The sequence below is a fragment of the Rhineura floridana genome, chromosome 2 (assembly GCF_030035675.1).
Source record: "Rhineura floridana isolate rRhiFlo1 chromosome 2, rRhiFlo1.hap2, whole genome shotgun sequence".
NCBI lineage: Eukaryota > Metazoa > Chordata > Lepidosauria > Squamata > Rhineuridae > Rhineura > Rhineura floridana.
Genome location: NC_084481.1, coordinates 115,396,039 through 116,549,471, shown reverse-complemented (window position 1 = coordinate 116,549,471; position 1,153,433 = coordinate 115,396,039). Strand labels below are relative to the sequence as shown.

At 41.8% G+C, this 1,153,433-nt stretch overlaps 11 protein-coding genes, 3 long non-coding RNA genes, 1 other non-coding gene and 1 pseudogene across 36 annotated transcripts; 7 read left to right on the top strand and 9 right to left on the bottom strand.

Moving 5' to 3' along the window:
• Positions 1–71,872: 71,872 nt before the first annotated feature.
• On the bottom strand, positions 71,873–79,461 carry RPS13 (ribosomal protein S13). Its single transcript, XM_061610257.1, has 6 exons — positions 79,361–79,461; positions 77,708–77,756; positions 76,083–76,161; positions 75,038–75,207; positions 74,724–74,824; positions 71,873–72,057 (listed from the first exon to the last, which is right to left on the bottom strand). The coding sequence occupies exons 1-6, from the start codon at positions 79,381–79,383 to the stop codon at positions 72,024–72,026; spliced, it is 456 nt and encodes a 151-aa protein (XP_061466241.1). The 5' UTR covers positions 79,384–79,461; the 3' UTR covers positions 71,873–72,023.
• LOC133378636 (small nucleolar RNA SNORD14) lies at positions 72,137–72,228 on the bottom strand. Its single transcript, XR_009761073.1, has one exon. It is a non-coding gene; the product is annotated as a small nucleolar RNA SNORD14 (small nucleolar RNA).
• Positions 79,462–87,933: 8,472 nt separating the features above from the next.
• PIK3C2A (phosphatidylinositol-4-phosphate 3-kinase catalytic subunit type 2 alpha) lies at positions 87,934–177,759 on the bottom strand. Of its 3 annotated transcripts, none has more exons than XM_061610250.1 (33): positions 177,183–177,759; positions 170,621–171,798; positions 144,300–144,400; positions 143,569–143,726; positions 141,545–141,665; positions 137,965–138,076; positions 136,323–136,402; positions 136,154–136,217; positions 130,891–131,034; positions 130,306–130,348; positions 130,015–130,222; positions 129,803–129,925; positions 128,440–128,607; positions 126,761–126,869; positions 125,493–125,635; positions 119,341–119,529; positions 117,522–117,615; positions 116,422–116,516; positions 115,444–115,624; positions 115,236–115,340; positions 111,074–111,166; positions 110,096–110,225; positions 109,363–109,499; positions 104,798–104,967; positions 103,559–103,715; positions 102,786–102,895; positions 101,610–101,817; positions 99,364–99,488; positions 98,080–98,197; positions 97,910–97,991; positions 96,995–97,104; positions 96,700–96,825; positions 87,934–91,304 (listed from the first exon to the last, which is right to left on the bottom strand). In XM_061610250.1, the coding sequence occupies exons 2-33, from the start codon at positions 171,731–171,733 to the stop codon at positions 91,122–91,124; spliced, it is 5,100 nt and encodes a 1,699-aa protein (XP_061466234.1). In that variant the 5' UTR covers positions 171,734–171,798; positions 177,183–177,759; the 3' UTR covers positions 87,934–91,121. The 3 variants fall into 3 exon arrangements, with proteins under 3 accessions (XP_061466234.1, XP_061466233.1, XP_061466235.1); XM_061610249.1 differs by having other exon boundaries at positions 177,224–177,759; XM_061610251.1 differs by lacking the exon at positions 177,183–177,759 and adding an exon at positions 176,509–176,574.
• Positions 150,642–156,247, bottom strand: LOC133377049 (uncharacterized). The gene is made up of 2 exons (XM_061610253.1): positions 152,633–156,247; positions 150,642–151,848 (listed from the first exon to the last, which is right to left on the bottom strand). The coding sequence occupies exon 1, from the start codon at positions 154,535–154,537 to the stop codon at positions 152,804–152,806; it is 1,734 nt and encodes a 577-aa protein (XP_061466237.1). The 5' UTR covers positions 154,538–156,247; the 3' UTR covers positions 150,642–151,848; positions 152,633–152,803.
• Positions 177,760–217,931: 40,172 nt separating the features above from the next.
• On the top strand, positions 217,932–267,804 carry NUCB2 (nucleobindin 2). Of its 2 annotated transcripts, XM_061610254.1 has the most exons (13): positions 217,934–218,320; positions 233,881–234,024; positions 235,286–235,393; positions 237,115–237,241; positions 242,737–242,840; positions 248,389–248,574; positions 249,237–249,327; positions 250,813–250,871; positions 253,869–253,961; positions 257,860–257,949; positions 259,300–259,470; positions 260,042–260,123; positions 267,021–267,804. In XM_061610254.1, exons 1-13 carry the CDS (start codon positions 218,300–218,302, stop codon positions 267,143–267,145), a joined length of 1,401 nt encoding a protein of 466 aa, XP_061466238.1. In that variant the 5' UTR covers positions 217,934–218,299; the 3' UTR covers positions 267,146–267,804. The 2 variants fall into 2 exon arrangements, with proteins under 2 accessions (XP_061466239.1, XP_061466238.1); XM_061610255.1 differs by lacking the exon at positions 267,021–267,804 and having other exon boundaries at positions 217,932–218,320; positions 260,042–260,131.
• A 1,382-nt stretch (positions 267,805–269,186) lies between these two features.
• On the bottom strand, positions 269,187–295,253 carry LOC133377051 (uncharacterized). The gene is made up of 5 exons (XR_009760603.1): positions 294,285–295,253; positions 274,285–274,414; positions 273,733–273,891; positions 271,289–271,395; positions 269,187–269,320 (listed from the first exon to the last, which is right to left on the bottom strand). It is a non-coding gene; the product is annotated as an uncharacterized LOC133377051 (long non-coding RNA).
• NCR3LG1 (natural killer cell cytotoxicity receptor 3 ligand 1) lies at positions 294,346–332,240 on the top strand. Its single transcript, XM_061610252.1, has 11 exons — positions 294,346–294,520; positions 303,234–303,584; positions 305,710–306,033; positions 307,895–307,990; positions 310,212–310,634; positions 313,946–314,257; positions 316,338–316,652; positions 323,419–323,730; positions 326,249–326,560; positions 327,947–328,009; positions 329,952–332,240. The coding sequence occupies exons 1-11, from the start codon at positions 294,436–294,438 to the stop codon at positions 330,266–330,268; spliced, it is 2,910 nt and encodes a 969-aa protein (XP_061466236.1). The 5' UTR covers positions 294,346–294,435; the 3' UTR covers positions 330,269–332,240.
• On the bottom strand, positions 322,087–322,205 carry LOC133378674 (5S ribosomal RNA; annotated as a pseudogene).
• Positions 332,241–345,930: 13,690 nt separating the features above from the next.
• On the bottom strand, positions 345,931–350,283 carry KCNJ11 (potassium inwardly rectifying channel subfamily J member 11). The gene has a single exon (XM_061610248.1). It carries the CDS (start codon positions 349,960–349,962, stop codon positions 348,769–348,771), a length of 1,194 nt encoding a protein of 397 aa, XP_061466232.1. The 5' UTR covers positions 349,963–350,283; the 3' UTR covers positions 345,931–348,768.
• Positions 350,284–354,315: 4,032 nt separating this feature from the next.
• Positions 354,316–511,157, bottom strand: ABCC8 (ATP binding cassette subfamily C member 8). 4 transcript variants are annotated; one of them, XM_061610242.1, is made up of 39 exons: positions 510,563–511,157; positions 507,642–507,783; positions 504,888–505,009; positions 475,278–475,444; positions 473,821–474,063; positions 468,211–468,399; positions 459,078–459,242; positions 455,517–455,672; positions 451,690–451,824; positions 449,426–449,588; positions 434,903–434,943; positions 433,535–433,680; positions 424,049–424,154; positions 423,303–423,413; positions 421,190–421,265; positions 420,758–420,863; positions 417,764–417,799; positions 414,620–414,655; positions 409,546–409,644; positions 407,660–407,744; positions 405,937–406,017; positions 403,611–403,748; positions 401,777–401,902; positions 399,782–399,881; positions 390,586–390,827; positions 388,711–388,877; positions 384,310–384,379; positions 381,555–381,712; positions 380,812–380,904; positions 377,457–377,559; positions 368,507–368,620; positions 367,981–368,101; positions 367,693–367,823; positions 366,192–366,270; positions 364,537–364,645; positions 362,340–362,443; positions 359,090–359,223; positions 358,872–358,934; positions 354,316–354,546 (listed from the first exon to the last, which is right to left on the bottom strand). In XM_061610242.1, exons 1-39 carry the CDS (start codon positions 510,708–510,710, stop codon positions 354,409–354,411), a joined length of 4,743 nt encoding a protein of 1,580 aa, XP_061466226.1. In that variant the 5' UTR covers positions 510,711–511,157; the 3' UTR covers positions 354,316–354,408. The 4 variants fall into 4 exon arrangements, with proteins under 4 accessions (XP_061466226.1, XP_061466227.1, XP_061466228.1 ...); XM_061610243.1 differs by having other exon boundaries at positions 417,764–417,796; XM_061610244.1 differs by lacking the exon at positions 459,078–459,242.
• An 18,345-nt stretch (positions 511,158–529,502) lies between these two features.
• Positions 529,503–650,394, bottom strand: USH1C (USH1 protein network component harmonin). The gene is given in 27 exon segments (XM_061610247.1): positions 529,503–530,961; positions 536,861–536,916; positions 538,146–538,255; positions 540,198–540,297; positions 540,641–540,694; positions 540,951–540,992; positions 543,776–543,838; positions 547,904–548,023; positions 553,077–553,592; positions 554,455–554,598; positions 555,425–555,577; positions 559,341–559,390; positions 567,555–567,679; positions 586,913–586,978; positions 588,071–588,213; positions 589,446–589,502; positions 589,883–589,942; positions 590,424–590,508; positions 591,225–591,328; positions 591,710–591,767; positions 592,484–592,508; positions 592,594–592,702; positions 614,312–614,450; positions 615,746–615,889; positions 619,435–619,502; positions 632,366–632,563; positions 650,259–650,394. Coding segments are annotated over 26 exon segments (2,640 nt in total). The 5' UTR covers positions 632,402–632,563; positions 650,259–650,394; the 3' UTR covers positions 529,503–530,948.
• LOC133377044 (uncharacterized) lies at positions 614,690–619,871 on the top strand. The gene is made up of 3 exons (XR_009760601.1): positions 614,690–614,820; positions 619,341–619,422; positions 619,619–619,871. It is a non-coding gene; the product is annotated as an uncharacterized LOC133377044 (long non-coding RNA).
• On the top strand, positions 649,477–857,874 carry OTOG (otogelin). 12 transcript variants are annotated; one of them, XM_061610231.1, is made up of 56 exons: positions 649,477–649,826; positions 650,028–650,091; positions 651,587–651,641; positions 660,499–660,589; positions 664,620–664,712; positions 665,266–665,420; positions 674,708–674,826; positions 675,549–675,754; positions 676,638–676,771; positions 680,399–680,505; positions 681,606–681,715; positions 681,988–682,113; positions 683,731–683,839; positions 685,243–685,289; positions 687,004–687,149; positions 695,241–695,373; positions 696,137–696,314; positions 697,373–697,497; positions 698,793–699,005; positions 700,701–700,866; positions 702,164–702,238; positions 708,344–708,387; positions 709,731–709,881; positions 724,064–724,171; positions 727,875–728,013; positions 728,959–729,093; positions 729,732–729,878; positions 736,627–736,746; positions 737,556–737,672; positions 740,006–740,162; positions 741,600–741,626; positions 745,118–745,285; positions 758,832–759,110; positions 778,891–779,008; positions 781,060–781,139; positions 791,553–794,881; positions 796,728–796,896; positions 802,942–803,087; positions 803,910–803,999; positions 814,301–814,484; positions 821,071–821,291; positions 822,174–822,312; positions 824,095–824,289; positions 829,245–829,457; positions 830,788–830,892; positions 831,375–831,485; positions 837,111–837,212; positions 837,607–837,705; positions 838,851–838,891; positions 842,724–842,799; positions 844,508–844,686; positions 845,738–845,842; positions 846,957–847,076; positions 847,797–847,842; positions 856,496–856,575; positions 856,714–857,874. In XM_061610231.1, the coding sequence occupies exons 1-56, from the start codon at positions 649,769–649,771 to the stop codon at positions 856,912–856,914; spliced, it is 10,251 nt and encodes a 3,416-aa protein (XP_061466215.1). In that variant the 5' UTR covers positions 649,477–649,768; the 3' UTR covers positions 856,915–857,874. The 12 variants fall into 12 exon arrangements, with proteins under 12 accessions (XP_061466215.1, XP_061466214.1, XP_061466220.1 ...); XM_061610230.1 differs by having other exon boundaries at positions 844,508–844,722; XM_061610236.1 differs by having other exon boundaries at positions 844,508–844,722; positions 856,440–856,575; positions 856,714–856,804.
• A 56,864-nt stretch (positions 857,875–914,738) lies between these two features.
• Positions 914,739–1,007,637, top strand: LOC133378287 (uncharacterized). The gene is made up of 3 exons (XR_009760933.1): positions 914,739–914,811; positions 916,315–916,385; positions 1,007,079–1,007,637. It is a non-coding gene; the product is annotated as an uncharacterized LOC133378287 (long non-coding RNA).
• A 112,496-nt stretch (positions 1,007,638–1,120,133) lies between these two features.
• Positions 1,120,134–1,133,224, top strand: LOC133378286 (ferritin, lower subunit-like). 5 transcript variants are annotated; one of them, XM_061613105.1, is made up of 3 exons: positions 1,120,134–1,120,427; positions 1,130,537–1,130,614; positions 1,132,388–1,132,537. In XM_061613105.1, the coding sequence occupies exons 1-3, from the start codon at positions 1,120,254–1,120,256 to the stop codon at positions 1,132,448–1,132,450; spliced, it is 315 nt and encodes a 104-aa protein (XP_061469089.1). In that variant the 5' UTR covers positions 1,120,134–1,120,253; the 3' UTR covers positions 1,132,451–1,132,537. The 5 variants fall into 5 exon arrangements, with proteins under 5 accessions (XP_061469089.1, XP_061469087.1, XP_061469088.1 ...); XM_061613103.1 differs by having other exon boundaries at positions 1,130,468–1,130,614; XM_061613104.1 differs by lacking the exon at positions 1,132,388–1,132,537 and adding an exon at positions 1,131,345–1,131,911 and having other exon boundaries at positions 1,130,468–1,130,614.
• A 7,636-nt stretch (positions 1,133,225–1,140,860) lies between these two features.
• On the top strand, positions 1,140,861–1,146,695 carry MYOD1 (myogenic differentiation 1). The gene is made up of 3 exons (XM_061610229.1): positions 1,140,861–1,141,813; positions 1,144,624–1,144,702; positions 1,145,632–1,146,695. The coding sequence occupies exons 1-3, from the start codon at positions 1,141,271–1,141,273 to the stop codon at positions 1,145,889–1,145,891; spliced, it is 882 nt and encodes a 293-aa protein (XP_061466213.1). The 5' UTR covers positions 1,140,861–1,141,270; the 3' UTR covers positions 1,145,892–1,146,695.
• Positions 1,146,696–1,153,433: the final 6,738 nt, after the last annotated feature.

The window sequence follows — 1,153,433 nt, the reverse complement described above, 5'->3', positions numbered from 1 at the left end:
AAGACAGACATCCTGGCATTGGTAATCTAATTAGCAAGGTATGTGTGGGGTTGTTGCACACTTCCAGGCCCAGTTTCATTTTGAGTATGGAGGTGGAACCTGTGTAGATGTGGTTGATCAAAGGGAGAAGAAATTTTGAGTTAAGCAAAGCTCTGCTTTTATAAAACCTAAGAAACATACAGATACTTTGAATGTCTGAGTGCCTGCAGCAGTGGAATACTGGAGGAACTTGTAAAGCTTGCTGCAACAGTATTTACAACTGAGCATGTGGTGTGAAAGACTCCTTTTCCTAACGTTTTGGCTTCTTGTTTTTCTCCACCCACCACATCTTTGAAATATATCGTATATGGTTAACCGTACTGTTGCCCTGACTTACTTTATGTTTCTTGCTATTTTGTGTTTTTATTATGTTTTTATATTGATTGCGTATTTTTATTGTTTTTATTATATTTGTAAGCTGTGCTGAGCTCTGTTTTTAACAGCAAAAGGGCAGGATATAAATTCTCTTAATCAATCAATCAATACTCCATAGTGTTGGAGACTAGAGTCTAGGCATTTAAGGCTAAAAATGTTGCTTTTAAAAAAAAGATTTCTCACATCTTTCCCCAGTTTTTGGTGGTAATTCCTAGGCACAAAAACAAAACAACTGGACAATCCAAGTATTAATATGCAAATATTTGCATAATATGCAAATAATATGCAAATAATATGCATAATATGCAAATACTTTACATAATATGCAAATTAACCTGCCCGGATTTGTGGAACTGGAATATGGCAACCCATTATGATCATATCCTAGATTAGCCCCATCCCTATCTGGCAGTGGCATGAAAACTCTCCATGTAAGAGAAGTGAATCACATACATGGCAAACCACTCTACATGATAACCGCATAGTACAGATGGCATGGAAAGGATGTTTCAAGAGTCTGCCACATTGTTGTCATAGTATGTAATCGATCCTAAATCAACTTCAGCTTAGCATTAAATTTAGAACACAAAATCCTTGTATTGTGTGTGTATACTAACATTAATTAGTCAGTCTATTACTAAACAGTCAACTACAGTCTATATTAGTCTGCTACACTTATCTCTTTTCACAGGTTGTCCTGCCTGATCCTCCTCTTCACCTCCTCCTGTATCTTTTTCTTTCCCTCTACATGCCATATTACTTTCTCTTTTAGGGCCATACATGGGGCCTGTTTGTGTGACTTGGTTTTTGTACAGCACCTAGTCAGCATTAGGTAGATAATTCAATAATAAATTGCCAAAACATGCATAGTCCTTTCTGGGACACTCCTACAATTAACAACTGGGATAGGGTAGGGGTTCACACCAGAGTTTTCAGGAAGTGCAAATTATCCATAAGGCAACAGGATCATAACATCTCAGTTCTGTCTTCATGTCCTCCTTTTGGTCCATAAAAATAAAATTGAAATAGGAAAGAAAAGAAAAAATCCACCTTGCATTTCTGCAGAGGAGTGTTTTTCACAAAAGGTTAAATGCAACTTTCAGTAGCTGTGGGCAGACCACCTATAGTTTGCTAGCAATTTTGAGCAGGATAATAGTATTCTTGTGTGGGTAGGAAGGAAAATACAGCAATAAAAGAATAGACAGTGTGTGGATTATTTATCAAGTTAGCTAGTGCATTATTAAAATAGCTTTGCAAAACATTTTGACTCACATCTGGTGACATTTTTAATCTAATAAAAACCGTCTAATTGACATAAATATTTAGCAGCTACTGCCAAGTGATTGCTGCATGAAATTAACATGCAAGGCATACTGCAAAGGACCAATTCAAATAAATCTCTTTGGAATTCCAGGAGGAAGCCAAAGCCACTTAGAGCAAACATTTGCCAGCTTGACAATTTGAAATGCCTTAATACGCATCTCTGAGTAATAACAGACAAAATACAGGACAAAGCAAAGATGCAAGCACATCATGAAAATATAAAGCTATTGAGAAGATTAAACATAATCCTATTTAGTGACTGAAAAGGCATGGAAAAATAGAACTCTAATGGAATGTATTTCCATATTCATAACAACCTTTATGACATATTGACTAACAGTCCTGAGGGAAACATTAGGCATAGATTATAATTAAATTGGCAGTGTTACTAATAATGATGGACCAAGCAAAACAAAATAATTGTCAATTGATAGACAAAGAGTTTGGATTTGAATCAGATACTTTACCACATAAAAACCACAACAGTATTTACTAGTATCTGTATTACACTGAAGGTGATGTGCAGCTAGGTTATCTCAGAAGAATAGGAAACCACAAATGAAAAACATAGAAGAGTCATTCAAAATGCACTTTCAATTGCAAAAACCATTAATATATTGCAGCGCTTTTGCATTTAACTCTATGATCAGTTGAATCAGGAAGTATTTCCAAGCTCCTCGCATGTTGTGAGAAGCCTCTGCCTTCACCCATATCTTGCTTCACATGTGTACTTTTAGCCCAGAGTTTCCCAACTTTTGATTAAAAGTCAGAAGCAAACCTCCCTTTTACATACCCCCCACATATATTTTCTGAGCTCCCAAAACATGGGTAGGTGTCCTTGTGTCTGAGATGTTCCGGGCTTAGAGATGGGCTGCTTTCTGAGGCCATATTGTTACTTCTTGTTACTGTCCCCACTTGTGGGCTATGGCATGGTCTGAATCAAGAAATCTTGCTGTGACCATATTCCCTCCCTTATGATGATGTCACTACCCATATATGGACACATACCCATATATGGACACAAAAAAGTATATCAGTGTTGCATGGAACCTCCCCATTTTGATGGCCACAGACTGGTACATGCACCCAACATAGTGGCTTAACTTTCAAGCCATACTTCATCACTTCTTGTGGCCCAGCTCCACAGTTTGGAAATCGCTTTTAGCCTCATCTGACAAATGTGCTACCTCATATGCATTTATGTATACATGGTACATAGTTAGAAATCTTTTTGTCAGTTCTGGAAGTTTCATTGTTCATGTTGTGAGGAGCACAATACTTCAGGCGCCAGCTTGAATTAATTGTCTTGCCTGGGTTTTGCTTTACCGAAGGCTCTATGTAGCTCAGAAGAAATCCTACTCATGACTGCCGATTACAGCTTCAGTGGTGTAAAGTCAAGCAATAGATAATTTCATACCACTCAGCTGCATCTGCCCAATAGCATTTCCCCCTTTGCTCTGTGCACTTTAGTGCCTGTTACTTCTGTCACCCCATGGCAGTTGAAATGAATGCTACCTCTCTCACTTACTTATCTTACCTACTTACGCTGCTTGTATCATGCATTTAAAGCCACAGATAAAAAGCACAGTATAAAAATGTGATACGTTATTGAAACTAGGACAGATCACTGGCTTCAGATATAATTAGTTAATACCTGAAAAAATTGGCAAGGGGCAGTTTTAATGAAACTTCCTAGTTTAAGATCCCATATCTTGGTAACTGCATACCGTGCCATTTACAAACATCCATATTGCTGAATTCTTATCAATTCAATGCAATTTATTGTGCGGTCACAGACCCAATAAGGCAAATCATCAGATAAAAGAGAACAGTCTATAAAACATTTAAAATATAAATATAAATATGACTTTAAAATGGAACGTTACTGTTTGAAAAAGAGGACCATCTTACGTATTCTTTGAACTGAAAAAAGGAACTTAGCTACTAGCTCTGTGGTCAACTTGTTGGTATCAGCCAAAAGATGTTTCAAATACCAGTCCACAGACCTACCAGGAAATTTTTTCCATAATAGGACCAAGGAATCTAGTATGTTCTCCCTTGTAAAAATTACAAGCAAAAATGACATCTGCATCACTACAGGAGCACCGATTGTCATAAGGCACACCTTGATAACATCCTAGTATTGCTGAGGGGAGACAATTAAATCTGGCTCTGGAAAAAGCATGTCGATATTTTGGGATGGTCAAATTATCCAAATATGTAGCGTGTTTAGGAAATTCAAAGCTCAGATCTAAATACAAAGGTGAACAGGTTTTATAAGCATTTGACAAAGAGTATTGGAAATCAATATCTTTAATCCATTTTTCTATAACCAGTTTTACCGTCTTAAACTCTTGTGTGGAAAGAAAATCCATAGAGAAACCTAACAGATGCAGTTGTTCAAGACAGGTTTTAGACCATGAGCTAATAAAAACATCCTTCTAAAGAAGGTTTAAGTAATCTAGGGGAGGGCCAGCATAAACCACTTTAAGCCAATATCTAAAGGCTAGGGACCAAGCAGTACATTCAGTCGATGTGAGGTCGGCCTCAGGTCAGAGGGCTGCAGCAGAAACACACCTTGGCATTCAGAAAATAGATCTTAAAAAGTTTGAAAGGACATTTTCCATATTTGAATGAAAACCTTGGACCCAAATTGGAACTCCATACAGTAACTGAGACAGGATCTTGGACTTAAATAGCTGGATAGCAGCGGGTATATATTGGCCTCCCTTAATGTAAAAAAATGAAGAATGGCCTTAGTGGTGTTCTCTGCTGTCTGGACGGCAGACTGTATATGGGTAGCCCAAGAAAATGTGGAATAAAACATAACACCCAAATATCTGAACTGCTTGACTTGGTCTATACACTGTCCATTGACTATCCACTTTTTCACTGATGTGCACCAAGAGAAGACCATAATTTTTGTTTTACTAAAATTGATGGTAGGTAGGTTGTCTTTGCAATAGGTCATAAAAGCACGAAGTAGGCGTTTAAGGCCTATTTTTGACAAAGACATGAGAACGGCATCATCAGCATATAACTGTAATGGGCATTTGATCTCAGCCACTTTAGGTGGATAAAAATCTGCAGCTAAACAACTTATGCTCAAATCATTTAAATAAAGATTGAATAATGTACGGGTTAGTATGTAGCCCTGCCGAACCCCTTTGGTGGCAGGAATAGATTTTGTCAGACTTCCATCTGCTCCACATCTTACACGGAGCATAGAGACATTTAATGAGATAAAGCAGTCTCTTATCCATAGAAGAGTGGGATAGCTTAACCCATAATTTGTCTCTCAGGATAGAGTCAAAGGCAGATTTCAGATCTATAAAGGCAACAAACAGGCCATTTCCAAAAGAGCTCGTATATTTCTCAGCTAGATGGTTTAGCACTATACAATGGGCAATCGTAGATCTGCCCTTTCTGAAACCTGCCTGTTCTTTGCCCAAAATGTTTTCCTCCTCTAACCAGGAGACCAATCTTGTATTTAAATAGCTGGCATACAGCTTTCCCACTACTGACAATAAGCTAATAGGTCTATAGTTTGAGGGGTCTACTGGATTCTTATAGAAAAATCCTCTCTGGTGAACCAGAGATCATGGATTTGCCACATGTCAGCAGAGCTGGCTGCAAGACTGTGAAAACGGGATGAGGAAAAGGACCTGATCTTCACAGAGGCCTTCCCACATTTCTCTCTATAATGTGTACAGACAATACAATTTATGCAACAATAAGCCATGTGTGCTTCCTGGCACTCTTGTTAATATTTGTTTTAGCATTTAAATATGTGCGGCATTTGAAAATCAAACTAGCCAGAGCCTTTCACTCTGGTCTGGCTACAGAGAGAAAAGGCAGAGCAGTGCTAGGTAATATTATGCATGGAGATCTTGTAAGGCTACATCATCATTATCAATACTTCTTATATGCTAGAGCATATAAAAACACAATTAAAACAGTAAAAAAACAACCTTACCCTTAACCCAAAAGCAATAATCCATATAATACAATACAGGGAGAACCACAAAATAAATTCTTTAATTTTCAAAGCCAGAGTAAAGAGGTATGTCTTTGGCAATCAGTGAAAGTTGTAAAGAGAGTGTGTGTGTGAGAGAGAGAGAGTGAGAAAGTGAGAGTTGCCTATTCATGGGGCCATCACTGAGAAGGCCCTTTCACGAGCAGCTTAGGCTTGCCAGGTCTCCAGTTTTCACCCAGAGACTCTGGATTTTGGGGAACCTCTCCAGGTCTCTGGGTGAGTCATCTTAATCTCTCAGCTTTCATTTTAAAAAAAAAGGTTCTAGGTGGTCTGGTTCAAGAGATACACACCAAAACGTCAGCTGCCCTACTGCAACTTCTGTTAAATGAGCTCATAGCTGGCTGCTGTAACCCCACCCTTTCAGGTTTGTAGCAAATAAGTGAAGTCAGGGTTGTGATTGACAATGGATTTGTTGACCTCCAGGCAATAGCTAGAACCCACTGCAAGGCCAATCCTGCTTGGATATCAATATCTTTGCAGAGGATCCCTAGTAAAGCCTTACCAACAGCACAATGCTAACTATATCTACTCAAAAGTAAGTCCTGTTGAGTTCTATGGGGCTTAGTCCCTTAGTAAGTGTGCTCAGAATTGCAGCCTTCAGGGGCAACCACCTTTACTCCTGAGTGCTCCTATCTAACAACTCCACAATATGAGGTTCCCTTCTTCTTACAATGGCCTTCTAGTGACTGGCCTGAGAGCACTTAACCCTTCTTGCCAGAAGCAAGTAGGCTAGATTAAGTGTTCCCTACACAGGTTGGCTAAGCAAGTGAGAAGGAATGGTCCCATCATGTCAGGCCCAGGATGTGACTCAGGAACCAGACCAACGGCTGTAGTTAATTCGTGTTTTATTAGGGTAATGTCCAAACAAAGACTGCGTTTTCTCATGAAGAAATACAGGGATACAGGTCCTGCGGCATTGGGAGAAAGTTGACAGAGCAAGGGACTTCTTCCCGCCTGTTCTTTAAGAAGGGGCCAAACGGGCGCGCAATCTTTCGCTCCTCCTTAACTGCCCCTCAGGTACTGCCCGCCTTCCCCCCCTTCTCTCCTGTCTTTTCAGCTGTCTGCGTGTGCGCGGTGAGGGGGGAAGCATCACCCCCTCCTCTTCTGAAGTTTCCGATTCCAGGATGGGGGATAAGGGAGGAGCTGATGGTAAACTGCCTCCCCGCTTTTCGGCTGTGAGCAGCCCTCCCTCTTTCCCCTCTTGCTCTGAGCCTGAAAGAGGGGGAGGCGTGAGAATGTCCAGGGAGGGCTCAGGCTCCCCGTTGCTAAGCGACCTTATCACTGGCAGTTCCTCTGTTTCGTCTTCACTCCAAAGGGGGGAAGTTCCTCCCCCTTCCCTCTGCCATCCATCCGAATACTCTTCTCCCAACTCTCCGGGATCCAGCTCCCCGGGATTGGGACCCCAGCTCTGCCTTCCGACACATCACTTCAACTGGACCTGAGAACACCCTTATTTAGCTGATTTCCATCTTAATTTCCAAGCGGAGAATTTTTTGTTTGAGTGGTATGATCCAAGCAACTGGGGTTAAGGGTTAATGTATCATGCTTAATGACATTACTAGGGCCTGCCCCAAGACATCACTAGGACTCACCCCAAGACATCACTAGGGCCTGCTGTGAGGCGTCCTTCCCTGGCTCTCCCTGTCAGGTTCCTACCTGCGCGTGGTTACTGCCTGTCTCTAGGCACCACCAGGGACTCCACCAGTCCGCACCGCACTCTCTTATGGTTTACCTATCCGCTCTAGCACAGATCTCAACAGATCCCCCTGCTAGGCAACCACCAGTAACGTCCCAATACTAGTATTCCCAGAGACTCTGAATACTGGTATTGTTATTCTCTTCACCGCTGCCACCATTTGTTACAGTTCCCCTTCAGCCTTGGTCATTACCTTACCCTCCCTTCTGGTCTGTGAAACCCCAGCCAAGGATCAGGCCTTTGGTAAACCAAATTAAGTATTTATTAAAGATAACAAAGCTAACAAGATTAACAAGATTTCTTCTTAAGGCACATAAGCATATGGTTTTACTCAATACTAATCCGAACTCCACCTCCCTCCTGGTAAACAACTCTCTAAACCCCACCAAGCAATCCACTCTTTCTCTTCTCCCCCCAGATTCCACAATTCACCACCTCACATTCACCCAGATTTACCTGTCATCCTTTCATTTATACTGTCAGCCATTTTAAACATTCAGCCAATCATCAAGCATTCTATTGCCCATTCACTCCCCCTCCTCTTTCACTACTTACCATGTATACTCTAAACAACCAGCACTTACCATATATACACTAATATATAGGAACATCACATTTCCCCCCCTTAAACAACTGCAGAGTATTATTCCTGTTCCAGGATTTATACGTCGCGTTAACAAATAAAAGTCTCTATGGGGAAAATGTCTTTCTTTGTTCCTCTGTCTGGTCACGTCACTGCAGTCCCAGCCACTTGCCTGGAAAGTCCATCAGCCAGTACATTGTCCTTGCCTTTGATGAACTGGAAGTCCACTTGATAGTCATGTAGGGCCCAGGACCACCTCTGCAGCATAGTGTTATGGTTTTTCATAGTCTGTAACCATAACAAGGCCCGATAATCCGTAGTCACTGTGAATCTTCGTCCCCACACATATGGGCGCAACTTGTTCAGTCCCCACACGACCGCTAGGCACTCCTTCTAGACCGACGAATAGTTTTTCTCCCTCGGCGTCAGCTTGCGACTCAGGTACGCCACTGGATGTCTGGTGCCTTCTCTCTCCTGTAGCAAGACGATTCCCAGCGCCAGGTCCGACGCATCTGTAGCCACGATGAATGGTTTCTCATAGTCTGGTGCTATTAATATGGGTCCTTGGCACAAGGCTTGCTTCAGTAGATCAAAAGCCTTCTGACATTCATCCGTCCATACCACACGCTCAGAATACTTCTTCTTTGTTAATTCATGCAAGGGGGTTGCTATTTCCCCAAAATTTCTCACAAACTTCCTATAAAAACCAGCCACACCCAGAAATGCCCTTACTTGTTTTTTGGTTAAGGGGATCGGCCACGCTTGTACTGCCTCCACCTTGCTCCATAAGGGGGTGATTTTCCCACTCCCCACCTTATGTCCTAAATAGATTACTTCCTTTAGTCCAAACTGGCATTTCTTAGCTTTTATTGTGAGGCCTGCTTTTCTTAAGGCCTCCAATACTGTTGTCAGGTGTTGGACGTGCTCAGGCACCGACTTGCTAAAAATGGCCACGTCATCGATATAGGCCACTGCAAAATCTGACATGCCTCGCAACACAGTATTGATTAGCCTCTGAAATGAACTTGGTGAGTTCCTTAGTCCCATGGGTAAGGTCACAAACTCATATAACCCATCTGGTGTACTGAAGGCAGTTTTGGCTCTGGATTGCTCGTCTAGTTCCATTTGCCAAAATCCTTTACAGAGATCTAGTGTAGAGATAATGGTTGCTGCCCCCAATAACTCTAACATTGCGTCTACCCTAGGCATAGGATAAGCATCTGGGACAGTAATTCTATTGATTAGCTGATAATCAATGCAAAACCTTGTCGTTCCATCTTTTTTCGGAACCAGGACAATACTTGAGGCCCAGGGACTGATGGATTCCCTGATCACTCCTAATTCCAGCATCTCTTCCACCTCCTTTTTGATCTCATTCAAAACTTTCCCATTCACACGGTACGGAACAGATCTGATTGGGGCATGATCTCCAGTATCAATGGAATGTATAACTATACTGGTTCGGCCAGGTTTGTTGCTAAAGAGATTCCTATAGATTTTCAAAACCCTCAGAATCTCCTCTTTTACTTCCTCCTTCACCTCCTCTGACCATTCCACTTGATCTACCCCTCCTTTGTCTTTGCTTTCCTGTACCAAATCTGGAAGTTCAGGCCCACTTCCCTCAGGGAATAGGGTAACTTGCAACACCTTTGCATCCCTGGTATGGTAAGGCTTTAACATATTTACATGAACCACTTTGCTTTTGTTTAATTGGTCTGTGGTGATTACATATGTCACTGTGTCAAGCCTTTCTCTGATGGTATGTGGTCCTTCCCAGTTAGCCTGTAATTTGTCATGTTTCCTGGGTATGAACGCCATAACCATATCTCCCACATCATACACACGTTCTCTGGCTGTTCTGTCATACCAGTAACTTTGCTTCTCCTGTGCATGACTCAAATTCTCTTTCACCACTTCCATCATTTGTTTCACTGGTTCACATTCATCCTTTCTCTCCTCAGGCATCCACAGTCTATATAAAATCCCATTCTCACACACAACTTGATTCCTCAGTTTGTCAGTGAAAGGAATCTGTTGGGTCAGCGCTTGTTCCTTTATCTGCTTCAGACTTATATCTTTATGCAGCTCTTCCCTGAATTGATCTGCTTCTTCCCCAGAGACCACTTGATACAGTTTGTCTTCTTCAGCAGGCCTGCTAGTGGTTGCTATGGTGACCTGAGGCTGGTTAACAGATTCCACCCTGTTTGTTTCAGCCCCCCTTAATATGGCTTCTTTTTTTCTGCCAATTTGCTGTCTGGTCACTACATATATTTTCCCCTGTGCCCCCATAACATCTCTTCCCAGTATTACTGGTTCTTGTTGCTGGGCATTAATACCAACTTTATATTGGCCCTTTCAGCCTCTGCATTCCATTTTCACTAGGGCACAGGCAAACTCTCTGGTTGACCCCTCACTCCTTGGATAGTCACTGTTTCCTGAGGTAATATTACCTCAGATTTTATTAAATCTGGCCTCAATAATGTCTGAGCGGCACCAGTATCAAGCAATGCCCAATAATTTGCCCCTTGTACTCTCACTTCCTCTCTCAGACTTGAATCAAGGTCTGTTACTTCTGTCCAGTTTATCTGGCAAAACTGAACCTTTTTCGCTGTTTCTAAAGCCTTGGGCTCTGTTTTCACTGCCCTTGTCTGAGCAGGATTACTACTGGGGTTGGCAACCTCACATTGAAAACGTAGGTGCCCTGGTCTACCACATTTGTAGCATAATTTCTCCTCACTTTTAGGGTACACAGATCCACTCTGGGGTGTCCTGTGCCCTTCAGATTTTAATGGAGGACTCACTCGCTGTGGTACCACATCCCTTCTGCCAGCACTATATGGTCTGGGTTTAAACTCTCTTGATGTTTTCCCCACCCAGCCAGTTCTATTGGAGGCGAAGTGATCCGCCATCTCTGCGGCCTCCTGCACAGATGTAGGGGAACGGTCTTTGACCAGGAGCCTTATTTCTGGTGGTAACTGATGGTATAATTGATCCAGTATCATGAGGCTTTTCACCTCTTCCACTGACTGAGCTTTGGCACTACTCATCCACTTTCCAAATATATCCATCAAGTTTGCTCCCAGTTCCACAAAAGACCTCCCTGTCTGTATCTGGCAGTTTCTGAAAAGCTTTCTAAAATAATCAGGCCCCAGTCTGAATCTTTTAAACACTGCTTCTTTGAATTCAGCATAGGTGACGGGCCTGTCTGAGGGGAAATATTGGTATACCTCAGCCAATTCCCCTTTAATCAGGTTTGATAAATACTGCATGTGTCATGAACCTGTAATGGTCATGAGTTATTAAAAATCTAATAACAATACTTTGGCTCCAGTAAGGGACTCTGGGAGATGTTACAGTTAGAAAAGACAAGCCTTTGCCAATTTGCAAATTTGAGTTTCACTTCCCAGCTGAAGACCGTTAGAAGAAGCCTTAACAAGCTGCACCTGTTTATCTTTGCTGATTAGCAAGTGCCTGGTACTCAAGGTCATCCTTGGCCTGTACCGTTGGAAAACACAGTTGGGAGGGGGGCCTGAAGGCGCAAAAATGTGAGAAACATCGAGAAGAAAGTTACATCAGCCAATTCCTGATTGGTCAATTAATCTTGGACCGTTAGGATCCTTTTCCCTTAAGTATAGGGCTAGACCCATAGTTTTTGTTCTCTGTTCTCTGCCTATGCTGACTGGCACCAGAGTTCCAAACCTTTCTGCCTTATGGTTCCAGGGGTTGCTTATGGGAAGGCAACCTATGTCTGGTTCCATTGCTTTATGTTGAACATCCATCTCTCTTAGGAGAGGTGCCACGCAACCAACTACCTCGTGTGTAAGTAGTTAGGTGAGTTAGTTTATTATTTTCTTGTTGTGTGTATGAATTCTCTTGTAAGAACCTAAACCCCTGTTGGGTGAATGGTCTTAAAGGATTACTTGCTGCTATATGATATGTGCACTTATATTTCTTAATAAAGCTACTTCTATTTAACCTGGTGTGTTCATTTGAGAGAAGGGGTGGTTCTGAATTCAGTACTTTGACCCATCTCAGTCACTCACTACCAAAGAGGGTTAAGAAGTTAAAAGCTTGGATTTTTAAGTGTTAAACCAGAGGTGCCTGGCAAGGAGTGTAACTGTGACTCTTGCCTTTTAGGACCTTGGTTTTATATATCTTCTGGGCTCAGAGATCCCCTGGCTCTGAGTGGACCAGTATACAGGGGTGGTGGCAGCCTACCTTCTACCTTGCAGGGTTGTTGTGAGTGTACACAGCCTTGGCAAGGGTGAAGTAATAGCTTTTGGTTCCAGTCTCATTTCCCTGAGGGTGGGGGTCTGAGTCTGACGCATGAACCCGGTACCTTGAGGGTCTGGGGGGCATGACATGGCTGGTAGCGGTGAGGATCGAAGCCATTCCTGCTCTTAAGTGAACACGCTGTGTGAGATAAGTGCATTGCAGCAAGTTGTAAATTTGAAAGAGACTTCTGACACAACCGTTTGTTACTTTGGGTAGTAAGGTTAGTGCAGAATGTCGCAAAAGATAAAAACCAGATCTCAAAAGAATGGAGCCGAGGATGTGCACCTGGCAGACACTGCGTTGCCTAGTCAGCTTGTTCAGCTGGAGGAAGGCGCTGCTGCTCTGTTGTTTATACCTCAGCCTTCTGCGGATGACAAGGAGATCGTGTTTAAGCAAACTGAGGAAAGTGAGAAAGATAGCGAAGATGAGGAGGAACAAGATTCGGATGAGGAAGAGCTGCCTAGGAGTATGCAGCGCTACCTAGCTAAGCAAATGAAGTTGTTGTCCCTACAGTTCAAGGCTATGGAGGAAGATCGCCGGAGTAGGGAAAGTTTTGCTCGTGAGTTGCAACAACCGCGAGGAGGAAGACCAGACCTCCATAAAAAATCTTTTCCGACCTTTCGTGAGACAGATGACATCTTTACCTTTTTTCAAGTTTTTGCTCACTCTTGTAGAGACCAAGGTGTGCTTAAAAAGTACTGGATGAGTGCTTTACGCATTAACACTGAAGGTGAGTTGAGAGAACTGTTGAACTCTTTGCCAGTGGAGTATGCAGATAATTTTGATTACTTTTATGCTCTGGCCAGGTCCCACTTTGCTTTAACAGCAGAGGATTGTTTTCGACGTTTAGAGGCAGATCAAAAGAAGCCTCGGGAAAGCTTCTCGGCTTTTTCTGCACGGATGGGCAGGAATGTGGAGCGCTGGGCAGACACGGCTGAAGCTGCAACTCGAGGGGAGCTTTTAGATCTGTTTGCTAAAGAACTGTTTTACAGACGCCTCCCTCGAGATCTGATGGCTCTAGTTAGAGACCAGCAGCCCCGTTCGCTGGCTGAAGCAGGCGTGCTAGCAGATCATATGTTTAAAAACAGAGCTGAAGAAAAGTTTACTTTGTTTCGGAAACCGGAGAACGTTCCTGTGAAACCGCCGGGGCGAGAGACTTCAGGTATGCAGAAACCATGGCAACCACCGAGGGAAGTGAAGGGAGGGCCTGCCGGCTACTTCAAAGTACCTTCCGCCCGGACAGAGGCTGCATTGCAAGAGAAGCCCGTGTAGAAATAACTTGCTTTAAATGTGGGAAAATCGGACATAAGGCTAATTCCTGTTCTGAAACCTTGTTTAAGCCCAATCCTGCTGGGAGGAAGAATCCAAAGGTTGCTCCAGTTGCGCGTGTAAGAGACTTAGCGTCCCCTGGAGCGGAACTCCCTGAACTTTCTTCTTGGTCGTCAGCAGAGGAGAATGAAGGAGCAGAATCGGACTTTGTATTTTCTGCCCCAAAGTCACAAGACCGCCCTGAGACTCCTCGTGGATCTGCAATCAGAGCCTTGCCGGTGAGTGTTGTACAAACTGTGTCAGGGGACAGAGAGGGAGGAGTAAAGAACAGTTTGTTTCCAGAGAAAGACTCCCCAGGACCCCTTTCATCGGAATGTAAAGAATGGGTCCAAACGCAGTTTTCCGAACCCATATATGTTAACTGTATTAAGGTCAAGGGGAGAATAGATTCAGGCTCGGAAATTACCAGTATTGCGGAGCGGCTGGTCAAGCCGGAGCAATATGTTCCAGAGTTACAAGTGGCTGTCACAGCGTATGGACAGCAGACAGTGCAAGTGCCCGTAGCCGATGTGGTGCTTTCATACCAAGGCTGGACTGGACGCCATAGAGTTCTAGTTCATTCAACCAACAGTTTATGGGACGTTTTGATAGGAACAGACCTGCTTTTCCTGCACCATAAAGAGACTGAACGTAGGGCGGAGAGGGATGCTCTTGCTAAGTCTCAAGTTTTGTTAGACACCTTGAAATGTAGTGGGAGAGAAGCCAAGGCTTCAAAGGAACGGGCCGTGCGCTTGCCTGAGCCACAGGAAAAAAGTTCGCCTTTGCAGCCCAGAGGAGGGGGGCTGATGGAATGCAAAGTGCCGCCTGTTGGCTCTCAAGGAACTAAGACAGCTCTAATAAAGAAGGGAAGCCTCCAAAGTTGTAAAAGCAAAACAGAAGCCAACTCGGCTGTTTTGTTACAAGCTGAGAAATCTGATTCTCTTAATGGACATTTAATTATGGCTTGTGTTAAGGTGTGTGACTTTGCAGAGGGGAGAGCTGGGAGCCTGCCCGAACAACAGGGAAAAAACTCCTTGCAACCCAGTGTGGGGGAGACAGAGGAATGTAAATTACCGGCAGCCAGCTCTCAAGCCTTTAAGGCAGCTTTATGGAAGGATGAGAGTTTGCAAAACTGCAGGGAAGAGGCCGGGAGAAGCCCTCCTGCCTTATCAGAGACTGTGAAAGTGAGATTTTATTGGGACAAAGGCTTGCTTTATCGAGAACATGTTCCTGGGGGGAATTTCACGGACTGGCAGCCAGTCAGGCAACTAGTCGTGCCAAAACCTTTTCGCCCGGATGTATTGCGGCTGGTCCATGATGTTGTGACTGCGGGGCACCCAGGTGTGAAACGGACTTTGTTTTTTGTTACCCAACATTTTTATTGGCCCTCAGTGGCTAAGACTGTTAAAGAATATGTAAAATCCTGTAATATTTGTCAACAGCTTGGGTATGCGCGTGATCACCCCAAGGCACCCTTACAAGTGTCCCCGATTTCTAGGAAATACCTGGTTTTGACTTGCACTCCTGTTTTGGAGGTTGCTGAAGACGCTTTATCTCATTTACCTGTTCCAGTTGACTGACATTTGATTCATGCCTATTCCATGGACTGATTTCCCGGCTCTGATGACCTCTGGACTGTTTTGGACTTCGTTTTACTCTTTTATGCTTTTAACATGTTTTTTAGACTTTTATAGGATTTTATGGCTTATGACCTTTTTTGAACCTGGACCAGCTCTTGGATTACCCCATTTTTTATTCTATTTCTTTATTTTTTTTATATATAATAAAGTCTTCTTTTCTTGGGTGTTTCAGGGGTCCCTTAATTTTTTTTTTTTGCTGTTACTTTGTAACTTTGTTGGATTTTATGAATATATCTAGAAGGCATAAGTCAAGAAGTAGCTCACTTGCTTAAAATGTATTAACTTGTTTTTTTTCTTTTTTCTTTTTTATGCTGTATATAGTGCAATGTTGATGGAATTTTTTGATTGTTCCCTTATCCCTGGTTGCTGTGGCGATGACGCAGAACTATCTAGAGTTCTGACATCATCTTCCCAAAAAGGGGCGTGTCATGAACCTGTAATGGTCATGAGTTATTAAAAATCTAATAACAATACTTTGGCTCCAGTAAGGGACTCTGGGAGATGGTTACAGTTAGAAAAGACAAGCCTTTGCCAATTTGCAAATTTGAGTTTCACTTCCCAGCTGAAGACCGTTAGAAGAAGCCTTAACAAGCTGCACCTGTTTATCTTTGCTGATTAGCAAGTGCCTGGTACTCAAGGTCATCCTTGGCCTGTACCGTTGGAAAACACAGTTGGGAGGGGGGCCTGAAGGCGCAAAAATGTGAGAAACATCGAGAAGAAAGTTACATCAGTCAATTCCTGATTGGTCAATTAATCTTGGACCGTTAGGATCCTTTTCCCTTAAGTATAGGGCTAGACCCATAGTTTTTGTTCTCTGTTCTCTGCCTATGCTGACTGGCACCAGAGTTCCAAACCTTTCTGCCTTATGGTTCCAGGGGTTGCTTATGGGAAGGCAACCTATGTCTGGTTCCATTGCTTTATGTTGAACATCCATCTCTCTTAGGAGAGGTGCCACGCAACCAACTACCTCGTGTGTAAGTAGTTAGGTGAGTTAGTTTATTATTTTCTTGTTGTGTGTATGAATTCTCTTGTAAGAACCTAAACCCCTGTTGGGTGAATGGTCTTAAAGGATTACTTGCTGCTATATGATATGTGCACTTATATTTCTTAATAAAGCTACTTCTATTTAACCTGGTGTGTTCATTTGAGAGAAGGGGTGGTTCTGAATTCAGTACTTTGACCCATCTCAGTCACTCACTACCAAAGAGGGTTAAGAAGTTAAAAGCTTGGATTTTTAAGTGTTAAACCAGAGGTGCCTGGCAAGGAGTGTAACTGTGACTCTTGCCTTTTAGGACCTTGGTTTTATATATCTTCTGGGCTCAGAGATCCCCTGGCTCTGAGTGGACCAGTATACAGGGGTGGTGGCAGCCTACCTTCTACCTTGCAGGGTTGTTGTGAGCGTACACAGCCTTGGCAAGGGTGAAGTAATAGCTTTTGGTTCCAGTCTCATTTCCCTGAGGGTGGGGGTCTGAGTCTGACGCATGAACCCGGTACCTTGAGGGTCTGGGGGGCATGACAGCATGTATTTATCTTCAGGTAGCCCCCACAACTGAGCTGCTTTTTCAAAGGTGCTGAGGTAAATTTGAGGATCTTGACCAGGCTCATAGACAGCAAAGTCCTTTGGAGTAATTTTTATTTTTGCTCCATCTCTGTCTTTCCTTGTCTCCTCAGAGTGAAATTTCTCTCTATCAAATTTTAACTTTTCTACTTGTAATTCAGCATCCAATGCTCGTTGCTTCTCCCTCTCCTCAAACCCCAGTCTCATTCTCTCAATTTCCAACTCCCTCTGTTTTTCCTTCTCTGCACCTTCCATCCTCAATCTCTCAGCTTCCAACTCCCGCTGTTTATCTTTTTCCTCAGCCTCCATCCTCAATCTCTCAGCTTCCAACTCTCTCTGTTTTTCCTTCTCTGCACCTTCCATCCTCAACTTCTCTCTCAAGTACTCTATATAAGCGGGATTGCTTAAATATCCTTCTGGGGTCTCTTCTCTGACAGGTTGTTTTTGCTGGGCAGTTGCAAATCCTATAAGTGCTACCCTCAATTCATCTACCCCTTTACCCTCATGAGGTAAATTGAATGTTATGCACTTCTCCACCAGCTCCTCTCTTTTCATTTTTATGTATTCAGCCATGGTATTTGAGCTCACTCACTCTTTGCCACACACTCTTTGCCAGTCACTCTCACAAGAAATCTTGTTTTGTTATTTCTGTTTGCCACACAACTATTAGGGATTGTCTAGTATTCGTATCTCACTGCTACAGCCAACACCTGTGACGTAGTCTCCTTTGTCACCACGTGTCTTTGGGACTCTCTTTGGTTCGTATCTGGATTCTCTGTTGTTCGTATCCCACCGCTACTGACACCACATGTGAGGCATCCTTCCCTGGCTCTCCCTGTCAGGTTCCTACCTGTGCGTGGTTACTGCCTGTCTCTAGGCACCACCAGGGACTCCACCAGTCCGGACCGCACTCTCTTATGGTTTACCTATCCGCTCTAGCACAGATCTCAACAGATCCCCCTGCTGGGCAACCACCAGTAACGTCCCAATACTAGTATTCCCAGAGACTCTGAATACTGGTATTGTTATTCTCTTCACCGCTGCCACCATTTGTTACAGTTCCCCTTCAGCCTTGGTCATTACCTTACCCTCCCTTCTGGTCTGTGAAACCCCAGCCAAGGATCAGGCCTTTGGTAAACCAAATTAAGTATTTATTAAAGATAACAAAGCTAACAAGATTAACAAGATTTCTTCTTAAGGCACATAAGCATATGGTTTTACTCAATACTAATCCGAACTCCACCTCCCTCCTGGTAAACAACTCTCTAAACCCCACCAAGCAATCCACTCTTTCTCTTCTCCCCCCAGATTCCACAATTCACCACCTCACATTCACCCAGATTTACCTGTCATCCTTTCATTTATACTGTCAGCCATTTTAAACATTCAGCCAATCATCAAGCATTCTATTGCCCATTCACTCCCCCTCCTCTTTCACTACTTACCATGTATACTCTAAACAACCAGCACTTACCATATATACACTAATATATAGGAACATCACACCTGCCCCTGAAATCTCAGAGTTTGGGATGCTTCTGACCTGGGAACCCTAGAACAGCTGCCTCCATAACCTCTGAGAGTGGAGGAAAAACCTTGGGGGGGAAGGGCTCCGCCACTGATCTTAGTCCCTGGGTTGGTCTATAAGGAAGGAGGCACTCTTTCAGACATTTCAAGTCATGAGTATACAAATACACAGGGTGAGGGAGGGGCAATGCTTTGTCAATCAATAAGGACCACCAGGATCAGCTTGGACAGCACAACCACCACCACACAAATCCAGTTTCAGTGCTTCCAAACTCCCATAATGACTTCTTTGAGATATTTCTTGTTCACTCCCTAGACTAGCAGTACAGACACTGGGAAATCAGGAAATGTATATGAACATGCCCTCTCGGTGTGATGTGAAAAGCTGCCTGAGAAAGTTATGCTGCAGCAGACAGTATAGAACAGTAGGCGGCTATGGGGAAAGGGCCATACCTCAGTGGTAGAACATCTGCCGTGCATGCAGAAGGTCCCAGGTTAAATCCCCGGCTCCTCCAGTTAGGGCAGGAGAGATATCCTGCTGAAACCCTGGAGAGCTGCTGCCAGTCAGTGTAGACAATATTGAGCTAGATACACCATTGAGTCTGATTCAGTATAAGGCATTTCAATACTGATTCAGTATTTCTGTGTTCCTCGAGTCCTTAGACCAGGGAATACTGGATTCAAGTCCCTAGTTAGCTATGAAACATAATGGGTAACCTTGGGCTAGTCACTATAGTTCTCTCCAGACATTCTGACACCATGTTCAGTGAACACTTGAGAGGGGCCTGTGGAGACAAGCACACTAGCTCCACCACCACCGGTTGTTGTTCCTGTCACTCTCCATAAGTTGGAGAGCGACTGTCTGAAGTGGGGAAAAAATAATGTACCAACTCCTACAAGGCAATATGAAAGATGACAGGGGCAGAGCCAGCATGCTCAGCACCATACATCCTCTTTTGCATGTTTATTAAACCAGCATGAGAACACTTGAAGAGGGCTTTCACCCTAATCTACTGCACAGGGTGAGTGTGATTATTACTTGCAGGCCCATACCTGGGGTGTGTGCCCCCCAATTCCCCCCTTTTTACAAATAATTAAATTTAATACAGAAAATTGTTCTCCCTCCCCTACTTTTTTGGTGTCCCCCTAGAACTCTTAAGCTGGCTATGGGCTTGATTACTTGGGATGGGTGCCTTGAGCCCTTGAAGAAAATATGGCAAACAAATGGGATGCATCAATACATGGGCGTCACTTTCACAGTTTGAAAGTGGGTTGGAAGGGCAACATAATGACAATTCTAGCTGTATATATGGGAAATTGTAAAAGGATTAAATGTACAACCTACTGTAAGTTAAGATAACCATAGAACTGAGTGTTGCAGCCAGACAGTTCTGAGATTCCCGTTGAAACAGTATTTATGCAATTTGATTTTGGGCATCAGCTTACTTTTTGGAGGTAGTTACACAGCTTCCATACTAATCAGCCTCAAGGCTAGCAAAGGATACCACCTGCTGTCTTTACTTAGTCAAGCCAATTTATTGAAATTAAAGTCAGTTTACCTGCAAGAATACACAACGTGAATTCACAGTGAGTTCCTAAAATCTATGCTAAGCAGCCTCCAGGAACACTTTCAACTATAGCATGACAAAAGAATGTGCCTTTTTACAGTTCTCTTCTATGTGCAATTAATGTTGTTCAGATCTTGTCTGTATACATTATACAGACTTTCTATTTAATATCTTGCTAAGAGTATAAGAGAGAGCCACTGTGGTGTAGTAGTTAAGGTGTTGGACTACAACCTGGGAGACCAGGGTTTGAATTCCCACACAGCCATGAAGCTGACTGGGTGACCTTGGGCCAGTCACTGCCTCTCAGCCTCAGAGGGAGGCGATGGTAAACCCCCTCTGAATACCGCTTACCATGAAAACCCTATTCAAAGGGTCACCCATAAGTCAGAATAGACTTGAAGGCAGTCTATTTCCATTTCAAGAGTATAAGAACATAAGAAGAGCCTGCTAGATCAGGCCAGTGGCTCACCTTGTCCAGAATCCTGTTCTCAGAATGGCTAACCAGATGCCTGTGGGAAGACTGCAAGCAGGGCCTGAGTACAACAGCACTCTCTTCTGCAATTTTCAGCAACTGGTATTCAGAAGCATACTGCCTCTGACAGTGGAGGTAGAACATAGACACCATGGTTGCTAGCCACTGGCTGCCTTATCCACTGTGAATTTGTCTAATCATCTTTTAAAGCCATCCAAGTTGATGGCCATCGCTGCCTCTTGTAGCAAATTCCATACTTTAACTATGTGCCATGGGAAGAAGGACTTTTCTCTCTCCTGAATCATCCAACATTCAGCTTCATTGAATGACCCCAAGTTCTAGTGTTATGATAGAGGGAGAAAAAATGGATGATCAATTTTTGAGGCTAGAAACCACCATGTCAACAGAGAGAGAGAGAGAAAGAGAGAGAGAGAGAGAGAAGGAGCAGAAATGTGAAGAGCTGGTAACCGTAGGATCTCCTGGAGCTTCTTCCACTGCCAATTGGGAGGGGAGATACAGGGGACCTAGAGAACAGGCTTCCCTGATCCTCCAAAAACTCAAGGTCAAAGGGCAGGCCTGAGCCATCCTAGAATATCCTGCAAGGGGGATAGCCAGATGACCTCTGGACCTGGACCTTCCCAAGCCCCATACTCCAGAGAAAGGGCCAGTGGAAAGCCCCAGGACTGCAAAGTGAAGCAGAGCCTAGCCCAGAGGTGGCAAACCCTTGGAACTCCAGATGATGCTGAACTATAATTCCCATCATCCCCAGCAAGCATGGTCCATGGGCAGGGATGATGAGAGTTGTGGTTCAGCAACATCTGGAGTGCCAAAGGTTCACCACCCCTGGCCTAGCCCCATCCCACCAAGGACATGGGAAACAGGTGGAACTTTGGGCTTCTACAGCAGCTGTGCCAGGAGAAGACCCCAGTAAAATGAAAGTACAGGTAAAAGGCCTTGAAAAGGAACTTTTGTTGTTGTAGCTTCATTTGTGAGGATTTAGACTCATGGAATCTGGGGGAATGGAGTGAGAGCCTGTAGCAAGGGCTAAAGCCTCAGTAAAGTCAATCCTACTGCTCTCCTGTTGCTTATGGTAATTGGGACTGACATTTGAACCTAATCCTCCCATGGAATCCATGGGTCAAGGGACCTTCAATATATCTCTCCCCCTGTGTCTTCCTGCTCCAAGAAAGCTGATCCTGAAGAGCAAGGGATCCTCAGGAATGGTATGGAGATGGGTGCAGATGGAAGGCAGAATAGGCAAAACTAGTGGACCCTGCTCCACTGATGTTGAATAGAAATTCACTAGCTATCACTGGATCAAAGCCACTGTATTCAAATAATTTTAGCCAAATGGACTTACGGCAGACACTATATATTACCTCTGGTTCTAAGCCTGGCAGTAAATTCCCTAAATAGTTGATATTGACAGGTAAGACTGAGTTATGGATAATGGCTGTAACACTGCATTTACTCAGATAGGTAGGTCATTTAAACATTGGCCACTGCTCAACTCAATCAACTGCAAAATTGATATTCTTGTTTATTCTCAGGCTGCCTGTGCACTGTCATCACACATAAATAACTGAGCTGAGGTCACTTATCAAATAGAGGTAGCATTTCCTATATAGTAATACTTCCATATACCACCTTGGTTCTTTTTTCATTGGTGGTATGTGCCTTGTAAACCTTTCCTCTTGCTTCAAGATACATGAGAACCCTGGGAGATGCAGCCCCACATTCCACATATTGCATAGTCTGGCCCACAAACACAACCTTGCTGTACCAGTAAATTATGACCTCCTAGTGAAATTATGCTATTATTGGACCTTTTAAGTACTGCTCCCAATTATACAAAATGGGTTGAGCTTATAACCTTTCTTACTTATACATTATATTAAGTGTGGTTTAGTAAGTATGTTTACGATTCCAATCTAAGGCTATACAGCCTTGGTAGTAAGTGTCACTGAACTCAATTGGACTTACTTCTGAGTAGCCATGCATAAGATTTCACTGTACGTGACCAATGAGCCTGTGTTAGCAGCAACCTGGGCGGGAGGTTCTGGGCCAGGGTACTCTCCTTGCTCATAGAGGCTGTGATCCAGTGCCTACATGTGTACATCTGTACATGAGTGTGGTTTGCACATCTGATCCATCCACTGGAAAAAGATGTATAAAGTATTGGGGGTCACCAACCCAAAGTCCATGGGTCCCAAAAGATTGGTAACCCCTGGTGTGGAAGGATATAATAATTATCAATAACAAATAAATGTACTCACTTAGGCATCAGGTTGTGCAAATGTGGGACAGAACACGTCTGCAATTCTGAGAGTGGCTACACACACGTAGACACACATATGTATAGAACATCATTCCTCAGATTATTTTTTCTGCATTAAATGCACTTTAACTCAGTTTCCTCACTGATCTGAACATGAGTAGTTTCCAAGTATAGCTTCTTCTGCTCTGTCTCATAGATTCCACCCTTGAAAAAGTAGAATAGCAAGAGAAGCAATTAATCTTTGATCCCAATTCTTTTTCTCTTCCCCTCGTGACCTAATTCAAATTCTTAAGATGTCTGATACAGAAATACCACCAGCGTGATTAAAGAGTTAATAGCAGGGTCTTGTAATGCCAAAGAGGAAGTGTGGAGGTTTTTGCAGAACACCAAATACATGTCATGACTGACTTGCTTGGTGTGACACAGACTACCGGGAAATTCTCCTACACGTGCCATTAATCTGCAGGGCAGTGGCATACAAACCTGGCTTTCATGGTGTATTGTGGGCTAGGAAAATAGGACCTTTTCTTTCAAGAAAAATTACAAGTTTCACAAGACAGAGTGGAGTTGTGATGGCAGGATAGAAAAATGTTATATTAGATACCATGTTGCTTTAGCTTATTGTGTATAATCAGACAAACATCATTCAATCCCTTTATTTTGAAAAAAGGAAAATCAATGTTAAACAAGTTGCAAAACTGCTCAGGAAATGGGGAAGGATTATCATGCACAACCACCAGACAGTTACTGCTTTGCACAGCAGGATTCCACTACACACGAGAAGAACTAGTGTACCGTCTACTCTGCTGCGCTACAACCTCCCTAACCAAGTTGGTGGAGGTAATCTCGGATGTGTTGTTGGAGAACCCTTTCATGGTGGTTTTGGGGGAATCAGTATCCATGTTGAGGCTGCCTCAAATGGGCCAGCTCAGGACTTGATGGCCTCCATGACAACCATAGGGCTGTCTCAGTACATCAATGACCAACACAGGTGGCTGGGGATACCCTTGACCTGGTCTTTGCCACAGAGCTGACTGGTAATACTCGTTGATTGGGGGACTCACTGTGAGTCTGTTGTGATGGATAGACCATTCCATGGTAAGGTTGGGGCTGAATATAGCTACTCAACTCTGCAAGGATGGTGGACCCATTGAGATGGTCTGCCCCCAGAGACTTATGGAATCTGATGGATTCCTGAAAGCTTGGGGGGAATTTTCCGGTGGACATGGCTGGTGCTCCTGTTAAGGCTCTTGTCTTGCTGTGGAATGGTGAGATATGATGAGCCTTTGACACAATCACTCCTGTGGACCACGTAGGTCACGTTGGTATGGCTGGAACACAGGTGGCATAAATCTCCATCCAAGCCTGACTGAACACAGATAAGGTTGCATTATCATGCCTACCACGTGGCAGTGGTGGCAGCGAAGAAAGCCTACTTTTCCATTACCATTGCGTCCACAAGTAGCTATCTGGCAGAGCTTTTCCAAGTGATGAATGGGCTTTTGTCATCTGGCCAAGAAAGCATTGCTCTGACATCCTTGGAGGCCTGCTGTAACAACTTTGCAAGGTACTTTAGGAACAAAATTGCTCAAATTTGGACAGAGTTGGATGTCACAGTTAGAGTAAGTCCAATGGAGGCATCCAGAGCATTGTCTCTTCCATCTGTACTTGATCAGCTTCAGTTATTTTGGCCTGACGATGTGGACAAGCTGTTTGAAGAAGTGTGACCGACCACCTGCCCCCTTGACCCTTGCCCATCCTGGCTTCTTAGAGCGAGCCATACAAGGTTGACTGGGTGGGTCTAGGGAGTGATCAATGCTTCTCTGAATGAGGCAGAGGTGTGTCCCCTCCTCAAGAAAACCTCCCCAGACCCAGAAGTATTAAACAACTATCATCCAGTGGCAAATATCCCGTTTAAGACAAGATGCTTGAGAAGGTGGTGGCAGTCCAGCTTCAAGCATGCTTGGGGGAAAATGATTACTTGGATCCATTCCAGTCTGCCTTCAGGCCTGGTCATGACACTGAAACTGCCTTGGTCTCCCTGGTTGATGACATCTGTTGGGAGAGAGATAAGGGGAGTGTGACTCTGCTTGTTCTCTTTGATCTCTTAGCAGCTTTTGATACTGTTGACTATGGTATCCTAGAGTGGCTCAGGGAAGTAAGAGTGGGAGGCACTGTGCTTTAGTGGTTCCACTCCTACCTCCAGGGCTGCCTCCCAAAAGCAGTTATCGGAGGCTACTGTTCAGCACCATGGGAGCTGTCCTGTGGTGTTCTGCATGGTTCCATCTTGTCCTCCATGCTATTTGACATCTATATGAAACAGATGGGAGCTGTCATCAGGATATTTGGAGTGAGATGTCATCAATATGCTGATGACACCAAACCCAATGCTATCTCTGTTCCATCTGAATTGGGAGAGGCAGTTGAGGTGCAGGACCGGTTCTTGGAGGTGGTGATGGGCTGGATATGGGCCAATAAATTGAGGCTGAATCCTGAAAAGGCAGAGGTGTTATGTGTCCAAAGTTCTCATGTCTGGGAGGTGGGGAGATGGCCTGTTTTGAATGGAGTAGCACTCCCCTGGTAGGAGCAGGTCTGCAGCTTGGGAGTGCTCCTGAATCTAACATTGTCACTGGATGCTCAGGTGACCTCAGTGGCTATGAGTGCCTTTTTCTAGCTCCGGCTGGTTTGCCAGCTTCTGCCCCTTTCAGACAGAGATTATTAGTCCACAGTACTGCATGCTCTGATAACTTCCAGATTGGATTATTGCAATGCACTCTATGTGGAGCTGCCCTTGAAGATGACTCGGAAACTTCAGCTGGCCCAAAATGCAGCAGCCAGATTACTGGCTGGGGTTCCCTTTAGATCTGATATAACCCCTGTTTTAAAACAGCTGCATTGGTTGCCAGTTCATTTCCAGGTTTTTAAGGTGCTCACGCTAGTGTTTTAAGCCCTAATAGTCTTGAGTCCCACAAATCTAAAAGACTGTGTCCTTCCTACAGACCCTCTCGGGTGTTGAGATCAGCAGAGGGGGCTCTTTTGGTCATTCCATCACCCTTGGAAACTCAGGGGGTTGGCCTGGAACAGGGCATTCTCTGTGGTAGCCCCTAAGTTGTGGAACTCCATCCTCACCAAGGTGTGTCTGGCAACTTCATTGCATAGTTGCAGGCAAATGCTGAGACGCACCTCTTTACCTGGCCTTTGACACTTGAGATGTATGTTTTTAGGACTCACCCTATGTTGTGCTTTTTAGTTGTTTTTAATGCTGTATTTTAACATTGTTGTAATAATAATAATAATAATAATAATAATACTTCTTTCTGGGCTTGACCCTAGAGAGTATAGTATCTTTGATGAGAGAGATAGTGAACTTGCTTCTACATATGCTCTCTATGGTTTCACCCATCAAAAATATTTGTCAACATGCAATTCTTGAGAATTAGTGGGAAATTAGCCCCCTCTGTTATTCCTTTTTGCAAGCGATCTGGGAGACCTATCCTACTATGTGCTTTAAAATCAGATGCTCTGATCGGCCTTGTATCCTATGGTCGCAATTCTTGCAAGGCTTTCAACTGGAGCATGTCAAAGTGGGGAAGATAATCCAATCCTGAAGCTGTTTTCCTATCAAAGATCGGACTGAAATTTTCTTCCAAGAAAGTTCTTGTATTTGGCCCGAAAGACCAAGGGGGCTTCCAGACCGGTTGTTTACTGAGCATTCATGCTGATGCATTCGCACAAAACTTGCACAGAGATTATACAGGATCACCTGTTTATTGAGCATTCATTATGTAGTATTTGTGCAGATGTTATATGACATTGCCAGCTAGTGGTTGTTATCCTTCACTTTCCAGTGCAATTTACAATCTCTTTTCTTTTCAGACTTCTTTTGCAGTTGGAAAAGTGGCAGGATTTAGAAAGTGTGGCATAACAACCCCAATTTTGTGGTTAGAAACAGCCTGTCTGGAGGTGATTTGACACATAGGTTGGTGGGGCACATGTGCTTGGAAAATGGAACTGAGGGCAACAGTGGCAGTGGGTAGTAATGGCTGCAGCCACCAAGTGACAGCGAAGAGAAAGGGGAGTGAGGAGACCATGGGCCACTCAGGTGATCAGTTTATGCATCAGGTCCCTAGAGATAAATTCAGCCAAGTCCCACACTGCTTCTTTCTTCCAAAATGCTCCTGGTCTGAGATGGAGGAGTGCTACCTTCTCCAAGTGCTGATGACTGACTTACTCATATACATAGAGAAATTTGCCTTCTGTCAGGAAACTATCTTCTGACATAGCAATTTGCTCCAATTGCTGAGACATCAATCTCACCCAGTGGGGAAGCAGGATGTATTATAATATAATATGCAATCTGATTAACTCATACACAAATATTCAGTAACCGTAACACCATAACAATCACAAAAACCTGATTCAGAACTTTGTTAGACTGTTAAACCCACCATGCTGGATGGAGTTTTATCTCCTGTTAGCAGAAGGCTACAACTGTGTTCTGTTTGAAAATTCTGTCAAAAATCAGACATCACCATGAATGTGTTCATGTGCAAAACAGGGGCAAGGCTCTGCAGTCTTGTGCACAAACACTGTCAGGCAAAGACCCAGCTAGAAGAGGCATCAGCAGAATGTTAAATTAAACCCAGCTTTATTCATAGCTTGGCATATGATATTGCCAGAAAGTTCTTTTCATCTATGACAGCACCTTAGAAGAAATGAAGCACTTGTTATTTTGTGAATAGGAAACCAAACAAATAATCTAGTTGTAATCAGTCTTTGCAGTTTGTGTCACCAGCCTTAATTGCCTCATACAAAAAGTACCTTACAAACTACTAGAATATTAAATCTGATGAGACAGGGAACATTTGAAGTTTTCATGAATATCTTAAACTTTTTTAAAAAAAAAGTTCTGGTAATTAAAAAAATACTGATTGGGATTAAGCTAAATTTTAAAACAGAAGCATTATGTGGAACCCGAAATGGGAAAAAAACTGTTATTATTGAGAATTTTAGCTTTCATTTAAACAAAGAACCCTGTGAGCTCATTGCTGCAACCTAAAAGGTTAGAAAATGTGTAGACTTATTGCCAAATACTCAGAAAACATTGGGCAACCTTGGGAAGAAATCTGGGAAGGAGATGTAGAAAATGGAGACTTTGACAGCAATGTATCCTTCTGATTGGTTCAACATCTATTCATATTAAGTGAGGCATTTACAACAGAGTGAAGGCACATGTTTAGGATTACAATAGCAATGTGAATAGTTGCCCTTCAATATCCTCTAAGCATTCAGGTTTATTGAAGAATGATAGAAAGATGAACTCTGCTCCCTACTTTTTCAGTGAATGCACAGATATGGAAATGAAATTCTAATTCATGGTAGTGTAAGTATGTGTGTGTATATATATATATATATCCTCTCAGTTGAAGCTATTCTAGATTAAATAGCATAAAGTATATGGTGTGCATATACTCTTGGATATATAGTAGGAATTTTCTTGTCTGCGCAAAACTGGATGATTTTTTCCAAATGCAGAACCTTACATATGCAATGTACAAATTGGAGATTTTTGGCACATGGAAGCTTTCTGCTGACTTCTTTTCTTTCTCATTTCACTTTTAGCAGAATATGGGATAGCATGGCACTGTCCACACCTTTGTGAATTTTATGTTTTTATGTTTATGGTATCCCATCAGCACCAGTGGTTGAAACATGCCTGAAATTGTTCATCCATAGACTCTCCTCTGTCTCCATTCTTCCCATCCATCAGCCATTACATTTCACTGAGCCTGAACACAAAGTACCAAGTGGGGTGTGATTTCTTTGTAATTGTCTGGCAACAGGAAGTGGTTGATGAACAGTTGCTTGTGCATCCTGAGTTTAAAAAGCAGTTTGGAATTTGGCATGGTAATAATTTAAAGGAAAAGCACCATCAGTGCATGCACACACTGTATCTCCCTGCCCAACCCCAAAGTGTTCTTTAAATTCAGACATTTGTTGAGATAGGGAACTATTTTGTAAGAGATGAGGAAAAAGCTGCTGAGAAGAGATTATCAGAAAAATGTGGATTTGTGTGCAGGTGCTGCATAAGCACTTTGCTGGAGAATGGCAAATTTTTCAGCATAATAGTCAAATCTATGTTCAAGATGTCCATGCAGTTCCATCAGAATGAACAATTTATAGCAGTAAATGACCAATTAAATCTCTTTATCCGTATAACATATCATGTCATGGCATATAAAATTTATACTATTGAGGAAAGAGACAGATACAGTACATGAAGGGAAATGGCAGAAAACTGCTACCATATTCACTTAAAGCAAAGTGAAGAATTAAATACATAACATAAAGAAAATGTTATCTTTCTCGATCTGTCTAGAAAATCTATGGGACAATAATGAATGAATGAATGAATCTTTATTTTTACCCTGCCCTTTTTCCAAAACTGGAACTCAGGGCGGCTTACAAATAAAAACTACACATAGGTAAAAAACATACAAAAATATACAATTACAATAGAATTAAACTATTCGTAACATTAAAACCATGAAACATACACTTAAGATACTAAGACAATTTAAAACATTAAGAATAGGACCATAGAACAGTACAACAGACCTTATGAGGCCCTATCTTAAACAGCTTCTAATCCAAAAGCCTGTCAGAATAAAAAAGTCTTTGCCTGCAGACGGAAGGATAGCAAGGAAGGGGGCATTCGTGCTTCCCTAGGAAGAGAGTTCCAGAACCTGGGGGCAGCCCCCAAGAAGGCCCTATCTCACGTCCCCACGAATCACGCTTGCGAAAGTGTTGGGACTGAGAGAAGGGCCTCTCCTGAGGATCTCAATGCCTGGGCAGGCTCATATGGGGAGATACGGTCTGACAAATAGCCTGGACCTAGGCCGTATAGAGCTTTATAGGTCAAAACCAGCACTTTGAATTGTGACCGGAAACAAATTGGCAGCCAGTGGAGCTGTTGTAACAAGGGGGTTGTATGGTCCCTGTAACCAGCCCCAGTTAGCATTCTGGCTGCAGCTCTTTGTACCAGTTTAAGTTTCCGAACGGTCTTCAAAGGCAGCCCCACGTAGAGTGCATCACAGTAATCTAAACAGGATGTAACTAAGGCATGCATCACTGTAGTCAAATCAGGCGTCTCCAGGAATGGGCGCAGCTGGCGCACCAGTCTTAGCTGGGCAAAAGCACTCCTGGCCACTGCAGAGACCTGGGCCTCCAAGTTCAAAGCTGAGTCCAGGAGCACACCCAAACTGCAAACCTGTGTCTTCAGGGGGAGTGTAACCCCATCCTGGAGTGTTTGCACCTTGTGTTGGGCCAGAGGGACAGGCTGGGAATCCTTTTGGTGTACCGCCCACCTTGCTGCCCAATGGCTTCCCTAACTGAGCTGGCGGAAGTGGTCTCGGAGATATTGCTGAAATCCCCCAGACTATTAGTACTGGGGGATTTCAACATTCATGCTGAGACTACTTTGTCTGGCACGGCTCAGGATTTCATGGCTTCCATGACAGCCATGGGGCTGTCTCAATATGTTAGTGGTCCAACGCATGCATCGGGGCACATTCTAGACCTTGTTTTTGCTACTGAACATAGGGATAGTGATCTGGATGTGGGGAGTCTTACAACACTCCCTCTGTCATGGACAGATCACTGCTTGCTGAAGTTTAGACTTTCAGTAACCTCTTCCCTCTGCAAGGGTGGGGGACCTATTAAATTGGTCCGCCCCCGGAGACTAATGGATCCTGAAGGTTTTCAAAGGGCTCTGGGGGATTTTCCAGCTGATAGGACTGGCACTCCTGTTGAAGCCTTGTTCACTCTGTGGAATACAGAGATGACCCGGGCTGTTGACACGATCGCTCCTGCACGCCCTCTCCTGTGTAGAGCTCATACAGCTCCATGGTATACTCCGGAGCTGAGAGCGATGAAGCAAGATAGGAGGTGGCTTGAGCAGAAATGGAGGCGAACTCCCGACGGATACAATTATGCGCTGGTTAGTGCTTCGACTAAGCTGTATGTAGGAGCGGTGAAGGCAGCTAAAAAAACATCATTTTGCTGCCACTATTAAATCATCTCTCTGCCGCCCAGCGGAGCTCTTTCGAGTTGTCCGGGGGCTTCTTCATTCAAACCTTCCGGACACGGTGGAATCATTGGAGGCCCGCTGCAATCAGTTTGCTGATCACTTCCAGAATAAGATCTCATGTATCCGCCGGGACTTAGACTCTCAAGTTATAGCAGTTGATCCTAGTGAGGTGTCCGGAGCACAGTCTTGTCATGTTTTGCCGAATGAGTTCCAGTTGGTTCAGCTTGAGGACGTGGACAAGGTGCTTGGACAGGTATGTGCAACCACTTCGGTACTAGATCCTTGCCCCTCTTGGCTAATAAAAACTAGCAGGGATGGAACAGGTAGCTGGGCCAAGGAAGTGATAAATGCCTCTTTACGAGAGGGAGTGGTCCCTGGCTGTCTGAAAGAGGCAGTGGTGAGATCGCTTCTTAAAAAGCCTTCCTTGGACCCAGACAATTTTAACAGCCACAGGCCAGTGGTGAATGTTCCATTCCTGGGCAAAATCTTGGAACGAGTGGTTGCTGGCCAGCTCCAGGCGCTATTGGATGAAACCGATTATCTAGATCCATTTCAATCGGGTTTTAGGCCCGGTTTTGGCACCGAGACAGCCTTGGTCGCCCTGTATGATGACCTATGTCGGGAGAGAGACAGAGGGAGTGTAACTCTGTTGATTCTCCTTGATCTCTCAGTGGCTTTTGATACCATCGACCATGGTATCCTTCTGGAGAGGCTCGCGGAGTTGGGAGTTGGAGGTACTGCTTGGCAGTGGTTCCGCTCCTACTTGGCGGGTCGTCTCCAGAAGGTAGTGCTCGGGGAACATTGCTCGACACCGTGGGTTCTCCAATATGGGGTCCCGCAGGGGTCAGTTTTGTCCCCCCTGCTTTTTAATATCTACATGAAGCTGTTGGGAGAGTCATCAGGAGTTTTGGAGTGCGTGGTCATCAGTATGCTGATGACACGCAGCTCTACTTCTCCTTTTCATCTTCCTCAGGTGAGGCTGTCGATGTGCTGAACCGTTGCCTGGCCGCGACAATGGACTGGATGAGAGTTAACAAACTGAAGCTCAATCCAGACAAGACTGAGATGCTGTTGGTGGACGGGTTCTCTGATCAGATGGTGGATATATACCCTGTCCTGGATGGGGTTACACTCCCCCTAAAGGAGCGGGTTCGTAGTCTGGGATTCTTTTTATACTCTTCCCTCTCACTTGAGGCTCAAGTAGCCTCGGTGGAAAGGAATGCATTTTACCAACTTCGGTTGGTAGCCCAGCTACGTCCCTATTTGAGTAAAGAGGACCTTACATCAGTGGTACATGCTCTGGTAACCTCACGTTTGGATTACTGCAATGCGCTCTACGTAGGGCTACCTCTGAAGACAGTTCGGAAGCTACAGCTAGTGCAAAACGTGGCAGCCAGACTGCTAACAAGGACCAAGCGGTCCGAGCATATAACACTTGTTCTGGCCCGCTTGCACTGGCTGCCAATACGTTTCTGGGCCAGATTCAAAGTGTTGGTATTAACCTATAAAGCCTTATACGGTGCGGGACCACGTTACCTTGCGGAACGCCTCTTCCGATATGAACTGGCCCGTACATTACGTTCTACTACGAAGGCCCTCCTCCGGGTTCCAACTCATAGGGAGGCCCGGAGGGTGGTGACAAGATCTAGGGCCTTCTCAGTGGTGGCCCCCGAACTATGGAATAGTCTCCCCGAGGAAGTGCACCTGGCACCGACTCTGCTTTCATTTCGGCGCCAGGTTAAAACCTTCTTATTCTCTGAAGCATTTTAATTTAATTGATTTAATTTTAAAAAATGTTATTGTATTGATTTTAGATTGCATTATTTTTGTACTATATTGTGTCATTTATTGTATTTCTTATGTTATTGTATTGCCATGTTCACCACCCAGAGAGCTATTGCTAGTCGGGAGGTATATAAATTTAATAAATAATAAATAATAATAATCCAGCACAGGCTGAATCCCTATTCCCTGATTTGCCTTTCAACTAACCAGGAGCACCTCTGTCTTGTCTGGATTTAATTTCAATTTGTTCACCCTCTTCCAGTCCATCACTGATGCCAGGCACCGGTTCAGGACCAGGACAGCTTCCTTGGCTTTAGGTGGAAAGGAAAAATAGAGTTGGGTGTCATCCGCATACTGATGACACCGAACCCCAAACCCCTGGACAACCTCACCCAGCGGTTTCATGTAGATGTTAAATAACATGGGGGACAAAACTGAGCCCTGAGAGACCTCATATGTCAACGGCCAAGGAGTTGAACAGGAATCCCCCAGCACCACCTTCTGGGTTCGTCCCTCCAGGAAGGAGCCGAGCTACCGCAACACAGTGCCCCCAAGTCCCATCCCGGCAAGGTGGCCCAGAAGGATACCATGGTCGATGGTATCGAAAGCTGCTGAGAGGTCCAGTAGAACCAACAGGGATACACTCCCCCTGTCCAGCTCTCTGCATAGGTCATCCACCAAGGCGACCAAAGCCATCTCTGTCCCGTAGCCGGGCCTGAAACCAGACTGAAATGGGTCAAGATAATCCGTTTCATCCAAGAATCTCTGGAGCTGGGCAGCCACCACACGCTCTATTACCTTACCCAGAAATGGAATGTTGGAGACTGGCCGATAATTACCCATTATAGAGGGATCCAGGGAGAGCTTTTTCAACAAAGGTCTTACAACTGCCTCTTTTAGGCACATTGGAATTCTGCCTTGCTGTAAAGAGGCATTTACCACTCCCCTCACCCAGTCGCCCAGTCCCCCTCTGGCACTCTTAATGAGCCAGGAAGGGCAAGGGTCTAGCAAACATGTGGTGGCTCTCGCCTCTCCAAGGATCTTGTCCACATCCTCAGGCTGTACAAATTGAAAAGAATCCATTGTTATTGGACAAGAAGGAGCCAAGGTTACACCCCTTGAGACTGTATCAATTTTAACGTCCAAGTCAGAGCGAATCAGAGAGACTTTATCTGCAAAGTGCCGTGCAAATTCTTGACAGTGGGCTGTTGAGTGGTCTATATTACCCTCTCGGGGGCCTGAATGTAAAAGACCCCTGACCACTCGAAACAGCTCCACTGGACGGCTCCTGGCAGACGCAATGGTGGCAGAAAAGAAAAGCTTCTTTGCCTGCACTGCCACGGAGTAGGCCTTCAAACAGGCTCTAGCCCGTGTTCGGTCAGACTCGTTCCGAGTCTTCCGCCAACATTGCTCTAGTCCCTGTCTTATTCGTTTCATCGCCGCCAGCTCCCTGGTAAACCAAGGAGCTGGTTTGGCTCCACTCCGTGAGAGGGGACGCTCCAGGGCGATCGTGTCCACCGCCCTGGCCATTTCCCCATTCCAGAGGTCAACCAGGGCTTCGACAGAATTGCCTGCCAAGGTGACAGGAAAATCCCCAAGAACCATCAGGAAACCATCCAGATCCATCAGTCTCCTGGGGCGGACCATCCTAATCGGTCCCCCACCCCTGCAGAGGTTCTGAGTCCCAGTGAGTCTAAACCCAACCAGGTAGTGATCTGTCCCTGACAACAGTACTACAGAGAGTTTCTCCACACCAAGATCACCATCATCCCAACCCGCACAGAAAACAAGGTCCAAAGTGTGGCCAGCGGCATGAGTGAGGCCAGATAATACTTGGGACAGACCCATGGTTGTCATGGAGGCCATGAAGTCCTGAGCCACTCCTGACAGAGCAGTCTCGGAGTGGATGTTGAAGTCATCCAATACCACAAGTCGTGGGGAAGACAGGAAGGGAGACTGTTGAGCAGCGGGGTGGGCGGTACACCAACAGAATCCCTATTCTGTCCCGGCCACCCAACTTCAAATATACACATTCAAACCCTGAAGACTGTGAGAGAGGGCACCTGGTCAGGGAGATGGTATCACGATAGATCACTGCAACTGCACCTCCCCGTCCCCCAGGTCTCGCCTGCTGTTGCATGGAGAAACTTGGTGGGCAAAGCTGGGAGAGATTAACCCCCCCAGCTTTATCCAACCAGGTCTCCATGATACAAGCCAGGTCAGCGTGCTCATCCAGGATCAAATCCTGAATGGCCATTGTTTTACCATTCACCGACCTGGCATTCACAAGCAGCATTTTCAACCCAGGGAAACTGTCACCACAGCTGTCCAGACTATTTGAATGGGGAGACAGTTTGAGGGCAACCAACAACCTATTATGCTTCCATCTCCCCCAATGACATAACTGTCTCCCCACTCCGTATCTCCCTTTGCCCTCCAAAACATGAATGGCAGACCCCTGGTTCCCCTCCCCTACCCACTTAAATTGAAAACACATCCTTCCTTAACAGCAGGCAAGACTATACTCTTAAAACCAACACCCTACAACCGACAGGCAAGTATCAATTTTTTTAAAAAAACCCTCAAAATAAAATGGCTGGATAGCAAGTAAGCAAAACAGCTAATTCGGGTCACGATCCTAATCCTGCAAAAAGCAGGGAAACATGGGCCATTATTGTCTCTTCCACAGCTGGAAGGGCTCCTTCTGTTTATGGAAATGTTTTTGGTCCAGCAGAGGCTCCTGCTGGTGGAAGGGAGAGGAAGAAATGATTTTTGCCAAGGTGCATGAAATGGAGAAGGTGTCAAACCAGGCAGTACAACCATGGAGACAGGGGAAAGGTAACTGATTCCATTTGTTTACCAGGTCCTCTGGTACCTCTACCAGTCTGGGCATTGTTGAGATGTAGCAGGCCTGTTGGGAAGAATGAGGAGGTGTACCACCACTGTCAGTTGTTAGACATCTGGTGTATAGGTGATAAAAAGTTATCACCACCTTTGTTTGCCCCTTGGATTGCTACTGATTGTGAGGGCTGAATGGTGGGTACTTCTTAGAGAGAATGAGGTGCCCAAGGGAGAGCATGTGACTGACTGACTGACTGAATAAAATTTATTATGGTCAAAGAGCATGTGGAGTTTATTCCAATCTCTTGGTGAGAGCTTGAGTTTGTGGGAGAGCAGCCTTGGAGGGAGTAGGGCTGCTGCTAACAAATACATACAGTATCTATCATGTGGTGTGTGGGAAATTAGGCATTGGTTATAGTATGGTTTTGCTTGTAGGTATTTTTATTGGATCCTCTTGTGTGTTGGGCAATGAACTGAGTACGGTGAATGATACTGAGGTGGTGTGTGGGATATGCGTGATGAATGTAGTGGTGGAGCGTGGATGAATGTAGTAATGTTTAAACTACTTTTTAGCTGCTGTTTTGCTACTATTGTTTTATAATTGCTTATAATTGTTTCATTGTGAATTTCTTAATATTATATGACTTGATAGGGTCATCTCCTAATGGGCCAGGCATTGTAATTGTGATGCTGTGTGTTGTAACTGTGATGTTATGTTTACTGCTTTGTTGTGGTTTATTGGTGGAAAACTGCTTTGGGATTCACTTATATGGAAAATGGCATAGAAATACAATAAATCAATTCTTCTGCAGCCTCCTGCACCACCTCCCACTGCTTCAGAGGGTCCTCCAACAAAAATTGTCTCTTCCCACCCCCACCCACTTCCTTCAGTGGGAGCACTCCATGAGCAGAGTCCTGCACATGGGAACTCAGAATCAAAGTCTGTATCTTGGATATGGGTTATATTCAACAGTCATACTTCAGTTAGAGTAGACTAACTGAAATTAATTAATGCAGATGACTAGCACAGTCATTAATTTCAATGGGTCTACTCTGAGTATCACTTTATTTGTTGATTCATCTGAGTGCCAGTGACTGAAATACTGTGAAACATTAGAGAACCATAACAAAACAACAAATTTGCGATTTCAGTTATCCGTATATTGACAGGGTATGTTATTCTTGGGCATGATGATCAAGAGACATATAGGATTGGTTTTTACAAGATGGCTGCCATTTGGAAGTTATTTGAAACTGCTTCCATGTGGTGACTTATCCAGTTGGTGAGATTTTCAATTGTGCTTCATAATTCACATTGGTCCCCATGTTTGTCTCCTTGCTACCATCAAACATTTCTGGTGCAGCAGCTTAAGGTAAGAGGGAGGAAACCATGTGGCAAGGCCACTGCTAAACCAAAAGTACGCACAGACATATCTGGAGACAGAATCAGTTTTGGTTTATTGGTTTGTTTTGCTGTGGAGGGAGCTCTCCTACTATTCCCACTTACCCCCACTTCTCAAAAGACAGCTTCCAGATTGAATTTTGTGACTTTCTTCCCCTATGCTCATGCTTAAGGCATTTGTTTTTGTTTTCAAGCATCACATCTGCCATTACAGTAGATCTGGGCACAAAAACCAGTTTCAAGCAATGGAGGCACTAATGTTCACAGAAAAAAAGTAAACCTAAACAACCACAGCAACCAAATGAATTTGGTTTTCCAAGATACCAAACCCCTTCCCCCCAAAATGCATATACATAGATGGCTTGAAAAGGGGTCCTCCAGACTACTCTTGTCCACCAATTTGGTAGTAAGTGAACCTTTTATCAAGTATAATATTTCAGTCTGGAAACAATACTCCAGCTGAAATCTCTGGCCCAAACTTCACAACATACTAGCATATCTGTGTTTTTAGATGCAGGGATAAAAAAAAATCCTCACAAACTGCCAACGAGGAGACTCTTGTCCACATCAGTACCATAGTGGAAGATAGCGGAGCTTTAACCCTTTGCCCCTATTCTGGTCCCAGTTCAGATCAGGCTCATGGGCCAGCAATTTGCTTAAGAAAAAAACCCTCCTGTTTACTGGAGTGCTTTTCCCTATGCAACTAACTGGTGCAGCCCCCCTAATCTGGATCAGAACCATAGCAGACAGCAAAGGGTTAAACCTCCCCTATCTCCCCCTGTCCCCCCAATGCTGGAGACCAGCTTCAGACTGGGCCTCCCGCAGTGATAATTTGTATTTTAAAAGCCCTGCACTGACAGGCACAGATATGGGGCTAACATTTTGTCTAGTTTCGCTGTTCCATTAGTGCCAAGAAATGTAACTTTGCTACTTAACTGAATCATGCAATGAATGTTTGTCTAACACAAAAGCTGGACATTAAAATAGTTACAGACATTGAATAAAGTCTTAGCACATTTTTTTAACAATAAGAACTAGTTATGAATAGTTCTATATTTAGGATGTGTGGCAGTACATTGCACAGCACCAAGAAGGAAATTGAAGGGTTTATTCAACATTTTCCATGTTAAAGATAAAGAAAAAATATTTTCAGTTGGACATCCAAGTCTATTTTAGTGACAGTATCAAGCATACTAATGTAGTTAAGGGCTTCAAACAGTCTTATTCACAAACCTTTATCCACACTTAACAAGGCTCTGTATAAACCTTGTCCCTAGTGACAATGGCTTAATTTAATATTTGCATCTGTGCGATATTTCAATATAAATTAATATAGTAGTGTAAGGCATTGGTAGCAAATCTCCTGATTAGTATACCACAAGTGCAGCCTAAGAGTAGAAGGCACTGCTATTGTAGTGCACATACTGTTTGGACTGTTCTTGGGGGTAGTTTTGCTTTTAGTCCAGGAGTGGGCAGACTCCAGGCCGATGGGATCTCATTTGTTTTTTCACTAGAACCCCAAGATCTACCAACTGGAGCCAAGAGCAAAAGATACACAGTTAAAGAAGGCAAAGGGTCGTAGCTCAGTAGTAAAGCATTTGCTCTGCATGCAGAAGTTCCTAGTTTCAATCCCAGGCAAGTCCTGGAGAGTCACAGCAAGTCAATGTGGACAGTATTGAGCTAGAAAGACCAATGGTCTGAGTTGGTATAAAGCAGCATCCAATGTTCCTAATTCTGAACTCATGGATTTGTTTTTAATACCAGAACTGAACTGAGCTCACAGTTCCTTCACACACAAAAACACTCCTGGTTATCCCCTGCCTGCTTTTTTCATTCAGCGAGTATGAGGGGTCATTTTGTTGTTGCCATTGTTAAACAATTGGCAGTCAGAAATGCTTGCCAATCTTCTTCAGATACCCAGAGATCTACTAGTACAGGCTCAGTTGTCTTCAGCCTTGGGGTCCCAGATGTTGTACTACACCTTCCATCATCCTTGAGTATTGGCTAAGCAAACTAGGGCAGATGGGAGTTGGAGTCCAACATCCAGGAACACTAGGTTAAAGAACTCTGAACTAGTAGATCGCAATCTCCCTCTATTCTAGTCCACTGAGCAAGAGTGTACACAGCAGCACCACTAGGGTTGCCAGGTCTCCAGTTTTCATCTGGGGACTCCAGATATTTGGGGTCTTCTCCGGATCCCTGGGTAAGTTATCCCAACCTCCAGACTCTTAGATTTTATCTAAAAAGAGTATCTAGCTGGTCTGGTTCAAGAGATATACACCAAAACGTCAGCCACTGTCTGCCTCCTGCAACTTCTGTTAAATGAACTCGTAGCTGGGTGCTCTAACCCTGCCTTTCAGGTTTGTAGCCAATAAGTGAAGTCAGGGTTATGATTGGCAAGGGATTTGTTGGCCTCCAGGCAATAGCTAGAACCCATTTGCAAGCCAAGAAAACTGTTGCCTTTTCCTGCTTGTCTGAAAATCTCATAAATTGAGTAAGTTTATAACTTTCAACACTAGCAAAAGTCCATTTCTGTCTGCCTTCAGGAGATCTAGAACAAATAAATCATAGCAGGATCTTGGTAGGCATGCACAGTATACAATTTCAGTTATGATTATAATAAAAGTGTATATGCAGGGTTTTTAATTACTTGTAAAAATAATATATTATACATTTTATCTTTCAAATAATTTTTGAACAGATTTTTTTATAAAGTATATATGCAGCTTATGGTGCCATTATATTGTGTTACATTTTTCTAATTATGAGGAGTCAAGCAAGTTTAAATTTCCCTGGGCTGTTGAAGAGGGCTGTTTATCAAGGTGCTTGAGATGATGGAGCTAGCAGTGTCCTCTTGACTCTTGCCCTTCCCGGCTTATTAAAGCTTTCCAGGTGGGTTTGACTGAGTGGATCCAGGATGTGGTCAATGTGTCATTGCAGGAGGGAGTGGTTCCAGCTGCTCTGAAAGAGGCAATGATAGGACGCTCCTGAAAAAGCCCACCCTAGGTCCACTGGTTTGTGACAACTACTGCCCAGTCGCAAATACCCCCTTTTTAGGGAAGGTGATTGAGAGGGTTGTTGCACAGCAATTGCAAGTACTCTTGGATGAAACAGATTACCTTGACCCCTTTCAATCTGCGTTCAAGCCTCTTGATGGCACTGAATCAGTGTGTGTTGTATGTGTGTGCACAGTTTCCTTTTTCTTCTTATCTCACATCAGGAATTCAGTAAATATATAGCTTTCAGCAGCATAAAGACTACTTTCTCTCTACAGGATTAGGACTTGCTTCTGAGTAAACATGCATAGGATTGCACTACAACAGAAGATCACAACGGAATCTTGGTAGGCATATAAGTGTACATGCAGGTTTTTTTAATTACTTGCCAAAATGGCATATTATACTTTTTATTTTAAGAAGTGTACATACTGCAGTGTTATACTTTTCTAATTACCGAGTCAAACAAGTTTAAATGTTACTGGACTGTTAAAGAGGACAGTTTATTTGTCTTATTCATAACCTGTTTTGAAAACCTTCGCAATATGAAGTTTTTCTGGGAATAAAGCTGCAATGCTAATGCCACATACCTGGGAGTTAACCCCACTGAATTCAGTAGGACTTACTTTTGAGTAGACATGGTTAGGATTCTGCTGAAAATGAATGAGACTTTTGAGTGAACATAGAAAAGGATTGTGTTGTAAATCTTTATCTCCCCTTCTGAACACCTGCACTTGGCTGACTTTCTCTTCTCCTAAAGATACAGGATCAGTCTCAGGCCATGAACCTGGCAAACCTATTTCTCCGTGTCACTGGAATTGGGTTGGCTGTCAAAGTGAGTTTATAGCAGCCCACAGGGTAGGCAGGGTAGGCAGAAAAGGGTAGAGAATCTTCTTACTTTTACTCATTTCTCAAACATCTTTCTGCAGTGAAGGGTCAAGTCTGTAAAGATGTTTGGAGCAGCCATGTTAAAAGGTAGGGGCAGGGCATTCCAGGCAGGGGGTTGCCAACCCTGCTTGGATATGGATATCTCTGCAGAGGATCCCTAGTCAAGCTTTATCAACAGCACAACTGAACAATATCTACTCAGAAGTAAGTCCTGTTGAGTTTTATTTGTTTATTTATTTGATTTATACCCCACCCTTCCTCCCAGCAAGAGCCCAGGGTGGCAAACAAAAGCACTAAAAACACTTTAAAACATCGTAAAAACAGACTTCAAAATATATTAAAACACAACTACCATTAAAAACATATTAAAAGAAAATATCTTTAAAAACATTTTTTAAACCTTTAATTTTTTTAAAAAAAGAATGTTTAAAAATATATTAAAAAGCAATTCCAACACATGCAGACTGGAATAAGGTGTCTACTTAAAAGGCTTGTTGAAAGAGGAAAGTGTTCAGTAGGCAACAAAAAGATAACAGACATGGTGTGTCTCTAATATTTAAAGGGAGGGTATTCCAAAGGGTATGCCCCCCTACACTAAAGATCTGTTTCCTGCGTTGTGCAGAACAGACCTGGTATCTGCATGAGGCCCTCACCTGCAGAGTGCAATGAGGATTGAGTTCTATGTGGCTTAGAGATCTATGTAGCTTAGTCCCTTAGTAAGTGTGCTTAGAACACTAGCCATGGCCAGCTCCAGGCATGCGGGGGCCCTTGGGCATCAGCTTGCCCTGGCTCCCCGGTGGGTTGGTGTGCACGCGTGCCCCCTGCGCACCCCCCACGGTCCCCCTACCTGTCTAGTCTTTACCATTGCCCTTAATGAAGATGGCGGCCGCAGTTTCCCTAAGGGGAATGAAGCCTCTGCCGCCATCTTTGTTGATGGCACACATGTGTGCTACGCATGCACATCTCTACCATCAACTAAGATGGCGGCAGTGGCTTCAGTACCTTAGGGAAGCTGCGGCCACCATCTTCATTAAGGGCAATGCTAAAAAGCCGGCTGACAGGTAAGTGGGGGGCGTGGGGGGCGTGGATCACAGAAGGGGAGTGGAGGGCCCCTCAGGGGCTCCTGTACCTCCGGGGCCCTCGGGCCAGTGCCCAGCCTGGCCACCCTTTAGAACCGGCCCTGACTGCAGCCTTCAGGGGCATCCATCTTTAGTCCTGAGTACTCCCATCTAACATCTCCACATCACTAGACTTTCTTCCTACTGTGGCCTTCTGGTGACTGGGCTGGCCTGAAGGCACTTGAACCCTTCTTGTCAAAAGCAAGTAGGCTAGATTAAATGTTCCTTACTCAGGATCTCTAAGCAGGTAAGAAGGAATGATCCTGTCACTTCAGCTGGACCTGGAAACACCCTCATTTAGCTAAGATTTCAATCTTAATTTCCAATCAGATAATTTTTGTTTGTCTGAGTGGTATGCTCCAAGCAACTGTGGCTGATGCTTAATGACATCACTAGGGCCCGCCCATATGACATCACTAGGGCCTGCCCCTATTGAGTTACATGTGGCTTAGTCCCTTTTTGTTTGGAATTGCAGCCTTCAGGGGCATCCATCTTTACACCTGAGTGGTCCCATCTAACATCTCCACAACACTAGGCTCCCTCTTTCCTACAATGGCCTTCTGGTAACTGGCCTAGTATGACGGCATTTAAACCCTTATTTTGAGGAGCAAGTAGGCTAGATTAAATATTCCCTACCCAGGCTCCTTAAGCAGGTGAGAAGGAATGATTCCGTCTCTTCAGCTGGACCTGGGAACACCATCTTTTAGCTAGGATTTCTATCTTAATTTCCAATCTTTTTTTTTTAATGGTATGCTCCAAGCAACTGTAGTTGATGCTTAATGTATCATGCTAATGACATCTCTAGGACCCACCCCATCACTAGGGACCACCCCCATGACATCACTAAGCCTGCCCCTGAAATCTCAAGGTTTGGGATAATTCTGATCTGGCACACTGGAGAGGCTGGTAGGAATCTTCGCCAGGCTCTGACACACTGGCCCTCAGTTTCCTTCCCAACCTTCTACAGCATCTTATTACTTATATTAGCCATGCTTTAGGGCCTCTGGAAGGCCAATTATTATTATTTATTATATATCATTGTTTATTTAAAATACTTCTATCCCATCTTTCTCCCTGACAACCAGCATCCAAGGCAGCTGACAAGAAGTGAAAAATAATGCATAATAAACATAAGATTCTTTTTAAAAGACAGGGCAAGGGAGTTGAACTAAGCTCTTTGTGGGGTTAAAGTTGTTACTAGGAGGCTAAGACTGGCCTGATTCCAAGCTGCAGCAGACTGCCTGTGATTAACTGAGCATGCTCCAGTTAGTCCTATTTAGAAGCTGCCAGAAGAATGTAGGGCAGGAATTCAATTTCTTTTTCTTTTTTGCCAAACCTTTCCTTTGGAGGTTCAGATTACCATTGAGCTTTCCTCCACTCCCTCCCCAAACCCACTAAAATGCTGTTGTAAGGCTATAAAAGGTTTAAAAAAAGTCCAGAGAGGCTTAACCATTGGTCATGCTGACTGAGGCTGTTGAGACTTGGAATCCAACCACACCTGGACGATCACAGATTCCTCACCTCTGATCTAGGCAGAAGGTCTTCCCTAGCTGTTTTCTGTCTGATAAGTAGACAGGTTGAAATTATTTTTGTCTATTTCATCAACTGTGATTTTGTAGCTGTCACTTATTTATGTATTTATTATCACTTTATTTATATGTTTTGAAGCAGCTGGAAGGACACAGAAGATCCCCACACTTTTCTATTAGTAATTTCAAGAAGAACCAAACTCCAAAACAAGGTCTCAATCATCACAACTTGATTTCCTATTCCATAATACATTATATTAAAACTAATTTTTGGAAACTTTGTGCTTGTTTGGGCTAAAAATAAAATCTACAAATACTATGCAAAACACACTGCCTCAACAACACTGCAAAGATCTTAACACAAAGAGTTCCTGGCTTGTGGTGATGATGATACAAAATAAGGAGATGTCAATAATAACAAACATTTATATAACTAGGGGCCCTGTCCCTGCTTGCTTCGCTCACCAACTCCACCAACCCTACCATCACTGGATCTCTCCCCTTTTCCCATGAAGATCAATGGAGCTCTCCCCTCTTTCCCCCCGGAGTTGCCACATCATTGCCACAGCAGTTTGTCTCATCTCACCTGTAAGAGGTGAACACTTCAGCACAGGCAAATGTCTGTGCAGAAGCGTTCACAGATAATGTGATGCTTACAAAAATATAATATAGTAACATAAGTATCAGGAAACACAGAATCTTTAAGTACATAATTGCAGAAGTCTGAAAAATAATAGAAGATGACCAGGAAACTCTCCAATCCTCTTTGAACTGCCTGGGTCTGCATTTAGCCTTGTCCTGTAGAAATGCCCATTCCAGTGGAAGTTAGTTCACTGGGATTATTGGGGCACAGCTCTCCCAGTGAGAACATCAAGCAATTTAAACAAAACCCCAAATCTCAAAGCTACACATCACATACACATTTTATAATTTCTTGAATTTACAGAGGCTTGTGAAGGCATTTCTGTCAATCTTCTATTCTTTGGCCATTCAGCTCTCTGCACCACTCAGCAATCCTAATCCAAAGTATAGCTATGGCAAAGAGGTCCTTCCCGGGCCTGCTTGCTTGACAACCCTACTAGGAAGGCTCCCACTCCACCTATTGTTATGAGGCTTATCCAGCACACCCAGTATAGCAAATTAGGGAGGAGTCAGGACTGCTTCAAGAACAGCCCTGTGTGGTAGTCTTAACCTATATCAGAATCATATATTGGTTCTCAGCATGCTCAGAGTTGTTTCCATGAAGTCCAGATTTCTTCATAGGTAACGAGAGAAGCAACAGGGAGTGTTCCCTACTTTGTGGAGCTCTTGTTGTTTAGTTTAGTTTTTTGGGGGAGGTAACCTTGCTAGAGAGTGAGAGAGAGAAAGAGCAAGCAAGCAAGCAAACAAATAAACAACAGTGAGTCTCTTTCTGTGATATCTTTCTTTACTTAATAATTTTGCATTAACTTCCTGGTGAAGTTTAAACTTGTAGCTCTGATCCTTCCTTGCAGGGGTGGTGGACAGATTAAGATGGTCCGCCCCTGGAGACTAATGGAATCCACTGGATTCCTGAATGCCCTGGGGGAGTTCCCAGTAGATAGAGCAGGTGACTCTGTTGAAGCCCTTGTCACACTGTGGAACAGTGAGGCAGGTCGGGCTCTTGACACGGTTGCCCCTGAGCACCTTCTCCAGCATTGTGAAGCCCAGTTTGCACCTTGGTACACCAGTGAGCTAAGGGCAATGAAACAGGCTGGACAATGGCTAGAGAGCAAGTGGTGAAAGACGTGCTGTGAGGCTGATTGGGCACGAGTAAAACATCATAACCATGCTTACTGTGTGGCGGTGAGGGTGGTGAAGAAGGGCCACTTCTCTGTCTCCATCACATCCTCAAGTAGCCGTCCAGTGGAGTTTTTCCGTATTGTCAGGGGTCTGTTGACATCAACTCCAGGAAATGGAGTCTTAGACCCTTCAGAGGCGCACTGTGAATTGTTTGCAAGGCACTTTGAGGGTAAAGTTGCTCGCCTCCGTAGCAGTCTTAATGCCCCATCCACATCTACTGTAGTCCCCAATGAGGTGTCGAGTGCAACGTCTGCTGCAACTTCTTGGGGACGGTTTCAGTTGATGTGGCCTGATGATGTAGAAAAGGTGCTTCTGATGATGCGGCCAGCACAGTGTCCTCTCAACCCTTGCCCTTCTTGGCTTATTAAAGCTTGCCAAGGGGGTTTGTCTGAATGGATTCAGGGTGTGGTCAATGATTCATTGCGGGAGGGAGTGGTTCCAGCCACCCTAAAAGAGGCGGTGATCCGACCACTCCTGAAAAAGCCCACCCTGGACCCATTGATTTGTGACAATTACCGACCGGTCGCAAATACCCCCTTCTTAGGGTAGGTGATTGAGAGGGTTGTGGCGCAGCAATTGCAAGTACTCTTGGATGAAACAGATTATCTTGATCCATTCCAGTCTGGGTTCAGGCCTGGTTATGGGACTGAATCGGCTTTGGTCACCCTGATGGATGACCTTTATCGGGAGGATAGGGGGAGTGCGACCCTGTTACTCTTACTTGATCTCTCAGCGGCTTTTGATACCATTGATCATGGTATCCTTCTGGGCTGACTTGGTGAGATGGGTATTGGAGGAACTGTTTTACTGTGGTTCCGATCCTATCTCCAGGGTCGTTTTCAGATAATAGTATTGGGTGATTGTCTTTTGGCCCCCTGGCAGTTGTGCTGTGGGGTGCCACAGGGTACCATCTTGTCCCCCATGCTGTTTCACATCTATATGAAGCCCTTGGGAGCATTCATCAGAAGATTTGGGGTGAGGTGTCAGCAGTACACTGATGATACCCAGCTCTATTTCTCTGTTAAATCTGAATTGGGAGAGGCCATGCAAGCCCTGGACCGCTGCTTGGACTCAGTGATGGGCTGGATGAGGGCCAATATACTGACTCTGAATCCTAGCAAGATGGAGGCACTGTGGGTTGGTGGTTCCCAAGTTCAGATAATTGGTCAGTTGCCTACTTTGGATGGGGTCGTACTCCCTTTGAAAGACCAGGTCCATAGTCTGAGGGTGCTCCTGGATCCATCTTTTTCACTAGAGGCCCAGATGACCTCTGTGGCTAGGGGTGCCTTTTACCAGCTTTCGCTGGTAAGACAGCTGTGGCCGTTTCTGGACCGGGATAGTCTGACCACTGTTGTCCACACACTGGTAACTTCCAGGCTAGATTACTGTAATGCAGTCTATGTGGGGCTGCCCTTGAGGTTGGTCCGGAAGCTGCAGCTGATGCAAAATGTGGCAGCGAGACTGCTCACTGGGGCAGGGTATCGCCAACATGTCACCCCGCTGCTGAAAGAATTGCACTGGCTGCCCATTTGCTACCGGGCCAGGTTCAAGGTTCTAGTTTTGGTGTACAAAGCCCTATACAGCTTGGGACCAGGATACCTGAAAGACCGTCTTACCCCTTATATACCCAGTTGATCACTGCGCTCTGCAGGTGAGGGCCTTCTGCAGATACCATCTTATCAGGAGGTCCATTTTGCATAACATAGGAAACAGACCTTTAGTGTGGCGGCACCTACCCTGTGGAACTCCCTACCCTTAAAGATTAGACAGGCGCCATCTCTGTTATCTTTTTGGTGCCTACTGAAGACCTTCCTCTTTCAATAAGCCTTTTAAGTTGAGATCTTATGCCAGTCTGCTTCTGTGCTGGAATTGCTTTTAAATATGTTTTAAAAGTTTTTTTTTTTTTTTAAATTACCTTTTTTTAAAGATGTCTTCAAAGCTTTTAAAAATGTTTTTAAAGTTGTTTTGTTTTAATGTATTTTAAAGTCCGTTTTTATGATGTTTTAAAGGGTTTTTAGTGCTTTTGTTTGCCACCCTGGGCTCCTGCTGGGAGGAAGGGCGGGATATAAATCAAATAATAAATAAATAAATAAAATACATAATTAATTTTTGTGAATTGGAATTGGGAGGAGAAACAGTGGGTGTGGATGTGTTGCAATAAATTCTGTATTAACCATTTCCCTGAACTCACTTGTTAAAAGCTGGGTAGAGCAGGGCAAGTTGATATGAGCAACTTGCAATTCCAGAATATTTTCCAGAGTATTTCCAGAAAAGGTGTGTGGATCTGCTTCCAATAAACCCCTTCAATGCAGAGGAACAGGAAAATGTTGGTGCTATTTTTTCTAGCACTTTGTTGTGTGTTTTGTCAGTGATTTCTAAAATGAACAGGTTGGGCTCTGTGCTTATCTGGATATGACTTCACATCCTTCTCCAAATTTGGGAGATATTTTCTCTAACCTCAGACATAACAGAGGCTGATTATGATTAGTCTGGTGTGAGGTACTCTGCAGCTGAGCAGAGATTATTACTTCACATTTTCAGAACTGAGCTATTAAATATTTTTTTTGTAAATTGGCTGGAATAGTTTGTTCTTTTAAATTAGAGAAAAAGTGTTTTGTTAATGAAAAGTTAAATTGATATTGGGGGGTAGGAAAACTGCATGCAACTGGAAGCATTTCAAAAGTTTTTGTGTGTTTAGTTTTTTTCTTTGCAACGGATATGCAGGTGTAATCAATACAAGAATTCAAAAAAATGACTGTGGTATGGCTTAATTTCTGTATAAGAGATGTGGAATTATTCTTGTCTGTAAATCATACGTGGCCCTCTTACATGGAAGCTCTTCCACTGTCCGTAGGTGTGCAGAGAACTGAACTTTCCTCCAGAAGTGCTGTACAAGTCCTATTGTGATGAAAACAGCAAGGTTAAAAATTGCAGCCCTACCAAGTCAAAATACTGCCAGCCACCTCTGCTCATTCCTAAAGTTTTCCCACGATATTTCTTCCCAAATACCTTCAACATGATTAAATAATTAAAACACAGTGAGAGAAAGAAAAAGACAGGCAAAAAGAGAGAGTGCACATTTTGGAAGGTTAACTCAAATATAGGCAAGGTAGAAAATATTATACAGGAGAAATCAGTGTATTTATTGATAAATTTGGGAACAGAATTATTTGAAGACTTGCGTTAGTAAAGTGGACTGAGTCAGTGGACTGAGCAGTCTAAAAATTCAACTGCTTGAGGTTGCAGAGGGCACAAAGCCAATGCATAAAGGTACAAGCCAAACCCTTTAAAATACTGTATACTGTGATCAGAGTGACTATTTGAATACATGGAGTGGAAGGTCTGTTGCTGAAGGCTCCTGGTGGCAGCAGAAAGCTCCACCACCACTACTGACTGACCCACCAGCAGTGTTCCATGGCTGGTGGGTGCCAAAAGGGTGCATTCTGGGGATGTGTCAGTTGAGGCTGTGAATCTGCTCCTCCTCCCCAACAAAACAGGCTTCAAAAGTACACCCTGGAGCTGGCATAGTTAATTGCCTCCCACTGCAAGCAATGGGAGTGGAAAAATGGAGGGTGAGGGGAGGAAAGGCCATCTCCTACCTGGCCTCAGCTAGCCAGCAGGGCGCAGGCAGTGGCAGCAGCTCCACTATGGTTTCTTCCACCCACCTCCATAGGCTTGCTCTGTTAGTATGGAAACATCCTAATCCTAAACAGGTGTGCTTAACATATACAGATTGCTGCATGGCACTTGTTATGCCCCAACAAAAACAGAAATACCATCTCTGAAAATAATCTTATTACCAAGATAAGTCTGGAGGAAGGGGTCTGTCTTCCACTATAGTTCTCCCAGCTCATGTTGATTTCATTGTTCTAGACATGCTCCTAAAAGGAGTTACAACCCTAGTGATATTCCACAAGTATTTTAGCTCCAGTTTGTACAGTATACACAAATGCTTGCATTTGCTACAGAAAATAATGTTACACTGGATCAATTGACCTGTTTAAAGATTGCCTTGTTTTCTTTTCCAGGGAGGTTAATGTTTTAAAGGGGTAAACTTGCCAGCATCATCACAACGCACATTGAATAAATGGCTTTTAATCACTTTGATAATGCGATTGGTCCGGCAGGATAGTGGTGCAGAGGCAATTTGCTGAGTTAGACACATGAATACTGATGGCTCTTTCTGATGGATATGGAGCTCTAAAAATATGCACAGGACCAATAAATATATCTCAACTTTTCCAAAAATACCAAACTTATCATTAGAACAGTATTCCTATAAAAGGTCACCCTTGTTCCTAAAGGAGAATGTGCTGGTCCATGTTGCTCTACTACAGTTTGCATGGATTAAGAAAAGCAAGCCTTAAGTCCTGAGAGCTTCCTCTCATTTGCCCACAGCATGTTTTTTTTTTTAAATCAGGTATGCAAAAAGTGAATGGGGACTTCCTTCACTTTACATGTGGTGTTCCCAAAACAGTGGTTGTGAGGGATATAAGTGGGATTCAAATCTCTGCCTGTAGGGATTCCCAGGGACTGACACTATTGGGGTTGTTGCTAGCTGTGAGTGACACTGGGAGTGATGGAGTGGGGCACTGTGGTATTGTGTTGCATATGTGCTGTTGTTGGGGTGCATGTCCTAAACATCATGAGTTTATGGCTGCCCCCATGAGTGGGTAGCATGTTGGCGTTGTCGCCAATTTGTGGGCACTGGAGATGTTTCCATGGACACTGTATGTCTGTCATTTTCCTATTTTCTGTGTTGTGTAGTTTTCCTATGGGATTTGGTAGGCATTTTAGTGGTGTAGCGGCAGCATATCTGCATAGCCAGTTCAGGCTAATAGAGGATTGCTTGGCTCATGCATAGTAAAATAGTGTTGATCCAGTGCTTTCTAAACTTGATCCACTATGATGTTTCTTTATGTTGGCAGATGACAGTGATGATAACAAACATTAATCATTTTATATACGCTTGCTACTTTGGGCATGATCCATTCCAACCAAACTTAGCTCTTTTCCAGTGATTTCTGTGAGAGAGCTAAACATGTACTTCACTTTCCCATTGAGTACAATGGGGTGTAGAATTGCTTGACTCTGATTCGATTGTGCCCTTTATTTGTGCTTTTTAACACTGGTTTATATGGTTTGTTGCTAAAGGTTTTCTCTCTTCTATTTTGGCTCTGCATGTTTTTTAATGTTGCTTTAGAAAATAAAAATACAGTTTTTAAATTGTATTGCTCACATTAATTTCATTGATAAATATCCTAGTTTTTAGAAAGGTGACACCAACAGCAAAGAAAGAATTGGCAATATTTGCAGTGTTGCGTTTTCCACCCTAAAACAGAAGTTCTCACTTTCCTTCCTCCTATCCTCCTTCTCTGTGGAGTAGTTAAGAGTGTCGGAAAAGTGCTTGCAGCATTCTGAACAGAACATGAATGCAAAGGACTATAGCTTGGACTGAATATAATTTGACAGACTTAAGGAGAGGCATTGTTGATACATGGAAGAGTGTAACAAGGGATGTCAATGATATGTGACAGGATAAAAGAAGTGAAGGTGGTAGTATTCAAATGCTCAGCAAGTTGTGCCACTTATTGGTTCCAATCTCAGAAGCATGTGCTGCATCGATGTGAATGCCCATCACTGCCACACCCAAACTGGTGCCATGCCTGCTTTGCCTGACTTATTTATGTGTTTGTATTGCCAGTCACCTCTTGTCTACAAACACACTACATTATTTTTCTTGAAACCCTTGGCTATTTATCCTGTGCCTCATGCAGGCAAGGTGACCTTTACTGACAAATGGCAATAGTTTTTCTTCCTTCTGGGAACCATTGTGAGATTATCACATTCTACCAGCCAAGATGCATAACCAGTTTATTACTTTAATTAACTCCGGGGAGGGGAAAAAACTGCTCTTTTAAACAATGCTTACTGACAAGTAGCAAATGCTTTTGAGAAAATGCATTAGGTCTCCTTTCTTTGTTACAGTAGTCAAATGAAGGACTGCAAACAGCTGAGTTGACATGAAAAGCTCACAAATGCCTTATGAAGCATACTGTACGCAATGGCCTGTGAAACCTAAATGAGTCTAAGTAGATTATCCCATTACTCAAGAACAATGGCAGCAGTAATGCAGAAGAAGTGAGGAGTGGACCAGCACAAGGACAAAAGACATATCATCATGTTTCTTACCTATGTACAAGGATTACTATTTGGGAGCTGTAATGGGTTCCTGCAGACAAGCCTGTGGTTGCTACTGAATATCAGTATCAGATTCTCCCAAGTGATTGGTTTCATGCTCTTGCCCCACGGTTTCCCTCCACCATTCTCTATCAAGATGTTCCCAATTCAGGCAATACAACTATTCAACCAAAATTGTTTGTATTTCCATAATGTTTATAAGATGTATAAAATTTTCCTGCCATTGAGGGCTTCTCCAGATTTATTTATTATTTGATTTATATCCTGCCCTTCCTCCCAACAGGAGCCCAGATGGCCTGTTTGTTCAGCATTCATTTTGATTTGCTTGCACAGAGCTTATGTGGTGATTAGATTATGACCAGTCCTTATTGAGTTCTGATTTGTTTATGGGGCAGCTATATGACAATGAGCATTCATCCTGTATTCTCCCCAGTTTGCTTGCAGACACATCTTCCCATTAATCATTTATTCATCCCACACTTTTCAGTTCATTTCCTCTTTACTTTCTTAACCGCACGATGCCCATTTTTGGTTTTTTTAAAAAGTGGATTTGTTGTGCTAGGGTGACATAGCGCTTTAATTCCTTTTAACTGGGCAAACCTAAAGTTCCGGTATGCACTCGAATCCTCCTGCAAAATAGTGATAGTCTGTAGGTGCCCTGAAAGTATGCTCAAAACTGTTGGGATCAGGGGATGGTAGTCATGAAGAATCCACAAAATAATGTTAGCTTTCTGGGATAACTGGATAAGGAATTTGGCTATAAAGGCAAAATAATTTCTCTCTTGCCCATAGCATTTCTGTACTCAATCAAATATACCAAGGGGGGAGGTTGTTTCTTCTGTCTGTTCTAGTACTTGAAAATTAATAAAAATGATTAAAAATAAATAAAATATTTCAAGAATACTTCATGCAGATTTGTCCTACACTAGACATGGTGTACTTAGACTTTCAAAAAGCTTTTGACAAGGTACCTCACCAAAGACTTCTGAGGAAGCTTAGCAGTCATGGAATAAGAGGAGAGGTCCTCTTGTGGATAAGAAATTGGTTAAGAAGCAGAAAGCAGAGAGTAGGAATAAACGGACAGTTCTCTCAATGGAGGGCTGTAGAAAGTGGAGTCCCTCAAGGATCGGTATTGGGACCTGTACTTTTCAACTTGTTCATTAACGACCTAGAATTAGGAGTGAGCAGTGAAGTGGCCAAGTTTGCTGACAACACTAAATTGTTCAGGGTTGTTAAAACAAAAAGGGATTGCGAAGAGCTCCAAAAAGACCTCTCCAAACTGAGTGAATGGGTGGAAAAATGGCAAATGCAATTCAATATAAACAAGTGTAAAATTATGCATATTGGAGCAAAAAATCTTAATTTCACATATACGCTCATGGGGTCTGAACTGGCGGTGACCGACCAGGAGAGGGACCTCGAGGGTTGTAGCGGACAGCACGATGAAAATGTCGACCCAGTGTGCGGCAGTTGTGAAAAAGGCAAATTCCATGCTAGGGATAATTAGGAAAGGTATTGAAAATAAAACAGCCGATATCATCATGCCGTTGTATAAATCTATGGTGCGGCCGTATTTGGAATACTGTGTACAGTTCTGGTCGCCTCATCTCAAAAAGGATATTATAGAGTTGGAAAAGGTTCAGAAGAGGGCAACCAGAATGATCAAGGGGATGGAGCGACTCCCTTACAAGGAAAGGTTGCAGCATTTGGGGCTTTTTAGTTTAGAGAAAAGGCGGGTCAGAGGAGACATGATAGAAGTGTATAAAATTATGCATGGCATTGAGAAAGTGGATAGAGAAAAGTTCTTCTCCCTCTCTCATAATACTTGAACTCGTGGACATTCAAAGAAGCTGAATGTTGGAAGATTCAGGACAGACAAAAGGAAGTACTTCTTTACTCAGCGCATAGTTAAACTATGGAATTTGCTCCCACAAGATGCAGTAATGGCCACCAGCTTGGATGGCTTTAAAAGAAGATTAGACAAATTCATGGAGGACAGGGCTATCAATGGCTACTAGCCATGATGGCTGTGCTCTGCCAGCCTAGTCAGAGGCAGCATGCTTCTGAAATTAGTTGCCGGAAGCCTCAGGAGGGGAGAGTGTTCTTGCACTCGGGTCCTGCTTGCGGGCTTCCCCCAGGCACCTGGTTGGCCACTGTGAGAACAGGATGCTGGACTAGATGGGCCACTGGCCTGATCCAGCAGGCTCTTCTTATGTTCTTATGTTCTTATGTCCTGCTCGGTGATTAGTTGAAATCTATTACATTTGTTTATGAAGAAACATAAATCAAATGCACCCAGTTCACAATATACATATAGCAAAGACACTTCGGAAAGCTTTTCAGAGGTAGCCTCTTAACCAAGATGATGGCTGAGGTTTCCCTAAGGGGCTGAAGCCTCTGCTGCCATCTTGGCTGATGGCAGGGATGCACTCGGGTAGCACACATGCATGCAATCAACCAAGATTGCAGCAGAGGCTTCAGCCCCTTAGGGAAACCTCAGCTGCCATCTTGGTTAAGGACAGCCCTGCTTGTGCTGTGCGTGTAGCCACAAAACACAGCCGAGAAAGGTAAGTTGAACGAGGGGGAATGGCGGGGGCTCCAAAGCTCCCACTCTGCGATCCGCGGCAGCAATCCTGTCGCAAATCGCAGAAGGGGAGTGGAGGGGGCCCTCGGCCAGGGCCCCACCTGGCCACCCTTTGCAGCTGGCCCTGATTGCACCTTTACTCCAAGAAAAACGAGTATTGGATTAAAGCTTTATATTGAGAAGGTTTTCAAAATACTGCCCTCTTCAACAGCCCAGGAAAATTTAAACTTGCTTGACTCCTGCACACAAGAGAGAAAAAGTCTGAAAGCTATATACTTACTCAATTTATGAGATTTTCAGATAAGCAGGGGGGAAAGTTTTTTTTGCCTTGGAATGAGGTCTAGGTACTGCCTGGAGGTCAATACTTATTGGCTACAAACCTGAAAGGGCAGGGTTAGAGCAGCCAGCTACAAGCTCATTTAACATAAGTTGCGGGGTGTGTGTGTGATGTTTTGGTGTATATCTCGTAAACCAGACCGCCTAGAAACTTACTATTTTTTTTTTACAATAATTTTTATTCAAATTTTCATAAAACATACAAAACAAAATCATAAAACATTCAAAGACAAAAACAAAACAAAACAAAAATGATTAAACAAAAAAATAAAATGTTGACTTCCCATTTGTCACAGATCAAATCAGTTATAGGTCTACAATATATAACAATCCTGTCTCTTAAATTATATTATAAAATCACTTTCCTCCAGTAGTTATCTTAATTAATCATCAAATCTCATAAACATTACTTTATTCTTTCCACAAAAAGTCAAAGAGAGGTTTCAATTCTTTAAGAAATATATCTATCAATTTTTCTCCAAATAAACATGTCGATTAATCCATCTCGTTAATAATAATAATAATCTTATTGTCATAACCATAGTCCAAATAAACATATCGATTAATCCATCTCATCAAAATCTGTTAGGTCCAATAATTTCAATAGCCATTATTCCATTATCCATATTAATTCCATCTTCCATCTTCAATAGTCCTGTTAAGTCCAGTAATTTCAGTGTCCAATCTTCCATTATCAGTATTCCATAATAATCTTGCTGTCATAGCCATAGTCATATAATAAGAGTCTGATGGGAATTTCCTCTATCCCGAATATTTTCTTGCCATCAATTCTGAATAAGTTGCTGAAATATTGTTGTAAAGTCATATCTCTGTTCTTCTTTTTTACAGAATGCACTGGCTCATCTCTTGAGAGTTTTTCCATTGTCACATGGCTGCAGTTAATTCCATAGATTTTCTCTATATCAAGCTCCATCACATCATTCCAGTCCAGAAGATTATCCAAGCCATTGATAACTTTATCTCTAATATCTTCATTAATTTCTTCAGAGATAACGTTAAATTCCAAACAGTAGATTTTATTTCTAATATCCATAAACTCCAGATCTTTTTCCAATTCCACATTTGTTCCAATCTCCAGGGCTTGTATCTTCCCTTTATTTTTTTCTTTTCTCATCTCTGATCTCATTCTCCTCTCTCACAGGATCCCCTATTTCTTTAAGCTCCTGCGTCATTTTGCTCAGTTCCATTTTCAGCTCCTTACTGCCCTGTTGCAGGGTTTGTTTCGTTATCTCAATCTCATCCATTATTTTCTGAAACATAATTACTTCCTGATTCTCAGCCACTTTCTTGATTGCCATTTTTAAAACCACGAAAACAAAACAAAACAAAAATAAAGAAGAACCACTTCTTATTTCAGCAACAATTGGGTTAATATTCCAGGCTTGATGACATCACAGTATAAACAGAGCAGCCTGCCTTATCTCTCTATGTTCAAGAATACAAAACAAATTTAGTTCCCAGCATCAAAACAGTTAGTGGCGTTGTGAAGAAGCAGATTCGTCAAAATAAAATAGACCAAAAAGAGAATAGTCCCAGACAATATAATGTTCCTCGGAATAGAAATCCCTCTTCTGTTTATATCTTTAGAATGCACTTCCAGGACAGCTTTTTGCAATAGAAACAGAGATAAGCTGTTAATTTCGTGAATAACAGAGAAGAGTTATAGCTCACCCAGAAGTTCTTTAAAGCTGATTCATTTGACAAATCTCTTTTTGCTGCAACAATTTAAACCAAGTAAAAAAAATAATAGAAAGAAGGGTGCTTGCCTGTTAGTCCGTTTTCTCTTTGAAGAAAAGATAAACGTATCGCATTAATCAGATAGAGCTTGTTCGGAAGTCTGTCCGGCATTGCTGGCTGGACCTTTTCTCATAAATTAATGAAATCCAGTCCTCCCAACAAAAACAGGCTTTTGAGGTTGATCTCTACGTTTCTCCCTGCCCGGGAGAAATTTCATCAGTCAAAAAAAAAATGTTCTGACTGATTTATATCTGAATAAGCTTCTTCTGCGGCGGGAGCCCGTCTCAAAAGCAGGCACAAGCGAAGTCACCCTTCCCGGAAGTCGAAACTTACTATTTTTTGTAATGAAATGTGAGAGTCTGGAGATTAATGTGATTCATCCAGAGAGGACCCCAAAAATCCAGAGTCTCTGGGTGAAAACCGGAGAGCTGGCAACTCTAGTGCTGGTGGCAGGAGGCATGGCAGTGGCACACAGGGGTAACTTGTGCATCATTGTGATCTCCCTCACTCAGTGTTTCATCCCATGGAGGTGTCATATGAGCCTCCCCATTATAAACAGTGGTCACACTCCAATACAGAGTTATGGGCCAAACTGCACGGGATGTTTATCATATAGTTTGACTCTTGAGTGCAAACTTTTTCTTTCACAAGTTTCTTTCTCATAATGATGAACCATTGTTTCTGTTCTGTCCCAACACAGCCACTGTGTAACTGCAACTATTTTGGGAAATCACCTCATTCCATGGGATTGGGAGACAATTTGAAGAAAAGGGTTCTCGGTTGTTGCATAGGTTATTAACCTTTATGGAACATCACCTTAGGTCCAAACTGCGAGATTGTTTCCTCAGTTCCTGAGGCAACAAAACTCAGTCCCCTCCCACCTCAAATAAGCAGGCTGACAATAATAGTGTACATTCACGGTCTGAAATGCAATTTACCCTCTTTGTAATGGATTTTTCAAAAGGTTTAGATGCTAAGATAAAAGAAGCAATTTTAGATCACCTCGACTCTTACAATTTACAAGTGTAAATAAATAAACATATCACATCCTGGAATAAGAAAATAATGTTGTTTTATAAAAAGCGTTCCTCCTGTCTCCTATTTATACATATATTTAAATGTAAATCTATTTCCAGTGTGAAACATTCTGTCCTTCATAGATGGCTGCGCTACAAGCTAGTTAGGGCTACAGAATCAGGGCAGAACAAAATTACTAGGTGGTAATAAAGGCCTGCCGCCTTCCTTCTAGAAGCACTTTGCAGCTTTTCTTAGCTCACTTCTTATTTCAATTGTTAATAATAATTCCACCCCCAAGAAGGAGTAAGATTAAAAAGGAAAAATCATTGTGAAAGTACTTTGTACCCCAGCAATCAGATGGAAGCTGTAAGCGTAACTCTGTGTGATCAACAGGCCTGTGATTTGCCATGGGAAAATGCCATGGGAAAATGGCCCCCAGAACTCTGGAGCATTCAGTGCTGTAAGAACACGCTGCCTCAGGAAATCTGTGGGAGGATATTGCTGTGTTTGTAAATGCCTGGCCTTTGTGTTGCTCCCATGGTTTCTTTTAGTTCAACTTTAATTTGCACTCTTTGAATAGCTGTTTTCAGGACTCATTAATCTAGCCGCCTAGAAAGCTTTTCAACCACCGTATACTACAGCATATCCAGTTTGCCTGACTTTTAGAGCAACCACAAATCTCACAGAAACCAATGGGAGCTGCAGGCGCCTCCTGTTTTCCTTACAAAGTGGCAACAGCCTTAAGTTTGCATGTGGGAGCTTGGCCCACCAGGGAGTGTGTCATCCTTGATTACCCATGTGCAGCCCTGGCCACCTCCAGCACATTTATTACCCACTCGCTCCCTGTCAAGAGCTGCACTTACAGGCCAACACACCAGAGGTCTGTTGCCTTGCATGCATTTTATTGGTCTGCTTTTTTCAAACACTACTTTTGCCAAGTATTTATATGTCTAGACCTACTTTCACTTGGATTTTTGGCATTTGCATTGGGTGAAACGGTGTAAAAGCCATATCCCATGACTAAGGAGCTCATTATGGAGCCTCACACAAAAGATGACGCTCTCTTTTGAGGGATAAGATGGCAGAGATGTATTGATGGAGATATGCAGCCACATGCAACAGGCCTTCCATACACTGGAACTTTGACCCTAGTGCCAATTTGACAGTCAAGGTAGTATGCAGGGCTATACCTCAGTGGAAGAGCACATGCTTTGCATGCAAAAAGCCTCAGGTCCAATTCTCAGGATTTCTGGGTAGGGCTAGAAAAGACCCCTGTCTTAAACCCTGAAGAGCCACTGTAGACTGTAGACAAGACTGTAGTAGATGGACCAACAGTCTGACTTAGCATACAGCAGTTTTTAATGTAACTTCCTATGGCAGCATTGTAGGGATGAATTCACACAACCAAGCTGACATGGTGAGAAAGGGAGGGAGGCCTAACAGAACTGAGTTGTACTTATATGACCACAGATGTTCAATTGTTTCTCCACAAGCATAACTTGCAAATCAAGTCACATGGGTTAAAATCCAAGCTCAGCAGTCAACTCTCTTTAGGAACCAAATTGCTCTACATCCATCACCTCTAACAGGCAGTGGCTGATAAGGCCATGGGAACATGCCTTCCCTTAGATAAAAAAAGGGTATAAAAAGCCAAGTTCTGCTGGAGTGGTGGTGGTGGGGGGTCAAAGAAAGCAAGAGAATTATCCATCTATTCCAGCCATGACATTTAATGGGTGATGTATCATGACATGTATTTCTGTGTACTTTGTAACTTTGGCTCTGTGATATGACTTAGCGTTTAACTTCCATTTATTGTAACTTGTTTTAACTAAGATGTGCCTTCAGAGTCTTATACTTTGTTGTTAAATGGATATCCAGCAACTTATTTCATGCTGAATATATTTATGTTTTTCTGTTTCTGCAATGATGGCAAAGGCCAACTAGAATGCATTTTATTAGTTGCAGTAGGCATGAATAAATAGCATATATTATAAAGACTGTTCTGTTGCATGAAGTCTGACTCCCAAATAGAAAATTTCTGGTACCTCCCAACACTCAACAATTCTTGAGTGGGGTCTCCTCTATTCTCCACCTACTTTAGACAACTGCTGTTGATAACCTGTGAGCTTAGGTGAGATAATGTTCAACATACAAGGACTCTATGTAGACAAGGAGGAAGGGAGAAAACAAGAACCAGTGCCAGTGCCAAAGGGCGGCCAGGTTGGGCCCTGGCTGAGGGCCCCTGAAGGGCCCCTCTTTAGGGTGGGTGCGTGCCATCAACCAACATGGCAGTGGAGGCATCAGCCCCTTAGGGAAGCCTCGGCCACAATCTTGGTTGATGGCAGGCATGCACGCACAGCGCAGCCAGCATTTACTTCAGGAGAGAGGTAGATGGGGCATGCAGGCAGGTGTCACGGGCCTGCATGGTAGTTGGGGGGGCCTGGCAGCTCCCTCTCTGCAATCCGAGGGAGGGTCGAGAGTTGACGCTGAAGGAGATCACGGAAGGGAGAGCTACCCACCCACCCTAAGGAGGAGCCCTTCAGGGGAAGGTAGATAGGTGAGGCGTGTGTGCGGGTGCGGGGCCTAGGGCAGGCTGGAGCCCAAGGGCCCCAGCATGCCTGGTGCCGGTCTTGGCAAGAGCCCTCAACCCTGTGCATTCACTGGCAAGGGGGTTGGCCTCGCGGATATCAAAGCCCATTGAGAGACATGTTATAGGAAATTAAAACCCACATGGCCTTAAATTAATTCCCTGCTCCATCCTACCTTCCACTTGCTATTTCTTCAAGCCACTTGTGTATTACTTCCCCATTGGTGCAGTGAGGTAATTTTAAACCAGCTTTTCCCAGCCTGGTGGCCTCCAGCTGTTTTGGACTACTTGCACGGCATACTGTTATGTTAAAGTTTCATGGTTTAATATTCTAAAATTTATGGTAAGATGTTATATTAGATTGTTTAAGGTAAGTGGTGAGTGTTGGGAGGGGGGAATGAGTGGGCAGAATGCTGGAGTGTACCTGGATGGTGATTGGCTGAGTGACTGGGAGTGAGAGGTTTATATTTGAGTGTGTGACAGTTGGATTGTTTTGGGATTGATGTGGGGTTTGGGTTGGAGTAGGAATGGTTGATGTGGGGAGAGTAGTAGATAGTGTAGATTTAACATGATTTAGATTATGTAAGGGTAAAGTTAGTGTAGGAATATTTTAGTTTGGGTAGGTTAGATATGAATTTTAAGTGTTTAAAGAACAACCAGTAACTAAAGTAAAAGACCTAAAGACATTAATGAAATCACATGGTTATGAACCCTAAAGTGAACATGTGCTTTTAAAATACACTGTTCTTGAATAAACACTGTTTTGCTTCATACACGCGTGCGCCTTATCATTTGGCTATGCTAAGGTTGGAATCATAGATAATGGTGGTGGTGGCAGCAAGTACCTGAAGGAAATAAACAGTATCAGGTTACAGGGCCTCAACTCATAGCTCTAAGCTTTAAAGAGACAAAGTGTAACAGGGGAGTTTGAGGCTTGCCTGGTTACCCGAGTCATTATAGCAACAGGGCTGGAGGGAATATAGGATGGAATCCCCTGCACAGCATTGCTATTTTTGGTGGTGGTGTATAAGCAGTAAACTGTGTCCCCCTCTGCTAACAAATAAAGTTGGTGAGTGAGGGGACATGACAGGCACCTGGCTGGGAAAGGTTGTTTAGAATGTCGAGTTAATGATATGTGGGGCCCCTCAGTTCACTTTAGTTACTTCACAGTGTAGTAGTCTAGCCCTGCTGTGTTTCAGGCCCTCCTGTTCATTCTTCTGAGTGGAACCCCAGACTTTGCCCAAATGGCATCACTGTGCTAGTCTCTAATTCTCCAACACTGGATCAGAAGATCTAAAGATGTAGTAGTTTACTTATTTAATTACTAGCCCATCCTTTCTCCAAGGAGCTCAGGATCATGAATACATGGCTGCTCCCTTTTATTCTCACGACAAGCCTACAAGCCTGTGAGGTACGTTAGGCTGCCAAAGAGCAGCTGGCTCAAGGTCATCAGCTATGATTTGTAGCAGGGGTTTGGCCCTGGGTTTTCCTGATCTAAATCCCTAACTATTACATGATACTAGCAGATTGTCCATGCCAGCATTGGTAGGGTTGCCATATTGCCCAGATAGCCGGGTTTTACCCGGATTCTATGCATGCCACTGGGCGCCCGGCTAACCCCTTACATGGCCCGGATTCTCAGCTTTAATTTTAAAAAAAATTAAGTTTCTAGGTGGTCCGGTTCTCGAGATATACATAAAAACATCAGCCACCCCCCTTGACTGTTAAATCTTTCTTTAAACAGTACTATAGCACTTTGTAGCTTTAACCCTGCCCGTTCAGCATTGCAGCCAATCAGGGATTGTGTTTCAGTTTCATTGACCTGAGGCAGCGTCTAGAAAACAAAATGGTGGTTTCACCTCCCCCGTTTATCTGAAAATCTCATAAGTTGGGTAAGTATATACATTTCAGTTTTTTTTCCTCTTGTGTGCAGGAGTCAGAGCTTGGGCAGTGTTTTGAAAACCTTCCCAATGCTTGCTTTTTGTAAAAGCAATGCTAATCCCATATGCCCAAAGTAAATCCCATTGAATTCAATAGGACTTACTTTGAGTAGACATGGTTATGAATATGCTGAAAATCAATGGGACTTTGGAGTGAATGTAAAAAAGAATTATGTTTGTGTTCTAACTCTTTCTGTCCCCAGTCCAATTTTAAAGCAAGTAGGCAGGGCTTACTTAGGTATTACAGTTTTTATTCTGTAGGAAAGTAATACTGATTTTTTTAAAACTAATACTGATTTTTCTGCAATGACCAACTGGTTTGACAATAAACTATTATATGGGCTGTATGTATTTATACATCTGCTGTGTGTGTGTGTGCGTGTGCGTGTATGGAGTCTTTCCAACACCCCTGTGAGGTAGGGTTGGAAACCAATGCAGCTCACAACAAGAAATAAAGCCATTTAAAATCCAATGACCATAAAACAAGTATAAACAGTTGCAAAACAGCGTAAAGTGGCATGATTCGGAATTTTGGGTTGTGTGAATGAAGTTGCTTATCACTTGAGGTTGCACTTCTGTCACTATTTGAGTAAGCCCCACTGAATACGCTGGGACTTGCTTCTGAATAAATAAACTTAGGATTGCACTATAAATATCTTTACAGTTTGTGTAAATAATAAATATATTTGATAGTCATGTTTATATACATATTTCTTCATTTATCATATTTTTGGTTTTTGGTTAGGAATCCTGACTGGTTGTGAGATGCTTAGTTTTTTGCCTTACTCATAGGAATCTTGTTGTGGTTGGTATGGTATTACATTTAGGAAAGTGTTACTGACTTCTGTGTTTTTTTTTCCTATTTGCATTTCACTTATCTTTAACCTCACTCCGTTACAGCCATAGAAGCAACAGCAGCATATGCAAGATAATTAACTCCCATTAGTGATAAGAACAAGAATTTATAATTATTATTTCAATTAAAACAAGAGGCTTATCAATACTTTGAAGAGGACCAGATATTTATTTTCTTTCTGAGCCCAGGACTGGGTCTTTCATGATGCCCGGTGTGTGTGGGGGAGCAGGAGAGTAGTCGATAAGACAGACATTCTGGCATTGGTAATCTAATTAGCAAGATATGTGTGGGGTTGTTGCACACTTCCAGGCCCAGTTTCATTTTGAGTATGGAGGTGGAACCTGTGTAGATGTGGTTGAGAAATTTTGAGTTAAGCAAAGCTCTGCCTTTATAAAACCTAAGAAACATACAGATACTTTGAATGTCTGAGTGCCTGCAGCAGTGGAATACTGGAGGAACTTGTAAAACTTGCTGCAACAGTATTTAGAACTGAGTATGTGGTGTGAAAGACTCCTTTTCCTAACATTTTGGCTTGTTTTTCTCCACCCACCACATCTCTGAAATATATTGTATATGTTATGGTTAACCATGCTGCTGTCCTGACTTACTTTATGTTTGTTGCTATTTTGTGTTTTTATTATGTTTTTATATTGATTGTGTATTTTTATTGTTTTTATTATATTTGTAAGCTGTGCTGAGCTCTGTTTTTAACAGCAAAAGGGCAGGATATAAATTCTCTTAATCAATCAATAAATACTCCATAGTGTTGGAAACTAGAGTCTAGGCATTTAAGGCTGAAAATGTTGCTTTAAAAAAAAAGATTTCTCACATTTTTCCCCAGTTTTTGGTGGTAATTCCTAGGCACAAAAACAAAACAACTGGACAATCCAAATATTAATATGCAAATAATTTGCATAATATGCAAATTAACCTGCCCGGATTTGTGGAACTGGAATATGGCAACCCTAAGCATTGGTAGCTCCTACATCACAAACAGGAACTAGGCTGTGTGTGTGTGTGTGTGTGTGTGTGTGTGTGTGTGTGTGTGTGTGTGTGTGTGTGTGTGTGGGTGGGTGGGTGGGTGGGTGGGTGTGAGTGTGAGTGTGAAAGAGAAAGCCCATCTGCACTATACATTTAAAGCAGTATAACACTATAAACAGCCATGGCTTCCCTCAAAGAATACTGAGAACTGTAGAGGGTCCTGAGTTGTTAGGAAGAACCCTAGTCCCCTCACAGAGTTACAATTCTCAGAGTGGTTTAACAATCAATAGGATCCTGCCCTGCTGCTGAAATATCAGGTGGCTACAGTAGCCAAGAGCGCTTTTGGCCATCTCAAAATGGCCTACCAGCTGTGTCCATTCCTGGAAGCAGTTGACTTGGCCACAGTGACACATGCATTGGTGACATTGAGGCTTGATTACTGTAACGCACTCTATGTGGGGCTGCCTTTGAAAACAATTCGGAAACTACAGTTGGTTCAAAATGCAGCAGCCAGAATGTTAACTGGAGCACGGCGCAGGGAGCATATCACCCCTGTGCTTTATCAACTCCACTGGCTCCCAATTTGTTTCCAGGCCCAATTCAAAGTGCTGGTTTTGACCTTTAAAGCCCTAAACGGCCTTGGACCAATGTACTTAAGGGACCGCTTACGTCCATATGTCCTGGATTTAAGATCATCTGCCTCTGGTCTCCTCTACGTGCCTGGAATGAAAGAAGTTAGACTGACAGGAACGCGGGGGAGAGCCTTTTCAATTGTGGCTCCCAGACTTTGGAATTCCCTGCCCCAAGAAGCCCGCTTTGCTCCCTCCCTGATGGTTTTCCAGAAACTTGTAAAAACTATTTTGTTCTGGAGAGCCTTTGGTTGGGACTGACGGGTCAGCCTGACACTGTTTTAAGTTTTTTATCTTTTATTTTTATCTTTTAAGTTCTTTTATTCTCACCTTCTTATATGTGTATGCACATATATACATGTTTTATGTTTGTATGTGTGTGTATGTGTATGTATAATGCATTTTATATATTTAATTGTATTCTGTGCATTTTAATTTACTGAATGTTTGTTTTTATTGTGTATTTTATTATATATGCGTGCAATTTTATTGTAGTAGCCCTGAGTGCCCTATTGTAGGGTAGACGGGCGGGACAGAAATATTTTAAATAAATAAATAAATAAAACCCTCTTCCCAGGGAAGTCTGGGAACTGTAGCTCAGTGAAGGTAATAGGGGTCTCCTAACAACTGTCAGCCCCCCTCAACAAACTATAGTTCCTGTAATTCTTTGGGGGAAGCCATAACTATTTAAAGTATAATATTGCTTTAAATGTATAGTGCAGATGGGGCCAGAGAGAGATGAAGGCCCTGGAAATAGTAAACAGTGCCAGTTCTAAATTTTTGAGGACCCTTGGGCAAGTTGTCCTCAGTGGGTTCTCATCTCATGCCACCCCCCAAGGCACCACTGTCCATTCATTTCCCTTTCCTTCTGGGCTATCCATACAACCACCCAGAGGGAGAGCACAAGTCATGTGGAGGGTGCCGGTCTCACTAGTCATTGCTTGCACACTTGGAGTGACAGTGAACACAGGCAATGACAATGAAAAAGCTGAGGACAAGGATTAGGAGTCTTCAAAGAGTAACAGTAGGCCCCTTATAGGGGTGTGGGCCTTGACAAGTGCCTAATGATTCCTGTGTCTTGTGTTTGTCCTGGCCAGAAAGATACATCCTGGGAATCATCTCCTGCTCTCTTGCAGTCTGTTTACAATACATGGCAATTTTGACCCCTCGGTTTTGTCTTCCCCATGGAGTCTCTATGTTCAGTCAATAAACTCCTGATTAACAAATGCAAGCGCGATTGGTGGGAACGCGAGATAGGGCCTTCTCGGTGGCTGCTCCTAGGTTCTGGAACTCCCTTCCTAGGGAGGCACGAATGGCCCCCTCCTTGCCATCCTTCCGTCGGCAAGTAAAGACTCTTTTATTCTGACAGGCTTTTGGGATAGAAGGTGTTTAGGATTGGGCTCTACAAGGTTTTTATTGTTTTATGCCATTATTTGTATTATTTTAAATTGTTTTTTAGTATTTCAAGTGCCTGTTTCATGGTTTTAAGGATGCATATAGTTTAATTGTATTTTAATTGTATGTTTTTGTATGCTTTTAACTACATGTAGTTTTATTTGTAAGCCGCCCTGAGTTCCAGTTTGGAAAAAGGGCGGGGTAAAAATAAAGTTTCATTCATTCATTCAAATGCTGCAGAAAAACAACAAAAAATGGGGGATGGCTTGTTATCATCCTGCCTTTCCTGCAAGCTCCGCGGAGGCATCTTGTTGACTACTGGAGAGAGCTAGGCTCTGGTTTGATTCCAGCAAGGCTGTTCTTACATTCTTAAGAGACAAAAAGGGATGACATTACAGACAGATAGTCTGGGGGAGGGGAGAGTGAGTGAGAGATCAGGGGTGTCTTACTTTTACTGCTCAAGTAAGTGGAGTATGACAAGCCTTTCTTATGCAATTAGTATCAAGTTAAATAACCTCATATTTATGTAACTAGATAGTGACATCTAAGGGTAAGCTACTTTTTAAAAATCCCAATACAGTAAAAACTTCAGCCTGCTATTGATTACAAGGGTGTTTTTTTTAATTGTGAGTTGCAGAAAAAGCATTACTTTAGGCTTATTCACGTTACACTGAACACAGGTACAATCTGTCACTACACATTTTGTGTGAGTGTACAGTTGCTCATTTATTATATAGAGCAACTATTGTGTACACAGACTGTACAGACTGAACATTACATGTGAATAACCGTACAGCTCAACTATTTGTGGGTACCAATACACACATTGTACATTCATTGAATGTAATGTGGGAACACCCCTAATATATAATTTAAAAAACCTTGTCCAGATCTCATGTTTTGAAAAATCTACAATAAAAATATCGAAGCCAGCACTTTGTGGAAATGCTTGCCCCCAAGTCTACCAGAAGATATACTTGCTGCACCCAGCAGTGCTATAGTAATGCCAATCACAGCAATTATATGGGTCTGTTCGGCAACAGAGAACTACCTTTTTTAAACAAGCATGAATGCTGTTTTAAAAATAAAATCGCGGTAGGTCAGCTAAGCAGCAAAGAAAAACCAGCCACAAGTTTGCCAATGAAGTCCAGCGTTTTGCCATTTAGAGCAAGCGCAAGGACTTTGATCTGGCAAAAAATTACATGCAGTGCTTTCTGAATAGTCTTCTTGGCAGCTTAAGGAGGTAGCATTGGCTACAGAAAAGAAAAAACTGATCACATGGCTTGCATTCTAAAGTGTTGCCAGGCTAGTGCTGGGAGCATAGGGACCTCTGCTGATACTTCCCAGCAACAGCTACATATGGGCCCTTCTTAACCAGGCAATAATCGTGCATTCCTCCTCCCCATGGATCTCTGAAATGATCAGCAATGTTGTTGGTTATTTTTTGCAGATATACCTATTTAAAAGCATGACTGTATTATTGCCATTCATTAACTCCTACAGCTTCTCCAACGGGCAGTTTTGAGGACCGCAGCCAAGTTTCCTCCTCAAGAGAGCTGTGAGGTTACATGAAGCATTTTGCCCAATTTTAATTTATCTCAGGGATCTTGTCCATAGTTTATAAAATATAAAGATGAGAATCCACATAATGCTAAGTACCAATGACTTCAGTGGGAAAAAATTAAGCACATACTCAGCTCTCTTACTGCAACTGATGGTGAGATAATGCCCATTATTCTTTTGAGGCACAAGAACTTGAAGAGCTCCTTAATGGAGTTATTAGATTACCCATTCCCTTGAAATGTCACAAAAAGTGACTTCTTACATAGGATAACTTTTACTAGTTCTTTCTTCTGAGGGATGAAGCCTAAAACCCTGATTTGCCATAGCAGATGCAACATGAATAACTGTCAGTAGGAGAGGATCTTTTAGGAGTGCAAGAAGGGCTGTAGGTCAGTGATAAAGTATGTCTTGCATGCAAAAGGGCCCAGATTGAATACCTTGTATCTACACATACTGAGACAAGACTTGTTTGAAAGGCTGGAGAGCCAGCACCCCTCTGTGTAGTTAAAACAGAGGTAAATGGGCCAGTGGTCAGAGCTGGTCGAAAGCAGCTTCCCATGTTCCTAAAATAGCACTGGCACAAATGTTATTCGTAACTGTTAATAAAGCATTTTGTGCATCTCTGTCCACATATTAACAATGCACACAATGTTTAACATTCCTTCACAATGAGCTTCCCTAACGGGAAAACCTATGCAATCCTCTGCACAGCTACTCGGGATCAAGTCCATGCATGGGATCATGCTGTACAAGCATTGCTGTTGATAGTCTTCTTGATGGAGCTTTGCTCCCAAATGTTCAGTGGCATATACCTTAATGGCACCACATAGTTGAACACATTGCCTCTAGATACTGGAGTCAACCCTTCCCACTCTTGAAGAAGTGCCTCAAGACATACATTTTCCCAAGCAGTCTCTAATTCACCGAGATTTTCACTTCCTCCATTATGTTTCCTTAGCCTTTCTACGTGTCTAATTATAAGTCTGTAGGCAGATTTTATACTGTACATTTTTAAGCACTTGAGACATATTGTAACTAAGACCTACATGAACAGAGAAGCAGACAGCAAGATAGGCATATGGAATTATGTTCACAATATCTTATTGTGCATGGTTTATTGATGTTATGCATAGAATGGTTATTTTCATATTATTTTGCAAGTATCCCAGGGTCACAAACATTAATGTCTATATTCAGCCAGTCACATGATCCACATTAATTATTTATTAAATTTATATACCACCCTTCCTCCCAGCAGGAAGAATGTTATTAGCAGTTACTGAAAGGTAGCACTATTAAAGATAAAACATGGCATGTTGAATTCGTTAGCAGATCACTTTGGGGATAGCTTATTAGACCATCCTGTTTATGCTGCCTTTTGTTCATGAAGCTCAAGGTGTGTTCATGGTCCTCTCTCCCATTTTTTCCTTCTGACAAGCCTATTAGGTTAGGCTGAGTCACTGTCCTAACGTCACCCAGTGAGCTTCATGGCTGAGTATAGTCTCCCCAGTCCTAGCATGACACTCTGATCAGGGCTGTGGCATTGGAGTTGTGGAGTCGGAAGCAATTTTGGGTGGAGTTGGAGTCGGTAGAAATGTACCGACTTCGACTTCAAAATAAAAACTTTCATAGGAATTTAGGAAAGTTTTCTTGTTCAGAAATTTTAATCAAATATATTTTATATTCTATCAATCTAGCCTGATGATTCACATGGTGGTGATGAAATGCCTTGTGCTTCCATTTTACTACAGTAAATTTGTTATTACTAGTTAATATACATTTGCCATTTATGAAGGAGTTGAAGTCGGACAGTAGAAAAATAGAGTCGGAGTCAAAGGTTTGGCATACCGACTCCACAGCCCTCACTCTAATCCAGGGATAGTGAATGTTTTTGACATTTTGACCACCTGCCAATAATCTGATATGTCATTTGATTGAGAAGCAGCTGACCCTGCCCACCTTTCAAGGTAGCCCATGAGGATGATGGGGGTTCAAGCCTGCTTTCCAGCTGCAGGATTGAGCTGTATCTCTAGCTGCCATCACATATGAAGGCAGGTGGGTATTGTTTAGGGGAAGTGGCCCGGCAGGCCAAATTTGGCATGTGGGCTGGAGATTCCTCACTCTGCTCTAACCACTGCCTTTGTATTAGAGTAGCAAGATCAAACCTTTCTGTTAACATCCAGAGCAGTATAAAGTTGAGAAAAATTTAGATGCTATTCTGCAATTGCTTAATCTGCTTTTACTGCTGAGCAATCTACTCCCCATTAATTCTTCTCTACTCAACACTGCAGCCCTAGAGTCTGAAACACTGTAGAGTCCAAATCTACAAAGTAATCCCTGTCCACTAGCACTGTGCCTCTGCTGCTCAGACTCCACCAGTATACCTCATAAAGCTGCCAACAGAAAGCTTCAGAGGAAAAATCAAATCCCTGCCCAAGGACTGGATTAGTGTATTAGGTTATGCTATGTTGACCCATGGAGAAAGATTAATTCCAAATCCATGTCAGCTTCCACTTCCTGTGCATACAAAGTGTTTTGTCCATCCCCAGAAAACACTCCAAATGATAGGGAGACTAAAGCAGATTTTATGGCTTTAACACCACCATACCAGCTTTCCTTCCCCTGCCTCCACTCTCCTTCACATCCAGTCTGATGATGACTTAAGGAGAACTCAAATGTTTGCTCACTTTGGAAGCACCCAGGTCCTGTCTGTCTGATCTGGGATCCTGTTTTCTTTAGGAACATTTGTTTAATGTTGCATGCATCTGCAGCACCATACAACCCCCCCCCGACACTGCAGAACAAGACAACAGGAGAGGCTAAAAAGCATCTTTCACATGTCACTTAACTAGGTGTCCAGAACAAGCTTGTATCATTTGCTGCCTAATGCAAAACATGACTAGAGTGCAGTAAAAATAGCTTAAGGAGGAGTAACATTAAATTTAATGAAGCTTTATCTTCAAGAGATAATGCTTGTCTACACCCGAGTGATGGGAAAGGATTAATGAATGAGATCACTGGCACAGCTGGAGCCCAATTCTATGCTGTACAGGACTGTAGATGTCTATGGGGAGGCCTAGTTTTTTATTACATTTTATCCCATTCTTCCTCCAAGGAGATCAGAGTAACTTATGAATTCCCTCTTCTCATTTTTCCTCCCACCAATCCTGAGGTAGGTTAGGCTGAGTGTGACTGGCTAAGATTACCCAGTGATTTTCATATCCAAGTGGAGTTTTTAACTTGGGTCTTCCCACTCCACGTCCCAATGCAATGTAGTTCCAAGATTCAAGAACTTTGGTGGCAGGAAGAAAACTGTACCAAGGGCAACTCTTACAAAGGCCACATATTCCAAGCTTCCAGTATTGGTAGTGTAGCATTAGCAGCGTAGCACCAACTAGGACTTCTAGCAAGCTGCTTTTCCTCTTGCTCAGCAGCAGGGGCAAGGACAGCTTCCTTTGCACAGGGCATTGCTATGGCATTGCATTGCATGTCTCTCTGCTTATGCTTCTACAGCCAAATGTAGGAACACGTTCCCTGTAGTGTACTATCACCAGTTCTCTTGGCAAAGCGATACAGTATAAACCTGCCTGAGCCAAGAGTACTTTAATATTACTGCAGAACCTTGTTACACTACAAATGTTCATACAGTACTTTGACAAAAGAACTTGCAAGTGGTTCATGCTTCCATAACATGCAGAAACAACAAAAAAGTGGGGAAATGGAAGGGGAAGACTTGGGCATCTTCTAGATGTGCTGGAAAATGCAGGAGGGTAGAGTGCTCTTGTGCTCATGTCCTCCTTGCAGGCTTCCCACAGGTATCTGACTGGCCATTGTGAGAACTGGAGGAGAATGCTGGACATGATGGGCCATTGCCTTGATCCAGCAAATTCTTCTTACATTCTTAACAAATTACGTATTCGGAACCCCTCAGATTTGCCACTGCTCTACTTCATCGCCTCTACCCTAACTTCATTCAAAGTTGAACAAATCCTATACAGAATCTATACTGAAAGATGAATTCCATCTTTCAGTCCATAGAATTCACTCTCCCCCCCCAACTACTCAAATCCTCGATAAAATAGCCTCTAAAGCTTATAAAGGTAGTCCCTTCAACATACTAGGTGATATCCAACATGCCATCATATTCCACTATATGACTTCTCCTTTCCCCTGTAGCCCCCAGTGCCCTCCCCCATCTGCTCCAGAAGGTCCGCCAATCCCCTGGAGATTTGGGGCAAATGGAAGAAAATAGGAAGGGGACATCCCATTGTGTAACTGGTCGGACAACAGTGGTCGTCACCCACTATTTAGACTAGTTACAAATCTCTGTACAATAGGAAGTGGAAGTGGTTCATATTCTCCTCAGTGTAATGTAACTACACAGCCTTTCGAAGCAGGCAATTGCAAGGAGAAAGCGAAATTCCTGATTGTTTTTACATTCATGTATTCAATTTTCATTAATATTCAATTTGCAAACGAGACACTGGTTCTTGAACAGGAAATGCTCCAATTTAGAATTCAATATATTGACAACTTTTGCATACTTCAAATTATAAGCTTACATCAGTAGGAGACAGTATTAAGTGGTACGGAGATGCTTACCTCCTTACTGGGAAGAGAGGTACAGCTGGGAGGGTGGTGTGGTGCAAACACACCATCTGGAGCATTGGTTTGGCTCCATTGGTGCACTTGCACTGCGCTGACCTCCCTGCCACCTTGCTCCTCTGAAAAGCAACAGCAACTCATCTGCTGGGAAGTCAGGTAAGTGCCTCCAAGCTATCTGCTACTGGCTTTCATTGCAATTAAACTGTTAACAAGCTGTATAAAATTCACTTGTAGCAAAAAAGCAGTTTTACATGAAGAACATTACAAATCTGGTGAAAAAAACCAAGTATTTATTGGCATGGTCAAGATAACATCTTATTCCACCAATTTTAAACAAGACATCTCTATGACATCCTTCTCTGAATCAGGCATTGCAGGGACACAAGCTGTGAATGATTTGATCCCTTGGCGAATAGAAGAGCTCTTATGCAACCAAAGCAGATGCTGTGGATGATTCGCTAGGGGGAGAAAAAGAGAAACGTCATCAAGATGTGGCAGTGAAACAGGTGAATTGGATTTTAGGTGAATTGCAGCAGCTCACTCAGACATCCAAGGAAGGGCTAGCCAACACCAAGGAAAAACCTTTCTGGTGGAAACTGCGAATGTTTGGAACACAATCATCACAGTGAGCAACCTGCAAACAAAGCAACTGAATGCGTAAGGAACTCTGTAACAAATCTAGCATATTTGTTAACAGGATTGCATGAATAATTTATTTTGATCAAAGATCAGTACATAAAAAAGCATGAGTAAATAAGATCATATCAAATACATAAAACCATAAATGAGTAAAAAGCACAAAATTAAAATCAGTATAAAGTTTCCTATATAAGGTCATTTATCATTGTTTTCCGACATGCAACGGCAGCAGCACAGAAACTAGCCACTCTTATTGTAACCGGCGGACTCCTGACTACCAATTAGTGCGTTAAGTAAAGCTCACTAGGTAACTCTGGGGTGCTTTGTAAAGTTTGGGTAATAAAAGTGGAGGAGATCCCTATAAAAGGTACAATACAATAAAACGTGACCTACAGTTTCCACTTCCTCCATTCCACATAGACAGACCCATTTGTGGTGTTAACAGGATTAACACATACACTGCCTTGAAAAACTAATTAGACCCCTGACCAATGCTCTCATATTTCTGAATTAAAAATGGTACATTGTAATTTTATTCTGTATGATATTTTATTGTGAAACACTGAAACTCAACATCAATTATTGTAAAGTGACATTGGTTTTAAGTTGGGAAATGTTTGTAGGAAACATAAAAAACTGAAACATGTTGCTTGCATAAGTATTCAACCCACACACATTAATATTTGGCAGAGCCACCTTTTGCTGCAATAACAGCTTTAAGTCTTTTGGGGTAGGTTTGTACCAGCTTTGCACACAGTGTCAGAGAGATTCTGGCCCATTCTGCTTGGCAGATTCGCTCAGGGCATTCACATTGGTTGGACGTCAGTTGTGGACTGCAATTTTCAAAGAGCACCACAGATTCTCAATGGGATGGAGATCAGGACTTTGACTGGGCCACTGTAGGACATTCACCTTTTTGTTCTTGCTTTGTTTGTTTGTTGCTTTGGCCTTGTGCATGGGATCACTGTCCTGCTGAAAAGTGAATTTCCTCCCAAGCTTCAGTTTTTGAGTGGACTGAAGCAGGTTCTCTTGCAGTATTTCCCTGTATTTTGCTCTATCCATTCTTCCTTCAGTTTTAACAAGATGCCCAGTCCCTGCTGATGAGAAGTATCCCCACAGCATGATACTGCCACCACCATACTTAGGGATGGTGTGTCTTGAGGAATGGGCAGTGTTAGGTTTGCGCCACACATAGCACTTTGAGGTTTGGCGAAAAAGCTCTATCTTGGTCTCATCTGACCACAAAACCTTTTCCCACATCGCAGCTGGGGCACTCTCATGCTTTCTGGCAAACTCCAGATGTGCTTTCAGAGGGTACTTTTTGAGTAACGGCTTCTTTCTTGCCACCCTCCCATACAGACCAGTGTTATGCATAGCTTGATATGGTTGAATGGTGCACCATTACTCCACTCCCAACCACTGAACTCTATAGCTTCTTCAAAGCGATTGTTGGCCTCTCTGTGGCTTCTCTCACAAGTCTCCTTGTTTGAATACTGAGTTTTGAGGGATTGCGTTTTCATGGTAGTGCCTGGGTGGTGCGATGCAGCTTCCACTTAACTGATATTAATTCCTAATAATTGATCCAACTATACTCACTGAGATATCCAAACACTTGGATATTATTTTGTACCCTTTTCCTAATCTATGCATTTCTATTACATTATCTCTCACTTCTGTAGAATGCTCTTTGGTCTTCATTTTTCTTCAGATCCACAGCCTTACCAGTGATCCTTCAACAGTGGGGTTTTTATCCTGACAATGTGACAGCAACTTTAATGGTGCACAGGTGGAAGCCAATGGTAAGGTAATTGTGTCCTTGATAGGGCAATTTCTTTCAACTGTGTAAACTGGGAGCTTCCACAGCACAGGGTTGAATACTTACGCAAGCAACGTGTTTCAGTTTATGTTTCTTACAAACATTTCCCAACATAAAACCAATGTCACCTTACAATAATTGATGTTGAGTTTCAGTGTTTCACAATAAAATATCATACAGAACAAAATTACACTGTACCATTTTTAATTCAGAAATATGAGAGCATTGGTCAAGGGTCTGATTACTTTTGCAAGGCACTGTATCTATAACAATTTCTTCTAATATAAAGGTACTTTAGAGCATCTGTAAAGTTTAAGCCAGCAGCAATTGTTTGGGCTGGAAAGAGTTGACTCTTTAACAGACACATGCCACATATGTATTTAATGACTTCACTGTCCTTTAAAATAGAAGAGAGCTGGAAAGTGTTATAGGTAGCCTATTGCCAAATCAGATGTGTAGCAGGGAATTTAGGTCTAGGACATGCTGACATAAGCTGTCCTTGCATGAATGCTACAGGATATTGTAAAGGCGGGTAACTGAAAACTGCTGCCTACTTTTTGTTTTTTAATAAAAAAACTGCTGGGAGGAAGGGTGGGATATAAATCAAATAAATAAATAAATAAATAAAATAAACTCTCCATAACAGGATCAAGAGCAAATGATACATACTACTTCCAATTAGGTGGGAGTACTCTCTTGGTCTTGTAGTAACGAGCCAGCCTATGGATTCTGCTCTCAATCAAAATGAGGCGGAATTTGGCATCTTTATCCTTCAAAGAGAAAAACACATTTATACATATACTTTTTAAAAAAAGAAAGTAACTAGAAAGGGGGAAGGGCCTGCTCAAAGACAGCTTATCTACAGGAATTTCCCTAGCCTAGAGACATCTACTCCTTAATAAAGAATTCTTAGGGAGTATCATCTAAGATAAATTGCAGATCCCATTTTATAACCCTCAGAATGGACATAACCAGCTATTCACCTTCCGGTTCCTCTCAAGATGCTTACGGACAGCCACAGCCTTCTTGATTAAGTGGTAAAGGTCTTCAGGAAGATCAGGGGCAAGTCCCTTGGATTTAAGAATCCTTAGAATTTTGTTGCCTGTCACAAAACGAACCTGGGCAACACCATGGGAATCCCTGAGGATCACACCTGAAACAGAGAAGAAATTACACACATTTAGACAACTCAGCTATGACTAGAAACACTCACCTGGACAGTCAAGGAAAGATTCGTCAACACAAAGGAGTGCCATTCTGGTGGAAATTGAAAACGGTAGCCAACAATTATCACAAGGAGCCATCTGAGCAAAACAGTGTTAAGCACACTCAAAAATACAAGTGTGTGTGTGTGTGTGTGTGTCTGTGTGAAGTATAGCCGTTATCAGGTTGAGTTTATACATCATCTTGGAATTTTAATAAAGCAATACATATTTTATTGTTTGCAACTGAGTTAGTCATTAACAAACTAACACACACTAACATTTAAGGCTCCAATCTGATGTGGTTCCCAAACCTTTCCCCCCATGAACCACTTGAAAATTGCTGAGGGTCTTGGTGGACCATTTGATGATTTTTCTGCCTTTGTACCATAGAATTCAAATTGTGACACAATAAAATACAATATAAAAAAGAATCAACAAAACACAATTAAAAGTAAATATGAATATTCATAGAATCATAGAATAGTAGAGTTGGAAGAGGCCTATAAGGCCATCAAGTCCAACTCACATCAATGAGATGGATGTGCCATCTCCCATCTTCAACTACAAACCCAGATATGATACAGACAACCTGAATGAAGCTCGCAGATCACTGGTGGTCTACGGACCACAGATTGGGAAACCCTGTATTATAAAGATTTACAAGCTTATCTCTGGACAGAATCGCAGCTACATCAATACATCTAAGCACTCAAATACTAACCTTCAAACAACACAACTAGACCTGTGCAAGTTCTATCCAGCCAACAGATCTAATTCATCAAATAAATTACCCCAATGAATAACTGCCAAACATTTGACATACCAATTTGTGAGGGAGTTAGGCCCTTCTTCGCCAGCTTGTAGATCTGCTCTTTGACATCATCAGAAGTAAGTTTGAGCCACTATAATTCAATTATGAGCCAGATTAGTTAAAACATATTTTTGATAGTAGTACACACAAGATCCAGCATCAGACTGAACACAGGAAGCTGTCTTATACCAAACTGGACCATTGGGTCCACCTAGCTGAGTACTGTCCACACTGACTGGTAGCGGCAGTCCAGGGTTTCTGACATGATTCTCTCCCATTCCTACTTGGGAGATCTTCTGCCACTTAGCTATGGTCCTTCCCCCATTGTAGATTGAGATTACATTGACCATACCATACATGAAAATATTTGATATTTCAAACCATAGCATCAGTACAGTTAAACAAAAATGCAAGTATCTAGGATGCAGCTAAACAGTTCCCCAGGCCAAGTCTTTAGGCACATCCTTCTAGCATTTAGTTTCACTAGGAATAAGAAAATAGCAGCAGGATGCCTTATAATCACATAGCAGTTGTTACACTGTTTTATTTTATTGGCCTTAGGTTGTATTTTTGTTTTAATATATAGTTTTTATATTGTATATAGTGTACACTAGTTAGAGATTTTTGAAATGTTAACAAGTTTAGAAATACTTTTAAATAAACATTTCAAGCCACTATTAAAAAACATACAGCAGACAACATTGCCATAAAGCAACTTTAGTGAAACTCTTCAATATCAGAAAGTTGTTCAAGTTGCCAAGCAAACTAAACTGTATAGAATATGCCATATCTGAATATGCATGAAGTAAGAACCTGGGAGATAAAGTTGTGACCTGAGTGTTTGCCAGACTCTGGGAAGAAACATTTTTCAGTAACACTATCTCATTGAGAAGTTCACATGTACAGTACCTATTGTGCTTGTGATCCAGATATCCACAGGAAGGTTCTATAGTTTTGGGGTGTGTAACACTCTTTAGTGTTGGAGAACACTCTGGTGTGCAAAGGTGCTACTAAATCACCAGAATTTTATTTTAAAAGACAAATGTCAAGTGCTTCATACTCATTTCATGATTAGTGTCATATAGGCGCATTTTAAGATGCCTGGTATTTCAAATGCCAGGTATATTTAAGACATTTGTCATTAAGTTCTAAGAGGGCTGACTCAGAAATTAATACCAAGGAGTTCCAGTGACACTTGCTCCCTACTATATATAGTTACAGCCACAGATCTCAACGTGCTTTATTATTAATTACAATACATAAGAGCAAAACTTAATTTCTTTACCAATATGAATGTAAGAGGCTGCTATATCAGACTTATGGCCCATCTAGTCCAGAATCCTGTTCTAACAGAGGTCAACCAGATACCTATGGGAAGCCCACAGGAAAGACCTGAGTGCAAAAGCATTGTTAAACAAAACTATTATAGCACCCTAGAGAGTGGCTCACTGCACTATAAGCTTTTATAAATAAGACACTGTCATATGCAAGACAATATCACACTTAATCTATGCACTGCCTATTAATATAGTTTGCTGCAAAGGCAGTACAGTTGATTACTTGACTGTGTACTGTTAAGTCACTCTCATGCTTCTTCAGCCAAAACAGGGCCATAAACAGCTAAAAATATTACTTACTGTAGGCACACTTCGCCTATAGGGCAAGGCTGACTGGGATAGACCCTTCCTGCAGAAAAAGAAACCAAAGAAAATGAGTGCAGTTTTTAAAACATGCATTTCCAAAAGCATGACAAACATCAACTTGGTAGAGTTAACAACTAGCTATCATGGCCATTCCTGCTCTCTTGCTTCCCTAACAGCAGCTAAAACCATATTAGTGTAGTTACACCAGTGCAAAGGCAAATACAATCTAAAAACATAATTATTTACCACCAGGGCAAAAAACAGATTTTTAACATCTCTTGGGCTACAACAGCCACACAGCTTTCTGGTTTTATGAAAACAAGCAGAAAACATGAAGATTATCCTAAGTGAGAGAACATTAAACAAGGGAAAGCCACCACCGCGGCGATTTCATTCTCACTTCTTCACCAGGTTTGAGGCCGCAACTAGCTCTCCATCCAGGTGTTAGGGATAAATTGAAAACCCCAGTGCTTGTAAAACTATAATTCACTTGTCCTACCTAAACCAGCTTGGGCTTCACGGGAAATAGAACCAAAGTGGCCTTTATTTGACTTTTGATATAAAATGTCGGTTTATTTCCTGGTGACCTGACCCTTACCTACATTCCAGTGGCTCGCATAATAAAAGCCGGTTTAAGCTGGAAACTTCCCTACTATGCATTTCTGTATCACATTTATGCTTATGGCCTTGCTTATTGTTACTGATGTGCCTTGCATAGGAATGTCAAACGCTGTTCCAATGTCCCACAAACCTTGACTTGTAATACTCCTTTGATATGTAAGCAAAGTAATATCATGTCTGTCTCCAGTTTAGGGGGTGCCCGGTTGCAGCTGGGCCTCCCCTCAATAGTTGCCTTTGTCTGCTCCTGCATAGTGCTTATCTCAAGGACATGTGAAATATGCAGACATAGAGTCTAAGAGATAGTCTTGATGTTTCCACTTTGTCCTTCCCCCTGTACCCCTTTACCTCCTTACATATGCCCCAAAGCTATGACAGTTAGCAATTGTTTCTTTTGTATTTTATGACGTAAACCCGATATTGTAAACTTCGGGGTAAGCCTATATAAACCCTAAAACACCAATAAACGAGGTTCCCATGCTGGCCTGCTTCGGCTTGTAAGTATTGGGTCCCCTCTGCAAAGGTTTTTGTCTCCTGTTACTTGATCTCTGATAGTGGGTTCATTTGCACTCAACTCCGCACTCTTCCTGGGTGTAATAAGCGAGTTGGGGTTGACAGGGCGACTTGCGTGTTGGGTTTGGACCTAACACAGGCTTGATTATTCTCTCCTCCCCGCCAACTTGAGGACCCAACAGGGCGATTCCAGAGGCCTTTCCAAGAGATGGTCGGTCGAGAACCCTAGGGCTTCGTTCACAGTGAGCTGCATTTTGTCCCCCAGTATCCTACCCTACGCTAATCGTTAGGCAATTAGTGAGAACGAGACCGGCCAGGAAGACCCAAGAATAAAGGCTCTTCTAGTTAGTTCCTCCCTCCCTCCTCGCGGCCTCTAAGAAAGGACCACGCAACATGGGTCTCGAACCCATAAACCGGTTCCCAACACGCACCACGGCACTAGAATCACCAGATATCACCCTCTTCCTACACGCCCCTCGATTTCCAGGCCTTCTTCCCCGTCCGCAGACTACTCACCCTGGAGCGTGCATACGGCCCATGATGGCGGCTAAAAGAAAGAGCTAAGCGAGGCTGCCGCACAGATCAAACCTTTCCTCAATCGGAAGTGACGTCAACGCGCATGCTGTCACCCGCCGTCGTTCTCGGGCTTCCTGTTTTGTTGGAGTCCTTCATTTTGCTTTTCTAGAAGCATAGAGATCTCTGCAGCTAGAGCGGCAGGAAGCCCGTTGCTCTGCTATTTGTACGCAAGTGAATGAGGAATCTGTAGTCAGTGAGAGGGTGTGGGCGACGGAAACGGTAATTTAACTAGATCCGGCTCCACTGCAACCGGTAATGTGTTTTGTACTCGTATGTCTTGCTGTGCCACTGTTTTTAAACGTTAGTGAACATAAAGAGCTTTCTTGGGTCAAACCAAGGGGTCAGTCTTATTCTTTTAAATACCAGACACCTCCGGCGTTCGCATTGCACCCTCTAAACGGAGGGATACCGTTATGGTTAACAGCCATTAATGATTTAGACCAGGGTTAGGGGAAACGACCTCCAAGTGTTGTTGAACTACAACTTCGATCATCAGTGACCATTGGTCCTGCTAGGTGGGAATGATGGGAGTTTCTGGAGGGTCATAGCTTCCCCACTCCATTTAAATACTGTTGGTATTTCGATAACTTGTGTGTGTGGTGGAGTACCGGTCTCTGAACATCGTATTTCCCCAATAAAGATGACATAGGTGGCCGTTTTTGGCGTCGAATATTTCAGGCCCGGAACTATCGATGCCATTTCCCCATCCCCGTTTTATGATATGTGGCTGTTTGTTGTGAACCTCAGCCTCCATCCGTAGTGTGAATATAATAAAGCTAGAGTAATTGAGTTCCTTGGCTCGATGTGAGCCGGGGGGGATGGTGTTGAAAGTGGGCTGCATTGCATTTTTACACAGCAGAGTTGTCACAAATCCCTCAGCCTCAACCCGTACTGTGGTTTAAAGAGGGGACTTTGTTTTGCGGTGTAAAGCGCACGTGCGTGTGCGTGAGAATAATGCGTCGCTGTCAAATCACTGCAAGGCCCGGAGTTCTCCATTAACTCCCCTGGTAGGCGTTCGTGTTTTCCCCTCTTGACGAGAGGGAAAAATGGCGTCAAGAGCAACTGGCAATCTCGTCTGTAGATAAATGCCAAGAAATACAATTCCCGAAATGCATTGAATCGGAAAGCGGCTAGATGCTAAACCTCCCATCATGCACTGGCGCTGGAGAGAGGGACGTTTCCGAGCGAGCTATTTTGCATTACTAGGGAGATAGGCTGCTGGCCAGCGTTTTGATATACAAGACACTTGGGTTTAATTAAACTAAAGCATTTATGCCCCAGCAATTCTTGTATTTTTTTTGTTTTGACAGTATTGTTTTCAACCCCGCCTGCCCATCCATCTGTCTTGTGCACTCGCTCGTTTTCTTCTCCAAGCAGTGCAAAAAGGGTGGGACCGTTTGTTGAATTATATTTATTTATTTATTAAGTTTATATCCCACCCTTCCTCTCCGTAGGAGCCCAGGGCGGCATGACAGGCAGTGTGACGGAACAATGGCCAAAACTCTTCCCTCCTAAGAGATCTCGAGCTGGTTCTATTTAAGATGCTTCTAAACCAGGCTTTCCGACCCTGCAAGGCTGGTTGCATAACTGTGTCCTTTACTATCTTCTGTCGCTGCCTAGGTGACGCCCAGACCTTCTCTGCCCTGGTTGCAAATCCACCAATTGCAACCCCCTTTCTACTTAAAACTAGTGGAAACATCTAACGACAACAAACGATCATCAAAAGTGGAACTAGGGCTAGGAGTGTCTACATCACTTAAACCGCCCTGCTACTAGGTTCCCTCACCCTTGGATTCAGGATGATTATGCAGTGGGATGGGTTTCTTAAACAAGTTATTAAAAAGAGATACAAGGCAGCTTAACACACACACACACACACCATTATTAGATATGTCATGTCTTCAAAGCACAATAGATAGCTACTATACAGCCACGAGAGTGGCCGTATACTATAGCCAGCATGGATTTTTCACATTCTGCAAATACCCCCATGCCATTCTGCTGACTCCCATAAGCTCATTTCAAAACAAAACATTACAAAACTTAATCCTGAACTCAGAAACGCTTGCTTAACAACCTTCTAAGTTTTCATGATGATACACAAAACAGAGAATCGAGAGTTCAAAGTGTAAAACAAGAGGAAAAAAACCAGACCCTGTTGGACTTTTTTCCATAACGTCTCATACTTTGTTGAAATTAATTAAAAATCAGCCATGTTCCCAGAGTACCTGTAATCCTAGTACTGACCTTGCCCCATACTCTGACTTTCATCATATACAGTTTAAAAGTTAAAAAAAAATGCCTGGCTGATTTTTAATTAAATTTATAATTGGAGGCAATGATAAGCACAGGCATGCTCAGTAAGAACAAACTGTCAGTGTTCCAAAAGCCAGACTCACAGCTGTTTGGCTTGGTTAATTGGGGACACACCCATGCCAGGCATTGATTCCACTTTTGTCAGTCCTGGCTTCCCCCTCAAAAATCCTGGGAAGTGTAGTTTGTGAAGGGTGCTGAGAGTTGTTAGGAGACTCCTATTCCCCTGACAGAGCTTCAGTGGCTAGAGTGGTTTAACAGTCAGCCCCTCTTCTGGGGATTGTAGGTCTGTGAGGAAAATAGGGCATCTCCTAGCAACTCTCAGCACCCTTCACAAACTACACTTCCCAGGATTCTTTGGGAGAAGTCATTTATTTATTATTTATTTATTGGATTTATTAGATGCTCATCTGGCAGGTTGTCCCGCCACTCTGGGTGACGTACAGTAAAAATATATAATACACTCAATATAAAAAATATACACAGAAAAAATCACAACTAATAACTGCAAAACATGTGAAACCTAACCCACCTCAACAGCCTGATTGAAGAGCCAGGTCTTCAAGGCCTGGCGAAAGCCCATCAAGGAGGGGACCTGGCGGAGGTCAATTGGTAAAGAATTCCATAAGGTGTGGGCCACAACTGAGAAGGCTCTTGCCGTAGTCCTCACCAGTCGAGCTGCTTTAACTGGTGGGATATAGAGTAGGCCTTTCGTGGTCAATCTTGTTAAACGGCACCCGTGATGATATTGAAGGCGTTCCTTTAGGTAGACTGGGCTGGCATCATATACGGCATTATGACTGTCTAAAGCGAAATAAAGGCCTGATGTGGATGTGGGCAGGGGCAGCTTTGGTTTAAATTTGGGTGGGAGACTACATGTGCCTGCTATAGAATAAAAAGGTGGGGGGAACCCTGCAAAACAATGATATTGTTAAAAATGTTTTCCTTTTGGAAAGGGGTTTTCCTTCTCCCCAATGCCCCCCCACCCAATCTCCTTCCCACCCCTTCCCTCTCCTCTCCCCCTTCATCCCTCCCCCTTCCCTTCCTCAGATCAGTTTCACCTGTCCTAAACATGATTGTACAGGAGTAAATCCCACAGAACTCAAAAAGCATGAAAAAGCATGATCAAACCTGCCCTCCTGTCCAACCTCCTATCACCTTCCCTCTTCTCTCCTCCCCCTCCCCGGTCAGTTTTACCTATCTGAAGCATGACTGCACAGGAGTAAATCCCATTGAACTCAATAAGCATGCAAATGATCAGACCTGCTTTTCCCTCCCCTGCTCCTTTCCCCTCCCTACTTTCCCTTCCCTTCTTCTCCTCTCCATTCCTCTCCCCCCTCCCGTCTTCCTTCCTCCACATTCTCTGCCCACGGTGGCCAGTTTCACCTATCCTAAGCATGATTTCAGGGGATTAAATCCCACTCAACTCAATAAGCATGCAAATGATCAAATCTGCCATCCTCCTCCCTTCCCTTCCCACCTGCTCCCATTCCCCTTCTCCCCTCTGTCCTTCCTCCTGCTCTGTGGTCAGTTTTACTTATCCTAAGCATAACTGCAGGGGAGTAAATCCCATTGAACTCAATAAGCATGCAAATGATCAATCCATTCCCAGCAAACTTACAGGATCCCATTTCTTACCTCCTGGATTAAAAAGCAGAGAAATTCCCTAATAGGCAAAAACCGTATGGTTTAAGGACTTACCTATGACCAACAGATATTTCTATCAAACTTTAAAAAGCAGGGAAATTGGGCAGCTATAGTGAATGCACAAGGGGAGTAGGAGACCTGACCTCTCTGAGATACTGTACTGCCCTACACATTTGTAAAAATTCAAGCACTTTCACAGTGCAATCCACTTCCTGTGTAGCTTGGAAGAATTTGCTAACGTGCCTCTGAGCCCAAGTTTGATAGAAATATCTGCTGGCTGTAGATACATTCTTAAACTGCAAGGTTTTTCTTTGCCTATTAATGAATTTGTTTTTAGTTGCAGCCCAGCCTTCAGCAAACAGTCCCAGGGTGACTTACAAAAATGCCACAAGTACATGAAATAAAACTACAAAACTACCAATGATAAAGTAACAAAACAGCAGCATAGAAAAATAGCGCATAGCAATTCTGGAGAACGGAAGACACCCAGTCAACCAAAAGCCTGGGTAAAAATATGTGTCTTGACCAATCCTCAAAAAGCATACAACAATCATGCTAGACACCTCAGAGGGAAGGTCAATCCACAACTTGGGGGCCACCACAGAGAAAGGCCTCATGCACCACCACACGTTGAAACATAGAGGGAGGTGGCACTGCCAATGGCCTCCCCAACTAATCTTCCTTAAAAAGTTTTTATTTCCGTTATGAGATAAATACATTAAAAACTATGAAAAAAATTAAAAACAAGCATAGAGAACACTAAGAAAGTACTTCTCTTTGTAGGTGGCAGAACCAAGGGCTTGGTGACGTTCCCAACCTAGGCAGAGGGCTCAACGCAGTGAAACACAAAAAAGATCGATCAAACAATCCATACCATTTTATACCATTCTGGTGTGTCTCATGGCTGTTGGTTGCATTGTATACAAAATAAAAGGGTGCCAGATCGCATTGTTATTTATGGGTTGCAATTTGCCTCTTAGTTCAAATATTGTTCATAACCCTCCCTTTCTAATCTTAACACCCAGGCAGATGTATGTGGGAGGAGGCATGCCTTCAGATATTTAGGGCCCAAGTGTATTTATAAAAGTATTTCTATATTGCCCTCACAAATCATTAGGGTATTGTACAGCAATCTTTAAACGCAGTACAGAATAGTTATTACAATGACTGGGTACCTACATTTTTTAAAACAACACTGCAGAGGCCTGTCAGCATAGTTGTCAAAAGATGCCTGAAAGTCAAAAATGTGAAAGACTGCTGAATCTACAGGAAGACTGCGCCACAACATGGGACCAAGCAATGCTAAGTATCAGACTTTATATATGTCAGTGTTAAACTTTAATTGGGCTCAGTAGCAAACTGACAACTAGTGCAGATCTTTCACGCCCAAAATAAAGTGGGTCTGGCCAGAGATACCCACCCAGTCTCACTGCTGCAGTCGCACTAGTTGCAGGTTCTGAACCATCTTCAAGGGCAGCCCCACACCACATATAGCACATCGTAATAATCCAGTCTACAAGCCATCAAATCATGGACCTCTGTGGCCAACCAATCAATGTCCAGGAAGGGCATGCTTTTTCATTAAAGAACTTAAACAGCAACAAAACAACTGATAAACAATGGTAGGTAAACTGATTTGTTACATAACCCAAAGCCTACTTGAACAAGAAAATTGGGGGCCAATGTCAAACCAACTTTAAAATAAAATCTGTTTTAGCAAACTTGTACAAGTAATGTACTGAACATATCAAGCCAATAAAAATATACGTAGTTTTTAAGATGTTGTTTCCTGTAATGTGATACAGTTGTAATTTGGCAAATAGAAAAAATATGCATTAACAAAATGCATTGTTCCTATTCACTTTCAATAATTCACTTTCAATAATTTTAACTTTCCAGTGACACAGCATATGTAGGTTAGTTAATAACTTTGAAAGGTATAATAAATGTGCATAGGTACAAACATGCCTGCTACTTTTAGTGTAAGATGGTTTTTTATAGTCTTCAGCATCTTAACTTGCACATAAACAAGGGGGAATATCCAAAGGTGTCTGTCCACCAACAGAACAGACATCATTTGCAGAATGAATTCTTCATCCCTGCCTTACAAATCTGCTCCAAACAGTTGGGAGGACCCTCTGGAGCAGATCTGGGAAATGGGAGCTGGGGAGGGGGGAGAAAAGGAAGGCCAAATTCATGTGGGTGTCACTGGATATTGCCCTGTGTTTTTAAAGTATTTTCATTCAGTTTAAAAAGTGGTTTTCCTTCAAAACAAGTTATTTTCAAAAAAGGAACAATACTATTATTTGGTCAATAGCCAACTTAATATATAATATCACATATTCTAGTGATTAAATAATTTACATTTTTTAAAGAATGCACTTCAGTAAATTTTGCTCAAGTGAAAATGCTTTAAACAGATTTTACTGGTGAATAATTGGCATTAAAGCACAAACATAAAATGCAATAATGCAAATACAGCTGTAAAACTTTAAGAACATAAGAACAGCCTGCCGGATCAGGCCAGTTGCCCATCTAGTCCAGCATCCTGTTCTCACAGTGGCCAACCAGGTGCCAGGGGGAAGCCCGCAAGCAGGACCCGAGTGCAAGAACACTCTCCCCTCCTGAGGCTTCCGGCAACTGGTTTTCAGAAGCATGCTGCCTCTGACTAGGGTGGCAGAGCACAGCCATCACGGCTAGTAGCCATTGATATTCCAGTCCTCCATGAATTTGTCTAATCTTCTTTTAAAGCCATCCAAGCTGGTGGCCATTACTGCATCTTGTGGGAGCAAATTCCATAGTTTAACTATGCGCTGAGTAAAGAAGTACTTCCTTTTGTCTGTCCTGAATCTTCCAACATTCAGTTTCTTTGAATGTCCACGAGTTCCAGTATTATGAGAGGGAGAAGAACTTTTCTCTATCCACTTTCTCAATGCCATGCATAATTTTATACACTTCTCTCATGTCTCCTCTGACCCGCCTTTTCTCTAAACTAAAAAGCCCCAAATGCTGCAACCTTTCCTCGTAAGGGAGTCGCTCCATCCCCTTGATCATTCTGGTTGCCCTCTCCTGAACCTTTTCCAACTCTAGAATATCCTTTTTGAGATGAGGCGACCAGAACTGTACACAGTATTCCAAATGCGGCCACACCATAGATTTATACAACGGCATTATGAAATCGGCTGTTTTATTTTCAATACCTTTCCTAATTATCGCTAGCATGGAATTTGCCTTTTTCACAGCTGCCGCACACTGGGTCGACATTTTCATCGTGCTGTCCACTACAACCCCGAGGTCTCTCTCCTGGTCGGTCACCGCCAGTTCAGACCCCATGAGTGTATATGTGAAATTAGATTTTTTGCTCCAATATGCATAATTTTACACTTGTTTATATTGAATTGCATTTGCCATTTTTCCGCCGATTCACTGTTTGGAGAGGTCTTTATTTTTTCTGAACTGGTTTCCTTTTCTGCAGAAAATGGCTGTACTGTTACAACCAATCAGGAGTTTGCTTTTGCACGACAAAGGCACAAGCCATGAGCGGGAATGGTTTTCATCAGGAAAATGACACAAAGGGGAAAGACCAAGAAGTTCCTCTGCTTCTGGGTCTTCCACTTCAAACTGCAGCCTAACGGCAGCATTGTTTTAGATAAAATCCCAATCAATCACAGAACTGCACATGATTGCCATTAGTTTTCCAAGCCCACCTGACACATTCCATAGACCACCCATGTCCAAGCCTCTCACTCTCTGCAAACTGCTGAGAGTTGAAGCTTTGTGCACTGTAGAAGTGTAGTCATCTGGGGTCTCAGACCCCTTACATTTCTGGGATCAGGGTCCCTCTATGTCTCTAGCATCCAGCAAGCTAATCAGCTTGTAAGGGGAGTGTGTTAGGCATTGAGAAGAATCTAACATGCTTCCTTGTCCTTTCCTGCTGATTGGAGCCAATCAGAGTGAAAGGAAGTGAGTCAGCCACTGAGAAGACTGTTCTCAGTAGTCAACACTCTCCCCTTTCATGGTTATTGGCTCCTAGGAACATCTGTTGATTTGGGTGAAGGCATTAACAAGGATCTCATTCTCAATCTAGTAGCAAAGGGGGACATGGCTGTGACTAATATGAAGAGACCCTGCACGTCCGAATTTGCAGTTACACTACTAGTGCACTGTTGCCACAGAATTTAGCCAGGTGTAGAGATAAAGACAATACTAGTTTTAAAATGTGACAAAATACTTTTGTATGGTTAATATGGCAGCTGATGAAATTATAAAGATGCCCTCAGACTGGTTTGCGCTGTAGAAACACCAGCTCTCAAACGTGCAGCGGCCATGAGTTTTGCACTTCAAAATACACACAGAAAATATAAAATAGAGATTTGCTAATAGTGAACAATAAAGAACTTAGGCTTTGCTAAGTCATTGGGCAGTAGAATAGATTTGACTGAGCTTTCTACATTCCTTCTGTAGTTAACGTGTTTTTTTTTGTTTTTTTAATTCCCTACACACACATTCCATAGTGTATTTGGAGAAAAAGCAGCAACACATTCTTTATTCCAGAGTAGTGTTTAATATAATTATAGGACAGTTATGGAGTCACATTTAACCCATATATTATGAGTTAGGATATTGATAGAAATACTGTACATCCTTATTAGCTATCAGTGTAATATAACTGAAGTATTTGGTTTACAGATAAATAGACAATTCAAGGAAAACTTGTACATTTGCTCCCAATGCATTTCATTATCTATTAACCTTTGCCATATTTTTTTTAGTCACAGTATGAGAGTACAAAGCACAGAAGGAAATCAAATTCCTATGATTCATGAGAATGGTGCAATATTGCCTGAATATTTTTCCTCCATGTAACATGCATAGGCTACAATCTAAAACAAACAGACTTACGCCCATCAATGTCAATGAGCTTAAGCATACATAACTCTGCATTATGCTGTGGCCCTATTCTGCAAATACCAGAAATACAATTTCTTCAATTTGAAAGTGGCACTATATAGTGTCCTAGAGCAAACAGGTTTTTAAGGCAAAATTCTATGATTTCTACACAATTTTAATTTTAAAAATAGAGAAATATCAAAGATCACTCATGCTTTCATATATATATGCATAGATAATAAAAAAGCAGTAATATTAATATTAAAAAACTTCAGTGCAAAGTCACAGCCAGGTTATTTAGTATAGAAAATGTGGAGGTCATTTTTCTTACAACAAGATGTTTTCCCCAAAATGTCAAAGGTACATAGCACAAATTTCTTTCTAGCTGCAGTCCATACATGTTGTATAAGATTTATTTGATTATAGTGTAAAAATGCCATGAGACCAAACTTTAAAAACACTAAAATATTAAATTTAACCCAATCATTCCCTCCTTCCCTTTTGTGTATACCGAAGTAAGATTATCATGTTTTGTTTTGTGTATCGCACCACTATAAATAATTCCACAGAGATGCAAAATTAACATTGCTCCTCTACAATCCTTAATGGCAAGTAAAGTTTAAGAATCTACCTGAAGAGCTTTGCCAATGTGACCTTTATTTTGAAAAGTGGTGAAGGTGGGCAAAGGCACAGGCATGGACAATGGAGACTGGCAAAAGCTACCGTAAGGTACCACACATATTCTAACCAGCATCCAGCCAAGAGTTGCAGTTGCAAACCACTATTACCAAAAATCTTTTAAATGTCTTATTTTGTGCTGTAATGTATTGTGCTCTAGTAGCAGACTGCAAAAAAGCAGTACATATTGCTTTTCAGTAATTTAACGGAACGTTTCACAAAAACAGAGTCTACTTTCCTGTGTTTAAATGACATGTGGTTCTATTGATGAAATGGAATGCATCTCAAAAAGCATCAAGTGAGCAGGAAATACAATCTAGTTAGTTTACCCTATTTACATACTGAACACATAGCTAATAAATCCTGGGCTTTAAAAAATATTAAGTAGCTTTTCTTAGGCACAATGCAATTTTAACACTGAGAAATATTCCAAGGTTTTATTGTACAATTGGACCACAAATGTTTCAGGCAGCAAAATGTTATATCCATTTCCCCCCTGCACTTTACTATATTAGGTCTGAAAATGGGGACTTTTGTATACTTTAGGGAAAATAAATTAAATCACATTTTAGTTTAGTTGCCCAGCAATACAGATTGTCATTGTCTACCTTATCCTCATTTATCATTGCATAATTTTATATTAAGCTAATTGTTATGGACAGTTGAGAGACTGCATCTCTATTGCTTCAAACATATTTGGGCTCTAGCTTTAAACATATTAGCCAATATCCAAGTCATACTCAAAGTAGACTCAATGAAATAAAGTATCAGTTCATTGATTTCAATGGGTCCACTCTCAAGCATGTGGGATATCACCCACTGTGCAATTTAAACACCCTTCTTAAATCAGTTTTCTAAAATTATTTTTACTGGTGTTAGTATATATTTCTATTGACGTATCCCTAAATGTCACACAAATGTAAAGCATTAAAATCAGTGGATTCAGAGTGCAGTCCACTAAGAGCTGATGCACAGAATCGTCCACTCATTTCAGTTAGGGCAAGTCAATTTCCACTGGAACGAATAAAGTGCTTGGACTACTCTTAGTGCTCATGGAAATTATGTCTTTGAAATCTAGTTCAAGATATCACTGTGACAATTTCACCACCCAAAGTTTCTAGTGCAACTTATTCTTAACCAGCAACTGATATTGCGGCCTTATTCTCTTTGAAATAAATATTACTGTGAATAGGAATAATGACTTATGTGGGACTGCTGCATGTACCATGGAAACTGAACCCCAAATCTCTACCAAAGAACCCATAATATTTACTTTCTGGGAATATATGTGCTCTGCAGCAGGCTGTGGCACAAAATTGCTTCAATGTGCATGTATATAATACTTGCAGTCCATCAAGTTATTACATAAGGGCACACAAAAAAGGTTAAAATAAACTGGATAAGCATTTAACATTTTGAGTCTGACGTAAGGAAGCTGAATGACCTTAAAAGGGCAGGGGGATGTTAAATGAAGTATTTATATAGCAAACCATGTGAGTAAACAGCATAATTTTTTTTGAAAAAGCTTGATAAAAAGCTTTGCTTTTAAAAACATATCAGAAATGAGGTATAAGCAGCAGCTGAATGACAAAATAAGGCACTATTATTTATAACTTCCATTATTGGCACTCATTCTGATAATAGTCTCAAAGCAATTTAATGAGTCCAAATGCTCACTAAGGATCTTCTCCGTCTGTTCAAGTCTTACTTTTAACAGTTTATTCAGCCACTAAACCTTTCCTGACAAGGAGCAATCTGTTTCTACTTTGATATTTTTGACAGGGTGCTGCGTCCAGTAACAGCAGGAAGTGTAAAACAAGCTTCCAATATATCACCAGGCAAGCGATTCAAATATGACTGAATTGTATCTATTTTAAAAACCCTCAGATTTAATTTGGAACATCTAGTCATGGTTCAAAACTTCATTATCCACAAGTATTAAATTTATACAATTCATTTACAGCAATGCTTGGATATTATTACAGTAAAAGCATAAAGCAGAGATGGTTTTCTAGAAGTCCTCTTTAAACTTTGTAAAGGCTGGTCCAACCAGAATCTGCTGAATTGCAATGTTTTATTAGTTATCTTCAAGTAGGAAAAACATGACCAAATATAAGTGGAGTGGAGTTTATTTGTTTCTGTTCTTATTTTCACCTCTGTGAAGCTGTCAGGTTCACAAATACGGTACAGCAGCAAGCCGATACCAGTTGACAGTCTCCTTGTTCAAGTTAAATTCCTTTAAGGAGAGTGTGACACCACCCAGGAAAAAGTTCTCACGTAGCGATTCAGCACTGAGTACACTTAGCTGAAGCTCCCTTTGTTTTAGTGTCTCTTTGCTATATCCACTGTATACAAGCTATACAAAAGAAAAAGACAGTAATTCATAAAGAATGAAAGCTAAGGTAGTTTATTTACAAAACATGCAGGATTAAGTTGTAAAAACTGGTGGTGAGGAGGACAGATCCCTGTACAGAATACATCACTGTGTTTTCTAGTCCTATGTTTATCACCATTTGAGAATGTGTATGAGGCAACTCTCTGCCTCAATCTACCATATGGAAGATAGATATGATACTTCAACACAAATGGATGGTTTTGTGTAGCTCATTGAGAATATGCTACAACAATGCAAGGTATTTTTGTCCTTAATTCATCCATTTAGAGGGACTCAGGAATGGTGTCAGTTCCAATGAAGCCCTTTTATTAAATACTAGATTGTGCTCATTAACATATGTTTCAAAGGATTTCACTCCCAGAACCAGTATCTGTTCTTTGAGAGGTAATAGTTTAATTAGCGATGAAAAGTTGAAAAGGAACAATGTCAACATATTTCTAAGTCACTACTTTCTGTGCATACACCTGTCTTCTCCATCCCCTGGGATTACAACAGTAAACTTCTGTATTAATTTCCAATCCATGTAGGACAAATGATCTGTAATCATAGGCTTCCACCCAGGTTGGTCCATAGATAAATCTGCTGAACTGGAATATTTCAGTTAGCTGTGAATGAACGAATTTTGAGCTCAGGATATTCACACCTATCTACCACACCCACCTGTCTATATTAGACTAAGAATTCTTTAGCCGGCTATTGGCCAATTTGCTCTGTTGTCAAGGAACGTGCACAAATATTCTAACACCTTAGCATGAATGCATTTGGAACCGTTGCTAGCTATGCTGTTTCCTTTAAGGAAGGAAAGGGACAGTTGGTCTCACCTGAAGGGTACTTTTATATGATGTCATGCTGGACCCAGAAGGGTTTAGCTTCCCCTAGTGCTCAAAGGGAGGAATGTACAGGCAACTTTTCCAGCTCTGTTTCTGGAAGCGACCTCCATAACAGTTAAGGAGTACAGTCCTTGACAAGTTAAGGAGCAAATAAATACAGGGGCCACAAACAAAACACAGAACACAAACGTGGAATGCAGACAACAAAAATAAACACTTCTGAATGCAGCAGAGCCCAGGAACTAGGGCAATTATCCAATTCACACAACCTGAGAACTTAGGCAGCCATGTAAGAAACTAATGTAGGGAGTGGCCCTGGGTCCAGTATAACATCACAATACCCTTTAGATGAGACCTATAGCCCCTTCTCCCATGATGATGTACTGGAGGTTCAAAAGCTGATCAGTGCCAGAAGGGTGGTTACCTCCCCGCTGCCTTAGATGGAGGGAGAACACTTTGTAAAAACTGCTTTCCAAATGCTGCTTCAGCCAAAGCAAATCCAATTTATAATGATGGATGAAAGTACTAAGGTTAGCCAATGCAGCTACTCTGCAAACCTTATGAAGAGGAACATTTGTAGAAGTAGTATCCGTTGCCCTGACTGAAGGAGCAAGTAAGCTCAGCGAATTATAAACCATGGTAATACACACCTGAATCCACTGAGCAAGGGTAGAAAACACTTTCTGGCCCAAATTTGAAGGTAGGGAAGAGACAAAGAGTCAGTCTGCTTAAGTGGGCTAGTCCTAGATATATAAGCTTGTGAACCGCCCAGAGAGCTTCGGCTATGGGGCGGTCTATAAGTTTAATGAAATAAATAAATAAATACATCAAGAGAGTGTCAAGGCTTTTCAGAAGGATGGACAGGGGAAGGGCAAAGAATAGGGAGGAGAAGCTGACAATGAAAGGTAGAGTCGACCTTCAGGATAAATCCTCAAAATCAAATAGATGATTGGCCACTGACAGGACCCTGAGTTCAGACACACTTCTTGTAGACCTGATTGCCACCAAGAGCAAGACTTTAAAGGACAATATATGCAGAGGAATGTTTCAATGGTTGAAACAGGGTTTTTTTTAAGGCAGAGAGAACCTTGTGGAGATTCCATGATAGGAAACAATACTGTGTCAGGGGATTAAAATGTCAAGCCCTGCATAGGAAATCCTTGGACGAAAGGATGGGCACCCAAGCATTTATTTGGATTGAAAATAACACAGACAAAAGAACTGAGACATGACGCTTGAGAATGTTGGTCTTCAGACCATTCTGGTGCAAGCTGAGTAGCTCAGGAAGCTCTGCTCTGCTAGCATGCACTACCAACGTACTGCCCAGGTACTTTGGTACAGTCAGATGGCTGATGGACAATGGTATGGCGTAAGCATGCTGACCACATCTTCTGACAAGCCAGACTTTTGGGATGTGCTTCTACTCAACTTCAATGAAAACAGATGGAGCCAAGCAGGATACAGATGTCTTATGGGGTCTTCGGTGAGGAGCTCTGGAAGTGTTGGCAGATGCTACAGGGGTTCATTCACCAGATGAATTACATCAGAGAACTAGAGCCTCTGTGGCCAGTATGGACTCACTAGGAGAAGTGAGGTCCATTCCTCCTGCATTTTTTTTAGAGTCCTGGCCAGCAATGGAATTGGTGAGAAGGCAAACAATAGCCCCCCTTGGCTAACTTGAATTTGCATCTGTGGCCTTTGCTTGTGGATGGTAATACCTTGAGAAGACCAAGTCATGAACTGAGAAAAACAAACATCAGAAGAAACTACTGTGTGGAACATAAGGCAAGCTTGACTGTCCCACTAAATTCACTGTAGCCTTTCCAAAATTTAGGGCAAAAAATTCTTCCAGGGAAGAGTTGTCCCACCAATATGCCTCCGAAAAAGGGCACTCTGGTTGCCTCCCTTTGGAAATATTGAAACGGAAACATAATCTGGAGTATCTGTCAATATTTACTGTATTGTTATAAACAGCCACTTTACTGTTGAAATTCATTTATCATTGCTTTAATACAGCTTGTGTACTAATTATTGAGACATTTGTTAATGTTTTTCATTCATTGCATATATATTTTCATATCCATGCATCAGTTTGTTTTTCTTGGTTCATGACTTGGTCTTTTTGCAAGTGTTATTGAGGGGCCTCCTCTTTTGGTTTATTAATACATTGAAAAAATGGTCAAGTCTGGTTGTTGAGATGTAACTTGAACAGATCCACCCAAATCAGGCCAAATTTGATGGATCTGATGAAGCATCTTTTGAGACAGATGCCACTCCCCTGGTTGCAGCATTTTCCTACTTGACCAGTCTGCTTCTTTGTTTGCTTCCACATCTGGAGCGGAGGCTATGTGACTCTGCTCAAGACAAGAGGTGGGCAGTTTTGGCCTGCAGGGTCTAGGATAAAATTTCCCTTGCTGGGTAACTTGCTTTCACAGTGTATTGTCCATCTTTAGGAGAACATGCTGCGGTGGCTTCCCAATGCAAAAGGCTGAAAGTCAGTAGCACTCATGTTTCTTCTCCGAGGGGGGGCAGGTGCCCTGCACTAACTCTCTCTCTCTCTATCACAGTGAGCTCCCCATCACTCCAGGCTCACATTTGTGGTGATGCTCACGTTAAGGGTCTCTCAGAAGCACACTTTCTCAGATTCTTTGTTTGAAGCCACCAGCAGAAAGAGGAACAAATAGGCTCTGTTAGATTAACTTGATGATGCCTGCTGTGTGCTATCGAGTCCTGATAAGGAAGAAGATCCCACTGCAAGGGATGAGAATACCATCTGGCCCATGGAGTTATTTGGTGACAGATACCATCATGCCCTGAACATGAGCTAACAGCATCAGATTGGCTGATTGGGCATGGAGGAGTGGCCTGATCACCTCCTGTAGCTTCTGGATCCTGTCCGGAGAATGGCCATGCTCCCTTTGGATGTGTCAATAAGGTCTCCAAGATGTTCTGTGGTCACGAAGGGAAAATGATTACTCTTGGAAACATTGATTAAAAACCAACCCTGTGGGGTCCTTCAGACAAGCCAGTGTTATGTTTAGATCCTGATAGGCACCTTCCTTCAAAGCAGACCTGAATAGCAGGTTGTCCAAATATGGATAAATGTGTACCTCTGACCTGGAGGTAGGCTACCAGAGCCACCATGAGTTTGATGAAGACCCTGGGAGCTGATGCTAGTCCAAAAGGCATTGCTTGGTAGATTGTTGTAATGAAATCTTGGGTAGTATTGCTACATTGGATTATCAGCCCATGGAAGTAGACCTCCTTGAGAATGATTTATTTATTACTGGGGGGGGGGGAATAAATGTCTAAACTTTGAAAATCATGGGGTAAAATTGACTGTGTGCCTAGATTGGGACAGTCACATGGGGAAAGAGACAAATGGAGTTAATTATCGGGAAGACAATCAGAACCAGGAATATAATCAATTAGAGTGAAATACAATTGAAATGGAAATGGACTGCCTTCAAGTTGATTCCAGCTTATGGCGACCCTATGAATAGGGTTTTCATGGTAAGTGGTATTCAGAGGGGGTTTACCATTGCCTTCCTTTGAGAGGCAGTGACTGGCCCAAGATCACCCAGTGAGTGTCATGGCTCTGTGGGGATTCAAACCCTGGTCTCCCAGGTCATAGTTCAACACTCTAACCACTACGCCACACTGGCTCTCATGAAATACAATTAATTACTAGGAAGTAAGTACAGAATAGGGAACATAATGAAGGATGAGAGGCAAGCCCCCTTCACAACAGACAAACACACCAGAAGTTCAAGAGACAAAGCATGAGTTCACAGTAATTTAACCACAGAATAATGAAAAATCACAAACAAATAACAAATAACCTCTTGCACCAACAAAAGGACAAAAAAGGACATTTATAAACATGCCTGAATCATAGCCAAATAGCAGAAATGCAGACAGAATTTCTACTGTTAGTGCCTTGGGCTAAAGGGCAGAGACATTACTGTGATCATTTGTGGGAACAGAGCTGGAAAAATGTTTAATGTGAGGCAACTGCATTCCTGCCTTTGGGCACTAGAGAGGAGCTAAACCCACCTGGGTCCAGTATGTCACCACGGGAGAGGGTCAGGTTCTAAGGATAGGAAGTTATATGCTACTGGACTAGGAGATATGGAAGGTAATTAATAAGGAACCCCAAAATCAATCCATTGTCACTTCTTTCCTTTTGGCTATACTAAGAAGCAGGGCTAGGATGGAAGGCTATATGAAGAAGGCGGAGTTGAAATAAGGAGTAGTCAAGAAGCTACCTGGGAAGAAAAACTTCCCTTAACAGCTGAGAAGCAACTGGGAAGTTGTGTGGCCAGGCCTCTATCTTCTGACCTCAATTCCTGGTCCTCAAGCCATTCTATATAGCATGAGGCATGGTCGCTCCAGCACAACTATGATCTAGAGTAGGTTTCTTCCTCCCTTGGGGGCCCTCAAACTTGTTCCATCTATTCTAACTAAGCAATATGGATCTGCTCTGAAAAGCTACTGAACATTTTACACCGCTTATTTTAGCTTACCATTTCATTGAACGTTGGGTTTCTGGTTTTCCGTGATATTTTGGTTTTCCGTTTAGATGTTTTATGTATGTCTGGAAGCAGGTATGTTTTTACGTATGGATTTGGGTCTGCACCATCGTCAGTCACCTGAAAACAAGAACACATTCATATTCAAACAAAGCAACGAGACATTGGAGTTCCTGTTTAAATTAATCAGGGGTTCGTATTTGAGACTTCTCCTTGGAAATAACTGTTGGAAAAAGAACAACGTATCACCAGAATCTACTATAATCAATCTTTCCAGTGTTGTACTTACCAGATCTTTAATGTGCATCACCATGATAAAAAGAGTGCTGTTTCTATAGGAGACAGACAATTTAACTTCTCCTCCTACTTTGCCTGAGGTAGGACTTGAAGGGCTTACATCTTTAAAAAAAAAAGTGAAATGTTATTTTTCCCCACATTCCATAATAAGAACCTTATCTAACTAGAGCATTTGCTATCCTTCTGTTTCACATAGGCCAGTTAGTTTATGGCAGGAGTGGGGAACCTCCAGCTACGGGCTAAACATGGCCCCACCAGGCTTTCCCATTGGGCCCATGAGGCTGATTTAGGCAAGCCACGCCCACCGTCAACCGGCACTGCCTGCCAAGCCCCCTTGCACAGCTTTCAAAGTGCCCAACAAACAGCTGGTTGTCAAGCGCTTGTGAAGATTTGCGCAAAGCAGGACTGTGCTCTCCTGCACATCAGCTGGTATGTCGGGAGGTCAGTCCTGCTTGGTCCAGGTGCGCAAGAGAGCTCCCTGCAAGGAACTCTCTCACACACTTGAACCCAGCACTAAGCAGAACTACCACTATGCGCATCGCCTGATATGAGGAGAGATCAGTCCAGCCCTGCCCACCTGTCAAATTTGGCCCACAGAGCCAAAACAGTTCCCCAGTCCAGGTTTATGGAGTTTTCACAGAGGACTGTTTATGGAGTTCTATTTTAAGTGACATCATGCACTGTCACATTATCATCAGAGAATAATCCAGTAAACTATAATCAAGGCCACTGTGATAAAATATGGTTAGCTGCATAAAGCACACTGGAGAAATAATGCCCACCCTGTTAGAATACCAAATTTGGCTCTCCAGCATTAATTTCCCCCTCCCCCACTACTTCATACCAGATTTTTGTGGTTTGGACCCAGCAATCCAAGTTGCCCTTCCTTTAAAAACAACTTTCTTACCTGTACACTTAGCTATTCCATCTATCCCTTCAGCCTTTTCATCACGAAGTAAGGGATGGAAGAATGTATAAACAAGATCACACTGGATTTGGAAAGACAAAAGTTGTAAGCTGACTGTACCCAACATAGAGGAATTAAAACAAGGACATTTATATACTTTGCAGAATTACCTCTGATACATCTGTTGATGTATTCATTAAACTTTGAATGTAGCTGTTCAGCTCTACCTTTCTTTTGGCTGCTACATCCTTTATGTGAGTTCTTCCTAGAACCATCTTATTAGGAAAACTGCAATACAGATACAATGAGCTCAACAGTAACAAGAGTTAGTGGCAGCAATCAGTATTTACCTTGTGCTGGAGTAAAAAAAATCAAATACAGTATCTTCAAGTTAGACAAGATAGTGGTATATGAGTTGGCCCCAAAGGTAGGGAGATCTTACAACAGAACTGAAGGAACACTGCCAATCATACTGTTGTCAGTTGCCCAGTATTTGCTGCTATGTAAAGAATACTCCAGTGTAAGATAACATGGCAATGTAAGTGCTCCAAGCAGCCAGGAAGTTTGTTGAGCCTTTTTTGAAATACTTCTCTTCTTTGCCCTCTCCCATTTGTAAAATACTGACAGCAGATGCTCAAGCAACATCAACGGTTACTAGTCCCTTTCAGAAAGGAAATGGCGGGGGGGGGGGAGAAAAGAAATTCCCATGTGCATGTATCTCTCAGGAGATACTACCAAAGTTCTGTGTGCAATATCCAAGTCATATTCAGAACAGACCTACTAAAATCAATTGACTTAAGTACATTGATTTCATTGGGACTACTCTGACTATGAGTAACACTGGATATCACCCTTAGTTTTCACATATTACTACAATGTCTTTGGAGTCAGTTTGATACGGGTTTCATATCTTGACAATTCATACCTGTGACCAGGACTGAAATTTAGGCTAATTTCAAAAGGTATTATTTTCTTGAGCAGTAAAATGAGTGAGGGAGTACTTATTACTTTTTTAAAAAAGTAGAAAGCTCAGCAGCACTAAAGTAGATATTGAAATAATTGAAGGCTTTGGGCCTATGAACTGTAAGTGACTATTCTATCCTGCTTTGGTATCTTCTTCCAGATCCAGTTCCAATGAAATGTTGTATACTCACATCCAAGCTCCTAGAATTTACGAGTGCCGCATACATAAGGAAATATATTTCATAAAATGTTAGCTTTCACACTTCATTTGTGGATCCTGTGAAGCCAGGAAAAGGTATTGCTGAGGGGCAGGCATATTATAAAGGTCCAAGGTTCAACCCTCCAGTTAACAGGCTCTCAGGTTGCAGATGCAAAACATTATGTCCACATACAGAAACAAAATTATTGCTGGGACACAGAAAAATTCAGTGGATTCCAAATTCTTTTCCTCATATTTATTATATATAAGAATAGTGTTTTCAGGAACCTACCCAGGTAATTTCCAAAGAGGAAACAGGATGCCAAGCTTGTTGTGGAATTCTTGGAATTCATCAAATGTCCGAAAAATGAATGTGGGTTCAGTTTGCCCCTCTCTTAAAACTCTGACAACATAGATCTGGCAAATCAGAAAGCAAAACACTGCATTAACTTTTAAAAATATAGAAGCATCAATTCTCTACTGTATCAATTTGCCATCAACTAATGAAAGAAAGCAAAGAGATACTGTCATTATTTCAAAATGGTAAGCACTGAAAATAGTAAGAATTTCAGTATCAGGTGTTGGAATTGCTTTCACAGGTTTTCCTTTCCTCAGAATTACAGCTCTTCTAAGTTCTTGTAGAATGTTTCAGGGAAGGCAAGAAAGCTGAATCCATTGGCAAGAAACGCAGTAGCAGGCTACAAGCTATTTTCAAGGTTACATTGGTTTCATGTTTGCTGTGACATGGCTGTGCTATGTTTCTGAACATGAAACCAAAAAAAAAAGAGCAGACCCACCCAATATTAACATTTCTTTTACTGCTGTATGACATTATCCTGGAAATCTGTTTCCTTTGAAATGATAGATTGTGAAATAAAAGACTGACACTCAAAAGTCCGGGAAAAGGCCATTCAGAATGGTTACAACCTGGGATCCTGAGCTGTTGAAACAGTATTACTAGGCTGTTATATAAACACCGAATGATGCCAGACAGGGATTGGTCATGGCTTTCTGATATGCAGAGGCACACAAGGCGAAAGAACACTTTCAGGATTGGCATTAGACACTGGTAGCAGCATTTCTTGAACTTCAGCTCTCAGACAGAAAGGCTATCCCATCTGACGAGATTTAAAAAACATACTTGTGCACTCAAGCCTTTTATGGTGTTTATTGTTCAGAATTAATGATGCTCTTTTGAGTTATACTACAAATAAAATTCAACTTGTAATTTTATTTTGTTATATCATGTTTATCTTAAGATGGATTGTAATAGGCAGCATATAAATAATTTTATATATAAATAAAACCAATCTCTATCAATCCACGCTAATGGCTAATAACCTATTTCACTACCCCAAGATAAACCACCCAAGTCCTATCTCTAAGCCAAGCAGTACTCTTATCTCACAAACTGTGCCCTATCCACTCACAAACTTTGCCCTGTCTGTCAACTGTCAAAGCTTCAAAATATAAACATTCAATTCTCAGACACTCAGCCAATCACCATACAGCACACACCAACATTCTGCTCACTTATTACCCCTCCAAACACTAACTACTTACAATATATACTCCAATATAAACAACGTACCATATATTCTCTATTACGTAAGCAGAAAACATTAACAATAAAGCATGGAACATCAGAGCCTTCACTGTTGTTGAAGGAAACCTCCTGCTGGAAAATGAGGCAGCTGTTTCTCCACAAATATTGCCAATGTATTATCTTAGATCTTCTCATCAGGTTCAGTAAGGAATTACTATTGGGAGCTAGAAGTAATGTTTGTTACTTTATTAAGAGGGGCTCCAGCAGAGAAGCAGTCTTGGCCATGAAAAAGCTGCCTTCATACCATAATGGGTCAGGAAGAACTCTCCCACTTTTTTTTAATCCCTTCCCCAGATAACCTCCAAGGGATTCTAAGGCTTGTGTTCAGTGCTACTTCTAATCAAAGCGAACCCATTGAAGTTAGTGGACATGACAGGTTCATTAATTTCAAAGGTCTACTGTGAGTAGGGCTTTTGGATGCAACTCTAAGTATGAGGAGGCTCCATGCCTACTGTCTTCCACACAGAAGCCCTCCTAAGATATCAAGTTTACTTGGAGAACAGGGGAGAAGAAATTCTAAATTTCTAAGCCTCAAAATGGTACCAAAATATATAATGATACATATGCCAGAACAGTGGTTCCCCAACTTTTTTTCCAGGCTTGCAAGTAAACCTGGTTGTTGATAGCAAGGGCTGAGGGAATACAGCAGAGTACCGTGCATTGCTACAAGAGTGTGTTGAGTAACCCAAACATGGCCCTGACTGCTTCCAAGAGGTCACGACAAAGGCTAGAGCTGCCTTTGCTCAGTTTTAAGAGTTCACATCCCTACAAAAACATTTCATTAAGTCATGTAGGTTTCAATAAGTCAGACAAGCCTCCAGTTTGAGTGAGCAACAATGATCTGACACGGGGCTCAAAAGTTGCACTAAAACTAAAATGAAAAATAGCAAAACCTGGAAATCTTAAGGCACAGGGTGGATCTACATACTTACATAATATTTATCTGGGTTGTATCGCTTATGGTATGTAAAGACAGAAACTTCTTTGATATGACCATCTTGTTTCAGTGAGTATGTTTTGGGAGAAAAAGAAAGGATGGGCTCATCATTAGAAGGCAGGCCTGAAAAACGCAGCTGAGCAAGGTTGTGAATGAAAAAATTGAACTTTGTGGCAACACTTCCCAGACTTGATTCAATCAATCTAAAAATCGAAGTTGGGGGGGAGGGAGAGAGAGAGAGAGAAATCAGATCAGTTTCTTGGCTTTATTCTCAGAACTACAAACTGAATTTCAACAGTATTTTACCAGGCTGCTGTGAGAAACCCAAGCCCAAAGTACTATCAGGTCATGATTCTAGTTGCTCAATTCCCTGCATTATTATCAGGATTACTCATAGACAAAAAGGGAGACAGGCAAATTTCAGTAATATTAATAACAAAAGTAATAGCTTGTTACCAATAACTAGATATGCCCATTATAAGTTCTTTTTTATGTCAGAAAAACTATTATAGGTATTTAACAAACTGTGCTTATGACTACAATCCTTTGAACCATTACTGGAGAGTAAGACTTATCAAACTCAGTGGGATTTATATCTAAGTAAGCATGCATAAGCATACTTAAGATTACACTACATGTGAAAACAGTTTTAACAGCTTCTGAATAGCTGCTCACAAAAAGGCAGTGGTTACTACCATGCAAAAACAGTCTGAGACTTGGTGTGGGAAATCAAATATAATTCAGCTAATCATTGATGAGTGCAGAGCAGGGACAATACAAGTTCTACCAATAACTTCAAACTTTAATCCTACAATGACCCATTCTGAGTGCAAAAAAAAAAAAAAAGACGACTTCAATCAATTCTGACAAATTAAGTAATGGTTTTACTGGAACTTACCTTGCAGAATTGATTGAAAAAATGTGTGCGTTATAGTGAACAAAACACAACTCCCTAGCTTTATTTGCTTAAGTGCAAATGAAAAAATATGGAATAAATAGAATATTTATTTACTTACCATGTTTATATACTGCTCATAAAGGAAGGTTCTCTGGGCAGATTACATGTTTTGGTTCTATTCTGCTAACAAGAAATGTCTCCACATATACGTCATTAAAAATGATGTGAACACACATGCAGAATGTTATCTTTAAAAAAACAAAACTGTTGTACCTTGTAAAGAAAATAGTAGCTTCAGCATCTGTAGTCTGGGGCTGAAGAGCATCCTGGACATATTTCAAGTCTTGAATTCCAGTAAGTTCTGGTAATCCAGAAGAGATCATCTGCAGAGCAAAAAGATATATCTTAAAAATGGAGATCAACTATTTACTGGTACAATTAAAAAGCTGTATCTTAAAATAGGATCTCTAGATTTAAGGGCCATAATAATTATGATATGAATTTAACCTAGAGTTTTCTGTACTTGAATATAGAGTAGAAACACACTCACTGTTCTGCCAGTTCCAATTCTCTTCTGAAAATGGGGGCACACAACACTAGTCAAACCCTGCGCCTTTTTACCTTAAAACCTGGTGGGAGCAGCCTGAGTGCGTTTTTTAAAAATTCAGTTTCAAAGAGATTTTGCAACTGATCAGGAGATCAACCTGTTCCCCCTCCAGGTGTGGCTCATGGAAATGCTTTGATCTGGCGACTAGTGTGTTTACAGCCTTAGTTGTCTTCAAGCACAAGAACCATCCATTTTAAAATATAGGGTGACAGCCAATGGTGCCAGCCCACTTGTGCAACTGACTTCTGCTCATAGAAACAGGACTTCCCCTTACTCTTCTCTCCCCTACCGCATCTCCCACCCTAACTCCAAACCATGCTCCAGATGTTGGGGGACACTCTGGAGCAGAAGGGGAAGCCCTGTAGTGTCTGCTGATGTGATGCCAGATCTTGCCTGCAGTCCTATTTAGAAAGTCCTATAAAAATACAAAAACTAGTACCAGTGACAGCAGATTAAGAAAAAGGTCAGCTCGTTTCCTTATCAGGTTATAAGCCTGGCAGCAGAGATCTACAAACAACTGGAAGCGGATGGTAGGCTTTTCACCACCGTTGATAACGTAGGCCATATCTGATGTCAATACAAAAGGAGCCCGATCCCTTTTAAAGAAGATGATAATATAAACACAGATTTATAAGAACTGATTTTCACTTTCTAAACTTCCAGCATGTTAGGGCATTTTATTTTTTTCAGAGACTCTGTAAACTGTGCTTGTATGGTAAAATGTATAACTAGTTCCTTCATATATAAGGTAGGAAATCAGCAAAGAATAAGACTTGATCTCTACATGTAGAACAGGTGTGGGGAACATTTGGCCCTCCAGATGTTGCTGAGCAACCATGGCCAATGGCCAGGGATGCTTCTCACACCTGATGTAGAGGCTTTATTATAATTTCTTATTCAGAACTTGAAATCTAAAATAGTAAGTCACTGACCACCACAATGGGAATAGTTAAGCCAACAGGAATTTGCCATGCTCATGTCTACTGAAATAGTACAATTAGATTATCTTCACTGAAATGTTAAAAAAACTTTATAAAACTATGAGAAGTAAAATAAAAATTAAGACAAATCTTAAGTAACATGCCAGTTCAGTAGCTCATTTCTTAAACTTCACCATCCCATCCCATTTCAGCAATTGTTTGGGGGCTTGCGGAACAGGAGAAAAATATCCTCCAATAGGAATGATGAGTTTCCCTCACTCTGATTTGGCTTTGTCATCATCACATAGCCAAATATGATTGACTGTGTGATGGCACATTCCTACAAAGTCCAAGTAATCCCCTGGAATCACCTTTGGAAGGAGTCCTCATTACAAAAAAAGGGGCCTCTAAATTGCAAGATAGTGAATGAACCAGCTGCTGCAAAACAAATGGTTCAGCGTATCAGCCCTTCTCTGTACATTTTCATGGACTAACAACAACAACAACAAAAATATAAGTATAGCCCTAGTTTACTGATTACACTTTCAAGTTTTCAGATGCAGTCTGTATGGCAGCTTTACCTTTCCTTATCTAACATTATTTTAAAAGAAAAGTTATGGCTAGCAAAGTATACTGCCACAGCCACAGGAAGCAATAAATCTTTTCAAGACAGCTTTTTATTATAGATGGAAAGTTAGCTATGTTATTTCCCAAATAATCAAGATATATTAGCCTCACGTTTTACTTTCAAATCATACCTCTTAAAGCTCCCAAACATCTGTGCATGGCCCAAAAACTTTCCAAAATCAATATGGAACGTATGCCCTGTACTTCGAAGCATTATGTTGTCATTATGACGGTCACAGATACCTAGGACATAGGTGGCTACGCAACACCCAGCACAAGAATAGATAAAGTTTTCAGAAGCCTAGAATAAGCAAAAATAAATGTGAAATTAGATTCAATCTAATTTACTACTTGAGAATACTACTTTGACTTATCACATATTATTTATTATTATTTATTTATTATATTTATATCCCACTTTTCCTCCAACGAGCTCAAGGTGGCACATGTTGTTCTCCTCCCTCTCCATTTTATCCTCACAACAACCCTGTGAGGTAGGTTAGGCTGAGAGGCTGTGACTGGCCCAAGGTCACCCAGCAAGCTTCATGGTGGAGTGGGGATTTGAACCCTGGTCTCCCAGGTCCTAGTCCAGCACTCTGACCACTATACCACGCTGGCACATGACTTAGGTATAGTACCAGAATTGTCAGTCACTTGAGAAGAACAACATAATTGAGGAATTTTGAGGATTGATTGAGTTTTATTTCACTCATTTTGGAAACTAAGTTTATACAATAATATGATCAAGCACCCTATTGTGGCAAGAGCTGTAGGTAACTTTCAAAAGTGTTAAGAAGGGTTGGGGGAGGCAGAAACTTAAAAATCAACTGCTTTTTGCTTATTTTTTTAAAATTGAAGGCTTCAACAAGTTAATAGGCAATAAGTGCAATTAGGAAGTGTAAGAAAAAATATCCTATACTAAAGTTAGAGTAAAAAGGAACAAACTAATAAAGTTACTGCAGATCAGCCTTTTCTTTCTCGTGTTGCTGATGAAACTCATCAGCTTGGGTTATACATCCACTTTGTGGTAGCAGGCAGGAAAAACAAGTTGAGGGAAGTAGGTCGCTCCCAGCATCCCTCAGTTCACTTTCCTGCTTCCATTGAACTGGAACCACTCTGTCTTTGCTCCCCTTTTTACCTCAGGTTTTATTATTATTATCTATCACTGTGCCTTTAAAACCCTCTCCTGCTATACTGCTCTGGTGACTGTTTTTCCTTTTTAAAAAAAGTTCTCTAGTTTTCCCACCCTTTTTTCCTTTCTCTGCTTTCTAATATTATCTTGGACCTTTTCAGCGAGCAGGGCGGGGGTGGAGAACGAAGCCATCATATCTCCCCTTCGCTTACAACAAATTCCTTCGGCCGGAGTCCACCGCACCTTCGTGTCGGGCACGTGTATTGCACTCCACTTACCTCTTTACCTCAGCAGGACCACTGAAATGGCATCCAGCAGCCTTTTACCAGAGGCATCTACAGCTCCCACACTCCCTGCAGCCCGCAAGGCCAAGCAGAAGCGCAGACATCTGGAGCCCCCCCATGGCTAAAACAAAGCAAAAAAGCAGCGCACCACAGAGCCGCCGACCTCGCGCCATGAACAGCAAGTATTTTCCTGTGCCTCAGGGCTGCGAAGCAGCAAAAAAGGATGCGTTTCCCACTGCCATGATGATATAGGGGATCAACTTTATCAGCAGTGGGTTCCATCTCTTCATACTTCAGGAGAGGGAGAGTTTCTGGGGTTTCCAGAGTCTCCCCCACTAGCTCAACCCCCCCAACCTTATCCCAAGTCAGTCAGCCTCCATCCCATACTCAGGGCTCTGATGACACTGGCCAAGAATTTCTCCTTACTGCCAACATGCTGAGACAAATTAAAGAATCCTTAATGGGAGAATTATCAGCAGAGTTAAGGACTGCCCCTCCCCGTTCTGCTGCTTGTGAAACCAGAGCACAATATGCATCATGTTTCTGCAGACCCTGGCACGCCTTTCTCATCACACTCCAGGCCTCCTATACCGTTGCTGGCGCATGCTAATTGTTCTAACCATAGTCAAGCCCATACTTTCACAGAACATTGCCTCTACCTCTAATTCTCCCAACCCCTTTATTTTAGATAGGGGTAAATCCAGGATCACCTCCCTCAGGGATGACCAGGCCACCCTTTCCATGAATGCAGGTCCTCATGACCCCTTTATAGATCCCAGGGGCCAGAGGATGGGGAATGGAGGGAGGGCTCCATGGGGAAAGAACACATGCCCTATCTAGTTCAGTATTTTCTACTCCAACTAGGAGCAGTTCTCTAAGATCTCAGGTCAAGATCTTTCCCATCTCTGCTTCCTGCTGTCAGAAGCTGAATTTTATCCAAGCAAAAGATGTGCCCCACCACTGAGCTATGCCCCTTTCTCAAAAGCAATGCTATGCTATGATTTTCAGTCTCATATCATAATCAGTTCGTGTTCCGAAGCCATGCCATATATATGGTATGGCTTCAGAACATGAACAGATTATGAGACTGAAAATCGTGTATGTATATAAACACACACACACATATAGCCCCCCCCCTTTACTGAATGGTCTCAGGATGGGTTACATAAATATCACAACTGGAAATAATCTAAGGTTTATGAAAACCATTACATTAACCCCACAAAACTAAACACAATCTCAAGAGCAGCAATATTAGGAATATACAACAGGGGAGAGCTATTGCCTTCTAAGCCCTGCTGATGAGCTTCCTAGAGGCATCTGGCTATCCCTTGTTGGAAGTGGGATGCTGGACTAGATGTACTTTTTGACTGACGTAGCAGGGCTCTTTTGATCTATAGTTGTTATTAACATTATCATTATAAATAATAACAACAATAACAACAACAACAATTTATATCATACCCTTCCTCCCAAAGGAGCCCAGGCAATAAACACATCAACAAAACAATTTAATAAAACAAAAACAGCATTCTAACAACAGTTACAGTTAAAAACATTCTTTCATCCAGTGATTTCTGGGTTGCCAGGAAGAGTATCCTTCAGCCATCAAATGCCTGGGTAAACAGGAATGTTTTCAAATTCCCCCTAAAAATTAAGGATGATTGAGCCAGGCGCACCTCAGAGGGGATGGCATTTTACAAATGGGACTCACCACTGAAAAGAACCTGTCACAGGTTAATGTCAACTGAGCAGCCCCCAGTGGTGGCACTACCACCTGCCAATTGGAGGGCCCAAGATGGTTGATTTTGGAGGAGGCACTCTTTTAGGTATTTGGGTCCCAAGCCATTTAGGGCTTCATATGCTAGTACTAACACCTTGAATTGGGCCTCGTTGCTCACTGACAGCCAGGCAGCACTTTCAGGACTGGTGATGCATGGCCTCAGCAGGCTGTTCAACTTACCAGCCTAGCAGCTGCATTCTACAGTAGCTGCAGACTGTATTCATGGACAGCCCTACATACAGTGCAATTGAGGCTAGGCTATCCTGGCCAGGAATGGCCATAGCTGGCAAATCAGCCTAAGCTGGGCATAAACGGTCTTTGCCACAGAAGCCACTTGGGACTCTAGTAACAAGTTGGAATCCAGGAGTACTCCTAGACTACGAACCTGTTCCTTCAGAGGGAGTACAAAATCTCCCCAAACAGGTTGTACACCTAATCCCCAGATATGGGAACCATTTACCCACAGTACTTCTGTCTTATCAAAATTCAGCCTTAATTTATGGCCCCAATTCAGTCCATTACTGCCTCTAGACACCTGTTGTCCTGTCCTAGGCTGCTGAAGTCAGACTCAGACACGAAGGCAACTACACAGGCAACCTCAAAAGCTTCCCACAGTCCGTCTAAGGAAGAATGGAGAGTGAGAGAGCTGTGTGTCATCAGCATACTGAGGATACCATGCTCCAAATTCCTAGATGACAGCTCCCAACTTTTTCATATCGATGTTAAACAGCGTAAGAGACGGAATGGATCCTTGTGGGACCCTACAGCTCAAAAGCCATAAGCCGCTTTCTGGTAGCAGCCCTGCAGGTAAGAGCAGAACCATTATAATACAGTACCTCCAACTCCCAACTCCTTCATAAGAAAACGATGGTCAGTGGTGTTAAAAGCAACTGAGAGGTAAACGGGAACCAACAGGGTTGCATTGCCCCTGTCTCTCTCCCAATAAAGGTAATCAATCAGAACCACCAAGGCTGTTTTGGTGCTGAAACTGGGCTAGAAACTAGGCTGTAGTGGATCTACATAATTTGCTTTCTGCAGGCATACTTGCATCTGGCCAGCCACCATCACTCTTGATCATCTTGTCCAGGAAGGGAATATTAGAGACTGGATGGTAGTTTTCTAGAACTACTCCCACAGTGTATGGACCCATGCAGTCTATTCTTTCCTACTAGATTTTAGCAACAACAATGGGCAAGAATCAAGAGGGCACGTAGCTGGCCTCACTGCTGCAAGCGTCCCATCTAAATCCTCGGGCTGCAACAACTGAAGCCAATCCCACAAGTTGTAATTAGACAGTGCTCCAGGGACCTCCAACAAGCCTGAACCAATGTAATAGGGAGCACTGCTCAGGCAATAATCCTTGGTGTGAGAAGAAAATGGGGTGTGTGTGTGCAGGAACAGGATACTGGCCCCATGTGGGTTTCCTCTGGCATCATCTACTCTTTCTTTCCTCATGGATTTCAAATCAGCTTCATACTCACTTCATATCAAAGTTACCTTTTCATATTCTTCTTCTGTAGGGTTGTATTTTCTTAGCCATTCTGCAAGGGGCTTATCTTTAAAGGACCCTGTCACTCCATACTCTACTTGTATTTTCCTAAGTGTATCTGATGCTGGAACAAGCTCCACCATACCTTGAATTCAATAAGCAAAACATATTTATTGTCAAATATTCAGGATTCATATTCTGTTTCTATCAGGGGTCTAATTAAGTCTACTTTCAAACATCTTAAAGTAATATTTCTGTGAATATTCTTTTTGATCTTTAAATCAACTCAATAATTGACTAAAATCAATACTTAGGATAACCAAAAAGACCATTAGCCACATTACAGCTTTAGACTTGCTAGCTACTGGCAACAGAACCCTTACAATTTTGAACCTCCAGCCCTCCTCTTCAATCATATATTTGAGATTTCTTCATATGGCATAGCATTGCCTTTACATCCATGTTGATACTTTCTCTAGCTGGTCTTTGACACAGCAGGAGCTGCAGAAAGTTCAGTGCTAGGAACAACAGAGGTGTTTTTCAGGAATATCAGACAGACTGAGCTATGTTACCCCCCAATGATGCTACTACTACTACACCTGCAGGACACTTCTCTGGCTTGCTTTGCAAATGTAGAGATACTTCAGGGCAGAGGCTTTAGAGCAATTATACTAAAGCTGCTATCACACTGGAAACAGACAAAAAGAAGAACAAAACCTAGATGGCATGGAAAGCTTATACCTCTATCTTTGCCAGTTGAAAGGCACTTGAAGATAACCATCCGCAGGTCCAATCCTTCCTGTAACCAGATCTTATCCATAATTTTTATCATTTGTAATGCTAACATATCTTGACGCAGATCTTCTCCAACCTAAAACAAAATCAAGGATGCAAATAAACAAAAGACTTTCAGCAGCACAAGCATCACAGGCTGGGCTGTGCATATTCCACTATGTGTCTGCACAAGTACAGAAACTGGTGTTTGGCCACAGAACTCAGTGTTTCTCACTTGAAGGTGAATGGGCAATGGTAAAATCTCAAACGCTTATAGAAGAGAATAGCGATTTGCACCTCTCAATCACTACCAGAAGTAAAATTATGCACAGCCCTGCTTGCTCCTAGGTTATACCCACAGTGCAATATAGCAAAAGATTTACTCATTTGTTCTTCTAGTATTTTACAGAGAAATTTAGATCTTACCAAATTGTAAATTTTGCATGTAAAATATGAAATGCTCAGATAGCACAGCACTGAGATGTTTATTGAAGAAGCTGCATCTGGATCAGCCAACTTCTGACTTAAAAAAAAGTGAACAAGCCCTCATACCAGATCACAGTATCTGTTTGAAATGCCAGAATTTCCAAGTGTTTTGCTGTGTGGCATTGGAGGGGGGGAAATTAAGTTTCGCTGCTTGTGAAATATGCACAGAACTTCACTGGGTATGCCAAGATAGGTGTGCCATTCCTAATATTTGCAAATAGTTTTGAACAGATGTGACAGTTAAACACAACTCTATGCATACCTATTCTTAATTGATACTGGTTCCTTCTAGCATAACGTTTCTTTTAAAACGAAATGAAGTCTCATCCTTTGAATACAAGAACTGCACATGTGATGAACATCAAGTACCATAAGACTAACTAGTTCCAAAAGAACAGATTAATCAAATTTCTGTAACCAGAAAAGTATGTCTGTCAAACTCAAACACAAAAAAATTACCTTAAACATTACATTAATTTCTTCTCCCAAGGGGTCTGCATTCACCAGAGCAATCTTAAGAGGTACTGCATTAGAACTGAAATAGGAACATGCCTGGCAAAGACATTTTAAATTCATTACTACACTTGTAGGATGACTAGAAACATCAAGACAAATAAGGAGCTGTAAATAGCCTCACAAAAATATTTAGCAAAATTATTTCTAATATTAACAAAAGATCTAACCATACAGGATACTACATCCCAAATTAAAAGCAATCCCTTCTTTTTTTTATGGCCATGTAGCAATGCAGTAAAGACAGTAGACGATTTATTATACAGCCATGAGAGTGGCTATATACTATAGCCAGCATGAATTTTTCACATTCTGCAATGTTAAATGGAAAATACCCCTCATGCCAATCTGATGCTTTCTATAAGCTCATTTCAAAACAAAACCTAACAAAACTTATAGTCCTGAACTCAGAAACACTTGCTTAACAAACCTCTAAATTTTCAATGGCAATAGACAAAGTCAGAGAGAATCGAGAGTTCAAAGTGTAAAACAAGAGAAAAAATCCTGAGCTCGGACTTTTTTTCTGTAAATTGTCTCATAATTTGTTGAAATTAATTAAAAATCAGCCATGTTCACTAAGTACCTGTAATCCTACTACTGACCTTGCCCCATACTCTGACCATCTTCTGCAGTTTAAAAGTTAAAAAAACGCCTGGCTGATTTTTAATTAATTTAAGAAATTTAGCATTACAGTCAATGATAAGGCTGGGCATGCTCAGTAAGAACCAACTGTCAGTGTTCTAAAAGCCAGACTCACAGCTGCTTGGCTTGGCTAATCAGGGGGTCACACCCATGCCAGACCTTTATTTCACTTTAGACAGTCATGGCTTCCCACAAAGAATCCTGGGCAGTATAGTTTGTGAACGGTGCTGAGAGGAGACTTAACAGTCAGTTTAACAGTCAGCCACTCTGATTGAAGCTCTGTGAGGCGAACAGGGCCTCTCCTAGCAACTCTCAGCACCCTTCAATAACTACACTTCCCAGGATTCTTTGGGGGAAGCCAAGACTGCCTAAAGTGATATAAAGGCCTGGTGTGGATGTGGCCAGGGACAGTTTTGATTTAAATTTGGGTGGGAGGCTACATATGCCTGCTATAGAATAACAAAGTGGGGGAAACACTGAAAAACAGTGATACTGTTCATAATGTTTTCCTTTTGGAAAGAAAAGGGGCTTCCCCTCTGCCCAGTGCCCACCCATCCAATCTCTTCCCCTCCCTGAACTATATCTGCACTGTATTAATTGCCTTAATATTGTTACTTCCTTCCTGCTAAAACAAGATCAGCACAACACGTCTTGTTTCTATTATTTGGGCTGATTGCAGCTGTTGCTACCAATCATATGCTCAGAGGCACATGTTACCAAATTCTTTCATGCTACACAGGAAGTGGATTGGACTGTGAAAGAACAACCCAAATTGTGTTTGCATTTTTCCTGTCCAAATTTGTAGGGCAGTACCATATCTCAGAGAGGAGGTCAGGTCTCCTGCTCCCCTGGTGTATTCACTATAGCTGCCCAATTCCCCTGATTTTTAAAGTTTGATAGAAATATCTGTTGGCCATAGGTACGTTCTTAAACTACAAGGTTTTTTGCCTATTATTGAATACAGATTTGCGTTTACTTGGCTTGCACTATTTAACCCTAGTGCTTCACTGTTAAAAAAATGATTATAATCATTTTTATCACTTATAATACTGTTGGAACATATTTTGTCAGTTTTATAACCTACTTGCATTTACTATAGATATTTATCTGTATTGTTCTTTATTCTTGTTTTCCCCCTTTATACTATATTTTTGATTGGTATGGTACCCTATTGGCAATATAAGATAAAAAGGATTTATCCAGTCCTCAGTAATGCATGGGGAAAAGCTTGCAGAAGAGTGTCATGCCCGAAGTCAAGAGATCCAGCCTCAGACGCGGATGTGATTTTTTCTCTTTTTATTATAGTTACAGTTACATCAAAAGCAATGCGCCTCATTAACCTAACTAAGCTTTCTAGGAACTTTTGCCCTGGCTAACTCTGACTAAGCATAACTTTGCAGTGCTCTGACGTTGACTCAGGAACGAACCCCTTCCCTGCGTCAACTTAAGTAGGCTTGGCTTTCGTACATAAACACTGGCTCCTCCTCAGTGACTGTTGAATCTTGTGCTTCAGCTGCCTCCACGCACACGGCAAAGGAGGCAGTCTCTCAGCTTCCCCCTCTGAGAGTGGTGGGCGGTCAGCTTGCTCGACTGTGGGAAGCTGCGGGGTGCCTGGCTGGGAAATGTCAGGTGAAGCAGGCGGCACCTCCGACGCAGGCGTAGGCACTGGGTGTGCGTGTGTACTGGAGCAGTCTCCAGTGGGGCAATCTCTGCCTGCTCTGGTTGCCCTTCAGCAGGGGGGCCAGATTCAGGGGGAGTCGAGCTGTCAGTGACAGGGATCTGCATGCTTTGTGGTCTAACCCTTCTGCTATTCCCTTCCCCCAGCTCATCTTCCCAATCCTCCAAGTCAGAGTCTGGCATCTCGAAGCCTCCCCTCCCAACCTGTGTCACAACAAAGAGTATACTTTATATAATTTCCTATTTCTTCCTATGAGTGTGTACCTACCCAAACCTATTTGATACTTCAGTACTTGTCTTCAAATTTCATGAAGTTCTTACAAGTATTGAAGCCAAGATGAAATTACATAAAATTAATTTGTATTCATATTTCTACTTCTGATGGTAGTATTCTTTGCTGTTGTTATGTGCCTTCAAGTCGATTATGACTTACGGCGACCCTATGAATCAGTGACCTCCAAGAGCATCTGTCATGAACCACCCTGTTCAGATCTTGTACGTTCAGGTCTGTGGCTTCCTTTATGGAATCAATCCATCTCTTGTTTGGCCTTCCTCTTTTTCTACTCCCTGCTGTTTTTCCCAGCATTATGGTCTTTTCTAGGGAATCATGTCTTCTCATTATGTGTCCAAAGTATGATCACCTCAGTTTCATCATTTTAGCTTCTAGTGACAGTTCTGGTTTAATTTGTTCTAACACCCAAGATCCTCCGTGGCGCAGAGTGGTAAGCGGTGGTAATGCAGCCGAAAGCTCTGCTCACAGCCGGAGTTCGATTCCAACGGAAGGAGGCAGTTGAATCTCCGGTAAAAGGGGTCGAGGTCCACTCAGCCTTCCATCCATCTGTGGTCGGTAAAATGGTACCGGGCATACGCTGGGGGATAAAGAAAGGCCGGGGAACTGGCAATCCCACCCCATATATACGGTCTGCCTAGTAAACATCGCAAGACGTCACCCTAAGGGTTGGAAACGACTAGCACTACAAGTGCGGGGACACCTTTACCTTTACCACCCAATTATTTGTCATTTTCGCAGTCCATGGTATGCGCAAAGCTCTCCTCCAGCACCACATTTCAAATGAGTTGATCTTTCTCTTATCCGCCTCCTTCACTGTCCAGCTTTCACATCCATACATAGAGATTGGGACTACCATGGTCTGAATGATCCTGACTTTAGTGGTCAGTGATACACCTTTGCATTTGAGGACCTTTTCTAGTTCTCTCACAGCTGCCCTCCCCAGTCCTAGCCTTCTTCTGATTTCTTGACTATTGTCTCCATTTTGGTTAATGACTGTGCCGAGGTATTGATAATCCTTGACAAGTTCAATGTCCTCATTGTCAACTTTAAAGTTACATAAATCTTATGTTGTCATTACTTTAGTCTTTTTGACGTTCAGCTGTAGTCCTGCTTTAGCACTCTTAAATACGTACCAAGAATCCGCACACAGAGAATTTTAGGTTACTTTTAGGTATCAGTGGAACTTCCATATTCAGAAGCAACATACTTCTGAATACCATATGCTGGGGATTTATAGGGGAGGGCTCTTGTCTTCATGCCATATTGTGAACTTCCCAGTGACAACTGGCTGGCTACTGTTAGAAATAGAATGCTGAATAGATGGACCTTTGGTCTCATCCAGCAATGGTTTCATTCACTGACAGATCCATATCATCCTTCTCCCCCCCCCCCCAAATCAGTTTCATCCTTCCCACCTTTTGGTCATTCCTGAAGGTATTGCTACATGTAAAAGAGATGTGTATTATACTAGATTAGAAATCTAGACGCACACCATACCTTGACATTCAGTTCTTTAGCTACAAGGCTGGGACTGAGAGGCAAACGGCATTTGTTTTTTAAGAAAAAGGACTGAACACGTTCCATTCCACTTTGCAAGACAATCTGTTGATGAACAATACAGGATTAAAACTTTAACTACATGAAATATTGGGAAGTGTTTTTAATTAAGAATACATATTACACATATCCTCCTAATTTAACAAACCTGTCTGGCAGATCCACTTGCTTGCTTTACTTTTTCTGCTACCATTCCCAGGATTTGTACCAATCTTGTCTGCTTTTCCAGCTCTTCTCTCAGTCTTTTGCCACAGACTGAAAGGAAAGCACCAAGGATACGCTCATACCTTACACCATGTTTGATATCATGCAAGGTATCCTTCAGTAACCTGAAATATTACATAATATTAGACTGGTTTACTTCACAAACTGCACTTATACATGGACTTGTGGTTTACTAAATTTATGCTGTGAGGTGGGGAAGAAAAGGTGAATTTACGTTATGATTTAAGATTTTCTCTCTAGTACTAGCACAGGGTTTTTAGGTTCCACAGAAGACTCATATCCTGGACTGAGAATATGTGGCAATAGATAAATTAATATTTGTATCCAGGTCCATGCCACCTGAAACCATTTCAGCCTTTCCCAACCTTTGGATCCCCAGATGTTGTCATCATTCCTGACCATTGGCCATGCTAACTGGGATGATGGGAATTGTAGTCCAACAACAACCGGGGATCCAAAGGTAGGGAAAGGCTGATTTATACAATATATTAACTCTATTTACTTGTTACATATTTATATCCTGCCCTTCCACCACATTTGCAGTGGAACATTACATTCAGGTAATGGTAAAATGGAGTTATCATTTTGTTACTTTTGTACATGGGGTTTCTTTACTAATCACCATCTTGCTTAAGATACAGTATGATGAACTGCACTAGTTTCACAGAGAATGATATCAACTGTGGTTCTGAAGGTATCAGAAAGAAAGTAAGTGCACTCCAGGTTTTTCAGAACACATAATTAAAAATATTTCCAGTGGTGGCAGCAGATTTTCCTGCACTATAAAGAACGGTGATCCTTAATAATACTGTAGTTTTTATTCCGAAATTAACTTTCCACTGTGGTCTGGGAATATACAGTCTGAGAACAGATGATTAAAAAAGAATGTAAATCTTCTTACCAATATAAATAGTGTCCTATTCGAATATTTCCTAATGCTCGGGCCAAAAGGAATCTGACTAGAGAGTTGTCCAGATAGGTTTCATATTTTAGTGCCTAAATATATAAAAGAGATCATGTTTTACCCAACACAGTTATAAGCTAAGGTTTAAAAGCAGCTTTTTATTTTAGGGCTACAGAGTAGTAGTATAACATATAGGTGTAATACTAACTGAACACAACTTTAGGTGACTTAGCTAAGCCAGATACCTGCAATTTTTACAAATAGTTTAGGGGGAAACTATTCCCAGAACCATATTCCTGGGACTATTCAGCACAGATGCAAGTTACTATTCATTCAGAATAGTTCAGTATATGTGTATACAGAACTCCCACAACAATACGAAAATAGAACTACTTGTAAAACAAAAATGTCAAGCATAAATCTAAGTTTAAGATGGCTTTTACGCAATAGAGCAATCAATGACAAAACTAGCAGAGACAATAAAATATGTAACAACAACTAACCAGCTTAGGTAACATGCTGGAAGGCTTGGGCAAATAAAAAAAGTCTTAATCTGGCATCAAGTTCAGCACCAGGCAAGTTTCCCTGGACATTTCACATGTGGGGCATCACAGCTGGAAAGATCTTCTTTTCAGTCACTGCTTACCTAACGTCAGAAGGTAGGGGGCATTGAGGAGGGCCTCTGGTAATGATCTTAGCATTCAGGCAGACCCATTATCACTATCCTCATATCCTACTGAGTTTTACTGCAGCCTTGGAAATATATCTCCAGTATTGTCTACATACAGCCTTGCACGGCATTAAGCTTTCAGTATTCTCTTTTCTGTGACCCTTGCAAAGAAGGAAGGAGGGTATATATATTCAAAGAGTAGAAAAAGCAACTATGGCTGCATGGAGATGGTAAGCAAGGAGGGAGGTAAGTCGAGTAGATTCAGTTTGCCTTTTTAGAGCAACTGCTATTTGCTCTAGGTAAATTAGAAACTGTAGCTTGGATTTATTAGAATACTACTGCATCTAAATGATCTGTAATTTATGTGTGTGCGTAATCATAGGTGCTAGGGATTTTTTTCCTTTTTAAGATATGTAATTCATATCACCTGCACAAATTGGGGAAGAAAGTCGGCAAGTTCATCATCACTTATTGCCTCGACCCACTGCACAGCCCTTGTTCTTACTTCCTGATCTGCAAAGCTACAAAACATAATATCTATACTGAACAATACTTAATTTAAGATCATATCATATCATAGAATCATAGAACAGTAGAGTTGGGTCTATAAGGCTATCTAAGTTAAACAAGAACATGCTTCCCTGGAGGTTTTTGGAATTAAGACTTTTTATTTGTATTTTGTTATTTTTGTTATTTTTTAAAGAAATCTAAATGAATTTCAGTGGAAACAACTTTGGTTCAAAAACAACCTATAATCAGTCTCATAAGAGACTATAATCAGCAGTAAGAGAATATACATTAAAATTACTACACAGACGGCACTCAACACCAATTAAAATTAAGTTACATAAATCAATCTTTTATAGTAAGATATGCTGGAGGGATTGTGATATACAAAGCATCTTTCTGCATCTTTGGTGGGACTGCCCCAGAATACAGAATTCTGGCAGGAAATATTTTTGGAAAGCAAAATATTATTGGAAAATGTATTAGAGCTACACTCAATCAGCTTTATTAGCTATATTTGATGAAGAAAACACAAGCTTATGAAATGATTTAATAACATTTAATGGGCTTGTCAACTGATAAGCAGGCATTGAAAGGCCTGAACCAGACCAACTCTTAACAGATGGTAAAATTATATGGCAGATTGCATTGGCAGAAATGCTCAATGACAAACTAAAGCATGCCAGAGGATACAAGAGTGGTTATGATGCGACTTGGATCAGTTTCATCTCCTATGTGAATAACTCAAACCTGACTCCAAAACCACCAATGACTCATGGTACATTATGGAAAAACACACTCAACTACTGAAAGCAGATATACAGACGTGACTAACAGATTTGGCACCTCTGTATACATCTATGTATTTGTTATTTTTTTATTGAATGTTACATGCTTAATTATTCTGTAAAAATGAATAAAAACAGTTTTAAAAAACCTCATTAAATTCCCAGAGTGGTATTCAATGCCAGTCCTATTCAGATTAGACCCACTGAAGTTAATAGATATGACTAACTTAGATTTATTAATTTAAATCGGTATACTCTAAGTAGAACTTAATTGACTATAACCCCCAGGCTATACCAAAAAATGTGCTAGCGTCTTTAGAATTCTCAGCCCTGCCTCCTTACTGGGACGGTTAAAAGCATTCCTGACAAGGTACAGGCTAAAAGGGACTCTCCAAAGCACTAGATATATCACAACAGAAAAGACACTGGATTGCACCTAGTAAAATACAGTTAGCAAGTGATTTTATCTCTCTGAAAAAAGATAAGCAATAGAACATGCCATCACACATCTCTACTTTAAAGCTATCTTGATCTGAGAAGTGATATTCCTATTCTTTAGCACTGAAGTTCCCTGGAATAATGTCCTTCCAATGTCAGCATCAACACTGTGATGTTCTGGTGCAGTGGCAAGCATGTTCCATCCCACTTGTTTACTGGCACTTGTTTACATCCCAGTTATTTACTGGCACAAAATTCTCATCATCAGGCTGCAAGCCTTGAAAATAAGTAGCAATTTAAAACTGTAAGCCTTACAATATGAGCATTTAATCATTTGTGGCCTCCACAGACACATTCATGTGGCAGCTAAAACTTCCATTAAGCCAGCAAACTGTCAGTAAGTTAATGAATTATGAATATTGCTTCTGTTTCTAGCTTGAAGAAGCAAGTACTAAATAGCTCAGAATGTGTTACTTTTCAATGCACTTAGTGAAATTAACTTATCTAACTTACCCAGAGTCCAGTAATTCTAATGCAGTCAGAGGAGGCAAAGGAGGCCACTGTTGAAGCAGCAAATATATTTCAGGGAGATTTGTCAAATCCCAGTTTGGGGCACTGGCCAATACCTTTGGAAGGCTGTTTGGATCTGTATGGCAAAAATGCCTTTTCTCCCACAAAAATGTTTTATCCTTTCTAGACAATCTAAAAAAAAGGAATTCAAAACATTCTATTAGTTTATGAGAACATAATTATGACCACCACAGCAGTCAGTAATGCATACCCTTTGGGAACAAAACAGTTCAAAAGTTTAGGACAGACAGAATGTAATATTACAAAAAGATCCACGTAGGGGAAAAAGCCATTACAATCGGAATGGTAAAGAAAAACTTTGAAGCTGCTTCCATACTAGGGAACTTTAGTGTTACAGCAGCATTGCGACAAGTCTGCTACAAGTGGAATTAATGTGGTTGTTCCATATGTCACTTAATAGTACTGTATTCCCCATAAAAATCCAGCATGTAACCCTTATTACAGCCCTGTGTTTACCTAGAGGTAAACTCTATTACAGCAAATGCCTCACTTTTCCCTGCCAATGTATCTTTACACAGTAGCTTTCTACTTGCCTCTTGCTTGAGGTGCCTGCCTCTCTAATTAGTTGTTTTCTGTTCACTCACATAGCTCACTCAGTCCCTGTTCTCAACACTGGGTAGGAGGATTTCCTAATTAAAGCTAAAACAATTGCTTGTTATATTATTGTAGTTACAAAATTAAACATGAAAAAATAAATGAATGAGCAACTGCTCAAGCTGCAAAGAAAAAACTAGTAATTAATAATAAATAATATAATAATAAATTTAATTTTTGTGTCGCCTATCTGGCCGAAACCACTCTAGGCGACGTACAACATTAAATTCAACAATACATAATAATACAATACATAATAAAATACAATGCAGTCAACAATAACCATTTTAAAAAGCGGCAGTACAGGGCCATCAATAGACAATTTTAAAACAATATAAAGAAATTAGCCCATCCCGGGGACCCCAAAGGCCTGTCCAAAGAGCCATGTTTTTAAGTAATTTTAAGTAATTAACCCTCTATGGATGGAAAAACAGACTGTAATAATCTGGTATCAGGGTCAAATGTACCCCAAGAAAGCCACCAAATAAAATACCTGGTGGTTGTTAAACAAAAACAAGTTATTGCAAGCAAAAAACCCATGCATTTATTGAGACATTCCATCGTCCACTAAAACAAAATACTCACACATAATTATTGAGCTCAACTAACTCCACAATGCAAAACAAATAAAGAAATGATACATACATATAACAGAATTATAGGAGTGCAATTATCAATAAAAATTGAAATTAGGCCCTGGATTGAATATAAGGTTAGGAAGACAAAGGTGACTCCCATATTCCTTAGTAACTATACCAAGTATAAATAAGGCAGACGATTTGAAGTTATATTTGCCAGACTGGAGGACACTGTTGATAGGGATGATCCCCCTTCTAGGAGTGACATGCAGGATCTTTACCAATCTTCTGCCTCTTCTCCAGGGGGAGGAGTCATCCCTCTCACCACACTGATCCTGTCTGTGGGTTAGGCAGGATGTGGGTCTGGTTTGCTCTGCAGCCTTTCCAGTCTATTCTTGCTAATCAGCAGGTCAGACTCTAAAGAGACCCTAGCCTCTGGTTTGAGGTTCAGTGCTTTAATTGCCTCCAGGCCTCCCTACCTGGTCAGGACCTGGCAGCATTCTTGGTTCATGATAGTCAACAGGGAATGCTTCCACCTGTAGGGAAGTTCCCCATGTTTTTCTCCTGGCTACATATTTGTGGAAGTGAGGGAAGCCCCAGTCTGCCCCTGCTCATGCAGTTATTGAGCAGGGGTGCACTCCTCTTCTCTTAAAAAGACAAGAAGCACAGTAATCACAGATCCATGAGATGAAGGCCCCATGATTCTGTCTCCAGGGGCGCATCAAGGAGGGTCCTCTTCTTTGTCTTCCTCTGTATTTGCTCATTCTCCTGCCACCAACCCCCAAAGAAAACAACCAGGGATTCGGAGGTCCTGCCTACCACCTAGCAGGCAGCCACTACTACTCCTGAGGAGGCAGTGATGGACCCTACCCTGGGGGGGAAGGCTCCCTTGGGGTCAGTGCATTCGCCCCAGGAGGAGAAGGGTGCTCTCTCTGGAGGAGCTGGAGGTTGTGACCCCCACAGGAATTTGCCAATTATGGCAAAGACACACAAAGTGCTGCAGTTCCCAGATGATGATCCGTTGACTGTCAGCACCAAGCCTCCTCCTCCAACTCCAGGGGCCAAGAAGGCTTTTTATTCTGCTGCCACCAAGCTTAGCCATAGTACTATTCCAGCCTGGCATCAAAAGCTGCCATTCCCTCAGGGTGAGAGGGTGGCCTGAAAGACCCCTGCAACAAACATGTTAAGGGACCCTTTGGCGCAGTTTTGAGGCAGACACTGTGGCCTTCAGAAACACAGCAACTTCCTTTTTGCTCAGGCAGCTTATTATTTATTAGATTTATATCCCACCCTTCCTCCCAGTAGGTGCCCAGGGTGGCAAACAAAAGGGGTAGAGAAATTGGGACCCAGAGATGAGGTCCCCGAACACCTCACAGATATCTTGAAAAAGATTTCATATCCCTCAACCTTCACTGGATCTGCTCTAGTTTTTCTCTAGATCAATGGCGGCCACCATGGTCGTCAGGAGGAACATATCACCTAAGAGAGTGGGAGGTGGACCAGGCTTCCCAGCAAAAATTGGTCAGCCTAGCATTTTCAGGCCCTGAGCTTTTGGGGGAACCCCTGGGAAAGCATTTGGTTGAAATGTAGAACAGGAAAATGGAGCTCCCTTCCATTTAAAAAGGATGAGTGAAAGGGGCACAAAAGCAGTTCTTTTCATAATCACAAAAGCTTCACGAAACCCAGAGGCTGCAGCAATTCAAAGCCCAGTGGGAGGCAGCCTACCTCTAAACAGGCTGCTTGTTCCTCCTCCTCTTCCTTTAAGTCACTCAAAGGTGCCAAGAAGCCCACCTCCATCTGACATGACCAGGGATCTGGCTCAACTTCTGGTGGGGGCTCAGTTTCTGCACTTTGTGGGCAAGGGACACAGTATCACAACGTACAGGTGAGCACTGGGCACCATCACAGCCAGCTATGTCCTGGAATTCTCCCAGCTGCACAGCAAGTTCCTCCCAACTCCAAGGTTTAGGAAACCCAGCAACTCCAGGAAAGCAATCAACCATCTGATTGCCATTTGTGTGATAGAACAGGTGCTTACCTTGCAGGAGTGGTGTGGAGTTTATTAAATCTTTTTCTTGGTGTCCAAAAATATGACAAAATCAGGGCTATCGTGGATCTCCAGTGGCTCAACAAAAGCATGTTCAAAATGAGGCTCAAAGGTGGAAACCCTCTGTTCAATAGTCACGGCACTGTGAAGGAGGATTGGATGACTTCCACTGACATCTTCAAGGTATATCTGCACATTCCAGTTCAACCAAGTCACCACAAATTCCTTTGGTTCTCATACAACAAAGTATTGGGCCATTCCATTTGGCCGATCATCAGCCCTGAAGGTGTTCACCAACGTGCTGATTACCTCAGTAGTTCATCTGCACACCACAGGGATCTGTCTTCATCTCTATCTGTCCGACATTCTGGTCTGGGCTCTGCCCCAGAAGAGGGGTCACCAGGATATGCAGGACCTGTAGGTACCTTTGGTACCTACAGGACCTGGGTTTTGTGGTCAATCTGGAGAAGAGCTCCCTGATTCTCACACACTGGGCATGCTTCTTGACACAGATCGGTTTCAGATTTATCCAACTCCAGAACTGGTTCAGAAGGTGTTGGAGCTAACTGAACAAGCGGTTGCATCACAGTCACTGGACCTCATGATCCTAGCATAGCTGCACTGGATGTTATCCTGTCACAATCCTGGTCACGTGGGCTCATTACCATTCCTGGTTCCTTCAGCAGTTCTCCTTCCCTTCCAGGACCAAACCATGGAAACAGCAAAATTTAGGGTTGCCCTCTCAGACAAGCTACCGGGGGGGGGGGAGAGAGCTATGATGGTGGCTGACTCTATGGCATTTGCCTGACAATCTTCTGCATTGGGCAGAGTGTCACCTCCTGTTCCTTCGGGACGGACATCTGGCCAGGGTGGACAGACTAATGGCGGACTGGCTCAGCAGGATCTCCATCAGAGAGTTGGGAGTGGCAGCTGCATCTTCAGGTCTTCACTCAAGTTGTAGACCAGCTAGACCACTGGCGATGAATCTGTTTGCCACAGATGGCAGCATTCCTTTCCCAGTTCCCGTGCAACAGATGCACTGGAGGTGTCCTGGCCCAAAGGGGCTCTTCTCCCCACACACTGCAGAAGGTGCACCAGTTAAGGGCGTAGGTGATTCTGATAACCTTACTGGCCATGGTATCCGTTGTTTCCAGACCTGCTCAACTCATCTGTGCGAGAACCATGAGGGATTCCAGTGAGGGAGGACCTGCTTTGGCAGGGACCAATAGTGTATCCTAGGCCAGACCTCTTGTAGCTGACAGCCTGAAGGCTAAAAGGGTCTAGCTGATACAGCTGGATTTCTCTGGGAGTGTCCTAGATATCCCACTATCCTCCTACTGGGTATCCACCAATGGAGTTCACTTGATGACATGTTTAGTGTTGCTCTTTTAGTGCTTCTCATCAGGGGTGGATTCTACTTCCTGAGGCATAAAATATCTGTTTGGCTTCTCTAAGCCAGGGTGGAGGGAGGGGCTTGAGCTGCAGCACTACAGAACCCCAGGCAGCAGCGCTCAGCAGCATTCTGGCAAGTCTTGGTGGTTTGGTACTTCACATCCTTTGTACAAGCGCTTCATTAAGGGGGTGGGTCTTAAGTTACCACAGGTGGCCCAAAGGTTTCCTAACTGGAACCTTAATTGGTCCTCACTGTTCTTATGAGTCCACCATAAGTGACTATAACCCCCAGGCTATACCAAAACATGTGCTAGCGACCCGTCTCTCACTTCCTCTGCTTGGCAGGTGCTGTGATGTGTTGTTTATCATTTAGTTGGGGTGGATTATGGCTGGGACGTTACTCAGTCTTATTTAGGCCTGGTTGTTTCAGTGTTTTTTCTTGGGTTGCTCTCCCTTGTATGTTTGGGGTAGTTTGAGTTTGGGGTTCTGTGGGGTCAAGGAGTTGTCTCACTCTGCCAGTTGGTCTGGTGAGAGGGATGACCTCTTATTGGAGAGGAGACAGAAGATTGGTAAGGGCCCTGCCTGTCACTTCCAGAAGGAGGATCATTCCTATCAACAGAGTGTCCTCCACTCCAGTCTGCAAACAGCAATTCACGATTTGAGGTCTGGGATAATCAACAAGAAGGTATTTCCCATGTTGACCTCCAGACAGAGATTGACCACCAGAGATACTGAGAAGACGTCCCACCCTACAATGCTTGGAGTTATACTGTGACCAAATTTTTCATCAACTTCAATTTTTCATTAGATGGGTCTAATCAGGATCGTCACAATCTACACATACTTTACACTATTACACTATTAACTCCCTCCCAGCTTTTACCTACTTATTTCACCCAAATAGGATGGTAATGGGCTGAGATCACATGCAAGACCCCACATTACCAAGAATCCTGTTAAAATCTAAACTGTATCAACAAAAAGAAATGCAGAGTTAATTGTCATACATGACAATATGCAGATTGGTTGGGTGCCTCACTGTATTCTGAAGTGTATTTCCTGTGGGAATGTTAGGTTTCAAGAGAATAACAAAATGTTTAGACCTGAGATCCAGAAGTATGGAAATATGGTATTGTTCTGCATCTGTATGAAGATGCTTTTGTGGGGTACTATATTTAGTCAGGATGTGTAATCTAGAAGACAAAGAAACTCAAAATCCAATACAGTGCAACATTTCAAAAATATATGTTAAATAAAAAGGTAATTATATGCTAATTATATAGAAAGGAAAAGTACCACTTTTAGTACCAGGGATAATCAACATGGTACCCTCCAGTGTTGTGGACTACAACCCCCAAAATCTCTGATCATTGGCTATGCTGGTTGGAGCTGACAATAATTGCAGTTCAAAACATCTGGCGAGCATTATGTTGGCTAACCATGCTTAATGCTAGACAACATACCCAAGTGTACCCTCCTTGGAAAGAATGGAAAGAAGACGCTCTCTTGAATCTTTTTCCAATGTTTCTATGGAATTACATGTGGTACTGTTTGCAGCTTGAGGAATTTTGTATACAATATCAAATGGTAAGGAAGGGAAGTCAATCTGAAAATTTTAAAAAATAAATTAATATCCAAGTGAATTATGACATGGCAACTAAGAGACTGCTTCTACATCCGAACTATAACCTCTTTTTCAGCACCCCATTCCCCCCCCCAGTAAAAAAACAAAAAGCAAAACTTCACCAATGACCAAAGGCACAGTTCATAAACATCAAAAAGAACATGTAGTGTGTGAAGGGGGCTTACAAATAATACATATAGTGGAGTTATATACAAGAATAAGGTTGCATATGCAGTTATTCTAAAATGTGAACTGGACCATACAGTAGAATGCAAAATGGACTAAATGAAGCTGTAGATGGAGAAAGACATTTTTGAATTCTCCCTTGAACTTATCACAAGTAAATAAACTACCTTTCTGGTATTGTTTCCTACATAGGGGTGTATTCAAAAGCATGACCCTCTACCAACAGCCTGCATTTACAGAATACCTTTATACCTTTACATAATACCTTCTTACATACAAAGGTCCATACTCATGTACAAGGATATGTGCGTATTTTCACAGTTATGGCATGCTGAGAAGCCAATCCCAGCACTCATTTCCCAATGTGTCTTAAGATGGTAAAATGGTCTGTACCTCTGGATTAAACACATATCCTTGAACAAAAAATACAGGTTTGTGTGTAAGAACCTATAATGTGTAAATCCCTCAAAAGTACTTAGACATAGAGATCTTTAAGTCTAAACTCTCACAGTGAAGCAATGCCACATAAATTCCTGCACTTCTGCATTACTCTGCAATACTTTACTCCTCTATATATGCACAGACTGCACAGCTATACACAGAACAGTGATAAGAGAAAAAGGGCAGATATATCCTCACATAGTTTTTTGAGAGTCCAAGGACTGACTATCACTGAAATTTCCATTGTGAATAAATAAATGTCTTTTTGCAATCTTTGTTTTTATTGCATTTTTAATGTTTTTATTGCACAATTGGTTTTTTTAACTTGTAAACTGCTTTGATGTTTTTAAATGAAACAGCAAATATATTTATAAATAAATGAAATAAAAATGTTATTGGAAAACTGATTTATTACAATTCATATAACTCTAGATAGGATATAAAAGCTTTTCAAAGCAATTAAGAGGGAAATAGCATTACCTGTAATACTATTCTTTCCATTAAATTTCCTTTTTTATGGGCTGCTCCAGGGATAAGGTTTGTGGAAGGCGTCCAAAGGTGTAAAAGTTTTGTCCCACAAGTCAACATTCTAAGGACACAAAAGCAAGACAAATTTAATGTTACCTGCACACTACAACAGGAAAGCCCAAGCAGAGTCTGGAAAGCAGAAAGACCTATCAGTTATAACAGGATAGCAGTTTGCATCGGAGCACAGCATTTACTTGTTAAATACAATAAAGAACCAGTTTAAGCAGTTATTAGTACGTTCAATGTGAAGGAAGAAAAAGCAAGTTTTCTTCACAGAATCATCTAAAGCCTGGTTCAGATACTTGAGCATCAGCAGACATGCCCTTCCTATATGCTTATACAGATAATTTTGAGAGTTCCATATGCATGAAAGCCCGATATAGCACAATCCCTACCCAGTACCCTTTTAAAAAGGAAGTTTCTCTAAGGCTGCAACACTAAATTCTCTGGGAGTAAGTTCCATTGAACTTAGTGGGACTTACTTCAAAGAAGACATGCACAGGATTCTGCTATAAGTGCTATACAAAAGCTCAATATGTTATTTCCAATGCTCATTCAACAGTTTTATTTGTATGACAGTTTCTTAAAACGCCTATTATACTTAAAAAGAATTCCAGTGCAAGAACACTGCTACATTTTACTACATTCTTTCATATATTAGAAAATAAGTGAAAGCTATTTTTTATGTGAAGTGATTCAAATCAATTCAAATCAAGTGTGTATATTAAAATAAGCTGCCATTGAAAAGCAACAATAAAAAAGTCAAACTAATCTGACGTTCTGTTGGATAGGTAACAAGAATAAGCCCCTACCTACCGCTTTCCTCCAGTTTAGTCTGTGGTAGCTAACTTGTACCATAGCAGAAACATATGGATGGTGACAAGATGGCCACACGTTTGCCTAAAGCAGCCTTTCCCAGTCTTTGTGCCCCCAGATGTTGCTGGACTACAGTTCCCACCATTCCTGACAGTTGCCCATGCTGGATGGGGCTGATGGGAATTGTGGTTCATCAACATCTGGGGGCACAAAGGTTGGGAAAGGCTGGCCTAAAGGGAGAAACGTACTGGGAACCTGCAGTAGTTTGTACTAGGAATGGAATTTCTAGGGTAATAGAACATTAATGATAGTATAGTCAACAGCTGCAACCCATGATTTATTTGTTTGTTTGTTTTGTTTATTGCCTTTGTATACCACCCCATAGCCGAAGCTCTCTGGGCGGTTTACAACAATTAAAAACATTAAAAACAAATATACAAATTTAAAAACACATTTTTAAAAAACAATTTAAAAACACATACTAACATGCCTGGGAGAAGAGGAAAGAGGCTGCTTTAATCCCACTGACTTTAACGGAATTCAAGAAGTCTATTTGCAGGATTGCAGCCAATACTACTTAGTACTATCACAATTCTAAACACGAAGCCAACTTAACCCCCCCCCCCAAAAAAGAATACTTTCAAAATATATATTATGCAAAATAGGAGGTGGCAGGAATCTAGAGTCTCACTTACACAAACCACATGCATTTTCTTTCCATTTTATTTGGTTCAACTCTTTTGTGGATTAAATTTGGAAACCTTCCCCTTAGCAAATCTATACTATTTGCCACAGAATACATTCTGAATACTTACCGCTGAAAATCAAAGAGAGGTAAAGAAACTTGACCCAATATCTCAGGGCCTTTTCTCTGTTTATTTGAATCAGGTGAGCTACCACCATTTTGATTTAATATTCCAAACATAGTAAGGCATAAGATAGATTCTAACGGCAACTGAGAGATCTGGATGGGAAAAATTATTCTGTAAAATAAGGGAAATGGATTGTTAGGGATTTATTAATTAAATTAATATGTAATTTTTCTCCTGTTCAAATACTGCTTTATTCTCCAATGCCAACTACATGTAGACAGTTGCACTGCTGTAATCTCATTAATGCTTACCATACTTCAATATAAACACTCTTACATGGTCAAAATAATATTTCATGCCATATCTATAAACATTAGTGACAAAGAAACTGCATCATGAGGAGAAATGGAACACGGTGCATCAACTGCCTTCTGTAAATCCATGTTTTAATGCAGCAAAATCTGTTTCAAACAGAACCAATTTTCCTACGTATGTGTCACTTCTGTGGAATAAATTGTTTCCCATGTGGGACAAAGCACATGCCTACTATGCTGGATGCACATGTCTCATATGCAACGAACTTCATACAGGATTCCTCATAATTTCCTACATGAATGCAATTTCTGTATAGGATATTCTATTGTGAACATTCATCACTTGAATCCAAGGTAAGATTGGGGATGGAACCTGGACTTGCAGGCTGCTTCCTTTGTTTTCCTCACCAACAGAAGACTTTGATAACCGAACAGTACAGAAACCCCACTTTTATTTCTAATGATCTATATCTTGAAATTCAGTCACAAGGTTCTTTTGTCTGATAGTTAATTTCTTCTTGCAGTGAGGGAAGCAGGTGAGGGAGTCAGCAAGCCAGTGTGGAAGGCAGTGTGCAATGACAAGGTCCACTCCTGATATCACCTTAGGAACAACCAGAGAGCCAAGTAACGAGCAATTATTTGCACTCTGATACTGTAACTCTTAGAATGATTCATATGAGAATCTGCATTTATTTTGCCGGGTGGTGTAAAAGATAACATTATATTTTTCAAAACAACAGAAACCAACAGATACATATTCTTGTGTACGATTCTCCAAGCTCCTACCACCAAAATCTGGTCATATTGATAACTTTATGATGTAAAATAGCAGTACACTTAACAGAGAATTCTCACTCCCTTTACTTTCAAATTATGCTGAAGGACCTGGTAAACTATTCACAGTATCATGCATTCACCAAGAAATGAAAGATATAATTAACTCTGTGATCTGATGGAATAAGTGGTATTAATTAACAGGGGATCCAAATAGTTACTACACAGAGAAATCATAATACTTTTATGAGACAGATAAACTAAAAATCACCACTTACAATTCATCCCATTTAATCAAATAGAAGAAATTCTTATATGTGCCAACCTTCTTGGATTGTACAGGTTTAAATAGATCTTTTCCATTGTGGGTCAGAGAGCAAACCAAATAATATTTTTCATAACTGTAAAAGGGAAATAGACAGTATGGTGAATCAAAACACTGTGACATATATATATTGAGGAAAAGGTGTATTTTGGATTAGTTACTCACACTGAGACCCAGCCACTGAGATTTCCATGAGCAGCAAATATTGTAAACTGGAGGTGCTCTGTGGCTGTCCATGCTTCCTTAGTGCTTCTCTTAGAAGTGTTCAAAGGAGGACTGTTGCATGAATTCAAGTGGAGTTGAAGAAGGGCATATACTGCTGAGGTCAGCTGATCTACGCTAATTTGCAGAGGGTTCTCAGGCTGCAATGAACCTAAATAAAAGATTTTGTTTTAGGAAGGTAACTATTAAAGAAGACATTAAAGACAAAAATGGAAGATTACATTTTGTACCTACCGACTGTATTCCTGCTAGTATCCTCAGAAGATGCTAAAGACACCTGTGCAATAAGATATGAAAAACACAATCCTCACATATGAAAATATTATAAATGCATGAAACATTGTTCCATGTTATTCAGGTATCCAAGAAACTATCCTAGGAACACTTTTAAATACTTCCCCCTTGTAACAAACACTATTTACCTCTGTAGAAGTAAAATATGGCATTCTTAATGCCTACTGCTATTCCGCAGGTCCCTCTGCACTCCCATCTGCAACTGAAAAGGCACAGAAGTGGACTTGGGATCAGGGATGTTCTCACTGTCGCTGTTCCAAGGCCCTTCAAAGGTTATAACTGCAGCAGGACATAGTTTGCCATGCTCCAAAAGTAAGCAGTTCTTACTCTTTTGAGAAGGAGGTAAGGACAAATTTTCCACTGATGACATACCATGTAGTTTGGCAAGTGAAACAGAAAATCTGCCCCGCCTACCCTCATCCTATCAATGTGTCTGTAGTTCACAGGCATGGATGGTGATGGGACTGAATGTTTCTTATAACTCACTATGTACATACATAGCAGAAACCATAGCAAACCAATTACCTCAGGACTCTTACTCCTTGGAAGGTTAACTGCTCTTCTTAGCTTCCTTACAGATGCTGTAATTGCAGGAGTCTCTACTCCATCCAATGTATAACAAATTTTTCTAACAGCTTTAATAATCTGATCTACTGCTTTTGGCTGGTTCTGATGAGAAAAGCACATGACAGAGTAAGTTATACATCTTGCCAAAATTTAAGATTCTTAAAAACTTCACAACAGTATTAGTCATAACAATAAACTGAAAAAGTGCAAGAAAGGTTCAGCCATTATTTGTGGACACAAACAGAAATGTAACATTTCAGAATATTTTTTAGAACAAAAGCTTGGTCAGAGCCAGAGCTTGGAAAAGTTACTTTTTTAAACTACAATTCCCAACAGCCCAATCCAATGGCCATGCTGGCTGGGGCTGATGGGAGTTATAGTTCAAAAAAGTAACTTTTCCAAGCTCTGGCTCAGAGCATGCTAGTCTATTTTTAAAAGGAGCATTTACCAAATGTGGGAGACCTGCAGGAGGCACCTGGCACTTTTGGTAGCCTAGCATTAAAAAACTGCAAGATCAGACCCCTTTCCAGGATGCCCAAATGCTCAGTACTGGTCACAACAATCATTTCAAGATAATGTACACAATTGCTTCTCAACATACCAGGTTAACTGTATGTGGCTTCTACGGCTGACCTTAGCAATGTTGCCACCCAAATCTCAAAGTGGACTGCCCCAACACACACTCATAATCCATCCAAGTGAGATAAGGATGGATTGCACCACAGCAATTTGGGAATAAGTTGGAGATGCATTCTTATGAAATCTGTAAGTATCAAATAATTTGAAAAGGGCTATACCATATTGCTGTTCAATCACTTCTAATAACCAACACTGTGCCAACCAACTCATTTCTTTAGCTGCCAGAGCTCTCAAAAATTCCATCTCAATTCATTGCACTAAATAGAGCTTATCCTAAACTGGCCTGGATGGCTTCAACTGGCAAAGAAATGACCACAGAACCAAAGGGGTTTCTTAGAGTTTGAAGGGATCCTATTAATTACTTCACAAATTATAATATGTAGAATAATTTTTCCTAGAACAGCGGGGAGGAGAGCCTGGCTGGGAGTGCAGAGTCTGTGAGTTCAGATCCCCGCTCGTGCCTCCTGGGTGTCAAGGGCCAGCTAAAGATCACCCCACAGTGAGTGGCTCAGGGGTTACGTGCCCTGCCACCTGTGCAGCTGTGGGCAAGCTGCACAGTCCCAAGGAGCCAGTTGACCCCCAGGTGTCAGTTGTGGACAAGGAAGGGGCTGGCTTGTGCAGCTGTGGCAAGCTGAGCAGGTCCTAGACAGCCAGGGAGGACTAGCCTCAGAGGGAGGCAATGATAAACCCCCTCTGAATACCGCTTACAATGAAAATCCTATTCATAGGGTAGCCATAAGTCGGGATCGACTTGAAGGCAGTCCATTTCCATTTTAAATTTTCCCAGATTCAAATGAAGTATCATAGAATTATAGAACTGCAAGGGGCCTATAAGGCCATCGAGTCCAACCTCCTGCTCAACGCAGGAATCCAAATTAAAGCATGCCCAACAAGTGCCTGTCCAGCTGCCTCCTGAATGCTTCCAGTATCAGAGAGCCCACCACCTCCTTAGGTTATTGGTTCCATTGTCATAACATTCTAACAGTTACGAAGTTTTTCCTCAAGTTCAGTTGAAATCTGGCTCCCTGCAACTTGGGCCCATTATTCTGTGTCCTGCACTATGAGACAATCGAGAAGAGATCCTGGCCCTCCTCTGTGTGGCAACCCTTCAAGTATTTGAAGAATGCTATGATACCTCCCCAGTGTCTTCTCTTCTCCAGGCTAAACATGCCCAGTTCTTTTCTTTCAGTCTCTCCTCATAGGGCTTTGTTTCCAGTCCCCTCATCATCCTTGTTGCACTCCTCTGAATGCATTCCAGTTTGTCCGCATCCTTCTTAAAATGCAGTGTCCAGAACTGGACACAGTACTCAAGATGAGGCCTAACCAGTGCCGAATAGAGGGGAACCAATGCTTCACATGATTTTGAAATTATACTTCAGTTAATGCAGCCCAAAACAGCATTTGCCTTTTTTGCAGCCACAACACACTATTGGCTAATATTCAGCTTGTGATCAACGACAATCCCAAGATCCTTCTTGCATTATAATATTGCTGAGTCGCGTATCTGCCATCTTGTAACTCTGCATTTGGTTTCTTTTTCCTAGGTGTAGAACTTTGCACTTGTCCTTGTTAAATTTCATTCTGTTGTTTTCAGCCCAATGCTCCAGCCTATCAAGATCCCTTTGAATTTTGTTTCTGTCTTCCAAGGTATTAGCTATCCCTCCCAATTTTATATCATCTGCAAATTTGATAAGCATTCCCTGCACCTCCTCATCCAAGTCATTAATAAAAATGTTGAAGAGCACTGGCCCTAGGACTGAGGTCTACGGTAGCCCACTCATTACCTCTCCCCAATTTGACAAGGAACCCTTGATAAGCACTTTTTGCGTATGATTCTGTAGCCAACTGTGGATCAACCTGATAGTTGTTCCATCCAGTTCACATTTAGCTAGCTTGCTATCAGAATATCATGGGGCACCTTGTCAAAAGCTTTGCTGAAATCGAGATATATTATGTCCACAGCATTCCTACAGTCTACGAGGGAGGTTACCCAATCAAAAAATGAGGTAAGATTAGTTTGGCAGGATTTGTTCTTGATAAATCCATGTTGGATTCTATTAATCACTGCATTGTTTTCAAGGTGCTTACAGAACGACCGCTTTACAATCTGCTCCAGAATTTTCCCAGGGATTTCGTCGTCTGTAGTTCCTAGGTTCCTCCCTTTTGCCCTTTTTAAAGATAGGGACATTAGCCCTCCTCCAGTCATCTGGCACTTCACCTATCCTCCATAATTTTGCAAGATAATAGACAGTAGTTTCGAGAGTTCTTCAGCCAGTTCCTTCAATACTCCAGGAAACAATTCATCGGGCCCTGCAGATTTGAACTCATTCAAAGTGATTGGGTATTGCTTCACCATTTGTCTATCAATCTCAAGCTACAATCCTGCCCCTTCAGGTTCACGTTTCCCAGGAAGGTCATAGACTTTCTTTTGGGAGAAGACTGAACCAAATTAGGAACTGAGCACTTCTGCCTTTTGTCATCTGCTATTATTTTGCCATCTTCATTGAGTAGCTGTACCACCATTTCTTTTCTCTATCTTTTACTATGGATGCACCTGAAGAAAACTTTTTTGTTGCTTTTGGCATCTCTCGCTAACCACAGTTCATTCTCAGCTTTAGCCTTCCTGACACCATCCCTGCAATTCCGTGATACCTGTCTGTACTCTTCTTTGTGGTCTGGCCTTCCTTCCACTTTCTGTATGTGTCCTTTTTGTTTTCAGGTCATCTCTAAGGTTTTAAACTGGCTTCTTCTGCTGTCTTCCCCCTTTTTTCCTTGATGGAATTGTTTGCCATCACACCTTTAGAATTTCCTTTCTTAGAAACTCCCACCCATCTTGGACTCCTTTTCCTATTAGGGTCACTTGCCACAGAACCTTACTTACAATTGTTCTGAGTTTTTGTAAATTGGTTTTCCTGAAGTCCAGGGTACACGTATGGCTACTCTCAGCTTTTGCTTCCTTTAAAATCAAGAACTGAAGTATAGTGTGGTCACTTGTCCCCAGAGTTCCCATAACTGCCACTTCATCCACCAAGTCATTTCTATTGGTTAGAATGAAGTCAAGGATAGTTGATCTAGTTGCTTCTTCCACTTTCTGTAGGAGAAAGTTATCTCCAACACAAGTCAGGAATCTCTTGGAGGGGCCGTGTCTGGCAGAATTTGTCTCCCAACAGATATTGGGGTAATTGAAGTCCCCCATTACGACTACATTGTGAATCCTCGAAACATTGGTAATTTGCTTTGCAAAAGTTTCATCTCCGTATTCTCCTTGATTGGTGGTCGGTAGTAGACTCCAACCATCATGTTCCTTTTATTCCTTGCCCCATTTATTTTAATCCAGATACTTTCAGTGGAACTATCAAGCTCATCCTCCTGTTTTTCTGTGCAGGGATATATGTTTTTAACATATAGTGTGACTCTGCCTCCCTTTCTATTCTTTCTCTTCTTTTTGAGGAAGTTTTATTCTTCCATCCCTGTATTCCAGTCATGGGAGTCATCCCACCAAGTTTCAATTATACCTATCAAGTCATATTTACTCTCCTGTATTAAGAGTTCCAGCTTGTTTCCCATACTCTGGGCATTAATATGTAGACATTGAAGACCATATGATTTACAGCCTGGCTTCCTTCCTACATTTTTACGAAGACTATTACTGGGCTCCATTAGAGCCATTCCCTCAGTTCCTCTTACTGTGCACAAGTCTTTGTTAGTATTTACTGCAAAGTTTATGTCTCCCTTTTCCTTAGGATTCAGTGTAAAGCTCTCCTGATGAAGTTCTCCATGCTGTGGCCAAACACTGTCTTCCCAGTCCTTGTGAGGTGCAACCCATCACTTGCCAGCAGTCCATCTTCCAAGAAGTGTAGCCCATAGTCCCAGAATCCAAATCTCTCACGTCAGCACCACCTTCGTACCCGAAGTAATTTTCTTTCTCTTTCCACTCAACAACCTGGCCGTAGCATTCTGCACCAGCTGCAGTTTCCAGACCAATCCCAAGGGAAGTCCTACATTACCATAGTCCAATTGTAAAGTTACCAATGAGTGAATCACAGTGACCAAGCTATCCCTGTCCAAGAAAAGGTGTATAATGCCTATAAAAACCAGTATTAGTTCTCATTTGTACTCTGAAAAGTATGCACAAGAACCATTATTTGTTTTATGTGGGGAAAAAATAACAAAAAGTGTGGACCAGGGTGGGATGATGCAGATCTGGGGGGAAATGCAGCAGTCCCGTTTCCCCTACTGCACCATACTTACCACCACCACCTCCTGAAATGTGGAAGTCCTAGGTAGCTGCCATGTAAAAACAGGAAGAACTTGCAGAAACCGTTGAGCTCAGAGCACACCACAGGGAGCAATACTGGATTCCATATTTCAGCTGCAAGAGCTTCATAAGGAGCTTGGATTTTGGAAGAGAAACTTAGGAGGAAATGTTGGATGCGACTGAACAGCTGGGACTAGCACATCACCCAAACACAAGCAATTACTGACATATCAGCAACTACTATATTAATCCACTTCTGTATATAAAAAATAGTCATATATAAGTTTAGTGAAGTATGAAACATACCAGGAAGGTATTGCTTACCTCATTTTTAAGTAGTTTATCGACTTGATTATGATAAGCTTCTAACAACTCTTCAAGAGAGTGGCTGGAACAAACAATGATTATATTACAAAAGAAAGCATTTGTAAAGGAAATATACTGACTCTAGGAGACAATTCATTTCATTATAAAATGTTATTACAGTGGTTACCTTTGAATACTCTCTCTGAAAAGCTTTTCTACATGATAAAGATGCTTCGTCAAATCTACTGGTGTCCCATCATCATCTTTCTAATAATGAGAAATATGAAAGTTATTTGAAGATTATAACCTTGCTCTTCTAAAGGAAACTCTAAAAAGTAATGTAAACATGAACAATTAGTTGCTTTTTTGATTAATGAAGTTTGGCATTTCTCCACTCTTCCTTTAAAACAAAAAAGTAGAGAAGTATCTACCATCAAACACTCTTGTGATTTCACTGTCCAAATTCTGTTAACTATTCAACATAATTAGTGAACCAAGTAGCAATTTTGATCATAAACTCACTATGCTGTAAAATTCATTTTACATGTCATTTAATGTCTTAGGCAGCAATCCAAAACGTACCTGGGAGTAAGATCCATTGAACTCAACGGGGCTTACTTTTGGGTGGATATGTAAAGGACTGCACCAACGAACCTATTTCACCTCTACAAATACTTTAAAAAACCACAGGCCAGGTTTTAATGAGCTCCATAATATACCGAAAGTGTGTGTGTGTGTGTGTGCGCGCGCGCGCACGCGAGCATGCACACATGCAGGAACTTCCAATGTTCTTTGCTTCCAACTGCAGTCCTTTTCACTGTGACAACTGCCATTCTAAGAGTCCCTTCATCTTTAACATGTTGGGTAAATTTGCAACACTTCATCAGTAAAATCAGAATTCCAGAGAGGTAGGAAAGGCTGCTATTTAGTTGATTAATATATATTAACATGTTGCAGCATATTTCAGTAGAACTAATTTCTAGTAATTATGACAAGAATGGGAAGGAACCTTTCTAACTCAAGAAACAGGATAGAGATAGGCTAAAAATGATTTTATAACACAAATTTAGATGCTCAGCAAAATGTAATGGAAGTGAAAAAATTGTTTTATCTAGTTCCTTTAAAGCTTATAGGAAACAGTGATGAAATATTCTATTATATGTAAAAACTAGACAGGGATGGAATGATCTGTCAATTTCGGTTCTCTCAGTTCCTAATTTTTCTAATCTTAAATTCGCTTGTCTACATTTCTGCAGCAATTTGTGATTTTTTAAAAAAAATCCTCCTGAAAATTCTTCAGCATTTTATTAGAATTTCTCCTAATACATTTTTGTACGCCATTTTGACTAATACATACATTTTTGCAAACAATTTATCTGAATATAACGCATCTGTGTCATTTTCACCAATATATTCATTTTGCGCATATGCTCCCATACTATACGAATTTTGTAAATATTGCTCGGTTGGAGAACCGCATCACAAAATTGAGATAGGTGTGAATTTTGAAGGATGGCTGTTTTGTTTCTCACATTGCTTCGGAAAGTGCAAATTTGATAAACTCGGCTTTAAGTGCGAACTGAATCAAAATTCTCTCCATCACTAGATCACTAGCAACATATATATATTTCTCCTTCCTCCTGTACAATTAAGAGACTGCAATTATTTTTTAAAAAATCCTCCCTAGTATCTATAAAGAGAATAAGTTATATTTTCCCTCACTTCCAGGCCATAAAGAGAGAGTAAGGAATGTGCACAGACTCAATAGTACACATGAAATCAATGAAGTATGGCTGTTTTGAGAATGTGTGTTTTTTCTTTGTACTTACTGTTCGTGCCAAATCTCTGCATATAACATTACGGGTCAAGAGCTGCAGTTTAATATCCGTGTCCCACTTTCGGCAGTTCTGAATATATTCATGGCTTCCTACACTGTGCTTACTGTTTAAGAAATGAATGTGGTAGTTACCTATCATTTCAAATTTGCAATAAACTTTCTCAAAGATTTTCCTGGAAAGTAATAGCGACTAGAATCTAGAAGTCAACACTGTCAAGAGAAGCTGTTTCTGATCTGAAAATATGGCTCCGCCATAGAGCAGTGGTTCCCAGTCCCTGGGGGGCTGCAAAGTAATCCAGAGAGGGCTACAAACAGTAAATAAAATGAATTATTTATTAACTTTTTTTAAAAAGTCTTCACTCCCTGGACTCTGTCTGCTCCCCACTGCTGCAGTAGACAACACCTTCCCCTTGCTTCAAACGAGAGAGGCCTTTTCCTGAAGCACCAGAGTGTCTTTCAGGCATGCTGAGGGCAAGTGTCTAGATACTAGATACGTGGTAGATACCGAAGGAGGCTGAGGCAGGAGCTACCAGGAAGAAGGGATTACTGTCACTGACTCCCGTCTCCTTGCACTGCTGCTGCTGAAGACGCCCTTACTCAGAATGAGAGAAGAGGGCTTTCTTGAAACAAAAAGAAGCAAGGCTGCAAGGAAAGGCTGCTTTCTCCCTTTCTTCTTGGCAGCCAGCCTGCCTGCTTTTCTTGGCTCATGCTTCACTGCCACCTCCTTTTAAAAATTATTCTTATTTGCGAGGCTGCCCAGATCTCACCTTCGGCCCAGATGGAGACAAGGAGCAGTGAGGAAGTTCAGGACTTGCTTGCCCCCCATCTCTGAGGTTAGGTTTGTGTACCAGTGCCCCCTTTCGTCTATCTACACTCTGCCCCCTTATCTTTCTCTTCAAGATGCTATGGCAGTTGAGGGCTTCCCCCCTCCGTGCCCAAATGCATGCACACCTGCAGATGCTTGCAGGAGGGGCAGGTGTGTTTGTGTGTGTGTGTGTGCATGCACTGATCTGTCTTCTGCTTCACTCTCAATTCCCGAAGTGCATGCTAAAAAAGTCATCAGTTCTGAACATCCCAAGGCCTAAAAACACTAACCTCCCTCCTTAATCTATCCACCCTTTTATCTGCAGTGCAAAATCTAGCATCCCCAACACTACCACATTGCTGCTTCTTGATTACTATTAAAAAAAAAAAAGCTCAGCGGGTTGGTTGAGGCTGGGGGCCACATACTGCAGCTGAAATGTATTTATTTATTTAACGATCATTGCATTTATATCCCAACTTTCCTCCAAGACGCTAAAAATGGTGCACATGGTTCCCCCCCCCTCTCCATTTTATCCTTACACCAACCCTGTGAGATAGATCAGGCTGAGAGACTGTGTCTGGTCCAAGGTCACCCAGTGGGCTTCATGGCTGGATGGGGTGTTGAACCTGGAACTTAGTCCAACACTGTAACCCACTGGTGTTGGGAGACAGGACTGTATATCTTCAGACTGTGGGGGGGGGGAGAGAGATACCAATTTAATTGGACCTTTGCATTAAGAACATAAATCAACACCTCTTGTACACAGGGAGCTTTTAATGGAAAGGGATATTTGAAGATGTGATTTTGCCACATACCATTTTTTTAATTAACAGAGACTAAAATTACGATTAGCATGGGGGGGGGCGGTCATGAAATGTTTTAAGCTTACAAAGGGGGTCCCATACTCATAAAGGTTGGGAACCACTACCAGAGAGGATTCTGGTTAACATCTTGTACGAGAAAGGTGAAATCCTTGCTGACAAAGCAGGTGTTCCCACAAACAAGCTAGACACTCATTAATTGGAGACACCTGTGTTGTCTGGCCTTCAAAGTCAATCACCTCAGCTACTGTGAGAATGCATGAAGGAGATGGTTCAGTAATTGTCTGGCCCATTACATCTTCCAGAAGCCTTTTGATTGGCCCAGGCCTAGAAAGTTCTAATCATTTATCTCCTTTGATTGGTCCCAGTATGCCTAGGCCTAGAATGTAATGTTCTTTTGCCCCTTTGATTGGCTAAAGGATCTGCCTCACTGTTGCTAGGCTTCTCCTATAAAAGTATTTTAGAATCCTTTGTTAGTGCCCCTTTTTCCTTCCCTGATGTTTGGTGTTTCTGATGGGGGTCAAGTATCCTTTGCGATCCTAAGCTCTGTTGGTATGTATAGGGTTAGGAATAGTTAGATTTTGTTATTTTGTCCTGTGGTCTTACTTCTCAACTGTACTTTTGATGTTTTAATGTTTTAGGCCTACATTCTGGGGTGATCTGCATTTAAGGAATTTGATGCTGTTTTTCTGATGCAGTTACATATTTTATGCACTTACACTATTTTTAATAAAGCAACCTCATACTGTATTTACTTTGGTGTATGCTCCTTCAGGTAAAACACAGGTACTGAATCCAGCACCTTGGCCTCTGTGGCCACAAGCTACTGAATAGTCTTTTTGGCATTAGGCTCCAGGGGGTAGATATCCTTTTAGTTAAAACACTTATGGCTTTTTAGCTCTTCCCCCCTTGGGATCCCAGGCAGGGCCATTTTATTTTGGGAGCTTGATTTTTTCTTCTTGAAGAGGAATGGTGACAAGGTTAGTTTTTGGTTCTTTTTTTAGCAGCTCTGGCATCTGAGGGTATTTTACAGGGACTGGCGTCTCCAGTGGTTTGAAGCCAGTGACCTTGACAAACACTATGGTTAGTGTAGACATAACATGCTTAGCAAGCTCACGTGCTCTCTCCTCTCCTCTCCTCATTTCTTCTCTTTTCCAGTGTTGATTATGGCTTACCATAATATTCACACAGAGGTTAATGCAGAGCTTGGAAAAGTTACTTTTTTGAACTACAGCTCCCATCAGCCTAATCCAGTGGCCATGTTGCCTAGGGCTGATGGGAGTTGTAGTTCAAAAAAGTAACTTTTCCAAGCTCTGGGTTAATGTTAACCATGGTTTATGTGATGAGTCCAAGAGAGACAGCAGACTCCAGGTCTCCCCCCCCCCAAAAAAAACTGTTTGTTGGGGGATCCTCCAAAACAGATTTTTTGGGGGGTTCCAGGGGCTGCAGGCTGGAGAGGGAATCAGCAAAAATCTCTTCTTCTCTGTTAGTAGACACCCCCTGTTGGATCAAAGGCCCTTGTGCAAGGGCACCAATTGTCTACAGCCCAACAGAAACCACACAAATGTATTTGTTGCTACTATATTATGCCCCACCCCCAATGCCTCCCCCCAAATTAGGAATGAAAATATTGCAAGCTTGCTTTTACACATTTAATACTTCGGGATGATTTTTTTCTGTAGTTATACTCTAAGACTGCTTCCATAAGGGTGTTTATGGCAGGACTGGTTCTGATCATGCATGCATGTTTTTTGGCAGGGTCAATATGACATCACCATCAAAGTGCCAGCCTGCATTTTCTCCTACTTAATCCAGATATACCCTTTTCACAAAAAATCCACTAAGTTAAAAAAAAACCCTGTCGCGAATTTCCCATTTGCAATATTAAGTCTGTCTGAAAGCACCCTAAGCATAGTTAAACATTGAAAGGAAAAATATTAGCTTACTTCTGCAAAACTTCTTCTTGTCCACAGACTTTCAAGATATAACTGCCAATGTCTACATCATTCAAGTCATCGTGTACCCAGCAAAGTGCTTGCATTATTATAAGCTCAACTGGAGAACTTGCTGTTTAAAGATGAAAAGGAACACAGAAGACAATAGAAAGTAGTAAAGACATTACTGTTTTATTCTGTGTTAACTGCTGATGTTTTTCCTGTTTCATAGATCGTAGGCATTTATATAAAATATAATTTATATTTCTAGCTGATTCTAGAGCAGAGGCTCTTTAACAGCATAAAAACCGGCACAAGATTACTTATCGGGGAGGGGTCACTATCAGGATGATCTGGAGACCATGGGTTGTACTCAACATAGCAATAAGTCACAGTTCCATTAGCACAAGGATTTCCACTTGTGCAACAGGACTCCCCCTCCCCCCAAATATGTTCCAGGAGTTCTCCCAATCCTCTGGAGCAGATTTGGGGAGGGTGTGGAGTGTCCACAGAGGAGGAGACAGGGGGAAGTCTCATTGCACAAGTGGAAATACTTGCATTGACTGGATGAGTTAACTGAATACCACCCCATGTCACAATATGCAGCTAATATTCTGAGAGTTCTCTATAAATCATCCATGGCAAGTGTGCAAATGTTCAACTACAAGGGAAATTATTTATTCATTATACTTCAATTTAATTATTTGATTTAAGAGAGTAGTTGCAATAATCTGAATGAAAAATTGGAAATGGACTGCCTTTCAAGTGGATTCCGACTTATGGCGACCCTATGAATAGGGTTTTCATGGTAAGTGGTATTCAGAGGGGGTTTACCATAGCCTTCCTCTGAGGCTGAGAGGCAGTGACTGGCCGAAGGTCACCCAGTGAGCTTCATGGTTGTGTGGGGATTCGAACCCTGGTCTCCCAGGTCGTAGTCCAACACCTTAACCACTACACCACACTGGCTCTCTAATAATCTGAATAATAAAATGTTATAGAACCCAAGATGGCCAACTTCATATGGAGCTGGATTACCCTGTCACGCTACCTGGGGCACAGACACCTATTTGTGCTGTATTGCTGGCCAAGACATTTTGCTGTCTGAAGTAGAGTTGAAATGACATCCTCCCCCCCCCCACCTTGGCTAGGGATCCTGTTTCAAACACTAATTCATGCCTTCATCTGTTTGTCTCTGATGCTGTCCAAAGGTGGTTGTTTCATGCTGATGTGCTACAGAATCAGCCCCACTGTGCAGAGGTCATCGCCAGTCAGCCTCTTGCATGTCAGCTGGGGATAGCATCACACCAATGGTTGTGAGCCAGTGGGTGCCCATCAGGAAACGGAAGAAGCCTCCTGAGAAGATCTTCTATTTCATTATGGGAGAGGATCCTTCCATCTAACTCAACGAGCAGAGCATGCTGTGTATTTTTTTAATGTAAGCTTACAGCACCCTTAATCCTAATGGACACAAAACAGCTTTGTATTTAAGCAGTAGACTAATAGACATGTATGACAAGGAACTGCATGCAGGCAAGTGATTGGGTTGGTGGAAGAAAGATGGACAGCCCTGTCTTTCCTGTGAGTCCAGCACAGAAACCAAGTGGGCTGCCAGAAAAGGAAAGCGCTTCCTCTGCACCTCACATAGAAGTGCAGTGGGTTGTGCAGGATAGATGGAGCTCTGGATACTTATTTATTTTGCAGCCCAGTAACTTCTGTGGGCTTATTAAGAAGGCTGATACATAAATATGGCCAGGCTGTCAAATCAATAGTGTTGAAAAGGTTAAATCAATTCTACTAAAAAACAAAAAAATCCTACAACCTCCAGGCCCTTAATAGCTCCCTAATAATTTCATTATCAATCAGATACATTTTGCTAGATGGGAATCTTGTCTACTGATACTTAGAAGCAGCAAAAACACCGTGGAATAATGACTACCCTCATGTGTGCTAATTATTTAGGATACTACAGGAATTATCATCTTGATGTAGTATTTTGATCTACTGAAACACATTTATAAAAATGAAAACACACATACCATCACATGTAAATGTTACTGGCTGTTGGAAACCTTCAATTTCTATTGAAATCTTGATGCTCAAGTTCTCTCCACTGATGTTTCTTTGCAACATTACTGGACTCAACACAAAGCCTGAGTTTGTATCAGTATTGTCATGGGGAAAGTCGGCCCTCAACCTGTAAGCAACATTTATATAAATTCTTGCTCTGATGAAGATTACATCGATTGCAGTAGTTAAAAAACACACAAAACAAACATCAAGCTGCAATTCTAAATACACTTATATAGAATTATTACTGAAAACAGTAAGACTTCCTTAGTAAACATAGTTAGGATCCAGCAATTAATCAAGTTTTCATAAAAACCGGTTTACTTGTTTTCTCTCTACCCTCAGACCAATCCTTGGCCTCATACTCATAAAATCTATGGTCTCAGTATTCTGCCAATCTTAAATCACCCAATCATAAATCCTTGAATCAATTTTAAAAAGTAAGCAATTTTATGCAAATCTGCCCGCTAGGGAATAAATGATGCAATCACAGAATTTGGGATTTTCCTAGTTCATACATCCCAGTCTCCCCTCTTTCCCTCATCTCCCCATTACACAGTACTGTAATCTCTCAAGAGTAGTGGAACTGTAAAACCAACCACAGACAAATGAATACACAGTTAAAATTCAGAAATCAATCTTAGCACTCTGCTGCCATTTTTAAAAACAAAATAGTAGCTTGCACTCAACAACTGCTTACTTTGCAATGGTGTCACAAAATGCTGCTTGCTCTTGATCTTGCCCATCACCGTTTTTTAGAAGTTTATTTCCTGTTGGCTGACTAATGGTCCCACTGTCTGTCTGAAATTTAAGAATAAAGAAGTCAAGCAGTGATAGACATAACTCCTATAAACCTACATAAAAAGATTACATTGAGAATGCTGACATATAAATTGCAAGCCAGAGTTCTGCTACAGTTTCATCAGATTAATGATAGTGACTTTATGCAGAACTATTACTCATTGAATATCTTGTACTGACAATAAAAATATTGCATTGCACTAATTTGAGTACACAATTGAAATGTATTTCCAATGATTCAGTAACATTTTATATGAAATCGAACCATCAACTTATGTTTATTGCAAAAGATGCTTGTCAAGTAGATATGGATTTTATTTTCTAACATGGCAAGGACCTACCTGATACTAATGTAACATCCAATCTTTGCAAAAGATAACATCCATTTTAAAAGTTTAAGTTCTACTAACTACAATATCTGAATCCATTATTACATAAATCAAGAAAAGTATACTGTGCAGTCTTTTTAACAACAAATGTAACCCCACGCTCTTCATCCATTTTGTCTACACAGTGTTTTGGTAAAATTTTTTTTGTAAACTGTAAAAAAATGAGGTGTCGGTACTCATATCTTGGTAAAAGTGCCATGATGCCTATACAAAATTGCTGCCATCAGCAGCCAAAAAAAGAGAAAAATGTCCTGGTACTCAATACCAGCTCAGTTATTCAGAGTAATGTGCAAACTACTGGTCCAAGTGTCTCCATTCTTCAGAACTACTTCAAAGCAATGGTAGGTGGGCTCAAGAGCTTGCAAAGGCAACTCAAGGACAGTTATCTGACTACCACATTTGCCAGTGAAATGTGGCTAGCCTCACCTGCAATGGGTAAAATTGTGGCAGAGCTGCTCATACGATTTACTGGGGAAAAACGAGGGTATTTAATTGCAAACATGTTCCCTAATAGATAGCAGTCTAACACTGCTTAGAGCAGAGATAGAAAAACTTGTTGGGGTTGAGGTCCACATTCCCTTGGGGAAAGTGGTTGTGGCCACATACTGATGGTTGCAAATGGAGCTAAAGTTAAAAGTGGGTGGGACACCCTGTCTGCTTGTGTCTCTCTGCTGTTCATTCATCATATCACACACCCTTTTATTCACACAAACACAAGAACTCACCCTCTTTTCATACCATTCATCCACCATCTATTCATTCTCTCTCTGTGCTTCGAGTGGAGGACACACCAAAGTAAGTAGTGGAGGGCTGCATGCGGGTTGCCCACTTGTGGCTTAGAGGAAAGCATTAAATACCTACAAACACTGTAGTTCGCTTCCAGATTACTGCTATCACTTGAGCTATAAATGCCTTGAGATCATAGTAAATCTTAATTCTGCTACTACATTAGCAAAAATGCATGCATGCTAAATTGTGGCAACTATTAATATTGGACATGCTGTTTTTTTTAAAAAAAATTGTGCACAGATTACAATGTTTGCCCTAAACCTTTGAATAGTTAGCATGTGTTAAGTGAGAGCACCACATCATTCCTACAGATGGGGGTAGACATTTTCTGGCATACGTCATTTGTTCACACTTCTAGCCCTTAGGTATAACGGATGCAGGGTTGGTAAGAACACTCTTTAATTCTTTAACTTGGGAATGTTCTCTTATTCTTGTCGCCCTATGTTATGATTTTGTTGTTGTATATTGTTGTTCTGGTTTTCTTCTATATTGTACTTTATCTTCTGTTGTATTAACAGGCTACTGATGGGGCCTTTGGGCCAAAACCCAGTATAGAAATAAAATAAGAGATTTGGTTTTAATTATTCTTTAAGCAAGATGATTTGTGATACCACAGTGGCAAACGGAAATCTCGGGGGGAGGGGGGAATAAAACAATTGTGCCTCTGTAAATTTTCACTTCAGTGTGGACAGGCAGAAGTTCATTATCTGCAATCATGTGCTATCCATCTGAGTATGCTATCAATCTGAGTATGCATTCATTTGTTTTCACGCACATAATATAACCAACATTACAAAACATATAGATACAAGATGGAGACATCCACACCACTAGGAAATAATCATACCCCTCCTCCACAGCAATACAATCTTATACATGTTTACTCAGAAATAAGTCCCACTGAGTTTAGTGGAGCTTACTCCCAAGTAAGTGGATACAGGATTGCAACCTGCATCTATTGAGAGTGAGACACACAGTTTCAAACCTAGTTGGTGAAACTGCAATAGGCACACAAAAGACATTTTCTGTTCTCCAACTCTATCTTCAAAGTTAAAGCAAATGGAATGGAATATGATCTGGAATCCCTGGTAAAAGGCCAGATTACACAGAGGTCTTACTTCTAATTATTTTGTCTTAGAATAATCCCAGTTTTTATGGCTTCTACCTCTAATTTCCAATATATAAAATTCAATGGCATTCTTGTAGAACTAAGTTCTGAAATAAGATGTGAGTAGGTTTACTTCAAATGTCTGTGGAACATTTTATTCATGTTATTAAAAGATTTGAACAAACATTTATACAGCTGCTATTAGTCAAGTCAAGATCCAAAATTTAAAGTCAATCTCTAGGAAAAAAATGTAAAAGTAATTCATACACTGTCTTGTATGAACAACTTGAAAATAGGAGTAGCTTTAACTCCATAGTTCCTGCCACCTGTGCCATTTTTGTGCCAACTGCTTAAATCACACATTTGTGATTTAAAGTGCATGTATTCCATGCCCATGCCACTGGAGAAAATGTCCCACTTAAGAGTGCCAAAATACACTTTGAACAGCAGCATATAATTAGGCAAACATCTTCCATTCAATAGCCTACAGTGAAATAATGCAAGTAGGTTGGCCCTGATCTGCCATTTGTCATATAGTGGGAAGTAGGGATGTGCTAGAATTTTGCGCAATTCAGATTCGGTACGAAATTTTTCACTAGTCTGCTTATTCTCTATTGTTGTGGATCAGATTTTTATGTAGCAATTTTCCACAGCTATTTTTGAAAACAGTGTTTTTAAAAAGCCAGTTTTTTTTAAAAAAAACACCATAATTTTATCAATGTTTCCTTTGATATTGCCTTTAAAATTATCTATATTTCATTAAAAATATGAATATTAATATCAATTGTCTTTGCAAGGGAAAAAAGGGATCAGTAAAAGCAGGAGCTAGCAGACAAAGAACTTGAATCAATACCAGCCTGTTAGGTCAATGGAATGCTTTCAAACCAGCAGTGGACAACAGATCCCATCCCTAGAGGGTAGCATCAGTTAAACCAGAAGGTACCAAAAATGTTAGCTTGGGTTGGATCAAGGCTGCAGCACCTCTGCCACACAACATACTATTAGTGCCTTCTGCTGATACATGGGGATCTTTGGATTTAATACACAGAAAGTGACATTTATTCACAAGCAACTGCCGCAAAGAGCACTGATCTTTAATGTTGCGTGTAGACAAGAAACACTAGCCTGGTCTGGATGCAATGCTAAATCACAGTTTAGCACTATACGCAGAAGCCTGCTCCCCATCCCCTCTCCTCCCATGGTGTGGCCAAGAGAAGATTAGAAATATTTGTTTCTGTTTTCAGCTAACCACAGTTTGTCATTCCGTCTGAGCTATAAACTGCAATTAGTTTCAACTACAGTTTATCTACACAAATCAAGAATGTAAACCACAATTTGAAGTTGACTTGTTTATACAAACTAACCACAATTCATCCCAGACATAACAAACTAGCTGTGTTTGAATGTAATGCTAAACCATCGCTTAGCACAATGTGAACGTATTGTAATGAACCTTCAGCATGCACACTACCCTCCCATATGGCCAGGAAGAGGATCTCAGCTATGTTTACTTTTAGTTGCCTTCCCAGCTTGTCATTTTATCCAAAGAGATGACTATGGAGTACAGCAACATACCAGAAGATTTGTAGAGGATCCTGCTTATAATTAAAAAAGCATGATGTTAAGAAAGATTAATCTAGTTATGGTTCTAGATCAGGCATTCCCAAACTGTGGTCCATAGACTACCAGTGGTCTGTGAGCTTCATCCAGGAGGTCCACGGCATGTCAGTATTAAATATTCATGTTGATCTGTAATCATATTTCTATTGCTTCTTTTATTTCTTATACTGTAATTTTATTGTATTTCAATTTGAATTTGATAGAGTGCAAATTGTAACACAATAAAATATAAGAAATAAGTGAAGCAATACAAATACAATTAAAATCACATAGCATCTAGCACAGTGTATTACAATTGCTACAACAGGCAGAAAAACAATTAAGTAATCTGCAAGGATCTTCAGCAATTTTCAGGTGGTCTACAAGAAAAAAAAGTTTGTGAACAACTGTTCTAGATTATGCATTGTCTTTTAATCACATATGAGGCTCAAATCCTCAGGTATTTCACGTCCAGAAAAAAAAATTTTTTAACAATACCAATAATTCAGTACTAATAGTACCTCCTATAATTACCTAGCATAGGCATTCTACCCTCCACCCCCAAAACATTTAGTTATATCAACTGATTATTGCATTACACTCTATGTGGGCTACTCTTGGGCATGGTAGGGAAGCTTAGCTGGTACAAAATGTTGTAGCTCGACTGTTGGTGGGGACAGACTACCATGAATAACCAAAGAAAAGTCATTACACAAAATGTGCAGCTAGAATGCAATTTACTGCTGAAATGATAGCAAACACAAATAACACAAGAGTAGTAAATAAACAATACAAAACCATACAAAATACTGCTGGAATAGTAGTAATAGCAGGAACAAATAACACATGAGTAGAAGATGACAGTTACTCCGGCTTATGGACCTGTTTCAGTACTTCTTCAGATATTGAAGATACTCAAATGTTAGCAGCCAGCCTTGAGTTCCCCATAAATATCTGTTGGGAATGTGACAATAATCACCCACATGTAAAACAGTGGACAATTAAAAATATTCAAAGGATATTTAAAGAACATGTTCATGATGACAGAGCATAATTACTTTCACAGAAGAAAATACAGATTGTATAAGTAGCCAATGTATTAATTCACTAATTACCTTCTTGTGAGGATAGTGTGTCCTAATGATGTACCAATAATAAATTGTAATTAAAAACAATTAATGAACAGGGTTAGCCTCCCTCCTGATAAGAAGTTTCTATTTTGTAAATGAGGTATGTAAAGGTTTTTGGCTTTTTTCTTATTTAAACAATTTTTGTATGTTCATGTCACATTTATAGTTAATTTTGATGTTATACTGTATCCCTTTTGCATCCATCTTGAACACCACTTAAAACTATAGTATTAAGCAGTATATAAATTAAAAATAAATATTTTAAACTAATTGATCTCTCTCCTATTTATTCATCTTTGTGCTGCTTGTTTGCATCTCCATTCTTCCTCCCTCCACTCCTCTGCTTCAGGGAGAGAAGGAAGTAATTCTGCTGGGACACTGCTCTACATTATCTTGCCAAACTGAAGAGGACCAACACTTCCATTGACTGTTTATTTTAAGCAGTATTGTGCAAGTAAAGTTAAATGCTTATCACCAAAGGGGAATGGAAAACACAAGACAGAAGCTCAGTATTGCGGCCTATTGCCGAAATAAAACACAGACACCATTGCTTGGGTAAATGATGGGCCACTTTATTTAAACAGAATCAATTGAATAATGAACCTGCAGAAGGGAGATTAAGGGCGGGGCGTTCTGGAGATCCAGGCAAAGCCTGTTAGCAGCTATCAGGCGATCATGCCCTGCCTGAGCCTGGGGCTGCCCTGTGCCAGCCCCCCAGCTCCAGCCACACCCTGAAGATGTGTAGGGGGTCCAACCCGCATCACCGCCCCTCGGAGCCCTGAAACTCTGAGCGGATGAGGCACGTTGGCCCCAAAGGCGGCCCGTACCCTGTCCCCGGGCCGTGTAGCCCTGAGCTGCAGGCCTCCGGACCGCCTGTCACCCCCAAAGGTGCCTAAAGGTGTCACCTAGCTGCCCTTTCCCTTTAACCTTTCCCCGCACTTCTTCGCTTGCATCCCAAAGTGACCGTTAACAATACAAACTAAACAGCCCAATCAGCCTATTGACCCCAGGGGCACCCGTGCTAACCCTTGACCCCTCCCCCCAACCACAGTGTGGAGTAGGCAAAAGAAACCTGCCAGCAAAGCGAGGCAGGCAGGCCAAAAATTCCTAGTCGGCCCCGTAGCGACCAAATGGATCACACTGCAGCAGAGGGAGGGTCAGGCGGGTGCCGCCGAAATTTGAACTGGATGGCGGGAAGCAGGCGGGGCGGCCTTAAATAGCCTTCAGCCGCCCCGCCTCCCTGCCGCGTCACACGACGGCGCGCCAGCGCGCCGTGTGTGCACGCATCCCATCCAAGATGGCGGCCGGGACATCGACAGCGGCCGCAAGCTCGTCCCTCTGCCCGGTAGGTCCCAGGCACGGAACGGGATTGCGGCCTATTGCCGAAATAAAACACAGACACCATTGCTTGGGTAAATGATGGGCCACTTTATTTAAACAGAATCAATTGAATAATGAACCTGCAGAAGGGAGATTAAGGGCGGGGCGTTCTGGAGATCCAGGCAAAGCCTGTTAGCAGCTATCGGGCGATCATGCCCTGCCTGAGCCTGGGGCTGCCCTGTGCCAGCCCCCCAGCTCCAGCCACACCCTGAAGATGTGTAGGGGGTCCAACCCACATCACCGCCCCTCGGAGCCCTGAAACTCTGAGCGGATGAGGCACGTTGGCCCCAAAGGCGGCCCGTACCCTGTCCCCGGGCCGTGTAGCCCTGAGCTGCAGGCCTCCGGACCGCCTGTCACCCCCAAAGGTGCCTAAAGGTGTCACCTAGCTGCCCTTTCCCTTTAACCTTTCCCCGCACTTCTTCGCCACAGAAGGGGGACAAGCCTCTGCTTAGTCCCCCTTTACCCCACACCCGATAAGAATCTGGTGTAAACCCTTCTGCAGGTCCCTTAGAAAGATGTCGTTGCCCTTGTCCGTCAAATGGACGCCGTCAGGCCGAAACAGCTCAAGCTTGTTGTGGCCCACCTCTGGGTGGTGGATGACAGAACCTCCTAAGTCCCTAAGGGCCCTCTGAATTTGCCTGTTCACCTTTTTCCGTGCCCTGTCCATCCCTCGTGGGTCACCGGCACAATTCCACCTCCTGCGCGGCAGGATGTCTGACCACACTAAGTGCACCCCCGGCCAGCGACGTGCAATGGCCCGGAGGTCACCGCATGCCTGTTCAATTAGGGCCTTGCCCTTTAACAGACCCAAGTCGTTGCCCCCGAGGTGGATCACCAGCACCTGGGGCGCTGCCACTTCCACAGCCGGTTGAAACAAGGCTGGCAGGAGCCCATCCCAACGCATCCCCCGACGACCCAGCCACCGCACTGCGGCCCATTGACTGAGCCCCAGCTGCGTGCCGAAGCGAGACTTCGCCGCCCTGCGGCCTGCCCAGAACATCATACTGTGGCCACATAGGAGGATGCGTGGCTGCTCCGATCTCGTCCAGCGATCTGTTGAAACAACAACGACATTGGGTAACAATGGGGGGGGCCCTGGGGGGGGGCAAAGTCTAGCCGCTGGCGCCGTGTGTGTCAGCAAGTGGTCTAACGTAGGCCTTGTACGCGTCCGAGGACCACCCGCCCACGGCCTGAAGCCTGTCTTTAGTAAAGCCCAATAGGGCCGCCGTGGAGGCCGCGCCTATCCGGAAGGAGTGTGTCCCGAACTTACTGGGGTCCACGCCTAAGTTCCCCAGTGCGGCCTTCGCCACGGACCAGAACTGGTATCTGGTAAGGGGCTGGGAGTTCCTATGTATGAATAGGTACCCTGACTGCGACCCCCTCGCTGCCACAAAACCGCGCAGGGCTGTTACTGGGCAGAGTTCTTGCTGCCGGCATGGGGCTAATACCACCAGGCGCCCCTTACCATGCTGGTCCGTTTTAGACCGCCTGAGCCGCAGGATGGCCCGCTCTGCCCTCCAGCTGAGGTCGGAGACTAGCAGGGCTCGGAGGGAGTTATCCCTCTTGGAAGCTGCCACCACCTCCCCAATTCGGAAGGCCCCAAAAAACAGAGTGAGGGCCGTAGCATGATATAGCAGGGCCTCGAAAGGGGAAGAACACAAGTGCTTCCACTGTCCCTGCAGGACAAACAATAGCTCTGGGGAAAAGGGGAGGCGGGCATCCGGGGGGCAAGGGCGCTCGCGGGACCAACCCTCCAGCATCCGGCGCACCCTAAAGTCACCCGTGTAGTCCTGAAAGCCCCGTGCCTTCGCTAGGAAAGCGAGGCCTGAGAGCTTACCTTTGATGGTCCTGACTGAAAGGCCTCTCCGTTTCCCCTCCACGCAGAACTCCATAAGCTGCTCGACCGGGATGGGCCACTCCTGGACGTAACCCCTGGACTCTCTGAAGTTAGATAGATCCCTACCTGCCCCCTGGTAGCTGGCCAAAGTGCTGGGCGCCACAGAAAGGCTTATGGCCCTTTCTGATTCAATCCTCCAATCTCCCATAGCGCTGGGGGGAACGCCTCCGGCAGAGCCCTTGCCCACGGTGCCAGCTGGCGAAACTTCTCCATCTGGTTCCGTGATAGAGCATCAGCAATACTATTGTCAATACCCGGAACGTGGCGCGCCAGGAACTGAATATTATAGCGAAGACATTGGAGCACGAATGCTCGCACCAGAAGCATAACGTTGGGGTTTCTAGAGGACAGGGTGTTAATAACGTGCACTGTGGGGAGGTTGTCGCACCAAAAGTGGACTGAGGAATTACACAGCTTGTCGGGCCAGAGGTGTACGGCCACGACAATGGGGAAGAACTCCAAGAACGTCAGGTCTCTGGTCAGGCCGGCCAGTGTCCAGCCCTGTGGCCAGCTGCCGTGGCACCATGAGTCATGCAGAATGACCCCAAAACCGAAGGCACCCGAGGCATCGGAGTGCACCTGTAGCTCTGCCTCCAACAGGCGATCCCTTCTCCATAGGGAGACCCCATTAAAGTCCCGCAAGAAGGTGGACCACACTGTCAGGTCAGCCCTAAGAGCGGCTGTCACCCGTGTGCGGTGGTAGGATCGTGATAGGCCAGCCATGGCGTCATATACGCGCCGCAGGAAGGCGCGGCCGGGCGCTACAACCCCGCAGGCAAAGTTCAGCTGGCCTGCCAGCCGTTGGAGAGTGGCTAATGTCACCTTATTAGAACTGACCACCTCTGAGATCTTCTCCCTGAGGGCCCCCAACTTGTCCTGAGGAAGCCTGCAGCATTGGGCCACCGTATCTATCTCGATGCCCAGAAACGTGATAGCAGTGGATGGGCCCTCAGTTTTTTCGGCCGCGAGGGGGACGCCCAGCTCCCCAGCCAGCCCCGCGAAATGTGCCATGAACGCCCTGCAGGTGCCTGAGTCCGCAGGGCCCGCAAACAGGTAGTCATCTAAATAGTGTACCACTGATTGCAAGCCTGCGCGCCTCTTGACCGCCCACTCCAAGAAGGAGCTGAAGCGCTCGAAAACAGAGCATGATATAGAGCAGCCCATAGGCAATGCCCTGTCCACGTAATATTCACCATCAAAAGCCAAGCCCAACAGCTCGAAGTCCTGTGGGTGGACCGGGAGGAGGCGGAAAGCAGACTTGATGTCACACTTTCCCATAAGGGCCCCAACCCCGCAGTCCCTGACCATTCGCACAGCACAGTCGAATGATGTGTAGCGGACTGAGCACAGCTCCGCTGGGATAAAGTCATTGACTGACTCACCCTGTGGAAAGGACAGGTGGTGTATCAGGCGAAATTCACCTGGTGCCCTCTTGGGGACGAGGCCCAACGGGGAAACTCTGAGTGAGGGGATGGGTGGTGCAGCAAAGGGGCCCAAAACCCGGCCGGCTACTACTTCCTTCCTAATTTTTTCTCTCAGAACTGATTCCATGCCTTCCACTGACTTAAGGTTGCAGGACATGAAAGGTCGCCTGGGACCTAAATAGGGGATCCGAAAACCCACTGTGAAGCCTTCTAATAAAAACTGGGCATCTAGGACTAGGGGGTAAAGGTGGAGTAAGTGTCGGAGCTCGGCAATTTTAATTGGGCTGGGGCCCCTTTCCCTGAGCTGCGCCTGCAGCCCCTGTCCTCCTTGCGCCAGCCGAATCCCTGTTTCCACCCCTGAAGGGGCGGCCCCTGGGGCAGCTAGTGCAGGCGTGAGGGCCCCCACATATGGCACATTCATGTCTGAACCTGCACGGGCTCCGACCGCAAAGGCCACGCGAGCTGAACTCCCAGCAAAGCAGGCGGGGTTGAACCCCCTGCCCCGCAGGCCCGCGGGAAGCAGTTGCTGATGCCTGGCGCGCCAAGAGATGGCCGCTGTCCGCCCTATCGCCTGCCATGGGTCTAGAATGCGCCATAAATTGCAGCCACAGGTCAGCCTCCTTCTTGTCCCAGGGGAGGGATGTATCAAAAGCCGCCCTCATACGGAACGCCTGGTCGTAGTCCAGCCATGCCGTCCCTTGAAACTCCGAGTAGCCCCGGTATATGATATCGAGGTATTTGATCAGTACCGAGGCCCTGTGAGGCTGCCTCTGTATTACCACCCCCATGTAGGTAAGGAATGCAGGCAGCCAGTTAGCCCAAGAGCGCTCTACCCGTCGGCGCTTGGGCCTATCGGGCTCTGCATGTTCTCCTTTATCCTTATCCTTCCCAACCGGCTCCCTGTACAGGAGCGAGAATAGGTCCACATACTCTCCCCTCCATATTCTGTCCTTCGTAGCAGGCAGAAGATGAAAACCCAGTGGGGCAGACGTTTCCCCAAAAGGTATGGCCCCCTCTCTGACTGATCCCAGGGGGTCGGATATCTCTGCAGGGGGGTTGGCAGACAGGGCGGGCTGATGTCCTCCTTCCGTCGCCGTCCCAGCGGCGAGGTGCCAGACCTGCTCGCAGGCCTCCCTTAGGGGATGCTGCTGCTGTGGCGTAACCTCCCCCCCGCCGGCGGGGGTCCCTGCCTGCCCATATCCCTCGGTTACCGCTGGTGGGGAAAAGGGCCAGTAGGGGTACCCCCAGGGGGCTCAGCTCCACTGCTGCTGTCCTTGTTGTTGTGGCATGATAGAGGACTCACCCTGTGTGCTTTCCGCCGAAGGTCCTTGTGCGGGCTGCATTGTTGGGGCTGCTTGCAGGGTGGGAGTTGCGCCTGGCTCTATGCTGGGCGTCCTCGCCTCAGCCCTGAGCCCGGCCTCCAGCACATCCAGTCGCGCTAAGATGGAAGCAACAGCCCCTGCATCAGCACTGTTCACTGGCCGCTGTGTTTTCCCCCGAGACCGTTTGGGTGGTGGGTCTTTCTTCTTCCCTGTCACAGGTTGGTCCCGGGGTGCATTAGGGTGGCTTGAGCCATGTTCTAGGGCTTCCAACCTGGCTAATATGGCCGCCCATGGTGGCCCCTCCCCACTCCTTGCCCCCTCCGCCGCTGGGGGTGGGCATCTCCCCCCTGCTCTGGGGGCCTTTCCCTTCCCTTTTGGCCCCCCTTGTCCTTTCTTAGGCATACTAGAGGGAGATAGGGGGCCCCGCTTGCAAAACGACGTGATTACAAAGCGTTGTGAAGGAGCCCGCCTGCTTATTCAATACCCCCACCCGGCACCCAATTATCCTGGAGGGTAGCCTAATTGCCCTGCACGTGGCAAGGATTGATGGTTGGGTCGTGCCCCACCTACCCCCGCGTTAATTAAAATTAACAATTAAATTTAAAAATTGCCGGCCAAAGGCCGCCTAGCCTGTGGTCCTCGCCGTGCTGGATCCGATCCTGCGCTGCCGCCTCGTCGTGACTGCCCCAGGATCCTCGCCGCCTAGGCCTTGTTGCCCGCCGCCACTGCCTCCCTGTCTCTCAATGAGGTTGGGGGGGGGGCTCGCTGCCGCCCAGCCACCCTGGCCACAGGAAGCCTCCGGAGGCCCACGTGCGCCAGCAGAGAAGCCGCCGCCGAAGCTGCTGCTGCCGAAATTGCCGCTGAAGGAAGCCGCGCCTTGCCGAAGCTGCTGCTGCCGCGATCGCTGCCAAAGGAGCCCCGCCGAAGCTGCCGCCAAAAGGAGCCCGGCTGAAGCTGCCGCTGAAGGAAGCCGCGCCGAGCCGAAGCTGCTGCTGCTGCGGCTGCCCCGATTGCCGCCGAAATTTGAACTGGATGGCGGGAAGCAGGCGGGGCGGCCTTAAATAGCCTTCAGCCGCCCCGCCTCCCTGCCGCGTCACACGACGGCGCGCCAGCGCGCCGTGTGTGCACGCATCCCATCCAAGATGGCGGCCGGGACATCGACAGCGGCCGCAAGCTCGTCCCTCTGCCCGGTAGGTCCCAGGCACGGAACGGGATTGTAGAGGACAACCCCTTAAAACTGAAGTACAGAGGGATGAGCACTCATATTGTAGGTTTATTTATTTATTTTATTACATTTCTACCCCGCCTTTCTTTTTCATGATTGAAACCCAAGGCGGCTTACATATGGTTCCCAAGAGGTCTCCCATCCAGGCACTGACCAGACCTGACCCTACTTAGCTTCAGCAGGGAGCTGGCCACATGTGCCTTCAGAGGGTGTCCAGTTATGTGCAGTCTCCTCAACTAAATTAGATAATGGCCCAGTTTGGATATAAAGCTACATCATCACTTAGCTCTACATGATCAAGCCTAGGTGTTCAATTTAGGTTTCTGATCCAGATTTATTTCAATAAACCATGGTATAACTAGTCACAGTTCCCAGCATGGATGCAATGGTAAATGCTTCCAATATCTCCTTGCAACAGCACAGAAAAAGAGTGAACGGGGACCACATGAGCCCAAGGCTCACTCAGGCTCATTCTCAGAGCGCTATACTACTTCCAAACCAGATCAATATTTCCTTTGAGCTATTTACTAGTATCTAATTATTGTGCTAATCTGTTAATGCCACATCAGAGTTCAGTAATAGAAGAAACAATGATCTTGGTGTGAGACAGAGAAGATCCTCCTCCGTGCCTGAGGACTGGAAAGTGGCAAATGTAACGCCAATCTTCAAAAAGGGATCCAGAGGGGATCCCGGAAATTACAGGCCAGTTAGCTTAACTTCTGTCCCTGGAAAACTGGTAGAAAGTATGATTAAAGCTAGATTAACTAAGCACATAGAAGAACAAGCCTTGCTGAAGCAGAGCCAGCATGGCTTCTGCAAGGGAAAGTCCTGTCTCAGTAACCTATTAGAATTCTTTGAGAGTGTCAACAAGCATATAGATAGAGGTGATCCAGTGGACATAGTGTACTTAGACTTTCAAAAAGCGTTTGACAAGGTACCTCACCAAAGGCTTCTGAGGAAGCTTAGCAGTCATGGAATAAGAGGAGAGGTCCTCTTGTGGATAAGGAATTGGTTAAGAAGCAGAAAGCAGAGAGTAGGAATAAACGGACAGTTCTCCCAATGGAGGGCTGTAGAAAGTGGAGTCCCTCAAGGATCAGTATTGGGACCTGTACTTTTCAACTTGTTCATTAATGACCTAGAATTAGGAGTGAGCAGTGAAGTGGCCAAGTTTGCTGACGACACTAAATTGTTCAGGGTTGTTAAAACAAAAAGGGATTGCGAAGAGCTCCAAAAAGACCTCTCCAAACTGAGTGAATGGGCGGAAAAATGGCAAATGCAATTCAATATAAACAAGTGTAAAATTATGCATATTGGAGCAAAAAATCTGAATTTCACATATACGCTCATGGGGTCTGAACTGGCAGTGACCGACCAGGAGAGAGACCTCGGGGTTGTAGTGGGCAGCACGATGAAAATGTCGACCCAGTGTGCGGCAGCTGTGAAAAAGGCAAATTCCATGCTAGCGATAATTAGGAAAGGTATTGAAAATAAAACAGTCGATATCATAATGCCGTTGTATAAATCTATGGTGCGGCCGCATTTGGAATACTGTGTACAGTTCTGGTCGCCTCATCTCAAAAAGGATATTATAGAGTTGGAAAAGGTTCAGAAGAGGGCAACCAGAATGATCAAGGGGATGGAGCGACTCCCTTACAAGGAAAGGTTGCAGCATTTGGGGCTTTTTAGTTTAGAGAAAAGGCGGGTCAGAGGAGACATGATAGAAGTGTATAAAATTATGCATGGCATTGAGAAAGTGGATAGAGAAAAGTTCTTCTCCCTCTCTCATAATACTAGAACTCGTGGACATTCAAAGAAGCTGAATGTTGGAAGATTCAGGACAGACAAAAGGAAGTACTTCTTTACTCAGCGCATAGTTAAACTATGGAATTTGCTCCCACAAGATGCAGTAATGGCCACCGGCTTGGATGGCTTTAAAAGCAGATTAGACAAATTCATGGAGGACAGGGCTATCAATGGCTACTAGCCATGATGGCTGTGCTCTGCCAGCCTAGTCAGAGGCAGCATGCTTCTGAAAACCAGTTGGTGGAAGCCTCAGGAGGGGAGAGTGTTCTTGCACTCGGGTCCTGCTTGCGGGCTTCCCCCAGGCACCTGGTTGGCCGCTGTGAGAACAGGATGCTGGACTAGATGGGCCACTGGCCTGATCCAGCAGGCTCTTCTTATGTTCTTATGTCCTTGTTAGTATCAGAGCTTGGAAAAGTTACTTTTTTGAACTACAACTCCCGTCAGCCCAATCCAGTGGCCATGCTGGCTGGGGCTGACGGGAGTTGTAGTTTTAAAAAGTAAGTTTTCCAAGTTCTGGTTAGTATATAGCTGTGTTTCTCTTTTTAAAGCGTCAACAGGCACTCTTATTTTGCATTGTTAATATGAAAGCATATAAAAGCGAAATTCTAATGTGAAATGAGCTAAAGATAGAGAAACAGCAACTTCTGTAAACAGGAGTAAACAAGTTTAACCAGTTTAAAAAAAAAAAAAGCTAGAAACCACACATATAACTTCCCTCTCCCAAAAACCTTAATCAACAGTAGTTCCAATCTTTCTATTATGCAAGGTATAAATCAAAGGCTCTTACTTTAAGCCTCTTTTATTTTATTTCCAAGTAAACACAATTCTGACTGGGATGAAAATATGATAAAAAATGAGAAGAATTTTTCAATGTGTTAATGTGACTTTTCATTGCAGTACATTTAGTTCTGATAACAAGTATGTTATTTTAAATTTTCCACTCCATCAAAGTTTTCAAGAAACTGTGTTGAAGAGAAAGAAAAATACATGAAAAGTTAAAGACTGAATGCTATATACGTGTGTTTGTTTTTTAAAAAAATGTTATATGACCTCTGACTGCCATGGTGACAGGTTCTGACAGGAAAGAAACACTATTGCTTTAAGATTTTATTAGACAGGGCCTGGATCAGGTAAATTCTTTTTGATTGGCTGAAGGTTCCAGGCAGTTGGAAGTTAACTATCAGGGAGTTAACTGTGAGTTAAGGAGAGCAATTGGATATTTAGAGTTGATTTGAGTTGGAGTGTGGAGTTGGCTGATGAAAGTAGTTGAGGGAAGAACTGAGGCCTATATATTAATACCCAAGTTGTTGTTAATAGTTGTCTGGTGACTTTGGAAACATGATTTGGGTATGACTATTACCAATCGCCAATGGAAAGCTATGTGATCAGCTACACCATACAAGTCTGTTTCAGTTTATGTTTGGGAATATTCTTTAAAACTGTCCCACAGAGGGCATCGTATGCCAATACAACTTTCTTGCATAACTGTTTCTAGCCTAAGTCCTAACCGTTGGCACGGATTCAGGAACTTTCATTTGTGGTGGGATTACCCACCTGTACAAGACTTCTGGAACGTAATTTATTTGGAAATTTCTCATATATTTAATTGCACCATCATCGGGACTCCACATTTTTCATTGTTAAACCTTTGGGATAGACACATAGTGAAGTTTGGTTTTGACATGGATGTTAACAGCTGCGAGGTTCTCAATAGCACAGAAGTGGAAAACCGTGCAAGATCTGCCTTTGCAACTCTGCTATAGGATATTGTGGAATCTGGCTGTTTCTGAAAAAATTACTCATGATATAAGAGTTTCAGCTAGGATGGAGGACCCCGGGAACTATTATGCAGTTTGGTGGGAATTTATTTCTTGTTACAGTTACTAATATTTTGGATTTGCACCCTGCACCAATGCACAAAATATGGATGTCAGGATATTATTAACAGTACTGCCTGTTTCTGTTCTGATATTCTTTTACCTAGCTAATGCAGTCTGATGATTGTATTATCCAGTTAGGATTGTATTTCTGCTCTTTTTGCTTTGTTTTGTTTCTTTGTTATATAATAAAAAAGTTTTAAAAATAGTTGTCTGGTGACAATCAGAAGGGAGCTGATAACTAAGTTGGTCTGAGAGGCTGCCCTGGAAAAAGGTCTTACCAGAGGGAAGTGACATAAGCGGAAGTTTTAACACTGGCTAAACTATCCAAGCAACTGGGAGCGCAATCAGAGGAACTTAGGGTACAGAGTCAGACTACAGAGTCAGACTGACCCCAGTAGCTGGACTGGGTTGTGCGAGTAACTGGCTGGGCTGGGAATTTAGGGAAATTGGCCTAGGAGGGAGGGGAGAGCCACTTAGAGACTGGTGTCAGCAACAGTGTCTCTGGAAGTCTTTAGAACCTGTCAGCAAGCACCTTTAAGGTCCCAAAATAAGTATCTGCATTTCCTTTTGTAAATCGTATCCCCTTAATAAATCTACAAACACTGTTTAAAATTTATCCTGACTCCCAGTGTTGGTATCCATCTCACATGTAAAGCCTTCTATGTACACTACTAGAAGGGTGTTAAAAGTATTTTGTGCAAATTAGTGGCAGCAAAGAGTTAAGGAACCCCATGTTTACATGATACAAGGCTGAGATCCCTGACAGCTCACATACCCATCAGAATTGAATCATGCATACAGTCAGGATTTAATTTATGAAGATATCATACAGAATTTCAACACTACAAGTGAGCATGACATTAATTTAATTTAAACAGTAATAGCTCCTGTACCAGGGATATTGCTATATTTAATGGACAATGATTAAGCAGTTCACCGCCAGGGGACGATGCTGAATTAGACGGATTAATGGTCTGAAACAGCATAACAATTACATTCTGTAGCCCAAAAAAAGATTCAATGCACAAACTTCACACATTCATCTTTCCCAAGTCTATCTTAATTTGTGCATGAAAAATGCCAAATTGTAAGGACAGTCAAAACTATGGCATATTTTTCCTTGTGTTTTAGTGCAAGCCCTAACAAGATGTTTACAATAAAAATGTTAGAAACCAAAACAGAATACAGTAAGAACAACTCCACATATAGGGAGCCCATAATCCATGGGAGGGATAGCAAATGTGGCACCCTCCAGGTGTTGTGGACTACAACTCCCATCATCCCTAACTATTGGCTATCCCTGACCTATCTGAAGTGTGTCCATCTTTGCAAAACAATTTACGACAACGAAAACTATAACCAGGGCAGCCTTAGAAAACAACCAAACCTAAAGCATACAAATGAGCTGACTAATCCAGATTCTTATTGTCTGGCTATCATCTCATGGCATATAAATAATGAACACCGTAACAGGATCAGAGATCCCATATGGACACTCTAAGAAGAGAATGTACATTAAGAGTTACTGTGTCTGCCACTTCTGCACATATTACACTAATAAAAACTCAACCTGATGTGAGCATACTAGATCTCAGGGGTTTGTTTTCTGCTGAAGTGTTATCCTGCTGAGTTGTAAAGCTTTGTTCCTACACCAGATAAAGTTTTGTTCATGCATGGGGCCTAAATATCAAAGACGGATCCTCTTTTGTAAAACATAAACATTAGAGACTTTGGGAACAAGTCAACAATTTTGTCCATGCTGTGGGTACACTACTGATCCCTCCTTTTTTAGACGCCATTTAAACATATATACAGTAATATCTCCATTAACAAATCCTCCAGGAAAGAAGCTCCTTTTAACAAAGTCTTTTTTGGGTGCAGGGGGAAGCACACACACTGACATAGTCAGAATGTGTCTCCATGTCTACTGGATTGTGGTTGCTGCAGGCAGCTCTCTCACATATGGCTGGCATTGCGTTCCTTGCTAAGATGGCACAGGTGCCTCCACAGTAAACAGTGCTGTGGGTGCCCTGGATGCACTGTTTACTACAGATGTGTCTGCTTGAGAATAGGGGAGGATGGCAGAGAGAGAGAGCAATCACAGGGTGGCTGTCCCTTGCCTGCCTGCTTGAGCATATTTGAAGCCTTCAGGTGGTCTGTATGCAAGGCCTATGTGATATTGTTGTTTCATTTCAGACATGCATGTTGTCAGTTTTGAATAAAAAGTATGCTGAAATATGTTGAACTGCTCTTTTTTGTGGTATAGGACCCCATCCCTATTCTCTCCATGTTATTTCTACCTCTGGTACCAAAGTTTCTGTTAAAAAAAGTAATGTCCAGCAGGGCTGTGGAGTTGGTACGCCAAACCTTCGACTCGGACTCCTCTATTTTTCTACTGTCTGACTCCGACTCCACCCAAAATTGCTTCCAACTCCACAGCCCTGGAAAGGGCTGTAAATGTCTTTTTAAATTGGAAGCTCTCATAGGAGCATTTTTATCGCTGCCTGAATATGCGCTGATCTTGGCATCACAGCATTTGTCTTCATATGGGTCCTGTGTCATACACTGACACACAAAATGTTTCCATCTTGAGTTATGGTGAAATGCTCAACTACAGCTGACTTCATGGGAAGCTTCTTTGACATTTTGAATTTATATTTTAAAAAATTTGTCAATCAAAATTTATTTTGAAGCCAGAGTCGAAGTCAGTACATTTCTACCGACTCCGACTCCACCCAAAATTGCTTCCAACTCCGACTCCACAGCCCTGATGTCCTGGAATGCATCTACTTCATTAACTGAGGTATTACTGTATATTAAGCTACTAATTATGTGTATTGTATCCAACATCAGTATGAAAAATTGGATATGAGAGTCCTTAATGCCATGACTCACAATAAAAAGAGTCTGTCCACAAGGGAAAATAATCTTTAAAAAAAATTCAGCAGAAGTATCTGATTACAGCAACTATACTATGGCAGAAATCCTGAAACCGCTTCCTCACAAGTAGCCTATGTGACGTTCATAAGACTTTAATGTAGGAATAATTGATTTCAAGATCCCAGCACAATTAAATTTTCTCATGTGCATAAGAACATAAGAAGAGCCTGCTGGATCAGGCCAGTGGCCCATCTAGTTCAGCATCCTGTTCTCACAGTGGCCAACCAGGTGCCTGGGGGAAGCCTGCAAGCAGGACCCGAGTGCAAGAACACTCTCCCCTCCTGAGGCTTCCAGCAACTGGTTTTCAGAAGCATGCTGCCTCTGACTAGGGTGGCACAGCACAGCCATCATGGCTAGTAGCCATTGATAGTCCTGTCCTCCCATGAATTTGTCTAATCTTCTTTTAAAGCCATCCAAGCTGGTGGCCATTACTGCATCTTGTGGGAGCAAATTCCATAGTTTAACTATGCGCTGAGTGAAGAAGTACTTCCTTTTGTCTGTCCTGAATCTTCCAACATTCAGCTTCTTTGAATGTCCAAGAGTTCTAGTATTATGAGAGAGGGAGAAGAACTTTTCTCTATCCACTTTCTCAATGCCATGCATAATTTTATACACTTCTATCATGTCTCCTCTGACCCGCCTTTCTCTAAACTAAAAAGCCCCAAATGCTGCAACCTTTCCTCGTAAGGGAGTCGCTCCATCCCTTTGATCATTCTGGTTGCCCTCTTCTGAACCTTTTCCAACTCTATAATATCCTTTTTGAGATGAGGCGACCAGAACTGTACACAGTATTCCAAATGCGGCCGCACCATAGATTTATACAACAGCATTATGATATCGACTGTTTTATTTTCAATACCTTTCCTAATTATCCCTAGCATGGAATTTGCCTTTTTCACAGCTGCCGCACACTGGGTCGACATTTTCATCGTGCTGTCCACCACAACCCCAAGGTCTCTCTCCTGGTCGGTCACCGCCAGTTCAGACCCCATGAGCGTATATGTGAAATTCAGATTTTTTGCTGCAATATGCATAATTTCACACTTGTTTATATTGAATTGCATTTGCCATTTTCCCGCCCATTCACTCAGTTTGGAGATATCTTTTTGGAGCTCTTCGCAATCCCTGTTTGTTTTAACAACCCTGAACAATTTAGTGTCGTCAGCAAACTTGGCCACTTCACTGCTCACTCCTAATTCTAGGTCATTAATGAACAAGTTGAAAAGTACAGGTCCCAATACTGATCCTTGAGGGACTCCACTTTCTACAGCCCTCCATTGGGGGAACTGTCCGTTTATTCCTACTCTCTGCTTTCTGCTTCTTAACCAATTCCTTATCCACAAGACCTCTCCTCTTATTCCATGACTGCTAAGCTTCCTCAGAAATCTTTGGTGAGGTACCTTGTCAAACGCTTTTTGAAAGTCAAAGTACACTATGTCCACTGGATCACCTCTATTTATATGCTTGTTGACACTCTCAAAGAATTCTAATAGGTTACTGAGACAGGACTTTCCCTTGCAGAAGCCATGCTGGCTCTGCTTCAGCAAGGCTTGTTCTTCTATGTGCTTAGTTAATCTAGCTTTAATCAGACTTTCTACCAGTTTCCCAGGGACAGAAGTTAAGCTAACTGGCCTGTAATTTCCGGGATCCCCTCTGGATCCCTTTTTGAATATTGGCATTACATTTGCCACTTTCCAGTCCTCAGGCACGGAGGAGGACCTGAGGGACAAGTTACATATTTTAGTTAGCAGATCAGCAATTTCACATTTCAGTTCTTTGAGAACTCTCGGGTAGATGTCATCTGGGCCTGGTGATTTGTCAATTTTTATATTGTCCGTTAAGCCTAGAACTTCCTCTCTCGTTACCACTATTTGTCTCAGTTCCTCAGAATCCCTTCCTGCAAATGTTAGTTCAGGTTCAGGGATCTGCCCTATATCTTCCACTGTGAAGACAGATGCAAAGAATTCATTTAGCTTCTCTGCAATCTCCTTATAGTTCTTTAGTACACCTTTGACTCCCTTATCAACCAAGGGTCCAATCGCCTCCCTAGATGGTCTCCTGCTTTGAATGTATTTATAGAATTTTTTGTTGTTGGTTTTTATGTTCTTAGCAATGTGCTCCTCAAATTCTTTTTTAGCATCCCTTATTGTCTTCTTGCATTTCTTTTGCCAGAGTTTGTGTTCTTTTTTATTTTCTTCATTCGGACAAGACTTCCATTTTCTGAAGGAAGACTTTTTGCCTCTAAGAGCTTCCTTGACTTTGCTCATGCATATTTATTTTTTATTATATTGGCCTTGAAAAACCACAGAACATTAAAGGTGTCAGTTCTGTGATAATAATTTTAAAAAAGGAAAATGGGATGGAGAGAGCACTGATATATTTGAGCGACTAACTTTAAACCTTTTTTTTAAATAACATGTTTAACCTTTTTTTAAAAAAAGTCTTCAAAGCTTTAAAAAATGTTTTTAAAGTTGTTTTAATGTATTTTAATGTCTGTTTTTATGATGTTTTAAAGTATTTTTGGTGCTTTTGTTTGCCACCCTGGGCTTCTGCTGGAAGGGCAGGTTATAAATCAAATAATAAATAAATAAATACTAACTACAGTACTGTGGGGGGATTTACAGTCAGAGGTATACAAACCATGAGAACTCCCCTCACAGCATTATAAGGAGTGCTTTCCCCTTCCAGATTCCTCAGAAAACTCTCCATCCACCCCCCACTATTATATAACAGCTCTTAGATATGAAGCTACCAGTCAGTGCTGAACCTCTTTAGCGCTATACAGCACAGAAAAGGAAGGTTTCTGGAGAAAGCAGGGGCAAGAGAGAGGTGTCCTTTTCCTCCTTCCCCACCACCTCCTGAAACTATCCCTGTTCCATGGGACCAGGCCTTCTCTTTCAGATCAGCTGGAACCCTCTACAGGAGCACTCCTATTAGAGGCTGGGGATACACTGCAACACTTTTTTGGGTCCTCAATTTTTCCTTCTGACTGTTAACTTTGTGTTCCTGTACTTATCAGCAGTGTAGCAAAACAGGGCCACTCACAAACAAAAGTGTCCCAAGAACGTACCTTCCATATAACTGAGGGACCCTATAGATATGAAGAAACATGTTACTTTGATAAAACAAAAAATAAAAAATTGAAGGAAAGAGCTCTAAAACATGAGCATGCTCATTGTCCAATAGGAGACATGCAAAAGAGAGTGAATTGGCCTACTTCAGCCCAAGGATAATTGGCCTACTTCAGCCCAAACAGATTAAAGCAGGGGTCACCGCCTTTTTGTACCTGTGGACACATTTCAAATTTTGAGAAAGTGCAGTTTGTTTCAATCACAAATCAGCTGATGTGGGTAGCATGGCATACCACAAAATGAGAGAGAGTACAGCAATTACTCCCTCCCAGGTCAATCTCATGCTCATCCTTAAAGTCAGCAATGTTCTGCTGGTTCTGATTGAGGAGATCACACAATATTGATTGTTCCCCATGCACAATAATGCAGTTGCTGTCTAACAAAAACAAGGAACATCCCCCAGTCTCAGGAAAAATATACAAGGTGGCCACACCATGCTCAGTATTACACACACAGCAAAATGTGTATTCACTGGACATACAGACCAGACACGCATGCACTTCTCATTTCTCTCCCTCTCACACACAGGCCACACATTCATACATACCCCCCCTCACACACACACAGCATACTTGATCAACAGCACCCCTCCCCAAAAAAGCCCTTCCACAGGTTAAAGAAGTGCCTGCCACCTGCTCCACATGCTGGTGGGCATCAACCAGATGAGTGAATGGGGTGATCCCCATTGCTCCTTCCTCCCCCCACAATTCTGGCATTAGAAAAAAGAGCCTCTCTGCATGGGACAAACCAAAGAGCAAAGCAAGTGCCCACCACCCGCTCTACACCACTGGCGGGCAGCAAACAAGATGGATCACTAGGCATGGGGGGTTATCCCTGCCACTTCTCTACCCCCACCCAATAATTCCAAACCAATTGGAATACAAGGGGGCAGACCTTTCCAGCTCCAGTAACTGCTTTGCCATTTCCACAGCACAATTTATACAAGGGTCATCAATCTGGTGCTCTCAGGCATCAAAGAAGGCCTTTGCAGGCATCACCACGCCTAAAGGAACTGGGTTGCTGATCCCCAGCTGGATAGATGATGTTCAGGGTTTGTGGCTAGAGTCCATGAAGTGTGCATCCCCAGACCCAAACTCAACCCTCCAGTCCAGCCTGAAGTTAGCTTTTAAGAGATCTGACTCCTCTGAAGTTAGAAGAATCCTGAAGGTGGGGTTTATTGGGATTGGAAGAAAAGTGCCTGACCCAATTCTAATTAATCCCCTTCAAAGGTCTCTTTCAGTTTGCAGTAACGGCAGAGCCCTAAAAGCTTAAAGCATCCTGGAGTGGGGAACATGCACTGTGAGGCCTGATGTTCTGAATCAATCCCCCCCCATTATTCACTATAGCACTGCGACTGTATGGGATATTCTTAGCCTTGGATTTCAGCAGTCAGCACTATAATGCAGTTGCCTTGAAGCTGAACAGGATGCTAGTCATCTAGTCTCAGATCTCAGCAGTCTTGAGCTATAGTACTGAAGGGAGGAGGGATTTTTCAGTTGTGTACATCCCTCCTTAATACCTTACAGACCTTCCAGCTAGTAATACTGAGAAGTTCAATTCCCAATTTTTTTTTACTTCATTAAGAACATCAAAGCGATTTACAAGAAGTTAAAAAAACAACCACCATACAATAAAAACATAAAAAAATAAAAACAAAGGTCAACTATTGCAAAAAGACATCATCTTAACTGCCTGAATAAATCTGGCAGAACATAAAGGTTTTCAGCAGGTGTTTAAAAATTAAATCAGAAAGCGCCTGCTGAATCTCTGTTGGCAAACCATTCCAGAGAACTGGGCTGATCACAATGAAGGCTTGATTTCATGTCAGTGTTAAATGAGCCTCACCAACTCAGTAGATCACCAAAGCTGCTCCTGCAGATGATCTCAATAATCGAGCAGGGATACAAGGACTCAGGCCCTAAGATACCCTGGACCTAAGTTGTTCAAGGCTTTGTAAATTAATACAAGGACCTTGAACCTGGCTTAGTAGTGGATGGGCAGCCAGTGCAGATGTTTTAAGAGTGGTGTCACATGTCATCGGCCATGTCCTCCCATCAGCAGTCTTGCTGCTGCATTTTGCACCAGCTGCAACTTCTGAACCAGGGTCAAGGGCAGCCCCACAAAGAGCACATTGCAGTAATCCAGTCTTGAGGTTACCAACACATGGACTACAGAGATCAGGTTATCCCTTTCCAGGAATGGTTGTAGCTGCTAAACCAGACAAAACTGGTAAAAGGCACTCCTAGCCACAGAGGATAATTGAGCTTCTAGTGACAAAGATGAATCCAGGACTTGGCCTTTCAGAGGGAGCGCAACCCCATCCAGAACAGGTAACTTTCCTATCTCTTGGACATGCGAACCACCTATTCAAAAAGTCTCAGTCTTCCCAAGATTCAAGCACAGTTTATTGGCCCTCATACAGTCCACTACAACATTCAGACACTGATCCTGAGGGTTCACAGCTTCTCCTGATTCAGATGTTCTGGAGAAATATTTGTCTGTCAAATGACTCTCATAAAAATTACTTTGACTTATTAAGAAAGCCTCTTTAGCCCTTTGAAGGTGGCATCCTTCCCCCCACCCCCCGATATATGTTGGGAGATAAATTCTGCCAAACATGACCCCTCCAAGAAATTCCTGGCTTGTGTTGCTGATAACTTTCTCCTACAGATAGTGGAGGAAGGAACTAGAGGATCATCTATCCTTGACTTGATTCTAACCAATAGGTCCCTTCCAACTCTACTATTCTATGATTCATAGATTCTCAAACAGGAGACGTTCCATCCGACCTAGTGAAATCCAAAAGACAGCACAAGGCCTAAAAAGTCTGAATTCAGCTGCAGACCTCCTAGATAGCCTTGGACAAGTAATTCTCAGCCTCAGCTTTTTATATGCATAATGCAAGCAAAGGTGACCTATCTGTTTTACACAAAAACAAAAAAGAAAGATTTGTAAAACCTTTTGAATACAATCCCAAAACAGAATCCTTATGTGCATTGCATTGAGCCTATGAAACTCTTACAACTTGGACTTCAGCAATTACTTTTGCTGGTAGGAGAGTTCCATTTGTGCATCGAAGCTGCAAGGATAACTAGATAGGCATATTTTTTTTTATCTCCCAGCATAATACATTCCAAAATGTATTCAACCAGGAAGATTTAAAAAAGTTAGTGGCTATTTAGCATATTAAAACTGAATATTATCTTTGAAAACAACACTTTTAATGTGCGAGCAGAAATATTCTGATTGAACTTTCAGACCAAGTCTATCAAGACCAGGCTGGCTGGCATTAAATGTATTTACTTTGGACCATTTCTATACCACTTCATATATAAAGTATATCTAAGCAGTGTACAGCAAATTGAAAAACACATATCACAAAATTATACAATAAAACCATCAATACAAAAATAAATCAATATAATACTAATAAATATATATTGATGTCAGTACCATAATTGAGTATTGATGGTAATGCCTTCTCCTAACGCACCTCCCAACTCAACACCTCCCGACCTCCTTGCTCTCACCCAGAACTCCAGCCTCACTCAGAGGTCACCCCATGATCTCTCACTAAAAGGGAGTCCCCTGAACCTGCTGACTTCACGCTAGTCTCTCAGTCTAGGATTTATGGGCAGGCACCAAGATTTGATGGAGCTTCCTAAGGCTACTCATACCTATGTGCCATTCAGCAATCAATCAGCTGCACACACCCAGTTCCATGCTACAGCAGATGGAGGCTGCAATCCAATACATGTCTACTCAGAGGTAAGCTCCACTGGGTTCAATGGGACATTCTCCAAGATAAGTATGTATTGGATTGCAACTCTGGTTAGTGTCCAGGGTGGGACTGTGGAGCAAATGATGGCAAATAGGACTCCACTCGTAGTTCCCTCTCTGACCTCTAAACACCTGGAATGCAAGCGTTTGAAGCTATACTGCATTCTTTTGAAAATGTGGCTGCAGTATTTAAAGGGAACAATAAAACTGCCACTGCCAATTTCAAAATCAGTACAAAATACACACACTAGTTACCCAATTCACAATTTTCTTAAAAGTTCCAATAATCAATTATTTAAAGAACTACAGTACGGTGTGGTAAGAGGAAAAAATTCTTCATCTGAGGTAAATGATGTCAATTTTTATAATCAGATATAAATTTCAGTTTCAAAATAATAATAAGTTTTCAGGATATGTTTTTACCTGTGATGTTTGGCCCTGCAACTTAGCAAGCTGAGCAGTTCGAATGTTTAAAGACTGACTTCTTGTAACTGTTGCTCCAGAAGCAGATTTCCCACTAACTTTTCTTTCAAGATGACATTTCCCTGGGGATTTCTCCTCCAGCAGCACAGCATCCCAAGGATCTTCTACAACTGTACTACAAGTCACCTTTGCACCATCTTCGGCTGTATATAATATATCCATGCTGTCTACTTTTGGTTTACTTAAAGGATCCAAATCCAACCAATCAAATTTACTAATATCATTGGAGTTTTCAGAGGTTGACAAATTAACTATAGATTTAGTACCAGTCACTTCTAAGTCTGTGCTTGACCTCCCATTTTTTAGAAATTCTGAAGTGCTTGCTATCTTATCAAATACTTTTGCCATTTCAGGGGTGAGTGTTGGATGATATACGGGCAAACTTCTCTGTGGATGGAAAGCTGAAGTAGCAGGCAGTGCATATGAAATGTACTGGGATCTCTCTGGAAGACTTAGATAAATAGGCTTTGTAGATTGATAAGCAGACATACCTGGATGGAGGCCATTCTGAAAGATACCAACATGTTTATTGTAAGAGGTTGCTGGGTATATAGAAGGTACATGGCAGGTAGATGACCCAGGTAACCCCAGCGTCCACTGTCCTGTTTGAACAGTAGGACCAGCATAAAACTGTGAAGAAAACGATGGCCTTAGCACAGGAGTTGTTGGCAATGTAGGTGATTTGCTGGATTCAAAATTGTCCTCTAGCAGTAGTTTCTCTAGCTCAGCATGGGTAAGTTTTTCTACCTCAATTGTATTTAATTTATCATCCATCTTTTTCTTGGCATCAGACTCTGGAAACACCATAAGATCATGGTCCTGTTTTCTGTGGGATTGTACAGTTGGCCAAGAATTGCTTAAAATGTCAATGCTTTGTCTATTACCAGCCACCACTCTTTCCTTTTGCATCTTAGCTAGAGCCTCAGCTTCCATCTGCAATGCCTCTTCTTTGTCCACATCTTTTGCCCTTGCTGTGCCCAAAGATGGTGATGAACGTTGTTTGACTTCATTGGTGCTAGATATTTGGGCCATGCTGTGAAAACAGATGTCCATTAACAACTCCAGTCACCTCTTCTGAAAATCCTTGGTCCAGAATGTTCAAACCAGTTTCAGTAGCGCTGGAAGGCACAAAAGAAAAAAAACACCTTGTTTAAAAAAACAAAATTTACAAAATCAAATGCAAAATAAATGACTTAAGTTCCTTATTCCCATTCTTGAGTTCAAACTACTAGACACAAGGCTTTATAGCTTTCAGGGAGCAAAAGGAGCCATTGTAAGAATCCAGACAAACTTCCCACAGTTTGTTCAAGATGAAGTAAAGCACCTCTACAAAATTCTAAGCAATAATGAAGTGTGCTGCTTTTACTGGCCAACAGTTGCACTTTGTTGGTATGCTTTGGAACTGATTTCTGGTCTTAATTCATTCCTCTCCAGCTTCCAGATTAAGTTTGCACTGTTTGAGAGGAGATAAACATTTCAACAAGTCTTCCAAGTACCTGATCCTACCTACAACTGCTCTTGTTTGATGAGCAGGTAGTGATGGCAGTTACATTCAAGTTATATCCCCCTGCTCCCAAACCAAGTTTCTAATAATTTCATCTCACAGCACCTGCCCAGTGGTGTTTATATAGAGCTATACACTATTCTATCCACTTTAACTCAAGTGATGTATCAGGGAGAGGGAACCTGCACCCCACAGCACTCACCTAATTTCATGTAGGTGGCAAGGAGAGGGAAACATGGGGAGCACAATAAAACTAATATCCTTAGAAAATCTTCCCACTAATAAATTGAGAAGTACAGAAATACAAATCACTTTCTGGTCTTGAAACATTCAATGAGTTTCTAATGGAAAGAAATCCAATTACCTAAAAGTACAGACAATCCTACCATCTGCTCATTACCACCAGCATTTAATAAACATCTAAACAATTTAGTTATCAAACAAAGTTGCAATATAAATAGCTTTTAAAAATGGATTAAATGAAACTGCTGATTATTTCACTGAGCAAATATGTTAATATTACAGGTAGGTTCCTCTCCCCCTGCAGTCCCCTCCTCATTGCTTCAAAGGATTCCCCAATCCTCTGGAGCATTGAGGGCTTCAGGAATTGCTGAAGATTGCCTCAATCCCTGTTACACTGAGGGAAAGTCCGCTGGCTTAAAGAGCCTTCCATCAGTGGGTGGGCACCAACTGAATACAACCCAAAGCGAGTACTATCACACGAGTTCATACATCTTAGTAAGGACTTTACAAACAATATCAAAACTTTTGTATTTGAATGCATTCTGTATAGTTTTGTTATTAAACTCCTGAACACAGGAACTACCCATAAATAGTGCCTTCACCTTGTCAGAATTCAGCTTCAGTTTATTGGCCCTGATCTAGCCCACAATAGTCTCCACACAACAGTTTCTTTTTGAAAAAAGCAACTGATATAATAATAATAAGTGCAAAACAATGACAAGGTTATTCTTCTGTATAGCCTCCTCCCTCCTTACTCTGCTCCTGCCCTTGGCCTCAAACTACCTTCCTGTCTGAAAATAATAAAAAGGAACAAGTTAAACATAACAAACATTAAGACAAAACTTTAAAAGGGGGGATTAGTATACATAGTGGACGGGGATCTTTATTCCTGTGTTTATGCATAGATGGGAATCTGCCCCTTTCCTAGGATCAAGCAGTTTACAGGAACAAGATCACTGCAAGATGAGAAATGGATGTGAGAGAGACAGTGTATCACACTTTTAAAAAATCTAGCAGGTTTTCTTCTAGTTGAGAAATATGTAGTCTCAGAGGCCTCTGTAATATCACAGGTGTCTTTCCAGAGTCATTACCCAGCAAAGGTGTGCTTGCAGGTAAGACTACAGTGTGCAACTCTCCCTCTACCAGACTGTGGTGGTAACAGAGAAAGTACTCTCTCATGTCACTACACAGTGAACCAAGCCTACCCACAGGGGAAGCAGAGCCTCCCCTGCCAACCACAGGGCCCAGGATGGATATATGAGAGAAGGTGCTTTGACAAATAACTGGGACTCAGGGCATAAACGGCTTTAAAAACCAACACTAATACCTTAAATCAGTCCTGGTAGCATATAGGCAACCATATCTCACAGAATCGTGGTTACATGACTGTCTACGGATGCACCAATAAATTATCTTGTGGCAGCACACTGCTCTAGCTGCAATGTCCAGACTGTCTTCAAGGGTAGCCCAATGCAGCATACATAACAGCAATCTAAACTATGGATCACTGTGGCAAGGCTATCCCGATGCAGGAATGGTCATTGCTGGCATGTCACCCAGAACTGGTAAAAAGCACTCCTTGCCACTGAAGCCAATTGTACCTCAAAGGATAGCACTGGATCCAGGATTATCCTGAGACTACGGACCGCTCATTCAGGGAGAGTGCTGCTTCCTCTAGAGTAGGCTGTACACTCAACTCCTGGATACAGAACCTGTCCATCAATGGTGCCTTCACCTTGTCAGAATTCAACTTCAGTTATTGGCCTTGATCCAACTCATAATTGGCTCCAGACAACAGTTGTGCATTGACACAACTTCATCTAGTTCAGATGCAATAGTGAAAGAGAGCTGGGTGTCATCCATATATTGGTGTCACCAACATGGAGTCCCACTACTACTGGAGGAAGCAGGAGGGACTGGTGATATTCATCAATTCCTCCTTCCCTCTGCAACCCTTGAAACTTTGCTCCAGACCCTCCAGGACAGCACGGGGCAGCATGTGGAGCTGCAAGGGAAAGGAACAAAAATAATCTCCCCACCTTTTCTCCAGTGGAAGCCTTTCCTGGATCTTGAAAGTGGCGCTCTGGAGCCAAGCCACTATCCATTAAATCTTACAAGATGAGAGCCCTAGAATACATTAATGGGACTGCCCAAGGCTTGTACAGTAAAGTTATCAAGATTACACAATACTGCAATCTTTACAAACAACAAAATTACCATAGGATTCAATCTTGAAGTTACCAACATTATCTTGAATCACTCATATTAAAAGAGATATGGTGGGGTGGCCATGGATCAGTGGCAGAGTATATCTTCTGCACATGGAACATCCCAGGTACAATATCCCTGGCACATCCAGGTAAAGCTGGGTAGACTCATTTGAAAATGTGGGTAGCTGCTCCTAGGTGGACCAATCACCTGATATAGTACAAGGCAGCTTTACGTATGATGTGTCAGAATGTTCAAATGAGGAGTTCAATATGCCAACATTGCATGCCGACTTTGTTATAGTAAATAAAATTATGTGAATGGAATCTTTACTTCTGCATCACAAAGCGGCAAGGGCAATATACGCAGAATAACCACCAAAAAAAAGCCTACCACAAAGGACAATGGAATATGGTGGGTGGAGGAGACACATTCCTTAGGGGGAAAGATCCTGTAAAAAGATATGTAGGGGTATGCAGTAAGAAACCATAGAAAAAATATAGGGAAAATGTGAATTTCCCTCAGTTTTCCTTGATGATAGCTTTTATTTCTACTTTCAGGGTTTGCCACCCTCTACTTCTCTTTCTTATGCCCAACTTAACATGCAAAAGCATAAAGGCAAGAAACAGGGAACTCACAAGGAAAAGCAAATTTGTGGATAATTCTCAATTCCTGCAGAATCAAAATTTCAGTTATGGCCTGTTTTAAACTGGTGGCAGAAGCAACAGGTTTTCTAATCATTCACAGTTATATTGAGCTATTCAGTTTATTTTTCTTCTTTGTCTTTCAGTGCATACTAAATATAGAGATTCCATGAATATATTAAACTCCACTGAACGGCTATAAACTAGCACAACCTATACTTATACTCCCACCATATATGTATGTGTCAGTTCTTATCAGCTGTTACTTCAAATAGAACTGTACACAGAATACATTTACATTTCTCATGCTTCTTTGAATCCCAACACCTTTACATTTCTGTGAGATATAAAACTGCCTACTGAGCCCTTTGAAAGACAAACATTTAAGATCAAAAGTAGTATCATATACAAGTGGAGTTTAGCTTGAGTCTAGCAATTTTGCCTTTTCCGTTTACCACAATATCATCTTCCTTAGTTCCGTAGTCTTGAAACTATGTCATGATTCCTCTCCAGAAAACTGGACATGTGAGTTAGAAAAAGGCAGTTGCATAGTAATACAGAATGCAATTTATATGTTCTTCTTACAGCTTCTATATCAAAAATCTAGTAAAGAGTATAAGCACTCAGCAGTTACAAGCTCTCTCACATCAAAGTGACTACACATCTGAAAAGCAGCCTAGAGAAAGCTCAGCATCTAAGCATCAGATTTTCAAAAGCAAACCCACTTTAAACTCTTTAGAATCAAATGCCAATCAACTAAAATCAATGAAGCTCTTCACCCACCCAGGTAAGCCAAGATGCTTATGATATCTTGAGTTAAACGGCCAGTAACAAATACTGCCCCTTATACCTTGTGGGTCCACAAATAAAATCAAATACTACTAGTCTCAGAAAATAAAACCAAGGGGTTCTACTGTAGTTTGTGCAAGCACTCATAGGAACATCATAGCATTATGTTTTGTTGTTTTAGCATCTAGCATTACTGCACACCTGGAATAACACCAATGATAATCAAGTCTTGCTGGTCGTACAAACGTTTTACGACTTGTGGTACCCAAGGGCCTTTGGCCATAGAAACCTACTCTTATGCACCACAGCATCTATTACCATGGTTAATTACTACTTTGAGGATTGATCACATGGATATCGGTGTTACACCAGCAGCATTTACAACTACTGTCAAAACATGCTAGTGTATAAGCGATCATATGTCTCTGTTGCACACCAACCTGCCTAAGGATGTTCAAGCCATCATTATTAGGCCCCACACAAACCAACGCGGTGGAAATTTGCCGCAATAAGTCAGAGTTAGAGCTATTCTGTGTCTTTCAATAACATACGATTAGCAGACGACACAGCCTGTTGTGTGTCAAAAATTCCTGCTCTTCGAGGCCAAGCAGGGGGAGGGGGAAGGAAGAGAGAGACTATTCTTCTGCTGCCCTATTTTCAGTAAGATAGCTTGGAGAAGGCCTCCTTATCTGCTCAAGTGTCTCCTTTCCCGAAATGGAGCCACAGGGAGGAAGGCAGCTCCTCCTCGGCGCCACCTTAATTGGCTGGCCTTGGCGCCCTCGGCATTACAAACCAAGCAGCACAGCCCCCTCATTCATTCCTTCTCCTACAGAGGCTGTGGGGTTTAGCGAAAAAGTCCCCCCTACCAAAGCGGGGGGAGGGGGGACTCGGGCAGACTCTGCCTAGGCTGTTGAGTGCAAGGGATTTCAGGGTGGAAGAGAGGAAGCGAGGCCTCAGCAACGGGAAAGCAGACGACCCAGAGGCTGAGCCAAGCTTACACTGGGATGCACTCAGCCGGAGGAAGCTCTCCGTCAGCCAAGTCCCGTTTCAGTTGCAACAAACGCCTCAGGAATTTCTCTCTCTTCTCATGCACCAGTTGGTCCTCATAGCCGACCTTTCTAATCGAGGAGCTAGCCTTTCTTTTGTCCCGCTCACCTCAGGGCGCCTCCATCCCGAAACACCAGCCGTCGCCGAACCCGTTTTCCCGTCGTCCCCGCCGCGGCGAAAGTTACTGGCGAGATCAATACCAAACCCTCTTCTTCTCCTTCCCCGCCTCTTTTGCTCTCCGCGCTGGGCCGGCTCTTGCTACCGTCGTATGTTCACTTCCGGCTCTGAGCAAGCTTAGGCAAACTGAGGGAAAGGGACTAGGCGGAGCAACAGGAGGACGGGCTGAGTGTGGGAAAGCGACCCGCCTCTGATATGTTGATTGCTCACAGTGCTCTCCTAAAGCAGGCTGATATGACAAGTCTGAATAGTAAACCAACCAATTCGGGTTTTTCAAATTTGGGAAACAAGCTTTCGGGTTATACAGAACGCTTCGTCAGACGTGTAGAATAACAGAAACGCCATTCCTGGACTGCTGTCACATAGAGTTGCTACTTCTTTTCTCCTGTCTGCCTTTAATAGTTGTGCGACACAACAAAAATTCAGCGGGTGAAGCCTTTCTCAGCCTGCAGGAGCAATGAGAGGAGAGTGCTTCACCAGTTGAACTTTATCTTGTCACGTGGCTGTTGCACAGGTGCAGGAGATTTACAACCCTTCTCACACACCACCTTAAGTTGTTACATCATTCTCTGTACATGTACTTTTAATTGCTTTAGGAAGTGCCTGGATACTGACCAAAGTGCGATACATTGTCACCTGAACACTGCCCTCTTCCCATATCCTCCTGCCACGTGGGCAGGGCCAGTGAGTATATAGGAGGTGAGTGTAAGAGGCAAAGTTCTCCATCCAGTGTTTCTTACTAGAAAGAATTGTGGGGTGTTACCTTTTTGTCACAGTGCCTTTTAACAGCTGCAAACACCCAAAAATTCAACAGGTAATGTTCATCTCCATGGTTGTTACATAGCTGCTTAAAGACACAGGATTCCTGAAATTGGGGAGAATGCCATTACTCCTCCCTTGCCAGACAGAATAAATTCCCCACCCCTGAAATAGTAGAACTATTATTAATTGCAACTAACTACTAGAACTTAAAAATTTGGCCAAAAGTGGAGTGGCAACACTAGCATAAGAACTTCCTTAGAAAGCATAGTTCAAACAGTAGTTTTCCACAGAAATCAAAAACCCTCTCACTCCTAATCTCACTGGCTGTCTCCTATCATGGGTGGCGGCAAACAGCAGTGGGGTGACTGAGAGGGGTTGGATTTCATACAAAGTTCCGGACAACGTGACTTTTGTTCTTGCCGACGTGCTGTTTATGGCAGCATCTATGATCAGCACGTCAGGACCAGGCTGGGGATGTCGCCTATTTCGGCATGGGTGACTGCATTTTACAGCAGTAAGGACAACACGGTGATCCTTTATTTTACTCCTTGGCCATCAGTCGGTATTCCGGGCAGAAAATAATATGTTTTAAACACAGAGAGTATACCAGTAGAAAGAATAGTAGGAAGCTGCCTTTTCAAATCTGATTGTTGGACTTGGAACAATCATTTTGCTTTTTAAACTAACACACTTTTCTCTTAAAACAGAACCCAGAAGTAAATGTTTGGTTGGCGCTAGTTAAAGGATTCATTGACAGGTTAGCTTGTACTGAGCATAGGTTTGTATAGCGTCATGATAAAAGTGTCATATCCATAGATTCAAAGAAGAGGGAGAGAATAAGCAATTAATCATCATTTCCTCTTCCTATCATGAGATCTAAGTAAGCAAGTTGTGTGAATTACTGGAAACTTGTGTTAGGTCCAAACCCAACACGCAAGTCGCCCTGTCAACCCCAACTTGCTTATTACACCCGGGAAGAGTGCGGAGTTGAGTGCAAATGAACCCACTATCAGAGATCAAGTAACACGAGACAAAAACCTTTGCAAAGGGGACCCAATACTTACAAGCCGAAGCAGGCCAGCATGGGAACCTCGTTTATTGGTGTCCAAGGGTTTATATAGGCTTACCCCGAAGTTTACAATATCGGGTTCACGTCATAAAATACAAAAGAAGCAATTTCTAACTGTTATAGCTTTGGGGCATATGTAAGGAGGTAAGGGGGTACAGGGGGAAGGACAAAAGAGGAAACATCAAGACTATCTCTCAGACTCTATGTCTGCATACTTCGCATGTCCTTGAGATAAGCACTATGCAACAACAGACAAAGGCAACTATTGAGGGGAGGCTCAGCTGCAACCGGGCGCCCCCTAAACTGGAGACAGACATGATATTACTTTGCTTACATATCAAAGGAGTATTGCAAGTCAAGGTTTGTGGGACATTGGAAAGCATTTGACATTTCTATGCAAGGAGCATTTGTAACAATAAGCAAGGCCATAAGCATAAATGTGATACAGAAATGCATAGTAGGGAAGTTTCCAGCTTAAACCGGCTTTTATTATGCGAGCCACTGGAATGTAGGTAAGGGTCAGGTCACCAGGAAATAAACCGACATTTTATATCAAAAGTCAAATAAAGGCCACTTTGGTTCTATTTCCCGTGAAGCCTAAGCTGGTTTAGGTAGGACAAGTGAACTATAGTTTTACAAGCACTGGGGGTTTCAATTTATCCCTAACAGTCCCCCCTTTCAGCCCTGAGAGACTAACTAGTCTCTCAGGTAGCTGTATTACCTTGCTTGGGTTGCCAAATCGGTCTCAAAGCCATTTCCATGTAAGTCGGTTGCGGTTTTCGGGAAAGGGACAGTGTGAGCTTGCCCAAACAGACCGAGGCCAATTGCATCAAATTAGGAATGCATTGCAAACAACAGCAAACAGAAATTAACAAAGCAAGTACCATAACAATGTAAAATAAAATTTTGTGCCAGTCAGGCCATGCAGAAAACCAGTCAGAAAACCCAGAGAACAAAGAGAAATTCCCAATGCGCTCTACCTCATGATAAATATTACCGATATCATTAATGTGTTTAATGATGTCAGCTTTGCTGTCCGTAATATGGGTACAACATTCGCTCCCTATTAACGAACAGACCCCCCGTGAGAGCTCAATAAAAAATCCAAGGCGAGCCGATTTTGCAAAACTACAGTTCTAATTTGTCCTTGTTCATTTGTAAGGTCTGAAAAGGAAATGGCCGAATCATTCATAAAACGTTCAAAGGCTTGAGAAAGTTCTATGAGTTCCTGGTATGTTTTAGCTGCGCCATACATCGGAAAAAACCCTCTCAGCACTGCCTCCCCTGTGCCTCTCTTGTTACGGCGGCACAGAGTGGGCAGAGTGGGGGAAACCCGAAGCCCTGGCACCACCCTTCCTAAAGTACAGGTCCAAGAGCCTGATACTGGTAGTTTCCTTACCGCTGAGTGTCCACAAAGCCACCAGAGTCCAGCTGGGGTTTGGTGGTCCACTAAGTCCGCGAGGAAAGGCACCAGATGATGGTCTGCAAAAGTCAGCCGCAACAAATGCTGCCAGATGGATAACCAAGTTAAGCCCTCTGCTCTGTGTGTCCCATTTAAAAATGTCCAATTACCCGGGTTTGTAGAGTAAATCAAGCCATCACACATCATCCCTCCCGTCGGCTGGCTGCCGCTGCCTACACAGACTGATCTGGCGATGGGCCCGCTTAGAACCAGCCCCCCTTCTAGTTCCTGTGAGCTGGAATGTGAAGCAAAGGAAAGATATTCTTTTAACAGCAAAGGGGCCCCAGTCAAGGGGACTCCAGCCTGTCCATGTGGTGGTTTGTGTGCACAGACATAACAAGTGCCCTTCTTAGGAGCTGTCTCTTCCATTAAGGCAACAAACGTATTTCCGTCCCACCCATCGCCTATTTTAGTATTTCTTTGTTTAAACCCGCCTAATGTCTTTATGTTATGTGTAGCCTGTGTTACCTGCTTCTGTACGGGTTTCTGAGCGCTCAATTTATCATTCAGCCACGCATAGCAAGATGGTATACCGATACCCACACAAAACTTCTGTTTTTCTGTTGTCCTGAGCTGAAAAGTAATTCTATTATCTTGTGTCTGGAAAGTAAGCATGTTATACTCTGCTCTTATGGACTTTACATCCACATTAGGGGGACAACCATAGTTAGGCATAGGGCGATATTGTCTGCACCGAAGTGCGAGTCTGATGGGCCATTCAATTTCCACACGGATACAATGTACTACCCAGCTGCCTGTATAATTGTGTTGCAATATAACAGCCGCTTTATGACATAACCGTCCCGCAATGTCGGCCTTCACCATCCCTTCCTTTATCTGGTCCACATCATACAGGAAGGGATCTGGACAGTCCTGGGTTTTCGGGATTGTTCGTCCAAAATCTTTCAGATAATAATAGTCATTGTCACTGCATATTTTCACATTTGGGGGGCAACATAAGGGCCAGGCATGGTGAATCAAAACACCCGCGACCCACAAATAGGCAGACATCCTCCATTCGTGTCGGAGCATTCCTGCATTGCTGTTTACTCGATGTCTGCGTCTTGGAAAGGGAGTTGAGCCGCCTGCCACTGACCGGTTTCTTCATTCCTCTGCAAACGTATTTTGGGGACCTGGGGAGGTGGAGGTGCCGCTACCACAGCAGGCTTTACGTGGGAATGATGTATCCACGACTTCCGTCCTTCCAGGAAGATGGCTGCTTGTGTAGTTAAAAGGACTTGATGTGGTCCTGTAAATCTTGGCTGCAAAGAATCGCCCCTCACAAATTTCTTTGCCCAGACAAAGTCCCCAGGACAGTATGGATGCACCTGGTACTCAAGGGGCACCGTCTTGGTGGATCCGGCAGCTTTCCACAGTTCACGGAGTCTATTCTGCAGAGAAAGATACTGGGATACAGTTATGTGATCCCCCCCCCAATAGTGAAACATCCACATTTGGCAAGCTCCCCCCTTTTGTGGGAGGCCTGCCATACATTAATTCAAATGGCGAGAGCCCTAAGGCTCGGGTAGGGCGGGTGCGCAAATGGAAAAGAACGAGAGGGAGTACCTGAGGCCACCTTAAACCTGTTTCCTGAGTATACTTAGCCAATGCAGTCTTAATTTTCCGGTTCTGTCTCTCCGTCGCCCCGGACGATTGTGGATGATAAACAGTGTGGAATAGATGTTTGATTCCCAAACCTTCTTCAACTTTTGTCAAAACCTGTCCTGTAAAGTGTGTTCCTTGGTCTGAGTCTATTACCTCTGGAACCCCGAACCGCGGTATTATTTCTTTCAGTAGCAATTTGGCCACCGTTGTGGCGGTGGCATTTGTGGTTGGGAATGCCTCTACCCATGCTGTTAAAGGACATACCATGACCAAAAGATGTTTCTTTCCTTCTGCTTTAGGGAGATCAACAAAGTCAATTTGAAGATGTAAAAATGGTGCAGCCGGTACGGGTCTGCCCCCTTGCGGGGCCCTGTTTGGTAAAGCTGGGCCGTTTGCTTGGCAAATGTGACATGCTTTCACTATTGCACCACATACTGGTTGAATTCCGGGAGCATACCAGAAGCGTGTGATCGAGTCCACTAGCGGATGTTTACCATAGTGATCCCCGTGGTCGTGGAACCATTTCGCTGCTGTGTGGTACAAAGCTCTGGGAAGGCATGCTCGACCGTCAGGCATAGTCCATAACTGCTGTTTCAAGATCGCTCCTAGCTCGGTCCATCGCTTCAGTTCCTGCGGGGGTATTGAAACAGATACAGGCGGGACAAAAGCAGTGGTTGCCAGCGCCAAAGTCGGCATACTTATAGGAAGCAATGCCGCTTGGCGCGCTGTTTGATCTGCCAGGGCGTTTCCTAATGTCACAGGATCTTGTTCCTTGGTGTGTGCTTTACAATGCACCACTGCTAGCTGTAAAGGTTCAAGAATAGTTTGTAACAACTTTTGTACAAGTTCCAGATGTTGGATTGGTTTGCCCCCCGCAGTAGTAAACCCCCTGTACTTCCACAAATGGATATGACAATGTATGACCCCAAAAGCATACCTGCTATCTGTGAAGATGGTTACCTTTTTACCTGCCGACAACTGGCATGCTCTGGCTAAAGCGTAGATCTCTGCCGCTTGTGCCCCCCATCGTCCTGGGAGCGCCGCTGCCTCTATTACTTCCCATTGTGTTGTGATTGCAAACCCCGTGTATCTTACCCCATCCTGGTAGTAAGAGCTGCCGTCAGTGAAGAGAACGACATCCGAGTCCGGTAGCGGTTCATCAGACAGGTCCGGTCTGATCTGCAAGGTGGATTGCAAAACTTGTACGCAGTCATGGTCCGGGAAAGGCGGAGGCAACTCAGGCAGGAGGGTGGCTGGGTTTAACGGCCCGCAATGTTCAAACCGCACATTAGGATCCTCCAGCAGCTCTGCTTCCAGCTGTTGTTGTCTCTGCGCTGAAAACACTTGTGTGGTACCTTTTCGCAATAAAGCTGAAAGTGCATGCGAAGTCCAGACAGTAGTGGAATGACCGAGGGTCAATCCCTTTACCTTGGTCAAGAGTAAAAGGCGCCGCTGTCAGGGTGCGTGTGCATGTGGGAGTCCCGCGAGCCACATTGTCAATTTGCTGTGAATAAAACACCACCGGAAAGTGACTGGGACCATACAGTTGTGTCAGAACTCCGCTAGCCACCCCCGATCTTTCATGGACAAACAAATGAAAGGGTTTACCATAATTTGGCGGTTTCAGAGACATAGACGTGGCCACACTTTGTTTTAGTAATTCAAACGCCTTTTCATTGTCCCGGCTCCATTGTATCAAATCAGGAGCTTTACTTGCAGTAAACGCGTGTAGCGGTTTGCTCAATTCTCCACAGGATGGCAGCCAGGGTCTGCAAAACCCAATCAGTCCCAGGAACCCTCTTAACTGTCTCTTTGTCTTTGGGAGCGGACAATTCTGTATGGTGGAAACGCGCCCGGGATCCATTTGTCGCCCCTCTGGCGTTAAAATGAACTCCAAATATTTAACTTTCTCTGATAGCCACTGAATTTTCTTCGGGTCGATTTTATGACCCCTTGAATGCAAGTATAGTAGGAAAGCCTTACCGTCTTCTCGCAGCGCCCCCTGGTGTCCATTCGCAATCAAGATGTCATCAACGTACAAAACAAGAACTGAACCCTCTTTTGGGGTGAACCCCTCGAGGTCGTCCCGTAGACACTGGCTAAATACCCCGGGACTATCGCAGTATCCCTGAGGAATTCGGGTCCAAACGAAAGAGCGCTGGTCCCATTCGAACCCGAACAAATGCTGCAAATCTGGGTGGAGAGGGATGCTGAAAAAGGCATTTTTTAGATCAATGACGGTAAACCACTTCGCGTCCCATGGAATCTGACTGATGATTGTTACCGGGTCTGGAACAACAGTGTGTAAAGGGATCACATACCTGTTTACCGCCCTCAAGTTTTGACAAAATCTCCACCGGACTGGATCTCCGGGTTTCTTTGGGGGTTTCTTTATAGGTAGAATAGGCGTGTTGCAGGGAGTTCGCTGTGGCCGGATGACTCCTTTTGCGATAAAACCTTCAATTATAGGGCGTATGCCTTCTCTTGTTTCTAATGACAAAGGATACTGGGCAACATTTGGTGGCGGGAGGAATGGCTTTACCTGAATTCTGACAGGGCTTACCGATTGTAACAATCCCACATCCGTATCCTCTGTGCCCCACAAGTCGGGTGGCAAGTCAACGAGATCTTCTGGTAAGCTGTGACCTATATGTTTGTGTTTAACTGTGTTCCCCACAGGCACCCCCAATACACTCATCAACAAACCCACCCCGTCAGGGGTGCAGGTTAAGGTAGCCTCCAGTTTACATAACATATCACGGCCCATTAAAGAAATAGGGCATGAAGCAGAATAAAGAAAAACATGGTTAAACATTTTATCATTGTATTTTACTTGCAATGGTAACGTTATGCACATTGGTGTGGGGTTTCTGTCTACCCCCATTGTCATTTTCACTTCTTTACTTAACCAACTATCGGATGCAACATTTATCAGGGAGTATGTGGCTCCAGTATCCACCAGAAAAGTCACCGTTTGCCCCTGCACGTTTAAGGACAGTCTGGGTTCTTGGATTGGGAGAGAGAGAGAGAGAAAGAAACCTGCCAGAGACATAAGATTCATTAGCCCCGCTCCCAGCCCCTCCCTATCCACATTTAGTCATTGCTGGTTCATTGGGAGTCCGCCGTACTGGTCCCATGAAGCCGGTGTCTGTTGAGCGGCAGGTGGAGGTGGGGGCGGAAAATCTGCGTTCGCGCCTGTAAAATCTGGGTAAGAAGGGTTGTTAGGGGTGTACTGCGCGTTCCCTGTCCTCCACGGACAGTCTTTCTTGAAATGAGAATAATCACCACATTGAAAACAAGCCCTATCTCCCTGCCACGAATGCCTCATCTGTCCCCTTCCTCTCTGGTCTCCGGCTCTCGGCCCCCTGGGAAAACCTCTTCCCCTGCCTCGAAATCCTCTATTTGGTGGCCGGCCTCTTACTGCAAGAGCCAGCATTTCAAAATCCTCCTTCTTCTCCTTCTTTCTACTTTTCTCCTTGTCTTTGTCCCACACAAAATCCGCTACTTCCAAAATCACAGTCACAGCCTCCCCCCCCCATCCGGGTCTGAAATTCAGAAAATAATCCCTCACCGCTGGCTGCGCTTGATGAACAAAATTGGCAATGAGGGTCGGATGGTCCAGCACATTTTCTGGGTTCAGATTGGTATAACTACGTGCTCCCTCCAACAAGCGCAACCAGAATTTTCTGGGAGGTTCGCTGGCTTCTTGTTTGATCGCCATGAATTTAGCTTGGTTGGGGGGTTTCTGTGACATTCGCTCCAAGTGTGTCAAAATCCTATCCCTATCGGTCTGCAACTGGGCGCGGCGAGGCTGCGTCCAGTCTCCCGCTGCCCAAGCTGCAGCCGTTTGCGCTCGGTCCGACCAAGCTCTATTTGTTGCCGCCTCCGCAGCCCAAGCAGTCTCCATTGTCCACAACCTGCTACGTTCTTCACCTGTCAGTACCCTTCTCAACAAATGCTCCACATCCGAGTACGTCGGATTGTGGCTTTCAAACAACCTGCCTAACAGTTCTCTAATTCTCCTTGGCTGTTCCCCGAAAGTTCCAGCCATTCTACTCCATTCTTTTAAGTCCCATTCCAACCAACTCTTTAATTCAACCACCTCAGTACGCTGGATACCCCCGTGGCCATCCACGTACGGCTGATCATGTACAAGCAAAGGCATCTCCAACGCTTCTGCCTCTTTTCTTTTCTTTTCCTTTTTTCGCTTGCGCGTGTCCATGCCCCCTGAGGCCCCCTTCTCTTTCCCCTTTTCATCTGTCTCATCGTCTGACACAAATGAAAAGGTCCCTTCCTCCGGATTGGGATCTCCACCCCCGGGAGCTGGGAGCGGATCCGGAGCAGAGGGTATTATAGAACGATTCAAGACCGTTCTTTTACTTGACGTGTCGTCATTAAAATAATGAGGAGGGGGTTCCTCAATGGACAAAGTTCTCACTGCCATCAAAGTAAGACTATCCCATTTTTGCGACCCTATTTTCCATAGGAGCCAAAATTCCAATTGATCCGGGTGGGTATCCCCAATCCGTCTCCGCACTCCCAGTAGCGGAGCGGTTTCAAAGGACCCACCCCTCAGCCACCGTTCACCCGGCACCGACACTGCAGTCATTCACGGCCACTCCTCCTCACAGAGCTCTATCATCTTTTTCTTTTTCAGGCCTCTCCTTCGCACAGGCAATTCCTCCTCTTGCCACAGCATACACATGATTCCCAAAGGGCTGTCCTTTACCGGCACACTCCCTTTATTTCCCATGACGTCTGATAACGGGTTTTTCCTCAACTGTGCTTTATCCCCAAAGTGTCAAAGCCGCCCGCTTTTATTGATAACTGAGAAAATTCTCTCGTGGCGCCTGTTATCAAATTAAGGGGTGCAATGGCAAAAAGGGGGTCCGCACAAGGGATCCCAGATGAGCCCCCAATTGTTAGGTCCAAACCCAACACGCAAGTCGCCCTATCAACCCCAACTCGCTTATTACACCCAGGAAGAGTGCGGAGTTGAGTGCAAATGAACCCACTATCAGAGATCAAGTAACACGAGACAAAAACCTTTGCAAAGGGGATCCAATACTTACAAGCCGAAGCAGGCCAGCATGGGAACCTCGTTTATTGGTGTCCAAGGGTTTATATAGGCTTACCCTGAAGTTTACAATATCGGGTTCACGTCATAAAATACAAAAGAAGCAATTTCTAACTGTTATAGCTTTGGGGCATATGTAAGGAGGTAAAGGGGTACAGGGGGAAGGACAAAAGAGGAAACATCAAGACTATCTCTCAGACTCTATGTCTGCATACTTCGCATGTCCTTGAGATAAGCACTATGCAACAACAGACAAAGGCAACTATTGAGGGGAGGCTCAGCTGCAACCGGGCGCCCCCTAAACTGGAGACAGACATGATATTACTTTGCTTACATATCAAAGGAGTATTGCAAGTCAAGGTTTGTGGGACATTGGGAAGCATTTGACATTTCTATGCAAGGAGCATTTGTAACAATAAGCAAGGCCATAAGCATAAATGTGATACAGAAATGCATAGTAGGGAAGTTTCCAGCTTAAACCGGCTTTTATTATGCGAGCCACTGGAATGTAGGTAAGGGTCAGGTCACCAGGAAATAAACCGACATTTTATATCAAAAGTCAAATAAAGGCCACTTTGGTTCTATTTCCCGTGAAGCCTAAGCTGGTTTAGGTAGGACAAGTGAACTATAGTTTTACAAGCACTGGGGTTTCAATTTATCCCTAACACTTGCATAACAAATATGTGAGTTAGTATGCAATCGCAGGAACATTGAACTTTATCATATGGTACAGGGAAAAGACACTGAATGTACCCAAGGGAAAATAAACTAAAGCAAGACGCATGAAGTGACACTAGTAGAAAGAATTGTCAAGTTTTGAAAAATCATTTATATTTTCGGTTAGTCTAAGCAAATGGCGACAGGTGCTACTATTGTATAATATATGTTTAGTATCAACATAAATAGTATTTTAAAGATTCTCAGTGATAAAAATATTAGAGGAAAAAGTAGAAGGAAAAATAAATGTATTGTCACTGAATTTGTCTTTAAGTTTTTGACAGTATTTAAATTCGTTAAAGCCTGAGGTACAATATTTTATCTTATGACAGACTGTGACAAATTCAAAATCAAAAACATTTAATTCCTAGTGATTGTACCACTTAATGCAAAAAAATACTTTTTAACTACTTTTGCTAAATTTAAACTAATGTAGTTAAAATTACACATATCTAAGCCAGGATTTGCCTGGGGATATGGGAAATGGTACATAATTTGTTTGTAGCCCAGTCCTGCTTCCCTAATAAGTTATTCCAGTATCAACCATCCCAGACCCTACAATCGGCAGCCGAGAGCTTGTCAATGGTGCCATCACTGGGCGTTACCTGGCTGGCACTGACCTGTGACAGGGCCTTTTCAGGGTTTGCTCTCTTTTTGTGGAATGGAGGTGCATCTGTCTCCATCACTATTGACTTTCAGGATGAAGTTGAAAACATTCCTGTTTACCCAGGCATTTGATGGCTGAAGGAGACTGTTCCTGCCAATCTGGAGATCACTAGATGGAAGAATGTTTTTAAACTGTAACTGGGTTTTAGAATTTTTTAACTATTTTTAGAATGCTTTTCTTTTTGTTGTAGCTTTGGTCATGCAGCTTTGTTATATTTGCCACCCCAGTCTTCTTTGGGAGGAAGAGCAGGATATAAATTTAATAAATAAATAAAATAAAATTTCCTGAAAATTATTTTGTGTTTGTCTTAAAACTGGCCAAAACTAGGTACAGTATATTAAATCAGGTTTAGACGTTTGGTCCATTGAACACAGTGAAACGTACATCCGAGTAAACATGCATAGGGTTGTGCTGCCTGACTATTTAAATTTATGCCAATAAGACCATAATACTATTTAAGACTATCCTCCGTGGCGCAGAGTGGTAAGCGGCGGTAACGCTGCTGAAGCTCTGCTCATGGCCGGAGTTCGATTCCAATGGAAGGAGGAAGTCGAATCTCCGGTAAAAGGGGTGGAGGTCCACTCAGCCTTCCATCCATCCGTGGTCGGTAAAATGAGTACCCGGCATACGCTGGGGAGTAAAGAAAGGCCGGGGAACTGGCAATCCCACCCCATATATATGGTCTGCCTAGTAAATGTCGCAAGACGTCACCCTAAGTGTTAGAAACGACTCGCACTACAAGTGCGGGGACACCTTTACCTTTTTACTATTTAAGACTTTACTGAGAAGCATGTAACTGCAAGTTTTCTTAGAAACCAGTTGCTTGACTGAAGCTGGGCATCCTGACAGGTCACAATATTTGCAGACAAACAATGTGCATACGGTATGCACAATTCTCCAGATTGTAATAATACTTGATATATACCTAGAGTTGTATTTATTACTTCACATTTTTCAGGGAAAATCCTGATGGTGAAAACAGGGCTAACTCTACCTCAAATTAGGTGGAGGATACAGCTGAATAGAGAGAGAGCAGTAAAGGAAAGATAATTCCTTACATTAATATTACATGCATATCCCACCTTTCTTCCATCATTGAACCCAAGGCAGCTTACATGTAGTTCCCAGGTGGTCACCCATCCAGGCACTGCCCAGACCCAGATCTGCTTAGCTTCAGCAAGGTGGTGGCTTCATGTGCTTTCAGACCATACCATTGGACTTGCAACATTTTGTATAGAGTTGTCTCAAAACAAGGAGCTTCTCATTTCCATAAAATTACTTATTTGTGAAACAGATGTTACATTGTATGAACTAATATTTGACATATACAACCCAATGACCTGATTTGCACATCACTTTAAACCATAGTTAAGCATAACTATGGTCAGTTTAAAGGCAAACATGCAGCATGCTAGCACATAGGGTGAAAACTGTAACCCCTTTGTTCCTACCCCATTCCTGCTACTGTCATACTGCCAGGAGCTAAACCATAGCTTGGCCTAGTGTTATATCAGAACCTGGGATTGTGGGTTGTCTCTCTTCAAGCAAACCATGAGCTGTCTTATTACTTGTGGTTTGTTTGTGTTGAGCCTGGGTTTGGACACAACACTAAGCCAAACCATGACTTAGCAGCATCCGGAGCGGGGGAACAAGTAAAGCAGCCATGATTTTCACCCCATGCACCAGCACACTGCATATTCACCTTTAAACCATTAAACTTAACTGTGGTTTAAATTGATGTGCAAATGCTGCCAGCGCTGGAGAAAGGGAACTAATGGACATGGTTTAATCTTTTTCACATATAGCATATGGAAGAACTTGTGAGGATGAGTTCTCTCCCTTCATTTGTTTAAAACATGTTATTTTTCTATTTTAAAATATTAAAAAGCTGATCTCAGAGGTAATAACAATATGTCCTAAAATATTATTGAGATTTGTTATTACTTAGTCCATCTATAAATAATGGCATAATGAACAATTAACGAGAAGTCTAGCCAGGGTTACCACTCTACCCCTAAATATACTGTAACTCCACCCTTGTGTCTATGTTTACCCTTATCTTTTTCTTTCTTCCCACATTCTGTACATTGTGAAAACTGCAATTGGCCATTCATGTCTCAGCACCTCCTGGCATGCAGCTCTTACGTCAGCAAAAAGACCCATGTTCAATGCCTTCTTTCTTCTGCCCTCAGTGGTGCCTCATAGGCTGGCTGCTGGGAAAAAGATGAAAATGAAAAAGCTTCAGTCTGCTAGGATTTATGCCTGCTTTCTATCCTCTGTCTGGTTCACACAAGCAGCAAACACACACAGTTTCATAATATTCCATGTATGCTGACTGTCATTGTTGGTAGATCTTCCTTGTGGTTGAGCTAAAAACTTACAAACGAGGCTCCAGTGAATTGGATCCAGCCATACAGATCTATCAATGTACTGCCTTCAAGTCGATTCCGACTTATGGCGACCCTATGAATAGGGTTTTCATGGTAAGCGGTATTCAGAGGAGGTTTACCATTGCCTTCCTCTGAGGCTAAGAGGCAGTGACTGGCCCAAGGTCACCCAGTGAGCTTCATGGCTGTGTGGGGAATCAAACCCTGTTCTCCCAGGTCGTAGTCCAGCACCTTAACCACTACACCACACTGGCTCTCCAGATCTATCAAACCGTATCTAAATTCACTAACAAGCAAAAAACCTTGTGGTTTAAGAACGTACCTATAGCCCACAGATATTTCTATCAAACTTTAAACAGCAGGGAAATTGGGCAGCTATAGTGAATGCACCAGGGGAGCAGGAGACCTGACCTTCTCTCTGAGATATTGTACTGCCCTACAAATGTGTCAAAATGCAAACACAATTTGGGTTGGTTTTTCACAGTCCAATCCATTTCCTGTGTAGCTTGGAAGAATTTGGTAAGTTGTGCCTCTGAGCATATGGTGAGTGGTGGCAACACCTTCCATCTCCAAAGATGGAGAATTATATTTTTGTATGTTTGTTGGTGTTCTTCCTTCCTTCCTTCCTTCCTGGGTTACTAATGTTTCTACAGAGAATACAATCTAGAAAATTTTATTTCCCTCATTATTCATCCTAGAAATCTGGGTCAAATTTATTTTTATTAATTTCAAAGCCTTTTTATTGGTCAGTGTCATATGATGGTGAAGACAGCCTTTTGTGTTTCAAATTGGAGGTTATGTTCTGTTTCTATTTTGGGTGCATTAACAGTTGAATCTGAAACTGCAGTTTGATGTAAAAGACCGATTCCAATATGTTGCTACTTCAGCAGTGACTCTAGCTGTTGGAAAAAAGAGGATGCATGTTTTCAGCCTGCTATGTTTAAACCACTTCATTTAAGGCAAGGTGGGCACGGTAAGTTAAAAACATGGAGCACACCTAGAATTTTGCTAGAATATATTTCACCTCTCACTGTTTTATCTTGTGCAAACTGAGACACTCCTGAGGTCCGCTGGAGACTATTCTGCAGAATAGTCAGTGACATTATTCTACAATTATTTTTGGATTTTTTTAGTGTAAATTTTGCAAAGTGTTGCTATACTTTACATATTCACAGAAATAGAAATGATTTCCTAGAGGAAACCACTAAAATTGCAAAGTAAATCAGACATATTTAAAGTGACCATCTGGACTATATCAACTGTATTAATAATGTTGCTTCCTCCCTGCTAAAACAAGATAATCATAACACATATCTTCTTTCTATTATTTGGGCTGATTGCAGGTGTTGCCACCACTCACCAATTCTAATTCTAGAAGGGGCTCCTGCTGGGAGGAAGGGCAGGATATAAATCAAATAATAAATAAAGATCCAACAAAAAAGAAAAAAATAAGTAAAAAAAATATAGGAAAGGGATGTGGGACAAGCAACAGTCAGAGGAATTCCAAAAAGTAGAACGAGTTGAAGGAGATATATCTGTTCAATAAATGTACAAACCCCTAAACGGACCCCAAATATCTGTTTTATGTATGCCCAAGGATTTTGCGTTCTTGGGATAGTTTTTACTTCCTTGTGGATTGCAGACCCCACCCTGTGCCATATAACAAACTGCCTTTGAACCTCTCCCATTTTCAAAAGTGGTTTCTTAGGTGGCATGGGCAGGGGGAGGGACTTCTGTTCAAAAAACACAAGTTCAAATGAGCTTTTTATATATACAAACTCACTGCATGGTTCTTTGGATCTTGAGCAATGTACTTTCTGATAGGTCAGCTATAATTTGGCTGTTTGTTCAAATGTTTTAATCTATGCAGGGTATGGACTTTGTGCTACTGGCAATGAGTGTATAAAAAGTTCCTTGTGGATGCTAGACCTAATTATACCATGTTAGTCACTGATCAATTATTTTGTTGTCCAGCTTTGTAGGGTCTCATTTTATTATTGTTACCCAAAGTCTTGACATTTGACAATTACGTATCCAATTATCTAAACCTTGAAAAATCCGCTCCCCTGTGCTTCTTCATATTTTGCTGGTGATATCATTTCATTCCTTGACACACTGCTGTACAGCTTCAAAGTCTAACTAAGGCTGCAGTTGTTAGAATATTGATTCTGGAGAGCAGTGACAATGAAATTACTCTGCAGTAGCTTAAAAACAGGAGCTAATATGTGCGATTGTCTTTCCGGGGGGTTGGGGGATAACTACAAAAAAAAAATACTAAAACAAATACTGAAACTAGGCAAAATAGATACAGTAATGCCATTTATTGGAATGGCTTCTGCTAGGGTAATATTCTTTTGAATTACATGAAGCCCTTTAGCAAGCAGAATGGAAAGATTATTTGTTTTCCACTTAGGTTGTGACTGCAGTCTGCACCAGTGGTCACTGTTATCCATTGGGACTGGTAGCACAGAAGGCAGAAAACTCAACAGTAGGTGGAGCCAGAGCCAATGACAGGCTGCTGGCTGGCTGGGCTGCGTTCAAGTCGATTCCGACTTATGGGCGACCCTATGAATAGGGTTTTCATGGTAAGCAGTATTCAGAGGGGGGTTACCATTGCCTCCCTCTGAGGCTAAGAGGCAGTGACTGGCCCAAGGTCACCCAGTGAGCTTCATGGCTGTGTGGGGATTCGAACCCTGGCCTCCCAGTTCATAGTCCAACACCTTAACCACTACACCACACTCAGAGCCAACTAATTTTGTCTCCAGCCTCCGTCCTGCTGAGTACTACAATGATTACACAGACTAAGAAGAGGAAGCTGACAGCCAGTGTCACACACAGACAGGGAGTGTTTGTAAGTAAAAAGGCAGGCAGGTGGAGGCAGCTGATTGAGGTTGGTGGGACAGCTCCTCATTTGCCCTAAAGAACTAGCACCCCTCCACTGGCCTGCACCATCAATCCCTCACACACATTTTTCTTTGGTTTATATTTCTATGGGATCTGTTTGTTCTGGACTTTTCTTGTGTTGCTCCTTGCATGCTTGTTGACCATGTTGCAAAAGGTAGCAAGGATATTTGTGAGTAGGTGCCACAGCCTGCTTCTTTCAGGATGCTTAGCAAATAATTCCACGTGTGTAGATGCCATTTCAAGGAGCAAACAAGAACACTCTCCCACAACTGCCCTTCCACAGTAAGCATCCAGACCTTCCATTTCAAGTGTTAAGATTGTCAGTAAAAAAGTTCACAATGTTTGCACAGTCATTAAGAGCATTTTGTGAAAGTTAAGTACTTATTAATAAATACAGATTTCCTACAACACACTCTAGGTGGAACCCTACCATGCTGTTTCCAGAATGACCTGTGGACATGTCCCAATGGGCAGTTGAAGACAAATTCATGTTCTAATTCAGTGGTCCCCAACCTTTATGAGTCCAGGACCCCCTTTATAAGCTCAAAATTTTTTGTGACCCCCCCCATGCTAATTGTAATTTTAGTCTCTGTTAATTGAAAAAATGGTATGTGGCAAAATCACACCTCCAAATATCCCACTCCATAAAAAGCTCCCTGCAGACAGGAGGTGTTGCTTTCTTTTCTTGATGCAAAGGTTCAACAAATTGGTATCCCTCTCCCCCACACACACAGTCTGAAGATATACAGTCCTGTCTCCCAACACCAGTGGGTTACAGTGTTGGACTAAGATCCAGGTTCAGCTCCCCATCCAGCCATGAAGCCCACTGAGTGACCTCAGACCAGACACGGTCTCTCAGCCTGACCTTTCTCACAGGGCTGGGGTGAGGATAAAATGGAAAGGGGGATAACCATGTGTACCACCCTAAGAACTTGGAGGAAAGTTGTGATATAAATGCAATAATAAATAAATAAATACATTTCAGCTGCAGTATGTGAACCCCAGCCTCAGTCAACCTGCTCAATTTTTAATAATCATAATAATAATAAAAGAAGGAGTGTGGTAGTGGTGGGGATGCTAGATTGTGAAGACAAAAGGGTGGATAAATTGAGTAGGGGAGATAGTGCTTTTAGGCCTTGGGATGATCATCAGAACTGATGACTTGGTTAGTGTGCACTTGGGGAATGAGAGTGGAGCAGAAAACAGATCAGTGCATGCACACACGCTAACACACTTGCCTCTCCTGCAAGCATCTTCAGGCATGCATGCATTTGGGCATGTGGGAGGGGGGAGCCCTCAACTGCCGCAGCATCTTGGAGAGAGAGAGATGGGGACGCAGGGTGTAGGTGGAAGAAAGGTGGGAGGCTGGCACAGACACTTAGCCTCAGAGATGGGGGTGAGCAAGTCCTGAGCTTCCTCATTGCTCCTTGGCTCCATTTGGGCCAAAGGCAAGATCTGGGTGGCCTCATAAATAAGAATAATTTTTAAAATGAGATGGCAGGGAATCAGGAGCCAAGAAAGGCAGGCAGGATGGCTGCCAAGAAGGAAGGGGGAAAGCAGCCTTTTCTTGCAGCTTTGCTTCTTTTTGCTTCACGAAAAGCTCTCTCCTCCCATTCTGAGCAATGGTGTCATCAGCAATGGCAGTGTGAGGAGACGGGAGTTGGTGATAGTAATCCCCTTTTCTTCCTGGTAGCTCCACCCTCAGCCTCCTTTGGCATCTGCCACATGTTTTATAGGCAGATGCTTGCCCTCGGCTCACCTGAAAAACGCTCTGGCACTTCAGCAAAACTCCTCCCCTTGCATTTGGAGCAAGGGGGAGGTGTCATCTGCAGTTGCAGTGGGGAGAAGACAGTGTCCAGGGAGTGAAGACTTCAAAATAAATAAATAAATAATTTCTTTACTGTTTGTGGCCTCCTCTGGATTACTTCATGGTCCCCCTGGGGGTCATGGCCCTCAAGTTGGGAACCACTGTTCTAATTCTTTTGACCTTAATTTGAAGCACGGGAGGCCTGTATTGTGTGCCACTTGCTCTGATAATGTAAGTCAGGGGTTTCCAAAGTGTGGTCCACCAGTGGAGACCAACAGTGGAGTTAGGAGTGGGGAAAGCGCGAGGGTGGGAGCCAAAACTGCCAAAAAAGGGAGTCTGATGGGTAGAGGCGTGCACAGAATTATTGTAGGCAAACTCAGCCAGGGCCAGTAAAGACACCCAATTATCCTGCTGGTAATTGACAACAGTGAAGATACAGCTCCATGGTGATATTCACTTTCTCTGTTTGCCCATCTATCTGGGGGTGGTGGGATGAAGAAAGTCGTAGTTTGATCTGTAGCAGCTGTAACAGGGCATGCCAGAATTGGGCTGTGAACTGGGGCCCCTGATCCGAGACCAGGCTGGGTGGGAGCTGAATAAACAACTGCGCAGTCTCTTGGGCTGTTGGTACACCAGCACACGGAATGAAATGGGTCATTTTGCTGAAGGCATCAATGACCACCAGAATAGTAGTTTTTCCCTGAGAGGCGGGTAGGTCTGTAATAAAGTCCAGAGTTATCATCCACCAGAGACCCTCAGGCAGAAGGAGTGGCTCCAGTAGCCAGGCTGGTCACCCAGGGGCGTGCTTGGCTCTCATGCACGTAGGGCAGGTCTGAACATATCTCTCACCATCATGCTTTATTATTGGGCACCAGAAATCATGTGTGATGGCCTGCAGCATTTTGAACACTCCCAAATGCCCCACGGTTAGGGTGTTGTGGCATTGCTGTAGGACTCTGGCTCAAATCTCTTCGGGGGGCATGTACAGGGCCTCATGATGGTAGAGCAACCCCCCCCGGGACAAGCCTGGAGTGGGGTCTTGAGGAGGCTGGTTAAGTTCTTGCACCCACTCCTGAGCAAAAGGGTCTTGTTCCTGAGCAGTGTACAGTTCCTCTATCCATGGATCAGGACAGGCCTCCACCACCAGTTTATCCAGGGGTATGATGTGGCATAGTGGGGGCTCAGGCTTGTGGGACAGTGCATTGGCCCTGTGGTTTTGAGCCTGGGGGACGTAGTTGATGGAAAATGAAACCTAGTGAAGAACTGGGTCTGTCGAGACCCTGGATCAGGACCTTGAATGGGATGTACCGGAGTGTGGGGAGGAGGATCCAGGATTTCAAGAGTTACAGAGCGGGGATGAGGAGGAAGGGAGTTTGAGAGAGAGGCCAGTAAGAGACCTTGAGATTCCAACGGCTGGAGACGCAGCCCGGCCAATTCTCACGCCTCCTTTTACGCTGCAGAGAGAGGAGGGGGAGGGAGAAAGAGGCACTCTAACCCCACCCCAACATGGTAGTCCGGGAAAGAAGTCAGTGCCCAGCTCCCCCCCACTCCCTCCTCCCAGCCGGCTCAAAGATGTCAGTACTTCGGGCGAAGAAGGGGGGGAGCCGCTCTCTCCGCGCGCCCGCCGCAAGCAGAGGAGGGCCGAGCAACGGCGGGAGGAGGGGGGAGGATCGCTCAGGAGAAGCGCTCGGCTTAGAGAACGCCTACCTCCTACTTAAGCAAGGAAGAGGCGGGAAAACTTTGCTCTGTCAACTTTCTTACAACGCTGCAGGATAAGTAAGTTAGGGATGAGAGTAAGTTAGAGTAGTCGTGTGCATGAAGCGTCGTACTTTTAATGTGGAAATCTCCTTAATAAAGAAAGAATTGCTTTCACCCTCGAGTCTCGTTCTTGAACCCCATCCTGGGCCTGACAGATTGACAGAGCCACCTTTACCTCCCGCAAACTTCCCGCAACTTGCCCCGTACAAGATGGACGTGGGAGCAGCAGGAGGGATCACCCTAGAGTCACTGCAGGCAGATTTTCAAGCGCTGCAGCTGAATTTTATCACCTTGCAAGCCGAGAATCAGAACCTGCGAGCCGCAACGCAGGCTCTGCAGGTAGACAATCAAGCTCTGAGGGCGGCGATCGCCCAGCTCCAGGCAGCACCTCCCGGTGCAGCTGCAGCCCCCGCCAAGACTCCAGTTGGACTGCCCGCCAGGTATGCAGGGCAGAGTGATCAATTTGCCACGTTCCTGGCCCAATGCGAGCTCTACATGCAAGTACGCAAGGCAGGATTTCCAACGGACAACGCGAAAGTGGCATTCGTAGTAAGCCTCCTTGAAGGAGAAGCCGCGAAGTGGGCAACCCCTTACCTGATCCATGCAGACCCGTTGTTGAGTGTTTACGCTGGGTTCAAGACGGCCATGGGGGAAATGTTCCAAGACCCCCAGAGGAAAGAGACAGTGGTGAGAAAACTCGGCGCCCTTCGACAGGGGAGGGGGACAGTGGCGAGTTACACCAACACATTCAAACTCCTAGCTCAAGAGACTGATTATAATGATCCAGCGCTCATGTATTTGTACCGAAGTGGATTGGGTTCAGAGATCCTGGATGAACTGGCCCGGATGTCACCCCCAGGCACGTTGAGGGATCTGATCCGTGTGTGTCTGCAGGTAGACCATCGACTGGAAGGCCGCCGACTGGAGAAAAGACAGGAGACGACACGATACCCTGCTCCCACACCCCTGCCCCGAACCCGTCTCCCCCCAAGTTCGACACCTTCCACTAGCAGTGGCGAGGAACCCATGCAGTTGGGGGGCATCAGACCGCGCCTGACGGACGAGGAGAAGGAGAGGCGGCGGAGAGAGAACCTCTGCCTGTACTGCGCCAAACCTGGCCACCTCGCGAGGAATTGTGGAGCTAAGACAGGGAAGCCCGAGCCGTCGGGAAACTAGACGGCCCAGCTCTCATAGAGGCCAGAGGGCTGAGGGCTGTTCTAAATAAAGGGCCTGCAGAGACACAACCCCAGTCGCGGGGAGTTCTAGTATTACCGGTCCGGATTACAATGATGGGGGGACAGAGCTTCGAGACAGAGACAATGATAGACAGAGGAGCCTCCACTTGCTTCATGGATGCAAAGTTAGTGGACCGCTATGCCATTCCCACATGGAAGTTGGAAAAGCCTCTAGCCATGGAGACCATCGACGGACGGCCTTTGAAGTCTGGAGGTGTAACTAGAGCGACTCAAGAAATGGAGATGGAAATCCGGGGCCACTCAGAGACTGTTTCCTTCTACGTCTCACACCTCTCCAGCTTCTCGATGATCCTGGGAATGCCATGGCTAGCGAAGCATGGGCCACGGATTCACTGGGGAGAGGCGATAGTGGTGCTCACCTCCAAATACTGCCATGAGAACTGTCGACCCTCGGAGACAGGGGGCATTCTGGCCGGGACTGAGCCAGGAGCGGCGGAGGTGACACTGCCCGACAAGTATAGAGAGTTTCAGGATGTGTTCAATGAGAAGGAGGCAGAGACCCTACCCCCACATCGACCGTATGACTGCGCCATCGATCTGGTCCCTGGAGCCAGCATCCCAGCAGGGAAAATTTACTCACTCACAGAACAGGAGCGAGAAGCGCAGAGAGAGTTCTTGGAGAAGAATTTGAAAAGAGGGTTTATTCGACCCTCACAGTCCCCAGCGGCAGCTCCCTTGCTATTCGTCAAGAAAAAAGGGGGAGAGTTGCGTCCGTGCCATGACTACCGTGTGCTGAACCAGATTATTATACCGAACAGCTACCCCCTGCCCCTCATAAATGAGCTGCTGGATCGGTTGCGTTCAGCCAAAGTTTTTTCCAAGCTGGACTTGAGGGGGGCGTACAACCTGGTACGAATGAGGGAGGGGGACGAGTGGAAAACGGCTTTTTTGACCCCTCAAGGTCAATTTGAGTACCTCGTAATGCCTTTTGGATTGTCCATCTGTCCCGGAGTGTTCCAGAATTTCATGAACCAGGTGTTTAGAGACCTCCTAGACTCTTACGTTATTATTTATCTGGATGATATCCTGATTTTCTCAGAGAATCCACAGGATCATGAGCAGCACGTGAAGACAGTGCTGCAGAGACTGAGGGAGAACTGGCTGTATGCGAAGTTGGAAAAGTGTGGTTTTGACCTGACTTCCCTGGATTTCTTAGGGTATAGGATCTCTCCAGAGGGAATAGAGATGGACCCGGGCAAAGTGAGCTGTGTATTAGAATGGAATCAGCCCAAGAACAAGAAGGATATCCAGCGCTACTTGGGGTTCGCTAACTACTACCGGAAATTCATTCCGTGCTTTTCCAAGCTGACGGCCCCCCTGACGGAATGTCTACGGGGAAAAGGAGCATTCCGGTGGACCGAAGAGGCAGGGAGAGCCTTCGAGGAGCTAAAGGAGTGTTTCTCAGGGGAGCCGATCTTGAAGTTTGCTGATCCTAGTCTACCCTACATCGTGGAGACAGACGCCTCTGACCTGGCCATTGCAGGGGTTTTGTTACAACCGGGAAAAGAAGGGGAAGGACTGTACCCCTGCGCATACTTTTTGAGGAAGCTGACGGACCCCGAATGCAATTACACTGTCTTGGAGAAGGAACTCCTTGCGATTAAAGAATCCTTCTCACACTGGCGACAGTACCTAGAAGGGACTCAGCACCAGATTGAGGTTAGGTCAGATCATAAGAATCTCAAGAGTTTAAAGACTGCCAAGAAACTGAACCAAAGGCAGATGTGGTGGGCTCAGTTCTTCACTAGGTTTAACTTCCGGATAACTTACTACCCACAAGTAAAAAACCAGAGGGCAGATGCCCTGTCCCGAAAGCCGGAGTACAGAGAAGGGCTCCCACCAGCCACACTCCAACACATCATCCCCCCAGAGAGGATAGTTGCGGGCGTGTGTCAAGAGTCCTGGGAAAAAGAGCTTAAGGAAGCCCAGGCACAAGACCCTTATGCGCTGCAATGCCGGGCAGAATTAGACTCCCCAGCCATGAAAGAAAGCAGATTCCATGAAAGTAAAGGCCTGCTGTGCCGCCGGTCAGCGAGATATGTGCCCCCGGGCGAGATGAGGACCTGAGTGTTAAAACAGTGCCATGACTCCCCGGCGGCAGGACACTTCGGCATTTTCAAGACTATCCAAACAACCTCCAGAGACTTTTGGTGGCCTCAAATGAGGAGAGAGATAGAGACCTATGTACAGACCTGCCCGGTCTGTTTAAGAGCAAAATATGCGCCGGGAAAGCCAGTGGGGCTACTCGAGACTTTACCCACACCGGAGGGCCCTTGGAAGGAACTCTCGATGGACTCTATAACAAATCTCCCTGAATCACAAGGGAAGACGGCCATCCTGGTAGTTATCGACACCCTGACTAAGATGGCTCATTTCCTGCCGTGTGCAGGGATACTCGACGCGGAGGAGACAGCCAAACTGTTCGTGAGGGAAATATATCGCCTGCACGGACTGCCAGACAGCCTGGTCTCGGACCAAGGAACCCAATTCACCGTCAGATTCTGGAGGTCTCTGTGGAGACTACTAGGCACAGAATTAAAAATGTCATCGGCGCATCATCCCCAGATGGACGGGCAGATAGAGCGCATTAACGCAGTGGTAGGGGGCTATCTACGCTGTTACATCTCGTACCAGCAGAGTGATTGGATGTCTTACCTGCACCTAGCGGAGTTCGCCTATAATAATGCCCTGCACACCAGCACACGGCAAACTCCCTTCTTCGCAAATTATGGATTTCATCCCAAGGCTTTTCCTAGCTCCCGAGAGGCACCGATGGTGCCAGCGGCCGAGGAATTCGTCCAAGAACTCCAGGCAATGCAACAACTTTTACGCATACAGTTAGATGAAGCCAAAGAAAATTACAAACGTGTGGCGGATCGGCACCGCCAAGAGGGAACACCAAATCGAGTGGGAGACCAAGTCTGGATTTCCACCCTGTTTCTGCCCATGCCGGGTAAGTCTAAGAAACTGCAGGACCGGAGGATGGGCCCATTCGAGGTGGAGGCGCAACTCAATCCTGTAGCTTACCGGTTGAAACTACCACCCACATTTAAGATGCATCCCGTATTTCACCGCTCCCTGCTCACCAAAGAACAGCCCCCGAGCCCTCTCCGGCCAGAGATACCACCAGGACCCCCTATAGTGATAGATGGGCAAACGGAGTTTGAAGTCGAGAGGATTTTAGACTCCAGGAGGAGAAGGGATCGGCTGCAATATCTGATCCATTGGTTGGGCTATGGCCCAGCGGAAAGGTCGTGGGAAAATGCAGATGACGTTCACGCGCCAGAACTGGTGAGGGACTTCCACCAGAAATTTCCTCAACGCCCTAGACCCGAGGGTTGGAGGGAGGAAGAACTTGGGGAGGGGGATACTGTCAAGACCCTGGATCAGGACCTTGAATGGGATGTACCGGAGTGTGGGGAGGGGGATCCAGGATTTCAAGAGTTACAGAGCGGGGATGAGGAGGAAGGGAGTTTGAGAGAGAGGCCAGTAAGAGACCTTGAGATTCCAATGGCCGGAGACGCAGCCCAGCCAATTCTCACGCCTCCTTTTGCGCTGCAGAGAGAGGAGGCGGAGGGAGAAAGAGGCACTCTAACCCCACCCCAACATGGTAGTCCGGGAAAGAAGTCAGTGCCCAGCTCCCCCCCCACTCCCTCCTCCCAGCCGGCTCAAAGATGTCAGTACTTCAGGCGAAGAAGGGGGGAGCCGCTCTCTCCACGCGCCCGCCACAAGCAGAGGAGGGCCGAGCAACGGCGGGAGGAGGGGGGAGGATCGCTCAGGAGAAGCGCTCGGCTTAGAGAATGCCTACCTCCTACTTAAGCAAGGAAGAGGCGGGAAAACTTTGCTCTGTCAACTTTCTTACAATGCTGCAGGATAAGTAAGTTAGGGATGAGAGTGAGTTAGAGTAGTCGTGTGCATGAAGCGTCGTACTTTTAATGTGGAAATCTCCTTAATAAAGAAAGAATTGCTTTCACCCTCGAGTCTCGTTCTTGAACCCCATCCTGGGCCTGACAGGGTCCAGCGTACTTGCTGCTGGTTCCACTTATGGGCCGTTTGTAGGCCCTCGAGGTTCTGATGGTCGGTGCGGATCTGCACCTCATGCCAGGCCTCCTGCAACAGATGTCGCCAGGTCTTGACTGCGTCGCAGATGGCTAATAGCTCCTTCTCCCAGACAGTATAGTTTTGTTCCGAACTAGTCAGCTTTCAGGAGAAATAGGTGCAAGGGAGCAGCCCTCTTCCGTTTTCAGCGGGTTGTAACAACACTGCTCCGATGGCTACATCCGAGGCATCTGTTTCCACCACAAAAGGCTGGTGGAGGTCAGCATGCTATAGTATTGGTTCTGAGGAGAACAACAACTTTAGTTGTTCAAAAGTCCAATGAAAGGGGCTAGTCCCTTTTAGGCAGTCTGTTAGTGGGGCAGTCATGTTGGAGAAGGCATCAATGCAGTGTCTGTAGTAGTTGGCAAACCCCAGGAATTGCAGTAGGTTCTTTTTGGTTTTGGGGACATATGTCAGGAGACCACACCTTCTCTGGATTCATCTCTACCCTTGTAGGGGTAATACGATATCCCAGAAAGTCTAGGATGGTTAGATTGAATCCACACTTCTCCAACTTGGCATACAGGCGATGCTCTCTCAGTCTCTGCATCACAGCCCTCACATGAGCCTCATGCTGTTCTGGGGAGTCAGAGTAAATAAGGATGTCATCTTAATAGACTATCACGAAGAGATCTAAGTAGTCCTGAAAGATGTCATTCATAAAATTTTGGAAGACAGATGGCACATTCAATAGTCCAAAAGGCATGACCAGATACTCAAAGTGGCCATACCGAGTCTTGAACACAGTTTTCCACTCATCCCCTTCCCTGATCCTGACAAGGTTGTAGGCTCCATGCAAGTCCAGTTTAGTGTAGATCTTGGCCATTTGCAGTCGCTCCAGCATCTCATTGATAAGGGGAAGTGGGTAGCTGTTGGGGATGGTGATTTTATTCACCCCCTGGTAATCATGGCAGGAGTGAAGTTCCCCACTTTTATTTTTGACAAATAGTAAAGGAACCCCGGCAGGTGACTTGGAGGGTTGAATGAAACTCTGCCACAGGTTGACATCCAAGAAGTCTTGTAGTGCAGCCAACTTTAACTTGAACAATGCCCAGAGGGAACTTGGGCCCCTGGAAGCAAGCCTGTGGCACAGTCATAGGGCCTATGTGGTGGCAACTGGTCAGCCTCCTTCTTGTCAAAGGCGTCCTAATAATCTTGGTACTTTGTAGGCAAGAAAGCCTCCTCAGGTGGGGGCAGGGTGGCCACTGATGCTGACGCTGCTATGTCAGTAGGCTGAAAGTGCTGTTTGCAATAGTCCAATTGGAACATCACAGTTGCTTCTCCCCAAGAGATTGTAGGATCATGTAGCATCAACCAGGTCATCTCCAAAACCACCGGGAATCACGGCAGGGCAACTAAGTAGAAAGACAGTCGCTCTACATACTCAGGTAGCTCCACTCGCAACCCAGCAGTTGCCTGCGTGACTACTACTGATGTCAGTGACCACCTGTCTATGGTTTACATGGACAGGGGAGTCTCAGTATGGAGATTGGGGTGTCATCACACCACAGTAGAGACACAACCCTTCCTTCTGATGCTTCTTTTTCTCCACCTCAGTCAGGTGCGGCCATGCCCCCCTAGCTGCATGGGCTCCACCCCCAAATGGGTGGAGGTTCCCATGCTGGGTGAGAAGCGCATTCGAGGGAAGGTTCTAGGTGATGCCCTTCAAGCCTGCTGTCTTTTTGCAGGCACAGCTGGATGAGGACTGATAAGGTGTCCGGTGGAGGGGTTCACACCAATTCATCAAGGATACGGTATAGGTACATCAAAGTGGACTCATTCCAGTCCGTCTCTTGAGCCAGGATATGAAAGGTATGAGTCCCAACAGAGTTCTTGCCCTGCCTCAAGGTCCCTAATTGGCAGGTCATGGTGATTTTCCTCTGGGGGTCCCGAAAGTTTTCTGCCATGGCCTAAACAAAGTTATCATACTGAGCTCGCACAGGGTAGTTCTGAAGCAACAGGGGTGTTGCCCACTGGGCAGCGTCCCCTTCCAGGAGGCTAATGAGGAAGGCCACTTGCAAGGAGTTGTTGGGAAAGTCTGACTGTCACACATGGATGTAAAGCTCACACTTAGTGATGAACGTGGCAAACTGCTCCTTTCCCCCAACTGTAGCACAGAGGCAGCCCCCTGGGCATCTTAACACGAGGCACAGGCACCGGCGGGGCAGTTCTCTGCTGCAAGGTTAACACTTGATTCCCAAGCTGGGTCACCTGCAAGTGCAAGGTCTGATTCTCCATTCGGAGGGTTTGAGTCTCGGCTCAAAGTTTCTGGAGTTTGGCTAGGGTGGTCGTGAGGGCTCTCTGATAGTGCTCCTCTGATAGTCCTTTCCTGTCCCACCGCTAACTTCCATCTTGGTCATGGGGTCTTCAGGTGGAGGAGGTGGTGGCTGAGTCAAGCTGTCTTGCCCGAACTTGAAGAACTCAGACTCAGACACGGCTGTGGTTTATCTTTTATTGTAATAAGAGACAGTTTCAATTCAGTGCGCTTCATGAATCTACCTACGGCTTACTCGGAATGCAGCATCCCTCTAGGACTAAATACGCACTACTTCGTGGCATTAAGACATTGACTCAGCAACTATTCCCCCCTCCCGACTCGGCTTACGACAACCGTGTTGTCCATGCACTGGTAACCTCCAGGCTGGGTTACTGTAATGCGCTTGATGTGGGGCTACCCTTGAGGTTGGTCCAGAAGCTGCAGCAGGTACAAAATGTGGCAGTGAGACTGCTCACTGGGACAGGGCATCACCAACATGTCACCCCTCTGCTGAAAGAATTGTACTACCTATTAGCTACAGGGCTAAGTTCAAGGTTCTAGTTTTGGTATACAAAGCCCTATACAGCCCAATGCAGCCCGTGAAGGGTGCTGCATTGCTAATGTCTATTATATCATTTTTAAACTAGTTTGAACTTTTTTAGCTATGGTTTTAATATTGGAAATAGTTTAATCTTATTTTAATGTAGACTTTGTATGTTTTTAATTATATGTATTTTTTATCTGGAAGCTGCCATGAGTACCAGTTTTGGAAAAATGGCGGGGTATAAATAAAGATAATAATAATAATAATAATATGCAGCTTGGGATCAGGATACCTGAAAGACTGTCTTACCCCTTATATACCCAGTCAATCACTGAGCTTTGCAGGCGACGGCCTCCTGCAGATACCATCTTATCAGGAGGTCCGTTCTGCACAATGTAGGAAATGTACTTTTAGTGTAGTGGCACTTACCCTTTGGAATTCCCTCCCCTTAAATGTTAGACAGGAGCCAACTCTGTTATCTTTTTGGTGCCTATTGAAGACCTTCCTCTTTCAACAAACCTTTTAAGTAGAGACCTTATGCCAGTCTGCATCTGTGTTGGAACTGCTTTTTAATATATTTTTAAACATTTTTTTTAAATTGTTTTTAAAGCTTTTAAAAAAATGTTTTTAAAGATTGTTGTTTTCATGTTTTTCATATGTTTTTAATGAGTGTTTTGTTTCAGTATCTTTTAAAATCTGTTTTTATGATGTTTTAAAGTGTCTTTAGTGCTTTTGTTTGCCACCCTGGGCTCCTACTGGGAGAAAGGGTGGGATATAAATATAATAAATAAATAAATAAACTCAAGATTCTTGATCCTTGATACCTTTTATCAATCCAGCTGCTTTGTCATTATTTTTGTTGGGTTCTTCCACAGGGCTGGTGTCGAGGGCTGGCATGGCTGGACATTTGTTGAGGGCTCATATTCATTGAGGGAGGCATGGAGGGTGGGTTGCTCAAAGGTCCTCCAAAACCTGAAGCTGAACTAGTCTTCCTAATCTTTAAAGGGATCAATCTCTCTGTCTGTGTACGTGTGTGTGAGAGAGACAGTGAAAATTGGTATTGTCTGTTGTGTGTGATAGTGAGTCTTTGAATGTTACTTGTTTGTAGGAATAGGTGAGAATTCGAAGGTGAATCTATCAAATTTGCACTTTCCAAAACAATATGCTAAATGAAACACAGCCATGGACAGCCATCTGTCGGGTTTGCTTTAATCTGAATTCCTGCATTGTGTAGGGCAGTGGTTCTCAAACTTTTTTGGTCCGTGGCGCACTGTAAAACATAAAAATTTTCTGGTGCACTTCGTGTACAAAATTAAAAATATATTAATATATAAAATAAAATTATAACATTTGCACAGCTTTCATGTCCTAATCTAAGGTCTTACTTCTGAATAGATATAGTCAGGATTGCACTGTAAAACATTATCCAAACTCCTGTGCCTGTTTGTGGAGAGATCACCCCTTATAACCCCTTGTGTGCCTTACTACCACCTCGGTCTGGACCTGGACCTTCACCAGTAACACCAAGTATACCCACATAAATTCAGCTTTTTCTGATAATAAGGGGACACACACACACCGAATATTTGGTCACATCCACACCACACATTTCAAGCATATGGCTTTCCTCAAAGAATCTTGAGAAGTCTAGTGTGTCAGTGTCATGGCCCCTTTAGAGGATTTGGAGGAAGAGGAAGAGTTGGCAGACCCAGGAGAAGGAACTAGTGGAACCCCTGATGACACAACTCTGGCTCTTCCCCAGCTGGAGAATGTCCAGGACCTGGCTGAAGCCCCTCAGATTCTGGGTATGAACAGGAGGCTCCCCTCCCCCCCTGCAGAAAGGAGACACCAGCGAGTAGCACAGCAACAAAGGAAGAGGCCGGGTCGTTTAAGAACAAGCAGCTCTGAGCAGCTGGGAGACTAATCACAGGCACCTGGCTTAGGGAGTCTGTTATAAAAGGCAGTTCATGGCTGCAGTAGACTGCTGACTACAACGTTGGTTGTGACCCCTCGTGTGTAATGCCGTTGCTAGCCTCTAGACCTTCGGACTGGACCCCTGGCTTTCTGAACTCTGCTTCCCTACCTGGACAATGCTCTTGGACACTGCTACTGGTTAGTTTTTCAAGCCTTTCTTCTGCCAGCCGGCCTCCATTATCTGCCTGGCCTTGACTGATTTATTGCCCAGCTAACTGCCGGCTGCTTCGTTACTGCCCAGCCCCCAGCCCTGAAGCTGACATTCAGGATGCTGTTAAAAATAAAGGCTGAGCCTTTAAGATAAAATAAAAAATGGAAATGCTTATAATTAAACACTGGCTATGGATCCTATTGTATTTGCCTTTTCAATTATAAGCCTGAGGGCAGGGTGTATCTTTAAGAAAAAAATTTGAACAACACCTCAAGTATTTTAGGCATTACAATAACGACGATGTCCACCACAACCTGAATCCATCCAGAACAAATCATGGGAAAGTAGGGCAAGGGTGTGCGGGGGACACCATATCTATTTCACTAACTTCCCCCACCTCAGAAATAATAGAAACCTGGCGAGCACCCTTAGAAGGGGTGGTCCTGAAGGGACCGAGGCAGACGTGAGAAGGGTTTCTGAGAGGCGTGTAAAAGCAAAGCTCTACCCCCAGCTCTCCTCACACAACACGGCCTGACGAAAAAGACCACAGCACTATGCGAACTTCCCTTCAGCCAATCAACTTCCGAGGTCTAGTGAAGGCTTTCCAGAGCAAACTCCCGCCTTGAGCAAGCCCCTTAAGAGCCAATCACGTTAAGGCGGCTTGAGATGGAAGGTGGGCGGGAACTGTGGGACCGAAAGGAAAGGGCATGGAAATCTTCTCTCCCTAGCTTTGCCGCCTTCTCACGCTTCCTTTCCTGTCCCACCCACCCCCAGCATGCGCGAGTTCCCTCTCAAACGGGTTGCTTCTCATTTTTAAAATATACTTTCATAATATTCGCAGCAAACCTAGCTACCTCTTGTGGCACACCAGTGTGCCGTGGCGCACCATTTGAGAATCACTGGCATAGGGGGTTGGACTCGATGGCCTTATAGGCCCATTCCAACTCTACTATTCCATTATTCTGTCTTTCAAAACTCGCATTAACTAGAATTTTGCAATGCAGTTTGCCAACCAATGTTTACAAAAATGCATATGTTAGGGGAAAGTGTGCATAAAAATGAATATAAGAGTGAAAATAACATACAAAAATACATTATATGACAAGATATGGGTTGCAATGAGCCAAAGCTGCCTACAAAGATGTGTTTATTAGGAGAAATTTGCACTAAAATCCTGGAGAATTTTGATAAGGGATTTTTTAAAAATCACAAACTACTGCAGAAATATGAACTGAATTTAAGACTGGAAAATTTAGAAACTGAGAGAACCGAAATTGACAGATTTTTCCATACCTACTTGTTTGTAATGTATATGTTAAGGGGAATGTAAGCTGAGTGGTTAATGTGCATAATATCTGGCCACAGTGCACATTCACAGGAGAATGTACACATTAACCTTCCATGAGGAAGGAATTGTGCACATTTCCTAGTCAATGTACATAATCTTCAACAGGCCTTGGAGAATATATGGCCTTAATTCTGTACATTCTCCAGACTGCATGCATAATCCCCAACAGGTTTGGGGAATGTACATATCTTGGCTAAACTTTGTACGTTTTGGACCTTCTATCTAAGACATGCTTGAAAATGTAGCCCACAGTATAATGGTGGCTTGCTACCAAAAGTAATTTCACCTATCCTTGAATTATATCCCAGAATGCACAAGGCACTGATCAGAGTCACAGAGAAGAGACAAAACAGGTTTAGAGGTTAGTGGTTTTAGCTATGTTATCTACAATCTGTATTGATGTAAGCACAAAGCATACTATATAGATACTTCTATAAGGAGTATTCATGAGTATATTCTGCAGTTCTGATACACAATGAAGATCATGTTCAGTGAAGTTATATTCGGCTATCCCAGAGCTCTGCAATGTTTTCTAGAGAGGAAGTCATCTTTATCTCTGTGCTTGACAGAAGCATCCTGAGAAGGGAGTAGGATCCACACTGGTAATGTCCACTTGAACAAACGGTTCATGAGTGGAAGCATTATGAGCTTCTCTTTAAAGAGGAATTCACAGTCCTGCTGCCTCCTTGTTTTAACTCCATTTTCAGGTCCAAACACTAGGGCAACAGAATGGCTACCACCAAACATTTCTTCACTTAATGGAAACATTAGAAGCAGTTTCACATATGGGCAGGACTTAATTTGTGCCGCAGCTCACCAAGTCTCAGCCTTGATACCTGTTTTAAATTTCAGAGCCTCAGCCCAGAAACATATGGAATAAACTAAATGATAGTGCAGAATACATCTTCCAGTATCCCTGCAATCATGGATTAGGGAAAAGGCATACCAGAGCTGAATAAAGCTCAGATAGCACCCTGGTATACACCACGGTTGCGGGGTCTGAGACAGGAGGTGAGACGGCTAGAGCGCCGATGGTGGAAATCGTGCTCTGAAAACGATCGGACACTGGTTAGAGCAGCAATAGCTGCCTACCAAGTGGCAACAAGGGCAGCAAAGAGGGAATTCTTTGCTGCCTCTATTGCATCCACAGAGTGTTGCCCCAGGAGGTTGTTCCAAGTGGTCCGAAGCCTGGTCGGTCCAGTTGCTCAGGAACCCATGGAGCACTCTAAAGCCTCCTGTGACATGTTTACTATACACTTTGCTGATAAAATCGAACGTCTGAAGAGCATGATTCTGTACGTCGCGGACACAGGAAGTGAGCCAGAGTTGACCAGTTGCATTCCGATCAAGTGGGATCGGTTTCAGCCTCTTCCCTCTGAGGAAGTGGACAAGGTGCTCTCTACTGTGAAGCCAACCACCTGCTTGTTAGACCCTTGCCCCTCGTGGCTCATTATGAGCTGCAAAGAAAGACTGAGCGAAGGGATAAAGGCAGTGGTAAATGCATCCTTAGAGGAGGGTGCAATGCCACTAGCCCTCAAGGAGGCCGTAATAAAACCCATCTTGAAAAAGCCCTCCTTGGACCCCCAAGAGTTGAACAACTTCCGCCCAGTCTCTAATTTACCATTCTTGGGCAAGGTGATTGAGCGAGTGGTGGCCAAAAAGTTACAGACACACTTGGATGAAGCAGATTATTTAGATCCATTCCAATCGGGCTTCAGGACTGGACATGGAACTGAAACAGCCTTGGTCGCCCTGGTGGATGATATGAGGATATCCATGTTGGATAGGGGAGAATATACCCTCCTCGTCCTCCTGGACCTTTCAGCGGCTTTTGATACCGTCGACCACAGTATCCTTTTAGATCGCTTGGAGGGATTAGGCATAGGGGGCACTGTTTCACGGTGGCTCCGTTCCTATCTCTCAGACAGGCATCAGCGGGTGGCATTGGGGGATGAGTTTTCAGACCCTTGGCCTCTCACTTGTGGAGTGCCACAGGGTTCTATCCTCTCCCCCATGCTATTCAACATCTATGTAAAGCCGCTGGGGACCATCATCAGGAGATTTGGGCTGCAGTGCCACCAATATGCGGATGACACTCAGCTCTATCTCTCGTTTAAGTCCTCACCAGAGTTGGCTGTGGATACCATGTCCAAGTGCCTGGAATCCGTAAGTGGATGGATGGGAAGGAATAGGCTGAAGCTGAACCCCGGTAAGACCAAGGTGTTGCTCGTGGGAGACAAGAGAAGATTAGGAGATATAGACCTGGTGTTTGATGGTGTAAGATTACCCCTGAAAGACCAGGTCCGCAGCCTTGGGGTCATTTTAGACTCCCAGCTGTCCATGGAGGCTCAGATTTCGGCAGTGAGCCGGGCAGCTTGGTACCAACTACATCTGATACGAAGGCTGCAACCCTACCTTCCTGTTCATCTGCTCCCACGGGTGATACATGCCCTGGTCTCCTCTCGCTTAGACTACTATAATGCGCTCTACGTGGGGCTACCCTTGAAAACGGTCCGGAAATTACAATTGGTACAAAATGCGGTGGCACGGCTGATTAAGAACAGCCGTCGTCGTGATCACATCACTCCGGTGTTAGTAGATCTACACTGGTTGCCAATTGTTTACCGGGCCCAATTCAAGGTGTTGGTCTTGACCTTTAAAGCCCTACACGGTTTCGGCCCAGTTTATCTGAAGGAGCGCCTCCAGCATCACCAATTATGCCGCCTGACAAGATCAGCCACACAAGACCTTCTCTCAGTTCCACCAACTAAAACAGCAAGGTTGGTACGGATCAGAGAGAGGGCATTTTCAGTTGTGGCCCCCACCCTCTGGAATTCCCTCCCGTTGGATCTTCGTCATGCCCCCTCCTTAATTGGTTTCTGCCGGGCCTTGAAGACCTGGCTATTCAGGCAGGCCTATGGGATTTCTGGGATGGGTTAGTTGTTAACGTGTTATTAACTGGAAGAGTGGGTTAGATGATGATGGTCTTATCTATTTTATATTGTATTTTATTGTATTAATGTACGTCGCCTAGAGTGGCCATTAATTCGGCCAGATAGGCGACTCAGAAATAATTATTATTATTATTATTATTATTATTATTATTATTATTATTATTATTATTATTATAGAGCTTGGAAAAGTTACTTTTTTGAACTACAACGCCCATCAGCCCAATCCAGTGGCCATGCTGGCTGGGGCTGATGGGAGTTGTAGTTCAAAAAAGTAACTTTTCCAAGCTCTGATTATTATAAGGTGAGGTCCATGAAGAGGCACCACAAAATGAAGACTGGCACAAGACACAACTGTAATCTAAAGTCAGTCAAGAGTTTGCACAGATGTCTGAGGCCTTCCTCTCCTTCTCCAAAAGCCCCATGAGGCATTTGGGCATGTCCAGATATTATGAGTTTTTAAGAAAGGGTTGACTCAGGTCTCTAATTAGGGAATGTCTTTAAGTTATGAACCATCACAACAAATGGTGTTTCTTAACAAAAAAGGGGCCCCTGGCATCTTGTTTTCTAGAAACTAAGCTTTGCATGTGGCAAGGAGGGCCATGTGCTGATGCTGCACATCTCTGGACTATGGGGAAGGGATTTGGGGCAGCAACTACATTATTGGAATTTAAGTGAACTAAATGTTTGGATGAACAGTGATCTGAAAAACCACATATATTTCCCAGGACATATACCTCAAGAATTCATAGCAGAAATGGCACAACTATACTATAAACATGGCATTTTAAGTGTTCTAAATTGGAACTTTGGAATTTTCAGGAACAAATTGTAGATTTCTTAGCAACAGGTATGTGACATGTTTTTGCCAAGTGCTACTTCTTCCTTCCTTGAGAAAAGGAAAACACTTGGCAGTCTGCAGATTCTTTGCTCTCACTGGGAAACAGATCATGTTTGCTGCAGTTGTCTGCTGAGAACTAGAACAGTTAGATTATGAAGATTACTAGCAATGTATATTTCCCCCTCTTCAGTATCATCTCAACTGCAGCCAGTAGTGAAAGTACTGCACTTTGTGTGTGTTGGGGTGGGGGAGGGGAAGCATTTATTGTGGAACAATGCTGATTATAGCAATAAATACCTTTCTTAAAAGTTTAACATGTAGCAGCTCCACATTGGTTTTATATTCAGGTCTATACTGAAGATCTGCCAGCTGAGGAACTCTGAAAATGAAATGGATTGCCTTCAAGTTAATCCCTATTTATGGCTACCCTATGAATAGGGTTTTCATGGTAAGTGGTATTCAGAGGGGGTTTACCACTGTCTCCCTCTAAAGCTAGTCCTCCCCAGTTGGCTAGGGCCTGCTCAGCTTGCCACAGCTGCACAAGCCAGCCCCTTCCTTGTCCGCAACTGCCAGCTGGGGGGCAACTGGGCTCCTTGGGACTCTGCAGCTTGCCCACAGCTACACAGGTGGCAGGGCACGTAACCCCTGAGCCACTCACTGTGGGGTGATCTTTGTCTGGCCCTTGACACCCAGGAGACACAAGTGGGGATTTGAACTCACAGACTCTGGACTCCCAGCCAGGCTCTATAGGATTTGGCATAACCCCAAAGCACAATAGATATGCCACCAGAACTCCCCTAATGCACTGGTGATTCCCTTCCTGAAGCCCTCTCACCTGCATTCATATTAACTGACAGACTCATGTTTAGGTTTGACTATAGAGAACATTTGTTTATGAACTTTAATTTAGCACATTTGTTTACAACCTTTAATTTAGCATTTCCAGGCTGACTTGCAAGATGGGGCACTTTAAATCTAACTTGAAGGCCTTACTTTACCAGAGGCATAAGATTTTGTGTGGTTTCATGACCTGTATTAGACAGTAGGGGCGAGGATACTGTACAATGAAAAGCCCTTCTCTTATAGCTGAGATACATTAATTCTGTTTTGCCTTGATTGCTCCACAGTCAAGTTACTGCTAGATAAACTTTTGAGCAGACCTGCATACAGCCTGGTCCTATGCATGTTTACCCAGAAGAAAATATTGCATAGATTTTGAGGAAATAGAGCAGACCTGGGAAGTTCTCTGCATAAGACCTTGAGAATCATTCTGGTGTGAGTAGATGATAAATGGCCTAATAATTCAGTGTAAGGAAGTTTAATACGTAATCCTATGCACACTTACTTGACATAATTTTTGATGAAGCATGCATAGGATCAGTTGCAGTCAATTTATATATATCCAAATTGTTCCCATGGATTTGTGTTAAGAAACACAATTTTGCCAATAAAAATAAAATAAAGAGGTTTTGAAGTTCATACATTCCAAATGAGAAATGGTCAATAATGGTCTTACTTGAAGTGTAAACAAAATTCACTTTAGTGTTTCAGCAAGGATAGGAACATTACCCTTAGTGTGAATTACCCTTAAATCAAATACAAGCATTTCCCCACTAACCATGGATCAAATCACAAAAGGTACCTTGTCAATGATACTTTAGACATTACAACTCCTGCTTAAAGAATTAGGACCTTTTAAAAATTGCTGTTATCCTCTGCTAGGTTTAACCAAGTTTTAATCTGGCCAATGAAGTAATTTGGTCACCTGACTGCACAATAATTAAAAAGCAAAAACCACAGATGTTACCTTCCCCCAGAAGATACTAACCTGCTTCAGAGCAGAGCTTGGAAAGGTTACTTTTTAAAAACTACAACTCCCATCATCCCCATTCAGCATGGCCACTGGATTGGGCTGATGGGAGTTGTAGTTCAAAAAAGTAACTTTGCCAAGCTCTGCTCCAGAGAGTGATGTAATAATGTATATTTAGAGGTATGTGGCTGTACCAAAAATTTATTGGTTTGTGTAATGTGTGTGGAAATTGCTATAATAAGGGCTGTTGACTTGTTTATTGGTGATGTGTATAAAAATGCATACATTTGCTGTAAACCACCCAGAGAGCTTCAGCTATGAGATGGTATACAAATGTAATAAATAAATAAATAAACATTAGAATTTGACTCAAAATAACAGTGATTGAGCTCATGTTTGAGTTGAAACTGGTTTACAAATCATTGTGCCAGATTCTGCCTGTTCAATCTGAGGTACAGAGTAGAGACTCAGTTTAACTGCCTTACACAAAGCTAGGATAGTAATATAGATACAGATATGGATTTTAAAAAAGAAATCACTTTGGAAAAGATGTGGTGAATTTTGTTATGGCAAGATTTAAAAAAACCCTTATTTTTGAAATGTTTGAAAGCTTTTACAAAAGTTTGACCATATTATTAACAGCCCCTCAGTTGCTAAATGAAAAACAAAGAAAAAGCTAAATGAGAAAAAATACACTACGGTAGATAGTTCACATTTTATAATGTCAGCTTATGAGAGAAAAGCCAAATACCAAAATATAACAAGAACTTTTAGAAAAACATTCTTAAGTAAATAACATTAATACTGAAATAAAACTGAAGCGTTAGTCCCTCCTACAGTAAAAATCGAACTCATTCTTGCCAGATTCTCACAAACATTTTTTGCAACACGCACCAGAAAAGAAACTCTCCCTGCACTCATATTTGGTCAATTACAAGGGATGAAGCTTGCTTTGAGCTGAACTGAGATTTTCAAAATGATCTCTAAGATGTCCCAAGATCAAGTTCAGGGTGTATTGGAGTAAAACACACACTGTCTCTCAATGTTTTAGTATAACATACTTTTAATTAGAGGCAGCTAAAAAACCTATTAAATATTTATATAGAACAATATATAAACTGTTTCAGTTGTCAAAAGATATTCTATATAAATGACTTCTATTCATTCTTAAAAAGAAAAACTGTTTAAAGGTTACAGAGAAAAATATTTATTTTTTTTCTTAAATACTTATTGATTACTTTTTGCCTTAAGGAGTGTCTTTACCTTTTCAGAGAACATTTACAAAGGAAGAAGTATGCATGCATACTCTTGCAGGGTTCTTGCATAACTTCTGCTTCGCAAGCATTCTCTCGAAAGTTAAAGAAACTCAACAGGAGACAAGAAGTGACTAAGATCCCCCCCCCCATATAGGAACTTTATTTTTTTTTATTAAAAACCATTTCCTTCTAATTTTGATGAATAATTTCAGTATCTAAATTGGGTGGGGAACCTCAGGCTTGGGCCCAGGAGATGAATGCGGCCTTCTGAACCTATCTGGACCACACAAGTCTTCCCAGGCCATGCTCCTCACTGCCCTGCTTCACACCCTAAGTAGTTTTCCCAGGCCAGAATGTGTCTTTGAACTCTAAGAATGCCTGCAGCCTGACTGGATGGAGGACAGAGAGGGATATGCAAATATGTGTTGAAAGTAGCTTATTCTACAAAGATACAAATTATTCATTGCTCCACCAGTTTTTTCTTCTGGCCCCACCCACCACTGGCATGTGCCCTTCAGAAGGTTGACCACAAGGGAATATGGTCCTCAGGCTGAAAAAAGCTCCCCACTCCTGATCTAAATAGAGCACCAACACAGTGATATAACAACTTTTGAAAAACCTTCTGCAGAGAATTACTTTTCACGGCTGTCTCTTAAGCCAGTGTGATCTTTTAAACCAATGAGGGTAACCCCTGGTATGGGGGTGTGATACAGTCCTGAGTAATCTTTTTCTGCCACCCCCCCCAGACTACACCCATTTCGGTGACATATATATATATATAAAAGTAGAAGTAGTGCTGGGCAATAAATCTCTGTCCTCAGCTGATCTGCAGAGATCAGTTAAGGAGGGGGTCTGTGTACATTCCATGTATGTATGCATGTGTGTGACAAGTGACCCCCCCCCGCTAGGGTGGCCAAAAAAGGTTTGCCACCCATGTCCTAAACAATTTCCCAAATTTACATCCAATGAAGTTCCCAACTGGTGAACTTTACAGTTTATTATTATTATTTTAATTTATAAAGCACTCTTCTTTACTTTGATCTTATGCTAATCAAAGTCTTAGCAATGAGCAGTGGTAAAAAGCAAGACTCCCCCATTCCAACTGCCTGCCCTTTTGTGGGCGTTCTCATTTTCATAAATCAGCCTTTCTTAACCTGTGGGTTCCCAGATGTCGCTGGACAACAATTCCTATCATTCCAGACCATTGGCCATGTTGGCTGGGGCTGATGGGAGTTGTAGCCCAACAATATCTGGAGATCCAAATGTTGGGAACAGCTGCATTAAATGATAATGTCATACTTGCATGCTTCTCTGTTGGGAGTGCTAAATACCATATCAACTTCCAAACAGACAAGATCAATTGTATCATTGTGTTGGCTCTGCATTAATGCAAGTATTAAGTTAAAAGAGTTGTCCTTTTTTTCCTCCTGGAAAGGCCTCAAGATCTAATTACTTAGGTTTTACAAATGTTTCTGTAATTCCTTGATTCAGTATTGGAAGTGCAGAAGTAACCATGCGCTCAATTGGCTAAACCAGTGTAAGATTATTTATGCTATTTTATCGCATAACTTTCCTCGTATGACAAATCTTATATGCATTTTACAGGGTTCCATATAGCTGCAAACAGAAGTCTGTTCTAGGGGGCTCTAGCTTATTGCCACTTGGTGAGCCTCTTTCCGTGGCAAATTCCAGCTGTTGATCCAGAGACCAAGACCAGTTCAAAATAAGAACTCTCGCGTTTCCTTTCCTCTTACATCAGTAAGCTGCCAGCCAAAGGAGACTCGGGTAAAACCTTCCAAGCTTCTCCTATTGGCTACTCATTCTGTTCAGTCATCGCCCCCTCCCGGCTTTCTTCTTCCTCAACGCAGGGCGTCAATAAGGGAAAATTAAACTAGCACCGCCCACCCTCGCTACTGCCACGTACCTTCACTAGCGCAACGCACCTTCATCCCTCTTTTGCCCCTTGCACAACTTAACTTGGCTGCTTTGCAATCGCCCAATCGTAGCCCTACGCGATGCCCAGAAGGAGAACAGGCTCCGCCAATCCGTGTACTCAAAGAGGTGGTACCTATTGCTATGGGAACGGGAACTAGGTTTCAGGGGGTGTATCAGCGAAGAGAGGCAAGAAAGAAAAAGAGAGGAGCATAAAGGAAGGAAGGAGGAAAAGAAACCACCAGGAGCCAGGCAACTGTGCTGCTATTGCTGGGGGTGCTGAAGGTCTTTCTCCCAGCACACCGGTACACAACAGGGGAAAGGCGCATCTGCTCAAAGGCGCTCAGAATTACTCTGTCCCCATCTCCACAGCTATGAATCATAGCGAGATAAAGGTAAGGTTTCCTCTAAAGCTGGACCAGGAGTAAGCTGGCTGGCCGCTAGGATCATATACATGCTTGGATCCCCGGGTAATGGACAAGCAGAGCAGAGTGGACAATTGTCACTCCAAGTTTCTTCTTTGCCCAACAGGTTATTCTGGCAATATATTTTACCTGTAGGCAAAATGTAAAGTGGTGCCTCATGGATTTATTTGCTTTTGAACGAAGGGGCTGTGATGAGCCATGGTTATTATTGGCATTAGTGATGCTTGTCCCTTGAAAAGTGTGATTGCCAAGGTAGGAGAAGTGTTGTGTTGGCTAAATGGATGGAGTAGAACTGGTCCAAGGTTAGCTGCATCTGGGATATTCATGTTAGCATATGTATTCAAAGCTTCCCTTTGAATGCCAGAATGAACACCAGTGAATAAACTTGCTTGTGGTGATGCTTCACCTGGGAAGAAAGAAATTGACTCAAAAAAATCAGTAGCAGCCTATTTTACCTCTGTTGAATTCATCAACAGAAGTACATAAGCAGGATAGAGTGACAAAAGACATGTGTCCAACTCTTTTTCTCACACATACAAGTCAGCAATAAATAAATTACTACAGAAACTGTTTTCTTAGTGGGGTGCAAAAGTGTTTAAATTAATAGTTTGGTGCTTATTGTGTTACTTCTTGAGATGGGCATCCTGGAACCAAAATCTAGGAGTGAGCTCTCCAAATAATGTATGTTTAAGCATGTCTAATGTCGCATCCTTGTATGTTTCAGAACCTGGAATTTTATTTTCTTATGCAAGGTGTTCCTAATGTGTCAGCCACATCAAAGTTAATTGGTTTGTGGAAAATTATACTTAATCTGGAGGAAGGAGAATCAGCTCTCTTATACAGGCATGTGGGTTGTTTACCTTTTAAATGATCACAATAATGATTCTTTAGTTCTGTAAAAGTCCTGTGACTTTTACAGATGGTTCTTACACAATGAAAGAAAAGAGTGACCTGTTGCTGATTCATCATAGTCTTCTTTTATTTAAAAAAGGGGGAGGGACCAAGCAATGTTTCTTTTTCATTCATAAAAAACTTGATTGGTTTTAATACAGTTTAGGGCTGTCATGTTTTCAGATAAAGTGCTAGGTCTCTCAGGCAAGATATCTTTAGTGGGCTCTGTCCTTGAGTGTGCCTATCTCCTTACTGATGTCCCAACAGCCCATTAACTTGCTGTCTCCCTTTAAGCCTAATCCATACATCTGCCCAGAAAGAGAAAGTTGCTCTTTCTTGTCACTTTTGGTACTGCTTGAATACTCAGAGGAGGCAGGTGAATGAGCAGTGACAGCAAGGGGAGAACTAACAGCAGCAGAGTCAGGAGACTCTGGGAATTGATCATGGGGCCCCTGCAGGTGTGTGGGCCTCGGCAGATGACCAACACTTCCTACCTCTGGCACTGGCCCTGCATGTTACTGACATGGTGGTACATACTGGCATCTCTGAAGATTAAAAGAGGGCTTGCACGATTCTGACTTTTATAGTGTGACATATTACATGATATTACATTATTTTGTCTGCTTTGTTCAATTTAGAAAGATACTAAATTGAAAATAAAGAACAATCTTTATGTTGAGTACAGTATTGTCTTAGACTGAAACGAGCTATCATTGAATTTAGCAGGTTAGTTGATTGCACATGTGTGGGAATCTTTTTCCATTTGTGGTTGACAAGATGCTTCACAAAGAACAAGGGCAAATTAATCTATTTGAAGACCTTTTTGTTGCATTCTTGCCCTTCTTAGTCTTCTGCCTTGCAGGAAACTTGTAAAAAAGCAAATAACCACACTGAAATTGCCGCAAAATCTGTTGGTAGAATGTTTTCCTCCTGATCAGTTGAATATAAAATAATATTTTGTCTACAGTTATGCAGATTTGTTTATTTGTGCAGATTTATTCATTTTTAATGTATTTGTGACCTGCCTTTTAAAGACCCCTTGACCCTTGCAAGGTGGTCTACACAAATGTTTTTAAAATACATAATAAACATCAAAACATGAGAAATACAGATCAATTTTTAAACCATCAGCACAAATCCTGCACAACAGACTATTTATATAGAATGCAGAATAAAAATATAAGATACAGATCAAAGTTGAAAGCTAGCAGCAATTTCAAATGTCAGCACAGCCATCACAGCCTGGAATACTTTTTTTTAAAAAAAGGTCTTTTAAAATCCAGCAACAAAGAGGGATTTCTTGCCTAATCATTCTAAGGTCCTCCTGGCCACCACAGCCACTTGCAATGCCATATATAGTGCTCAGCCCAGAGGAACAGTGGTGGGGCTGCGTAGACATTGCACACCTGCCTTCCCAATGCTGAGTGTTGTTGCCTGGTACCAAGAGGGGGAAGGGCAAGTTGGCAGGGAGCTCAATATGGCATGGCAGTGGAGCCAATCCAATATGCTGAGCTCCTCAAATCTCACTCTCTTGGTAACTGGTAGGGGCCATCTGTGTTGAAAAGCTATGTGAGCAAAACTGCCCTTGCTTACTTACATGCTTACTTGTAAGTTGGCCCCATTGAACATAAGTGGGACTTGTTTCCAAGTCAATATGTGCAGGATTGCACTATTTATCAGGGCATGAGGGGTGTATCCCTGATTAATACGAAGTCTGATTTAGGAGCTTTACTCTTTTAAGTCTATGTTAGGATACCCAGAGTAAATATGTAATTCAAGTATGGGGAACTGTAACTCCCATCATCCCTGACTATTGACCATGCTGGATGGAGCTGATGGGAATTTAAATCCAATGATATCTGGAGTTCTACAGCCTCCTCCCCCTCCCAATCCCTTCATCCCCTTTTTAATATATAAATATTGATTGCTTATTTATTAAGTGCCAAATTTAACAAAGAACAGAAAGGAAAAAATAAAAAGGGAAAATAAGTAAGTCTGAAAATGGTTCAAGAGTGCGCCAGAGAAGGAACTTGGGACTTCATAAACTTGTATGTCTTAGGTACCTGGAGGTTTCCTCCCTTCCTTTCCTTGTGATTGGTGCCTTCTGGGCTGTCTTTCCCTCATGCCCTTTAAAACAACGTTATAGAACACCCGCCCCCCCAATATATTAACATATATTATTGGAAATCAGCAAAAATGGAAAAGAAAAAAATCCCTCTCTGAACGTGTACATGATGTGTCTTTTCTTACAAATTCCTCCACACACTTTTCTTGTGTGGCCTTGGTTTGGCCCTTTAATCCTCGTGACATGAATCCTCATTCCCAGCTGTATGAATTGCATGTAAACGCATTTGATTGCATTCATCCCTTCCTAATCTTGTGTGTCTTTCTCTATTGCATTTCCCATTTTTTATTTTAGAGTGCAACAACTGTGGGTGCAGGGACAACACTGGTCCTGTATATGTTATGTTATGTTATGTTACGTTTTATTTCTAGGCCGCCTTTCGGCCAAATAGGCCCCCAAGGCGGCTTACACACAAATAAAAATACAAATACAAAATGCAAATAAAAAGAATACAATTTACAAAAGAAAAAAAATCAAACTAACCAAGTCCTAACATCTCTAAAAAAACAGGAGCAGCAAACCAAAAGCATTAATCTTCCTGGTAAAGGCCAGTCCCTAAAAAAATGTCACTAAGAGCAGGGGTGGGGGGCAAAGCAGGTGGAAAAGCATTCCCCTTGATGGTCCCAGCACAGTCTCATCCCTGCAGCAGCACATCTCAGTCTGCAGCTCCTCCTGATAAGGCCCACTCAGAGGAGTGGGGCAAGGCTGATGGAAATGCTTGCCCCTTGATGGTCCCAGCAGTCTCACCCCAGCAGCAGTACCTCTCAGTCTGCAGCTCCTCCTGATAAGGCCCAGGCAGAGGAGTGGGGCAAGGCAGATGGAAATGCTTGCCCCGTGATGGTCCCAGCACAGTCTCATCCCTGCAGCAGCACATCTCAGTCTGCAGCTCCTCCTGATAAGGCCCACTCAGAGGAGTGGGGCAAGGCAGATGGAAATGCTTGCCCCTTGATGGTCCCAGCAATCTCACCCCAGCAGCAGTACCTCTCAGTCTGCAGCTCCTCCTGATAAGGTCCAGGCAGAGGGGTGGGGCAAGACAGATAGAAATGCTTGCCCCTTGATGGTCCCAGCAATCTCATCCCTGCAGCAGCATGTCTCAGTCTGCAGCTGTTCCTGATAAGGCCCAGGCAGAGGAGTGGGACAAGACAGATAGAAATGCTTGCCCCTTGATGGTCCCAGCACAGTCTCATCCCTGTTGTATGGTTGAGCAAGTATGGTACAGCGGATCATTCTCCCCCCCCCCCCCTTTAGCCATGAAGCTTTCTGAATGGTTTGGGCCAATCACTATTTAAAAATATTTATACTCCATTATCTCAAAACGTCCAATGTAGGTTAGGCTGAAGATAAAACAAGGATGGAGGAAGTACCACATAAGCTGTCCTGAGCTCGCTGGAGAAACTATAACATCAAAGTGTTTCATTGAGCTGGAAATACATCAACACACTGATATTCTGTTAAATTTGAGGTACAACCACAGACCACATTTTGACTGTTTAATGTTGAAACAATTAATAACAGCTTTAGCAAGCTGTTGCTTCTTTTTTGAGACTTGCATCACTTTTTTCAATGGTCATAATTAACAAAGAGGAAAGAGGCATTAGGTGAAATATTTTGAGAATATCCAAATATCTGAAATCTATCATAACGGCAATAATAGTTCACTATTTCTGTTCACATTTTGACAAGAAGTAATGTTTTTAAACAACTAATAAAGATTTGGTTTAGATTAATACTAGGAAGAATTTCAGAGTATTCAGTTCAGTAAATGAACATTATTCTTAGAAGGATGTAGAAACTTTTTTTCTTTTGTACTTTTTAAAGAAAATTGGGCAGTTGTCTGTCAATGATATTTTAACTATAGGGATATTCTTTAATTGGACAGGATATAGGATTAAAAGATCCAACTCTGGACCAGGTTTCCTGAAAGACTGACTATTCCTCCATTGTCTGGTAAGGGCCTTAAGATTAAACAATGAAAACTGGCTAGACCATGTCACAGTCTAATGATTATTGCCTTCTGATGATGTGGAGGCAGGCTTTTTCACTGGTGGCACTCCCTGCTAAAATAAGAAAGGCCCCATCAATATTGGCATTGTGCCAGTTTTTGAAGATGCATTTGATTACACAATTATTTGCTTGATCTCTTGATAATAGTCTGTTTTAATTGCTGTGTTCTAGAATTATTATTTTATTACATATTTTAATTATTGATGTAAAGGGTGGTATCCAGTGAAGCACTTCTGCTAGCACAAAGATCTCTACTTCTCCTCCCTCTCCTATCCCTGTGCACCCCACACCCTCCCCAAATCTGCTGTGGAGGGTGGAGACATGTGGGGAGGTGAGAGGGAGGAGAAGTTCCATTGTGCAGCCAAAAGTCCTTGCATTAGTGGAACTCCTTTGTTGGATTTATATTTTATATTGTTATATTTTAATTTTTGTGTCATTTGTTTTTATACTTTTGAATGACTTAGGAGCCTCTTCTGGCATTAAGTGGTATATAAATAAAGAATTGGATCTCTCCCATTTCTCTGATTCCTTATTTTATTTCTTTATGTTGCACCTTTCCTCCAAGGAGCTCAAGGTGGCGCACATGGTTCTCCCACTCTCCATGTTATCCTCACAACTACTCTGTGAGGTAGGTTAGGCTGAGAGGCAGTGACTCGTCCAAGGTCACTCAGGGAGCTTCATGGGGATTTGAACCCTAGCCTCCCATCCAGTGGCACCCAAACTTCTCCCCCCCATGTATCATGGGCGCCACAGAGCTGTCCTGGAGTGATGAAGAAAAAGAGGACAAAGATACTGAGTGGGACCTGTGGGAGGGTCTGAGTAACTTGCAGTTAGGAAGTGCTGAGGTAGTAGGGTTTAGTACTTTTGGCAGTGATAGCTCCTCCCCCTTAGCTCCAGTTACAACAGAAAGAACGCTGGCCGATCAGGAGCCTGTCCCTTCTTCTCCCCCCCATCCCCTGTCTCCTCCCAAGGTGCTGCTGCTGCACACACCTCCTCTAAGGGAAGAGGATCTCGATGAAGTGCAACTGCCCGTATATCTCCGGACACGTAGACAACTGAGATGCCAGGCGCAGCTGACCCCCGCTTTCCCACCTCGAAGGAGTGCTCACGTGCTTGCGCACTCCCATTCTGTGACACTTTCCTCATGCATGTAGAAAGAGCCCATCTGAACCTACTTAAGGGTTGTAAGGGGGGGTGTCTAATTGCTGCAACAATGTCTTAGCTTTGAGTAGTCATGTCTAGCTATGTCTTGTAGAGTTGCAGAATCTTGTGTGACCTGTAATCACGAAGCACACTAAACTGAAGTTTTTCATTTCATTTTCCTACTGGGGAAAGTTAAACCAGTGGATCTGAGTCTGATTCCAGTAATTTGAACCAGGACACCATGAATTTTTTGAAAATTGCTGATGGCCTTGGCAGACCAGTTCATGATTTTTCTGCCATTGTAATATGCTGTGATAGCTGCTGTATGATTTTTAATTGCATTTTTATTGCTTGTTTTATTTCTTATATATTTTATTGCATTACAATTTGCAGAATTCAAATGGCAATACAATAAAATACATAATAAGGAGTAAAAGATGCGATAAAAACACAATTAAAAGTAAATATGAATATTTAGGGGAAGGGTTGTAGCTCAGTGGTAGACTATCTGCTTTGTGTGCAGAAGGTCCCTGCCTCCAGGTAGAGCTATGAAAAATTCCCCATCTGAAACCCTGGAGAGCCACTGCCAGTCAGTGCAGACAGTACTGAGCTAGATGGACCAATGGTCTGATTCAGTATAAGGCAGCTTTCTATGTTCCTGTTTAATGAAGCTCATGGCCACAGTTTGGGAACCTCTGACTTAGTCCAGTATTCTAACTACTACACTACATAACAACCATTGCAGTGGCAAGGTGTACAAGAAAATAGGAGGAAGTAATATGTTAGGAGTTTACAGAACGTACTAAAACGTTAAACATTTATGAAAAGCTTAATACAGGGATGGGGAACTTTTGGCTATCCTGATGTTGTTGGACTCCGGCTCTCATTAGCTTCAGCCAGCCTAGCCAGTGGTAGGGGATGATGGGAGTTGGGAGTCCAACAACATTTGGAAGGCTTAAGTTTCCCATTCCTGGCATAATAGAAAGTAATAGTATAAGGTTCTTCTTTTTTTTAGAGTGGTGCATAGAGATGGTTTGCGCAATTCCTCCTTTTTAATGTTTAAAATGTAGACCTTATCTTATTAGGAGACTTCATGAAGATTCAAGTAGCATTTTCTTAAATAGCCAGCATTTCTTTATTGAATTTTTTTTTAAAAAAATGTGTTTACACTCCCATGCATGTTTACATTTATTTATTAATTATTAATTTATGAATCACCTTTCACATAAGTCCCAAGGTGATTTACAATCATACAATAAAAGCAACAAAAACAGATTTAAAAACAGTACAAGAACAACTTGAGATACATAAAGTTGTAAAGAAATTTGATGTACTCTACATATGTTCTCTGATTCTTCAGTAAGTTGTGATGACTTACATAACCTTGAAAAAATACCCAGGATAGGTTTGCTATTTTCTAGTTCCAATTAGTATGGAAAGTAAAAGGGAGAAAAAGTATTTTTTACAGGCCACTCGCCTTCGGAAATTATACTCAGTAATGTCTTAAACCAACAGCAACAATAATACAGAGTCTCATGGCACCTTAAAGACTAACAAATTTGCTGTTGCATGATAAACATGGCATAAGGTGCCAGACGACTCTCTGATGTGTTTGCTGCAAATGACTAGCATGGATACTCCTCTGGAAACCATCTCGCAGGTGAATGCCCTGGGAACATAAGCATCTGGCTTCCCCCAGTGGTTAACCAAAGCTTCTTGGAAGTTCTTAGGAAGGGTCTGGAGGCAATCTCTCTTGCCTTCCGTCATTCCCCAACAGGTGGCATTCAGTGGGCATACTGTCTCTGAACAGTAAATGGTATGGGATTGCTGCCCTGGGCACCTTCTGGGAGGAAGGGCAGGGTATAAATTTAATAAATAAATTAATTAATGGAAGAAAACTTTATTAATAGCTGCTAGTCATGAAAGCTATATGCACTCTCTCTGTTTTATCTCCCTTTAAAAAATGGTAATCAACACTACAAATTCCATAAAATAATAGTTGCTCTGTGGTTGTTCCAGAGGTGAGGCAGCAGGACCATAAACCTTCACTAGAGTTGGTGGGCTATAGCCTTTATCTAAAAAAGTATTTAAGTTCTGCCCCCTCATAAAATATCAGAGCAGTGTACAGCAATATAAAACTTAAAAGCCATTAAAAGGAATGCAGGACAATAATTAACATGACTGACTGCTGAAGAAGATTTTAAACAACTGCTTAGGCCTGCGAGTATAAAAAAGTCTTCAAGAGAAAAAGTCAAAAACGAGGATGCCTGCTGAGTCTCTGCTGGAAGAGTGTTCCACAGCATGGGACTGGTGACAGGCCTTAAATACCCAACATCTGGTACTTTGCTCCCTCCATTATCACGTGGAGGGCCAGGCATGATGGGCTGACACAGTGAGTATGGAAAGATAGTTGGGGGGTGGGGGCAGGTATAGCTTGGCAGGCCCTTGCAAGTATTAAAGGCACAGAAACTTGCAGGTGCAGCTTTTCTCACCTTTGTGTCCCAACGTGTACCTGTCAAAAACTCCATCTTCTGTGCAGCTGTTAAAGGTTCAGCAGTATTGTTCTCCTCTGCATCTGGTCATTCTAACCATTCCTCCAAGCGGGGATGTAGATTGGAAAGGTTACATGCTTGGACATTCCACTTAAAGAAACAAAATGTGCTGGGCAATATCTTGAGTATGGCAGAAGAAACTGTATAAGGCATATTTAATTAAAGTACCATTGCCACTTGATATGCTCCCTCAAAGAGGCGAGTGAATACTATCATAGACAATGTAGATCCTGACACTCCCCTCCCCATATTTTTTTGCTTTGGGATAAAGTCTGCAATCCTAAGCAAACTTGGTAGGGAGTTCCTTTGCACTGGTGAGGCTTACTTCTGAGTAAACATGCTTAGGATTTCATTGTAAACCATGCAAAAATGTTTATCACATTAATATTACAAATATCAAGTAATGACTTGGTTGACCCACATATATATAATGCCTAGAGTTTTCCTATGAAGTGAATGGAGTGCTCATCAATGAATACTACTTTATTAAGTGCTAAAATACTTAAACTGATTGTGTACTCCCAGGGTTGCCTTCCCTTGGATATCTGTGCAAGTTCTAGAATAATTATTAGTCATTGGTCTTACTTGATTTCTTTTGACTACCTTTCAGTCTGGTTTCAGGTGGGGCTTTTGTACAGACCAGAGCTTGGGTTACTCTGATATTATAGGTGAGGTACAGGGACTGTGTGATCCTGCTCATTCTCTTGGACTTCATGGCAGCATTCAAAAACCATCGTGACATCTGCCTAGCTAGCCTTTCTGGGTTGGAAACTGGAGGCACTCTACTTCAGTGATTTCATTCCTATTTGTAGGGTAGTTCTAGAAGATAGTGCTAGGAAACTTCTGTTTAGCTCTGTGGCATTTATCCTGCAGGTTCTTCAAGGTTCCATTTTATCACCATGCTCTGAAGCAGTGTCTAGAATTGGTGATAGACTGGATGAAGGCCGATAAACAAACTGAATCCAGATAATATGGAGGTACTGTTGGTAGGTGGTTCATCTAACCAGAATGGTAGAATGTAACCTATTTTGGATGGGGCTGCACTTACCATAAAAGATCAGTATGAGGGTCTTGCTAGATTGTTTTGTCACTGGAGAGCCAAGTGATTGGCTTGGAGTGCCTTTCATCTGTTGAGGCTACTATGTCAGCTGCAGTCATTTCTGTGATAGAAACAAAGGCCATTCACTCTATGACTAAATGTGAATAAGTGAGCGTGTGGGTTCCCACAGAGGAGACTGCAGCTGCTTCACTCCTCTCTAGTTGTTCTGTTGCTGTGCTGCACTGAGCTAAGCCATAGTTTGGCTTAGTGTGTTGTCCAAACTCAGGCTGTCTTGCAGGGCCAATGCCAGGCATGCCGGGGCCTGTAGGCACGAGCCTGCCCCGGGCACACACTCACACCCCACCTACCTACCTTTCCCTTGGCGAATGCTGCCCACGTTGTGTGTGCATGTCTGCCATCAACCAAGATGGTGGCCGAGGCTTCCCTAAGGGGCTGATGTCTCTGCTGCCATCTTGGTTGATGGCCGGCTTGCACCCGCAGCGTAACCAGCATTTACATCAGGGGAGAGATAGGAGGGGCATGCAGGCGGGTGTTGCGGGCCTGTGCGGCAGTAGGGGTGTGTGCCTGGGAGCTTCCTCTTGCCATCTGTGGCAGGGTCGGGAACCAACATTGCTGCGGATCATGGAAGGGAGCGCTACCCAGCCACCCTAAGGAGGGACCTGGCAAGGGCCCAACCTGGCCGGCCTCTGGTGCCAGCCCTGCTCTCCTGGACAAGCCTTTGTTCCAGCTTGTGCTTTGTCTGAAGAGAGGTAAGCATGAAGCAGTAGCAAAACGACTGGGGAGGAATGAAGCTGCTGTGATCTCCTCTCTGAAACCTGCATGCCTGAACATTTGTGCTAAGCCATGATTTGGCTTTGCAAGATGTACAAGCCGGGCCAGTGTGGCTACATTATCCATGGCCTGGTAGCATTCAGATTAAACTATAGTAATGAATTGTATATGGAACTGCTTTCAACACCATTTTCAAATTTCAGTTAGTGCAAAAGACTAGTCAGTGAGAACGTATTTCCCCAATTCTTAAGCATTTTAGCATTTCCAAGCTTATTTTGAAATGTTGGTGCTTATCTTTAAGGATAAATGTGGTTTGGGACCATGGTATAGCAGCAACACTTCCTTCTATATGTCTGCCTGTGCATCAAGATTATAATCCAAAACTCTTCTCCACATGGTCCTGCTGTCAAGAGGTGAGTCAGGTGATGACAGGGGAAAGGGCCTTTTTAACTGGGGTGCCACATTTATAGAATTCTCCCCCTAGCAAGGCTTGCCTGGTGCCCGTTTTGTCATATTTTCAGTGCCAGGCCAAGACTTTATTAATGTTCCCAAGTGGTTGATTGTTAAGATCTTTTTTCTTTTTGAATTTTCATATTACTGTTATGTTTCCTTCTATTGTGTATCTTTTTTTTTCTTTTGAGATGCAACCATCAATATTTACGCTGAAGGGCGTAGCATAGAAATATTTTAAAATAGACATAATAAATAAATTGAACAAAGAAATGTAGTTAGAATTGGCTCTTGCAGCTGTTTAATTTCTTCAAACTGGTTTACTTTGAAACTTGGACATATGCAGTCTGACTTTTGATCCCTCTATCCTGGCACTGTTACTCTAATTGGCAACTGCTCTGAAGGGTCTGTTTCCCAGACCTAATATACTTTAACTGTAGTAGATTGATATCACAGATAGGAGGTTATCAAAACTTCCTATCTTCATTGCAGTGGGCCAACAAAATTAGTCTGCCCAGTCTTCTGCCAAGCAAAATGACCTTCTCTTATTATGTTGGTTACTGTACTTAAATGCTGGAAGACAACAGTGACTTCCCATTAAGTTCCCACTTAAGTGTGTATAGGATTGCAGTCTTAGTCCTATATAGCTGCAGAGGGTGTTCCTCATTTGCTAGTGTTGTCTGGGAGAATTAAGGGGCTTTGGGAAGCCCTAGAGATCTTCCAGGCAGGGCATTACAAACACATATTCTTCATAGCTACTATTATGCTGCAGTAAGTGTGTGTGTGAATTTAAAAGGCATATTTTACTTTTGCTCACTATAATCACTATAATCTATAAACTTTGCATTAGCTTCACTGTGCTTGTTATGTATTGCAACTCAGAGCTGTGACCCACAACAATACTTGTCTGAATTCAAAGTCTGACTCATCCTATAGGTTTTGATCTGGTAATCTTAGGGCATACCACTTTGCACTTGTTACTCCAGAAAGTGAACTAATTATTTGTACATGGTCATGCTACTGGCTGTGGCTGCTTATTGTATAATATTTAAAACGAAAACAGTAGGATAGCCCACAATACCTATTGATGTTTAGAGTGAAAGTCCCAGTGAAAAGTCCTGTTTAATCCCCATTCATGAAAAATGTTTTGCTGATAGTAGCTCATTGAGCAAGCCAGTGTGGTGTAGTGGTTAAGGTGTTGGACTATGACGTGGGAGACCAGGGTTTGAATCCCCACATAGCCATGAAGCTCACTGGGTGACCTTGGGCCAGTCACTGCCTCTCAGCCTCATGAAAACCCTATTTATAGGGTCGCCATAAGTCGGAATCGACTTGAAAGCAGTACATTTACATTATTTAGCTCATTGATTGCTATGATAGATGGCCCAGTGAGCATGCAGTTCTAAACCATGGTTTAGTACTACATGAAGGAGCCTCAATGAGTATGAGAGAAGTGTTTAGCTTGTGCACTCCCCCTCTCCTCTCCTCCTGCTACAAGACCAGGAGGAATTCTGCTCAGTTTAATTTTACTTGTAAAGAATCTCAGTTTAGTTTTAATATAAAACCAGGGATCTCGGTTTAAAACGCATTCTGGCTGTTAGCCAGGTTCATAATACATGGTTTGAAGTTGACTTATGCAATTGACGAGCTTGTTTTAAATGAAGCTCCCTGGTTTAAAGGTAACCAAGGCAGGATTTTTTTAAAAATATGAAACCAAACTCTCCCAAAGTCCTTCTGGCAGTGTAGAAGAAGGAGGGGGAAGCAGGGAACATGTGAGTCTTGGGCTGATTGAGCCTTATACCTGTAGTGTTAAATCATGGTTTAGCATTGCATGCAAATGCCACTAGTATATTTAATTCTTGTTACAGAAATAATCCTTGTGCTTTTAATAGTTTAATATAACCAAGGATGCTATTCTTTCTCTAATGTAGTTTAATATATACATTGCTTTACTTAATCAATGAATCTAGCTGTTGGAAAAAACAAGCTTGGCCTGCTCAAGATGCATGTGTTCAGCCTGCTATGCTTAAACCATGCCATTTAAGGAAGGGAAGGCATGGTCAATCAAAAACATACAGCACACCTAGAAATTTGCTAGAATATATTTCACCTCCCATTGTTTTATCCTGTGCAAACTGAGACACTTCTCATGTCCCTTAGAGACTATTCTGCGCAATAGTCAGTGCCATTATTCCATAATTGTTTTTGGATTTTTTTTAAGTGTAAATTATGCAAAGTGTTGCTGTACTTCACACATTCACAGAAACGGAAGCAAAAGAAAATGATTTACTATAGGAAACTTCACTAAAATTGCAAAGTAAATCAAACTTATGTAAAATGACTATCAGAACTATATCAACTGTGTTAATATTGTTGCTTCCTCACTGCTAAAACAAGATCAGCACAGCACACGTCTTGTTTCTGTGATTTGGGCTGATTGCAGGTGTTGCCATCACTCACCATATGCTCAGAGGCACGTTACCAAATTCTTCCAAACTACACAGCAAGTGGATTGGACTGTGAAAGACCAACCCAAATTGTGTTTGCATTTTGACAAATTTGTAGGGCGGTATAATATCTCAGAGAGGAGGCCAGTCTCCTGCTCCCCTGGTGCATTCACAATACTGCCCAATTTCCCTGCTTTTTAAAGTTTGATAGAAATATCTGTGGGCTATAGGTACTTCCTTAAACTACAAGGGTGTTTTTTTTTTTTGGTCTATAAGTTAATATGCTTTAAGTTGGAGAAGATTATCCCATATACTAAATTTTCTTCATATAGAGTAGGAATCATGCTTATTTAAAATTCATTTGTCAGGAGATGGGGATGGGTGGGAAAGTATAGTCAGAACAAAGATCAAATTCCAGGGGAGATTAATCAGGATCTTAGGGGCCAGATGTAGGAATGTAGTTAGAGCAAGGCAAGGCACACCAGGAGTCTTCACTTGCACTTAGACTGAGAAGGTAGTTTGGAAGAAATAGTTCTATTGGACCTGGTGGATCATGATCGACCTGTGGGGTCAGTTGACTTAAGTGGCTGTCTTGACCTACAGAGCTTGGTCTGCTGGGCCTGCTGATTGAGCAGGAAGTAAGATGCTGTAGCCTGGTTTCTGAAGGGTGACGTTTCCTACCCTCATTGCCTTTTAAGTGGCTTCTCTTACATTATTAATACTTCTGATCAGAAGCATTAAGATTTACTGCACTGAGCTATTGCATCCACTCATTTGCCACATAACATTAGTAAAGGCCACAGTTCAACAAAAGTTGTCATATCATTGAGAGCTAGAAATCAATATAACTTGGTGGGTTGGTTTGATTAAAACTGGGCTCCTACTGGGAGGAAGGGTGGGATATAAATCAAATCAATAAATATAATTCATCCAAAGTTAACCTGACTGGTCATAAAGGTTCTCGGGGCAGATAACACTGGAAATATCACTCAGCTGTAGCAGCAAAATTGGCTCTAGTGAGATGATGTTGTCAATCAGCTTGACTCTAGGACCTCTTTTAGCCCCTCCCCCAACATTTGCTAGTGCTGAGTGTACTGCCAAGGCAATATCGCAAGACATGGTGCTACATTAAAGACTTGTTTTACTGGAAATGTTTCACAGCATTATTATGATAAAGCAAACTGTGAAGTATGAAATGAAATATTTCACTGCTTAGAAAAGCTAATGATTAAGTGGTATTTAAATGCCTTCAATAATAAATATTTAGAACAAGCAATTAAATCTTTATTAAATAGTATCTGCAGACTTCAGTCATTCATATTTGGTGCAAAATTACTCCAGCTAGAGACTGTTTTTTGTCAATATAAGAACATTATTGCTGCTGCTATTTTTTCTTCCAGGGTTTGAAATAATTGTTTTAAAAGAGTTGTAAATCAGACATATTGTTACTGGTTTTATGGGCATGCAGGATCTAGGTCGCTTTCTTAACATCTCTTTCTTTGCTGTAACTAAGCTAATTCCAGGTGAATACAATTTATATAAATATACTAATCCAGCTGTTGGACTTGGCTTCTGATCAGCCATCAACTTGCTGGGTAGCCTTGGGCCACTTTCAGCATCAGTTCCCCATTTGTAAAAAGAGAGTATGCAAAATTATTGTGGAGATGAATAGAAGGACTGTACAATAAAAGTGGTATGAAAATAATACAGAAGATGATGGTGGATTCCAAGATGTCACTTCTAGACATTTTGCATATGGTCTTGTATGTTCACCTCTTGAATTATGAATCAGAAATATGTAAATATGTGTTGAGAATTAGTAACAGGCTTAAACTATGTTCATATTACTTAATAGTGCTAATTCCGCACTTCCCATGTTTGAATTCATGAGAACAACTATAAGTCACTCCTGTCATGGTGAAAAATATTATACCATAGCTGCCTCTAAGTTGACTTAGGTGTGCTTCTGGGATTCCATATACTTTTAATATGATTACTTTTGCCATAGGAGCAACCTGTGAGTATCCTGGATGAAAAGCGTAATGTTGGAAAGGTGCTTATAGATATATTTTTCTGTTTTATTTCAGATAAGATGGAAAACTGTTTTATTACAACAATATGTTTTGCTGCTGACCTGTCTTGTAATTACACTGGAAGCAGTGCCTATAGACATAGACAAGACTAAAGTACAAGAGAAAGAACAAGTAGAGAATGCAAAAGTAGATAATCCGGTAAGTTAAATAAGTACTTTGTAGCGTTATCAATATCATAAGCATTACCATCGCCTCTGAACTGATAAATATATTATCTTCCTGGCACTTGGTCCTAAATTTAGGTCCTTTGCTTTTTGATTTGTTAGTTTTGGGGAGGTATTGTAGGGAGACAGAGCGAGTGAAAGAGAAGAAAGATTGAAGAAATGCTGTCAATGGAACATTTTTTTTCTTTCCAGAGAAAGCAATTTATATTCAAAGCACTTCCTCTGGCACATTGAGTACAAACTGCTTTCTCAGAAGAGGAAAAAAATGGTCCATTGTTAAACAAATAGATTCCCATATGATTTGGGGAAAGGAATTTTATTTATTTATTAAATTTATATTCCACCATTCCTTCCAGAAGGAGCCCAGGGCAGCAAACGAAAACACTAAAAGTACTCTAAAACATCATAAAAACAGAATATCTCAAAAATATATTAAAACAAAACATCTTTAAAAACATCTTAAAAACCAATTCCAACACAGATGCAAACTGGGGTAAGGTCTTTACTTAAAAGGCTTATTGAAAGAAGAAGGTCTTCAGTAGGCACCAAAAAGGTAACAGATGGTGCCTGTCTAATATTTAAAGGGGAGGGGATTCCAAAGTGTCAGTGCTACAACAATAAAGATCCACTTTCTATGTTGTGCGCAATGACCTCCTGATAAGATGGTATCTGCAGGAGGCCCTCACCTGCAGAGCGCAGTGATTGACTGGATATATAAGGGGTAAGACAATCTTTCAGGTATTCTGGTCCCAAGCTGTATAGGGCTGTGTACACCGAAACCAGGCTCTTGAACTTGACTTGGTAGCTAACGGGCAGCCATTTCTCTCCCTGAATGCCAGGTCCAAATTACTATTTGGACTCACCCTGGCTAATTGTAAGTTGACAATAACAGCAAACAAACCATGGGAATCCAGTCACTAACCTCCCACCATCTCATTTAATCTGGCACTTAAAATTCGCTTTGTCCTTAAAAGCTAGAAAGAAAGTAAGAGGGAGGGAAAGCTATAGGGAAAGCATCACATTTACCTTATTACCTCTGTTGTATTTCTGTTTTGTGCTACAGAGTCTTCTCTTTAGAAATGGCTTCTCTAAAGAGGCCAGTGAAATCCACAGAAGTTGCAATTCCCCATAGGATGTGTGTAATTATGGCTGATTCATTTGAATACTTTTGTTACTCAGTGCTTCTCTTCCTGTACTGTACCTATTTTAATAAATTGATACTTATTTTTCTGAAGGACACAGGGCTTTATTATGATGCATACCTCAGGCAAGTGATAGATGTCCTGGAGACAGACAAACATTTCAGAGAGAAGCTCCAGACAGCAGACATAGAGGCGATAAAGGTATGGACAATGACCATCAAACCTTAATAAAGGGAACAGTTAAGTAGTGAAATTTTAACCAGCAAAATCGTTATTAGGTCCTTACTTACTTCAGTGTGAGATCTAAGTACATGCTTAAATCTCTCCCTTTGAAACCAATGGTTCTTTTATCTGCTAAAGCATGCAGCTTGTTTAGAAAAGACAGGGCTCTGTGGTTTATAAGGAGACAAGAGAAATTCATGGAGTTCAAAGCTATCAATGGCTAATATCTCCAGTGTCTGAGAGGGTATCTCTCTGAGTACCAATTGCTGGGAATCACAAAAAGGGAGAGTGCTGTTGCACTCAGATCCTACTTGAAGGCTTTTCATAGGCACCTGGTTGGCCACTGTGAGAACAGGATGCTGGGCTAGATGAGCCCCTTGCTCTGATCCAGCTGGGCTCTTCTTATGTTCTAATAGAAGCCAGTAGGCCATGCAGGTGCTATGGAGTCAGTTCTAATACAGCAACTTAATCCATGAAAAATACAGATAAGGCATGAACCAAAATTATTAATTTTTGATACAGCTATACAGGAGCAGACAGCTGGGTTAGAGCTGCCTCCTGACACCAGCATTACTACAGCTTACCTGAAAGGGGCTGGCAAGGTCAGGGCTGTGTGGATGCAATGGCAGAAACATGGATTGACTCCACCGGTGTGTCTGCACAGCCCCAACCTTGCTGCTGCCCTGCCCCACTCCAGGTAACTGTTGCGGCGCTAGTGTTGGGAGGGTGGCTTTGCAGTGCACAAACAGCCACAGTGGCTGCTACTGTCAATATATAATTTGTTCATGAAGTATTAATCCTAAAGTGTGTGTTCTGAAATTCAAAACAATGTCCAATTTGCTTAGTCTGCACTGAGACAGATAGTTAATGGCACTGTGGTGCAAATGGCTATATGTTGCCTATTTCTAGACTTACCAGGACAAGTGTGGGTGTTTAGGGGTGCAGAGTGCTAGTGACACATCATGCAAAAGTTCCAGGCAAGACAGGTCGATTTCAGTGGTGATAAAAGTTGACTGCTCCATTCTTGGCTCTGCCCTTGGGTAGTACCTTGAAAACATCTTTCTGGCAGCCCAAACCTGTCCCTAGGTTCTGTTGTACAATTTGGTCATTAGTGAATGCTGCTGAGGCACTTCCTCTGAGGTTTCATAGCTGTCATGCTTCTGCTTTTAGTGGATATACAGTATAGAGCCAACAGCTCTGCGGGTTTGCATCTCTCTTGTTCATGCTAGAAATTATTTTGCCTGATCCAGCTGTTCCTTGAATGTGTGGGAGCTCTAGTGTGCAGAGGTTTCCGTGCAGGGCTTCCTCATTCACTTTAGACAGGGGAAGCACTGCTTGTGCGTCTCCATCACATGCATTGTGTTCCCTGATCCTGAAATGAAAAAGGAAGCCTTCCATTCCAACAGTACTCTATCAACAACACAGTCTTGCAAAGCTTTGTACTGAAGACTGGATTGGAGCATTAGCTTACTTATTCTACTCATTTATTTATTGTATATGAAACATAAGGATGTTAGACTTTGGATTCTATTTCTGTGTTAAAAGTGAATAATATGTCCTTCCAATAGTAACGTATAACTTGTGAAATATTTCATCATCGTCTCTCAGTACATTGAGCACATATTAGAACAGTGACTCTGTAGTTACCTTCTAGAAAAGTTACTGTGATTGATAAAGATAATCATTTGTTTTGTCAACAGAGTGGAAAGTTAAGCAAAGAGCTAGATTTAGTTAGCCATCATGTGAGAACAAGGCTGGATGAACTGAAAAGACAAGAGGTTGCAAGATTAAGGATGTTAATTAAAGCCAAAATTGATTCATTTCAAGGTAAGAACACAAAGCAAAAAGTTGGACAAGAGTTGACTGGGCAGTGGGTAAACATCTGATGTAAACAGTAATGTTTCCCTTGTTTACATCAGTAGCAGAGATTAAAATGAAATAGAATGCTGTAAGAGTTTCTGTGTTTCCCTTGACCTCATTACACATCCCTGTCCTGTTTGGAAATCAGGAAGAACGAGACAGACCGGCTCTGAGGAAACAACACACAGAGATTTGGAATTATGGTTTAGAACAGCGGAGGCAACTAGAGGGGTTCCACTTTCATATCCTCAAATACTCTTGTGGTTTTTTCATTAATTTCTTTCATCTTTGCGAGGATTAACTTTTCTCATTGAGGACTAGTAACATCAAAGTATAGTTCATCAGTTGTCAGTTTGCCAAGTTATGAAAATACAGAACAAAAATAAAATGTTAATATTATCCCTTTAATATTGCAAAATATTTCTACTAGTTTGATATTTTAAAAATATACTAGCATCTTGTTCCTAATTTTTATGAATGAATGAATTGTTTTATTACAGTCACAGACCAGATATTAAAAAGAAAACAGCAAGAAAGATTAAAACATTTAAAAAACAATACTACCGAAATTCCTACAATCCATGAATAATTCTTTAAAAAGACTGACAGCATTTTTTCCTAATTTACATAGTAGTGAGGAGAAACTTTGCAACATTAGTGGTGACATGAGATAATATTTTTTATGTGTGTAAGTAAAACCCTTAACAATATTTTTCAAAATGTTTAAATTGCAGATTGTATAGTAATGAATTTGTTGAAACATTTCTGTTAAAACAGTATTACCTAAAATATGCACTAGTAGATTTTTCCAACGTGCATAACAGAATGGTGAGATTATGTTGTAAGTGGCAAACTGAATGTTGTTTCATGGCTGTGGTGGGGAACCTCCAGACCAGGCCCACTAGGCTTTGGATGTTGGCTGTTTGGGGCAAACCATGCCCATCTTTCCTGGTCCTGACATCATATATGGCATTGCCGCCCTGGGCTCCTACTGGGAGAAAGGGCGGAATATAAATCTGATAAATAAATAAATAATCAGGCACAGGAAAGTTCACACCATGTATTTAAACTTTAAGATTTAGCTAAAAGGAAGAAGAACTGGAAGTACACTCTTCAATGCACTCCTGATTCTTCCTTTGCATCAAAAAGTGGACACTTTTTGAATTGGTGCCTTCTTCTGTTGCCCTGCACTTGCTTTTTAATGCAAAGAAAGAATTGGAAGCACACAGAGTGCATTTCTGGTTGTTTCCTTTGAAGTTGAGTCACCTGACATAATGGTGATGTCATGTGATTGACAGCCCTGCCCACTTGCCAAAATGGCCCATAGGGGATGGGATTCTCAGCATCTGGTCCATTGAACAGATCCTGTTTTATAGGATAACTTTATTATAGAATTGGCTCTGTGTTTAAAAATGTCTGAAAGAAAGATAAATTTCAGAAAATCAGTGGATATTATGTCTAATACAGTTCAATATATATAATATTCAGAGTACCATATAAAATTATTGCTATGCTGCTGCAATACTTATCAAAACAGTGACACATTAAAAAAACACAATTGGTGCAGAAATGTTTTTCTGTTACCGCAGTGCTTGTTTTAGGGTGCAGGAGATAGCAAGAAGAAAATGTTTTGCAAGATGATACATGGATAAATGGGTCTGTTTTACTTTGTGCAGCATTTTAAATGCTTACATTTCATTAAGCAGTAAATTGTGCTTCGGGGGATAGAATGGACGGTCAGACTTTATGAAGACAGATTATCTAGTCCATGTAACAGTTTTAGTCCTTCTCTAAAGCACTTAGGGCCAGTTCACATGATTATCCATTACAAATGTCCCTCCAGAACTGATTTCACTATTTGTGGCAAACAGTTAATCTGAATAGTTCCACATCAGAACAAATCACAATTCTGCCCAGTAAGCATTAGGAAAATTTGGGATGGGAGTGCTGAAAAAAAAGTGCCTTTGCTCTTAAATCCCACACCAAACTGGTGTTGCCTTGCTGAGGCTTGTTTAATTAAATATTGCTACTTTTAAAAAATCATTTTGTACATTTTGAGTTGTATTCTTAGAACCATAGAGTTGGAAGGGGCTTAAAAGGCCAACCTCTGCTCATTGCAGGAATCTATATTAAAGCATACCTGACAGGTGGCTGTCCAGCTGCCTCTTGAATGCTTCCAGTGTTGGAGAGCCCATCACCTCCTTAGGTCATTGGTTCCATTGTCATACCGCTCTAACAGTTAGGAAGGTTTTCCTGATGTTCAGTTGAAATCTGGCTTCCTGTAACTTGAGCCTATGATTCTGTGTCCTGCACTCTGGGATGATCAAGAAGAGATCCTGGCCCTCCTCTGTGTGGCAACCTTTCAAGTACTTGAACAGTGCTGTCATATCTCCCCTCAGTCTTCTCAAAGCTAAACATGCCCAGTTCTTTCAGTCTCTCCTCATAGGGTTTTGTTTCCAGTTCTCTGATCATCCTTGTTGCCCTCCTCTGAACCCATTCCAGTTAGTTTGCATCCTTCTTAAAGTGTGGTGTCCAGAACTGGATGCAGTACTCAAGATGAGGCCTAACCAGTGCCGAACAGAGGGGAACCAATACTTCACGTGATTTGGAAACTATACTTCAGTTAATGCAGCCCAAAATAGTATTTGCCTTTTTTACAGCCACATCGCACTGTTAGTTTATATTCAGCTTGTAATCAACAACAATCTGAAGATTCTTGTCGCATGTAGTATTGCTGAGCCACGTATCCCCTATCTTATGACTGTGCATTTGGTTTCCTTTTCCTAGGTGTAAAACTTTGCACTTATCCTGGTTAAATTTCATTCTGTTGTTTTCAGTTCAATGCTCCAGCCAATCAAGGTCCCTTGGGATTTTGTTCTGTCTTCCAAAGTATTAACTATCCCTCCCAATTTTGTATCATCTGCAAATTTGATAAGCACTCCCTGGACCTCCTTGTCCAAGTCATTAATAAATATGTTGAAGAGTAGTGGACCCAGGACTGAGCCCTGAGCTCGTTACCTTCCACCAGGTTGAGAAGGAACTATTGATAAGCACCCTTTGAGTACAATTTTTTTATTTATTTATTATTTAATTTGTATCCCACCCTTCCTCCCAGCAGGAGCCCAGGGCGGCAAACAAAGTGCTAAAAACACTTTAAAACACCATAAAAACAGATCTTAAAATACATTAAAACAAAACAGTGTTAAAAACATTTTTTAAAAAAAACTTTAAAAAAGGGTTAAGAATATTATTAAAAAAACATATTAAGCATACAATTCTGGAGCCAACTGTGGATCCACCTGATAGTTGTTCAATCTAGCCCACGTTCAGATAGCTTGCTAATCAGAATATCATGGGGCACGTTGTCAAAGCTTTGCTAAAGTTGAGATACATTATGTCCACAGCATTAGTCTACCAGGGAGGTTACCCAATCAAAAAATGTGATTCAGGTAAGAGTTAGAGTAGACCCAATGAAATTAATGAAGCTAAATTAGGCATGTCTATTAACTTCAGTGGGCCTACTCTGAGTAAGACTAGCATTGAATACCACTCCTTGTAAGCAGAATTTCAAGCAGTAAAATCCTTTGAATAGGGATATAATGTTCATTTTCCCGGTAAGCAAAGGCTAGGGCCCTCTTGCTAATCAGCAGTTAGTGAGCTTTAGAACTTATCTCACTTAGAGCCATTTGCAACATGATAAAATTCTTACAGGAAAAAAACATGCAAACAACTCAGTAGATGTGCACACTGTGGGTGGCATCCAGTTATGTAAATCTGTGCATGGAATGGATGTCTGCTGCTGCAGCAGGATTTCCTTTCCTCTTCTCCCACCTGCTATTCCCCACATGCCCCCAAATCTGTTTCAGGGGGTTGTGGCACCCTCTGGAGCAAATGTTGGGGAAAGGGTTGGGGGGGCAGAGGGAGGAGAGGAAGGACAAATCCTGCTGTGCCTGTGAAAATCTGCTTATGTGACAATGGATATTCCCCCACATTGAGAAGCAGCAGAATGTGCATATGATGATCTAAACGAGGGCTGTATGCTACGTAGAAGTCTTTCTTTGTATGAATTGTTTCACATCTCAGAAGGCCATTGAATCTCTTCCCACCCCAAGCTGCCTTTCATTCAACCTTGTAGAATTCCAAACTGGATTGATTTAGAATCTAAAGCGTTGAGGAGTCTGGTGTAGACATAATATTCTTGGTCTTTTACCCGCTTCCTCCCCCTCCAGCCTTCTTCACAGGTGTGAATTTCCTCTTTCTCCTCTTACAATGTAAAGCAGAGTCCCATCTGAATCAGTGTTGCTTGAAGCTGGTTTAACAAAAGGCCAGGCCATTTAGCAGCAAATTGTTCAAACATAGAACGGTTAAGGGAGAAGAAAGGAATTTGCATCTGAAGGCAGAGGCTGGTGGAGGGGAATACGCATTCTCACAGCCTATTCCTGGGTTCTTAATGCTAATTGAGGAACACTGCAACTACCTGGCCCATAGTTGTGTAATCCTTTTCTCATTATCTCCTACAGAAAGCGGCTAATGATTAAGAGGCCAGAAAAGCCAAAGCTGCTGTGTTTTTCTTTTGTCTTCATTCATATGTAACTAAGTAAACACATTTTACTTGTCTGGCCATAAGCCATCATAAAACCAAAAGATCAATACAAAATAAAGTCCTAAAGCAATATTTGACGGAATTGTTGGTCATGACAAGAACCATAATTTGATACATGATTCATGTGAACCAAAATTAAGTGGACACAAGTGGAACCTGCAACCAAACATTGGCATGTTTCCTCACAGAAATGTTCCTATTCAGGGTGCCAGCCAGCTGTTCCCTCCTTCAGGATACTATAAACTGTAAGGGACTTGAAGAAGGCTAACCTCCCACCCCCATTCTCTTTCTTTTCCAAATGACACTCGCCATTCCATGGAAACCACTGAGCATGCTCAGCCATCATTGGCTGTTTGACAGTTTTCTGGTTTTTTTCTTTACTCTTTTTCCTTTTTCTTTTAATGAAAACTTTTATACTGTTGTGTCCCTGGAGAATGTAGAAACCACTACCTTATTTCTAGGTGGCTGTACAGTCTGTTGAGTGCCAATCCACTTCCCTTCCCAACTAGCATGCAACCATCCAAATTTGTTATTGGAAAGAATGATGGATATTGAAATTGATTAAGTACAGAATATTTGTAGTATGTGTCTGCTATAATGTACATTTTAATTTGTCAATTAAAATTACAGTGTAATCCCTATACACTTAACAATTGTATTCTTTTGAATGTCAGTATTCTTTTCACCTCAACTAAAGTGCATCCCTGAGATGCTATTGAGGGCGGCAAGATATTAAATGTGTTTTTAAAGTATGCTTTGTTATCCATACAGTGCTAAAAGCTTAACCTTTTGTTTGGCATATTGTATATATTAATACAAGTAAATAAATAATTTCTGTCTTTGTATGGATTGTTTTTAGATTCTGGCATAGACCACCAATTCCTTCTCAAACAGTTTGAGCATCTGAACCATGACAACCCTCACACTTTTGAAGCTAAAGATTTAGACATGCTAATCAAAGCTGTAAGTGTTGAGCAAATATTTTCAAGATGCTTGTTTGCTGCTACTGCTGTATTTTTCTTGAGTGGAATCTACTTTTTCTCCCTCCTTCCATTCTGAATAACTGTCATAGTTACCTCAGGAGTCATCGTCTGAGAATCCCATTTGATTCCGTAATGTAATATTGTGCCACAGAAAATGTATCTGCATTTGAAAACAGTCTGTTCATTTTTCTCGTAGTGCCTCATGTGACTTGCATTCTTATGCCAATATAAGTAGCCCTTGGAGTTTTTTACAGAGCCTTTAAATTGAATGCTCTTTCATTTATTTATTATTTGATTTGTATCTCACCCTTCCTCAGAGCAGGAGCCCAGGACGGCAAACAAAAGCACAAAAACCCTTTAAAATATCATAAAAACAGACTTTAAAATACATTAAAACAAAACATTTTTAAAAAAGCTTCAAAACATGTTTTAAAAAAAGATTAAAAATATTTTTTAAAAAAGAAGGTTTAAAAGCATATTAAAAAGCAATTCCAACCCAGACGCAGACTGGGATAAGGTTTCAAGTTAAAAGTCTCATTGAAAGAGGAAGGTCTTCAATAGGCACCAAAAAGATAACAGAGATGGCGCCTGCCTAATATTTAAGGGGAGGGAATTCCACAGGGTAGGTGCCGCCACGCTAAAGATGCGTTTTCTATGTTATGTGGAACAGACCTCCTGATAAGATGGTATCTGCAGGAGGCCTTCACCTGCAGAGCACAGTGACTGACTGGTTACATAAGGGATGAGACGGTCTTTCCAGTATCCTGGTCCCAAGCTGTACAGAGCTTTGTATACCAGAACCTAGAACTTGCCCCAGTAGCAAATGGGCAGCCAGTGCAATTCTTTCAGCAGTGGGGTGACATGCTGGCAATACCCTGCCCCAGTGAGCAGTCTCACCACTGCATCTTACACCAGCTGCAGCTTCCGAACCAACCTCAAGGGCAGCCCCACATAGAGAGCATTACAGTACTCCAGCCTGGAGGTTACCAGTGCGTGGACAACAGTGGTCAGGCTATCCTGGTCCAGAAACAGCTGCAGTAGTCTTACAAGCCAAAGCTGGTAAAAGGCACTCCTAGTCACTGAGGTCACCTAGGTCTCTAGTGTCAAAGATGGATCCAGGAGCACCCCCAGACTATAGACCTGCTCTTTCAGAGAGAGTACGACCCCATCCAAAGCAGGCAACTGACCAATTATCTGAACTCAGGAACCACCAACCCACAGATCCTCTGTCTTGCTAGGATTCAGACTCAGTTTATTGGCCCTCATTTAGCCCATCACCGACTCCAGGCAGCGGTCCAGGGCTTGCATGGCCTCTCCCAATTCAGATTTAACAGAGAAATAGAGCTGGGTATCATCAGCATACTGCTCACACCTCGCCCTAAATCTCCTGATGACCGCTCCCAAGGGCTTCATATAGATGTTAAACAATATGGGGGAATAGATGGTAACCTGCACACCCCACAGCACAACTGCCAGGGGGCTGAAAGACAGTCACCCAATGCTGTTCTCTAAAAATGACCTTGGAGATAGGACTGGACTACTGTAAAACCAGTGCCTCCAATACCCATCTCACCAAGTCAGCCCAGAAGGCCAATGGAATCAAAAGCTGCTGAGAGATCAAGTAAGAGTAACAGAGTTGCACTCCCCCTGTCCTTCTCCCAATACAGGTCATCCATCAGGGCAACCAAGGCCGATTCAGTCCCATAACCAGGCCTGAACCCAGACTGGAATGGGTCAAGATAATCTGTTCCAAGAGTACTTGCAATTGCTGCGCCACAACCCTCTCAATCACCCTCCTTAAGAAGGGGGTATCTGCGACCGGTTGGTAATTGTCGCAAGCCAATGGGTCCGGGGTGGCTTTTTCAGGAGTGGTCAGATCACTGCCTCTTTTAGGGTGGCTGAAACCACTCCCTCCCGCAATGATGCATTGACCACACACAGGATCCATTTGGTCAAACCCCCTTGGCAAGCTTTAATAAGCCAAGAAGGGCAAGGGTTGAGAGCACACTGCTGGCCCCATCATCAGAAGCACCTTGTCTACATTATCAGGCTGCATCAACTGAAACCGTCCCCTAGTAGTTGCAGCAGACGTTGCACTGGACACCTCATTGGGGACTACAGTAGATGTGGATGGAGTATCAAGACTGCTACGGAGGTGAGCAACTTTACCCTCAAAGTGCCTTGCAAACAATTCACAGTAGGCCTCTGAAGGGTCTAAAACTATATTCCCTGAAGTTGATGTCAACAGACCCCTGACAATATGGAAAAGCTCCACTGGATGGCTACTTGAGTATGCGATGGAGGCAGTGAAGTGGGCCTTCTTCGCCACCTTGACTGGCACACAGTAGGCACGGTTATGATGTTTTACTCATGCCCAATCAGCCTCACAGCACGTCTTTCGCCACTTGCTCCCTAGCCATTGTCCAGCCTGTTTCATTGCCCTTAGCTCACTGGTATACCAAGGTGCAAACCAGGCTCCACAATGCTGGAGAAGGTGCTCAGGGGCAACTGTGTCAAGAGCCTGACGTGCCTCACTGTTCCACAGCCTGACAAGGGCTTCAACAGAGTCACCTGCTCTATCTACTGGGAACTCCCCCAGGGCATTCAGGAATCCAGTGGATTCCATTAGTCTCCAGGGGCGGACCATCTTAATCTGTCCACCACCCCTGCAGGGAAAGATCAGAGCCATAAGTCAAAACTTCACCATAAGTCTAAACACTCCCTATTTCCAGGCCACCCTTTCCTCCATCTAGAGCAAAAACCAAGTCGAGGGTGTACCCTGCCCTATGTGTTGGGCCAGTGACAACTCTTTTGACCTATGCCAGCTAATACTCCTATACTTTTCTTCTCTGATTTCCTTAACTTTTTAATGTATGTATATATCTAAAGAAAAAAGATTATAACCACTTAAAGAATTTTAATTGATTAATCACCTGTCTTTTAACTAGTTAATTGTTTTACATTTAATTTGATCTGCATATTGCCAAAACCTCAATATAGGTTCTTTGGAAATATTAAAGTATAAGTGAAACTTACAGATAATCAAACAAAACCTGCAACACTGGAGGAGAGGCCATTTTTAATACTTTTTTTCCATGTTAACTCGGAAGAACCAAAAGAGCCTCAAGATATAAACAGGTGTGTTTTTAACCTGATCAAAATTGGCCTTCACAGATCAATCCGCTAAAGCAGGGATGGGGAATCTGTGACTTGGACTGCAACTCTCATCAATATCAGCTGGAAGATCACAGGGTCCCCATCCCTGAACTAAAGCTTTAGCTAATGAATCTGCCAATTAAAGCTTATTGCCCTGTTTTTTAAATAAAAAAATAGATTTATATCCCCACCTCTCCTGAGTATTGTAAACCTGAAAGATAGCAAATAGACCTTTTTCCAGATCAAAAAAATTGGGATGGGCAGCTGAAAGGGAAAAAGAACCCACATAGATAAATCCTTATTAATACTGTAGCACTTTAGAGTGTCAAAATGTGGCAAATTACCTTGGTAATTGTTAACAACCCTTGAAGATAGATTGGTATTATTCCCATATTGCAGATGGGGGCAGACTGAGTATAGTGAGTTCTTAGCTCCCCCTAGTGAGCTCATAGCTGAATGAGATTTCCATTGGGAGACTTTGTGACTTAGCTTGCAATCCAGTACATGCTTACCTGGGAGTAAGTCCCATGGAACTCAATGGAGCTTACTTCTGAATAGGCATGTATTTGATTGCAGCCTTAGAGCTTAGAGCAGCCTTTCCCAACCAGTGTGCCTCCAGATGTTGTTGCACCACAACTCCCATCAGCCTCAGCCAGCATTGCCAATGGTCAGGAAGATGGGAGTTGTGGTCCAACAACATCTGGAGGCACACTGGTTGGGAAAGGCTGGTTTAGAGAATTAATGGCTATGAGTACCAGTGTAGAAAGATAGACAGAAGCAGACTTACAGTGACAGTGTTGGAGCCGTTGGCTGTATTTGCACATTATGCCTCAGCAAGCCTTGGGCTTGCCTGCTCCCTCCTCCTCTTGCTGTTTGGCTGGAAGGAAGACTAACAGACCAATAATAATCCACCTGATGTTGATGGCTTGTGGTTGGGGCGGGTAGGAGAGATTTGGATGGTGAGTAGTTGGAAGAACACAACTTTTGGAAGGGGGAGTTCTGTTATGACGGGAGGTCCCAGCTTTGCCCAAGTGGGCTATTATTATTACTATTATTATTATTATTAATATTATTATTATTAATAATAATAATAATAAAATTCTTTAGTCACTTGTTATCCAAAGAGCTCCAAGCAACTTAGAACACTGTTAAAAATGCAAATATAAAAACAAAACAACTAGGCTCCTCCTCCATAAGCCAGGAGTAGGCCCTGAAATGGAGCATGCTGGGATGGGGACACCAAGGAGCCTGGAGCTGGTGTAGTGAAATATTTTTGCAACCTACCTTGTGCACTAGCTAGCCTTCCCCAATATTCACATGCTTAGAACTGCAACTCCCATCTTCCTTGACCATTAGCTATAGTGGCTGGGACTGTTGGGAGTTGTAGATTGTGATGCGTTGTACTATACATTGACATTGTTGATCAGTTGAGATAATCAGTAAAGGTATGTTTCTCATTAGGTGACACATTTCACAGTTATTAAGCAGTGTAGCTGAGAAAGCATGTTGTTTTTGAGCAGTGCAAACATTAATCCAGAAGAAAAGATTTTAACCTCCAACAGGCAATAGTATCACCTAATAGCAGGGCTGGTTCCCAAAGGGCGGCCAGGTCGGGCCTTGGCTGAGGGCCCCTGGAGCCACAAAGGCCCCTGAGGGGCCCCTCGATAGGGTGGGGGAGGAGTAGCGCTCCTTTTCAGAGATCCGTGGCAGAGTAGCTGCCGTGGCGGATCACAGGGAAGGAGCTTCTTCTGCCCTCCTGTTTGCTGGCTCCATCTCTCCTGTCCTTTGCAGCTGTGCGCGCCGGACTGCTCTTAACCAAGATGGCAGTCAAGGTTTCCCTAAGGGGCTGAAGCCTCCACTGCCATCTTGGCTGATGGCATGCATGTGTGCTATGCGTGTGCATCGCTGCTATCAACCAAGGTGGCAGCGGAGGCTTCACCCCCTTAGGGAAACCTCGGCCGCCATCTTGGTTAAGGGCAATCCTGCGCATGCAGCCCACACAGCTGCAAAAGGCAGGTGAGACGGAGCCAGCAAACAGACGGGCGGAAGAAGCTCCCTTCCTGTGCCCAGGGGCCCCATCTGGAGCCATCTTCAAGGGTTGTTAACAGTTACCAAGATAATGCCTATTAGTGATGTCTGCGTGTGACAGATTGTAACCTTTTCTAAACCACTTCATGCTTGCTTTCCTTTCATAAGGAAATTGGAAGGAAAGTGTGTGAGCTATATCAGCCTTTCAATATGGCCTAGGACATATCTTTGGGAGGGAAAATGGGGCAGACACACACAGAGACTACTCTTGGGTGAAAGGAGTAGTTTGTGCTTCATATCTCAGTGGTCAGAAAGCACCATTTTCTTATTTTGTTTATTTGTAGGCCACACATGACTTGGAAAACTATGACAAGACCCGTCATGAGGAGTTTAAGAAATATGAGATGATGAAAGAACACGAAAGAAGAGAGTATTTAAAAACACTGGATGAAGAAAAGAGACACCTAGAGGAATCCAAGTATGAAGAAATGAAGAAAAAGCATGGCGATCACCCCAAGGTTAACCATCCTGTAAGCACACAGTTTGTGTCTGTACCACATAGTGAAAGTGTATTTGTTGTATGTTAAATGGAGAACAAATAATAACAGTGGAATATTATTTTTAAATGTACTTAAAATTCATTTGGTTATTGAACTTGCAGAGTATATTTGTTTTTAACTTCAGTAAAAACTGAATTTCATTATAGGGTGGGGGAGGAGTAGCGCTCCTTTTCAGAGATCCGTGGCAGAGTAGCTGATCAGATCCAGACGTTTCTTGTTTAATCAACATTTTTCAGAAGGGGCCGAGATTCTGTGTTTCCTTAAAAAAAAAAAAAAAAAGTTTCAGCTGCAGGGAATGGAGGCTGACTAAATCCAACCCACCATCATGCTAGTCTAGAATGATTCAAATTATTCTTGACTATATGTAGCACATTGTTTCAAATGCTTATCATTCTCTGGTGACAATGTAGGAGTTCATCCTGAAGATGCTGACATTAATGGATAATAGACTGTCTCCCAGTTAAGTGGACTTTGGATTTAAAAATGTGTGTTTGTGAGTGTGTGTGTGTGGAAATTAACTAGATTTTGAATCCTTTTTAAGAAAGCTAATAGGTGTTTATTTAGCACAATGTGCTTGCAATAAATTTCTATGTAATCGTTTGTATTATTGCTTTTTACGATCCACTTTACAGGGAAGCAAAGACCAGTTGAAAGAGGTGTGGGAGGAGGCAGATGGGCTGGACCCTAATGACTTTGATCCAAAGACTTTTTTCAAGTTGCATGGTAAGGAGATAATTTTTCTGTACAAATTAACCAACTTGAGTGATGCTCTTGCACTGCCTTCTGCTGAGCAGTATCTTCAGCATGTGACAATAAATAGTCTTAAGTAAATTAACCCCTGTAGTAGGATAAAATCCTATTATGTTGATTAGGGCAGAGGTGCTAGAATATAACTCCCTGATGATAAATTGTAATTCAGCATTTTTGCATTGGAGTGCCCCTTTGAAGTTGCTTTATTCAAGAATAGACAACTGAGTATCTTCATCACATGCATATCTGGAAAGTTCTATAACACAGCACTGAGGAGCCATGATGGAATTGAATTACTAGTGGAGCTTATTTATATGTTTATAGGTACTTGTACCATAACAATTTCTGTGATTGCTGGGCTTGTTGCACTTATTCTGATGTTATTTCTTTCAAAAACCTTGAGTCCATATTGAGGAAAAATAACATTTTGAAGAAGGAAAATAACTTGAATTTATTTTAAGTTGGCATAGAGTTACACCAGCTGCCCTCCAACCACTGGGACAAAAGATCCTGTAAAGTATCAGGAAATGGGGCTGTGAGCCCTTCCCCCGCCTGTTTTCTGTTCCCTGTTTCTTTCTGCTACATGTACCCTAGTGTTGCAGAATGGCTGTGTGGCAGAGTGAATTTATCAAAATCTGACAAGTGTAATTTATGATGTTATAGCGAATATGCAAAACTGAACAGATCTGAGGCTGATACTGGCCTTTATTTGAGACCGATGGTTAATTCCTTTCTAATTAAACAGCAGCTAGACATTGCAATGTTAGAGTATGGATTTCACACCCTTGTATAACAGGCCTTTGCTTCAAAAGTTAATTATTGAAAGTTAAGATGGCATAATTTAATACAAACCCTGGTTTTTAAAGAACTTTCTTTTACCACTGAATATTCAGAAACACCAGCATTTTAGAAAGTAATGGCAATGTTTGCCATGAGGTGTACCTAGCCATTTTTTTCCTTTCCAATTGTTTTAGTACTGACTATGTGGAATCTTATCTGGGGAGGAGGGTAAAGAGAGGCAATGTATCTTAGGGTATGAAGCCTCCCACATCTATCCCCTTGCCCAAACCAGGTCCCACAGAGTACTGTGAATTTTGAATTATATTCAAGTACTATTTACGTATTAAGATTTTATTTTGACTATTTTTACGTTTTCAATTTCATGATGAAAGCATGGAAATTTTCAAATTCTGTGTTTTCTTTGGTAAACAAGATAAAAATGTGTGTGCTTTAACTGGGGTTTCAAACCAAATAGTCAACAGCAAAGGTCAACCAAAAGGTCTTGTCAACTGCTAAAGAGAAAAATCTCTTCTGTGCTTTGCCCACTGTTTTATTAGATATAGATGTTAATCCAAGTTAGGGTTGTGGAATACAATCTGTGGATTAGGCCTGTTTTGCAGGAGCGCACTAGTCTTTCTGTTACCTATATTTATATGCATTATATTTATTTTTTTATAGATGTCAATACTGATGGTTTTCTCGATGAGCAGGAGTTAGAAGCCCTGTTTACTAAAGAGGTAAATATGTGTAAACAACTGGAGTATTTTGGAATCATTTGTCATATGTCATGAGCAGGGATTTCTGGGTATGGGTCGCTGGTGTGGAATGTTGGTGTTCTAAACCTGTTTAGACATATTACACATAATATGATTTAGATTTATTCAGTTTATGTATTGCTTCATGTAAAAGAAGTCTCAAAGCCATTTATGTGGATAACAACTGACAATATACTATAAAAATCTATTAAAATGAAACACATATACTAAAAGTGTTGATCTACAAAAATTACCAAATACATACATTATGTGATACACATCGTATGAAAATTCTTCCTTATGATTCTGTGATATTTAGGTGCTTCCTTATATATAAAAACAGCAACAATAGTAGTATTTCTGTATCCCACCACAGATGTGCTCAAGGCTAAATTATACAGCCACAAGAGTGGCTGTATACTATAGCCATCGTGGATTTTTCACATTCTGCAATGTTAAAATGAAAATATCTCCTATGCTATTCTGATGTTTCCCTTAAGCTAATTTCAGAACAAAACCTTACAAAACTTATAGTCCTGAACTCAGAAACTTGCTTAACAACCCTCTCAATTTTCATGGCAATACACAAAACAGTCAGAGAAAATAGAAAGTTCAAAGTCTAAAAAGAGAGGGGAGAAAACCCAGAGCCCTTTTGGACTTTTTTCTCTGAGAGTTCTCACAATCTGTTGAAATTCATTAAAAATCAGCCATGTTCACAGAGTACCTGTAATCCTGTTACTGACCTTGCCCCATACTCTGACCTTCTTCTTCTGCAGTTTAAAAGTTAAAAAAAATGCCTGGCTGATTTTTAATTAATTTAAGAAATTTTGGCTTGAACCCAATTATAACTTCGGGCATGCTCAGTAAGAACCAATTGTCAGTGTTCTAAGAGCCAGACTCACAGCTATTGGCTAATCAGCTACTTGGCTAATCAGGAGTGATAGTGTGATAGTCATGGCTTCCCTCAGAGAATCCTGGGAAGTGTAGTTTGTGAAGGGTGCTGAGAGGAGACTCCTGTTCCCCTGAGAGAGGTCCAGTGGCCAGACTGGTTTAACAGTCAGCCACTCTGTTTGAAGGTCTGTGAGGGGAACAGGGCATCTCCTAGCAACTCTCAGCACCCTTCACTAACTACACTTCCCAGGATTCTTTGAGAGAAGCCATGACTCTCCAAAGTGAAATAAAGGTCTGGTGTGGATGTGGCCAAGGACAGCTTTGGTTTAAATTTGAGTGGGAGACTACATGTGCCTGCTGTAGAATAAAAAGGTGGGGGAACTGCTGAAAAGCAATGATACTGTTCACAGTGTTTTCCTTTTGGAAGGGAAAGGGGCTTCCCCTCTGCCCAGTGCCCACTCACCCAATCTCCTCCCCTCCTCCTCTTCCCCGGGTCAGTGTTGACTACGAACTGGGAGACCAGGGTTCGAATCTCCACACAGCCATGAAGTTCACTGGGTGACCTTGGGCCAGTCACTGCCTCTCAGCCTCAAAGGAAGGCAATGGTAAAACTACCTCTGAATACTAAAGGGTCGCCATAAGTCCAGTCGACGAAGGCAGTCCATTTCCATTTTCAAACATGATTGCACAGAAATAAATCCCATTTTACTCAAAAAGTATACAAATGAACAAACCACCCTCCCTTCTCCTTTCTCCTCCCCATGGTCAGTCTTACCTATCTTAAGCATGATTGCAGGGAAGTAAATCCCATTGAACTCCATAAGCATGTAAATGATCAAACCTGCCGTCCCCTCCCCCTTCCTTTACACCCCTCCAATCCGGTTCTTCCCCTTTCCCCCTCCTCCTCCCCTATGGTCAGTTTTTCCTATCCTAACCATGATTGTATAGGAGTAAATCCCATTGAACTCAAGAAGCATGAAAATGATCAGACCTGCTTTTCCCCTCCTACCCCTCTCCTCTCCCTTCCTCCTTCCCTCCCCTTTTCCTTCTTCCTTCTCCCCTGCCCACTCCAGCCCTCCCCCTCCCCCCAGTCAGTTTTACCTATCCTAAACATGATTGCATGGGAATAAATCACACTGAACTCAAGAAACATGCAAATGATCAAACCTGTCCTTCTCCTCCCCTCCCCCTCCTGCCTGCTCCCATCCCAGTCCTCCCCTCTGCCTTTCCTCCCCTCCCTTCTCCTTCTCCTCCCCTCCCCATCCCCTGTGGTCAGTTTTACCTATCCTAAGCATAATTGCAGGGGAGTAAATCCCATTGAACTCAATAAGCATGCATTTGATCAATCCATTCTCAGCAAACTTGGACAGGATCCCATTTCTTACCCCCCAGATTAAAAAGCAGGGAAATTCTCTAATAGGCAAAAAATCTTGCGGTTTAAGAAAGTACCTATAGCCCACAGATATTTCTATCCAACTTTAAAAAGCAGGGAAATTGGGCAGCTATAGTGAATGCAGCAGGGGAGCAGGAGACCTGACCTCCTCTCTGAGATATTGGAGTGCCCTACAAATTTGTCAAAATGCAAACACAATTTGGGTTGGTCTTTCACAGTCCAATCCACTTGCTGTGTAGCTTGGAAGAATTTGGTAACGTGCCTGATGTCATTTACTATATTAGCCATTGGTTTCATACCCATGCTGAAATTAGCTATAACATGCATACTTCCTGTGTCTTGGCATGGGAAGGCAAGGAGGCTTTACAATTATGGGGTGCCTCTGTACAGTTAGAGGGGATCAATACCTAAATTTCTTGGTAAGTTCAAAATCTGAAAAGTTGATATTCTAGTTCCATCTGAAGAGGATAAGGCCAAAGACTTCAAACAGTTCAATGCGTGGATGGAAGGGATAACAAACTGGTGGTTGGATACCAATATGTATTGTTAGCATAAAAAAATAATTTCTTGTTTTGTAATATGAAAATAAAAGCCAACTGTATTCATAATATTTATATAGTTTAACAGTAACAGCTATGGATAATCTGTTCCAAACACATTTCTTGGGTTTATTGATGTATTTGGCTCTGTTTTAGTTAGAGAAAGTCTATGATCCCAAAAATGAAGAAGACGACATGGTAGAAATGGAAGAAGAGAGGCTACGAATGAGAGAACATGTCATGAATGAGGTGAGGCTTAAACATTACTATTTTTATAAATCATCCTCTGTTACCACAAGCATTCCAAAATAATATATGGCCAGTTCACACAACCCTTTTTTTTTTTGTACTATGAGCAGTCCCATCCTAGGAATCTGCCTTATATGGAGTCAGTGTTGTCTACACTAACTGGAAGCAGCTCTTCAGGGTTTCAGAAAGGGTATGTTCCCAGCATACCTGGAGATACCAGGATTGAACCTGGGACCTTCTGCATGCAAAGCAGATGCTCTCCCACTGAGCTGCAGTCCTTTTCCTCTGAGCCTACAGGCAAAAGTAATATATGAACAAGGTGATCTCAGGTTTGGCTGGCTGCAATTTTTGTGGCATTTCTTCCAACTGCTGTAATTATGAGAATTGTTGTTGACAAGTCTCCATGTTCCCTACATTCCATTTATCCACAGAGATGTACTGAGAGAGCAGTCAGGATGGTTTGCATGGAAGAAATTAGCAAGATTCTTCACACATGAGGACACAGAGTACATGTATGAACTGTGGAGTGATCCTTGTAGATCATTCCTCCTCCTCTCTTGGGGCACGTGCAAATTACATGATGGGCCTTTGCAAGGAATGAGATGACTGTGCTTGCCTCTTACACCTCATTCAATCCTCTTCATTTGTGTTGTCATGCACACTCTGGAATGAGAAGCCACTTGGAAGGAGGATATGGAAAGCACATGCAGATTTTCCATTACTGGGACTGTTCTATGGCATATATGCAAATATACTAAGAATGGGAAAGGGACCTTTTAAAAACAATATGAGGATCCCACTATCCATAGAAGGATCATACTTGTTTTGTGAATAGGTATGTGGCAATCTTTCAAGATCTATGTATGTAAGTACAATATATACTTTAGTAGTAGTAAGCCAGACTGTATTTCTAGAAATGCCTGCTGGAAAGCTTTTACAAGAAAAGCTACATACCTATCAGTAAATCTCTAGTCCTGTTATGTGAATAGCCTTCTGTATGCATCAGTATATGCCCTTGCTATTGAGTGATACCTTCTACAATAGTGTGGTGAGCAATGCATGTTGAACGAATCATGGAAAAAGTGTGGTTGTGTGAATCCATCCAAGATTTTTCTTTATTTTTTTTTTACAATAATTTTTATTCAAATTTTCATAAAACATACAAAACAAAATCATAAAACATTCAAAGACAAAAAACAAAACAAAACAAAAATAATTAAACAAAAAAAATAAAATATTGACTTCCCATTTGTCACAGATCAAATCAGTTATAGGTCTACAATATATAACAATCCTGTCTCTTAAATCATATTATAAAATCACTTTCCTCCAGTAGTTATCTTAATTAATCATCAAATCTCATAAACATTACTTTATTCTTTCCACAAAAAGTCAAAGAGAGGTTTCAATTCTTTAAGAAATATATCTATCAATTTTTCTCCAAATAAACATGTCAATTAATCCATCTCGTTAATAATTATAATAATCTTATTGTCATAACCATAGTCCAAATAAACATTTCGATTAATCCATCTCATCAGAATCTGTTAGGTCCAATAATTTCAATAGCCATTATTCCATTATCCCTATTAGTTCCATCTTCCATCTTCAATAGTCCTGTTAAGTCCAGTAATTTCAGTGTCCAATCTTCCATTATCAGTATTCCATAATAATCTTGCTGTCGTAGCCATAGTCATATAATAAGAGTCTGATGGGAATTTCCTCTATCCCAAATATTTTCTTGCCATCCATTCTGAATATGTTGCTGAAATACTGTTGTAAAGTCATATCTCTGTTCTTCTTTTTTACAAAATGCACTGGCTCATCTCTTGAGAGTTTTTCCATTGTCACATGGCTGCAGTTAATTCCATAGATTTTCTCTATATCAAACTCCATCACGTCATTCCAGTCCAAAAGATTATCCAAGCCATTGATAACTTTATCTCTAATATCTTCATTAATTTCTTCAGAGATAACGTTAAATTCCAAACAGTAGATTTTATTTCTAAAATCCATAAACTCCAGATCTTTTTCCAGTTCCACATTTGTTCCAATCTCCAGGGCTTGTATCTTCCCTTTATTTTTTCTTTTCTCATCTCTGATCTCATTCTCCTCTCTCACAGGATCCCCTATTTCTTTAAGCTCCTGAGTCATTTTGCTCAGTTCAATTTTCAGCTCCTTACTACCCTGTTGCAGGGTTTGTTTCGTTATCTCAATCTCATCCATTATTTTCTGAAACATAGTTACTTCCAGATTCTCAGCCACTTTCTTGATTGCCATTTTTAAAACCACGAAAACAAAGCAAAACAAAAATAAAGAAGAACCACTTCTTATTTCAGCAACAATTGGGTTAATACTCCAGGCTTGATGACATCACAGTATAAACAGAGCAGCCTGCCTTATCTCTCTGTGTTCAAGAATGCAAAACAAATTTAGTTCCCAGCATCAAAACAGCTAGTGGCGTCGTGAAGAAGCAGATTCGTCAAAATAAAATAGACCAGAAAGAGAATAGTCCCAGACAATATAATATTCCTCGGAATAGAAATCAGGAATAGAAATCCCTCTTCTGTTTATATCTTTAGAATGCACTTCCAGGACAGCTTTTTGCGACAGAAACAGAGATAAGCTGTTAATTTCGTGAATAACAGAGAAGAGTTATAGCTCACCCAGAAGTTGTCCAAAGCCGATCAATCTGACAAATCTCCTTTGGCTGCAACAATTTAAACCAAGTAAAAAAAATAATAGAAAGAAGGGTGCTTGCCTGTTAGTCCGTTCTCTCTTTAAAGAAAATATAAACGTATCGCTTAAACAGATAGAGCTTGTTCGGAAGTCCGTCCGGCATTGTTGGCTGGACCTTATCTCATAAATTAATGAAATCCAGTCCTCCCAACAAAAACAGGCTTTTGAGGTTGATCTCTACATTTCTCCCTGCCCGGGAGAAATTTCATCAGTCAAAAAAAAAATGTTCTGACTGATTTATATCTGAATAAGCTTCTTTTGAGGCGGGAGCCCGTCCCAGAAGCAGGCACAAGCGAAGTCACCCTTCCCGGAAGTCCCAAGATTTTTCTTTATGAAGACACTGCTCTGGCTAAGGTTGGGCCTGTATTATTGATTTTGTACTGCTTTAAAATGCTCTTATCTAAAATCAGAAAATTATAATAGCTTCTTTTTCCAGCAAATATCCTAAGGGGCTTGTTTTGAAGACTGATGAGAATTACATGTTATACTTGCCACAGTGACACCTCCAAAAACTCATTGTGGTGAGCAATCCCAGTCCTAGTTATAATGTTTAGAACTACTTAGCCATGTGTATGGCTATTGTATTGTGACTCTCTATATTCCTGGCCTATGTTCCAGGCAGCTACTGGTAGGAGTTTGTCACCATCCTTATGCAAGAATCCAATCAAAATGATAAGTAGTTGTAAAATGTTATAGCTAGAATGAGGATCACTCACTACAGATATATTATTTTTAGCAGCATCCCTTGTGCTGAGAATAATGTGTAATCTGGCCCTTAGACATTAAAAAATAAGAAATGGGGGGAAATGTGCATAGTTGTCGAGTAACATTTTATAACACTTAACAGTGGGAAATCCAAGCATTTAGAGAATTGTCAAGAATAACTATTACCTATTCAATTATGTGCACACTTATACTTAGGAGTAAGCCCCTTTGAGTATAGTGGAACTTTTGATTAAAAATGCATTGCATTATGCTGTAAGCTGGGAAATTTTTCATTTGGCCAGGTTGAAGACTTTGTTTTTAGTCATTTCCCCCTCAAAATAATACCATGCATGTACTGTAACATGAAAATATGCAACACATCTTTGTAGAAGTTAGATACAAATGCAAATTCAGTGGTCTAAAGTGTGTTTATCCACTTTTATCTTTTTAAAAGGTTGACATCAACAAGGACCGGTTAGTGACTTTGGAAGAGTTCTTGAGAGCTACAGAGAAAAAAGAGTTTTTGGAGCCAGAGAGCTGGGAGGTAATAATGACATTTTAAAATAGAACATGCTGCAACCATCACCCTGACCGAAACATCAAGTAGCCTGTTTGTCTCAAACGTTTGATTCTCTGCCCACTTTCTTTGTTGTATTTTTCTGTGTGTCATTATTAGTGACTTTATCATAGTAAAATCTGAACAGTGAGTCCAAGGACACAGTGTATAATCTACCTTATGGAATAGTGCAGCCATTTGAAATAGAATAAGCACAGATATTTTGACTACAAAATTATTTGAACAGAGGAGTAACTTAGATTGGAAATACAGAGAAAGAATTTTGTTATCTTGGGTTGTATTCAACTAACTTTTTACTCAGAGTAGACCCATTGAAATTAATGACCATGACTAACTTAGGTCTATTACATTCATTGGGTCTACTCTGAATAAAAGTTAGCTGCATACAACCCCTTCTTTCTTTAGTAAGGTTTATACCATTTCTCTCCAGATCCTGAATGTAACTGAGAACAGTTAAGCATTGTAATGTTGCCATGTATGTCTGAAAGGTCTCTTCCATATATAATATCTCTATAAGCACAGAAGGAGGTTTCTGTAGCAAATTTGGTTCTGTTCTAGTTGACATTATGTGAGAAAGAGTATGTGAGGGTAGCGCAGGTGATGCCATTCTTGCAGATAATTGCTCTGTTACAAACTACAAAATTCATATCAGCAGATTTCCATGACTTTCTGGACTTAAGCTTGTTTGTGTAGGAAGATGTGGGAAGAGCAGAGATCTGGCACCTAAAGGGGTGGGCATACTCCTTCATTGTACATGCACTGTTGAGCAACTAATTACTGCTTGAATGCCTGACAGTGTCAACTGTCTTGGAGAAGGGAAGATCCTCCACTACCAATGTTTTCTGCTGGCAGGAGGTCCCCTCTCTTTTGGGAAAAAGCTGGAGTCTGCTATGTGATGCTGCAGGCTGGAGATTTTCCTTATCAGTCCAGTGGGGAGGGTGACTGTACTTCATTTTTTCAAAGCCAAGGTTTTGTCTAGGTGTGTGAATTGTACATGCACAAAGAGGAGGAGCATGGTGAGAAAAGGAGGGCTCTCTTGAAAAACCTTGCTCTTTCTTCTCCTGGTATTTGGCTAGTGTACAGTGTTTCTCTTTATCTAAACCAGATCATCATCAAACATACTGTATTCTGTACACATTTCAATATGTGGGTCTACACAATACTTGATTTTATTTATTTTATTTATTTATTAAATTTATTAGTCGCCCATCTGGCTGGTTGTCCAGCCGCTCTGGGCGACGTACAAGATGATGATTGCTTCTGAAATGTTTTACCCATTCTTTGAGCAGTTTGTGTTTTATTCTTGTTGTTCTTAAGACCCTGGACCAACAGCAGCTCTTCACTGAAGAGGATCTAAAGGAATTTGAAAGTCACATTTCCCAGCAAGAAGATGAACTGCAGAAGCAAGCGCTAGAACTTCAGAAAAAGAAAGAAGAGCTACAAAGGCAACATGACCACCTTCAGGCACAAAGACAAGAACTCCAGCAGGTACTGGTTGGGTAGTTGCAAGATTTCCTATAATTTTAAAAGCGATATTCACTGTATGTTTAGCAAGATAACAAATTATCATTGCTGTTCTGAAAATACTGTGTCTACGGCATGCTTATTAGCTGGGTCTGCTGAGACATACTAGATCAAGGAAGAGGTGAGGCAATCTTTTAGGTATCATGGTCCCAAGCTGTATAGGACTCTGTATACCAGTACTAGGACCTTAAACTTAGCCCAGTAGGTAACTGGCAGCCATTCCGATTATGTTAGCAGCGGTGTAACATGATATTCTGCCCCAGTGAGCAGTCAGGCTGCTGCATTTCACACACTGCTGAGTTAGGAATGACTGTGTTTTGTCAGAGAGAAAAGAAGAATCTATAGATGCAAAATAGAGTTTTTCTGAGGAGGCATTTTGTTACATCCTTAACTGTAATACACACAGTTCTAATGTATTTTCGTATTTAGACATAGCATCTAGTTTGATTGTATGAAATGAAAATTCTGATATACAGTACCTTGGATTACATATTTTCCAACTCATTTCACATTAATTTTTGTGGCTGTCCAACAGGCTGTCCAACAAATGGAACAGAAGAGGTTACAGCAAGGGCATCCTCCCTCGGCACCAGATGGAGAACTGAAATTCCAACCACGTATGTAAATTAACTATTTTCTTGCACATACACACACATAGACACAATTCCTTTTTCAAACATTCCCCAAACGCAGACACGTAAGAAAAAAAAGAAAGAAAAAAATATTCATTTCCATAAAGAAAACCAACTGGATACCATTGAAAATAGAGCCATAAAATCTCATTGCACATAAATGAACAAGAGAATGCTGCAGACGTTTTATTGTTCTTATGAATAGTCACATTTTGGGAGATTACTCTAACGCTATAGATATGTGTTGTGCTCCAATAACTTTTTCTAATGAAAAGGGGCCTTTCCCCCTGCTTGCCAAATATAGGAACTAATTATGGATTCTGGGGGGGAAGCTAATCTTTTTGTTTTAAGTTTATCAGCACTGACAAAACAGAAGAGTCAGTCATATTGACAATTATGTGAATATTATATTAACATTACATCAAATATATTACTGGTCTCACATTTTGCAAAAGCAAAAGGAGATAGAAACACGGTTAGAACCCTAAATGCAATAATACAGCAACTAGTATGTAGGAACTGTTACAATAGTTATTGTATAGAAATAGAAGAGGTTAATAAAAAAGATAAAGCAAGAGTCCTATTCCAAAACATTAGAGAAATTAAAGGGAAACTTAAACCAAGAGTAGGGATGTTAAATAATCAACAGGGGAATACACTGACTGACCGAGATAAAATAAAAGGAAGATGGAAGCAGTACACTGAAGAACTCTATAAAAGAGATGCAAGGATGACAGATTCATTCATGGAGGAACCGTATGATAAAGAACCAGACACTTTAGAATGTGAGGTAGAAGCAGCTCTTAAAATACTTGGAAGAAACAAATCACCAGGAATAGACAGCATACTGATGGAGTTACTAAGAGATACAAGTTACTGAGACCGAATCTGTCCAAATTTTGACAATAATTTGTCAACAAATATGGAAAAGAACACAATGGCCCACAGACTGGAAGCGTTCAATATACATCCCAATTCCAAAGAAAGGGGATCCCGAGGAATGCAGTAATTATCAAACTATTGCCTTAATATCCCATGCAAGTAACACTCAAGATTCTACAACAAAGGCTCTTACCATATATGGAGTGAGAAATGCCAGATGTCCAAATTGGATTTAGAAAGGGAAGAGGTACCAGAGATTATATTGCAAACATACGTTGGATAATGGAACAGTCCAAGGAATTTCAGAAGTAAATCACCTTGTGATTTATAGATTACAGCAAAGCCTTTGATTGTGTAGATCATGAAAAACAATGGAATGCTTCAAAAGAAATGGGGGTGCCACAGCATCCAATTGTCCTGATGCGCAACCTCTACTCTGGACAAGAGGCTACTGTAAGGACAGAATATGGAGAAACCGATTGGTTCCCCATTAGAAAGGATGTGAGACAGGGGTGTATTTTATCACCTATTTGTTTAATCTATATGCAAAACATATACGGAAAGTGGGACTGAACCAAGATGGAGGTGTGAAAATTGAGGGAGAAATATCAATAATTTAAGATATGCAGACGATACCATACTACTAGCAGAAACAAGTAATGATTTGAAATGAATGCTGATGAAAGTTAAAGAGGAAAGCACAAAAGCAGGACTAGAGCTGAACATCAAAAAGACTAAAGTAATGACAACAGAAGATTTATGTAACTTTAAAGTTGACAATGAGGACACTGAACTTGCCAAGAATTATCAATACCTTGGCATAGTCATTAACCAAAATGGAGACAATAGTCAAGAAATCAGAAGAAAGCTAGGACTGGGGAGGGTAACAATGAAAGAACTAGAATAGGTCCTCAAATGCAAAAATATATCACTGAACACCAAATTCAGGATCATTCATACCATGGTATTTCTGGTCTCTAAGTATGGATGTGAAAGTAAGACAGTGAAAAAAGTGGGTAAGAGAACAATCAACTGATTTGAAATGTGGTGTTGGAGGAGAGCTTTGCAGATACCATGGACCATGAAGAAGACAAATAATTGGGTGTTAGAACAAACTAAACCAGAACTATCACTAGAAGCTAAAATGATGAAACTGAGGTATCGTACTTCGGACACATAATGAGAAGACATGATTCACTAGAAAAGACAATAATGTTTGGAAAAACAGAAGGGAGTAGAAAAAGAAGAAGACCAAACAAGAGATGGATTGATTCCGTAAAGGAAGCCACAGACCTGAACTTACAAGATCTGAACAAGGTGGTTTATAACAATTGGAGGTCACTGATTCAGAGGGTCAACATAAGTCGTAATCGACTTGAAGACACATAACACACACAGCTTCTTAGAAGTAATGAAATGTATTTATTGCCAGTTTTTTAATCAATTTAACTGAAATTGCTATGAGCATTATCATTTGGGTGATGTTTCTAGAAATTGTTTATAGTGTGCAAAATGTAGTCGGATAAAGAATCACAGTATGATATAGTAACTGGTCACAAAAATGAAAATGAAAATACATACTGCATAGTATTTTAATTAAAATACAGACACCAGCACTGTTTTTCTTGTCTGATTGAAGTTATTGAGATTTAAGTTATCTTATCTGAAATCAGAATATTTGGACTTAATTGAACTGTGGAATGCAAAAATGGATAATTGCAAAACAAGAAGTTTCAACTAACATTTCCAAATGTTTAGGTATTTATTTATTTATTTACACTTGAGTGCCACCTTTCTACCAAATGGTGGTCAAGGCAGCCTGCAACAGCACAATACAATTAAAATAAAAATGTATTTATTTAGAGAATTTCTATCCTGCTCTTCAGTCAAAAAAGGCTCCTGGAACAGTTTATAGATCAATAAACAGAGACGTGAAACAAAAATCTAAAACTAAAAAGGCATGACACAAAAGAGAGATGGATTTGGAAAAGGAAATAAGTAAACTCAAGTAAAAGTTCTTCGTTAAAAGTTCTAATTACCAAATGGAGTGGAAAATTTCAAAGAGTGGAGGTGCCAAAGTTGCTGGTCTCTCAGCTGCACCAGTGAATTGCCCTGTACCCCTTTTCTTCCGTCCTCTGCTACAGCCTTTTGTAATAGCTGCAGCCAGGTAACAGTTAAATAAACAACACTAATACAAAACCAAAAGAACACCATAGATAAAACATCAATATGACAACCAATTAAAACCAGTTTCAACATCTTTACAAGTCAGCGTATGGGCCCATGTTCTGTCTAAATAAAAATGCCTTTGTGTGCTAGTGAAAGGTCATTAGAAATGGGACTAGCTGGGCTTCTTTGACAAGGACTTCCAGAGCTTGGGAGCAGCCACCAAAAAGTTCCTGCCAAACATGTTTCAGATGTTGCAGAGCACAATGAAGGGACTTCCCTGAGGATCTTAAAAACCTGGGCAGGCTCATATGGGAGAATGTGGTCTTTTGGATAACGAGGTATGAAGTCATGTAGGGCTTTATAGATCATAGGGATACTTGGAATTATCCCTGGAAAAGGGCCAGTAGCCAGTGAAGTAATTGTAACATGGGGATCACATATTCCCTGTATCCAGCCCCAGTCGGGTAGTCTGGTTGTAGCACTCTCAACCAACTGATGTTTCTCGACTCTCTTAAAAGGCAATTTGTGTAGCCCAAATGAGATGTAACTACAGTAGGGCCCTGCTGCCCGGCGCTCTGCTGCCCAGCGTTCCGCTAATGCGGTGGCTTTCCTCCCCTCTTTTAAAGCCGCTTTAGCAGCATTTTCGTGCAGCGCACCCCATTAAAGTCAATGGGGTTCTGCTTTACGGCGGGGGTGCAGAATGGAACCTGCCGTATAAGCGGGGCCCTACTGTAAAGTAATTCATAGCCCTGCCCTGTATAAAAACCACATTGTCACTTAACATGATACAGTTGGCTTTTGCACTGATTGAAAGCTTAGGGCCAAAATACATGAGATTTTATGCATGTAAACTACAGGTTTCTTAAAATGCAAATTGCATCAGTTGGAGAAGGCTGAGCATTTGCACCAATGGAAGATTTCCCTGCAAAGTAAATACTAGTTTAAGACGGATTTTTCTCAGGACTGCATCAGGGGAACAAAAGATTAAATGCCTTTCCTCTGGACCTGCTCTGACCTGCTCTTACTGATGTAATGTACATTTTTTTAAAAGTTGCTTATTTACAGATTTGCAGAAAAACAAAATGAGAGCCAAACATTCCATAAGCACCATCCCACTTAATCTCTAAAAACAATCCCTAATCTAGCCATTAAGCCTGTACAGAGTGTGAACTCCATGGTTGTAATTATAAGAAAGAATATCTGGAACAGCTTAGCCATTCACCTTCTTCCTTCCCAGAGTCTTGGTGTGGGAAAAATAACTGCATGGAAACTGATGTCTTTTGAAACTACTGTAAATTGAGGCATCTGAAACAAATTACCCAAAGGAATCCTCTTTAAAATTGATTAAGAACCTTGTTTACAACCTATTTGAGGTCAATGTATTTTGGAAAAACTGTTATGCACACCTACAAATGTGGTATGTAGTAGCATTACTATTACCATTTGTCACCACTCAAACTTTGTTTGCTTGTGTGCACTCTAAGTTTCTATTATTGTTCTTGCTATATTCTCCAACCACCATATCGAACAATAAGAACATATGGAAAGGTATTTTTAGTGGTTGCTCCATAATTTTGTAATTACCTTGCTGGATGTTTACCAAAGCTTGTTCCTGGCTATTCACCAAGATCCATGTTTGACTCTTCTCTTTGGGTAGCCATTTGTTAGCCATGGTGGTTGTTATATGCTGCTATTTTTATATATTTGTGTTGTTGTTACTGTTTTTGTTAACAATAATAATTATATCCCTCTCTTCCTCCCAATGATTGCCCAAAGCATCAATCAGGAGAGGTTAAGCTGATTGACTTTATTATTATTTTTTATAATCATGGCTCCTCTGTGCTCCCCGGTGGAGACATGAAGCACTTTTATGAAGTAGCTCCATAGCTTTCAGTGTGTGATGCTGCCCTTCCTATTGAAGTAAATAGAGCAACTCTGTGTGTGGTCATTCCTTCTATAAGAAACCAGTGGTTATTGTTATAATTTCTACAGAGATACATTAAAACAAACATTCAGAACTAAAAACATTTTAATTCTTAAAGAAGTACAGCAAAGAATTATATGGTAAATAGAAATTGGTATTTTGTACATGTACAGTGCCTTGCAAAAGTAATTGGACCCCTGACCAATGCTCTCAGATTACTGAAATACAAATGATACATTGTAATTTTGTTCTGTATATTTTATTTTGAAACACTGAAACTCAACATCAGTTGTTGTGAGGTGACATTGGTTTTATATTGGGAAACGTTTGTAAGAAACATAAAAAACTGAAACACGTTTCTTGCATAGGTATTCAACCCTTGTGCTGTGGAAGCTCCCAGTTTACACAGTTGAAAGAAATTGCCCTATCAAGGACACAATTACCTTACCATTGGCTTCCACCTGTGCACCATTAAAGTTGCTGTCACATTGTCAGGATAAAAACCCCACTGTTGAAGGATCACTGGTAAGGCTGTGGATCTGAAGAAAAATGAAGACCAAAGAGCATTCTGCAGAAGTGAGAGATAATGTAATACAAATGTATAGATTAGGAAAAGGGTACAAAATAATATCCAAGTGTTTGGATATCCTAGTGAGCACAGTTGGATGAATAATCAGGAAGTGGAAGCTACATCACACCACCCAGGCACTGCCAAGAAAAGGTCGTCCCTCAAAACTCAGTGTTCAAACGAGACTTGTGAGAGAAGCCACAGAGAGGCCAACAATCACTTTGAAGGAACTACAGAGTTCAGTGGCTGGGAGTGGAGTAATGGTGCACCTGTCAACCATATCAAGAGCTCTGCATAACACTGGTCTGTATGGGAGGGTGGCAAGAAAGAAGCCGTTACTCAAAAAGTACCCTCTGAAAGCACGTCTGGAGTTTGCCAGAAAGCATGAGAGTGCCTCAGCTGTGATGTGGGAAAAGCACTATTTGTGGCTGAAAGCACTATGTGTGGCGCAAACCTAACACTGCCCATGCCTCAAGACACACCATCCTTACAGTGAAGTATGGTGGTGGCAGCATCATGCTGTGGGGATGCTTCTCACCAGCAGGAACTGGGCATCTTGTTAAAAGAGAAGGAAGAATGGATGGAGTAAAAGACAGGGAAATACTGCAAGAGAACCTGCTTCAGTCCACTCAAAAACTGAAGCTTGGGAGGAAATTCACTTTTCAGCAGGACAGTGATCCCAAGCACAAGGCCAAAGCAACATTGGAATGGCTCAAGAACAAAAAGGTGAATGTCCTACAGTGGCCCAATCAAAGTCCTGATCTCCATCCCATTGAGAATCTGTGGCGCTCTTTGAAAATTGTAGTCCACAACTGACGTCCACCCAACCTGAACGATCTGGAGTAAATCTGGCAAGAATGGGCCAAAATTCCTCTGACACTGTGTGCAAAGCTGGTAGAAACCTACCCCAAAAGACTTAAAGCTGTTATTGCAGAGAAAGGTGGCTCTATCAAATATTAATGTGTGTGGGTTGAATACTTATGCAAGCAACACGTTTCAGTTTTTTATGTTTCCTACAAACATATCCTAACATAAAACCAATGTCACCTTACAATAATTGATGTTTCAGTGTTTCAAATAAAATATACAGAACGCAATTACAATGTACCACTGGTAATTTAGTAATATGACAGCATTAGTCAGGGGTCTGATTACTTTTGCAAAGCACTGTATATAGCAAAATGAAGGAGTCTATTCTGCAATACATTATCAGGCTGTATGTGTTCTTCCTCCCATGCAGTTTCCTCAAAAATAAAACATAAAAACAAATATTTTGAGATTTGAATTACTAGATCATTGTTTAACAGAGTTAACACATTTTTTGTATTTTGTGTTACAGATGGGACACATCAAGTTGGAAATGCTCAAAATCATCCAGCAGGAGGCAGTGAGCCTTTACCACCAGGAAATATACCAGCACAAGAAGCAGCTGCTAGATCAGATCATGTCCAGTCTCACGCTTAACAATTTGTGCCTCAATTTTGTACTGTATTTTTGGGAGGGAAGTGGGAGGAGAAGTGGTCATAGAACCAAAAATAAATTGGGGAATGAAATCCCCATTTCAAATCACTGGGATTCATACAGACCTAAAAGTCTAATTCAGTGTGAAGACTTTCAAAGGCGCAAATGATACAATAAAGGATTATAAAGTGTAGGTACGAAAGGTCTACTAAAATCTGATTTTATAGGATATCATCCAGATTTTCTCCTCAGGAAAACATTATTGCTTGACTTCAGTGTAATTTGGCTGTCATTTGTGCTGTGGAAATCTCTCTCTGCTTCATGTATAAATTTACTGCTTCATGATCCACCAGAAGAAAAATTGATGAGGGAAAAGTTAGAGGCACAAATCCTTTGTTTTCTTCTTTTGCAAATGTTCATTATGCTGACAGTCTCGATTGTCAGTGTGTGTAAAGTGGAAGTTTGCTTGATCAGGATGTTCTGAACAGGTCTAGACACAAGACAATATTTTCCTAAAAGTGCCGACAGTGGAGAGCTGGAATTTTAGGACAGTGTAGTGAATGAGTTGTTTGACAATCTCTTTGAAAAATGAAAAGAAATCATCTGTGTTCTGATAACATACAAAAAAGAAAGTATAAAATTGCAGCAGGGAGTAATTTGAATTGGTGAATATGTCTTCTGTTTACAAATCCCTAAAAATGCTAACATAAGAAACCATCAACAGAAATACTGAACTTGAAGTGTATTGATTTAGTTATCTTTATTGTCGCGAACTGAATGCAGTGTGTCAGCTTGGTACATCCCCTGCAAGTCCTCTATAAAGAGAATACTTGTTCTCCTTTCTTTCATAGTATGCCAGTTGCATTTTCCCCCTCTGTAAGCTATGAAAGTGAGCTCTTTTGATGATGAAAAATATTTGCAGAATTAGCAGAGATCTCTTGTTCTTTTCCCTGGGCAAAACAGTCTGCCTTCTGCTGTAAAAGGCTCCTTTCAAAATCATCAGTATGTTCAAAACAGTAATTCTCAGAACCTGTATTCTGAGTTTAAGCTAAAATATTTCTTAATTTTACAACACTGGGTATAAATACATGAACGTAAAAGGCATATATTTTAGATTCAGAGATTTCATGGTAGCCCAAAACTGGAATCTTCAATAATTCAACCTTTTCTACACAATAGCTTTGTTTTTCTGTGAACATGGCTAAGAACAACATGGCTCTAAAGTTCTCTACTATTTAGCTAAAACAAAAAGCAACTAGTTTGTTACAGTTGAAACTCGGTTTATTCTTTGAACATGGCTGCCATATGATTTTTTCCCCTTTCCCATGTTACTGGATTTTGATTCAAAGACTACTGAAGTAAATGGAAAGGTTCCACTGATCTTTGGTGATAGAGGCATTAAGACTCACAGCAAAGCATTTAAAATAAGACCTAAAAGCTACATTTATTTATGACAGTAAAATTTCTGATGGTTGTGTTGATGGGATAGAAAAAAGAGGTGGTTACTAAAATATTAGGACCTCAAAGCTCTTTTTGTCGTTGCATGAAGAACTGTAACAATTTTTGTTTCTGGGAAACTCGGCATTTTTACATAACAAAATTACTTATACAGAAGTATTTTGCATATATAAAATGAAAGGCAGGCCTTCCCTGTACAAAAGTTAGGGAAGCAGTGTGACACACAGTCCCCTTTCTAGTGATTCTGACCTTCAGCTGGAGTAGGTTCTCCTTTTACAGGCTAGTTTTTAAATGACAACTCTCCTCTCTTGAATGACTTTGTTCACACTGTATATTGCACATAATTGGTAGATTATTTTCCTATTTGTCCATTTTAGGAACTATTCGTGTATGACCATCAAGCATGTAGTGGTTGCTTGAAAAGCCCATGCAGGTTTTCTTTGCCCTTGATGAACTACTAGCATGTGATGACTGCCATGTACAGAATTCTCCTTTAATCAAACCATGTCATAATATGAGCAATTGCCAACACATACTAAAAGCTGGATCTTCTATCTAGTTGCAAGTGCTCACAAGTGACTTACCAGAGACTTTTCATCGAACCAGCACATGGCCAGAGAGGCCTGTAGGCCCCATGCTTCTTCAATTTTCTGTTTCTGCTTTCCTCTGTTGTGTCTTGCACTCTTGCCTTGGTGCCAGCACTCTGTCCTTTTTATGATCCTGAAATTAATATGGCAATGCAGTTCTGATCTATAGGCTGAATTGTCTTCCTCTAGCTCTAGGCTTCTATTCCACAACTCAGTACAGTCAGTAGGAGGAACCACAGGCAACTGTAACCATGCCTTTCTAGCTGGATCATAAACAAAGTGTGACCAACAGGAATACTGGACTGATACCCATGGCTTAATTCATATAACCCATAAAGAAGACCCTACCAGAGAAACAACAAAATCTCTGATAGGATCTTTACTCTCTACAGGTTACTTGAAACAGTATAATCCATCTGCACATATTCAGACAGCCGCTTAAATGCACGTTGTGATCCTTGCTTGAGGCTCACTTAATACAAACATTAAAAGGTACCTTCTGTATTTTGTTTGTAACCTCACAAGTATCTGCAGATGAAAAAAGCATGCTGTCCTTTAATTTTATGTGAGAAACATCCTTTGTTTTTAGATTATAAGTAAAATCAGATAATAAAAATTTGGATAGAATTGTGTGCAGTATGATCCCAAAAGCTTACTGTCTTTTTCGGTGAAATAGTTTGTATTACTCACAAAAATGTTCAGGATACAGAATGTCTGGTGTTCCATTTACAGTAGGGCCCCGCTTTACGGTGCTTCGCTAATGCGGGGGTCTCAATTAGACGCAATTAGATTAAAGCCCCAGTCATATGGTGCTTGTTCGGCTTTTACGGCAGTTTTCAGGCATCACGCGCTATTCTATTCAATGAGTTCCGGTTTTCAGCAGTTTTTGCTTTTAGGCAGGGGTCCAGAATGTAACCCGCTGAATACTGTATTACCACCATGAACCAAACCACATTTCACAAAAAAATTTGGTACAGAGTCATGGCTCCACATGGGCTAAGGGTCCACTACTCAGCATAATTAAAAGTGCTGATAAGTGGCAGCAATGCCTGTACTGAATTCAAATGACATCAGGGACAACTAGCATATCTGGAAGAATGACAATAAGGTGACCACTGAATTAACTTTGTTTTAAAATAAATTGGTACTTGGACAAATTCATAGAGGATAGTCTGTCAATGTGTGTTAGCCATGACAGCTGAAACATTCATATTACAGGGTTCCTTTGATTACTAATTGCTGCTGGACAAACAATAGAGGAAAGTTTTTGCCTTCATGTCCCTTTCCCACAAGCATTAAGTTGTTGGAAACAGAATGTTGGATGGAAGTTTTAGCTAAATCTATTCAGACTACACTTGTGCTGTTCTCCTCAGCCCTTAAATACCCGAGTTTACACAGGCCATAATACCTTGTTCAGTATGATTTTCTTAGATCTAGGGGAAAACTTAAGTGACCCTCAATTCAAGATAAGGAAATTAACTAGTTTCCTCCCTGTGCTTCATTTATTGTTGGGCCACATTTGACACACACAATCTAAACATCTTTGGTTTCAAGTGAACTTCTGTCTCAAGTTGTATATGCTGTCCATTAGCTCCTATGGCTCCCAATCTAGCTTAAGTTCATCATGACCAAGTTTGATTTGAAACCAATGAAACAAGTGAGTCATGAATTTCAATGGGCCACAGTTATGACTAATTTTAGTTGGCTCAAGACCATGGTCTTGAATAAGAATCAATAGATTCTCACTTGATCTGAGTTCAGTAGACTTAAGCATGACAGCATGTGACTGCCTCTTCTGTGGCTTAAAATAGTATTCCTCAAGTTTATTTAGTAAACTAAGTATTACTAATCTAACAAAATGAATCTGTGACTGACTGGGTTCAGTTTAATCACCGCTGTTCTATAAACACAACTAGTCTTTGGACTCTTGACTCTGGAGTGTAAAACCATGACACAAAAAGTATTAAGTGGCAATCCTAACCCATTTACCAGGGAATAAGTTCTACTGAATTCAACAAGTTTCATTTCTGAGTAGACGTGGATAGGATTGTGATGCAAGTGATTATTTTTATTTTGGGAAGTAGTGCTTGACAATACTCACTTTCCCTGGGAAAATTGCTCTCCTGCAGTTTTCAGATCATAGCTCCTGTGAATGGAGCATATCACCTGCATGGATAAATTCTCAGGTTCAGTCCTTGCCATCTCCAGCTAAAAGAAATTTAGATACCAGGAATGACCAGATGAAAGACTAGTCCTAATTGGTAGAAGACAAAATTTCCAGAGTTTGGCACTTCACCCTACCTCATATTGAAATGTTTTAGTAAGAGATCATGGGAACATAAGAAGCTGTTTTATACTGAGCCAGATCATTGATCCATCTATGTTGCATATGCCAGGGGTAGAGAACTGTTTTGGCTCCATGGGCTAAATCCTTTTCAGGATCACCCTTGTGGGCCAAATTTGGTAGGTGGGTGGGGCTGCCCACATGTCAAATCATCCAACATCACAATCATGTCAGGTGCAAGGTGATTTAAAGTCCAGAAGTTGGGACTTCAAAGCATCTTGCAAGGCACTGCTAAAGCGAAGATTTTTTCCCCTGTTTTATTGGGGGCTCGGAAGCTGTCTACACTGACAGGCAGTAGATCTCTTACTGTTTCGGAGAGGTGTCTCTTCCAATTCTACTTGAAGATAAGGGGTTTGAAGCTTGGGCCTTCTGCATGTAAAGCAGATGCTCTGCTACAGAGCTCCCCACAAATGTATAACAAAGTTGTACATATCCATTTTCTTTCCAGTGCAATATTTATATGAAGAATGTTGTTTCACCCATACTTTGTTTACATGACATTTAAGGTAGATTAAATTGAACACACATTATGTTTGTCTGATTAAAAAAAACTAGATCATAAAGGGTGCTTGTTATTATTTATTACATTTATTAGTTGCTTACTACATAACATGTCTTAAAGTGACTGACAATTGTAAAAAAAAAAAAACAGGAAAGAGTTTATTTGCTGTCAGCAGTAGACAATAAACCAGGAACCTACATGGGGTAGTGGGCAAGAGATTTAGGGCAGGAACTGAATACTCAGGAATGGAGATGGTTATGGATTAAGATAATCTTACCAAGATTTTGTTGTTGTTATATGCCTTCAAGTCGATTACGACTTATGGCGACCCTATGAATTGGTGACCACCAATAGCATCTGTTATAAACTACCCTGTTCAGATCTTGTAAGTTCAGGACTGTGCATCCTCTGTGAAATTGAGTAAGATTTCTATACAATCTTCCTATATCTGTATTTTTGGATGCCTCTGTCAAGCTGTAGTGCACTTCACCATAGACAGGTGGCTCTGCAAACTGCAGCGTGACTGAGTCACGCTTGGCTCAAGGCCATGTGGTTGTGTGGGAAGGAAGGCTTGCAGGCAGGCAGGCAGCCAGACAAGATCAAGTGGGCAGCGGGAGTGGGTGGTGGGCAGCGGGAGTGGGTGTCGGGCAGCAGCCTGGGTAACCTGCAGAGCCTCTCAATGGGAGAACTCTGAGTCACTACTGTGAGGCTTCCCTTTCTGAGTACACAGCAGTGGGTGGGGGTTTGGGTGACCTGTGGGGCTGCTCCATGGGAGACCTTGCCATTGCTATGGCAAGGTCTCCCTTTGTCCCAGGCTGGGGGGGGGAAGGGTGTTCAAGACCAGGTAAGGAGGGAAGAGGTGCTTTGGCGACCTGGGGGAGGGGTTGGCATGTGAAGTGCACAGGGGCAGAGCCCTTAGTATTATTATATCAGTGGTATCTGACTTCACACAGACTAAACTGCATATACCAGACAGCACAAAATAACTGCCGGAGATGTTACATAGTTTGAGCAGATCTAATGGATATATTTTGGCACTGTCCAGTAATCCAGATTTTCAGAATTACAGTCTGTAATTTTTTCAATGAAATAACTGGATATTTATTATTGCAGGACCCGAAAATAATATTATTAGCCTATTTGAAAAATACAGTATTAGAGGTGGATCTTGAAGTTGTGTTAAATTTATTATTCAGGTAAAATCCGTATTGCTAGAGCTTGGAGGAAAAACACAGCTCCATTAGTTTCAGAATGGTTGGAGAAAATCTAGAACATAATTATGGTTAAATTAACATAGTAAAAAGGGCAAGTAATCAAGTAAACAGCTACTTAGAACTTTGGTTTTTATCACATTCTAGAATGATAAAATGTATATCTGTATACTAGGTTGTATTCAACATAACGCTAAGCAGATAGTTCCATCAGAGCAAGGATTTACCCTTGTGCAATTGAATGCTCTCCTCCCCCTGTGCCCCCTCAAAATCTGTTCTGGGTTTCCCCCCACCCTTCAGAGTAGATTTCAGTATGGCATGACCTATGTGGATGGAGAGAAGAGGGGGAAATCCTGTTGGCTAGGACAACTTTGTTTTTAAAAAACAAATTAAAAAAGATACATATAAAAGAGTTTTAATACAAACGTCAAAAGAAACAAAACAACATTTACTAAAAGCCCTCACATTATAAAAAGGACAACTCCTACCTGAGTACCATATGATCCCAAAAGAACCGAATGCCTGGGTAAGCAGGAACATCTTTGCCTGGCACCTAAAAGTTGATAATGATGGTACCAGGTATATCTCCCTGGGGAAAGCGTTCCACAGTCACTAACGAAAAGGCCTGTTGCCACCCTCCGCACCTCCTTTGAAAAAGACATATGAAGAAGGGCCTCAGATGATGAACACAGGGTCCAGGTAGGATTTTTATATCCAGTATTTTATCAAAAATAGCAAGTCAATACATTTATGTGTTAAGTTTGAATATAGGAAAACCCTGGTCTGTCAAGAAAGCTATTTTAATATACCCAAGGCTGTGCTCGTTACATTTTGGGCACTGTTTTACTTTTCACTAGCAATAGTACTCTCTGACACGGTTAAATTCTACCAGATGTGTAATTTTCTGGTGATCAAAAGGATGATCTCTGTCTGTGTTTATGTAAAGTAACAAAGTATCACAGTTGGGGCATTTCGCCAGAAATCTTGTGATAAGCAAAGGAAAACACAAGATTCTCATGAAATATTTAAATTCAACATACCTTACAATCTTTTGATAGGGCACTTCTGGTGGTTCCCCACACTCCTGAGGTTCAGTTGTCCACCAGGAACTGAAGACACTGAAGTTGGTTCCTAGTTCCCAGTTCCTTATTTACTTGAAAGTTCAAAACACTAAAAGAGAAGTTCACAGCTACAGCAACTCCAAAAGAAAACATGTCACTGAACCCCATAATATATGTTGAGGTACCCCCATATGATATATCACTGTGATTGGGGGACTCTCAGTGTCATGAATAACAATATATTTATTCAATAAAAATCATCAGGCTTCTGATATTGTCATAAATGCATAATGATGTCATAAAATCATAAAAAAATAAGTAACTGAGGGTGCCCACCCCAAAATCTGCTCTGGACAAGGACAAATCATACACTCCAGGCAAGGGGAGTGTGTCCTCTACGAGATGCCAGTGCGTCTCACCAGGCCTAGAGCTTCTGCTGGGTGCAAGGCATGCATAAGTGCATCTACGCAAAACCAAAATAGACAAGAACACGAAGGAAAATTAAGTAACTTGGGGTGCCACTCCAAAATCTGCTCTAGGCTAGGAAAAATCATACACCCCAGGAAAGGGGAGGGTGTCCTCTATAACATACCAGTGCTGGGTGCAGGGCATGTATAAGTGCATCTATGCAAAACCAAAATGGACAAAAACACGCTGAAAAAAATAAGTAACTGGGGGTGCCTGTCCAAAATCTGCTCTGGGCTAGGACAAATCATACACCCCAGGAAAAGGGAGGTTGTCCTCTATGAGATGGCAATGTGTCCCACCTGGTCCAGAGGTTCTGCTGGGCGCTGGGCGCAGATGAGGGCATCTATGCAAAACCAAAATGGACAAAAAGACGCAGGAAAAATTAAGTAACCGGGGGTGCCCACCCCTAAATCTGCTCTGGGCCAGGACAAATCGTACACCCCAGGAAAAAAGTGTGTACTCTATGAGATGCCATTCCTTCCCAGCTAAAATAATGAAAAGTAAATAGGGAAAAATATGTAATTTGGGTAACCACTCCAAAATCTGCTGTGGGCTATGAAAAATCTTTCACTTGAGCAAAGTGGATAGTGTCCTCCCATGAGATGCCATTGCATCCTGCCTGGCATGGTTTTTCTTGTGGACATATTGAACAGATATGGGCATCTATACACAACAACAATAATCAAGCTATGTAGAAATACATAAGGAACTGTGGGTTTCCACCACCAAACATGCTTTGGGCACTGCAGGTCACACACCCATGCATACAGGAGAGGGTTCCCACCCAATTCAGAACTTCATGTGTCTCTATGGCACAGACAAGGGCATATATGTATTAGAAAACATAGCGAATATGTACAGGAAAGAGAATAAGGAAATGGACTGCCCATCACAAAAGATGGTTTGGGGCACCACAAATCATACTTTGTTGCATCTGGGAGAGTGTCTTCTCTGAGATGCCATCCATGAATACTTTAGAGTGTCATCTATGACATTACATCTTCTTCAAGAAATCATTGTTTGTTTAACCTGCCACGTATCCTTCTGTCACCAACACCAATGGCTTTTTAAAATAGCCAGTGTGGTGTAGTGGTTAGAGTGTTGGACTGCAATCTGGGAGACCAGGGTTCAAATCCCCACACAGCCATGAAGCTCACTGGGTGACCTTGGGCCAGTCACTGCCTCTCAGCCTCAGTGGAAGGCAATGGTAAAACCACCTCTGAATACCACTTACCATGAAAACCCTATTCATAGGGTCATCAAAAGTCAGAATTGACTTGAAGGCAGTCCATTTACATTTTTTTATTAAGTGCATGGTATTGCCACATCTGAACAAACCACAAGGTAAAAATCTCTACCTATTCTGGAATTAAATTAATATTTAATTTGCCTGAAGAACGTATGCTCTTAGATACGTTTACCACACTTTCCATAGAGGCACAAGATGAAATTATAACCAATTTGCATATCCTAAGATCTACTCTAATTGATCTGAAATACAAAAAAGAAAACATAGGTAAAACTGAGTTTAACCCAATTGCTGACGCAGAAGACATGACTCTCATGATCTCTAATCCACCAACCAATGCGAATACTGATGAAAGCGCCTTAAAGAACGTGTATCTGCAATCCGAGTCAAACACCGCTTCATTATATACAGTCTCAAATGATAAAAAGGTGTATAAAGATGAACTCAAAGATGAACTGGAAAGGCCTTCAAGTTTATTTCAACCCAACTCTTCTTCGTCAAAATCTACACATGACGTAAAAAAATGACAAAGACCAAGTCTCTCCTTTTATACCCTAAAGTTTCTCTCATGGAACATCGCGAGATGTGTTGATCTGTGCGGTATTTGCGTTATCAGCGCTGTTACATTAGAGTATAAGTGGTCAATAAATCCAAGAACATGACATAGTGTTAAGAGTCCATTTACTCAGGACATTAAGGCATTAAGCAATTTTGTTTTCCCACATAGCAAGAGCTCATACAGAAAGCTGCTGCTCCTTCAAGAACAAAAAACCCCCACAGAACAAAACATAGAGAAGCTGGCGGCTTTCACTCCAGCCCTATCTCCCGGTTGCCAAGGAACCAGTTGACCTTGGCAGCCTGCATGTTTCTAGAAAGACATAACAAAAACTCTTCCTTGTTCTAAGCTTTCAGACTTGATGAAAAACAACCAGAGGTAGTAAGGATCAACAGCCCCCACCTTTTTCATCAAGACTGCATCCATAACATTTGCAACTATAACATTTCAATTTCAGCAATACAGTTCTACAATACATGGTTACACATATGCATCCAGTAATACATTTCAGTACATGGCATCATACATCACAGTTTCCAAGCTCAAACTTTATTAATCAAACTTTGGTTGTACACAAGTCAGATATAACGTTTCTGCATCCATCTCCACTGCTTTGTGCATACCTGGGCTGCTGACCAAACCCACAGTAAATCTGTCAGGAGGTTTCCCCATGTTAGCTCTCTCAGAGCGCCTTAATGGAATTGGAGCTGCTGCTCCTGCTGCACCCCCATCTGAATTTGTTCCTGGCATGGCTTGCTCAGGATATGTCATATTGTCAGCCTTACATTTCTTTGTTTTACGTTTGCCCCAAATCAGTTCATTTAATGCATCCTTCAGTGGAATATCTGTTCCTTCCACTTTCACCCCTTGTGTAGGTGTAGGTGTTGATGTTGGAGTTGTGTCATTTGATCCATTGAGAATAACTGTTTGCTTTTGATCCCAAGGCTTGTCTGAGACTTTAATGCTTCTGCTCAGAACAACCTGCTGCGTTTGTGGAATCCACACTCTGTAATATGCATTCTGAAAACCCAGCACTAACCCTTCCTGTGCTCTAGGTGCCAATTTGCCACGTCTTTTCCCTTGTGGAATGTGGACCCAGCAACGTGCTCCAAACCTTTCAATGTGCTGCACCCTGGGCTTTCTCCCAGTGAGTTTCTTGTAGGGTGACATTCCAATGGCACTATGTAACACCCTATTGTTTATATAATTCGCATACAGAATACATTCTCTCCAAAAAGAGTGTGTGAGACTAGAATCCTCCAACATGGCTCTCAAAGCTTCCTGAAGTACCCTGTTTTTTCTCTCCGCAAGCCCGTTAGAAAACGGAGAAAATGGAGCTGTCAAATGTTGTTCTATACCTTCACTTTCAAGGTATGCATGTAATGCTTTGCTTGTAAACTCTCCCCCCTGGTCTGATCGTATCGCCTTCACAGTGACATTATGCTGCATTTGAATCTTCTTGATGAACAGTCTCAGCTTCTGCTCTGCCTCATCTTTCCTTTTGAGCAAATAAACATGAGTAAACCTGGAGAAATCATCGACCACTACCATAAAGTACCTTGCACCTCCTCGTGAACTGTTTATTGGCCCTGATAAATCAACATGAACGAGCTGGTAGGGAGTGGTTGTCGAGCTTTCCGCCTCCCGGTTTATAGGTGCAATTGTCATTTTTGCTTTATGGCAGGCATCACAATCAATTAACTGACCACACTCTGTCAATTTCATGTTTTCACTCAGACTCGGGGTTTTCTTAATTGTTTCATAATTTGCATGCCCCAGCCTTCTGTGCCAATCATGCACACAGCCTTTATGTGTCTGCGCCTCAGCACCAAACGCAACACACCCTGCTTGAGTGCTCTTTATTACGAACTGTGAATCCTTCAGGCTCCCTTGCATGCACACGTCACCCCCTCTTTTCACAAAACATTTGTCTCTGTCAAACACCACTGAAAACCCAATGCTGGTCAGTTTTCGAACAGACAGAATATTATTAGACAATTCAGGGACATACAATACATCAGAAATTATGCCAATCTTACTCAGTTTCAGGGTCCCTCACGCCTTGACAGTTCGTCTCGATCCATCAGCTAAAATAACAGAGTCCTGCACCCCCTTTGAAGTGTGCAATAAATGTAAGTCCTTTACGAGGATATGGGATGCTCCACTGTCACAAATCCAGTCTGTATCAACTCGAGGCTTTTCTGCGCTGACAAAGTTCACACTGCTCTGCTTCCAGCCTCCATCTCTGTTCCTTTGCTTGACTGCACAGTCTCTTTGAATATGTCCACGTGCTCCACAAAAATAACAAGTTTTCAGCCGTTGCTGCTCCTGGTAGTTTGCCTGCTTGCTTCTGACAGCTTCCTTCGGCTCAGCCTTTTTTGCCTCCTGTCACCGCTGCCACTCCTGGGACAAATCCTGCAACGCGTCCCACATACGTCTGGCTGAGGGTTCATCTCTCACGTACATCAGTTGAGAATTGGATAGAGCCAAGATAATACATGCCTGCACCTTCTCATCTTTCCGCGTCCAGGCCGCTGTTGGTGGTACCAGTGGGGTCCCTTCAATCACATCAAATAACTCCTCTTTTATCAGGAAAGCCTGCATTCTCATCTTCCAGCTGGCGTAATTATTTTCATTAAGTCTCTCCATTGGCATTCCTCCAGACATGTTTACAGCCATCTCTGCTCACCTCTGTCTGGCACAATCAATCACGCTGCTCTCTGGAACTCAGTCTGCAGCTCAGACCACTTACTTCGTTGTAACGTGCGCTGGATCTGGGCCCATAACCCTGTTGATGTGTGCGGTATTTGCGTTATCAGCGCTGTTACATTAGAGTATAAGTAATCAATAAATCCAAGAACACGACATAGTGTTAAGAGTCCATTTACTCAGGACATTAAGGCATTAAGCAATTTTGTTTTCCCACATAGCAAGAGCTCATACAGAAAGCTGCTGCTCCTTCAAGAACAAAAAACCCCCACAGAACAAAACATAGAGAAGCTGGCTGCTTTCACTCCAGCCCTATCTCCCGGTTGCCAAGGAACCAGTTGACCTTGGCAGCCTGCATGTTTCTAGAAAGACATAACAAAAACTATTCCTTGCTCTAAGCTTTCAGACTTGATGAAAAACAACCAGAGGTAGTAAGGATCAACAGGATGGAGAACCAGAATGGTAGACCCTTCCTATGTCTCCTTTTTAAAACAACATCATATCCTATGTCTACAGGAAACTTGGTTAATGAATGATTTGGATCTAGACGGCTTTACGACATACCATATTAAGGCGACTCCTAGTAAAAGGGGTGGCCGCCCGAAGGGAGGTATCTGCACTTTGATCTCTACCGAGTTATATCTCCAAATTATTCCAGTTGAGCCACTAGTGGATTTGGCTCTTACTGTGAGTTTAAAATTAAAGTCACACCATCTATTATTGATCAATAATAGTGAAAGACAAACAATCGGGTGGGAGTAATATTACTAAGCTAAAAAATTATCTATTAAATTTGACTGCCCAATATCCGGAAGCAAACCTCATATTATTAGGAGACTTCAATGCCAGAATGGGTTCATCTGATGAGGCTTTATTTGCAAAATACCGTCTGGTGCCCCCCTCTCTAGATGGATTAAATACCATCCCCATCAGACAATCCAAAGACCAAGGCATAACATATGCAGGCCTTTGTCTCACCAAATTGATTACAGAATTAAATTTAATTCTATTAAATGGTCGCACCAACGATGATAATGAAGGGGAAAATACATTTCTATCAAGCAGAGGAGCCTCAGTCATAGACCTAGCAATTGTCTCTCAGGAACTATATCATCTAATTAATATCTTTAAATGTATTGATAGACCTGAAAGCGATCACTCCCCTATTATGATGACATTGATTCATGACTGCTTCCCAATTCAAATTTATTCCCAAACATTTTCTAGTGATTCATATGAGACCTCTAAAGGCAGAATAAAGTGGGTTCCAAACATTGCGAGTGAGATAAAAGAAAGACTGACTGCCCCTGATTTACTTGCTCTAAAGGATGTAATACAAAACTCCACTCAACCTCTAACAGTCTTAAAATGTTTCCATCAAGTAATGACCTCTCTAAAAACATTAATATTATTAAATGTTAAATTTAAACCTAAATCAAATAATGTAATATCACATTCTAAAACATGGTTTGATAAAGACTGCATCAATAAAAAAAAACTATTGATATTAAAGTACAAGGAGTACAAAGAGAACCAAGATCTAGAGGCCCTACAAGTTTATTGTGAGGAACGAAAGCAATTTAAATATTTAATTAAAGAGAAAAAGAAATTAGGACTTCAGCAAACCTGGCAACGTCTCCTCTATGCCTCTCAACTAAAAAATTCAAATCTGTTTCGGAAAATGGTGACATGTAATTGGCCAAGATCTTGCCCTAATATGGGTTGCTATGTTCCTCCCAAGGAATGGGAGAACTATTTTACTAAAATCTATAAAAAAGATAGTAACTGCAGTGAGATTGATGTATCCCTAAGCGATATCCCTAAATGGGACTCGGTAAATGTAAACGAAATAGTAGAACTTATTAATAAACTAAAAGCTAATAAAGCCCCTGGTTCGGATAACATTCCACCTGAACTATTCAAATCAAACTTAGATTGGTGGGCCCCCTTGCTTGCTGCTCTTTTTACACACATTGATTATTCAATGGAAATACCTAGCGACTGGGGCACAGCAATAATTGTTCCAATTCATAAAAAAGGCTCGAGGTATGATCTGGCGAATTTTCATCCTATTAGCCTTCTAAACATCGTTAGTAAATTATACTCGGCACATCTCTATTATAAGCTAATCTCATGGACGGAGCAAAATGAAATACTGGCCCCAGAACAAGCTGGATTTAGGACAGGCCGCTCAACTATAGACCACGCATTGATTCTCAAACACTTTGTTGATAAATACAAAAGTGAATCTAGGAGAGAGCTGTATACTGCCTTTATAGATCTAAAAACAGCATTTGATTCTATCTCTAGAGAGAGGCTTTGGAACAAGCTTGCTAAATCTAACATCGATACACGCCTACTGACTCTTATACGAGCCCTATATAAAGATACATCCCTTAGAGTCAGATGCAGTAATAATGGGCAGCTAACGAACCCAATCCCCACTTATAAAGGGGTCAAACAGGGATGTATCCTTGCTCCATTACTATTTAATATATATATCAACCCAATAGTTCAAAGATTATCGCAAATATCATCCCACCCGCCCAGTCTAATGGAGACTGCTAGACCTATTTTGTTATACGCGGACGATATTGTCCTGATCTCAAGAACCCAGGTTGGTCTTAGGCGACTACTGTCCTCAGTAGCCCTATTTTGTAAACAAGAAGCCCTTTCGATTAACTACGAAAAATCAAAGGCCCTGATCTTCACTAATAAAAGAATAAAACATACTTGGCGTATAAATGGCTATCAAATTGAACAAGTAAATGCGTACAAATACCTTGGAATGACCTTCCAAGCCTCGGGTTCATGGTCTTTACATGTGAAACAAGTAGTTTCTAATGCCAAAAGAACCATGAAGGCTTTATTATCTTTTTATTATAACAAAGGCGGCCAAATCCCCATCGCAGCCATAAAAATTTTCAAAGCGAAAATAATCCACAGCTATTGTATGGCTCCCAGGTATTAACTAGTGAAAAATTTAGGTCTTTAGAAGTAGTTCAAAATATCTTTCTTAGATCCATACTCGCAGTACCCACATGTGTTCCCAGCTTCATGTTAAGACTAGAAGCTGGACTTCCTTCTATAGAGTCACGTGTATGGATACTCAGGATTAATACATGGCTTAAACTGACGTTCAACCCAATTGGTCTAGCACCCCAGATACTACATGACAAATTTCACTCTCCATGGAATAAAATGATTACTAACAAGCTGAACCACCTAGGCTTCTCAATCCCGGAAATTTTGAAAATGGGTCATATAAAAGCCAAGGAGCACATTCTCCTACGTATTAATGATAGAGATCTCCAACAGCACTGGATGCTTGTTAAAAAACACATCTATAATACTAACCCTCAACTTGCCATGCCATATTTAACAAATTTATCCCTACCGAAACATCGCAAGGCATTCACAATGGCAAGATTCAACTGCCTACCATCTGCAATACTAGAAGGCAGATTTAATAAAATACCTTACTCCGATAGAAAGTGCCCTTGTGATGAGGGGGTGGTAGAGACATTAACCCACGTACTTTTCTATTGCCCATACTATTGTGAACCTAGGCACCAGTTAATTACACCTTTAATCACTCACCTACCGGGAAGAAGCGAAGGTTTCTACGCAAATTACTTACTTGCGGACAACTCACCATACATAACCGAAATGGTGGCCAAATTTTGTGCCATTACTATAAACTTAAGGAAATTACGAACTTCAGAAAACTAATATCGTCTGACAAGCTTTTAATATTTTAATATTTTAATATTTTATCTTTTGTTCTTAGAGATTTTTTTTTTTGTATTTATTTGTGTTTTGGTCAATGACCGCAATAAAGATTGACTGACTGACTGATGGAGAACTGAACTTGGTTAATCACAATTACGTTCATATATATATATTAGGTGATTAACGGAATCCTTATAGGGATCCAGAGCAAGCTTGAGTGAAGTTCTGTTTGCTGCTTTCAAAACTGTCTTATATATATATATGTGTGTGTGTGTGTGTGTATATATATATATATATATAAACGTAATTGTGATTAACCAAACAGAGGTGTTTATTGTATTAACAAAACGTTTCAGCTTCCGCCTTCATCCGCTGCCAACATACAAATGCTGTTCCCAAGGTGGCAGTTATAGAGCTTTGAGGATGGAATGCTCAGAGGGGCTTCATTTGCAGAAGCTAAGTAGTGGTGTTGTCCTCCAGGTTCAGGCCATGTGGGGCCAATGTGTCCAGAGAGTAAATCCAAAAGTTCTCCCTTTGGGTCAATGCTGCTGGAGCTGCTGGCATCTCTATCGCTGTTATGGAAAAGTCCAACAGGCTGTGACCCTCGATGTTAAAATGCTTTGCAACTGGTTGCTCCACTTTTTTTGTCAAGATTGCCGACTTGTGGTTCCTGAAGCGCGTGCGTAGGTCAGTTGTGGTCTTTCCTACGTATTGGATATGACATCTTATATATATTTGTAAGCCGCCTTGAGGGCCTTTGGCCAAAAGGCGGGGTATAAATAAATTTAATTAATAAATAAAATAAAATAAATTAGCATGCAGGGTGCAAAGGTCCATGAGAGATGCATTTAGTCTCCCTTCCCCTCCTAGTGCTGCTGCTCCAATTAAATGGGAACTCCATTCTCTATGGTTGCTTTTAAGTGGGGGGCAATCTAGAAGATCCAATCATGGGCTTTCCTATCTCCAGGGCTGGCCCTGCCCTTAGCCAAAGTGAGGCAACCATCTCAACTGGCAGATGTTGGGGTAGTGTTGGCAGCCACCTTCTAGCCCAGGGGTAGCCAGTGTGGTGCCCTGTAGGTGTTGTTGGACTCCAGCTCTCATCAGCCTCAGCCAGCTTGGCCAGTTTTCAGGGGTAATGAGAGCTGTAATTCAACATCATCTGGGGGAGCCATCATGTTGACTCCCCAGGCTCTGGTCATTCCTCCTGAGATCAGCAACCATTCCTCTCTCTTGTGAGGACATTTATTTTTGTCACATGGCCTGTCCTGTACCCCCTAAGCAGGGGTGTAGTCATTCAGGGTCTTTGAGGGGTGTCTTAGACCCTTTACTTTTTTGGGAGCAGGTCCCAGCAGGGTTCCTACATCTCCAGCACCCTACGAGCCAATCAGCATGAAAGGGGAGTCAATTAGACACCGAGAATAGTCTTCTAACAAGCTTCCTTGTCCTTTTTTGCTGACTGGAGCCAATCAGAGTAAAAGAAGATGAGATATCCACTGAGAAGACTCTTTGTAGTAGCTAACACTCTCCCCTTTCATGCTGATTGGCTCTTAGGGATGTCTGCTGTTGTGGGAGAAGGCTAATCTGCTGCCCTCAAGTGAACTGGAGGATACTGCCCATTGTCAGTGTGGAAGTAAATCTCAGCTACCAGTACATTTAGTAATTCAAGCAATATCTTTGACAGTGAGAAAGGACAGTCAAATGGTGACAGTGGTAGAGAAGCAGATAGCAACAGTCAAGCCTAGCCAGATTATTCTATAAATTTAGGATGGATAATCTGAAAAGGGGGTGTGGCTGTGCCTATCATGAAGGGACCCTGCACTTCTGAATTTGCCACTACACTACTGGGGACACTGGCTTCCCATCCCTGCTGTAGATAGTGTGGTCACTTGCGCATAAAGAGGCCAAAAGGAGACACAGGTCTGCATAGAATTTGCATAGGCTAATAAGAGCATAAGAATCAGGCCAATAGCCCAACTAGTCCAGCATCCTGTTCTCAGAGTGGCCAACCAGAAGCCAATAGGAAGCCCACAAGCAGGACCTGAGTGAAACAACACTCTCCTTGCTTGTGATTCCCAGCAACTGGTATTCAGAGACAAAGTGCCTCTCACAATGGAGGCAGAACATAGCCATTGTGGCTCATAGTAGTTGTATCCCCCAGAAATTTGTCTAATCCTCTTTTGAAGCCAAGTTGGTGGCCATCACTGTCTCCTGTAGGAGTGACTTCCATAGTTCGACTGGGCTGTGCATGAAAAAGAACTTCCTTTTGTCTGTCCTGAATCTTCTGACATTCAGCTTCGTTGGATGTCCATGAGTTTTAGTCTTGTAAGAAAGAGAGAAGTTATCCCTACCTGCTTTTCCATGCATAATCTTATACATTTTTATCATGTCCCCTCTCAGTTGCCTTTTTTCTAAACTGAAAAGCCTCAAATGCTATAGCCTTTTCTGATAAGCAAATTGCTCCAACCGCTTGACCAACATGGTTATCCTTTTCTGATCCCTTTCCAACAATGCAATATCTTTTTTGAGGTGAGGCAGCCAGGACTGTGTACAGTATTCCAAGGGAGGGCTAGGGATGGGTGAGAAATTCAATTCAGATTGCATTTCTAACAAATTCACACCTTCTGAAACAATATGAGGACTGAAATACAGAGTCATCCTTCCAAGTTCATACATTCAAATTTTGCATCACAGTTCACTAACCAAACAATGTTTACCAAAGGGCATATGTTAGGTGAAAGTGTGCATACAAATGAACACAGGAGTGAAAATAACATGCAAATATGCATTATATGACAAGAAACTGGTTCCAGAAATGTGTACATTGGTGAAAAATGCCTACAAAAATATATTTAGTAGGAGAAATTCTCACTAAACTGCTGGAGAATTTTCCTGAAGATTTTAAAAAAACAACCCTGCAAATTGCTGCAGAAATGTGGAGAACTGAATTTAAGATTGGGAAAATGAGAAATGGAGAGAACCGAAAATGACCGATCTTTCCATCCTTTGCGAGGGCTCACCATAGATTCGAATAATGGTATTATGATAGTGGCAGTTTTCTTTTCAGTCCTATTGCTAATGTTCCCTCATGTGGCATTTGTCCTTTTCACACCTGTCACACACTGGGTGGGCATTTTCATCAAGTTATCCACTATGATCCCAAAGTCTAGTTCCTAGTCAGTTGCCTCCAGTTCAGTTGCCATAAGCTCATACTGGAAATTGGGGGGTTTGCCCCAATATACATCATTTTACACTTGCTTACATTGAATGGCCTTTTCTATTTTACTTCCCATTCACCCAGTTTGGTGAAGAATCCTTTTGTGACTTTTCGCATTCCAATTTTGTTTTAAACACCTTGACCAATTTGCTGTCACCAGCAAAGAAAGAAACTTCACTGCTTGCCTCCAAACTCCAGGTGGTTTATGAACAAGTTTAAAAGTGCAGGTGCAAATGCTAATTCTTGGGGGAGGTGCTTTCTACATTCCTTCATTGGGAGAATGGTGCCTTCTACCAACTCCGGTTGGTGGCCCAGCTACATCCCTATCTGGACGGGGATAACCTGGCTTCAGTTGTCCATGCTCTGGTAACCTGCAAGTTAGATTACTGCAATGCGCTTTACGTGGGGCTGCCTTTGAAGACAGTTTGGAAACTGCAGCTTGTGCAAAATGCAGTGGCCAGATTGATAACAGGGACCAGACAGTTGGAACATATAAAACCGATTCTGGACCACTTGCATTGGCTGCCTGTATGTTTCCGAGCCCAATTCAAGGTGCTGGTTTTAACCTATAAAGCCTTACACGGCTTGGGACCACAATACCTGATGGAACGCCTCTCCCGACACGAACCCACCCGTACACTACGCTCCACATCAAATGTCCTCCTCCGGGTGCCTACTCTGAGGGAAGCTGGGAGTCTGGCAACAAGGGAGAGGGCCTTCTCAGTGGTGGCCCCCCAATTATGGAATGATCTTTTTGACGAGGTGCTCCTGGCGCTGAAAAGATAACAGTGTTGGCACCAGGTTAAGACTGTTCTCTTCTCCCAGGCATTTTTAACAGCATTTAAATAGCACGTTTTTAACTTGCCTATCGGTTTTTATGGGTTTTAATTTGGTATGGTTTTAAATTTGTATACTTATCTTTAATGTTTTTAACTGTAAATCGCCCAGAAAGCTTTGGCTATGAGGCGGTATATAAATGCAATAAATAAATAAACCCAGGCTTTGTACAGATCATATAATGAAAAAGGCAAAGGAGTCAAAAAGTATTTATCAATACATTTATTTCCTTTTCAGGTTAATTTAATCCTGGTTATTTTTATTAACATTTTTTGAGGAGATATTTGAGGAGAAAGTGTGTGTGGCTTCTACCTCTTCTGGTTCTCTCTCTATCCTCCTTCTCCCTTCTCAAGAAACAGTAGTCACTTAAGTAGTGCAATAGTACAATTGTTTAGCATTTCTTTTCAAGGTTACTTAAAGAGTCTTGCCTTGGTTCAGAAGGGGTCCCTGCTGTCACAGCTGCTTCTCTGCTGGGAGAAACTGTGTGTGGCCTCCACCTCCCCTTACAGCCACCCCTTTCCTCCAAGTTTTCTACTATTTGGAGCATTGGTTCAGAAGGTTTCCATGCTGTCGCACTTGGCTATTTATTTATTGGTTTGTGACCTCCACCACCCCTTACAGCCACCCCTATCCTCCAATTCTTCAGAAGATTTCTCATAATGTCATATATACAAAGTTTGCTCAGTCATTTCTCAACTGACAGCATTACCAAGGCTGTCATCTGAAACAGCGTTCCTTGAGAATGGCTTCATCCTCTTCAGAGCTTCATCCTCTTCATCCTCTTCAGAGCTTCATCCTCTTCATCCTCTTCATCCTCTTCAGAGCTTCATCCTCTTCATCCTCTTCAGAGCTTCATCCTCTTCATCCTCTTCAGAGCTTCATCCTCTTCATCCTCTTCAGAGCTTCATCTTCTGCTTCTGCTGTTGTCATAGGTATAGTCATGAGGATTCTGAGTAACGTTTGCTCCAATGCTGGCTCCAGATTGTTCTCCAAAAGAAGGTATAGGAGCATGGAAACATCCCTACATTTGTACAGTTCTGTTGTCTGGTGTAGGATGCAGAGCTCTGTCTTCAACCAATCTTTATCCAGCAATAAATGCCTGCTGTGGAAATCTCTGTGTGTTGGAATCAAAGTCCCCTGTATCAGTGATGAACTTGAAAGATGACTGGTGAATACAAATTGTTCATTGGCATGTGCGATGATGATATCACAGGTTTCCGATGCCACACAATGTAGGATCACCTTTGATTTGTTTCAGGGAAGGTGAGATTCCAAAGGTAATTCAGCAAACAAGCTTCAAATGGACTCTCTCACAATATCAGTGGAATCCCCAGACTCTGATAGAGATGTCTTCACTGCTGCAGAATCCATGGCTGTTCTTTGGAATCTATGGTAGAGGACATTGGTGTGATCATTGTAACAATTTTTTTTATCACTTGCAGAAAGTGCAGTGGAACACGTACCCCAAGTAGGAGGACTTTTATTAAGAGAGACCCATGCTTCCTGCTCATCACAGTGGCAATCAAGACAAAACCAACAAATAAGGAACAATTTGATCCTCGTAACTTTTCAGCACAAATTGGTATTAATGACATTACGTAAGTGTACTTCTTTATGACTTACAATTCTTTCCTACCAACCTTCAGGTTGAAGATGCCAAAGGGGACATACAAATTCAAATTAATACTAAAATAATGCACATCAATGTACAAACAGAAGATGCTGTTAGTCTTTATTATGGTATCTTCAACTTTGAGAGCAAACCTAAAGTACCAGGCACTATAAATCACCTTGTTACGAATTTTTCAGTTAGCACACATGTACAGTTCCCACATGCAACCCTGACACCCCTTTTACAATCTTTTGTCATTGACACTTGAATACATTCCAGAATTTTGGCACCCAAGAGTTAGCCAGGAAAGCAAAGATAAATCCAATGTACATTTAATTGTATGAAGAGAGAATTAGCACACTTATATCTGAACATATGTTAATTGACAGACACAGAACTTAATAGTGTTGTGCGCACCCTTAATTTTGGGACTGTGAGAGACTTCCAGGGGTTCCTGCACTTACCCTGGGTTTGTTTTCCTTTGAATGAAGGTCAGCGGAGACTGTGTTGTCTTTAGGAGATATGGTTTTATTTACCATAAAACTGAAAGACTCACAGCATTAACAACCCAACATATCTTGCTACCACATTAGGTGTCTTGGGGAGTCCCACAAAGCCATTGCCTTGGGTTTCAGTATACAGAGCAGAGAAAGCCTTTGTGCCTCTCCAGTTCCCAACTACAGTTCAGACTAAAACAAAAATCTACCTCCAGGGGGGTGAGATCACTCATCCGCCAGAGTCCATATAGCAACAGTACTGCTGTGGACCACATCTGTAGGCATGTACATCGACCACTCAACAGTCCCATTAACTCACAAAGAGAGTGGTTTGGCCAAAACAATTAACTTCTTAAAGGAATTGGTGTAACCTGTTCAGCAGGTATCTCTAATGCAAACTGCATCACTATAGATTCAAAATCACAGGCGGATTAGTATACTAACAAGAGGCAAATTTTATAGAGTTAACGTTAAACATACAGGCTACCAGTTTTAAAAAGCATGCATGAAAACCCATAGAAACTCTAGGATGCAGTCAGGGAAAGAGATTGGGGTGGGGGAAAGGATGTTGGTTGAGATGAAGTGAATAGAGATTTGCATTTAAGAGGTTAAGGTGGTATCAGAAGGGAAATAGATGCTGGCTACAGCTAGTTACTTTAGAAACAGAAGGGGGACTTGTCAGTAGAATAATGGAGATTGGGCTATGTTTTCTGGGGCTTTCTGAAAGTTTGAAGGCAAGATTCAGAATAAAGAATGTTCTGGGTCTGAGTAGTCAGTGAGAAGCAGGGCTGTGGAGTCGGTACACCAAACCTTCGACTCCAACTCCGACTCCTCTATTTTCTACTGTCCGACTCCAACTCCACCCAAAATTGCTTCCAACTCCACAGCCCTGGAAAGGGCTGTAAATGTCTTTTTACATTGGAAGCTCTCATAGGAGCATTTTTATCACTGCCTGAATATGTGCTGATCTTGGCATCACAGCATTTGTCTTCATCTGGGTCCTGTGTGTCATACACTGACACACAAAATGTTTTCCATCTTGAGTTATGGTGAAATGCTCAACTACAGCTGACTTCATGGGAAGCTTCTTTGACATTTTGAATTTATATTTTTAAAAATATGTCAATCAAAATTTATTTTGAAGTCGGAGTCGGTACATTTCTACCGACTCCGACTCCACTCAAAATTGCTTCTGACTCCAACTCCACAGCCCTGGTGAGAAGGTGGGAAACCACAGCATCATTGTGGATCCTTCCTTGGCCACATTAAACCCAAGCCAGGACTCATATCTTGGGCTTCGGACTACTGGATACAAAGTCATTTTATTCCACAGTTGGAGGAAAACTACATTAGCACAGAAATGGAGCTGGAGTATTTCTTTTCCCTCACAATGGAGGTAAAGGGAGAGATTGTGTTTATTCTTTAAAGAAAGAGGTACTGGCAGGGAAAAAGGCGGACAGGGGGAAGAAAGAGTCCCACTGTCCTGTCCAGTGCAAACCCAGCAGGGCTTTGGAAGTGGTGGTTCTTCCACCACAGTCTCTCCTCCTCCAACCTTTTATACTGTTTTCCAATCCAGATGTGCAACATAAACAGAAAAAATGCAATGGTATGTAAATTACTTGTAATGGTATGTAAACTAACTACAAATTAAGCCATAACATCTCAACTGTCTCTATATAGGCTGCTATTGAACATATTTATGTGTATTTTTTAAAACCAGCTGATGGAAAACACATGTGAGGAGAGTGCTGTTGCACTCATAATCTTCTTTGGGTTTCCAATAGGCATCTAGTTGGTCACTCGGAGAATAGGAAGCTGGGCTATATGTGATTTTGTGAACTGCAAAAATGTCCTTAATTTTTAAAATGTTTACTATTTTTTCCAGGTACAAAGTGGTGGGGATAACTTTCAGCACTGGAAATCACTTTGTTTCTTTCCACAATCTGGGAAATGCAAGTGATTGGAACTTCTGCGATTGAATTAGGGGGCTTCAAAACACAGGATGTGGTGATGTTTGTGCAACAGATGAGTTGTTCCAAGACTTCACAAAGAAAAATAGTAGTCTGAGTCATATTGTAGTAATAAGGCTATAAAGGACCAAATAATAACTATCAGAAGATGATATGCAATGTGCAGTTTAGAAGGCGCTCTTCTAAATCTCCTGCTATTAAAGAGAAGATTGAAAACCAGGAGATTACGGGGAATACTATATCTGCCTTTGTCTCCTGCAGAATTGCGTCCTTAAATCTATGTCACTGAGTAAAGTTTATTTGTGGAGCAGGCGGCAGAGAATAAGTGGAATGGAGTCCGCTTGGCAGGGGTAGCTCTGGCAGAAAGTCAAGCACTCGAGAGTGGGATGTGTCTCCGTCCTCCGGTTAGGGCTGCAAGGATGCACACCTTAACATGGTGAGGGGGTTTGAGAGTGTTGAAGAAGCTGAGAGCAATGCCATCAGGAGTCTAGACCAAGACTTAGACTCCTAAGCAGGGGCACCCAAGGTAGAATGGTCAAAGCTGAGACACCAGACTAAGATGCACCCAAACTCAGAGGAAGGCAATGATAAACCACCTCTGAATATCTCTTACCACGAAAACCCTATGAACAGAGTATCCAAAATGCAACATGAGATAGTGCTGGAAGATGAGAACCCCAGGTCAGATGGCACTCACCAAGCTACTGGGGAAGAACAAAGGCCAAGTACGAGTAGCACTGTGACTAATGACGCAGCTGGGTCAAAGCCAAAAGGAAGCCCAGAGGCTGATGCGAAAGAGTCTGGAGTTGTATGACACACACAATAGGAACATGGAATGTGAGAAGCATGAACCAGGGAAAGATAGAAATTGTCAAGGAAGAAATGGGACGCATCAACATTACAATACTTTGTGTGAGTGAACTAAAATGGATGGGAATGGGACATTTTCAATCAGGCAACTACAAAATATTTTATGCAGGAAATGAGAAATTAAGACGAAATGGGGTTGCTTTAGTAGAGAGAAGTGATGTAGCAAATGCAATTAGGAGCTACAACGCAAGGTCTGAGCGAGTTATATCAATGAGATTAAATGGAAAACGTATCAACATAACCATAATCCAAGTCTATACTCCAACAGCAAAAGCAGAAGAGGAATTGGAGAGATTTTACGCAGAAGTACAGGAATAAATTGATCACACACCAAAACAAGATGTGCTGATGATCATGGGGGATTGGAATGCAAAAGTAGGGAACAGAGAAGAATTAGAAATTGTGGGGAAATGGGGCCTAGGAGACAGAAATGAAGCAGGAGAAAGACTTACTGAATTCTGTGAAGCCAATAATTTGTTTCTTGCAAACACATTTTTTGAGCAACCGAAAAGACGACTGTACACATGGACATCACCAAATGGTCAATATAGGAATCAAATTGATTATATAACTGGTAGCAGAAGACGAGAAGTTCCATACTTTCTGTGAAAACAAGACCAGGAGCATTTTGCGGTACAGATCACAAACTGGTCGTATCGAAAATCAGAGTAAAGCTAAAGAAGACCAACAAAGCAATCATAATGCCAAAATACAATTTAAATAACATCCCAGAAACATATAAAGATCAAATAAGGAACAGGTTTGAGGCTTTAAACTTAGTTGACAGAGAACCAGAAGAACTATGGAATGAAGTCAGAGACGTTATCAGGGAAGAATGCAAAAAGACAATACCTCTAGTTAAAAAGAGAGAAAGACCTCAATGGATGACTGAAGAAACTCTTAAAATGGTTAAAGAGAGAAGGAAAGCAAAAGCAAAAGGAGATAGAAACACAGTCAGAACCCTAAATGCAACAATACAGCGACTAGTACGTAGGGACAAAGAGAACTATTAGAATAGCTACTGTATAGAAATAGAAGAGGACAACAAAAAGGGCAGAACAAGAGCCCTGTTCCAAAAGATTAGAGAAATGAAATCCTTTAAACCAAGAGTAGGGATGTTGAATAATCAACAGGGGAACACACTGACTGACCGAGATGAAAGGAAAGGAAAATGGAAGCAATACACTGAAGAACTCTGTAAAAGAGATGCTAGGATGACAGATTCATTCATGGAGGAACTATATGATGAAGAACCAGAAATGTTAGAATGTGAGATGAAAGCTGCTCTTAAAATACTTGGAAGAACCAAATCACCAGGAACAGATGGCATACCAACAGAGTTGCTACAAGTTACTGAGACTGAATCTATCCAATGTCCTCATTATGAACTGTAAAGTTACATAAATCTTATGTTGTAATTACTTTAGTCTTTTTGACGTTCAGCTATAGTCCTGCTTTTTTGTTTTCCTCTTTAACTTGCATCAGCATTCATTTCAAATCATTACTGGTTTCTGCTAGTAGTATGGTATCGTCTACATATCTTAAATTATTGATATTTCTCCCTCCAATTTTCATACCTCCTTCATCTTGGTCCAGTTTCGCTTTCCGTATATGTTCTGTGTACAAATTAAACAAATAGGTGATAAAATACACCCGTCTCACACCCTTTTCTATTGGGAAACAATCGGTTTCTCCATATTCTGTCCTTACAGTAGCCTCTTGTCCAGAGTATAGGTTGCGCATCAGGACAATCAGATGCTGTGGCACCCCATTTGCCTTCTTTTAGACAATGCCTGTAAGCAATATTATTTAGACAAGCTTCACAATATGAATTCCTTTTTTAATCAGCTAGTATCTACTGGTATTTTATTGGCGTTTTTAATTTTTTTAAATGTATGTTTACTTGTACTAATTTTGTTTGTTGTATACTGCCTTGATATATTTTATGAAAGTGCAGATTATAAATATTTCAACAAATAAATGAAATTGGAATAGCAGGTTTGAAACTCAGGCTTTGAAAGGCTGTTTTAGGAGATTATACAGAACCTTCCAGTTTTTTTGAAAAGCTGGTTTTGGTGTAAAATGTTTGTTGTCGTTGAATTAAAATGAGGATTTCTTCTCACACTATTCATATTAATTTTCAAAAATTATTTCCACCTGTTGTGATCCTTTGCTATAGGAGAAATATTAAGGATTTCTTGGTCGAGTTCTTTTTTTAATCCCAATTTAGTTACCAAGTACAACTTTTTACAAAGCGAAGCTTACACGTTATTTTAAGTTTCACCGCTGCCTCCTATAGTCGCAGCCAAGATGACAAGATCGTTAGAAGCGAAAATGAAACCTTGTAGCGGAAATAGCTCCCAGGGAACCAACTTGCTCCTTCTGAAACCAAGGCTGCGCCTCGTAAGCAAGAGGCATGCAAGGGGGAGATGGGCTAACGGTCAGCAGGGGCCTCCTCCTTGGCCTCTTGGTATGTCTTTGTGGCGTCCTCCAACCGGCAGGTAAAGAGTCCGACGGGGACGAGCCCCAAAGTCGCGAGGGGCGATGGCGGCGTTGTCTCTGCGGCAGCAGACACCTGTCGATGTGGCGCGTTGCATTAATTTTAGCTCCACTCGCGGGGCTTCCTCTCCACACGTTTAATGGGAGCAAGGTGAAAGAGAATGCAGAAACACTCCGGAGAAAATTAGCTAAACTCGTGGAAAGTTTGTAGACGAGTTGAGGGGGCAACACAGGGCACTCTCGCTCTCCGAGGAGCAGCGGTTTTCGGTCAATTGGCGAAGTACAGTACCTTAAGTCAAATGTAGTAACTGAGCCTAAGAAGGACGCGATTGTGAATAGAGGAGGGAGGGGGTGCTTAATTGCTTCCTCAACAGCCGGTTAAAATTCCAAGGCTTGCGTCCCCACCTGTTTTCACCAAAGTACGCATATGCAATTAGATGTGCGTTTAAGCGCACGGCGTTTTCTACACACTTTGCCACGGCGGGGGCGAGGTCCGGCTAATATGGATTGGGACTATAGTTTGGGGAGCAGTAGGGTTTTTTAACCCTTTACTGTGGCACAATCAGATCGGGCACTCCACGTCGCGCTTTCGATTTGCGTTGAGGAGGAGGGAGGAAACCCCTCCCATTTGGCGCGTAAGGAGAGGCGTTCTGAATGGGCTGGGCCTATCGCGCTGGCAATGTCGGTAAAAACCCAGACCCTGCTCTCCTGGCTGAACTTTGGCCCTTTAGGCATGCTTTTGGCTTCCCGGAATCTCATACTCAGCAGCAGGAAGTTTTCTGACCACTAGATGGTACTGTAAATCCCAGAAAATTCTGGTTTCAGTTCAAGTTGAGAGAGAGAGAAAACCCTCCTTGTTCAATTCAAACGGGTTGCCAGGCTCAGGGCCTGAGAATGAGCCTGTATCTTTAAGAGAAGAGAAAATACTGCTAAGTACAGGTTTCTTGCAAGTTGCAACATTGTAATGGGAAAAACCACAATGTGAAACAATGTTGCAAGAAAACCTGCACTTGGCCGTATTTTCTTCTCTTAAAGGTCATTCTCAGGCCCTGAGCCTGGCAATCCTAAAAAACGCCCTCAGAACAGACCAATAGCTCAGTATGGGTTAAGAGACAGATCATTAGCTTGACCCATTCTTTCTTAAAATCCACATATTGAGGCTGTTTCTCCAGCAAAGTGACATGGGTTAGTAAACAAAAATGAGATCTAGGAAAGCAAAGAGTTCCCTGCTATCTTTTAAGACAGGTAGTAAACTGGAAATGGACTGCCTTCAAGTCAATCCCAACTTATAGCGACCCTATGAATAGGGTTTTCATGTAAGCGGTATTCAGAGGGGGTTTACCATTGCCTCCATCTGAGGCTAGTCCTCCCAGCTGGCTAGGGCCTGCTCAGCTTGTCTCAGCTGCACAAGCCAGCACCTTCCTTGTCCGCAACTGCCAGCTGGGGGGCAACTGGGCTCCTTGTGACTATGCAGCTTGCCCACAACTGCACAGGTGGCAGGGCCCGTAACACCTGAGCCACTCACAGTGAGGTGATCTTTAGCTGGCCCTTTACATCCAGGAAACATGAGCGGGGATTTGAACTCGCAGACTGTGGACTCCCAGCCAGGCTATCCTCCTCACTGTGCTATACCAGCTGTCCAAGACAGGTAGCAGTGACTTGTTATTGATTGCCCATTCCTTACTTGGCATTTAAGGTCAGAGTTAAGTACAGTTAAGTAAGCACTCGGGTCCTGCTTGCGGGCTTCCCCCAGGCACCTGGTTGGCCACTGTGAAAACAGGATGCTGGACTAGATGGGCCACTGGCCTGATCCAGCAGGCTCTTCTTATGTTCTTATGTACACATGGGAAGTATATCTGTATACACAGTTTTACAAAACATCTTTTTTGCAAGGTGTATGCTGCAAAGCCTCCTCTAGTATGTACACCTTAATGTGGTGGGGGCATTTGAGAGTGTCAAAGAAGCTGGGAGCAATGCCATCAGGAATCTAGACCAAGAGGCTAGACTCCTACCAGGGTCACCCAAGGTGGAATGGTCAGAGCTGAGACATCAGACTAAGATGCATCGAGACTCAGAGGAAGGCAATGGTAAATCATCTCTGAATACCTCTTACCACGAAAACCCTATGAATAGAGTATCCAAAATGCAACACAAGATAGTGCTGGAAGATGAGACCCCCAGGTCAGATGTCACTCAGCGAGCTACTGGGAAAGAACAATGGACAAGCTCGAGCAGCGCAGTGACTAATGATGCAACTGGGTCAAAGCCAAAAGGAAGCCAGGAGGTTGATGTGCACAGATGCGAAAGGAGAGTCTGGAGTTGTACGACGCACACAATAGGAACATGGAATGTGAGAAGTACGAACCAGGGAATGTTAGAAATGGTCAAGCAAGAAATGGAACGCATTAATATTATAATACTTGGCATAAGTGAATTAAAATGGATGGGAATGGGATATTTTCATCAGGCAACTACAAAATATGCAGGAAAATTAAGAAATGGGGTTGCTTTAATAGAAGTGATGTAGCAAAAGCAATTAAGAGCTATAACTCAAGGATTGAGCAAGTGATATCAATGAGATTTAATGGGAAACCTATTAACATAACCATCATCCAAGTCTACGCTCCAACGGTAAACACAGAAGAAGAGGAATTGGAGAGATTTTAAGCATACGTATAGGAAGAAATTGATCACAAACCAAAACAAGATGTCCTGATAATCATGGGGGACTGGAATGCATAAGTAGATAAGAGAGAATTCTTGTAAACACATTTTTTGAGCAACCAGAAATATGACTGTACATGTGGACATCACCAAATGGTCAATATAGGAATCAAATTGATTATATAATTGGTAGCAGAAGACGAGAAGTTCCATACTTTCTGCGAAAACAAGACTAGGAGCAGATTGCGGTACAGATCATGAACTGGTCATATCGAAAAGCAGCGTAAAGCTAAAGAAGAAGAACAAAGCAATCATAATGCCAAAATAAAATTTAAATAACATCCCAGAAGAATATAAAGATCAAATAAGGAACAGATTTGAGCCTTTAAACTTAGTTGATAGACAACCAGAAGAACTATGGAGTAAAGTCAGAGACGTTATCAGGGAAGAAGGCAAAAAGACAATACCTCTAGTTAAAAAGAAAGACCTCAATGGATGACTGACAAAACTCTTAAAATAGTTAAAGAAAGAAGGAAAGCCAAAGCAGAAGGAAATAGAAACATGGTTAGAACCTCAAACGCAATAATACAGCGACTAGTATGTAGGGACAAAGAGAACTATTACAATAGTTATTGTATAGAAATAGAAGAGGACAACAAAAAGGTAGAATAAGAGCCCTATTCCAAAAGATTAGAGAAATGAAAGGAAAATTTAAACCAAGAGTAGGGATGTTGAATAATCAACAGGGGAACACACTGACTGACCGAGATGAAATAAAAGGAAGATGGAAGCAATACACTGAAGAACTCTGTAAAAGAGATGCTAGGATGACAGATTCATTCATGGAGGAACTATATGATGAAGAACCAGAAATTTTAGAATGTGAGTTGAAAGCTGCTCATAAAATACTTGGAAAAACCAAATCACCAGGAACACAGAGTTGCTACAAGTTACTGAGACGGAATCTGTCCAAATTTTGACAAAAAAATTGTCAACAACTACAGAAAACTAAACAATGGCCCACAGACTGGAAGCATTCAATATATATCCCAGTTCCAAAGAAAGGAGATTCCAGGGAATGCAGTAATTATCAAACTATTTCCTTAATATCCCATGCAAGTAAAGTGATGCTCAAGATTCTACAACAAAAGCTCTTACCATATATGGAGTGAGAAATGCGAGACGTCCAAGCTGGATTTAGAAAAGGAAGAGGTACCAGAGATCATATCGCAAACATACATTGGATAATGGAATGAACCAAGGAATTTCAGAAGAAAATCACCTTGTGCTTTATAGATTACAGCAAAGTCTTTGATTGTGTAGATCACAAAAAACTATGGAATGCTTTAAAAGAAATGGGGGTGTCACAACATCTGATTGTCCTGATGTGCAACCTATACTCTGGACAAGAGGCCACTGTAAGGACAGAATATGGAGAAACCAATTGCTTCCCAGTCGGAAAGAGTGTGAGACAGGGGTGTATTTTATCCTATTTGTTTAATCTATGTGCAGAACATATACAGAAAGCAGGATTGGACCAAGATGAAGGAGGTGTGAAAATTGGAGGGGAAATATCAGTAGTTTAAGATATGCAGACAATACCATACTACTAGCAGAAACCAGTAATGATTTGAAATGAATGCTGTTGAAAGTTAAAGAGGAAAACACAAAAGCAGGACTACAGCTGAACGTCAGAAAGACTAATGTAATGACAACACCATTTTTGTAACTCTAAAGTTTGTTATGATGTGTGCTCTTGGGAAGCTGAGTGTGTGAACTTGCCACCCACTCCTATGAAACACCCCTTCTTGAGTGTAGGGGAATCTTTTGCTAAGGATAAAACAAGTGCTTTGCCCTGAAGTGTGCCTAATTGGTGTGTGTGTGAGAGGGAGAGGGAGAGGGAGAAATATGCAGGTCCAAACCAAAATAGAGAGAGAAAAATATGCAGGTCCAAACCAAAATAGTGAGAGAAAGAGAAGAATAGCATTACAAAAATACTGGGTGCGTGGCATCTTAATCATTAATATCCTAACCCATTCATCACTTTAAGCTAAAGAGATCAAAGGACCCTATTATTATGAAGAGTGACAGGTAGGAGAAATTACCTGTCCTAGGCCCTGAGTGGGCAGTGAAATACAGCTGAAGCGATGTGGAAACAGGAAGGGATCTCTTGGTCTCAAGGTTGGCACCGAGACCCAGACTCTCTCCCTGGTTCTTTCCCAGCAGTCCTGCCTTGAGAGTGTTGTTTTTGAGCGTGGCTACACTGGTTGGAGCTCAGATCACCATCTACCCCCCTTCTTCTTCTCACTAGATTCAAGCCTCAGTTTTAAAAAGCCTTTTTCTCTCTCCTCCTCCTGCCAAGGAGGGGTCTGCGCATCTGGTGACTCTCTCTCTCTCTCTGTGTGTGTTCTTGCTGACACTGAAAAAACTCAGACTACTTCTAATGAACAATGGGATTATTCTGTTAGACGGCAGAAAGGATCTCTGCCAAGGAGAAGATAATATGTATTCAGTAGCTTTTAGTTAATTTTGTGTCTCAACAGCTGCCCTTGTTGTCCTTTGCACAATGCCTCAGAAACGCAAATCCAGCCATAAAAAAAGGGAGGGGTGTGGGGTGGGAGTTTTAGTTTCTGGCCTTGCACCTCCTGGATTCCACTTGAACCAAAATGGGGTTAGCCAAGCAGTTGTAACAAGTTGACAATGAGGACACTGAACTTGTTAAGGATGATCAATACCAAAATGGACCAATTAACCGAAATGGGACAATAGTCAAGAAATCAGAAGAAGGCTAGGACTGGGGAGGGCAGCTATGAGAGAACTAGACAAGGTCCTCAAATGCAAAGATGTATCATTGAACACTAAAGTCAGAATCATTCGACCATGGTATTCCTGATCTCTAAGTATTGATGTGAAAGTTGGACAGTGAAAAATGTAGATAAGAGAAAAATCAACTGATTTGAAATGTGGTGTTGGAGGAGAGCTTTGCATGGACCACGAAAAAGACAAATAACTGGGTATTAGAAAAAATTCAACGAGTGCTATCATTAGAAGCTAAAATGCTGAAACTGAGGTATCATACTTTCGACACATAATGAGAAGATACGATTCACTAGAAAAGACAATAATGTTGGGGAAAACAGAAGGGAGTAGAAAAAGAGGAAGACCAAACGAGATAGATTGATTCCATAAAGGAAGTCACAGACCTGAATTTACAAGATCTGAACAGGGTGATTTGTAACAGATGCATTCGGAGTCCTTGATTCATAGGGTTTGACTTGAAGGCACATAACAACAATGCTACAAAAACAACATGTGATCCCTTTTGCTAGGGAAGCTAGAGGTGGGCATTGGGCTCACCTAGCAAAAGGGACACTTGCATGACCATCACAGATGATGGTTGACACCTGTTTAGGGGAAACATTATCCCAAATAATTAACTATTTCTACATATTAACTATTTCTACATATGTGTGACTTGCTTTATAGCATCAGTATGAATAATTTCTTAAGGCCAGTGATAATATTCAGTTCTTCCTCACTGCTACCCTCTGAGGAAGGCCATTGTTCCTGCATTTTAACAGCTGGGATATGAGAGAGTAAAATTGTCAAATGGTGAAAAAATGGTCATCTGAAACACCTTCCTCCTTCCCCAAATATGTCGGGAGAATAGACTGCAGTGATATACAAAATTACTTGGGAGTAAGCCCCATTGCCCATGTACATGATTGTACTGTAAGTCTGTTGTTCTCGCCATATATTGGCATTCACCAACCTGGTGACTTTCAGACATTTTGGACTAAAACTCTCATTGCTCCCCATGTGCTGGCTGGGGCTGATGGGGGCAGGGATTGTAGTCCAAAACATCTGACAGTTATTTCCAGCTGAACAACTCTTTTGTACTGCAGTAATTCATGACCTGTTGAGAGCTGTGGCTGCATTTGTGGCATCAGGCAGCAAAGAAGTGTAGAAATCTGATGAGCAGTTCCAATTGACCTTTTCCTGTGGCAGCCCTGGTTTTTCATCAGATCATGCTTGTATTTAACCATGGTACTGCAGTCTGAGAGCCAAAACCTCTATGCAAACAGCCTAGATCGGCCTGGCTTCTGAAGCTGTCTCCCTACCTGCAGACCTCAGCTCCTTTTTCACATAGGAGGCTAAATATATGTAGCCTGGCAGAGCCACTTAAGTCAAATATGTGTCAAAAGAAAGCCCAGTCTAAGAAAATGGCACGTGGCTGGGATTTCACTCAAAGGATTGACCTAGGCTTGCTTTTAGCTGTACTGCCTTGGGCTGAATATATACTGAATTTTGATGGATTGGGTGTTGGTGCAAGTATTCATTTGACAGACTGCTAAAATCTGGGCTGATGAAATAAACACATGCAGTTGCAGTTGTCACATGCTGAAAAGTTATGCCTTCTGAAATTATGAATATAGAAAATATTAGCCAGTTCTCAATGTTCTGCCTCATTATTGCACTCTGGCTAGCAACATCATGCTCAAAAGGAAATGGTTTTGCAAGGTGGAGGTGGGCTGATATTTTAAATTTATTTAAAATATTTGTGTGTTGCCCTACAAGCATTGCTTAGAAAAGCAAGAGAAAAACTGCATGAGTAAAAGAACAAAAATCTGTGAAAATCAAAGCATCTTCTTGTGGTGCCAAAAAGATTGTAATGTTGGGATTAGACAAACCTTTCTGGGGAGGGAATTCCACAAGTCTTCATAATCTAGTCTAGTCACTACCTGCCTTACTGCTGATGGTGGAGAGGCTCTGAAGATGCCCTCAGTACCTGGGCATGTTGATATTCGTGCAAGCATTCATTCAGGTATCTGCCTCCCAAACCAGGTCTTTTAAGGTAAGCACCAGCTCTTTGAATTTTCATCAGAAAGGAATGGTAGCTAGTGAAATTCGAATGTGTTCAAAATGATCATTCACAGTGGAGACTGACAATTATGTTGAGGGACAGAAGGCTGTATCCTATTACGCTGCCAAACCACTTGGTAGAACATGTCTTTCCTTCCTCCACAACTGATTTGACTGACTGCTGGTATGGAGAGGTTTTCTGCTTTCTTCTGCTTGAGACACCTGAATTGTTTTACTAAAGCAGGGGTAGCCAATATCGTGCCTTCCAGATGTGGTTAGAATCCAGCTTCCATAAGCTACAGCCAGCATGGCCAACGGTCAAGGATGATTGGAGTTGTAGTCCAGAAACTTCTGGAGAGTCCCATGTTGGCTACTGCTGTATTAAAAAACATTTTGAGTCACAAAGCCCCTCTGGCATGGGAGCACCTTGCTTACTCCTGCTTGTTCAGTTGCATTGCTGTAAATTTCAGTTTAGTAAGCTTAATGTATGGATAATCCTTGCTTAGAAAGGATAATGAACTTTAGGTACATTTCAACCATATGATCCCTCCATTATTTATATCATGGGTAGCCAATGTGGTGCCCTCCAGATGTTTTGGACTACAACTCCCATAATCCCTGACTATTGGTTATATCGGCTGAGGCTGATGGGATTTGTAGTCCAGAATATCTGGAAGGCACCACATTGATTACCCCTGATTTATATTATATATTTCAAAAAGCCTCCCTAGGAATTACCTTTAAGAACACAATTCATTTTATTTATATATCTATTTTGCCTCACTTCCTAGTGATGGCTGAGAGGGAGTGCAGTCCCATGTTCTTATAAACAGAAATCACTTGGATGCAATTCTGGTGAATGGCCAGCAGCACCACACATGGACACAGACCACTGATGTCATCAACCATCCTCGGAACTGACCATTCACCGGCAGTGTGCCTGCTAGTGCTGTCAGTGTGTCTCTCTGTTAATCAAGTTATGGTTTCAGAAAGGACAGGGGCCCCTCTCATCCCCAGTCAGCACTCAGCTTTGAGCACCACTCCATCTTAGTGACCCACAGCTGTTCCCTGCCTAGCTCCTGAAGAATATTGGGAAGTTGTTTTGTGTGCAGCGTGGGCGAGAGGTACAAATAACAATTAGAATGTTAAAAAGCCTATTTCCAACAATACTCATTTTTCTTTATGAAGAAACTCTGAAAGTGACAACAAGAAGTCTGATGACAGTGGCCTTGGATACAGATGTGATGATACCATGTGATATCTCTGAATACAGTACTCCACAGCTGGATATCACAAAAACTGCTGTTGAATGGCATTGGAAGACTTCTGTAGAGGAGACGGAAAAAATAGTATACTCTGTTGTTTCTAGAGTGCATTGGTCATCTAGAAACAATGTAAGAATGGATGAAAATAATCTCAAAAAAGGCAATGCTGCACTTTTCCTCCCACAAATACAGCTTAGTGAAGGAGGAACGTACAGGTGTTTTGTGATTGTTACCCCAGATCAAGCTGAAGGAGTCACCGTTATAGAGCTATTTGGTAAGTGGTTTGTAGAGAACAAATTTGTTATTTAAAATTCCCCAGTATTTCTGAGTTCTAAGTAACCACAGTAACTTTACTGTGTGAGCCAGTAATTAGAACAGAGAAACACTGAAAGGGAGCATGTTTTGTCCTTTTCCTCTTTCCAAATTACATTTGAAGCCCCACCAAGGTAAACACAGGTTTCGAACTTTATGAGGACTGGTTTGGAAAAGGCACCTGCTAGGCAACTGTGAGAACAGGATGCTGTACTAGATGGGCTACTGGCCTGATCCAGCAGGCTCTAATTATGTTCTTATGAAAAATGAGAGGTGGAGAAAGCATCGATCTTCTGCATTACTTCTTCACTGTAAATGACCTGCGGTGGAAGAGGTCTCCCCTCTTTGTTTCTTTCTCTTTTATTTTAAAAAAGGTGCTTTGCATTACAGAAAAGTATAGCTGCTGACTCATTCAAAGTTTTGCTACAAATTTCTTACATAACAAGTGGCAGCTGTAATAAATTGTTGCAGCATGGAATGCTTATACTAAGTAGTTAAGGCCTCCAGGGAGCCATACCATATTCCAGGATACTACATTCAATTTCTTTCCCCACATGTTTTCAGGGTTCCCTCCTTCCAACAGACACTCAGTCTTTTGTGACTCAGGCCTTATGTTCTGAGGGGACAGGTTGCCTCCTTAGGTTCTCACCTAATTTTGTTTGTACCAGGTGCAAACTTTCGTGTTCTTCCAAGCATGCTGACACCTCCTTCCTTTTTATTTATTTATTTAAAATATTTCTATCCTGCCCTTCTACCCTACAATACAGCCTTTCCCAACCAGTGTGCCTCCAGATGTTGTTGGACCACAATCCCCATCTTTCCTGACCATTGGCAATGCTGGCTGAGGCTGATGGGAGTTGTGGTCCAACAGCATATGGAGGCACACTGGTTGGGAAAGGCTGCTATAATAGGGCACGTAGGGCGGCTTACAATAAAATCACATACGTAATAAAATTGTACACAATAAAGGTCACAAAAATATTAAATTAAAATACATAAAATACAATTAAAATACATAAAATATAATTAAAATACATAAAATTATACACACACACTCATCTTTTGTCTCGGTAGCCTTGTTTTGGCTACATTGCAATTGTAACTTAGCAGCACCTGAGTTCACTGTTAGAGGGGAATAATATTACCATATATATTTGAAGAAACTTGAAGTAAAAAATTGGTTGGTTAGCTCAAATGACTATTTGAAATTTAGGTCCATATTGATATTTGTTTTGCCTTATTGCCCTTTTAGAATTGCCAGAGCACAAAGATGCATTGATAATAGAAGCTACAGCTGGAATAATTCTCTTCCCACAGTCTAGAGATTCTATATTTTATTAACCCTATGTATGTCCATATTTACATGCATATAAAATTGGAGTCACATCCTTCTGCGGAAAAAGACAGCATTACAATCACGGAAAACAATAGAATGATAAATAAATAGCAACAAAAAAAAGCAAAATGGGAATAAAAAAAGTACATTACCATCAATGATGGATAAAAATAACCCAGCCAGTATTTTAAAAGGCTGGAAAAAAATTAAAAAGCCTCACAAGCTCCGTTATTTACCTTTCTGTTTCTTTCCCTCAAGTTCTGCACATTCTCTGGTATTTTTTGCCCAAATTCTACATTTTCCTGGACTCCTCCTTTCTTCAAGTCTTTGTGTCTACATTATTTTCCTCAAAGGTCCTGCTTTCCAGGTCACTGCTTATTTTGTCCATTTTGATTAGCCACCCTGCCTTTTTTGTAATAACTTTTTATTAGTTTTCATCTTACAGTCAGCCATCCTGCCTCATGACCAGCCTTCCTAGTAGCCTCTGCCCTTCACACCCAGAGCAGGCAGCTCCTCTTCACCTTCAGTGCACTTTCTTCAGGGCTTCTGTTCTGTGCCCCTTACCTCAAGCCTCCTCCAGGCTTCTCTTTTTCAGACCATGTCCTTCTGAGAAACCCAGGGTATCATCTTCATTTGTATTTGCATTAGATTTTATGTGCTGTTTGCTTTTGGGGAGCCAATTGTTGTCTGAAAAATAGTAAAAAAATTAAATAAATACAGAAAATCTGACCCTTTTTCTCTCTCTGCATAGCTGAGCCTGCTGTCAATCTATCTCCCAGAGAAGTTACAATAGAAAAGGACAAGGAGAGGACACTGTCATGTACAGTGAATAAATTCTACCCTGGTTTGATTGAAGTTAACTGGGAAAAAAAATCCATATATACCTCGGATAAAATTGTATCTGCAGAAGATATTTGCATGGGCTCTTCTGTGAAAAATGGTGATGGCACTTTCAGTGTAACCAGTAAATTGAGGCTACAACCATCTTCACAAGATAATGGAAACATCTATCATTGTATTGTGAAACACAAATCATTTTCCATGCAAGTCTTCAATGCCACTTTGATAGTAACAGGTACTCTTTCTGTGGTCTTTTTCTATGCCTGCGTTACATCTAATTGGTGCCTTTCCATAAGTGCAGGGGCTTTTGACCCAGCAGAGGCATGCAGTAGCAAAAGGGAAAGGGATATTTGCCAGCCCCACTCCCTAGCGCCTCCCACAATTTTTTTGGGAGGGTCTCCAGTGCAAGGAGCACTATCAGTTTGATTCCATCCTACTTTCTGAATCATAGCTAGTTTCTCTTTCAAGGATTCATTGACGGGGGATTCTGGGATTTGTTGAACTGTTGGTGCTAGATGAAATTGAAGACACAGGTTTGCAGCAAAGTTAGGTCTTTATTGGTTACGTGCTCATGGTCAGTCTCCCATGATGTTGGTGGAGAGCTGCAACATAGCACTGTTTGCCTGGGTTTTTATACATTCCAGGACAAAGACCATTACCGAATCAGACGGTTAAACATCAGCATTACATAGGCATTACATAGACATTGCATAGGCGTTGCATTATGCTCTAGTCAATTTGGCAATGTTCAGGACTTCACATATCAGTACATTTTCGCTATGAGCTAAGCATTTCAGTTAATGCAATCCTTCCTATGTCTTGGAGAGTACAGGAATGTTCAGTGCCTGTTCAGTGTTATCTTACAGAGTTCAAGCAGTACTATACATCTGTGCGCAGTCAGGGAAGACAGCTCTGAAAAGAAAAAGGTTCTGGCTGCCTACTAAACTATTAAAATATGATAAACCTTTATAGCTTTATAAAAGAATATATTTTGCTTATTGTTTGTATATAAAAAAATCTCCATCATCATATCACGCTTACAGACGCATTTGTGTTAGGGATTCCTTGCTAGGGATCACTAGGAAAGGATAAAAAACAAAACAGCCAATATTGTAATGTCTTTAACAAATGGATGGTGCAGCCACACTTGGAGTACTGTGTACATTTCTGGTCATTGCATCTCAAAAAGGACATTGTAGAGCTGGAAAAGGTGGAGAAAAAGAGCAACCAAAAATGATGTGGTGGTGGAACTGTATTAGGAAAGGTTACAACTAAGAAAGGTTTGTTTACTCACTTTTTTCTAAACTAAAAAATAAAGGGGAACATGCTTGAAGTATATAAAATTAAGCACTATGTGGATGGTAGTGTTTCTCCCTCAACACTAGAATCAATCTGGGATCATCCAATGATGTTTACTGGTGAGAGATCCAGGGCGGACAAATGGAAGTACTTTTTTCACACAGTGCATACTTACAGAATTCACTGCTGTGAGGTGGTATGTTAATGGGCATTAGCTTTGTTGGCTTTAAAATGTGATTAGATAATCACATAAATTAGATAAAGTTATGGAGGTTGTGATCACTGTATGCTGCCTCCAGGAGTACAGGCAGTATGCCTCTGAATACATGTTTCTGGGGAACTGCCACAATGGCTATGTTCTGCCTCTACAGCTGGAGGCAGCATGCTTCTGGATACCAGTTGCTGGAAACCGCTGGAGGGAAGAGTGCTGTTGCACTCGGGTCCTGCTTGCAAGTTTCGCATAGATATCTGGTTAGTCAGTGTGAGAACAGGATGCTGGACTAGATGGGCCTTTGGCCTGATCTAGCAGGTTCCTCTTACGTTCTTAACAACAGTGGGAGAGGCCTATTGCTGTCATGTCCTGCTTTTGGACTTTCCATAGTCATGCTGGACCAGATAGGCCTTTGGTCTGATCCAGTAACTGGGCTTTTCTTATATACAGTTGGAATCAATGAGGCTAAAAAAGAGTTTCATTTTGCCACGATTATGCTGAATAGTTGAATATGAAATATTATCAAAAGGCTGCAAAAAGACTAATCCATTTTGGTATGCTGTGTGAATATTTCTCCTCTTTACAGATCCTCCAGCAAATTTAAACGGGTTAGTTGTTCTGCCTGTTTTATTATTGCTTGGTGTGATCGCTGGAATTGTGTACATTACCTATTTTCAGAAACGTAAGTAATTTAAAATATTTTATGTAGTTATTAAGATGGTACACCAAAGATTGATACAGGGCCATTTACAAAAATAAATTATATAAAACATGATACATCCACTGTGTTCATGATTATTAAAGTAAATAAGGTTTATCCTTGGTAAGCTTAGTTCTGAAATATGTGAAATACCTGTAATGGAGAAACAATAATCCAGGCACCTAAAAGTCTAATTGTCAGTGATGATAAATCATGAGTTTTTTTTTTAAGTGGCTAAGTTTTATTTTCTGAATAAATTGGTTTAATCCCTGGCATCTCCAGGTGGGGCTTGGAGACGCTCTGTCTAAAACCCTGGAGAGCAGCTGCTACTCAGTATGGACAGTATTGAGCTAGATGCACCAATGGTCTGACTCAGGATAAAGCAGCTTCCGAGGTTTCTGTCTGGGCACCTGGGAACTTCAAATGCTTTTCCAGTCTTGATCTCTACACACCTGTGGAAATGTAGTAGAACTTTGCCTTTTCAAAAAGCAATCAAATTCAATTTACACACACAAAAAATATTTATTTATAAATGATATTTATTAGTCATTTTTAAAAAAATGGAACTCAAAGTGACTTACAAAAAAAATTGTGCTCAAAGTTGCTTACCATAGAAGCAAACAACAATTGCAAAAACAATTTCATAATAAAATTATACAAGAGCAGTAATAAAACAATAACAAATGTCACAGCAAACACAAAAACCTTTTCAGTACTATAACATTACATTCTTTAGCAGGCCACATTACACCTCGTGGCAATATGGCAAAAATAAAAGAAAATTAAGACAGTTTCAGCTTTACTCCTAGAAACACCCCACCCATGATGTTACTTGCAGTCCCTGAAAAGTAACTCGCAGTTACTCTGAAAAAAATTCAGTTTTAACATGTTGTGTTATGGGATATTTTCACTCAAGCTCCAGGAAATTCCAGCAGGGAAGGGCCATGTCCTGAACAGATGCATTATATAGGCAATGTTGATATGGTATAGTATTCCATGCTGCAGTTAGTTCTAGCTTCACCACTTCCTTGAAGCTAGATGGCTGTCAGTGGCAGCGAGGTGGACCCAAGTCCCAGATTTGTCTGTTCACTGGAATAGTTGCATGGAGTCTATGCAACAGAGGCAACCATTCCACAATGAAAGTATCAAACTGGCAACCAGTACCATCCACATAGAATGACAGGCCATCTAGTCCAACACCCTGCCACAGGTAAAGCACCCCTTCCCTCTTTTACTCAGCTTTTTTTTCTGATTCTGCACTATAGGAAATATTAAGATACTGGACAAGATTCTTTTTTTGCAGGATTACAAAACCAACCAAATCCTGTGTGGGAGATGTACAAGGGGAGTAAGGAGCCATGCTTCACCTGTGGCTATCCTGCACTAAGCAAAGAGTTGGACTAGATGACCTTTAAGACCCCTTTAAACTCTTGTCATTCTATATGGATGGTATTCTTGGGTACTTGTAACATGTCATGGTAGCTTTGATTGAGCTGGAAGTAACCACAGCATAGGATACCATACCATATATCCACCTGTACTGCCTAAATATTGCCTTAAGTGCTGCAATTTCCCAGCCTTTTGGAGCTTGAGTGAATATGGAAGGCCCCTCATACAACATGTTAAAGCAACCACTTTTGTTCATTGAATTATCATTCTATTCACTGATTATCACAGAGGAAAAATTATCTTCCACATCAGAGTGACGCCTTATTCAAGTTCATCTGCTGTGAATCCCTTACTAAAATCCCTGCTTCTAACTTCTGGCTTTCTGTCATATCATCCCCACACTTTGCCAAACTGGTTTCTTAAACAAGGCTATTCTGATGCCCAGCCTAACCGAACTTCTCAAGTTAAATCTCCCTAGTCTCGCTGTGCCAGCTCTTTATCCAGCCCTCTCCTTTTTTCCCAACTCTCCTTTATCTAATCTGCACTGCAAGCTCTCTGGACAGGGACCGTGTCACTTTATCTTTGGTACAGCATATTGCACATTGCTATTTGCTAGATAGCAGTCACTGGCATTTGTAACGGACAGAATGCGGTAATTTCAAAAGGGAGAAATAATGATGCTTTGTTGTACACTGTGGAAAGAATGTTCCTATTATGGATGACTTGCTATAATATCAACTGAAACATTGCTACAAATTTTTGCACCTGAAATTATTTTTGGAGCACCCATTCATTTTTTTGCTGTTCTTTATAGTTCCACCAGCAATAGTTACAATATTTGGAAATAAGGAATTGAAGCATTTGGAAGAAGCACAGATGGTCTTCTTGTTTTCTGGCTTTCGTCCAAAGACTTTAGAGGTAGCTTTTTTGTTAAAAACCAAAATCTGCAGTGAAAGACAGAAAATATTCTCTTGGAATTCTAAAGCAGCCGGCAATCCTGAACAAGGAGAAGAAATACTCCCTCTCTTCACTAGACAGGGAGAAGAAAATTTTCATCTTCTCAAGACTTTTTACCCAACTTTGAAAGAAACACAAAGGCGCACTTTTGACACTCGCTGCAAAATCTGCATAGTTCCAGATGTAAGGAAGCTGGATGAGTTTGAACTTACACTTGAAGTTAGACATGAAGCCCTTCCCTGTCGTTTTGTTACTGCAACACAATTGTTTAAAGTCATAGGTAAGTAGGAAAGATGGTCTGAAGTGATTACTTGGGATAATACCATGATCTTAATTTCACTGGCTGTTACAAGAATCTGCCAACACATGGAAAGTGGGAGCTGCATGAATGCAGTAGGGTGCTTTCTCCTGCCATCATAGCCAATGACAGTATGCAAAGGGAAGCAATGGAGGATTGCAGCCATGCTGTTTGATCAGTCTACAAAAATTAATGATACGCTTGAAAGGCAGCATATAAAGGTTAAATGTGGACTGTAAGATGGAAAAGTGGAATATACATTCTTAATTATTTATGAACAAACAATAGTACAATCAAGAGACCTTGGAGAGTATGTATCCAGAGCTTGGAAAAGTTACTTTTTTGAACTACAGCTCCCATCAGCCTAATCCAGTGGCCATGTTGCCTAGGGCTGATGGGAGTTGTAGTTCAAAAAAGTAACTTTTCCAAGCTCTGTTTTTGTCAATATGTTATTACTTAAATATCCAGGCGTGGCTTGCCTGGTGGTGTGGAGCTGTAGCAACAGCCTCCTGACAGTACTTTTGCTGCTGCTTTCAGGGAGTGGTGAGGCAGCAGAGGTCAGGGCCGTGTGGGCACAACAGTGGGAGCACCTTATTGGATCTGCTAGTGCACCTCACATTCCCAACCTCACCTGCCTCTCTCGCCATCCAATAAAGTAGCAGCAATGTTGCTGCTGAGAGGCTATTGCTGGGGCTCTGCCCACCTGGGTAAGCCACTCCTGGGAATACCCACACCAATTTTGATCCAAAATGATTTTTACAATATCTATCTCCTGCCTGCTCAGCACATTCAAATAAGAAAAAAAGTATGGAGGGCTAATCTACAGGTGGAAGGATGTTGGTGTTGCCTATCCTAGATGGGTTTACGTTGCCCTAAAAGATAAAGTATGGATACTGGACTAGATCAGCCTTTGGTCTGATCTAGCAGGGCTCTTATTATTATACAGCCACAAGAGTCAGCACTGATTTTTCGCATTCTGCAATGTTAAATTGAAAATACCCTCCATGCCATTCTCGTGCTTCCCATAAGCTCATTTCAAAACAAAACCTTACAAAACTTATAGTCCTGAACTCAGAAACACTTGCTTAACAATCCTGTCAATTTTAATGGTGATAAAACAAAACAGTGGGGAGAATTGAGAGTTCAACGTGTAAAAAGAGAGTGGAAAAACCTGAGAGCCCTTTTCTGTCAGAGTTCTCAATATCTGTTGAAATTAATTAAAAATCAGCCATGTTTGCAGAGTACCTGTAATCCTATTACTGACCTTGCCCCACACTCTGACCTTCATCTTTTGCAGTTTAAAAGTTAAAAAAAAGCCTGGCTGATTTTTAATTAATTTAAGAATTATTGACTTAAACTCAATGATAATGTCGGGCATGCTCAGTAAGAACCAACTGTCAGTGTTCTAAAAGCCAGACTCCCAGCTGCTGGGCTTGCCTAATCGGCGCCACACCCACACCCGACTGATTTCACTTGAGACAGTCATGGCTTCCCCCAAAGAATCCTGGGAAGTGTAGTTTGTGAAGGGTGCTGAGAGGAGACTCCTGTTCCGCTGACAGAGCTCCAGTGGCCAGAGTGGTTTAACAGTCAGCTGCTCTGATTGAAGCTCTGTGAGGGGAACAGGGTGTCTCCTAGCAACTCTCAGCACCCTTCACTAACTACATTTCCCAGGATTCTTTAGGAGAAGCCATGACTGTCTAAAGTGAAATAAAGGATAGGGACAGTTTTGGTTTAAATTTGGGTGGGAGGCTACATGTGTTTGCTGTAGAATAAAAAGGTGGGGAAAATCTTGAAAAAGAATAATACTGTTCACAATGTTTTCCTTTTGGAAAGGAAAGGGGCTTCTCCTCTGCCCAGTGCCCACCCACCCAATCTCCTCCCCCTCCCCTCTCCCCTCCCAGGTCAGTTTCACTTATCCTAAGCATGATTGCACAGGAGTAAATCCCAGTGAACTCAAAAAGCATGCAAATGATAAAACCTGCCCTCCCCTCCTCCTCCCTATCGCCTCCCTCTTGTTCCTTCCTTCACCCCTCCCTTCCCCTCCCCCATCCCCTTCCAATCCCCTTGTTCCCACTCCTCCCCCTCCCCCTCCCCCTCCTCCTACCCAATGGTCAGTTTTACCTATCCTAGGACTATGACCTAGGAGACCAGAGTTGGAATCCCTACACAGCCATGAAGCTCACTGTGTGACCTTGGGCCAGTCACTGCCTCTCAGCCTCAGAGGAAGGCAATGGTAAACCCCCTCTGAATACCGCTTACCCTGAAAACCCTATTCATAGGGTTGCCGTAAGTCGAAATCGACTTGAAGGCAGTCTATTTCATTTTCAAGCATGATTGCATGGGAGTAAATCCCATTGAACTCAAAAAGCATGCAAATGATCAAACCTAGCCTCCCCTCCTCCCCCCTCCCCCTCCCTCCCATCACCTCCCTTTTTTCCATTTCTCCCCTTCCTTCATCCCTTCCTTCATCCCTCCCCTTCCAATCCCCTCCTTCTCCCACTCCACCTTCTTCCTACCCTCTTCTCTCCCCTCCTCCTCCTCCCCCATGATCAGTTTTACCTATCCTAGCCATGATTGCACAGGAGTAAATCCCGTTGAACTCAATAAGCATGCAAATGATCAGACCTGCCCTTTCCCTCTCCTCTCCCTTCCTTCTTCCTCTCCTCCCCTCTTCTTCCTCCTCCCCTGCCCACTCCAGGCTTCCCTCTCTATGGTCAGTTTTACCTATCCTAAGGTTAAGGTGTTGGACTATGGCCTGGGACACCAGGGTTCGAATCCCCACATACCATGAAGCTCACTGGGTGACCTTTGGCAAGTCACTGCCGCCCAGCCTCATGAAAACCCTATTCATAGGGTCGCCATAAGTCGGAATCGACTTGAAGGCAGTACATTTACATTTTTAAGCATATGCTCAGAGGTGCATGTTACCAAATTCTTCCAAGCTACACAGCAAGTGGATTGGACTGTGAAAGACCAACCCAAAGTGTGTTTGCATTTTGACAACTTTGTAGGGCAGTACAATATCTCAGAGAGGAGGTCAGGTCTCCTGCTCCCCTGGTGCATTCACTATAGCTACCCAATTTCCCTGCTTTTTAAAGTTTGATAGAAATATCTGTGGGCTATAGGTACATTCTTAAGCAGCAAGGATTTTTGCCTATTAGTGAATATTAACCCTAGATTTGAATCCAGATCTGTCCAGTCCCCTACTTCTAACAATACTTGGATATACAGTATTACGATAAATTACTCCCTCTTTTCCAATATTAAAACCTTGTGTTTTTTTCCTTTCCTAGCGGCACCATCACTGGATAAAGTTCAGTGCTCCACAGATGTACCAAATCCAGAGGAGCAGCTAACACTTAGTTGCAGAATTCACTCTTTTTTCCCTGAAATGATTGACGTCAAGTGGTATAAAAATGATGATGCAGTTTCAGAAAAACCAATTTTAAGCGAGCCCAAAAAAGACCGTGATGGTCTTTTCTTTTGCAGCAGCAGCATAAAGTATTGCCCCCAAGTATCAGATAGGGGAAAGATATTTGTTTGTAAAGCTAATATTTGTGGTTCACCTCTGTGCAAAGTATCTTTTTGGGAGATGAAAACCATAGGTAAGCTACAGACTTAAATAATAATTTTCATATTATATGTATTCTCTTCCGAAGCTAATCACAGAGCAGATGAGATAGGCATAACTTTTCGGTTAGAATAAAAATTCTGCTAAGGAATATACTTCCTGCAGATGGATAGCTGAACAAAAGTTTAAAATTGTCAGATTTTTTTCCCATTGAGCTGTTGACAAATTTTAGCTTTGAAATCTTTGGTTTTCTAATATATTGGATTTTCATTTTCCTTTCTGTAACCTTTCCACAATTGCTTTTTCTGCATCTGGCCAGATCAAAGTATACAGCTGTTCCTTATTAAGAGAAAAATCTTGACATTCAAACTTGTCCAGAAAATGGCTTCTTGTGCTGTGTAACTTCACCACTGTAGTGTAGAGCTGGGCAGTCTTAGTTTTGTGAAGTCTGCACTGTTTTGTTAGAGATCAGAGGTCCACCAACCAGATCCAGAAACAAAAAAGTGGCTTGAGGGTGGTCGTGGGAAGGGCACATACATTTCGAATGAGGATCAGTGTGGTCTGAGAACATATTCAGCCCAGAAATGTTGTTTTCCATACCAAAACTGAACTGACAAGTCACTTTGCACAAAAATCTACTATTTTCCTGATGGTGAAAGAGGGAGGGAGGCTGCTGCTGGTATTAACACCTGAAAATAAAAAAAACCCTTGTTGGTCTACTGTATATCATCCAGAGATGTACCAATAGATCTACCTCCGTATAGTAGTGTACCAGCAGGAATGCAGGATATATCCCAGGAAAAGAAAGATGCCTGTGATATGTGCAAAAAGGTAGCCATGCAATCTATATAGCGCACCCTACATGCCAGGACCAGTGAGATGGCTGAAACCAGTGAGAGCACATGGGACAACAAAAAGACTGCTCATTTGGCCTTGGAAAGCTTGTTTCAGGATTCCTAATGACCTGTTAAATACGTCATGAGAGCTCAGAATTAACCATTGTCACTCTTTTCCTTCCTTTCATGGCTGTGAGCATAAGTACAATAAACAGTATTAAGCGCAGTAACTGGTACTGCGCACAACATACAGTATCCAGAGTGCTTTACATTTCATTGGCAGCGTTCACACATAACAGAAAGCCAGGTTTCTGATTTATCAGGGTTAAAGCAACTTGCTAGTGTACAATGCCTGAATGCTCTCACTCCCTAGCGCAAGTGGGATAGATAAACCAGGAAGCACTAGCTGTGTGTTACAGCTAAGCTAAGGATCATAGTCTGTTTCTCCCTAATAAACTACAGTAGCCACCCAAACGGAAACCATTGTTTGCGGTTACTGAGCTGATTGTGGCTTGTCAGGAAAAAACAAGCCATGATCCATAATTCAAATGTAACACAAAGCTAAGGATTCCAGGTTTGTTTAACCCATTTGTGCCAAGGTCCGAGTGAAGCAGAAGTAACCAAGCAGCATGCACTAGCACACTGCTCATTCATGGTAAACCAAGATAAGACAGAAATGCTGGCTTGTTACATGGGAACACGGCCATTGAAAAGCTGGGTAGTATTTGACCATTAGGTTATGAAGAGAGAGTTTAAAAGAGAAATGCCTGGTAGAACTTAAGTCAGGGACTGATGGTGTCAAGGCTTTCCAGTGTATATCAAGCAGGGCTGCACTCCCCATGACTAGAAAAAGCTGGGTGTACAAAATTTAGCAAATATATACAAATGGTCTTTTGATTTGCATAGTTTATACAGGTTGCTGAATTTTGTTTTCTACAGCTATCTACTGTTGTGAATATTAGACAATCCCTTAAAAGTCAGCCTAATGTCACATACTAGGGTAAGAATGTATTAACTTTTCACCAAAGTGATTAAGTGGGTGCCTTCCTCTAGTCCTGTTTTATTGCTCATTCATTTTTTACTTTTTTTTTCTCTAGCTCATTTGTATATACATTTTGGTACTTCATTATAATCAGAATTGTGATTTTTGGCACTTCTTTGCCAACGATCATTACAAATTCCTATGTGGACAGAAGAAAGTCCATACTTTTTTCTTCTCAGATTGCATTTCACATACTAATAATTTCACTTTTTTTGTTGTGATTTATTTACTTACAGTATTTACTCCCAAAGTCTCAAAAATTAAATGTGAGCCTGCTGCGCCAGAGTGTGGAAAACCTGTCACATTATCTTGTTTAGTGAAAGATTTCTACCCACCTGAGTGTGACATTTGTTGGAGAAAAGACTTTGAAGAACTGATTTATGCTGGAAATGAAGCAGAGGACCCACAGCTGGACCCAATATCAAAGCTGTACAGCAGGAAAAGCCAAGTATCCTTTATACCTAAACCAGAAGACCATGCAGTAGACTTCATTGTTGAAATCAATCATTGTAACAAAACTCTAAGATTCAGATATCCACTCCTGTTAAAAGGTGATTACTCAACAAGTTCTTGTGCAATGCACAAATACTTGAGTTTCCTGTCAAAACTGTTTATATACAATTCAAGATGCATAATGGAATTGTTTCCTTTGTGTGTATTTCTTGTGGTCTCTGATCACTTATGTTGAAAACCTCCTGATGGTACATGGTGAGGAAATGGCTTCCACTGATGATTCAAGCATGCATTTAACTTTTAGAGGTGTGCATTGACTCTGCATACTTCCTGAATTACAGAGTGGTGGTTCACGTGAAGTTTTCACATGCCCAGATCAGACTGACCTGTTGATAAGGTATCTCAAATCATATCACTGACTTCCTAAAGTCCTGCTTCGTTTGTGGACTTGGGTGCCCAGACAGGCTGCATTTTGAAAGCAATGGCTGCATTAAAACAGAAAAGCAAAGCACAACCAAGTTGACTAGGAAAATGACCTGAACTTGAGTGAGGACAGAGTGGAGAGTTTTGATGGATGGGACCAGATTTTAATCACTGTGCATTGTTTTCCCAAGGCACTCCAGTCACAGTGATTTGGAGGGATTAAAATCTGTGTTTGTTTTTCATGTGGATTTGTGCTGTTTTTTCCACCACCACCTCTTCTGCTATGCAAACCAGTGGAGATCTCTGTCTCAGGGATGAAAGGCTGTATCCCCAAAAATCGGGGGGGGGGGCGCAGAAGCCTTGCTGGCGAGGGTGATATTTATCCCATCCTTGTCTTTCCTGGGGATCCATGGTCTTTTTCAACCACCTCTCCCTATGATTCCTATTGAACCCACCCCCAAACTATAAGGTCTATTGTTGTGTGGGAGAACCACTGCAGGTATCATTCTGAAATTTTATAAATTCATCCCCATGGGATGATTAATCCTGCAAATTGCATCCAATTCTGTAAAAAAAATAAAAATATCGCCATATTTAGATTTCCCATTATAATGAATTGGGGGTGGGAACAAAGCTTTATTTTTAACAGATCTAATTTGGTCCTAATGAGATGAATTGGAAAGATCCAGAGTGGGCTGCTTCCGAAAGCTACAGATACAAATCAAATCGTGTGGCTGGTGTGCACCCCTGTTATTTTTGTCATTCCTGATTAGTATTAAAAGAGCCCAGTCTAGCTTGGGAGGTTTCTTCCTCCATCCCTGTTTGTCATTAGGTGGTGCTCTCATGGCTTCATCCCACGGAAAATTGCAATTTGTACCTCTGCATCTGCAAAGGATGTAGAAGTGTCCAGTCCTTTAATGAAATTACAGTTTAGAAGTTTTCTTGGGTGAAGTTAGGAAAACAAATTTAAAACTGGTCTGTTCATCTTTGTGGGAAAATTGTAGCAGCAGTTAGTGACAAATTACAAACCTAACAAACATTATGGTGAAGACTATTGAAAACACAAATCAAAATTCAAAACAGAAGCTTTCATCTGTTTCAGTCCAGAAAGTTCAAATATAGCATGTTTTATATCCCAACCTGGAGAAAACAGAACCATGTGTATAAATTTTATCACTCACATGATATATCTGTCCTGACAATTCATATGATCATCATATACATGTAATAAATCAATCAAAATAAATATGACTATCAGATATGTTAGAGTATACTGAATACTGCCACTGCTGTCCTGCCATGGTATATGCTCTTCTCAGTTCTCCCCATACTGAATTATATTGCAGATACAGACCAGTTTTGAACTAGTTAAGCCTGCAAAGCTTTAAATTTTGTAAGACTCCTGAGACATCACAAAAGATCTCCAATTCTCAGCATTCCTTGAGAGCAGCCATAAAAAAAACACAAATCCAGGCAAGCTTTGTAGTGTTGACAAGACTATGCTGTTAATTGCTCACCCCATCCTAGAATTTCATCAAGTTTTGTAGTGAGGCTGGTGGACCAAACAACTGTAATTTTCCCAGCTTCTCTCTGCCCTATCTTAAAGCCATTGTCTATAGGCTTGAGATGGAGTATCTTGCATAGGTTGGGGACATGAAAAGTGTAAACATTAATTCATTTTACTTTATATGCCATACAATTATACAGCCACAAGAGTGGCTGTATACTATAGCCAGCGGGGATTTTTCACATTCCGCAATGTTAAATTGAAAATACCCCCTCATGCCATTCTGATGCTTCCCATAAGCTCATTTCAAAACAAAACCTTACATAACTTATAGTCCTGAACTCAGAAACACTTGCTTAACAACCCTGTCAATTTTCATGGCGATACACAAAACAGTCAGAGAGTATAGACAGTTCAAAGTGTAAAAAGAGAGAGAAAAACCTCAGAGCCCTTTTGGACTTTAATTAAAAATCAGCCATGTTCACAGAGTACCTGTAATCCTAATACTGACGTTGCCCCATACTCTGACCTTCATCTGCTGCATTTTAAAAGTTTAAAAAACGCCTGGCAGATTTTTAATTAATTTAATAACTTTTGGCTGGGACCCAATGATAGTGCGGAGCATGCTCAGTAAGAACCAACAGTGTTCTAAAAGCCTCACAGCTGCTGGGCTTGCCTAATCAGAGGGCCACACCCACACCAGACTTTGATTTCATGTGAGGCAGTCATGGCTTCCCTCAAAGAATCCTTGGAAGTGTAGTTTGTGAAGGGTGCTAAGAGACTCCTATTCCCCTGAGAGAATGGTTAACAGTCAGCCACTCTGACTGAAGGTCTGTGAGGGGAACAGGGCGTCTCCTAGCAACTCTCAGCACCCTTCACTAACTACACTTCCCAGGATTCTTTGAGAGAAGCCATGACTGTCCAAAGTGAAATAAAGGCCTGGTGTGGATGTGGCCAGGGAAAGCTTTGGTTTAAATTTGGGTGGGAGGCTACATGTATCTGCTGTAGAATAAAAAGGTGGGGGAAAGGCTGAAAAAGAATGATTCTGTTTACAATGTTTTCCTTTTGGAAAGGAAAGGGGCTTCCCTTCTGCCCAGTGCCCACCCACCCAATCTCCTCCCCTCCCACTCCCTGCCCCTTCCCTGGGTCAGTGTTGGACTACGACCTGGAAGACCAGGGTTCGAATCCCCACACAGCCATGAAGCTCACTGGGCGACCTTGGGCCAGTCACTGCCTCTTAGCCTCAGAGGAAGGCAATGATGAAATCACCTCTGAATACCGTTTACCATGAAAACCCTATTCAAAGGGTCGCAATAGGTGGGGACTGACTTGAAGGCAGTCCATTTTCATTTTCAAACATGATTGCATAGAAATAAATCCCACTGAACTCAAAAAATATGCAAATGATCAAACCCACCCTCTCTTCTCTTTCCTCCTATCCCCTCCTCTTGCCCCTTCCCTCCCCCTTCCTTTGCCCCTCACTCCCCTTCCCCTTCCAATCCCCTCTTTCCCCATCCCCTTCCCCCTCCTCCCCTTCCTCCTCCCCATGGTCAGTTTTACCTATCATCTTAAACATGATTGCACGGAAGTAAATACCACTGAACTCTATAAGCATGCAAATGATCAAACCTGCTCTCCCCTCCACCTTCCTTTGCCCCCCTCCAATACGCTCCTTCCCACTCCCACTCCTCCTCCCCCGTGGTCAGTGTTTCCTATCCTAACCAAGATTGCATTGGAGTAAATCCCATTGAAAATAAGCATGCAAATGATCAGACCTGCTTTTCCCCTCTCCTCTCCCTTCCTCCTCCCCTGCCCACTCCAGCCTTCCCTCCCCCCCTCCCTCGCCCGGTCAGTTTTACCTATCCAAAGCATGATTGCACGGGAGTAAATCACACTGAATTTAATAAACATGCAAATGATCAAACCTGTCCTTCTCCTCCCCTCTCCATCCTGCCTCCTCCCCTCCCAGTCCTCCCCTCTGCATTTCCTCCCCTCCCTCCTCCTCCTCCTCCCCTCCCCATCCTCTGTGGTCAGTTTCACCTATCCTAAGCATGATTGCAGGGGAGTAAATCCCACTGAAGTCAATAAGCATGCAAATGATCCATCCATTCTCAGCAAACTTGGACAGGATCCCATTTCTTACCTCCCGGATTAAAAAGCAGGGAAATTCACTAATAGGCAAAAAACCTTGCGGTTTAAGAACGTACCTATAGCCCACAGCTATTTCTATCAAACTTTAAAAAAGCAGGGAAATTGGGCAGCTATAGTGAATGCACCAGGGGAGCAGGAGACCTGAACTCCTCTCTGAGATATTGTACTGCCCTACAAATTGGTCAAAATACAAACACCATTTGGGTTGGTCTTTCAGAGTCCAATCCACTTCCTGTGTCGCTTGGAAGAATTTGGTAACATGTGCCTCTGAGCATATGGTGAGTGGTGGCAACATGTTACCAAATTCTTCCAAGCTACACAGGAAGTGGATTGGACTGTGAAAGACCAACCCAAATGGTGTTTGCATTTTGACCAATTTGTAGGGCAGTACAATATCTCAGAGAGGAGTTCAGGTCTCCTCCCCAGGTGCATTCACTATAGCTGCCCAATTACCCTGCTTTTTTAAAGTTTAATAGAATAGCTGTGGGCTATAGGTATGTTCTTAAACCGCAAGGTATTTTGCCTATTAGTGAATATAATACTAAATACCATAGAATTTAATGGTAGAAATACACCATTCAAATATTAAAAAGCCCCAAATGGTTCTGACGTAAAAAGGCAGCGTAATCAAAAATTGAGACAGCAGGTGTTAAATCAGTATGGAAGACTATGTTTTATTTGAGGGGAAAATACTTCAGAAACAGAAAGATTTTCAGCATTCATCTGGAGTGATTGCAGGCTAGGTGCCAAGTAGTCTCTCCTAAGAATTCAAAATTGGGCCACTGTTAAGAAATCCCTAACCCACACCTTCACCAGTTGCTCTCATGTAAAATGTGAGACATGGAGAATGGCCTTCCCAGGCCATCTCTTGGAATGGAGAGGAACCAAGTGAAGGCACTCCCTGTGCTGGCCCAGGCCATTTAGAGCAGGCTTCCCTAATCTTGGACCACAAGAGGTTGACCATTGGCTATGCTGGCTGGGGGTGATGGGAGTTGTAGTCCAGCAACATCTGTGGACCCAAGGGTGGGGAAGGCTGTCTACAGCTGCAAAGACCCCAACCAGCACTTTGAATTGTAGTGCATATGTAGGTACCACATCTACTTTTCCTTTATAAATCTGAAGCATTGGTTTCATGCTTTTTGCTTACGGAACACACTCAGTAACTGGTTGCGTTATGGCATGTTTTTAGTTAAATACAAATGTATAATTTAGGTTGCAGTTCTAAGCACTTTTACCAGAGAATGAAATTCAGTGGGACTTACTTTTAAATAAACCAGCTGTGGATTATACAGTCTTGTATCAAGTACCAGATGTATGGCCTTTTGTTGTTTTTGCTATATACCTTCAAGTCGATTATGACTTATGGCGAACCTATGAATCTTTTTTGGATATATTCATAGGGTTTTCATGGTAAGAGGTATTCAGAGGTGGTTTACCATTTCCTTCCTCTAAGCCTACGGCACCCGGTATTCCCAGGTGGTTTCCCATCCAAGTACTAACCAGGCCTGACCCTGCTTAGCTTCCAAGATCAGACAAGATCGGGCTTGTTCAGGGTAGTATGGCCATAGGGCCTTTTAACGATAATTTAATATAAAAACAAAAGAAGTTTTGTGGCAATTTAAAGACTAAGGGCTGTGCTAAACTAAACAGTTCTGCTACCTGTGCATTGGAATTTCCACTTGTTCTCCAGTGCCCTTATGCCCTCTATCCCTAAATCTGCTCTGGAACCCCACAATAGATTTAGCAGATGTGCCGGGAGTACATGGGGAGAAGAGAAGGAGGGGAAGTTTTGTTCTGTAGCCAAAAGTGCTTGCACTACCAGAAGTGTTTAGTTAGATACCACCCTTACAGATTTGCTGTGGCATGAATTTCTGTGAACAAGAGCTAAAAATGTGTGCCCAGAGGGCCATGAAATACAAGAGGTACTGTCTGTGACATTCCTGTGCAAAAGCTAAAACACAAGATAAACAGGGTGACATTCAGTAATTGTTACCTCTTTCTTTTTGTGGTCTTTTAATCTCAGTTATTTTCTCTGTACCTGTATATATATGTGTGTGTGTGTGAAGCCCATTGAGGATACAGCTTGTGCATATGATAAAGTGAGCTGTAGTCCATGAAAGCCTATGCCACAATAAATCTGTTACAAGGTGACACGAGACTCGCTTTTGTTTTTGCGTTAACAGACTAACATGGCAACCCATTGCAATTTGTCACATCTAATTTAGTGCTGTATAATACTGGATGTATTGTTATCCTTTGAATTTAAATATGATTTCCAATCCATTGTTGCTGAAGGAGTTGCACTGGTTGCCGGTTATTTTCCGGGCCCAATTAAAGGTGTTGGTTTTGACCTTTAAACCCCTATACAGTCTCGGCCCACTTTATCTGAAAGAGCGCCTCCAGCTTCATCAAGGATGCCCCGCAATAAGATCAGCCTCAAAAGGCCTCCTCTGTATCCCACCAGTTAAAACAGCTAGACTGGTGAGGACTAGGGAGAGGGCTTTTTCTATTGTGGCTCCCACTCTGTGGAATTCCCTCCCAAACGATCTCCGTCATGCCCCTCTATGATGAGCTTCCGCCGGGCCTTGAAGACCTGGCTCTTCAGACAGGTTTTTGGGGTGGGTTAGGTTTATTACTACTGTTGAGATTTTAATGTTTTAATGTATTTGTATGTTTTTATTCTGTACGTCGCCCAGAGTGGCTGGACAACCAGCCAGATGGGCGACTAACAAATCTAATAAATAAAATAAAATAAATAAATATCTGTTTCTGCCTTTTTGTAGGTTTCCCCAAAGTTAAAGATATTATTCTGGAACCAAATGACCCTGAATATGGAAATAGTTTGTCTCTAACTTGTGAAGTCATGGATTTCTATCCCAGTGACATTGAAAGTCAATGGCTTGATGGGGATAATACAGTAAAGACTGATGTAGACACAAAGGGGCCACTGGAAGATTCAAATGGTTGTTTCAAGTTATTTTCTGAGTACAGGCTTAAACCTACAGCTTTGGATTATGATAAGACCATTACTTTCAAGGTGATCCACAACAAGCTTACAAAACCCATTATGAAAAATGTGTATCTAAAGCTCCCAGGTATGTACTGAGAATCTTCTGGTCTTCTTTTTCATCTTTTGGCAAAGTGTGATATTATTAACAGATTTATAAACCACTTCATAGTCTTATGCCATTGAAACATGTTTTTTTTTAATCAGTTGAGTTTATTTGTATGACGCAGTGAGCTGTGCCCACAGTGTGTTACAAACATTCCTATATCAAAATAAAAAGCATTGGGGTGGGAAGTTAGTTTACAAAACATAAATAAATTCAAATAGGACAAAAATAAACAATTTAACATAGAATACATTCAATATTACCAGTGAAATAATCTTAAGTGTGTCTTATTGCTGTACACCAAGAAAGTGTACTGGAGTATACAAGATAAAAATTATTATTATTATTTATTTTTTATTATGTATTACATTTTATACCGCCCCGTATCTGAAGCTCTCTGGGCGGTTTACAACAATTAAAAATATTAAAAAACAAATATACAAATTTAAAAACACATTTTTATAAAAACAATTTAAAAACACATGCTAAAATGCCTGGGAGAAGAGGAAAATCTTGACCTGGCGCCGAAAAGATAACAGTGTTGGCGCCAGGTGCACCTCATCAAAAAGGAATTTAAATAAAATATAACAAAACAAGCTCTAAAACAATACAATCATTTCAACAAACTCTGAAAACAATAAAACCAATTCTAAAAATCAACAAAAACTATTTATGCAGATGAGGAACACCACCATTCTCTATTGAAGAACAAGGTAATGTTATGAAATGAATCTGTTTCTTTTGCATCTTGGGAGATATGACATGTTTGTTACTTTACTAGGTGTATAGCTATGTCTCTACTACCAATCATGCTTTCCTAGTGTCTGATATTTTTGAAGTACCATCAGATTTTTTTTAAAGTCCAAGTCTTCTTGCAGACTTGCATTCAGTGGTTCTGAAAATTCCCTGAGGCGAAATAAGGTAAAAATCCAATGAAAAACAAAATCAAATGTTCACACATTGGCGGTGATAGTAGTAGTTCACCCAAGTTTTTAGAGAATCCAAAATCATCTTTTCAGATGTATATAGTCCATGCTCTGGTAACCTCGAAGTTAGATTACTGCAATGCGCTCTACGTGGGGCTGCCTTTGAAGACGGTCCAGAAACTGCAGCTTGTACAAAATGCAGCAGCCAGATTGATAACAGGGACTAGGTGTTCCGATCATATAACACCGATCCTGGCTTGCTTTCATTGGCTGCCTATATGTTTCCAGGCCAGGTTCAAAGAGCTGGTTTTAACCTATAAAGCCTTATATGGCGCGGGACCACAATACCTGGTGGAACGCCTCCCCCGATATGAACCCACCCATACACTACGCTCTACATCGAAGACCCTCCTCCGGGTACCTACCCATAGGGAAGCTTGGAGGGTGACAACAAGGAAAAGGGCCTTCTCAGTGGTGGCCCCCAAATTATGGAACAATCTCCCTGATGAGGTACGCCTGGTGCCAACATTACTATCGTTTCGGCACCAGGTTAAAACTTTCCTCTTTTCCCAGGCATTTTAGCATTTTAGTATGTGTTGAAAACTGTCTTGATTCTTCTGGGTATTTTATAATTTTAAAGTTTTTAAAAAAAGTTTTAAAATTTGTTTATATGTGACCTATTGTATTTTTATGTTTGACTGTTGTGCACCGCCCAGCGAGCTTCGGCTATGGGGCGGTATAGAAATTTAATAAAATAAATAAATAAATAAATAAATATTAATCGAAGATGAACATCCTCACAACCCTGCTGATTTGAAATGTGACATTTCAGATTTCCTTCTTTACTCTATGGAGATGAATTAGGATGAATTATTCTTTATAAAATTCCTATCTTGGGTAGAAGAAAGTTTATAGAATAGGCTTATGTTACCTGTGAGTAAAATGTGTAATTCTGAGACCATATTTGAACCACACTAATGCAGACTGAGAAAACGAGGCATTGGCATGGTAGAAATTGCCAAACCACATAGCAGGCCACTTAACACAAACAGATTGCCATGTGGAGCTACTGTTAGGTGTGATGCTAACAGCCACCTATGCAGAAAGATGCAGGTATTTCCATTATCAGTTTGTGCTTGTAAAAAAAATGGGGCAGATCATGTTTTCACCATGTGCTCTGTAAAATCTTGGCTGGAAAACATGGAGTGACCTCACACAGAGCGGTCTCATGAAATGGTTTTTATGCACAGTACTTCAAATATCAAGCACAATTTGCCGTGTTAAATTAAAAATGCTTACATTGTTTCATTAATTACACTGACCAAATAGTCAGGAGGTCTTGGGGAAGGCAGTAGCTCAGTGGAAGAGCATCTGCTTTGCATGCAGAATGTTCCAGGTTCATCCCTAGCATTTCCAAACATGGCTGGAATGATTGAAATCCTCCAAGCTGCTGCCAGATGCTGTAGACAAAACTGAGCTAGTTGGACCAATAACCTGACTTGGTATAAGGCAGACATTTATGTTTCTGTTTTCTTGCATTGTCACTTCAAATACTTGTTTTCCTTTCCATTTAGCTATCTCCCCTCTTGTGTCTGAAATAAAGGCAAGACCAGTACAAAGTAACGAGAACATCTTTCTTGAAACCTTTATATCAAATTTTGCACCTCGCAACATACAAGTGACGTGGTACAAAGGGTGGGAAAAAATATATGAAGGCAACACCAGTAACATTAAGATTGGAGAAAATAAATTATGTTATTTTAAAAGCCAAATAGAGTTTAGTCCAAAAGCACTCCAAAGAGGCGTTGGGCAGGCAATCAGATGTGAAGTTAAACACCCAGCAACAAAGTCTTTTCAAGAAAAAAGCTTTGTGTTGAACGGGAAAGGTAAGAATAATGTTTAAATGTGTAGAAGCTTTCCAGATGAACAAATGTTTTCAATGCTGAATATGTAGATCTTTCTCAATTTTTAAGATGGATCCAGGCACCTCCCTTCAAAAGCCATTAATGTGAAAAATGGAAAGAAGTGATTCCACTCCTCAGCCTATTAGTCATGACTAAGCAACAGAAGTGCTTGTTGAGTTGTTCCATCGTATGTCACCAGTAATATCATGGCCACTGATATTAACCCAAAGGACTCCTCATTCCTTGCCATTTGGGGAATATTTAACTTAAGATTTAGTTTTGAATCGTTATGATCTGAACACTGCTATGACTCAAAAGAGCAGGAACACTTATGGCTACCTTTAAAAATGTTCCCCAGAAGTGCTCCACTGAGCTAGGACCCACCTTACTGTACTTGTTAATGCAGGCCCTTGAATTCTCACAAACCTCAGGCACACTTGGGAGCCGAACATGTGCAGCCCATGGTCTGTACAACTACTTAACTGCTGCTTGATTGCTGGCCGGTAGGTTTTGTGGCTGATCAGGTCAGCACTTGCGGTGGTTGTAAGGCCAATGGACTGCATGGGATCCAGCTCCCACATATGTCTGGGATTTGCTGGGGCTCAACAGTTCTACGCTGATGTACATGAGGGAAAGGGAGCAGGCACGTAGGTATGATGGGACACTTTTTGTTGATTGTGCCCTTAGGGGGCAAAATTGCACCATGAATCAGTTTGGTCCTTACTGCAGAAAAACATCCAGAGCTATATCTATTTCTTTCCAGTGCCAATAGTGTTGTTTATTAAATTTGTTGTTTATTAAAATAAATTTAATATATTAAATTTATATCCTGCCCTTCCTCCCAGTAGGAGCCCAGGGCGGCAGTGGTATGAGGAATGTCAACTGTAATTTTATTTGTAAAAAGGAAGAAGGTTTTAAATAATATATTAAACTGGAAAAATGAAAGTCCATCAAATGTGCTTTCAGTTTCATTTCATTGTACCAGGTCATCTTGAAAATCAGAGATGCTCATTAGGTATGGTTTAGGAATTCCATATATCATAGCATGTGTATTGACTATTGAGAAGACTAGTATCTTTGGTTGTTATAAGGTATAAAAATCAACATGATGCTCTTAGAACACATTAATCTTTTGCACTTTCATCTTGAATTTATCAAAGAATTAGATTTTTAATTTTTCCATTAATCCTTCCTCCCCAAAATGCTATACTTGGAAGACATATGAGTGATTTATTGACTAATTGTAGAACATTAATACAGATCAGTGGAGTAGCACTTTTATTGGAGGTATTTCTCTTATATGGCATGCTGTCTGTTCCAAGGCTTAAAAATAGTTAAATATTAATATTTTATTTCTTCTTTTTAAAGAAGGCAGCCTTGAGCAGCTACACACTTCCCCGGTAAGGCAAAACCACATAGGAAGAATAAGAAGTGAGTATTTATTACTATTATTATTATTAAATTCATTATAATTAATTAATTAATCTTATATCCTACCTTTCCCCTCCAAGGATCTGACAAGTGGCGTACAAACATGGTTCTCCCCTTTCCCAATATTATCCTCAAAACAACCCTGGGAGGTAGGTTAGACCCAGAGACTGTGACTGGCCCAAGGTCACCCAGTGAGCTTCATGGCTGAACAGGAATTTGAACCCTGGTGTTCCAGGTTCCAGTCTGATCACTACACCACATTGGCTCTCCTAAATGTACCTTTTGCTTAAATGTAGGTAAAATGAAAGTGCATTGCACATTGGTCCAGAGGTTTCATATCCTAGTTTGTAAGCTGAAAGAAAATCAGGAAACGGTGGTTTAGAAGTTTTTGAGAGAGAATGGGAGGAGAGAATACTAGGACACAATGTTTATTCACGACCTAATAAACCATGGTTTATTAGACTGAGATTATTGTATCTCAACCAGACCATTAAGTAACTCTAAATGTATACATTCATTGTAATGATGATCTGAAAGATCACCTCAGTCTATTCTGGTACAGGGCAGCAAAACATGTGCACAGGGATCCACAAACTGACATAAGAGCCACCTATTATTTGTGGCCACCACTTTCCCTCAGCCCTTTGGCATGTGCAAGGAAACAGGAAGGGTGAAGAGGAGTTCCTCATGTCATGTTTCTTCAAGGCAACCTGGGAGAACCTCTTCAGAAGTTTTCCCATGTTCTCTGAAGCATATAGTGGGCTCAAGGGTGGAAGTCTCGTGTCATGCTGAATTTTAGAGCACTCAGAAGCATTGCACGTTTCTCTTGGTCCAAACCTCAGTGCAACAACTGCCTGCCTGCTATGGACAAGAGGCATCTGCCCTGGCAACTTGATTTCATGGAGGCATGCTTTTGCATCACTTTCAAGGAATTCTTGAGGCATTATGTCCCACCTATGGCATAATTTCCTGGATCACTCAGTGCCACACTTCTGATTGTTGCCTCCCTGTAAGATCAGGTATATTTCTCCATTACCAATATTCAGTGAAAAATCACAAATGAGAATAAGCGCTGTGAGGCCCTTGAATATTACTGTAAGACATTTTAAAGTGTTGCCAAGCCACATAGAATAGTCTGAGAGCCCCTATAGGGCATGCAGTGGAATGTGGTTATTCAGGTTATTGCAGTGATAGATCTGGATTTCAGGATATCTCCAAGAACTAGGGATTTCTTTTTAAAAAAGTTCTCCTCTAATCCCTCGACTCTTCACCTTGTGAGCTCCCTCCCAATCCAGTCTTCATGTTCCTTCCTGTCTTCCCATGCTTCCCATGCCCCCCCTGCTTCCCATGCCCCCCATTCATTTCCAGATTTTTGAATTAATGTGTACTGTTGCTCCCACAGCTTGTTAACGCTGACCTCTCTCCTTTTTAAGTTGTAACAGCCTGACCTAACATAATTGCCTCTCCTTTTTACCCCAATTATTTTATCAAGGCTTTCATTTTGCCTCTTTCATCACATTCCCCCTTACTCTCCTGTCCTGGTTCATCTGTTGTTCTCTGCACCTGTCACTCACTCTGACTCCATCCAACATTCCCTCATACACCCCTGCTGTCAATCATTGATTCGCTCTTCAGTTACAAACACTCTCTTTTGTGTCTCCTTTGCCCTTTTAATTCTCCTACCCTTTTAATTAGCAGTATCTTGATTGTAGCTTCCATTTCCTTCCATTCCCAACACCAGTCTGGATGCTGGCGGAGTGGGGGGTGGGGTAACACATCATGCACTGTGAACAGACATTCAAATTTCCCAACTAAAGGAACATATGCAAATAATTGAATTTTGAACATCACAGTCGTGGACAGTTAAGATTAGTGAGATCTCTCTTCCACTGAGAGGTATGTCCTTCCAAAGTGCTTTCGTATTCAATGTGTCTTTCCCTAGGTTCTAAGCCCACCAGCAAAGAAGTAGCTATGCCTATGAAAATAGAGTGTGTCACCAGCAACCCAAAGCCAGGTGAGAAGGTGACTCTTTGCTGTTTTGTACCTGGAAGAAGCCTACAAGGAGCCTATGTTTCCTGGTACATAGGAATATTTCCAGTTGATGAAGAAATAAATAACAAAAGCTGTGAAGAGGAATCTGGTTTTATTTCATATGTGACCATTACAACTGAAAAAGATAAGAAAAATTATGAAATCAGATGTGAAGTTTGTGCAGATGAGGAAACATTGGAAGAAACCTTCATTTTAGAAACCCAATAAAGCATTAAGTAAAGACAGTGAACATTCAAATAAGCAACTTGGTCATGTCATCATCCTGCATTGGATGACTGCTGTTGATAACTTGTGAGCTTAGCTGAACTAATGTTCAACATACAAGGACGCTATGTAGATACGGAGGAAAGAAGAAAGTAAGAACCCACAACCCTGTGCACTCAGGGCCGACCTTGTCAGTATCAGTACCCCTCTTCTTGGTATCTTAGCAACATCACCCTGCATGTAGCAAACAGAAGCTGCAATCCCAGATATAACTGTACCCTCTAGCACAGCAAGGATGGAAATTTACAGGTTTAATACAATTTTATTATTTATTTATTTATTAGTGGTCACTTCTGCTGCACTGGGGTGTGTGTGCAGAAATCTTGCATTCGTGGGTTCGAATCCTGCCCAGAGAGGAGAAGGCCTGTGCTGAGGTGAGGGGCTCCAGACCTCCAAACTAATTTTTTTCCCTATGCAGGAGGGAATGGTGATGGGGAGCCAGACATCCCCTCCACTCCCAAAACATCTCATGTTTATAGAATCATAGAATAGTAGAGTTGGAAGGGGCCTATAAGGCCATCGAGTCCAACCCCCTGTGCAATGCCGGAATCCAAATCAAAGCATTCCTGACAGATGGCTGTCCAGCTGCCTCTTGAATGCCTCCAGTGTCGGAGAGCCCACTACCTCTCTAGGTAATTGATCCCATTGTTTTATGGCTCTAACAGTTAGGAAGTTGAAATCTGGCTTCCTGCAACTTGAGCCCATTATTCCATGTCCTGTATTCTGGGACGATCGACAAGAGATCCCGGCCCTCCTCTATGTGACAACCTTGTATGTACTTTGAAGAGTGCTATACTATCTCCCCTCAGTCTTCTCTTCTCCAGGCTAAACATGCCCAGTTCTTTCAGTCTTTCCTCATAGGGCTTTGTTTCCAGTCCCCTGATCATCCTTGTTGCCCTCCTCTGAATCTGTTCCACTTTGTCTGCATCCTTCTTGAAGTGCGGAGACCAGAACTGGATGCAGTATTCAAGATGAGGCCTAACCAGTGCTGAATAGAGAGGAACTAATACTTCACGCGATTTGGAAACTATACTTCTGTTAATGCAGCCTAATATAGTATTTGCCTTTTTTGCAGCCACATCACAATGTTGGCTCATATTCAGCTTGTGATCAACAACAATTCCAAGATCCTTCTCACATGTTGTATTGCTGAGCCAGTATCCCCCATCTTATAACTATGCATTTGGTTTCTTTTTCCTGAGTGTAGAACTTTGCATTTATCCCTGTTGAATTTCATTCTGTTGTTTTCAGCCCAATGCTCCAGCCTATCAAGGTCCCTTTGAATTTTGTTTCTATCTTCCACAGTATTAGCTCTGCCCCCCAATTTTGTATCATCTGCAAATTTGATAAGCATGCTCTATACCTCCTCATCCAAGTCGTTAAAAAAAATGTTGAAGAGCACTGGACCCAGGACCAAGCCCTGTGGTACCCCACTTGTTACTGCTGCCCAGTTTGAGAAGGAACCATTGATAAGAACTCTTTGAGTACGATTCTGGAGCCAACTGTGGATCCATCTAATAGTTGTTCCATCCAGCCCACATTTAGCTAGCTTGCTAATCAGAATATCATGGGGCACTTTGTCAAAAGCTTTGCTGAAGTCGACGTATATTATGTCCACAGCATTCCCACAGTGTACAAGGGAGGTTACCTGGTTTAGTATAGTTCTTTTAATTAATTAACTAATGATGCTGTTTTGACAGTTTGTATTTTGCATTTGATTCTTAATTCATAATGTTTATGTTTAAGACAATATTTTTATTTTTCTGTTAATTATGCTGTTTTGAATGTGTCTTTTATATTTGGCCTGAATTTGTAACATTTTTAAAAAATATTTTGTGATGTATAGTTCAGTGTTTTAATCTTGGTTGTAAACTGCTTTGAGATTGTTTCCCAAATAATATAAAGTGGTATAGAAATGACTTAAATAAATAAATAAATAAATAAATAAATAAAATTTATATCCTGCCCTTTTCTGACTACTCAAATGGAGTGGTGGGTGTGATTTGGTGCGTTGCTTCAGACAGCACAATATCTTGAGCCTGCCCTAAAGGCAGGATATAGAAGAGTAAAAGTAAATCGGAATAGTACATCAGAATAGTTTGTTACTGCATTAGAAATGGATGCTCTAGCTTAGTTCCAGATTTTCAAGCAAGGTAGGGATTTGCTCTGCACGCAAATTCTCTGGCCTGTTTAGCTTGATACAGTGTAGGTGCTTGTGGATGAACAGCTTTGTATCATGCCAGTTGGCTCATTTCTTCTGACTGTTATAGAAGGGCTGAGGACTCAGGTCAGGACTCAGTAGGGTCCTATCCTACCCGCCCCCAATCACCTTAACATGTCCATCATTTTTTTAAAAAAGGCAAATAGAAAGTAGAAGCTATTTAGAAATGTCTCCAACACCACTTCTGAAATCTACACATGCTCAGCATCCTTAAAAGTTGAACATGCTTCACTCTTGGATGATTGATTCCCACTGTTCTTCATAATCTGAAGGATCATGAAGCTCGCAGTCTCCTTAAATGTGTGCTTGATGTCTTCTTGTCTTTTAATAGCCTGTGTCTGGGACAGGACATGTTATTTTGTAACATGTATCCCTTCTTGCAACTGAATCAAAAATAGTACATAGAATCATAGAGGGAGTCAGTGAAATGCTTACCACTTTGAATTTGCAAAGTGACTGTCTCAGGTAGTTTCCCCTGAAATAAAGCTCTCATAGCTCAGAGTGCAGTTGCTTGAGGTCTGTGACCATTGTCTGCCCTCTTTTTGGTCACCCAGACTGATAATTGCCTCAGTAAGGCATTCTTCAGGTAGTCATATTCCATCTAGAACAGAGCCTCTGTATTTTTTAGAATATCAAGGGAGACAGAAGTTTCACTGATGCCATATCTCCTATGATGGTATTCTATTATAGGGAAAAATCTGTTGGATGCAATTTTCTTTAAGAACTTTTAAACATCAGTTTTCTTAATAACATTTCCTGTAGAGCTATGAAGGCAAAATAACATTGTTCTCAGTGGTGCATCTGGTTCACAGGTTGCCAATTAGCCATCCATGCATTATCTTCAAGCAGATTTAAGAAAACACTAGTTTTTTTTGTATTGTTTTTGAAACTTGTAACCAACTGGCTAATGCTCTAAAAGTGATGAAACAAGATCATAATAGAAGCCCCAAATTCTGACTCCCTTTATTTTGAGCCTCATGATTTTAAACCACATGCACTCACGGCCTTCTGCATCAGGACCAAGTAACACAATTCTTGGTAGTACTTCACTAGAAGACTATTAACATTCATGTAGGAAAAAAAATAATAAACACTTATTGGAAGCTGACAGTCGGAATCAAATTTATATAACATGTCCAAATGAATGATTTTTACTATGAGTAAATTTCTGGGTTTTTTTGGTACTAAAACAAACATTGTGCCAGCAACAGTTCAAAAAAGAACCATATATAATTGTTTCAATTCACTCAAGGTTTGTTTATTACATATTATTAGAATTACTTAATAGCCTGTCAGCTGCTGGAATTCCTCCCAAGTGGGAACTTCTCTGGCATGAGGAACTTCTTCAGGACATACCGGAGTGTTAATTCACTGGCTTGAATGGGTGTGATCCTATTACACTGAAACTGGATTCTTTGCATTGGTAACTCATGAGGAGGCAAGTAATAGTGAATTTGCTCTGCTGCCATTCCAAGAAATGCTTTTAATCTTACTAAATTCAGTGGAGGCAAAATTCTGTTGTCTACTTTTATTTGTGCGAACACCTCAATCCACCTCATCCTCTGTAGGCAAACTTTCAGCTCATTCCAGCAGAGATACTTCTTGATAGGTTGCTATGAGGTTGCTGCAGTGAAAGACACATACTTTGAATGCATTGAATTTTCTCCCAAATGTTGTGCTTTGTGAAGGTCATACCAAATTTGACTTATTATTAAAGCTGTCCTGCATAGCCTTGGGTGCTCATTCAAGTGCTCCTGCGGTACTCTTTATAGGATTGTTTCCCATTTTGAAATTAACTTCCTTGGGTTTAAGCATCCACAGATTAAATGCCTGGTATGGTTTTATGTTACTGAGTTGAGGCAGAAGCTCACCAGACTGATAAATAGATTGATAGCTATAGCCATACAGGTGCTATTTTATCTCCCCTGGAATTCAGTTCTAGCCCTGCTGCTTGTAATAAGAACAACTAATTGTTCACAGGCGGCTCTTGCCTATCCTTACATGGTTTTGTCATTCAGGGTTTGCCATACAGATCTTTCAGAGATGGAATGCATAGCATCCTATGGGGTGCACAGGCCAGAGCAAAATACTCTCCTTTGTTTTGCCAAATGTAGGATCAGGTTTTAACTTCAACTGTGTGTTGTCTGCCCTACTATTGGATCTGATCAAGAACATTTGTCTGTAGGTTAAAGTGTGTATCCTACTGTACCTTAGGACCTTTGCACTGGCAGAACTGAATGAGCGGTTGCTGCTGTCAGCAAGGAGGAAAGGATAGGCCTGGATTCAGTTCCCCACACTTCAAATAGATTAGCACTGTCAGATCTGACATAGCTGATCTTCACATTGGCACTGCCCACATCTGCAGCCTAAGGCGCTGGAAATCGGTGTTGTTGATTACTCCACATAGGACTTTTTGCACTGTAAAACAATACAGAAATGAGATCTGTATGCAGAAGCCTACTTTGTATCCTTTGCACTCTTCCTGGATCAGGGCAAGTTACGGTGTGGAAAACATAGGGGTTTTTTTCCATTTATGTTGGGATTCAGGCCTGGCACCAGCGGGTGGCCAGGTTAGGCACTGAGAGGGGCCCCTGGTGGGAGTAGCTTCCGCTCCGATATCCGTGCTATTATCAGGTCCCAGAGTGTGTGCCCCATGACCTGCTGCTGACGTGGACTGCAGAGCGGCAGCCACGCTCCCAGGCAACATTCTGCTGCTGCCACAGGCTAGCCATGCAACTTCCTGTGCCACTGCAGCACCACATCAGCATGCTGTGGGCACATGCTTACCCTGATTTTGGACAGTGGGAGGCATGCGTACACAGCGCACTAATCTGCTGATGCCGCTGGGCCTTTTTAAGCACCTGGAGGTGCCTGCTGCCACTGCCTGTTGCTGAGGGCCTCTGCAGTCTGGTGCCAGTACTGGGATTCATAAGCTGGTATTTTTCTTTACCAAGAGAAAGTAATCTAATCAAAGCTTAACTTTGCCTAAATTGTGCCTTTACTTCTCTTTGGCATTCTTTAAAATCCCTTTCTTACTATCCCCAAGTTTTTTCAATTGATTGTGATAATATGTGTGTGCTATCTTGCATCAAAACCATCTTTCATAAGACCACTGGTTAGGTTTTTTTTAAAGAAGTGTTTTCTTACAATGGCAATTTTATTGCTTTCTAAGTATAGGTTAATATGAATAACCAAAATCACTCAAAACATATTTGCAGCTTGAATGTAAGGAACCATTAATCTGAAAAGCATCAGAATTTATCAGTGTGATACAATTCTTATTTTAGCATAAGACTAAAGACAGAATCAAAATCACTGGTCTTACTAAAATTGCATGCCATTTATAAGAGCCTTTGAGACCTGACTGATGTTTTCACCAATCTTACTTAAACCAAGATTTATCACATTATTACTATTTTCTTTGACATTTTTTCTTTACATTTAGATGATATATCTATCAGAGATACAATACTTGGGCCCTTGAATAAAAAAACCCTATTTATAATTGCATTTTCTTCAAGTGTTTTGCATGCCCTTGAAACAGGTAGACAGGAGAGGGTGTAATACAGTAAGTACAGGAATAAATCAAGCTGATCAACAGGCCACATAAGGTCTCAATTTAAAATAATTTTGGTCCAAATGAGGCTGATTCAGTTTTAATCCAAGTCTTCTCATTTTACAGTGTAATCCTGTGCCTGTATAACTTGGAAGTAAATCCTGCTGTGTTCTATGGGACTTACTCCCATTTAAGTGTGTATAGAATTGCAGCTGAAGAACAAATTCACACAGTTTTCTTTATGGGCCATGGATAATCTGCTTCACAGAGTTGCTGCCTTTTGTCCTGACAACAGTTTGATGTTTCAGATAGGAGAAATGCTCCATCTGTTCAATTTGTATCAGCAAACTGATTAAGAACACAAAAGCAATAATAACAGAAGAAAAAGTTGTAACTTTACATGGACAAGGGACAATTGTGTATGCCTTAAACTGGGTTGTGGATTAAGCTAACTGATGTGTTGCCAGACCTACAGAGAAACAATACTTTGAATGACAGGAGACAGAGATGCTAATTGTACAAACACAATACAGTAAACTCGGGGGGGGGGGAACCTCAGGCCTGTGGGGGCAAATGTGGCCATCCAGGCCCCTCAACACTCTCCCAAGCCCCACTCCCTCTCTCCAGACCACATCCATCATTGGCTCTGCTTCACACCCTGAATATTTTTGCCTGGCTGGAAAGTGTCTTTGAACTCCAGTAACGCCTCTTGCTTGTATGGCTGGAGGATAGAGAGGGGCGTGTGAGGGTGTTAGAAACTAGTGCACTGTACAAAGGTAAATGTTGCATTGATTGTTCCACCCACTATACTTCTGGCCCCACCCGTAACTGTGGCCCATGGAAGGTTTTTCAGAAGGGAATATGGCCCTTGGACTGAAAAAGTTTCCAACCCCCTGCATTTAACATTTTTAACTGTAAGGGTGGTTTCACATGCCCAGTTTCTCAACTGGACTTTTGCACTTGCCATTTGAACATACACAGTGGGATTTGGCAATGATAGGTCATATGGATTAGACTGATGCAGTTCATGAGCTGAAGGGTAAGGAAAAAGAACTCATCTGCTGTTAGCGCTGCCATTTTTTTGCTTTGATTCAGTAGCAGCAATACTGTGGAAGCATTTTGGGGACATCTCTATTGTCATTTTGGTCAGGAATGGACAAACAAAAAAGAGGATAACCACTGATACCCAGAATTACATGAAGAAGAGGAGAGGGACCAGGCTTGGGAAATGCTGGGACAAGGGATATAGGAAATAATTTGACATGCCGTTTTCACAGTTTGGCACCCTTCCTCTAGATATTTGGTGTTTAATTTGCCTTGAATTGAACTCAAATGGATTTGAGGGCCAAACTCCTCACCCAACAGAATACCCCAGGGTTGCATTTATACTTTTCACTGAAATTATACAGCCACAAGAGTGGCAGTGTATTATAGCCAGCATGGATTTTTCACATTCTGCAATGTTAAATTGAAAATACCCCCATGCCATTCTACTGCTTCCCATAAGGTCATTTCAAAACAAAACCTTACAAAACTTACAGTCCTGAACTCACAAACACTTGCTTAACAACCTTCTACGTTTTTATGGCGATACACAAAACAGTCAGAGAAAATCAAGAGTTTTAATTAATTAAAAATTAGCCACAGAGTACCTGTAATCCCATTACTGACTTTGCCCCATACTCTGACCTTCATATTCTGCAGCTTAAAAGTTAAAACAATGCATGGCTGATTTTAAATTAATTTAAGAAATTTAACATTGAACTCTATTATAGTGTCTGGCATGCTCAATAGGAACCGTAAGTGTTCTAAAAGCGAGACTCATAGCTGTTGGGCTTGGCTAATCAGGGCCACACCTGGTTGATTGCAGGTGTTGCCACCACTCACCATATGCTCAGAGGCACATGTTACCAAATTTTTCCAAGCTACACAGGAAGTGGATTGGACTGTGAAAGACCAACCTGAATTGTTTTTACATTTTTACACATTTGTAGGGCAGTACAATATCTCAGAGAGGAGGTCAGGCCTCCTGCTCCCCTGGTGCATTCACTATAGCTGCCCAATTTCCCTGCTTTTTAAAGTTTGATAGACATCTGTTGGCTATAGGTATGTTCTTAAACCACAAGGTTTTTTTGCCTATTAATGAATAGTCATTGTTTTGATGGGAGAAGGCCCTGTGAATAACTTTTGAAAATATCCTTTGCCATCCAGTCCTGATGTACCATATTGCCTGACAAAATCCACTCACAAACACTAATGCTGCTAATTAGCAGCTTCTTCTCCCAGTCTGAATATCCCCCAAAGCTTCTAGTTCTCTACAAGTATCCTTCACATGTGCTCACTCTCCAAAATCATCTCACATGCCAAACAGCTGCTCTCATCCCAAGGCTACCCTAAAACAGTGCTGCCTGATGCAAATGGAACCCCACCCCCAGCAAGGTGCATGGTATCCAAAGTATTAACAACAACAATTGCTGCCTGTTTGTGACATCTCACTTGAGGCAGCAGTCTCACTCTACCTAATGAAAGGGCCAGCCCTGATACTGCCAGCACAAACACCCCCGTTATCTAAGTCTTTTACAATGACCAAAGTCAGTGCAACCATGCCATAATCGTACTCCTTGCCTTTAATTTGCAGTTTCATGCTCAATACACACTGGCAACTGTGCTGCTATTTGTTTTATTATAGATGCACGTCTTTACTCTGGTCTTCAACACCTGAGATGTATATTTTTAGGCCTCACTCTATTTTCTGTGATGTTATTTAGGTTTTTTTAACTGTTTTAATTAGGTGTTTTAAAATTGTTGTAACCGCCCTGGGACCTCTGGGTGAATGGAAAGTTGTTATTTATTATTATTATTATTATTATTATTATTATTATTATTATTTAAAACTAATTAAAAGTTAAAAAAACCTAAATAACATCACAGAAAATAGGGTGGGTCCTAAAAAATATACATCTCAGGTGTTGAAGGCCAGGGTAAAGATGTACATCTTCAGCATTTGCTGAAAGTGTACAATGAAGTTGCCAGATGCACCTTGATGGGAGGGAGTTCCACAGCTTAGAGGCTGCCACAGAGAATGCCCTCTCCTGCGTCGCCACCCCTGAACTTCCAATGGCGGTGAACCTACCAAAAGGGCCCCTTCTGCTGATCTCAACACCCAAGAGGGTTTGTAGCAAAGGAGGTGGTCTTTCAGATATTTAGGACCTAAGTCATTTAGATCTTTAACCACTAACATGAGCACCTTGAACTGGGCCTAGAAATGAACTGGCAACCAATGCAGCTGTTTTAAAACAGGGGTTATACGAGTTCTAAAAGGAACTCCCACCAGCAATCTGGCTGCTGCAGTTTGGACCAGTTGAAGTTTCTGAGTCATCTTCAAGGGCAATCCCATGTAAAACGCATTGCAATAATCCAGTCTGGAAGTTACCAGAACATGGTGCACTGTGGTCAAGTCTTCTCTGTCCAAAATGGACCAGAGCTAGAAAAAGGACTCCTAGCCACTGAGGCCACTTGAACCTCCAGTGACAGTGTTGGATCAAGCTGCTGACCTGCTCCTTCCAGGAAAGAGTAAGCCCCATTCAGAACAGGCTGTCTCCCCACCTCCTGGACATGAGAACTCTGGACACATAACACCTTTGACTTTTCAGGATTCAACCTCAATTTATTGGCCCACATCCAGTCCATCACTGCCTCCAAGCAGTGAGTTCAAAACCTCAACTGCTGATTCAGATGGAATAGAGAGGTAGAACTGGCTGTCATCTGCATATTGATGGCACCTCACTCCAAATCTCCTGATGATAATGTGACGCCCTTCCCTGGCTCTCCCTGTCAGGTTCCTACCTGCTTGTGGCTACTACCTTTCACTAGGCACCACCAGGGACTCCACCAGGGACTCCACCAGTCCGGACTGTCCTTTTTTATGGTTTCTCTCTCTGCTCTAGCACAGATCTCACTAGATCCCTCTGCTAGGCAGCACCACCAGTCACGTCCTATAACCAATGTTCCCAGAGACTTTGCCTGAGCCTCTCTCTGGTTACTTTTGTGACTGCGTGCTTATGCTGTTCCCAACCCCTTTGTATCTATATAGATAACTCATATAACTCTGGGTTGCGCTGGATACTTGTAATGTTATTATTCTTCTCTTCACCGCTGCCACCATTCGTTACTGTTTCCCTTCAGCTTTGCCCTCCCTTCTGGTCTGTGAAAACCCCAGCCAAGGATTAGGCCTTTGGTAAACCAAAATAGTATTTATTAAATATCAGAAATAACAAGATTACTTTTATAATGGTACATAAGCATATGGTTTCATCTATTCCTGTGATACTTGTCTTATTATTAACTAGAACTCCCACTCCCTTTCTCCACACTCTTCTGACATCCACCAACTAACACCCACCTCCAAACACCACCAAAACAACCCACACTAACATCCACCCAGATTCAACTGTCATTCTTCCATTTATACTCCCAGCCATTCAAACGCTCAGCCAATCATCCAGCATTCTACTGCTCATCTACTCCCCCCTCCTCTTTCACTCCACTTACTATATATCTTCTATACAAACAGCACTTACCATATTTACATTAATACAGGAACTTCACAGATAACTCCCAGTGGCTTCATATAGATGTTAAAAATGGGGGACAAGATGGAACCCTGCAGAACACCACAGGATAATTCCCACAGTGCTGAACAATAGCCTTCCATAACTACTTTTTGGAAGCGGCTCTGGAGGTATGAGCAAAACCACTGAAGCATAGTAGAGTTGGCAGGGACAGCCTTACATTGCGGCATGTAGCAGCATCCATTGGCAGATCAGCCTTTCCCCACCTTATTAAAGGCATTGCTTCTAAACTCAGAAAGATGGTTCAGTGTAGTGTGCAACTGAGCAGCTTGAAGCTACAGTGAGATGGAGTGATAGCTCCAAACTAGTCTGTGAGTATGTAGAACCAGGGAGTTGGCCAGGCAGAGAAAGTGGTCCTGAGGAATTACCACATGTGATTTCAAATGTGGGGAGGGAGGATATGACTATGTGTCTTTCATAGATGGAATAGTACACCTGTTATTATAGGGAAGAAAGGAAACATCTTGAATATGTGTGCATATGGAGGACTAGGGTTAGTATATTATTATTAAGACTCCAAAAAAGCCCAAGGAGTATACAGAACTAGAATTCATAAGGGAAAATGAATAAATCTACTGCCATTTAATTAATAGGGTAATCCTATATGTATCGACTCAGAAGTAAGCCCATTGAGTTCAATGGCACTTATTCCCAAGCAAGTGTATAAGGGATTGCAGCTTAAAGTTCTCACATTCTTTGTTAACAACAACAAATACAAACAAAATGGGAGTTAAAATACTGGGTAATTACAGTTTTGGGTTCCTATTTAAAATTTGAAAGAAAGGGAAAGATTACATTCAGAAATGACCCAAATGTTACTCTTATCTGTCACTATATTTTTGACTACCCCCCCTTTTTGCATCTCTTACTTTACAGACATATAAATCCAGGTTTCTTGCAATTATGGTATCAGTAGCATTGGGTCCTGACAGCAATTATTATAAACTCCCTCCATGTTCCCCGCATAATGACACACAGAACAAAGGGAATCCATTAATATATAAATTTTGTCAAGCAACTGGAGACATAAAAAAGGTGCGTATATGGACTCATGGATAAACCTTCCATATTTAGAATGTTTTTTGAACAAGCAATCCTCATGCAGACTTGCGCTGCCAGGTTCAAGGCCTGAGACTGATCCTGTATCTTTAGGAGAAGAGAAAGTCAGCCAAATGCAGGTGTTCTTGCAACATGGGAAAAACTCAAGGTGGAATTCTGCCTTCCCCCTGCACTACTTTTAAAGTAGTAAAGTAAAGCATTTTAAAGTAAGCATTATGGATCCGCAGCCACCCACACAAGTGAGTTTTAGCCAGCGGGTGCTGCATTGCAGGGGAAGGGGAAGTCTCAGGCCTCCCCCCAATGCTTTAGCTCCCCCCCATGAAAAGGGGAGGGGTTTGCTGGCATGTTGCCACCCAGACTTGGTGGAAGGGGTGCGGGCACTGAAGCAGTGGTAGATTAGTGGGTTGATGCTCTTACGTGCAGAGTAGAGTGAGAGGTACAAAGTGCTCTAGGTTGTCCCCTCTAACCCAAGACGCTGCCGCCTTCAGTCTCTTGATGCTGCGGGAGGGAAGGCATCCATCTTCTTGATCCTCTTGTCTGTCCCCTTCCTCGCCTGCTGTTGCCAACAGCTGATGAGGGAGGGGGGCAAGTGACAGGGCCAGCGAGGGAAGAGGTTAGAGTAGCCCAGGGTGGCCTCCTGCTGCTTGGGAGACCTAAAGGTACATGTCTTCGATGTAGAGGAAGAAGTGGTAACCCTAACTGTACATCTCTACAGGGCCTCATCAGATACACCTTCCTCCCTAGGTTATATCTTTCGCTGTCTTTCTGACGCTGTTGACTCTTTGGGTCATATGGGCAGCCTGCATAACCTTTGCTGGACTTCAGGGGCTTTCAGGGTGGCGGCAGCAGCAGAGTGAGCATCAGTGAAGCAATGCAGGGGACGCTTCTGAAATTAATAATATGCTAATATGGTTCAAACGAGGGTATTCTGGCTGTTAGCATGAGGTTTCTTAAGATGGTTTATTCAGTGTTCTGCATAATTTGAGGATCAGTGCCTAACAGCACATCCTGTGCATGTCCATTTAGAAACAAGCCCACTTGAGTTCAGTCCTATGCATGTCTATTCAGAAGCAAGCCCCATTAAGTGCAGTGGGCTTTACTCCCAAGTAAGTGTGCACTGGATTGCGCAAGTGTGCCAGCCCACCTTTTAAAGCATTTATTTATTTGGGCATGAAAATGTCAAAATAGCTGGCAGGGACCAGTTGTGGTCAGTGCTGCATCTGCTTCTCTCTGTGATCATCTTTGTGCAGCTTGGGATGATATCGAGGCTGGCTTATGCTGTTGTTCCAGAAGAGAACAGAGAAGTGCAGAATGTGATTTTGGTCCTAAACTCAGCTTTGTGAAAATCCCACCTTCCTTTTTTAAAAAACAAAATAAAACACAAGTTTCTAGCCCTTATGGCTATGAAAACATATAAAATCTATGATAAGCTTAAAAGTATGTGCACAATGCTGAATTCGCAGAAACTCAAGGAGTGGCTGAATAAGATTGCCAGTTGTTTGCAGATGAGGTTTCGGTGTCCTCTGTACCTCATTATTGGTTCCTGTGGCTAGCAAAATCATATAAAATGTCATTGCTTATACAGATTTCCAATTGTCACCTTCTGTGTTGCAGAATACGGATTGCCTGGACATAGCGGTTTTTTGAGAACATAGCACACACAGCTTTGAATAATGTTTGAGTACTGTATAATAATATGTCTTTGCGAAGAGAAAATCTCTTGAGAAATAAAACTCCAGTCTAGGTGTAATCACTGCTAAGGGATAGTATCTTGCAAGGGCTGTGTAATGCCAGAAGAGACCCTGAGGAGGGGTGGGGGGAGGTAGAAGCCCTGATCGATTGTGATACTGTGGTCTCCTGGATTTTCTTGCCTTTCTTTCTGCTCCATTTTGTTCTTTTTTCTTTTCCATCCTCTTTCCCCCCTTCCCTATTCTTTTTTTTGTTGCTGTTTCTTTTAACCCCCCCCCCGTCTCTTCCTTTTCTCGTCCCCTGCTTTCCAAAGAGCGATGGATCGTCTGTGGATGTTCATATAAATATGGACCAGGCTCCCATACAGGTACAAGTGGGATGGGAAGACTGGAATTTACTGGGCTATGGTTGTATATTCTGTTGGGGGTTGTGTGTGATAGAAATATATGGGGAGGGAGACATAGATTATGATTTCCGTAGCATGTCAGTGATGCTTGATTTTGTTGAGGGGTTAATTTTCCATGAAGGGAACTGCTTGTGAGGGTTATGTAAGTTGCCAAACCTTAAAAGCTAATTTAGATACTTTTCTGGGAGCCTTCAACTGTTGCTCAGGTGTCAACTTTGACTGTTCGTGTGATGCATGGTTGACCCAATTGGTTGACAGGTTAGTCACCATTTATTTTTCCTTGGCCAAATAGTCCATGGAGTCAAGAGTGTTTTTGTGTAGGTGGCAACCTACCTTTTATTATATTGTATCACGGGGTTATCTGAGAGGAGTGAGGACGCTTCACTCCCCAGCCCTGCAGGATTTTGGGGTGTGTGTCTATCTGTTGCAATCCGACACACAGTATCCCTGCCACATTTAGCAACAGGCAACCGGCCTTGCTGCTTCGTCCGGAGAACATCTCTGCTCTTTTTCTTTCCAATGAATTGGATGTGGCTGAGCTTCTCCTGCTGGCATCATGGAATAGAAACCTGGCTTCAGGAGGAAACCTGAAGCAAACACACAGATAAATGTTCCTTGTGGTAGCCCAGGTTGATGGTTGCCAGTTAGCCTCAATTGGACACAGGGGTGGGAGGTGGGAGGCAGAGGGAGAATGAAGCATTGGCTCCATTTGCAAAGCAGTGCATGTGTGCATGGTGAATGCCAGTGGTGTTACTCCAGGCAGCTCTGCCCCTAAAGAAGAAGTAGACCGGAGAGAGTGAGTACCATTTTGCAGCATGCAGTGAATGAGATGCCTCCATCTGTATTGGCCTGCCAGGTGTTGTGCAAACAAGCCTGCCTGTCCAGAACAGAGCGCACCCCTTCCATGTCAGATGGCTGCCTGCCATCTTGTCCTAGCATGCTTCCGAGGCAGTGTAGCGTTGTCTGCGGGGCCACTGCTTCCCTAGGTGGTCAGGTTGAGGACTGGCTACCAATGTGTTTCCGGTCCAGATTCAAAGTGTTGGTTCTTACCTATAAAGCCCTTAACGGCATTGGACCGCAAAACCTGGCGGAACGCCTCTCCCGCTATGTACCTACCCGGTCGCTGCACTCGACGTCGAAGGCCCTTCTCCGTGTCCCAACACATAGGGAGGCACGGAGAACGATAACTAGAGCTAGGGTCTTCTCAGTGGTGGCTCCCGAACTATGGAACGCCCTCCCTGACGAGATACGCCTGGCGCCTTCTCTGCTATCTTTTCGGCGCCAGGTAAAGACCTACCTCTTTGCCCAGGCATTTTAAATTTTTTTAAATTTGTATTTAAATTTGTAAATTTTAATTATATTTCATTGTGTATTGTATTTACATCCACCTGTATTTTAACCTGTTTTATTATGCTGTACACCGCCCTGGGAGCTTATTGCTATAGGGCGGTCTAAAAATGTAATAAAATAAATAAATAAATAAATAAATAAAGATACAAAAGACCTCTTGGAGGCTGGGCCTGGCAACCAACAGGTCTTTTGTATCTTTTAAAGTTGTGGAGGGAGAAGTGAGAATTCCACCTTGTGGTTTTTCCCGTTACAGGGTTGCAAGAACACCCGCACTTGGCTGACTTTCTCTTCTCCTAAAGATACAGGATCAGTCTCAGGCCTTGAACCTGGCAGCCGTAATGCACACCCATGAGAGAATTGTACCACATAGCTGCTTTAACTGCTTTTAAAGCCTCACTATTCCACTCAACAACTACCCAGTAATCTTTCATTTTCAAGTACCATGAAAGACAATCTCCTTATCCCCTTCAACATGCAAACCAATCCCACAAACTAACCAAGCAGGTGCACTTAGATTTAACCCTGTTTTTGTCCCCAAAATAAATTTAAGCCCAGGTGCTCTGAATTAATGAATTGCAGGCTAAAAGTTAAAGCTGCATATAGGTATACCATTCATATGTCATTTTGACACTGAATAAGGACACTTACCCAACGAAAACAATTCATTTTCATTTGAAATTAACAAAATCCAGATGACATTTTTACAATTAAACAATAAGTAAAGGCAGATTGTAACAAATGACAGCATCATATGGGAGATTAAGAGCACTTATATCCCTGGGAGAAATTACACAGATGTAGCAAACCATAAAGGTGAGACATCAAAAGAATTCTCAGCTGTATTAAACAACATGATCCTAATAGTAGGCATTTTAGCACTACTGATTTTTAATAAATATAGCTTTTTATTTTTATGTTCTAGAAATAAAATCATTAACTTTGTTATGCTGCTTTATTCCATGCCACAGACTGTTTCTGTTTTATGCATAATATTGCGCAGAGAGTGCAGAAAATATTGCCTTTGTGTAGCTATGCTCTATTTGTGTAATGAGAATTTAAAAGCATTCAAACGTATTACAACATATGCGTGCATTAAGACTTTATCTTTGGAATTACAGTTCATATTCTTACACTGTTTTATTTGATGAAATAACATCATCTTTTTGATTAATACATGGTTGATCCACAACTTAATTGTTTTTAACTGTTTTATTTGGTGTGCTTTTAGCTGACTTGTTTTACTGTATATTTTAATTATGGATGTGTGCAGAGCAATCCATCTTATTGGAGACTGGCGGGAGCAGAGCTGACAGAGGCAAAGCTGGTGGAAGGGGCCACTACATCTAGGTGCCGTTCAAGAGCCTCTGGGAGAGAAGGATGCTGGCTGTGCTGGCAGGAGGCGGCAGGAGGAAACAAAATACATGTTTCCTTCCGCCACCCCTTTTCCCAGCTTACTGGCTGTTGGGATGGAGGGCCGCGGGAGGGAGCCGAACGGACCTGGATGTATTACAAGTCTCCCTCTCAGCCTCTCCCCCCAACATGTCCCAGGAGATCCCCTTTTTGGGCCCGTGCGCCAGCTTCCACCCTCTTCCCCATGCCGGGCTGGGCTTCTCAAGCAGATCCCTGACTGAGCCAGGTTGGGTCGGCTGCCTTGAAGCGGCGCCACAGCTGTGCCGGGGGGGGAGGGGGCTTCTGTCAGCATAGCCCGGCTGACAGCTGGGACCTAGCCAGGGATCCACGGTAGCCACCTCCCCTCAGCCTGGTGTACATACATATGATTTGGATTGCACCCTTAATTATGTATGTATTTTATAATTGATTTTCTACTGCTTAAAAGCCATTTTGGCAAGTATATCAATTAATAAAACAAATAAATAAACCCTCAATATGATCAAGAAATCAAATAACTTAAATAACCTTGAAGTATTTGGATATAAGTTAATCTAATTTCATTGCATCTATTCAATTAAATTAGTTCAAATTTAAGTGTGGTTACTGATTCAGTTTGTGATCTTGGGTTCTTAATTCAGTTGAATTATAATTTTTGGTATGGTAAATACTGCAATTGGGTTCAGTGGGATTTCTCTGTTGTTAGCAGTCACTAAATTACCCTGCAAGTGTGACATTAATCAGTACCAAATCAGAGGCAACATGAATTTATGCATTTTGGTTATATCCTGACTTTCCTCTAAGGAATTCAGTGCCTTACAAATGGTTCTCCCCTCCCTTTTATCCTTGCAACAACATTATGAGGTAGGTGAGGCTGAGACAGCATTACTGGCCCAAGGTCATCCAGTGAGCTTAGTGGCTGAGCGGAGATTTGAACCCTGGTCTCCCCAGTCCTAGTCCAATCCTACATCCACTATGCCACACCAGCTATCTTTTGTATTGTCTATTAAAATAGAAACATTACTGCAAGGTGGTTGATGATGTCACATGACAGAGGTTTAAGTTTATGTTACAGCCAAGAAAACTGTGTTACCATCATATTAACCAGTCCTATTCATTGGCAAATATTGTTTGAGTTAAATGAACATTAAAATATACTGCTTTCATATCATTATTGCCTGTTACATTAGGAACCTTTTTAGAGAGTCTTTTTATACAAAATGTCCACTATTTTCAAATGACAATCTCCTTATTCAGAAGGCTAGGAGGATAAATGTGAATTTGAATGAAGATGAAGACTCTAATTCCATATTTTAATTATTGCAAACTGGGCCAAACTGAATGTGCCTACAATTTCAGTAGCAGGCAGCACTAATAAAAAGCATGTAAGGCTTATCCTTGTGTAATGGCAGGATTTGGGGGTTGGATGTGACAGAGTAATAATAAGAAATTTAATTGTTCCTGTTTGCAAACCACATCTGCAACTATTATTATTATTTATTAAATTTATATCCCGCTCTTCCAGAAGGAGCCCACTATCTCTTACAATTGTCTAATATTTTTGGAATGAAATTAACCCCAATTGAACTTAAGTTAACTACAAGAAGATTCATGAGTATCCACAAGACTACACACCTCCTAATTAGTTTGTAATTAAAATAAATCATGCAATATTATTTATGGATCAAATTAAATAATTATTTAAGACATAAAGCACTGCAGTGTACAGGCACCCTTGTGTCTGCAGCTTTTCTCTGAATATTTATTAATAAATATTAATAACTTACTTCCTTATTAAGCCCATAGAACTTGTTTCTGTATTGGAACTGAGATGTCCCTATATAACAGCTAAAAACTTCAGATCAAGTCTATGCATTGCCGGAGCATAAATAACACAACCCAATATATAAAAAATGATTTCTGAAAAATGCATCTTTCAGTTTGCTTGTTTATCCACCCCAACTGTTTTTGCAAACTAATAACGTCAGAGAGAGAGATGATTCATGCTCAGTTTTCCTTAGATGTCCCAAATTACACCGTTCCTCTTGAACCAAACAACATCTTACCTGCCTTGGGAACCACAACCTGAATAACAGAAATCTCAGTGTATGTTTATTGTCTCCGATACAAGAGCCTGGTATGTCAGGAAGGCTCATCAGCTATGCTAAATTTGGGCTTTAACCTGATAGATCTTTTCCTACTGGTGCCCCTAGGTGACAAGGAGATACTGTCCAGGATGCTCCTGTTTTCTTCCAGTTGCCTAGCAGTGCAGTTAGGAGTGGGCACCTTCAGAGTGTTGCCAAACTTGGAGTAGTCTACGGAATACTGCCCATCCTCTTCTGTTACTATAGGCACAAACCGTTGGCCCCAGAGGATCTCGTCAGCCAGGTAGGACGTTCTGGCTTGAGTGGTGATGCCAGTGGTTTCCACCACCCCTTCTAGGATGACAATAACTTCTAAATCCTCGTGGTGGTGAAGATTGTCTGGGGCCACGTCGTACAGAGGGCTGTTCTTGTCTATCACGTGGCAGATGATGAGCGGGGAGACCAGAAAAATGCTGTTGCCCCCTACCGGGTTCTCCATTTGGATATCTATCTGGTTGAGGGGCACCACTTCACCCTCCGGGGTGGCGGTCTTCCTCACCACTTGCATGCAGATGGTGGCGCTGATGATCATGCTCTTGCGCAGATCGCCGACGCGCAGCATGAAGCACAGCTTGCCCTCTCGGAGGGCGATCACGGCGTGCTTGCTGAAGATGAGCGTCTCCGCACGACGGTGCGCCTGGGCGGTCTTCATGAAGATACAGCCCAGCATGATGGCGTTGATCACCAGCCCGACGATGTTCTGCACGATGAGGATGAGGATGGCGGCGGGGCACTCCTCGGTCATCATGCGGCCCCCAAAACCGATGGTCACCTGCACCTCGATGGAGAAGAGGAACGCCGAGGTGAAGGAACGGATTTCAGTCACGCAGGGCACGAACTCCACCGCCGGGGCGCCCAGGAGCTGCTGGGTGCTCTGGTCCAGGTCCCCGTGGGCAAAGGCGATGAGCCACCAGACCATGGCGAAGAGCAGCCAGCTGCACAGGAAGGACATGGTGAAGATGATCAGCGTGTGGGGCCACTTCAGGTCCACCAGCGTGGTGAAGACGTCCTGCAGGAAGCGGCCCTGCTCCCGGATGTTCTTGTGAGCCACATTGCACGTGCCGTTCTTGCCCACGAACCGGGCCCTCCTCTCCCGAGCGCGGTAGCGAGGGTGATCGGGGACATCCTCTGCCAACCGGGTCAGCACGTATTCCTCCGGAATAATCCCTTTCCTGGACAACATGGCTGGCATGGGTTCCCCCTGCCGCCCCTAGGCTTCTTACCGCCCCATGCCCGCTACCGCTGCGGCACCGACGGGGTGAGACGAAGCCATCACTCTCCCAGTTCCTCCGCCTTCTTCACCGGGACTCGGACTGCCCTGGCCGGCTCTCCTTCCCCGCCTGCCCCTCTCGCTGGCAGTCTCTGCAAGCCCGATCCGGTCCCCCCAGCTGCGCACGCCAATCACAGCCCTCCGCAGCTTTTGCAAAGGAGGCGGCTTTTCGTGACTGCCTCTCGCAGCCAACCAGCCTGCGACGAGAGCTTACCCAGCTAGGCACCATCTCCCAAATCCGTGATCGCCTGCGCTGCCGGTTGGGGAGAAGCCGGCGGCGGAGCCGCATCTAGATGCCAGATGGTTGCAGCGATTGCAGCGCTCCATGAACACTAGCCAGGGGCAGCAGGGGACGCTGCGGAGTAAGGGAATCCCAGCACAGGTGACTCCTGTCACCCTTGTGTGTGTGTGTGTGTGTGGGGAGCGCAGTCACAATAACGGCCTGCCTGCTGCCGAAGGCGGAGGGCACACAAAAGGGACAATAGAATTAGGGAGTTGAGCTAGACCCCACTGGGTCTAGTCCTGCCCTCTGGAGCAACAGAGAACTGCTCCCTCTTCTGCCTGAATATTTGAGGACCACTATCATGTCACCCCTTAACCTTCTGTTTTCCAGGTTAAACATGCCTATTCTGCTAAGTGCCATGATGAATGGGGGTGGAGGGATTAAGTGCCCACGTGCAAAGAGCTTGAAGTCTTCTTGCTCATTGCACCTGCTCAGATAGTCTGCATTTTTTATTTATCAGACACGAACCTCCCACTCCTATGCAAAATTGAGCATGTCTAACTGTGAATAGGATTGGGGTGCTGATGAGTCAGAGAGCTTGGAGCAGGGGGCCCAGGGTCAGAAACATAATCCAGAAGACTGACATTAACATTGACCAGTTGCCACCGAAGAGCAGCAGCCACCACTGCCAGCAGGTGAGCTCCTTAGGACGTTTGGACCACCCTCTGATGAGCGCCTCTCCTTTTTGCTTCTTTTCCGCTTTCACCTTTCTACAGGTAGAGGGTAGGTGAAGGAGGAGAAGGGATATTGTAGTAATGGGAAAAATGTCAGGAAAGGGCAACCAAAATGTTCAGGGGACTGGAACAATTTCCCTAATGTTACATATTTGCAGCTTTTTAGTTTAGGAAAAAGGTAAGAGGAGCCATGATAGATCTGTATAAGATTATGCTTGGTGTGGAGAAAGCGGACAGAACTCAGGCAGGCAGCCAATCCAGCCTTCTCTCTACCTGTCCCACAAGCTGATGTCACATATGACATCTGGTGTGGGGCAGGTGGGAGTGGTTTGGGGACAATGGCCTCACAGCTGAAATTGGGACCTGTGTTGGACCAAATTTGGCCCATGGTCTGGAGGTTCCCCTCCCCTGATCTAGACAGATAGAGCAAAGAAGTGGCTAGCCCTTGCTGAGCAGAGAGGTGGCATCACTAGAGAAAGAGTGAGCACTGCTGACACCTTTTCTTACTTGCTGGTGGTCTCTTTTTCCGTTTTGCCCAGAAGTGGTAAGAGAGTTATTAAAATGTAGAGAGCATGAGGTAGGTGGTGTTTTATGCACAAGTCTCTTGCTGCACAGATTGTTGTTCCCTAGGTTAACCAATGTTCCCATTCCAGTTATCACTGGTAATTGGTTTGCCCAAGCTATCTATAATGCTCTTCTGCACACAAGATCTGGGTAAAGTTCAAGAGTTATCTCTGGCCACCTGGTTATCTTTGGTGTCCTTGGGCTGCTGAGATATTTTATGGGTTGAGGTTTCTCCACCCCACCCCACCCCACACCACCCACAGGAATATTTTAAGAATACAGAGTACACAAATACACTCCAAGTAAGATCAAAAAAAGGTTAGCATAAGATTATCAATTGAAGTACTACGCAGGGTATTAGAAATCCTTCCCCTACCCCCCATAAGGAGATAGAAAATAGGTTTTATTTGCATATGGGGAGCTGACTTTATGCATAAATCTTCTGTTGTATTTTTGTGAAGTGTTCCTGTGGTAATTTAAAAATAATAAATTATTAGTATTATCTTCATCTATGTAGGTAAGCAACTCAGCCGATCTTATTTTACTACATAAATATTTTGAGAAGTACACCAAATCTACATTCAACAACTTCTGTTGCAAAGTAACATTAGACCATTATTTTAAATGTTCTAAAATAGTAAAATCTTTGATTTAGTACTGAAGCAACAGATTTTCATTGCTACCTCTTAGAAGAAATATTATTGCAAGTTGTTTTCCTTTATAGAAGTTTGTTCTTGTACAGTATTAATATTCTACTATATAATATTGTCTTTTGAATCAGTCATTAACACATTATAAACTTAATCAGATTTATAAGTGCTTAAGTCTTGAAAGAAATAACTATGGGCATCATTTTCCTGGACAGTTTTTAAAAATATTACATAGGTTGTATGAGCTAATCAAATGATAATGTTAAGATGAAGGTAATTTTATATATATTTGCTTTCCCCACTAATCTTGTGGCAAACAGGTTTTTTTGCTTTACTCTGATATTCACAAGGACATAAATGTTATCTCTTGAGATCATCACCATGATTGCTTCAGATATTATGGAGCAGATGGACACACTCTGTAGGGAGGCCATCCTTCTAACACACTGTGGGTTTTGTTCTGTGTGGTGGGTTGTCATTTTTGTTTATTATTGATTCTTTGGGATTCTCTGCACAGTTGGATTTCAACTGTGCAAGAAATACTAATTTGTTGTGAAGCGTCTCCTCAGTGTTGCATTTATGTTACAGAAATATCACATTCCCAACACTGGACGTAACATATTTGGTACCAAGGAAATTGTTAATATCTCTTCTCCCCTACCCAGTACTATATCCACCGATTGGCTGATTACAGTGCATTTCACATGTTACATTGAACATGTGGATGGAGGACACATGATCACACATCATCCCCACTTCTGACCTCCATGTCATTAATGTAACAGATGCATTAGTCCTATGCATGTACTACTCAGAGTTCCTGAACCCTATATGTGCATTGGATCTCTGTGTAGGATCTATGCATATGGTACACTAAATTCATAGTGATCAGGTCACCGTATCCAGTCCCCCTCCAGATGTAAACTTTTGGAAGTAGAGCATTAAACAATGGGTAATAAGTCACAAAATGGTGTGAGGGCTGTGGCATTGACTTGTCACAATTACCAGGGGCAGATTGTGCACGTAAGAACATAAGAAGAGCCTACTGGATTAGGCCAGTGGCCCATCTAGTTCAGCATCCTATTCTCACAGTGGCCAGCCAGTTGCCCATGGGAATCCTGCAAGCAGGACTTGACTGCAAAGAGCACTCTCCCCTCCTGCAATTTCAGCAACTGGTATTTGGAAACATATTTAAATTGGTTTTTTTAAAAAGTGTTTTTAAATTTGTATATTTGTTTTTAATGTTTTTAATTGTTGTAAACCGCCCAGAGAGCTTCGGCTATGGGGCGGTATACAAATGTAATAAACAACAACAACATTGCCTCTGCCTATGGAGGCAGAGCATAGCCATTATGGCTAGTAACCATTGATAGCCTTTTCCTCCATGAATTTGTCTAATCCTCTTTTAAATCTATTCAAGTTGGTGGCCATCACTGTCTCTTGTGGGAGCAAATTCCATAGTTTCACTAGGCTCTGTGTGAAGAAGTACTTTCTTTTGTCTGTCCTGAATCTTCACACATTCACCTTCATTGCATGTCCACAAGTTCTACTGTTATGAGAGAGGGAGAAAGGCTTTTCTGTATCCACTTCCTCTATGCCATGCATAATTTTATAAACGTCTATCATGTCGCCTCTTACTCTCCTTTTCTCTAAACTAAAAAGCCACCAATGCTGCAACATTTTCTCATATCCCCTTGATCATTTTGGTTGTCCTTTTCTGAACCTTTTCCAGCTATACAATATCTTTTTTGAGGTGAGGCGACCAGAACTGTACACAGTATTCCAAATGCGGATGCATCATAGATTTATAGAATGGCATTATGATATTGGCAGTTTTATTTTTTATTTCTTTCCTAATGATCCATAACATGGCATTTCTGACGATTATATTCAGAATCTGGCATTGTTAAAAAGAACTATAGCTAGCTGTTCATATTTGTTGCTGCCTATTAGTAGCATATTTTTCTTTGCATTTCCAAAAACTAGCAATAATTACTGACTAGGAAATTTACTGCTTGAAAAAAATAGACATAGATAATGTGTTAGTACTTCAGAGTTAAAACAATTTTGTTTTTTTGTCAGAAAATGGAGAGACACAGCCCTGTATAATTAAATCAGTATTTTTATTTACAGTTAATTTACTTAATTAGAAAATGGATAATAAAATTTCACTTTCAGAGATATAGTTTATTTATATTTACTTGTCCGCTTGGACAAAAGAAGCAAACACACTGTCTTCTTGCTCCAGCAGATGTTCTGGTTTGTCATATTCCAGAATAACGCCTCTCTTCATTACAATAACCATGTCTGCATTAAGAATAGTGTGCACCCGGTGCTATAAAAAATAATTTAAAAATAGACATGATGAGAATTCTAATTAACTAACATAATCTATGATAAATATTTTTAGATAATTCATGTTAGTACCAAAATACAAGTTTGAGAAAAAATGATTCAGTTCTGCCAAAATTTTTCTGCCCATTGGAATGTAAATTATCACCTTGATCTAGAGAGCCACATAGCAACCCTATTGTTGAACCCACGTCTCAGACCTATTACTCCACTTTTGTTCCATTCAGAGTGGCTGCTTGTTTGTTTTCAGGCATAATTTGTGCTGGTTCTTGCCTCAAAAGCCTAAATGGAATGGCACCAGGATATTTAAAGAACTGCTTCCTCTCATGTGATCCAATCCACCGACTGCATTCTGTCAGGCTTAGGTGGGCAACACAGCCAGTTCCAGACAAGACTGTTAGGAGTTAAAGACACAGTGAAGCCAGTAATTGACAGCACTTGGCAGAAACGCCCAAGGTCAGGCTGCAGCTGTAACTGATAAGTGAAGCAGCAATAAAAAGGCTTCAATGAGCACACAGAGGTGTGGGGGTAATAGGAAAGCATTATAGAGTTGGTTGGTGAGCAAGAGACGGAGCACGGTGTGAAAACAGTAAAGTTTTGTTTTCTTAAAGACTTGGCTGATGGTCTATTATTACGGTCGGCAACTGGCACTGATAAGCAAGCTAAAATGCTACTGGACTCTACTGGTTATACTGGTTAATAGGTGCTGCACTCTACAAGGGTTATGGGCCCAGTTCCAAACCAGTAACACCCAGTTAAAACCAGTGAGCAAGCTTGTGCTACGCCGGACAACCGAAGGAAGCTGAGCCGGAGAGCTGGTGAGCTGTGGGAGAGCGGCAAAGCAGAGATAGAGAACCGTGTTGCCTGGAAACCAAAGTGATAAGAGGTCTGCAAGAATGACTGGAGTAACTTTGGCTGGCATTCCACTGGAACGTCTCTCTGAACGAAATTACTCATGCTGGCGGCTGCGGATGCAAGCCTATCTAAACAGAGAAGATTTATGGAAGGTAATTGACCAACAACCCCACTCCGTTCCACCACCTGCTGAATGGCTACGCTTGGATGAAAGAGCGAAGTCATTAATTATCTTGGCTGTTGGAGACTCGCAACTACTGCTTCTAAGAGGTAAAGAAACTGCTAAAGAAATGTGGACTGCTTTAAGAGCATATTATGTTCAAGAAACAGCTAGCAGTAGAATAAGTCTTGAGAGAAAACTATACAGAATGCAGCTAACTGACGAAGTAACTATGTCAGAACACTTAATGAACATTACAAGCCTGTTCGTAGAATTACAAGAAAGGGGAGTGGAACACTCTGAAACGCAGCAGATCTATATCACTCTTTCAACACTTAATGACTCTTGGAATCCTGTTATTAGCGCACTTGAAGCGATGCCCGATTCTGGACTTTCGTTTCGATATGTTGCAGACAAACTAAAGCAAGAGTGGGAGAGAAGAAAAGAAACAAAACAAAGGCAGAGCAATTCAGTGCTGATGTACAACTAAAAGACTGCAAGCAATACATGCAGTGTGAAGTATGTCAGCAGACAAAGGCCACTGTAGCTCCAATTAACAAAGTAGCTGAAAGAAATACAGATAAGCCTTATCAGACAATACATGTTGATTTAGCGGGACCATTTCCCAAAACAAAAGGTGGTGCTAAATATTTTCTCGTGATTGTTGACGATTTTTCAAGATTTTGTCATGTAAAGTTATTGAAAACAAAAGATGAGGCTGCAGAGCAATTAAAACGTTTTCTAAACAGAGTAGAAGTGCAGCATGGTACACAGGTGCAACAGATTAGATCTGACCAGGGCGGGGAGTTCACAGGAAAGTCCCTGGAAGAATATTTTGAAAAGAAAGGAATAAATCATGCTGTAACCGCCCCGTTTTCTCCACATCAGAACGGGACAGCAGAAAGGAAAAACAAAACATTGCAGGATGCAATGAGAGCAATGTTAAAGGATTCAGGCCTTGATCAATCTTTCTGGGGAGAAAGTTTAATGTATGCTGCTTATATTCAAAACAGAGTACTGCATAGAACTATTGCCATGTCACCATATGAACTGTTGTACAATAGAAAGCCCAGACTACTACACATACTGAGATTTGGTTCCCCATGCTGGGTGCATGTTCCCAAGGGAAAGAGAAAGGGAAAATTGGCTCCCAGAGCGAAAAAGGGATATGTGTTGGGGTTTCAACATGTGAATTACCGCGTGTGGGTTCCACAGGATGGTAGTGTAACACTCAGCAGGAGTGTTAGAACACAAGAACAAGACTCAGAGAACCACAAAACATATGTAAATCTAGATTGCAGTGACACAAATGGCATAAATGCAACACAGCCTGCTCAACAAATAAAACAGGAAAGGGAAGAAACAAAACAGGAGATAGAGACAAGCAGCTCTGCTTCCAGTAGCAGTGCATCAAGCACAGACATAGATACAGAACAGGAACAAGAAACAGAAACATTAAGGAGGTCAACAAGACAAAACAAAGGGAAACCTCCAGAATGTTTCCAAGTATCAGCCATACAGGGTGAGACAAACAAAGAGGAAAACAAACAGTGCAAAGTAATAACAGACAGTGATACTCTGTTCATCAATAGCATAAGAAAACGAATGGCAAAGTATGCTCAAGAAGGTGACAGTGACTGTGCATATATGTGTTAAATGTGTAAAGAATGTAGAAAAGTGAAAAATGCCTGAAGACTGTACAAAGTAAAAAGCAAATGTATGTAACAAAGGAAATGTATAATTGTACTGTGAAAAAAAAATGTAAAATTGTAACTTGAAACGTCTGTCTGGAAGGTGGGGGCTGTCAGGCTTAGGTGGGCAACACAGCCAGTTCCAGACAAGACTGTTAGGAGTTAAAGACACAGTGAAGCCGGTAATTGACAGCACTTGGCAGAAACGCCCAAGGTCAGGCTGCAGCTGTAACTGATAAGTGAAGCAGCAATAAAAAGGCTTCAATGAGCACACAGAGGTGTGGGGGTAATAGGAAAGCATTATAGAGTTGGTTGGTAAGCAAGAGACGGAGCACGGTGTGAAAACAGTAAAGTTTTGTTTTCTTAAAGACTTGGCTGATGGTCTATTATTACGGTCGGCAACTGGCACTGATAAGCAAGCTAAAATGCTACTGGACTCTACTGGTTATACTGGTTAATAGGTGCTGCACTCTACACATTCAACATCAGAGGCCGTGCTATGCATACTGCCATCCACAAAGGCATGGTTAAAACAAGATGACATTTTCTGTTGCAGAAGCCACGTTGTGGAACTTTCTCTAAAGAAGTTCAGTGGACTCCCTCCCTTTGTAAGCTTTAGGTGAGCTATCAAGATCTTCCTAATTTTTTTGCCTAGTTCTTAATTTGGTTTCAAATTTTAATCTCCCCTGTTGATTTTGATATTTATTGTTTTATTCTGCTCTTGACTTTATTGTACTTTTTCAGTTGTTTCATATTGAGTCACGTTGAGGGCCCTTTCGTGGACAAAAAGTGGCTTATCAATGATTGAATAGACTAAATCTTGATTTCCCCCCCTCAAAATTGCCTGTGCTTCTGCCCTCTTTCTGTGTTGATGAAAACTGCCTGGCATAGGATAAGTTCCAAGGAGCACCATCATGGAGATTACCCCCCTCCCCATGGAAGTTCAGTTTGTTTGAAGTTTTTTATCCATTAAAATACTGCTCTTCAAGCCTGCAATTTCAAAATGCCACCCGCTCAAGCTGAGGAAGTAGTTCATAGATAATAGCAGGTCAAGATTAGTATTAACATGGCTACACGTGGGTTCTGTACATTTTTCTCAGATGGAACTCCTCGTTCATGTTAGCTGAGAAACAGACAAATCATAAACAAGCCATCTGGGAGCTGCTGCTGGGAAAGGCTTTGCAGAGATTCCCAGTTGAGATTCTCTTCTGGGCAGTCCTCAGGATCACTGCTGACTATTTTCTTTTTGGTTTGCAGCATACAGCTTTCCTGAATTAAAGCAAAACATCTTGTGGCTATAAACATGTAGTAACTCAGCCTACTGAAACATTAAAAGAATATATCTGTTTTAGTAGAGATATTTTATTGACAACATTTTATTTTATTGTAACAGGTTGTCTCTTGTCAGGTGTTATCCAGAGTCAGATGTGTAACTCTCTGAAATATTTTATATCTACTGAAAATTAAAGAAAAATTCTCACTTTAATTAGATATTTTAGAAGCAAAAGTGAAGAGGCCAGGTTAGTGACAGTTTTAGTTGTGTTAAAAATACATAACACAATTGCAAAACCATCTCATTAGCAAAATACAAGTTATACTTACTGCAATTGTCACCACAGTACGATCAGCAAATGCAGTCATTACAACCTTCTGAAGAATGTTTTCCTACACGAACAGGCAAAAAAATATTTGTATTCATTCACTGACATGCATAAATGGAAGCAAATTGCACTATCTAGCTAATTAAAAAACAAACAATTTTGCATCTTTTTCAGGAATATTATATCATTTGTAAATAATTTTTGACACACTTAACTTACAGTTGCCATGTCAATTGATGCTGTGGCTTCATCCATGATGAAGATACTTGTTTTCCGTACAAATGCCCTTGCTAAGCAGAACAGTTGTCCTTGCCCTTGGCTGAAATTTTCTCCACCTTCGGTGACAATAGCATCTGATTAAAACAAAATTAACATTTAGAGGAAACCTGGGAAAATACATAGATGTGTTCTGTTATAGCAATTCACCATTCTTTCTCTCACACCCACACCCACACCCACACCCACACATGGCACTTACACTAGGCAATCCCTTCATTCATGCACACGCTGTCCCTACTCAGCTGCCCTATTCATTTATCCTCATTTAAATACATATGCATACATACAATTAACAGTAACACATCAGTTTCACTCCAATTCAAAATCACAACACCCATACTATGTTCAGAGATGGTATACAAGGGACTGATGCTGTGAGCATGTCCTGTGCTTGTTTGTATTTTTCCACAATGTGGCTCCTTTTCTTATTTCAGTATAAAGTAATTCCCTTATTTATTCTCAATGAAAGCTAGAGAGGTTCTAAACATGGGAATATAGATATGGCATAAATATTTGCACGCAAATACATAAAGCAAAATCCAACAAAAGTCATGCTTGCCCCATTAAAATAAATGGTACTTAACCAGCCACAACTCACAGAACAATCCTAACTGTATCTACACAGAAGTAAGTCTTATTGAAATCAGTAGGGCTTACTCTTAGGTAAGCAGAGTTGGGATTGCAGCCCAAGTCTCCTTCAATTGCATTTAATGACATTTAGCTGTGACTGATGCAGTTTGTAGAACTGCATCCACTAGTTTAAAGGGAAGATGATGCAAATCATTCATCTCGTCTGATACTGAATTATATTCCTCAATGAGTTCTTCCATCAATATGACTATAATTGCAATTTAAGAAGGATTATTTTGAAAACCATTTCCTCATCATAAACAATCTAGATCCAATACAATTAAGTTACCTGCATGATTAAGTGAATGGGATTTAAGTTTGTTAGGACTAATTGATTTCCATTGATTTCATTGGCTTGCAGCCAGACTTAACTTAAGCTCAGTGAAGTTTTGCTGGGGCTGAAGAAACAGTGAGGGTTGGCAATTTTCTCTCATTCCTCCTTCCCCCAGTGCCACCTCTCACATTGTTTTGGGGGGTTAGAGGATCTTCTAGACAAGAGAAGGAGGTAGTGCCGGGGGCTGCAGGGGAAATGGAGGCACTTGCTGACATCAGGGGATTGACCATGAGCTGGAAATTTAGCATAGGCCCACTTGGGGGTGGGGCTCCAGTGATGAAGCACTTGGATGATTGCTGAGGTAGTGGCGGTACAGCAGTTTTAGACCTGCACCTCACCAGCCTGACTTTCCTTTCTGTGCTGCTTCCTCATCAGACAGATGCCTTTTCTCTATAGGCCTCGTGCTCAGGCAGAGGAAAAAGCAGGAAAGAACTTGAGAGGAATAAACGGTAAGAGGGAAAACAAAAGGAATGCTTTAAAAATAAACAAACAAATATAAATAAACAGTAAAGAGGGGAAAATCTGAGAGAACTCTGAGAAAATAGCTGCTCAGAAAGAAGTCATATACTGATAGAGAAGGAAAGCTGCTCTGAACAGGGCAAAGCTGGGAAGGAACTAGGCTGGGGCATCCACTGCGTGCCTAAGTATTTAAAGCTGTACCATGTGACTCTGCCTGTTCTGGCAGTGGCTGGAGACAAGCCATATCTGGATGTAATTACAGTCCATTACAATCAGGAGAATCACATTTCACCCCCCCCCACACACACACACAGATTCTGTTGTCCCCAGGGAGTGGGATGGAAGCAACTTTTCTTTAGAATAGGATCCCCTACTCTTTTCAACACGGATTAATGGAGCTGGCCCCTACTTCAAGCCCCATTGTAGTGGCTTTCCTTTTTTTTTAAAAAAAAGCCGAATACAGTGGAACAAATTACCATATCTGGATGTCTCCCTCCCACTAGACAAAGAAGGGGACTGGGAGAGCCTGAGAATGCATTCAAGCTTGTTCTGACTCATACACATAGCACTAAATTGGGGGCAGGGAACCTCTGGCCTGTGGGACTAATTAGTAGGGCTGTGTGCTGGATTAGGTTGAATCAAGTTGAGGCAGCCCTGGATTGGGTTAGACCACCAACAACCACAACCCAAGTAAGCATGTGCAGCAGTGGCTGGCAGGGCAGGGCAGTTTTGTTTACCTGGCTTTCCAATGCCATGCATTGCTGCTGGTAACTGAGAGAGGAAAAGGCAAGGCAGCAGGATATGTGTGGCATATGCACAGTGGCAGGAGCATTGAATTGGACACTGTGTCCCCAATAAAAGGCTTCCCCTTGCAGTGATGCATGGCACTGGGAAGCCAGGTAAGCAATGCTACCCTGCCTGCCCTGCTAGTTGCTACTGCCCTCTCCCTTTTGTCAACCAGCAATGATGTGTGCCATCAGCAAGCCAGGTAAGCAACACTGCCCTGCCCACCTGCCAGCCACTACTGCTTCTTCTGCCCCTGCCTCACTCCTGATTTCATGTTTAATTAGGGATTAAAAACTTAACATTAGGACTGGCCCCCAAATTGATCCAGGTCTGATTGGAGCTGACCCAAAGTGCCAAATGGAGGCAGGGGGCGGGCACATGCACAGCTCTACTAGTTAAGCCTGCTAGGCCTCCCTTTTTGGTCTGTGAGGCAATTTTGGTTAAGCCACGCATACCAGGCATCAACTGAAAAGGGTTTGCAAAGGGCATCACAAGACCAGTCAGGTCATTGTCAGGTCTTCCACAATGCTAACACAAAGTGCTTTGCAGGCTATGCATTTGCCCACAGAGTTTGATTTGAAACTGTGTGAGCAAAAAAGGGTCACCTGATATCATGGTGATGTCAAGTGATTGACAGGTGGATGGCCCCACCTACCTATCTTACATGGCCTGCAGGGGGTGCTGGAAAGTAATGATATTGCCTTCCGGCCAGATCAATTTCCCCACCCCTGCACTAAACAATGGATTAAGCATTACATGTGAACCAGTTCATGCTAAGCCTTTCCCAGATTCTTTTTGAAGTTCTGAAGAAACAAAAAACCAGTTTGACAAAGATCACAGGACAGGAAAAAAAAGTAAATTAGGGGTAGTGTATTTTGTGCAACTTCACTCTCCATTCTAAGAAAAGCTATAATATACACCTAACTTCAACTACAAATGTTTTTAATGCTGGTTTGCCCTCACAGGTAAAGGAGTTATTACCTAGACCCCCAGGTAAAGTTTTCACTACGTGCTTCAGTTGTGCGATTTCTAAAGCTTCCCACAGCATGCTGTCTGTGCATTTTTTTTCTGGATCCAAGTTAAATCTGTGAAAAAGAAAGATAAAAGCAACTAAATAATATCAAGTCACATAGCTGTTTTGACACCTGTAGTAAGTAGCAATTATTGTAATTATTGCCTTGTGTCTTATGCAATTTAAGATACAGTAGGGCCCCACTTATACTGTGGGTTACATTCCAGGCCCCCGCCGAAAAGCAACCCCCCCCGTAAAGTGGGACATAGTGCACGATCAGCTGTACAGTACAGCTGAGTGTGCTACAGCTGAGCGCTGTCAGCTGGAGTGCGGCGACTGGAGCTCCCCATGCTACAGCTGATCACACACTACAGCTGTAATGGGGAATTTTATATATCCATACATGTATGATCATAATTATTAAAAGGGGTATATGTTTACAATCATAGGGACCTGAGATTCAGGCTAACAGGGAGTCCTGAATCTTAGCATTTTTTTCAGGCTAACAGCAAAAACCTGCTGCGATAGAAACAAGTCACAGTGGTCTCCTGTTTTCATGCCAAATCGGCCAGGTACATGACTAGGCTGAGATTAATTACTTTATTGTTTGGAATCAAGAAGCATTAAGACTATGAGAGAAGCTGTGATTGATGAAATGAAGTAGGGATTGCCAATGTTTGATTCTTGAATGCCATCTAAAGGAGAAAAGTTTTAATGAAGAGAAATAGTGAGATTTTAAATGTATTAAATTGAGAAAGTATAAAGACATAAAAACCTCTATGGGAAAGGAATAGAACTGGGGGTGCTCATACATTCACACACACCCTGAGTTAAGTTCCCAACCTTAACTCTAGGGAACTTGTCCAAATTTCTCCGATGTACCTGGGTCAGCCTGACTGATCAGAAACAATGAAACAATGGCATATGGAATGTACTGGGTATGCTTGAAAACATTCACAGTAGTAACTGTTCCAACTAGTACCAAAATTCATTAGTCTTGAAGAGACAGTAGGACAATGGTAACATTTATGATATGGACAGAATTTTGGAATCACCACTGGAGTTAGCTAATGCTTTCTGATTGGTTTGGAATGATGTTATGTGGGCAAGGACTCATGAGATTGGTGAAATCATTGTCACATGCTGTAATTGTACTCTATAAAAGAGCTTGCACACAGTGCCGCAATGCAGTCTCTCCTGGATGTTTCTAGAGGCTGACCCTGCATGTGCATATGCATATGCTTGTAAAGAATAAAGGCCTACCTTTTTGCTCCAAGCCTGTGACTTCAATTTTATTCATGAACCCCCCGCAAAAGTTCCCAATGGAGAAAGAATTCTCCTACAGCTGATCACTGTCAGCTGGAGGGCGGCGGCTAGAGCTCCCTGTGCTACAGCTGATCTCACACTACAGCTGATCACTGTCAGCTGGAGCATGGCAGCTAGAGCTCCCTGTGCTACAGCTGATGAGCTGTAGTGCGCAATCGGCTGTAGCGCAGGGAGCTTTAGGGGCCAAGCACTGTCAGCTGGAGCGTGGCGGCTGGAGCTCCCCACTCTACAGGTGATCGCCCCACTGGCACCATATTAGTGGAAAACTGAAAAGTGGGGCACCGAAATCAAAATATTACCAGTCTGGCAAGAGAGCCATGATTAATTTTTTTATACGACTGTACACGGTATACATACCTAGCGTATGATCCAAACATAAAAATGCTTGGAAAAGGTTAAGTAAACAAAATGAATACAGATAGTCACTTTTTGTTATAAATAACTTGTTCTGTGTTTAGGTAAACAGAGGAAGTCATCAGTCACATATTTTCATGGTAAAATCATTCAGCATATCATAAGAGAAGATACCGCAAGCCTGGGATGGAGAGGGCACATCTAGAAACTCTGCAATTCTCTGCTTTCTAACTCATTTTCAGATAACTGTGACTTTTGGACTCATGATTTGGTCACAGAATCCAAAACAAAAATGCACTGATGTTCTCTAGGCTCCTTTATTACAGACAACATTCCTCTTATTGAGAGATGGTGGAAGAGCAAGTCCCAGCAGCAATCACCAATGATTTTGCAAGAGCAGTCCATGGAAATTGTAAAAAGTGACAGACAGTGCAGACCATAATCATGATTGTGCCTAATTACTTACATGATCACTGTAGCACTTACCGGATTGTGCCGCTGAACAAAATAGGGTCTTGGAGAATGATTGACAGCCTGGATCTCAGTGTTTGTAAGGGAAGCTTGGCAATGTCTATGCCATCTATAACGATCCTTCCTGTAGGTTGTTTTTTAAAAAGGAATGGCGTTCATATGCTTCATCACATGGCTTACTTCTCTAGTTATGTTATATTACACTGAAGGTAAAGCACATCTCATGGGCACAAGCTGCTCTTCTCTGCAGCTTAAATAGATGTATAGAACTGGGAGATTAGCTGTTATAACTTTATCAATGTCCAGGGCACAATGACTACATCTAAAAGAAATATTTAAGTCTTATTTGTGTATTTGGGTGCAATCTTGATCAAGAGAGCTGCAGTAATTCAGTAAAACTCAAATGGCATAATCCAGCCAGCCAAAGTTAAAACTCCCTTCAATTCCATTGAGTTCAATGAGAGAAAAAAGGACATACTCCATTTTCTCCCATTTAAATAAATGCAACTTAAAGTACCTAACTTTGACTCTTCATGCCTTTTTAAAGAAACACTTCTTAAAATAAAAGCTGGGGTTCTTAAGATATGGAACGGTGCATAAACATTATGGGTTCGGTCCAAAAGATGCTGTTTGCTGAACAAAATCAGCTTAGATCTTATGGAAGCCTTCACAAATGTGGGGCGTTAGGGAGAGATGATTTTTTTCCATTTCCTCTAGCAGCCCCTGCATCACATCCCACACTATTCCAGAAGGTCCCTCATTCCTCTAGAGCAGAATTTTGGGAGCATGGGCAGGAAGGGGCCAAGACCCATGAGTACAACTTTCCATGAGAGAAACTCCACTTCTATATTATAGTTTTTTCTGTTTTTTCAACATATACACCACCATGCCCCACACCTTGCACGGTGCTATGGACTGAAGCTCTATGATGGTATTCAACTAACTTTTTGCACTAGCACAAAGATTAGCACTAATGCAATGGAATTCTCCCCCCTCAGCCCAATGTGCGTACCCTGTGCCAACTCCAAATGAGGGTTGGGGAAAACCCCAGAACAGATTTAGGGTGTGGGGGAGGGGAGGAGAAGTGTGATGGATTTATCTTCCCAAGGAGAAATCCTTGCACTGATGGAATCTTAGCCTTAGTGCTACATTGAGTACAATCCTACAAGAGCAGCCAGTTGCGGTTAGATGGAGTGGGTTACTGATGCTTCTGATCCATCCAGAACGTTTCTGCAGTTGCATGCTGTTCTGCTTTTGAAACTGATTTGTCATGAAAGAAAGGCCTTCGATTCTCATTATGAATTTGACATATCCTAGTTAGTACACACTTGAGAACACAAAGATTGCAGATTAATTCAATTCTGTAGTAAATGGAAATTTTATTATTGACTTCAGTGAAAACAGCTATATCTAGCAGTGCAAGCATGCTAAGATGTTAGTTACTATGCAGAAAGAAAACTCTAAAGTCTGGTTTAAAAAGGAAAAAAAACTTTGTTCTGCTATTTTATGTGGGAGACAGAGAACAACCAAGTCAAATAATATTTTGGGAGATCAGTGTGGCAGGAACAGATGGTCACCTCATTTGGAATAAAGCCAGCAGCAATGCTGATATATATAAAACAAAAAACTCTAATACTAACTCAGCCTGATGTGCACAGCTATGGATTTACCTTCAAAGGTGTCAACCATTCTGAAAAAGGCAAGAGAAAAAGATGATTTTCCGCTGCCTGTTCGGCCACATATTCCAATCTGTGAATCAAAAATTAAGCAGTTTTATAACAGGAATGGCAGAGAAAAAATTAATTCAGTAGAATGAGAAACACATGTACAGAGAGTGATTGTTAGTAATGTTAACATATAATTGGCAAATTAAATTTTGTTGGAGGAGCCAATAATTTATGACCAACTTAGGTTTCAGGCGCATTACCAGCAATGCTCATTGTTCCAGAAGCTGAGTTGGATCCAGGCTTGTGCTCAGTGGAGTTCTGCCCCATTCTCACAGATTCCTCCTTCTCCCTGCAGCTCCCTGCAAACTGCTCTGAGAATGGGGAAAAACTCAGAACAGTGTAGGAAGTAGCTCTAGAGGTGGCAGGGGGAAGGGAGAATTGGTAAAAATCACTATCCCCCTTCTCTAGTGGGAAATCTTTGCCTGATCGCACTTTAGATCCAACCCACTCTGTCTGTGTGAAAGAGATCTTCCACAGAATAGGAGTAACGTAGATTGGATAGATAACACATATCGTTTTAATTTTTCAGGTTCACAGAAAAAAAAAGATTAGGAATTTGACTAGAGAGTGGTGAAAGTTCGGCAATCAAAGAGAAATGAAATGTTACAGGATTTTTCTTTTTTATTTAAATCTATGAGTTGAAAGTTTTTGAAAGTGTAACTGATTTTTGTTGTTCTTATATGCCTTCAAGTCGATTACGACTTATGGCGACCCTATGAATCAGCGACCTCCAATAGCATCTGTTATAAACCACCCTGTTCAGATCTTGTAAGGTCAGGTTTGTGGCTTCCTTTATGGAATCAATCCATCTCTTGTTTGGTCTTCCTCTTTTTCTACTCCCTTCTGTTTTTCCCAGCATTATTGTCTTTTCTAGTGAATCATGTCTTCGCATTATATGTCCAAAGTATGATATCTAGAGATAGAACTATCTAGTGACAGTTGTGGTTTAATTTGTTCTAACACCCAATTATTTGTCTTTTTCGCAGTCCATGGTATGCACAAAGCTCTCCTCCAACACCACATTTCAAATGATTTTTGATTTTTCTGTTATCTGCTTTTATATATGTGAAAAAAACTGAAAATACTAGAATGAGGAGCAAAGAGGAACCTCTTTTCATAAATCAGTTTGTGTTACTGTTAGGCATGAGATCTCATAATACCAGGAGCTTGGAAGGTGTAAGCATAACTTAACATTGCAACCCTGTACATGTTTACCTAAGAAACTGAGATTTACTTCAATGTAAACTTGCTTAGGATCACACTGCAGAGATGTCAATATTTTAATATGCAAACAACAAAACCATATTGAAAAAAAGAGATCACATTATTTTATCCTGTGTAATAGGGCCAATTTTTCTGGAATAATTGCTTACAAGAATATAGTTTTCATTGAATTTTGACTTTGACTACTAAAGACATTGCCTTGAGTGATTGTTTGCATTACCTTTTGTCCCGGAGAGATGTGGGCATTGACATGCTTTAGCACAGGCTTCAGAGTAGTGTCATAGCGGACACTCAGATTCTGTATTTGAATCTCCCCCTGGTCGGGCCAGTTCTGAGGAATCTGCGCTGGAGCTATATCCAAAGCAAAAATAATATATATGTATGAAAATAACAACCTTGATCTTCTAAATATGGTCTTCTAAAAGTTCGTGGTTATTAATGGTACTTAAGTGGGAATTATTAAACATTTAACAAGCCCTTTCTGCAACTTATACAGCATCATACTCACACAGCAGCCCTTTATAATTTTCAGCCTCTGTTTTTATGAGGCCATTGAGTCTTTTCACCGCTCCAAGCTGGAGTTCCATATCAGCCAGGTTGCGAACCATCCAATTTAAATAGTTAGATACCTAAAATAAATAGCTAAATAAGATTTGTGTCTATAACTGGTATGAAAGATAGCAAGGATCTCATAAGCCAAATTTCAAGTTATCCAAAGTCACTGTCTGTTCCCATCATAAATGAAGAGCTTCCATTTGTCCATATGTCTAAATATCTGACTATTGTGCAGGTCTTCTAGATCACTCATACTTCTATCATTTAGGCTATACAATATGAATAAAACTGTTGGGTTATTATGCACTTCAATTTGTCTCAGTCCATTTTTATGATTACAGTGTTTGGCCACCAGGTGCTGATTTGCTAAGCTTGAGACAGTTAATGCATAGGTCTATCATACACTCCTTATTTTCAGAAACAAATGCAGACTGAATGGCAACTTTAACAGTTGAGCCTCTCCTCTTTAATGTACTTACCATCAGAGCATAGGTTAGTCCCAAGCCTACAAGACCCGAAGAGAGATTATTGTATAGAGAATTTGTAATTGAAGCAACAGCTGCAATGAGCACCACACATGCCCCAATATATTCCTAAAGAAATAACAAGAATATAAATCATCATAGCACACAATAAGATATCAACAGTTCAACTATTTCTGATAACTTCAGAATCAAACATTAGACCTTTATTTACCAAAACTAACATGTAGCAGTCAACAAAAGATCATCTGGCCAGGTCAAGTATTTAGGCAATCACAGAAAAGAAGTGGACAAGGTGCTTGGAATGGTGCGGGCGACCACGTCTGTGCTAGATCCTTGTCCATCTTGGCTAGTGAAGGCTAGTAGGACTGGTACCACCGGCTGGGCTAAGGAAGTGATAAATGCCTCCTTGAGTGAGGGAGTAGTCCCTAGTAGCCTCAAGGAGGCAGTAGTAAGACCTCTTTTAAAGAAACCTTCCTTAGACCCAGATGACCTGAACAACTATAGACCGGTGGTGAATGTCCCCTTTTTGGGCAAGGTTCTGGAGCGGGTGGTTGCCGGTCAGCTCCAGGCGCTCTTGGATGAGACCGATTATCTGGATCCGTTTCAATCCGGTTTTAGGCCTGGTTTTGGCACTGAAACAGCCTTGGTCGCCCTGTATGATGACCTTTGTCAGGAGAGGGACAGAGGGAGTGTGACTCTGTTGATTCTCCTTGATCTCTCAGCGGCGTTTGATACCATCGACCATGGTATCCTTCTGGGGAGACTCGCGGAGTTGGGAGTTGGAGGCACTGCTTGGCAATGGTTCCGCTCCTACTTGGCGGATCGTCACCAGAAGGTAGTACTTGGGGAACATTGCTCGACACCTTGGACTCTCCATTGTGGAGTCCCTCAGGGGTCGGTTTTGTCCCCCATGCTTTTTAACATCTACATGCAGCCTCTGGGTGCCGTCATCAGGAGTTTTGGAGTGCGTTGCCACCAGTACGCTGATGACACGCAGCTCTATTTCTCCTTTTCATCCTCTACAGGTGAGTCTGTGGATGTGCTAAACCACTGCCTGACCGCGATAATGGACTGGATGAGAGCTAATAAACTGAGACTCAATTCAGACAAGACCGAGACACTGTTGGTGAATGCCTTCCCTGTTCAGATGGTGGATGTTTACCCTGTTCTAGATGGGGTTACACTCCCCTTGAAGGAATAGGTTCGTAGTCTGGGGGTGCTTTTCGATCCTTCCTTGTCTCTTGAGGCGCGAGTGGCCTCGGCGGCAAAGAATGCGTTCTACCACCTTCGGTTGGTAGCCCAGCTACGCCCCTATCTGGACAGGGATGACCTCGCCTCAGTTGTTCATGCTCTGGTAACTTCTAGGTTGGATTACTGTAATGCGCTCTACGTAGGGCTGCCCTTGAAGACAGTTCGGAAGCTTCAGCTAGTGCAAAATGCAGCAGCCAGACTGCTGACAAGGAACAGCCGGTCAGCACATATAACACCTGTTCTGGCCCATTTGCACTGGCTACCCATCTGTTTCCGAGCCAGATTCAAGGTGCTGGTCATGACCTATAAAGCCTTACACGGCGTGGGACCGCAATATCTTGTGGAACGCCTCTCCCACTATGAACCTACCCGGTCACTTCGCTCAGCAGCTAAGGCCCTCCTCCGGGTACCAACACATCAGGAAGCCCGGAGGACAGTTACACGATCTAGGGCCTTTTCTGTAGTGGCCCCTGAATTGTGGAATAGCCTCCCCGAAGAAATACGCCTGGCGCCTACGCTGCTATCTTTTCGGCGCCAGGTTAAGACCTGGCTATGCTCCCAGGCATTTTAATATGTGTATTTTTATATTTCTGTGGTTTCTGTTTGTGTTTATTATTGTTCGGCTGTTTTTATTATGATATTTTGTATTTTAATCCTTTTGTACACCGCCCAGAGAGCTATTTGCTATGGGCGGTTTAAAAATGAAACAAATAAAATAAATAAATAAATAAATAAAAGAGAAAAATCTTATGGTAGGTATTATTCTTGGTGACCCACAGAGTGGATGAATAGATGTGTGAATGGGGTGTTAATGCTGATGAGGGGTGGATGGAGTTGTGTGAATAGGATGCAGATGGGATATGGGTAGATTTGTCTGAATGGAATGTGGATGAGTGTGTTTGTGGGACAGGACAAGCTTGGACCTCACACACTTTTGACTTTGGTCCCATCCACATTTGGATTTGGCCCTACTGACCACTGGCATGTAGATCCTGGAATGTTAGTCATGAGGGAATGTTGCACCTGGACTGAAAAAAATTCCCCACCCTGATTTACAGGGACAATTTGCAATGTTGTTAACTAAGTCAATTTTGCATTGTCAATTTTTGTTCCTGCATAATAAGGCTCTTGTTCCATTTATGCAACTGTTAAAGACATAGGGACCTTACCAGAAAACAACTGGCAATACTAAACCAGCTAGTAAGAATGGACCATTGGTCTCACCTGAAGGGTGATTTTCCTATGAGTACGGACATCACAGCGGGTATTAGCTCCACCTATCGTGTGAAGGCAAGAATGTCTTTGAAGTCAAGACTAGGGGCGTCAGGCCCCTCCCACTCTCCAGTTCATTCGCAGCGAGTCTAAGGAGAAATATCTAAAAATACAAGAACAAGGCCAACAGGCCTGGCAGCAGGAAAATAACACAATAGTACCATGCATAGTAACATGATTCCAACATAGCGGTATAACAGAACTAGAAGTCTTGACTTCACTCTTAAATTTAAATATAATAGCGTAACAGTAATATATAACACATTAGAAGATATATAGTCATCCTCCAACTGGGAGGGCCGTGATGTCCGTACTCATAGGAAAATCACCCTTCAGGTGAGACCAATGGTCCATTTTCCCTATGAGTCCGGCCATCACAGCGGGATGTACCAGAGCAGCCCATACAGGGTGGGACCACATACTAGTCCTGATTAAGAACCTGTTGCAACACTCGTCTGCCAAAAGAAGCGTCAGCAGAGGCATAGCGAACAATTTTATAATGCCTTATAAACGAGTGTGGGGTAGACCAGACTGCAGCCCTACAAATATCGGCAACAGGAGCATTAGTGGCAAAAGCAGCCAAAGTGGCAGCTGACCTGGTAGAATGAGCCATTATACTAGCTGGAACTGACAGCTTCAGAGACTCATATGCTAAAGTAATACATGCCCTTAACCAATGGGATAAGGTAGAATTGGATACTTTATGTCCCATAGACCTTGGATGAAAGGATACAAACAGAGACTCCGTTCGTCGAATCTCTTGGGTCCTAGACAGGTAGGTCTTGAGAGCCCTCTGAACATCCAACGAATGCCAAGCCTTCTCGAGAGGATGGGTAGGATTCGGGCAAAAGGAAGGCAAAACAACATCCTGGTTGCAATGAAAAACCGAATCAACCTTGGGATGGAAGGAAGGATCAGTCTTCAGCACAACCGAGTCCTTATGGAAGACGCAGAGGTGTCGAGCAGAAGACAATGCGCCCAACTCCGAAACACGTCTGGCAGATGTGATTGCGATCAGGAACAAGACCTTGAAGGACAGTATACGGAGGGGCACAGTCCTGATGGGTTCAAACGGAGGGCGTTGCAAGGCCTGCAGAACTTTCGGCAAACTCCATGAGGGAAACCGATGGACAACAGCCGGAGAGCGTAGGGCGACTCCCCTCAAAAAAGTTTGATGAACGGATGTGAGGAAATAGGAGCTCCAGTAGAGGACACTGAGAGAATGGACGACAGAGTGGACGCATGTCGGCGTAGAGTGTTGGGTCTAAGTCCCATCATGAAGCCGCTATGGAGATATTGCAGCACCTGTTGCATGGTGGCCTGGGAGGGATCGTGGTGGTGAAACTGGCACCACTTGGAGAAAGCCACTCAAGTATGTTGATAAATACGAGTGGTAGATGGTCTTCTCGAGGCCAAAATAATATCAATCACAACGTCAGACAGGCCAGCTAACCTCAAGTGTCCCCGTTCAAACGCCACGCTGTTAGATTGAGTCAAGTAGGGTCCTGGTGCCATACTGGACCCTGGGATAGGAGGTCTGGCCTGACTGGAAGTGTCCAAGGCTCCATCATTGGCATTGCCAGAAGATCTGAGAACCACGGTCGGCGTGGCCAAAATGGTGCTATCAGAACCAGCTGTGCCCTCTCGGTTCGTGGTTTCCTCAAGGTTTTGGCTAACAATGGTATTGGAGGAAAGACGTACAAGAGACCGTCTGGCCATGGTATTGTCAGAGCATCTATTGCTTCCGCTGTTGAATCCAGGTATCGGGCAAAGTACCTGGGAAGTTGGCAATTGCGACTGGAGGCAAACAGGTCGATTGAACATTCGCCGAACCGACTCTGAAGACTATGGAAAATGGCTGGGTGAAGTTTCCATTCCCCCAGAAAAACCTGTTGTCTGCTGAGCCAGTCTGCTGTCACATTCCAAATCCCTCTGAGATGTTCTCCTTTCAGGGATTGTAGATGATGTTCTGCCCAGACAAAGATGAGGGAGGCTAGGTCCTGCAGAGGACGAGACCTGGTGCCCCCGTCTGTTCAAATGTGATTTTACACAGGTGTTGTCCGTTCGAATGAGGACATGGTCCAAAGGGAACAGAGACTGAAAATGAAGTAGAGCTAAATGTACAGCCTTTAGCTCCAGCCAGTTGATGTTTTGAGTCTGCTCTGTGGTGGACCAAACCCCCTGAACGTACTGGGAGTTGCAGTGGGCTCCCCAGCCGATGAGACTGGCATCTGTGGTTACAACAGTTCTGTGTGGTTCTCTGAACGGCGTGCCCTTGGAGAGGTGTTGGGACCTCGTCCACCAGCGGAATGATAGGCGCAGCGCGGGGCTCAAGTGAACTTTGCGATGGTTGGAGCTGGCAATGTCCTGTTGAAAGGGCAGTAGAATCCATTGAAGATGCCGAGTGTGGGCTCGAGCCCATGGCACAATATGGATTGTAGAAATGAACATTCCGAGCACCCTGGCTAGAAGCATGACATCTGCTGATGTTTGTTGCATCAGGGACCTTGCGATGCTTGTGATGGCAGTGATGCGATCTGGAGCCAGGAATACCATTGCCTGCAGGGTGTCCAACATTGCCCCTAGATGTAGTAGGCGTTGAGTTGGTTGGAGATGGCTTTTGTCGAAGTTGACAAGCCAGCCGTAGGTCTCTGCCCTGGAAGCGTCGGTTCCAGGAGCCCCTGAATGAGTTGGGGTCATAGGATCTGAAGTTGCGGCCTCGTCCTCCTGGCTGCGTTCCTCGAAAGGGCTGGTTAGTACGGAAGGAAGGAGATTGCCTGAAAGGCCTGTTGTCGATGTTCTGGACAGTGGCCAGAACCGGTTTGTGGGCGTCTTTGGGATCAACCAGCACTGCCTTTAGAGCTTCCTCGCCGAAGAGTAACGATCCGGAGTAAGGAGCCCTGGACAGATTCATTCTGGCCGCTGAATCAGCTTGCCAGTGGCGAAGCCAGAGGGTTCGTCGAGCGACTATCTGAGCCGTCATGGCTCGTGCCCCCAATTGAGTGGTATCCAAGGTGGCATCGGCCACAAAAGCTGCTGTCTTACGCAACTTTACCAGTGACCTTCTGAGGGCGACAGGATCAGGGCTAGTGTCCTCTAGAAGATCATCTAGCCACATCATAGCTGCTCTGGAGAAAATGGAGGCTGAAGTGGAGGCACGTATGGAGAGGGCAGTGGCCTCGTGATTTTTGCGGAGGGCGAAGTCTATTCGTCGCTCAGTAGTGTCCTTTAGTTGGGATTCCCCTTCCCTGGGCAAGAGAGAACGTGAAACGAGGTGAGCGATTGGTTCATCTATGCCAGGGACGTCTAACTTGGTGGCAAAGTCCGGAGCTAGGGCGTAAAACCTGTCAGCCAGGTTCTTGAAGCGGCGAGAATGGAATGGGTGAGCCCATTCTTCAGAGGCCAATTTGGCAATTGGGTCCGGCACCGGAAGGTAATGTTCAGTAGGTGCAGGGGATTTGAGAACCTTGGCCCCTTTGATGGCTGGGGTGGAGGAAGTTGAAGGCGCAGTCTGGAGACCAAGGGTATTAACTACCCTGCGTGCCAGGGGCTGATAGTCTGAAGTATTAAACAAGTGATACGATGTATCCTCCTCATGATCTGAATATTCGCTCCAGTCATCTCCTTCAACATGGTCAGTGAAGGATGACTCCTCCGCATACGAGGCTTCGTCAAAAACTCTGCCTCTGGCTACATCAAAGGGGTTAGGTGAACAGGAAGGATGAGCTTCATGACACGCATGTTGGTCCATGTTGAGTTGGGGTATGGCAGGAACTTGTGGTGGTGACTGCATTTGGGTGAAAAATGCCAGCATGGCTTGAAGTTGGAAGAGGAAATCAGGGGACGGCAGCAGCCCAGTTGTGGTAGATGTTTGTGCCTGAGTGGCTATTGGAGCAGATGTTTGGGACGGTAAAACGGAGGGAGGCTGGTTAGGCGAAGGCTGAGTGTGGAAGCCAGCAAAATCTTCCTCGTCAGAGGAAGCAGCAGGGGAATGAAGTATATCGCTTATGTGTGCCTGAGTTGCTGTGGTAGTGGTGGGGGTTGGCACAGAGGCATAGCGTGGCCGCTTTGGTTTGCTATGGCTTGAAAGATGTTTTGTCTTAGCCATTGCTTTAACATGCTTAGGCTTAGTCGCCTTAGAGTGTTGCGGCTGGGCTGTTTGTGACATGCCTGGCTGATCTGGTTTGCTATGGCTTGAAAGATGTTTTGTTTTAGCCATTGCTTTAACATGCTTAGGCTTAGTCGCCTTAGAGTGTTGCGGCTGGGCTGTTTGTGACATGCCTGGCTGATCTGGTTTGCTATGGCTTGAAAGATGTTTTGTCTTAGCCATTGCTTTAACATGCTTAGGCTTAGTCGCCTTAGAGTGTTGCGGCTGGGCTGTTTGTGACATGCCTGGCTGATCTGGCATCATATTGGCTGCTTGCGACATGCCTGGCTGTTCTGCCATCTTATATTAACTTGGGTGCAGTACACGGCCACAGAGGGGGCAGGATGTAAAGACCCGAACTGGCACAGTGTACGACCACAGAGGGGGTAGGATACACTGGCAGATGGCTAAGTGCACGGCCACAGAGGGGGCAGGATGCACTGTGGTATCAGCGTTAAAACAATATAGGCTGTGTAATATAGGCTGTATATTAGGCCTGGTACACGGCCACAGAGGGGGCAGGATGTACAAAATATAGTTCAGATTAGTGCTGTAGGCTGGATTTCAGGCGTGGTACACGGCCACAGAGGGGGCAGGATGTACTGAATATAATTCAGATTTATTACAAGTCAGGCACTGATATTAAAGCTCCAGCCTTGATGATACTGAATATAATTCAAATTTAGTACAAGTCAGCCACTGATATTAAAGCTCCAGCCTTGATAATACTGAATATAATTCAGATTTAGTACAAGTCAGGCACTGATATTAAAGCTCCAGCCTTGATAATACTGAATATAATTCAGATTTAGTACAAGGCAGCCACTGATATTAAAGCTCCAGCCTTGATGATACTGAATATAATTCAGATTTAGTACAAGTCAGGCACATATATTAAAGCTCCAGCCTTGATAATACTGAATATAATTCAGATTTAGTACAAGTCAGCTCCAGCCTTGATAATACTGAATATAGTTCAGATTTAGTACAAGTCAGCCACTGATATTAAAGCTCCAGCCTTGATAATACTGAATATAATTCAAATTTATTACAAGTCAACCACTGATATTAAAGCTCCAGCCTTGATGGTACTGAATATAATTCAAATTTAGTACAAGTCAGCCACTGTAAATTTGTGTGTAAGGAAGCCCTGTAAGTCTGTCTACAACACACATACAACACACATACAGATAACTTGCAGGGAAGGTATCCGTTGGTTAATAAAGGGGTAACAAAAAAGGCGGGGAATTTGAATTTAACAAAAATGGCGCCCAGAAAAAAGAGCGGGAAAAAATGATCCGAAAATGGCGGAGGGGGAAGAAGCAATGGCGGCCGACTGGTAACGAACTGGGGGAAGGGCTGCCCAGCACAGTCTCGCAGGGGGAGGCGCGGGGTCTATAGTCGCACTTGCGGCTCTAAAAAACCCCAAAAGGAGACTGCCGAGAGACGCCTGTGTCGGGAAAGGCAGCAGGAGGGAAGCCGCTGTCGCCGCCGAGTAAAGGGCTCTCCGCGGCGAAAATTAAAGTCACGGAGAGAGAGGGAGAAAGAGAAGGCAGGAAGCCGCAGCCGCAAGCTCCCACCTGGGAGAGAACCGCAGCCGCGGTCTCTCCAAAAGCTCCTCAGAGCGCTGCTTGAGACAGCCCAGCAGAAGGAAAAAATAGAGCCGCGAGCTCCCGATGGATGCAACAGAGCCAGGGGGAAAGCTCAAAAGCGGACAAAAACGAAGAGAACCGCAGCCGCGGTCTCTGAGGGGACCCTCAAACAAGCCTCAAACAAGTAAGGGAAATAAGCTTAAATAAAAAGCGGACAGAAACGAAGAGAACCGCAGCCGCGGTCTCTGAGGGAACCCTCAAACAAGCCTCAAACAAGTAAGGAGATATGCTGAAATAAAGGCTAAAAAAATAAAAGGCTTAAAATTGGCCAAGAAACGTAGAGAACCGCAGCCGCGGTCTCTGAGGGAACCCTCAAACTTAAATGGAAAGTTAAACACAAACAGGGAAAGGAAGGACTTCAAACAAATACATGAAACTTAGCTAAAAGCTACTTGCTACGCTTAAGATCCAATCTTGTTCGTACGAAGGCAAGAATGAACTGGAGAGTGGGAGGGGCCTGACGCCCCTAGTCTTGACTTCAAAGACATTCTTGCCTTCGCACGATAGGTGGAGCTAATACCCGCTGTGATGGCCGGACTCATAGGGAAAATAATAAATTCACATGACAAAACAGATAATTTACTGCCATTTCTATAGACTTAAAGACAGGTGATGTACTTGCCATCCGAACTTCCAGCCAGCGATTGGCAGCTGTAAGGAAAAGGGAAGCGATGTTGTTGGAATCCGTATATTCAAGAAGCTTCTGTTTAAACCTGGATTCATACCTTTATAAAAGAAAAATGAGAGACATCCAGATGTTAGGGTGAATGTGCATTCATATCAGCAAGACATATTTGTGAAAAAGGGATCTTACATGAATAAATACAAATAATAACAGCCATTAATAGACATGCTAACAATTAGTAGGAGAACTGGGGCAGAGAATTTGGAGAACAATACAGGTCTAAGATTAAAAGTATTCAAAATACTGTGCTGTAGTTAAAAAAAATTACACTTGTGCCAGTGAATTGCTTAGTTAAATTTTTAATTATTTGCTTCTGAACAATTACTTAGATATAATCAAAAGTGTGTTTTATGTACATCTGATGAATAGTTTAGATAGAATAAAGTAAAAGACCAATGCACTGAGCAACAACAACATATAGAAATAGTGAATTATAAAAATATATTTGATGAAGATTTATTTGCCATTAAAAAAATCAGATAGATTTTTTCCGCTTGCCCATTTTGATCAAATTCGGGACTTGCCATGAGGGTCAAGAAAAGCAAGGACTTGCCATCTAGAACTTAGTTCTGTTTTAGAGCTAATTTTAGAAACTCAAGATCTGAATACTTTGCTGAGAGATTAGAAACCAAACTTCAAATGTCACTTCTACTGCACATAAGGCAGCTGAAAAGAAGCATCTAAATATAGCTAAGTTGCACACAGTAGCTTGACACTAAATACAGGAATGGGTAAATGTCCGCTTCTGTTTGGGTCAGAGGTTTATCAATTAATCTGAATTCAATTGCCTACCTAAATTCTGAGCTCGCCCTGCTTGGTAGCAATTTTTTAAGGTGACAGCTTGACTTCTATAGAGAATGTTTTAAATCATAAGTGAGACAGCAAAAGGAATCATTTGTTCCTGCAAAGCTTCATACAGCATTGTATTAATGGTTACAAATTTTTATCTTCTTGCCAAGTGGGGAAGACAATATAATATAAAAGTCAGGGATTAAATACATAATGGAACACAGTGATTTAATTTGCCTGGTGGTATATAAATGTGAAGTAAATGCCAATTAGCAGGGACAGACTCTAGAAGCCTAACAAATATGCGATAATCATTGTAATTAAAACAAAAATAGAATTTTACTTCTTGCTTGGGTTCTACCCAGGCAGTCCATATAACTGAAAATACAGTAGCTAGCAGGCTCTAGCGACTCAGTTCAAGTCAACACAAATACTGTAAAATAGTGCACTTGAACAAAATGAAACAAACAGAAACATACTAATTTCTAATTTGGCTCCTCATTTTATTATGCCTACTGCTGCTATAGCATTGGAGTGCCAAGGCTTGTGGCTGGGGTTGAAAGAAGTAGAAACACACTGCACAGCCAGTGCTCTTGACTTGGTCGTTTTGGACTGCTTTTCCTTAGCCAGGGTGGAGAACCTTTTTCAGGCTGAGGATCACATTCTATCACAAGCTACCTTTGGGGGCCACATGCCAGCCATGGGTGGGGAGAGAGGCAAAAAGTAGGTAGAGCCAGATGCAAAAGTCGATGGAGCAGTGGATGTGACTCTTTGAAAGGTAGTCTTTATTGCAGCCAAGTGAAATTTAGAGGTTTCTGCCTGCTCACAGACACATCTCTCTAAACTCTATCCAGATGCATCATCATAGTTCAAGGATGCGTTCAAGCCAGAAAAAAACACCTGAGAAGGGTGCAAAGCAGGGTGGTGAGGGGTGTGGTCTGGGGTGAGTCCCAAGGGCCAGATAGAGACGCCTGGAGAGCTGCATTCAACCTCCTTGTCCATGGTTCTCCACCCCTGCTCTAACCTTTAATGCCCCCAAAATGCTGTAATGAATGGAGTTTGTGCCATTCAATGACAGTTCAATGTCAGTTTGTGCCATTTAGTTTTTACACTAAAAAAGACAGAGGTAGCAGGAGGTTGCTTAGGAGAGTACTCACAACCACTTTTCTGTAAATCCACCTTGTCAAGCAATGCTCTCAGTTACTATCAGAAAGATCTTAACATGGCAACAAGTTGATTTGGTGGGGAGATTCTACACATGAAGCCACTCATTTCTAAGACCACTATTCTGTAGTGAATTGTTATGGCAAATAAAATACTAATTTGTGCCATAACAGAATTCTCCACATAGTGTACTTGGAGCTCTACATGAACATCAACTTAGGTTTTATATACCTACATCTGTAGTTTCCCAAACATTTTCCAGAATTGACCCCCACAACACACAGACTTCCTCCCTGAATTCTCTTCGTGCCAAGATATGGGGGGGGGGAGGGGGAAGCTTGCTTGGGAAAACACAAAGAGCACAAGCAAGCAGACCATTAGCCTAACACCAGGCTGACACACTGGAGGGAAGGTCAGGAATGTGGGAAACTGCTTTACACTTTCAAAGCATGGGTCCATCTAGTTCAGTACTGTCTACACTGACTAGCAGTGGTGCCCCAGGATTTCAGACGGGGGTCTCTCCCAGCCTACTTGAAGATGCTGGGAATTGAACCTGGGACCTTTACATGCAAAACAGAAGCTCTGCCACTGAGCTATGGCCCTTTTCTGTGAGCTGCAGCCTAATGTGAAAGCCACACTAGTGAAAGAAGAAATACAGATTAAAGAATCATGATCAGACTGCGAGGGTGCTTCCAGACAGCACTTTCATCACCAGTGTTTCACATTTAAAGCAGGTTTTTTGAAAAACAAAAATAAATAGTGTGTGAAAGTGCAACTCTAAGCGTGGTGACTTTTATAATTACTGACACCTTTGGTGTGGGTAGGTGGGGAACATAGGGATGTGCCATATATCAGGACAGACTTTTTGATTATTCAGTGCAATATTTTCTATTCTGACTGGCAGCAGCTCTCCAGGCAAAGGCCTTTCTCATCACTTACTATTTGATATTTTTAACTGGAGATCCTAGAACTGAACCTGGGGCCTACTACGTGCAAAACATTTGTTATGCCACATACCAGGGGAATAGTGTGGGATGATGTCATGGGCACTATGAAATGTGTGTGCAATGGATGAATATCTGCCCATACTGAAAGTGCCCTTAAATGGGTTACATTAAATATGATGAAGACTACTTTTGAACAGTTAAATATATTACACATTACTATGGTAGTATAAACTAACAATTTAATAGATTGCTTCAGATAGTGTATTTAGATAAGCTGAGGTTATCTATTCTTATCAAACTTTTAGGACACAGTCAGGCAGATTATTTATGACAAAACTACAAAATTCCTTGCAGTTTTGGAAAAGCTATACAACTTAAAAACAAACAAATACCTGAATGCTCGTATAGTTGTTAGACCTTCAACCGTCTCTGAAAAGTGAGAAAGTAATGGGAGCTGTGTACTGTCATCCAATTGCTGCAGATCCCTGAAAACAATCAATGGTTTGTGGTGTTTTTTTAAAAAAAGTAGTCAGTTTTTTTCCTGATAATAAAATAAATCCACCAATCTAGATGGATTTAAAAGAGGATCAGACAAATTCATGGAGGAAAAGGCTAGCCTCCAGAGGGGAAGCAGTATGCTTCCAAATACCAGTTGCTGGTATTTGCAGTTGCTGGTAACTGCAGGAAGGGAGAGTGCTCTTTGCACTCAGGTCCTGCTTGCAGGCTTCCCAAGGGCAACTGATTGGCCACTGTGAGAACAGCTGCTGGACTAGATGGGCCTTTGGCCTGATCCAACAGGCTCTTCTTACGTTCTTAAGATTATTTACTGAATATTTAACTGTTATGCAACTGTTAAAACACAGATGACTTACCAGAAAAAAATTGGCAATCCTAAACCTAAGCCTAAAGTTTTATCTTTTCCAAAGAATAAAAATAAGTCAGGAACTTCCAGGAAATGAGAGATGATATTTGTTAACTCAAACATGGGTTAATTGTGCCATCTTTTTCATTTCTATTTCTACATTGGCTCATATATACATACACACAAATTTATGTAGGTATATAGATTTGTGTATATGTATGTATACAAACAAACCATTTTTCATACATTGTAATGTACTTGTAAAATACTTACCTTGATGCTACTCTAAAGTATTTCTGGATAAAATAGCATATGACGGCAAGAGGAACTAGAGCTATGAGAAACACAGGTGTAACATACGAAATCACAGCAAGAGCTGATAAACAGAGCAGTGTAGAACGACTTAAGCACTCCAGGGTAGCAGGAATGTGCTAAGCAAATAAACACATAGAATAAAACAATGATAAATATTAAGTGTAATGCAAGTAAATCAAAGCTAATACAAAATCAATAGTTCATTTGCTCTTTCTTCCCTCTTTCACAATGAGCCATATATGGTTTTTGAGTATTTCATTTGAGATCTTTCAGTAAAATGAGTGGCGGATGCTGATGAAACTTTGTACAGCTTCATTGGTCAATCTAGTCTGTATGTGTGTAAACTGAATGAAATTTTAAACAATTAATGGCATGATTCTTTGCAGAATAGACTTAACTCTGTTTCCAAGACCAATTCAAAGTGCTCTTTTTGACCTTTAAATCCATTAATGGCCTGGGACTGCAGAATCGGAAGGATTGCTTCTTTCCATATGTTCCTATTCATGTCCGGCAATCATCGCTGGAGACCCCTTTCTGGCTGCCCCGTAGGCTGATATAAGGCAGGTGGCAACAAGAGAAAGTGCCAACTCAGGAGAGGCCCCTTGCTTGTGGAATGCTCTCCAGAGAGGCTCACCTGGCACCTATGTTAATATTGTTTTGGCACCAGACTTTTAAAAGTTGGTATTTTTACCACTGTTTTATTTCTAGAATGTTTATATGTAGAGCTATATACTGCTGGTTCAATTGTTTTTATATGGTATAGTATTTTATGGTTTTACTGATTTATTATGATGTACATTACTTGGAGAATGTTTGTAACGCAACTAAGAAAGCTAGTAAATATATATCTAATAGGGATATAAGCACTTTGCCAATTAACAAGAGTAATCCTAATCTCTAGACCTGCTGGATGGAGGGGGTTAGGATTTGACAGAGGTGTTGTGGTACAGAGGCCACATCTGCCACAAAATCCATTGCTATGCTCATGGACACTGATCTACTGCTGGTGACATTAGGCCCCAAAATGGCTCATTTTGGGAGAAGGGTAGAGGGTGGCCTTGGATCTTCAGGATCAAAAGAGCCTTAGTTCTTTGGAGAATCTCCACAAGATGGTCTCCGTATCCTCTACTGTCTGGAGTTGGCAATGAAACCAATGGAGGTGAATTTTTTTTTTAAAAAAATGGATAGGGATTTCAAAAACAGTAAGTCTGCTCCCCATCTCCTGCCCTGCTTAGCACTAACCAGCAAGACTTTGAAGGTGGCAGTCAATCCACTGCTGTGCACCCCTGTTTAGGATTGCACAGTAAATAATTACAGCCTGATCCTAAATATGTTTCATCAAAGGGCCTTATTTCTGAGTAAACAAGCAGAGGACTGGGCTATTAGTGCTACAGACACTCCAGACATATCCAGTGGGAAACTCCATAAAGCCCAGTAGGACACTCTAGAAAGTTCAATGGAAACTCAAGGAAGCTCAATTGATTGTCATTCTTATTTCAATATGTCATTAATTATAGCTATATCTACCTTCAGTATTTCTGTGTTAAACAAATGGCCATCACCAAAATCTGTTACTGTTCAATTTGAACAGTATTTCTTATCTATATAAGAAAAATGTTGGGAACCTATTCCTACAATAGTTCTTTGAGCAAATTGTTCCAGTGTGGAGAAACCAAGATGGAAAAAGTAGTATGATCATAAACATGTAGAATTTTCTCTGAACTAGAATGGCATGAGGGTAATGGTAGTTAGTGTTGTGAACAGAGTCATGCACATGGGGAAGCCATTTGTGAACAGGTGCTGCAGGAGGTGGAGGCACCGTCCAGTATGAAGCAAGTAAGCAGCATATTGCTTGGATTTGGACATAATGTGAAATCTGTGCAGAGCTTGGAAAAGTTACTTTTTTGAACTACAACTCCCATCAGCCCCAGCCAGCATGGCCACTGGATTGGGCTGATGGGAGTTGTAGTTCAAAAAAGTAACTTTTCCAAGCTCTGGACCATGATTTGTCCATCTTAGCTCAAAACTGCCAAATAGCCATGGTTTGTTTGGAGCCAGAGTCCAAACCAGTTTCAAGTAGACATGCAAACAACAGTTGGTGCCAAACCTTACAGACCTTACAGACAACTGACAAACCACAGTTAACAGTTAGGGCCATTGGTGTCCAACCAATGGAGATGGGGATGACTTTTGAAACTGAATCCTGAGCAGATGGGAAACAAAAACAGAGAAGCAAGCTCAAAAGCATGGTTTGCCTGTTGGACATCTGGAAGCTCAAGCTATAGTGTGGGCTCTTTAATTTGATTAGCACAAATGTGTTACATCTCAACCTAGTCATTGTCAAGCTAATGGAAATGGGCTAATTAAAAAGTTAGCCACAGTGTTAGCCAAGATCCTTTCATGCAGCTGATCAGGCCCTGAATATGTGATACCCTTTTTATGTATTTTTACTATCATATTACATTGTCCTGTAATGAGATATTCCCAACTTTTAAATTTATTCTAAAAGATTTCTTCATGGAAATTTGTATTCATGTTACAAATGTTCTGACAGCATTAGTACAATATATAAAATACTTTAACATTATTTCAAACCAGCATTATTCACATTGTCCAAAGATGGTTTGAATATGATTTGCTTTCAGATTATCTTTTGTACTGAAATGACTGGAAGAGATCAGAAATTACTTTTAATGACTGTGTTTTAACATACCTGGTCAATGGTGTTACAATCAGCTGAAAATCTGTTCAAGATACTTCCCAGTGGTGTTGTTTCAAAAAACCTGTGATAGGCAATAGAGACCACCAGGTGTGATACTAAAAGAAGTTTTAAAACTGATTTAATGCCTAATTGTTATTACCAAACTATGAATTACACCAGACTATACAGAACTCTGTTATTTTCCCTCAGCTAATGAGGGACCTTAAATAATCTAATAAATTTTATATAATTCCTGATCATTATACTATTTTAAATTATATACATGTATTATAGAAGTATGAATCACTCTTCAGATTTCTTATTTCCTTGCACAAATTGAATGATATAATTAAACTCACAAAATGTTTTCCATTCAGAGATAGAATTCCATACAACTAGCAAATTATTTGGAGATCAAATGAATAGCAAAACAAACAAACAAAAATTAATGAATTTACTAAAGGAGAAGATATGGTGGTTCTAAGACTCAGCCTACAGATTCAGACCAAAACACATGGTTCTGCTCTCGAAGGACGATATGACTTCTGATTGCAGGTAGGAAAATGTCAGGTGTCACTCATACCTGACTCCTCCATCTAAAAAATTAACATCAGCGAGAAGACATAATAGGCTAGAATTCTTCTCCATGCCATGTTATGGGCCAGCGGCTGGGAGTTTCTGACATAGGAAGATATTCAAATATTCAGTCTCCTACCTTAAGATCTAAGAGAGATGTTTCACATTATTCTTTTTAACTACATTTATATCAAGTTACTACAATTTGTGTGAACTGTTCAATTACTTTATTATATAGCCACGAGATTGTCTGTATACTATAGCCAGCATAGGATTTTTCACATTCCACAATGTTAAATTGAAAATACCCTCCATGCCATTCTGATGCTTCCCATAAGCTCATTTCAAAACAAAACCTTACAAAACCTGAACTTAGAAATGCTTGCTTAAAAACTCTCTAAGTTTTCACAGTGATACACAAAACACTCAGAGAGAGTCGAGAATTCAAAGTATAAAACAAGAGGAAAAAAAATCCAGACCCTGTTGGACTTTTTTCGGTCAGTGGTCTCATAATTCACTGAAATTAATTAAAAATCAGCTATGTTCGCAGCCTGTAATCCTATTACTGACCTTGCCCCATAGTCTGACCTTCATTGTCTGCAGTTTAAAAGTTAAAAAATGCCTGGTGATTTTTAATAAATTGAAGTCTATTATAGTGTCAGGCATGCTCAGTAAGAACCAACTGTTAGTCTTCTAAAAGCCAGACTCACAGCTGTTTGGCTTGGCTAATCAGGTGGCCACACCCACACCAGACATTTATTTCACTTTAGACAGTCATGGCTTCCCCCAAAGAATCCTGGGAAGTGTAGTTTGTGAAGGGTGCTGAGAATTGTTAGTAGACTCCTATTCTTCTGACAGAGCTTCAGTGGCCAGAGTGGTTTGACAGTCAGCCCCTCTTCTGGGGATTGTAGCTCTGTGAGAATAGGGCCTCTCCTAGCAACTCTGAGCACACTTCACAAATTACACTTGTGAGGATTCTTTCGGGGAAGCCATGACAGTCTAAAGTGAAATAAAGATCTAGTGTGGATGTGGCCAGTGATGGCTTTCGTTTAAATTTGGGTTGAAGACTACATGTGCCTGCTGTATAATAAAAAGGTGGGGGAAACACTGAAAAACAATGATACTGTTCACAGTGTTTTCCTTTTGGAAAGGAAAAGGGCTTTCCCTTTGCCCAGTGTCTGCCCACCCAATTTCTCCCCCTCCTCTCCCCCTTCTTCCCTGCCCCTACCCTTCTTCCTCCTTCCCCGTCCTCCCCTAGTCAGTTTCACCTATCCTAAGCAAGATTGGATAGCAGTAAATCCCACTAAACTCAAAAAGCATGCAAATGATCAAACCTGCCGTCCCCTCCTCCTCCCTCCTATCACCTCCTTTTTGCCCTGTCCCTCCCCTTCCCTCCCCCTCCCCTTCCAATCTCCTCCCCTCTTCCCCTCTATCCCTCTCTTGTCCCCTCCCCCTCCTCCATGACTCCTCCATGGTAAGTCTTACCTATTCTAAACATGGTTGCACAGGAGTAAATCCCATTGAACTCAATAAGCATGCAAATGATCAGACCTGCCTTTTCCCTCCCCCTTCCTCCTCCCTTCTTTTTCCTCTCCTGCCCATTCCACTCCTCCCTCTTCTTCTCCCTGTAGTCAGTTTCACCTATCCTAAGCATGATTGCATGGCAGTAAATTCCACTGAACTCAATAAGATGCAAATGTTCAAACCTGCGCTCCTCCCCTCCCCCTCCTCCCCTCCCTCCTCCTCCTCTCCCCCTGCCCTTCCTCCTCCTCCTCCTCCTCTCCCTATCCCCCCATGGTCAGTTTTACCTATCGTAAGCATGACTGCATGGGAGTAAATACCACTGAACTCAATAAACATGCAAACCTGCCCTTCTCCTCCACTCCATCTCCTGCCCTGCGTACTCCCATCCCCCTCTTCCCCTCTGCCCTTCCTCCCCAACCTCTGCCCTTACTTTTCTTCCCCCCCTATCTCCTGTGGTCAGTTTCACCTATCCTAAGCATGATTGCAGAGGACTAAATCCCATTGAACCCAATAAGCATGCAAATGATCAATCCATTGTCAGCAATCTTGCACAGGATCCCATTTCTTACCTCCCGGATTAAAAAGCATAGACATCTGTTATTTTGGCTGATTGCAGGTGTTGCCACCACTCACTGTATGCTCAGAGGCACGTGCTACCAAATTCTTCCAAGCTACACAGGAAGTGGATTGGACTGTGAAAGACCAACCCAAAGTGTGTTTGCATTTTTTACTGCCCTAATTTGTAGGGCACTACAATATCTCAGAGAGGTGGTCAGGTCTCCTGCTCCCCTGGTGCATTCATTATACCTGCCAAACTTCCTTGCTTTTTAAAGTTTGATAGAAATATATGTTGGCAAGGTTTTTTTTGCCTATTAGCGAATAGCATTTTATGAAAAGCATAGTAACAATGTGGAAAGTGGGAGCATTTCATTTATTATCCATGATTTACGCCACAATCTATCAAGCAAGTTATGCATAAAAAGGAACACAAAATAAATATGTTTAACAAAAAGAAAATTGTCTTGCTATCATTCTTTATGCTGTGTCCCAATTAGAAATCAAAACTCTAATCAGACCCCTAGTGACTTCTGTGCAACTCTGATGAAACAATTCCCTTTGTGAGGCCTGTAAAAAGCCACTGTGTTCCATGAGGATTGTAAATATGAATTTGATGGAAAATTAGATTTGCTAACCTAATGCAAATAAATGTACACCACAGTTTTCTTCTATTACATTATAATAGTTTTCATTATCAACATTTAATTGGTTTAGAAAGAAAGGAAACAGTCTTCACCCATTATCTAAAGCATTACTATACAATAATAATTAATAAGTAAGTGAATATGTTATTTGTATCTGTTCAGTAAAAAGCCCTTTTTTGAATATTTTGTCTGTAATGTTTAAGTTGTAATGTACAAGTCCATGAGGTTAGAACCAATTTTTCTGAACTGAAAACTCAAACAGCAGGTTACCTTCAAAGCAGACTAAGATTTAAAGGAATGGTACATCACAGTGTCCATCAGGGGATTGTTGAGAGAGACAACAATGTTTGTGGCAGGAAGAAGGGAGAGGATGGATTAAGTGGTGCATTTAATTTTAGATTCTGGACTTAATAGTCTTACTCCTTCCCTCTCTTTAGATGCTAAGGTATATTACTTTAGGCACCTCTCTTTAGATGGTAATACAAGGCAGTCAATGTGATGCCCTTTGGATATTCCTGGAGTACAACTTCCATCATCCATGACAATTGGCTGTGCTGGCTGGGGCCACTGGGAGCTGTTGTCCAATAACATCTTGAGGGCATATTGTTTGTTATCCCTGTGGTAATATGTATCACTTATTCCAAAATGTGTTACCCAGACCTGCTGAACTTAGGAGCCCTCCTGTTCATCCTGCTGAGTGGGGCCCTGGACTTATGCTCCAAAGTCCTATCCTAGGTGTATGCACCACTGACTAGATGTAGATCTAGGGTCAGGCTGAGAGGACTATAGCAGGGCTATGACATTCCCTTAGGATTATGGGATTTGTGAGGCTGGCTCATTGGATAGTCGGAAATAATGGAGTGAATGGGAATTGTGGGTTAGAATAGGTAACTGAGGAGGCCATTCACGCTTTTATAAGTTCTCACCATGTTCTTGTTTGCTTTAGAGTCATAGCCTATTGAGACAGGAAACTGTGTATGCCCTAAGGGTCCTTCAGATAGGGTCCACTAAAATAAAAATCTAAACAATAATTAATCATTTAGGCTATCTTGCAATTACAGGAAAGACTGTTATCACAACATTATCTTATTATTTTATTATAGCAGAATACCTCATTGGGGCCAAAATGATTTTGTTCAGCAGAAAACAATGTAGTTTCTTGGCGACCTTTAAACCAGTCCACTCTACTGCTATCGATGTTACAAGACATAATATAATTCCAAGGCAGCAGAGAATGCTGAATATTCTTGTGTAAGGGAAATGATTAAATTTGGATGCCTAAAGAAGAAGAAGAAAAACTCTAAAACAAAAAACACTCAATACTTTAGAGTGATTCAGAATTACAGAATTAATAATCATAGGGTATTTCCCCCTTTACCTGTCTACACAGTCACATTATAAAATTCACTCTGTCTTGATGCTTGCTGAAATAAGGCATTCAGCATTTGGTAAGATATATAATTATATAATATATAATTTGGCAACTACTATAGCTGAAATGGAGTATGGTCATTTAGTTGTTACTTATCCTGAACCACTGTAGGGAAAGGCAAATGAAGGCTGACATCGAGTGGTGTCAGTCCATCAGTGGAATGGACTTCTGCTTGTGCAACAAGACTACCCTTTCCTCTTCTCCCTGCTGTAGTCTGCTGTGTGCTCCCCAAATCTGCTTTGCAGGGTTAGGTATCGTCTGGAGCAGACTGGGGGTACAGGAGGGAGGAGAGGAAAGCGGTCCCATTGCACAAGCAGAAGTATGATTGTGCAAGGTTTGAATATCACCCAAAGAATGTAAATTATTAATTAATAAATAAGATTGCTTGTTTATAAAGCACACATTGCCTCAAATGATTCAATCTAGTTTTTAATTAAATAATGCCAGCATCATATCTGACCCACAAGAATAATTATCCTCTCCTTCAAACAAGCTAATTACACTGATGCTTTTGAATCAATTCTGTCTTTTCTTTTAACATAGACAAATTTTTCGTGTCATAGCAGTTTGCACAAGATGGAATTCTTCGACTGAGAATACTGGATATATAGAGAAATGAAACCTTTGTAGAAAACATAACTGTAATGGTTGCTTCACATGTTAGCTCTTATGACATGATCCTAATCATGGAGAAATGTATCAGTGATGTGAAGCAAAGGAAGGGAAACTCACATAATGATGTCCTGCCATGAAGGAATTTCAATAGATGTTTACAGGGAATCAGGAGAACAAATGTGGTGATAACCATTTTTGGAGGCAGCCTTTTGTCTTTTATATCTCATTCTGTCAGTGCATCAACATTCTGTGTTCAAAACACTTGTGGTCGCTTGTTCACTCAGAATTAAATCCCATTGAGTTAAATGGGATTTACTCAGTAGTAAGAGGATTTTAGATTGCATTGCAACAGTGCTCAAATTACAGGTGGCCAGAAGGAGGCTAGCCCCATATGATAGATCTCCCTTCTGTATAGCTGCTATTTTGCAGAGGCCATGGAAGGCAGAAGTTAGTTGCAATCGGGAGGACTGGGGATAGGGAATCAAGGATGGGGCACCTGGATTTTATTAAGGGTTTTTCTACCTTTTCCCCTCATAATTCAAACACTGCATTGCAGCCTTAGAAGAGGAGCAAAGAGCTATCTATGAAAGTATCCAATCTGCTTGTTCTAAAACTCCTTTTAAACCATTTGTAGCAGCTAGAACGCTATAGGAAGAATAAAACATAGCAGTAATCTCTATTAATATTATTTTCAAGGACCACATTTCTACAGCCTTTAATTACACAAATGTAAAAATCTGAATAAAACGTGAATTTTGTAGACTATATATCTTAGCAGGAAACTAGGGATGTATTTATTTAATTTAATTTATATCCTGTTCTTCCTCCCAAAAGGAGCCTAAGGTGGTATATTACTTTGCAGGTAGATATCAGTATAGGGAGAAATGTCCTTATCAAAAATAAATAAATAAATAAATAATAGCTTAGAAAGCACCATACCTCACAAAAAGAGCAGTTATTTCCCACCTTGGAAGAAATGGCATCAGATGTCCACTGGGCTAGCCAGAAGTCAATGAACACCATAATGGAATGTTTTAGGAGCTGTGAAAGGATGAGCAAAGGCAAGAGGAGGAATCCTGCTGAGGTAAGATACTTCCCACATGCTCGCCAAGGCATCTTTGCTCTTTGATGAAGGACAGAAGATAGGTTATCATCATCGTCATCACTTTCTGGTATTTCATCTGCAAATCCACAGGGGGAAAATCATATTGGACTATTCCATGAAAATTCTCACTTTCTTTTTCTCATCTTTATGTGGTGCTAACAGTACTTTTAAGTGCTATATGGAAAACAAAACCACCTGGAAGCAGAAATAGCCCACAGAGCAGGGATGACTAGCCTATAGCCTTCTAGAAGTTGTTGGCCTAACTCCCATCAGCCACAGCTAGTACAACCAGTACTCAACGATGATGGCAGTTGTAGTCCAGCAACATTTGGAGGGTTAAAGGTAAGTTATTACCGCCAGAGATGGTTTAACATGCTGAGATGTAAGGCCTGCTATGTTCAATGGGACCTACTAACAAGCAAATGAGGAGAGACTGAAAGAACTGGGCATGTTTAGCCTGGAAAAGACTGAGGGGAGATATTATAGCACTCTTCAAGTACAGGAAAGGTTGTCACATAGAGGAGGGCTGGGATCTCTTCTCGATCGTCCCGGAGTGCAGGACATGGAATAATGGGCTCAAGTTGCAGGAAGTCAGATTTCGACTGGACATCAGGAAAAACTTCCTAACTGTTAGAGCCATAAGACAATGGGACCAATTACCTAGAGAGGTAGTGGGCTCTTCGACACTGGAGGTATTCAAGAGGCAGCTGAACAGCCATCTGTTGGGAATGCTTTGATTTGGATTCCTGCATTGAGCACGGGTTTGGACTTGATGGCCTTATAGGCCCCTTCCAACTCTACTATTCTATGATTCTATGAAATGCTCATAGGATTGCAGTCTCCTTCCAGTTTGGCCATTATGGTCTATGAATGGCTAGGTGTGTGGGGTGAAGAGGCACATGAACATAAAGCCTTCTTCAAATATGTTAACATGTAGAGATTCTGAGGTAATTTGTGTTCATGCTCAAATGTGTGTGTAGGTGTATGTAAACAGAGGCAGAATGGAGCAAAGACAGGATATTTTAAAATAGCTTCCCTGATTTCAATGGCTTCTACTTCCAAAGTTTTTGATAATGCATTTTTACTAGCAGCTCATCATTAATTCACATTTAAACAGTGTTTAAATTATTTAACAGAATTTTCTCAGGATACTATGATTTATAGATGCATGGAGTAATCCAGTCTTAGCACTCTAAAAGAAAAGTGACCTATGTATGACTTCTGAAGTCTTCACTATGAAATAAATACCTACATATGCATGAATGCTAGATTATGGCCTCTAAGGTGCAGTTAAAATTAGTTCTGCTGAAATAAGAACTCCCTATTAAACTTATGCTACCAAATAAATAATACCTTTAACTTGAATGTAAGCTCTTTAAATTACTTTTACTCTGCTGTTTTTCTGATTGATTGATTGATTGATTGATATCCTGCCCTTCCTCCCAGCAGGAGCCCAGGGCGGCAAACAAAAGCACTAAAAACTTTTAAACATAATAAAAACAAACTTTAAAACACATTAAAACAAAACATCTTTAAAAATGTTTCTTAAAAAAAGCTTTCAAAACATCTAAGATTAAAAACATTTTTAAAAAGGTTTAAGAACAAATTAAAAAGCAATTCCAACACAGACGCAGGCTGGGATAGGTCTCAACTTAAAAGGCTTGTTGAAAGAGGAAGGTCTTCAATAGATGCCAAAAAGATAACAGAGATGGCGCCTGTCTAATATTTAATATTCATTTTATTTATCATATTTGCATAACACCATTTCTACAAGGAGCTTAGGAAGTTTTTATTTTTTTGTTCACAATACTTCTGTGATGTAGGTTAGACTGAGAATTAGTTGCTTGCGCTCCAGCCTTGAGGTTTTGCATTCTAGGTTAATATTCTGTAGGAAAATCGTTGCTTTTTTTAAAAACTAATTTTATTACAGTTTTGAATATTTTTAATATAATCAAACCAATATAATTAAAACAATTTATATCCACTTACAATCAGGGCCAGCCCCAGACCTTTTGCTGTCTAAGGCAAAGGCCTAGCTATCTTCCACCACATTCCATGTACAGAAGCTGACAGGATTGGCAGGTGGATCTTACTTCAACATAGGTGATTAGACAGCATTCTCAGCTACGTCTGAGGGCAGCAGACTAGTTTAGGAAGTGCAGGGAAGTTTGTATGGAACTCACAGGCCTGCCTTCCAACTCCTTGTCACTGCTTCCTGGCCCTCAGCATCTGCCACTTGAGGTGGCCACCACACCCTGCCGAATGATAGGACCAGTCACAATATGCTAAATAAATAAAATAAAAATACAAAGCCAATATGAAAAGCATTTAGACATTAAAGTTATCCTCCTGAAAGTACTTACTAAAACTTCAAATATAAGTTGAGATTAATATAAAAATCCCATCACTGGATCATCACCTTGTAGTGGTGAGAGGGATTGTGTGTTCCAATGAACCCTATGAGCGATCCGCTGGGAGTCATGTACTCCCAGCAGGGTCACCCATGGCAGTAAAGTCAAGGCAGAGGAACCAGACAAAGAATGATCCAAGACTGTCCTCAACGGCAGAACAGGCAGACGATAACAATGTGTATGTCACAATGGCTGTGAAGGCAGATGAAGGCTGCAGCAGATAAAAGACTTCCAATCATTGTGATATCCGTGCCATTGGATCAAAGCTTTTTTCTGTCAAGATTGTGTATTGATTGTTGCGCACCGATCTCCCCACATAAAACAAATTCACGCACAGGCGTCTTCCAACCAAACCAAAAGTTGCAGGGCGATTGGCGAATGGCAATGGGGGAAGGACTGTGAAATCCTAGCCCCTAGTCATGGACTGGCACATGGGCAGTGGATACAGACTCAATCATCCTGGCTCAAGGACCGAGGCAGTTGAGTGATTCGGCAGCTATATCCACGACTGAGCAGTCCTGGTCAGGATCCACTCGACTCACACCATATGGGGAGGGGGCTAGAAAAGGTGCCCTAAACATAGTCTGCCTCATCTCTCTCCCTGACTGGATTACTGCGTCCAGTGGGGTCACCACTTAGTGGTCGCAAAAGACAATTGAACTTTGGAACATGGAATATACAGACATTGCTGGACAATACAGACAACGAACATCCTGAATGCAGGACTGCCATCATCGCAAGGGAGTTGAGACATTTTAATATTGACATAGTAGCACTCCAAGAAACTCGAACAGCAGGAGAAGGACAACTGAAGGAAGCAAAAGGAGGTTATACCTTCTTCTGGAAAGGACTGCCTGAACAAGAATGACAAATACATAGAGTAGGCTTTGCTATTAAAAATAATCTTGTGAAGATCTTGTCAGAAGTTCCTATTGTCATTAATGAACGACTGTCAACTCTCCGGTTAAAACTTGCCAAAAATCAGCAGGCAACTATTCTAAGTGCTTATGCACCAACATTAGATGCTGATGAAGACGTCAAGAAATTTTTTTATAACCAGTTGGACACCATCTTATCAGAGATACCTAAGGAGGATAAAATTATCCGGCGATTTCAATACAAGAGTTGGGCGTGATTTCAATTTATGGCCAGAAACCATTGGGAAAGAAGGAGTTGGCAATAGCAACCTGAATGGAATTCTACTTCTGACTAAATGTGCAGAGCACAATCTTATTATTACAAACACACTCTTTTGCTGAAAAATAAATGTAAAACATCATGGAAGAACCCTCGGTCAAAACACTGGCATCTCCTGGATTACATAATTGTCCGTGCCAGAGATCGTCATGATGTACTCCTCACTAAGGCCATGATGAGTGCTGATGACTGCTAGACAGATCACTGATTAATTTGATCCACTATGACCATTAATATTGTTCCTCAACTTAGGCTCCAAGGAAGAAAACCAAGGCGTAAAATGAACATCCATGCCCTTCAAGATCATATTAAGCGAGCCTGCTTTCAAACAACTCTCAAGAAACATCTACTGATGGAACTCCCTGAAAATGTCGAGGAACACTGGATTAAACATCCATTATTTCAGCATGTGAACAAACTATTGGATACCAGACTAAGAAACATCAGGATTAGTTTGATGAGAATGATTGAACATATCATCAACAAGGGCAGAAAGACATTAACTGTGCTGCTAAGAAAAAAAATCTATGCCAGTCCAAAAGCTGAGGTCCAAAGAAGAACTAGAGAACTTAAGAATGCCTGGTGGATAAAGAAAGCTCAAGAAATCCAGCACTTTGCAGATGCTCATGATGCACAGGGCTTTTTTAATGCCACAAAGGCCATCTATGGACCAACAAATTATGGTACAAATCTCTTGCGTTCAATGGATGGTACCAAACTTCTTAAAGATAAAGAGTCTATTGCACTGAGCTGGAAAGAGCATTACCACAGCCTCCTTAATTGTAACTTGTGAGGTCTTCTCACAAATTCCACAACAACAAACTAGAGACGAGCTTGCAGTATCCCCTAATTTGGATGAAGTCAGTAAAGCCATCAATCAAATGAAGAACAACAAAGCTAGCGGACCTGCTGAAGTCTTTAAAGAAGGTGGGCCTGAGCTTACACAACTTCATAAGCTCAGCAAAAAAATCTGGATGAGGGAGGAGATCCCGGAAGACTTTAGGGACACTATAATTATAACCCTTTTTAAGAAGGGTGATAGAACAGATTGTGGGAACTATCAAGGTATCTCTCTTCTTGCTACCACAGGTAACATCCTTGCAAGGATCCTTGCAAATCGCCTCCTACCGATCTCAGAGGATGTCCTCCCTGAATCTGAAAATGGTTTCTGCTCTTCCAGGGGGAAAGTGGACATGATCTTCAATGCACGACAGCTTCAAGAAAAATGCCAGAAGCAGAATCGACCTTTATATATGGTGTTTATTGATCTGACAAAGGCCTTTGATACTGTGAATTGAAACGCTCTCTGGACCATTCTTCTGAAAACTGGATGCCCTGATAAATTTGTGAATATTTGCACCTCCTTCATGACAACGACAATTTTGGATAACAATGGCTTTCAGAGCAATCCATTCAGAGACGGATCAGGCATAAAACAGGGATGTGTCATTGCTCCTACCTTATTTGCTATCTTCATTGCTATGATTCTACACCTTACTGAGGGGAATCTTCCTACTGGAAATCATATATCGAACAGATGGAAAGCTTTTTAATCTCAGTAGGCTGAAAACAAAAAGTAAGGTAATGTCAACCTCTGTCATAGAATTTCAATATGCTGATGATAATGTAGTCACACATTCAGAGAAAGATCTTAAAACTATCCTAAATGTCTTTGCAGAAGCATATGGAAAGCTTGGGCTCTCAATATTAAAAAAAAACAAAGTGCTTCATCAACAGGTGTGAAGTAGTCCCTCTGCAGCACCATCAATCCAGCTTAATGTTGTGACGCTGGAGAACGTTGATCACTTCCCCTATCTTGGCAGCCATCTCTCTGTAAAAGCTCACATTGACGCTGAAATTCAACATTGTATTGTTATGTTTTTGTTGTTTGACTTTGTTTTGTTTGTCTTTGTCTTTTGAAAAATTTGAATAAAAATTATTAAAAAAAAAAGAAATTCAACATTGTCTGAGCTCTGCGAGTGCCGCATTCTTGCGAATGAAGAGTAGAGTGTCTGAGGATCGGAATATTTGCAGGGTGACCAAAATGCTTATTTACAAAGCCATTGTACTACCAGCCTTACTGTATGCCTGTGAAACATGGACCATTTATAAACGCCACTCCCAACTTCTTGAAAGATTCCACTAATGCTGCCTCCGGAAAATTGTGCAAATTACTTGGGAAGACAGATGGACTAATGTTAGCGTTTTGGAAGAAGCAAAGACTACCAGTGTTGAAACAATGATCCTTCATCATCAACTTTGCTGGACTGGCCATGTTGTCTGAATGCCTGATCACCATCTTCCAAAGCAGCTAATTTACTCCCAACTTAAGGATGGAAAACGGAATATCAGTGGACAGCAAAAGAGGTTTAAAGATGTTCTTAAAGCAAATCTAAAAAAATGTAACATGAGCATCGAGAACTCGGAAGTCTTGGCCCATGAACGTCCCAAATGGAGGTCAGCTATTATCAAAGGTGCTATGGACTTTGAAGAAGCACGAATACAGAGTGAACGGGACAAACGAGCTAAGCGGAAGACACGTCAAACAAATCCTCATTGCGACCATCTTCCATCTGGAAACCTATGTACTCACTGTGGGAGGCTGTATGGATCCAGAAGTCAATCTTATTTGGCCATGAGTCTGGCAGAAAAATATATGAGCCCCCTGGGAAATGGCCTGTTTGTTGCTTTTGTCGACCTCAAATCTGCTTTTGATGCCATCTCAAGAGATAAACTTTGGGCCAAACTTTCTTGAACTAACATGGACAGGAGACTCCTCTACCTCATTTATCGCCTTCATCAAACCACATCCCTCTGAGTTTGTTGTGGTGCCGATGGGACTTTAACAACCCTATCTCCACCTCCAAAGGGGTCAGACAGGGCTGTATCCTAGCCCCTGTACTCTTTAACATCTTCTTAAATGATCTCAGTACATGTTGTCATTCTCCCGCCTTCCATTCCCCCAAGGTGGCCAATCAAAATTGTCCTCTGCTGTTATACACTGACGATGCCGCCCTCCTGTCTCTGTCCAAAATAGGACTGAAACGGCTTTTCCGTGCCTTTATGGCCTACTGTGCCACAAACTCTTTAACGATAAATTTCAATAAGACCAAAATCCTGGTTTTCTCCCAACGCCTTCCAGTGTCTGATTGGACAATCAACGGTCGGAAGATAGCCCAGGTCAGGCAATACAGATATCTGGGGGTCATGTTTCATTTATCTCTTTCCTGGTCAGCACATATATGTTCTGCAGTCCAAACTGCTCAGAATACATTAAAAGCCATTCTTCGTTTCTTTCATACCAGGGGTGGGCAGTATATACCTGCTGCCACCCAGGTTCTCAAGTTTAAAATCTTCCCTCAACTCCTCTGGGCCCCAAGTTTTAATCCCAAAGTTGAATCAATTTTATCAACCTTTCTAAGAACAATCTTCGGAATGCCCTGATGTGTCCTGGCTGCTGGCCTTCGCTTAGAGTCCGGCCTGCCATCACTTGAATCCCTCACCTGGTCCTTAACTTTCAGATATTGGGTAAAATTAGCCTATACAAGCCCCCCTTCAGGATATCTACACCTCCTTTGGCAAGACGTCTTTTCCAGCTCCTGGTCAAAAACACTTCTCGCTAAATTGGCCACGCTAGGCTTCTCAGTAGACTTTCTGTCCTCATTAGAGCCTGAAGCAGCCAAATGGACCATTGAGACCTGGATTAAAGACGTCTACCTCCAAAGCTCATTGTCAAATGCTGCTAAAACTTGCTCCCCAACCCATTCTGATTTAAGCTTCACATTCCCTAACCCTGCCCCTTATCTGGGAAATTTGACTATACCCAAATACCGCCAAGCCTTCTCTAGGGCCCGATTCAACTGTCTCCTCTCCTCACTTTTAGTAGGCTGGTACCAGGGCACACACCCCGAACTCCTCTTATGTCCCTGCAGGAATGCAGGCGTTGAGTCACTGTCCCATGTTTTCTTTGTTTGTTCCTTCTACAATGCTGAACGCTCTAGGTGTCTAAACCCCATTATAAAAAATTTGCCTGGCAGGCCCACAAATCGTTTACTGAAACATCTCCTGGCCGGTATCGACAAGTCAACAACCCTATCTGCTGCTAAGTTCATTTTCGCTGCCCAAACCATACGTAAGAAGATCTTTCTTAGTTAACAATGCTCTGTTTTAACTTCCATGAGCTTTGCCAGCTCTATTTTATAATCCATGGTTTTTACTACCTGTAAAATCAATTGTATATTGGGTCTATGACCACATAATAAAATTTGATTGATTGATTGACTTGGCCATGAGTGATCACCAATGAAATGAATGAATATAAAAATACTTTTCTACATTGTGGGGGTCTAATCTTTACTTATAAGTTCTCAAGCAGACCAGTCCTATTCAGGGGGAGGGAGAGATTCTGTGGCAGAGCAACTGCCACATCTACGGGCCAGTTGGCCCATTGCAGCAAGGGTGGGAAGTGAAGAGGAAGAATTTTTAATGGGGCTCCAATAGGAAGGAAATACCTTTGGGGTGAATTTTGTGGGCATGTTGGGGAAAATGGGGGCTTTGGATTCTGAGAATCCATGCCCTTCCCTAATGCTCCTCACAAAATGCCCTGTTTCCCCCACATCTCATACCAGCAGACCTCTTCACAGGCATTCTGGAGGTGGTGGTGGTTTCCAGCAGCATGTCATCCCACCTGCAGAAGTCCTTTTCCACTGGGAGAGCAGCTCTTATGCCACTTCCTAGGGCCCCTCAGTTTGCATTCAACTAGCTGTAGGATTAGAGCCTAAATGTGATAATCAAGGAGAGTCAATACTTTTTTATTTCATGAGTCAGTTTGTCCATTTGGACAATATTTCAAATTTTAACATGCCATTAAGGTTTAGTGGGGGAACTATCTTTTTTTAATGTCTGTCAATATTTAATCATTTAAAACAGTTTATATGCCATTTGTCCTCCCTAAGGGGATTAAAAACAGTAAACAACAGAAGTGTGTAAACAATTATAGTTTTCTGCTACAGATTCATATGGCTACTGATGCTGGAAAATATATCATTAAAAAGTAACTTCAGACAAGAGATACACATATATTCATATGCATTTCTCTTAGAGAACAGATGTAGCTTTAACTCTAAAACTGGCAGGTGTGGGCCTCGCCGTTCATGGATATAAAATCACCTGAACAAACTGCCATATAATCCATTCTAAGCTCTTTGCAGGAATGTAAAAAAACAAGCATTCTGTATGGAAAATAGGAATCACTCATAAACAGGAATATTTCTGACAAAGAACTATAATTTAAACCTAAGCCCCTACGACTACCATGCCATTTTAAATGCTCAGAACTCAACAGTGCTGGCACTGTGAACTTTTGCAAAGAACAAAATGACAAAAAATAATCTAAATTGTCCTTTTTGGAAAACCACTTCACCTTCATCCTCTTCATCCTCTTGGAAAAGAGCTTCTCGAGAATGCATTGTTGTTTGGATGTTCTTCCTGTCTAACACATGTTTTCGTTCAATTAAGGTCTCCTAATTGCAAGGGAAACAAGTGACACTGAGTGTACAGTTTTTAAAAAAGGTTCCTGACTCCAAATAATTATATTTTCAATCAATTTGCTATTAGAAATGGTGAGCCAAATGTGTCATAAATTGTAACTGTCATAAATTATTAATCCATTATGTATACATAACGGCTCTCAAAATAGGCACTCCATCTATCACTGGAAGCTGATGCAAACATAATGGTAGCTCAACCATTAACTAAGATTAAGATATCAGGATCACCTTTTCAAAAGCAGGGTTTGGAGCATCACAAATACATGTAACAACAGTCACTTTATACCTAGCTATGCAAAAGAAGGTGGGGGTAATTTACAAATGGGAAATAATGTACTGAGGAGAGAAACTGTGATCTCATTCCTGAGCCCCAGCTAATAGGGCTATGCACAGAAAAACATTTGCCTTGGAAACCCCCCTTGTGCCCCTCCCCAAAGCACTATGATTAGAAGTAAAAGTAGAGCCCTGATAGAATCATGAAAGCTAGAAGCTAGAGCTATGAGTCCCAGAACCACATCCCTTCATTTCCTGACCTCTGTCTCCATTTACTTTTTATTTATACCTTGGGGGTGGGTAAAATGCATTAAACTAGTAAAAACAACAGCAACACACACAACAATGCCTTAGAGGCTTTCCTGAAGCTCCAGAGCCTTAGAGCCAGTCCACTTTGTGTTGGACCACCTTATTCCTAGGCAGTCTGAATAAGACAGGAATGATTTGCCTTAGAGTCATGCCTTGTCCATGTTGAATGCACAGTCCTACCAGCTAATAACCAAACTGGAAAAATGTCTGCTTAAGCCCTAAGTGATCAGATTTGCAGTATATAAATATAAAAGAGTTTTTGCAACTGGTAATTGTCTGAATAAGGGTTGTAACACCTGATCATCCTACTTCTATATAATTTAATTTGTTGGTATTCAGTTTCCATATTACAGAATTTTAAATATCTTTTCCAATATATACATATTATGTTTATATTGGAAACACTGCAAATCAAACCTCCTTTATGCAGGCCTTGTGGAGGTGTCCTGAATAGGTGGGTGGAAGTGCCATTGCCAGCAGCCTGCAGAAAGCCTTGAAATGGGGCATTCCAGGGGTGGGGATTAAGTGAGCCAGCCCAGGATCTGCTGGATCCTGAGCTGGCTCCACTGTCATCACACAATGTCACTGGGCTCCAGGCTAGTGCAGCAACGCACCTACCTCTGCCTTCCGCTAAACCCAGTGTGAGCTGCAGGGTTGTGGATATGGTGGTGGCCCTGCATTCTGTTAAGCCCTGATAGTCACAGACCAGGATTTGGATTGCACCTTAAATCAGCCAACTCAATGGGGTTTTGTATGTAATGAATTTACTTTTATTTATGATTGGTTTAATTCTACATTTCTTATGCAAGAACATCTGCCTGCTAGAGCAGGCACACCCCTTTTCCAGGCTCTGGTAGACTCTTTTAGTGTGGGTTGGAGTAGGGTACATCATTACTACAGAGGCCTCCACTGTTCCCACTGAAACCCAGCTTGCATTCCTGTTGGCAGTAGATGGCATAAGGTCTCAAAACAGGCAAAGCTTGTGATGGAGCCGTTGGATTCAAAGCTGGTCCATTTGTCAGAGAAGGGTCTGATCTAGACCTTGTCCTGCACCAGCCTGGAGCTGGCACCAAAACAGTGACAAAATAATTGCCCACCCCACTCCTATCTTCCACCCTGGCTGGTACAAATAGCATGGCTTCGCATGCCGCAATGGATCCACCACTCTGTTCTTCCCCACTGAGCTCTGGACTGCTCTGCCATTCATTTTAACTTAATTTATTATTCAGTATTATTAAACTGTAAATGCTTCATGCAATGTAGATGTAAATAAAAATAAAACAGGCCTTTTCCAGGTCTTGGTCCTGTCGATTCATGAGTGTTTTCCAGTGTTCAAACAGCTCAGATTCTGATTTCTGAATATCTTTGAGTGTGCCTTCTCTTTGAATAGTTCCATCTTTCATTGCAATAATCTGGAACAATTTGAGTTGTAACTTTTCAAAAAGTCTGCTTTTTAAAAAAACACACATATTAACCCATATACACACTTTTAACTAGTATTTAACCAAAAATCTTCCAGATGAAGATAAAACTTGGAACATCTAAAACTGCAATGGTGGAAAATCCCAAACCCCAAATGGGTTCATTCTGAGGCATGGCCAATACTGCTACATAGCAGTGTGAAGCAACCTGGTTCAGGTGGCACCATGAAGGGGTGAATGGTGGAGCTCACGCTGGCAAGTATATCTGTAACAAGTCAATCATCGGATGAACTGTGCAAGTTATACAAAGTAACAAAGTAAACCCCCTTCATGTCTGAATCACTTTTAGAATCTGTATAGCCTGGTGTACACAAATGAAATTTAAACAAAACATATTCCTAAATTGCTTTATAGGGGTTTTAAATAAGAATGGTGATTTATTGAAAATTGGGGGGGGAGTTGCCTATATAGTTCACTCTGCTTCAGAGCTCTTATTAAAAAAAATATTGGTAGAAAACAGTATCTTATCTTGCTTTTCTTTTCTACTAGTAGAGTAGGTCCTGAGGACTTAGAGTCAAGTAGGCAACTAGTCACAGCAAGAAGCCCTTAAAATCTGTTTGTCTTCAGCAATCTAAAAAGGTGAGTTAAGCAGTTTGTTTTTTCGTCTTCAAAGTTGGTTGGATTTGGAGAAAGTGATGTTAAGATGCTTGCTGCTGCATTTATATTGTATTTCTTTTCCAATTTGTGATTTTTTTAAAAAAAAGCTGGAGGTGTTTTTTTTTTTACAAAGACACAAGGGTCCAGCTCTCTTTCCTCCACATAGCCTTACACTTCACATGACTTGTGAAAAACAGCTAAGCTATGTGAGAAAATTTATTATTCTAATAGGTGATATTGTTTGAAGTGAAGAATGCCAGTTACAGTGTTATCCTATTCTGTTTTAGATGTTTTAGTGCTTTAAGGGGAGCTGTCTTTCATATAGTGCTCAGTTAATGTCTTCTGAAAACCTGTGTCTTATCGACTACTTTTTTATGGACAAACCTAAATGTCACTGACAACAGTCCATTGTATCTCACTTAAAAACATATCTAGACTGCTGCAAATACAACCAGTGGCTAGTTGGTAGAACACCTTGGAAGTAAATGAGATGTCTTCCTTACAATAAATATAGAAGGGGAGATCCATTCCTTTCTCACATTCTGTTTCCACGTTTAACACAAACTGGTGGCCCTATAGATATTGTTGGACTTGAACTCCCATCAGCATCAGCCAACAAGACCAACTGTCAGGAATAATGAGAGTTTTTATTCAGCAACATCTGGAGGACCACAGGTCTCCCACCACCACCAAAGTGAAGTGTGAATTGGCTCAAAGACTTGCTGACACATTACCTATAATAGGGTTGTAAAGGGCTATGGCATTGCAAAGTCGCAAAATATAAATATTTAATCAGGGTTGTAGAGGTGTTGTTATGACAGCAGTACAGGCAGATGGAGAAATAAATATCCAAAGTCAAACATGCTTAAATCTCATTGATTTTAGGGAGAGAGTTAAGCATTTGCTTACAAATCTCTCACTGAAATTAAGTTGGTTCAACTCTGGCTAAATCATGCCTACACACTAGTACAAACATTTACAAGCATGTCGTGCATATTAACAAATCACTTTTTGTTTCTTTATTCAAATAAAGTTTCATTACCCAGTCAGCATGGGGCAGATATTGTAGTTTGTGGGTTACCAGAACAACAGTCTTCTTGTCATCTCTTAGCATATTCAGGATTCCTTCTTGCATGAGGTGATCACTCAAGTGAATATCCAGTGCAGAAAAAGGATCATCCTAATCAAGATAAAATATGTTCTCAGCTATTTCCCTTAGTAATGGTGTACCATTACTTTTGCAGGAAAAATAGGTTTCTTAATAGCATTTTTTTCCTTTGTGTCCTGCTAGGAAAAGAGGAACTTCCCAGTTGTAGGACTTGATTTTAGCGTAGTAACTCGCTTGAAAAAAATGTCCAAACAACTTTCTAACAATAACAAAACATTACAAAAAGATACACACACAGAGGATCCCATCATCTCCCTAGCTAAAGCCACTGTAGGGGACTGTGTCACTCCATGAAGCTACTTAATTTAATCTCAATAGAAGCAAGCCTATTGACTTCACTTCCTGTTGATGAGAAGAACACTTTAAAGCAAGGGTGGCTAATCTGTGGTCCTTCATAGATACTGCTGAACTACAAATCCCATCAGCCCCTGGGAGCATGGCCTATGGCAAGGGATAATGGGAGTTGTAGTTCAGCAACATTTGAAGGGTCACATGCTGCCACATGACCTATGATGGGGTTGCCAAGGACTATGGCAGTATAAAGTCACCCCTACTTTACAGCCACCCCTACTTTATAGCAGAGGAGGGAAATCTCCTGCCTGTAAGGCCATTTTGGGCAAATCACATCCACCCATCACTCATCTGACATGATCAGACATCAGAGGTGGAGATCTGCTACTTCCAGTCTGAGCAGTTTGGGGATATTCTGTGATGCAGCATTATCATTTCTAGCCCAGGTGGCCTTCATGGCTTGGAGTGCCTTTTATGAGCTTCAGCTGGTTCACCAATTACAATTATTCCTTGCCACCAAGATTTATGCTCTGACAACCCCCCAGCTCTCCAGGCACTCTTGGTTACACCAGTTGCTGGAAACTGCAGGATAGGAAAGTGTTCCTGCTTGTGGGCTTCCCAGAATCATCTGGTTGGCCCCTGTGACAACAGGATGCTGGACTAGATGGGCCATTAGCCTGATCCAGCAGGCTCTTCTTATGTCTGAACACACAGATTATTGAGATCTATTTAAATATGGATTCAGGTCATGGTTTGGCATTGGAATAGCCTTGATTGCCTTGATGCTCTGCCTTTTATTTTGTAGTTTGGTTTTAAAAAAAACATTTATATGTTATGTGAATTGTTTTCACACTTTTGTACACTGCCCCTGGAACCTTCTGATGAAGGACAGTAAAGAAATATTTTAAAATTAAAAAATAATAAATAAATAGATAAATCTTATGCGTTACAGAGTTTTTTTAAATCAGAGCTGTTTCTCTTCCTTAACTATAATTAAGAATGCAATCTAAACACTCACCCTTGGGGCTTTGCAGAGTGGAAGAGCCACCAGCACATCCACAATGGAAGATGGGAGAGGGCAGGATGATCAAGCTGACTACTGGGTGGAGGTAGCAGTGAGATAGGCCCAGGATCTAGTAGATCCCACGCTGGCTGAGCACCACTCTTGGAATGCCCCATTTTGGTGCTTTCCACTGGTCCTTGTCAGCAGGGATACCACCTGTGGGCCTCCAACTCAACTGCATGTTCAGTGGCTGGCTGAATCAACTGTGAGAGCTGAGTGGAGTGTAAGGTGGGGGGGTTGGATTGCTTGCTCTGTAAGTGCATTTTTAATAGATGCATATTGAATATGTGTACAGATATGTATCCCAAGGAAAGTCTAAAATAAGAGAAATAATCCATTTCATTAACTGAAATAAGAAAAAAGCAGAGCTACTTTATTTATAGAGAATCTTGAATAAAAAAAATTACAATGGTTTCAGACTGATTTGTTCTAGGCATAGGACCTTCCACACATACACTAAGCTTCCCTACTAGGAACAACTTCCTTATTCCATTTAATTATGTATTTGTGTGCACGGAACAGCTCCTACCATTAGAATGAAAATGAGGCTTCCTACATATTCAAAACAAAACAAAAATCACAGGGCAGTTTATATAGAGTATTTATTTTCAAAATTGTTCATAGCTTTTGAGCAAAATGTATTACCACTCCTCCCCTCTCTTACATCTCCCTACCATCCATTCTGGAGTCATTGTAATGCCCTTATTTCCTTGGTGTCACAGCTTGTACCTTGAGTGTTAATCAATGTAATATAAGCATTGTGCAGATGGATGGCCATATGGGGGCAGCACAGCAGAATTTTGCAAGCCTCAGCTTAGAGTGTGGATTTAGTTATAGTCAGCTTACCAGGAACAAAACATTTGTCTGTTGGTAAAGAGCTCTTGCCACACTGATCCGCTGGCGCTGACCTCCAGAAAGATTAATCCCCTAGAATAAAAGACAAAACAATTCAGATGGAAAAACTATACAATCAATTCTGAAGTAGCATTGGTCAGATTTTGCTTTAACAAAGCTTCATAGGGAGTTTACCAGGTTTACTTTAAAAGCAATACATTCTCTGAACAAGGCAAAGACAAAGAGATCAAATGCGATTAAACAAGACAGCCACTATCTTCATCCTCATTCTCAAAAATGTTTACCCAATTACTATTATATTAATAATGTATGAATCACTTTTAAATACAAGTGCTTATCATTCATTGTATTGCTGACCCTCAAAACATCTCCTGAAATTGATATTTATTCTCATTTTATAGGATGTGGAACTAAGTCTGCAACAGGGTGGGGAACTTGCGGCCCTCCAGTTATTGCTGAACTCCCATCATCCCTGACCATTGACCATGCTGGCTGGAGCAGATGGGAGTTTGAGCCCAACACTACCTGTGGGGTCAGAAGTGCCCCATCCCTAGTCTATGAAATAATGACTACACTAAGATTCTTAAGCAGGGATGGTGCATCTATGGCCCTCCAGATGTTTCTGGACTACAATTCTTATCATGCTTGACCATTGGTCATAATAGTTGGGACTGATGGGAGCTAGAGTCCAACAATATCTGGAGGCCACAGATTCCCCACCCCTGCTCTTAAGGATATGGCTAAGGGTATAATCAGTCTCACATGTCGAAATCCAGCACTTTATCCCACTGTATCTGACAACACTATCCCTGAAAACATACACTACAAGAGCTGAGATGTTTTCTCTGCATCAGAGGACCTTGTTTGGGCAGCTCAGCCTCAGTGCCTTGTATTCTTCCTGTCTTATCCCTAGTATTTCCAGGTCTATTCTCTGAATCTTGTCTGCTGCTTCTTAGCTATTCTTAGTTTTCTTGTGGTCTGTGACAGCTCACCTTACTGACTACTGTTTCATTCTTCAGCTAGATGGCTGAAACTCTCATGTGGGAGATCCAATAAAGCAATAATATCTGCTCTGCTTCCTGATCACCAGAAGCCCTGATTCTGTGTGAAGATGCTAGGGCAGAGCTTGGAAAAGTTACTTTTTTAAACTACAACTCCCATCAGCTCCAGCCAGCATGGTCACTGGATTGGGCTGATGGGAGTTGTAGTTCAAAAAAGTAACTTTTCCAAGGTCTGTGCTAGGCCACAGTATGACAATTGTCACTGGTATCTAAGCATAGGGTAAGCTTCTCCCCAAATTCAGCTTTGTCCCAAGCTGAAGCCCCATTATTTTCTCATTTAAAGCAACAGCTGCCATTTATTTCTATACTAAATATAGCCTGTCATATTAAGGAGCACCTTGCTAGCTCTTACTTAAATTGGAATATTGTAAAATATAATTCACTAATTCAATCTAGATGACTAAAATTGTTATTTCATTCAATAAATATATACCCCCTATATAGCATTTCAGTGATATTGGAAATATTGACTGCAGTTTGAAAGAAATGTTTTGTTAGATAAAATTGCAACACTGTTTACAAAGTTTTCAAATTAATGACCTGAAAGTGTATTTGCTTTACAAATTGGTCTTGTCAAATATTAATTAGAATTTTAAGAACACATGATAAGTTTAGATGCTTAATTTAAAAGCATCTTGTATATGGCCACTAACCCTCTCTCCAATCTGGGTTTGGTCTCCATGAGGAAGTATGTCAATATCAGGCTGAAGAGAGCAAGCATCAATTACTGCTTTGTACCTGTGGAAACAGAACTCATAATTGTCAATTCACCTAGAGACTGCCTCACAAGCACATTTTACTTGCTTTTAAGAGCAAGATCAATCAGCTGGAAAAGTCACATGCTGGAAAATGCGTGTTTGCTAAGCACTAATTGTTCTAATGGGAACTCTGTCTGTTCAAGGTAAATAAATGCCATTTTAGCTAATAATGCACTATACTATAGGTTGTTCAAAGGTTAAAAATAAATGAAGCATGCCCTGGTTTTGTTGTTGGGTTTGATATTCTGTGATCTGAGGAAGTTAACACACATCTACAAGATCAATAGCCATCTTAAGAGGCCAGTTAAGTGACTTGGATAGGTTTATTTGCAATTTTAAAATGGTTAGCACTGTAGGTCAGGTTGGACTGCTCAGACAAAGATTTGAAGTTATAACATATTTATGTGGTCTGTGTAAGGAGAAACTTATTCAGTTAGTTCTACTACTGTAAGAGTAGAACATTGTGTAGGATGTTACTGCAGCATATGAAATGAATTTGATTTGAAAAAAAAGTCTCTTGCACTAGTGGAACAGGAGCATTGTACTGGATGAATGAACGAACAAATGAATAACTATTATGCCATGACTGACAACAGAATACTGTTGTGGTTGTCAACACAATGTTTTGCTCGAGGAATGCTGCATTTTAAAGTAATTGGAAAGCTGGAGTACACACCTATTCTATTCTACAAACACATCCTATCTGAAGATGTGAAGATATCTGTAAATGAACATTCTATGTAAGATATTCTGTTTATTTCTGTAACATATCAGTTGGTAACAAAGTTTCACCCCATGTATTAAGAACACTGATACATTTTACATTTCAATATGTTTTAATTCAAAGCAATTTTAAATCAGATACTTAGGCTGTGAGCACACTAGTTGCCTACAACAAAGAGCTTCCACTGGCCACACCTGGAGGGGAAATGGGTTGTTTTGCCCATCAACTGAAAAATCTGTTTGAAGCCAAATTTTTTAAAAAATGATTTAAGCTGACCCCACCAGATTTTACAGTAAAATGGGGTGGGTTTTGACTAGCATTTGTGTCCCCATTTTCAGAAAAGAGAGGTGGAGGCGCACTGGAACTGGCAGAACAGTAAGAGTCTCTCTATGCTTAGAAGCAATTCCATCAGATTCAACAGAACTTACATTTCCAAATTATGATTGGGATGGCAGTGTTTAGATTAACACAAATATTGAGGCACCATGCAGAGGCTGCTGAAATTGTGAGCTGCAAACTAGAACTAGCTAGATTACATCATAGAGTTTCTGTGCCATGACAAGGACTATATAATGCTAGCAAAAAGTCTCCCCACCTTGAAGAATTCCATTGGACTAGATGATCTATCTATTCAAACATTAAATATAGTTTTATTCTGTTTGAAATGGCTATCGGTCAAAAAGTCTCCCCACACAATTGGGCCAAACCACTTGAAAATTAGCTTCGAATATTGAATCATCTGTGTGACACATCTGCCATGTGGTAATTTTTTCAGTGGCTTCCCTGTGGGTGTTGTAATGATCAGATTGTCACTCAGTCAAGAAGGTGTATTACACCTGCAGTCGATCCTGGACTTCTAAGGAAATTGTGATTTCTGTTCAATATGATTCAATGCTTCAAAACATTACAGTTCAAAGACTACCTCTGTCATAACAATTCAATATTTGTACCATGTAACCACGAGAGGAGTATTGTCAACAACAATAAAAATGTTCACTCTAAGGTGGTAAGGGAGGCTTACTATTATTTGCGTTTACAAGGCATTTAAATATACTACCTTTGTGTATTGAAGGGGCTTTCAAAAGTGATATTCTCTTCTACAGTAGCATTTAGCAACCATGGTTTCTGGGAAGCATATGCCACTGATCCTCTTTTCCTGGAAGAAAAGAAGCCCACAGAAGGGCTCAATTTTATTTTACTTAAACAGACACTGAAATAATTCTTCATTAAAGTACTCATCAATGTCTTCTTTTAAAGATAAATTAATATTCAATATCTCTCCTAAAAAGGTACATTGACACAAGATATGTGTTACTAGTAAAACATTAGTGTACTCTTCTTACGTAAGGTTACAGTCAGGTTACTCTGCAACAGCTTTAGTTTCTGGTTTTAGTATTGCAAAAGGCAGCTAACCTTTGGTTTCCTTTGAACAAAGTTTTTTTTGGGTGGCAAAAGCTGTTGGTGGACCTAGAATCATTACATTGTCATAAATATTAAATATGAAGGATGACATAGCTGAAAAGGATTGACCTAACTGAAAGGATTTTATTGGACCCCAATGAGGTGAAAGCTTTCAGTTTATGCTGAATCATGATATACATATGTTTTTGGCTGGCATAAATGACTCTTTGTGACATGGTCTCATAGAGAATGGAAGAGACTCAGAGATTTAATTAAAAAGAAAGCAACATGAATGAGGCCAAATGTCTTTCTGACATGTGTTTCATAAAGCAAAGTGTTAACATCAGGGATGAGGAACCTATGGCCTTCCAAATGTTGTTGGACTCCAACTCCCATCAGCCTCAGTCAGCATGGCCAATGGTCAGGGATTATGGAACTATATTTATATTTCTCAATCTATTAAAAATGTTACTCTGATGATAAAGCCAATGTCCTTTTGGACAATACATATTTGTTTACAATGCATATTTGTTTCCTTGTCTCTTTGCTTGTTTTTCTCCCTATCTACATCTATGATGTTTTCACACTGAGAAGCCTAGGCCATTAGCCTCTAGCTTTAGAGAAAGAAATGCCAGCTAGCTCCTCTATAAACTAATTATCATCAATGAGCACTAAGTAGCGTCTGCCTTATCTCAGCAACAATGCAGAAAAAGTACTTCTAAGCATTATAAGACAACTTTGCAAGGCTCCGTGCAATACTGGATATTGCTGTTGTAACTACATTCCCTACCAATTAAACAACTGTAATCAGTGTTGGTTTTTTTAAATGAGATGCCAGCACTTGAAGCCTATTTTGTATACCTGAAGCCAGCAGAAAGCAGGATTGAACTTTACCTGCCCTTTGGCAGGTGGGACGGGGATTCAATCTTGCTCTGTTTGGGTGCTCAAGAAAGTCCCTGCAGGGAACTCAATCACACACCTGAAGCCTGCAGAAAGGACTGAAACCTCTGCTGATATCAGCTGATGGGCAAGGGAGTTCAGTCCTGCTTGCTATCTCCCCCCAAACTGTGTTCTGACTTTGACAGGAGGGCAAGGCCATCCACCTGTCAATTATTTATTATTTATTTATATCCCACTCTTCCTCCTAGTAGGAGCCCAGAGAGGCAAACAAAAACTCTAAAAACACTCTAAAATGTCATAAAAACAGACTTTAAAATATATTAAAACAAAACATATTTAAAATCATGTTAAAAATATTTTAATTTTTTTTAAAAAAACCTTTAAAATATCTTAAAAAGCATTTCCAACACAGACACAGACTGGGATAAGGTCTCTGCTTAAAAGGCTTGTAGAAAGAGGAAGGTCTTCAGTGGGTACTGAAAAGATAACAGAGATGCCACCTGTCTAATATTTAAGGGGAGGGAATTCCAAAGGGTAGGTGCCACTACACTAAAGGTCTGCTTCCTGTGTTGTGTGGAACAGATTTCCTGATAAGATGGTATCTGCAGGAAGCCCTCACCTGCAGAGCATAGTGATCAACTGGGTATAGAAAGGGTAAGATGATCTTTCAGGTATCCTGGTCCTTTGTACACCAAAGCCAGAACCTTGAACTTATCCTGGTAGCTAATAGGCAGTCAGTACAATTCTTTCAGCAGTGAGGTGACATGTTGACGATACTCTGACCCAGTGGGCAGTCGCGCTGTTGCATTTTGCAACTGCAGCTTCTGGACCAACCTCAAGGGCAGTCCCACATACAGCACATTACAGTAATCCAGCCTGGAGGTTATTTGCACATGGACAACGGTGGTCAGGCTATCCCAGTCCAGAAACAGCCGCAGGCGTCTTACCAGCTGAAGCTAGTAAAAGGCACTCCTAGCCACTGAGGTCACCTGGGCCTCTAGCAACAAAGATGGATCCAGGAGCACCCCCCAGACTACAAGCCTGCTCTTTCAGAGGAAGTATGACCGCATCCAAAGCAGGCAACTAACCAATTATCTGAACTCTGTGTCAAGAAAGCCTGGTTTCTAGAATAGTTCTGTGGCAAGGAATTGTGGGCGGAAATCTTTCCTGAATTAGGGCCTCTGAGAGGCCATGAAATAGTCAGTTCTCACAGCTGAACTTTTAATTAAGCAGTAAGCAAGAACACCTGCTTACCAGCCAGAGACTAGTACCTTCAAGGCCATAGGCCTAGGAAGGTTGGTGAGTGGTGACCGTTAGGCACGAAAGCTCCAGAAGATGTCATCATCAGAAAGCCCCCTGATTGGCTAATTAATTCCTTGCTGTTGCTGGGCATTTTCCTATAAGAATAGGACCAAGACATTAGGTATTTCTTCCCCAATGTTCTTTGGTGCTACCTGATGTTGGGGTTCCATCTTCCATCTGCTATCCAGGCTATATATCTCTGGGGAAATGCAGAACCATGATGTTACTCTGCTGGTTTACCAATCTTGTGTGAGTATAGATTAGGCTAGACAGCTTTGTTATTTTTTTGTTTGTGATTTGAACACTCTTTGTATTTTACCTAGACCTTGGGGGTGTTTGGTTTAAGGAACTATTTTACTGCCATACTTTGTGGACTTATATTTTATTCTAATAACGTTACCTCTTATTTATCAGTTTGTGTTCATTTCAGGGGGAACTTGGCTCTGAATCCGGGAACTTGGCTCTGAATCCAGCACCTTGGCCAATTAGCCACAGACTACAGTACATTTGAGTATTTTGCGTTCAGGCTCCAAGACAAGAGTGTATCTTTGGCTCTTGTCTTCTGGAATCCTTGGCAGGTCTATTTCTGGCACTTTGGGTTTTCCCTTGGCCCAGAGTGAGTGACCAGGTTTAAGAGGTGGTGGCAGTCTACCTACCTTGCAGGGTTGTTGTTGGTTTATTCAGCCCTGGTAAGGGTGGCATGGGTTGTGCCTGGCCAGGGTCAATTGCCCTGGGTTTGGGAATTGAGTCCTGGTGAGAGCTGGCAGCAGTTCTTGACACTCGGGAACCACCGACCCACAGTGCCTCCATCTTGCTAGCATTCAAACTCAGTGTACTGGTCCTCATCCAGCCCACCACTGAGTCCATGCACTGGTCCAAGGTTTGCACGGCCTCTTCCGATTCAGATGTTACAGAGAAATAGAGATGGGCATCATCAGCGTACTGCTGACACCTTGCCCCAAATCTTCGGATGACCACTCCCAAGGGTTTCATATAGATGTAAACAGCATCAGAGACAAGATGGTACCCTGCAGCACCCCACAACACAACTGCCAGGGGGCCGAAAGATAATCACCCAGTTATTTTCTGAAAATGACCCTGGAGACAGGATCGGAACCACTTTAAAGCAGTGCCTCCAATACTCATCTCACAAAGTTGGCTTAGAAGGATACAATGATCAATAGTATGAATAGCCGCTGAGAGATCAAGTAAGAATAACAGGGTCGCCTTCCTCCTGTCCTTCTACCAATAAAGGTTATCCATCAGGGAAACCAAGGCCAAATCAGTCGCATAACCAGGCCTGAACCCAGATTGGAATGGGTCAAGGTAATCTGTTTCATTCAAGTGTATTTGCAATTGCTGCACCACAACCCTCTCAATCACCTTCCCTAAAAGGGGGGTATTTGCGACTGGGTGGTAGTTGTCACAAGCCAATGGGTGCAGGGTGGGCTTTTTCAGGAGCAGTCAGATCACTGCCTCTTTCAGGATGGCTGCAACCACTCCCTCCTGCAACAACGCATTGACCACACCCTGGATCCACTCAGTTAAACCCCATTGGCAAACTTTAATAAGCCAAGAAGGGCAAGGGTCGAGAAAACATGTTGCTGTCTGCATTGTTGCAAGCACCTTGTCCACATCATCAGGCTGTATCAACTGAAACTGATCCCCAGAAGTTGCAGCAGACATTGCACTGGATATCTCACTGAGGACTACAGTAGATGTGGACGGGGCATTCATTTGCTACGGAGGCGAGCAACTTTACCCTCAAAGTGCCTTGCAAAGAATTCACAGTGGGCCTCCGAAGGGTCTAAAACTCCATTTCCTTGAGTTGATGTCAACAGACCTCTGACAATACAGAAAAGTTCTTCTGGATGGCTACTTGAGGATGGTATAGTGGCAGAGAAGTGGGCCTTCTTCACTGCCCTCACTGCCACAAAGTAGGCACGGTTATGATGTTTTACTTGTGCCCGATCAGCCTCACAGCATGTCCTTTGCCACTTGTGTTCTAGCCATCATCCAGCCTGTTTCATTGCCCTTAGTTCACTGGTGTACCAAGGTGTAAACCGGGCTCCATGATTACCTGATATCATTATGCTGTTGGATGATTGACAGTTGGGTGGTTATCAAAGTTGGCCCAGAGAGTGGGAGGAGCTAATGATCCTGTTCACCAGGTCAAAACACTTTCCCACTACCGCTCTAAAAAAAAAAAGTGCCAATACTCTGTACCAGAGCATACCATCAGAAAAAAAGCACTGATTGTAATTATTTATCTTGCATTCACTATTCTCCATAAGGTACAGCTCTTCAGCTAGCACAGTGGTTAGCAGCAACTCTAATAGTTGCATAATTTTTGATACTGTATTCATCTGCTATTCCATTAATACGTCTGATTAATAACAGGATTAGTTATCTTCTACACAACTCTGTCTAGAAAACTAACAGAAAAGTCCTTAATCTTTAGTGAAGCAAAATGAGAACATTTCGAAAACATCTAAAAGTTAATCCAGTTCATTTTCAAAATAGACTACCTGGTTTCAGTATCAACAGCTGTTTCTCTTTCTGGGCTGCAGAAAAGATAAAATATCAGTTTTATTGTATTTTAGCAAACACTTTAGAAAAGCCTGATTTCTAAAACTCAAGAGAAGACAATAAATGACCTTTAAATTGACAAGCCATGTGGTGCAATTCACTAACCATTGAAGCCAATGACAAATTTACAAGTGATTATTATCAGGTAGCTTTAAGAAGAGGTAGGATCTGCCCTGTCAGTAGGAAAAAGAGAGTGAGAGGCAAGCAGACAATATCATGCCCTGCTCAAGTTAGACAATCCTCTCCCACCCATAGGGCCAACTTTACATTTTAAATAATTTATTTATTTTAGTATTTTAAAATTGTAAACTGCCAGGTACTTGGCAGAAAGGCGGTTTATAAGTGCAGTAAATAAATAAATAGATAACGAAACAGAAAAATTAAAACAGTATTAACATTCATAATTTAATATTATATGACATTTACAATCAATATTTCAATCTTGTGAAGAATATGCTTCACTACAGCAGTATTAAATAGACATCAGACAATGTCTAAAAGGTATTTTCTGCTCTCTTTCACTCTTGTATAGCTTGTAAGCTGTGACATAACTCTGTTTCCACCCACTTTCACTTCCTATGCTGCTATGAATGGGATTTGACCTTTCTCCTCTAGTATCTAGGGTAACACAATCTTGTTGTGATAATAATCATATAAAATATTAGTTCACTCTGTTGTACAGGTACTTGTTTGGTATTGGTTAATATGAACAAAAGGATCTAGTTTTAATTGTACTTTTGGTATTCTCTCTATTCCCAGTTTTAAACATTTGCTTTAGAAAATTTGTAGCATCTTAAACACTATTATCAGTTAATAAATTTTCCAATGTACACCAGCGTATGCCACCATGTGTGACTATCTTGAAATTGTCTATTTTGTTGGATGTTCATTCACTGGTAAACCTAAACCACTACACTATAAGCCTTCATTTTCATAGAAACTAAACAAATATGTGATAATTCTGGGACAGTCAGAAGGGCTTCTTTAGATTATTGCAGTGATCTGGCTGGTGTACAATGGACAAGAAGGTCCTTCAAGTAACTAGGTTCTATGCCATTTATACACTAACAGTAGTAGCTTGAACTTAGCCTGAAAGCCAGTGCAGCTTAATACGTTGATGCTGAGCAGCTCCAGCCAATAGCTGGGCTGCAGCATTCTGCACTAGTTGCAATTTCCAACCCAACTTCAAGGGTAGCCCAACATACAAGCACATTGCAATAGCCAGTCTAGGGTTACCAAGGCCTGCAATCCTGTGGCCAAAGCATCACTGTCCAGAAAGGGCTTTAGCTAACATACCAGATGAAACTAGAAGAAAGCACTCCTAGCCATTGGGAACACCTGTGCTCCAGTGACAATGATAGATCTAAAAGTACCCTGAGTGTCCCCATAGCACAAGTGCCAGGGGGCCAACAGACAGCCAAAGCCACTCTCTGTGAATGGTTCTGTAGGCAGCAGAGGAAGCATTGGAGTACAGTGGGGTGTACACAACCTAATGCTAAGTCAACATTCCATCAGCACAAGGATTTTTCCTTGTGCAACAGAACATTTTCCCCATCTCCTCTCTCCTATGTGCACCCTAAATCTGTTCTGGGGTTCCCCCCATCCCTCTGAAGCAGATTTGGAGATGGCGCGCAACATGCACAGAGGAAGGAGAAAGGAGGGAAATCTCCTGGTGCTAGCCGGAGTACTACCAATTCCCATCCCACAAAGCTGGTGCAGGAGGATGGCATTGAAAACTGCTGAGAGGTTGAGAAACAGCAACAGGGCCAAACTCCCTCTCTGTTCCTCTCATGATAAAGGCCAGGATGATCAAAGCTGATTCAATCCCAAAACCAGGCTTGAAGCCAGACTGAAATGGGTCCAGATAATTGTTTGCTTGTGATCTTGCCCACATGTGTGCATGTATGTGTGGGGAATGGAAGCCTGCTGCCCTTCTGAAACACACAGTCTGAGGGTGGGAGAGAGGCGCAGCATTAACCAGACTAAAAGTGAACATAGCAACAGCCATTGTGTTGTGTTGTAGAGGCCCTTCAGTGGAGACACGTGGGCATCATAATTAGCTCCTCCACCCAAGAAGGCACCGGATCAGACTGATACTGGAAACTTAATGTTGGAAACTTAATGTCACAGCCCTCGCTTTCATTGATTCTTGGGGATTGTTGGGCCCAGTGTTGGTATTGGCTCCAAACAGTCCCTTATTGCAGCAGGTGCTGGTCTGGTGAGGTGTGCATCACCTCACATCTTCTGATGGCTCCTGCTCTGGGGAAATCATGCACTGCCACTCAGTCAAGTTTTTTCCTCTCCCTCTTTACTTTCCCTGTTGTTATGGAGCAAGATACTCTGATACAATGATTGCTTATTTATCTGGCAGGTCTGGATGCCTTTTTCCTTGTGCTGCCATGCCCAGCTGAAGAATCCCAAAGCAGGAGACCACAAAAGGAAACTCGGAGGGAATAAGCTGGGGAGAATGTATCTAAAGAGATAAGTATAGAAAAAGAAGCTGCCAAATGAAAGATACAGAGAGAAAAAGGATATAAAGGAAAAAGGCTATAGAAAAGAAGCAGAGAGCTGAGGCAATTGCTCTGACTTAGGCAAGCTGCAGGACAGAGAAAGGAAGAGTTTGGGAAGCTGGCTAATCTGTTCAACTTGGTCACATGTTCCTGCCTGCGCTAAGAAATTGAGTGGTTAACCCACTGGTGTCTGGGTGCCTTGTGCATGCCATCTAGGAAATGACACAGATAAGATTGTCCAAACATACTTGGCTTTCTGGTGGACTAGCATCTTTAGGATGCTGCAACGGTAACTTGCTCTCAGTGCTATCTCCTGTTGCCATCTTCTTAATTCTATGTAAGTAAGCAAGGTTGGAATGGTGGCTATCTTGTGACACCAGCCCATTCTAATCTAAACACCCTGCAGAATTTTGCTGCTACAAAAGAAGAATCTATTTGCTTTTTATCCCCACCACTCAACACACAAACATTCCTTTCTTTTTAGAGAGTTCAAAAAACAGAACTATCCTTTGTCATTTGTAATACAATAGATTCAGTAAATCATGATGACCCAAACAACATGTATTACTGTACCTGATATCTTTCCCTGTCTCACTGTCAGGAATACTGCTGCATCATCAGTAAAAAGCAGAAAAAATATTGTTTATACAGGACATATGAGGAATTTGCCCACAGGTGGATTAACAATTATATTCCACTTTGCACACATGTTGCACAATATTTTTCACTGAGTTGCTTCAATGTGAGGTCAGTGACATCTTACTTCAGACAATTTACAGTGTTTCAGCAGTCAATTAATGCAATGTGATCAACCTTTTCTGAATACAGATTGGTGGTTTAACTCTTTCAAACACAATAGATAATCAGTGTCAGACTCCAGTCATAAAGCTTGATTTGCCATCATCTTTTCTGAATGTTGCTGTAGCTGTGGAAAGCTCCTATTTAGCTCTAAAAAATATCTATGTGAGCTGCAGTGGTGAATAACATTTGTATGAAGGACTTACAGTTGGGCATTAAGAAATCCTCATGAGTCCTAAAAGTTGCTGACTTATGCCAGTTCCTGGTGGGTTTGATATAGCGTGTGATATTTCAAACTGAGAATGCAAATTCTATGCTGAAATTATGCCCACTTTAATCATAATGCGCGCTCGCTCACTCTCTCTCTCCCCCTGTGTGTGTGTGTGTGTTTTAAAAAGTTACCTGTAGGGAGTCCTACAGATTGACATCACATTTAAAAATTAAGTTGCCAGTGCCTATGTGTGCTGTCTTACATATGCCAAAGCAACATATACTCAGATTATGGATCCCTGGTGAAGTATGATAGAGGTACCAGATGGTTTAAATAGGCCCTTGAACACAAGGAACCCATAGAGGCAATCCCCCCCCCCAATGATTGCTGTTACATGATTTTGCTTTTGTAAATTTATTTCAACCAATTTTGAGAAGCTTGTTTTTTCTGTTAGGCAATTACTCCTTGGAGAGAGAAAAAAACAACCTTCATAAATAGTATTTGCATATAAATTTGTTCAACTTTTTAAAAAAATATTTCATATACTTACACTCTTGAACTTTCAATTCAAAACTTGAATGATAATCTTTTGTAATACCATGTACATGCTCATAAACTTATACTGCATAGCCAAGCTATCACTGTAAAGTGATACCAGTGATAATAAAAAGCTAATAAACGGACAGAACATGATGCATTTTGTTGCATTAATTTAGAATGAGTTATTTACCCAAACTGAGCTAGTGATGTTGCTTTGTCATACATTAAGTAAAGAGATCTGAAATTTGAAAAAACTTTCTTGTAACCTTTCAATACAGGGTAGCCAAAGTGGTGTCTTTCAGATGTTGTTGGACCAACTCCCATCCAACCCAGCCAGCATTGCTAATGATCAGGGATGTTGGAAAATGTAGTCCAACATCAGGAGGGCACAATATTGGCTACCCTTGCTATGGAATAATCTAGTTCATCCAGTTCAACCAATGGTTCTTAAGTTGGACATACAGTAGGGCCCCGCTTATACGGCGGGTTAGGGACCAGCCCCCTGCCGTAAAGCGGAACCCATAGACTATAATGGGGCCGTCGTGTGAAAATGATGCGAAAATGTCACAAAAGAGCAAAAATCGGCTTTAAAATAGAAAACGAAAGCTGCCGCATTAGCGGAACGCCAGGAAGTGAAGCGCCGGTACGCGGGGCCCTACTGTAATACTACTGAAGTCAAAGCGAGTGGTGGCCAGACAGATATCACATACCTACATTCTTCAGTCCTTCCCAGAAGAGGTTAACAGCCACTTCAAGGGTATGTTTAATTATTGAATGAAAAATGTTTGCATTTTAGAGACACTGTCAAAATTTACAGCATAAAACTGAATATCTATTGCAAACTATTGTAAAATAGAACATCATAACCCTAACCTGGTCACAGGGCAGAAAATAGTGTTGAGAAAATAAAATTGTGTACCTGTCTTGCAATGTCAGCTGCTGGATTCAGTAGTGGGTTTTTTTTTTAACGAACTGAATTAAATGCCACTGATCATTAGAATATTATTCTGTGAGCTAAATAAATTATCAATAGACCCATGTTGATTTCTTGATTTTTGAACAGAGTTTCAGTTGTGATGTTTCATTTTTCATGGTTTGTTATAATCAGTTAAACAGGTAAAGTTTGGCATGGGTCTATAATATAGACTCTAAATGTGGTATAGAGAAAGGGACAAGGGACAGCAAGTGAGTTAGAATGTTGACAAATGCTGTGTGCTGATTGGTTGAGTGAATGGGGGATGGTGAATATATCTGGGAGGCAGGTTGAGGACAGTAGTGGTCAGTAAGGGTAGGACAGCAGGAGAGTTAGTAGGACAGGAGGCTTGTATGTTTGTTCTCTGAGGAAATTTTGCAAAGAGCAAGATAAATGAAATCAGTAATCTTTATCTTATAACAACATGGTTCTGGAACCTACATATGGAGTAAACTTGTTTATATTTCTTACATCTGTTAAATACATAAAATTGAATTGTTTTTAATACAGGCCTGATCCTTGGCCTAGTTACCAAATAGAACACATTTAACAGTGACTAGTAACAAAGCTACACAGTAGACTGACATAAGGCAAATAAGGGCAGAAACAGACAGTTATTAGTGGTGGCAGTGAGATTCCCAGTAGAGAGAAGCAGTTACTGGTAGGGGTAGAACAACACAAAGCTGGAATCTTTAAGTGCTATAAAGTATCCTGAGGGGTTTCTGTTGCCAAGGCCCTTTGTAAGCAAAGGCTGTGGGGCGGAGAAGAAAACAAGGACTCTAGCAACAGCTTTGCTAACTTGGAATTAGGACCTCTACTTGCACCAGGCAGACTGTGGAAGTGGGGATTCTGGTAGCGTGCAGAATGAGAAAATCTAAAGGAAAAATAACCCTTTCCTCCTGAAGAGTGGGGTTTGGCAGTGGGAGACACGACATCAGTCCACCCAGCAGTAATTTAATTTGCATGCATTAACAACATAGCTTTGAAGATAAGTCTGCATGCTTTGTAAAAACTACACAGTAACTTAAAGTATAAATAAAATTACCTGTTCCAGATTACATTCCCAGATACCTTCTGCATCTCCCCAAGTATCCCTAGCAAGAGGGATGACTTACCACAGCCCACTTGTCCCACAATCATTGTTAACTGACCTGCAGTAATAGAAAGAATTTTATTGACGTTTAACTTACTAGAGATATTGGCTGACATTCAGAGATTGTTGTTCTCAACTAGTAACCATGTAGTAATACCCTCACACAGGAGCGCTAGGTAGCAGGTGGGCATGCATATTTCCACCACATTGCACATATGGTGGAAAGGAGTACCCCCATCCATACTGTGTGCAGTGCTGCTTCTACAGTTGTGGATGCACATCGGTATCCAATCCATGCACATAAGTCTGTTTTCGCATGGAGTTCTCCCTTGCTGAATCAGGGCTATCTGTAAAAAATGCTTATTATAATGTGTGTGTTAGTACCTTGAGGGATTCGAATATCAATGCTGGATAATGTTGGAGTACTTTCGGGCGTCCAAGTGAAAAATCCATTTGTGACCTATGGCAACAACAACAACAACAAAAACAACAGCAAAAGATAAATAAGCCATGCTGTTGCAAAATCTGCCTCAGATATTTTCTTTAAAAATTAAGTTTTCTGACTAGACATTTTAGCCCCATCTGGATTTATCTGATCTTTTGCTTACCCTTTTTGACCAATTTAATTGGTACTTCTGTCATTTAATCTCTGTTTAAGATTACTTTTAATTGAATTTAGCCACTGTATGTTTCTGAATTTTTTATGTATACCACTTAGAAATTCCAGTGATTAAGCAGCTTATAAATAGCCCAAATAAAATAGAATAAATATTGTAAACCCCCCAGAGAGCTTCGGCTATAGGGCGGTATATAAATGTAATAAATAAACACTATTTTCAGAGATTATGTGGAATGTATTGAAATGGGCTTTCTTACTTTACGTTTATCCATTGGACTAGTTTGAGAATTATTAAATTACATTTTAACAATTATTTTATTTAGGCCACTTTTCTGGGCAAATGCCTATCCAAAGCAGACTACAATAAAAAACAACAACAAAAGATGAAAATAACAATAATACAAAATTGTTCTACAGCTCAGCAACATTCCACTTTTTTTGAACAGTCGGAAACATTCAACCAGACCATCAACCAGCTAATAATGTTTTCCTATTTTTTAGGGTGCAAACCACAAACCTACTGTGCTGATGCAACCCCTTCACCAGTGCCAGCATCATGAGGGAAACATAGCATCTGTGTTCCAACCCTCATCAACCCCCAGGCATTCATAGGAGTCAGGGCACTCAGATGATTTCAACTGGACATCGTAATTGCAATAGCTCCTGGCCAGAAGGCTGTCTGGTCTTGCCATGACCAGATACTGGCAACTGCATGGAGGTGGGTATGTTTGTATGTTGCATCACCACAGTGTTGTTTGGGCATCAAATTCATACTGTCTTACTTTTTAAAAAAAAGAAAAACCTTAATTTCCTTTTTGTAGTCTACACAAAACAAAACAAACACAAAAACCCACAATTCATCCAACTGGGCTTTATAATTTCCTTCCCCCCCCCAAAGGTCAGAAAGCTGGTCACAGAGCAAGTCCTAAGCATGTTTACTCAAAAGTATTTTTCAGTGGGTCTTGCTCCCTAGTAAATATGTTGAAGATTGCATAGCATAGCTACAACAGCCGTTCTTTGTGCACTTGTGGATATGTTCTATTCAGAGCTTTCTTCTGAGTAAACATACAGTGAACCAGGCTGCACAAGTTTAAAAATGCTTAATTAAAAAAAAACTTCATTAAATATAAACTGCACAACTAAAATAGTCATATACTTATACACAACAACTAAATTTCAATTTGAGTAAAGCTTTCTGGGGTGAACTGCCCTCACAAGTTGTTGGGGGAAGGAATTTCAGAGATACAGAACAGCCACTTGTGCCCTCATTGTTAATACTGTATATAATGCATAGAAGGCATTACCAAGAGAACATGAAAAGACACAGGGGTGAAGGTTAGTAAGTGAGGAGTCATACAGTTGGAGGGAGAGATGACTTAATTTCTTAAAAAGGGATCTGCCTGAAAACACCGTACTCTGGACTAGAAAGATTTACTCAAGCCGTTTTGATGTGTGAAGACTCTCTGTACTGTACTTCGTGTTGATAGAAATGCACACTGTACCTTTCAGAGACACATTATCCACTTTTTTCATATGTTCCAGGGTCACACCCTAGCACCGAAAGCAGATGCTAGTTTTAGAACTGGCAACAAATTAAGCCCCCAAACATCTTGAAAGCTAGGCAGAATAAGAGTGTTTCTCCTAGCAACAATTTATGCCTCTTCAAGGAGACCCACCTCACAAACTCATAACCAAGCTGATTATTTCTGTTTTCAAGGCATAGATAAATATTATAGGCTTTCAATGAGAAATTATTCCTTGGTAGCCACTTTTTTTAGTGCAAATGAGGATTTTTGACGCAACAAATATCTGTTGTTTTTTAAAGAACTCTAAGCTTATAAGTAACAAGGATATTAGAAAGAGTGACCTTATTATCACCTTTACACAATAATCATCTGCTTCTGTGCTGCTAACAGGTCTTCTTAAAGGAGAGCTGTAATTGTTCCAGTCTTCTCTGGCAGGCCTCTTACGGTTAACAACTTTGAGGGGCTGTGCAAGGTCAGGAAGACAGAAATACATGGTGAATGGTGACAGGAGTGTGGAAGAGTCTTAAACGGCAGTGGATAATGACTTGGTTCTTTGGTGGGAATCACTCACCACCACTGCAGAGTGATAGAGAGAAGAGGAACCACCCCACCCCTATCGGAAATGGCTGGGAAACAACAGTGGAGGCAGGGTTGTTTGTCAGTCAGCATTGTGAAAGTGTGCAGTTGCTGCCTGACTAGCAGATCCTACACACATCAGCAACCTGTGTCTTTACCAGGATTTGGCAGCCAGTAACAAACTGCATGCTTACATAGCAGTGACTGAGCTACCACCCTCTTCCCCTGCTGCTGCCTCCCAACCATTTTTGGTATGCATGGGCTTTCTCCTTCCCACTTGATTGCTCCGCAATGACAGCTGGCGATTTCTACCAGAAAACCAGCTCTCCATCCACCACTAGCTTTATACCATCCACATGGTATAGCCCTTAATGAGTGACTATTAGCATTAATATTTTTGCCAATGTAGCTATTAATTAGTTACAAGAGGATTGACAAAGTTATTTGAGTGGTTCACAAGAATTAATGATTAGGAGGTAGACAGGTCACCCATTTGGCATGCAATCCAATATTAACACTTACAAGGACCTGGTATTTGCTGTGGTTGTCATTGCATCTTGGCTCTGAACATTTGTCATGCTCCTCTCCAATTTCTTCACTTGAGAGAAATTCACTTAACTTTTGAACGCTACGAAAAGAGGGAAATGGTAGCAAGCTAAGCAACACTTACACGTAGTGCCAGTTTCAATAGCAGTGCTCGTTTCAGAATTCCCAGGTGGCTTGTGCATTTAATTTTGATTTGACATGAGACCAATAAAGCATTTAATTCCTGCAGTTACTTTGAAAAAATATATAACTACTCTTTTAGGAATTTGAACACGAAGTATTAAACATAACTGGTAACAGTTAATTGTTACTTTTACTAAAAATCTTCTCTTTGCATTTAACCATGTCTTGGGTTTTATAATGTTACTGTTATAGTTTGGTCGCACCAATTTTCAGTTTATATGAAAAGTAATTAGAGCCAAACATAATTTTTGAAGAGCTGTGGAAGAGCAAATATCCTTAAGTACAAAAATAGAAGCAGAAAAACTAATATATGACTTTGAGGCATAAGATATTTCCAGGCAGTAGTCTCTTGCTGCAAAAAACAAAAACAGAGTCCAGTGGCACCTTAAAGACTAACACATTCATTATGGCATAATCTTTCATGGACTACAGTCCATTTCATTAGCTGCATGAAGTGTTATTTTTACTCTCTCTCTCTCTCACGCACGCACACGCACACACAGTTCAGGAGGATTATAAACTTCTTAGTAGCCATAGCTAAGAAAATTATAGGCATCTATATGTGTAAAGTGGATCCCCCATGCATGGACACACTGGAAACCCAGATGGGAGAAGGGCATGATAGAATTATAGAATTGTAGAGTTGGAAGGGACCTATAAGGCCATTGAGTCCAACCCCCTGCTCAATGCAGGAATCCAAATTAAAGCATACCCAACAGGGGACTGACCAGTTACCTCTTGAATGCCACCAGTGCTGGAGAGCCCACCACCTCCCTAGGTAATCGGTGTTGTACCACTCTTAACAGTTAGGAAGTTTTTCCTGATGTTCAGTCAAAATCTGGTTTCCTGCAACTTGAACCTATTATTCCATGTCCTGCACTCTGGGACAATTGAGAAGAGACCCTGGCCTCCTTCTGTGTGGCAACCTTTCAAGTACTTAAAAAGTGCTATCATATCTCCCTTCAGTCTTCTCTTCTCAAGGCTAAACATGCCCAGTCTCTCCTCATAGGGCTTTGTTTCTAGTCCCCTGATCATCCTCGTTGCCTTCCTCTGAACTCATTCCAGTTTGCCTGCATCCTTCTTAAAGTGTGGTGTCTAGAACTGGACGCAGTACTCAAGATGAAGCCTAACAAGTGTCAAATAGAGGGGAACCAATTCTTCACATGACTTGGAATTATACTTCTGTTAATGCAGCCTAATATAGCATTTGCCTTTTGCAGCAGCCACATCACACTGTTGGCTCATATTCAGCTTGTGATTAACAACAATTCCAAGATCCTTCTCTCATGTAGTATTGCTGAGCCAAGTATCCCCCATCTTATAACTGTGCATTTGGTTCCTTTTTTCTAAGTGTAGAACTACGCACGTATCCCTGTTAAATTTCATTCTGTTTTCAGCCCAATGTTCCAGCCTATCAAGATCCCTTTGAATTTTGTTTGTCTTCCAAGGTATTAGCTATCCCTCCCAATTTTGTATCATCTGCAAATTTAATATGCATTCCCTGCACCTCCTCATTCAAGTTATTAATAAAAATGTTGACGAGCATTGGGCCCAGGACCGAGCCCTGCGGTACCCCACTCATTACCTCTACCTAGTTTGAGAAAGAACCATTGATACTCTGAGTATGATTCCGTAGTCAGTTGTGGATTGACCTGATAGCTGTTCCATCCAGCCCACATTTAGCTAGCTTGCTATACGGGCACTTTGTTAAAAGTTTTTCTGAAGTCAAGATATATTATGTCCAAAGCATTCCCACAGTCTACAAGGAAGGTGACCCGATCAAAAAATGAGATAAGATTAGTCTGGCAGGATTTGTTCTTTGTAAATCCATGTTGGCTTCTAATAATCACTGTATTATTTTCAAGGTGCTTACAAACTGACCGCTTTATAACCTACTCCAGAATTTTCCCAGGGATTGATGTCACGCTGATTGGTCTGCAGTTCCCACATTCCTCCTTTTGCCCTTCTTGAAGATAGGGACAACATTAGCCCTCCTCCAGTCATGTGGCACTTCACCCATCCTCCACAATTTCATAAAGATAATAAACAGTGGTTCTAAGAGTTCTTCAGCCAGTTCCTTTAATACTCTAGGATGCAGTTCATCAGGCCCCGGAGATTTGAACTTGTTCAAAGCGATTAGGTATTCCTTGACCAATCTGTCAATCTCAACCTGCAGTCCTGCCCCTTCAACTTCACATTTGCCAGGAGGATTATATACCCTCTTTTAGGAGAATACTGAGCCAGAATAGGAATTGAGCACTTCTGCCTTTTCTTTGTCATCTGTTATCATTTTGCCATCCTCATTGTGTAGCTGTACCACTGTTTCTTTTTTGTTGCTTTTCACATCTCTTGCTATCCTCAGCTCATTCTCAGCTTTAGCCTTCTTGACACCATAATCTTTAAGCTTTCTGTGAAGCCACATTAGCATCTCCTGCTGTCTTCCCCCTTTTTTCCTTGATGGAATTGTTTGCCATTGTGCCTTTAGAATTTCCTTTTTTTAGAAACTCCCACCCATCTTGGACTCCTTTTCTCATTAAGGTCGCTTGCCATGGAACCGTACTTACAATTGTTCTGAGTTAATTAAAATCAGCTTTCCTGAAATCCAGGGTACATGTATGGCTACTCTCAGCTTTTGCTTCCTTTAAAATCAAGAACTCAAGTATAGCATGGTCTCTTTCCCCCAGAGTTCCCGTAACTGCCACTTCATCCACCAAGTCATCTCTATTGGTGAGAATCAAGTCAAGGACAGCTGATCCTCTAGTTGCTTCCTCCACATTCTGTAGAAGAAAGTTTTCTCTAACACAAGTCAGGAATTTCTTGGAGGGTCTGTGTTTGGCAGCCCAACAGATATTGGGGTAATTTAAATCCCTCATTACTACTACTACATGCATCCTCAAAATATTGGCAATTTACTTTGCAAAAGTTTCATCCTTGTCTTCTGCTTGATTAGGTGGTTGGTAGTAGACTCCAACCACCATGTTCCTTTTATAACTTGCCCCATTAATTTTAATCCAGATACTCTCAATGGAGTTATCAAGCTCATCCTCCTGTATTTCTGTGCAGGAATGTATATTTAAATATATAAATAGATTAGGAAATATATTGCACAACTCCACCTCCCTTTCAATTCCTTCTGTTCTTTTTGAACAAGTTATATCCTTCAATCGCTGTATTCAGTCATGGGAGTCATCCCACCAAGTTTCAGTTATACCTATCAAGTCATATTTACACTCCTCTATTAAGAGTTCAAATTCATCCTGTTTGTTTCCCATACTCTGGGCATTAGTATACAGACACTGAAGACCATGTGATTTACTGCCTCGCTTCCTTCCGTCATTTTAATGAAAATTATTACTGGGCCCCATTAGAGCCATTCCCTCAGTTCCTCTTACTGTGCACAAGCCTTACTGTGCACAAGCCACCAAATTTATGTCTCCCTTTTCCTTAGGATATAGTTTACAGCTCTCCTGATGAAGTTCTCCATGCTGTGGCCAAATACATTCTTCCCAGTCCTTGTGAGGTGCAACCCATCACTTGCCAGCAGGCCATCTTCCAGGAAGCGTGGCCCATGGTGCCAGAATCCAAATCTCTTACTTTGGCATCACCTTCATAGTCAGTCATCACCCGGAGTATTTTTCTTTTCCTTTCCACTCCTCTTCTATGTACCAGAAGGATGGATGAGAAAACTATCTGGGCCCCAAAGTTCTTGAATTCCTTCTTCCTTCAAAGTCTAACATGATTTCTTTGTAGCTCTGCTTGACAGTATCATTTGTTCCCACATGGATGAGAAGAAAGGGATATCTGTCAGTGGGCTTTATGAGCGATGGCCCCCTTCCGTCACATCTCTAATCTATCTTCCAGGGAGACAGCATGCCTGGCAACTCCATGGATCTTCTCTGCATACTTGGGTTCAATCCCACTCAGTAGGGGTCTCCCACTACTACTACTCTTCTCTTCTTGTCGCTAAGCATGGTTTTATTGCTTGAGTGAGCTTCAGCCTCTCACTCACTGTCGCATGGGGTCTTCTGTAATTCTTCCCCTGCAGGCTGTCCTCTAGTCTCATTCTCAAGTGCCTGGAAGCAGTTCCATAGTTCTACCGGTGAAGTAACCATGGTTAGGAGACAGTCTATTGACAGGAGAATTCTTGGATGTTAAAATGACACTTCTGCTTTCCCAGGTGCCCCATGGATAGTGTGTATTAGCAGCAACAGAAAACAGGATGCAGGGGCTAGACCTGAGCAGTGACAAGAGATTAATAACACTGGCCTAGCCAACATATAGAGTTGCAAATTTATTTCCATAGTGGTTGTTTCAAGAGCAAAAACCTTTCTTCATCTCTGAAGTGGCAGTGGGGACAAGGGTGAGGGACACTGGTTTCAGAGATGGTCTCTGAGCTGAAATTGTTTCCTCCAATGGTTGCCTTATGTTGAACCCTGATTATTAGCGGATTATCTGGATCCATTTCAATCAGGCTTCAGGCCTGGACATGGGACTGAAATTTATTTATTTATTTATTTAACGGATTTATATTCCGCTCTAGTTCAAAAATTTAGAATTCAGAGCGGAGAACAACAAAATATAATTCAATACAAGGCAAGTAAAACAAACAGTAAAAGTACGAGTTAATAATTTACTAATCAATTTTCTGCAGCATTTCCCTTCAGACATTAAAAGCTTGGTGAAATAAAAATGTTTTGACCCGACGATGGAAATCAATGATAGAGGGAGAAAGTCGTATTTCGGGCAGAAGTTGGTTCCATAAAGAGGGAGCAACAACCGAGAAAGTTGTATTTCTAATAGCCGTATGTCGAATGGTAAAAGTCGATGGAACAGTAAAAGTAGATTCGGCGGTCGATCTGATCGGGCGAGAAGACTGAAATTCAGAGAGACGATTAGCCAAATATGTCAGTGCTAATCCATGTCGGGCTTTGAATGTTAGAACCAGAATCTTAAACTGGTGCCGGAATCTAATGGGGAGCCAGTGTAGATGGTGGAGAAGAGGCATAGTATGGACCCATGGACCGGTTCCGGTGATCATTCTTGCTGCTGCTCTTTGTACTAGCTTAAGTGGTCGGAGTGATTTGGCAGAAAGTCCGATGTAAAGGGAGTTGCAATAATCTAACCGCGAGGTCACTAGTGCTTGGGTAACTTTTCTTAAGTCAGACATTCCCAGGAACGGTCGAAGTTGACGGACAAGTTTTAATTTGGCAAATGCAATTCTGGAAACAGCTGTAATTTGGGGTTCTAGGGTTAAAGCTGAGTCCAAAATTATGCCCAGGCTACGGACTTGAGTCTTTAGAGGGAGAAGAACTCCATCTAGTGACGGTAAATTGCCTGCTTCTTGGGGAGGACTTTTTCCGATAAGAATGACCTCTGTTTTTTCTGGATTAAACTTCAGTTTGTTACTGTTCATCCAGTTCTGTACTGCCGCAAGACATTGATTAAGGGGACGAACAGCTTCTTTTGCATTTGGTGGAAAAGAGCAGTAGAGCTGAGTATCGTCCACATATTGATGATAGTGAATTCCAAATTCTCGAATAATCTTGCCTAAAGGTCTGAGATAAATGTTAAATAACATCGGGGACAGAACGGAGCCTTGAGGGACACCAAATCGTAAAAGCCAGGGTGTGGAACAATAATCCCCAAGGGCAACTCTCTGAGACCTTGGCCTTGGCCACCTTGGTGGATGATATGAGGAGGGCGTTGGATAGGGGTGAATGCACCTTCCTTGCCCTCCTGGATCTCTCAGCGGCTTTTGATACCATTGACCACGGTATCCTTCTGGACCATCTGGACAGGTTAGGCATAGGGGGCACTGTATTGCAGTGGTTCCATTCCTTCCTCTCTGGTAGGTACCAGAGAGTGGCATTGGGGGATGAGGTTTCAGATCCTTGGCCTCTCACTTGTGGGGTGCCACAGGGCTCCATCCTCTCCCCGATGCTGTTCAACATCTATATAAAGCCGCTGGGGGCTATCATCAGAAGATTTGGGCTGCAGTGTCACCACTATGTGGATGACACGCAGCTCTATCTCTCATTCAAATCTTCACCGAGGTTGGCTGTAGAAATCCTATCCAAGTGCCTGGAGTCGGTGAGTGGCTGGATGGGAAGGAATAAGCTGAAGCTGAACCCTGACAAAACTGAGGTACTGTTTGTGGAAGACAAGGGAAGGTTGGGGGATGTTGACCTGGTGCTCAATGGGGTACAATTGCCCCTGAAAGACCAGGTCCACAGCCTGGGGGTCATTCTTGACTCCCAGCTGTCCATGGAGGCTCAGGTCTCGGCTGTGAACCGGGCAGCCCTGTATCAACTCCATCTGATACGGAGGCTGCACCCCTACCTTCCCAACCATCTGCTCCCATCTGTGGTACATGCCCTGGTCTCCTCTCGCCTAGAGTACTGAAATGTGCTCTACGTGGGGTTACCCTTGAAAATGGTCTGGAAGCTGCAACTGGTACAGAATGCGGCGGCTCGCCTGATTAAAGGCAGCACCCAGGCAGGGATTGGCCCAAGGGGGTCATAAGGTACAATGTATGTATGATGTATTTATTATTATAAAAAGCTCTGTATTTCCTTGCATTGGTAGAGTGAAGTTCGAAAGAACTTCCTCTCCCACTGGCACCACTGGTTTTTCTGTATTATTGATCAATAAACCTCTGTCCTTTGGAGCACAATCTTTGGTCTGGAATGTTTTTCCTTCAACAAATTCCCTCCCAAATGATCTCCGCCATGCCCCCTCTATTATGAGCTTCCGCCGGGCCTTGAAGACCTGGCTCTTCAGGCAGGCTTTTGGGGTGGGTTAGGATTTATTACTTTTGTTGATTTTTAATGTTTTAATGTATTTGTATGTTTTTATTTTGTACGTCACCCAGAGTGGCTGGACAGCCAGCCAGATGGGCGACTAATAAATTTAATAAATAAATAAATATTTGATTATCATCTAAACTGGTCAACGAAGGGGAGGTATTTTCCTCACAGTTAATTCCTCTCTGTTGACTTTGCAGAGTGCTATTACTTGTTAAGATTTGTGATTTTCTATAGATAATAGATATTTGTATAGATAATCTGGTGTGACTTTTTGATCAGCTAGAATATAAATAATTATTTGTATTGTTTCAGGCTCTCTTGCTGACATACAGCCCTTGGACCCTATAAATTTGCTGTCACTCAGATTCTATTTTGATGGATTGTTGCAATAGCCATATGTGGGTTTTGTATAAGAGATGGGAGCACTTTGGCCAAGTAGTTTTGCTATGACAGCATAAGAAAGCAATTTTTCTCTCTATCCCTAGTAGTAGGTTCCTTCCTTGAAATTAATCTGCACAGTCAAGTTGGTTCTGATCAATAGGGCAGAAGAGACGCATCAGTGTGCAACATGTATAGGCAAGTTTCAGATGGAATTATATTCATACTTGGGTGAGGGCCTCTGTAAATTCACCCATGTACTCTTGTATGCAGCCCCCTAGGTAAATTTAAGATAAACTGCTTTTGAGCATGATAAGAGTGCTTTTCTCTCCCTGTTCTGTAATCACAATTTACACATATTAGGAAGATAGACTTTCATGCAGGTATCTGGAAAAAAAATCTAATTTGACTCAGCAGAATAACTGAGAGTATATAACCTGAGAAGTATTCATTGAAAAGTCACCTGTCTATTTAGAGCTCTGTGATGTCCCTGTATATACATGACTGTAAATATGGTAAGTGCGGGTTTATTAGAGTGTATATGGTAAGTGGACTGAGTGAGAGGGGGGAGTACATGGGCTGGAATGCTGGAGAATGTTGTATTATGATTGGCTGAGCGTTTGAGTGTCTGAAGGTATAAATGAGAGGATGACAGGTGGAGGAGAGTTCAATTGGTGGGAGTTCTGAGGGAGGTTGGAGTTGGTTTTGTGGGTTGGATTGGATAAGGCTGGTAGTAAGCTAGGTTATTGATGACTAGAAACATAAAGAGAAATGCATCCGATGAAACTATACGCTTGTTAACTATACCTTTAAGTAATCTTGTTATTCCTGTGTATATAAATAAATATTTCTTGGTTTACCAGAACGCCTGATCCTTGGCTGGGTTACACAGACCAGAAGGGTGGGCAGGGCTTATACCAAGGTTGGGAAACAGTATCAATGGTGGCAGCGGTGAAGAGATAGTGTAATATCATCAGGTATCCAGAGCAACCCAGGGCTGTATTCTTTATAGGCACAAAAGTACAGGGGGGTTGTGGCCTGCAAGAGCACCCAGACACAAAGTATCAATAGGCCAGGAGGAGACTAAGGCACAGTCTCAAGGCAATATTCAATTACAGGGAGTGACTGGTGGTGCTGCCTAGCAGTGGGATGTTGATCTTTGCTAGAGCCTGTGAGAGAACCATTTAAAAACCAGGACCCTGAGGTGGAACCATGATATGGTGGTTTAAAACCAAATAAGTTTTCATGACTTCTCAATTAGTTTCCCTCCCTTTGTCCTAGGTACCCCTCTTCTACCCTCCCAGAGTAATAATAGCTATATTCATTTGATATAAAACAACAATCTGTACTTTAGAACTGTATCACAATATGCAAACACACTTTTCGTTCCCTTTAGTAACAGACACAAGACTATTTCCTGTTATTTCACACAATTTTCTAACTCTTGACATCATAATCCCAAGCAGGTACACATAGACTTAAACAGATATTCGTATGTCTGTAGTTGTCAAATGGCTTAGAGCACCGAGCCACTGTTGGTTATGTTGTTAGTTAATCACATTGCTAGTTCCCATTAGGTCTGTATAAAGTGTATTTCAGAATGAAATACACATGCTCCATATGTGGTTTTCTAGTCCATCAAAAAGCTGTTATAAAACAATCATTTACTGCAGTGACTACAGTACTATTGGCAGGAGTAAGATGTAATGCTTTAATTTTTCCATCATCATCATCATCATCATCATTATTATTACATCCCACCCTTCCTCCCAATTGAAGCCCAGGGCAGCAAATGATCATGTGGAGATATAACTTTTGCCAAAGGATTTGGCATCCTTACAGTGATATTTTTCCTGCACAATCAAGCATACAGTTTCATATAATTCACTGCATGAGCTGGGAATGTAATGGCAACAGCGGTTGCATGTTGGCTGGTAGAACACACTATGGGATGACCCTGACAAGCAGTGAATTTTACTAGTGTGTGAAAGCACCATAAAGATACCATGATTGGTGGCAAAAGTAAATCTACACCAGCTCTTAACCACTAAGTAAGAAGCTGCATATTTAAGACAGAGGCATCAAGAAACCTTACCTTACAAGAGCTTTGACTGTGGATCTAACTACACTGGAGAGCAGGAACAGGGGTGTGACAAGGATGTGGAAGAGGGAGATTGAAGCAAAGGCCACCGAAGGAGAAAAGTCAGCATTTTCAAATATGTGGGCATGGACCACAAATGTCTTTGAAAAACAAAATAAATTATTTCAGCCAACTCTTATATTATATATACAATGCAATGAAAATATTTTACTTCACTTCAAATGCCCTAATATTTATTTATTTATTTATTTAATATCCTGCCCTTTCTTCCAGCAGGAGCCCATGGTCACGGGAAGGCATTATGCAACTAAGCACTGCAAATTCCTTCAGGCCAACTTTGTATATATCTAACAATCAGCTATAAATATAATTAGAATTTTTCACATTACAAAAACAGATAAAGAAGATACTTCATATTGAAGAGGTAGAATTTATGCCTATTTGAAAACCCAGATGAGTATAGAGTTACTCTCAAATAAGCATTTCTGTGCAAAACTTGGGGGAGAATAATATCAAAGGATGTTTGTGTTGCCCCATTCCAGCAAGATCAATCTATGCATGGTAATAAAAGTCTACACTTGGACCCCCTTACTGGATTGGCTCCTGCATGCACCAAAATGGTACCACTCAAAGAAAAGTGTCAATGGGAATGGCCTGAATCCACATTTTAGATTCTCTAGTCAGTGACCTATCTGTTGTAGAACGGAATCAATTACAGACAAGGAATGAAACAACAACAAGAAGACTTCTTGTATGGTGATTAATTGCCAGAGCTTTTGAAAAAACATGGTAACTGCTTTGTTTTTACTCATCCATCTCTCTGACAGCTTGCATAATAAGAGCACAGGGCATTCTAGACCTAAATATACAAGCAAGGAAGAGTCCTGTCCCACTAGCCTTGTGCAGAAAGCTACTGAGAGAGCAGACTACATCATTACAGTGATGCTCATATTTAAGATCAGAATAGCAGTATGTAAATTGACACGAATACATTCAACAAAAAATCTACTCATTGATAAAATAATGCAAGGTGCACACATATATAAACAAAGGTTCCCAAATAACAAGTTGCTCTCAGTTGCAATTTAACTCTCCATAATTCTGCCTAAGCATGATTCAGCATCATTTTGTGTAACATCTATTTCAGTTTTCAAATATCTAAATTTAAGGACAGGATAGCCATAGAGAAAGTTACTATTTTATTACAGTGTAATTTAAAATTAGCAGAAGAAGGAATAATGCATTTGTAACTGCCTCTTGAGTTTTGAATCTAGACTTTTGTATCTAACTATGTAACTTGAATCTAGACTTTTCTCTAAATGTTAAATATATCTACTTTTATTCCTATAGTAAAATACTTACTATAAGAACAGCTGCAATAGGTATTGCTGCATTCATGAAAACTGTAAGGAAAACAAAACATTTTTCTGATTATTTTGACATACTTTGGCTTGGTAAGACTCTCGCTACATATATTTCTTTTTCATATCTGGAACAGTTTCTTCTGTTTTTATTCTTTTGTGTTATATACCTAGATTACATCTTGTCTTGTTTTGATGTTGCTCTTTAAATTAGGATATTCTGGCACTGCCATTATACAAATGAGTAATCACAATAAAATAACAAGTAGCAGTTTCCTGGAAACATTGACCTTCTATGTATCCTGGAGTTGGCATTGGCTTTCTTGAAGAATTTAGAGGTTGTTATTCACAGAGGTTTAGAGGTTATTATTCACAGATGGCTGGAGATTAGAATGAATATTTTTTTGTCTGGGGTTCAGTATCAAATCTGTCATTAATAAAAATTATCTCCTCTAATGTGACTAATTATTCCTTCATAAGCATTGCCAAAACTTCTTACTGATTTGAACAAACAGCAACCATGTCAAACTGCTCAATATATCTCAATAATAGAATGCGCTCCTTGCATGATTCCTTGGTTCACCCTGTAATCTTGTTGTAGCTAAATATAAACAGGAAATATTTCAAAATTGAGTAAAATTAATTACAGATAAGACTGGAATTCAACTGTTGCCCTTGTATCCCTAAGCGCCTCCCAAAAATCAGCTCCAAAGAATTAGGGAATAGGGTTGTCAGGTCAGAAGCATCCCAAAGCCTGAGATTTCAGGGGCAGGCCCTAGTGATGTCATGGGGGCTGGCCCTAGTGATGTCACGGGGGCAGGCCGTAGTGATGTCATTAAGCATGATACATTAAGCATCAACCACAGTTGCTCGGAGCATACAATTCAAACAAAAACATTTATCTGATTGGAAATTAAGATAGAAATCAAAGCTGAAAGATACAGTCTGGGGAGGGAACATTTAATCCAGCTTGCTTGATTCTGGCAAGAAGGGTTTAAGTGCCCTCAGGTGAGCCCAGTCACCAGAAGGCCACTGTAGGAAGAAAGGAGCCTACTGTTGTGGAGATGTTAGGTATTTATTTATTTATTACATTTATACCCCGTCTTTCTTTTTTCATGAAACCCAAGGTGGCTTACATATGGTTCCCAGGCAGTCTCCCATCCAGGCACTGACCAGACCTGACCCTGCAGGGAGCTGGCCTTATGTGCCTTCAGACCATATCCTGGGACCGAGATAGCAGCACTCAGGAGTAAAGATGGATGCTCCTGAAGGCTGCAATTCTAAACACACTTACTAAGCCCCATAGAATTCAATAGGCTTATTTCTGAGTAGATATGATTTGGATTGTGCTGTTGATAAAGCTTGACTAGGGATCCTCTGCAAATATTTCCATACCCAAGCAGCGTTGGCAACCCCCTTGCCTGCAATGTCCTGCCCATACCTTTCAACAAGGCTGCTCCAAACTTCTTTATAGATTTGACCCTTCACTTCTGAGAGGTCTGAGAAATGAGTAAGAGTAAGAAGATTCTCTACCCTTCTCTTGCGGGCTGCTATACGCTCACTTTGACAGCCAATCCAATTCCAGTGAGTAATAACTGACAGGGAGAAAACACATATGGTTTGATCTACCTTCACAGACAGAAGCTTGGGAACAACAACGATTGCAGCCACACTTCCCAGCCAGTATGTGAATTCTCTTTTGCCACTATTGGGCAAGAAACAAACCATCATGCAACCAAAAGGTGCATCATCAGTGGGTTTAAGGGGGTTGAGCTGAGCTCATAGAACCACTGTTTTTGCATCTATGGATGTAAGGGAGTGAGGATAAAAGTAAATGAAATGCAAACAGAAAAATAAAAATAAAAGACAGTGAGGATTTCCTAAATGCAATACCATACCAACCACAACAAAATTCCTATGAGTAAGGCAGAATACGCAGCATCCCACAACCAGTCAGGATTCCTAACAAAAAACCAAAACTAAAACAGCCAGTCAGCAAAGGTCACGGAAATCCCCATGCAGCACAATCTGACCCAGGGACTGAAGTTAGTGTAGAATGCTGTGGCATGATTGTTGACAAGAGTGAGACCCTGGGCTCCTGCTGGGAGGAAAGGCAGGATATGAATCAAATAATAAATAAATAAAATAAAATAAAATAAACACCTCTGCTCTGAAATCTTCACTGGTTGCCAATTTGCTTACCAGAATGATCAAGGGGATGGAGCGACTCCCTTACGAGGAAAGGTTGCAGCATTTGGGGCTTTTTAGTTTAGAGAAAAGGCGGGTCAGAGGAGACATGACAGAAGTGTATAAAATTATGCATGGCATTGAGAAAGTGGATAGAGAAAAGTTCTTCTCCCTCTCTCATAATACTAGAACTCGGGGACATTCAAAGAAGCTGAATGTTGGAAGATTCAGGACAGACAAAAGGAAGTACTTCTTTACTCAGCGCATAGTTAAACTATGGAATTTGCTCCCACAAGATGCAGTAATGGCCACCAGCTTGGATGGCTTTAAAAGAAGATTAGACAAATTCATGGAGGACAGGGCTATCAATGGCTACTAGCCATGATGGCTGTGCTCTGCCACCCTAGTCAGAGGCAGCATGCTTCTGAAAACCAGTTGCCGGAAGCCTCAGGAGGGGAGAGTGTTCTTGCACTCGGGTCCTGCTTGCGGGCTTCCCCCAGGCACCTGGTTGGCCACTGTGAGAACAGGATGCTAGACTAGATGGGCCACTGGCCTGATCCAGCAGGCTCTTCTTATGTTCTTATGCTTACCAGGCCAAGTTCAAGGTGTGCTTTCCATGCTATGGGTGCCACATAGTACTTGTTCTGCTCTTGTAAAATCACTCCTTTAGTGTGGCAGCATCTACGCTTTGGAACTCCCTGCCTATTGGCATTAGGCAGATGCCTTCATTGTACTGTTTTTGGCACCTGCTAAAAACATTTTTGTTTAGGCAAGCCTATCCAGGCATGTAGAAGATATTGTGTTTTTTATCTGTTTTTAACTCATTGTTGGTTTTATTATTTTGAATGTTTTAAATACCTGACTTTAACTGTTTTTGCCAATATTTTCATTGTTTTAATTCCTTCTGTAAACCCCTTTGAGGTTTTTTTTTACAAGAAAGTGGTATACAAATGTTGTAAATAAAATACATGTACTACCCTATACTGTTCTTCTAATTCGGCTGATTGGGTTATATTTATTTGGCTATTTTGGCTTAATTTGATTTGACTGATTGGTTGCCTGGCCAGTAGTATAATAATGTAAATAGGTTATTTTGGTCATGTTTGGTGGATAACCTGTAACACCCACTCAGAGTTGTGCAGCCCTGATGGGTGTGTGTGTGTGGAGCAGGAAGGCCTCCCTAACCACCCTGCAGGGATGGGGCCCAGTGAAGGGGATTGGGCTTGGATTGGGGAGAGTGTCCTCACCTGATTGGATAAAAGTTAGGTTCTGCAATTTTCTCTGCAGATCATTTATTATGCAATCAAGCACTTAATTGGCTTTATGTGGATAAACGTGGCCCTTGATTTACCCACGCTTCATCCTGTCTTGCCTCTTCATTTCCCGGCTATGGACTGCAAAGAGCGTGGGACGGGGTGTATTTTATCACCCTGTTGTTCGTTTAATCTATACACAGAACATATCATATGGAAAGCAGGATTGGACCAAGATGGTGTAAAAATTTAGGGAGAAATATCAATAATTTAAGATATGCAGATGATACCATTCTAACAGCAGAAACTAGTAATGATTTGAAACAAATGCTGATGAAAGTTAAAGAGGAAAGCACAAAAGTAGGACTACAGCTGAACGTCAAGAAGACTAAAGTAATGACAACGGAAGATTTATGTAACTTTAAAATTGACAACGATGTCATTGAACTTGTCAAGGATTATCAATACGTTGGCACAGTCATTAACAAAAATGGAGACAATAGTCAAGAAATCAGAAGAAGGGTGGGACTGGGGAGGGCAGTTATGAGAGAACTAGAAAAGGTCCTCAAATGCAAAGATGTATCACTGAACACTAAAGTCAGGATCATTCAGACCATGGTATTCCCGATCTCTATGTATGGATGTGAAAGTTGGACAGTGAAAAAAGCAGATAAGAGAAAAATCAACTCATTTGAAATGTGGTGTTAGAGGAGAGCTTTGCACATACCATGGACTGTGAAAAAAACAAATAATTGGGTGTTAGAACAAATTAAACCAAAACTATCACTAGAAGCTAAAATGATGAAACTGAGGTTATCATACTTTGGACACATCATGAGAAGACATGATTCATTAGAAAAGATAATAATGCTGGGAAAAACGGAAGGGAGTAGAAAAAGAGGAAGGCCAAACAAGAGATGGATTGATTCCATCAAGGAAGCCACAGACCTGACCTTACAAGATCTGAAGAGTGTGGTTTATAACACATGCTCTTGGAGGTCACTGATTCATAGGGTTGCCATAAATCGTAATTGACTTGAAGGCATATAACAACAATTCCTTCTATAAATTGCTTTAAGGTTTTTTTGCAATGAAGCAGTATATAAATGGTGTAAATAAAATATATAAATAAATTTGGAGTCACTGTGGCCCTTGGTTCTCTTTCCACTTTTAGGAACAAAGGAATCAACCTCATACCGACTCAGGCCATTTCATACCAACTAGGTCAGTACTGATGACATGGACTAGCATTGGCTCTCCAGGATTCCAGGCAATAGCCTTTTCTAGAAATTGAATTGTGGACCTTTGCATGCAAAGCATATGCCCTACCACTGAGCTACAGTCCTTCCCCTAATTACAAAAGTATCTTTTAAAATTGTTGTTTTCAATTCACTAATGCACACATAGCATACCTAGCGCAGATCCACACCATTCATTTAAAGCACATTCAACACACGTTTGAAGCAAATGAATCACATCACAGAATCATGGGAACTGTAGTTTGTTAAGGGTGGTGGGAACTATAACTGTGAGGTGGCAATGATACTGTCCAGGATTCTTTAGGGGACGTCATGTGCTTTAAATGAAGAAATATTTATATAAGCATGACTGTCAACCTGTAAATATATTTGTAGTGCAATCCTATGTTTGTTTACTCAGAATCAAGTCCTAATGTATTCAACGGGACTTACTCAAACAAGGAAGTGTGCACAGAACCTCAGCCTCAAGTGATAAGGAACACTCACCCAACCCAAAATTCAGGATCATGCCACTTTAAGCTGTTTTGCCACTGTTGATACTGGTTTATGGTTATTGGATTTTAAAGGGATTTATTTCTTGTTGTGAGCTGCCTTGGTTTCCAATTGGCAATCCTACCTCACAGGGTTGTTGGGAAGACTCCAGACACACACACACACTGGAGATGTAAAATACATAGACCCCATATAATAGTTTATTGTCCAAATGAGTTGGTCACTGCAGAATATTTTTTTAAAATAAAATAAAATCAGTATTAGTTTCCTACATAATAAAAGCAGTGATATCTATGTAAACCCTGCCTAGTTGTTTTAAAATAGGATTGGAGGGGGAGAGAAAGTTTTACAACACAAACACAGTTCTTTACTATGTTCACTCAAAAGTCCCATTAATTTGCAGAACAATCCTAACCATGTCTACTCAAAAGTAAGTCCTATTGAATTCAATGGGGTTTACTCCAGGTATGTGGGATTAGCATAGCAGAGTTATTCTCAGAAAAGCAAGTATTGGATTAAAGTTTCATATTGGGAAGGTGTCCAAAACACTGCCATCTTCAACAGCCCAGGAAAATTTAAATTTGTTTGACTTGTAAACACAAGAGAAAAAAAGACTTTTGATAGTGCTGAAAGCTATATACTTACTCAGTTTATGAGATTTTCAGATAAACAGGAAAAAACAATAGTTTTCTACCCTTGCAATGGAGTCTAAGGACTGCCTGGAGGCCCAGAAATCCCTTGTCATTCACAACCCTGACTTCACTTATTGGCTACAAACCTGAAAGGGCAGGGTTAGTGCAGCCAGCAAAGAGATCATTTCATGGAAGTTGTGGGGGGCGGGGCAGCTGACGTTTTGGTGTATATCTAGAGAACCGGACCACCTAGAAACTTAATTTTTTTAAAATGAAATCTGAGAATCTGGAGATTAAGCTGACTCACCTGGAGACCCAGAGAGGACCCCAAAAGCAGGAGTATCTGGCCGAAAACCAGACTTCTGGTAACCATATTAGGGAACCTTGCAAAACGGAGTTGAAAGGAATTGGCAAAATCCATCTCCCATCTCTTTTGTCAGCGGACACCCCAAAAGCTCTTTGACAAGGAACCTGCTAGATTCTACCCATATCCCCTGTACTTAAGTGAATATAATTGGAGGACAGAAAAGCTACAACACAATGGTAGATCATATTCTTAGCATCCCCATTTGCTGAAATCCCAATAGAAAAGAGAGTTTTGGTCTTACCATGAAAACGGTCTTCTCTGTGCATGTCAAAGATGATATCAGGTGGGTAAGTAGCTCCGCCTAGCGGTTGAAGGCAGAAGACCACTGTTGATTTTTGCAGGAACTTCCTGTTCTGTGTGGCTCCCAGCTCAGTTCTTGATGACAAGCTAACTTATATTGAGAGCAGTGACAGGAAGCCCAATATGTAACGTAAAGCAACAGCACTCATACACTCTCTGCTAGAGGGCTATAAGGTACCCATGATTGCAGCCCAGCCCTCCTAGGGAGTGGCCTCATCTTTGACATGCACAGAGAAGACCGTTTTCACGGTAAGACCAAAAGTCTCTTCTCCTGTGCTTGGAAAGATGATTATCAGGTGGGACATACCAAAGCTGACCCATGTAGGGCGGGAATATTGATGGGCTGAACTCATTAACCATTGGAGAGGACAAGTTGTAGCACTCTCCTCCCAAAGGCTGCTTCTGCAGACACATATGTGTCAATCTTGTCATGCCTAATAAATGTATTGGGAGTGGCCCATGTGGCCGCTCTACAGATCTCCGTCAGTGAAGCATTTCACAAGAATGCTGCCGTTGTGGCTGCTGCCCTAATGGAGTGAGCCACTATCCTGGCTGGTCACGCAAGCAGCAGCGAACCATAAGCAAAGGTAATACATGCTTTGATCCAACTAACTAGGGAGGAGGTTGAAACTTTGTTACCCAGGGAAGCTGGATGAAATGAAACAAATAAACTAACTGTCTTGTAAAAAGCCTGTTTTGGAGATATATACTTTTAAGGCTCTTCTCACATCCGGTGAGTGCCACGCCTTTTCTGTGGGGTGCACAGGCTTAGGGCAGAAGGAAGGAAGCACTCACTCTTGTTGACAGTGAAAAGTAGATAGAACCTTAGAATGAAAGGAAGGGACAGTGCGAAGTACTACCCTATCCTTATGAAAAATACAGAAATTCCTATCTACGGAGAAGCAAGTCAACTTAGACACACAACGGGCCAAAGTAATGGCCACAAGAAACAGGACTTTAAAGGATAGCAAACTGAGAGATACTTGACTTAAGGGCTCGAAGAGAGGTTTCTGCAGGGCCATTAAGACTTTGTGCAGGTCCCAAGTTGGGAAGCGGTGGACAGTAGGTGGCGCTGATATTGTTGCCCCCCGAAGGAAACGCTTCAGAAACGGGTGAGAACCCAATGGTTTTTCAGGGAACTTAGATAGGATTAATGACAAAATTGAAGCCTGTCGTCTCAACGTGTTTGGTCTGAGTCCCATTGTTAAGCCCTCCTGCAGGAATGAGAGGATCTCTTTAATACCTGCTTTACTTGGATTTATGCCTTGTTTCTGCATCCAAGACAAGAAGGCTTTCCATGTGGCCTCATACATTCGAACGGTAGAAGGGCATCGGTAGTCCAATACTGTCTCCACTACTTGCATCGGAATGCCTTTCTTCAAGAGACGTTGCTGTTTAATTTCCACACATGAAGAGCCAGCCAGCCGAGATCAGGATAGAGAAATTGTCCCTGCGTCAACAAATCGTGCCTAAGAGGAATTTGCCATGGAGGATCAACCGATAGGTCGATGAGTTCTGGAAACCAAGGTCTCCTTGGCCACCAAGGAGCTACCAGCAGAACCATTGCCCGTTTGGCTCAGATTTTCTTGATTACTTTGGGAAGGATCAGAAGAGGTGGAAAGACATATAACTGACCTGGAGGCCATTGGGCCATGAGAGCATCTATTCCCTCCGCCTCCGGCGTTGCGTACCTGGCGAAGAACCTCTTTACTTGGTGATTGAGACTGGTGGCAAAAAGGTCTACTTCGATCCTGCCGAAGCAAGCCAGTATCGCCTGAAAGGCCAGAGGATGAAGCTTCCATACCCCTGATGTATTTTCTCTCGACTCAACTAGTCTGCTTAACTGTTGTCCTCCCCTCTGAGGTATTCTGCCATGAGTGACTCCAGATGTTCTTCCATCCACTGGAAGATGAGTGACGCTTCTCTCTGGAGAAGGGGAGAACGCGTGCCCCCTGACGGTTCAAGTGAGATTTGGCGAACACATTGTCTGTCCTGACGAGCACTGCCCCCAATCGTCTGTCTCTTGTGAAGTGTGTTAATGCCAGGCGGATCGCCCGAAGTTCCAGTAAGTTGATTGGAAGCCTGGATTCCTCCGGTGACCATGTTCCTTGCACCATCTGACAATTGCAAATGGCACCCCAGCCTGATAGGCTGGCATCTGACACGATCACCATATATTGGGGGGGGTCCCGGAATGGCACTCCCTTGAGTGTGCCCACCACCTCAAGGACTGACAAACCACAGGTGACAGTAACACTTTCTGGTGCTGCCTGGCTGTTATCTCGCTCTGGAAAGGCAATTGCACCCACTGCAGGGGGCGAGAGTGATGACGTGCCCAAGAAGTCGTTTGGAATGATGCTACCATCATCCCCAGAACTGAGGCCAGCTGCATCAGGTCTGCTGATGTGGAAGTCATAAGATGTGATACTGCAGTGCAGATCTTTTTGATTTTGTCTTGTGCTAGCCGTATTATCCCCTGTTGTGAGTCTATTGTGACCCCCAGATGTACAATGCGACAGGAAGGAAATAAGTGGCTCTTGGTTTGGTTGATGAGGAAGCTGTGATCCTTCAGGCAGGCCAAGGTGATGTGCAGATCTTCCTAGGCCTTGCTTAGAGATGGGGATCGAATGAGGAAGTCATCTAGGTAAGGAAATACGTGGACTTCCTGCGTCCTGAGGTGTGCCACTAGGGCAACCACGATCTTTGTGAATACCCTGGGAGCAGACGACAGGCCGAAGGGCATGGCCCTGTATTGAAAATGATCACTCCCCACTGTGAACCTGAGGTTGCATCTGGGGGGGAGATGGAAATGTGGAGGTAGGCCTTCTTCAAGTCGATTGAGGAGAGGAAGTCCCCTTTTCTCAGTGCCTCCTTGATTGAGAACAAAATGTTTATGTGGAACTTGCAGTATTGTATGTATTCATCAGGTTCTTGAGGTCGACTACCACCCTGAACGACCCATCTTTTTTCACTATTGAGATCCTGGACATTGACAGAACTGGAGGGTCTTCAGGGGAGTGTTAGCTGAGGGCCTCCATTGCCTTGCACAAGAGGGGGAGGAAATGGGACTCTTGGAAGATTCTGTTGGTTGACATCTCTTCCAGTTTTGACTCCCCACTCCATTCTTCTTCGTCCAAGACAATCAGTTCATTGTCTGGGTCGATAGGTGTCTCCTCTGTGGGTTGAACGTGTCTACCTTGGGTGGCAGCATAAGGATTAGGTGAATTGTGTGATGGAGGAGGCCACGGGATTGATGATGGGATGGCTGAGGAAGACCCCTGTGCTCCATGCATTCCAGATGTGTCCCTAAAGGGATGCTGTACAAGGATGCCATGCCAGAGAGATCCCTGGCCAAATCCGCTAAGAGGGAATCCCTGAGTTGATCCTTTAACTGTTGTAGTATGTGAGCAGATAAATGTAGTTGAAGAGGCTGAGTATGCGCACAACAGGGATGATATGCCCCTCCTTGCAATCAGTATGTAAGGGGGGAAGAGGGGGGCTGGAAACCTTCCCCTTCTGCAACATGGATGGTTTGGTAAGAGGCAGACGTGTCTGTAAATCCCATGAAATCCTCAGGTGAGGATCTGGTAGAAAAAACCAATTCCAAGCCAGGATGGGCTTGTATGCCTTCTTCCTCAGACAGCAACTCTTGGTCCCTTCAAGTCCTGAAGGCAGTGCTGTGTGAATCCCTCCCCTCATCTGCATTATGATCACCAGAACCTTGCCTGGTCTGGCCGGTCTGAATGCCAGCCATGGGCGCCGCACCATCTGAAGCCACCCTGCCCACTACGTTCATTGCCTCAGCCACCTCCAGCCTGTCGGAAGAGGGGTGGGCCATGGCTGTCTCCATCTGGACGTTCAGCATGAATGGGGACCCTAAGGCCTGACTGGGTAATGGTGGTGGTGCTGCTCCTGGTTTGGGCAGGAGAGGCTTGGGCCTCTTCTCCAGCCTTTCCAATTTGCGGGTTGCTTTCCCCATGGGGCAACCATGCAGAGGGGCTTATGGGGGCTGGAAGCCACAAAGAGTCTATGTTCCACTGATGCTTCTGGTGGGGGAGGCTGGCGCGCCTTGTTGCGGCCCTTAAAAGCAAGGCAGTGACAATGGTTTAGGAGGATAGAGAAGTCCTCCTCCTGGAGCTTGCGCAATGAGTGCTGCTCTTCTGAGGTGGGAAGGGAGCACTGATACCTTAAAAACACTGCCACTAAATCCCTGTCTCCACAGGTAGCGAGTTCCACGTGGGGGAGGGTGTAAGGCTGAGAGCAGCGGTAGCGAGCCGGTCCAGGTGGAAGGGGGGGGGAGTTAAGTCCTCCGGTAGGGTGCCCCTTACAAACTTCCCACCCCAGTGTGATTCAATTGGCGGAAAGGAGGGGAATCCCCTGCTTGGCTTGCCTCGCGCCACGGGGGGGAGGGAGAGGGAAAATATCTTTTTTTTTAACAAGGAGGAGAAAGGTAAGGTAGAAAGGAGGAAAACACAGAAAGATATAAGACAAATATACAAGAAAATATACAGGCCTGAACACAGAGCAGAGAGAGTGATCAATCGTTGTATGTGAAGGCAGAAGAGAGCTGAGCTGGGAGCTACACAGAACAGGAAGTTCCTGCAAAAATCAACAGTGCTCTTCTGCCTTCAACCGCTAGGCGGAGCTACTTACCCACCTGATATAATCTTTCCATGCACAGGAGAATGTCACCCTCCCCCACAGAGCTCCTTTAAAAAAACCCACCCTGACAGAGTTCTGTCAACTCAGAAGTAAGTTCCATTCAGTTCTCTAGGGTTTTCTCTCAGAAAAGTGGGTACAGGATTGAAGCTTTAGTGTCACATGTAATTTGGCCCTAAGTTTCCAACATTTAATGCATCACATTGCCTATAGCCTATTTCCAAATTCAATTCAAAAACTCATATGTGCTGTCAGACATTGACTTACTTTATTTATATTTCACTTCCCAAGAAGGAAAGGGTATGGATTATATCCAGTTGTGTCCTTCCACTCACAGAAGGTTCTTTGCTCCAATGTAAGCTTCTGTGAATGGAATGGGGAGGGAAACAATTTTCATAAATTTTACCTGTGCGGTTCTAAAGGACACCCCCCCCCCAGCATTCTGGAACAGATTTTGGAGAGTACTGGGGGCTACAAAGAAAAGGAGAAATTGGAAAATAATTTCATCCTCTTTGGCTAATGGAAACTTCTGGCTGGAAGACCCTTCCATGAGCTACAGGACACAATTGGATACAAGCCTATGCTTGCAAAATGTTTTTTTTTTTTAACCCTGGAGTACACATCACTGTATACCCATCTAATGCTGCAATCCTATTCACACTTACTTGGAAGTATGCCCATTCAACATATTGAACACCTAAATAGACATGCTTATAGGATTGGCTACACATAAATCAGCCTGCCATAAATTCAGAGTTGAGATGCACTGAAACTGAAAGTAGCCACCATATGCTCATGTGGCCTATAGGAAGGAGCTGGGATGATGGTAGAGCTCTGAACAATTGCTTAATTTGCACTCTCAGGATCAATTCATTGGGGCAATTCATATGGTAAGAATAATACTTACATGCTCTCATTGTGTGAATTGGTCCAAATGCATTGGGGGGGGGAGAGTTGCATGGTAGCATAGCCCAGAAGGAAGCTCTTTTAGGCATACATATACTCTTTAGGTCTGGTGTATGTGGGAAGGCATTTAAATATTGCATCTGGGAAAGGATTTTCAGCCAGCAGACAGAGGCATTTAAATTGGCCCTCAGAGGTTTGCCAGGAAATGCAAGTCAATGACTTTTTAATGCTATTAAATGCTTCTCTCCCAGTTTTCACATCATTTCTTTAAGAACCTAAGATTCCTTCAGACATGATTTCACTGGCAAAGGTAAGATACAAATGCAAAACTGCTATAAATTATGCATTATAAATGAAACACAATTTATGTCTATCATTTTATTTATACCTTTTCCAGAGGGAAAAACAAGATTTTTTGAATCCTATACTGTATCAAATTCTGAACTTTTTTGAAACCAGTTTTTCTCCAATGGCAGTCCCAGTTTAAAGAGCAAATGACAGCTAAATGAGATGCTGCTGGCCTAAGGCTGGCAGAAATGTGCTTACAATTAAAAAATAAGGTCAATGACTTCATGCTTACATGTTTCCTGACATATGCAGCTGAAAACCTGCCCTATGTTTTAACATTTTGTCCGTAATTTCAGATAGTGATTGGGTCCCAATCATGGTGCAAGAACCATACACATGTACAGTTGGCATGTGGGTAAGCTTGGTTCTGATCTTAACAGGAATATACATAGTTTGAGGACATGGTCTGCTGCTATAATCCTTCTTCTTGCCAAAACTATTTACTAACAATGAATGGATTGATTACAAAGGGCTTTAATTTCCAAGGCCACTGAGAGCTGCTCCAAACTTTTTGTGGCTCAGATGCATTCATATTTTAACTCACTTAAATAATATAATAGTGACATTCAAATAATAAAGAAGAAATGTAAAAATCTCTGAAAACTTTACTCTTTCATAGCATTCATAATGGTGCCATTTTATATATTATAAAAAATTCTATACTGTCTTTCATTAGAAACCCTCAGGGTTGTTTATATAAAATAACAACAATACCATTATTAGTTTGAATTAGAGTTTAGCTGAGAACCACCATAAACCTATGGCACTTGTATGTGATCTACCAATTCTATATCTAGAACTTTTAAAGTGATGCTTTCAACAAACAGGCATGTATAAGAGTAATACTTTCATTCATTCATTCACTCATTCATTCATCATTTTATTTGTATGTCATCTTTCCACAAAAAAGTGTGCTCAAAGTGGCTTACAAGGTGAACATCACAAAAACAATTGAAAAAACAATTTCCTAATAACAAAAATAAAACAGTAGCATAACATCAAATAAATTTTACTGTTTACATTTTTATTATGTACATGTTTGATTTTATTTTTGTAAGCCACCCTGAGTGCCCTATTATAGGGTAGAAGGGAGGGATAGAAATATTTTAAATAAATAATAATAAACAAATAAATAAACACAGCAACATTACAACTGTTGGCAGGCAACATTACACTTTCTGGCAAAAGCAAGAAGGGAATTTTGACAGTTTCACTCTGTTCCTAGAAACACTCCTCCTATGATGTTACTCAGAGTCCAGTCTGGCAACAACTACTTTCCCAAAACCCCACCAATTGTCCCTTTCTGATGGTGGTCAGCTACCTGGATTGTTTTTTCTCTCTCAACTTCAACTGCCCAGCAAGTGCTTCTTCGAGGACTATAGCTCAGTGGTGGAGCATATGGTTTGCATGCAGAATGTCCCAGGTTCAGTCCCTGGTATCTCCAGGTAGTGCTGGGGAAAGACTCCTGTCTAAAACCCTGGAGAGCCACTGCTGGCCAGTGTGGATGATACTGAGGTGGACAGACCAGTAGTATGGGGCTTGGTATGAAAGCAGCTTCCTAGTTCCTATGATTTTACAGCCTCCTCAGAAACTTCCTCCCAGTCTTGTCAGTGTGGGGCTTCTTTCAAACCCTACTTCAAATTCCACACTGGGCTGCAAGGAGGCTCATGACTTCAGTGGATATGAACCTTTGAAATTATGCATTTTCTCCACTTTTTCCAATCATATAATGTATTGATGGGAAAGGACCGTAGCTCAGTGTCGGAGTGTCTGCTTTGCATGCAGAAGGTCTCAGGTTTATTTGTTTATTTATTAAATTTATATCCCACCCTTCCTCCCACAAGGAGCCCAGAGTGGCTGAATCCCCAGCATCTCCATATAGGGCTAGGAAAGATTCCCTGCCTGAAACAATTGAAAGCTGCTGCCAGTCAATGTAGACAATACTGGACCAATGGTCTGACTCTGTGTAAGGCAGCTTCCTATGGATGCAAATAGCAGTTCTGCTGGTATATTGGTAGTGGGATTAGATCCTTAAACCTGCAGCACCTTTAAATGGCATATTCACTTATAGCTATGGGAGACTGAAACTGATCATGGGACAAAGGGACGCAAATTACTTACTTGATATGGAGGTATAGAGAGCAAAAGCCTTGAGGCTAGTCATTTCTTTTTGCCGGGTTTCCTCCACACTGCTGTGAAAGATGTGTTCCCAGGCATAGAGCTTAAGGAGTTTTATGCCTCGAAGCATTTCATTTGTTTTCTTCAGCCTCTCATTGGAATATTCCTGAACAATTGACACAAACATTAATTTAAGGAGGTTGACTGCAACACTGCAGCACACATTGTTATTTAAGAACATGTTAGGCTAATATAAATTGGCTACAGAGATTCTAGCATGCTGTATATGGTACTGAACCAATGTGTTCTGCTCATCAGTAAAAATTATTAGTTCCTCTTCAATTCCACTTTGATCTCTCTAGATAGGAGTTTACTCTTGCATAAGAATGTATTTATTTGTTTTATTTAATGTAAATACTTTTATCCAGCATTTCAGCATAAGCTTCCAAGATTATTGGAAGAATTCTGATATGACTTAAAGTGGAATTTTCTGTGTTGATATTGCAAAATACATAATTCCTACTTTAAGCAAATTTAACACCCCATCAAGTTAATATGCTACAAAAGAACTAATACTTCATAGGCTTACCACTGTGCTAAAGACAATGGGTTTTATTAAACTAAGTCTTACTCAGAGTAGACCCATTGAAATTCATGTCTATTAACTTCAATGGGTCAACTTGAAGTAGGACTAGCACTGAATACCACCCACTAAATGAAACTGAAAATATATACTACTACCAATTTATGCCTGTAGAAAAGGAAACGGAGAGATGAAGATGGAAGACACATACTGAGCTAGACTGGAAACAGGCCACAGCTACATTGTCTGACTTGCACTCAGGCAAATACAAGTTGGCCAAGAATTTGCATGTTTAAATGACTGTTAGCATTTGATGATCTACATAGCCTTGCAGGTTGTACAGGCTATGCTCCCCTCAAAGCTCCTTGATGACTGCTCTACAAAACAGTGTTCAGATTAAAGTGATGAGTCCCTCTGGGGTCCTGCATGAGCACAAGCTTGACTGCTGGCACTCTGAAGAAACCCAGGACTCACACACCCAGAAATGAGGCTTATGTGGGAACAGAATTTTTTTAGAGGCTTGTGTTGGGGAAATGACATTTTGGGCTTTGACACGTGACATGAGTGTGATGTTTCCAGCCTACACAAGTCCAGCATTCATCCACTTCACCAGTCTGCAACTGGTGACCAAAGTCCTCACCTTACTAATTCCAAAAAATGTGTCCATGCATGTTTCAGTGAAGGCCACTGTGTTGGGAGGTGGCCAACTCAAATAGCACAATGGCAAGCGGGACAATGATTGTGTTCTTTCTGAATGGAAGGAGAGGACTGCAGCTGTCCCCTTCTCTTTCCAGCCACCAACAAATGTTTTGTCACTACTTATCAGGCTACTTGTTAGGCTACTTCCAAGACAGCACTGCTGCTGAAATCACAGTTTGTTTTTGTCACTACTCCACTGTGCTGCTTCACTGTGTTCAATTCATGTTACCTTTAAATCCCAGAGTGAACTAGTTTTCACTCAGGTCCACTTGGCAGTTTTGCCCCTAAACAACCAGTTAGCCAGGGGAGATGTGACACTGATAGTGGGTGACACAGTCAACATACCAGCCTGCAGCCAGAGTGTAGTTGACCATGCTATCTGTCACTTCTCCCATCTCTTTTTATTCCTCTGCTGGGCACAAATGAGTGGCCCCACTGGAGGGCAGAGGACTGTGCTTTACTTTTTCATCTAAGTATTTTCTCCTCTGCTTAGTGGGTTTCTTAGTGGAGAAGGAATTTGAATTTGGGTTTCTTGCATTCAAGTTCAGTGCTCTAGCCAACTGCACTACCAGACATGTTTTCATATGGGTTAATTTTTATGCAAAAGATACAGGGTACTTTTTTTTACAGTAATACTGTACCTTTCATATTAGAATCAGATAATAAAAAACAAAACTATACTTTTCTTGTTTAATTTTTTTCCAGTTGGGCAGGTAGACAGTGTGACAATACTGATGGACAAGATTCAGGCTGCAGCAGTGCTATAGTCCTTATTTGAGACTAAGCCCCATTGAACTCAGTGGACTTATTTTCAGTAGATATGTACAAGATTGTGTGGTAAATTAAAACTATCAGCTCTAACCAAACAAGGCTATGATAATATTTATAGCAGTATTTGGCTGACATGATATGTTCTGGGTCTGCTATAGTGTATCTGTATGGATACATACTAATAAGCTAATTGGACATGTCTAAAAATACTTACCAATGTGCTTCTTTGAGCTTGTGAAAGCTTTGTGGCGACAAAGTACTGTACAGGTGCAAGCACTATGATTACTGCAGCTCCAATTAGGGCACTGATTCCGAGCAGGTAGTACAATAGGAGGACTCCTACAATAATCTGAGATAACAGAAAGAGAATGAGCATTATCTTCCTAATTAATACAGAGTAAACAATGACAAGTAGCTGAAAATTATTAGGTCATCTGTATCCTACTGGTAGGAAGGGAGGGATATAATAATAATAATAATAATAATAATAGTGATAAAAACTTAGCAATTCATTAGTCCCAAATCTAACTCAAAATCTCACAATCCCCAAATGTTCTTTGTGACATAATGGCATGTTTGCTTACTGCAAATAGCACTTTTGGGGAATAAACTGTTGTTAAGAATCAGAATGAATTAAGAAAAGAGCAACCACCACCACCAAATCGAACCCGAAAGCTGAGAGATCATTACTTGATCCTGGATAATGAATGGGGGGAAATGGTTAACCTCTTCCTCCCTGCACATCAGCTTTCCTTTCAAAACACAAGTGGCCAACTTAAACATACTTGTTTAAAAGCATACTTAAGTCAGCATCTAGTCTGGCTCAGTGTAGGTTATCTGTCTTGCATCCAGAAATCCCAGGTTCAATCCCCAGCATCTCCAGGTAGGACTGGGAAAGATACCCTTCTCAAACTCTGGAAAGCCACTGCCAATCAGGGCAGACAACACTGAGCTAGTTGGATGAATAGGATGACTTGGTATAAGGCAGCTTCCTATGTTCCTCAAAGTCAAAAGTGTTTTTAGGTTGCATGTTTTCAAAAGCTGTAAGAAGTTTAGATTTTAACTGTCTTGATTTACATCTGTTTTGTTATATGAGCATACACATGTACAATATAGATAACAGTCCCTTACTAATACTATATAGCAGGCATTAATAGTTGAAATGAAGCAGAAGCTGGTGAGGGAGCAGAGGCAATGAATAAGAATAGGCAGCTGCCACTTATTGACAGCCAAGGGTGAAGGTAGCCAATATATCCTTACCAGAAGACGTTGCAACCAGGTGGTGTAGGTAAGGGTGGCTGAAGTCAGCACTGCACTAGCTAGGAGTGCCCATTACATGTGTTGATGTGAGTAGCCCATGCTGGGTACACCTAGGAAATTATAGTGATGATGGCCCAGCTGCTCCCTCCTCCGTCACTATTTACATCTTCCAGTGTAAGGAACTCCCCTCTTTCTTGCTTACTGTTCACAAGTGATGTCCTCTGATTTTTCCTTCCTACTCATCACACTGCCTCATTGCTTAAATGTAAACTCCTAATTTGTTCATACTTTAGATAATAAAATATGAAAGACCATTAGCAACTTGATGAAAATTATGATCTGTGCCTAAAGGGCAGCTCAAATGTTATCTGAGAAGTAGCAACTAAGCAATAAAAACTGCAATAAACCACAGAAAGTAAAGTCTGAAAACATCTGGCTTTGATGAGGATTTTTATAATAATTAATAATCATAAACAAACCCATTACCACAACTGTATTATACAGCCACGAGAGTGGCTGTATACTATAGCCAGCGTGGATTTTTCACATTCCGCAATGTTAAATTGAAAATACCCCCTATGCCATTCTGATGCTTCCCATAAGCTCATTTCAAAACAAAAGCTTACAAAACTTACAGTTCTGAATTCAGAAACGCTTACTTAACAACCCTGTCAATTTTCATGGTGATACACAAAATAGTCAGAGAGAATAGAGAGTTCAAAGTCTAAAAAGAGAGAAAAAAACCCCAGAGCCCTTTTGGACTTTTTTCTGTCAGAGTTCTCATAATCTGTTGAAATTCATTAAAAATCAGCCATATTCACAGAGTACCTGTAATCCTATTACTGACCTTGCCCCATACTCTGACCTTCATCTTCTGCAGTTTAAAAGTTTAAAAAATGCCTGGCTGATATTTAATTAATTTAATAAATATTGGCTGGCAGCCTATGATTACGTGGGGCATGCTCAGTAAAAACCAACTGTCAGAATTCTAAACGCCAGACTCACAGCTGCTCAACTTGCCTAATCAGGGCCACACCCACACCAGACTTTGATTTCACTTGAGACAGTCACAGCTTCCCTCAGAGAATCCTGGGAAGTGTAGTTTGTGAAGGGTGCTGAGAGGAGACTCCTGTTCCACTGAGAGAGCTCCAGCGGCCAGACTGGTTTAACAGTCAGCCACTCTGATTGAAGCTCTGTGAGGGGAACAGGGAGTCTCCTAGCAACTCTCAGCACCCTTCACTAGGATTCTTTGAGAGAAGCCATGACTGTCCAAAGTGAAATAAAAGTCTGGTGTGGATGTGGCCAGGGAAAGCTTTGGTTTAAATTTGGGTGGGAGGCTACATGTTCCTGCTGTAGAATAAAAAGGTGGGGGAAAGCCTGAAAAAGAATGATACTGTTCACAATCTTTTCCTTTTGGAAAGGAAAGAGGCTTCTCTTCTGCCCAGTGCTCACCCACCCAATCTCCTCCCCCTCCCCTCCCTGCCCCTTCCCTGGGTCAGTGTTGGACTATGACCTGGGAGACCAGAGTTCAAATCCCCACACAGCCATGAAGCTCACTGGGTGACCTTGGGCCAGTCACTGCCTCTCAGCCTCAGAGGAAGGCAATGGTGAAATCACCTCTGAATACCATTTACCATGAAAACCCTATTCAAAGGGTCGCTATAAGTCTGAATCGACTTGAAGGCAGTCCATTTCCATTTTCAAACATGATTGCATAGAAATAAATCCCATTGAACTCAAAAAATATGCAAATGATCAAACCCCCCTTCCTTCACCCTCCTATCCCCTCCCTCTTGCCCCTCCCTCCCCATCCCCTTCTAATCCCCTCCTTCCCCCTCCTCTTCCTCCTCCCCATGGTCAGTTTTACCTATCTTAAGCATGATTGCACGTAAGTAAATACCACTGAACTCTATAAGCATGCAAATGATCAAACCTGCCCTCCCCTCCCCCTTCCTTTGCTCCCCTCCAATACGTTCCTTCTCCTTCCCACTCCCACTCCTCCTCCCCCATGGTCAATTTTTCCTATCCTAACCAATATTGCACAGGAGTAAATCCCATTGAACTCAATAAGCATGCAAATGATCAGACCTGCTTTCCCCCTCCTTCCCATCTCCTCTCCCTTCCTCCTCTCCCTTCCTCCTCTCCTCCCCTCTTCCTTCTTCCTCCTCCCCTGCCCACTCCAGCCCTCCCTCCCTCCCCCCTGGTCAGTTTTACCTATCCTAATCATGATTGCATGGGAGTAAATCGCACTGAATTCAATAAACATGCAAATGATCAAACCTATCCTTTGCCACCCCTCCCCCTCCTGCCTCCTCCCCTCCCAATCCTCCCCTCTGCATTTCCTCCCCTCCCCCCTCCTCCTCCCCTCCCCATCCCCTGTGGTCAGTTTCACCTATCCTAAGCATGATTGCAGGGGAGTAAATCCCATTGAACTCAATAAGCATGCAAATGATCAATCCATTCTCAGCAAACTTGCACAGGATCCCATTTCTTACCTCCCGGATTAAAAAGCAGGGAAATTCACTAATAGGCAAAAAACCTTGCTGTTTAAGAACGTACCTATAGCCCACAGCTATTTCTATCAAACTTTAAAAAGCAGGGAAATTGGGCAGCTATAGTAAATGCACCAGGGGAGCAGGAGACCTGAACTCCTCTCTGAGATATTGTACTGCCCTACAAATTGGTCAAAATGTAAACACCATTTGGGTTGGTGTTTCACAGTTCATTTCTTTTAAAGCATTCCATAGTTTTTCATGATCATATGGACTTTAATATCCTTACCTGTACTGGCATAGCCCAAAGGTTAGGGCACAGAAAAAAGAACCACATCAGCTGGTTTGTGTCTATAGCAACCAGGTTACAGATCTGACCTGCAGTCATTTCCCCCATGGACATGTTGGAAGTTGAAAGCCGCATGATCTTATTGTAAATTTTAGTCTAAAATGAGAAAAAATATTTTATTTTATTCACTGAAGGAAATGTTTTGAAAGCAGTGTACAATGAAGGTTTTGAAAACCAAACTGTATAACAGAAATAAATACATACACAGGAATTTAAAAGCAAATCTTTAAAGTATCAACTTGCTCAATTATAAAATCACACCATTATAAAATGTTTGAGTCACACCTCAGGGTAGGCCTGCTTAAGAAGACAAACGTGTGGGAGAGGAACAAAACACCACCATCCTGAAGCTAATTATAAAATGTTTTGCTATTACAAAAAGTGTTTATAGATGATTTTCTTATAACATGTATATGTGTGAATATGATCTCTTCAAGTCTAAATCTCTCATACGTATTCTCTCCTTTGATGCAGAAAGTGACGACTGAAACAAGCTGTACACCATTTATTCAAACAGTTTCTCCCTGATCACCCAATCTATCTTTAGAAATAATAAGGGATTTCAATTGGGGAAGATACTGTTCAAAACCTACATTGTATTGTAATATTCAGATTTCACACTTGTTTTGACACCCGAGGATCAGTTCACAAAGTGCTTTCTTCTCACGGGGAGGGGAGAAGCTTAGACTCATAGGTTCAAACTACATGTTGTGTTAAATATGTGCTTTAGAGGAGATGCTTGTAGGTCTCTCTTTCTTTCACAAAAAAGCTCCCCCCTCCCTCAGTTGGATCAATTCAAGACCAAATCTGGACCACAGTTGAAACTAACAAGCTCAATATAAAAGTTTAATGTGACAGAATAACTGGCTTTTAAGGTTGTTGTTGTTATGTGCCTCCAGGTCGACTGCGACTTATGGCAACCCTATGAATCAGTGACCTCCAAGAGCATCTGTCATGAACCACCAAATCTTGTACGTTCAGGTCTGTTGCTTCCTTTATGGAATCAGTCCATCTCGTTTGGCCTTCCTCTTTTTCTACTCCCTGCTGTTTCCCCCAGCATTATTATCTTTTCTAATGAATCATGTCTTTTCATTATGTGTCCAAAGTATGATAACCTCAGTTTCTTCATTTTAGCTTCTAGTGACAGTTCTGGTTTAATTTGGTCTAACACCCAATTATTGGCCTTTTTTGCAGTCCATGGTATCCGCAAAGCTCTCCTCCAACACATTTCAAATGAGTTGATTTTTCTCTTACCCGCTTTTTTCACTGTCTAACTTTCACATCCATACATAGAAATTGGAAATACCATGGTCTGAATGATCCTGACTTTAGTGTTCAGTGATATATCTTTGCGTTTGAGGACCTTTTCTAGTTCTCTCACAGCTGCCCTCCCCAGTCCTAGCCTTCTTCTGATTTGTTGACTATGGTCTCCATTTTGGTTAATGACTGTGCCAAGGTATTGATAATCCTTGGCAAGTTCAATGTCCTCATTGTCAACTGTAAAGTTATATAAATCTTCTGTTGTCATTACTTTAGTCTTTTTGACGTTCAGCTGTAGTCCTGCTTTTGTGCTTTCCTCTTTAACTTTCATCAGCATTTGTTTCAAATCATTACTGGTTTCTGCTAGTCATTCATTCATTCATTCATTCATAATTCATTGGCAATCACTTGTGGCCATGTAAGATTGTCTTCCAAGATGGTTGGAAGATGCCTGTGCGTGAGTTTGTTTTATGTGGGGAGATCGGTGCACCACGATCAACACACAATCTTGACAGAAAAAGGCTTTGATCCAATGGCATGGATACCATGACGATTGGTAGTCTTTTATCTGCTGCAGCCTTCATCTGCCTTCACAGCCATTGTAACATACACAGTGTTAACCTCTGCCTGTTCTGCCGTTGAGGACTTTCTCGGATCGTTCTTTGTCTGGTTCCTCTCCCTTGACCTTACCGCCATGGGTGACCCTGCTGGGAGTACATGACTCCCGATGGCATCGCTCACAGGGTTCATTGGAACACGCAAGCCCGCCCACCACTGCAAGGTGACGATCCAGTAGTATGGTATCGTCTGTATATCTGAAATTGATATTTCTCCCTCCAATTTTCATACCCCCTTCATCTTGGTCCAATCCTGCTTTCCGTTTATGTTCTGTGTATAGATTAAATAAATAGGGTGATAAAATACACCCCTGTCTCATACCCTTTCCGATGGGGAACCAGTCAGTTTCTCCATATTCTGTCCTTACAGTAGCCTCTTGTGCAGAGTATAGGTTGCGCATCAGGACAATCAGATGCTGTGGCAACCCCATTTCTTTTAAAGCATTCCATAGTTTTTTAAGGTTACTAATCAAGAATGATTGCTATTTGTAATATAAGGGGTTTATCTTGTTAAAAAAAATTTTTTTTTGCAATATAGGACCCAAGCCACATTTATTAAGCATTGGGTATAATTTACGCTGAAGTCAGATGTCTTCTGTCATTACAGAGGACCCATAAAATAGCTGCAGGCTTATGTAGGAGAAAGCAAGCATGGGAAAGATTGTCACATCAGCAGGAGACTGTGAAACAAAGTGAACGAAACCAAGAATCCTGGAGACTCCTGGCATGCCTGGAGATAACCTGCGAAGTCTGCTGGATAACTTGAATTTATGTGATACATAGACTATATGACATGTAAATTTCACTCACATCGTTTGTATAGGTCTACTGTTTCCCTTAATTATTTCAGGAATTCTTCTGTTCCTGAAATGATTGAAACTTTTCACTAGATGATTCTTACTTATACAAGAAAGCCCACAGGAAGCTGATTAGATGTAGTCTAATCAAAACATCAGAATTATAAAAACTTACTATTGAGAAAGCACATATGTGATTTTCCTACACATTTAAAATTAATTTTATTGTAATTTTATACTATACAACTGGGACACATTTTTGAAACCCCTCTCCATCACTTTTGTTCAGAGTTCACACATTCAGTTCCTACACTTAGTTTAGAGAATCAGTATAAAGATGAATACATTTATTGTTCGATAAGTTTTTGCAGTATGGTTAATGCAGGGGTATGATTTAGTGTAGGGGTGGCAACCCTTTGGCCTTCTAGAAGTTGCTGGTCTACAACCCCCATCATCCCTGACTATTGGCCATGCTGGCTGAGGCTGATGAGATTGGAGTCCAACAACATCTGGAGAGCCACAGGTTAGCTCCTTCTGGTTTAGTGTGATGCCTGAATGTACCTACCATAGTCAGAACTCACTTTTGCTGGATTGTGCCCTTTGACTTAGAAGCATGATTCATTACGGGTGCAAGTCAGATACTGTTCACATGTTTATTATTTTTCAAAAAATGTAATTTTTCTGACTCAAGGTTTTCTGTTTAAGAGAGGGTTCTTTTTCTTTCTTTCTATAGGGTGGAGTTTGTTAAAAACATTACTCTTTGCTCAAAGCAGCTAACAACTGATTATACAGCTCTTTAGCTAAAGTTTCCAGGGTATCTGAAATACCTGTATTGCTCCTCTCAGGTTAATTCCTGTTTCAATGGCAACATAGTATGATGCTTGAAGAAATGTTCTTTGCAACAGAAGGGCAAAGAAAAGGAGGACTGCTAACACATAAGCATTGGCCAGGAATTCTTGAGATGAAATGAAGGAGACACCAAGTATTTCAGTCTGTAGGGGAAAAAAGGTCATTCAGAATCTATTTTGCTTTAGTACAATCCCTATAAATACAATACAATGTTAGAATATTCAAAACTGAAACAATAACTGAGTATAGTATTTCAGTGGATCAGAGAATCTTTTTGTTGAGATGAGAGACAAAGCTAGTAGTCAGGCCCAAAGATCAAGTCAGGACAACCAGGAGGCAGAATTGAGGAACAAGTGAGAAGTCAAGACTGGAGAACAATAGATACAGAAACACTCCAAAAGCGCAGGAATATTATGATGTTCAGGAAATGCTCAAATGCAACAAGAAGCCTTTTCTTAAATTCTTCCCTGTCCAGCAGGATTCAGTGACCAGTCTCAGTGGGTAGAGTCAGTCCAGGACCTAGGCTAACTTGTGGCTTTCCAGATGCTGTTAGACGACAATTTCCATTGTAGTTGGCCATGCTGGTTGGGTCTGATGGGAACTAATGCTGTAACCTCCAGTTTGGAAGCTCATCACACATAGCACCCATACACAGCTCCCAAGATTATCAGTGGACGTTCTTAAGATCTTGACAAGAATACAGCCGGATTTATGAGTCCCCAGCCAAGGACTGTCCAAACTGGTTTGCCACGTCGATAAGCACAAAATAGGTTAAAATGTGTATACTGAGAAGGATCACAGCAATGAAGTACCGTTTTGACACTTCCAGTCCTTGGAACATCTATTTCCAGGACAGTAAAGAGAACAAAATCTAAAGTGTATCTACCTCCTCACCTCACATGTATCAGGCAAGGCATTATTTGAGGAATAATCAGGGATGTTATTGGAGACAATAAGGCTACACACACACTCCTCCGCTTATAGCAGATAAATGTAGTTTTTCTCAGTCTGGAATTGTTCATGCTCATCCTCAACATGCTGCTTTCAAACTATATTGATTCTACATCCTCCTGTCCACAGTGGTGGGTATGGATATGCATTTGAAAACCCTCCCATTGATTAGGTTATCCACATCTTTTCCTCCCTGCACATTTCCCAGGTGAATGAAGAAGGAAGTGGTCATTGCAATTTTAGTATATGTCCAGCCACAACATCATTGGGCAGACATTGATACATCCCCCACATTGCCAGGACCACCTACATCTGTTTTCATACAGATATATTGTATACAAATGTATACAATGCAAAATCAATCTGCAATGAGGTTTTATTTTTGGAATCAAACCAGTTTCTCAAGAACCACTTTTCAGGGGCAAAAATATGCAATAGATATGTGGACTATGTAGAAAAACAAGTACTTACTCTTGATTGATTCTAGAATAAAATGTTGTGTGTCTGCAGCCTAAATGCCAAAAGGAACCCTGAAAAATCTCCTCCAGAACTTTGCAATCTGAACATTTTGACAAGCTTAGCCAGGCAACCAACTGTGAACATATGTAATCCCTTTTTCTGTAAAATGTAGTGCTTTTCTTAATAAGATACAAGATACCTTTTAGAAACATAAGACATAAACATTAAATGTGAAGAACAGAAGTTCAGATATTTTCAAAATTAAGTCTGATACTACAATTAAAAATGTGTCAGCTCTTTGAATGTTTGATCTTCATAGATCATTTGGAATATAATATGATTGCTTGTATGTTCCTCAGCACCAGAAAAGGCAAAGTTAAAGGCCATGAGAGAACGACAGTGACAGCAACTTAGGTTCTGAAGTGATATGTCATTGCTTAATTAGCTACCCTTGAGAGATGCTAAGGAGACTCCATGTGGTATAGTATTAGTTCTGTATTACAATTCTGCATCAAGAATAACCTTGAGAAGTATACATTCAATAAGACAAAATCTTAGTTTCACTGTGACTTTGTTTCACTGATTATTGCTAAATACAGTAATATCTCAGTTAACGAAGTACATGCGTTCCTGGACATCTTTAACAGAAACTTTGGTACCAGAGATAGGAATCACATGGAAAGAATAGGGATAGGTTCCTACACCACCAAAAAGAGCAGTTCAACATATTTCAGCAAACCTTTTTATTCAAAACTAACACTACACATATCTGAAATGAAGCAAGCAGGTCAGGTAAGCCTTGCTACAGACCACTTGAAGGCTTATTCCAAAATGCATCCAGGGATGCCTGCCTTACGTTTTTTCATTTATCATGTAGCACCTTGCTATAGCAATCTAAAGCTTTGAGCGCAGTTCTCCTCTAAGTACACTTGAGCAGGCAGGCAAGGGGCAGCCACCACCACTACCCTGTGCTTGGTCTCTCTCGCTGCTATCCTCCCCTACACTCAAGCAGACACATCTGCAGTAAATAATGCTTCCAGGGCACCCAAAGCACTGTTTACTGTGGAGGTGTCTGTGCCGCCTGGCAAGGAGCACCATTCCAGCTGTGTGTGAGAGAGCTGCCTGCAGAAGTTGCAATCAAGTAGACAAGGAGCCACATTCAGACTATGTCAGAGTGTGCACCTCCCTCACACCCCAAAATTTTTTGTTAAAAAGAAGCTTCTTTCCTGGAGGATTTCGTAACTGAGGTATTACTGTAATAATAATAATAAATCCTTTGGAATGTATGCTAAGAACCTAGTGCAGTACCTGCATATGAAGGGGTTTCCACAGTGTTCAACAGTGCTCACTTAGCATGCATGAATGCCTTGAGTATCTTGCACCAAAGAGGAAGAAAGAGCTGGACAGGAATAAGGGACTACTTAATCCCCATTATGCCCTAGCATGCTCCATGTTTTGTTGTAATATATTTTAAAGTCTGTTTTAATGATGATTTGGAGTATTTCTAATGCTTTTTTTTGCTGCCCTGGGCTCCTACTGGAAGGAAGGGCGGGATAGAAATCAAATAAATAAACGTGCATGAAAGCATGCCCATACACCAAGACAGCAAGGGGGTACAAGGCTGTACTGAGTCTTGCCATAATTGCTGTGCCCACATGGGACTGCACCTGCTAGTGTCTGACCAGATCTATTGATGATACTAATGGACATACTATAATTAAATTGTAGGGAAAAGATCTGTTCAAAACCAATATATTTCATCGAGTTACATGCTGGGGAATACTTGAACATGAGGGTTATATGTGCTATATAATGCTTGTGGGGAATTATCTAAGTTGGCAAATTAATGGTTTCCTAATGTGAAATTACACAATTCTGTCAGATCAATTCATTATTCCTTCACAATTTAAAGTTAACAAGTAACTTCAATCCTTGAATGAATTTGATTAACAATATGAGCTCTCATTTACTCTGGTTTAAACGGCTACTTAATTTACTACATCATTTCCCCCTCCCCTAATGTAAAAGCTTGAAATTCTATGGGCATGCCTGTACTATCAAAATATGTGTGTGTTTGGTTTGCTTGGCAAGCAACTTCTTTGTATCACAATATCTATTGCTTGAACTCCTGACAAATTAAATGTGATATCTATATGCTTAAATGGTATATGCTGTTTTATTTTTATGCATTTTGCTCAAATGTTTTATCTCCAAGTCAGATGTAAGATCTGCCACAAATGAAGTGATTAGAAAGTACATGGGAGGAATGTGGCATACCATCCTCAATATGTAGCAGTAGATGGTGCTAGACAAGTTACACTGAATGCCAGTATCAGAGAATCTATTCCTTTGTGGATATTTATTATAACGTGAAAAATGCATGACACTGAAATAGTAGTACAGATGATAGTTAAAACAAATGGAATGAACAGGGTACAAGGTACCATACAGAATAATAGAATTGGAATGAACTTTAAAGTTCATTTAGTCCAACCCTCTCTCAGTGCAGGAAATCCACCACTATAACATCCCTGACAAGTAGCCATCTAGTTTCTGCTTGAAAACCTTTAATGAAAGAGAGCCCAACATCTTCTGAGGTAGCTTGTTGTTGAACAGTTCATACCATCAGAAAGTTCTTTGTAATAAATCGTTTTTCTTGCAATTTGAACTCATTGGTTTGTGTCCTACCCTCTGGAGCAACAGAAAACAAATTTGCTCCATTATCTTTGTGTCAGCCCATCACTTCTTTCAAGATGGCTATCATATTGCCTCTTAACAATCTCTTCTCCAGGCTAAACATACCCTTTAACCTTTCCTCATAGGACTTGGTCTCTAGACCTCAAAGCACTGTGTTGTACAGCTAGTCAGAATTGTTCCTCCTCTCTTTCTCTTCACTTTCCCCCTTCTCTCTCTCCCCCCCCCTCTCTCTGTTTCTTTACTCCCTAAAGTATTATACTATTGTAGCATACTTCCATGTAGAGCTTGGTATGGGATGCAAGGGAGGAAAAAGCAAGGAGGAGGATAGAATGGAAGGGAAATGATATATATATGTATATATTTCTGGGATCCTGGATAGGATTCCTACAGAAAGGGCACCTAGTAGCTTATACAAATAAGGCTAAAAGAGCATCTCACTTATATTAGTGGAAGAACACAGATCTCTTGTAACTCAGGCTCTGGGTAAGACTATCTGCTATCTTGATTAAGCAGTATACATAGATTTTAAGCCATGCTGGAATACTGAACTTAATATTTCCAAAATTGTTAGATTATTAGAAAAAGAATACGCACATCTGAAGTGTAATGGAATAAAATATATGATTGTAAAAGAGTGATCGTAAAAAAAGCATTTGAAAGGCATTCTGTGTCTGTCTTCCTTGGGTTGGCTAAAATTAATTCTATATATCACTGGAGCCTTAAAACATCCCTTTTTTGTGCAGCACTTGGCTTTAAGCAAATCTAAACATTAAATATTTTGGAAAATCAATAATTGCTTGATAATGAATAATTGGGTAACAGCGCTTGTGGAGACTATCTTAGGCATTGGCCTGTCTGTTAGACTGGACTAGATATTGGCTGAACTGCTAAACCTCAGAATGTCTATTATCCATTCATAACATTCTTTTTCAAAGTTCATTCAGATTTGAAATACTGTTTGACGTTAGCGTCAGCAATTTTTTTGGAAGATGGCATATTTGCTGATAAAATTAATCATATGCTTATTTATGGTTCTGCCTTACAAAACTAATATGCTTTTATTATTCTGCTACCATGATCCTTTTCTTGTATACTGTTGACCTCTATTAGCCATTATTACTTCTGAGGTAACAATTCTGGATAATCCACATCATTTGTTTGATTTAGAATTTTCAAATATAAATGAGTTTCATATAAAAGCATTATTAGTTAGGAGTAAGGGTGACAAGGAACACATAAGGAACTAGTGATGTATGGGGAGTAGCACTGGGTTCTGTTTCTGCAATAATCGGATTTGCCATCAGATTAATTATTATTTCTGATATTCTCTATCTTGGAGGAGAGAATTTTGAAGTAGCAACTCTCTGCTCCTGGTTTCCAATTCATTCTTCTTTTTTCCTAATTCGTTTTTTAAAATTTGCTTTGAAATCATCGACAGTGTGAGTAATACTTTTATTGATCTACTTTTTATGTGACCTTTTCAAATGTGTATTCTCTTTCATTGATGTCAATGAAGTGTTGATTACAACTGACAGACAGAAAGCGGAGGGGGGGAATGAGGTGTTGATTGTAAGCAGCAGAGGGGGAGACACTGACTTGATTATCTGCTTTAATCTGCAATGCACTTGAAAAAGAATGTAAACAGGCAATATTTACAGAGTTCAGAATAATGTCTGATACCAATGGAGACTTGTGAATAAATAGCGATTATAATATCAATAATTCAGAGATCGGAAAAATGAAAAGATATTGGAGGAAAAAGGAATCGGATCAATAATGACCACTAGGGGGCCACACTTAAAAGCAAAACATAAAAAAGGAGAGGATTCCATCCCTAATGGGGAAAAAGATAGAGGGGGAGATGTGTTATTTTTCTCTCCTTTCCCAGAATTCCTCATCCAGTGGGCAAGAGGACCCTGAGAAGACACATCCTATGAACTCTCAGGAAGTGACACTTGGCCTCTTCAGTCTTCCCTCATCTGGTTGCTCTATTGAACCTGGCAGGTTCAGGAACCCTGGGAAAGCTGTACAGGCATACCTGTCATGGCCCCGTCAGAGGACTCCTCAGATGAGGACGACTCGGGAGTAACAGCAGCAGACCCAGGAGCAGCAGACTCAGAAGGAGACACGGAGGAGCCTCCTGAGAATCCAGCTCCTTCTCCCCCTCAGCTGCAGAGCACCCCAGATACAGCAGAGGCCCTGCAGCCAGACACAGACAGTGCACAGGACACTCCCCCCTCACCTGCAGAACGTAGACAGCAGAAGGTCAGGCAGAAGAGGGGCAGGCCTGTCTCCTTAAGGCCCAAATGCTGAGGGCTCCCACCTGCTGTCAACCCTGCTCTTGATAAGGCACACCTTGGCTGCAGCTTGTTGCTGACTGCAACGTCAGGCGTGGCTTGTGTGTTCCTAGTTTCCTGGCACCCTCTTTTGGACTGACCCCTTGGCACTTGATCCCGGACCTCTACTGACCTCACTTCTGGACTCCTGACTCGGCAAGTACGCTTCGGACAAGCCTGGCCCTTATCAGCTCCCCTCCTCCTAGACCTGGCAGATTTATGGCCAGACTGCCGGCTAAGGACTTTGCTTCCCTGCCAACCACCCAGGAATTTCCAGCCCCCCACCGGCACTGCTGACGCAGTGTAGAGCTGACAATACCCCACTTTAACGTTTGCAATGGGACCGGAGAGTATACTTAAAGCAAAAATAAATGTTAAGTGAAGCAATTGTCTTCACTTGTAGTGTGTGCAATCACCACTAGATGGCAGCGGTGTCATGCCAATAAAGTATACGTTATTGTGAAGCGGGATATGGGGACGAATGGAGCATGTACGTTATAGCGAGGCAACGTTAAGCGGGGTGTGCCTGTACTTATCCTTTAGCCAAGACAATCCCTGTTCCCTGAACGCTGGCACCCGAACACTGCCCTCTTCTGCTGGGAATATTCCCTAGTGATATGTGGGAAGAAAGCCCTCATGAAGGGATTGTTTTGATCTCTCCTGTAATATTCTTAAGTGGGTCCCTCGTGCATCTTCTCACGCAGTTGTACACCTTCCTGTTGACAATGTGCCATAGCAGACTCCAAATGAACAGTAGAATAGTTCCTTTATTAAACAGACAATAAACACAACTACCTCTGGGGCCACTGAATTGATAGAGGACTATGCACACAACATAGATCCGACCCACTGAGTCATAGGAGGATCAACGGCCACAATCAATCTGCTTTTAACCCTTTATATACCATATACCCTTTATATACCATATACACATACCCCTTTTCGGGGGAGGCAAAGATAGGAAAAGCTCCTCTCCTACACTGCCTGATTCTCCAGTCTATCATATATCTGTACACCGCATGGAAGAATGACCAAAGATGATATATTTTCAGAGGATAATCTAGGACAGGGAAGGCGAACTTCTTGAAATTTATTCTGTATTTTCAGGCACTATATTTTTACCTTATGCAACATGGTGGGCAATTTGAAGCTATGGGTGGGAAAATGTTAAGCACCCCCCTCCCAATTAAAAACAATAAACAGACACAAATATGACATCAGACTGTATTGTTGGTTTTTGTTCTTGTTTAAAAATTTAATAAAAATACATTTTTTAAAAAAAAACTGACATCAGAAATGACAACATTCAAAACCCAGGTGGTAGTGGACATCTCAACCTTTCAGGACATCTCTGTCACTGATGTTAACATGGCTATTCTTGCACAAAGGAACTTCAAAGGGAGACTGCAACATGAAACTCTGGAAGCACAAATTATCAGAAAGTTCTGTTCTATCACCTATTGCTTGAATTGAGATAATGGGTTTTAATCCCACTGTATGTGTTAACTGGCTTATCAGTCCCAGGAGGTTTGTGTTATGCTGTCCTGGGCTCCTACTGGGAGGAAGGGCGGGATATAACTTTAATAAATAAATAAATAAATAATTTCCAAAACTGCTTTGTGAAAGGCTACTGTTAATAATGGAACTTTTGTTGTTTGTAGGTTTTGCATTTTATTTTCCTGTGTCTTCAGTGTTTGAAAGCCCAACTCATGCAACTATGTGTGTGTATGTTTATCTATATCTATCTATCTATATCTGCAACTTAGAACATGCATCTGATTAAGTGAAGATGAACTCTTTTGCCACAATAGATCTATTAGTCTTTAAGGCGCCACAATACTTTTTGTTTTATTTTTGCTCCAACAGATTACCCGTCTGGAAATGGGTTTATAATTCATTATACATCATAAGTACACTAGCATATTGCAGAAAGGATGAAAACAGCAGTATATTGACTAATTAAAAACTTAAAATAAGTTCTACATCCTTGGCATAGGACAATCATTTCCATTCCATTATGACAGCAGAGGCAAATCCATTAAATGTAGAAGCCCTTCAATCAAACTGACTTGTTTATGAGTCTTTTAAAGAGACTGTGATGCACTAACTTGCAATAAGAATGCTATTTCTAATTCATAACCTCACACTTGCATTGAATCTGTGTTTTACAGAAGAATTGCCTTTTTCTTTCTTTCCTGGGAGTACAACAGAAAAGCATAGGCGTAATTTCTTTAATTGAGTATAATTTCCTGGGATAATAGCCTTCCAATGTGTGGTTTTATTGGATCGCCTCAAAGATTCTGATGGAAATTATTTGTCGCAGTAGAATCTGTTTTTCTTTATTGCTGTGTAAAAAGCATGCTGTTCAGATCAACCTCCTTTCCATTCTACAGCATCTTCAATATAGGAATTGAGGTACCAGTCCACAGAAAACTTGCTTGCTTAAATACATCCCTGTTTAAGTTAGTTATGTTTAAACTTGGGGCCACAAAAGCACAGGGTTTATCAAGCTAGTGCTCCCTTTATGGTCTGGAACAGGGGTGGCTACCCTTTTTGGGCCCAAGGGCTATATTAATCTATGGCCAACCCTCTGGAAATGTGAGTTTGACAAGGCTGTTGTAAAAGAAAACAAATATACATATTAAAAATAATAATACAAAAATAGTACCTGGGGGCGGAAGGTGTTGTTCCCTTTTCCAACATGGTGAACAATTCCGGAGATACAAAGTGGACCAGCAAATCCAAGCAAATCTGCCAGAATACGGAAAGTGCTGCTTAGGATTAAAGGTCTTCCAAAGGCAAAACAGAGGGCACACCAGATAGACTTGGATCCTTGTGGATGTAGAGTGTTTTTATTCTGTCATAAATTTTTAAAAAAATTAATAGGAAGAATGTCATATTCCAAACTGATTAATAACATTTGCAATCCATTTTATAACCCTCTGACTTGAGTTAATGCTATGCCAAAGTATGTGAGAACTTTTATTTCTCTTGAAAAGCCATCATCATAAATTTATTATTAATGTATAAAACACCTAAAATTTACTAAATACTGCACATATCCCACAGGTCTACATGCATGACACAAAAGGAAAAGGGGAGGGAAGGGAAGAGGAAAATAAGCAAACATGCACCAATACAATAATTGTGCTGTAACAAAACAATGCATTTAAAGTTGAGCCAAAGAAATCAGTACTGGTAAAATGTTAGTAAAATTCTGCTATATTAAGTTATTAAAGCTTTTCCTTACATAAAAATATTTTAGACATAAATTAGTTTAACTTCCAAAATATCGTGGGCCAGATTTCCAATCCTTATTCATTTTGATAGGTTAATAGCAGTGAGACACTTTTGTACTTGATTGCATAGCATATAGCTCCAATTCAACAATCTCAATGGTGGCCTCCAAATTATGGAATGATCTTCTTGACAAGGTGCGCCTGGCACTAACACTGTTCTTTTTGGCATCAGGTCAAGACTTTCCTCTTCTCCCAGGCATTTTAGCATGTGTTTTTAAATTGCTTTTTAAAAATGTGTTTTTAAATTTGTATATTTGTTTTTAATGTTTTTAATTGTTGTAAACTGCCCAGAGAGCTTCGGCTATGGGGCGGTATATAAATGCAATAAATAAATAAATAAATAATTTCAATGTGTGAGCAATCCATTGCATGGCATGGTGCTCTTCTGTCAGGATTCATCAGTGGACGTGGGTGGCCTGCATGCAAAGGGAGCGGTGTATAGAGCTGCTCCCATCAATGAAGTAAATATTATTATTATTATTATTATTTATTTATTATTTATTTGATTTTTATACCGCCCAAAGCCAGAGGCTCTCTGGGCGGTGCACAGCATAGAGTAAATACAATACAATAAATACAATAAAATAGCAAAACACTAAAAACATACATTTTAAGCATTTAACAGCCTGGTATATATTAACAACAATAAAATATGTTAAAATGCCTGGGAAAATAAAAAGGTTTTAACCTGGCGCCGAAAGGATAGAAGTGTAGGCGCCAGGCGCACCTCGTCACAAAGACTATTCCATAGTTCGGGGACCACCACTGAAAAGGCCCTCGATCTCGTTACAACCCTCCAAGCCTCTCTGTGAGTCGGAACTCGGAGGAGGGCCTTTGATGTTGAACGTAGTGAGCGGGTAGGTTCATATCGGGAGAGGCGTTCCGCCAGGTATTGTGGTCCCGCACCGTGTAAGGCTTTATAAGTCAAAACTAGCACTTTGAATTTGGCCCGGAAACAGATAGGTAGCCAGTGCAAACGCACCAGAACAGGTGTTATGTGTGCGGACCGTCTGGTCCTCGTCAACAGTCTGGCTGCTGCGTTTTGCACTAGCTGTAGTTTCCGGACTGTTTTCAAAGGCAGCCCCACGTAGAGAGCATTGGAGTAGTCCAATCTAGAGGTTACCAGAGCATGCACAACTGAGGCGAGGTCGTCGCTGTCCAGATAAGGAGGCCCATGCATATAGGAACTACATGTGTATGTGTAACTGGAAAGAATAAGGGCCAAATTAGACTCCACATGTTACTGAGCGCAGTACAATGTTTTGCTTTTAGCATTTAAAGCCCTAAACAACTTGGGACCAGGATATCTAAGGGAGTGCCTCACCCAAAATATATGTGCCCAGCAATTGCACTCTGTCCTCAGATGAGACATTGCTGAGAGTACCATTTATCTCAAAGGTGCACTTAGCCTGTACTAGAAACTGGGCTTTTACTGTTACAGCTTTAGCCTTCTGGAACCAATTACCAGCCAAAATCAGACAAGCACCTAGTGTGATGATGTTCAGATGCCTACTGAAGATACTGTATTTTAGGAAGACTTTTTCTGAAGTGTAACCCACTCATTTGCAGAATATCAGTTTTATATATGATGAAATTGTTTTGCTGTTTTTGAAGTTTATCTGGATAGGTTTTAAAAATTTTGGGATATTGAATTAACTGCATTGTTTTTAGAGCTTGTGTCTGTGTGCGTTTCATTCTGTTTTTATCTTGAACACCACTTCAATAGCTTTAAGCTGTGAAGCGGTCTACACATTTGTATAACAACAAGGGATTTAGACCGGTAACTCGTTATGCCTTGTTTGGCCGTAAAATGTAATTCCTGTACACTTATTTTTTTCAGACTCTCAAAATTTGCATCTGTCTGGAACATATTTTCTTTCTTTCTCAAATATTATATTATTATATTATTTATGCTTTTTTATATCTTTTTATTATTTCTTAATGGAGAATGTAATGTGGTGACTGGGCTGGAAAACCTCTCTTCACATGTGATGCTGAGATATTATTTGTCTACATGCTTCCTTAAGCAATTTCACTTGAGGCAAGATTATTTCAGATAATAATCATTACAACGATAAAATGCTCTTGGTTTTGTATTTTCCAGTATAATCATGGTAGGTTAGGATAGGTTATATCAGTTTTCAGCAAAATTTCTATTCAAGAAATCATTTGTGTGCATTCACATGAAAGGTTTTGTCACAATGGGTTAACCCTGAGTCATCCAAGAATCTAACCTCATCTCACATGACTGATATTCCCAAAGTACATGAATGACTCCAGAGAAAGTTTTCTCACAGGAATCTGTCCAGGCCCCAATGCGGAGACCTGAAATGGCATGTCAGAATATGTATAAACTTTCTGCTGGGGTAATTCATGCACTTACAATAACCATGTGTCAATATTCAGATAAGTATGTGAGTAACTTAGTGTGCCAGAAGGCTTTTGACTTTTTCCCATAAACAGATCGACAAGGCATCTTTGAAATATGAACAGTATGCAACATAGTAAGGATCTGCTGTTCATAGAAATAAACTCAAAAGTGCCAAAAGTGCTTAAGCTCCTTGGTGAACCTAAAGGAATTTTATGAATGTAAAAATATAAACTCCTCCACAAGACGTTTTCCTTTGGCAATGAAGGCTTCCAAGCATGCTATAAAACTTTCATTGCAGAGTCAAGAACTTAGAACGATCCCTCAGCTTTAGATAGCTCTCTTGGATGTCATTTTTTGCCTCATAATGTGATAAAATTGGGGAGATGTGTGAAAGGAGGATAATGGCACTGGCAGTCTAGATGTTTAGAAGTGGTGCTCTGGGCTAGGTCTTGAATACCTTTTTTAAAAAAGCAAACACTTCTTTACCCCAAGAGTCATTCAAAATGATTTGGCAAGACCCAGTCCATATCAAATTGAGATGGACAGGTTTCACCCATCATTACTGATATATTATACACACATACAAACACATAGTGCTGCTATTTTTGTAAAAAAATGAAGTGTTGATACTCATATCTTGATAAAAGTGCTGTAGGTGCCAGCACAAAATGAGTGCCTTGAGCAGCCAAAAAAGAGGTGCCAGTACTTCGTACTGGTGAGTATACATATCCTGCCCAGGGCAGTAAACAAGAAGTAATAAAATTTCTTAAATCCAGATGCAGACTGGGAAAGATCTCTATTTTAAAGGCTTGTTGGAATAGGAAGATCCTCAATAGGCCTCAAAAAGACAACAGAGATGGCACCTATCTAATATTTAACAAGAAGGAATTCCAAAGGATACCTGCCACAACACCATAAGTCCACTTACTATATTGTATAAAACAGACCTCCTGAAAGCACAATGATCAACTGGGGTATATAAGGGGTGAGATGATCTTTTAGGTACACACACCCATATGGATCTATATCTGCCATGTGGATCTGTATACACGTATACACATGTATATATGCAATTATATACAATGATACATATGAAATACATACAATTTATTATTTATTTATTATTTTATTTATATCCTGCCCTTCCTCCCAGCAGGAGCCCAGGGCAGCAAACAAAAGCACTAAAAACACTTTAAAACATCATAAAAACAGACTTTAAAATACATTAAAACAAAATAATTTTAAAAACATTTCTTTAAAAGCTTTCAAGACATCTCTTTTAAAAAAGGTTAAAAACATACTATTTTTTTTTTTTTTAAAAGGTTTAAAAATATATTAAAAAGCAATTTCAACACAGATGCAGACTGGGACAAGGTCTCAACTTAAAAGGCTTGTTGAAAGAGGAAGGACTTCAATAGGCACCGAAAAGATAACAGAGATGGTGCCTGTCTAATATTTAAGGGGAGGGAATTCCACAGGGTGGGTGCTGCCACACTAACGGTCCATTTCCTATGTTGTGCAGAATGGACCTCCGGATAAGATGGTATCTGCAGGAGGCCCTCACCTGCAGAGTGCAGTGATTGACTGGATATATAAGGGATAAGAGGGTCTTTCAGGTATCCTGCTCCCGAGCTGTATAGGGCTTTGTACACCAAGACTAGAATCTTGAACTTGGCCCGGTAGCAAATGGGCAGCCAGTGCAATTCTTTCAGCAGCGCGGTGACATGTTGGCAATACCCTGCCCCAGTGAGCAGTCTCGCCGCTGCATTTTTCACCAGCTGCAGCTTCCGGACCAACCTCAAGGGCAGCCCAACATAGAGTGCATTACAGTAATCGAGACTAGAGGTTACCAGTGAGTGGACAACAGTGGTCAGGCTATCCTGGTCCAGAAATGGCCGCAGCTGTCTTACCAGCCAAAGCTGGTAAAAGGCACTCCTAGCCACTGAGGTCACCTGGGCCTCTAGTGACAAAGATGGATCCAGGAGCACCCCCACACTACGGACCTGCTCTTTCAGAGGGGGTACAACCTGATCCAAAGCAGGCAACTGACCAATTATCCGAATTCGGGAACCACCAACCCACAGCATCTCCATCTTGCTAGGATTCAGAGTCAGTTTATTGGCCCTCATCCAGCCCACCACCGACTCCAGGCAGCGGTCCAGGGCTTGCACGGCCTCTCCCGATTCAGATGTTACAGAGAAATAGAACTGGGTATCATCAGCATACTGCTGACACCTCGCCATAAATCTCCTGATGACCGCTCCCAAAGGCTTCATATAGATGTTAAACAGCATGGGAGACAAGATGGTACCCTGTGCACCCCACAGCACAACTGCCAGGGGGCTGAAAGACAATTGCCCAATGCTATTCTCTGAAAATGACTTTGGAGATAGGATCAGAACCATTGTAAAACAGTGCCTCCAATACCCATCTCACCAAGTTGACCCAGAAGGATACCATGGTCAATGGTATCAAAAGCTGCTGAGAGATCAAGTAAGAGTAACGATTGACTCACTTTGTACTGCTTTATGTTGCTATGATTTGGAATGAATGAAAATTCTTGAAGCCAGAAACACAGTTGTGCATAACCCTCCTTTTCTATTCATACCTTTTGTGCTTCAAAGGCCTCATTAAGGTGCATGTAATTTGTCAAAGCTCTCATGGCAATAGGCAGCTTTCCTATGGCTTTCAAGTCTATTGGTTTCTTGTGGGCTGTTTTAATGAATGTATTCATCCACCAATATGTTCCTTTGGACAGCAGATTCACAAAAGGTTGCAGGAATCTGACTCCAAGATCCTGAAGGTCCTCAGGGGGCTTAACTTCCTTAGGCTTTTTGAAGAAAACATATCTCTAAACAAAGGTAAAAACAATCTTATGCAAGTTAATGGAAAGAGAGAGGAAAGAACACGATAGTGTAATATAAGTAATTCCCCTGTCAAGCCACCATGTATTTTAAGGCTTGTATTTTCAATTGATTCCCTGCTTTCCAGTGTTTAATTGCTTGACAAGCAGTAAAAATTTGGCTGGAGACTGCTGTATTTCTGGATAGAACATATTTCTTAAGCAGTATTTTATCCTGGGAGTCGAAACAGAAGTAAAGCCCATTATGGACAGGATCCAGAAACATTAAGCACATTTAACTTGCCATTATTTCATAGTTTTGCAATATAACCAGTAACATGCTGATGTTGATGCCTGGGAAGATGGCAGGGGAACAGTCAAGGAGCCTTGCCTTGCACAATGTTGAAACAGTTTGTCATTTAGTCTAGTTTAATTATAATTAACACACTGACTTATAAAGCTGTATGAGGCTAAACTTTATGTTCACCAAGAAACATGAAAAAGAATGTGACCTAACTGAGACTAAGTGGATATCATTGTGATGTCCCCTCCCCACAACTTCTAAGAAAACAGATATGAAAATCTATATTCTTGAGACATCAGAAATACAAGTTTGTTCTAGGAGTAACCACTGATGGACAAAATCAATAACTTTGTTTTTACCAGGAGTCTTTATTTAGTCTGACTTCAGATTGTTCTTTGGTAAATGAGTGCCATATAGTATGAGTCCCATATAGTCTGGCATCTATTAAATATATAATATGGCTGGGGCCATACCATGCCTCTCCTTCAAGTGGTTTTGACTGAGTGGAGTGCTGGGCAGATGACTACAGAAGGAAGTCTCACATAAAGTACACCAACACCAAGACTGAAGTGCTTTCCCCCGTCCGCATTCTGGTCACATGTTGGGGAAACGAAAGGATTTGGATCCAGCAGATCCAAAGTCTTCCCCAATCCACACAAATCTGCCTTTGGAACACCTCCTTTTTGCTCTCCTCATCATCAGGGCACCCACGGTGAAGGAGGGACATGCCTGCAGATTTAGCAAAATCCTATGCCCACTTAGGAGAACCTAATTAGCTATAGCTTTTATTGTTTTATACTGCATTTTATCATCCCCCTTTCTGTTTTGTGAGCCGCAAAGAACTCTTGTTCAGGGGTGGCTGTATAAATGTAATTAATAGAATGTAATATGATATAAATTATCAGGACACGTAACTTACCCTCACTCTGATCACATTAATTTCTACAAGTAGCAACATTCCATAAAGAATTACTAAGAGTCCTGTGAGGCAGAATCGAAGCTGGAGGGGTCCAATATTATTATCACAAAACTTTACAAATTTGATAGTTTTGGTTATAAAAGCTAAAGTCCAGTAGACTAGCAAGGCTGTTGAAAGAAGAACAAAGCACAAGTCAGTACTTCAGAGTTACGCTATGACAAACAAAATTACAAGATTGTTCAAAGAATCTAGCCTAAAGATGTGTTTCATAAATTAATTTCTATAATGTTGGAAATTCTATAGTTTTGACTAAGCTTGCAACCAAAAGCACAAATAAATATAATCATTCTCAGATTTAGTTATAATTTATCAGTTTTTCATAATACTTTGTACAGTTTCAGTTAAGTATGCTGAAACTAATTGGTGAAACTAACTCAAAAACACATTTTAGAGAAATTCCAACCAACTCTTATATGAGTTTGCCTGAAAATAAAGTATTCTTATTCTCTTCCCTAGCCCCCTTCACAAGAACATTATTAGTCAGAAATAACAAGACAAATATAACCCCACCAAAAGCTTGTTACCACCAACTACTAAATACAATGACATCTGAACACAGCTGAAGCAAGAAATGCCTGGGGGGGGAAACACATTTTTTTCTCTCTGTATGAGCACCTGAAAGCTGCCACAAAGGTACTATTGCAGCCCAGTGCACTGAAGAGCACATTTCCCAGACAACAATTCTAAAAAAAAAATAAGAAAAAAACCCACTATTGTTTGTTTGTTTATTTATTTATTACATTTATATCCTGTCTTTCCTCCCATCAGGAGCCCACAACGGCAAACAAAAACACTGAAAACACTCTTAAGACATCTTAAAAACGGCCATCAAAACATCTTTAAAAACATATTAAAACAAAACATTTTAATAACATATTTAAAAAAAAAATCTTAAAAAGCAAATCCAATACAGATGCAGACTGGGATAAATTCTCTACTTAAAAGGCTTGTTGAAAGAGGAAGGTCTTCAGCAGCCACTGAAAAGATAACAGAGATGGTGCCTGTCTAATATTTAAGGGGACATAATTCCAAAGGTAGGTGCCACTGCACTAAAGATCCACTTCCTATGTTGTGCAGAACAGACCTCCTGATAAGATGGTATCTGCAGGAGGCCCTCACCTGCACAGCATAGTGATCAACTGGGTATATAAGGGGTAAGATGATCTTTCAGGTATCCTGGTCCCAAGCTGTACACCAAAACCAGAACCTTGAACTTGGCCCAGTAGCTAATGGAAGCCAGTGCAATTCTTTCAGCAGCAGAATTACATATTGGTGATACCCTGCCCAAGTGAGCAGTCTTGCTGCCGCATTTTGCACTAGCTGCAGCTTCCGGACCAACCTCAAGGCAATCCATCACAGAGCATATTACAGTAATCCAGCCTGAAGGATACCAGTGCATAGACAACAGTGGTCAGTCTATCCCAGTCCAGAAATAATAATAATAAATAATAATAAATTTAATTTCTGTGTCGCCTATCTGGCCAAAGGCCACTCTAGGCGACGTACAAAACAGTTAAAACACAATGAGATAAAATACAATAATACAATAAAAAACAGTATGAGAATAATACAGCGGCAAATGGCCACAGGTGTCTTACTAGCTGAAGCTGGTAAAAGGCACTCCTAGCCACTGAGGTCACCTGGGCCTCTAGCGACAAAGATGGATCCAGGAGCACCCCCAGACTACGGACCTGCTCTTTCAGAGGGAGTACAACCCCATCCAAAGCAGGAAACTGACCAATTATCCAAACTTGGGAACCACCAACCCACAGCATCATCTTGCTAGGATTCAGACTCAGTTTATTGGCCTTCATCCACGCCACCACCAAGTCCAGTCACTGGTCCAGGGCTTGCATGGCTTCTCCCGATTCAGATGTTACAGAGAAACAGAGCTTGGTATCATCAGCATACTGCTGGCATTTCACCCCAAATCTCCCGATGACCGCTCCCAAGGGCTTCATATAAATGTTAAACAGCATTGGGGACGAGATGGTTTTCTGCGGCACCCCACAGTACAACTGCCAGGAGGCTGAAAAACAATCACCCAATACTATTCTCTGAAAACAACCATGGTCAATTATATTAAAAGCCACCAAGAGATCAATTAAAAATAACAGGGTAATCGTCCTTCTCCCAATAATGGTCATCCATCAGGGTGACCAAGGCCGATTCAGCGCTATAACCAGGGCTGAGAATAGGTCATGGTAATCTGTTTCATCCAAGAGTACTTGCAATTGCTGTGCAACAACCCTCTCAATCATGTTCCCTAAAAAGGGGGTATTTGCAACTGGGCAGTAGTTATCGCAAACCAATGGGTCCAGGATGGATTTTTCCGGAGCAGTTGGATCACCGCCTCTTTCAGGGCAGCTAGGGCTAATCCCTCCCACAATGACTTGTTGACCACACCCTGGATCTACTTGGTCATACCCCCTCAGCTTTAATAAGCCAAGAAACACAAGGGTCGAGAGGGCATGTTGCACAATTGTTGTACAATACATTGTAGCAGCCAGCACCAGGCAGGACCATTTAAATCAGATATGGGGAACCTATCCCCTCTAGATGTTGTTAGACTACAACTCTCATCATCTTGGCTATGCTGGCTGGAGCTGTTTGGAGTTGGAGTCCAACAGCATCTTGAGAGTTGCAGGTTCAAATGAAATGGGTAAACCTTAGTAATTAATGATAAAATACATATATACAGAGCAGAGTTATGGAGTTGTGGTATAGTTTTATAAAGATCCCAGTCTTATCTGTTTCATTGCTCTCTTGTTCTGCTTTGATCATATCACTAAATACATTAACTATCCCAACTTGTTTTCTATATTATCAGCAGGAAGGTCAGGACAGAAATTTAAGAATGAGTAAATGAATAAACATTTCCAGAGGAGTCTTTTGCAGCAAAAACAACAGATTGCCCCCACACCCGCCAAAGAAGACTCGTGAGATGTGGCATGGTTTAAATGTTATATTTAATATATATAACATAATCTGAATCAGAATTCAAACATATCCAATGTTAATTTATAACTGCTTATAAATCACAGTCAGGTGAGGAATTGCACTATTCTGGTGGGGATGGAATCCCTCCAGTCTCCTGGGCATGCATCACAGCTGATAGCTGTGGGTTCTGATGCAAGGATATGGGCCAAGACTTCCTCCTTGCCCAGTGAACCTTGGGAGCGGTTTGGCATGCGCATTCTGGTCCCGCTGTACAAGCGTTCACCCCAATGCGCATGACAATCCACAGGGGCATCCACCAGTTATCCACAGACCGGAGTCCTGCAAGATTCCTGAGGAGGCGCCCTTACCCAAAATGCCTCAGAATACCTACCTCTCTCTCCACCAAATTCCTCACCTGCCCAAACTCAATGCCACAAGATGTGTATAGCTCATGTTTATACACCTTGCCCCACAAACCCCAACAACTCTAACCCCTTATGTAAATCCTCTAAGAACATGTCACACCCAAGTTCAGAAAGATGAATGCCATCCTCCCTAAAGAGATGAGGATAGTCGACACCCCTTCCTCAGCACAAACTTCTGAATTCTCCGGTTCACCCTACGCCTAGCTCTATCAATTTTATTGGGGTGAACCGCCTCGCTCCAATAGGGCAGACCAGACAACTAGAAGATGGGGGAAAGTACTTCTGACCCACTCTAAGTCTTGTGGCACCTTAAAGATTAACAAATTTCTTATGCCATAAGCTTTAATGGGCTACAGTCTACTTCATCAGATGCACCCCCTTCCTCAGAACTACAGACTAATTAGTCTGTTGGGTATATTTTCCTAAGACATGCACTACTTTCTTACTTAACAGTGAGTCTCCTGCAACTGTATTTTATTTGAAGAGCAAGTTGTCTTTAGCAATTCCTATTCCACTATTGATTTGTGTTGCACTTTGTTTCATTTTACCAGGAAAACTGATAAAAATAATCCAAAGCTTTTTGCACTGTTTGTTGACCTATTGCCACATCTTGATTCAATAGAAAGAAACAGTCAATGGGATCAATTGTTTACCCTTGATATACTGTAGACCCTAGGTTATTGATGCTTCTTTATCAAACTATGTATCAAAATACTGTTTTCAAAATTCTGTCTGACTCAGTTCCAGCTATGAAGGGAGTTAAACAAAGGTGTGTTTGGGCACCTTTTCTTTTCAGTCTTTATGGTAATGACTTGGCCAAATTGCTTGGTAAATTGCATGAATGCCAGCCTGCCATAGGAAACACAAAGATCAGTATTGTTCTGTATGCAGATGATATGGATATTATCCCTGACCAGGGCTGGTCTGAAAAAGTAGACAGACCTGTTGGCTAAATTTTATTACAAGAAACAACGTAATATTAATTTTTATCCAAACTAAAGTGGTTTATTTATTTATTTATTTATTGCACTTGTATAGCACCCCATAGCTGAAGTTCTCTGGGCGGTTTACAGCAATCAAAAACATTAAAACAAATACACAATTTAAAAATATATTTTAAAAACAATTTAAAACACAATTTTAAAATTCAAAACAATATAAAAACAATTTAAAAACACATGCTAAAATGCTTGGGAGAAGAGGAAAGTCTTGACCTGGCGCGGAAAAGATAACAGTGTTGGTGCCAGGTGCACCTCATATTTTATTTGGTAAGTGATTTCCTACATTTGACTGGGCAATTTCTAATAATCCCATCCAACAGGTTAAACCATTTAAGGGTTCGCTTCATAGCTAATTCCTCTTGGAAGTTCCATCAGGTTGCCACTCTTAGTAATGAACAGTCTTGTTGGAGCTTTGAAGTTCTTGTATACCAAGTGACTTTTATCTAACATAGTTACTCCACCAGTGCAAGGATATCTGTTTATGCAACAGATTCATTCATTCATTCAATCAATCAATTAATATCCTACCCTTCCTCCCTGTAGGAGCCAAGGGTGGTAATTTCCCCCCTCTTCCTACCATGTGTGCCCTGTGCCCTCCCTAAATCCATTCCAGAGGGTTGGAGGAACCCCGGAACAGATTTAGGGGGCAGAGGGGGAAAGTTACATAGTGTAAGCACATATCCTTGTACCAATGGAATATGTTAATTGGATAGTACCCAATGTGGACAACTAGTTGCCCAGTCCTTAAAATCTTTTGGCCAGGATATTTGTGTTATCAAAAACTGTTTTGTTAACTACTGCTGTTATTAAAGCAATTATCCCTGTCTATACTTTTCTATATTTCCATCTGATCTCCCTTTTCACAATCCCCCCAAATTATTATTAGTATTATATATACAGGCATACCCCGCTTAACGTCACTTCACTTAACGTAGCCTCGCTATAACCTACATGCTCCATATGCCTGTATTTCTCCAGAAACGCAGCGCAGCAGCAGAGGCTTTAGTGCGTAGGGGTGGAAATAGATGCGATGGCGCCACTGCAAATCAGCTGGGAGGCGCGATCACGATCAGCTGGGAGGCACGGCAGTGCAGCAGCAGAAGCTTTAGAGCACAGGGGTGGAAATAGATGCAATCGCGCCACCACAAATCAGCTGGGAGGCACGACTGCGATCAGCTGAGAGGCGCGGCAGCGCAGCAGCAGCGGCTTTAGCGAGGGGCTTTGAAGCTCGGCATGAAGGAGAGGTAAAAAAAAGTTTTAAAAGGTAGTGCTTCACTTTAAGGACATTTTTGGTTTACGTACTTGCTCTGGTCCCATTGAGTACGTTAATGCGAGGTATTACTGTACTATAGTCAGCATGGATTTTTTGCATTCCACAATGTTAAATTGAAAATAACTCCCATGCCATTCTGATGCTTCCCATAAGCTCCTTTCAAAACAAAACTTATAGTCCTGAACTCAGAAACGCTTGCTTAACAACCCTCTAAATTTTCTTGGCAATACGCAAAACAGTCAGAGAGAATAGAGAGTTCAAAATGTAAAAAGAGAAAAAAACCAGAAAAAGAAAAAACTTTTTCCTCTGAGAGTTCTGATAATTTGTTGAAATTAATTAAAAATCAGACATGTTCACAGAGTACCTGTAATCCTATTACTGACCTTGCTCCATACTCTGACCTTCATCTTCTGCAGTTTATAAGTTTAAAAAATGCCTGGCTGATTTTTAATTAATTTAAGAAATTTTGCATTGAACTCAATGATAAGCCTGGGCATGCTCAGTAAGAACCAACTGTCAGGCTCAAGAACTAAAAGTCAGGCTCAAAGCTGCTGGGCTTGCCTAATCAGGAGGCCACACCCGCACCAGACCTTCATTTCACTTTAGACAGTCATGGCTTCCCCCAAAGAATCCTGGAAGTGTAGTTTGTGAAGGCTGCTAAGAGGAGATTCCTATTCCTCTGACAGAGCTCCAGTGGCCAGAGAGGTTTAACAGTCACTCTGATTGAAACTCTGTGAGGGAACAGGACATCATTTAGCAGCTCTCAGCACCCTTCACTAACTACACTTTCCAGGATTCTTTGGGGGAAGCCATGACTGTCTAAAGTGAAATAAAAGTCTGGAGTAGATGCGGTCAGGGACAGCTTTGGTTTAAATTTGGGTGGGAGGCTACATGTGCCTGCTGTAGAATAAAAAGGTGGGGGAAACCCTGAAAAAGAATGATACTGTTCACAATGTTTTCCTATTGGAAAGGAAAGGGGCTTTCCCTCTGCCCAGTGCCCATCCACCCAATCTCCTCCCCCTCCCCTCCCCCCGGTCAGTTTCACCTATCCTAAGTATGATTCACCATATGCTCAGAGGCATATGCTACCAAATTCTTCCAAGCTACACAGGAAGTGGATTGGACTGTGAAAGACCAACCCAAATTGTGTTTGCATTTTTACAAATTTGTAACGCAGTACAATTTCTCAGAGAGGAGGTCAGGTCTCTTGCTCCCCTGGTGCATTCACTATAGCTGCCCAATTTCCCTGCTTTTAAAGTTTGATAGAAATATCTGTGGGCTATAGGTATGTTCTTAAACCACAAGGTTTTTGTCTGTTAGTGAATTATTATTAATGTACCTGCAATGTAGGGTGACATTTCATGCATCTCATGAAGTAGACCAGGGGCGGCAACATACATGGGTGCACCTGGGACAGGAGAGGCTTTCTGTGGCACCCACAGAGTCCCCTCCCACCTCTGAAATCAGTCTTGAAAGAAGCATTCTGTTGTGGTCAATAGAATAGGTTGTGGTGTGTGCTTGGATGCAGTGTGTGTCTGTGTGTACACATGAGTGCACACACACATGTGCAATGGCCACAACATTTTTTCCAGTTTTCCAGCACACTCTGCGTCTGTTGCACCTGTGAGGATTTCACTGGGACTGGGATGTAAGTCATATGGGATATCAGAAGGAAGCTGAGAGGACAAAAAAAAAAAAGCAGAGCTTGATGTGGTACAGATGAAATGGCTTGCTTATTTTAAATAACTTCCTGCTGCTTCACGTAGCTAAGCTGTCATATACAATAATTTGCCATGTGAACCAGGGGTTTTCTCAATGGTACCAAAATCTGAAAGAAAAGGATTTAGTGCCACATTGAGACAGTCACCTTGGAGAGGAATGACAATTTTTTTTGATGTAGCAGCTGTTTGTGTGCATTGGCCTTCAGTATCTTAACTGAAAAATAATTAAGCAGCAGTCTCATTTAAAATGTTTGTGTTGGCTACAAACAACCAAGCACATACTGTTGTTCACAGGAACTACAGGCAGACCATGATTACAGTGGCATTTTTTTAAAGTTAAAAACTTTTAATAAATTTAGTTAAAAAGACATTTATGTGCTCTTGGCACTGTTTAAAGCATTGTAGGAAGGAAGGATGATTTTTTTCAAATACAGTAATCTAATTCTGAAGGAAAGATACAGCAAGTAATTCTATGATCAGTTGGCTAGCAAGGACATGACAGCAATCAAAAACACAAGTAAAACAATGTTTTTAAAATAAAAACCTTTTGCTTCTTGCCCAGCTACATTTACTAACATCACATACCATATTGCTACTTCTAGCCCATGCTCTTACCACTCAGTTTTATAGTTTTTAGTGAAACCCAAAAAGGGTCTTGTGACACTTGGAAGACTAACATATTTATTAAAAAGTATTCTGAAGGAACAGACCACACAGAGGATATACAACGAGAACTTTACTATCACTAAAGATATGAAGAGAACAAGGCCCACAGCATGGTGCTGCTTGTAGGCCAAACTGCAACTCAGAACTGAAACAAAACTGCCACAGCCCTGGCAGTTCCATGTATGGCAAGCCTGGAGGGCCAATACACAACACCCCTCCCCCCTAGCTCTCATAGTCCTGAAGATACTTGGGACGAGCCCTAATGCGGGTTGATCGGCAACAGTTTTGCATTGAAGCTGATAGTGCATCACCTTGTTCCCCGTTTGGCTCTGGTTCATGCAGGTCCACTTCAGGGTCCAGGCGCAACTGCTCTTGTCCAGCATCAGGAGCAGCCACTGGCTCATTTCCTCTTCCCACTTGAGTATTTCCAGCACCCCCAGAGTGAACTGATGGAGGTGGGCTTTGTCCTCTCATCTGGTTCACATGTCGATGTAACACATGGCCATCTGGTGTTTGAGCCCTGTAGGACAATGGCCCCGTGGCTTGGGTCACAGTGGCAGGAATCTGCATTTCACCAGCACAGTAGTTCCTGACTTACACAGGCTCACCTGGGGTGAACACCTGTAAAGGTTCTTGAACTGCAACAGACTCCCTTGGTTGGTCCTTAGTAAAGTCAGGATGCATCCGATCAAGCAGAGTTGCCAGTCATCTGTTCATTAATAGCTCAGCTGGGCTCCTTCCAGTTGTGGCACAAGGCGTGATATGTTGTAACAGGAGAAAACTTGCAAGGCTCGGTCCCAGTCACCTTCTACAAACCGTTTCAAAGCATCCATTGTTGTCCTGACCATCCTCTCAGCCTGGCCATTGGTTGCTGAATGAAAAGGGGCTGAAGTGACATGCTGAATTAGTCCATTATCCAGAAATGTGCGGAATTCCGCAGATGTGGACTGGGCCCCATTGTCTGAGACAATGGTGTTGGGCAACCCATGTGTTGTGAAAAGCCTGCGTAAGGTCTTGATAACAACACGGGACGTCATCGATGATACAGGAACCACTTCTAACCATTTGGAGTATGAATCAACAACAATCAAGAAGGTTTGTCCCTGGAAAGGGCCTGCAAAGTTGATATGAAGCCATGACCATGGCGTTTTTGTCGATTCCCATTGGTGCACTGGGGCATGTGGTGGAGCTGGTCTTGAAACCTGACATTTCTCATATCTCTTGAAGCATTCTTCAAACTCACTATCCATCTTGGGCCACCATACATAGCTGCACCCCAGAGCCTTCATTTTCACTATGCCAGGGTATCCAACATGTAGGGCCTCCAACACCCGATGTCTCAATACAGTAGGAATGACAATTCTATTTCACCACAGGAGGCATCCCTTGTGCACTGATAGTTCATGTTGTTTGGATACAAATGGCCTGAATTTCTCCTCAAGCTTCCCTAATGGCCATCCCCTCCACATCCAGTTGAGAACACGGGTAAGAACTGGGTCCTTGGACGACACAGTGGCAATATTCCCAGCATGGAGGGGTGGTACCGGTAATGACTCTAATAACAGCACATCCAGCAGAGAGGTTTCATCAACCCCAGCAGAAGGGAGAGGGAAGCGGCTCAAAGCAGCAGCATGGGCAATGTTCCTGCCAGGCTGATGTTGCAAGATGTAATCGTACGCGTTCAGGAAAATCGCCCATCGCAACATGCTTGGAGATAATATTTGAGGCATCTGCTGGTTAGGGGCAAACAATCCCAATAATAGCTCATGGTCAGTAGCAATAGTGAATGGTCGACCATTGACATAGTCATGGAATTTTTTTTACACTAGCTACAAGAGGAGGGGAGCCAAGATGGCGATCTAGGAGGACGCATTATCAGGAGCTCCGCATTTCTATCTATTAAGGAACCAAATTAACTACTCACCATCCAAGTGTCGCTATCTCAGGTGGACTGTATATCAACCCTGCTCATATTCGACCTTGAGCAATTGTAAATCTATTTACGGCCTGTCCGGGGAGAACTCTTTTACTTAACACGGCATTCCTTCCTTTCATTTCATCCGGCTTGGCCGTCTGCCCGCCAGTGAGAACTATATCAAGTAAGCTACTACTACGAACTATAAATAGCTAACAAACAATGAACATTTATTTTTACACCCTGGCATTGACATCAGCAAAAGCCTTTAAGATTATTTGTCTTATCTGGTTATATTACGGCAGCTCCCCCTTTTAGCAGTCTGTAGTTTGTATTTTATTTTATTTTAAAGGAACACTAGCCACTGCATTGCTGTGATTGCTTGGTTTGGACTGGATTTTAAAGTGGCAGCTCAGCAGTTACCTAGTAATATGGTTTTCACCAGGAAAAACTATAAAGATATGGGAATCGTCCCCTCACTTGAGCTCAGCACGCATCCTGGCCGAACTAAGCAGTCGAAAATAACTCATTTTTATTCCTCTAAGGAGGCTAACCCTGAAGGAATTAAAGATAAGGAAACCACTGCCAAAAGTGCTCATCAATCAAACTTAGCAATGGACTGGTCAATAAATAACATTCCAGGCTGGCAAACTGACATTTGCGACCCATCCTCTATAAATCTGGCCCAAGAGATAGCCTGGGCGGAGAGCAGGTCTTTGTAAGGAACAGCTACAATCCCCCTGGATGGGGCTAAACTTACTCAAACTGAATGTTTCTCAAGTCAACCCTTGGAAGTCCCTGAATGCATGGACAGTAAAGTGAATTCCACCTCAAAGCACTCCAACCAAACTGCGCTGACTGAGGAACTAAGTGATCCAGGTAAAAAGATTGCCCAGACAGTTGAGACTTGGTTCCTCTAGATAGCAAGGGTCCTTGATTGCATTACAGTATTTTTAGCAGAATCCAACCAATTTCTAACTACTTTAACAGAAGCTCATATCAAATCTGGCCGAAACTGCGAGGAGAAGGAGACCTGTTCGCCATCAATCCTGTCCGTTATTCAAATTTTGCAACCAAAAGATCCTCCCTCGAGAGATACGAAGAAATCCAAGGGCAAGGCACGGAAGTCTAGGAACAATACGGCTAGGTCATCTAACAAGAGCAAGAATATTATTATTTTATTATGTATTGTATTATTATGTATTGCTGAATTTAATGTTGTACGTCGCCTAGAGTGGTTTCGGCCAGATAGGCGACACAAAAATTAAATTTATTATTATTATTATTATTATTAAATCTTTAAAGAGCCGCTGCAGTTATAAAATGAAATTTGAGAATCTCTTTAAATTATTGGATGCTCCACCAACACAGGAAAAGAAATGGCGACAGAAAAGACTGTTCAGCCTGAACAAAACCAGAGTGCCAGCATTAAATCTCCACAAGAAGCTTTGGTGACTTCTCCCCCTCTATCTCGGCCTAAGCCCATATCACAGAACCAGGTTCTTGACCAACTTTAGTTCCTAAAGACCCCAAACCAACCCTGAGGCGGGCGAGAGGTACGAAATGGGTCTTAGTTCTAAACCTTTTTAAGCTGGCCCTGTCTAACTATCCTAAACCGGAAGGCCTTGTAACTCAGAAAAAGCGTAAAATCCATCTGCTAAAGATTCTTGAATGCACTCTTCCCGGGGCTCTGAATATTGGCGACATAGCTCATATAGAATATCTGTTCTACAACTACGCCAATGCTCGTACCTTGGTGTCTTTCACTGACATGGGAAAAACTAAACTGGTATTGGATAACAGAGACTTACTTTCTACTCATAGCCTCCTAGTGACAAGAGTATTTGAGAACCTAGCGTCCCCTCGGATGTTAATCCCCCATCCTGGCATAGGTACAAATGAGACTCTGGTAAAATGGGACAGCAAGGTAGGAAACAAACTGATCAAGTTGGAGTCTGAACCAACATCCTTTCAACCTAGAGTTCCGGACCCACTGGCTCAGAAAGTCCAGAAAGGAATTGACCCCCATGTGCAATTTCCAGTGATAAAGGAGGAGAATAAATGGCTTATTGAAGAGGAGCTGACCCTGCTCGATTTGTTCTGTACGCTACCTACTGCAGCCCAAATGGAAATTCTGGCAAGGCTTTATGGTCTAACAACCCATCTAGAAATGAGAATGACGACTTCTAGAAACGGGGCCGCCATGGAGAATGAACTTGATAGACTGAAGAACCATGAGGTAACCCGCATCGACCATTCTAAACCCTTAGAAAGACCACCTCAAAAAGTGACAGAGGCTAATCACCATGACTCTTTAATTCAGACCACAGCAGAAATCAACCTATTAGCCCCAGGCACGATGCAAGAAGAAGCCGGCTCCTACCGCCCATAATATGGGAACTTCTAGCTCTGTACTTGGACAGATATGAGATGGCCTGATTTAATTGAAGAGGGGTCCCCTCAGAAGGTAATCGCCCCCATGAGCTACCCATCTAACTTCCCAAAACCAATGCTATCAAACGTAAGCAGACTCGATCCAATGTTGGACAGGATCGTCAGCTGGGAGAAGGAGACCGACCTCCCATAACAGAAATAAGGCAGAACTTACTGCCCTGTCAATCTGCCCCTCCTTGACAAAGAGTTAGCCAGCTGGACTGTGGCAACCAAACTGTCTATGCAAACAAAGAACCAATTCTAGATGCAGACCTTGAAATACGTCCATCTTGCATCCAGTGGTTGCCCAATGTAGAAAATGATCTAAAAGAGACACGAGATACAAAGCACAAAGGGCTGAATATAATCTCTTGGAATATGGTGGGATGGGAAAATAAAATGGCAGATAAAGAACTTATTGAAATGTTTCAACAATATGATATAGTCTGCCTGCAAGACACCTGGACTTACGAATCTAACCCCCCTCCTTTACTGGGTTATAAAACATTTAGCCAGCCAGCTATAAAGAAATCTAAGAAGGGTCGAGGTAGTGGACGCCTGATGTCCTTCATATCTTTGGAATTAGCAGGAGAATCTCAATTGGCCAACTTTGGACTACAGAACAACTACCTTCTGTCACTACAACTAAAAACAGGGACAGGAGATCCCTTTTTTTGTATAAATACCTATTTTCCATCTACTAACTGCTCGTTAATAGCCCCTAAGATATGGAAAGATCTATTTCTTTTGCTGGAGCAGATAGATCAGAAGTTCCCACAAGCATACATTTTCATATGTGGAGACTTCAATGCCCGAATTGGGGCAAATTCTGAAGGTTTCTTACAACCGTTAGGCATAGATTTGGAAGATATTTTTCTAACATCCCATATCTCTATGGACAGTAAATATAATCAGCAAGGATCAAAAACTTCTAGAATTTATATTACCGTCTGAATTTATACTCGCTGCATGGGAGCTCACTGGATAAAACTAGAGGCTTTTTCACCTACTTGAGTAAACTTGGTGCTAGTGCTATTGACCACATTATGGTCTCTGCCTCACTATTTCTGTTAGTAAATACCTTTGAAATTCTTGGACGAACTGAAAGTGACCATTTTCCCATATCAGTGTCCTTAAGCCCACTGCTTGAACATGTATCAAGAACTGAAACAATAAATTTGATTGGGGAAATGTTGGGTGAGAGGAGACTGAAATGGTCCTGCAGACTAAGTAGCACTTGCCAGAAGAAACTACAAAATATTTTTTTGCTGAGCAAGTGACAATTATTTTGGGATAAATCCTTGAATCACATAGATATCTTCCAGTAAATTGTCACAGAGCTTAGGCCCTGCTTTGTAATATCTAAAGATAAAAGTACACAGATAACTTGCTATGGCTGGTTCGATGCTGAATGTAAAAAGGCCAAGAAAGTATTGGCAAAAAAAAAAAAGAGAGAATCCCACAAGAAATCATCAGAGGAAACAATGAAAGACTTAATTAAATGTAGGATGGAATACAAAAGATTACTCAAAAATAAGAAAGGGGCATACATAAAAACACAGTGGCAGGATTTAGGACAAGCGGTAACGGAACGGAATGAAGGTAAATTCTGGGAGCTGGTCTCCCGTGGTCTAAAAGAAACAAGGTCTACAGGCTGCAGTCCCTGCCTCCTCATGGATTAAGCACTTCTCAAATATATTCGGAGGACAGCCTAATGACAGGGTAGAGACAGAGGTTTATAAAGATCTTGTTAACCTACCTGAGTGGCAACCAGTTACCACCTGTGAGGTAAAGATTCTTATTTCTTCTTTGAAATCAAAGAAAGCACCAGGAGAAGATATGCTTCCTCCAAAACTTTTCAAAGAAAATGCAGATTGGTGGACGCCTATTCTAGCTGGATTATTCACCACAATAAACAGCACTGGTCAAATGCCTCCCAGGTGGAAAACTAGTATAATATTCCCAATCTATAAGAAAGGGGACAGGAATGACCCACAAAATTATCGGCCAATTAGTCTGTTAGACATTCCTTCAAAGCTTTATGCCCGATATTTACTCCAAAAATGATAGCCGGTATGGAGAACAAGTCTTATGAGGAAAGGTTGAAGGAACTTGGCATGTTCAGTCTGGTGAAGAGAAGGCTGAGGGGTGACATGATTGCACTCTTTAAGTACCTGAAGGGCTGTCACATAGAGGAGGGTACAGATTTGTTCTCTACTGCCCCAGAGGGTAGGACTAGGTCTAATGGTTTTAAGTTGCAGGAGCGTAGATTCAGATTGGACATTAGAAGAAACTTCTTGACAGTAAGGGCGGTTCGGCAATGGAACCGACTGCCTAGGGAGGTGGTGGGATCCCCTTCGCTGGATGTCTTCAAGCAGAGGCTGGACAGCTATCTGCGGGAGATGCTCTAGCTGTGGATTTCCTGCTGTGAGCAGGGGGTTGGACTCGATGGCCTACAAGGCCCCTTCCAACTCTATGATTCTATGATTCTATGAAGAACAAGCAGGATTTAGGAGAGGGTATGGTATGATAGATCAATGCTTTACCCTAAATTACATCATACAGAAATATACCAAGAATAAAAAGCACCTTTACGCCGCCTTTATCGATCTTTCTGCTGCTTTTGACTCTATAAATACATCCAGGCTATGGGAGAAATTACAAAGTACCAACACTGACCGCAGACTCTTAGTTGATTCAAGAACTATACAGCAACACAGAACTGAGGGTTAGAATTGGCTTAAAAGGCACTTTGACAACATGAGGCGTGAAACAGGGATGCCTATTGGCTCCCACTCTTTTTAATATCTATATTAATGATTTGGTGCCCTGGCTAGCCCAAGTAGACTCCCCCCCCGCAGTAATCAGTAATAGAAAGATCTTTATTCTAATGTATGCGGATGATTTGGTGCTCATCTCCCTTTCTTGCTTGGGTCTCAAAAATCTTTTGGACGTATTTAGCGCCTATTGTAAACGTGAGCATTTGACCATAAATTACTCTAAAACCATGGTCTTTGGTAAATGTAATCCAAAGCATAAATGGATTTTAGACCAACAGGTCATAGAGCAAGTCCGTTCATTTAGATATTTGGGCATTATCTTCAGCAAGTCCCTCACGTGGAAATGGCACAGAGAGGCGACGAAGCTGAAAGCAGAGAAAACGATAGGGGCTTTAATGAAGTTCTACTATAACAAGGGAGGACAGTTGATTGAACCTGCCTTAAAGATTTTTGGTAGCAAAGTGGTCACACAAATGCTCTATGGTGCAGAAGTTTGGGGCTCTGATATAGATATCATAAAAACCTTGGAAATAGCACAGAATAATTTTTTTTGAAAGCTATATTCTCTTCCACCAGGAATTCCAGCAGCTTTCCTGAGAACTGAATCTGGTTGGCCGTCAATAAAGACAAAAGCAGAGTGGCTACAGTTAAATTATCTTAAATGAGTAGCCACTCTGACAAATGAACACCTGCCAGCATTGTGCTACATGGAGATGAATAATAACCAAAACTGGAAGTTAATGTCCCACAGGCTCTTAAATAGTTACCATCTCCCCGAGTTGAATTCCCTCCTGGGTATGGAAAAGAGGCACCTAAGGGACTGGCTCTTCTGGATTGATGCCAGAAGGGATTTGCAATTAATTAAGACCTGCAGATTCTCTCCATGGTTCGCTTCTGTGAAAACAGAACACTTTAGAGCCAGTTACTTGACAAAATTAATGCCAGTCTCCCTAAGAAATGCTTTATGGAACTACGTTTCCAAGTTATACCAACTGCAGTATTGGACGGACGCTACCGAAAGGTGCCATTTGAAAATAGACTCTGTATCTGTGACCAAGCTCAGGTGGAGGACATTGTTCATTACATGCTAATGTGCCCACTTTATGGACACCCAAGAGACAGATTCCTGAAACCTCTGTTGTTTCAGGGGAGCAGGAATACCTTAGCAGAATTAGTACAATAACTCCTGAGTGATACTAACAGCCATGTTACTCACAAAGTGGCTCTTTTTGCTCTTGCTGCAAAAAAGATTAGAAAGAAAGAACTAGATAAAATAGCAATAAACTGCCGGGGAGATTCTGATCTTTAAATTGTGCTAGTCGACCCTAAGTCTGAAATTTGTATAATATAGATTGCAACAACCTGTTCTTTGTATATTTTATATATCTTTGTATGTTTTATATTTTACGTTTTTACATTTTAATGTATTTTAAGGTATTTGTCATGGCCTTTCACTAGTAAAATAAATATTTTTGGACTTGACACTAGCTACAATAGCCAGGGCCTCCTTATCAATTTGGGCATAATTCTGTTCTGTTGAAGACATTGTTCTGGAGTAGAAAGCAATAGGCACCTCATGAGAGTCCTTAAGGCGGTGGCTCAGGACAGCTCCAATACCATACGGAGAGGCATCACATGTGAGAATCAAGGGCTTCTGTTCATCATAGTGCACCAAGATGCTGTCAGACGATAACAGATGTTTTACAGCACAGAAAACCTCATCATGCCAGGCTGTCCACTGGACATGCAGCATGCTTGTCAAGAAGGCAATGCAGTGGTTCTGCCACTATAGCTTTATGTTTCAGGAATGCGTGATAGAAATTCAAGAGCCCCAAGAAAGCTTGGAGTTCCTGTTTATTACGGAGCACTGGAGCTTCATGAATCGCTTTAAATTTCACTGGGGTAGGTCGAATGCCAGTGGCATCAATACTGTAGCCAAGGAATTCAATTCGGGAAACACCAAATACACATTTCTCATGCTTGACCCGGAGACCAGTAACAGCAAAAAAGGTGCAGTACATCCCGCACCAATGTGGCATGTTCAGCAATGGAGTAGCTGGCAACCAAGAAATCATCAAAATATGGTTTGGCACCTGGTACTCCTTTAAAAATGTCCTCCCTTAACCTCTGAAAAAGTCCAGGGACCACAGAAACACCAAACTGGAGGCATTTTACTCTGAATGCTCCACGATGAGTGGTGATAATCCAAGCATCGGCAGTAGCATCATCCACAGACAGTTGCTGATAGGCCTGAGCTAGGTCAAATGTTGCAAAAAATGTTCCTTGTGAAAGTGATGCCAAAAGATGACTCACCGCTGGGATTGGATATGGATGCTGATGCAGGGCTTTATTGATAGTACACTTGTAATCACCACAAATGCGGATGTCGCCACTGGCCTTCAATGGAGTGACAATGGGAGTCTCCCATGTAGGGTGTGTCACTGGCTCCAAGATGCCTTTGCCGATGAGGCAATCAAGTTCAGCATTAATCTTTGCTCGCAATGCAAACAGAACATGGCGGGGTTTCATATGGACGGGGGCCACAGTAGGATCCAAGAACAATGAAATAGGAGACCCCTTATATTTCCTAAGACCTTTATCAAAAACAGCTTTGAAATCATTTAGGATGCTATCCCATAATGATTCATCAATCTAGTGGACCCCCGTGATAGCAATGCCCAATGGCTCAAACCAGTCTAAGCCAAGGAGACTGGTGCAATGCCCTTGAGCAACCAATAACTGTACAGTTTCATGGAAAGTTTGGTAATGCACCCCAACTTCACAGATGCCCTTTATTGGAACCTGATTTTCCTGGTAATCAGTAAGTTTGGAGTGGAAAGAGACAATTTGTGGGCCCCCACAAGGAAATATTTGCTGGTAGGTTTCTGATGAGATGATAGTGTAATCTGAGCCCAAATCAGCTTCCATTGTGCATGGAATGCCCTGGATGGTGACTGTCACCTTCACCTTCCTCACATTGGCAGAGTACTACAACCCTGGCTTGATGTGGTTGATCACCTCCTCTGCGTTGTCATATGTGGAAAACTTCTGTACAGTGTGTGTGGTACTGCTTTGTGTCCTACTGTTAATGGTTCTTACAATTTCTGGGGTATGCAAAGAAGCCCTACCCCATGAGGGATGAACAACTGGCTGCTTTACCAGCCATTTCTAGGCTGGAGTTATTCTCTCTGGCACCTTGCAGGGCCCAGAAATTTAGAAACACAGTGGTTGGGCATCTGAAGGTTGAGGAATACCTTTATGCACTTTTGCCCCTCCCTAGCAACTCTTGGCTTTTTCATTGTATTTTAAAGATATCGAAATTTACCTCAAGAACTATGGTTAGTAGGTGGAGTATAAATATTCCAAAACAAATAAATTTCATTACTAATATTAAACTATGGCCTGGATACAACAACCTGTTTTGCTCGGAATGTGCTTGTTGTACCCAAGTGAAATTTTTGCCTTTTTCTGAACGGCTAAATCCTCTGTCATATCACAAACTACTTTTGAAACTCCTCTCAATTTCAAAAGCAGTTTGGCATGCAGTATTTGTGTGGTGCTTGCTGTATGAGAAAAACAAGTCTAACCCCCCCCCCTTTGAACTAGTTACATAGTTCTTTGGATCTTGATCTATATATTTTGAGGCAGACTAAAAGGCGGTTGTCATTTATTCAGTACCCATATTTCAAAGGCACCCATTCTGTTTTCCATTAATGAGTCTCTCTTTAAGTCTTTAAAAAAAATAATGCCCAGACATTAATGAGTCTCCAAGACAAGTGAATTCTTTGGTAGCTGGACAGCTATAACACCATTTTATATCTATCTTTACTGAATGGCCAGAATTTTGAAATGAATATATACCTCTCAGTTAAAGTGCTGGTTGACTTGGCACAGATTATCATCAAACTGTAAACATTTATGTATAAGATTCTAATAAAATCTACCCTAAGTGCTTCGATTTTTCTCTCAATCTTCACTGTGCATCAGTCTTTAAGAATTTTCTATATTGCCATAAGCATAAAATCATCACCACCCATATTCATAATGTCAGCTATCATATTGAGTTTGCAATTACAGTTGATATGTAGTGACACTTTCATTTGAGTTAATGGTTAATTTATTCAGAGGAGTATATGGAAATAGGATACTCAATCATTCACTTCTCCATATATTGTCTTCTCAGGTTAAAATTAAAACAGAAATGCTCAACAGAATAACTAAATCACAGAACAACCAATTTGCATTTTCTTACCGTATATTCTGGCGTATAAGACGACTGGGCGTATAAGACGACCCCCAACTTTTCCAGTTAAAATATAGAGTTTGGGATATACTCGCCGTATAAGACTACCCCTGCTTATGACATGCAGGTACTTAGCAGGAAAACTGTCACTTATAAACATAAGGCTGTTTGTCATCAAACATGTAAACATAAAACAGTGCAAGTGGATTAAACTTTTCCTAATTCACTCTAAAGTTGAAAGGAAGGAAATTCCCTAACGGCTCTCAGGGAGACCGCAGCTGCGGCTCCTTTCGTTTTCCCCCCCAGTAAATTGCCTACGGCTTTCAGGGAGGCTGAGGCTGCGGCTCCTTTTGTTCTCTGGCGGCTGACACAGCTCTAATCAGGAGCTTGCGATCGCGGCTTCCTGGCCCGCTCCGCGGCATTTTTTCCTGACTTCTTCGGCTTACTTACATAAGGAGCCTGTACATACGGCTTCCTTTTGCCTCCTGAAGCTCAGTAACGTTACGGGAGACCGCGGCTGCGGCTCTCCCCCCCCTACATAAGAAGCCTGTGCATACGGCTTCCTTTGCCTCCTGAACCTCAGTGACATTACGGGAGACCGCGGCTGCGGTTCTCCCCCCCTCAGCAAGCCACCTAGAATTAACTGAGAGCTTGCGGCTGCTGCTCTCAGTATTGCTGCCACTTTACCTTTTTCACGGCAGCTCCAGAGCCTGCAGCTGCGGCTCTGTGTCAGAGCCCCTATCTGGGGGGGTTGCTCCGCCTCCCCCGGCTCGTCTGCGGCATCTTAAGCCTACCGCAACTGCCTTTAGAGCCCGCAGCTGTGGCTCATTCTTTCCCTCGTTTGCTGAGCCCAATCATGCTCTCGCAGTCCAGCGGCCCCAGAGTTTTGGTTTGAGACTGTTTTGTGCTTGCTGGTGCGTTCCTATGACCGCCATTGCTTCTTTATCACCCCAAGCTTCTCTGATTGGCCAATTTTCCCGCCTTTTTTGCGGCCGCCATTTCACCCGGCGTATAAGACGACCCCCGACTTTTGAGAAGATTTTCCTGGGTTAAAAAGTCGTCTTATACGCCGGAATATACGGTATTTAAATAGCACAACTTCAAAGCATTTGTTCATCACATACATAGATGCTTCTGGATCTGATGTAAGCTGGGTGCCTACTGATAAGCACTCCTAGAAAAACAACTTCGACAGATACTAAATATTGATGATTGGGTGAATCCTTGTGGGGCAATTCCCATAGGGAAGGACAGGTATGATGTGTCTAGAAAAAGAGGTCCAGAACCATTTAAAAGCAAGACCCTGGACCCCCAATAAAATCTTTTATACAGCTCAGTAAGATCTGATGATAAATTGTATCAAAAGCCGCTGAGATGTTCAGCAACATGAGCAAGGTCACATTTCCTCTCTACATTACATGTTATAATCATTCATTGGCAATCACTCGTGGCCGAGTAAGATTGTCTTCCAGGGTAAGGTCTTTAACAGTGGGTCTGTAAGTGACTGTGCAGGCCAATTCTGGAAACATCTTATAATATCAGATGTTTAACACCAGGGCTACTAAAGCATTCTCTTGAACTTTGACTGAAATGAATCACAAAAGTGAATTGAAATGGCTTGCAATTGCTTGCTTCAGCTAAGACATATGAAAAAACAAAACAAACACAGGCCTATTCTCAGGAGTGATCTAGGTCTCTTCCTTCAACATTTTGAAGGCAGAAAACTGGTCCCATGATTGAATTTACAAGTGATGGAAAATAAATAAAAATAATGTTGACAACTCATTTCCTAACAAAAGCTAATATTTATGATAGAGTATATCAGGAAAGAGCATGAACACCGCAGTTTGATCTTTACAATGTTATTGAATAAATGCACTGCAGCATACTGTCTTTCTCTACTGAATGTATGTGTGCACGTGTGGTGGTGTAGCAGCATGTTATTTGAAAGCCTGCATACTTTTACACTAACACATGTTTATCCTGTAACAGATACTACATTTCATTTTGTAACTGCAATACAATAAAACATACTACATTTCATTTTTAAAAATGCCTCAGGGACTACAATGGGATGTTTTGTACAAAAAATGCACACTTAGGTGGAATATAATTGGTGTTGCTCTGCTGACAGAAGGCATCAGTCAGCAGAAAGGAAATAAAAAAAATGTCAATCCCTCCTTCATGGTGCAGCTTATCCCCCCCCCCAAAAAATAAAACTGCTCAGGGAGCTACGGGAACTCTCTAGATCAGATTTCAGTATGTGGGGTATGAAGAATCACTTAGAATTGCCTCCCGCCTTCTGCTGACAGATGCCTTTTGTCACCAGAGTGACATCCACTGGATTCCATCCTTTACTGAGTTACATGTAACTTTTTATGAGACCAACTGATATTTATGTATATAATGTATATATGTATGTAAAACACACAATCACTGGACACAAAAACATAATGAAGGAGGCATTTATACCCTGAACAATCTTATCAAAATGGTCCTCTGTGAGAATAAACAACCCTTGAGCAGAGTGAAAATTCTAAAGCAAAAGTAGTGCTGTTTTCAGGATGTACCTAAAGAAAACTCATTATCACATGTTCAGAAATTCAACAAAGCCCTATTCAGAGTAAACCCATTAAAATTAATGAATCTAAGTTAGTCATTTCCATTATTTGTGTCTACTGAAATTTTTTAATTTTTTTCTTGTTCTAAAAGTAAAAGCCCTGAGCACTTTAACATTTCCTCATATGGAAAATGTTCAGCTTCTTGATCATTTTTGCTGCCCTTTTCTGCACCTTTTCCAGCTTTACAATATCTTTTTGAGATGGGGCACCCAGTACTGTATAAATGCTATACAATGTAAAATTCCAAATGCAGCCACACCACTGATTTCTTAAAAGCATGATGATATTATCCATTTTATTTTCATTCCATTTCCTAATAATCGATATCATGAAATTTGCTTTTTTTAAAAAATCACCACCAGACACTGAGATCTTGTGGTCAAAAGAAAGTACTTCACACAGTACATAGTTAAACTATGGAATTCGCTCCCACAAGAGGCAGTGATGGCCACTAACGCGGATGGCTTTAAAAGAGGATTATACAAATCCATGAAGGATTTAATATGCTGCCAAACTTTCTTGTGGTTGCATAGGGTGCTATAGCTATCATTTTATTGTTGTTTATTGTTATGTTTTTATAGTATTTTTATCTGTTTTTGTGTAAGTCGCTAACATTGTGTAAGTCGCTTGGGGACCTTCGGGTATCAAGCAACTAAATAAGAAAAAGGAGGAGGAGGAGGAGGAGGGGATACTAGCCATGATGGCTATGCTCTGCCTCTAAAAATTTCTCCAGTTTCAAAAATCTAATTTTGGGAAGATTAAACTGTGAACATTATTTATTTATTTATTGAATTTCTTAGTCGCCCATCTGGCTGGCTATCCAGCCACTCTCGGCGACGTACAAAATAGGCATACAAATATAATAGACATTAAAAATCTGAAAACAATAATGATAAAATCTAGCCAACCCCAAAAGCCTGCCTGAAGAGCCAGGTCTTCACGGCCCAGCGGAAACTCATTATAGAGGGGGCATGGCGGAGATCATTTGGGAGGGAGTTCCACAGGGTGGGGGCCACAATTGAAAAAGCCCTCTCCCTAGTCCTCACCAGTCTGGCTGTTTTGACTGATGGGATAGAGAGAAGGTCTTTTGAGGCTGATCTTGTTGGGCGGCATAGCTGATGATGCTGGAGGCGCTCCTTCAGATAGACTGGGCCGAGACCGTATAGGGATTTAAAGGTCAAAACCAACACCTTGAATTGGGCCCGGCAAGCAACTGGTAACCTTGATCTCTCAGCGGCGTTTGATACCATCGACCATGATATCCTTCTGGAGCGACTTACGGATTTAGGAGTGGGAGGCACTGCTTGGCGGTGGCTCTGCTCCTATCTCGGGAATCGTCTCCAGAAGGTGATGCTGGGGGAACATTACTCGAGTCCCTGGGTACTCCAATATGGGGTCCCGCAGGGTTCAGTTCTATCCCCCATGCTTTTTAATATCTATATGAAGCCGCTGGGTGAGGTCATCAGGAGTTTTGGAGTGCGTTTCCAGCAATATGCTGATGATACGCAGCTCTACTACTCCTTTTCATCTTCGTCAGGTGAGGCTGTTGATGTACTAGACCGCTGCCTGGCCGCGATAATGGGCTGGATGAGAGCTAATAAACTGAAACTCAATCCTAACAAGACTGAGATGCTGTTGGTGGGAGGACCCTCTGCCCAGATGGTTGACGTTCGACCTGTCCTAGATGGGGTTACACTCCCCCTAAAGGAACAGGTACGTAGTTTGGGGGTCTTATTAGATCCGCTCCTGTCACTTGAGGCTCAGGTAGCCTCGGTGGCACGGAATGCATTCTACCAGCTCCGGCTGGTAGCCCAACTACGACCCTATCTGAGCAAGGAGCATCTTGCCTCAGTTATCCATGCTATGGTAACCTCTAGATTGGACTACTGTAATGCACTCTACGTGGGGCTACCTATGAAGACGGTTCGGAAACTTCAGCTAGTGCAAAATGCTGCGGCCAGAGTTCTCACTGGGACAAAGAAATTTGACCATATAACACCTGTCCTGGCGCAGCTGCACTGGCTACCGATATGTTTCCGGGCCAGATTCAAAGTGTTGGTTCTTACCTATAAAGCCTTAAACGGCATCGGACCGCAATACCTGATGGAGCGCCTCTCTCGCTATGTACCTACCCGTTCACTACGCTCGACGTCGAAGGCCCTTCTCCGGGTCCCAACCCATAAAGAGGCCCGGAGATCAACAACTAGATCTAGAGCCTTCTCGGTGGTGGCCCCCGAACTATGGAATGCCCTCCCAGACGAGATACGCCTGGCGCCTTCTCTGTTATCTTTTCGGCGCCAGGTAAAAACTTACCTTTTCGCCCAGGCTTTTTAAATTTTGTAAATTTTTAAATATTTTAAATTTAATATTCTAAACTTAATATGATCTTAATTTATAAATCTCAATGGCAATTTTATTAATGTTTTATAATTGTACTATATATATATATTTTTTCCACACTTGCTCATATTTTAATTGTGATTTTATTTGTTGTACACCGCCCTGAGAGCTTTCTGCTATAGGGCGGTCTAGAAATGTAATTAAATAAAATAAATAAATAAATAAATAAACCAGTGAAACTTATTTAGCACTGGAGTTATGTGATCTCATCGGCGGATGCCTTTAATCAGGCGCACCGCCGCATTCTGTACTAGTTGCAGCTTCCGGACTGTTTTCCAGGGTAGCCCCACGTAGAGCGCATTACAGTAGTCTAGGCAAGAGGAGACCAGGGCATGTACCACCGATGGAAGCAGATGATTGGGAAGGTAGGGGCGCAGCCTCCGTATCAGATGGAGTTGATACAGTGCTGCCCGGCTCACAGCCGAGACCTGAGCCTCCATGGACAGCTGGGAGTCAAGAATGATCCCGAGGCTGCAGACCTGGTCTTTCAGGGGCAATTGTACCCCATTGAGCACCAGGTCCAAATCCCCTAACCTTCCCTTGTCTCCCATGAACAGTACCTCGGTTTTGTCAGGGTTCAGTTTCAGCTTATTCCTTCCCATCCAGCCACTCACCGACTCCAGGCACTTGGACAGGGTTTCTACAGTCAACCTCGGTGAAGATTTAAATGAGAGATAGAGCTGCGTGTCATCTGCATATTGGTGACACTGCAGCCCAAATCTCCTAATGATAGCCCCCAGCGGCTTTATATAGATGTTAGATAGCATTGGGGAGAGGATGGAGCCCTGTGGCAACCCACAGGTGAGAGGCCAAGGATCCGAAACCTCATCCCCCAATGCTACTCTTTGGTGCCTATCAGAGAGGAAGGAACGGAACCACTGCAGTACAGTGCCCCCTATGCCTAATCCCTCCAGGCAGTCCAAAAGGATATCGTGGTCAATGGTATCAAAAGCCGCTGAGAGATCCAGGAGGACGATGAAGGTGCATTCACCCCTATCCAACGCTCTCCTCATATCATCCACCAAGGCGACCAAGGCTGTTTCAGTCCCATGTCCAGGCCTGAAGCCCAACTGAATTGGATCCAGATAATCCACTTTCTCCAAGTGCACTTGCAACTGCTTCGTCACCACCCGCTCGACGGCCTTGCCCAAGAATGGTAAGTCTGAGATTGGGCGAAAGTTGTTCAGATCTTGGGGATCCAAGGAGCACTTCTTTAAAATTGGTTTTATTACTGCCTCCTTGAGAGCTGATGGCATCACGCCCTCTTCCAAGGACGCATTTACCACCGCCTTGATCCCCTCGCCCAGTCTGTTCTTGCAGCTCATAATGAGCCATGATGCGCAATGATCGTGTAAGCAGGTGGTTGGCCTTAAGGTTGAAAGCACCTTGTCCACTTCATCAAAAGGAAGAAGCTGGAACCGATCCCACATCACCGGAGAACCACTGGCCTACTCTGGCTTACTCACTGTATCCATAGCGTGTGGAATCGTACTCTTTAGACAATTGATTTTATCTGCAAAGTGCTTTGCAAACTCATCACAGGAGGTCTTAGAATGTCCCATCGGTTCCGAAGCAACTGGACTGACCAGGCTTCGGACCACTTGGAACAGCCTCCTGGGACAGTACCATGCGGATGCAATAGAGGCAGCATAAAAATCTTTTTTTGCTGCCCTTATTGCCACATGGTAGGCTGCTGCAGCCGCTCTGACCCGTGTCTGATCGTCATCAGAGCGAGATTTCCGCCACAGGCGTTCTAGCCGTTTCACCTCCCGCCTCAGAGTTCGCAACCGTGAAGTATACCACAGTGCCGTCTGAGTCCTATTCAAGGGGAGAGGGCGTTTCAGAGCCACCCGGTCTAATGCCCCGGTGATCGCCTCATTCCACTCCTCCACCAGGGATTCAACCAAGTGCCCGTCTTCAGGCTCCACAAAATCCTCAAGCGCATTCAGGAATCTATCAGGATCCATCAAATGCCTAGGGAGGACCATCCTAATGGGTCCTTTGCCCCCGTGGAGGGTGCGTGGCATCGAAAGATCTACTCTCACCAAGTAGTGATCTGACCATGACAAGGGGGTAAGAGATGTAGCCCCCATTTTCAGATCACTCCCCTCCTCTCCCGAGGCACATACAAGGTCAAGTGCATGACCTACATGGGTGGGGCCCATGGAAATAAGGTGCAGCTCCCAGGAAGCCATGGTTTCCATGAAATTCCAAGGTGCCCCTGTGAGGGTGGCCTCAGCATGTACGTTGAAATCCCCCAGCACCAGCAAATTAGGGAATTGCGCCCGCACATCCAAGACCACCTCCAGCACCTCGGCCAGGGAGTCTGTCGTGCAGTAGGGTGGATGGTACACGAGCAGAATCCCTAAGCTGCCCTTTGGGCCCAACCTCCAGTACATGCAATCAGCAACCTTGGTCTCATGGAGAGGAGGTCTGGTGAGAACCAGGGACCCCCGATAGATGACCGCCACTCCCACTCCCCGTCTTCCGACCCTTGGCTGATGCACATACAGGAACCAAGCTGGACACATGGCCTCAAGGATGGAAGCCGTGGCCTCATCCAGCCAGGCTTCCGTAATACATGCCAGGTCTGTGCCCTCATCTAATATCATATCATGGATGAGATATGTTTTTTGGGTGACGGACCTGGCATTGCACAGCAGCAGCCGGAGGTCAGAACATGGAGTCCCACATCCCCCAGCTATCTTCCGGTGTTGGGCAGGCCCGGAACAAGGGACAGATATTATGTATCTCTTCCTCGTTCCTCTTACCTGACGTGGCCTGCCACTAGCACCCCACCAGCATCTGCCGTCCAGCCTCATTATATCTTGGCCTCCCCCCTCCATCAGTCCCCCCTGATATACACATGCCCCTAACATAAAGGAAGGATATGCTAATAGTATGTAAAACTTACCATATAACCATAGTACTTTACTCTAATGAATGCTTATTCTATAATGTTGTTAGCAGGTTTTATGGGACATTTACAGTTATTTAAATCCTCCAGCCTCACTGCTATATAGCCCAAGGCAGTAGACATATGAAATACTTTTATTGGGAAATACTACCAATATTATACTAATTATAAATAAACTCTAAAGGGATACTTTACATAATAGAGAAGATATACAAAAGTGACAAGATTTAGCAATTTTATATAAATAGTATGGGTACAGAAAACTGATAAAAAGATTATTAATGTTTCTGCATGAAAATTCCCATGGTTTTCCATAACAGAAACAACTTTATTCTGTCAAGCCCTTGCTTAAAGGTAATGTGCTGGACTCCTATACATGAGCTTTCAACTATACCAGAGAGCCAAGAAAATGTCTAAGAAAGTAGCAGGCTATTCTAAACCCCTTGTAGTCTGAGATTAATGTATCACATGCCCACATCTTATTCATAAAGACCCTTGGGATATTGAAAATTCATTTGTAGGTGTGTTTTTCCTGAAATACAGAAAAAGCATGTTTACCAAATAGTGCATAACATCTCCTAGACCTGCTTATCATGTGGCATGTAGTCTTGCATCCAGACTTAGAAATATGCTACAATACTTAAGTATCAGAGGTGAGAAACCTTTTTCAGCCCAAGGCCACATTCCCTTCTGAGCAACCTTCCAGGGGCTACATGCCAGTGGTGAGTGAAGTCAGAGACAAAAGTGGCTGGAGCAATGAATGCAAATTTTACTTTTGTAGAATGGGCTAGTTTCTACACACATTCACATACCCATCTCTATCCTGTAAACATTATTAAGAGTTTGAGGACACATTCTAGCCAAGCGAAAACACTTGGGTGTGAAGCAAGGCCAATGGGGAGAAATGGCCTGTGGAGAGAGGGTGTGACTTGGGGAGAGTTCCAAGAGACAGAGAGGTCTGGAAGGCTTCAATTGGCTCCCAGGCCTGAGGTTCCTCACTCCTGACATTATTATTATTCTTGTTATTGATATTAAATTAATTACACACTCTTCACCAGTAGATCCCAGGTGCATCACAACAATACAAAATATAGTATTAAAAACCAGTTTAAAACAAATTGCATTCACAACTAGAGTGGTCCTAAAAATGTATCTCTCAAGTGTCAAAAGCCAAGGAGAAGAAGTACGTCTTTAGCATTCATTGAAAGCTATATAGTGAAGGCACCAGACATACCTCTGTGGGGAGGGAATTCCACAACTTGGGAGCAGCTGCAAAGAATACCCTCTCCCAGGCCATCACCCTGAACATCTGACGGTAGCAGAACTACCAAGAGGGCCCCTTTTGCCAATCTCAACACCCAAGAGGGTCTGCAGGGAAGGAGGTGGTCTTTCAGATATTTGGAGCCTAAGTTGTTTAGGGCTTTAAACCCAAGCGTAAGTATATATAGCAAGTATACTTAGATATCAATGCTATATAGGAACAGAGAGACCCAAATTTTACTTAGACATTTTAATGCCACCATTCTAAATAAGTCATTCAGTACAGCTTCTCAGTTAGCAGAAAAGGATAATTATTAAACTGTTCAAAAGGTTAAATATATGTAGGAGGAGCTGGTTTTCTGACATTCAGTCTCATGAGATAAGACAAGAAAAATGGTCATTTTCCATTTTCTCACAGAAAGGAAAGCATATGGGCCAAACAAACATGGAACTATTCACATACGACACGAATTTCCTGTCAAGGGATGAGATGACTCCCATAACTATTCCCAAGCAAACTGATTGCATCAACATTACAAACAAAGGCACTATTTGCCAACAGTTCCAGGAACATCAATTCTGTGGAGCTAATTTTTTATTCTATTTATGATTGTCAAATAGCTTATAAAAAAAGCAACAAGTGTATGGTGACAACAACCCCATAGCCTTAAAACTTTGCTGTTTTCAACACAAAGATATGTTGGAATATAAAGTGGGACTTACATCTTGTTAATAAATAATAAATGTTCATTTAATTAAAATATTAATACTAGAAAGAGTCTTGAAATCAGGTTTTATAATGGGAAACAGAGGAGAACAGTTCTAGTAAGCTTTAATAAGAAAATAAAAATCCAGTTCAAGGGGAACTGCAGTGAAGTACTAGCAAGATCTACCAGACCTTAGCTTAAGAACAACATATTCACACCTTCATAGTTTTCTATGTTGTGATACATACCTATTAATAACTTTGGAAAATTTGATGTTTCAATGTTGTGATAGTAAACAATTGATGTGATGGCTGCTAAGAATGCCATTCCAGGTGGCATATACAGGTGTAAATGACGAGATTTTGAAACCCTAAGTATAACAAAACATATTATCAGTCAGAAATACCCTGATGGAGAGTACTGCGTTTATTCTGATCCTTAATTAAACTTAGTTGAACAAAGATGTTGATTATGCACAAAACTGCATGTATGGATCATTCCCTCCAGATGAATTGTATGTGCAAATGCACAAGTACACATATCAGAGTTCCCATTCCTAAGATAAATTATTGAATCAGGACATAAAGATGAAATCCAGTGAGCACTTTTGTGTGAATGCATGCAACAGTGTTAGTTCCCTTCAGTTTCTTCTTCAAATTTTTGATGTTCATGATTTAGACTACGGGGACAGAAAAGAATGGGAAATGTTCAGCATATGGATCTTTCCACATCCTTTTTGGTCAAATTGGTTTTATAGATGTGCCCATACATTACTTTAATTTTCAGTTAGACTAAGCTGAATGGCAGTACAATCCTATACAAGTCTACTTAGAAGTAAGTCCCATTGAGGACATGTGTATAAGATTGGAGTCTTAATGAAATAATTACTTGACAAAAAGGAATTGGTGCGCATGAAATTTCATTCCAGTTAGTAGTAACTTTGTGTAAATGAGAATATGATTGTACTTAGAACAAAAGGAATTACATAGCTGAATTTAAAATAGGTTATACAATTTTGCTGGTTTAAGGGCTTTTCTCTTTCCCCACACCATAGGCACACATAAACAAATTAGATACACACGCACCCACAAATACAGTCATAAAATAAATCAAATGAGCAATACACACTCTATGCAGAAAGCACCAGTTTCATTTTAAAAGCTTAGTTTGGTAGAAAATAGTTTTAAGGCAGGATACAATAGTCATAAAACCAGATTGTGGGCCTTTGATTAAGAAGGAAAACATAACAACTGCTTTGGCAGATCAGAACAACTGTTTATCCAGTTTAGTACTGACACTGTTAAGAAGTGGCAGACCACATGCCTTTGGGAATCTCACAAGTACCATGAGATTTTCTGTCTCCAGTACTCCCCAGAACAGTGTCAGCAGTGCTTGGTGTATTCTTAAGGTGCAAAGGGAAGGGGGAGTCTGATAATTTATTTATTATTATTTATTAATTTCATTTATACCCCGCCTTTCTTTCCATGATAGAAACCCAAGGCGGCTTACATATGGTTTAAGTGGGTACAGATACTGTTTTGTCCAAGTCACTCCTTCCTTAGGACCTAATTTAGCTTTATGTTGTACTTCTGTTTACAGCATCTATTCTAAAACCAATAGCTGCATTTTCCAGGAGGGATGGTTTCAAATGAGGAAAAGGATTTGAATCTTCACAACCATGAGGACTAGAAGCTCACTTTTTGCTTTAAATGAAAGTTAAGCATCTCAGGAACCCATTCTGATAATGATACGAGTCCAGCTGCAGCAAGAGAGCAAGGGTATAGAATTCTGTGCAGTGGGTTCACAATGTGTAAAAGAGCTTTCCCTTCAGGATGTACAGGTTTTAAAGACAGAAACACTATATTTCATTTAAAATAGATGTGTACAGAGGAAAAGTTCTTCAAAGTAGGAGTTCAGGTTTTCAGAGGATTTGCATAGGCTATTCTTTAGCCTCTGTTCTAAACCTGGCACCATTAAAAACAATAACTTATATTGACAGTAAACAGTGCCAGAAACTTATATAATCAAGGGCAAAGTACAGAGGAATACTGAAGTTTTAATAGTTTGACTGCTAATTCTGTAAGTAAGTATACTGTACAGTATTCTGTCAGGCAGACAAGAGCAACAGAAATTTTATGATGTGATGCTATCTTAGGAATCACTTTTGTGCAGCACTATTACCGAATGCTAAGCCTTACATAACTTTTGGTTGCCAAGTAGACTGTTATAAAAATAAAAGGTTTGGATTTTTAGAAGTTGAGGTAATCCTTTTTTAAATTCAGTGTTCCTTTCTATATTGCTGATTGCTCTTGAGATGCAAGTATGTGCTAACATTTCTTAAGTACAGGTCAATAACTTTGAATTACCACAGACAATGACTCGGATCCTAACTTTCCTTCTGTGAATGGATCAGACTTCACATTCGCAGGCTATCCCTTCTCCCCCTTCCCTCTGCAGGCCTTTGCAGCATACTGCAGCCTCCTGCTCTAGGGAGACCCTTGAAAATGGTATGGGGTATGGTGCTGGGGTCTGCAGAAGGAGAGGTGTTAGCAAAAAACTGTTGCAATGTAAATGAAGTATCATATTGGTTTTTTTAAAAAGATCTGATGCAACTTTTATGAATTTGGGTCTCCCTTTCACTTGCCCTGTTTAACTGAGGACGGTGTAATGTAGGATCTGATCTTGCCTCTTTCTCTGGATTGCTATGGGTCTTTTCATCCATAGGAACTTCAGAAGATGGAGCAATTTTTCACAATAGATTGGCAAACAGATAGGATGAATTGGCTAACTACACGTACTTTAGCATACATGTGTATTTGTACACACACATTCTTGGCAAGGAATATCTGATACAAGTCAGTAAGTTAATAATCATGAACACAAATTACATTTCTAACAAGCAAAATTGATAGGATTAAAATGTGTACAGCAAATTGCATACAAATGCATTAGAAGTGGGTAAGTGTTGTAAAAACAAAGAGTTTACCGATTTATGTACTTACCCATCTGACACTATCCCTTCAGCTATTTCACATACCAGCACAAACAGAAGAACGAAAGTCAAAATCCAGCGTAAATTATGTCCAGGAAAATGAAGCCAAGTGCTGTGATGGATATGAACTTTGGAGCTTTGACTTCCCCATCCTAAATGTAACAAAACAAATGATCATAATTATCCTGAGGGGTTTGTGCACATAATCAAATAAATAAAAACACATGTTCCTGTCTATTCTGATCTCAATATGAAATGGAAACAAAGTTAGAGACAAAACATTTGCCCTAGTATAAAACATCATAAGTGCATTAAGGACCTAGAAGACACAAATGGGATCAAAGATCCTGTATATGTAAACATTAGTAATCTAGTAAATACTAAATGAAAGAGAGAACTCTTAATTGGCCCTGTAGTTGGCATATCATTGTTATACATGGCTGAGAAACTGACCACTTGATATTAGTTCCACAGAAGTGAATCAGAAGGAGCTTTACACACAGCTGGTCCAAGTTTAACCCAGATTCATTCTAGCCATGTAGTATGAATCTGCTTAATTTTATTTACTGAGTTGAGTCTGCTTTATTGTTAGTGTGCTGTCAAAGCTTCCTATCACTGTTATGGGGGGGGGAGAGCTATTTTTTGTTTTTTATATTGTATGAAATTTTAATGTTTTATATGCATTGTCCCTATGGTACAATATATGTATACATTTATGTATATGTTTTAAAGTTACTTAGAGACCTTTCAGGTAACAAGAGACTAATACATTTAATAAACAACAACAACCACCTTATGCATGTCAGAGGTTAGAGTGATGGGCTAGGACTGGAGAGACCCCTGTTCAAATCACCATTAAGTTCCCTGCATAACCCTGGGTCTCAGCCTAACCTACCTCACAGGTGGTTGTGAGGATAAAATAGAGTGAGGGAAGACCACGTATTCCGCCTTGAGCTCCTTGGAAGAAAGGTGAGATATAACTAAATATCAAATGTTCCCCCCCCCAAATAAGTCCCATTAACATTAGTGTGATTTATCTTCTAGTCAGTGGATTTATGAATGATTACAGCTTCAGTACAGTACAAATTATTTTCTTGTGTATATTATATAGAGAGCATTATATAATTTCCTCGTGTAACATATGGAGAAATAGTCATACCTTCTTTGTTCACCTGTCTAGAAGGATCTTTTCAAATTGGGAAGGAATTGCTGCAGGAAGTGAGGGGAGCCTCACTGGTACACTACCTCCAATTATTAATAACAACAGTTATGATTATTAGTGAGTATGCTGTGGTTCTCCACCAAGTATGTGCATATATTTAAAATGATTAATCAATCCATACATATAAAAACATTTTTGAAAAAAGGTTTAGAAAATGATGGTGAGAGGCAAGAGTTACATCACTCATAATTCATATTTATATATATCACAAATATATCTAGCAGGTGGATGTGACACTTGCACAAGCACAATCCACACAGCAATCACAACAGCAATGAATGGGAAAAATCATATTGTCTCAAGTTCTTTGCATGTTCAGATAATATTATATTTCTTAAAGTGAAGGATAAGCCTGAAGGAAGATGTGAGAACAACAAATGAGAAACAATGCACACTTTTTGCATTATAAACTGATTATATAGAAACATGAATTATCAGTGAGCCATTTCTTTAGTTCCAAGGTGAACAGGCATAACCAAAGGACATGAACAATAGTGTTGAATTTGTGCTTCATGTGTACATTTCTCTTATGTAGTTCTTTCAGTGTTTTTCTGCCTTGAAAAAGAAGCCTAGAACAGTGCTGAAAATGTATTCATTTTTAAAAATAGCATCATGGATTCTGGGACCTAGAAATCTGATTCAGACTATTTATCTAAGAGTTCTAATGATCCATGTGCATGATTGGCAGCTACTTAAAGCCAGGCACTACCAGGATAATCTATTATTAAACTAGTAACAAAAGTGCATATCTAGTTTGAAACTAAGAACCACTTTTTTTAAAAAAAACAACACAACCAGGTCCACCACAGCAATGTTTTGCTCTTTCTTCTGCTTGACAAAACCTTTACATCTGTCCATCTCCTTAACCTCCCTTGATTTATTTTCAGCTCTGTTAGAGACATACATGAGGCATGCTCTATGACTTATTTAGGACATGATCTGACAGTTGAGCTAGGTCTACAAAAAGATTTGGTTTGATTTTACCAAGGGCTCATCCAGACGACTGCAAAATGTGTGACACGCGCGCTATGTGTGCTTATTATTTTTCGGTCGTCCAAATGATGTCGCGCAGTGTCACGCATTTTCGCGGGTTAAATCCGCTCCTTCCAATACTGGCAAAAATGCGATTTGCTGTTTGAAATTGGGAATTTCATTGGAACATTTTTTTTCATTGGGAAACAGCAACAAAAAGGCGAAAAGTGAGGACTATCAGCTGACAAACCGGATATGGAAACGGTGGATTATCCCGCTCCGTTTGGATAAGCCCCAAGTTTGCTGGAGATGCAGCTCAATGGAACCTGGATGAATAAATGAACTTTAAAAGGAGGATAGAAGGCAAGCATGCAATTCTGCTGCCAGTGCTTTTCCAAAGAGGATGCTCGCTAAAACCTTTGTCTTTGAGCTGGGGAAGGTGGCTGTCATTACTGCTGCTGGGAAAGCAGGTCAGCATCCTTCAGTAAACCTGCTTTTGCTTACTTCTCCAGTTCTCCTGTCTGCTCAGATGGATGCCTACCAATGATCAGGCTAGTGCACCCGGGAGCGGGGGAGATGCCTAGACGAAGGGCTGTAGGGAGCTGGAGCCATTCGGGGGGGGCGAGAAAATGGGGGGGGATGGAAAACTCCTGCTAGTGTGTGAAGCTGACTGTAGAGATAGGCTAATGCTAAGAAAATGTATCCCTGGCACCCGCCCCTCCCCGAGCTTCACTCACCAATGAAGAGGATGGGGAAGGTGATGAAAAGCAGGAAAACGTGCGGCACCACGTTGAGCGCGTCCACGAAGCAGCCGTTGTTGAGCACCCCATTGTTCACCTTGTAGGCAACCGAGTTGTTCTCGCTGCCACAGAAAGCCAAGGACATGGTGGAGGGGCGCCGGGCGCGGTGTCGAGGAGAGGCCGGACATGCACAACACGGAACACACACACGAGCGCGAGTCGCGGCTTAACGGCTGGGCCTGGCCGTGGCCGGGTTGCTTTCCCGCCTCTTGGGGCACTCCCACACGCCTCTCTACCTAAGGCACGCCGCGGCCAGCCCGCCCCCCTGGCGCAGGAGTAGCAAAGCGCGCGCAAGGGAAGCCATGAGAAGGCGGCCAGATGCGCTCCTCTGGTCTGGAGCGCGCGCTAGATGGAGCGAGGGGCCCGGGGATCTTCCTTGGTTTCGCCGCGGTCAAAGAAGGCGGGAAGGTGAGCGGCACTAAGGAAGGTGCGATGGTCCCGCTGGGATGAAAGGCTGAGGCAGGAGACGACGGGACCGGCCAGAAGGCAAAATCTTCGGGCGCTCTGACAGCAGAGAGGACGCTTCTGCCTCTCCAGCAGCAGCAGAGACAAAAAGAAGCTGCGCTGGGTATTTAAAGGAGCCGCCTCCGCTCGTCTGTCAAAGAGTCAGAGAGTCTCTCACCCTTTTTTTCAAGGGTGGTGTCAAGCCTGAGGCCATCTGGTGCATCTGCATCTTTTTGTTTGTAAACATTTTAAATCCAACCAGCTCTCCACTTTCTAAAGAAATGTCCAGCTTCCCACCATTCCCTTGGCCAGACACCGGCTAAAATCCACTCTGGCTTGAGAAAAGTACAAAGAAAACTAACACCTTGACTTTGTCATGGCTGCGCTAAGCTGGAGTATTGGGACACAGAGCTGCTTCCTTAGAAAGACTGGTGCTTGGATTTTAGCAGTTGGGTCTTTAACTTTTTTAAGCTTTTTAAAAAATATTTTAAAGAGGTTTTGTTTTAATATGTTTTAACGTTGTGTTTTAATATATTTTAAAGTCTGTTTTTATGATTTAAAGTGTTTTTAGTGCTTTTGTTTGCCGCCCTGGACTCCTACTGGGATAAAAGATGGGATATAAATATAACTGGCATTTTAACATCTTGTGTGCGCTTTGCATGTGTGTACCTAACAGCACTTTAGATGTCTAATTCTCTTTGTTATGTCTGAATGAATTTGTGTTTGGGAAATTTTGTTCCAAATCTGGGCGGAAGGGATATTCCATGTTGGAAGATTCAGGACAGACAAAAGGAAGTACTTCTTTACTCAGCGCATAGTTAAACTATGGAATTTGCTCCCACAAGATGCAGTAATGGCCACCAGCTTGGATGGCTTTAAAAGAAGATTAGACAAATTCATGGAGGACAGGGCTATCAATGGCTACTAGCCATGATGGCCGTGCTCTGCCACCCTAGTCAGAGGCAGTATGCTTCTGAAAACCAGTTGCCGGAAGCCTCAGGAGGGCAGAGTGTTCTTGCACTCAGGTCCTGCTTGCGGGCTTCCCCCAGGCACCTGGTTGGCCACTGTGAGAACAAGATGCTGGACTAAATGGGCCACTGGCCTGATCCAGCAGGCTTTTCTTATGTTCTTATTTGTTACTGGTTGGGGGAGTTACATTGCAGACTGTGTGTCAGATGAGCGAGGTGAGGGATCAGGTGGTCTGTCTGGCCTTTCCCCAACATTTGTGTCCCTAGTTGCTCTGCTTGCCTGCCCTTAGCCTTGTTCAGGTTGTTGCTAAATGACAGATCTGTCCATAACAAGACAACAACAAACCATTATTTGGATTAAGCTCATCTTGCTTGTATCACCAAAACTTGGGTGGGTGAGTTGTCCATTTGGTTACTCAATTCAGCACCAACATAAGCTTGGAAGCTAGGAAGGTGGTATTGCTATGATCTATAAGAATGCCATCTCTCCAGGCTTCCTGTCTGGTTAGATTCCAGTTTTGAGTGTTTGTATCTTGAGCTAGGCGGTCGGGACAGATTAGGTGTTCTGCTGGAGTACTGCTCAGCCCAGCAGTGTCCTTGCCTGAACTGACAAAGGTGGTCTTTGATCTGGTGTTAGTCTGGAGGAACTGCCTTGACAGGACCTCAACATTCATTCAGGACTGCCTTGACAACATCATACTTATCATGACAAATATGGGGCTCAGGTTCTCCTCAACATGTCACCATCCCAACATATATAGTGGTATTGTGGTCCAAGAGTGGGGGATTTTACTCTAACTCTTTTGTCATGGTTGGATGACTTTCTGTTGAGATTTAGACTCGCAGCACTATTCCCTATTGCAGAGGAGGGGGACCAATTAAGATGGTCTACCCAGGGGCCTATGGAGTCCACAAGATTTCAAAGACACATTGGGGAATTTCTAGTTAGTATGGCTGGTCACTCTATGGAATGTGGAGGTGGCCCAAGTTGTTTAAATTATTACTTCAAAGTGTCTTCTTCCACACAGTGGAGCCCAGTCAGCTTCCTTGTATTTTGAGGAGACGAAGCAAGTAGGAAGTTGGCTAGAGCATAAGTGGTGGAAAAGTCACAGTGAATCTGATAGAACACTAGTCAAACCTCATTATCAAGCTTACTCAGTGGCTCTGACATCTGGCAGAACTTTTCCAGGTAGTTTGGGGCCTCCTACAATCTGGCCCACCTGCTGATGTTAAGGAACCCTTGGGAGTTCCACTGTGACACATTTGCAGAGCACTTTGAGAATAAAATCACTCACATTCACTGTAATGATTTATTCACATTAGCCAGAAGTGTCTAGAGCTTCATCTGGTCCTGTGCTGTTGAATGTAGTGTTATGAGCATGGGGGTTGGAATGGATGATCCCTGTGGGTCCCCTCTCCAGCCTCTGATTTGGAATCCTGTGCCTTGGAGTGAAGAACTCACTCTGCTGGTCAGATGAGTCTCTTTTGTTAAGATAATAGATTGGCCAGGTAGGATAATGGGTCTATCAGTTGCTAAGCAACTGCTGAATGGGCCAGGAAGATCCTTTTGTCATTGAAACTCTTCAGGAGAGCCTCCCCCCCCCTTCCTGGCTGCTAGCAGAAGTTTGTGTTTGGAGTGTGTGTAGGAATTTGTCTAGAGAAAGGCTGGTGACTGGAGGCAGGCAGAGAGACTGGCTCTCTGCACTATGGCATTTGGGGTGCCTCCTGTAATACAGATGGAAAAGCTGGATATTGGACTGCTGATGCCTTGAACCCCCTCCATCCTAAGCTCAGGTTGGAATGTGTGTAAATAAACAAACCATATTTCATAAAGACACCGCAGTCTCCGCTGACCTTCTTCCCAAAGGAAACCAAACCCTGGATGTGCTCAGGGACCTCTGAGATCTCACCGCTCGGAGATTGGGGAGGTGCGCAACAGTATTTTCATTTTAGAGGCCTGAAGAAGTAGACAAAGTGTTGAACGAACGTGGCCTTTTTAACTGTCTACTTGACCTCCTTGACTTATCATGTTGAGCAGGGAGGGCCCAGGTAGGTCCAGGAGGTGATAAATGCCTCCTTCATAGAGGAAGTTGTTCCAGCTGCTTAAAAAGAAGCAGTTGTTTGACTGCTGAAGAAACCCACTCTGGACTCAGAAGATCTTAATAATTGTCAGCCTGTTGCTAATCTTCCTTTCCTTAGCAAAATGCTAGAGCAGGTGGTTCTCTACAACTCCATGCTCTCTTGGATGAGGCTGATTTTCTAGATCCACTTCAGTTGGGCTTTAGGATTGATTTCGGTACAGAAACTGCCTTGGTCACCCTGTTGGATGACTCAGCAGAAGTGTGACCATGTTGATTCACCTAGATCTCTCGGCAGCCTTCAAAACCATTGACAATGGTATGTTCTTCTGGATAAACTCAGTGTCCTTTTTATATGCAGTCTAATTCCTGCTGCTATTCTGTTATTTTTAGCTTGTTTTATTTTTTATTTACATTTTAATTGTTCCATTTTTGTATAAGCCACCATGGGAATATAACTGAAATATTCGTATAATAGTGTATTATAAAAAATATTTACAGTAAACAAACAAACTGGTAGGTGCAGATTATCATGAGAGTTAAGAAAAGCTGCATATGAAAGTCCCTCTTCTACACAACTACAGCCCTCTCCTTCTTTACATTTGGTTAACCTGCCTTCAGAAAATCAGTTTATGTGTACAAACAGCAACTTTGTGGCTCCCTGAAAAACAATTGAATGGAGGCAGGCTAGTCTATGTGACAAGAGATTTGCATTAAGGGGTTATAGAGGTATCAGAATTTACTTTTGTGTGTATGTGCAGAATTTAGATTGTCAAGGTGACCACATTTTTTTTAGTGTAGGGTAACCACAGCCCTGAAATATATAGTGCTCTTTATAGTCCTGGAGCATTCATGAGAATACCCTTCTCTCTACAATTCTTTCCCCCCCCCCCCAGTGTTAAGCTGTTGAGATAATAATCAAGGCTGGTGGTTGCAGGAGCAAGCCATATTGAAAATAACTGCTGAATAAGTTTTTTCTTTGATAATACAAAGACATAAGAGACTCCACAAGCTTTACTTGTACTTTTAAGAACTTTTTCAAGAGCAGGAAATATGAGGATCATCAAAGTCAAATAAAGCTATCACTGACTTTAGAGGGTTTAGATCAAATGTTGTGAGTGTTAGCAAATTCATATGGTCACATATCTTGTAAAAAATCAGCACAAAGTTCAGCTCCTTATAAGCAATTTTATACCCTTGACAGTCACATCATTCATACTGTACCTAGTACAGTCAGTAACCTAATTCAGTTGTGGGCAGAAGGTAGATAGGGATCTACTGATAGATCTCTGGGTGGTGGTTTGAAGCAGATTGGCAAGAATTCCTGACTCTAAATTGTTTTAGCAATGGTAACAACAAAATGACTCTCTTTACCCACACCTTTGATAATGTCCGACCTCCAGTTGGGACACTCATGGGCCAAGGCTTCCCAGTTCTCGATGCTTATGTTACATTTTTTTAGATTAGCTTTGAGAACATCTTTAAACCTCTTTTGCTGTCCACCAATATTCCGTTTTCCATCCTTAAGTTGGGAGTAAAGTAGCTGCTTTGGAAGACGATGATCAGGCATTCGAACAACATGGCCGGTCCAGCGAAGTTGATGTTGGAGGATCATTGTTTCAACACTGTGGTCTTTGCTTCTTCCAATACGCTAACATTAGTCCGCCTATCTTCCCAAGTAATTTGCAGAATTTTCTGGAGGTAGCGTTGGTGGAATCTTTCAAGAAGTTGGGAGTGGCATTTATAGATGGTCCATGTTTCACAGGCGTACAGTAAGGTCGGTAGTACAATGGCTTTGTAAATAAGCTTTTTGGTCTCCCTGCGAATATCCCGATCCTCAAACACTCTACGCTTCATTTGGGAGAATGTGTCACTCACAGAGCTCAGACGATGCTGAATTTCACTGTGGAAGGCTGTGTGGATCCAGAATTGGCCTCCACAGTCACTTACGGACCCACCGTTAAAGACCTTATCTTGGAAGACAATCTTACTTTGCCACGAGTGATTGCCAATGAATGAATGAATGAATAGTGTTGGAATGAAAAACATGTTTTTGGGGATGGAGAAATATTCTGAAGTAGATTTTTATGTGGAACAATTGTGAGCTACATTCAGTTCTGGTACTGAAAACAGATTCCTGGAGTAATAATTATTTAATGTCTTTTGCACTGGACTCCAGATAGTGGATATTAGGAATTTAGTAAAAAACAAAGTAGATCCCACAGTCCTGAAGTCAACCCATTCCTGACTTAATCCCCGCTACTTGAGTCATAACATTCTTTAGAAAAGAACAGTCTGAATGCTGTTGAGTTAAAAGACTGTTGAGTAAAAGTCTGAGCCCTGGATCTTAAATTCCCATGAAACTCTGCTCAAAGGATACTCCTGCTTGTGTGTGTGTGTGTGTGTGATTTCCAGTAATTTCTCCTTCCCTTGCAGTATTCTATGCCCCCCCTTGCAGTATTCTATGCCCCATGAAAAACTCTCCAGAAAGGTGGGAAATCTTCTGGAACTAGCAAAAATTTCCCAACAGCGGAAGCATCTCCTAAATCAGAATCCCTTCAGTAAATGGAAAGATAGCTCAGGATCCAACTCTGAAAGAGTCATCCATTTTGAGAATAGTAATACATAGAATTTGCTTCCTTTAAGGCAGGGCAATCTTGTAGTAAGTTTTTGAGCTTTTATGTACTGACTGGTGGTAATATATTTTCCTTGTCAGAAAACAGCTGGGTGTCTGCATTTCCCCCTTGCCAGGAATAAAATGCCAGTTTAACTGTGGCAGAGCAAACCTAGCAAACAAAGAGTATCATATTGTAGCTTTGAAACTACACGTCACAAACATTTTAAGGTGACTCTGGCTTCCAAGAACATTCCACAGAGAGCAAATGAGGCACTGAAGAGTACTGCTTTAAGAATGCAGCTTCTTGAACCTGTGGTAGCAAGTAGGGCCATGATGAAACAGAACTTGGATATGTGTTGTTAACATAACAAGATATTAAATATGCACAGTTTTCAAACAAATAAGGTATTTTCCAAGCAGTTTTAAAAAATAGCTATGCTACTGGCAGGCCATGCCTCTAGGGCCAGGGTTTATGAATTAATTTTGAGCACTCCTTGTAAAAATATGTATCACCTGAATAACTGTCCACAGAGAGTATCCATTTGTTCAGTGCAAACAAATATTGTTTCAACAACCAACTGGCCATGACAGATAGCCTGACCACTGTTGTCCACGCACTGGTAACTTCCAGGCTGGATTACTATAATGCCCTCTATGGGGGCTGCCCTTGAGGTTGGCCCGGAAGCTGCAGCTGGTGCAAAATGCAGCGACGAGGCTGGTCACTGGGGCAGGGTATTGCCAACATGTCACCCCGCTGCTGAAAGAATTGCACTGGCTGCCCATTTGCTACTGGGCCAAGTTCAAGGTTCTAGTTTTGGTGTACAAAGCCCTATACAGCTTGGGACCAGGATACCTGAATGACTGTCTTACCCCTTATATACTCAGTCAATCACTGCACTCTGCAGGTGAGGCCTCTTGCAGATACCATCTTATCAGGAGGTTCGTTCTGCACAATATAGAAAACGGACCTTTAGTGTGGCAGCACCTACCCTGTGGAATTCCCTCCCTTTGAATATTAGGCAGGCGCCATCTCTGCTATCTTTTTGGCGCCTTTTGAAGACTTTCCTCTTTCAACAAGTCTTTTAGGTTGAGACCTATCCCACTCTGCGTCTGTGTTAGAATTGCTTGATATGTTTTTTAATAATGTTTTAACCCTTTTTTAAAGTTTTTTTAAAATGTTTTAACGCTGTTTTGTTTTAATGTATTTTAAGATCTGTTTTTATGATGTTTTAAAGTGTTTCAAAGTGTTTTTAGCACTTTGTTTGCTGCCCTGGGCTCCTGCTGGGAGGAAGGGTGGGATACAAATCAAATTATAAATAAAATAAATAAATGAAAGTCCAAAATCACAACTTTAAACAATGACATAGTCTGGCAATCATGCAACAAGTACATAACAAGCAACCTAAAAGAATGTACATTTGCAAAATAAGTGAACAGGCGGTAAAATGGCAAATGCAAATCAGAGTAAATAAGTGCAAAGTGTTGCATGTTGGGGCAAAAAGTCCTAATTTCACATATATGACCATGGGGTCTGTATTGTCAGTGTCTGACCAGGAATAGACCTTGGGGTCATAAATGAATAGCTCAGTGGAGATGTCAACCCGGTATGTGGCAGCTGTGAAAAAGGCAAATTATATGCTAGGGATTATTAGGAAAGGAAAATAAAACTGCCAATATCATAATGCCATAATACAAAACTATGGTACAACCACATTTAGAATACTATGTACAGTTCACCTCAAAATGGATATTGTAGAGTTGGAAAAGGTTCACAGAAGGGCAACCAAAATGATCAAGGGGATGGAGAAACTTCCTTATGATGAAAGGTGGAAGCATTTGGGGCTTTTTAATTTAGAGAAAAGGAGAGTAAGGGGCAACATGATAGAAATGTATAAAGTTATGCATAGCATGAAGAAAGTGGATAGAGAAAAGTTTTTTCTCATAACACTAGAACTCATGGAATACCCTGACCATTTGAGTCATTATTTATTTATTTATTTGGTTTCTTACTGGCTCTTCACCCTAAGGTCCTAGGGTGGGCTATAACAATTTAAAATTCAATATAAAAAACAGTTAAAAAAATTACAATGATAGCAATATGGTGGGTCCTTGTATACCCCCTTCCTGGGCATTCGGGTTTTCAAGGCACCAGAGAGATGAAGAAGGCAGACTGAGTCGCAGGTTTACTTAAAAGGAGACAAAGTGTTTATTGAGTAGCTTTCAACCCACAGGTATACCCAATACACAATGGGACAGGCTGCCAGGCTCTGCACAAACATGGACCAGGCTGAACACTGAACCAAGGAGCCCAGACCCCTTTTTATAGCATACATGTTTACCAGCTCAATGAGGTTAAATAAGCATTAATTAATATGACGCATTAAATCATTGCATCTATTCTATTAATCTTTAGAATAACAAGGCAACTTCAAACAAGCATTAATTACCAGGAAAGGCTACATCATACAACATAACAACAACTGATAAGCAAAGGCTCTAATTGCCTAACAGGGCATTAACTGCTCCAAGATCTACACTATCTTGGTTAACAAGGCACCTTCCCAGCATCCCAGAATCACTCTTGGCAGAGCATCACACCAAATGCTTATTAGGAACCCCAGATTAGACTCCAGGTGGCTCTGAGCTAATTCATTGACTGTTCCTTGAACCATCTTCCTCATGCTTAGATACTGAATGCTAAACTAGAGAACTAAGGCTGGGGGGGGGAATATAAGCCCCCCCTTGCCTACAGGCAGCTATTCTGCTAATATAGCTGCTGAACTTGCCCACGGGCCAATACAGTCCTAAAAACACATTTTTTAGTTTTCAAAGCCCAGGGAAAAGAGGTGCATCTTCAATATGCAATGGAAACTATATAAAGAAGGTGCCAGGCACACCTTGTTGAGAGGAAACTCCACAGCATAGGACCTGCCACAGAGAATGCCCTCTCCCAGGCCACCATCCCCTGCAATTTTGGAGGGTTGTGGAACTACCAAGAGTTAAATAGGTGTGAATAGATTATCTTTTCTGCAAATAGCATGCTTGTTTTGGTTCTCAGTGTAGCTGAAGAGATATGCTAAAGGCTTCTTAAAATCATATTCTGAAAACATTACAAATTTGTTAGATCCCATATTTTGGTGCCATAAATAGGGCATACAGTTTTGTTTCCAAGATATTCAATAGCAATATTATTTTCTTATTTCCATAAGTCCAGAATTTTATTATACCTGAAACTGATCAGCTGTGCCCAATATGACTGATTTTTCCATGAGTCTATATGTAATGGAGAAAATTAATCTTAAATAGCAATACATTTTGACCTCATTTGTGTGGGAGTCAATACACAATGTGTGCTTCTTTAATTATGCTGGGATTAAAATATTTCCCAGACAACTTAATTAATGAGAATATTCACTCCTTTTACATCCCATTCACATTTTATCTATCTCCTGCTTCTTCATCACTATTTTTCCTGGTTTAGGACTTCTTTCTAGATCAGATCCAACAATCGGGGTATTGTAGTGAATACAACAATACTGTGATTATGTAGCCAATCAGATTTGACTATATGTTGATGCCATTGAGAATAAACAAATTTGATTTAGAGTGGGGGCAATGATTTTTGGATTGGTTATATCAGTGATCATAGTCAATCATGAATCACATACTGAACATGAAGATGCCATTGAGGACAAACAAATCCTAATCTGAGTAATGCTTCTTAAATAACATAAAGATGTTATCTCCCATCAGACAATAACCCCCAAAAACTCACTGTAAGGGAATGCCTTGTATTTATTTTATTTATTTATTTATAATATTTCTATCCTGCCCTTCTACCCTCTAATAGGGCACTCAGGGCGGCTTACAAAAATAAAATCAAACACGTACATAATAAAATTGTAAACAATAAAATCACAAAAACATTAAAATAAATTAAAATACAAAAAATACAATTAAAATACATAAAATACAATACACACACACACACATATACATATATATAGGGAGTGATACTAAAGGGGACTACAAGGGTAAAATTTAACATAGAGGGCATAAAATCAGTGTCAGGCTCTGCCTTCAGTCCTTCCCAAAGGCTCTCCGGAACAAGATCATTTTCAGAAGACTCCAGAAAACCATCAAGGAGGGAGCAGAGCAGACTTCTTGGGGTAAGGTGTTCCAAAGCTTGAGGGCCACGGCTAAAAAAGCTCTCTCCCGCGTGCCTGTCAATCTAATGTCTTTCACTCCAGGCATGCAGAGGAGACCAGAGGCAGATGATCTTAAATCGCGGGCAAGTACATATGGGCGTAAGCGGTCCCTCAGGTACATTGGTCCAAGGCTGTTTAGGGCTTTAAAGGTCAGAACTAGCACTTTGAATTGGGCCCGGAAGCAAATTGGGAGCCAGTGGAGTCGATAAAGCACAGGGGTGATAGGCTCCCTGCGCCGTGCTCCAGTTAACATTCTGGCTGCTGCATTTTGAACCAACTGTAATTTCTGAACCATTTCAAAGGCAGCCCCACATAGAGTGCGTTACAGTAATCAAGCCTCAATGTCAGCAATGCATGTGTCACTGTGGCCAAGTCAACTGCCTCCAGGAACGGACACAGCTGGAAGACCAGTTTGAGTTGGCCAAAAGTGCTCCTGGTTCCCACAGCAACCTGATATTCAAGCAGCAGGGGAGGATCCAGGAGGACTCCCAAACTGCGGACCTGCTCCTTTAAGGGGAGTGCAATCCCATCCAGAACAGGTTACAACCCTGTCCCTGGTGCAGTTTTTCCCTTGACCAGCAGTACTTCCATCTTGTCTGGATTAAGTTTAAGTTTGTTAGCCCACATCCAGCCCTTCACAGCCTCCAAGCACCGGTTTAGGATGAGCATTCCCTCCCTGCAATCAGGTGGTAGGGAGTGATAGAGCTGTGTGGCATCAGCATATTGATGACATTGTACTCCAAATCTCCTGATGACCTCTCCCAGCGGTTTCATATAAATGTTAAAGAGCATGGGGGACAAAATGGAACCTTGCGGTACCCCACAGGCCAATGGCCAGGGGGTCGAGCAGTCGTCTCCCAGCACCACTTTCTTGGTCCTGTCCGTTAGGTAGGACAGGAGCCACCGTAAAACAGTGCCTCTCAGTCCCATCCCAGCTAGAAGGCCCAGAAGGATACCATGGTCGATCGTATCGAAGGCCGCTGAGAGGTCCAGCAGCACCAACAGGGATGCACTTCCCCTGTCTGATGCCCGGAATAGGTCATCAAGCAGGGCGACCAAGGCAGTCTCTGTCCCATGACCTGGCCTGAAGCCTGATTGAAAAGGCTCTAGATAATCCGATTCATCCAGGAAAACCTGGAGCTCAGCAGCCACTACCCTTTCAAGCACCTTGCCCAGAAAGGGCAGATTAGAGACTGGGCGGAAGTTGTTAAGATCCGCATTGTCTAATGAAGGCTTTTTTAACAAAGGTCTTATCACAGCCTCTTTTAACAATGTTGGCATAGAACCTTCCCTTAGGGAGATGTTAATTAAATATGCCAAGCAGTCAGCCACTCCCCCTCTGGCAGATTTGATTAACCAGGATGGGCAAGGGTCAAGGGAACAAGTAGTGGCCCTCAATTCTCCCAGAATCCTGTCCACATCCTCAGGCTTTACAAGCTGAAAAGTATCCACAGAAAAATGACCAGAGGAAGCTTCAAGGACATCTGGCACAACTGTAGTTAAAGAGGAGTCCAAGTCAGTCCGAATGCGAGCAATTTTATCTGCAAAGTGCCTCACAAACATGTCACAGCGAGCGACTCAAGGCTCGGGGTCTAATGTAGGGCCAGAGCCCAAAAGACCCCAGACCACCCATAAAAGCATCGCCAGACGACACTGAGCAGATGCAATGGTGGTAGAGAAGTGCACTTTCTTCATGGTAGACTCGAAAATGGGCTCTAGCCTGTGTTTGATTGGAAGCGGACTAAGTTTTTCTCCATCGTCACTCTAGCCATTGTCCCTGTCATTTCATCAGGCCCAAGGTTTGAGTAAACCAAGGTGTATTATGGGCCTTCCCTGGTGGGAGAGGGCACTTTGGAGCAATAGTGTCCACCTCCCGGGTCAACCCGGTATTCTAGAGATTGACCAGGGCTTCAGCAGTATCGCCAGCCATGCTGGGAATATCCCCCAGAGCATTCAGGAAACCATCTGGATCCATGAGTCTCCAGGGGGCAGACCATCTTAATTGGCCCTTCAACCCTGCGAAGGTTACTGGGGCCTAAAGTCTAAACCTTGTCATGGCCAGATCACCACCTGACAACAGAGTCACTAAGAACCCCTCCACCCTTGGATTACTTTCTTCCTGTCCCGAACTGAACACAAGATCATGTGTGTGTCCTGTCACATGCGTTGGTCCAGATGATATTAGAGACAGCCCCATGGTTGCCATGGCAGCCATGAAATCCAGAGCTGGACCTGTGAGTCTAACCTTGGCATGTATGTTGAAGTCACCCAGGACCATCAGCCTGGGGAACTGCAACACCAATGCTGAGACCAGCTCCACCAGCTCACGGAGGGAGACTGTTGGGCAGCGGGGTGGACGGTACACCAACAGAATCCCCACTCTGTCTCGCTGACCCAACGCCAGGCACACACACTCAAAGCTGGAGGTGTTAGGGACAGGGTACCTGACAGGAGAGATAGATCCCTGCAGACAATTGCGACCCCACCTCCCCGTCCCCTGGATCTAGGCTGCTGGAGTGCCACAAAACCTACTCTGCCTTGGTTATTTAGCCAGGTTTCGGTAATACAACCAAGGTCAGCGCATTCATCCAGGATTAAGTCCTGAATTAAAGTGGTTTTATTAGTCACTGACCTTGCATTCATCAGCAGGACAGTAAGATCCTGAGAGTTCTCAGAATAGCTACCAGTGTCCTGATAGTTGGAAGGGGGACTAGAAGGGATGCAAGCACGAAGATGTCTTATATCCCTTCCCCTGTAACAGCCAGTCTGCCTACCACCACTATTACATCCCCTGCCCAATATTACCTCAATGATGCTGATGGAACAGTTCACGAATATCATTCCCACGGTTCAGCCTTGTTTAAGGGAGAAATCCTAACTATGGGAAATCAGCATAATTTGCATCAGTTTAAGTTAAGCCAGTATAAAAGATACAAGATCCGAACCCTGTTCAGGAGCAAAGCTACTGCCAGCTGAGCCGGCCCAAGCCTGGCAGAGGGAAAACAAGCCTTTAGAGTTTGATTTATTTATTTAGTTAACAAAATTTATATACCGCTTGAATGTAAATACTTCTAAGAGTCTTACACCAGCCTTTTTGCTGGTGAAAGTTCCACTGTGTTGCCAGGTCACATCACTGAGATGAGCAGAGTTAGGATCCAAGGTAAGTTTCCCCCTGGCATACCCCTTTTTGGGGACTTACATTTGCCCCATAAATGAATTTTTCTAGTTTTAATGTCATTTAAAATTTAATCTATTGTTAGATTCTTGAGTGTTTTTTAAATATGAAATTTAAATGGTATAAATAAAATAATAAATGCAAGTACACTTGAAACACTTCTTATTCATTGTTCAGATTCTTCAAGTGCACTATAGATAACTGTAAATAGAGTACTTATTGCCTTGATTGGGATGCAACACCCAATGTTAGTTGTTTAGCTGTGCCTGGAACAAAATAAGCTCATCTGTGTAATGTTATTAATGAGTTCCAGAGCTTGGATTTAACTCCAAGAATAGAGTGAAGCTGTTTTATAAATGAAACAAGGCACTGCCCTTGTTAAAGAGCTGGATTTCTGATAACAATGCGATGACACAAGGGTTAGTGGAAATTTTCTGCAGAACCATTTTTAGAAGCATAAACATGAAAAAGATTCCATATCTGTTGCCGAATGAATTTTGCTTGCGTATAGTCTCTGGTCCGCTTCTGATCTACACTGTCATTTCACAGAGGTGTGAACAAACTCAGTCATACTGTATCCAAATGGAAAGCAACACACAGAGTGATTACTCTCTGACATGTGAGCTAGAAGCATTCCTACTAGAGCCAAGCTTTTTGTTGTTGCTTAGAGCATTCATATCTTTGTTTCTGGCCCAAATTATGGAGAGGAGAAGTAAAGAACACGCCTGACTCTTGTATAGACCCCTAAGTATACATTGCTGCCAGTGCAGGATTTAGACTTGGTGAGGCCCTAAGCTATATAAAGCTTGGAGGCCCTTCGTTAAAAAATTACACCATAGTACACATAAAAATTTAAAAGCCCCCCCAAAAAATTCTGAAATTTTTTGAGGCCCCTGCGGATTGTGAGGCCCTAAGCTGTAACTTGTTTAGCTTATGTCTAAATCCGGCACTGATTGCTGCTTATATTAATCCCTGTTGCTGTCAGGCCCAAACAGATATGGGACAGAAAATCACCAATTTCCTCAAAGGCAGTGATCCAATTACATAAAAATTCTGTGCAGGTGGTGACCACTTTGTAAACATAAGGAGGTTTTACCCTTATTTGACCTCTAAACAAAAACATGGACTTTAAAGTCTCTTTTCTTTGGTCTTTAAAGCTGGTGGTGTCTGCAGTGACTTTTGCCTGTTGAAGCTCTTCAGAGGATAAACTTAAAGGTATGAATTTTCCCTCACCATTCTCTTAAGGGAAGAAAAAACTGCAAATAGCTAGACTGCTTGGAGTGATGGTTCCAGATATCCTCCTTGTCTTCCTGCTACTCAAAAGTCATGCTAGCTGGTACATACATCTGTGTAAAATTGGTGGTGTGACTTTTATCCTAAAAGTCATTGCATTGAAATGAAGTTCTATTAAGCAACCAGAGATAAACATTACTGCTGTCTGCTGATCTAGCTAATTTCTCATTCCAGTTAAACAGTTCATTCTCTGCTGAGCCCTAGTTAATCATTTGCTCTATTCCTGGAGAAATGTCTTTGTACCAATGGGCAGATAAACAAGCCTAATTATTTTAAAATATCTATAATATCAATATGCAAATCTTTGTATTGTGACTAGTTTTTTACAAGTTGTTCTGTATACTTCCTGTGCACAGAATGTTTGCTTTAAAAGGAGAAAGAAGAGGGGAAGAAATCAATTAAAAATTAAACAAAACATGGACCCTCAAAATGGTGGCAGGGGTGTCTTTTGTTTTCTTCTTTTCCCATTAAATGTCAGTATAATTGCCAGATCAGTCCTTCTACAGCATGATTACATGGGAAAAAGATCTTCTTTCCCACTTAAATTTCCTGTTAGGCAATAAGTAAACAAAAACCTTCTAAAGCTATGCGAGGATGAAGAGGTCAGGGATCTGCATAATGGAAAACAGTGCAGGAAAAGAGACAAGAGTAGAAAAAAGTCCAAGCAAGGTTTATATTTCTTCTAAGGACATGTTTGCACACTTGCTGGTGAAGGTATCTGAGATTATTTCACACAGAAGCCTTATGGCTTCTCTTGCAATGATAAAACTATGATAGTATAGTATTATATAATGTGCCTTCAAGTCGATTACGACTTATGGCGACCTATGAATCAGCGACCTCCAAAAGCATCTGTCATGAACTGCCCTGCTCAGATCTTGTAAGTTCAGGTCTGTGGCTTCCTTGATGGAATCAATCCATCTCTTGTTTGGCCTTCCTCTTTTTCTACTCCCTGCTGTTTTTCCCAGCATTATTGTCTTTTCTAGTGAATCATGTCTTCTCATGATGTGGCCAAAGTATGATAACCCTGGTTTCATCATTTTAGCTTCTAGTGACAGTTCTGGTTTAATTTGTTCTAACACCCAATTATTTGTCTTTTTCTCAGTCCATGCTATACGCAAAGCTCTCCTCCAGCACTACATTTCAACTGTTGATTTTTCTCTTATCTGCCTTTTTCACTGTCCAACTTTCACATCCATACATAGAGATTGGGAATACCATGGTCTGAATGATCCTGACTTTGGTGTTCAGTGATACATCTTTGCATTTGAGGACGTTTTCTAGTTCTCTCACAGCTGCCCTCTCCAGTCCTAGCCTTCTTCTGATTTCTTGACTACTGTCTCCATTTTGGTTAATGACTGTGCCGAGGTATTGATAATCCTTGACAAGTTCAACTGTAAAGTTACATAAATCTTATGTTGTCATTACTTTAGTCTTCTTGACATTCAGCTGTAGTCCTGCTTTTGTGCTTTCCTCTTTAACTTTCATCAGCATTTGTTTCAAATCATTACTAGTTTCTGCTAAGAGTATGGTATCGTCTGCATATCTTAAATTATTGATATTTCTTCCTCCAATTTTAACACTTCCTTCATCTTGGTCCAATCCCGCTTTCCGTATGATATGTTCTGCATACAGATTAAACAAATAGGGTGATAAAATACACCCCTGTCTCACACTCTTTCTGATGGGGAACCGATCGGTTTCTCCAAATTCTGTCCTTACAGTAGCCTCTTGTCCAGAGTATAGGTTGTGCATCAGGACAATCAGATGCTGTGGCACCCCCATTTCTTTTAAAGCATTCCATAGTTTTTCATGATCTACACAAAGGCTTTCCTGTAGTCTATAAAGCACAGGGTGATTTTCTTCTGAAATGCCTTGTTCCGTTCCATTATTCAAAGTATGTTTGCGATATGATCTCTGGTGCCTCTTCCCTTTCTAAATCCAGCTTGGACGTCTGGCATTTCTCGCTCCATATATGGTAAGAGCCTTTGTTGTAGAATCTTGAGCATTACTTTACTTGCATGGGATATTAAGGCAATAGTTCAGTAATTACTGCCTTCTCCGGGATCCCCTTTCTTTGGAAGTGGGATATATGTTGAATGCTTCCAGTCTGTGGTCCAGTCTTGTTTAGTTTTCCATATTTCTTGACAAATGTTTGTCAAAATTTGGACAGATTCAGTCTCAGTAGCTTGTAGCAACTTTATTGGTATGCCGTCTATTCCTGGTGATTTGTTTCTTCCAAGAATTTTAAGAGCAGCTTTCACCTCACATTCTAAAATTTCTGGTTCTTCATCATATGGTTCCTCCATGAATGAATCTGTCATCCTGGCATCACTTTTATAGAGTTGTTCAGTGTATTGCTTCCATCTTCCTTTTATTTCATCTCTGTCAGTCAGTGTGTTCGGCTGTTGATTATTCAACATCCCTACTCTTGGTTTAAATTTCCCTTTCATTTCTCTAATCTTTTGGAATAGGGCTCTTGTTCTTTCCATTTTGTTGTCCTTTTCTATTTCTATACAATAACTATTGTAATAGTTTTCTTTGTCCCTACGTACTAGTCGTTGTATAGTTGCATTTAGGGTTCTGACTGTCTTTCTATCTCCTTTTGCTTTTGCTTTCCTTCTGTCTTTAACCATTTCAAGAGTTTCTTCAGTCATCCATTGAGGTCTTTCTCTCTTTTTAACAAGAGGTATTGTCTTTTTGCATTCTTCCCTGATAATGTCCCTGACTTCACTCCATAGTTCTTCTGGTTCTCTGTCAACTAAGTTTAAAGGCTCAAATCTGTTCCTTATTTGATCTTTATATTCTTCTGGGATGTTATTTCAATTGTATTTTGGCAATATGATTGGTTTGTTGTTCTTCTTTAGCTTTACTCTGATTTTCGATACGACCAGTTCATGATCTGTACCGCAATCTGCTCCTGGTCTTGTTTTTGCAGAAAGTATGGAACTTCTTCATCTTCTGTTTCCAATTATATAATCAATTTGATTCCTATATTGACCGTGTATTTATACATTATAGTATAGTACTAAATATAGTAAGTCCTTTGAAGTCAGAAGTCCCCTTTTGATACTGGAAAGCCTATTCTGCTCACAGGCTAAGAGGAAGAGTGCTGCATTAAAAAATACCATCCCTTCCAAGCCAGATAAATTATTTCACAAGATCTTTTTATTGCCCACTAGAATTTATATAGTACAGCCTATATCTTCCTTACTCACCGTTATTTTTCATGCTGTAATGCCACCCCCAATACAGTTCAAGGCTGCACTGTGAGAATAATTGAATTTTGTAGCACATGAATGGTTTGATACCTTAACTATTTACCTATGATGGAACAAGGGCTGATGGAACTGCTGTCTTTCACTTTCTGCTTCCCTTAAAATTAACATACCAAGAATATATGGTATCATAGATTTGTGTACAATCAGGGAGCATGATTTTCTCCCTCTGTCATGGTCCAGACAAAAATCCCTCCCACCTTCTTTTTTGCTGCAAGAAGAAAATAGCTTTTGATGCCAAAAGGAGGTCATGTTCTAGTCCTAAAAGGAGGGAGACAATTGGTCTAAACTAGATAATTTCTAACACAGTGCTGTCCATTTGGAGTGGTGGTGGCTCTCTAAAGTCTAGTGCTGATATCTTTCCCAGTCATGTTATCTGAGATCCTTCCAAGCAAGAGATGCTGGAAATTGAAACCTTCTGCATGCAGACCATATGCTATACTACCAAATTATAGAACCCATATCCCAATGCACCTAGGGTGATGTTTGTCACATACCTCCCCAAAGTGTTTTTTTAAATCATTGTGAAACAAACCAATAATTTGAGAGATCTATCACCAACAACTAGTTATCAGAATTCAATTAAAAGACACAGTGGTTTAATGTTTGGCAAGTACCGTTTTATTTTCAAAATACTCTATTGTGTGAAAAGACAGTTAAGAAATTGTGCTGTATATTTGGATAACATGGCACATTGGAACTATAGTGGATATGAAACATAAAAACAAAATTTGAATACAGAGAAACGAATAAAATGTAAATGCAGCATCTAAAGGTTCTAGACAGCAATTCAAAGAAACATTAAGTACTGTATTCAATTATTTATGTTATCACTGTGATTTAAAAAAATATATCTTTCCTCTGTGCCTCAAGTATTAGTAAGTTAGAAAAGTACACAAAAGGCAATATAAAATTCACAGCTGAATGTAGATGTGATTATAGCAGATACATGCCTACACTTATGAACATACTTGTATTATTGCTTTGCTGACAGATGCTTTTACTGATTGTGCATGACTTTGGCCATACAATGGAATTTGACTAACTGAATGATGTGAATATGGGTCTTCTCACTAAGATTCAAAATGAAAGAAATGATAAAATTCTTATGATACAATGTCTGATTGTTATAGAATAAATAATCTATTATAAAACAAGACTGGCATCTCTTCTCTTACACCTCCTATCTCCATCCCATTTTTACTATTCCTCCCACCCTTTATCATGTCTCTGTAACGCAGATAGCAAATACTTAGGGAGATACGATGTAACTTATGTTTACAATGCCAAGTCCTGGTGATACATGTTGAGTGGTAGCAGAAGAAACAGGTTTGTGTTTGTCTGTGAATTGGCCTTAATTCAAGTACTTTGGTTTTACTGGGTTATGATTTATGATTTACTGATTTGATTGACTGTAATGATGCCAAGTACTGACTAGGGTGTAGTCCTCCAGATGTTGCTGAACTACAAGTCCCATCATCCACAGCTAAATACTCACGATGAAAATTCACTTCTTAGCAAAGAAGACTTCTATATTTAAATATTACCTGTGAAACAGGAATTAAGTGACAATTTACAGTATTATAATCCCATTGAATTCAGTGAGAATCTTTCAATCATACTTCTAAAATTTCAAGATGGTGGGTGTACTGGCTCATTTCCAAGCCTCTGCATGGGGTATTCAACAGGTAGACGGGTAACAGAACGAATTTCAAAATATGGCCTTATTTAATTATAAAGTCTGTACAAAGAAAATATGCTGTAATAGATTGCATCTTTTTAGTGATCCTCTTTGCTAAACGGTTTCTGGAGTTGCATTTCTATACATGCCTTGCAGGGAGTAAGTCCCATTGAACTCAGTGGAGTTACTTTTGAGTAGACATATGTAAGATTGTGCTGCATTTCTACCTATGGGAAATGACCTAACTCTCTTTTGTAAACATGAGAATTTCTAAACAATTTTACCTGAAGTGGACTTAAGATAATTTCAGAATTGGCCCTTGACTCTTTTTAAAATCAACAACAAACTATTCAACTATTAGCAGTAAATAAGCAACCACAGATCATAGCTTGCAAGAGGAAATAAAATGGCATGTTGCCACAAGAGTTCAAACACAAGGTGCGCCTTGAATTGGCAGAATCTAATATTCTTCTTATTCACGCTTTTCTACCGGAAGAAGTTTGTGATTTGTCAAAAATTACTTGATACCAATAAAGTGGTAGTTCTCTTCAAAATTCATGTTTTTTGTTTCTCCCACGTTATTAAAAAAATGTCCTGTAAGAGAAGAGGCAAAAAAATTGTTAATGCCTATCCTTGTTAAGTTATGATAAGATTTGAGAAAGCAAAACAATATAACAAAATAAAGGTAATGTTTATAGCATTAACCTTTCAAAGTATGATCACAAAAAACCTCATGCAAATATGACAAATTTGTCATGTAACATTACAAATAAAGAACCATAAAACACTTGCTGATGATGAGTGTAGCCACCATTTTTTTTGCAGTGGGTTAAACAAAGGTGAGCAAATGGGGAAAGAAAATTTGAGTGAGTTATGTTTTCTCTTTTTGTGTTTCTGGTGTAGCATGCAAAACGTGTTTCTCCTCTCTGAAGAGATGCATAGGCAGTTTCTGCTGTTCTGTTTATTCTTTCAGCAGTTCATACATCAATTTGTAGTGAATTTGCAGTGGAGTGTTGTACTGCGGGTTCCCCTTGGAACATTAACAACCCCAGCCAGCATGGCCAATGGTCAGAGATGATGGGAGTTCTAGTCAAACAACATCTGGAGGGTCACAGGTTCCCCATTCCTACTATATACCTTTTTGACTTTACAGTGCAATTCTTGTATATTCACTCAGAAGTAAGCCCCACTGAATTTAATTGGGCTTAATCCCAGGTCTGTGGGTATACATATTTACCTGAGAGTAATTCCCACTGAAGTGAACATACTTCTGCAAGAACATGTATAGGATTGCACTGTAAGAAGTTCAAATCAACTGTCTTATAAAACTGAATTGATGAAAAAGAGGACTCTTGGACAATCATGATAGATGAAATGACAGCAGATGATTCTGAGTCTAACAGAAAAGCAAAGTGACACACAAAACCCAACATCAACAGAAACATGTTTTCCTTTGGAAAACCTAATTCCTTTAAATATTTGATTTGATGTTCATGGGATTTAAAAAGCAAGCAGCTGTACACTGCACAGATCTATGTAAATTCTGAAAACAAACTTTATTCTTTAATTTCCCCCCCTTCCTCCATCTGGAGCAAAAACCAAGTTGAGGGTGTGCCCTGCCTATGTGTCGGGCCAGTGACAACTTGAGACAGCCCCATGGTTGTCATAGAGGCCATGAGGTCCCAAACTGGAACACTAGAGGCACCCTCAGCGTGGACATTGAAATCACCCAGAACTATCGTTCTGAGCTCCTCCAATACCACAGCCAAGATGGCCTCAGCCAGCTCTTCAGAGAAGCTGCTGGGCAGCAGGGTGGATGGTACACCATCAGCAACCCTAGTTTATTGTCTCCTTGACCCAACACCAGGTGCAGGCCCTCCCAGCCAGCTCCAAGACAGAATGGTTTCCTGGTGACAGAGATAGAAGTTCTGAAGACCACAGCAACTCCTTGCCTCTTTCCCTGCAGTCTGTGCTGGTGTTGCACCGAGTATCCAGGTGGGCAAAGCTGGGTCAGATCAACTCCTTCCAGCTTACCCACCCAGATCTCGGTAATGCACACCAAATTGGCACCTTCATCCACAATCAAATCATAGATGAGTGTGGTTTTATTGTCTACCCATCTGGCATTAAAGAGACATTTGGTCTTACCGTGAAATCGGTTTTCTCTGTGCATGTCAAAAGATGATATCAGGTGGGTAGCTAGCTCCACCTAGCGGTTGAAGGCAAAAGAACACTGCTGAATTTTTCGCAGGCCCTTCCTAGTTCGGTCCTGTTCTTGTTTCAGTTTCTCCATGACAAGCCAATAAACGAAGAATAGAACAGGAAGAACACACTAACAGAAGTAGACAACAGTACTCATATACTCTCTTCTAAAGGCCTATTTGTGCTTGTCACGGCAGCCCAGCCCTCCTACGGAGTGACCCTGATATCATCTTTTGACATGCACAGAGAAGACCGATTTCACAGTAAGACCAAATGTCTCTTCTCCTGTGCATGTAAAAGATGATTTCAGGTGGCGCATACCAAAGCTGACCCATGTAGGGTGGGAATAATGCTGGGCTGCAAAACTCTAGTGGTCTGAGAGGACGTGCTGTAGCACTCTCCTCCCAAAAGCTGCCTCAGCTGATGCATATGCATCTATCTTGCAATGCTTAATGAACGTATTCGGAGTGGCCCATGTAGCTCCCCTACAGATCTCTGTTGGAGGAGCATTGCGTGAAAACGCTGCTGATGTGGCCACCGCTCTTGTTGAGTGAGCCACTATGCCAGCTGGCTGGGCCAGTCTTAGCGAGGCATATGCCAAGGAGATGCACACTTTGATCCATCTAGTTAAATGGAAGTGGAAACTTTGTTCCCCAGAGACGCTGGGTGAAAAGGCACAAACAAATTATCTGTTTTCCTAAATGACTTAGTCTTAGAAATATATACTTGAAGGGCTCTCCTCACGTCAAGCAAGTGCCATGCCTTCTCTGTGGGATGAACCAGATTTGGACAGAAGGACGGCAGTACCAGTTCCTGTTGGCAATGGAAGGTGGACAGGACCTTGGGACGAAAGGAAGGGACTGTGTGGAGGACTACTCTATCCTTATGAAACACACACAAACTTTTATGCACAGACAGGACATTCAGCTAAGACACCCTACGGGCCAAAGTAATGGCCACAAGAAACAACACCTTAAAGGACAGCAGATGAAGAGGAATTTGACTTAAAGGCTCAAATGGAGGTTTTTGAAGGGTCGTTAACACTTTGTGCAGATCACCCTTTTCTTTTAAAACGGGGGGGGAACTTAGAGAAAAACATAAGTCAACAAGGAAAAACACTAATATAAAAACACAGAACAACAAATAGAACAATTAGAAAAAAGAATACAGGCCTGAAACCAAGGAGCAGAGAGGGCCCAACTGAGCTTGGTGAAGGCAAAAGAGAAACTGAAAGAAGAACAGGACCGGATCAGGAAGGGCCTGCAAAAAATTCAACAGTGCTCTTTTGCCTTCAACCGCTAGGTGGAGCTAGCTACCCACATGATATCATCTTTTACATGCACAGGAGAACAACAACACACACAGGCTAGTGGGCACAGCAGATGAGCAACGAGGAACCCATCCATGAGAGGAGTGGCAGCAAGGAACAAGGCGTAGATAGCCCCACCCCCATTTTCTATGGTAATTCACCACCTCCCCATGATCACTGAAATTGGGGTGGCATCATCCATGTCCCTCCTACAAGTTCAGGTTCAGAGGAGGGCAACAAGGATGATCAGGGGACTGGAAACAAAGCCCTATGAGGAGAGACTGAAAGAACTGGGCATGTTTAGCCTGGAGAAGAGAAGACTGAGGGGAGATATGATAGCACTCTTCAAGTACATGAAAGGTTGTCACACAGAGGAGGGCCAGGATCTCTTCTCGATCGTCCCACAGTGCAGGACATGGAATAATGGGCTCAAGTTGCAGGAAGCCAGATTTCAACTGGACATCAGGAAAAACCTCCTAACTGTTAGAGCCATACGACAATGGAATCAATTACCTAGAGAACTAGTGGGCTCTCCAACACTGGAGGCATTCAAGAGGCAGCTGGACAGCCATCTGTCAGGAATGCTTTGATTTGGATTCCTGCATTGCGCAGGGGTTTGAACATGATGGCCTTATAGGCCCCTTCCAACTCTACTATTCTATGATTCTATGATGATTCTACATGCATTGTAATGTACACCCATTTGCACAAAGAACATAATTTGTGCACCCAGCTCTGCTATTCACCATGAGGGAATACTACAGTGGTTACAGCTGCAGAAGAAACGCATCTGTACACAAACGCACGGCCTTCAAAAAACCTTTCTGTTTAGGTGTGGGCTGACACACAATGAAGGAATAGTAGGGCAAAATATAAAGGATATGAAAACACACAATAAGGATGGAAGTTATTCCTCTGCTTGCTTGCACTCCTCTAATAACTAATTACAGCAGCTATTTCTAAGTTCATTTTCCTGGTGGCTGCAGCTAGTATTGGCGTTCAAAGCCATTAATAGGATTCCACCCATTTAAACTGCTCAAGCTTTACAATTGGCTTTGGAGGCTCTGTTCTGTGGACTGTCACCAGTACAAATATGGCTGCAAAATACTATGGACAGGGCCATCTCAGTGGTGGTACCACAGTTGTAGAATGCCCTTTTAATGGGTTCCTCTCCCTCTGCATTTAGACAGATTGTTAAGACTTTTAAATTATTATTTAGATACGCCTTTTTATTGTTTAACTTCCTGTTGTTTGAATTCTTTCTGCCACTCCTCCTCCTCCTCTACTTTGATTATTTTATTGACTCCCCCCTTTTGTGTACATGGTTTCTCATCCAGCTAGAGGTATGCATCTAGAAGCAGAAGCAGTTTTCCATATGCATTGGAATCAGGGTGATAATTACAGGTTGCTATTAGAGCAGTTAAGAAGGAACATGAAATATCCAGATTTCACTAAGGCAAGTGATTTATTGAATGATGTAAAATCAGGAAGATTTTTATGGGGTTTTGGCCATTTAAAGCCTAAGTTTCTTGCTGTCCTCTTACTAGCCCGGATAAACAATTGAACTTTTCCCCACTCTCTTCATATAGCAACTAACAGCTGTTGTCTTTCTTCTGCTAAATATTCTGTCAGAATTGTGTTCTGTAAGGTCCCCAGGATTCTCAGAGCCCAGGTTGTCTTTTTCTGTCAGAGACTGCCTAGTCAGACCATCACCATTTAGTCTTAGGTACCCTTCTAATCACAGGACCCATAAACTAGCCTGTTTTCCATGGTATTGCACTCCCTAGCTACAGCCCCTAAGCCAGGATAGGGAACCTCTGCCCTCCAAGCAAATCATGGCCCCCAAGGAGTCCAGCTTGGTCCATGAAGCCATTTCCCCTCAACCATGCCCACCTGCTCACCAGCTGGTGTCACTAACAGGGCTTAATCCTGTCTTGGCTGCGTGATCTTGTTTCCAGTAGGGAACAAGATTGCACAGCAAAGGCAGCAGGATTTGATCGTCGCTCACCAACGGAGTGGAGATTAAAGCCCTGTGAAAAAGCACCTTTTGAAGCAGCACATGAGATTGTACCACTTCAAAGAGGGTTTTGCAAAGGTTTTAAGATTGTTCCTGTGCTCCCATTTGCTCAAACAGGAGCATGGAGACTGCCTTAAAGTCTCCATGATTGGGAAGTTAAAAGGGGAGAGCAGAAGCCTTGCAAAAGTGCTTTCCAAGTCTCCCCATGTTTCCCTTTAATTTTCTGCGAATGAGGACTTAAAGGGGATGAGGGGAGGCTTGGAAAAGGCTTCTTCAAGTCCCCGATCATGGGGACTTAAGGCAAGTGAAAGGGATTTTGACAGGTGGGCACACACACCTGTCTGCTGAACATGTGACATCATAAAGATGCCCACCTGTGAAATTTGGTGCACGAGGCAGATTCTAATAAGGAACTGGCCTATGGAGCCAAAAAGGTTTGCCACCCCTGCCCTTCTGTAGTGTAGTGGTTCCCTTCACTTGCATATTTCCTTCTCTCTCCTAGAATGCCACTGGGTTGACTAAGACAGGCTTAGTTTCTTACACTTTCCTGTACCATTATTTCTCTTTGTAATCTCTGATTCACTTTCCTTGCTCTGCAGCCTGTCCATGGTCTATAAGACCTTCAACATCCCTCCCTCCCTCCCTCCCTCCCTCTCAGGACCTCTCTACACTGCTGCTGCTGCATCCTGCCTTTTATGCAGATCCTGTGAGTTTCTGAGGAGTCTTGCAGTGTCACTATCATCCTATTGTATCTCATTCCAGCCCACCCATGCCTTCATTTGCTTGTGCCAGAAGTGAGAAGCAAGGCTGTGCTCTTCCAATTATTCTGTGTCCAATTCAATTCTTCTTAAAATGTGGTATCTAAAACTGGACCTACATCTAAGGACTTCAGCTGAAGCCAAATAAAAAGGGTCATCTAGTTTATTTCTGTGAACAAATATATAACTACAGAAGTGAAACCTTACATTTCATCATCATATTCCTTGGGAGGAGACACTGCGATAACCAAATCAATCCAATCCTGCAAAAGAAAGGCTTCATCAAAATTAGATCTAAATCAGGAGCGGCTAACCCATGGCCCATGGGCTGTATCCATCCCCAACTCTTTCTGGGTAGGCCTGAAAAACCCCTATAATTGGGCAACAGTTGTGTCCTGGAGAGGCTGGAAGGTGGCAATGTGGCCTTCCAGGATTTTTTAATAAATGTTTATCTTGCCTTTTAAAAGAAACCTTTTTTTAAAAAAAAAAATCTATACCACTCTTTTGTTAAAAACATCCAAAGCAGTTTACAACCGGTTAAAAAAACACAACCACCATAGAATAAAAACATTTGAAATACAAGGTAGTTTTTAAAGCAGTATGGGAATGCCTCATGCCATTCCCAAATCTGTTCTGAAGGATTGGGGGAAACCCCAAGACAGATTTATAAATTAAATAATTTATAAAACAAGTATATCAATAAAGTAAACATACATAATTTATCAATGCCATTAAAATACGAAATAAATATTCATTATTTGTGACTAAAATAGATAATATGTGAGCAAGCTGACACACAACAATTTGGGTGAGTTAGTAATTTTTGTGGACAGTTGCCAGGCTGACATATGGGATCAAGGTATACAATTTGACTAAGATTGTTAAGCAAAGTTCAGGATAAAAAGCACATTTTATCAACAGATGGATAAAATTCTATCTACATTACGCACATTTTCCTGTATGGTAGCACATTCAAGCTTCCTGCCTGTTAACTCAAAGGATCAGGTAAAGTATGACCATATGCTAGATCTGATTTTCATGCTCATAACCCACCTAAAGTAATTGGAAACTCTTGTTTGATTAACACAAAGTTTATGGCGTAAAACATTGAGTGCAACAAATACTTTTTATCATTTTCATGAGACTAGACAGAAGGCTATTGAGACCTAATGTCCATCTTGGTCTATGGCTAAATATTGTTTTTTTTTAAAGAACGTAGATAAAATGGTACAGCTTTTAATGAAAGATTGCTAATAACATCCATGTTCAGTAAAAAGGTGTGTATTACCTTGTATTATATAACTTCATAGTTTAAGATAATATAATTTCCATTCTGAGATTCTTATACCTTCTTTCGTCAGGATATGGCATATTTGTTAACTCAAACTTTATGTTTACCAGTACATTATCTACTACTAATTCTCAAAGAGAGAAGGAAATATATGAATGTCTGACATGTAAGATCTAGATAAGAAAATGCCTACTAACTTACCCCACCCACGTTCCAGGCTTTTGCAAGAGTTGCCTGAGCTTCATCCAGTTTAACATCTAATAATATCTTGCCATTCACAGCCATTATTTCATCCCCTTTCACAATACCTCCTGAAAAAGGAAATACAAAGCAAAGGAACAAGAACATTTCTGATTTAATTTCATAGTCATTTACTTCTCAGAGTAATGGAAAATCAAACTGGAATATTTAATGAAGGCAGGAATCTGGGTAGTGGAAATATCATATATTTCAAAATACATATTCTTTATTTTCAGGACAATCCTATGAGTTAAGTTAGGCTGAGAGAGTATGACTGGCCCAAGGTCACCCAGGGAACTTCATGGTTGATTGGGGAGTTAAACCTGGATGTCCCTTGTTCCTAGTCCGACAGTCTAAAACTACAATACTACACAAGCATTTAGAAATGAAAGCAGGAACCAAATAGAAACATCTTTCTTACAGGCATAGTCACAAACAGTCAAAATTTGAATTTATGCTACAATTAAATGGTACAATGAATGCTACAATTAAAACTATGGAGGAGCTTTTTAAAGGCATTATCAGAGATAGAGTATATTAAAAGTCTCTAAAACTATTTCAGGATGAAGTTATAAAGTATTAAGAGGACTATAATTATGCTTTTTCTTGCAAATAATTCTCCTATATACTCATGTGGAATTTACTGAAATCACAGTTAGGGCAGTGCTAAAAGTGAGAAGGATGAACTAAAAATAACATTTTAAAAACTCGGTGCTCCAAAGTAATTTGTGGTATTAAACAGTGCAATAACATATTTAGTGATCTGCACATTGATATTAGATGCTAATATGACAGCTTTTTTTAAAAAAAAAACCATTTCATAGTAAAAATTTTAAAAAATGAGACCTTTTATTAGAAAACATTTTGAGATTGATGTCTATCAAAAATACTTCTATATTTAGTTTTAACATTATAATATTGTATTTTTACACTGTTGCCATGGGAGTTTATGGTTAAGGGCAGGTACAAAATCTAAATAATAATAATAATAATACTTTGTTTAGTTTGCACTTTTACATTCTTTAATATCCTACGAAATTTGGGTAGCCTCCTTGAGTACCACATAATTTGTGTGTGTGTAAATGTGTTAATCTCTTCTGAGCAACAAAAGGACTGCAGTTTAACAGTTTAATACCATAATTCCCCTCATCAAGAGCATTTCAGATGGCCAATGGACATACTTCTTAATTTAGACAAGCTGGATTTCAGACTGATGAAAAAAATTAATAAAGGGTTGTATTTAATGGTATCCTTCTACTGATGGAAGCATCTTTGATGTGGAGGCTTCAGTTGGTGGAACAGGGAGTTAGGCAATTTTTGCCAATTCCCATCTCCCTGCTGCAGCCCCTCAGATCTGGTCCAGAGGGCTAGTGGAACACCTTGGAACAGCATGGGAGGTGGCACAATGCAGCAGAGGGGGGGGAAGGAGACTGCAGACGGAGTTAGTGAAAATGACCTTTCTCCTCATTCTACTTATGGAAACCTCTACTGGATCACAGTGGCGTCCTTCAGCAGAGGAACACAGCTGAATACAGCCTACAATAAACTTATACATTTCCAATAAATGCCCCCTCCCTCCTTCCACCATCACCACAGGGGCATCAGCAGTAGAACTATCTTGACCCAAGGGGAGAGGAGAAGATTCTTATTAAACAAACTGTCTTTTCCATTTTATTGTAACTTTTAAAAAAATCATTACTTATTGTTGTAATCTTATGTAAACCACTTTGTGAGGTCTGCCGGGAAAGTAGTTTACAAATTTCTTTCTTTCTTTCTTTATTTATTCAATTTATATACCGCCCCATAGCCGAAGCTCTCTGGGCGGTTTACAACAGGTAAAAAACAATGCTATAAATAAATAAATAAATAAATAAATATTTGCTCCAAGAATTCAATTCCTGAACAAAATGCATTGTAAAGGTTGAAAGCTTGCAAAAAAGGTTAAAATAACTATTTAATCTAATGAGTGACATGATGTCATATATTCTATTGTACTTCAACACAGCTACCCACCATGCTTGTCTGCAGCACCACCCTCATAAATAGCAGACACCACTATTTTTCCAACTGGAGAATCGATGCCTCCTTCTACTGCAAGATCTAATGATCCTTCCTGTTAAATAAAATTTAATTCAGAAAAGATGAAAGAACAACGCCTCTGAGAGAAGGAACACTTCCTTCAACCTTAATGGTCTTCAGGATTAAACCTATCATCTACTTAAACAGACAAATAATACTGATAAAAGTGCTTTATGGGTATGTGCCAAATTCTTCAAGAACAACTAGGCTTGGGAGAGGAACTTCTAGGTCACTCAGTGTGAGTGGCTGCTGAACTCGATCATCAGCACCAGTTATGTTTGAAAACAAATACTGGTGCTACAGCACATGTCCATACAAAGAAAGGGCCTCCTGTCCTGTAGCTGAACCAGCTATCCTGTCTCATTCGCAAACATTACCTTCTTTATCCGCAGAAGCCGCACATCTTTCCCCATAATCTGATCAGGTGAAAACTAGCAGAATTAAAGAAACACAAGTTGATCAACTCCACTTTTTCAAATGCAAAAGGTAAAATACATAATGTGAAACAACTTAAAACAGAATGTGAGCCCTTCTAGAAATAATATCTGCAGAACATGTCGCTTTGCAGGCCTATGCATTAGTTCCTGCCTTAGCTCAGAAAGCTATAAATGCCACCAGCGTCAAAGGCTTCTTGAAAGACATAGCACAAGTAAAAAAAAAAAAGACATATTTCAAACTTCTCCTTACCATTGTGTAGGGATCATAATCTTCCACATACTTCTGGAAGCCCTGAAAATAAAACTGATAATCAAATATATGTAGGGATGGGGTACAAATTTGATTTAATTTGCATTTAAAGCCAAATCTATCAAATGTGGGTTTTCTGAAACAATATGATAACCGAAACATAGCCATCCTTCAAAATTAATCTGAAATTTGCAATGCAGTTCTTCAATCAACCAAATGCATATACTAGGGGAAAGTGCATAAAAAGAAATATATTAGTGAAAATAACATGCATATGTAAATAACATACAGAAATGCATCATATTAGGAAAAATTGCTTAAGAAAATATGTATGTGTCAAAACTGCACACAAAAATGTGTTTATTAGGAGAAATTCATGCTAAAATGCTGACAAATTTTCATGAGTTTTTCTTTTAAATTGCAAATTGCTGCAGAAATGTGGAGAATTTAATTTAAAGTTGGAAAAATGAGAAACTGAGAGAACCAAAATTGACACATCTTTCCATCCCCAATGCATAGAAAGCAATAAATAGAGAAAAGGCTCCTAGATAAACTAAGGCAGAAAGGAAATGAGATGAAGACATATCAGTTTGTTAATGTTCCTCCTGACAGTCAGAAGACACATAAAGTCATTACAACTTTTTAGGGTGCAATAGTCAAACAAAATTATTCTCGAGAAGTTTGCTGAATTTAGTGTGACAACTTCAGACTTAGTTGTTGACAAGTTACTTTTTATCTGCTGGTAGTGAAGATCATATGTAAACGAAACTATGCTGGATTCTGCTGCATTCCACTAGCATAATTAAGGCAGGGCAGTGTGCTCTCAGTACAGAGCAATGTACTCAGTAGAGTACATTGCAGCAATGTAAGGAGTAAAGCTACGATGGAACTGGCAAGCTGGCTGCCAAAGCATGTACATGCACACACACAACTTTTCTAAAAAGCTTTTATTTAACTGAACATGCATCTCATCCATCTCTTCCATTCATGCATGCCTTTTAAATTCCCTATCTAAAGCTAATCCAGCTCACCTTTCTGTAGATCTTGACTGCTCCACTTAAACAATGGAGCAGCAGGTAAGACTGTGTGGTTTTGGTAATTCGTTGTCTGGTCTAACCCTGGCTGGAATCCCTGTGCCACAGTTTTACAGATATCTAACATAGATCCATATACCACAATAGACCTACAATACTTACTTGTATAAAAATCGATGGGGCACATGTTAAAACATTTTCCTAAGCACACATACTAGGGAGTAACTCATAGATCTAATTAAGATGGTAAACATGTTAGACTAGTGCTGTTTTATTAATTTCATGCCAATTTTCTCTTTGTTGCCCCCTTCCCTTTATTAGGTCTTGCTTTTGTCTGGCCCACTTTTTAGATTTCTGGTTTCAGGTTTTGCAGGTTCTAGATTTGTTCTTTGAGGAATAAGTGTGATCACAAAGCACTTTATGTTGCAAATAGCACAATCTTGGCAAAATATTTACAATAATGAATTCTGTAAAGATGATTAAAATGAAAGTGAGCTGGGCATATTAGAAGGAAAGATTCTGAACAAATGTCTTAGAATAGGGAGTTGTAATTTGAGCAAAGTCACTGATTCATGGTGTGATTTAAGGCAAATAGCTTCATCTTTTTAACCTCAGTGTCATTTTCATAACAAACACATGTTATCCCTGAAGAATATTTTCCTGGGAAAATATGTTTTAAAAAAGAACAAATACAATACCTTTAAACAAACACTGCCTGATCCAATAAGCAAATAATTACCACTCTAGAATAAACATTCTGAAAAGCATTTAGGGTTTCCTGGAAAAGTGTCATCACACTATTTTCAGTGGGTACTGGCAGATGTGCTATCACAGCACAATGCTGAATTAAAATGCAAATTGCAGATCTAGTCCTGTACTTGCTCTTCATAACAAAAGGAAAAAACATTTGCAGATGGATTCCAAGTAGGAAGACAACAACTTTATTCCTGTATTTAAAGACCACAACTTTATTTGACAGACTAAGAACCAAACTAGACATATGATGTTATTAACATCTTTTGGTCTTGTGTAAGAGGTTTTTTTTGGGTGGGGGAAGAGGGGCTTTAACCCTTTGCCAAATCAGGGCCCCCTCATGCCTGTAATTTACAATAGGAAGAAAGCTCCTATTGGTGTCTTAAAATATCAGATTCCTTTTTAGTACTCTTAATTAGAACCAAACTACACATGCCTTTTATCATGTAGTTTGCCCTTTAGTGCCAACATTTTCTTTCACAAATTGCCAGTGCAAGGATCCCCAGTCCAGAGTTTGAGGGCCTCTATTTCCCCCCATAACTCTGGTCTGAATCCTGATTGTTGCCCTTCCACACCTTTGCCACACGCAATTTGCCTTTTGGGAAAAACTCCCATTTGTTGTAGAGGGACCCCGCTCAGAACCCATTGCAGAAAGCAAAGGGTTACCTGGCACACCAAGGTCTTGATCCAGACAGCCCCCCTCCAGGGCTGGCAATTTATGAAAGAGAAAGCTTTTACTCAAGAACAAACTACATGATAAACATCACATGTAGTATGGCACGTAGTTTCTTAATATGCTAACAGGAGTTGCATGCATTCATCAAGAGAATACAAAGCTTAATTTTAAAATTAAGCTTTTAAAATGACAATACTGCATCCTTATCCCAAGTGACATAAGAGAGGGGGTGAATAATTGATTGACTGATATTTTATTTACGGTCATAGACCAAACTGAGGGGGTGAATAAAGAAAACTGTTGGTTTCAAAGCACAATTGAAACACAAAAATACCACGCAAAGAAAGAAAATGTTGTTTTACTTGTTTTTTGTTAGTTTTAAATGATGAATTGTAAACCACCATCCTTTTAAACATCTCTTGAGGCTGAAAAAGAAGAAGAAACAAATTGCCAAATGTGCAATTAGCAATCTACACACACACACACACACGAATGACCTTCAACATTTATTTATACAGCCAAAGTTAATTGGAGTCAATGGAAATAATCCTTTTGACTTTTTAAAGATCCTGGTGGTATTGAATACTGCTGAAAATATTCAATGGATATTTGTGTTTTTGCACGTTATTGTCCTGCAAACACAGCTGTGATGAGGTGAAAAAGCTCCTCTCTTAAAGTCAACTTAGTGGGCTCTCTCTATCCCTACTTGGTCATGGGTAACACCCACACATGAACAGGGACTTGGGATGTGCTCCCTGGGTGTCCATGTGTAAAATGCAAATGTCTGAGAGGAGGGGGGAACCTTTGTGCTTACAGACTTCCACAAGATCTGGAACCCCAACTGTTCAAGGTTCCAGATCTTGTGGAAGCCTGTGCGTACAAAGGCTCCTCCTCCCTTTACACATTTGTATGCTATGTGAGGATGCCAGGAGGAGAGACTACTCAGCACAGCTTTGCTTTCTGCTCATGTGTTGGTATTAACAATGAGTAGAACACCTGCATAGTGCTTTTGGGATAATAAAAACCTTGATTATCCAATTAGAATTTCAGACACATTTATCTAAACAATGCTGCAGTCCAATTGCATCAACACCATCATAATAATTAACAACTGATGCATGTCCAACAATGTATTAAATCACATGCATTTCAGTCACAAGATTTTCCTTAGCTGAAAAAAGCTAGTAAAAAGAAATGGCAAAGGCTCTGTCGTTTTCAGGATAACTTCTCACAGAATACCTCGGGATAACCCTTAGTCCCCACATCCTCCCCCTGATAACACACTGGATAATCTAAGGAATAACAGCGGTCAAAATTGTTGCTGAGCATTTCCACACGCTGGCAGAAAAGTGCCTAGTTAGAAACAATCCTTTTTCTCCTGTACATACTTCACAATGGTATATTGAAATATAATTTCAGCTGTGCCCGAAGTCTTAAAATTTATGCTCTTTAAATAATTCTTGATGTATTTTATTTCCTCTATAAGGAATAGATTGGAGGTTTGATTGAGGTCCAACTCTTAGAGCAAATTTAGATGTTTAAGGCAGGGTAACGCTTAAGAGTTCCTATTAATTCATGGCATAATGCAGGGTTGCATTATGGATGAGACACCATTCATGCTAGCAGAACTTTTGTGACCAGGTATTGAGCCATTTTTCAGTATATCATGGCAGTGGAAAATAAATTATACAGGCCAGCACCCTGCCAGCAGTGTATAAGACATGGTGGGACAGAATGGTAACAGTTAATGAAACTTAGTAATGTAAGACAATACCAAGTTTGATCATAAATAAATTTTGTACATATGGTTAAATTAAAGAACTGGGGCTGATTCTCACATTACTTTTTGACATAGCAAATACCTTGCACTGATTTTATCATGTCATTTCCTTGTAGCACATCGGTAAGTCTCCAGGGCTAGCACCACCGTCTGGTATCTTTGGGCATCTGCCAGGGCCACAGCACTCTGACAGGGCCCATTGCTTTCCATTTTTTTCCAGGCTCTGTGCTCTGGACAGCACCTCATGAGTTTACCTATAATTTTAATTTCCTATAATGCAGTCTGATGTGGCATTACTATGGGGCATTGTAGGAAATTAAAATTGCAACCCTTAGTCACCAAATGCTATCTGCCGTCACTGCCAGGTAAAGATCTTGAGGATGCACTTTACTGGCCCAGTAAGTCTCTTTGAGTAATTGCCCACATATTCACATAAAAACTTTTCAAGCAAAGAAAAAGCACAAATATATTTTCACCCCTACTTTCTCTCTGTTTTAGCTTCAGTTTTGTACTAGGGTTCTCCTAAATTCATAGAAAATAAACACCAAGAGTGTTTTTTTCTGAATAGGGCATTAGACGGTGAGACTGCACAGAATAATTTGCTTTTGCAAATTAGATCAGAAAAATAAAGGGACACACTTTCTGATAAAATTCTGACAAATGTAAAAAAACCCCATAAACAGCTTGCGAATAGAGGAAATTGACATCTGTGGCATGAAAACAGATCTGGAAGAAGTGTCCATGTATAATAAGCAGCACAAGAGCATCGCCAGAAGAGAGGGTTCTCTTTTCAATTCTTCATGATTATGAAAATCATAGCTAAACAGTTGTAAGCAAAATGATGTTTTCTAACCATCTTTCTCACTGCACCCAGCATTTTAAAAATGCAATACTGTACTAAATATGCTAATCTTGGGAGGGTGGATTAATTAGAAATTTCTCAGGAATTACTTAGCTGTGATCTTCATTATAACTGAATGAAAAAGAAACCTCCAAGGGCCACAATTGGAAGCTAGAAATTGGTGCCTGATAGATGGAATGTTCTTTTTGCAGACTACAGATGAGATGGTCATCTTTGTGATGGTTGTTTTTAAGTAGTTTCTTTGCTGATTTTAAGTTTATTGTGAAAGCAGATGGTTCTGATTCAAGACTGATTTTATAAGATGTTATATATTCTAAGAGTGAATACGTGCAAATTACATGGAAAATGAATTTCCTGTAATTCATTTTTAAAGTTAATATATATGAGAATGTTCCACTTTTTATTACCAAAGATCATTTGCCTATTAAGCCTAAGAAAACAGAAGCCATTTATTTTCTATAAATACATCAGCAAGAACATGGTTACTTTTGCACAAGCGCAAAACCTTGTGCATAGGTCTAATATTGGATGCACAGTTGAACTACGTATTGCGCAGTAAATCATAGATCAGTTGCACAGGAGAGCCCATCTGGACCACAGGGTACTCTTATTATGCCTGTAAATGCATACTGGAAAGCCACTCTGCAACATACTATTCCTGGTATAAAAGGTATTATTATATCACCTTTAATGTCATTTTTAAAAGTGCCAACTTATGTTGGAATCAGTCCTTCATTTTATATAAAAGTATTGTCTTTAGCCTTTATAAGTACATAATCATCACAGCTGTGTTGAGATTAAGTCAAATGTTCATCTAATGGGTTGATAGTCATCATTACATTGATTAACATGGTTGTAAATACTGATTCTTTGCCTTATCAGTTACACAGTTATAGTTGGTAAAAGATTGACTGAACCCCTTCCTGCCTAGCCTGTCCCATGAAGGCAACAAGAAATTATCTCAGGGAAAAATAGAGAGGGCATTTAGCTGCAGCTCTCTCTCTCTCCTTCACAAGCTCTACAAGCTTTGAGTAGTCTATCTGCATCAATCATTATCATCAACAACAACAACAAAAAGTTTGTGCCTTATTCTAAGACATCAAATGCTAAATTCTGCATCTTGCATATATCACTCAAAGTAAGCATTTTGCATATATTTCTCTTAATTTGTATAATTTGTTCTGCATTTTTAAAAAGAAAAAACCCATAATTTATTCTGTTTCTTGTAATCATGGGGTGGGGGGAAATAACCATACAGGGCACTGAAGCCCACCACTGACTATTGTTAGAGGCAGTACGTTCTGAATACCAGTTGCTGGGAATCTCAAGTGGGCAAGTGTTGTACTCAAGTCTTGCTTGTGGGCTTCCCATAGGCATCCGCTTGGCCACTGTGAGAACAAGATGCTGGACTAGAAGTGCCTTTGGCCTCATCCTGCAGAGCACTTATGTTCTTACTGGAAATCTTATCCAGCAATGCCTCCTGGCTTCAAGAGTTCGCCAGGTATTGGGTACACACATGTATATCACTGCCCCTAAGTTATGGATGCTAGTGAAACTTCGTCATGGTGTTTACATATATATTTGTATTTTTCAAAATTAAACACAAAAACAATTCATGGATGGTAAGTACATAGTGCAGTTTGAAATAGGTAAGGAATTGGTAATGACACAAGAGGAAGGGGAAGATGACAATGCCAGCAACGCCAATTCTAATTACACAGTAGCAACACTTATGTCACACCTGTGTTATGAGAAAGAGCTTGAGATCTGATGCGCATCATTATATATCATTTGACATGTCATACCCAATACACACACAGCATGCAGAATATATTAGCATGGGCTTACCAGGGCTTCAGATTTAATTGCTGGTCTGACCATGATATTGTGGTCAGGATGGAGCATGATTGGTTTAGAGACTATAGGTACAGCTGGGTGACGCAGGGCAGGAGGGCTCAGAGAAAATTGCTATGGGGGTACAATGTAAGAATATTATGGAAAATTACCTGTATGTTTTATGCAAACCAGACATTTCACTTCTATCAACAGTCACACCGAATTGAAAGAAAAAGTTGCATTCCTATAGCTAGGTAAAATATGTACGCAACCCTTCCTATACTAAAAAATAACTTTCGTTGTCTTTGGGGTGGTGGTGAGAGGATGGCGACAGCCTCAGCACACAACAATGAACAAATGTAGCCCCACAGCTACACTAAAATGCAAACACTGTTATATTGTTTTGTATTCAGCATTTTTGTTATGCATTTTCTCCCTTCCCCTATTAAAAAATTGACTCAAATTCAGCACACAATTATGACCACCCAGTGCAGCTCCAATGAAACAGGAGACAAAATAACGCACTCCAAAACAAACAGAGTGGAGAGTTTATGGCAAAAGAGCCCTAGCAATGGAAACAGCTCAGGCAAGGCATAGAGCATCTGCTTTGCATGCAGAAAGTCCCAGGTGCTATCTATGGCATTTCCAGGTAGAGTTAGGAGAGACCTCTGCCTGAAACCCCAGAGAACTGCCACTAGCAAGTACAGACCGCATGGAGCTAAATGGACCAATGGTCTGACTTGGTGTAAGGCAGCTTCCTACGGTCCTCTTTTTACATTCACAATGCTTCTGCAGTCAAGAAGAGAACATTTTTCATCTTTAACAGATATCTTAACTGAACTCATATTCCCCCTCCGCCGCCAGTCCTTTTTATCCCTTCCCTCACCCAGTCTTTAGCTTCCCACCCCTTGTTGGGCCCACGGCATTGCCATGGCATCTTTCCCCCTGAGTCCCTGTGCCAATTAAATCCTCCTGACTCCAGAGCCAGTTCTCAGCTGCTCTTCCTTCCCAGTGAAGCATTACAATCACAATGACATTCCAGCTAGAGAAATAATATTTATTAAAAAGGCATTTGAGTACATTATCCCTGATTGCTATTCCAAAGGGAGTTAATTTGAAATATACATTTTAAATTTAAAACTGAGTTATGGATGCTGCAGATTGAAACCATTCTGTAAAGTGGGTTTGCTATTCTGATGCTCTTTCAGTTTATGTTAGGTATAAATCCAAATTGCGTTAATAATGAAAGAGGGTAGTGCATGATTCAAAACTTTCAAGGTTGGAGTCTCTTCTCATATATACTTGTTGAAGGACTTCACCCAGGGATAGTGTCAGCACTTCGGCCAGAGGAACTTAGGACATGGCCAGCATTAGAATTATCTTTTTCCCCTCCTATTGTTCTTCTTTGTGGGGAGGGACTGCAGTGACTAGCTATTGTCAGTTAGACTGTTAAGAGGGAAAGGGTGCACCCAGGACCTATGTGGTGTTTGTGATTTTAAAAATGTTGCTACATGAGTGCCCTTGTTTGGCCATTGTACGGAGGAGAATAGCACATAATCTCAAAAAACTCTCACACAAAGGGTGATATACATTGTTAATCATATTCAGAGTTCTATTCATTGACATCAATGGATTTAAGTACTGTAACTTAAGTCCATTAAATGTGTGTACTCTGCATATAACTTAGTTGGATATTACCCATAACATTTAACACATGCAAAATGGTACATGTTCATAAAATGGTACCAGTATTTAGGGAGGTGAACTGTCATTCATGTTCCATGTCACTGTCTATATAACTAAAATATACCCAGCTGAGTCTCATGAAATTCATACAAAGGCAATTCACAGCATCCATAATAGTAACATAAGGACAGAATATGGAGAAACCAATTGGTTGCCAATCAGAAAGGGTGTGAGACAGGGGTGTATTTTATTACCCTATTTGTTTAATCTATACACAGAACATATCATGTAGAAAGCGGGATTGGACCAAGATGAAGGAAGTGTGAAAATTGGAGGGAGAAATATCAATAATTTAAGATATGCAGACGATACCATACTACTAGCAGAAACCAGTAATGATTTGAAACAAATGCTGATGAAAGTTAGAGGAAAGCACAAAAGCAGGACTACAGCTGAACGTCAAGAAGACTAAACTAATGACAACGGAAGATTTATATAACTTTAAAGTTAACAACGAGGACACTGAACTTGTCAATGATTATCAATACCTCGGCACAGACCTTAACCAAAATGGAGACAGTAGTCAAGAAATCAGAAGGCGGCTAGGACTGGGGAGGGCAGCTATGAGAGAACTAGAAAAGGTCCTCAAATGCAAAGATGTATCACTGAATACTAAAGTCAGGATCATTCAGACCATAGTATTCCCGATCTCTATGTATGGATGTGAAAGTTGGACAGTGAAAAAAGCAGATAAGAGAAAAATCAACTCATTTGAAATGTGGTGTTCGAGGAGAGCATTGCACATACCAAGGACTGCAAAAAAGACAAATAATTGGGTGTTAGAACAAATTAAACCAGAACTGTCACTAGAAGCTAAAATGATGAAACTGAGGTCATCATACTTTGGACACATAATGGGAAGACATGATTCACTAGAAAAGACAATAATGCTGGGAAGAACAGAAGGGAGTAGAAAAAGAAGAAGACCAAACAAGAGATGGATTGATTCTATAAAGGAAGCCAAAGACTTGAACTTACAAAACCTGAACAGGGTGGTTTATAACAGATGCTAGTCCTGCTCCGCCTGCCCGAGTGAAGCCTGGACAGGTGGTGTGTATTTGCGGCTGGGGTTGAAGCCCCAGTCGCCATGGGAAGAGTGGACTGCGGTTGCACATCGCGAGGCTTGCTGAGTGAGAGGGTGGGACGGCATCAGGCTATTTAATCCTGTGCTGCCCTCCAAGAAGGGCTTTATGGCCCGAGGGCAGGATTTGAACTGCTTCTGGGGTCTGCTTACCTCATCCACCTGGAGTTGTAGGGACCCAGGGGGTGGTGACATGGGAAGGCCTCCCTGCTCACCTACAGGTGTGGCTGGGGTAAGGGGTAAGAAAAAGGGCTTACACTTGCCCCAGCAGGGACTGGTCACCCGAGAGCTGTACTCCAAATACTTGCTTATAGATAGTTCCGCACCTATGTTTTCCTCTGCAGGTTAGTTAAAGTTTTGGTTTATAGTTTAATAAAATGGCCCTTTGTTCAACCCAGTTTACTGTGTCCGTGTCTTATTTCAACCCTCTGCCGCAATTGGAGGTCGCTGATTCATAGGGTCACCATAAGTCGTAACTGACTTGAAGGCACATAACAAATGCACTACAGGACAGAGGGCGAGGAATGTGCCCTGTTTGAATAACAATCTAAAGACTAAGAAACACTGTAATCCAAGCCAGGGCCATATGGATGTTTCATTAAGAATACCTGACTCTGCACTGATAGCAAAGACCATAAAACAAAGCATTTTTAAATAAAAATTCCTTCTGAGAGCTGAAAGTCCTGATAGATTTTTTTCAATGGTATTATGTTGGAAGATATTGGATTTTTTATTTATTTATCAATATATATATGACATACCAATGGGCTGCTTGATGCAGATGATACTTTGCTGAGATGAGATGTATTTCGTGCAACCTAAATGACAGCAGGTTTTCATCCAGGTTATAATTATCCATGATTTTGACATGGCACACAACCAATAACCATTTGAAAAACAAGTTGGTTTATGGCAGAAATAAGAATAATATGTAGGTGACAAAATACATACTTCCTTTGAAGTAAGCATGACTACCTTTAGATATTTTGCCCCTTCAAAGAGCTCTCTTATCTTAAAACAAGGTTAAAATAAAATAAAATAAAAATGGTTAGATAAATTTTCTCGTTTAAATGTTCTTAGCCTTTTATGGGTTCTTCAACCATTTTATTGATTACAACTGCAACACTGCACCCATTACCTGGGAGTAAGTCCCATGGAACACAATGTGATTTACTACTGAGTAGACATATATAGGATCACACTATATATTAAAGTGGTTCAATCACTGGAACACATTAATTCTTTCATTGAAATAATCAGAATTATTTCAGAATTATAGATATCAGAATTAAATTCAAGTATGCATATTAGTGTAATCTGACATAGGCAATATTTTGCTGTACTGTCAAGCTTCTGGATGCATGCAGACTAATCTGATTTATTACCCACCTTGGGATCTTAGGGTGTAGGGCAGGTAATAAATCAAATTATGATGATGATGATGAGATTGTGATTAATAATAATAATAACAACAATAATGATAACAGCAATTCTAACAATAGGAACCATAACAACTTTTCATTTATATACAATTCCTTCTATCTCAAATCAACTTACAAAATAAAAGTAAGTCAAACTATTAAAAACATGAGCATTACAATTTCCACCTTGACAAAAAACTTATATTAAAAACTTGTCACCTACAACAATCAGACATCAGAAACTGGAGAAAGCCTTTTGAGACAACGAAGCATCACATGCCAAAAGAAAAAAATGCAGTTTAGGAGGTCCATGCATCATCTTTAGTAATAATCTATAAAGAATATGGGGGAGGGCTGTAGCTCAGGGGTTCCGGGTTCAATCCCTGACATCTCCAGGTAGGGCTGGGAGAGACTTCTGCCTGAAAGCCTGGAAAGCCACTGCCAGTCAGTGTAGACAATACTGAGCAAGATGGTCCAATGGTCTAGCTCAGTATAAGGCAGCTTCCTATGTGCACCATTAGGATCCCCATTATGGTTAACAGAGGTATCAGTAGCAGACTGATTACCTGGTTTGGTTCTCAGCTGGCATGCACATTTGCTTAAGCAGGCTCTGGATGTTTTTTTTCCCTTTTCTTTTTACACAGACAAAAATATGTAGCCAGAAAAAAAATCACACACTCAAATTGACTAATATAAGCTTTAAAAGTGTTTCCATGCAGCACAACAGGATTTCCCAAAATGTGCAAAAAGCCACACTGGAAAAAGAGAGGAAAGGCACGATGAGACCACGTCCTACAACAAGCCAAACTTTTATTTTGTGGGTGGGGATGCTATGGTATAATATCATGCAAAGCACAATCCACAGTGGAATATATTTATCTTGATAATTCAAGCAGCAGCAGCAGCAGCTGAAAATATATTCCATGCTATACCATACCTTAGGAGTTGATAAGTAGGTCTGCTCACTGGACTGAGAACTAACAGGGCTAAAACTTCTTCCCTTGTAGTTTTTCATTTCCCAGTCATTCAGTGAGTCTGCTGGACCACTAGGCTGAAAGCTGTGGCTGCCCACTCTTTCTTCCAAATGAGTGGGCAGTGGATGGAGAGTACCAATAGTCTGAGGGGGAAGAGGAGGGGGTGGGGGAGAAGATGGGGGTGACATGGGAGGGGGTGGAGCATGCACCCAAGAAGATGATGTCATCCATGAAGGTGCAGTAGAGGGTACTGGAGCTGGTCCCCTAGCAGGTGGGCCATTTGGTGCAGAAAGTGGATAAGCCACTGAAGATACAGATGCTGCATGGGGCAATGGAGGAGGTGGTGCTGGACGTTTTGGAGGCTTGCCAACATCATCTAAGTTGATATCATCAAGGTCAGTGGTGTGAAGCTGCAAACCACCAGCAAACTTCCGCATAGATGTAGCAGAAGGAGAAACAGCAGGACGTACACCTGTTGTCTAATATAATATAACAACAAAGATCTATTGTAATGTTGCACTTGCTTAAAAGTATCTGAATACATTCTCAGTAAGAGCAAGCAACTGAACTGAAGTGCACAGTGACACCCCTTGGTATAAAACATTTCATAGGTATACAATACCTTCACCTAATTACTCCACATCAATATATAACAATTCATGTTAAAGGAAATGATTGTGTGTGAGACAGAAATGACAAATCCTACAGCTGAAAGAGACATTTCAAGAAGGTAAAGGTAAAGGCAATCCATGAAAGCAGAATCAAAATAAAAACCTAGCTTCCTAATAGGGATTTCTGTTGCAACCAGTATTGTTTAGGATTTCATGTTCACAGTATTGTTTGTAAATTAGGAGATAGAAATTATTACAGAAACTTAGACTGTTCATTTACTTCATTGACATAAAATTGTGGGAATGTTTTTATAGGCTCGACGACATTTGGCACAAGTTATTCTAATATCTGTTAGTAGTGCATTGTACTGCTTTGCAGTCAAAACCATGTTGTTGTGCTTTAATGTATGTAATAAGATGTCATGTAAAAGGTGCCAAGCAATGGTGATTACTTCCCATTTTCTACATACTAGATTTTAAAGGACAGATTACTAATAAACGTTACTGTTGGAAATCTAGTTTTTTCTTCTATTTTGGCTTCTTTTGACTGCCTTTACCGTCTTAACATGTTTCTCCATTGAGAAAGGTCATCTTTTTCCATGTGTGAACTTGAAAATATTTAATTTTTTAAACCTTGAAATAAGGGAACAAGAAACAATAATGCCAACAATGTTTGTAAAATAGTTCCTAGATTGAATACAAAAATTAAGATAGCCATTTTAGATATCACAGTGGGTGGATCAGAGCATTATTTTACCTCAGGAGAATCATTCTCCACCGAGGAGATTTGTTCTAAACGTGTTTGGCAAAGCTTTTCCACCCAATGCTGAGTCTTTTCTGATTCCTCTAAATCTTCTCGTTCAGTCTCAGATACCTGAGTCATATCACAATTGCAGAAGAAAGTGTAAGACTATTGTTCTAGATATACAATTAAGATTCAAATGGCACAAGTGAATTAAATATGGTGTGCAGAAATCCAAACATTCTTTTCCAGTCTCTATAGTCTCTGTGCAAATTTTTACTCCAAGATGCAAAGAGCTTATTTACACATGTTCTCATTGTTCAATGACCTGCAGATGAATATGCAAACTGCCCCCATGAAAAAGCATTGTGTTTAGGAGTGATATTCACACTTTCTGTGTGGATATTTTGCATGTACAAATCATCATGTCACATGGCATTAATCAAGTAATTAAAACCTAAAGGCATGCAATCTAGTTAGCATAAACACACACCTAATTGTGTGTGTCCACCACTTAGACCTCCAACTTCATGGTAGGTATGCATGGACACAGAGTATTTTACACCTTTCAAGGTATGCGCAGTGCACACATATACTTCTCCAATATCAGCATACTTAATTTTGCCACTCCTTGTATAAATCTAAATGCCAAATTTAGTAAGATTCAGAGTCACATGCTTGGTACTAGTAAGCATTATATGACAACTCATTTTAACATATGCTAAAAGATCTGTTTGCATAGTGACATTACAGTCACCAACGTGGAGCTTTTAAATTGTGCTGGCTTTTTGTTTTTTTGCCACCTAGCTAGAGAACTTAAAAGGCACCTCAGTGGGAATGTTTAAATTTGCACGTATTTGAATCTGTCTGCATGTGCAAAAACCATCCATGTTTTCCCCACAGAGAATACATGTGAAAACTAAAGGTATAAAAACTATATAATGTGGTCCGAACATACCTCTTGTACTAGCCGGTTGATTTTCAGCTGTTTTTCTCTTTCCAGGTTCTCTTCTTTTTCCCTGAGAAGCTTGAGCTCAAATTCCAGTTGCATTTTGCTCTTTTTCTGTTCACTGAGACTGTCACTTTTGGATTTCTTTTTTTCTTTGCCTTTCTAGGTGATTTTTATTATTATTATTATATACATTCAGAAAACATGTGTGTTATGGGGCTAACAATATAACATTGAGAGAATACATGAGCAGATTTGTCCTAGAAAATTGGGGTCTGTGAATATACTTATGCATCCATGCACAGTGATTGCTGGGGCAGGGCACAAATAAACAGCAACCTTACATGGAATTTTATTTCAGCTAGATCTTTTGGGGACAGCCAGATAGAAAAGAGCTGAAGGCAGACCCTCCCTGAGACTCAGAAAGTACTGAGCATGGACCTACAATGACTCTGCTCGTGTTGTATCTCTGACCATTCCAAATCAAAGGCCAATTCTAATTCATTATTTCCCAAAGGTGAAATGGACAACTTCATCCTGCTGTACCCTTATTAACTGCATACCAGACTTTGCACTGGACCCTTCTCAGAGCAATAAAATACCAATACTTTCACAATGCATGAGGGTGCCTCTGATACAGATTTAATTAAAACTACATCATTTATAAAATATTATCATTAAGTGTGGTCCCTCTATGCATGAAGTACATGCTTAGATGATGGCTTTTACATCACCAGGGTTTACTTATTAAGTAGCAATAATTCTTGTATTGTGCAAGGAAATAATTCAGTACATTACACACCCAAGCATCATACAACGTATTGCTAAAATAACACAGCAAGCCACTGCAAATGGGAACAAACAAACTCAGATACTGTGGAAAACCAAGCTGCTTATTTAGAATTTTGTATTAAGCTACTTAAATGCCAGGATTTTAGATGGTAGACGGGCGTTAATGGAAGTCACAGGGTTTTATATTCCTACATGATTTGGCATCCTGGAGATTACTGGGTAATTACTAGATCAACATATAACTTGCTCCGGTACAAGCAAAAGCTGCCTTGAAGCTATTGGATGAATGTTAAAAAGCCAGTGCTTTATGTTTTCGAGATAAAAGGCCCTCAAATCAGGTCTTGTGTCTTTAGCAATTGTAAGTGAACTGCTTGGGTTGACCTAAAACATTTTGCTGCCTCATGCAAAACACAATGGCATCCCTGGTTCATTTGAAGTTGTCTGACATGGACTGGAGTTGAATTTCACTTCAACATGCAGCATGCTAGTTTAGTAGATGTGGGACAGGTCACATGACACACACAGAGATTAGTCCTCAAACTCCATGTCACTGCTCCCTGCCCCCAGCATCTGCCACTTGAGGCTGCTGGCTCACTGTGCCTAATATGAGGGCCAGCCTCCATGAACTATCTTGTAAGAGTTTGCAAAAGTCAGAAAGACAAGAGACAAATTAGTTTGACTGGTGTATTAATAGGGAATGGCAGAAAGTAATGGAAAAGGCTACCCCCCTAATCCTGGTAAATCCCTTTTCACCAGGGCACACTGAAGAAAGACCCATTTCTCCTGGACCCATTTCTCTCATTGGTAAACAATGCTTGAACAAGTTGATGCTTGCTGGACTACATGTAACTATAAATAGGTTGGCTTTTAAGTAGAGAAAAACTAGTTAATATTTCCAGCCTGCACTATATCCACTTATCCACAGAACTCAATGGGACTTAACTTCTGACTAGACATGAGTAGAACTGGATTGCTAGTGACACAAACTCTGAAAGTGTCACTCTGATTATATTAAATATGCATGTTATGTTTTATTTCATTTCTGATATTAACTTGAAAAGGTGCCTTACATATGTTAGGGGGGGGGGATGACAAATTTAGCCAGTTCATTCACAGGAGTCTTTCCCAAAAATCATTACAGCTCACAGTGCCACAGCTGAATAGCCACCAAGTGGGAAAGAGGTCCATGTCCAAACTGGTGGGCAAGGTGAGGTGGCAGCAGAGACAGAGAGGCTATGACAACAGCAGGCATGGGCCAATGGCATCAATAGGAGCTACAAAAGGCCCTACTGTGCAGTCAGCAGCTGTGTGCCAGCACAATGAATTCAATCATGCAGTTTCCTTCATCACCTTACAATGCCCACCAGTAAGGGCGTGTGGTACCCCTCAACCTGGTCCCTTTTCAGCAGTGGCATTAGTAGTATCTGACTTCACTATCTCACTGGCTATTACTGGTAATTGATAAAGGTGTTCTTTGTGATTTTGAAATGGGCTGACAAACAATTGGTTAGCTGTTAAAGACATATTTTGCATTGCTTAGGTTAAATTTTACATGTGACTGTTGATACTTGTCTTGATGACCGTTAAATTAAGCAGTTGATTCACTTCCTCCAGAGTGGGCATACTTACTTCAGTCCAATTCTGGAATATACACCTGAGATTTTCAAGCATATGTATATAGATTGCAGCTCTGTGCATAGTTACTAACGCATGTTCCACTGAAAAAAAAATCTCACTCACCCATAATATAGGGTGGGGTGAGATTACATCTTGAAAGATTTACAGCTTTGCTCTTAAAGTTGTTCCTCCAGCACACTCCATGTTTAAAATAGTATGGAGTTGGCTGAGGATTAAAAAATGTCACTTTTGAAAACAAGAGGCTAAACCATAAGCATATTTATATGGAAGTAAGGGCCGTTGGGCTAATTAGGAATTATTTTGAGTGAACCTGTTTAGGACAGAGTTGTAAATGTAATTTGGTTTGCAGCAAATGAGATAGTATATACATAAATAATCTAAAGAAATCAGACACATTTAATGTCACATCATCCTAATGATAGAAGTGTATAAAATTAAAATTTTGCATGGCATGGTGAAAGTGGATAGAGAAAGGTTTTTCTCCCTCTCTCATAACACTAGAACCCATGGATATCCAATGAAGCTGAATATTGGAAGCTTCAGGACAGATAAAAGAAAGTACTTCTTCACACAGTGCATAGGTGCTAACCCTATGGAATTTGCTCCCACAAGAGGCAGTGATGGCCACTGGATGGCTTTAAAATTCCTGGAAAATAAGAGTATGGATGGTCCTGGTCAGGATGGCTCTGCTCAGCCTCCATAGTCAGTGGTAGCATTCTTCCGAATACCAGTTGCTGGAAACCCCAGGAGGAAAGAGTGCTTTTGTGCCCAGGTCCTGCTTGCAGGTTTCCCATGGGCACACACAGCTTTTTGTAGACACTTACGGGTGGTTGGGTGGGTTGGTAGGGATTTCGCTATATTGACAAGATATTTAATGCCTAGATAAAGCCACCTCAGCTCCCAGTGAAGATAAAGCAAAACAGAAAGAGTCAACCCTATGTATGAACTACTATTTTAGTTGAACCACCAAAACAAAAATGGACCTTATCCTATGCCTGTTTACTTTGCAGTTAGTCTCTATGCTCAATGGACCTTAATCCCAGATAAGTGTGCACAAGATATTAATTATTCTTATTTCCATTTTCTGCACATCCCAAATGGAAAAGTGTTTGTGAATATGCAAAATAACATCCATTTAGATCCTAAATTGTGTTAGTGGAATTCATCCTTGCAATGGGGCTTTCCATTCTTCCTCTCTACTGCAACTACCCACACACTCAAAAAAGCCACTCTTGAGGGTTGGGTACTGTCTGGAATGGGGTAGGATGGGCCATGAGGGGAATTGGCAGAAATTAGGGGTGGGGCACATTGTCTGAATTCATGCAAGGCACCTTAGCATCCAAGCTGCTGTGATGTAAACAAGCTTTCCTTCATTTTGCGCTTATCAATAAATATACAAGGATGGACAATTTATTGGAAGAATATACACTGGATTAGAAAGCAGTTTCCACAGCAAACCTTCTCTAGATTTAATAGCACTCAACATTCTTTGTACCTTGCGAATTGTGGGAAATTTTCCTTCATACCGATAAAACCATCCCAAAGCTATAAATATGTAAAGAAGAAATATATAACAGAGAACAACTTATTACAGATGTATGCATCAGTAGAGTTTCATATGTAACTGGTATACAGCTGGTTAAAAGGGAAAAGCCACACCAATGGGATCAAGCACTGCATAGGATACAATATCTTTAGTTTCATACTTTTATGTTGACCTTGAACTAGCTATTGTTAATAAGCAAATAACAGCAGCCCATTATTCTTCACAGTTGTTTTACCTACCTACCTACATGTTTACACAATCATTTTGGCACAAGTGCCTCAGTCCAGTGATCACAGTGTAAGGGCTCAGAAGTCCACATGAAGCTTCCCCACATGCAAACTACTCATATAAATAGAGAAGGCAACTGTTTAGAGCTGTGTGAACAGGAAAACTCTCACACACAGGAACTCTGTGTTCCTAATGCACATGGAGAGTTCCATTCAACATTACTCACATGCAGAATAGACCCATTAAAATTAATGAGTATGACTAACTAACTCATTTCAGTGGGTCTACTCTGAATAGAACTTAGATACAACCCAAAGTTCTGAACCAAGTATAAGTAACAAGAAAACCCCCAGTATGTTTCACAGCCTGCAACCTTCTGTGAACAGGAACAATTAAGCTGCAATTTTTCAATACAGGATAGGGTTTAATAATCAAATTACTATCCTTAATGCAAAATGCGCTAACTGAACTAGTTATATATCTGCTGATACAACACTATATTGTTTGAGTCACTATTTATATTGCAGCTTTCACTTGGAATTCATTGAAATTTATGTAATGAATATTAGCAGCAAGCCAATTCTACTTTCACTGGTTCTTGATCTGCTTAACACCATCAACTCTAATGTTTGTCTTGTTTGAAGATTATAAAGTTGGGTTATAATGTAATGTAGTAATATAATAAATGTAACAGCACTGATTAAACATTTTTGCAGGCTTTCAAAGCCTGCAATGTACTTCTTTAGGCTAAGATGTTCAGATTAAAACAAAATTAAATGTATGGAGTTCTTACAGTTTCATACTTAGTTGTTAAGTCACCTGCATACTAGAGAACAAAGGATGAATGCAGGGGCATATACTCCCCTTTTTCTTTGGATATCCAGATAAAAAAAATTAATGAATCAGAATTAGTTTAACACAACATATTTTCTTTTTATGAACTTTACCTTGCCTGTTCTGTGGGATTCACACCCTGATATGCTGCGGTGGGTCAATGAACACTGAGTAAAAAGGTGACTGGCTAGTCTGTTAGTTGACTCCTGGTTTCTTACAGCATGATTTGAGTCATCCCTTGATCACTTTTCTGATTTCCAGTGTTACAAAGCAAGAACCATAAAAGTCCCTTGCTGGGCTAACCCAGGATGATTTCTTGTTGTGGTGAAAAATCTTGAAAAGTATTCCTTTCTACCTCCATAAGTATATGTGTGTCTAGAATAGCAAATTAATATGAGTCATGTCTCTATTAATATGAGAACTGTGGGATAAGGAAGCAGAGTACAGCCTAGTCCATTATTAAGACTGACTGTCAGGAGGAACAGCAGTGCAGGAAGCATCAAAGTCCAGATAAGAAGCCAAGGTGTTGCAGCAAACCTGTTGGCTCTCTTTCGACTTCATTCCAACCATATCATCTGCTGCAGGCTGGTCAAGTGCATTTTCATCTACATCTACTAGAGAAACAAAGGAGGAAAGAAACAAAGGAAAAAGAAATGATAATACTTTGGGGTGCCCTCTGCCCCACTCTGGAATGAAAAGAATTAACACAGAGAGTCCCTGAAGCAGTTACGCATGATTTCTTCTGATCTCATTTTTGAGGAAAATGAAGAAACTTCCAGAAAGGGTGGCTACTTACACATCAACAAAAAAGAGGAAATTCATAACCAATAAAGAAGACATAGATTTCCATAAAATCTGCATATATGATGTATATGAATAGATACAAATGTAAACACAATGGACAGTATCCAGCTAACTTGTTCCATCAATGCAAGGATTTCTGCTTCTGCCAATTAATTTCTCCCCATCCCCCCTGCCCACTAATCTGTGCTTGGCCTGGTCAGTCAGATGCTATGGAGGTTTGCTTTAAAGGCCAGCTTTAATCAGTGTATTAAAACTTCTGGATATTTCTTTACAGCTGCATCTGTCAATTATAAATACAAAATGCATGTTTAATTTTCAGGTTTCCTTTCCTTTCCTTCTAAATCTGGAGGAACTGAAATTTAAAGGGGATTGTGGAAGAAGGCTATACCTTGAAAAGAAAGAATGAATAAATATGGGGCAATGAAGAAAAAGGCCAGAAGAGAGAGGTTTTTTGGGGGTGGTGGGGGAAATCACTTGAAGATTTTATGTAAGGCCTGCTAAGTTTTGGACTCACCAAGACGAATGCAACCCACTAACATGTGCAGTGGCTACTCAAGGACTTGAAAAACCTCCTATTTTTTAAGGATTTAAGGATTAAATTCAGTGTTCAAACCTTTGTCCCAATATGTGGACTATGTTTTACATCCCTTTGTGCCCGGGATTCCATCATATTTAAGAGACACTAAAGGCTTTATTAATAGTATTCCTCATGAGGCCCGTATGGTGGCGAAGTCCTATCTTAATACTAGAGATGTTCTTTTGCCTCCAATGTATTTTCTCCTTGAGCTTATGGAGGTTATTCTTGAAAAAAAAACTACTTTAGATTTTCTAATCAGTTTTATTTTCAAATTAGAGGGGTTGCTTTCTGAAGTCTGTTTGCCCCAAGTGTAGCTAACCTGTTTATGGCATCTCTTGAGGATACAGTGATATGCAATCCGAATAATAATCCTTTCTATGTTTTTTTTATAAACGACATATAGTTATATATATATATACAAAACTGACCATGGGGATGAGGAGGGGGAAGGGGGAGGAGGAGGAAGGGGAAGGAGGGGAATGGAAGGGGATGGGGAGGGAGGGGCAAAGGAAGGGGGAGGGAAGGGACAAGAGGGAGAGTATAGGAGGGAGGAGAAGGGAGGGTGGGTTTGATCATTTGTATACTTTTTCAGTTCAGTGGGATTTCTGTGCAGTCATGTTTGAAAATGGAAATGGACTGCCTTCAAGTCAATCCTATGACTTATGGTGACCCTATGAATAAGGTTTTCATGGTAAACGGTATTCAGAGGTGGTTTTATCATTGCCTTCCTCTGAGGCTGAGAGGCAGTGACTGGCCCAAGGTTACCTAGTCAGCTTCATGGCTGTGTGGGGATTCAAACCCTGGTATCCCAAATTGTAGTGCAACACTGACCTGGGGGAGGGGCAGGGAGGGTAGGAGGAGGGGGAGGGAAGGAGATTGGGTGGGTGGGCACTAGGCAGAGGGGAAGCCCCTTTCCTTTCCAAAAGGAAAACATTGTGAGCAGTATAATTGCTTTTCAGCGTTTCCGCCACCATTTTATTTTACAGCAGGCACATGCAGCCTCCCACCCAAATTTAAACAAAAGCACTCCTTGGCTACATCCACACCAGGCCCTTTATTACTGAAGGGTGCTGAGAGTTGCTAGGGGACGCCCTGTTTCCTCACAGACCTTCAATCAGAGTGGCTGCCTGTTAAACCACTCTGGCCACTGGAGCTCTCTCAGTGGAACAGGAGTCTCCTCTCAGCACCCTTCACAAACTATGCTTCCCAGGATTCTTTGGGGGAAGCCATGACTGTCTTACATGAAATCAAAGTCTGGTGTGGGTGTGGCCCTGATTAGCCAAGCAAAGCATCTGTGAGTCTGACTTTTAGAACACTGACAGTTGATTCTTACTGAGCATGCCCGACACTATCATTCAGTTCAATGAACAATTTCTTAAATTAATTAAAAATCAGCTAGGCATTTTTTAAAATTTTAAACAGCAGAAGATGAAGGTCAGAGTATGGGGTGAGGTCAGTAATAGGATTACAGGTATTCTGTGAATATGGCTGATTTTTAATGAATTTCAATAGATTATGAGAACTCTGACAGAAAAAAGTCCAAAAGGGCTCTGGGTTTTTTTTCTCTCTTTTTATACTTTGAACTCTCTATTCTCTCTGACTGTTTCATGTATCACCATGAAAATTTAAAGGGTTGTTAAGCAAGCGTTTCTGAGTTCTGGACTGTATGTTTTGTAAGGTTTTGTCTTGAAATGAGCTTATGGGAAGCATCAGAATGGCATGACGGTATTTTCAATTTAACTTTGTGGAATGTGAAAAATCCACACTGACTACAGTATACAGCCACTCTTGTGGCTGTATAATGATATTTTCAGGGTATTTTTCAACTAACATGGGTGACAATATATTTTTTCATGTGGATGAATATTATACATACCACTATAAAATGTTCTTTTCATTTTAATAAGCACAGTATTCCATTTTTAGATACAGAAATATATCATCCGCAGGGTCAGTTATACCTGAGAACATTTATTAAATTTACTGATGAGACATTCTCTTTTGCACTTTTCATCCTTTCATCCATCATACTTATGCAGGAATTTACCATATGGACAATACTTATGTCTTAAAAGGAATTCCTTGCAGGAGAAAGAATCAGATTTAGACATCAGTTGGTGGACAGGGGCTATCCTATGACTATTATCAGAGATGCTGAAAGTTGTGCAGATACAATTTCTAGATCCAAGCTATTAAGAGATTCTGCTAGGAGCCTTGGGAATAGGATGACATGTTCCTTAGAGTATTCTCACTTATTCTCTGTTATCATGAGAATCATGTGTAAATACTGACATATTGTGAGCAACATACCTGGCTTCAGTTGTCCATGCTCTGGTAACTTCCAAGCCAGATTACTGCAATGAGCTCTACATGGGGCTGCCTTTGAAGACAGTTCGGAAACTGCAGCTTGTGCAAAATGCAGTGGCCACATTGGTAACAGGGACCAGACAGTTCGGACACATAAAACCAATTCTGGCCCACTTGCATTTGCTGCCTGTATGTTTCCGAGCTCAATTCAAGGTGCTGGTTTTAACCTACAAAGCCTTACACGGCTTAAATCCACAATACCTGATGGACTGCCTCTCCCGACATGAACCCACCTGTACACTACACTCAACATCTAAGGCCCTCCTCCAGGTGCCTACTCCGAGGGAAGCTGGGAGTCTGGCAACAAGAGAGAGGGCCTTCTCAGTGGTGGCCCCCAAATTATGGAATGATCATTCTGATGAGGTGCGCCTGGCGCCAACACTGTTATCTTTTTGGCGCCAGGTCAAGACTTTCCTCTTCTCCCAGGCATTTTAGCATTTGTTTTTAAATTGTTTTTAAAAATCTTTTTAAAAAATTGTGTTTTTAAATTGTTTTTTGTGTTTTAAAATTTGTATATTTGTTTTATTTTTTTTAATTGCTGTAAACTGCCCAGAGAGCTTTGGCTATAGGGCGGTATATAAATGTAATAAAATAAATAAATAAATACCTGCTTGCAGTATTGTGCCATGTATTGGATTTAGACATACAAGATATCTTAGGGACTATTTAATCCACTCTGATATTGTCCCTCCTATTACTACTGATATCCAGTTTCAAGGTCACTTTAAATGTGGTAGATGTTCAGTGTGTGCTTTACCTATTCAAACCCAAACTTTTGAACATCCAAAGGATCATCAGCATTTTGTTATGCAATTCCTCCAACTGTTCCACTAAATGGGTTGATTACATCATCATTTGTCCATGTAGGCTTTTATATGTGGATAAGACCTAGCATAGTATTAGAACTTGGATCATAGAACATTGTTCTAAATTAAAGAATCAGGTTCTGAATGTGCCTTTCATACAACACTTCATTGATCATTCTCATGACCATAATAATTTTGGGGTTTTAGTTACTGAGTTTATGCACATAAATATAATTGGTGTAACTATGATAATCTGCTTTTGTGCAAGGAAACAGAATGGATTTTTAACCTGGATACTGTGATGCCCAAGGGATTACATGCCATTCTAGAATTGGTGTCTTTCTTTGAGTAATGATTGTATGCCATTCCTCCTTATTTGTTAATTTTGAAGGATAATGTGCCTTTAAAGAAATTTATATAACATTTAGTCACCACATGGATGAATAAATGTGTCTTTAAGGGAAATATATATATGTTAAGGGTAATGTAGGTTGAATGGTTAATGGGCATAATGACCGATCATTGTGCACATTCCAGAAGTCTCCATGAAGAGGGAAATGTGCACATTTCCCAATCAGTGTACACAATCCTCAAAAATGTTAATTTGGAGCTCCATCCTTTATTTGTTTATTAGATTTATATTCTGCCCTTTTTCCCAGCAGGAGCCCAGGGCAGCAATCTTTTCTTCCCTCAGCTCAGCTGCTCAATGGAAGGGCCTTGTAAGATTAGGCAGTGGGCCAGAAACAGCTCAGGAAGTGCAAAGTGCATATTTCTCTGAACCAGCAATAGAAAACAAAGGCATGTTTCTTGGAGACTATGCATACTGACTGGAGAATGTACAAAATTCTGTTGAGGTTGGCACATTCCTCAAATCGTCTTGGAGAATATACATAATGACGAGACAATGTGCAAAAATCAGTCGATATATGCACATTCACCAAGGCCTGTTGGGGATTGTACACATTGACCGGGAAATGTGCACACTTCCCTCCTCATGAACGGATTATGTGCACGCAAGGCCTGGGGAATGTGCACAATGTCCGGTTATTATGCACATTAACCACTCAACCTAAATTTCCCTTAATAAAAAACTCTTATGAGTGAAGTTAACACATCTGCTTGAACAACTCACCAACACTAGAGTGATTTGAACTGCTACTAGTGGGTTGACATTTGGATTTACTTTCTTTCCAAATTTGCCTGGTGTAGTATGGTTATTACTGAAAGGCTTTCCGTTGTTTCTCAGCTATGTCCTCCTCTCGAGAAATGATATGTTTTGTTGTGAGAGACATCCAAGTAAAATTAAATAACACTTCCAGTTCTAATCTTTGCCCCATGGCATGTGTTGCTCTGAGGCAGTGAGCTTGCAAACCTTTTAAACCACCATTTCCCGTTGTTTATGTATTTGTATTAGTGTTATTAAAATGTTGATACTGGAAATGTGTAACCTCATATGGGACATGTATTATCTCTTTACAGTTTATTTATTACATTTATACCCTGCGTTTCTTTTCATGATAGAAACCTAAGCCGGCTTACATATGGTTTCCAGGCTGTCTCCCATCCAGGCACTGACCAGACTTGACCCTGCCTTCAGCAGGGAGCTGGCCTTATGTGCCTTCAGACCATAGCCTGGGACCAGTTACTGAGATTCCATTACAAAGATGTGTAATTTCTGAAGAATTGCTTGTTGTGAAACAGGATTATATTGGGACCTTGAGAAGACCTATGTTCAAATCAAGATCAATATTTACAGCATGTATTACAGCATGTATACAACATGTCTATCATATGGTGTTCAACACATTTGTATACACAGCATGTTTTAATTTTTGTATGTTTGTGTGATTTTCATCAGCGTTTTCTAAGCACTTATTCAGTATTTGTTCATTGTTCCCCATATTTTATAAATTATGCTTGTCAGCATTGGTGTTTTGAACGGAGATGACATTGGTATAATATGGTTGGGGAGTTGTGGGGGATTCATATAATGGAGCCAATTGATAGAGAAAACAGATATTCAGTTGCTATATAATTAGCAATCAGATGGAACTCTACAATTCAAGCAAGAAAATGTGAATTTTAAACACTTTTACTTAATATTATACAAAAGGAAGTGGGCATTATGGTGCAGTTATGGTGCAATCCCAAAAAGGGATTGGGCAGTGCTACTATAGATTGAACTGAAATTCCAGGCCAGCTGTTCACTATACCTGGAAGTCACAGCACAGCAGCTAAAATGATTGCATAAGATTGGACAGTCAGGCAAACTGTAAAGATTTCTTGGACCTATTTCTTGTTTGGATGTGGGGTGGAAAACTGAGTTGTAGTTTTTCTTCCTTAGTTCATTGTTATCTTCCTTCTAAATATGTAGCATTTAATCAAATTAATAGAAAGGCAAAATCAATGACTACACCAGGCACTCATTTCCAGAGTACAAAGGCATTAGCTCCTCACCAGGCAGATGTTTTGAGAGAAATACAGAGCTGTATGTCGGAGTTAATGATGCACAATTCTAATCATGCTTGAATGAAAAGCATTACTTACTTCGATGTTTAGGATGAGGAGGAGGATGTACTTCTGCAACTACAGTTTTGGGAGGCTTTGATGGCTCTTTATGGCCCCAATCTTCTTCCCATTGCTTTTTAAATTTCTCTTCCTCTGCCTTTATCCTAGGAAGGAGTATAAAGTATTTAACTGGATTTTTTTTTAAAAAAATGGAGACCGATTGGCCCAGTTTACATGTACGGTTAAGAACAGGGAAGCAAGACTGTGGGTACACAGAATAACAATCATGGCCACTTTGCTTCTCCCCCATTACTGCTCCACTATCTAGAGCTAAGCCATGGTTTGATTTGGGATTATATGTGAACCCAGACTAGAGGTTTGTCTCCCCAAAACAAACCATGAGCCGAAAGGCAAGAACAAACTTTCACTACAGCTCATGGTTTCTTTGGAGCATGATAAACCATGAGCCCAGGTGTGCAAGTAATACTAGCCAAACCACAGCTTATTACTGCAGCAGGACAAGAGGAGTGAAGCAGTATTGATTTTTGCTCTGTGTACCTGCACACTTCCTTGTTCATGCTAAACCATAGTTTGGCTTACAATTAGTGGGAACCATTTTATCTTTCATCATTCACAAATACTTAAAAATATTACTTATCACTTTAAAAATATTAAAACATAAAACACAAAAACCTAGAAGTGTTTTAATTACAGATATAAGCCAGATTCAGTTTTCTGTCTTCTTAACAGGGTGCAAAGGCCCCAGGCAAGTGCAATTTTCTATAGTCTTAATATCATCTACATGTACAAGCAGTATTATTCTCCATATATTAGACATGCAAATAAATCCTTTTTTGCATGAGTGCTGCTTGTCAAGATCACTGGGCTCCCAAACTCACTGGGCTCCTATATACACCAGCATTGCCAACTTACCAGGCTGTAGAAACCAATACTGCAAGTTAGCATGCTACCACCACTCCTTATGCCCATCCAGACTAGGCCAAGATACTCCTAGCCTTTACTGGACATCCCTGGGATTCCAAATGGAGCAAGAGCTAGACTCTCTGCTTCCTGGAGCCCCAAGCGAACAGGTTACTCAATAACAGTTAACCAAGATGGTCAAGAAACTGGAATTTAGTACCAAGGTTTTTCTAAGAAGATACACCAGTAATGAAAGAGGTAGATTTACTGAGAATAATTACAAATAGCAGCATAAAAGAAAACCATAGCACCCATAAGAATATAGGCAGAAAACACCATTAGGAATACATTTAGGAATTATAAAAGAGAATAAAACAAATAAGCTAACTATTCCTAGTTCTAAAAATACCATACAGAGCATTAAAGCATCGACCCTACCAGCAACAAAGGCACACAACAACCAAGGTGTTGCAAAAGTATAAATCAAGAAAAATGTGGGCACCAGGTGAGGCCAGCTTTATAGTAAAAAGCATAGCAACCAGAGTGAATTACAAGGGCAAATCAGAAGGATTCTGAGCTGGAACTTTCTAGTGCCATGGAGGACGTGCATTTCCACAGCTGAACTGAGTTCCCAGTTAGCAGGCCTCATTCCCTGACCCTGAAGCACAGATAACACAGATGCTCCACTAGCATGAGATCATCTCCTTTAGTGAGAACAGACTTCTTACCTGCAACAAGATTTTACCCACAGGTCTGTACCAAGGAATCATTTTCTTAGGCCAAGAAACCATTTTTTTTTTAAACTTGTTACATGTAAAAAACCCAGATCTTTAAAAACCAGGTTTTTTTCAGAGCTCATAAAATGCAAAAAAAAGAAAGAAAAAAAAGTGGAAGGAATAGAATACATACCTATGACATGGTGTGAGTTAATATATTGTTAACACAGCTAAACAATAGCATGAGACAATATAATTTTAGCAAACCTTACCATGACTTTTATCATGGTTAGAGGCTTTTAAGAGGGCTAATATGTCATCAATCTACTCATAATTTATGTGGGGAATGCCCCAGAAACAATCACAGAGCCTCATGAGGCTCTATGTTGTTGTTTTTACTTTGGGAACTGGAGTTCATTAAAACAAGATCCAAATCCACACGTAGGGAAAGAATGTTTATAATGGCCTGGTTTGTACTTAATGATCTCAGCTGAGAATGAGAATTGTGCTGATGCACTTACCCCCCCTTCCCATCTTGATCTTACTTCCTTCAAGTAAAGCTTTTGGCATCACCCCTAGTTCCCACACCCTACTATAACTTAGCCTGCAAGTAACCTAAAGCACATGCAGATGAAACAGCTGCATGTTCCTTCTAGAGTTACCAGGTCTCTGGTTTTTGGCCAGAGTCTCTGGTTTTTGGGGGGCCCTTTGGCTCTCTGACTAGCACCCCTTAATCTCCAGACTCTCAGCTTCAATTTAAAAAAAACATTAAGTTTCTAGGTGGTCTGGTTCCCGAGATATACACCAAAATGTCAGCCGCCCCCCCGCGAGTGGTTAATCTGTTTAACTGATACGACCCTGAAGTTGGTTCCTAGCTCCCAGTTCCTTATTTGCTTGAAAGTTCAAAACACTAAAAAAGAAGAGTTGACAACTACAGCAACTTCAGACCAAACTTAACATGTCTCTGAACCCCAAAATATATGTTGGGGTACCCTGTATGATATATCACTGTGATCGGGGGACTCTCCCCATCAAGAATAACAACACATTTATGCAATCAAAATCATCAGGCTTCTGATATTATCATAAATACATAATGATGTCATAAAATCATAAAAAATAAGTAACAGGGGGTGCCCACCCCAAAATCTGCTCTGGGAAGGACAAATCATATACCCCAGGAAAGGGGAGGGTGTCCTCTATGAGATGCCACTGCGTCCCGCCTGCCCAGAGCTTCTGCTGGGCGCAGGGCACGGAGGAGGGCATCTATGCAAAATCAAAATGGACAAAAACACGTAGAAAAAAATAAGTAACTGGGGGTGCCTGTGATTTCCTTATATGTTAAAACCTGTAAATATGGTAAGTGCGGGTTTATATAGAGATATATGGTAAGTGAAGGGGGAGTAAGAACATAAGAACATAAGAAGAGCCTGCTGGATCAGGCCAGTGGCCCATCTAGTCCAACGTCCTGTTCTCACAGTGGCCAACCAGGTGCCTGGGGGAAGCCTGCAAGCAGGACCCGAGTGCAAGAACACTCTCCCCTCCTGAGGCTTCCAGCAACTGGTTTTCAGAAGCATGCTGCCTCTGACTAGGCTGGCAGAGCACAGCCATCATGGCTAGTAGCCATTGATAGCCCTGTCCTCCATGAATTTGTCTAATCTTCTTTTAAAGCCGTCCAAGCTGGTGGCCATTACTGCATCTTGTGGGAGCAAATTCCATAGTTTAACTATGCGCTGAGTAAAGAAGTACTTCCTTTTGTCTGTCCTGAATCCTCCAACATTCAGCTTCTTTGAATGTCCACGAGTTCTAGTATTATGAGAGAGGGAGAAGAACTTTTCTCTATCCACTTTCTCAATGCCATGCATAATTTTATACACTTCTATCATGTCTCCTCTGAACCGCCTTTTCTCTAAACTAAAAAGCCCCAAATGCTGCAACCTTTCCTCGTAAGGGAGTCGCTCCATCCCCTTGATCATTCTGGTTGCCCTCTTCTGAACCTTTTCCAACTCTATAATATCCTTTTTGAGATGAGGCGACCAGAACTGTACACAGTATTCCAAATGCGGCCGCACCATAGATTTATACAACGGCATTATGATATCGGCTGTTTTATTTTCAATACCTTTCCTAATTATCGCTAGCATGGAATTTGCCTTTTTCACAGCTGCCGCACACTGGGTCGACATTTTCATCGTGCTGTCCACTACAACCCCGAGGTCTCTCTCCTGGTCGGTCACCGCCAGTTCAGACCCCATGAGCGTATATGTGAAATTCAGATTTTTTGCTCCAATATGCATAATTTTACACTTGTTTATATTGAATTGCATTTGCCATTTTTCCGCCCATTCACTCAGTTTGGAGAGGTCTTTTTGGAGCTCTTCACAATCCCTTTTTGTTTTAACAACCCTGAACAATTTAGTGTCGTCAGCAAACATGGCCACTTCACTGCTCACTCCTAATTCTAGGTCATTAATGAACAAGTTGAAAAGTACAGGTCCCAATACCGATCCTTGAGGGACTCCACTTTCTACAGCCCTCCATTGGGAGAACTGTCCGTTTATTCCTACTCTCTGCTTTCTGCTTCTTAACCAATTCCTTATCCACAAGAGGACCTCTCCTCTTATTCCATGACTGCTAAGCTTCCTCAGAAGTCTTTGGTGAGGTACCTTGTCAAACGCTTTTTGAAAGTCTAAGTACACTATGTCCACTGGATCACCTCTATCTATATGCTTGTTGACACTCTCAAAGAATTTTAATAGGTTACTGAGACAGGACTTTCCCTTGCAGAAGCCATGCTGGCTCTGCTTCAGCAAGGCTTGTTCTTCTATGTGCTTAGTTAATCTAGCTTTAATCATACTTTCTACCAGTTTTCCAGGGACAGAAGTTAAGCTAACTGGCCTGTAATTTCCGGGATCCCCTCTGGATCCCTTTTTGAAGATTGGCGTTACATTTGCCACTTTCCAGTCCTCAGGCACGGAGGAGGACCCGAGGGACAAGTTACATATTTTAGTTAGCAGATCAGCAATTTCACATTTGAGTTCTTTGAGAACTCTCGGGTGGATGCCATCCGGGCCCGGTGATTTGTCAGTTTTTATATTGTCCATTAAGCCTAGAACTTCCTCTCTCGTTACCACTATTTGTCTCAGTTCCTCAGAATTCCTTCCTGCAAATGTTAGTTCAGGTTCAGGGATCTGCCCTATATCTTCCACTGTGAAGACAGATGCAAAGAATTCATTTAGCTTCTCTGCAATCTCCTTATCGTTCTTTAGTACACCTTTGACTCCCTTATCATCCAAGGGTCCAATTGCCTCCCTAGATGGTCTCCTGCTTTGAATGTATTTATAGAATTTTTTGTTGTTGGTTTTTATGTTCTTAGCAATGTGCTCCTCAAATTCTTTTTTAGCATCCCTTACTGTCTTCTTGCATTTCTTTTGCCAGAGTTTGTGTTCTGTTTTATTTTCTTCATTCGGACAAGACTTCCATTTTCTGAAGGAAGACTTTTTGCCTCTAAGAGCTTCCTTGACTTTGCTCGTTAACCATGCTGGCATCTTCTTGGCCCTGGCGGTACCTTTTCTGATCTGCGGTATGCACTCCAGTTGAGCTTCTAATATAGTGTTTTTAAACAACTTCCAAGCATTTTCGAGTGATGTGACCCTCTGGACTTTGTTTTTCAGCTTTCTTTTTACCAATCCCCTCATTTTTGTGAAGTTTCCTCTTTTGAAGTCAAATGTGACTGTGTTGGATTTTCTTGGCAATTGGCCATTTACATGTATGTTTAATTTAATAGCACTGTGGTCACTGCTCCCAATCGGTTCAACAACACTTACATCTCGCACCAGGTCCTGGTCCCCACTGAGGATTAAGTCCAGGGTTGCCGTCCCTCTGGTCGGTTCCATGACCAACTGGTCTAGGGCATAGTCATTTAGAATATCTAGAAACTTTGCTTCTTTGTCATGACTGGAACACATATGCGGCCAGTCTATGTCCGGGTAGTTGAAGTCACCCATTACTACCACATTTCCTAGTTTGGATGCTTCCTCAATTTCATATCTCATCTCAAGGTCTCCCTGAGCATTTTGATCAGGGGGACGATAGATCGTTCCCAGTATTAAGTCCCTCCTGGGGCATGGTATCACCACCCACAACGATTCTGTGGAGGAGTCTGCGTCTTTTGGGGTTTCGAGCTTGCTGGATTCAATGCCTTCTTTCACGTATAGAGCGACTCCGCCACCAATACGTCCTTCCCTGTCCTTCCGATATAGTTTATATCCAGGGATAACCGTATCCCACTGGTTTTTTCCATCTCACCAGGTCTCCGTTATGCTCACTATATCAATGCTCTCCTCTAAGACCAAGCACTCCAGTTCTCCCATCTTGGTTCGGAGGCTAGAATGTACATGGACTAGAATGCTGGAGAATGTTGGATGATGATTAGCTGAGTGTTTGAATGGCTGAAGGTATAAATGAGAGGATGACAGTTGAGTTGGAGAGGTTGTTGGGGGGAGTTGAGAGGAGAGTGATTGGAAAAGAGTTGAAGTGGGAGGCAGTTGGGATTGAGTTGACAGAGTTCTGAGGGAGGTTTGGATTCTATTAGGCTGATATTTGGACAGAATATATATAACTGGAAACATAAGAGTGACACTATATGAAACCATACGCTTGTTAAACTTTCCTAAAGTAATCTTGTTATTTCCTAGTGTTATCAAATAAATACTTTTATTGGTTTACCAAAAGCCTGATCCTTGGCTGGGGATATACAGACCAGAAGGGAGGGCAGGGTAATTACCAAGGCTGAAGGGAAACTGTATCTAATGGTGGCAGCAGTGAAGGAAGAAATTGTAACATCATCAAGTATCCAGAGCAACCCAGGATTGTATGCTTCATAGACAAAGATACAAGGGGGTTGTGGACAGCAAGGGCACCCAGACACAAAGTAACAAGCTACAGAGAGACTGAGGCAAAGTCTCTAGCAGTATTGTTTACAAGGAGTGACTGGTGGTGATGCCTAGCAGTGGGATCTTGTGAGATCTGTGCTAGAGCGGAGTGAGAAAAAATAAAAACGACGATCCTGACTGGTGGTGTCCTGAGGTGGTGCCTAGTGAAAGGCGGTAGCCACAACCAGGTGGGAACCTGACAGGGGGAGTCAAAGGTGGGATCGTCACAGTGCCCATCCCAAAATCTGCTCTGGGCCAGGGCAAATCATACACCCCATGAAAAGGGAGGGTGTCCTCTACGAGATGCTACTGCGTTCCGCCTGGCCCAGAGCTTCTGCTTGGCGCAGGGCACGGAGAAGGGCATCTATGCAAAATCAAAATGGACAAAAGCACGTAGAAAAAAATAAGTAACTGGGGGTGCCCACCCCAAAATCTGCTCTGAGACAGGATGAGTCGTATATCCCAGGAAAGGAGAGGGTGTCCTCTACGAGATGCCAGTGCATCCCATCCAGCCCAGAGCTTCTGCTGGGCACCGGGCACACATGAGTGCATCAATGCAAAATCAAAATGGACAAAAACACATAGAAAAAAATAAATAACTGGGGGTACCCACCCCAAAATCTGCTCTGGGACAGCACAAATCATATACCCCAGGAAAGGGGAGGGTGTCCTCTACGAGATGCCACTGCGTCCCGCGAGGCCTAGGGCTTCTGCTGGGCACAGGGCACAGAAGAGAGCAGAAAAAGACATACAGGAAAAATAAGTAATTGGGGGTTCCCACCCCAAAATCTGCTCTGGGCCAGGACAAATCATACACCCCATGAAAGGGGAGAGTGCCCTCTATGAGATGCCACTGTGTCCTGCCTGGACCAGCTTCTGCTGGGTGCAGGGGAAGGATGAGGGCATCTATGCAGACAGAAAGGGTAGAGAATCTTCTTACTCTTACTCATTTCTCAGACCTCTTGCTGAAGTGAAGGGTCAAATCTGTAAAGAAGTTTGGAGCAGCCACATTAAAAGATAAGGGCAGGGCATTCCAGGCAGGGGGTTGCCAACCCTGCTTGGATATGGATGTCTTTGCAGAGGATCCCTAGTCAAGCTTTACCAACAGCACAATCCAAACTATATCTACTCAGAAGTAAGTCCTGTTGAGTTGTATGGGGGCTTAGTCCCTTAGTACGTGTGTTTAGAATTGCAGCCTTCAGAGGCATCCATCTTTACTCCCGAATGCTCCCATCTAACATCTCCACAACACTAGGCTCCTTTCTTCCTACAGTGACCTTCTGCTGACTGGCCTGGCCTGAAGGCACTTAAACCCTTCTTGCCGAAAGTAAGTAGGCTAGATTAAATGTTCCTTACCCAAGCACCATCTTTTAGCTAAGATGTCTAGCTTAATTTCCAGTCAGATATTTTTTTAATTGTACGCTCCAAGCAACTGTGATTGATGCTTAATGTATCATGCTTAATGACATCACTTGGGCCCGCCCCATGACATCACTTGGGCCCACCCCTAAAATCTCAGGTTTTGGGATGCTTTTGATCTGGCAACCCTAGTTCCTTTCCAGTTTATTCTATCTCTACTTCCTTCCCTTTCCTTTGTTGTTTCCCCTGTGTCAAAGTAAGCAGCATATAGCGTAGACCTGTCCTCTGTATACGCCAATATATAAACAAACAATAAAGATGGTAGGTAAGTTAAACACAGAGTATATTCTTGATCCAGGGATCTTAATGGAAGTGGCTCACCTAGGGTTGCCAGTCAGAAGCATCCCAAACCTTGAGATTTCAGGGGCAGGCCCTAGTGATGTCATTAAGCATGATACATTAAGCATCAACCACAGTTGCTTGTAGAATACCACTCAAACAAAAAAAAATGTCTGATTGGAAATTAAGATAGAAATCTTAGCTAAATGAGGATGTTTCTAGGTCCAGCTGAAGTGATGGAATCATTCCTTCTCATCTGCTTAGACAGCTTGGGTAAGGAACATTGATTCTAGCCTACCTGCTTCTGGCAAGAAGGTTTAAGCGCCTTTAGGCCCAGCCAGTCACCAGAAAGCCACTGTAGGAAGAAGGGAGCCCAGTGTGGTGGAGATGTTACATGGGAGCACTCAGCAGTAAATATTTATTTATTTATTTATTTATTACGTTTGTATACCGCCCCATAGCCAAAGCTCTCTGGGTGGTCTACAACAATTAAAAACATTAAAAACAAATATACAAATTTAAAAACACATTTTTAAAAAGCAATTTAAAAACACATGCAGGGTGGTTCATGACAGATGCTGTTGGAGGTCACTGATTCATAGGGTCGCCATAAGTTGTAATGGACTTAAAGGCACATAACAACAACAACAAAATGCCTGGGAGACGAGGAAAGTCTTGACCTGGCGCCAAAAAGATAACAGTGTTGGCATCAGGCACACCTCATCAAAAAGATCATTCCATAACTTGGAGACCACCACTGAGAAGCCCTCTCCCTTGTTGCCAGACTCCCAGCTTCCCTCAGAGTAAGCACCCGGAGGAAGGCCTTGGATGTTGAGCGTAGTGTATAGGTGGGTTTGTGTCGGGAGAGGTGGTCCATCAGGTATTGTGGTCCTATGCCATGTAAGGCTTTATAGGTTAAAACCAGCACCTTGAATCGAGCTCAGAAACATACAGGCAGGCAATGCAAGCGGGCCAGAGTCTGGTCCCTGTTAGCAACGTGGCCGCTGCATTTTGCACAAGCTGCAGTTTCTGAACCATCTTCAAAGGCAGCCCCACATAGAGCACATTGCAGTAACCTAACTTGGGGGTTACCAGAGCATGGACAACTGAAGCCAGGTTATCCCTGTCCAGATAGGGACGTAGCTGGGCCACCAAATGAAGTTGGTAGAAGGCACTCCATGCCACCAAGGCTACCTGAGTCTCAAGTGACAGAGATGGTTCTAGGAGACAGTGGCATCACTAGGGGGGTGCGGGGGGTGCAGACCGCACCAGGTGACACCATCAGAGGGGGGTGACTCTCAGCTTTAATTAAAAAAAAATTAAGTTTCTAGGTGGTCTGGTTCTCGAGATATACATAAAAACGTCAGCTGCCCCCCTGTGGTGTCACTAGGGGGGTGCGGGGGGTGCAAACCACACCAGGTGACACCATCAGAGGGGGGTGATTCTCAGCTTTAATTTTAAAAAATTAAGTTTCTAGGTGGTCCGGTTCTCGAGATATACATAAAAACGTCAGCCGCCCCCGTTAAATCTTTTTTTAAACTACTGTATAGCACTTCATAGCTTTAACCCCGCCCGTTCAGGATTGCAGCCAATCAGTGAAGTGTTTGTTTGACCTGTGGCAGTGTCTAGTAAACCTCATTGCAAGGCCAGAAAATTGTGGTTTCCCCCCCGTTTATCTGAAAATCTCATAAATTGGGTAAGTATATATATTTCAGTTTTTCCCCCTCTTGTGTGTAGGAGTCAGATCCTGGGCAGTGTTTTCAAAACCTTCCCAATACTTGCTTTTGTGGGGGTAAAAGCATTGCTAATCTCATATCTCCAGAGTAAATCCCATTGAATTCAATAGGATTTACTTTTGAGTAGACATGGTTATGAATGTGCTGAAAATCAATGGGACTTTGGAGTGAATGTAAAAAAGAATTGTGTTTGTGTTGTCTTTCTGTTCCCCGCTCCTCCAGTCCTATTTTAAAGCAAGTAGGCAGGGCTTACTTAGGTATTACAGTTTTTATTCTGTAGGAAACGAATACTGATTTTTTAAAAACTAATACTGATTTTTCTGCAATGACCAACTGGTTTGACAATAAACTATTATATGGGCTGTATGTATTTATCAGAGCTTGGAAAAGTTACTTTTTTGAACTACAACTCCCATCAGCCCCAGCCAGCATGGCCACTGGATTGGGCTGATGGGAGTTGTAGTTCAAAAAAAGTAACTTTTCCAAGCTCTGGTATTTATACATCTGCAGTGTGTGTGTGTAGTCTTTCCAACAACCCTGTGAGGTAGGGTAAGAAACCAAGGCAGCTCACAACAAGAAATAAAGCCATTTAAAATCCAATAACCATAAAGCAAGAATAAACAGTTGGAAAACAGCCTAAAGAGGCATGATTCTGAATTTTGGGTTGGGTGAATGAAGTTTATTTATTTATTATTTGATTTATATCCCGCCCTTCCTCCCAGTAGGAGCCCAGGGCGGCAAACAAAAGCACTAAAAGCACTTTAAAACATCATAAAAACAGACTTCAAAATATATTAAAACATCTTTGGAAATAGTTTTTAAAAGCTTTTAAAAAATTTAGAAAAGAAAAGAAAAGGCTTAAAAAATATTAAAAAGCAATTCCAACACAGACTCAGACTTGGATAAGGTCTCAACTTAAAAGAACAAGTTGAAAGAACAAGTTTCTTATTACTTGAGGCTGTAGTTCTCTGCACACTTCCCAGTTTGAGTAAGCCCCATTGAATATATTGGGACTTGCTTCTGAGTAAACAAACATCAGATTGCACTATAAATATATTTAAAGATTGTGTAATTCATAAACATATTTGAGAGTCATGTTTATATAAATATTTCTTCATACTGTGTCCCAATAAGTATTTGATTTCACACTATGGTTGTAGATCATTTTTTCCTCTACGTTTTAAGTGTGCCCTTCTTCCTGGAGGTGGTCATGGTTCTCCATTGTTTTCATCCTGAGGGGAGGATAGGCTGAGAGATGGTGAGTAGCACACTTAAGGTCTTTTCACCTCCCCCCCTTTTTTATTTGTATTTATTTTATATTTCTCCAGTATCTTCCCCTGGCTGTTTTTATGTATTTTAAATATTTTTAGATTAAATAAAAAGGAAATCATAATTGTGAACCTCCCTAAAAGCAATTTAGCTATCCTTATGTTTTGGCAAAGTGACGGTGTGGAGGCATGCTGGTAGAACAAGAGAACATGTTTGAGGCGTGTTATAAGGTGTTTGAGGACTTTGTCACACATTACTTTTTGAGACCTGTAGATTCATGTTGGAAAGAACACATGCACATACTGAATGGTGGCTTGGGTGCTGTTTTTTCAGTCTACGCTGCATGCGTAGGGAAGGTGATACATCATCTGGCAGCTAGCTTCATAACGTGAGAATGAAAAACATTGGATCACCATTCACTTGTTTACTTTTCTCACTGTTGAGACCACTTCATATATTACTTTTTCATACACAGAAATTTAATCTTTGTATAGGAAAAAGTATTTTGTAAAATGTGAAGGACAGTGGCTGCCCAGTCAGTATAACCACTGTACAAGATCTACTCAGCCACTGTAATTACCTTTTTTTTTTTGAGTGCCCTTTTGTCTGGGTCTTGGTTCAGGTGTGTATCCAACTTTAATGTGCTTATGGAAGGGGTGTGCAAGTAGTGCCCCCCCCCAAGTGTGGAGGCTTGGACAAACATTGTGTTATGGAAAACCAAAGTCTGTGTGAAAGTACATATTTGGGAATGCCATCAGTGTAATCTTAAACACACTTAATAAATAATGTCGAACTTGCACGTCACAAAATATATTACGGTCATGTCCATAAGCACCAGGAGGGTAGTCACCCAGGGGATCTTAGTCCCTCTGCTTTTTTGGGAGCAGGGTCCCTATGTCTCCAAGCATCCTACAATCAGCATGAAAAGGGAGTGTGTTAGTCACTGAGAAGAGTCTTCTAATATGCTTCCTTGCCTTTTCTGTAGGTTGAAGCCAATCAGAGTGAAAGGAGGTGAGTCAGCCACTGAGAAGTCTCAGTTGCTAACGCTCTCCACTTTCATGCTGATTGGCTCCTAGAGATGTTTGTTGTTGTGAGAGAATGCATTAACAAAGATCTCATTCTTAATCCAGGAGCAAAAAAGCGTGTACGTGGCTGTAACTATCATGAAGGGACCCTGCAGCTCTGAATTTTCTACTAAACAACTGATAAATACCTATGTAACTTTGTGTCTGGAGACTTATTATTAAGAATCACTTTCCATAATTGTAAGGAGGTATGTCCACATGCGTGCATCCCAGGCACCTAAATGAGGGGTGAGAGCAGCATAGGGACATAAGCAGGTGTCTTATTCCAGGGGTTCCCAAACCTTTCTTCTACATAGACCACTTGAAAATTGCTGAGGGTCTGAAAGTATCTGAAAATCTACTATGGGCATATGCAAGATAATTAACTCCCATTAGTAATAAGAGCAAGAATTTGAGCTGTGCATATGATATTGTAATTTAAAGGTGTAATTTTAATTTTGCTAGTTGTTTATGTCACTACTATTGCCATTACATTCAGTGATATATGGGAATTACGATTTACGAGTAACATTAGTACAAAAAACATTACTAAGGATCTGTATGGTCTGATACAGGAGGAGGTCCATGGGGGTGACACCATAAGAACATAAGAACATAAGAAGAGCCTGCTGGATCAGGCCAGTGGCCCATCTAGTCCAGCATCCTGTTCTCACAGTGGCCAACCAGTGGTAACCATGAGTTACCGCACCAGGTGACACCAACCCTAGTGACGCCACTGCTAGGAGAACCCCTAAACTACAAACCTGCTCCTTTAGGGGGAGTGCAACCCCATCCAGGAGAGGTTGGATATCCACCATCCAGTCAGAAGAACCACCCACTAGCAGCATCTCAGTCTTATCTGGATTGAGCCTCAGTTTATTAGCCCTCATCCAGTCCATTGTCGCAACCAGGCACTGGTTCAGCACATTGACAGCCTCACCTGAAGAAGATGAAAAGGAGAAATAGAGCTGCATGTCATCAGCATACTGATGGCAACATACTCCAAAGCTCCAGATTACTGCACTCAATGGTTTCATGTAGATGATGAACAGCATGAGGGACAGAACTGACCCCTGCGGAACCCCATACTGGAGAGTCCAGGGTGCTGAGCTATGGTCCCCAAGCACCACCTTCTGGAGCCAACCTGCCAAGTAGGAGCAGAACCACCGCCATGCAGTCCCTCCCACTCCCAACTCAGCCAGTCTTCCCAGAAGGATACCATGGTTGATTGTATCGAAAGCCTCTGAGAGATCAAGGAGGATCAACAGAGTCACACTCCTTTGTCTCTCCCGACAGAGGTCATCATACAGGGCGACCAAGGCTGTTTCTGTGCCAAAACCAGGCCTGAAACCCGACTGAAATGGATCCAGATAATTGGTCTCATCCAAGAGTGTCTGGAGCTGGCCTGCCACCACTCGAATGAAACATTTCCTACCAGCTTATAGTCATTAAGATTTTCTGGGTCCAGGGAGGGTCTGTTCAAGAGTGGTCTCACTACCTCCTCTTTCAGGCAGCCAGGGACCACCCCCTCTCGCAGAGAGGCGTTAATCACTGCCCTGGCCCAGCCGGCTGTTCCATCCCTGCTAGCTTTTATTAGCCAAGAAGGGCAAGAATCCAACACAGAAGTGGTTGCATGAACCTGTCCAGGCACCTTGTCAACATCAAGCTATACCAACTGAAACACATCCAAGAAATCAGGACAAGGCTGTGCTCTGGATACCCCGCTTAATTCACCTGCTATAACACTGGAGTTTAAGTCCTGGTGGATGCTAAAGATTTTATCCTGGAAGTGCCTAGCAAATTCATTACAGCAGGCCTCAGATGGTTCTACCATGTCCTTGGGGCCAGCATATAATAGCCCCCAGACAAATCTGAAGAGCTCCGCTGGGCAGCCGATTGATCATTTGATAGTGGCAGCAAAATATTTTTTTTTGCTGCCCTCACTGCCCCTATATACAGCTTACCATAGGCACTTACCAGTGTGTAATTGCATCCACCAGGAGCTCGTCTCCATCTGCACTCAAGCCGTCTCCTATATTGTTTCATTGCTCTCAGCTCTGGGGTATACCATGGGGTGTACGCGCTCTACACAGGAGAGGGCGCTCAGGAGCAATCATATCAACTGCCCGGGTCATTTCTGTATTCCACAGTTCAACCAGGGTTTCGACAGGAGCGCCAGCCCTATCAGCCAGGAAACTCCCCAGAGCCCTTTGGAAACCATCCGGATCCTAGTCTCTGGGAGTGGACCAGCTTAATAGGTCCTCCACCCTTGCAGAGGGGAAAAGCTGCTGTAAGTCTAAACTTCAGCAAGCAGTGATCTGTCCATGACAGAGGGACTGATGTAAGGCCCCCCACATTCAGATCACAATCTCCATGTCCAGCTGCAAAAACCAAGTCTAGAGTATGCCCTGCTACGTGTGTTGGGCCAGTGGCGTATAAAGATGGATGCCTCTGAAGACTAAAATTCTAAATACAGTTATTAAGGGACTAAGCTCCATAGAACTCAACAGGATTTACTTCTGAGTAGATATTGTTAGGATTATGCTTGACTAGGGATCCTCTGCAACGATATCCATATCAAAGCATGGTTGGCAACCCCCTGCCTGAAATGCCCCGCCTGTACCTTTTAACATGGCTGCTCCAAAGCTTTTTATAGACTTGACTCTTCACTGCAAAGAGAGGTATGAGAAATGAGTAAGAATTAAGAAGATTCTCTACTCTTTCCTGCCTACTCTGTTGGCTGCTATAACCTCACTTTAACAGCCAGCCTAATTCCAGTGAGTAATAATTGACAGAGAGAAAACACACATGGTTTGGTCTACCTTCTTAGACAGTAGATTGGGAACAACTGCAATTGAAGCCACATTTCCCAGTATGTGAATTCTCTTTTAGCACTATTGGGCAAGAAACCAACCATCATGCAAACAACAAGGTGCATCATCAGTGGGTTTAAGGGGGCTGAGCTGACCACATCGAACCACTGTTGTTGCTTCCATGGAAGTAGGGGAGTAAGGTCAGAGGTAAATGAAATGCAAATAGGAAAAGAAAAAGAAAAGACAGTAATGATTTCCTAAATGCAATACCATACCAATCACAACAAGATTCCTATGAGTAAGGCAGAAAACTCAGCATCCCACAACCAGTCAGGGTTCCTAAGCAAAAGTAAAAAAATCCTGGCAGCCAGTTAGCCAAGGTCCCCATGCAGCACAACCTGATCCGGGGCTGCAGTTAGTGCAGAATGCTTCAGCACAATTGCTGACATGAGTGAGACCTTATCAGCACATAACACCTCTGCTGTGAAATCTGCACTGGTTACTGATTTGCTACCAGGCCAAGTTCAAGGTGCGCTTTCCATGCTATGGGTGCCACATAGTACTTGTTCTGTTCTTGTTAGAAATTGATCCTTTGGTGTGGCAGTACCTACACTTTGAAACTCCCTGCCTATTTACATTAGGCAGGCGCCTTCATTGTAGTCTTTTCAACACCTGCTAAAAACATTTTTGTATGGGCAAGTCTACCCAGGCATGTACAAGCTATTATGTATTTTATCTGTTTTTAACTCATTGTTGGTTTTATTATTTTGAATGTTTTTAAATACCTGTCTTTAACTGTTTTGCCAATAATTTTGTTGTTTTAATTCCTGCTATAAACCACTTTTGAGGGTTTTTTTTTTTTTACAATAAAGCAGCATATAAATGTTGTAAATAAAATAAATAAATAAAGTTTGCAGTCACTGTGGCCTTTGGGTCTCTTTCCTCTTTTGTACCGAGTCAGGCCATTTGGTACCATCTAGCTCAGTACTGATGACATGGACAAGCATTGGCTCTCCAGGATTCCGGGCAATAGTCTCTTCCAGAGATTGATATTTGGACCTTTGCATGCAAAGCATGTGCCCTACCACTGAGCTACAGCCCTTTTTTAAAAAGTATCTTTTAAAATTGTTCTTTTCAATTCACTAACGAATGCACAGCATACTAGGGCAGATCCACACCATGCATTGAAAACACATTCAACATACATTTGAAGCACATGATCCCATTACAGAAACCTCAGAACTGTAGTTTGTTAAGGGTGGTGGGAACTATAACTGTGTGGGGGAAACTTTCACTTCCCAGGATTCTTTAGGGGAATTCATGTGCTTTAAATACAAGTTGAAGGTGCTTTAAATGTATTATGTGGATCTACCTTACTTCATAGGCTTTGCCTACGTATAAATCATTTTAATTAAATTTTAGAATGGAAATAAGCTATAAAGTTTACTTGGTGACCATGGGCTATGCACCATCTCTCAGCCTAATCTGCACCTCAGGGTGAAAACAACAGAGGGGGATTATGACCACCCCAAGGAAGAAGGGCACACTTAAAATATAGAAATAATCATTTGTAAATAATAATTTACAGCCATAGTGTGAAATCAGATACATATCAAGACATAGTATGAAGAAATATTTATATAACCATGAATGTCAAAGATGTTTATTATTTACACAACCTGTAAACATATTTACCGTGCAATCTTATGCATATTTACTCAGAAGCAAGTCTCAATGTATTCAATGGGGCTTACTCAGACAGGGAAGCATGCACGGTACTGCAATTCAACGATAAGGAACTTCACTCACCCAATCCAAAATTCAGAATCATGTCACTATAAGCTGTTTTTTAGCTGTTTAATATTTGTTTTATGGTTATTGGATTTTAAATGGCTTTATTTCTTATTGTGAGCTGCCTTGATTTCCAACTCTACTTCACAGGGTTGTTGGAAATATTCTATATACACACACACTGGAGATATACAAATACATACACCCCATATAGTAGTTTATTGTCAAAACCAGTTGGCCATTTTTTTTTAAAAAAAGAAAAGTATGAGTTTCCTGCCAAATAAAAGCAGTGACACCTACGTAAGCCCTGCCTAACTGCTTTTAAAAAAAGGATGGGAGGGGGAGAGAAAGATTTACAACACAATACTTTTATATGTTCATTCAAAAGTCCCACTGAGTTTCAGCACAATCCTAACTATGTCTACTCAAAAGTAAGTCCTACTGAATTCAATGGGGTTAACTCCCGGGTATGTGGAATTAGCATTGCAGCTTTACTCCCAGAAAAAAATCATATTGGAAAGGTTTTCAAAACAGGTTATGAATAAGACAAATAGGCTGGTCTCTTCCACAGTCCTGTAAAATTTAAACTTTGTTTAAATGGCAGAAATGGGAGAGATAAAGTGGGGGGGGGGAGATTGGCACAGTATAAATGCACTGACATAGCCAACCCTGCACTCCTCCTCCTGGTGTGTTTGCACTGCAGTAGCCACTCTGCTGCCTCCCCCCCTCAAGCTGTTTCTGGATCTTAAAGTTCACATCACAGATCTTTCCCATGATACCCTAACATACAAAACATCATCCTAAAATACATTGAGTGTATCATTCAACCAATTTTCTTCAAAGCATCTTGAGATTAGTTAAGATTTTATGCAGAATCCGGTTTTCAGAATAGTCAATAGTCTCAGCACAAAAGGGCAACGATGCAGAGCAACTGGAAACAAGATTGTAGTCAAGTGTCAGAATATCATAAACAGTCATAACTGCTGTACTTGTTGCATGTAAAATCAGGGGTGTAGTCATCCAGGGTCTCGGGGTGTGTGTCTTAGACCCTCTACTTTTTTGGAAGCAGGGTCCCTATGTCTTCAGTGTCCTACAAACCAACTGGCTTGAAAGCGGAATATGTTAGCCACTGAGAAGACTCTTCTAACTTGCTTCCTTGTCCTTTTCTGCTGATTGGAGTCAGTGAAAGGAGGTGAGCAACCACTGAGAAGACTCTTTTCAGTAGCTAATACTCTCCCCTTTCATGCTAATTGGCTCCTATGGACATCTGTTGTTGCTGGTGCCCAAGGGCCTCAGCACGCCTCGCACTGACCCTGATCTCATTCTCAATCCAGCAGCAAAAGGGAAAAAAGGGGGGGATGTAGCTATGATCATCATGAAGGGGACCCTGCACTTCTGAGTTTGCCACTACATTACTTTGTAAAAGAATGTGTAAAGTGAATATATAACAATTGCAAAGCTTTTTATCACTCTTGTAATACATTTGCTTGGAAACATACCAAAACCAGAACTTGAATGCTTTCCAGAAACCTTTTAAATATATATATTTCATTTGGACTCGTATTGAGGTTCCATTTACAGGATGGGATTTATTGTGGCTTATGCTCTTTTACTGGACTTTACTCACATTTCATATTTCTTCCCTAATTTCATTGTTAACTGCTTGAGTCTTAGGTATGGGCAGATAGGTATTTCAATAAAAACATAGTTATGGACACCTCAATGCCTCAGTAATTTGAAACTACAATAAATTTGAAACTGAGAGCCAAACTGTAAGTTGCAAAGTCACATATGACTTTTGTGTACTGTGTCACTTTTGTTTGCAGGCAAAGAGGGTGCATGACAATATAGTCCTTTGCCAAAAGCTCCCTGACATGTCAAGGGGAAGTATTCCATTTTAGACTTCTTCCTGATGTTATTTTTTAATGTGTAGGGAGTATTTATATAGGGGAGCACACATGCTTTCACCACCTACAACTTGCAGTGGTACAGGAGATTTCAAAAATGCTAGTGATTTTTGTGGATATGTGTGTGGGGAAACTGGCAATGCATTTGAATTGACCTGCTTTATTTCCCAAAACTATAACATCCTTTTAAAAAGGAATCATAGACAGAGAATAACATCATGCATGAGGAAAAGCTTGTGTTTTCAGTACCCATCCTACTGTTTTGATTGTAATTTGTTTTCATTGTTTTTAATATTGAATTTTAAACTGTTGCAACCTGCCCTAGGACCTGCTGGTGAAGGGCAGATAATAAATGTTGCTGTTGCTGCCGCCGCCACTGCTTGTATATTATTATTATTATTATTATTATTATTATTATTATTATTATTATTATTATTATTATTATTATTATTATTATTATTATTATTACTACTACTACTACTACTACTACTACTATTACTATTACTATTACTATTACTATTACTATTAATAATAAAATACGACTTAACTGTTCGATTTCTTTCCGGTATCTTTCTTCTTCCTCAGCAGCCTTCTGTGCAATCTCCATTTTTCGCCTACAAAAAAAGAAACAATTTGGAGGTGTTTAATATAACTATATGGAAAAGTAACTTTGAAAATGAAGGGGGGGAAATGCCATGTACTGTTGAGAAAAAGTGCCCAGCTTGTGACCCGCCAAGCCTAAACAGCCTACCAGTCATGAATCATGGTCCACTAGTGTTTTGCTAGCCCAGGTTGTGTACATTCTAATGGGTCACAAATTCTGCATGCCTGTTCTACATACTTTAATAATGCATTTTTAAAGACAAAACTTTTCAAGTGACAATTTCCATCCATCCTGCACTCCACCACAAATATTTAATGTGCATGGGAAACTCCAAAGAGGTACTCAAGTATGAGATATACAAGATTTCCCTGGCATCTCTCAGCAATGTAGCCATCCTAAGGTTATACTTCGTCTCACAAAAGTAATTGGTGGTTCTTGTAGGATCAATCAAGATTCAGTGCTTGGTTTATTCCCCAATCTCTTTTTTGAAAATGCTTGTGAAAGCCACTTTCACATGAATTTCACATGAAAGCCACTGAAGATGACAACTGCAACCCTGTGCACACATACTGCAGAGTATGTCCCAGTGAAGAACATCTGAGTAGACATGTATAGGATTGATCTGTAGGTCGAAACATGTTTAGCAAACTGAAGGTTTTTTTAAAAAAATTAAGATTATGAAGTGCTATATATAGTTAGAATTCTTTTTTAGAATTTCAGTTCATGGATTTTTCCTTCATTGTTACACTTGAACTAATAATTGTTTTGTGAAGTATAGTGAAGCATATTGTAGATCCCTGAGGAAAATGTTCATATAGAAACTGAAGCAAATTTGAAAAAGCCTACTGAAGTTGCTCCTTCCTTCTTCCTTTTGCCTGAACGACTCCTGTTGCATTCAACATCAGGCTTCCTACCTACCAGTTGCCAAGAAATCTAATATATTACCCAAAGGCCACAGCAATCTTCACTGATATTGACAGATGCCCTGAAGCCTCCAGAAGAAAACAAAATTAACTAAGACACTTTCAACAGTTATAAGACTCAACAGTAGCACCTTATCTGACAATTAATTTAGCAGGCCTTGTCTATTCCAAGATCTTACAATTTCTCTTTTTCTTGCTGTTCTTTCAGGATTTTATTGGTCTCCAGTGCAAACCGCTTCTGACGCATTAGTTCTTGGCGATCCATCTCACGGCGATACTCTTCCCTCTGCCTCTCCTCTTCAGTCATAAACAGCTCCTTTCCCTAAATATTATTTACATCCCTTTTAATTAAGTTTTCCTAGCAAATTTTATAGCATTCATCTCCCTAAGATTGTTTGCCAGGTAACACTTATTTACAATATTTTTTCCAAACAATTAGAATGATGATTTTTATCTACCAGATGTATAAAAAGAGTTTTGCTGTGTTTGATTGATTGGTAAGAATCTGTTCCAAATTATAAATAAATAATAAATAAGTATAGGGTTTTTTAAAAATAAAATTCAGCTATAACAAACATAAAACATGTTTCAATCTAAAAATGTGAATATAAAATATTGCAAAAATGTCAACTTTCTGGGTATTTTTGTTTTTCCTTATGATAAATGTGAAATCCAAATTATTTGTATGAAAACTAGATTTACACATCTGATTATAAATCTGTTTTAGATACATAGATACTGCATATCTTCACACTGAATGGTGTGAACACAGCATCAGAGGTGTTGTGCCTAGCTGGTGATGAGAATGGGACTGTATTTGAGGAATTAGGTTAATCACATTATTGCCCTGTTTTTTCCCTTTATTTATGTGAACAATAGATAAAAAAATATAGTTGAAAAACATTCTGAGCACAGTGGAATGTTTGATGGGAGAACTTTGCTCCAGAGAAACATGATTCATGTTATTGAAATTAATCATTTGCAGACCTGTGTACACTTGTCAGCTATGATACACATGCACTGTATTCACACATTATTGTAACAAGAAGTAAACATCTTATTTGGGTAACTGCAGAAGACCATTTACCATGGCCGGTTTTTCTTGCAGTTCCATGTGTAACAGTAAATGATAACAATGGGGTAAATATCTTGCTGTTTTCCCCCTGGAAGGATTTTAAAGTGTCTTCTGAACCTTAAAGGCTTATTTGATATTCTAAAATATTTTTACGTGCACATAATGAACAAAGTGACATGCACAACAATGTACAATCAGTTCAGATAACTTATCAGTGAACTGCTGACGTCTATAACAGATAACGTTCAGATTTCATAAACTACTTCAGCTACCTAAGCCCAAATCAACTGATATGAATCAAGATTATACTTGAATCGAGTAAGTCTCCCACCCATCCCCAGCTTTTAGTGACTCTAGAGGGTCTCTGGCCAGCATGTGTGCTTTGAGGATAAGTGTGTATTTCATCCTTTATTGCTATGTACAGTGGCTTTCTAAACTTTCACAGGGCCTTTGCTGATTACTGTGACATTAATACTTACAGCTCCAGTGACAACAGTGATAGTCAGGGTTTGACTGCTTTTCAACACCTTCACAGCCTGAAAAAAATGGCAAAGGGTGGAAAGAGGAATTATATTTACATACAGATGTTGTAAATAAGGATGGGGCAAAAGTAGTTGGACACATATCTACAGTGGCATCTGCTCCTTGGTAAAGATGTCCATCCTGTTATAATGTCAATTACAATCTCATTATAAGAGATAGCACTATTCAATAGGCAGGATGGTTACACCAATGCAGATAACTTGGTAGTCACAGCAGTACCTTGCCTCATATATTTTAAACTATATTGCACTATTTGTCGGCTAAATCCTGAAATCTGAGATCATATAAAGTTCTGAAAGTGGCTGATTTAAAAATTAGCATTGAATGTAATTTATAGTTTACTAAAATAGGATAACTTGGCTCTTTGCATTACCTCTTTGTGATCCGTGTTAGAAAAGTCTATTCCATTTACTTCTACAATCTGATCACCAACCTAAATGCAAGGAAATAAACAAAATATTTGAAGCTTTAGTGTAGTTCCCACATAGGCTGCAGTTCTCAACCACTTGCTTTGGAACAGTTAATAAGACTAGATCACTTCAGAACAACTAATTTGAAAAACAAGAGATACATTATTAGAACATTCTTAATCTTCCAAATTTTATTGAATGTATTTATTTTGCATTGATGTCTGGAAGACATTTTGTTTCCATTACAATTAGAGGATAGCCATGAGACATGATGTAAATATATATATATATTATGGGCAGTATCCAGTCCTGTCCCTTCTGCTGCCCTCTGCCCCTCCCAAATTCTGCTCCAGAGAGCTGAGGGACCCTCCATAGCAGATGAGGGATGGGGGGATTTCCCAAAATGTCCCCCCTTTTCCACTGACAGATGCCTTCTGTCAACAGAAGAAACAGCATAGGATGCCAAATCATGTAACTAGATGGGTTCATTTACAATATACTTACTTCTAAACCTACTTCTGCAGATAGAGAATGTGGTTTAACATTGCTTATGAAAATGCCTGGTTTTTGTGTAGGACCACTGGAAATGCTGGAATAAACAATGAAAACAAATTACATTCTACAATAAAGTAATATAGTAAATAATCATTTTTACAATCTTGGCATATATTTTGGCACATATTCTGTTTCCCCCTGTGTTGGTTTCAGACTGATGAGAATATATTGAATCAGATGCATAGCAAATGTGCCTCACTTAAATTCTGGATGCCACAGGATCTGAATCAACCCAGTAATGCCAACCTTTTATCACAGTCAACACTGTTACTTAGTTAAACATGGCACAGTACTTATCAGCATGCCAAAGAATGACTGTGTGACAGAAATGGGCTCATGCCTTAGTACATATGAGGATGGAATCAATGAATTTTGTGGTAAAGTGACCATGTTCTTACTTACTTCTCAGTAATGAATAATTCTTTGCCCAATAATTCAGTATAAAGAGACCCACTGTAAGTACAATGACTCAAAGGCAGAAAGGGTTGAGATATTGACCCATAATGGACAAGTGATGTTTGCAGCAACTTATCTCTGGTTTTCAGTGCAATCTTTTGTATCAACATGTTTACATTGTGATCCAGCCACGGTTAAACTCTTTTAAGTCCTATCGATTTAAATGAGAAAGTAGAGTATGTAAATTCCCTAAAATTGAAAATCAATGGGACTTAAAAGTTCTTAACTTTAGCTGGATCATATCCATTCTATTTTCCTGATGAAATAAATGATAAGAAGAAAGATTCAGCTCACCTGCATCCTATGCCCTTTGTACCAATCAAGCTAATGAAAACTTTCTTTTCTTTGTGGTTTTTCCCTCCAGATGATGCAAGCCCTGCAACACTGCTTTTACCTTCCTAAAATGAAAAATTAGGGCCATAGAGTTTCTGAAACTGCAGTCCGCTGGCTTCCATTAGCTAAAAAGGCATGTTGATTTTCCCCATCATAAAACATCTAAAATTTTAAAAAGCATCAGGAGATACAGAACAAAATCAACATATTGTTGATATGTTTATACATACTGAGCATCATCATATATATTAATAGTGAACTCATTTCTCCAAGTTCCTAAATCCAGAAGTGTTTTGGAAATATAGAGCTCATACGTTCATTTCATTTTAAGAGGCACTCAGTAAAAATGGAAAAAGTCTGTACAGTGACCAAAACACTATAATATAAAAATACGTCCAATGCAATTTTCTAAAATTCGCAACAATATGTATTTATATAAAGCTTACCCCAGGATCTGACACAAACTGGTCTACAAACTGCCATTTGAGGGGCTCATCAGGAGAACTAGAGGAACAATGGAAAGATAGCAAATAAATAAATAAAATATGGGTGCTTTAATACCCCAGTTCTTCATGACTTTGCCTTGCTGTGGAATGGTCCAGTTGTGTAAACAGTTATCTGGCTGCTACCTGTAAAGGGTTTTGGATAACCTGCATTTTGTATTGTACTTGGTCAGCTGTAAGCAATATGGGGCCCAAAAGATGGAGACAAATGTGTTATTAATTTACCTGTATGTACAGGTCAAGTAAATTTGTGTTAGCTTGATTCTGATCATAAATAATTTTAATGAAAGCACTTTAGGATCCAAATGGGTTTTTTGGGGTGGGGGTTAAACTCAGATGTAGCAAGTGGCCACAATCCAAACACAGAGTTGAATGTGCTAAACCCCAAATAAAATTGTGTCTAACTCTGTGTTGAATTGTGTTTTGTGACCACTGTACGTATCATTTTCTAGTGTATTTCTACTCATCTGACTGAAAGGATGGAATATCTTTAGTTTATAAACCATATCCACAGATATGGTTTGTGAAATGAAAATTGGGAGATAAGTCAATTTCTTGTTAGACATCCTAACAGATACTTTCAATATTTATAAAGCTATGTAGTTTTCAATTTTCAAAGTGTGACGTTTCTAAGCAGAGGAAACTGAAAGATGCAGCATACATTATTATAAGCAACCCATTTTGTATAAAATGTGCATTTAGCCAAGAGACAATTACCTTTTGACAGGTATCATGCCAACATCTGCAATGAAATAATGTTTAATGTCAGTTAATACCACAGCACCAAACTATATTTTAGCAAATTATCAAAACAATTTTCTACTCACGTCGCACTTTTATAGACACAGTTTTCTTTGTGTGAATAAGATTAATAACTTCTTCATGAGTACATGAAGAAATTGAGTATCCATTTATTCGAACGATCTCATCTCCAATCTAAGGGGAAAAAGAGAGACTGAAATAGAAATGTATATTGTGTGTTTCAGAAGAAACACACAGCTGCAAATTGACAATCCATTTGAAAGAGACTGCTTTTTCTTAAAGAAACAGAAAAAATCCTGCTGTGGAATTAAGAGAATACACTTTTAGGAATGGACAAAGAATTAACTTATTGCCTTATCTGAGCAAGACTATATTTCTTTGTTTGTTAATTTATATACCACTTGACACCCAAACATGCATTGGCTTGGATCCTAATTTACTGTGAGTGGAACTCTGCTTACTCCTGCTGTCTGGGAAGGTAGAGTTGATTTTCACTAATTTATCTTTCTGTCTGTGTCCTCCAAAAATCTTCGCCAGAGGATTAGGGGATCATCTGAATCCCATGAGAATGATGTCCTGGGGGTGTGAGAAAAGGAGGAATTGTTGAAAATTCCCCCTCCTCTTGACCTACTGCCAGCAGGGTCAGAGTCCCTTTCATTCACAGGAATCTGATTGTACACATGTACATCGCCAAATAATCAATATAGGAATCCAGTTGGTTATATAATTGGTAGCAGAAGGTGGAGAAGTTCCATACTTTCTGCAAAAACAAGACCAGAAGCAGACTGCGGTACAGATCATGAACTGGTCATATGAAAAGTCAGAGTAAAGCTAAAGAACAACAACAAAGTAATCATAATGCCAAAATAAAATTTAAAGAACATCCCAGAAGAATATAAAGATCAAATAAGGAACAGATTTGAGGCTTTAAACTTAGTTGATAGAGAACCAGAAGAACTATGGATTGAAGTCAGAGACAATATCAGGGAACAATGCAAAAAGACAATACGTCTACTTAAAAAGAGAGAAAGACCTCAATGGATGACTGAAGAAACTCTTCAAATGGTTAAAGAGAGAAGGAAAGCAAAAGCAAAAGGAGATGGAAACACGGTCAGAACCCTAAATGCAATTATACAGCGACTAGTACATAGGGACAAAGAGAACTATTACAATAGTCATTGTAAAGAAATAGAAGAGAACAACAAAAAAGGTAGAACAAGAGCCCTATTCCAAAAGATTAGAGAAATGAAAGGGAAATTTAAACCAAGAGTAGGGATGTTGAAAAATCAACAGGAGAACACTCTGACTGACCGAGATAAAATAAAAGGAAGATGGAAGCAATACACTGAAGAACTATATAGAAGAGTTGCAAGGATAACAGATTCATTCAAGGAGGAACCGTAAGATGAAGAACCAGAAATTTTAGAATGTGAGGTGAAAGCTGCAAATACTTGGAAGAAACAAATTGCTACAAGTTACTGAGACTGAATCTGTCCAAATTTTGACAAACATTTGTCAACCAATATGGAAAGTAAATCAATGGCCCACAGACTGGAAGCGTCCAGTATACATCCCAATTCCAAGGAAAGGGGATCCCAGGTAATGCAGTAATTATCGAACTATTGCCTTAATATCCCATGAAAGTAAAGTAATGCTGAAGATTCTACAACAAAGGCTCTTACCATATATGGAATGAGAAATGCCAGATGTCCAAGCTGGATTTAGAAAGGGAAGAGGTACAAGACATCATATCACAAGCATATGTTGGATAATGGAACAAACCAAGGAATTTCAGAAGAAAGTCAGCTTGTGCTTTATAGATTATCGCAAAGCCTTTCATTGCGTAGATCATGAAAAACTATGGAATGCTTTAAAAGAAATGGGGGTGCCACAGCATCTGATTGTCCTGATGCACAACCTCTACTCTGGACAAGAGGCTCCTGTAAAGACAGAATATGGAGAAACTGATTGGTTCCTGATTGGAAAAGGTGTGAGATAGGGGTGTATTTTATTACCATGTTTGTTTAATCTATATGCGGAACATATCATATGGAAAGTGGGACTGGACCAAGATGAAGGAGGTTTGAAAATTGAAGGGAGAACTATTAAGATATGCAGATGATACCATATTACTAGCAGAAACCAGTAATGATTTGATACGAATGCTGATGAAAGTTAAAGAGGAAAGCACAAAAGTAGGACTACAGCCGAATGTCAAGAAGACTAAAGTAATGACAAAAGAAGACGTATGTAACTTTAAAGGTGACAATGAGGACATTCAAGTTGTCAAGGATTATCAATACCTTGGCACAGTCCTTAACCAAAATGGAGAGAATAGTAAAGAAATCAGAAGAAGGCTAGGACTGGAGAGGGCAGCTATGAGAGAACTAGAAAAGGTCCTCAAATGCAAAGATGTATCACTGAACATTGAAGTCAGGATCATTCAGACCATGGTATTCTCGACCTCTGTGTATGGATGTGAAAGTCAGACAGTGAAAAAAGTGGAGAAGAGAAAAATAAAATCATTTGATATGTGGTGTTGGAGGAGAGCTTTGCAGATACCATGGACTCCGAAAAAGACAAATAATTGGGTGTTAGAACAAATTAAACCAGAACTATCACTAGAAGCTAAAATGATGAAACTGAGATTATCATACTTTGGACACATAATGAGAAGACATGATTGACTAGAAAAGACAATAATGCTGGGGAAAACAGAAGAGAGTGGAAAAAGTCCAAGCAAGAGATGGATTGTTTCTATAAAGGAAGCCACAGACCTGAATTTACAAGATCTGGTTTATAAAAGATGCTATTGGAGTCGCTGATTAATGGGGTCGCCATAAGTCGACATTGACAAGAAGACACATAACAACAACAAAATATCAAAAGAATGAGCAGTGTGAATGGTGCAAAGACTAAATTACATGGTAAACATCTTACGAAGACGTCAAGATTTTATGACACTTTAGAAACAAACTTTGTAGGTCACCTAAGTAACCAGGTAAATATATATCTTGAGTACAGCTAGAACATTTGTTTTGTACAGAGTGAAGCCAAAATGGGACCAGATGTTTCGAACATATAAAACCAATTCTGGCCCGCTTGCATTGGCTGCCTGTATGTTTCCGAACTCGATTCAAGGTGCTGGTTTTAACCTATAAAGCCTTGCATGGCTTAGGACTACAATACCTGATGGAATGCCTCTCCCGACACGAACCCACCCTTACACTATGCTCAACATCCAAGGCCCTCCTCTGGGTGCTTACTCCGAGGGAAGCTGGGAGTCTGGCAACAAGGGAGAGGACCTTCTCAGTGGTGGCCCCCAAATTATGGAATGATCTCCATGATGAGGTGTGCCTGGCACCAACACAGTTCTTTTCTGCACCAGGCGAAGACTTTCCTCTTCTCCCAGACATTTTAGCATGTGTTTTTAAATTTGTTTTTAAAAATGTGTTTTTAAATTTGTATATTTGTATTTAATGTTTTTAATTGTTGTAAACCGCCCAGAAAGCTTCGGCTATGGGGCGGTATACAAGTGCAATAAATAAATTTAAAAAAAACAATGCAACAGATAGCAGTAAATGTGTCATTGTGCTATGCAGTGTACTAATGCATACAGAGAATCCAATCAAATGAGCACAAGATCCAGTCCTAACTAGCAGCCACTGGTGATGAATAGACATAGCAAGGCAAATAATATAGAGAAACACATAGAGAAACAATTACATTCTGTAGTGAGCTAGCTATTCCCAAGATTTGTTGAGACCAAAGTCTTTAAGTCCATCTTTAAGACGTGTTTTTGCTTTAACAGATTAACACTATGGCCCTTCCAGATCTTGTGAAGAGTTTGTTTTTACAATTTTGTTACATAAGTAGCAACCACTGACTATGTTCATTTTATTCAGTTGAATTCCAAATTCAATTAATTCCCTTTGTAGTCCATTACAAGCTCATAATAATGATATTCTTTCCATCTGATGGGATAGAAAAGCTAGTATGATCATGCTAAAGTGAACTGCAAGAACAATGCATTCTTTCAGTGGACTGCCACTCAATTTTGGTTTACAGCACTTGCTGTTATTGTTACATGTCACTTGTCTTACTCACATAATGAGTCAAATGTAATTTAATTCAATCCTGAAATAACTGATTTCAGACCATATTTTCCAGCCAAGGAAATCACACACTGAACAGATGTTAGTTGATACAGTTAATCACTGCCACAAACACATAGAACCTGACCTTTGGTGTGGATAAGTATTTCAAAAATTCAGTGCCAATGGCTCATTTAATCAAGCACCACCACTGTACCCTACCAATGTGGCATTAAAGCCCTGATCTATGATTGCTCTGGGCCCCACTAATGCTTCCTCAAACATTGCTCATCACAGCAGTGTCACTTCTGTTTGAAATTCTGTGTCACTCATCTACTGGATTGCTATAGCAAAGCATATATTTGCATTTGCTAGGACTAAGCTGAATCTACACGAATTGAATCCAGATCCCATCAGTGGAGGTACACTCTGCATCACAGATCTAATTTGGCCCAATGCAAGTCTTTCCTAGGGCTGCCCTTACAACTCTGATCTACATGATTGTGTCTGAAAATCTATTTAAAACATTGTCAGTACTTCAAAAGACTAATTCAGTTTTTTAAAAGTTTAAATGTTCATGCAAGTATCAAAATGCCTGAAAATTGCAGCTGTTGGGGCCATACCATTAACAGACATTATTTGGGTGATATGGCATGGTATCCTATGTTATGGTTAGTTTTGGCTTCACCATATCATATGACCTAAATAACACAATTTTCAGGCATTTTGGAGCTTGAGTGAACATGGAAAGCCCTTAACACAGCATGCTAAATTGAAAGGCATTTTAAAAATTGAATTTGATTACATTTTAAGAAAACTATATATACAATTTCCTGATCAGGCAAACTTGAACTTGAAAAAGAGAAACTCAATGTAAAAGGAAGACATATCATGAGAAGAAATCCCACACCATTTAGAAGGGTAAGAGTTATGTCTATTAAGTGGCTAATTTATTAAGTGAAAAAAAGTAAAATAAATCTACCAAAGGGAACTGACGACTTATCTGAAAAAGTCCCACATTTCTTTTGCTGATTTTGAATTCTCCCTTCCGCAACAGAACCCATAACTGAGGGGCTGATTTCATACCACATCGGCAAAGAAAAATGCATCACCTAATGAAATTATGACATCAGGTGACTGACGGATGGTCAGGTCCCACCCACCTGTCAAAATGGCCCATAGGCATTGGGGGAGCCTAAGGATCCAGTACACTAGCTGAAAATGGTTCCTCACCCCTGCAGTACACACTACTGTGGTGAGGCAACATAGTGTTTTATACAGTAGCAGATTGCAGTGTGTGTGTGATGCTCACCTGACCTACACCTAGGAAAAAAGAAATCAAATGCACAGTTATAAGATGGGGGATACTTGGCTCAGAATACTTCATGCGAGAAGGATCCTGGAATTGTTGTTGATCACAAGCTGAATATGAGTTAAGAGTGCAATGTGGCTGAAAAAAGACAAATGCTATTTTAGGCTGCATTAACAGAAGTACAGTTTCTAAATCACATGAGGTACTAATTCCTCTCTATTCGGCACTGGTTAAGACTCATCTTGAGTACTGCATCCATTTCTGGACACTGCACTTTAAGAAGGATGCAGACAAACTGGAACAGGTTCAGAGGAGGGCGAGGATGATCAGGGGACTGGAAACAAAGCCCTATGAGAAGAGACTGAAAGAACTGGGCATGTTTAGCTTTGAGAAGAGAAGACTGAGGGGAGATATGATAGACTCTTCAAGTACTTGAAAGGTTGCGACATAGAGGAGGGCCAGGATCTCTTCTCAATCATCTCAGAGTGCAGGACATGGAATATTGGGCTCAAGTTACAAGAAGCCAGATTTCAACTGACATCAGGAAAACCTTAACTGTTAGAGCGGTACGACAACGGAACCAATTACCTAGGGAGGTGGTGAGCTCTCCAACACTGGAGGCATTCAAGAAGCAGCTGGATACTCACCTGTCAGGTATGCTTTAATTTGGATTTCTCCATTAAGCAGGGAGTTGGACTTGGTGGCCTTATAGGCCCCTTCCAACTCTACTATCCTCTGGTTCTATGACCTTTGGTTGCCTGTATCACTGCTGCATACCAGAACAGAGAGGGGGAGGAGCATGGTGGAGCTCGGTTTGACACAGTGCAAACTCACCAGTGGGGCCAATCTGGTGCTATCGCCACTCTGTTTACACCACGACAACACCACTGTATTGCCCTCCCCCTTTGTTATGGAGCAGTGACTTGGATGACTGGAGGTCAGGTGAGCACCAGCTCCCCACCTTATCATCCGCTACTGGTTTTATAGATGCACCAGGCAAAAATTCTTAGATAACACAGTGCATTTTATGGATGCATGAGACAAAAATTCTTAGCTGGGTATGTAGCAAGTGTTTGGTAAAGCTGCTCCTGTAAAATTTCTGCCTGGACATTCAAATAGATAGAACACAAATCAATAGAACACAAGAGGAATTAAGGGAGCAACACAAAGTACAGGAAGAAAGTGACAAGGAAGAACAGGACTGCAACAGCAACAAATCCCCATGGAGGACTGTCACTGTAAGGGCAAGGAAAAACAGGAGGGATTCAGAACTGATGCAACTAACAAATCGCTTTCAGTGTCTCTCGGCAGACAGCACCTCTGAAGAGCCTCAACAAACTCACCTGCATCAAGAGACACTGGCTGCAAAGGAAGACTCCACACCCCGGAAGAAGGAAGCTCATGCAACCACCGCTCGTGGCAAAAAGAGGAGGGTGCTGGTGGTTGGAGACTCGTTGGTCAGGGGGGTGGAGGCACCGGTATGCCAGCCGGACAAAATGAATCGGGAAGTCTGTTGTCTCCCTGGGGCACGCATCCGGGACGTCGCTGACAACCTGCCAAGGCTCATTGGGAAACAAGATAGGTACCCCTTTCTCCTCATCCATGTGGGCACGAACGACACGGCCAGAAACACCTTGGAACAGATCACCTCAGACTACGAGGCTCTGGGTAGGAAGGTCAAGCATTTGGGGGCGCAGGTGGTCTTCTCATCAATTCTTCCTGTGAAGGATAGAGGACTACAAAGGGAAAGGAAAATACTGCAGGTCAATGACTGGTTACACAGATGGTGTCGACGGGAGAGGTTTGGATTCTGGGACCATGGTCTAAGCTTCTTGGAGGGGAGACTGTTGGCAAGAGATGGGCTGCACCTCACGAGGACTGGGAAGAATCTCTTTGGCAGAAGTATGGCAAAACTCATCAAGAGGGCTTTAAACTAAAGCCTCTGGGGGATGGAGATGATAGCTTAAAGACCAATCCAAAGACAGCGGGTTGTAAACGCAAGGATTTGAAGGGTACAGGAGACACTGGGAGAGAGAAAGGGATGCACGGCAAAGCTCACGGTATATTAACGGAGGAATCCAATCGGGACAAAAGAGACTTCTGGTGTCTATATACCAACGCGCGGAGCTTGGGAAACAAGCAAGGGGAGCTTGAAGTCTTAGTGCATCAAGGCAAATATGACTTCATAGGGATAACAGAAACTTGGTGGGATGACTCCCATGATTGGAATATAGCCATTCAAGGATATAAACTCTACAGAAAGAATAGAAGCAACAGAAAAGGAGGGGGAGTAGCATTATACGTCAAAGACAAATACACCTCTATGGAAATCCAAGAGAGCGAACAAAGTGGTCCGATAGAGACCAATTGGGTAAAAATAAATGGAGAAACAAATAAAAGCGACATGGTAGTAGGTGTCTACTACAGACCCCCTGGCCAAGAAGAGGTGGTAGACGAGCCCTTTCTCAAACAGATCTCTGAAATCTCAAGGAGGCAAGAAGTAGTAGTGATGGGGGACTTCAATTACCCGGATATCTGCTGGGAGACAAACTCTGCGAAGCACAAAGCCTCCAACAAATTCCTGATGGGCCTTGCTGATAATTTCCTCTTTCAAAAAGTAGAAGAAGGAACAAGGGGATCGGCAATCCTGGACCTGATCTTAACTAACACGGACGAATTGGTCACGGGAATTAAAGCGGTCGGTACCTTGGGGGAAAGTGACCACGTAATGCTGGAATTTGGGATTCTGGGGAAAGCCAAAGAAGAATATAGTCAAACATGGACCTTGGATTTCAGGAAAGCCGATTTTAGCAAGCTCAGGGAAATGATGGGTAGGATCCTGTGGCTAGATAGACTAAAGAAAAAAGGAGCCCAAGAAGCGTGGGAGTTCATGAAGAACGTATTACAAAAAGTGCAATCGCAAACAATTCCAAAGAGGAAGAAAAATGGAAGACATCGGAAAAAGCCAATGTGGCTACACGGAAGACTGGTGGAGGAGGTAAAAGTAAAAAAGAGCATGTATAAAGAATGGAAGGAAGGACGCATCACCAAGGAAGAGTACCAACGAGCGGCTCGGGCTTGCAGGAATAGCGTAAGGAAAGCTAAAACCCAGAATGAGCTGAGGCTGGCGAGGGAAGCGAGGAACAACAAAAAGGGGGTTTTCAGATATGTTCGAAACAAGAGAAAGACCAAGGAAACGGTGGGAATGCTGCTCAATGAGGATGGCAAAATGTTGACAGATAACGAGGAAAAAGCAGAACTGCTCAACACCTATTTTCCCTCCGTTTTCTCCCAAAAAGGGAACAGTGTGCAACCTTGCATCGGTAGCAATCTCAGTAAGGGGTCGGGACTGCAGTTCGAGATTGATAAGGAGATAGTCAGGAAATACCTAGTTAACCTAAATGAGTTCAAATCTCCAGGGCCTGATGAACTGCATCCCAGAGTATTGAAGGAACTTGCGGATGTACTCTCGGAACCTCTTGCCATCATCTTTGAGAAATCCTGGAGAACGGGAGAGGTGCCGGAGGATTGGAGACGGGCAAACGTCGTCCCGCTCTTTAAAAAGGGTAAAAAAGAAGATCCGGGGAATTACAGGCTGGTCAGTCTGACTTCAATACCGGGAAAGATATTAGAACGGATAATAAAAGAGTCCATTGGCAACTATCTAGATGACAATGCTGTGATTAGAAGGAGCCAGCATGGGTTTGTCAAGAAAAAATCCTGTCAAACTAATCTCATCTCTTTTTTTGATCAGGTCACTAGCTTAGTAGATGGTGCAAATGCTGTAGATGTCATCTATCTAGATTCAGCAAGGCGTTTGACAAAGTCCCCCACGACCTTTTGATTAGCAAACTAGTCAAATGCGGACTACATGGAAATACTGTCAGGTGGATTCACAACTGGTTGGAAAACCGTACTCAAAGAGTGGTCGTCGGTGGCTCTGCTTCGGACTGGAAGGAGGTCTTGAGTGGAGTGCCACAGGGTTCTGTCCTGGGGCCAATACTCTTCAACATTTTTATCAATGACTTAGATGATGGGGTGGAGGGAAGCCTTATGAAGTTTGCCGATGATACGAAACTGGGAGGGATAGCTAACACAATGGAAGACAGGAATAAAATCCAAAGGGACCGGGATAGACTAGAAAATTGGGCTGAAATTAATAAAATGACATTCAATAAAGACAAATGCAGGATTCTGCATTTAGGCCACAAAAACAAAATGCACGGGTACAGGATGGGAAATACCCGGCTTAGCAGTAGTGCGTGTGAGAAGGACCTTGGAATTGTAGTGGATCGCAAGTTGAACATGACCCAGCAGTGTGATGCTGCGGCAAAAAAGGCAAACATGGTTTTGGGCTGCATAAACAGAGCTATAGTTTCCAGGTCGAGGGAAGTAATAGTCCCACTATATTCTGCATTGGTCAGGCCTCATCTGGAATACTGCGTTCAGTTCTGGGCGTCTCATTTTAAGAAAGATATAGGCAAGTTAGAGCGGGTTCAGAAGAGGGCGACGAGGATGATAGCCAGTATGGAGAACAAGTCTTATGAGGAAAAGTTGAAGGAACTTGGCATGTTCAGTCTGGTGAAGAGAAGGCTGAGGGGTGACACGATTGCACTCTTTAAGTACCTGAAGGGCTGTCAAATAGAGAGGGTACAGATTTGTTCTCTGCTGCCCCAGAGGGTAGGACTAGGTCTAATGGTTTTAAGTTGCAGGAGCGTAGATTCAGATTGGACATTAGAAGAAACTTCTTGACAGTAAGGGCGGTTCGGCAATGGAACCGACTGCCTAGGGAGGTGGTGGGATCCCCTTCGCTGGATGTCTTCAAGCAGAGGCTGGACAGCTATCTGCGGGAGATGCTCTAGCTGTGGATTTCCTGCTGTGAGCAGGGGGTTGGACTCAATGGCCTACAAGGCCCCTTCCAACTCTATGATTCTATGATTCTATGAAATGTTGCTGTGATGAAGGAATATACAGTAGGGCCCCATTCATACAGCGGGTTACGTTCCGGACCCCCGCTGTAAAGCAAAAACCGCTGTAAAGCGGATCTCATTGAATAGAATGGTGCGTGATGCCCGAAAACTGTCTTAAAAGCAGAACAAGCTCCATATGAGTGGGGCTTTAGTCTAATTGTATCTAATTGAGACTGCTGCATTAGTGAAGCACTGTAAAGCGAAGCGCTGTAAAGTGGGGCCCTACTGTAGTGTGCTTTTATGGATACGTTAGGCATAAATTCATAACTGTGCATGCAGCTAGTATTTGAGGAAGCTGAACTGGAGAATTTCTGCCTGGACATACACCACACATTGCTGTGGTGAGGGAACATAGTGTGTTTTATGGATGCATCAGACGGAAATTCTTAGCTGTTTACATACCAAGTGCTTCCAGAAGCTGCAGCTGTAGAATGACAGGTTTCCTGTTAAATACAGGCATTAGCTGTTGAGGTATTCTGACAGCTCCCAATTTTAGGAAGAATTTGCTAATTCAGAGGGTCTAAATAAAGCGGGTCTTTTATATTTTTCCTCCCCACTCCCACTGCATGCCTCTCAAACTGTTTTTACTCGTCCCCTGTAATTTATCCTATATTTCTCCTTCCACGCAACTTGCAGAATATGCCCTCCCTCCAAAGTGCCACTTTCTCTTATTCCTCCTACAGTATTACGTTCACTTCAGTTTACTATTTTTTAAAAATTACCTTTTTCTAATTTCTGGCCCTTTTTCCACAGAGAAGGAAGACCACTCTACCCTGTCCCGTCCCATCCCCCAAACCTTTCTGACTCAGCCTCCTTTACTCCCCATGCAGGGAGTTGGTGGTTCTGGTATTGGCTCCCACAGCTCAGCAAAGGGGTTCCATTCAGCCCCTCCCTGCTCCACTTCACCATCCCAGATTTGTACGGAGAGCATCATTATGCATTCCCATTGATTAACATTGGCCAAAAATGCCTTTTTAATACAAACTACAAACATACCACACTACTATCAGACAAAAGCACATACTAGATGTTCTCCTCTAATTCATTAATTAATTAATTAATTAATTAATTCATTAATTCATTAATTAATTCATTAATTCATTAATTAATTAATTCATTAATTAATTAATTAATTAATTAATTAATTCATTAATTATCCTGCTCTTCCTCCCAGTAGGAGCCCAGGGAGGCATTGACTTAATCCTGGACTTGACACAACAGTCCATGTCCCCAAAAATGCAGTACAAATGAAGATATCTTTCTGGAAAAATGACCCCAGCAAAATCTGTGGAAGTAAAGGGCATACCACCTGCCAGTTTCAAAAAGTCAACCATCAAACGTTTAATTCATTAAAAATAAGCCATTTTCATCCTTTCTATCCCATACTTGCCACAGACCATTCTCAAACGTACATCTCTTATACTGCCAAGTTTCAACTCAGTCCACTGAAATATTTTTTAACTATAAGCCATAGTACTACTGCCCCCCGATTTCTCAATATAATGCCAGAATACAATTCAGCTGACTAGTTCTTAACATAGGGCCACAGCTGGGGTCCTATCAGCTTATCCATGCAGATCAGCAAAGAGATGAATTATTGCCCCCTCTCTGCTCATTAAATGATTGGTCTGATGACTAGGTGAAGGATACACACACAGGGTCTCTTTTATTTTTATTTCTACTGCTGCCAAAATCAGTGAGGTCTTGGGGACTGGAAAATTTTGTTTGGAGGTCTGGATCAGCCCCTCCCAGGGGGCTAGGCACCCCCATGAAGATGAAAGATGTACAAAGGAGCAACAAGACAAAGCGAAAAGCAGCAATCACCACAGATGCATTGCAGCATAGTTGGGCATCAATCCCACCGGCCGCCATAGGACTTCTATGCCTTAATGGCTGCATAACGTATAGCAAATTTAGCAGATCTATCTCCTTGTCATTGCCCATTATTTCATTCATACAATATAGCTGTTAATGGCACAAGAATTCTGCCAAGATAACATGCAACAAAGCCACAGTGAAAATATTACAGTTTAGATTAAAAGTACTTCTTGCAGGTCATGCAGAAAGAACGGGGAAAAATACCATTATCTCCATAAATACGCTGGCTCCCCCTACTGAGCAAATTTAAAAAAATGTACAATTCCTTATTGCTAAGGGAGGAGTCCCCCTCTAGGATGCACACCTTAAAGGGGTGAGGGGGTTTGAGAGTGTTGAAGAAGCTGACAGCAATGCCATCAGGAGGCTAGACCAAGAAGCTAGACTCCTAGAAGGGACACCCAAGGCAGAACGGTCAAAGCTGAGACACCAGACTAAGGTGCATCCACACTCAGAGGAAGGCAATGGTAAACTTCCTCTGAATACTTCTTACCACGAAAATCCTATAAACAGAGTACCCAAACTGCAACACGAGATAGTGCTGGAAAATGAGACCCCAGGTCAGATGGCACTCAATGAGCTACCGAGGAAGAACAAAGGACAAGTACGAGTAGCGCTGTGACTAATGACACAGCTGGGTCAAAGCCGAATGGAAGCCCAGAGGCTGATGCACACAGATGCAAAAGGAGAGTCCGGAGTTGTACGATGCACACAACAGGAACATGCAAAGGGGGGAAGCATGAACCAGGGAAAGTAAGAAACTGTCAAGCAAGAAATGGAACGTATCAACATTACAATACTTGGTGTGAGGGAATTAAAATGGACAGGAATGGGACATTTTCAATCAGGCAACTACAAAATATTTTATTCAGGAAATGCGGAACTAAGAAGAAATGGGGTTGCTTTAATGTGAGAAGTAATGTAGTAATAGCAACTAGGAGCTATAACACAAGGTCTGAGTGAGATATATAAATGAGATTAAATGGGAAACCTATTAACAGCCATCATCCAAGTCTATGCTACAATGGCAAACATAGAAGAAGAGGAATTGGAAAGATTTAGAAGTACAGGAAGAAACTGATCACACCCCAAAATAACATGTGCTGATAATCATGGGGGACTGGAATGCAAAACTAGGAAACAAAGAAGAACTAGGAATTGTGGGGAAATGGGGCTTAGGAGATAGAAAGAAGCAGGATAAAGACTTATTGAATTCTGTGTAGCCAATAATTTATTTCCTGCAAACACATTTTTGAGCAACCAAAAAGACGACTGTACACATGGACATCACCAGATGGTCAATATAGGAATTTATGTAATTGGTAGCAGAAGAAGGAGAAGTTCCATACTTACTGCGAAAACAAGACCAGAAGCAGACTGCTGTACAGATCATGAACTGGTCATATAAAAAATCAGAGTAAAGCTAAAGAACAACAACAAAGTAATCATAATGCCAAAATAAAATTTAAAGAACATCCCAGAAGAATATAAAGATCAAATAAGGAACAGATTTGAGGCCTCATAGGGTTGCCATAAGTCATAATCAACTTGAAGGCATATAACAACAACAAGGGAGGAGAATGTATTATCCATTCCTGAATCCTTTTTTTCCAGCACAAATCAGTACTAAGGATGCTCTGAATTTTCACCCATAGCAATTTTCCGCATGAAGAATGGGCTTCAGGTGGCAAAAAGTTTAGTAAAGCTTCCCTTTTGCTTATCTTTTCTGCTTGTTCACAGTGTGTGCACAAATGTTTATTTCCTTAAGGGCCATTTTATCCAAACCAAGGGTGTAGTTGTCCTGGGTCACAGGGGCTCGTAGACCTGTTACTGTTTTGGGAACAGGGTCCCAGCCAGGTTCCCATGTATGAGCCTATTATTATTATTATTATTATTACTACTACTACTACATTTGTATACCGCCCCATAGCCGAAGCTCTCTGGGCAGTTTACAACAATCAAAAACATTAAAAACAAATATACAAATATACAAATTTAGAAACTTAAAAAAAAACAATTTAAAAACACATGCTAAAATGCCTGGGAGAAGAGGAGAGTCTTGACCTGGCGCCGAAAATATAACAGTGTTGTATGAACAATGTCCATAACTAGTATGAAAAGGGAGCGTGTTAGCCACTGAGAAAAGTCTTTGTCCTTTTGTGCTGATTGGAGCCAATTACAGTAAAAGGAGGTGTCAGCCACTGAGGAGACTCTTCTCAGTAGCTAACTCATAGCCTCCCTTTCATGCTGGTTGCCTCCTAGGGATGTCTGTTGTAATGGAGTGCAGTATCGCAAGATGACAGGGAAAGCAAGGGAGATGAGGGAAAGTGGAAAAGGGAGTGTGGCTGCAATGGGAGTGTGGTGCAACTGTCGTGAAGGGACCCTGCACTTCTGAATTTGCTGCTAAGCTACTGATCAAAACAGGGGTTCTTTCTGAGGTGATCACATTTAACCAGGTATCATGCAGGCACATCATGTTACACATCCAAATCAGGTTGGCTATGGAATTATATCACTATGCCAAAGCAGAATGAAGGCATAGATCATTACCTTCTCTGAATATTCATGCAAAATGTTTTCTTCAGCAACTACCCCAGCAGTATAGTAGCCTCCATTGCTTCAGCTCCCGTGGGCCCTCTTTGCCCTCTCTGTTGAATTGCAGCAGCAGCTGCTGACATCCTGCTCATTTCTGATGCTACTGGGCTTTGGGCTGGGGAAGGCAGCAACAACACTCTCAAAATTGAGCTTAGCAGGGGCCATGCGGACAGGTCAGTGCTTGCCATGGTCCATCCGTCCGTCCATCCATCCATCTATCCATCCGTCCATCCACCCACCCACCCACCCACCCATCCATAAAACCTTGGACAGAGCTTGGAAGTAACTCGTTAGAAATAACGAGTTACTTTTAATTAGTTACTTTTTTGGGTAACGAGTGGGTAACTTAGTTACATTTTACTTGTAACAGAACGAGTGGTAATTTTATTACTTTTCAACTGTAACTATAACTTTCCGGCGTTACATTTGGACGTTACTGGGAGGGGGGGACAGGAAGTCTACTCCTGTGATTGGTGAGCAAAAGACATGTGCCTCACACTAGGCTTCTGCGCACTGTTGCTCTTCCCTCGTGCTCTGTGTTAGGAGGCACGAGGGAGGAAGTGGAGAGCCAGACCGTGCTGGAGGGCAAGGCAGAAGCAGAAAGCAGAAGCAGAATGGAGGTGAAGAGCTGAGGTGTGTGACGATGGTGTGTGTGCGTGCGTGCCCCCACTGCTCGTTCTGCTGCCTTCCTTCCCGCCTGCCACCTCCTCTCCCCGCCTGCTTGTCGGTGGCTCCCCCCCCCCTGCTGCTGCTTCCCACACTCAACCTTTCTAAGGGAACATTTTCAGGCAAGCACCATGTCGATCGCAGTAGTTGAATCTTGAACAAAATGCATGTTCTTGTCAATTGCAAAGTGAAACTGACGAAAATGTAAGATCGCCTCTCCTGGAGGTCTCCCCGGGCTCATTCCTGGGCGGCGCGGCTAACAGGAAAGGGGCAGGCGAGACTCTGCGTTTTGGTCTCTCCTGCAAGAAACATGCAGCTGATGGGATTATTTCTGGGGCGAGAGAGGTGCAAGGGGTCAGCTTTGAGTTGGGGGCTGATCAAGATAAGTGGCTTAGGAAACGGGCACAGGCTCCCCTTCTAGGAGTAAGCTGATGAGGATGGGAGGCAGCTTCTGGGTGCAGGAATTGGTGGGAGTCCCCTTCGTGCACACAGTCCATGAGTTGCCTGCCTATAGGGTGGTATTCAACAAAATCCTTGGGCCAGCAGAACAACTCCAACTAGTGCAAGGGGATTTCCCCGTCCTCTCCTCCACATGTGCTTCATAACAACCCCAGATCTGCTCTGGAGGGTGGGGGAAATCTCAGAACAAATTTAGGGAGTGCATGGGAGAGAAGGAGTAAACGTTCTGTTGTGCAAGTAAAAGTCCTTGTGCTGACAAAATGCTTGTGATAGTGCTACATTGAGTACAGCCCATAGTATAGTTTTCAAAGAATATTAGCAGCTTTAGCTTTTTAAGTAGAGATAAATGCCCTGCCACTAGCAGAAATAACCATTAAAAGGTTTTGATCAGTGGATAAAAGTAATCACTCATCAGTTTTTGTGATGGAATTTTAGAGTTCAAAGACCAAAACTCAATTATAGTCCATTTGCTTATATTCACTCTTATACATTCCACCAAAACTAATAAACTATGAGGTTTCTTGGCTGGAAGAAGGGAAATATTGGTGCAAGAAATTAATGCTGAGTAAAATTTACTGAGATATTTGTGTATTATCAACACACACACACGCATGCATGCACACACATACAATCTGCATTTGAAGAGAAAAGGCTGAGTAGCTGCTGCATGAGCCAAGAAAAATGCTGCCTTTTTAGAGAACTGATGGCTTTGCTGAATTTCAGAAATGTGTTTGAAATCAGAGAGGTCTGTTTATTGGGAGGTTATAAAAAATAGATAGGACAAGACATGACTTAGACAATTTCAAGTCTCTCCCTCTAACAGCTGCCCTTTGCTATGACCCTGACCTTTAGTTTCATCACGCCAAAAGTCCCTTAAATATTTGTTCAGATATTTTGGGAATAGGCAGGTAACAGCTATGATGTCTGCTCTGATTAGTTTCCAAGCTGAAGAATATGATATTAAGGAAAATATATTATAAGAATTCCTAGGGACTCATTATTCTGGAAATAGTAAAGCATTCATATGTAAAGTGCATGTTGAGATGTAGCATTATAAAAAAAAAATACTTTTTACTAACCAAACAATTTGGTGCCAGAATAACAGGAAACAAATATTACATTTTTAAGCCATCCCTACATCTTTATTTTCTAGTGGCCTGTATAATTAGCTTTGAGTGCTATAGTCAGGTCTGTGGCTTCCTTTGGAATCAATCCATCTCTTGTTTGGCCTTCCTCTTTTTCTACTCTCTTCTGTTTTTCCCAGCATTATTGTCTTTTCTAGTGAATCATGTCTTCTCATGATGTGTCCAAAGTATGATACATAGAGATCGGGAATACCATGGTCTGAATGATCCTGACTTTTGTGTTCAGTGATACATCTTTGCATTTGAGGACCTTTTCTAGTTCTCTCATAGCTGCCCTCCCCAGTCCTAGCCTTCTTCTAATTTCTTGACTATTGTCTCCATTTTGGTTAATGACTGTGCCAAGGTATTGATAATCCTTGACTAGTTCAATGTCTTCATTGTCAACTTTAAAGTTACATAATTTTTTTGTTGTCATTATTTTAGTCTTTTTGATGTTCAGCTGTAGTCCTGCTTTTGTGCTTTCCTCTTCAACTTGCATTATCGTCATGATCTGTGGGTGGGTGGGTAGGAGGCAACAAGGGAGGAGGTGGAGAGTGAGACAGGGTGGAGTGGAGAAAACAATTGTTTTAAAAAATGGAGTGGAGGGGAAAAGAAGCCAGAGGTCAAGAACATGGATAAAGGAGGAGAAGGAGGCAGAAGCAGAATGGAGATAAAGAATTATGGAGGTGAAAGATGACAACGTGTCTGTGTGTGTGTTTGCACTTGGCACATAAAGTGGCCTCCACCACCCTCTCTGGTTACTGATTTGCATTTGAAGTATTTTAACTTTTTTGCATCTCAGGGGAAAATGTTTGCTTGGGTGAGTGTCCCTTAGTTGGTGGCAGGGCAGGGTCCAGGAGGTGGTTAAGTGAGAGAGATTATGCTTGCTGGCTGAGTGGGGGGGGTTGCACTTGATTTTACATGCAAAGATCTGAGTAGTGGCCTCTGCCTCCCTCCCTTACCAGTGGAGAGACCACCATTGCTATAAAAAGAATTATTCTACTCCGTCTGTATGTGTGTGTGTTTATTTTTAATGTTGTTTTAGGCTATTTAGATGTGCAGCAACCAAGGCCAGCGCCTTGTAGACTTTTTTTTAAAAAAGTAACTGAAATGTAACTGTAGTGATTACTTTTGAGAAAAAGTAAAGTAATCAGTTACTTTCAGAGCAACTGTAATTGTAACGGTAATTACTACTTTTTTGGGCCATGTAACTGTAACTGTAACTGATTACTTTTTAAAAGTAATCTTCCAAGCTCTGACCTTGGAGCAGTTTATATAAAACAATACAAAATAGTCATTACAAAACAGTGACAAAATCAAACTTTAAAAATGAGCAGACATATACATATAAAAGCAACACGGCTTTTTAATGTGTATGTGTGCATGCGCATAAAGTAATTACATGTCTAGGTAGGCTTGCCTAATTACAATATCTTTTAGCAGTTGTCAAAAACAGTACAGCAAAGGTGCCTGCCTAGTATTAATAGGCAGGGAGTTCCAGAGGTAGGTGCTGCCACAAAGGATTGATTCATTGCAAGAGCAAAACAAACATTATGTGACACTTGTAAAACTGCCAGTTCTGATATGATATAAACCAATCTTAGCTTCTTATATTGTCTAAAGCACACATTAGCTATTGGCAATTGGTCACAGTATAGAAGGACAAGGTTGGACAAGTCTCCCTTCCTCTCCACCTGCAAAGTCTCTTTCCCTGCTGCATGAAATAAATGTTTGTTAACTTATCTATAGATGTATATGTATATTCAACAACAAGCTTTTTGTTTCCCTTTATCAATGTATTAACCACCAGTACTTTATTACTGAAGAACTGACTAAACGACTGAAAACAATGAAGAGAGCTAAAACAGAAAATTGTTTCATGCATTCCTTTGTTTTTAAATTTTGAAAAAGGGCCCTTATTTTACTAACTGAAGTGCAAGGATCAGAATCATGGTGGTTTCAGACTTTCTTTTTTCATGCTTCCTTTCACTTCTATTATTCATAATAATCTCCAGCCCTTTTTAGTTAACAGAATCTCCAAAGATATGAGTATCTGGGAAAACAGCGAAAAAGCCAGAGGAAATTAATGAAAAGGCTAAACATTATCCTTTCAGAAAAAAAATGAGAAACCACAGGAAAATAGTTCAATGCCACAAACGTTTCAGTTATGTTCTTGATTATACAGACACATACACACTTTAAGTGGTGCAAAAAGCACTTCATTCTAGAGAGATGAATCAAAATGGTATAGAAAAAGGGAGACAGAAACTGATATTATGATAGAAGATCATTATGCCTTTTCTCAGACCACATTTTTTCCAGCTTGTAAAATGTGTGGAGATTTAGTGAAATAATGTAGATGGGTGAAATTTCAGAAGCATTTGGCTTTATCATGAGACAGCAATTTAGAACAATGAGCAGCTTGTCAACTCCCCTTATTCATTTGGTTTTAGAATGGGTCGTGTACAGACTATTATGAAGCTGATCCTTAACATCACATATCAACAAACCAAGGCAGGCAGCTACACTTGCTGCAATCTCCTGTTGGTTCTGTATTAATAGATATAATTTCACAAAGTTAAAATAGGAATGTGTGGAATTTCTTTGTTAATATATGTCTTTTGTCTAAGCATGGATTCACAAGTTTTTCCTCCCACAGAGTTCCTTTCTTATTCCTCTCTTGAGCATGGGTTAGCTCATGATCCAAGCATTTTCTGTACCATTCACAAAACAGGAATGCATGTGAATATCCATTATGGAGCAGTTAATTAAATCCAATGTTTTCAATATGTAGCCTGTCAGTTATGAAGGGCACATAAGTGTATAAACGTTAACTTTTCTCTTTAAAATATATGCAAGAGGAGGACTAATTTCTTGAAAATGAAAGCCACAGTTTATTGTGTGTGTATACTTTGTAATGGATCTCATGCATGGTTTCCTGTTTCCCAAGGTGCAATGTGCACCTGTAACAGTATTCACAATCAAGGCGCCTACTGCACTCTTCATTGCCACAAATGGGGTCCTCAAATCCAGTAAGTAAGGCAAAGTAGAGTTGGAATAGGCCCTATCTGCAGCATGAAATGCAGAGCAGGCACACAGGCATTCTGGTCCTGGTGCACAGCAACAATGTCATTGCTTCAGAGCCCACTGCAGATTGTTTGGATTCTGCTACAAAATGGATATGAGAGCACTGAAAGAGTCGACTATCACATTCTAGCAAAAAGGTCTGGCGCTTATAGAGATGAACAACATTCCTACAGTGTATCAGTAGTGAACAACATGATGGGATAGCAGCTTTCACCTGACCTTGTTTGGTCATGTTGCTGCTGCTTACCAAGAGGTAAGGGACAAGGTGGCAGTGAAGTTGATGCGGCACAAACACACCAGTGGAGCCAAGATACTACTGCTGAAGTGCTTGCACTGCACTGATCTTAACATCACCCCTCCCCCTTCCAGTAAGCAGCAGTGATACTGCTGATAGGAGGTCAGGTGGTGTCGAGACTTTGGATCGGGATCCTGAAGACGATGTGGGAGAGAGTGGGGAGGGGGATTTGGAATTCCAGGAGTTGCAGTTAGGGAGTGAAGAGAAGGGGGGAGAGAGATGTCTGCAGTAAGAGACCTTGGGATTCCAACGGCCGAGGACTCAGCCCTGCCAGTTCGCACGCCTCCTTTCGAGCAGCGGGGAGGGGAGATGGAAGAGGAGACGGAGAGAAGAGGATACGTAACCCCTCCTCAGCCCAGCAGCCCCGTAAAGAAGCCAGTGTCCAGTTTCCACTCACCCGCCCCCCTCGCACGGGATAGAGACGTCAGTGCCTCAGAGGGAGAGGAACCCCCATCCCCTCAAGCTCGCAGATGGCAAAGGAGGGAGGAACAGAAAAAGGCGGAGGGAGGGGGATCTCTCCGAAGGAGCGCGAGGCTGCGCTACCGCCTCCCTCCTTCATAAGGGGTGGGGAGGCGGGAAAACTTCACTCTGTCAACTTTCTTTCAATGCTGCAGGAATAGGCACTTAGGGAATCTAATGAGTTAGATTAGGGGCTTGCATGAAGCGCAGTAAATTCAATGTGGAAATTTTCTTAATAAAGCAAGAATTAATCACATCCCTGAGTTCCGTTATTGCCTCTCATCCTGGGCACGAGAGGTGGGTCCCACCATGCCAACCCCTATTGCATTTTATAGTGTGAGCAGACAGACTATGAGGCAGATGGAAGATATATGACCTCTTACTATCCCATAACAGACGAGAGGTAATATGCACTCATACTAATGCCACTAGTCTAGTGGTGATATATTATGGTTTTAAGGTTTGATTCCAAAACTACTTCTAACTATGGCTGTAAACACACTAGTTGCTTACAGGAAAGCATTTCCATTGGCCACACCTGGAGGGTGAATGGGTTGATCTGCGAATCAGTTGTGAAATCTTTTTGAAGCTGAATTTTAAAAAATGCATTCAAGCTGATCCCACCGGGTTTAACAGTAAAAAGGGGCAGGATTTGACAGCGTCGTGTGCCCCCATTTTCAGGAGAGAGAGGAGGAGATGCACTGGAACTGGCAAACAGTGAGTGTGTTTTCTACCCTATATCTAATACCCACTGGTTGGTTCGGAATCAGACTCAGTTTGTAGGGCTCAGGAATCCTGGATAATAGTATGCATTAGATATTTTCTAGCTATACAATGTCCTTCTCACCTGAAGTCCAACATTATCTGCTTGTCCACCTTTAATTAGCTGAGAAATAAAAAGGCCACAGGCAAATTCAGCACCTCCTCTCACACTTATTCCAAGGCCTTCATGATGCAGACGATCTAACCTCACCTCCTTCAGTTTTCTACAAAAGTTGGAATAAGATAAACATTTGTGACAAAGTTTACAGTTGCAACTTAAATGTTCCTATATCTCAAGCACTTTTATCTTTCATAGGTGTTAAAGTTTTCAGCTTCTGAAGAATGTGGAGTGTGTGATTCTATACTTTACTTTATCCTATAAATTACTTGTATTTGGTAATGCTGTGCTTGCATATAACTGAGCCAGTCCTAGGAAAGGAAAGGCCATGGGAAGCAGCTTCAAGCTTTCTTACTGAGTAGTCATAGGTTCTTCTCCTTTGCCCTGGCTTGGTACACCAGACTCTTATAGGGCCGCCACCATATTTTTTTACTCTTATTCCTTTAACAGCTGCACAACAAACAGAAATTCAGCTGGTATTATTTTTTTAAATTACTTGTTTCTATGTTGGAAAAGGCACCTGTGCAACTTCTGTCTGCTGGGCAGCTGTTGAAGACACAGGAAAAAAAGCTGCAACAACCCTAGTCTCATTCTCCACACATCAAATGTAAACACAGATTTAGGGTGTAATCCAGTACATGTCTACTCAGAAGAAAGCTCCATTGGGTTCAATGGAACTTACTCCCAGGTGAGTGTGTATTCGATTGCAGTCCGTTAGCTCTTTAATCAGCAGGGCTTCTGGTCTTGGATGGCCAGGACTGAGGGAACAGCTCTGCCTAGGGTTGCCAGGTTCAGGACCTGAGAATGATCCTGTATCTTTAAGAGAAGAGAAAGCCAAGTGCAGGTGTTGTTGCAACACTGTAATGGGAAAAACCACAAGGTGGAATTCTCCCTTCCCCCTGCACAACTTTTAAAGTTATAGAAGACCTTTTGGAGGCTGGGCCTGGCACCCAAGAGGTCTTCTGTATCTTTAAAAGTTGTGCAGGAGGAAGGGAGAATTCCACCTTGAGGTTTTTCCCATTACAGTGTTGCAAGAACACCTGCACTTGGCTGACTTTCTCTTCTCCTAAAGATACAGGATCAATCTCAGACTCTGAGCCTGGCAACCCTAGCTCTGCCTCCTATTTATTATCAGGATGAGGGAGGAAAAAGTGGGAAGAATTTCAGAAGGAAACCTGCCATGTGTGATTGCTTGGCATTAACTTTCTCCTACAGGAACAACTGGTCATCAGAAAATTATGTAATGAGGAGGGAGGTCACCTGAGGTTAGGTGGGGACCTGGGCAGATCATTGATCTACGTGCCTATGTATGCTTGCCAAGTTCTCAAGCAAGAATTAATCAAGCAGTAAAAAAAAAAAAAAGTGTGCCCATATACAGAGATGTACATTGTTCAAACCTACCTAGATCGTTTAGGTGTCAACTGATCATACTCCACTTGATGTTTTAATGGGATAAGAGGGCGGATGGCCTCAAACAATGGCAACCGGCTTGGTTCATTTATTACATACTTCAGATCTCCCACCAATACTGGAAGATTCATGGATCTACAGAATAAGATTGAAGAGCGTTATAAGGAGAATGTACAATTAACTATTGACAATGTACTCAATATATTATATTCCCTGGCAATAATGCTTATATTACATTTTTCCCTACTGAGAGTAATATTACTTCTACTTCTATTTCAGAATTCACTTAGTGGAGTTAAAACAAAATAAATGAGCTTAAACGCTTTTAATTTTTTTTTAATGTGGATAAAATATACTGATACATACTCCTGCACACTATCTGTGGCTATATTGTTCAATGAGAAAGATGCATTTATTTGACAGATGGCAGTCATAGTCCACTTGATGTACTATCATCCAGGGAGAAAGAATTGTTTGCGTTACTTTTTACAGATTTCAGTACTAGATTTTGATTATGAATTTCAGTAGCATGGGATGCATTGTTTCATGAGATTTTGTTGACTTTGAAGTTTGCCCTATATAGGGTTGCCAGGCCTGGCCTCCAAGAGGTCTTCTGTATCTTTAAAAGTTGTGCAGGGGGAAGGGAGAATTCCACCTTGTGGTTTTTCCCATTACAGTGTTGCAAGAACACCTGCACTTGGCTGACTTTCTCTTCTCCTAAAGATACAGGATCAGGCCCTGAGCCTGGCAACCCTAATATGTTGATGTCAAGGGTGGGACAACCAGGTATGATCCTCTTTCTGTGCATTCTCTGAATGCCTGAATGTCATATGAACATAGGGTATATATGTTTTTTGTTATAACTTCCACATTCTTATGACACTGAGAACATGTTTTTAGGATTAAACTTGCAATCCTATCATAAACATGCTTACTCAGGAGTAAAACCATCTGTGTTTGATAAGACTAATATTGAAGTAAGTGTGGTTGATTACCTGCATAACAGCATTTTAAAGGGACTCTATAATAACAACTTTATGAAAGTAACGGAATTAATCTGTAGCCTGCTGAGTTACTCAAGCCTAAGCAAAGACAGAACTCCATACTGTCTGTGTTCTTTATGACATCAATCATCACCAGATACTGGACACCCTAGTATGTCACTTGATGTACAAGTAACACATTATTAATGGCAATTAAATACACACCAGGGTGATGCTATCGCCCAATATTATAGGAAGTGCCAAACTGAATACATTGTAATTTCAGTGTGACAAAAACTGCTTTTTCAGTGTTGGCTTTTGATTATATAATTTCTGTATTATGCCACAATATTTAATATAAATGCATTTTAAAACCACCAAATGTGTGTGTGCATATCTCTGTCTGTCTATCTATCTAGTATTTTCATGGCAAGCAGTGTTCAAGTAAAAGCACTTATCCATTAAGGATAATGTAATTCTAGAAGTATTTATTCCATGGGGTAGTCATGTTAGTCTGTTGTGGCAAAAACAAAATTTTGATGCATCTTAAAGATTAATAAGATCTATTGTGGCATAAGCTTTTCAGGATTAGGGCCCAGAACATCAGATACATGAAGTGGTCACTTAAGTGGCTAGGTGTACACACACACATTCCATAAGAACAGAAAGATGGAGGAAAAAAATGGCAATAGAGCTGTGCCAACAGTCCTACATACAGTACATGTTAATACAGAATTTATTAAGCATGGATGTGATCTATTCCTAACATAAATGATGAAACAAAAAAATCTTATTAATGTGTATATGGTACTTAACAGAATAATACAAGCAAAAAGACCGGTCCCTGCCTCAATGAGCTTACAATTTAAATTTCAACAGAAGGGAAAAGAAGACAGAGGAAAGGGGAACAGGGGAAGAATATACACGGGCAGAGCAATCCAAATGAGGGGAAGCCAGCTGGAGGGGGGGTGGAAGAGGAGCCAGTGGGAAGCTCCATGGTATCCACTTGATGCTCAGGAGTGACTGGCCCGCCTGAATGCAGGTTCTGTTGGGAACTGTGTGTGGGACCCAGAAGGGAAGAGTCAGCTCCCACTAATATTCCTACCAAGGAGTAAGTACTCCCTATAGACAACCATTGCCATTATTTTCCTCTGCTGACCCTTTTGCTGGCGGAATTTTCCTGCGGATCAGGGCCCATAGGAACACTCCAAGGGGTCTTGGATGCCATGTAAGTTGTCCCTATAGCTCATTTCCCGCCATGCCCCCAGAACACTCCATTTGGGGGCTACCACTGGTTTCCACCAGCTCTATATCCACCAGGCTGGTGTCCCTGGCGGACCCCTGGCTGAGCCAGCAGGATCCTGGCAGCACCAGCTGAGCTGAGATGAGGGGCTTCTGCAGGGGGTGTCTGGCATTACCATGAGCCTGCCGGCTCAGCCAGGGGTCCACTACATCCAACTCCCCCCAGCCCGGCACAAATACTAGTTGGATTGTGCCCCAAAGCAGTTACAGGTACTCAGAGTTTGTTTCTGGAGAGAGCAAGGAATGGCACCTTTGAAAATGAAATATTTATCTAGCAAAATGGATTTAGGGCTTTGAGGAGATTTCATTGAAATATGTGGACTATAATAAGCCAAATACCTATGTAATAATATTTTACATTTTATTTAAGTCTAAGAAATCTTTCCTAGCTTTTAGGGGCAGGGTTGAGGAGGAAAATGTTTGAGGTATGTGTTAGGATTGCAACTCCAATTAAGTTTTAAATAATTAATCCTGAATTCTTCCTGTTTTCACAAGCTGCAGGCAATGCTTTATGAATGGTGAAGCAATTAGAGCGTCCTGTGTTAGACTAAACCGGGTGTGTAGCCAAGGCTATACAAAACTATACTTTAACACAAAGGGCACATGGAAATTCGAAAATGTCTACATTTCACTCCACTGCTATTAATTAAGATATGTCCAAAAACTATAACAGCCAGAATCATTCATCTATAAAGAGTGGAAAAATACTGTCATCTCCTCTGACAATAACAAAATGGGCCAGGTAAAAATTCAGCTTATGGGTGAAATGCTGAGTGAGAATAGTATGCAGTAAAACTGCAAAGATGTCAGAAACTATATTTGTATCTTGTTATAGTATTGTTTACATTATTTGTATTATGAAAAATTAAAGGGTATAGAACAAAAATGATAGTAGCACTTTCTGATTATCTCTGAGCTAAATTAATAAAGGATGCAATCCTACACACACTTACTTGAGAACAAGTCCCATTGAATACAATGGGGTTTACTTCTGAGTAGACACATAAAGGATTTCACTGTGCATGGTCATATGTGGCTAGGGAACCAAAGACTATATGAAATTAAGCAAAGTTAACAACTGGATTATATTATTAGCATTTTCAAAGGAGCAGATGACCTTTTGTTTCCTAACAGTAATTGTTTCAAAAGACATTTCATGACTATCAAATGTTCCTTTATTTACAGAAATAAGTCTCTAGGAATAATGCAGGAGCATTGTAAATAAGCATGCTTATTTCTCAGTTGTGTGTTAAATGCTAAAATTATGTCTCAAATATTTCTTCTGCCTAATTTTTTTATAGGTTAAAACAGAGAGAACATTTTCACTGTTACATCTTCCTTCGGTCAAATCCCAAACTGCTAGAGGTGTGAAAGCAATAATAAGTAAGAACTTACTGGTGGTACATTCGCAACACATCATATAGATAATCCTTCTCTGCTTCATGGTCAATTAACAGGTCAACCTGGAAAAAAATAATAATTTCATTGTAATACTCTGACCACAAATTGTGAAAGCTGAAGATTTCCCACACTCATTACTAAAAATATAATAATTAAAAATATTTCTTTCTGCTTTCAGGATGCTTCTTGCAAAGGCAGCAACATTTCCTAAGAACCTGAAACAAAAAACACACCTGCCAAAAGTCTGTGGAATTTATAACCATGCAAAAAATCTACTTATTTCATACCATATTATAACACATAATGTAGTATAATTCTCTTACCTGATAATGACTAAATTGTTGAAGAAATATTTTCAGAAACCTTTTAGGCCATTCATTAATGTAGCACACGACTATGCAACCAGACATGATTGTTGCAAAACCAGCTGTATTCTGGGTTCTATGGCTTTAAACTAAGAATGTCAACATCCTTCTAATGATATTGTGCAGAAAGCTAGATTGCTCTTCGTACCTCTGATATCTTGACAGAGGAGAACTCACTGCTAGATAGTTATTCTTTCTTCACTGTCTGTCACAACATGTTCACTTAAATTGGTATCGTATTTCAAGACTTTCACTTTGCTGACTGTTTTAAAATAAATAAATAAAAGTACACATGTTTCCTGGAGAATGAGTTGCTTTTATGGGGACTTGTGAAGCCAAAAAAGACCACACTGCCTGTAGTTGCTGGTCATACTTTGGACCTTGTCTTCTGTGCTAGATGAGATGTTTGTGATCTTGGTGTGGAGGAACTTTCATTAGTTCCGTTGTCATGGACAGATCACTACCTGGTTAGTTTTCGACTCACTGCGACTCAGAACCTCCGCAGGGGTGCAGGACCAATTAGAATGGTCCGCCCCAGGAGACTGATGGATCCGGATGGTTTTCTGATGGCCCTTGGGGATTTTCCGGTCACCTCGGCAGGTGATTCTGTCGAAGCCTTTGGAATGAAGAAATGACCAGGGCGGTGGACACAATCGCCCCTAAGCGCCTCCTTTCGCGGATTGGAACCAAATCGGCTCCTTGGTTTACTGGAGAACTGGTGATGATGAAACGCGAAAGACGGAGACTAGAGTGACGTTGGCGGAAAACTCTGAACGAATCTGATCGAACATGGGCTAGAACCTACTTAAAAGCCTATTCCATAGCAGTGAGGACCCAGAAGAAACTCTTCTTCTCCGCCGCTATTGCATCCGCTGAATCTCGCCCGGCGGAATTGTTTCGAGTTGTCAAGGGTCTTTTAAATTCTGACCCTCATTAATATGTTGACCACTCTATAACCCGTTGTCATGAGTTTGCATGTTATTTTGCAAACAAAGTCGCTCAGATTCGTTCTGACTTAGACGCCAAGATTAATACAGTCTCTGTGGATGTAACTTCGGCTCCTGCTTGCTTAATTAGAATGGATTCTTTTCAGCTTGTTCAACCCGAGGATGTGGACAGAATCCTTGGAGAAGTACTTCCCACCACGTGCATGTTAGATCCTTGCCCTTCCTGGCTTATAAAAACTGCCAGAGAGGGACTGGTTAAGTAGGTCATGGAAGTGATTAATGCCTCTTTGGGACAGGGCAGCATACCGTCCTGTCTAAAGGAGGCAGTAATAAGACCTTTACTGAAAAAACCTTCCTTGGACCCCCTATTATTAGGTAATTACCTCCCAGTATCTGATATTCCTTTTCTTGGCAAGATAATAGAGCGGGTGGTGTCTGCTCAGCTCCAGGGATTTTTGGATGAGACGGACTATCTAGATCCAGCTCAGTCTGGTTTCAGGCCAGGTTGTGGAACTGAGACGGCCTTGGTCGCCTTGGTGGATGACCTTCGCAGAGAGCTGGACAGGGGGAGTGTGTCCCTGTTGGTTTTACTGGATCTCTCAGCTGCTTTCGATACCATCGACCATGGTATCCTTCTGGGCTGCCTCGCTGGGATGGGACTTGGAGGCACGGTAATACGGTGGCTCCGGTCCTTCCTGGAGGAACGAACCCAGAAGGTGGTTATGGGGGACTCCTGTTCGACCACCTGGCCATTGACCTATGGGGTCCCACAGGTTTCAGTTTTGTCCCCCATGTTATTTAATATCTACATGAAACCGCTGGGAGAGGTTATCCGGAGTTTTGGGGTTCGGTGCCACCAATATGCAGATGACACCCAACTCTATCTCTCCTTTCCACCTGATGAAACCAAGGAAGCCGTCCAGGTTCTCAACCGATGCCTGGTATCAGTGATGGACTGGATGGGAGCGAACAAGCTGAAATTAAATCCTGACAAGACAGAGGTGCTCCTCGTCAGTCAGAAGGCAGAGCAGGGAATAGGGATTCAACTTGTGCTGGATGGGGTTACACTCCCCCTGAAATCACAGGTTCGCAGTTTGGGAGTGCTCCTGGACTCGGCTCTGACTCTGGAGGCACATGTCTCGGCTGTGGCTAGGAGTGCTTTCGCTCAATTAAGATTGGTGCGCCAACTGCGCCCGTTTCTTGACCAGTCAGACTTGACCACGGTGACACATGCCTTAGTTACATCCCGATTAGACTACTGTAACGCGCTCTATGTGGGGCTGCCCCTGAAGACTGCTCGGAAACTGAAATTGGTACAAAGAGCTGCAGCCAGGATGTTAACTGGGACGGGATATAGAGAACACACAACCCCGCTGTTGTATCAGCTCCACTGGTTGCCCATTTGTTTCCGGGCACAATTCAAGGTGCTGGTTTTGACCTATAAAGCCTTATACGGCTTAGGTCCAGGCTATCTGTCACAGTGCCTCTCCCTCTATGAACCTGCTCGGACTTTAAGATCCTCCAGCGAGACTCTACTTATTACCCCTTCCTTCCTGCAAGTTCATCCTGCAGAGACACAGAATAGGGCTTTTTCGGTGGCCACCCCTAGACTGTGGAACTCTCTCCCTATTGAGGTCCGGTTGGCTTCCTCATTATCGAATTTTCGTGCACAGGTGAAGACTGTTCTATTTAGACGGGCTTTTAACCAATGTAGTTAGTTTTAACCTATGTTTATTTAATTCCATTTTAAATTGCTTAAACTGAATATCATGTTTATTAATTACTGCTGTTTTAATGTTTTAATGTAAGCCGCCCTGAGTTCCTCGGAAAAAGGGCAGGGTATAAATATTTTAAATAAAATAAATAAATAATAGTTTCCACATCAGCAAAAGCCAATGACTTCATGTGCTTATTTTATTTATTTTATTTATTTATTTGTCACTTACTACAATTTTTTGTCTTAAAGTGACTTACAAGTTTAAAAAGCATCTATTATAACATTTAAAATACATCAGAGGCTTTAAAAACACATTATTAACTAAAAATGCTCATTGAACAATAACATAAAAAGGACATATCCTACCCAACCAAGCTAAAAGATGAACACCAATTAGGAGCAAAATGCCTGGGTGAACAAAAATGTCTTCACCTAGCGCCTAAAGACTGATAACAATGGCACCAGGTGGACCTCTCTGAGGGGAGCATTCCACAGTTGGAGAGCCACCAATGAAAAGGCTCGATCTCATGTTGCCATTTTACTAAGAGTTATACAGTTACTACATCATTCAAAGGCAGGTTTAAGAAGGTCATAGGAACTAGGGCTGGTACCAGTGGGTGGCCAGGTTGGGCTCTGGCCAAGGGGCCATGAGCAGCCCCCTCCTTAAGATGAGACAGTGAAGCTCCCACTCAGTGATCCATGGCAGCATCGGGCTGCAGGCCTCAGAGACCTGCCGTGGATCGCAAAGTGGGAGCTACCATGGACTCCTACCCCCGATACAGGCAGCGTGGGGCTTAAATAAATCCATCCCATGCACCATCCCATCCCACCTACCTGTTGCAGCAGTATGTCAGTGTGAACGCGCTGCAAGTTTGCCATCACCCAAGATGGCTGGGGAAGGGGGCTAAGGGGTTGATGCCTCTGCTGCCATATTGGGTGATGGCAGGTGTGTGCACGTGGTCCATGTGTGCAGATGTGCTGATGCAACAGGTAGGTAGGCAAGCAGCTTTATTTCAGCCCTGTTTCATCTGTATCAGGTGGAGGTGTTTGGGTTTATGGCAATGCGGGCCCGGAGCAGGCTGATGCCCAAGGGCCCAGTCATGCCTGGCGCCAGGCCTGACAGGAACATATGATCTAACTCAGTATATGAGTCCATCTTGCCCAAGTATTGTCTGCTCTGATGGCTTAGAGCTGGAGTGGAGAACTTTTGACCCTCCAGATGATGCTGAACCACAACTCCCATCAGCTTCAGTAAGCATGGCCAATTATCATGGAGGGCCAAAGGCTCTTCAACCCTGGTTCAGAGGCTCTCCAAGGTCTCAAGCAGGAAAAGGAAAGGGCAGGACCTCAAGAGAACTTGAAGGGGGGGGGAAGTAGACAAAGCCTCAACATGTTGCTTGAAGGGGAGAAATATACTGAAATATATAATACACCCATTGCTTTTTGGAAGCAAAGAGATCTCTATTCCACTTATTGTGTTGATTTATTGAAGGCATATTGTTGCAGTTTAGATGCATTGGGCATATTGTATTTTCTAAAAAGTTCCTCACCTTTGAATATTTGTCTCCAAGGCCTCAGGCACTCTCCCAACCCTGCTCTTTAAAATCCTTCTTGGAGATGTTGGGGGAATGAATTTGGAACCTAAGCATGCAGAGCTTGTGCCATTCATCCCTTAAAACAGAATGCAGATTGCTCAGCCCATGTAAGCAACATACAAAGTAACATTTGCAAATATTTATGGGGCATGATGCAGCTATGTAGTACAATCCTAAGCATCTTTTCCTATAGCCATTTCAGTCCGGATTCAGGTCTGGATTTGGCACTGAAACAACCTTGGTTGCCCTGATGAATGGCATTTGCCAGGAGAAAGACAAGAGGAATGTGACCCCATTGATCCTCCTTGATCTCTCAGCAGCTTTTGATACCATCACATATGGTATCCTTCTCGATCAACTCTATGGGATGGGAGCTGGGGTCATGCTGATATGGTGTGTCCTCATAGTCGACTTCAGAAATTTGCATTGGGAGACTTCTGGATGGCTCCACGGCACTTGTGCTGTGGAGTCCCACAAAGTTCTACTTTTGTTCCCCATGTGCTTTGACATCGATATGAAACTGCTGGGTGAGGTCATGAGTATGTTAATGACACTCCATTCATTTTCTGTCGTCTGAGTCAGGTGAGGCTGTGCATGTGCTAGACTGGTGCCTGATTACTGTAAACGGCTTGATGAAGGCCAATAGGCGGAAGGTGAAGCCTAACAAGGCAGCAGCAAAATGCAGAGCCACATCTGGGAATTAAGTGTGCTGCCTGTTCTAGATGGGGTTGCACTTCCCTTGAAGGAAAAGGTATGTAGCTTGGGGTACTCCTGGATTCAGAATTGTCACTAGAGGCCCAAGAGGTTTCAGTGGCACCAAGTGTCTTTTTCCAGCTTCAGCTGGTTCGCCAGTTATAACCATTCCCTTGCTACAGTGACCCATGCCCTGGCAACCTCCTGATTACATTACTGTAATGTGTTGTATGTGAGACTGCCCGTGAAGATGACTAGGAAGCTTCAATTAAGGCAGAATGTGTCTGACCGAATTTTAACTGGTGCAGCTGAACCTGAAAGAGTTACATTGGTTGTCTATTTGCATCTAAGTGAATTCAATGTGTTGGCGCTCACATAGCCTTAAAGGCCTTTGGACCCAATATAGCAGTCTGCTCATTTCTTGCCCGTTTCTTAAGATATTTAGAGGAGACATTGCACAAACAAGTAAGACAACAAAATGAAATCAAGTGAATAGAGCAAAATTAAAATATCAGCCATGATGTACAATGTTAAGGTATCAGTCAGAGTAGCCAGGAATGGCAGGAATCGGTCAGGTTAGTGGTCAGGAAAATGCCCAAGTCAACAGCCATGCTTTCAACTATCAGCAGAAACAATCATATATGTATATACACATGAAAACTACTAATCTAGGTTCTTCTTACCTACTTTCTTCTCAGAAGTGGATCACTGGGTGGAATGGGGGAGCCATTATGCTAGCTTGCCAGCCGGTGGGTCACTGTTGCATATGTGGAGGGAGAGGGAGAGATGCGAGGTGATGGAGTGGTCGGCATGATGTAAACACACCAAGAGGAGTGCCAGATTGGCTCTGCCAGTGGGCTTGCACTGCACCAACCTCACTGCTACCTCATACCTCCCCCTCTCCTGGTAAGCAACAGCAACCCACCTTCTGCGAAGCTAGCATAGCGGCTCTGTCCTGCCCAGCGAGTTACTTCTGTTTGTTCTTGTGACTCAGTTAATATTCCTCTAAGTCTAATTCCTCTGACACTGGTCATTACAAGTTACATTACATGGAAAGGAACCTTTCAGCCACTGCTGGCAGCACTGTATGCCTCTCATGTGGCACAGTAGTTGGGCTGATGCAGGGGTTGAGAAAAGTTATGTCCCTGGCTGCTCATTCCTTTGAGTTGGCTTACATTGTAGCCATGGAGACAGTTGAGTTGGCTAAAGTTGCAGCCATGAAGAAAGTGAGTTTCAGCCTCTAGTTGGATCCTGATTCCAGGCTCTGCATAGGCAGTGGCGGCTGGTGGCTCCATGTCAGTGAGGCAGTGAAATCCGCTCCAAGTTTTAGTCTGATCTTACAAGGAGCTGTCCAAGGTACTTCCAAACCTTGGAGAGCTCCTTGACAGTTTGGACTAAAACCCTGAACTGCCCCACTGACAAGGAGCACCAACTGTCACTGATCATAGGATAACAGAGTTTGCAGCACTTGTGCAATAGTGTCTATTGCTCAGCTGAGAACTGTCCTCTAGATTGAAAGGGCCAAACGACACATAACATTGAAGTTCCATGACTGGAACTCCCAATGTAATTTTTTTCTTGTAAAAGCTACCTGTGAGGAGGAGATTTTGATGGGGGCTATGGCACAAGGATGAAGATGTCCAACCTCTTCCCAAGTAGTGGTGCATGGAGCTGCCCTCCTGACACTGGCATTGCTGCTGCTGGCCGGGGCTGGGGTGGTCAGGGCTGCATGACTGCACAGAAATAGTGCAAATCAACACATAGTTAAATTGCTCCCATTGCAGGCAATGGGAAGGAAGAAGAAATGGCCATCCATATTTCCTGTCCTATCCACAGCAAAACGGCAGGAAAATTGATGTGGTGGTTGTTCAGAAAGTGGATCTCTCCCCACCCACACCATAAATGTATGGTGAGACTGCTCTATTGGTGTAGTTGACAATTTTTTCCAACTACGTAGCCCACCCAGATGACATTGTAAAGCCTTAATCCTTTTATCATTGTTCCTATGCTAATTTTCTCATTATATGGGATGAACATAGTTATTGCCCATGCATCCTTAGGGGCAATCCAGAAGTTGCCCCAGAAAACCCCATAGTGTATATGTTAGAATAAGCAACAGACCCACTATACTGATAAGAAAAGGGTTAATGTATTTAGGCCCAGGAAGCTGAGTGGCCTTCTTAAGTTGTGAGTTTGGTTTCTTTTTCCCTTTCTGGCTTTCTTCTTGCTGTAACCAGTAAAGACCTGGTTTAAACTTCACAGACATGTCTGTCTTCCTCAGAATAAGATGAAGAACCTACTCTGCAACAGTGTAGACTTAAGAGATGCTTCTAATAAGGTCGGTCTGGAAGAACCATGCAAGACCCGTACAACAGTGCTGCAGCAATGCCAACCAACACCTGATAATACAAAAAGAAAACAATCTACCATGCAGACACACCCCCAGTGAATGCTATTAAACCATTTTCTCCATTGTCATTTGTTTTTGCTGTAAAAAAAAAATCATTGGTGAAGAAATAGTCAGGATCCATGTGAGCAGTGATCCATGCATTCTAAATATAATGGATGTACAGAGAGAAAGGCCAATACATCCATAAGTATATAAACAGAATATTTATAAGAGTATGCACATATATAGTGGTTTTGAATGTGCAACAGTAAATGGGCCATTACATTGGAAGGGATATAAACTGTGTGGTAATGTTCTGGATGACATCACTTGGCCTTTTCAGCAGCAGCAAAGCACATAAAATAAGAACATAATTAATGATGACTAGATTTTGAAGTCTATTGCTTGGATCCTAAGTTGCTCCTGCATTCATGTAAGGAAGGGGCGGGCTCCAATTCTCCACCTCCATCTTTAACCTCCCACACTATATCCCACATCATTTCCAAGGGTCTCCCAATCCCTAGGAGCAGATTTTTCAGGGGGTTTAGGGAGGTGCAGAGTGGAGGAGGAGGTAAGAAATCCTCATTCCATAAATGTGAACTCTGTTCTGTCACAAAATGAAAGTTGGGATCCAAACCTGTGTTTCTAAAGCCTGATAATTGGGTTCAGTCCAGTAATATAGTGGCAAATGCAGCAGTGCAGGATCCCTTCATGATAGTCACAGCCACATCCTCCCCTCCTTTTTTTTCTTTTGCTGCTGGGTTGAGAATGAGATCCTTGTTAATGCCTTCCTCAACAACAGATGCCCAGAGGAGCCAATTAGCTTGAAAGGGGAGAGTATTATATACTGAAAAGGCTGTTGTGGGAGGTATGGCATAACCCAAAATTAGAGACAGTACTGTTATTGCTGGTTTTCTCCCCCCACCCCAATACCCTCATGGGATGTTACTATGGGAAGTCATCTATGTCCTACTGGTCCTGATTGCGAAGATAAAAGGCACAAAAGTTGTGTTTTCCCCGACGCCAATCCTAAATGAAAGTGTAAGCTGCCATCCTGTACACACTTACCTGGGAGTAAGCCTCAGTAAACAGAAAGAGATGTCCTTCTGAAATAGGTATGCATGCCATTGTACTGTAAGTGAATTCTTAATATTTTAAACTGGCCTTTAGCTCCTGCAAAGCATGCCTAAGCCTCTTTGCCAAGTTTTCACATTTTGCATTTGTGTTTTTTTGGGGGGAGAGGGATTCTTTAATGTCCACCTGCACTTATTGTGTAGTAGTATTTGCAGAAAGTAACTTCTAGGGAGTGCCTAATCTCAGACAAACCCACCACAGGAAAGATACATCTTGGTTGCTAAGAAAAAAGGAAGGGCAAATTACAGAGATTACAAGGAGTACTGGAAAAGACAGAAGTAGGAAAAGTACACTAATGGGGAGGGGAAAACAGCTCCTCAGGACCCCAGGGATTCCTTTTGTCTTGTGTCCAAACAACTCTTTTATCAATTACAGCTCTGATTTCACTGAGTTAAAATTAAAAATACTGACAGGCAGAAACAGCCAGGCTGGCTCATTTCACAAAAATTGCTTAGAAGGGTGCCTGCATACTTTGTTTCACAACTTTCTTTCTAGTAGGGCTAGAGACTTACTTAAAAAAGAAAGAAAGCTCAGGGACTGGCACACCTGCCTGGGGGCAACAATGAAGGCCTTCATGGGCATCATGGTGCCTGTGGGTTCCAGGCTGGCAACCCCCAATGTAAGCCATATTATAGACCCACTTAGTATTTGATATGCTACTTTCTTACTGTTGTTGTTGCTGCTGCTGCTGTTGCTATTACTACTGATGTTACTTAATATTTACTCAGCCCCTGCAGTATCCTGGGCACCTGAAAACTAGTGAAGCAATATTTAAAACAGGTCAAATATTGCAGTCTGTTACTTAGGAGTGCCAACTTTATTCATTTATTTATCACTGGGTCTACTGAGAGAGTAGAAATTAAAACTGGCATAGCTGTTTGGTCTTAGAATGCTTTATGAATATTATCAGCATGAAAGGCCACAAGTACAAGGTACAAGGTACAAGACAATAAATGTTATGTTAGATACACACAAATGCAACATGTCTGCTGCTACCCAGCCCAATGTTGATAGTGAACAAGTATGAATAACAATCACAATTACAGAAGCAGAGATCATTTATTAAAAGCTGTCAAAATATTTTAATAGTATCATCATTTATTTTCATGATATTTATTTATTTATCATGGGGGGGAGGAAATTAAACCTAAAATTTTGTTAGATAATTTAGTTCTTAGCTATAAAAGACAAAAGGGGGAAGAGCGTTTCCCCCCCCCGCTATGTAGAGAGAAGCAGCCTTGAGCACATTTACCTGGAAGTAACACCATTGAAATAAATGGTAACTGACAGTGAAATCCTATGTGTGTCTACTCAGAAGTAATCTCCAGAGATTTAAATGGGACTTACTCCCAGGTAACTGTTACTTCATTGAAGCCTTATTTCCAGAAAATTGTTTTTATGAACAGGGTGCCAAGTCCCCACTCCTTCCCCCCAAAAAACAAAAAACAAAGCCCAAGAAGACACAAAAGCAGAAGTTAAGCCATACAAATACAATTTCAAAATCAAATTAGGTGGGGCTTAAAAATGATAAGAAGTGCATAAATAATATGCCCTGATCGTATTCTAGATTGTGAGCTTGGTAAGAGGAAGAAAGGGGAACAAATTCAAGGTCAGGTTTCTGACAGTGGGATTGTTTAGATGTTCTTCATGATAATTTACATATTAGAAAATACACAGAGGCATAAAATAAGGTTGGTGCTGATGATGGCTACTCCCCAGGTCCAGGAGCTTCAGCCTGTTGTGGATGGAATTGCACTCTCACTGAAGGAACACGGTCCCAGCTTGGGGGTGCTCCTGGAGCCATCACTCTCACTTGAGGATCAGGTACCTCAGTCCCTATTCCCAGCTCCAGGGGGTTCACCACTTCTGGTCCTCCTTGGACAGCTGCTGAACTGTCTTAGTTTTATTAAGGTTATTGGTTTTAGGACTATGATTACTATTACTATTATTTATTTATTTATTTATTGAATTTATTAGTCACCCATCTGGGAGGTTGTCCAACCACTCTGGGCGACGTACAGCCAAGGATATACAATTACATTAAACAGTAACATAAAAACATTAACAGATTAAAATCATAACCAATCTCTACAGAGCCAACAGAACCTACAGAACCTAACCCATCTCAAAAGCCTGTTTGAACAGTCAGGTCTTCAACACCCGGTGAAAACTCAACAGAGAGGGGGCCTGGCGGAGGTCATTTGGTAAAAAGTTCCATAAGGTGGGGGCTACAATTGAAAAAGCTCTCCCTCTAGTCCTCACCAGCCTAGCTACTTTGACTGGTGGGATAATGAGTAGGCCTTTTGAGGCCGATCTTGTTGAGCGGCACCCACGATGGTGCTGAAGGCGTTCCTTTAAGTAAGTTGGACCAGCACCATATAAGGTCTTAAAGGTTAAGGCCAATACCTTGAATTGGGCCCAAAAAACTACCGGTAACCAGTGCAACTCCTTCAGCATTGGAGTGATATGATCTCGGCGGCGGCTGCCTTTAATCAGGCGAGCTGCCGCGTTCTGTACCAATTGCAGCTTCCGGACCATTACCCCACATAAAGCACATTACAATAATCTAGACAGGAAGAGACCAAGGCATGTACCAGCGAAGGGAGCAAATGGTTGGGGAGGCAGGGGCATATCCTCCATATTAGATGAAGTTGAAATAGTGCCGCCCGGCTTACCGCGGAGACCTGAGCCTCCATAGACAGCTGGGAGTCAAGAATGACCCCCAGACTGTGGACCTGGTCTTTCAAGGGCAGTTGTGTCGTATTGAGCCTCAGATCGAAACCCCCCAAACTTCCCTTGTCTCCCACCAACAGCACCTCGGTTTTATCAGGGTTCAGCTTTAGCTTATTCCTGCTCATTCAATTGCTCACCGACTCCAGGCCCTATTAAAAATTATATCCCACCCTTCTCCCCAAAGGAGCTTTTTTATGGCTTTTATGTTAATATGTTGTATATTAATATAATGTGTACCGTCCTGGGAACCTCTGGGTTGAACAGCAGGTTAATGTGGTGTAACATTTCTGTGGAAATCCTTAGGAAGAGTGCAAGCAACTGTAAATGGACATGTAGGCATTAAATTTGGAACAAAACTGGAATTTCATTTTTCCTCCCACTCCTTCACACCATATATTTCCAATATGTTTCCTAAAAATGCCCTTTCTCTGTGAATGAATCTCAGTGTTGCGCATTACTGAAAGTGCCAAGGATAATTTTCATATCATTTTGCCTACCCAATCACACATGCAATTTTTCTTTCATTTTGTTAATGTGATCCAATAATGCTTAAAGAACAAGTGGCCTTATACTTTCAAGTCAAGAACGTTTTTAGTGTTGGCTTGCAGCTATTCGCTTTCACTTTTTTTTTTAAGGGTAAGAACAAAAGAGCCATTATGCAATACACCTAGCTCTGCCAAGTCTCTTGGTCATTGACAAAGAAGCGCGCGCGAGAGACAGAGAGAGAAAGAGAGAGGAGAAGGCAAAGCTATTTTTGAAAAGTATTCCTTTCGTGAGAAATTGCTCGTTGAGATATATATTTTTAAATATGATATATAGTAATTTTGTTTTGAAGCGAGAAGACTTCCTAGAAAGCTCAGAAACTGCAAGGTCAGTTTCTTGAACTTTGCCCAACGCTTGCCCTCTTTGAGAGGCGCATGGAAATGCAGGTCTGGTTCGGTAGAAGAAAGATGGATGACGAGAGCAAGCAGGTTTGCCGGGCGGGCACGTACATTCTGAGTCCCCGAAGCAAAGGTGGACATGGAAGCTCTGCTCCTTCCTCCCGAAAGGAATTTTACCCTAATCAGCCACAGTCCCTGGGAGGAAAAAAAACGTTGTCCTGCAGCGCTGAAAGAAACATTTCACCCTCCCCTCTCCTCTTCTCCCCTCCTCCTCCTCCTCCTCCTCTCCCCGCAGGGTCCAAGTTAATTGACACCAAGAGTCCATAGTCCCGGCGAAATGTCACGCTCCTTTCGCCTTCGGCAGCGGCAGCAGCTTACAAGGCAGACAGTTAGAGGTTGGCGAAGAAGCCGAAGAACGCAGCAGAGATCGTTTGGCCGGCTGTACGAGTGGGCAGAGCGTTTCTCTCTTACCTTGTGCCTGAATTCCTTGGCCACCTTCCGCTCCATGACAATGAGGAGAGCGACCTTCTCTTGGCTTGTCCCTGGGGAACCTTCCTCCGTGCGCGCACACAGTGGATGCTGTTTCCCTCTGGTCCCGAGCACAAGTTAGGACGCAGAACTTTGATCCAGCACTGGAGGGCGCAGCACAGCCCTGAGTGAAGGGCCAGCCTGCGAAGCAGACGGATAGTTTACGGAAAGTCGCTGGCAAGGGAGGAGTTCACCCGGTTGCAATGCCCTGCCATCACATTTTAAAAAACAAAACCGAAAACAAATAACTTCCCGTTGTTGTTGTTGTTGTTGTTATGTGCCTTCAAGTCGATTACAACTTATGGCTACCCTATTAACCAGCGATCTCCAACAGCATCTGTCATGAACCACCCTGTTCAGATCTTGTAAGTTCAGGTCTGTGGCTTCCTTTATGGAATCAATCCATATCCTGTTTGGCCTTCCTCTTTTCCTACTCCCTTCTGTTTTTCCCAGCATTATTGTCTTTTCTACTCAGTCATGTCTTCTCATGATGTGTCCAAAGTATGATAACCTCAGTTTCATCATTTTAGCTTCTAATGATAGTTCTGGTTTAATTTGTTCTAACACCCAATTATTGGTCTTTTTCGCAGTCCTTGGTATGCGCAAAGCTTTCCTCCAACACCACATTTCAAATGAGTTGATTTTTCTTTTATCCCCTTTTTTCACTGTCCAACTTTCACATCCATACATAGAAATCAAGAATACCATGGTCTGAATGATCCTGACTTTGGTGCTCAGTGTTACATCTTTGCATTTGAGGACTCTCATAGCTGCCCTCCCCAGTCCTAGCCTTCTTCTGATTTCTTGACTATGGTCTCCATTTTGGTTAATGACAGTGCCAAGGTATTGATAATCCTTGACAAGTTCAATGTCCTCATTGTCAACTTTAAAGGTAAAGGTGTCCCTGCACTTATAGTGCGAGTCATGTCCGACTCTTGGGGTGACGTCTTGCAACGTCTTACTAGGCAGACCATATATATGGGGTGGGATTGCCAGTTCCCAGCACAGTCTCATCCCTGCAGCAGCACGACTCAGCCTGCAGCTCATATACCCCTATCTCACACCTTTTCCAATCAGGAACCAATCAGTTTCTCCATATTCTGTCCTTACAGTAGCCTCTTGTCCAGAGTAGAGGTTGTGCATCAAGACAATCAGATGCTGTGGCACCCCCATTTCTTTTAAAGCATTCCATAGTTTTTCATGATCTACACAGTCAAAGGCTTTGCTGTAGTCTATAAAGCACAGGGTGATTTTCTTCTGAAATTCCTTGGTCCGTTCGATTATCCAACGTATGTTTGCGATATGATCTCTGGTGCCTCTTCCCTTTCTAAATCCAGCTTGGACATCTGGCATTTCTCACTCCATATATGGTAAGAGCTTTTGTTGTAGAATCTTGGGCTGTATTCCCTGGGATCCCCTTTCTTTGGAATTGGGATGTATATGTCTGTGGGCCATTGTTTAGTTTTCTATATTTCTTGACAGATTTTAGTCAAAATTTGGACAGATTCTATAGGATGTTGGGCCCAATGTCCTGTAGGACCCTGCAGAGTCGCGTAGCGGAATGGAGAGTTTTGAGCGAGCTTGTGTGTGTGTGTTTGAATCTTTGCTAAGATTCTACCTTCCCTGTAAATTAGTCAGACACAGACTTTAAGCTTTAAAATAAGAAATAACTACTTTATTCTGGAAGTACATGCTTGATAGGAAAGAGTTCTAGATCTAGCTAACTAGCTATGTTGGAGCAGCAGACTCTGATCCCAGGGTCTGCCCTCATGCTGGTTGAGAGGAGAGACAAAGGAAAAGATGTCTGCTCCCCTCTCGAGAAAGAAGAAAGACTAGGAAGGAGGGAAGGAACTGGGATCAACATCCTTTGCATATCAGTCTAGCAGGAAGGAAGAGACAGCAGGAGATCAAAGGGCAGGTGTAGCCTAGCAACCAAGAGGTCTCCTCTCTAGCTACGCCTTTAGCCCCATGCAGCCTCAACCCACAAGTTGGCGTTGAACCTCATACATTCCAACAGATTCAGTCTCAGTAGCTTGTAGCAACTCTATTGGTATGCCATCTGTTCCTGATGATTTGTTTCTTCCAAGCATTTTAAGAGCAGCTTTCACCTCACATGCTAAAATTTCTGCTTCTTCATCATACAGTTCCTCCGTGAATGAATCTGTCATCCTGGCATCTCTTTTATAGAGTTCTTCAGTGTATTGTTTCCATCTTCCTTTATTTCATCTTGGTCAGTCAGTGTGTTTCCCTGTTGATTATTCAACATCCCTACTCTTGGTTTAAATTTCCCTTTCATTTTTCTAATCTTTTGGAATAGGGCTCTTGTTCTTCCCTTTTTGTTGTCCTCTTCTATTTCTGTACAATAACTATTGCCAAGATCCTGTCTCAATTGCTGTATGGAGTTCCAATTTGGGTTCAAGGTTTTCATTCAAATGTGGAAAATGTCCTTTCAAACTTTTTAAGATCTATTTTTGGAATGCCAAGGTGTGTTTCTACTGCAGCCCTCCAACTTGAGACCTGCCTCACATCAACTGAATGCTTGGTCCTTACCCTTTAGATATTGGGTTAAAGTGGTTTATGCTGGCCCTCCCCTAGATTACTTAAACCTTCTTTGGAAGGATGTTTTTATTAGCTCATGGTCTAAAATCTTTCTTGCTAAACTGCATCTGTTAGGTTTCTCTATGGATTTTCTTTCCACCCAAGAGTTCAAGACAGTAAAATTGGTTATAGAAAAATGGATTAAAGATATTGATTTCCAAGACTATGTCAAATGCTTGTAAAACCTGTTCACTTTTGTATTTAGATCTGAACTTTGAATTCCCTAAATATGCTACATATTTGGATAATATCTCAAAATATCGACATGCTTTTTCTAGAGCCAGATTTAATTGTCTCCTGTCAGCAATACTAGAAGGATGTTATCAAGGTGTGCTTTATGAAAATCGGTTATGTTCCTGTTGTGATGCAGATGTTGAATCCCTGGCTCATGTCTTTTTTGCTTGTAATTTTTATAAGGAAGAACGTACTAGATTCCTTGGTCCTATTATGGAAAATTTTCCTGGTAGTTCTTTGGACTGGTATTTGAAACATCTTTTGGCTGATACCAACAAGGTGACCACAGAGCTAGTAGCTAAGTTCCTTTTTTCAGTTCAGAGAATATGTAAGATGGTCCTCTTTTTTAAACTGTAATGTTCCATTTTAAAGTCATATTTATATTATTCACTAACCTGATTCTATGCAACCCCTCCCCTGTGGCAATGGTTCTCCTGTGCTTTGAAATGAAGAGAGTGAATTTCATCCCATGAATGGCCTGTTCCCATCTGAAATATTCTAAATCCTTCCAATGCCAAATTGCATTAGCTTTAGCCATTTCTCCTGCCTTCCTTACCAACATTATACTGAGGTGATGATCTCAAAGCCTCATCAACTGAGACAAAACTACTTTGTGCTGAAACCTATGTGAACTTTGAATACAAATAAGAGAAAAACTTATGAAGATCTCAAAATATGTAGTCCAATTATCCTTAATTGTTTTTATCTTTAATTGATGTACAAAAATCTAACATAAAAATTCTAAATTATTAGGATTAAAATCTTATCAAGGTCTAGAGGTGCACATTTTCAGTTCAGTATGAATGAAACGCCAAGATATATTGCACCTATTTTTTTCTTCAGTAAATATGGCTTTGTACTACATTAGCAATATTTTGGAGAGCCAGTGTGGTGTAGTGGTTAAGGTGGTGGACTACAACCTGGGAGAACAGGGTTCGAATCCCCACATAGCCATGAAGCTCACTGGGTGACCTTGAGCCAGTCACTGCCTCTTAGCCTCATGAAAACCCTATTCATAGGGTCGCCATAAAGACTAAAGTAATGACAAAAGAAGATTTATGTAACTTTAAAGTTGACAATGAGGACATTGAACTTGTCAAGGATTATCAATACCTCAGCACAGTCATTAACCAAAATGGAGACAATAGTCAAGAAATCAGAAGAAGGGTGGGACTGGGGAGGACAGCTATGAGAGAACTAGAAAAGGTCCTCAAATGCAAAGATGTATCACTGAACACCAAAGTCAGGATCATTCAGACCATGGTATTTCCGATTTCGATGTATGGATGTGAAAGTTGGACAGTGAAAAAAGCAGATAAGAGAAAAATCAACTCATTTGAAATGTGGTGTTGGAGGAGAGCTTTGCACATACCATGGACTGAGAAAAAGACAAATCATTGGGTGTTAGAACAAATTAAACCAGAACTGTCACTAGAAGCTAAAATGATGAAACTGAGGTTATCATACTTTGGACACATCATGAGAAGACCTGATTCACTAGAAAAGACCATAATGCTGGGGAAAACAGAAGGGAGTAGGAAAAGAGGAAGGCCAAACAAGACATGGATTGATTCCATAAAGGAAGCCACAGACCTGAACTTACAAGATCTGAACAGGGTGGTTCACGACAGATGCTCTTGGAGGTCACTGATTCATAGGGTCACCATAAGTTGTAATCGACTTGAAGGCACATAACAACAACAATAAAAACCAGACTTTGAAGGTGGCCAGCCACAAAGCCTCTGGATCATTTTGCAGGCTTATCTACTATGGAGGGGACACTTTGCCTGCAAATTTTAACTACTTCTGTCAAAAGAGAAAAAAGTTATTGCTATGTTTTTATTTCTGAATAGTGAGGGTGAGGGGACAAAATGGACTTGGACAGACCCTGAGCTGAATCAGGCAGCCTATGAAGCACCCAGACTGAGGTGGACTGTATTCCAAAGTCCTGCATTGGGGTCTAAACCAAATCTTATGGTCAATCTCACCTTCACCTAGTTTCTTGGTATTAGCTTAATTTGGATTGGAAGGGGTGTAATAAGGAATCAAATATTGGGGATTTTAAATCTTTGATTCATCTCAGTGAACAAGAGTTTGGAAAAACAGCAACAGCAAAGATTCCTGGGAGAAAGCCTTTCTGTGACACCTGAGTACATATCTTGAAAGCCTAAGGGTATGGACTTCCTTACTCCTATGAAAATTTGGGGAATATCACCCAGTAAGAATCAGGTGCTCCTTTCAAACAAAGAAACAGTTTGCATAAGGTTTATGATAATCTTAACCTTCAGGAGGAGACAGGATAATAATTATAGGAATTAACACAGCTATTATTTGGGAATTTATTAGGGAATGGGTTCTGGAAAAAAACAGATTCCTTGACCAGTACTCTTAAACTCTTTCATTGCTCTTATTTGTCACGTCCACACCTTCCTGGTCAGGTTTACATTGGGGTCAGTTCAGTTAGAAAAGGCATAAATCATGAGGGGTTTGAAGGGGTCAGCAGTTCCTCTTCTGAAGGACTCCACCACTGCCTTTCTTACCAATGCTCCCCAGCATCTTCAGGACAATTGCAGAGCTGCAGAGCTAAGGATTGGGCGAGATCTTTCAAATCTAGCACTGGTTACAGAAGGGCGGAGCTTTGGCTCATTGGGCTAGATACGAAAGTCTCTCTCAGCCTTAGACTCACAGCAACTCTCCAGGAATGGTATACACAACTTCTGGGTTTCTTTCTTTCCTTTTCTCTCTGTATGGGTGAGCTTAATGTGAAAGTGTGCATAAGTTTAGTCTCTTTGCTTTAGTCTATCTAGCACTACAAAACGCATGAATGAGTAATAGACACTCTTTACATATTCATTTTAATTGTACAGTGCAATGTTTTTCCTTGTTTCTTCTCTTAATAAAACCACTTTATTTTACTTTCTCTCTCTGTGTGTATCATTGGGTTAAGGGTAGATTTATACATGCTTTAGAGGTGAGGTGTGGATAACTCCAGCAAAAGGTCCTGCTGCCCTTGCAATAGGGGAACTTTTATTTCTAGTGAGCTATGCTCATGAGGAAGTTCAAGGTCCATTTATAACAGGGGTACATTTGAACTAGGATGCAAATGCCAGCTTTGTCCAACCCTACTTGTGTGAGTTGACTTACAAAGTCCAAAACTAAATCAAAAGCCAAGTCACACAACTAGTCAGGGCATGGTGACTCTGGAAAAAGCTGATCTGGGAAAGTTACATAAAAGTGTAAACCTACCATAGATCTGTTTTTGATAGATAATTGCAAATGAGATGGGATATTTATACACCACAAAATGGGTGACTCAAATTGTACTTCAACAAGTGAGGTACTCCCAAGCTTCCCAGGAAGCTGAAATTTGGTGCACAACATTTGGTGTCTCTCTGAGAGAGACATTTAAATTTTTCAAGAGAAATGGAGGTGAGTAGACAAGAAGTGTGCCAAAAAATGAAAGTACTTCTAGGCCACTCACAAAGTTAAAGTAGTTAAGATATTCCAGTCTATCACATTCTGATTACTAAAAAAAAGGATGAAAGGTAGATATTTGTAAATCTCTCCCTAGAAATGTGGGACAAGCAGTGTACACCCAAATACATAACATTCAGAAAGTTAAAGTTTGCTATATACATTCCCTGAGACACAGTGATAACTAGAACAATCTGAAAATTTGGCTGATTTATTTATTTAAAATGGGCCAGCACAGAGCAAGCCATGCTGTAAATGGAATGGAATGATTTTTTTTAAGGGTGTGTGTGCAAATTGGCCGCATATACGTGGTCCAAGTAGCTCCATGTGGAGCGCTATCAGAGCTGGCATTTAAGCCTCAATATAGATAATACCAAATACAAAATCTGTGTATATAATTGCCATGATCTGCCATGGTAATATGAACATCTCCCTGTGCTTCTATAAACACCCTGGCCCAGCCAGAGGCAATCTGTGCCTAAAAGCAGCGATCTGTGTGTGCAGATTTGATTTCTTTGTATAGATTTTGCCTATGGTACCCCTCTTCCAATATTTATTTGTTATTATGCAAGGAAATGAAATAACCTCTTCATTCCTGTCTCAGATGAGCAATATCTCTATTCATCCAACCAGAACAGCAGTTGAAGAAAAGTACAAACCTCTCTTTCACAGACAGCAGTCTGGTTGCCAGAGCATAGTTTTCCTAGCTGTCAGTCTATGACATACTGCTACTGGGAAAATGCAATCCCACGCACTAACTACTAGCTAGCTAGCTAACTGCTCTAGATGTATTGACATTTGTCCTTCCTCTCCATTAAGTCTGAGAGGTTAGATCCTTGACTGTTAGTGGTATTTTGGTCATCAAGTGTTGAAAATCGGGAGTTCTGCAATGTAGCTTCTATGTCTAGTTAAATGTTGCAGGTGTGTGTGTGAAATAAATATTGGGGTGATGAGAAGACACTCTTTTTATTATTTGATGCTCACAGGAGGACAGAGTTCTTGGTGAAGACGTCATTGTGGTTTCATCATTCCTAATGAAGTGAATCACTTGTTACAGCTGGAAACACAATACTTGGGGACTAATTACAAAGATGGGAATGAGATCTTTTTAATTACTTGCTGCTAACAGACTTCCTAAAGCAGTCAGAAAAGGGACTCTTTTCATCTGAGACAATTTCTCACCTGGCACTGGAAGCTTTTAAAGCTTCTGTTTTGAGATAGAAGAAGGATGAAGGAAGGGAGGGGGGGAGTGAGAGAAAGTATGGCATATAGCAGAGGGAGGAGGCAGAAAAGAAGGGAAGATGAAAGAACAAAGGAATGAAAGACAATAAAGGGCACACAGAGAATGAAGGAAGGCTAGAAATAAAGTTCAATTTTTTTCTTCATTTAAATAATGAGAGGAAGTTAGCTTAGAAATCCTTAAGGTTCATGTTTTTTAGTAAAAAGAGAGCTATATCAGGGGCTATCAACATTGACATTGATAAAGGTCTGTGCATTGGGCTGTTCTTGAAATGAAACAAAAAAAACCAGTCAGACTATCCCAGTAGGATACATTGTGTTCAACAAAACATCTTTAGGCTGCAGTCCTCTGCATATTTCAGTAGAGCACTGGTCCCCAAACTTTCTTTCCCCATGGACCACTTGAAAATTGCTGATGGTCTTGGTGGACCACTTAATGATTTTTCTGCCTGTTGTAGCATTGGAACAGCATTGAATTTTATTGAATTCAAAAATGTATTACAGCAAAATTTGTTGGAATTGTGGGAATGCACCTCGAATTGGGAATTTTAATGTCTGAGGGAAGATAGAGAGGAGTCGTCCAGGATGCTAGGCTGCACCAGTCCTTTGCTCATTTGCTAATCTTCCTTCCTGTAAACTGATACTCGTAAGGGAGCTGACCACACATTTCAAACTTTCCTTCTTGCTTCTTCTCCAACTCTCCAGGAGGAGAGGCATCTTTCCTTTCATCTCCCATCTGCAGCGTAAAGACAATATGTCTCCATCTTAGCTATTTAGTTAGAACTAGAATCCCTTTGCTATCTACTATGTTTTTCTCTCAATACTGTAAGCTTTTCTTATTTTACCAAGTCTGAAGCCTCAGAGATTGCAGCAGAGTAAATGTCTGCTCCCCCTTTGGGATGCACACCTTAACGTGGTGAGGGGGTTTGAGTGTGTTGAAGAAGCTGAGAGCAATGCCGTCAGGAGTCCAGACCAAGAGTCTAGACACCTAGCAGGGTCACCCAAGGCGGAATGGTCAAAGCTCAGACACCAGACTAAGATGTATCCAAACTCAGAGGAAGGCAATGGTAAACCACCTCTGAATATTTCTTACCACGAAAATCCTATCAACAGAGTATCCAAAATGCGACACGAGATAGTACTGGAAGTCAGAAGGCACTCACCAAGCTACTGGTGAAGAACAAAGACAAGTACAAGTAGCGCTGGGACTAATGACGCAGCTGGGACAAAGCCTAAACGAAGCCCAGAGGCTGATGCGAAAGGAGAGTCTGGAGTTGTACGACGCACACAATAGGAACATGGAATGTAAGAAGCATGAACCAGGGAAAGTTAGAAATTGTCAAGCAAGAAATGGAACATATCAACATTACAATACTTGGCGTGAGTGAATTAAAATGGATGGGAATGGGACATTTTCAATCAGGCAACTACAAAATATTTTATGCAGGAAATGAGAAATGAAGAAGAAATGGGGTTGCTTTAATGTGAGAAGTGATGTAGCAAAAGCAATTAGGAGCTATAATGCAAGGTCTGAGTGACTGATATCAATGAGATTAAATGGGAAACCTATTAACATAAACATCATCCAAGTCTACACTCCAACGGCAAACGCAGAAGAAGAAGAATTGGAGAGATTTTACGCAGAAGTACAGGAGGAAATTGAGCACACACCAAAACAAGATATGATAATCATGGGGGATTGGAATGCCAAAGTAGGAAACAGGAAAGAACTAGGAATTGTGGGGAAATGGGGCTTAGGAGACAGAAATGCAGCAGGAGAAAGACTTATTGAATTCTGTGAAGCCAATGATTTGTTTCTTGCAAACACATTTTTTGAGCAACCAAAATGATGGCTGTACACATGGACATCACCAAATGGTCAATATAGGAATCAAATCGATTATATAATTGGTAACAGAAGATGGAGAAGTTCCATACTTTCTGCAAAAACAAGACCAGGAGCCGACTGCAGTACAGATCATGAGCTGGTCATATTGAAAATCAGAGTAAAGCTAAAGAACAACAAAACAATCATAATGCCAAAATACAATTTAAATAACATCCTAGAAGAACATAAAGATCAAATAAGGAACAGATTTGAGGCTTTAAACTTAGTTGACAGAGAGGCAGAAGAACTATGGACTGAAGTGAGAGACATTATCAGGAAAGAACGCAAAAAGGCAATACCTCTAGTTAAAAAGAAAGACCTCAATGGATGACTGAAGAAACTCTTAATGGTTAAGGAGGGAAGGAAAGCAAAAGCAAAAGGAGATAGAAACATGGTCAGAACCCTAAATGCAACAATACAGCAACTACTACGTAGGGACAAAGAACTATTACAATAGTATTGTATAGAAATAGAAATGGACAACAAAAAGGGAAGAACAAGAGCCCTATTCCAAAAGATTAGAGAAATGAAAGGGAAATTTAAACCACGAGTAGGAATGTTAAATAATCAACAGGGGAACACACTGACTGACCGAGATGAAATAAATAGGAAGATGGAAGCAATACACTGAAGAACTCTATAAAAGAGATGACAGGATGACAGATTCATTCATGGAGGAACCATATGATGAAGAACCAGAAATTTTAGCATGTGAGGTGAAAGTTGCTCTTAAAATACTTGGAAGAAACAAATCACCAGGAACAGATGGCATACCAATACAGTTGCTACAAGCTACTGAGACGGAATCTGTCCAAATTTTGACAAAAAAAAGGGAAGAGGCACCAGAGATCATATCGCAAACATACATTGGATAATGGAATGGACCAAGGAATTTCAGAAGAAAATCACCCTGTGCTTTATACATTACAGCAAAGTCTTTGACTGTGTAGATCATGAAAAACTATGGAATGCTTTAAAAGAAATGGGGGTGACACAGCATCTGATTATCCTGATGCACAGCCTATACTCTGAACAAGAGGCTACTGTAAAGACAGAATATAGAGAAACCGATTGGTTCCCCATCGGAAAGGGTGTGAGACAGGGGTTTATTTTATCACCCTATTTGTTTAATCTGTACGCAGAACATATCATATGGAAAGCGAGATTGGACCAAGATGAAGAAGGTGTGAAAATTGGAGAGAGAAATATCAATAATTTAAGATATGCAGACAATACCATACTACTAGCAGAAAACAGTAATGATTTGAAATGAATGCTGATGAAAGTTAAAGAGGAAAGCACAAAAGCAGGACTACAGCTGAACGTCAAAAAGACTAAAGTAATGACAACAGAAGATTTATGTAACTTTACAGTTGACAATGAGGACATTGAACTTGTCAAGGATTATCAATACCTCAGCACAGTCATTAACAAAAATGGAGACCATAGTCAAGAAATCAGAAGAAGGCTAGGACTGGGGAGGGCAGTTATGAGAGAACTAGAAAAGGTCCTCAGATGCAAAGATGTATCACTGAACACTAAAGTCAGGATCATTTAGACCATGGTATTCCCGATCTCTTATGTATGGATGTGAAAGTTGGACAGTGAAAAAAGCAGGCAAGATAAAAATCAATTCATTTGAAATGTGGTGTTGGAGGAGAGCTTTGTGCATACCAAGGACTGCGAAAAAGACCAATAATTGGGTGTTAGAACAAATTAAACCAGAACTGTCACTAGAAGCTAAAATGATGAAACTGAGGTTATCATACTTTGGACACATAATGAGAAGACATGATTGAGTAGGAAAGACAGTAAAGCTGGGAAAAACAGAAGTGAGCAGTAAAAGAGGAGGGCCAAACAAGAGATGGATTGATTCCATAAAAGAAGCCACAGACCTGAACTTACAAGAACTGAACAGGGTAGTTCATGACAGATGCTGTTGGAGGTCACTGATTCATAGTGTCACCTACGTCGTAATCAACTTGAAGGCACATAACAACAAAATGTCTGGTTCCTTACAAGTAAAGTAACTGTTGGCAAAGAAAGAGTGCCTGAATGTATTTTTCCACAGCAGAGTTACAAGGCCAAGAAGCACAGAGTCCGTGCAGATCTCAAGGACAAGTATCCAAGGCAACCAGCTGGCCTTATCTATAAGACTTAGCAGATCTGGCCAGTCGGTGTGGGGGTCGAGGAGTTTGTACAGAGAGAGCTTGTGATATATTGTCAGTAAAGTGACTCTTAAAACTTATTGCTTGTCCGGCTCATTGCTTCAACTGGCATCTAGCCTGTCACTATACTGTTCTGCATCCTGGGCATCTGCTTGCGTCAGATACAACATCCAACAAGTGGTAGCAGAGGATGGTTACCTGGTGCTGAGGATTACCTGGTGCTGAGGATTACCTGGAGCGGAGGATTGCAGAAAAGCGGCAGAGAAAAGCCAGAACTGGAGAACAGCGAGATAACAGCAGAGAGACGGCGAAACCGAAAGCTGAGCTGAAAGCTGTGAGAGAGCCGTGGGAATAACTGACTGAAGGACAGAGGTGAGAAGCTCCAATTACAAAGGCGGTGAACTGTGAAAAGCGAAAATATGTCTGTTACGTTATTGGCCGGGATTCCCTTGGAAAGGCTGACAGGGAAAAATTATGGCACTTGGAAACAGAGAATGCAGGCTTTTCTAGTGAAAGAAGACCTGTGGAAAGCTATCGCAGAAGACCCACCCGCCGTAGTGCCAATTCCAGCAGATTGGAGAAGGCTGGATGAGAGGGCAAAGGCGTTAATTGTTCTTGCTATTGATGATTCTCAATTATTGCACGTGCGTGATGCAACAACGGCAAAAGAAACCTGGGAAACTTTAAGAAATATTCATGTGAGAAAGACTGCCAGTTCTAAAATATATCTTGCCAGAAGATTGTATCAGATGCGCTTATCTGGAGATACAACCATGTCAGAGCATTTGTTGGAAATAAACAGACTGTTTACTGAGTTATCAGAACGTGAAATTGAACATTCTCAAACGCAAAAAGTATATATCACATTAGCTTCACTAGATTCAAGTTATGATAGTCTGGTGAGCTCTTTGGAAGCAATGGACGATGCAAATCTCAATATGGATTATATAGAAGGAAAACTTTTACAAGAATTTCAAAGAAGGCAAGAAATGGCAAAGCAAGAAAGGACTGAGTCTAAACACAACTTAGGAAAGCTGAACAACAAAGCAGCACAAGAGAGACTGTATGGACAAAAAGCATGTTATTTTTGTGGTTCCAAGCAACATCTTCAAAGGAATTGTGAAGCAAGAAGAAGAGAAAGAGGAAGAAAACCATGTGTACAGGTGATCTATGCTAGTAAGAATAAGCAATGTATTAACAATGAGCAGGGAAATAACTGTAAAGATTTATGGGCAATTGACAGTGGGGCAACAAATAGTATAATCAAAGATAAATCCATGTTTCATACATTTTGTGACGTAGAGGATCATGTGATAATGGCTGATGGATCTAAGAAACTTATCAAAAGTAGAGGAACAGTGAAATTAGCAGGTTTCAATACCATTATGACAGATGTGCTGTTTGTTCCTGACATTGAAGTCAACATTATGGCTGTGTCGAAACTCAATGAAATGGGGTTCAATGTAATGTTCAAAAGGGGTTCAGTGCATATTATGAGAGGTGAAAAAATATTCATGAAAGGAATAGTAAGGAACTCATTGTTCTTCTTACACGTGAAACAAACAAATCATGTACTCATGTGTGCTAATGAGAAACCCCATAATAATTGTGTTCATTTATGGCACAGAAAACTAGGCCATATAGGATATGAAAATGTGGTGAAAACAACAGAGAACAGTAATGATGTGACATTGAGAAACTGTGAAAAATATGTAGACTGCCACGTGTGTAAACAAACTAGGGCAGTTGTGGCTGCAAAGAACAAAGAAGCCATGCCCAGTACAAATGCACCTTATCAATTAATACACGTGGACTTAGTGGGGCCATTTCAACCTACTCAGGGGGGTGCAAGATATTTCCTGACAATAGTTGATGATTTTTCAAAATTCTGCACTGTTTATTTACTAAAAGCTAAAAGTGAAGCTGCAGAGAAACTGAAAAGATTTATTACAAAAATTGAAGTGCAGTTTGGTGTCAAAATACAGAGAATAAGATCAGATCAAGGAGGAGAGTTCTTAGGACACTCTTTTACTGAATACTTGGATAAAAGAGGAATAAAACAGGAGTTAACAGCCGCTTATAGTCCTCATCAGGACGGGTTAGCTGAACGCTGGAACAGGTTGCTTCAGGACTCAATAAGATCAATGCTATGTGACTCCTCTTTAACACAAGGTTTCTGGGGAGAGTGTGTTCTGTATTCAGCTTACATTCAAAACAGAATATTCCATAAGGCCACTGGAATGTCTCCTTATCAGAAATTGTATGACAGAAAACCCAGATTAAACCATTTGATTAGGTTTGGAGCAGAATGCTGGGTACATGTTCCCAAAAATAAAAGGACAGGGAAGCTGCAAAGGAGAGCAGACAAAGGGTACATGCTGGGATTTGAAAACACGTATTACAGAATTTGGATGCCAAAACAAAGGTCTGTGGTGTTAAGCAGAAGCGTGCAAGCAATAGAGCAGGATTGGGAAGAGAAAACATATGTGGAGTTGGGAAACACTGAAGTTAGTAATGAACAAGAACAGGCAGATACAGTACCAATAAAACAAGAAGAAACAGGCAGCAGTAGTGAATCAAGTTCTAGCTCTGAGAGAGAAACTGAGGAATCGCCTGACACAGACACAGACACTAAGGCAGAAATACAACCACGCAGATCAGAGAGACCAACCAAAGGTATTCCACCTGTTAGATTTATAATAAATTCCATTAAGCATATAGACTTCAGTAACTGGAAAAAGTGGGATGATGGGAATCATGAAAAATAATTGCTGAAATAAATGTAATAAAAATGATGCTGAGATTGCAATGGAGTAACTGTATTACAAATGATGCTGATGTAAACTGAAGAAAAGAAATGTATCATGTGGAGAAATGTAATTTAAGTGACTGCAAGAAATGTAACTGTAATTGTGATAACAAAAGTTAGAAGAAACATGAAAGAAGTAATGTAAATGATAAAGGTTTATGCTATGGAAAAATAGGTGGGGGGTGTTGGCAAAGAAAGAGTGCCTGAATGTATTTTTCCACAGCAGAGTTACAAGGCCAAGAAGCACAGAGTCCGTGCAGATCTCAAGGACAAGTATCCAAGGCAACCAGCTGGCCTTATCTATAAGACTTAGCAGATCTGGCCAGTCGGTGTGAGGGTCGAGGAGTTTGTACAGAGAGAGCTTGTGATATATTGTCAGTAAAGTGACTCTTAAAACTTATTGCTTGTCCGGCTCATTGCTTCAACTGGCATCTAGCCTGTCACTATACTGTTCTGCATCCTGGGCATCTGCTTGCGCCAGATACAACATCCAACAGTAACATGCCTATGCTCTCAATCTGTTGAGCTACTGCTGATCCACAGTCTAACTCTTCCAGCAAAATACAATATAGGAAGTAAAAGATGCAATAAAATACAATTAAAAATCATTATGAATATTTAATACAGACACGCCGCAGACCACCTGAATGAAACTGGTGGTTCATGTACAACAGTTTGGAAACCCCTGCAGCAGAGAATCAGCTTGTTTCCATATGATTGCATTTTGGTCTGAAAGTAGAATTCTTTGGGGCATTTGGCTAGTGTTGTCTGTTTGGAGATTAAGAGGCTTGCATCTTTCATTTTGAAAATTTGGGAAGCAATATGTTATTGCCCCCCTGGGCTTCTCCTGTGAAGAAGGGCAGGATATAAATCTATTATGGAAATATGCAGAGATACTCAATGTCTGAGCTGTGTGTGTGTGCCAGTGTGTGTATTTACCTAAGTATCTGGCTTTTACAGGTAAAGGTAGTCATGCCTAGCCAGCTGGAGGACCCTAACTCTATCTTCCTTCTGGAATACAAACAAAAGAACCCAAACAGCAGTTGCTCTTGTCCTGCTTCCAACAAAATAAAATCAATCAATCAATCAATCAAACAAATAAGAAGAAGAGCAATGAAGGAAGGAAGGAGAATCATAAAATAGTAGAGATGGAAGGGGCCTATAAGGCCATTGAGTCCAACCCCCTGCTCAATGGAGGAATCCATGCTAAAGCATAACGGACAGGTGCCTCTTCAGCAGGAAGAACCTGCTGGATCAGGCTAGTGGCCCATCTAGTCCATCATTCTATTTTCACAGTGGCCAACTAGATGTCTGTGGGAAACTCACTATCGGGGTCTGAGTTCAACACTGTTGGAAGTGGGGCAAGAGCAACTCCTGTTTTGTTCTTTTGTTTATGTTCCAGAAGGGAGATAGAGTTAGGGTCCTCCAGATGGATAGGCTTGATTACCTTTACCTGTGATGCTCTGACTGACTTCCTTCCAGCTGTTAGACTGATAGGTCTTTAAGCTAAGCTTACTTGCCCCTCCTCTTTCTGCCCTTTCCCACTCTTCTCTTCTCTGACTGCATGGGAGAGAGGAGACATCTTTGTCTCTGCTCTTTCTCTCCTAACCATGAGGGCAACTTCCAAGCCTGGGTGTTGCACCTCCAACTTAGTTAGTTAGAACTAGGTATTCCTTTCTATCTACTATGTATTTCTATAAATAAACTAGCTTTTCTTATTTTACTAAGTCTAGTGATCCTAATGCAGGGTAAAATCCTGCTTTCTTAGGTAAATGCACACAAACTGGAACACATGCATTTCAGACTGCTGTTATTCTCTGCTTAACAAATATAAAAATTTACACCACAACAAACACATCTTAAACATCATTATATATGTTGGATTCATGCTCAAACTGTTATTCAGAAGTCTTTATAAACCACTAAAAAGGCTTTTTAGTCAAAATGCATCTGGCTATTGACTATGGAAGATATCTGTTTCATGCATACTGTACATGACATTACATCCTAATTGATTCATAGATTTGCATGTATCCAGTTTGCCAACATGTATTGTATATGGAGACATATTGCTACCCTGGGCTCCTACTGGGAGGAAGGGCTGGATATAAAGCTAATAAATAAAGGAATACTTATTGGCTATGATACTTATTTTGCTAAAGCTATCATTTTAAGTTGTATGTATCCTGCATGGAATAGATTTGTATCATATTTATAGGGTCCCTTGAGTCGTTCGTTCCCATTCTTCTGTAACACACAAACGCATGCTGCATCCACGTGTGGCACAAGTAATGCAGGAGATCCTACTCTCAGAGGTAAGATCTTTTGTGTCCAACGAACATCTTTTGACTGCCATACAATGCATATTTCCTTTCAGTAGGGCCCATTGAACTCAGCAGAACCAAATCAAATCTTCGTAGGATCGGCATAAAAGGGTACAATTCTGTGTCTATATCCCAGAAAGTAAAACTTAGTGGGATTGACATTATACCCCTAGTTTTGAAAACAAGAAATATATCAGCGAACTGACGCCGTCGCTGAATGAATGAAGGAAAGCGGGGTTTCCGAGTTTCAATCCGAAACTCCCACGACAGGGCGTCTTGATAACATTGCTTCCTGCAGGCCAAAGCTGCGCTCTCTACTCTGAAAGGGTAGGGGAACGGTGCCTCCTCCTGAGGGGCCTAAATTATGCTAATCGTTTTCGGGAGGCGTCCCCAGTGCCAAGCCTGGGTGCCGCCGCCGAGGAAAAGAGCTCAAGTTTGGAACGAGAACAAGGCAAAGCGAGCCGGCCGTTGGGTCCATCCCTTGCCTTCAGCAGCCCAGCTGCGCGGCGCGCTCGCGGAGATGCTGGCTAGGCGCGGGTAAGGGGAGCTGGCACATTCCTCCGCCTCGGCTCCAGTGGCCACCTCAGAGCCCGCCACAGTCGCTTCGTCCAGATGGAGCCGCGCTTCAGGCGCGTCCAGGTGTTGCTTCTGTACGTCTGGATTCCTCAGGGTGAGTTCCAGAAAGCGCGCAGTTTCTGTGAGGGAAATGAATTCGTTTCCTCTTACATTCGGTCAGAGACAAACGCGGGCGGGAAGTCAGACCTTTCCAAGGGGCGTTCTGAAGTGGTTCTAGGCGCTCCATTTGTTTGAGGGGGCAGCAAAGAAATTCGTGCCTTTCCCCACCTCTCTCAGCTACACTCATCTTTTGCAGCCCTGTTCTCGTGGAGCGTGGCGGCGCAGCCGGCTTCCAGAAGCGCGGCCCCTGGCCTGGCAAGGTAAGGAGGGTGATGTGTGTGCGTGCGTGTTCGCGCGCGGCGTCGGGCGCTGCTGTGCCTGTCTGTGCGTACCCTGGAGCCTGCTTCGAAAAGCGGGATTGGAACTCCAGACCTTCCCAACTCAAAAATTCCTTTTCTCATTTTGCTTACGTGTCCATGAAGCTTACCTGGCTGCCATCTCAACGTAAGATCGGCTGGACGGTTCCTGTATCTTTAAGAGTTGTAAAATGCAGAGAGGAAAATTCCATCTGGAGAAAAGTGCCCCTCTCACCACATCAGGCCCTGTGATGGGAAAAGCTGCACCTGTTGAAAATCTGCCTTTTATGCTTTGAGTTGACTCTTAAAGGTACAGGAGCTCTCTTGGAGTCTACTTTGGTCAAGCTGTTTGAGGTGAGACAGTAATGCTTGTTTAAATTGGGAACGGATCTGAACGCTTTGCCAGAAGTATATTGAAATTCTGAAAGGTGTAAATGTGAGCTGTGGGGCAATCAAAATGTATCTCCAGAGAGGTGGCTCTTTTAGTTCTTTGCAGCAAAAAATAACAATGTGTTGTTAAGGAACAGATTTAGAAGCTAACAGATTTATTGTGGAATAAGATTTCATGGACAAGAGGTAACGAAGTGGACCCTAGTGCAGAAAAAGGTTGTGTCATAATAATAATAAAAAAGTATTTAAGGTGACACAAGACTTGTGACTGGAATCAAATCTGATAATATATGATATTTAAATGTAAATGTGCTTATGGAATGTAGAAAAACATACTTTGAAGTGAATGTTTGAAAATGTCTTCTGCGTGTTTCATTCACTCCTTCAAACAGATTTACTTATTTTTCTCTGTCAAGTATTTAAGGGAATGGAATTTTTTCTTTTTTCCCCCTTGTCCATGAAAGATATGTGGAAAAATAAGCAAATGGGCATAAACATCAGTAAATGGAAACACTTCCCTATGAAAAACATCTCGATGACAGGATTTCTTTTTCTTATTAATTAAGAAATGAGTTTTGTTGCTGGAAGGATGAGGATTTGAAGTCACAGAGAATAGGGAATATCTCTTCAAAGGTATACATCCATATCAACATCTTTACCAATATAATTTATAATGTGCTAAGTGCTCAAAATCTGCTAGCTGCTAATTCTTAATGCCTTTCAGCCTCATGAAGGATTGATTAATTTCTTTGAAGAGAAGTTAAGGGTTTGTGCTGCTACCTTTCAGTTTACAGTGGAGGGAAAAATAAATAGTAAAAGGAGACTTGAAAATAAGAAAGAAGTTGGGATGTTATTGATCAGGGACTGAAAACACACCCTACCTGAAGAATCAAGAATCAGAGGAAACCCCTTAAATCCACTTTCTCTGATATACATTCATAAGGAACTCCCAGTTCAACCTGGGGCCCTCAGTATGAGAAGAGGTGCTGTTTCCTTAAGTTCTGCATGAGTAAGAAAGGTGCAGATTACCTCAGCTAAACAAACCCAGCCTTGTTCTTTTTCTCCCTAGGAACAGCAGAAGTGCAGTACTTCAGAAAGGAGATCCTAGCGCCCTGGGAGAGCAGGTAAGGCAAGGGCACCCATTCACCTGATGGGAGCTGTTTTTCTTTGTTTAAAAGGTTGGAGTGGTGGGATGAGCAGTTCATAGGGTGGATCAACCATGCATTCAACAAATTATTGTATGTGGAGTCAGGAGGATGGATCCTCCAGTTACTGTGAATATTTTCTTTCAACCATTAGGCATTATGTTGTTCTGCTGAATATATTTTCTTACCGCCTTCCAGCTAGCAGTATAAATAAAATAACTTTGTCTGCAGGCAGCTTAATAAAAGGGCATGCTTTCATCAATAGCTATGTTTGCTCTGACAGCATTTTTCCTTCCCCCCCCTGAAATAATATGCAAGAATAGTCAGACAATTACAGGCATGGTTTAAGTATTTAATGTTTCCCCTATATACCTATTTTAATTGAAGAATGGTGTTTAAACTGTTTTATGAGTGTCTGATATTAATGAGAGAGGCTGGTGGATTCTTGACCATAGATATTATATGACTCAGTGAATTTGAGATTTACTATTTTGTTCACTCTGGTAGTCTCCTGTTAGTATACACGTTTCTATGTACTAATTCACCTGTTTTTATTGAACACGGGAACTGCAGCTATCCAGTGCTAGAAGATGCAGGAAGATTGCAGATGTGCAGACCTATTTGATTTTTTTTTTTTACCTGGGCAGAAATCCATGAAATGATTAGAATGAATGAATTATAACATGCTTGCATTTTGAAAGAAAAATGTTTATTTTAGAAGATTACCTTTATAAAATTAATTTTGTCAGACTCTATAAGGTTATTTGATAATACTAGTAACAGTGTGTATTGTAATAATAATAATAATAATAAATTTTATTTTTCAGTCGCCTATCTGTCCGGGTTAGGGACACTCTAAGGAGTGTCATAATAAGGAGTATCATAATAAGTTTTTGAATCAAATTATGTATAATTTTGTTGTTTATAAGCATATTGCCATATCTACCTTTCTAGAAGTTTTAAAGAATTCTAACTCCATTGTAGTTAGATGATGAACATTTATAATGGAAGAAGATAACATTGCTTTATTTCTGTTAGTAAAAAAACCTCAGTCAAAAACAAAATAAACCATGGGACTAAAATATTGGAAATATTTATTACATTAGCTTTATGTTGTCTTATGAATAAGACACCTAAAATATTGCATTTAACATTAAATATTCTCATTTAAATTGTTGTTGTTGTTGGGAAAAGCTAGCTTATTCAACATTTAGGACTGATTCCCATTAATCTTGAGAACATTTCCAATAATTCTTAAAGATCTGATTCTCTTCTCAGTTCTATGAAAGCCAAGTGCTTATTACACCAAAACCGTTTAAATCTTTGTTAATATTCAGTAAAAGTGCAGTCCAGTGTTTGGGTGGTATAAATTGATTTATATTTCTTTATAATTAGCTGATATGCCAGAACGATATCAGCTACCATGTCTTGCAAAAGTACATTTACCCTTCTTTTCTGAATGGAGGGAGAAGACAAAAGCTTTGTTCAGCTTAATTAGACTTCTCTAAGCAACCAGATTCTGTCTTTTCTTTCTTTCCATTCTTTATTTCTGGAAAGGTTCAGTAGAGAGAAAAATATTTGGCACAATCACAAACAGGTAATTAATTCAACTGTCAATAAGACCAAAGTCTTGCTTTTATGAAAAGCATCCAGGGAATGATAACCTTTGAGTTGCCTTCTCTTTGGGCCGCTAATCCTATATCACCCACTCAAAATACTTCAAATGTGAAAAATGAATATTTGGTGGATATAACTGAAATGGGAACATTCTCAGTTTTGTTAATTAAGACCATATTAATGGAACTGAAGTAGCTGAGCCCAGGAGAGGAGGGGAAAACACAGTTTGGAAAATCCCCAAATAGTGAAAAAATTGCAGATGTGCCACTACAATCCATAGAAACAGTGCTGAGGCTCAGCAATAGGGTTGAGCCAGTGACAACACCCACATGTCACTCAGGGGCCACTCAGGTAATTAGTGACACACCTCAACATACCTCCTTACATCGTAGCACACTGGCAAAGTGCTCCTATTCCATCAACTCTAGTGTCTCAGCCAGCAATGACACTCTATTGCAAGTCTCCAGACATCCTTCAGGCTGGTGTGTTAATCTCTTATTGTTGTTTTGGAGCATAACACACAAATTGAAGGAAGGGAAGGTCACAGCACCCATATAGCTTCCTCAGTTGTTGCTGCTGCCCAAAAGCTTTTTTTTTAAAAAGTAGGCTGATGGTAGGGTTGCTATATTGCCCAGTTGACCAGGCTATATTCAGATTTTAGCCTTTCAGTCTGGTTCCGTTTTGCATGATTAGCTGGCCTGGACTCTCTGAGTGGTTACCAAACTTCCTTCTCCCCATGGACCACTTGAAAATTGTTGACAATCTTGGCAGACTACAAAATATTTTTTCTACCTGTTAATGTGATGTGTTAGATGTATGATTTTTCAACTGTATTTTTATTCTTTTATTTCTTATATTGTATTTTAATTTATTACAATTTTCATTCCATATAATTCAAATTGTAATACAATACAATAAATAAAAGAAACAATAAAATATAATTAAAAATCAGTATGAATATTTAACGTGGACTTGCTATAGATCACCTGAATGAAGCTTGTAAACCACTGGTGGTCTACAGACCACCATTTTGGAACCCCTGTTCTAGATATTACAGAAGCCAAGATATGAGGTAAAATATGCAGGAATATTTTGCAGGAATATTATGTCCAAACGTTTTGTGAGGAACATGCCTCCTGTCCTTTTCAATGGTCTTAGAAAATATGTGAAGCCATAACTGTGATTGACATTTGGGGGAGAACTGCAAACCATATAGATAACAACTATAGATTCACAACTCACTGTGTGTAAAAGGAACTTCCTGGTTCATTTTGAATCATCATTTATTTGTTTTCCCTGCTGGAGAACTGATTGCTGCTTATAGTAAACAATGGAGAAATCAATAATTTAGCGCAGTTGTGATTGGATGGCAACATTTTCACAGTAATCCAAAAGATAGTAGTAAAATCCATGCTCTTTCTCACTCAAATATTATTTCATACAATTTAAAATATTTTTGTGAGATTACATACATTTCCCAGATTACCTGATAAATGCAAATAAAGTCCAGTATTATATACATATTGTAGGGGATATGCTGTGGCTTAGAAATCATGGGTTATATCTTCCCTGCAAAGTAGTCCAGTGTTTGTTATACCATTATTTCTGGGAGAGGGCAGGGTATATGACAACCCTGCAGTGCAGTCCGGTGTTGCTATCAAGGCTCCAGGATTGGATTTTTAAAGCATTGGATTGGACTGGAGTTTTTAAAGGGAAATGCTATCAGAGGGGGCTGTAAAAATTATTGTAGCAACAGTGTTGGAGCCAGGAGGGATTTATTGCTTCCTCACCCATGAGGAGAAATAGGATGACTCTTGTGGGTGGGTGGAGTAAAATCACATAATCAGCCTGAAGGGAAAGTGTTAATCACTTCCTACTCCCCCAATACCACTCCCACAATCAACTTTTCAGCTTCCCTCTCCCACCTGCATTTCCCCAAAAAAGCCCCAGCTGAAACAACCATGTGTAGTTAGAGCTTTAACATGCTGCAGTAGATGTTATTGTCACTACTACTTCATTCCATCTATTCACTTTTTGCCAATGGCTGGTTTTCCACCAGGCCCCTCCCCAAATACCCCTCTAATGCCAAATTCAGGGTACTCAAACCAAAAAAGTGTTCAGCTGCATGCAATAGCCGTATGGTCCCTTGACCTGCATGCAGCAATACAGATTGCACTTTTGCCCCAGCAAAGCATAAGAACATAAGAAGAGCCTGCTGGATCAGGCCAGTGGCCCATCTAGTCCAGCATCCTGTTCTCACAGTGGCCAACCAGGTGCCTGGGGGAAGCCCGCAAGCAGGACCCGAGTGCAAGAACACTCTCCCCTCCTGAGGCTTCCGGCAACTGGTTTTCAGAAGCATGCTGCCTCTGACTAGGGTGGCAGAGCACAGCCATCATGGCTAGTAGCCATTGATAGCCCTGTCCTCCATGAATTTGTCTAATCTGCTTTTAAAGCCATCCAAGCCGGTGGCCATTACTGCATCTTGTGGGAGCAAATTCCATAGTTTAACTATGCGCTGAGTAAAGAAGTACTTCCTTTTGTCTGTCCTGAATCTTCCAACATTCAGCTTCTTTGAATGTCCACGAGTTCTAGTATTATGAGAGAGGGAGAAGAACTTTTCTCTATCCACTTTCTCAATGCCATGCATAATTTTATACACTTCTATCATGTCTCCTCTGACCCGCCTTTTCTCTAACCTAAAAAGCCCCAAATGCTGCAACCTCTCCTCGTAAGGGAGTCGCTCCATCCCCTTGATCATTCTGGTTGCCCTCTTCTGAACCTTTCCCAACTCTATAATATCCTTTTTGAGATGAGGCGACCAGAACTGTACACAGTATTCCAAATGCGGCCGCACCATAGATTTATACAACGGCATTATGATATCGGCTGTTTTATTTTCAATACCTTTCCTAATTATCGCTAGCATGGGATTTGCCTTTTTCACAGCTGCCACACACTGGGTCAACATTTTCATCATGCTGTCCACTACAACCCCAAGGTCTCTCTCCTGGTCGGTCACCGCCAGTTCAGACCCCATGAGCGTATATGTGAAATTCAGATTTTTTGCTCCAATATGCATAATTTTACACTTGTTTATATTGAATTTCATTTGCCATTTTTCCGCCCATTCACTCAGTTTGGAGAGGTCTTTTTGGAGCTCTTCGCAATCCCTTTTTGTTTTAACAACCCTGAACAATTTAGTGTCGTCAGCAAACTTGGGCGCTTCACTGCTCACTCCTAATTCTAGGTCATTAATGAACAAGTTGAAAAGTACAGGTCCCAATACCGATCCTTGAGGGACTCCACTTTCTACAGCCCTCCATTGGGAGAACTGTCCGTTTATTCCTACTCTCTGCTTTCTGCTTCTTAACCAATTCCTTATCCACAAGAGGACCTCTCCTCTTATTCCATGACTGCTAAGCTTCCTCAGAAGTCTTTGGTGAGGTACCTTGTCAAAACCTTTTTGAAAGTCTAAGTACACTATGTCCACTGGATCACCACTATCTATATGCTTGTTGACACTCTCAAAGAATTCTAATAGGTTACTGAGACAGGACTTTCCCTTGCAGAAGCCATGCTGGCTCTGCTTCAGCAAGGCTTGTTCTTCTATGTGCTTAGTTAATCTAGCTTTAATAATACTTTCTACCAGTTTTCCAGGGACAGAAGTTAAGCTAACTGGCCTGTAATTTCCAGGATCCCCTCTGGATCCCTTTTTGAAGATTGGTGTTACATTTGCCACTTTCCAGTCCTCAGGCACGGAGGAGGACCCGAGGGACAAGTTACATATTTTAGTTAGCAGATCAGCAATTTCACATCTGAGTTCTTTGAGAACTCTCGGGTGGATGCCATCCGGGCCCGGTGATTTGTCAGTTTTTATATTGTCTATTAAGCCTAGAACTTCCTCTCTCATTACCACTATTTGTCTCAGAATCCCTTCCTGCAAATGTTAGCTCACGTTCAGGGATCTGCCCTATATCTTCCACTGTGAAGACAGATGCAAAGAATTCATTTAGCTTCTCTGCAATCTCCTTATTATTCTTTAGTACACCTTTGACTCCCTTATCATTCAAGGGTCCAATTGCCTCCCTAGATGGTCTCCTGCTTTGAATGTATTTATAGAATTTTTTGTTGTTGGTTTTTATGTTCTTAGCAATGTGCTCCTCAAATTCTTTTTTAGCATCCCTTATTGTCTTCTTGCATTTCTTTTGCCAGAGTTTGTGTTCCTTTTTATTTTCTTCATTCGGACACGACTTCCATTTCCTGAAGGAAGACTTTTTGCCTGTAAGAGCTTCCTTGACTTTGCTCATTAACCATGCTGGCATCTTCTTGGCCCTGGTGGTACCTTTTCTGATCTGTGGTATGCACTCCAGTTGAGCTTCTAATATAGTGTTTTTCGAGTGATGTGACCCTCTGGACTTTGTTTTTCAGCTTTCTTTTTACCAATCCCCTCATTTTTGTGAAGTTTCCTCTTTTGAAGTCAAATGTGACCGTGTTGGATTTTCTTGGCAACTGGCCATTTACATGTATGTTTAATTTAATAGCACTATGGTCACTGCTCCCAATCGGTTCAACAACACTTACCTCTCGCAGCAGGTCCTGGTCCCCACTGAGGATTAAGTCCAGGGTTGCCGTCCCTCTGGTCAGTTCCATGACCAACTGGTCTAGGGCATAGTCATTTAGAATATCTAGAAACTTTGCTTCTTTGTCATGACTGGAACACATATGCGGCCAGTCTATGTCTGGGTAGTTGAAGTCATACATTACTACCACATTTCCTAGTTTGGATGCTTCCTCAATTTCATATCTCATCTCAAGGTCTCCTTGAGCATTTTAGAAGTGAGTCCCACTGAGTTCAGTTGGGATTTACTAACCTGGGAATATGTATAGGTTTGCAGTTTGTATGTGTTTTAATAGTTCTGATTTTATGATATTTTATAGCTATGTTTGGTTATCTGTTATGTGTTATTTATGGGATGTATTTTGTTTAATTTTTTTGTTTTGTATTTTTATTGTACATAGCTTTGGGCTCCCTTGGGGGGAAGGTTGATTCACAACTGAAATCAGTTAATTGATTATATTTTGTGGTTATATGCCTTCAAGTCGATTACGACTTATGGCGACCCTATGAATCAGCAACCTCCAGTAGCATCTGTTATAAACCACCAGATCTTGTAAGTTCAGATCTGTGGCTTCCTTGATGGAATCAATCCATCTCTTGTTTGGTCTTCCTCTTTTTGTATTGCCTTCTGTTTTTCCCAGAATTATTACCTTTTCTAGTGAATCATGTCTTCTCATTATGTGTCCAAAGTATGATAACCTCAGTTTCATCATTTTAGCTTCTAGTGACAGTTCTGGTTTAATTTGTTCTAACACCCAATTATTTGTCTCTTTCACAGTCCATGGTATGCGCAAAGCTCTCCTCCAACACCACATTTCAAATGAGTTCATTTTTCTCTTATCTGCTTTTTTCACTGTCCAGTTTTCACATCTATAGAGATCGGGAATACCATGGTCTGAATGATACTGACTTCAGTGTTCAGTGATACGTCTTTGCATTTGAGGACCTTTTCTAGTTCTCTCATAGCTGTCCTCCCCAGTCCCAGCCTTCTTTTAATTTCTTGATTATTGTCTCCATTTTGGTTAATGACTGTGCCAGGGTATTGATAATCCTTGACTAGTTCAATGTCCTCATTGTCAACTTTAAAGTTACATAAATCTTGTCATTACTTCAGTCTTCTTGACATTCAGCTGTAATCCTGCTTTTGTATTTTCCTCTTTAACATGTCCAGAGTATAGGTTGTGCATCAGGACAATCAGATGCTTTGGCACCCCCATTTCTTTCAAAGCATACCATAGTTTTTTATGATCTACACAGTCAAAGGCTTTGCTGTAATCTATAAAGCACAGGGTGATTTCCTTCTGAAATTCCTTGGTCCGTTCCATTATCCAACATATGTTTGCAATATGATCTCTTGTACCTCTTCCCTTTCTAAATCCAGCTTGGACATCTAGCACTTCTCACTCCATATATGGTAAGAGCCTTTGTTGTAGAATCTCGAGCATTTCTTGACTTGCATGGGATATTAATTGTTTTCTTTTCCATATCTGTTGACAATTTTTTGTCAAAATTTTGACAGATTCAATCTCAGTAGCTTGAAGCAACTCTATTGGTATGCTCTCTGTTCCTGGTGATTTGTTTCTTCCAAGTATTTTAAGAGCAGCTTTCACCTCACATTCTAAAATTTCTGGTTCTTCAACATACGGCTCCTCTGTGAATGAATCTGTCATCCTTGCATCTCTTTTATATAGTTCTTCAGTGTATTGCTTCCATCTTCCTTTTATTTTATCTTGGTCAGTCAGTGTGTTTCCCTGTTGATTATTCAACATCCCTACTCTTGGTTTAAATTTTCCTTTAATTTCTCTCATCGTTTGGAATAGGGCTCTTGTTCTACCTTTTTGGTTGTCCTCTTCTATTTCTATACAATAACTATTGTAATAGTTATTTATAATTATATGATTAAATGTATCCACTTATTTGGGAGTAAACTCCATTTGAGTAGACATGCATAGAATTGCACTAATCATTTTTTACAGCGCTGTTATAGACATTGATAAAAATGCCACCAAAAAGCATTAAGGCTGACAAAAAAAGAATCAAACTGCATAGAGAGTATAGTAAGAGAGACTATAGGAAGGAATTTCCATGCATAAAAAAGGAAGGACAGATTATGACGTATACTGCAGCCATTGTAACTGAGTTAATGGTAATTTTGTTAGAAGTAAGGCCCACTGGGTTCAATGGTTCCTCTCAACGATGTATTGGAGTCTTAGATTTTTTGCAAGAACTGGTGTTACACACTGGCCACTTTTCAGTCCTCAGGTACAGAAGCCGTCCCTAGGGAAAAGTTACATATTTTTCTTAGAAAATCAGCAGGTTCACATTTGAGTTCTCTAACACTTGAGAACTGAAAAATGGAACAATAAATAATAATCTACATGATATAAAGATTCCTTCTGGTAACTAGCTTCAAATGCATTATGTGTTGTGTTATGTTTTGGACTTGAATACTTTTTTGAAATCTGATCAGATTTGAAGTTCGATAGCAAACATGCATATGGTTTAGCACACATTTTAAAATGCATTTGTAAAGAGTTATAAATAGTGGAAAACGATATACTTTATTTGAATTAGTTTCTTTTTCTTTTTCTTTCTATATAGGTATTTGGAACATCAGTTTATAACTCTTCATCTACTACAATATCTTCTTCCAGTCAAAGAAGATTTCGCAACACAATATGTGAATCATCTGGTAAGCTCCTCCTCCTTATTTTGAACCCCCCCCCGACAACTTTAACAACAGGTCCCTCTGAGTAATTTAGGGGCTGCTCAGTCATAGTGATATGATCATCCAAACCTGGCCAATGGTGGGAGGGAAATCTAGATTTAATACTTGTAGGAAGCTGTTTCAACCTTCAGTCTTATTATGCAGAACAAATGCAGTGTCTCTAAAGGGTTATAGTGACTAGCTCACTGGAGTTTGGGCCAGCTAGTCTTGGCCATGAAGAACCTTTTGGTGTTGCCATCTTTGGAGTGTGATGAGAGTGACTGCACTCCCCAGGGGTGAGTGGTTGTGGGTGAGCTTGCTCCTAGGTGAGAGAGTGGAGCTGCTGGGTGGGAGTACGGGGTGACTTCAGAATGAGAGGTGGAATGTTCAGGAGCTGCGTCTCTTGTGAGAGCATGAATGCATCTCCAGTATGATTGGTGGGTATTTTGTGATTTTTATATTGTTTCAGTTGATCTATTGTGTTTGTTGTACCTTCATTTTGTATTGTTATACTGTTCACCACTTTGGGGGCCAAAAGCCATATATAAATGAATTATATTATAACGGAACAGAAATTGGAAGTTCGGCTTACTTATATATAGGGAAAGAAATTTCCTGAAATTTAAATAATTTGCTTAATTTTTGACAAGTCTTTAAATGGGTTATCTATACTATGATTGTCCAATAATGAGGAGATAGAGTAGTAAGAGAATATTACAAATAGCAATCCAGATTCATTATTCAAATCTATGTAAGCTTAATTGTTTACTTTCCTGAGAGTAACAGTGATTAATGAGAGAGGCTCAGAAACTGGGCTTTCCAGGGATGATATTTGGACAGTTGAACCCATTGAACTAGTTTTACATGAATTACCACTGTGAGGTAAATTAAAAAAAAATCATGCTATGATAGGAAAAATAGTTGTGTAAATCCACCATAATCTATCACTGTATCTATACATTGTCAGTTATAACAGCATTGGATTCCAATATTTTGATGTAACAATAGTTACTATTGCAATAAATATTTTATATAAGCTTTAAATGGTATCACGTTCATGAAAGTCTAAATTACTTTCTGATACCCAAAAGCCTTTCTGTCTCCCTCTGGAGGTTACTTGGCTCCACAGTGTATAACTTTAGGCATCAGCTGAAGATCTGCTTCCTTGTCCAGGTTTTTAATGTTGTCTGCCTGTTAGTAGGAAACTGGCAGATTATTGATGTTAGGCGATATTTTAATAGTTTATTTTGTGTATGTACTTGTAACCTGCTCTAGGGTCCTGTGATGAAGGGAGGGATATGGCTTTTTAAAATAAATATAAAGAAACGTGAGACTTAACAAAGAAATGTCACAGTTGCATTAAGACAAGTTGCAATACTTGCCTTTGATGAGATGAAACTCTAGGACTCATTCCACTTTATGGGCAGCCATATTTAATTTGCATCCACTGTAAATCTCCTGGTGAACATGGGAATATTTAACAAGGAATGCAGATTTAGATACAAATTGGGAAACATCATAAGGAAACTCAGTTGCCTCCAGCTCCTCAGTATGTCTCTGTATCTTTTTTGCATGTTTACAAACATAAACGTCCCCACGTCTGCTGCTTGTTAAGTGTTAAAAAGTTTGCAGTCCTCTAGATATATGTGTAGAGAGCCAGTGTTGTGCAGTGGTGAAGGTGTTGGACTATGACCTGGGAGACCAGGGTTCGAATCCCCACGCAGCCATGATGCTCGCTGGGTGACCTTGGGCCAGTCAGCGCCTCTCAGCAGTCCATTTCCTTAAGACCCTCCGTGGCGCAGAGTGGTAAGCAGCGGTAATGCAGCCGAAGCTCTGCTCACGGCCGGAGTTAGATTCCAACGGAAGGAGGAAGTTGAATCTCCGGTAAAAGGGATCAAGGTCCACTCAGCCTTCCATCCATCCGTAGTCGGTAAAATGAGTACCTGGAATATGCTGGGGGGGTAAAGAAAGGCCAGGGAAGGAACTGGCAATCCCACCCCATATATACGGTCTGCCTAGTAAATGTCACAAGATGTCACCCTAAGAGTCGGACTCGGAAACGACTCGCACTACAAGTGTGGGGACACCTTTACCTTTCTAGATATATGTGATGAAGTATGTGAACAAGGTTTGATAAAGAAACAGCAAGAATGAGGGAGAGGTAAGGGAGAGTTGATTATTAATACGGGTAGATAAGTTACAAAAGACTCTGCAATATTGGTATCTTAAAGAAGAATTTATAGCAGACTTCCCTTCAGTATGAAATTGACTAGCTCAGAAACTTTCACCATGCTAAACACTTGTATGGGACTAAGGGAAGCTGTCCCAAGGATGAAAAGAAGCGGGGGGAAATTTGCTTTATGGGAAGGCTCACACTTCTTTATATTTGCGCAGTTAATTACTAAAGCAGGAAGATGGCTAGTTCTAAAATAGTGGAAAGAAAAAAATTGTTTTTGCTGTTCCATAGAAATAATAATCTATGTACTGCCAAAGACCTGGGAGGTAGGACAAAGGCAAGGAAAGAACAATGTCAAAAAAGCCTGAAGAGTAAAAGGGAGCCAAAGAGACCAGAACATATATGAAGGCCTCAGATATAAGGTGGAAAATTGTAATGGCTTCTAGCAGGAGGAATTCTGTGGTTCAGTAGCTCCATTAATTGCATTTCTATTAAAATTCTCCAGAGCTGGCATCACAAACTGGACACCTGTAGAAGCAGGCATTGGGACAGAATTGGTAATGAAAACATTAATAAAATGAACCTAGAACAGTATGTTAGACTGAAAATAGCTTTTGAAATTTATTTGGCTGGTTGAATTGCCATTTTCAAAGTCTGCTTGCAGCTCACCTGCCAGCCTCTTAATGATGGATCAAAGGACACATATAATGAATGTTCTTATTTTTGGCCTGTCAGACAATGTAAAAAAATATTTAACTTGGGTTATATTTTCAGGATCCTAATTAACGGGAGCTGATCCTTCTCAAAACAAGAAAAATATGAGCCTGCATCTTATTAAATTTATCACACTGAGGGTTCATCTTAGTTTTTTTTTATGAAGCTGGGTCACTTGAAAGAATTATTAGGGATGACCTGGATACAGTTTGATTCAAAATAGCTTGTAACTGATTGTTACTTGCCACACTTTGAGTGCTATGCAAAAATATTTGAAATATGTGATACAAAAGATTTCAAAGAATATTAGATCACTTATAAGTTTCAATGTGTATATTTAAACGGACAATTTATTCTGTAAACTATGATGGAAGAAAGATACTGATTTATGCAAAATGTTACAGATATTGGGCTGCATCAAAAGGTTCCCTTCTGTGAATAGAAAACCCCTTCCATGAGTGGAAGAGAACCTTTGGATCCAACAAGTTACTTCTGTTATTTAATATTGTGTTGTACATTTTACAGAAAATGAAACATTTCATTGCCTACAGGGTTAGCAAGCTTCTTGTTACAGAAGTATTAAATACATGTATCTTTGGTGTTTCCTGTTACATGTGAGCAAGCCATACCTATCTATTTTTGACAGCATACATAGGCAAAGGTGCCATTCCTTCTCTGGAAGAAGGTAAACTTTGGATGCAACCCATTCTGTGGAGAAACAACAGGAAGTTGTAATAGCTCTCGGCCTGCGAGAAGACTTTGGCTCCCACATGTTAAGAAACATTGAAGATCCACACACTACCCACTAACTGTAGGAGTGTACCCACTAATATCTGTAATGTATGAAGTGGCCATAAGTAGGCTGATATGTAAATGCTTAGCAGCAGCCAATAATCTATCATAAGGATTCCCCTGATATGTATTACCATGTTGGTAATGAAAGGTTTGCCCTCAGGTAGTTAAGAGATGTGTGATTTCCAGTCAACAAATGAAAGACAAGCAATTGTTTTCTATTTGGCAGTCTATCCATTTATCCATGTCATCTACGTTTACATGGCCATCTAATTAGACCTTAAAATGTATGTGACATGCAAGAAAATGATTATGCATTCCATTTTTATTTAGATTCGTTCACATGCTTTAATGGGGGTGAGTGTGTGCATTGGCAACTGTGTGACTGTAGTCGATATAATGCAACTGGATCAAGATGTCAGATAGGTGAGTGGAAAATATAGACTGTATGCTACCCAGTGTATCTGGCATGACCTAAGACTCGAAACTAGACTTAGGGCCTTATTGGCTGATTTCTTTTCTGAACTAGGCACAATTGCCAAAAGGTCACCAAGGGCACTTGAAGAGCTGATGGATCTGGTGCCTAAATGACCATAAGTGGTGTTTGTTATTTTAATTGTTAAATTTGTGTTTTCCACCTTTCCACCAAATGGTACAACTACTACTAACAATTATACAAATACTTACTATATTTGTATATTTTGTATTTCTATAATACAGATACAATAAGATAATATAAAATAACACTGCTTATGTATATTTTTGATTATGTATATTAACATGTCTGTGTATTATTGATAATTGTTTTACATTGTTTTATGTACACTACTTAGTGTTTAATTTTAAAAAATCTCTTATATATTCTTCTTTCTTTTGGGATATATGTTTATTGTCATGACTCCATCCAGAAACGACATTGGCAGTAGTGAGAGATGCTGCTTCTGAATGGCTTTTTCCTGTCTTTTTTTCCTCACCATAGTATACAACACAGGCACAGAACGAGACAACATTTGCCGTACGTGGGGACAGTACCATTATGAAACTTTCGATGGATTGTACTACTTTTTCTCTGGGAAATCTACATATGCTCTTGTAAGACAGAATGAACTAGATGAACAGAGCTTCTCTATACAAGTAAGAGATGACATTTTAAAGATCATTTCAAACAATTTAAATTAAGTCTAATTTGCAACAAATATAAGCATTTCATGCATTATTTTTAAAAAGTCGTGAGATATTGTGTGATTCAGTTGCTTCCTCCTAACTCTGGAAATATGAGTAAATAAATACTATAAACTGGTAATTTCAATGGGTTGGGCTGCTTGTATGGTTTGAATTGACTATGGCTGCAATGCTATATATACATAAATGGGAGTAATGTTCATTGAACTCAATAGGACTTACTTCTGAATAGACATGCATAGGATTATACTGTATGTTGCTTTTTAAAGAGATTACTTGACTGGGATTCAAACATTCTCATGCAAAGAGGCTCAGGGACCCTAATGGGGGTGAAAAATGCTTTTTTCCCCTTACTGGTAGCAGCTCCTTATGCCTCATGAAATGTTGCCAGGGAGGATGCCCCAAACTTCTGCAATGAGTTTTTCGGTGTGTGTACGTATGTGTGTGTTTGTGGGGAAATTGTAGCAAGAGAATTACTAGAAAACACCTATACACCTGCAGCTCCATGGCTTGTCTGCGATTGATGGAGGCTACATAGAATGTGGATAAGTAGAACCATAGAATCATAGAATAGTGGAGTTGGAAGGGGCCTACAAGGCCATCGAGTCCAACCCCCTGCTCAATGCAGGAATCCAAATCAAAGCATTCCCGACAGATGGCTGTTCAGCTGCCTCTTGAATGCCTCCAGTGTCGGAGAGCCCACTACCTCTCTAGGTAATTGGTCCCATTGTCGTATGGCACTAACAGTTAAGAAGTTTTTCCTGATGTTCAGTCGAAATCTGGTTTCCTGCAGCTTAAGCCCATTATTCCGTGTCCTGCACTCTGGGACGATCGAGAAGAGATCCCAGCCCTCCTCCATGTGACAACCTTTCATGTACTTGAAGAGTGCTATCATATCTCCCCTCAGTCTTCTCTTCTCCAGGCTAAACATGCCCAGTTCTTTCAGACTCTCCTCATAGGGCTTTGTTTCCAGTCCCCTGATCATCTTTGTTGCCCTCCTCTGAACCCGTTTCAGTTTGTCTGCATCCTTCTTGAAGTGCGGAGACCAGAACTGGATGCAGTATTCAAGATGAGGCCTAACCAGTGCTGATTAGAGGGGAACTAGTACTTCACGCGATTTGGAAACTATACTTCTGTTAATGCAGCCTAATATAGCATTTGCCTTTTTTGCAGCCACATCACACTGTTGGCTCATATTCAGCTTGTGATCAATGACAATTCTAAGATCCTTCTCACATGTCGTATTGCTGAGCCAAGTATCCCCCATCTTATAACTGTGCATTTGGTTTCTTTTTCCTAAGTGTAAAACTTTGCATTTATCCCTGTTGAATTTCATTCTGTTGTTTTCAGCCCAATGCTCCAGCCTATCAAGGTCACTTTGAATTTTGTTTCTGTCTTCCATGGTATTAGCTCTGCTCCCCAACTTTGTATCATCTGCAAATTTGATAAGCATGCTTTGTACCTCCTCATCCAAGTCGTTAATAAAAATGTTGAAGAGCGCTGGGCCCAGGACAGAGCCCTGTGGTACCCCACTTGTTACTTCCACCCAGTTTGAGAAGGAACCATTGATAACCACTCTTTGAGTACAATTCTGGAGCCAACTGTGGATTCCCCTGATAGTTGTTCCATCCAGCCCACATTTAGCTAGCTTGGTAATCAGAATATCATGGGGCACTTTGTCAAAAGCTTTGATGAAGTCGAAATATATTATGTCCACAGCATTCACACAGTCTACAATGGAGGTTACCTGGTCAAAAAATGAGATGAGATAAGTTTGGCAGGATTTGTTCTTCATAAATCCATGTTGGTTCCTAGTATTCACTGCATTGTTTTCAAGGTGCTTACAGATTGACTGCTTTATAATCTGCTCCAGAATTTTTCCAGGGATTGATGTTAGGCTGACTGGTCTGTAGTTCCCTGGTTCCTCCTCCTTGCCCTTTTTGAAGATAGTGACAACATTAGTTCTCCTCCAGTCATCTGGTACTTCACCGGTCCTCCATGATTTCGCAAAGATAATAGAGAGCAGTTCTGAGAGTTGTTCAGCCAGTTCCTTCAATACTCTAGGATGCAGTTTATCGGGCCCTGCCAATTTGAACTCATTCAAAGTGATTAGGTATTCCTTGTTCATTTGTCTATCAATCTCAAGGTCCAATCAGCTGTTGCTGATTTCTTCCACCTGTCCCTTCTCTGGCGGGGATACATAAGCTGGCTGGCTGAGGTGGCTTGGGAGACCCAAGTGCCTGCAGGAGGAAGGGGTTCATTGCTGTCCAGGGAAGGAGAGCCGTTTGCTGCTGCTGTCTGCCAGCCTGCCTGCTTGCTGGCTTGCTGCTGCTCGGCTGCCAGGTACTCAGCCAGCTGTTGCTGATTTCTTGCACTGTCCCTTCTCTGGAGGGGATACATAAGCTGGCTGGCTGAGGTGGCTTGGGAGACCCAAGTGCCTGCAGGAGGAAGGGGTTCATTGCTGTCCAGGGAAGGAGAGCCGTTTGCTGCTGCTGTCTGCCAGCCTGCCTGCTTGCTGGCTTGCTGCTGCTCGGCTGCCAGGTACTCAGCCAGCTGTTGCTGATTTCTTGCACTGTCCCTTCTCTGGAGGGGATACATAAGCTGACTGGCTGGTTGAGGTGCCTCCTGCTTTGTCTGCCTTTTTGTGGGTCCTGAGTCATGTGCCTGGGAGAGAGGACTCACAGCCAAGAGTGAGGGGGCCCCAATTGGTGTAGTGATGGGTCAAGGGAGATATGGCATTGTGAGGAAGACTTGCCAGGTAAGGGGAACACGGCCCAGACACTTAACGACTGTGCCTTGTCCTGGTCCTCCCCACACCCGCAGGTTTGTTGGTTGCCCTATGAGCCAGCTCTCAGGCCTTCAGATACTGCTCCTAAATGCCAGATCGGTGCATAATAAAATCTCCCTCATTCACAATTTAATTGTGGATGAGGCAGCCGATCTGGCATGTATAACTGAGACCTGGGTGGGTGAGCAGGGGGGAGTCAGCCTCTCCCAGCTATGCTGCCAGGGTACCTGGCTCAGCATCAGGGTAGACCTGAGGGCCGGGGAGGGGGGTTGCTGTGGTCTATAGGAGCTCCATCTCCCTCTGCAAGCACCCTGTTCATGTGACTACTGGTCTGGAGTGTTTGCACCTTATGTTGGGTCAGCGGGACAGACTGGGGATTCTGTTGGTGTACCGCTGTCAGAAGGCAGAGCTGGGGTCCCAATCCCGGGGAGCTGGATCCCGGAGAGTTGGGAGAAGAGTATTCGGATGGATGGCAGAGGGAAGGGGGAGGAACTTCCCCCCTTTGGAGTGAAGACGAAACAGAGGAACTGCCAGTGATAAGGTCGCTTAGCAACGGGGAGCCTGAGCCCTCCCTGGACATTCCCACGCCTCCCCCTCTTTCAGGCTCAGAGCAAGAGGGGAAAGAGGGAGGGCTGCTCACAGCCGAAAAGCGGGGAGGCAGTTTACCATCAGCCCCTCCCCTATCCCCCATCCTGGAATCGGAAACTTCAGAAGAGGAGGGGGTGATGCTTCCCCCCTCACCGCGCACACGCAGACAGCTGAAAAGACAGGAGAGAAGGGGGGGAAGGCGGGCAGTACCTGAGGGGCAGTTAAGGAGGAGCGAAAGATTGCGCGCCCGTTTGGCCCCTTCTTAAAGAACAGGCGGGAAGAAGTCCCTTGCTCTGTCAACTTTCTCCCAATGCCGCAGGACCTGTATCCCTGTATTTCTTCATGAGAAAACGCAGTCTTTGTTTGGACATTACCCTAATAAAACACGAATTAACTACAGCCGTTGGTCTGGTTCCTGAGTCACATCCTGGGCCTGACAACCGCCCACCCCGCTGCCCAACAGACTCCCTAGCTGAGCTGATGCAGGTGGTCTCGGGTGTACTGCTGAGATCCCCCAGACTGTTGGTTCTGGGGGACGTCAACATCCATGCCGAGGCCACCTTATCTGGGGCAGCTCAGGATATTATGGTCTCCATGACAACCATGGGACTGTCCCAATATGCCATTGGCCCAACACATGTAGCAGAGCATACTCTAGATTTGGTTTTTGCAACTGGACATGGAATTGGTGATCTGAATGTGGGGGGCCTTACATCAGTTTCTCTGTCATGGACAGATCACTGCTTGCTGAAGTTTAGACTTACAGCGGCTCTTCCCCTCTGCAAGGGTGGGGGACCTATTAAGTTGGTCCGCCCCCAGAGACTAATTGATCTGGATGGTTTCTAAAGGGCTCTGGGGAGTTTTCCGGTTGATAGGGCTGGCGCTGCTATCGAAACCCTGGTTGAATTGTGGAATACAGAAATGACTCGGGCGGTTGACACGATTGGTCCTGTGTACAGCTTGTACGGCTCCATGGCATACCCCAGAGCTGAGAGCGATGAAACAACATAGGAAATGGTTTGAGTGCAAATGGAGATGAAATCCTAGTGGATGAAATTATACACTGGTAAGTGCCTATGGTAAGCTGTATTTAGGGGCAGTGAGGGTGGCAAAAAACCAATATTTTGCTGCCACTATCAAATCATCACTCTGCCACCCAGTGGAGCTCTTCAGAATTGTCCGGGGGCTATTACACTCTGGCCCCAGGGACATGGTAGATCAATCTGAGGTCCGCTGTAATGATTTTGCTAGGCACTTCCAGGATAAAATCTCTAGCATCCGCCAGGACTTAGACTCCAGTGTTATAGCAGGCGAATCTAGCGGGATATCCAGAGCACAGCCTTGTCCCGATTTCTTGGATGAGTTTCAGTTGGTACAGCTTGAGGACGTTGACAAGGTGTTTGGAGAGGTTCGTGCAACCACTTCTCTGCTGGACCTTGCCCTTCTTGGCTAATAAAAGCTAGCAGGGATGGAACAGCCAGCTGGGCCAGGGAAGTGATTAATGCTTCTCTGCGAGAGGGGTGGTCCCTGGCTGCCTGAAAGAGGCAGTAGTGAGACCACTCCTGAAGAGACCCTCCTTGGACCCGAAAATCTTAATAACTATAGGCCGGTAGCAAATGTTCTATTCCTGGGCAAGGCCCTTGAACGAGTGGTTGCGGGCCAGCTCTAGACACTCTTGGATGAGACATCTGGATCCATTTCAGTTGGGTTTCAGGCCTGGTTTTGGCACAGAAACAGCCTTGGTTGCCCTGTATGATGACCTTTGTCGGGAGACAGACAGGGGGAGTGTGACTCTGTTGATTCTTCTTGATCTATCAGCAGCTTTCGATACCATTGACCATGGTATCCTTCTGGAAGACTGGCTGAGTTGGGAGTGGGAGGGACTGCATGGCGGTGGTTCCGCTCCTACTTGGCAGGTCGCCTCCAGAAGGTGGTGCTTGGGGAACATTGCTGGGCATCCTGGATTCTCCAGTATGGGGTTCCACAGGGGTCAGTTCTGTCCCCCATGCTGTTCAACATCTACATGAAACTGTTGGGTGCAGTCATCCGGAGCTTTGGAGTGCGTTGCCATCAGTATGCTGATGACACGCAGCTCTATTTCGCCTTTTCATCTTCTTCAGGTGAGGCTGTCAATGTGCTGAACCGGTGCCTGGACTGGATGAGGGCTAATAAACTGAGGCTCAATCCAGACAAGACTGAGATGCTGCTAGTGGGTGGTTCTTCTGACCAGATGGTGGATGTCCAACCTGTCCTGGATGGGGTTACACTCCCCGTGAAGGAGCAGGTTCGTAGCTTGGGGGTTCTCCTAGAACCATGTCTGTCACTTGAGGGTCAGGTAACCTTGGTGGCATGGAGTGCCTTCTACCAACTTCGGTTGGTGGCCCAGCTATGCCCCTATCTGAACAGGGATAACCTGGCTTCAGTTGTCCATGCTCTGGTAACCTCCAAGTTAGATTGCTGCAATGCACTCTGTGTGGGGCTGCCTTTGAAGATGGTTCAGAAGCTGTAGCTTGTGCAAAATGCAGCGGCCAGATTGGTAACAGGGACCAGACGGTCCGAACATATAAAACCGATTCTGGCCCACTTGCATTGGCTGCCTGTATGTTTCCGAGCTCGATTCAAGGTGCTGGTTTTAACCTATAAAGCCTTACATGGCTTGGGACCACAATACCTGATGAAACGCCTCTCCCGATACGAACCCACCCGTACACTACCCTCAACAATTAAGGCCCTCCTCTGGGTGCCTACTCTGAGGGAAGCTCAGAGGGTGGCAACAAGGGAGAGGGCCTTCTCAGTGGTGGCCCCAAATTATGGAATGATCTCCCTGATGAGGTGTGCCTGGTGCCATCACTGTTATCTTTTCGGTGCCAGGTCAAGACTTTCCTCTTCTCCCAGGCATTTTAGCATGTGTTTTTAAATTGTTTTGAATTTTTTAAATTGTGTTTTAAATTGTTTTTAAAAGATGTGTTTTAAATTTGTATATTTGTTTTTGATGTTTTTAGTTGCTGTAAACCGGCCAGAGAGCTTCGGCTATGGGGCGGTATAAATAAATAAATAAATAAATAAATAAATACTGACCCGTCTGACCCTTCTAATTCATGTTTCCCGGGAGGGTCATAGGCCCTTTTTTGGGAGAAGACTGAGCCAAAGTAGGAATTGAGGACTTCTACCTTTTCTTTGTCATCTGTTATCATTTTGCCATCCTCATTCAGTAGCTGTGCCACCATTTCTTTTCTCTGTCTTTTACTATGGACATACCTGAAGAAAGCTTTTTTGTTCCTTTTAGCATCCGTAGCTAGCCTCAGCTCATTCTCAGCTTTAGCCTTCCTGACGCCATCCCTGCAATTCCATGATACCTGTCTGTACTCTTCCTTTGTGGCCCGGCCTTCTGTCCACTTCCTGTATGTGTCCTTTTTTGTTTTCAGGTCATCTCTAAGCTTTTTGTGAAGCCACATTGGGTTCTTCTGCTGTTTCCTCCCTTTTTTCCTTGTTGGAATTGCTTGCCATTGTGCTTTTAGAATTTCCTTTTTTAGAAACTCCCACCCATCTTCGACTCCTTTTCTCATTAGGGTGGCTTGCCATGGAACGGTATTTACAATTGTTCTGAGTTTATTAAAATCAGCTTTCCTGAAGTCCAGGGTGCGCGTATGGCTACTCTCAGCTTTTGCTTCTGTTAAAATCAAGAATTCAAGTATGGTGTGGTCACTTTCCCCTAGAGTTCCCGTAACTGCCACTTCATCCACCAAATCATCTCTATTGGTTAGAATCAAGTCCAGGATAGCTGATCCTCTGGTTGTTTCCTCCACTTTCTGTAGGAGAAAGTTATCTGCAACACAAGTCAGAAATTTCTTGGAGGGGCCGTGTTTGGCAGAATTTGTCTCCCAACAGATGTTGGGATAATTGAAATCCCCCATTACTACTACATCATGCCTCCTCGAAACATTGGCAATTTGCTTTTCAACAGTTACATTCTCATCTTCTCCTTGATTGGGTGGTCGGTAGTAGACTCCAAGCACCACATTCCTTTTGTTACGTGCCCCATTAATTTTAATCCAGATACTCTTGGTGGAGCTACCAAGCTCATCTTCCTGTATTTCTGTGCAGGGATATATATTTTTAACATATAGCGTGACTCCACCTCCCTTTTTATTCCTTCTGTTCTTCTTGAACAAGTTGTATCCTTCAATTGCTGTATTCCAGTCATGGGAGTCATCCCACCAAGTTTCAGTTATACCTATCAAGTCGTAATTGCCCTCCTGTATTAATAGTTCAAGTTCGTCCTGCTTGTTTCCCATGCTCTGAGCATTAGTATACAGACATTGAAGGCCATGTGATTTATGGCTTGGCTTCCTTACTACATTTTTCTGAGGGCTGTTACTGGGCCCTATTAGAGCCGATCTCTTTGGTCCCGCTACTGTGCATAAGCCTTCATCAGTCGTTACCACCAAGTTTATGTCTCGCTCCCCTTTAGGAATCAGTTTAAAGCCCTCCTGATGAACTTCTCCATGCTGTGGCCAAACACATTCTCACTGAACAAAATATTCCAAGTATCCAATATTCCAAATGCTTTTGACCTTTGTGCTATCAGACCTATGCTATTTGATATTGTACAAGATGGTAATCAATTCATTTTTTTTTACAAAAATTGTTTTCACAAAACTGTGTTATGATTTTTTAAAAAATTGAATTTGAGAAGAGCTGAAGGAGTCCACAGACAAATCTGATCCAGCATTCTGTTCCCACATTGGCTGAGCAGATGCCACAGGCAGGATACGAGCACAATAGCACTATTCTGCTTGTGTTCCCCAGTAATTGGTATTCAGAAGCATGAAAATACTGTTATTCAACAGCAGTATTTCTTCACACAGTGTGTAGTTAAACTATAAGATTCACTCTCGCAAGATATAGTGATGACCACCAATTTAGATTACTTTAAAAGGGGATTAGACAAATTAAAAGGGGATAAGCTTATCAGCAGTAGCTTACTGGCAAATTCAGAAGTGCAGGGTTCCTTCATGAAAGTCAGAGCCATGCCCCTTTAAAGTTATATAATCTTCTAAGATTATAGAATAATCTGGCCAGGCTTGAATTCTGCTTTCTGCTTCTCTATCCTTGTTAATGCTTTCTCCCACAACAACAGATGTCTCTAGAAGCTAATCAGCATGAAAGGGGAGCATATTAGCTTCTGAGAAGAGTCTTCTCAGTAGCTGACTCACCTCCTTTCACTCTGATTGGCTCCAATCAAGGAAGCATATTATAACACTCTTCTTGGTGGCCAACACACTCCCCTTTCATGCTGATTGGCTCATAGGATGCTGGAGGCATAGGGACCCTGCTGGAACCTGGCTTCCAAAAAAGTAAAGGGTCTAAGATCCTCTGAGACCCTGGACGACTGCACCCCTGGTTATCAGTGGCTACTAACCATGATGACTATGAACTACTTTCAGTGTCAGCTGAATTCCAGTTACTGGGGATAGCATTGCTGCACTCATGTCCCGCTTACTGGTTTCCTATAGGCCCTTGGTTCGCCACTGTGAGAACAGGATGCTGGATTAGATGGGCCTTTGAAACAGCAGTGTTCTTATACTGCCTCTGATCCTGGAGGGTAATAGATAGCTATCAAGATAAGTAGCCATTTATTGAATGTATTTATTTCCCACTTTTCTTCCAACGGGGACGAAGCAGGTGACTATGGAACTCCACTCCCCCATTTTATATTTCACTCAATAAATAAGAGATATGGAATAAATGTATATTTAACAGAATACTCACAGAGGCTACAATTTTTGGGCCTCATCTCTAAAGCAGGATGTGAAATGTTGGATATAGTTGTTACAGTATTTATTTCTCCCATTTTTGGCAGGTCCAGAATGATCCAGAATGCAAGTCTTCTCCCTATTCCTGTAAACGATCCATTAGCCTATACTTTTCTGGAGATGGGGAAATCAGATTAACTAGCAAGGTCACTTACAAAGGAATTGGGTAAATGAAATGTATACTCTCATGATCTGCCATGTTTTTACTTGCCATGTTATTTTAATATGCAGAGATGTAAGCTACTTAATTGATCCCTAAATATATGCTAGCTTTATTCCTGCAGACTATAAAAAAGTCATATGGGTGGGTGAAACTAGAAAACTAGCATTTTTTATTTATAATTCAGTTGGAGATTAAATCAAATAATTGTAAGTTTGTTATTTATAACCATACGTAATCACAAAATGGCTTGTGTACATGGCATTCTTTAGAAAGAATGGCATAATCCAAGATGGTTATAAAAGTAACTGAGAACAATTTTTTTCTTAATTTTGGAAGGAGTGATAGTGTCATTCTTTGATAGGTGAATGCAATAATTTCTTTACTATATTTTGAAAATAATAAAATTTATGTATTAATCACTTCCCATGAGGCATGCTGAAATGATTTACAATACAATAAAAACATATACAAACAATTATTTTAAAAAACACTAATATATGTAAAAAAGAGCCTATGTTTTCTGAAACTAACAACAGCACATACATAAAATCGATGCAAATCTAATACAGATAAGTGGGATAAAGATCTCCATTTAGAAGGCTTGTTAAAAGAGGGACGTCTTTAGTAGGCACTGAAAAGACAATAGAGAAGGTACCTGTTTGACATATTATGGATATAAAGGATGGCAATGAGTTGTTTAGGGTGATATTTGTTTGGCTTCCCAGAATACAATTACCATATACCATAGGGAACTTGTACATCCAAAAATTAGCTGGATATGTCATTGTGAGACACCAGTATGCTTTCTCTCTGGCTTGGGATGGTATATCTGCGGCTTATATTAAGATGGCTCCTGCCTATGTGGGAAAAACTCATGGATTGTGTGGTAACAACAATGCCATTCTGCAAGATGAGCTTGCCACTAGTCATGGTGAGTATTTCGTCTCATTTATTAACTCATAGCATATGTTCAGTATACATATTTATTTGTGCTCCTGAAGAGCTACAGCCTTAGAAAGATCATGTCCTTCTGTGTTTGCTGCTACCTTTTGTTTTTGGGTAGAAAAATCCAAGATGCCTGAATTGTTTTATATGGAGCAGCAATCACTTCACCACCAAGGAAGAATAATACAATTGCTTAAAAATAAACCAGGACACTCCTTCTTTAAACAATGAATGTTTCACTCTGTCTCTCTTTTTGTCTAATTGGCTAGTTTGGCTTTCCTAAATGTCAGCTATTCGTTGCTATGACTTCATTCATTGGCTAAAAACACTGAAAGGTGGGAGCCGGCTAGCTAGCATGTTTGTTTGTTAAACTTATATCTCGCCTTTCCTTCCGGAAGGAAAACAAATGGAAAAACATAGCGACTGTGCATTTTGCCTCTTATCTCAGATTCCACAACATCTGTAGACTTGCTTTTTTAAGAAAGGAAAGCTGTGAATTTAACTCATTGGTTGGGGGGAGGGAGTGCCTATTAAATAGCTCCTTTCATCTATAAACTGTTATGAGCAGAAGGTTCAGACTCCCGTCTTGTGCTTGTTATGTGTTATGATTTCTACATATTTGTTTTCCTTTAGTGTGCTAAGTGTGTATGTTGTACACCAATATCTTTATACAATTTTTACCTGAGTACAAAATATAAGATTTATATAAGAATTGGCCTAGTGTGAGTGGCTGGGTAACTGGCTAATGATTAGGATTCAGCATTCACAGGAGCAACCTTAGCACTTCCATAGATTGGATGATACTGAAGAAATACAATTAATAATAAAGTGAATTTCTTGCATTTATGCACTTGTGCACTTTTCTCCAGGAAAACTTACTGATGACATTGAAGAGTTTGTAGAAAGCTGGAGAGAAAATCCACCCCAGGAGAATATCCTCTCCTGGGATACCTCATTTAACTATGAGCCCCCCTGTCTGACTCAAAGTCAAGCATTTTTACAGGTAGGCATGATAATTAATGTAAGACATTAACTTCATAAAGACAGCATTCTGAGCCAGGCCTGGTGCTAGCACACTGCCAGGTAGGGCACTGGCCCAAGGACCCATGATCGCACACAGGGCCCCAGGGGGCCTTACCGGGATAAGCGCAAACCAGCAGCAGAGGACGGAATCAGTGGGTGGCAGTGCATGCCAGCCCCACCAGCTCTACAGCAACAGAGTCTGTCCTGCTCAGCTGTGCTGCTGCCGGGGAAGAGAAGCTCCAGGATGCTTGTTAAGGAGCTGCCTCACCTGTCCTGAGTTTCAGGCATGGGAGGAGGGGTAGAGCTTACTGGCCTGTAGCAGCGGAAGTGAGGCAATGCTTAGGGGAGGAAGGCGCTGAAAAAGAGCCTAACTATGTCTATCCTAATTGCTCAGAAGTAATCTGTTGAATTCAGAAGGGCTTTCTCCCAGGTAAATGTAGTTAGAATTGCAGCCTTAGAGTGGGCTGAGGTGCTTGGAAGAAAGGTAAGAAGGCTTTCCTGGTTTTCTTAGGCTGCAATCCAATAATGTCTACTCAGAAGTAAGCTCCACTGGGTTCAGTGGGACCTACTCCCAGGCAAATGCATTGGATTGCAGCCTTAATTACATAGTAATTATTGCCTCCCCACTCCCTCATTCCATTTGCCCCACTGATCAGAGAGAGAGTGTTAAGAGTTTCCTCCTTTTACAGGCAAGCTTCCATTGTTTATGTCTGTCCTGGGGCTTTTGTATATGAATTCCCTCTCTCTCTCCCCCCCCCCCCAGTTGTAGCTGGGAAGCTCCTATTATTATTTTCATTGCTATCTTGCTTTTTCTATAAGGAGCTCAAAGATGGTTCTTCCCCTCCTCATTTTATCCTCTCAACACCCTTGTGAGATAGGTTAGATTGAGAGACAGTTACTGGGCGAAGGCCACCAAGCAAGCTTCATGGCTGAGCAGGGATTCGAAACCAGGTCCGGCAGGAGGTTCCAGTTATCATGCATCTCTTTAATTTGGAAACTTGTACATTTATGATGCTTGGTGGTAACACAGCATGTTCAGCGAAAACCCCTATTTTTCAGTCCTTCATACAAAGTGCTATATTACTAGTACTACTAGCATTAAATCTCCACCAGTGCTGTGTGTTTATTTTGCACTTAACATCAAAGGTGATTCCTCTTATTAGACATTTTTATGAGGGTTTCTGGTGGACTGAGGCATGCTGGAGTATTGTGTTGCATCTGCGTTTATAGGTCTACACTATCTGAAGGCTTCTCTGCATATAAATCCTTTGATGTGGAGATATCCTTTAGTGTCACTTTTGTACACTATACACACTTCTAAACATGTAGGTGAGTTGTTGCTGAATTTTTGTGAATGCCTTTTTTTGGAGAAATTGAATTTTAACTTTTTAAAAATAGTATTTGCTTAAAAGGGCAGCCTTTCATCTACTGTTCTGCCCTTGACTTGCCCTGGTGCTCTGATATAACAGTGCCACGTGGCAATAAGGGGTTCTAAGATTAATTCTAGAATGCCTCCTAATATCTCAGCACATTTGAGTATGACGTGAGTGTAGAAGAAGGGCCATTGCAGTATCTGCCTTGCATGCATAAGGTCCCTCAGGTTCAGTCCCCAATGGCATCTCCAGGTAGGAGAGGTGGCATCCGGGACTGAACCTGAGAGACCTTCTGGGAAAGACTCCTGCCTGAAACTCTGGAGAGCTGTTGCTAGTCAGTATAGGCAGTTGCTAGTCAGTATAGGCAGTACTGGGCTAGATGGACCAATGATCTGACTCAGTATAAGGCAGCTTTCTGTGTGAGTAGAAAATCCTGGTGGAGAATTGAAATGTTTATTTGACATGCTTTTTTCAAAGATCTTTGCAAATGACAGGAAAGGATGGCTTCAACACCCCCCCCCACACACACATACCTTTTTTGTCTGTGAAAACATTAAAGTAGAGAAGCCAACAGGAACAACGAAAAATGGGAATTATTTCTCAGTACATTTTGCGGAAGGTCCCAGGCTCTGATATAACTATTCATATAATCTGCCTATCATTAACATGGTAAACCAGAATAAATTATTAGGAGCTGAGGTCTACAAAATAGGTAAATTCACCCTAACAATTTAAAATAAATCAAAAGTTTGTATTTTTATTTTATAAAAGGAGGTTGCAATATTGGCACAGATTTGTTTTCTTTGAAAGGCATAGGGTCACAAGGGAGGAGGAATGTGGTTTGAGGAGGAAAGGGAGCGGTCAAGGCCCTGCTGATACCCTATGACAAAGGGCCCCCAGAAACCTGGAGCCGGCCCTGTTCTGAGCCCTTTATAAAAATGGGCATAAATTGCTTTCCCCTGTACTTGCCCAGGCTCATCTGCACATTCAGTTAATTGGCAGGAAACTGCAGCGTCATGCTAACTGCTAAAGAAGCAGTCACCCATTGTTATGTGATTGTTATATACCTCTGTTGACCTGAGGTGCATTACTTTCAGAACAAACATAGTGTTTTGAGGAACCATGTGGGTGGAAGGCAACCACACTGCTGCGGTATTTTTCAAGGGCTGATCTGAGATTTCTGCCTCCTGCATTCAGGTTACTCTCTGATGTAATTCTTTACCTCAAAATATGTGGAAAATATGGGACTTTTTTAGATGAAAGCTTAAGGTTAGCAGATGAAGTAGATTTCTTATCAAGCTTGAGCTATTTTTAATTCCTCCTTTTATTTCATTCTTTAATTTTATTCTTTAGAGTTTCTTATTTTAGCATTCAAAGCCTGCAGCCAGCCAGTGGATTCCTGTGATACCTAGTGCCAGAATTTAATCAGATAATTCTTCCTCACTTGTATTAAAATCTGTGAAAGAGCTTTTGTCTCCATAGGCAACTGACTAGAACAACAAAGAAAAAACTGATTATAGTTTTGGCTGCTATATTTCAGTTTTTTATCAGAAAACATTTCCCAGACAAACGTTGCTTTATATTTCCTGCATAGGGATGAGAACAGGAAAACTAGTTCGTTAGTGTTCCCAGGGGGGGGATTTATCAGTGCTAATTTAAATAAAATGTAATATCAACCTATGTAGATTATGTAGCTGTAATGTGCATATGTTTAATTATGCATCTCTGTTAAATTTGATATACTTCATTTAAAACCTAAAACATAAACAATTCACATGCTAGATAAAATATGAATTCAGATGCTGCCTCTTCAACTAAACCTATCAGCAGTTAAAATACACCGACTTGGTTCCAAGCTTTTGTTCCATAAATGAAATGGTAGTGGTACTCCATTCATGGACCATGGCTTTCATGCCTCTTCCTCTACAACCACCTGCAGCTTCCTGAAAATCCACTCCCAAGGGTCAAGTGGATGTTCTGGCACAGAATGGCATGTGTCATGAGTGCAGCATGATGTGGAAATAATAAAAAATCAATCTGCAAGCTTTACACTCATGCAATAACATCTTTGCATCCTTGGCAGTCTTTCTAGGGGCATTGCTCATAGATGATTGATTCAGATTTGAAAGGTTGGATGTTTAACTTTATCAGATGATCTAGTTTTATACTATTTTTGTTGATTCTTTTGGTATGTTAAAAGCCATTTTCTTTACATTAATTCTTTATATTTTCAGAGGACGTACACGCTATGCAGCATGCTGCTCTGGCCCCCCTTCAGAGTGTGTCATGAATTTGTGAGCCCATTTCCTTTCATGGCCAGTTGCACAAATGACCTGTGTATGTAAGTGTCCTGTTTTGAAGTCCAGAATTAGCAGTCAGTAGCTGGGATCCTAAGAGGCACATGCATGCACTTAAAGCACTTCTTGGTATGGACTGTGCTGCTTTTCTCCTTTCAGTTGCCACCCTTCATGCTTTAAATGCCATTCCACGCAGTCTCATTATCTTCAGGAGCAGCTTTTTAATATGCATAAGGGACTGTGGTAGCTGTGGGAATGGGGAATTTAGATTCTGGCCACTATGTTGTCTGCAGATATTAAATACATCTCTTATGGCTTGCTTCTCAGTGTTCTTGACTGTCTTTTGTGGTAGTGCTTCTAGTGATTAAAGAATGAGTGACAGCAGAGTCAAATCCAAATATTTGATTTAAACATTAAATGTAAATTGAAATCTTATCAACAGCATAGTATGGCTGCATCAGGGCATAATACTAAACCATGGTTTAGTGTTTTGACAACAAATGTTGTCATGCCTTGGGCTCACAGATATTTTGCCCTCCAAGAGGTTGAAAGCTTTCACTTCTGTTTTAGCACAGTTTTATGTGTTGTCTGAATTCTAAAGTGTGGTTAATTTTAATTATGATTCGTTAAAACAAGCCAGCTTCATAGTTTGAACAATATATAGATAAGATTAGGCACAGTTTGTCCAGGTTCAGAAGATGTGACAAGCTGTAGATAATCTAAAATGCAAACAAAAGCTCTCAAATTCCTCTTCACTGCTGCGCTGGAGGAAGGGAGGGGATTGGGAGAGAACATGAGCTTGAGGCGCATTACTGTAATGCTAAACTGTGGTTTAGCATTATGTCTAAATGCAGCTTTTGTAGAACTGTGGATATAATTAAAATTATTTAAAAAAGCAGTTCAGGAAAGATACTGGAACAGAAATGAGAAAGCCATGTCTCCTCTTTGTTCTAAGGTCTTCTTCTGTCAGTAATGATTACGGTATTTCTATTATATTTTTTAAATAAAATATTTTTAGAGTAAATTCATGATTTGATGGAGGAACTGAAACAACAAACATTTTAGTGACATATATGAAGCTTTGCTTGAATATTTGCGTTAGAACAATGAAAATAAGGTTATGTCAATTTTAATGTTTCTTAAGGTCTGCAGCTGATAATGCGACTTGGTGTCGGGCATTAACCGAATATGCAAGGACTTGTGCTCAAGCAGGAAAACCTCTCCATGAGTGGCGGGCACGGTTTCAGGAATGTGGTATGCAATGATAAAGTTTCAGAATACCATCTGCTGTCAAAATATTCTGCATATTGTTTAATCCTTTCTCTGCAAATCTTGGTTTTCTCTTTTTTAACCATTGTATCTTAATCGACTATTGTATGCAAATTCAAATTTTAAGGCTAACCAGTATAACCTTTTGCATGGAGGCAGTTTCATCAGATGCTTAATTAAAGTTAAAGTAGCATCAGTTTTCTCCAGGAAGCATCAGCATAAATCACTTAACATTCTTCATCTCTTCTGTTTTTCAGTTGTTAAATGTGAAGAGCATCTTGTCTACAATGAATGCATTGACTGTTGCCCAGTTTCATGTCAGCAAAAAACTCATTGTGTTGACAGTGAACTGCCCTGTGTTGATGGATGCTATTGTCCAGATGGTAATGTTGTTTTTGGTGTGGAAATTTGTTAGAAGCTGTGGTCTTTCAGGATATTGTTTTGGCCTTCTTGCAATCTACAGGAGACAGTAATCAGAGCCACACTCTAGAAGTGTGTCACCAAACCCAATCCTGTAACTCACTTAGGGGAAGATGGATTTAGACTGGAGACAATGCCCAGTAATATGGTAGCAATTTGAATTGTGGTAGGTTCAGAGCTTCCCTTGATCTTCTTCCCATTAGTGTTGCAGCCAGCATTTGAAATAGATCCTAACTTGAATAAATTAAGTTGTTAGGGTCCTGGATCAATTAGCCAGTTGCAGATCATCTCAGGTGATTAAACTACTGTGGTGCTGCTTAATATTGCTGGATAATGTCCTGCCCCAACTCAGACATGGCTGTGGTTTTTTCTTTTATTGTAGTAAGAGAAAGTTTCAATTCAGTGCATTTCACGAATCTAGCTATGGCTTACTCAGAACTCAGCATCTCTCTAGGTCTAACTAGGCACAACTTTGCTGCACTAAGACATTGACTCAGCAACTACTGCCCCCACTCAGTCGGCTAAAGTAAGGCTGGGTGGGCACCTTACTTGTGTGTTCTAACTGTCTCTGTTGGGAGCACACGCGCTAGCAAAGACTCCGCCTCAACTGTGTCTGTTGAATTTCCCACTGCATTCACCTCTTGGCCTGAGGCGAAGGCGGAGCCCCCATCACTGTTCCATCTTCCCCCTCAGAGAGGAAGGAGGGCTGCTTGCGGGCAACATGGGCACAGGGAGAGAGGAACCGTGAGGCTGGGAAACAACTGGCTGATTCTCCACAGGGATATCTGGAGCTGCTGAGGTTGAACTGTCAGAGTCCAGAGCTGGGGTGCCTTCCGAGTCCAACTCCTCACTTGGCCTTTCACTGGCTTGACCAACCCACTCTAAGTCCTCCTCCTCCTCCACTTCATTCTCATAAGCCCACCCCCCTCCAGCAGGGCTCACAACAGATAATATAGTAGAGCTGTTTTGTACTGCTGTATATTTGTTGGATGAGGAAAGTTGTGGAAAACAAGGAGCGTTTGTGTTTTTTCAGTATGTAGAGAAGAAAAGAAAACTAATTTCATTTATGGGATCCAGTTAATATCTCATATATAAATACATGTAAGAAATAATATCATAGTTAATTAAAATATTAATGTTGCAGTCCTGTGCACTCTTGTGTAGGGCTTACTCCCAATAACTTGATGGGATGTCTGAGAAACAGTGTTAGGCTACAAGGCAAAGTGCATTGGCTTGATAGTATGCCCTGTATTGATTTGATAGTATGTCCCATGAAATCAAAGGGAGTTCTGAGAAAATATTATTGGTATTAGGCTGCAACTCTTTATAAGTTTTACCATAAAGAAAAGCAACCTTTAACTGTTTCATAATACATCATTATTTTCTGTTTTGCTTTTTTATCATGTCATTAAACTTTAAAGTATTGGATTCAATGAAAACACGCACAATCACCTTCAGTATAACTTATCACAGCCTCATTTTCTTGATATAAGTACCAGATAGTTAAAGGAATTTGGAATGATAGTTTTCAAAGCACATGATTTTAATTTTGTCAATTTATTATTGACTATCCACTTTAGGACTTATTTATGAAAACAAATTATGTGTAAGGCCTACAGAATGCCCTTGTGATTACCATGGAACTATCCACAGAACTGGTGCTGTGATTCATGAAGAATGCAACAACTGGTTAGTAACGTTCTGAATATTTGTTCCCTTTAATAACATAAGTATTCCCCAACATATTGTGCAACATATAACCCTGTACTTTTATAAAAATTGTACCTTTGTAGAGTAGGAGGTTTCCAAATGTCTTATCAGCAGCTTCTTTTCCTCCCACTGATGCATATTGCTGTTGTCATGATGAGTAAAGCTCATTCACAGCAGATAAAATGATCTAGGGCTAGGTATTCATTTGTATTTGTGATTGGAACACCTAAAGATAAATACGATCTCACATGTCTAATTTTCAAAGTAGTGACTTCTGGAAAATGTGCATGAAGGCAGTCATTACGTGATTATTTTTTTAATCCCCATTGTAAGTTCCCTGCAGGGTACTAAAAATATAAATACATTAAGGAGTGTGGAATTGTTTCTCTTCATAAAAATACACAAACATCAGTCAGAATTGTTAAAATCAAAGGGGCTTGGAAAATGTGACGCTCCCTAAGTTAGGGACTGTCCTCCTGGAAACTTTAGGCAGGACTCCATGGCCTTAGGAAGTTTCAGCTTTGCCATACTCTCAAAGTAGTATTAAATCTATTCTTGTTCCATGTATAAGAGCGTGTACATGGATCTGGCAAACCTTACAAGCTCATATACATAGATCTGGAAGTCCTTAAAGACAATAAACAATGCAGAGTAGTGGTGTACAATGAAAACTATGTTCAGTGATATGGGAAATCATTTTTTTCCAAACTTGTAGAAAAGTTCTGAGTCTGGGGAAAAAAAGGCTCTTAACGTTATTAGAGTGACACTATAAATGTTCCTTTTCCAACAAGAAGCACAATTGTACCATCATTAACATAACTTTGTATATTTGTGAAACAGTTTTAATGGTTTTGTATACTAAATATGATGACCAATGTTTTGGTGTGCCTTTGATGTTTGAAAGTTAATAGTTTCACATTTCAAGAGTATCTTAAGCTTTCTTCCCTCCCACCATTGTATCTGTGCTTGATTCTTTTAACAAGTGTTGACATAACTGTGAGGAGGATGCTCTACTTGTAATCAGCAGATCGTAATAGCCTTGATAGGCCTCACAAGATGGGGGGGGGATGATTGCATAATTTCTAGGAGAGATTTCCTGAGTTTTTTAATCTGAGGCTTTGTGGCACAACCTATTCAAAACTTTAACCACCAAACTTTCATAAACATGGAGATGTCCATTCATTTCCCTTCGTGTTCCCCTGGGGTATCTTGTATTCTGAGATTAGTGGCTTAATTTGTTAGAATGCTGGGCTCAGACGTGACTTCTGCCTTTCATTAAGATTTATGCTACATGGTTTCCTTTGCTATTCTACAACTGCTACTTCCAATTGCCATGTAAGGGCCATGTTAATAGCCTTAAAACATTTTTTTTTCTATTTCAGTACATGCACTGGAGGAAAATGGATTTGCACAAATTTTACCTGTCCAGGTATGTCAATCTTTAGATATTCCATTCATGCACCCTTTTTTATTAAGCGCTGTAGATATTTCACAAAATGTTTTGTTTCAACGGCCTTTGGTATTTATTCTCTGTCCCCCCCCCATCTGTTTCCATCAGCTGCATTTCTTGTAAATATGCCTGCTTGGCTTTTAAGCATTTTTCTTGCAATTAATTTTATATTATGATTTTTATTGTACATCACTTTGTAGGAAAGTATACTTTAAAAAAATAGATCAAACACAGTTTAAGTCAGATAATACAGATTTCATCTAGTTGTTATCTATGGTATTATTTCAGTAAGTGATAGCCCTGTTTTATATTCAGTGACTCTCAGTAGATCTACAGTATCTTTGACATATCAGTCCTAAGCATTAATAGTCTACTTTCTGAAGAGTTATGCTTAAGGTTTCATCCTTGTAATTATGAAGGCATATAGATCACCATTACCATATGTTTAGGGCCATTTCCTAAAATTTGCCAATGTTGATTGATTGTATTTCTATGCCACTTTCTATTCAAGTGAAACAATAAGCAACAACAACAGCAATACATATATAATAGAATATCACAGTTACAGCACAAAACATAGTTACAATGCCTGGGACAAAAAAAGGTGATCCTACCAAGCCATATAGTATCTTTAATAAATCAACAATAAAATAATAAGTAATTATATTCTATAAAACCATTCTAACAAAACAGCAACTGAAAAGTAGACTAGATATTACTATATTCACCCACACCCCACCAGGCATACTGCCTCAATAATCATTCAGTCTATTCAGTTCATTAAAATACGAAGTCATAAAATACAAGATGACCCTAATCCAAAAGACACACCAATCACATAGATGTGTATTCATGAGTACCAGCGTGTATAAGCCTAAAAATGATTTAAAATTCTTTTTTTAAAGTGCATAGAAATAACCCTGAGCCTTAGGGGAAGAGTTGTGTTACTGCTACTTGTGATGTCATGGATATTAGCCAATTCATCACTGCATCTCAAACTCTATGGATAAACTTGCAGAATAGAGTAATGGAATTTCTCAGAAAACCAATTCAGAGTTTTTAGTGGTATGTAATTTTCATCCCCCCCATTCCAAAAGCAGAAAACACTTGCCGGGACAAAAAAAAAAGGGAATTGCTTCAACAAATTGTAAATCTTTGTGCATTCCTTGTGTGAAAGCCACATCATCTGGGATGGATCAAAGTGTTTGTATTGGAAGAAATGAAGGCAAATCCATAGATGAGTGAATTACCAGGGTTCTATAAATTACATAAATTAAATACATTATACAACTACTGAATATATATGTTTAAAGGCACATTCATATAGTATTTGGAAACAGCCTTTTGCATGTCACCTGTGTTTAACATAGGCTGAGGCAGGGATGTGCATGCCAAAACTAGTAAAGCCCGTATCATGGGACTTGACCACAGCCATATATTTTGTATGAATGTATCAGAAGCATATTTTCCTAATGCTTTGAACTATATAAATCTTTATTGAGACTGGACTGTTTCAAATGTTGTAATCCACTTTGAAAGGTCGTAGCCTGGAAAGCAGCATATAAATGCAAATTATAGTCAATCATTCATTCAGGTTTTTTGATCGCTATTGCAGCTTTAATATCATTCAGTGTTAATAAGATACATATAATATTTTGGGAGGATATTGAAAGACTTTATCCCTTTTTGTTAGCTGAATGTTCAGTCTCAGGAGATATTCACTTCATGACATTTGATGGACGCAAGTATAGTTTTCAAGCTACGTGCCAGTATATTCTGGCAAAAAGCCTCACCTCTGGCAAATTTGCTGTGACTCTGCAAAATGCTCATTGTGGACAGGTAAGACTGTAAAAATAAATGTGTTGGCTGCTTGTAGTGGGAGTACTTAATTTGTGTTATCAAAAAGATGAAATTTGGCCCTAATTTATAAGGTTCCCTTCTGTGAATGAAAGGAGTCATTCACAGAAGGATTCCTTTCATTCATGGAAGGGAACCTTTGCATCCAATCCTAATTTCTTTGGGGTGGGGACATAGCTTAGTGCCTTGGATATAGAAGGTTCTTTCATTTTATGTGCATCTGTGTTATAAGAAATTACTGTGCATATATTTTCCACAATCTTAAAAAGCTAACTGCCTCTGTATATCCAGTGGCAAAATATGGATAGCAAAAGCACATGTACTTTCTCATTTCTATATTTTATGCATTGATGGTGATTGATTCTCCTGTGAAGCTGCTGTGGAGCATAGGAACCTGCCTTATACTGAGTCAGACCATTGGTCCATCTACCTTAGTATTGTCTCAACTGATTGGCAACACCTCTCTGAGGCTTCAGACAGGGTTTCTCCTAGCTTTACCTGGAGGTACCTAGGATCTTTTGTATGTAAAACATATGCCCTGCCACTAAGTCACGGCACTCTGTTGTGAAGGGGACTCCTGGGTGGCACTTAACCTCTGCTATAATATAGATAGCAGGAGGACTGGATGCTAATGAAAATTAAATGCTGGAGTAGATGGGCCTTTGTCTGATCCAGCAAGGTAATTCTCATGTAGTTTTATTTGTAAGCCGCCCTGAGTTCCAGTTTGGAAAAAGGGAGGGGTAAAAATAAAGTTTCAATTCAATTCAATTCTTAGGTGGCTCTGTTAGCAAACCACCAGTTACATATGGGTCCTGAGACTGGAGGCCTCTCTTCAAAGCTGTTGGTTGCAGGGAATTTTAATTTCTGTGTGAATGGTGCCAAGTTTTTTACTTATCATAAATACAGAAAATTGAGGTTTATTAGTTCAAATAACAGATGACAATATAAATCTCAAGCCAGTTCCATTCAGTAGGTACAATCCTTGTCTATTCCCCAGAAAGTGTGGTGTCAGATGCTGGAGTTGGTTTCCTAATGATGTCTGTGTTGTTGTAATAGGAGATAAGGTTCCAGGTTCAATCCCTGGCATCTCCAAGTAGGATTGGGCATGTCACCTCTCTGAAAATCCTGAAGAGCTGTTGCCATTCAGTGTGGGCGGTGCTTAGTTATATGGACCAGTGGTCTGAGTCAATATAAGGCAGCTTCCTATGTTCCTATTATGTAAAGAAATAGTCAGTAATGCAAGGATGAAACCTTTTGCCAAGAGAACACTGGAATTATTTCACCTGGTAAATTCTTTCACTCCTTCTTTTTTTAGAAAGAATCCTCTGCTATCTTTATCTTCATTTGCGGGTTCTGATAACACTGGCTTTTTATGTAGACTCTCTCAGAGCTATAGTCTTGTATTGAAGTCATGGATAGCCAGTGTGGTGCCCTCTGGATGTTGTCACAATCAGCCCCACCTAGCAGGAATTATGGGAGTTACAGTCCGGCAACATATGGAGGGCACCATGTTGGCTACCTTTGACTTAAGTAATATGTTTTAATAATATGGTAATATAATAATATGCTTTCCCTCTATGTTCAGCTAGTCTCCCAGATGATTCCAAGTCCAACAAAGGATACATTGTTCATTGTTTGGATCAAAGTGCCTTCATAGAATGGCATATAATCTTCCCAAGCGCTGCATTGAGTCCATAGCTGTTCATACCATAGTTGTTCACATACACTATAATCCAATAAAACCTGCATATCACCACTTTGGGAGTATTATCTTATTTTCCTAAGTTGTTGGTCAAATAGAGTCTAGCTAAAAACTGAAGTGACAACCAAGGCACAAGGCAGTGACTAACAGAGATCGATTAAGTTATACCATGCTTTTAACAATATCTACTTTATGGATGAAGTTGTGAAAGCTGCAGTAAACTGTAAACTCAAATGCTGGTTACTGTTGAGAACAACTGTTTAAACTGTCTTATGCAGAAACTCTACAATATGAAATAAGAAAATATGATTGATTTTTTATTTGAAGTTAGCCTAAATTATTTTAGAATCTTATTTTTCCCTGAGCTTTGAATTTCTGCAAAGATGCTGAGAAATCCTCATTAAAATATCACAGCTCTACCATATTAAAGCAGATTCTCTCTCTCTCTCTCTCTCTCTCTCTCTCTCTCTCTCTCTCTCTCTCTCTCTCTCTCTCTCTCACTCACACACACACACACACACACACACACTCACACACACACACACACACACACACACACACACACACACACACACACACACATTTTGACAACTTCGTAGTACAATATCTCAGAGAGGAGTGCAGGTCTCCTGCTCCCCTGGTGCATTCACTATAGCTGCCCAATTTCCCTGCTTTTTAAAGTTTGGTAGAAATATCTGTGGGCTATAGGTACATTCTTAAACCACAAGGTTTTTTGCCTATTAGTGAATTTCTCTGCTTTTTAATCTAGGAAGTAAGAAATGGGATCCTGTGCAAGTTTGCTGAGAATGGATTGATTATTTGCATGCTTATTGAGTTAAGTGGGATTTACACACACACACACCAGGCAATCATGCTTAGGATAGGTGAAACTGACCACAGGGGATGGGGAAGGGAGGAGGGGGAGGAGGGAGGGGTGGAAAGGCAGAGGGGAGGACTGGGATGGGAGCAGGCAGGAGGGGGAGGGGAGAAGAAGGACAGATGTGATCATTTGCATGTTTATTGAGTTCAGTGGGATTTACTCCCGTGCAATCATGCTTAGGATAGGTAAAACTGACCGGGGGGGGAGGGCTGGAGTGGGCAAGGAAGGCGGAAGAAGGAAGAGGGGAGGAGAAAGGGAGAGGAAAGGGGAAGGAGGGAAAAGGCAGGTCTGATCATTTGTATGATTATTGAGTTGAATCGGATATACTCCTATGCAATCATGATTAGGGTAGGTAAAACTGACCAGGGTGGGCCTGCCAACCAAGACGTCTTCTGTATCTTTCAAAGTTGGGCAGGGGGAAGGGACAATTCTACCTTGTGGTTTTTCACATTACAGTGTTGCAAGAACACCTGCAATTGGCTGACTTTCTCTTCTCCTAAAGATACAGGATCAGTCTCAGGCCCTGAACCTGGCAACCCCACCTCCCACCCAAATTTAAAACAAAGCTGTCCCTGGCCACATCCACACCAGGCCTCTATTACACTTTGGACAATCATTATTTATTTATCTATTTATTTAGTGTATTTATATACCGCCCCATAGCCGAAGCTCTCTGGGCGGTTTACAATAACTAAAAACATTGAAAACAAATATACAAATTTAAAAACACATCTTTTAAAAACAATTTAAAAGAATTTATCATGGCTTCTCTCAAAGCCATGGCTCAAAGCCAATCATGGCTTCTCTCAAAGAATCCTGGGAAGTGTAGTTAGTGAAGGGTGCTGAGAGTTGCTAGGAGACGCCCTGTTCCCCTCACAGACCTTCAATCAGAGTGGCTGACTGTTAAACCATTCTCTCAGGGGAATAGGAGTCTCTTAGCACCCTTCACAAACTACACTTCCCAGGATTCTTTGAGGGAAGCCTTGACTGTCTCACATGAAATCAAAGTCTGGTGTGGATGTGGCCCTCTTATTAGCCAAGCCCAGCAGCTGTGAGGCTTTTAGAACTCTGACAGTTGGTTCTTACTGAGCATGCTCCGCGCTATCATTGGGTCCCAGCCAAAATTTCTTAAATTAATTAAAAATCAGCCAGGCATTTTTTAAACTTTTAAACTGCAGCAGATGAAGGCCAGAGTATGGGGCAACGTCAGTATTAGGATTACAGGTACTCTGTGAACATGGCTGATTTTTAATGAATTTCAACAGATTATAACTCTCAGAGAAAAAGTCCAAAAGGGCTCTGAGGTTTTTCTCTCTCTTTTTACACTTTGAACTGTCTATTCTCTCTGACTGTTTTGTGTATCACCATGAAAATTGACAGGGTTGTTAAGCAAGCGTTTCTGAGTTCAGGACTATAAGTTATGTAAGGTTTTGTTTTGAAATGAGCTTATGGGAAGCATCAGAATGGCATGGGGGTATTTTCAATTTAACATTGTGGAATGTGAAAAATCCCCGCTGACTATAGTATACAGCCACTCTCGTGGCTGTATAATACATATATACAGCCTGAGCATAAAATGGAGGGGTTCTCAGCATTAACACTGCAACAGATCTTGCTTCCTTATTAGGTTTCTTGGGGACTCCCCAAAGCCCCATATCTTTGGATGTAGCAAGCCTGTCTATGTCTTCTAGCTTCCAACTCCACACCATGTAAATTGGGTTCTAGATTATTATTATTATTATTTATTACATTTGTATACCACCCCATAGCTGAAGCTCTCTGTGTGGTTCAAAACAATTAAAAATATTAAAAACAAATATACACATTTAAAAACACTTTTTAAAAAAAACAACAATTTAAAAACACATGCCTGGGAGAAGAGGAAAGTCTTGACCTGGCACCAAAAAGATGACGGTGCCAGACGCACCTCATCAGAAAGATCATTTCATAATTTGGGGGCCACCACTGAGACGGCCCTCTCCCCTGTTGCCAGACTTCCAGCTTCCCTCAGAGTAGGCACCTGGAGGAGGGCCTTTGATGTTGACCGTAGTGTACAGGTGGGTTTGTGTCGGGAGAGGCGTTCCATCAAGTATTGTGGTCCTAAGCCATGTAAGGCTTTATAGGTTAAAACCAGCACCTTGAATCGAGCTCGGAAACATACAGGCAGCCAATGCAAGTGGGCCAGAATAGGTTTTATATGTTCGAACCGTCTGATCCCTGTTACCATTCTGGCCGCTGCATTTTGCACTAGCTGCAGTTTCTGAACTGTCTTCAAAGGCAGCCCCACATAGAGTGCATTGCAGTAATCTAACTTGGAGGTTACCAGAGCATGGACAACTGAAGCCAGGTTATCCCTGTCCGGATAGGGGCGTACCTGGGCCAGCAACCAAAGTTGGTAGAAGGCACTCCATGCCACCGAGGTTACCTGAGCCTCAAGTGACAGAGGTGGTTCTAGGAGAACCCCCAAGCTACGAATCTGCTCCTTCCGGGGGAGTGCAGGCCTGAAACCCGACTGAAATGGATTCAGATAATCAGTCTCATCCAAGAGTGTCTGGAGCTGGCCTGCCAACTAACTGATGTCAACTAACTGATCCAATCAAGGCCCATTCATACACTGCAAAACTCTGGGTTATGCATCAATGTTTGTTGGATTCCTTACTCTGGTTCTGTTTGCTCAGCAGCAATCCAGTGGCACAGGAGGAAAACACAAACTATTACTGAAAACCGCAAACTGCAAATTATAACTGAAACGAACACACTGGTTTATTGAAAGTATAAAGTTTGCAAGAATTAGATTTTGTAGTGAAAGCCGTAATACAATCATAAATGATGGAACAAAATAAAATAACAATAACTGAAAGTTACATTGTTAATGTTTGCATAAACGTAATGATATTATGGATAGATGGAAAACAAAAAAGATAATGCTTTGACATTACAGCAAATTAAAGTAACTTAGAAAATATCTTAAAATGATGTGATATATATATATATATATATATATATATATATATATATGTATAAGCTAATTAATTAAAACAATAAAATATGAACTAACAGAATAAATAATATTTTCTGCCTAATTCTCTCCAGCCCATTACTTTTATATTTTCCTCTAAATTTCTTAGGATATTAAAGAAAGACATAGTTACCTATGAGTAGGTAGACCTGACGCCTTCTGCTTGATAAAGCATGCAGAAGCAGGGTAGAGCAGATAGCAAGAAAAGAAGTAATAATCTAAAGGCAATTCCCCCCTTCCCAAAAGCTTTTTTCTGAAACATAAATACATCCCTTTATATCACCCAGCAAACTTATCCGATTATCAATGCGTAGTCCATGCATAGAATTATAATAATCTGTCTGGGAGGGGGATAAAATGAGTATCTGAGATCCTTGTATCAGTAATTTTCCAAGCAGTGACCTTTTGCATAGTGTCAGCTAATCACACATCTGTTATTCTTTCTGTTAGATATTGTTTTGGCTATCCAGGATCTTTGTATCAAGTTCTTATCAGAAGCTCTTCTCTGACAACAGAAAGTGCAATGTTAAAATTCCAAGCAGCCTTCAACCAAAAAATGACACACATAGCATGAAATTGTCCTCCATCTTAATTTATCATGGCTTCACTCTGGCTCCTCTGTTCTGTGCATCCATTTCTAACCTGATTGCCTTATGTAAATGTATAGGGTCCAGCAATGAACTGATTAATACACCAGATGAACTCAAAATCTACCTTCTGCCCCAGCCAGGTGGTGGTGGGGAGGCCTACCCTCATTCCTATGGCAACACATCTTCCCTTGGCCAAATCCATGCACATGTAGATCAGCAACTCCACAGGCTCTTTAACTCACAGACTGGCTTGGCCAGAACTGTTAACTTATGAAAGAGACTAGTTTGGCCAGTTCAGTGGTTCTTCTACTTAACACTGGATGCTTCATCTCTGCAGGCACAGAATTATAGGCTGGGAGGGGACTCACAGTTATGATCCAGACCAACCCCACAATCCTATAACACTACTATCACATTGAAGTACTGCTCTCAACATTTTATGGCTTGTCTTCATATTTGATTTAGACATCTTGAATATGGCAAAAAAACCTGCTATATCTGGTGATATTATTGTCATGTAGTCCAGTATTGTCTAGTCTGACTGGCTGTCCAGGGTCTCAGGCAGAGTTTTTTCTTTCACTTCCTACCTGATCTTTTTTTTAACAGTAGTTGTCAAGGATTGAGCCTAGGATCTTCTATATACAAGGCATGTGCTTTATCTTTGAGATATGGTCATTTCCAAAAATTTCTAGGGCATATCTCTGTCTGTGTCTGAATCTTGAAATTTGATTTGCTGCTATATAATTACCGTTGTATTGGGTTTTCACATTCTCATGGCACTGAATTTCTTTGGGTGTAAAATTTCCAAGCAAAGATTAATTAATACTTTACCCCTTGGGGGAAAATAGAAGCATTGCTATTATGTGCTCGCATCTCAACTCACCCCTCTCCAATCCTGCAAAATGACCCATTTTCTGTTAGATTTTCTATCTTGCAAGTTTAAGTATAGGATTTCTGTTTATTTGCTCACCTTTCCCAAAATAGAAGGGTGGAAGTTGAAAGTGTGAGCCTCAGGTAGATTCATAGGGGCGATATATTACTTAAACAAGTAGCTAATGGTAAGGCTACCTGACCAGGATAATGGGTATGGAAAATCTATACAGAAGTCTGAGTTATGCCTGCAATTTGCATGTCCCTTCAAAATGAGAGGGGGGAAAAGAAGGAAAATCCACTTTTGTTCTATAGGTTTCCTGATTGTACCTAGGATGGAGTTCTAGTACATTTAAGACTTTTGTAGCTGGCCAATGCTCCTATAGAAAGTCCAAGTCCACCTCCTGCTCAGCAGTGCTGAGCCACTACAAAGTGTTGACCACTTTATTGCATCCAATATTCACTTTCCTAAGATCCTCCGTGGCGCAGAGTGGCAAGTGGCGGTAACGCAGCCGAAGCTCTGCTCACGGCCGGAGTTCGATTCTAACGGAAGGAGGAAGTCGAATCTCCGGTAAAAGGGGTCGAGGTCCACTCAGCCTTCCATCCATCCGTGGTCGGTAAAATGAGTACCCGGCATATGCTGGGGGGTAAAGAAAGGCCGGGGATGGAACTGGCAATCCACACCATATATACGATCTGCCTAGTAAACGTCGCAAGACGTCACCCTAAGAGTCGCAAACTTTACCTTTACCTTTATTCACTTTCCTAAGCCAGCTTCATGACTCAGCATGTACTTGACTCTGCATTTCCCACATGCAATGGCTGTTGTATTCCCTCCTGATGTGCCCATTTGTGAGCTAATCAAATGGTTAAGACTAATAATTCATAATGGTACACTTTAATTAATTATTCTTCCTTTTTAATTATTAAAATAATCAATAAATGAAAACTACTCTTTGTATTGTAATCCCACCAAATTATATTACAGTGCTGATCTTCATCTTATTTCTAGAATCAAGATGAAACATGTATCCAATCAGTCAGTCTTATTCTCAATCAAGATTTTAAGAGGCAAGTGACTCTGACTCATTCAGGAGATGTTTTGGTATATGACCAGTATAAAGTTAATCTGCCTTATGTTGATGGTAAGTAAAATAAATATGCAACTAAAACAATAATTTCAAGAGTGAAAATGGTATGATTTAAATTATCCATACACATAATGCTTTAATGTCATGTCAATCACTCTGGTTTTATTGCTCCTCTCTCACAGTCTCACTTAACTCTTTGTTACCTTCCTCCAATATCTACATTATCTCATGATATACCAGGAGTCGGCTGTTTGCTGTATATTTACTAATCATATAAATAGATGAACTAAGAGCCATACATGGAGGGAACCTTTTCAGTGATTCATTAACTCTCCTCAGCCCAAATCAGCTTAAGTAATAAATTACTTTTATAAAATTTTTATAAATACTCCCCCAAATTTTAGCTTGATTCAATTCTAAATTCTATCTTTTTCTCAGTTCCATCACTGAGAGTGTCACAGTGGCAGTCAACCCTTCCCCAGCCCTTGCTGCTGCCACCCAAGTGAGGACTTGTGGTGAGAAGTGCTCATGGTAGCATCCAATTTGAGACTTACATTTCCTTGAGCAATCTCCATCACCACTTCTCATCTAGGTAGGCTTGGGAAAAGTGATGGCGGGAAGGGCTAATGGCCTGAGTAAAATAGAGCTCATTTTGATCTGGACCCAGGTTTTGGAGTTGTTGAGCCACATTCAAATATGGCTTGGAAGATCAGTCTGCAAGAATCATTAAGCCCATTGTGAAGAATAAAAGCAGCTCCTGATCGCGTAATATTCTGAATTACTGTTGATGCATTTTTCTGCAATGTTTCTCTTCTAGATGCTTTTGAAATAAGGAAACTTTCATCAGTATTTTTGCAAATTAAATCATATATTGGATTACAAATACTGTATGACTGGAAGGGTCTGAGACTCTATCTCAAAGTTGATGCTCAATGGAAAGATGATACTGTAGGTCTTTGTGGGACCTTCAATGGAAACACACAAGATGATTTTCTGTATGTACCATTCAAACTTTTCCTTTAAAAAAATCTACCATCACAAATATTGATAAGTTTCTACTCATAGTGTTTTTTTAAAACAAGACAGAAAAACAGATTATTAGAAGAAAATAATTTAAAATGTGACAGGAAAACCAAGTATGAATAAAAAGAGCTTTGGCTATGGGGTGATATACAAGTATAATAAATAAATAAATAAAATAAATAAAGTAATCATGCTGGAGAATGAAAAGGGCACTGAATAGAAGGCTGTGTAGAATGAGACCAAAGGCTGTGCTAAACAAGGACACTTGCCTATATAGAGCACTATAAAAGCCACTATAAAGATGTTGGAGCAACCTCTTGCTAGATACAGTTGAAAGCTAAAATATTATACGTTCACCAATATTAGCATTTTTAGTAGTATGGTCTGAGTAGCACCTAGCATGATTAGTTCTGGGCCCCCATCTAATGATGACTGTTAATCCCAGAGATGTGGTCGCTAATCAATTTGGAGACAAAGGCATTATTGAGATGTCACTGTGATTTGTAATCCTGGTTTGGAAGGTTCACGCAACCCATAGTTTGCTGATTCAGACATCACAGAAAACTGTGGTTTGACAATTGAGGAAGTCCCATTAAGCTGTATGAATGAGGGGAGGCAGGAAGGGGAAGGAGAGTGTCCACATGCACAACATTATTCTTAATCCTCCAGATCATAGTTTGGAGGATCAGAGAACATGCTACTTTTATCTCTGGTATCTCAATCAAATTAGAGTCACCTTTGATGACAGACTCCATATCTAAGATGTTCTCAGCCTTGATTACCATTTAATCAACAAAGATTTAATTTAACAAATATTTTCTTATAGAGAACTACTCACAAAAAATTGAGGACACTTAAAGGAGAAGGCTTACAGAACCCTATTATGGGATAAACCACAATGGAACCAGTCCATAGTGTCCTGCAAATTAATGAGTCAACCTTAATAATTGGGATGGCTATAGATTGTACCCACCATTTGAAGTATGTTCTTTTGTGACATTGTTATTTATCTATTTATTTTGGAGAAAAGATCTCCAGTAGGAGTGCCGGAAAGTACACCTCACCTTTTTGGAAATTCCTGGAAAACTTCATCAGCTTGTGGTCTTGAGCATGATTATTCCCCAATTGATCCATGTGATGTTCATTTACAAGCAGGTAGGGATGGGATCTGTTGGCTGGTGCTGGTTCGAAAGCATGGCTTTCATCTTACAGACTGGTATCAATTTGAGTTTGTTCTTTGTCTGATAGCTGCTGCTTTTACTGATCCATTTTTCCCCTTGCAAAATATATTAATATTAATATTGATATTTTGAAATGAAATAATAAATGAAAGGAAATATCGATAAAATTATTGATCTTAATACTGATATTTTAGCGTGTTTTTTTAAAAAACTTTTTTCAAAAATAGCTGTGGAAAATCACGACATAAATCTAATTAGCAATTATAGACATTAGGTGAATTATTGGAAAATTCGGTACCAAATCCAAATTGAGTGGAATTCTAGCATATGTCTTCAGGTAGGTGAGTGTGAAGATACTGCACACAGATATTGTTGATTGGTTTGACAATGTCAAAATGCTTAATATTGCATCAAACAGCATTTTTGTCCTGTGCATCCTAAACAAATATTCATGTAATGAAGACCTATTGGAGTCAGTGAAATATACTTTTGGAGAAAAAATATATAATTAAAGAATTGGCATCCTGGTCCCAAATATATTTGTTGGCATTGAATCTTTACATTACCAAGATAAGATAATGCTTTTAGTGTTACTGTGTAACTCTTGAAATGCCAGGTTCTGATACAGCCAATGTGGTGCCCTCCATATGTTGCTGGACTACAGCACCCATCTTCCCTGACCCTGGGAGTTGGAAGTCCAACACATGGAAGACACCACGTTGGCTACCCCTGTTCTAATGTCACTTTGATAATGAGGGAAATCCCAGCGCTTTCCACTTGAATTTTCCATACCTTGAAATTGTTGCCCACTAAGTTTTTACATAGACAAGGTAGTCAAAAATGTGGTAAAGGAGGATAAGGAGAATGCACAGAAACCGAATGAATTATTTGAATCTGTCTTCACAGTGGAAGACATAGGGGAGATCCCTGTACCTGAACTATCTTTCACAGAAGAGAGTTTGAGGAACTGAGGCAATTAGTGGTAATGAGAGATGAGGTTCTAGGCCTAATAGACTAAATAAAAACTAATAAAATGCTGTGTCTGATGACATCCACCCAAGAGTTCTCAAAGAGCTCAGATGTGAAACTAGTGATCTTCTAATAAAAATATGTATCTTGTTCCTAAGAGTAGCCTCCATACCTGAGGATTTTATTTTATCCTCCATACCTGAGGATTTAATGTTTGTTCCACAAAAGAAGGTCTTTGCAATGCTATTGAATTTAGAGGCTCTCTAACTAAATAGTTATTACTGTCTTTTACTTTAACAGCCACTTATGCAACAGAAGTTTGCAGCATCATTACAAAAGATCTCTTTGTCCCATGCCATTCCTACCTGAGCCCTCTCCCCTATTTTGAACAGTGTAGAAGAGATACCTGTAAATGTGGGCAGATCTGCATGTGCTCCGCTCTGTCCCATTATGCCCACCTGTGCCATAGATATGGAGTTGTGGTAGACTTTCGGAGTAATATCCCAGAATGCGGTAAGTTATTTTTCAGCATGGAATTCCATTTGTTAATAGTTGTCTGACATCTTCTGTAAATTTCAAGACAAATTAAATTCAGTTATCTAAATTGTTGGATATCTGAACTGAATGCATGTGGTTGGATTCAAAGAACCATGAGCAGAAGGAAAAAGTGCATAAGTACTGTTACGTTAACTTTTGCACATGCTAGCTGAAGATTTCCCTCAGGGATACAATATATCAAAGAGTTGCCTTACAATATGAGAAACATGGTAATAAAGAAAACCCATGCTGTGCGGTGGGGCAGGGAAACGTTATCAGTTTGAGTGCCACATGATCTTGTGAGCAGCCTTCTTGGGTCCACGTGCCAGTGGTGTCTGGAACTGGAGGCAAAAATGGGTAGAGCAACAAATGTGACTCTTACCATTGTATAGTTGGCTATATACCACTGCAGCCATGCAAAAATCAGTAGTTTCTACACTCCTCCCTCCCTCCCTCCACCCATCCATATCTCCAAGTAAGAGACATTATCACAGCTAAAGGATACATTCTAGCCAGGTAAAGTAAATGAGGGTGTAGAGCAGGGCCATTGAAGTGCATGGTCTAGAGCAGTGATTCTCAAATGGTGCGCCCAGGCACACTGGTGCACCCTAAGAGGTGGCTAGGTGTGCCTCAAATATTATGAAAGTATAATTTAAAAATGAGAAGAAACCCATTTGTATAGGGTAAGTAATAGTTTTCTATAGTTTAATTTTATTCATAGTTTAAAATATATTAATATTTTAATGTTGTACATGAAGTGTGCCAGAAAATTTTTATGTTTTACAGTGCGCCGCGAACCAAAAGATTTTGAGAACCACTGGTCTAGAGAGAGGCATGCCTGAGGAAGTGGTCTGAGAGCTAGATAGAGAGGATTGCAGAAGCTGCATTTGGCCCCCTGGCTTGAGTGTCCCCACCCCTGCTGTAGCATATGAGCTCTAGTGGGCTATAAAAATATCTCCATAAAGAGCTTGTACAAAGTCTTGCATAAAAGCTTGCACAAATGGAAGAACTTCTTTGGATTGGGACTCATTTTGTCATGCAGTGCTCTTCTGCTAGGTTGAAGACAGCCCTTCTATTTGCGGAAGAGGCATTTAATTGGTGGAAAGACACCTTTGGATCAAATCCATTTTTACTTAATGATCTTGAGGAAGATCTCTGTTGAGGTATCTTCAGAAGTGGTTCTCTACCCCCGCCCTTGCACTCACACACCTAAAATTATTTTGTCCAGTTTATTTTTATTTTTCCTATTTAAGTGACACAGTTATATTTAATAATGTAGATGGGATCCAAACTGATTTTCAAGTATAATTCACAGTACTTTTGTGAAGATTAACCCAAGAGGGTTCTTAGTAGAAAAAGGTTTCAGGGCTACACTGAATGTTGACAGTGTAATAAACAACGGAAGACCTGTTTTTGTGTGCAATAGAACCATAAATACTCCAGGCAGCAATATAGAAGTACGTGGTTTGGGGCTAATTAAACTATGGCTTGAGTTGTGGTCCTCTGCACACTTTTCAGAGTGAACCCCTGAACACAGTGGGACTTATTTCCAAGTAAGCTTACAAGTAAGTATCCCAATGTATGGGATGAAATGTGTTACAGACTTTTGAGAGTGGATTGCTTTTTATGCATTTGGCTTGTAATGTGAGAGATCCTGTTTCATTTGTGTAGCTCTTTCATGTGAAGATACAAAGGAGTACAGTACTTGTGTATCTACTTGTGGAAAATCCTGCCAAGCATTCTCCGTGCCAGAGACGTGCAGTGATGATTGTGTTGAAGGCTGCACCTGTCCTTCTGGAATGTATATGAACATCAAAACTGACAGATGTGTACAACAGTAAGTATAATTTGGTAGGGCTGATATAATCGCTTTGTAAAGGCATATTTTCAGATTTAAGAGGCTAGCAAAGAAATTGGCCAAACTTACAGACATAAAATAAACTGCATAACTCAAGAGGCAGAAAAGAAGTATGTGGGACCAGGTTCAGCATTGGGCTGCAGTGGAAATATGGAGTTTTGTATGCTTACAGGGTAGTTGAAAACTAGGGGTGGCCAGCCCCCCCCCCAGGTTTGCCATTCCAAATTATGAGAGAGTGCACTGGAGTGGCTCTCTTACGGCCCTCCCAAGGCTTTTGCTTCCTGTTTACTAAGGGAAGACACAGGCAGTGATGAGCAAAAGATGTATACAGCAACTCAAAAACAATTCAGTTCCAGAGCTAAGCATTCTTGAATCCTCACCTAGGAACGGATGGACAGATTAAGTCAATTTTTGTCTCATGCTCACATACGCTGCAAAGTGTTCTATCTTGTTTCTGTGCAGATTTTAAAGAAAAAGTCTTAAGAAGTATACATATTTAAAACCAATGTTTTTGTAAAATTGAAGTACTTTTGAGGAGTACATAATAGGTGGTCTGAGGACTGACCGTTAATGTTTTGTTCTTTCTTTTACAGTTTAAAGCTGCTTGGAGCAGCTACAAAGCACAGCGCTTGCCAAATGTGGTAAAATACTTCTTGAAAATGCTCCAGAAAGTGGCCACGTGTTGTGAACTGCAATCTTTTCCTGTGCAGTTGCACAGAATAAAGATGGTTGCCCCATGTACTGATGGGGCCACCATCTTTTTACCATACAGTGTCCCTGGTAGCATCACAGCTGATTGGTTGATCCCTAAAATCTATTGCATAGGCTAGGAGAAGCAGCAAACAAACTTATTTTTCCAAGCATAAATCAGTGCTGAGTTTATGTGAGATGACCAAATTTGTATTATGCTACAGTTCCATTATCTTAAGACTGTGTGAGAAAGAAAGTATAATTCATTAATTGTCAGAGCAGTATTCATTCTGTTTTCCCTTAGATTTTTTAAAAACAAGTATTTTGTGACCAGTATGGATTACTGCTGAAGGGAAAACAGTTTAACAAATTGTTGTCCATATGTGCTATCATCTGTATGTGCATAAATTACATAGTTTGGCTGTGACTAGTATCTCAATATGAATGCATTCCAATATACAATGTTGGGCAAGAATACTTGCTTACAGTATATGTTAATAGTCATTTTGAAGGCCTCTGCTTCTTTGTAACAGGTGAAGTCTTTGCTGTTTCCATGGAAACAAATGTCTGTTTTTTCCCCTTTTAGAAATGAATGCCCCTGCTATTTTCAGGGTATTGACTATTCACCTGGAGAAAATATAATCACATCTTTGGGCAAGTGGTAAGCTATTCCCACAGTATGGGTATTTTCTAATATTCTGTGGGTTCTGTCAGGCATTCTGTCTGGCACAATGTCACTCTGCTATGTTTATGGCCAAACACCAAGCTGCTGGTGTGTGGCTGTCCACGTTGCCCTGATGACTCATCCTTTGTGGGCAGGTGGGCAAGAGCACACTTCAGCCAATTAGCTGGTCTGTGACCTAGACTAGTTGGTTTTGCCCTTGTTTGGGAACAGAGAGGAGTTTTACACCAACCAGCTCCAGTCACATTTTCTGATGTCTGGGAAAGATGTTATCTGCCTGTTGCAGTATTATTATTAATAAAAACTATTATCCATTTAGCTATCTCGTGTATTTATTCTGGGGCAGTTTTTAGTAACAGATACAGCACTGTGTGCATCCTGCTGTTCAATTTTTCATTAGCTTCATATTGTGATGGCATGGTAAGAATATTTTTGTTGCTTGAGAGATCTATAAACACAGAGTCAGACTATTTAATTGGTCCATATGACCCCACATTGTCTACCCTGATTGGCAGTGGGTCAGGCAGAGACCTTTCCCAGCCTTTCTACTGGAAATATCATGGACTTAAAAGCAGGAGTGGTTGGTGGGGTGGCTTCGTCAGTACAATGTTGCTTACCTGGCTTTCCAGTGCTGACGTCACTGCCAGTTACTGAGGAGGGGCAAGGTGGTGAGGAGCTTGGTGTAGTGAAAGCACAGCAGAGGTGAAGCCAGTTCAGTGTTCCTGCCACCACACCTGCACTGTGCTGAGCTCCCAACCACCTTACCCCTCCTCCTCAGTTCCTGCCAGTGATGCTTGCTGTGGGGAAGCCGGGTGAGCAGCACTTTCCCATCAACTGCTACTGCTGAAAAGGAGAGCACCTGCATGCAAAAGTCTACTCTTATCACTGAGCAGTGGCCCCTTATCTCTAGAAATGACTGTCCCCAGCGTGCCACTCAAGGGACCTGTGTCAGGGGTGGGCAACATTTTACCTGTTGAGAGCCAAGTTCCCTTGGAGGTAATCTGTTTGGACCTGCATGCTGGTGGAGGGTGGCTCCAGAGTTGATGATGGGTGGAGCCAAAGACAACAGTGTTATGGATTAATTAAACCAGAATAAAGATAGTCCTGCTTCAATGTTCACTGCCTAACTACTTCAGATTAGAATTCTCAGCCCTATACAGTCTACTCAGAAGTACACCCTGCTGGGTTGGATGGTTATAGAGGATCTTTTTTTAAAAAATAGTACATTAGGTCAAAACTGCTACTGTTCTGGAAAGCAAGTGAAAGTAATTCTTTTCTGACTTTAGTGTCCTACACACATACTAATGTCTGAAGCCTACCGATTTGTTCTCAAACAGCTGGACACAAAGACAAATACAAAGCTTGCAGAATATGTGTTGAGCCCTGAGTGCAAGTGGAGTTAGATCAGGGAGAGGAGTTGGATGAGGACGAGGTCCCTGGGAGTGTTGAAGGAAGGGGGAGCACTGACAGCCTGCAGACTTCTTCGACCAGCCCTCCCATCGAGGCAGAATCCACTCTGCCTGCGAGCTGCCCGCCTGAGCTGTTGGGAAGCGACCCCTCGTGTGCCAACCCCACCCCCACAGGAATCCCTGCTTGGCACTTCAAACGCTTTCCCTCCAACCAGTTTCCTGCTCCCTGAAGCTGAGCCATCACCTAGCAAAGCCCCGCTGTCGGATGGGCCATCGGAGGCTAGCTCCTCCATCTCACGCGAGACAGCACGAGAAGAGGGACTTTCAGAGGGTAGAACTTCAGAGGAGCTGGCGTCTACGGGCAAAGACCTTTCCTACTTAAGCAGGTGCCCATCCAGATTCTAGTGCTGAGTCAACTCTCCCCACACGCTGCAGAGACTGTTTAGGTAGCTTAGCTAGGGAAAGTAGTGAGCCAGAATAAACAAGTTTATGAAGTGCACTGCTTTGGATGTAACCATCACACTAATAAATTGAGAATTAAACCAACCCTCGCCTACGTCTCATGGCTTGGGCTCTGGGTAGGACAGCTTGACTCAGCCATCACCTCCTGTCACCGACGCTCCCATGACTGACACCATAGAGGCTAGCACCACTGCCAAAGGGGGACTTCAAGAAACCGTCGAAGCCTTGTATGCCTAAGTCCAGAATCTCCAGGCAGTAACCCAGAATCTCCAGCTCAAGAATCAAAACCTTCGAGCCTTGATTGCCCAAGGAGATGCGGCACCGGTGGCTGCGCCACCCATCAGAGTCAAGGTGCCAGTGGGACTACCTCCTTGCTATGGCGGCCACTGGCCATGCCACCCGTTAGAGTCAAGGTGCCAGAGTGACCAGTTAGCCACATTCCTTGCCCAGTGTGAACTATACATACGCATACTACAAGCCAAGTTTCTGAATGACGATGTGAAGGTGGTGATTATCATCAGTCTCTTGGAAGGAGAAGCAGTGAAGTGGGCTACCCCGTATCTGGTGAGAAACGACCCTGTCTTGGGTCAATATGCTGCCTTCGTCGCAGCCATGACTGAGATGTTTTGTGACCCTCAGCCTAAAGAAACGGTTGCCTGCGATCTAGGAGCCTTGAAACAGGGGAAGGGCTCCGTGGGGACCTATACTAACATGTTTCACGTGTTAGCTCAGGAGGTGGAATACAATGACCTGGCTTTGACGTACTTCTACCGGAACAGGCTTAGCCCGGAAGTGCTGGACGAATTGGCGCACATCTCCCCACTTGGCAGCCTGGCAGAGCTGATCCAGTTATGTCTGCAGATAGACAGTCGGATTGAAGGTTGCCACTTGGAGCGCAGGGTGGAATTTCCACATTCTCAGGCTCTCACACCTCTCCCCTGCATCCGTTTCCTGCCTAGCGTGGGAACCTTGACTTTGTTGGGGGTGGAGCCCATGCAAATTGGAGGGGCTAGATCACACCTGTCAGAGGAGGAGAAGGAGAAGCGCAGGAGGGAGGGGTTATGTCTGTACTGCGGGAAAGGGGGGCACCTGGCCCGAGGATGCTCCTCCAAAGGAGAGAGAGCTCCAGTGCAGTAAAACTTCAAATCCCAGATCTCGTAGAGGCCCAAGAGTTGGGAGCAAAGCAGACACTGCGGCCTTGCCAGCAACCCCACCCATCACAGCCTGCCCTTCACTTGCTGGTTCAGCTGACTCTTCCCTCGGGGCGAAGTCTCCAGGTCAGCACCATGATCAACAGTGGAGGTTCGTCAAGTTTTAGGGGCTGGAATTTCGCTCAGGAGCATGGTGTGCCCATCCAAATGCTCGAGCGGCCCTTGTCTGTCGAGACCATTGATGGGGCAGTCCCTAAAGTCAGGAACTGTTACCACGGCGATGGAGATGCTGGGAATGGAAATCCCGGGACATGTGGAGAGACTATCATCTTATGTGGCTTCCCTGCCCTGCTTCCCAGTAGTGTTGGGAATGCCCTGGTTGGTTCAACACAATCCCACAATTTTCTGGGACGAAGTGGTGGTGGTGTTTACTTTGAGATATTGCCATCAGCACTGCCAACCGCAGAAGAAGCCTCCCCCCGATATCGTGGCAGGAGTTGCACTACAGGAGGGAGTCGTCCTGCCGGCCAAGTATGAGGAGTATTGGGATGTGTTTGACAAAAAGGAAGCCGATTAGTTGCCCCCCCCGACTCGTCGACTGTGCCATAAATCTGATGCTGGGGGTGCGTATCCTTGCAGGATGGATTTACTCCTTGTCAGAACTGGAGCTGGCAGCGCTAAGGGAATTCCTGGAAACTAACCTGAAGAGGGGCTTCATTTGACCCTCCCAGTCTCCGGCTGGGGCCCCTTTGCTGTTTGTTAAGAAGAAGAATGGGGAGCTACACCCGTGTAATGACTATCGAGAGTTGAACAAGATCACCATTCCCAACAGCTACACCCTACCGCTCATCACGGAGATGCTGGAGCAACTGCGGTCAGCCATGATTTATACCAAGCTGGATTTGAGGGGAGCTTACAATCTGGTACGAATCAAGGAGGGGGATAAGTGAAAGACAGTTTTCAAGACACAGTACAGACAGTTTGAGTACTTGGCCATGCCGTTTGGACTATCCAATAACCCCAGGGTCTTCCAGAACTTCATGAATGACATATTTAGGGAATATGTGGACCGGTTCATGATCGTGTGTCTGGACAGTATCCTAATCTATTCGGACTCTCCAGCTGAACACGATGGACACATGCAGGCGGTGCTACAGTGTCTCAGGGAACATCGTCTATATGCCAAGCTGGAGAAGTGTGGTTTTGACTTGACCATGCTGGACTTTTTGGGGTATTGCATTTCTCCTACCGGGATGAAGATGGACCCAGACAAGGTCCACTGCGTCCTCACGTGGAGCCTCCCCAAACAAAGAAGGATCTTCAGCAGTTCCTGGGGTTCGCCAACTACTACCATTGGTCCGTTGCTAATTACTCTGACAAGACTGCTCCCCTCATGGACTGCCTAAAAGGCTCGGGTCCCTTTCACTGGACTGATGCTGCGCAAGGAGCCTTCATTGAGCTGAAGGTTCGGTTTGCCTTAGAACCCATACTGCAACACGCTAACCCTGCACACCCTTTTGTGGTGGAGACGGATGTGTCGGACATGGCCATCGGCGTGGTGCTTTTACAACCAGCACTGGGGGGGGGGTCTGAGACCATGCACATATTTTTCGTGGAAGTTGACAAGTTCAGATCAAAACTATACCATGTGGGGAAAAGAGTTGTTGGCCATTCGGGATGCATTTGAAACTTGGCAACATCTTTTAATACCTCCCTTTAGTACCACTCCCTATATATATGTATATGTATGTGTGAGTGTGAGTGTATCTACATCTACATATCCATCCATCCATCCATCCATCCATCCGTATTTTTTGTATTTTAATGTTTACGATTTTATTATGTACGTGTATGGTTTTATTTTTGTCAGCTGCCCTGTGTGCCCTATTATAGAGTAGAAGGGCAGGATAGAAATATTTTAAATAAATAATAAATAAATAATTTTTGGAAGGAGCACAGCACGAGATTGAGGTGCGCACCAACCATCGGAACCTGGAGAGCCTCCACACTGCCCGTAAGCTGAATCAGAGAGAGGTGCACTGGGCTCAGTTCTTTGCTCGCTCCCACTTCAAAATCCATTACATCCCTCATGCACAGAATAAGCAGGCAGACGCTCTGTCCCGCAAACCGGAATACCTGGAGAACCCAATTCTGAGATTGCTGCAACTGATTATATCACTCAAGAAGATGGTGGCAGGGGTGTGCCAGGACTCCTGGGTGGAGGACCTGCGGAGCTATGTAAAATAAAAGCAAAAACAAACCTGATGCAAATGTTTGTTTGTAGCTTTTTTATATTTTATAGAACTAAATTAAAGTGAAATAGCTGCTTTTTCAAAGCAAAATATGAAAAGATGGCTGTGGCCCTATGAGCTTCTCTTCTAGCAGCTTTCATGCAACACACATATTTATTTTGAAATTTTGAGAAAATTTTAAATATGGTTTATGGTTTCATGGAGGAACGGCTAACAGAAAAACATTTCAGAATACTCAAGTTGCAGTTGAGGATGGGGTATATTTGTACCTTGGGATAGAAGCTAAATAGAAGCACAAAGATCCCTTCATGTACTAAAATCTTGAAGGGGTCCACATCTTGAAAGGAGCAATGGGTGCCATCCTCTAATATGTGGCTTCCCTATCCTTCATCAGAGGGAATTGAAATGCAGAAAAGTATAGATAGTGGGCTCCTACTGGGAGGAAGGGCAGGATATAAATCTAATAAATAATAAAAATAATAATAATTACATAAAACAGTGATAATTCACAAAACTGTTTTTGATGACAGACATACTAGAATTCGTCAGCCAATTACCACATATGTGCAAATTATTTTTGTCTCAATTCAGTCCACAAGTAATAGCACTGAGGCTCTTAATGCATTATAATCCAGCAGTTATTGTTTTTATTTAAAAAGCAGTTTGAGAAGGGTACAAGAGTTGAAATTGGAGAAAAATAGCATGTATGCACTGGTATGTGCTATATCTTTCTTTGAATAACTCTTTGGCCAGATTCTTAACAGTTTTTAAAAGTTCTGATGGTCCTGACTTTTTGTATTTTTGTTTCAGCCATTGCAGAGATGGAATTATGAACTGCGAAGAAAACAACATCGGTAAATAATGTAAAGATTATATATAACCCAGTATCCCTTCAGAGAATCCCAGCCTTGTGTATGTGTACATGCACACATAGATGCATGCACACACAGATGCATGCACAAGAAGCCTGGAACAGGGAGAGATTGAAGGAAAAATGTAGTCGTGTTTTCCACTAGCTCAGTGTATGATTCTGCATTATTAATCTGTACTTTTTTAAAAAAATGCATGGAAATTCATATTTAAATATGTATATTTCATAACCAAATGCTATTTAAATAATTTTTCTCAATGTATACATTTCTAAACATGTTTTATAATAGAATAAGAAATTTTAGACACATTTTGTTAAGTTTTAGAGCTGAGAACTGTATCACAAGATTCTGAGAACTGCAGAATCTGAAATACAATTATGTTACAGTTTGCACTTTAGTCTGGGAGGTGTGAATCAGGTCAGTTCATACTAGAACTGATAGAAATAAAATTCCTCAATCATTCCTACTCTTGTTAAGGGTAGCAGAAGAAATTTGAGCCAGATGACAGATGTAGCATGCAATCCTGCTGCTCCCAGTATTTTTGTCTGAGATCTGCTGCTTGTTTTTAACTTCTGTTGGTTTTTATGTTAGGCTGCAATCCAAATCCCCTTCCACTAGCCTCTGCCCAAGGAATGATGCTACTGTCATTCTGCCAATGCAGAGCTCTCTGCTATGCCTACTGAACATGTAGGGGATATTCCAGTGGCAGGGTGGGGGAGGCTGACCCAATCCAGGATCCAGTGGATCCCAAGCTGGACCCAGTGTCATCCAGGCTGGCACAGTGATTTACCTGTCCTCCACCTTCTTGGACAGTGTGAGTGATGGAGATGCAGATGTGGCAGTGGCTTCACCACTCCATCATGCCCCACTGCTGCCCATTTTTAGTTTATATTTTGTTTTGCTCCCCTGCAACTGGTTCTCAGAGGCATACTGACTCTAAACCTGGAGGTTCAATACAGCGATTATGACTAGTAGTAGTCACTGATAGATTTTTCCTTCATGAACTTGTTTAAGCCCCTTTTAAAGTCATATAAACTACTTGCCACAAGATGTAGCAGCAAATTCCATCAACTAATTATGAATTGTGTGAAGTACTTTCTGTTGTTGGTTCTGACTCTCCTCCAGTCAATTTTATCAGAACATCTTGAATTCTTAGATAGAGGGATAAAAAAACTCTAAAAAATTAGATGCATAGGACTGAAGTCCAAATGAATGAATATAAAATGGAGGAATATGGCTAGGCTCTACCTCTGAAGAGGGGGTTCCAGGGGTTTATGATAAATAGCAAGCTGATTATCATTTTTGTGTGTGTTCTATATTTGTAGTTCATGATTGTCCTGATGACCAGATCTACGTAAACTGCAGTAATCCACAAACAATGGAACTAGGCAGGGAGAGAACATGTGAAAATCAACTGCTAAACCTCACTGTATCTGCACATCTTCCTTGTTTTTCAGGGTGCATGTGTCCTCATGGGTAAGTAAAAACAAAATCTTTGTTAAATTTTATCTTTTTGTTCGATTTGCCCATTTCACCACCTAGCGTACAACAGTTCATTTGGTAGTTTTGCCTTTTGTCTTTAAGAACTTGAAGACAGTTGATGAATATGGCTAGCTCAAGTTATTTTGTGCTCCCCCTTTCTTGTCATATGCTGGATAACAAAAAGCAAGCACCATGCAGCAAAACAGTGTTAAAAGCCTACACAGGAGGAGGAAGGGTGGGGGTATGTATGTATAAATAAATGACAACAGACACATTCTTATTCCTGTACAGCCCTGTACTATTCCATGGGACAGCGGTACCCTTTAAAGTTGTAGTTTTCCTCCTTCAGTATATTTAGGAATGAATCTGGTGCCCTCTAGGTGCTTTGGACTTACACCTCTCATTTGCTCCTGGACTGATGGGAGTTGTAGTCCAAAACATCTGGAGGGCACCAGATTGGGGAAGGCTGGTCTTGGGATTTATGGAGCTCTCTCACTGGGAGTCCATTTAAATAAAAAATAGTGTCTCTGTGTGGAAACTATGTCACAGAATCATAGAATAGTAGAGTTGCAAGGGGCCTATAAGGCCATCAAGGCCAACCCCCAGGCTACTGCAGTGTGGGCCTTCTCAGTGGTAGTCCCTAGGCTGTGAAATGCCTTCTACTCTAAGGTAGCATACTTCTGAACACCAGTTGCTGGAAACTGCAGAAGGGAAGAGTGCTCTTGCACTCAGGTCCTGCTTGAAGGCTTCCCTTGAGCATCTGGTTAGCCACTGTGATAACAGGATGCTGGACTAGATGAACCAGGAGTGCTGGTTTTAACCTATAAAGCCTTACACAGCTTAGGACCACAATACCTGATAGAACACCTCTCCCGACACGAACCCACCCATACACTACGCTCAACATCAAAGGCCCTCCTCTGGGTGCCTACTCTGAGGGAAGCCAGGAGTCTGGCAACAAGGGAGAGGGCCTTCTCAGTGGTGGCCCCCAAATCATGGAATGATCTCCCTGACGAGGTGCGCTGTTATCTTTTTGGCGCCAGGTCAAGTCTTTCCTTTTCTTCCAGGCATTTTAGCATGTGTTTTAAAATTGCTTTTTAAAAAATGTGTTTTTACATTTGTATATTTTTTAAATGGTTTTAATTGTTGTAAACTGCCCAGAGAGCTTCTGCTATGGGGCGGTATACAAATGCAATAAATAAATAAATAAACTGTTGCACATATAATATGTCTAAAGGAAATCTGAGAATTGACTGGACTTTCAGTTGATTTAAATAGTTTAAAAGACTATGGGAAGATAATTCTTGTGTGCATGCATGCTTAAAGGTTTGCTTATGAACTCAGCCCACCATGAACACCACCATCATACTATGTATGTGATTATTTATCTTTTCTTACACAGACTGTCTTTGTTTTCCAAAATTTGTAAAGAAGCTCGACCTAGTCTACCCTTTCAGTTTTCCTAAAGTAGCCTTGGTACATAGAATCTAATATGTCTTTTCTTTTACTTGTTCTGTGTGTACAAGGCATCATGAGCTTAAATGAAGCTCCTAATTCTTTAAATAGAAATCTCTTTTTAAAATTATTTATTTATTTATTAGATTTATATCCTGCTGTTACTCCCAGTAGGAGCCCAGGGCAGCAAATTCATTTAATACTTTGCTTTCATTAAAATCAGCTTCAGTTTGGCCACAGTAAATAAGAATTGTTGTTGTTATGTGCCTTCAAATTGATTATGACTTATGGCAACCCTATGAATCAGTGACCTCCAAGAGCATCTGTCATGAACCACCCTGTTCAGATCTTGTAAGTTCAGGTCTGTGGCTCCTTGATGGAATCAATCCATGTCTTGTTTGGCCTTCCTCTTTTTCTACTCCCTTCTGTTTTTCCCAGCATTATTGTCTTTTCTAGTGAATCATGTCTTTTCATGATGTGTCCAAAGTATGATTACCTCAGTTTCATCATTTGAGCTTCTATTGATAGTTCTGGTTTAATTTGTTATAACACACAATTATTTGTCTTTTCCGCAGTCCGTGGTATGCGCAAACCTCTCCTCCGACACCACATTTCAAATGAGCTGATTTTTCTCTTTTCCGCTTTTTTCACTGTCCAACTTTCACATCCATACATAGAGATTGAGAATACCATGGTCTGAATGATCCTGACTTTAGTGTTCAGTGATACCTCTTTGCATTTGAGGACCTTTTCTAGTTCTCTCACAGCTGCCCTCCCCAGTCCTAGCCTTCTTCTGATTTCTTGACTATTGTCTCCATTTTGGTTAATGACTGTGCTAAGGCATTGATAATTCTTGACAAGTTCAATGTCGTTGTCAACTGCAAAGTTGCATAAATCTTCTGTTGTCATTACTTTAGTCTTTTTGATGTTCAGCTGTAGTCCTACTTTTGTGATTTTCTCTTTAACTTTCATCAGCATTTGTTTCAAATCATTACTGGTTTCTGCTGAGAGTATGGTATCGTCTGCATATCTTAAATTATTGCTATTTCTCCCTCAGGTTTCCACACCTCCTTCATCTTGATACAATCCCGCTTTCCGTATGATATGTTCTGTGTATAGATTAAACAAATAGGGTGATAATATACACCCCTGTCTCACACCCTTTCTGATGGGGAACCAATCAGTTTCTCTATATTCTGTCCTTACAGTAGCTTGTGCAGAGTATAGGTTGTGCATCAGGATAATCAGATGCTGTGTCACCCCCATTTCTTTTAAAGCATTCCATAGTTTTTCATGATCTACACAGTCAAAGGCTTTGGTGTAATCCATACAGCAAAGGGTGATTTTCTTCTGAAATTCCTTGGTCTGTTTCATTATCCAATGTATGTTTGTGATATGATCTCTGGTGCCTCTTCCCTTTCTAAATCCAGCTTGGACATCTGGCATTTCTCGCTACATATGTGGTAAGAGCCTTTGTTGTAAAATCTTGAGCATTATTTTACTTGCATGGGATATTAAGGCAATAGTTTGATTACTGCATTCCCTGGGATCCCCTTTCTTTGGAATTGGGATATATATTGAATGCTTCCAGTCTGTGGGCCATTGTTTAGTTTTCCATATTTCTTGACAAATTTTTGTCAAAAGGTGGACTTATTCAGTCTCAGTAGCTTGTAGCAACTCTATTATATGCCATCTGTTCTTGGTGATTTATTTCTTCCAAGTATTTTAAGAGCAGCTTTCACCTCACATTCTAACATTTCTGGTTCTTCATCATATGGTTCCTCCGTGAATGAATCTGTCATCCTGGCATCTCTTTTACAGAGTTCTTCAGTGTATTGTTTCCATCTTCCTTTTATTTCATCTCTGTCAGTCAATGTGTTCCTCTGTTGATTATTCAACATCCCTACTCTTGGTTTAAATTTCCCTTTCATTTCTCTTATCTTTTGGAATAGGGCTCTTGTTCTTCCCTTTTTGTTGTCCTCTTCTATTTCTGTACAATAAATATTGTAACAGTTCTCTTTGTCCCTACTTACTGTTGCTGTATTGTTGCATTTAGGGTTGTGACCGTTTTGTTCCTACTTTTGCATTTAAGCCCCCCATGATTATCAGCACATCTTGTCTTTGTGTGTGATCAGTTTCCTCTTGTACTTCTGCGTAAAATCTCTCCAATTCCTCTTCTTCTGCATTTGCCGTTGGAGCATAGACTTGGATGATGGTTATGTTAATAGGTTTTCCGTTTAATCTCATTGATATCAGTCGCTGAGACCTTGTGTTGTAGCTCCTAATTGCTTTTGGTACATCACTTCTCATTATTAAAGCAACCCCGTCTCTTCTTAATTTTTCATTTCCTGCATAAAATATTTTGTAGTTGCCTGATTGAAAATGTCCCATTCTGTCCATTTTAATTCACTCATGCCAAGTATTGTAAATATTGATACGTTCCATTTCTTGCTTGACAATTTCTAACTTTCCCTGGTTCATGCTTCTCATATTCCATGTTCCTGTTGTTTACATTGTACATCTTCAGACTCTCCTTTTGGATCTGTGCACATCAAGCCTCTGAGCTTCCTTTCAGCTTTGACCTAGCTGTGTCATTAGTCATAGCGCTACTCGTACTTGTCCTTTGTTCTTCCCCAGTAGCTCATTGAGTGCCTTCTGACCTGGGGGTCTCATCTTCCAGCACTATCTCGTGTTGCATATTGGATACTCTGTTCATAGGGTTTTCATGGTAAGAGGTATTCAGAGGTGGTTTTCCATTGCCTTCCTCTGAGTTTGGATGCATGTTAGTCTGGTGTCTCAGCTTTGACCATTCCGCCTTAGGTGCTCCTGCTAGGAGTCTAGCCTCTTGGTCTGAACTCCTGATGGCATTGCTCTCAGCTTCTTCAACACACTCAAACCCCCTCACCACGTTAAGGTGTGCATCCTACAGGAGGAATACCAAGATAAGAATACCAAGCTAGTTTTCCACACAGTTAAAGAGAATTTTTAAAGATTGCAGTGAAAGTCTTATGAACAAAGTATACTATCAATAAGAGTCTGGGAGTACAGAAAGAAATCTTGTTCTTAATGTTTCTGTTTTATAAATATTTTCCTGTATGGTACAGCTTGACACAGCACTTCCATGATTTTTCATCAAAATGCAATAAAGCTTAACATTTGCAATGTTTTAGTGTATACATTTATATCACAGGGAATTTTTCATGAGAGACACGATAAAGAATGGGCTAACTCCCCTGAGCTCAGTTTGAAATTGACTCAGCCAATTGGAATTATACTCCAAGCAACTGGAAAATAATGTATTTTTCTCAAGCTCATTCTGAAATTTGGACCCAGTTTGCAATTAAACTTTGCCTACTTATTATGACAGGCATAAGGAACTCTGAGATGTGTAGTTTCAAGGGTGCTTTACTACATCCTTAAAGCTGCCAGGTGTCCTGAAAAATGACACTTTCCAGGATCCCTGGCACTTGGGAGGCTACAATTCCAGATGTCCGGCAGAGCGTAACAGAAGTATTGCCAGCTGAAGGAGGGAAAGGCATCTGCAGTGATGGGAAGTGTTGGCACTGGGGAAAGCTTCAGTAGAGCTCGAGTGGAACTCAAAAGAAGCTCTGAGTGCACATGAACTTTTAGGTTCACCATTACTAGCCTTCCTCCCCTCTTCAATTCTGAACTTTGGCATTGTCGCTCATATTTCTTTGAAAATAAAATGTTAGAAGAATAATGAAAACCAGGATCTAAAAATATTCTGCTAGCTTTTTTTCTCATCTCAAAAGAAAAAAAAACACTTTTCACTGTAAAAACAGGTGGCATACCAGATCAAATACCTTATAAGAAGCTTAAATGAATTCCTGAAAGGTTTGTTTTAAAAAAGAAAACTCATCACTTTCTAATTAATACAAAGAAAATAATGATTTTAATGGAATCCAAGAATGATTTTTATCGATGGCCAGAGACAATTAGACCGTGGTCCTAACCCCACTTCCCAGAGAGTATGCCCTATTGAATTAAATGGGACTTCCTCAGTATTAGCATGGAAGGACTGTAATTTATCTGTTTCTTTCTGATCTGTAGAGTGCCTTGCGTGAAATAATTTGTCGCAGGTGGGGGAAGAGGGACTAAGCTGAGGCTTGTCCTCTTCTGTGGCAGATACATGTGGAATTTCACAAGGTAGGGTTTGGTGACCACCCTTAGGCACCCTTAAGGTGATTGGTGGGTTGTGAGGCCTGCCTTCCAGGTTGTGTGACTGGTTGGCAGCATAAGGCTCACCTTTGGGGCTAACCTGTAACACCCACTCAGAGTTGTGCAGCCCTGGGTGTGTGTGGAGCAGGAAGGCTTCCCAAACCACCCTGCGTGGATGGGGCCCGGAAGAGGGGATTGGGCTTGGACCACCCCTTTTTCCCGTGGCAGGGTGCCCTCACCCGACTGGGGATGAGTTAGGTTCTGCACTTGTCTTTGCATATCATTTTATTATGCAATCAAGTATGTAATTGGCATTATTCCAATAAACGTGGCCCTTGATTTACCCACACTTCATCTTGTCTTGCCTCCTCATTTCCTGGCTATGCACTGCAAATGTCTTACATGTTTAGTTCAAGAGCTTGAGAATAATATTCAAGTGTCCATCCTCCCAATTGCTAGATGATTCATTCTATAATAGCCTCTCTATATAATTTGTTGATGCTTACAGTGCAATACTATGCATATTTATTTGGAAGTTACTGCTGAGTAAGTGTGTACTGGATTGCAGCCTTAGTTGAACATAGCACTAAAACAGAATTGACTATAAATCCACTATCATGACTCGACTTCTCTTGGTGAGCTGACATAAGATTGATTTATGATCAATCAAAAATCACATGAAAGTTCCACTTTATCTAGTTGACAATATTAACAACTTTAAAACTGCTAAATTATATGGAAATAATAAATAAAAGAGCAATCCAAACACACTTTGTGCTTGTCTGATGGGAGGGTTTGGTTGAATGGAGGTATCTTACTGCCCATTCCTGCCAGCCTCCTGCCACCTGTGGAAAGATGCCAGTGTTACTCTGTTACTCCATACCTCTTCGTTCTGCCCACCAAATGTGGGGGCAGGAGCACCAGCAGTGATGTCCTGCCAGTGGCAGCCAGCAGAAAGCCTGCAAACTGGGCATTTCAAGGGGGGGAGGGGCTGTTGGTTCCCAAACTGGCTCTGCTACTGTCAGATGACGGCAATGGGCTGGATCCAGGCCCTATTGCTACACCAGCTCCAGAGTGGCTCAGCACTCTGATTATTTTCCACCTTCTGCCTTGGCCAATGTGTGTGGCAGGGCTGCAGATATGGTGGTGGGCCTGCCGCTCTATTCAGCTCTACCAGCAGTTGCCAGGGTTAGGATTGCCCCATAAGTAATGCAAATTATTTAATTCTGAAATAAAATTAGTTAAAAAGTGCCCCAGGAATTTGAAGTCTTCTGTTTATCCAGGGGCATGGGAGTCGTAGACCCTTTACTTTTTTGGGACAAGGGTCCCATCAGAGTCCCTATGTTTCCAGTATCCTAAAGACCAATTGGCATGAAAGGGGAGTGTTTGAGCTGTTGGGAAGAGTCTTCTAAAAGCTATGTTTGTATTCTTCTTGCTGAAACTGCATTCATCACTCAACAGAACTCCAAACAAAATAAGAGACTGAAAGCTCATTTTATTGTATAATCTTAGAAGGTGTGAGGGGGCTGTTATGAAGGGACTCTGCACTTCAGAATTTGCCACTACACCACTGTCTTTATCAGTTTTAGTTTAAAGCATTTGAAGCAAAAGTCTCACAGAAGTAAGGGGCAATGTGAATATTGTCCAAGGGAAAATATATGCAGGAATCATGCATTTTCCTCTGTCATTGCTTCTTCAGAACGGCTCTTAGTGATGAGTATAGGTGAAATAATTTTTCTGGAACTCCATTCCTCTCAGTTTCTGCTCAGGCTCACCACTGTGTGAGTGTGCATGAATTCATCTGCATGTTGCCAGCTGCTATTAAAAATAGTGGCTATTTTTAAAGGATGCCAGTATTGCATATGATTGGGATGTCAGTGAAATTAAATCATGTTTGGCTCAGTGACTGGGTCTGTGACCAGGTGCATCATTTCAGTTTATCTGTGGGCAGCACACTGAACATTAATAGCTAGAGATAGAAAGTTATTTTTAATGAGAATGTAGGAATCCTGCTTCAAATGCAAAGATGTATCACTAAACGCTAAAGTCATGAAATGCAAAGATGTATCACTGAACACTAAAGTCAGGATCATTCAGACCATGGTATTCCTGATCTCTATGTATGGATGTGAATGTTGGACAGTATAAAAAAGCGGGTAAGAGAAAAATCAACTCATTTGAAATGTGGTGTTGGAGGAGAGCTTTGCGCATACCATGGACTGCAAAAAAGACAAATAATTGGGTATTAGAACAAATTAAACCAGAACTATCAATAGAAGCTCAAATGATGAAACTGAGGTTATCATACTTTGGACACATCATGAGAAGACATGATTCACTAGAAAAGACAATAATGCTGGGAAAAACAGAAGGGAGTAGAAAAAGAGGAAGGCCAAACAAGCGATGGATTGATTCCATCAAGGCAGCCACAGACCTGAACTTACAAGATCTGAACAGGGTGGTTCACGACAGATGCTATTTGAGGTCGCTGATTCATAGGGTCGCCACAAGTCGTAACCGACTTGAAGGCACATAACAACAACAAAAAAGAGTACTGCTATATCAAGCCAAATGCCCATCTAGTCCAGCGTCCTGTTCTTACAATGGCAAATCAGATCCCCGTGGGAAGTCCTCAAGCAGGACATGACAGCAATAGCACTCTCCCCACTTGTGCTCCCCAGCAACTGTTATTCAGAGGCATACCACATCTGATACTGGAGTACATAGCTAGAAGCCATTGTGTTCCTCCATAAATTTTTCTAACCCCCTTTTAATATCATCCAAGTTGGTGGCCATTACTATGACTTATAGTAGCGAATTCCATAGTTTAACTATGCACTGTGTGAAAAAGCACCTCCTTGTCTGTCATGAATTCTTCATTGGATGGGCTGCAGTTCTAGTTTTATGAAGAAGGATAAAAACGTCTATGTACTTTCTCCACACCATGCATAGTCTTAAACACTTCTATTATGTCCTCCCGTGTTCACCTATTTTCTAAACTAAAAAGCCCCATATGTTGTAACTTTTCCTCATAGAGATATTGTTCCAGCTCGACAATCATTTTGCCCTTTTCTGAACCTGCTGCAGCTATACAATATTTATTTTGAAGTGTGGAGACCACCTGCCAAAATTTCAAAATGGCATTCTGTTTTTATGAATTCTTAGATCATAGTAATCAATCTGGATGCTTGGCTTTTCAAGAGAGAAAGCTGTTAACACTTGTTTTATGCAGGGTAATATTACAGAGATTAAACTTGCCCTTTGGTCTCACCTTGTCAAAATGATGCTCTTTGTCTCTGAATGCGGCCTGTTTGATTGGTAGCTTAAACCATGGGAATTTTCAGATTTGTTTGTTTGTTATCCATCCAAGAAAGTGACGTGGTATAGTAACACTTCACAGGCTTTAAAGAAAATTATAGCGTTTAAATTTCATACAAAGGATGCTGAGAAGATGTTACTGTTTTCTTTGCAAACATTTTCTGGAGAATCTGTAAAATTAAGAAAAAGCAAGCACACTGAGGAAAACTTTGGTTAGTTTTGCTTTACTCAGTTTACAAAAGACTAAGGCTGCAATCCAATTTACACTTACCTGGGAGTAAGTCCTATTGAACTCAATTGGGCTTACTTCTGAGTAGACATGCATAGGATTCCACTGTTAATCACTTTTTATAAAAGTGAGCCTGTGAAATCTTAGACAGCATTTATGTCAAGACTTTGACCAAAACAGTCATCATGCCAGACACTTTGCAAAAGGATATATTTGTTATCCTGGCGCTAATTGTTTAGTACCAATACTTGAATGTTCACTGACTAATTTTTTTCGTAGTCCAGATGATTTTTCAGGACCATTCTTCTGTAAGACATGTTAAAGGGGTAAAAAATGTTATTAATGCAAACTTGTTAAATTATTTCTATCACAGAGAATTTTAGGTGACTGTGATAGTTAAACCAGCAACAAATGTAGTTTTTACTGAAGTTTTTAAAAACAGCAAGCAATTGTTGTAATTATATTTCTTGGTGGGGAGCCCAACTACGACCCTATCTGGACAGGGAGAATCTCGCCTCAGTTATCCATGCTCTGGTAACCTCTAGATTGGACTACTGTAATGCACTCTACGTAGGGCTACCTTTGAAGACGGTTCGGAAACTTCAGCTTGTGCAGAATGCTGCGGCCAGAGTTCTTACTGGGACAAAGAAATTTGACCACATAACACCTATTCTGGCCCAACTGCACTGGCTACCAATATGTTTCCGGGCCAGATTCAAAGTGTTGGTTCTTACCTATAAAGGCTTAAACGGCATCGGACCGCAATACCTGGTGGAACGCCTCTCCTGCTATGTGCCTACCCGTTCGCTTCGCTCGACCTCGAAGGCTCTTCTCCGGGTCCCAACTCATAGGGAGGCCCGGAGAATGACAACTAGATCTAGAGCCTTCTCAGTGGTGGCCCCCGAATTATGGAATGCCCTCCCTGATGAGATACGCCTGGCGCCTTCTCTGCTATCCTTTCGGCGCCAGGTAAAAACCTACCTCTTCGCCCAGGCATTTTAAATGCATTTTAAGCTTAAATTTTGTATTGTAACTCTTATTTTAAATTTTTAAATTTTCAATCTTGTGCTTAAAATGTTTTTATAACTGTATTATGAAATTCACACTTGCTCGTATTTTAAATGTGTTTTATTTTGTTGTACACCGCCCTGAGAGCTTAATGCTATAGGGCGGTCAAAAAATGTAATAAAATAAAATAAATAAATAAATAAATTTTAAAAACAGTTTTAGTTCTTAACCACAATAATGATTAGCATGTGACGATAACATGGAATAGAGCATCCATCTACATCTTTTCTAGGCTATTTCCCTAACTTAGCCAAGACCTGCCAGTAAAGCAGCTCTTTCAGTTCCTCCTAATGCATTAGCAGTGCAGCTTCCAATCTTCTTTAAGCTTGTCTTCTTTGGTCCCTAAAAGTCAGATAGACTGTTTTGTTTCTTGTTTCTGTGCTTGCAGTTGTTAAGGTAAAGGGAGGAAGGAGCCCCACCATGCCAGAGAGAGAGGGGGGTCCACTGTGTAGGTGCTAATGGCCCTGCCAAACCTGCCCCTGGCCTTGTGCAATCCTGTACTTGGAATGCAGAAACATATCCATGTCTGAATGATTGGAGGTGCTCTGATTATTTTATTTATTTTCTTATATCCCACCTTTCCTCCATCATGGAGCCCAAGGAGGAATATATGTGTTTTCCTATTCAGGGACTGACCAGACCTGGGCCCTACTTTGCTTTAGCAAACTGGTGGCCTCATGTGCGTTCAGACCATACCCTGGAACCTCAGTAAATAACAAGCTATCAGGAAGATTTAGTGGGTGCAGATGGCAGAATAAGGGAAGAGCCATAACTGTGGGAAACTGGGCCAGCAGCATGTAACATCATATATGAATTATTATTCTGCTTTTAAACTATCCATTCTTCATTTGTTGTATATTTCTAAGCATTACAGCTTCCAGCTGTAATAAACTCAGTGATTCATCATCACCAATCATTCAGAGTCTTTGTGAAACAATATATTACAATAATTTATTTATATTTTGCATTCAGGCTACTTTGTGCTTACAATAAACAAATTCATTTTTGTTTCTTCATTATCAGATTTTTATCCATTATACTATGCATAAATGGCAAAGTTTATGCCCTGATCTTGACAGTCACATTCTGTTTTCAAATCCAGACATCTGAAAGAAACCCTGTTTGTAGTACAGAGATTCAGAGCAAAAGTGTGGGGGAGACCTCATGGGTACCTCTCTAATAGTGTCTGTGACATTGATGCTGCATATCACAGTTCTCTCTCTTGGCCATGCTCTGTTAAATTATTCACCTTGAAAACATGTTTTTTGTAGTACTTAAGTATGCACCCCTTTTTTATTTTTAAATAGAAAACATATTCTCCAGTAGCAATTCTAGGCCTATATTCTTCCTCAGTGTGGGACGGGAAAGCTTTTAAGTGGCAACCAGGAATATATGTATTCAAACTTTTTTAGGGAAGGTTATTGAGAGGGTTGTGAAGCAGCAATTGCAAGTACTCTTGGATGAAACAGATTACCTTGACCCATTCCAATCTGGCTTCAAGCCTTGTAATGGGACGGAATCGGCCTTGGTCGCCCTGATGGATGACCTTTATTGAGAGAAAGACAAGGGAAGTGCGACACTGTTATTCTTACTTGATCTTTCAGTGGCTTTTGATACTATTGACTATAGTGTCCTTCTGAGCCGACTCGGTGAGATGTGTATTGGAGGCATTGCTTTACAGTGGTTCCGATCCTACCTCCAGGGTCATTTTTAGAGAATAGCATTTGGTGATTGTCTTTTGTCCCCCTGGAAGTTGTTCTATGAGGTGCTGAGGCTACCATCTTGTCCCTGATGCTGTTTAACCTCTATATGAAGCCCTTGGGAGCAGTCATCAGAGATTTGGGGCGAGGTGTCAGCAGTATGCTGATGATACCCAGCTGTATTTCTTTGTAACATCTGAATTGGGAGAGACTATGCAAGCCTTGGACCAATGCCTGGATTCAGTGGTGAGCTGGATGTGGGCCAATACACTGTCTGAATCCTAGGAAGATGGAGGTGCTGTTGGTTGGTGGTTCCTGAGTTCGGATAATTGTCAGTTGCCTGCTTTGGATGGGTTCGTACTCCCTCTGAAAGAGCAGGTTAGTAGTCTGGGGATGCTCCTGGATGCATCTTTGTCACTAGAGGCCCAGGTGACCTCAGTGGCTAGGAGTGCCTTTTACCAGCTTCAGCTGTTCATTGTAGCTCTGTGTGTGTGTATGTGAAAGATTGTTGTGCAAAATGCCGGTATAACAGGTACTGCAGTGTGAAAGGGGTTTTAGAAATCGGGACAGAAGCACTTCCTTTTTAATCCGTTAAACTAACGCAATCAGCGTGAAAGCAGCCTTCCTCTACATTTTAAGTATGCCTTTCTTTCTTGAGGTGGTCATGGTTCTCCATTGTTTTCATCCTGAGGGGCAGATAGGCTGAAAGATGGTGAGTAGCCCATGGTCACCCACTACACTTCATAGTTCATTTGCATTTTGAAAAATTAATTAAAACAATTTACATGCAGGCAAAAATTATTAAGTGGATCCACACAATACATTTAAAGCACATCCAACTCACATTTAAAGCACATTAAAACAATTTTAAAAGATACTTTTTTAAACAGGGGAAGGGTTGTAGCTCATTGGCATATGCTTTGCATGGAATTCAATTGCATGAAAAGACTATTGCCTGGAATCCTGGACAGCCAATGCTAGTCCATGTCATCAATACTCAGCTATGCGGTACCAAATGGCCTGAGTCAGAATAAGGCAGATTCCTTTGTTCCTAGAAGTGGGAAGAGACTCAAGGGCCACAGTGACTCCAAAATATATTTATGTATTTTATTTACAACAGTTATATCTGCTTTATTGTAAAAAATCTCAAAACGGTTTACAGAAAGAATTAAAACAATAAAATTCTTGACAAAAACAGTTAAAGACATGTATTTAAAAACATTCAAAATAATAAAACCAACAATGAGTTAAAAACAGATTTAAAAACACAATAGCTTCTATATGCTTGAATAGGCTTGCCTAAACAAAAATGATTTTAGCAGGTGCTGAAAAGTGGCGTCTGTCTAATGTCAATAGGCAAGGAGTTCCTCCCGAATGCTCCCATCTAACATTTCCACAACACTAGGCTCCTTTCTTCCTACAGTGGCCTTCTGGTGACTGGCCTGGCCTGAAGTCACTTAAACCCTTCTTGCTGAAAGCAAGTAGGCTAGATTAAATGTTCCCTACCCAGACTCTATCTTTTAGCTAACATTTCTAGCTTAATTTCCAATCAGATATTTTTTTTAAATTGTGTGCTCCAAGCAACTGTGATTGATGCTTAATGTATCATGCTTAATGACATCACTCAGGCCCGCTCCTGTGACGGCACTCGTGCCCACCCCTGTGACATCACTTGGGCCCGCCCCTAAAATCTCAGGTTTTGGGATGCTTCTGACCTGGCAACCCTAGTCCGGAAGCTGCAACTGAGATTAGGATACCTAATTTATATACCCAGTCAATCACTGCTCTCTGCAGGTGAGGGCCTTCTGCTGATACCATCTTATCAGAAGGTCATTTCCACACAACATAGGAAATGGACCTTTAGGGTTGTGGCACCTACCCTTTGTAATTCCCTTCTGTTAAATATTAGACAGGCACCATCTGTGTGTCTTTTTGGCACCTACTGATGACCTTCCTCTTTCAACAAGAGACCTAATCCCAATTTGTGTCTGTGTTGGAATTGCTTTTTAAGATGTTTCTAAAGCTTTTAAAAATGTTTAAAGATGTTTTCTTTTAATGTTTTTAAAGATTTTTGTATTAATATATTTTAAAGTCTGTTTTTAAGATGTTTTATTTAGTGTTTTGTTTGCTGCCCTGGGTTCCTTTGAGAGGAAGGGTGGGATAAAAATTATTATTATTATAAATTGAAAATACAATTGATAAAGAATCTCTGTTTTATTTTTTATAGCCTTGTTAAACATGGTGATGCGTGCTTCAAGCTGGATGAATGCCCATGTTCTTGGAAAGGCAAAGAGTACTTTCCTGGGGATAAAGTAATCTCTTCTTGCCATACCTGGTGAGTGGAAACTTTTTAAAATTTCATGTTACAAATGTAACAATATTATTATTGTTCTGAATTACTGTTTTGTTCCTGTTTTAATATTTAAATGTATATACTGGTATTTATGTTTATTTTTGTGAAATACCTTAAAATAGTGTTTTAATGGCTAAATAAATGGATTGGGGAAATAATGACTAGGTATGGGCAAAACATAAAATATTAATCAGTGTAATATCTTAAGAGCAAATATCCTCCCCTGCACATTTGAAATTCCAGAGGAGAAAAGTCACTGGAGAGATTTGGAGTGGGGGAAGGATCAGTGGCAGATGGTATGGTGGGTTGGTGGTGCTCACTTGACCTCTTGACAGCTGAGTTGCTGCTGCTTACTGGGAGGGAGAGGGGCAAGGCAGCCTGCTGGTATGTTAGACCACAATGACCTCCCCACTGCCTCGCCTCTTTACCTCTCCCTCCTAGTAAGCCACAGAGACTTCGCTGACAGGAGGGTTAAATTCCTTCCTGTTGAAGCTGCTTTGCTTTTTCTAAAAAAAAGTCATAGGGGACCATCTCATTAATTAGCATGTAATGTTTAGTCTGCCCCTAACAAGCCAAGTCAATGTTAACTACGTTTCCTAGATTAGTTCCCACTCCCATAGAAACACACATACTTTCAGTATGTATCCCAGTCTTCTTTCATTAATCATTTTATTTTCTCTTTGCCTTTTTCATATTTTGGACAGAAACCAACCTCCTGGCAATCAGAAACAAATTCTGTTATAGCACCATTTGATGAACAAAGATAACATGAATTTGGTCTTTGATTTCCCCTGTAGTTTATACTAAGACAGCCTTTCTTAAACAAGATCCTTAGTTATATGTCCACTTTTCAGAACCAGTTCCTTGTAAATTTATCCTTAGCCTACAGCTGATACACTGTTGTTTCCATAAGCCATACAATAAACAATTGTGTAACAGCTAAAATATAGGAAATAACAAGCCATTTTACGCTGTTTCTTCCCATCACCCAGGCTGATAGCAAACGTATTACAGAGTGTTGCAACCACAATGCATCAAGGAGTTGCACAACACTGTGTCTTATCAGTCTGCCTCCTTATTTTTCCATCCATTCCCTGTTAACCAGTTTGGCCTATTTATTCCATTTGGTTACCACTGGGCCTACACAGCTCTACAGAGCTCTACAAAGTGATTCAGGCTGTTCCAGTCAGCACTAGTTGGTGCCTTGTCTGGATGTCTTTGCCCACTCCAGCCTTGTGCTGACTGACTGACTCTGCCTCTTGTCAGGTTCTCAATATCCGCCCTAGAGGACATTTGTAGCCCGACTGGTGAAGAGACTTACAAGCCATCTCTACTTGGCAGGAAGGTAAAGTGACCCCGGGTTACCTCCCTTGCTCCCCAAGGCTTGTACATTTGTAGCTGTCAGTAATTGTTCGTACAGACAAAAAACATTCCCCTGTAGAAGAAGACTTCACCAAAGTCTTGCAGTAATTCTGAAGATAATAGGCAGCTGCTTTTGCCTGTTCTTACTTAAACAGGATAATGTGTTAGCTGAGAAGTACCAGTCCTTAATAAATAACATAAAGTGCAGGAGGATAACTAGGTTGTTAGTATTTCCTTTTCTATTGTTGTCAAGAAATAAATCTTCACCACAGTATAAACTTCCAGTTATACAACAACATGTTCAAAATCTCTGCTTTGCTTGCATAGATGAAAGCTTGATGTGCTTTACAGTATAATCAAGGTGAGTTGGTAAACTGTAGATATGCATTATTATTAATTATTGGAATTCATATCTCCTGTTAATGCTGCAATGGTTAGTAGACTAGAATCACGTTGAGCAAGAATTGAATTTTGTTATTAATGAATATCCATGACTGTATGTGTGATTAGGACTAATTTTTATTATGTTTTTGGAAATACATGTGTGGATTTAAAGGCAACACCTATACAAGAACACTGTATATCAAAATTTCAATATGGCATTTATATTTTATATTTTATATGAGTTGTACCCAACTAAGTCATACTCAGAGGAGACCCCCTGAAATTAAGAGAGCTAAGTTAGTCATGGCCATTAATTTCACTGGGTCTATTCTGACTAACATTGGATACAACTCTATATTTTTTAAATTAAAAATTTCAGGTGGTTTCATTTTTTCTTGCTTTCATTTAAAGTTTTTAGTTGTCTTTCATTTATTGTACATGTGCTCAATTTAGTGTTACAATACGTCATGATTAAGATGATAATGTAGTTTCACATGAGATATGGAAGCAGCAGTGGGTGGATGCATGAGTGACTCACTTTTTTAATCTTTTGTGAAGCAGGAAGAAATGTACTTTTCCACAGGAAACTGCCTCTTCTGTCCATTCAGTGGACACCACTGCTGCCATGTCTCATGCAAATTCATGCATATGTGTAATAGAATACCCTATGGAATAACAAAAATCTCATAATTTAATGGGATATAGAAAAGATGAAGTGCTCTCAAAACATATGTATTTGATTTCAGCTAATTTATATAATATGCTGTATGAAATTATTATCCTTGCTCAGTGTTTGAAAGAAAACATCCACAGCTGGTAGATGCATACTCATCTTACAGTTTTTATAATTTTAAGCTATATTATGTAAGCATTTCAGTCAATATTGTTTTTTCTGAAAAGACATTTCTAAAAGATTAATTAAATAACTCATTAGGCCAGCAAATTATATGTTGATATTTTTCCCTGGATGAATATATATTTATACTTTCAATAGATGGAAAAGAGGGTTTTAGGAAAGGATTTTAAAGTCATCACTTTCTAGTAGTTATTTTAACTTTCTTGGTGGCATTCGTTCTCCAGCAGCAACTAAATAGGTTGGAATCCTGCTAATCTGTACCAGGGAATAATACTCTGGGGCTTTTTGCCAAGTAAATTTGCACCGCTCTCCCGAAGGCCTCTCCCAGGGGTTGCACAACTCCAGTACAATCCAGACTGTGTTGTATGGGGCTACAGTGGGAGAGAGGAATTCTTTCAGAATTCCATTTGTGTGACATTCCACCACGCAGTTTCAGGCAATTCTCCATTGCAACCTTATATATTTCTTTTCCTGTACTATAATATTTTAGTAAAAGTAAATGAATGCATTATAGTCATATTGAAAATGCATGCTCTTTTTTTATAAAAAGAAGAAACTAAAATGAAAATAATTTGCAGGTATAGCTGTATACGCAGTCAAATGTGTTTGCTGTATGGCCTCTGTTTCAATTCCACTGAAGTGCATTAAAATAAGGATTTGAACAAGATGAAAAATATTGTAGATTGCAGTGTGCAGTATCTTGTATCATTCTTTCCAAAGTGGGATGCCATGGTATCATTGTCGTCTGCCATTACAACATTCTGTTAGGTCCAGCAATCTGCTCTGGTCACAGAAGCATAATTCACACACACAAAAAGGGTACCACATTTCTAAAGAGGAGGTACAGCTGGAAATTCATTACTCTATGCATGTGGATCTGCTGTATTGACTGAAATGAATAGATTGGTTGCATGTGCAAGACCTTCATGTGTGAAGAGGATCTCTGAATCAGAAGACGTGTCAGTATCTTGGAGGGAGATGCCTTTAGTATTCTGTTTGTAAAGAAGATTATCAGAATTAATGTATTGTAAATTGTGGTTACCTTTGAAACTAACTAATGGTTTTCTTTCTTTTTTTCTTCAGCATCTGCCATCATGGGTCATTTGAATGCACTTTCCACCCTTGCCCATCAATGTGTACGACATATGGAGATCGTCATTACAGAACTTTTGATGGGCTTTCTTTTGATTACATTGGAAATTGTAAGGTTTACCTGGTTAAGGTAAGACTTTTTTTTAAAAAAAAGTAAACTTCTTTTAAAAATGCCATCTTTTTAAAAAATTTAACTTGAGTAAATCCTCTGCAATTAAAAAATGTTTGCAAACTAAAAGAGAAAAGTGCTAAACCTTATTACACATTATGAACTCTTGTTTGATCTTTAATTACTGGAGCTGCTGGAAGATGAATCTTCTATTGATATGCCAGTATACTATATTAAATACAATTGTAATTGTATAGAATGTTGACATGAGTAGGGGAAGGGCTGTAGTTCAGTGGCAGAGCATCTGTTGTGCATGCAGAAGATCCCAGGTTCAATCCCTGGCATCTCCAGATAGGGCTGGGAAAGACTCCTGCCTAAAACCCTGGATAACCACTGCCAGTTAGTGTAGGTAATACTGAGTTAGATGGACCAATGGTTTAACTTGGTATAAGGTAGCTTTTTTTGTTCCTGTGTTCCTATGTTCCAGCAGTTTTCTCTTTCAGTAGCTCTAGGACTAATAGTACCAGTTAATAAATTGGGGTATGATCAAACTGTGTTTCTCTTGTTGCTTGCAGTGGAATTTAAGCATGCTTAACGACATGCTAGAATAAGCTATCTTCAGTGCTCAGTGTTTGGGAGGAAATATTCAGCCATTTTGTGATGGGCATGCACAGCACTTCCTCAAAATTTCAAATGTGCCCACTGGCCCAAAGAGTTTGGTGAACACTGTGCTAGATTGTTATCAATATATATTAAAATATAAGGCTGGTGGTCTTTTCCTACTTGCTGCATCATCTCACCTGCCACCTCTGCACTAGTTCCATCTTCAGCGCTGGAGAAGGATAGAGGAAAGCCAGTAAATGGTGGAAGCGGGCAGGTTGGAGAACTGAACATAGGGATGTGGTAGGCTGGTTTTTCATCAAGTGTTTGCAAGTTGTAATTATCTATCTTATTTTCCTTCTGCAGAGTTCCTCAATTACTAGTTTCTCAATTATCACAGAAAACATTAATTGCTTTAACACTGGGATCATTTGCAGAAAGTATATTTTCATTAATGTTGGAAAATCATTCATAATATTTGATGATGACACTGGAGATCCGGTAAGCTCTAGCACTATAGAAGAAAAGATACATAGGTATAACTGTATATATATGCCAAGTAGTAGAAATAAATGCATACTAATTAAGCTGAAAATACATGCAAGTCTTATTCAGCAGTATGGTTGCTCACTGAAGCAACCTACCGTGAGCATGTAAACCCCTGCTGGAGGAATTGCACTAGCTGTTGATTGAGCCATGTTTAAGATTTTGTTATTCTGTAAAACCCTAAAAAACTTAGGAGCAGTCTACTTGAGAGAGCACCTTCTCCCATATAGATCTGCCCATTCCCTTAGATTAGCAGATGAGGCCCTCTTGGTGGTGACATAGCCATCTGTGGTCATCTTTTAACCACTTGGAAGAAGGCCTCATGGCTTCTCCATCAGATATAAGTCTTGCACCGACAATACTCTGTCTCCATTGCATGTTAAAAACATATTTCTTCACACTGGCTTTTCCTAACGGCTAGTACTAACTATGCTTACTACCACCCAAAATTGATATTGTATTGCTCTGATTTTTTCCCTGTAATGGTTTTATATTGTTTTGTTACTTTATTATTTTGGATATACTAAATATAAAGTGGTATAACATGCTTTTAAATAATAAATAAATGTGTGTGGACTGACTTTTCTTAACAGAGTCCATTGAGTTATATAGACAAACTACAGCAAATACATATATGGAAAGCTGGATTTTTCACACTTGTTCATCTTCCTAATGAACACATCACAATAACGTGGGATCAAAGAACAACTGTCCATGTAGAGACAGGGCCTCAATGGCAGGTAAACAAACATTACCTCATCTAAATATGGGCCTGATGTAGTTAATCAGTGGGACGTCAAAGGGCATAGTTTTGCCTGGACTGTGCAATTATTTAGCATATTAAGAAACTTAGATTTAACAGGTAAAACATTATTGTAGTAGATATATCTGGGGTGAAGTATAGCAATGTTCTGTATTCTTCACATGTAAGACAGTTTGTTGTTGTTATGTGCCTCCAAGTCGACTACGACTTGTGGCGACCCTATGAATCAGTGACCTCCAAGAGCATCTGTTCAGATCTTGTAAGTTCAGGTCTGTGGCTTCCTTTATGGAATCAATCCATCTCTTGTTTGGCCTTCCTCTTTTTCTACTTCCTTCTGTTTTTCCCAGCATTATTATCTTTTCTAATGAATCATGTCTTCTCATGATGTGTCCAAAGTATGATAACCTCAGTTTCATCATTTTAGCATCTAGTGATAGTTCTGGTTTAATTTGTTCTAACACACAATTATTTGTCTTTTTTGCAGTCCATGGTATGTGCAAAGCTCTTCTCCAAAACCACATTTCAAATGAGTTGATTTTTCTCTTATCTGCTTTTTTCACTGTCCAGCTTTCACATCCATACATAGAGATCAGAAATGCCGCGGTCTGAATGATCCTGACTTTAGTGTTCAGTGATACATCTTTGCATTTGAGGACCTTTTCTAGTTCTCTCACAGCTGCCCTCCCCAGTCCTAGCCTTCTTCTGATTTCTTGACGATTGTCTCCATTTTGGTTAAGGACTGTGCCAAGGTATTGATAATCCTTGACAAGTTCAGTGTCTTCATTGTCAACTGCAAAGTTGCATAAATCTTCAGTTGTCATTACTTTAGTCTTTTTGACATTCAGCTGTAGTCCTGCTTTTGTGCTTTCCTCTTTAACTTTCATCAGCATTCATTTCAAATCATTACTGGTTTCTGCTAGTAGTATGGTATCGTCTGCATATCTTAAATTATTGATATTATTTTCACACCTCCTTCATCTTGGTCCAATCCTGCTTTCCGTATGATATGTTCTGCATATAGATTGATTAAATAAATAGGGTGATAAAATACACCCCTGTCTCACACACTTTCTGATGGGGAACCAATCGGTTTCTCCATATTCTGTCCTTACAGTAGCCTCTTGTGCAGAGTATAGGTTGTGCATCAGGACAATCAGATGCTGTGGCACCTCCATTTCTTTTAAAAGCATTCCATAGTTTTTCATGATCTACACAGTCAAAGACTTTGCTGTAATCTATAAAGCACAGGGTGATTTCCTTCTGAAATTCCTTGCTCCATTCCATTATCCAATGTATATTTGCGATATGATCTCTGGTACTTCTTCTCTTTCTAAATCCAGCTTGGACATCTGGCATTTCTCGTTTCATATATGGTAAGAGCCTTTGTTGTAGAATCTTGAGCATTACTTTACTTGCATGAGATATTAAGGCAATAGTTCGATAATTATTGCATTCCCTGGGATCCCCTTTCTTTGGAATTGGGATGTATGTGGAACGCTTCCAGTCTGTGGGCCATTGTTTAGTTTTCCTTATTTCTTGACAGATTTTTGTCAAAATCTGCACAGATTCAGTCTCAGTAGCTTGTAGCAACTCTATTGGTATGCCATCTATTCCTGGTGATTTGTTTCTTCCAAGTATCTTAAGAGCAGCTTTTACCTCACATTCTAAAATTTCTGGTTCTTCATCATATGGTTCCTCCATGAATGAATCTGTCATCCTGGCATCTCTTTTATAGAGTTCTTCAATGCATTGCTTCCATCTTCCTTTTATTTCATCTCTGTCAGTCAGTGTGTTCAGCTGTTGATTATTCAATATCCCTACTCTTGGTTTAAATTTCCTGTTCATTTCTCTAATCTTTTGGAACAGGGCTCTTGTTCTACCCTTTTTGTTGTCCTCTTCTATTTCTATACATTAACTATTGTAACAGTTCTCTTTGTCCCTACGTACTAGTCGCTGTATTGTTGCATTTAGGGTTCTGATTGTGTTTCTATCTCCTTTTGCTTTTGCTTTCCTTCTCTCTTTAACCATTTTAAGAGTTTCTTCAGTCATCCATTGAGGTCTTCCTCTCTTTTTAACTAGAGGTATAGTCTTTTTGCATTCTTCTCTGATAACGTCTCTGACTTCATTCCATAGTTCTTCTGGTTCTCTGTCAGCTAAGTTTAAAGCCTCAAACCTGTTCTTTATTTGATCTTTATATGTTTCTGGGATGTTATTTAAATTGTATTTTGGCAATATGATTGGTTTGTTGTTCTTCTTTAGCTTTACTCTGATTTTCGATTTGACCAGTTCATGATCTATACTACAGTCTGCTCCTGGTCTTGTTTGCGCAGAAAGTATGAACTTCTCCATCTTCTGCTACCAATATAATCAATTTGATTCCTATATTGACCATCTGGTGATGTCCACATGTACAGTCGTCTTTTCGGTTGTTCAAAATATGTGTTCGCAAGATACAAATTATTGGCCTCACAGAATTCAATAAGTCTTTCTCCTGCTTCGTTTCCGTCTCCTAGGCCCCATTTCTCCACAATTCCTAATTCTTCTTTGTTCCCTACTTTTGCATTCCAGTCCCCCATGATTATCAGCACATCTTGTTTTGGTGTGTGATCAATTTCTTTCTGTACTTCTGCATAAAATCTCTCCAATTCCTCTTCTTCTGTGTTTGCTGTCGGAGCATAGACTTGGATGATGGTTATGTTGATAGGTTTCCCATACATTCTCATTGGTATCACTCACTCAGACCTTGCATTGTAGCTCCTAATTGCTATTATTGTTATTCAGAGGTGGTTTACCATTGTCTTCCTCTGAGTTTGGATGCATCTTAGTCTGGTGTTTCAGCTTTGACCATTCCGCCTTAGGTGCCCCTGCTAGGAGTCTAGCCTCTTGGTCTAGACTCCTGATGCCATTGCTGTCAGCTTCTTCAACACACTCAAACCCTCTCACCACGTTAAGGTGTGCATCCTAGAGGGGGATGTAAGACAGCACTTACAATTAGCTGTATTCATTTTTTGTCTATTTCAATTACTGGATATATTACTTAAAAACTGGAATGTTTCTATGGTTATTCAGCAAATCACAGATGCTTACTACTCTTAAATGCCTGAATGAAAGAGTGTATTTAAATTCAAAAGCTAGTATACTCTTTCACTTAGAGCAAGGATATTGACTGCTCAAACTGCTGCTTTATATATACAGTGTACTGATTAGTTTTGTTCTGCTTGTTTTTATTGGTGGTATTAATTAGTATTTTGCAAACCATCATGGGATCCTGATTAGATGAAGGTCAGTTTAAAACCTGAGTGAATAAACCAATAAGAGAAATTTGTTGAATAAAATATATTTATTATCTATTTTGTGTTGTTGTTATGCATATGTCAATCTTTTCAAATTCTTTCAAAGAGGATAGTACATTTTATAGATAACTTTATATTCCAGTTAGAACCAAGTGTATGTTTATTTATTTATTTATTACATTTCTACCCCGCCTAATGCATATCTTATTGGTAAAGCAAGGCCTCTGAGTTTAGGAATGCAGCTGAATGCTACCAACTCAGGCTGTGAGCCTACAGATAAGGAGACATACATAATCTCCATTTAAATAATTTGGTCTAATGCATGTACAACTGTTTTCAGAATTTCCAGGTACAGTGAACAAAGCTACTAAATACTGCCATAATTTAACCAATTTACAGTAACTTTCAATATGTTAGGAAGTTTAGTGTTTGTCTAACAACAAAGGTACATTGCTGTTTCCTGATGTCTATTTCAATGTTACCATTTGCACTGGAATAATACTATTGAATTATAATACTGATGTCTTTTGCAAGGATCTAGCCTGTTTGTAATAGAGCAGTGAGAGGAATTGCTCCCTCTAGATAATCACAAATAGCACACACTGAGAACTTCATTAAGCAAGGGTGGGGGACCTATTAAGTTGGTCCGCCCCCAGAGACTAATGGATCTGGATGGTTTCCAAAGGGCTCTGGGGAGTTTTCCGGCTGATAGGGCTGGCGCTCCTGTCGAAACCCTGGTTGAACTGTGGAATACAGAAATGACCCGGGTGGTTGACATGATTGCTCCTGAGCGCCCTCTCCTGTGTAGAGCTCGTACGGCTCCATGGTATACCCCAGAGCTGAGAGCGATGAAACAACATAGGAGACAGCTTGAGTGCAGATGGAGGCAAACTCCTAGTGGATGCAATTATACACTGCTAAGTGCCCATGGTAAGCTGTATTTAGGGGCAGTTAGGGCGGCAAAAAAACAATATTTTGCTGCCACTATTAAATCATTAATTTGCTGCCCAGCAGAGCTCTTCAGAATTGTCCGGGGGCTATTACACTCTGGCCCCAGGGACATGGTAGAACCATCTGAGGCCCGCTGTAATGAATTTGCTAGACACTTCCAGGATAAAATCTTTAGCACCCGCCAGGACTTAGACTCCAGTGTTATAGCAGGTGAATCAAGCGACATATCCAGAGCACAGCCTTGTCCTGATTTCTTGGATGAGTTTCAGTTGGTGCAGCTTGAGGACATTGACAAGGTGCTTGGACAGGTTCGTGCAACCACTTCTGTGCTGGATCCTTCCCCTTCTTGGCTACTAAAAACTAGCAGGGATGGAACAGCTAGCTGGGCCAGGGCAGTGATTAATGCCTCTATGTAAGAGGGGGTGGTCCCTGGCTGCCTGAAAGAGGCAGTAGTGAGACCACTCCTGAACAGGCCCTCCCTGGACCCAGAAAATCTTAATAACTATAGGCCGGTAGCAAATGTTCCATTCCTGGGCAAGGTCCTGGAATGAGTGGTTGCAGGCCAGTTCCAGACGCTCTTGGATGAGACCGATACTGGATCCATTTCAGTCAGGTTTCAGGCCTGGTTTTGGCATGGAAACAGCCTTAGTCGCCCTGTATGATGAACTTTGTCGGGGGAGAGACAGGGGGAGTGTGACTCTGTTGATTCTTCTTGATCTCTCAGCGGCTTTCGATACCATCGACCATGGTATTGTTCTGGGGAGACTAGCTGAGTTGGGAGTGGGAGGTACTGCATGGCGGTGGTTCCACTTCTACTTGGCAGGTCGCCTCCAGAAGGTGGTGCTTGGGGAACATTGCTCGGCACCTGGGACTCTCCAGTATAGGGTTCTACAGGGGTCAGTTCTGTCCCCCATGCTGTTCAACATCTACATGAAACCATTAGGTGCGGTCATCCAGATCTTTGGAGTGTGCTGCCATCAGTATGCTGATGACACGCAGCTCTATTTCTCCTTTTCAGCTTCATCAGGTGAGGCTGTCAATGTGCTGAACCAGCATCTGGCTGTGACAAAGGACTGGATGAGGGCTAATAAACTGAGGCTCAATCCAGACAAGACTGAGATGCTGCTAGTGGGTGGTTCTTCTGACCAGATGGTGGATGTCCAACCTGTCCTGGATGGGGTTGCACTCCCCCTGAAGGAGCAGGTTCGTAGCTTGGGGGTTCTCCTAGAACCATCTCTGTCACTTGAGGCTCAGGTAGCCTCGGTGGCACGGAGTGCCTTCTACCAACTTCGGTTGGTGGCCCAACTACGTCCCTATCTGGACAGGGATAACCTGGCTTCAGTTGTCCATGCTCTGGTAACCTCCAAATTAGATTACTGCAATGCACTCTACGTGGGGCTGCCTTTGAAGGTGGTTCAGAAACTGCAGCTTGTGCGAAATGCAGCGGCCAGATTGGTAACAGGGACCAGACGGTCTGAACATATAAAACCGATTCTGGCCCTCTTGCATTTGCTGCCTGTATGTTTCCGAGCTCAATTCAAGGTGCTGGTTTTGACCTATAAAGCGTTACATGGCTTGGGACCACAATACCTGATGGAATGCCTCTCTCGATACGAACCCACCCGTACACTACGTTCAAGATCAAAGGCCCTCCTCCGGGTGCCTACTCCAAGGGAAGCTCGGAGGGTGGCAACAAGGGAGAGGGCCTTCTCAGTGGTGGCCCCTAAATTATGGAATGATCTGCTTGACGAGGTGCGTCTGGCGCCAACACTGTTATCTTTTCAGTGCCAGGACTTTCCTCTTCTCCCAGGCATTTTAGCATGTGTTTTAAATTGTTTTTATATTGTTTTAAATTTTAAAATTGTGTTTTAAATTGTTTTTAAAATATGTTTTAAGTTATATATTTGTTTTAATGTTTTTGATTGCTGTAAACCGCCCAGAGAGCTTCGGCTATGGGGCGGTATACAAGTGCAATCAATCAATCAATCAATCAATAAGCATTATTGATTGACTAAAGAATTGTAACATTAGGATTATGGCATTTCACTGCATTATTTCAGTAGCATTGCAGCAACTGATGTGTGGTTTCTTCTCATACCTCCTCAGTAATGTAGGAGCCTGGAGTTCATGTGGATAGAACAACACTCTCAGGAGGAATAGTGCTAATGGGGGAATAACCATGTTGGATCTCAGGGTTCCTACATACCTGGAATGGAGAGTTTTCTTGCAGTGTAGAGGTAGCCGGATGTTTTGGGGCTCCAGGTCCTATTAGTCCCAGCCAGAATGGCTGTTGAGAATTGTAGTCGAACAGCATCTGAAAGGCACTACTTTGACTATCCCTGCTATAGTGGTGCCTATGCCTCTGAGGAAATCTAGGAATGGGCACTTGATTATAAGTCTTTGGGGACATACTTTCTACAGACTTTTGAGTAGAAATTAAAAGGCCAGCAGCTGGTCATATTAACTTTGTCTTCTTTCTAGGGTGTGCTGACAGGATTATGTGGAAATTTTGACTCAAAAACAATAAATGAAATGAGGACTCCAGAAAATTTTGAGTTAACAAATGCACAAGAATTTGGAAGTAGCTGGGCAGCTGTTGAGGTAAATGACCAGAGAATGGTCACTCATTGTGTTTCACTACATTGTTCTTTATCACTTAAAATCAAGCACAAACAGTATTTACCACTCTATATGTTGCTGGCATTCATATACTGAATAATATTGCTAATCTGTTGGTTTGCACTATTCTGTTTTGTAATTTTGTTTTCATTCAAATCCTCACATAGCTCTTGGTTTTTATGACAATATTTTCAGAAAATTTGTTGCGCTTAAGTTGGATTTTCAAACCACCAGCACTCTTCCTTTTGTAAACACATAGCATATATATAGCACTCTCAGCGCCTGGGGTTGGGGAGGATTAAGGGGAGCAACATGACTGAAACTTTTAAGGTTTTCAAGGAGAAGAATAAGGAGAAGGTCACAGAATCACATGTTCAATGCATTTGAAAATGTGGATTTTTTTGCATGAGTCCATATCCCAGCTACGCCACAAGCTACTGTGACTGCTTAAAAAAAAGATGTGTGCAACATACTGATACTCATCTTTCTTTGGGAGCTGGTAAGAAAAGATTCTTCACATATTACAGGCAGTTAGACATGATCCATTCTTCTGTGGTTGTAGCTGCTCATGTTGGAGGAGCCAGTATGGGGTTCCACCCCACCCCCACCCTAAGCACTGGATATTACTGCATATTACTGGAAATGGGAGGCTCATGCATCTCTCCCATATTCTCTTTATCCAGCTCCCCTTCTGACCTAGTGCAGTTACACCTTTCATTTTTTAAAAATAGAAAACCATACTTTCTGTAAGAAAATGTTCTGCTGGTTAATTATTTTGCTTTTGGATTCAGTGTGTTGACAGCTCTGACATTCGGCATCCATGCATTTTAAATCCACTCAGAGAACCATTTGCCAAGAAAGAATGTGGAATACTGTTAAGTGAAATATTTGAGTCTTGCCATCAGGTGGTGAGTAAATGCTGCTGCTGCTACAACTACTAGTTAAAGTTTCATGTAATATTTAAAAGATTCTTTACCCCAGGTTCTTTGAATATTTCTTGAATATACACCTATATCATCTATTAGAATAATGCAGAACTCTGATCTTGTATTTGTATTTACAGTTTGCTTCTACATCAATTGTAGTAGCAAATAAACATTTAGGATGGGTGGGAAGAATAATTGCTGTGACTTTGACCTGGATCATACACCCAGTGGGTTCCAAATGATCACTGTAAAATTGTTCAGGAACACTGGTGAGCTTGCAGTCTATCTGAAATTGTGTTGATCTGTGAATGTGGCAGTTCATTGTCTCTACACAATGAATGATGGCTGCCACAATCACACAAGTTGGAGGGCAAGATGTACCCATGTGACTGGAGAAACGGCCACCCAGGCCTAGCGGTGGTCTACCTGGGCCCAGCAGCGGTGGCTCTGTTTTTCAGCTGGTTGTTGCTGGGCCCGGGCCGGCGAGGCCACTGTCCCAAGGGGAGGCCAGGTAGCCCCACGCAGGCTGAAAACCGCTGCCCATTGTGGGCACTGCCAGAGGAATTATTGCTGCTCGTACCTGGACACGCGGGCCTTGGGCCACCTGGGCCAGACTTATCGCCACCTTTGCCGCATCACCTCTTGAGATGTGCTCTGAAGGTGCCTTGGCCATTCCTGCGTCAGCGTAGGCTTTAGCACACTTGGTGCCAACCTAGTGGCTGGTGTCCCAGTGAAGGAAAGTGTCAAGGTTTCTCACAACTGGAGGCGTGGATGCTGTCGGAGAATCCCACTCCTCAGATGGAAGCACAATTTAATGCCGTGGATGTAGCTAGAGGATGACTACCTCTACCTATCCCAGGCGGAAGACATCCAAGTTTATTGGCTCCATCCAGCTTGCAACACTGTTCCCAAGCAGTCTTCTCTAGCCACCAGGAGGATGTGTGCCACTTTGTGCTTGCTAATGGCCATATTGTCAGTGGAGGAGGAGATGGCAATATCGTCCTCCATAAATGGCTCCTTCAGCTTCAAGTTCTTCGGACATGAACAGGAACTGAATTGTGTGGATTTTCAAGGAGCCATCGTTGTGAGTGGTTCCCGGGACAGAACAGCAAAGTTCATCATTGGTGCCATTTTCTGGGTCAGGTGGTACTACATTTAGCCTCCCCAATTAATTCATGCGGTCAAAGAAAAAGCTTGAAAAAGCATAATTGGATATGAGGTGAAGACAGTCAGACCTGCTTTTTGGAACCCTGGCAGAGAGAAGTGTCTCGTGATACTTGGTGTTGGTGGCTTGTATCAGAAAATGTCCTTGTATCAAAAGTGGTTAAAATAAGCCTAACAAGGCTAGAAGAAGCATATCTGAAAGGGAGTAATCAAAATAACAGTGGATTCAATTCAACAGGAAATAACTGTTCAATAGGAAATAACTGTTAAAATTGTATATTAGTTTTTAATGTTCAATGTTTTTAATTTTTGTAAACCGCCCAGAGAGCTTTGGCTATGGGGCGGTATATAAATGTAATAAATAAATAAATAAATAGTGTCCCTACTTGCCTACCTACCAATATGGAAGGCATCAGCACACACAAAAAGTCTTTCTACATGATCCTGGCTAGGTTGGAAGCCTGCCAGTGGTACCCACGAGTACCTGAAGGAGGATATGCAGTCATCACCTGATGCACTGTGCTTTTTTTTTTAACCCAACCCATGACTTCAGTGCACCTGGGTAGCACAGTGGCTGTTACTACCATTGCCATACTTTTAGAAGTGTAAGGGAGGTGCTCCCAACAGGGACCAGGAAGTGATGTATATTTGCAGTAATCAGATACAGTAGTATTAGCACTAATGTGCAACAAGTGTGGTGGTGAAGCATGGAAGACTGATGCTTGGTGATGCATTGATAGTGCCAGGATGAAGGTGTCATCAAGCTGTGAAACAGGGAAGAAAAAAAATTAGAACATTTAATTGTTAAATCTCTGCCAATTTTAACTACCAGCAAATGTTGTATATAAATGTTAGGACGCCAATAAATGTCATGTCTTAATTCACGCTTATTTCCTTGTGGTCAATATAGAAGTGATAACTTCTAACGAAGACTTCTTCCCATTTAAAAATGTGAAAGAAAAACAGAACATATATGAAAAGACATAGAGATGAACTTGTTTAATGCAAGTCAATAATAGATGCTGCATGTTGAAATCTTAGCCAAAATGTTCTGAAACTTGCTTTTTAAATAACCATGGCTCTGTATTGAAAATACAGTTGCCAGTGTTGAGTAGGTAATAATATGTTGCAGTAATAATTATCTTTTTCAGGTTGATGTCACCTGGTTTTATTCAAACTGTTTGACAGACACATGTGGTTGTAACCAGGGAGGGGATTGTGAGTGTTTCTGCACAAGTGTTTCAGCTTATGCACATCAATGTTGTCAACAAGGAGTTACAGTAGACTGGAGATCTCCTAGATTGTGTCGTAAGTATGGCAATATTTAAGTGTGCTTAAGTATAGCACAGTGGGGAGGAAAGCCTGGCTGGGAGTCCAGAGTCTGTGAGTTCAAATCCAAGCTCGTGTCTCCTGGGTGTAAAAGGCCAGCTAAAGACCACCCCCACAGTGAGTGGCTCAGGGGTTACGTGCCCTGCCACCTGTGCAGCCATGGGCAAGCTGCATAGTCCCAAGGAGCCCAGTTGCCCCCCAACTGGCAGTTGCAGACAAGGAAGGGGCTGGCTTGTGCAGCTGTGGCAAGCTGAGCAGGCCCTAGCCAGCTGGGGAGGACTAGCCTCGGAGGGAGGCAATGATAAACCCCCTCTGAATACCGCTTACCATGAAAACCCTATTCATAGGGTAGCCATAAGTTGGGGTTGACTTGAAGGCAGTCCATTTCATTTTCAAATATTCTTGGGTGTTGAAATAGGATGGAACAACTTGTGTCTGCAACCAGTTGATTGCTGCAATACATGTATAGCTCACTTGCAAGTGAGGAAATCTACGCAATCTTGAATATTCTCCCTTTTTTAAGAATAAGCTGGTGTGTGGTGAATGGCTATTCTCCCTTCACTGTGTTATGGTAACCAGAGCCAATGTGATTCTTTAATGTACTGCTGTGCTAACAAAGATTCTGCTTCTTAAAATATATATTTATTTTGCAACAGGAAATTGAAGTACTACTCTGTTCTGTATAGCAGTACCCTTTTTACTCCATGATGAGGTTTTCAATCAATGACTATATCAGGGATGGATCCGTCTTTATAACTTCATATCCAGTAGAGGCAGTCTGAGTTCATTATTTAGAAGCTTGTCTCTTCTCCTGACTTTTTCTAGAATTTACAAATCAATCCCTGCTGCCATCCCATTTAAATGACCCATCCTTCCTGCAGTTTGATCCAAGCTTACCTGGATAATGCTGTGTGGAAGGAATCGTGGTACTTAAATAATTATCTCACTTGATAATGGAAGGCAGGCCCAAATCTCTCGCTCTTTTCTACTTTAAGCAGAAGTACCAGCATAAGAAGTGTGAGTGATTCAAATTGCTTTCCATGCCTCTAGAGTAAAGTTCAACACAGGACATAATATATTTCCTCTACAGGAAAATGCAGAAGATGTTGTATACATATCTATTTCTCATCCCCCTGCAGGAAAGATGTACAAAGATGTATGACTATGTTTATTCTTGTCCACTAGAGGTCACAAAAGGATAAACATATGCCTACTGTAGTTGATACTTCATTCTGTATCAGATGTATTAGTCTGTATGTGACTTTGTAATTCATTTGCCAGTTTTAATTTCTCTTCCCAGTTTGGGTAAAAGTGGAATCTGCTTGTGTAAATAAGTACATATATATATATATGTGATGCATACTACTAGTTGTATTCCAGATTTCCTTTGCTCACTGTTTCCTTTTCTTCCTTTAGCTTATGATTGTGAATATATCAATAAAGGTAAGCAATTCATGAGCAAGGATAAACCAGAGTTTTCTCTCTGGCCACGTTTAAGAAACTAACATCTTTAAGCCCAGATTTATCAAAGCAGCATGTATTACAATTTAAACATATAGATATGGTTCTGATTAACATGGTAGTAAAACAGCATAGCTGCTCCCTAATTTTTTTACCAGGCAGTCTAATCCACAGAATTGTTCTGCACATGTGAGAGGAAGTTACACTTCTGTACTCTCCATCTAGTATCTCATATTCTGAACAGTATTTCTAAGGCAAGGAGAGTGTGAAGGAAAGAAAATAATGGAGTGGATAACCATCCTTATTGCCCTTGTGTTTCTTTTTTCTTTTACTGCTTGCCTCAACACTTGACATTTTTGCATGAGTGTAGAGACCGACATTGACACAAGGATATGACTTTAAGATTTGGCATCACTCCTGATATGGTCATAATATAATCAATAATGGCCAAATCTAGCATTTAGCCACCTTCTGGCTCTGCTATTATGCATCTATTATTTATTACCAACTTTTGCAAGCTTATTCCATATCTCAGAATTACTAGTTACTACTACATGTAGCACCTGCAGTGCTTTTTTGGTAAAAAAAATGCTGTTACTCATACCTTGATCAAAGTACCCTGGGTGCCAGCACAAAATGGATGGCATGGGCAGCCAAAAAATAAAAAGGGGACCAGTACTCTGTACAGGTGAGTACTGTCACACATGAAAAAGCCCTGACCACATGCAAACTGCCTTGGGTTCTGTGACGGAGGGAATATAAATGTAGGAAAATAAAGTAAAATAGTTGCATTTCCTACCTTGCAGGAGAAAACTTTCCACCGTAATGTGTATTTACCAGACACATGCTCTTCTATTTTTCTGAAGGGCCTCATGAGGGAGCCAGTTTGCAGGCTATAATAATTATAAGTCTCTTCCTCAGATTTTTTTTTTAACAGATTCATTGTTGGTGTAAGAAATTGACAATACTTTGCTTTATATCGCCACTTTCAGTTTGTTCATTTTCTTATACAGCTAAAATTACATGACTTTCTTGAGAATTCATCTAGAAACTGCCGATGTTGGGCATATTTCTTTATCTATGTATTTTAGATTTTTATATTATAGGAGTTCATCACAATATTAACAGCCTAAGGCAATGGAAAAATCTAAAGATGTCAGGTTGAAATTGCTAGTTTTCCATTCCTTTAAGATTACTTTTGAGTTGTTCTAAGATAACATTGGGATTATTCTAAACATATAAAAACTTACAAGAAAATTTTTGGGTGGGGAGAGGATCTAAGGTCCCCTTCAGCTGTGTACCAGCTCCACTTCTTCCCTCTGAAGGACAGGAAAGGCTTTAGTAGGTGGCAACCCAGCATCCACTTGTCTTCATCCTTCCCTCTGGAATAGCAGCAAGGATAATGGAGGCATAACTAAAATCTTAGCCAGTATTTTAGTTGTCATGAATTTAATACCAACATTGAATGAATATACTGAGTTGGATCCAAAGGGTTCCTTCCTCCAATAGAAGTGTCCTCCCTTCAAGGGAAGGAGTCTCTCATTAGATGAAGAAACTTACTGTTAGAGGAAAGGACAACTCATTATCTTGCTTCTTTTAGAGATTGTCAGTTACATTCTGCTTTGTGATAGTCTATTGGCACATTCTTATTGATGTCACATGCTTTTTTCAAGATTTACTATACATTTTGATTCATACTACTTACTGAGCAATCTAAACCCTTCTTACACCAGGCTAGAGGTGGCTTGGAATGAGAAAGGTATCCTTCTTCCCAGGTCTGGTGGCTAAGCCACTCTCTCACCAGCCATTTTTGACCTTCCTTTTCTGCTGAATAAATGTGCAGACAGGTGGGTATCCACTGGTGGGATCCCCGCTGTCAGGAGCCAGCACAACCCCCCTTCCCAAAGCTGGGCATTCAGAAAATGAAGATGATTATTAAATTTATTACCTGCCCTTCAGTTTAAAAATCAGCATTAAAATAAGTTAAAATAAATTACAGTCACAGGAATAAATGGGTTGGGGAGGGGCTAAGCGAGCCTGGTTTCCACTGGATGCCAAATTAGTCTCACTGCTATCACATGACAGTCCTGATCACTGTACCAGCCTTTGAGCCTGACTGTCCTGCCCCTCACATTCTGCCACTATGAGCAGCAAGGCTGGGGATGAGCCACCAGCCCCATTACTCCACAAATCCCTGCTGAATTAGGATTGTGCTCAAAGTTACTCAGTGCCCCTCTTTTTTGTCATGAGAATTCTCTCTTCACCAGCATCACAAAGACCTTTGCTCTTTAAATCTTGACCAGTGAGGGTTTATCAACATGCCCTGATACCATGCCAGCGTAGCCATTGACTAGAAGGATCTCATTTCAGAAAACTGAAGCCAGATGTCATCTCGGACCTAGAGGTCTGATGATATCACAGAAACCTAGAGATCATAGCAGCTCATCTAATGGCTAGAGAGGTCTCCAAGATTTCCTCAGGATTGTCCCCTTTTCTGATTTTAACAATCTTTTTGAAGCACTTTGGCAAATACTGCTTTTTCATAACATATAAGTGAACTGCAATAATGAACTAGAGTTACTTAGGTCCATTGATTTCAGTGGATCTACTCTGAGTATAACTTAACCTTGGATATTGCTCTTTGCATTTTAATTGGATGCTTATTTCTATTGCATTCTAAAAAAAAGTATCCACATGTTGGGTTTGAGTTTGCAATTGTGATATACAGTTGGGGATCTGTGAAAATATTTCACAATTTTAGGATGGGAAAATTAGCGTCAGAAGATTCATGTACTCCAAAGCAAATTATCCAGCCCATGTCCTTTTAACTGTAAGAGGATTTCCTCATCGCAGTTTAAAAGATCCTAGGGGGAATTTGGGCTCAGACAAAATGCCCATTAGGGTACATACCCTCCAAAGCAATTATCTTCCCCTTTATATCCCAGACTAAGGACACAATCAGCAGAATGTTACTGCTAACTTTCAGAGGTGGTATTAAGGCATGCACAAGAACAGTCCTTGCCCCCTGCTAATTTTAGGAGGTAAGCAGCAATCTTTTTCAAAAGTCCAAGATTTTCTTACAAACCTTGGTGATCCTCCCTATCTATAGAATCCCACTCTGGCCTTCTCCTTGGGCCCATTTTTTTACACCTAACACAGTTACATACTGGTAATAATGTGAATGGGTGAGGTGGAAACAATGATCTGCAGATTTTGCTATCTGGACATAAATATAGGGAGGAACTTGAATTCAATACCTTTCGCTGTGACAGAGGAGGAGAAGGTTCAAACAAATCATTTCTGAAATTAAGCTTGCAAACATACTGCAACTTTCAGCTTTTGTGTGAATCGTAGTTTTTATGTCAGTTGATGATGGTGTTTTCTTTGTCAGTGTACAAACTGACCAATAAACATGTGAGATACAAGCATTTGTGGCATTCAGCAGGAAATATAACCTTGCCTTCTCTTGACAGTTCTGGGAAAGGGGCCCTACAAGCTGGTCAGCTTCTTGGACAGAGAAATTGCAATTGGAGCCAAACTGCTGGATGGTTCTGTTTTTCCAGCAAGAGGAGATGGCTTGCCTCCTGGGGATGCAGTGCACTTTATGCTGACATCAGGACTGTATAAGCCCAAAGCACATGGTAAACTCATTGTCACTGTAAAATGTCTAGAAAATTAGCAAAGGTAACGCTTGAATTTGAGACATTTTTCTTTTGAGTACCAGTACTGGACACAAACAATAGGGGAAGGATATCATTTTCATGTCTTGTGTGCATTTGTATATATTCAGGATATTTTAGATGGGTCTTGTCTGATCCAGCAAGGCAGTTCTTACATTCTCATGTACTAACTAGGCAGTGTTTCTTCTGGCTGCATTAGAACTTAAGAGGTTTTGTAGGAGGAGGATTAAACTTTCCTCTACAACTTTCAATAGGTTCTCAACAAGAATGCTGTCTGACAAAGTCTCTACTTAGTGAGTTGGGTCTTTTCAAGGTGATTATTGGTTTCTTAATAGTATGAGACTTCAGGTTTCAGATCAACAATTTTGTAGATCCAGCAGTCCTTATATTCCATGTGGCAAGAACAGAGGTAGAAAATCATGGGAAGAAGTCTAGAAGTTGGAAGTGAACAGTCAGCTGTAGAATTAATGAAGTACAAATGGTTAGGTCAGCTAAGTTCACAGTATAGTTGGTTGGCAGATGGTGTGACTGTGGTTGTGTAAAGAGATTTTGAGGCTTACTACCAACATCACTTTTCATTATTTGAGTTTTTAAAACAAGTATAAAACATGCATAAGTGAGCAATTAGGTAACAGTAAAAATGTGAGTATTTGTAATGTATGAATGAAATGAGATATTAATTTTGGAGTTTCTTGGAGTTGCTCAGCCAGGTGTTGAACTGAATGTGTGACTATTTATACCTTACAAATATAAGTGCCTTTATCATTTTTCATATGTGCATTTTAGAAACAAGCAAAAAAGAGTAATGTGGAAAGAAGTCCTTCGAGTGGCTAATAATGATGTATGTCAAATTTATACAAATTGCCCACAAAATAACAGGGGGGAAGCAGATAACGTAAAAAAAACCCCTAAACTTTAAAGGCTTCTCTTCCACACACACACATCCCGCATCTATCTATCTGAATTTTAGCTGGCTTCATTCCCTCAGGAGTTACTGTGCCTGCCAGTTTAATCCAGTTTTTCCAAGAGATAAAAAAGCTAAATAAAAGTAAGTATAAAAAACCCTTCTTAAAACCCTCAAACTTTAATAGTATCCCACATAACAACCACTGTACCTATTTTTCTAAAATTTAGCAGGAAAGTTAAAATTATTATTATTGTTATTATTATTGCATTTGTGTACCGCCCCATAGCCAAAGCTCTCTGGGCGGTTTACAACAATTAAAAACATTAAAAACAAATATACAAATATACAAATTTAAAAACACTTTTTAAAAAAAACAATTTAAAAACACATGCTAAAATGTCTGGGAGAAGAGGAAAGTCTTGACCTGGTGCCGAAAAGAAAACAGTGATGGCGCCAGGCGCACCTCGTCAAACACATCATTCCATAATTTGCGGGCCACCAATGAGAAAGCCCTCTCCCTTGTTGCCACCCTCTGAGCTTCCCTCAGAGTAGGCACCCGGAGGAGGGCCTTTGATGTTGAGCGTAGTGTACGGGTGGGTTTGTGTTGGGAGAGGCGTTCCATCAGGTATTGTGGTCCCAAGCCGCGTAAGGCTTTATAGGTTAAAACCAGCACTTTGAATCGAGCTCAGAAACATACAGGCAGGCAATGCAAGCGGGCCAGAATCAGTTTTATATATTTGAACTATCTGGTCCCTGTTACCAATCTGGCTGCTGCATTTTGCACAAGCTGCAGTTTCCGGTCTTCAAAGGCAGCCCCACGTAGAGTGCATTGCAGTAATCTAATTTGGAGGTTACCAGAGCATGGACAACTGAAGCCAGGTTATCCCTGTCCAGATAGGGGCACAGCTGGGCCACCAACCGAAGTTGGTAGAAGGCATTCCATGCCACCAAGGTTACCTGAGCCTCAAGTGACAGATGGTTCTAGGAGAACCCCTTAGCTATGAACCTGCTCCTTCAGGGGGAGTGTAACCCCATCCAGGACAGGTTGAACATCCACCATCCGGTCAGAAGAACCACCCACTAGCAGCATCTTAATCTTGTCTGGATTGAGCCTCAGTTTATTAGCCCTCATCCAGTCCTTTGTCACAGCCAGATGCTGGTTCAGCACATTGACAGCCTCACCTGATGAAGCTGAAAAGGAGAAATAGAGCTGCGTGTCATCAGCATACTGATGGCAGCACACTCCAAAGATCTGGATGACCGCACCTAATGGTTTCATGTAGATGTTGAACAGCATGGGGGACAGAACTGACCCCTGTAGAACCCTATACTGGAGAGTCCCAGGTGCTGAGCAATGTTCCCCAAGCACCACCTTCTGGAGCCGACCCGCCAAGTAGGAGCAGAACCACCGCCATGCAGTCCCTCCCACTCCCAACTCAGCCAGTCTTCCCAGAAGGATACCATGGTCAATGGTATCAAAAGTCGCTGAGCGATCAAGAAGAATCAACAGAGTCACACTCCCCCTGTCTCTCTCCCAACAGAGGTCATCATATAGGCCGACCAAGGCTGTTTCCATGCCAAAACCAGGCCTGAAACCCGACTGAAATGGATCCAGATAATCGGTCTCATCCAAGAGTGTCTGGAGCTGGCCTGCCACCACTCCTTCAAGGACCTTGCCCAGGAATGGAACATTTGCCATTGGCCTATAATTATTACGATTTTCTGGGTCCAGGAAGGGACTCTTCAGAAGTGGTCTCACTACTGCCTCTTTCAGGCAGCCAGGGACCACCCCCTCTTACAGAGAGGCATTAATCACTGCCCTGGCCCAGCTGGCTGTTCCATCCCTGCTAGCTTTTATTAGCCAAGAAGGGGAAGGATCCAGCACAGAAGTGGTTGCACGAACCTGTCCAAGCACCTTGTCAATATCCTCAAGGTGTACCAACTGAAACTCATACAAGAAATCGGGACAAGGCTGTGCTCTGGATATGTGGAGAAGATGGCGGCAGAGACAGACGCTCGGCAGGGAGCTCCGCGTTTCAGCTCTTAAAAAACCTTCAGATGCCATTATTCCACCTACTACATTGCCATCTATCTGCCTGTTTACCTGTCTGCATGTCATCACGGACTGGCTATTGTTGTCTACCTGCATGGCTGGGGACCTTGGCTCTGCCGCTGCTCGCTGTTGTCGCTGATGTCGTTGCGGGGTGTGCTTCCTGGGCCGGCCTCGTTTTTGTTGTTGGTGCCGCCTGTGTGCGTTGTTGCTGCTGTTGGGCTGTGCTGTGCTGCTGCCGGCCCGTTGTCGCCGTCGCTACCATGGCTTTGCTGCCTGGTTGCGGTCGTTCCGCCCTTGGGACGCCATTGCTGCAGCCAGATCCACCGCGTCATCGCCGTTGCTGCCCGCCCGTGTGTCGCCGCTTCTGTCGCTGCAGACTGTGCTGCTGCCCGTCGCTGGCTCGCCCGGTTGTGTTGCCGCCCAGAACATCGTTGTCCGTGCTGTTGCTGCCGCCGTTCCCGCCGCCGCTTTTTCGTTGCGGCCTATCGCGCCGGGGCCTCTGGTGCTGTTGTTGCCGTTGCAACCTCTCTCGCTGGGCTTGGTGCTGCCATCTGCTGGTCGTTCTTGGTGCGGCGGGACGCGGCTGCTGTGACTGTTGCTGCTGCTCTGCCATTGTTGGATCGCTTCGGGTCCGTTCTGTCGCTGCTGGGCTACCATCGCAGCGGCTCTTGCTGCTGCTGCCCGCTATTACTGTGGAGCGGGGCTTGGATGCTGGTGTGGAAAGATATTGTGCTGGGTTGACTGGAGTGTGTATGGATACATGGATGTGTGGTTGTGCGACTGAGATGTAATTTTTAATTATATTGATTTTAACTGTATTTTATTTTGTTTTATTTTTGTTATTTATCACTTGGGGGTGGGTTTATGGTCTATTATTGTTTTAGACTGGGTGGCCTGTTGATTGGCGGGCAGGGATAGAGTATGTGCAAGTCAGGAGGGGATGTGACAGGGGAGGTGAGGGGCCAAGTCATTGAAAGACTGGGCGGCAGGCGCTGGAAAGGTGCTGTAGGCAGACCACGCCAGCATAGGGGAACAGGGGGTAGATGCATTATACCCATCCCCTGTTCCGGGTCTGCCCAAAACCAGACAATAACTGGGGGACGCAAGGTTCCTACCGACCTTCGTCTGCTGTTGTGCAATGCCAGGTCTGTGGTACAAAAAACTTCACTCATCCACGACATGATCTTGGATGAGTGTGCAGACCTGGCATGTATTACGGAGACTTGGCTGGATGAGGCCTCTGCACCCATTCTCGAGGCCATGTGTCCGCCAGGTTTCCGCTGCGCACAGCAGCCGAGGGTGGGCAGGCTTGGAGGGGGTGTGGCAGTCATTTACCGGGAGTCCTTGGTTTTTGCCAGATCTCCTCTCCATAGGACCAAGTTTGTTGACTGCATGTACTGGAGGTTGGGCCCGAAGGGCAGTTTAGGGATCCTGCTGGTGTACCGCCCACCCCGCTGCACAGCAGGTTCCCTGGCCGAGGTGCTGGAGGTGGTCTCGGCTGTACGGGCGTTGTCCCCAGAATTGTTAGTGCTGGGTGACTTCAACGTGCATACCGGGACCACTCTCACTGGAGCCCCTCGGGATTTCCTGGAAACCATGGCTTCCTGGGAACTGCACCTCAGTAATACTGGGCCCACCCATGTAGCCGGTCATGCTCTTGACCTTGTATTTGTCCTGGGAGAGGAGAAAAGTGCTCTGAAGTTGGGAGTGGTTCTTTCCACTCCTGTGTCATGGTCAGATCACCATCTGGTAAACATGGACTTCACGCTGCCACACCTTCTCCGCAGGGGTGATGGACCTATTAGAATGGTCCGCCCCAGGCGCCTGATGGATCCTGATGGATTCCTGACTGCGCTAGGGGAACTGGAACCTGCTGAAGGTTGCCCGGTTGAAACCCTGGTGATGGAGTGGAATGGAAAGATCACCGGGGCGTTAGACCAGGTGGCTCCGAAACGTCCTCTCCCCCTGAATAGAACGCAGTTAGCACCGTGGTATACACCACGGCTGCGTATTCTGAGACAGGAGGTGAGACGACTAGAACGCCGGTGGCGGAAATCCCGCTCCGAAGGTGTCCGGACACAAGTTAGAGCAGCAGTAACTGCCTACCAAGTGGCAATAAGGACAGAAAAGAAGGCTTTCTTTACTGCCTCTATTGCGTCTGCAGAGTGCTGTCCCAGGAGGTTGTTCCAAGTGGTCCGAAGCCTGGTCGGTCCAGTTGCTCAGGAACCCTTGGAACAGTCAAAAGCCTCCTGTGACACTTTGGCTAAGCACTTTGCTGATAAAATCGAACACATACGGAGCTCGATCCCGTGCGCCGTGGATACAATGAATGAACCAGAGTTGACCAGTTGCACGCCGGTATGCTGGGATCATTTTCGGCCTCTCTCTTCTGAGGATGTGGACAAGGTGCTCTCGACTGTAAGGCCTACCACCTGTCTAACTGACCCTTTCCCATCGTGGCTCATCATGAGATGCAGAGAGAAGTTGGGTGAGGGGATCAAGGCGGTGGTAAACACATCCTTGAAAGAGGGTGTGATGCCATCAGCCCTCAAGGAGGCAATTGTAAAGCCCATCTTAAAGAAGCCCTCCTTGGATCCCCAAGTTTTTAATAACTTTCGCCCAATTTCGAATTTACCATTCTTGGGCAAGGTCATTGAGCGAGTGGTGGCCAATCAGTTGTCGACACACTTGGATGAAACGGATTACTTAGATCCATACCAATCGGGCTTCAGGACTGGTCACGGAACTGAAACAGCCTTGGTCGCTCTGGTAGATGATATGAGGAGGGCATTAGATAGGGGAGAATTTACCTTCCTTGTCCTCGATCTCTCAGTGGCTTTTGATACTGTCGACCACAGTATCCTTTTATATTGCCTAGAGGGATTGGGAATAGGAGGCACTGTATTACGGTGGTTCCGCTCCTTTCTCTCTGATAGGTACCAACAGGTGGCATTGGGGGAGGAGGTTTCAGACCCTTGGCCTCTCAATTGTGGTGTGCTCTATCCTCTCTCCCATGCTATTTAATATTTACATGAAGCCGCTGGGGACAATCATTAGGAGATTTGGGCTGCAGTGTCACCAATATGCGGATGACACTCAGCTCTATCTCTCATTTAAATCTTCACCAGAGTTGGCTGTGGAGACCGTGTCCAAGTGCCTGGAGTCCGTGAGTGGATGGATGGGAAGGAATAGGCTGAAACTGAACCCCGACAAGACCGAGGTATTGCTCGTGGGGAACAAGAGAAGGTTGGGAACCGTTGACCTGAAGTTCAATGGGGTGAGTTTACCCCTAAAGGACCAGGTCCGCAGCCTCGGGGTTGTACTTGATTCCAAGCTGTCCATGGAGGCTCAGATTTCGGCTGTGAGCCGGGCAGCTTGGTACCAACTACACCTTATACGTAGGCTGCAACCCTACCTTCCTGTTCATCAGCTCCCACTGGTAGTACACGCCCTGGTCACCTCTCGATTAGATTACTGTAATGTGCTCTATGTGGGGTTACCCTTGAAAACGGTCCGGAAACTACAACTTATTCAAAATGCGGCGGCTCGATTACTCACAAACAGTCGTCGCCGGGACCACATCACGCCAGTGTTGTTCGATCTACACTGGCTTCCAGTTGTTTTCCGGGCCCAATTCAAGGTGTTGGTTTTAACCTTTAAATCCCTACATGGTCTCAGCCCACTTTATCTAAAGGAGCGCTTACAACGCCACCAATCATGCCGCCTGACAAGATCGGCCACACAAGGCCTTCTCTCAGTCCCGCCAACCAAAGCAGCTAGGTTGGCGGGCACTAGAGAGAAGGCCTTTTCAGTGGCGGCCCCCACCCTCTGGAACTCCCTCCCACAAGATCTTCGGCACATCTCTTCCCTGAATATGTTCCGCAAGGCCTTAAAGACCTGGCTTTTTCAGCAGGCTTTCGGGACTTCTGGGGAGGCTTAATATTCTTCTGTTTTAAATGCCTCCTATTATGTATTGTTTGCTCTTATAATTTATTTATTTATTTTATTTATTTATTTTATTTAATTTATATACCGCCCTAAGCCCAAGGGCTTTCTGGGCGGTGTACATACAATAAAGCAATCAAAATATATAAATACAATAATACAATATAGCAATACATACATCAATAAAATAATGCAATTCTCAAAATTAAATAAATAACATTATTAAAAGAAAAGGAAAAAAACATTTAAATGAGTCATGATCAGAGAACTTCATACAGCCAGGATTTTTATACTAGATATGCTCTGCTCCGGAGGTAAGACAGTCTCAATTTGAAAGGACACAAATTGGCTCTTCTTCAGCTTTTTCAGGACCTGATCTTCGTGACTCCCAAAAACGCCGTCCTCCATCCTAGCTTTTAAAAATGTTTTCTTTCTTCACAAATTTTCATTTTGTGTTCATCTACTGACTAACACAACAGTCCCTATCAGTAGTTGCTCTCACCACCTGTGAAGTCCCATGCCCTTGCCAATCATCTTGTCTGGAGGAAACAGTCTCCCTCGTGCTCTAATGGTCTAATGGTTATATATTTCACTGTATTTTTATATTGTATTTTGCCATATTTATTGTATGTACGTCGCCTAGAGTGGCCATTGGCCAGATAGGCGACACATAAATTAAATTTATTATTTATTATTATTATTATATCCTGCTTGATTCACCTGCTATAACACTGGAATCTAAGTCCTGGCGGATGCTAAAGGTTTTATCCTGAAAGTGCCTAGCGAATTCATTACAGCGGACCTCAGATTGATCTACCATGTCCTTGGGGCCAGCATGTAATAGTCCCCGGACAATTCTGAAGAGCTCCACTGGCGGCAGATTGATGATTTGATAGTGGCAGCAAAATACTGGTTTTTTGCTGCCCTCACTGCCCCTGAATACAGCTTACAATAGGCACTTACCAGTGTGTAATTGCATCCACCAGGAGTTCGTCTCCATCTGCACTCAAGCCGTCTCCTATATTGTTTCATCGCTCTCAGCTCTGGGGTATACCATGGAGCTCTACACAGCAGAGGGCACTCAGGAGCAATCGTGTCAACCGCCCAAGTCATTTCTGTATTCCACAGTTCAACCAAGGTTTTGACAGGAGCACCAGCCCTATCGGCCGGAAAACTCCCCAGAGCCCTTTGGAAACCATCCGGATCCATTAGTCTCTGGGGGCGGACCAACTTAATAGGTCCCCCACCCTTGCAGAGGGGAAAAGCCGCTGTAAGTCTACACTTCAGCAAGCAGTGATCTGTCCATGACAGAGGGACTGACGTAAGGCTCCCCACATTCAGATCACCATCTCTATGTCCAGTTGCAAAAAACAAGTCTAGAGTATGCTCTGCCAAATGTGTTGGGCCAATGGCATATTGGGACAGTCCCATGGTTGTGATGGAGACCATGAAATCCTGAGCTGCCCTGGATAAGGTGGCCTCAGCATGGATGTTGACATCCCCCAGAACCAACAGTCTGGGGGATCTCAACAGTACACCTGAGACCACCTCCATCAGCTCAGCTAGGGAGTCTGTTGGGCAGCAGGGTGGGCGGTACACCAACAGAATCCCCAGTCCTGCTGACCCAAGACAAGGTGCAAACACTCCAGACCAGTAGTCACATGGACAGAGAGCTTGCAGAGGGAGATGGAGCTCCTATAGACCACAGTAATGCCCCCTCCCCGGCCCTCAGGTCTACCCTGATGCTGGACCAGGTACCCTGGTGGGCATAGCTGGGAGAGACTGACTCCTCCCTGCTCACGCACCCAGGTCTCGATTATACATGCCAGATCGTCTGCCTCATCCACAATTAAATCATGAATGAGGGATACGATCGGGCGTTTAGGAGCAGCATCCGGAGGTCTGAGAGGACAACCAACAAACCTGCGAGTGTGGGGAGGACAGGAACAAGGCACAGTCGTTAACTGCCTGGGCCGCATTCCCCTTACCTGGCAAGTCCTCACAATGCCATATCTCCCTCAACCCGTCACTACACTGATTGGGGCCTCCCTCAAGTCTCCCCACTTGACTCTGAGTCCTCTCTCCCAGGCACATGACTCAAGACCCACAAAAAGCCAGGCAATCTGCAAAGCAGGAGCCACCTCAGCCAGCCGGCTTATGTATTCCCTTTAGGGAAGGGACAGGTGGCTGATATCAGCAACAGCTGGCTGAGTACCTGGTGGCAAGGTCCTGCAAGGCGTGATCCCTGCAGAGCAGAAGTCCAACAGGGAGAGGGTGGTGGTGGTAGCTGAGCAGCAGCAGCAAGCTAGCAGGCAGGCAGGCAGGCAGACAGCAGCAGCAAACGGCTCTCCTTCTTCCCTGGGCAGTGGCGGTCCCCTTCCTCCTGAAGGCATTTGTTGATTTGCCTGTTGTTGTCAATAGGGAGACATATGAAGTATTGGATTTCTTTGAAGCAAGACTCTTATTTGAGTCCAAGCTGAGGTGGGAGAAAAGTCCAAAAGCCAAACTGGATTCTGTCCAAAGTTGTAAAATAGATTCCAGAGCAATTTATCCCTACCTTATTACTGGATTTTATCTGGGAAATTAAATGCATGAAATTAGCTTATGTGTGTTTACATACATAAGCTGTATCTGAATATTATGGGTTTGGGTTGTATCCATTGGAGCACTAAGTAAAAGTCCCATCAGCACAGATATTTCTATTTTAACAGTTCCCCCAACTCATTGGTGCAGATTTGGGAAGGGTGCAGAGCATGCACAGGGGAGGAAAGGGGGAAGTCCTGTTGCACAAGTGGTAGGGATGGGAGCTGGTGCCACTTCAAAAGCATTCTGTCCATCTACCAGGCAGTATTGATTTGAGTTTGTTCTTTGTCCACTATCAGCTGCTTTTACCAGTCTGATTTTTCCCTTCTCCAAAAATATTGATATTAATATTGATATTTTCTTTCAAAATACTGATAGGAAAAATGATAAATGAAAGAAAATATCAATATTTTGAAAGAAAGAAAATATAAATATTTTGCCAAAAGATAAAGGAAAGGAAAGCAGTTTCGCTGCTTCGTCCTCCTTCTCTGCTATGACTAAGGCTGGTCAGTTTTCACCTTAGCAAGCAAGCAAGCACTGGCTGTTTTTCTTTTGGAAAGGAAAAGAGAAAAGTAGCTTTCAGTGCCCCCCTTCCTTCTAGAGTCAATGTGGGTGAGACTTGGCGTTTGTATTCTAGTGGTGGGGGGTGGGGGGGAGAGAGTGAGTGAGTGAGTGTGAGTGAGTGAGTGTGAGAGAGAGAGAGTGAGTGAGAGAGAGAATGTGTGTGTGTAACAGTGCTGGGAGTAAAAACAATAAAAGAACAAAATATTTGAGGAAATATTCGAGGGGGAAAGCCACTGAAGTTGGGAGCAAACAGGATCACTCCATAAAGATGGAGAATATGTGGACCATTGAAAAATCAGCTGAATTCTCGCCCATCTCTAACAAGTGGAAATCTTTGCACTGATGGGACACATTAGTTGACTACTAGCTTTTGTGTGGATGTCCCAGAATGCCTTCAAGCAGGGCAGGCTTGCTAGGTGGTCATTCTCACTCTCTTTCATGTGCATGGACTTGATAAGGGGAGGAGTTGTCTGAAATGGCGTCTTGAGTTCACCAATGTTTATTGAAACTTGATGAAATTATAATGAGGATTAGCTATTGGCAGTTTAAGCAGGTATTGCTAGTTTTCTAGCTACTGCATGTCTGGAAGAAAATACCAGTTCCTTTTGTGAAATTCATCCAATAAATAAATGTTGTCATCTTGGAAAATTAGACATTGTTCCAGAGTAATGAACAGTGTATCACACAACATCTGTTTAACATGGATTATTTGTTCTATCTGCAGGTTTTCTAAAGAAACGCCATCCAGCCCTGACGGGGACAGTTGATTTTACAGTAGTTTTATGGGTATTTTAAGCAGAATAACACAGTGTACAATGAAACAATATTTGGAACAACAGATGCTCATTTGGGTATCAGTTATGTCACCTTTTTAGTGAGCATTACTTTACCCTACAATTAAATCTACTGTCAGTGTGACTGTTTTTAGGAGACCTGCTGAAAATTCCAGAAGAAAAACATGACTCGCACATAGAATTGTCTGTTCTTGGCATTTAACATTGTTTTCTGGGACAGGGTAGCCAATTGATGAGGGAGAAACTGGAAAACAAGATCATGTAGTGCAAATTTTATATTTTGTTTTCTTGATATTTTTGGGAATAATGATTTGGTGGGAGATGTTTGCTAGGCATTGGGGAGGATGAGAGAGAGAGTTTGATGAAAAATACAACTTGTTAAATGAAATTTGTTTTATGGAATTAAAATGTTATATGCAGAAGGTAGTGCTTTGAAATTTCTCAGTCTGTAGTTTCAGAAATTTCTCTGTGTATGTGATTCTATTTGCAATAGACTTCTTTAGGCATTACTCGCCTGAAAGGAGATGTGGGGTCATGGATTTTAGTCAGCTACTCAGAGTAGATCCACTGAAATTAATGAGCCTAGTTAGAGCACAATCCTCCTCCTGGTGTTTACCTGGGCTGGGCTGAGGGGATACAGGATGTGGCGCATCCCCGGCAGAGGAGACAGGGTGTTGGTGCAGCACTGGGGCGCAGCTGGGGAAATTGTCCACTGCCAGGGCACAGCTGCCTCAGCTGAGACCAGTGCAAGGGGAGCTGGAGAAAGGCCACCAAAAGGGACATTTCAGGGGTGTGTCATGAGTAGAACCTAGGGGAGGGGGGCTTCCACTGCATCCTGCCCCTGTTCGGCTCTGTCCTGTAGTCCCCAGTCCCAGGAGATGATATGCTGGGGAAACGGGTGGGAGAAGGAAACATGCATGTCCTTTCCTTCTGCCGGCACAGCCAAGGTGCTCGTCTCCCTGGAGCTCTTGATTGGACATGGGATGAGGCAGACCCTCCTGCTGGCTACTTGCTGCCAGCCTCCTCCAAACAGGATTGCTCCGTTAGTCATGTCTATTAATGTCACTGGGTCTACTCTGAGTAGGACTAGCATTGACTACCATCCCATGTATTTAGTAGGGGTGTACAGTAACCACAATGCCTTGCATTTGTAGCACTTGGAAGCAGCCTGATCTGTTTTGGATCTGCTCTGTGTTCTGATTTGATTTATTATTCAGGTCTGAATCTGATCTGTTAAATCTGAAATGGATGAAATTTTTAGGCAAAGAAGCTACACTCCAGAGTGAATTAAGCCTGCCAAATTTTAGGCAGAACCACCTAGAAGCTTTAATGTTGGGAACCTTTTTTTTTTAAAAGAGAAACGTCTATTTTTTATTTTCTACCAGAGTTAGATGCAAATTGCAGACATGATCACCCCTTCAGAGGAGGATGAAGCCTGCCAGTTTTCTCCCACAAGGGCAGATTAGGAAAATAGAAATCACATTCCCTACCCTAGTTTTTTTGTGGGCAGAGGCAATCAGTTTGAAAACTTGGCACATGATGGAGGTTCCCCTGGGTAAGAAACCTGCCAAAGTTCAGACAAATAGGTGCCATTTTTATCATGCTAAGCGACTTAACTTTTGTTATAAAAATATGAAAATGGTTTTTTTCACTGCCCCACTCCCTTCCTGGAAGTATTCTCCATAAAGGGGTGGGGGGAGAGAGAGAGACAGTGCTATGCTTTTTAATAGTTAAGAAAAAGAATGATTTGGAAAGAATCAGGTCAGCCCACTAGTCTTACTCTGCTGCTTTCACCCTGCTCTCACAGCCAAACTCAGAGGATAATGACTACCCATGTGTTTACCTCAATATCCCTCCCCCAAATCATTGTGATTGGAATGCAATGAGGAAATAATTCACTGTGATTAAAAGCTATGACTTTCCATGAAAACAAAAGATTTCCCCACCACCTCACCTTTCGAGCTCTGAGTGTTTTCCCAGTCTGCTTGGTTTTGTTTCTCAGAAAAGAAAAGGGGTCAGGGTGGGAAAGCTGTGCATTTAACTTTATGGGAAAAAACCAAGGCAACTGGGCTATTTGGAAGGTTGAGCACTCCACCTCTACACACCTCATTAATGGTGCTATCCAACTCAGTAATATGAAAGACTACCCTGGCCTGAGTCATCCTAGTTTGCCTCCTTATTCACAGTACACTCAGCCTATGCACTGCCCTAGTATTTAGCCCTGTCCCCAAAGTCCCATGGTTCCATGTTGGGAATAACTTCTTGCCTGCTGTACATGTGGAGGCTCCTTGCACATGTTAATGTCCTGATCACCAAAGTTCTGAATCATGCAGGGAACCTCAACATGTCAAACTGTCTCACTGCTTCTTAAGCGATGTCCAGACATAGTGATTGCAGGGGCAGGAGGAGCTGTGCAACTTTGAGTATAGGGTAAATAGGCATCCCTGCAATTCCTTTTACCGCTCTTGCCCTCTCTCCAAATCGATATTGCCTAAAGAGGGTTGAGATAGTGTTATATATAGCAAGATAGGTAGTTTTGGGCTACATTGAGCCTGGCAGAATCTGGCTTTGCTATAAAAAGTATAGTACTAGTTAAAATGTAGTTTATAAACACTGCTCAGCTCAGGTAATAATATTTTGTTACTATTATTTGTTTTTCAGATCCAAACCTGGTTTCATTTGAAGCAGCTGACCGACCAAATTATTTTCTTCATTTAGCTTCCAATAATACTTTGGTTCTTTCTAAGTATGAAAGAAGTGAGCATTTTCAGAACAGATCAACTTTTGCCATCCACAAAAACACATGGCTTTCAGGATACAGCTCCTTTGAGTCATTTGCAGTGCTAGGCGCCTTCATTCACATTTCAGCTTCTTCTGTGAATATTGTTAAATATCATCATTCTGAGGCATTCAGACTCTCTACACTTTTTAAACTTGAAGGTAAGTACGTGCATATGAATTGTAGTGGCTACATTTTCAAACTTGATTTTGCCTTATTTTTATATGCTTCTTTTTTGGAAGTACCAATTGTACCAATTACTTTTAATATGTTTTTTTTAAAAACAGTATGTTTTTTAAAAATATGTTTTTAAAGCTTTTTAAGAAATGTTTTTAAAATTGTTTTGTTTTAATGTATTTTAAGGTCTGTTTTTATGATGTTTTGATGTGTTTTTAGTGCTTTTGTTTGCCACCCTGGGCTCCTGCTGGGAGGAAGGGTGGTATATAAATCAAATAATAAATAAACAAACAAACAAATAAGTCAAATGCATGATTAACTATTATCAATTAAACAATGCAACATCCCTGTGCTGAGGTGCTTACTAGTGTGATGCTTCTTTAGTCTAAAATGCGCCCCTAATTTTACCTGGTTCAGAATACAAATCTGCCCAGCTTGTAATAAAATGCTCAATTATATTACAAATCAAGCACCACTTCCCTCCCCCATTCTTCTGATTGAAATGCAAAATGGGATCTTGTGCAGAGATCCTGTGCATGCAGACCAGGGGTTCATAACCAGCTGTTTTGTAGGCACATGCACTAAAGTTCTTTAATGTTAACCCATTACTGTCACTGAAACTCCCATTCATTGTTGTGAAATGCATAACCAGACCCAGATAAGCTGCTTTTTGTTTGGGTTAGTTTTCATTACCTCTTGACTGATGTGGTTGCTATCACCTGTCCCAATATAAAACATATTCTTTTTCCTGGGTGTGTTTCTTTTGGAAGAGGGAGATTTGCATTTTCAAGTGACTCTCTGCTATGGATAGTGCTGGAAATAACAATACTCAGTAGGCTGTACAATGCAATAAGTTGCATGCGCTTGGCATTATCAGTGTACAAGCACCAAAATTATGAACTGCCAGACAATTCTCAGGAAGAATGCACTTTTTAAAATAACATTTAGCATATGCAAGTAAACATTTTTTTAAAATCTATAAATCTCTATCAATACCTAATTATAATATGAAATGTTAATGGGATGGCAACATAAATGACATGACAGCTTATGGCTGCTTATAATGTGGTTCACCATGGAAGACAAGAAGCAGACAGAATTGGAGGCAAAGGACTTTGTACCAGTGCAATTTTGTATGGGTACAGCAAAATACCTAGGCTATTGCACTTTTCCAGCAGTTCAGGATGGTGCAGTTGCACCATGCAACTCTTGTAATAAGAAAATATTATTATAGATATTTTTAATTGGAATGGATTAATGCTGCATCAACATGATGGCTTGAGAATCAAAATTCTAATTTAATTTAGATATGAAAGCTAGCCATTCAAACATTGAACCTATCCATAGTTATGAAAAATAGTTATTGGTCCTGTAGCCTAATTTAGATTCTGACCAATCCTTAGTTATAAGAATGGACCTTGTAGACTCTGTCACTGTATTGCTTGTCCTGCTTGGAATTTTTAATGCTGCTGAATAGTTCGAGGAATTGCTCTTGTGGGCATTTTGTATTCATTGGGAAGACCTGCTGATTAGCAGTTGGTGAGAGTTTCATTGTTAGGGAGTCTCGATTGGTCCAGTGTATTCCATTTTGGAATCTCAGTTTGGTCACTCATGCATTACTTAACCCATTCCTAAAATGTCATTCATAAGATCAACATCTTCTTTAAAAAAAATCCCCCTTCATAATTGTTATCAGGTGCTCTTTCTGTGGGGAAATAATAGAAAGGTTTTCTGCCTAAATCCATCATTTATTATGTAGATTAAGTGGCAGAACAATCCAAACCTCTTTTATGCCGAGCTGGTGTTTGTGTGTGTTGGATTAAGTGAAGGTGTCCTTCCATCCAGCTGTGGTTCAGCTATCCTCCTACTGGCCCCCAACTGTTCAGGCAGGAGGCCTGCTAGTGGCAAACAGCAGAAATCTGCAAAACGGTGTTCTGAAGGCAGGGAGGGGATGGAGCTGAGCCTGTCCAGGATCCAATTGATCCCAAGCCACATGATGGCATTGAGTTTAATCCCCCCTCCCGCTATGGTTGCTGTGAATAGAAGGGCTGGACATGTGGTGGTGGCTCTGCCACTCAGCAAAGCCCTGTTAGTGGTGCGAGTTAGGACTGCACCCTGCTTCTCATTGCAGACGATGGTCTTGATCTCTTTCCATTAGACTGCCATCACAAAGGAGATACTCCCACATGAAGTAGGACCAGGCCCACTAAGCAGTAAATAGCAATTCTGTCTTTTCTGGATAAAGTCTCAGCTTGTTAGCCTACATCCAACCCATAACAGCCTTCAGAACCAGCTAAGAGTCTTCAGTGCCTTCCCTGATGGAAATGCAAAGTAGAATTGGGTATAATCTACATATTGATGACACCCTGCTGCTTACACTAAAACTTGGGATGATCTCTCCCAGAGGCTGCATGTAGATGTTAAATAGCATTGAGGATAAGATGGCCAATGGCCAAAGAATTAAACTACAGTCCCCCACATCATGCATCTCTTTCTAAGACTTAACTTCAGTGTAGGATCAGAACCAGTGCAGACAGTGCCACCTGGTCACAGACATGGTAGGCAATCTGGAAGGATACCATGGTTGATAGTATGAAGAGCCACTTAAAGATGTCTTGTTTCTAGTGTAGGACATCTGCCAAAATATCTTCAGCCCCAAAATTGGGTTGCAAATCTGACTGAAATAGGTCCATAACATCCAAGATTACTTGGAGTTGGATTGTACCTTCCCTCTGGAAGCTTTTAACCAGGAAAGGCAAGACACAAGCATGCATATAGTTGTCCCCAAACTTGTAAAGTTCTTGTCCACATTCTCAGACTGAACACATTGAAAGTACCCATCACAATAGAACAAGCAGATACTTTAAGTACATCTACAGCTATTACAAATAATCTGGAGTCCAATTCAGACAGTTTAGCATTTATTGAGCCAACCCTGTAGGGTATTTGTTCATACTAATGAAAGGGTCCCCCTTTAGGATGCACACCTTAACTCAGGGCTGGCCCCAGACATGCTGGGGCCCTTGGGCACAACCCTGCCCCAGGACTCGGGGCTCCCCTTCTGTGATTTGTGGCAGGATCGCTGCTGCAGATTGCACACCCCGCCATCCCTTGCTTAACCTACCTTTGTCAGTTCTGCGGTTGCACACACAGCGCTGCCCTTAACAAAGATGGTGGCCGAGGTTTCCCTATGGGGCTGAAGCCTCTGCTGCCATCTTGGTTCATGGCAGGGGTGCGCATGCATGCGTGCCATCAGCCAAGATGGCGGCAGAGACTTCAGCCCCTTAGGGAAACCTCAGCCGCCATCTTTGTTAAGGGCAGCACTGCATGAGCAACCTCAAGACAAGGTAGGTTAAGCAAGGGAATGGTGGAGCTCCGAAGCTCTCACCATGTGATCTGTGGCAGCGATCCTGCTGTGAGTTGTGGAAGGGGAGCAGAGGGGCCCCTGTAGCCCCAGGGGCCCTCGGGCCAGTGCCCCACCTGGCTGCGCTTTAGAACCGGCCCTGCCTTAACGTGGTGAGGGGGTTTGAGAGTGTTGAAGAAACAGAGCAATGCCATCAGGAGTCTAGACCAAGACGCTAGACTCCTAGCAGGGGCACCCAAGGCAGAATGGTCAAAGCTGAGACACCAGACTAACATGCATCCAAACTCAGAGGAAGGCAATGGTAAACCACCTCTGAATACCTTTTACCGCGAAAACCATATGAACAGAGTATCCAAAATGCAACACGAGATAGTGCTGGAAGATGAGACCCCAGGTCAGATGGCACTCACCGAGCTACTGGGGAAGAACAAAGGACAAGTACGAGTAGCGCTGTGACTAATGACGCAGCTGGGACAAAGCTAAAACGAAGCCCAGAGGCTGATGCGCACAGATGTGAAAGGAGAGTCTGGAGTTGTACGATGCACACAATAGGAACATGGAATGTGAGAAGCATGAACCAGGGAAAGTTAGAAATTGTCAAGCAAGAAATGGAACATATCAACATTACAATACTTTGCGTGAGTGAATTAAAATGAACGGGAAAGGGACATTTTCAATCAGGCAACTACAAAATGAAGGAAATGAGAAATCAAGAGGAAACGGGGTTGCTTTAATAATGAGAAGTGATGTAGCAAAAGCAATTAGGAGCTATAACGCAAGGTCTGAGCGAGTTATATCAATGAGATTAAACGAGAAACCGATTAACATAACCATCATCCAAGTCTATGCTCCAACATCAAACGCAGAAGAAGAAATGGAGAGATTTTACGCAGAAGTACAGGAGGAAATTGATCACACATCAAAAGCAGATATGACTGGAATGCAAAAGTAGGGAACAGAGAAGAACTAGGAATTGTGGGGAAATAGGGCTTAGGAGACAGAAATGAAGCAGGAGAAAAACTTATTGAATTTTGTGAAGCCAATGATTTGTTTCTTGCAAACACATATTTTGAGCAACCAAGAAGACGACTGTACACGTGGACATCACCAGATGGTCAATATAGGAATCAAATTGATTATATAATTGGTAACAGAAAATGGAGAAGTTCCATACTTTCTGCAAAAACAAGACCAGGAGCAGACTGCGGTACAGATCATGAACTGGTCGTATCGAAAATCAGAGTAAAGCTAAAGAAGAAGAACAAAGCAATCATATTGCCAAAATACAATTTAAATAACATCCCAGAAGAATATAAAGATCAAATAAGGAACAGGTTTGAGGCTTTAAAGTTAGTTGACAGAGAACCAGAAGAACTATGGAATGAAGTCAGAGATGTTATCAGAGAAGAATGCAAAAAGACTGTACCTCTAGTTAAAAAGAGAGAAAGGCCTCAATGGATGACTGAAGAAACTCTTAAAATGGTTAAAGAGAGAAGGAAAGCAAAAGCAAAAGGAGATAGAAACACTGTCAGAACCCTAAATGCAACAACACAGCGACTAGTACGTAGGGACAAAGAGAACTGTTACAATAGTTACTGTATAGAAATAGAAGAGGACAACAAAAAGGGAAGAACGAGAGCCCTATTCCAAAAGATTAGAGAAATGAAAGGGAAATTTAAACCAAGAGTAGGGATGTTAAATAATCAACAGGGGAACACACTGACTGACAGAGATGAAATAAAGGGAAGATGGAAGCAATACACTGAAGAACTAAAGAGATGCCAGGATGACAGATTCATTCACGGAGGAACCATATGATGAAGAACCAGAAATTTTAGAATGTGAGGTAAAAGCTGCTCTTAAAATACTTGGAAGAAACAAATCACCAGGAACAGATGGCATACAAATAGAGTTACTACAAGCTACTGAGACTGGATCTGTCCAAATTTTGACGAAAATTTGTCAACAAATATGGAAAAGAAAACAATGGCCCACAGACTGGAAGTGTTGAATATATATCCCAATTCCAAAGAAAGGGGATCCCAGGGAATGCAGTAATTATTGAACTATTGCCTTAATATCCCATGCATAAAGTAATGCTCAAGAGTCAACAACAAAGGCTCTTACCATATATGGAGCGAGAAATGCCAGACGTCCACGCTGGATTTAGAAAGGGAAGAGGTTTGTTGTTGTTGTTATGTTCCTTCAAGTCGATTACGATTACAGTCATTAACCAAAATGGAGACAATAGTCAAGAAATCAGAAGAAGGCTAGGACTGGGGAGGACAGGTATGAGAGAACTAGAAAAGGTCCTCAAATGCAAAGATGTGTCACTGAAGACCAAAGTCAGGATCATTCAGACCATGGTATTCACAATTTCTATGTATGGATGTGAAAGTTGGAAAGTGAAATAAGTGGATAAGAGAAAAATCAACTTATTTGAAATGTGGTGTTGGAGGAGAGCTTTGCTCATACCATGGACTGAGAAAAAGACCAATGATTGGGTGTTAGAACAAATTAAACCAGAATTGTCACTAGAAGCTAAAATGATGAAACTGAGATTATCATACTTTGGACACACCATGAGAAGACACTAGAAAAGACCATAATGCTGGGAAAAACAGAAGGGAGTAGAGAAAGAGGAAGGCCAAACAAGAGATGGATTGATTCCATAAAGGAAGCCACAGACGTGAACTTGCAAGATCTGAACGGGGTGGTTCATGACAGATGCTCTTGGAGGTCACTGATTCATAGGGTCGCCATAAGTCATAATTGACTTGAAGGTACATAACAACAACAGCAATGAAAGTGTGGGGAACCTTTGGCCCTCCAGATCATCCCTTGCTATTGACTGTACATGCTGGGGCTGATGGGAGTCATAGCTTAGCAGCATCTGGAGGGCCAAAGGTTCCCCATCCCTGTATTAATGTAACTAAAAAAATTATAAGCAAATGGTAAAACATTGTAAAAAAGAAGTTTCATTTAGGCTACTAGTACAGTTACCAGCGCATTGATTTTCATGACAGAAAGAACCAACTGCACGCTCTGCAGAGTTTCCTGTTATTAAGCCATTGATTTAAAGTGTTAATAGTGACATTGTGAAACTGCTTATGTTTGGGGGCTAAGATGAGACCCCAATGCAGCTGTTGGCTGGCACACTTCAACTTCACAAAAATGACAGAATTTGTCATTGCCAAATGCTTGCTGCCTCCTGACAAATTCCTTTAATCATGGTGATGTTGGAAATTTGAACAGCAGAATATATGAAGCTCAGGTTATAAACCATTGCAAACAGGCACCTGAGTTTCAATATAACAAAAATGTTGTAGCCTTTTATTTTTAAGAGGGAAAAGAAGAGGTTAAGATCTGTAGTAGACATCTCTACTGGTGTAGTGTTGAATTGTATAACTTTTTTAAAGTGTGAAGTCTTTGCCTTCCAGTCATGCCAAAGAATTCTATCTATGCCAGTGGAAAACTAAAACAATTTACCTCAGCAAGTGGGATCATATCAAATGATCACAAGGCATTCCATTAATCACCACATCCGAGGATTTGGGTTTCAGAGTTTTATGAGCAAAGAAACATAGGGCTTGAATCTTTCTCCAGTGTTCTTTCACAAGGCCCAACTTGCTGATGCAGGGTAATTACATGGTCTAAAAATACAGCAGCATTTGTTTAAGTTAATGGAAAAGTTACACCAGTTCTAGAGTGCAGAGGCAAAGGCAGATTGGGTTTCCTGCTGACTATCATAAATGCTTTGCATATTAGATCAGAACTTTTCCAACGGAGAACTGCTATTCCTGAAAATAAATACTGGGAGTAGTATAGCTCCTTTAAATCCCCTAGGTAAAAAAATGTCTTCATGAGTAGTCTTGATGGTCTCTGAAGCATATCTAAAATACTTTTAAAGACCAAAGAATCCTTACAGTAGATAATTGTTTGCCAAAGATCATGTGAAGATTCCCAACTTGATAGCAATAAATGTACCAATGTGCATATCGTAGTGACAGAACACCTTCACTATACTATAACTGATGCTGACAACAGGATAATGGCGCAGTTCTCTGGAGATTTCTATTAGTGTGTGACTGCAACATTCCAGCAACTATTTGGACTGTTATTTCCATTTCTTCAAATCTGTGTTTTGTGCATAATTAGCCAAAACAAAAAGCACACAGGTTATTCACGAGGAAAGCATTTATATGATGTATGCACATTTCTAATAAGGATACAGTAAAGAGCATTATACTGTAGTGCTTGAACTATTCATTACAAGACACCTAGTAGTGGCAAAGCATTGATCTGTGCTACAGGCTTTTGTTACCATTATGTTTTTTAATTAATAAAAATTATAAGAATTCATGTCAGAATATTCATGAGAAATAGGCAATGTTATTCTTCTGATTTTTGCAGGAGGAAAACTGAAATGAAGAAGAAAAACCTACATTATGCAGTTTCCAAAGGAGTAGGCATGTTACTTGTCTATGGCAGAAAAAGCAGTCTTGTGGCACCTCAAAGACTAATAAATGTATTATGGTATAAGCTTTCATAGACTACATCTGATGAAGTGTACTGTAGTTCATGAAAGCTGATGCCGTCATAAACTTGTTAGTCTTTATGTGCCATAAAACTCTTTGTTTTTATATTGCACAGAAAGGTTGAAGTATTAAGCTGAATCTTGGAAGATTCAGAACAGTCAAAAGAAAAGTACTTCTTCACACAGCGCACAGTTGAACGATGCAATTTGCTTCCATAAGATATAGTAATGACCACCAACTTAGATGGCTTTGAAAGAAAAGTAGACAAATTAATGGAGGATAAGGGTATCAATCACTACTAACCACAATGGCTATGTTCTGTCTCCACTGTTGGAAGCAGTATTTGATGCTGGGAATTGCAAGAGAGGAGAGCGCTATTGCATTCAGGTCCTGCTTGCAGGCATCTCATAGGCATCTTCTTGGCCACTTTGAAAATGGAATGCTGGACTAGATACATTTTTGGCCTGATATATCAGGGCTCTTCTCATGTTCTTATATTTACAGTGCAAATCTGTACACATCAACACAGGATTAAATTCCATTTGAGTTCAATGGGGTTTACTCCCTCGTAAAGATGCAGTCTTATACACACTTGTGGGAGTATGTTCCATGGATCTCAACAGGATTTACTCCAGAGTAGGCTTGTGATGTGTATATCCTTCTCCCATCCTGTACACTTGTATCATTTATGTTACAGATTTCTTCTATTTTAAATAAAGGAAAAATACTAAAGAAAATGAACATTTTAATGATGTTATTTCTATTTATTTAAAAAATAAATTTAATAAATTAATATATTTGTGTATGAGAACATAATTTATGGAATATCATAGTATTTTGTTTCAATTCAGTTTTCCTTTTGTCAACGCAAGTGAGAGAGATAAAATTATTATTATTATTGAATAGTTGATGTGCAGCCTTTGTCCCTATTTAGCTGTTTAATTCCCCTTCCCCTAATGTAGATATATCTGTAATTTGATGAGACTTAGAATACAGTATGCTGGCTTGCATGACACAGTAAGCCAAACTATGGGTTAGCAAGGCTGCAGGGGGTGGGGAGGTCCTGGACAGGGGTCTGCAGCTGCTTTTCTCCTCCTGGTCTTTTTTCTGCTGCGCTGAGCTAAGCCAAGGTTTGGCTTAGTATGCCATCCAAACTGGGACTTGTAATTAAGCTCTCTCCTTACTAACCATGAGCTGTAGCCAAGAACAAACCTTGGCACATGTGCCCATTTCACAATTGAATACACACACACATACTCCACAACAACACACACACGCAACCCATTCCTATGCTGCCAAGATGCACTTTTTCCTGTTGCTTTTAAAAATCTATAAATCTTCCTTGGATATTTTTCATTACAATGACAGTGGTGCTACAAAGCACAGCTGTATGCATCACACCCCAAACCATTAGCAATAGTATCACTGTCATCCTTCTGCATCAGAGGAGATCCCCATCTCCAGCTGTTTAACCAACCCTGTCAACTCCTGATGTAAGCAGCACACAGACATGGGCCAACTCACAGGAGGATTCCTCTAGCATAGAGGTTCCCAAACTGTGGCCCGTGAGCTTCATTCAGGTGGTCCACGGCAGAGCTTGGAAAAGTTACTTTTTTGAACTACAACTCCCATCAGCCCAATCCAGGGGCCATGCTGGTTGGGGCTGATGGGAGTTGTAGTTCAAAAAAGTAACTTTTCCAAGCTCTGGTCCACGGCATGTTTGTGAAGAAAACTTAGAATTTGAATTCTGTAGAGTTCTATGGAGTAAAAATTGTAATACAGTAACAATACAATCTAATAAATGAAGCAATAAAAATACAATTAAAAATCATGCAGCAACTAGCACAGCACTTTACAACTGCTACAACAGGCAGGGGAAAAAATCATTCATTGATCTGCCAGGACCCTTAGCAATTTTCAAGTGGTCCAAAGGGGAAAAGGTTTGGGAACTACTGCTCTATCAGTATAGTAAGACTTGGGTGATTCATAAGGCAGTACAGGATCAGAACATTATGGGACATCTTTGCTGGTTACAGGCACTTCATTTTCACCATGTGGATTGGCCTTAAAGACCAAAGGAAAGCGTGGGTGCATGGAGTGTATTTTGAAAGCCAGCACAATTTGTGACATTGTAGAATATCGTTACTGATCATGGGGCACATCTGCTAAGGCATCTGCTTTAGCTTCCAATTTCCTGGCTTTTTGGAGCTTGATTGAACATGAGATAGCTTTAATTATGCTCATAAACTGACATGGTTTTTTAAATCATTGAACTGAGCCTACAAGCTAAGTTAATGATACATCTTTTAAATAGGGTTTTCATGTGCCGTAACCATTGGCAGCATCATGCATTTGTTTTGCAGCAAAAGGCACACAGCACCAAGCCTTAGGTTCTGTATGCTAGGTATTTTTAACCTTCCTTGATTGATCTTTTATATAGAGGGGCCTCATCTGGAAGGCTTCCATACACAGAAACCAGTTCCTTTGTACAACTTGCCCTCACTGGATTGGAGTGAATTGTTTTAGATTTATTATTTGACAACATATTGATTTTAAAATTTTACATATTACTATAGTATATGCTTTCCAAAATAAATACATTTATGCAGTGATACAGCTGTGATTGTAGAGTTGTTTGTCATATGAATCACCACGATTGTCATACAGAGCATCATTCCCTAATCAAGTAAGGATTTTGCTGTTCACTTGATAGAAAACAAATGGTGACTAAACTTTATTATTATTATTATTATTACTACTCTTTATTTTTACCCCACCCGTTTTCCAAAACTGGAACTCAGGGCGGCTTACAAATAAAAACTACACATAGGTAAAAAACATACAAAAATATACAATTAAAATAGAATTAAACTATTCATAACATTAAAACCATGAAACATACACTTAAGATACTAAGACAATTTAAAACATTAAGAATGTGACCAGAATGCATTAGGTTTCTTTCAAATGTCATGACTGATCTTTTACAGAGAAACATGCCTGGTCTGGTGCAAAGCCATAACTTGACTTGTCAGTAATAGCGCATCATTCTTTTTGTTGTGAGTTAAGTGCAGAGCTGGTGCAGCTGTGAATTAAATGAATGCAGGCAAAATAAAGTCAAGATATAGCTTATTAGGGTAATGTGATTACATGTTTTATTTATTTAGGACATTTAAATACCGCTTACTCATTCACATTTCTAAGCAGTAATAAATTGCATTTATCAGAAGAAATCAAATCTAGTGTAGTGTACATATAATCTCACAAAGCTGCCTTGTACCGAGTCAGACCATTAGTTCAACTAGCTAAGTTTTGTAAAACCTGACTCGCAGTAGCTCTCCAAGATCTTAGACAGAGATGTTTCCTAGCCCTGTTTCCTAAGATCTTTTTCACATGAGATGTCTTGGATTTAACCTAGAATCTTCTTCATGCAAAGCATGAGTACTACAACCAAGCACCACCCTGACAGAAAGCTTAAGTGAAAAGATGAAATTTTAACCAAAACTAGGGATAGGATCTGCATTTTGGTGCCACTTCGATTTTTGCTCTGTTGAACTTCCTTTTGGTATTGCTTTGTAAGGGATCAGTGTTTGCTATTTGCAATAATATTTTCCTCAAAATAAGAATATTAATATTGATATTTTTGAGTTGATTTTTTTTAAAAAAAATCCACTCCAGCCACAGAAAACCAGTAGAAAAAAACCCTAACGTGTGAGGACCAAAAAAAGCAAATCAATAGGAAATCTGGTGTCAAATTTGAATTTTGTGAAATTAAAGCACATCTATAACTAAAACTATATCAGCATTTATACAAGTATAAGAAACCAATGCAGATTGCTATCATCAATGAGAGTATGACAGAGAAAAGTTTGTTTCTATGTGAGTTTAATCTCTATAGGTTTTCCATTATCATTTGCCAGCAAATGGGCTAGACATTCCCCTCCAAACTTACAGCTGCAAATTGTAGTTCACATTGGGTTCCAATGCTTGCCAGTCTCAACAGATGTCTTAAAAATGAACGCTTCACTCAAAGCTTCCCTAACACCATGCTCCTCCCCTCATCTCAAAAGTAAGTTTGGATAAGGGAGGTCTGTGCCTAATGTATAATGGCCCAAATGACCCCACCACATGTTAATTTCTATCATTTATTGTTATTAGAAATCGATTAAAGGGCAGTTCGCCCATTACTTGCTGGCATGCCCTTATCTTTGGCATGTCAGTTTTCCACATGTAGAAGGAGGAGCACTCAAAAGATGCTATACCGGCACTCTGAAATGTTACCGTCCAGGAACTGTGCTACATGATACTTTTTCCTTGTAGGGAGATTCCTATGTATAAAAAAGTTGTAATGTGAGAGACTGTTCTAAATATGAATTGGAAAGAAAATTTATCTCTTGTGTGTATATGTGTGTACAGTGCCCTTTCATATGATTGCACAGAGGATTACTTTATAATTTTTAGAGATATAAATACCATAGTCGATCCACTATATGTTGTATATAGCACCCACTCTCTCACTCCAAAGCATGCAACTATTTGGAGCGAAAACCTTCCAGGAATTAAAATGTACTGCATGTGAAGAAAGCAAGCTCTTTCACAGGCACTTGAAACTCAGCTGGGATTGCTGTATACTATAAATAAATAGTATCAGCAACCTAAGTTGCTGTGTTCGTAATATGAAAACATTCCTTCCAGCTGAGACAAACACAAAGGAACTCCGTGTTGGATCAGCCAGACATGTGAGCCGCTTCAGTTAAGTGCAATGTCAGAGTGTGTAAGGAAACTGCCTCTGACTTGTGAGGTGCCGAAAAGCCCCACAATGTTTTCTGCAGTCATTAAGGTTGCTTCTTGCTGAAAATTTTAGCATGTGTTTTAAATTGTTTTTTAAAAAATTTAAATTGTGTTTTTAAATTGTTTTGTGTGTTTTTAAATTTGTATATTTGTTTTTAATGTTTTTAATTGTGTAGACCGCCCAGAGAGCTTCAACTATGGGGCGGTATAGAAATGTAATAAATAAATAAATAAATAAATTTATCTGTCATATAGCCTGAATGATCCAGAGTTCCCGTCTGGATCAAAGCATTATTTACATAGGCATATCTGATTGTGGAATGCATAAAATCATATAACTAGAATTTTCTGATAATAATTTTGATTAGGAAACGTACTCTATGTAAAACACCAGAATATACACGTATTAATACTCAGATGGAAGGGACATAAAATTTGTTTTTGTAACCTTTTGTCTAATTATTTTAGAAAATGGTAACTTTATTGGCATTTTATATAAGGCAGTGAAGTGGATTCCAACAAAGAAATTTAATTTTTTTCTGAAATCTGAAAAAAACCCCACCTGTCTATTGAAATATAGAAATATTGGATTGTATTCAATATAGCACTAAGTCAATTATTCCATCAGTGCAAGGATTTCTCCTTGCAGAACAGAACAATCTCCCCTTGTGCTGCACCCCCTAAATTTGTTCTGGGGTTACCCTCAATCCTCTGGCGTAGATTTGGAGGTGGTGTGACATGGACGTTGGGTGAGAAGGTGGGAACTCCTTATGTTAGAGTTAACAGAGCAGGGCATGCTCCAAGTGGGGAAAAGGGTGGTCTGGAAATGGAGGAGATTCTGTGACTTCCTGGTGAAGTTTAGACTCACTGCAAATACCTTCTGCAAGGGTAGGAGACCAATTAAGATGGTTGACCCCCAAAGACTTACAGATCCTGATGGATTCCTAATACCCTGGGGGACTTTTCAGTGGATAACAACACAAGAGCCTGCTAGATCAGGCCAGTGGCCCATCTAGTCCAGCATCCTGTTCTCATGGTGACCAACCAAGGACCTGAGTGCAAAGAGCATTCTCCTCTCCTGCAGTTTCCAGCAACTGGTATTTGGAAGCATACTGTCTCTACCTATGGAGGCAGAGCATAGCCATCATGATGATGGCTAGACAGAACAGGTGATCCTGTTGAGCTCTCGTCTCACTGTGGAATGGTGAGATGCAGAGGGCTATCAACATGATCGCTGCTGAGCACCCTCTCTGGTGCTGTGGAGCCAGCAATTCTCCCTGGTACTCTGGGGAGCTGCATGTGATGAATTAGCTGGACAACAGCTAGAATGCTGATGGCACAGAACTTACTCCAAAGCCAACCAAACATTGGTTAGCAAGCTTAATTGCACCTACCATGATCTAATACTTTTTATTGATGTTTAAAATGCCTTTTATTTAAGTTGCTGGAGAAAAGAAGCCAAGTATTCAGAAATCACTGTTAAACAGAATAGAGCAGATAATTCATTACAATGTGATTTCTGCTTTGCTTTCTATGTACAAAATGTGCCATCTCATTCGCCTGCATAACACTTTCTAAGGTTGAACAGTATTATCCACATTTTACAAATGGACTTAAGCTGAGAGATCATTATTTGCTCAAATCATGGTTTATTATGCCATGGGTTAGTATTAAGTGTGAACCCCACCTAACATTTTACCTGTGGTTTGTTACTGCCAACAAACCACAATCTGTAGACACGGTTTGTTGTTGGCTTATAGAGCATGGTTTGTTTTAACTATGGCTTGATGTTATGTGTGAACTCAGCACCTTTCTTTATGTCTGACAACAATGCCCTAGATGCTTACCAAAATACTAAGTCATAATGGAGGAACAAGCCAGGAATTGCTAACAATTGTAGTTAACTCATACTTTGTTAAAACACAGCTTAATGTTATGTGAGAGAACCAGACTACAGGCTACTGTGAATGTGGGGCTGCCTCTAATTATTCCAAACAGCTGAAATGCTGTTAACTATTATTATATTTTTATTGATCAAGCAACCATTACGAACAATTGAACAAACATTACAAAACCAGTTACTGCTAATCAGCAATCATATTAGCCTTTGTGTCAATAACAATGCTTACAAATTTGGCAACGTTTAAAATGACATAGGGACTATTACAGTTTAAACAAACTTTCAAAAGAACTTCATCAGCTTGACCAGGAAACCGCTCCAGAATGGGATGCAGTGGCATAACCCTCACACCCTTATAAAAACAAGCCTGGCTTGAAGTCATGCTCTGTGTTATTGATCTGATTGCTCAATAGGGAAACTGTGAACTCATATGGTCACCTGACATTGAAGGATCCATACATCTCCCTATGGAAAAAAGCTCTGTTAACTGAGACTCACTCTGTGTGTGTGTGTGTTAGTGTGTATTTTAAATCACACTACATTTCCAGGCTCAATTTGAAGTGCTGGTTTTGACATTTAAAATCTGTCACAGCTTGGGTCCAGGAACCTGAAGTACTACTTGTTTCAGCATGTGCCTGAGCTGGATTGCATGAAATAGTAAGCCGAACCATGGCTTACCAAGATGATGTGCATGTGCAGGCTCCTGGAGAAGAGCTCAGAGCTACTTCACTCCTTTCTGATCCTTTTTACTGCCATGCTGTGCTGGGCTATAGCTTATGATTAGTAAAGAGAGAGCCTTGGCTGCAGCTCATGGTTAATGCTAAGAGACATTAACCATGAATCCCGGTTTAGATAACATGCTAAGCCAAAATTTGGCTTATCTCAGATCAAAAAGGACCAAGAAGCTGCAAAGCAGCTGCAATTTTCTCTCCAGCACCCTGAGTTATCTCAGTAAGCCATAGTTTGGCTTACTGTTTCATGAGAACCAGGTCATTATGAACTTCGAAAGAGGCCATTGTTTGGGTCCCCCTGCATGGGAGCTGCACAAAATGAATGCCAGAGAAAGGGCCTTCTCCATGGTAGCACACTGGCTATGGAAAATTCTCCAGAGAAGCTTGCAAGGCACCTCCTTTAGTATTATTTAAATGCCAAACAATCCACTTTTAACTTTCCCAAGATTTTGATCTGATCTGTTTTATGTCTGCTGATTCCTTTTATGTTGCTTCATGTGTCTTATTTCTGCTGACTGCTTTTATGTTAACATAAGAACATAAGAAGAGCCTGCTGGATCAGGCCAGTGGCCCATCTAGTCCAGCATCCTGTTCTCACAGTGGCCAACCAGGTGCCTGGGGGAAGCCCGCAAGCAGGACCCGAGTGCAAGAACACTCTCCCCTCCTGAGGCTTCCGGCAACTGGTTTTCAGAAGCATGCTGCCTCTGACTAGGGTGGCAGAGCACAGCCATCATGGCTAGTAGCCATTGATAGCCCTGTCCTCCATGAATTTGTCTAATCTTCTTTTAAAGCCATCCAAGCTGGTGGCCATTACTGCATCTTGTGGGAGCAAATTCCATAGTTTAACTATGCGCTGAGTAAAGAAGTACTTCCTTTTGTCTGTCCTGAATCTTCCAACATTCAGCTTCTTTGAATGTCCACGAGTTCTAGTATTATGAGAGAGGGAGAAGAACTTTTCTCTATCCACTTTCTCAATGCCATGCATAATTTTATACACTTCTATCATGTCTCCTCTGACCCGCCTTTTCTCTAAACTAAAAAGCCCCAAATGCTGCAACCTTTCCTCGTAAGGGAGTCGCTCCATCCCCTTGATCATTCTGGTTGCCCTCTTCTGAACCTTTTCCAACTCTATAATATCCTTTTTGAGATGAGGCGACCAGAACTGTACACAGTATTCCAAATGCGGCCGCACCATAGATTTATACAACGGCATGATGATATCGGCTGTTTTATTTTCAATACCTTTCCTAATTATCGCTAGCATGGAATTTGCCTTTTTCACAGCTGCCGCACACTGGGTCGACATTTTCATCATGCTGTCCACTACAACCCCGAGGTCTCTCTCCTGGTCGGTCACCGCCAGTTCAGACCCCATGAGCGTATATGTGAAATTCAGATTTTTTGCTCCAATATGCATAATTTTACACTTGTTTATATTGAATTGAATTTGCCATTTTTCTGCCCATTCACTCAGTTTGGAGAGGTCTTTTTGGAGCTCTTCGCAATCCCTTTTTGTTTTAACAACCCTGAACAATTTAGTGTCATCAGCAAACTTGGCCACTTCACTGCTCACTCCTAATTCTAGGTCATTCATGAACAAGTTGAAAAGTACAGGTCCCAATACCGATCCTTGAGGGACTCCACTTTCTACAGCCCTCCATTGGGAGAACTGTCCGTTTATTCCTACTCTCTGCTTTCTGCTTCTTAACCAATTCCTTATCCACAAGAGGACCTCTCCTCTTATTCCATGACTGCTAAGCTTCCTCAGAAGCCTTTGGTGAGGTACCTTGTCAAACGCTTTTTGAAAGTCTAAGTACACTATGTCCACTGGATCACCTCAATCTATATGCTTGTTGACACTCTCAAAGAATTCTAATAGGTTACTGAGACAGGACTTTCCCTTGCAGAAGCCATGCTGGCTCTGCTTCAGCAAGGCTTGTTCTTCTATGTGCTTAGTTAATCTAGCTTTAATAATACTTTCTACCAGTTTTCCAGGGACAGAAGTTAAGCTAACTGGCCTGTAATTTCCAGGATCCCCTCTGGATCCCTTTTTGAAGATTGGCGTTACATTTGCCACTTTCCAGTCCTCAGGCACGGAGGAGGACCCGAGGGACAAGTTACATATTTTAGTTAGCAGATCACCAATTTCACCTTTGAGTTCTTTGAGAACTCTTGGGTGGATGCCATCCGGGCCTGGTGATTTGTCAGTTTTTATATTGTCCATTAAGCTTAGAACTTCCTCTCTCGTTACCACTATTTGTCTTAGTTCCTCAGAATCCCTTCCTGCAAATGTTAGTTCAGGTTCAGGGATCTGCCCTATATCTTCCACTGTGAAGACAGATGCAAAGAATTCATTTAGCTTCTCTGCAATCTCCTTATCGTTCTTTAGTACACCTTTGACTCCCTTATCATCCAAGGGTCCAATTGTCTCCCTAGATGGTCTCCTGCTTTGAATGTATTTATAGAATTTTTTGTTGTTGGTTTTTATGTTCTTAGCAATGTGCTCCTCAAATTCTTTTTTAGCATCCCTTATTGTCTTCTTGCATTTCTTTTGCCAGAGTTTGTGTTCTTTTTTATTTTCTTCATTTGGACAAGACTTCCATTTTCTGAAGGAAGACTTTTTGCCTCTAAGAGCTTCCTTGACTTTGCTCGTTAACCATGCTGGCATCTTCTTGGCCCTGGCGGTACCTTTTCTGATCTGCGGTATGCACTCCAGTTGAGCTTCTAATATAGTGTTTTTAAACAACTTCCAAGCATTTTCGAGTGATGTGACCCTCTGGACTTTGTTTTTCAGCTTTCTTTTTACCAATCCCCTCATTTTTGTGAAGTTTCCTCTTTTGAAGTCAAATGTGACCGTGTTGGATTTTCTTGGCAATTGGCCAGTTACATGTATGTTTAATTTAATAGCACTGTGGTCACTGCTCCCAATCGGTTCAACAACACTTACATCTCGCACCAGGTCGTTCAGATGTTGATCATCTGAATTGTGTTGATTAAATGTTGTATGTTTTTAAATTGGTTTTCAGTGTCATTTTGATTCTTTGTAAGCTGACCTGGAAATTTATTAAAGGATTAAGTATAAATCACTTTAAATAAAGAAATGGAAGAACAAATGTAGTTAGTGTGTGACTGAGGTGTGCCTGATCAAAAATATAAGCTGATATCTGTTTCCCTCTGTCTTTAAAGACTAGTATAAAAGTTGGTTATAATTTAGCTGCTACTTTCAGTATTAATTTCTGCATGGTTTCATTGTTATGATGCTGAATATACCACATAATGGTAATTTAGGCAGGCTTCTGGGGTGGGCTAGGTTTTACTATTATTGCTTCAGATTTTTAATGTTTAATGTATTTGTACGGTTTATTTTGTACGTCACCCAGAGTGGCTGGATAACCAGCCAGATGGGCGACTAATAAATTTAATAATAAATAAAATTTAATAATAAATAAATAAATAAAAACATAATGAGCATTACAGTATCAGTCAGTTCTGTCATTGCAACTTTGTTGGGCTAGGCTTCTCCACAGGTGACAACTGTATCATTGCCTCTTGAAGCCTTGTAAAATATGTCTCTCTTCTCACCCCCACTCCATGTACGTATAGGAGTTTGTGAGGTTTTTTTTTTTAAAAAAAACAACTTTATTATTTCTAAATAATTTGTAAATACACATGTATTATTTGTAAATACACATGTAAAAGATAGATACCTTCAAAATTAAAATCCCATACATATTGGGGATGGAGTAAACTTACATTTCACTTATGTTTACTATTTCAGATAACTACATAATGTTTGTTTAATATCACAGGAATAACATTTAGATGCAGAGCACTCAGCACATTGTGCTACTCTACAATATGTTATTCTGAAAGCTTTTTAAATAATCAGAGGTACAGATAAATGGATGTAGTGTTTTTTCTAGGATAGGTCAAAGCCCATCTCTTGCTTTACCTGACCCTCCATTATCACAGCAATCCAGTTGCCAACAAAAATACCTCTGTTGGGGAAACACTTGAAACCACAATGTTTGTAATCAATATTCATCAGACAGTGCAGTAGGTCTTCACAGTGATGTATACCCTTAAGGACCACTGGAATGGAGATCTATACAGTGATGTATCCATAGGAGGTTATAACATTAGTTATAATAGTTTTGGCCTCCTACCTCAAGAAAACATTGTTTTCCAATAATTGTGCTAATAAATGATGGCAGCCTAAGACAAAGAGAGAATGATATTCTGATTAGATTGGGGATTAAAAACATTGGATTGGTTACTTAAGAAACAGGGTTAAATAACAACTCCAAATAGAAACAGGAGTTTCAGATAACCAAAATTCAGTAAAGAATGCTCATTCTATGCATAAGGGTCTAAGAGAAACTAGAACAAGTGTGTGTATGTGTGTGTACATAAAAATAAAAGTTTTAATTTTATTTCTAGATAATAAGTTTAAGTTTTTGGCCCACACAACGTGTGAGTGGCGCTATGATGTTTGCACAAGCCCTTGTTTCAAAACATGCAGAGATCCTTTGGCAGAACACTGTCAGACTGTTCCAAAGTAAGTATCTACATTTTTAATAACCTTAACAATATTCTCTCTAATTGTAACCTGAGCTGTTGGAATGCCTCTCAATTTGGAAGCAAAACAGGGCCATCTAAAGAGAACAATGTGGTTTCTACATACTTGGATGCAGTGTTGGCTGGTGCCCATTGGGTCTGGTAGGGCAGAAGGCAGAGGAGCTTAGAATAGGTGGAGCCAGAGTTAATAACAGACAGAGCTAATTCTAGTCCCACCCCTGTCCTCCCCACGAAGTCATATAATGGCAACATTGAGACTAAGGATGAGGAAGCTGGCAGACAGTGCAACCCCTGGACTTGATGTGTAAGTAAGAAGGCAAGCAGGTGAGGACTGGCTGAAGGCAGGCTGAGGTTGGTGGGACAGTGCCAATGGACCAGCCTCCTCTGCTTGGATGACTACCCCGGTACACAGAAGGATGCAACTTTGTAAATTAAGAGAAAAATAATGTTTTTGAAAGCAGTTTGGCAATTTCCAGGATGTATGGAATGCTGATGGCAATGGAGCTTATAGAGAGCGGGGAGAGGCTGGGTCTAAAGAAAGCAGAAGTCAGACTGCTGCCTGGTTTTCAGGGTTCTAAATCATGTAGGGAACCTCTACAAGTAGAAGAGACTCCCCATTTCAGATTTCAGTTTGTGGAAGATGATGGGTATAGTGACACAGAGCTTCGCATGCTCATTCATGCTTTCTCAACTCAGCCTTTACAGGTGAGCAGCATACCCCAATAGGGCTTGTGAGTCCATCTATTAAATCTGTACCTGAGAGCAGCTGAGACATGAAATCTAAGAGTGTCATTTGAAAAAGGGGGAGGGAGAAATTGGCGTGCAGGATGAGAAGAGGCTCAAGCCCCTTATAGATTGTAATAAACATTCTGAATAGAGGAATTATCTGTTTTTTAATTTCTCCTTCCACTGGAAAAAGAAAAAAGATATAGCTCCATATTACAATAGGGCTTTCATTCTGAATTACCTGTATGAAAGAAGGTGAGATGCTGATGGCAAAATGACCTAAGCGTTAAGCAGTGTTCCAGTCAAGTTGCATTTCCAACTATAACCCTTGTCTTCTATGTGATGGAGCTCCCTCTTTCCATTCCAGTACATCTGAACTCCCCCACCCACTCCTGCTCGATGCTTCATAAATCTTTTAAACCAGGGGGGCTACCTCAGCTAGCCTTTCTTATAATTTCTTCTTTATCCAAGTCATGGCAAATAAAAGCATTTTGTTGCAGACTCCCTATCCTTCCTCACTGCATAATATAAAAAGAACTTTCCCAATTTTATGGAATACAATTATATTGTAATGGAGGAGGCAGCCAGATTCATACCTTTAGAAGTAGAAATGTAGAAGTGATATGATAAGCAGGGCTTACACTGTCCAAGCACCCACTGCAAGAGTCAGTGATGTAATTTTCCATATGAAAGAGATTCTGCATAAAGAATACTAGTGATGACATGGACTATATTATTAATAATGGGCATTGGCATTGACTTCTGAGGTCTAGAATCGTACCTTTAATATTCTGTTGCCTTAATCCCATTCTTTCCATAAAACTACCTCTCCAGTCACTTCTGTTCTTGCCTTTTGTTTTTCCATGCAAGGCAAATTTTTAGAAGAGCTCTGATGGGCCATTAGCATTGGTATAAACAAACAAGGAACACAATTTTGTACAAGCATGCAGAGGCTTTCTGTCAGTTCTAAATGGAAGTATTCATCATTAGATAAGCATATTTTTTGTGTCAAAGGTTATGTTGCATCGTTCATGAATTAGCTCAGCTCAGCAGGATGGCAAATTACGTCAGCTACAATGTGAACTAATGACAGAAACTGGAACAATAATCTGAGGTTCCTGCTGTAATCCACAGACCATTTTAAATAGTATTACTTCAGTACAGATTAAGCCAGATTTAAGTGCAAGTATGCCCACTCAGGTGTTTGGTCAACTGGACTCTTAAGAATTGTTACTCAGGTTTTTTTTACCTTCATCTCTACATGCTGTTATGTGAATAGTTAATAATAATTATTTTCTCTTTTAGAGTGGAAGGATGTGTTCCTATGTGTCCTTCGCATATGGTTCTGGATGAAGTGACTCAAAGATGTGTCTATTTTGAAGACTGTACGTAGAACACATTTGATATTACATTTTGATAAAATTCAAAACCTAATGCCTAAAGCTGTGGCTTCATGTTTATACTTAGGAAAGCAGTTCCAGTAAGAAAGCCATTCCTCAGAATTACAGTCCCTCCCAGCATCGTGTACAGAGTTCAGGATCTTGCCTCTGGGCCTATTGAGACCTTCTCCTTACTTCTTCCTCACTTGCAACTACCTTAGGGAGTCCCAAGGGCAAGGGCGCTACCTTCTTCTATTTCTTTCTTTTGTTTTTCTAACCAATCTGGAGGAGGTTGGGTAGTGGGGAGGGCGTGTGGCTCATGTGTAGTTCCTGCGCAGGGTGAGAGCCTGTGCAGTGAACTGAATGATAGGAGAAAGTAGCCAGATGCCTTCAGAGTGGGAGTATGTAACTGACAGAAGGCTGGTCCTCCCTGGGTGTGAGACAGAGGGAAAATAGATGTACCCTGTGCGAAAAATATTGAATGGGTCTTACTGTTCCTAATTCATGCAGAGGCCTACTGGGATAATTGGCTCAAGTAGATTTTGTTGGTGGGCTCTTGTTGGGTCCATATCAGGAGTTTAGGAGGAGTCTTAGTAAGGAGGGACACGATGCCACCCCAAGGGCAAGGCTATCTACACCTTGTTCCTAGTTGCCACCCTTCTCATGGATGGGTTCCTCGTTACTCATCTGCTGTGTCCACTGGCCTGTGTGTGTTGTTGTTTAATGCCAGATCGATACACAGTAAGACCATACTCATCCATGATGCCGATTTGGTGCCGATTTGGTGTGCATTACCGAGACCCGGGTGGGTGACCCAGCTTTGCCCACATGGATACTCGGTACAACACCAGCACAGGCTGCAGGGATGGTGGGGAGGAGTTGCTGTGGTCTACAGAACTTCCATCTCTATCACCAGGAAACCACTCTGTCTTGAAGCTGGCTGCGAGGGCCTGCACCTGGTGTCAGGCCAAGGAGACAGGAAACTAGGGTTCCTGCTGGTGTATCGTCCACCCTGCTGCCCGGCAGCTTCTCTGACTGAGCTGGTGGAGACCATCTCGGCTGTGGTATTGGAGGAGGCCAGAACGATAGTCCTGGGTGATTTCAGTATCCATGCTGAGGTTGTCTCTAGTGTTCTGGCTCAGGACTTCATGGCCTCCATGACGACCATGGGGTTGTCTCAAGTTGTCACAGGCCCGACGCATAGGGCATGACACACCCTTGACTTGATTTTTGCTCCAGATCGAGGAAGGGGTCGTCTGGAGATGGGGGGGTGAATGTCACCCCTTTGTCATGGTCAGACCACTTCCTGGTAAAGTTTGGACTTATGGCTCTGATCCTTCCCTGCAGGGTGGTGGACAGATTAAGATGGTCCACCCCTGGAGACTAATGGAATCCATTAGATTCCTGAATGCCCTCGGAGAGTTCCCAGTAGATAGAGCAAGTGACCCTGTTGAAGCCCTTGACATGCTGTGGAACAGCAAGGTGCATCAGGCTCTTGACATGGTTGCCTCCAAGTGCCCTCTCCAGCATTGTGGAGTCCGGTTTGCACCTTGGTACACCAGTGAGCTAAGGGCAATAAAACAGGCTGGACAAAGGCTAGGGCGCAAGTGGCGAAATACGTGCTGTGAGGTTGATCAGGCACAAGTAAAACATCATAACCGTGCCTACTGTGTGGCAGTGAGGGTGGCAAAGAAGGCCCACTTCTGTGCCTCCATTGTTCCTCAAGTAGCCATACTTGGGGGTTCCGGTTCCGGTTAGCAGCGTTTGGTGAGCTCTTCGTCTCTATCTAGGTAGCGGCAGTAAATTTACTCCTTAAATATATTTTTCAACTCTAAAACTTGCACTTTCAAGCTATAATTCTTCGTCTTAGAAGATAAAGACTCTTTATGACCTCTTTTCCTTACTTTACGCCCACGCATAAAAGAAGAATCTTGGCGATTAACTGCCTCACTTTGCTGCCATTTCCTTCATTACCTTGTCTTCTCTCAGACAACATAGTTGAGATAAGACGTAATGGTATTGACAAGAAATGTGAGGAAAACTCTAATTCCCCCTCCTCCCTTGGAGTGCTTAACTGAAAACGGCAAGCCAAAGCCAAAGAAGAAAAAGAATAAGACAATACAGATCCCCTCTTCGTCATCCCATCCGAACATAGTTTCCTCCCACAAGATTAAGGGGCAACAAACAATTACCAAATATTTTATACCTCTATCCCAAATGCGAGCTGGACAATTTTGCCAACAAACCACATATCCTCAAATGGACTGGTCTTTACCACTTAAAGGCTTCTCTCATAGCCTGAAAAGTGATTTGCCGATAACGAACTTGGCTGAAGAAATAGCACAGGCAGACAACCAAACATCTACAACCTTAACTCCATCTACAACCCTTAAAGGGGAAACGTTGTGCCCAGCTGTTCCTTATCAAAACAACTTTCTGAATGCAATCTCTCAAGTGAAAATGGGAAAGTTATATGAGTGCCATCCAGAGCCAACTGTTTCCCTACCCCCTGCTAAGGAAAATGAAGCTCCACCTAACAAAAATTTGCAACAACAGGATACCCTTGTTTTGGATGATACTACACCCTATCCAATCTTAAAGGAGGATATCAATGGCCTGTCTCTGAGAGGTTGGCTTCTAATTTTGGCAACAGACCTTGAACATATAAAAGTCTATATGAACGAATGCAACTCACTTTTAACAATGGTAGTCGCTTTACAAAAAGCTCTTCAAACAGCCTTGCCTATTACCCAGACGCACATGGATAAATCTTCAGGTCACATAGTTGCCAACCAACAGAAAACTGCCCAGACTAAGAGACGTCGCCCGATTTGCAAAACAAAAAAGACCAAAAACATGAAATCAAAAAAACTGTCACGCAATAATGGGATGAATTTTAAGAGACTCTTTAACTTACTAGATAATCTGGACGAAGAGAAACGAACTAAAACAAAACAAAGTCAAACAAAATGCACTGAAAAGGAGTGCACTAAAACAATTCCAGATGACGACTCACGAGCTGTTACATTACAATTTAAAAAGACGACCCAGGACACTTCCCCTCTCCCTATTCCAACGCCTTACATCCCTTGCCAGGATCCCTGGATGGATGTTTTATATGAGGCACAGTCAAAACAAAATCATTCGTCTTTAAAGTTGCAGTCCCAATGGAATCTTATTCTTGTCAGAAATAAGTTGGTCCTTGAAAATTATCCTAAGCCTTGGGGCCATATAAAGCCTACTGCTAGAAAGCAACATCTGATTGATACTTTATATTACACGCTACCTCGGCCAATAAATATATATATAAATATACAGGACATTGACCATATCGATTATCTCTATTTTAACAACATTAAGGCTCGAGCGGTGGTTACTTTCCACTCTCAAGAAAAAGCCAACCTGATTTGGTCTAACAAAGAGGCACTAGCAAAATTGGATATTCGTATCCTTCGTTTCTTTGAAAATTTAGCATCACCCATGGCTCTACAGACACATTGCTATTTTACTCAAGGACAATGCCTCCCACATGACCATACGCCATCGGATCCTCTGATAACTTTTAATGCTCAACCTAATTCTGAAGAAAGAATAACCCTCCAAAATGATACAGATTTCCAGAGTCTGATTAAAGAAGAGCAGAGCCCTTTTTATGCTCATAAAAGAGTCTCTCTGATACAAAAGAGTCTACAAAATCTGACTCCTAAGTTGGAGGTGATCGAAATAGTTGACTCGCGTGAGAATGACCCCCCTGGAACTTCTCGGTTAAGTTCCAGACATACTTCTACAATCTGACATAACAGACAGAAGGATGTACCGTTTGACCTTCCGCTGGATGAGGAACAATCCCTAATCCAATCATTCGGCTTTCTCCCAAGTCTAGAAAGGGATAACATTTTAAATAGTTTGGTACAACTTTCTCTTCACCTATCAGTCATCCACGAGCATTTAGAAGGGTCTCCTCACAACTCCTCAGAGGATATAAAGGAGGAAGCTGAGAAACAGGAAATACAAAAGAGAATGGGCCATCCTCTGTTTCTAACTCATCAACCGGCTTTGGTATCTAACATTCTACCTAACGTGTCTTCACCAGCTCAGACATCATTTGGACCAAGGAGGGAAAAATGTTTAAACATATCAAATAATTCGATTTTAACATCTAATACAAACTGACAACTTATGCTAGTGTCATGGAATGTTATGGGATGGCTTAACAAAATAAGTGATGATGATTTTATTTCTTTTCTTCAACAATTTAAAATAATATGTTTGCAAGAAACCTGGATAACTAAGGATATACAGATGTCTCTTCCCGGCTTTCGAGCCTTTTCCTTACCGGCAAACAAACCAAATTCCAAAGGTAGAGGAAGTGGTGGCCTCTGTATTTTTATATCTGATGACTTACCTGTGAATATCAATGTCTTAAGTCCTGACTGTGATTATTTAGTTCAGGGGCTGAGGATTACTGGTCCGGTGACAGGTGCTCTTATTATTATAAATGTCTATTTACCCCCGCATAAGGCTAGGATTATAAATACGGATAATATATGGAATCAACTATCGGCCTTTCTAGCGACGCTGGAATGTTTATTTCCTACCTATAAAACGATTCTTTGCGGGGATTTTAATGCTAGGACGGGCCCTGGTTGTCTAGATGACTTTTCAACTAATCACGGACTGCCTCCTTCCCCCCTCTCCAAACGCTAGATCTTCTTGTGACCAGATTACAAATAAACAAGGCCTGAGGTTAATAGAATTAATATATGAACATCATCTACTGTGCCTACATGGTTCTTATTTAGACCACTCTAATGGTACACTTACCTACCTTAACAGCCGAGGAGCCAGCGTGATCGACTATATAATGATATCGACCACGCTGGCCCCTGTAGTTCATAGGTTCTCGGTCCTTGATAGAACCGAAAGTGACCATTTTCCTTTGCTATTGGTATTACAGCTGGTTCAATCTCTGTCCCTACCGGCTTTGCCATCTTTGAACGGCCTCCAGTTAGCAGAACGTAGAATTCGGTGGTCTCTAAATTTACATACTTTAACGACCCAGTTATTCAGAAATAACTTTCTTGTTGGAATTCGTCAAGCGGTCATAGACTCAAAGTTAGACGCCCTTGAAGCATACCACCAGATTATAGTATTGTTTAAACCTTTACTAACCAAGGATGCTTCTGTAAATACCACTCACCATAGAAAGGAAAATTGGTTTGATTTTGATTGCAAAATAGCGAAACGCCAGTTATCTAAATACACACGGATTACGATAAGAGATCCTTCTCAATTTAACCATGATCATCTCCGATGCCTTCGAACCTCATGTAAGGAGCTAATTAGACAAAAAAAGGAGCTGTTTGCCAGAGCCCAGTGGCTACGGCTCACTCAAGCACAGTTGGAAGGCAATGACCGTTTGTTTTGGGAGCTGGTAGCCAGAGGTACTGGTGATTATAAACAATACACCACAAGCCAAATATCTCCTTCAACGTGGAGTGACCATTTCACCAAACTCTATGAAGCACCAATAACTTTTAATGTGCTTCCCCAATTATATAAAGAGGTCGAAAATACTACCTGGCCCCCCGTTACGCCAACCCAGGTTAGTTCACTTATTGCCTCCTTAAAAAGAGGCAAGGCTCCCGGAGAAGATATGATCCCTCCCGAGCTTTTTACCAACTTTCCCGAATGGTGGGTCCCTATCCTGGCTAAATTATTCACAAGAATTAATAACACAGGGGTCATTCCAGTTGGCTGGAAACAGAGCATAGTCATACCTGTCTTTAAGAAAGGAACAAAAAACGATCCAAATAACTACAGACCTATTAGTCTACTTGACATAGGAGCCAAACTATATAGTAAGCTCCTATTAACGAAATTAGAAGACTGGGAAGCAGAAAATTCAATTATAGCCCCGGAACAAGCAGGGTTCCGAAAGGGACAATGTACTTTAGATCACTGTGCTACCCTACTTTTCCTGGCTAGACAGTCAATAATGGGTCCTACTAAACATCTTTACGCCGCTTTTGTCGATCTCGCAGCGGCTTTTGATTCTATTGACAGAAACCGGCTATGGACCAAGTTGGCCTGTTCTAATATAGACAAACGCCTCCTCTATTTAATTAGAGAATTGTACTCCAACAATTCCCTTAGAATCAGGATAGGCAACAATCTAACAGACCCAATAAGGATTAATAAAGGCGTTAAACAAGGTTGCCTTCTCGCACCTTTGCTCTTTAACCTGTACTTGAATGACATCGTTACCGAACTTAAGGGCCCAAAATTTTTCCCTCCTTCAGCTGGGACCAGGAAGATCTCTATGCTCCTTTATGCCGATGATATGACCCTCCTCTCCCTTACCCCTATAGGCTTGAGAAGGCTTTTGTCGAGTTTAGACATCTATTGTAAAAAGGAAGGCCTCTTCATAAACTATAAGAAAACAAAAATAATGGTATTTGGTAAGAGACACCAAACGCATAAATGGTCTATTGGATCTCATGTAATAGATCAATGCCGCTCTTTCAAATACCTAGGTATACACTTTCAAGATACTCTTGTTTGGACAAGACATCTGATAGCCACCAAATTAACAGCTGCCAGAGAGGTAGGGAAAATCCTCAGATTCTACAGGACTTCGGGGGGGCACCTCATGGCCCCAGCCTTAAAAATCTTTCAAAGCAAGGTAATCCCTTGGATTACCTATGGAGCAGCAATCTGGGGATGGATAACTCCTTCTCTATCACAGTTAGAAACGATCCAAAATAACTTTTTGAGATGTCTTCTTTGCCTACCCCCTGGCACGCCTGCCGCTTTTTTAAGAACTGAAACTGATTTTCTCCCAGTACGTGCTCGAATACATAAATCCCTACTGTCATACTGGACAACCTTATCTAACTCAAACTCTAAGATTTTGGCGAAGGCTTGTTTTGAGGTGACTATATATGATAATTTCTGGTCCTCTAAATTCCGGGCGATCCTAGCTGAATATCATATTCCAGCAATGTCTATTAAAGCACTATATAAGTATAATATTCATGAGCAGCTAACATGTCACTGCGCTTGGCTGGACGACTTGAAAATTTCTAACTCCAAGTTTTCAAGATGGTATAGCCTTTTTAAACTGGATCACAAACGGGCAAACTATCTAACTTTCCATCTACCTGTCCACTTAAGACAGGCCTTTACAGCCCTGCGATTCCAAACCATGCCCAGCGCTATGCTAACTGGGCGCTATCATAATATTCCCTATGAACAGCGGCTTTGTATTTGCCAAGGAGGGAAAGTAGAAGACTTGATCCACTACTTATTTGATTGCCCGATCTACGAGCACCCCAGATCTAGATTCATTGACATAATAACTAACCGGATCGGTCCTGGTACGGATAACCAATATATTTATTATCTTTTAGCTGATAAAGACTACTGGACCACTTATCAAGTGGCCCATTATGCCCTCGCAGCCCAAAACCTGAGAGTTAAATATTTAGTTAAACATGGTGCCCAGGTCGGCTAGAGTTCATTATTTTATACAGTTTTACACAGTTTCACATAGTTTTGCTATGTCATTTTAATCAATTTTATTATAAAGTTAATTCTGTAACTGTAAATTTGTTATATTGATGTTGTTTAACTGATTGGTTTATATGTTGATTGCGATGGCCTATGGCCTGCAATAAAACTTTGATTGATTGAAGTAGCCATCCAGTGGAGCTTTTCCGTATTGTCAGGGGTCTGTTGACATCAACTCCAGGAAATGGAGTTTTAGACCCTTTGGAGGCCCACTGTGAATTGTTTACAAGGCACTTTGAGGGTAAAGTTGCTCACCTCCGTAGCAGTCTTGATGCCCCATCCACATCTACTGTAGTCCCCAATGTCCAGTGCAATGTCTGCTGCAACTTCTTGGGAACGGTTTCAGTTGATGCGGCCTGATGATGCGGACAAGGTGTTTGCGATAATGCAGCCAGCAATGTGTCCTCTCGACCCTTGCCTTTCTTGGCTTATTAAAGCTTGCTGAATGGGTTTTACCAAGTGGATCCAGTGATGTGGTCAATGCATCATTGCAGGAGGGAGTTGTTACAGCCGCCCTGAAAGAGGCGGTGATCCGACCACTCCTGAAAAAGCCCACCCTGGACCCATTGGTCTGTGACAATTACTGACAGGTTGCAAATACCCCCTTCTTAGGGAAGATGATTGAGAGGGCTGTGGCGCAGCAATTGCAAGTCCTTTTGGATGAAACAGATTATCTTGACCCATTCCAGTCTGGGTTCAGGCCTGATTATGGGACTGAATCGGCCTTGGTTGCCATGATGGATGACCTTTATCAAGAGAAGAACAGGGGGAGTGTGACCCTGTTACTCTTACTTGATCTCTCAGTGGCTTTTGATACCATTGACCATGGTATCCTTCTGGGCCGACTTGGTGAGATGGATATTGGAGGCACTGTCTTACAGTGCTTCCAATCCTATATCCAAGGTCATTTTCAGAGAATAGCATTGGGTAATTGTATTTTGGCCCCCTGGCAGTTGTGCTGTGGGGTGCCACAGGGTACCATCTTGTCCCCCATGTTGTTTAACATCTATATGAAGCCCTTGGGAACGGTCATCAGGAGATTCGGGGCAAGGTGTCAGCAGTATGCTGATGATACCCAGCTCTATTTCTCTGTAACATCTGAGTCGGGAGAGGCAATGCAAGACCTGGACCGCTCCCTGGACTTGGTGGTGGGCTGGATGAGGGCCAATAAACTGACTCTGAATCCTAGCAAGACGGAGATGCTGTGGCTTGGTGGTTCCCGAGTTCAGATAAGTGGTCAGTTGCCTCCTTCGAATGGGGTCATACTCCCTCTGAAAGAGCAGGTCTGTAGTCTGGGGGGTGCTCCTGGATCCATCTTTGTCGCTAGAGGCCCAGGTGACCTCAGTGGCTAGGATTGCCTTTTACCAGCTTTGGCTGGTAAGACAGCTGCGGCCATTTCTGGACCGGGATAGCCTGACCACTGTTATCCATGCACTGGTAACCTCTGGGCTTGATTACTGTAATGCACTCTATGTTGGGCTGCCCTTGAGGTTGGTCCGGAAGCTGCAGCTGGTGCAAAATGCGGTGGCGAGACTGCTCACTGGGGCAGGGTATCGCCAACATGTCACCGTGCTGCTGAAAGAATTGCACTGGCTGCCCATTTGCTACCAGGCCAGGTTCAAGGTTCTGGCTTTGGTGTACAAAAGCCCTATACAGGTTGGCACCAGGATACCTGAAAGATTGTATTAACCCTTATATACCCAGTTGATCACTGCCCTCTGCAGGTGAGGGCCCCCTGCAGATACCATCTTATCAGGAGGTCCATTCAGCACAACCTAGGAAACGGACCTTTAGTATGGCGGCACCTACCCTGTGGAACTCCCTACCCTTAAATATTAGGCAGGCGCCATCTGTGTTATCTTTTCGGTGCCTATTGAAGGCTTTTCTCTTTCAATAAGACTTTTAAGTTGAGACCTTATCCCAGTCTGCATCTGTGTTGGAATTGCTCTTTAATATGTATTTAAACCTTTTTAAAAAAATGTTTTTAACCTTTTTTAAAAGATGTCTTGAAAGCTTTTTAAAAATGCTTTTAAAAATGTTTTGTTTTAATGTATTTTAAAGTCTGTTTTTATGAAGTTTTAAAGTGTTTTTAGTGCTTTTGTTTGTCGGCTCCGGGGCTCCTGCTGGGAGGAAGGGCAGGATATATATATATATATATATATATAATAAATAAATATTAGTTTGGCTCCATTCTGCTTTTGATCTAACTGTAGTTCACAGACTCCATCAACCAAGATAGCCTTATAAGGGATCTAGGGGAAACATGCATGTTGATCCCCATGATATATCATAACCTGCCTTTCCTCTAAGAAGCTCAGGATGGCATACGAGGATTATCCCACATTTTCTCCATAAGCAATCCTGTGAAGTAGGTTAGGCTGAAAAATGTCACCCAGTTAATTTCATGGCTGAGCAGCAATGGAAATGAGCCAAAGTCCAACATACTATCCACTACATCATACAGTGACTCTCATGGGGCTTCTTCTGACCAGACTAGATATGTATCGAAACATGTTACTCAGGAAAAGGAACTGTTCAGAAATATTCTGAAAGTTGCCTTTCTTGGTATTATTTGTAAAAAGTATTTTTTTTAAAAAAACCCTGAAGTCTTCATAAACTATGTAGGCATTCATGAAAATCATTACATGTACATTTTTGTGGTGCCAAATTATGTTTTAAAATACTAACATTGAAAAGTTTTTTCATTTTGAAACATAATTTTCTGACAGAGGAGACAAAGATAGCAATTGTTTCTTAAATAATGATCTTTATATATATTTATTTCAGTGCATATGTATGAGCCTATTACAGGTCCATAAAGTAGCATCTGTTTTTCTTTTATTTTAGGCATTGAACCTACAACTGATATTCAAATTCCACCAACCACTTTAAAGACACATACAACTTCAGGGACTATTCAAACTTCTGCAGCAGTGCTGAGTAAAGAAATAACCTCCTCTCCAAGGCCAGCATCAAAAGACAGAGAAACAACACATGCATTCAAATGGCAATTCACTTCAACCATAGACCAACCTAAATTTTCTACTCTTCTACTGCGAAATATTACAGTTTTAGCCATATCTACAATACCAAAAGCTTCAACATATTCAACTTTTGGTGCAAGCTCAATGCCAGTAATTTCACACCCAATATCTGATATTAGCCTCCCTTCTGCAGTTGATGTTCTTCCATCAACAACTGAGGCAGTTACAGGCTCTTTGCCTGGTAAACAGACAAGTAGGACAACACTTTCTTCAGTCTCCTCAACATCTATAATCGCTGAAGCAGAAAGCAAATTAATTTCTACTTCAACTATTATTGTGCCACAGACAATGATTATAGATGATAAATCACCAGCTGTAACTAAAGCAGCACCAGAAACAAAAGTAACAGGTGTTGAGAGGTTCCTCACAGTGGGAACAGAAAGAAAACTTGAAGGTATTACAGCAGGCAAAGTTTCTTCCTCAGTGACATCAAAAACAGAAAGAACAAGTCCATTTTTCACCAAAGCCACATTACCATCTTTGGAAATATCTCCCTATTTGCCCACAGTGAATAGGACAACAACAATAGATAGAACAAAGCAGGGTGTAAGTCAACCGACTGTAGTAGTTGCTAATGTCACGGTCAGTTCATTTTCTCCTTTAGTTACTACTTTATCAACAGTAAAGCCAGTTGTAAAGCCAGTTCCTTCAGAAACAATGAAAACAACAGTTGCTTTAATCAAAGAAGAAATTAAGACCACATTTACTATAACACCTCCAGTACTTACACGATCTACCACCCCAGTCCCTGCACATATAAGTGAATTGCTATTTTCTACTGTTAAAAAAGAAATGGCACAAACATCAAGCATTACATACCCAAGTTCATTTTTTCCTTTATATTCCGCTACGACTTCAAAACCTAGTATTTCTCCCAAACCACCTGGAGTATCTGGTACAATTTCTCCAACTTTAATAGACTCAAGAGAATTTTTAGAAGCAGGATTGACAAGCGAATATTCACCATTTATTCAGCCAAACAAGACAAAAGCTGTGACTGTTTTATATACTCAGTATCCTGCTTCATCTCACACTATAAAAATTACACCTCTCTCTACAAAAATAATTTATAAAATGACAATTGCCTCAGAATCACTAGGACTCGTTTCAGTCTCCCATAAAACATCATCAGAGTACAAAACACCTTTGTCTCTGAAAACTACGAAGATGAGTGTTGTACCAGATTCTGATTTTACAAAGGAAACTACAGCCATGGGTGTTGTAGTTCCATTGGTAACCAAAAAAATGGAACCAGTTCAAACAACTGAATATTCATTTACTTTGCATGCTATGACTGATACAGAAAGAGTGACAGTATATCCTGGCACAAGAAAGTCAGAGAAAACCACTAGTGTATATACACAAAAGCCTTCTACTACTTTGCTTCCAATGCCCATTTCTACAGCAATGATATCAAAGAGAGTCACTAGTCCAATGTATTCTGCACCTGAAGATCAAGTTACCATTGTAGCTACTCTTCATCCCATAACAGCAAAGACTGCATCAATTTCTTCAGAGTTGCCTCTTATAACAAAGCTACTAAGCACAATAACTCCAGAATTGACAATAACAGAAGCTTTAGGTGCCACTGATGTTACTTTACCCACACAAACTGAATTGAGCAGCCAGTCATCAACTATAAAAGAAGTAGCATCAACCAAAGTAACATCAACCCTCTCTTCCTCAGCTCCTCTACCTCTAATGACGCTTCCTCCTACCACGCTTCACCTGGCAGAGACAACAGTTCTCCCGTATGCTTTAACACAAAAAATGCCTGAAGTAGCAGCCACTGCAAAACAACTAATTGAGGTAACACAACCATCTATAACTTCCAAGTCTACTTACTCTGTTCATACTTCTCCATTGGAAGGGTTTACTTCCCGTGTGAAAGAAGAATCTACTGTTCCATATTTTATCCCCCAAACAGCAGGAAAACATGTTTCTTCACCAGTATCTGAAGATTACTTAACAACCAAGGGAACTACTACAGTCTATCATTCTCCAGCTGAACTGGTAAGAACTAGTATCCACCCCAAAAGTACAACCGAGTCAGCAGGCAAAGTTGCAGTGCCCTCTCTGTTCCAAAGTACTCAACTACCCGTGGCTCCTCTTTCAGCTGTATCACTTCCTTCGATATTTTCAGCAAAAGCTCCTTTAACACGTGAAAAAGAAGTAGCCCACACACCAAAAATTGATTTAGGCCTCCAGACAACTTTGTTAACATCAACTGGGAAAGCTACTGACTCAATTTTCAGCACAAAACCTCTGCTTTCTACCTTTAAAGTTACTCTGTTGCCATTGTCTACAATAAAAGAGGAAGCAGTGGAGTTCTTTCCTACTGAAAAGTCAAAAACTGATTTACCTGTCACAAAGCAAGCACTGATGCCTCCTCAAACACTTACAGAGTCTACTGCTTTATTTCATGTATTGGAACCAACATCTTCTTCATTGTTTATACTGGAAGCACCAGAAGCCTCAGTTGTGAGTCAAACAGACTCACTAGTGGGGGTATTTTTAACACCAATACCATCAACAGCTTTCACTTCAATGAGCAAAAGTGCCACAGAGAAGATTTCCATTTTGTCTAAGCAAGTGCCACTTTCCACCATTTCTTCTAGTTCAACATTCCCTGCATCCAGAGTGACACCAGCTACCCCATATTTTGCAACTACAACTGAAACAGCACCCCTTGCAATAAGTGGTCTCACAACACTGAGTGCCACTAAATCATTAGCAGAAAAAACAGCAGGGATAAAAGAATCCACAACATCCTTATTTTCAGTTTCTTCTGCTGCTTCAGAAACAAAGAATGTCACTTTTGAAAAATCAGAGACTGATGGACAAATACTGGTTACAAAGCTTCCTGTGTCACATTCACCCACACATTCATCTACCTCTCCTGCTTCACTTGGTTCTACTATCCTAACTACAGTATCCAAAACACCATATGTCATGGAGATGCCCACACCCTCAACAAGCACTTTGTTGATACCACCAGCACTTCCAAATGCTACAGGAGTCATAGCAGTTCCCACCTATTTATCAGGATTAACCACTGTTGAAACTGTCTCAGGAGTTACAGCAGCAGCTTTCATGTCATTTAAAGAAACATCAACATTACCAACATGTGTCGTGAGTAACATAGTTAATGGTATTTTTGCAACCATGTGAGCAATTTCTTTGCTGTATATGTAACATTTGAGCCTCACTTACTGATGGGTATGGAATCAAGGCTTCTTGGTTCCTAGCCTCCATACCGCTCATGGAATGGGGGCCTTTCCAACTCCTCCATCCTTCTGCAGCATAGTGTGTGGTATAGGGGGCTGCTGCATGATGGAGGAATCTGCAAGAATTGTGACACTTCGTACAGCAATGTCTTTGGATCTAAACTGTTATTTCCATAATAGCTACAAAGTTGAAATTTAATACCCTGGCAACTAGAAAAAGTCTGAAAATGATATATTTTTACTTCTTTGCCTCAGTTTGTGACACGGAATTCATCTCATCACAATGGCCTGCACTGAAATATGGTAATGGTATGGGGATGGGGAACTTTCAGCAGTACTCAGGGACATACATATGTTTGTAGAATGCAAACTGCATTTAAAAAATCAAAGATTTAGCTCAGATTATGAAACTCACCATCCCACTAATCCAGGTATGGCTTTGTATGTGATCTATATTATAATGATACATGCTTCAAATGTTGAGGCCACATAATTTCAAATATATAATTATAGGCAGAGCTTGGAAAAGTTACTTTTTTGAACTACAACTCCCACCAGCCCAATCCAGTGGCCATGCTGGCTGGGGCTGATGGGAGTTGTAGTTCAAAAAAGTAACTTTTCCAAGCTCTGATTATAGGTTGTAATTATCATTAAGAGTTGACAAATTAATACATTGACAAGCCGTGATATATATAATTTTGTTCTCTAGTCAAATACTAGGGTCATGCTTGCCATCGATCTGTATTTAGCAGACCTTTCTTTTTTATAATAAAAAACAAAACAACCCCCCCCAACCTGTGCTATATTTTTCTACCCATTATTGTCACATCATTCTTGGTGGTGGGAAGCCAGCAAGGGAATTGTGTGGTGTGACTTATACTTAAATGTTTATTGTATACAAAAGACGAGAGAGTAGACAATCACAACTAGTGGGATGAACAAGACTTTCTGTTAGAAAAGGAGAATGGGATATACTATTCAAAACCAATAAGAGGTATATCCATGCTATAGCTATGAATAATGGTCAGAAAAAGTCAGGTAAGGGATTGAAGAAGTTTGTTTTTGATCTACTGAGCAATCCCTGTGGTCATGAAAGAGGGAAGGACTATAAATAAGGCTGCATTATTATTTCAGACTGGTTTTGTTTTTCTCATATTCTGTCATTCTTTGAAAACAATCATATCTAGTGACATGAACAAAGCTTGCCAACCCCAATTTAAGCATTGATTGGCACAACCAGTTGAAAGTATTATATAGTGTCAAGTTTATTACATCATATTGAACTTTTAAATCTGTCAAATATATCCTAGATACCTTACAGAGAGTCTCCTCTACTGCATCTCTTTGACCAGCCTCTTAGTGTTGCTCTCCATGTATAAAATATTCATGATGAAGTAATGTTAAAGATGCATTCTGGGTAGCTTTGATCTTCAGAGGTCCACCAAAATAACTAAAAACAACATAACACTTGAAATATGTCCATACTTTCAAATTTGTAATGTTGTACGACTATCCTCAGTTCCTAGTTTTTTTTATTATATTGATTCATTGCATTGATATATGTACTATTGAAACTTTTCATGTCTGAATGCTTTGCAAGATTGCTACATTTACCTGTCATTGACTTGAAAGGAACTTATAGGCACTCAGAAGTTTGAGATACTGACCCCTTTCTTATTTTCTCTGAATAGTCCTTTATTGAATACTATTTTGATAAGAAAAGTAACCTATGTTTTCTAAATATGTCTTAGCCAATCACAGAGAATGAGTGCATAAAACACATTTGCTTAGATGGACAACTAATCCAAGTTAACAAATCCCAGAACTGTCCATACAATGCAACTCAACCCAGCTGTGGATTTCTTGGTTTTGCCGTTCAGGTTAATGGAGATAAATGCTGCCCCAAGTGGGAATGTGCATGTAAGTCTTATTCGTACAGTATTTATTTTAAAAATTTATTTATTTATTTAATTACATTTCTAAACCGCCCTATAGCTAACAGCTCCCAGGGCGGTGTACAACATGATAAAACCACAATATTTAAAATACAAGCAAGTATGTATTGCACATACAATTATAAAACATATTTAAAAACAGAGTAAAAGAAAATAAACATAAGATTAAATTAAAATAAAAAGCTTAAAATGCCTGGGTGAAAAAGTGGGTTTTTACCTGGCGCCGAAAAGATGACAGAGAAGGCGCCAGGCGTATCTCATCTGGGAGGGTATTCCATAATTCAGGGGCCACCACCGAAAAGGCCCTAGATCTTGTTACTGTTCTCCGGGCCTCTGTATGAGTTGGGACCCGGAGAAGGGCCTTAGACGTCAAGCGGAGTGAACGGGTAGGAACATAGCGAGAGAGGCGTTCCATCAGATATTGCGGTCCAGTGCCGTTAAGGGCTTTATAGGTAAGGACCAACACTTTGAAACTGGCCCGGAAATGTATTGGAAGCCAGTGCAGTTGGGCCAGAATAGGTGTTATGTGGTCGAATTTCTTCGTCCCAGTAAGAACTCTGGCCACGGCATTCTGCACTAGCTGAAGTTTCCGAATCGTTTTCAAAGGTAACCCTACGTAGAGAGCATTACAGTAATCCAATCTAGAGGTTACCAGAGCGTGAATAACTGAGGCTAGGTTCTCCCTGTCCAGATAGGGTCGTAGTTGGGCTACCAGCCGAAGCTGGTAGAACGCATTTCGTGCCACTGAGGCTACTTGGGCCTCGAGTGACAGAAGCAGATCTAATAAGATCCCCAAACTACGGACCTGTTCCTTTATGGGGAGTGTAATCCCATCTAGGGCAGGTCTGACATCAACCATCTGAGCAGAGGGCCCCCCGACCAACAGCATCTCAGTCTTGTCAGGATTGAGTTTCAGTTTGTTAGCTCTCATCCAGTCCATTATCGCGGCCAGGCAGCGGTTCAGTACAGCAACAGCCTCACCTGAAGAAGATGAGAAGGAGAAATAGAGCTGCGTATCATCAGCATATTGCTGGAAACGCACTCCAAAACTCCTGATGACCTCGCCCAGCGGCTTCATATAGATATTAAAAAGCATGGGGGACAGAACTGAGCCCTGCGGGACCCCATATTGTAGCACCCAGGGACTCGAGTAATGTTCCCCAAACATCACCCTCTGGAGACGATTCCCAAGATAGGAGCGCAGCCACCGCCAAGCAGTGCCTCCAACTCCTAAATCTGCGAGTCGCCCCAGAAGGATACCATGGTCGATGGTATCAAAAGCCGCCGAGAGATCAAGGAGAACCAACAGAGTTACACTCCCTCTGTCTTTCTCCCGACAGAGGTCATCATACAGGGCGACCAAGGCTGTTTCTGTACCAAACCCCGGCCGAAAGCCGGATTGAAATGGATCCAGATAATCAGTTTCATCCAAAAGGGCCTGGAGTTGGCAAGCGATCACGGGCTCTAGAACCTTGCCCAGAAATGGAACATTTGCTACCGGCCTATAGTTGTTAAAATTGTCAGGGTCCAAGGAGGGCTTTTTTAGGAGCGGTCTCACTACCGCCTGTTTCAGGCAAAGTGGGACCACTCCCTCTCGTAAGGAGGCATTAATCACCTCCTTGGCCCAGCCGGCCGTTCCATTTCTGCTAGCTTTTATTAGCCACGAGGGGCAAGGGTCCAGAGCGGAAGTGGTCGCCCGTACCTGTCCAAGCACCTTGTCCACATCCTCGAGCTGTACCAACTGAAACTCATCCAATAAAACAGGACAAGACTGTGTTCTGGACACCTCATTAGATTCAACTGTTGCAATATTGGAGTCAAGGTCCCGACGGATGTTTATGATCTTGTCTTGGAAGTGACTCGCAAACTCATTACAGCGGGCCATTGATGGTAATATTGCGTCCGGAGAACCAGAGTGTAAAAGTCTCCGGACAACTTTGTAAAGTTCCGCTGGGCGGTTACAAGATGACTGAATAGAGGTAGCAAAGTATTGCTTCTTTGCCGTCCTCACCGCCCTCACATAACGTTTAGTGGAGGCCTTCACAAGTGCATAATTACAGCCGTTGGGAGTTCGTCTCCATTTGCCCTCCAACCGTCTCCTTTCTTGCTTCATCAGTCTTAGCTCCTCGGTAAACCAAGGAGCCAATTGAGCTCTGCAATGGAGAGGGCGCACCGGGGCGATTGTGTCAACTGCCCGGGTCATTTCTGTATTCCACAGAGTGACCAGGGTTTCGACAGAATCGTCAGTTTTATCAGCCGGAAAATCCCCCAGAGCCCTCTGAAATCCTTCAGGATTCATTAGTCTCCGGGGACGGACCATCTTAATTGGTCCTCCACCCTTGCAGAGGGGAGAAGACAATGTGAGTCTAAATCTCAAGAGGCGATGATCTGTCCATGACAAAGGAATAGATGTAAAATTCCTCACTCCCAGATCACCTTCCCCCATTCCAGTGGCAAAAATCAAGTCTAGAGTATGTCCTGACACATGCGTCGGGCCAGTAACAAATTGAGACAGCCCCATGGCTGTCATGGAGGTCATGAAGTCCTGAGCCGCTCCAGACAAGGCGGCCTCGGCATGAATGTTGAGATCCCCCAATACCAAAAGTTTGGGAGATCGCAACACCAAGTCCGAGACCACCTCTGTCAGCTCAATTAGACCAATGGAAGTTTGGACTTGTGTAATAGAACAGATAGTGGGATTTATTTATGGGCTATTAATTGCTGATATGCACTGATACAAAATATTTTAAATATCAATTTCATAAAAAGAAATAAGCATCATCTATCAAAGTACAGTAATGAAGTAGGCTAAAAAAGCCAAACCCAGAACAACTTAGTTATGTGAACTGCTGAGGTCCAAAGAACAAGAGAATAGTCATAATCCCATTGCTACCCTGGGCTCCTTCTGGGGGGAAGGACGAGATATAAATTTAATATAAATTAAATAATAAATAAATAAATGTAATAAATAAATTACAGCAAACATTTGTTTCCAAGGAAAAAACAATACATTTATTTCTTTTTTAGGACAGATCACCAGCAACAAAACATGGAGCCCTTAAAGTTTGTAAATGCAAACATTACTGAAAGCTACTTTTCCAATTAGAGATGGAGGAGAAATTTGATTCAGTTCATATTTAAAGCTGAATCTATCAAATTGGTACTTTCTGAAACAATATGAGAACTGAAAGAAAGCCATCCTTCAAAAGTTGCCCTTCCCTTAGTTCTCCATCCAAAGAGTATTAGGGGAAAATGTGCATAAAATGCAGAGCTTGGAAAAGCTGCTTTTTTGAACCACAACTCCCATCGGCCCAATCCAGTGGCCATGCTGGCTGGGGTTGATGGGAGTTGTAGTTTAAAAAAGTAACTTTTCCAAGCTCTGATAAAATGAATATATTTGTGAGAATAATATACAAAGGAAATTATATAGAGAGAAATTGCATATAAAACTGTATATTAGACAAAACTACATATAAAAATTTGTTTAGGAGGAGAAAGTCATACTAAAATGTTGAAGAATTTTCATGAGGATTTTTTAAAAATTGCATATTGCTGCAGAAATGTGGAGAACTGAATTTAATATTGGAAAAATGAGAAACTGAGAGAACTGACATTGACACATCCTATTTCTGATAGAACCAGTTCATATATTGTTATATCGAGGCTTCACACAATAAATATAATAGGTTGGATCCAGAACACCCATGAGTGAATCTCTGCTCATGGGATGCTCCTGGTTGAGGGAGTAGGGAGTCATCCTCTTGCAGCCCACTTTGACCCCTTAGGGGATCCTCTCCTTAACAGCATTGGGAGGTGGTGATAGAGGCTGCAGGGGGAATTGTCAGAAATGTATCCTGTTCCTCCTGTGGGAACCTCCACTGGCAAAAAAGGCAAACGCGGTTTTGGGCTGCATAAACAGAGCTATAGTTTCCAGGTTGAGGGAAGTAATAGTCCCACTATATTCTGCATTAGTCAGGCCTCATCTGGAATACTGCGTTCAGTTCTGGCCGCCTCATTTTAAGAAAGATATAGACAAGTTGGAGCGGGTTCAGAAGAGGGCGACAGGGATGATAGCCGGTATGAAGAACAAGTCTTATGAGGAAAGGTTGAAGGAACTTGGCATGTTCAGTCTGGTGAAGAGAAGGCTGAGGGGTGACATGATTGCACTCTTTAAGTACCTGAAGGGCTGTCACATAGAGGAGGGTACAGATTTGTTCTCTGCTGCCCCAGAGGGTAGGACTAGGTCTAATGGTTTTAAGTTGCAGGAGCGTAGATTCAGATTGGACATTAGAAGGAACTTCTTGACAGTAAGGGCGGTTTGGCAATGGAACCGACTGCCTAGGGAGGTGGTGGGATCCCCTTCGCTGGATGTCTTCAAGCAGAGGCTGGACAGCTATCTGCGGGAGATGCTCTAGCTGTGGATTTCCTGCTGTGAGCAGGGGGTTGGACTCGATGGCCTACAAGGCCCCTTCCAACTCTATGATTCTATGATTCTATCCCAGTTAGGGAAGAGCTAACTATATTTGGAGATAAAATGATATAGAATAAGAAACGCAGCACAGTGAAGAACACCTTACAAGAAAGCACACTTAAATGACTCTGCTAGCGAAACCGAAAGTTGTAGCAAAGGCTGAACCACCAGGAAATTAAATAGTGTATTTTTAGTTGAACTGTTCTGTACACTACAGTATTCAAGAACTAGCATTTATCTGTCCCTAAAAAAGAATTTATTTATTATTAACTTTCTATCCCACCCTTCCTCCTAAGAGAGCCCAGGACAGGAAACACCACAGTGGTAAAATAATACTAATAGAAATAATTTTAAAAATATTTAAAACATCTAAAATATGTAGATGTAAATTGTCCTAAAAATGACAGAAACGTATGAATCTATGTCTTGACATGTTTAAATGCATTTACCTTTATTAATTTTGGGTTGAATCCAACTGAGTCATATTCAGAAATCCATTGAAATTGATTGGATGACTATCTTAAGCCCATTGATTTCATTTACTCTGAAGCTTGTATCCAATGTAGCGCCAAGTAACTCATTCCATTAGCACATGGATTTACACATGTGCAATGGAACTTCCCTCTCTTCCCCCATGCATCATAGAACTTCTCCCCCCCCCATTGAACCCTCTAAATCTGTTATGGGGATTTCTCCAATCCTTCGGAGCAGATTTGGGAAATGCATGGGCATGCACAGGGGGAGGAGAGAATGTAAGTTCCATTGTCCAAGATGAATATTTGCACTAATGGAACAAATGCATTGGATACCGCTGAGTATGACACAGCTGGATTCAACCCTTTATATGTATCTATAGTTAAGTTACAGAGCAATCCAAATGATGGGAAGCTGGTGGAGGGGGGGGCAGGGGAAAGCTCTATAGCATCTACTTGCCATTTGGGAGCCACTGGCCCAGTTGAGCACCAGCTCTGTTGGGAGTTGCTCATGGGAGACGGATGGGAAGAGCCGGCTCCCACAAACAGGCCTACTGGGGAGTAAGTGGTCCCTGTAGGCTGCCATTGTAATTTTTTTACTGTGCTGGCCTATTAGCCAGCAGAATAATTATGGGGATTGGGACCTGGGAGAGTGCTCCAAGGGGGACTTGGAAGTCGCATAAATTCCCCCATGGCTCCTCCCCTGCCACGCTCCCAGAATGCTCTGTTTTGGGGGCTTCCACCGGCTTCTCTCCGTCTACTGGACTTGCCATCCACAGCAGACTCCTGGTAGCACTGGCAGGGTTCTGGTGGCGCTGCAGCACAACTGCAGTGGGGGGCTTCTGCTGGTGGAGCCTGGTGGCATTGGGAGTCTACCAGCTCTGCCAGGGTTCTGCTGCATCCAGCTCCCCCCAGTCCAGCAGAAATGTGAGTTGGGTTGTGCCCTTAAAGAACTAAGTAAGATATTTTAACAAGGGAGGTTTAATTTATAGTGTGTCATCAGCAGTTTGTTGTTTATTTTGTAAAATGAGTTAAATTAGCATAAGTCCTTATTTTGTTTTATCAGGTCGATGTACACTCTTCTCTGATCTGAGCTTTATCACCTTTGATGGACACCATTTGGCTTTATTTAAGGAAGCATCCTATATTGTCAGCCAAACTCAAGACGAGACTATAAGCATCCACATCAGTGATTGCAAAAACACTCATATGGTAATGCATCTTGTGGAATTTTGTTGTTGTTTATGATCCTTGACATAATCCATAAACAAGTGCAATCATGCTGCTGCGTATAAAGGTATGCCATTTTCTCTTGCATCACATCAATGGGACGTAACTGAGACCATTATTAATTAAATGGCTTAAGGAACTGGCATTATGGACCTTTCATCCTCCTCAAGCCTGTAGAATATAAGAACTTTGAAGATAGTAGCTGCTCAAATTTGCATTTCCTGACTTTTTAATATTTAAATCATCCTATTTTCAAATAACAGAAGGGTGTATTTTGTTAAAAGAAATATTTTCTTTTGAATATATGTATGTTACAAAGTTGTGTGCTAGTTTTTTACCCCATGTTTACCTACCCAGACCTTAAGATGTTCTTTGGAGACCCATCTCCAGGTGCCCCAGCCATACAAGGTGTGGCAGGTGGCTGCTAGGCCTTTTTTAGCAGAGGCAAACTGATTATGGAATGCCCTCCTCCTCAAAGAGGATCACTTGGTGCCTGTGCTCTGGTCTTTTCAGAGACAGGTGAAGGCTTTTTATTTTCATGATTTTATTTTTCTAGGTAAGATTTGTAAAAATTTGGGTTCTGCTTTGAGTTTATTATATTATTTTACCTTGTGCTGCTGGTTTTATGCTATATTTAGATTTTAGGAGTTTGAAGTTTTAATTTTGTAAGTAATTGTTTTACCTTTATTGGAAGCCACCTAGAGAACTTTTTTTTAATTGGGCAGCATATACATGTCATAAAGTAAACAAACATTTAACTTTCTATTTAATCATGGAATAAGCTAACCTGTTGTTTAATTTTAGGGCATTTTAACCTCTACTAAGCTGTGTCTGGCAATGTTAAATTTAACATATACATCTAACCAGATTATCATTGATCGCTTAAACAGAAAGGTAAAGTTTATTTCTTCTGTTACAATTCTAATTCGTGTTTCCAATTTTAGGTTGCTAGAGCTACATGCATATAGATAGCTATGTTCAGAATTGAGCAATAACAACAAAAGCTAGTCGAAGGCCAGATGAGAGGCCACTGGAAGCAGTGTAAGTGCTGTTCTGCTGGCAGAGAAGAGCTCTGCCTGCAGGGCAGGGCTTAAATTTCCAGAAGAGCCTCTAGTATGTGGATGGAAAGCTTCACTGTTGTAGATGTACTGATAGTGTTGTTCCAGTGATTTGACCTGCGGCATTCCATGTGTATTTGTGGGGCAGCACAGGGTGGTCTTGGAATCATAGTTAGCCTTGGATCCTTTCTCTTTATTTATATAATTTTAGTTCTGATTATTACTCTTAGGAAAAGAGATCTTTAAACAGGAGTTTAATTTTTTCCCCAGTCAAGAAGTGGATGGTGTACAGAATACAACGGCTGTAGGTTATCTTAAAAATGAATATTAAAAGACAACTTTGAGTCTGATAAGTTCAATTAAGCAATCTAAGGTTTAGTAAAGTGCCTACAATAGCCTCCCCAACCTTTCGGTCCCCAGATGTTGTTGTTTGGGTCCCCATATGTACAACTCCCATCAGCCCTAGCCAGCATGGCCAATTATCAGGAATTTATTTATTTATTTATTTATTTATTTTATTATTTGATTTATATCCCACCCTTCCTCCCAGCAGCAGCTCAGCAGGAATGAAGGGAATTTCAGTCCAGCCATGTCTGGAGACCCAAAGGTTGGGAAAGGCTGGCTAAAGAAAATAAAATATTTTTCATTTAAGCCATCGGAGTTGCATCCATGTCATATCCAAGTGTTCTTAGGCTTTCCCATTAGAGCACATATAAATGAATAAGTGATTGTGCTGGCAAGAAATAAATGAATCAGTTTCATGCCATTTTATAATGTAAAAATGTAAAATAAAAATTTAAGCATGCAGCTTTTATTATATTTATCTAGTTTTAATAAATTTTCTATTATTTTCCTATACTGTTCATTTTAATTTTCTGCTTCCTGTACTTCCAAATACATTTTTAAAGAGCATCTTCCTTATGATTTTATGGAATGGCTTCTGAGAAGCTCATCTCATGTTGGCTCCAAAGAAAGCTCACCTTTATTCCTGTGTTACTGGAAGAAACTCATCAGATCGGGTTTCGGTGCCAGCTTGTGGTCACAGGCAGGAAAGACAACTTTGAAGGAAGACAAGCCCCGAGCCTCCACATGGGGCGCTAATTGTGGGGTGGAGCGCACCCCAGGCAGCGATGGGAGGGAGGAGTTAGAACCCTTTCATCTATGACCTGGCTCTCACGAGATCACCCACAATCCTGGGCAGTCTTGCGAGAGCAGCCGAGGGGTGGAGCCAGACCCGGGCCTTTAAAGGCCCCAGTCTCCTGAGAGCCAGCCTCTTTCTTCGTGTGCTGGTTTTCCCACCCACCCTCCCTCGGTCTTAGGGTGTCACTGAGCTGGGTTGCTGGTTGACAGGGCCTGATAGGAATTTTTCCTCTCAACGAATCTGGCCCCATGGTTGAGCAGGTTTTTTCGCCTATCCCTCAGTGGTTCGCTGTGCAGTTGTTAGGCATTCACTCACTTCTGTCACAACTTTAGGCAGAAATGGCATTGGGCAGGATCAATCATAAGGGGGACTCCCATTAGGAGTCCAGTGGGGGTACACGATGGCCACGCCCCTAGCTCAGGAGGGGCACCGCCTCATCCAGCTCACAACCCCTCCCACTGGTTGGTCAGTGGGACCACAGGTGCCTTGGGTTCACACCCCACCTGAAAGCGAGCCAACTCCCAAGGGTAGTTCCCAACTGCTTGTTGGTTAATTCAGCATTCTTCCAGCATGGGCTGCCGGAAAGAAGCGGATCCTGACCCTACTGCCATGCCAACCCTGCTTTACTTGCTCTTATCAATAAAGTTGTGGCCCTACTTCACCCATAAATCTGTATCTGGCTGTGTTATTCCCTTTGCTAAAGGGAGTACAACATGCTCCTACCGCACAAGTAGGCAGCTTCCATAATGCACTCCTTCAGTTCACTTTCCTGCCTCTTGTGAAAGTAGTTGAGGTTCTTCCAGCTCCTGTCTTTCCTCAGGCTTGAATTATTTTATATTGTATTTTCCACTGTTTTCTTCTGTCTTCTTTCTTTTCTCTTATGCTGCTTAGGGCTCTCCAGGACTGTTTGGTTTGTTTCTTTCCCACTGTCTGCCCTTTGTCCCCCCCCCCTTTTTTTTAAAAGAGTCCTTTTAAAAAATTACTCTCCTTTTTTCCTTCTGCCCTCTTTCCACACACACCCCTTTTTGTTTGCCACTTCGGAGAGGGAAGGTTGCTGTTTTTCTTTAGAGGTCTGAGTTTTTTACTTCAGTGGCCTCACAAGGAGCCATTAGTTCACCGCATCCTCTTGTCAGACACATGTGCTGTACTTGCTACAGGCTGCTCAGCTGCACTTTCACACCATAATTACAGAGCCTTCATGTCTGCTGACGGACCTTCCCCGGTACCCTCACACAGTTCTGCTGACCCTATCACCTGCAAAGCTAAGCAAAAATGTCATAATTTGAATTCGCAGACTAAGGGAGATGCTAAGCAAGTAGCCAAGAGGGCATGTCTTTGTTGTTGTTATGTGCCTTCAAGTCGATCACGACTTATGGTGAGCCTATGAATCAGCATGTCTTAACTGTCTTCAACTGGTGGAAGAATTACAGGAGATCCCGTGCAACAACGAGCAAGAGGCTGAAGCTCAATCAAGCAGGGGCAATGAAACCATGCCCCACAACAAGAATAGAAGAGTACTAGTAGTGGGAGACTCCCTGCTGCGTGGGATCGAAACCCAAGTATGCCGAGAAGATCCGTGGACTTGCCAGGTATGCTGTCTACCAGGAGGACGGATTAGAGATGTGACAGAAAGGTTGCCATCACTCATCAGGCCCACTGACAGGTATCCCTTTCTCCTTATTCATGTAGGAACAAACAATACTGCCAAAATGGAGCTATGAAGAAATCACATCAGACTTTGAAGCTCTGGGAAGGAAACTCAAGGACTTTGGGGCCCAGATAGTTTTTTCATCCATCCTTCCAGTACTTCGAAGAGGAGTAGAAAGGGGAAGAAAAATAATCCATGTGAATGAATGGCTACGAAGGTGGTGCCAACCTGAGAGATTTGGATTCTGGGACCACAGGCTATACTTCCTGGAAGATGGACTGCTGGCAAGTAATGGGTTGCATCTCACAAGGACTGGGAAGAATGTGTTTGGCCACAGCATGGAGAAGTTAATCAGGAGGGCTTTAAACTGAATCCTAAGGAGGAGGGAGATGTAAACTTGGTGGTAACGACTGATGAAGGCTTGTGCACAGTAACGGGATCAGAGAGATCGGCTCTAATAGGGCCCAGTAACAGTCCTCAGAAAAATGTAGTAAGGAAGCCAAGCCATAAATCACATAAAGTTTCAAGTTTCATTCATTCATTCATTCATTCATTCATGGTCTTTGATGTCTGTATACTAATGCACAGAGCATAGGAAACAAGCAGGACTAACTTGAACTCTTTCTACAGGAGGGCAATTACGACTTGATAGGTATAACTGAAACTTGGTGGGATGACTCCCATGACTGGAATACAGCACTTGAAGGATATAACTTGTTCAAAAAGAACAGAAGGAATAAAAAGGGAGGTGGAGTCATGCTATATGGTAAAAATATATATCCCTGCACAGAAATACAGGAAGATGAGCTTGGTAGCTCCACCGAGAGTATCTGGATTAAAATTAATGGGGCAAATAATAAAAGGAATGTTGTGCTTGGAGTCTGTACCGACCACACAATCAAGGAGAAGACGAGAATGTAACTTTTGAAAAGCAAATTGCCAATGTTTTGAGGAGGCATGATGTAGTAGTAATGGGGGATTTCAATTATCCCTATATCTGTTGGGAGACAAATTCTGCCAAACATGGCCCCTCCAAGAAATTTCCGACTTGTGTTGGAGATATCTTTCTCCTACAGAAAGTGGAGGAAGCAACCAGAGGATCAGCTATCCTGGTTGATTCTAACCAATAGAGATGATTTGGTGGATGAAGTGGCAGTTATGGGAACTCTGGGGGAAAGTGACCACACCATACTTGAATTCTTGATTTTAACAGAAGCAAAAGCTGAGAGTAGCCATACGCGCACCCTGGACTTCAGGAAAGCTGATTTTAATAAACTCAGATCCGTTGTAAGTACAATTCCATGGCAAGCCACCCTAATGAGAAAAGGAGTCAAAGATGGGTGGGAGTTTCTAAAAAAGGAAATTCTAAAAGCGCAATGGCAAGCAATTCCAACAAAGAAAAAAGGGAGGAAACAGCAGAAGAAGCCAATGTGGCTTCACCAAAAGCTTAGAGCTGACCTGAAAACAAAAAAGGACATATACAGGAAGTGGACAGAAGGCCAGGCCACAAAGGAAGAGTACAGGCAGGATGCAGACAAACTGGAAAAGGTTCAGAGGAGGGCAACAAGGATGATCAGGGGACTGGAAACAAAGCCCTATGAGGAGAGACTGAAAGAACTGGGCATGTTTAGCTTTGAGAAGAGAAGACTGAGGGGAGATATGATAGCACTCTTCAAGTACTTGAAAGGTTGCCACATAGAGGAGGGCCAGGATCTCTTCTCAATCATCTCAGAGTGCAGGACATGGAATATTGGGCCCAAGTTACAAGAAGCCAGATTTCAACTGACATCAGGAAATCCTTAACTGTTAGAGCCATATGACAATGGAACCAATTACCTAGAGAGGTAGTGGGCTCTCCCACACTGGAGGCATTCAAGAGGCAGCTGGACAGCCATCTGTCGGGAATGCTTTGATTTGGATTCCTGCATTGAGCAGGGGGTTGGACTTGATGGCCTTATAGGCCCCTTCCAATTCTATTATTCTATGATTCAAACCAGCACTTCCAGCCACCCCTCAGGCTGCAGTGTGCTCCCTCATGAATAAGGACAGGGAACAACATAGAGATATTTTTCAACATCCAGGTGACTTAGGAAATAATGAAATGCTCAGGGATCTATTCTCCCCTCACTCCTCTCAGGAGGAGGATTTTGTGGGGTTTACTCAGTCCTCTGTCATACCCCACCAGCAGTGTTTCAGCCTGTCCCAGCAATGTTCACGGACCAGGGATCTGTGCTTCCTGGCTTCTTCCTGACTGCAGATAAACATATTAAAGATGCTTTATTGGGAGAACCAGCCAGCGAAATAACAGCACCAGTGCAAACTGTTCCTGCCCATAATGACTCTGTTCATGTATCTGACCAGGCTGTCCCATCCACCTCCAGGGACACACCTACTATGCAAGCCCTGTCTCATCCAAGGGGTCCCTCTCGCAGACAAGCTGCCCCCTAAGGGAAGGTCTCTTACTGCAATCTGCCCTAATCAATTTGCTCTCCATATTGACAGTGCTGGAGAACCTGCACCCTGTTATCAGCACAATATCCCAGCTGGTGAGTTAGATCCATTAGACCCATTCCTTATTCCTGAGTTGGAAGGAGAGTGGAGTGAAGGCTCCCTGACAGAGGAACAATCCTCTCATTGCCTCTTCCATGAGTCTTATTTTGCCCCTATCCAGGGTTTTGGCAACTCTTGGCCTTAGTTCCAGTGCCACTGAGCCATCTCCAGCTCAATCTAAGCTGGAGGGTTGATTGTACTACCTGAGCCTAAGTCCTCAGTTATTCCTGTCTCTGGGGCATTTAAAACTATCACCAAGGCAGAATGGGATATGCCATTGCAATATAGAAAGTCTTTGTGTCTTGCTAATAAGTTTTACAGTCTAGACCCAGAATTTACAGAATTACTGAAAATTCCAGCCATTGACATCCAATCTGGGCTCTTGTGGCCAAGAACCTCCTCCCCAAAGATGGAGATTCTCAGCTCAGGGATCCCAATGAAGGTGTCTGGACTTTGCCCTACGCAGGGCACATGAAGCAGAAGCTTTGACAGTTCGAGCTTCCTGTTCTGCTTCAGTCTTCACCTGGGCAGCCCTTGTTTGGTTGGATGACCTGATTGACAACCCCAACCAGGACTTCGATCGAGTTCGCAAGTCCCTCCTGAAGATTCCCAGCAGAGGTGGTTGGTGCTACACTAGATGCAACTCAGTTTGCAGCTTGGTTCTGGTGGCAGATGTGGTGGCCAGAATGACCGTTTGGCTGAAATATTGGGAGGCGGACACTACCTCCAGGGTCCCCTTATCCATCGAGTCATTGGAGCTCTTGTCCACCCCAGAGGTACAAGGACTCCAGACCCAGCTGGGACAACTGGATCAAGCCCAGATAGTCTTCCAGATTCCAACAAGGAGCCAAGTTTCCGCCCTCCAACAAAGGAGGACATACTCAGCATCTGCAATGCCATCAGAATCCAGATGGAGGCTGCTTTCAACAACTCTTCCATACCTGGCAGGCCTCGACAACAGATCAGTGGGTCCTCAACTTGATTCTTCAGGGATACCAAATTGAATTCCAGTCCCTGCCACCACCCCAATTCCTTCCCTCACCAGTGCCAACTCTTTGGTGAAACAGGAGATTGTACAGGATGCTATTCAACACCTACTGTCCATGGCGGCCATAGAATCAGTCCCTCCAGGAGAATTCTTCTTCGGCATCTACTCCATGCTTTTCATGGTGCCGAAGAAGGAACAAAATTCCTGGAGGGCTGTGCTGGACCGTAGATTTCTAAACCAGTGGGTTGTGCACAGAAAGTTTAGGATGGAAACCCTGGCATCAATCAAGGATGCTCTTCATCCTCGAGACTTCTTATCGTCAACAGACCTCAAGAAAGCCTGTTGGCACATTCCCATCCACCCCAGTCATTGAAAATTTCTTTCTTTTGCTTACAATCACCAACATTTCCAATTTTGAGCTCTACTCTTTGGCCTGCCCTCAGTGCCAAGGGTATTCACAAAGGTTATGGTTGCCCTGGTAGCTCATCTTCGTCTCCAAGGCATCTATATGGATGACCTCATTTGCTCATCAACAAAATCATGGGCCCTTCAAGATATCAAAATCACTTTATCCAAACTCCAGTCTCATGGCTTCCTACACAATGCCTGATTCATCTAGGAGCGCTTCTCAACATGGTCAATGGATCAATTTCTATTTCACCAGACAGGGCACAGTCCATCAAGATCACAACCCTCAAGTTGATGATGTCCAAAACAGCAGACCTAATGTTTTTAGTAAGGGTCCTAGTTTTACTAGTATCAGCATCTCAAGTGACTCTGTGGGCCAGATATTATGCATGGCCTCTTCAGTGGTTCCTTCTCCCATTTCAATATGTCATCACCCTCAGATAGTACATTCATCTCTGACTCACTCCTGCACTGCGGGCAGCCATGACCTGGTGGACCCGGGATCAGAATCTTCAGAAGGGTCTTCATGGAACTATCCCCGACACCAATAACTTCAGACGCCAGCCTCAGTGGATGGGGAGCCCACTACCTGGGCCATATGGTTCAGGGTTGTTGGTCTCCAACAGAACAAATGATGAATATCAATTGGTTAAAGTTAAGGGCAGCACGCTTTGCCCTGCGGTTCTTCATTCCTTGTCTCAACCTATCCCACATGCTCTTATGGACCAAAAATAATACTGTAACAGCAAATATCAACCGGAAAAGGGGGACGAGATCTGCAGAACTGCAGGCAGAGGCTCCCTGCTTCTGAATTGGGTGGAGGTTCAGCTTCAATCCCTGTCTGCTGAAAACATCAGCGGGACATCTGATGGTCAGGCCGATTGGTTGAGTTGGCAACCTGTGAAACCAGGAGAGTGGATGCTTCATCTGAAGATCTTCCTTCAGCATCAGCATTGCTTCAGGAGGCTCCTGGCATTCAGAGACAATCACCAGCTCAAGACATTCTTCTCGAGATTCCACCCCCCCCAAGGCAGAAGGTCTGAATGCTTTCACCACATCTTGGCCTAGGGGACTGCTTTATGCTTTTTCTCCAATACCCATCCTACCACGGGTCCTATGAAAGATCAGAGAGGAAAGGGCTTGAGTGATCTTGATAGATTGACACCCCTGACTGTCAGAGATTCTGGCTCTGGCACCATCTCCTCCATGGCACCTTCCACATCTTCTGGACATAATCTCCCAGGGCCCTCTACTTCACCCGGACCCAGCCTGACTCCAGCTGACAGCCTGGGTATTGAACAGAGATGCCTGAGAAAGGTTAGTCTTAACTCTGAGGTCATTGAAACTATCTTGGCCTCCAGATACCCATCTACTGTTCGCATTTATGCCTTAGCATTGAAAGCATTTGACTCATGGTGCTCCTCCAAGCAACTGTATGCTTGCAAGGCAAACATTTCTCATATTCTGGCCTTTCTACAGGACGGCCTTAAGAAGGGCCTTAGACCTAACACCATGAAGAGATAAGCTGCAACAGTTTCTTTGCTTATTTCAGATCCGGTGTCTGCACCTCTAGCTGCCCATCCACTCCTGAAATGTTTTCTACAGGGGACAACCTTAAAGTGTCCACCTACTATGCATGTATTTTCCTCCTGTGATTTGCATCAGGTCCTGTGTGCTTTGCAGAAGCTCCCTTTTGAACCCTTATCTACAATCCCACTGAGGCTGCTGTCTTTGAAAGCCATTTGCCTTGTGGCCATAACATCTGCCCACAGAGTTTCTGAACTGAATGCCCTTTCAGTGGCCAAACACCTTTGCATTTTTAATAAAGATAGGGCTGTTCTCTGAACAGATCCTTCCTTTATACCTAAAGTGTTGACAAAATTTTACAGACAGCAAAAGCTAATTCTGCCTTAGAACATGCTTGGCATTCTTTGGATGTCAGATGGGCATTGAAGGTCTGTATTGCCAGGACTAAGGACATTAGGCTAACTGACACACTTTTGGTATCCTTCCACCCAGCCTCACTGGGACGGAGAGTAACCTCTTCCACTCTCTTGAAATGGATTAGAGTGTGCATAGTTCTCGCCTGTGAGGCTCTAAGACTTCCAGTCAATAGAATCGCAGCCAACTCTATGAGAGCAGTGGCCACCTTGGCAACTCTCTCAACTAATGCTTCCATAGGTGAAATTTGCAGGGCAGCAACATAGGCAACCCCAAGTTCCTTTACCAGGCACTATAAAATTAATACTTATACCTAGCTAAGGCAGACTTTGGCAGGAGGGTGCTCCAGTAGGCTGTTCTTAACTGGGGGGCAGCCTTATTTACTTCCCACCCTACATGGGAAGCTTTAGAAAATCCCAATCTGATGAGTTTCTTCCAGCAACACAAGAACCATTGGTTCCCTACCTCAATGGTAGTTCTGTGTTACCGGAAAGAAACTCATCAGGCCACACCCTAGTAACAGCTGCTCTCTTCACTATACTGACAGTCTACAATTTTTACATAAGGGGTTTCTTCATATCTACTCACTAATAAGGAAGTAGGCCTTTTGTGTATAGCTGTTATTTCTCCTTTAACCTGTTTGATATTGGCGAAGATGCAAACTGGAAGAGTGCATTATGGGAGTTGCCTACTTTCTTCAAAGTAGGAAATCTTTCCTGCCTGCCACCACAAGGTGGCACTGAAATCCAATCTGATGGGTTTATTTCCAGCAACACAAAACTACCACTCAGATAGGGAACCAAGGGTTTTTTCAGCCAGTGTCCTGAAGGCATTAGAACAGGAATGGGGAACCTCAGGCCTGGAGGCTGGATGTGGCCCTCCATGCTTCTGTATCTGGCCCTTGAAACTCAACCCAGGTCACACACACCCAGGCCATGTCCGTCTCTGGCCCTACTTTGTGTCTTTTTTTTTCTTTTCTTTTTTTCTGGCTGGAATTTGTCCTTATAATATCTCTTGCTTGCCAAGATGGAGAGTGGTGTGTGTCTGGCCACATCCACCTGCCACACCCACCACTAGTATGTGGCCCTTGGAAGGTTGCCCATGAGGGAATGTGGCTCTCAGACTGAAAAAGATTCCCCACTATGTTAGACCATGCCTGCCTAACTTAGAGGCCTGACTCACCACACAGTTGCAGCCCATGCGTTGATTATTCCCTCACTTGATTTTGCTACCTGGTTGGGACTGCAAAACTAGGGCAGTTGTCAAGCACCTGGTAAGCATAATACACAAGCTGTACAGGTCTGCATTAAACTATATTGGATTAACACAGTGCATGCAAGTTTCATTGCAATTATCTGTTTGTTTTGCATAGGAATAGGTGGGATATTGTGAAAACATATTTTTATGGCAAAGTACAAATCTTAACATTTGCTTAAATTAGTGTCCCTGTATATTCTCCAGATAGCTGTCAACTCAAGATATGCATGGCCTACTGTTAGAAAGTATGGATTTAAGATTGAGGACAATGGATTCATGTATATTATTGAAACTCCTACAAATATTAGAATCCAGTGGTTTCACACCACTGGCATGATGGTAATAGAACTCAACACAACCAATGATCCAAAAGCAATGGGACTGTGTGGTAAGGAAACTTTAGTATGATTGTGATGTTATATCTGGTAAATGAGGGGAATGCACCACATTTGCTTGTTGATAAATAATATGAGAGCATGTACAGTAAAGCTAAATAGATTCAGCCGTCACAAAATAACATGTTTCTGAAGCTGGCACTGTATTAATTGTTGAAATGATGAAGATGATTCAGGAAAAGAAGAAAAAATGCTGAGTTTGCCAATCAAATGATCTGCAGTCCAAATTTTAATCCCTATGAGATCATATTTCAGATAGTCATGGATAAAGGAAGATTTGCTTTCAGATTTAGAACATTTGAAATACAGGCATAAATGCTGAAATAACGTGGAAACAAATAGGACAGGAATCAAGAGAAAATCTATCTTATTAAGCTTTCATAAAGTCAAATAAGATCATTTAAAGATTGGTTGCCTACTTTATGCTAACATAGAACTTACTAAAATGAACGTAATATAATGGTCTAAATGTTAATAATGGGTGGAATTACAATTAAATGTCATATTCCTCCCACTGCAATGCCCACACGTTTATAGTGAAGAGGAAAAACTAATGGAGATCAGCACTGCTCTTACTACTGAGAATAGAGTAAAAATGTGAATGCAGTAGATAAATTTTGATTTGATTTAACATTTGTATCCTACTTTTCCAGCAACCAAGTTGAGCTCAAAGTGGCTCACAAAAACAATAAATCATTAACAAATAAAAACAGTACTTCCTAATACAGAAAGAAATATCCAATGGAGATCCAAGATGTACAATAAATAGATCAGTACAATAAATGTGCAACAAAGACAGTAAATGAATCAAAACAGTATAAATAAAAAATATGAATCAATCATATGTCTGGCATGTCAACCAACCCTTATCATTGTTTGGTGGCTCAGGATGGTATTTGCGTGTTTTCAGTAAACATTTCTCCAGCTCTCTGCAGCCTCCTTGGCTGTCCACAATTCGTGGTGAAAGCAGCAATCCCCTCTGGGTGCATTGTGCCCCAGCGTACGGTGCTGTCTTTATCTGCCTCAGTACCTCTCAGGCTCAGTGTGAATGGGTCTGCAGGTTGCGCAGTGGGTCACAGGTGGTTCTCTTCCCTCTTGTAATGACTAGGGAGCTGGCATCCGTGGCAGCTCAGAGTCCAGGCGCTTCTCTGGGGAGGGGGAATCGGTGACATGGAGTCCCTCTCACTGTCCTTGCAGGCCCTGGCTTAATTACTTAACTGCTTTTTTATACCACCCTTCTTCTGCCCTTCTTCAAAGTTGAGCTCAGAGCAGCGTACAACCAAATTAAAACGGCAATATGCACTCATCCCATAAAATGCATAATTACTTAAAAACAAAAGTAAAAACAATGCTGTGAAAACAAAGATATCCACCCTTCAAATGCTTGGATAAACAAATGAATGCTCAATTGAAGCTTGAATATCAAAAGTGAGGAAGGCAAACACACTTCCAAGGGGAGGGAGTTCCATAGTCTGAGTGCCACAATACAGAAGGCCCTGCCTTATTTTAGATATGGTGCTGAGTACTGGCTGGAAGCAAAAATAGAAATGGAGAATGCACAGAATTCTGCCACCTATATTACAAAATCTGCATTTCCAACTGAAACTGGAGGAGAACCAACTGGATTTTGGAATCCTGGATCAATTACAGAACATTCTGTTCATCCCTATCCTTTTTCTACCCCTGAGAAATTTCACTAACCTTGTTGCAATTCTTTTAGTTGTTGCACAAACACCTAACATGCTTGGTAAGACAGTGATATCTCCTTTTCTTTACTTGACCTGCAGAGGAGGGTGCCCATCCCTCAGTTGAAGCAAGAGTTTCTTTTTCTGATAGCGATCTCACCTTATGGTCAGTTTAGTCCAATATTCACCTGGCAGTGTATTTTACAAAAAAACAAAACAAAATCAATCCGTTACCTGAAATATTTTCCACTAGATATGCATGTGATTGAAGCTTGCACAGATGCAAAGTAAGTGCACTGCTGCTGAGCTACAACCACCTTCCTCCCTTGCAAGCATTCTTGGAGCAGAGTGGAGGGTAATCCTACCCCACTGTAGAACTTGGAAACTGTACATATCCTCAGTGTTCATTATATTTAATCATGATTCATATATTTTCTTGGAGTGACAGTTGCTCACTTAGAATCTTGCAGTTGCAGTATTAGTTCAGATTCAAGGTTATAAAAAAAGGCTAAGTTGGAATTGCTGTTGAGCCTGTTTGGTATGTGCACATGACTTCATCCTTTCTGGAAGTTCTAACCTTGGATGAGAGGCCAGGTATATGGCTTTTGGAAGCATAACATGTATTGATATAAATCTTTACTTTGACACTTGAATTATCATTGCTTGAAGGCTTGGATATGAAGTCCACCATTACAGTTGCTAGCTTGCCAAGTTTCATAAAGGGCACATATGTGTAACCACAGTATAAAATGTCAGTGATACTTATTCATATTTCAGCACTTGCAACAGTTATGTTCCTACAGAGAGAGCTTCTGGAAGTTCGAAATAGCATGTTTATTATGAAAACTTTATCTTGTGCTTCTCTGTGCTTCCACTTTTTGCTGTGTCTGTTAGTGTTTCCCCAAAGCAGTCTTTTTTCCTGGATGCTTGGTCCTATTCATTATAAGAGAGACGGTTGCTAGTAAGGGAAAGTTGGCCAAATGGCGGGGAAAACAATTAATGTTGCCGAACTGGGCATGTGATAGGGAAAGGTGGTAGCTCACTGATAAACCACATGCTTTGCATGCAAACAGTTCCAGGTTCAGTCCCTGGCAAGTCCAAGTAGAGCTGAGAAAGACATCTGTCTAAAACTCTGGGGAACTCCTGCCAGTCAGTCTAGACCAGCCTTTCCCAACTGGTGTGCCTCCAGATGTTGTTGGACCACAACTCCCATCAGCCTCAGCCATTGGCAATGCTGGCTGAGGCTGATGTGAGTTGTGGTCCAACAACATCTGGAGGCACACTGGTTGGGAAAGGCTGGTTTAGACAGTACTAAACTAGATGGACTAATGAAATGGAAATGGACTGCCTTCAAGTCGATCCCAACTTATGGCGACCCTACGAATAGGGTTTTCATGGTAAGCAGTATTCAGAGGGGGTTTACCATTGCCTCCCTCTGTGGCTGAGAGACATTGACTGGCCCAGGGTCACCCAGAGAGCTTCATGACTGTGTGGGGATTCGAACCCTGGTCTCCCAGGTCGTAGTCCAACACCTTAACCACTACACCACACTGGCTCTCAGATGGACTAATAGCCTGACTCAATATAAGGCAGCTTGCTATGTCCCAAAATAGAAAATGAGAAAAAAGGTACCTATTTTATATTGTTGGCACATATAGTATTTTCCAGCAAGGTGACAATTGTTTTCTCATGAGAATGAAATATTCCATAATGAACTTTCAGACTAATTAACCCAATTGCTTAGATCCTTCATTGTACTCTTATCATTTGCTTATATATTTATTACATTGGTATATACCCATATAACAAGTTCTCTGGACAGTGTATAGAGACATTTAAAGATATAAGAACAGACACAATAAAGCACTAAAGCCAATTATAAAAACCACAACAGCAAAAAATCATACAAAACTGGCATAAGCACAACTGCTAAAACAATGTAAAAACAGTATGAAACCAGTAAAGGGAAAACTTGATACAAATATTTAATTTAACAAATATATGTTCCAATTAAAAGACCAGGGACAACAAAAGGTCTTCATCTGGCACCTTAAAGACCATAACTTTGGGGCCAAGCAAAAATACCTGGAAAGGGCATTCTGTAAGTGCAGCACCACCGCTGAAAAGGTGTTGTTAACATTCTCTTCCCTTGTTCTTTGTCCTTCTCCCAGGACTTGAATGGTTTCCTACTATTTGTTTAAACTAGAACAAAATATGGTGAATCCTTCTAGGAAATGAATGCAGGAAAGACTGATTTTGTTTCACATGAATGAAAAGACTGGGTGGCAAATGTATTTCGATATGCAGGGTATTAAGGCAATAGTGTCTTAATCTGGAGCACAAAAATAGCTTCTTGATGGGATACTATATATGGTTTTATATAAGGCCAGCTGCTGATATCTTGGAAACTGCAGGAGGGGAGAGTGCTCCTGTGCTCAAGTCCTGCTTGTGGGCTTCCCATCAACATCTGGTTTGCCACTGCGTGAACAGGATGCTGGACAAGACGGGCCACTGGCCTGATCCAGAAGGCTGTTCTTATGTTCAGTGCTTATTCTAGGATGATTTTAACTCTCATCGCTGATGTGTAAAGTTTTCTTGTTTCAACAGAATAATTCTTAGAGTTTTCAAAAATGCATTGAGCCAAGTTCAGAGTTCTAGTTGTGTACAAAGTCCTATGCAGCTTGGGACCAGGATACCTGAAAAGATCTTCTTATTCCTTATATACCAAGTTGATCACTGTGCTCTGTAGGTGAGGGCCTCCTGCAGATACCATCTTATCAGGAGGAGGTTCGCTCCGGACAACATAGGATGCTGACCTTTAGTGTTTTGCCACCTACACTGTGGAATTCCCTCTCCTTAAATTTTAGACAGGCACCATCTCTGTTATCTTTTTGGTGCCTACTAAAGACCTTCCTCTTTCAACAAGCCTTTTAAGTAGAGGCCTTATCCCAGTCTGTGTCTGTGCTGGAGTTGCTTTAAAATATATTTTTAAAGTCATTTTTTTAAATATATTAAGAGGTTTCTTTTAATATGTATTTAAAGATGTTTTGTTTTAATATGTTTTAAAGTCTTTTGTTTTTAAGATGTTTTAAAGTGCTTTTAGTGTTTTTGTTTGCTGCTCTGGGAGGAAGGGCAGGATATAAATTTAATAAATAAAATACATGAATAAATAAATGAAACTGTTGCAAAACACAATGAAGCTTTGTTCATCACTAATAGTCACCGTGAAAAGACACCATACCTGGGGAGCCAGAAATAATTATAGCTAATTTGTTAATTAGTCTCCTGGCTCCCACCCAAAACACAACATCAGGTGCACTGACTTGTAAGTATCCAAGCAGGTTAATGATACAGACTCAGAGGCATGGAAAAGCTAGATATGGTCTAAGAGCTCATACAAGTTAAAGGTTTAGCAACCATATGCCCGGTCCGGGGGCAAGGGCCGGGTTCAAAAGGCCAAAATCAGTATAAAGAATTTCAAGGCTGCATGAGAGCTGTAAAGTTGTTCCAACAAGTTTCCTCACCTACCAGCCAAGCTTTTAAACAGAGGCAAAGATGAGCAGCTACTCACAAGAATCCTTGCTCCTGGAAGAGTTCAAAGCCTGAAGGGAAGTGCTTTGTCTAGAGGGTCATGTCCTCTTTTCTGTTGGTAAGCTGCCGCTCCCTGAAAGATAACGCCAGGCCCAGTCACATCACACCACGGCTCAGAGCCCTCCCCATCCCTACTGCGGATGCTAATAATAGGCAATAGATTGTATTTATTTTTATTTATAAAAATATTTGTTTTCAGCCAACTCATATAAGATATCAAGGCAGTGTACAGTAAAGTCCCATATAGCTTGGGTCCAGGATACCTGAAAGATTGTCCCATACCTTATGTACCCAGTCATTCACTACATTCTGCAAGTGAGGGCCTCCTGCAGATACCATCTTATCAGGAAGTCCTTTCTGCACAACATAGGAAGCAGACCTTTAGCATTGTGGCACCTACCCCTTGGAATTCTCTCCCCTTAAACACTGCCATCTCTGTTATCTTTTCAGCACCTACTGAAGACTTTCCTCTTTCAACAAGCCTTTTAAGTAGAGACATTATTCCAGTCTGTATCTGTATTGGAATTGTTTTGTAAGATGCTTTTAAAAATATATTTGTAGTAAGAATGTAGCGAGGAGGCCATATGTTGCCCATCAGTACTTTTTAAATATATTACTAATTTTTCAAATGAATACAAACCAAAGATTTTGGCATCAGTGTATTAGCCTATGGATAGAATTGGTAGGCCTGATGCTCTTCTACAGCAGCATGTACATAACCTCTTCCAGGGTTGCATAAGGACACAAAGGAAATAAAGAAAATGCATGATAGCTTGCCTAGTAAAGCTATTGTATTCAGATGGCAAAAGACATGATGGTAGTCATGCCATTTTCTAACTGCTAATTAGTGCAGCAGCTGTCTAAAGTAGCTTCCTTGCCGTTTCTAGGAAAAAGTATGGTTCACCTCTCAGAGTGTACTTTGTGATCTTGTGGAATTATTATTTTAAGTATAAAAGTAGTATAGTAACTATTAGGGCTGGTCTGCATACACTTAAAATGCCTCCATGCATAGGTTTACCTATGCCATTCCCAAAATATACTAAGCCAGTCACCACACTGTATTTTGCCAGCATCAGGTGGGAGACCATCACACTGTGCTGCATGGAGATTTCTGTTAGTGACTGGTGCTATTAGAGTGGAGATTCTTCACATGAATTGGAAGTATAATCTCAACACTATATGGCAGTTGTGGGGTTAAGTCATTATTCATTAAGTGATGAGCATAACACTGATGCCAGTCCTAATATCCTACAGTAAATTGTACACAGAGATAACTTAATTAATGTATTGTTCTCCTGTGCAGGATTCTGCGATGGAATCTCAGCAAATGAACTCATGCTACCCAGCAGGACTGTTGTAAGCACTGTGGGTGCTTCGGTTGTTTTTACAGACAGCTGGCAGGTGCCAAACACACTGAAGTATATTGGAGAACAGAGAAGCCATGAAACTAACTGTTCAGTCACAGACTGTTCACTTTGTTTAAATATGTTACTGAACCAAACCTTCAGCAGCTGCCATCCTTATGTATGTTCTCTTTTGATTCTCTGTTTGAATTATATTTATTGATGATCATCTGTTTTTATTGATATTTTAGAGGGGGAGGGGTGAGGATGGGGCAGCATCAGCATGGTGGAAATATAGTAGCAGAGCCAATCCAGTATTCCTGTTGGTGCGTTTGCACCATGCCAACCACCCTGCCACTCTTCCCCTCCTTCTCTACCTTCCTGTAAGCAGCAGCGATGTGACTGACCAGAGGTCAGGTGAGCAGCGGTGCCCTACCACACTGTCTGCTAGTAATATTTTCTGTCTGCAGCTAGTAATTATTTTCTGGGTTTGATATTAACACATTTAATGAGGTTTAGCAACATTTCAAAGAAGGCCCAACCCCGAGCACTAACTGTAGGATTACTAACTGTAATCCAGTGCCATCTTGGAGGTGCTTCTTCCATTGCCAGAGAAATTGTCCAAAATTTGCCATACCTAATTGCATCTCAGCTTTGCCTGTTGAAGCAGAGACTTCAGTGCGCTCTTTTACAAAGTGGCCATTTGGAGATCACAAAATGTTTTTGTTTTAATGATGACATTTTGGATCCAATAAATTATGTTTTTGAATATCCAGAAGTTCCACTCCTCTTACACCAGCCATGCATGTTGTGTCACTGTTACCCTTCATACTGCAGATGAGGGCTGAGAATGGGAGAGAGACACTTGCCTAAGGCTATCCAGTGAATTCACGGGAGATGCAATATTATTGCAATCTAGGGACTTGCTGAATTGTGGCAGCTCAGTCTTTTACCCATTAAACGACACCAATTCTTGTTTGGCATTGAATGCCTAATGATGAACTTTGCTGTCTTCAGTTTATCCACCAGTAATCCAAATAATACATTTCATTTTTGTGTTAAGGTTTCTCCAGATTCCTTTTGTGATTTGTGGGTTCAAGACAAAGAATACATTCAAAATCCATGTATAGCACTGGCTGCTTATGTTGCAATGTGTAACAAATTTAATATCTGTATAGAATGGAGGAGTTCTGATTATTGCTGTAAGTACTTTTTATCAAAGATAACATTTTTGCTGTTGATTCTAATAAATATATGTCACTGCAAGATGAAAAGGCAGTGCACTTTATGGGACAAAGAATTGAACTTGAGCCCAAGAGTCCTGGATTCATGTCCAAGCATCTTAATAGACTTGGTGTGTAACTGTAATATAAGGAAATGTTAGCTGATGCTTAGGCAAAAAAGTCTTATAAGTTTAGATATGTATTGCAATGTTTTCTTTGTTGTTGTTGTTGTTATGTGCCTCCAAGTCGACTACGACTTATGGCGACCCTATGAATCAGTGACCTCCAAGAGAATCGATGTTTTCTTTAGCACAATACAATAAGAGTAGGAGTAGCAATAACTCTTTTCACTTTCCTTTCAAAAAAGGGGGCAATCCAGTTAATACATGGAAATTTGCATGTACAATTCTGTGTACATATGCACAGGTCTGTGCATACAGGACACAAGTCAGAAAGGAAGGGAGGAAATTCTATGCACAGGTAATAAGAGCAGGAAGGGAAAGGAATAATGCAGCAAGTAGACTATCACCATGCTCCATTGTTTGCCACTTTATCAGGTTTTTAACTTCCAGGCCAAAACTTCACATAGTCAGATTTGGCACAGGCATTATTGTTGTTGTTATCCAGAGAAACATACTAACTTAAAACATCAATAAAATTCTGAACATAATTTATAGCATAAATGAGATTAAGTTCCAGAGACTTAATAGGCACAGCAAAAATCATACAGGAATAGATCTCTACAAAATACAGTATAAAGTGTTGCTGTTATTCTTACTGTTATAACAGCATAAATAATCAACTATGAGTTCCCAAACTAGCATACTGAGATGGTGGCATCACATCATTATTTTTCTTATTTACATACATTACAAAATCAACCATTCTGATCTAGAACTATTCCTCTTGTTAGCCAACTTTTTTGGTCAACTTTTTTGCAGGCTACTTTTTATCTAGAAGTTGCCTAATATAGAAGATTCTATAGGGAATCTGTAGATTGTTCCATAATACATTGGAAAAGTCATTGCTTTAAGGTTACACAAGATGGTTTTTGTGGCAATAGGCTACCATGGCTATCCTTCTGAAAACTGTAGTACGTTTGGTACCTTGAACCACAGATTTGGAAGGTAGTTGTCATTCAGGCCTCCTGAAACCTTCAAAAATGACACTTCACTCTCATTCCTCAAAAACAACTATTCATATCCTCAGAGAAAAATAATTATACTAATACTAAGCATGTTCCAAAAAACTGCTGTAAACTGCCCAGAGAGCTTCGGCTATGGGGCAGTATATAAATGTAATAAATAAATAAATAATGCATAAAGTGCCTATGCTGTCTTTTCTAATGGCTATAATGCTTCAATATTAACGACTTTTTATTTCTGTGAGAAGACAAAACAGAAGCTCGGATGAGATATTGTAGGTAGACTTGCTGGTCTCTTGCATTTTTACATTTAGACAAATAATGTTTTGAGAGCTGTAGAGTAGAAAGAAATATGTTTAAAATCTCAGGCCTACTACATAGGGTAAGCAAAAGCAGCACTGGAAAGGGTAATTTTGACAGGGAAAGCAGCTTGGGGGAGAAGGTTCTTAACTCTTAATTGGTCCACTGCTTTTCAACCAATGACAGTTCTTATATGCAAGATAAAACATTATGTCTGGAATAATTGGGGTAGGGGTGGGGACTGTGGATAAAGGGGAGATTAATGGGGAAAGTGGTGAGCATGTTAAATTTAAACACTTTGTTTATTACCTTGGTAGCCTTTCCCTGTCCAGAAGATTTCTCCTATAAGGCCTGTATATCTGCCTGTGATACACCAAGCACTTGTCAAAATATGGAGCCAGTACGTCAGGATTCAGACTCTTGTTTAATATTGACTGAGGGGTGTGTCTGTGCAGAAGGGACCATCCTTCACCGCATTCACTCTGCTCTCTGCATCCCAGAAGAGAAGTGTGGTAGGTATCAATATACTATTACTTTTTGCCACTTGGCAAGTAATGACCAATTATTCTGATCTCACCCAGCATGTGCATGAATGGAAGCAGACTTCTATGCCTACATCACCATTAGGATGGGTACACTACCCAGGGAACTTATTGTTAACAGGTGGTATAAAAATGAGATAATAAATATGGTCTTGTGAATACAGAAGGATGCTACTATGTGGGGAGAAAGCCCTATGTCCAGAACCTGAGGTAGCACATGCAGGGCTACTGCACTATGTACACACCAATAAACAACTGGTTGGAGGGAGGAGGGACTAATTCCAGCAACACCCTTCCTTCTTCCCTCCCCCCCCATAGGTCACTAGCATTGCCATTTATTACAGTGCCATACATTTGTGTAGTGAGGAAGACTCGCATGCACAGCATTCTGTGTGCTATTGCATTTGTACTTTTTTAGACAGGGTCTTAGCTGGCAGAAATTCCTTATTCATTCAATAATTTGTGTCCCACTCTTCTAATGCATTTGTATGCAGGGTATCTTACAAAAATCAAAATATCACAATCTCATCATGAGACAACAGTATAAAACAAAACAATAGAAAACAAAGACAGGTCCAGCAGATAAAACCAAAATTTGCCCCATAAAAAAAGTTCAGGATAGAAAAATCTTCATCAGATAGCAGGAGATAGCAAAGGGGGGATAACAAGGAAATCATTTATATGAGTGGTTGGATGCCATGAAAATTTCCATATTAACTGATAGTCTATATTGGTTCTCCAACTAATATTCTTTTTTTAAATGATATTTTAATGTGTGTGTTTTTTAAAAAGAAAAGAAATAATGATGTAGATAACGCTAGAGTGCAGGTAGCATATATCTCAGTCTGAACCTGACCAAACATGGGTGAGGTCACATTACTGCACCTATCATGTGGTGGTGCCGGTGGTAAAGAAAACTTCTTTGCCACCATTGTGTCTGCAAGTTACTGGCCAGCCGACCTTTTTGAGTGGTGAATGAGCTTTTGTCATCTAGCCAAGAGAGCATTGCTTTGACACCTATAGCAGCCTCACGTTACAATTTTGTGGGGCACTTTATGTCAAAACAGCTCAGATTCAGAGTGGGGTGCCACAGATCAAGTCCAGTAGAGTCATCCAGTGCACTGTCTCTTCCATCTGTACTGGATCAGGCTACATTATTGTGGCCTGAGGATGAAGACCAGCTGCTTGAAGTACAGTTGACCACCTATTGCTTCATTGGAGGCAGGGAGGTACCATCTACCTTTAAGGAAGTGGTGGTATATTCCCTCCTTAAGAGGATCTTCCTGGACCTTTCACATATATGCTCATAGGGTCTGAATAAATGTTTGTGTCAGTATGTACATATAGTACATTCAATTAACAAAAAACCCTTTTGATTTATTTATTTATTATTTATTTAATTTCATTTATAAACCGCCCATAGCCAATGGCTCCCTGGGCGGTGTACAACATACAATAATACAATAAATGAACAAAATCACAGATAAAAATACAAATTCATAATAACACTAAATGATATTAGCATAGCTAAAACATTAAAACAGTAAAATACATAGAAATATATTAAAATGCCTTAACGTGTTAAGGGTTTTCCATATTCGCTCATGCTTTAAAAAGCCAGGAAATTGCAGCTGCTAAGGGCCACACCTTTAGTAGACATGTTTAGGTGATATGATATGGTGTCCTATGTTGCGGTTAGATCAAGCTTCACCATTACCTTAGAGCTGGATGGCTGTCAGTGGCAGAGAGGTAGATCCACGTACTGGATTTCAGTGGTCACTAGAATAGAAACATGGAGTTCATGCAAATAAAGCTACCATGCATCTGAAACTACCATTCCATGTTACAAATACCCATCTCACAAGAACCCAAATCAGTCCATTTAATCACCTTCTAATTATGAGCCCTAGAGCCTACTCCTCCCAATTTCTCATTATAATGGCAGAATGTGATTCAGCTGACTCGCCCTTATTAACATAGGGCCACAGTGGCCCTATAGTAAATGCATACATACATATATACATACATTGTATATCTGTCACACACACACACAGAGTCCCTTTTTGTCACTCAGGCAACCAGAATTCTCTGCCTGACACTTACTCCACCCAACATTCCATTTAACACCGAACCCTCCGCTTACTTTTCTCTCACATTAGGTTCATGCTGAGCATGTGTAGAGACACCCTTATGAGATCTCATTGAATAACACTGGCCTCAAAAATGCCTGTTCAATAAGAACTACAGCATGTTCCACAGCTCATGAGTAATGGCTCTTCCTAGATGTGAAAAAGAGAGAGAGACCTCAATGGTTGATTGAAGACACTCTTAAAATGGTTAAAGAGAGAAGGAAAGCAAAAGCAAAAGGAGATAGAAACATGGTCAGAACCCTAAATGCAATAATACAACGACTAGTACGTAGGGACAAAGAACTATTACAATAGTTATTGTATAGAAATAGAAAAGGACAACAAAAAGGTAAAACAAGAGCCCTATTCCAAAAGATTAGAGAAATGAAAGGGAAATTTAAACCAAGAGTAGGGATGTTGAATAATCAACAGGGAAACACACTGACTGACAGAGATGAAATAAAAGGAAGATGGAAGCAATACACCGAAGAACTCTATAAAAGAGATGCCAGGATGACAGATTCATTCATAGAGAAAACCGTATGATGAAGAACCAGAAATTTTAGAATGTGAGGTGAAAGCTGCTCTTAAAATATTTGGAAGAAACAAATCACCAGGAATAGATGGCATACCGATAGAGTTGCTACAAGCTACTGAGACTGAATTTGTCCAAATTTTAACAAACGTCTGTCAAGAAATATGAAAAACTAAACAATGGCCCACAGACTGGAAGCGTTCCATATACATCCCAATTCCAAAGAAGGGGGATCCCAGGGAATGCAGTAATTATCAAACTATTGCCTTAATATCCCATGCAAGTAAAATAATGCTCAAGATTCTACAACAAAGGCTGTTACCATATATGGAGCGAGAAATACCAGACGTCCAAGCTGGATTTAGAAAGGGAAGAGGCACCAGATATATTGCAAGCATACATTGGATAATGGAATGGACCAAGGAATTTCAGAAGGAAATCACCCTGTACTTTATAGATTACAGCAAAGCCTTTGATTGTGTGGATCATGAAAAACTATGGAATGCTTTAAAAGAAATGGGGGTGCCACAGCATCTGATTGTCCTGATGTGCAGCCTATACTCTGGACAAGAGGCTACTGTTAGGACAGTATATGGAGAAACCGATTGGTTCCCCATTGGAAAGGGTGTGAGATGGTGTATTTTATCACCCTATTTATTTAATCTGTACACGGAACATATAAAACGAAAAACGGGATTGGACCAAGATGAAGGAGGTGTGAAAACTGGAGGGAGAAATATCAATAATTTAAGATATGCCGATGATACCATACTACTAGCAGAAACCAGTAATGATTTGAAACGAATGCTGATGAAAGTTCAAAAGGAAAGCACAAAAGCAGGACTACAGCTGATAATCAAGAAGACTAAAATAGTGACAACAGAAGCTTTATATAACTTTAAAGTTGACAACGAGGACATTGAACTTGTCAAGGATTATCAATACCTTGGCACAGTCCTTAACCAAAATGGAGACAATCAAGAAATCAAAAGAAGGCTAGGACTGGGGAGGGCAGCTGTGAGAGAACTAGAAAAGGTCCTCAAATGCAAAGATGTATCACTGAACACTAAAGTCAGGATCATTCAGGCCATGGTTTTCCTGATCTCTATGTATGGATGTGAAAGTTGGACAGTGAAAAAAGTAGAAAAGAGAAAAATCAACTCATTTGAAATATGGTGTTGGAGGAGCACTTTGAGCATACCATGGACTGTGAAAAAGACCAATAATTGGGTGTTAGAACAAATTAAACGAGAATTATCGCTAGAAGCTAAAATGATGAAACTGAGGGTATCATACTTTGGACACATAATGAGAAGACATGATTCACTAGAAAAGATAATAATGCTGGGAAAAATAGAAGAGAGTAGAAAAAGAGGAAGGCCAAAGAAGAAATGGATTGATTCCATAAAGGAAGCCACAGACCTGAACTTACAAGATCTGAACAGGATGGTTCATGACAGATGCTCTTGGAGGTCACTGATTCATAGGGTCGCCAAAAGTCGTAATCAACTTGAAGGCACATAACAACAACAAATATGTTCCCCTGACCTAACACACCAATCTGTTTCCCAAAACGCACAGTACAAATGGAGAAATTCCTACCCTCACCCCAAATCTAACAGGTCTATGGAAGAAAAATGCACACCAGTGGTCAACTTGCCAAAGTCTTATTTCAAACATTTAACTCATTCAAAATAAGCAATTTCTCTCCCTTTTACCAAATATGACACTGGCCATCCTCAAACGTGCCTTTCTTACCAAGTTTCAAAGCAGTCAGTTGAACGTTTTTATAACTATAAGCTCCCCCTCTGATTACTCATTATAATGGAGGAAGGTGATTCAGCCAACTCAGCCTTAATATGGGGCCACAGTGGCCCCATAATATGACTAGCTGCTAACAGACCCAAGAACGGCAGCACTGATTTCAGAGTGCTGCAATTCAGGGATCTATCTAAAAGCTATTTGTCTGTATTGTTCACAGATGACAATTTTGTGTGCATGCAGATTTTAAAGAGAGCTAAAGGAAGCTACCCTGTCTGGAAAATGTAGATTGAAAGATTGTGTGAATCAGAAGTGCTTGAGTAACAGCGCTTTTGCATCCCCTGACAAGTAGCATGAATTGGGAACCTGGGTTCTATCATGCTCAGATATTATTTAAGCCTGTAGCTGTAATCATGACATAGAACATAGACAATTTTGTTTGTTTTTTTAAAGTATGGAAATGTTTTCCTCCTCCATTTTTTGTTGTTGCAACAATTCAGCCTGTACAGACATCTCTGGAGTGCCACATGCACTGGGTGAGACTTGGAAAACCTCCCATAGTGGATGCTGCATGCACAAATGTGTTGACAATGAAACCATTGTTCCTGTGGAGTACAACTGCTCAGTAAATAATGACTTAGAATGCCATCGTTTTGGGGAAGTAGCTTTAATTGCACCAGATGATCAATCCTGTTGTCAACAGAAAGTCTGTAGTAAGTATACTTAATATATATTTCCTTTCTGACACATCTCAGTATCTTATAAACTACAGACAAGTTTTCTTTATTAAAAATATGCAAACTAACACAAAACGACTTAATTTGCAAATGTTTTAAAGCATTATGCTAGTTTCACAAGCTATAATGTTTTAGCAAATATGAAGGCTATATTGGTCAAGAAGGAAGGCTGCTAGCCACAATGGATGCTAGCCACAATGGTTATGTTCTGCCCCCATAGTCAGAGGAGGTATGTTTCCAAATACCAGTTTCTGGAAAATGCAGGAGGAGAGAATGCTGTTGTGCTCAGGTCCTGCTTGCAGACTTTCCAAATGGTTGACCACTGTGAGGATGCTGAGCTAGGTGGGCCACTCCCTAATCCAGCAGGCTCTTATGTTCTTATGTTTGTTGATCCAGAGGGTAGATGAGCAAGAGCAGTGATTGGAGGCAGTTGAGATTATTTGTGTGGGAGGTTGTGGCAAACTGACAAGATATCTGTCAACCCATGAAAACCTTGCTGAATTCCCCACTAGAACTAGGGAACTAGAAATTTTTAAAAATAAAAGTTGCAGGACTGCTTCCTTGTCCTAGCACAGCTTGCATAATAACTGCTTTCTTCTTGGAAAGGGAAGGCATTTACCTAGCAAGAGAAACTCATGCATAGCTGCTTCATAGCTGCAGTGCTGCCATGCGAAGACTGCATACCAAGCCCTTGTGTCCTTTCTAACCTTAAAAATCAAAGTTTAAGACAGGAATGGAGAATGAGATCCACATATTAAGCCCTCATAGCACATAATATAATCAGAGCTTGGAAAAGTTATTTTTTGAACTACAACTCCCATCAGCCCAATCCAGTGGTCATGCTGGCTGGGGCTAATGGGAGTTGTAGTTCAAAAAAGTAACTTTTCCAAGCTCTGAATATAATGCAGCTTCCTATGTTCCTGAGTCAGACCTTTGGTCCATCTAGCTTAGTATTGTCTCTACACTGACTGGCAGTCTTTCCTAGCCCTGCCTGGAGATGCCTTTGGGGATTAAACCTGAGGCCTTCTGCTTACAAGGCAGATGCTCTATCACTGACCTATGGCCCTTCCCTCTGTACATGCAACTGCACACAGGGCTTTATCCTCACTTACTTGGTCACTTGAAGAAAAGAAATGTGGCACAGGTAACAAAGCAAACTGAAGTGTTTGTGGCTTTTTTTTTTTTTTTTAATCTGTGTAAATATCAGTCCTGGAAATTTTTACTGATGCACAACAAATGGAATCAATTTTATAACTCATTCAACCACGTTTTTCTCTTGTTTTTGCTTATGTGTCCATCTAAAAAGCTTGTAATCAAAGTCTCTGTGAAACATTTATTCCTGAGTGCAAAGGCCTAGAGAAACTGGCAGCTTATTACCGGGATGATTCCTGCTGTCCTAACTACAGCTGTGGTAGGTACTGAATGAAAAAATTAAATGTCTGGCAATTTAATACTGAAACATTTGAATTTCACCATTGTTATATTGGTTGAGATTAAGAGATCCTACAAGATCTCATTAGGTCAGAGTTTTCAGTGTAGTTCAATGGGTTGTCTTTGGCAGATAAAGCATCACTACAGTGAAGATTTTGTCAGTGAAAACTGAGTAGGGATACATGAGCATCTTTCTGTTCACCCTGAAGGGACTCAGTTCTTTGTGTATATTAAGGCATGCACAAAGGATTGATGTTTTGTGTGCTTTCCAAACAAATGGTGCAGTAAGAAGTAAGAGTTTGCTTATTCTGCAATTGTTATAATGAGGAGGATTGGGTGCTTATTGCTAAAGGGTGAAATAAAGAGATAACTTACAGTGATCTGAAAAAAATAATAGAATATTATTATTACACTGTTATCCAAGCATTCATTAATTTTATGAGAATATTCTGTTTGTTTTAGAATGCGATCCAGCTAAATGTGAGTCCATGGAACAGATTCCAAACTGCCGAGCAGACCAAACCCTGATTGCTGCCCATGTGGAAGGCACCTGCTGCATATCCTATATCTGTGGTATTTAAATATATTTCTTATTGACAGCCTGAAGATTAATATGTAAGCAAAGAAAACTATCTATGAATATATGTCATAATGTATAAGAGAACCTCTACTGTCTAGTCCAATATTCTATATCATAAATATCATGCTATGGACCTTTAGGAAAAGAACAAAATACATACAGAGAGGTCAGCTATTTACATAATATTCTAAGTTTGGGGACAGTTTGCATACTGTATTATAAAAATCAAACCTGTCCTTGCTCCAGAGATGATTAAAGATTATTACTGACATTAGTTTCAAGTGGACGCTCACATTCCCAGCAGATTATGTATAAGAAATATATACAGAAATGTAGCTGAGAGTTTATCAGCTAATTTGACAGAGGATTCCTGCCAGGTGCAGCTACATTGGATTTTAAAAACCCAATGGGAACAAATAACTGCATGTAACAGTGACTTGCATTCTGTGTTATCAGAGATTTCTTGGATGTGCAGAAATTAAGTGTCAAAGTTTCCATTACACTAAGTTATTATGAAGCTGTAGTGACAACTTGCAGTTTTATGCTAAATGTCCACTTTCTGCTCAGGCCTAGAATGTCTTGGGTTTTAGAAATTATTATCATGGCTCTGTGCCCTGCAAGTATATTGCCATGGCTTCTCTGAAAATTCAAGGAGGTGGTTCAAACTGGTGCCATAATAAAAGTGTTCTAGTCAGAATTTTACCTTGTGATTTCAATTTGTGGGTAGTGAATCAGAAATACAGTCCAGCAGTTCCATTGCATTTAGCTCCCTGAAACTTAATACATTCCAGGGCTTTGACCCTATGCCCAAATGAAGACATGAGCAATGTAAGAGTTTAACAGGGTCATTAGACATGAGTTTAACAGGGTCATAATTATATTATTACGATGTAACTATAATGGTAATAAACATTCCATATAGTTTGGGTTATGTGCCTTCAAGTCGACTACGACTTATGGAGATCCTATGAATCAGTGACCTCCAAGAGCATCTGTCATGAACCACCCTGTTCAGATCTTGTAAGTTCAGGTCTGTGGCTTCCTTTATGGAATCAATCCATCTCTTGTTTGGCCTTCCTCTTTACTACTCTCTTCTGTTTTTCCCAGCATTATTATCTTTTCTACTCAGTCATGTCTTCTCATGATGTGTCCAAAGTATGATCACCTCAGTTTCATCATTTTAGCTTCTAGCGATAACTCTCGTTTAATTTGTTCTAACACCCAATTATTGGTCTTTTTCACAGTCCATGGTATGCTCAAAGTGCTCCTCCAACACCATATTTCAAATGAGTTGATTTTTCTCTTATCCGCTTTTTTCACTGTCCAACTCTCACATCCATACATATTGGGAATACCATGGTCTGAATCATCCTGACTTTAGTGTTCAGTGATACATCTTTGCATTTGAGGACCTTTTCTAGTTCTCTCACAGCTGCCCTCCCCAGTCCTAACCTTCTTCTAATTTCTTGACTATTGTCTCCATTTTGGTTAATGACCGTGCTGAGGTATTGATAATCCCTGATAAGTTCAATGTCCTCATTGTCAATTTTAAAGTTACATAAATCTTCCGTTGTCATTACTTTAGTCTCTTTGACGTTCAGCTATAATCCTGCTTTTGTGCTTTCCTCTTTAACTTTCATCACCATTCGTTTCAAATCATTACTGGTTTCTGCTAGTAGTATGGTATTGTCTGCATATCTTAAATTATTGATATTTCTCCCTCCAATTTTCACACCTCCTACATCTTGGCCCAATCCCGCTTTCCGTATGATATGTACTGCGTACAGATTAAACAAATAGGGTGATAAAATACACCCCTGTCTCACACCCTTTCCGATAGGGAACCAATTGGTTTCTCCATAGTCTGTCCCTACAGTAGCTTCTTGTCCAGAGTATAGGCTGCACATCAGGACAATCAAATGCTGTGGCACCCCCATTTCTTTTAAAGCATTCCATAGTTTTTCATGATCTACACAGTCAAAGGCTTTGCTGTAATCTATAAAGCACAGGGTGATTTTTTTCTGAAATTCCTTGATCCATTCTGTTATCCAATGTATGTTTGTGATATGATCTCTGGTGCCTCTTCCCTTTCTAAATCCAGCTTGGACGTCTGGCATTTCTCGCTCCGTATATGGTAAGAGCCTTTGTTGTAGAATGTTGAGCATTACTTTACTTGCATGGGATATTAAGGTAATGGTTCGATAATTACTGCATTCCCTGGGATTCCCTTTCTTTGGAATAGTGTTACGCTGCAGCCAACTCAGAAGGGACAGGAGGGGGAGGTATGAATTTCAGGCGCCTCCGCAGTCAGAAGAAGCAGAGTTGGGGATTGTTGTGTCTGAGCAGGAGTGTGCGGGAGGGGGGCCACCTGCTCTTCAGCCATTTCCCACGAGTAATGCCCTTTCCGAGGAACCGAGCGCACTGCCCCCAGTTGATGCAGAAAACTTGTGGGAGGAAGTTTCAGAAGCAGTGCCAGCTCCTCCTTTCCCAAGCAGTTCCCAGGAGGATTTCAGTGAGGCACTGCCTCTTGACCTCGAGCCTGTTGTTCGGGAGCAGGTGTCTTCGGATGAGCAAGTGGAGCAACTGTCTCCTTGTTCCCGCCGCCGCGAGAAACGGACAGGGCAAAGACAGGAGTTACGAAGGAGTCAGAGATTACGTTCAAAAACATTTCCTATATAAGCCTGCTGCTCCCGGGGGGGGGTCGCTGAGTCAACTTCCTTCACACGCTGCAGAGCATTTCTAGAGTTTAGTTAGGGACTTTAGTGAGTTAGCATAGGGTTTCCTATGAAGCGCAATGCTTTTGATGTATCCATTACTCTAATAAAACGAGATTTACTTGCACACACGCTCCAGCCTCATTCTTTTGGCTCTGGGTGGGACAAATAGGGATGTATATGGAACACTTCCAGTCTGTGGGCCATTGTTTAGTTTTCCATATTTCTTGACAGATTTTTGTCAAAATTTGCTCAGATTCAATCTCAGTAGCTTGTAGCAACTCTGTTGGTATGCCATCTGTTCCTGGTGATTTGTTTCTTCCAAGTATTTTAAGAACAGCTTCCATCTCACTTTCTAAAATTTCTGGTTCTTCATCATACGGTTCCTCCGTGAATGAATCTGTCATCCTGGCATCTCTTTTATAGAGTTCTTCGGTGTATTGCTTCCATCTTCCTTTTATTTCATCTCTGTCAGTCAGTGTGTTCCCCTGCTGATTATTCAACATCCCTACTCTTGGTTTAAATTTCCCTTTCATTTCTCTAATTTTCTGGAACAGGGCTCTTATTCTTCCCTTTTTGTTGTTCTCTTCTATTTCTTTACAGTAACTATTGTAATAGTTCTCTTTGTCCCTACGTACTAGTCGTTGTATTGTTGCATTTAGGGTTCTGACTGTATTTCTATCTCCTTTTGCTTTCCTTCTCTCTTTAACTATTTCAAGAATTTCTTCAGTCATCTGTTGAGGTCTTTCTCTTTTTAACTAGAGGTATTGTCTTTTTGCATTCTTCCCTGATAACGTCTCTGACTTCATTCCATAGTTCTTCTGGTTCTCTGTCAACTAAGTTTAAAGCCTCAAACCGGTTCCTTATTTGATCTTTATATTCTTCTGGGATGTTATTTAAATTGTATTTTGGCATTATGAGTGCTTTAGCTTTACTCTGATTTTCGATACGACCAGTTCATGATCTGTACCGCAGTCTGCTCTTGGTGTTTTTTTTTGCAGAAAGTATGGAACTTCTCCATCTTCTGCTACCAATTATATAATCAATTTGATTCCTATATTGACCATTTGGTGATGTCCACGTGTACAGTCGTCCTTTTGGTTGTTCAAAAAATGTGTAGTGTGGGTACTGCTCTTAAAATGAAGTTAGGACGGCTATATCCTGTCATCATTCTTGTCAGGCAACCCCACCTTTACTCTTATCCTGACATCTGCTACTGCCTGGTTTGGCTATGAGGAGTATAGATCATTCAAGGAGCTGAGGTTGCTCCATGCAGCAGCATCAACATCAAGCCGACCATCCTTTTGAGGTCAACGAAGCTACCCATATCCTGGAGAGAGCCCATCCTGGTTTCTCCCGACTCACGGTGGGAAGCTATCCCTGCTTAAAATCCTGCACCCCACCCATCATCTTGGAAACCTCATTCCAACTCTTCCAAAATCAAATCAGAATCCTCCAATTACAGGTATACTCCTGACCTGGCAGAGCAAGGAATGTACAATGACAGTGTGAAATATAAATCAGCAGCCACTCCTGTGTTCCACAAGCCTTGGTTAACCTTGCACCTTGTTCTCTCTGTCTTCCTGGGATCCCTAGCCCCTCTTCACACTCTGTGCTAGATGAGGTCAGACTACGGTATGAAACATTCTCAAATTCTTGTCAGTTTCCTAATGATCTGGTGGCAAGGACAAGCTCAATTTTTGTTCCTGATCATTCTCATCATGGTGTATTACCAAGACTTGAACAAATAGGCCAGTTTCGGAGCAGGAAACACCTGTCCACATTTTTTGAATCAGTTGACTCTGGACAAATTGACTCCGTGCTGCTTACCGTTTTGTGCACCCCAAAATGATGGAATGACCACAGTTGAGCACCTGTACTGGCACCATCTGCTTGCCCACACATCTCTCAGAGAAGATACCTTGAAATGTACAATATAACCAGAACTGAACTGGCCCATATGTATCCTTCTGAATGCCACCACCCAGTCTTCTGAATTTCACTTGTTTCTAAGCCTGTCTGCAGTGGCCAGTGCAATTCTGAAAGAATGCTTTCCACATTCCTCTATCTGTAGGATGCAATGGGCATCCTTCAAGGTAACATCTAAAACTGGTTTTATGTAAAGGGGAGACCCATCCAATACCAATATACCATACGGTTAAGTGCATTCCACCCTCTGATGCTGAGAGATTTAAAGGGTCCCAGCAATGTACCTTGTGTTTGGGTTCCTTGGAATGAAAGTCACTGGAGGCTTATGGTGTTTCTGTGATACACAAGGTTTTATTTATATATAAATACAAGCTGGGGATAAGTTGGAAGGCTCATGGCTTTAGCACTCCAGCAGATCCTGCTCCCCCATTAGGATTCTAGAGAGACCACCAATGCCAGAGCACTGTTTTTTTCACAGAGAGCAAAGCCAGACCTCTGTGTGTCCTTCAGACCCAGTTTTAAAACAGCCAGTCTATTGTTCTCTTTCACACAGAGACATCTTGATGCCAACAGCTCCAGTCAGGGGAAGAGGGAAATAAGACATGCCCCCTCCAGCTATTTAGTTTCTGTGGCAACACCTCAACTGTACCTGGCCCCATTTTTTAGTTATGCAAAGGCCCTTTCTCCCAACAAATAAAAATAAGCTATGTTAAGTCAGGCTTATCCATAAACCTCTTTCTTTTTACAATAAAGTCACAAAGCCCATTTGGACCAACTCCAATCTCATCACAGTATTAAACCCCCTAATTACTTAGAAGCCTGAAACTTCTCTCTTCCAAAATGAAATTAGTTGCCCCTTTCCCTTTTGATTGTAGTTTCATCATTCCTTGTAAGAAAATATTATGCACTTACAGAAAGCTGAAAAAATGGCATGTTTTTGTGCTTTCTAATAGTTTATTTTTCTCTTTTTATTAGCATGTGGTATTTGTTCTGATCAAATCCCAGAGTGTCAGGAAGGAGAAGTCCTTACTGTGGAAGGCAATGCTACGGATAGATGCTGTCCTACTTACCAGTGCAGTGAGTTGACAATTTCTCTAGATATTTTCTTAATAGTTTGCAATTATTTTTTCAGTGCTGTAAATGATGAATGATACTGAATTTTAATTAACAGGAATACTCATTAAGTCTACTATAAACATTTTTAAGGCAGCCATGCAAGAAAAGGATATGAAATTATTAGTAAGAGATGCCATCTATGGTTCTTAAAAATGGACACCGATTGTTATATTGTTAAACCTGAAAACTTTAATTCAATTTTTAACCCTTTTTTCTTTTTTTGTTTGAATTACATATGATGAATGTGTAGTATGTGTTCTTGAACATTTTATTTTTGGTCATGAGTTTCAGAACTTTGCTCCCTGCTTGGACATTTTAATCCCATTTATTTCTTTCCTTGCATTTTAACTTACAGTTTGTGAAACCTATCGTTGTCCTGAATTTAAGTGTGTGTTAGGTATGTCCTTGGTAGAAGTGTGGAGTCCGGAAAAGTGCTGTCCATATCGAACTTGTGGTAATTACAGTTCTTTTCATTGCCCTTTAATTAGATTAGACCAGTTTATCTGACAACATAAACAGGCAATGCTGAACTGACAATGATCATTGCTAGCAAAATATTGAGGCATCAGTAATCTAAATAGGGTGCAGGCTAATTGAGATGTCTTTTCTAGAAGTTAATATTGTGGTAGGTTAATACTAAATCGTTTTTGAATTTATTGTTTTCTCAGCTCACAAACCTGGCACAAAGTGCCCCTTCATCTCTAAAGCATCTTTATTAAAATTATAATTGTGTTCCTGGTGAAATCATCATTAAAATATAATGATTTGCATCTGAAGAGCCCCTAATGTGAGCAAAAATCACTTTTGAGGAGGTTCTGGAGGGTTCCCCAGCTCTCAAGAATGGCTTCTCAGCAGGCACAAGGGGCTGCGGCAGGAAGGGAAAACAGGAAAGTTCTGTAACTCCTTCCATGGGAATCTTTCATATGAGGAAGCACATGTAGTTGGGGAGGTTGCAGAGTTCTAGACAAAAGTTAAATGGAAAGGGGGAAAGACACACACAGGCACACACTACCCATGGCCACCTTGCAATGATATAGTAACCTCAAGCCTACATCCACCAAAATTCTGAAGAAATTCAAGAGCTCCCCAAGAATGAAGAGAAAAATAGAAGCCTCTATCTGAGGGGAAGAAATCTTTTGAGAAACTGGAGGACACAGCACTAGATTCAATCCATCTATAATATGCCTTACAAATTCCTGTAGGCTTTAATACTATAATTGATAAATTAGCATAGTATAGCAAAGTTATGTGTTTTCACTGGTTATTGCTGTTCTGAATGATTATTGCACTTATTTGTACTTCTACATTTGAGCACAGTGTATACACATGTAACAAGCTGTATCTCTTGCATTTCATAGTCTTTCGGGCCAATTGACGATAATGCTTCCATTGGAAGAAGTGGGCTCTAGTCTATAAAGCATACACCACAATAAATCTGCTAGTTCTTAAGATGCCATAAGATTTGTTTTATGGAATGCCTGGTGAACGCTGAACAATATCATTTTAGGAAATAATTTTGCCTGGTGATTTATAGCATTCACAAAATGTTTTTGATAGCTTTCAGAACACTGATTCTGTCACTTCCCTTCTCTATTTCAGAGTGTGCATGTGAAACAATTCCTAAGCCCCAGTGTAAACTGGTAAGGAAGAAATCTTATTCAGATATGTTCTAAATGTCATTCTAATATAATGAACTATCTGCAAACTGTGTTATCCTTCCTCTTAGACTTTGAGCATATTTGACCTATATTGAATTCACTGCTATTGTTTACACACAAAAAGTCCTTGATGTTCAACATTTTTTTAAAGGAGCCCAGGATAGCAAACATGTCAATACTAAATTCAGTTCAACAAGTCTTTTAGGTAGAGACCTTATCCCAATCTGCATCTGTGTTGGAATTGCTTTTTAAGATATTTTTGAGTTTGTTTTTTTTAAAAAAGTTTTAAAGATGTTTTGTTTTAATATGTTTTAAAATTGTTTTTATTATTTATTATATTTGTACACCGCCCCATAGCTGAAGCTGTTTTGTTTTAACATATTTTAATGTCAGTTTTTATGAGGTTTTATAGTGTTTTTAGTGTTTTTGTTTGCCACCCTGGGCTCCTACTGGGAGGAAGGGCAGGATATAAATGTTGTTGTGGTTAATAATCATAATAATAAAAAAACAATATAGGCAGAGTGATCCTACCTTTGGGGATGGAGGAGATGTTGAGTGGCAGAGCAGCTGCTACATGCATGCCATCTCAGTACTGCTACATAGTCCTGCCATCTCACTGCAGCCAGGGTTGAAGCAAGTGTAGCTTTGATCCGATTTTGTGCACATGTTGGCTTTGGATCCTGTGTATCCCTAGAACATGCCCAGTTTTGCCAACATCACCGCAACTGGTGGGACACCACTGGTGGGACCTACATAAGTATTGCTTTCCATTCTTATACTGGGGGCCCTCCAAAGATTTAAGCAGAGTTGCACTTATACCACTCGCTAAGGCCCTTGAGTTAGCCTTTGACCACTTGAATGATTACAAGCTAAATGTGTAATTACTACAGATGGAAAGATCTGTCAATTTCAGTTCTCACAGTTTCTCATTTTTCCAATCTTAAATTCAGTTCTCCACATTTCTGCAGCAATCGGCTTTCTTTTTTAAATCTCTCATGAAAATTCGTCAGCATTTTAGTACGGATTTCTCCTACTAAACATGTTTTTAATGCAGTTTTGGTAATGTACAGATTTTTGCGAACAATTTCTCCTAATAATGCATTTTTGTAACTTATTTTCAGTAATATATTCATTTTTATACACATTTTCCCCAAATATATGCATTTTTGTAAACATTGTTTGGTTGGAGAACTGCATCACAAAATTTGGATGAGTTCAAATTTTGACAGATGTTTCAGTTCTCACATTGTTTCAAAAGTGTAAGCTTGATAAATGTAGCTTTAAATGTGAACCAAATCAAATTTCTCCTTATCTGTACCAATTATTAGTTACTTATATATTAAATATTACTTATTTAAATTATTTATTCAAATAAGTGCATACTGCAGATGAATGCAATTCCTTCGTTGGCATCCAGGAAACAGCAAGTTAATTACCAAGAACAGGCAGGGCTACTTGATGTTGTAGTGAATATCCAACTCCTGTGTCTCCTTCTTTGACTTGCCTGGGACAGCATTCCTATGCCTTAGTTTATTCTGTGTCTTTCCTTCAATGTTCCTTTCATTTTCTGCACAGTTGCCTATTGATCCTACGCCTTCTCCAGGTACTGGTCCCTTATTTCTTAGGTATAAACAGCCACTCATCCTGCTTTCATTCTGCCCTTTCACCCCTCGGAGCACACTGTCCTGCCCAGAGTGAGACTCACGAGACGGAGACGAGGCTGGAATTAATTCCTGTTTTATTAAAGTAACATCGAAAGCAATGCGTCTCATAGGCACGCTATGCTAACTCACTACAGTCCCTAACTAAGCTACTTAAGCATACTCTGCGGCGTGTAAAGAGAGTTGACTCAGCACCCAGATCAGGGGGGTGCAACCTTAAATAGGAAAGGTCTTCGCTCGTAATCTCTGACTACTTCGCAGACCCTCCCTCTGACTGAAGCACTTCTCCCCGCGTCTTGCACGGGGGAAAGGGGGCGTGCCTCCATTGGCTCATCTGACAACACAGTCTCAAAAGGTGCCGGCTCGGCTTCAGGAGGCAGGGAAACGCTTGCCGTGTCATGAGGGGGGCTCAGGGGGGGTGGAGTTGGCCGCGCGCCAAGACATCCCCCAAATGGTTCTGTTGGGGCATCTGAAAGTTGAGCGTAGTCTTCTTCGGTGGGAGAACTGACCGTGGGAATTGGCACAGTGTCAAACACACCTCCTCCCTCCTCATCCAGGAAAGTTTCAACACCCTCTGATTCTTCCCCCTGCCCTAACGGAAGGAAGCTCATCCAGCCCCCCTCCTTGATCCTCCTGAGGGCACTGGGGCTCAACACAGACATGGCATAAATTAGATTTCAGGAAGGCCCAAAATGTTTCCCTTCATAGGATGGAATTATTTCATAAATCTCACTCACTTTTTGTCTCCTTTCACCTACCTTCTCTCTCTGTCTCCATGTATGTATGTGTGAATTAACAGGTCCACAATGGTTATGTGCTCATCAAGGCATGTGAAGTCCAGTGTCTTTCATCACCATTAAATATCTCGGGTCTCTCTATGAGGGCAGTGACAACCTCTGTAGCCTTCTCTACAGCCTTCTCCCCTTAGGACATAAAGGTATCCACCTGTCAGGCCTTCCCTCCCTAATTTGGGCCCATCCCTCTATTTTCTGAGTAGCTCCTGAACACCAGCTGCTGGGAATAGAACACTGGTTACTTACCATAAACGTCCCCTCAGAGGGGTGTGCAGGAGGCATCCAGCTGCACCCCCTTTTTCAGCTTGATGAACTTTGGGAATACATCCTACCTCTTATTTGTGCTATGCTAGTTGTTGGAGGGTGCTATGCATTTTTCTCCTAGATATTTTCTTTCCTTTGTGTTTTTACCAGTGCTCTGTTCCTACTTTAGCTCTGGCATGGGTATGGTCAGAATGGGGACGGGGAGAGACACAGGAACTATATATTCATTGCATCTCTGAATCATGTGATCCTGCCAGTTCTGGGGGTGGGTTAACCCTGCATTTTCTCCATGCCTCCCTGGAAGGAACACTTAGAGTAAGTAACCAACATTTTTGATCCAGCAGCTGCTTCTATTAATGAGACCTCCCTATCCTCATCCATGTGCTCACAGAGCTCTGCATTAGAAACTATGGGTAAGATCCAACATCACATCAACAGACCTGATAGAACTTTCCTAACCCTGCGGAGCAGATTTTGGGGGATGTTGGGGGAGGAGAGGAAGGGGAAGTCCTATTTACACAAGCAGAAGTATGTTGCACAGTTGGATATCACCTATTGCTTTAGCAAATATTGACAAAGAAATTGCCTTTTAATCTGCAGTGAATTGGGTGTATGTTTTCTGTTGACTAAGACTACAGTCCTGTGTGCATTTGGGAGTAAATCCTGTTGAATCCAGTGAGACTTCTTAGTGAACATGATATGACTTGGCTGTTTGGTTATTTTTGTGTATATAAAGGCAAACAGCCCCAAGGGAGAAATATTGTATTGATTTTACAATTGTGTATTGTGTTACACTACTTGAACATCTATATCATAAAGTAGCCACTAGGCAGAGGTTCAGCTCCATTTTATTTGTGATCTACCCTTTCCATTCCATATTTCCAAACATTAATACAAAACTAGATTACTCCCTCTGAGATGTAAGCAAATGCAGCTTAGGTTAGACTTTCTAAGGTACTTTAGGTCTGAGCAACAAAAATAATTGCCATTGGAATAGAATTTTTTAGATTTTTTAAAAAGTCATGCTTCTTAATGCTGATATTGAAATGCAACATCAATGGCATAACGTTGGTACTTTTCTTCTTCTGTGGACAGGGAGAGAAACTAATTATAGATGAACAATTCCAGAACAGCACAGAAAATGTTTGTCACTGCACTAACTACAAGTGTTGTAAGTAAACAAGATAATTAAAAAAACACATAATTTACACTAGTCTATTTTGAGTCTCTTTTTCTACTGGAACCTAAAAACTCAAGGCTATGGCCACATTTACACATCATGCTGAACCATTGTTTAAGAAAGATTCTTCTCCTCCTCTCAGGAGTTTGGAAGTTTTTACTTCCACTTTTACTTAAACACAGTTTGTTGTTTCATCCAAACTAACACACAGTGGCTAACATTAACTATGGTTTGCTTGAAACAAGACAACTGGGTGTCAGGCTGGCTTGTTTCAAATCAGCCATATTTACTATTAACCAGTGAGACAGTTTGGATGAAACAATAAACGATGGTTAAGCAAATTCAGAAGTCAAACTAGTCTCATATGCTGTTGCTGCGTTCCTAAGCAAGTATTATGTGGCTTGAAAGTAGCAGGAAAGCAAGGAAGGAAGAACCCCAAAACACTCAATCCAAAAAGAGGGGGACAGTCAAGGTGCCACGCCAGCAAACAGCAGGAGGTTAAAAATAGGAAAAATTATTTATTGAAGCCCAATGCATTTCAGGTGATAACAAAAGCACTGATCTTAAACCTTCACTAAAACCAATGAAAAAAGGACATGCCATTTTTACAGCCATTTTTTCACTGTCAACTTCAGTTAGTGCTGTCTATAGGGATCATTTGTATTTACTCTCAAGAAGTAGTCATTCCCATTGAAATTAGCACTGTATTCCTTTTAGAATCCAGAAACATCTTACTTTCAGTAAGTGGCTACACCTACATGAGTAGTTGTGCTCTTTAGTTTACATCTTTTAAGAGCCAGATGCTCTTTTGAATTCAGTTTGCTACACTTAGGAGAAAACCAGTTTGATACTTGTACAAGGTATTCTGAGTCATCTATTTTAAGCATTTTTTATCTTCTGTTTTATATGTTATTGTTTACCCTACCTGAGTTAATCGTCCTCTTTAAATTTTGTTTAGCTTATGTGCAACCAGTTTTAGCTTTTGCAAGGTTTTCTGTGTTTATGTTTAAATCATGTTTCATTTTGGTTGTCCCTTCCTTACTAATTTTAACATTTGCATTATGTAGAGTGTTGTTATGTTATAAATTATTTATATTTACTTTGAGCAGATAGATGTATCAAGCTTTTTGTATATTTTAGCATTCACTCTGTAACTGATTTTGATGTAGTTTATATATATCTTTGCAGATTGCCCTTGACGAAGGGTCATGTTATCACCTGAAATGCATTGGGCTTCAATAAATAATTTTTCCTCTTTTTAACCTCTTGCTATTTGCTGGTGTGGCACCTTGCAGGCTTGAAAATAGCCTTTAAAAAAGCAAATAGTGCCAGCATAATAGCTATATATTATTCAAAATAATTCCTCTCCATTCTAAGGGAAATAATTCGTAAGAAAATATCTTGCATCCAAGCATATTTTAAAAATTTCCAAGAAAAGCTGAACAGATATGTTTAGTGGACATGTTCTTTGGTTGTAAGAGACAACCAATATGAGCCAACATAAAGTCCCTGATAGATAATCAATAAATTTACTTGATTCACTTTCATTTAACGACAGCCACATGGTTCTTGTGAAGGTTTGAAGGTATTGCTATGTTCTCACTTCCTTTTCTTTATTTGAAATGTCAGTTGTCATAAATTTTGATTCTTTCAGTTAATCTTACCCAATGTATTTTATGTTTTTGGAAATCTGTTCCAGCAAGAGACAAAGTGTGTCTAAGCAATGAGAGAGGCATTCTGCTTCCAGGACAGTCCATTGTTGAACACTCGCCTGATGGTGTTTGCCACACTTCCTATTGCACAAACATAATTGATCCTGTTACCAAGTACTATCGGATAAATATCTCCACTATAGATTGTGCGGCAAGGTGCAAATCTGTAAGAACAATAGAATTAAACTATGAGCTTTCTCTGGTAAATTATAATAGATAGGAATAAGAACAGTAAATAATTTTATTATTAATTTAGGAAATTTGTGCAGTTGCACTATTTTTCCCACCCAAAATCTCTGTGATGTCTTCTAAAAAGAGGTCTTATTTGAGAACTGGGGTTCATGTTGACCCATGGATAGTGTTCCCTTATAAAAGTTGCAAGGATCATAGCAAGCTGCAGAAATGTAGAGTATATTTAGTTAAGCATTACGTTAGTTACATTAGTTAAGCAATGGATACACTGTATTTTGTTCTTGGCAAAAATATTATTGTTTCCCTATACAGTGAATCAAGTTGTGTCTATTTGTTTGAATGTGGCTTCCATATAACAAACAATCCGAGCATCAACATCACTATTCTACTGTAGGAAATGTACCCTTTCTATGGTGACAGAATATCATGCTACTGGTGCTGGATAAAGGCTTGTTGGAATATTGCACGTATTTGCAAATATGAAATACAGAATGCCATTTTATGTATGATTACTAGTGTATGCATGATTGTGCATGCACTACACAGAAATATACATTTTTGTAACTGCCTTAAGTAAACAGAAATCAAACCATAGCATGAATTACTTAATGGACATTTATTTCTACTCAGAATTTAAGAAGCTGTTGTTCCAAACTTTACTAGAAATTAGACAGATTATCCTGGTTGTTTTCTATTGCAACTTCTTGGCAACAGAAGATACCTATCTTGGGCTCAATTAATGAGTAACAATTGTACATTTATCACACTAAAAACATGTGGGAAAGGCCCACTATCAGTTTCAAGGTGACTGAGCAGCCCTTTGAACACAGGCATCCAAAATCAAAGACCCACTGAAGTATACTGGTCTCCTAGTGATGCAATTGTACATTTAGGATAGTACTAATAAATGCTAAAATTATAATGATTTTCTAATCCAATAAAATGTCATGATATAAAAACACACAACTGTAATTTTCATTCTTAATTTGAACTATATTTGAAATGATAATCCTTGATTTTTCCAGAACCAAGTGTATGAACCTCCAAAAGATTTAATAACTTGCTGTGGAAAATGCAAGAATGTGTCTTGTGTTTATTCTTTCAACAATGGAACAGTTTCACATTTTAAGGTAAATCAATTTTTCTTGATGGAGGGAGGAGGGCTCTAACTGGTTAACTAAGTTGCAAGTGCTGAATTAAGTTTGAACTTCCAGCCCCAAACCCCTGCAGTGGAAGTCTTTAGTCTTATCTTGGCAATGAATCTTATTAAAACAACATCAGTAATATGAATCCAGGAAATTGCTCTAGCAATGGCAGTAGCGGACCTACCTCAACACTCCCTGATCTCTCAACAGCTGAGCCTCTGCTGGTTACTGAGGAGAGGGGGCGGGGAGGTCAGCACATTGCAAATGCACCAGCAGGAGTGCTAGATTGGCTTAGCCAGTGCATTGCATTGAACTGACCTCCCTGCCCTTTTCCTTTCCTGCAAGCAGTTGCAACTGAGCTGGCGAAAGTTCAGGTGAATGCCACCGCCCCATCAAGCCATCTGCTACTGTATCTGGTGCTGGTTGCAGCTGTGGTACAACCTATTACAAAGGCAGCTCTTGTGCATATTTTCTATGCTCCAGACAGCCTAGTGAGAACATTGATCATATGCAGCTCATAGGATGTGGAGGAGTGCCGATTCTACTGGCTGAATACAGTTCCTGACCATTTTTTCCCTATCATTTCCTGGTATTGAAAATCTTGAGAGGGGGAAAATGAACAGTATAAGATTAACATGAAAAACTATAGCTATCCAAGTATAATAAATGCTCTGGGATATTACAGTTCTTTAATAGCAAGTAGGCTTTGGGTTCTCTTCACAAGAGAGAGGACAAGGGGAGAAACAACACTACTTTCACTACTCATTTATACTCCCTGTAGATCTATATAACCTTGCAGAAATCCTATTTAATTCTGTTGGTTTGTGGCAGGACTATGCAGGAATAAGTAATAAGATAACTGCAAGTAGCTACAGTGCAAAACTGCATCACTTCAAGGATGCATCTGTAAGTCTTGTTTCTGAGAGAGGCACAGTATCTATTGCATCAGACGTTAGGGATGTCAATGGCAACAGTGCAAATAAGTGCAAAGAAGTGAGCTCATTTTGACCTTTAGCACAGTTTTTTAAAAAACTTTCTGCAAATTGTGTTGGCTTTTGATGTGCTGTATTTCTGATGGTTATTTTAAATACTTAAATAGCCTGGCACCAGTTGGATTTCAAACTGTGTCAGATATGACTGCACAAACACACCATTTGGACCTGTTCTAATTACATCGTCCATCAGCTGTCCGCCCTTTAATGAAACAGAATGTGTGAAGGTCAGTGCTTCATCCATTTTCCATGTGATTTAAAAGCTTTCAGTTTGCTTCCTCTGGGGACTTTCATTTATTGCAACAAGAAGCAACACAAGGTGGTTAAAGCTAAAGGGCCAGAACGCAGGTTAGACTTTCCAGTGGGAATAAGGTGCTGTTGAATCAATTTTGCCTCTGATGAGTGATCCTTCTCTTAGCTGTAACATTCAGAGCTACTTGACCTATAGATCAACACACCATCACACTGTAAGCTTCTATGTGTCCACCACATTCCTGCTATGTGACTGTTTACTTATTTGTTGCAATAATTGTTGCAATAATTATTTGTTGCAATAAAATCAATGAATGAGAGCAACATTGTGCCACTCCCATTCACTTCAGATGGGTTTGTGCAGGCAAAGTGCATGGATGTTTATACTTTACATTCCTCTCAAGTAGACTTTCAAGAGCAGTCTTATTATAGTGCTTGCACTTTTTTTGATCAGAGTTTTGTTTAGAGTGAAAATTATGTTGAATTGATTCTGCTTTATGAATTCACATTTTGTTTCTGTTAAAATAAGCATTGTATTAAATTGCTCTCTAGATTTTAGTTTACTTATTGTTTAAGTTCCTTAACAGAGCAGTTAAGCTCTGCTCCAATAGTTCATACTTATAGCACTGGGATCTGTGAATTAGTACTAAAAATGATTTCTTAGTGGAACTGACTTTTTTTAAATACATATTCAGGTTGGAGGATATATTGTACCATTCCTGGAAGGATGCTGTAAAACATGTAAGTACTGAAACATCAGTATTTGTGTACATATGAGAGGCCTCTGGGTACTGGTTTCCTTCTTAAATTATCTAAAGAATAAGCAGTGATGCTAATACCAATGAGAAGACCAAATGGTTATAATAGAAGTAACATTCTGATCCTAACCTCATTTATAGATAATGATGTTTTATTTAAATCAATGAAATTTACCTAAGTTTGTTTAGAATCAACACATGCCTTTTGTGAGATTGTGAATGACTGAAATAAACAGGCAACAGAATTGTCTACTATTTCTACTACAACTGCATGTAGATTCAAACTTGGTTAAGACAATACATACTAAAACTAGAATGACACCACTTGTTTTTGGTGGTAGGGACTGAATCTATGGCTATATTTATGCAAATAGCAGTGATCCATTCAGTCACTGTTTACAATCAAATCACACCAAACTTCCAGATGGAGTGGATCAAGAGCTGGGAAATTGCTAATCAATTCATTCACTATGATTTGAAATATTAGTTTGGTTTCACAGTCATTTAATTTATTTAAATGAACTCTGCTGTTTATTTCCTTTAGCATAAGATTTTACTATTTAAAACATTCATACATAACACATTTGTGTAGGACCAAGCATAATAAACAAATTAGTATTTATGGGATAAATAAGAAATGAAAAGGAAAGCTATAATGTTGTTATATGGGGCACAATTCATCAGGAACTTCTGCAGCTGAAATCCCATTAAAATGAATGGGTTATTTACAAAAGCTGTTGAGGGCTGCTGTGGGTGTGAAATGGTGTCCCTCATGGTTTCAGTTTATTCCATGCCAAAAAATAAATAATCATAAAATAGAGGTATATATGCCTATGATATGAGTTATACTTTTTATTCCAAGTTATTTAATTTACATTTAACAGGAACATTTTCAAAATATAATTTGATAGGTAGAACTGAGGTTCATAAAAATCTGACTCCTTGTTTTCTGACATTAGCTTTCTTTGTTATTTTCTTAAAATAAAGCCAATGTATTACAGGAGCAGAGATACTGTTAATAGGAGAAACTATTACTAATATTGTGTTTAACCACACTGGATTAACCATGGAAACATGAGCTTTGTTTTAAGGTACAAAGGAGATGGCCAGTTCTTCATTTCATAATTCCTCAGATATTCACATTTTTACTAAGCCCAGAATTCCATGGGTATATCATTATGTCAAATTTTCAGCTTGCCTCTTAGGCTACAGTCCTAAGCACACTTACTTTAGAGTAAATTCCACTGAAGTCAATGGGGTTTACTTCCAAGTAGACACTCACAGGATTGTATTGGACATTTATTTATTTATCATTTAATTTGTATCCCGCCCTTCCTCCCAGCAGGAGCCCTGGGTGGCAAACAAAGCGCTAAAAGCACTTTAAAACATCATAAAATCAGATCTTAAAATACATTAAGACAAAACAGCATTAAAAACATTTGAAACAAAAAACTTTATTTATTTATTTATTTATTATTTCAATTTATATACTGCCCTTAGCGAAATAGCTCTCAGGGCGGTGAACAAACAAAATAAAATACAATATATCATAATAAAAATACAAAACATATACAAACAAAACAAAAAACTTTTAAAAAGGGTTAAAAACATTATTAAAAAACATATTAAGCAATTCTAAGACAGACGCAGAGTGAGATAGGTCTCAACCTAAAAGGCTTGTTGAAAGAGGAAAGTCTTCAAAAGGTGCCGAAAAGATAGCAGAGATGGCGCCTGCCTAATATTCAAAGGGAGGGAATTCTACAGGGTAGGTGCCACCACACTAAAGGTCCGTTTCCTATATTGTGCGGAACGAACCTCCTGATAAGATAGTATCTGCAGGAGGCCCTCACCTGCAGAGCGCAGTGATCGACTAGGTATATAAGGAGTAAGACGGCCTTTCAGGTATCCTGGTCCCGAGCTGTATAGGGCTTTGTACACCAAAACTAGAACCTTGAACTTGGCCCGGTAGCAAATGGGCAGCGAGTGCAATTCTTTCAGCAGCGGGGTGACATGTTGGCAATACCCTGCCCCAGTGAGCAGTCTCACCATCACATTTTACACCAGCTGCAGCTTCCGGACCAACCTCAAGGGCAGCCCCACATAGAGAGCATTACAGTAATGCAGCCTGGAGGTTACCAGTGCGTGGACAACAGTGGTCAGGCTATCCCAATCCAGAAACAGCTGCAGCTGTCTCAGCAGTCGAAGCTGGTAAAAGGCACTCCTAGCCACTGAGGTCACCTGGGCCTCTAGCGACAAAGATGGATCCAGGAGCACCCCGAGGCTACGGACTTGCTCTTTCAGAGGGAGTACGACTCCATCCAAGGCAGGCAACTGACCCAATTATCCGAACTTGGGAACCACCAACCCACAGTGCCTCTGTCTTGCTAAGATTCAGACTCAGTTCAATCAATCAATTTTATTGCTTTTAGCCAGTGGCCATCGCAAATACAAATACAGATGAGGTACACAAAGTGATAAAAAAGTTAAAAATCCAGGTTAATGGCCAACAAATTAGGTATGACAATTGTCATTTAAATATTGAAAATGGGCAGCGTGTAATTTCTTCGCTGCCAGGGCATACTTGGCGACTAAAGTAGTCACATGATTGCAATTATCGATTAAAAGCTCCACCACTAGCTCCTGGGGACATTTGGGAGAGGTGGAATTAATAAATTGTGCCAGAAATTTCTGTCTGGGACCATTGTATAGTGGGCAGTGTAACAAGTAGTGGATAATATCTTCGACGGTGTTACACCCTGCAATGCATTTCTGCTCTTCAGTAGGAATACCTTGATACCTCCCTGCTAAATAGGCAGAGGGCATCAGTTGGAATCTCAGTTCGAAAAATGCTCTGCGAAGAGAGGGATGTGTAAAAAGGTCCAAGTACCCTGATCTAGCATGATTTAGTTTAATTTGAGGGTACCAGATGGAAAAGGTGGCTAGTACGATAGATACCTGATCTTGGCCTATTGTGTGGTCAAAGACCCGACTCCTGAGGGCTTGTGGGCTAAAGTTCGAGAGCTCGCCCAATGAGATGTTGTATTGGGCCAACAATTCCTGGCTAGTACAGACCCAAGACTCAGTTTATTGGCCCTCATCCAGCCCACCACCAAGTCCAGGCAGCGGTCCAGGGCTTGCACGGCCTCTCCCGATTGAGATGTTACAGAGAAACAGAGCTGGATATCATCAGCATACTGCTGACACCTTGCCCCAAAGCTCCTGATAACTGCTCCCAAGGGCTTCATATAGATGTTAAACAGCACGGGGGACAAGATGGTATCCTGCGGCACCCCACAGCACAGCTGCCAGGGGGCCAAAAGACAGTCACCCAATGCTATTCTCTGAGAACGACCCTGGAGATAGAATCGGAACCGCTGTAAAACAGTGCCTCCAATACCCAGCTCATCAAGTCTGCCTAGAAGGATACCATGGTCAATGGTATCAAAAGCCACTGAGAGATCAAGTAAGAATAACAGGGTTGCACTCCCCCTGTCCTTCTCCCGATAAAGGTCATCCATCAGGGTGACCAAGGCCGATTCAGTCCCATAACCAGGCCTGAACCCAGACTGGAATGGGTCAAGATAATCTGTTTCATCCAAGAGTACTTGCAGTTGCTGTGCCACAACCCTCTCAATCACCTTCCCTAAGAAGGAGGTATTTGCAACCGGTTGGTAGTTGTCAAACCAATGGGTCCGGGGTGGGCTTTTTCAGGAGTGGTCGGATCACCGCCTCTTTTAGGGTGGCTGAAACCACTCCCTCCTGCAATGATGCATTGACCGCACCCTGGATCCACTTGGTCAGACCCCCTCGGCAAGCTTTAATAAGCCAAGAAGGGCAAGGGTTGAGAGGACACGTTGCAGGCCGCATCATCGCAAGCACCTCATGCAGTTCTACATCTGGACCAACATGCACAAACTAACAGTGCATATTTAATGCTGGACTGTGGCCATTGTGAAGGACGTAGAGTGTTAGACTTTACTTGGGGAGATCTGGGTTCAAATCCTTGTGCAGTCATGAGGCATCTTGGGTAGCAGTGGACCACCTTCTCTCAGCCTAACATACTGCATAGATTTGTTTGTGTGTTATGATGTACATGTCAATATAATATAAGTAATATGTATATGTCAATGCATAATAACAATAACAATAATAGTAATAGTAATAATGTCATTCTGAAAATGAGGCACAAACATGAAAAAATAAATAACACAATACTTTATGTAATGTATGGAGAAAGAACTTGTTTAGCAACTTGTACATATAGAGAAAGTTACAGCCACAAGAGCAAGAACCTGTTATAAATATAAAACGAGAAAATATTACCTACATTTAAAATTGTATTGGGTACAACTTAAAGAGGGGGTGGTGCGTTCACTTCTTTAAAAGCACACACTGGACCTAATGGAGTGTAACAACTATAGACCAATCACCAACACCCCAAGGGTGGTGGAGAAGATGGTTGTAGAGCAATTGCAGGTATTCCGGGATGAGACTGATTATCTAAATCCATCACAATCTGGATTCAGACCTGGTTTCAGAACAAAATCAGCCTTGGTTGCCCTGATGGATAACCTTTATTGTGAGAGAGACAGGGGGAGCGTGACCCTGTTACTTCTGTTTGATTTCTCAGAGTCATTTGATACCATTGACTATGGTATCCTCCTGGAACGATTCAGTGGGATGGGTATTGGAGGCACTGTGTTATGGTGGTTCTGCTCTTACCTTCAGGGTTGTGCCCAGAGAGTAACACTGGGTGAGTGTTCCTCGGCCCCCTGGCACTTGTGCTACAGGGTTTCACAAGGTACTGTTCTCTACCCAGTGCTATTCAATATCTATATGAAGCCGTTGGGAGCCGTCTTGAGGAGTTTTGGAGCAAGGTGTCAGCAATATGCTGATGACATGCAGCTCTATTTCACCATAACATCTGAATCGGGAGAGGCTGTGAACACTCTGAATCAGTGTCTGAATGTTGTAGTGGACTGGATGAGAGCCAATAAACTGTACCTGAATCATGGGAAGATGGAGGATCTTTGGGTAGGTGGTTCCCATGTCCGGGCAATAGGCAAATTATCTGTTCTGGATTGGGTCGCACACTCTCTAAAGAATATAGCCTAGGGCTACTCCTGGATTCATCTTTGTCACTAGAGGCCCAAGTATCCTCTGTGGCTAGGAGTGCCTTTTACCAGCTTTGTCTGGTCTGTCAGCTGTGGCTGTTCCTGGACAGGGATTGCCTGACCTCTGTAGTCCATGCTTTGGTAACCTCAAGGCTGGATTACTGCAATGCATTCTATGTTGGGCTGCCCTTTGCCCTGGTTCGGCCAGATTGCAGCTAGATTGCTGTTGGGAGCACTTGGCTGACCACATGTGACATCACTTTAAAAACATCTGCACTGGCTGCCCATCCACTACTGAGCCAGGTTCAAGGTCTTTGTATTAATTTGCAAAGCCCCGAACAACTTAGGTCCAGAATATTTTAGGGACCACCTGAACCCTTATATCCCAGCTTGATCACTGAGATCATCTGCAGGAGCGGCTTTGTTCATCCCCTGAGTTGGCAAGGCTCATTTAACATCAACATGAAATCAAGCCTTCACTGTCATTGGCCTAGTTCTCTGGAATGCTCTCCCAACAGAGATTCTGCAGGCACCTTCTGTTTTAACTTTTAAGTGCCTCCTGAAAACCTTTCTGTTCCACCAAGCTTATGCAGGCAATTAAGAAGATGCCTTTTTTTTTTTTTGCAACAGTTGACCTTTTTTTGGGAGTGGGTATTTTTAATGTTTTTTATTCTATGGTTGTTGTTTTTAACGTGTTATCAACCACTTTGATATTTTTAACTAAATAGCGATATACAAATATTTTTAAAAATTAATAAATAACTTTTTTAAAATGACTAGAATTTTTAATATCTCCAGTTTATTTATTTAATTATTTATTTGTATACCGCTTTTCATCACCAAGTGACCTCAAAGGGGCTTCCATAGCAAGAACAAAATAATACAATAAAAACAATTCAGAAATAATAAAAACTACAACAGTATCAATAAATAATACCACAAGATATCATAAAACAGGCTGAAATATCAACTCAGTCTAGTCTGCAAAATCTAGAAATGTATATATGTGGAGAGAGAGAGTTGTTGAACTAAGATGAAACAAAACCTGAAAGAGTAAAACTTGAACAACCACCTCATTAACACATTTATTTCAGTTGTGGTCCTTTTGTGTTTCTTAATGTTTCCAAAAATATGGTTATTACATATTGAAAATAGGCCTGAGATTGTTTATCCGTTATGGAATTTGCCTGATTATGGGTGGGGGACAGGTATTGTTTCACATTCCAAAATGGGGCTAAAAGAGCTCAGGAATGTGCAGTACAAAGCAATTTGCACCCTTTCTGCAGGAGGTGAGTAGGAGGCTTACCATGCCCCCCTCTTTTATTTACAGTTTAAAAGCCACTGGCTCTGCTGGCAGCTTCAGTGGCGTGGCAGCGGGAGTAGAGGTCTGGCTACCCCCACCCTTCCCAGTGTGTGGTGTTTTATACTGTAGCTTATGGTTCCCAAGGAACATAGTAACTCTGCTCACATACACTGTGGATTTCTTTTTCACAAGACAAATCAACTATATTGAATCTGTGCAAGAGCATGGCCCAGGAGCCCCTGGCTGGTGAATTAGTTGGTCATCAAAAGTTGAATACTGATGTTTGGGCACTTGCGTATCATGTATAATGTGTTCAATTTGTAATATTCTTATCAGGTTCTGGACTATCACTGTTGCTCCCATTCCCTGTTAGCCCAGTCAGTCCTATACCTAGTGCTAACTGTAACACAGGTACATATTCTTGGAAATCAGTAGGAACAAGCCAGCCAGAACCATTGTTGATTTCCAACAATGTACTCCCTCATAGGAGTGTCAGGCCCTTGGGTCACAAAATCTGGTTGAAAGAAGCTGCATTGTAGTACTGCTCACTGTTAAGATCTGCTCATCTTTCATTTTGCACTGTATGGGCAGTGCATTGTTGTTAGCCAACAATGTACTGTTGGTAGCAAGTATTTGCATAGTGTTTTAGTTTGCTGCATGACTATTTTGTTTGCTATTTTCAGTCATTTCCATAGTGCTGTAGAACATAGAGACTAATTGCTTTGCTTGTTAAAGCCTGCTGTTAAAACAACACTTTTGCAAATAGTATGGCATATATGTACATCTCTGTCTTCCATGGTATATGCTGAATGAATGGCTAAATATTCTCATCTGTTATAATGTGGTGATGGCTTAGGAGAAATATTGCAAACCAGAAACATTGAAATGTATAGAACTAGGATCCCTTCTTTGGGAACTGGGGTGGTGGTGGCGGCGGTGGCATCCATCACACAGTTCTTTTCCATACAATTGGCACCCTCTCTTCTGGCAGACAGAATCACACAAATTGTCTCTATGCATGTGATTTGCTTGTTTGTTTTACTTAAAATATTTATGCACCACCTTTCCAACCACATTCTCAAGGCAACTGATTGCGGTGTGATGTGCAGCTTCTGGTCATGTAGGACTGCACTACAAGGAAATAGCTTCACGGCAGCTGCATGTGAAAGTGGTCTCATTGATGGGCCATTCTCAGCTAAAAGGCTTGTAGATTAAACTAAGAGGATAATAACAGTTAAACACCCCCGTTTGTGATGGTTTTAGTTAGTAGTTTGTGCCAATGTAAGAACAGTGATGTCCTGTACATGGCGAATAAAGCCTAGCCTGTTACGCAACTTGCCTGTTGTTCATTTGTAATTCCTGTGTAAAATAGTTGGGCTAGTGTTGGAGGCTTGGGGTAGGGTACATTTTAGAATCATGCATAGATAAGTTGTCTCCAGTTGCACTGTTTCCATATCTCCTCTATGTAGTTGTGGTTATACAGTTTGGCACTGGTGACTGTTGCCTTTGTGGCTTTGTGTTGATTTGGGATATCAGGCCATAATGTACAATGGTCATATGAAACCATTAAAGTACAATCCTCATACTGCTTACCCCAAATATTATTGTGTAATTCATGCAAAATTGGCACTATAAATGTTGCAATATATATGCCATATTTTTATATGTGCGTGTAACACCAGTTTAGTTATACAGTATTGGATTCAATTGAATTAAATTATTTTAAGTGCTTTCAGAAATTCCAGCTTCTGTGACAGAATATGGTTGCAAGTTAGTTTCACTTTGAGAACTTACTTCCACTTTGAGTAGACCCATTCACATTTATGAGGTTACTTTGCAGTAAGTGGCTTGAAGACTGGGGCCTTAGATTGAAGTCCTGAACTGTTACTTGAAAATAATTAATATTACTAAGACTTTAAAATAAATATATTTGGAATTAAGTTTTTGGTCAATTTAAAAAGTTAATTTTAAGCTTCTGTTTCCCAGCCATTTAACTGGAACAAACTCCATTCATTTCAGTAGCAACTATACTGAAACAGTCCTTTGAAGATCTTTGATTTTTAGATACAAAACATTTTTTAAAAGTCAGAAATTTTAATGACATTAACTGTTGCCACTTGATTTATCTAGACTTCTATTATTTTCTCTGGTATATGCTTACAGGGACAGAAGTATTGAGCTGGGGAGTTGATGGTTTTCAATCAATTCACTCTTTGCAGGCAAGGAAGATGGAAAATTCTGTAAAAAGGTGACTGTTAGGATGACAATACGCAAGAATGATTGTCGAAGCAACACACCAGTAAGTAAAGGACTAGCAGTGCCCTGCTACCATTTGCATTCTCTTACCATGAAAGTTTAGTACGCTTGTTGGTTAGAAGCCATCCCTTTATTTAGCCAGTTTTATTTACCTATTAAGTTTTTTTCTGCTTATTTCCAGGTAAACATTGTTTCCTGTGATGGAAAATGCCCTTCTGCGAGCATATATAACTATAACATAAATACATATGCAAGATTTTGCAAATGCTGCAGGGAACTTGGGCTACACAGACGAAATGTGCAATTATATTGCAGTGGCAACTCAACCTGGGTCAGCTACACTATTCAAGAACCCACAGATTGTTCTTGCCAGTGGTCATGAAACAATACTAAAAGAAGTCAGAATGTTCAACAGCTTTGGGGAAAATTAATTTTATTCCCAGAATTATAACAAAGAGAGGTGATCATGCAGTTGCTTACAGTTATGAAAAGAATCACCATTTAAATAAACTCCATTGTTTTCTGAGCTCTCTGCTTAACAGATGAATTTTCAGGACTGATGTTAAAATTTAAGTACACAATCCCACAAAAACATGTGCCTTATTGGAACATTCAGTATTCTGAGGGTTGGTTCATAGCATAAAATTGGTTGATCGCTTATTTAACAGATTGTGTGAGTGGTCTACTTATGTGAGCAGTGTAATGTGTAAAGAAACGACTCATAGTGCCATGATACCAATGGATATGAAGAGAGAAATACACATTTTCAAACTCTGCTGTTTGTGGAAATTATTGCCATACTATTCTGCAAACTACTGATTCATGTTACATTGTTCTTACAAGTTCCTATCCACATTCATGTAAGCTGTTAAATCTGTGCATTGTTTGTTGATTGGGATATATGAATCTTCCCTTAGTATGACTAAAAGAATGGTCCTGATCCAGCTCTAGTTGCAATAAAACAGTTGTGTGTAACTGTTGAAGGGCCAGGGTGGGGATGTGTGTTCCCCTATATACCCAGCTAGTTCAGCTGGGGTAGACGGGCATGTGCATCCATTAACTATACATGGAATAGTGCTACACACAGCACTCATTTACTGGTTTGGGGCAAAAGGGGCTCCTTTCAGTCAATAATGTTTTTATAGCTAGATTTCTATTACTAGACCTTCACAATAAAAACAAAAACAAAAAATCTGGAGTTTTTTAGGATTGTGGTCTTTTTGTTAATTTCTTTTCATGTACATGCCAACTTTCAAAAGAAAAGGGATTGCCTCTGAAAGAGGACATGAAACAGGTAGTACTGATTTTTGTGGAAGTCTGATGAATTCTATGTCAACTACAGTACCACGTTTTACAGCAGGGGTAACCAACATGGTGCTCTCCCAATGTTTTGGGCTGTAGCTATCATCATCCCCTAGATGGGAATAATGGGAGTTGTAGTCCAAAACTTCTGAAGGGAACAACATCAAGAGGGAGGGATGGACCCATTAAAGTCCAGTTTGTCCCAGTTCTCGGTGGGGATGGGGCTAGCTCTGTCCCATTTCTCAGTGGATTTTGTTTGTTTAAAAAAAGCTTAAAAATCCACCTGGAATCACACTTTTAAAAATAAAAATACAAGGTGATCCAAGGGTTGGGAACTACCTCTAATCTCCCACTTCCTTTTAAATTTCTAAAACAGAACGCCGAGCTGACCACAGCCTGAGAGGCTAGGACACAGCACTCCATACTACCACATACTTTAAATCAACATATAGGAAAGTCCCCTGGGAGTGACAGGACTTGATATAAACACTGGAGTCATCCATGTTTTTACTGACAGTGATGGAATGTTACCCGGTCCTGGTGACAAGGTGCCCCACCTGCTAGCTACTCATGTTCTGGACACCCAGATGCCCTGTTTAAGAAGTTTAATAAGAAAAGGAAAATTGGGGGAGGGAAATGAAAGTAATCCTCAGACTGCCTCATAAAGAAATCCACTGTGATTTTGGAAATGGAACTGCACACATACCTACCCCTCTCTTTCTCCCTTACACACACATAGATGTCTCCATCTCTGTCGGAGTGCACCTCTCCCACCCAGGCGACACATATACATACCACCTTTTCTCTCACATGCACACAGGCAACATATAGATCTGTCCATCCCTCCATCACATACAACACAAATGCATCTCTCCCTCTTTCACACAAATCACACATCCCCCCCTCTCACAGAGAGAGAGAGAGAAAGAGAGAGAGAGCTTAGCCCAGCACCTGTTTGGAAGGTTTAGCAAGTGGATAGGTATGGGCAAAAACCTGTTGCCCAGAGTGAAAACATGATTTAAATAGGCTATTGGAATTCTTGTTTCAGTGACTGTGCTTTTCACTTCAGCTCACTAACTCTTCTAATGTAACTGCACGATCATGTTCAAACACAAAGCTTAGGCTGCAATTCTAGATATACTTATTTGAGAGATAGACCCCCTGAACTCAATGGGGATAGTTTCTGACTGGGTTGCCATGTATAGGATTGTCCTATTAGTGGTTTACAGAGTCCAGGGATACAATGGTACCAGGTTAGGCTGCTTAAATCCAGTATTGTAGTTGCTATACTTACCAGACTTCATCCACCTTTTGTTGTACTTGAGCAACCCCCCTTTTAGAAAAGCATCTCCCTGGAGCAAAGGACGGACCTCCCACTGGCTCCCACCTTGCTGGCAGACAACATCAGCCTTGATCATGTAGGGATATCCACTGCACTATCCTTCCTGCTGCTAGCTGGCTGGCTGGCTGGCAGGCAGCATGGCAGCCTGAGCCTGCAGTAATATCTCTGCTGCTCCCACCTCCCCTTCACTCTACTCTCCCCTCCCTCCAGCTAGCGCCAGCACAGTTTTTTTTTAAAGTAAGCCCAGGCCACAGAGCAAAGGAAGCAGAGATCACAGTTTGGGAATCTCTGCCTAAACAATTAAATACCTGTAAACTTCTCTCTCACACCGGCAGCAGCAGGTGCCCACTTAAAAGGTTGGGGAGAGAGAATCACCCTCCTCACGACTCTTCTTGTCCTCGTGACTCTCTCTTCTCAACAACAACAGACATTGGAAGCCAATCAGCATGAAAAGGGATTCATGCTGATTGGCAGTAGCACTGAAGACATAAAGACCTGGTGCCCCCCCAAAAGTAAGGGGACATTGGCCTGGAGCAACAAGGCAGCACTACACTACTGATGATACACCTTGATTGAATCAGGTGAGTCTTCTTTTGAATCAGAGTTGGTGGGTTCCTTCCTTGTCCTTACATGTTGGGTCTCCCTGTTTTTTAAAAAAATCTCATCTTCAAATGGTGTACAGTGCAATCCTATGCATGTCTACTCAGACGTATGCTGCATTAAGTTCAGTGTGACTGATTCCCAAGTAAGTGTATAGGATTGTAGCTGTAATACCAGGGAAATATTGCATTATGAATATATATACATTAGACAGTTGTTCAAGTAAATTGTAAGAAAGTCATTCAAGGAGATTCAGTATAAATCACACTGATAATGCAAAAGAAGGCAAATGATATAGGTTTGTATATCAGGAAAATATTTTCAATATTGATAACTATATATATGCACATGTTCCCTGGTATAAAATATATTTTAAATATTTTATGGTGTTATGTAAAAGCATATTTTCTAGGAAATATAGATCTACCATTTAACATTATCCATATTAGCAATAGATATATTTTTTAAAATAGTATGTCAAACTAAAATCCACCAGTTTATCAACATTTTAAACATGTTTACCTTTCCTATCATTTAAACACACTTTATATGAAAAATAAATATTTTGCCTTCTATAGCATATCATAAGGTATGTGAGACTTTTGTACATTTCTTAATAATAGCCACAATCCAGATAAATATTCAACTAGCTCTATATGAATAGGTAGTTTTGGGAGTGATTGTTTTTCCATAAATGGTAATCTCCCTTCATTGCCTTTCAAGCTACTTTTGAAAATCAGGAAAATTTCAGAAGCAGTTTATGACGTATTATGGAAGTTGGCTTTTTTGTGTGTGTGCTGGTTGTGGGTCATCCTTTCTTTTTTTTTTTTTAATTTAACGTTTTAATGTATTGTTTTCATCTTGTACGTCACCCAGAGTGGCTGGACAACCAGCCAGATGGGCGACTAATAAATTTAATAAATAAATAAATAAATAAATAAATAAATAAAACAATATGCAAATGAAAAAAACTGCTTATATGCCCAAGCCCTTAGGAACACCAAATAGCTTTAGACTGTGATGACTGTGATACACAGATTATTGTAAAAACGGGAGAGACAAGATTCTGTTTGATCAAATATATAATTTGCTGACTTGTTTGATCAAGGCATTATTTGATCAAATATATTTTGTAAAAGCAAGGCAAACAAAATTATATACAACAACTTTCTTTATCTAAGTAGCATATTTGTATAGCCACCTGGCAAATCTCAAGATTTCAAAAGAAAGTGTTTCTGAACTTTTTCCAGAGGGGGTACTCGGGAGCAGATGGCACAGTGAAGTGGTTCTGCAGAGCGACGCTCTCAACACTGACATTTCTGCCGATTACCAGGTGGGGGTGAGGCAGGGGGCAGCGAGGTTGGGGCTGCATAGGCACACCAGTGGAGCAAATCCAGTGTTCCTGCTGGTGCACCTACACCATCCTGCCCTTGCCACTGACCTGCCCCATCCCCACACCATCCTATAAGCAGCAATGCCAGTGTTGGGGGCAGCTCAGCTGGTCACTCCTAGATATAGTCATGTTAGTCTATTGCAGAAAAAATAACAAAACAGCTTGTGATGCATTAAGGATTGACAGACTGACTGACTAGACAGAACAATCTACTCCTATAAAGCATTCATGTAATTTAATCCTTCCTTTGAGAATCTCGGATGCTAAAATTTGCTTCTTGCAAGCAATTTAATAATAATAATTAACTAAGGCAAAAGTCATATCAGTTTGCTATTAATTTTTACATACTCTGCATGCTATTGACTTATCTCATAAACAGGGCCTATTTTTACATAGTTTTTCTATTAGTACTTTCAAGAGGTAACAATATTACACTGCTGGTTGTGGTTTATTTATTTTTTTAAAGTAAAAGGGTGGTGTTATTGTTTTTTATTCTAAGCCATCCATCTGAATTGTTCCTACCAAAATTTGCAACATAAATGATCTTATTTTACACACTGGATAATGAAAATGAAACACATCCTTGCATTTCAAAGATATGGTATTTCTATCAACTAAAATTTATAAACAGTGGCTCTTTAAGATAGTATTCATTTTCAAGGGCCTGTATCAGTGTGACATGAGAGGGGGGAGCCTTGCTGGATCAGACCAAAAGTACACCTCATCTACCATTCTGTTGTCTCAGTGGCTAACCAGTTGACAGTGCATCATTAAACTATGGAATTTGCTCCCACAATAAGCTGTGATGGCCACTAACTTGGATGGCTTTAAAAGAGGATTAGACAAACTCATGGAGAATAAGACAATGAGTGTCTACTAGACATGATGGCTAGGCTCTTCCTTCATAGTCGGAGACGGTATGCTTCCAAATACCAGTTGCTGGGAACCGCAGGAAGGGAGACTACTCTTGCACTCAGGTCCTGCTTGTGGGCTTCCCATGAGCCACTGTGAAAACAGGATGCTGGACTAGATGAGACATTGGCCTGATCCAGCAGGCTCTTAAGTTCTTATAACATGAGCATAATAGCTCTCCAGGCTAACATTCCCCAGCAACGGGCCTTCAGAGGCATACTGCCTGATAATGGAAGTGGTACATAGCAATCTTGATTAGTAGCCATTGATAACCTTATTCTCAACGTATAACACAGAGAGCTAATAGAGAGAAGCTTTTGGTGGCTGAGCACTAGTTCTCAAACTATTTCTCTTGTAGTTGCCAAAGCACAATTAACCCTGAATGACACATGTTACAGTTACGGGAGGTATTCAAATACATTCTTGCATTAACGCAAGGATTAATGCTAGCTCAACAGGATTCCCCACTCTCCTCCCCCTATGCGCACCATGCACCATCCCCAATTTTGCTCTGGAGGGTTGGAGGAAACCCCAGAACAGATTTAGGGGATGTGTGGGGATAGGCAAAGGCGAGGAATGTTCTGTTGTGGAACATTCACCTTAGCACTATGTTGAATACAACCCACAATTTTTCACTTACATTTAGAAAATGGTGAAAGACGCATGGGATCCTTCTGGCATGTGAACATGAGAGGTACTTCCTGGAGAGCACTTAGACTCTTTACTGCAGCTCATGTATCAGATACTCGCACATGTCTGTTCTGACAGTATAATGATGTACGCCTGTGACAATTTCCAGAACCACACAGTCAACAAGGAAATATGAGTCAGAAATAAATTTCATGGCATTCACAACAGGGGTGGGTCACCAATCTTTTTAGGCCAATGGCCACATTTAGAATATTAAAGTATTGTGAGTGCTAGTCACAAAATTGCTGCTTTGGGGATGTGGCATAACACAATGGCTGCCACATCTAATGCATAAAAAGAGACAGGACCACAAAATGGTGCAGGCGTCCCTGCTTCCCATCAATGGAGGAAAAGGCACCTACATTAGCCAGTGCCATGCCACTCCCTCACTAACTCACAGGGAGAAGCTCTTACACCTCTCTGTTCAGAATAGATGGGAGAGTGGTTGTCCAGTCTTGGCATCCAAAGAAATGCGGGCGCATTCAAGGAAGCATGTTCAGTGTAGAAGAGCTTGAGCCAATGTAAACAGGAGCTGAGTAGGAAGAGTCTTTTCTGCATTGTGGAGTTTTAAACTGATATCTATGGAGACATTTTGCAGATGCTATCATCATCATCATCATGGGGGTATTTGTATGTCACCTTTCCATAGTAACCTATGCTCAAGGCAGCTCACAACATGAAAAAGTTTACATAATTTGCTGTATAATACATGAATATAGAGTTTTTTTTAGTCACCTTGCACTTTGGAAAGGTAGCACAGAAATGTTTACAATAAATAAACATTATACATGACAGTTTCTACTCTCCAAATAGGGAGGACTCCTTTTGTACCAGTAAGCACACCAATTTGAACTTGTTTTCACTAATGTGGATGTTGGAAGGTAAATTGTTCAGGTCTTAGTCACTGTAAGCAATCACTGGATAATCAGGTTTGTTTGATACAAGCATGCTCAATGTTGAGAATGAATGTTAAGTGTATATGTAGGGCCAATGCCCCTTTGTGATTCTTCCATCATTATCTTCCTGTTAGGAGAGACTGAAATACAAATATATTTAACTATTTTATAAATTTGATCTTCCAAAATGCAATTTGTCCTACATTTCATGTTTTAATTACAACAGAAGCTTAGGAACACTCTTGCTCTTGATTTCTCCTTCCTAATCCCCCAGCTGTGTTATCTAAGCCCTATTCCCTCTTGGCAGCTGTATTGTTGACTTCTTGCTTCCTATGTTCCTAAAGAGGACAGAAGACAGACAAGTTCTATTTTGAAATGAGCATTTTGATCAGGCCCTAATAGGCCTGGTCTGTAGTCTATGTGTATGTGTGCAGGGTCATGACCTTGGATATTTGTCCTTCCATAGGGGTTCTGAGATTTAACTGGAGTTGGCCTCTGCAGTATATCCCTCTATTTAGAGGCCACATCTTTAGAAATATATGATTCTTAACTATCCTGTTAAAAAGTATTTGAACAAGAGTGGCTTAATCAGGGAACTAGTCTATCTTGCATTCTCCTCGCCTGATTTTCAGTATTAGTAAATAAAGATGGCATAAGATACAGGCAGCTATGTTGGTCAAATGGAAAAAAATTGACCACAACAATAGCATAATACCTTTATCAGAACCAATTTTGTTGGCTTTGGAAAAATACCTAATTTTACTGTGCAAAAATACTAGGATGGGAGAAAAATGATTTACCGTGGAATGATGGGATTTTGCCTATGCTGGAAACATCATGACATTCATCCACTATATAGCACTACCAGTGTGGTTTCTATTTACTGTATATTGAGAGTTTCAGGGTATGATCTGAAGGCAGATGAGGTCATCACTTAACTGAAGCTAAGTAGGTGTTGATCTGATTATTGTCTGGATGGAACACTGCCTGAAAACCATATGTACACCACCTTGGGATCCATGGTGAAAGAAAGGTGGGATATAAATGCAGGAAAGAAAAATACATACATACATCTCCATCCAATTAATTTTAAAAAAACGACACAGGTGGGCTTTTATCATGCCAACATCATCTCCCACTCCATCCCTTTTTTTTTTCATTTATCATCTAGCCTTGTGAGTTCACAAGCGATCCCTTTTTTTGGTGACATTTTAGTCAGTCATAATAAAGATATGCTACTCTTGCAATTTAGTTATTTTTTAAAAATTGACACCGCAGTTGGCTAGTAATTTTGAAACCACTGTAGTAGAATCAGGGCAACATGAGTTACATAGATTACACAAGGAGAAATATTAGCATTATTTTTACATAATGGATTATTTTCAGTCTTAAAGCAGGGTGGCTATCCTTTGGCCCTCCAGATACTGGATGCCAGTTTCCGTCATCCCTGACTACTGGCCATAGTAGCTGGGGCCGTTGGGAGCTGGAGTCCAACATTATGCGGACGGCCACAGGTTCCCCACCCCTGACTCAAACAAGAATTGTTAATACTAAGGCTGTAAACAGGCTGTGCTACCCAGCATAATGAGCGTCCCTCTCTGTTGATTACAAAATATTGATTACAAAATATTGCTTTTCTGCTTCCCATTTTGAACTCCCTGATTCTATTAAACTGGAAGCAGACTGGTACCATTTTCAATACCTGAGCTAGATAATGTGCCAGTCTTTTCTCTACAGAGATGTGTGACTACAAGATAAAATGGGCTTGGAGATTACCACTGGCAGTAGCTTCTAGGCTCCTGAATTTACATATAGCAAAGATATTACACTGCTTCCCTCTAGACTAAAATCCTTTTCAGCAAGGAGCTGAAAAGTAAACCACCTAGATACAGCAACCTATCCTTTCTGACAACACTGCTTCCTAAGTGATCCCAGCATGGAATGCATGTCATTAAAACATTTGTTTCTCAGCTTTCTTCTCCTTGACGGGAAAAAAACCCGCAAGGGAATGGTGACATTTCTCGATTTTTGGCCCAGCTGTATTGTAACACTTCTAAATCCTCTGTCAACAGTGGCATGGTGTTGTGTTCATGTTTTTTTAAAGACTCTTTCTAGGATCCATCTGTTATATAAATAAAAATAATGCAGCCCTATATTTTTATGGTACGCTAATCCACCTTGGCTATGGTGTAATTATCAAATGATTTCATGCTACCCTGGTGGCAGGCCACATCCAGGCCCCTGAACACTTGCTGCCGAGCTCTTTATAAATCCTCTTTGCACAGTTTCATTCATAAATTTGCCATGGCTTTTACAGCAACATAGTTTAAAGCTTATACAGTGATATCAAATAAGTGCATTTATAATTCTACAATGCAGCAACTCTCCACTCCCCCCCAAAAAACTCCACACATTACTTTATGCTTGCCATCTCCAGCTAAATAGAGGAACATGAGAGATGATGAACCAATCATTTACAAGAACAGGCACATTGGATCTGAGGTGCCTTAGATAAGGGGCATACAGTTCTGATGAGCTCAGGTGACATAGCTTCTGACCCCATGGTTATGACTCTAGAGCAAAGCAACATAATGAAAACCTAAGACCCAAATCACTACTGTGATCACTAACCAAGTTATTACTAAGGGATTTTCACAGCAATTGGGGTGTGCTTCTCTTAAACTGGCTGGCTGTGCAACAGTATAGAATCAATGTGGAATCAGGCTGCAATATAAATTATTGCATAGATCATTTGTGTACTAGAATGTGATTAACGTTGAACAGATTGGTGCCCACACAAATGCAACATAAAAGTATATGGGAAGGAATTTTAAAAAATATTAGCTGTGATTCATAATGCTTTGCACGTCCCCCTTCTGGTGAGCAGTCCACCTGTCCCCCTAAAACCCAACTGTGAAGGTCTGGGCACTCCCACCAGTGGAATCTATCAGGTATGACGGGTTACATCTGTAAGGGAAAAATCAACAATTCTCCCATGTGCTTGCAGAAGCACTTTGCCTGTATCATTCTTGGACAATTTCATTTTTTATTGCAATATTTATATCTATCTTTTGGGTGTCAAGGCATACTGAAGAGGGCATAACGAAAAAGATACGATAGAATAAAATCAAATTCTGTTCTTAAATTTGTTTTTGATGTTTTATTGTATTGTTTGTACATATTTTTGACAGTTTTAAAAAGGTTTAAATATGTTTTTATTTTATTTATTTTTTTTTTCAATAATTTTTATTCAGATTTTCATAAAACATACAAGACGAAATCATAAAACATTCAAAGACAAAAAACAAAATCAAAAATAGTTAAACAAAAAAAAAAAAGAAAAAAAAAACAAAAATAAAAAATAAAGAGTAAAATATTGACTTCCCATTTGTCAAAGATCAAATCAGTTATAAGTCTATAATATATAACAATCCTGTCTCTTAAGTCATATTATAAAATCACTTTCCTCCAGTAGTTATCTTACTTAATCATCAAATCTCATAAACATTACTTTATTCTTTCCACAAAAAGTCAAAGAGAGGTTTCAATTCTTTAAGAAATATATCTATCAATTTTTTTTCCAGATAAGCATATCGATTAATCCATCTCATTACTAATTATGATAATCTTATTGTCATAACCATAGTCAAAATAAACATTTCAATTAATCCATCACATCAGAATCTGTTAGGTTCAGTAATTTCAGTAGCCATTGTTCTATTATCCCTATTAGTTCCATTTTCCATCTTCCATCTTCAGTAGTCTTGTTAAGTCCAGTAATTTCAATATCCAATCTTCCATTATCAGTATTCCATAATAATCTTGCTGTCAAAGCCATAGTCATATAGTAAGAGTCTGATGGGAATTACCTCTATCCCAAATATTTTCTTGCCATCCATTCTGAATAGGTTGCTGAAATACTGCTGTAAAATCATATCTCTGTTCTTTTTTTCAAAATACACTGGGTCATCTCTTAAAAGTTTTTCCATTGTCACATGGCTGCAGTTAATTCCATAGATTTTCTCTATATTGGGCTCCATCACATCATTCCAGTCCAGAAGATTATCCATGCCATTGATAACTTTATCTCTAGAATCTTCATTAATTTCTTCAGAGATAACATTGAGTTCCAAACAATAGATTTTATTTCTAAAGTCCATAGACTCCAAATCTTGTTCCTGTTCCACGTTTGTTCCAATCTCCGGGATCTCCTCTCTCACAGGGACCCCTGTTCCAGTCTCCAGGGTCTCCTCTCTCACAGGGACCCCTGTTCCAGTCTCCAGGGTCTCCTCTCTCACAAGGACCCCTATGTCTTTAATCTCCTGTGTCTCCAAACAATAGATTTTGTTTCTAAAGTCCATAGACTCCAAATCTTTTTCCTGTTCCACATTTGTTCCAATCTCCGGGGTCTCCTCTCTCACAGGGACCCCTTCCAGGGTCACCTCTCTCACAGGGACCCCTATATCTTTAATCTCCTGCTTCATTTTACTCAATTCAATTTTCAGCTCCTTACAACCCTGTCGCAGGTTTTGTTTCGTTATCTCAATCTCATCCATTATTTTCTGAAACATAGTTATTTCCAGATTCTCAGCCACTTTCTTAATTGCCATTTTAAAAGAAAAATATAGGAAAACCACTTCTTATTTCAGCAACAATTGGGTTAATACTCCAAACTTGGTGACATCACAGTATAAACAGAGCAGACAGCCTTATCTCTCCATGCTTAAGTAAACAAAATGCAGTTCCCAGGATCGAAACAATTAATGGCGGTCGTCAGGAAACAGATTCGTCAAAATAAAATAGACCAAAAAGAGAGTAGTCTCAGACAATATAATATTCTTCAAAATAAAAATCTGGAATAGAAATCCCTCTTCTGTGTATATCTTTAGAATGCAAATCCAGGACAGCTTTTTGCAACAAAAACAGAGATAAGCTATTAATTAGTGAGTAGCAGAGAGAAGTTATGGCTCCCCAGTGAGATGTCAAAAACCGATCAATCTGGCAAATCTCTTTTAAACAGCAACAATTTAAGTCAAGTAAAAGAAAAATATAGAAAGAAGGGTGCTTGCCTGTTAGTGCGTTCTCTCTTAGAAGATAAGATGAACGTTCGCTTTATCAGATAGAGCTTGTTGTTGAAAATCCGTCCCACCTTCGTCGGCTGGACCTCGTCCCATAAATTAATGAGATCTGGTCGTCCCAACAAAAATAGGCTTTGAGGTTAATCTCTTCGTTTCTCCCTACCCGGGAGAAGTTTAATCAGTCAAAAAAAAAAAAAACCTGACTGATATATCTGAATAAGCTTCTTTTGAGGCAGGAGCCCGTCTCAAAAGCAGGCACAGGCTAAGTCACCCTTCCCGGAAGTCCGTTTTTATTTTATTTTTAATTGTATTTTTATTACAGAAATGTTTGCTGCCCTGGGCTCCTTTGGAAGAAAGAGTGGGATATAAGCTAACTAACTATATAAATAATAAAATCTCAAACAGCAACAGCAGTAAAACAGTGCTATAAAACAGTCCAGGAGACAGCACAGAAAACAACTTGGTGGTTCTGACTAAAGAGAGGCTATTTCATGCTTTAGGTGCAGCAGTGGAAAAGGTCCACTCTCATCTCCATCAACCATACTTAGATTACATGGAAGATCGCCTCAGGCAAAGATCTCAAGTAGTTTCATTTCATGATCAAATGTGAAATAGCATCATACAACCTCAGCCTATAAAACCACTTCAGTTACCATGGTTTGCATCACAGCAATTTCTGAAGTACACTAATCTTCAAGCCACAATTGCCATGACAAATCTATTGCTTTCAAAAAAAAAACCCACAAGATCAGCTTTAAAACAAAGCAAGGTTAAAATTTACTTCCAACTAATGTGTTTCTCAGGCTGCTCATAAGGGCCTTATGATGCCATATGGTGGGTCCTCTGATGGCCCTGCTCCATTCTCAAACCATGGAAGCATTTGAATGTTGCAGATGTGGTAGTGGCAAAACACCAGCACACAAGAATGTTGTTGACTACATTCTGGTGTTGAGCTGGAATCATTAAACCACTGCAAGTTTCTATTCCCTGTGGCTTCTGTTACTAGCCTGCCATTGATATAATTTATCTCAGTGGGCCATTTTTTAATAAAGGTATTAAACCTGCCCCTAAATGACATTTGGGCTGCAGTCCCATGCACACTTATTTGTGCAAGAAATCCTTTCTTGTATTAACTGTAAGTGCGCAGAAACAGTGCTAAAAAGATATCAAGAGAACAAATTTGAAATCAAACATGCATTCTAGCAAGTATATAGGCTTTATGTTTGCAATATAAACACAAGAAATATAAATATAGGATAATACCCTATTATTTAGAATGGTTTTTCCCCCAGAGGGCAAACTTTATCCAGAAACTAATAAAATAGTTTTAGGAGTTATTTTGTATGTCCATCAAAATATATCTTTGTCATAGCTGGGAAATGCACCCTTGAGCCAGCTGAAAAGCAACTTTTCATGGGCTTTCCATGCATACCACATTGCTAGATGTTAAGACTGCATACAGCTATATTTTGATAGATAACACATTTTGTACTTTATAAGCTGAAAGTCTGAGCACTTTTCCAGAAGAACAAAAACGTAGAGATCAAAAGAAACGTAATACAAAAGTCAAGAGTATATTCATATACATCCATGGATCTCATACTATGAGGACAACACATCCATTATAGGAAAAGCCCCTTTGGCAAACATTTCCCTTAAGTTTCATTAAGACAAAGTGGTTTGGGGCTTTAGATTAGAGGTAAGATCTTTATTGAGTTCAGAATGGGCTTACACACCAGTTTGCTTGAAATAAGCTGCACAGAGGTGGAGCCCTCTCCCTGACTTTTCTGTCTCAGCACTTCCTGTTTCCTTTCTAGGTCCTGAGTCTCTCCACTTGTGTCTGTTAAACATGATCCACCTTACTCCTCAGCTTCTCTTGGCCGGTGCCACTTCAGAAGCATTCCATTGACCTAACAGGCCGGCATCAATTCAAGTTCGTTCTTTGTTTGCTGTCTGCTGCTTTTACCAATCCGTTTTCTTCTCCCCCCCCCCAAAGTGGATATTAATATTGAAAAAGAAATATCAATAAATTAAAGGAAATATTGATATAATTATTGTTCTTAATATTTTAGAGGCAGGTTTTTTTTAAGAGAGCCAGTGTGGTGTAGTGGTTAAGGTGTTGGACTATGACCTGGGAGACCAGGGTTTGAATCCCCACACAGCCATGAAGCTCACTGGGTGACTTTGGGCCAGTCACTACCTCTCAGACTCATGAAAACCCTATTCAGAGGATCACCATAAGTCGGAATCGACTTGAAGGCAGTACATTTACATTTTTTTTAAAAAAAGATCTTTTTGATAATAGCAGCAGAAAATCACTATATAAAAATCCCATCCACAACAATAGAGAATAAGCAAATTAATGGAAAATTTGATACCAAATCCAAATTGGGCAGAATTCTAGTACATCCCTGCTAATGATTAGGGATGGGGGAGAAATTTGATTCAGCTTACATTTCAAGCCGAATCTATCAAATTTGCACATTTCAAAACAATATGAGCTGAAACACACCCAACCTTAAAAATTCGCACTTATTTGAATTTTGCAATACAGTTTGCCAACCATTCAGTATTTACAAAAATGCATATATTAGGGGAAAGTGTGCATAAATGAATATATGAGTGAAAACAACATACAAAATCAGATGCTGAGAAATTGCTTGCAAAAATGTGTACATAAATCAAAACGGCCTACAAAAATGTTTATTAGGAGAAATTCTCACTAGAATGCTGGAGACTTTTCATGAAGATTTTTTTAAAAAAAAAAATAGCAAATTGCTGCAGAACTGCGGAGAACTGAATTTAAGATTAGGGAAATGAGAAACTGAGAGAACCGAAATTGACAGATATTTCCCTCACTATTCATGATATAACTTCTCTCTGTCTTTTTTTATAATAAGCTCTTAGAAACACTACTTAATTATATATTTACAGGCCATCTCACTCAAGGCCAAACGTTACAAGCACATGACCTTGATACAACTCACATAGATTCAGCTACATAGTTGTTGAGGTATACTAGTTTCTTTAAAAGGTGGCCTACTCTGGACATCTTTGGTTCTTTCCCTTTGTCCTTTTCATCTAGATCTGACCCCTGGGTTTCATCTAATTCTTGGCATTTGGACTCTGTGGGAATTTCAGATTCTGGTATTTGCTGTGACATATCCTGGTGTAACTTTTCTATCTGCTTGTAAAAGCAGAGATGTCTGCAATTATGATGTAGTACTCTGTCTTCTGGAGTAGTGACCTTACAAAATCCTGGAACTACTGCTTTTGTCACACTCCAGGTGTGACATTTTCTGTGTCATTCCACAGACTTTATCCACACTGAAAAATCTTCTACTAGGACTTGAAGGTCTCTGGCTGAATGGATGTAGAACCTCACTTGTTTCCTTTGATTGGAAGCCATCTCCTTTCTGTGATTTTCTGCTAGTTCAGGAACTAGCAGATCTCTACACATTGGAAGCAAAGTCTTGGTTCTGTGCCCCATCACAGCCTGTGCTGGATTTGTCTGCATCTCTATGATGGGGTATTTTGGTGGGCCAGGAGAGACAAGTAAGGGTCAGACTCTGAGGTGACAGCTTTATGCAGCAGCTTCTTTGCTGTTTTAACTGCTGGCTCCACTTTTCCATTGCTCTTTGTATATACTGGGGAAGAGGAAAGCTGGTCAAATTCCCAATGCTGTGAGAATAGTCTGAATTCTTCCCATGACTGTTTAAAATGGAATGATAGTGGAATAAATGTATGGTGTGAATGTGGCCTTGATTGGGAGGTAGTGCATCATGTTGACTGACTCAGTGTCCTGATTTCCCTGTACAGCTTCTCCCGTGCTTGGTAGGTAGGCATGTCAATGTGTCTATCGACACTGGAGCTTTTCCAGGACAATATCTGGTCTCTGCCTGGTATTTCTGTAGGCACATCAACATGCACTGCAACAGTTTAGGTACACTGAGAAGAGGTCTTATCGTAATTGTTTCTAGAGATTTGTGATCAGAAAGCGCTATGACTGAGCGCCTGTCAATGTATTGGTGAAAAGACTCTATTCCAAACACTACCACCAGTAGCTCCCTCTCTAGTTGTGCATATCCTTCTTGTGTTTTTGACAGGGATTTGCTTGCATATTCAGTTGGTTGCTCCTGTAAAAGAACTGCCCCCAGTCCCTTCTTAGATGAATCACACTGCAGAGTCAGCTGCTCTCCTGGCTGTTAATATCGGAGGATGGGCATCTGTAATTAATTCCTTTAAGGTGCAATCCAACTCGCATTTACACTGGGCTGAGGAGAGTTGGATGAGGCGGATCTCCAGCTCAGCTGGGCTACACCAGTTGAACTTCCTCATCCCAGCTCAACCAGGGCCCAGCCGGCTGAGCCAAAACTACCGCAAGTAGAGCCGGTGTAAGGCCTGAAGAAGGGGCATGTCAGAGGAGGGACTGAGGTGAGGGGACTTAGGCCACATCCAACTCATGTTTGGAGTGCTTCTGAATGTCCAATTCAGGCAAAAGTTAGTCCAGGGAAAAGGTCAGTCTAAGAAAATAAATACAAAAGAAGCTGATGGAGAGGGCTTACTCCCCAGTAGGGGTATTTGGGAGAGCAGGCTTTTACTTTCTGGTCCCTGGGTGAGCTCCCGGCTGAGCCAGTGTTCAGCCAACCCTGAGGCTCCTGAACAGCAACTGGATACAGAGGAACTTTGTGCCGGTTTCTCTTGCTCCAGCCAGTGGCGTCACTAGGGTTGGTGTCACCCGGTGCGGTAACTCCTTGGCGAGCCCCCAAATGTCCTGCTGAGCACGCGTGTGTGCGCGCACAAGGCCAGCCACCCATGCCCCTGGGAGGGCGCGCACCGGAGGGGCACCCAGCCGGAGAAGCAGGCCTGGGAATGCTGGCGTGCCTCCCTCGCCCCGCCGACGCTGCTCCCAGTCTCGCCCGCCCACCCGCCTGCCCGCCTGCCTCTGAGGAGGAGTTGGCTGCTCCAACGCCAACCCGGAGCGCTTCTCGGCTCCTTTGCCGGGCAATGGCACGGGCACCCTGCCCCGTGACGGAGCAGCTCTGGGTGTCACCCCCCTCATGGTGTCACCCGGGTGTGGTCTGTGCACCCCGCTAGTGATGTCACTGGCTCCAGCACTGCTTACGCCGTTCTCTGCCCATCTTTTAAATAATGGAATGATCTTTCTGACGAGGTGTGCCTGGCGCCAACACTGTTATCTTTTCAGCACCAGGTCAAGACTTTCCTCTTCTCCCAGGGATTTTAGCATGTATTTTTAAATTATTTTTAAAAATTTAAAAATTGTGTTTTTAAATTGTTTTTGTGTTTTAAAATTTGTATATTTTTGTTTTTAATGTTATTAATTGCTGTAAACCGCCCAGAAAGCTTTGGTTATGGGGCGGTATATAAATGTAATAAATAAATAAATAAATGCTTGTTCCTGTGGCTACTCAGCAGGGCTGGTTCCAAAGGGTGGCCAGGTGGGGCACTGGCCAGGGCTCCCCTTCCATGATTTGCTGCAGGATCGCAGCTGCAGATTGCACCGCGAGAAGTTCAGGGCTCAGCCATTCCTTGGCTTTACCTACCTTGTTCTGCGGTTGCGAATGCAGCACTGCCCTTAACAAAGATGGCAGCTGAGGTTTCCCTAAGGAGCTGAAGCCTCTGCCACCAACTTGGCTGATGGCATGCATGCGTGCTGTGCACACGCATCCCTGCCATGAGCCAAGATGGCGGCAGAGGCTTCAGCCCCTTAGGGAAACTTCAGCCACCATCTTTGTTAAGGGCAGCACTGTGTGTGCAACTGCAAAATAGCTGAGAAAGGTAGGTTAAGCAAGGGAATGGCGGGGCATGCAATCCGCGGCAGCGATCTTGCCACGAATCATGGAAGGGGAGCACCAGGTCCTGGGGCAGGCTTCTGCTCAAGGGCCCTGGCATGTCTGGGGCTGGCCCTGCTACTCAGCTACTCAGTTTCAGTCTATGGTGGGTGTTGTTAGCTGACATACGGCCTCAGCTTCAGTTGTGGGCAGAATTTAACCAGGAAGTTTATTATTCCCATGAAGTGCTGCATGCAAGGCATGGCCACTAGTGGTGGCAGTCTTCTCAATTGCCTCTACTTTGTGGGGACCTGGCCTCAGTCCTTCCACGGACAGCACATGCCCTATGTAGGTCACCTGCTGCTATCTGAATGTCATTTTATCCAGAATTAGTTTGATGTTTCTCTCCCTACAACACTGAATGACTGTAGCTTGTAATCATGGTCTTTCCCCCTCCTCTGGATCATTTGCCCCTTCTCCTGTAATCAGAATGTCACCTGCAAGTATCTTCACACCAGGCAAGCTTCCTGTGTCCAGCAGGTCCGCTCCTAGGCCAAGCTCTTATCTGCCAAATCTACATCCCCAGTCCCTTTGCCATGTTTGCTTGTTGTGAAAACTCCTCCAGAGATTTTTAAAGAATCACTGGCGCCAGGCTTCATTAAGATAAAGTACTTGCAGGCTATAGATTAGATGTAAGATCTTTCTTGAGTTCAGAGAGGGCTCATACACCAGTCTGCCCTAAACAAGCTGCAGAGAAAATGGGTGGGGCCCACTTCGTGGCCTGGCACTTTCTGTTTCCTTTCTGGGTCCTGAGTCTCTCTACGTAGTTCTATTACTCATGATATTCCTCACCTTCAAATGTAGAGATTTGCTTCCCATAAAAGCCCCTCTCCTGTTTCAGGAGAGCCTTGAGCATGTTGGTGTTCCAAGTGAAAAACTGTAAGTCCATTCTTCCTCTCCTTGGACTTCCTGGCGCTGGCAGCTCATCCTCACCCACTCTCTTGGGTGGGTTCATGTCCTCTCTGTCTGCCTGGCCCCCAAATCCTAATAGGCTGCTGATTTTCAACCAACTGTCCACCACCTAATCTCTGAGTGCCACTGGGATCCATAGCCTGTTATCTTGATCTTCCTTGATACTCTGTGTAGCATACACCAAAGAAAATCTGGGGCTGCTGCTTCATTCGAAGTGCTATCTCCTAAATAAAATAATTTAGCTCCCTTAGGCTGTGTTACTAAATATATGGTATGCACAGCACTCCAGGCGTGAAACCTTAGATCCTTCCCAATGAATATTTAGACATTTTGTAACAGCATCTAAACATTTAGATTCACTGTATATCTTCCATGACAGCATCGCCTGAGATAAACATCAGTTCTGTTAATCCAACTGTAGATTAATCTAATTTAAAAAATTAATTGGCCCACGACTATTCTCTATGTCAGCCTTTCCAAACCGGATGCCCTCCACATGTTTTGGACTACGATTTCCCTCAGCCCCAGCCAGGCCCTCTCACAGGTCCACAAAAGCCTGGGCCACGTCAAGCTTTTGAGGCCCCTAGAAGACATGTCCATCACGGTCTTCTGTTATCAGAACTGATACAATTTTATGAATATTTATGAACATTTAAAACTTTTTGACAAACTCTATACCGGTTAACAAAAAAAATACGTCTTTTACAAAGGCACATCTCTTATTTGTGTAAATTTGCAGCTCTAAACTGAGAGTGTCACAATTTGGTCTGATGCACATGAAACAAGTTGCAAACTTATCAAATGCCCCAAACCCCACAAGTGTCTAACTCTGAGGCCCCCTTTGAGCATGGGGCCCAGGCCAACAGCCCTCCTGTCTCCAACCCTGACTGGCCCTGCCCTCAGCCAGCATGGCCAATAGTGAGGAATGGTGGGAATTATAGTGGGGAGCACTAGGGTGGAAAAACTGCTCTAAGCCTATGTCTTTGAAAAGGCAAACTGATAAAAGTATATTCACAAATATTCTTGAGAAGTGTAAATATTATAAAAATGGTATTTGTAGAAGTGTTTGCCTAATGAGAAATCTTCATTCTAAGGTTTGTCTAGTTCTACTAACCTGATGCATCAATCCAAGGTCATCTTCCTACCAATACATGGATAAATCCAAGACATTTTTTCAAGTAGCTATTTTAATCAATGGGTCATTGAGGTCTCATCTCCTGTTACACTTTTGCAAAGTCCTTCTCCCCTTCTCTGAAACTATTAAATTATGATCTAGATAGTTGCACTGAACTGAAAGCCAAGCCGAGGTACATGTTTACAAAGCAGTCTGAGACTTACTGATTGCTCATCCAGTCTATTTTGGTGAATATGTCATTTGAAGTTCAAATTAAAGTCTTGCAAACGTTTGCAGTGTAATGTTTGGTGCAAGATGCGGTTTAAGAAAATCCTCCTTCCAAACATTTACGATGAGCTTTTAATATGAGGAGTTAGCGTAAATCTTGCCCAGATTATTATTTTAGCAAGAGGTGCCTATCAAGACTGGAAGAGTTACCAGGTGCCTATCTAGTGCCAAAGCCCATTTACAATATATATTTGCTTTAAAACACAGCTTCATGGACTCTCTCCTTTCTGATCAAGTGCCAAACCAATTTATAGAGTATCAAGCAGAGATTTAAACATAAAACAAACCCTCTTGTGGTTATTCGTACACACATATGTACACGTCTTCAAAAGCCAAGAAATCTGTTGCCTGGTGGACATTTGAAATATTACACTTTGAACTGAAATATCAAAAACTATTTCTTTTCCAAGATTCACTTAGTTCTAGGCTTCATTTAGTTCATCTAGGCTTCATTTCTTTCTAGGATTGTCCGGGGATTCTACAGATTGATCTGAAAATGTCAGCAGAGCCAATGAGAGATGGGTTGTTCAGTAATCACTAGGAGATCCATCTCCTATCTCTTCCATATCACCTACCCTCTCTGACCTACCTCCTTGGTAACACATCCGTAAGCAAGTGGAGCTGTGGAACGTACATGCCATTCCTCCTGTCTCCGTGACCATCTACTGTACTGACACACGGGCACAATGATTTCATTAGGGAAATTGCCCCTTGCTTTTGTAGTTGATTTAATCTGTCCCAGAAACACCAGGCCCTAAGAGTGTCCCTTAGGAACACACTACTTGCCTTATGTAGGCTATAAAGAAATGGTTGTGGCAGAGCCAGTTTGGCCATGCAGGCAGATGAAGTCCAAGGTGGGAGCAAACATCTAGTGGGATAGTGCTGGAAACAGAATTCTGGACTAGATGGTCACTTGGTCTGAACTAGCAAGGTCATTCTTATATTCCCATGTGAAATAAAATACTAGTTTAGAAAAGCAATGAAATCTTACAATATTGGGCCCTGATCTGGGGGTAAAATCCCAGCAAAGAATGCTTCTGCATTCAGATGTAGATATTATACAGTGTTCTGAAATGATTGCTTTTCATCTGAGTTTATTCACTAGATAAGTTTATAAGCTAGAATTTAGGAAAATATGATAGGCAGAACGAGCTTGGTCAAAAAATTTCTTTTTCAGTTGGAGAATTTCAGGGTCCCCATGGAGGACATTTTTGCCAGATATCTCTATCTAATTTCATTATCCCCAAATAGGATGGAGAATTTCAGGTGCAATTTTTGATCCACTTTTACTCTTGTTTAGTGTTATTTTAATATTGCTAAAAGAATGGGGTTAGTGCCCTCCTCTTTCCAGCAGTTCTCTCTTAATCCATTACTTCTTTCATCCACCCATCTAAAATAACAATAGTTTCATTATTAACTGAGCTGGAATTTATCAAAAAATAATGTTTGGAAAATGTGATTTTTCATGCTCCCTTCAAGCTGTTGAAGAATTCCATCTCTCTCCTGGAGAATATTCTGCAAAATGTCTCTCCCTCAACCACCACCCCACACACATTAGAGTAGGGAAACTTAAGGAGGCCATTTTCATTCCTCCAAATGAAGTAATTTTGATGTCCCACACCTTTGGAAATATATGTGTTTGTGATGTTGATATAAGCTGTACCTTGGTCTTTTTGTGCATTGTAGAAATTTAAAAAATGCAACACTTGTCAAGAAAAAAAATACCTTACTATAGATATGTATTTTCTCAGATGACAAGCAATGATATTTTCCAAATGGCCAAATCTCTTGTCTACAATTTTAATGTATTTTACATAACGTGAGAGGTTTTTAGCACCAGAAAAATTCCATTTTCCTCAGTGAAGTTTTAGGTTCCTAACCTGATTTTCTGGGCTTAATCCTCTTCCTGTTGAAATCAATAACTACATTGTAATATAATGATTCACGTTCAAGGTTCAACCATAGAAAATTCAAGCTACATGCTGATTTTACTGCCATTGTTGAAAGATGATCCCTTAAAGTGCGTAAAAGCACAATAAACCTTTAACTCTTTCAGTACTGCTCAGCTTCCTCATGAAGCCTTATCTGAATGTCTATTTTGTTTTATCTGTAAACAGTAGGCGGAGCTTGTACATGAATTAGTCAAGTCTCAAAACAGACACTTTAATAGCTTTGAAGTTAATCTGTAAATCCTATGGATTTTCGATAGCTTGTTGAAGGCATGTAGAGCTAGGGGGTTAAGATGGAAAGAGAATAGCCTAAGGACCAGAAACTTAAGTTCTTTCAAATTTCTGATATTGCATGAAGCCTGGGAAATTCCATCATACCAGAATGCATTGTACCAATATTATTCCTATTCATGACAAATATAATGGCATTGATTTTTATGTTACCACAAACATCCTGGGGGCATTGCAAAATTCCTATAAAAATGTTATTTAAAAACTAGCAAACAAACAAAAAATATCCTGGGGACCAGAGATGTTGGGTGAAATAGATGGTTCTTCAGTCAATTATATTTTCTCCAAATGACATTGAAGGCAATATTGCTACATGTCTCTTGTATCCTAGCTAAGAGCTGATGAATGTACTCTGCATCAGGTTCACAGCTGGAGTAAAAGATCCTGTACTCTTCTACTTCTGCTGTGTAAAAGAAATTTGTACTAGATAATTCCTTTCAGGGTAGCTTCTTATAATAACCTTTTGTCACTCTTGGCTCATTGAAGCAGATCAGCATTTATCTCCTTTGGACCACAACTGAGCGGATTTTTGACATGAAAATGGCAGGCCGGGGTAGGCTTAAAGTCCCCCCCCAGGTGCCCTGCATGTTCTTTTTCTGAAAAAAAGTGATCCATTCTAAGTATGCTTTTAAAAATGTGTGCTTAATGTAATTTATAAGTTGTCCCAGAAAGATGTGATCCCTCCCCCAGTGCAAGCACAATGTGCAGATTTTGCCATATTGTAGTCTTTTTCCCTCCAAGAATTAAATGGCTTAAGATCAGTCAGTGTCCGCAGAAATATTTTTTAGGGGAGCAAAGTCTATGAATTGTTACTAAAGGTTATTGGCAACCCACTCCGCCCACCATTACAGTTAGAGGGTTTTTTGGGGGGAGGAGCCCCCTTTGCCCTCCTGCAGACATCCTTGAGATCAATCTCTCTAATGTAGATGTTCAGAGATGAGTTTGTGTTGTTATGTAACCAAAACAGCACCTTCTATCCAAGGAAGGAGGTTTCAGCAGGACTGTAGGAACCCCAAGCTGTGAAGGATTACAAATATTCTTGTATGTATCCATACTCAAAAGGGTAGGAACTCCTAAAATGGCACAATGAAGACCAAGCATGCTCACTGGCTATGGAATGATGACCAACTGATAGGAGGAGGGAAACAGAAAACCAGGTGGGAAGGAGAATAAAATTAAGTACTGTATCCTGGAGAAGGGCATGGCTGACTGCCTGGAACACTGACAGGAGCACATAATAGTGCAACATTTTGTCGCAAGACTTACTTGTGATACACTATTACCCTTGCCTTGAGGTCCCTGCTGGGTCCCTACTGAGACATTGCAAGCAACTTGTGCAAAGCATAAATGTCTTGGTCTAGTAATATGATTTCTAGCCACTACGCTTTTTTGCCTCCTGGAAAAATAAAATCACCCTACCAGTGCTTCACTGGAATATATTTTCTTTTCACCTTGTCACTTGTCACTGGACTGAAGGTTACACCAGGTATGATCACACACTTCAAACAACATATTATTATAATTGGTAAGATTTAGCCCTTCTTTAACTCTTCCTATTTCTTCCAATTAGGTTTGAGGCAGGAAGATGAAAACAGATAGTGGCAACAAAGAAGATACAAAACAAGTATCCAATCAAAATATTTGATAACAACACAGTTGCATGCTTTTCCTCATTAGGATCCAACCTGGCAATGTTGCCACTGACTGCTAAGGAACCTCCAGCACTCCTCCTCATTTCATCAGCCCTCTCCTGTCCAAACCCCCAGTCTTGCAGCATATGATAAGAAGTCAAGAACACAAATTGCTGCTGCACGATCACAGCAAATGTACATTTTTAGGTTTGAGCTATCAGTTCTTTTTCTGCATGTTGACCCTGGGCTGCGTACACACCATGCATAAAGAATCCTGGGAACTGCAGTTTGTTAAGAGTGCCAGGAATTGAAGCTCCGTGAGGGGTAAACTACAGTTCCCAATATTCTTTGGGGGAAGTCATGTGCTTTAAATGAATTGTGTGTATGCACCCCTGTACTACTTGATTGAATCATTACTTTAGACCTCTACCTAGTTCAGCTGATAATTTGTTCTATGGCTGCATGCCAATGGGCATGGCTGGCACTGGCTGTCAGTGGAACTAACCACAAAAAATTCTCACACTTTTTGATAGGCAAGCTGGAAGGAGCATGGACTGCACTGGGAGGAGGATGCATAGAGATGACTCTCCCTGTATGCTTCCTTCCCCATCACTATTGCTGCAGTATTTGGTGGTGTGGGAATTTGGTAGAGGAACCATTGTGGGCCATACGCATTAGGGCTGGAAGGATGGAGATCACTGAGACCAATACTAGGAGCCAGAACCAATGGGAGGCAGATCCAAATCTAGTTCTGTCCCCATCCTCCTCCTTTGTGAGTTCTACAAGCGGCACACCTTGAGACTAAGGAAGAGCAGCTTACAACTTCTTGGACTGGTTGTAAGTACAAAGACAGGTAGGTGGGGGCTGGCTGAGGGCAGACCAATGGTGGTGGGGCAGTGCCCTATCCAAGGCCAGTCCTGGGCATGCCAGGACCCTTGGGCATCAGCTTTCCCTGGGCCCTGGTGTGTGTCTGTGTGTATACGCACATGTGCGGCCTGCACATGCCCCCCCACCTACCTGTCACCTGTCTTTTAGCATTGCCATTAACCAAGATGGCAGCCACTGTTTCCCATAGGGGATGAAGCCTCTGCCGCCATCTTGGTTGACGGCATGCGTGCATATCTCTGCCATCAACCAAGATGGTGGCAGGGGCTTCAGCACCTTAGGGACACCTCAGCCACCATCTTCTTTTAGGGCAGTGCTAAAAGGCAGGAGACAGGTAGTGGGACAAGGGAATGGCGGGCAGGTGGAAGCTCCTGCCCTGCAATCCGCGGCTGCCTACGCAGATCATGGAAGGTGAGCAGAAATGCCCCTCAGGGGCCCCTGTAGCTCCCTTGGGCCAGTGCCCCACCTGGCCACCCTTTAGAACTGGCCCTGGCTCTGCCCCAGTGGGCAATCCTCCACTGTTTGAACATATTCCAGTTTGTCAGCCATCTTGTCATCGTAAAGATGTAGAGGCTTCTGGAGACCAAGTTCTATGAGGAAAGGTTGAAAGAGCTGGAAAAATTTACCCTGGTAAGAGATTAGGTAGGACTGAATCAGTGGGTTTAATGACTAGAACAAGAATTTAGGCTAATCATTAGGAAGAACTATCAAGCTGTTCAACCATGGAACAGACTGCCCCAGAGGAGGGTGGTCTCTCCTTTTTTAAAGCACCAGCTTTAAAACACCAGCCACCTCTTAGGAATGCTGTGGTACTGGAGGCGGAGGGAAGGTTGACTCGCTGACCTTTGAAGTCTCTTCCAGCTCTGTGATTCTGTAAAAGTGATGAGAGGTAAAAGAGGAGGAGGAGAGTCACTGTCAGAGCAAGGAGAACCTCGTTCAAATAATAAGTTAACAAAATAATTTGTCTCCGGTTTTCAGTTATGAAATGTCCCTGGTAAAGAAAAGGGTTAATAACCATGTTTATGGTAAGAAAAGCCCCACTTTCTTAGATACACATACTTCACTGTACCCGGCTAATCCCTGAAGCAAGGAGGTTTAAGGTAATTTGTGGTGCAGCTGTCCTTTCCTGGAACACAAGCAAAGTTTTCTGCCCATGGTCAGCTGCAAGAACAAATGTCTATAGCAAATGAAAAAACAAGATGTTCAACCGCGGCCTTCAGCTCAAGCAGGAAAGGCACGTGAGCCTGGCTGTTGGCATTGTCTGAATCAAACTATACAGCACGAAAGGGTTTACTGTATGGCTTATGGCCAAGTAGAAGCAACAGGTCGGTGGTAAGGAAAGAATGCTGGTGACAGAAACCCAACTGATTGACATGTAGAAGCTATAAAGTCACAGTCAATCTATTGTTTCGCTAGAAGGAAATAGGGTTAAAGAATGTATAATCATTACAGCCCCAGCACTATAAAGCACCAAAGTGACAGTTGCTCGGTCAGTGCTGAACATGCTCTTCACAGTCCTTCAGCCTATACTAGGACAAAACTCACACTGGTTGTTGTTCTTGAGTGTTGCAATCTTGCCTCATGAACATTCCACTGAGTCAATCCTGACTGGCTAAACGCACCAACAGCTCTAAAGCAATAATTTTTGAAGAGACAACTTCTTTCTTAAAGCTATGTGTTCTTGTCTTGAAGCGGGATGATAAATTAAAAGCTCTTAAAATCCAAGTCCCTTCACATTGAGCAAACAGTTACCAAAACTAAAGAGTCATGATGGACATCTTGAGATTACCATCTGGTTCTAGTCAATGAAACATTCCAATTCTTCAATAGAAGTTCACTTTCTTCTGAAGTCATTAACTTAGTACAAATAACAACCAAATTCACAAAAGTGTAAGCACTAAGAACCTTATACCTTTCTACTAAAAACTAAGGGTCTTTGAATTCAGTGGGGCTTACCATCTGGGAATGCAGCCTAAGTGCTTAGAGTATTGACTCAAGAACATAGGAAACTGCCTTCTACTAAATCAGACCATTGGTCCATCCAGCTCAGTTTTGTCAACACTGACTAGCTGCAGCTCTCCAGGGTTTTAGGCAGGAGCCTTTTTCTAGCCCTACTTGAGTCCGTGCTGAGGACTGAACCTGGGACCTTTTGCAAATAAAGCATGTGGGCTACACTGTTCCACTTTTACTAATACAGTGTAAGCTCTGATACCTGCTGAACATAGTTTATTGTTTGTGTCAGGGCAGAGACCTCTGTTTAAAAATCCAACCACTCCAGTGCTTTCTTTGCTCTTGATCCACACTTTGTTATATGGTGCTTTAAAGCTGTGATGTAATAATTTTGCTTAAACTGTCACCAGGTGGTGCCATAACACTTTTCTCATACTACAGGATTAGCTCACAATAATCAGGGAAATTTCCACTGGAAAAGCCTTAGACTGTAGTCCTATATACACTTAGGGAAAAAATGGACTGCCTTCAAGTCGATCCCGACTTATGGCAACCCTATGAATAGGTTTTCATGGTAAGCAGTATTCAGAGGTGGTTTACCACTGCCTTCCTCTGAGGCTGAGAGGCAGTAACTGGCCCAAGGTCACCCAGTGAGCTTCATGGCTGTGCGGGGATTCAAACCCTGGTCTCCCCGGTCGTATTCCAACACCTTAACCACTACACCACACTGGCTCTCTATATGCTTACCTGGCAGTTAATACTACTGAACCCCATCAGGCTTACCTGTGAACAGACATACGTAGGAGTGTGTTATTACACTTTCTCTGTGGTAAGGAAGCAGAAGCTCTCCTATTTCCATGAGGCTATGGTGCACTCATTTCATTTTTCACAAACCAGTCACTCTGCCTATGTTCTGCCTCTACTGTTAAAAGCAGTATGTCTTTGAATTCCAGTTGCTGGGAATCACAGGCAGGGAGAGTGCTGTTGCACTGAGGTTCTACTACCACGCTTCCCTTCGGAGTATCTGGTTGCCCACTGTGACAACAGGATCCTGGACTAGATGGACCTTTGGCCTAATGCAGCAGGACTCTTCTTATGTATGATCTCTTCTTTTCCATATTATATTGGAATAATGTATAGTATTTCTACATTTCACATACAGATCAAGTTTAACCTTTGAAGAGGAAAATGTAAAGGAAGGATATAATTTCTCTTAACTGCACACTAACTTTCAATTTAATAAACAAAAGCTACACTCAGAAGGAAAGAACTTGGTTGTCTTAATTTTCACCCATTTAGGAATTTTAAATAAAAAATGCTTTGCTATAGTAAGATACTAGAACTAAAGTGGTTTGAAAAATGACCCCCCCATGGTCAAATATTCAGATATTTGAGCACTGCCGGCTTTAGCTGATTATTTGCTAGAAAGAACACTATAGATTATCGAACTCTGCGGAACTTACTTCTCTGTAGACATGTATACGACTGGAATGTTAATATCTATTAACCACATTTGCCAAAAGGGGAGGGAACAATATTTTCTTTTCCCATTAAAAAAATTATATTTAAAAGATGACACCAGCACTAAAACTGAACAATGTTTAGCCAAGAGGTTCTAAAACGTAAATTCTTGTATTTATGCATATGGTCATCTCAGTTAACTGTTTTTTCCACTTATTGATTGATAGTTTGCGGAGGTTTAAATGAACAGGACTATAATTGGTTGAAAGGGAATTGTTCAGGGTCTTTTGTCTTTAAAAGTTCTGTTAAAATTAAATGCATTTTAATTAAAACTATGTTATGTGATGGCACTGAATTTATGTAAAATGTCTGGAGCACCAACTGCATTCTATTGTCTTTAATTTCATAAAACTCTGAGCTTTGTGTGATAGGGGAAGGGCACTTTGTTGTATGCTAAGATTTCTTCTCACTGATTGAGAATGCTTACCTGTGATTTTTAAAAATTCTCTGTCCTACCTAGGTGACATATGGTGGATGCCAAAAATGATTAGGATATCATGTGATAGTTGGAACTGATACATGATTTTTTAAAAAAGATTTTATGAATTCTCTCCCTACAACAATTAATGTGTGGAAATGCAATTAGTTTAATTTTTTTGGTATCTGTTTTAACAAGAAACACACACACACACACACACACACACACGTTAATTCTCATTATATTCCTTAATGTATTCTAACAGCAAAAAACATTAAAGTGCTTCATACTGCCATTTTTAAGGCTCAATATTAGATTAAGCTCTTTATTATTGGGGTTCTGTTAATATATTTATACCTAGATTTAAATTTCTAAGCAACAAAGTTTATGCAAAGATTCCTGCTTGTAGGAAATTAGACCTGAGTTATCCTGCAGCTCAGGTTTACCAAACTTAAATTGGCAAAGGAATTAAGGTTTAGTAAAAACCATCACTTCTGATACAAGCTCAGGTTTTGTAGGGCATGCAGTACAATCCTATAAATATTTACTCAGAACTAAGGATGCAATCCTAATCCCATTAACCTAGGAGTGATCTCCATTGAATCCAATTGCATTTACTTCTGAGTTGCGATGGTTAGGCTTGTTCTGTAAATGCTACTGATTTCAATGGGATTTACTCAAGTTCTAAGAAATCACAGGATTTCAGCCTGACATTAAAAAATTTTGGGAGCTGAGATTTTGCACTATGCTTTGCTTGATGATCATTTAAATGTATGTATTCATTGTATTTTCAGCTTGGGATTCATACAAATCCAATGCACAACCCTAGTGTTAGTATAATTCAGCCACACTGGTTACATCCAAAATAACAGGCATTAATCCACAAACATATGTTCACACCATAATTACTTCTCCATTTCATGTGGAGACCTTGACCCTCTGGATGCATGGGGTCAAGAAGTGGGGAGAAATACAAGCTAGGGTTTGGCACATACCAGTTATGGTAGTTAAGTTAGCAGGCCTTAGCAGAGGCTCTATGTTTCTGTCCAGTATTGTTAGCTATGGTAGAACTATACATCATCAGGAGCAGGGCCGGCCCCAGGCATGCCGGGGCCCTTGGGCATCAGCTTCCCCCGGGCCCTGGTATGTGTGTGTGTGAGCACACGCACGCATGCAGCCCCCACACCCCCACCTACCTGTTGCCTGTCTTTTAGGATTGCCATTAACCAAGATGGTGGCCACGGTTTCCCTAAGGGGATGAAGCCACCGCCGCCATCTTGGTTGATGGCACGCATCCGTGCTACACGCATACATCTCTGCCATCAACAAAGATGGCAGCAGGGGCTTCAGCACCAAAGGAAACATCGGCCACCATCTTCATTACCATGGGGGCAGACCATGTCAACGGAGAGGAACAAGGGATAGATACATAATATCCATCCCTTGTTCCAGGTCTGTCCAGAACCAGAAGGAAGCTGGGGGACACAGGATTCCTACTGACCTTCTACTGCTGATGTGTAATGCCAGGTCTGTAGCACAAAAAACATCTATCATTCATGATTTGATCTTGGATGAATGTGCAGACCTGGCATGTATTACGGAGATCTGGTTGGACGAAGCCTCAGCTTCTATTCTTGAGACTGTGTGCCCACCAGGCTTCCGTTACGCACAGCAGCCGAGGGTCGGAAGGCGGGGTGGGGGAGTGGCAGTTATTTATCGAGAGTCGTTGTTCTTTGCCAGACCTCCCCTTCGTGGGACTAGCTTTGTTGATTGTATGTACTGGAGGTTGGGCTCGAAGGGCAGTTTAGGGATCCTACTTGTGTACCGCCCGCCCCGCTGCACGGCAGACTCCCTGGCCGAGGTGCTCGAGGTGATCTCAGACGTGCGAATGTTGTCCCCGGAGCTGTTAGTTCTGGGTGACTTTAACATACACGCTGAGACCACTCTCACTGGAGCTCCTCGGGATTTCCTGGAAACCATGGCTTCCTGGGAACTGCACCTTAGTAATACTGAGCCCACCCATGTAGCCGGTCATACTCTTGACCTTGTATTTGTCCCGGGAGGGGAGGGTAGTATGCTGAAGTTAGGGGCTAATTCTTTTACCCCTGTGTCATGGTCAGACCACTATCTGGTAAAGATGGATCTCTCAATGCCGCATGCCCACCGCAGGGGTAAAGGTCTTATTAGAATGGTCCGCCCCAGGCGCCTGATGGATCCAGATGGTTTCCTGACAGCGCTTGGGGAATTGGAACCTGCTGAAGGTCGCCCGGTCGATGCCCTGGTGATGGAGTGGAATGAGAGGATCGCTGGGGCGTTAGACCGAGTGGCTCCGAAACGTCCTCTCCCCCTGAATAGGACTCAAGTAGCACCATGGTACACACCATGGTTGCGTACTTTGAGACAGGAGGTGAGACCACTAGAGCGCCGGTGGCAGAAGTCGCACTCCGAAGATGCTCGGACACAGGTTAGAGCAGCAATAGCTGCCTACCAAGTGGCGGTAAGGGCAGCAAAGAGGGAATTCTTTGCTGCCTCTATTGCATCAGCTGAGTGCTGTCCCAGGAGGTTGTTCCAGGTGATCCGAAGCCTGGTCGGTCCAGTTGCTCAGGAACCCTTGGAACAGTCTAAGGCCTCCTGTGACAAATTGGCAAAGCACTTTGCTGATAAAATCGAACACCTGAGGAGCTCGATTCCGTGCGCCGTGGATACAGTGAGTGAGCTAGAGTTAACCAGTTGCAAACCGGTCAAATGGGATCGATTCCGGCCTCTTCCTGCTGAGGATGTGGACAAGGTGCTCTCATCTGTAAAGCCTACCACTTGTCTAAATGACCCTTGCCCATCGTGGCTCCTTATGAGCTGCAAAGAGAGATTGGGTGAGGGGATCAAGGCAATGGTTAATGCATCCTTGCAAGAGGGTGTTATGCCACTAGCCCTCAAGGAGGCTATTATTAAACCCATCTTAAAGAAGTCCTCCTTGGATCCCCAGATTTTAAACAACTTCCGCCCAATTTCAAACTTACCATTCTTGGGCAAGGTCATTGAGAGTGGTGGCAAATCAGTTGCAGACACACTTGGATGAAACGGATTATCTAGATCCATACCAATCGGGTTTCAGGACTGGACATGGAACTGAAACAGCCTTGGTCGCTCTGGTTGATGATATGAGGAGGGCACTGGATAGGGGAGAATTCACCTTCCTTGTCCTCCTGGATCTCTCAGCGGCTTTGGATACTGTCGACCACGGTATCCTTTTAGATCGCCTGGAGAGTTTGGGATTGGGAGGCACGGTTTTACAGTGGTTCCAGTCCTTTCTCTCTGATAGGTGCCAACAGGTAGCATTGGGTGATGAGATTTCAGACCCTTGGCCTCTCAATTGTGGTGTGCCACAGGGTTCTATCCTCTCTCCCATGCTATTTAACATCTATGTAAAGCCGCTGGGAGAGATCATCAGGAGATTTGGGCTGCAGTGTCACCAATATGCGGATGACACTCAGCTCTATCTCTCATTTAAATCTTCACCAGAGAGGGCTGTGGAGACCATGTCCAAGTGCCTGGAATCCGTGAGTGGATGGATGGGCAGGAACAGGTTGAAGTTGAACCCTGATAAGACCGAGGTACTACTTGTGGGAGACAAGGGAGGGTTAGGAGTTGTTGACCTGATGTTTGGTGGGGTGAAGTTGCCCCTACAGGACCAGGTCCACAGCCTCAGGGTTGTTCTTGATTCCAAGCTGTCCATGGAGGCTCAGATTTCGGCTGTGAGCCAGGCAGCTTGGTATCAATTACACCTTATACGTAGGCTGCAACCCTACCTCCCTGTTCAACAACTCCCGCTCGTGGTGCATGCCCTGGTCACCTCTCGATTGGACTACTGTAATGCGCTCTACATGGGGTTACCCTTGAAAACGACCCAGAAATTACAGCTTATACAGAATGCGGCGGCGCACTTACTTACCAACAGCCGCCGACGGGATCACATCACGCCAGTGTTGTTTGACCTACACTGGCTGCCGGTTGTTTTCCGGGCCCGATTCAAGGTGTTGGTTTTAACCTTTAAAACCCTGTATGGTTTCGGCCCAGCTTACCTGAAAGACCGCCTCCACTGCCACCAATTATGCCGCCCAACTAGATCAGCCACACAAGGCCTTCTCTCAATCCCTCCAACCAAAACAGCTAGGTTGGTGGGTACTAGGGAGAAGGCCTTTTCTGTGGTGGCCCCCACTCTCTGGAACTCCCTCCCATATGATCTTCGACATGCCCCTTCCCTAGATGTATTCCGCAAGGCCCTGAAGACGTGGCTATTCCAGCAAGCCTTTGAGGTCATTGGGTAAATCACCATGATTCTGTCATTTATCGTATGTTGTTAATATAATTGCTTTTATATGTATTGATGACTGTCCAGTATTTTACCTATTGTTATTAATGTGATTACATCTGTTATTATTGTATTTTATCTCTTTTAATGTACGTCGCCTAGAGTGGCTAATTGCCAGATAGGCGACAAACAAATTAAATATTATTATTATTATTATTATTCATTAAGGGCAATGCTAAAAGGCAGGAGACAGGTAGGTGGGGCAAGGGAATGGTGGGCAGGCAGAAGCTCCTGCCCTGTGAACCACGGGTGCTGCTGCGGATCATGGAAGGTGAGCAGAAGGGCCCCTCAGGGGCCCCTGTAGCTCTAGGGGCCCTCGGGCCAGTGCCCCACATGGCCACCCATTAGAACTGGCCCTGATCAGGGGGATTCCAGGCTGGTGTTTTAAACAACATTCTCATTTTGACTTCTTGTAATAACACTAATTGATTGTGCATGTGAGACATCATCAGTGGGGTGGGGAAATGCAAAACATAATTACATGATGCTACATACAAAAATTAAAATGATAAAATGATGAAACGGGGGTTATCATTCTTTGGACACATAATGAGAAGACATGATTCACTAGAAAAGACAATAATGCTAGGAAAAAAGAAGGGAGTAGGAAAAGAATAAGACCAAACAAGAGATGGATTGATTCCTTAAAGGAAACCACAGACCTGAACTTACAAGATCTGAAAAGGGTGGTTTATAACAGATGCTATTGGAGGTCACTGATTCATAGAGTTTCCATAAATTGAAATCGACTAGGAGGCATGTAACAACAACATACATAAATGTTACTACGTATTACACAGGATTAGCACAAAGAACAGAGCTTGGAAGATTACTTTTAAAAAGTAATAATTTTCAGTTACAATTACATGGCCCAAAAAAGTAGTAATTACTGTTACAATTACAATTGCTATGAAAGTAACTGATTACTTCACTTTTTCTCAAACGTAATCACCACAGTTACATTTCAGTTACTCTAAAGAGCCTAAAACAACATTAAAAATAAACACACACATACAGAGGTAGTAGAATAATTCTTTTTATCCATGAGATAGCAATGATGGTCTCTCCGCTGGTAAAGGAGTTGGGGAGGGAGGCAGAGGCCACTACTCAGATCTTTGCACGTCAAATCAAGTGCAACCCCCTCAACTCAGCCAGCCAGCATAATCTCTCTCACTTAACCACCTCCCGGACCCTGCCCTGCCACCAACTAAAGGACACTCACCCAAGCAAACATTTTCCCCTGAGATGCAAAAAAGTTAAAATACTGCAAATGCGGCACAGTAGCCAGAGAGGGTGGTGGAGGCCACTTTGTGTGCCAAGTGCAAACACAGTATTCATTCAGACACACACACACATGTTGTCATCTTTCACCTCCACAGTCCTTTATCTCCATTCTGCTGTTGCCTCCTTCTCCTCCTTTATCCATGTTCTTGCCCTCCGGCTCCTTTCCCCCTCCACTCCATTTTTTTAAACAATTGTTTTCTCCACTTCACCCTGTCTCACTCTCCACCTCCTCCCTCGTTGTCTCCTACCCACCCACAGACCATGATGATAATGACAGTTAAAGAGAAAAGCACAAAAGCAGGACTACAGCTGAACATCAAGGAGACTAAAATAATGACAACAGAAGATTTATGTAACTTTAAAGTTGACAGTGAGGACATTGAATTTGTCAAGAATTATCAATACCTCAGCATAGTCATTAACCAAAATGGAGACAACAGTCAAGAAATCAGAAGAAGCCTAGGATTGGGGAGGGCAGCTATGAGAGAACTAGAAGTCCTCAAACACAAAGATGTATCACTGAACACTAAAGTCAGGACTATGTTATTCCCAATCTCTATGTATGGATGTGAGAGTTGGACAGTGAAAAAAGCTGATACGAGAAAAATCAACGCATTTGAAATGTGGTGTTGGAGAAGAGCTTTGCGGATATCATGGACTGCGAAAAAGACAACCATTATAACCAAGTGACTTTCTGGAGCTATTATCATAAATAAATAGTCTGAATGCCAGCACTCCTGCTAGGTTCCTAGATCTGAGGCTTTGATTTGTAAGTTTGACAGTTTGATTTAACATCAGTTCACAAAAGCACCAAACATCCAGAAAAAAGTTGGCTGCAGGATCCCCAGTTCCAGTCTCACTTAATGGTCCTCGATAAGTCATTTGAAATCTGCTATATTAATGAAGCATTATTGCCGGATAGCCCAATATCACCACACACATACACTTTTTCATATGCAAACCCAACTCCAGATACATAGCCCAACCACCTCTCTCAGAGTCCGTCCACTACCTCAACACTTTCAGGAAGCTAAGAGTCTCCAGATAGAGAGCTCATATCTCAGTAGCAGAGGATGTGTTTTACATGCGCTGGGGTCCTAAGTTCAATCCCTGACAGTTAAGAGGATCTCAGATGACAAAGCTAGCAAAAGCCCCTGGCCTGAGCAGCTGCCAGTCAGAGGCAGTAATACTGGGCTAGATGAGCCACTACTCTGGTTCAGTATAAAGCAGCCTTGTATGTTCACAAAACATGTTCAACTCGAGGCATCTCCTTTCAAATCCACAGAACTTTCCAAACATGATACACATGCTCTCCCCTATGAAGAATTCAATACCTGACATAACTTTCTGGGTTTTTAGGACACAACCAAAACATCCATAATTCTGTCATGGCCCCTTCAGAGGACTTGGAGGACGAGGAAGAGGTGGCAGACCCAGGAGAAGGAACTAGTGGAACCCCTGAGGACACAACTTTGGCTCTTCCCCAGCTGGAGAATGTCCAGGACCTGGCTGAAGCCCCTCAATCGGATTCTGGGCATGAACAGGAGGCTCCCCTCCCCCCTGCAGAAAGGAGACGCCAGCGAGTAGCACAGCAACGAAGGAAGAGGCCGGGTCGTTCAAGAACAAGCAGCTCTGAGCAGCTGGGAGACTAATCAAGGAGAACCTGGCTTAGGGAGTCTGTTATAAAAGGCAGTTCATGGCTGCAGTAGACTGCTGACTACAACATCGGTTGTGACCCCTCACGTGTAACACCGTTGCTAGCCTCTAGACCTTCGGGGAGTCCAGAGTTCTATAACAAGAGCATTAAGTTCAATTGGACTTGCTTCCAAACAAGCGTACTTATGATTCCAGTCACCATGCAACCCAATCCTATGTATGTTTAGCGAGATCAATGCAACTTAGTCCCCTGAGTGTGTTTAGGTCTGTGTACTAAGTACTACGAACCAATCCTATGCATTCTATTTTTTTTACGCTCAGAAGTAATCCACCAAATTGATCCCCGTATCTAATTTTAGATGATAAGCTTCTCCAGGCAGGCACTGTCCTGTGCCTTAATATGCATACTATTGTTACCTAAAAAAAAATAATGCTCACCAGTGAAGCGTGCATAGCAGAGAGAGGGGGTGGGAGGGCGACAGGGCGACTGAGCGAGTGGGGGGGCAGAGAGAGGGGTGGGGTGGCAGGATGAGTAAGCGAGTGGGGGCAGGTGGGGGAGAGAGCGGGGGTGAGGGGGCAGCAGGATGTGCAGGATGAGTGGGGGCAGCAGACACAAATGGGGGATGGCAGGTGCAAGCGGGGGGCATCAGGCGTGAGCGGGGGGCATCAGGCGTGAGCGGGGGGCGTCAGGCGCGAGCGGGGGGCGTCAGGCGCGAGCGGGGGGCGTCAGGCGCGAGCGGGGGGCGTCAGGCGCGAGCGGGGGGCGTCAGGCGCGAGCGGGGGGCGTCAGGCGCGAGCGGGGGGCGTCAGGCGCGAGCGGGGGGCGTCAGGCACAAACGGGGGGCGTCAGGCGCGAGCGGGGGGCGTGCACACACACACACACACACACACATCATTGTCACTCACCTCCACAGTTTTTCACCTCCATTCTGCTGCTGCCTTCTCCTTCATACTTGTCCTCCGGCTTTCTCCCTCCACCATCCATTTTTGTAGCAATTTTTCTCTCTCTCTCTCTCCGCTCCACGACTGATGGTCTGGCTCTCCACTTCCTCCCTCGTGCCTCCTAACACACAGCATGAGGGAAGAGCCATTCTGCGCAGAAGCCCAGTGTGATGCACATGTCTTTTGTCCACCAATCACAGGAGCAAAAGATTTCCCCTGCTTCCCCCCCAAGTAATGTCCAAAAGTAACACTGGAAACGTTACCATTGCTGCTTAAAAGTAAGGAAATTACTAGTTGTTCTGTTACTAGCAAAATGTAATGAAGTTACCCACTCATTACTTTAAAAAAAGTAATAAATTACAAGTAACTCTTTATTTGTAACGAGTTACTTCCAAGCTCTGACAAAGATGTCATTTCTGGCACCCTGTGTCTGAGGGCAAACTGCATTGAGCAGGTCAACTTCCCAAGGATTGAAAGGAAGGCTTATCCCTTGGTAGATCTTCTGGGAGCAGGGTGCCTGCAAGAAAGAGGAAAAAGAAAGTGGAAGCTTGAAAACTTAATGAGGATTTGGTGATAGTAGGCTGGCATGCTCATTATTACTTTAGATGAACCTGAATTCATTTGTCCTCATTGTAGCTGGATGAGGGACAATTTGCAGCAGCAGGTGCTATGAGTGTGGTTCTGGATCCCCACAAAACCCCATCTAGTCACAGGTCAAATCATCTGCAATAATGCCAATAGTCTGTTAAAAGGATCAACAGGAGAAGCTAGGCTTCCTCCCACACAACACATGGTTACTGGATGAAGATATATTTGGATTGGGGTCATAGATGTTTATAGTTTTTGCTAGTCTTTCCTCACATTTTCTCTTGGCCTTGTACATTTGGGTTGAGATCTTAAGCATATGTACTTGGAAACAAGCATATTATTAAGAAAACTGAGACCAGCTCTATGAGAATAAGTGGAATTTGCTTTCAGTTAAAGTTTAGCACCAACTTCTGATCCACCAAATTTTTCACTTAAAAAAAATATGATTACCAGCTTTTAAAATCCATTTGTTAACCTAACTGCAACATACTTAAGAGCTGCCTCCTGGAAACTGTTAGTTAGCGTTAAACCACACTAGCATTCTTTAGAGCAGAAGTAGCCAATGTGGTGCCCTCCAGATGTTGTTGGACTCCATCCCAGTCAGCATGGCTAATGGTCAGGGATTGGAGCACACCCCTGATTTAGAGTTCTTGCTTTGATAAGAGAGGGAATTCAAAAACATTGAAAGTTCTGTTTGGGTTTTTTGTTTTTTTTTCTCCCAGAACAGTTATACTCTGCCATTCTTTCGTGTTTAATTTCATTTGCAATGGATGAACTTTCAACAAATAGAGGGGGGGTGTCTTCAAGGTGAGGCTAGTTTGGAAAAAAACCTGAAGAGATGAAAGCAGATGGATTCAAATCCCATGAATGGAAGGCACTATGGGAAGCACTTTTAAGTTATACATAAGCATATGTTGAAATAAACCCATGCAAAATTCATTAGAATGAAAATAACTCTGCTAATTGAGACTCTGCAAAAAATCTAACAAGTCTTTAAAAGGGTTAAAACAGCAGCAGCTGGTCTCAAGGAGTCTGGCTTGCCTAGTTCTTATCTCACTGTTATCCTGAGCTATTAACTGGCCACAATTACGAAACATATCAGTTACTGCCATCTGTTTATTGGGAGGCACTCATCGGATGGTGGCCAGCAAAAGGGGATTAAGTTGAGAAAAGCAGAAATGGCAAAATGATTCTATACTGTTCTACTGCTACAGTCAGATTCCCTTGTATAGTTGTGCTCATAGAGTATAGTCTGCCATTTGGAACAGCTGCAAAGAATTAGGCATAAAGATAAACTGTGAAGACTGTTTCAAAGCTGCTATAAAGGAAATGCGTTTCTCCATGCAGTTGTAATGTGGGATCATGCAGAAAGAAGTAAAAGTGTACATAGTGCACATGTTTGTGGGGAGTACTGGGAACATTTTAGGGGGTTTTAATAGCTAATATTTCTCAACTGGTGTTAAGTCAAATTTGGGGAAATTTTTTTGGGGGGGTGCAGTAGGCCAGAGCCATGTCATTCCTACCATGTTGGCTGCAAGCTTATGCAGGTATAACATCAGTGTAATTCAAATGGAACAGCCAAGAAGTTAACTGCAAACACCAGAGAATACAGCAAACCCAACAGTAATTCCTCCAGCATACATGGCAACATTGGTGACACCCACCAGTTATTGAGCAGTTATGGTGAACAACATCCCCACATCATCCATCCATAGATGGGCCCAATTTACCCATGGCAATGAGGAGATCCCCTGTGATGTCACTCTATCATACCACACACAGTACATCAGATGCAGGAATATCATGATGCCCACCACTGCATGAACTACTGTGGTGCAAGCAACAAAAGTCCAGTTGCTAATGGTATCCAGGAATCCCTGCAGATGGTGAGTTAGGATCCCATTAAGCCACTTACGTACTTGGACCATTAATAATCACCCTTTTGACTGCAAAACAGAAGGGAGGACAGACAATACAGCAAAACACTCAGGAAGCTCCCTTGGGAGGAGGCCTGCATACATCAGACACATGGGCTTAATTGAGACAAGGCCCAAGGGCCCCTGGACAAGCAAAGCCCACCTGAGGTAGAGAAGCTCCCTTTCATCAGGCAGGGAACGGAAGACACTAGGATGAACAACACAGGAAACCACATCTGCACTCTTACAGTAGTAGCTCAGGGGATGGAGTCATAGAATGGGAAGTAGTGAGGTAAATTAAAGCCTTACCAGGAAAAGGGTAGAAGTAAGGCCAAATTCACCTTTTGCACAGGGGTGGGAAATAGTCCTTAAAGTTGTTTTTGCTTTCATTGGGGGTTGGATTAAATTCTAAAAATTTCCAGGAAGTGGTGGCTTACAATGAAAGACAAGAGGCAGATGGTTTTGCTTCTTTCTTTTCCTTAAAACAAACAGAGCTTGGAAGTAACTAGTTACAAGTAACAAATTACTTGTAATTCATTACTTTTTTGAGTAACGAGTGGGTAATTCCTTTACATTTTGATTGTAATAGAACTAGGAGTAATTTTACTACTTTTGTGGAGTAATTGTAACATTTCCAGAATTACTTTTGGGCATTACTTGGGGGGGGAGCAGGGGAAGTCTTCTGCTCCTCTGATTTGTGGATGAAAATCATGTGCCTCAAACTGGGTTTCTGTGCAGTGTCGCTCTTTCCTCATGCTCTGTGGATGGGTAGGAGGCGACGAGGGAGGAGGCGGAGAGTGAGACAGGGTGGAGTGGTGAAAACAATTATTTTAAAAAATAGATAGTGGTGGTGAAGAATGTAGTGGAGGAAAAAAGGATTCGGAGGTCCAGAACATGGATAAAGGAGGAGGAGGCAGCAGCAGAATGGAGATAAAGAACTGTGGAGGTGAAAGATGACAACATGTGTGTGTGTGTGTGTGTGTGAGTGTGTGAGTGAGTGAGTGTGTGAGTGAGTGAGTGAGTGAGTGAGTGAGTGAATACTGTGTTTGCACTTGGCACACAAAGTGGCCTCCACCACCCTCTCTGGCTACTGTGCTGCATTTGCAGTGTTTTAACTTTTTTGCATCTCAGGGGAAAATGTTTGCTTGAGTGAGTGTCCCTTAGATGGTGGCAGGGCAGGGTCTGGGAGGTAGTTAAGTGAGAGAGATTGTGCTGGCTGGCTGAATGGGGGGGTTGCACTTGGTTTGACGTGCAAAGATCTGAGTAGTGGCCTCAGCCCCTCCCCACCACCCTTACCAGCGGAGAGACCACCATTGCTATCTTATGAATAAAAATAATTATTCTACTACCTCTGTATGAGTTTGTTTATTTTTAATGTTGTTTTAGGCTACTTAGATGTGCAGCAGCCAAGGCCAGCACCTTGTAGGCATTTTTAAAGTAACTGAAATGTAATTGTAGTGATTACTTCGGAGGAGAAGTAAAGTAATCAATTACTTTCAGAGCAATTGTAATTGTAACGGCAATTACTACTTTTTTGGGCCATGTAACTGTAACTGTAATTTATTACTTTTTAAAAGTAATCTTCCAAGCTCTGAAAACAAATAAACTTTATCACTGGCCCCGAGCAGCAACAGGGCTGCAATAACCAGCAACAGCATGGTGGCATCCCATGTTGCTAATAAAATGACTCAATGGAAATGACACTATGTCATCATCACACAGAGTCATTCCCAGGGACATTCTTGGTTTAAAAGATGGCTGTCACCACAGGCTGGGGCAGCCATCTTTGTTTTACCAAAAATGCCCCTGGGAACAACTCTACATCAGTGTTTCTCAAACAGTGGGCCTTGGGCTATTTTCAGGAGGGCACTAGTACCACAACCTGCCCAGGGCCTCCTTACGCGCCTGCCACACCCTCTAGACAGGCCATCATCTTTGGGTTAGACCAGACTTTCCCAACTAGCAGGCCACCAGATGTTGTTGGACCACAATTCCCATCAGCCTGAGCCAGCATTGCCAATGGTCAGGAAAGATGGGAATTGTGGTCCAAGAACATCTGGTGGCCCACTAGTTGGGAAAGGCTGGGTTAGACCAATGCCAGCACAAGCAGCTGCTTGCAATGCTGAATAAATGTGGCCAGGAGGTAGAGAAGTTCAGTGGAGGAGGAGGAGGGGAGGGGGAGGAGGAGGGGAGGGGGAGGAGGGGAGGAGGAGGAGGAGGGGAGGAGGAGGAGGGGGAGGAGGAGGAGGAGGAGGGGAGGAGGGAGGAGGAGGGGGAGGAGGAGGAGGAGGGGAGGGGGAGGAGGAGGAGGAGGGGAGGGGGAGGAGGAGGAGGAGGGGAGGGGGAGGAGGGGAGGAGGAGGGGGAGGGGGAGGAGGAAGAGGAAGAGGGGGAGGAGGAGGAGGGGAGGAGGAAGAGGAGGGGAGGAGGAGGAGGAGGAGGGGAGGGGGAGGAGGGGAGGAGGAGGAGGAGGAGGGGGAGGAGGAAGAGGAGGAGGAGGAGGAGGGGAGGAGGAAGAGGAGGGGAGGAGGAGGAGGAGGAGGGGAGGAGGGGAGGAGGAGGAGGAGGAGGGGAGGAGGAGGAGGAGGAGGAGGAGGGGAGGAGGGGAGGAGGGGAGGAGGAGGAGGAGGAGGAGGGGAGGAGGAGGAGGAGGGGAGGAGGAGGAGGGGAGGAGGAGGGGAGGAGGAGGAGGAGGAGGAGGGGAGGAGGAGGGGAGGAGGAGGGGAGGAGGAGGAGGAGGAGGAGGGGGGGAGGGGAGGAGGAGGAGGGGGAGGGGAGGAGGAGGGGAGGAGGAGGAGGGGGAGGAGCAGAGGAGGAGGGGAGGAGGAGGAGGAGGGGGAGGGGGAGGGGGAGGAGGAGGGGGAGGGGGAGGGGGAGGGGGAGGAGGAGGGGGAGGAGGGGGAGGGGGGAGGAGGAGGAGGAGGAGAAGGGAAGCTCCTGGTAGGTGCTGGATGAAAATAATTGGGAATTGAAATGGGGATAAGAGAGGAAGGCTGTTACATGAGGAAGAAGTGAAAAGGACCAGGAAGGAGAGATAAAAGAAACTGTCAGTTTTCCTTTAGGTGGGGGAGAGGGGGGAATATGACACAAGGTGAGTGTAAAATGAGAATGGGAGAAAAAATATTACAGGAGATTGGTAAAAATACCTTGAGAGGCATATGGAGATGAAAAGGGAAAATATAAAAGAAAATTCTACACATAGAGTCGGTAGATCAGCAAATACTGCCTAAAATGGGGAAGCTGAGTCAAAACACCTCCAGAGCAGATGCCTGTACTTAGCTTGAGATAAGATAAGCTATGGAACTCCTTGCCGCAAGGACAGTGCAGTGGCAAAGAATTAAACCATTTCTCAAGATGGATTAGGTATCAGTAGAAGGTGATGTCAGTAATTGACACAGCTGATTATGTTAGAATAAGCAAACTTGCATGTTCCCTTTAAGGGATTTTTAGGAAATATCCCATGTACCTGTTTACCTGTGATGTAACTTCCTAAAGGGTGGGGTTACCTGGCTTTCTCTTCCTCCTCCTTTGTCTGGGGCTTTGCATATTCTCCATTAAGCCTGAGGAGAGTGACACCTGCACATGCTCCTCTCCAAGATGACCATTACCATGGACTGAGAGTTCTATTTTTCCATCTAAGCTAGAGCCTATGTTTTCTGAACATATGAAAGGTTGTGAGTAAATATTATTTATCTTTTACTTAAGATTGTGTCTGTAATTATTTGTGTCTGAGGGAAAGGGTGGACTGGTTGATTCTCATCCTGCTGCTTGCATTTATATCTCTGCTAAGAAATAGGACAACAAAACTATTCCTATTTCACATATATTTTCAAAATACCAAACAGATTATGCCAAACTCTACTTACATCTGTCACCTTTTGGTGACTAGTTCTGCACCTGCACCACCATTTTATGCCTGATGGGCCTCAGTAATTATCAGTCATCTGAAGTGGGCACTGGTAGTAGAAAGCATGCAAACCATTGCTCTACATTATGATGGACCATTCTGTTTGCATTAAAAAATGTCACCATATCTCTGCTTATTGCAGTTTCATCACTAAAACACTGTTTTTTAAGTAAATGAAAGAAATCCCTCCGTCACTTCATGTATCATGATAAGCCATTCACCATCACCTCCAATTTGTTTTTTTAGAGTTTTGTCCACCACACAAAGGCTCCTGAAATGTTTCTCCTTTCCCTGGACACAAATGGGTCTGTGAAAATGTGTGTGTGTGTGTATGTGTGTGTGATATTTGCCCCAGCTTTAGTCATGTGAGAGACTGAAGAAATAGAGGAAGCACAGGAAGGGCTAGAATTATCATTGCACATACCACAGAGCAGCTCTTTAACCACTCAGCCACAGCAACAGAGAGAAGAAGGATGCATCATGAAGCATTTGTCGCCCCTCAGATGCCTGTGTACACGAAGAGGCGTTATGTATTGTTTATTTGTTTAGATAAGTTATATACTGTTTAACATTTTTAGGAAAAAATCTCTAAGCAGTTTACAAGTATTTTAAAATATTACAAATAAAAACCAGAAAATAATACACATGCACACACACCAGTTAAAAACAATACAATCAGCTGCTGAACAGGATAACCCTCCTGAACATCAGAAAAGGTCTGAAGAATCAAAATAGATTTTTAACAGATGTTTAAAACATCCAACCAATGGAGCGTCACAAATCTCTTTTGGGAGGATATTTCAGAGACTTGACTGGAAAGTCTTGCTTCCCCAAGTTTTCCACCTGACAATTCACTGGTTGTGGTATGACCAGCAGCGTCTCCTTTGAGGAACACAAAGTTTGATGTGGCCTATAGTAGGGGAAGTTGTCTGCTAGGCATCCTGGTCCCAAGCTGTTTAGGGATTTCTATGTCAGCAATAAAACTTGAACTTGGTTCGGTAGCAAACACATGCAGCTAGTCTCCAAAGTGCCTTGCAAAACGATCACTGTAAGATTTTATTTATTTATTAAATTTATACCCCACCCTTCCTCCCAGAAAGAGACCAGGGCTGCAAACAAGCGATAAAACATGAAAACATATTTTAAAAATCTTAAAAAGAAAACAGCTCAAAATACTTTCACAATTATCTTTAAAAACCATATTTGAAAACATCTTATAAACAATTCAAACACATTTGCAGACTGGTATGAGTCTACTTAAAAGGCTTGATGAAAGAGGAAGATCTTCAGTAGGCATTGAAAAGACAATAGAGATGGAGCCTGTCTAATATTTAAGGCAAGGGAATTCCAAAGGGTAAGTGCCACTACAGTACAGATCTGCTTCCTTATTGGTGCAGAACAGACCTCCTGATGAGATAGTATCTGTAGGAGGCCCACATCTGCAGAGCCCAGTAATCCACTGGATATAGAAGGGGTGAGGTCTCAAGCTGTATTCTGGTGGTTGCAATATAGGATTTACTGTGATGTGATTTACTGTGATGTGTCTGCAGACTGCTAAAAAACCTCAGCTGAAAGCTACATGAAGACAGCAAAATAGGTTTTCTTTGTGGCAATGAAATAGGAGTGATTATGTACTCCAGTGTGTCTCTGGTCATCCTCAGTAGAAGCTATGTTCATGAGGTTGCCACCTAGTGGCCAAAAAGGAAAAGTGGTTTTTTTTTAGACAAGTTGGATCTGAGCATGCCTGAGGCCTGTGCTTTCAGGCGGTGGTTCCAAGATGGATTCCAAACTGAGAACTGTGTGAAAGAACCTAAGAAATAAACCCAGTTATTGTTTGCACCTTCCTGGTGTAGCCTACATGTATTATAATGGTGATGAAGGTAAATTGGATGCATCCATCTCCTTGGATTTCTTCACACGTTGTCAGTAGCAGTGTGATAGGAATATGGCTGTTTATGGATTTATGAAGGAGTTTGATGGTGATCAGGAGGACCGGGTGCAGTATACAGAGAGACTGTCCCAGTACTTAATTGCTAATGATAATGATGATGATAGCAAGAAGTGTAGTGTATTGACCCTCCAGGTTGCCATACCAGGAACTGCTGTGTCAGCCCCAGGTTGTGGCAGTTTTAGGTTCCAGGCCTGCCTTATAAGCAGCACCATGCTGTGGGTCTTGTTCTCTGTATAATTAGTTATAGTAAAGTTATTGTTATTTAGATCCTCTGTGTGGCCTCTTCCTTCATGATACTTTTCACTGACAACGAGGATGGGATTATGTGAGGCACACAGAGTGTTTTCTTCATGCATTAGAGGCTGAAAGGGAGAGAAGATTTCTCCTTAGATTGGATTAGGACATCATGTTGGGCCTTGTGGAAAACACTGCAAAGCACTCCAGGTCAGTGTGTATATTTGTGGAAAATGGCCACCCAAGGGCATCTTGAAGAATTTAACCCTGCATGTCCCAGCAAGTGGGAAAGTTATGCAGCCAGGCTGGAGTTTTACTTGGCAGCAAATGACATTACAGAGTCAGAGAAGAAGCGTGCTATGTTACTCACTGTCTGTGGGTCGGACACTTTTGACCTAGCCCAGGCCCTCCTAGCACCAGCAAAACTTGCTAATACATCTTATGAGGATATCCTGAATGCTTTACAAGGACATTTCTCTCCAAAACTGTCTGAAATAGCACAACGTAATTCTTTCTACAAACAAAATCAGGGCCCAACAGAGAGTGTGTCACTGTTTGTTGCTGAACTTAGCCGCATGGTGAAACAGTGCAATTTCCCAAACCTTGGGGAGATGCCGCGTGATCGCCTGGTCTGTGGGTTGCATGATGACGGCCTGCAAAAGCAACTGTTTGCAAAAGGACAGCTCATGTTCAAGACTGCATTAGAGGAAGCTCTGGCTACAGAAGCAGCAGCAAGCACCCAAGAAGTGCGCTTGGAAAGAAACTTACCCTGCTCAGAAACCCAGCTGGCTAAAGATTCAAATCAACAACTTCTAGAGATCCACAGACTGCAGTCCAAATGTTCATCAACCAGAGTAGGTGCTGCAGGACCTCCGAGATCCAGACAGTGAAATGTAAGAGCTGTGGCTGATCCCATGAACATCGTGCCTGCTGTTTCAGAGGTGCACAGTGTCAGTATTGTCAAAATGTTGGGCATATTGAGTGAGTACGCCAAGCCAAAGTGGAAGCATCTACCCCCAGAAGTGTGGTGGAAGGGAAAACACCATCAAGGACACAAAGCAGTACCACACACTGTACAGAGGTTTTCCACATATGACAATGCAGAAGAGGTGATTAACCACAGCAAGCCAGGGTTGCAGTACTCTGCCAATGTGAGGAAGGTGAAAGTGACAGTCACCATCCAGGGCACTCCATGCACCATGGAATTTGATTCGGGCTCAAGTTATACTATCTTCTCATCGGAAACCTACCAGCAAATATTTCCTTGTGGGGGCCCACAAATTGTCCCTTTCCACTCCAAACTTACTGATTACCAGGAAAATCAGGTTCCAATAAAGGGCATCTGTGAAGTGGAGGTGCATTACCAAACTTTCCATGGAACTGTACAGTTATTGGTTGCTCAAGGGCTTCGCACCAGTCTCCTTGGCTTAGACTGGTTTGAGCCATTGGGCATTGCTCTGCAGCAGATTGGTGAATCATTATGGGATAGCATCCTAAATGATTTCAAAGCTGTTTTGGATAAAGGTCTTAGGAAATATAAGGGGCCTCCTATTTCGTTGTCCATGGATCCTACTGTGGCCCCCATCTGTATGAAACCTCGTCGTGTTCCGTTTGTACTGCAAGCAAAGATTGATGCTGAACTTGATCACCTCATAGAGCAAGGCATCTTGGAGCCAGTGACACACCCTACATGGGAGACACCCATTGTCACCCCATTGAAGGCCAATGGTGACATCCGCATTTGTGGTGACTACAAGTGCACTATCAGTACAGCCCTGCATCAGCATCCATATCCAATCCCAGTGGTGAGTCATCTTTTGGCATCACCTTCACAAGGAAAGGTTTTTGTGAAGTTTGACCTGGCCCAGGCCTATCAGCAACTGTCTGTGGATGATGCTACTGCCAATGCTCAGACTATCACCACTCATCGCATGATAAGGGCACAGGTGAAGTCTACACTATGTACAACTTTGTTAGAAAAGACTATAAAGAAAAACCACTGCAAGTGGACGTTATTGTTAATGGGAAAAGCATAACCATGGAAGTGGACATGGGCTTCTGTGTCTATAATTAGTGAAGTCTCTTATAACTGTTTGTAGACAAAGAATAAGGCCTCAACATTGAGACCACTGAAAATGATGATACGCACATATACTGGTCAAGAGGTCCCAGTGAGAGGCAGTATTAATGTCAAAATGAAATGCAGAAGAGACCTTTCAATTGCCCTTAGTTGTGATAAACGGAAGAGGCCCTAGTCTTATGGGCCGGGACTGGATAAGACAGCTGAACCTCAACTGGGAACAGCTCAACAAAATTAGCTCCCTTGGACAGAAACGATTCTTTCAAAACATAAAGAGCTCTTCATACATGGGTTGGGTACTCTAAATGGGGTAAATGGTAGGATTTTTGTGGATCCAGATGCTAAACCACTTTTTTAAAGCCCCGCCCAGTACCATATGCTATGTTTCACAAAGTGGAACAAGAATTAGATTGACTAAAGAAGTTGGATCTGAGCATGCCTGAGGCTTGTGCTTTCAGGGGGTGGTTCCAAGATGGATTCCAAACTGAGAACTGTGTGAAAGAACCTAAGAAATAAACCCAGTTATTGTTTGCATCTTACTGGTGTAGCCTACATATACTCAGGACAAGACTTGTATCACTTGTGCTGTAGCTGTCGTCTGCTCTGTTTCATTGAACAGAGCTCTCCAGTATTCCAGGGAGTATTCCTAGCTCCACAGTGGCAGTGACTGTGTCAATGGCCTCACATATTGGACTATTCCATGGTGTCAGAGGAGTGGAAATTGGATTCCTGCACTGAGCAGGGGGTTGACCATATAGGCCTCTTCCAGTTCTACTATTCCGTGATTCAACATAAAGTTTTGGGCCCTCTACTCGTAGAGTTATAATGACAGTGGGAATGGCATATCTTTATGTTGGCATATCCCTGGTGTTATGCTGTCTTTGGGTCTCTAGCAGTGGTGTATTGTCATGATCTGCTGGGACAGGGGATTGACACTAAATTGCAATGCTCTCTAGCATAAGATTGTACTCTAAATTCTCATCCTTCAAGATCAAAACTAGGGCCCAGCTTCTTTTTAATCATCAAACTGATAAAATAAAAAATAGAACTGTTGGCTTGAAAAGGTAGTTTAAAATAAGTTATACATCCAATTTGTGCCGCAATCCTATAAAGACTTATTTGGGTTTAAATAATGTTCTGTGGCTTTCTTCTGAGCACAGAGGAGAAGAATCAGGCTGCACAAATGTAATGAAATCATTAACAGGGTGTGAACTGATTTTAAATAGTGTTGCCTGCTTTAACAGTCTGCCTTCCCACAAACTGCCATTTTTCTAACAGTAGAAGATAATTTGTCCAGCACAATGTCTTTTTTTTTTATTTCTTCATTCTAAATAACTCTCATCCCAGAACAATGTCAAAGATTAAAGAATCATGATGGCCAACAGCTGTACTTTGATTCATTTTTTTTCTAAAACCATATTTAATTGAATTATTCCATAATATGCCATGCTACCAAAATAAAGTACATTGGACTTTACTGTTTCTAGCAAATTAAATTATGGTCTAACACAGATTTTTATTGTCAGAAAATTAATACCTCAGATACTTTCATTTGCTCATATATAATATCCCTGTTTTTTCCTGTTCATAAATTCTATAGAAGTGCCAAGAATGCTGAGGGCATTATCTTACAATGTATAGCAATGCTACAGGATATATGGGTCAAATCAAACATACTCCTTCAGTGAATTGAGAATAGAGAATTATTTCTGCTGTGGATGGCAAATGAGAGAGCAGAGCATAAAAGTTACAGTGCATAGGTGACCATTAGATCCCCCCGTCAACTTTTATCTTTCAGTAAAACTCCAGTACAAACAACAGGCCACTAAAAGCAATACTGGGTTTGAGAGTGCACAGTATTAAGAACATAAGAAGAGCCTGCTGGATCAGGCCAGTGGCCCATCTAGTCCAGCATCCTGTTCTCACAGTGGCCAACCAGGTGCCTGGGGGAAGCCCGGAAGCAGGACCCGAGTGCAAGAACACTCTCCCCTCCTGAGGCTTCCAGCAACTGGTTTTCAGAAGCATGCTGCCTCTGACTAGGGTGGCAGAGCACAGCCATCATGGCTAGTAGCCATTGATAGCCCTGTCCTCCATGAATTTGTCTAATCTTCTTTTAAAGCCGTCCAAGCTGGTGGCCATTACTGCATCTTGTGGGAGCAAATTCCATAGTTTAACTATGCGCTGAGTAAAGAAGTACTTCCTTTTGTCTGTCCTGAATCTTCCAACATTCAGCTTCTTTGAATGTCCACGAGTTCTAGTATTATGAGAGAGGGAGAAGAACTTTTCTCTATCCACTTTCTCAATGCCATGCATAATTTTATACACTTCTATCATGTCTCCTCTGACCCACCTTTTCTCTAACCTAAAAAGCCCCAAATGCTGCAACCTTTCCTCGTAAGGGAGTCGCTCCATCCCCTTGATCATTCTGGTTGCCCTCTTCTGAACCTTTTCCAACTCTAGAATATCCTTTTTGAGATGAGGCGACCAGAACTGTACACAGTATTCCAAATGCGGCTGCACCATAGATTTATACAACGGCATGATGATATCGGCTGTTTTATTTTCAATACCTTTCCTAATTATCCCTAGCATGGAATTTGCCTTTTTCACAGCTGCCGCACACTGGGTCGACATTTTCATCGTGCTGTCCACTACAACCCCGAGGTCTCTCTCCTGGTCGGTCACCGCCAGTTCAGACCCCATGAGCGTATATGTGAAATTAAGATTTTTTGCTCCAATATGCATAATTTTACACTTGTTTATATTGAATTGCATTTGCCATTTTTCTGCCCATTCACTCAGTTTGGAGAGGTCTTTTTGGAGCTCTTCACAATCCCTTTTTGTTTTAACAACCCTGAACAATTTAGTGTCATCAGCAAACTTGGCCACTTCACTGCTCACTCCTAATTCTAGGTCATTAATGAACAAGTTGAAAAGTACAGGTCCCAATACCTGTATCTGTGAAGACAGATGCAAAGAATTCATTTAGCTTCTCTGCAGTCTCCTTATCGTTCTTTAGTACACCTTTGACTCCCTTATCATCCAAGGGTCCAATTGTCTCCCTAGATGGTCTCCTGCTTTGAATGTATTTATAGAATTTTTTGTTGTTGGTTTTTATGTCCTTAGCAATGTGCTCCTCAAATTCTTTTTTAGCATCCCTTATTATCTTCTTGCATTTCTTTTGCCAGAGTTTGTGTTCTTTTTTATTTTCTTCATTCGGACAAGACTTCCATTTTTTGAAGGAAGACTTTTTGCCTCTAAGAGCTTCCTTGACTTTGCTCGTTAACCATGCTGGCATCTTCTTGGCCCTGGCGGTAACTTTTCTGATCTGCGGTATGCACTCCAGTTGAGCTTCTAATATAGTGTTTTTAAACAACTTCCAAGCATTTTCGAGTGATGTGACCCTCTGGACTTTGTTTTTCAGCTTTCTTTTTACCAATCCCCTCATTTTTGTGAAGTTTCCTCTTTTGAAGTCAAATGTGACCGTGTTGGATTTTCTTGGCAATTGGCCAGTTACATGTATGTTTAATTTAATAGCACTGTGGTCACTGCTCCCAATCGGTTCAACAACACTTACATCTTGCACCAGGTCCTGGTCCCCACTGAGGATTAAGTCCAGGGTTGCCGTCCCTCTGGTCGGTTCCATGACCAACTGATCTAGGGAATAGTCATTTAGAATATCTAGAAACTTTGCTTCTTTGTCATGACTGGAACACATATCCAGCCAGTCTATGTCCGGGTAGTTGAAGTCACCCATTACTACCGCAATTCTCCATTGCTGTGCTGCTTTTCTTATGCTCTGTGATGATCACCTTTGCTTCAACAGACCTAAAATGCTGAACAAAAATGGAAGCCATGTTTGCAATTATTCATGAACAGATTTCCTAGTGCAGTTGTAAATCAAGCACTCTGACAAAACCACCATGCTATGCTGACAGACCTTTAATTATAATTTCTCCCGACTACTGGTGTTTTATTGCAGGTGTGTTCTGCAGCATCTTCTTGACACAGTAATAGTGCACTCGTGGTGTGCACCATGGGTTTATTCTGCTTCAGTTTGTGCTGATAGGTTTCTCTGATAGCTCAACAAAATACAGGATAAAAATAAACCAGAACATCTGTGGTATAAAACATCATGGGATTTGAGCAGGAAGTTATGGACTATGCATTGATGGGAAATTAAGCAGTGTGACCACCTCAAACTTTTTGGAGGTGCAAACAGTATTGAAAGCGATATCATGTGTGACCATCCCAATAGCATTATGAGCACCAAACATCAGGAATGTGCAATAAAAAGGATGTCTGGAAGTCCCTCAATTGTAACAAGTAACTGTTACATGTAGGGTTGCCAGGTGTCCGGTTTTTGCCTGGAGCCTCCGGACTCTCTGGGTCTCCGGGTGATATAGCTTAATGTCTGGACTATTAGCTTTCACTTTTTTAAAAAAATAATTAAGTTTCTAGGTGGTCTGGTTCAAAAGATATAAACCAAAATGTCAGCACCCCCCACTTCTGTTAATACTAGCTGCTGTAATCCCTGCCCTTTCAGGTTTTTAGCCAGTAAGTGAAGCCAGGGTTGTGACTGGCAAGATTTGTGGACCCCTGGCAATACCTAAACCCCACTGCAAGTTCTGAGCACAGTTTTTAGAAGTACAGTGAAAATGTTTTAGAGTACAATGAAGCACCTGCTGAATGTAAATAGGCAGGGAGTTCCAAAGCGTAGGTACTGCCACACTAAAGGATTGATTTCTTACAAGAGCAGAATAAGTACTATATGGAACTCATAACATGGAAAGCACACCTTGAACTTGGTCTGGTAGCAAATGGACAGTACAGATTTCAGAGCAGAGACAGTATGTGCTGATAGGGTCTCACTCGTGTCAGCAACTGAACCCTCGGATCAGGTTGTGCTCCATGAGGATTTCAGTGACCTTGGCTAACTGGCTGCCAGGATTTTTTTAGTTTTGTTTAGGAACCCTGACTAGTTGTGGGATGCTGAGTTTTCTGTCTTACCCATAGGAATCTTGTTGTGATTGGTATGGTATTGCATTTAGGAAATCATCACTGTCTTTTTCTTTATTCATTTATTTATTATTTGATTTATATCCTGCCCTTCCTCCCAGCAGGAGCCCAGGACAGTCATTTATCTCTGACTGTACTCCCTTACATTCATAGAAGCAACAATAGTGGTTCCATGTGATCAACTCAACCCCCAATGTTTTGTTTCTTACTCAATAGTGGTAAAAGAGAATTCACATATTGCGAAGTTTGACTTCAGTTGCTGCTGTTCCCAATCTACTGCCTGTGAAGGTAGACCAAACCATGTGTGTTTTCTCTCTGTCAATTATTTCTCACTGGAATTGGGTTGGGTGTCAAAGTGAGTTTATAGCAGCCCACAGAGTAGGCAGGAAAAAGTAGAGAATCTTTAACTCTTACTCATTTCTCAAACCTTTCTCTGCAGTGAAAGGTCAAGTCTGTTAATAAGTTTGGAGCAGCCACATTAAAGGTAGGCAGGGCATTCCAGGCAGGGGGTTGCTAACCCTGCTTTGATATGGATATTTTTGCAGAGGATCCTTAGTCCAGCCTTACTAACCGCACAATCCTAACAATATCTACTCAGAAATAAGTCCTGTTGAGTTCTATGGGGCTTAGTCCCTTAGTAAGTGTGTTTAGAATTGCAGTCTTCAGGGCATCCATCTGAGTGTTCCCATCTAACATCGCCACAACAGTAGGTTTTCTTCCTACAATGGCCTTCTGGTGACTGGCCTGGCCTGAGGGCACTTAACTCCTTCTTGCGAGAAGCAAGTAGGCTAGATTAAATGTTCCTTATGCAGGCTCTCTAAGCAAGTGAGAAGGGATGATCCCGTCACTTCAGCTGGACCTGGAAACACCCTCATTTAACTAAGATTTCTATCTTAATTTCCGATCAGATAATTGTTTTCGTTTCAGTAGTATGCTCCAAGCAACTGTGGTTGATGCTTAATGTATCATGCTTAATGACATCACTAGGGCATGCCCCTATGACATCACTAGGGCATGCCCCTGAAATTTCAAGGTTGTGGATGCTTCTGACCCGGCAACCCTAGTTACATGTGTGATACACGGGAAGGGGCATGCCTAGTGGGACTTTTGAGGAGGTGGGAAGAGCAGATCCTGGGGTTCTATTGCACACTGATTTTGAAACTCTCTCAAGATTGAAAAACTGTTTTGTTTATATGACTAGAATGAGTGGGCGAATGCTTCACCCAGTTTTCTTTGTTCCCCTTCTTTTTCTGTATATGCATTCTGTATTGCTATAAGCCTTTATATCTATCATAGTGTAGTGTAGCTTAAGCTGTGATATTTTAAATGCCAAGAAGTGACCAAGCAGGTGTGTCTCTAATACAGGAGTGGCTAGCCTGTGCCTCCCCCAACGATGCTGTCAGACTACAACTGACATGACCATTGGCCATGCTAGCTGGAGCTGATGGAAGCTGGAGTTGAACAACATCAGGAGGGCCACAGGTTAGCCTCTCATTAGCTAATAATGATTACATTTCTGAGTGAAAATAATTAACCAGAAATGCAACCATCTATTTTTTTTTCATTTGTTTTGTTTTGCTCTTTAAAGTCATGTATCAATTGAGATACATTAGTTAGGAGAGTGTGAATGCCATATTAATATCACTAGGCTGTTGACAGCAGCAGGATTTCTGCCCCATTAATTGAAATAAGGTCCATGAAGGGGTTGGTGTTCAAAGGCCTCAGGGCAATGGGAACACAACAAACAGGTGACAAGTGAACTTGGCTGTATTTCAAAAAAACTGGTCATCAGCGATAGATATCATATTGTTTTGGTTTTAAACAATGGTAGATATTTCAACATCCTTTCAAATTCTATTTGTAAATGGATGCTGACTGAAGCAAAAAACAAAACATTGCAATGCTCTATGTTGCCTAAATGGTAGATATAAGTCATTATATGGTAACCTATCAGTTTAGAAGTAAACTAAATTGCCATATAAAAACATGATAAAGAAGGGAATATTCCTCTGTAGCTTTTTATTTGAGGGCAATTGGCTCTAAGGAAATTGCCGTAATCGGAACTTTCCCACGTGGCCTAACCTCTTAGTTCTGGGTTCTGGTAGATTTATTTATGAACGCAGAACATAAACTGAGGCATATAAAAAGTATTCTAATCCTTAGATGGTAAGCTTTCAGCTAGGTTTTATCTCAAATTAAACTCTTGTATAGCCCTTATGACTCTTGTAAGTATTTAATAAAGAAAATGAAGATGACACAGCAATGCCAAGAGTCAGGGTGCAGTTCTTGATAACAAGAATTCTTGGATTTACTAGTTCATATTAGAAAGCAAAGTCCATTTTTTTCTTGCAGATAGGCAGAGTCTTGCAACACAATCCTATGTATACCTACTCAGAAGTAAGTCCCAGTGAGTACAATGGGACTTACGCCCAGATAAGTGGGTATAGGATTACAGTCATTGCCACAGGTCTTGCTTAGTTTTAATTATCCTGGTCCAACATAATACGATTTGTTAAACTGGGAATGAGCCTCCTATGGAATAGATTGGAATGGTTTCGATATACATTCTAATAACAAAATATAGAAGGATGTAGATGACTGAATCTTTCACCTTTGTTTTTATATCCGAAGGGGCTATTTTTACATCCTAGATTTATTCAAATGTTAAACACACTTCAGGCATATTTAGTTGTTCAACACATTGATTGAAGTTCAAATTATTTGTTTTATGAATTAGGAAGAGAAACTATGGTGCCACTTTATAGCTGTTACACTTGGGAGAACTTGGAATGGATGACTTGGCTGAACCAGAAATTAGACAGCTCAGATCTGGAAATAGTATGACAAATGAAAAATTGACGGTAAAGTTCTCTCTCCTTTTCTCTTAAAGGGGCAGTTGTTCATTGATATTTATAGCAGTCGTTTAAAGCAAAGAGAAATGTTCAAACTCTAGTCTGTAGGTTTTTGAGGCGTGAGAGGCATTTCAGCTATGGCAAGACTGGATTTCATGTTCTTCTAGTGGCAGCCACTATTACTTTAAATAGTTCCATCCCCTTGTGGGTATAGCTGGATTCTCTTACATTTTGGTTTACTGATAGCTTACTGAAAGAAGAGGGATATAGGATTCCTGGAGCACCAGGGATCTCTTTGCATCTAGGTATTTTTTATCATTCAAGAAAGATGCACTATCCCAAACAGAAGATAACACTGCTCTCATTCAATGTTTGGTAATGTAGCTTAGATTGCAACAGAACTATATTTTACATGGCAGCAGCAGCAGACATGACCATTCCTTACAACTAGGGATGAAGGAGAAATTCAGTTCAGTTCGATCCAAAGCCAAATCTATCAAATGTGCATGTTCAGAAATAAAATGAGAATTGAAACGCAGCCATCCTTTGAAAGTCACACTTACCCTAATTTTGTGATGTAGTTCTCCACCCAAACAATGTTTACAAAAATAGAGTAGGGGAAAGTATGCATAAATATGAATATAGCAGTGAAAACAGCATACAAAATGCATTACATTAGGAGAAATTGCTTGCAAAAATGTGTATGTTTACGTGCCAAAATGTGTTTATTAAGAGAGATTCACACTAAAATATTGAAGAATTTTCATGAGGATTTTAAAAAACAAAGTTTGCAAATTGCTGTAGAAATGTGGTGAACTGAATTTTAGTTGGGAAAAATGAGAAACTGGGAGAACCAAAACTGACAGATCCATCCCTATTTACAACCATCATTAGATTCCCCATGTTCTTATCTAATAATGTATATTAACAGCAAGACTAAACAGGTGAATTAGGCCTGCAATGTCCAAGTCAAAAGAAGTGCCTATTGGCAGCAATTCTTCTCCTTTTCAGATTAGCAATTTTCCCTCTCAAAGACAGTTTTCTTGATTACAAGACAACCATCTTACATGTGGAAATGCTCCTCATGGCAGAGCAGTTTCATCACAGAATGTACTTCCATAAATTCTTCAACAAATGTTTGTTGCTGGGGACACTGACATTATCAGGTTTCTGAGTGCAAATTCTTTTCCGTGGAGCCAGGTCTGTCTTCTTCCTAGGAGTGCTTAATGAGTCATTATTTGCTTTAGCCTTGCAGTAACATTCACTTTGGCTTCTGGGAACTCAAAATGTGCCAGGATTGGAGCAAGAGAAAAGGAGACTATTTTTAAGGTTGAACTCAGTCCATCTGGTGCTACATTTCCAGTTTCAGTTGCACAGTTTATCAACATATCAGCTAGCATTTCAATTTAATGTGAAAAGGCATTCCAAAATTGCACATAATGTCTGTACATAATCACTAATTTCATTCATTAAAATGTTGTTGTTTTAATCATTATAGATTTAACAAAGTCAGTTGATACTTTCCTAGCGGCATTCATCTCTGGTACTCAAGAAAAGTATCCAGTCTCAGAAGTATGCATAGGCTAATAGATTTGTAGATGGGTGAGTTGAAGGTTACTGCTCTGAGGCTTTGACACCATCTGATGGAAGTCTCAATTTGTTTTAAATAATGGCTGAAAGAAAATCAAACTGGGGCATAGGTCAAAAATGCAATGCTCACAAACATTGTGCCTAAAGAGCAGGTCAAGAGTGTGGGGGCAGAGGTGGAGCCTGGAGTGCTTTTGGGCAAGTCAGAGGAGGCCCACTGTCCTGCCTGAACCTGTCGAAGTCAGATGAGGACATGAAGGTATTCTTTTCTTTATTAGGTTTAATGGAGAATTTCAGTTCAGAGTGCTTCATGAATCAGCTTACAGGTTACACAGGATTCAGCATCTCTACTAGGCATAGCTAGGCATGACTACACTGCGCTAAGATGTTGTCGCAGCAATTAGACATGCCCCGTTAAAACCCTTAAGTCAGCGTGGGCGGGTTTCTTCTACTTGGATGAGAAAAGTGTCACTGTCAAGAGTGCGCATGTGCACCTCAGGGGAACTGTGGGAACCCAGTGAGCCTAAAGATGCAGTAGCCTACGAGTCTGAGATGAGGGTGGCAAAGACACTTCAGCAAGGTTCTATTCAGGAAGAGGGGTGCATGGTGGCAACAGCAGGGTGAGCAAGGAAGGGGGTGTAGGGAAGGTCAAGAGACAGCTTCCTGGTCAGGCAGCGTCTCATCAGTTGTAATGGGAGCTACAGGGGTGGGGCTATCACTGTCAGCAGCACTGAAGCCCTCAGCTTCCACCCCCTCTAAATGCCAGACACTGGAGCCCTCCCCCAAGTCTCATTCCATCTCCTCTTCATCCTCGTCACTCCAGGGCTGCACCACAGGACTTATGAGACCCACTGGCTTTGTGGCAGATTGGGTGAGTTTTGGTGAGCCTGTGTGAAATGCTTGACTTAGAGAGAGCCAGAGGGATCTCAACGTCTTACCTTTGTTATGACTGCCTTCTCCACTACTGTTTTTAGACAGCTACAGGAGTATGAGTTGGCTTAAATTTGGAAGAGTCAGGTGGTGGGCCTTGTGGATTTAATAAACACCCCCTATCTTCCCTACCTCTCAGTAATTTGAACACTAGCTGAGGCCAAATCTGCTCATTTTCCTCATATGCACCTTTTATTGGGAGGGGGGAAGCTGAGGGGGAAAAATATTTCCTTGTGTCTTAAAGCAAAACAAAACAGCCAGACCAGTATCTCTCTCTTGGTCAATTGCAGTGCCTCACTAACATCAACTTGCCCTTAACCAATCTCCACCTGCCAGCCTTCTTACTTATAACCAATCTGGGGTGGGTGGGAGATGGCGCTGCTTGTCAGTTTTCTCTTCCTCATTCTCACCATTGCCATTGTAGAACTGAGCAGGGAGGAGAATGGGGGGAAACCCAGATGTAGTTGGCTTTGCCTCTCCACCTGCTGTTAGTTTCCCTGGCTTCTTCCCCACTAGCTGCAATGGGCACCAGCCAAAATTGGTCGGTTGGCAACCTTACCCTCTCATCATCCTATGGTATCCATTACATATAATTGAGGGAGTCATGTGTCCCTCCCTTACACAGGACAGCCTGTACTTGAAGATGTCCTCTATCTGAAGAGCTGTCCAGTCCAAGTCCCGTTGAAAGATTAAAAAGAACCCTAAGAAGGGATAGCAGGGGCCTTGAAGTTGCCCATGAACTCCTGGCACCTAGACTATGTGGGCACACGGGTCACTTGGACACAGCCATCCCCACTGTGATGAGTTGTATTATATGTTTATTTAAATTATTTCTAAATTTGCAGCTATACATATCAATTAACATATGCAAATTTTATGCTCATTTGTGTCCTCCTTTGACCTCATTTCTTTCTTTCTTTCTTTGCAATGTGTATGTTTTCCCCACAGCCTTTCAGGTGTTCAGGAGGGCTCCAAGAGCCTTCTTGCTAAAGGAGAGAATAAAGAGATCTGTTTTGGGATAAGAACACACCTATTTAATTTTAAAGGACCTATTAGTTTCCTTTGGGGTTTAAAATAGAGATTGTTGTTTTTGAGTGATGGCATACCTATGTTTGCATGCAATTTGAATACTTTTAACTTACAGATGTATAGCCATGAAAAATGATGATGTGAGAAGTACCTTGGGCAGCTGAGTAAATGTAACTCCCACAATTTGAATTAAGGTTTCTGGTGCCCTCTTTGGTGACAAATCTGCTTGTAATCTGCTGCAATGGCAGCAGAACAAGTGTTTTGGCATGGTACAAGTTAGGCTGTAACTTTGAAAATTATGCTCCCTCACTTCTAACCCCCCACCCCAAAGTATTTAACCATTTTGGATTTACATACTACAGAACAACCAACCTTCTGTCAACGCTGAAGAAAATTACTTCTCTCTTGGTTTCAGACTGGTGGTAAACTCATTGGAGGTTTTCTCACAAGGAAGCTCAAGGTAATTGTTCCATCTAATGTTGAAAGGTAAGACTTGCATAGCAGTATAATAAGGAAGGTCCCCTGCAGCTAGATAAACACAATAGGCCCGTTAGGCACTATGCTTGACATGATTACAGGCTTGTGAGGGGAAAAGTGGGGCTGCACTGACTGGCCATGCCCTTAAAGCCATTTTCCCTGCCACACCTCTCCTCCAACTCTCCTCACGTGAGGGAAAATTTCTGTAGAGGAGAGGTTGCTGTACACTCGTAGGCTCCCCATGGAATTAGAACCCACAAGCAGAGCACAACATCAAATCAATGTGGGAAGTTACAATGCTCACAGAAATTAACACTTGGCCATGACAACACCTAATGATTTGTTTCTTTTCAACCCAACATTTATAATTTAGCAGGGAAGACAAATGTCATGGAAGTCCCCCTTTTTAAGAAGAGGATTTAATATTAATGATCATCAAACACATTTTCACAATAAATTTTCTTTTCACAACAAATTTTCATCAATACATTTTCTTTTCAATTTCCCTGTCTCAAACTCAACAATAACAAAGTTGCCAACTGACACCAGTACTTCCAGTGGATGTCTCTGCTTCTGCTCTTCCTTTCATGACAATCACATCTCCCACAGGGGCATTATTCCCTGCATTTGTGGTGTTTCTTTTAAATTATTAAAATATTTTTAGCATTTTATAGGATTGCACTGTTCCCTGATGCAAGGCAAGAGATGTTGATTTTTTGTATCTCTAGATGACCCCACCTATTCAGCCAAGCTAGGGAGAGCAAATCAAGATAGGCCTGCCTCCTTGATACATCTGAGGGAAAGCTGGTAGAAATTTTTACATGCTTCAAGAAAAGGGGTGGAGGTCTAGTACAGAAATATCAGTTCTACACTTTTCTAAACCACATCCAGGTTGATATTTACAGGTAATTAACCTAAAAGATTATCTAGTTACTAAATATGTTAACATATAATTATATTATCTTTCTTTTAAAAGCAATAATTTATATGCACCCTCCCCTTATCTGACTTGTCTTTCAGACTGTAAGCTTCTTGAGGGCAGGGGCCTATCTCTTTTTGCAAAACTTTGTAAGATGCCCTACACTGATGGTATGGTACCAATAATAGATGTAATAATTATGAAATTCTCAGGGAAAGAATTATGATAATCCTAAACAGGGATTTAAATGACGCACATGACAACATATTTATGCTATAAAATTATACATTGTGGTGTTATGTTGGTCACAAGAACTGCTGCATGTAAAACACACTCCAGGTAATATCTCATGACACATATTCTCCTCCTCCTCCTCCTCCTCATCATCATCATCATTTCGCCCAGGAGGCTGGGGCAGCCAACAGTACAACACTAAACATATATTTTAAAAACAAAACATCTTAAAAAACATCTTAAGAACAACTTTAAAAACAATAACAATACAGATGCAGGTTGGGATATTTGTTTTCTTAATGCTAACAACCTCAAAGAAGAACATAAAATTAAAAATTATAGATTTTTCTTTTCATTTGTTGAGGGGGGAAAGTATGTGTTTTGGTGACCAACACAACATCTTCATCCATCATAAGTTTTATTGTCGTAAGCTCATCTGATTTTGTTCCTAACATAACATTTCTTCCCAGTTTACCAAATGAGAAAGCAAAACTATCAATATAATAAAGGGTACTTAACCTATTGTCTATTTTCTTGGAGAGGTCTTTAGGAAAAAACCCAGTGATTCTGAGTCATCTTGCATGCCAAGCTTCTGATTGTTTTACTTATGTGTAAATTGCAGTTCTGAAGAACTATAGTCACATAATGAAGCTTTGGGAAATTATATTTAAAATGATATAGAACATGTTAACTATATATGAAATTGAAAAATGGGTCTCTTTGTCAGCTTTTTAGTGGAATTACCCTGTAATCTTAGGGTTGGAGTGTGCCACCTGACTATTAAGCATCCCACCTCACTGCTTGACCAAACAAGATATATACTTAGGTTATTACTGTGCAAACTTGTAGAAGAGCAAACCAGCAGCTTCCTGAGTTTGGGTTTTTTTTTAGCAAAGGTTAAATGGCAGGCTGGGTGTATGAGAGAAAAATGAAAAAAGGAGCACAGTTTTTGATTTACCCATAGACCTATAGCCACTTCAATGGAGTTTGCTCACTCTTATGAAATGCTTCTCAATGTTTACAAAATCCTGAGTGTATATCTTGGTACCAGAAACAAGAAGAAATGTCTTATTTTCTTTTTTCATTGACTTAGTCAGAATGGACAGATGCCTGTATGGCAGAAGGCGTTGAGTTGAGCTGCAGATCTGTGACCAGTTAGTGGCTGGAGCTGAATTGTTCTATGGGCTTATAAAATAAGGTCCCAATAATCACTGCCTCTCGTAGAGGTAATTAAATGGAGCTTGACAAAAAGCTCCATTTAATGCTTTACTACTTAAACTGTTTGGGAAAAAAAGTGAAAAGATGTGATGTTTAATTCTAAATATGAAACACATACACATGCACACAAAGTTTCTTTTTTAAAAAAGTGCTGCCACCTAGCTCTGGCCAAGGAGAAAACTGTCAGAAAACATCCTTCTATCAACAGGCCAGAGTGGGTCAGGTGTAGGGACAGGGGAGAAATTCAATTCAGTTTGCATTTCAAGTTTTCAAGTTTTTGCATTTCAGTTTGCAAATTCAATTCGGTTTACCCTTTCCAAAAGAACATGCGAACTGCAACAGAGCCATCCTGTGAAATTTGCACTTCTCTGAATTTTGCAATGCAATTCTCCAAGCCAAGTAATGTGTACAAAAATACATATACTACAGTAAAGTTTGCATAAAAATACATATTTTTGGAAATAATGTACAAAACCATTATTGCTTTTTTAAAAAGTATGTATTGTATTAGGAGATGTTGTTGTTATGTGCCTTCAAGTTGATTTTGATTTATGACTACCCTATGAATCAGTGACCTCCAATAGCATCTGTTATAAACCACCCTTTTCAGATTTTGTAAGTTCAGGTCTGTGGCTTCCTTTATGGAATCAATCCATCTCTTGTTTGGTCTTCCTCTTTTTCTACTCCCTTCTGTTTTCCCCAGCATTATTGTCTTTTCTAGTGAATCATGCCGTCTCATTATGTGTCCAAAGTATGATAATCTCAGTTTCATCATTTTAGCTTCTAGTGATAGTTCTGGTTTAATTTGTTCTAACACCCAATTATTTGTCTTTTTTATAGTCCATGGTATCCGCAAAGCTCTCCTCCAACACCACATTTCAAATGAGTTGATTTTTCTCTTATCTGCTTTTTTCACTGTCCAACTTTTACATCCATACACAGAGATTGGGAATACCATGGTCTGAATGATCCTGACTTTAGTGTTCAGTGATAGATCCTTGCATTTGAGGACCTTTTCTAGTTCTCTCATAGCTGCCCTCCCCAGTCCTAGCCTTCTTCTGATTTCTTGACTATTGTCTCCATTTTGGTTAAGGACTGTGCCAAGATATTGATAATCCTTGACAAGTTCAATGTCCTCGTTGTCAACTTTAAAGTTGCATAAATCTTCTGTTGTCATTACTTTAGTCTTCTTGGCATTCAGCTGTAGTCCTGCTTTTGTGCTTTCCTCTAACTTTCATCAGCATTCATTTTAAATCATTACTGGTTTCTGCTAGTAGTATCGTCTGCATATCTTAAATTACTGATATTTCTCCCTCCAATTTTCACACCTCCTTCATCTTAGCCCAGTATGATATGTTCTGCATATAGATTAAACAAATAGGGCGATAAAATACACCCCTGTCTCACACCCTTTTTGATGGGGAACCAATCAGTTTCTTCATATTCTGTCCTTACAGTAGCCTCTTGTCCAGAGTATAGGTTGCGCATCAGGACAATCAGATGCTGTGGCACTCCCATTTCTTTTAAAGCATTCCATAGTTTTTCATGATCTACACAGTCAAAGGCTTTGCTGTAATCTATAAAGCACAGGGTGATTTTCTTCTGAAGTTCCTTGCTCCGTACCATTATCCAATGTATGTTTGCAATATGATCTCTGATACCTTTTCCCTTTCTAAATGTCATTTGGACATCTGGCATTTCTCGTTCCATATGTGGTAAGACCCTTTGTTGTAGAATCTGGAGCAGTACTTTACTTTTTTATATTAAGGTTGATAATAGTTCGATAATTACTGCATTCCCTGGGATCCCCTTTCTTTGGAATTGGGATGTATATTAAACGCTTCCAGTCTGCGGGCTATTGTTTTCTTTTCCATATTTCTTGACAAATTTTTGTCAAAATTTGGACAGATTCAGTCTCAGTAGCTTGTAGCAACTCTATTGGTACGCCATCTGTTCGTGGTGATTTGTTTTAAGAGCAGCTTTCACCTCACATTCTAAAATTTCTGGGAAATTCATACTAAAATGCTGATGAATTTTCATGAGGACTTCATGCAAAATATCTTTGCAAACTGATGTGGAAATGTGGAGAAATGAATTTAACATTGGAAAAATGAGAACTGGAGTTAAACTGAAATTGACAGATTTGCCCCATCCTAGGCAGGTGATCTGTAAAAGATTCCAGGCCAGGTTGGGTCACATGATCAACTATGACATTTGTTACCGAATACTAACCAACCTTGCTTTTCTCCCCCTTTGAACTTTTGTCTTGTTCCATCCTCAACTGCACAAGAGCTGGGCCAGACACGTGGCTTCCTTGCAGAGCCAAGGCAGCAGTGTTCCTCTTCCTTATCAGTGCTAAGGTTGACCAGCCACCACTCATAAGACCTATTTTCCAAGCTACACTAGTGAACTATTCACTCTTGGTTCTTAATGGCCTCTGGCCTCTTTTGGAGCTTGATATCCAAAGGAAACATTAAAAATGGATAGATAAAAAGAACCAAGATAGATGAACTAGATGAAATAACAGGTGTATGAACTGGTGTTTTCTTCTCTGAAGCTAATTTAGGAGTAACAAAATTAATACACCATAACACAGCCAAAATGTACAAAACATTGTCATGTCTGTCAATTAACAGAAATGAAAAAGCAAAAGAAAACAGCTTTTCTTCATATGAAACAATAAACCTATTAGCTCTGATCATCAATTAAAAATATTAGACAATCAGGCAATCACAGAGGTAGAAGCTTATCTTCCTTCAAGGCATTATAAATCACATCCTTCCCTAAACCTCTCAATTCTTTATATTCTAATCCCTGTTCAGGTATCATTTTCATTGCTAAAACATACTGTTTGCCAATCAGTTTATTAAGGTTTGTCTTACCTCTGCCAAAACAAGTGCTCTTACAAGTGTTCAAAGATAAAAGGAAGCCTAGTATTGAAATCATAATTTCACATCTCTGCTTACAGAGCCTAATTATGGGAGAAATTGGCACATAGAATTTCTGAGCTGATATGGAATTCATATGTCAATCTCTTTGAAGTTGACCCATGCTGTTCCTGACAGTTGAGCTATAATGTTAGGAGAAGAACATTTTGAAGAACTGCCCTGTGGGAACTCTCTTGCTTTCTGTTATTTGGTATAACAGAACATCAACCATGATGCTTTTTAAACAGAGACCACAAAGAAAGAGATAATTCTGATAGTACTGGCACATGCATACCAGATATATGGGAATTTATTATCTGACATTGCACTGAACCAGAAATTGCTTGTAAATGTGGGCCCTTGGTTGTGGATTGGAACTCCCATGTGCACAAGATCAGGGCTAAATCATCATGCGACACTGCCACTGTCAATGTAGGATTAAGAGTATTTAACATTAGCTCATCAAATACTTTGAATCACTTTCTCTCTTCAGAGTGTTAAATAATTTACCTGCCTATCCTGCTAGAATTTTAATTGTCCAGCAGTGGAAAGATCCAGAAGTTAGAGCTATAATGTCATGGGAGATGAAATCTTCTTTTCTGTGTTGAAATGTCTTCAACTCATATATTATCCATTAAAGGAGGCATGAAGTCTCCAGCTGAGGCAGATAGTGGCACTGTTTTTTAAAAATGAAACAGATACAATCAAACAAGAGGGACTAATTGGATTTTAGTTTTGAATAGTTATGAGGCTTTGTTTATTTCTTAGGTTTATTTTTTGAGCAGAATTGTTAATTATTGTAGAAGTAGAATTCTAAATGTATTTAAAAATCTACCTTACCATCTTAATATTTAAAGTATTTATACATAATACATGATGCCAGAATACATATGCCATATTTTATTATAATTTTTACAATAATGTTCTCAACAAGTCAAGGGACCATTTTCAAGGAGGGACCATAGATTCAGCAATAAAGCACATGCTTTGCATGCAGATGTCCCATTCAGTCCCTGGCATCCCCAGTTAAAAAGAACCAGATTGAAGATTTTGTGAAAGACTTGTCTGCTGGAACTCTAGAAAGCCAAATGGACAAACAGTCTGACTTGGTACAAGGCAGTGGGTGGTGTTCAGTGCTAGTCCTACTTAGAGTACATTCACTGAAGTTAATAGAACCTAAGTAACTTAGGTTCATTAATTTTAATTGATCTATTCTGAGTAGGCCAGTTTCTTGTGTTTTAAGGTAGAGCATTCATGCATCTTTGCTTAAGATGGCTAGCTTTATCTAACCAACAGACCCAGGGTGCTAAAATGATGAAACTGAGGTTATCATACTTTGGACACATCATGAGAACACACGATTCACTAGAAAAGACAATAATGCTGGGAAAAACAGAAGGGAGTAGAAAAAGAGGAAGGCCAAACAAGAGATGGATTGATTCCATAAAGGAAGCCACAGATCTGAATTTCAAGATCTGAACAGGGTCGTTCATGACAGATGCTCTTGGAGGTCGCTGATTCATAGGGTCGCCATAAGTCATAGTCGACTTGGAGGCACATAAACAACAACAACCCTTGCTGAAGCTAAGCAGGTCTGGGTCTGGTCATTGCTTTGGATGGGTGACTGCCTGGGAACCACATGTATATTGTCTTGTGTTCCATGATGGAAGAAAAGCAGAACATAGATGCAAGAAAACAAACAAACAAACAAATAAAAGTGTCCGTCAAAAAACCTAAATTATATATCAGAATCAATCTTTTCTATCTAGGGTATCACTGTACTAAGTAAGGAAACTGACTATTCCTGACAGTGATAAGTTAGCATCCAACATAACTTGTGAGTGTGACAAAAAGGAATTAGTTCTGTGATGCACTGCATATGTATTCTGATCTTAAACATACCTTCTAACCCATTTGTGGCATGTGTGTAGGAGGTGTAAATATATTGTGACATTTAAAATGTGATACGAAAGCATATGGAGACTCTCTTACCAGATACAATGCAGTTTTGTGTTTTATATCATTCTGCCTTGAGACAGCTGGAACAAACTTAGAAGAAGGTGCTATAACTATAAACATCATTAGGGTTTTTTTCATCTCTTCTGTTTACAGCCGATTTCATTCTTCATAATGGACAAGATTCTGTACTTCCCGAATATCACTATTTAGAGGAGTCTTTCCATTCTTCTGCCTAGCCCACCTGATAGGCAGATGTCATTAACTGAAAGCAGATAGCCATAAATGCCCTCCTCAGAGAAAACTACTCCATACTAGATTATTGCAATGAAACCATTAACATTAAAACCCGTCACCTGTTCTAATGGTACATTTGATACTCTATTTTAAAAAGCTTGTTTCATAAGGAAATGCCTAAAATTAAATTCTGGGGTTGTGTGGTACGAAGTAACATAAAATCTTCATATAGAAGAAGAAAAAAAGAGTACAAAAGAACTTTGTAAAATAGGGCACTTTAGGATACTTTGGCCAATTATTTGCATTTTATAAATTCATGGCAAAGTGGTACTTGGCTGGTGGGATGGCATGGGGAATACTCTTCCAGTAGCACAGGAAATGGTTGCTGAGGAGCGGCTTGTGCATTGCTTCAGGCTTAACACCCTCTTTCGTTTTCCATGCTGCTAAAAAGGAAGTCCTTTACCCGCTTTAAACAGTACTGGGTTTCATGTGAGCTTTCCTTTATGGATGGCTTGGGAAGCAGCAGCTCCTGGACTCCTTCTTGCGCCCTGCTAGCAACAAGATAGCAATTTACTTGAACGAGATCCTCAAAAAGGCCATTAACAAGCCACTTATATGGTGGTGATACATTAATGACATCTTTGTGGTCTGGACAAATGGCAAAGAGAGCTTAGAACAATTTAAAATCACATCAACTCTATTCATCCATCCATTAAGTTTACAAATGATAATCCACACATTCCTTTTCTTGATGCCCTTCTCACCATTGAAAACAATAAAATAGCCACTGATTTCTACAGCAAACCCACTGATGCCCAAACATATCTAAATTAGAAATCCTACTATTCTAAGCATATAAAGAAAAACATTGTCTATAGCTTACCTCTCAGAATCAAATGTATTTGCAACAACGAAGAGAAATACCAAAGAAGGATTAGTGAACTTAAAGAATACCTTCTTCTGAGAGGATATCATCCACATGTGTTCAGTTGCAACATCCACCAGGCCTCCATTCTGTCCAGAGAAAACGTTCTCCATCATAATGAGGTTTCAAAAATCAAAGAACAACATAGTACATTTTGTGGTAGATTTCCATCCAACATCTCCTAACTATCACCCAGCAATCAGGGAAAACATCCCATTGCTAGCAAATTCTAAACATGTTGCTGGAGCCGTCAACAAGCCTCCCATTGTAGCATTTTGCCCGTCTCCTAATTTACATAAACTATTAGTGAGTGCTGTCCTTAAGCCACCTATCAGTAATCCTGGATATCATCTTTGTCACTCCAAACGCTGTATCACCTGTGTATACCTCATGGAGACAACTACTTTCAAAAGCACTAGGATGGGCAGAACATATTACATCAAACAGAACAGAGGGAGCCCCAGCTGACGAAGCGTCAAGGCGAGTTAAGCAGCAGAGCGAGTTCGGCAGCAGGGCGAGGAGGCCAGGGCCCCCCACTCTGCCCGTCTGTTCCCTGACCTCAACTAAACCGCAGTCTCCAACCCATTGACGTAATAAACCTTAAACAAAACTATGCAGGTAAGAAGCCAGCAGGGGTGTGGGGGCTTTCCAGTGTTTTGCACCGCCTGCAGCATGTACGACTATCTGCCTGTTGGACAGAAGTCGTGGGTATGCTCTCGGTGCAATGAGCTCCTGGCTCTCCGGGAACGACTTCATTTCCTTGAGGCCAAGGTGGCGGACCTGGAAAAGCTGAGAGAGGCAGAGAGGTGTGTGGAGGAGGCCTTCAGGGACGTTATAGCTGTGTCCCACTCCAACGATGATAGTTCTCCTGCTATCATGGACAACGATGGTCTCGGGGAAGGAGAGCATCCAGCTGAGGAAGAGGGAAACGATCCCTTAGAAGGGACCCATTCCTTGGGGGATGAGCAGCTATCCTCTCGTGCCGAGGATATATCTCCAGGGGGTGGAGGGATCCTTGTAGTGGGTGATTCGATCATTAGGAACATAGACAGTGGGGTGTGTGATGGGCGTGTAGACCGCAAGGTGTTTTGCCTGCCTGGTGTGAAGGTTGCGGATATTGCCCGTCGTTTAGATAGTTTGGTAGACAGTGCTGGGAAGGAGTCAGTGGTCGTGGTGCACGTTGGCACCAACGACATGGGGAAATGCAGCCGTGAGGTCCTGGAAGCAAAATTTAGGTTGCTAGGTAGGATGCTGAAAGCCAGGACCTCCAAGGTGGCTTTCTCTGAAATGCTACCGGTTCCACGCGCAGGACCAGCCAGACAGGCCCAGCTTTGCAGTCTCAATGCGTGGATGAGACAATGGTGTCGGGTGGAAGGGTTTGGATTTGTTAGGCACTGGGGAACATTTTGGGACAAGCCGGGCCTGTACAAAAGGGACGGGCTCCACTTGAACCAGAATGGAACCAGACTGCTGGCACTTAAAATTAAAAAGGTGGCAGAGCAGCTTTTAAACTGACTGAGGGGGGAAACCTGACAGGAGCTGAGAAAGGTCCGGTTCGGAATAAACCTCCCCCATGGGATAAAAACCAAAGAAATGATGAAATTTTAAAAGGGGTAGGCCTAGAAGTAGGCATTGTGAGAGCAGGGGCACAGGATATAAATTCAGAAGAGCAAAATTACCACAGGCCTAACCACAAGTGCCAAAGACACTTGAAGAGAGACACTGCTTACAAGTGCCTGTACGCTAATGCTAGGAGCCTGCGAACCAAGATGGGAGAACTGGAGTGCTTGGTCTTAGAGGAGAGCATTGATATAGTGAGCATAACAGAGACCTGGTGGAATGGAGAAAACCAGTGGGATACGGTTATTCCTGGATATAAACTATATCGGAAGGACAGGGAAGGACGTATTGGTGGCGGAGTCGCTCTATACGTGAAAGAAGGCATTGAATCCAGCAAGCTCGAAACCCCAAAAGAGGCAGACTCCTCCACAGAATCGTTGTGGGTGGTGATACCATGCCCCAGGATGGACTTAATACTGGGAATGATCTATCGTCCCCCTGATCAAAATGCTCAGGGAGACCTTGAGATGAGATATGAAATTGAGGAAGCATCCAAACTAGGAAAGGTGGTAGTAATGGGTGACTTCAACTACCCGGACATAGACTGGCTGCATATGTGTTCCAGTCATGACAAAGAAGCAAAGTTTCTAGATATTCTAAATGACTATTCCCTAGACCAGTTGGTCATGGAACCGACCAGAGGGACGGCAACCCTGGACTTAATCCTCAGTGGGGACCGGGACCTGGTGCAAGATGTAAGTGTTGTTGAACCGATTGGGAGCAGTGACCACAGTGCTATTAAATTAAACATACATGTAACTGGCCAATTGCCAAGAAAATCCAACACGGTCACATTTGACTTCAAAAGAGGAAACTTCACAAAAATGAGGGGATTGGTAAAAAGAAAGCTGAAAAGAACATAAAAACCAACAACAAAAAATTCTATAAATACATTCAAAGCAGGAGACCATCTAGGGAGACGATTGGACCCTTGGATGATAAGGGAGTCAAAGGTGTACTAAAGAACGATAAGGAGATTGCAGAGAAGCTAAATGAATTCTTTGCATCTGTCTTCACAGTGGAAGATATAGGGCAGATCCCTGAACCTGAACTAACATTTGCAGGAAGGGATTCTGAGGAACTGAGACAAATAGTGGTAACGAGAGAGGAAGTTCTAAGCTTAATGGACAATATAAAAACTGACAAATCACCGGGCCCGGGTGGCATCCACCCGAGAGTTCTCAAAGAACTGAAATGTGAAATTGCTGATCTGCTAACTAAAATATGTAACTTGTCCCTTGGGTCCTCCTCCGTGCCTGAGGACTGGAAAGTGGCAAATGTAATGCCAATCTTCAAAAAGGGATCCAGAGGGGATCCCGGAAATTACAGGCCAGTTAGCTTAACTTCTGTCCCTGGAAAACTGGTAGAAAGTATGATTAAAGCGAGATTAACTAAGCACATAGAAGAACAAGCCTTGCTGAAGCAGAGCCAGCATGGCTTCTGCAAGGGAAAGTCCTGTCTCAGTAACCTATTCGAATTCTTTGAGAGTGTCAACAAGCATATAGATAGAGGTGATCCAGTGGACATAGTGTACTTAGACTTTCAAAAAGCGTTTGACAAGGTACCTCACCAAAGGCTTCTAAGGAAGCTTAGCAGTCATGGAATAAGAGTAGAGGTCCTCTTGTGGATAAGGAATTGGTTAAGAAGCAGAAAGCAGAGAGTAGGAATAAACGGACAGTTCTCCCAATGGAGGGCTGTAGAAAGTGGAGTCCCTCAAGGATCGGTATTGGGACCTGTACTTTTCAACTTGTTCATTAATGACCTAGAATTAGGAGTGAGCAGTGAAGTGGCCAAGTTTGCTGATGACACTAAATTGTTCAGGGTTGTTACAACAAAAAGGGATTGTGAAGAGCTCCAAAAAGACCTCTCCAAACTGAGTGAATGGGCAGAAAAATGGCAAATGCAATTCAATATAAACAAGTGTAAAATTATGCATATTGGAGCAAAAAATCTTAATTTCACATATACGCTCACGGGGTCTGAACTGGCGGTGACCGACCAGGAGAGAGACCTCGGGGTTGTAGTGGACAGCACGATGAAAATGTCGACCCAGTGTGCAGCAGCTGTGAAAAAGGCAAATTCCATGCTAGCGATAATTAGGAAAGGTATTGAAAATAAAACAGCCGATATCATCATGCCGTTGTATAAATCTATGGTGCGGCCGCATTTGGAATACTGTGTACAGTTCTGGTCGCCTCATCTCAAAAAGGATATTATAGAGTTGGAAAAGGTTCAGAAGAGGGCAACCAGAATGATCAAGGGGATGGAGCGACTCCCTTACGAGGAAAGGTTGCAGCATTTGGGGCTTTTTAGTTTAGAGAAAAGGCGGGTCAGAGGAGACATGATAGAAGTGTATAAAATTATGCATGGCATTGAGAAAGTGGATAGAGAAAAGTTCTTCTCCCTCTCTCATAATACTAGAACTCGTGGACATTCAAAGAAGCTGAGTGTTGGAAGATTCAGGACAGACAAAGGGAAGTACTTCTTTACTCAGCGCATAGTTAAACTATGGAATTTGCTCCCACAAGATGCAGTAATGGCCACCAGCTTGGATGGCTTTAAAAGAAGATTGGACAAATTCATGGAGGACAGGGCTATCAATGGCTACTAGCTGTGATGGCTGTGCTCTGCCACCCTAGTCAGAGGCAGCATGCTTCTGAAAACCAGTTGCTGGAAGCCTCAGGAGGGGAGAGTGTTCTTGCACTCGGGTCCTGCTTGCGGGCTTCCCCCAGGCACCTGGTTGGCCACTGTGAGAACAGGATGCTGGACTAGATGGGCCACTGGCCTGATCCAGCAGGCTCTTCTTATGTTCTTATGTTCTTATGTTCTTAACATCACCTGCATGTCCTGCAGTATAATTTGTCATGCAAAAAAAAGGATGTCATATCCAATATATAAGAAAAACTACAACTGACCTATGCACATGCTTCAGAAACCACAAATCGGCAATCTTAAAAAAATGGAGCATCAATAATAGCTATAGAGATGCCAACAGATCCAACAGCATTGACTAAGAGGGAGAACTTCTGGATATACTGCCTGGACACATTGGCACCACATGGTCTTAACCTAGAGGACAGTACAAACATCACTTTGCTTCTGCAAATGAAGCCAAGCCAATCTGAGCATTCCATCCTCAAAGATCTACAACTGCCACCTTGGTAACAACATCTGTATGTTTGCAGCTGAGGAAGGCGGAAGCCGAAACGTTTTACAAGTAAAATAAAAACCTCTGTTTTGTTAATCACAATTACATGTATGTGTGTATGTGTGTGTGTGTGTTAACATGACAAGTTGAAGGAGTGATGTAAAGTTCATGTGTTGAATATTTGAATTAACTTAATTTATGGAATTGATTGCATCAAAGCAAATTGTATTTTTTGGATTCTTCTGAATCATATTTACAAAAAGATGTAGGCAAGGGAAATAACCACTGTGGGAGACCCACCAGCATTGGGCCCTTCTAAGAGGGGAGAAAACTGTTTCTGGCTTAACTAGTGGTGCCACCTCCTTCTCTTCGGTTGTTTGATTCGGTAGTTTTATTGTTTTAATTTCAGATTGCATTTTATTGTTGCTTAAACATGTTGTTAGTGCATTACGGACTATGACAAAGGGGTACACATTTGAATAATTAAATGTTCACCCGAGTCCAAGACATTGGTCAGTTGCTTGCCCTGGATGGGGATTGCACTCACCATGATGGAGCAGGTATACAGTCTGGGAATGCTTCTGGACCCAGCTCAGCTACTGGAGGCCCAGGTAGTCATAGAATCATAGAATAGTAGAGTTGCAAGGGGCCTATAAAGCCATCAAGTCCAACCCCCTGCGCAATGCAGGAATCCAAATAAAATCATTCCTGACAGATGGCTGTCCAGCTGCCTCTTGAATGCCTCCAGTGTCGGAGAGCCCACTACCTCTCTAGGTAATTGGTTCCATTGTTGTATGGCTCTAACAATTAGGACGTTTTTCCTGATGTCCAGTTGAAATCTGGCTTCCTGCAACTTGAGCCCATTATTCCATGTCCTGCACTCTGGGATGACCGAAAAGAGGTCCCAGCCCTCCTCTATGTGACAACCTTTCATGTACTTGAAGAGTACTATCATATCTCCCCTCAGTCTTCTCCAGGCTAAACATGCCCAGTTCTTTCAGTCTCCCCTGATCATCCTTGTTGCCCTCCTCTGAACCTGTTCCAGTTTGTCTGCATCCTTCTTGAAGTGTGGAGACCAGAACTGGACGCAGTACTCAAGATGAGGCCTAACCAGTACTGAATAGAGGGGAACTAATACTTCACGCGATTTGGAAACTATACTTCTGTTAATGCAGCCTAATATAACATTTGCCTTTTTTGCAGCCTCATCACACTGTTGGCTCATATTCAGCTTGTGATCAACGACAATTCCAAAATCCTTCTCACATGTCGTATTGCTGAGCCAAGTATCCCCCATTCCCCTCAGAAGCTAGAAGTGCCTTTTATTACCTGAACCTGGTAAGATAACCACAAATGTTCCTGGAGCAACAGAGTTTGACCACAGTAGTTCAGGTACTGGTGCACTGCATTCTGTGTGGGGCTTCCCTTGCCCTTGACTTGAAACTGCCGTTAGTGCAGAATATGCAGTGCAGTTGCTGACAGGAGTGACACCCTGTCAGTATATCATTCCTTTGCTCAGGGATCTGCACTGGTTGCTGATTTGTTACTGGGCCAGGTTCAAGGTGTTATGATTGGTATATAAAGCCTTTAACAGCTTAGGACCAGTTTACTTGTGGGACTACCTTACCCCATGTGTGCCCACTTGAGGGCTTCTATCTGTTGAACTGGCACTGTACAAATGCTGCATAATACTGATTCCGCACTTGTAAGAAATCTTTGTTTTAGGGTGGCACCACCTACTCTTTGGTACTCCCTGCCTGTTAATATCAGGTATGTGCCTTCACTGTGTTCCTTTCAGTGCATGCTTAAATTTTTTTTTGTTTAGGCAAGCCTATCCAGACACACAGAGAGCCAGTGTGGTATAGTGGTTAGAGTGTTGGACTACAACCTGGGAGACCAGGGTTCAACTCCCCACACAGCCATGAAGCTCACTGAGTGACCTTGGGCCAGTCACTGCCTCTCAGCCACAGAGGAAGGCAAGGGTAAAGCCTCTCTGAACACCGCTTAACTTGAAAACCCTACTCATAGGGTCGCCATAAGTCTGGATCGACTTGAAGGCAGTCCATTTCCATTTTCCATCCAGACACACAGATGTTGATATGTTTTAATCTTTTAGTTACTTGCTATTTTATTTGTTTAAAATGTTTTATTACTTGTTTTTAATTATTTTATTGATAATTGTAATGGTTTTGTACACTGTTTAGAGATTTTTTTACATTTAAGTGGTATATAAATTTTGTTAAATAAGTAACATAACTGATGTAGTAGAACACACATTGCAAGTTTGCAACATCAGAAATCAGTGTTGAAAACAGGCCTGAGACTCTTCCTTGGCCTTCAATTTAGGATTACTTCAGCCTTGTCCTCTTTTTCTATTTCCTAACCCATGGAGAAAGAGGGTCCTGACTGGCCTCTAGTGAGCCACACTATGTAAGATGGTAGCAGCAGGTCAAGAACCCTCACATGGGTAGGGAGGGTGCACTCTTGCACTTTAATATCCTCTAGTCCCTCAAAAGAATGAGGGCCATATACTTCTGTACACGCTTCCTTGATAGTATGTCCTACTGAATTCAGTGAGAATTACTTCTGCATTAACATGCAACAATTTGGGTTGTTGGTGTTCTATCCACTTGACATCGTGGTTTTTTCAGCTGATATGACATCCTTGGAGACAAAACAAGGGATCCCTTAGCACCCAATCATGTTATCAATTCACAATCTTGACGGAAAATGGAAGGGTGAAGGGTAGCTGGCACACATGCAGTGCTACCAGATCAACCTCCTTTAATGGCCACTTAAAGTAACCTCCTTGAGTTGGTTTACAAAAGGACAAGATGATGATGAAAAAACCCTCCTGGTCTAACTCATCTAAAAAATCCCCGGAGAGGCTCTCCCCCCCACCAGCCCCGGCTCTGGTAATTAGTGTCGTCCCTCACTTTGCAAGCTGCTTGCAGCAAGCAGGGCAATGTCTTTGTGTCATACTCAGATTTCAAAGACTGTCCTCTGAACCAGCTGCAGCTCAAGAAACCAGGCAACTTTTTCTGCAGAAGATATAATGCCAAGCCTTTTGAAATGAAAGCTGGAGCAGGACTAGTAGAGATTAATGTAGAGAGGGAAAAAATGCTTCTTGTTTGATAAGCCACAGATGTCTGCTTGATTTGTTGAGATGGTTGACAGTTGCTGATGTCTTGCAGCTTGGGCTTTGCCCCTCACCCATATAGTGATCAGTTCAGGTTTACCAATGCACTGGATGTGTGTTGCTGACATCCAGTTAATCACAGACTGACTGGCAGGATAAGGGACATTATATAAGCTGTGCTAAGGTAGCATAAGAGTGGTACTCGGGTTCCTTCCAAGATATGTAATCTTTTGTAAAATAAATGAGATATATTGACTTTTGCATGGCCTTTAACACAGCTTCATATGACACTGAAGGCTGGGTGTTCAGTGGGTTGGAAACTCATACTCAAAGTATTAATGAATGCACTATGAAGCAATCCAGGGATTACATGTGTCTCTAAGAGTGCAATTCGAAGCACACTTAGTAGAAAATAAGTCCCACTGAACTCAGTGATATTTAATCCTGAATAAGGATGCTGAAGATTGCACTGTTAAGGGTCTTAACTGAGTTTCCCTCTAAGTTTATAATAATATACTTTAAAATCCATGAAATTTGCTGATTTACTCAATAACTGGGATTCTGGCCCCACTCACATTGTCCTTTTTGTTTGTGTTGACAGATTGGTATGCCTGCGGGTAAGTCTACCTAGGCATGGGCTAAAATTGGTTCACTAAATAATTCCTTATGACAGTGAATCAAGTCAGAATCACAAACTAGCAGTGTTGTAGATGTAGAAGGTCAGGCAGTGACGTGGTCCTTTTTCTGATTCTTTGGTTAGAATGTTTTATATTAATATAATCGTTTTAGTTGACTTGAGGACATTGGTGGAAAGTAGGGCTGTGCCAGAATTCTGCCCAGTTCAGATTTGGTGCTGAGTTTTCCATTAATTCACTTGTTCTCTGTCGTTGTGGGTTGAATTTTTATGTAGCTATTTTCTGCAGCTATTTTTGAAAACTGATTTTTTTAAAAACCCGCCTCTAAAATATTGATATTAAGAATGATAATGTTATTGCTATTTCCTTTCAAAATATCAATAAAAGAAGAAGCTAGCCGACAAAGAACAAAGTCAAATTGATACTGGCCTGTTAGGTCGATGGAATGCTTTAGAACTGACACTGGCCAACAGATCCCATCCCTAGTGGAAAAGCAGGCGAGGATGTAAATATTTGTAACAAGCATAATGATTCTGCCACTGGGGCATTGTCATGACTGAGATTGCTTCATGATGTTAGAAAATGCCTTCACTGAAGTAACTTTTGAATAGTATTGACTTCTCAGTACATAAGGGGTGAGGAACCTGTGGTTCTCCAGATGTCATTGGGCTCCAACTCCTATCAGCCCCAGCCAGCATGACCAGTGGTCAGGGGTGATGGAAGTTGTTGTTTAGCAACATCTGGAAGGCCACAGGTACATAACTGTACTATAATGTCCTTAATATTTTAATCCTAATTACTTTTTCTTTAACATTTCATATGATTCAGTGTCAATTCAAACACAATTGTTTTTGCTGGAATCAATCAGTTCCCACATTTGGCTGAGAATCAAGTATTGATTGATCCTTTGATGAGAAATCAAGTGTTACATGTGTAACCCTTGCGTCAGTACCCAGAGCTGTGTTCAACATCTAGGTTCCTCCTACCCCATACTTCTGTTCTGTTCTGTATTCTGTTCTGCCACAAGCACCACCCAGGAAAACCTGGGGCCCCAGTTTGGAGATCTGAGTAGCAATATCCTCCACCCTGACACACGCATCTTAATTATGGCTATAATCACAACGTTTTCCCCAAGTTCAAAATTTATCCACCTCATCCCAAGTTTTAGATGTGCCAAGGAGAATCTCAGTTCACTGGCCTTACAGTTAATTCACTGATACCATTGATGAGATGAGGTCTGAGAGTGTTGCAACATAAACTCTCCAGCAGATGGTGCAGCAGCAAGTTTGGGTGTGTTGCAAATCTGCCAACTGGAAGCAGCAACAATTTAATCTTCCAACCAGCAGGTGGCAGCAAAGAGCTCCTTCTGGTTTCTGCAGCTTCAGCCAATAGGAAGTGCAAGCAAGACCCCATCTGCTAATGCGGCTTACAAATTTTCCACCTTAATAGTGATTTCAGTCAGGAAGGAAAAACACCCTTTGTTTTTAGTGATTTCAACCAATAGGTATTGCAGTATAGGATCTTTACTGATTAGCAGATCTTTGCTTCAAGCAGTCAGCGTAGCAATAGTTCACCTCTTGTAGACCTAATTGTTACTAAGGCTAAAAGCCATTAATCAGCTTCTCATTCCACAAGGAAAGAGAGTGGCTCCCAATCTCACTCTCCTTTCCTGACCAGAGCTACACCCCTGTGCTCCCAGTAGGGATGGAACAATCTGTTTTGGTTCTCTCACTTTCTCATTTTTCCAATGTTAAATTCAGTTCTCTACATTTCTACAGAAATCTGTGAATTTTTTTAAATCTTCATGAAAATTCACAATTTTAGCAAATTTCTCCCAATAAGCACATTTTTGCAGGCAGTTTTGACAAAGGTACACATTTTTGCAAGCCATTTCTCATCATATCATGCCTTTTTGCATGTTATTTTCACTCATGTATTCATTTTTATGCACACTTTCCCTTAATATACATTTTTGTAAATGTTTTTTAGTGAGTGAACTGCATCCCAAAATTCTAAGAAATGCGAATTTCAAAGGATGGCTGTGTTTCAGTTCTCATTTTGTTTTGGAAATTGCAAATTTAATAAATTCTGCTTGAAATGCAAACTGAATCGAAATTCTCACCCATCTCTAGCTCCCAGTAACCTTCATGCTCAGAGTAAACCAAAACCAATGTCATGTTGCTACCATCAAGGAAGGAATATGTATGTATGTACAGTTGTTAAAGCCCAGAACAGCAAAATAAGTGTTTTAAAAGTATGCAATCCAACAGCATAATCAGGGGTAATCCAGTACATAGAAAATGGTCTAAAGGTATCCTGCTTCATTTGTTTGTTTTACTCATTTACCACACTGTTCACCCCCAAAAAAGGCTCCCAGAGCATCCTGTAGAACAATGAAAAAAGACCATCCATGCCGGACTTCCGGGAAGGGTGGCTTAGCCTGTGCTGCCTCTGAGTCGAGCTCTCGTCTCAGAAGAAGCTTTTTCAGTTTTAAAATCAGTCAGAATGTTCTTTTTGACTGGTAAAGATTTTCTCCCGGGCAGGGAGAAACGTAGAGATTAACCACAAAGCCTGTTTTTGTTGGGAGGACTGGATTTCATTAATTTATGAGAGAAAGTTCAGCCAGCAATGCGGACGGACTTCCATCAAGCTCTTTCTGATTAAGCGACACGTTTATCTTTTCTTCAAAGAAAAACGGAACTTAACAGGCAAGCATCCTTCTTTCTATTTTTTTTAATTTGGTTTAAATTGTTGCAGCAAAAAAGAGATTTGTCAATGAATCAGCTATAAAGAACATCTGGTGAGTTATAACTCTTCTCTTTTACTCACGAAATTAAGGAGGAAAGAAATTGAAAAAAGCTTATCTTTGTTTTTATTGCAAAAAGCTGGCCTGGAGGTGCATTCTAAAGATACTAACGGAAGAGGGATTTCTATTTCGAGGAGGGGAAAAAATAAATAAATTTGATTTATGAATTTTGGAGTATTATATGTCTGGGACTATTTTTTTTTTGGTCTATTTCATTTTGACGAATCTGCTTGTTCACGATGCCACTAACTGTTTGAAGCTGGGAACTAAATTTGTTTTGTTTTCCTGAACATATAAGAGATAAGGCAGGCTGTACTGTCTACACTGATGTCAGCAAGCCTGGAATATTAACCCAATTGTGGCTGAAATAATTTTTTGTTTTTGTGGTTCTAAGAATGGCAACCAGGGAAGTGACTGAGACCATGGAAGAAATTATGTTTCAGAAAACAATGAGTGAGATTGAGATAACGAAACAAACCCCGAGACAGGGTAGACAGGAGATGAAAATTGAATTTAGCAAAATGACGCAGGAGTTTAAAGAAATAGGGGATTCTGTGAGAGAGGAGTTTGATGGGATTAGAGATGAGAAAAGAAAAATTAAAGGGAAGATACAAGCCCTGGAGACTGGAACAAATATGGAATTGGAAAAAGATCTGGAGTTTACAGATGTTAGAAATAAAGTTTACTGTTTGGAATTCAACGTTGTCTCCGAATAAATTAATGAAGATATTAGTGATAAAGTTATCAATGTCTTGGATAATTTTCTTGACTGGAATGATGTGATGGGGCTTGACATAGAAAAAATCTATGGAATTAATTACAAATATGTGACAATGGAAAAACTCTTAAGAGATGAGCCAGTGCATTTTGTAAAAAAGAAGAGCAGAGATGTGACTTTACAACAATATTTCAGCAACATATTCAGAATTTATTTTATTTATTCAGAATTGATGGCAAGGACATATTTGTGATGGGGGAAATTCCCATCAGACTCTTGTTATATGACTATGGCTATGACAGCAAGATCATCATGGGATACTGATAATGGATGAATGGATACTGAAACCACTGGATTTAACAGGACTATTGAAGATGGAAGATGGAATTAATATTGATAATGGAAGAATGGTTATGGAAATTATTGGACCTAACAGATTTGACAAGATGGATTAATTGATATGTTTATTTGGACTATGGCTATGACAACAAGATTATTATGGGATACTGATAATGGAAGAATGGCTACTGAAATTACTGGACTTAACAGGATTATTGAAGATGGAAGATGGAATTAATATAGATAATGGAAGAATGGCTATTGAAATTATTGGACCTAACAGATTTGAATCAGATGGATTAAGCGACATGTTTATTTGGAGAAAAATTGAAAGATATATCTCTCAAGGAATTGAAACCTCTCTTTGACTTTTTGTGGAAAGAATAAAGTAATGTTTATGAGATTTGATGATTAATTAAGATAACTACTGGAGGAAAGTGATTTTATAATACAATTTTAGAGACAGGATTGTTATATATTGTAGACCTATAACTGATCTGCGACAAATCGGAAGTCAACATTTTATTTTATTGTTTAATTGTTTTTGTTTTGTTTTGTTTTTTGTCTTTGAAAATTTGAATAAAAATTAATGATAAAAAAAAAAGACCGTCCATGCCACCAGGCTTGCACAGTGGTTTCAGATGGCTCTTATTTCCAAAAGGGTTGTTGAGATATCACAAACAGGTGGTTGATGGAGGAGAAAAGACAGGCTGCCATTTTGATGCTAATGATATTATGCAAAATCTTGCATTCATGAGAAACACATGTCACAACAAGCCCCCATCTGGAGGCCCTCACAATGACACAACAGGAAAAAGAGAAGCAGAGTGAGGGAACATGGAAGAAAACTCAGGTTTGACTTCTGAAAGGTAATGTTGGTATAACAGACAACTGGGATAGCCTGATAGAATGATTATTACTAGGAAATGACACCCAAAGGCAGCAGCTGTCTCCACAGAGCCTATGGAATAGCCCTGCTTTCTCACTACTGTAGCCTGATAGAATGTCTGGTTCTAGTTCAGGGAGAGCCAAAGGCCCAAACCTCCTCTTTGTTATAGAAAAACAGGGGGGCATAGTAGGTACGGTTCCTCCTTCTAGTGAAAATAGCAAATCATGGGATTAAGCGGAGGGAGGTTGCTAGAACACCTTGCCATGGAAAATGACTTGTCACAGTATATCTGAGGCACAGAAAGGAAAAGTAAGGGTGCTGGGGAAGCAGCATGAAAGAACTTGTTGAGAACCAGAGCCTAAGCTAGATGTGCAGCTCTTGTGTCCATACTGTGTCTTATATACCTGATCCTATAAGCAACTGCCTGCCTACTATTGGTTTACAGAGGTAGGCTGTAAAAGTAGCATTGCAGGGAAAGGGAAGTGCTATTATCAATCTATCTTTGGCATTTATAGACCTCCCAATTAACCATGCCCTCTGTGAAGTTTATAATGTTAAAAATCAATAAAATACAAATGCAATCAACAAACATTAAATGCAAAAGCTATAGTAGCGCAAAAATGGGTTTATAACCATACAAAGCAGCATGAGATCACTAACAATTTAAAAGGATTAAAGCATGCTGCTGGTCCCAATGAAAGGCTCTAGCACTACAAAGCCAGCATATCTAATACTACTACAGGAGCAACCAGGTGGTTCAATCAGCCAGGACAACGACAAAATTCAACAAGGTATAAATATAAAATAGGGGCTGCTACCCCTGCTCGGTTCACTCGCCGACTCCACCTATCATTACCAAAGCTCCCCCTTCCCTCTCTCATGCATCTCCAAAGCTGCTGCTCCCTCCATGGATTGCTACAGCTCCCCCTTCATCTCCTCCCCACAGGGGGTGCCAAAGCTTTCCCCATGCCCCCTCCCCACAGAGTTGCCAGAGCTCCTCCTGTGCCCCTTCCCACAGAGTCACCAGAGGTCCCCCTGCACACATCCCACAGGGTTTGCCAGAGCTCCCCCCATGCTACCCCTTTTGTAAACGTGATTCAGGTAAACTGATGTTTATCATTTGTGGCCCCAGATTGCCAGTTGTAGTGTATTAATTCACCTGCACTTCTCTTTGAGGGAATAGACTGAATATTGTGTGAGATTGTCTGAAAGACAATACTGTATAGGAAAAAGGATTTGTAAAGTTTTCTTTTTAAAAGAAACAACAACCCAAAATCTGAGTGTTTAACATGTCAGCAGCAACAATGTTACATAAAACCAAAGTAGTTAAAAAAAATTGAATCGTGTAATTACTACAGTTTTAATACTGAAATTTAAACCATGTACAGAAATAAAGCCACAAGGCCCTTTCACACCTGCAAAGCATATGGAATTCCAAACAATTAAAAGCAATGAATATCTGAAAAGAAGCAAAGCCATTGTTCATTTGTTTAGCAAAAACCATAGTTAGATGGAAGGAAATCTGGTAGATAGCATATGAAGTCAAAGTTGATCTTTAGACATTCTCAATCCCCCAGTGAATTTTATTCAGGAAAATGGTACCACTGTTCATTGGTTTGTAGTTTAAAAATATGCTAATTAAAATGTCAGGTAAAGTTCTGCAACTTAAAAAAATCTCCAAAGGAAAGGCAGGGCTGCTGACTCTAGAATTTGAGGGGAGGGAACCAGGCATGGCATCCTCAGTAGGCCCTACTGATCTGGAAGCAGCAGAACATGCAAAGTGAAATTGCTCTTAGGCTGCATCCGATCTTATTGAATACTTTGTGCAAAGTGGAAATGACAGCACTGTTTAAAGTTGCTGCCCTTCTGCTGTCATTGGGGCCCATGCAAATACCCAACTTTTCCACCCTCTGGAGCTGACCCTAGGGAAAGGCCAAGGTATTGAGCCCACAATTAAGAAGGCTGTGCTCCAGGTTCCATGCATTCTTGCCTTGAAAAAAAGGGAGCCTTAACAGGGCCCTGTCTACAGATTTTACTCCAGACTTTTGGGGCTATCATGAATTGGTGGACAATACTACTAATACTGTTCTAGAGATTTATGTTTTTACCATTATTATTATTATTATTATTATTATTATATCCCTCCCTTCCTCCCAGCAGGAGCCCATGCAGAAGGAAACAAAAAAGTGTGGAGTCACATTGGAACTTCAAATGTAAAGTCAGTAGTTTGTGGTCAATATGTGGTTGGATAGTAATTTGGTTTGCTCATTGTGGTTGCATGTGGAGAAACAGTAAAAAGGACCTTGGATAGCAGGGTTGAAAAAGGTCTCTGTTTGAGATACAGGAGAGTTAACTGGGTAGAAAATACTAAGCTAGACAGAATGGTGTGTAGCCTTCTTTCGAAGTTCACACTTCCTCTGAACGAGCGGGTCAGTAGTTTGAAGGTCTCTTGGACCCACAGCTGTCCATTGACGCATACATGGCCTCAGCCACATGGAAGGCCTTCCACCAGCTTAGGCAGGTGCCCCAGCTATGGCCCTATTTGGACAGGAATAACCTGGCTGCAATAATCTATGCTCTGAAAACATCAAGACTGGATTACTATAATGCAATTTACATGGGACTCCCTTTGAAGATTGTTTAGAAGCTGCATATAGTGCAGAATACAGTCACCTGATTGCTGACAGTCTTGAGGTGAACTTAACACATAACATTGATCTTGACACAGCTGCACTGGCTGCCTATACATTTCTGAACCCAATTCAAAGTGCTGGTTGTAATGTTCTATATGGCTCAGGACCCTATTTTTTTCAGAACCCCTCTCCCAATATGACCCTCCCTGGACCTTAGATCTTCACGAGGGCCTCCTCTGGGTACCTCTGAGGTTCCGAGGGTGGCAAGGAGGGTGAGGGCCTTTTCAGGTGTGGCTCCCCATTTGTGGAATCCCCTTCCCAATAAGGTCCATCTGGTATCATCATTAACATCTTTTTGGTGCTTGATGAAAACTGATTGCTTCTCTCAGGCACTGACAGATTATGATTTTGTATTCATGATATGTTTTTGCTGCTAATTTATTGGGTCTGTTCTATGCATGATTACATGGTTTTTATTGTATTGCATTGTTATTTTTTCTGATTTTATGTTATTCTTTATGTTCTTAAAAAATTAAGTTGCTTAGAGACTTTTTATATAACAAGTGCCTGAAATAATAATAATAAACAAACTACTGGTCTGATATGGTTGTGGTAGATTATATCTTAAGTGAATCTTCAGTCATCTTGTGGTAGAAACAAATTTGATTGTATAAATCAGCTCACAGCATAAGTAAAATGGACATTACAAAAGTATACTGTTTCTAACTCTGTCTTACAAACAATACAGGTGAACTTAAAAACAAGTATTATCACTATTTATACTGCAGGAGTTTCACCAAACCTGAAATGAAGACTGTAAATAACAAGTGAGATCATTTTGGCAGCATTTGTGCTAAATAGGGATTTTCCAAGCTTGGCTGCTAACCCAAGATTCCTTGCTTAGGATCACATTGCTTGTAGATTACAAAATTGGCTGCAGAATAGACACCCTGCTCAAATGACAGATTTGCCCAACCTGTGCTATGTTAAAGGAAACTCAGCCGTGTTTTGCAAACCAGAGCTAATATTTTCCATCTGCAACTAAGTACAAGATTGATGAAGGAAGTAAAATATAGTCTGCAGTGGTGAGGAACTCACTAAAGCAAGAGCGAGAAGAAAGAAAAATCAATATTAACTTTAAAACTTTTGTCCTCAGTAACCCTATTTTTTAGGATCACATATGAAAGTATCCACACATAAAAAGTTGCTGCAGCTACTTGTAAAAAACATGGATTCTTTTATAAACTCTGTTCTACTTTCCATTTAGGAGTAAATTTTTGACACTCTGCCCAAAAAACGATGTAATGGGAGTATTGCAGAGATGGATCAATTGTGATCCCCAACCTCATAAATAGGGACACTTCCTATGCCAAATCTGATTTTTTTTATCCAGTGTGTTCAGACATAACCCAAGGATGCATTTATAAAATAAAGCTCCAAGTAAAGGAAAGATTATATTTTTAAAGCAAACATCCATAAGATAAATAAGCTGGTGTATTTGCATTTTAGGCTGCATTTTTATAACAGTTACCTGAGGGTAAGCCTCAGTGGACACAGTGGGACTTCTGAAAAAAACATGTGTTGCATGCCAGTTTAGCTCATTTAATCTACCAATTTCATTTTATCATCTTTAAAATGTACATGTGCATGTAACATACTCACCCAGGGGCCGCCCCTTCAGAGGTGGGACCAGGGACTCACCTGGCGCAAGGAGACTGGGAGCTGCTAGCGCAGCTCAAGGAAAGGGGCCCCAGTCCAGTTAAACTCTCCGAACTCCAGCGCTTGCTCTGCTGTTACCCCCTTTACAGAGGGTTTCCGGATTCCCTATTTGGGTCCCAGCACCCCTTCATGTCCCGCAACCTAAAATCAGTGGCGGGCATGGAATCGGTCGTGGGGGAAAAAATTAGGAAGGAGGTCATGGCAGGCTGCATGCTGGGCCCCTTTGCGGCACCACCCATCCCTTCACTCAGAGTTTCCCCGCTGGGCCTTGTTCCGAAGAAGGCACCAGGCAAATTTCACCTTATACACCACCTGTCCTTTCCCCAGGGTGGGTCAGTAAATGACTTCATCCCATCAGACCTCTGCTCTGTCCGTTACACGTCATTTGACTGTGCGGTTCGTATGGTTAGGGACTGCGGGATGGCCGCCCTCATGGGAAAGTGTGACATCAAATCTGCCTTCCGTCTCCTCCCTGTGCACCCAGGGGATTTTGAGCTGCTAGGCTTTGCCTTCATGGGCAAATACTATGTGGATAGGGCATTGCCTATGGGCTGCTCCATCTCATGCTCGGTTTTTGAGCGCTTCAGTTCTTTCTTGGAGTGGGCAGTCAGGAGACGGGCAGGCCGGCAAACAGTGGTGCACTATTTGGACGACTTCCTGTTTGCGGGCCCTGCAGACTCGGGCGCCTCTCAGGCATTTATGGAGCAGTTCGCGGGGATGGCGGGGGAACTGGGTGTTCCCCTCGCGGCTGAGAAAACTGAGGGCCCGTCCACTACCCTCACTTTCCTGGGCATAGAGATCGATACAGTGGCCCAATGCTGTAGGCTCCCACGGGATAAGCTGGTGGCCCTTAAGGGGAAAATCTCGGAGGTGGTTGGGGCAAAGAAGGTGACATTGGCCACACTTCAACAGCTGGCAGGACATATGAACTTTGCATGCAGGGTGGTAGCACCCGGGTGCGCATTCTTGCGCCGCGTGTACGATGCCATGGCGGGCCTATCACACCCCCACCATCACACACGTGTTACAGCCGCTCTCCAGGAGGACCTGGCAGTTTGGTCCACCTTCCTGCGGGAATTCAATGGGGTCTCCTTATGGAGAAAGGATCGCCTGTTGGAAGCGGAGCTACAGGTGAGCTCCGACGCCTCAGGTTCCTGCGGTTTTGCGGTCATTTTCCATGACTCATGGTGTCATGGCAGCTGGCCACAGAATTGGGCGCAGGCTGGCCTAACCAGAGACCTGACCCTTCTGGAGTTCTTCCCCATTGTCGTGGCCGTACACCTTTGGCCGGACAAACTGGGCAATTCCTCAGTCCATTTTTGGTGCGACAACCTCCCCACGGTGCATGTCATCAACACCCTGTCCTCTAGAAACCCCAATGTTATGCGTCTGGTTCGAGTGTTTGTGCTCCAATGTCTTCGCTATAATATACAGTTCCTTGCGCGCCATGTCCCGGGTATTGATAATAGCATTGCTGATGCTCTATCACGGAACCAGATGGAGAGATTTCACCAGCTGGCGCCGTGGGCAAGGGCTCAGCCGGACGTGGTACCCCCAGCGCTGTGGGAGATTGGAGGACCGAATCAGAACGGGCCATAAGCCTTTCTGTGGCACCCAGCACTTTGGCCAGCTACCAGGGGGCAGGTAGGGACCTGGCAACCTTTAGGGAGTCCAGAGGCTACACCCAGGAGTGGCCCATCCCCGTGGAGCATCTTATGGAGTTCTGCATGGAAGGGAAGCGGAGGGGGCTTTCAGTCAGGACCATCAGAGGTAAGCTCTCAGGTCTATCCTTCCTAGGGAAAACACGGGGCTTTCAGGACTACTCCGGTGACTTTAGGGTCCGCCGGATACTGGAAGGGTGGTCCCATGAGCGCCCGCACACACCTGATGCATGCTCCCCCTTTTCCCCAGAGCTACTGTTGGGTCTGCGGGGACAGTGGAGGGTGCTATGTTCTTCCCATTTTGAGGCACTGCTATACCATGCTGCGGCCCTCACCTTGTTCTTCGGGGCTTTCCGAATAGGGGAGGTGGTGGCAGGTTCTAAGATGGATAGCTTCCTCCGGGCCCTCCAGGTTTCTGATCTCAGCTGGGAGGCAGGGGGGTCCGCCTGCGACTCAGGCAGTCAAAGACGGACCAACACCACAAGGGTCGCCTGATTGTGTTATCCCCATGCCAACAGGAGGAGCTCTGCCCAGTCAGGGCCCTACGCATTTTTCTGGCAGCCCGCGGGCTGCAGCAAGGGTACCTGTTCAGGCACAGGGACCTCCGGCCCCTTACCAAGTACCAATTTTGGTCGGTGGCAAAGACAGCACTCCAGCGGCTAGGTGTGGATGCCCGCAAGTTCGGGACATACTTCTTCCGAATAGGGGCAGCTTCCACCGCTGCTCACCTGGGTTTTTCCAAAGGGCAGCTGCAGGCAGTGGGCAGGTGGTCCTCGGATGCATATAAGACGTATGTTAGACCACTAACGGAGAGGCATGAGGCCAGCAGCTAACGGCGATGTTGTCGTTTTTGGCAGGCCGCTGGGAAAGATCGGAACAAGTGAGCATCCTCCTCTGTGGCCACAGCATGATTTTCTGGGCAGGCCGCAGTGCGGCGAAGTCCCGCATTGGAATGCAGCTGGGGCTCAGTCAGTGGGCCTCAGTGCGGTGGCTGGGACGACGGGGGATGCGTTGGGACGGCCTCCTGCCTACCTTGTTCCGGTCGGCTGTGGACGGGGCAGTGCCCCGGGTGCTGGTCATCCACCTGGGAGGTAACGATTTGGGTCTGTTGAGGGGCAAGGCCCTAATCGAACAGCCATGTAGTGACCTCCAGGCCATTGCGCTGCGCTGGCCGGGGGTGCACTTGGTATCGTCTGACATCCTGCCGCGCAGGACGTGGAATTGGGCTGATGACCCACGGGGAATGGACAGGGCTCGGAAAAAGGTTAATAGACAGATTCAGAGGGCCATCAAGGGCCTGGGGGCTTCTGTCATACACCACCCAGAGATCAAGCAAGATAGGCTGGAGTTGTTTAGGCCAGATGGCGTGCACTTGACTGATGGGGGCAATAACATCTTCCTAATGGACCTGCAGAGGGGTGTGCACCAGATTCTTATCGGGTGTGGGGCAAAGGGAGACTAAGCAGAGGCTTGTCCCCCTTTTGTGGCAAGGAAGCGCGGGGGAAAGGTTAAAAGGGAAAGGGCAGCTAGGTGACACCTTTAGGCACCTTTGGGGGTGATTGGCGGTCCGGGGGCCTGCAGCTCTGGGCTATATGGCCCGGGGGAGCAGAACACGGGCCGCTTTTGGGGCCAACGTGCCTCATCCGCTCGGAGTTTCACGGCTCCGGGGGGCGGTGATGCGGGTTGGACCCCCTACGCATCTTCAGGGTGTGGCCGGAGCTGGGGCCTGGCACAGGGCAGCCCCAGGCTCTGGCAAGGTTTGGTTGCCCTATAGCTGCAAGCAGGCTTCGCCTGGATCAGCTGAATTCCCCCGCACTGGATTGTCCCTCTGCAGGTTCATTGGTTATAATTGACTCTGTTTTTAATAAAGTGGCCCATGATTTAACCCAATGAACGGTGTCTGTGTTTATTTCGGCAATAGGCCGCAAATATATATTCAGCCTAGGGAAAGGAATGTTCAGGACTGATATGCTGACAGTTTTGTAATATTTAAAATAATTGCAGAAAAATGAGAGAGCAACATTGGTTTTTTAGCAACATTTTTTTTATATTAAACACACACACAATAGCTATCTATCAATCAAATATTTATTATGGTCAATCAATCATTGAAACATAAAATACACACACACAAATATCCAAATCTTCTATGCTGCTGCTGGTGGTGGTGTGAAAACTATGGTTTGTGCAACTAATATATAATTATTTCATTTATTTCTAAAAGATATGTGATGTATAAAGAAGTCCTACTTTTTCTTTGTGTTGAATATCCTGTCAATCAGTTTCACCGGATGACTCTGAAAAGCCCCCACTCCCATTTGTGTTTCACAGTAGGGCAATCAGGTGGAATACTCAAGGGCTGGGCCAAGCTGGCAGACCAGACTGACCCCTTCACCATGCCCATGCTGGCATATTCTTTTCTCTCTGGCCAATCAGCAGTGCTGGTTGGCCAGGGGATAGGACCAGACTGAGTGGACCAGAAAGGATATTTCTCCTCCATCATCTGTATCTGGGAGACCTAGCTAGGAGCCAGCCAGTTGTCTACTTGCCTGCCTGCCTTCCCATCCTCTAGCTTTGATTTTCTCATTGTCTTTCCTTTTGGAGCTGCTGTCTGTTCCCTGTCATTGACACACTAGTTTATGTCAAAACATATTTTGCTGTGTAAATCCCTGTTCCAACAGATAGAACCAATAGTCAAGAGTAGAGTGGGACAAACACCCCCCTCAGGGACAAAGGTGAAGCAAGAGGCCATTATTGGGCCCTGGTGTGCAGGCTATGCCCTCAGGGCAAGCATGCAGGTCATATAAACAGCTCATACTTTGGGTGGCCTGCACCATCCTCCTTCCAGTAATCACTACATTAGGTGAGCTGGGTGGTGCATTTCACAAAACAGGTTGTCTAAATATGGATCCCAGCACGATTGGTATGCTGTCACATTCTGGAAGCTGTATCCATTACAGTTACGGTCTTTTTGATTCCACCTGTTTTGTCTCTTTCTCTTGTTTCCACTTCCTCCACAACCAGTATGATGCTGGAGAGGGAAACTTGTGAGGTGGGCAACCTTCAGGTGCTGGACCATAACTTCCATCATCCATGGCCAGTGGCCTTGCTGGTTGAGGTTGATGGGAATTGGCATCACAACGTCTGGAGATCCACTGAGTCGCCATCCCTGCTGTAGAATGTAGACAAGCTCTGACCCTAAACTTTTAAGCTATTGCAAAGTGGCATTTCCTCATCTCTTATTTCTGAGCTATAAAGAGGACAAGTAGCCAAGCTATCTCTGGCACAACATGACTCCCAAACAAATTGTTTCCCATTAGAGTATTGGTAAAATTTCTTGCACAGTAAGTTTTTCCACTGACGTCCTTAATCCATTGAGATGCATGGTTTTCATAACAGAAACGCAAACATGTTTATACTACTATTCTAGGAAGTGCTGTTCTGATATACCTGATAGACTAACTGAAGCCCAAATAGAGCATACAGGGAAGGGGAGAGAACAACCTAAGTGTGAGAGTTTTTCATTTTTCCTGGAGGTTTAGAACATGTCCTAGAATTTGGGTGGGCACCGCCAGAGGCAGAGATCATGACAGCTGTTTGTTTTAATTCACTTTCAGCTCATTAATTCTGCTCTCATCTCTGTTCCTCCAGCCTTTGACTAGTGTCCTGCAGGAACAGCTGTATATATATTCCTTGTTTAGATGTTTTTTATTTGCTCTGTCCTATCCTAACCCATCCAAAATATATGAAATACTGCTACAAAAGGCTTCCCTGCTCACCTATAGCCCCATGTTCAAAACAAATGTCTTGTGTTGCTTACATAAGAGAATCATTCTTGAGCTTGTTAGTATCTGGTTAAAAACAACTGTGAAACTGGAGAGCGACAAGGGAAAGGGCATTTCTGCATGGCTTCACTGTTTACACCTACCCTATCTATAGGGCACCCGCAAGATGCTACCATTGGTTGACCAAAGAGAACACAAGGGGAACTAGAGAACGCAGGTCTTGAATTTAGGCACCACCCAAACATTTGAGGCTTCTTCAGTTTTGAGAGGTCTGGAAATCAGTGCAGGTATTTTTTCTTTTTTTAAAAAAAAATCTGGTTCCAATGTTCTTCCAATGATCCATCCCACTCAGAAGGAGGGACATTGCATTCCGCAAGGGCTGCATCTTCAGAGTTGGGACAGACACACTGGAGGGCCAGGCACATGTGCATGCTTGCTTTCCTTATTGTCTGTTCCTCAAGCCAAGAGGCTTACCTGCAGTACCCTCAAGTGGGCACACTTTTTGACAAAAATGGGTTTATTAAATGGGCAGATGCAGGATGCAGCCCCCCCTTGTCAGCCACAGAATAAAACATCCAACAACCATTTATGGGTGACAACATGCCACAACTTTACATCAAGTAAGCAGTGTTGGTGTGGCAGTAGGGCAAGGATCCACTTTTATTCCAACAGCCCTTACTGTGGAAATGTTTGTCCCCCCCAACTACCAGGTGAGGGAGTTACCCTTGGGTGCTGGCCAGCGTTAGACCCCAGTGTGGCGCAAGCCAAATGCACTTGAGATCCTGCTGGATAACCAGTAGGGGTGGGTGCATGATGGATGTGGCCTGCCCCCTCCCAAACTAGGTGAATGGCTCACACATACCCCACTAGGCCCCTTATAGGGGTCCTCTTTGTGTAGATCCTGCCCAGTGCTATTTCTGCCTTGCGACAGAAGCAATGTACACCTAACAATTGAAGCTATCATTGAGGGGGGGAAACAACTCAACGGAGAGCCCATTTGATGGAGAGGAAAATTCCTATCTGGCCCCGTTAACCAGCGACCCTTTTAAGAAAAGCTCCATGGCACAATAAAACCACGGGAGAGTTGGTAAGGAAGCCGGTGCACAAAGAAAGAGGCCAGTCACCAGCAGGGCCAAGGTCTTTAAAGGCCTAGGCCTGCCCTACTCCTTTCTGTGAGCTCTTGCAGGATCACCCGGGACTTTTGCAGACCCATGAGAACTGGGACATAGGCAGGAGGATACAAGCACAAGGTTAGGATTTCTGAGAATGCAGGTGGTTTGTGACTAAGGCTTAAATTATTAAAAGAATTTAAATTATTGCAAGAATATTATTATAAGGCTTAAATTATTACAAGAATTTAAATTATTGCAAGAATATTATTATAAGGCTTAAATTATTACAAGAATGCAGCTAATTTGATGCTAAAGAAGTTGAGAGATTGTAAGAATGAAGTTCATTTCTACAAATGAGAGTCAGAAAGGAGATTTGTCAAAAGCATGTTAAGTTTTTCAATGAGTCCCTGTGTCCTGCTCTGGCCACATTAGGTATTATTCTGTGAGCTTAGGTGGGGGAGGATCATCCAATAGAATCCACTGCAAATAGTGCAACCGCATTGGGATTAATGTGTGCTGTTCTGGTCACTTCACCTCAAGAAAGATACTGTAGAGTTAGAAAAGGTTCAGAAAAGAACAACCAAAATGATCAAGGGGATGGAGCAACTCCCCTGTTAGGAAAAGTTGTAGCATTTGCAGATTTTAGTTTAGAGAAAAGGTGAGTAAGAGGTGATATGATAGAAGTGTATAAAATGATGCATGTCATGGAAAATATGGATAGTTTTTCTTCCTTTTTCGTAACACTAGAACATGGACATCCAATAAAGCTAAGTGTTGGAAAATTCAAGACAGACAAAAGAAAGTACTTCATGCAACTCATAATTAAATTATGGATTCACTCCCACAGGAGGCAGTGATGGCCACCAACTTGGGTGGCTTTAAAAGAGGATTAGGTTGGAGGCAGCATGTGAGTCCAGGAAGCTGGACTAGTTGAGCCATTGGCCTGATCCAGTGGGCTCTTCTTATGTCTTTGGGCTCATGCACAGTTCCACCAAACAGTAGCAAGAGGAGTCTAGGAAACAAGGTCAAGGTCAAACCAAGGTTAGTCACATGAGATTTCATTTGAGTCAAAATATAATCTGGGAACAGAATCAATTAGCAGGAGTCCAGGGGCTGACAAAGAAAGCAGGTCCAGTAGAAACCAGGGCAAAGCATCAGTTCCGTGATTAGGAAACAGAATGACATGCCTTGCTCCAGCACCTGACTGGAGCCTGATGTAGTCTACCCTCCCAGACAATGTCCAACATCAACTGCAGGCACTTAAGTCTGCTCTAAGAGCCCTTTCTCTTGAGAAGTGCCATTGCTCTCAAGAAGCCCTTTACTCTAGAGTCATGCAGTGACCTTGTGATCATCCAGCTGCCTGGGCTTGGACCTTCTGACACTGACACTTGTGAGGGCTGGAGTGGCTCGTGTGACTCAACCTCCCCTTCTGACCTGACTGGCAAAGTGGGCCAGGAACCCATCCCAAAATTCCTTCTTGGGCATATGTGGTGTCCTTCCCTGGTTCTCCCTGTCAGGTTCCCACCTGCTTGTGGCTACTGCCTTTCACTAGGCACCATCAGGGACACCACCAGTCAGGACCATCCTTTATATGGTTTTCTCCACTCCGCTCTAGCACAGATCTTACTAGATCCCACTGCTAGGCAACACCACCAGTCACGTCCTGTAACCAATACTCCCAGAAACTTTGCCTGAGTCTCTCTATAGCTGGTTACTTTGTGACTGAGTGCTTATGCTGTTCCCAACCCCCTTTTATCTGTCTCTATAAAGCATACAACTCTGGGTTGCTGTAGATACTTGTCTTTGTTACAATATCTCCCTTCACCGCTGCCACCATTAGATACTGTTTCTGTTCAGCCTTGGTAATTACCTTGCCCTCCCTTCTGGTATGTATATTCCCCAGACAAGGATCAGGCCTTTGGTAAAACAAATAAGTATTTATTCAATAATACCAGGAAATAACAATATTACTTAGGATTGTTTAACAAGCGTATGGTTTCATTAAGTGTCACTCTTTATGTTTCTGTTCATTTATATACTTTCTAAATATCAGCTAAATATAATCCAAACCTCCCTCAGAACTCTGCCAACCAACCCTCACCAAACGACCTCACTCCAACCAACTCAACTTCTCCCCATACAACTCTCATCCTCACATTTATACCTTCAGCCAGCCAGCCACTCAGCCAATCATCATCCAGTATACTTCAGCTTCTAACCCATGTACTCCCCCTTTCTCTCGCAGTCATTTACCATACATCACCTAATAGACCCACACTTACCATATTTACAGATGCTAACTTACAGGAACATTACAGCATACCCTGGAGATAGTCCTGGGGAGGTCTCTCCTGGTACACCAGGGTCTTCAGTGTCAGTCTGTTCACCCAGGGCTTTGGTCATCAAGAGAACCAGATCTCTTCAAGGGATTCATTGTCCAAGGTTGGGTCAGGGCCTGGCATGACACTCCAAAGGGAAGGACTTCAATATTCAACTGATTATAATTCTTAAAGAGTCCCCTCTTTTTAAAAAATCAGATAAGCCTAGTAGTAGTTCATGGGAATGATTAGTTTTAACTTTTGCATATCCAAATGAAAAAATAAAAATTGTGCATGCAGTAGCAGCAGCAGCAGCTATAACATGATCCCTGAACTTTCTAACATACTGGAGTGCTGGAGCAGAGCCATATGCAGGTGCAGACAGTTTTGCACCTGCTGTTGCTAGGTCTGCCTTTCCCTTTGACATCAACAGTACTATGATGAGCACAACGACAATCATGCTTTCCCTATGTCTCTAGTCCAGCTCCAATCAGAAGGATGAGGGTTAGATCAGAAGGTTTGATTGCTGTGGTAATAGCACCTCCTGCCATGAAATGTGAAAACCAACATGCCTGAAGGAATTAAATGAAAGTGACACTGCTGGGAAGTTCTTAGCAGTAAGCACGCAAGTGGTATGTATGTAAACAATATACTACATTTAATCACCCATCCGTTTGAGATGCTGACAGGAAGGGGGTAGGTCACAAGGCCATTATGAAGTGGCTATTTAGGGAAGTCTGTTAATTCTTACAGACCATATGTTTGGGCTTCTGCAAAGTAGGGATGCCTTGGGGGAAAGTAATTTGGCCATCAGGTCAGAGAGTCATCTGAATAAACAAACAAGCAGGTGGTACCAACCCGTATGACTTTGCACATTGCTCCAGTCTCATTACACACCCTGGGATTGTTGCTACAAAGTAGGCAAATGGTTTTTCCCCACTAGCCTGTAGAGGTTCAAGTGTGAGGGTTTGATTTAAAAAGAACAAGCAGCAACTCACTAGGACACTTTCTTGCACAAGCCTCATGGGTACAGGACGCACAATTAACATTGCTGTCAGCATCTGATATAGCATAAGTTCACCTTTCATTTCTCTGTCTTGATTCTTTCAAAATGTATACTTTGAAGTTGGCTATTGCTGCTGGGACTGAAAAATAAGTAAGATATTGGCAGCCCCATGCAAGCCTGTCTTTACAGCCTTGAGTACTCTGTATAGGAGCCTCTCCAGAGTCCAGACTTATTAGATCTTTGTATCTAACCTAGGCTGTTACATACCTAAAGGCTCTTACATTTTTCTCACTTGCCCCAGCTGAATGTTGCATGAGATATGGACATGGGCTTCAGTCATCACATGAGGCAGCTGTGGGCAGATAGGCTGCATATCTCAATAGCATTGGTTCCTTAGGCATGTTGATTACTAGATGGCCTGCTTGTGTGGATGAGTCGATCCATTTTGAGCATACAGATGAAACATTCATATCACCCTGATTCAGTGAATGAGATCCACATAGTAAGGCGGGCTTCTGCTGACATACATCTCCTTCTCTGGAATATGTGCTCCCACATTTTGTCACATACACCTAAGAACATAAGGAGAGCCCTACTGGATCAGGCCACAGAGGCGTATCTAGTTCAGCATTCTTTCTCACGTGGTGGCCAACCAGATGCCTATGGGAAGGATATGAGGGCATGCTCTGTGTGCAACCAGAGCTGGATAGCGGTGATAGCTTTTCGGGGAAGCTGCTTCACATGTTAAGGGCCAAATACGTAGCTTTCCTATGATGTTTTAAAAGGAAAAGCAGTTGCTGAGGGCTGCAACTGGGAGCAGAGGGAGGGTTGGCAAGGAGGGGATGTTTAACTGTTTTCCTTCTCAGAAATTGCCCTCTTAAGCTGCTTTTCTCCCTCAGATGAAAATATATGGGTAACCTGATTCTGAAGCAACAGGTAAAAGGTTGAGCACCCCACCCCCGCCAACCTTTCCTCCACTCCTAATGGCATCTAGTGGATACTTTTAGTTAAAATAACATTGGGGAAGTTGCATGGGACTTCACAGAACATGTTGTTTGCCCTTCAAGTTGCAAGTCATGTGTTCAATGATAAAGGGGTAAGAAGCCAAGTAATGTGTACACATTTGTATGCCAGCCCTATGTCCTAATGTACTATGGTTGCGTTGCTGGAATACATCAAGTTGCATGCTTCAATCCTAGCTCATACTAAAAAAGCTGGTCGGTTTCAGTGAAGCCAATGAGTAAGGATAGTAGTCTGTTAGAAGTTAGTATTACTCTTCTGTCTCACTTTCATATTCTAATCCACAATCAGTGGAGCTTTACAAAGAATGTGTGGGCCACTCCACTGAGATCACTGAACCATTTTTGCTTTTATCCCTGCACAGCATTGACTTTTTGTTTTGTTTTAAAAGAAAAATGTCCCATAAGCTTCTGAAATCCCCTATCCCCACATTGCCACAAAGCAGAAGAATAAGCAGACCCATTTCCCAAGCTTACCTCCCTGGATTGCAAGCCTTTAAAAATACCACTGCTAATACTATGGGTGAAGCAAAAGATTAATTTCCATACCACCTGGCAACAAGCTGTGGATTAAAGCAATGCCCTTAATGTTGGGCTAATGTTCTGTGAATACCCTGCTCAAATGCCAAAACAACTGGCTTCTTGTTTAAACAATGGACGTGTTGCTCTTGTTAGCCAGTGCTCTTAAATGTTCCCTTTCTTTTTTTCTGGTATGCAAAACCCATGCAATGTGGAGAATTGCTTCAGTGGAGAGGAGGAAAGGACAGTAAACCTGTTCAATTAAAGGACATTATCAGAGCCAGCTGTTAAGGCCCCATGAAGGCCAGTGGCTTTAGGAAAAATAAATACCCTTAGCGAAAGAATGCTGACACACTCTGCCCTTGGAGGCAAGACAAAGATTTCACTCATACTGTACGAAAGGGGAGTCTTTGTCTTAGGCCAAATGCTAGAACAATGCAAAGCTCACCAAATTCAGTGCCCAGCAGTAAGTGTAATCTTCTGCAGATAACAGTACAGTCTGTATCCCCCTCCTACAGGAAGTGACATTCTACAACATGAATCTTCACACAACAGTGTCTAGGCATTCTGCACATCGTTCTGCAAGCAGCTTCCTCTTTTATATCTTCCAGAAATGAAATGAATATTACAATAAAACAGCAAGCTACACACAAATCTCTTCAATGCTACCAAGGTGTTCACAGAGTATGCACTCAAAGTAAGGGAAAATATTTGATAGCTATAGTGCTGGCTTGCACAGAAAGATACAGATATATGAAAATACTGGGTTATAGGATTAAGAAATGCAGCAAGCTACATGAAATGGGTCTTTTCTATTCATAGACCAGATGAATGGATAACTGGGATAAGTGGTTCAGGTAGGTTTTGTTGGTGGGCTCTTGTTGGGTCCATATCAGGTGTTTAGGAGGAGTCTTAGTAAGGAGGAACATGGGTGATGCCACCTCAGTTTCAGTTATCATGGGTAGAGGAAAGTATAGCCATGGGAAGGTGGTGAACTAGCATAGAAGACAAAGGCAAGGCTATTTTCACCTTGTTCCTCGCTCCCACTTCTGTCATGAATGGGTTCGTCGTTGCTCATCCACTGTGCCCACTGGCCTGTGTGTGTTGTTAACGCCAGATAAGTACACAATAAGACCACACTCATCCATTATTTGATCATAGATGAAAGGGCTGATTTGGTGTCCATTACAGAGACCTGGGTGGGTGAGCTGGGAGGAGTTGATCCGACCCAGCTTTGCTCACATGGATCCTCAGTGCAACACCAGGACAGGCTGCAGGGACAATGGGGAGAAGTTGCTGTGGTCTACAGAACTTCCATCTCTGTCACCAGGAAACCACTCTGTCTTGGAGTTGACTGTGAGGACCTGCACCTGCTTTCGGGCTGAGGAGACAGTAAACTAGGGTTGCTGTTGGTGCGCCATCCATGCTGCTGCCTGGCAGCTTTTCTGACTGAGTTGGCAGAGGCTGTCTCGGCTGTGGTACTGGAGGAGTCCAGAATGATAGTGCTGGGTGATTTTAATGCCCATGCTGAGGCTCCCTCTAGTGTTCTGGCTTGGCACTTCATGGCCTCCATGATGACCATGGGGCTGTCTCAAGTTGTCACCAGCCCGACGCATAGGGCAGGGCATAACTTCAATTTGCATTTTGCTCCAGATGGAGGAAGAGGTGTTCTGGAGATAGGGGGATGGGTGGATGTCACCCATTGTCATTGGATGGTCAGACCACTTCCTGGTGAGGTCTAGACTTATGGCTCTGATCCTCCCCTGCAGGGGTGGTGGACAGATTAAGATGGTCCATGTGATGTCCTTATATGTTAAAACCTGTAAATATGGTAAGTGCAGGTTTATTAAGGGATATATGGTAAATGAATTGAATGAGAGGGGGGAGAGCATGGGTTGGAAGGCTGGACAATGCTGAATGATGATTGGCTGAGTGTTTGAATGGCTGAAGGTATAAATGGGAGAATGACGTTTGAGAGGAGGTCGGTTGGTGAGAGTTGTTGGAGAGTTGTTAGTGGAGAGTAATTTGGATGCGTTGGTTGGCAGAGTTCTGAGGGAGGGTTGGATTATATTTGGCTGATATTTAGACAGTATATATATGACCAGAAACATAAAGAGTGACACTATATGAAACCATACTCTTGTTAAACATTCATAAAGTAATCTTGTTATTTCCTGGTGTTATCAAATAAATACTTTTATTGGTTTACCAAAAGCCTGATCCTTGGCTCGGAATACACAGACCAGAAGGGAGGGCAGGGTAATTACCAAGGCTGAAGGGAAACTGTATCATATGGTGGCAGCGGTGAAGGGAGATATTGTAACAACGTCAAGTATCCAGAGCAACCCAGGATTGTATGCTTTATAGACAAAGATACAAGGGGGTTGTGGACAGCCAGGGCTCCCAGACACAAAGTAACAAGCTATAGAGAGACTGAGGCAAAGTCTCTAGCAGTATTGTTTACAGGGAGTGACTGGTGGTGATGCCTAGCAGTGGGATCTTGTGAGATCTGTGCTAGAGCGGAGTGAGAAAAAATAGAAACGATGATCATGACTAGTGGTGTCCTGAGGTGGTGCCTAGTGAAAGGCAGTAGCCACAAGCAGGTGGGAGCCTGACAGGTGGAGCCAAAGGAGGGAACGTCACAGTCTACCCCCAGAGACTTATGGAATCCACTGGATTCCTGAATGCCCTGGGGGAGTTCCCCGTAGACAGAGCAGGTGACCCTGTTGAAGCCCTTGTCACACTGTGAATAGTGAGGCACATTGGGCTCTTGACACAATTGCCCCCAAGCACCCCCTCTGGCATTGTGGAGCCTGGTTTGCACTTTGGTACACCAGTGAAACAGGCTGGACAAAGGGTAGAGTGCAAGTGGCGAAAGACGTTCTGTGAGGCTGATTGGGCATGAGTAAAACTTCTCTGCCACCATTGCATCCTCAAGTAGCTGTCCAGTGGAGCTTTTCCATATTGTCAGGGGTTTGTTGACATCAACTCCAGGAAATGAACATAAGAACATAAGAAGAGCCTGCTGGATCAGGCCAGTGGCCCATCTAGTCCAGCATCCTGTTCTCACAGTGGCCAACCAGGTGCCTGGGGGAAGCCCGCAAGCAGGACCCGAGTGCAAGAACACTCTCCCCTCCTGAGGCTTCCAGCAACTGGTTTTCAGAAGCATGCTGCCTCTGACTAGGGTGGCACAGCACAGCCATCACAGCTAGTAGCCATTGATAGCCCTGTCCTCCATGAATTTGTCTAATCTTCTTTTAAAGCCATCCAAGCTGGTGGCCATTACTGCATCGTGTGGGAGCAAATTCCATAGTTTAACTATGCGCTGAGTAAAGAAGTACTTCCTTTTGTCTGTCCTGAATCTTCCAACATTCAGCTTCTTTGAATGTCCACGAGTTCTAGTATTATGAGAGAGGGAGAAGAACTTTTCTCTATCCACTTTCTCAATGCCATGCATAATTTTATACACTTCTATCATGTCTCCTCTGACCCGCCTTTTCTCTAAACTAAAAAGCCCCAAATGCTGCAACCTTTCCTCGTAAGGGAGTCGCTCCATCCCCTTGATCATTCTGGTTGCCCTCTTCTGAACCTTTTCCAACTCTAGAATATCCTTTTTGAGATGAGGCGACCAGAACTGTACACAGTATTCCAAATGCGGCCGCACCATAGATTTATACAACGGCATGATGATATCGGCTGTTTTATTTTCAATACCTTTCCTAATTATCGCTAGCATGGAATTTGCCTTTTTCACAGCTGCCGCACACTGGGTCAACATTTTCATTGTGCTGTCCACTACAACCCCGAGGTCTCTCTCCTGGTCGGTCACCGCCAGTTCAGACCCCATGAGCGTATATGTGAAATTAAGATTTTTTGCTCCAATATGCATAATTTTACACTTGTTTATATTGAATTGCATTTGCCATTTTTCTGCCCATTCACTCAGTTTGGAGAGGTCTTTTTGGAGCTCTTCGCAATCCCTTTTTGTTTTAACAACCCTGAACAATTTAGTGTCATCAGCAAACTTGGCCACTTCACTGCTCACTCCTAATTCTAGGTCATTAATGAACAAGTTGAAAAATACAGGTCCCAATACCGATCCTTGAGGGACTCCACTTTCTACAGCCCTCCATTGGGAGAACTGTCCGTTTATTCCTACTAAAGAGTTTTAGACTCTTTGGAGGCCCACCGTGAATTGTTTGCAAGGTACTTTGAGGGAAAAATTACTTGCCTCCATAGCAGTCCACATCTACTGTAGTCCCCAATGAGGTGTCCAGCGCAACATCTGCTGCAACTTCTTGGGGACAGTTTCAGTTGATGCAGCCTGATGACGTAGACAAGGTGCTTGCAATGATGCAGCCAGCAATGTGTCCTTTTGACCCATGCCTTTCTTGGCTTATTAAAGCTTGCAGAGAGGGTTTGAACGAGTGAATCAAGGGTGTGGTCAATGCATCATTGCAGGAGGGAGTGGTTCCAGCCGCCCTGAAAGGGCAGTGATCTGACTGCTCCTGAAAAAGCCCACCCTGGATGCATTGATTTGCTGCAATTACTGACCAGTTGCAAATACCCCCTTCTTAGGTGATTGAGAGGGTTTTGGCGCAACAATTGCAAGTACTCTTGGATGAAATAGATTATCTTGACCCATTCCAGTCTGGGTGCAGGTTATGGGACTGAATCGACCTTGGTCGCTCTGATGGATTACCTTTATGGGGAGAAGGACAGGGGGAGTGCGACCCTGTTACTCTTACTTGATCTCTCAGTGGCTTTAGATACCATTGTCCATGATACCCTGTTGGGTCGACTTGATGAGTTAAGTACTGGAGGCACTCTTTTATGGTGGTACTGATCCTATCTCCAAGGTTGCTTTCAGATAATAGCATTGGGTGATAGTCTTTTGACGCCCTGGCAGTTGTGTTGTGGGGTGCAGGGAACCATCTTGTCCCCTCATGCTGTTTAATATCTATAAGAAGCCCTTGGGAGTGGTCATCGGGAGCTTTGGGGTGAGGTGTCAGCAGTACACTGACGATACCCAGCTCTATTTCTTGGTGACATCTGAATAGGGAGACGGCGTGCAAGCCCTGGACCACTGCCTGGACTCAGTGGTGGGCTGGATAAGGGCCAACTAACTGAGTCTGAATCCTAGCAAGACACACTGTAAGTTGGTGGCTCCCGAGTTCGGATAATTGGTCAGTTGCCTACTTTGGATGGGGTTGTACTCCCTCTGAAATAGCAAGTTTGTACTCTGGGGATGCTCCTGGATCCATCTTTGTCGCTAGAGGCCTAGGTGACCTCAGTGGCTAGGAGTGCCTTTTACCAGCTTCAGCTGGTAAGACAGCTGCGGCCGTTTCTGGACTGGGATAGCCTGACCACTGTTGTCCACACACTGGTAACCTCCAGGCTGGATTACTGTAATGCGCTCTACGTGGGGCTACCCTTGAGATTGGTCCGGAAGCTGCAGCTGGTGTAAAATACGGCAGCAAGGCTGCTCACTGGGGCAGGGTATTGTCCAACACATCACCCTGCTGCTGAAAGAATTGCACTGGCTACCTATTAGCTACCAGGCTAAGTTCAAGGTTCTAGTTTTTGTTACAAAGCCCTATACAGTTTGGGACCAGAATACCTGAAAGACCGTCTTATCCCATATATACCCAGTCAATCACTGCACTCTGCAGGGGAGGGCCTCCTGCAGATACCATCTCATTATTTATTATTTATTTATTACTTGATTTATATCCCACCCTTCCTCCCAGCAGGAGCCCAGGGTGGCATTTCTTGCCCATCACTAGTGAGAAGGCAAGCAAATTATGACTATATGTCAAACCATCATGGGTCCACATAATCTTTTTGGAACCCCTTTACATTCACTTCAGTTGGGCAGATGATACATTGTTTTGAAACTGAGCAGGTCTGAGTGCAGTCCAATACTTGGGTGGAACACCATCCAAGAACCCCATCTATGCCATTCTGGGCTTCCTTGATACAAATGTGGCAAACAAAGCAACCAATAATCCTGATGCTAGTATGATTGGGCTAATATGATGGGCCCAGAACATGGTGATAGACATATTGTGGATCTCCATGATCCACATGCACATCAAATAAGCGCTGCTAACTGAAGTGAGAGAAATAATTCTCAGTGCATTCTTTGGTGTCAGGTTGCAATGTAGACTAATTTGATCCACTCTGCAACTGTGTCAGTGCACTCTCCTGAGGCAATATTTCACACCTTAAACATAAAAACATTTACAGTGTGCCTATCAGAGAAGCTAGACTACTCAACATTTTACTTTCTTCTTTACCCAATTTTTTTGAATGAGGAGAGAAATCAATATCTGGCTGGATTTTCTTGATTTGGGTTGATCACCTACAAATTTGTTTAACCAGCAATCATCACTTGCTAAACTCCATGTGAAGGCAATCACAGTGCACCAATACACTTCAGAAAGACCTTTTGCTTTACAACAGCAGCACCAACAACAGCAAAAGGAAAAAAAGTTCCATCCTCCAAAAAAGCTACTGAGAATCCTGGCAGTCTCTTGTTGCACAGCAGTCAGACTGGCTGGCACCCCAAAAGTAGCTTCTTCATCTCAAAGACAGCTGCAGCGCAGGCATGACGACGCGCTTTGCCAGTCAGGAGAGAGCTGGCTGAAAGCTCTCAGAGCACACCCAGAGCCCTTGAATGCCAGAGTCAGGGAGGCCAGCTGTCCAATGACAGTAAACACCATTCCAGAAGCCATGGGGCAAGGGGGAAGAAGAAACACCCTCCATTCATGCAGAGCTTATATTGGAGTTTCCAGTACAAGGCAAAGACACATTACAGGGTTACACCTCCAAACAGATTCAGCAGTGGCAGAGTCAAGCAGGGGCTTGTGTCTTTGTCGCAAGACTGAATGGGTGGTAGCATGATGCAACAAGGGTTATGAATAATTGTATGGCTTGGGGGTGGTAGGCAAAGTCACATGGAGAGGAACTGAATTAGCTTCGTTGGGTTTTCCTTTTGGGCTCCGTAGCAAAGCAAAGGGATGGAGCTATGGTATTTGTGAACAGGAGAGTCTGTGAATAGGATTATTCCTGCGTGTAAAAATGTCTCCTGTTTTCTAGTGATCCTTTCCATCATGGCAAGTGCCGCTTGGAATCAGAGCTCAAAAGGCAAGTTTAGGCAAGATTAGCAAAATGTTGAATTGTTGCAAACTGTTGTTGCACACTTCTTACTGCTAGTTTTCTGTGTAGGATATGCAAGGTTAGTTCCTGAGGCAAGCCTCAACACAGGGCACTTTTAACCTGGCTGATTAATGAGGTCTTTTTTTAAGGCTGAACTACCCCAAAAAGCTAAAAGCCTAATGTTAGCTTTATGTCTGCACAAACCACTGTAGTCTGGCACCTTCGTTTGATATTGACTTATTGGTGATGCTAAAGATGGATAGAATTATTTATTCTCCCACATTAAAAAAGGAGCAGAGTGGCAACCCAAGATTGACCTCAATATGTACACAAATACACTCGCCTTTACCATTTTCCAAATCTGCTCCTTATGACCAGAAGCAGTGAGAATGTTTCTTCATGTTGCTAATTGGACACAGAGAGAGAGACAGTATGACTAGCCTGAGACGGCTATGGAGATTGTACATAGGGAGCTATCTTATACTGAATCAGATCATTGGTCTATCTAACCCAGAATTGGCTACACTGACTGGCAGTGGCTCTCCAGGGTTTCAGAGGACATTCTCAGCTCTACCTGGAGATGCCAGGGATTGAACCTGGAACCTATTGCATACGGAGTAGATGCTCTCCCACTGACCGATGGCTCAGAGATCATTTGACAGACCAGATATGCAGATCTTCCTCCCTCAGCCCTTGTAAATGGGATTAGACCTTTGAATTAGTAAATCTGGAGGGCAGGGCTACCATGAAATCTAATTGTGGCTGAATCGTGGCACATGGAATTTAGGGTATAATCAGAAATGTATTACTAAGTTGAATGTGGAACTTTGGAACTGACTAATACAACCGCTAGAAATTTTTTGGCCAGAAAATGACTGTGTCATGCTTTACTAGATGTATGATGATCTCAGTCTATACTCAGAAATTTGGAATATGTGGTTGCGAAAGTGCATGCAAATTCATCATCAGTAAATATATGATTTGGATAACTGCAAGATTGTGGAATTCCAGTTACTCATCACTAGAAAACCAACTTATTCTTAATGTGTTGGTATTTCTACATATCTAAGTAAGGTTAAGTAGAAGGGTACCAAACAGCACAGGGGCTCCATTCCATATTTCAGCCATAAATACGCTCCGTAGAGTAGATACATTTGGGGAGGGGGGGTTGCCCTGATTACCTTAACCTGTGAACCAACTAGAGGAACTGCTTGATTAGGAAGACAAAATATCTGCATACTATGGGTTGAATCTAACTAATACACCTATAAGACACCCACTAAAAATAATGGAACTAAGGATGCAATCCAACTCACCTTTCCGCTGGGCTGGGGTGAGTTGGATGCCACAGATCCCTGGCTGCAGCAGCAGGATCCCAGCTGCACCAGGCTCTATCAGCAGCAGCCCTCCGCCACGCCTGAGCCATGGCACCACCAGAAGCCTGCCGGCACCACTGGGGGTCCACTGGGTACAGTCAGCCTGGCAGATGGAGGGCTGGCGGAAGCTGGTGGAAGCCCCCAAAATAGGGCATTCCAGGGACATGGTGGGGGAGGAGCTGCAGAGGGGGCCTTACTTGAGATCCTCCTCGCATTCAGAGCCCTCCCCTGGGTCCTGCTCCATCCAGAAACTCCACTGGCCAAAAGGCCGGCAGAGTAAAAAATTATAATGGGTGACTATGGGGAGCACTTACTCCCTGGGAGGCAGATTCATGAGAAATGGCTCTTCCGGGCTGGCTCATGTGCACAGCTCCTAATGGAGCCAACATTCAGCCAGGGTGGCAGCTCCCGAGTGGGAGGAGGATCCTATGGAGCTTTCCGCCAGCTCCTCCTCTGCTAGCTCCCTTCCGCCAGCTCCCGGGCATTTGGATTGCCCTGTAAGTTAGGTCATGTCCATTAATATCAACAGGTTTACTCTCAGTAGAACTAACAATGTATACAATGTAACAATGTATATCTCGCCCTGCAGGGAGGAAGGGCGGAATATCAATCAATCAATCAATTAATACAACACTAAAAAAGCCATGGGATAGCCAAAAAACAAGCATCAAATCCAAAACAGGTGATAGCACAACTTGAATGCTGTAATTTGTTTCAAGATGAATGGATAACTGAGTTCTGACATCATTGACAACTGTTGTGCTTTAAGAACTGAATGACTCTGAAGAAGCTCATATAGCTGTGACATAACTAAAGTGAGTGAGTCACAGCTCATCATTTTCCAAAGTAGATTGGTAGTTTTTTATGGATACAACTGTAGAGTCACTTAGACAAATATAAAGTAGAGCTGGATTTAAATGTAAAAAAATGAAACTTGATAAATATTCACAATTCAGTTTTTTGTTTTGAAATGTATCAAATCTGAAATTTAAATTTTATCCCAAAATTCAGAATTTGGCCTTTTTTTGCCTGTTCAAAATATTTGTATTGCTCATTTATCTAGTCCTAGTCCTAAAATTCTGCAAATTATGCCACTGTACAAAATGCTATGATGTTCTGTTTCAGCTGATTGATATAGAGTAATAATATTCTCTCTCCCCCCATCCTAAAAAAACACATTTAGTCTGTAAATAGATTTATGAGTGTCATCATGGCAGGGCTGCTAAACAACTAACAAGTTAAAGGTTGATTGTAAAACATGCTTTGCCAAGGACTGGTGCCAGGTGTCAGCACTAGGGTGGGGGAAGTATCCACAGCACAAATAATTTGGGCTGATCAGAGGAGCTGCAGCATATGACACTGCACATAGACATATATAATGAAGGCAAAGGGTGACTGCAGTCCAATGGCTCATATTGATTGCAACTGACCATTTGCTATCATGTAACTGAACACTATGATTACCGTAGAGCGTTAAGACAGCACTTGAACTTGCCAACACAATACTATATTATTCTGCTTACCTCTATTGCTGATGTTATACTGTGCAATGTGTCCAGATAGCTATATGAGGGATGGAGGTTATCCCCAGGAATTTGAATGGACCAAATTAAGCCTTCAATGGAAAGGAGTTCAACTCGTGCATTGAAAACAGCTAGATATAAATGTGCTTAATTTGGCTCCAGATTTGACTCCAGATTCTGGTGAGCCCTCAACTGAGATACCCACACAGGCAGGACTCCTTAAAATATGAGGGGCAGGGCAAAACTGAGGTGGCACTAATGCCCATGGGGGAGATATTATTTATTTTATTTTATTTATTTGCCAATTTATAACCCGCTTTCGTTCACTGAATTCAAAGCGGCGAACAACAATATAAATTCATACAATATAGATAAACTCATAAAATCAGGTAACAAATCCATTAAACAACAATTAAAAATTAATATTAAATAAAACAGTAACATTTACATATTAAAAGCTTGGTGAAATAAAAACGTTTTAACATGTCGACGAAAATCTAAAAGGGAATTAGAAAGCCGTATCTCAAGTGGAAGAGCATTCCACATGCTAGGGGCTACCACTGAAAAGGCTCTATTCCTAGTGCCTGATTGACAGATGGTAAAAGTTGAAGGAATAATCAAAGTACATTCTGCAATGGACCTCAGTGGACGATGGGATGTGTGCTCACAAATGTGATTGGATAAGTAGAGTGGCGCCAAATTATGTAAAGCTTTAAAAGTTAGAACCAACAGCTTAAATTGGTTACGAAACATAATAGGAAGCCAGTGTAGATTATATAAGAGTGGTGTGGTGTGCACTCGAGGGCCAGCTCCTGTTAGCATCCATGCTGCTGCTTTTTGCACCAGCTTAAGCGGCCGGAGGATTTTGACAGGAAGACCAACATAAAGGGAATTACAATAATCCAGTCGTGATGTTACAAGGGCCTGCGTTACTTTCCATAAATTGGATAATCCCAAGAAAGGACGAAGTTGGCTAACTAATTTTAGTTGTGCAAAAGCGCTCCGTGAGACTGCTGCGACCTGAGGTTCCAGGGTTAGGGCTGAGTCTAAAATAATGCCTAAGCTACGGACTTGTGTCTTCAGGGGGAGTAAGATCCCATCTAACGAGGGGAGATTTTTATTTTCCTGAAGGGGGTCTCGTCCAATTAGAAGGACCTTTGTTTTATCTGGGTTAAGTTTTAATTTATTACTATTCATCCAATTCTGCACTGCTGCTAAGCATTGGTTCAGAGGGTGAACAGCCCCTTTGGCATCTGGTGGAAATGAGCAGTAGAGTTGTGTATCATCTGCATATTGGTGATAGGAAATTCCAAATTTACGAATGATATGACCTAAAGGTTTTACATATATATTAAACAACATTGGGGAGAGAACAGAGCCCTGGGGAACACCATATCGCAATGGCCAGGGCTCTGAAAGAAAGTCCCCAAGGGCAACTCTTTGAAATCTACCTTCTAAAAAAGAGCGAAGCCATTGTATTACAGTGCCTCGTAGCCCCATCTCGAAAAGGCGATTCAAGAGGATATCATGGTCAATGGTATCAAATGTGGCCGACAAATCCAATAGGACTAGTAAGGTCACATTACCTTTATCTAATTCAAGCCGTAAATCATCGACTAACGCCACTAAGGCTGTTTCAGTCCCATGATTTGGTCTAAAGCCTGATTGAAAGGTGTCATAATGGTCATTGGTGTCTATGAAACTTTGTAGCTGTGCTGCCACCACTCGTTCGATGACTTTGCTTATAAATGGCAAATTAGATACAGGGCGGAAGCTATCACAAAGAGTGGCATTAAGGGACGGGTTTTTTTTACAAATAATGAGTTACTTATAATTTATTACTTTTTTTAGTAATGAGTGGGTAACTTTGTTACATTTTGTTAGTAATAGAACGAGTAGTCATTTCCTTACATTTGAGCAGCAACTGTAACATTTCCAGTGTTACTTTGGGGCATTACTTGGGGGGGAGCAGGGGAAGTCTTCTGCTCCTCTGATTGGTGGACAAAAGACATGTGCCTCACACTGGGCTTCTGCGCAAAGTTGCTCTTCCCTCATGCTCTGCGTTAGGAGGCCATGAGGGAGGAGGTGGAAAGAGAGAAAAGAAATTTATTCAAAAATGGAAGGTGGTGGAGGAGAAAGGAGGGAGAAAATTGGAGGGCAAGGATGAAGGAGGAGAAGGAGGCAGTAGAGGAATGGAGGTGAAGAGCTATGAAGGTGAGTGATGATGCTGTTTGTGTGTGTGTGTGTGTGTATTAGGGTTACCCTTTCTGGCTTTTAGGGTTGATCTCCGGAGTGCCGGATGGTGGATCTCTGCTCGCTCGCCCTACTGCCCTCCTCCCGCACTCGCCTGCAAGCCCGCTAGCTCACTCCCTCACTCGCCCTACCACCCCCCAACTGCCCCATGCTCTCTCCCCTCTACTCACTCACTCACTCGCCTTACCGCCCCCACCCCACTCTCTCACCCCCTCTAGCTCACTCACTCACCTAACTACCCCCACTCCTGCTCTCTCACCCCTCTACTTGCTTACTCGCTCACTTGCCTTACTACCACCCACCCCGTTCTCTTGCCCCCTGCTCGCTCACTCACCTTACCGCCCCTGCTCTCTTCCCCCTCCACTCGCTCACTCACGTTACCCCCATTCCTGCTCTCTCATCCCCACTTGCTCACTCACCTTACCGCCCCCCACCCCCGCTCTCTTCCCCCCTACTTGCTCACTTGCTGTACCGCCCCCACCCCCTTGCTCTCTCACCTCCCGCTCACTTACTCACTCACTCAACCTACCGCCCCCGAACCCTTGCTCTCTTACCCTCCACTCACTCACCTTACTGCCCCATCCCCCACTCTCTCACCATTCCTGCTCTCTCACTTGCCTTACTGCCCCCACCCCCACTTCTCTCCCCTGCTTGCTCACTCACCCCACCACCTCCACCCCTGCTCACTCTCTTACTCACCACTTCTCACAGCTTTTTTTTAAAAAAGACATTTTTGTCTCACTTTTAATCCTCCCCAAGAAGGTTCATGAGAGTCAATAATTTTTTTTTAAAAAAACATGTCTCAATAAATCTTCCCACCTGAAATAAAATACCATGTCAAAGAAAAAACACTTGTCCTGAATACTGAACCTACTACACCCACACAGGTGCTGAACTCACCCAAAGGTGCTGTTATTACACCTGTTACACCAGAGGATAGAGGATCTGACCTTTCAGATGCTGTTGGACTACAAACCCCATCATCCAGGTCCATTGGCCATCCTGGCTGGAGTTGATGGGACTTGGTCCAGCAACATCTGGAGGACCACCAGTTCTGCATTCCTGTCTCTCCCAGACACAAATGTAGGTTTGTCACCAATTATGTTCAGAAGAAATCTGTTGCCAATCCCAGCTCTCTAAGAATGTACCAGTTTCAAGCCTATCAAACATCCATTCATCACATTCATCCTAAAAAAAAAAAACTCAGGTGCACAGCTTGAAAAACATGGTGTAAGATGATGCCCTCAAGGGTGTTTCTTAGAACTGTAGAGCTTGAAAAACATGGTGTAAGATGATGCCCTCAAGGGTGTTTCTTAGAACTGTAGAGTCAGAAGATGTCTCTGAGGCCATCCAGCCCAGCCCCCCACTCCCCAATATTATTTCCTAGACAGCCACCTACATCTGCCCACCTGAAAGTGCACCTTTCACATTTCCCAGTTCAGCTGTTTGAAACTGCTGAACTGGAATGCATCAGTCAGTTTGATTTCTATTAGTGTAGGGCAGGGGTGTAGTCATCCAGGGTCTTGGGGGGTCTTAGACCCCTTACTTTTTTGGGAGCAGGTCCCAGCAGGGTCCCTATGTCTCCAGCATCCTATGAAAGGGGAGTGTGTGAGGCAATGAGAAGAGTCTTCTAACATGCTTCCTTGTCCTTTCCTGCTGATTGGAGCCAATCAGAGTGAAAGGAGGTGAGACTCTTCTCAGTAGCTAACACTCCCTTTTCATGCTTATTGACTCCTGGGGCATTTTCTGTTGTGGGAGAAGAGGATCTCATTCTCAACCCACAAGCAAAAAAAAGAAAAAAGGTAAGAGGGGGTGTGTGGCTGTGACTATCATGAAGGGACCCTGCACTTCTAAATTTCTCCCAGCAACTAGTGCGAAATTCAGCAAAGCTATGTATTGTGACCAATGACTTCTTGTAAAGGGTTGCTGTGTGCTTTATCTTGGGGCTGTGAACATGGAAGTCTAGGAGGCCAACAGAAGGTGGAGCCAGAGTAAATGACAGGCAAAGCCAACAAAGGCCCCATCTGCACTAAACATTTAAAGCAATATTATACCATTTTAAAACAGTTGTGGCTTCCACCAAAGAATCCTGGGAACTGTAGTCTGGAGAGTTATTAGGACACACCTGTTTCCCTCACAGAATTACAATTTCCGGAGTGGTTCAACAATCAATCCTTCTTCCCAGAGAACTCTGGAAAATGTAGCTCTGAGAGGGGAACAGGGGGTCTCCTAACAACTCTCAGCATCCTTAACAAATGACACTTCCCAGGATTCTTTGGGGGAAGCCATGGTGGTTTGAAATGCTATCGCTCCCCTTTAAAAAAGCAGATGGGCTTTTTTGGCCCTATCCTCCCCCCTGCTGAGTTCCACAGGGGCAAATGGGCAATTATGGAGGAGGAAGCTGACAGCCAGGGCCACCTCCTGGGCTAGTTGTAAGTAGGATGTCAGGCGGGGTTGGGCTTTGTTTTATTAATATTAAAGTGGTGTGGCAATGGGTTCTTTCCTGCCATAATGCTCAATTACTATTTATTATGTGGCTTTGAGTGTTCAAAGCACTTAAGACTCACAAAATTGAAGGGGAGACTTGTAGGTCATCTAGTACAACCCCATGCAAGAAAGCCAGAGAGAAGATCTCCAACAGATGGCTGACTTACTTCTATTTGAAGACCTCCAGGGAAGGGGAGCTGACCTTGGGTACATGGTCCAACTGTTAAGCCGCTCTTATCTTTTTGGGACATTTTCCCCTCAACTAAAATCTACCCTCCTGTAACTTAAGCCCATTAAATCCAGTCCTAACCCAGAGGTCTTTGCACTCTTCTATGTGGCAACCCTGGAGTTACTTGAAGACTGCCATCATGTACCCCCACTCAAGCCTTTTCCAGAATAAACCTACCCAATTCACTTAAACTTTCATCATAGAAACATTTTCCAAACCCCTGATGATCTCCATTGTTGTCCTCTGAACCCATTCCAGTTGGTCCAGATCAGCACCCAGAACTGGATGCAATGCTCCAACTGAGGCCTGACTAGGGCAGAATTATGTGAACGTTTACTTCTTGTGACTTGCAAACTCCAGTTGTAATGAATGCAGCCTAAAATTGGTTTTGCCTTTGTGCTCTCACTGGGGTGAATGGGAGCTTCCCCCCAAGCAAACTACAGAAGGAGTGATGCAGTTCAGGACTCAAAGGGCTAAATGCCTCCACTACCACACCAGGGTCCCGATCCATGTCAGACCCCCACACTGGCTATTTCTGAAAGAAAAAAAATGCACTCAAGGACAAACCATATGATTAATGTCATGTGTAGATTAAATTGGCCCTCAGTGGCTCTTTCTGCCTGTTTGTCTTGTCCCTGGTTCTACTACCCTGTGTGTGTGTGTGCTTATTTTTAATGTTGTTTTAGGCTACTTAGATGTGCAGCAGCCAAGGCCAGCACCTTGTAGGCTTTTTTTAAAAAAAGAATGTGAAATGTAATTGTAGTGATTACTTCTGAGAAAAAGTAACCAGTTACTTTCAGAGCAATTATAATTGTAACGGTAATTACTACTTTTTTGGGCCATGTAACAGTAATTTATTACTTTCTAAAAGTAATCTTCCCAGATCTGATAACACCCCTGCTCAGAGATCTGTGCTAGTTGCCAATTTGTTACCGAGCCAAGTTCAAGGTGTTACTCTTAGCATATAAAGCCCTTAACAGCTTGGGACCAGTTTACATTTGCAGGAAGGGATTCTGAGGAACTGAGACAAATAGTGGTAACGAGAGAGGAAGTTCTAGGCTTAATGGACAATATAAAAACTGACAAATCACCGGGCCCGGATGGCATCCACCCGAGAGTTCTCAAAGAACTCAAATGTGAAATAGCTGATCCGCTAACTAAAATATGTAACTTGTCCCTTGGGTCCTCCTCCGTGCCTGAGGACTGGAAAGTGGCAAATGTAACGCCAATCCTCAAAAAGGGATCCAGAGGGGATCCCGGAAATTACAGGCCAGTTAGCTTAACTTCTGTCCCTGGAAAACTGGTAGAAAGTATTATTAAAGCTAGATTAACTAAGCACATAGAAGAGAAAGCCTTGCTGAAGCAGAGCCAGCATGGCTTCTGCAAGGGAAAGTCCTGTCTCAGTAACCTATTCGAATTCTTTGAGAGTGTCAACAAGCATATAGATAGAGGTGATCCAGTGGACATAGTGTACTTAGACTTTCAAAAAGCGTTTGACAAGGTACCTCACCAAAGACTTCTGAGGAAGCTTAGCAGTCATGGAATAAGAGGAGAGGTCCTCTTGTGGATAAGGAATTGGTTAAGAAGCAGAAAGCAGAGAGTAGGAATAAACGGACAGTTCTCCCAATGGAGCGCTGTAGAAAGTGGAGTCCCTCAAGGATCGGTATTGGGACCTGTACTTTTCAACTTGTTCATTAATGACCTAGAATTAGGAGTGAGCAGTGAAGTGGCCAAGTTTGCTGATGACACTAAATTGTTCAGGGTTGTTAAAACAAAAAGGGATTGTGAAGAGCTCCAAAAAGATCTCTCCAAACTGAGTGAATGGGCGGAAAAATGGCAAATGCAATTCAATATAAACAAGTGTAAAATTATGCATATTGGAGCAAAAAATCTTAATTTCACATATACACTCATGGGGTCTGAACTGGCGGTGACCGACCAGGAGAGAGACCTCGGGGTTGTAGTGGACAGTACGATGAAAATGTTGACCCAGTGTGCGGCAGCTGTGAAAAAGGCAAATTCCATGCTAGCGATAATTAAGAAAGGTATTGAAAATAAAACAGCCGATATCATCATGCCGTTGTATAAATCTATGGTGCGGCCACATTTGGAATACTGTGTACAGTTCTGGTCGCCTCATCTCAAAAAGGATATTATAGAGTTGGAAAAGGTTCAGAAGAGGGCAACCAGAATGATCAAGGGGATGGAGCGACTCCCTTACGAGGAAAGGTTGCAGCATTTGGGGCTTTTTAGTTTAGAGAAGAGGCGGGTCAGAGGAGACATGATAGAAGTGTATAAAATTATGCATGGCATTGAGAAAGTGGATAGAGAAAAGTTCTTCTCCCTCTCTCATAATACTAGAACTCGTGGACATTCAAAGAAGCTGAACGTTGGAAGATTCAGGACAGACAAAAGGAAGTACTTCTTCACTCAGCGCATAGTTAAACTATGGAATTTGCTCCCACAAGATGCAGTAATGGCCACCAGCTTGGATGGCTTTAAAAGAAGATTAGACAAATTCATGGAGGACAGGGCTATCAATGGCTACTAGCCGTGATGGCTGTGCTGTGCCACCCTAGTCAGAGGCAGCATGCTTCTGAAAACCAGTTGCCGGAAGCCTCAGGAGGGGAGAGTGTTTTTGCACTCGGGTCCTGCTTGCGGGTTTCCCCCAGGCACCTGGTTGGCCACTGTGAGAACAGGATGCTGGACTAGATGGGCCACTGGCCTGATCCAGCAGGCTCTTCTTATGTTCTTATGTTCTTATGTTCTTACTTGAGCGATCACCTTACCTGATGTATGACTACTTGACCACTTTGATCTGTACTGGTACAGGTGCCAGATAATATTTGTTCCATACATGTAAGAACCCCGCTTCGCTCCCGGGACTTACCGGGTTGCGGGGCACGTTTGCGGCCCGGGTGAATCCGGAGCCTCCACGTTGGAAGGGGCAAGCACGCCAGGCTGGCGTGATGCTGTCACGGCGCGCTTCTAGAGGGAGTGGGGCGTATGAGCTTATTTAGGCTCGGGCTGTCTGCCCCCTCTCCCTCTTCATAATTTTAGCAGCAGAGTACCTACGCTTCTGGAGTGGCCTGTGGCGGCATTTGAGAGCGGGAGACAGTTGCGATGGCGCCATTTTGAAGAGCTTCGACGACTCTTCACCGCGGCCTGACGGCTTGCTACGGCTGAGTGACTCGCGGCTTGACAGATTGCCCCCCCCTTTTTTTCTTCTTGTGGTTGCGGCGATCGGAGAGGCGGCGTTGAGCGGCAATCAGATCAGCTGTTTGGCAGTCTGACGGCTGCTTTGCGGTTTGACAGTTCGCCCCCCCCTCTCATTCTCTCTTTCGGCGATCGGAGAGGTGACGTTGAGCGGCGATCAGATCAGCTGTTTGGTGGTCTGACGGCTGCTTTGTGGTTTGACAGTTCGCCCCCCCTCTCATTCTCTCTTTTGGCGATCGGAGAGGCGGTGTTGAGCGGCGATCAGATCAGCTGTTTGGCGGTCTGACAGCTGCTTTGCGGCTTGACAGTTTGCCCCCCCTCTTGTCTCGGCACAGTAGCGCCTAGTTCCTACACTCGTTTCTCGCTTAGGGTTCTGGGAGGGAAAGGGTGGAGACAACCCCTCACACACACACAATAATAAAAACTTCAGGGAGCAGGCACACGGTTGGATAGCCTCTGATCACACATACATACATATATAAATCATAATAATAGCAATTAAATAAGTAAATAAAGAAATACTTTAATTTTGGCCATGGCACCTAAAAAGGGTCAGGGAGGGCCTAAAGGAAAAGGGAGGGCCCCTAGAAAAAATACTGGGTCTCTTCCTCAAGGGGTTTCTAGGGCGGGGGTGGATGAGCCACCATGGGCGGCTATACTGACCCGTCTTACAGCCTTGGAGGGAGCTTTCTCTCACCGGTCTCAGCCGGAACAGGAGGCTGCCACGGCGCCAAGTATACCCCAGGTGAAACACACTAGGGGGCAGGCTAATAAGGCCTCCAGTGCAGCCCAAGCTTCATCCGGGGTCAGTCAGTCCAACGTGGCTATGGGGTTGCATTCATCAGCTCCTAACCAATCAACGTTGGAATTAATTCTAGCTCGTCTGGATGCCCTTGAGGCGGGTCCCAGCGGGACGATAAGGGAGGCTCCAATGCAGGAACGGCGTGCTACTACTAATGAACAGTTGGCTATGGAGACTGTGGCGGATGGAAAATCGGGTGAGTACGCAGTAGCTAGCTCACCTGGGATGGCCCCTACGTGGGGCTGGCGCCCATGGGGATACCCATATTGGGGGTCCGGGCAGGTGTGGCCTTTCTCTTTTCCACATACCACTGAGTCTGACACCCAGGCTGCTCTTACAGCTGCACAGACAAGTGACGCACAGTCACCACCCCCCTCCTCGTTGGAGGCCTGTGAATGTGTGGGGGCTTCTTCTAGAGCTGGTGCTGCGGTTGAGACAACCATCTCCCCCCAGCCCACAGTTTCTTTGGATGTCTCAGTGGTCCCTCAGGGCGTTAGTGACCCGATGGGGCATATTAAAGAGGGCGCCATTCCTTTCAGCGAGACTTCTGCCCCCTTAGGTTTTCATTTGCTCCCAGCCACAAAAGATAAAATCTGGAATGGGGAATACATGGACCTCTTTTCCCTTTTATACAGGGAACCAATTAAGAGGGACAGGGGAAAAGGAGACGAGAAGGAGGTAGAGTGGCCCAAGAGGCGCCGGATTGAGCGCACTTGGGCTAATTGGCTTCCCGCTTACCTTACATACATAGGAGTTATCATACAAAAGCAGCCACAGCGAGGTTTGGTCCTGATTAAATATCTGGACATTATCTATAGAGCCTACACAGAGTTCATGGGGTTTGCGTGGCTCTCTTACGATGAGGCTTTTCGTATGAGAGCGGCATATGACTCCTCCTTGCCATGGGATAGGAAGGAGGCTGAACTGTGGTTACAGTTCATGTCTCATTCACGCTCGGTTACTGGGGATAGGACTGATAGTGGCCACCTCGTGGCCAGGCAATTGACACAAGTTCCTTCCCGTGGGTTAGCGGGGCAGGGGATTCAACCCCGCCTGCTCTGCTGGGAATTTAGCTCCTGTGGCTTCTGTAGTAGGAACCCTTGCTGGTACAGGCATGAGTGTACACTATGCGGGGGCCAACACACACCCGCTGCCTGCCCTAGGAACCGACCTTATCGAGGTGGCAATCGAGACTTCCAGGGACAGCGTAGGCAAGGACCCCCTGGTGCAACTCAGGGAAAAGGGGCCCAGCCCAATTAAGTTATTAGCTTTACAACGTTTATTAAGTATTTACCCTTTAGCTCAAGAAGCTCGTTGCCTTTTAGATGGTTTTTCAAATGGTTTTCGGATCCCTTATTCAGGGCCCCAGACTTCCTTCCGGTCTAGGAACCTGAGGTCAGTCTTAGGTATGGAACACATCGTTCTGGATAAGATTAACAAAGAAAGGAAAGCGGGCCGAGTTTTGGGCCCCTTCACTTCCCCTCCTGTTCCATCTCTTAGGGTTTCTCCACTGGGCATTGTGCCTAAAAAGACTCCTGGAGAGTTCCGCCTCATTCACCACCTCTCCTATCCGCATGGGCAGTCAGTTAATGATTTTATTCCACCTCACTTATGTTCGGTGCGCTACACCTCTTTCGACTGTGCAGTGAGCATGGTGAGGAAGTGTGGTGTGGGTGCCCTCATGGGGAAGTGTGACATAAAGTCTGCATTCCACCTCCTTCCCGTCCACCCAGGAGACTTTGACCTATTGGGTTTTGCTTTTGCGGATCATTATTACGTTGATTGCGCACTACCCATGGGCTGTTCCATTTCCTGCGCCGTATTTGAGCTTTTTAGCTCTTTCCTGGAATGGGTGACAAGGAGGCGGTCTGGATCATGCTCTGTTGTCCACTATTTGGACGATTTTTCATTTGCGGGAAGGGCACACACGGGGGAGTGCAAAGATCTTATGGATCAATTTATGGAGCTGTCACGGGAACTTGGAGTTGCCCTGGCGGTGGAAAAAACGGAGGGCCCATTCCCGATTATCACATTCTTGGGGATTGAGATAGACACCTTAGCACAGGCATGTAGGCTCCCACTGGCTAAATTACAACTGCTACATGAAAAGTTATCCCGGGTTCGGACTTCCAGGAGTGTAACTTTGCGCACCCTCCAGGAGCTGGCGGGTTCATTGAACTTCGCCTGCAGAGTAGTGGCACCGGGACGGGCTTTCCTCAGACGAGTATATGATGCCATGTCAGGTTTGTCCCGTCCTCATTATCACATTAGGCTCTCGGGTGCACTCAAAGACGATCTGTCGGTCTGGGCTAAGTTCTTACAGGACTTCAATGGGATTTCTTTTTGGAGGCGGGACCGCCTCCTAGAGGCTGAACTCCAGGTGCACTCCGACGCCTCGGGGGCATTTGGTTTCAGTGTCATCCTTAATGACTCTTGGAGCCATGGCAGCTGGCCACAGACCTGGGTTCAGGAGGGCTGGACTAGGGACTTAACTCTCCTGGAATTTTTTCCCATCGTGGTGGCAGCGCATCTTTGGCCGGACAGGCTACGTGATTCCACAGTCCACTTCTGGTGTGACAACCTGTCCACGGTGCACGTTATTAACTCCTTGTCATCAAAGAACCCCAGAGTTATGCACCTAGTGCGCGCATTTGTTTTACAATGTCTCCACTTTAACATTCTGTTCCTGGCGCGCCATGTACCGGGTATTGATAACAGTATTGCTGATGCTCTGTCACGGAACCAGATGGAGAGGTTTCGCCACCTGGCGCCGTGGGCCACGGCTCAGACGGACGTGGTCCCGCCAGATCTGTGGGAGATTGGCAACTTGAGTCGGAGAGAGCGATAAGCCTGTCCATTGTGCCCAGTACTATGGCCAGCTACCAGAGAGCAGGTAGGGAGCTATTGGCTTTCAGGGTAGAAAAGGGTTACGTACAGCAGTGGCCCATCCCAGTGGAACACCTCATAGAGTTTTGCGTGGAAGGCAGGAGGAAGGGCCTTGCCGTTAAGACTATTCGAGGTAAGCTCTCTGGCCTATCCTTTTTGGCCAAGTCCCGAGGTTTGTGGGATTTTTCTGATGACTTCCGACTTCGTAAGATGTTGGGAGGCTGGGCAAGAGAACACCCCGCCACTTCTGATCCTCGCTCCCCTATTCACCCAGAACTTTTGCCAGGGCTCTTGGTCCAATTTGAACGTTTATGTTCATCGTCTTTTGAGACCCTGCTTTTTCATGTGGCCGCACTTACACTGTTCTTCGGAGCTTTTCGGATCAGTGAAGTGCTGGCGGGGTCCAGGACTGACCTATCCTCCCGTGCCCTTTTGCTGTCTGACTTTAGTTGGAGGGAGGGACAGGCTACCCTCCAACTGCGCTGGTCAAAGACAGACCAGCACAGGAGGGGACGTATGGTGGTGCTCTCCCCCTCACAGCGGCTCGAAATTTGCCCTGTAGCCGCATTGGCCAAGTTCTTAACAATCCGTGGGCAACAGCCTGGATACTTATTTGTACATAAAGACGGCCTCCCCCTTTCTAGATTTCAGTTTTGGGCGGTTACTAGGTCAGCCCTTGGGCATATGGGACTCGATCCCAACATGTTTGGGACAAATTATTTTCGTATTGGTGCAGCGTCTACGGCTGCCTGCTTGGGTTTTTCCCAAGGCCAGTTACAGTCCCTGGGCAGATGGCGTTCCACAGCCTATAGGTCTTATATTCGGCCTTTTCGAGGGGTTCCAAAAACCAGTTTGTGACTTGTTTCTGTCACTGTTATGAGTTTTCATTGTTTGTTTTGACAGGCCGCTGGAAGGGAGACGAAAGAGTGCGCATCCTCCTCTGCGGCCATAGTATGGTCTTTTGGGCAGGCCGCAGGGCGGCGAAGTCGCGTTGGGGCACGCAGCTTGGGCTTAGCCGGTGGGCTACTGTGCAATGGCTGGGCCACCGTGGGATGCGCTGGGACGGCCTCCTTCCAGTGCTCTTCCAGACTGCAATAGTTCAGAATGCCCCACAGTTTTTGGTCATTCACCTGGGTGGAAATGACCTTGGCATGTTGAAGGGTAGAGCCCTTATTGAACAGGCGACTGCTGACTTCCGGGCCATTATACAACGTTGGCCGGGGGTACACTTGATTTGGTCCAATATTTTACCCCGTAGACAATGGAATTGTATGGGTGACCCTAGGGGGATAAATAGGACCCGCAAAAAGTAAATAGGCAGCTCCGTCTTGCTCTATTGGACTCTGGTGGTTTCGTTATTCACCATCCAGATATAAGGCGCAGTAAGGTTGAGCTATATCGGTCAGATGGCGTTCATATGACCGATGTAGGTAATGATACCATTTTAAAAGACCTGCAGAGGGATTTGAAGGACATCTTGTTCGGATGTGGGGTAAAGGGTGACTAAACAGAGGTTTGTCCCCTTTCTGTGGCGAGGAAGTGCGGGAAAGGTTGAAGGTGAAGGGCAGCTAGGTGACACCTTTAGGCACCTTTGGAGGTGATAGGCGGTTCTGGTGGCCTGCAGCTCCGGGTTTTACGGCCCGAGGGCAGGATACAGATCGCCTTTGGGGCCAACAGGTCTCATCCACCCCGAGTTTCAGGGCACCGAGAGGCGGTGACGCAGGTTGGCCTCCCTACGCACAATTGGAGTGTGGTCAGGGCAAGGGGTTGACAGATTGCACCCCTTTGCCCGACAGGGGTTTGGGTCGCCCGAATAGCTGCAAGCAGGCTTTGCCTGACTCACCAGTTGAATCCCGCACTTATGTTCCCCTTTGCAGGTTCATTATCATAATATGAATTTGGTTTAATAAAGTGGCCCGTTGTTTAACCCATCATATTGTGTCTGCGCCTTATTTCACCCATGGGTTGCAAATCAATCTTTTAGTATGGCAGCATCTATACTTTGGAACTCCCTGCCTATTGACATCAGACAGGTGTCTTCACTGTACTCATTTTGGTGCCTGCTAAAAACATTTTTGTTCAGAGAAGCCTAGAAAATGGCATGGATTTTAATCTGTTTTTGTGTTATTGTAGATGATATTTTTTATTTATTTAGTTCCTGTTTTTAACTCTGTCTCATTGATAATTTTAATGTTTGTTTTAATTTTTGTAAACCATGCAAATGTTGTATTTACAATCAAGGGGTATATAAAATTTATTATATAAAATTGATTAAATAAATAATATCAGCTGAAACAGAATAGTATCACATTTTAAACAAAGAAGGGCTCAGTCCAGCTCAGTTCTTCTCTGATATTTTGTTGATGGACATAATTCATGATTCGTTGAGCTCTTGTATTACAAAGCCTATAAATAGTACCAATATTTTACAAAAATCCTTTTATCCTTCAGGCACCAAATGCAAACACATGTCCTCTTTAAGTGGAAACCCTACTTAATCCAGAGATAAAAAATCTTGAACGTAATTACAATAGCTCTTATTTTTTTAACTGAATGACCAGTTATGAAGACAACAGAGTCTAGTAAAAAACAACACCGTTTTTTAACTTTGACAAGTACATATATGACAAACATGTATTTAAAATATTTGTATATAATTTTTTTCTAGGCTTAAGGCAGTTTATAAATGCAGTAAAATGATACATAAAAACCAACACAACTCAATAAAATTATTCAGGGAGGGGGAATCAACACAGCTTCTCACCACATTGGGCTCTGAAGGACATAATAAATGAATGGGTAGAAGGAAAGAGCTGGTTCTGACTTCAGCAGAGAGGCTATTCCTCAGCCTTGTACTGACCTCAGTAAAGGCTCAGTTCCTACCTGTTGATGGTTTCACTTCACATAGTGAAGACAAATGGAGCAAGGCTCACTCAGAAGATCATGAAAGGCGTAGGAGCTCATGCAAGGAAAGGGGATTTGCAGGTGTATTGGTTCCTAGCCATTAAAAGTAAGCATCATTACTCTGAACTGGACACAGGGACCCAATGCATTTGACACATATTCATCAAGACTTGAACAGTGGCTTCCTGGACCAGCTGCAGCTTTCAAGTTTACTTCCGTAGCTGTCCTGCATTACAGTAATCAATCCTTGAGATTACAAAAGCATGCAAAAATGTGGTGAGATCCCTTTACTCCAAACGGGGGCAGAACCTGCGCTACAAGTACATCTAATACATGGCACTCCTGTCCACTGTCACCATCTGTTCTTCCAGAAGCAAAGTCAGGTCCAAGAGAACACCCAGGTTCCAAATCTGTTCTGATGGATTGAGTACCACTCTTCTCAAAGCAGGCATATTCATTTCCTCAAAGGCATTGGGGGCTGGGTTGTCCATTCGCATCACCTCTGTCTAGTTTTTTGTTGCTATTTTATTTACTGTATACGAGCTACTGTTACTGCTTCCTCTTCTTCAAATTTAGACATGGTTTATATGCAGGCCATTTGACTTGCTGGCTTCAGAGTTTAAGAATCTGTGCAGATTTCTGAAAATATATATTTTTGTGTTCATCATGAGCATTCAGAACTGTGGCTTTTGTGACATATTGCTACTGTTTCTGGCATTGGCCTATATCTGCCATCAGATTTGACAAAAGACTATTCTTGTTAGTGGACTATAACAGAGGGCATTTCCAGACTGTTGCTATTTTGAGGTGGGATTCAATCACATACCAGCAAATTCTGTTTGTACAATTAAAGCTGATTTGGAGATCTTACACAACAAACCTGCTTCTCCAAAACATCAGATGGACTTTTTGTGATAAAGAAAGTGACAGGAAGGGTGGAATAACACTTGTTTTGATGCAATTTCATTTAACCTCCTCGCAAGCAAATCAGAATGAATGCTCATTAAATAGTCAAGGTCATATGAGCTCCCTACACACAAATAAGGATGAATACTGAATAAACAGGTTGTCTGGAAGCACCCAGAACATACTGGTTGAGAAGGTAAGCCGGTCATGTATTAGGTTGGCCTTTAAAATTACATTGATATTTTTCTGTTCTATATTTTCTGCTCAAGGGACATCCTGAAGCATTTCCAGTCCAGGCTGACTTTCTATAATCTAGAATAGAGTGGTTCAGCTAGCACCATATCAAAGGTGAACACTGTGAGTTAGGGTACAAGGAATTCAAGATGTCATTGCCTCCATGACAACCATGGGCTTGTCCCAGATATAATTGACCTCACAGGATAAAATGGGAGGGTGAGAACTTTCTGTACCACCTTAAGCTGCTTTGAGGAAAGGTGGTATACAAATATAGCTAACAATAATACCAGACCACATTTCAGTTCTGTTCAGGATCTGGTGGATGAGATTCATGACTCCTGTGTCAGGGTGGACCATTCTCTGGTGAGATTCTGTATTACAGCTTCTCATAGCCCCTATATCTATGGGAGGGTTGTTGAAATGAGTTGTCCTTCTTGGCTTATGGATCTACTTCAAGAATGCCCTTTGGGAGTTCTCAGGTGGTATCAGTTGCCATAATATTGATACCTTGGCCAGTCTTTGAAATAGAGATGTGACCAAGGCTGTTGACAAAATCACTCCTAGACACCCTGTCCCATTCACTGAAGCCTGCACTGCTTCTTGGTTCAACTGGAAGCCGTAGGCAACCTAACTCCAAGAATGAGTCTTAGAGCAGAATGTTTGATGGCAGTGGTGGCAGGAAAGCATTGTTGTGTCACCGTCATTATTGACTTCACACAGTGTCATCCAGTAAGTCTTTTTCTGAGAGCCACTCTTGTTCAGGGTTCCTGTCCAGGGAGTCCCAGTTGAGTATTTGTACCTGGTGGTGTTGGGTGCTCAGTACAGATTAAGGATTCTGTTAATGAATCAACCACCCTGCTGTATTACAGTATCCCTGCCTGAATTGACAGGCGTGCTTGTTAGGGTTGTTGTTGAAGACCCATCTGAGCTTGTGATTCTTGGAGCTCCCAGCATTCATGCTGAGGTTGCTTTGTCTGGAGTGGCTCAGGACTCCATGGCTGCTATGACACTGGGCTATCGCAACATGTTAGAGGTCTGTCTCATTTGGTAGGTCACATTCCTGACTTGATATTCTTGACCAAGCAGCAGGGGTGTAGTGGTCTGGGGTCTTGGGAGGTCTTAGAACCCTTACTTTTTTGGAAGCAGAATCCCAGCAGGGTCCCTATGTCTCCAGTATCCCACAAGCCAATCATCATGAAAGGGGAGTGTGTTAGCCACTGAGAAGAATCTTTTAACATGGTTCCTTGTCCTTTCCTGCTGATTGGAACCAATCAGAGTGAAAGGAGGTGAGTCAGCTACAGAGAAGACTATTTTCAGTAGCTAACACTCTCCCCTTTCATGCTTATTGGCTCCTAGGGATGTCTGTTGTTGTGGGAGAAACCATTAATAAGGATCTCATTCTCAACCCCACAGCAAAAATAGGGGTTCATGGCTGTGTCTATCATGAAGGGACCCTGCACTTTTGAATTTGCCACTATGCAACTGCCAAGCAGACAATAGTGATCTAGATCTGAGGGCTTTGGTTTGACTACCTTGCTCACTTCCTGGTGATAATTTAGATATTAACAATTCAGATCCACAGGGTTAGTGGACCTATTAGAAGAGGCCATCACCAGAGGATGATGTAATTTGATGTATTTCTGAGGATCCTCATGGAGTTTCCAGCTGGCATGGCTGGCACTCCTGTCAAAGCCCTGTTCCTTTTGCGGGATGTGAACATAATTGCTCCCAAATGCCCTCTGATGCTGAACAGAGCCCACCTAGTTCTGTGATTTACAAGGGACGAGGGAGTTATAAAGCCAATCAAGTAATAGTTTGGATGCAAGTGTTTGAAAACTCAATGTGAATCTGATTAAACACAGGTAAGGTCTCCATCCTGAGCCTACTCTGTGGTGGTCATTGTAGCAAAATAGCAATACTCCTCCATGACCATTGTGTCCTCACAAATGCCATCAAGTGATGCTTTTCCTGCTAGTTCAAGGCCTTCTTAATCTTGTTCTGTAATGTGACAGGAAGGAAATCTCAGAGACACACAGTGACCTTTTTGCTATGTACTTCAAGAATAAAATCACTAGCATTTGCTGTGACCTGGACACCACTAGTTCTGTAGTTCATGTCTATAACATGTGACCATGTTAATCCTATTTTGCTACAGGAAGAGGACAAGTTGCTTGTGGAGTCTGGCTTACCATCTGTTTATTCAACCTTTGTCCTTCTTGTGTAATAACATCTAGCAGAAGAGGACTGACCAGCTCAGTCCAGAAGTAGTGAATGCTTCTTTACTATAGGGGGTGGTTCTGGCCTTATTGAAGGATGCAGTTGTGAGGCTGCTCCTGAAGAAATCATCTGTAGAGTTAGATAATTGTAATGAAAAGTGCTTGGGTGGATAGTTGCTATGCAACTTCAAACACCTTTGGATGGCGCAAATTATCACTTCTTCTCTGGTCTTAGGTCCAGTTTCAGTGTTATATCAGCTTTAGTCACCCTGATAGTTGACCCATGGTGGGAGAAGAACAAGAGAAATGTACCTATTAATTCTCCTAGACCTCTCAGCAGCTTTCAGTCCCATCAATCATGGTATCCATAAAGGACTGGGAGCACTCTGATTCAATGGCTTGTTCCTACCTGAAAGGCCAGTTATAGAAGTAGTATTGGAGGAGTCCTGCTTGTTCTGTGACATTTATGCTATAGGATCCAGTAGTATTCCATCTTATCTCCCATTCTCTACATGAAATTGCTAAGAGAGGTCATCCAGGGTAGTGTCATCAGTATGCTCTGTCCTCTTCATCTGACTCAGGTCACATGTCAGAAGTGCCTAACTGATGTCTGGGATCCACAATGGACTTCATGAGGGCAAAAAATTGAAACTGACCCTGAAGAAAACAGCAGTATTACTGGTGGTGATTCATCTAGACTGGGAGGTTCTTTTGTCCTGTTTTGTAGTTTTCCTAAATGACCAGGTTCACAGTCTGGGGATACTAACCAATCCACTTTTTTCGCTGGAGGTCCACATGGCAAATCGAGTCAGTCAGTCAGTACTGCCTCAGTAAAGCAATACTTATGCTTTTATGCAGGACATGGATGTTTAAACTCCTACCCAGACACAAGACTGCCTTTCATCTTTCTGGTATTTGCCTGCCTGTCTATTCACTGAATGTTATTGGTCATATTGTTATCTTCATCTTTTAAATGCTGTTAAACTGCAGATTATTCAGGAGAGACCATTTTTCTCTGTGTTCTTTGTTGGAAGCAGATCCTTTGATCTGCAGCACAAATGGTGGACATTCCAGATTGACAACAGATGCTGTGTAATCCCAGTAAAATAAGCAGGGTGTCCTCTTCTAGCATTTGAATGAATAGTATTATATAAGGCATATGTTTATATCCCCCCCTCTGGATGCTTTTTCTTAAAGGCATGTCCGAATCATCTCAGTTGCCACCATTGCATCATAGTTACTGGAGGGCATTTATTGGCTTTCTATAAACTTCTAAGACTGTAATTGTATCTTATTCCTTTATGCCAAATATCAGCCAATAGCAGCTGGTTGCAAAGCTGCTTAATCTCTCAGAGGACTCTGGTTAAAAATCCATGACTCACAACTCTACAAAGGACAGCTAGACAAAATGCCTTGAAATGCTGGGCTCTGAGTACAAATTTCCCCACACAGCTGGTTAAGCTTTACACTAGAGAATACACTCCTTATCTGTCTGGTCTTCAGTAGTATAGTAGCAAATTCAGAAGTGCAGGGTCCCTTCATGATAATCACAGCTACACACCCCTTTTTTGCTTCTGGGTTTAGAATGAGATCCTTGTTAATACCTTCTGCCACAACAGTCATCCCTAGGAGCTAATAAGCATGAAAGAGGAGAGTGTTAACTACTGAAAGAGTCTTCTCAATGGTGACTCACCTCCTTTCACTCTGATTGGCTGCAATCAGCAGGAAAGGACAAGGAAACATGTTAGAAGACTCCTTTCAGTGGCTAACACACTGCCCTTTCATGCTGATTGGCTCATAGGATGCCAGAGCCATAGGGACCCTGCTGGGACCCTGTTCACAAAAAAGTAAAGGGTCTAAGACACACACACCCAGACAACTCCACCCCTGCTGGTCTTGTCTACTGTTCTTTCTGCAGATATAAAAATCATGCTTTTTAAAGTAGGGAGTCTGGGACCAATTGCCGTGGGGAGGAGAGAGCGAGAGAGCTAGCACAGATCATCAGTGTGCATCTGGCAAACGATAGTATATTAATAATGAGGCCAATAGCCATTCATTTTCATTTTTAAAAATTCTAATCTGTTTATGAATCCCTCTGTGCTCTCTCCCCACTTCTTTCTATGCTCCTCATTCTGAGCCTCTCTCTATAAAATGAAGCTCTGTGTTCCCCATTCACTAACTGGAATCCTAACAAGCACTATAACATTTTCCCCTTTTGGTCAAAGTAGATGAAATTTACAGGCACAGAAACTTGTCCAGAGCAAATTAAGCGTGCCAAATTGTGGGCAGATACATCAAGGGGCTTTCAGGAAGGACTTTGATTTTCCATTTTCTGCCAAAATTGGATGCAATTGCAGGCACACCCACTTCTCCGGAGAGGATCAGGCCTGCCAAATTGATAGCTGCTGCGGTTCTCTTGCAAGGGTATACTTTACCATTTGAGGATGGGTACACAGGAGTCATAAGGGTAGGGTTTGAAGTGGAAAAAGAACATGGGTCTCTAGGAAAGACTGGGAAGGCAGGGGAATATGAGCCCCAGCAAGGACCTGTTACCCCACAGATTTTGGGAAAACAATGGAGATCTCTCCACCGACATGCATACAGGAAGGCATAGATCCACATGAAAAACAAACTGCAGTTTTTGATCCCTAACCAAATCACTGTGATTGGAATGCCCTGGGAATACAATTCACTGTGATTAAAAGCTAGGGCTGTCCTTCAAAAGGAAAAAAATCCCCCTCTCTACTCCTACTTTCTCAGTCAGCTTGGTTTCATTTCTCAGAAAGAAAAGGGGGCAGTATATTTTTTGGAGAGCTCAAGGCACACAGCCATTCAAAGGCCTAGGGGATCCCTGATCCATCTTGAGATGCCCTTTAATGGCACAATCTGACTTGGAAACAAGAGAACCTTCCCTGAATCACCCTATCTACCTAATAATTCAGGGCACAAATCAGCAGAGGCCTACTATGTACTATCTCCATTACTGGAAGCAGTATGCCTCTGAATACCAATTGCTGAGGAGCACAAGTGGGCAGAGTGCTGTTGCTCTCAGGTCGTGCTGGTGGGCTGCTTATAGGCAGAGCTTGGAAGATTACTTTAAAAAAGTAATAAATTATAGTTACAATTACATGGCCGAAAAAGTAGTAATTGCTGATAGAATTACAATTGCTCTGAAAGTAACTGATTTCTTTACTTTTTCTCAAAAGTAATCACTATAATTACATTTTAGTTACTTTTTTTTAAAAAAAAGCCTGCAAGTTGCTGGCCTTGGCTGCTGCACATCTAAGTAGCCTAAAACAACATTAAAAATAAACACACATACAGAGGTAGTAGAATAATTCTTTTTATCCATAAGATAGCAATGGTGGTCTCTCTGCTGGTAAGGGAGGTGGGGAGGGAGGCAGAGGCCACTACTCAGATCTTTGCATGTCAAACCAAGTGCAACCCCCCCTCAGCCAGCAAGAGTAATCTGTCTCATTTAACCACCTCCCAGACCCTGTCCTGCCACCAACTAAGGGACACTCACCCAAGCAATCATTTCCCCTTGAGATGCAACAAACTTAAAATTCTGCAAATGCAGCACCATAGCCAGAGAGGGTGGTGGCCACTTTGTGTGCCAAGTGTAAACACAGTATATATATATATACACACACACTCACATGTCATCTTTCACCTCCACAGCTCTTTATCTCCAATCTGCTGCTGCCTCCTCCTTTATCCATGTTCTTGCCCTCTGGCTCCTTTCTCCCTCCATTCTTCTCCACCACCACCCATTGTTTTCTCCACTCCACCCGTCTCATTCTCCACCTCCTCCCTCGTCACCTCCTACCCACCCACAGAGAATGAGGGAAGAGTGATGCTGCACAGAAGCCCAGTTTGAGGCACAAGATTTTCATCCACAAATCAGAGGAGCAGAAAACTTCCCCTGCTTCCCCCCCAAGTAATGCCCAAAAGTAATGCTGGAAACATTACAATTACTCCACAAAAGTAATAAAATTACTCTTAGTTCTATTACAATCAAAGGAATTATGTAAAGGAATTACCCACTTATTCCTCAAAAAGTAATGAATTACAAGTAATTCGTTACTTGTAACAAATTACTTCCAAGCTCTGCTTATAGGCATCTGATTGGCCACTGTGAGAACAGGATGCTGAACCAGATGGGCCCCTGGCCTGATCCAGCAGGACTCTTTTTTTCTGTCCTTACCTTTTCAGATGGCAGGGTTTTGTTTTGTTTTTTTAAAAAAACTAATCTAAGTCCCTTTGCATGCCGATGTATCCACTTAGGACAAGAAAAGTTACTGACACCTGAATCTTAGGCATTCCTGGTTTTGTATGTTGATGAAGAATTCACCTAATGCAATAGCAGTTATTCTGTTTATGCAAGAATATCCCACCCTTCTTTTAAGTTGCTCAAAATAGTTTGCACTTGGTTCTGGGGAAGTTTTCCTATTCAGGAAACTCAGAGGAACAGGCCTGCTTTACCTCAGCAACAGAACCATATAATATCCGTTCAGAAAATTTGCTGGGCTATGGCTAGTACATGTGTTCTTTTCCAAAAAGTGCTGCCTTGATTGTGAAAATTGCTGCTGTCCTGTGCAGATGGGGGGCAGTGATGGCCACCATTTTGGATGGCTTTAAAAGAGGATTAGGCAAATTCATGAAGGATGAGGCTATCAGTGGCTACTAACCATGATAGCTATGCTCTCCCTCCACTGTCAGAGGCAGTATGCTTCTGAATACCAGTTGTTAGAAACTGCAGAAGGGGAGAATGCTCTTGCACTCAGATTCCGCTTCCCATAGGCATCTGGTTGGCCACTGTGAGAACAGGATGTTGGAACAGAGGAGCCACTGGCCTGGACTAGCTGGCTCTTCTTATGAGAAGGGTGGGGGGCTGAACAAGGAGGCAAAAGCAAGCCAAGCGGTAGACCCTGAGATGGCTTTGGAAAACTATTATTGAATACCACTGTGGTGGAAGCCTTATACCTTTTTAAGTAAAATTACCTTTCCTCAGGGGCAAACACAGTATAGAGTGTGTTACCTCACCTGTCTCTTAAAGTCATATGTATTTTGTGTCATGAGACTGGGCCCAGAGTTACTAGACATTTCTCACCATTCATTGCACAACAGTCAGAATCTCTCATACACACACATACACACAGCTTGAACATGAACTTTAAAAGGGGGCACTGTCTCCACTCCTCTTTTTCCTCAGATCCCAACTGAAAAATAAATATTTTTCATGGATAGGTTACATATTTTTGCTTGCCCTCTCGAGTCCCCAGATTCCTTGTTTGAACACTATTAATCCACATTTACATGGTTCATTCAGAGGGCCTATCTATCAGCATTAAGTTTAACTCTAGCAGATGAGTAAATACATGAATTCGCATGACCATGTATCTATTTCGGTCTAGCAACTTTTGCTGGCTGTCTTTTGAAAGCTCTTTAACTCTTTATGCTGTTTCCAAACCTAATACTTCTTTCCAGTATTACTTGCTGATATCCCTGAGGCAATCCATAACTTACAATCATGACATTGTTGTCACTTCAGAAAGTTTATTCTTTGGTAGTCAGTCGTGATTGAATGCTATTTTTAATAGGAAAAATTAAATAAAATGACATACCAATCATCTAGAAGCCCATCACCTATTAGTTCACACTCAATTACTTTATGTCTAATTAAAATAATATTGGAAGTACAAATAACAGTTTGTTCAGAGATATGTAAGTAGTGGGATTCTTGGGTATCTTCTTATTTCTATAGTTCTGACCTCCAAACCCATACACCCTTCACTGCCAATCTGCAATGTTCTACTACAGACGTCAGAATCATAGCTTTTTGGGTACTAGAAATCTGATGGTGTAACTGATATGCTTTTCCTGGGAAGTAGGATTTATGCATTTAATTATTCATTTAGAATTATAGCTCATCTTCTCCTTATGGTTTACAAGTAGCAAGAATAATGTATACAGCAACAAAATCAACAAATGATATAAGCCTATTAAAATTACTCCACACCTGGTTACCCCAGCTTTTAAAAGCCAGCCGAAACAAGCTGCTCTAAGCTTTCAGAAAACATTTAAGTTTAGACTTCAGCAAATTGCAAATCACTTCACAGGGAACAGAGTTCCATGTCTGAGAGGCAGCCCCCAAGAACACCTCTGTATGTGGGCTTGTTGTTTGGACTTGGAGTACTCTCAGTTGGTCATAGAGATTTCAAAGGAACATTAGGACAAAGGCAATCTCAGTTGTATGGGGAGGGCCCAAATGAGGCCAAATCAGCACTTTGAATTGTGCTTTAAAATTAATGGGAAGCTCATGTAAATTCTGAGTCAGTGATATAATGGTTTCTTGGTGGTGCATCTTCAACGGAGTTATGCCAGGATATTGTTATAGGATGGGGTGTTGGTATGGATGTCATCTGTAGGACCCATCTAAGCTTGTGTTTGTACCTGTAAGATGGGATTCTGTAGTAGATGGAACTGCTGAAATGGTCAGACAAGGCTTTTAATTTAATTAATGGCCCTAGCCAAGCCTGTTAATCATTCTTTTACATGTCTAAAGAATTGGTCAAATACAGGGATGTTGCCATACAAACAACTAGCTAATGATGCTTCCAGAAGGAGAGGGCAGGTCCTCCTCCCTCACTTAGCTCACCCCCTTCACCCAGGTGATATCATTCTCATTGTAGAATAATAGGCCATGGGCCAGTCTTGTCTATTCTCATCCAGAGCTGGGAGCTGAAAAGACACAGAGGCCTGACTTGTTCTCTGTGCTGAGTCCAAACATATAGCTTTGCCCCCCCTCCCCAAAACCTAACAGGGGAGAAAGATCTGTTGGAATGTTAATGCTGTGAGCCCTTCCATCTTATGCTTGTATATATGTGTAAATAAAACCTTATATCACACAAAGATACCACAGTCTCCAGTGACCTTCATTCCAAGGAAACCAACCCCAAGGTATGTGCTGGCCCCCTTGAACTCTCTTATCACTCAAAGATTGGGGTGCACATAACAATATTCTTAATCTGCTGAACAGTTCTCAAGGGCAACACTATGCAAAGAATAGTACTTTAGCACATGGAGAGATGAATGATGATGTTTTGGACTGAATTGGAAATTAAGGGTACAGTGATGTAACAGGGAGCACCCCAACACTGTCTGGGAAAACTGAAACCACACACTGTAAATGTCATTTTCTCTTGGTGATCACAAGGCCTGCCAACCAGTGCTTAGATCAGACAAAGGGAAGTTCATCTGCAGGTGTGGCAGTGGATATGCTAGACTGATGTCTGACCTCAGTGATGGACAGGATTAGGGCGAACAGGCTGAAGCTTAATCCAGATAAGACTGAGTCACTGCTAGTGGGTGATTCCCTAGATCCGATGAATGGGACCTGGCCTGTTCTGGATGGGGTTGCACTCCCTCTGAAGGAGCAGGAGAGTATTTTGGAGGGTACTTCTGGATCCACTGTTGTCTCTTGAGGCTGAAATGGTCTTGGTGATGCAGAGTGTCTTCCATCAGCTTCTAGGCTAAATTACTGCCATATGTTATACATGGAGTTGCCTTTGAAGATGGTTTGGAAATTGAAGCTGGTGCAGAATCCAGTATCCAAATTGGTGACTGGAGCAATATGGTCCGAGTATATAAAACCAATTCTGGCCTGACTGTACTGGCTACCAGTTAGCTTTCAGGATATCACCCAATGCTGTTCTCTGAAACTGACCCCAGGTGATAGAATTGGAACCACTGTAAAACAGTGCCTCTGATACCCATCTCACCAAGTCAGCTCAGAAGGATACCATGGTCAATGGTATCAAAAGCCGCTGAAAGATCAAGTAAGAATAACAGGGTCACACTCCTTTGTCCTTCTGATAAAGGTCATCTTATCAGGGTGACCAAGGCTGATTGACCCCATAACCAGGCTTGAACCCTGATTGGAAAGGTTCAGGATAATCTGTTTCATAGTACTTGCAATTGCTGCACAACAACTCTCTCAATCAACTTCCCTAAAAAGGCCGTATTTGTGATTAGGTGGTAGTTGTCACAAATCAGTGGGTCCAGCGTGGACCTTTTCAGGCGTGTTTGGATCACTGCCTCTTTCAGGGCGGTTGGGACTACTCCCTCCCACAAAGACACATTGACCACACCCTAGATCCACTCAGTCATACCCCTCAGCAAGCTTTAATAAGCCAAGTCTTATTGGACTAGAAGATACATTGCTGGCCGCATTGTTACAAGCTCCTTGTCCATATTATCAATTCATGAGATAAGACTATCTGTAGCTACTAATCACGCTTATATGTTGTCTCCAAGATCAGAGGCAAGTTGCTGGTGAACAACAGCAGGGGAGAGCTATTGCCTTGCTTTTGGGCTTTCCACAGGCATCTGGTTGGCCACTGTGGGAAACAGGATGCTGAACTAGATAGGCCTTTGGTGTGATCCTGCCAGACTCTTCTTATGGTATTATGTTTTTTAAGTACTGTATTCTTTTCTAGAGTAGTTGCAGTTGGGTTGCCTGTATCAAGATCCTCACTGTAACTAGATAACTGGATAACCCCAGGACTTCAGGAATTGGGAGCCAGTTTGGATGAGCTTACAATGATAAGATTTTCTATCACATAGTTGCTTGGTCATTTGTGAAGCTATACACTAGGGATGGAAACATCTGTCAATTTCCGTTCTCTCAGTTTCTCATTTTTCCAATCATACATTCAGTTCTCCACATTTCTGCAGCAATTTGTGATTTTTTATTTAAAAAATCCTCATGAAAATTCTCCATGTAGTTTATAAATAGTTTGTGCTTCAAATGTTATTACTGAAAATCTCATTGCCATTGGATGTTACAAAGCACCTGACGGCCACTCAAGCACATAGAATATATTTATTTATTTATTATATTGCTGATGTTAATGTTGCATAAAACATCAGTTTTGAGCCATAGGGATGAAGTGGGTTATATCGGGAAATGAATAAATAATAAATTATTATTTATTTATTAATAATAAATTATATTTCTTAATCTATTATAGATTTTTTTCAGGAAAATATTTGGAAGCCTTGTCATTTGTTGGACAAGCCCAGGCTCATATTTCAAGAGAATGGGTGGCAATCAAAGCTGATGTGTGTAGATATAATCCAGACCAATCTTATAATCCTTTAACAATGTACATAGATCCTAAGCACATTACCTGGAGGGGAAATGCATTCCATTAAAATCAAGGGGTCTTGCTTTCATGTACTATATTAGTAGGACTGACATTTTATTATAAACAAAGAGGTGTACTCAATGTGAACCATTTACCTTTTTGAGCTATGGGTAATTATTGTGGACAAAAAAGATATATTGCACAGAAACAACAACTTACAAGTACTTTGCAACCTACAAAATCAAAATAGGACATAATTAGGAACAGTCTAGGTATGAAATATTTTTGAAACAGGCAATAATGTTTTATTACACATACTACATGTACTCCCCTTGTACAATCAATGATAAGAATAGACCTTTTGTCATCACCATCTAGCACAGCAGCGTCCAACAGTTTTTTTATACTTGCCAAAATTCTGGTGAATGTGTTAACATTTTCGCCACATGACCAAAAAAAAAAGTGTCTTTAAGGGTAGAAAAATACACAATAATGTTTTGAATTATTAATTGATAGAATTAGTGAGAAATCTGACGTATCTTTTCATTAGGTCATGTAGGGAAATCAGACATAAATCAGTTAGACGGCATCTCAGCTCCACCTCCAAATTTTCATCTAATATCTGTGACCTATATTTTGATTTCACCATTTTTACTGAAGAAAAGGTTGATTCATAGAGCCACGTTAAACCAAAAATTAAAAACAGTTTTGGAATAACTGTATTTAGAACTGTGAATTCATTTGCTTTAAAATACAAGTCCATACCGTAACAATTGAAGCACCTTTCAAATGCTGAGTGCTTTGAAGGAAAATCATATCCGTCTCAAAAAGGGGCCTCTTGAAAGAAAGAGGCCTCACAAACACGTGAGATAGTTGAGAACTGTAGATGTGCATTTTGCCATGTACAGGATCCAAGAATGAATCAAGGGAAGAGGGTGGGCACTTTTTTGGACTGGTACATTTATAGAAGAATTTTATTTAGACAATTATTTTAAAAATAAGCGGTAGAAGTAAAGCATCAATTTGCCACAGGTCAATAGCAGTTTTGCCACATATAATGAGTAGTGACCATGTGGAACACCAGGGATCTAGCAGCTCATACTTGAATAGATAATTCAAAAGCCCACTAGGTGCCAGTAATGCAGAGCCTACTGAATGACAATGGATTTGCACATTTTTGTAAGGTTTCATTTCATCTTTTTCCACTCTCAGGGACAGCTCCAGGTTTTGTGGTCCCACGGAGGAGACCTGTAGTGAATCCCCTATCATCCTTGCATCCTCCACAATACAGAGAAACACATTCTCTAGCTTACACAGACACATGCAAACGACAAGACCCAGGCAGGGCCCAAACACTGGGAGGGGAGGCAGGAAAAATGTATACTTTATTGGGACCCAGAGATCCAGAGGGGTCCAACCCAGCCTGATCTAGGGCCTTCTCTAGACCAGTGTCTTTCTCTGTGTGTGTGCGCGCACATGTGCAGTTAAACTAGGACATGTAGTTTCCTGATGGAACATGTTTTCTCAGGAACTACCAGTTCCAGAGTTCTTGTGCATAGGCAGGAGGGAGGGGCAGCTCGCAGGAGGCACAAAGCACCATAATAATGCAGGGACAGAGTGAGCCGGTGCTGCTGGTAGAATTAAAGTAGAAACTTTTCTTTTATGATTAATAAGATTGTTTGTCTGGGATGGAATCATGGAATGCGTATGTGGTGGTGGCGGCGGCGTTGGCAGCAGGTTACAAGTTTGTACTGGGTCCCCAAAATGATTCTGAAGTCCTAGAGCGAGACATTCTCTCTACCAGAGAGAGAGAGAGAGAGAGGTGGGAGGCAAATGCACTGTGCTGCTGCTGCTGCCTGCATTCCTTTTAAGTACTTGCGAACTGGCAAGCCCCAACTTCTTCACCCCCTTTCCAGAGTGTTGCCAACCTGTAAGCACCTCTAAGCCCCAGTGTTTTCACTTGTCCTTTATATTTGATCAATTTGGTTGGGGGTCATACTCCCTCTGAAAGAGCAGGTCCTTAGTCTGGGGGTGCTCCTGGATCCATCTTTGTAACTAGAGGCCTAGGTGACCTCAGTGGCTAGCCGTGCCTTTTACCAGCTTTGGCTGGTAAGACAGCTGCGGCTATTACTGGACCAGGTTAGCCTGACCATAGTTGTCCATGTGCTGCTAACCTCCAGGCTGGATTACTGTAATGTGTTCTATGTGGAACTGCCCTTGAGGTTGTTTTGGAAGCTGCAGCTTGTGCAAAATGCAGTGGTGTGACTGGGGCAGGGTATCGCCAACATGTTACCCTGCTGCTGAAAGAATTGCACTGACTGCCCATTAGCCATCAGGATAAGTTCAAGGTGCTAGTTTTGGTGTATGAAACCCTGTACAGCTTGGGACAAGGATACCTGAAAGATCATCTTATCCCTTATATACCCAGCTGATCACTGTGCTCTGCAGGTGAGGGCCTCCTGCAGATACCATCTCATCAGGAGGTCTGGTCTCCACAACACAGGAAACAGACCTTTAGTGTTGTGGCACCTACCCTGTTGCTCTTATTGAAGACCTTCCTCTTTCAGCAAGCCTTTTAAGTAGAGACCTTATCACGGTCTCATCTGTCTTTGAATTGTTTTTAGATTTTTTAAACAATGTTTTGAATATTTATTTCTAAAGATGTTTTTAAAATGTTTTTAAATATGTTTTGTTTTTTAAATTTTTAAATATTTTTAGTGGGGTTTCTTTGCTGCCCTGGGCTCATTCTGGGACAAAGGGTGGATTATAAATTTAATTAATAATGATAAATATGTTAATCAAATTACATACAAAATGCATATATATGGAGAAATGTGCACAAAAATGCTCACAAATTTTCATACAGACTTTTAAAAAGAAAAATTCACAAACTGATGTGGAAATGGGGTGACTTGAATTTACAGCACAATCCTAACCACATCTATTCAGAAATATGTCCTGTCAAACTCAATGGGGCTTACTCTCAGGTAAGGAGAGATAAAGTTGGAAAAATAAGACTGAGGGAAACCGAAACTGACAGATTTGTCCATGCCTAGATTAAGCCTGCTGAGTAGCCCAGGGCAGGCCTGTAGCCAGGGAGGGGCAAATGGGGGCACCCCCCCCGAGCTGTGCATTGCTCCCTTCCAGATTTTTTGGGGAAACTGTCTTTTTAATTTGTGACATGACAAATAATGGCAACCTCCATTTAAAGAATGATAGCTTGTTTTAAGAATAGGAGCAATTTCAGAATAGGACCCCCTGAAATATTCAGTGAATAAGGCAGGGCGAGTGCAACAAAAACCTCATCTGGAAGAGCCCCCAAAAGTCTGCTCGCTCAAGACTTTCCCTTGACTAAGGGTGAATTTTTCATGATCACAGTCACCCTGTAATTACTTTAAGTGATCCTGCGGGGAAAAACAGACTGTATAACAACATGGCCCCCTGAAGAGTTAAATATTAGAACTTTGTATTATGGGCTAGAGTTAGGCTCCATCTCTTGGACTTCCCTTTGCTCTGCTTTTCGTTTCAGTTGTGTTCTCTACCCAACCAGCAATAAACATGTTTGTTTGCCTGCAGTAAGAAGTAAAAATTTGTTTCTTCTGCAGTTATTATAATGAGTAGAGGAGGATTGGGTGCTTATTGCTAAAGGGTGAAATACAGAGTTAACTTAAAGTGATCTGAAAAAATGGCTACCCTAAGTCACCCTTTACTCTTTTAAAGTACTCACTATACACACAATTATAGTGACTCTTTTTTCTTCTATTTCTTGAATATGGCAAAGGATAAAAACAGTCCTAGAGGAATAGAAATATTGTTGTAAACGGGCCCCACCTAGAAATGTGGCTGCCCCACCTAACAAGGAAGGTTGCCTACAGTTCTGGTCCAGAGCTCTCTTTCCTCTGTACCTATAGCAATGCATGCATTTGGATACATGTAAAAAATTAAATAAATCTAAAACTAATTTTAAGTTTTTAATTCGTGCTCTCACCCTTCACTCCCACGCTTCACCCTATAAGATGCCCATCTTTGCTGATCTTTGAGGCAGAAACGATCTACTGTCCTCAAGGCTCAGGGTGGTTGACCACACTTACATTTAAAATGCTGTAATATATGTTATTTGTGACAAAAAAGAAAAGTATATAAGTTTATAAGTTCATTTAATCAGCCTTGCATTTCCCTGACCCTCCAAACTTTCCAATATTTTCTTTGTTCACCCACTTTGTGAACTGTCTGGATGCATTTGCACTTTAGCTCACAGCTGAGGTCCAGACTTCTTTCTGCTAGAACGTTAGGAATCTTCATATACGTCAGCAACTCCCTTCTTGTAGGATGAAGTGCAGGGCCAACCCTACCAACAGATAGGGTGTAGCAGCCCCCCTGAGGCTGCAGTTTTGAAGAACCATTAAAAAGCAGGAAACACTCATTAAATTTTTATCACTGGGAATGGCACCATTGTGATTTTCTGCATCACACACTTAAATATGTTGGGCCATCTGCACGAGGCAGGATTGGTGAAAGTAACAGGATATGTTCTGATTGAAGCCAGGAGACAGGCAGTAGTTAAAGTTAGATACAATGTGTGAGTTATAGTGGAGGAGCTGGAAGGATTATCTTAACATCTTCCTAGGTAGTTGTCTTATTGGGAGAGAGGGGTATATAAGGTATATGAAGGTATTTGATTCACTTTAATGAAGAACTGGTGCACAGTTCTGATTTTTTTTTCAAGTTAATAATAACCATTTGGGAAACCAGAGAAAATGAATGTGAGACTTAAATACCAAGGACCTAAGAATCGGCAGATGCAGCAGGTATTTTGCACTAGGGTACACTACATTTTAACAGTGCCCCTGATGCATCAGCAATGAATAGGTATCTGGACCCATGGCTGTCCATTTTCTGTCTGTAACTAAAATACATAAGGCCACCAAATATGTTCTCCAAATAACTTTATTCTGTGAGCTGCCAGGGACAAGCAGACAAAAAACCATGTGATACAGAATGTAAACTATCCATGCACATCAAAATGTGACAAACGTTGAAGCAACATTTAAAAAATAATAATTGTGTTTTCATGTGATTATCTCCATAAAACAAAACAGCTCTGTCACTTGTAATTTGATCAAACAAACAGATTCCAATGTTGCAATAGTGACACTGCATACTGATCTCTAGGAGAGAGTCCAAATCCTCTTGCAATAGCTAGAATTGTCCATACATGTTTATGATCTGATTCTTTTGCTGGTGCCCATTCTAAGTTTCATTAGTCTAGAGAACGGTTTCTTCTTAAATTGGAGTTGATTCACTAATAGGCAAAAAACCTTGCGGTTTAAGAATGTACCTATAGCCCATAGATATTTCTACCAAACTTTAAAAAGCAGGGAAATTGGGCAGCTATAGTGAATGCACCGGGGAGCAGGAGACCTGACCTCCTCTCTGAGATATTGTACTGCCCTACAAAGTTGTCAAAATGCAAACACAATTTGGGTTGGTCTTTCACAGTCCAATCCACTTGCTGTGTAGCTTGGAAGAATTTGGTAACATGTGCCTCTGAGCATATGGTGAGTGATGGTAACACCTGCCATCTCCAAAGATGGAGAATTATATTTTTGTATGTTTGTTGGTGTTCTTCTTACTTTGCTTCTTTCCTGTGTTACTAGTGTTTCTACAGAGAATCTAAACTAGAAAATTTTATTTCCCTCCTTATTCATCCTAGAAATCTGTGTCAAATTTATTTTTATTAATTTCAAAGCCTTTTTATTGGTCAATGTCATATGATGGTGAAGACAGCCTTTTTGTTTCAAATTGGAGGTTATGGTCTATTTTCATTTTGGGTGCATTAACAGTTGGACATGAAACTGCAGTTTAATGTAAAATCAGACTGATTACAATATGCGGCTACTTTAGCAATGACTCTAGTTGTTGGAAAAAAGAGGATGCATGTTTTCAGCCTGCTATGTTTAAACCACTCTATTTAAGGCAAGGTGTTCATGATCAATTAAAAACATAGAGCACACCTAGAATTTTGCTAGAATATATTTCACCTCCCACTGTTTTATCTTGTGCAAATTGAGACACTTCTGAGGTCTGCTGGAGACTATTTTGCAGAAGTCAGTGCCATTATTCCAAAATTATGTTTGGAGGTTTTTTTTAGTGTAAATTTTGCAAAGTGTTGCTGTACTTCACATATTCATAGAAACAAAAGCAAAAGAAAATGATTTCCTATAGAAAACTTCACTAAAATTGCAAAGTAAATCAGACATATTTAAAGTGACCATCTGAACTATATAAACTGTCTTAATAATGTTGCTTCCTCCCAGCTAAAACAAGATCAGCAGAGGACATATCTTCTTTCTATTATCTGGGCTGATTACAGGTGTTGCCACCACTCACCATATGCTCAGAGGCACATGTTACCAAATTCTTCCAAGCTACACAGCAAGTGGATTGGACTGTGAAAGATCACCCCAAATTGTGTTTGCATTTTGACAACTTTGTAGGGCAGTACAATATCTCAGAGAGGAGGTCAGGTCTCCTGCTCCCCTGGTGCATTCACTATAGCTGCCCAATTTCCCTGCTTTTTAAAGGGTGGTAGAAATATCTATAGGCTATAGGTACATTCTTAAACCGCAAGGTTTTTTGCCTATTAGTGAATTTCACTGCTTTTTAATCCGGGAGGTAAGAAATGGGATCCTGTGCAAGTTTGCTGAGAATGGATTGATCATTTGCATGCTTATTGAGTTAAGTGGGATTTACACACACACACCAGGCAATCATGCTTAGGATAGGTGAAACTGACCACAGGGGATGGGGAAGGGAGGAGGGGGAGGAGGGAGGGGTGGAAAGGCAGAGGGGAGGACTGGGATGGGAGCAGGCAGGAGGGGGAGGGGAGAAGAAGGACAGATGTGGCCATTTGCATGTTTATTGAGTTCAGTGGGATTTACTCCCATGCAATCATGCTTAGGATAGGTAAAACTGACGTGGGGGAGGGACGGAGGGCTGGAGTGGGCAGGGAAGGCGGAAGAAGGAAGAGGGGAGGAGAAAGGAAGAGGAAAGGGGAAGGAGGGAAAAGGCAGGTCTGATCATTTGTATGATTATTGAGTTGAATCGGATATACTCCTATGCAATCATGATTAGGATAGGTAAAACTGACCAGGCTGGGCCTGCCAACCAAGACGTCTTCTGTATCTTTCACAGTTGGGCAGGGGGAAGGGACAATTCTACCTTGTGGTTTTTCCCATTACAATGTTGCAAGAACACCGGTACTTGGCTGACTTTCTCTTCTACTAAAGATACAGGTTCAGTCTCAGGCCCTGAACCTGGCAACCCTACCTCCCACCCAAATTTAAAACAAAGCTGTCCCTGGCCACATCCACACCAGGCCTCTATTACACTTTGGACAATCATTATTTATGTATCTATTTATTTAGTGTATTTATATACTGCCCCATAGCCGAAGCTCTCTGGGCAGTTTACAATAACTAAAAACATTGAAAACAAGTATACAAATTTAAAAACACATCTTTTAAAAACAATTTAAAACCATTTATCATGGCTTCTCTTAAAGCCATGGCTCAAAGCCAATCATGGCTTTTCTCAAAGAATCCTGGGAAGTGTAGTTAGTGAAGGGTGCTGAGAGTTGCTAGGAGACGCCCTGTTTCTCTCACAGACCTTTAATCAGAGTGGCTGACTGTTAAACCATTCTCTCAGGGGAATAGGAGTCTCCTCTCAGCACCCTTCACAAACTACACTTCCCAGGATTCTTTGAGGGAAGCCATGACTGTCTCAAGTGAAATCAAGTCTGGTGTGGGTGTGGCCCACTTATTAGCCAAGCCCAGCAGCTGTGAGGCTTTTAGAAGACTGACGGTCCTTACTGAGCATGCCCCGCGTTATAATAGGCTTCCAGCCAAAATTACTTAAATTAATTAAAAATCAACCAGGCATTTTTTTAACTTTTAAAATGCAGAAGATGAAGGTCAGAGTATGGGGCAAGGTCAGTATTAGGATTACAGGTACTCTGTGAACATGGCTGATTTTTAATGAATTTCAACAGATTATGAGAACTCGCAGAAAAAAGTCCAAAAGGGCTCTGAGTTTTTTTCTCTCTTTTTAGATTTTGAACTCTCAATTCTTTCTGACTGTTTTGTGTATCGCCATGAAAATTGAGAGGGTTGTTAAGCAAGCGTTTCTGAGTTCAGAACTATAAGTTTTGTAAGGTTTTGTTTTCAAATGAGCTTATGGGAAGCCTCAGAATGGCATGGGGGTATATTTTCCATTTAACATTGCGGAATGTGAAAAATCCCCGCTGACTATAGTATACAGCCACTCTCGTGGCTGTATAGTAACAGATTTGCCTCTCTCCATTCACCCCTGCTTCCAAATTATGAAGCTTCCTACTAGGTGATCAGATACCCCAATTTTAACACAGCTCAGCTACCTTATAAATCAGTCTGCCTCAGAAATGCATTTACACAGTGCAATCTCATACATATGTACTGAGAAGTAAGTCCCATTGAGTTACCCTAAACAACTGTGCACAGATGGTTATGGAACAAACTAGAGAGGAGGTTACCCTGGACTTAATCTTAAGTGATGCTGAGAGCCTGGTGTGAGATGTAAGTGTTGTTTAACTGACTGAGATCAGTGACCACAGAGCTATCAATTTCAACATATATGCAAGTGCAAGTTCAACACTAGGTCCAGATGGCATCCGCTCAATAGTTCTTAAATAACTCATATGTGAAATTGCTGATCTTCCAACAAAAATACGTAACTTGTTCCTAAGATCAGCCTCTGTATGGAAGGACTGGAAAGTGGTCAAGTGATCTAGAGGGGATCTTGGAAACTACAAGTCGGTTAGTGTAACATCTGTTTCAGGAAAGCCAGCTGAAAGTATTATTAAAGATAGAATTACCAAGCACATGGAAGCTCTTCAGCTCTTGCTGAAGAAGAACCACCATGTCTTCCTTACAGAGCTTGGAAAAGTTACTTTTTTGAACTACAACTCCCATCAGCCCCAGCCAGCATGGCCACTGGATTGGGCTGATGGGAGTTGTAGTTAAAAAAAGTAACTTTTCCAAGCTCTGCTTCCTTAGGGTAAGTCCTGTCTAACTAATTTTTTTAGAGTTCTTTAAGTGTGTCAATAAGCCATGTGGATAGGGCTGATCTGTGTACTTCAACTTTCAAAATGCTTTCAATAAAGTTCATTACCAAAGATCCTGGAGTAAGCTTAGTAGTCATGGGATAAAAGGACAGGTCCTCTTATGGATCAGTAACTGGCTAAAAAAATAGGAAGCAGAGAGTATGAATAACTGAACCATTTTTGCAATGGAGAGACGTGAGAAGTGTATCAGAATGGGGGACTGTGCTTTTTATCTGCTTATGTGTAAGGTGGCCAGGTTTGCTGATGACAGCACATTTTTCAGAGTAGTAAGAACAAAAAGGAACAGTGACCAGCTCAAAAAGGATTGTTTCCAAACTGGGGTAATGGGCATAAAAACAGCAAATGTGACTGAATGTAAGTAAGTAAGTGATGCACACTTTGGGGCAAAAAATCCTACTTCCAGGGCCTGTTCTAAAGGGCGGTCAGGTGGGGCACTGGCCAGAGGGCCCCTGGAGCTACAGGAGGCCCTCCGCTCTCCTTCCGCGATTCGCGGAAGCATCCATGGACCACCATCCCCCCACTATCCCCCCGCTTTACCTACCCTTCTGTTTTTTGTGGTGCTCGGATTTGCCATCAATTAAGATGGCGGCCAAGGTTTCCTTAAGGGGCTGAAGCCTCTGCTGCCATCTTTGCTGATAGCACGCATGTGTGCTACACACGCATGTTGCTGCCATCAACAAAGATGGCGGCAGAGGCTTCAGCCCCTTAGGGAAACCTCGGCCGCCATCTTGATTGATGGCAAACCTGCATGCGCCGCAAAAAACAACGGAAAGGTAGGTGAAGTGTGGGGATAGCAGGGGGATGGTGGGTAGCATGGAAGCTCCTGTCTTGCAGTCCATGGATGCTTAAGTTCCATGGATCACGGAGGGGGAGTGGAGGGGCCCAGGGCAGGCAGGTACCCAAGGGCCCCGGCATGCCTGGGGCCGGCCCTGCCTATTTCACATATAGATTTATGGGGTGGTGACTGACCAGAAAAGAGATCATGGGGTGGTAGTGGACAGCTCAATGAAAATGACAGTAGTATGTTGAAGCTGTGAAAAAGGTGAATTCTATGTTAGGCATCATTAGGAAAGGGACAGGAAATAAAAACCCCAATAGCACAATGCCATTATATAAAGCTATGGTGCAATTGCACTTGGAATACTGTGCATGGTTTGTTTCACTGCTGAAAGAATATGGTAGGGCTGGAAAAGTTTCAGAAAAGGGCCAGGACATTACCTTAGGGTTGGAACATCTCTTCTATGAGGAAAATTTAAATTTACAAAATATCAAGGTGTCTTCTTCCCATAATTGATAAGAAGTTAAAAGAATTTTAAGACTAAGCTTGTCTGCAAAATAAAACCCAAATTGACCAGTTCTTTAGTGAGGGGAAACACAGGGGAGAACAGCTCTGGGATGTTTTTCAGAGCAGTATCATTGATCTCATCTGCCAGAGTAACTGATGGACATTCCTTGCCCTTGCAAGAAAAGGGAATGATAACATTGCTTCCCTACATAGAGGAAGACAGAGAATTTTGAAAAATACTCAAGCAGAGGCTGGATACTTCTTTCCTTGCCTTTGATTGAGTGTTTAAATTATGCTGATCCTGTACACCACAGAAACTGACAAAGAAACCCAACAAACAGCTGTTGGGAAGAAGTGGGTGGGTGACAGCATGATTATTTAGATAGGAACAAGGGCAGTGGCAGGGGCAGAAAGCTTGATGAAAGGAGCAAACAGCAGTATGGCTACCTTCTCGCATCAGGGCTAGCTTACTATTGCTGACTCTCCCCCCTCCCCCACTGTCCCATTATGTATAGACTGAGTAGCACTGCTGTCGTTGAAAGGGGAGTTGTGGGAATGTCATGCAAAGGCTAAAATGTGGATGGAGCCTGCATACACTAATGGTCCTTTGCCAGCTTAGTCAACTGTCAGGGATGATGGGAGTTGTGATCCAACTACTTCTGGATGGCCACAGACTCTTCATCCCTGATCTAGAGCAAGGGGAGTGCAACATCTGAAACTCTATTCATTGTGGTGCAGAAGACCAACCATGGGGAGAATGGTTCCAGGGGCCTCCCAGTGGTGCATCAGCTCTAAGCCTTCCACCAACCTGACCAAGTAGCAATCCTGTGCTTACTTGTGGGCATGCAGATCTCTCTGTTTGATCTCTTTTGCCCCATCCTGCATCTCCATCACACATATGCACAGAACAAAGAAATAAATACACCTTATGGAAAGAAGTAGAATGTTTTTTAAACAAGAGTTCTGGATTTTGATTATTTAGAGAGTCCTATATTTTGCGAGGCAGCTTTTCTCCCCCTCCCCCGCTTCAATTTCTGTTACGTTTTCAAACTTTTCCCCTTGCATTTGGAGAAAAGTGCCATATGGCAGAAAACCATGTAAATGATTATTTATTAGCATTTTTGCAACATTTCATACTTTGTAACGAGATGGAAAGGCATTTTCATGATTCACCACCTAATTTACGAAGCATGACTGAAACAGTCATGGCAAAACATTCTAGAAAGCAACAAACACTGTTGCAAAAGAATGCAAAAATGTACATGCTTTGTTTATAGAGCCATTCATTAGATTCTCTCACCTCTTACAACTTACCTTGCCATCTGACGTTGGGCAAGAGTGTGTATTCATTGTGCCTGTAGCTTTTTGTTAGGCTTGTTATAAACTCCTATTTTGCCTATTCAAGAATTTATTTCAAATGTCATTAACTTAAGAGAGCTTAGTTCCTCCCCCCAACCCCCATTCCCAGAAATAATAGCTGGCATGACCTCACTTCATGCTCATGATTCCAGCATTATCATGAGTTATGAGGAATTTGTGTGATATTTCTCCAGTGCCAGCTCTATTTTGTAGAGATTTGGACTCAGCAGTTTGGAAGGGTCACCAGCAGCAGATCATGCTGTCTGCACCTGGTGGAATGCAGGCGCTCCATCCAACTGCTCCACAGACTCATGTAGGATGGCATGTAGGAGAAACAGAATAGTTGGGGGTAAACCAGTTGAGCACAGCATTTTCTATATCTTTATCATTGCAGAGTATCAGTGCAGTGTGTGTAAAGCTGCAATGGTGATTCCATTATATGGGCTTAGAGGGAGGCATATTATATGTTTTTCTTGTGTGCATGTGTCAACGATCTTGACATAGAATGTTAACTGTTTGAGTGAGAGAGTGTCTATATTGTTGCCCACCATTTCCCCTTTGAGGTCCAGATTGGTATAAGGTCCAAACTAAACTTCACGGTCATATGTTGTTTCCCCCGATGGTGTGTATCATAGAAAGCAACCTCAGAGGTTGTGATTTGGAGTAGAAGAGCCTTTCCCACTCAAAATTGCTACACATGCAGATGGAAAAAATAGTTTGGGAAGGGTGTGATTTTGAGCAGAGGAAAAAGAGTTAGCAATACATCCCTGTGCCACTTTTCCAATCCCAAATTCATATTCTCTGAGGCTGCCTTTCATTAAAAGAACAAAAAACAAGCCCTTTGCAGAAAGAGACACATGATCGCAAGTCACATCTAGGCTGACCGCCTGTCGAGTATGCTTTAAATTGGATTGTTGCATTCAGCAGGGGGTTGGACTTTACAGCCTTATAGGCCCCTTCCAAATCTACCTTTCTATGATTCTATACGTTTAGTGTCTATGATCAAAATAGATGTGACATTAAACATTCACATTTTAGAAATGCAAATATCAGCTGCTGGTGTGTTATGTGATATTACCAGGATTGCAGCAGGAATCTCGTGCTGTAATCTGTTCTCCTAAGCACTTATTTCAGGAGTGGGGGACTTTAGGCTTGGAGGCCAAATGTGGCCCTCCTGCCCTCTCTGTCTGGCCCTCAGAATGTTCTACAGGTCACACACATCATAGGCACTTCTTGATACCCCCAATAGTTTTGCCTGGCTGAAATGTATCCTTCAACCCTGTTAATGACTCTTGTTTGCATGAATGGAGGATACAAAGAGGTATGTGAGTGTGTGTAGAAACTAGCCTACTGTACTAAGGAAAATTTTTTGTTGTTCTGGCTGTGCCACCACTCACCCACTGCTAACATGTGGTCCTCAGAATGAAAACAAGGCTCTCCACCCTGGGCTGTATGTATTTGGAGTAAATGCCTCACTGGTGCTAGAGATTTAAAGATCTGTCATTTTCAGTTCTCTCAGTTTCTAATTTTTCCAAGCTTAAATTAAGTTCTCCATATTTCTGCAGTGATTTGTGAATTTTTTTTAAAATCCTCATGAAAATTCTCCAGCATTTTAGTGTGACTTTCCCCTAATAAACACATTTTAGGCAGTTTTGATGAATGTACATAATTTTGCAAGCAATTCCTTGTCATATAATGCATTTTTGTATGTTATTTTCACTCATATATTCATTTATTCACTGCAAATTTCAAAGGATGGCTGTGTTTCGGAAAGTGCAAATTTGACAGATTCAGTCTGAAATGCAAACTGAATCGAATTTATCACCCATCCCTAATTGGTGCCAGTGGAGGATTTCCTCTTAATGCAAGTTATAGCTTCAAAGGGGTGGGTTTTTTTGTCAGGACCAAGCAGGGAAGGAAATGATTAATTTCTCCCTCCCAACCTCCTGAGATATCAGTAATTATTGCACACTCCAGCAGATGCTGTTTGCATTTTTAAAAATGTGCATATTAAATGCAAAGATGCATTTCAGATCACATCTAGCTTGGCTCTTTGTAGGGTCTTTTAAGAATGTCATATGTTCCATGGCCTATAGAACCTTTAGAAATATGTTGTTGCTAGTTTACCAATGCCAATGTCAGGATGAGAGCTCAAGAATGATACATGAGCCCATTTACACTGGTCAAAAGTCTGTTGGTGTTGCCATGTGGACTTCTTAGCTTTGGAGCCATGGGAAATCCCAAGGCAGCTCAGAGCACTTTCCATAACTGTAGAGAGTGCTAGCTTTGGTAAGTCTGTCTCCCCCACACCATGACTAAGGACACCATTTTCTTTTGCCTTATATGAAGGAACATTTCCGTGGTATCACAGTGAAGCTGAAAATTGCACCTAATCACCACATTTTGAGAGTGTATGACAGTGAAAGTTCTACCAGAGAATCAGCTGTGTAGTTGTCTGGAGTCTCAGGGGTCTTAGACCCCTTACTTTTTTGGGAGCAGGGTCCCAACAGGGTCCCTGTGTCTCCAAGGTCCTATGAGCCAATCAGCATAAAATGGGAGTGTGTCGGACACTTAGAAGAATCTTCTGACATGCTTCCTTGCCCTTTCCTGCTGATTGAAGCCTATCAGACTGCAAGGAGGTGAGTCAGCCACTGAGAAGATGCTTCATGATAGCTAACACTCCCTTTTCATGCTGACTGGTTCCTAGGGACATTTGCTATTGTAGGAGACATTATGTGGGGGAAGAACTGAGGAATGTGGAGATGACGATGGAGAGCAAGTGAGTGGGGGGCATGGCTTTGAGGGGGTGAGGCATGACTATCATGAAGGAACCCTGCACTTCTGAATTTGCTACTACCCTACTGCAGAGAATTAATTTTTAGAAGCGCTCTGTTCCACTACATCTTTTCTTCTCCTCATCAAACAACCCTTTGATAGATGTAATTCAAAATGCAAATTATATTTCATGTATTTGGGCCAAACTTACACTTGTGGGACTTTCCCATAGTCACACTGGATGGAATCCAAGTAAGTCATTATGTGTGCCTCCCAGACCCCACCAAATCTGCTCTGGGGGATCCCCTGTGGAGCAGATATAGAGGTGGTGTAGAGGACACAGGAGGGGACAAGAGGGAGGGAAGGCTTGTATCTAAAGTAGCACTGTCATTTGTTCTGTTAGTGCAAGGATTTATGCTTGCACATTGGAAATTCTCCCCTCATGCCCCTCTCTTTTCTTGGGGAAGCCAAACCATCTGAAGCAGATTTGGGGAGAACACAGGGCGTTCCCAGTGGGAGAAGAGGGGGGAAAGTTCCATTGCACAAGCATAAATCTTTGTGCTAATGGAATGAGGGTACTGGATTATTTATTTATTTATTTATTTATATACTGCCCCATATCTCTTGGCTGAACCTACATCTCCAAGTGGAGGCCTCTATGTGTCTGTCTTCTTCTGTCTTAAGAGTCTTGCAGCTTGGACTTCTCAGACCTTTGCAACAGGGACTGTATGAAGTTTCCTGGTGTCACCTGCCAACTTCTCATTTTCTCTTTCTTCGGCCATAAGTGTGACAGCTTTCTTGACATGGTAGACAAATGAGGTCACAGCCACCACTATAGGTCCAGTATATGCTAAGTACATGTCTGAAGTTTTTCTTCCTTGAAGTAACAGAAAAAACAGTGCTGATTGCTGTGTCATCATATTAGCCTCTTGCAATGTCTGAGAGGATTAGACATTCAAAAAGAGGAAGAGCCTATAAGTGGAAGAGATAAGTTCAAAGAGATAAGTTCAAAGATGCATTCTCCATCTTGAAATAGCAGCTCCAAGAGAGTTTGCATGTGACTTTGACAATAGCCCTGCTCAGATGCTGGGGCTCTTCTCTACTTGTACACTGAACAGCAGGCAGCAGCAGACTCCATCCATGGTTAGAATGTTGAAATGCAGATCTGCACTGAGAGTCTGTCCATACAAGCGTATGTGCAGCAATGAGGCACCCACAATCAGGAATTCCACCAGAAAACCTTAATCAGTCCCCCAGTTTCGTTAATGCCTTTCACATATTACTGTGTTTCAGACATGCATTTCAGTGTGTGCACAGCAGGGGCAGAGCCTGCCACAACCCACCATCCGTGAATCCAGTGTATGCGTGAAGAAGAGCCCTAACATCTGAAGAAGACTCAAGGATGCAACAGCTATTTTTTAAAAGAAAAAATGCTTACAAACTTTGCTACATTTTAAATGTGAGGCAATAAATGGATAGCTGACTGCTTGGGAACCACATGTATGCTGGGAGCAGGGTTGGCGCAAGAGACTGCATCACCTGAGCCACCTCCCCACAGTCCTCTTCATCTCCCCCTGCCTCTATTCAGACCTTCTGTGGTTGATGTGATACTTGCTTTCATTAGCTGTTGTGTAGTCTTACTCATTCCTTTTGTTCAGTTAGTTTTATTGGCAGTGTATTCTGTTTTCACTATGATATCGTACAGTGTTTTAGCCATTGTTCCTTGCCTTGAGAATCTTGCATTGAAAACCAGGGTAAACAGATTGTGAAATACGTAAACAACTTAGCACAGCATAATCGAAATGTCAATTTGCTATTTCCCCACTACATTTCACTTATGAAAAAAATGAATGGAATTATTAACAAACATTCTTAAGATATACTCTGGTTACAAAATATGTTTCCTACCCTTTAGAAGCTCTTTGGTGTCTATAAATAAATCTATTAAAAACACCACCATGCTGTGTCTTCTGCATCTGGTTATGTCATTTTCCTCACTGGTATCATTTTGTCCTTAATGGTCCTGCCATGTTTCCCACAACAAGTCAAGAGCAGACATGCTAAGTGAAGGTACATATTGGAGGAAAGCACTGGAGAAACTAATCGCAACGCCTGCTCATCACAGTTATTTGACCACTTGTGTTAGTGTGGTCCTGCCATAAAGTTTTATTTTTCATATCAATAAATAATTATTGGGTAAAGTGACTGATGCACTCAGGAATGGTATGTTTTAGCCTGTGATGATTATGTCATTTAGACCTCCATGAAACATTTGGGATAGTTTTTTAAAAAATGAAGCAGGATCCACAAGATGCCAGATCTCTCTCTCTCTCCCCCCCACCTCTCTCTCTCTCTCTCTCTCTCTCTCTCTCTCATTATGTTTGGATTGACTCGGGTCAACACAGCACATTAAATATGACTGTCTTACATGGGGTATGCAGATACGCAGATAGATTAGTATATGCAATTTTTATGCAGATCTATATCTTCTTCTCTGAGGGGTGATGTATTTCCTCTTTTGGGGTGGGTGATATGCAAGTGGCCACCCTAATCAGCTGTACTTTGGCTAAGCTTGTCCATGCTGTGTAATGATGGTTTGACAAGGTGACAATTTCTCAAGGTATTACAATATTTTGTTATATATTGTGGGTTTCCATTGGTTGGTTAAGTAGTTGGTGTAATGGGGGGGGAAATAAAAAAGAAAGCAATGCATGGAGAACAACATTCTTTAAAAATATGAAATTTATATTTTTCTGAGTACATTGACTTCAAAGCAGAGGAGGCAAGGTTGCTTCAGACGTGAACTCTAAGTCAGGTTCTCTACCTACTTTCTTAGTGCCTATAACATTTTACAGGTTTCTATCCAAGTCTAAAATTGTAAACACATTTACTTAGAAATACGTTTCTACTAAAATCAGTAGGGCTTGTTTTTAAATAAATGGGTTTAGGCTTAGGCACAAATTAAGGTGAAATAGAGTTCTTTGTCTGTTTATTTGCATAATCTAGGCCTAAATTCACAGCTAAATTCTTTCTAAAGCAGAGCTTCTGGGCCCCCTTTGCTAGGGATGGGGGAGAAATTCAGTTTAGTTCACATTTAAAGCCAAATTTATCACATTCACACTTTCCGAAACAATATGAGAACCAAAACACAGCCATCCTTCAAAATTCGCACTTATCTGAATTTTGTGATGCAGTTCTCCAACCGAGCAATGTTCACAAAAATGCATATGTTAGGGGAAAGTGCACAAAATGAACATTTTGATGAAAATAACATAAAAATACATTATATAGGATAAACTGGTTACAAAAGATGTGTACATTAGTTAGTGCTACATAGAAAATGTATTAGGAGAAATTTGCACTAACATGCTGAGGAATTTTCATGAGGCATTTTCTTTTAAAAAATGGTAAATTGCTGCAGAAATGTTGAGAACTGAATTTAAGATTAGAAAAAAATGAGAAACAGGGAGAACTGAAATCGATAGTTCATTCCATCCTACCCTTTGCTAGTGCTTATCTAATGAATGCTGTTGGGGCTGCCACTTCTCCTCCTCCTCCGTAAACCAGGCAATCCTCCTACCTGCCCCCCCAGGCTGTCACAAAATATTTGGTTTCCTGAAATAAAGAGCAACATCTGGAGGGCCACAGTTACCTCATCCCTGCCACTTGAAAACAGGTACTCTCTCAGGTGGGACTTCTTTGCAAAGTGGCTTCCCATGCCATTCAGACTCTTTCAGCCATGCAGTCACCACACAGCCACAAAACATAATGAAGGTTTTGCTCTGGTGTGGTTGAAATCAGTATGGGGAACCTGTGTGGGGAAACCACTTAAAATCAATGGGTACCCATATCATTCTACTTTTCAACAGGGACTGTACCACTAGAGTAACATTTGAAATGCGCCATAGTCCTTATCACTCCCTAGTTCTCTTTGGGGCAGCCATTTTTTTCTCCTGAGGGAGAAGTTTCATCTGAGTCCTGAAATTACTATCATGTGGTGAGTCTTTTCCTGCACTGCACCACCCAGCACTCTTTCTCTTGATGCCTGATTCACTTTGATGTGGGTATTCCTCAGACTATGCGCATAGCAGTATTAACTCGAAATTGTGCTGCTTGCTCATCTGCACTATGGCATGCCAGACAGTACGTGTGGGTTAATCTCTGTTTATCCTGATGAGACATTTAGAAACAATGTCCCCAAAAGGATGCCAGCACAAGATCTGGAACAACACTGATCCATTCCCTGGATTCTTGCCATTCTCATCTCCCATCATGAAGGACAGTCATTATTCACCAGGCCAGGAGAGAAAGAACAATCCGGCTGTAAGCCGAAAAACCATTATGCAGAGAACAGCCTGTTCCAGCCATTACAGCAAACTTGTCAAAAGCCCACAATTGAAAATTCTGTTTTACAGTTATGTTGCATCCTATGTTGTGATCTGCCCTGGGATCATATGTGGTTGTTATGTGCCTTCAAGTTGATTATGACTTATGGCGACCCTATGAATCAGTGACCTCCAATAGCATCTGTCATGAACCACCCTGTCCAGATCTTGTAAGTTCAGGTCTGTGGCTTCCTTTATGGAATCAATTCATATGTGATAAGTGGCAGGATATAGATCCCATAAATAAACTAAAAATAAAAAAATAAATTTGCTCCAAAGTGAGGCACAGAACCACTAGGCAGAGGGCCTTTTTGGTAGTGACACCTTGGTTATGGGACAGCCTTCCCAGAGAAGTTTGCACTGACACCATTTTTATGGCCTTTTCACCACTAGGCAAAGACCTTTCTGTTCACCCAGGCCTACTAAACAGTCAGGGCCTTTCAGTTTTAAGTTGTGTTTCAATTTGTCTTTCAACGTTCAAATCAATTTATTATTTTATTTGTTTTAGAATAATTTTATAGAATTATATAGTTTTATATAATTGCTTTTTCTAGGGGGTGTTGTGAGCCACACAGAGAACTCCTGTTACTGAGTAGCTATATAAATGTAATAAATAAATAAAAACAATGAAGGAGGTGGGTTATTTTTTTGTTTCTTTGCAAGGTTTATATGCCAATCTTCAGCAAAGCTTCCAGGGCTGTTTAGATAAAATACATAAATTACACAAGGGTGTACTTGTCAATGGTCCCGGTGGATCTTAGGCTCTTTAATTTTTTGGGAGCAGGGTCCCTATGTCTCCAGCATCCCTTCCTGCTGATTGGAGCCAGGGCGAAAGGAGGCAAGTCAACCACTAAAAAGACTCTTCTCAGTAGCTAACACACGCCCCTTTCATTCTGATTGCCTCCTAAGGACTCTTAGGGAGAAGGACTGAGGAGTGTGGAGATAACAGAGAGCAAGCAAACAAGGGAAAGTGAACAAGGAGAGAGGGGAGGGGAGAAGGGATCTCTCTCTCTCTCTCTCTCTGCTGCATGGCCTCCCATGTGTTTATTAACAAGCATCTTATTCTCAACCCAGCATCCAAAAAAGGGAGGAGGGGGAAGATGTGTGCTTTTTTTCAGCACAAAGCCAGGAGAAGTAGGGGAGGAGGAGAGAAAGAGAGAAAAATACATTTGCGGCGGGGGGGGAGTGTGTATGTGTGTGTGATGGTGTTTCAGCTTGTAATGATGTTCTGCATATATGTGTTGTGCATAGTAAGGTGAAAGGCAAATGAATATGTCTGAGAGAGAGAGAGTTGCAGCCAACACCAGAGGTTAGAATCAGGAGTTTCCCTGCTTGTGTTTCCTTCTAAAGCTCATAAGTCTCAGTATGGCAACCAAGAATGGAAAATCAGCAAAGGAAGTCCCTGACCCTACAGCAGTTTAGTACATTTGCCCATGTACTTGCACAGAGAATAGCAGATCTGGCTGAAAGGCAGCCCATGGAGATCTGCATTGATCATTGCAATGCATCAGCAAGGGAAAGCATCCCAAACAAAGTGAGAGACTGAAAGCTCATTTTATTGTATAGTCTTAGACAGTTGTATAATCTGTGGCTGTGGCTATGTAAAGGCATGGCCGTGAGGGGTGGTGGTGTAACACTCATGAAGAGGAACTTCTGACTTTGTCATTACACATTTAACTGTAATAAAAAAGCAGCAAATAAAGTTTTAAAAGTGTGGGAGAATAAAAACATATTTGCCTGCTACTGAAAAGATAGCAATGATGGGGCCAGGCAGGCTTTTTTGGGGAAGATAAACCCACAAAGGGTGCACCACCACTGAGCAAGCTCTGTCTGGTTGCCACCCACCTTACAGTCATCACTTTCTAAAATTTGGGGATCTCTGGGGGCACATGTGCACCCTCTTCATTCACATCATTTCCTGGGATCCTATTGGTGGAAGCCATGCCACTCAGTTCTGGGATTTTCCATTTCAGCCCCACTATGCTGCTATCCTCCTCAGTAGTGTAGTAGCAAATATAGAAGTGCATGGTCCCTTTATGATAGTCACAGCTATGGCCCCTCATAGCCATACCCCCTCCTAAGATTATACAACCTTCTATAAGCATGAAAGGGGAGTGTGTTAGCTACTGAGAAGAGCCTTTCCAGTGGCTGACTCACCTTCTTTCACTCTGATTGGCTCTGATCAGCAGGAAAGGACAAGGAAGCATTTGAGAAGACTCTTCTCAGTAACCAACACACTCCCTTTTCCTGCTTATTGGCTCATTGGATGCTGGAGACATAGGGACCCTGCTGGTCCCCTGCTTTAAAAAAAGTAAGGGGTCTAAGACACACACACCCCAAGACCCTGGATGACTACACCTCTGATCCTCCTCACACAATGCTCAAATGGCAGTGAATTCAGTGGGGAAAAATAAAAGGGCAGGAGGCATTATTAGGTTAACATAAAGTATTCAAATAGTGACTTCCACTTACGCAAGTCAGGGCAACCCATTTTTTCACCAGTCCTCCAACCTGCTAAAGTTTCTCATCACATTTCCTGAGGGTTGGGGGACCTTCCAGAACAAAACTGGAAACTGAAAACAGAGGAATGAAGTAGGTATAGGAGAGTGTTGAGAATCAGATGTCCCAACTTGTTGAAGTGCTTACCTGTAAGGCAAAGCCACTATTGATACAACAAACAGTTTCTGAGATAGGAGGCAAATCATATCCCCTTTCAGTTCTGCTCTAAATTGCAGTCTGTTTACTTTGACCCACAGAATTCAGTGGAGCCACCGAGACCTTCCCCTTCACCAACATCACTTTCTCCTGGGCTCCATTTCATGGTTGCATTAGTGTGTGGTAAAATTCTAGGAAGTGGCTTCCATACAGTATATAGATAGATATACAAAGACCGATACTTGGCCAATATGCATTGCCACAGTGAGATATAAGACTGGGGAATTCTACACAAGGTTCTCTTATAAAAAAACCACAAAAAACTGTGGATCAGCTATGAGATTCATAATTCCTCAAGCTAACCCCTTTGCTCTCGCCTTTGGTTAATTATTTGCTCTTTTAGGAGAGCAACAAATGCCCATCCACTAAGAATAAAAATATCTATGAAATATGACTCCAGTCAACACAGCACTAGTATCTCAGCTATCAAAGTAGCTTTACTAGTCATGAGTTCCATCTTCCAGATTCCTGCTAATGATAGCCTACAAAGAGGGCCTGGATGCAGAAGAATGTGTGCGTGTTATGTCTGTGTCACTGAGTACACGTTGCTTGTATAGACTTATCCTGGGCCTTTCATGCCCCAAAATTATAAACTGCAAACAAAAATATCAAATTATAATTTCACTTGCAGAGCAATCCAGCCCCGTCATCGGTCGTGCAGGATGAGATTTAGATGGAGCAGGGACCTCCCGCTGCTCAACCCTGCCAGGCTCTGCCAGCCTATGCTGGCAGGCAAGCCCCAGCAGTGTGAGCATGGCTAGTGGCAGCCAACAAAAACCCCTTTGACGGGGAGTTTCAGGAGGGCTGAGGGGCAAGGACAGCACAGGATCCACTGGATTCTGCATGGACCTTGCTGCTGTCATGTGACAACACTGGGCCCAGTCTGGACCTTTTTGCAGTGTCACCCTGCTGTCCCACCTTCTGACTTGTCCAATGCAAGCATCAGGTCTATCCCAGCCCATTTAGTTGCTGCTGGCCTGGCTTAGGATTGCACACTTAGCTGCTCAATATGTTAGAAAGGCATATTACACATAATACAGATTATATACTGAACTAGAAATTCACTTTGCAAATAACTCAAATTATGCATCTCCAAATGAGAAGGAAGATCATGTGCCATTCAGGACAGGGCTTCTGTTTTTTAAGGAGCTCTGAGATGGGCAGGTTTATAATTGCTGTCCTGTTATTAATTCCTCTTCTTTCTCTGCAGTCCCAGTGCTCACCTAGACAGAGATCTGATATTACAAGCCTCTTTCTATAATTAGTGTCAATTGTATGGCAAGTCAGAAGGATGAACAATGTTTTGCATTGCATTTAACAGGAACAAAGACATATACATCCTTTCTATATTTTGCTTCAGGAAATAACTCCTGTTATGATATGAAAAGGCATATCATAGGAATTGTATAGACTTTCCAGACACACTTTATTTCCGAGGCTAGATTTTGGTATGTATGTATGTGTGTATGTACATATGTATGTATTTGCATTCTTAGTATTTTTAAGTATTATGATAACATCTGCCATAATAGTTATGTTTCGGTTTTTGTTCACTATAATGATGGTTGCTATGGGTGCCCTGGAATTGTGTGGTTCTCCCTCCCTGACAGCCCTGCTATTGTCATCCCCACTATATTGATGAACAACAACAACAATAATAATAAAAATAATTTTATTTATATCCCACCCTTCCTCCCAGCAAGAGCCCAGGGCGGCAAACAAAAGCACTAAAAACACTTTAAAACATCATAAAAACAGACTTTAAAATACATTAAAACAAAACAACTTTAAAAACATTTTGTAAAAAGCTTGGAACACATCTTTAAAAAAAAGGTTTAAAAACATTGTTTTTTAAAAAAAGGTTTAAAAAAATATTAAAAAGCAATTCCAACACAGAAGCAGTTAGATTACGGCTTCTAAATGCAACAAATTCTTTTTCTAGTAAAAGAATCCATGATAACAAACTTTAACGAAATTAATCACACTGCCCTATGAAAACACTGTATATATAAAAATGGAAGCCCTCACACTGTGACGACATCACAGCATGACAGTGGGGGTGTGGTAAGCCAGTTAGCTATGCAGTGGCCTCAATGGCTGCGACCTGGGCAGCAGCCTGGGCGAGAAGCCAGGCGGAAGGCCAGTGGTGGTGGCAACAGCAGCTCCTTGGAGGCTGGACGGGAGACTGGGAGATGCATGGTGGTGGTGGGGGAGATTTGGCGACCCATGGGGGAAGGGGAAGCATGGCTGACCCATGGGAGGGAAGAGGTGAGCTTTAGTGACCCGTGGGGGGAAGGAAGGAGGTTTGGCGACCTGTGGCGGGAAGGAGGCTTTGGCGATGGTAGGCAAGGTTGGCAAGTGAAGCAAGCAGGAGAGGAGGCTCTAGTAAGATCATATAAAAGCAATCAGCAATCCCAAAATATAAGAACAGGCAACAGAACATCACTAACCTGTGGACCTCCAGATACATTTTCACATGTTTTGTAAAACTTAACTAGGGTTGGTTAAGTCCTTTTATCAAGAATCAGCATCATTCATTCAGAGAATTCAGATATTGTTGCCAAACCATCACATTCCAATGCTGACATATGTAGTCTCCAGTGCAATTGCATTGTAATCCTTTTGTATGTGAACACAAAATGCCACACATGTGTGTGGGAGTGGTTGATGACATGACTGGTGAGGCCAGGGATGTTGGAATCTGTCAATGCTTGTTTCTTTAGTTGATTTTCCCAATTTTAAATTCAGTTCACAACATTTTCACATAAGTTTATGGATTTAAGACTTCATGAAGATTTATTAGCATTTTGAGCCAGTGTGGTGTAGTGGTCAGAGTGTTGGACTATGACCTGGGAGACCAGGGTTCGAATCCCCATCCAGCCATGAAGCTCGCTGGGTGACCTTGAGCCAGTCACTGCCTCTTAGCCTCAGAACAAGGCAATGGTAAACCACCTCTGAATACCGCTTACCATGAAAACCTATTCGTAGGGTCGCCATAAGTCTGAATCGACTTGAAGGCAGTCCATTTCCATTTTCCATTTGGTTAACATACACCTTTTTGCAATATAACACATTTTGTATGTTATTTTCACTAACATGTATTTTTATGCACACCTTCCCCTTATATATCCAATTTTGTTCACATGTTTGGATGCAGAACTGCTTCTCAATGTTTGGAGAACTGTGAATTTGAAAGGAGAGGCATGTTTCAGTTTGTGTATTGTTCCAGGAAACACATTTTAGGAAGATTTGTATTACAACACAAACCAAACTGAACTTCTCCCCACCCACTCCTGTCCCTGCTGGTTACCCCACCTGAATGCATTAGCAGTTCCTTCTTCTTCAGCATCATTCATTAGCCACCCTTGCTGCTCCAAAGCAAAACTGACAAAAGTGAAGGAAACATTGGGGAAATTGATCCTTTCCAACTTTGTCTTTTTAAAATGAAAAAAAATCAGTAGATATACCAAAGTGTGTATGCAGACATGGCATTTGAAGGGGAGAATGTCCTTTTGCCCCTCTCCCCACAACTCCCCTTCTCCTCCCATCCCCAGCAACAGCAGCAGCAGCAGCAATGGCTGTTGCTGGGGAAAAGAGGGAAGAGGTGATTGTGATGTTCCTATATTAATGTACATATGGTAAGTGTTGTTGTTTTAGAAGATACATGGTAAGTGGAGTGAAAGAGGAGGGGGAGTGAATGGGCAGTAGAATGCGAGATGATTGGCTGAGTGTTTAAAATGGCTGAATGTATAAAAGGAAGAGTGAGAGTGGAATCGGGGGGGAGAAGAGAACTGAGTGGGTTGCTTGGTGGGGTTTAAAGAGTTGTTTGCCAGGAGGGAGGTGGAGTTCGGATTAGTATTGAGTAAAACCATATGCTTATGTGCCTTAAGAAGAAATCTTGTTAATCTTGTTAGCTTTGTTATCTGTAATAAATACTTAATTTGGTTTACCAAAGGTCTGATCCTTGGCTGGGGTTTCACAGACCAGAAGGGAGGGTAAGGTAATGACCAAGGCTGAAGGGGAACTGTAACAAATGGTGGCAGCGGTGAAGAGAATAACAATACCAGTATTCAGAGTCTCTGGGAATACTAGTATTGGGACGTTACTGGTGGTTGCCTAGCAGGGGGTCTGTTGAGATCTGTGCTAGAGCGGGGAAAGAAACCATAAGAGAGAGCGGTCCGGACTGGTGGAGTCCCTGGTGGTGCCTAGAGACAGGCAGTAACCACAAGCAGGTAGGAACCTGACAGGGAGAGCCAGGGAAGGACGCATCACACGTGGTGTCAGTAGAGGTGGGATACAAACAACAGAGAATCCAGATACAGTGGTGTGGCAAACAGAAATAACAAAACAAGATTTCTTGTGAGAGTGACTGGCAAAGAGTGTGTGGCAAAGAGTGAGTGAACTCAAACACCATGGCTGAATATATAAAAATGAAAAGAGAGGAGCTGGTGGAGAAGTGCATAACATTCAATTTACCTCACGAGGGTAAAGGGGTAGATGAATTGAGGGTAGCACTTATAGGATTTGCAACTGCCCAGCAAAAACAACCTGTCAGAGAAGAGACCCCAGAAGGATATTTAAGCAATCCCGCTTATATAGAGTACTTGAGAGAGAAGTTAAGATGGGAGGCTGAGGAAAAAGACAAGCAGAGGGAGTTGGAAGCTGAGAGATTGAGGAGGGAGGCTGATGAGAAAGAAAAGCAGCGGGTCTTTGAGGCTGAGGAAAAAGATAAACAGCGAGAGTTGGAAGCTGAGAGATTGAGGATGGAAGCTGAGAAGTTGAAGATGGAAACTGAGAGAATGAGAATGGGGTTTGAGGAGAGGGAGAAGCAACGAGCAGTGGATGCCGAATTACAAGTAGAAAACTTAAAATTTGAAAGAGAGAAGTTTCATTCTGATGAAACAAGAAAGGACAGAGATGGAGCAAAAATAAAAATTACTCCAAAGGACTTTGCTGTCTATGAGCCTGGTCAAGATCCTCAAATTTACCTCAGCACCTTTGAAAAAGCAGCTCAGTTGTGGGGGCTACCTGAAGATAAATACATGCAGTATTTATCAAATCTGATTAAACAGGAATTGCCTGAGGTATACCAATATTTCCCCTCAGACAGGCCCGTCACCTATGCTGAATTCAAAGAAGCAGTGTTTAAAAGATTCAGACTGGGGCCTGATTATTTTAGAAAGCTTTTCAGAGATTGCCAGATACAGACAGGGAGGTCTTTTGTGGAACTGGGAGCAAAGTTGATGGATATATTTGGAAAGTGGATGAGTAGTGCCAAAGCTCAGTCAGTGGAAGAGGTGAAAAGCCTCATGATACTGGATCAATTATACCATCAGTTACCACCAGAAATAAGGCTCCTGGTCAAAGACCGTTCCCCTACATCTGTGCAGGAGGCCGCAGAGATGGCGGATCACTTCGCCTCCAATAGAACTGGCTGGGTGGGGAAAACATCAAGAGAGTTTAAACCCAGACCATATAGTGCTGGCAGAAGGGATGTGGTACCACAGCGAGTGAGTCCTCCATTAAAATCTGAAGGGCACAGGACACCCCAGAGTGGATCTGTGTACCCTAAAAGTGAGGAGAAATTATGCTACAAATGTGGTAGACCGGGGCACCTACGTTTTCAATGTGAGGTTGCCAACCCCATTAGTAATCCTGCTCAGACAAGGACAGTGAAAACAGAGCCCAAGGCTTTAGAAACAGCGAAAAAGGTTCAGTTCTGCCAGATAAACTGGACAGAAGTAACAGACCTTGATTCAAGTCTGAGAGAGGAAGTGAGTGTACAAGGGGCAAATTATTGGGCATTGCTTGATACTGGTGCCGCTCAGACATTACTGAGGCCAGATGTAATAAAATCTGAGGTAATATTACCTCAGGAAACTGTGACTATCCAAGGAGTGAGGGGTCAACCAGAAAGTTTGCCTGTGGCCCTGGTGGATATGACTTGGAGAGGCCGAGAGGGCCGATATAAAGTAGGCATTAATGCCCAGCAACAAGAACCAGTAATACTGGGAAGGGATGTAATGGGCGCCCAAGGAAAGATCTATGTAGTGACCAGACAGCAACTTGGCAGAGAAAAAGAAGCCATATTAAAGGGGGCTGAAACAAACAGGGTGGAATCTGTTAACCAGCCTCAGGTCACCATAGCAACCACTAGCAGGCCTGCTGAAGGAGACAAACTGTATCAAGTGGTCTCTGGGGAAGAAGCAGATCAATTCAGGGAAGAGCTGCATAAAGATATCAGTTTGAAGCAGGTAAAGGAACAAGCTCTGACCCAACAGATTCCTTTCACTGACAAACTGAGGCATCAAGTTGTGTGTGAGAATGGGATTTTATATAGACTGTGGATGCCTGCTGATGAATGTGAACCAGTGAAGCAATTGATAGTACCTAGCAAATACAGAACCAGATTGCTAGAGGTAGCCCATGATGTCCCATGTGCAGGACATCTGGGAATAAAAAAGACCAAGAGGAGATTGGCTGCACATTATTATCGGCCAAATATCTCCAAGGATGTAAAACAACATTGTCTATCTTGTGGAATATGCCAAAAGGTGGGAAAGAGTGGAGTAAAGACCAAGGCACCTTTAAAGCCCCTTCCTATAATTGGACAACCCTTTTATAGAGTGGGAATAGATTTGGTGGGCCCTTTTTCCAAACCCACAAGGCATGGCAAGAAATATCTAGTGGTGGTGGTGGATTTTGCCACCAGGTACCCAGACGCAGAAGCACTGAGATCTGTAGAAGCCCCTGTAGTGGCAGAGGCTTTATTAAAAATCTTTATGAGGCTGGGTTTCCCTCATGAAGTGCTGACAGATCAAGGCAGTGTATTCATGGGAGAAGTGATGCAATGTATGTGGAAATGTTGTGGTCTAAAACATCTAAAGACCACTACTTACCATCCCGCCACTAATGGGCTAACTGAGAGATTCAATGGAGTTTTGAAGGGCATGATAAGAAGCTATGTTCAAGATCACCCACAAGACTGGGATGAACGTTTGGGATGCTTCTTATTTGCATACAGAGAAGTCCCTCAGGAGTCAACAGGCTTCTCACCCTTTGAACTAATGTTTACTAGAAAAGTGAGGGGACCTTTGGAACTGCTAAAAAATTCATGGGAAGGAACTCTGGGAGAGTACAAAACTTCTGTAGTAGATTTTGTATTGGAATTCCACAATAAATTAACATCAATGATGGAAGTAGTGAAAGAGAATTTGAGTCATGCACAGGAGAAGCAAAGTTACTGGTATGACAGAACAGCCAGAGAACGTGTGTATGATGTGGGAGATATGGTTATGGCGTTCATACCCAGGAAACATGACAAATTACAGGCTAACTGGGAAGGACCATATACCATCAGAGAAAGGCTTGACACAGTGACATATGTAATCACCACAGACCAATTAAACAAAAGCAAAGTGGTTCATGTAAATATGTTAAAGCCTTACCATACCAGGGATGCAAAGGTGTTGCAAGTTACCTTATTCCATGAGGGAAGTGGGCCTGAACTTCCAGATTTGGTACAGGAAAGCAAAGACAAAGGAGGGGTAGATCAAGTGGAATGGTCAGAGGAGGTAGAGGAGGAAGTAAAAGAAGAGATTCTGAGAGTTTTGAAAACCTATAGGAATCTCTTTAGCAACAAACCTGGCCGAACCAGTATAGTTATACATTCCATTGATACTGGAGATCATGCCCCAATCAGATCTGTTCCGTACCGTGTGAATGGGAAAGTTTTGAATGAGATCAAAAAGGAGGTGGAAGATATGCTGGAATTAGGAGTGATCAGGGAATCCATCAGTCCCTGGGCCTCAAGTATTGTCCTGGTTCCGAAAAAAGATGGAATGACAAGGTTTTGCATTGATTATCGGCTAATCAATAAAATTACTGTCCCAGATGCGTATCCTATGCCTAGGGTAGACGCAATGTTAGAGTTATTGGGGGCAGCAACCATTATCTCTACACTAGATCTCTGTAAAGGATTTTGGCAAATGGAACTAGACGAGCAATCCAGAGCCAAAACTGCCTTCAGTACACCAGATGGGTTATATGAGTTTGTGACCTTACCCATGGGACTAAGGAACTCACCAAGTTCATTTCAGAGGCTAATCAATACTGTGTTGCGAGGCATGTCAGATTTTGCAGTGGCCTGTATCGATGACGTAGCCATTTTTAGCAAGTCGGTGCCTGAGCATGTCCAACACCTGACAACAGTATTGGAGGCCTTAAGAAAAGCAGGCCTCACAATAAAAGCTAAGAAATGCCAGTTTGGACTAAAGGAAGTAATCTATTTAGGACATAAGGTGGGGAGTGGGAAAATCACCCCCTTATGGAGCAAGGTGGAGGCAATACAAGCGTGGCCGATCCCCTTAACCAAAAAACAAGTAAGGGCATTTCTGGGTGTGGCTGGATTTTATAGGAAGTTTGTGAGAAATTTTGGGGAAATAGCAACCCCCTTGCATGAATTAACAAAGAAGAAGTGTTCTGAGCGTGTGGTATGGACGGATGAATGTCAGAAGGCTTTTGATCTGCTGAAGCAAGCCTTGTGCCAAGGACCCATATTAATAGCACCAGACTATGAGAAACCATTCATCGTGGCTACAGATGCGTCGGACCTGGCGCTGGGAATCGTCTTGCTACAGGAGAGAGAAGGCACCAGACATCCAGTGGCGTACCTGAGTCGCAAGCTGACGCCGAGGGAGAAAAACTATTCGTCGGTCCAGAAGGAGTGCCTAGCGGTCGTGTGGGGACTGAACAAGTTGCGCCCATACATGTGGGGACGAAGATTCACAGTGACTACGGATCATCAGGCCTTGTTATGGTTGCAGACTATGAAAAACCATAACACTATGCTGCAGAGGTGGTCCTGGGCCCTATCAGGTGGACTTCCAGTTCATAAAAGGCAAGGACAATGTACTGGCCGATGGACTTTCCAGGCAAGTGGCTGGGACTGCAGTGACGTGACCAGACAGAGGAACAAAGAAAGACATTTTCCCCATAGAGACTTTTATTTGTTAACGCGACGTATAAATCCTGGAACAGGAATAATACTCTGCTGTTGTTTAAGGGGGGGGGGAAATGTGATGTTCCTATATTAATGTATATATGGTAAGTGTTGTTGTTTTAGAAGATACATGGTAAGTGGAGTGAAAGAGGAGGGGGAGTGAATGGGCAGTAGAATGCGAGATGATTGGCTGAGTGTTTAAAATGGCTGAATGTATAAAAGGAAGAGTGAGAGTGGAATCGGGGGGGGAGAAGAGAACTGAGTGGGTTGCTTGGTGGGGTTTAGAGACTTGTTTGCCAGGAGGGAGGTGGAGTTCGGATTAGTATTGAGTAAAACCATATGCTTATGTGCCTTAAGAAGAAATTTTGTTAATCTTGTTAGCTTTGTTATCTGTAATAAATACTTAATTTGGTTTACCAAAGGCCTGATCCTTGGCTGGGGTTTCACAGACCAGAAGGGAGGGTAAGGTAATGACCAAGGCTGAAGGGGAACTGTAACAAATGGTGGCAGCGGTGAAGAGAATAACAATACCAGTATTCAGAGTCTCTGGGAATACTAGTATTGGGACGTTACTGGTGGTTGCCTAGCAGGGGGATCTGTTGAGATCTGTGCTAGAGCAGGGAGAGAAACCATAAGAGAGAGCGGTCCGGACTGGTGGAGTCCCTGGTGGTGCCTAGAGACAGGCAGTAACCACGAGCAGGTAGGAATCTGACAGGGAGAGCCAGGGAAGGACGCATCACAGTGATGTTTGTGGTTGCAATGGTCTTTTGTGAACAACTTTGCGAGGTCTGCCTAAAAAGCAGCATGCAAATAAAAAAATTAAACCAACAAACAGTTTCCACTGCCAGAAGAGGGAAAGGGGGAGTAGGGCAGTCAAAATAGCATTCTCTGGGTTTAGTGATTTGTTGTAATTGTTCAGCTGTCGACTTCCTACTATTCCTGGGCTTTGCTTATCTGCCCCACAGGTTATTTGATTTATTTCAGAATTTGTATCTCATTCTATATTATATATATATATATATATATAGTATATATATATATATATACACACCGTATATAATGCCATGGTGTACTGTTGATTGGAATGGCTGGAGAGTTGAGAAGGTGAGGATTTCTGGCAGCTGGTCCTTTAGCCCCCTTGATCTATTCTCTCTCCCTTCCTTCAGCTGCCAAGGGAACTGACAGTGCCTCTGGGGTAAAATGAATCTGCCTGATTCCTTACTCCAGGCTCTTTAAATGGACTGTGGCTGCTACATTACTTAACCAATGGGAAGAGTGTGGGTGGGGAAGGCTGCTGGGAGTAGCAATGTTTGATCAGGGTGTGGTGCCTAGCCCTAGATGTCAGGGGCCATGGATGGCTAAGGGACCACCTGATGCAGGCTCTAGCACCCAGCCTCCAGCCATTTTATCAACCAGGCAATGACAAAGATTCCTAAAGTTACTGAACAGGAGAAGGAACCAGAGATTCCCTGGTGAAAAGCAACACTGAACCACAGCTGCTGTGCTTGGATGTAGCCAAAGATAGTTTCCTATTTCATTCATTCCAAGAAACACAGCACCAAGTTTGAGCTGAAATGTGTTTTTCCCCCCAAAATGAGAAAATATAACACGGCTTCTGACAAGCTGATCTGGGGGGTGGAGATCAGAGAATTCAGGAAATAGTAAAGAATTTCTGGCAGAAGAAAGTACCATGACCCCTGAAAATATGCTTGTGCAGCCCTCACAAAATCTGTTTAATTTCTGCTCTCTTAGTTTGCCATTTTTACCTGGGAGTAAGTCCCATTAAACTCAATGGGACTTATTTCTAAATAGAGATGTACTGTCAACCTAGGGATGTGCTAAAATTCTGCCCAATTTGGTTGTTACCAATTTTTCCATTAATTCACTCATTCTCAATTGCTGAGGATAAGATTTTAACATAGAGAATTTTTGAAAAGGGACTTAGAAAAACCTGGAAAAAATATCTAAAACATTAATTGTAAGAATGATAATTTATCAGTATTTACTTTTAAATATTATTTTCTTCAAAACATCAATATTTTAACAGGAAATACCTATATTTCTTTCAAAATATCAGTATTTTCTTTTAAAATGTTGATATTAATTTAAATATGTTTTCTGAGAAAAAATACCCACGAATCAGTAAAAGCAGCGGCTGATACAGAATGGTCTTAAATCAGTGCCAGCCTGTTAGGCTGATGGAATGATTTCAAACTGGCACCAGTCAACAGATCCCATCCCTATGTCAGCCTCTGCATGGGCTTTTTATTTCAGCTCCACTTCTCTGATTAAGATGGCACATCATGATGGACTTTCTCTGTCTTTGTGCCACTGTTTTTATAACACTTCTAGAGTTTTTGGGTGCCCTCACCTCAGTTTCATTTGAGAGGGTGAGGTGGGGGGAATATGACCACATGATTAAGTTTCCATCTCAATAACAATACCAGGGTTGAAGGATTTTTATTGTCCTATTCATCATTCTATCAATAATGTCTCTCCTATGAGATTCACATTTTCCTGGGCACCTGTTGGATTTATCTAGACAGACAGATCCAACAAAAGTGGTGAATGGAACTGATGGCTTACATCTTGTTGGATGCCATCCAGACAAGCCCTTTCAAGCATTTTTGCTTCTACCCAGCCTAATTTATGGAGACCAGAAAGTCCTCCCAGGGGGGATGAATTTTAAAACATCTCCATGCATATTTGACAGTGGTTAGATTGAAGAATAATTTCTGAAAGACAGTAAGATTTATTATGTACACAAATAAACATAGGACAAAATTAAGGAACAGCAACAGAAGTTTGTTTACATTTACTCAGAAAGGATATATACATATGGTTAATAAATACAATTAAAAATAATGTTAAATGAACAACTGTAAATTAAGACTAAATTTTTGCTGGGGTTGGGGGAAAAGATTCACTTCAAGCACTGCTTCTTCATATATAATAGTGCAGGCAAAACATTGCAACCTGTGCCTATTTCACCAGGGTACATCAGGGGACAAGAACCTGTAACATTCCAGATATTGCTGGACTACAACTCCCATCATTCCTGACCATGCTGGCTGGGGCTAATAGGAGCTGGTGTCCAACAACATCTAGAGGGCCACAAATTCCCCACCCCTCACCTACACCTACTGCAGTAGATGCAAGTGCAGCCATGGCACATGATGCTTTAAATATCGTTTGCATACTTTCTTCTACATGCAGATGCTAAAAGTATTATGGGGGAGGGGAATCACATTTGAAATGGTCTTGAACGATCAATTATGATGAAACATTTGATGTTCAAAAATTATATAATTGGCCCAAACCTAAAATCTCTCATTTGCCTTGAGCTTAGACTGGACCTCATCCTCTAATTAGAAAAGTCAGTAAGTGGTGTAAAATAGGAGGTTCAATAACCAGAAAGCTCAGCATTGCAAATCTGTCTTCACACTTGTGTGGTTCATGGGGGTGAAGCAAAATCACCCCTGGAATAAGCCAGGTGAGTGCCATTCTATTGGAACCCAATCTTTTAACACAAATGGCAGCAGATTAAGGGCATATGGGACAGTTCTGATCATTTCCTTCATGATTAGATGCAATGCAATTTTAAATCAGTCATGATATTTATGATGAAGATGCATCTCACTATAGAAAATAAAAAATTAAAATCACAGTTAACATTGATTTTCATAATTCTCTGTATAGGTAAACTGGTATTATCTAAAGCTTTCTTTGTATACATAACAGAGTTGGTAAGCCTTTCATGGTTTATTTCTACTGAGTCCTTGGGGGTAATGAAAAGTCTTTTGGAAGTCAAAATTGAGACCTGATGATGACCATTCCATCCTTTGAAAAGCATGTCTTATTTTGATTGTCCGTTGAATCCGTGTAAGTTCTTAGTTTCTTGGCTTAAGCTATAAACCAAAGTTTTGAATGCCATGTGTCTATATTTATGTCCCCAAGTCTTTCCAAGGTCCTTTCTCCAGTCAATCAATGCCCATCTTACCTCAGATCATAGGGCACCTAGATTAGAATCCCGACACTTCTTCACTGATGCTGAAAGGTCAGGGCAAGTCTGTATGGGAGAAAGAGATGCTTCAGATACCCTGGTTGGGTTGCATAAGTCAAACTGGCATTTTAAATCATGCCCAGAAAGAAAGTGGAAGGAACTAATGTAGATCTTTCAGCATTGGCAAGATATGCTTATTTCAATTGTTTTCTGTTAGGATTTTAAATAAGTTGAGGTTCAAAGAGAGTCAGTGAGAGTAAAGGCAGAGAGCAAAAATGAGAGAGAAAACACTTATATAGAGAAGAATGACATTGGTTTAAGTGTATTTGTTAATCAAATTTCAGGCACACTGGATTAAGCTGATCATAAGATGTTCTAGTACAACTCTCTTCAAGTTTCTTCATATGTGCAGATCTAGTGAACAATCTGCAATATCAGTGAGGCTGGTGTGTGAGAGAATACACTCTATTGTGTGTCTTCCCAATCCCTCACATTTGACTTTATTTGCCACCACACAAGGAAGACTCGTGACACAAGATTGGAATAATGTTATATTTATTAAATATAACATACTAAATCCAAAGCAAGACAGCCAATCATTCAAATATAATTACTTCGGGCAGGTGAGGCTAATCCTAACTATGTGGGACTACTCTCCCACCTTCAAAAGGCATTAATTCTCATTATTGCATAACTCCAGAGTGAAGGACGTGTGTAAAATCCTCACTCCTTGCTCTTGGAGCCATGCGCGTGGTTCCAACCTCCACACCATGGCCCCGCCGTACAGGCGTTCACCATGATGCACAAGCCGGTCCCATAAGGACACCACCCAGATCCCCACCAGAGATGAACCCTGATGGTTCCCCGGGAAGTGCTCCTTTTATGATGCCTTAACCGCCTAAATATATAATCCCCCTATATACCTCACCTGCCTGAATTCTATGCCACAAGAGGGGATCAGCTCAAGCTTGGTCCACTCCACCCAACGAAGACAACAAAACCCTTAAACCCTTCATAATATCCTCCAAAAACAAATCACACCCCTGATCTGAAAGATGAACACCATCCCCACGAAACAAATGTGGGGCATGGAACCTAATCCTGTCGTGGGGAATGAATGCCCCCCCCGAGCGACAGGACAAGAGCCCTGATCTTCCTATTCACCCATTTCCGAGATCTATCTATCCTGTTGGGATGAATAGCACCCCTCCACACCCTTCTAACAAGCATATCTGACCACACAATTATAAGGCGTGGATATGAATTAATAAGCCACGTGAGATCGCGAGTGACCTTAACAAGCAGGTCCACACCTGGACGCTGTACCAAATCATTTTCCCCTAAATGGATCAATAATATATGTGGCCTATCCATAGGAGACATAATACGGCACACAGAAGGCAAAAACGCGTCCCATAACATGCCCCTCCGGGCTACCCAGTGAACTGTAGCGGTAGCCGAAAGCTGCAGCTGGGTCCCAGGAGCAGACGAGGAAGCCCTCCGAAGAGCCCAAAACAAAATTGAGTGGCCACACAAGACGATCCTCACGGGAATAGGGATGCTTAGCAAACCTAGGGAAACAAAAACAAAACCTTATTATTAAGGCCTGACATAAGATTTGAATGCATCGGAACGCCATCTTCCAATCGCCTGTATATCGCTAACGCTCATGCCCACGAGGGCTGCAGCCATAGCCGCACCAATCCGGAAAGAATGCAGCCCATAGACTCCAGCATCACGACCACTGGCCAACAAGGCCCGCCGAACAATGGCCCAAAATTGAAATTGAGTCAGGGCAGAACCATCAGCATGAATGAAAAGATAACACTGGCCCGCTGGCCGGAGAGACAGAAATTGCTGCATTGCAGCCACAGGGCACAATTCAGAGACCTGGCAACTGCGTAAAAACACAATAGTGCCACGGCCTTTCTGATCGGTCTTAGAGACCCGCAGGGAAAGCCTCACTATATCGGCACCTAATGTGCAATCGCCTATGCATAAGGCACGATAGGTCACATCACGCTTGGAGGGGGCCAATACTTCACTAGGGCGAAAAGCACTGTAAAACATCGTCAGAGTTACTGCGGCGAACAGGTGCGACTCATACCGAGATGAGCATAATGAATTAAACAACGCCAGGATCTGGAGGAGAACATCGGGCGTGATTGGCCTCCTCCGGTCAGTGGACCTGGGAGTGGAACGTGACCAACCCTCAAGGACCTTTCTGACCCTAAAATCTACAGAATGATCCGGCAGCCCCCGTGCCTTAGAGATAAAGGCAAGCGCGGAAAGGTGACCGGCGATAGTAGAAACAGCATTGTTTTGCCCTTTTAAAGTTATCATAAACTGCAATAGATGATCCACAGGAATAGGCCACGCCAAAGGCATCTCCTTGCTGATGCGGAAAGTCTGGAACTTAGCAAATGAACGCTCGTACGCATTTCGAGTACTGGGAGCCAGAGCAGCTGCAATCGCAACCCCAACTTCTAGTTGCCAAGGTTCCACAGGAAAGGTGGGACTGGCACAGGATCTAGTGCCGCTCCAGGTGCAAGCTCCCGAAAGCGCGCCATCTGTAAGCGGGAAAGGGCATCAGCAACGGAATTTAGTAAACCTGGAACATGCCTGGCAAGGAATAAAATATTAAAGCGCAAACATTGCAAGACAAAAGCCCGCACTAAGCGCATAACACGGGGAGACTTAGAAGTTTGTGCATTGATAACGCAAACCGTGGACCAATTATCACACCAGAAGCGCACTGTGCGATTCTGAAATGACAATGGCCAAATATGTACAGCTACTACAATTGGAAAGAATTCCAGGAATGTCAAATCAAAAGTAATTCCATTGGCAAGCCAAGAGGCAGGCCATTGCTCAGCGCACCACTGGGATCTAAATATTACACCAAAACCAGTTCCCCCAGCGGCATCAGAATGCACCTGCAATTCGGCTTCCAATAACAATTCCTGTCGCCAAAAGGAAAGGCCGTTGAATTCTGTCAGGAATTCAAGCCACATGTGCAAATCCGTTCTCATTCCTGCTGTAATACGCAGAAAATGAAAACAAGAGCGAACACCCTTCATGGCGTCACATAGGCGCCTGAGAAATGCACGACCAGGGGAAATAACTTTGGAAGCAAAAACTAAATGTCCTACCAGCTCCTGCAATTGACCCAGTGTAAGTTTCTTTAATACAAGCACTGATCGGAGCAGTTGTCGCAGTGCAACCAACTTATCCAACGGCAAACGTGATGACTGCGCTACCGTATCCAGCTGGATCCCTAAGAAAATAAGGGAAGTAGCAGGGCCCTCAGACTTCTCAGGAGCTAGCGGAACTCCCAATTCCTCAGTTAAAGAGGTGAAGGATTGCATTAAATAGAGGCAGTGAGAAGTCCCAGCCGGCCCAACAAATAAGAAATCATCAAGATAATGAACAGAGAAGGAGGAGGAAGCTTTCCTCCGCAGTGCCCATTCCAGAAACGTGCTGAATGTTTCAAAAGCAGCACAAGACACTGAACAACCCATTGGCATGGCCCTATCTACGTAAAACTGGCCCTGAAATTTAAAACCCAATAAATCTACATCATCAGGGTGCACAGGCAGGAGGCGAAAAGCGGATTTTATATCACACTTTGCCATTAATGCACCCCTGCCAGCCCTCCTAACTACTCTCACTGCCTCGTCAAAAGAAGTATACTTAACTGACGCGTGTACCGGCGAAATGCCATCGTTAACAGAGGCACCTTTCGGGTAAGATAAATTATGGATAAGCCGGTATTCACCAACCTGCTTCTTAGGCACAATACCTAATGGGGAAATCCTCAAATTTCTCAAAGGAGGAAAAGGAAAAGGGCCGGAAATACGATCGGCACTTATCTCCTTATTAAGCTTAGCTAACACAACAGACGCTAAATGGCTAAGAGAGGGCTGATTGACTACTGATGTAGCAATCCGTGGACCCTCAAAGGGAATACGAAAACCATCAGTAAACCCTTGCAGTATAAAACTAGCAGCCTGTCTATCAGGGTAAAACTCTAACAGCTTAGCCAAAGGAGCCAGTTTGACCGGGCTACTGGCCTTGCGACGTACTGCCGCTGTTGCCAGAACCACGTTTGGGCTGGTGATGCTCCCCTGTACCCTGGCGAGCCGTACGTGCGCGCTGACAGGAGGAACTAGGGTGGTTGCCCCCACACATTGCACAGGCGTGTCTGAACCTACAAGGACGTCTGAGGCATCTGCCAGTGCTGTTGAATGCCCAGCAGACTTGCTGGGATTGAACCCAGTGCCCGCCTTGGTTGGAACCAAAGGCGGCAGTCTGCGCTCGTGCTAACAAATGCCCACTATCAGCTCTATCGCCCAAGGTGGGCCTGGCAGGGGTCATAGATCGCAGCCAAAGACCGGCATGCTCAACATCCCAACGGAGGGTGGGATCTAATGCCGCCCTCTGCCTGAAATTCTCGTCATACCGAAGCCAAGCGGTGCCAGAGAATTCACGGAAAGCACGATGAACAATGTCCTGATACTTTATCATGGACAAAGCTCTAGATGGATATGCCTGAGTCATAACACCCATATAAATTGTATAGGCATTCAACCAATTAGGCCAGATGCGATCGACCCTCCGCTTAATGGCGGCCTCACGCTCCTTAACCTCCTGACCATCCTTAGGTTTTGTTTCATTTTCACGAAACAGGAGAGAAAACAAATCGATGTACTCTCCTCGCCAAATTTTTTCCTTAGTTCCTAACAATAAATGGTCCCCTAAAGGAAGAGATATGTCACCCTGTGGATAAATCCCTTGAGGAAGGGGCAAGTAAGCATGTGCCAGAGAGGAAGAATTGGCAGACGGCTGCCAAGGAGATACTGCAGCAGCAGGCCAAGGGAGCTGTGGGTGCTGAGGCACCAACACACCCCCCCATAAAAACAGTAGGGTGCGTAGAATCACCCAGCATCGGAGAACCAGCAGCTGGGGTATCCTGAAGACGGGGACTGGAAGCATATACTTGTGTATTGTGAGGGTGTAATTGTTGCCCACCTGTATAAGCTGCGGGAGAAGCAACGACCGGCGGCATGGTGAACCCAGTAGACCCAGGAGTGAACGTGGCAGGCGCTGGAGGAACAGGCATCTGTACATCCCGACGCTCAGATTCAGGCAAGGTAAGATTCGTGGGCGGACCAGCAGGCAAACCAACTGAAGGAGTATGCACCGAAGACCCCTCCATTGGCGTAGCATCTTCCAGCACACCAACTCTAGAAACCAAGTCGGCGAGAAGACGAGATTTAGTCATTTTGGAAGCTAACCTAGCAGATTTCTTACCTACAGTTCCGGAACTGGGACCCGCATCGACATCCTGAGTCTGCCTGCGTTCCCTTTCCAGCGCTTCAACTCTAGCCACCAAGGCACGTATGGTCCCCAAATCCTCCTCTTCGTCAGAAGATTGATGCTGCATTGAAGGAGGGCGCTTGGTGGCCTGCTTCAGCACACGAACCCCTTTCTTCTGTTGCACCTTCTTGGGAGGCATGCTCAAAAGACCGGGATAAACAATTACACAATTAACAAAGTTTATATACCACCAAATATGTCCAAAAATTCTTCGATTTAACCAACTAACACAATTGCCAATTACAATAAAAAATCGAAATTAAAATTATTTTAATTTTATGCTAATTAAATTTATTTATTTAGTTTTTATTTATTTATTTATTTATTATATTTTTCTTATTATTATTTATACATATAAGTTAAATACCATATATTTTTTGATAATAAATAACAGAATTAATACTATACTACAAACTATGGGAAAGGGTGGGGGGAGAGGGAAGGAAAAAGGAGGGGGGGTGAATTTCAATCAACTAAATATAATTACAAACAGCAACTATAGGGTAAATAGTAATACCCACAAAACAATCAAATATAAGAAGCTAAACTATTAATTTAAATAAACAATACTCCAAATAAATTGAAAGATCAACGAGCAAAATAATAAATAACAGCGATTACACAGAGAAAAAACGGAAAGGGAAAAGGGTTAAACAAGGACAATAGCGAAAACTAAGGCAAGAACCAAGAATTAAATTCTAAATCGCCCCAATACCGACCAAACCAACAGCCCAACTCCAAAATTGGACCAAAGAAACTAAGAGAACAGAGGCTTTTTAAATAGAAAAAGGGGAAATAAACAGGAAAAAAGCCGCTAGGCGCGGGGCGGCCGCCCGCGGCCCAGCTGTTCAACAGGGTATCGGGGAGGGAAATTTGAATCGCTAAAGTGAAATGAAAGGATCAGACAGATCGAACAGAGAGAAACCAAGCGATATAACTTAAGGTAAGTAGACACAATCACGCCAATACGCCGACGGAGCAATGGGAAGCACGAACCAACCGCATATGCCGCGAGGCAAAAAAGGCAAGAGCGGGAAGAAGCAGCAGCCTTTTATATGCTGCTCCAACACCCTTCCTGATTGGGTGAACGATCTCACGTGGCTCGAAAATGTTTGTATCGCGAGCATTCACGAGCCTTCCCTTTAATAATGGCGGCGGCAAATCCGTCCCTAAAAGGAACGACATTTTTGAAGAGACATTTATGTACTTAAAAGAAAATTCACTGAGTTTAGCAAGATCACCTTGAGCACATTCATTTTCAAGCATTAACTAATCATTATTTCTCTTCAGCATGTCCATAGCTCAAATACGCCATTTTTAAAAAATAGAAAAATGTATTACATACTATCCACTGTGTCCATGTACATAAAATCTGTGTGAAATCTGGTGTGTGAAATCTTCCTGATTATATAAGGGCCCATGGATAATTTTGAACAATACTCGTGAAAAGTAAAAGACTAAATTATATATACTGTCTACTTTCTAAACATTATAAATGAGAATCTGACCATTAGCTTCCTAATGAAGCTAGTGGCTCTGTTAATGAGTAAAGTTTTCAGATGAGAAAGTCAAGAATCTTGGAGCAAAGTGTTCAGATGAATAAAGTGGTACATTATAAGAAGCTGGAACTGTGTATAACAAAGCTGGGGGGGGAATGGTGGGGAGGGAAACAAGGTTTGCATCCTTGGTAACAAAATGTACAGCACAGCGGGAGGACACACCATGATAATTAGGGAATTACAGCTGTTAGTCACAGAAAATATGCTGCAGTTGTGGGTCAAAGATCTGAGGTCATAGCACAGGAAGCAAAATTGTAATTTAGAGACTGTGAGGAACTCAGGGCACACATTAGAGTCCTGCAAACTTCAGGCATGTCAACATATGTCTGGACTTCAAGAAAAAATCAGAGTCAGGGAAAACAAATATAGAGCAGTAAATCAAGGTATGACCGGGCTTTTGACGCATACAGGTAAAGTTCTGAACAACACAGTTGAAAAAGACAGCTTGAGAGGGATTTGCTCTTTATGAATCATGCATTCTGCATTTATAACAAAACAGACCCAGTCTTGTGTGTTATAATTTATCTACCAGTTTGATCTCTACCTATATCTGGTGCAGCAAATCCAGAGGTATATGTCAGGGCATCCTATGCAAGTCAAACAATAAACACCTGGACAGGTGTGCCCTGCTTGCCTCTGAAATTGCCTGCTACAGCCCATAGCTAATGCAAAGCAGTGCCACTGTTAGGACCCTTGAGTCTGCTGTGCTTTGTGTGTTTCAGGATAGGATTCTCAGCCTATTCCTTCCTTTAAAGGGCCCATTATTTTGTGGTCCTGCACTTCATGAGGACACCTCCCCGCCCTCTGTGATGAAGTAGCACAGGGCTAGCGCAAGACATTTTGCAGCCTAAGTTAAAGGACAAAACCTCATCACCCACCCCTTTTCCACACACAGAAGCTCTCCAGACTAGCAGCTGACACATCACACCTGAGGGCAACAAGCTTGCTTAGGGGACCCAGGGCAAACTGTGTAGTGCACACAGCTCTCTGCCCTCCAATGCCTCTTTGCCACTTCCCTCCCCATCTCCCACCACTGGTAGTGGCCCCCTCAGCAGCTAAAATGTCTGACTCGGCTTCAGTGCAGAACAGAAATCAGGAACAGGGTACCTCTTTCGTACAGGCAGCAGGTGCAGCAGAGTGGATCACGGGGTCCTTCGTGTGCAAACTGCTTTAGGGTACCATCCTAAAAGCCAGTCATGGCATCATGTGTTGCAACGTGGCCCCATGAAGCCAGCCTCTCAACACCAGCATTGCTGCTGCTGCTGCTTAACCGGCTGGACCTAGGCTGGGTCAGGGCAGTGGGGAGGTGACAGCCACATGGGTACATCAATGGGACTGCTGCCATCAATACAGCGTTTTTGCCAGTGTACCTATATGTCCCCAACCTCACCACCACCATATCCTGTCTCATCCCTGTCCAGGTAAGCAGCTGGGACATTGATGCTGGGAGGGTGGCTCTGTTCCAAAACACTGCTACCAAGAACACTCAGCAAGTTGAACAGAAGAAACAGGAAACATTCAAGTTCTCTCATCTTCAAGCCCCCTTTTGCTTGAAAAATTGGATTCCAACCCTCCATCCCCACTTTACTTGTGTGACCTAGCTTTAGATAACTGGTCTGCTTCTGTCACATCTCGCTTGCTCCAGGTGTGTCCAAATCCCTTGCTAGGTGTTCCAAGACAAGGTGGTGAGGGGAAGAGAGGGAAAGAAAGAGAATTACAACGTTGAAAATATTATAGGGTTGGGGGAGATATATAGCCCAGTCCTATGCATGTTTATCCAGAAGCAAATCCTACTGAATTTAGTGGGCTTTATGTTGGAAGTTTCACTTCAATCAATTAATTGTCTTGCTATGTGTTCTGAATCTATTGACCATTAGGGGCAATAGATATCTTTAGTCAGTTGAAAGGGCCCCTGTTAAATTCTCTGTTTGTTACTTTCCTCATGTTTAAGCATGCCTCTGATTGGTTAGAATGATATCCTCAGGGCTATCATCACTTCCAGTTCCTCCTCCTTCTTTCCAGAATTCTCTCTCTCCCTCCCCTTTTGAATTCAGCTAGTGTAGGTGATTGGGCTTTCCTATCTTTGTGTACTTTCTTAATAAAATGAATTTATTTTCATTAAGATAAACACTCTCTTTCATATTCTTTTATATCTCCACTGAACTTTGCTGCATAAAGAAATTCTCTTCACTTTACTCCCAAGTACATGTGCATAGAGTTGTTGCAACCTTACCCTCTTGTCATGAAATATATTGTTGGCTGGAAAATTCAGATAAATGGATAAAGTTAGGAACCTTTTTTGCATTTGCTTTAATCATAGCCAAACATAAAATTTCTGCTCATGCCTTGTTTGGAGTGATTAAAAACACATCCACACATTGAAAAGCCCTAGGTTGGTTTGGTTGCCACATCACAATGATGTGCTCCAGTTCCTGAAAATGTAAAATGGGTGGTACTAGTCTTGACTATGCCTTGACATAGACACTGGCCTCTACATACTGATACTGCTCTTTCTAATTTCCTTCCTCCAAATAAGACAAGTGCTCTGGAAACAGATCAATCCTTTTTTTATTGCAGTTAACTACTACCGCAGACTGAAGCCACAAGCTGGCGTATTGTGGCTTGGGACTTCTTCCTAGGCAACAAAGGCCTGCAAAAGTTCTTACCACAATGGGCCATTTATTTTGTAGTTTTTTTATCTTTTCATGGCTAAAAACTAACATAGCTACTCTTCAGGAATTTAACACTAGTTCATGTAACCAATTTTAAGACTTGCTTTTGTACATTAGGCATCCAGACCAGTAGTGTATGACAGATGACCAGTTTTAGCACAGAAACTTTCGATTTAAATTTGACGGGAATAAAAGCTCAGTTCAGCACGACAGCAAGTCTGCATGTGGATCAGCCTTTAGTTCTGAATGCATTTAAGATGCAGTTCTGATGATGGATCATGTAAATTCAGAAGCAAGAATGCTGTTGGTACATTTTGTAGGCACAGAACAAATACCCTCTCTGTAGGCACACGCCAGTACTTCCTATAGCACCGGCAGATAGGCCCTCAAATATTCACAGTGCACAAGAGACAGTTTGCTGTTCCTGCTCAGTTCCTGTTTGTACTGGCTTGGACTCTCCTACATTGAACGCATCCCTTTGAACATGACACATGTCAATCAATTCCAGAATTGGACACCCATCCTCCCTTCTATTCTGAACAGAGTGGAAAGAGTTTGTTTCTGTGAGCAAGTGCGGCAGTGGCTGATGCAGGTGCCTTTTTTCCATTGATTGCGGGGGGGCATTATTTTGTGTTCCTGTCTTTCCTGTTGTTTGTATTGGTAGTATTAATATGACTGTTATTTTTAAGAAGAATATAACTACAACAAATGATCTTTAATACATTGGTGTCTCAAATAATATGTACAATACTTGGTCTTAAAACCTTGCTATGAATCATCCACCACACACATATACATCAGAATCTGATATGATATCCCTGTATAGTAGTCTGAGATTAGCAAAGACAACTCAGTATGGATCTAAGCATGACTGGAGTGCAGAATGAGAGATTCAGCTTTGTTCTTAAAATCTTGAGCAGCATAGAACTGAAAGAAATGTGTCCTTCTAACATACTTTCTTCAGAAAAACAGATTAACACTGAATGTTTATCTCAAAAGTCCACACATGAAATAAGGTCATATGAAGTTTCATAAAGGCACTGCTTTTCCCTTTAAGCTATTTGCAGTTAATTCCTCCTCCCACCAAATAGTAAAATATAATATGTATGACTTTGAAAATTGCTCTCTTTTCTTAGTAAACAATAATCAGTCTGTTGTCATGGTCTGATGAACCATGTACATCACCTTAAGCTATAGATGCTTAAGAAGAGCAAAATAAAACACAGAACCAATTCAGATGTTATTATTTCAGACTAATAAACCATGCTTTATTATACAAAGAATTAGCATTGTCCCAGAATGCTTCCTCCTCCTCCTCCTCCTCCTTCCCTCCTCCCTCACACTGCAACTGAATAGTTCTGGGGTTTGTTTAATCACAATTTCCCATTACATGGTCTTAATCAGGAAACTGTGGTTTAGTCTGAGGCTACAAAGTGGAATATCAAACCGGGATCCTAGTCTGACATCCTAGTTTGTAGACTGAGGTTAAATCACAGATTTCTGATAAAGATCACATAATGGGAAATTGTGGGTTAATGTCCAGAGTCTGTGTGTTCAGATCCCGGCTCATGTCTCCTGGGTGTCAAGGGCTAGCTAAAGATCACCCCCACAGTGAGTGGCTCAGGGGTTACGTGCCCTGCCACTTGTGCAGCCGTGGGTGAGCTCCATAGTCCCAAGGAGCCCAGTTGCCCCCCAGCTGGCAGCTGCGGACAAGGAAGGGGCTGGCTTGTGCAGCTGTGGCAAGCTGAGCAAGCCCTAGCCAGCTGGGGAGGACTAGCCTCAGAGGGAATCAATGGCAAACCCCCTCTGAATACCACTTACCATGAAATCCCTATTCATAGGGTGGCCATAAGTCGGGCTCAACTTGAAGGCAGTCCATTTTTCAAATCCCTAAAGTTTTCAGTTGTGGTCCACAACAAGCACAAAGCAGAAAAGGAAGCGCAACACAGATAGACCATTGTTTATTAAACTGAGAATGTTACATGTGAATGGGTCCCACACGCCCTAAACGAAGGGTGCTATCCAGCTACGTCATACACAGTGCAGACCTATTGAAATCAATGTACTTAAGGTAGCCATGACTAATTTAAGTCCATTGATTTAAATGGGTCTACATCTATGAGTGTGACTTAGTTGGATACCACCCAAAGAACACAGAATATTATTAGTCGTTAGAGTGTTGGACTAGGACCTGGGAGAACAGGATTCAAATCCCCACTCGGCCATGAAGCTCACTGGGTGATCTTGGATCAGCCACAGCTTAACCTACTTCACAGGGTTGCTGTGAAGATTATAAGAGGAGGTGGGGGAGAACTATGTACATCACCTTGAGCTCTTGGAGGAAAGGTGGGATATAAACGTAAGAACTAATAAAAAAAATAATGAGTATCAATGAACCAAATTGCACAGTTGAAGATATTATGTTTTGTATTAATTTTTTTTAGGTTGTTACTGATTATATTTGTTTTAACTGGCTTTAATGTAAGCTGTTTGGGGTCACTTTTGTGAGGAAAGCAACAGATGTATTAAATTAAAAAAATAAAATATTATGAATATTAACATAGCTTCATTGGAAGATTAGGTTATGGGCTTGCCTGCAACTTCCTCTTTACATATTATATACATGTAATCTGGGGAGAATGTGCAAGGAAAGCTTTCAACATCAACCAATAATTACCTCAGGATCCCAATACCTCAAGGTCCGCCACGTCTTATATGTACCAACCCGGACCCTGTCCTCAGCATTGGAGGCCCTTCTTTGCATGCCCCATCTGACAGAGATGTGGAGAGTGGCAACACAAAAATGGGCTTTCTCAGTGGTGGCCCCCTGTTTGTGGAACATTCTCCCCAGGGAGGTAAACTGGCACCATCATTTTCCATCTTTAGGTGCCAGGTAAAAATATTTGTCTTCTCCCAGGCATTTCATTCTTAACTTTGGAAGGCTTTTGGAGGGCTTCTGTTATGTAGCCTTTCTAAGAAGGGTTGCTCCACTACTTTGTTGTTGTAGTTATGTGCCTTCAAGTCAATTATGACTTGTGGTGACCCTATGAATTATTCGGTATTATAAAAATACACACACAGAAATAGGAACTAATTTGGTTTGGTCCTATTTCTTAGCAGAGTTGTAAAAATACAAGCAGCGGAATGAGAATGTAAACCAGCCCACCTTTCTCTATATAAATAACAACAGACACAATCCTTTAAGTAAAAGAAAAAGAATGTTTACTTACAACCTTCATATGTTTAGAAGAACATAGGCTTTAGCTTGGAAGAAAGAAAATATAGGTCTCAGTTCATCTTGGTGTTGGTAATGGATGCTCTTAGAGAGAGAGCATCCTGCCATGCAGCCCCTCTCAAAGGTAGGAAGATCAGCAAGAGAATGGAGGATATTCAAAAATCCCCCAGGACAAAGGAGAAGGAAGTCAGGTAACTAAACCCCACCCATTAGGAAGTTACATTATGGTAAACAGGTACATGGGATATTTCCCAAATATCCCTTAAAGTGACCATGCAATATTTGTTTACTCTAACATGAATCAGTGACCTCCAAGAGCATCTGTCGTGAACCGCCCTGTTCAGATCTTGTAAGTTCAGGTCTGTGGCTTCCTTGATGGAATCAATCCATCTCTTGTTTGGCCTTCCTCTTTTTCTACTCCCTTCTGTTTTTCCCAGCATTATTGTCTTTTCTCGTGAATCATGTCTTCTAATGATGTGTCCAAAGTGTGATAACCTCAGTTTCATCATTTTAGCTTCTAGTGATAATCCTGGTTTAATTTGTTCTAACACCCAAATATTTGTCTTCTTCGCAGTCCATGGTATGCGCAAAGCTCTCTATTTTGGTTAATGACTGTGCCAAGGTATTGATAATCTGGACAAGTTCAATGTCCTCATTGTCAACTTGAAAGTTACATAAATCTTCTGTTGCGCATCAGGACTGTCTCACACCCTTTCTGATTGGGAACCAATCGGTTTCTCCATATACTGTCCTTACAGTAGCCTCTTGTCCAGAGTATAGGTTGTGCATCAGAACAATCAGATGCTGTGGCACCTCCATTTCCTTTAAGGCATTCCATATTTTTTCATGATCTACACAGTCAAAGGCTTTGCTGTAATCTATAAAGCACAGGGTGATTTCCTTCTGAAATTCCTTGGTCCATTCCATTATCCAATGTATGTTTGCAATAATATCTCTGGCGCCTCTTCCTCTTCTAAATCCAGTTTGGACATCTGGCATTTCTCGCTCCATAGATGGTAAGAGCCTTTGTTGTAGAATCTTGAGTATTATTTTACTTGCACGGGATATTAAGGCAATAGTTCAATAATTACTGCATTCCCTGGGATCCCCTTTGGAATTGGGATGTATATTGAATGCTTCCAGTCTGTGGGCCATTGTTTAATTTTCCATATTTGTTGACAAATGTTTCTTAAAATTTGGACAGAATTGGTCTCAGTAACTTGTAGCAGCTCAATTGGTATGCCGTCTCTTCCAGATGATTTGTTTCTTGCAAGTATTTTAAGTGCAGCTTTCCCCTCACATTCTAAAATTTCTGGTTCTTTTTCATAATGAATCTGTTGTCCTTGCGTCTCTTTTATAGAGTTCTTCAGTGTATTGCTTCCATCTTCCTTTTATTTCATCTCGGTCAGTCAGTGCGTTCCCCTGTTGATTATTCAACATCCCTACTCTTCGTTTAAATTTCCCTTTAATTTCTCTATTCTTTTGGAATAGGGCTCTCGTTCTACCCTTTTTGTTGTCCTCTTCTATTTCTATACAATAACTATTGTCATAGTTATCTTTGTCCCTATGTACTAGTTGCTGTATTGTTGCATTTAGGGTTCTAACCCTATTTCTATCTCCTCTTGCTTTTGCTTTCCTTCTCTCTTTAACCATTTTAAGAGTTTCTTCAGTCATCCATTGAAGTCTTTCTCTCTTTTTAACTAGAGGTATTGTCTTTTTGCATTCTTCCCTGATAATGGCTCTGACCTCACTCCATAATTCTTCTGGTTCAATGGCTAAAGCCTCAAATCTGTTCCTTATTTGATCTTTATATTCTTCTGCGATGTTATTTAAATTGTATTTTGGCATTATGAGTGATTTTTTGTTCGTCATGACCAGTTAATGATCTGTACCACAGTCTGCTCCTGGTCTTGTTTTTGCAGAAAGTATGGAACTTCTCCATCTTTTGCTACCAATTATGTAATCAATTTGACTCCTATATTGACCATTTGGTGATGTCCACTTGTACAGTCATATTTTTGGTTGCTCAAAAAATGTGTTCGCAAGAAACAAATTATTGGCTTCACAGAATGCAATAAGTCTTTCTCCTGCTTCATTTCTATCACCTAAGCCCCATTTTCCCACAATTTCTAGTTCTTCTCTGTTCCCTACTTTGGCATTCCAATCCCCCATGATTATCAGCACATCTTGTTTTGGTGTGTGATCAATTTCTTCCTGTACTTCTATGTAAAATCTCTCCAACTCCTCTTCTGTGTTTGCCATTGGAGCGTAGACTTGGATGATGGTTATGTTAATAGGTTTCCTGTTTAATCTCATTGGTATCACTCGCTTAGACCTTGTGTTATAGGTCCTAATTGCTTTTGCTACATCACTTCTCACTGTTAAAGCAACCCCATTTCTTCTTAATTTCTCATTTCCTGCATAAAATATTTTGTAGTTGCCTGATTGAAAGTGTCCCATTCCTGTCCATTTTAATTGATTCACACCAAGTATTGTAATGTTGATGCATTCCATTTCTTGCTTGACATTTTCTAACTTTCCCTGGTTCATGCTTCTCACATTCCATGTTCCTATTGTGTGCATCGTACAGCTCCGGACTCTCCTTTCGCATCTGTGTACATCATCCTCTGGGCTTCCTTTTTGCTTTGACCCAGCTGCGTCATTAGTCACAGCGCTACTCGTGCTTGTTCATTTTTCTTCCCCAGTAGCTCACTGAGTGCCATCTGACCTGAGGGTCTCATCTTCCAGCACTATCTCATGTTGCATTTTGGATACTCTGTTCATAGGGTTTTCACGGTAAGATATATTCACAGGTGGTTTACCATTCCCTTCCTCTGAGTTTGGATAAATTTTAATCTGGTGCCTCAGCTTTGACCATTTCACCTTGGGTGACCCTGCTAGGAATCTAGCCTCTTGGTCTAGACTCCTGACAGCATTGCTCTCAGCTTCTTCAACACTCAACCCCCCTCACCATGTTAAGGTGTGCATCCTAGAGGGGGTCCTGTGGTTGAATTGGTGATAATTTGAAATTTTACCTTGAGTTTGAATGCTAGACATTCCAGATCAGTTTCAAAGCCTACTTGTTTTTTAAAAAAACATTTCCATATCACCTTTCATTAGATTGTATTTCAGGGTGGTGTACAACAGATGTAAGTTATAATACAATGAAACAGCAATATCAACATCAAAGTAAGACAGCAGATAAAAACACAAATCACACTGCTTATCGTAAATGTATCTTAAAATACAGTGCCAGTTGGTCTGCGTTACTCTGTGCCCCTAAGTGCTTCTCTTTCACTTCCACACAGAGATGAGGCACCTGCGACCCTCCAAATGCTGTTGGGCTCCAATTCCCATGCACCCCAGCCAACATGACCAATGGCTAGGGAAGATGGGAATTGTTGTCCAGCAACAACTGGACGGAAAGTAACAGGTTCACCACCCTTGCTCTAGCAGGTCTAGATTTTGGGTGTAAGAGAAACAGACTGATGACTTCCCTATGTTTTTCCTTTGAACTGGATATCTAATCACTTAAGCTATTAGCCATTTGCTAGTTTAGAAAAATAGATGTATTCCTTTGTAAATGCTGTAGAATTTCAGCAATTTTTCTTGTATGTTACAATGATCAGAAAATCAAAAAGGGTTTTTTCTAGCAAGAGAAAGAAAGGAGGAAGAAATGCCTGGCTCCAAAGAAAAGTTTAATTCAGGCAGTGGCGTCACTAGGGTTGGTGTCACCTGGTGCGGTAACTCATGGTGTCACCCCCATGGACCTCCTCCCGTATCAGACCATACAGAATCCTTAGTAATGTTTTTTGTACTAATGTTACTCGTAAATCGTAATTCCCATATATCACTGAATGTAATGGCAATAGTAGTGACATAAACAACTAGCAAAATTAAAATTACACCTTTGAATTACAATATCATACGCACAGCTCAAATTCTTGCTCTTATTACTAATGGGAGTTAATTATCTTGCATATGCCCATAGTAAATTTTCAGATACTTTCAGACCCTCAGCAATTTTCAAGTGGTCTATGTAGAAGAAAGGTTTGGGAACCCCTGGAATAAGACACCTGTTTATGTCCCTATGCTGCTCTCTCCCCTCATTTAGGTGCCTGGGATGCATGCGTGTGGACACATCTCCTTACAATTATGGAAAGTGATTCTTAATAATAAGTCTCCAGACACAAAGTTACATAGGTATTTATCAGTTGTTTAGTAGAAAATTCAGAAGTGCAGAGTCCCTTCATGATAGTTACAGCCACATACACCCTTTTTTGCTCCTGGATTAAGAATGAGATCTTTGTTAATGCATTCTCTCACAGCAACAAACATCTCTAGGAGCCAATCAGCATGAAAGTGGAGAGCGTTAGCAACTGAGAAGAGTCTTCTCAGTGGCTGACTCACCTCCTTTCACTCTGATTGGCTCCAATCTGCAGAAAAGGCAAGGAAGCATATTAGAAGACTCTTCTCAGTGACTAACACACTCCCTTTTCATGCTGACTGTAGGATGCTTGGAGACATAGGGACCGTGCTCCCAAAAAAGCAGAGGGACTAAGATCCCCTGGGCGACTACCCTCCTGGTGCTTATGGACATGACCGTAATATATTTTGTAAAGTGCAAGTTTGATATTATTTATTAAGTGTGTTTAGGATTACACTGATGGCATTCCCAAATATGTACTTTCACACAGACTTTGGTTTTCCATAATACAATGTTTGTCCAAGCCTCCACACTTGGGGGGGCACTACTTGCACACCCCTTCCATAAGCACATCAAAGTTGGATACACCCCTGAACCAAGACCCAGACAAAAGGGCACTCAAAACAAAAAGGTAATTACAGTGGCTGAGTAGATCTTGTACAGTGGTTATACTGACTGGGCACCCACTGTCCTTCACATTTTACAAAATACTATTTTCCTATACAAAGATTAAATTTCTGTGTATGAAAAAGTAATATATGAAGTGGTCTCAATAGTGAGAAAGGTAAACAAGTGAATGGTGATCCAAATGTTTTTCATTCTCACGTTATGAAGCTAGCTGCCAGATGATGTATCACCTTCCCTACACATGCAGCGTAGACTGAAAAAACAGCACCCAAGCCACCATTCAATACGTTCACGTGTTCTTTCCAACATGAATCTACAGGTCTCAAAAAGTAATGTGTGACAAAGTCCTCAAACACCTTATAACATGCCTCAAACATGGTATCTTGTTCTACCAGCATGCCTCCACACCATCACTTTGCCAAAACATAAGGATAGGTAAATTGCTTTTAGGGAGGTTCACAATTATGATTTCCTATTTATTTAATCTAAAAATATTTAAAATACATAAAAACAGCCAGGGGAAGATATTGGAGAAATATAAAATAAATACAAATAAAAAAGGGGGGGGGGAGGTGAAGAGACCTTAAATGTGCTACTCACCATCTCTCAGCCTATCCTCCCCTCAGGATGAAAACCATGGAGAACCATGACCACCTCCAGGAAGAAGGGCACACTTAAAATGTAGAGGAAAAAATGATCTACAACCATAGTGTGAAATCAAATACTTATTGGGACACAGTATGAAGAAATATTTATATAAACATGACTCTCAAATATGTTTATGAATTACACAATCTGTAAATATATTTATAGTGCAATCCGATGTTTGTTTTCTCAGAAGCAAGTCCCAATGTATTCAATGGGGCTTACTCAAACTGGGAAGTGTGCAGAGAACTACAGCCTCAAGTGATAAGGAACTTGTTCTTTTAAGTTGAGACCTTATCCCAGTCTGAGTCTGTGTTGGAATTGCTTTTTAATATGTTTTTAAGCCTTTTTTTTTTTAAAGCGTTTAAAAACTATTTCCAAAGATGTTTTAATATATTTTAAAGTCTGTTTTTATGATGTTTTAAAGAGCTTTTAGTGCTTTTGTTTGCCGCCCTGGGCTCCTACTGGGAGGACGGGTGGGATATAAATCAAATAATAAATAAATAAACTTCATTCACCCAACCCAAAATTCAGAATCATGCCTCTTTAGGCTGTTTTCCAACTGTTTATTCTTGCTTTATGGTTATTGGATTTTAAATGGCTTTATTTCTTGTTGTGAGCTGCCTTGGTTTCTTACCCTACCTCACAGGGTTGTTGGAAAGACTACATACACACACACTGCAGATGTATAAATACATACAGCCCATATAATAGTTTATTGTCAAACCAGTTGGTCACTGCAGAAAAATCAGTATTAGTTTTTAAAAAATCAGTATTCGTTTCCTACAGAATAAAAACTGTAATACATAAGCAAGCCCTGCCTACTTTCTTTAAAATAGGACTGGAGGAGGGAGGGACAGAAAGAGAAAACAAACACAATTCTTTTTTATATTCACTCCAAAGTCCCATTGATTTTCAGCACATTCATAACCATGTCTACTCAAAAGTAAATCCTATTGAATTCAATGGGATTTACTCTGGACATATGGGATTAGCAATGCTTTTACCCCCACAAAAGCAAGTATTAGGAAGGTTTTGAAAACACTGCCCAGGATCTGACTCCTACACACAAGAGGGGAAAAAATTGAAATGTATATACTTACCCAATTTATGAGATTTTCAGATAAACAGGGAGGGGACCACCATTTTCTGGCCTTGCAATGAGGTTTACTAGACACTGCCACAGGTCAAACAAACACTTCACTGATTGGCTGCAATCCTGAACGGGCGGGGTTAAAGCTACGAAGTGCTATACAGTAGTTTAAAAAAAGATTTAAAGGGGGTGGCTGACGTTTTTATGTATATCTCGAGAACCGGACCACCTAGAAACTTAATTTTTTTTAAAATTAAAGCTGAGACTCACCCCCCTCTGATGGTGTCACCTGGTGCACTCTGCACCGCCCGTGTGATGCCACTAGGGGGCGGCTGACATTTTTATGTATATCTCGAGAACCAGACCACCTAGAAACTTATTTTTTAAAAAAATTAAAGCTGAGAGTCACCCCCCTCAGATGGTGTCACCCGGTGCAGTCCGCACCCCCCGCACCCCCCTAGTGATGCCCCTGAATTCAGGCACAATGCATTTTGGAGTAATTATTCATGGTCATACACTTGGTAAGACTTGAAACATGCCCTCAAAGAAGGATTAGTCCAAAATGTGTCAGGCTTGCATTAAACCTTTTTTCAGCTCCTGGAGTTTCCTCCTCCTTTTTTCTCATTATAATCATAATTTTGCTATACCTAAAAAATAGTTTTCTAAAAGTATTTGGAGTTTTACATCTTGTTCCAAATTGGATTTTATTTTAGTGTTAGAAGTAATCAGAGTGTTCTTTGTTAGTTCTTTACCACAGGCTCTATTACTATGTGAGTCTGGTGACGAGGCCCATGTTGATCAAATAGTATCCAGAATAGCCTTCTGTATAGCATACTAGAAACTATAACTAGAAGTGAAAAGCAGGAAAGCCCTTACGCATGTACTGAAGTCCTCAGGCTCATGCATGGGACCTGTGGATCCCTGTCATAGTTTGTACACACTTACCTTCTCAATTCTTATTGTCTGCAGAAGATCCAATTGCTGCATTTCTGGGTTTTCAAAAGCTTTTTTGTTCCCCTTAAAGCAATACAGAGTTTCTGGTGAAAGTTTTTACCATCAGCTTTGAGATTTGTAGTGTAGAAATCACAGTCATGTTTGCCAATCTTTGACTTTACACTAACAGCTGTTTCAATGTTGCAGAAATAAACTTTGCAACTTTATCTGGATCTAATTAGTTCAGCCCACTATTAATATGCTAGCAGCTTTTTGTAGCTTCCCATGAAATATGGCTTTAAAGGAGTCAATTGATTGGACTCTTTGCAACTCATTCTCCTTAAGCTCTTCTCCCTTAGGGCACGATCCAGCTGAAAAGCAGGTTTAAGTTCCTTGATTTTCTTAATAGGAACAGTAAGCACAAGCTTAACTGTCCCAATGAAATGAATGGGACTTTGAAATGCTAAATCATGTCCTTATTTCTTAAATGGCATATTTAAATATTTTATTTATTATTTAATTATTTATTAAACTTGTTAGTCACTTTTCTACACAAATACGTGCACTCAAAGCGACTTACAATTAATAAAAATTAAAAGTAAAGTTATACATATATGTTTTAAAAGTATGTCAAGAAATATGGAAAACTAAACAATGGCCCACAGACTGGAAGCGTTCAATATATATCCCAATTCCAATTCCAAAGAAAGATCCCAGACAATGCAGTAATTATTGAACTATTGCCTTAATATCCCATGCAATAAAGCAATGCTCAAGATTCTACAACAAAGGCTCTTACCATATATGGAGCGAGAAATGCCAGACATCCAAACTGGATTTAGAAGAGGATCATATCACAAACATACATTGGATAATGGAATGGACCAAGGAATTTCAGAAGGAAATCACCCTGTGCTTTATAGATTACAGAAAAGCCTTTGACTGTGTAGATCATGAAAAACTATGGAATGCTTTGGAAGAAATGGGGGTGCCACAGCATCTGATTGTCCTGATGCACAACCTCTACTCTGGACAAGAGGCTACTGTAAGGACAGAATATGGAGAAACCGATTGGTTCCCAATAGGAAAGGGTGTGAGACAGGGGTGTATTTTATCACCCTATTTGTTTAATCTGTACGCAGAACATATCATACGGAAAGCGGGATTGGACCAAGATGAAGGAGGTGTGAAACTTGGAGGGAGAAATATCAATAATTTAAGATATGCAGATGATACCATACTACTAGCAGAAACCAGTAATGATCTGAAACGAATGCTGATAAAAGTTAAAGAGGAAAGCACAAAAGCAGGACTACAGCTGAACGTCAAGAAGATTAAACAGAAGATTTATGTAACTTCAACACTGATAATTAGGACATTGAACTTGTCAAGGATTATCAATACCTTGGCAAAGTCCTTAACCAAAATGGAGACCATAGTCAAGAAATCAGAAGAAGGCTAGGACTGGGGAGGGCAGCTGTGAGAGAACTAGAAAAGGTCCTCAAATGCAAAGATTTATCACTGAACACCAAAGTCAGGATCATTCATACCATGGTATTTCTGATCTCTATGTATGGGTGTGAAGGTTGGAGAGTGAAAAAGCGGATAAGAGGAAAATCAACTTATTTGAAATGTGGTGTTGGAGGAGAGTTTTGGGGATACAATGGACTGCAAAAAAGACAAATAATTGGGTGTTATAACAAATTAAACCAGAACTATCACTAGAAACTAAAATGATGAAACTGAAGTTATCATACTTTGGACACATCATGAGAAGACATGATTCACTAGAAAAGACAATAATGCTGGGAAATACAAAAGGGAGTAGAAAAAGAGGAAGGCCAAACAAGAGATGGATTGATTCCATCAAGGAAGCCACAGACCTGAACTTACAAGATCTGAACAGGGTAGTTTATCACAGATGCTGCTGGAGGTCGCTGATTCGTAGGGTTGCCATAAGTTGTAATTGACTTGAAGGCAGATAATACACACATATATGTCTTTGGCACAAACCAGTTTCAGATTATATATATGTAAAACAAAATACAGATGTTACCAGATTATCTTTCATTCTACCTCAGTCCTTAAGCCTTCTCTCGTATGGTTGGGCAAAATAAAATAGATCTAAGAAGTGTTTCTGGCTCAACTGATCTCATTTTCTCTAACTGATATCTTCACGATCAGAGCCAAATCTATGTATGTAACTATGTAGCATCATATGTGATCCCTGACTGGCTGGAATTGTCTGTGTGAATATCTAAGACAAAAGAAGGAGTAAACAGGGAAAATGGCACAAAAGCTGCAGCAGAAACAGAAAATGACAGTGCCAACATGATAAAAAGGTGAATGCATAACTTAAGTATTCTGGGGAAATGTTTCTAATACCTTAAATTGTTATTTTTGGCAGTTTAGAGAAAATTGAGTACAAAAATCACAGCGCTGAATCCCTTGTTGTGTGTCTGCCGTTTCTTTTCATCGTCAGTAACACTAGCTTTGACTGAAAAGAGGCATAGGTTTCCAAAGCTGTCCTCTTCTCAAGAGAGCCATTAAACTAGTACTTTATGCTTTAGACATATGTAGTATGAATAGCTCCTTGGACTTCAAGGGCACATTAGAAAGACTGTGCTGCATGTAAGAGTTCTTCACGGTTCATAATAGCTGCTTTTTGTCTTTCCATTAGGCATGATCAATGGACCCAAATCTAGGAAGAGAATCAAATGGTCAATGTGATTATAATCTTACCTTTGACTCTCAGCCAATACTCCTTGTGTGAACCTACTTCTCCTGTGCAAATCTGCTGCTCCCTAAGAGACTATTTTTCCATACACAATCCCATCTGTCATGCAACTTTCACACTCCTCATTGCTTCCAACAATAAAATCATTTTCCACTGGATTAGGACTGTTGTGACAGCTTGGAAGTCCCCTGCTAGTTGGTGGGAAACCAAGCTGCATATTATTATTATTATTATTATTATTATTATTATTTGAGCAGGACAATGGACTTGTAGAGGATCTGGAGTAATATTATGGCTGAAATAAATGTATAGGTAAAGACTCTTGAATTCATGTGGTGCAAAATTCGCAATAATTTAAAGCTGAAATTCAACTTGAGAATGTTAAAGTTGAGTTTGATCATTTATGCTTTTTTTTTTTATCATTAATTAGAAACCAAACCAATGCAAAAGAAAACTGGCTATTACAGGGAAAATACATATACAGACATAGGCATATTTGGGAGTCTAGCTAAAAAGGGAGACTTAAAGTGCAAGATTATACATGTATATTCAGATGTATGTCCCGTTGAGTTCAATGGGGTTTACTCCCAGGTAAATGGGTACAGGATTGCAGCCTTAAACCTCACTCAATAATAGTGCTAGTGCAAGGGTAAGGGCTAGCGCAATGGGATTTTCTCACCTGTCCCCACCCCACCCCATGCAAAATCTGTTCTGGGGGTTCACCCAACCCTCTAGAGCAGATTTGGGGGTGGTGTGGGTGTGAGTGGGATGAGTAGAGAGGGAACAGTTCTATTGCATGAGCTCTAATCCTTGCACTAGACTGTTATTTAGTTGAAGACCACCCAATGGGATTTAAAAGTAGTTAACTAACAGAATCATGCCTAAAACATTCAGAAACATTGTAGCCCAAATAAAGGTATTGCCCTAATATGGATTTTGGAATTGAAAGACTTTGTGTATTTCCTTAGCTAGCTAAATCAGCTGTGAAACAGATGCTTGTATAACCCCACATTTAGCAGTTTTAGTACCATTGTTGTAAATGCATATGGACAATGAGAAGCTCCTATTCTAGTACTAAATTCTCTGGGTAATTTAAAAGCTAAAAATACATACATTGTTGTGCAGCAGTTTTTCTAATTTGTCATTGGCATTTAACCCTGGCAATGTTTCTTCTGTAAGTCTCATGCCACTTGACAGGTACACATCTCAGGAAGCTCTCATTTTTAACCTGTCTTTACAATTAGCCCTAATGGTCCCAGCATAGTATGAGACTGGAAAGCAACAACAGGGAATTAGTCTTTGGAAGTCATCATTCTGGGCTAAGTAAGAGAAAAATATTTGAAAAGTTTCAAATTACTGCCAACAACAGCAACCGCAACAAAATAATTAGGTGGATTTACAGTACAATCTTGTGCATGCCTATCTAGTATAGAATTCAATAGGACTCACTCCTAACTAGTGTATAGATTCAACCCTCATTAGGCTGTGCTTTGACTCTTTCCCTCCTTTCCATTCTCTACCCTACCACTTTGGGACAGAGACCCATTGACCTGTTTATGCATGTGTTCTGACGTACAAATTAAACAAAACAACTCTAGCTATATAAATTAAACAAAGAAACAAATATACATAAAGAAGTGTTTGTGATCTTGCGAATGGAACAGGATGATGTTCAGTCTGTATAATTCATCCTGAATTTTAAAATCAGTGATCTTGAGGACATCCTAATAATAGTGAGGATCTGGGAGTATCACGAAAATCAACATTGTGAATATTGTATCATCCTGATTTTCTAAACAGTATGCATAGTATGGTTATTAGCATTGCATATGAGTGGAACCTACATATGCCGTCAACTGTCAGCTATATCTATGCTGGAAATAATTGGACACACCTCATAAGGTGTAATGGAATCATAGCATGAATGACAAATGTCTGTGTATATCACAGGGGCAGCCTGGGGGTCACAAGATGGCGGCGGAGTAGGAGCATGTGGACTGGAGTTCCTCCGCTGCTTATAATTTAACATCTTTAAAACATCTCTAAAATGCTTTTTAAATCATCCTGAACCATCCTGGATCGTGTAGAGGGGTGAGCAAGCGCTTCGTCTCCCCCTCGTTTAGTACCATCCTTTGGAGGTCTCCCCGTGCCCTTACCTGCTCCAGTGGTGGGGTTGGTGTGGCCGGCGTTTTTGCTTTGGGGCCAGGTGGCGTTTTTCGCTGCGGCTGATACCGGCTCTTCATCACCGCTGCGGCTGTGCTTTTTGCCTCTCGTCGGGACTGGCGCTGGCTCTTCTGGTTGCTGTGGCCCAGGGCTTCGTTGAGGCCTGACGCCTCCTACTGCGGCTGTGGCTCTTCGGACGCTCTCTCGCCATTGGTGTGGGGTGGCTGGTTTGCTGCGGCTGGCCCTTCCGCTGTTGTGGGTGTGGCTGCATCTGTTGGTGCAGCGGCTGTGCTGTTCGGCCGCATGTTTTGCCGCGTACCGCTGCTGCTGTACCTGATCCGGACATTTTCAACGGCTGGTGTTTTACGCCGCCTTAGAGGCCGGCGCTCGAGACCACGGCTTGGATTGGCCTGCTGCCGCCGCCGCTGCTGCTCACCAAGGCGGATGTACCCTCACCGCCGTTGTTGCGGCCTATGCCCGTTGCTGCGGTTCGTTGGGGCGGTTGGACTTTCGTTGCCGCTGTTGCAGCTAGCGCCCGTTGCCGCAGCCGTGCTGTTTCGCCGCCACCGCCGCCATTGCTTAATCAGCTTTAAGGTTGGTTTTTGTGGCACTTGGTGCTTGAAACACCTTGCTTGGACAAGAGAGACTGACTGGCGGCAGCGGGAGATAAGAAGAGGAAGTGCCAGCGAGTGGAAGCGAGCTGATCCAAGGTCATCTGGATCAAGGAAGACGGAGGCTATTTTTATTTTCATTTCCATTTTTCATTTTATTTTTTACTTTTAATTTTTAAGTTAATTTTAGGGGTGGGAGGCCTGCCTGATTGGCAGACAGGGAGGGGGACATGTGTAAGCCGGAGGGGAATAATGTGGGGACCCACGGTATTGTGAGGCTTGGCGGCAGATCCTGGAAGGGCGCAGGTGGCAGGCCACGCCAGGTTAGGGGAACAAGGGATAGATGTATCGTACCCATCCCTTGTTCCAGGCCTGCCCTAAACCAGAAGATAACTGGGGGATGTAAGACTCCATCCAACCTTCGACTGCTGTTATGTAACGCCAGGTCTGTAGTTCAGAAAACATCACTCATCCATGATCTTATTCTGGATGAGCATGCAGACCTGGTGTGCATTACGGAGACCTGGCTGGATAAGGCCTCGGCTCCTATACTTGAGGCCATGTGTCCAGCGGGTTTCCGTTATGCACAGCAGCCGAGGATTGGTAGGCGGGGAGGGGGAGTGGCAGTTATTTATTGAGAGTCCTTGGTTTTCGCCAGACCTCCTCTCCACGAGACCAAGTTTGTTGATTGTATGTACTGGAGGTTGGGACCAAAGGGCAGTTTAGGAATTCTGCTGGTGTACCGCCCACCCCGCTGCATGGCAGACTCCCTGGCCGAGGTGCTCGAGGTGGTTGCGGCTGTACGGTTGTTTACCCTGAACTTATTGGTTTTAGGGGATTTCAACATGCATGCCGAGGCCATTCTCGTTGGAGCCCCTCGGGATTTCATTGAAACCATGACTTCATGGGAACTGCACCTAAGTAATATGGGTCCCACTCATGTAGCCGGTCATACCATTGACCTTGTATTTGTCGCGGGAGAGAAGGGAAGTGATCTGAAGATGGGGACTGTTTCTTCTAGCCCTGTGTCATGGTCAGACCACTACCTGGTGAAATTGGATCTCTCTGTGCCGCACACCCTCCGCAGGGGACAAGGACCTATTAGGATGGTCTGCCCCAGACGCATGATGGAGCCCACTGGATTCCTGAACGCGCCGGGTGATTTGGAGCTAACTGAAGGCCATCCGGTCGAAACCCTGGTGATGGAGTGGAACAGGGAGATCGCTAGGGCAATAGACCGGGTGGCACCGAAACGTCCTCTCCACCTGAATAGAACTCAGACTGCACCCTGGTATACACCACGGTTACGCAGTCTGAGACAGGAAGTGAGACGACTAGAGCGCCGATGGCGGAAATCGTGCGCTGAAGGCGATCGGACACTGGTTAGAGCGGCAATAGCGGCCTACCAGCGAGCAACAAAGGCGGCAAAGAGGCAATTCTTTGCTGCCTCTATTGCATCGGCAGAGTGCTGTCCCAGGAGGTTGTTCCAGGTGGTCCGAAGCCCAGTCGGTCCAGTTGCTCAGGAACCTATGGAACAATCAAAAGCCTCCTGTGACATATTTGTTAAACACTTTGCCGATAAAATCGAGCGCCTAAAGGACAAGATTCCGTGCGTTGTGGTTACAAGTAGTGGTCCAGAGACAGCCAGTTGCAGTCCGGTCTGCTGGGATCGGTTTCAGCCTCTTCTCTCTGATGAAGTGGACAAGGTGCTCTCTACTGTGAAACCAACCACTTGCTTGCTTGATCCTTGCCCTTCATGGCTCGTTATGACCTGTAAAGAGAGACTGGGCAAAGGGATCACGGCAATGGTAAATGCATCCTTAGAGGAGGGTACAATGCCATTAGCCCTCAAGGAGGCTGTGATAAGACCTATCTTGAAAAAGCCCTCCTTGGATCCCCAACATTTAAACAACTTTCGCCCAGTCTCTAATTTACCGTTCTTGGGCAAGGTGATTGAGCGTGTGGTGGCAAAGCAGTTACAGACACACTTGGAGGAAGCAGATTATTTAGATCCTTTCCAGTCGGGCTTCAGGACTGGACACGGAACTGAAACAGCCTTGGTCGCTCTGGTGGATGATATGAGGAGGGCGTTGGATAGGGGAGAACATACCTTCCTTGTCCTCCTGGACCTCTCAGCGGCTTTCGATACCGTCGACCACGGTATCCTGTTGAGTTGCCTGGAGGGATTGGGAATAGGAGGCACTGTTTTACGGTGGTTCCATTCCTATCTCTCTGGTAGATATCAACGGGTAGTGTTGGGGGATGAGGTTTCAGACCCTTGGCCCCTAAATTGTGGTGTGCCACAGGGTTCTATCCTCTCCCCCTGGCTATTTAACATTTATATGAAACCACTGGGAGCCATCATCAGGAGTTTTGGGCTGCAGTGTCACCAATATGCGGATGACACGCAGCTCTATCTCTCATTTAAATCCTCACCAGAGTTGGCTGTGGATACCTTGTCCAAGTGCCTGGAGTCAGTAAGTGGATGGATGGGAGTGAACAGGCTGAGGCTGAACCCCGACAAGACCGAGGTGTTGCTGGTGGGGGACAAGAGAAGGTTGGGTGATTTTGACCTGATACTTAATGGGGTGAGTTTGCCCCTGAAGGACCAGGTCCACAGTCTCGGGGTTATCCTGGACTCCCAGCTGACTATGGAGGCTCAGGTTTCTGCAGTTAGCCAGGCAGCCTGGTACCAACTTCATCTAGTACAGAGGCTGCGACCCTATCTTCCCATACATCTGCTCCCACGAGTAATACATGCCCTGATCTCCTCTCGATTAGACTACTGTAATGCGCTCTACGTGGGGTTACCCTTGAAGACAGTCCGGAAACTCCAGCTGGTACAAAATGCGGCGGCGCGCTTAATAAAGCAGACCCGCCGCCGCGATCATATCACCCCAGTGCTGATTGAATTACACTGGTTGCCAGTTGTATACCGGGCCCAATTCAAGGTGTTGGTATTAACCTTTAAAACCCTATACGGTTCCGGCCCAGTGTATCTGAAGGAACGCCTCCAGTATCACCAAATATGCCGCCAAACAAGATCAGCCTCACAGGACCTTCTCTCGGTCCCACCGGCGAAGACAACTAGGGTGGTGCGGACCAGGGAGAGGGCTTTTTCGATCATGGCCCCCACCCTCTGGAACTTACTTCCCTTTGACCTTCGGCATGCCCCCTCCCTGTTGACTTTTCGCCGAGCCTTGAAGACCTGGCTCTTCAGGCAGGCCTATGGGATCTCTGGGGTGGGTTAGGTTTTATACTATTGTTAGCGTAGGATGGTTCTGTTAGACGAGATGCTATGATATTAATACTGTGATGATAATTATGTATATATTGAGTGTATTTTATATTGTACGTCGCCCAGAGTGTCCATTCACTCGGACAGATGGGCGTCTGATAAATAAAATTTTATTATTATTTTATTACTGTTATAATTTCCATTATCTAATCACATCAACAGTGCATGTGAGTCACTGTGACCCATTTAAAAAATTGGTTTACACTGTATGTCCTACTAAATGGATGTGGAGTGTGCACTTCAAAAACCCATGGCATACTCTATCCTACTCCAGACATGATGGACTAGGTCCAAAGAGTTGACTTTGGGCTATTGTTATTTGATAGCCATTTTTGCTATAATACAAAATAAATACATACACATTACTTTGAGTATTGCGATGACATTCCCCTTGTCTGTATTGTGCTTTCATAAATCTGGCCATGCCCTTGAAGGGAGGAATAGATTTTGTTGGCATGATTGATAATCATATTTTGTACCCTCACAAATGGTCATAAACCCGAATGAGGCATCAAGGACCATCTGAAACCCAGAAGATGTTAAGAACCCCCAAACAAAACCCAATTTCCAAAAAGAGATAAAAGCTTTGTATGGATGAAGCTCCAGACCTAATCCCTAGGATATCATCAGTTGTTATCAGATCATAGGCCTGGGAAACACCTCTGTCTGAACCTTGAAGAGCTGCTGTCAGACAGGATAGACAGGGCTAGATGTACCAGTCTGATTTAAAGTTAAGGTAGCTTCAAACATTCCTTTATTACTAGTAAAAAGAGCAGCATCTAACGCACGGGGAGAATCAGGAGCTTTAGACTACACCTGCCTGGTGAGGAGATGCCTTCTCCTCCCAGGGACTAAAACATCTGCAAATACCTGGATTGCTATGTAGCACACATGGGGGGGGCACAATTCTCTGCTATGGGGTCCATGGAACCATCAAAGAGATGCAGTTGAAACAGCCACAGAAGCAACGACAACACTGAAGGTCTGGGGATGTATTTTCCATCATCACCCCTCCCCTCTCAAGCCTTCATAAGTTGCCACTGCCTTTTAAAAGGATGTTATTATTTTCTTATTTTCATTTATTATCATTTATTCATTATTATTTTATTAGCCAACTTGGAGGTCTGTTCGGCAGGAAGGCAAGATATAAATGTAATAAATTAAATAAAATAAATAAAATATAGGAACATGTATGTGTTTGTGCAAGCACAAGCGCACGTCCATGCACGTGTGTGTGTGTGTGTGTGTGTGTACCATTGCCACCCACTGGACAGAACTGAAAATTTAGCCAAAGGTTTTTGTAGTCATCACAACCCCTCAAATTAATCTGTTCTGTATATATTAACGTCATGGAATTGTCAATCCTAGAGAGGCCTAGCAGTGTAATTGATAGACTTACTTGAAATCCTGCCTTCCATGTATGTTTAAATTTCCCACGCAGTTAAACATTGTGAGAATGTTTCTGAATGATTTCAGACTCTCAAAAATAATGGGGACACATACGAAGTACAAGTCATACCTCATGTTTCTTCATGTTTCTCTGAGTCATCTAACATCTTGCATCTCCTCTCTACACATATGGGAGAGAAGCAACTGTTTTACTAGTGTGGATTTTGGACAGAGGTACTGCCCATCTTCCCCTCCACTACAGATTTCCTGAACACCCAAAGCAACTCTTTGTTAACTGCTGTTATGTTGTCTACATTATTTCAGAGCTTGGAAAAGTTACTTTTTTGAACTACAACTCTCATCAGCCCCAGCCAGCATAACGCTGGCTGGGGCTGATGGGAGTTGTAGTTCAAAAAAGTAACTTTTCCAAGCTCTGCATTATTTACATACAATATTCTTGGTAGCTGGCAATTATTTCCCCTCACCTCCATCATATTTTTCTTGGAGGTTCCTGTGGTGGTGGTGGTGGTAGTTGTTATGTGCCTTCAAGTCGATTATGACTTATGGCGACCGTATGAATCAGCGACTCCAATAGCATCTGTCATGAACCACCCTGTTCAGATCTTGCAAGTTCAGGTCTGTGGCTTCCTTTATGGAATCAATCCATCTCTTGTTTGGCCTTCCTCTTTTTCTACTCCCTTCTGTTTTTCCCAGCATTATTGTCTTTTCTAGTGAATCATGTCTTTTCATGATGTGTCCAAAGTATGATCACCTCAGTTTCATCATTTTAGCTTCTATTGATGGTTCTGGTTTAATTTGTTATAACACGCAATTATTTGTCTTTTCCACAGTCCATGGTATGCGCAAACCTCTCCTCTGACACCACATTTCAAATGAGTTGATTTTTCTCTTATCCACTTTTTGCACTGCCAACTTTCATATCCATACATAGAGATCAGAAATACCATGGTCTGAATTATCCTGACTTTGGTGTTCAGTGATACCTCTTTGCATTTGAGGACCTTTTCTAGTTCTCTCCCAGCTGCCCTCCCTAGTCCTAGCCTTCTTCTGATTTCTTGACTATTTCTTGACTTCCAGTCTGTGGGCCGTTGTTTTATTCTCCATATTTGTTGACAAATTTTTGTCAAAATTTGGACAGATTCTGTCTCAGTAACTTGTAGCAGCTCAATTGGTATGCCATCTATTCCTGGGTGATTTGTTTCTTCCCAGTATTTTAAGTGCAGCTTTCACCTCACATTCTAAAATTTCTGGTTCTTTTTCATACGGTTCCTCTGTGAATGAATCTGTCATCCTTGCATCTCTTTTATAGAGTTTGTCAGTGTATTGCTTCCATCTTCCTTTTATTTCATCTCGGTCAGTCAGTGTGTTTCCCTGTTGATTATTCAACATCCCTACTCTTGGTTTAAATTTCCCTTTGATTTCTCTAATCCTTTGGGATAGGGCTCTTGTTCTACCTTTTTTATTATCCTCTTCTATTATAGTCCTACATGATTTCATAAAAACCTTTAGTCATTTGATATTGTCTTATAAGGGAGTAAACTCTCATGTGAACTCCATGAGAGTAAGTTATTTCTTTGTCTTTGTACTTATGAATGACAGAAGACTATCTCGAGACAAAAAAAAAAGACTTGTGGATGGTCAAATTACCAGACACAGAGAGTGATTTTGTTATTGTTGTTGGAAAGGACTGTAGGTCATTAGTAGAGCATCTGGGTGCCGGGTTCAGTCCCCGAGATCTCCAGGAATGGCTGGGAGAATCCCCCATCTGAAATCCTGGAGAGCTACTGCCAGTCAGTGTAGACAATACTGAGGTAGGTGAACCAATTAGGTATAAGGCAGCTGCCTATGTTCTTATCAGTGTAAGCATGAGTGATCAAAGGGAAATAAAGGAAGCCCTTGAATGTATCTTGACAACATAGCTTCATATATATTTCTCCAGGTGTTTAATAGAGTGAATACTTCAAGGTATACAGTGTTTCTACTTTCCTGTAATTTGTTTTTTCAAAAGGCAGTTTAAAAAAACAGCCACCACCTTGTGTTGTATTGAATAGTTCATTTCAGCTTGGAAAAAAGATGAGGCTGTGTCAGGTTGCCACCCACTGATAACACTCAACCACCTCTTGGGAAGAACATAACAGCTGGTTGACACAACAGCTTAAATGAGCAGTGATTAACCTTTGGCTGAATTCTTCTAGTTCCAAGCTGTATCATTTCAAACAATTCCCTTCCACCTGCTAAAATCTGGTGTTTTTCTCTTTAAGTTAGTACAGTTCCAAAGTTCTAAACCATGAGATTTGGATTATGGTAAGTGTTGTGAATGATAACATAACTCAGTTACCTGCAACATCATTGTTAAGACCCACAGACGTACATGGTTAACTACCTCAAACAAAATCCATATCTGCTGGATTTTAACGTGGCCATTTTCTTTCAAAATTTGGAAAGAAAGCGAATCAATCTACTTTCCCAGATTTCACAGATTTTCCATTTGATTTCAGGAATCCACTTACCCTATTCGCAAGTCCTTAGCTTCATGCATGCCAGCAAGGAGTGTCAGGTTGGGATGGAATAATCTGTCGATTTGGTTCTCTCAGTTCTTTTCTAATCGTAAATTCAGTTTGCTACATTTCCGCAGCAATTCTTTTTTTTTTTAAATCCTCATGAAAATCCTGCAGCATTTTAGTGCAAATTTCACTTAAACACATTTTTGTATGTAGTTGATTAATGTACACATTTTTGCAAGGAATTTTTCCTAAATTTTTGTATGTTATTTTCACTAACATATCCATTGTTATGCACACTTTCCCCTAATATTTGCATTTTTGTAAACATTGGTTGGATGGAAAATTGCAATGCAACATTTGTCACATAGAGGAGGGCCAGGATCTCTTCTCGATCATCCCAGAGTGCAGGACACGGAATAATGGGCTCAAGTTGCAGGAAGCCAGATTTTGACTGGACATCAAGAAAAACTTCCTAACTGTTAGAGCGGTATGACAATGGAATCAATTACCTAGAGAGGTAGTGGGCTCTCCGACACTGGAGGCTTTCAAGAGGCATCTGGACAGCCATCTGTCAGGAATGCTTTGATTTGGATTCCTGCATTGCGCAGGGGGTTGGACTTGATGGCCTTTTAGGCCCCTTCCAACTCTACTATTCTATGATTCTATGATTTGGGTAAGTGCAAATTTTGAAGCATAGCTGTGTTCTGGTTCTCATATTGTTTTGGAAAGTGCAAATTTGATAAATTTGGCTTTAAGTGCAAACTGAATCAAATTTCTCCCCCATTCCTACTTGGGGCTGTGGGGATAATATCATACAGAGCCACAAAGTTTGACACACGACTCTTTCTTGCCTTTTCATCCTTGGATTCCAAATTTGACAATATACAAGCTCTTCAAATCTCTCAAATATGGTGGGTGAATTTCTGCTCCTCTTGCAGAGAGTTAGACTTTGGCTTCAGAAATTGGCAAGATCAGTCACCCCATATAGTGAATTCAGAAAACAGGGCAGGAAAGCAAAAGTGTTTATCTAGACATCATATCCAGATCAGAATGACATTGGGGCTAGAGAATAATAACCCAAGCGCAGGTAAGCAGGCCACATTTGTTTGCTCCAGAAATAGCCAAAGCAAATTTAAAAAGAGGTCCAACCACAGCACATAGTCAATGTGTTGCAGTGGAAATAGCATTAGGTTTGAACTTAAGATAACCAGATTCAAATCACTTATTAAAGCACAAACTTTCTGGGTGGCCTTGAGCAATGGGCACACATCTCCCAGGTGTTGTTTTGTAGCCTAAATGAGCAAAGAATTATACACTATGTGTTACAGAGATGGTGATTATTACAAGGACCCTCTTACCCACCAAGCTGATGGTTTTGCCACATGCAAATTTCTTTCATCCATATTGGCCTGATGTGGAGCATCATTTTGAAAGCAGCCTATGCCTTTCAGCCTTATGTTGCTTCCTAATCCTGTCAAATAGCCCTGGGCCGTATGTGTGTGTGTGTCTGTTCCCACTGTTCGTTCCTTAGCACTTTGGAAGTGGAATGTTTTTTGCAAAGAAGGGGGTGGAAGACATACAACAAATATTGTTGAAGAGACCCTGGAAGGCCATAAAGTGTTCTTTTCATTCCTGCCTTCCCTTAGATGTGCAGGTGCAAGCAGCCAGGGAACAGGAGTGTAGAAAGAAACTCTTAGCCTCCTAGACAGTGTAATTTCCAAAGCTGATATAACGGTCAAATGGCACACTGGAGGCACCAGCTCCACCCTGTCTGTCATCATCCATGTCTTATTGTCCTGGCTTTTTGCTTTGTTCGGTGCTAGTGGGCATGCTCTGTTTCTCAGCCATTTGCCAGCAAACTTGCTGGCGTGCTGCCCACCTTAAGTACCGTGCAGGCAGGATGGCGCCTCCGATACTTAAAGCAATATTTAATGTTTTACATCATTGCAGGCTCGCGGATTAATTTCCAAATCCATGAAGTAACAGCGGATCAGCATGTGGCTTGCTAATGCTGCACTAGGAAATAATGCATGAGGGGAAGAGATTAGTGAGCAGAGTGCAAGAAATTATAGCCAGCATTAGCTACAGAATAATTTTTCAGCCTGTGATAAACTTCCTTCTCCTGTGCACCACCAAGGGTCTTACAATGGGTTTAGGGAAGAAAAAAGCACATTTGAAAGTAAGGGGATCTGGGCATAGCCTTAGACACAGTTCTTACATTTATGCAACACTAATGTGGACTAAAAGGAGTCCTCCAGGAGACAAAAGCAACTTTTGGAACTGTTTAAAGAAAGCTATAAAGAAACCCACACTAGGGATAAGATTTTTCAAAAAAACAAACAAACAGGAATGAAAGAATTACTGAGTCCTTAAATTTGGCTTATAAATCTACCCCCCACATTTACAATGATGATTGAACAAGACAGCCTGAGAACAGCAATATCATCTGTAAAGTGAACTTTCACTAAGAGAAAAAATACAAACGACCAATGTTTTGGGACAAATAAACCCTTGCTGTCTTGACATTGTTATCTAACGGCATGGTCCTATGGCCCAAATAGTTTAGCTGAACTATACAAGTCTGTGAGGTTTAAGGAAAGGGGGCTTCACAATAGGAGGATCAGCCTGATCCAGAAATCCATATATGTTCAGTTAAGCACATGGATGGGAGAGCCAGTGTGGTGTAGTGGTTAAGGTGTTGGACTATGACCTGGGAGACCAGGGTTTGAATCCCCACATAGCCATGAAGCTCACTGGGTGACCTTGGGCCAGTCACTGCCTCTCAGCCTCATGAAAACCCTATTCATAGGGTTGCCATAAGTCGGAATCGACTTGAAGGCAGTGCATTTACATTTTAAGCATATGGATCTCTTCCATGTACCACAGTCCCCTTTCATTTCTATATATGAGCCAATCCTCACACACCAATTAGCTCCTTCAGTGAGTTTAATATGAAGGCTGTTGCACATGAGGAAACTCCTTGCTTGCATTAGAGCTCCTGCACCAGGATCAAATTGTGGAACATTGACTAAAGAATTCTACATTCCATTATTCATGCATTAGTAAGCCAATGGAAAAAAGGATCTCTAAGGTGTGCAAGGCCCAAACTACATGTCTGTGCATGATTCATTCTATCAGCACTATTTCATTGTTTCCAGAAAGCTAAAGGAAACAGTTCTCAATCCTAGAATCCTGGTGAGTTAACTTTCATGGATTCATCTTCTTCAAAATCACAGAAATGATGACTAGCACAACTCCTGAAAGAACATTAAAAGGAAAAGGAAATGGACCTAGGAGGAAGCAATCAAAGATCGACCACACATTTCCCCAGACAGCCTCATTAATGTAGTCAAAACAACCCAATGCATGTGGACATAAGAAAAGGGGTGTGTGCATGTGATATGACAGTTCAGGAAGATGATGCAAGACAAGTAATGTGGACCAATGCCTCTAATCATATCTGAAGAAGTAATTACAGCACAAGCAGTTATCAATTCCTTACTGCAAAAGGTACATTTAATCACATCATTTGGGAATTTTGTCTTGTCTGAGTAGATAGATTTCTCATCACAGTATTGCATTACAATCTTAAACAGAATACGTGTGCTTCAAGTATAGGTGCTCTCATCCTTAAGAACATGCCCCTTATTTTACTAGGAAACCCTGTGCCACTTTGTAGTATGATCCATTTCAAGTTTGCACTAGTAAGATAGGTAATTCTATCCCATTAACAGTTTTATAACAATCTGGGCAATTTGAATTAATAGTGTAAGTGGAGAGCACTTGACATAAACACCAAGCGGTTGCTTTACTGAACATGTCAAGTGCATTCCTCAGTTTGGTCACAGTTATGGTTAAACAAAAGAATTTAACAAAAAAAATAGCAAAATCACATACTGTAAGAATAAAGATGGTCAGTTTAAAAAATCGCAAATCCAGTAACATGGAAAATACAATATGCATCCCTATTACTCTTCAATTTCTCTTTAAACTGTTTTTATATCAGGTTGCATCACCTGTTCAAGACACTGATATTTTTACACTTTGATGCATACCTAAAAATCATATGTGCCAGTAAAAGCACAGAGAATGATACAAGCAAAGCCACCTGATATCAAATAATCAAATAAAATCTTTTTTAAGACTAAGTGCAATACTGTAACAGTGAATTCCTAGGAATGTTTACTCAGCAGAAAGTTCTACTGCATCCAATAAGACTTGCTCCTAAGCCCATGTGTACTGTATTGTACTTGTCTTCTCTTCGTGATGTGGCCATGTCAGAGCTCAACAGCACTCAGCTTTGGCAGCTGTTTTCAGTGCCTTGGATCAGTTCTTGGAACATATGAAGCAAGAATATATAAAACTGCTCCTGAGCAGGTGTGGAGTGCATTTCCTTTTATTGCTGAACACCTATAGGAAGTCCACACACATCAGGGATTAGACATTCATCATTAGCAGGAAAAGCTTCCAGATCAGACAGTGTTGTTTCCAGACAGAACTGAGTCTCAGTATCTTGTTCTGGAAATTAAGTTTTGAATAAGAACATACAGAAAGCCTGCTGGATCAGGCCAGTGGCCCATCTAGTCCAGCATCCTGTTCTCACAGTGGCCAACCAGATGCCCATGGAAAGCCCGCAAACAGGACCTGAGTGCAAAGAGCACTCTCCCCTCCTGCAGTTTCTAGCAGCTGGTATTCAGAAACATGCTGCCTCTGACCACAACCATGGAGGCAGAGCATAGCCATCCTCATGGCTAATAGCCCTTGATCACCTTATTCTCTATGAATTTTTCTGATCCTCTTTTACAGCCATCCAAGTTGGTGGCCATCACTGCCTCTTATAGTAGTGAATTCAGTAGTTTAAATTGCTGTTGTTGTTGCTGTTAAATTTATATTCCACCCTTCCTCACAGAAGAAGCCCAGGGTGGCAAACAAATGCCACTAAAACATCTATAAAACATCTTAAAAACAAAACATCTTAAAACGTCTTTAAAGCAAAATATTTTTTTAAAAAAAACACATTTTTAAAAAAGAAAGATCATAAGATCTTAAAAACAGTTCCAAGACAGATACAGATTGGGATAAGGTTTCTATTTAAAAGACTTATTGAAAGAGAAAGGTCTTCAGGAGGTGCCAAAAAGGCAACAGAGATTATGCCTGTCTAATATTTAAGGGTAGGGAATTCCGAAGTGTCAGTGCCACAACGCTAAAATTCCATTTCCTATGTTATGCAGAATGGCCCTCCTGATGAGATGACATTTGCAGGAGGCCCTCACCTGCAGAGCACAGTGATCAACTGGGTATACAAAGAGAAAGAAGATATTTCAGATATCCTGGTCCCAAGCTGTGTAGGACTGTATACATGAAAACCAACACTTTGAACTTAGCTTGGTAGTTAATGGACAGCCAATACAATTATCGCTGTTGGCAATGTCCTGCCCCAGTGAGCAGTCTTGCTGCTGCATTTTGCATCAGCTGCACCTTCCAGACCAACCTCAAGGGCAGCCCCACATACAGAACATTACAGTAATCCAACCTGGAGGTTACCAGTGCATGGACAACAATGGTTAGGCTATCCCAGTCCAGAAATGGCCACAGCTGTCCTACCAGCAGAAGCTGATAAAAGGCAGTCCTAGCCACTGAGGTCACCTGGGCCTCTAGTGAAAAAGATGGATCCAGGAGCACCCCTAGACTATGAATCTGCTCTTTCAGAGGGAGTAAGACCACATCCAAAGCAGGCAATTGATTATCCAGACTCGGGAACCACCTACCCACAGCACCTCCATCTTGGTAGGATTCAGACTCAGTTTATTGATCCTCATTCAGCTCACCACTAAGTCCAGGTGGTGGTCCAGGGCTTGCACAGCCTCTCCCAATTCAGATGTTACCAAGAAATAGAGCTGGGTATCATCAGCAGACTGCTGACACTGTAATCTTTTTCATTCAAGAGTAATTGCAATTGCTGTGACACAACCCTCTCAATCATCCTCCCTAAAAATAGGGTATTTGTGACTGGGTGGTATTTGTGGGTCCAGGGTGGGCTTTTTCAGGAGTGGTCAGATCACTGCCTATTTCAGGGCAGCTGAGATCACTCCCTCCTGCAAAGATGCGTTGACTACACCCTGGATCCACATGGACATATCCCTTGGCAAGCTTCAATGAGCCAAGAAGGGCAAGGGTTGAAAAGACTTGTTGCTGGCTGCATTGTCTCAAGCACCTTGTCCATCTCATGAGGACATTGACTGAAACTGTAACTGATCCCAAGAAGTTGCAGCAGACTTTGCACTGGACTCCTACAGTGAATGTGGATGGGGTGTCAAGACTGCTATGGAGGCAAGCAACTTTACTCTCAAAGTGCCTTACAATTCACAGTGGGCTTCCAAAGGGTCCAAAATGCCATTTCCTGGAGTAGATGTTAACAGACCCCAGACAATACAAAAAAAGCTCCCATGGATGGTTAATTGAGGATGCGATGGATGCAGAGAAGTGGATGTTCTTCGCTGGCCTTTCCACCATAGAGTATGCACTGTGTGAAGAAGTACTTTCTTTCTCCCTGCCATGCATAATTTTATACACTTCTATCCTCTTAACTCACATTTTTTCTAAATTAAAAAGTTCAGATGCTGCAATCTTTCCTCAAGTGGCAGGATCCACGTGCGCATAAATAAAAAAGATAACTTCAAGGCTTGTTCTACCAATACTTCACCTTTTGAACATAATGTGGATGAAGAGAGAGAGAATATGAAGTAATATTTCAAAGTAATATGCCTGACCATTACCTAATGTAATTACCACAGGAAGTTTGTTGACCTCACGCTTACTATACTTATACATTTTGCTTCCATGTTGGCTGATCTGGCATTGCGGCATTATGCCACTGTGACTGAGCTATGTTTCAAGAAGTCCCCAGTTCAAATCGTACTTCCACCATGAACTCAGTATCCTTAGGCAAGTCTCTTTTTCTCTCTCTGAGCCTCAGACTTTGCCTCCTAACATCTTACCATGCCTTGCATGTACTTAAGGGTGAGAGAGCCTGTCCTTGAAGCAGACATACTCTTTTCCCAGCTTGGTGCCCTTCAGATGTTTTGGAATACAGTGCTCTCATCATCTTTGACTCTTGGCCATGTTGACTGGGGACAATGGGAATTGGAGTCCAAAATGCCTGGAGGGCACAGTTTGGGGAAGGCTGCCTTACAGGGGCGGTTGCAATACTTACGGCTAGATAATGCATATGAAGCACTTTGAGCACTTGGAAGTGCTGCACAAATTGAAAGTATTATTACCAGTATAAGGCACTTTCCATATATAAGATGTGGTAGAAGTTTTGAAGAATCAGGCTGTCATTCAATAGTTGTAGTCAAGGCCATCTGAATCTCTTCTAAAAATGGAAAAACCCTTACAGAACAATCCACAAGCCTCTTAACCAATTTAAGCCAGCTCTGATCCACTGAACCCAAAATGACACAAAACTACCATCATCCAAGTAAACTGGTTTGCAGATCACCACTAAAGCATTTTTGTGGGGATAAAACTGTTTAGGGGTAATTTACATTTTAATACATAGACCGAACCATTTAATGATATGCAACCATTAATATGCAGAAAACTCAGCTAGGCTTTAAATGTGTATATCCCAAATACAAATCTTTTATTTATTTATTACATTTTCTCCCCTCACCCAAAGAGAGAGATATAGTTCTCTCCCACACACACTTCCCTCCTTACATCTAGTCCAACCTGCTGCCTAATGCAGGATCTGCAATACAAGATGCAATTGCAGCATTCCTGACTGATGGTCATCCTTAAATATTTCCAGGGAATAAGATTTCCAGTTATCCAACAACCTCCACTGTCAAACAGCCCTCACCAATAGGAGGTTTCTCCTAACATTTAGTCCAAATCTGCTTCACTGACCCTAGTTACTCCCTCTTACTTGAAAAACATTTGGGGACATACATCACTTTAAGGCCCGCAGTTCTCCAAAGACTGCTTATCTGTGGATATTTTGTATTTGCATGTAGATACCTGGTTACAAAAATATCTTGTATCCGTTCTTTTTCAGTTTCTACTTTTCTTGCCAAATACATGGAAGCAATTAGCAGAAAATGCTCCAGTTTTGATGCATGCAATTGTAGGACTAATGGTTAATTTTGAGACATCTCTTGCCATCCAAGCCTGGTGTTCATGAATACCACTGCTGCTTCTCACATGACAAAATTCCTCTCCCTCACCACCATCCAGCCATCCAGTCAAAATATCTCTGACATTCAAGTCCCCAAGCACTACAGCTCCCATCATCCCCAGACAGCATGTTCAATGGTCAGGGATGATGGGAGTTATAGTCTATCAATATCTGAGGACCCAAGGTTGAAGAACACTACTGCACTGTAAACTCTGAGCTAGATGGACCAATCGTCTGGGCTGGTATAAGGCAGCTTCCTGTGCTGATGCAACTGGCAAATTCCATATGCTGTTCTGCCGTGCTCAAATGCATTGCACTCCACACTCTTGGATAACAGTGCTGCTGATTTAAATTAGCCTTCTGGAAGGAAGGGAGGGATATAAATTTAATAAATAAATAAATAAAATGTAAATCTTACAGAACACGGTGTGCAGTGGTGGTCCCAATTTGCGGGGAGGGGGAGGCAGTGTGGCTGGTGCCCATTGGGGCGACTAGAGCAGAAGGCAAAGAAACCAATAGTAGGTGGAGCCAGAGCCAATGATAGGTAGAGACAACCAATTCTAGTTTTGTCCCCATCTTCTGCACTGCTAAGTTCTCCAAGGGCAACACTGAGATTAAGGGAGAGAAAGCTGACCGGCAGTGCCAGCCCCAAATGATTGTAAGTAAGAAGGCAGGCAGGTGGGGGAATGGCCGCAGACAGACTGAGGTTGGTGGGGCAGTGTCCCATTTGCCCTAATGGGTGAGCTTCTACTGGGGGTCCTGGACTTCCACTTAAGACCAAGACTTGACCATTGGGCATAGGATAGCTATGAAAAGCTAGTTGAAATCATAGAGCAAACCACCCTGTGCATGGGTTAATGGAAGTGCACCAGAAACATGATCTTTTGTGTGTAGAAGCCTGCATAGGGAGTCATCATGCAAGATACCTTTGAGCGGTCACCACACACCTATATCATTTGTGAATCAGCAGATACTCTGGAGAGTCTGATTAAGTCTGTTGATGGAAATCCTTAATATGTATGTAAGGACTGCACAAAATGCATTAACAGCTAAGAGATCTCACAGATGAGTACTTACATACTTACTGTCAAACCTGATACATGTATAGGATGAACAAAGTGGTCACAAAGGTGACCATTCTGATGCCAGCCTGACGGCTGAAAGCATAATTGCATCTGTTTTACTGCACTGACCTCTGGTCTTTAGTGTTATAATTTAAGAACCAGCTGTATATTTAGGCTCATGAAACTGTGGTAAGTTTCAAGATCTGTCAGGCCAGCATAGTGGGAGGGTTTCATTCTTCTTGCTGATTAGTTCAGACATCATCTCCAGGGGAAAGTAAAACATGTGGCTCCTTGACTGAGACAGGTGCATACTACTGTCACAGCCACAGCAGGTGTCAATTTAGTTTAGACAATGGAGTTAAGGGTAAAACTGGGCCAAACACTGACCAAAGTGTATTTTCAAAAGAAGATCTGGTTTAAAATGAGCTTTTGGAGGTTAAGTACAATTAGAATGAACTGTTTCTTATAATATCTCTAACAGATTCAAATTGCAGTGCAGTTGTAACAAAGGTAGTTATTGATATACAGAAATACCTTTGTCTTTCCATCTTCCTTTGAAAAATCTGGGCAGCTAATATAAAATGTTTAAAATGCAAAATATAGTAAATATGCAAAGGTTGCACAAAAAATTACCTAAATGTTACAAATCAATCAATAAGGACTCATCCAGATGGCCCCTTATGCATAGAGCTTTCCTGTGACTGCATCTCTTCATATGCAGGAGAACTGTTGTGTGGGGAGGCTATCTGCAAGAACCACAGTGGAGCATGTATGGGAAGGATGTGAAAGGGGACTGGATCATGGCCCAAATATATAGCAGTGGTAGTAGTAGTAGTAGAAGAAGAAGAAGTAAAGCCACATTAGGACTGCAGTTCTTTGCACATTTATCTGGGAGTAAACCCCAATGAAATCAATTATGAGCATGTGCACAATTATGTGCCCTCTTGGCCCTTGCCTTTCATGGCTGATTAAAACTTGCCGAGGGGGATGACTGAGTGGATTCAGACAGTGGTGAATGCATCTTTGTGTGTGTATGTGTGTGGAGTGCCTGCAGCTTTGATGGAGGTGATAGTGTGGTCACTCCTTAAAAAAAAATCCTGGACCCAATGGTATTTAACAACTAATGTCTGGTTGCAAATACCCCCTTTTTGAGGAAGGTCCTTGAGGGGGTTGTGGTGATGCAGCTGCAGGTATTCCTGGAGGTAACTGATTATCTGGAGCCATTCCAATCTGGGTTCAGACTTGGGTTCAGGACTGAATCTTCCTTGATTCCCCTGATGGAGGACATCTATTGGGAGAGGGACAGGGAGGAACAGTTGCTCTTGCTAGATCTGTCATTGGTTTTTGATGCCATTAGCCAGGACCATCTATGGGAGATGAGTATTGGGGACACTGCAGTGGTTCTGGTCTTGTCTCCAGGGATGGTTTCAGAAGGTAGCATTGGATGAGTGCTTCTTGGCCCCCTGGCTCTTGAGCTATGGTGTGCCACGGGACACTATGCTGCCACCAATGCTTTTTAACATTTACATGAAGCCATTGGGAGCATTCATCTGAATCGGGAATGACCGAGCAGGCCCTGAACCGATGCTGGATACAATGGTGGGCTGGAGGAGAGCCAATAAACTGAGTCTGAATCTAGGCAAGATAGAGTAGGGTTGCCATATTGCCCGGTTAGCCGGGTTTTACCCGGATTCTATTCATGCCACCCGGCGCCCGGCTAGCCCTTTAGGTAGCCCGGATTCTCAGCTTTAATTTAAAAAAAAATTAAGTTTCTAGGTGGTCCGGTTCTCGAGATATACATAAAAACGTCAGCCGCCCCCCCGACTGTTAAATCTTTCTTTAAACAGTACTGTATAGCACTTCGTAGCTTTAACCCCGCCCGTTCACGATTGCAGCCAATCAGGGATTGTGTTTCAGTTTCATTGACTTTAGGCAGTGTCTAGAAAACAAAATGGTGGTTTCACTCCCTGTTTATCTGAAAATCTCATAAATTGGGTAAGTATATACATTTCAGTTTTTTTCCCTCTTGTGTGCAGGAGTCAGATCTTGGGCAGTGTTTTGAAAACCTTCCCAATGCTTGCTTTTTGTAAAAGCAATGCTAATCCCATATGCCCAGAGTAAATCTCATTGAATTCAATAGGACTTACTTTTGAGTAGACATGGTTATGAATGTGCTGAAAATCAATGGGACTTTGGAGTGAATGTAAAAAAGAATTGTGTTTGTGCCCTCCAGTCCTATTTTAAAGCAAGTAGGCAGGGCTTACTTAGGTATTACAGTTTTTATTCTGTAGGAAATACTGATTTTTTTAAAACTAATACTGATTTTTCTGCAATGACCAACTGGTTTGACAATAAACTATTATATGGGCTGTATGTATTTATACATCTGCAGTGTGTGCGTGTATGGAGTCTTTCCAACACCCCTGTGAGGTAGGGTTGGAAACCAAGGCAGCTCACAACAAGAAATAAAGCCATTTAAAATCCAATAACCATAAAAACAAGTATAAACAGTTGCAAAACAGCATAAAGTGGCATGATTCGGAATTTTGGGTTGTGTGAATGAAGTTGCTTATCAGTTGAAGTTGCATTTCTGTCCCTGTTTGAGTAAGCCCCACTGAATACGCTGGGACTTGCTTCTGAATAAATAAACCTAGGATTGCACTATAAATATCTTTACAGTTTGTGTAAATAATAAATATATTTGATAGTCATGCTTTTATATAAATATTTCTTCATTTATCATATTTTTGGTTGTGAGATGCTTAGTTTTCTGCCTTACTCATAGGAATCTTGTTGTGGTTGGTATGGTATTACATTTAGGAAAGTGTTACTGCCTTTTGTGTTGTTGTTTTCCTATTTGCATTTCATTTATCTTTAACCTCACTCCGTTACAGCCATAGAAGCAACAGCAGCATATGCAAGATAATTAACTCCCATTAGTGATAAGAACAAGAATTTATAATTATTATTTCAATTAAAACAAGACGCTTATCAATACTTTGAAGAGGACCAGATATTTATTTTCTTTCTGAGCCCAGGACTGGGTCTTTCATGATGCCCGGGGGGGGGGGGGAACAGGAGAGTAGTCGATAAGACAGACATCCTGGCATTGGTAATCTAATTAGCAAGGTATGTGTGGGGTTGTTGCACACTTCCAGGCCCAGTTTCATTTTGAGTATGGAGGTGGAACCTGTGTAGATGTGGTTGATCAAAGGGAGAAGAAATTTTGAGTTAAGCAAAGCTCTGCTTTTATAAAACCTAAGAAACATACAGATACTTTGAATGTCTGAATGCCTGCACCAGTGGAATACTGGAGGAACTTGTAAAGCTTGCTGCAACAGTATTTACAACTGAGCATGTGGTGTGAAAGACTCCTTTTCCTAACATTTTGGCTTCTTGTTTTTCTCCACCCACCACATCTTTGAAATATATCGTATATGGTTAACCGTACATGGTTAACCGTACTGTTGCCCTGACTTACTTTATGTTTGTTGCTATTTTGTGTTTTTATTATGTTTTTATATTGATTGTGTATTTTTATTGTTTTTATTATATTTGTAAGCTGTGCTGAGCTCTGTTTTTAACAGCAAAAGGGCAGGATATAAATTCTCTTAATCAATCAATAAATACTCCATAGTGTTGGAAACTAGAGTCTAGGCATTTAAGGCTAAAAATGTTGCTTTTAAAAAAAAGATTTCTCACATCTTTCCCCAGTTTTTGGTGGTAATTCCTAGGCACAAAAACAAAACAACTGGACAATCCAAGTATTAATATGCAAATATTTGCATAATATGCAAATAATATGCAAATAATTTGCATAATATGCAAATAGTTTACATAATATGCAAATTAACCTGCCCAGATTTGTGGAACTGGAATATGGCAACCCTAAGATAGAGGCTCTATAGGGGAGTGCTTTCTGGGTCTGGAAAGTCGATAAGTTGCCTGCATTGATAGGGTTGCACTTTCCTTTAATGAACAGGTGCATAGTTTGGGGGTACTCCTAGCTTCAGCTCTGTCACTGGAGACACAGGTGTCCTCGATAGCTAGGAGTAACTTTTACTAGCTTCAGTGGTAAGGCAGCTACAGCCATTCCTGGATCAGGTTAGCTTGGCCATGCAGTGGTTGATCATCCAGTGGTCACCTCAGTGTTGGATTGCTGCGATGCACTCTATGTGGGGCTACCCTTGAGCTTGCTCTGGAGGCTGCAGCTGGTATAGAATGCAGCATCTAGGTTGCTTTGGGAGGCAAACCTCCCCAGCATATAAGTCCTTGTTTGCAGGATTTGCACTGGCTGCTAGTCTGCTACCAGACCACGTTTACTAACATATAAGACCTTATATTGAGGACCAGATTACTTGAGAGACCACCTTATACCTTACATACCTAGTAGGTCACTGCAGTCTGCCGGAGAGCTTCTCCTTCAAGTTCCAAAGATCTGAGAAGCTCACTCCACATAGTAACTCGGAGCAGGGCTTTCAGTGTGGCTGCCCCTGTTCTATGGATATAGCAGGAGCCCTCCATCTGCATTTTCTGGAAACAACTGAAGACATTTGAGTTCCAACAAGCCTTCCCAGCTGGATGAATAGGTCTGTGCCATGAGTGTCTACCTGGAATTGGTTTTTATCTACTACTATTTTCTGTATAGTTTTAAACTGTTTTAACTGCTTTTTATTACATTTTGTACATCACATTGAGATGTGTGTGGAAGGCAATCATCATCATCATCATCATCATCATCAGTTGTCCTGGCTCCCAACCAGAGAAGCAGATTCAGGACAGAGACTGGGTTTTTCTGCATAAAGCTTTATTGCAGAAATCAGAGCAGGGATCTAGCATGTCATGCTAGGCCTAAACCAGGATTCAGTTCAGGCATACTAAATGTTGGAAGCAATAGCAGGTGAGCTGTCGCCAGGGCCGGTTCTAAACGGCAGCCAGGTGGGTCACTGGCCCAACAGCCCCTGGAGCTAAAGGGGGCCCCTCAGCTGCCCCTCTGCTCCCCTTCCTCAATCCATAAATAAATAATAAATAGCGGGGCCCAGAAGGCTGCATTCAGCCACCAGGTATAAGGTTCTCCCCAAGCATACACTATAGAGCACTGCAGCCTTCTGTTAGGTAGCTGTGATAGCAGATGGCTCCATGTCATGTTGGAATTCCTTTTTAATATGTTTTAAACCTTCTTTTTAAAAATGTTTTTACTCTTAGACAATGTTTTGAAAACTTTTTTTAAGAAACTTTTTAAAAGATGTTTTGTTTCAATGTGTTTAAAGTTTGTTTTTATGATGTTGTAAAGTTTTTAGTGCTTTTGTTTGCTGCCCTGGGCTCCTGTCAGGAGGAAGGGCGGGATATAAATCAAATAAAAAATAAATAATAAAAAATGTCAGTATGGCAGTGGAATCCACTCCAGGCTTTAGTCTGAACTTCAAGCAACTGTCCAAGGTGCTGAAACCAATGGGTGACCAGAGACTTGAACTGGGAGACCTTTTATTCTACACCACACAGCATTCCTTGAATCTGCTACTGTTCTGGGAACAAACCATTAATCATGAGAGGCAACATGTCTCAACTTGCAACCACATTATGTTATATCAAAAAGGTTTTGGCACTTTCATTTCCCTTTTTCTAAGCACTAATTTGCAGTGCTAGGGTGGAGCAAGAATAAAATAAGGAGAATAAAGTTAAATATATGGCACTTGTATGTATTTTGCAATTTTATTTACCTATTGTATAGAATGTGTGTGTGTGTGTAATTATATTCTGAAATTGTTTGATAAAACTTTTTATCCATTTTGATATTTTTGAGGTTTCAGGATTTTGTAACTGTTGTGTACAAAAGTTATTATCTTCAAGACCACTGAAGACACTAAGTACTATGACTTCCTGATGTTCTGCTTCTGATGGGAGGTCCAGACAATGTGGATGCACATAAGATAGATGATCTGTTCTGCAGGTGCATCGCAATGCAAAGTTATTAGTAACAACGTATGGGGGCCTAACCTTTGTGTGTCCAAATGGTTATGACCTTGCATTCAGTTCTGCCTTAGGTCTCCCAAGTGGAAAATTGCTGTCATTTGTAAAAAGATAACTAGCAGACCACCCACCAGACATAACTTGTTGCTGGTTTCTCTTCCTACCTGCTGTTTCAAACCTTGGGCACCTTCACAGTGTCCCTATGTTTGGCTGGCAGATTGTATTCTTCAGGCACCTGTTAATGCTGTCAGTCTTCCATGATTTGTACCATGTCTGAAGAGGAGAAAAAGAACCACTGTTGTTTATGGCCGGTTGTCATTTTTCTCTGTGCGGCTGTGGGTATGAATCTGCAAGTCTTGGGGGTATTTAAATTCTTTGAGATGTTTTTATGTTGGTCCGGATCAAAGCAAGGGAGTTATAGACACAATTTTACAAGTATCTCAGATGGGAGATCAGATATGTTTGTAACTTAGATATTTTCAACATTGGCTTATTAAGGATGAGTGGTCACCACATCACACCAGGACAAACACAAGAGAATGTAATTGGAAAGGATGGTGCTATGTTTCTTTCCAAACATTAGGGTGCCTTTTGAAACCATATAAAATTAATTGATTGATAGTGAGATGAAATCCTGGAGTCCTTTTTCTATGTTATAATAAAAGGATATATAATTTCTGCTACAAATTCTGCTGCTGCTTTTTTTTTTTTAGAATATTGAAAAATATAGAACAGTATGAGTCAAAATGACTTTTTCCACTCCTGAAGAAACTCACTCTGGATCCTGCGGTTTACAAGAACTACTGCCCAGTCACAAATACCCCTTTCATGGTCAAGGTGATGGAGAGAGATGGGGAGGAGCAACTGCAGGAGAGGTTCCAGGAGGATATAGACTATTTAGATGCATTTTAATTTGCACTGAGGTGCAGTTTTCAATGCACTGAGGTAGCATTGATGAATGACCTGTATTGAGAGCAAGGCAGGGGGAATGCATTCTTGATCTGTTGAGGCTTTTCATACCACTGACCACGGTGTTCTCTTGGACTGGCACTGTGGCTCTTGCATTAAATTACAAGGCACTTAACAACTTGGGTCCAGTATATTGTAAGGACCACCTGATCCCTTATATCTTGGCCTCATCACTGCGATCTTTGGAAGAATCTTGGTTGGTGGTCCCCCATGGCTCATTTGGAGTATTTGGAGCACTGTTTTACAGATGTTCCATTCCTACCTGCAGCGCTGTGTTCGGAGAATAGCATTGAGAGATTGTGTCTCAGCCAGAGCTTGCAAAAGTTACTTTTTTGAACTACAACTCCCATCAGCCCAATCCAGTGGCCATGCTGGCTGGGGGTGATGGGAGTTGTGGTTTAAAAAAGTAACTTTTCCAAGCTCTGGTCTCAGCCTCATGGTCCTTGTGCCATGGTGTGCCACAGGGCACAACCCTGTTCCTGTAACATCATATAGATGTTGATCTATATGAAGCCATTGGGAGCAGTCGCAAGGACTTTTTAAGCAAAGTGCCATAGGTACGCTGATGAAACGCAGCTCTATTTCTCCATAACATCTGAGTCGGGAGAGGCCGCGTATAGTCTGGAACATTGTCTGGATGCAGTTGTGTAATGGATGAAAGATAATAAACTGAGCTTGAACCCCGGGAAGATGGAGGCAATGTGGGTGGGTGGGTAGCTCCACTGTCCGGGAGGCTGGCCATTTGCCTGTCCTGGATAGGTAACAAGTGTGTAGTTTGGGGATGTTCCCGGATCCATCTTTGTCACCTGAGGGCAGCTCAGGTAGCCTCAGAGGCCAGCTATGGTTGATGTGCCAGCTACAGCCATTCTTGGACAGGGATAGCTTAGCTGCGGTGATTCATGCATAGGTAACCTCAAGACTTGAGTATTGCAATGAGCTCTATGTGGGGTTACCCTTGCACCTGATCCAGAAACTCCAGCTGGTGCAAAATACACTGTTGATGGGGACAGACTACCACCAGTACATAACTTCACGACTTAAAAGCTTGCACTCGCTGCCCCTATGTTACCAGGCCAGGTTCAAGTTTGTTGTATTAATTTACAAGGCTCTTAACAGCTTGGGTCTAGGGTACCTTAAATCGCCTGATCCCTTATCTCCCAGCCCAGTCGTTAAGATATTTGGAGGAATCTCAGTTAATGGTCCCTCATGGCTCAGATACATGGCTTGTAACTACAAGAATTTGTGCATTCACTGTTGTGGGCCCAAGCCTGTGGAACTCCCTCCCGACTAAGATTAGACAGGCACCTTCCTTGCTGAACCTCAGGTGCATGACTAAGACTGCTCCAGCAGCCATTTTATAAGTGTTTGGTTTTATGATAAATTGTTATTGTTTTATCTTTGAATGGTTTATTTTTATGTACACCACTTAGAAATACTAATGATTAAACAGTATATAAACGTCTTAAATAAATGAATAAATAAATAAATAAACAAACATTTCATCAAACTTCTTACCTACACAATCACTTTAGTATGTCTGTGCCTATATTGATATCTGTGCCTATATTTATATCCGATCAAGATGGTAACCCCTTCACACGACTACCAGGGAGTGGAGCCACACTGTAGACACTGCCCCCTGGACATCAGTGCATTGGCCCAAAAAATTGTGCTAAGAAAGCCAGTGTGAAAACAGCTCTTTGCCCGTAACTTTCTCAGTGCAGACATCCATGCCAGCACATGGCCATCAAGGGTGCAGGACTAGCAGTGTGCCTGGCACTGGGGTAAGCAGCAGTATAGCCCCATTCCCTAAAAATCATGTAAAGGGAGCTAGTGTGTCTCTAAATACTAGATCTTGGGAGGCAAACAATAGGGGATTGCCATTCATGGCCTGCTTATGAGCACTCAGAAGTATCTAGCTGACTACTGCTGGATGCAGAAAGTTGGACAAAATGGACCAGATTGAACAAGATAATTTGTATATTCTCACTTTTTTTATCCAGATCCAATTTTTATGTCAATATTCCCCTCCTTATTTGCATCTCTCTGTTTTATTATTTATTTATTTATTACATTTATACCCTGCCTTTCTTTTCATGACTGAAACCCAAGACAGCTTACATATGGATCCCAGGCATGTTCAGTGCATCCCTACAGTGCATTCTTACAGTCCTTTATTTTACTTAAAACATCCCAATCTGGTGCCCTCCAGATGTTGTTGGTCTCTAACTCCCAAAATCCTCAGCCAGTATGGCCAATGAAAGCTGTACTCCAACAACATCTAGAGGGTACCAGGCTGGGGAAGGCTAATTTAAATCCAGAACACTATATGCCCTATGCTATCAAGAAAGAAATCAAAATCCACTTAAATACTTGCCAAAATGTATACTCCTCAAGCCCAAACATTATTCATTACTACTTTCCCTCTGCATTCGTTTCTTAGAGTTTTCCAGGTACTGGCTTCTCTAGATCTTGACTTTGTGTGGCCTTTCTGCACCAACCTGTTGTTTGTGTTTGCATAAGAATGTACTTTAAAGTACTTATATGTGTTTGTACAAGACACCATTGATGGGTAATGCAGGCTTAAGCACAGTAGGCCATTCAGAATACTGTCACAGAGGAATGCCCTCTTCTGATTTATGAGCACATTATAGTTATTCAGGTGGAGCAGCAGGACCTGGTCGTAATCTCCATTGTACGGATCATATGTGTTTTTAAGTTCAATAGATCAGTCTGGAGTCACACTGATGGTCAAAGGGTGGCTAAAGAGTGCTTCATTCCTACAGCAAAGTCTTAAAATAATAGGTCTAAAATTATCCAAACTATAGCCTTCTTGATTTTTACAAGCCAGGCTCAAGTACTGTTTTTTATAACCCATCTAATATAGTCTGATAACCTGCTGCATGTTGATGTAAACACACACACACACACACACACACACACACACACACCAGCCTTCAAAACTGGCCAAGCTTTTTTGTCTGTACATCAGTTATTTTCATGACAATCATATTTTATCTAAGTCAAAGTAGGATTCCAAGGCCCATTCCCACATGAGAAATCTGCTTATCATATGGAGATGTTCCTGTGGACACACAACCACATGGAAAAACAGTTGGCTGGTTTATGGAGACAGCCACTGAGATTAACGTGCAGCTATGATTTTCATACATTTATTTATCATCAACATTTGAAACGTGGTGTTGGAGGAGAGTTTTGCGGATACCATGGACCGCACAAAAGATAAAAAATTGGGTGTTAGAACAAATTAAACCAGAACTATCACTAGAAATTAAAATGATGAAACTGAGGTTATCATACTTTGGACACATAATGAGAAGACCTGATTCACTTGAAAAGACAATAATGCTGGGAAAAACAGAAGGGAGTAGAAAAAGAGGAAGGCCAAACAAGAGATGGATTGATTCCATAAAGGAAGCCACAGACCTGAACTTACAAGATCTGAACAGGGTGGTTCACGACAGATGCTCTTGGAGGTCACTGATTCATAGGGTCGCCATAAGTCATAATCTACTTGAATGCACATAACACACACATATTTGTTTATCAAGCATATCTAATAAGCTGTCTTTCAAAACTATAATGGCTTACATTATTAGCAAATAGCAGACTTGGGACTGGGTTATCTAAGGGATCATCTCGCCCCTTATATCACTGCCCAGCAACTGTGCTCCTCATATGGGGCACAGCTGTGCCAACAGTACTGCATGCCCAGAGGTGTGCCTACTTTGTACCAGAAACCAGGGTTTTAGTGTTGTGACCACAGCCCTCTGGAATGAGTTACTAGCTGAATTTAGACAAGCTCTACCTTTTAGGCAGCTACTGAAGACATTTTTGTTTAAGAAGGCTTTCTCTGAAGCGTAACCCAGTCATTTTATGGGAAACAACTTGTTCAATTATAGTAAATTGCTTTTAGAATATATCTTTTACATTTTATCTCATTTTATCTTATTATACACCACCAGCTTTGACTTTGAAGCAGTTTATAAATGTTAAAATAAGCACATTTCATTAATAAACATTCAAATACATAATTAAGATTATAATATAATAATTAGTTTAATTAAGCCTAATACAATAAAACTAAATAGACACCAACAAAAACCCTAGAAATATGCTATACAATAAAATATTTCAATTAAATTCCAGGAGACACAGATGTGTTTTAAAACATTCTTTAAAAATCTGAACTGATAAAGCCAGGACATGAAGTTCCTGTGATGGGATACTTCTGGTGGTTTTGCACACCTCTGAAGTTCAGCTGGCATTACTAAGGATTGAGGCTTTAGTGTGGGAGGCCCTGCCCTGTGGGAATCTCTACCCATAGAGCTTCAGCATGAATCACCCCTGCCTTCTTTTAAAAGTCTCCTAAAAATGATGTTATTTAGACATGTCTTTGAAATGTGAATTTTCTTTTTACCATCAGTATTAGTATTAATATTATTTAAAATATTTCTGTCCTGCCCTTCTTCCTGTAATAGGGCACTCAGGGTGGCTTACAATAAAATGGAACACATATATAATAAAATTGTACACAATAAAGATCACAAAAACATTAAAATAAATTAAAATACATAAAATACAATATATATATATATATATATACACGCACGCACACTGAGAGCCAGTGTGCCGTAGCAGTTGGACTACGACCTGGGAGACCAGGGTTCAAATCCCCACACAGCCATGAAGCTCGCTGGGTGACCTTGGGCCAGTCATTGCGTCTCAGCCTCAGAGGAAAGCAATGGTAAACCCCCTCTGAATTTCACACACACACAAACATATACATATAGTGAAGGGACTCAAGAGGTAAAATTAAAATAGAAAGCTAAAATCAGTTCAGGCTCTACCTTCAATCCCTCCCAAAGGCTCTCTGGAGCAAGATAGTTTTCGGAAGTCTGCGGAAAACCATCAGGGAGGGAGGAGAGCAGGCTTCTTGGGGTAGGGTATTCCAAAGCTTGAGGGCCACAGCTGAAAAGGCTCTCTCTCCTGTGTGCCTGTCAGTCTATCTTTTATTCCAGGCACGCAGAGGAGACCAGAGGCAGATGATCTTAAATCCCGGGCAGGTACATATGGGTGTAAGTGGTCCCTCAGGTACATTGGTCCAAGGCCGTTTAGGGCTTTAAAGGTCAGAACCAGCACTTTGAATTGGGCCTGGAAACAAATTGGGAGCCAGTGGAGTCGATAAAGCACAGGGGTGATATGTTCCCTGCGCTGTGCTCCAGTTAACATTCTGGCTGCTGCATTTTGAACCAACTGTAATTTCAGAACCATTTTCAAAGGCAGAGTGTGTTACAGTAATCAAGCCTTGATGTCACCAATGCATGTTTCTCTGTGGCCAAGTCAACTGCCTCCAGGAACGGGCGCAGCTCATAGACCAGTTTGAGTTGGCCAAAAGCACTCCTGGCTACCACAGCCACCTGATGTTCAAGCAGCAGGGCAGGATCCAGGAGGACTCCCAAACTGTGGATCTGCTCCTTCAAGGGGAGTACAACCCCATCCAGAATAGGTTGCAACACTATCCCTGGCACAGTTTTCCCCTTGACCAGCAACACTTCTGTCTTGTCTGGATTACGTTTCAGTTTGTTAGCCCACAGCCTCCAGGCACCGGTTTAGGATGAGCACTCCCTCCCTGCAATCAATGTCCCTGACATTGTACTCCAACTCTCCGGATGACCTCTCCCAGCAGTTTTATATAAATGTTAAAGAGCATGGGAGACAGAATGGAACCCTGCAGTACCCTGTAGGCCAATGGCCAGGGAGTCAAGCAGTAGTCTCCCAGCACCACTTTCTGGGTCCTGTCCATCAGGTAGGACTGGAGCCACCATAAAACAGTGCCTCCCAATCCCATCCCAGCTAGATAGCCCAGAAGGATACCATAGTTGATGGTATTGATGTTGGCAGTGCATGTGTGTGTGATCCATAAAGAGGTGCCAATGCAGATCGGTTAGAAATGATCCAGGCCAGGCAAAGTACTTTTAAGAGTCTTTTACTGACATTAAGGTTTGTTAGACACAGTTCTCCTTCCATACACTATCCCCCACACAGAACTGTCCGTGAGTTATGCCTCTTATCTGGGCGGTTGCCCTTGCCAACCATCTGCTGGCCTTGACAGTTCCAGTACTTTTTAACCCCTTTATTACAGAATCTCTTTCTGTGAGAAACACAGAAGGCATAATAGGCCAACAGCCCCCACCTGTTGCTCACAGAAAGCACAAAAAAAAACTTTATCTTATTTTACATTTACAATATAATACAAGTGCAATTCATTTCAGTAAACATTTTTACACATCATTTTGTTTTCCATCACTTTGATACAGTCTCTTTTTCCTTGTTCTCCTTTATTCATACAATATACATTTCTGTTGGATTTTATTTAACAACATATTTCTCAGAATTAGTTTATATTTCATTCTTCCATACAGCATTTCCACATTAAATCCATTGTTTCAGTATCTATAGGCCCTTCTTTTTTCCATTCTGTAGGATATCTGTCTCATTTTCCTTGTGTTGTGTCACACTAAATGTGAACCTATGTGGTGGTTTTCCTTTGTTTGCTCTTTCTGAACGTCTCAAACTATCTGTTTCCATTTCTTCACTCTCATCTTTTATCGCTCCTGCACTTGTGCTAGCACTTGTTCCTGGCACTTCTGTGTCCTGCATTACTCTGTCCTCGCTTCTAAGTCTCTTAACGTTACGCATGCCACCCTTAATTAAGTCTGTTAAAGCATCTCTTAAAGGTATTTGTGGTACATCTGCTGCTCTCTGACTGTGTGTGTCTTCCAGATCAACTGTTTGACTTTGTTTCCATGTATGATCAATTACTTTGATACTTCTACTAAGTACCACTTGTTGCGCTTCAGGAACCCATATCCTATAATATGCATTCTGAAATCCTAATACACGGCCTTCTTGCGCTCTCGGAGCTATTTTTCCACGTCTTTTCTGTTTAGGAACATGAACCCAACATTTTGCGCCAAAACGTTCAATGTGTGTTAGTCTGGGCTTTCTCCCTGTCAGCTTTTCGTATGGAGACATTCCTATCATTCTATGCATCAGACGGTTCTGTATGTACACAGCATAAAGAAGACATTCACCCCAATATGTGTTGTTTAATTCTGCATCTGCTAGCATAGCTCTCATGGAATCTTGCAGAGATCTGTTTTTCCTCTCTGCCAATCCATTAGAAAATGGGGAGAAGGGGGCAGTGAGACTTTGGGCTATTCCCTTCTTTTCCAGATATTTTTTCAATGCATTACTCATGAATTCACCTCCCTGGTCTGATCTAATATTTTTAATAACGACCCCATGTTGTGTCTCTGTTTTCTGTATGAATGTGTGTAATTTTTCCTCTGCTTCACTTTCCTTTTTCAATAAGTACACATGACAAAATCTAGAAAAATCATCCACTATCACCATGAAGAATCTCGCTCCTCCTTTGGAACACTGCAGAGGTCCTGCTAAATCAACATGAATAAGCTGATATGGTTCAGTGGTAGTGCTTTCAATGCTCTTATTTATGGGTGCCACTGTCATTTTTGTTTTATAACATGCATCACAATCATCTACATGCTCACAACTTTTCAGCTTTAAGTTTCTACTATGCTTTGATGTGTTTTTAATCTTTTCAAAGTTGGCGTGTCCCAGTTTTCTATGCCACTCATGTATGCAATTTTCGTGTATTTGTTTATTTACTCTTAACCAAGCACATTCCGGTTCAGCGTGCTCACTTTGTATTATAAACATTGAATCCTGCAATCTCCCTTGCATGCATATTTCATTGCCTTTCTGCACAAGACATTTCTTTCTTTCAAACACCACTTTATAACCTATTTCAGTTAATTTCGTCACTGAAAGCACATTATATTTTAAGTTCGGAACTAAAAGTACATCTGTAATAATAGTCTTAAGATTACTCAACCTTAAAGTTCCCCTGGCAATTACGTCACGCATCGATCCGTCAGCTAAACAAATCTTCTCCTGAACAGGCTTTGAAGTGTGAAACAGACTTGCTTCGGTAATTAGGCAATTTGACGCTCCGCTGTCTAAGAGCCATGTAGAGTTAAGTGTTTTATTGCTCTCCTTAGTGACAAAGTTTACACTTGGATTCTGCCATCCATAGTCCCTGTTTCTTCTTTTCTTGCTCAAACAATTTCTTTGGATATGTCCTCGAGAACCACAAAAATAACACGTTTTGATTTCTTGCCTGTTTCTTGAATAATTCTGTTGTGCTGTTTCAGCCTCTTTAGACTCAGTCCTTTTGCTCTCCTGTCTTCTGTTCCATTCCTGTAGCAACTTCTGTTCTACAAAGTCCAAATTTAATGTCCCGTCTGGTAATGTTTCCATAGTAGTAACCAGATTGTTCCATTTTTTATTAAATGAAGATAACACAATATAAACCATTTGCAGATCGCTGTGATTTACTCCACGGTCCTGTAACTCAGCAAATAGACGACAAAACTCAGCAAGATGCTCACTCATAGTCACTTCTTCTGTAAAATGCATCTGATATAATTTCCTCGCTAAACACAGCCGGCTCCCTGCTGTTTGCTGCACATGAGCAGCCCTTAACGTTTCCCACATTTGATGTGCAGTCGGCTCATTCCTTACGTGTAGCAGTTGAGAATCAGACAGCCCTAAAGTAATAAATGCTTTCGCTTTCTCGTCTCTTTTCATCCACGCTGCTGATGGAGTGGCCGGAGGGGGATTTTCCACCACATCATATAAATCCTCTTTGACTAGAACTGCTTTCATTCTCCACTTCCAACTGGCATAATTTACGGCATTCAATCTTTCCATCGGCATCCCGGTTGATAGGTTTATCGCCATGTTGCTTACTCCTTTACTTTGCTTTTCGTTTACTGCTCCTTTTCTCTTCAATTACGGATTGGATCAGCCTCGGAACCCCTGTTTATGGACCAGATCCTGGGCCCATAACCCTATTGTTGGCAGTGCGTGTGTGTGTGATCCATAAAGAGGTGCCAATGCAGATCGGTTAGAAATGATCCAGGCTAGGCAAAGTACTTTTAAGAGTCTTTTACTGACATTAAGGTTTGTTAGACACAGTTCTCCTTCCATACACTATCCCCCACACAGAACTGTCCGTGAGTTATGCCTCTTATCTGGGCGGTTGCCCTTGCCAACCATCTGCTGGCCTTGACAGTTCCAGTACTTTTTAACCCCTTTATTACAGAATCTCTTTCTGTGAGAAACACAGGAGGCATAATAGGCCAACAATTGAAGGCCGTTGAGAGGTCCAACAGCACCAACAGGGATGCACTTCCCCTGTCTGATGTCCGGCGTAGGTCATCAAGCAGGGCCACCAAGGCAGTCTCTGTCCCATGACCAGGCCTGAAGTCTGATTGAAAAAGCTCTAGATAGTCATATTCATCCAGGAAAACTTGGAGCTGAGCAACCACTACCTTCTCAATCACCTTGCCCAAAAAGGGGAGATTAGAGACTGGGTGGAAGTTGTTAAGATCCGCAGGGTCTAATGAAGGCTTCTTTAACAAAGGTCTTATCACAGCCTCCTTCAACAATGTTGGCATAGAACCTTCCCTTACGGAGGTGTTAATTAAATATGCCAACCAGTCAGCCACTCCCAGGAGGAAAGAAGGTGTGTCCAGCCAAAGGCAGATTCACTTCAAAACGCAGCCAGAAAAACTATTCTTGCTGCTTTTGAGGTGATTAGCATGCCCACAGCCCAGCTCTCACTAGGACATAGTCTGTCCATCACAATAAGGTCTTCCCCCCCAAATACCCAGACCACTGGTACTCACCATACTTATTGCAATTTCTTGTTGGAGACCACACTGGGATATAATTGTATGAAAGGTAGTACACACAAATATCTTAAACAAGCAAGCAAACCAACAAACCAACCCACTTTTAGGCAGTACCTGGTTCTAACAGTAGTGAGAAACAAGAAAGATGCAACAAAGGGAAGTTACAATTAATCCTCATAATTCTCTATTACTAGAAGAAGCCAGATGCTGCTGGAGCTTGTGAGGAAGGCCACAATCCTACACATCAGATATGGGGCTCCAGCTTCCATCATCCTCAGCCAGCATGGCCAGTGGCCAGGGATGATGGGAGTTGAAGTCCTACAACTAGGTTCCCCATTCTTAATGTAGACTGTAACTTTTGTATGACTATATATCAAGGATAAGCAAGTTATGGTCCTCCAGCTGTTGTTGGGCACCAGCTCCCAATCAGCATGGCCAATGGCCAGGGATGATGGGAGTTGAACAATATCTTGAAGGCCACGGGTTCCTCATCCCTGCTATACTCACTTACCTGGAAGTAAGTCTTTTTAAACATAATAGGATTTACTTCAGACAACAAGCATTTTTGTTTACTGATTTATGATATTGTTATACTGCCCCTCAAATCCATGGTTACAAAGTTATAAATTAAAAAAAAAATACAAGCCAATAACATGCATAGAGAAGACATACATAGGGTTGTGCTTTTAACTCATTGAGTGGTTGTGGGCTGTGTCACCAGGGGTGTAGTCATCCAGGGTCTCAGGGTGTCATAGACTCCTTACTTTTTTGGGAGCTAGGCTCTCAAAAGCCTGTGCTGTCTCTAGCATCCTATGAGCCAATCAGCACAAAGGGGGAATGTGCTAGCCACTGAGAAGAGTCTTCTAACTTGCTTCCTTGTTATTTTCTGCTGATCAGAGCCAATCAAGGTGAAAAGAGTTCCTATGAGTTCCTTCTTCAAAAAGCCAAGTTATAGAGTGAAAAGTCTGTAACTGAAGAAGAAGAGACAGTGAATTCTGATGTTAGCATTCCATCTACATCGTCAGGTAGTTTGATAGCAGCAGGAGATAAACTTGTAGACACTGAACTCCATAATTCAAGCAATATCTCTTCATAGTGAGAAAGGACAGTCAAATGGTAACAGTGATGGAGAAGCAGAAAGCAGTATTCAAGCCTGACCAGATTATTTTATAATCTTATAAGGGGATGTGGCTGTGAGGGTATGACTGTGACTATTACAAAGGGACCCTGCACTTCTGAATTTGCCACTACACTACTGGCTGGCACTGAGATGTTTGGTGAGGCTTCCTCAAGGAATGTCTGTAACTATGCTGCTGATAGCTGCTGATGCTGCAGTCACAGGAAGGCCTCAGAGTAAAGGGTTGCTAATTCATAGGCTCCATGTGATCCTGACCATACACAAACTTTGTTAAATCTGTAAAATTTCCATTATAAAATCTGCCATTTTTACAAAGAAGACATTGATCTAACCACTAAAGTCTATGGGCCTGCCACCATAGTCAGGCTTTAAAAACAGCTGTCTACATTATCTTATCTTTTCTATGTATTACATGGTGCTAAAGAAATCCAAAATCAGGTGATTTTAATCATCTGAAATAATTTTCTAGGCAAATGGGAGGATTAAACAATGAGTAATGTGGCTTTGGAGGAAAAATGCCTGACTCTCTTGAAAACTGAGACCATAACAGCGTTTCATGAATCCATCAAGCAAGAATTATTGGGGTGTGTGTGTGTTATTGTTTCTATTATATTAAAAACGGAGCCACACATGTTCTAAAAAAGTAGATTAAACAGTATACATTGGTTTCTTTCTTTCATCACACAACTTTTAAAGGAAAGAATCAACTGAGAAGGGTAAGTTAATGACCTGAAAGGAAAGAAGGTCTGTGCACACTTATTCCCCATACTATTTTCTATCTAAATGGCCCACTTCTTTCTTTTTGTAAAAAAGAAGTGACTTTCCATTTCTATAGTATTGTTTTATGGCTTCTCCTCAATAAACCTGAGCTCTAAGCATCCAAACAAAAACTGAAAAGCTTGCTCCCTATGGAGTAAACCCACTCCAGGTTTAGGCTGCAAAGCAACCTTTTTTTTTTTGCAGAGGTGTGATCAAGTCATCATTGGAGAGAATTAGCTTTTGTTTCAGTTTTTCACTGACCAAAAGGCTTTTAGCACTTTTGAGATTTGTCACTCTATTCCAAGCAACACACTCTAATGACAGCTTAAACCTGAGTTGTGCACAGCCTGCCAAGAATTGTCTTTCTTCATTTGATACTTTACACTGATGTATTGCACCTTGGAGTGCCTGCTTTGCTCCCCTAATGGTGAATGTGATTCAGAGGTATTATATAAAGTAACAGAGACATCCTCATGTGGGACCACTCAGCCTATAACTATGGATGAATAATGAATACAATATAGTCAAAGTCAATTACTTAGTCATTATCATCTTGCCATTGCAAAGGTGCTTTCCCTCAGCCTCATATCTCAAAGGCTTCCTTGCTTGGTGGGTGGCTTTTCATCCAGTGACATACAGTTTTGGAGACAAAGCCTGACACACTGAGCAGTGCTGCTGTTTGCTAGTCCCAGTTGCACCTCCTTATAACTGAGCCCAGATTATTGAAGGTCATGGCAGCTTTGCAGTTAACTTGATGGAGTCCGTTTGCCAATACTTTCCCTGACCTTTTTGTAGCCAGTTGCATCTCTCTATAACTTCAGTTTACTGAAGACAATGGCAGCCTCTCAATTTCTATCACGATAATTGATAGAGTCTATCAAGACTCTATCATTTGTTTGTGTATACTTTTCCCAGCCTTTTTGTCTTCCAAACTATACACACTACATGTTAGCCAAACCTAAGCATATTGTCAATACTGTCTACACAAATTGACAGCAGCTCTCCAAGATTTCAGATGGGAGTCTTTTCATCTGGAGGTAGACAGGGACTGAACCATCTGCACACAAATCCCCACTGAGCCCCACTCCATCTCATCAAGGTTCATATAATGCCTTTAATGTCACTGATGCTAAGCTGCTCTTCAAAGGGATACAGTTAGATAGTCATGTGTGACTGTGTCTTTCTCTGATATAGCCAGGCGGCATTTGGGCATGGCAGTATCTAGATGCATTAATAGAAGGCTTTGTCCCTTGTGTAAATCCAAGCATGATAGAAGAGATGTTGCATACTAACTGACAGCTGGTACTGTCTATCTCCCAGAAACCAGGCATTGATAATCATTAAGACAACCCCATTAAGTTCTGACATGATGTCAGCAATATAAGATTAACCCTGGTCAACTTATGCATAGGAGCCTGCAAATCATAGAGGCTTCTGTTTTGAAATATTTTTAAATCAAAAAATGAATTAGGAGTGTTCAGTACTAAATGTGGTGTGTATTATTTAAAAACCTCGTATTTTTCACTGGACCAACATTATTCTGTGTTGTAGACAGGCTTTGTATCAAGCACCTGTTAAATTTGTAACATATAGATCTAACTGTTAATTGTGTCTCATTGCAGCTTTTCTTGTTTTCCTTCTCCATTAGCATCCACTGAATGTTGTGCTATCACAGCATACGTTCTTCCTAGATGTTATAGTGATGGAGAGAGTGCTAGACACCCAGCTGCCATTTTCAGAAGCAGCTATACATTTACCTCTGTCATGTTTAGTTTGGTTCCAGTTCCTATAATGAAGCCCTGTTAAAAAAAAAACCTGTTCTGATTTGTCTAACCAATAAAACCACCTAGTATATGTATAAGAGAATCAGAAAAACATGGGTAGACATCACCATAGTCTGGAATAGATTTCCTAGATGCCATTTTTCAAAATGGCTGCCACCTAATTTTAACTGCACCTATTTCAGCTCCTAGAACACTTACAGACATCATTCTGGTGTCTAAAAACCTATCAGCTCTATAGATTGTTCGGACTGCCAGCCCACAAAAAGCCCTCGGTCTGTTTGTCTATAATTTGACAAGCGTTATGCACTCTGCAGGGGCTACTATACCTGCAAATTTCATTCACTTCCATCAAAAGAAAAAGAGTTATATCCATTTAAAATTTCCCAATAGTGAATGAGAGGGAAACAATGTCTCATTTCCCCCAAAATGGATTCAGAACCCAATCTGAATTGAGCAGCCTCTGAAGTGCATTCAGCTGAGGTGGGCTGTTCTCTGAAGTGCCAAACTGGGATCCAGACGGAATCTTGTGGTCAGTGCATACACCTAGTACGTGGCATGGCCAGATGCACCACTACCCTGTTCACCCACATTCTTCTCCTGACTAAGCAGGTCTCAGGCATGCAAGAGACAAAGGTGAACAAAATAATCCTTGGATCACTAAGGTGAGAGGCACATCTGTTGCAGATGCTTTTGCTGCCTCTCAGATATTTACAGAGACAGGAAGTGTTTCCAGGGGATCGGCTAGCAGTTAGGTAGGCAACTGTCAAGCCACAGTTTCATTCTCCGCTCTTCTACCAGAAAAAAAAGCTATTATTTTCTTATCTGTAACCCTCACACTCTGAATCAACACTAGAACGTATGCAAGCTTTGTAACCACTGGCCTTCACACAGTCCAGCATTTATAAGCTAATCCTCCTTATTGAAAGAGCACAAGGTCTGGTAAAGCTTCTGTGTCCACTTCTCTGATTCTTCATTGTCCACACTGTCAGGGAGAAGCTGAAGAGCTAATCAGTGTGTAATTCAATTAGGAAGGAAGTAGTAGCCGGCCGGGTTTTGGGCCCCTTTGCTGCACCACCCATCCCCTCACTCAGAGTTTCCCCGTTGGGCCTCGTCCCCAAGAGGGCACCAGGTGAATTTTGCCTGATACACCACCTGTCCTTTCCACAGGGTGAGTCAGTCAATGACTTCATCCCAGCGGAGCTGTGCTCAGTCCGCTACACATCATTCGACTGTGCTGTGCGAATGGTCAGGGACTGCGGGGTTGGGGCCCTTATGGGAAAGTGTGACATCAAGTCTGCTTTCCGCCTCCTCCCGGTCCACCCACAGGACTTCGAGCTGTTGGGCTTGGCTTTTGAGGGTGAATATTACGTGGACAGGGCATTGCCTATGGGCTGCTCTATATCATGCTCTGTTTTCGAGTGCTTCAGCTCCTTCTTGGAGTGTGCGGTCAAGAGGCGCGCAGGCTTGCAATCAGTGGTACACTATTTGGATGACTACCTGTTTGCGGGCCCTGCGGACTCAGGCACCTGTAGGGCGTTCATGGCACATTTCGCGGGGCTGGCTGGGGAGCTGGGCGTCCCCCTCGCGGCCGAGAAAACTGAGGGCCCATCCACCGCTATCACGTTTCTGGGCATCGAGATAGATACGGTGGCCCAATGCTGCAGGCTCCCTCATGACAAGTTGGGGGCCCTCAGGGAGAAGATCTCAGAGGTGGTCAGTTCTAATAAGGTGACATTAGCCACTCTCCAACGGCTGGCAGGCCATCTGAACTTTGCCTGCAGGGTTGTAGCGCCCGGCCGTGCCTTTCTGCGGCGCGTATATGACGCCATGGCTGGCCTATCACGATCCTACCACCGCACAGGGGTGACAGCCGCTCTTAGGGCTGACCTGACAGTGTGGTCCACCTTCTTGTGGGAATTTAATGGGGTCTCCCTATGGAGAACGGATCGCCTGTTGGAGGCAGAGCTACAGGTGCACTCCGATGCCTCGGGTGCCTTCGGTTTTGGGGTCATTCTTCATGACTCATGGTGCCACGGCAGCTGGCCGCAGGGCTGGACACTGGCTGGCCTGACCAGAGACCTGACGTTCTTGGAGTTCTTCCCCATTGTCATGGCCGTACACCTCTGGCCCGACAAGTTGTGTAATTCCTCAGTCCACTTTTGGTGCGACAACCTCCCCACAGTGCACGTTATTAACACCCTGTCCTCTAGAAACCCCAACGTTATGCTTCTGGTGCGAGCATTCGTGCTCCAATGTCTTCGCTATAATATTCAGTTCCTGGCGCGCCACGTTCCGGGTATTGACAATAGTATTGCTGATGCTCTATCACGGAACCAGATGGAGAAGTTTCGCCAGCTGGCACCGTGGGCAAGGGCTCTGCCGGAGGTGTTCCCCCCAGTGCTATGGGAGATTGGAGGATTGAATCAGAAAGGGCCATAAGCCTTTCTGTGGCGCCCAGCACTTTGGCCAGCTACCAGGGGGCAGGTAGGGATCTATCAAACTTCAGAGAGTCCAGGGGTTACACCCAGGAGTGGCCCATCCCGGTCGAGCAGCTTATGGAGTTCTGCGTGGAGGGGAAACAGAGAGGCCTTTCAGTCAGGACCATCAAAGGTAAGCTCTCAGGCCTCGCTTTCCTAGCGAAGGCACGGGGCTTTCAGGACTACACGGGTGACTTTAGGGTGCGCCGGATGCTGGAGGGTTGGTCCCGCGAGCGCCCTTGCCCCCCGGATGCACGCCTCCCCTTTCCCCCGGAGCTATTGTTTGGCCTGCAGGGACAGTGGAAGCACTTGTGTTCTTCCCCTTTCGAGGCCCTGCTATATCATGCTGCGGCCCTCACTCTGTTTTTTGGGGCCTTCCGAATTGGGGAGGTGGTGGCGGCTTCTAAGATGGATAACTCCCTCCGAGCTCTGCTAGTCTCCGACCTCAGCTGGAGGGCAGAGCGGGCCCTCCTGCGGCTCAGGCGGTCTAAAATGGACCAGCATGGTAAGGGGCGCCTGGTGGTATTAGCCCCATGCCGGCAGCAAGAACTCTGCCCAGTAACAGCCCTGCGCGGTTTTGTGGTAGCGAGGGGGTCGCAGTCAGGGTACCTGTTCATACATAGGAACTCCCAGCCCCTTACCAGATACCAGTTCTGGTCCGTGGCAAAGGCCGCACTGGGGAATTTAGGCGTGGACCCCAGTAAGTTCGGGACACACTCCTTCCGGATAGGCGCGGCCTCCACGGCGGCCCTATTGGGCTTCTCTAAAGACAGGCTTCAGGCTGTGGGCGGGTGGTCCTCGGACGCGTACAAGGCCTACGTTAGACCACTTGCTGACACACACGACGCCAGCGGCTAGATGTTGGCCCCCCCAGGGCCCCCCCCATTGTTACCCAATGTCGTTGTTGTTTCAACAGATCACTGGACAAGATCAGAGCAGCCACGCATCCTCCTATGTGGCCACAGTATGATGTTCTGGGCGGGCCGCAGGGCGGCGAAGTCTCGCTTTGGCACGCAGCTGGGGCTCAGTCAATGGGCCGCAGTGCGGTGGCTGGGACGTCGGGGGATGCATTGGGACGGGCTCCTGCCAGCCTTGTTTCAACCGGCTGTGGAAGTGGCAGTGCCCCAGGTGCTGGTGATCCACTCGGGGGCAACGACTTGGGTCTGTTAAAGGGCAAGGCCCTAATTGAACAGGCATGCGGTGACCTCCGGGCCATTGCACGTCGCTGGCCAGGGGTGCACTTAGTGTGGTCAGACATCCTGCTGCGCAGGAGGTGGAATTGTGCCGGTGACCCACGAGGGATGGACAGGGCACGGAAAAAGGTGAACAGGCAAATTCAGAGGGCCCTTAGGGACTTGGGAGGTTCTGTCATCCACCACCAAGAGGTGGGCCACAACAAGCTTGAGCTGTTTCGGCCTGACGGCGTCCATTTGACGGACACGGGCAACGACATCTTTCTAAGGGACCTGCAGAAGGGTTTACACCAGATTCTTATCGGGTGTGGGGTAAAGGGGGACTAAGCAGAGGCTTGTCCCCCTTCTGTGGCGAAGAAGTGCGGGGAAAGGTTAAAGGGAAAGGGCAGCTAGGTGACACCTTTAGGCACCTTTGGGGGTGACAGGCGGTCCGGAGGCATGCAGCTCAGGGCTACACAGCCCGGGGACAGGGTACGGGCCGCCTTTGGGGCCAACGTGCCTCATCCGCTCGGAGTTTCAGGGCTCCGAGGGGCGGTGATGCGGGTTGGACCCCCTACACATCTTCAGGGTGTGGCTGGAGCTGGGGGGCTGGCACAGGGCAGCCCCAGGCTCAGGCAGGGCATAGTCGCCCGATAGCTGCTAACAGGCTTTGCCTGGATCACCAGAATGCCCCGCCCTTAATCTCCGTTCTGCAGGTTCATTATTCAATTGATTCTGTTTAAATAAAGTGGCCCATTATTTACCCAAGCAATGGTGTCTGTGTTTTATTTCGGCAATAGGTCGCAATCCCGTTTCGTGCCCGGGACCTACCGGGCAGAGGGACGAGCTTGCGGCCGCTGTCGATGTCCCGGCCGCCATCTTGGAGGGGATGCGTGCACACACGGCGCGCTGGTGCGCCGTCGTGTGACGTGGCAGGGAGGCGGGGCGGCTGAAGGCTATTTAAGGCCGTCCCGCCTGCTTCCCGCCATCCAGTTCAAATTTCGGCGGCACCCGCCCGACCCTCCCTCTGCTGCAGTGTGATCCATTTGGTCGCTACGGGGCCGACTAGGAATTTTTGGCCTGCCTGCCTCGCTTTGCTGGCAGGTTTCTTTTGCCTACTCCACACTGTGGTTGGGGGGAGGGGTCAAGGGTTAGCACGGGTGCCCCTGGGGTCAATAGGCTGATTGGGCTGTTTAGTTTGAATTGTTAACGGTCACTTTTGGAGTGCAAGCGAAGAAGTGCGGGGAAAGGTTAAAGGGAAAGGGCAGCTAGGTGACACCTTTAGGCACCTTTGGGGGTGACAGGCGGTCCGGAGGCCTGCAGCTCAGGGCTACACGGCCCGGGGACAGGGTACGGGCCGCCTTTGGGGCCAACGTGCCTCATCCGCTCGGAGTTTCAGGGCTCCGAGGGGCGGTGATGCGGGTTGGACCCCCTACACATCTTCAGGGTGTGGCTGGAGCTGGGGGGCTGGCACAGGGCAGCCCCAGGCTCAGGCAGGGCATGGTCGCCCGATAGCTGCTAACAGGCTTTGCCTGGATCACCAGAATGCCCCGCCCTTAATCTCCCTTCTGCAGGTTCATTATTCAATTGATTCTGTTTAAATAAAGTGGCCCATTATTTACCCAAGCAATGGTGTCTGTGTTTTATTTCGGCAATAGGCCGCAATCAGAACCCAATCTGAATTGAGCAGCCTCTGAAGTGCATTCAGCTGAGGTGGGCTGTTCTCTGAAGTGCCAAACTGGGATCCAGACGGAATCTTGTGGTCAGTGCATACACCTAGTACGTGGCATGGCCAGATGCACCACTACCCTGTTCACCCACATTCTTCTCCTGACTAAGCAGGTCTCAGGCATGCAAGAGACAAAGGTGAACAAAATAATCCTTGGATCACTAAGGTGAGAGGCACATCTGTTGCAGATGCTTTTGCTGCCTCTCAGATATTTACAGAGACAGGAAGTGTTTCCAGGGGATCGGCTAGCAGTTAGGTAGGCAACTGTCAAGCCACAGTTTCATTCTCCGCTCTTCTACCAGAAAAAAAAGCTATTATTTTCTTATCTGTAACCCTCACACTCTGAATCAACACTAGAACGTATGCAAGCTTTGTAACCACTGGCCTTCACACAGTCCAGCATTTATAAGCTAATCCTCCTTATTGAAAGAGCACAAGGTCTGGTAAAGCTTCTGTGTCCACTTCTCTGATTCTTCATTGTCCACACTGTCAGGGAGAAGCTGAAGAGCTAATCAGTGTGTAATTCAATCGGTGTCCAGGCTGTGTCACAGCACAATGCTTAGCTTGTAGTGCCATGGGTTAAGTCAGCCAGCTACTGTTATCCCCAGCAGCAGGTGTGAAGACTATCACTCGGTGTAATTGTATGTTACCACTTAGTCAAGTTCCATTGCTGACGCTACTTCACTCAACACTTAATGAGTGTTTTTCTTACATACGCTAAGCTAATTGTAAACTGCTAACTATAAAAAGGGCTCTTCAGATATTAATGATATTGCATTGGGAATTCCTGCATCATATTAATGGGGACAAAGAAAGAAAATCTCATTTTGATAGACATTGCCAAAACCTTTCCAGTTGCTGCCAAGTTCTCATTTCCTGACTTCAGGACAATAAGTCATAACATGTGACAGAATTGGGGAGGGTGTTATTACAAAACTGATAGTAAAGATATCTTCGTGATTTAGACAGTTCAAATTCTGAAACACAGGGTGGTCAAATATGTGTTTTCTTTAGAACAGTCTGATTTCCTGATCACCGTTATAATGTGTCAGTATATACATTGTGATTATTAACTATGATTATTTACCATCAGCTGTTAACAGAAAGATCTGACAGTTTCTCTAAGCTGAAATATTGCTAATTAAAATATTGTCAAGATTTTTTAAAATCTTGTAGTATACATTTAGGATATGCTCATACCCAACAACCCACACTTCTTGTGAGATCAAAGTTGGTTAGATGGTGAAGAAATGATTGTGAGGCAGTAGTGACAGGAGACAAAGACATCAGTAGCTATCCAGACATACACTCTACATTACCTGGGATAGAGCAGGTTGCCATTTTACTCCCTAATCCTTTAATATTAGTTTTACAGGAGCATTATTCATTAATAACCTATAATCTATGTTAACTGAATCAAGCACATATTTGGGAAGCCTGATTTTTAATTAACATAGGTCTAGTATGGTCAGTGCTCTATTTGTGTGTCTGTTAAGAGTAGAAATTTGACAGGTAAGGCCTTTCGCAGTCCATTATTACCTCTGCTTTGCTTTATCTCCATATCTGGAAAAACCTTTGCCTGCTAATTTGACCTAGGACCCTAATACCAGTCCCTATACCAGCCTATGGCTTAAAATCTTGGGGGGGGGAGGGCTCTTCTCTGAATCCTGTTGTTAGGATGCTACACTGGATAGGTCTTTGGTCTGATCCAGCATGGCTTTTCTTATTCTTAAACAATAAAGTGTTACATGTAGGGATGGGGGAGAATATTAAAAAAAAAATCAAACCTGGTATCGGATCCCGACTGAATTCGCTAGTTCACTATTCCTTCGGAGTGGCACCTTGTGGCGACATCTCTTGTAGCAGGTCATGGATTTTGTGGCCGCAACTGCAATCAGCGAGAATTTTTTTAAAAAATCCTCTCCCTATTCTACATATTTTTTTTCATAATTAAGAAGTTCTGTGGTTGACACAGAACATTTGTCCATTATACATTACAATTTTTTTTGTTATTATTGCATTATCTTTGTTATCTCTTCTCCCAAAGGGTTCTTCAGGACCCCCCTTTCTTTTGTAAAAAATAGATTATTATGAACAACACACATACACACTGTGCTGCCCATCAACCTCTCAGTTTGGTGCAAGTAGCAATCAATCATTCACCCCAGGAAAGGGGTGGGTGTACTGTCTTTTCCTCTGTGAGATATCAGTGCTTCCAAACTGGCACAGACCATATCCAAAAGATAGTAAGCCTGAGGCAAGACAGACTCAAAGGCAATTACCTGGCTCTGTTGTTGTTGTTATGTGCCTCCAAGTTGACTACGACTTATGGCGACCCTATGAATCAGTGACCTCCAACAGCATCTGTCGTGAACCACCCTGTTCAGATCTTGTAGGTTCAGGTCTGTGGCTTCCTTTATGGAATCAATCCATCTCTTGTTTGGCCTTCCTCTTTTTCTATTCCCTGCTGTTTTCCCCAGCATTATTGTCTTTTCTAGTGAATCATGTCTTCTCATTATGTGTCCAAAGTATGATAACCTCAGTTTCATCATTTTAGCTTCTAGTGATAGTTCTGGTTTAATTTGTTCTAACACCCAATTGTTTGTCTTTTTCGCAGTCCATGGTATCCACAAAGCTCTCCTCCAACATCACATTTCAAAGGAGTTGATTTTTCTCTTATCTGCTTTTTTCACTGTCCAACTTTCACATCCATACATAGAGATCAGAAATACCATGGTCTGAATGATCCTGATCAGTGATACATCTTTGCATTTGAGGACCGTTTCTAGTTCTCTCACAGCTGCCCTCCCCAGTCCTAACCTTCTTCTGATTTCTTGACTATGGTCTCCATTTTGGTTAATGACTGTGCCAAGGTATTGATAATCCTTGACAAGTTCAATGTCCTCATTGTCAACTGTAAAGTTACATAAATGTTCTGTTGTCATTACTTTAGTCTTTTTGACGTTCAGCTGTAGTCCTGCTTTTGTGCTTTCCTCTTTAACTTTCATCAGCATTTGTTACATATCATTACTGGTTTCTGCTAGTAGTATGGTTGAATATCTTAAATTATTGATATTTCTCCCTCCAATTTTCACACCTCCTTCATCTTGGTCCAATCCTGCTTTCTGTATGATATGTTCTGCGTATAGATTAAATAAATAGGGTGATAAAATACACCCCTGTCTCACACCCTTTCCAATGGGGAACCAATCAATTTCTCCATATTCTGTCCTTACAGTAGCCTCTTGTGCAGAGTAGAGGTTGCGCATCAGGACAATCAGATCTGTGGCACCCCCATTTCTTTTAAAGCATTCCATAGTTTTTTATGATCTACACAGTCAAAGGCTTTTCTGTAATTTATAAAGCACAGGGTGATTTTCTTCTGAAATTCCTTGCTCCGTTCCATTATCCAACGTATGTTTGCAATATGATCTCTGGGGCCTCTTCCCTTTCTAAATCCAGCTTGGACGTCTGGCATTTCTCGCTCCGTATATGGTAAGAGCCTTTGTTGTAGAATCTTGAGCATTACTTTACTTGCATGGGATATAAAGGCAATAGTTCGATAATTACTGCATTCCCTGGGATCCCCTTTCTTTGGAATTGGGATGTATATGGAATGCTTCCAGTCTGTGGGCCATTGTTTAGTTTTCCATATTTCTTGACAGATTTTTGTCAAGATTTGGACAGATTCAGCTTGTAGCAACTCTACTGGTATGCCATCTATACTTGGTGATTTGTTTCTTCCAAGTATTTTAAGAGCAGCTTTCACCTCGCATTCTAAAATTTCTGGTTCTTCATCATACGGTTCCTCCATGAATGAATCTGTCATCCTGGCATCTCTTTTATAGAGTTCTTCAGTGTATTACTTCCATCTTCCTTTTATTTCATCTCGGTCAGTTCCCCTGTTGATTATTCAACATCCCTACTCTTGGTTTAAATTTCCCTTTCATTTCTCTAATCTTTTGGAACAGGGCTTTTGTTCTTCCCTTTTTGCTGTCCTCTTCTATTTCTATACAGTAACTATTGTAATAGTTCTCTTTGTCCTTACGCACTAGTACGTAATATGCAATTACGCTGTATTGTTGCATTTAGGGTTCTGACTGTGTTTCTATTTCCTTTCACTTTTGCTTTCTCTCTTTAACCATTTTAAGAGTTTCTTCAGTCATCCATTGAAGTCTTTCTCTCTTTTTAACTAGAGGTATTGTCTTTTTGCATTCTTCCCTTATAACATCTCTGACTTCATTCCATACTTTTTCTGGTTCTCCGTCAACTAATTTAAAGCCTCAAACCTGTTCCTTATTTGATCTTTATATTCTTCTGGGATGTTATTTAAATTGTATTTTGGCATTATGATTGCTTTGTTCTTCTTCTTTAGCTTTACTCTGATTTTCGATATGACCAGTTCATGATCTGCACCACAGTCTGCTCCTGGTCTTGTTTTCGTAGAAAGTATGGAACTTCTCCATCTTTTGCTACCAATTATATAATCAATTTCATTCCTATATTGACCATTTGGTGATGTCCATGTGTACAGTCGTCTTTTTGGTTGCTCAAAAAATGTGTTTGCAAGAAACAAATTATTGAATTCAATAAGTCTTTCTCCTGCTTCATTTCTGTCTCCTAGGCCCCATTTCCCCACAATTCCTAATTCTTCTCTGTTCCCTATTTTTGCATTCCAATCCCCCATGATTATCAGCACATCTTGTTTTGGTGTGTGATCAATTTCTTCCTGTACTTCTGCATAAAATCTCTCCAATTCCTGTTCTCCTGCGTTTGCTGTTGGAGCATAGACTTGGATGATGGTTATGTTGATAGGTTTCCCGTTTAATCTCATTGACATCACTTGCTCAGACCTTGCGTTGTAGCTGCTAATTGCTTTTCCTACATCACTTCTCACTATTAAAGCAACCTCATTTCTTCTTAATTTCTCATTTCCTGCATAAAATATTTTGTAGTTGCCTGATTGAAAATGTCCCATTTCCGACCATTTTAGTTTGCTCACACCAAGTACTGTAATATTGATGCATTCCATTTCTTGCTTGATAATTTCTAACTTTCCTTGGTTCATGCTTCTCACATTCCATGTTCCTATTGTGTGCATCATACAACTCCGGACTCTCCGTTTGCATCTGTGCGCATCAGCCTCTGGGCTTCCTTTCGGCTTTGACCCAGCTGCGTCATTAGTCACAGTGCTACTCATACTTGTCCTTTGTTCTTCCCCTGTAGCTCGGTGAGTGCCTTCTGACCTGGGGGTCTCATCTTCCAGCACTATCTCGTGTTGCATTTTGGATACTCTGTTCATAGAGTTTTCATGGTAAGATATATTCAGAGGTGGTTTACCATTGCCTTCCTCTGAGTTTAGATGCATCTTAGTCTGGTGTTTCAGCTTTGACCATTCCACTGCGGGTGCCACTGCTAGGAGTCTAGCCTCTTGGTCTAGACTCCCGACAGCATTGCTCTCAGCTTCTTCAACACTCTCAAACCCCCTCACCACGTTAAGGTGTGCATCCTAGAGGGGGTTATCTGCTTCATTGATATATAAAAATAGGAAAAAACACCACATGGAATGCTGTGATCAATTCATTCATGTAAGTGACCTAAAATTATGCAACGTTTTACCCCAATACCAAATAACCACACGAACACTGGGATCATTCATTCATGGCAGCTGCCTAAAAATTATGCAATGGTTTTCCCACCGCCAAAAAACCATGTAGAATGCTGTGAACATTCATGGCACCTACTTAAAAATTACACTATGTTTTTCCCACCACCAAAAAAACACATGTGGAATACTGTGATCTGATCATTCATTCAGGGCAGCTACCTAAAAATTATGCAATGTTTTTCCCAACACCACAAAACCACGTGGAATGCTGCGATCATTCTTTCATATCCGCGACCATTCATTCACATCTGCGACCTGGAAATTAAGCAATGTTTTTCTCCACAGCCAGAAAACTACGTGGAACGCTGTCATTTACATAAGTATCTACGAAGACAATTACATAATTTTTGCAACCCCCAGGAAAAAAAGCACCTGTGGATCAAATCACCGAAAAACACAAGCAGCAGATCAAATCAGCAAGCACCAGAGAAAGTGGAAACAAAAAAAGGATGGACCGGTAAACAAATGACGGACTATTGAACTGCATGCGGATCGGCAGCATGCAGTGAACCCCATCCCTGTACACGTGTCTGTCTGAACCCCCAATGTAAATTTACCCACTAGTGACCCAAACACATTCAAGAACATAGTGAAACCTTTTGCTGGAATTAAAACCTGCAGCTTGCTGTAATGCATGTAATCCCATGTGCAATAATACATACACAAAATATAAAATAAAGGTTAGTTTATTGAAAGACGAAATAGGACAAATAAACATTTCATTTATATGTATTTATACTGTCAAATTTCTTACTAAGACAGTCACATACTAGAATTATGAAAGTATAGAGAGACCTTAAACCTAATCACTTCCAAGATCGCAAGTACATAGACTCATACTGGAAAGAAAGAAAGAAAGAAAGAAAGAAAGAAAGAAAGAAAGAAAGAAAGAAAGAAAGAAAGAAAGAAAGAAAGAAAGAAAGAAAGAAAGAAAGAAAGAAAGAAAGAAAGAAAGAAAGAAAGAAAGAGGTATGCCTTTCCTGAAGATTATTGCAACTCAGAATAAGGAATTTCTGTACCTAGTGAAAGTTAAGCTCTCCCCTTTTCCAAAATATTCAGTAGCCAGGCACCAGAGATTTCACCCTTCCTTGGTCCATTATCCTAAGCTGGTGTTCCAAAAGAGTTGGGTTGGAGCTAGGCATCTGCTGTGACCCAAACAAAGCCTAAACTTAAATATATGTTGTGTTGCATAGAGTTACATAGAATTGGGAAGGCAGGATATGTATGTGACAGGAAAAGGGCATCAAAAGGCATCAGAAGTTTCTTCTGAAATAAATGGGTTTGGTGTCTGCTTTACCAGATTCATCTTAAGGATAAACTTACTGTCTCTAGAGTGATATATAATGTAAATTACATGTTATCTTATTGACTCCAGGAGGGTATTATACATTTTGCCATAGTGGCACCATTGTTTGCTTGAAAGAGACATCCTCTGGCAACATCAGTTCCTATAATTCCTTAGCTCATCCATTTGGTCAGGAAGTCTGTTTTTACTCCCTTCAAAGTCAAAAACAGCTCAGTTTTCACAGAAGGGGCTGTTTTCTCAGAGTTCACTGCAACTTGGGCTCCTATACCTTACTCCTTTATATATGAACCAAACCAAAGTATATGGAATCCCAAAAATATGCATAACCTTTTACAAGAGTCTTGTGGTATCGTAAAGGCTAACAAATGTGTTATGTCATAAGCTTTTGTGGATTGGATGCACAAAGTGTTTTCCTGAGTTGCAAGTACGTGAGTGAGTGAGTGAGTGAGTGAGTGAGTGAGTGAGTGAGTGAATGAGTGAATGAGTGCGTGCGTGCGTGCGTGCGTGCGTATTTACATGGTTGGAGATGGAGAATTGTAAGCAGTGAGGTCAGAAGGACATGAAATGTCTTATGTTTTGAATACCTTTACATCCAGTGTTCTCTGGCAGAAGGAATAATACTTTTTTTCCAACATTTGATCTCTAAATTTCTCAGCACCTTTGGCAAATAATGATGATTTGTGGATTGCATTCAACTAAGTCCAACTCAAAGTAGACCTCTTTAAATTGATGAAACTGAGTTAATCATATCCATTAACTTCAGTGGGTCTATTCTGAGTAGGACTAGCATTGACTCCCACCCCATATATGCAAGGAATTAGCAAATGCAGGGGAGGGGAGTAAGCTTTTATAATTTACATATAATCAAATCTATCTCTTAGCTCTTTGTGTAACACACAACAGAAGAGACAGCACACTGAATTTTTAGTGTATACACAGAGCTGATACACACCTCTAGCATCTACTGGTAGATTACATTTTAATATCAGCCCCTGTACTGCATGACCCAATCATGCATAGCCATTTGTTTTAAAAAGTATTTTTCTTTCATGCAGCAGTTTTCAGGGAGATTCTGCCATTTTTGACAAAATATGTTTTCTGTACTCTAGTTTTCATCAAAGGCAAGCCATACCTTGGTTTTCAGCAGTACAGTTACAGTGCCTCAAAACAAACATGACAGAAACAGATTTTGAAGGATTTCTGCTGGATATACCTCACCAAACCCCCATTTTTCTGTGCCATGTATTACTTGGGTGACAACTTTCCCAGTGAAGATTGTAATCATTGACATAACTAAAATTTCTGCCCTTCCCTCCATTAGAATTGAAAAATTGTCTGTACATTTGGAATATCTTTAAAGTTTACTGCCCTTATATGATTTTTCTAAAGATAGCTGCTGTTAAATAAAGTACTCAGGTACTTAGAGTTTTGGATCTGACCCATCTTAATCCTGCCTATTAATCATTTATTATGCTGTTCAGGTCTTTTCCCCAATACCTGGTTTTATGAGGTTGAGTTATCTTAGTGCAATGATACAGGATCCATTGCCTTTCCTGATGTTTTCTTTTGTATGTAAAGCGAAAACCACTGTAAAGCGGATCCCATTGACTTACATTGACCAAAATGGTGCCTGGCGGCAAAAAAACGCCATAAAAGCGGAACAAGCGCTGTAAAGCAGGGCCTTTCTACAATTCACAACCGCTGTATTAGCAGAACGCTGTAAAGCGGGGCCCTATTGTAGTAAGAGAAATTGCTTGCAAAAATTGTGTAGATTAGTCAAAATTGCATACCAAAAAAATGTTGTTATGAGAAATTCGCAGTAAAATGCTGAAGAAATGTGGAGAACTGAATTTAAGACTGGTAAAATTAGAAACTATGAGAATTTAAATGGACAAATCCTTCCATCCCTAGCTGCAGATCAAGTTGTTGAAGCAACAGGAACAGGGGCTGGTGAACAAACATTGGCAACCCAAACTGTAAGTGGCACACAATATTAGAAACAAATTGGAATCATTTTGAAAATTATAGAGGTGAACGAAGCTGGCTGCACCATATGAGGAAATATATCAAGACTACAGATGTACTTAGCTGTTTTCTGATGGTGCTTTTATCTAGGAGGTCAAGATGCAATTTGCCCATCTCTCTTGGTTTCTCCGACAGGTACAATTTCACCAAAAATCAGATATTGCTTGCTGATGTGCTTTCACTCTATCTCCATGGCACCCATACAAAGAGAGCAAATACAGCTCTGTTCTAATATAACTCAGACGACAACTTTGTGCTTCTTTCCTCAAACTGCATTGTTGTCATCAGTGTCTTGGTCCTTGGTCCTGAGGCATTCAACCTGAGTTTTCAATTGTACCACTTCAGTCTGCAGGTGAGGTCTGACAAGGTGCTATATTCCCTCATGACAGAAAAAAAACGCATTCCTTTTCTACAAAAAAGAAAAAGAAAAAAAAGAAAACCAGCACATCAGGGAGAAAGCTAGCCTTGACCTGTTCAGCCATTAGGCAGAGTAGAACAGCTGATTTTAGTGTCATGACATGGCAGAAAGTTCTTAGTTATTTAATTCATTATTATTATTGGGGTTTTACTTCCTAAGGACAGGGAGACGCACTTTTGGGACTTTCTGTCTCAGATGCCAAAACAATTTGACTAAGCTCTGGTATTATGCAAATAGGGTGAGGAGAAGTGCCATTTTGCTGCTCCACCTCAGGCAGCAATATGGATTGGGCTGGCCCTGGCCATGCTCTTTGACCTTTGTATGTGAACCCAATTTTGATTTTAAAAGCATTCATTCTTCTCATGTGGAACAAGCCACACATGTGCTTACTGTCTCAGTAAGAAATATGACAGTAACAATGTTAGGAGGATAAACATACTGCATTAAAACAAGGACCTAGTCCTTCATATTGGTGATAACAATGCATATTAAAACAGCTGCCAGAGGATGGATGAAGCACCTGCTGTGGAGAGCAGCAGCTGGAGTTCATTTTAGGTCCAAAGGGCTGGGGCCAAGCAGACAGGCTGCATGTGCACTAATCCAGCACCATCACCACCTCCACCACTGACAGGTGCCCCCTTGAAGAAGGAAAACTATTTGGGGAGGAACCCAAGTTTTATAAGAAGAACAAATCCCCAGCTGGCTTGATCAACAGAGCTCCAATTACTTCAAGGGAATTATAGTGACTTCCACAAGTGAGGAGATGACCCGTTCCCCTCCAGTTGTTGCCTTGGCTCATTGCTGTTCATTTTGCTATGTTATTTCTCTCCAGCTTTGATGTGAATTGATTTTTCCTATTAAAAATTATTTTGCAGAACACTCTATTTTATATCTTGAATAAGAACTTCATTCTCCACTAGTTAGTATTATTACAGTGTGTTCTAATTGTTGGCTCCTTTCTCCTCTGAAGTCATACTCTGCCTTTGCCATGCAGCCTGATACACCACGATCCATGGAGTAGATAAGTGTGGCAAAGAACCTCTAAATGAAATATTGGCATGACAAGTGTTCCAGAAGAAGAAAAAATGTGACCTTGGCAAATGTATGAACAGCATCCACAAAGAATTTTGCAGTAACTGATTAGTAGATGCACAAGCTAAACTCGGAGTGAGGTGGGAGGGATCATGGAGAGAAGGGCTCTCAATATCTCAACTGGCTCCTGCTGTAGCTGTGCTCTGAACTGTAGCTTAACTTGCAACAGTTAGCCATGTTACAGTGTCTGTCTCCATGCTATGAGAAGTTGCAGCTGCTAATTCCTACTTATCAAAAGGCACAGCAAGAGACACAATTGGTCAGCTGTTCTCCTTGACTTCAGCTTATCAACTGTGTTTAAATGCTTTAATAAATAAATAAATAATTTTTTAAAAACCTCCATAACCTTTGCCTGTTTCTCTGCAAATGATATTCTTTGCTGTTATCATCACCGCACATGTCTACCATTGTCATGGAACTTTCAAGGTTTACTTCAAGCGGAGATGTTTAGAATTCTTTCACAATCATGTGAATGTAGGACTGCAGCAGCTATTTGCCACTAAGGGGAATCTCTGGCCTTTTTATAGATTGGGGTAGGGGAGCTTGTCACAAGCTGTTATTTTTCTACATGTGTATTAAGAGGGTAGCAATGCATTGCAAAAACTGGCATCTCTGGATTAAACACTTGCATAGCTCTGTGCCTCCCTCTACAAATGCAATTGACTTCCAAGAATTTGACAAGCATAAATTCTGTTAACAAGACATTTTTATTTTCCAGTGTCAATATTTATGTACAATGAGGAATATACCCATTTTGAATTCAACAAAAACAACACAAACTAATGCTCACCAACTCTTCACTAAAGCATGGAAATGTTTGTGCTGCTAGTAGTCTCCTCGCATACTTCAGCAGTCCATGATATCCCAAATGTCATGGTATACCAAGGGGAAAAAACTGCTCTAGGCCAACAATTCACATACAAAGTTTTTAGATAAAAAGAAGAATCTCTCTGAAGATGTGCAGATAGCCAGGACAACCATTTTGTGCTACAGCAATGTCAAAACTGTTGCTGATAATTTAGAGGGTTTGTTCTGCATTTTTGAAAACTCCAGAAGTTCTTTCCTTTAAACAGTGACCAGAATGCTCTGGTCCAAATATCTAGTCTCAGCCATTAACTGGCTACATGCCTTCAGGGAAGCCTTAAAAGGCACTAGGCAGGCTGTGCATTGAGGCCCAAAAGTGGCCCAAGGCCCATTGGTTGAGAAACACTGCCATGGAATAAACAAAGATGTCCTACAGAACATGTTTGTTATAATAATTGCTGAAACAATGCATAGTCACCCAGTATGCCTGGACCCAACATTGTCACTGGAGGCTCAGGTGGCCTCAGTGGCTAGAAGTACCTTTTATCAGCTCTGGATGATTCAACAGTTTCGACCCCTTTTGGATAGAGATGACTTAGCCACAGTGCTCCATGCTCTGGCAACTTCCAGACTGGATTATTGCAGTGCACTCTACATGGGGCTGCCCTTCAAGGCAACTCATAAAGTTCATCTGGTCCAAAATGCAGCAGTCAGGTTACTGTAAATCTCATATAACCCCTGTTTTAAAACAGCTGCACTAGTTGCTAGTTTGTTTCTGGGTCCAATTTAAAGTGCTCATGCCAGTGTTTAAAGCCCTAATTGACATGAGTCCCAAATATCTGAAAGACCACCTGCTTCCCTACAGACCCTCTCAGGTGTCAAGATCAGCAGAGGGGGCCCTTTTGGTAGTTCCACCACCCTCGGAAGCTTGGTGGTGGCCTGGGAGAGGGCATTCTCTGTGGCAGCCCCTAAGTTTATTTATTTATTAGATTTATATTCCACCCTTCCTCCCAGTTGGAGCCCAGGGCTCCCTCCCCTCTGTGATGCATCTGGCAACTTTGCTGAATGGTTTTAGGCGAATGCTGAAGACATGCCTCTTTACCTTGGCCTTTGATACCTGAGACATGTATTTTTAAGACCCACCCTATTTTGGGATTTTATGTTGTTTAAACTGTTGTTCATGTCATATTTTAACATTGTTGAAACCCGCTCTGGGACTTTTGTATGAAGGGTGGGTAATAAATGATGATGATGATATGAAATACTTTGAACCACTTGAAGCTCTAAATGCAAGATCTCATTTATAATGTATCCAAGCAATTCTTATTATATTATGCTTGAAAAGCACTTATTGGTGGGAGTAAGCCCTATTAAGCTAAATGAAACTTACTTCTGAAAATACATACATAGGATTGTGCTGTTTAAATAGTCAAAACTGTAAGTCAGCTTTGGTTTTGAATGAATGTTAAAATTCTTACTCATAATGAAGAACGGTAAAATTCAACAGCAGGATTATTCTTATTCTAATTTCAGTATGGATAACAAGCATTAGTAGGGCTATGTTGTGCATAGTTCCCATACAATATGTGACACAATACAAAACTCTGGCAACAAAATTACCAGAACAAGAACTCTGCTGTTCAGTACTGAAAAATAAACAGGCAATGATTCTATAACTTGTACTTCAGCGGGGCTTGCTTCTGAGTAGATTGCACTGTGAAATTCCATTCAGATCTTTGGGCAGAGCAATCCAACTTGCTGGAGGCTGGCTGGCTGGCTGAAGGGGCTGCCACATACAGCTGCTGCTCAGAGGCCTCATGGAGGGAAGGATGCTGGCTACACCGACAGGGCACAGCTTAGGAAACAAATACTGTACATGTTTCTTCCATTGCCCATTGCCCCCCGTGTATGGGCTGCTGCAACAGAGGACCGCTGGATATCGGGTAAGTCCACTCTTAGCCCCTCTTCTGACACGCCCCCAGAACACCGCTTTTGCTGGTTTCTGCCAGCTCCCCTTATGTCGAGCTGGGCTTCTTTGGCAAACTCCCGGCTGAGTCAGGATGAGGGACTTTTGCTGGCATAGCCCAGCTGAGTCGGGACCCAGCCGGAGGTCTACCATATCCAACTCCACTCAGCCCAAAGTATATGCAAGTTGGATTGCGCCCTTAGTTTCTGAAATAATTGTGTAGCTGATGAAGAGGTGGTCACATGACCTATTTCAACCAATCTTCATCAGATGCCAAAGTCTCAGGACAAAATTCCCAAATGCTACTGTATATAAACCCTCAAAGGCCTAGATATAAATGTCCATGTGCTGATATGTATCATTAGCTACTCTGAGGCTTCTCAATATGATTTACTAGCAGGTAATAGGACAACCCTGTACTTGCATACTTTATACAAACTTTTAAAGCCTTGATAGTCTTGATGAATAGCTTCCTCCAGAAACCAAAAGCAAGCTCTCTGAATGTGTCTTTCATAACACATTGGTGGTGATGGAAGACAGTGGCTTGGGAAGGCAATTTGGAGCAGAGAAGCAGTGTGGAGGGAAATAGTTGAGCAACCTTCCCCAGCCACTTCTCCAAATCCTCCTGCCAAACCCACGTTTCCCTAGCAAAAGGGAAACTATACTAGCAAAAAGGCCATTGGATTTGTGTTACACTGGTGTTGTGACTAATGCGGTTAGGAGGACTTCAGGCATACTTAAAGATCTGGTGACAGCAGACCTTTAATGAGAGGAAGGGAATTCTAACTTTTAGCTCCACAAACCAGAACATAACCTTTAGCTCCACAAATGACAATTAAAAAAACTCATCTGCTATGGCGGGGGGCAATGTCTCACGTAGCTACCTTATATTGAAGGATGAACCCCAAACTATAGAAGACCGACACAGTGAGCTCTATTCTTTCTAAAGTGCCATGTATATAGATTGAGTGAGTGGGTGGATGGATGGATGGATATGGACTGGTAAAACAAATTCAGCTTCAATGCAGCATGACTAAAAGAGAAGAGGAAATGTATGCTCTGAAAGCTGTTTGTCTTGGAGGTGTGTTTGTTTATACTCTGTATAGATGTGCCAGTGTGCTGTACATTGTGTCACATTAAGCTTGAAGGAAAGGACATCGAATGGATTTAAGTTTCACAGGTTTCTATATATAAACTACTGGTTTCAGACTATCTAGTAAAGCCCTTAGACAAGAATTCTGGGCTCAATCCACTGGGAACATGTCTTGTGCAAGTTATGTTGGAATGAATGGGATAAAACCGTAAACTCCACAACAAACAGAAGCACTGAATATATATTTTAAAAGCCCTCAAACATGAACCAATCAACTTCTTCCTGGAAAAGTCCCAATGGGGATACTGGCACAGAAGGAACAAGGAGACAGAAGGGACAGCCCACATTCTCCAGCTAAGCAAAAACACGACTGATGGTTCAAGCCATCTTGTCACTGTGTAAGAAAAGAAACACACAGGAAAGTCAGGATGGCCTCTTCTCCACTCAGTCAAAACAGAAAATCAGTCAATTAAAAGAGACAACAGAAGTAATGTCTTCTGACAGGAAACACGGTTTCAAATCTCTCTGGTTTTGGATCTTTCTAAAGCACCTTTAAAGGACTCTCACCCGAAAGCCACTACAGCCACTGCAAAGGGATAAATCTTATTGTAATTGAGTGTTGTTGAGAAGCTTAGTTCAGCTAGACATCTGCATGTGCCCTGAGATTATTGCCAAAGAATTCAAAAAAGGTACAGTAGCTCAAGTTAAGCATCCTCCCACTAAAGGAAGCTAACCTGGTTTCCACCAAATATCCTCTCCTTACCAGATGTGCATAATGAACTTCTGAAAGATGTAAGTGTAAAATCCTACTTAAACCACAGTATCAGACATAGACTCAGTCAGTTGATGGCCTAGTTAAGTCATGGACTCAGTTAGGGGACCGCCTCCTGGTTACCAGGACTATGCTGGCCATCACCTTGGCATAGGCTAAGGGACGGGTCTAAGGGCTGGCCACTTCTGCTTTAAATTGTAGATTATTAAGTGGAATGGTGGGGGGTTCTGCAATGTAAGGCCTGGCTATATAGATGACAAGCTCATTTGGTCTTAGGAAGATTGAATCTACCTGGCCCATCTGCAGGGAGCTATTATGACAACCTTTACCATGCTTCTGGATTCCAACCCATGCAAAAAAGTCACCTGGCCATCAGCAAGAGAGAAGAGAGGACATATAGGATGTTATCCAGCCAGGGAAAACATACACCAGATCTGAAGGCATATACCAGCTCTCACTCTCCTCCCCACCACTGGGAAGCCTTGCAACAAATATGAAAGTCAAGTGGCTAATTGGAGACACTTGTGAGAAAAGCAGGGCAAAATCCAAGGCCTGCAGACATTCACCTTTGTCCTATAATTATGTTTTGTCAAAAACCATCTTGCAGGGGTCTGGTTGGATGATGGCTTTGCTTAGCTTTCATCAGGGTATCTGCCTTTGGCATGCCTCTGGCATGTCAGTAGAAGGGAGAGACTTGAAGCAACCATTCCATCTTTTCTTCAGCAGCACCTTCAAAGGAAACAGAAAATGGGAGCTACTAGTAAAGCTCTCAGAAAGGTTAAGAAGATGCCAGTAGTGCTGGAAGGACCCTCTCCTGCAATAGTGGTCTAACTCTTCACAATCTAGAATAGGGGTCCAGAACTTTTTTTGACCATTCAGAGATCTAAGAAACTGTTGTGGGTACCACAAAATACCCATTTCACAGAAGAAAAACTGGTGATGTTCAGAACCCTGCCTCCCAAATAGGTAAAACACTTATACAGACCCCAAAAATTCTCATCCTACTCCCATCCCTTGATCCTCTTCAGACTATAGCAGAGTCTGAATGGGACAAGAAGGGACTAGTGGAGAGATCCACCATCCATTGTCAGATAGCTCTTACTGTTAAAGTTTCTCTTAATATTTAGTCAAAATCTGCTTCCTTGCAATTTTTGGCCATTCATTCTAGTTTTGTCTTCCAGAGCAAATCCAAGGATTATCATCTGCAGAGGATACAAGAACTGAATCAGGAGCAGGGGGCATCACATGGCCTGTTCTTTTGTAGTAAGGCAGCAGAAGTAACACCTGTGAAATGGGGACCTGCTATGGGGTATATCCTAACCTACAAAGAGAATCTGGAAGTATCCCTATGCCCCTTGTGGGCTTTCTAACGTTGTATTAAGGGAGGCAAAATCTTAATACACTCCTGTAGCAGAAGTGACGCTAATGTGTGTGCTTTTGGGGTGGGGAGGGTGTTGAATCAAGGATGAAATGGGTGGAGAAAACACTCAACCAGGCTGCTTTTTTTTTTTAGGGAGATGAGCTGGTATCACAACTATCAGGCCACAACAGAAGCTTCAAGTCTGCTTCTCCCTTGGGAACAGTGTTATGGGTCTCTATGTTGGGAGTAAAACACCAATGCATGTTACAAATGACCTAAACTGGGAGGGCGGGGCAATAGACAGAAAGGTAATCTATTCTTCCCTCTGCTGATTTCTTCTCTAAAGTATTTGTTTTTGCAGACTTTGTTCGTCCTCTTCCTCCGTTCACTTCCTGTCTTTGTTTTCACTTAGTAACAGCTCCGAGTGGAAGCACATGACTGCTTCAACATGTATGACTTTATCTTTTTGTAGTAATATACCGTAAATTTAATATTTTATACTACCAGTCTTAACAGACCAGTTATTTCTGCACTCCACTGCAATGCATATCTTGGATCAATGCACATACAAAGCATTGATGTGAAATACCACGTTGATAGACATGTATGAAAAAGGGCTTATTGAGGTGGAGAATTGCCCAAAGGGGGCATGATTGCAGATTATCTCACTAAGCCACTTCCCAGAGACCACTTTCAACATCTGCCAGAGAAAATTAATCTCGTGGACTCAAACACATGTTGTTGAGAAGGGTTGTTGGACTAAAGCACCAATGCATGTGACAAGTGACCTGAGCCGGGGGGGGGGGGCAATGGACAGAAAGGTAATATATTCTTCCCCCTGCTGATTCCTTCTCTAAAATGTTTGTTGGTTTTGCAGGCCTTCGTCCTCCTCTTTCTCTTTTTGTCTTTGTTCTCAGTTAGTTAGTAATGGCTCCCTGAGTGGAAGCCACATGGCTGCTTCAGCGTGATTGATTTTACCTTTTTGTAGTAATAAACCTTACTTTTTTATTCTTTGAAATACCAGTCTTAACAGACCAGTTATCTCTGCACTCCGCTACAATATAAATCTACCAAAAACACTCTAGGAGTCTGTTATTAAGTCTGCCTACTGAGTCTGGAAGCAGAGATTTGCCCAGGCGGATTTCTCTACTGCCCTTGAACAAAGAATACTGAGAAGAGATATTTTAGGGATCTGACATAATTAACATATTCATTCTTAGAGTGTGACATAATGAAGAGGAAAATGAAAGGCTGCATGCCAGCAGTAAGGAAAAACATTTTCAGTTGTAATTTTAATTGCCATGTCTTGGGTCACTTTTAGCTACTTGTAGCACATGTAGTACACCTAACTAGTCCATCCAATCCAAACCAATTCACTTTTTTTTCTACAGAAAAGGCATTCTAACATCCTAAAGTGATTACAAATCTGGTGATTCATAAGACCTTCACACTGCTTTTGACTAAAAAGAAAAAGAAATCTCTGCACCATAAAACTGAGCCTTAGAGAGCAGCTGCACAACTTCTTTGCCAAGTGGAGATGCGGTAACTAATCCAGAAAATGAACAGAGCAACCATCTTGCAGGATAAAGAACTTCTTGAAAACAGGCAGCAAGTTCACATGGGTTTTTGAGTAAAAGATGGAAACTATCCTTTCCTTGGATATTATTAACACCATGATCATGGCTTTCCTTGCCCACACTATTTGGCAGAGCATAATTCCTGATGTTATTCAAAAAGAGATATTTTCCATACCTAAATGTGATTATCACAGGAATGATGTGACACGGGGAATGACCTGGTGTCATCTGGGCTTGAAGCTTCATTTGGACTCTGGAAGAATAAAAGCAACAGTGATTGCTCCTGCGTGCCACTTGGATCCTACATGGATTGATCATGCATGCATATGCATGAGGCCAATGCACAGCCAGCTTGGGGATCTGAGCCAGTGCAAACATGTCCTAAGGGTGATATTTAAAATATTTGGCCTCAAGGATCCCAGTGTGTAAAGTGCTCTGCAGACAAAAGCTCAATGGAGTTCAATAGTGTTTATACCAGCACAATCCAGAGGCTGCAGAATTCTCTGAAAACCATGGTACTCCTTCCAAATGTACCCTAATCTCCAAGTGGTGCAAGACTTCCAGGGGTTCCTGCACTTACCCAGGGTTTTGTTTCCTTGGAAAGAAAATTAGCGAAGAATATGGTGATTTATAAGATATATGACTTTTATTTATTTTTATTTACAACCTGAGCTTAAGATGGAGGGGTTCACAGCATTAAAGTCCATCAGATCTTACTCCCCGTTGCCCATAGCTTTGGGGGTACGGAAAGCCAGCAAGCCTCTCTGTCTGTTTTCAGTTTCCACCCTTTTCTCCAGCCTAGAACAAAAACACACAAGCCTCTCCTTGGTTCCAGGAAGGAGGGGGCTCCAGCCAGGTGATGAGGGGAAGGAGAGTCTCTCCCCTGAAAAGAGTTCTAATAACTCCCTTTGGATATACAGATTGACCATTCAATAAGTCCATTAACTCATAGGCTAGCTTAACAAAGGAAACTAGTCTGACCAGTAGAGCAGGTTTCTTGCTTGCATATCCCAACTTCAGATACAAGATTACAGGCTTGAAGGGGACACAAAGAAATAATCTATCTCATCCCTCAATCCCATAACAGTATTTATCAAGGGTCTATTATTTAAATATATAAAAAATGTCTGCCCCAATTACCCTATAGATTCTTGTTTGTTACTATGTTAGAAGGTTCCTCATCTCCCTACCCCTTTTCACCTGTGCAATAGTATTAGCAAGAAACTCTTTAAAAGATTAATAATTTTTAATTTTTTTCACTGATGTAGAAACACATACATCCCATCCACCCTCCACAGCATTTAAATGTGAATGCTCTCAAATTTCATGTGATAATTTAAGGCAGTTGCTGTAATAATTAGAGCATGTAATGGAATTTACACAAATGTATTTATGAATGAATTCATAGGGAGTAGTACGTTTTTTTTTTAAATGCAGTGAGTTTAACTAGGTAGAAACTCAGTGAACAGAAACATACCACATTTGAAAGCTACCTAATCACACTTCTAGTTCACTGGATTCTGAATATGCCTATGGTTTCCCCCCCCCTTTAATAGTTGTTTTAAAAACTGCACTCATTATTGAAAAAAATGGAAATGGACTGCCTTCAAGTCAATTTCAACTTATGGCGACCCTGTGAATAGGGTTTTCATGGTAAGCAGTATTCAGAGTGGTTTACCATTGCCTTCCTCTGAGGCTGAGAGTCAGTGACTGGCCCAGGGTCACCCAGTGAGCTTCATGCCTGTGTGGAGATTCGAACCCTGGTCTCCCAGGTCGTAGTCCAGCACCTTAACCACTACACCACACTGGCTAAGTAGATTACCACAAAAAAAGGATGCTCAGCTTTTTCGTAATGCACATCCCATGTGCTATTTTTAAAAAAGCTGTCCAGATCTCAGCAAATATTTAACAGACAGCCAAAAGCTTTAGCTTGCACTCTATCTCAGCAAGAGGCAAGAAAAGAAAGGAGGAAGGTCCACTATGTGTTTTTAGGTGCTAAATTGGGAAATTTTATCAGAGCATTCTCTTTGGTATATTATTGTTGTTGTTACTCTTATAATTGTTATTATTATTTTTTAAAAATACCCACCCTTCACCCAGAGGTCCCAGGGTGGGTTACAACAATTTTAAAACACACAATTAAAATTGTTAATAACAACCTAAACAACATCACAGAAAACAGGTTGGGTATGCTGATCATTTGTTCAAATAGGAGCAGCCAACACCTGGGGTTCACATAGTTCCTGTATGGTTTGGGGACATCTTTGTGATTGACCGTTCTCTGAAGCCTTGTCTGGAATTGCTTGTGCTATAGGGTCAATGATGGATCACAGCTCAGTAGTAGAGCATCTACTTTGCATGCAGAAGGTCCCAGGTCCAATCTCGGCAAGAAAGCACCCTGTCTGAAACCTTGAGGAACCAATGCTGGTCTGTATGGACAATACCAAGCTAGATGGACCAATAAGGCAGCTTCCTAAGTTCCTAATATTCCTACCTTTTATAAGAGGACTTCCTTATACCAAAAGTGGGAAGCTAACAGTACAGGCTGCACAGATTCTGTAGGACCCACCACCATCTCAGTTTAGGGGACCTCCTGCAAAAGGGAGATAGGAGTCAGCTTTGTATGGCTGCCAAACTGAACTTGGCAGTCACACATGTGACCTTAATGCAGCAGGCACTGAAGTGTCAATGGCACTATATAGGCCAGGGTGCTTCCAGACAGGTTTTTATTGTGGGATCGGTGCTCCTCATGCATGCAAGTTTTGTGCAACACCCACACAACGCCACTGGCATCCAAGTGCCAGTTTATATACCCCCTCCCAAATTTAATCTAATTTATAAACTATTGCCAGTGACCCATTTACAACATTAAGTCCCTGTCTGGAAGCACCCCAGGGCAAGACTCTGCACTGATTGTGTTTGGAGAGGAAGAGCACAGTGTGTGTAAGTAGGCTGCTATTTTTATCTCATAGGGAAGAGAGAAAGCAAAACTGAACTATGAAATGGGGCTTGTTGTTCGCATTTGAGAACCCAAGATCTAGTCCACTTCACACAAGTCGCCAGCCTGAATGGGGAGGAGACAGATATGGCATAATTCAGACTCATGTTGTATGTAACATTTTGTTCTTACAGTTTGGCTTAAGTAGATAGCTGGATACAAAAAAGTAGAACATAAGGACTGTGGTTTAGGATTTCCTGGACAATCCTATGAGCAGAAATATAGAATTATCTTTTAGATATCCAGCTCTAGAAAATCCCTTTTGTTGACCAGTTCCCTAACATTTTTGGCATGCAGGCATTCAGATTACCTCTATATAAAGCCAATCTATAAAGAGCACATAGCATAACACTGGAAATCTTAATGGCAAGAAAGAATCTGGAATTGATTCTTAGTAAAATCAATTCAATTCAAAGTAGTAAAATCAAGCAGTTCAGTGCTAGAATCTGGTTTGCTGCTGCTGTTGTTTTACATCTTTCACTTCCGCCATTAAAATATAGAAATGACATCAGCAAGGAATTTTAGATTTGAATTTTCTAGGATGCACAATGATTGGATGTGCACAACGATTGGAAGTGCACAACATGTGCAACTAAAAGGGAAATGACAAACAAACCATGTATGTTCAATAATAATAGCACTATTACTGATCTGACAAGCGTTCATTATGTATATTGAACTTCCAAGAAAAAATGGCTCTTTCCCACTTTCTATTGTGTCATGTGACGATAACAACATTCACAAGTGCTGTTTTCCAGAATAAGACGGCACTTTCCTATGCAGTGCATAGAAGAGTGTATACAAGTAAGTCTTTCGGTGGTTCTAATCCCCAGGTAAGTGTGCATGGGGCTGCAAAGTTAGAAAATGCCAGAGACTGTGTAACATGCAATAATACAGCTTTGGAATGTTGGAAGTGGGGCAAGAGCAACTCCTGTTTTGTTCTTTAATGTTCCAGAAGGGAGATAGAGTTAGGGTCCTCCAGCTGGATAGGCTTGACTACCTTTACCTGTGATGCTCTGACTGATTTCCTTCCGTCGTTAGACTGATATGCTTAGGGAAGCTTATCTGCCCCTCCTCCTTCCGCCCTTTCCCTTCTTTGACTGTCTGAGAGTGGACACCTTTGTCTTTGCTCTCTCTCCTGAGCCATGAGGGCAACTTCCACACCTGGGCGTTGCGCCTCCAACTTAGTTAGCTAGTTAGAACTAGGTATGCCGTTCCTATCTACTATGTATTTCTGTAAATAAAGTAGCTTTTTCTTATTTTACTACATCTTAAGTCTCAGTGATCCTAATGCAGGTTAAAAGCCTGCCACTTAGGTAAACATGCACACACTGGGACACATGCATCCCGTTGATGATCTCTGCTCATTTATAGAAATTTACATAACAAAGGGTTATGGCGGCCCAGTAAGCTAAGTTGAATTGCAAGTTGTGCCTAAAAGCTAAAAAGACTAAATACTGTGTGTGATTTACAAAGAGATCCAAAAAGGAGACTAGGTTAGAGAAAGAAAAGCAGAACAAAAGATAGGAAAGCCATGGCTGGAGAATCAACGCTTAAGACAAGCATCCTTAGCTGGAGAAGGACTATTATGCGGATTGGAGTCTTCGAATGACTGCACTCCTGGAAGGAGAGGATCTGTATGAAATCCTGACAGATCCCGAACCCTCGGCAGAGGATGAAACTGCTACATCCTGGAGATATAAGCATGCAAAAGTGAAATCTCTTCTTATTTCTGCATTATCAGATGAGGCACAAAATGTTTGCATAGGATGTGAGAATGTGAAGGAAATGTGGCAGAAGCTAGAAGAAATATATGACACAGTCTAAAAATCATGTAATGTACCTTTACAAGGAATTGTTTACTCTGAGAGAGGCAGACAGCCTCAATACACATCTAGGAAGTTTCACAAGACTGCTCCGTGAACTGGAGAGGTGTGGAAGAAAATTTGATGATGAGATGCAAAAAGCATTGCTCCAGAGCTCTCTCCACAAAAGCCATCATTCAACTGCTTGTGTGCTAGAACAGACAGACCAGAATTTGAATCAGATTATATATTTGAAGGACCAGGATTTTAAACAGAGACAGGAACAAACTCTGTCTGAGAAGGCAAATCTTACTATGGGCAGCGACAACAGGCATAGAGGGATGAGTCATCGCCCGAAACCACAGGAGGGCACAGAACACAGAAGGAAGCTCTGTTTTAAGTGCAAATCTCCAAATCATCTTCAAAGTGATTGTGATAGGTGTCAGACAGGAGCAAAGCCTGACTTTAAACAAAGACAGACTGAAAAGGCAAAAACAAAGGCTTCTAGTTACCATGTATGTGATGAAAGGAAAGATGGTTATAAAAAGATTTTGAATTGATTCAGGCCGTACAAAAAGGCTGTAAAAGTTTATTTAATTTTTTTAAAAGACATACACAGATGGTGTCAACTGCCTCTGGAGACACGTTCCATTGTCAAGGAATAGGCACGGTGCAACTGCTTTGCAAAATGCCAGAAGGCGAAAGACGGCTTGAACTTAAAAACTGCCTATATTTTCCAGATTTCAAAGACAAATTAATAAGTGCTACTAAGATAATGGAATTGGGGGGTGAACTTTATATGAGTGGAGAATTTTGCCATGTTCTAGATGAAGGAGAAATATGTTGCACTGCAAAATTGAAAAATGAAACTATACATGCAAATGTAGCCAAACAAAGCTGTGATTCTGGATGTTTGCATATTTGACATAGAAGAATGGGACTTGCCAGCTTAGCCAGAGTAAGTGCTCTAGAGAAAGAGAATTTGGCTAGAGGCATTAATGGGACAATGCAAATGTGCAAAAAAATGTGGGTGCTATATAAAGACAAAAAGTGTGAAACCAACATTTCCTAAGGAAAGTGAAAGGAAAACCAAAAAGCCTCTAGAATTAATTCACACTGATCTTTGTGGGCCAATGAAGGTGCCATCCCAGGGTGGAAATTAGTACATGCTGACTTTTATAGATGACTACTCAAGGTATATTACAATGTATCTGCTAAGAGAGAAAAGTCAAGTACTTCAAAAATTGAAGGACTATGTCAGGATTGTGTCTAACAAATTTGGCAGAAAGCCACAGATCATAAGATCTGACAATGGAGGAGAATATGTGTCCAGGGCTATGCAAGACTTTCTCCGTGAGGAAGGCATAGAGCACCAGACTACAGTTGTTTACAGTCCAGAACAGAATGGAGTCGCGGAACGCATGAACAGGACCCTTGGACAGATTATTCGTTCCTTGCTGGAAGATGTACAGTTACCACAGAAGTACTGGGGAGAAGCAGCAGTTACTGCCACCTACCTGCAGAACACCTACCTTCAACAAGGAGGTTGAAGTGAAGTGCCTAGGTGATGTCACTCACTACCTTGGAATACAAATTGAAAGAGAAGATGATGGATCTTTCTTGCTGAATCAAAATCAAAAGATCCAAAACCTTCTCGAGTCTAGGACTGAAGGATGCACATCCAGCACCTTCTCCAGTGGAAGTAGGATACCTAAAACTAGACCAGAACAAACAACCATGGGGAAGACCATGAGAGCTACAGACAAGCCATCGGAAAACTTCTGTATATCAGCACTGTTAGCAGGCCAGATGTGGCAGTAGCAGTGGGGTACTTGTGCTGAAAAACCAGCTCACCAACCAAAAAGGACTGGGAAGCAATCAAGAGAGTGCCGAGATATCTGAAGGGCACTGCAACCATGAAACTGAAGTTAGCAGCTACCTGAGATCCCAAACTAGTGGGATATGCAGATGTTGATTGGGCTGAAGACACTACAGATCGAAAATCCACAAGTGGAAACATCTTCTGCTATGGAAATTCAGTGATCAGCTGGGCAAGTAAGAAACAAGAGACTGTAGCACTGTCTTCCACAGAAGCAGAGTATGTGTCAGCTTCTGAAGCAAGCGGACAGTTGATGTGGCTGCTTGAACTATTGAAAGATTTAGGCATCTCTATACCTGGGCCTGTTGTGATGCATGAGGACAACCAAGGATGCATCAGACACATGGAGTCAGAAAGGGTGAGTTCACGGACCAAGCACATAGACGTGAAGCACCATTTCATTAGAGATACCTACCGCAGAGGACTACTCAAGATGGAGTATTGTCCAATAGACAAAATGACTGCAGACGCTCTCACAAAAGCATTGGGCAAAGTCAGACATTGCAAGCTGCGAGACAAGATGAACCTCGTGGGCTGAACCAAACACTCGTTGAGAAGGGGTGTTAAAAGTGGGGCAAGAACAACTGTTTTGTTCTTTTGTTTATGTTCCAGAAGGGAAATAGAGTTAGGGTCCTCCAGATGGATAGGCTAGACTACCTTTACTTGTGATCTCTGACTGACTTCCTTCCGTCATTAGACTGATATGCTTCGGGAAGCTTATCTGCCCCTCCTCCTTCCCCCCTTTCCCCTCTTCTCTTCTTCGACTGTCTGAGAGAGAGGAGACACCTTTGTCTTTGCTCTCTCTCCTGAGCCAAGGGGGTAACTCCCACGTCTGGGTGTTGCGCCTCCAACTTGGTTAGTTAGAACTAGGTATGCCTTTCCTATCTACTATGTATTTCTATAAATAAAGTAGCTTTTTCTTATTTTATCTTTATTTGTCCTAAGTCTCAGTGATCCTAATGCTGGGTAAAAACCTGCCACTTAGGTAAACGCGCACACACTGGCACACATGCATCTCAGACTGTTGACAATCTCTGCTCATTTATACACATTTACTGTACATAACATGGAAGTGCGTGTGTGATGTCTCCTAGGGGATGCAGGTCAACGTGCCTCTTCAAGCCCGAGAGAAGTTCTGTCAAGGACCGTTAATCATCTGGCGGGGAAGGGTGTTTGGAGAGTGCCCGCGCGCATCTAGGTGGGCGCCAGGTGCCAGCAGCCCGCCCTGCCTCTGCGCTTTGACCCCGGAGCTGCATAAATATAGCGGCGGGGAAGAGAGCGAGCTTCTTCGTCTTCACCTTCCCTTCAAGAACTACCGCTTCCTGGTTGCCTCTAAAGGGGGTAAAAAAACTCAAGTAGGTTTTTCTTTGATGTCCCAAGTTCGGGGAATTCCTCAGTGACGCGCCGACGGCGGCCCCGTCGTGCCTGGCGGCTAGACGGAAGTCGAGGCCAGCGCAGTGAGGAGGCCGCGGTAGGTCGCCATGGCCGAGCCGAGTCCGAAAAAGTTCAAGAGCGGCCTGCCCTTGTGCGCCATCCACCGACACGGCAAAGCTCTGGGCAAACAAGTGAAGCAAAACTTTCCGGCCGTGGTGGAGGAAGGCTTGTGCGGTGTCACCAGCGCCCTGCTGGAGGTCTCCTATGTCTTGCAGATGCTGGTAAGGCCACCGTGCAGCAGCAGCAGGGCGCAGCTTTTGACCGCCTTCCCGCAATAGACACGCTTGGGCAGCGATTGCAGAGGGATAGCGTAGGACGCGGCGGCTACGTCAGCGCTCTCTTCTTTCCGGGCCTTTCCTTAGCTACTTTACACGACCACAGCAACGACGGCTCACTCAATCTTTCCTCGCCCGGCTTTTCGAGGTGGCCCTCCCATCCCGCCTCCCCTCATCATCGCCTCCACTGCACTATTAGGCTTCTCAGTAGGGTTCTTTCTTTTCCCACTTCTCCTCTACCTTTGGGCCTGATTTGCACAGATCGTTTGGTTACTTCTTCCCAGTAATACCTGGCAGGCTTGGTATAGGAAATAGCGAAGTAATATCTGGGATAACATAAGAACATAAGAACAGCCTGCTGGATCAGGCCAGTGGCCCATCTAGTCCAGCATCCTGTTCTCACAGTGGCCTACCAGGTGCCTGGGGAAAGCCCGCAAGCAGGACCCGAGTGTAAGAACACTCTCCCCTCCTGAGGCTTCCGGCAACTGGTTTTCAGAAGCATGCTGCCTCTGACTAGGGTGGCAGAGCACAGCCATCATGGCTAGTAGCCATTGATAGCCCTGTCCTCCATGAATTTGTCTAATCTTCTTTTAAAGCCATCCAAGCTGGTGGCCATTACTGCATCTTGTGGGAGCAAATTCCATAGTTTAACTATGCGCTGAGTAAAGAAGTACTTCCTTTTGTCTGTCCTGAATCTTCCAACATTCAGCTTCTTTGAATGTCCACGAGTTCTAGTATTATGAGAGAGGGAGAAGAACTTTTCTCTATCCACTTTCTCAATGCCATGCATAATTTTATACACTTCTATCATGTCTCCTCTGACCCGCCTTTTCTCTAAACTAAAAAGCCCCAAATGCTGCAACCTCTCCTCGTAAGGGAGTCGCTCCATCCCCTTGATCATTCTGGTTGCCCTCTTCTGAACCTTTTCCAACTCTATAATATCCTTTCTGAGATGAGGCGACCAGAACTGTACACAGTATTCCAAATGTGGCCGCACCATAGATTTATACAACGGCATTATGATATCGGCTGTTTTATTTTCAATACCTTTCCTAATTATTGCTAGCATGGAATTTGCCTTTTTCACAGCTGCCGCACACTGGGTCGACATTTTCATCGTGCTGTCCACCACAACAACGAGGTCTCTCTCCTGGTCGGTCACCGCCAGTTCAGACCCCATGAGCGTATATGTGAAATTCAGATTTTTTGCTCCAATATGCATAATTTTACACTTGTTTATATTGAATTGCATTTGCCATTTTTCCGCCCATTCACTCAGTTTGGAGAGATCTTTTTGGAGCTCTTCGCAATCCCTTTTTGTTTTAACAACCCTGAACAATTTAGTGTCGTCAGCAAACTTGGCCACTTCACTGCTCACTCCTAATTCTAGGTCATTAATGAACAAGTTGAAAAGTACAGGTCCCAATACCGATCCTTGAGGGACTCCACTTTCTACAGCCCTCCATTGGGAGAACTGTCCGTTTATTCCTACTCTCTGCTTTCTGCTTCTTAACCAATTCCTTATCCACAAGAGGACCTCTCCTCTTATTCCATGACTGCTAAGCTTCCTCAGAAGCCTTTGGTGAGGTACCTTGTCAAACTTTTTTTGAAAGTCTAAGTACACTATGTCCACTGGATCACCTCTATCTATATGCTTGTTGACACTCTCAAAGAATTCTAATAGGTTACTGAGACAGGACTTTCCCTTGCAGAAGCCATGCTGGCTCTGCTTCAGCAAGGCTTGTTCTTCTATGTGCTTAGTTAATCTAGCTTTGATAATACTTTCTACCAGTTTTCCAGGGACAGAAGTTAAGCTAACTGGCCTGTAATTTCCGGGATCCCCTCTGGATCCCTTTTTGAAGATTGGCGTTACATTTGCCACTTTCCAGTCCTCAGGCACGGAGGAGGACCTGAGGGACAAGTTACATATTTTAGTTAGCAGATCAGCAATTTCACCTTTGAGTTCTTTGAGAACTCTCGGGTGGATGCCATCCGGGCCTGGTGATTTGTCAGTTTTCATATTGTCCATTAAGCTTAGAACTTCCTCTCTCGTTACCACTATTTGTCTTAGTTCCTCAGAATCCCTTCCTGCAAATGTTAGTTCAGGTTCAGGGATCTGCCCTATATCTTCCACTGTGAAGACAGATGCAAAGAATTCATTTAGCTTCTCTGCAATCTCCTTATCGTTCTTTAGTACACCTTTGACTCCCTTATCATCCAAGGGTCCAATTGTCTCCCTAGATGGTCTCCTGCTTTGAATGTATTTATAGAATTTTTTGTTGTTGGTTTTTATGTTCTTAGCAATGTGCTCCTCAAATTCTTTTTTAGCATCCCTTATTGTCTTCTTGCATTTCTTTTGCCAGAGTTTGTGTTCTTTTTTATTTTCTTCATTTGGACAAGACTTCCATTTTCTGAAGGAAGACTTTTTGCCTCTAAGAGCTTCCTTGACTTTGCTCGTTAACCATGCTGGCATCTTCTTGGCCCTGGCGGTACCTTTTCTGATCTGCAGTATGAACTCCAGTTGAGCTTCTAATATAGTGTTTTTAAACAACTTCCAAGCATTTTCGAGTGATGTGACCCTCTGGACTTTGTTTTTCAGCTTTCTTTTTACCAATCCCCTCATTTTTGTGAAGTTTCCTCTTTTGAAGTCAAATGTGACCGTGTTGGATTTTTGTGGCAATTGGCCAGTTACATGTATGTTTAATTTAATAGCACTGTGGTCACTGCTCCCAATCGGTTCAACAACACTTACATCTTGCACCAGGTCCCGGTCCCCACTGAGGATTAAGTCCAGGGTTGCCGTCCCTCTGGTCGGTTCCATGACCAACTGATCTAGGGAATAGTCATTTAGAATATCTAGAAACTTTGCTTCTTTGTCATGACTGGAACACATATGCAGCCAGTCTATGTCCGGGTAGTTGAAGTCACCCATTACTACCACATTTCCTAGTTTGGATGCTTCCTCAATTTCATATCTCATTAACACATGCCAGCTATCTCTTGAAGCTGCGACCATCAAGCCATGAATATGCAGGGATGAACCAGCCTTTGTTTTTAAAACGGGGGGGGCAGACCTGTGGCTGCAGTTCCAACCCTCTTGCATGGGAAACCCTCTAAGTAGCCTTATCTTGTGTGGTGGTGAACCCATGGCAATCTTTATGCATGGTTGAGGCATGCTTTTAAACAGGGCTATTTATGTATTCTGGGGCCATATTATGTGAAAACACTGAAAATATGTTCTGACTTAGGTACTGGGGAGCTGTGGCTAACTTTTTAAAAGTTTTTCCTTTGCTGAATACAAATGAGGCATGGCTTTTAGTGTATATTAGACCAGTCTGCTGATGTCTTTTACTACACACAAAGTTACTAAATCTGCCTTCTTTCCACATGTGTGTATGCATTCATACCCTCTACTGACAAAGCTAAGTATTTACCATCAGGTATACTTTGTCACATATGGGTCTGTCCTCAGCCTAGGATAGAGGTTCATTCCCTTCTTTCACAACACTCTGTCATGTCCCTGTTGTGCCATTGTTGTGCTTCCAGTTTTTCAAATGTCTTCACCTTCATAGATGTTCCTTATGTAAACCAACAATCATTCACATGCTGAGCCAACCTCTTGCAGCGTTATGTTAAGATGCTCAGTGTTGAAAAGCTGTATGAAAGAAATCATGGTGTATTTTGTCCACATAGTGGCAACTGGCTGTATACAGATGGATTGCACACAACTGAATGTATATATGCAGAATTATTTGTTGTAGTAGCAAATTAAATTGTTAATGCATGTGCACAAACTTCAGGTTTCTACTTCACAAGGCAGAATATTAAGTATTTGGGGTCCACTGTTTGGGGGAGGGAGATGTATATGCATGTCCCCAATTTGAGAGCAGTCTAGTATTTTGCATGACCAAATACCTAGTTTCTAGGCTATGTGGAAATATCCTAATAGTTTTTATACTACCACATAAATGAGTAAAGTCAGTCTGTACCACACATTATGGTACATTTTATTGCTGTATGAAATTATTACATTGTTATATTAATTGTATTCATGTCTGACTTCCGGGAAGGGTGACTTCGCTTGTGCCTGCTTTTGAGACGGGCTCCCGCCTCAAAAGAAGCTTATTCAGATATAAATCAGTCAGAACATTTTTTTTTTGACTGATGAAATTTCTCCCGGGCAGGGAGAAACGTAGAGATCAACCTCAAAAGCCTGTTTTTGTTGGGAGGACTGGATTTCATTAATTTATGAGAAAAGGTCCAGCCAGCAATGCCGGACGGACTTCCGAACAAGCTCTGTCTGATTAATGCGATACGTTTATCTTTTCTTCAAAGAGAAAACGGACTAACAGGCAAGCACCCTTCTTTCTATTATTTTTTTTTACTTGGTTTAAATTGTTGCAGCAAAAAGAGATTTGTCAAATGAATCAGCTTTAAAGAACTTCTGGGTGAGCTATAACTCTTCTCTGTTATTCACGAAATTAACAGCTTATCTCTGTTTCTATTGCAAAAAGCTGTCCTGGAAGTGCATTCTAAAGATATAAACAGAAGAGGGATTTCTATTCCGAGGAACATTATATTGTCTGGGACTATTCTCTTTTTGGTCTATTTTATTTTGACGAATCTGCTTCTTCACGACGCCACTAACTGTTTTGATGCTGGGAACTAAATTTGTTTTGTATTCTTGAACATAGAGAGATAAGGCAGGCTGCTCTGTTTATACTGTGATGTCATCAAGCCTGGAATATTAACCCAATTGTTGCTGAAATAAGAAGTGGTTTTTTTGTTTTGTTTTGTTTTCGTGGTTTTAAAATTGGCAATCAAGAAAGTGGCTGAGAATCTGGAAGTAATTATGTTTCAGAAAATAATGGATGAGATTGAGATAACGAAACAAACCCTGCGACAGGGCAGTAAGGAGCTGAAAATGGAACTGAGCAAAATGACGCAGGAGCTTAAAGAAATAGGGGATCCTGTGAGAGAGGAGAATGAGATCAGAGATGAGAAAAGAAAAAATAAAGGGAAGATACAAGCCCTGGAGATTGGAACAAATGTGGAATTGGAAAAAGATCTGGAGTTTATGGATATTAGAAATAAAATCTACTGTTTGGAATTTAACGTTATCTCTGAAGAAATTAATGAAGATATTAGAGATAAAGTTATCAATGGCTTGGATAATCTTCTGGACTGGAATGACGTGATGGAGCTTGATATAGAGAAAATCTATGGAATTAACTGCAGCCATGTGACAATGGAAAAACTCTCAAGAGATGAGCCAGTGCATTTTGTAAAAAAGAAGAACAGAGATATGACTTTACAACAATGTTTCAGCAACTTATTCAGAATTGATGGCAAGAAAATATTTGGGATAGAGGAAATTCCCATCAGACTCTTATTATATGACTATGACAGCAAGATTATTATGGAACACTGATAATGGAAGATTGGACACTGAAATTACTGGACTTAACAGGACTATTGAAGATGGAAGATGGAATTAATAGGGATAATGGAATAATGGCTATTGAAATTATTGGACCTAACAGATTTTGATGAGATGGATTAATCGATATGTTTATTTGGACTATGGTTATGACAATAAGATTATTATTATTATTAACGAGATGGATTAATCGACATGTTTATTTGGAGAAAAATTGATAGATATATTTCTTAAAGAATTGAAACCTCTCTTTGACTTTTTGTGGAAAGAATAAAGTAATGTTTATGAGATTTGATGATTAATTAAGATAACTACTGGAGGAAAGTGATTTTATAATATAATTTAAGAGACAGGATTGTTATATATTGTAGACCTATAACTGATTTGATCTGCGACAAATGGGAAGTCAACATTTTATTTTTTTGTTTAATCATTTTTGTTTTGTTTTGTTTTTTGTCTTTGAATGTTTTATGATTTTGTTTTGTATGTTTTATGAAAATTTGAATAAAAATTATTGTAAAAAAAATTAATTGTATTCATGTCTAATATTTGTTTTAGGAAGTTAAAGGGAATGCATTGCATATAAATGTTAATAATATGCATAAAAAATAATAGTTCAGCAAATATCTGCAAGTGGACACTTTCCTGTTTTCTTATGTAATTCTTCACCTTTGCCTGTTGCTATCTGGCATTTCTTTTGATTTAAATACATAATTTTAGATGAGTTTTGCTTTTTAGTAGGCCCATTCTTAAATATATTATATTGAAAGGATTTAAAACTTTCTTGGATATGTGAAATGTAGTGATTGTGAATCGGTCTTTAACAAATTCAGTTCCTTTAAAATATGGGGGCAGAAGTAGAATCCTTTTTACCTGTGAAAATGAGATTACCTGTTAAGGGACCTGGTAGGTAACTGAAAGTAACAAAGCAACATTGATTTATACAGTAGAACAGGGGAATCAAAGAATGAAGGAGGTGGGAGAGGGGATGAAACTAGTTTGATGAAGGGTCAGTGAGGTGGCAAGAGTTTTTGAGGCAACATTCAGAATGAAAAAAAAAATACCACAGCCAAAAAGAGTTCAAGAAACAAGGAAAGAAAAACTGACTCAGAGCTGAGCGCTGGGAGGCCATGACAGCATCTTTCAGCTGTCACTGCATTCCTTCTAAAAAGAGAAAAAGGAAACTGGTGACAACACTGCCCTGATTAGACATAAGGATCACAATTCAAGATGACAATATCCTCAGAATATGAAAACATATTTTGTTACCAAAAACAATGAGAAAAGAGATGACTAATAGTCGTCAGTGCCATTCTCCTTGGAGGCGCAGAATGTACTTGGACATTTGCTGGAGCTTAGTATGAATCTGGATCTGTTTCTTCCATATAGTTCAAGATGTTCTTCATATTTCAGTGTTGCTCAGACCTTAGTAAGTGCTCTTTCTTATCTCACGTAAGTACTAGGCTAAAATCTCCATCACCTGTTACCCCTCTGCAATCTTCCATAGCAGTCTACTTATACTGTTGTGATTCAGGCCACTGAATGCTGTGCAAGAAGTCTTAGTCATAAAATGCTGTTAAACGGTGTAACTTCCATGAAGCAAGTGAAAGGAATATTTGGTTGGGGGTGGAGAAACTCAAAAGGGACTATCTGCGGGACTTGAAAAAATTGTTAGAGGGTGGAAGCAGAGGCAAGGAGGCTGAGGTCTGAGTAGCCGCAGGGTACCATCTTGTCCCCCATGCTGTTTAACGTCTATAGGAAGCCCTTGGGAGTGGTCATCAGGAGATTTGGGGCAAGGTGTCAGCAGTACGCTGATGATACCCAGCTCTCTCTGTAAAATCTGAATCGGGAGAGGCTGTGCAAGCCCTTGACAGCTGCTTGCACTTAGTGGTGGGCTGAATGAGGGCCAGTAAACTGAGTCTGAATCCTAGCAAGATGGAGGTTCCCGAGTTCAGATAACTGGTCAGTTGCCTGCTTTGGATGGGGTTGTACTCCCTCTGAAAGAGCAGCTCTGCAGTCTGGGGATGCTCCTGGATCCATCTTTGTCACTAGAGGAACAGGTGACCTCAGTGGCTAGGAGTGCCTTTTACCAGCTTTGGCTGGTAAGACAGCTGCGTCCATTTCTGGACTGGGACAGCCTGACCACTGTTGTCAATGCACTGGTATCCTCCAGGCTGGATTACTGTAATGCGCTCTATGTTGGGCTGCCCTTGAGGTTGGTCCAGAAGCTACAGCTGGTGCAAAATGTGGTGGTGAGACTGCTCACTGGGGCAGGGTATCGCCAACATGTCACCCCACTGCTGAAGGAACTGCATTGGCTGCCCATCTGCTACCGGGCCACGTTCAAGGTTCTAGTTTTGGTCTACAAAGCCCTATACAGCTTGAGACCAGGATACCTGAAAGACTGTCTTATCCCTTATGTACCCAGTCAATCACTGTGCTCTCCAGGTGAGGGCCTCCTACAGATACCATCTTATCAGGAGGTCCATTCTGCACAACATAGGAAATGGACCTTTAGTGTAGCAGTACCTACCCTGTGGAACTCCCTACCCTTAAATATTAGATAGGCACCACCTCTGTTATCTTTTTGGCAACTGTTGAAGACCTTCCTCTTTCAACAAGCCTTTTAAGCTAAAACCTATTCCCAGTCTGCTTCTGTGTTGGAATTGCTTTTTAATATGCTTTTAAACCTTTTTTTTTAAAAACAATATGTTTTTAACCTTTTTTTAAAAAAATATTCACAGCTTTTTAAAAAAAATGTTTTTAAATATGTTTTGTTCTAATGCATTTTAATGTCTGTTTTTATGATGTTTTTAAGTGTTTTTAGTGCTTTTGTTTGCCGCCCTGGGTTCCTGCTGGGAGAAAGGGAGGGATAAATAAATAAACAAACTCATTGGGCAGTAGATACAGGAGATTTAAGGGTTGGTAGCCAAAGAATACCCCACTCTTGGAGGCAGTATGCTACCAGTTGCTAGGAATTATTAGTGAGAGTGCTATTGGACTCAGGTCCTGCTTTCAGGCTTCCCATAAGTGTTTGGTTGGCCACTGTGAGAACAGGATGCTTGACTAGATAGCCCTTTGCTTTGATCCAACAGGGGTCTTCTTACGAAGGCTTAAGGAGAGTAAAAACATGGTAGGTAATGGGCTGAGGAAAGGGGGACATGAAGCGTAGCAGCAATCCAGGGCTGAGTCTTACATTATGGGAATGTCATGATTTCTATTTTCCCATTCCATCCCACACACTGCTTTCAATTACCTGAGAATACAGAAGCCACATCAGAAAAAATGAAGCTGATGTGGGAAAAACGACAGTAGCACCAGGGGCCAGATCTGGAGAATGGGGCAGGAAAGACACTGGTAATTTGATGCTTCCTCTGCATGCCCTACTTGTCTACAGGCTTGCTTTGTTACAGGGAGTGACACAGGATGCAACTATGGGAGGGAAAATGGCAACCATGTTGCCTCTATGTCCCCTATATTCTTTCCAGTCTCCAACTATGACTCTGGAGGCAACAGCTCCTAACTTTCTGCAATGAAGGATATAACTAATGGTACAGCCTATGGCATTCCTTACCAATATTTATAGAAATATACTGTACGCTGATTCAACAACAGAGGTCTGCATGCAGAAGCAGTCTTGTGTGCATGTTGTTGGTAAAAAAGTACATTTGGATGAGCATCCCTATGCATACCATGATGTGCATTTGAGCCCTAATGAACTGTCTGAATGAACTGTCTTTTTATATGAATAGAAATAGGCATTTGCATCCAGACCCACTCACTGCTACGTATGCAGAGATGCGGGGCAGAAAATCTGCTGCTGCTATATTTTTCTGCCAGAAAAAGCCATTTCCAAAACTGCGTTGTTTCATATACATATATCAGGCCCAGCTAAGTATTACAATAAAAATAATTTCCAACATAACATTTTGAATTTGTTAACTATATATGTGTGCTGTATTGATCCCTTCAACTCAAATATTTCTTTTCAATTCAACTGCTTTCAGCTTTTTTGAGGAAAAAAATCAAATATTTCTACATTATGTAAAGTTAATAGGTCTTACTTCTTTGATATCCTATGTGTAAATATGCAAAATCAGATCTGCAAGATAGCATGGCCAGTGGTCAGGGATTATGGGAATTGTAGACCACCAGTATCTGGACAACTATATGCTCCCCATCCCTGATGTAAGAAATCAGAAAACATTCTTAAAAACTAATTGCCAATGACTACAGCTAGATCAGGCAGTGTAGTCTTTTGCCTGATGTACAAGGTTTACTTTAACTTATCCCGCTGACCTACACATTAAAAAAAATCCCAAGTATCTGATTTTATTTATCCCTATGACAGCATGTTAGAAAAACAAAGATTTTCCAGGCCTCTGAAGAATTAGAGTTGTTCCCATATTTTTTTTACGCCTACAAGGCTTTACAGAAAAGCTAAGTAAGCATTATTTTGACATATTAATATTTTTGCAGTATTACTGTACTTTGCATATGAACTACAGTGGATGTTTTGTGTTGTTGTCTTATTTGAAAAATACAGGGTGAAATCTTTTATCATTCTGACATGGCTTTACCTAATGTTTCTAAATTCTTCTTGGATTGGGCTAAGGAGGAGAGAGAAGCAGCAGAAGCTCTGATACAATACCAACTTGACAGGGGAGGCCTGTACTGCACCAGAGTCATCCAGGTATGTGGCAAAGTTTGAACTCATGCCAGACTTTTGATTTCATAAATTTTAATATAACAATGACATTCCCTTTCATACATACCAAATCTTTGTTTAATACAATATTTCATTCTTAAGACATACATATATAGCATAATACTAAGCTTGTTTACTCAGAGGTAAGTCTTCCTGAGTTCAGTAGCACTTACTCTTTAATAAGTGTATTAATAAGGGTAATAATAAGGGCTGCAGCTTTAGCTTATGTCTACGGATAAGGTCATGAATGCACATTTCTAATAAAAGGAAAATGCACTTTTCTAATTTAATAACATCTAGTGATGCTAGAAGCATACACAATCCCAGGACTACTTAAGATGTCATGCAGAATCTCTGACTGAGAAAATACATAAGTTGCATGTCTGGTGTAACAAATCAAAAGGGAACTCACACATATCCCTAACGGTGTGTGATATACATCTGCATTTAGCTACATCTTTGTGCATCTTTTTCATGTTAGCCTGGAAGCATAAAAAGTGAGACAACATTCATGTTTCTTCTATCAGTGTTTCTGCATAATATACGGAGTTTCAGGTCCCTGACAGTGAAACTAAAGAATCAGATTTGGAGCTTACGTTTTTCTCATACAAACCCAAATTTACTATTTAGCCATCAGTCTTACTGCATTTGTTTCAGGGTTGTTGTTGTTTTTAACATCACTGTAATCATGATTTAAGTTTTTTCTTCCCCACAGCCGGAATGTGAGAGGCACGTGTACACAAGTTAACACATATAAAGCACTATCACTACACCATGTCTTGCAGTCTCTAGCAATTATACAATTATTTTGTTTTTCGGTCTCAAGGCAACTAATCTTATGCTTCTGTTCTTCCCACACCCTGGGACAGGCACCACAATCCACATCCTTCAAATATCTAGCAAACTCTATTTGATTATTGTTTTATTTTTTCCATTGTGGGCATCTTTCCCTGTTCAAGAGAGCAGCACCCACATAAGGAGGATCATTCCATGTACTTAAGTCCCACCCTTCCTCCAAGGATTTCAAGGTAGAGTAAATAGATTTCCCTCTTTTATTTGAAAACCACATGGATCTTTGCTGCAGTCATAAAACCATTTAGTAGCAGGGTTGAAAGGGGCCTATAAGGCCATCGAATCCAACCCGCAGCTCTATGTAGGAATTCAACTTAAAGCATAGCTGACAGATGGCTGTCTTGAATGCCTCCAGTGTTGGAGAGCCCACCACCTCCCTTGGTCATTGGTTCCATTCATGGTACCGCTCTAACAGTTTGAAATCAGACTTCCTCATAGGACTTTATGCAGCTTTGTAGCAGTATGAATTGTTTCAACTCATTATAGGCTCCCATTATAATGGGATTATACTGCCATTACATATTATATACTGCCATTATACATTGGCAGTATACATATTATAAGTAGCATGTTATCCACAACAGTTCTGCAAAAAAAAAAAAAAAGGTTAACATACGATATAAAAGCTGTTATAAGCTTGGTTAGCATCCTTATGTGCATATATTCATTTGTTATATTTGTATCCAGTTAGCCTTGCCGTAATTTTAATTTTGCAAGATGAGTTAGGATGAAAAATAATGATTTTCCAGTTCCATTAGTAAGTGTCACAGCTGAGCAGGGATTTTAACCCGAGTTCCCCAGTTCCAGAGGACAGGATAAGAGGGTTAGAAGTTGTTGAAAAATGTGGTGGAAGCAATTGTAACTTCTACTTTTTGCCATCTTTGTTCTGCCGGATGTGTTAATAAGTGGTGTGGCAGCAGCTCTGGAAGTAGCTGTAATACAGTGGAAGACAATGGCAGGCTATTTTGAAGAGCTTTATGCTTTGAGTATCAAGAACTCAGACCCTCACACTGCAAGCACAATTAAGAAGCAATTTCTAGCACCCAAGATACAGAAGATCAAGCTGATGGGAGATCTAATTACCAATGCTCAGAGGCTTAGGAGCACCCATGATAGCAGAGGCGACCTTGAGAACTGTCTTATAGACCGTTTGCAAGAAGAACTGAAGATTGGGCCAGATTCAGAAGCTCACTGCAATCTCTGTGCACCACTTCAGAAATGGTCAGGAGCTGCAAATGAGCTACAACTTCTACAAGAGGAATTCCCTCAGCACAAGAACAGCATAATGCCAAAATACCAAGGCTAACGTTGCTCCCCCTTTCAGCCTCTGTGGAAAGGTTTGTGGGAGGCAGATCAAAGACAGGATCACAAATGGCATTAGATTGGTTTGGATCATGAAATACGCCACTGCTGAGCAGTTACATGATATTCATACATCAGTGAATTGGCTCAGCATAGCTGTCTGTGGGTTGATGTGGTTTGTGAAAGCCAAGTCCCCACAAACGGTATCCATACCATCATAATTTGGTTATTGTTAACTTTGTTTATTTCATTATGTCTTAAAAAATAGTTGGTCTATCATGGCCTTCAGCCCCTTTATAAATGTAAGGACTCCTTCCATTCACAGAAAAGTTGCACTGGCTCTAACCCACAACCTTCCAGACAGTGATGTATCTCTACTATAGCCATGCATTAGGTTAACTTGAATAAGGGCATCAATAATTTTAGCTTTCTCTATTATATAGTAAAATTATTTTATAATGCATTCCTTCACAAGACAATTAGATTTTAGCGTTTTAACGGATGTCCTGATAGATGACTTTATAAGGTTAATAAAATTCTAATTTAGTGCATATCCATTTTTATGCTAAAATTATTTTATATTGCTACATAACGTAATGTAAGTACAACAAAATTGTTTACTTTGGTACATTGTATTTAGATTTTTTTAAAAGGCAATCTTTTAATATGAGCTATTTTAATAAGCATTTAATATGCATGCTATAGCAATGATAATACATATTATCATTTATGTTCACCGCCCAGAGAGCTATTGCTAGTCGGGCGGTATATAAATTTAATAAATAAAATAAATAAAAATAAATAAATAAATAAATATTTAAAAACAAAAATTGAAATAATTTTTCTTCTGTGATTTCTTTTCGTGATCATTTACATGTTTTGCTATTGTAGTGGAGAAGCCATATAGAGAGATAAGCCATATGAATGAATGAAGCACACCCTCTGCAGTCACAATACTTAACCGTGTTTGTTTTCCTTAACACGGGACACTGGGAGCACTGAGGATGAGAATGTTAGTTGTTGTTGTTATGTGTCTTCAAGTCGATTAGGACTTATGACGACCCTATGAATCAGTGACCTCCAAGAGCATCTGTCATGAACCACCCTGTTCAGATCTTGCAAGTTCAGGTCTGTGGCTTCCTTTATGGAATCAATCCATCTCTTGTTTGGCCTTCCTCTTTTTCTACTGCCTTCTGTTTTTCCCAGCAACATTAACATAATTAGATTGCTCTACACCAGGGAGAGGGAACCTGCTGTGGGCCAAGAGCTGTATTACCCTGGTGGAAAACTTGTCAGGAGCCATATTCCAAAAGTGGATAGGGGCAGACCCAAATGTGCCAGATATGCACATAATCACACTCAACTTCACAGACACACACTCGACACCGAAGTGTTCAGGATTGTAAAAACAAAAAAGGACTGCAAGGAGCTCCAAAAAAGATTTCTCCAAACTGAATCAATGGGCATTAAAACAGCTGAAGCAGCTCTCCCGGTAGGGCAAACCACAACACTAGCTTACCGACAACACTTCCTGGGTAGCTAGTGTTGGGGCTCCACCCCAGTAGGTGAGCCAATTCTGTAAAACAGCAAATGCAGTTCATGTGACAGTAATCAAATTTCTAGGGCATACATTGATACACTTGGCTTCCTCTTTCAACTTGTGTAGGGCAAAATAAATGCATATACAAAAGTACTGGAAGAATGACATTTCCTTATATAAAGGTGTTATGTTTCCAAAAAACCTGTATCTTTTGTTGGTTTCTGAGCCCAGTTTAAAGTGCTAAAGTCAGCCTCTGAGACTCTGCTCTGTTGGTAAGACTAAGAGATAGGTTGACGAGTGGTAGGGATAGGGTCTGTTTGGTGGTGGCCCTGTGTTTGTGAAATTCCCTTCACCAGGAAATATATCTTAACTCCATCATTGTTGGTTTTTAGGAGAACTATTAAGATGATTTTTATTTCAGCCACATTTTATTAACTGCTGTTTTTTTATTGATACTGCTTTTTATTTTTTTAAGGGGGAATGTGGTTTTTAATTTGGTATTTGCATATGGTGTATTGTTTTGTTATAGAATATTTTGTGAGGGCAAGATGCCCTGAAAAGTGATCTAGAATAAAACCAAATATATATAAATACCCTTTGTATCTGTGACAGTGGGAAGATCTGGCAAGTAACAACAACAAAAATGGTCAATCACAAAAGAACTATATAAATGTAAGAAATAGATAAAAATAAAATAAATAAAATTATCCACTGAAACCATGATTGCGTTCCACAGATTATTATTCTAGCCCAAATTTGACCCCTGCATCTTAAATTAACAGGATACTGTTAAATATGAGGAAACCGTTCCTTATAGGCTAGCAGGATATCTCATGCAGCTCCAGTATTCACTCTCTTTTACTCCGCTTCCATAGATAGATGAGAAATAAATAGCATCAAAATGATGACCCTTGCATGGTTTATGATTAATCTCATTTCTAAGCACACTGAAAACTAATGCCATGTAGTGGACAAAATGCTTGATTTAGACTAAGCTTTTTTAGTAGTAGTCTTAGCAAATTACTATCCCTCAGCCTAACTTACCACAAAGGGTAGTTGTGAGCAAGAAAAATAAAATAAACTGTGCATATTCTGGCCTGAAACCCTTGGGAGAATGGTGGGATAGGAAATGAGATAAATAAAACTACACTCCCTGGTTTCTTAATTTGTTGATTTTTGCATTTGGTCATAGATCCTTCATGGAAGATAAGGCTACTTACTAGTTATGATGGCTATATGCTTCTTCCAGGATCACAGGTAGCATATTCCTGAATAGCAGTCTTGGGAATAACAGAGGAAGGGCGTTACTGCCTGCTTGTGGGCTTCCTGGAGGCATCTAGTTGGCCACTATAGAAACAGGATACTGGACTAGAGAGGTGTCTGATCCAGCAGGGCTGCTCTCGAATTCTCTGGAGAATACTGCACTGGCCAGCATGCTTATAGTTCATCCTTTACCCTAGGGCAGTGGGTTCTTAACTTTTTTTGGGTGATGGACGCCTTTGATAATAAATACAATTTATTTTATTGTATTGGAAATTGATTTTTTTTTTTTGTAGCCAGATTACAGACCTCCTGCAGCCCATCCATTGACCCCCTAGGGCATATTATAGAATGCTAATGCCACTGGCAGCTAAATTGTAATGGACAAAAAAGAAAACCTTAGTTAAAAATAAAGCAAGTTTTCATTTCACCTGTTAGCTACTGGATCATTTTAGAAAGAGACAGGGAGCATCCCCTAGTGGACTATGAGTATAAAGCAATCTTGAATTAGTGTTGATTAGCTAAGGTACCAGCCTTTACCACTTATCAAAAGGAAGCCAAACAAAAATTCCTTCATTTTGAAGCCAACCTGAATAGTTACTGAACTTGTAAGTGTTGCCTTTTGTACAGGGGTCAGGCAATTATTCTTGGGTTTCCTTTTGAATCTGTGTTTAGTACACACATTTCAAGAATTGCGGACATATGTATTGTTCATATATATCTAAAACTGACTGTAAAATAATCTGTGGCAACATACTACTGACTAGCTTTTGTTGTTGTTATGTGCCTCCAAGTCGACTACAACTTATGGCGACCCTGTGAATCAGTGATCTCCAAGAGCATCTGTCATGAACCACCCTGTTCAGATCTTGTAGGTTCAGGTCTGTGGCTTCCTTTATGAAATCAGTCCATCTCTTGTTTGGACTGACTAGCTACTGCCACATATAAATGTGTTGAGACTTGCATGTGATATGTTAGATGAAGAGAAAAAGAAGCTGCCCTTATCACTGTGATCAGATAGACTAAAGAATATTACCCTTTTAGGGTGGCCAGCAACTATGTTTGGAACTCCCTGCCTGTTGACATTAAGCAGGTAACCTCACTATTGTTTTAGATGCCTGCTAAAAGCGTTTTTTATTTCAGCAAAGCTACCCAGACATATAATGTGGCTACACATACTTTAGCCATTTGTTTGCTTTAAAAGTTTATTGATTTTGTCTGTGTTTTGTTGATTATTATGTATACATGTTTTTAAACAGTTATGGGGTTTAGCTGTGTTTTGTGGATAATTTTATGTGTACGTGTTAAACAACATAGCAATCTTTCTAAACAAAAAGAAAATAAAAATAAAATATTATACCATTACCTACTGTTTTGATATATACATTTCTATTGTATAACAGAGCAAGTGGAACTGCCATTTACTGCAACAGATTACTCCCCTCTGTATCTCCTTATGCAGGTTTAGATCGATTGTTGGAGACATTCTAGAATCAATGGAGACTGAGCTCTTGTTTTTTTTCTACTTAGTCCACACGCAGTCTAGCTCTATTGCGTATTTTTTACTCCTTAACAGTGCTTCCTGACCAACTGGTTTCATTCAGAAACTGGAAGCTCATTGCAAATTTATGCTGCATTACCCCATAGTGTTTCCATTTGAAAACAGATGTAGGCAATACAGGGTGTATCCACACTTGCCCAATGCCACTGTGGGTGGACATATACCAAGATTGCAAGTGGTGGAATTTCAAACGCATATCAAGTAACCTGGACGGCAGGATCTACAATCAATCTAGACTAAAAGCATGTTGAGGAAGAGCATGAACAATTCCATACTGAGAAAAACTATAGTTTTGTGCTACAAATTGGATAAGTGCGTATGAAGACAAAGTTCACCTTGAGATATTCCAGTATCTAACCTTTGTGACTCTGCTCATGTTGGAGTAAACTACCATTCATATCATCTCTGACCACTGGCAACACTGGCTGGGGCTAATAGGAGGCCAACAACATCTGCGTGGGCACAAGACAGCCACCCCTCATCTAAGGGCATAACCAGTGTCATGCCTTTCCCAACCCAACAGATCTGGTTTCCATTTGCAACTGGATGGGCCAGAATAAAAGATCCAAGAGCAACTACATATCACAACAATCTTACTGAACATAATACAGGAAGAGCCTTAGGCTGCTGTCCTATGCATACTTACATGGAAGTCAATCCAACTGAACATGATGGGACTTACTTCTGAGTAAACTTTTATAAGGTTGCAATGCAAATCATTTTGCCACTCCCTGTCATTCCCACACTTCTGGAAGAGTTGCTATGCTTATTTAGAGACTTTCTCAACCCCCTTTAAATCTCTGATCCTCCCCACTACAGCAATTGGAACCCCACTGTATTGGAAGGCAACAACAGTCCTGTATCCTCAGCTAGTAGAAGCTGCCACAACCTTGAAGTGTTAGGTCTTGGTTCAGCATTCTCTACAGCCAGATAGTTTTCATAAATGTGACTTAAGCTGAAGTGAGTAGAGACATCTACGCCTACAGGTAGATTCGATGGGAGAGGTAATTTTGAAGAATGGACCCAAGGGGTTCCTGCTAGAGACAGTTATTTACCCTTTGGATCATCCTGAAAACAAAATCCTCACTTTTTTTTTCTGTAGAGAACCCTTTATTTGGCCAATGTGAGGAAGCGCCTTCTCGCGTGTGATACAAACACCATCCTACCAGGCACCTTTTTCACTGTATCCCAGAAATATGCCTCACTGGCTGCATGGGGATTTACCTCCAGGAACTAAACCATACATCCATATAATTTGCAATGTAGGCCTCTTGCGCCGCTATTACTGCCTTCCCACAGAGAGTTAGGCTCCTTGCCTAAGTGTAACTGTGTAATCCTATACCTGCCTACTCAGAAGTAAATCCCAGTGAAATTAATGAGGCTTATTCCCAGGGTGGTAGGTCTAGGATTCCAGCCTCAGCAGGTAAATTTAGGATAATGAGCTCCCTTTTTTTTTTTTTAACTGCCTCCAAGTAGCTCGCTCAGCCTTCCCAGGCTGGGGCCCTCCAACTCCCATCAGCCGCAGCAAACACATACTGGAGGGCTGTATGGTGAAATACCTGGAGGGCTCTAGGTTGGCGAAGGCTCTGCTAGAGATTGAAGCGTGAGGAGAGAGAAAAAACGCGCTTTGGGAAACGTCCCGTTAAAACTTTCTCCCGCCCCGCCCTATAAGGATAAGCTTTTGTTTCCCCGTCTCAGAGGGAGGATGTCTGTCTTAGGAGCGGCCGACTCGGCCTGAATGAAATTTCCTGCACAAGTCTTTACTCTCCCTTCCCCTAGCAAAGGAGCGCGATACGGTTCCCGGCTGCTTTTTGGCATTATAGCCTATAGGGCTGCTTCTCTCTCACCCCACCTTGCCCCCACATTTGCCTGGGATTGGAAACCCTTCCTGCAAATTAGGATTGGTTGGTTGGTTGGATGTTACCACGCCTCCCCCCCAAAAAAACTGTCTAACACACAATAAGAAATATCTAATTTGTACACAGAAAGAAATACCACGCTAGCTCCAACCAGATTTTAAATGTATGTCGTCGCCTTTGGGGCTAGATGGCTGCGATTTACGAATCCGCTGTAGCGGAATACTTGGAATATAAGTGTTTTAATAACAACTACGATAGTACTAAAGGTCTACCCACAGCACCGACCAGCTTGGCTTAAGGCCTGCTCTTCGGCCTTAATTGACTGCTGGACGCGACCATTGCTGGTGGGAATGAGTAACCAAGCCACGGAAGCAAAGCGACTGGGGTGATCTTCCTTCTGACAGAAGGAGGAAAAGACGCGGGAAACTGGCGTGGTGAGGAAGGGGAGACGACTTCGTTCAGACAGAACCAGAAATCATCTGATATATAATCACAAATCATATGAAGAGATTATCTCTTCTTTTCGGTTCCACGCCCTTTTTATTTGTCCGAAAAGTGCACGATCTCACAGCTCACATAAGGTGAAGCCATTAACTGGAGACGTTTAGACCGACGACGCTTTCATCTTTTCTGGTTGAAAGAGCTGTTCTACGTAGACCGGAGAGGGAGGGGGAAAGTGTTTATTTCGATCCACATCCCTCCTCAGTTCACGGGAGATTGGCATCCAAGAAATAAAAGGCACAAACAGGGAGGCAAGCGCTATGCAGTCCCGTGAATTTCAATGCAAGACGTGTAGAAGGACTCGCTTGATTTGTTCCCACTGAGTTAAAAGTATTTCGCTCTGGCTAGATCGTCCTCCAGCTGGAGGAAAAAGGCACCCCTGACCCTTAAATCGTTAGGCTGCTTCATTTCTCCTTCCCCAGGGGTACGCTGAGGTTATAAAGTAGGAGTTCTTTTCCTTTTTTAATGAATGAAATCGGGGAAAGTGGTTTAAGAGTAAATAGATTACTAAGAGAGAAAACATATATTTTATGATTACCAGCAGATAAACATATATTTATGCAGAAGTATTTTTAAAAACAAAATGTATCGTTAAGAGCTGATATTACAATCCAATCCAATAAAGTAAAATGAAAGTATTAGGAAGGTGAAGTTGAACGAAATAATTCCACGAATGCGATTATTTCGATGGGAACATCTATCAAGACTCCCTTCCAAACGGGGGAAAATGCTACTTACACATTTAGAGAAGAAAACATTCTCCTAAAACGGCTCCACAAACTACTCAACGTAACAACGTTGCAGTTATTTTATGATCCCGGCCCCCCCCATAGATTACGATCTCTTTCTTTTTTAAAACACTAAGTTCATTTTTACCTTTCGCTATATATTTGCATTGTGCAGAATATATTTTCTTGAAAGAATTATGAATACAGATAGTTGATTACTCGTGGAGAGAGAAAACAGCCTTGAGTGCAAGAAAAAAAACCCTGTTAGACTGACAAACGTTCCCTTATTCTTTGCCTTTATTTGTCCATTGCCTTTATTCATTTCGCAAATAATGCAAGGAGCCCGACAAACGCTAACAGCAGCACTTTGTAAACGAATTAAAGTCGTGGTGCGGTCCTCTCTCAAGAATGCCATCTGGGCAAGAGAGGAAGCCAGAGAGAGCGCAGAAAAGGGCGATTCCCCTCCCCACTCACCCCCCGACGCTTTTTCTCCAGCTGCTGCAGTTTGACATTTGCAAAAACTTTTCTGCGGCTTTTGCCGGACAGGGTCTTATAGCCGCCATCCAATCGGGACGAGGTTTTTCTCTTCTCCCTCCCCCTTCGCGACCCCAGCTACTGGCTCTGCGAGGCCAAGGGGATAGGCCAGCAGGTGGAGGAGAGGTGGCCGTGGAACACTACCCACCCTCCTTTCTGGAATAAATAGAGCCACGAGGCGAGCTGGTTGGATGGCATCCGGGAAGGGCTTTTCGTTTTCTCCATGGCAGGCTGAGCAGAGCAAAGGGGAAAGGGGGACAAAGAGGAAACAGCCCAAGTGAATGAAGCCCCCTTAGGCAAGCGTCTCCCTCTACTCCCTGACCTGGGAAAAGAAATCGCGGGCACTTAGCTTCGCTGGACCCAATTCCCAACGCTGGAATTGAAGCCCCCTCACCCCCTCTGCTTTGTTTTGTTTTTTTGAACACTAGGCACTGATTGCGGGGGTGGGAAACCCGGCCGCTTCTCCCTCCGTTCTGTCGATTCATTCCTTCCTTCCTTGCGCCCATGGACGTGCTAGGTCACATGGAGATCACCGACGGCTCCCTCTGCTCCTTCTCAGCCGCCGATGACTTCTACGACGATCCCTGCTTCAACACGTCGGACATGCACTTCTTCGAGGACCTGGACCCTCGGCTGGTGCACGTGGGGGGCCTGCTGAAGGCCGACGAGCACGGCCACCACCACAGCCACGAGGACGAGCACATCCGGGCGCCCAGTGGGCACCACCAGGCCGGCCGCTGCCTGCTCTGGGCCTGCAAGGCCTGCAAGAGGAAGACCACCAACGCCGATCGGCGCAAGGCCGCCACCATGCGCGAGAGGAGGCGGCTGAGCAAGGTCAACGAGGCCTTCGAGACGCTCAAGCGCTGCACCTCCACCAACCCCAACCAGCGCCTGCCCAAAGTGGAGATCCTTCGCAACGCCATCCGCTACATCGAGAGCCTCCAGGCTCTCCTGCGTGAACAAGAGGACGCCTACTACCCGGTGCTGGAGCATTACAGTGGCGACTCAGACGCCTCCAGCCCGCGCTCCAATTGCTCCGACGGCATGGTGAGTCTTGCTTTCAAGCGGAAACCCTGCTGTTCTTAGCAGGGCCAGCACCCAAGAATCCTTTGGGAGGTTGGCCGCCTTATGCCTGACTTGCAGCTTTATGAGAACCAGACAGCCAACAGAGGCACTTCTCTCGTCGCCCCTCTCTCAGATGGAAAAACCGGGCATCTCTTAAAAGTCTGTTAGTTACGTACCTGTTAAAGATACAGGAGTTGTGCCTGAAACAATATGGCAATTCTAATAGTTATATTTCATCCTGGGCCTTGATGTGTGGAAGGGAGGTGAGAAGCTTTCTCGTTTGCCTTTAGCCAAAAGAAACTTTCTGCTTTGCCTCTAGGCAGACCAAGCACCGGAATCTATTTTCACTGTCAGGATAAGCCCACTGACATACCAAGTCACCTGGCGCTCATACTCCATAGCATGCAGTGTGTTCTCTTCTGCCACCTCTAAGCAGGCCTGTAGCCAGGGGTACCCACCCCCTCTAAATTTTTTCTGCCCTCTAATTTTTTAACAAAGAAATAATTAAATTTATTGCATATTACTCCCCCCAAAAAACTTTTAGGCTGCCTATGGGCCTGCCTCTCGGGAATGACAGTACGCATTTGGCATAGGGACAGGGACTTCCAGATCAGGGGGCATCACTTCCAAGTAGGCATCAGCCCTGACAGCTCTTTTTAAAGAACAGAAAGCTGCAACCCTCGGCACACTTTTTCTGGGAGTAAGCACCATTGAAATCAGGGAGTAAAAATGTGCATAGGATTACACGGAACACTTGTTTTCTATACTCTGATACCTCTGGGAGAAAGTAACATTCTTTATTAATCTTTGTCTCAAGGACAACAGAGAATATTTCTTTCAGTTACCCTGGGGGCAATTCTAATGTGTCCCCAGGAGATAATATTCTGTCTCCTGTAATCAGGCTGTTGGAAGGTTTCCTTGATGATCTGAGCCTCCAGAGGAGGGAGTCCTCTTCCCAATATAGGAGATTTCTTCTCTGTCTCTTGGGAATTGCGGAGACAGGGCTCCTCCGCTATTCTCTTAGGGAGTATAAAATGCAAGAAGGAAACATCTTTCTGCTCTTATTAAGGTAGATGGGTCCCTGGTATCAGAGGAGCAATTTCCCTCTCAGGGTGCAGCCTTATGTAGGAGTAAATCCCAATCAGTGGGATTTAATTCTGAGTAAACAGGCATAGGATCAGGATACCTAAACTGCGACTTTCATTCATTTATTTAGGAAATCTGTAGACCACCCTTAAGCATAAGCTCACACAGTGACATAGTTAAAATGTTAAGTAGTTTTTGATTTAGAAAAAAAGTGTCTAATAAATATAATAAATAAATAAAATAAAAATAAAATACAAGAATAAAACAAATCAACACAAAAATCATAAATAGGCAACACTAAGCAATAAAAAACACAGAAACAGCAGGATTCATTCAACAAACATGCCAAACCATAAACCAATGAACTATAAATATCCGTCTGTCATTTTGCTGCTACAGGTTAACACCAGTACTCCTCTGGAATGCAGTTCCCTTTGTCCTACCAGGGTAAAGTGTACTGGTAAAGAGTGATGACTTTATCCCTGGGGAAAGAAATGATAGCCATCTTGTTTGGTCCTGCTGTAATTTCTTAATTCTCGGAAAGGAGATAGTAACAAGCCTGTGTACACTAAAGATGAATTTCTGAGACGGGATGGTAGCTAATATTACACTCTGATCTCATTCGCACCCGCAGGAATGGGGCAACTGGAAGGAAAGACAATCTTCTTTAGAGGGCACTCCTTGAAATACAACACAGACCTAGTGTTACTTACAATGCAAGCCCACACACCTTCCACTTAGAAGTAAGCTCCATTGTACCCACTAACCCAGGAGCAAGTCCTGTTGAACTCGGTGGGGTTTATTTCTGAGTAGACATATATTCCGGACTATAACGGAGTTGGTAGAACCATGGCAAGATAGTCAAAGAGTGGCTATAGCTGGCAGGGACATACAAAGTTGTGAGGACAATATTGTGTATTGTACTAGTCATGACTAAGAACGCACATGTTAGGTGAAGGAGAAGTGCACCAAAGATGGGTGGTGTGCATATGCATGCGAAAGAGAGAAATTGCTAATCTACAGCATTAGCATTAAGGGCAGAGGCAGGGAGAAGGAAAGGAAGTGAGTTTCTTCCAGTCCAGTGCTTAGGACTATGAACAGGGGAGGGTTACATGCACTGGAATTCACTACTCAAAATACGACTGTTGGCCTACTGTATTTTGCTTTGATGAATGCTTGCAGTTCAGTAATAGGTGATCAAATTGGTTCATTTTTAATGCCAGTGTGCTGAAGTGACTAGAGCATTGCGTTTGAGCATGAGAGATGTAAATTCAGAATCTTCTTCAGCCATGAAGTTTATTGCTTAGTCTCAGGCTCGTTGCCACGACTCAGCACAACCTACCTACAAGATAAGAATTGAAATACATATGCTATGCAATTGATAGGAAGATGTATGGCTGCTGAGTTTGTCTCTTGCCAAATGCAATAAAGAGCAAATACATGTTAAAAGCAAAGAGACTTCAGCAGAATGAGAAAACATATTAAGACTTCTGTAGAAAAGTGTGATTGTGTTATTGCTGGAAGGGCCACATGCGTTAAGGTGACTGCTACCCTTGAGAATGAAAGGGCTGCTAGATTGTTATGCTTGCATTTCCTTCAGCAGACACATAAAGTGTGAATGACAAGTATGCACACTTAAGCACTCATTTACACACTTGTGCACCTGGTTGCCCTGATCGAGTTTCTGATCTTGGTTTTGTTTCTAGCTGGAATACAGTGGACCCCCTTGCAGCTCCCGCAGAAGGAACAGTTATGACAGCAGTTACTATACAGAAACACTAAGTGGTAAGTGTCTGGCTTGTAAGAAATACATTATTCTGTATTATGATACCTGGACCTAGGATGTGCACACGTACATGCTTTGTGCCCTTTTTTACCCAGATGTGGGTTTTCTGAACCTCATTTAAAACATATTTCCATTATAAATAACAATAAACATTGTTATTATTGTGACAATTGACTTTGACTTTTTCCTATTAATTTATACACTGCTTTTATTTAAAAAAACATAATTTTTAAAATAAAAAATGGCGAATGGTCCATCTCATTACCTTGGATTTAAACTTTTAAATAATTGGGCAATTATTTGCTTTCCATAGCTACTGTACACTTTTATTAATATTTATATATTATTTTATCTGTTTATTATGATTTTACCCCACCCTAGAGGAAGCCTACATGCAATCCAACACAATAACAAGCTAAAATATTTGCTGGCCTGGGCTCCTACTAAGAGGAAGGACGGGATATAAATCAAATAATAAATAAATAATAATAAAAACATTAAAAGACTTTTATAAAAACAATGTAATAAAACAATGATACATGTTGCAGCAAGCAGAGATTTAAAAAAAGCAGCACCAGTCACCCTTCCCGAAAAGGCTTAGACAAACAAATGCGTTTTTAGGTCTCGGGAAGAAACAAGCCAGTGTGGGGACAAGCACAGTTCCACAGGTAGGGAGTTCCAGTGGGGCAGAGGGGGATGACACCACAGAGGAAGTGGTACCCATTGGCAGGACCACAAACACCCCTCTGTTAATAAAGAAGTCTTTTTAATAGCTTATTTGTCCTTAATTTCCATTGAATCCCCTCTCAGATCTGTATGTGGACAGTCAATTGAAATATGATCATGTATGCTTTTGCGGGGAGTGTCCTATGACAAAATGGCTTTTCCTTGACATTGCTTCTTAGTTCCCTGGTCTCCTTGTCCTCAGATTCAAAGCAAGGGAAGAGTTCAGTCGTTTCCAGCCTAGATTGCTTATCAAGCATCGTGGAGAGGATTTCAACAGACAGCACTGCCTGTCCAGCCCTGCCCACAGTTGAAAGTGGAACCGAGGGGACCCCCTGCTCACTCCAGGAAGGGGCTAGCCTGAGCGACACTGGAGCCCACATCTCCTCCCCAGCTAGCTGTACTCAGCACCCCCAGGACAGTGCCAGCAACAGCGCCAGCAACCCCATCTACCAAGTGCTATAAAGCATCAGCAGACACAAACTGCAGCATTGTTGACTGCCAGCCAAGATGCATAAATCTGCCTTCCAAAGATCGACAAAGACACTACTTATGGGCTGCTGGGCTTTTTCCCCTCCCACCGGTTTTAAAATGTATCTCATAATTCCTCTCAAATATATATATATATATATATTCCAAGCTTGTATTACTTCAGAATACAGTTATTTATTGGTGGTAAACAAAAGCTATTTGATTTGTATATAGAAGAACATTAGAATAGTGTACCATGACATGGCCAATGTTTAATTTGTGCTTTAAAAAGAGGGGACCCTTACATTGGAGACCCTTCTCAGATCTGTGAGAAATAAACTCTCACAGCAATCCTGCACAAAGGCTGCTTAACTGCCATTGATTTCAGCATGATTTTAGGCTACAGTCCTGTGCACACTGACACTGGGGTAAGCCCCACTTACGTTACTCATTGGGATGTCTACATAGGCATGCATAGGATGGCACTGTTAAGCAACCGAAGGCTGCCCTCTTATTGCCTGGGAGGACTGCAGCCTTTCTTTTCCCTCAGAAACATAGACATCCACATGTGTTCAAAAAAGGTTGTGGACCATTTTTTTAAATAGTTATTTTGTATACTTGTAAATAAGAGTTGCTTTGCAAAAAAAAAGAGAAAAGATTCCAACAAAACAACCAAAAAATGTTTACGTATTTAATGTTGCTTGGTTTGTCGTGCCAAACTAACTTTATATATTTATACAGTATGGATGCTGAGAATGTTTTCAACAGTATTCTAAATAAAGATCCTTATTTATAACACTGCTGGAGTTATTCTGCCTTTGCTTAGGGGATTTCAGTGTTACTTTTGGTATGTCAGCAAGTACATTTCTCATTTCGCCAACTTGCATATTCATTTGCAAAGGACAGTGCACCAGAATGTTCACTGATATATGAGGTGGCTTAGAGCACAATCCTATACATGACTACTCAGAAGTAAATTCCATTGAATTCAATGGGACTGACTCCCAGGTATGTGTGTATAGGATTGCAGCCAGGCAGAGCAATCCTATCTCTGCCTGGGGAAATGATGAGAATGGCAGGGCCACCTGCCAGCTCCTACTGGTCAGGTCAGAAGATAGGAGAAGGGGGAGGAGCAGGCAGTTACCTTCCACCCCCCGAACCAGTTCCAGGCTACCAGAGCAGAAGGCCCAAATTGGCCCCTCACCTGGTAATGGGCGGGCATAGAATCCAGCAAACCTTGGTCTATCTAGCTCCTGCCACCAAAACATCCCCAATTGTGGACTGTATATCAACTACTGATGGTGGTAGCATTTCATCCACTCAGAGGATGAGTTGGGCCTCCACCTCAGGGGAACTCTGCCCCAACTGGCACTAATTTCCACCAGGCCCACACTTCATCCAAGCCCTCCGGTCATCAACATTTGCAGAGAGGTGTGGGTAGGATTGCTTCCTTAACTGAATGTAATTGTAGCCTAATATTATAAAACATCATAAATAGACATTTATCTTTTAGAACATGGATATGCTTTGGTGCTATGGGTTGATTATGCATTGGAAGAGCACGAGGGCATTCCTTGGACTTTGGTTCAGGGGCAATTGTGGCATTGGTACCTGCACTAAATTCAGAAGGGTTTTTTTATTGCTGCATTGTCCTGCTCCACACCATTTGTGTGCGAACATGCTGATTCGTGCCAAAATGAATATCCTCAAGTATTCATTTTTTGCTGAAATGTTCTTTTTTTCCAAATTCCATTTTGATGGGACATTTTAAGCTGGTTAGACTTCCTAGCATCTCTTGATTCTTTTGGCAAGGACCAAAAAGAAAAGCTCCTAAATTATCAAATATTGTCACATTCACAATACCATTGCATGTCAACTGTCAATTGCTGCCAAATCTAAAATATTGATGTGAAGTGTCTTCTGATATGAAACACAGATATCAAATATAGGGTGAATATTCAGAATATATTTGCATATTTAGACCATATTTCTGGCTATGGACTACAGCAGGTGCAGGGAGCCTTTGACGAACGTTGCTAAACTACAACTCCCGTCATCTCTGCTCCTTGCCATGCTTGCTGGGGCTGATGGGAGTTGTAGTTCAGCAATGTATGGAGGATCAAAGGTTCCCTGTACCTGGGCTGGGGAATCAAGGCAGCTGAGTTCTGTGTATTTGGGATCACAATTTATTATACCACCTTCAGGATCATTCAGTCAAAAGGTGGGATATCAAGGAATACTTCTAAGGCTTTTCATAATCCTGTTTTCTAATGACATTCTGGGTAACAACCAAGTTCTATTTCAATTAATAAAAGTTTTGCTAATGACTGTAGAGCAGGGGTGGCTAACCTGGGGCTCTCTAGATGTTGCAATGCCAAATAGTGATTTTTAAATGGGCACTTGCATTCAATTGGGACCAGACTGATCCTCCCCTGCTTGTGTGTGAAAGTGTGGCTGTAGCTCAGACAGAATCTGATTTGCATGCAGAAGGTCCCAGGTTCAATCCCCAGCATCTCCAGATAGGTCTGAAGAGACTCTTGCCTCATATCTTGGAGAGCTTTTCCAACTAGGGGGAGCACTTGCTTGTTCACGCAATCCCGTTCTGTGACATCTTCTGCACGCAAGTAGAAAGAACCTGCCCTGAATCTACTCAAGGGTTGTAGGGGGGGGGGTCTAATTGCTGCAACAACGTCTTAGCTTTGAGTAATGCCTAGTTCTGCTGTGCAGAGATGCAGAATTCCATGTAACCTGTTGGGTGACCCATGAAATGCTCTAGACTGAAGTTCCACATTAAACATAATGGGGAAAAATACACCAGTGGGTCTGAGTCTGAATCCAAGTAAGTTGGCAGGACACCCAATGAGCTTCATGGCTGAGTTGGGATTTGAACCCAGATCTTCCAGGTAATGTTTCAGGACCACCTCATATTATTACTATTTTCTTGTGTGTGCTTTTTTTACCATAGCTACATGTATCAGTGCTCAGTTACCTTAATCATGGTGTAAGTGCAATGCCCTTCATATTTCCCTTTATATATAAAAAAATGAAGTATTTTTACCCCCCTCTTCAGCTGAAAATGGCTCCCAGAGTGCCTTACAATGATCAGTACTAAGCTGGTGCCAAAAGGAAAGGTACTGGGAGGGAGGAGGAAAAAAGGAAACACAGACACCAGTTCTTGGTTACAAGTTATTTCTTGGAATCGTTAACAGGGAGGAGTGAAGCAAGTTGTCTGCAGCTTCTTGTTTTCTAGCCAATGGATGGGGCCAGGTTGGTCTCACCTTTGCCATTATGTTATGACAAACTATTTTCCTGCAAGGAGAGTGTAAGTAAACCCTAATGTGTGACATGGACACAAAGTGCAACAAAATCTTGATTCACAACTGCATTGCTTTTCTCTTTACACCAATGCTGTCTGAAATTACACCGCAGAAAGCTGAAGCCCTGTAGCTCTCAGTCAGAATATTTGTGTTCGACAATGAACGCCCTGTTCCACAAGGATTCCTGGATATTGAATTTCAATGATTTATTTTAGCAACCTGAGTTTCCACAGGCTGGTTCTCATGTTACAACTGAGACCATACATGCATTTAACACATCCCAAAATAGGCATATTAAAATACACATACAAGGGCTGCTTCGTATGTGACATTTTTTTCCCCTCTACACACAAAGAAAAAGTATGCACAATGTCACAGTACAATGTCAGGTAATGATTTCAAGGATATTCAAATAGCTAGCCACGTTACCACGTGGCTCCATCAAAGGGATAGGAGGCAACAGATACAACCAACTCCACTGTGGCAGGATCCATCTCTATCTTAGGACCCTCCTTCCTCCCAGCGACTAGCTGACATAAACAAGACTATCAGAGAGAGGAGAGGCAGCAGGAATGCCACTTCTTCCAACACACCCGGAACCAGAGCCAGCTCAGAACCCTCTTGCCTATCAGCAGTGGAGACTGGTGGCTCCGATGTCAGTGGGGCAATGAATCCACTCCGGGTTTAGTCTGAACTTTCAAGGAGCTGTCCAAGGTGCTTTCAGCACAGTAGGCAGCTCCTTGAAAGTTTGGACTAAAACCTGGAGTGGACCCACTGAAATTGGAGCCACCAGTCTCCACTGTCTATCAGTAGTTTATACTGCATTCTAAATGCTGTGAGCTGCTTTGGGAGCCACGTTTTTGAATTTTAATCATTAATCAACCAACCAGAAAGAGAATTATGAGCAGGAACAGTTAGGCCTGAGCTTTGAATTTGAACTTTTAGAACGTACGTAGAAGAGCTATGATCCACAATTTAAGTAGACCAGTGTTTGCCAACCTGCCGTGCTGGCTGGGGCTGATGGGAATTGTAATCCAAAACTTCTTTAGGGCATCAGGCTGGCAAAGGCTGGTCTAGACAAAGACAATAATGATCATCCCCTGCTTCAAAACACACCTGCCCTGTGTGCAACATGCAGGTAATGCATTTAATTTATGTTTTCGATGTATAATAACTGACATTCATGAACCATTTCTGTCCAATAATGAATCCCATTCAAGGTTCATGTACTGTATATCTAATATGCTATCCGCATTAGCAACCCTTAATTCAAAGGAGGAAGAGAATGGGGACCCAAGTAGAATTCTCTGCCCATAAATCAGGAATGCATGGCCAATGGTCGGGGATGAAGGGAGTTGTAGTCAGGCAACATCTGGAAGACCACAGGTTTTCCATCCTTGCCATAATTAAATGTATTGTCAGTCAAATAGACAAGAACAAGAATAAAGTTAGACAGCATAGGGTGCTGGAACTCTAAAACTGAGCAACCAGATTATATACACATGTTTTTGTTTACTTTAATGGCTGTAGTGAGATGTGGAAACTCTTCTTGAAAAGGGGGGGTGATCACAGACGACTAGAAAGTTGCCCTCTCTTTGTGCTTTGACTTTGCATATGTGGAGTCAAGAGGTTTTTCCTTCCACCCACCCCTCTATTTGCAAGCAGAAGGACATCTGAGATGTTGGTCATGGATAGCTTCCAGGTCAGCTGAGGTCTCCCTTCAACCTCCTTGAAGTTGTTGAGGGTGGAATAGCACGTGGGAGGTTGGGAAGATGCCTTTTAATGGCACAGGCTGGAAATGGCAGCATGTGGAAGACTCTAGACACTGGGACTATCAGGAACAGCAAGCAGATTTAGTCTTTATTTCAGTAGTGTCTTTGGGCACAAAGAAAATGGCTGCCATTTATGTCTCTAGGGAAAAAATTAAATGCTGTTCTTGGGAATAACACTGCAGTGGGGCAAAACATTTATAATGAACCTGCTCCATATTCTGTGATGCACCTGCCCCTGACCATTTTGGCTGTGATGGTATTGATTTCCCCCCCTGATGTTCTGATTTGGTCTTTATTGGATTTTACTGATTACATTGTATTATGCTTTAGATGTAAACTGCTTTGATAATTTATTGTGGAAGTGAAATGTGGTATATAGAATTAAAAACAAATGTTTTAGCCACTGCCCATCAGTTGTGGTTTGCAGAGCTTGGAAAAGTTATTTTTTTTGAACTACAACTCCCATCAGCCCAATCCAGTGGCTATGCTGGCTGGGGCTGATGGGAGTTGTAGTTCAAAAAAGTAACTTTTCCAAGCTCTGGTGGTTTGTACCACCACAGCTACACCAGATTCTAGTGCCTGGCAAACCATCGTCACCTTGCCTCACTACAAGAATTGTGTGGTTTGAATCTTGCGTGAAGCTCTATCTTGTCTTCAAGAGGCCTCCACTTACTGAATCTTCAATAGCGTTGTGCCAAACATTTTATCATGCATTTTTTAAACTATTCAGTCATCAGTTAGTTAGAAAAGAAGCTACTTTTGACGATTATAAAAGGGGAGAGAAAATTTGGTGAAATTCTTATGGGTATGGTGCAGGGTTTTTTGATGTCCTTACCAGAGCTTGGAAGTAACTCGTTATTTTTAACAAGTTACTTGTAATTCATTACAATTTTAAATAACGAGTGGGTAATTTCATTACATTTGGCAAGTAATGGAACGACTAGTAATTTCCCTACTTTTCAGCTGCAACTTTAACGTTTCCACGTTAGGTTGCACGTTACTTGGGGGCGGGAACAAGGGGAAGACAGCTCCTGGCTATGATTGGTTAATACAAGACGTGCCTCACACTGATTAGACCTCTGCGCAGACTCTCTCTTCCCTCGTGATCTGTGTTACGATGCACGAGGGAAGAGGTGAATAGGCAGGGCCTGCTAGCGTCTGAGTGGACAAAATGGACGCCGGAGGAAAAAGCCAGGGCAAGGACAACGGAGGAGAAGGCAGCAGCAGAATGGCGAAGAGCTGTGGAGGTGAGGGACGATGATTTGTGTGTGTGTGTGTGCCCCCCGCGGCACCGTTCTGCCCCACCCACCCACCCCGCGGCACCGTTCTGCCCCCCCACTGCCTCTCCTTGCCTCTGCCGTCCCCTCCATCAATCAAAGGCACTTCAGAAACTTCGGCCTACCCTACTTCTCTTCCTTCCCCCCCTTTTTGAACTCTCCCCCCTGTTCCCATGCATACCTGTGTGCTGTATTTATCCAGACAGAGCACTCCTGCCTTTTAAAATGCCGGCTAGCTTTTTGTTGTATATTTATTTGAACTCCATCTTTCTTTTTATTTGTATTTTTGTCCTGTTTAATCACAAGACTGAATTGTATGTGGGACAAAAACTGTCTCAGTAATAATAATAATAATAATAAAAATAAAAAATCATTAGGCGTATAATAAATGGCTTAAGGCTGATTTTTTTGTTCTTGGCAGAGATGAGGTGAGAAGTAGGGTCCTTGCAGCTCCTCCTCTCAGTCCCCCAGCTCTCAAACTCATGTTCTGTGAGAGAGAGATTCCCAGTCCCAGAGAGAGATAGACTGTTGACAATCTCTGCTAATATCTATACAAATGTACATAACATGCATCACCTGAACTCACATGATCTAGAGTTACCTTAGATCTTGCAAGATTTGCAAATGAGAAGCAATAGGGTTTTATATTAGTTCTGATTGTCTATTGGGCTATCATAGGTTATATGTTTTTTTCATTTTCTATGGCAAAAACTCCAACTTCAGTGGAATTTATGTGATGTGTTCTAATGATCTGAATTTGGCTAATGAATGCTTTATTCTTTCATCAGAACTTTAGCAGTAGTACTAAAATATTAATAAAAAAGAAAAGGGAAAGAAAAAATACTTTACATGCATCATTCAGCTGTATTGCTAATTATAGATATAGATATAAAAGATAAACGGCATTTTGTCAAAAGTATTTTTGTCTACATTTTATACCTCATCCTTGGTTTTCCAAGCTTGGCATGGAATGCTTCTCATACAGAATTAATTTGAAATGCTGCATATTTATTATCATAATCATCATATTCAAAATAAAAAATATATGTACCGCCTTCAAGTTGATTCCAACTTATGGTGACCCTATGAATAGGGTTTTCATGAGGCTGAGAGGCAGTGACTGGCCCAAGGTCACCCAGTGAGCTTCATGGCTATGTGGGGATTTGAACC

What these genes read in the sequence shown, in the direction of transcription:
- NCR3LG1 (XM_061610252.1), top strand. Translation starts at nt 294,436, where the DNA reads ATGCAAGGGGGAGATGGGCTAACGGTCAGCAGGGGCCTCCTCCTTGGC. An exon ending in CATTACCTATTTTCAGAAAC is followed by an intron (nt 307,991 to 310,211) that starts GTAAGTAATTTA and finishes TGTTCTTTATAG; the next exon opens with TTCCACCAGCAATAGTTACA. An exon ending in CCACATAGGAAGAATAAGAA is followed by an intron (nt 328,010 to 329,951) that starts GTGAGTATTTAT and finishes GTCTTTCCCTAG; the next exon opens with GTTCTAAGCCCACCAGCAAA.
- PIK3C2A (XM_061610250.1), bottom strand. Translation starts at nt 171,733, where the DNA reads ATGGACATCTGTTTTCACAGCATGGCCCAAATATCTAGCACCAATGAA. An exon ending in GCAGAGATTTGGCACGAACA is followed by an intron (nt 136,403 to 137,964) that starts GTAAGTACAAAG and finishes TCTCATTATTAG; the next exon opens with AAAGATGATGATGGGACACC. An exon ending in TGATGCACATTAAAGATCTG is followed by an intron (nt 96,826 to 96,994) that starts GTAAGTACAACA and finishes TCTTGTTTTCAG; the next exon opens with GTGACTGACGATGGTGCAGA.
- MYOD1 (XM_061610229.1), top strand. Translation starts at nt 1,141,271, where the DNA reads ATGGACGTGCTAGGTCACATGGAGATCACCGACGGCTCCCTCTGCTCC. An exon ending in CCAATTGCTCCGACGGCATG is followed by an intron (nt 1,141,814 to 1,144,623) that starts GTGAGTCTTGCT and finishes TTTTGTTTCTAG; the next exon opens with CTGGAATACAGTGGACCCCC. An exon ending in CTATACAGAAACACTAAGTG is followed by an intron (nt 1,144,703 to 1,145,631) that starts GTAAGTGTCTGG and finishes CCTTGTCCTCAG; the next exon opens with ATTCAAAGCAAGGGAAGAGT.
- LOC133378286 (XM_061613101.1), top strand. Translation starts at nt 1,125,334, where the DNA reads ATGTTTCAGAAAATAATGGATGAGATTGAGATAACGAAACAAACCCTG.
- RPS13 (XM_061610257.1), bottom strand. Translation starts at nt 79,383, where the DNA reads ATGGGCCGTATGCACGCTCCAGG. An exon ending in ATAGGCGAAGTGTGCCTACA is followed by an intron (nt 76,162 to 77,707) that starts GTAAGTAATATT and finishes ATTGAATTATAG; the next exon opens with TGGCTCAAACTTACTTCTGA. An exon ending in CTCCCACCTAATTGGAAGTA is followed by an intron (nt 72,058 to 74,723) that starts GTATGTATCATT and finishes TTCTCCCCCTAG; the next exon opens with CGAATCATCCACAGCATCTG.
- KCNJ11 (XM_061610248.1), bottom strand. Translation starts at nt 349,962, where the DNA reads ATGCCAGCCATGTTGTCCAGGAAAGGGATTATTCCGGAGGAATACGTG.
- LOC133377049 (XM_061610253.1), bottom strand. Translation starts at nt 154,537, where the DNA reads ATGAATGTGCCATATGTGGGGGCCCTCACGCCTGCACTAGCTGCCCCA.
- NUCB2 (XM_061610254.1), top strand. Translation starts at nt 218,300, where the DNA reads ATGAATCATAGCGAGATAAAG. An exon ending in TAGACATGCTAATCAAAGCT is followed by an intron (nt 242,841 to 248,388) that starts GTAAGTGTTGAG and finishes GTTTATTTGTAG; the next exon opens with GCCACACATGACTTGGAAAA. An exon ending in AAAGACAAGAACTCCAGCAG is followed by an intron (nt 259,471 to 260,041) that starts GTACTGGTTGGG and finishes GCTGTCCAACAG; the next exon opens with GCTGTCCAACAAATGGAACA.
- ABCC8 (XM_061610242.1), bottom strand. Translation starts at nt 510,710, where the DNA reads ATGTCCTTGGCTTTCTGTGGCAGCGAGAACAACTCGGTTGCCTACAAG. An exon ending in TCTCTATACCTCCATATCAA is followed by an intron (nt 434,944 to 449,425) that starts GTAAGTAATTTG and finishes TTTTCCTTACAG; the next exon opens with TTTTCATGAATGCAGCAATA. An exon ending in ACATCTCTCCGGGACAAAAG is followed by an intron (nt 366,271 to 367,692) that starts GTAATGCAAACA and finishes TTTGATTCACAG; the next exon opens with ATTGGAATATGTGGCCGAAC.
- OTOG (XM_061610230.1), top strand. Translation starts at nt 649,769, where the DNA reads ATGGAGCCGCGCTTCAGGCGCGTCCAGGTGTTGCTTCTGTACGTCTGG. An exon ending in CACAATATGTGAATCATCTG is followed by an intron (nt 660,590 to 664,619) that starts GTAAGCTCCTCC and finishes ATTTTTATTTAG; the next exon opens with ATTCGTTCACATGCTTTAAT. An exon ending in GTAAGGTTTACCTGGTTAAG is followed by an intron (nt 728,014 to 728,958) that starts GTAAGACTTTTT and finishes TTCCTTCTGCAG; the next exon opens with AGTTCCTCAATTACTAGTTT.